General features: G+C 39.2%; 4 protein-coding genes, 1 long non-coding RNA gene and 1 pseudogene across 10 annotated transcripts; 4 read left to right on the top strand and 2 right to left on the bottom strand.

The window, feature by feature from the left end:
- Window positions 1-51,657: 51,657 nt before the first annotated feature.
- CDK13 (cyclin dependent kinase 13) lies at window positions 51,658-195,391 on the top strand. 2 transcript variants are annotated; one of them, XM_054497223.2, is made up of 14 exons: window positions 51,658-52,877; window positions 87,455-88,114; window positions 97,407-97,577; window positions 99,281-99,420; window positions 101,770-101,940; window positions 145,722-145,911; window positions 147,710-147,766; window positions 162,707-162,808; window positions 162,904-162,981; window positions 177,829-177,945; window positions 178,548-178,679; window positions 187,970-188,175; window positions 192,826-193,098; window positions 193,983-195,391. In XM_054497223.2, exons 1-14 carry the CDS (start codon window positions 51,667-51,669, stop codon window positions 194,831-194,833), a joined length of 4,359 nt encoding a protein of 1,452 aa, XP_054353198.1. In that variant the 5' UTR covers window positions 51,658-51,666; the 3' UTR covers window positions 194,834-195,391. The 2 variants fall into 2 exon arrangements, with proteins under 2 accessions (XP_054353198.1, XP_054353197.1); XM_054497222.2 differs by having other exon boundaries at window positions 192,646-193,098.
- A 22,639-nt stretch (window positions 195,392-218,030) lies between these two features.
- On the top strand, window positions 218,031-218,450 carry LOC129041712 (HIG1 domain family member 1A, mitochondrial-like). Its single transcript, XM_054497221.2, has one exon. The coding sequence runs from the start codon at window positions 218,126-218,128 to the stop codon at window positions 218,390-218,392; it is 267 nt and encodes an 88-aa protein (XP_054353196.1). The 5' UTR covers window positions 218,031-218,125; the 3' UTR covers window positions 218,393-218,450.
- A 17,330-nt stretch (window positions 218,451-235,780) lies between these two features.
- Window positions 235,781-237,952, bottom strand: MPLKIP (M-phase specific PLK1 interacting protein). Its single transcript, XM_054497220.2, has 2 exons — window positions 237,248-237,952; window positions 235,781-236,284 (listed from the first exon to the last, which is right to left on the bottom strand). The coding sequence occupies exons 1-2, from the start codon at window positions 237,584-237,586 to the stop codon at window positions 236,084-236,086; spliced, it is 540 nt and encodes a 179-aa protein (XP_054353195.1). The 5' UTR covers window positions 237,587-237,952; the 3' UTR covers window positions 235,781-236,083.
- SUGCT (succinyl-CoA:glutarate-CoA transferase) lies at window positions 237,544-973,078 on the top strand. 5 transcript variants are annotated; one of them, XM_063667373.1, is made up of 16 exons: window positions 238,013-238,142; window positions 281,326-281,413; window positions 284,074-284,125; window positions 285,083-285,156; window positions 291,599-291,684; window positions 292,637-292,687; window positions 298,028-298,148; window positions 340,690-340,781; window positions 377,367-377,510; window positions 418,777-418,872; window positions 547,733-547,804; window positions 557,558-557,655; window positions 600,834-600,936; window positions 834,897-834,974; window positions 855,534-855,597; window positions 972,632-973,078. In XM_063667373.1, the coding sequence occupies exons 3-16, from the start codon at window positions 284,076-284,078 to the stop codon at window positions 972,793-972,795; spliced, it is 1,293 nt and encodes a 430-aa protein (XP_063523443.1). In that variant the 5' UTR covers window positions 238,013-238,142; window positions 281,326-281,413; window positions 284,074-284,075; the 3' UTR covers window positions 972,796-973,078. The 5 variants fall into 5 exon arrangements, with proteins under 5 accessions (XP_054353190.1, XP_063523442.1, XP_063523444.1 ...); XM_063667372.1 differs by lacking the exon at window positions 281,326-281,413 and having other exon boundaries at window positions 238,001-238,142; XM_054497215.2 differs by lacking the exons at window positions 281,326-281,413; window positions 834,897-834,974 and having other exon boundaries at window positions 237,544-238,142.
- On the top strand, window positions 254,649-257,294 carry LOC129040773 (tRNA (guanine(6)-N2)-methyltransferase THUMP3-like; annotated as a pseudogene).
- A 100,150-nt stretch (window positions 973,079-1,073,228) lies between the features above and the next one.
- LOC129041709 (uncharacterized) lies at window positions 1,073,229-1,088,468 on the bottom strand. The gene is made up of 3 exons (XR_008503898.1): window positions 1,087,903-1,088,468; window positions 1,076,677-1,076,746; window positions 1,073,229-1,075,844 (listed from the first exon to the last, which is right to left on the bottom strand). It is a non-coding gene; the product is annotated as an uncharacterized LOC129041709 (long non-coding RNA).
- Between the last annotated feature and the right edge of the window lie 64,965 nt (window positions 1,088,469-1,153,433).

The raw sequence follows: 1,153,433 nt of genomic DNA, 5'->3' as shown, positions 1-1,153,433 counted from the left end.
AGTCCTAAAGACTTTCATCCATGTGACTGGCTTACTGTGAACCATCAATGACAATGTAGCACAAATGCTAGCGGGATATGGAAGAGTCTTGTCCTGTTAGAGCTGGAAGAGGCCCTAGAGCTTATCATATCCCAAAGTCCCAAATCGGTGAACGCTAGCAGAGTATACTTATTTACCATGCATAATCTTGTTGCTGCTGATGTTGACTTTTACTTTGGAATTAATTGCCAACATAGAAAAATTAGGAGACTTCACAAAAAGTGATTCAGGGGCTGTTTGGGGAAAAAAACTGGAAAATAGCTACAGAAAATAGCCTGGGCTGACTAGTTGCTGCCCCTCTTGCATTCTATTTTATTAATGTATTTATTCTTCTTGATCTTCTTTCAAGAACGGCCCCCATTTTAGATGGAGTGTGTTCTATTCATTTAATGCAGCTCCCAACCACCCCCAGTGCACCTGATGCATAGACAGGACCTGTCCAGCCCTGGTAGCAGTTGCATTTGTGATGCCTAATCTAATCCTATGCCACTCCACTACCCCATTTTTTTCAATAAGAAAACTGAGGTCCACTCAATTTGCCTCCCTAAAAATTTGTCTGATTTGGGTCTCATTCCTACATTGTCTTCCATCCACTGCCATAGTAAACACTGAAAAATACAGATTTAACAAGGTCACCCTTCTGCTTAAAATCCTTCAGTGGCTCCTTACTAGTTTGGAAGATCCCAATCTTCCTGTCATGGCCAATGAGACCTTTCAATGCAAAGCCTACTTTACCAGCCTTAACTCTGACAACGCTAATAAGCCAGCCACACCAAACGTCTTCAAGTTATTTTACTCTGCCATATCGTTTTGTGCCTCACTATCTCTGTCTGTGTTGATCTCTTTGCCTGGAATGCCCATCCCTATCATTTGTCTGACAAACTCATGCACATTCAGCACTTAGCTCAGGCACCTGTGATTCTGCCCTGCCAATGCCTCCACCCTCCTCCTACTTCTCCTCCTCCTCCATCATCTCTGAGCCATAGGGCTAAGCTCACACCTCTATTTATAGCTCTTAGAACAGTCAGTTATAACTTCCCCACTAGACTATGTGCTCCTTGAGGGAAGAGACCACAGACCATTCATTTTTATCTTCCGCATTTTTTTCCCAGTGCTCAATAAATGTTGAATAAACAAATGATTATCTTGCTCCAGGTGACTTTGTTAGTGACCTAGCTGTGAGAAAATATGGTCTTCAAGTTTTAAAGGAATCCTTTAAAGGTTTAAAAAAAGTTTTAAACCTCATTTTGGCCTCAGCTTCCCAGTTATAAAGTTAACCCCCAAATGTCATTTGACTCCAGATAATTAGCATAAGCCAATCCTGGAAATTCTATACTTCTTGCTAGTGTTTGGCTCGTGGATGAGCTTGTAATGAAAACCTGGTTAATAAAACATGAGGGAATCCTGCTCTCAGGAAGACAGTTCTGAGAAATTTTCCTCTATCCAAAGAAAAGCCACAGAGCAGATGCCTCCTCCCTTTATCTTTTGGACATTATCATTTCAAAATACTATGTATGGAAGTGCTGACAGCATCTTGCCATCAACCTGAAAATGAAGCCAATACTAGTGCTGGGAGACTGGAGAGATGGAAAAAAGTCTTGGAACTAAGGCATCAAGAAGCCACTGAGCAACCAACCCTGATTCTTGTTCCATTGCTACATCAAATAACACATTTCCTCCTCGTTAAGCCAGTTTAAGTCAAGACTGTATATTTTAATTTGGAACTAAACCATACTAGGTGATACAGTTCTTCAATTCCCGTTATAATTCCTAAAATGACTACATATAATCCTCAACTTTCTAATCCCTTTGTTGGTCTATGAATAGCCTAATTAATCAGGTAAGCTTTGGATGATCTAAAATTAGGCACCAAGAAGGGGGAAGGGGCATGACCGAGATTCCTTAACTCTCTGTTTTCTCCTTGTCAGTCCTATATATGGCTCTTAATAAATAAAATACATCTTAGAGTTGGCCATGAGTGAGTCTCATTCCATCATTCCCTACCATGAGCAATGCTGTCAGCTTCTCTCCAACTTTCAGTCACACTTCTCCTTCTTAACAGCACCCAGATTTTGTTCACAAGAAAACCCATCCTCCTCACAGCCACATTATCCCTACTTGTAAAGATAGGCCTGATTCTTCCACAGACAATCCCACTGACCCTTGTCGATGATCAGCTATGCATGGTCCTGTAACTGGGTTCTGTCCAATGAGACAGGAGGAGAATTTATTAGGAAGCTTCTGGGAAAACCTCCTCCAATCCTAAAAGAGAGCTATAGGAGAAACCGTCCTTATTCCTCTTGACATTGCCCTGTCAGAATGTGAATACGCCAATTACTGCTGCCATCTTGTTATGAGCTTGAGAATGAAGCTAACAACAAAAACATCAGAAGAATAATGGAAGGAATCCAGGTCCTTTTCTTGAGACAGAGTCTCACTTTGTCACTCAGGCTGAAGTGCAGTGGCACGATCTCAGCTCACTGGACCTCCATCTCCCAGGTTTAGGTGATTCTCTTGCCTCAGCCTCCCAAGTAGCTGGAATTACAGGCATGCACCACCATGCCCGGCTAATTTTTGTATTTTTTGGTACAGACGGGGCTTCACCATGTTGACCAGGCTGGTCTCCAACTTCACCTGCTTTGGCCTCCCAAAGTATTGTGATTACAGGCGTGAGCCACCACACCCGGCCTGGAATCCAGGTTCCTGATAGCATATTGAGTTGTTGAATTGTTGAGTTGACCAATCCTGAAGCACTTCTTAGTCTAGTTGGGGATTTTAGTAATGTATGATAATGCATTATCTTATTTTTAAGCCAACTCAATTTAGACTTTCTGATATTTGTTCTTAAAACATCCAAAAGATACATCCACAGAAAAGGAAGAACGTGCCTTGCAACCATTTGTTACTTTCCTTACAGCTGTAAGATATTTTTGTATATTTTGTTTGATGGGTGAAGATCAATTTTTCATTAAGGGTCTGAAATAGGAATGAGGTGACCTTAAAAGGATATTTTGGAATCAGCTACTCTTCAGTTCTCTCTTCCAACAGAAATCAAATGGTGAGTAAATGTTTTAGTCAGGATAGCATAGGATATGATACAATATCAAATTCCCAATACCAAATTTTGACGTCTGGCTCACCAACATCAAAATTCGATGTTGATGAGCCAGAGTTCTCCTCCATCTGGTGACTCAGGAATCCAGGCTTCTTCTGTCTAGAAATGGTGCCCTTTCAATATAGGGCTTTCAGGGTCACCATGGCAGGGAACAAAGCACATGGAGTTAACACACCAGTTCTTAAACATGTCCATTCAGGAGAGACACACATCTCTTACATTCACATTTCACTGGCAAGAAGCAGACATATGTCTTGCCTAATGACTAGACAGCTGGGAAGTGTAGTCTCTCTTTATACCTACAAAGGACAGGTGAGCCACATATGATAAGCTCTATCATTTATTTATTTTTTAACTTTGCTATTAGATTTTTGAGACAGGATCTCACTCTGTCACCCAAGCTAAAGTGCAGTGGCACAATCACAGCTCACTGCAGCCTCAAACTCCTGGGCTCAGGTGATCCTCCCATTTCAGCCTCCTGAGTAGCTGAGACTATAAGTGTGTGCCCCACATCTGGCTAATTTTATTGTTATTTTTATATATGTAGAGACAGAGTCTCACTGTGTTGCCTGGGCTGATCCTGAACTCCTGGCCTCAAGCGATCTTCCCACCTCAACCTCCCAATCTGCTGAGATTACAGGTGTGAGCCACTGTGCCCAATGATAAGTCCTGTTAGTCTCTACCACAGTGTCAAAACTTATTTTTTAGTTTTGGCTGGGCGCAGTGGCTCATGACTGTAATCCTAGCACTTTAGGAGGCCAAGGTGGGTGGATTCCGAGGTCAGGAGATCGAGACCATCCTGGCTAAGACGGTGAAACCCTGTCTCTACTACAAATACAAAAAAAATTAGCCGGGTGTGGTGGCGGGCCCCTGTAGTCCCAGCTACTTGGGAGGCTGAGGCAGGTGAATCGCGTGAACCCGGGAGGCAGGGGTTGCAGTGAGCTGAGATCGCGCCACTGCACTCCCGACTGGGTGACAGAGAGAGACTCCATCTCAAAAAAAAATTTTTTTTAGTTTTATTTTTAAAATGACTATTTTGGCTGGGCGCAGTGGCTCACGCCTATAATCCCAGCACTTTGGGAGGCCCAGGCAGGCAGATCACCTGAGGTCAGGAGTTGGAGTCCAGCCTGACCAACATGGTGAAACCCTGTCTCTACTAAAAATACAAAACTTAGCTGGGTGTGTTGGTAGGCACCTGTAATCCCAGCTACTCAGGAGGCTGAGGCAGGAGAATTGCCTGAACCCAGGAGGCGGAGGTTGCAGTGAGCGGAGATCGTCCCACTGCACTCCAGCCTGGGCGACAAGAGCAAAACTCAGTCTAAAAAAAAGACTATTTCATGAAGAGGAACCTAAGGAAGTACTTGTTATAAAAATTATTATGTAAAATTATTTGAAATTAGATTAGCAGGGCCGGGCGCGGTGGCTCATGCCTGTAATCCCAGCATTTTGGGAGACCGAGGCGGGCAGATCATGAGGTCAGGAGATCGAGACCATCCTGGCTAACATGGTGAAACCCCGTCTCTACTAAAAAATACAAAAAATTAGCCAGGCGTGCTGGCGGGCACCTGTAGTCCCAGCTACGCGGGAGGCTGAGGCAGGAGAATTGCTTGAATCTGGGAGGCGGAGGTTGCAGTGAGCCGAGATCACGCCATTGTACTCTGCACTCCAGCCTGGGTGACAGAGTGAGACTCCGTCTCAAAAAAAAAAAAATAGAAAAATATCAAAGCATTCCATTCTTTTTAATAGGTCTGCCCTCAGGAGAAACTTACCAGAGTATTACCTGCTGGGGTTTTATCAGAGCCTAACTGACCTGGGGGAAGGGAAATACCCAACCCCAGCCCAGTCTAGCTGGAGTGTATTAGTCTGTTTTCACGCTGCTGATAAAGACATACCCAAGACTGGGAAGAAAAAGAGGTTTAACTGGACTTACAGTTCCACATGGCTGGGGAAGCTAATGGTGCACTTCTTATATGGTGGCAGCAAGAGAAAATGAGGAAGAAGCAAAAGCGAAAACCCCTGATACACCCATTAGATTTCATGAGACTTACTCACTATCACAAGAATAACACGGGAAATACAGGCCCCCATGATTCAATTACCTTCCCCTGGGTCCCAACCACAACACGTGGGAATTCTGGGAGATACAGTTCAAGTTGAGGTTTGGTGGGGACAGAGCCAAACCATGTCACTGGAGTAAGCTCATGAATTATCCTCATGCCACCTAAGGGGGAGGAACAAAATTGAGAGTCATGAATAAAGTTCACAGTCCAAAGGCACAGGCTCACTGAAAGACTGAGACCTCATCATAGGACTAAAGGACACTTTCTCTTATGAGAACCTCCATGCACTACCACCACGTTACTAATGGCCTATTTATAGCAGTTCCTTTTATCTAGTCCCTCATGTCTGGCTATTAAGAAAAAATTACAAGGCATACTGAAAGGCAAAAAACACAGTTTGAAGAGACAGAGCAAGCATTAGAAACAGACTCATACATGGCAGGGATGATGGGATTATCAGACCAAGAATTTAAAACAACTGTGATTAATATGCTAAGAATGCTAATGGATAAAGTAGACAGATTGCAAACACATGTGGGCAATATAAGACGGGAGATGGAAATTCTGAGAAAGAATCAAAAAAGAAATGCTGGACATTAAAAACTAACAGAAATGAACAATAACTCTGATGTACTTGTTATGAGATTCGACAGGTCTAAGGGAAGAATTTCTGAGCTTGAGAATTTCTCAAAGACATTGCCAAAATTGGGCCAGTGCATCGACTCACACCTGTAATCCCAACACTTTGGGAGGCAAAGGCATATGGATCACTTGAGCCCAGAAGTTCAAAACCAGCCATGGGCGACATAGGGAAAACCCATCTCTACAAAAAGACTTAAAAAAAAAATTACCTGGCCATGGTGGCATGCACCTGTAGTCCCAGGAGGCTGAAGTGGGAGGACCACTTGAGTCTGGGAGGTTGAGGTGGCTATAAGCTGAGATCGCACCACTGCACCACTGCACTCCAGCCTGGGTGACAGAGTGTCTTAAAGAAAAGAAAAAAGTGGCCAGGCGTGGTGGTTCACACCTATAATCCCAGCACTTTAGGAGGCTGAGGCAGGTGAATCACTTGAGGTCAAGAGTTCCAGACCAGCCTGGCCAATGTAGTGAAACCCTGTCTCTACTAAAAATACAAAAATTAGCCGGGCATGGTGGTGTGTGCCTGTAGTCCTAACTACTCGGGAGGCTGAGGGGGGAAAATTGCTTGAACCCAGGAGGTCAAGATTGCAGTGAGCTGAGATCATGCCACTGCACTCTAGCCTGGACAACAAAGTGAAACTCCACTCAAAAAAAAAAGAAGAAGAAAAGAAAAGAAATTGTCATAATTGAAAAGCAAAGATAAAAAAGTCTAAGGAAAAACTAGTGCGGAACACCCAAGAACAGTATGACAACTAAAAAAGGTATAACAGCATGTAATGGGAAATCCAGAAGAAGAAGAGAAAGAGAAAAGAAAAGAAGCAATATTATGCATAATAATGACTGAGAATTTCATCAAATTAATTTTTTGTTGTTGTTGTTGGGACGGAGTTTTGCTCTTGTCACCCAGGCTGGAGTGCAATGGTGCGATCTCAGCTCACTGCAACTTCGGCCTCTGGTTCAAGCAATTCTCCTGCCTCAGCCTACCAAGTAGCTGGGATTACAGGCACCCACCACAATTCCAGGCTAATTTTTGTATTTTTGGTAGAGACGGGGTTTCACCTTGTTGGCCAGGCTGGTCTCAAACTCCTGGCCTCAGGTGATCCTTCTGCCTCAGCCTCCCAAAGTCCTGGGGATTACAGGCGTGAGCCACTGTGCCCGGTCCTAGAATTTCATCAAATTAATGTCAGATACCAAACCACAGATTCAGGAAGCTCAGAGAACACTAAGCAGGATAAATGCCAAAAAAATAGTATAGCTGGCATATCATATTTGAATAGAAAAAAATCAAAGAGAAAAAAAATCCTGAAAGAAGTTGGGTGGGGGGAAGAAAACCTTAGATATAGAGGAGCAAAGATACAAATTACATCCAATTTATCTCAGAAACCATATAAATAAGAAGAGAATGGAATGAAATATTTAAGTTTTGAGAGAAAAAAACCCTAATGTAGAATTCCGTACCCTGCAAAATTATTCTTCAAAAGTGAAGAAGAAACAAAGACTTTCTCAGACAAATGAAAATTAAGGGAATCTGTTGCCAGTAGACCTACCTTGCAAGAAATGGTTTTAAAATTTCTTTAGAGAGAATAAAAACAATATAAGTCAAAAACTCAGATCTACATAAAGGAAGAATGTCAAAGAAGGGATAAGTGAAGGTAAAATAGAACTTCAAATTTATATTTCTAATTGATCTAACAGATAGATATATACACACACATAAACATATATACATTTATGTAGCATATATAAGCAAATATAAACATGTGTATATGCTTATGTATAAGTGAAATGAATGAAAGCTATTATACAAGCGATAGGAGGGAGGAATTAGAATTATTTTGTCATTATAAGGTACTTGTACTACCTGTGAAGCACTATAGTGTTATTTGAAAGTGGACTTGGATTAGTTATAAATGTATATTGCAAACTCTTTTTTTTTTTTCACTGCCTGTTTTGAGGACAGTATATTGCAAATTCTAAAGCAACCACTAAAAAGAAGTTAAAAAGGTAGCATAACTGATAAGCTAAGATTAAAAAATGAATTCTATAAAATGCTACCACTCCTGCTGTGAAACTCAGGACAAGCATGGAAGACAAAAAAGAAAGAACAAGGACAACAAATAAAAAACAGTAACAAATATAGTATATATTAACTCAATGTCAATAATTACTTAAACATCAATGGTCTAAACACACCAATTAAAAGACAGAGATTGTCAGAGTGGATCAAAAAGTAAGGTAAGGGCCAGGCACAGTGGCTGACATCTATAATCCCAGCACTTTGGAAGGCTTAGGTGGGCAGATCACCTGAGACTAGCCTGGCCAACATGGTGAAGCCTCGTCTCTATTAAAAATACAAAAATTAGCTTGGTGTGGTGGTGCACTCATGTAATCCCAGCTACTCAGGAGGCTGAGGCAGGAGAATCGCTTGAAACTGAGAAGCAGAGTTTGCAGTGAGCTGAGATCATGCCACTGCACTGTAGCCTGGGTGACAGAACGAGACTCTGCCTCATAAGAAAAATAAAACAACAACAACAAAACAACCCAAAAATTAGTCAGGCATGGTGACACATGCCTGTAATCCCAGCTACTTGGGAGGCTGAGGTACGAGAATCACTTGAACCTGGGAGGCAGAGGTTGTAGTGAGCCAAGATTGTGCCACTGCACTCTAGCCTGGGCAACAGAGACAAACTGTGTCTCTCAAAAATTTGATAAATCTTGATATATATATATATATATAGAGAGAGAGAGAGAGAGAGAGAGAGAGAGAGAGAGATCCAGCTGTTTGTTGTCTACAAAAATCCACTTTAGATATAAAGACATATAGATTAAAAGTAAATGGATGGAAATAATAAACAAAATTGACAAGCCAACTAAGAAAAAAAGAGATAAAACCCAAATAAAGAAAATCAGAAACAAAAAAGGAGACATCACTACCAATACCACAGAAATACAAAGGATCATTACGGACTATTATGAACAACTATACACCAATACATTTGAAAACTTAGAGGCAGTGGATAAATTCCTGGATATGCAACCAGCCAAAATTGAACCAAGAAGAAATAGAAAGCCTGAATAGATCAATAGCAAGTAACGAGATTGAAGCAGTAATAAAATGTCTCCCAGAAAAGTAGGATTTGTTAGCTGTGGCCAGGGATCAGAAGAATAATTATTGTTAAAATGATTGCATTACTCAAAGCAATCTACAGATTCAATGTAATCCCTACCAATATACCAATAACATTCTTCACAAAAACAGAAAAAAAAACCGCTTAAAATTTGTTTGGAATAACAAAAGATACTGAATAGCCAAAGTAATCTTGAGCAACAAGAACAAAGCTGGAAGCCTCACACTACCTCACTTCAAAACATACTACAAAGCTGTAGTAACTGAAACAGCATGATGCTGTCATAAAAACAGACACAGAGATCAATGGAACATAATAGAGAACCCAGAAATTAATCCAGATATCTACAGTCAACAGATTTTTGACAAAGATGTCAAGAACACTCATTGGGGAAAGGACAGTCTCTTTAATAAATAGTTCTGGGAAAACTGGACATCCATATGTAGAAGAATGAAACTAGCCCCCCACCTCTCACCCTATACAAAAATAAACTCAAAATGGATTAAAGACTTATATTAAAAGTTGGGTGTGGTAGCTCACGCCTGTAATCCCAGCACTTTGGTAGGCCAAGGAGGGCGGATCACTTGAGGTCAGGGGTTTGAAACCAGCCTGGCCAACATTGCAAAACCCCGTCTCTACTGAAAAATACAAAATTTAGCCGGGCGTGCTGGTGCATGCCTATAATTCCAGCTTGAGAGGCTGAGGCACGAGAATTGCTTGAACCTGGGAGGTGGAGGCTGCAGTGAATCAAGATTGCGCCACTGTGCTCCAGCCTGGGTAATGGAGTAAGACTCTGTCACACACAAACAAAAATATTTAAATTAAAACCCAAAAGTATAAATAAGACTACTAGAAGAAAACATAGGAGAAAAATCTAGTTTCCAAGATGGTGGATTGGAGGCATTGTTAGCATGCCTCTCTCACTTGGAAAGACAGAATAGTGCATACAGGCCAGGCACGGTGTGGCCCTCACCTGTAATCCCAGCATTTTGGGAGGCTGAGGTGGGCGGATCACCTGAGGTAAGGAATTAGAGTCCAGCCTGGACAATATGGTGAAACACTATCTCTACTAAAAATACAAAAATTAGCTAGGTGTGGTGGTGTGCACCTGTAGTCCCAGCTACTTGGGAGACTGAGGCAGGAGAATCACTTGAACCTGGGAGGCAGAGGTTGCAGTGAGCCAAGATTGCGCCACTGCACTCCAGCCTGGGTGACAGAGCAAGACTCAGTCTCAAAAAACAAAAAAACAAAAACAAACACACAAAAAAAGAATAGTGCATACAGATTTACACTGTGAATTTTTTTCCAAGAAGCAACACAGAAACTTAACAAGGAAAACTGAAAGAAACCAATTACCCTGTGAAGGAAGCAGTGAGCAGCAGCCTACATCATCAGGCAGGCAGAAAACTGTGAGTCCCCAAGAGTGTGAGAGAAGGAGAGACTGCCTCTGTGATATTCACTCCCACTGGGGAACCTGGCAATCCAGGCCCTGGGGCAAGGCCTTAACTCTACCCAGTGCTGGAGCTGATTTAGTGAGCTGTGGGGAGTATGTGAGGAGAGGCATTAGAATGTGCTTTGTGTGCACTCCCAGACTCCAGTGGAGATGGTGGGAAGCCATTCTGATCCTGGCTCATAGGGGACCTCATGGAAGTCAGCCAGCTATCTCAGGCAGCATTCACAGGTTGAGAGAAGCTCCCAAATGAGATTTGCAATATAATCTTTTTTTTTTTTTTTTTTTTGAGATGCTGTCTCACTCCACCACCTAGGCTGGAGTGCAGTGGCATGATCTAGGCTCACTGAAACCTCTGCCTCCTGGGTTTAAGTGATTCTCCTGTCTCAGCCTCCTGAGTAGCTGGGATTACAGGCATCTGCCACTATGCCCCCCTAATTTTTGTATTTTTATTAGACATGGGGTTTTACCATGTTGTCCAGGCTGGTCTCAAACTCCTGACCTCAGGTGATCCACCCGCCTCAGCCTCACAAAGTGCTGGGATTACAGGCGTGAGCCACTGAACCCAGCTGCGATATAATCTTGAGAAGGGATGAAACCCCTTGGCCAGAACTGAGGGACAAGTGGGAAGTTTGCTGTAGCCATGGGTGCAGGAGCTGGGTGCTCCTGCTTCACCAGGGCAGACTGGGAGAGGCATGACCGGAAAGCCAAGGTTTCTGTTCCAATGGGGAAGGCTTATGGCCTGGGGCAGTACTGAGTTCTGAGCACAGGCTGTCTCGAGCCCAGCTAGCTGCTGCTACTAGAACACAGTAGGTGTGAGACTTGCCTTGCTCAGTGCATGGGAGCTGGGCAGGGCTTACTGCTGCCTGCAACCCCTCAGTCCCCATGTGGATTCTTCTGTGCAGCAGAGGTAGCTGTGCTACTCCCTGGAACATTAACCCAGTGGCCCCAGAACTGTACTCCGATTTCCGCTGGGGCTGCTGCTTGCACCCATACATGGAGAGCCAGAGCACAGACTTGCCTGACCCAACCCCCATCTGGCTTTTCTCCTCCACCTGCCCTGGTAGCTTAACAAAAAGGACAGGGACTTTTGGAAGCTCCATGGTCCCACACATTGCCTAAGATACCAGAGTACCTCCCCTGGGTAACATAAGGCAAGCACAAATCCCACCACTACTACCGCAGCTTGCATTCTTTCGCAAGTGCCACCTCCTGGCTGGAGGCCAACCAACACAGTCCATTTCAGCATCTGCAGACACAATAAGACAACAGCCAGGAAGGAGAAAACTTTTGTCCAACCTTAGCTATCACCACTGCCTTCATCATTCGTGCTAACCAGGAGGCGTTGTGTCTGTCCACATGGCCAGCACATTACTACTACAGCTGGAATTTGAGAAAGCCAACACATTAAGGCTATTTATAACCAAGGAAATCTCACAGAGTCTACATCTCTCCCCTGCCACCCCCATCAGAGCTGATACTGGTATTTACTGCTGGGAGACTAGATGACAAGTCATATTACTAGATCCCTTGCAGACACTTCCCAGCACCAGCCTGGAGTGTGGCAGCCTCACAGAGTGGAGGAGCACCAAAATTCACAGTAGTCCGACCCTCAGGGACTTCTACTCCTATGGAAAGGGGACGTGCACTATGACAAGGGAACACCTCATGGGACAAAATAATTCAGACTGCAGGCCTTGAGTCACAGAACTTTCTGCTTGTGGGAAGGTGCAGTGCTGGGCACAGGTTCAGAGGCGCAGGTGCAGTGCCGGGCTCAGTGAGGAAAGTCTGTAGCTCTACCCCAGTAGTCAGGCAGCCCTAGTGCTCATGAAGAGTCTTGGAAAAGGACACTTCTTCTCCCCCTCAGCCATCACTGCACACATAGCTGAGGTTTCTCCCATGGAACCTCGGCATGGGTATACCTGTAGATAGTCCTGGAACACTTCAAGGTGACTGCATCCCCACAGGAGGAGTGCCCTCCAGGTTTAGCCTTGCATGAGGGGTAGAGTCACAATCTACTTCTATATAGAACATCAGCATTTTTTTGCAGATGAACAGAGGGGCATATGTAATCTAAATAGCTGGAACACTGAGCCAGGAGTGTGACTAGGAGGTAAACTGCTTCCCGGCTGGGGTGGTAGGGAAGCTGAGGTGGCTCCCTCCCTTCCCCCTGACCTCAGTGCATTTTGCTGAGAGCTCCCCCAGTCACCTCTGTCAAGACTGGGACATCTGCCCACCATTAGGTATTACATTCACCCACCTGCTTTAGCCACAGCTTGTTTTTACTCATGGGCATCTCCTACAGGCCTGAAGCCTGAACTGCTTAACTCAATGAATAATACACTGGGGAAAGTAAATAAATATAGAAGTGCATACCACTGGGGAACAAGATAAGCCTCATGAGACCTCTGCCATTCCAGCCCTACAGGAGACAGTGAACCTACTCACACACTGAACACATTGCTACTACAACTAGCATCTGAGAAAGGCATCACACAAAGACTCTCTGTGACCAAGGAACTCATACAGCATCTTCTCCACTGAAAGCACATACAGCCAAATTAGGTTGCAATAAACTGTTAACATTAAAGTCACATTCTCAAGAGGGGAAAAAAAAGAAATAAGACAAAAACACAGTTAAATCAAAAATAAATTGAAAAAATAATTATAAGAAACAGTCTGCCCAAATGAGAAGGACCCAGAAAAATAACTGTAGCAATATAAAAAACAGAGCTCCATAACACCACCAAAAGATCACACTAACTCTCCAGCAATGGATCCAAACCAAGATGAAATCTTTGAAATACCAGATAAAGAATTCAAAGAGTTGATTATTAGGTTACTCGAGCAGATACAAGAGAAAGGTGAAAAACAAGATAAAGACATTTTTAAAACAATTCAGGATATGAAAGAAAAATTTTCTAAAGAGATAGACATTTTAAAGAAAAACTAATCAGAACTTCTGGAAATAAATGACACATTTAGGGAATTACAAAATACAATGGAAATTTAACAATAGAGTAGACCCAGTAGAAGAAAGAATTTCAGAGCTTGAAGAAAAGGCTTTCGAATTAACCCAATCAGACAAAAAAATTTTTAAAGTTTTTTTTTAACTTTAAAAAATGAACAAAGTCTCAAAAAAAAGTCAGATTATGTTAAAACATCCAAACCCAAGAATCACTGGTGTTCCTGAGGAGAAGAAAAAGCAGAGTTTGGAAAATATATTTGAAGGAATAATTGAGGAAAAATTCCCTGACCTTTAGACATCCAGGTACAAAAAGCTCAAAGAACTCCTGGGAGAATCATTGCAAAAGGACATCATCAAGGCATATAGTATCAGGCTATCTAAAGTCAATGTGAAGGAAAGAATTCTAAGAGCAGTGAGACAAAAGCATCAGGTAACCTATAAAGGAAAACCTATCACACTAATAGTAGGCTTCTCAGCAGAAAATTTTTAAGCCAGAAAGGACTGGGGTCCTATCTTTAGTCTCTTTAAACAGAATAACCGCCAGGCAAGAATTATATATCCAGCAAAACTAAGTTACATAAATGAAGGAGAAGTAACATCTTTCTCAGATAAACAAATGCTGAGGGAATTTGTTACTACAAGAAATAGTAAAAGGAGTTCTAAATTTTGAAACAAAAGGTCAATGTTCCCTGGAATAGAAAATTTTGGGCAAGGCATGGTGGCTCACACCTGTAATCCTAGCACTTTGGGAGGCCAAGGTGGGCAGATCATCTGAGGTCAGGAATTCAACACCAGTCAGGCCAACATGGTAAAACCCCATCTCTATTAAAAATACAAAAATTAGGCTGGCATAGTGGCACATATCTGTAATCTCAGCTACTTGAGAGACTGAGGCATGAGATTCGCTTGAACCTGGGAGGCAGAGGTTACAGTAAATTGAGATTGTGCCAGTGTACTCCAGCCTGGGCAATAGAGTAAGACTCCATCTCAAAAAAAAAAAAAAAAAACTTTTGAAAGCATAAAATTCACAGGGCATATAAAGCAATAACAAGGAAGAAACAAAGTAACTAGGTAATAACAAAATGAGAAGAACAATAGCTCACATCTCAATATTAACATTGAATGTAAATGGTCAATATGCTCCACTTAAAAGATACAGATTGGTAAAATGGATAAAAAGTCACAAACCAAATATCTGCTATCTTCAAGAGACTCACTTAACATTTAAGTATTCTTTCAACTCAACATAAAGGGGTGGAAAAAGAGATACCATGTAAATGGAAATCAAAAGTGAGCAGGAGTAGCTATTCTTAAATAAGACAGACTTTAAACCTAAATATGTATGCACCTAACTCTGGAGCTCCCAATTCATAAAACAATCACTACTAGAGGTAAGAAGAGATAGACAGCTACACAATAATAGTGGAGAACTTCAACACACCACTGTCAGCACTAGATAGATCATTGAGGAAGAAAGTCAACAGAGAGACACTGAACTTAAACTTCCCTCTAGAAAAAAATGGACCTAACAGACATTTACAGAACATTCTAGCCAAGAACTGCAGAATATACATTCTTCTTATCACCACATGAAACACTCTCAAAGACAGACCATATGGCCAAGAAACAAGTCTCAATAAATTATTAAAACTTGAAATCATATCAAGTATCTTCTCAGACCATAGCAGAATACAACTAGAAATCAATTCCAAAAGGAACAATCAAAACTATACAAATACATGGAAATTAAACTATTTGCTCCTGAATAATTTTTAGGTTAACAGTGAAATCAAGGTGAAAGATTTTGTTTGTTTGTTTGTTTGTGATAAGGTCTCACTCTGTCACTCAGGCTGGTGTGCAGTGGCGCAGTCTTGGCTCACTTCAGCCCCAAACTCCTGGGCTTAGGTAATCCTCCCACCTCAGCCTCCTAAGTAGCCGGTACTATAGGCACACACCACCATGCTTGGCTAAGTTGTTAATTTTTTATAGAGACAAGGTCTCACTATCTGCCCAGGCTAGTCTCAAACGCCGGGGCTGAAGTGATCCTCCCACTTTGTCCTTCCAAAGTGCTGTAATTATAGGTGTGAACCACTATGCCCAGCCTCAAATGAAAATTTGAAAATTCTTCAAAATTGTTAACAGCTGGGCATGGTGGCTCATGCCTGTAATCCCAGCACTTCGGAAGGCCAAGGTGGGCAGATCACTTGAGCCCAGGAGTTTGCGACCAGTCTGGCCAACATAGTAAAACCCTGTCTCTACTAAAAATACAGAAAATTGACCAGTCATGGTGGTGCATGCCTGTGGTCTCAGCTACTTGAGCAGCTGAGGCACCAGACTTACTTGAACCCAGGAGGTGGAGGTTGCAGTGAGCCGAGGTTGTGCCACTGTACTCCAGCCAGGGTGACAAAGTGAGACTCTGTTTAAAAAAAAAAAGTAATGATAACAGTGACACAAGTGATCAAAATCTCTGGGATATAGTAAAACCAGTGCTAGAAGGAAAGTTTATAGTACAAAATGCCTACATTAAAAAACGTAGGCCGGGTACAGTGGCTCACGCCTGTAATCCCAGCACTTTGGGAGGCCAAGGCGAGAGGATCATCTGAGGTCAGAAGTTCGAGACCATCCTGACCAACACAGTGAAACCTCGACTCCACTAAAAACAAAAAATTCGCCAGGCATGGTGGCACATGCCTGTAATCACAGCTACTTGGGAGGCCGAGGCAGGAGAATTGCTTGAACCCGGGAGGCCAAGGTTGCAGTGAGCTGAGATCACGCCATTGCACTCCAGCCTGGGCAACAAGAGCAAAACTCCGTCTCCAAAATAAATAAATAAATAAATAAATAAATGTAAAAGATGGCCCAGGTATGGTGGCTCATGCTTGTGATCCCAGCAATTTGGGAGGCCAAGGCAGGTAGATCACTTGAGGTCAGTCTGGCCAACATGGCAAAACCCCATCTCTACTAAAAATACAAAAATTAGCTGGGCATAATGGTGCATACCTGTAGTCCCATCTACCCAGGAGGCTGAGGCAAGAGAATTGCTTGAACCTAGGAGGCAGAGGCTGCAGTGATCCAAGGTCACGCCTCTGCACTGCAGCCTGGATGACAGAGCAAGACTCTGTCTCAAAAACAAAAACAAAAAAGTAAAGTAAAAGACCACAAACTTAAAACCTAACATGACACCTCAAGGAAATAGAAAAACAATAACAAACTGATTAAGAAACAAACCATCCTAAGGAAAAATAAAACCAAGAACAAACCAATCCAAAACTAGCAGAAGAAAAAGAATAACAAAGATCAGAGCAGAACTAAATGAAATTGAAACCAAAAAATACAAAACATCAATGAAATGTAAAAGCTGGTTCTTTGAAAAGATAAACAAAATTGATAGTCCGTTAGCTAGATTAACCAAGAAGAGAGAAGACTTAAATAAGCTCAATTAGAAATGAAAATGGAGACATTGCAACTGATATGCAAAACGACACACCCACATTGGAAGGCAGTTTCACAGTTTCTTTCCTTCCTTCCTTCCTTCCTTCCTTCCTTCCTTCCTTCCTTCCTTCCTTCCCTCCCTCCCTCCTTTCCTCCTTCCTTTCTTCCTTTCTTTCTTTCTTTCTTTTTTCCTTCTTTCTTTCTTTCTTTTTTTTTTTTTGATGTAGTTTTGCTATTATTGCCCAGGCTGGAGTGCAATGAACGACCTCAGCTCACTGCAACTTCCGCCTCCTGGGTTCAAGTGATTCTCCTACCTCAGCCCCCAAAGTAGCTGGGATTACAGGCGCCCGCCACCATGCCCAGCTAATTTTTTGTATTTTTAGTAGAGATGGGGTTTCACCATATTGGCCAGGCTGGTCTCAATCTCCTGATATCAGGTGATCCACCCGCCTTGGCCTCCCAAAGTGTTGGGATTACAGGCATGAGCCACCGTGTCTGGCCAGTTTCACAGTTTCTTATGAAATGAAAGCATGTAACACATAGCTATTACCATCCCTGCTTCTGAGACAGGTCATAAAGTCTAAGCAGGTGATAACCATAACTGCTGTCTTCTACAACTCATTTCATGTTCCCTTACCCTTTGATAGCACCTCAGCTAAATGGGGTTCTTTACCTGACAGGGTGACTCAGACTTTTATTCCTACAGGATTTGAGTCGTTAGTGACCTTGTTCTTGTGTGCTACTACAGTTTTTCATTGACTAAGACAATTGGCCAAATGAGTGCTAAGAGGCACCCCAGTGAATCCTCTGGGTTTCAGACATAGCTCTCTGTCTTCTCCGGGTCGCAGCAACTCAATTTTTCCCTGGTAATCAGGATTGATTACTCCAGTCAACACAGTAACCCCATTTTCTGTATTCCTCCCTTGGGCACTAGGACCTGTAAATGCACAGAAACCAAGGTCACAGGGACAAAAAGCAAAAATTCTTCAAGGTTATGGTGCCATAGTGAGAGGGATCACTGCCATCTCCAACCTTGGTTCCTAGGCTCATGCATTCAGGCTAGGAAAATGAGGATATCATGTGCTGGTCGCTGGGTTATAAGCATACCTCAATTTGTAGGTCAGAAGCCCACCCTTACAGGGTATTTTCTCCCAGCTGACATTAGGATTTCAGCAGAGCATTCATTCTACTGTTCTACCAAATCAACTACTTTTGTGTAGTGAGGTCTGTGGTAAGATAGGTGAAGTTCACAGATGTTGGGTTCATTGTTCTACTTCCTTTGCCATAAAATTCATGCCCTCGTCTTAGGCAATGTTGCACGGGATATGAGGGTGGTGGATAAAGTATTCTGAGAGTCCAAAAACAGGTGGAGCTGGCGGAAGCACTGAGGATAGAGAAGATAAATCTACACTCAGTTTATGTGTCTACCCTAAACCTAACACTAGTTGGCTCTCTGGTCTCCCCCAGGAAATGATGCCATGTCAAGGGCTTAGAATTATCCTGTGCTATTGGCAGATTGGGCACTCAGCATTGGTGGTAGCCCTAATGAGGGAAAGTCCATGTTGTTGAGCCCATGCACAGCTTTCATTCCTGTCTGTACATAGGTCCACAAACTCCATGAGTGGCTGGGGAAAGAAACTCATTGACATTCATAGGCCAAGGCATCTTGTCCATCTGATCATTAAGAGCCTCTTTGTTAGTAGATACCCTCTGGTGGGCATTTACATGGAACATGAACATTTTCACAGTTTGTGCTCATTCCAAGAGCTTCACCCACATGCATCTGCCCCAGATCTCCTTCCCACTGGTTTTCCAAAATTAATCCTTCTAAGTCCCTGACCAACTGGGTCACTGTCCATGTGTTACTACAGTTCTGTCCCTCAGGCTACCTCTTCTTCCACCTGTAGTGGACAACTAGATGCAACATCTAGCACTCTGCCCATAGGGATTTCCCTTCACCGTTGTCTCCCGAAACCACCCTTCAGTGCAGAGATGGTGTAGCAGCCACACACTTCCAGCTGGGGATGGTCTAAAGGCAGATCCATCAACAGAACTGGCCTACGTGCTTCTTCTTCCTCTATTAAGTGGCTGTATGAAACTCCTCAAAAGGGACTGGTGTGAATTGAGAAAGAGGCAACAAAGCAGTAGGAGTGGTAGCCTGGGAGTCTGTGCTGCCTGCTCATGCAGGGTGCTGTGTCTTCCAGACCTGCTTATCAAGCAGATCATATCATTTCCATTTAATAAGAAACCTGCTGTTGGCCGGGCACAGTGGTTCATATTTGTAATCTCAGCACTTTGGGAGGCTGAGCCAGGCGATCACTTGAGGCCAGGAGTTCGAGACCAGCCTGGCCAACAGGGTGGAACTCCGTCTCTACTAAAAATGCAAAAATTAGCCAGGCGTGGTGGTGCACACCTGTAATCCCAGCTACTCAGGAGGCTGAGACATGAGAATCGCTTGAACCCAGGAGGTGGAGGTTGCAGTGAGCCAAGATTGCACCACTGCACTCCACCCTGAGCAACAGAGTGAGTAAGACTCTGTCTCAAAAAAGAAAAGAAAGGAAAAAAAAAGAAAGAAAGTAAAAGAAACCTGCTGTGTGCAATTTTTAGGTTTTAGTGAGCATATAATACCCAGTTCAGGATGGCCAGTCTGGGTCACAGGTGTCTGTCAGAGCCCAGTAATAATCTAGGAGGGTATTTTTTGGTTTTGGTTTTCAAATAGAGAATAGTTAAAGTTCTTTCAGGAGCTGAGTCCCTCCAATGAGGGACAAAGCTAGCCCATGGTGACTTCTTAGAGAGGACACTGGAGGAATAAATATCTCAATCTCACTTCCCCCCTCTCTCTGGTCTCCTTCTGGGTTTGCCGTGGACTGAACTCAAACAGAACCCAGAGAGAAAAAGGTTCACCAATGATTGTAGACCATCTGTCACCCTCCAAAGGCATAGAGTAGGGTGGAGAGTGGATCTGGAGGGGCAAATAGATGATATCCTGCACAGCAGATGAATGTAATCAAAGAAGAACAGAGAACAAAGAAGAAATTGAAAGATAGGAAAATTAAGCTGGATAAGGGGGGGTGGTGAGGATGTGGCAAGAAAGTGATGAGAAAGACACAGGATCCTACAACTCTAGGTGGAAAGGAAGGTATTTAAGAGGGGATACTAGAGTAAATTGGAAAGACAGAAGGTGCCCATCGAGAATGGAATTGATGAAAATAGAAGTTATTGGTTATGGTAAGGTTTTGAGCAGCCCTGGCCAATACAACTTTCTATAATGATGGAAATATTCTTTATCTGTGCTATCAAATACAGTAGTTACTAGCTGCATGGAGCTACTGATCATTTGAAATGTGGCTAGCATGAGTGAGAAATGAAATTTTTAATTTTATGTAATTTTAGTTAATTTAAATTTAAAGTACAGATGCGGTGGCTACACCTGTAATCCCAGCACTTTGGGAGACTGAGGCAGGGGGATTGCTTGAGGTCAGGAGTTTGAGACTAGCCTGGGCAACATGGTGAAACCCTGTCTCTACCAAAAAAATAAAAATAAAAATTAGCCAGGTGTGGTGGTCCCAGTTACTCAGGAGGCTGAAGTGGGAGGATTGCTTGAACCCAGGAGGTGGAGGTTGCAGTAAGCCAAGACTGTACCACTGCACTCCAGGCTGGGCAACATAGCAAGACTCTGTCTCAAAACAAACAAACAAACAAACAATAAATAAATATATTTAAATAGCCACACGTGGCTAGTGGCTTCTGAATTGGAGAGCACAGGACTAGAGTGTGAGCATGTCAGCTGCTTTATTGGGAGGTGTAATCCCAGGGAAGCAAAGAGTAATGGAAAAAAGGAAGAAAGAGAAACAAACCCAGTGCTGCCATGGGCATCAGGGAGGTCAGGCCAAAGCCAGGCACTCACCCCAGGGGAGTGTGAGTCAGCTGTGAGTCAGCTGTGGTGTTAGGAGACCAGACGAGCTCCACTGAGCAAGAGGCCAAGGTCCAAGGGTAGGGCTGAGTGGGGCCAAGTGAGTCTGGATGGGGCACAAACTCAGTCAGGTATATTGTGAGTGATGTTGAGCAGTCACTTAAGCACTTCAACCTTTAGTTCCCTCTTCTGTAAAATGGGTAATATTAGTACCTACTTCATATGCTGGCTCAGATTATTCATTTATGTCATCCAGTATTTTTACAAGAACTTTGTAAAAATAAGTGAGGCAGCTATCATTCTTGCCATTTCACAGCTGTGGAAACTGAACCAAAGAGAGAGTAAATGAATATGACTTATAAATGGCAGAGCCAGAGTTTCATCTGACTCTTAGCCTTTTACTCCTTCCACCATACCACACTTCCCCTTGAGCTTTCATCAGTGGACTGAATTTCAGAACTTAAGAGACTCATAGTGAGGCATAAAAGAGAGTTAAAAATTATACTTGGGGGCCGGGCACAGTGTTTCATGCCTATAATCCCAGCACTTTGGGAGGCCGAGGCAGGGGGATCACCTGAGGTCGGGAGTTTGAGACCAGCCTGGCCAACAAGGTAAAACCCCATCTGTACTGAAAATACAAAATTAGCTAGGCATGGTGGTGCATGCCTGTAATCCCAGCTACTCAAGAGGCTGAGGCAGGAGAATCGCTTGAACCTGGTAGGCGGAGGTTGCAGTGAGCCAAGATCATGCCATGGCACTCCAGCCTGGACAACAAGAGTGAAACTCTGTCTCAAAAAAAAAAAACATAAGAAGAAAAAATTATACTTGGGGCTGGACACAGTATACGGCCGAGGTGGGTGGATCCCTTGAGGTCAGGGGTTTGAGACCAGTCTGGGCAACATGGGGAAATCTCGTCTCTGCAAAAATACAAAAAATTAGCTCGGCATGGTGGCATGTGCCTGTAGTCCCAGCTACTTGGGAGGCTGAAGTGAGAAAATGGCTTGAGTCTGGGGGCAGAGGTTGCAGTGAGCTGAGATTGTACCACTGCCCTCCAGCCTGAGTAACAGAGAGATCTTGTCTCAAAAAAAAAATTATACTTGGCTGCAGCAATTATAAAGGATAAAATGTGTGTCCACCAATGTGCAATTCTAAAATTTCTTAATTTATTTTATAAAGTAAAATGTACTTTGATGATGGCATGTACCTGTAGTCTCAGCCACTTGGGAGGTTGAAGCAGGATGATCACTTGAGCTCAAGAGTTCGAGGTTATGGTGTGCTAGGATCACACCGGCCTGGGCGACAGAACAAGACTCCACTTCTAAAAATAAAAATAAAAGATAAGAGACAAAACCTCACTCTGTTGCCCAAGCTGGGGTGTGGTGATGCAATCATACTTCACTGCAGCCTCAAATTCCTGGGCTCAAGCGATCCTCCAACCTCAGCCTTCTGAGTAGCTAGAACAATAGGCATGTGCCACCACGCCTGGCTAATTTTTAAAAAATTTCTGTAGAGACAAGATCTCCTTATGTTGCCCAGGTTGGTCTCAAACTCCTGGGCTCAAGCGATCCTCCCACCTCAGCCTCCCAAAGTGCTGGGATTATAAAAAAAGTGACCAGCTTGTGTTTCTAAATTTTAAAAAAAAAAGTACTTTGAAAGCAGTTTACAAGTATATTTTTTGAAGTACCCAAAAACATATTTGATTTGAATTCATTTATTTCTGTTGAATTGCAGTGACTGGTTAAAACATAAAACAGAAGACTTATTCTTCCAAAAAATGTTTAGGGGCCCCAATCCCATTTGTTAGGAAAGTGCAACAGGAGAGCTGCTATCGTTGAGATCACACTTGCTCTGACTTGTCAAGAGTTACTTCTTGTGTCTTCGTCCCGCCAAGTAACAGGCTCAGCTATCATAACCGCTAATCCCTTGGATCCAGCTGCCCCTCAGACTGTCAGAGCCTGAACCACGTAGCTGCCATGCACAGCGAGCCTCTTTCAGATCTGAGTATTCCAAAGAAATGACAATGGAATGTAGGGATTAAAAGTAAAGACCCTCCACACTCCTCTGAGTAGAACTCAGTAATTACAATGAGCTGTGAACTGTTAAATGTTTGCACTTTATACAAATACAGAGAGATTTCAAAAGTCTTTTAAAAATAGGGTTATTACTTGCCAGGCTTCAACTCTCTGAGTAAGGCGATACGGGAGTGACGTTAATGTGCTAGAGGTAGGCAGGGCTCTTGAAGAAGCCTCCGTTCCCAAAAGCACAGTGTAATGATGAGCCAGCTCATGACTGAAGACTTTTTCCTGTGAACTTTATGAACTTCATCAGGCTGTGGAAACAAACTGGCACCTGCAAATGGAGTCGTTACACTGAGAAACCAATGCTGGAAGGGAAGAAAAGGTCACCCAAATGTTAGATTGAGTCAGGTGTCCTGGACGTCCGGAGCCTCCTCATCATGCAAGAGGACAAATGGGAGTGCTGTCTTTTTTTTTTTTTTTTTTTTAATTGGACCCACTGAATGGAAGGAGTGCTGCCTTTACAGTATGACTCCCTTCACCTGAACTCCGACCGTGGGGCAGGGCCCAAAGGTACAATGATCGTCAATATTGTTTTCTTTCATGGGGAGTTAACTGGTGGGCTACTACTGATGTAAACACTTACATGAATTATCTCTAAGGACATTTTTCTTTTAATTGTTTCTTTGTCAGGCAAGGACATGTTTTTGTTTTAGGGAAGAAGAATCTAAAATATAATATACCCTGTGATGATGGTATGCTATAGAAACACATTTCAAATAAACTTTGCAGGCTGGGCACAAGGGCTTATGCCTGTAATCCCAGCACTTTGGGAGGCTGAGGCAGGAGGATCACTTGAGCCCAGGATTCAAGACCAACCTGGGCAACATAGGGAGAAGCAGTCTCTAAAAAACCAAAAAATTAGTCGGGTGTGGTGGTATACACCTGTGACCCCAGATACCGGGGAGGTTGAGTGGAAAGACTGCTCGAGCCTGAGAGGTCAAGGCTGCAGTGAACTGTGATTGCACCACTGCACTCCAGCCTGGGCAACAGAGAGAGACCCTGTCTCTAGATACATAAACCTTCCCCCCAAAGAGATAAAAACTGTGCTGTCAGAAAGGAAACAAGTCTGCTTTATGTTTTTACGTTTTTGTGCCCAGAGTAGTCCCCTCCATACACACAGTAGGACTTAACAAATCTTTGTCATCAATGTTGATAAAGAAAAGTCTTGATCTGGCCCAGTGTGGTGGCTCACACCTGTAATCCCAGCACTTTGGGAGGCCAGGGTGGGAGGCTGCTTGAGGCCAGGAGTTTGAGACCAGCTTGGGCAATATAGCAAGATCCTGGACAACATAGTTAGACCTCTCTGTCTCTACCCCAAACAAAGTAGGGGCAGTGGGGCTTGATTAAAAAAAAAAAATTGTCCTGGGCTTTCTGAAGTAATGGCTAGGGAATGAAAACATACATGCTTTGACTTTACATTATCTCAGGAGGCATGAACCCAGCTGTCCTTTCCCAAACAGGTGTGAAAAAAATGTCTCAAAACAATTGTGTGTTCTTTAGACTATTTTTCCCATTTCATCCCATCTCCATTCTCAAGCATTTACAAATACTGCTTAAGTTTCTATTCCTTGCTAGTTGTATGATGTTGAGAAAAGTAAATAATTTCCGTAAATTTTATTTCCACATCTGTGAAATAGGAATGATAATAATAATACCTACCTCACAGGGGTGTTTTGAAAAGTAAATGAGTTATTGCCTGTGAATGTTTTCAGCCGAATTCTCAGTGTACTGTAGCTATTCATAGGATTATCGGATTTTAAAAACATGCAAAAATGGCAGTTAAGCTTTACTGGTGATATCATAATTTTTTTAAGGAAAAGGGAAAGAAGCAGAAAATAGTCCATATTTTGAAAAATATTTTAAAAGAAGGTGAGTGACTTGGTGCCCAAAACATTTTTCTCAGATTTAGGTCAGTTTCCTTTTTCTGGTCAGTTTGAATTTTCTTTCATTTGTGAAGGATTTCATTTAAATCAACAACCTTTATAAATCTAGATTTTTTTCAGAGAAATACAAAAACTTATCAGGAAAAAAAATTTCACAGCATTTCTGGTTTTATCTGTCTCAATTGATAGATTCTTATCATCTCTTTTATAATTTTCTTGTAAAATGGAGCATACTGTTAAACTTTCATAAATCCTCTCATTCTCAATTAAAATTTTTTACAAAAAAAGCTCTTGCAATAAGTTTCTGCTGGTATGTACAGAGACGAACTTGGAAATCAAGTTTTTTTAAAAATCATGAGGATAAAGAAATAGTCTGTGAATGCCCACTACTTTACACAACATGCTGAGCAATGGGAATATAATTCAAGTTTTCAGGAAACTTATATTCAAGTTGTTCAAAAGAAAAGTTAGGAGAGTTGATTGTGAGTAGTGTTCTATGAGAAAACAATCCTCTTTCCTTGGTAGAACTTTGTTCTTTTTTGTTTTGTTTTGTGTAATTCTGGTGTTAAGGTCTAGGACACCCCCTGTGGGAAGTGGGGAAGAGGGCAATTGAATTGTAAAGGGATCTAAAGGTAGGAAGAACTTGATTATTCATCAGACTTGGGATTTGCCTATTTTATAAACGAGCTGAGAACTAAAGTCATTATTTAGAAAGAAAAGAAGGCGCAGTGGCTCACGCTTGTAATCCCATCACTTTGGGAGGCCAAGGCGAGAGGATAGCTTGAAACCAGGAGCTTGAGATCAGCCTGGCCAATAAGGCAAAACCCCATCTTTACAAAAAATACCAAAAACTAGTCAGGCATGGTGGTGGCATGCTTGTAGTCCCGGCTACTCAGGAGGCTGAGGTGGGAGGATCCCTTGAGCCCAGGAGATGGAGGTTGCAGTGAGCTGTGATCACACCACTGTACTCCAGCCTGGATGACAGTGAGACCCTGTCTCAAAAAAAAAAAAAAGAAAAGAAAAGAAAAGAAAAGAAAAGAAAAAAGAAATAAGGCTGGGCATGGTGGCTCACACCAGTAATCCCAGCACTTTGGGAGGCCGAGGAGGTTGGATCACCAGAGATCAGGAGTTCAAGACTAGACTGACCAAAATGGTGAAACCCCATCTCTACTAAAAATACAAAAATCAGCCGGGCATGGTGGGACTTGTAATCCCAGCTACTCGGGAGCCTGAGGCAGGAGAATCATTTGAACCCGGGAGGCAGAGGTTGCAGTGAGCCGAGATCGTGCCATTGCACTCCAAGCTGGGTGACAGAGCAAGACTCCATCTTAAAAAAAAAAAAAAAAGAAAAGACAAGAAACAGAGAAGAAACTTTCTCAGTAAGAAAATCCAACTTTTATGGTCATAAAGTTATAAATCTTCTAGTGACATTAGTGTCAGATGATAATAGGTGAAGAAGCCAAACTATGATGAGTTATCCAAGAAGGTGCTGTGGAAATACCCAAGATGATATACAACTCAGCCTTGAAAGGGTGAATAGCGTCCCTTTCTGGAGAGAGAAGACCTAAGTTGAGTTTTCATGGATAAGCAGAAGTTAGCCATGGGAAAGAGGACTGGAAAAGGAAGGAACAACACACCCAGGAGCTCAGGTTCAAGGACAAGCAAGCACCCCATTTGTGTTGATTAGAGAGTTGAGAAAAGAGGCCAGAAAGTGACCTGAGATCAGATCCAGAAAGACTTAATGCAGCTGGGCATGGGATTCCATCCCTGGAATCCCAGCGCAGCACTCTGGGAGGCCAAGGCAAGAGGATTACTTGAGTTTAGGAGTTCAAGACTAAGGCTGGGTGTGGTGTCTCACGCCTGTAATCCCAGCACTTTGGGAGGCTGAGGCGGGTGGATCACCTGAGGTCAGGAGTTTGAGACCAGCATGGTTAAGATGGTGAAACCCCGTCTCTACTAAAAATACAAAAATAAAAAGATTAGCTGGGCGTGGTGGCAGGTGCCTGAAATCGCAGCTACTTGGGAGGCTGAGGCAGGAGAATCACTTGAACCCAGGAGGCAGAGGTTGCAGTGAGCCGAGATCACACCACTGCACTCCAGCCTGGGCAACAAGAGTGAAAAATCCGTCTCAGAAAAAAAAAAAAAAAAAAAAAAAAGAGCAGCAGGAGTTCCAAATCAGCCTGAGCAACATAGTGAGATTACATCTCTAGGAAAAACAAACAACAACAACAACAACAACCCTGTATTGAAGACAATGGGGATCCAGTAAAGGATTTACATTAGGGGAAGGCCTTAAGCAGATTTGCCTTTGAGCAAGTTCCCTCAGGACTAGTGTGGAGAACAGATTGAGGAATATAATCTGGCTATTTGTCTAGTTTTCATAAGTGTCATAAAGGGAAGAAAGTGACATATAATAAACCTATTTCTAAAGTTTAATCTAATTTTAATTTCTTAATATTGCTCTCAGAAACATCTTTAGTAGAGATCTTTAGTAGTTATACTACTTAACTATATCAATTCAACTTGCAAACATCATGTAACTATATACTGCTAATGTGGTGGTAGGTTTTTATAAAAACAAGAATTTCTGGATAATCTGGGTGTTGTTCCAGGATGATTTTCCCCTTGTGCAATCTCTATGGGCTGATTCCTTTGGATTTATCATTTGAAATAATTAGTCATGCCATATGTCATGAACAGTTGTATAATTAAAGAATCTATACTTCCTTTATGAAAAGCAGAAATAGTTCCATGAAATATGGGTGGCACTTAATGAGTTTTCTCATAGATGATTTCAAAATGAAATGACCTGAATGGATTCTTAATTTTTTGGTTCCTCCATATTGTAAAACTTCACAGATTACCTTACTCAATTGTTTCATTTCCACAGTTTAAAGCATACTGAAGATTAAAGACTCTGTGGCTGGGTGCAGTGGCTCACACCTGTAATCCCAGCACTTTGGGAGGCCGAGGCAGGCTGATCACCTGAGGTTGGGAGTTCGAGACCAGCCTGACCAACATGGAGAAACCCCATCTCTACTCAAAATACAAAATTAGCCAAGTGTGGTGGCGCATGCCTGTAATCCCAGCTACTCAGGAGGCTGAGGCAGGAGAATCACTTGAATCCGGGAGGTAGAGGTTGCAGTGAGCTGAGATGGCGCCATTGCACTCCAGCCTGGGCAACAAGAGTGAAACTCTGTCTCAAAAAAAAAAAAAAAAAAAAAAAAAATTAAAGACTCTCATGGCCTTCATAAAGATAAATTCTGAGGGACATAGAAGTGCATTTTGTCGGTTCTTCCAAATCTGCTAAGACCTATTTTCCTTCAGGGAGAGATAATGTCTTTTGCACTCTTCCAAATTTTTCCAGCTATTGGCCTTTTCTGTTATTGCTGGCAAAAAATGCAGTTATCCTTACTTTCAGAGTAAGTTACTGGCATGCCTAATAATACCTACCTGTCTTTCAAACTCAAGGAATAAAAAATAACTTATAATGGAAAGCAACAGTCACCTGCCCCACCCCTTACGCCATTTTCCAGAAGCAACTACTTTGAATCATTTTATTGCTATTTCTTAATTAATCTAGTTTAGACATTTTCTTTTTACTTCCTGCTATGAGTTGAAAATTCAGCACACTTGCTGGGCACGATGGCTCACGCCTGTAATCCCAGCACTTTGGGAGGCGGAGGCGGGTGGATCACGAGGTCAGGAGATTGAGACCATCCTGGCTAACATGGTGAAACCCCGTCTCTACTAAAAATACAAAAAATTAGCCAGGCGTGGTGGCGGGCGACTGTAGTCCCAGCTACTCAGGAGGCTGAGGCAGGAGAATCGCGTGAACCCAGGAGGCAGAGCTTGCAGTGAGCCGAGATCGCGCCACTGCACTCCAGCCGGGGCGACAGAGAAAGACTCTATCTCAAAAAAAAAAAAAAAAGAAAATTCAGCACATTTATACCACACCTCAGCTCACTTACCTCTCTTCTCAATTCTGCTAGTCATAGCCTATTCAGTATTTATTAGTAGTTTCTCTACTGCAGAGGTTGCAAACAGATGGTCTGCAGGCTAGACCTGACTGTAGGTGTATTTGGTTTGGATTGCAGTAATTTTTTTTAAAGCCAACATTGAAAAACTATTAGATGTATTATTTTTTTTTAATCCAAATGTTGGCCCAGCGTGGCGGCTCACACCTATAATCCCAGCACTTTGGGAGGCTGAGGCAGGAGGATCATTTGAGCCCAAGAATTCAAGACCAGCCTAGGCAACATAGTGGGAACACATCTCTACAAAAAAAAAAAAAATAGAAAAAATTAGCTGGAGGTGGTGGTGTGTGCCTGTGGGCCCAGCTACTCATAGGAGGCTGAAGTGGGGGGATTACTTGAGCCCAGGAGGTCCAGGCTGCAGTGAGCTGTGATGGCGCCACTGCACTCTAGCCTGGGCAATGGAGTGAGACCTTGTCTCAAAAAAAAAAAAAAAAAAAAGAAAATGTTTAACTTTTCACAAAAAGTCAGTTGTAGCACATATGAGTTTCCTAGCATTGCTATAACAAAGTACCACAAGCTGGATAATTTAAAATAGTAGAAATATATTCTCTCATAGTTTTGGAGGATAGAAGTCCAGAATCAAAATGTTGGCAGAGCTGTGCTCCCTTAGAAAGATGTTTTCTTGCTTCTTAGCTTTTGCAAGCAATCCGTGGCATTTGCTGGCTTGTAGTTGTTATTACTCAAATTTCTGTCTCTGTCTTCACTTGGCTTTCCCGTGTGTGTGTGTGTGTTTTTGTGTGTGTGTGTGTGTCCAAATCTCCCCTTCTTGTCAGGACATTAGCCTTTGAAGTTAGGGTACATCCTAATCCAGTATGACTTCATTTTAACTAATTACATGAGCAAAGACCTTATTTCCAAATGAGATAACCTTATGAGGTCCCAGGTGGACATGAAATTTGGAGGGGATAACCAGTACATGAAAAATATAGCCCTTATCCCAAAAATTAATCCCATTAAAATTAATGATCAAGTGGCTGTACTCTCCAGATGTGGCAGGTGCTAGCTTGTATGCCAAAGTTCTCAACACACCCAAGAGGTAAACACACACACCCATGCTTGAGGCCTGTTTCTTATTTATATTACTTGCTTTGCTCCTATAAGCATTTCAATTTGTTTACCATGCTAATTGGTTACCGTTATAACATTAAATAATATACCAAAACTCCTATTTCTTTCTTTATTTTCTTTTTTTTTTTTTTGAGATGGTGTTTCATTCTTGTCCCCCAGGCTGGAGTACAATGGCGTGATCTTGGCTCACTGCAACCGCCGCCTCTGGGGTTCAAGCAATTCTCCTGCCTCAGCCTCCTGAGTAGCTGGGATTACAAGCATGCACCACCACGTCCAGCTAATTTTTGTATTTTTAGGAGAGACAGGGTTTCACCATGTTGGCCAGGCTGGTCTTGAACTCCAGACCTCAAGTGATCCACCCACCTCGGCCTCCTAAAGTTCTGGGATTACAGGAGTGAGCCATGACGCCTGGCCTCCTGTTTCATGTTCTATAGACTTTTGTCAATATTTCATGACTCTCTTCCTGTTTTTGTAAGACCAGGACGTTAAATTTTCCCACTTTTTCCTCTATCTCTTCTCACAAATTTTCTATTTCCTTTCCATCTCACAAATTTTGTTGGCAACACCTCTAATTATTGTTGTGGGTTGAATTGTGTCCCCTCAGAATTCATATGTTGATGTTCTAACCCCCACTACTTCAGAATGTGGCCTTATTTGGAAATAAGGTCCTTGTAGATGTAGTTAAAATGAGCCCGTAATGCAACATGAATGACATCCTTAAAAAGGAGGAGATTCGGAGACAATCGTACACAAGAGAGAAAGACATGTAAAGATGAAGGCAAAGACTGAAGCAGCAGGAGCAAAGGAATGCCAAAGATTGCATTGAACTTGAGAGAGAGGCATGAACAGATTCTCCCTCACAGTCTTCAGACAGAACCAACCCTGATGGCATCTTTATCTCAGTCTTCTAGCCTCCAGAACTATGAGACAAAAAATTCTGTTGTTTAAGGCCCTCTTATGTTACTTTGTTTTAGCAGCCTTAGCAAACTGATACATCTATGTGTGTTCAATGTTATAACATCTATATTGTGTTGTGAAATTTTTTTTTTTTTTTTGAGAAGGAGTCTCGCTCTGTCACTCAGGCTGGAGTGCAGTGGCATGATCTTGGCTCACTGCAACCTCTGCCTCCCAGGTTCAAGCCATTCTTCTGCCTCAGCCTCCTGCGTAGCTGGGACTACAGGTGTATGCCACCACGCCCAGCTAATTTTTGTATTTTTAGTAGAGACGGGGTTTCACCATATTGGTCAGGCTGGTCTTGAACTGCTGACCTCAGATGATCCACCTGCCACAGCCTCCCAAAGTGCTGGGATTACAGGTTTGAGCCACCGTGCCCGGACTGTGTTGTGAAAATTTAAGTAACTCTTGTGTTCTACCGTCCTCAAATGTCTGCTGATCCTGGGTTATCCATTCATATTTAAGAATGAGTCAGTAGAATTCTGCTTCCACTTACGGAGTGGTTTCAGTATGGAGCTTACTGTGCTGCCATAGAATACAGAAAACAAAATGTGTGAAATCAATGTTTTAAGCCCTTTCTTTTTTTTTTTTGACAGAGTATCGCTCTGTCACCCAGGCTGGAGAGCAGTGGTGCGATCTCAGCTCACTGCAACCTGTGACTCCCAGGTTCAAACGATTCTTGTGTCTCAGCCTCCCAAGCACCTGGGATTACAGGCACACTTCACCACACCTGGCTAATTTTTTTCTTTCTTTTTTTTTTTTTTGTATTTTTAGTAGAGGTGGAGTTTCACCATGTTGGCCAGGCTGGTCTCAAACTCCTGGCCTCAAGTGATCCACCTGTCTCAGCCTCCCAAAGGGTTAGGATTACAGGTGTGACCCACCACACCTGGCTTTCTTTTTTTCTTTCTTTTTTTAGACAAGGTCTCATTCTGTCACCCAGGCTGGAGTGCAGTAGGGTGATCATAGCTCACTGCAACCTTAAAGTCCTAGGCTCAGGGGATCCTCCTGCCTCAGCTTTCTGAGTACTTGGGACTATAGGCACAAACCACCACACCCAGCTAATATTTATTTATTTATGTATTTATTTATTTATTTTATTTTATTTTATTTTATTTTGGTAGAGACAGAATCTTACTTTGTTGCCCAGGCTGGTGTCAAATTCCTGAACTTAAGCGATCCGCCCGCCTCAGCCTCCCAAAGTGCTGGGATTACAGGTGTGAGCCACCACCCCCAGCCCTAAACCATTTATTTTTAGCCACTGAAAGAACGGAAATCAATAAGGTGTGTCTTTTGATTGTTGCGGCTTCCTTCCTAAAGGCAATTCCTGGCTATGGCACAGAGAGAGGAAGCACAAACATCACTGAGAGATCTCACTGAGTTAATGAAGTAGAGATAAAAACATGGTATATTTGACCTGCTCTAGACATTTTAAAAAAAAACAACTTGGGGAAGCTGAGGTGGCTGGAATTTGTGGGGCAGAGTTCCAAAGAGGGAGATATGCAGAGAAAGAGATCCAAAAGTTTGCATCACCTTCGTTATTTGGCAGAATCTAATGTGTACTATGTGAGGTGAAATTACACAAGGCTGAGTGAAGAACAAAGTCTGGGAGCTCTAAGCTAAACAAGTCCTAGAGGTCACACAGGGCTAAGAGACGTTTGATCTCCTTGCCAGAGTGAAGAGAACTTCAGAAAAACCTGGGCTTTCAGGCCGGGCACAGTGGCAGGCCTGTAATCCTAGCACTTTAGGAGGCCCAGGCAGGCAGATCACCTGAGGTCAGGAGTTCGAAGACCAGCTTGGCCAACATGGCGAAACCCCGTCTTTACTAAAAATACAAAAATTAGCCGGGCATGGTGGCGCATGCCTGTAATCCCAGCTACTCGGGAGGCTGAGGCAGAAGAACCCCTTAAACCCAGGAGGTGGAGGTTGCAGTGAGCCAAGATTGTGCCACTACATTCTAGCCTGGGTGACAGAATGAGACTCCGTCTCAAAAAAAAAAAAAAAAAAAGAAAGAAAAAAAAACCTGGGCACTCAGCACAGAACCAACAATTGTTATGTCTTAGTGGTAGAGCTAAACATGTCTTAGAATTAAAACTACTTTAGATTTTCCTTAACAAAGTTTAAAAGTAGGTCTTGAAATGATCAAGCTGATATTCAAGTAACTAAATTACCTGCCAAACAAATTCAACATTCATTAAAAGAAGACAACAAAATCCAAATACTCAACAATATAATATTCACAATGTTCAACATCTAGTGAAAAATTGCTAACAAGATGAAAATATGACCCCTAACGAGGGGAAAAATTAGCCAATAGAAAAATACTCAGAAATGATAAACATAATATTAATAGAATTTAAAAAGACTTTAAAATAGCTATTATAAATATGTTTAACGTTTTAAAGGAAAACACAAAAATAATAATGAGACTGGGTGTGGTGGCTCACACCTGTAAACCCAGTGCTCTGGAAGGCTGAGGCAGGAGGATTGCTTGAGGCCAGGAATCCAAGAATAGCCTGGGTCAGACCCCCCTCTACAAAAAAAATTTAAAAATCAGCCAGGCATGGTGACACATGCCTGTAGTCTTAGCTACTCAGTAGGCTAAGGCAGGAGGATCACTTGAGCCCAAGAGTTTGAACTGCAGTAAGCTATGATCATGCCACTGCACTCTAGCCTGGGTGCCAGAGTGAGGCCCTATCTCTAATAATAATAATAATAATGAAATGAAAGTTTTTTTAAAGAATCAGATGGAACCTCTAGAGGTAAACAATACAATATGTGAAATGAAAACTTCACTGGTCAGCTTTTGTGTGGACATAAATTAATTTTTAAAAAAAGAAGAAATTTCACTGGATGAGCTTAATAACAGTTTAGATACTGCAAATGAAGAGATCAGTGAACTTGAAGACAGCAATAGAAATTGTCTACATTGAAAGAAATAGGCTGGGCGCGGTGGCTTACTCCTGCAATCCCAGGACTTTGGGAGGATGAGGTGGGTGGATCACCTGAGCTCAGGAGCTCGAGACCAGCCTGGCCATCACGGCAAAACACCGTTTCTACTAAAAATACAAATATTAGCTGGGCCTGGTGGCAGGCATCTGTAGTCCCAACTACCCAGAAGGCTGAGGCAGGAAAATTTCTTGAACCTGGAGGTTGCGGTGAGCCCAGGTTGTACCACTGCACTCCAGCCTGGGCGACAGAGTGAGACTCATTTCAAAAGAGAGAGAGAGAAAAAAAAGGCTGTTATATTACTTGTATATTTATCAGTTCTGAAGTTTATTATTTCTTTGTATAAATCTAAGGTTTTCTGCGATAATTTCCTTCAGCCTGAAAAATATTCTTTATATTTCTTGTAGTGCAGGTCTTCTGGAGACAAATTTGCTCAGCTTTTGTTTTTATGAAAAATTTTTATTTTGTCTTTAGTTTGGAAAGGTATTTTTATTAGATATAATAAAAATGAAAAGGGTTAAATATGGGAAACGGGATTTTTTTTAGGGCACTGAATTATTCTGTTTGATGCTATAATGGTGATACATGAATGTTCATGGCTGATGTGAACTGACAGCCCCAACCTAGAAAAAACTCAAATGTTCAATCGCAGGTGAATAGATAGGCAAATTGTGGTACTGTATATCCACTGTATACTGTGAGGTGCTACTCAGCAATAAAGAGCAATGAACTGATATGAGCTATGACACGAGGAATCTGAAAAACACTATGCTGAGCGAAAGAAACTGGAACCACATACTCTGTGATTCAGTTTATAAGAAACTCTAGAATATGAAAACAATCTACAGTTAGTTGCCTGGGTAGGGTGGTGGTGGTGGGCATTGATGGCAGAGAGGCTACAGCCAACTTTTTATTTTTGTTTTTGTAAATGAAATATTCTTTGCTTTGATTGTGTGGTAATTATATGCTATATATATTTGCCAATATATTATATTATGCATAAACTATGCATCTATAAAGTTGACTTTTTTAAAAAAGAAGACAACATCAAGACTGACTGATTTGTTCACAAAAGATGAGATTCTCAATGACAAGTATCCCTTGAGAATACAGGTCAAGGACTGGCTTTCATGCTGGAAGCTTCCCACATATCAGAATGGAGAGATTTTCTCTGTTATTCCAACTCTTCCCTGGTATCCCTAGTTCTCTCTAGGCAGTTCTTTTGGGAGGAATTCTCCTGCTTGTGTAGACTAAGTATTTGTGTCCTTCTGAAATTTATATGTTGAAACCTAATCCCCAGTGTGGTTGTGCCTGGCTTTTGGGAGGTGATTAGGTCATGAGAGTTGACCCCTCATGAATGGGATTAATGTTCTTATAAAAGAGACCCCAGAGACCTCCTTTGCCTCTTTTGCCATGTGAAGACACAATGAGAAGACAATGTCTATGAATGAATGCAGGCCCTCACCAGACACTGCATCTGCTTGTGTCTTGATCTTGGACTTCCCAGGCTCCAGAACTGTAAGAAATACATTTCTGTAGTTTATAAGCCACCCAGTCTATGGCATTTTGTCATAGCAGCCTGAATGATTGAGACACCTGCCCTTTTCAACCTTCACCACCATCCACCCTGGCTGCAAACTGTTCTGTTTCAGGGTTCAGGTCAGAGTCAGTCTGTTCCTTGTCCACCTTTAAACCATTCTGTTTTGGCCTCACTTCTCCCTCTTTCTTTCTGTAATACTTTCAATATCGAAGTCCAGAACCTCTCTAAATCCCTGCAAATCCAAAGTTGTTAATTTGTTCTCAGGGTTTTTATTTATTGATGTGCATTCACTGACTTAATCCTAACTAAAAAGCAGTATATTAGTTATCAGTTATCTACTGCAGTGTAACAAATGCTTCAGACTTTAGGGGCTTAAAAGAACAACAAAAAGGGGACGAGGACCATTGGAGGCTATCTGAGAGGCTGGCAAATACAGTCAGTAAATACTTGTGTATCTATATTCATCTACTTAATTTTTATTCCGCAGCAAGTCTTTCATCTGCTGCTTGTGAAGAAAACACCAATCACAGATACTATATATTACAAACGTAACCAAGAAGTTTATAGTATTTTAAAATTACATTTGTAGGCTGGGTGCGGTGGCTCACACCTATAATCCCAGTACTTTGGGAGGCCAAGGCAGGCAGATCACCTGAGGTCAGGAGCTCGAGACCAGCCTGGCCAACATGGCAAAACTCCATCTCCACCAAAAATACAAAAATTAGCCAGGTGTGGTGGTGCGTGCCTGTAATCAATCCCAGCTACTCAGGAGGCTGAGGCAGGAGAATTGTTTGAACCTGGGAGGCAGATGTTGCAGTGAGCCGAGATCGCGCCATTGCACTCCAGCCTGGGTGACAGAGCGAGAATCTGTCTCAAAAAAATAAAATAAAATAAAATAAAATAAATAAGATAAAATTACATTTGTATATACTCTATTTTAAATTAACAGACTTTTAAAAGCAGTTTTAGTTTTAAAGAAAAATAAGTGGGAAGTGTTGCATTCCCATGTACACTCCCTACCCCACTCCCAGTTTCTCCTATAGCTATCTTGCATGAGTGTGCTACATTTGGTATAATTGATGAGCCAATATTGATACACAGTTACTAACTAAAGTCCATAGTTTACATTAGGGTTCATTCTTTGTGTCTTACATTCTATGGGTGTTGGCAGTGGTATAGTAACAGGTGTTCATCTTCATAGTATCATATAGAACAGTTTTGCTTCCTTAAACGTATCTCTTTCTCTACCCATCCATCCTTCCTTCCTTCCTCCCTGAACCTCTGCAATCTCTGATCTTTTTACTGCCTCCATGGTTTTGCCTTTTCCAGAATGTCATGTCATTGGAATCACACAGTATGTAGACTTTTCAAATTGGCTTCTTTTACTTAGCAATATGTACATGAGTTTCCTCCATCTTTTTTTTTTTTTCTCCTGTATTTTTAGTACAGACAGGGTTTCACCGTGTTAGCCAGGCTGATCTTGAACTCCTGACCTCAAGTGATCCGCCCGCCTCATCCTCCCAAAGTGCTGAGATTATAGGCGTGAGCCACAGTGCCCGGCCCTCCATACCTTTTTGTGTCTTGATAACTCAATTCTTTTTATCACTGAATAATATTTCATTGCATGGATGTGCCACAGTTTGTTTATCACTTTTTTGAAGGACATCTTGGTTGCTTCCAAATGTCAGCACTTATGAATAAAGCTGCTATAAACATTTACATTCAAGGTTTTATGTGGATAAATACTTCTTTTTCATTCCTGGTTCTTCAGGTTTACACTGGGTATTTTTTTTTCTTATATGGTTCATTTCTTCCATACCTGAGAAAAACCCTTAATCTTGTTTTTACAAGCCTGAATTGTTATTAGATTCTCATCAAATATTGATTACAAGAAAGTTTCCTCAAAATTAATACAAACATTTAAACATTTGTTGATTGATTCTCAAAGTCCCTTGAGTTTCTAGGCTCTTGGGCATTTCCACACAAAGATGAAATTGTGTGCTATAATTGAGATTGGAGCACTAAATAACTTTTCCATAATGCAACCCAAAGTATCTTAGCTTCTTTTCAGTTAATACTTTAAAGTCTATTTTGTAATTTCTCTGTCTTTAACTGAACACTTCATTAAGTTAAATGTAGACATTTATCACTATATCTGAATTACTGAGTATTCCTTTTGATGACAGAATGAAAATAATGCTTCTTTAAGAGCATCTCTGGGCTGGGCGCAGTGGCTCACACCTGTACTCCCAGCACTTTGGGAAGCTGAGGTGGGCGGATCACAAGGTCAGGAGATCGATACCATCCTGGCTAACACAGTGAAACCCCATCTCTACTAAAAATACAAAAAATTAGCCGGGCGTGGTGGCGGGCACCTGCAGTCCCAGCTACTCTGGAGGCTGAGGCAGGAGAATGGCGTGAACCCGGGAGGTAGAGCTTGCAGTGAGCCGAGATTGTGCCACTGCACTCCAGCCTGGGCAACAGAGCAAGACTCCGTCTCAAAAAAAAAAAAAAAAAAAAAAAAAGCATCTCCAAAACCATTATACTGTGTTTTTTACTACTTTTTGAGCCATTCTAGAAGCCCTGCATATATACACATGGCACCAAAATAAACTGCTTCTGTGTGGGGACACGTATTTTGCTTTAGTTCTAGACAGCTGTAACTAACAGCTGTACCTTCTTAGCTGCACTAAGTCCAACCCTTCCTTCCTATGTGAGAGAATTCCCCACTGTCTTGGTAATGCCCTTGTTCCCACTCTGGAGGCATTAGAGGACATATCCTGAGGCTCCCCACCTCCAGCAGCCTGTGCATGGGCATGTGATCTAGGCTTAGCCAATGATCATTTTTCCAGAACGTTGATTCTTGGCCAAGTAACACAAAGACAAAGGGGACATGACATTCAATTCACAGCAGTAGGGAGATTATCTCCAAGGGCACTGAGGATGAATCCTAAAAGTGTCCTACAATGAATGTGGCTGTGTCCTTCCCAGGCTATTGCTAAAGTCTTGTAGCTTCTTGGCTGTCTGGAACCACCTGGGTCTCCATCCATTTTTCAAGCCTAGTATTATAGATTCCTGTCAGTTTGTTAGCCCTTGATAATACCCTTCCAATAAATTCATTTTTCCCTTAAGATTGTTTAGAGTAGCCATTTACTTTCCATAAAAGTATTTCATGGAAATAATTTGATAATTAAAATCAATCAATTCATTCATTAATTCTCCTAATATTCATTAAACACCTACTGTATATTATGGTAGAACTTAAGAATATGATGGTGATTAAGTAGAATATGATGGTGACTAAGAATATGATGGTGAGTAATAGACACTATTTCTACTGTCTTGGAACCCACAGTCTGTTGGAAGATACAGACAAGGAAGGACATGATTGAAATACAGGCGTGATGTAGAAGGACGCTATTCACCAGAAACACAAAGAAGGAGCATTTATTCCAGCCTTAATGATGATAGTGATGGGGGGGAGGGGGTGTCAGATAAAGCTTCAAGTGATATCTAAATTAAGATTTGAAAATATGTAAAAATGACACCTAGCTGTGAGGTAGGAGGTGGGAGTGAGAATTCCAAATAGAGGGAAAATGCCATGTGATGGCCCAGAGTTGAGAAATGCAGTACCTTTCAAAAATGAGAAAGAAGTTCTGTATTTCTGAAGTACAGAGTAAATTTAAGCAGGTAGAGACTTGAATCTGGAGCGATAAGTGGAACTCAGATTATGCCAAGTATTGTGAGTCACATAAGGGTGTTAGTACTTTTTCCTATAAGGAGTTAGAAGCAATTGAAGGCCTTCAAGCAGGAGCCTTAGTAGGCAGCTATCTGGTACCTGGGGGCCTGGGGAAATTGTGTAAGAAAAGATTGTGAAATTCAGGAGTGGGAGCAAAAATCTCTGATCTGTCATGACTTCAAAGTCATTAATTTTTTTTTTTTTCTTAGACGGAGTCTCACTCTATTGCCCAGGCTGGAGTGCAGTGGCACCATCTCAGCTCACTGCAACCTCTGCCTCCTGCGTTCAAGTGATTCTGCTGCCTCAGCCTCCCGAGTAGCTGGGATCACAGGTGCACGCCACTATGCCCAGCTAATTTTTTTTGTATTTTTAGTAGAGATGGGGTTTCACCATGTTGGTCAGGCTGGTCTTGAACTCCTGACCTCAAGAGATCCACTTGCTTCGGCCTCCCAAAGTGCTGGGATTATAGGCATGAGCCACTGTGCCTGTCCTATTGATTTTTCTAAAAATTTTATCTTGTTTTTTACAGAGATGGGATCTCTCTATGTTGTCCAGGTTGCTCTCAGACTCCTGGGTTCAATGAATCCTCCCGTCGCAGCCTCCCAAAGTGCTGGGATTACAGGTGTGAGCCACCACATCCAGCCAAAATCATTGATTTTTTTTTTTAAGAACAATGATAATGTGCTTTCCTTTATGTGCGAAAATGATAATAATGGGTTAAAAATTAGCAGACAGGTCAGGTGCAGTGGTTCACGCCTGTGATCCCAGCACTTTGGGAGGTTGAGGCTGGCAGATCACCTGAGGTCAGGAGTTCGAGACTAATCTGGCCAACACAGGGAAACCATGTCTCTACTGAAAATACAAAAATTAGCTGGGCATGAAGGCGCACGCCTGTAATCCCAGCTACTTGGGAGGCTGAGGCAGGAGAATCGCTTAAACCCGGGAAGCAGAGGTTGCAGTGAGCCAAGATTGCGCCACTACACTCCAGCCTGGGCAACAGAACAGACTCTGTCTCTAAATAAATAAATAAATAAATAAATAAACAAATAAATAAATAGCAAGCTGGGCACAGTGGCTCACATCTGTAATCCCATCACTTTGGGAGGCTGAGGCGGGCAGATCACTTGAGGTCAGGAGTTCGAGACCAGCCTGGCCAACATGGTGAAACCCCGTCTCTACTAAAAATACAAAAATCAGCCAGACGTGATGGTGCAGGCCTGTAATCCCAGCTACTCAGGAGGCTGAGGCAGGAGAATCGCTTGAACCCGGGAGGCGGAGGTTGCAGTGAGCCAAAATCATGCCACCTGGGCACATGCCAGCCTGAGCAACAAGAGAGAGACTCTGTCTCAAAAAAAAAAAAATTAGTAGACAAGTTTATTGAGAATTTTTTCTATAATGGTAATGGATTTACTATGATTTGCCAATGTTTCACAGAGGACTACCTATGAGAGTGGCCTTCAGATTTTTTGCTTGTATTTCCTGAAATAATCTTGGAAGCCTGTATCTTTGTACATTTTTAAGTTGACATTTAAGATTTTTTTATTATAAATTTAAATAGTTACAAATGATACAATTTTCTGTCATTGTATAAGTAAAACTAAATCCCTTGAGTTTATGTATGGAAAAGATTCAAGCTCTAGCAATTTGATATCCACTATCATTCTTTTAGAAATAATGCATCATCTTTAGTAAGTAGAATTTTACATTGTTCCTCTTTTTCTTTGACTTGTTATTTCCATTCTACTTCCCTAACATAATTTTACCATAATATAATATGTTAATTACTTTTTGGTTTCCAACTCTTTTACTGATTACCCTATCATACATTCTGCTATAAAAATGTGTATTAAATTGAAACTTATGCATTAAAAAAAATTTTTTTTCTTTTCCCTATTTTCTATGGCTGGAGAAAAAAATTTTTTTTTTTTTGAGACAGAGTCTCGCCTCATTGCAAACTCCGCCTCCTGGGTTCACGCCATTCTCCTGCCTCAGCCTCCCGAGTAGCTGGGACTACAGGCGCCTGCCACCACGCCCGGCTGATTTTTTTTGTATTTTTAGTAGAGACGGGGTTTCACTGTGTTAGCCAGAATGGTCTTGATCTCCTGACCTTGTGATCTGCCCGCTTCGGCCTCCCAAAGTGCTGGGATTACAGGCATGAGCCACCGCACCCAGCAAGAAAAAATTTTTTATTCTAGATTAAGCCTTAATTTTAATTATCACTAATATTGATTAAAACAGCAAATAGGTGGGCGGATCGACTGAGGTTGGGAGTTCGAGACCAGCCTAATCAACATGGAGAAACCCCGTCTCTACTAAAAATACAAAATTAGCCGAGCATGGTGGCACATGCCTGTAATCCCAGCTACTCGGGAGGCTGAGGCAGGAGAATCACTTGAACCCAGGAGGCGGAGGTTGTGGTGAGCTGAGGTCGTGCCATTGCACTCCAGCCTGGGCAATAAGAGTGAAACTCCGTCTCGAAAAAAAAAACCAAAAACCAAAAAACAAAAAACAGCAAATATATTTTATAATTTGATAAATAATTTTTAAACATTAATTAACGTGCCATGCACCATTAGCTCATATGTCCATAGAAGATTAGTACTTACTGCTACAATGAGATAGATTGCCTTGATTAAAAAAGGCTTCCGCATATCAATGCTTTGAATTGTGGCTTGCTTTGTTTGTCTTTGTTCTTACACCTTTGGGCAATGCACCATTATGATTAGAGAATGAGTGAAAGTGGCATCAGCTGCAAGTGGCTCATGCCTGTAATCTCAGCACTTTGGGATGCTGAGGTGGGTGGATTCTTGAGCCCAGGAGTTCGAGTCCAGGAGGAGTTTGAAACCAGCCTGGGCAACAAAATCCCTGTCTCTACTAAAAATGCAAAAATTAGCCAGGTAGCATGGCACACACCTGTAGTTTCAGCTTCTTGGGGCTGAGGCAGGAGATCACCTGAGCCTTGGGAGATTGAGGCTACAGTGATCCATGATCATGCCACTGCACTGCAGCCTGGGTGACAAAGCAAGACCCCTCTCTCAAAAGAACAAAAAAAAAAAAAAAAGAAAGAAAGAAAATATGTCTTTTTTTGGTAAAGTGAGGGAAAGAGACCCAGCAAGACACCTTGAGGGCGGGCACGGTGGCTCATGCCTGTAATCCCAGCACTTTGGGAAGCTGAGGAGGGTGGATCACTTGAGGTCAGGAGTTCAAGAACAGCCTGACCAACATGGTGAAAGCCTGTCTCTACTAAAAATACAAAAATTAGCCAGGTGTGGTGGCGGGTGCCTGTAATCCCAGCTACTCGGAAGCCTGAGGCACGAGAATCGCTTGAACCCGGGAGGTGGAGGTTGCAATGAGCCGAGATTGTGCCATTGCACTCCAGCTGGGTGACAGAGTGAGACTCTGTCTCAAAACAAAACAAAAACACCTTGACCACTGGCAGATCAATTTTATGTATTTATTTAAAATTTTAATTTTATTTTAGATATGTGGTCTTCCTCTGTGACCCTGTTGGAGTGCAGTGGTGTGATCATGGCTTACTGCAGCCTTGAACTGCTGAGCTCAAGTAATCCTTCCACATTAGCCTCCTGGGTAGCTGGGACTACAGGCACGTGCCACCATGCCATGTTACTTGTTTTATTTTTTGTAGAGATAGGGTCTTGCTGGTCTGAAACTCCTGGCCTCAAGCAATTCTCTCACCTCTGCCTCTCAAAGTGTTGGGATTATAGCTGTGAGCCACTGTGCCTGGCCTAGATCAATTTTAGAAGTATACAAGTTGAGGATCTAAAAACTCACTTCCTTAAAACTTTCCCAACCTATTTATTCCTTAGAACATCTTTGAGTACCACTACTGAATTTGAAAATCATGGGTCTAGATGGAAGGCAAAATAAACCAGGCTTCTTTTACAAGTAGCAGTAGGATCTTGGATAAGACATTTGATTTGTGTAAATCTCAGTTTACATCATAATAAGTGAGTGTGGGGGGATTAAGCTAATTTTTAAGATTTTATTTTATTTTATTTTATTTTGAGATAGGGTCTCACTCTGTCACCCAGCCTGGCGTGCAGTGGCACAATCTCAGTCCACTGCAACCTCTGCCTCCTGGGCCTCAGGTGATCCTCCCACTTCAGCCTCCTGAGTAGCTGGGAATACAGGTGTGAACCAACATGCCCAGGTAATTTTTTTTTTTGTAGAGATAGGGGTTTTGCCATGTTGCCTAGGCTGATCTCGAACTCCTGGGCTCAAGTGATTCACCCACCTTGGTCTCCCAAAGTGCTGAGATTAGAGGTGTGAGCCACTGTGCCTGACCTAAGATTTTTAATTTTTAAATCCCTTGAATTCCACTGGTAATTTTTAGCTATGCCCAGGACAATAAGAAGAAGGCCAGGAACAAAGAGAGGGAAAAGGAAAGATGAAAAGCATCTGTGTGGTTACTGAGGACACCACAAAGGAAAAGAGCTGTAGATCAAGACTTCGACACTGTATTAGTCCGTTTTCATTCTGCTGATAAAGGCATGCCTGAGACTGGGAAGAAAAAGAGGTTTAATTGGACTTACAGTTCCACATGGCTGGGGAGGCCTCAGAATCACGGCAGGAGGCAAAAGACACTTCTTACATGGCGGTGGCAAGAGCAAATGAAGAAGAGGAGAAACAGAAATCCCTAATATACCCATTAGATCTTGTGAAACTTATTCACTATCAAGAGAATAGCATGGGAAAGACTGGACCCCATGATTCAATTATCTCTTCCTGGGTACCTCCCTTAACATGTGGGAATTCTGGGAGATAGAATTCAAGTTGAGATTTGAATGGGGACACAGCAAAACCGTATCAGACACTTAAAAAAAATAGTTTTATTTGTGTTTAGAATATGTTTTGAGGTTAAAATTTGTTTCACATTATTGTTTATGTGGCTATAGGCAACTCAGTCTCTTTGATCTTTACTTTTCTTATCTGTTAAATGATAATAATATCATCTATTTTGTACTTCAGGTGATGATTATGAGAGAGAAACTAAGGCTTCTTTCACTTAGCATAATGTCTTCAAGGTTCATCCGTGTTGTAGCACGTATTAGAAATTCATTCCTTTTTATTGATGAATAATATTCCATTGTATGGATATGCCACATTTTGCTTATCTGTTCATCAGTTGATGAAAGTTTGGGTTGTTTCCATTTTTTTACCTATCATGACATGTTGTGCGAACATACGTTTTCATATCTTTTGGGTGATACGCCTAGGAGTGAGATTGCTGGGTCATATGGTAATTATATGTTTAGCATTTAGAGGAACTGCCAAATTATTTTCCAAAGGAACTACATCCAGCCCAGCGTGGTGGCTCACAGCTGTAATCCCAGCACTTTGGGAGGCCAAGGTGGATGGATCACTTGAGGTCAAGAGTTTGAGACCAGCCTGGCCAACGTGGTGAAACCCCATCCCTACCAAAAATACAAAAATTAGCTGGATGTGGTGGAACGCCTGTGATCGTAGCTACTCAGGAGGCTGAGGTGGGAGAATCGCTTGAACCTGGGAAGCAGAGGTTGCAGTGAGTCAAGATTGCCCCACTGCACTCTAGTCTGGGTGATAGAGCGAGACTCTGTCTCAAAATAAATAAATGAATAAAACAAAACAAAAAGCACAAAAGACATTTTGAGAGAAGATTTTCTGATAATATTTAATCAACAAAAGTTGATTATTAAGCAATAATAAATAAACATTTAAATTTTTAAAAAGTAGCTGCCCCATTTTTACACTTCCACCAGCAATGTATGAAAGTTCCAATTTCTCCACATCCTCAACAAAATTTGTCTATTGATTATAGTCATACTTTTTTTAAATTTTGTTTTGTTTATTTATCTATATTTGAGACAGGGTCTCGCTCTGTCACCCAGGCTGGAGTACAGTGCCATGATCTTGACTCACTGCAACCTCCGCCTCCCAGGTTCAAGCGATTCTCATGCCTCAGCCTCTCAAGTAGCTGGGACTACAGGTGTGTACCACCACACCCAACTAATTTTTGTATTTTTCTAGAGCTGAGGTTTTACCATATTGCCCAGGCTGGTTCTGGTGTTTGAAATGGTATCTCCTGTGGTTTTGATTCGAATTTCCCTAGTGGATAATGACATTGAACATCTTTACATGTGCTTTTTGGTCACTTGCATAGTAGCTTCTTTGGAAAAATGTCTGTTTAGGTCCTTTAAACTTTTTTTTTTTTTTTTTGAGACAGAGTCTCGCTCTGTCACCCAGGCTGGAGTGCAGTGGTGCCATCACTGCTCACTGCAATCTCCGCCTCCCGAGTTCCAGTGATTCTTGTTCCTCAGCCTCCCGAGTAACTGGGATTACAGGTGTGTGCCACCACACCTGGCTAATTTTTGTATTAGTAGTAGAGACGGAGTTTCACCAGGCTGGTCTTGAACTTCTGACCTCAGTTGATCACCCGTCTCTGCCTCCCAAAGTGCTGGGATTACAGGCATGAGCCATTGCACCCGGCCAAACTTTTTTTTCTTTTTCTGATAACACTTAAGATCTATCCTCTTGGCAAATGTGAAGTACAGGATCAGTTTTTCTTTGTTGTTGTTTTTGAGACAGTGTCTCACTCTGTCACCCAGGCTGGAGTACAGTGGTGGGATCTTGGCTCACTGCAACCTCTGCCTCCTGGATTCAAGTGATTCTCCTGCCTCAGTCTCCAGAGTAGCTGGGATTACAGGTGTGTGCCACCACACCTGGTTAAATTTTGTATTTTTAGTAGAGATGGGGTTTGGCCATGTGATCCAGTTTGGTCTCCAACTCATGGGCTCAAGCAATCTGCCTGTCTTGAATTTTAATTTGGATGAAATCCGGTTTATCTGTTTTTCCTTTTGTCACATGTGCTTTTGGCTCATTTCGATTTTTTTTTAATATGGTATGAGGTTGACATCAGCTTTTTTCTTCTGCATGTGGATATCCAGTTGTCCCTGTATCATTTGTTGAAGAAAAGTCTATTCTTCCCCATTGTATTGTCTTGGCACCTTGTTGAAAATCAACAGACCATAAATGTGAGTGAATCAATTCTTAAATGCTGATTTTTATCCTTTTTTTGTAATGTTCTGTAAACAAAATAAGATTCACATTGCCAGTTAAAAAGTTCTGGTAGAAATGGGCCGGGCGCGGTGGCTCACGCCTGTAATCCCGGCACTTCGGGAGGCCGAGGCGGGTGGATCACCTGAGGTCAGGAGTTTGAGACCAGCCTGGACAACATGGTGAAACCCCGTCTCTACTAAAAATACCAAAACTAGTCAGGCGTGGTGGCAGGCGGCTGTAATCCCAGCTACTCGGGGGGGCTGAGGCAGGAGAATCGCTTGAAGCTGGGAGGCAGAGGTCGCAGTGAGCCGAGATCATGCCATCGCACTCCAGCCTGGGGGACAAGAGCAAGACTTTGTCTCAAAAAAAAAAAAAAAAAAAAAAAAATTCTGGTAGAAAAGATTTCCTGTGACCTATATCGCCATCAGCATTGTATTTTAAGATGCTAATGATTCTACTTATGAGAAATTTTAACAAAACACAGATGAATTGTTCATGTTTGTTTCTCTCAAATTTGTTGATGTAATTAGTAACTTGAAATACTCTTGTTATCTAGTTGAACTTCCAAATATTCATGAATATTTATCTCCTAAGAGGACCTACACATTCTTGTAAAGTTAAAGAATAAAAAATATTTGGCCAGGTGCGGTGGCTCACACCTATAATCCCAGCACTTTGGGAGGCCGAGGCAGGTGGATCACTTGAGGTCAGGAATTCAAGACCAGCCTGACCAACAGGGTGAAATCCCGTCTCTACTACAAAAATTAGCCAGGCGTGATGGCACACATCTGTAATCCCAGCTACTTGGGAGGCTGAGGCAAGAGAATTGCTCGAACCTGGGAGGTGGAGGTTGCAGTGAGCTGAGATCACACCACTGTACTCCAGCTTGGGCAACAGAGACACCCTGTCTGAAAAAAAAAATGTAGTTTGGCCAGGACATGAATCTTAAGTTTTTGGAAAAACCAACTCCCCAAAAATCACGAAAATTATTTTAGGACAACATGAAAAATAAGTTTAATGCTAGTACCATCCCTGATCTATTGGTAATGGATGACTGCATCACCATGTCTGAGGGATTCTGAGGCTACATTTAGGGTGAGCAGGAAGGAGTGCTGCCATTAATTAATGATATCTACCATGAAGTGGAATGAGGACATGGGGTCACGTGGTAATATTTAGGAACTTAATTTGGCTGTAATATAATTGAAAATAGCAGTGGCTTAAACAAATTATTCCTTTTTTAGTCTAGGGTTGCTTTGAAGGATCCATAATGTCCCCAAGGAGTCACATCTTTCTATCTTCCCTTCACTTCACCATCCTTAGCCTGTGCTTATTCCTTTGTTGTCACGGGACAGCTGCTCAAACTCCAGTATTGCATTTGAGTTCCAGATGTAGAGAAAAGTAAGAAGTAAGTGTGAGGGGCAAAAGGTACAGGTCAGCTAAACTGATCCTTTTTTTTTTGAGATGGCCTTTTTTTTTTTTGAGATGGAGTTTCGCTCTCGTTGCCCAGGGTGGAGTGCAATGGTGCACTCTCAGCTCACCGCAACCTCTGCAACCTCTGCCTCCCGGGTTCAAGTGATTCTCCTGCCTCAGCCTCCCGAATAGCTGGGATTACAGGCATGCGCCACCACACCAGGCTAATTTTGCATTTTTAGTAGAGATGGGGTTTCTCCACGTTGGTCATGGCTGGTCTTGAACTCCCGACCTCAGGTGATCTGCCCGCCTCGACCTCCCAAAGTGCTGGAATTATAGGCGTGAGCCACCGCGCCCGGCCCTGACCTTCCATTTTTTAAGAATCATTTCCGGAAGCTTCGCCCAACAACTTCCACTTCACTTCATTGGCAGGAGCCAATGATCACGTCTTATCTGCCAGGAATACTGGGAGATGTAGTTTTCAGCTAGGCACATTTACCCCCATCAAACCCATGATACTGTTACTTAGGTAATCAAGGGAAAATCCATGTAGGAAGACAGCTAGAAGTTTACTCCACCATTACTGTTTTAGAAATACGTATCCCTCAGCTTTACTGAACCAACAAGAATTCCCACTCCCCAACACAGAGAAGCAATATTGCACTTTTTTGAAAAAAAGTGCTAACACTGCGGGCCTCTGAACTGCATAAAAGATGAGTCTGGGGCCTGGTGCAGTGGCTCACGCCTGTCATCCCAGCACTTTGGGAGGCCGAGGCGGGCGGATCACCTGAGGTCAGGAGTTTGAGACCAGCCTGCCCAACGTGACGAAACCCCGTTTCTACAAAAAAATTAGCTCGGCATGGTGGTAAGCAACTGTAATCCCAGCTACATGGGAGGCTGAGGCAGGAGAATCGCTTGAACCTGGGGGGTGGAGGTTGCAGTGAGCCAAGATTGCACCTCTGCACTCCAGCCTAGGCGACAAGAGCAAAACTCTGTCTCAAAAAAAACAAAAACAAAAACAAAACAAAACACGAACTCCCCCCCCCCCCACAAAAGCAGTAATAAAAAAATATATAGTCTCAAATGGGAATTTCAAATCTCTTTAATATTCAGGCAAGCAGACAGGCTTATAGACACAGACGGCTTCTAATTCAAAGGTCCTTCCCATTTTTTGGAGTTTGAATCCTATTAGTTATTAGTGTTTCTAACCACGTGGGCAGGTATCTTTGGAGAGCTCAAAATGTTCATTCAACCTCCCCCACCAAAGGTAGAATCTTTGAGGAAACATGTGGGTGGTAGAACCACAGTAAAAATATTTTAGTACATGTTTTTTGTTTGCAGCCTGGATTGGGAACTATCCATTTACTTTTTTTTTCCTTCTTCTCTATTTAATACACTTACACATGGGAATTATCCATTTACTATGGATCAAGTTTTCTTTGCAAGTATATGATAGAAGATGACATTCTCAAGTGGAACTGGTTGTACATGAGGGGAGCTGAAAGCTAAACCTCTTATTTGCTCTCTTTGTTCTGTTATTCCAGTCTATTTAATGTAGGATGATGGAACAAGTTGATCCTACATGTTTCTGAAAAAGCCACTTGCTAAACAGTCTTTGGTAGGAGGCTGGCTACAGGACCTTCACTCAACAATGCTGTCAACGAGAAATTTGTTTTAGGAACCCTGCCCCCTCTTTTTCTATTCAGTTTCCCAATGCCCATCCCATGGTGTTGCCCACCCAGGCCTGCCCTCCTGGGAAATGCTCTGACTTAAAGATTACCTATTCCTTTGCCTCCTCCTTTATTCTTCAGCAAACCAACATCCTTTGTACTCGGTCAGTGAAGTCTGATCTTAGCTTAAATCAGGCCAGTCTGTGATACTGTGATGTCAAACTGCTTAAAATAATTTACACTAAAGTATTAATGATGGATAGATACCAAGTGTTTAAGAACTAAACCAACTGATGATCTGAACAAATGAATTTTCAAAGGGGTTACTACATGTAGTCACTGAACAGACAGCTTAGCTTTTTCTTTTATTAGAGGCAGGGCCTCGCCCTGCCGATTGGCCAGGCTGGGGTGCTGTGGCACCGTCATGGCTCACTCCAGCCTCGAACACTTGAGCTCCAGAGATCCTCCTGCCTCAGCCTCCGGAGTAGCTGGGACTACAGGCGTGTGCCACCGCGCAGGGTTAGCCTGCGTTTCCAACCATTCTAAAAGCCAATAAGCCATTTACATTTTAATCTAATTATCCCGAGTGCTCAGTCTGTAACTGAAGGACAATTCTAAGGCAAGAAATGAGATGTGAGTTCACTATATGGCTATGTTTGGCAACCCCAAAGGTTTAGATATGAAAGTGAAAGTGGGTGAAGTACTAAGAGGGCAGTCCTCATTCGCACAAGATGTTTTAATTTCAAGGCTCCTGAGAATTTGGAATTTTCAGTAGTTCCTTTTAACATTCCACTTATTCCCTGTATTGATTTAAGCTTTAAAAATTTTTATTTTAAAGTAAATAGTGTTACCGAAGCTTGAGCTGTGATTCCCAAGTGTGTTTTTTAGGATAAGAAGAGGCCTCGCGGAAGTTGCGGTGAGCCGAGATCGCACCATTGCACTCCAGCCTGGGCAACGAGAGCGAAACTCAGTCTCAAAAAAAAAAAAAAAAATGGGGCCTCGAACTTTGGCGTACGTGAGACAAGTTAAACCAACGCCATCTCCACCCTGTTTTGCGGGGTGTCTTCTCTCCTTTCGCAGCCGTTCCACTCCCAGGGCTTGACTGAAGGTACACGACGGGGTGACTGCCTACTCCAGAAGGCCACCAACAGCATTATTTCCCTCGCAGTCTCCAGAGACACTTGTTCTCACTGTGACCTTTCGCTCAACAGGCAGGCAGTGCGGCATCTGCAGAGAACCGGAACCGGCACTGCGCGCTGGACGCAAGCAACAGGCACAACGGGCGCGCCACCACGGGGAGAGTCTCAAGCAATAGCAGTGGGCGGCGCACGAATCCTCTCCTTTCTTTAACCCTTCTTCACACCGAGTCCCACCCTCGCCGGAAGCCGAGCGATTTCTACATCATGCCACTTCCGGTGCGGCCTGCCGGCCCCTGGCGGGAGCGAGCACGCCAGTGCGCGGTAACTTTGTTCCCGCCTCTCTTGCCCCGGCCACCTCTCATCTTCGGCTTTCTCTGAGCGTGAATTGCGGGCGCGCTCCCGGTCGTACGTCAGGGCTGAGGGGAAAAGCCGAAAGAGCGAGGCGAGAAGGAGGGGTTGTGGAGGTTAGGGCCCAACCAGCAAGTCCCGTTGCTCTCCCTCCTGACGAGGAGCGGAGAGGGAAGGGGAGGAGCGAGCCGGGGCCGGCCGCGCACACCAGGAGCCTCCTCGTGGAGGGGGGGAGCGGAGGACAGGGGTAGCTCCGCCACCTCTGCTCGCGGCGGCGGCGGCGGCGAAAGAAGGAGAAAGTCAGGGCCCGTACCTACCGCCACAGACTCAGAAACGCCCCCGCCCCCATCTCCCCGGAAATAGCCCCCCGCCCAGCCCCGCACAGTCGCTGCCCCAACCGAGAGCCGCAGCCCGGTCGCCCCCGCCTCGCCCCGCCCCGCTGCCCAGCCCCGCGGGCCGCAGAGTGCGCGAGGCCCTAGGCCGGGAGTTGTTGTCAGGCCCGGGCCACTTCCGAGGCGCCTGCGGTGTGTCGCTGCCACCACAGGAGGACGACGTCGACGCCGAGGAGGAGGTGGCGGAGGCGTGTTGTTGTCTCGCCCACTCCCCTCCCCTGAACTCGCACCCAACGTCAGGGCGCGATGGAGTGAAGCGGCGAAGAAGGTGGTACTTCCGCGTTGCGCTGCCCGAGCCGAGAGCGCGGCCAAGGCCGCTCCCCCACCCCCGGGGGCACTTGGAGGACTCGGGACTCCCCCGCAGGTCAGCGCCCGGCGCATCTGGTGTTTTCGCTGCCGAGGATAGGACGACAAGCGCGATCGGGAACTCCGCCGCCTGGATTCCTGCTTCCCTGAGGCCCTGAGGCTGCTGCGTACCCCACTGTGACCTGGAACCCAGGGACCCGAGTCCCGACCCGGATTATCGTGGCGCGTCTCCCGGCCGGCCCTGGTGCTCGGTGTCCCTCCGCCGCCGCTCCCGTTTCCGGCGGGGGAGATGGCCAGGATCTGACCCGGGAGGAGGCCGCACCCGCGCCGCGCTCTGCGGCTGGCTCTAGGCGATGCCGAGCAGCTCGGACACGGCGCTGGGGGGAGGCGGGGGCCTGAGCTGGGCGGAGAAGAAGTTGGAGGAACGCCGCAAGCGGAGGCGATTCCTGTCCCCTCAGCAGCCGCCGCTGCTGTTGCCGCTCCTGCAGCCGCAGCTCCTGCAACCGCCGCCGCCCCCGCCGCCTCTGCTCTTCCTGGCTGCTCCCGGCACGGCCGCCGCCGCAGCCGCCGCCGCCGCGGCCTCCTCCTCTTGCTTCAGCCCGGGCCCCCCTCTGGAGGTCAAGCGGCTGGCGAGAGGCAAGAGGCGCGCAGGAGGGCGGCAGAAGCGGCGCCGCGGGCCCCGCGCCGGGCAGGAGGCGGAGAAGCGTCGGGTCTTCTCGCTGCCCCAGCCGCAGCAGGACGGCGGTGGCGGTGCTAGTAGCGGCGGGGGTGTGACCCCGCTGGTGGAATACGAGGATGTGAGCTCCCAGTCCGAGCAGGGGCTGCTGCTGGGGGGGGCCAGCGCGGCAACGGCGGCGACGGCTGCCGGGGGAACGGGGGGCAGCGGCGGGAGTCCGGCCTCCTCCTCCGGCACCCAGCGGCGCGGGGAGGGGTCGGAGCGCAGGCCCCGCCGGGACCGCCGCAGCAGCAGTGGCCGCAGCAAGGAGCGCCACCGCGAGCACCGGCGGCGGGATGGGCAGCGTGGTGGCAGCGAGGCCTCCAAGTCCCGCAGCCGCCACAGCCACAGCGGCGAGGAGCGGGCCGAGGTCGCCAAGAGCGGCAGCAGCAGCAGCAGCGGCGGCCGCAGGAAAAGCGCTTCGGCCACGTCCAGCAGCAGTAGCAGCCGCAAGGACCGGGACTCGAAGGCCCACCGCAGCCGGACTAAGTCGTCCAAGGAGCCGCCTTCGGCCTACAAGGAACCGCCCAAGGCCTACCGGGAGGACAAGACCGAGCCCAAGGCCTACAGGCGGCGGCGGTCCCTCAGCCCGCTGGGAGGCCGGGACGACAGCCCGGTGTCGCACAGGGCCTCTCAGAGCCTGAGGAGCCGCAAGTCCCCCAGCCCGGCAGGAGGTGGCAGCAGCCCCTATTCTCGGCGGCTGCCGCGCTCCCCGAGCCCCTACAGCCGCCGCCGCTCCCCCAGCTACAGCCGCCACAGCTCCTACGAGCGGGGCGGCGACGTGTCCCCTAGTCCCTACAGCAGCAGCAGCTGGCGCCGCTCTCGCAGTCCCTACAGCCCTGTGCTCAGGTGAGTCCCGCCGTTCTGCCCGTGTGTGCTTTGGCTGCGCTGGCCAGATCCCCAGGAGGAAGGGAAAGTGGTGCCCGCGTCCTCAGAACGACTCAGGTCCACCACCGAGACGAGACAACACCGCCTGAGCCTCCCAGGAAGGATAGGCGTTTTCGCGCGCGTGACACTTTTTTAGGGGGTCGAAGGGACAAAGCAACTGGGCGAACGGAACTTTTCTTCTAGCTGTGGCAGGGAAGATTTCTAAGGAAGAATTCAAAGTTTCAGACTTGTTGCATTGATATGTTAACAGGTTTCTCTCAGTTGCTCTTTGCTTTTTTGGTACAATTTGGGTAAACCTAGAGGTGGTTTAAGTCGTCTCAATTTTGAAAGTTCTGTGAAGAGGTTTCATTATTGGGAAGTTAGGAATGGACTGCAACTTAGGGTCTAGCATTGTACAGGGGAATAATCAGGTACTGATGTCAGAGTTAGATGTGGATTGCGGATGTTTCTTATGATTATTACAGAAATCGGAGAAGCAGCCTTTCTGTAAAGTTTATTCTTTTAGTATGTTAAGAAAGCTTAGGTGGAAGCCGATAGTTCTGAATACTGAAGATAAAGAAGGTATCTATTTAGTGATATTCTTGTGTGGGATAGTTTTTACCTGATCTTTCAAAGTCCTAATTATAGAAGGTAGAAAAAAATGACAAGACTGTGGTTTCTTTGTTGGTTTGTAATGACACCCAGTTGCTAATAACATTATAAATCTGGGTGGTGTAACCTAGTGTAACCAAGTGAATGGCTGAGTACATTCTTAGACTATTATAAGCCTGTAACTGCTTACTTTAAAAGCTAAGTAGACTTTTTTTTTAGATATATGCTCGAAGGATAAAAACACAATATAACTAGACCTTTAAATATCAGGATCTTTGTCCAGAAATCTTTAAAAGGTGTAATTTAATTTAATGAAATTGGAGTAAAACTTTTATGTAGCTTTCTTGCCTTTTTTGTTATATAATATTCTTTTTAAAAAGTGTGCCTTAAAATATACTTATCCACTAAGCAAAGTGCATTAAAAACAACTTTCGAGTATTTTATGGGTTCTTATATTCCTTGAGATGTTTGGACATTCCAGACCTTATAGTGTAGAGTATTGCAAAATGACATTTGTATTAGTTTTTCCTATTGGGTTTCAGTAATGGCAAGTGGATGTACAGTACCTCTAAGTATGGGTTATGTGGAATCTCAACATAATACGAATATGCATCTGCAAAATTAGCAGGCCTTTTTGAAGTATCACCATAATAAATGTAAAGGTGTGATGTTTGTAGAGATCTGAGCGTGAGTTTGTCTTTAAGCCAAAAAAGTTGTATAAATTGCTTCGCTCTTAAAGAGTGTTGAAGCATACTTAAAATGTTAGTTGATACCTTAGTGAAGAATTGAAAAACTCATTCATCAAAATTAGCCATTGTATGTTTTAAGACTTTGTATTTTACTTTTAACTATAATACTTTCCAAAGGGTTTGCAGTTATTTCAGTTGAATTTGTTTTGCAAACTGGTTGGTTTAAGTTTCAGCACTTGAACAATTTAAAGTGCTTGATGCAATTTTAAGAATGGATTTTGTACTTAGCAGGCTTTTTAGTTGCTGGATACTTCAGCGAAGTCCTTTATTGTATAATAGTGGTATGTATTTTATATATATATATATGAAATATATAATCGTGGTATGTATGATTAGGACTATTCATATTTAGCAAGTATTTTTTGACCCTGTATTGTATGCCGTATACTGTTTTAGGTATTGGGATGTAGCAGGAAAGAAAAAGTTACTTGCCCTCATGGAGCTTGCATTCTGGAGGATCATTCAACACAGAATCTTTTCATGGTGTTTACATTGACCACCAGTACTTCTAAAGGGTTGAATTTGGAAGGAACTTTAGGGTATCTTGGCTAACATTCCTGACAGATGGCCATTTGGTATGTGCCTGAAATACATCTAGAGGTGGGAAGCACGTTAGTTTGAGGCAACCTGTTCCACTAGATTTGGGACTTGAGTTTTTTAGCAAGATCCTTGAAGACTCAGTTTCCTAAACTGTAACAGGGAAACACTTGTTTTTCTGGATTATTTCAAGGATTAAGTGAAAATTTATCTTTTTAAAGCATGCAGCCTTACAGAAATATTTAAGGTGGTTGAATTATTTAATATCCCAAATTGTTAGAATTTTTCATATTGTGACCAAAATCCACCTTCGAACCATTGCTCCAAGTTTAACCCTTTGGAATGGTACAGAGCACACGTGTATGCTAACCCTTTAAAATATAAAGACAGTTGTCATGATTTCTGGGTCTTCTAGGCTAAAAAACTCATACGGTTTTCAGATTTTTCACATTATATCTAGTTTGTCAAATGTCCAGCTTAAAACATGGGGCCCAGAATTAATAGCTAAAATAGTTGATTGGAAAAATCTTAAGATTTTAAAATATAATAAGTGTATTGGTAATTTTAGGAACAGTTAGTTGAACTCACTTGTACAGATTAATGGAAAAGTTTTATTTATTTTCAGAATTTATTACTTGTGGTAAGTGGCCCATGTTCTTTAATGAATGGACTGCTGTGAGTTCCATGAAGGCAACTGGCCTGTCTTGTCCACCATTGTATTTCTAGTGCTCAGTACTGTATCCGGCACAAGTACACTCTTAATAAATGTTGAATAGGTAAATGAAGGGATGATGGAGTTTACTGAACATACAAAATATTAATGTGGGCCTGTATTACAAACTTCGTTCAAAATATTTAATACAGACCATGTGTAATGCTGTAAGAAACAGTGTAATCTTTCCCCAGCCTATGCAGAACTTACATATTAATGAATTGTCAATGCAGATATTTTCAAGGAAATGCATACACATTCAAAATAGTATTGAAATCGTGGTATGAAGATGAAAAACAATTTTAAATAAGCTGAAAATAGATGAAAAACAATTTTAAATAAGCTGAAACATGGTTTCACCATGTTGCCCAGGCTAGTGTCAAACTCCTGGGCTCAAATGATCCACCTGCATCAGCCTCCCAAATTCCAGGGATTACAGGTGTGAGCCACCGCATCCAGCCTGAAGCTTTTTTTGATGTCAGATAAATAAATCCTTTTCATTTTAGTGACTTCTACTTCACAACTTGTTCTTTGTCTTCATTTGAATCTTCAGTCCTCAGCTCATGCATTTCTTTTCATCGGTTCCCTCTTACCTTTACTTTTTCCCCTGTATAATGTTTGCCATATTTTCTTTACTGTTTGACTGTTGGGGTGTGGAAGGTCACGTAATCTTGCTGATTGTCCCTATAATAAATGTGAGGGTGTGCTGAAAAGAGGAGAGGGTACCGTTTGTAGTGTTTTACTGTGTGCCAGGCATTGATGAATATTTAACATATATTGACCACCAAAATCCATGTGATAGTTGGAAACATTCCCATTGATGGATTGGGAAACGGGGGAGCTCTAAAAAGTTTTAAGCGATTTGTTCCAAGGTCAGCTTGGATTCAAACCCTAGGTTGATTTGAAAGTACATGCTCTTAATGTTAAAGAGCATGGATTTTGGTTACAATATGAAGGTGGATTTTGGTTACAATGTGAAGAATTCTAACAGCAGTTTATTCATTAAAGAACATGGGCCACTTACCACTTAAAGCATATGCTTTATTGAACTTTAGTTGGCATTCAGGGGCGCTGGCCACCTCACGTAATGACCTGTTTTGGTGAAAAATCAGCTTCTGCGTGGGTATTTATGTGTTAATTTCTGTTCCTTGGCCATTTTTTCAGCATTTTGAAGATTTTAAAAGATGAATCTTCTAAAGATTCTTTCAGCTTATTTGTGTTTATTTGTAGTTTTTATGAACAATTGGGTTTTTAAATCTTGTAGATGTTTTTTCTACTTTGTCTTTACAAAGATTGGCTAAAAACATTTCTTGAAGACATTAATTACTCTTAGTTATTGGTGGTGGTTTTCCAGAATTATTTTGATCTGAAGTTACTGCTGTCAGATTAAAATCCGTGCAATAAATTATCATGTATGTTTTGTTCTTTCTCTAAACCTATGGAAGTTCCATTCCACCAAGAAGCACAGAAGCATTCATTATGGAATAATAAGAACCTAAGAATCTGAAAAAGATGGGTGGACTCTAAATATAAATAAGTCAAATTATTATTATATGTGGTATCTCTGTTACGGATTATTTAGTGTTTTGTCCTGAAAACTATAGTTCAAAAGTATATGAAATGAAGATATTCCGTCGTGAAAAAAAAAACTCAAAAAATATGTCACTGATTTAATATATACTTAATAGAAATAAGTCATGAAAATCCCTAGGTGAATGGAATTCTTAAAATGCTTTTAAAAAGTGTCAAAAAATAGGATACTAGAACAAATGCAGAAACTCTCAGACGGGAATGGAAGTTTAGGTTAACTGTCTTAAATTTCCAAAGCTGTAATCATTACTTTCATTCTCAAAGTGATGGCCTTGTGTTTTGCTCCTTCTCTGACCAAACTTTACCTGACATTTACATCTACTCAGTCCTTATCACATATCTTTTGCGCTAACGCTAATATTTATTTCTTCCTTTCCATTTCTATCACCCTTTCAGGTTAATTAGCTAGACTTCCTGTTACTGTTAACATTCTTCTCGTTTCATCCATTGTTCTCTTCTCAGTTCATTCTTTATCAGGAGAGTTTTCTTAATATCTTTGTTTAGCTCATGTCACTCCCATTATATTAGAATTATTATTAGAATAAACCTAAACTGTTTTTTTTAGGGATAGTGTCTAGCTCAGTTGCCCACCCTGGAGTGTAGTGATGTGATCATGGCTCACAGCAGCTTCGAACTCCTGGGCCCAGAGGATCCTCCTGCTTCAGCCTCCTGAGTAGCTGGGATCACAGGTGCATGCCACCATGCCTGGTTAATTTTTGTATTTTTTGTAGCGATGGGTTTTACCATGTTGCTCTGACTTGTCTTGAACTCCTGGCCTCAGACAATCCTCCCACCTGGGCCTCCCAAAGTGTTGGGATTACAGGCATGAGCAACTGTGCATGGCCAAGTCTAAACTTCCTAATGCTTCATCAGTTAATGCCTTTTATGATCTAGCTCCATTCTATCACAGTTCTGTTGTCAGAGACATTTTTATTTCTTTTTATACTTGCTGTTCTGTTAGCTTAAATGATAAGAGACACTCCAAACTCTATTTTGTTCTTCGTCTCCGGCTTTGCATTTAAAACTCAGCTCAAAAATCCCACTGTCGTGTGTGTGTGTGTGTGTGTGTGTGTGTGTGTGTGTGTGTGTGTGTGTTTTGGTAGAGATGGTGTCTTACTGTGTTGCTCAGGCTGGTCTCCTGGGGTTGAACAATCCTCCTGTCCTTGCCTCCCAAAGTGTTGGGATTACAGGCATGAGCCAGTGTGTCCAGCCTTAAATCCCACTATCTTGAGACCTTTTTCCATTCATCTAAATAAAAGTTAATTTTTTTTCCTGTGCCCCCAGAGCACTTTATCTTTGTTATAGAGCTTTAAAAAATTCTGTTTAATATCTGTTTAGTTGGCTGGCTACCTTTGTGTTTTCCCTACTAGATTGTAAGCTCCTAGAGGACAAATTACAGAGCTTATTTATCGGTGGTTTAATTTAAATACATTTTTTTCTCTACAGATTAGTGCAAACCAGTCTGCACAGATGCCAGTTATATCTGTAAACTTGCTTGGTATTTTGGTTTACATACACTCTCATACTCTAGGATAGGGCAGGTAATTGTTTCGATTTATAAGGAGGGAATTTAAGAACCTCCTTCTAGCTTCCACTTTATTAGAATGAGTAGAGGATGCTGGGAGTCACTTTAGTGTGAATGGAATAAATTCAGACCTAGTGTTTATATTTGCCCTCTGTTGTGCTGATCAAGATAAATTCTTGGTGAGTTGAATTAATCTTTAAAGAGAAAATTTTCTGAGCAGACATTATGTCAAACTTATTTCCCGACTCTGAAAAATTGTAGCTATTTTTGAAAAACCAGTTGGAAGTGAATGTTGCTTAATAGTCACATATAAGATAATTTTAATTTTTTCCTTTATTTTGGACTTTTTTTGTGTGAATATCATTTTGTTGTTGTTATTTTGGTTTTGGTTGGCTTTGTTTTCTATAAATTTATAAGCTTTGAAGTGGGTGTTGGAAGCAAAAGTACCAAGCTAAAATCAGAAGCATTACTTGTTTGCAGTGATTTTGTTCCTTGAATTCCTGCACATTTAAATTGTGGAAGAACCTAGTGTTTTTTATGTATTTGGAAAATAAAATTGATGTACGTTAGAGGATAAATATAGGTAAAACTGGAATGTAAATAAAATGGAAATGAGGTTAGTGAGAGGAACCGAAAATGGTAAATGATCTACACGCCTCCCTGCTTTTCTGTTTGCATTTTTAGTTGCATAGGGGCACTTTCACTGGGATATTTTATTGGCATTCCAAACTCAATTTACCTAACATTAAATTATTTCACCTTTCTTAGAGTCTTTTTTTTCTGATATTGCTCTTTATTATTTTTCACCTGTTTGCAAACATAATAGAGGCTAATGGTAGAAATTTTCAGTTAGTATAGAAAAGTATAAGAGATTAAAAGGCCCCTTAGGTCCAGCTACCTGATGAGATGATCACTCATGACATTTTGATAAATATTCTTCTAGACTTTTTTATGCATATATGCACAGGGACGTATGATTTTTACATAAGCGGGAACATGTAACAATGCTGTCTTGTAGCCTGTACTCCATAGTACAGCATACCATTTTTATTAGTAGCTCCTAGTATTCTGTTGTATGAATATAGCATAAATTGTTTGGCTGAATCCACTTTGATAAATTCTTAGTGTTTTTTTTTTTTTTTTTAGTTTTTGCTATGTGTGTATATCTAAAGCAAAATTTTTTTGTGTAGTGTATTTGTTCCATTATCTTCTTTAGATTGAATTTCCCGGGGATAAAATTGTTGAGGCAAAGGTGGTATATACATTTGTAACATTGATACACTTTCAAAATGCCTTTCAGAAGGCTTTTACAAATTTATATTTCCCAACAGTGTGGAATTGCCCATTTCCTCAGTCTCACCAACACTTGGAATTGTCACATATTCCATTATTGGTTTTTTTTGTTGTTGTTTTGTATTTTTAGTAGAGATGGGGTTTTGCCATGTTGGCCAGGCTGATCTTGAACTCCTGACCTCAAATGATGTGCCCACCTTGGCCTTCCAAAGTGCTGGGATTACAGTTGTGAGCCCCTATTGGTGCCTGGCACCATTATTGTTTCATTCATTTGCATTTCTTTGATATTTAATAAGGTTTAATATATTTTCTTCTGTTTACTGGATATTTTAATCTGGATATTTTAATTTCTTTTTCTTTCTTTCTTTTTCTTTTTTTTTTTGCTCTTGTTGCCCAGGCTGGAGTGCAATGGCGCGATCTCGGCTCACTGCAACCTCTGCCTTCCGGGTTCAAGCGATTCTCCTTCGTCAGCCTCCCGAGTAGCTGGGATTACAGGCATGTACCACCATGCCCAGCTAATTTTGTATTTTTAGTAGAGATGAGGTTTTTCCGTGTTGGTTAGGCTGGTCTCGAACTCCCGACCTCAGGTGATCCACCTGCCTCGGCCTCCCAGAGTGCTGGGATTACAGGCGTGAGCCACCGTGCCTGGCCTTTTTCTTTCTTTTTTTTTTTTTTAATTGAGACCGGGTCTCACTCTGTCACCCAGGCTGGAGTGCAGTGGCACCATCTGCTCACTGCAGCCTCCACCTCCCAGCTCAAGTGATCTCTCACCTCAGCCTCCTGAGTAGCTGGGATCACAGATGCATGCCACCATGCCCAGTTAATTTTTTTATTTTTGGTAGAGACGGGGTTTCACCGTGTTGCCAGGGCTGGTCTCCAACTCCTGAGCTCAAGCAATCTGCCTGCCTTGGCCTTTGAAAGTGCGGGGATTACAGGTGTGAGCCACTGCACCTGGCCAGATGTTCTAATTTCTTGATTCTTTTTTTTTTTTTTAATTAACTTGCAAGAGCTACTTGTGTGTTATACCTACTAACTTTTTTTTTTTTTGCAGCATTAGCAAGTATTTTTCGTGAGCTTGTCTTTTATCTTTTAACCTTCTTTATGTAATGTTTTGTTTTAGGACTAGGTTTTTGATTTGTCTCTGTGTGTGTGTGCACACGTGTGTTTTAAGTGGTAGTAGTTTCTCCCAGGTACCTAGTGTCAAACTTTAGTAGTACTTATCTTTTCTCCTTCCATAGTTATAATGAACTTCTTGTTCTGTAAAGTTTTTTTTTTTTTTTTTTCCCAGTGGTCTTTTGGTCCACACATTTATCTTGGAATGCTTTGTTGTTAGTTCTGCTTGCTTTTAGATTTCTCCTTGAGCCCCTCCTGTTCTCTGCATTCAAATTTTAAATACCACTTTCATTTGATCATTTTTTTTTTCTATAAGATACTTACAGAATCAAATACTTTTTTTTTGAGATGGAGTCTAGCTCTGTCACCCAGGCTGGAGTGCAGTGGCACGCAGTGGCATGATCTTGGCTCACTGCAAGCTCCGCCTCCCAGGTTCACACCATTCTCCTGCCTCAGCCTCGCGAGTAGCTGGGACTACAGGCGCCCGTCACCATGCCCGGCTAATTTTTTTTGTGTTTTTAGTAGAGACGGGGTTTCGTCATTTTAGCCAGGATGGTCTCAATCTCCTGACCTTGTGATCTGTCCGCCTCAGCCTCTCAAAAGTGCTGGGATTACAGGCATGAGCCATCGCGCCCGGCCATCAAATACTTTTAAAATTTATTTATTTTTTTTTTTTGAGATGGAGTCTCACTGGTGTCGCCCAGGCTGTAGTGCAGTGGCGTGATCTCGGCTCACTGCAACCTACGCCTCCCGCGTTCAAGCTGTTCTTCGGCTTTAGCCTCCTGAGTAGCTGGAATTACAGGCGCCCGCCACCATGCCTGGCTAATTTTTATACTTTTAGTAGAGATGGGATTTTGCCATGTTGGCCAGGCTGGTCTCGAACTCCTGACCTCAGGTGATCTGCCCACCTTGGCCTGTCAAAGTGCTGGGATTACAGGCATGAGCCACCGCACCCGGCCAATTTATTTTTTATTGACAAATAATTGTATATATTTTTGTGTGTGATGTTTTGGTGTTTACCTGTGGAGGGCTTCAATCAAGATAATTAAGAAATCAGTCACATCGCATACCTATTTTGGTGGTGAAAACATTTTTAAAATAGTTTTTTTTTAACACAGCTCCAAACAGCCATCGAAGAAAACATTTTAACTCTACTCTTTGGCTGGGCACAGTGGCTCACGCCTGTAATCCCAGCACTTTGGGAGGCCAAGGTGGATGGATTACCTGAGGTCAGGAGTTCAAGACCAGCCTGGCCAACATGGCGAAACACCGTCTCTACTAAAAATACAAAACATAACCAAGCATGGTGGCGTGCGCCTGTAGACCCCAACTACTTGGGAGACTGAGGCAGCAGAATAGCTCGAACCTGGGAGGCAGAGGTTGCAGTGAGCTGAAATCTCGCCACGACACTCCAGCCTGGGCACAAAGCAAGACTCCGTCTCAAACAAAAAAACTACTCTTTTGTCAATATCAGAATATGCAGTGCATTATTGTAGTCACCATTCTGCCCAATAGATCACTAAAATTTATTCCTTCTATCTGAAACTTTGTGTCTTTTGATCAACATCTCCCTTTCCCTATACACTCCTCTCCCCTAGACCCTGGTAACCACCATTCTACTCACTGCTTCTATGCGTTTGAATTTTCTAGATTCCACATATAAGTGAGATCATGCAGTGTTTATCTTCCTGTCACAAATGACATAATTTACTTATTTTTTTCTCTCTTTTTTTTTATTATACTTTAAGTTTTAGGATACATGTGCACAATGTGCAGGTTAGTTACATATGTATACATGTGCCATGTTGGTGTGCTGCACCCATTAACTCGTCATTTAACATTAGGTATATCTCCTAATGCTATCCCTCCTCCCTCCCCTCACCCCACAACAGGCTCCGGTGTGTGATGTTCCCCTTCCTGTGTCCATGTGTTCTCATTGTTCAATTCCTACCTATGAGTGAGAACATGCGGTGTTTGGTTTTTTGTCCTTTCAATAGTTTGCTGAGAATGATGGTTTCCAGCTTCATCCATATCCCTACAAAGGACATGAACTCATCATTTTTTATGGCTGCATAGTATTCCTTGGTGTATATGTGCTACATTTTCTTAATCCAGTCTATCATTGGACATTTGGGTTGGTTCCAAGTCTTTGCTATTGTGAATAGTGCCCCAATAAACATACGTGTGCATGTGTCTTTATAGCAGCATGATTTATAATCCTTTGGGTACATACCCAGTAATGGGATTGCTGGGTCAAATGGTATTTCTAGTTCTAGATCCCTGAAGATTTGGCACACTGACTTCCACAATGGTTGAACTAGTTTACACTCCCACCAACAGTGTAAAAGTGTTCCTATTTCTCCACATCCTCTCCAGCACCTGTTGTTTCCTGACTTTTTAATGATCACCATTCTAACTGGTGTGAGATGGTAATCTCATTGTGGTTTTGATTTTCATTTCTCTGATGGCCAGTGATGATGAGCATTTTTTCATGTGTCTTTTGGCTGCATAAATGTCTTCTTTTGAGAAGTATCTGTTCATGTCCTTTGCCCACTTTTTGATGGGGTTGTTTGTTTTCTTGTAAATTTGTTTAAGTTCATTGTAGATTCTGGATATTAGCCCTTTGTCACTTGAGTAGATTGCAGAAATTTTCTCCCATTCTGTAGGTTGCCCGTTCACTCTGATGGTAGTTTCTTTTGCTGTGCGGAAGCTGTTTAGTTTAATTAGATCCCATTCGTCAATTTTGGCTTTTGTTGCCATTGCTTTTGGTGTTTTAGACATGAAGTCCTTGCCCATGCCTATGTCCTGAATGGTATTGCCTAGGTTTTCTTCTAGGCTTTTAGGTTTAACATTTAAGTCTTTAATCCATCTTGAATTAATTTTTGTACAAGGTGTAAGGAAGGGATCCAGTTTCAGCTTTCTACATATGGCTAGCTAGTTTTCCCAGCACCATTTATTAAATAGGGAATCCTTTCCCCATTTCTTGTTTTTGTCAGGTTTGTCAAAGATCAGATGGTTGTAGATATGCGGCATTATTTCTGAGGGCTCTGTTCTGTTCCATTGGTCTATATCTCTGTTTTGGTACCAGTACCGTGCTGTTTTTGTTACTATAGCCTTGTAGTATGGTTTGAAGTCAGGTAGCGTGATGCCTCCAGCTTTGTCATTTGGCTTAGGATTGACTTGGCAGTGCGGGCTCCTTTTTGGTTTCATATGAACTTTAAAGTAGTTTTTTCCAATTCTGTGAAGAAAGTCATTGGTAGCTTGATGGGTATGGCATTGAATCTATAAATTACCTTGGTCAGTATGGCCATTTTCATCATATTGATTCTTCCTACCCATGAGCATGGAATGTTCTTCCATTTGTTTGTATCGTCTTTTATTTCATTGAGCAGTAGTTTGTAGTTCTCCTTGAAGAGGTCCTTCACATCCCTTGTAAGTTAGATTCCTGGGTATTTTACTTTGTTTAAAGCAATTGTGAATGGGAGTTCACTCATGATTTGGCTCTCTGTCTGTTATTGGTGTATAAGAATGCTTGTGATTTTTGCACATTGATTTTGTATCCTGAGACTTTGCTGAAGTTGCCTATCAGCTTAAGGAGATTTTGGGCTGAGACGATGGGGTTTTCTAGATATACAATGATGTCATCTGCAAACAGGGACAATTTGACTTCCTCTTTTCCTAATTGAATACCCTTTATTTCCTTCTCCTGCCTGATTGCCCTGGCCAGAACTTCCAACACTATGTTGAATAGGAGTGGCGAGAGAGGGCATCGCTGTCTTGTGCCAGTTTTCAAAGGGAATGCTTCCAGTTTTTGCCCATTCAGTATGATATTGGCTGTGGGTTTGTCATAGATAGCTCTTATTATTTTGAGATACATCCCATCAATACCTAATTTATTGAGAGTTTTTAGCATGAAGCGTTGTTGAATTTTGTCAAAGGCCTTTTCTGCATCTATTGTGATAATCATACGGTTTTTGTCATTGGTGCTGTTTATATGCCGGATTACGTTTATTGATTTGCGTATGTTGAACCAGCCTTGCATCCCAGGGATGAAGCCCACTTGATCATGGTGGATAAGCTTTTTGATGTGTTGCTGGATTCGGTTTGCCAGTATTTTATTGAGGATCTTTGCATCGATGTTCATCAGGGATATTGGTCTAAAATTCTCTTTTTTTTGTTGTGTCTCTGCCAGGCTTTGGTATCAGGATGATGCTGGCCTCATAAAATGAGTTAGAGAGGATTCCCTCTTTTTCTGTTGATTGGAATAGTTTCAGAAGGAATGGTACCAGCTCCTCCTTGTACCTCTGGTAGAATTTGGCTGTGAATCCATCTGGTCCTGGACTTTTTTTTGGTGGGTAAGCTAGTAATTATTGCCTCAATTTCAGAGCCTGTTATTGGTCTATTCAGATATTCAACTTTTCCCTGGTTTAGTCTTGGGAGGGTGTATGTGTCCAGGAATTTATCCATTTCTTCTAGATTTTCTACTTTATTTGCGTAGAGGTGTTTATAGTATTCTCTCATGGTAGTTTGTATTTCTGTGGGATCGGTGGTGATATCCCCTTTATCATTTTTTATTGCGTCTCTTTGATTCTTCTCTCTTTTTTCTTTATTAGTCTTGCTAGCGGTCTATCAATTTTGTTGATCTTTTCAAAAAACCAGCTCCTGGATTCATTGATTTTTTTTTTTTTTTGAAGGGATTTTTGTGTCTCTGTTTCCTTCAGTTCTGCCCTGATCTTAGTTATTTCTTGCCTTCTGCTGGCTTTTGAATGTGTTTGCTCTTGCTTCTCTAGTTCTTTTCATTGTAATGTTAGGGTGTCAATTTTAGATCTTTCCTGCTTTCTTTTGTGGGCATTTAGTGCTTATAAATTTCCCTCTACACACTGCTTTGAATGTGTCCCAGAGATTCTGGTATATTGTGTCTTTGTTCTCGTTGGTTTCGAAGAATATCTTTATTTCTGCCTTCATTTTGTTATGTACCCAGTAGTCATTCAGCAGCAGGTTGTTCAGTTTCCATGTAGTTGAGCGGTTTTGAGTGAGTTTCTTAATCCTGAGTTCTAGTTTGATTGCACTGTGGTCTGAGAGACAGTTTGTTATAATTTCTCTTCTTTTACATTTGCTGATGAGTGCTTTACTTCCAAGTATATGGTCAATTTTGGAATAGGTGTGGTGTGGTGCTGAAAAGAATGTATATTCTGTTGATTTGGGGTGGAGAGTTCTGTAGATGTCTATTAGGTTTGCTTGGTGCAGAGCTGAGTTCAATTCCTGGATATGCTTGTTAACTTTCTGTCTCGTTGATCTGTCTAATGTTGACAGTGGGGTGTTAAAAGTCTCCTGTTATTATTGTGTGGGAGTCTCTCTTTATAGGTCTCTAAGGACTTGCTTTATAAATCTGGGTGCTCCTGTATTGGGTGTATATATATTTAGGATAGTTAGCTCTTGTTGAATTGATCCCTTTACCATTATGTAATGGCCTTCTTTGTCTCTCTTGATCTTTGTTGGTTTAAAGTCTGTTTTATCCGAGACTAGGATTGCAACCCCTGCCTTTTTTTGTTTTCCATTTGCTTGGTAGATCTTCCTCCATCCCTTTATTTTGAGCCTATGTGTGTCTCTGCACGTGAGATGGGTTTCCTGAATACAGCACACTGATGGGTCTTGACTCTTTATCCAATTTGCCAGTCTTTGTCTTTTAATTGGAGCATTTAGCCCATTTACATTTAAGGTTAATATTGTTGTGTGTGAATTTGATCCTGTCATTATGATGTTAGCTGGTTATTTTGCTCGTTAGTTGATGCTGTTTCTTCCTAGCCTTGATGGTCTTTACAATTTGGTATGTTTTTGCAGTGGCTGGTACCGGTTGTTCCTTTCCATGTTTAGTGCTTCCTGCAGGAGCTCTTTTAGGGCAGGCCTGGTGGTGACAAAATCTCTCAGCATTTGCTTGTCTGTAAAGGATTTTATTTCTCCTTCACTTGTGAAGCTTAGTTTGGCTGGATATGAAATTCTGCGTTGAAAATTCTTTTCTTTAACTTTTCTTTAAGAATGTTGAATATCGACCCCCACTCTCTTCTGGCTTGTAGAGTTTCTGCCAAGAGATCAGCTGTTAGTCTGATGGGCTTCCCTTTGTGGGTAACCTGACCTTTCTCTCTGGCTGCCCTTAACATTTTTTCCTTCATTTCAACTTTGGTGAATCTGACAATTATGTGTCTTGGAGTAGCTCTTCTCGAGGAGTATCTTTGTGGCGTTCTCTGTATTTCCTGAATCTGAACGTTGGCCTGCCTTGCTAGATTGGGGTTCTCCTGGATAATATCCTGCGGAGTGTTTTCCAACTTGGTTACATTCTCCCCATCACTTTCAGGTACACCAATCAGATGTAGATTTGGTCTTTTCACATGGTTCCATATTTCTTGGAGGCTTTGTTCATTTCTTTTTATTCTTTTTTCTCTAAACTTCTCTTCTCGCTTCATTTCATCTTCCATCGCTGATACCCTTTCTTCCAGTTGATCGAATTGGCTACTGAGGCTTGTGCATTCGTCACGTAGTTCTCGTGCCTTGGTTTTCAGCTCCATCAGGTCCTTTAAGGACTTCTGTGCGTTGGTTATTCTAGTCAGCCATTCATCTAATTTTTTTTCAAGGTTTTTAACTTCTTTGCCATGGGTTCGAATTTCCTCCTTTAGCTCAGAGTAGTTTAATTGTCTGAATGAAGCCTTCATCTCTGAACTCGTCAAAGTCATTCTCTGTCCAGCTTTGTTCCATTGCTAGTGAGGAGCTGCATTCCTTTGGAGGAGGAGAGGCGCTCTGATTTTTAGATTTTTCAGTTTTTCCGCTCTGTTTTTCCCCATCTTTGTGGTTTTATCTACCTTTGGTCTTTGATGATGGCGACGTACAGATGGGGTTTTGGTGTGGATGTCCTTTCTGCCTGTTAGTTTTCCTTCTAACAGTCAGGACCCTCAGCTGCAGGTCCGTTGGAGTTTGCTGGAGGTCCACTCCAGACCCTGTTTGCCTGGGTATCAGCAGCAGAGGCTGCAGAACAGCAGATATTGGTGAACAGCAAATGTTGCTGCCTGATCGTTCCTCTGGAAGTTTTGTCTCAGAGGAGTACCCGGCCGTGTGAGGTGTCAGTCTGCCCCTACTGGGGGGTGCCTCCCAGTTAGGCTACTCGGGGTTCAGGGACCCACTTGAGGAGGCTGGCTGTCTGTTCTCAGATCTCCAGCTGCGTGCTGGGAGAACCACAATTTACTTCTTTTTTAAAGCTGAGCCAAGTGCAGTGGCGCACGCCTATAATCCCAGTACTTTGGGAGCCTGAGGCGGGCAGATCGCTTGAGCTCAGGAGTTTGAGACTAGCCTGGGCAACGTGGTGAAATCTCTTCTCTACAAATACAGAAAAATTAGCCCAGCATGGTGGCATGTACCTGTAGTTCCAGCTACTTGTGAGGCAGAACTGGGAGAATCACATGAGCCCTGGTGGTAAAGGCTACAGTAAGCTGAGATCGCATCGCACCACTGCACTCCAGCCTGGGCCACAGAGTGAGACCCTGTCTCAAAAACAAAATAAAACAAAAAACAAACCTGAACCACATTTAAAAAAAAAATCCGTTCATCTAACGATGGACACCTAGGTTGCTTCCATATCTGAGCTATTGTGAATAATGCTGCAATGAACATGGGAGTGGAGACATCTCCTAAGCATACTGATTTCAGTTCCTTTGGGTATATACCCAGAAGTGGGATCATGTGGTAATCTTGTTTTTACTTTTTTGAGGAACCTGCATACCATTATCCATGATGGCTACAGTAATTTACATTCATACCAGCAGTGCACAAGGGTCTCCTTTTCTCTATACCCTTGCCAACACTTGTTATCTTTCATTTTTTTGATGCTAGCCATTCTAGCAGGTGGGAGGTGGTATCTCATAGTGGTTTTAGTTTGCATTTCCTTGGTGATTATTGATGATGATGAGCATTTTTTCATGTATCTGTTGGCCGTTTGTATGTCCTTTTTTTAAAAAAAAAAATTGAGATGGGATCTTGCTATGTTGCCCAGGCTGGTCTCAAACTCCTGGGCTCAAGGAGTCTTCCCACCTCACCCACTTCAGCCTCCCAAGTAGCTGAGATTCAGGCACTAATCACCAAATCCAACTGTATTCCCTCTTTTGAGGAATGTCTGTTTAGGTCCTTTGCCCATTTTTGAAATTGGGTTATTTATTTTCTTTCTGTTGATTTGAGTTCCTAATATATTTTGAATATTAATCCGTTATCAGATGTGTGGTTTGTAGGTATTTTCTCCTTATCCACAGGTTGTCACTTTACTTCATTACTTGTTTCCTTTGCTTTGCAGAGGCTTTTTAATTTGATTCCATCCGTTTGTTTATTTTTGCTTTTGTTCCCTGTACTTTTGGGTTTATAACCACGAAACCTTTGCCCAAACTAATGTCATGGAGCTTTTCTTCTCCTTTCTACTGTATAAGGTGTGAGATGAGAGTCTATTTTCATTATTCTCCGTGTGGATATCCAGTTTTCCCACCCCTGTTTATTTTTATTTTTAAGACACAGAGTCTTGCTGTGTTGCCAAGGCTGGTCTTGGAACTCCTAGGTTCAAGCAATCCTCCCGCCTAGCCTCCGCAGTAACTGGGACTACAGACATGCACCACTGTGCCTCACTCCCATCACCATTTATTGAAGAGGCTGTCCTTTTCTTACTGTATGTTCTTGGCTACTTTGCCAAAAATCAGTTGACTATAAATGGGTTTATTTCTGGGTTCTCTATTGTGTTCCTTCAGTTAATGTCTCTGTTTTTATGCCAGTACCATACTCTTGATTAACATAGCTTTGGAATAAACTTTGAAGTCAGGTAGTGTGATACCTCCAGCCTTGTTCTTTTTGCTCAGGATTGCTTTGGCCATTTGGGATCTTTTGAGGGTTTGAGTATTCCACTGAATCAGATTCTTGAACGGGGCATTTAAGACCCCCAACACAGACTGAACCAAACTACTCTTACTTCTTACTGTATATCCTGATCACAATACAAACTGGACTGTTTACTATTTTCTTATATCTTAGTTTGTATCCTTCCTTCAGTTGGCCAGTCTGGCTTGCTCATTCTTTCAACCTTAGTTCAGGTGGGTTTTTTTTGTGTGTGTTTGTTTGTTTGTTTTGAGATGGAGCCTTGCTCTGTGGCTGGAGTGCAGTGGTGTGATCTCGGCTCACTGCAACCTTTACCTCCCAGATTCAAGCGATTCTCCTGTCTCAGCCTTGCGAGTAGTTGGGATTATAGGCACACACCACCATGCCTGGCTAGTTGTTTTTGTGTTTTTAGTAGAGACAGGGTTTCACCATGTTGGCCAGCTGGTCTAGAACTCCTCACCTCAGGTGATCCACCTGCCTTAGCCTCCCAAAGTGCTGGGATTACAGTTGTGAGCTACGGCACCTAGCCTCAGGTGTTATTTTTATCTATGAAGTCTTCATTAATCTCGTTCAGAAGTGATTTTTAAAAATACCTTTAGAACTGAGATCACTTTGTGAGTGCTTGTTACATCCAGTTCACCCAGTTGATAGGCATTTGAGTTGTTTCCAGTTTTTGGCTGTTCTGAGCAAAGCTACTGAACATTTGAGTACAGGTCTTTTGTTTTTGTTTCTCTTGAATAAGTTAGGAGAGGGTTTGCTGTGTTGTTGTATGGGAAGCGAATGCTTGACTTCCTACAGTCCCATGGTGTTTTTCAAAATGTCTTTGCCATTTGCATTCCAGTCAGTAGAGTATGGGATTCCAGATGCCTCACCTCCTCAATAAGACTTTGTTTTTTTTTTTGGCAGTCTTTGATTTTAGCCATTCTAGTGGATGTGTATTGGTATCTCATTGTGGTTTTATTTGCAATTCTCTAATGATAAGTAATGTTGAGTATACTTCCATATGTTTATTTGCCCTTCCTATTTTTTTGCTAAGTATCTCAAAATGTTCATTCTTCATGAATTGGGTTGTTGTCTTACTAAAGTTGTAAGAATTCTGTGTATGTGCTAGATACAAATACATGTTTTGCAAACGTTTTTTCCTCAGTCTGTGGCTCACTTTCCCTAACAGTAGTTTCCAAGAGCAAAAGTTTTAAATTTTAATGAAAAACCTGTTTAGCATTTTTCTGATTTATGCTTTTTTTTTTTTTTTTTGAGACAGCGTGTCTCGCTCTGTCACCCAGGCATGTTCTCAGCTCACTGCAACCTCCGCCTCCTGGGTTCAAGCGATTCTCGTGTCTCAGCCTCCTGAGTAGCTGGGATTATAGGCGTGTGCCATCACGCCCAGCTAAATTTTGTATTTTTAGCAGAGACAGGGTTTCACCATGTTGGCCAGGCTGGTCTCAAACTCCTGACCTCAGGTGATCTGCCTCCCAAAGTGCTGGGATTACAGGCGTGAGCCACCCAGCGTGTTCAGCCAGATTTGTGCATTTTATGTCCAAAAAATTTTTTGCCTAACCCACAGTAACAGATATTTTCTCCTTAGGCTTATAATGTGCATGTTTCTCAGTCTACTTTTATGTATAATGTTAACATTATGATAGCATACTTACGTTTCCATCTTGTCTTTTCTACTGTTGTCATCTTTTTTTTTTTTTGGGACGGAGTCTTCTTCATCTGGACTGGAGTGCAATGGCATGATCTTGGCTCACTGCAACCTCTGCCTCCCAGGTTCAAGCAATTCTCTTGCCTCAGCCTCCCCAGTAGCTGGGATTACAGGCATGTGCCACCACGCCCAGCTAATTTTTGTATTTTTAGTAGAGCTGGAATTTCACCCTGTTAGCCAGGCTGGTCTCGAACTCCTGACCTCAAGTGATACACCCACTTCAGCCTCCCAGAGTGCTCGGATTACAGGCATGAGCCACTGCGCCTGGCCTGTTGTCACCTGTTTTATGTCTATGTTTGCATGGCGTATGTGTGTTAAATACAGACATAAAATTTAAAATGAGAAGAGGCACTTACGTTTACTCAAATATTTACCTTTTCAAATGTTTTTCCTTTTTACAGATCCAACTTTCCATGTAGTATCATTTTCCTCTGGCTGGAGGAATGGCTTTGAACATTTTTTATAATGTAGGTCTGCTTTTTCTATGTCTGATAAAGTCTCCATTTTGAAAGATAGTTTTACTGGGTATGGAATCCTAAACTGAAATTTTTTCCTTAATATTTTGACTTGTTGCATTTCTGGCTGATAAATTTCTATAATATTTTGGTTTTGCTTCAACCATTGGATTTCAAGTCCTGTGACTTTTAAAATATTTGTGGTTCTTAAGCACCTAGTACAGCATTTGATAGTAGGTACCTAGCAAGTGAGATTAAATTGCCTGTCTTGTTTTATAATTTTATTTTCTAGGGCTGGGTGTGGTGGCTCATGCCTGTAATCCCAGCAGTTTGGGAGGCCAGGGCAGCAGATCAGCTGAGGCCAGGAGTTCAAGACTAGCCTGGCCAACATGACAAAACCCCATCTCTACTAAGGGTACAAAAACTAGCTGGGTATGGTGGTGTGCACCTGTAATCCCAGCTACTCGGAAGGCTGAAGTAGGAGAATCGCTTGAACCCAGGAGGCAGAGGTTGCCATGAGCCAAGATCTTGCCACTACACTCCAGCCTGGGCAGTAGAGTAAGACTCGGTCTCAAAAAAACAAAACAAAAAACAAACAAACAAAAAACTTGTATTTTCTAGCAAACTATTCCTTCAGCATAAATTGCTTTGGATTAAAAAAAAAAAAGAGGTCCTGGCTGGGGGTGGTGGCTCACGCCTGTAATCGCAGCACTTCGGGAGGCCGAGGCAGGCAGATCATGAGGTCAGGAGTTCGAGACCAGCCTGGCCAATATGGTGAAACTCTGTCTTTACTAAAAATACAAAAATTAGCTGGATGTGGTGGCGGGCGCCTATAGTCCCATCTACTTGGGAGGCTGAGGCAGAAGAATCACTTGAACCTGGGAGGTGGAGCTTGCAATGAGCTGAGATTGCACCAGTGCCTGGGCAACAGAGCAAGACTCCATCTCAAAAAAAACAAAAAATGAAAAACAAAAAAACCAAAAAAAGGTCCAGCCCCACATGGTTAAAAAAATTCTGTTGATATTAACAAGGTCTAGTAATACACTATGAACAAATTCTTGATGGCTGGAGAGAGAGACTAATTAAAGTATGTGCTTTTGTGCATGTCAAGTACTGAGCTCCCTTCTACTCTTCTCACCTGCTTTTCATTTTCCGTCTTCAAAAATACATCTCAAGGCATGGTTCAGGGAAACATGAAGACAAACACAGAATTGATGCTCAGTGGACTAGAACATGTTTGCTTGAGCAAATCTGCAAAAAGTCAGCCACGTGTCTTTTTGTTGTTGTTGTCGTTACTTTTAATATGGCATAAGGACCATAAAGGAAGTATATTTTTAGAATAAACACAAAACATGTCAGTTTTATGTTATCTTTTCTAGTTTTAAAAATAACATGTTTATTGAAATGTATTTCACATACTGTACAGTTACTGTTTTAAACTAGAATTTATTAGTCTTTAGCCTCTTCATAGTGTTGTGTAACCGTCACCACTAATTTGAGAATATTTCAGTCACTCCAGAGAGAAACTCCATGGCTATTTAGCAGTCACTCCCCATTCCCACATTCCACAGTTTTGGCAACCAACGGTTGGTGATTTCTTTCTGTCTTTATAGATTTACCTGTGCTGGACATTTCATTTCAGTGGAATCATAATGTGTGATCTTTTATGGCTGGATTCTTTCGCTAAAGCATAATGTTTTCAAGGTTTGTCTGTGTTGCAGTATGGATCAATATTCCTTTTATTGGCCAAATATCCCATTGTATGGTTATGCCACATTTTATCATTAGTCATGGACCTTTGTGTTAACTTTTTGGCTATTTTTTTAATGCTGCTGTGAACATTTGTGTATAAGTTTTTGCATGAGCATTTGTTTTTCTCTTGACCGTATATCTAGGAGTAGAATTGCTGGGTCATATGATAATTCTATGTTTAAGATTTTAAAGAGCTGTCAAGCTGTTTTTTAAACTAGCTGCATCATTTTTATATTCATACCAGCAACATATGAGGGTTCCAGTTTCTTCACATCCTCAACAAGAGTCGTCTTTTTGATTATAGCCATCTTGGTATTTGCAGTGAGATCACATTTTGGTTTGGATTTGCATTTCTCTAATGACAAATAAAGTTGAGCATCTTTTCATGTGTTTTTGACCATTTGAGAAATGGCCAGAATCTTTTTTTGAGAAATGTCTACATGAATCCCCACCACCCCCTCTTTTTTTTGAGACAGGGTCTCACTCTGTTGCCCAGGCTAGAGTGCAGTGGCACAATCTTGGCTCACTGCAGCCTCCATCTCTGGGGCTCAAACGATGTCCCTATCTTAGCCTCCTGAGCAGCTGGGACCACAGGTGCACGCCACCACACTTGGTTAATTTTTTCGTATTTTTGTATAGATGAGGTTTTGCCGTGCTGCCCAGTCTGGTCTCAAACTCAAGCTCAAGCAATCCTCCCACCTTGGCCTCCCAAAATGCTAAGATTACGGGCGTGAGACACCATGCCTGGCTTTCTTTGCCCATTTTTAAATTGGGCTGTCATCTTATTATAGGATCTTAAGAGTTTTTTATACTATCTATCTATTCTAGATGTAAGTCCTTTATCAGATAAATGATTTACAAATAATTTCTTTCATTCTATCACTTTGTTGATGGTGTCTGTTAAAGCACAAAAGAATTTTATTTTGATGAAGTCCAATTTATTATTTATTGTTTGTGTTTTTTGGTCTCAAATCTAAGAAGGCTTTGCCTAATCTATGTTCACAAAGATTTTCTGCATTTTCCTCTAAAAATTTTATAGTTTTAGCTCCTACTTTGATCCATTTTCAGTTAGTTTTTTGTATGGTGAAAGGAAGAGGTCCAGCTTCATTCTTTTGTGTGTGGATATACAGTTGTCCCAGCACCATTTGTTGAAAAGAGTATTCCTTTTCCATTGAATTGTCTTAGCACCCTTGTTGAAAATCAACTGATCACAAATGTTAGGATTTATTTATGTACTCTGAATTCTATTCCATTGATTTATGTATCCGTCCGTATGCCAGTACCACACAGTCTTGCTTACTCTGATTTTGCAGTAATTTTTGAAATCAGGAAGTGTGAATCTTCCAACTTAGGTCTTTTTTAAGATTGTTTTGACTGTTTGGGTTCTTGGCATTTTCAAATGAATTTTAGAATCAGCTTGCCAGTTAGTTCAAAAAAGCAGCTAGGATTTTGATAGGGAGTACATTGATTTAAAAAACTTTTTGTTTCATCACTACAGAACTGCAATACATTGACTTTTTAGATTAATTTGGGGAGTATTATCTTGTTAATTTTTTTTTTTTTCTTTTTGAGACAGGGTTTCACTATGTTGCTCAGGGTGGTTTTGAACTCCTAGTCTCAAGCGCTCCTCCTGCCTTGGCCTCCCAAGGTGTTGGGATTATAGGCATGAGCCAGCACGCCTGGCCAGGGAGTATTACCTTTTAACAATTTAAGTCGTCTAATACGTGAACATGGGATGTCTTTCCTTTTATTTAGATTTTCCTTAATATTTTTTAGTGTGTTTTGTAGTTTTCAGGGTATAAGCCTTGCACTTTTTAAATTAAATTTTTAGGTATTTCATTCTTTTAAAGGCTACTGCAATGGGATTGTTTTCTTTTTTTCTTTCTTTTTTTTTTTTTTTGAGATGAAGTCTTGCTCTGTTGCCCAGGCTGGAGTGCAGTGGCACGGTCTTGGCTCACTGCAGCTCTGCCTCCTGGGTTCAAGTGATTCTCCTGCCTCAGCCTCCCATGTAGCTGGGATTACAGGTGAGTGCCACCATGGCTGGCTAATTTTTGTATTTTTAGTAGAAACAGGGTTTTGCCATGTTGGCCAGGCTGGTCTCAAACTCCTAACCTCAGGTGATCCACCCACCTTGACCTCCCAAAGTACTGGGATTACAGGTGTGAGCCGTAGTGCACAGCCGGGATTCCTTTTATTTCTTATCTTTGACTAATTACAGTGGCTAGAACTTCAAATACAATGTTGAACAGAAGGGATGAGAAGGGACTTTCTTGTCTTGTTCCTCATTTAGTCTTTATTCACAAAGTAGTTAGCTGCAGATTCGTCATAAATGGCTAGTTTTATTTTTTAATAAAAACAATGACTTTGATTCCAAGTCATTGCAGAAGTCAGAAAAAAAAAAAAAAGACTTTGTTTCCCTCAAAGTCTTAAGTTCTGGTGTAAAAAAAATTCTGGGTTGGGCATGGTGGCTCACACCTATTATCCCAGCACTTTGGGAGGCCGAGGCAGGAGGGTCACTTGAACCCAAGAGTTTGAGATTAGCCTGGGCAACATGGCAAAAACTTGTCTCTACAGAAAATACAAAAATTTGCTGGGCCTTGAGGTGTGCACTTGTAGTCCCATCTACTTGAGGGGCTGAGGCAGGAGAATTGCTTCAGCCCGGGAGGTTGAGGCTGCAGTGAGCCAAGATTGCACCGCTGCACTGCAGCCTGGGCAACAGAGTGAGACCCTGTCTCAAAGCAAAACAAAAAACAAAAAACAAACCCCTCAAATACCTTGTTTGACCCCTATACGTGAGCATATTTTAATACAAGTATCATTACTATTCTAGGGGCCATGAAAAAAGGAAATCTCCTATTTTGTAGTATGTGTGTAATGATTGCCACATTGGTTTCTCATATACCATGCGTACAGAAACATTTGAACAGTGTTTTATAATGAATAATGTATGCATTAATGTGGAAATGATGAGAAAGAGCCAGCCATGTGATGATCTAAGCATCCCAGGAAAAGAAAATGATGCATGCTTAGGCACCAAGTCAGGAAGAAGCTTGACCTTCTGCAAAAGCAGAAAGGAGACCAGCATGGCTGGAGTCTAGTAAATAAAGAAGGGTATAATAAAGATGGAAGGCGGTTTAGGCCTTGTGAGTCACAACACAGAGTTTTATTCTTATTTTAAATGCAGCTGGAAGCCACTGCAGAGTTTTAAGCAAGGACATGGCATAATCCAATTCATGTTTTTAAAAGACAAAGACATAAAATACAAGCCAACCTATAACAAGTACTGTGTGATCAGCAAATAGGGAAGTGATAGAGATGAGACTTTAGCTTGACCCATGAAAAATAGATAAGAATTAAACAGGCTCACACCTGTAATCCCAGCACTTTGGGAGGCCGAGATGGGCGGATCACCTGAGGTCAGGAGTTTGAGACCAGCCTAACATGGTGAAACCCCATCTCTACTAAAAATACAAAATTTAGCTGGGCGTAGTGGTGGGTGCTGTAATCCCAGCTACTTGGGAGGCTAAGGCAGGAGAATCGCTTGAACCCGGGAGGCGGAGTGCAGTGAGCCGAGATCGTGCCATTGCACTCCAGCCTGGGCAACAGAGCGAGATTCCGTCTCTCTCTCTCTCTCTCTCTCTCTCACACACACACACACACACATACACACAGAAACAAATGGAGGAGAAAGAGATAGTGTGGTAGCAATAAATAGTGCCTGGCTTTGAAGTGGAAGACTTGGGTTTGAATATTGACTCTGCCTTTTCTTAGTTCCCCCATCTGCTTTCTCTATACCTTGGTTGCACATGAGGAGCAAATCAAATGAAAAATGCTTATAAATGTGAACCTGTGAGGGTTAGTGTGGTATACAGTCATGTCCCCAGTTTTCCATGGGGCATATATTCTAATACTCCCAGCGGTTGCCTGAAACCACCAAAATAGTACTCCACTCTAAATATACTATTTTTTTCTATACATACGTACCTGTGATAAAGTTTAATTTATAAATTAGGCACAGTAAGAGATTAACAACAATAATAAAATAGAACAATTATAACAATACTCTGAAATAAAAGTTATGTGAATGTAGGGTCTCTCTCAACATATCTTATTATACTGTACCTTGCATAAGAGAAACCATGGAAAGTGAAATTGCGGATGAGGGGACTGCTGTACGGTATTTGTTTTATTCAGTGCATAAAACACTGAATTATGCTAGGGGCTGTGGAGTGATACAACAATGAATTAGATTCAGTTTCTGCTCCCCAAAGAGGGTGCAGTCTAGTAGACAGTGTGGTTGATACCTAAAATATGAAGTTAAGAGTGATCATAAGAAGGGTGCAGATAAAATGCTGTGGGAGTTCAAAGAATGGAGACACTGCTTCTTGCTTGGATTTGGCTTCTTTCTTCATAAGGCTTTATGAAGTCCTTTATGCTAGTCCTTGAGAGGTGGATAAGCTTTGAATAGAAGATGGAGGGCAAGATGATATTCTCACTAGGCCAGTATGTGGGAGTGTAAAGGCATGGAAGTATTGGGCAAATTTAGTACTTGATAAGCAAAGGTAGGTTAGGACCAAATTATGCAGTATCTTGATACTAGGCTGCTGTGAATTCTTTTCAATAGGAATACTATCAACAGTGTCTTTAATTGTGTAAATATTTATTGAGCATCTACCACTTCCAGGTTTATGATAGAAGTCAAGGCTTGAGGATAGAATAGCTCAGTTTAGTTGGGGAAGATAGATTATCTGATTATTTTTATTCTGAGATATAAACAGAGTTGTGATAGGATCATAGGACAAGTACCAGCTCTAGCTGACTGGCGTAATAAGAGAGGACTTTATAAAGGTGGTAAACACTGTGCTGAGATACGAAGTATCCTTTTGTTTCCTACATAAAGGAGGTGAAGAGAGGAATATGAGAGAAACATTCTAGGCCTGACACTTCCTATATTTTGTGATGGCTGGACAAGGACTTTATATGCAAGTCAAGCAAGGCTGAAGGCTTTGGGATAACTGAAAGATTATTCAAGTGCAGAGTTAATTGGAAAGGGTGGAGACGCGAGGTGGGAACCTGGTAAGGAGACTTGCACCGGGCCAAATGTCTGATGATGTAGTACCTAATGTGGAATAGTAGCTATGGGGATAAAGAGCATGGAAAACTGGAGAGATGCTTGAGATGTAGAATTGGTGGAGCTTGGAAACCAAATAGATCTGTGAGAAGAGATAAAAGGGATCATGTGGAATGTAGAATAATTTCCAGGTTTCTGCTGTTTTAGACGGTGCCACTGCCTGAGAATAGGGTATATTTAAGGAGAAGGAGGGTGGATTTGAAGAGGAAGCTTAATAGTTTTAGCTGTATTGTGTTGAAGATACACGTCAGAGAGTTGGAAGTAGAGAGGATGATTTGCGGGGGTGACGGGGGGACGAATTGACAACATTTAGGTGATCATTTAAGCCACACATAGCATAAATTAAACTTGTGGGAGAATGAGTTTGGGAAGGAAGAAAAACCTCAAGGTGCGGAAACAGCCATAGAAGAAAATCATGAAGACGAAAGGTAGTAGAAATAGCTAGGAAGTGCTCCAAATAATTGGAGCAGAGAGAGACTTTTAAGGTTGTAGCCAACATTATCACAGACAGTGATTTTTTTTCTTTTTCTTTTTTTGAAAGGTAGGTCATTGGTTGCTTCAGAGGTGACCAGTTGCAGAGAGGATGTATAAGCCAGATTGTAGTGATTTGAGGATTGAAAGGACAAATGAGATTTTGGCCGTAACTGGAAGGAGAGATAAAGATAATATCAGTATGCCATCATTTTCTCTTTGTTTTGTTTTCTTGTCTGTTTTTAAAGATCTTAGAGATTTGAGTAATTTATTCCTTCAGGGGAATTAACAAATGAACAGCAAAGGTTAACATCACAATTAATAGAATAAGCCAGCTATTGTCATAGAGTAGCCTAGCATAGTGCATCTCAAACTTTAATGGATATCTTGTTAAAATGCAGATTGTGGTTCAGTAGGTCTGGGCTGGAGTCTGAGACACAGCATTTCTGACAAGCTCACAATTGGTGCTGATGCTGCCTGTCTATGGACTACCCTCTAAGAAGTAAGGCTCTAGAGAGTATGAGATTGATGCATTATAGGGGAGTTAGCCTTAGATAGAAAGAGGAACACCTCCTCTCTTAATTGAGGTGGAATGTACGGTGGATGAAGGCACAGGAAATACAGATTAAATTTGCAGGCAAGAGACATGCCTGGTAGTCTTTGTTTTTTTCTGTGAAACAGTAAGTAAAGCTACACTATGAGAAGACTACGAATGGGATTGTGTGAGCTTGATGAAAGTTGTGAAGGTTTGGAATAGCTACTAAGAGGAGGAAAATGAGTGAATTTGGGACATGTAATAATCGCTGAACAGTGAGGATCAGTTTGGTTATGGTGTCTGTAGAAATGGAGCAGACAGAGACTAGTAATAAAGTAAAAAAGACTAGTAATGTAGTTTTTTTTTTTTTTGAGACGGAGTTTTCGCTCTTGTTGCCCAGGCTGGAGTGCAATGGCATGATCTTGGTTCACCACAACCTCCGCCTCCCAGGTTCAAGCAATTCTCCTGCCTCAGCCTCCCAAGTAGCTGGGATTACAGGCATGCGCCACCACACCTGGCTAATTTTGTATTTTTAGTAGAGACAGGGTTTCTCCATGTTGGTCAGGTTGGTCTCGAACTTCTGACCTCAGGTGATCTGCCCATCTTGGCTTCCCAAAGTGCTGGGATTACAGGTCTGAGCCACCGCACGTGGCCAAGAGATTGCTTATTTTTTTTAAGATGAAATGGTAGTCTAGGGAAGTGGTAATGAGGTCTAAAGTAGAACAGTGTCCTTGAGAATGGAAGAGGAGGATGTGGTAGGCCAAATAATACTCACCCAACACCACACCCCCTCCAGGTGCCATGCCCTAATCTTTGCAATCTCTGACTGTTACACCTTACATTTTAAGAGGAACTTTGTAGATATGATTAAATTAAGTATCTTGATATGGCAGGGTTATTCTGGGTTATCTGGATGGGTCCTGTGTAATCACAAGGATTTTTATAAAAGAGAGGCTGTAGGGTCTAGTCAGAGAACTCACATGATGACAGGAATAGGAGAGAGGAAATGTCATGATGAAAGTAGAGGCCCAGGTGATGTAAGGTTTTGAGCCAAAGAGTGTAGACAGCCTGTGGAAGCTGGAAAAGGCAAGGAAACATTTTCCGAAGAGACTCCAGAAGGAACAAAGCTCTGGTGACATGTTGATTTTAGTTCACTGAGACTGATTTTGGACTTCTGACTTGCAGAACTGCAAGATAATAAATTTGTGTTGTTCTAAACTGCTAACTTTGTGGAGTTTTCTGTTACAACGATCAGAAGCATTCAGAGGGTATGGATATAAGGGAATAGTATAGAGTTAGAATCAGTAAAATGAGACAATTAAGGGGTTGTGGTATGGGAACTGGGAAACTAGATTTCTAGCCTGGGTAAATGAGTGGAGAGTAGTGAAATTAAAAATAGAGAACGGTAAGGAGTAGATGTTACAGGAGGGTATATTTGCTTTGCATGTCATAATTTCAGGAACTGGTGAGAATAGTATTTTGAGTCTAGTAATATAGATTAGAGTGGAAGAAAATTTGAAACAAGGAGATGAATTTAAGAGGCTACGACAGTGCTGTTACATATAGTTAATAGGGCTGTTATAATAACGTTACATGACAAAATACACAGGAACATCACTTTATATAGTGCTTTTCAATTTGGGAGTCATATTCATACCTTTTTGGGGGGGTTAATAAGTTTTTGAAATGGACACAGCTGCTATTAGCATGAGAAATAAGCAGAGTGGAAACATTAGCCTCAAAGATGTTGTGGATAGCAGCTACTGTATTGGACATCATATGTATAGAACATTTCTGTCATCCAGAAAGTTCCATTGAGTGATGCTGCTCTATGTTATTTTCAACAGTGGAGGACTGGATATTATCAGTATTACAGTAAAATTTTTAGGACGCAGTATTTGCTAATTAGAAACAATTTTCAGAAGACCTAGACTCCTGGAGAGACTTGAGATAATAGTCAAGTGAACACTGTACAGTGCTCTCCAAGGAACACTAAATAGTCTAACAACGAGCACTAACCAGTTGGGTTTCAGGATACTGGGTTTTTATTCTGGTACTACTTTGTGTTGTGTGTATTTGGGAAAACCTGTTAGAAACATAGAAAGTTCTCTTCTTAAAGAGGTCCTGTAGCCTCTTAAAAACATCAAAAGCAAGAAACAGGTAATATATATTCATTAATTTCTACAACAGTGTAGAAATATTAGGAAAACATTTTTAGAAAGAAAAATCTTGGCTGGGTGCAGTGGCTCATGCCTGTAACCCTAGGCCAAAGTGGACAGATCACTTGAGTCCAGGAGTTTGAGATCAGCCTGGACAACATGGCGAAACCCCTATCCCTACAAAACATACAAAAATTAGTCGGGTGTGGTGGTGCGCACCTGTAGTCCCAGCTACTTGTGGGGGGTGGAGGTGAGGTGGGAGGATCACTTGACCCCGAGAGGTTGAGGCTGCAGTGAGCCTTGTTTGCGCCACTGCACTCCAGCCTGTGCGAAAAAGTGAGAGACCCTGTCTAAAAAAAAAAAAAAAAAAAATTACCTATTAAACAAGGAGGTTGGACCTGCTACCTACCTCCATTTCAGTTCTTTTAGTAAAACATTATCATGCCATAATTCATTATATAGTTTTAAAGATGCACTTCTCTCTTATTCTCATAACTTTTTATGGCTGAAATATTAATCATTAGTAAAAATGGCCTAAACTTAAATTTGTTTAGTTTTAGGTTCCCAAACCATGTTTGTTATAAACAGTATATTATTGGAATTTATTAGCAAATCACAATATCTGAGAGAATGGAAATTTACTAAGACATGAAATAAATAGTTTAAGGAAGGAACTTTCGTAGAGAAATAAAAGAGTTGGAGAGGAACGGAAGTTGTATGTAGAAGAATTCAGTTGATATAGTGATCAAATACTATAAAAAGTCTCTTCCAAAATATCTTTATTTTTTTGAGACGGAGTCTTGCTCTGTCACCCAGGCTGGAGTGCAGTGGCACAATCTCGGCTCACTGCAAGCTCTGCCTCCCGGGTTCATGCCATTCTCCTGCTTCAGCCTCCCAAGTAGCTGGGACCACAGGTGCCCACCACTACGCCCGGCTAATTTTTTTGTATTTTTTTTTTTTTAGTAGAGATGGAGTTTCACCATGTTAGCCAGGATGGTCTTGATCTCCTGACCTCATGATCCACCCACCTCAGCCTCCCAAAGTGTTGGGATTATAGGTGTGAGCCACCGCGCCTGGCCCCAAAATATCTTTTTATAGAACAAAAGTTTTCTGAGTCTTTATTTCTGTTATTCAGATTCTGTCTAAAAGAGATTAATAGTTCAGAAGAATTGTGTTGGGATTTTAGCTATTATCTTTGTATCTCTTTTCTTAGATAAGATTCACTGATTGTAAATTTCTATTAAATATAGTTTACGTGTCTGAATGAAATTGATGACCAGAATCTTGCCAGTGTAGGAAAAGTTGATTTAAGAAAAGAAGGTTTGCTTTCCAAACCTTCTGTGCTGTTACCTTTGATGAGATGACAGTCTCTTTGCTTTCTTCTGCTGCTTACCTTTCTGCCACTTGTCAGTATCTGATCAGGGGATAGAAACATGAAGTATATCAGACTTGTTTGGAGCTCCAACAAAATCTGAAGGGAGAGGAAATTAAAAATGTGGCTGAGTATTTCATGTTGTGAAACTTTTGGTTCCTATATTAAAGTTAACCAAGTTATTTCACAACCAGCTTACAATCACTTCATATTTAGCCAAACATTTCCTCTCATTTCTATGTATAATTATAAGCTTATTGATATTAAAGTATGGGTTTTTATGAAATGCTTCCTCAATACTGAACCTTAGTTGACCCTCAGCACATACTTGTTTTTGAAAGAGGGAGGTAGATGTTGAATTTGTGTTTGAGTTTATCCTAAACCTAATCATCATTTTGTGTTTATCCTAGAATTAGAATGTTTCTAAACACTTCCCTCCACACTGTATTAATGTCAACTAAGAATGGAAATTTTCAGTGTCCAGGCACGGTGGCTCATGCCTGTAATCCCAGCACTTTGCGATGCCAAGGCAGGAGGATCCCTGGAGCCTAGGAGTTCGAGACCAACTTGGGCAGCAGAGTGAGACCCTGTCTCTACAAAGTTAGCTGGGCATGGTGGCGCACACCTGTTGTCCCAGCTACTCAGGAAGCTGAGGTGGAGGATTGCTTTAGCCCAAGAAGTTGAGGCTGCAGTGAGCTATGGGTAGTATCTCTGCACTCCAGCCTGGGTGACAGTGAGACCCTGTTTCAAAAAAAAAAAAAAAATTCTCTGCCTATTTATTATTTTTTTGAATTAAAAAAATTTCGCGAAATAAAAATTTAAAAAAATTTTGTGGGTACATAGTAGATGTATATATTCATGGGTTACATGAGATATTTTGATACAGGCATGCATGCATATTAGTCACATCAGGGTAAATGGGGCATCCCTTTATCCTTTGTGTTACAAGCATTTATCCTTTGTGTTACAAACAATCCAACTATCCTCTTATGGTTTTTTGTAAATGTATACTTAAATTATTTTTGACTGTTGGCCAGGTGTGGTGGTTCACACCTGTAATCCCAGCACTTTGGGAGGCCGAGGCAGGCAGATCACCTGAGGTCAGGAGTTCGAGACCAGCCTGGCTAACATGGTGAAACCCCGTCTCTACTAAAAATACAAATACTAGCCAGGCATGGTGCGGGCATGCCTGTAGTATCAGCTATCAGGAGGCTGAGGCAGGAGAATTGCTTGAACCCAGGAGGCAGGATAATCGCTTGAACCCGGGCGGCAAAGGCTGCAATGAGCTGAGATTGCACCACTGCACTTCAGCCAGGGCTGGAGCGAGACTCTGACTAAAAAAAAAAAAAGAAAAAAAATGTGACTGTAGTCAGCCTATTGTGCTAGCAAATAGTAGGTCACCTTCATTCTTTGTATTTTTTGTGCCCATTAACCCTCCGCTAACCCTCCACCATGTCACTACCCCTCCAGCCTCTGGTAACTGTCCTACTCTCTATCTCCATGAGTTGAATTGTTTTAATTTTTAGCTCCCACAAGTAAGTGAGAACATGTAGTTTGCCTTTCTGTGCCTTACTTATTTCACGTAACATGGTGACCTCTAGTTCCATCCATGCTGTTGCAAGTGACGGGATCTCATTTTCTTTTTATGGCTGAATAGTACTAGATTGTTTATATGTACCACATTTTCTTTATCCATTCGTCTGTTGATGGACACTTAGGTTACTTCCAAATCTTGGCTAATGTGAATAGTGCTGCAGTAAACATGGGAGTGCAGATATCTCTTTAGTATTATTGATTTCCTTTCTTCGGGGTATGTACCTAGGAGTGGGATTGCCGAATTATAAGATAGCTCTATTTTTAGCTTTTTGAGGAACCTCCAAACTGTTCTTCACAGTGGTTATACTAATTTACACTCCCATCAACAGTGTACAAGGGTTCCCTTTTCTCTACATTCTCGCCAGCTAGCTCCTTGGCAGTGTGTTAATGTGTTAACCTGCCTACTTTAGAGTTAAAAAAAAATGCTGAGTTTAAGACCTGCGTTCTAGATAAAAATAGAATCCAACTCAGATCTTCTAAGAGACTTTAATGCAGGGACTACAGAGGTGCCCTGGATTAAGGGAACCTGGAAGGCATGTTTTTACTAGCAACAGGGAAGCCCAAAGGGCCAGGAAAAATATAGTGCTATTGGAGCGTCGTGAGAGCTGTGAAGAGGGTGCCTCACAGCAACCATGGTGGTGGAGGGACGCAGCTTCTTCCAGAAAATGTGGCCATGAGGAGGGAGGGAGCTAGGAAGAAATAATCCAGCCTTTCTCTGCCTTCTTCTGTCAGTGGCAGGACAGCCCTGGAACTCAGAAGGCATATCTGTTGGGGTCAGCATCATTGGGCACCAAGTAGGCCAGAAAGGTATTGGGAGATAGAGCAGTTGTAGTAAGATAATAAGCAACACAACTACTAATGAGTTCAGGTGTTGACTTCAGGTAACGTAATATTTTACCCAATTTCTTATCTGTTAACTATGCATACTTTACTGGGTTGATGAGGGCATTAAATGAGATAATGTGAAAGTACTATCATAGTGTCTTTGTCTTGTGAGTATATTTTAAAAGTCTTGGTAATGCATGGATTTGAAAAGCTCAGCTTCCTTTCACTTGGTACTGTGTTAAATTTGTTTTGTGGGAACTTTGGTTGCCACTATACTTTTAAATATATGTTTTCCAATAATTTTTGAGAAGTGAATGGCCTCATTATTATCAAGTAGTTTCCAAGATTTAGTTTGTCATTGTTTTATGGAGCCAGGAGCCTGAAAACCTAAGTCCTAGTTCAGACTATACTACTATTTGTGGCATAGTTCTTTGTGGGAGTTATTTTTACTTTGTCTCTCTGTGCTTTTCCTTTCTGAGAAATTGGAGTAATAATACTTAACTAGTAAATGTTTAATATTATGGTAAAATAATAGTTGTCAAGTACTTTGAAGACTTAAATGATATGTATATTAACTTTTTTACTCTAATTCATTTTGAAAAGTATCAGAGCCTCAGATTAAGAGTGATTGGATAGTTTTTACTTTGTTGCATTTTCTGTGTAAAATTATGTAGCTCATAAGCTATTATCTTGTATATGTGTGTTTACCTGAGTAAAGTGATTATGCTCATGTCTATTTTAGTTTATGTGTGTTAATGTAATTTTTAATTTTTTTGAGACGGAGTCTTGCTCTGTAGCCCTCTGCCTCCCAGGTTCAAGTAATTCTCCTGCCCTAGCCTCCTGAGTGGCTGGGACTACAGGCGTGTGCCACCATGCCGGGCTAATTTTTGTAGTTTTACTAGAGACGGGGTTTCATTCACTATGTTGGCCAGGCTGGTCTCGAACTCCTGACCTCGTGATCCGCCCGCCTTGGCCTCCCAAAGTGCTGTGATTACAGGCGTGAGCCATCACGCCTGGCTGTAAATTTTCTTAAAACTGTCTTTCTGAAATGAACTCTAAGAGACTCTACTTACTGCCCAGTAGTAAGTCTTGTCTTTTTCACTCTTGCCACAGACAGAGCACTGCTTACTTCTGAACTTATAGTTGAGGAAGGTACTTTTGAGATGTGGCACCTGTCTCCTGGTAAAAGATTTGTCAGACTTTACCCTGCTGCTACTACTACCATTGATGTAGCCTTATTGCCTACTTCTTTTTTCTGAGACAGCAGTGATGCCTTGTCACATTTTTCCTCCTAATTTTTACATTTGTAGACCAGAGTGACGATCAGGGCAATCCATTTTGAAGAAAACTATGATCACCAAATAATACTCCACTTTAAAGAACTTTTTATTTTTCAAAACTTCAAAAATGTAACTTTGAAATTAAGTAAATTTCTGTTTTATTTCATAAACTCGAGTTAGCACTGTCTTTGTAAATTCCAAACTGAACCTTTCTCAATTACTGACTAAATCTTAATTATTTCTCACCAGACGGTCTGGAAAATCCCGAAGCAGAAGCCCGTATTCATCTAGGCATTCAAGATCTCGTAGCAGGCACAGATTGTCTAGATCCAGAAGTCGTCATTCTAGTATTTCTCCTAGCACACTAACTCTGAAGAGTAGCCTGGCAGCTGAATTGAACAAGAATAAAAAAGCACGAGCAGCAGAGGCAGCAAGAGCCGCAGAAGCAGCGAAAGCTGCAGAAGCAACTAAGGCTGCTGAGGCTGCTGCCAAGGCTGCAAAAGCTTCAAACACTTCTACACCTACCAAGGGGAACACAGAAACCAGTGCCAGTGCATCACAAACAAACCATGTGAAGGATGTGAAGAAAATTAAAATTGAACATGCACCTTCTCCATCAAGTGGTGGAACTTTAAAAAATGACAAAGCAAAAACAAAGCCACCTCTTCAGGTAACAAAGGTGGAAAATAATTTGATTGTAGATAAAGCCACCAAGAAAGCAGTCATAGTTGGAAAGGAGAGTAAATCTGCTGCTACAAAGGAGGAACCAGTATCTCTTAAAGAGAAAACCAAACCACTTACACCAAGCATAGGAGCCAAGGAGAAGGAGCAACATGTAGCTTTAGTGACCTCTACATTACCACCGTTACCTTTGCCTCCCATGCTGCCTGAAGATAAAGAAGCTGATAGGTAAGTGCAAAAAGTATTTGTCAATAACTGTTCAAAGAAAAAATGTAAGTCTGAAGTGAGAAATGATTTGACCTCCCCTAACCCCCTCGAAACAACTTTAGTGAAAAAGACTACAAGTGAATGAATTTTCTTTATTATATGCATCTTAAAATGAAGCACATTGCATACAAGATGGCAAAATTAAAGTTTATACTAAGACATTCAGGGAAAAATTGCCATTGCCTTGGGATACAATGAATATTTCAATATGATTTTGGGTATTAGAAATGCCAGTATTCTCTTTGGTTTAGTTTTCCTTGATGATGTAATCAGAGACAGGATATTTTATGAATTAGTCGGCCCTGGTTAATATACATCTCACAAGCATTTGTCTCATTTATTTCTAAGTTTCTTCAGTGGCCTTGTAAATTTATCACTGTCAGTGATTTTATTATCACTTTTTAGTTTAGTCTTTTCTTAACTTTTTTAATTAAAAAAGAATTTTTTTAGCCTGTCTTACAGTTGGGATTAATCACATTATATTATAGAAAACTCATAATGTGGCCAGGTGGCTCAAGCCTGTAATCCCAGCACTTTGGGAGGCTGAGGCGGCGGGTGGATCACCTGAGGTCAGGAGTTCAAGACCAGCCTGGCCAACATGTTGAAACCCCGTCTCTACTAAAAATACAAAAAACTTAGCCGGGCGCAGTAGCGGGTGCCTGTAATCCCAGCTACTAGGGAGGCTGAGGCAGGAGAGTCACTTGAACCTGGGAGGTGGAGGTTGCAGTGAGGCGAGATCGCGCCACTGCACTCCAGCCTGGGTGACACGGTAAGACCGTGTCTCACAAAAAAAAAAAAAAAAAAAAAAAAAAGAAAATTCATAATGTGATTATGCTTTCCTTTAAGATGTTTAAAAATTTCTATTATGAACATTGAGAGTATGGCTTATTTTTTATTGAGAAACATATTCTTAAGAGGCAGTAAAAATACAGCTAAGATTGTTTCTTTTTTGTATCCTAGTGTAGAAGAATTAGACTTGTGTGGTTTATCTGCCTGTTACACCACCTAGCTGTTTTTATTTTTATAAAGAAATTAGAGCTTCCACCCTCTCCCACTCCCCATTAAAAAGCAACTATATGAGTAGTTTTCCTAGCTGACTTTTTTTTTTTTTTATAGATTTTGAAGTCAGATGGATAAAAATGCCATGTGGACGAGTGCTTACTTTGGCATTATGAAAATTTTATAATTTAACACAAACAGAAGTGAAATAATAATTCTTGAGTTTCATGCCCTTTGAGGGGCCTTTTTAAAAATAATCAAAATGTTGGGAGACCCCATCCAATTTAATCGGGTGTTATTTAATTATACTACTGTAATTGTTGTATTTGCAGGTTTGACTGTTCTCAGGGAATGCTGAAGGTTCATAACAGTAGTGATTTGTAATTGTGAGGCTTGAGTGTGGAATTGAATTACGTCATTAGAGAGTAACCAGTTACTGAGAATCCATGTTTCATTAAGACTGCTGTTTCTCTACTTTATCCTTTTTTTTTTTGAGACGGGACGGAGTCTTGCTCTTTCGCCCAGGCTGGAGTGCAGTGGCTCTGTCTCGGCTCACTGCAAGCTCCGCCTCCCGGGTTCATGCCGTTCTCCTGCCTCAGCCTCCCGAGTAGGTGGGACTATAGGCGCCCGCCACCAAGCCCGGCTAATTTTTTGTATTTTTAGTAGAGACAGGGGGTTTCACCGTGTTAGCCAGGATGGTCTCGATTTCCTGACCTCACGATCCACCTGCCTTGGCCTCCCAAAGTGTTGGGATTACAGGCGTGAGCCGCGCCCGACCTACTTTATTCTTCATATATGCTTTAGGAGTAAATTTTTACTAGGTTATTTTCAAGAACTCTTACGTATACATGTGAGTGCTTAATGAGGATATTCTTTATGCATCTGTCTTTAATTAGTTGGTGGCACATTTAGTTCTTGTTCATTACTTTTTTTTTTTTTGATCCACCTTTTCTGTCTCCTCTGCTTTTTCCGCTTTTTGTTGTCTCTTCTTTCTTTGAATGTGTTTGTATGTTTAATGGATACGGAAGTTTCTAAAGATTCATGAGCACTTCTACTACATGTCTGTGTGGCCAAAGATTAATTCATCACCAATGGAACTTTCCTTATTTTGATGTCTATAATTTACCGAAATGTATGTACTAACTACATATGAGGAAGAGACTTGATATTGTTTTACTTTTTATAAAAGTTTTTAGGTGATTAAATAAAAATGTATTGTAAAAAGAAATGGTTACAAGTGATTACTTTTGGAAATAAATGGGCGCTGAAGGGAATGGATGGCACAGGAGACTTATTTTATATTTACTATTTATAATACTGTTAGAAGTACAATAACATTTGTTAGTGGGCTGTAGTAGAAAGCTTAGTTTTTAGTGACAGTTGTACCTCTTACTACTCTCATGACTTAATCTTTCTGTGCCTCAGTCCATAGTTCTATTCATGGGTGAAAATATTTACAGTTTAACCTCACAGATTAGTTGTAAAGATTAAATTAGTTGATGGACTGAATTTTGCAAGCTGTAAAGTGTTATGCGTCTCAGTTATTGTAATTAGTCATAGTATAAATCAGCACTGCTGGAAATATTACAGATATTTAAAACTGCTTTAGATTATTGAAAAAAAGTAAAAATTACAAAATATGATTTACATTGTATAATATATAAACCATTATATGTGTAACATGTAGATCTGGTGTGTAATGAATTGACCTAGTGCTTCATTTGAAAAGGATTGGTTTTTGTAAAAGAGAAACTGTTGGTTGGTGTTCCATCCCCTTTTACAATGAAGGGGGACCACCCCCAGGCCATTTTTTTCATGTATCTGAAAGTAATGCTCTTGGTAATTTTGTTTACAAGTTTCTTTTTAGTAACCATTGTATACTTTTTGTTTTTTGCTGAACAGCTATTAAAGTGGTTTATAAACTATTTCTCTTGAGGTAAAGAAACAGTCTTTTCTGTTACAACATACTTTAGGAAACCCGAATATGGGAGGTATCTTTATTTACTTGTTACTCATTGTAAATGTAAAGATCACTTTAGTAAAGAAGAGTGAGTAATGGTCTGCATAATCTCATTGCTGTATCTTAAGGAAAGCTTTTGATCTTTGCTTTCTTTGAGCATGCCTGTATCTGTATTCCTGGTTGACTTTCACTGTTGTATCCACAAATACATTAGCAAAAGTGTGTGTCTGTGTGTGTGTGTGTGTGTGTGTGTGTGTGTGTGTGTTTTGGATGGCCTCTTGATTTTGCAAACCTCTACTCCACTTGTTTTTGCTGTTTTATTATATGTCCAAGTAAATTCTCCCCTTCCCTCATAAATTCTTTATTTTTAAAGTATTCAAGCACTTAGAAAAATTGAAATAATAATACAGTTAGCATCTGTGTAACTACTGGAACTACTGGATGGAAGTTATCCATCTAGATTCACGAAATGTTAACATTTTGTTTTATATGCTCCGTCTCAGTGGGTGTGGTGGCTCACAGTTGTAATCTCGAAGTGTAATTAGCACTTTGGGGAGCCAAGGTGGGCAGATGGCTGAACCCAGGAGTTTGAGAGGAGCCTCGGCAACATGGTGAAACCCCATCTCTTCAAAAAATACAAAAATTAGCCAGCTGTGGTGGTGCAGGCCTGTAGTCCCAGCTACTTGGGAGGCTGAGGTGGGAGCATCACCTGAGCCCAAGAGGTCGAGGATGCAGTGAGCTGTGATTGCACCACTGCACTCCTGCCTGGGTGACAGAGTGAGACCCTGTCTCAAAAAAAGGAAAAAATTATACACACACACACACACGTACACACATTCCATCTCTAGTTGTTTAAGAGAACTAATGAGGGTGTGTGTGTGTGTGTGTGTGTGTGTGTGTGTGTGTGTGTGTGTGTGTGTGTGTGTGTGTGTGTGTGTGTGTGTGTGTGTGTGTGTGTGTGTGTGTGTGTGTGTGTGTGTCTGTGTGTGTGTGTGTGTGTGTGTGTGTGTGTGTGTGTACACCTCTCCCTGAGATGAAGTCTTGCCGTGTTGCCCAGGCTGGAATGCAGTGGCGCCATCTAGGCTCACTGCAACCTCCGCCTCCTGGGTTCAAGCAATTCCCCTGCCTCAGCTTCCGGAGTAGCTGGGATTACAGGTGCACACCACCATGCCTAGCTAAATTTTGTATTTTTAGTTGAGATGGGGTTTCACCGTGTTGGGCAGGCTGGTCTCAAACCCCTGGCCTTGTGATCTTCCTGCCTCGGCCTCCCAAAATGTTGGGATTACAGGCATGAGCCACCACTCCCAGCTGTGTATATGTTTCTTTTTACTATACCGTAAATACTTAAGTCATCTCCCAAGAATAAGGTCAGTCTCCTGCTTGATCACAGTATCATTGTGATAACAAGGAAATCAACAGTAGTTAATCTAACAAATAAATAATAATATCATCCACTATATATAATCAGTAATCAGTACTCCCCCCCACCCCCTGTCCCCAGCCCCATGACTTTTTGAAGAGTCTAGGCCAGTAATCTTACAGAATGTCTCACCTTTGGATTTATCTGATTATTTCTTCTTGGTATCATTTAACTTGTTCTTCTCTAACCCCTTTATTTCCCATAATCTGGAAATTACTTGTGCTTTGTTTAGATAAAGAATACAGTTTTTTAGCCAGAATATTTAAGAGGTGATTTTATGTACTTTATGCTGTTGTTACAGGAGGACCAAAATATCAGATTGTTTTACTCTACTAGTAGTGATGTGATCACTTGGTTAAGGTGATGACCAACTTTAAGGTCTCTCCATGTATGAGGGTGCATTTTCTTCTTTGCAATTGGAAGTGAGCTGTAGGGTAATATTTTTGGCAGTGATTGAATATCCTTTTTCCCAACAACCTATCACCTAATGATTTAGCAACCATTAATGGTATTTGTCTAATTCAGTTACTGTAGTAGGGACTGCAAATGGTGATTTTTTTTTCCATTGCTGCTGCACAAATTAAAAATGGTTATTTTCTAATTCTGCCATTCCTTTTAACATTAGCTGGCCTTGTTTTGTAAATACATGTTTCCCCATATCCCATTTAATCATTCTACTCTCATGGGTTTTTGTTTATTTTCTGTGTTACTAATAGTAATAGCCACTATTCTTTTTTACCCTCACATTGTCCGAAATTTGGCCAGTGGAAGCTCCTGTAAGCTGACTCCTTTAGTCTTTTGACATGACCTCATTTGTTTTTTCGTGTTTCCTTGCTTTCAAGTTAAAGGTGTATGTTAGGCTCACTTTGAATTTTGCTTCATTCTCAAAATTACAGTCTGTTTTCCCACAAAATCATGAGATAGCTGGTAATCTGTGTTTTCACAGAATGTAGTTGTTTTATTATTTTTTTTAAAATTAGAATCATACCATGGATAATGTTCCTTGACTTGCTTTTTCATTTACTGTGTTAGAGATCTTTCCATGTTGGTATAGATGGGCCCAATATTCTTATTACAGGAATGGATGTATCGTGTTCTTCTGTTGATTAATGGATACTTAGGTTTATAATTATTTGCTATTAAACTCTCCTTATATATTAATATTATGTATATTTAGGTAATTTTTATAGGATAGTTACATGTCAAAGTATACACATTAAAAATTTGATAGAAACTGTCACATTATGTCTTAGTAAGGCTGTATAACAATTTATGCACCCAGATGTATGAAATTGCCTTAACAGTTTTGGATAGTGTCAATTTTGAAAGTCTTTAAAATATGTAATTATTTAATTTTGCATTTTTCTGATAATAAGGTATGGTATTTTCTTGAACGTTTATTGGTTATTTATTATTTTTCTGGTGAATTGCTTGCTTGTATTCTGTGCTGGCTTTTCCTTAAAGTTGTTTCCGTTTTTCGAATTGATGTTTAGTTGTTATGTTAGGGATGTTGACCTTTGCTTCTCAGAGTCTGTTGCTTATTTTTGACATTTGTTTTGCTTTTGGTTATATGAATGTTTTCCATTTTTATCTAGTCAAATCTATTATTCTCTTTCCTTTAAGACTTCTAGGTTTATAAAATTTAAAAAGGTTAAGTCAGATCTCATAGAAGTTTGGTTTGGGTTATTGTGTAAAGAAGTGTTCTGATTCTTTACTCCCCCCAACCCAGTGTTGTTACCAGTACTGTTTATTGTATAATTCATCTCACTAATTTCCATATATAAAAATTCTTACATATATCTGTTTCTCTACTTTCTTTTCTTTTAACATATTGTATTTGTCAGTATCTTACCGTTGTAGTGTCTTTAGATACGTGGTATATTGGCTCCCAAACTCAAATTTCTATTTTAGGGGCAGACAGTAATATAAAAATGAAGGGGATGGAGTAAATTAGTGATGCGTAAATGGCTCTGCTGTTGAGCCTCAACAGCAGTGTTGCTCTACAAGAATTTAAGCTTGTCTTAGAACTTTTGCTTTTTTAAAAGAGGAAGCCTAGAACCTGAATATTATGTAAATCTTTGGATTTAAAATTACAATTCATAGTTCTTTATAAAGCATTGGATAGACTGAGTAATACATATCCTTTGACTTCAACCAGCGTTTGGCTTCTAGTTCTAGATCTCTGAATAGGTTGACAGGGCAAATCCCACTTAATTTTTCTTTTTCAGAAATTTCTTGGCAGTTCTTTTGCCTTTATTCTTAGACAAATTTTATGATCAGTCAGGTTGTCAAGTTGTATTTAAAAAAAAAAAAAACTCTTCCTTGAATTTTTTTTGGAACTCTATTAAATCTAATACAGTCATAATTTGGAGACAGCTTTATAATATTAGTTTCCCATATTAAAACATGGTTTCTTTTCATTTGTTCAGATCTAATTTTATTTCTTCAGTCAAATGTTTTTTTTCTGTTGCTTGTGTGTATTTCTTTTTAAGGCATTTTATTTTTGTTGCTGGGGTGTATGGAAGTGTTTTTAAAAAGCACGTTTTCTATTTGATTATTGCAAATATTCAATAAAAATGTTTTAAATTTTGTAACATTGTTCTTGGAAAGTAATATTTGATAATTAATATACTGACATTTAATATAGTCTTTTAAATTTTAAATTATAAGTGAAATTAAGACTTTAGTTTTTTGCTTTCAAAAATGTTGATTTGAATCTTCAAATAAGAACTCTTGACTAAAACCTCATTACAAGTTAGAGACTATAGTTTCCTAAATAAGTTATTCTAAATACGCCTATTTTCAGTTGGCATTCAGGTGATACCTTTTCTAGAAAGATGCCTTTACTGTATTTCAGACCTGATTTAGCCACCCTTTAGCTACTACATTACTCTAGGAATCTGTTTGTGTAACACTTTATCCTACTTCCTACCTGTCTTCCAGACTGTAAGCTTTTTTGAAAGAAACTGTAGCTTAATGTGTTTGTTGTTAAATTTCCAGTGCCTTACAAATACCTAGCACATGGAAGCTCACAATCAATATTTGCTGAATGGAGGGAGAGGAAAATTGAGAAGTGGGCTGTGTAATACATTACTTTAAAAATAAAACTGCAGGCCTGGCATGGTGGCTCACGCCTGTAATCCCAGCTCTCTGGGAGGCCGAGGCAGGTGGATCATCTGAGGTCGGGAGTACAAGACCAGCCTGGCCAACATGGTGAAACCCCATCTCTACTAGAAATACAAAAAAATTAGCCGGGCATGGTGGCACGCGCCTGTAGTCCCAGCTACTCAGGAGGCTGAGGCAGGAGAATTGCTTGAACTCGGGAGACAGAGGTTGCACTCCGTCTGGATCATGCCACTGTACTCCAGCCTGGGCGACAGAGCAAGACTGTGTCTTAAAGAAACAAAACAAAACTACAAGCCAATTTCTTTTAAAGCATGTTTTTTCTCTGTTAAAGAACCTTCCAGTGAGTAGCACAGGACATAAATTTACTATGATAATTAAGTCATTTTTATCAGATGGTATTATTAAGTTGTTTTTATCAAGTGGTATTAAAGGATTCATTTGTTTTACAGTATTATTATTCAACACGAATAGGAGGATAATTACAATTAAATTATTTACATTGATAATAATATCTTCAGTAATTTCTGATCACAGCAGTGTAATTGCAATAAATTTTTTCATTATGGGACTCAATTGCTATGAAAGTATGTGAAGTCCAAATTTTATTATCATTATGAGATTCTCTTTCAACGTGTCACATTATATTAGATGACAGACTTTGTCATATCAGGGAAATTTAAAATAAATTGCCAAGTTAAGATATACTTTAAAACTCAGAGCACTTTATGCATTCATAAAAAATACAAAGCTAACGGAGTTTAAATTTCAGCTGTAATTCTAGAAACCTGGAATCTTAAAAAAATTAGAAGAATCATTGTCCAATTTAGAAAAATTAATTAACCTTGAAAAGGGTCAAAGCTGAATTAGCTGTTGCTTGTGGTTATTTAGATGGGCAAGATAAATATTATCATGGCTTTCTTTTATTTCTTACAGTAAAATATCTTTTGTGTCTCTACCAGAATCAAACTAAATGCTTTGCAGCTGGGCGTTGTGAGGCCAAGGCGGGCGGATCACTTGAGGTTGGGAGTTCAAGACCAGCCTGGCCAACATGGTGAAACCCCGTCTCTATTAAAAATACAAAAATTTGCTGGGTGTGGTGGCGGGCACCTGTAATCCCAGCTATTTGGGAGACTGAGACAAGAGAATCGCTTGAACCCAGGAGGTGGAGGTTGCAGTGAGCCAGGATCCTGCCACTGCACTCCAGCTTGGGTGACAGTGAGACTCCATCTCAAAAAAAAAAAAAAAAAAAAAGAAATGCTTTGCAAAACTGAGTTTTTATGCAAAGCATGTTTAGTTGATTTTCAATTTTAATGTACAGTTTTATAGTTAATTCTGTATCGTTTTAAAAAATAAACTTTATAACAGTCTTACATTTATAGAAAAATTATGAAGATACTACAGGGACCCTGAATACCCTGTACCCAGTTTCCTTACTGTTAGTATCTTACATCAGTATGGTACATTTGTTAATAATGAATCAATATTGATACGAAGTTATCATTAAAGTTCCTACTTTATACAGATTTCCTTGGTTTTTACCTAATTCTATATCATTTTTACCCCAAATTTTGCATTATACAGTTGAGTATAGTGTACTACTTTAGCTGGAAAGAAACTCGGACAGTAGTCTTATAATGTGAAATATTGTTGAATATTCATGACTATTGCTACTTAAATGTAAAACATAAGCACATTTTTATTACTCAACAAAATTTTTGTTTTATTTGTCTGACTTCTTTCACTTTCAGCTTACGAGGAAATATTTCAGTAAAAGCAGTTAAAAAAGAAGTAGAAAAGAAACTCCGATGTCTTCTTGCTGATTTACCGCTGCCCCCTGAGCTACCAGGAGGAGATGATCTTTCAAAGAGTCCAGAGGAAAAGAAAACAGCAACACAGTTACATAGTAAAAGGAGGCCTAAGTATGTGCTTGCTTTCTACCTGCTCTTAAATTGACCAGCAGTGATTCTGAGTCATCAGAAGTTCATAAAACACTAAATTAAGGTTTAAAATAAAAAATGTACTTATTCTTTCAACTTAAATATATGAATTCTATTAGAGTTTTGAAAAAAATCATAATTGCTTGCATTCCTATTCACAATAACTAATAAAACCAAATTTAATTTTCTCTTGTAATTTGTAATGTATTAATTTCCTGGGGTATTGTATATGTTAAAGATACTTTCTGTTATTAAGAGATTGAAATAACACAGAAACACTGAAATTGGGCAGAGTAGAAGTCAGCATTTAGTGAGCCCAAATAAAATCAGTAATGGGCAAGCTGCTGTTTCCTTTGCTTTTAGCTCCATTTTCTCCCATAAACAAATATATTCTTCACTTTGCAAGAGATGGAGTAGAAGAAGGTTTGAAATTTGTATCCTAAATTAGCTTCAACTAAGTGCCTAAAGAGATCTCTTTCCCTTAAAACCTGTTAATCAGTTAAAGGCGGGGAACACTGGTGCCTTTTTTTTTTTTTTTTTTTTTTTTAAGTTCTTAACCAAGGGACAGTGAAGACTTTAAGTTAGCTCTGATTTTAGAATTGCAGTTGAGGTAGTGCCTAGTGTGTGAATTTGAGGTTATTTTCTAAACTGGCCGGGCACAGTGGCTCATGCCTGTAATCCCAGCACTTTGGGAGGCCGAGGTGGGAGAATCACTTGAGTCCAGGAGTTTGATACCAGCCTGAGCAACATAGGGAGACCCCATCTCTACAAAAAAAAAAAAAAAAAAAAAAAAAAAATGCCGGGTGTGGTGGTGCATACCTGTGGTCCCAGCTACTCAGGAGGCTAAGGCAGGAGGATCACCAGAGCCAAAGAGGTCAAGGCTGTAATGAGCTGTGATCGTGTGCCACTGTACTCCAGCCTGGGCAACAAGGCAAGACCCTGTTTCAAAAAAATAAAATAAAATAAAAAAGCTAAAAAATACTCTCTTCTTGAGCACTGTAGTTTTATTCTTTTACTTGAATTTCTGTGATTTACCATAATATTAAAATACTACAAAATTATGTATCTTTCTGAAGAATGTAAGATTTTTGTCTTACCTGTCCATCTGTATCTGCTTAAACGTGGCTTCCTGAGAGTTGGTTATATTAATACCTTTTGTACTCTCTTAGACTGAAAAATCTTTTTTTTTGATGTTTTTCAGGTGATTTCATCCAGTCATAAGTCTAAATTTGTCAATAAGTTTTATAGTTAGATTTTTGTTCACATTCTTTATCAAACTCTTGTTTCTTAAAAGTAGATTATATATATTATTGTTAATGGATGCAAAATAAAACTTTCTGGAGATTGGTTAGAGAATTTTGACTGTACTAGTGTTGGTTTCATCTACTCACTGAAAAATTATATTTTATTTCTGAAAACCCTTCATACAAGCTCTACTACTTTTTTTCTCGGTTTAAATACTTGTCTACAGAAGAAGAGTCAGTATGTAGAAATGATACCTCAGTTTTTATGATAACTTACAATACCAAATCAATGTTACTTGTTTGGGATAGATGATGATAAATACTGCAAGGGTAGGGAAAAATAAAGAATATACAATTGGGTGGCGAGTAGATATTGAGTTATTAGACAGTTTATTCAGTTTGCTTGATTGTATATAAAAACTTTAGAACTATATTTGATAGAATATGTGGGCCTCGCTATGGTGAAATCAAAGAAAAAGATATTGACTGGGGAAAACGCTGCGTGGATAAATTTGATATCATCGGAATTATTGGAGAAGGTACTTACGGACAAGTTTACAAAGCCAGGGATAAAGACACTGGTAAGAATGCCAAGTTCTGGGGATCTTTGGGCCTGCGTAATGTACTTAGTTTGTGTTTCTTTTCTGATGTTTGGCTTCGGAAATTTTCCAAAAAATTAAATTCAAATTTACTGTGCTTTTGTTTCATCTTGTTTTTAATTTTATTCTATATATGCATTTTGTAAGATATGAGTACATGTAAGTGGGTCTGTATATGTGTATGTTTTAAAAAGTGTTCCTTTAGTATTTGTGATATACTGTATGGTAAGATTTAGTTTTTCTTTCCTCTTTTGTGGTGAATAATTCTTACACTGTTATTAATCAGAGGGAAAGGTATCTTAACCTGAATTAATCTTAGTAGTAAATTTTTTTTGTCATAAGCCTTACACAACACTTTCATTTAGCCTTCAGTTTTTTTCCTGCAGTAACTATCCTTGGAGGCCAGTTTTAGCAGCTTAATCTTTCAGAACATAATCAGGAACTCAGAGAAAGTTTTAAAAGGCTTCGCAGGAGAGCAAAAAGTAGCTGTGTCAGAAGCTATGTATTTTACTTAATAATGCATAGAGCTAGTATTTTATCTTTCTTTACTCATAACTGCTTATTGAAATAAACCAATAGGCCGGGCGTGATTGCTCATGCCTATAATCCTAGCACTTTGGGAGGCTGAGACAGGCAGATCACCTAAGGCCAGGAGTTCGAGACCAGCCTGGCCAACATGAAGAAACCCTGTCTCTACCAAAGACACAAAAATTAGCCGGGCATAGTGGCATATGCCTGTAAACCCAGCTACTCAGAAGGCTGAGGCTTGAACCCAGGGAGTGGAGGTTGTAGTGAGCTGAGATCACACCACTGCACTCCAGCGTGAGTGACAGAGCAAGACTCCATCTCAGAAAATAATAAAATAAAAACACAAAAATTAGCCGGGTGTGGTGGCGGGCACCTATAATCCCAGCTACTTGGGAGGCTGAGGCAGGAGAATTGCTTGAACCCCGGAGGTGGAGGTTGCAGTGAGCCGAGATTGCACCACTGCACTCCAGTCTGGGCCACAGAACGAGACTGTCTCAAAGAAAGAAACCAATAGATTAAAATAGCACAGCTATTTGAGGCCATATAGTATATGGGAGATGACCTTAACGGTTAGAAACTACTGAGGGCAATTACTGCATAAGAGTAATAATTGGTATTTATAATGATGTGTTATCAAAAAGATTAAATGACAACTTTTAAAACTTAAGTAAAACAAGGACTCATACGCAATATAGAAGGCATTCCATAAAAATTAATAGAATAAGTTTAATGGTTAAAAGAATATGCTTCCTTCTTTTAGAAAATTTGTAAGAACATTTTTTTCTCCAAGGAAGTGGAATGAACAAACCTTTATTATAGTGAATTTTTTCTTATAATAGACTTTGTGTATGTGTGTATATTTCATTTTCTATTTGGATCATTTCTGATACAAAGCTGACTCATACCTAAATTATGTGGCAATTTAGTGTAGTGGGGAAGAACATATATTTTTGAGACAAGTAACTGGATTTTGAATTCCAGTTTTACTACTAGGTAACTGGCCAGGTTTGGGCAAGTAATATGTCTGAGTGTATTTTTTTCACTGATAGAGTTTTTCTCCTCTGTTCAGAGAAATTTTATGCATACATAAACATATTGGCTATATTTGTCTTTCCCTCGTTCACTTTAAAAAAATAAAAATGACAGTGTGATATACCCAGTCTTCAGCATCTTTTTTTTTTTTTTTTTTTTGAGACGGAGTCTTGCACTGTTGCCGGGGCTGGAGTGCAGTGGCGTGATCTCGGCTCACTGCAACCTCCACCTCCCGGGTTCAAGTGATTCTTCTGCCTCAGCCACCCAAGTAGCTGAGGTTACAGGCGCCCAGCTAATTTTTTGTATTTTTAGTAGAGTTGGGGTTTCACTATGTTGGCCAGGCTGGTCTTGAACTCCTGACCTCGTGATCTGCCTTCCTCAGCCTCCTAAAGTGCTGGGATTACAGGTGTGAGCTACCACGCCTGGCCTAGCATCTTTCTGTTTTCTTTTTATTTTTTCCCAAGTGAATGTAAAAGCATCTTAGTTTTTTCACTAAATATATAAATGGGGAGCATAATATATTTGGACTTACCTCATTCTTTCTAATGGTTGTATAGTATCCCCTGGTTTATGTAAATATTCCATAATTTGTTTAATGACAGATTTAATTTTTTGAACTATAAATATTATTTGGTATATTAGAAACTGAAACATACTTTGTGGTTGTATTTTTGAGAAATAACAGAATTGAATTAAAATACATTTAAAGTTAAGAAAAATGTCGTCTGCTTTTGTCAGCTGGTAACCTGATTTTATTAAATTCCTTAATAGGAGAAATGGTAGCCTTAAAAAAAGTACGTCTGGATAATGAAAAGGAAGGCTTTCCAATTACAGCAATTCGAGAAATTAAAATTCTCCGGCAGCTTACCCATCAGAGTATTATCAATATGAAGGAAATAGTGACTGATAAAGAAGATGCTTTGGATTTCAAGAAGGACAAAGGTATGTGCGCATATTTAAATAACGAATTTTTTGTATTCATGATTGATGTCGCTAACTTGGAAAATTTTTTTATAGATGTGACTATTTGAGTAATTACATACTATTGCTCTAATCGTGAAACTATATTTTTAAGTTTGGTGGAGTTGAATAATGATTTACTTTAGTGGTTTTTGAGTAAACTTCGTAAAGGGTATTTGCCAATATTACACATAAAGTATTCACTAGTAATATATGTTTTATTGGGCATCAGTGTATAGTTTTTAGTATTCATTTTTTAGTAGTTGAAAAACCAGTTCATAGTAGTAGTATTTTTACCCTACATTTTTATGTTACAAATGCCTTAACCTACAAGGAAACTTTATGGTAGGCATATGTATTATTTCTGAAAGTGTGGAGGCAAAAGTCATACTTGAAATTGCCTTTAATAATCCATAGTGGGGTATTTATATATGTATAGTTATTATTTAGCAGAGAAGCTGACAAAAAATTAGCCTGCTTATTAAAGTAGTTATTATAGGGCACATGATGGGTGAAAGCAGTGCTCTACTGCTGGTATGTTTTACATCTTCATAAGATTTTAGATTTAAATCTTCATAAAATCTTAAATCTTATATTTTAGATGTAAATATAGGATCTTTATATAAATCTTACGTTTAAATCTTTATGAGATTTTAGAACCAAAGTTTACTGACTGTATTCTGAGGTTTGCAAACAGCAAAACTTTTTCTCAAACTAAATCTAACATAAAGCAGACACAGTGTCTCACATCTCTATAAGCCAAACACTTTGGGAGTCCAGGGTGTGAGGATCACTTGAGCCCAGGAGTTCAAGACCAGCCTGGGTAACATAACAAGAGTCCATCTCTACAAAAAAAAAAATCAGAAAATTGGCCCTGCTTGGTGGTACATGCCTTTGGTTCCATTTGCTCAGGAGGCTGAGGCAGAAGGATCTCTTGAGTGCAGGAGATAGAGGCTTCAGTGAGCTGTGATTGCACCCTGCACTCCGACCTGGGTGACAGAGCAAGACCTTGTCTCTAAAAACGAAAAGAAAAAGATTAAAGTAGGTATGTTCTGATTGAACATGGTACTTAGGCTCCTGTCTTCCCCAGCTACACACACACACACGCACACACACTCTCTCTCTCTCTCTCTCTCTCACTCTGCTGGGGGACACAATTCAAAATGATTGATAAACTACATGGTAGTTATTTTGCATAAAGGAACTGTTTGAAAGTGCAATATGGAGTTCAGAATCATCATTTTAATTGATGTCACTTCTGTTACTTTCTGTCCCTAGTAAAGCTTTCATTTCTCAGCCTGGCTTTTACCCTGGTTTGTTTTTTTAACTTTATTTTTCATTACTACTTATTGTGTGGTTGAAGGGGTACTGGTGTGACTTAAATTAGAATGTCTGGGTCTTGAGACTTAGTGTATTAGTGGTGTGGCCTTATTAGCAAGGCTTTTAACCCTTTTGAGTCTGTTATCCCTTCATCCATAAAAGGGAAACATTATCTCTCATAGTAAGAATTAAGACTTTTAAACATGAAAGTTTGTGCAAATGCTGTTTGTTTTGCATTAACCTCAGGCTCTAGCCAAATTAGTGTATTTGATTTTCCTCCAGCATACCAGGGACGTCCTGCTTTTTTGATCTATGAGATCACCTCCCTGCCTGCTTCTCCAGTCCCATCTATGCCATTTTGATTGCCCACCAAGCTTGACAGACACACACATACCCACACACTCATTCACACATGCACGCATGCACAATTTGAAAGGCTAATTTCTCATGCCTGAGGTCTCAGCCTGAATGTTGCTTTATTCGTTAGTGAGGCCTTACCTGATCAGTCTTCCCACTTTCTACTACCTATGGACACAGACAATTTAATGTTTCCTAATAAGTGGGAATAATTATAATGGTTTGTTACTTACTTGTTTCTGTACAGATAGCTGGGAACCATTACCTGTTTTCTTCACTGTTGTGCCTCCTACCTAGCTCAGTGGCAGGACCATAGAATGTGCTGAATGACTAATTGTTGAATGAATATATGAGCTCTATTTTTTTTAATAATCCTATTTATGCTTTAATACTTAAACAGTACTACCTGTGAATATATTAATAGTCTTCCTGTTATTATAATTATGGTCATAATTTATTTTCCTTATCAGGTTATAAATTCCCTGAGCCTTTGTATTTTGCTTTGTTTTTAGTTTTGTTTCTCCTCAGTGCCTAGCACTGCATTTCAGAAATCATAGATTTTCATGTTATTTGCACCCTTCATCATCTTTCTTCCTACCATAATCCTGTTTGTAATTCTGTGCGTCATGATAAATAAGAATGTGTTTTACTATGTGAGAAGTTACATGTAGGTACCTGGAATTAGTTAAATGCATTAGAGTATGTGAGAGGTTATAAAATTTAAAACATAATTATTTCTTAAATTAATAATTTTGATGGGAACTATGATGAAGCAACATGATTTTCTGAAAAGGGAACTAGATTTGAAGTCTAATCCTGACCATGCTAGCTGTATGACATTATACTAATTGTGATTGCCATGCTGTGTGGTATTAAAGTAAATTTGATTGTCTAGTTAGAGTATAAAGACAGTTCAATAACACTGGTTAAATGTTATGGGCTAATCTAAAATGAGTGTGTTAGAACGTATAAACATTAAAAAGCAGAAGTTTAGACTTAATGTAAATATGAAAATTAGAAACAATAAAAAAAACAAGTAAAAATATTAACTTTTAAAAATATAAACATTTGCATCATTATAACTAAGCTATTAGTTGTGTAAGAGAAACATCATAAATGCCCGGCACAGTGGCTCACACCTGTAATCCCAGCACTTAGGGAAGGCCGAGGTAGGTGGATCACCCGACTGAGGTCAAGAGTTGTTCGAGACCAGCCTGGCCAACATGGTGAAACCCATCTCAACTAAAAATACAAAAATTAGCCAGGCATGGTGGCGCATGCCTATAGTCCCAGCTACTCAGGAGGCTGAAGCAGGAGAATTGTTTGAACCGGGGAGGTGGAGGTTGCAGTGAGCCGAGATTGCACCATTGCACTCCAGCCTAAGCGACAGAGCGAGACTCCTGTCTCAAAAAAAAAAAAGGAAAACATCATAAATATATATTTTTAAAACTTAGCTTTACTTAAAAATGAGAAAAAGTTAATCATGAGGGTTATTAATTTCAATTAATTATTTAAAGTGAATTTTTTTTTTTTTTTTTTGAGACCCAAGTCTCGCTCTGTTGCCCAGGCTAGAGTGCGGTGGCATGGTCTCAGCTCATTGCAATCTCTGCCTCTCAGATTCAAGCTATTCTCGTGCCTCAGCCTTCCAAGTAGCCAGGATTACAGGTGTGTGTCACTACACCCATCTAATTTTTAATTTTTATGTTTTTAGTAGAGACAGGTTTTCACTATGTTGGCCAGGCTGGTCTGGAACTCCTGACCTCAAGTGATCTGCCTGCCTTGGCCACCCAAAGTGCTTAGATTACAGGCGTGAGCCCCTGTGCCCTGCCAAAAGTGAAATTTTATTTCATCTTAAAAAAGGAATTATTCTTAAGAAACAGAGGGTTAAGTGATATCACCAAGTCATGGGTGTATTTTTGTGCAGAAACTAGCAGATGCTGAAGAAGCTTTTTCTTGTTTTTTGTTTTGTTTTGTTTTGTTTTGTTTTTTCTTTGAGACAGGGTCTCATTCTGTCACCCAAGCTAGCGTGTGGTGGCATGCAATCAGGGCTCACTGCAGCCTTGACCTCAGGCAATCCTCCTGCCTCAGCCTCCCAAGTAGCTGGGACCACAGACGCAAGACAGCATGCCTGGCTAATTTTTTAAAAAGTGATTTGTAGAGATGAGGCTTGTCATGTTCCCCAAGGCCGGCCTTAAACTCCTGGCTCAATTGATCCTCCTGCCTTTGCCTCCCAAAGTGCTGGGACTGGCGTGAGTCATTACACCTGGCCTGAAGAAACTTTTTCTAAACTAATTGGGTGAATGGACAGGGGATAAACTGATTCTGAAATTTCCTCCTAACTCTTTCATCTGCATATAGTTTCATCTCTTTTAATCACTTTGATTTTAATCAAAAGATTAAAAATTACCGATTTTTAATCTTTTATTGTTAGCAAGGTGGGGTTTTGGGATCAGAGAGAGCCTTTCCTGTTCCTCTAGGTACTCAGTTTCTTCATGTATGGAAGGAGAGTGGGATGGAGTTACTTACATTAGTTTCAGTATTTATGTTCATATTTGACTGTTCAAAAAGTCTTTGAACTGTTGGGTGTTTATATTGCAACAGATTATGGATGTAGATGCATTTGCTGAAAATAAAAGAATTATTTTGCAATATAAGCTTTTCTTTGTTACTTTCTTCCTTTCACTGAGGATTACAAAGTTATAGAAAAATACTTTCTGAATGAGTAAAATAATATTTAATTAAATATTAAACATTTTAGTACTGTTTATAATTCTCTGGGTAGGCTGAGTGTGGTGGCTCATACCTGTAATCCCAGCACTTTGGGAGGCTGAGGCGGGCGGATCACCAGAGGTCAGGAGTTCCAGACCAGCCTGGTCAAGAGGCCAGCTGGGTGTGGGGACACGCGCCTGTAATCCCAGCTAATATGGAGGCTGAGGCAGGAGAATCGCTTGAACCCAGGAGGCAGAGGTTGCAGTGAGCCGAGATCGCGCCACTGCACTCCACCCTGGGCGACAGAGTGAGACTGTGTCTCAAATTATCTTGCTAGAGAAGACTTTTATGCTGTATGAAGTAAAAACTCGAGTCATTGATCTTTATTTCAAGATGTAAATATTTCAGTATTCAGATTAAAAAAATTCCTAAACTGAAATTTACCAGTTTCTGCTGATAAGACCTACACATTAACATTCTTCTTTTTCCGCTTCTGCCCTGCCCTCAAAAAGGTACTAACTCTGCATAGTAACAGTACTACACAGAGGGGTAGAATCCTAAAACTATGAATCTGTGACCTTATACCTTAACTATAAATTTCATATAAAATCATCCTACTTAACAGTGTTTTGGTACTTAAACTTAACATGGTATCCTGGACACCCAAACATCAGTATTATAATTACTATCCCGTAATTAATTTAGCTATAATACTTGGAATATTAGTATTTTTATAATGAGGGAATTCGACCACTCTAGTGTGGAATTATCCTAAAAATCAAGAAGACAGTATTCTATAGTAAATGCTTGTGGCAACATGTCACTGTTTGGTCTGGGGAAGAAGTCCTCACATGTCACTTCCTCTGTAGTCTCCAATTCCCAAACAGTGTTAGGTGCTCCCGTATACTTGAATTGCATGTCATACATAATTCTGTAATAGTACTTTCATATAACTTGTATTTTTGCTTTGGTTTGTTTTTGTTTTGAGACGGAGTCTCGCTCTGTCACCCAGGCTGGAGTGCAGTGGTACAATCTTGGCTCACTGCAACGTCTGCCTCCCGGGTTCAAGTGATTCTCCTGTCTCAGCCCCCTAAATAGCTGGGATTACAGACGTTCGCCACCGCACCCAGCTAATTTTTTTCTAGTTTTAGTAGAGACGGGGTTTCACCATGTTGGCCAGCCTGGTTTTGAACTCATGACCTCAAGTGATCCACCCACCTCGGCCTCCCAAAGTGCAAGGATTACAGGCATGAACCACTGCTCCCAGCCATAACTTGTATTTTCATATAACTTGTCGTGTTTTCATATCTTATTCTTACTGTATTTCTGAGAGCAGGGACTGGATTTTATTCTTTGTGTTCATTGTGTGCAGCACACAGTTGATTATCATTAAATTTTGAGTAAGTGAATGAATGAAATGGAGAGGTAGGAAGGTTCTGTGGAATAGGTGGAATGTTAAAGGTGGGTGCAGTTTGGATAGATATAGTGGAGGGCATTCTAATTATTAGTTGTCATGACTTGTTTTTACAAGACAATGAAAGATCGGCACATCCCCTAAAGAATACCTAGCTTCCAAATTATTTACCTTGTGTTTTTCTAGGTCTGAATTTATATTCCCGCAGTTTAGAACTGCTGATATCTCCTGAGGTTTGAGAAGAAAGCAACATTGATTTGTTCATTCTTTCCACAAATGTTTATTGTACTAGGTTCTAGATAGATCTGGGCTGGCCAGTGCAGTAGCCACTAGCCACATGTAGCTATTTAAGTTAATTAGTATTAAATAAAATCAAAAGTTTAGTTCCTTAACTGCACTATTCATGTTCCAAGTGCTCTGTAGCTATGTGTAGCTACTGGCTACATTTTGGACAGGGAAGTTACAGAACATTTTCATCATCTTAACATTAAATAATGTCCATCTAAATACTGGGGATATTAAACAAACATCTGGTCCCTGACTCAACCTAGTTTCTGGAACCAGAAGAATCAGCAAACACTGCGAGAACTGAATCAGACAAATATATGAATGACAAACCTGTTTCTGCCTAGAGATTTTTCTTTATTGTTAGTTAATCTGTTATTGTTGGAATTTCAGTTGAAGGTGTTGAGTTTCAAAAGAAGTGAAAAAACTTAAACAGTAACTCACTGTGGAACCTACCCAATAAGTCAGGGAGCTTTGCTAAGGAGTCTGCTCTTAGCAACTGTAAACTATGTATCTTTTTTTCCCCTCCTAAAAAGAGAAATGAACTTGCAGGGTTTTTTTAATTGAAAATAAAATGTTCCTGTAACAGTGCGGCTTCCAGCAGCATGTTAAGGCAGGGTTGAAAGTCACTCATAAGTTACTTTTTTTTTCTTTTATAGTGAGGGTTACTATATCGTGTTATTCATTATGTTATGTGAAAGATAAAACTTACAAAATAGTCTGCGTTCTACGTTTTATTTTTATCTGGAATTTTATGTGAAATTTACAATTAAGATATAAGGTCAGGCATTCATAGTTTTAGGATTCTGCCCCTTTGTTGGTGTAGTACTGTTACTGTGTAACGTTAGTACCTTTTTTGGGGTGGGGCAGAAGAGGAGAAAGAAGAATGTTAATGTGTAGGTTTTCTTTACTTGATTATAAAATAAATGTTTGTCATATATTTGGAAAACAAAGTCTAAAAGAGAAATATAAGATGACCCAGATACTGTCACTATCATCATTTGTCTCTATTTTCCTCTAGTGTCTCTTTTCTCACATCTGTATGATTATTTATTACCAAATGAAGGTTCTGCTTCTTTTATTGTCTTATTTAATAAAATGCTTTTGTAATGGCATAATGTCACTTGGGTGAAATGTAGCCTGAACTATATTTTATTCCTCCGTTTTGCATATTTAAGTTCCTTTGGGCATTTCATTATAGTTCCTTCTATTGAAGTTTTATGCTTGGATATTCTAGCAGTTACCTCCCACTATTCATATGCCTTTAGTTAAAGCAGAGGCTTCATGTGCTAAGAAAAGTCCTAATCAATTCTGAATTACTGGTTTGGTTAGGAATGAAGAATTGAGGATAAAAGTCTTACATAATGAGCAGCTGTTGCAGCAATCCTAGCAGTCAGTGGGTCATAGATACTAGAACCAGATTTCCTTCCATTCTGAATGTCCTTAGGGGTAAACGTTTTTTTTTTTAACATTTGATTATTTCCTTAAATAGATCAATAGGAATTGAATTGATAGACCGAAGTTTTTAAATTCTGAAACTTCTTGACATATATTACCAAGTTGTTTTCCAGAAAAAAAGGTGCCAATTTATACTCCCAAATCCAGGGTACACTCAGCAACCTAGAAGTAGAAGGGAACTGCCTCAACCTGATAAAGGACATCTTATGAAAAACAGGGATATCTGCTTCTACCACTTGTATTCAGCATTGTACTAGAGGTTCTTGCCAGGGCAATTAGTCAAGAAACTGAAATAAAAAGTGTCCAAAAGGGAAAGGAAGAAGTAAAACTATCTTTAGTTTGCGTGTGTGTATATTTATGCATGAAAATGGAGAAAATCCTGTGGAATCCACCAAAACAGTGGACCCCAACCTTTTTGACACCAGGGACTGGTTTCATGCCATTTTTCCACAGACTGTGGGGGAGGTGGGGATGGTTTTGGGGTGATTCAAGCACGTTAACGTTTATCATGTACTTTATTTTTATTATCGTAATATATAATAAAATAATTAACAACTCACTATAATGTTGAATCACTGGGAGCCCTGACTTGTTTTCCTGCAACTAGATGGTCCCATCTCAGGGCAATGGGAGACAGTGACAGATCATCAGGCATCAGATTCTTGTAAGTAGTGTGCAACCTAGATCCCTCACATGCACAGTTCATACTAGAGTTTGTGCTCCTATGAGAATCTAATGCTGCTGCTGATCTGACAGGAGGCAGAGCTCAGGCAGTAATGTGAGCAGTGGAGAGTGACTGTAAATACAGATGGAGGACCAGGCGTGGTGGCTCACGCCTGTAATCCCAGCACCTTGGGAGGCCAAGGTAGGCAGATCACCTGAGGTCAGGAATTCGAGACCAGCCTGAACAACATGGGGAAACCCTGTGTCTACTAAAAATACAAAAATTAGCTGGGCATGGTGGCATGCACCTGTAATCCCAGCTACTCGGGATGCTGAGGCAGATTTCACTTCAAACCGGGAGACAGAGGTTGCAGTGAGCTGAAATCATGCCTCTGTACTCCAGCCTGGGTGACAGAGGGAGACTCCATCTCAAAACAAAACAAAACACCGTTGGAGCTTCACTCACCCGCCGCTCATCTGCTGTGCGGCCCGGTTCCTAACAGGCCACAGGCCAGTACTAGGATTGGGGACCCCTGCACTAAAAAACTGTTAGAACTAATAAGTAAGTTCAGCAAAGTGGCAGCATAAAAGATCAATATGCAGAAATCGATTGTTCTATATACAAGTAATGAACAAAGTAGAATTAAGAAAACAATTTAAAAAGGCCTTAAAGAGAATAAAATATCTAGAAATAAATTGATGAAAGAAGTGCAAGACATGTATCTTGAATACTAGAAAACATAATTGAAAGAAATTGAAGACAATGGAAAGGTATTCCATGTTCATCGATGAGAAAATTCAGTATTATTAAGATGGCGGTACTTCTCAAAGTGATCTGCATATTCAACACAATTCCTATCAAATCTCAGCTGACTTCTTTTCAGAATCTGACAAGCTGATTCTGAAATTCATATGCAAATTCAAAGGAGCTAGAATAACCAAAAGAATCTTAAAACAGAAGAACAAAGTTGGAACCCTCACACTTCTCAATTTTAAATCTTCCTACAGGCTGGGCACATTTGCTCATGCCCATAATCCCAACCCCTTGGAGGCCAAGGAGGGAGGATCACTTGAGTCCAGGAGCTTGAGACCATCCTGGGCAACATAGTGAGACCCCGTCTCTATTTTTATAAATTTACATAAATTAAAAAAAATCTTCCTACAAAGCTAAAGTGCTCAAGATTGTGTGGTACTGGCATTATGATAAACGTATAGATCAGTAATAGAATTGAGAGTCTAGAAATTAATTCCACACATTTTATAAGCTCAATTGATTTTCGACAAGGTGGCAGGATGATTCAGAGGGAAAGAATAGCTTTTCAGCAACTGGTGCTGGGATAGCTGGATATCCACACACACAAGAATGAAGTTGGACCCCTTCATACCTCATTCAATAATTAACTTAAAATGGATCAGTGACTTAAATGTAAGCACTAAAACCATAAACCTATTAGAAGAAAATGTAGGAGTAAGTCTTTATGATCTTTGGGCAGATGCTTATTAGATATGACACCAAAAGCAGGGGCAACAAAAGAAAAAAAATGGATAAATTGAACTTCATCAAAATTAACTTTTGTCCTTTAGTGGACACTATCAACACGAGAAGACAACACTTAGAACAGGAGAAGATATTTGTATATTGTATATCTTATAAGGGACTTGTATCTTAAATGTATAAATAACTCTTAGAACTAAATAATGAAAAAAGACAACCTGATTAAAAAGTGGGCAAGGGATCTGAACATATATTTCTCCAAAGAAGATATGCAAATGGCCAATAAGCACATGAAAAGATGTTCAACAACTTAGTTATTAGGGAAATGCAAATCAAAACCACAGTGAGTTACCACTTTATATCCATTAAGATGGCTATTATAAGAAACAAAACACCACCACCACCAACCAAAAAAACCCTAGGAAATAAGTGTTGTCGAGGATGTGGAGAAATTGGAACCCTTACTCATTGCTACGGAGAGAGTACAATGGTGCAGTTGCTTTGGAAAACAGTATGGCCTTTCCCCCCAAAAATCAAAAATAGAATTCTAGAAATTGTACTACTAGATCTCCAAAAGAATTGTCACTAGGTGTGGTGGCTCATAGCTATAATCCCAGCACTTTGGGAGGAGGCCAAGGTGGGAGGATAACCTGAGGCCAGGAGTTCAAGACCAATAGCAAGACCACATCTCCTCAGAAAATTAAAAAATTAACCAGGTGAGGTGGCACATGCCTGTAGTCCCAGCTACTCAGGAGGCTGAGGTGGGAGGATCGCTTGAGCCCAGGAGTTTGAAGCTGCAGTGAGCTATGAGCACTCCATTGCACTTCAGCCTGGGTGACAGAGTGAGACGTTGTCAAATAAAACATTTAAAAAATAAAAAAAAATTGAATGCCGGGTGTGGTGGCTCACGCCTGTAACCCCAGCACTTTGGGAGGCTGAGGTGGGCGGATCACCTGAGGTCAGTTCAAGACCAGCCCGGCCAACATGGTGCAACCCCGTCTCTACTAAAAATACAAAAATTAGCTGGGCGCAGTGGCGGGCGCCTGTAATCCCAGCTACTCGGGAGGCTGAGGCAGGATAATTGCTTGAACCCGGGAGGCGGAGGTTGCAGTGAGCCGAGATTGCGCCACTACACTCCAGCCTGGGCGACTGAGTGAGACTCTGTGTCAAAAAAAAAAAAAAAAAAAAGGAAACAGCATTTCCAAGAGATTTGTAAGCTCATGTTCATGGCAGCATTATTCACAGTAGCCGCAAGGTGGAAGCAACCCAAGTGTCCTTGGATGGAAGAATTGATAAGCAAAATGTGGTATGTACCTACAATTAAGTACTGTTAAGCCTTGAAAATGAAGGAAATTTTTACACATGCTTACAACATGGATATATCTTGAGGACATGCCAAGTGAAATAAGCCAGTCACAAAGATAATATATGTATGATTCTACTTATGTGAGGTACCTACAGTAGTCAAATTCATAGGGACAGAAAGTAGAATGATGGTTACTAGGGGCTTAAGGGACAGTGGAATGGGGAGTTACTGTTTAATGAGTTTCAGTTTTGCAAGATGAAAAGAGTTCTGGAGAGGGGTGGTAGTCATGGTTGCACAACAGTGTGAATATGCTAATGCCACTGAACTGTACACTTTAAAATGGTTAAAATTATGTTGTGTGTATTTCGCCACAATTTAAAAAAATTAAACAAGATGAAGTGATACATGCTACTATTTGGATAAACCAAGAAAATGTGCTAAGAAAGCTAGTCACAACAGACTGTATTATATGATTCCATTTATATGAAATATCTAGAATAGGCGCCAAATATTATCAGAATATAGATTGGTGATTGCCAGAGACATGGGGAGGGGATTGGAAATGGAGAATGACTGCTAATGCGTGTGAGGTTTCTTTCTAGGGTCATGAAAATGTTCTAAAATTCATTGTAGTGAAGATGGTTGCAGAACTCCAAGTACACGCAAACCAATTGAACACTTTAAGTGGTTGAATGTATGATATGTGAATTATATCTCAATAAAGCTGTTATTTAAGGAAAAAAACGATAACTAGCTCCTATGAATTCTGTGTTTAATGAAAATACAGTCTAAATTGAGAGGGATAAAGACTGGGGTGAGGGGTGTCTCTGTGTTATAAAAGATGAGACTGTAAAGGTGCTAGACGTTTGAATACTATGCCAAGGAACCAAAATATCAAAAAACTTCTACATTTTTCAAAAAATAATACAGTGCTTATTGTACATTTCAATCAGCATTTATAATGATTTTATTTTATCTTTGGGCATTTGATAGGCAAAAAATGCTGTCTTGTCTTTTTTTTTTTTTTTTTGAGACAAGAGTTTCACTCTATTGCCCAGGCTGGAGTGCAGTGGTGTGGTCTCGGCTCACTGCAATCTCCGACTCCCAGGTTCAAGCGATTTTTCTGCCTCAGCCTCCTGAGTAGCTGGGACTACAGGCACGTGCCGCCACGCCCAGCTAATTTTTGTATTTGTAGTGGACACGGGGTTTCACCATGTTGGTCAGGCTGGTCTCGAACTCCTGACCTCGTGATCTGCCCGCCTTGGCCTCCCAAAGTGCTGGGATTACAGGTGTGAGCCACTGCGCCCAGCCTGTCTTGTCTTTTTAATACATATTTTTTAATTTCTGTGGAGCTTGAATAGTTTCTTATATTTAGAGGCTATGTGTATTTCTCTCTCTCTTTTTTTTTTTTTTTGAGACGGCCTTGCCCTGTCACCTAGGCTGGAGTACAGTGGCGCAATCATCTTGGCTCACTGCAGCCTTGACCTCCTGTGCTCAAGTGATCCACCTACTTCAGCCTCCCAAGGAGCTGGGATGACAGGCACATTCCAGCACACCTGGCTCATTTTTGTAATTTTTTGTAGAGCTGTGGTTTCAACATGTTGCCGAGGCCAGTCTCGAACTCCTGGGCTCAAGTGATCCACCCGCCTTGGCCTCCCAAAATGCTGGGATTACAGGCGTGTGCCACTGTGTCCAGCCCATTTATATTTCTTTAACCATATATTTTCACGTTTAGGTCCTTTGCTCTTTTTTAACTAGGGTATTAGTGTTTTTCTTAATTGATTTTAATTGTATGTTTTACATAGTAAAAATGTTCATCTTTTGACTGAGTAACATTAAAAGCTATTCAGGCATCTGGTTTTCTTGCTCTCTGTGTTTTTCTTATGTTAGTGATCAATAAATTTTTTTGAGGGGTGAGTTGAATTGAGAAGAAAAATATGTATAAAATAGATTGTAGTCTGTTTCAGAATAATCAGATAATTAGTAGAAGATGATAGAGGAATGTGTTTTAGTTAAGATACACCAAATAATGTCTTGAAGGAAAAAAGCTCAAATCTTAATTTGGAATGACTTTCTTCTCTGGGTTTCAAGGAAATGTAGAGTTAGTACCACATGTTGAAATTTAAAGAACATAGGTCAGAATGTGTTAGATGCCCATCAGGAGATGATACATGGCAAAGGGACTGTTAGGAGTTTAATGGAAAGGGAAACTGTGGGCAAGTAAGGAGGAGAGCTGGATAGGAATGGAAAGTAGGGTGGGGAGTACATTTCACATGTCACTATTTCCTGAACAGTGCAGTAGAGCACTAGAAATATGTACTCTTGGAACAGGTGTTATAAGGTAATAGTGATGGTAATATGTATAATGGGTTAAGAGCATGAATTAGAATCCTATACTCTGTTTTCTTCATCTGGAAAATGGGGTAATAATGCCTAACTCATAGGTTTGTTGTAATTATTTAGTGATACTTCACATAGAATATGGCACATAGTAAGCACACATCAGTAAAGTTTAGCTTGGTAGTAGATTGATTTTGAGGGCAAAATTAGATTATTAATACAATAATTATTAGGCAGGTAGGATGGAATTTTGGAAGAAATAAAAATTTTAGTTTTAGTCCTCTAGTGAAATTTTATTATGTGGAGATCAGACCTCAGGAATGGAGTTGATCCAGAAGTTAAAAACAAAAAAGAAAAAAAACAATTTTCTGAAAGCTTAGAAGCAGTCTCTAATTGTGAAGAGTTTCAGTCACATCTGACTAGCTGTGAGTAATTGGTTAACCCACCAGAAAGAAAAAAACGAGTCATTGGTTGTGATCAAACCCAAACTGGCAGCGAAAGGAAGACTGACAAGTGAAACTCAGGAGCAGATAATAAGGGAAATGCAAAGAGCAGATGCCTTGGTACAGGTTAGAAATGGAGAGTAGAAGAGGAAGTTAAGGAGCAGATACTGTTGACATTGAGATAACTATAGCCAACAAGAACAGATAGAATTCTGCAGTTAAATTCTGCACTGGGAGAAATGCCAGCAGTGAAGGGTGGAAGTGGCAGAGTGCCATTTAGAGCACATTAAGCTAAAAGATACTTGTTATATTGCTGTGCAGTTTTTGGTACCTCTTGGAGGAAGCTAATGATTAACTGCTGTTTCTTCATCGTGAAAAGTAGAGGACAGTGAGGCTGGGGGATTGTTTTACTTTTGCCACACAGTAGTTATGTCAACGTGGGCAAATTATTTATTGTCTCTGAGCTTGAGTGTTACAAGAAGATCATTATACTTTTTGGGTTGTTGTGAGACCTAAGTGAGGCAATATGTGAAGTATTTTCACCATTCTTTCTTCATGATTACCATTAGAGTCAATCTATATGTACTAGGATGTCACTGTTACTATGTCATGTGATAGGAGAGACTTTGTATAGTAGTTGATCTGTCATACAGTTACCATATAAAACTTTCAGGTTTCTTACTTGTTTTAGTTTGTGTTTAGAATTTTGTTGAAAGTCAGATGTTAAAGTTTGGGAGTACCAGGTGTTATATATTTATAGAAATATATCATCTGATGTTGAAGAGAAATATGAACTGTGGCATAACTTTTAAACAAGGAGGCATAGTTCTTTATACCTCATTAAAGATTTACTATAAAAGTACATCAGGCAGGGCAAAAAGAAGAAAATAATTTCCGGTAAATGTAAGAAAAAAGAAAAAATATCCAGCCTCACCATAATAAAAGAAGTGTAATTTAAATGATACAAACTTTTTATCTCTCAAAAGTGGTAGTGTTTTAAAAAATTTTTCTCATTTGTTTTTTTAGAATTATAAAATTATATATGGTTTAGTTAAAACAATGGAAATATAGAAATAAAAAGCATAAATGGATAGAACGGGAATATGCATATGTAGCAGTAGCAGATAAGAATACTATGGCCAGTGATGAAGAGACACCAGAGTCACGTTTTTTCAGTTTCCACACAATTTTTTGTGCAAAACAAGCATGTGCATTATTCTATTCATGAATTTTTTCAAAATTGAGGCATTAATATGCAATATTCTGCAAAATAGATATCTTTATATGCCATGATATAGCCACTTAAAAAACAGAGATAGTATTCTGTAATTCTGTAATTTGGATATATTTTGTATTTTATTAGGCTTGCCCATATAGATGAATATTTCGGTTATTGGTTTTTAGCGTCTTCCAGCAGTGCTTTACCATTGTTAAGTGTAAATCTATGTGTATTTGTTTGAGACTTTCATAGGATACATTCATAAAACTGGAATTGCTAGTTAGATGATATAATTCTTTTGTATGTTAATAGTTATAGCTAAATTAACTTATAAGGAAGTTTATTCAGTTTTTTTACATTCTAATAAAAATTTTGTGGGAATATGTAGTTTACTGAAGCACAGTGTATTATTGATTTTATGGTTTTGCCCATCTGATAAGAGAAAGTAATACCTTTTTCCCTATTTGTGAAGTCAAACCTTTTTTTCCATAGTTTTTGCCATTTCGTCTGTGAATTTGCCTGTTCCTTTGACATTTTCTTACTGATTTAGAGAGATACTAAAATACAGATATTAATGTTTTATGTGTTTCATGTGTCAGACAATTTTCCCATTTATATTGCTTGCCCTTTGATTTTCTGTGTTCTTTGTTATTTTAAATCTTTAAATATGGTCACATCTGTCTGTCTGGGGGCTTTTTTTTAATTTTGGAAGGGTGGTTTCTCTCATGCTTACGAAGGCTGAATCCTTGGCAGAATAATAGGAATTTTTTTGTATTAAAAAAAATTCTATTATAATTTGAAAAAAATATTCAGATATCTTAATCTTTTATTTTTATCTTACACTGTTCTGCCATCTTTAGCCTGTATGAAATTCCCACATGTTCTTTTTTTTTTTTTTAAATTCCCCATGTTCTGAGGATTCCTGTTTCACTGATGTTTTTGTATGTACTACCACCATATTATATTGCTTTAATTATCACCACCCTATAGCATATTTTAATTTCTGGTGGATAAAGATCGCCTTCTCTTTCCCCTTTAAAAAAAAAAGATTTTATTTTTATGCATTTTAGATGGATACGAGGTCTGAAAACATACTGATGGAAATTTGGCTGGAATTACATTGATGTTAGTGTGGGAGGAAGAATGCTTTTTAAAAGATTGGTCAGGGTGTGGGATCATTGACAAGCATATTAATGTAATGCTGGAGAGTAAAAATTGTTAGAGAGTAATTAGGGATGTAGTATAGAACCTGGCGTGTGCTAAATACTAGATAAACATTTTATGTTACTATTAGAATAATCATTATTTCTTAAAATATAATGTGTTCTTTAACTCTGCAATTGTATTTTTGGAAACATAAGGGAAGTAATCATACCCAAGAGAAAACAAGTCATTATATCAGAAAGACACCTGCATGCATGTGTTTATTGCAGCACAATTCACAATTGCAAAGATATGGAACCAACCTAAGTGTCCATCAGCTGAGGAATGGATAAAGAAAATGTGGTTTGTATACACCATGGAATACTACTCAGCCATAAAAAAGAATGAGAGTGTCTTTTGCTGCAACTTGGATGGAACTGGAGGCCATTATTCTAAGTGAAGTAACTCAGGAATGGAAAACCAAATACTGTTATGTTCTCACTTATAAGGGGGAGCTAAGCTGTGGGTATGCAAATGCATTCAAAGTGATATAAAGGATGCTGGAGACTCAGGGGGAGAGTGGGAGGCAGGGTACAGTGTACACTACTCGGGTGACAGGGGCACTAAAATTTCATACTTCACCACTATACAATTCATCCATGTAACCAAAAACCACTTGTACCCCTAAAGCTATTAAAATTGAAAAAAAATTTTTAAAGTAATCAGGACTAGATATAGCTGCTACAAGAATGTTCTTCATTATATTGTTTATAATAACAAAACGTTAGCATCAACATAAATATCTCAACAATAGAGAATTGTTGAACAGACCTATGGTATATTATTACTAGAGAATGCTATGTGGTTATATACATTGTGTAAAAGTTAAATTATAAGGAAGGTTATTCATATTGTTTACAAAGGACTAGGTAAAGTTTCATCCAAATTTTTGTTAAAATTTATTCCAGGAACACAAGAAAACTTTTGAGGGTGGTGGATATATTTACTGTCTTAATTGTAGCCACAGTCTTAATGGGTACATACCTATGTGAAAACTGTTTAAATCATTCCCTCTAAATATGTGCAGCTTATTATTGTCACTTAACACATCGAAGCTGTAAAAGAAAATTTTCTGTTAAAATGTAACAAACTTAAGCCAAAATTCAGTTTATTCCTTTAAGAAAGAACCAATAGGATGTATATTTACGTATGTGTAGAGAGATTTATTTTAAGGATTAGGTCACACAATTGTAGGGGCTGGCAAGTCTGAAATTTGTAGGGGTGGCCAGCAATCTTGAGTCTGAAGGTAATCTGGAATCAGAATTTTTTCCTTTTTGATGGACCTCATTCTTTTCTTTCAAGGCCTCAACTGCTTGGATGAAGCCCACCCACATTGTGAGGGTTCATCTTTTCTCCCCAAAGTCTTCTGATTTAAACGTTAATCGTATGTAAGAAATACCTTCATAGGAACATGTAGGCTGGTTTTGACCAAGCAACTGGGCACTATAGCCTAGCCAAGTTGGCACATGAAATTAACCTTCAAATTGTAACAAGATGATTTTGGCAGAATAACAGAATACCTAACTGAGAGACTTTTAAACCATGTGGGAATCTATTAGCTTACATGAGAAGAGACCCAGAGATAAGGGCAGGGTTTAGGGTTTGTGATTTAGTGGCATAAAGATGTTATCAGAAACTCGGTGTATGTCATAATGCATGATGCTTCATTCTCATGCTCAAGAATTTGGATAACAGGAACTGAATGATTTTTGCACTTTCATGAAGTTTTTTTGTTATTCGTCTCTGGCTTTAAATGTGTTTTCTGAAAGTGAATAGGAATTTTACAATATGTTCTAGATTTAATATAAATGATAAACTTTCAACTTTATTTTATTTTTTTTGAGACCGGGTCTTGCTTTGTCACCTAGGCTGGAGTGCAGTGTCGCAATCTTGGCTCGCTGCAACCTTCAGCTCCTGGGCTCAAGGGATTCTCGTGCTTCAGCTTCCCAAGTAGCTGGGACTACAGGTGCATGCCACCATGCCCAGCTACTTTTTGTATTTTCAGTAGAGATGGGGTTTCTCTGTATTGCCCAAACTGGTCTCCAACTCCTAGGCTCAAACAATCCTCCTGCCTCCGCCCGACAGTGCTGGGGTTACAGGTGTGAGCCACCACACCCGGCCCAAATTGTTTTATCGCCTCATGTTATTTCTGCAGCAGCCACTTTACCAACCAGGATTCCTTTATTGCTACTTTCATACTCCTTTACTCTTCAGTTTTGAAGCTCTTCCTTTCCCTCTTGCTGTTCCCCCAATGTATTTCGTTGCTTAAGAAAGGTTAAACTGGCATGCTACTCCTAAAATGTTAAAAGTGATTGTATTTGTCTTAGAATGTTACTGAGGTTACACATACTTCTTGCAACACTTCCAACTCTTATAGCAGACACTACATTAAATGATGGCAGTTCAATGGAATATTCATAATTAAGCTAAATAAAAGTTGCTTAAACATAACAAATATGCTTTTAATGGTAATATTATAGGTGAAATACTTTGTAGGTAAAATTTTAAAAAAGCAAGGTAGCTTTTAAGGATAAGGTTGCTTTAAATATATTAAAAAGTAGGGCTGGGTACGGTGGCTCACGCCTGTGATCCCAGCACTTTGGGAGGCCAAGGCGGGTGGATCACGAGGTCAAGAGATGGAGACCATCCTGGCCTACATGGTGAAACACCGTCTCTACTAAAAATACAAAAATTAGCAGGGCGTGGTGGCAGGCGCCTGTAGTCCCAGCTACTTGGGAGGCTGAGGCAGGAGAATCACTTGAACCCAGGAGGCAGAGGTTGCAGTGAGCTGAGATTGTGCCACTGCACTCCAGCCTGGTGACAGAGTGAGATTCTGTCTCAAAGCAAACAAACATATATATGTATATATATACACATATATACACACACACACACACACACACACACACACCTGTAAACTTTTAAGTCTGAAATTCCCAAAGATCAGTTCATACGCTTTCTTAGAAATAATGATTTTGACTGGGCACGGTGGCTCATGCCTGTAATCCCAGCACTTTGGGAGGCTGAGGCGGGTGGATCACTTGAGGTCAGGAGTTTGAGACCAGCCTGACCAACATGGTGAAACCCCATCTCTACTAAAAATACAAAAATTAGCCGGCGTCGTGGCGCACGCCTGTAGTTCCAGCTACTTGGGAGGCTGAGGCAGGAGAATCGCTTGAATCCAGGAGGCGTAGGTTGCGGTGAGCTGAGATTCTGCCACTGCACTCCAGCCTGAGTGATAGAGACTGTCTCAAAAAAAAGGAAATAATAATTTTGTCTGTTTTAACTTGATAATTTTCTTACACATAAACCTCCAAAAAATTTTCGAAAATATCACTAAAAAAGTAGAACCAACATACTTTTTTTTTGAAAACTAGTTAGAAATTTAACAAATCTAAAAAAGTGTTTTATTTAATTCAAATATATATGTATAATGCTTACTGTGGGCCAGACACTGCTTTAAGCTATTTACAAATATTCAGTTAATCATCATAACAAATCTATGAAGGATAGAGAAGGAAATGAGGTACAGGGGTATAGGAAAAGTTAGAATTTTTGTCATGCACTAAATATGTGAAAAATAGCAACTAAAATTTTTCTTTTCAAGCAGATAGTTATTTCTGTTGGTTTGATTTTAACAGGACATAGATAATCTCATTATTTATCAAGGTATATTTATGGGAAAATGTGTTTGGAACTCAGATTTTGAGGCAAGATACACACCTATTCCCACTCCCAGTTGTGGTGTCATTAAATGGATTTTTACTCTTTATACTCCTACCACCTTTCACGTTGAGGTCACGTATTTACTTAGGCAGCTCACTATCACTAGTGGCCTTAAGGCCTGAAATTTGGAATGGAAAAGAGCCAGGAGGTCTTAAGTTTTCAGCGTTTGAAGGTTTGAGGACCAGAGTTCTTTGGGCCTCTTTTTGGTGTAAACACCTCTGGGTTTGAGATATATATTTGGTTTCATGTCAGCACAGTGACCAGATCTTTCTCTTTTGCCATTTCAGGAATTGATCTAGTTTTTCTTTTCATTGCTACTGCCCCCATCAGCCACAAACTTCTTGTAATGTGCATGTATCAATTTTTAGGTTTCCTACCACTGATACTAATAAGAAATGGAATAGTATAGATTCCTTCTCTTCCAATACTCATACTACACCTTCTACCTTCAGGCATAGTTTTTTCATATCTCTTCTACAGGTCATGGCTTTGAGGTAAATAGAAATGTTGAAATAAGATCCCTGAATACTTTTAAAAGAAATATTGTAACAAATATTTGTTGAGCACCAATTATATACCAAACATTGTTCTAGGTGTTTGGAATAGACAAGGTAGACCCTATGTTGTGTCGTAGTGGCTGAGGATTGGGGCTGGGGTGGGGTTAGGGGAATAGAGGAAATATCTTTTTTTTTTTTTTTTCCTCTCTGTCCCAAATTGAACCAGGGTCAAAGCAGAGTAGAGGAATGTCCTGATCTACCCCCATTGATACTGTATGACTTGGGACTCTAATGTTAGGTTAATTTGCTTACTCCTGTTAAAACTAGAATTGTTTTCTAGCAATTACAGATTAAAGGTAGACCTATAGGAAGAAATGTTTTTTTTCTTTTCTTCTTTTATTTATTTTTTATTTTTTGCAGTTAGGCAGAAATGGTTTTGAATTTCATATGAATGTCCTGAAAACTTTGCAAATAGTCTGATTCTTTTACTTGTTTTCTCAAGTAAAGATCAATGCAATTGTTGCAGCCCTTAGTTTTACAGTCAGAACTGTTAAATCTTGTTTCTGAAATTCTCTTCCTTAGTTATTTCTGTTGTTGAATTTGAGAAAGCAGAGTTCTAGTACAACTTATACTTAACTTTTTTTTGGAGGCAAGAGTCTTACTCTGTTGCCCAGGCTGGAGTGCAGTGACGCTATCTCGGCTCACCACAACCTCTGCCTCCCAGGTTCAAGAGATTCACATGTCTCAGCCTCCTGAGTAACTGGGACTACAGGTGTATGCCACCATGCCCAGCTAATTTTCGTATTTATGGTAGAGGAGATGAACTCCTGGCCTCAAGTGATTTGCCCACCTCATCCTTCCAAAGTGTTGCCATTATAGGCATGAGCCACCGTGCCCTGCAGACTTCTGATTGTACATTTTCATAAGGTATTCGTGGTTGAAATAGGTGATTTTCTGAAACTTTGGTTGGGAAGTTTATACCTCCGATGTTTTGTCTTCTGGTGTCACACCTGCCCTAGCCTTCAACCTTGGATTGATCTCTTTTTTTTGAGACTGAGTCTCGCTCTGTCACCCGGGCTGGAGTGCAGTGGCATGATCTCGGCTCACTGCAAGCTCCACCTCCCGGGTTCACGCCATTCTCCTGCCTCAGCCTCCTGAGTAGCTGGGACTACAGGCGCCCGCCACCACACCCGGCTAATTTTTTGTATTTTTAATAGAGACGGGGTTTCACCATGTCAGCCAGGATGGTCTTGATCTTACCTCGTGATCCACCCGCCTCGGCCTCCCAAAGTGCTGAGATTACAGGCGTGAGCTATCACGCCCGGCCCTGGATTGATCTCTTAATACTAAAACTACTGGAGAAGAATCATTACAGCCATCTAGGTTATTTTCTTCTCAGATTTATGGTCAACAAAGATAGGACTTCAGGGCTACCAAAGTATCCTTTTATTTGTCCTTAGTCAGCTCTGTCTTCCATTCTGCAAAGCAAAGATTCTTGTTCAACTTCTATTTCTTTTCTCAATAGAAGATATTGCTTCATTTTCTGCAGGGAAAGTAACACCAGCCAAGAACTCACTCTCAGCTTTTAACTTTCCATGTATTTACCTCACTCTGTACCCATTTTACTCATTTATCTCAGAGGAAGTAATATTTCTCTTTCCTACTTGAAGCAGATTCCCTCAAGTTCCTAGGTACTTTGACGTGTGTGTGTTACCTCTTCTGTATTTTCAACTGCTTCCCTCCCCACTCACTCCTTACCTTCAGCACCAACCCTACCCACATATTTCCTGTATTAAAACAAAAAAACCCTTCTCTAATTTGAGTCTGCTTTATGGATCATTACTCTGTACACTACTTCTTTTTGTTGCCAGACTTTGTGAAAGAGTAATCAGTAGATGCCAATTGTACTGCCTCGCTTTGTCATTCACCCATTGGTCTGAATTTTCTCACTACTTTATAAAGATAAGGACAGTAGTAATTTCTTGCTAAAGGTAATAACAATTTCTCAGGTTTTCTTAGTTGACTTGGCCAGCGTTTATTATGTTGACTTGCTCTTAAAACTTCTGCCTTTTCTGAAAGAGTTCTATTCAGGTTTGCTTTCTCTCTCTCTGGCTGTTGCTTCATAGTCTCTCTTAGTGGTGTCTACTTGGTGGTGGTCTTCTTCCAAGATATCTGTAGCTCTGTGGTTTTTTTTTTTTTTTCTGAGACAGAGTCTCACTCTTTTGTCCAGGCTGGAGTGCAGTGGCACGATCTCTGCTCACTGCAGCCTCCGCCTCCCAGGTTCAAGCGATTCCCCTGTGTCTACCTCCTGAGTAGCTGGGATTACAGGTGTGTGTCAGCATGCCTGGCTAATTTTTGTATTTTTAGTAAAGATGGGGTTTCACCATGTTAGCCAGGCTGGTCTCTAACTCCTGACCTCAAGTGATTCTTCCGCCTTGGCCTCCCAAAGTGCTGGGATTACAAGTGTGAGCCACTGTACCCAGCTGTAGCTCTATGGTTTTTTTAATCATCATATCTCTGTGCCATTACCTTATGAAAACATTCCCAGATCTTAGCTTCAGATAGCTACAGCTATTCACTAGATATCTCAATGTTCATATTTCACAAAGATATCTCATACTCATGCCCCTGATCTCTATCAGCCTGCTTGCTGTTAGTCCTGCTTTAAATCTCAGCTTAAATATCTCTTCCTGATAGCTGAATCAGGTTTTATCTTTTGGGATACCACTGCATTTTTAACCCTATCAAAGCATTATAATACTACAGTTACTTTATTTACATATTTATCTGCAGTGGTATTAATAAATTTCCAGCCTCCTGATGTGAACAACTCTTATTTGTCTTTGTACTTGTAATCAATAAACTTCTGTTGTTTTGTTGAATAGTCTCACAAAGAAAAAATTCCAAAATAATTGGTAGAGTTTATATAAAATTATAATTTAAAAATTATTTAAATTAGTATTTATAAATGTAAACTTGTAGTTTTTTGATTCACTTTCACCATTGCTATTCCTTGTATCTACTTCCAACTTTTGCCAACTTAATAGTCTTAACAGGTAGGATCTATATTAATTCAGATAATTTCTAGAATTGGTCATTAAAAGTTGATTGGGCATTCACAGTCTTTTTCTTGAGATGGGATTTTCTTCCATTAGGAATAATCTTATTGAAGAATTTTAAAACACATTTTTATAAATAGTGCTACCTTGCTTTCCATAATGTTTTGGTCATGTGTGAAATTTTATTTTGGAATTAGTAATAAGTGAAAACATTAGTTTCATCTAAACCAATGTGCCATTGAATTTATTGTTTATTTTATTGGTATTGTTTCCCCCTTCTTGCCTTAAATGAACACTTAGAGAAGAAAATTAAGAAAATCAAATGCTTTATTCTCTTTTAGTTTTAATACCAATTCTGCTAACAGGTATTTTTCTATGTGAAGCAATTTTTTTTGTTGCCAAGTAAGCCAAGGTTTAGATTCTTACTGTCTGAAGTAGTGGATAAGGACACTCAGGGTCAGTTCTTGATTCTATCTGGCTGTCTTTCATTGCACCCCCGACCCCTTTTACTCTGATTCTTTCTAACCCATGGTTAGCAGTCTCAAAAGCACTAGTGGCATCTCTTTTAAGTACTAAACATGTGGGGAGAGTATTTCAGTAGAAGTGGTTATGGCCACTATATCTTTTCTAGAGAACAAAAGTACCTCACCATTGAAATTAAAAGATAAATAAATTATGTGTAAGAATACCATTTAGGCCAGATGCAGTGGCACATGCCTGTAATCCCAGCACTTTGGGAGGCCAAGGCAGGAGGATCTCTTGAGCTCAGGAGTTTGAGACTTGCCTGGACAACATAGCTAGACCCCATCTCTAAAACAATGAAATACATTAGCTGAGCATGGTGGCACATGCCTGTAGTCCCAGCTACTTGGGGGGCTGAGGTAGGAGGATCCCTTGCTTGAGCCCAGGAGGTCAAGGCTTTAGTGAGCTGCGATTGCACCACTGCACTCCAGCCTGGGCAACAGAATGAGACCCTGCCTCAGAAATAAATAAATAACAATCTACTATTTAAAAATAATTTGAATATGTTTTTCTTACTCTTTCCTTAAGTAACCTCATAAATAACCATAAAATTTATTCACTTTGTCTACAAGGTACTTAAAGCAGTTTTTGTTCTGGTTTTTCCTTGAAATAGCCAAAACATGCTGTTGGAAAGGCAAATGGTAGATTAAGCCAATTTCATAGACCTCTGCGGTGATTGTCATTCATTTCCTTTCTAGCCTTCCTTTTAAAATGAAAATACTAGGAGAAAATTGGGAAATAATCCGAATAATAAAATACTGTGGTGTACTTAAAGTTGTAGTCTGGAACTGTTTGCTTCAAGATATTTCATTAGTTTTTTTGAACAGCAAACAATTTCAAGTTATATATAGACTTAGCTGGTTTCTCTTCAGGCTATTAGCTGGTTAGGGAGATGATTCGCACCTTTCTGATAAATAATGCTAACCGTGTATGTAAATTTTAAATGTTCTAAAAACCCCATTTAAACTAAAAAGACAAGCGAAATTATTTTAATATTATCTTTTATTAGGCTGGGTGCACTGGCTCATGCCTGTAATCCCAGCACTTTGGGAGGCCGAGGCGGGTGGATCGCTGGAGGTCAGGAGTTCGAGACCAGCCTGGCCACCATGGTGAAACCCCGTCTCTACTAAAAATACAGAAAATTTGCTGGACGTGGTGGCGTGTGCCTTTAATCCCGATTACTCAGGAGGCTGAGGCAGGAGAGTCTCGAGCCCAGCAGGCGAAGGTTACAGTAAGCTGAGATTGTGCCACTGCACTCCAGCCTAGATGACAGAGTGAGACTCTGTCTCAAACAAACAAACAAAAAAACAAAAAAACTTTTATTTAACCCCAGATATAAAAATTACTTAGCTACTTTAGATTTTTTGGTACTAAATCTTCACAATCCACTTTGTATTGTACACTCACAGCATATCTTATCTCAGCTGGGTCTAACCACATTTCAACTGTGCAATAGTCACATGTTAAGACTAAAGCCTTCTGAATGGACAACTTAGTTCTAAACAGCTTGGTATTTGCACTACTTTGGGAGAGAGATGGTATTTGACATGTTTTGGGGCCACCCACCACTGGTTTACCTCACTTTCTATAACAACCTTGGGCTTTCTTTTTTTTTTTTTTTTTTTTTTTTGAGGATTCACCTTTTTTCTGTCCTCAGTCTGTGTAGCTGTGAAGCCTGCTCTGTTTCTACGGGTACATGACTCAGATTGGGCAGTTGGAGCCTTACAGTTCTCTTACAAGGTTGAGACTTAACCCTGAGATTTCATATACAGAGTGAGGTCCTCTTACCTGTGCAGTGTGAGTGTGAGGGTGAGGGTAATCATCTTGAGACAGGATAGGTTCTGAGAATAGAGCAAGCACTGAGAAATGGAGAGAAGGAACGTAGGCCCTTGCCATAGGATTTTGATAGTTCTGTTTTTTCCATAATTACAGTAGAAGCTCAGAATATTGAGAAATTAACCTTGTTTGTTTTTTTAAAAAATTGGTGTACATTGGGTTTTCTGTTACTTGCAAGAGTGACATTCCAAGTAAATAAGTATGGATTAGGGAGGTTCAGTATGGTCTTAGAATGTCCCAGCAGCAGAAGGTTGTTCTCTTGTTGATCAGAGTGGGGGGGGTTTTCACCAGGTAGAAGTCAGATCCTTTGTGATTCCCAGGATCTCAGATGCTTGAGTTGACTTTTTTTTTTTTTTTTTTGAGATGGAGTCTCGCTCTGTCGCCAGGCTGGAGTGCAGTGGCCTGATCTAGGCTCACTACAAGCTCCGCCTCCCGGGTTCACGCCATTCTCCTGCCTCAGCCTCCCGAGTAGCTGGGACTACAGGCACCCGCCACCATGCCCGGCTAATTTTTTGTATTTTTAGTAGAGACGGGGTTTCACCATGTTGGCCAGGATGGTCTTAATCTCTTGACCTCGTGATCTGCCTGCCTTGGCCTCCCAAAGTGCTGGGATTACAGGTGTGAGCCACCACGCCCAGCCTGAGTTGACTTTTTACCAGGGTTTTTACAGACCTGTTGGTGGGCAGATACTTAACGATCTACTCAATTAAAAGGATCAGAAATGCAAATAACACAATTATTTATTCCCCTGATGGTGGTCTCACTGAGTCTTATTTACTTTGCCTGTGAGTTTAGAACTTACTGTTTCCAACTTTTATTGAATTTTAAATCTCTTGTCTTTTAGGGACTTTTTAACTATAAATTCCTTAATATTTTTCTTTTCACAATAAAGTTCCTCTGTAAGAAGTATAAATGAGTTTACTATGACCACGGTAATGCAAATATATATAAATAATATATATAATAATGCAAATATACATAAAGAAAAAATTAATTTCCCATTTTCTCTTGCCACTTTTTGCCAAATCCAGTGTTAACAGCTTAGTATATATCATTGATGCTGTATTAAAAAGGAAAACAGAAATGGAAAAATATATTAGATATATGGTTGACCCTTGAACATCATGGGTTTGAGCTGCATGGGTTCACTTATATGCAGATTTTTAAAATAAATATATTGGAAAAGTTTTTTTTTTGGAGATTTGCAACAATTTGAGAAAACTCAGATGAACCATGTAGCCTAGAATTTTAAAAAATTAAGAAAAAGGTGGCTCACACCTGTAATCCCAGCACTTTGGGAGGCTGAGGCAAGTGGATCACTTGAGGTCAGGAGTTCAAGACCAGCCTGGCCAACATAGCGAAACCCCATCTCTACCAAAAAATACAAAAATCATTCGGGCGTGGTGGTGGACACCTGTAGCCCCAGCTACTTGGGAGGGTGAGGCAGGAGAATCACTTGAACCAGGAGGCAGAAGTTGCAGTGAGCCGAGATTGTGCCACTACACACCAGCCTAGGTGACAGCAAGACTGTCTGGAAAAAAAAAAAAAAAATTTAGTCCAGGTGTAATGGCTCACCCCCATAATCCCAGCACTTTGGGAGGCTGAGGTGGGCGGATCACAAGGTCAAGAGATTGAGACCATCCTGGCCAACATAGTGAAACCCCGTCTCTACTAAAAATACAAAAATTAGCTGGGCGTGGTGGCGCGCGCCTGTAGTTTCAGTTACTCGGGAGGCTGAGGGAGAGAGAGAGAGAGAGAGAGAGAAAAGATTCTTTTTTTTTTTTTTTTTGAGACAGAGTCTCGCTTGTTGCCCAGGCTGGAGTACAGTGCTGTGATCTTGGCTCACCACAACCTCTGCCTCCCGGGTTCAAGCGATTCTCCTGCCTCAGCCTCCCGAGTAGCTGGGACTACAGGCTTGCACCACCGTGCCCTGCTAATTTTTTGTAATTTTAGTAGAGACGGAGTTTCACTATGCTGGCCAGGCTGGTCTCGAACTCCTGACGTTGTGATACGCCCGCCTTGGCCTCCCAAAGTACTGGGATTGCTGGCATGAGTCACTGCGCCTGGCCTAGATTAGATTCTTACTGTCTGAAGTAGTGGATAAGGACACTCAGGGTCAGTTCTTGATTCTATCTGGCTGTCTTTCATTGCATCCCCTACCCCTTTTGCTCTGATTCTTTCTAACCCATGTTTAGCAGTCTCAAAAGCACTAGTAGCATCTCTTTTAAGTGCTAACCATGTGGAGAGAGTATTTCAGTAGTAGTAGTTATAGCCACTATACACTATATCTTTTCTAGAGAACAAAAGTACCTCACCATTGAAATTAGAAAATTATATATATATGTGTGTGTATATATATGTGTGTATATATAGATGTGTGTGTGTATATATATATATATAGAGAGAGAGAGAGAGAGAAACAGTCATTCAGGCAGTCTGGCATGCAAAGACACAGAGAATCTGAGAGTGACACAAAAATAAACAGAATAGTTTTTCTGCTTTAAAAGTCCTGTGTTCATCCTTCCCCACCCCTGCAACTCTGGCAACCCCTAATTTTTTATTTATTTATTTTTTTTTTGAGACAGAGTCTTGCTCTGACACCCAGGCTGGAGTGCAGTTGTACCATGTCAGCTCACTGCAACCTCAGCCTCCTGAGCAGCTGGGATTACAGGTGCGCACCACCATGCCTGGCTAATTTGTATTTTTAGTACAGATGGGGTTTTGCTGTGTTGGCCAGGCTGGTATGCAACTCCTGACCTCAAGTGATCCGCCTGCCTTGGCCTCCCAAAGTGCTGGGATTACAGGTGTGAGTTACTGCATGCTGTCACTGATTTTTTTTTTTTTAAACTTTATCCATAGTTTTGCCTTTTCAGAATGTCATCTAGTTGGAATCATACAATATGTAGACTATTCAGATTGGCTTCTTTTACTTAACAGTATGCACCTAAAGTTCCTCCTTGTCTTTCTGTGGCTTTATAACTCAGTTATTTTTTCACTCAAAATATTCCATTGTATGGGTGTACCACAGTTTGTTGAACCATTCACCCACTGAAGGATATTTTGGGTACTTCCAAGTCTTGACAGTTATGAATAAATATTTGTATGCAGGTTTTTGTGTTAAGTTTCAGCTCCTTTGGGTAAACACCAGGGATTGATGGATTATATAAGGTAAGAGAATGTTTACCTTTTAAGAAACTGCCAAACTGTCTTCCATAGTGTCTGCTAAGCAACAAATGAAAGTTTGTGTTGTTTCACATTTTTACCAGCATTTGGTGTTGTCAGTGTTTTGGATTTTTGCAATTCTAATAGATATGTAGTGGTATCTTATTGTTGTTTTAATTTGCTGTTCTCTGATGAAATATGATGTTAAGGCCGGGTGTGGTGGCTCATGCCTATAATCCCAGCACTTTGGGAGGCCAAGGTGGGCGGATCACATGAGGTCAGGAGTTCAAGACCAGCCCGGCCAACATGGTGAAACCCGGTCACTACTAAAAATACAAAAATTAACTGGATGTGGTGGCATGTGCCTGCAGACCCCGCTACTTGGGAGGCTGAGGCAGGAGATTTGCTTCAACCTAGGGGGCAAAGGCTGCAGTGAGCCGAGATCATGCCACTGCACTCCATCCTGGGCAACAGAGTGAGACTCTGTCTCAAAAAAAAAAAAAAAGGAAAAAAGAAAGGAAATATGATATTAAGCATTTTTTCACTTGCTTATTTGCCATTGGTACATCTTCTTTGGTGAGATGTCTGTTCATATGTTTTGCCTTCTTTTTAATTGGGCTGTTTGTTTTCTTTTTTCTTTCTTTTATTTTGGAGACAGGATCTCGCTCTGTCATCCACGCTGGAGTGTGGTTGCACAATCATGGCTCACTGCAGCCTCAAACTCCCAGTCTCAAGTGATCCTCCCACCTCAGCCTCCTGAGTAGCCGGGACTGCAGGCACTCACCACCAAACTCGGCTAATCTATTATTATTATTATTATTATTATTATTATTATTATTATTATTATTTGGAGAAATGGGGTCTTGTTATGTTGCCCAGGCTAGTCTCCAACTCCTGCCTTCAAGCTATCCTCCTCCCTAGGCCTCCCAAAGTGCTAGGATTATAGACGTGAGCCACCATGCCTAGTGGATACCAATCTCCCAGTCTGACTTGTCTTTTCATTTTCTTAGCAGTGTCTTTTGAAGAGCAGAAGTTGTTCTTTGGTTGTTTTGTTTTGTTTTGGGTCCTGCTCTGTCACCCAGGCCTGGAGTGCAGTGGTGTGACTTTGGTTCACTGCAGCCTCTTCCCCACAGGCTCAAGCGGTCTTCCCACCTCAGCCTCCTGAGTAGCTGGGACTAAAGGCACATGCCACTGCACCTGGCTAATTTTTGTATGGTTTAAAAATTATTTTTTGGAGAGACAGGGTTTTGCCACGTTGCCCAGGCTGGTTTCGAACTCCTGGGTTCAAGCAATCTGTACACCTTGTTCTCCCAAAGTGCTGGGATTATAGGCATGAGCCACTGCACCCTGCCAAAGAGCAGAAGTTTTAAATTTTAACACTATCCAACATATTAGTTTCTTCTTTTCACATATTGTGATTTTGGTGTCTTATATAAAACGTCATTGCCAAACTCAAGATCACCTAGATTTTCTTCTGTGTTCTAGAAATTTAGTTTTGCAGTTTACACTCAAGTCTATGATCCATTTTGAGTTAATTTTTGTGAAAGGTATAAGGTTTGTGTCTAAATTCATTTTGTTCACTTGTTGGTGTCCCCTTGTTTAAGCAGCAGTTGCTGAAAAGACTATCCTTTGTCCATTGAAATGCTTTGACTCCATTATCAAAGATCAGTTGACTGTTTTTTTAATGGATGCATTTCTGAGCTTTTGTATTCTGTTTTATTAGTCTAGTTATGTTTTTTTTTCCCCCCCCACTGATACCATACTGTATTAATTACTGTAGCTTTATGGTCAGTCTTAAAGTTGGATAATGTTGGCCCTCTAACTTTGCTCTCATAAAATGTTTTCTTGCTACTCTGAATCTTTTACCATCTATATAAACATTAGAATCAATTTGTTGATAATCCACACAATAACTTGCTGGGGTTTTGATTGGGATTGCTTTAAATGCATACAGCAAGTTGGGAAAGAACTGACATCGTGACAGTGTGGAGTCTGTCTGTGTGCATGGAATTTCTCTTCATTCCTTTGATTTCTTTCATTAGAGTGTTATTATTTTCCTCATATAGAGTACTTGGGATTATATGTGTGAGCCACCATGTTCAGCTAATTTCTGTATTTTTAGTAGAGATGGGGTCTCACCATGTTTGCCCGGCTGGTCTCGAACTCCTGACCTCAGGTGATCTGCCCACCTCAGCTTCCCAAAGTGCTGGGATTAGAGGCGTGAGCCACCATGCCTGGCCTGAACATTGTCCTTTGATTCTTTCTTAGAGTTTCCATTTCTCTGCTTTTGCATTTTGTCCACCTTTTTTCCATTAGAGCTCTAGGAATATTAATTAGAGCTTTAAAAAAATTAGTAGTCTGATAATGCCAATATTTCTGCTATATCTGAGTCTGACTCTGATGCTTACTTTGTTTCTTCAAACTGTGTTTTAGCATGCTTTAAAATTTTTCACTGAAAGTCAGACATAGTACATGATGTAGAAGGAACTAAGGTAAATAGGCCTTTAGTGTAAGGTTTTGTGTTTATCTGGCTAGGGGTTAGGCTATGTTCACTGTTCACTGTACCTATAAGTATCAGAGGCCAAAATTTCCTCTAGTGTTCGTGTTTTTGTCTCCCCTGTTGTCTTTTGGTTTCTCTGGAATTTCTTCTTAAATAAGGTCTGAGGTGTGCAGTTTGTTTAGTTGTATTCTCCACTTAGTATACAGGAGCCATATTTGTATAGTGTTAAGGTGTAGAGGGAGGGAAGTGTTCTATAGCCTAAAGATTTGTTCTCAGTCTTTTAGTGAACCTGTGCCCCTAGTCTGTAGTCTCCACAAGTACTTCTAAGTTTTGGTTTTTCCCTGCAGTGCGACAGGAGTGCTAGAGGATGCTGGTATTGGGTATTTCATTACCCTAAGTCTAAGGCTAGAATGCTCTGGAGTTGAATATTTCCCTTCTAGATTGGTAAGGCTCTGGTGGAACCCTGGTAGGTTAGGCTCTGATAAATAATTTCTCTTGAAGTCAGGCCTTGTTAAGGACAGAATGCTCTGGGCATATTTCATCATAACTACATATTTTTTTCTGATCTTCACTATGATAATCTGGCAGGGCTTCTGGTTGTTAAAAACTGACCAATGTGGAGGCCTCTCAGACAGGGTCCTGCTGTAGTTTTTAATTAAAACTTGTTCACGCTGAACCTCCAGCTTGGTTTAGGCTTTCCTACCTTGGTAATGGTTCCCAAGGAGCTTTCTGCAGTTTTAAGTTGTGGTTCTCTGTATCCTGTACCTGCCTGCCTTTCTCTCTAATTTTGGGGGCAGTGGTTTGCCCTGTGACTCCAATTTCTGTGATGGCTTTAAGAAGAGTTGTTGCTTTTCACCTTTGCTTTTCTTTTATTTTGAGTATGGAATGGCAGTTTTTAACTCCTTAAATTCCAGACCAGAAACCCGTCGTCCGCAGGGCTAATATTTTTTCTATATTTTACTTTTCTTATTAAAGATTATAACATATATCTAGCTGCATAATATACTATAATATGGATATACTAGATTTATTCAACCTTTGTTTATTGATGGACATTCAAGTTGTCTCAGCTTTTTTCCATTATAAATAGTACTGCTAAAAATATTCTTGTACATGTATATTTGCATACTAGTGCTGTTATTTCTTTACATTTACTCTTAAAAGTGGGATAGCTAAGTCAAAGGATATTTGTATTTTTAATAATACATATTGTCTGATTACTTGGCCCAAACATAGCAGTGTATGAGTTTCCTTTATTTGGCTATTACTGGATGTTGTCAGTCTGATAGAAGAGAATGGTATCTCATCATTGCTTTGATTAGTACTTTCTTGAAAACTGGTGAAGTATGGAGCATCTTACATATGTTTATTAACATTATAATTTTCTCTCTGGATTCTTTATTTGTGGACATTGACATTTACTTTCAGTTGGGTTATTTGCTGTTCCCCTTATTAATCTGACTGTTAGGCACAATTGATAATATTTCTTAAAATTGTACTTTTGGAAAAAGTTAGAAAATTACAGCATAAGAGAAAGTAAAAATCACTTACCTGTTCACACAGATAAACTCCTCTTAGAGTTTTGATACTAATATTTTTCTAAGGATATGTATATAAGATTTCCTATCATAATGAAATTTTGTGTGGCATGTTACAGTTCCACAACTACATTACATATGATTTTATTAATTTTTAAATACAATATTGGAAAAATATGAAGCAATATAAAAATGTTTTTAAAAATGCAGGTCATGACCTACTCTGTTGATTGCATGACCCACAGTTTGAAAAACATTGCCTTAAACCAGGGTTTCCCAGCCCCCAGGCCATGGACAAGTACTGGTCTGTGGCTGGTTAGGAACTGGGCCACACAGCATGAGGTGAGTGGCAGGTGAGCGAGTGAAGCTTCATCTGTATTTACAGTGGCTCCCCATAGCTCCCATAACTGCCTAAGCTCTTCCTGCTGTCAGATCAGTGACAGCATTAGATTCTCATAGGAGCACAAACCCTATCGTGAACTGCACATGCAAGGGATCTAGGTTGTGCGCTCCTTATGAGAATCTAATGTGTGATGATCTGTCACTGTCTCCCATCACCCCCAGATGGGACCATCTAGTTGCAGGAAAACCAGCTCAGGGCCTCCACTGATTGTACATTATGGTGAGTTGTATAACTATTTCATTATATGTTACAATGTAATAACAATAGAAATAAAGTGTACAAGAAATGTAATGTACTTGAATCATCCCAAAACCATCCCTCCACCCACCCGTCCCCCCATCCCCAGTCCATGGAAAAATTGTCTTGCATGAAACTGGTCCCTGTGCCAAAAAGGTTGGGAATCACTGCTTTAAACTACATAAATATATAACCTTGGCTTACACCCATAATCCAGCACTTTGGGAGACTAAGGCAGGAGGATAGCTTGAGGCCAGGAGTTTGAGACCAGCCTGGGTGATATAGTAAGACCTCGTCTCTATAAAAAATTACAGGAATTAGCCAAGCGTGGTGGCACACACCTTTAGTCCCAGCTCCTGGGGTGGCTGAGGCAGGAGGAGGAGCACTTGAGCTGAGGAAGTGGTGGCAAGATTGTACCACTGCACTCCAGCCTGGGCAACAGAGTGAGACCCTGTCTCTAAATAAATAAATAAATTATATATATACATACACACACACACACACACACACACATGAAAAACCTTGATAAAAAGTAAAAACCAGTTTTAAAATATAGGAACATGAAATTTATCTCTTAATTCAATTTAATAATTTCAAAGCCTTCTGAAATTTTACTTACATTTTTAAGAGACTCATTATTACTAAAATATTCAAACATCTAAAAGTAGATGAGATCAGGATTTTGAGACCAGCCTGGCCAACATGGCGAAACCCTGTCTCTACCAAAAGTACAACAGTTAGCCAAGTGTGGTGGCGGGCACCTGTAATCCCAGCTACTCTGGAGGCTGAGGCAGGAGAATCGCCTAAACCTGGGAGGCGGAGGCTGCAGTGAATTGAGATCGTGCACTGTACTCCAGTCTGGGTGACAGCGCAAGACTCCGTCTCAAAAAAACATTAAATTAAATTAAATGAAAATAAAATAAAATATAAAAATAAAAGTAGAGGAAATAGTATAATGAACCCCAGCGTCCCCATCCTTCACTTTTATAGTTAACACATTTTGCTAAATTTATTTATCTCTGTCTACTTAAAAAAAAGAAAAAAAAAAAAAAAACTCCTGGATTATTTTTAAGTGAATCTCAGGCTCACTGTATTATAAAAGTTAGTCTTTGATTATGGAGAGACAATAGATAATGAAATTGTAGTTATATTTAAAAAGAAAAGAGACCTTATAGTTAACAAAATTAGCCGTAATTTTATGTCATCTAATGATCTACATTCACGTTTACCCAGTTGTCTCAAAAATGTTTTTTATAGCTGCTTTGTTTGAACCTGGATGCAAACAAGATGGCATGTTATTCATATTAATATTTTAAGTCTCATAATTTATAGTAGCTCTTCTTGCCTTTTAAACATTTTATTCCATTTATTTATTGGAGAGTAGACTGCATTTTCAGTTTGGCCAGATGCTTCCTTTGGGTGTTAGTTAGCTTGTTCTTCTATCCCTCTTATTTCCTCTAAATAGGAATTAAATCCAGAAATTTATTTAGATGCAAATTCAATTCTTTGGCAGTTGTATTTAAAAGATGATAGTGGAAGCTACTATATCTTGAAGTTTCTGTGGGCAGGAATTTGGGAGCATCTTGGCTTGGCAGTTTTGGTTTGGAGTCTCTCATAAGATTCTAGTGAGATATTAGCTAGGGTTGTCATTAGAAGGCTTGACTGGGGTTGGAGAATCCACTTCCAAGATGGCTCCCTCACATGGCTAGCAAGTTGTTCTCTTGGTGGGAGGTCTCACTTATTCTTTACGTGGGCCTTCCACAAAGTTGCTTAAATATCCTGACAGCCTTGGTGGCTGGCTTCTCCTAGGTTGAATGATCTAAAAAGTAAGGTAGACGCTATATTGTCTTTAGGACCTAGACTTGGAAGTCACATCATTCACTCTCCAATATTCTGTTGGTCACACAGACCGTCCTTGAATCACTGTGGCATGGCCTGGATGCCAGATAGTGAGGATCATTTAGCACCATTTTGGAGGCTGGCTGCTGTAGATGATTTCAGTTTCAATTTCAGAGTACAGGATTTATACATCTTTGACCTTATCTTTCTTGTAAACTAAAGCCCTGGTTCCTAAAATATTAACATAGCTTGCTTTGTTCTACCATATACATGTAATAATTTTAAAGTAACAATGCTAATATTAATTACTAACGAGACTACTGAATGCAGTTTAAGATTTCTTAGTGATTCTTTTTGTCCTTAAAATATACCCCCCAGCTGTATATAGTCAGTATACTGTATTGTAGACAGTTTATGCAACCAATTTGATAAACATAAATCCACCTAAAGGTGGATATGTTTCCAATTTTTTAGGGATTGCTTTTTTTCCCTTTTTGATTTAATGATGTATTTTAATTATATAAAACATTTACTTGGTTTCAAACTCTAAACTATAAAACAGGTACATTCAGAATAGTGTCACTTCCATTCTTCTTTTTCTTGTTCTCTCCCTTACCCATGGGTAACTATTTTAAATATTTGTTTCATCCTCCAATGTTTCCTTTGTACATATTCACATTCCCTTTTTTTATATATAAAAAAAATAGCAATGTTGTAAGTGCTCTGCTTTACCTTTTTCTTTTCATTTAACCATATATGCTGAAGTTTACTCCATGTTAGTAGACAAAAATCATTTTGTTAGTAGACAAAAATCATGCATTGCTTAGAGGCACTGCACTGTGTGGTTATACTATAGTTTATTCAGCTAGTTTCCTAATGATAGATATTTTCATTGTGTAAATAATGCTGCATTGAATAGCCCTATGCATACATCATTTTGTATTTTGGCCAGTGAATTTTTGGTACAAGTTCCTAGAATTGGGATTGTTAAGTCAAAGGGAAAAACTGAATGTGATTTAGCTAGATATTGCCAAATTTCTCTTCAGAGGGCTTGTATTTGTGTATTTCTACTGCCAATGTATGAAAGTGTTTCTTACAGCTTTGTCAGTAGACTCTGGAGTTCTACTTTTAGATTTTTGTCAATTTAGTATCTTGGTCAAGTTTTAGTTTGGGAAATTAATTAATTAATTAATATTTATTTTGAGACGGAGTTTCGCTCTTGTTGCCCAGGCTGGAGTACAATGGCATGATCTTGGCTTACCGCAGCCTCTGCCTCGTGGGTTCAAGCGATTCTCCTGCCTCAGCCTGCCAAGTAGTTGAGATTACAGTCATGCACCACCATGCCTGGCTAATTTCGTATTTTTAGCAGAAACGGGGTTTCTTCATGTTGGTTAGTCTGGTCTCGATCTCCCGACCTCAGGTGATCCGCCCACCTCAGCCTCCCAAAGTGCTGGGATTACAGGCGTGAGCCACTGTGCCTGGCCGTGAATTTTTATTATGAGCAAGATTAAGCTACTTTGCATTCACTTAGGGGCACTTTGCCCTTTTTTCGGATGAGCTAATTGTCTCTTTTTCTCACTTTCTGTAAGGTCGTTGATCTTTTTTCCCCTTAATTTAGAGAGTTTTTATTTTGTTTGTATATACAGGTAGAGAGTTGCCTGTTGCCCAGGCTGGAGTGCAGGAGTGCAGTGGTGCGATTGCGACTCACTGCAACCTCCACCTCCCAGGTTAAGTGATTCTCCTGCCTCAGCCTCCCAAGTAGCTAGGATTACAGGTGCCCACCACCATGCCCAGCTAATTTTTTTTTTTTTTTTTTGCGACAGAGTCTCTGTCACCCAGGCGGGAGTGCAGTGGCAGGATCTCAGCTCACTACAACCTCCACTTCCTGCGTTCAAGTGAGTCTCATGCCTCAGCCTCCTGAATAGCTGGGATTATAGGCATGAGCCACCATGCCTGGCTAATTTTTGTATTTTTAGTAGAGACAGAGTTTCACTATGTTGGCCAGGCTGGTCTCGAACTCCTGACCTCAAGTGATCCACCTGCCTCAGCCTCCCAAAGTACTGGGATTACAGGCGTGAGCCACCGTGCCTGGACTGTAGTTGATACTAATAATCACTCTGCAGTATAAGTTGCAGCTAATTTTTTTCCAGGTTGCTATATTCTTTTAATTTTGCTTGTGGTATTTTTAGCCATGCAGAGGATTTTTATTTTTACATAGTCATATTTGTCATATTTATTATTTCTTGGTATAAATTATTTCTTGATTCCTAGTTGGAACTTTTTTTCTACTCTTAGGTTATTAAGGAATTCTGTGTTTTTTTTTAAGTACTTTTATATTTTTTTAAAAAAATTTAGATAACTGATTCATTTGCTTTTTTTTTTTGAGACCGAGTTTTGCTCATGTTGTCCAGGCTGGATTGCAATGGCACAATCTCAGCTCACTGCAACCTCTGTCTCCCAGGTTCAAGCGATTCTCCTGCCTCTGCCTCCCCAGTACCTGGTATTATAGGCACCCACCACCACACCTGGCTAATTTTTTGTAATTTTGTAGATTCATTTGCTTTTTATGCTGGTGTATAGTGTGAGAGACAGACAAGTTTTATCTTTTTCTGGCTATTCAGTTATCCCAATACCACCAATTAAAAAGTCCATCTTTTCCACACTGAATTGATATGCCATCTTTATCATATAGTAAAGGTCCATATATATGTGGATATATTTCTGAATTTTGTTTTATTTCATGTTTATTTACCAGTATCACACTTTTTAATGATGGAAATGTATACTGGTTTAATATCTGGTAGTGTGTACACATACCCCCTTTCTCTTTCAGGTGTTACTTTGCTATTCTTAATTATTTTTCTATGTGGATATACATTACAGAAAAACAACCAATAAGTATCATGAAAAATTGGGCTGTGTCTAATTTATAAACTAACATAGGGATAATTAACATCTTTATCATGTTTAGCCCTGCTATCCATTTGCTCATGTGTACTTTTCTGTCTTGTGAGAGTGTTTATAGTTTAAAGGATTTCTCACATTTCTTATGTGAGCTTTTTAAATTTAACTGATTGATTAGCTATTACTAATGGGGTCTTCCATTTTATATTTTAACTGGTGGTTGATGTTAGTGACTACTATATGTAATATTCTACTTTTTTAACTTGTTTAACTGTGTGTAATAATTTTTTTGTTGTCATTGAGTGTTTATGGCTCTCCAGAGGCCAAAAACTTGTTATCTGCATTTAAAGATAGTTTTAGCTTTCCTATGTCAATTCTTAAATCTCGAATTCAGTGCTGTTTAATGGAAATAGAATGTGAGCCGTTGTATTTTAATTTAAAATCATCTGGTAACTTCATTTTAAAAAAAGAAACAGGTCGAAATTAATATTAATAACGTATCTAACCCAGGCGTGGTGGCTTGTGCCTGTAATCCCAGCTCTTTGGGAGGCCGAGGTGGGTGGATCACCTGAGGTTAGGAGTTCGAGACCAGCGTGGCCAACATTGTGAAACCCCATCTCTACTAAAAATACAAAAATTAGCCAGGAGTGGTGGTGTACACCAGTAATCTCAGCTGCTTGGGAGGCTGAGGCATGAGAATCACTTGAACCCGGGAGGCGGAGGTTGCAGTGAGCCAAGATCGTGCCACTGCACTCCAGCCTGGGCAACAGAGTGAGACTCTGTCTCAAAAAAACCAACTAAACAAATAATACATTTAACTCAATGTATCTAATAGATTATTTCAGTATGTAATCAAGAACACAAATTATTGAGATATTTTATATTCTTTTATTTTGTACTGTCTTCAAAATTCAGTGTGTGTTTTGCACTCATAGCATTTTTATTTTTAATTTTTTTCTATATACTTTTAATAATTCTCAAAGTCATACCAGAACTCATAGCATTTTTTAACTAGCCACATTTCAAGAGCTCAGTAGCCACATGTGGCTAGTGGCTAGTAGCTACTGTATTGGACCATGCAACTCTTAATGCTTTCTTTTATCTTTCTGTGTGTTACATAATGCCACCAATATTATGTTAAATAACAGCAGAGATAGTGGTGTGTATATATTTGATAATTGACTTACTTATACTCAGCATGCTCAGTACATTTCCACATCAATAATTACATCTCTATAACCTTTTTCAAAGTTACATGGAGTGGCATAAGATATACCAGAAGAACTTTTTTGACGTATTGTTTTGTTTTTAAGTGTTTTATTATTACATTGCTTTAGTGATCATGCTTACAGCTAAATCTTTGCAATCTTGCCACGTGAAAGAGTATGCAATTTAAAAGTGGTGTACAGTTGCTTTGATTTGTATATTTTGTTTAGTAATGAGATTAAATATTTTTCGTGTGTTTTTTGGACATAGGCATTCTTTTGCATATTGACAGTTCATTTGATTTCTTATTTTCTGTTGTGGGATTGGTATTTTTTTGTATTGATTCTTTTTTTGTTGTTGTAGTTGTTTGAGATCTTGGTCTGTCTCCCAGGCTGGCGCGATCTCGGCTCACTGCAACCTCCGCCTCTCGGGTTCAAGTGATTCTCCTGCATCAGCCTCCCGAGTAGCTGGGATTACAGGCATGTACCACCAAGCCCAGCTAATTTTTTTGTATTTTTAGTAGAGACGGGGTTTCACCATGTTGGCCAGGCTGGTCTCGAACTCCTGAGCTGAAGTGATCCGCCCGCCTCGGCCTCCCAAAGTGCTGGGATAACAGGCGTGAGCCACCACACCCAGCCGTTTTTGTATTGATTTGTAAGATCTCATTTTATATTAAGGATGTTAATCTAGTATATGTTATAGATACTTCTCCAGTTTGTCCTTTTCTTTTCTTTCTTTTTTTTTTTTTTTTTTGACAGGGTTCACTCTATCACCCAGGCTGGAGTGCAGTGGCGCAATCACAGCTAACTGCAACCTTGACCTCCCAGGCTTAGGTGATCCTCCCACCTCAGCCTCCCGAGTAGCTGGGATTACAGGCATGTGCCCCACATCCGGCTGTTTTTTTGTATTTTAGCAGAGACGGGGTTTTACCATGTTGTCCAGGCTAGTCTCGAAACTTCTGGCCTCAAGTGATCCACCCACCTCAGCCTCCCAAAGTGTTGGGATTACAGGTGTGAGCCACCGTGCCCAGCCCTCCTTTTTTTTTTTTGAGACTGGGTCTGTCTCCTTCTGTCACCCAGGCTGGAATGCAGTGGCCCTGCAGCCACAGACTCCAAACTCTGGAGTTCAAGTAGTCCTCCTGCATCAGCCCCCAAGTAGCTAGAATTACAGGTGTGCACTACCACACCTGGCTAATTTTTAAATTTCTGTAGAGACAGGATCTCTCCATGTCACCCCAGGCTAGTCTCAAACCCCTGGCCTCAAGCAGTCCTCTCACCCCGATCTCCCAAAGTGCTGGGATTACTGGCATGAGCTACCATGCGCAGCCATCATTTGCCTTTTATTTCTTCCATACTGTTTCCTTAGGCAGTACTTCTGCATTTTCATTTAGTGAATTGAAATCTGTTGGCTTTTTATTGCATTTTTCTTTGATATAACTGTCCACCTCCTTGTGGGATTATACATTTGTCAAAACACTGTTTTATCTATTCTTTCTTCACTGACTTAAATTGGCTATTTTTATAATTATTAGATACATAACTGAGATTTGTTTTCTGGTGTGTATTATTTCCACTGTTCTGTCAGTCCCTACAGTATGACACAGGTCAGATTAATTTCTAGTAGGGCAAGTGTTTATTTTCAGAAATGTTTTGGCTAGTACTCTGGTTTGTTTTCTTCAAGGATAATTTTAGAATTATTTTGTCAAGTTAAGTCTCCTAACTTCTGGTGACAAAAGAGAAAAACCATTGGTCCTTTTATTGAAATTGCTTTAAAATACGGAGTTTTTTATGTGCGTGGTGCCTCAAACCTGTAATCTAGCACTTTGAGAGCCAAGGTGGGAGGATCTCTTGAGTTGGGGAATTCAATACTAACCTGGGTAACATAGAGAGACCCCATCTCTACCAGAAATAAAACAAACAGAAAAATTAGCCAGATGTGGTGGTGAGAGCTCATGACCCCAAGTATACTTGGAAGGCTGAGGTAGGAAGATCACTTGAGCTAGGAGGTCAGGGATACAGTGAGTTGTGATGGTGCCACTGTACTCCAGCCTGGGTGACAGAGTGAGTGAGACCCTGTCTCAAAAAAAAAAAAAAAAAAAAAAAAAAAAAAAAAAAAAAAAAAGAGAAAAATACAGAGTTTTACAATTTGGTGTTTATTAATGAATTTTGTGTATGTGTGTATATATATATATATATATTTTTTTTTTTTTTGAGATGGAATCTTGCTCTGTTGCACAGGCTGGAGTGCATTGGCACCACCTCGGCTCACTGCAACCTCCATCTCCCTGGTTCAAGTGATTCTTCTGCCTCAGCCTCTGGAGCAGCTGGGATTACAGGTGCACGCCACCATGCCTGGCTAATTTTTGTATTTTTAGTAGAGATGGGGTTTCACTATGTTGGCCAGGCTGGTCTGTAACTCCTGACCTCAGGTGATCTGCCCACTTTGGCCTCTCAAAGTGCTGGGATTACAAGTGTGAGCCACCACGCCTGGCCCAGTTTTGTATAATTCTTTTTAAAGTTTAGTCCTGGTCATTAGTAGTAATTTTTTTCTATTGTGAAGTCATTTAAGTTTTATTTTCTAGTGAATTGTTGCTTCATATATGAAGTCTTTTGCTTTTTTTTTTTTTTCTTCTTTGAGGCTAGGTCTGGCTCTGTTGCCCAGGCTGGAGTACAGTGGCTCAATCTCAGCTTACTGCACCCTTTGCCTCCTGGGCTCAAGCCATCCTCCTACTTAGTCCCCCAAGTAGCTGGGACTAAGATAACACACCACTACACCAGGCTAATTTTTGTAGTTTTTGTAGAGACAGGGTTTCGACATGTTGCCTAGGCTGGTTTCATGTTCCTGACCTCAGATGATCCACCTGCCTCAGCCTCCCAAAGTGCTGGGATTATAGGCTGAGCCACAGTGCCCGGCTGTCTTTTGCTTTTTAAATACTGATTTTTCTTTTTTTGAGACGGAGTCTCACTCTGTCACCCAGGCTGGAGTGCAGTGGCGTGATCTCGGCTCACTGCAAGCTCTGCCTCCCAGGTTCACGCCATTCTCCTGCCTCCGCCTCCTGAGTAGCTGGGACTACAGGCACCCACCACCATGCCCGGCTAATTTTTTGTATTTTTAGTAGAGACGGGGTTTCACTGTGTCAGCCAGGATGGTCTCTGTCTCCTGACCTCATGATCCGCCCACCTTGGCCTCCCAAAGCCCTGGGATTACAGGCATGAGCCACCGGCAATTTTTTTTTTAATCTCATACATAATATCTAGCCTTTCCTATTAAATATGACATTGGTTGTTAGTTTCAGGGAGGTACCATAATAAACTTTTAAGAAAGACTCCTTCTGTTGCAAGTTTACCAAGAGTTCTTTGCTCTGTTTTAAAAATTAGGAACTTATCTGAACCAAGTTCAGATGCCTTTTTTGTCTTGGTGTTAGTTTTTCTGCTTTTCACAAACGTAGTGAATTATATTTCTCATTCAGTTTGTGTGTAAGTTTCCTTTAGGATTTCTGAATCTCTCATAAGTACGTTTGTATAGTTTGTGTGTGTGTGCCATGTGTTATTTTTGGTTTTGGTAGCAAGACTAAGCTGTTTTCTATAAAATAAAGTTGTAATTTCAAATTATATTGTTTTTCCTCAAATTCTTGCTTTTAGGTACTCTGGAGCTGTATAAACAGAATTAAATTACATGTTTATTGAGGCATTTAGAAGTCACCTAACATCTTTCTTGGCCTGTACTCTTTTTTTTTTTTTTAATTAAAAGCAGTTCTTTTACCAACTTTTAATTTTTTGATAAACTATATTGATTTTATTCAGCTTCTAAGAGACAATTTGATGTCTAAAACATTAATCACACCTAGAAACTATACAATATGGAGAACAGCAGGGTGTTTTTTTTTTTTTAAATCATAACGGTTTTTTGGGGGGAGAAGAAAATAGATTAGATGTTTTCTTGGGATTTATTTATTGATATTATTAAGTCCAGAGAGAAAGATGAATGTTATTAAAGTAACAAAGTAACACTTCTTTTCAAGGATTAATTCTTTCTCTACCAGCCTTTTATTGTTAAAAATTGTGAATTTATGGAAAGGTTGTAGGAATAAGTTTCTAATGTATTAATTATTCTCATTCTTAGGTGCATTTTATCTGGTGTTTGAATATATGGACCATGATCTGATGGGACTACTGGAATCAGGCTTGGTTCATTTTAATGAAAATCACATAAAGTCATTTATGAGACAGCTCATGGAGGGTCTGGATTATTGTCATAAGAAGAACTTTTTGCATAGAGATATTAAATGTTCCAATATCCTTCTAAATAATAGGTATGGGTATGAACTTTATATATATTTAAAATGAGTTTTACCATGGACATGTACATGGAGAGAATAGACTGGAAACTAGTGGCGGGGAATGTCGGGGGTAGTGAGCATTGAAAGTTACCTATTAGGTACAGTGTCCAACATTTGAGTGATGGGTACCCCAGAAGCCTAACCCCTACTATTACACTTGTAATACCCATGTCACCAACAAGTACATGTACCCCTGAATCTAAAATTTTTAAAATAAAAAAAGGATACGGTGTTACATGATGTTGCACCTTGATTATGTTAAAAAAGATTTAAAAAATTTAGTTTACTTTATACAAACTATTTAAAAATAATCAGGCCAGCCACAGTGGCTCACGCCTGTAATCCCAGCACCTTGAGAAGTAGAGATGGGCGGATCACTTGAGACCAGGAGTTCATGACCAGCCTGGCCAACGTTGATGAAACCCTGTCTCTACCAAAAAAATACAACAGTTAGCCTAGCGTGGTGGAGCACGCCTGTGATGCCAGCTACACAGGAGGCTGAGGCATGAGAATTGCTTGAATCCAGGAGGTGGAGGTTGCAGTGAGCTGAGATCACGCCACTGTACTCCAGCCTAGGTGACACAGCGAGACTCTGGCTCAAAAATAAAAATAAAAATAATCAACAATATTATAACTTGGGATACCTCAAAAGTTGTGTTAAATAGCTGTTAGTGGCCGGGTGGGGCAGCTCAGCCTGTAATCCCAACACTTTGGGAGGATGAGGCAGGCGGATCACTTGAGGCCAGGAGTTCAAGACCAGCCTGGCTAGCATGGTGAAACCATATCTCTACTAAAAATACAAAAATAAACCCGGTGTGGTGGCACACGCCTGTAATCCCAGCTGCTACGAAGCCTGAGGAACAAGAATCACTTGAATCCCAGAAGTGGAGTTGAGTGGAGTCAGTGAGCTGAGATAGTGCCACTGCACTTCAGCCTGGGTGACAAAGCAAGCAAGACTCGGTCTCAAAAAAAAAAAAAAAAAAAAATCCAATAATAGTCTGTAATGCATATAAAATAATACTTAGTTGACTTTTCTGTTTGCTATTATTCCAAGTAATGTGAATGGATCATCTAATAAGCAATGTAATTTCAGCTTTAGGTTAAGAATAGATTTTAGAAAATTTTAAAAAGGCAGTCACAGTTGTAAAGTGAACTTTTTGGAAGAGTGTACACACACATACACATTCACATATTTAAAACTTATGTAAATAAGCTTAGATTTGTAACATCTTATATTTGAACCCTGGTAATTCTCTTGTAATTGGTACTGTTTGTTAATTTAAATAAGACATGCCTGGTTCTTATTTTAATTAATAGACAGTGTTCTATGCACCTAGCCCCTCTAAAACTGGAGAATTAAACAAATTAAAAGTGATGTCACTTAGTTCTTGAGCACTGTTACCTTGAACAAGAAATTTGTCTTACTGCTAAGTAATAAAAATGATCTCATTTTATTTTCATTGAAGTATGCTTTTCTAAATAGGAACTGAATAGTAACAAAATACTATTCTAATATTATAATACAGTAATTATAATAATCATATTACTATAATAATTTTAAGACTATCCAAGGATATGTTTACTTTCTTGTTTTGTGAATTTATCCACTACTTGCCTTTCCCTGTATTACCTTGATGATATTGCAGTGTGAGCAGAGTTAAAGTTTACATAGGTTTTTTTTTTTAATCAGTTCTAGGCATAGAATATAAATGTGTGTTGTCAATTTAGAGTAAATTAATACCTTTTGTTCATTTTGTCTTACTTCCACCAGAGGACAGATAAAACTTGCAGACTTTGGACTTGCTCGATTGTATAGCTCAGAAGAAAGGTAAGCATACCTTCAAATGAATATTGTAGATACTAGAGTTTAGTATTAGAAGCTATACTAAGAATACCTTCTTGATAGTTTTATTTTTTAAAGAGAGATTTACTTTTCATGGTTAGTACATAAAACATTGAAATTTTATACCATATTGGGTTGATTATTGTAATTACAATATTTTATACATTATCTCTATTTAAAAATTGATCTTTAACACAGGTAAAAATGATTTTTTTAAAATGAACATCTTTAAGTGTGACTGAAGTGAACTTATACTTAAATTTCTAATGCATATTCAGATATTAAATATTCTTAATGAAAACCTTTTAAATTGCATTTTTAAACTTATAAACTTTGTTTTCATTATTATTTTAGACAGGTTTTATTGTTATATCTACAGTTCTTTGTTTTTTTAACTCCCTAGAACCCTTTATTTAAACCAACTGTTGGGAGGATGTTCAGTGTATAAGACACAAAAAGATAGAACTTTTCTGGCTAAAGTTGGATTATATACCCAACTTGGCTTTCTTTGTGCCTGGTGGTAGCGAAATATGATTTGTCTTATTAAAACTAATATGGGATTTCAAAATAAAATATTTTTGTGCAATAGTAGGTTTTATGTAAATACGGAATTAATTTGGCTTAATAAATCTTTAGTCCATTTACCCCATTCCTTTCTTGTCTTTATTTTCATATATATATATCTGAAATAATATATTTAAAGAATTTTTAAATTCTTTTATGACAATTCTGTCATTTCTTTAGTATCATCATAGTTTAATATAATGAAACATCAGTTGATTGCAGTCTTAGGAATAGATGTTTACTTTCATTTAATCTTTGCTTTTTTCTGGTTAAAGCAATAAAGAAAAACTCTCGTTTGAATTTTTCAGAGTAGAAAGTCTATTTTTTTTAAATCTTGCAGTGCCTGTGACATAATTCTGGAAAGTATTTTCCTTATATAGTGTTCTAGAGTAGAGGTTTATAAGTGATATGTTTTGGATCTATTCGAGTTCCATGAAACCCCTCAGAAAGTGTGCTGTGGGCCAGGCGCAGTGGCTCATGCTTGTACAAATCCCAGCACTTTGGGAGGCAGAGGCAGGCGGATCACTTGAGGGTCAGCACTTGGAGACCAGCCTGGCCAACATGGTGAAACCCCATCTCTACTAAAAATAGCTGGGCTTGGTGGTGCACGCCTATAATCCCAGCTACTTGGGAGGCTGAGGCACAAGAATCACTTAAACCTGGGAGGCAGAGGTTGCACTGAGCCGAGATCACACCACTGTACTCCAGCAAGACTGTCTCCAAAAAAAAAAGAAAGGAAGGGAGGAGGGAGGGAGGGAGGAAGGAAAGAGAGACAGAGAGAGAGAGAAAGAGAAAGGAAAGAAAGTGTTCTGTGGATGGGGTTTTGTGATTGGACCTCCAGTCCTCTGTACCAACTTTCACCAGAGTTACTTGGTTTTTATTTGTTTTAACTACTACACTTAAAATTAACATTTTATTTTAGGAAAGGGTTGTATGAGTGTTTTTTTTTTTTTTTAAGTTTAAAACTGTTTTAAAGCTCAAAAGCTATATCCCTCATTTTGCATTTGAGCAAATTGAGACCCAGAAAGGGCTGAGTTACTTTCCTTTTTAAATTTTGAAATGTGTATACATTGTGAAATGGCTACATTGAGCTAATTACTATGCATTACCCCACTTTTTTTTGTGTGTGCCAACACTTAAAAATCTACTCTCAACAATTTTCAAGAATACATTAAGTGTAGCTGCCAAGTTGTATAATAAATTTCTTGAATTTACTTTTGTCTAACTGAACTTTTATATCCTTAGGCCAGCATCTTACCCCCATACTCCCTATGCCCAGTATCTGGTAACTACCAGCTCTACTCTCTACCTCTATGAGTTGAGGTTTTTTAGATTTCACGTATAAGTGAAATGATGAGTTATTTGTCTTTTTGTGCCTGCCTTATTCCACTTAACACAGTGCGCTTCATGTTCATCCATGTTACCATAAATGACAGAATTTCCTTGTTTTTTTAAGACTTGAATAGCATTTCATGGTGCGTATATGCCACATTTTCCTTTTTTTGTTTTGTTTTGTTTTTTCTGAGACAGAATCTCACTCTGTCGCCCAGGCTGGAATGCAGTGCTGTTAATCTCAGCTCACTACAACCTCCACCTCCGGGGTCCAAGTGATTCTCCTGCCTCAGCCTCCCAATAGCTGGGATTACAGGCCACATTTTCTTTATCCATCCATCTCTTAGTGGACACTTAATGTTGATTCCCTATCCTGGCTATTGTGAAGGGTTGAGTGACTTTAAAGATCAAAAAATGTTGGCAGAGCCAAGGGTGTATAGTTAAGTTTTCAATTCCCAATTTTTTATTCTTTCTGTCATATATAATACTGCCTCTTGGTAGAAGTTGAAAGGAAAAATTGATCTGAATGTGTACTTAATCCAAAACTTCACTTGAAGTATATTTTTTTCTTCTGCTGTTTAAGAGGCATGTGTATTTTATTTGAGACAGTCTCACTCTGTCGCCTAGGCTGGAGTGCAGTGGTGTGATCTCAGCTCACTGCAACCTCTGCCTCCCGGGTTCTAGCGATTCTCCAGCTTCAGCCTTCCTAGTAGCTGGGACTACAGATGCGCACCACCACGCCCAGCTAATTTTTGTATTTTTTAGTAGAGACAGGATTTCGCCATGTTGGCCAGGCTGGTCTCGATCTCGTGACCACAAGTGATCTGCCTGCCTTGGCCTCCCAAAGTGCTGGGATTATAGGCATGAGCCACCGTGCCCAGCTGAGAAGCATATATATGACTAAATTAATGTGGCTATTATTTTGGGCAAGTTCTGGTTAATTAAGAATTCTATCTGCTAAGCTGGTTGAGATTTCACTGTAGTTAGATTTTGCTTAATATAAGTTTGTGTCTGTCGTTAATTATATAAATTCTTTTCTATGGAATGGAAAACAGCTAATTACCATTTTAATCTAATAGATTCTTGTTATGCAGATATTTGTGCACATTTGGAATAGATATGTTTCAGAAAAGCTGATTGTAAAGCCAAATTTTATATTATCAGGCTCCATTTTCCCATTGATTTTCATTTTAAAATATAATTTGGGTTCCATTGGAGTGCCGGAGTGTGGCGTGTTCACTGGGCCATGGTCCCTGTTGCCCTGCTGGATTGATGTAGAAATTTTGAGTTTAGAGAACCAGAGTTTTAAAGTCCCATAACTTTGCATCTTCAGGTAATGTATACTGAATTTTTCTGCTCAGTGAAATGTATAAGAGGAAAATTCAGTCTGTCATTTTGTTTTAAGAGCAAATATCCTATCATTATGGGGTTCATATACTCCTTTAAAACTTCTCTTTTTTTTTAAGAGAATAATTCTGATTTCTTTAGACTCTCCTAGAGAAGTAGTATTAATATAATGGAATACCTTTAAAATACATATGTTGCTCTAGTGAACCTTAATAACATACTGATTTTAAAAGAAATCTACCTTTAACAGATTTATTGTATTGTCTCAAATTTTCTAGATATTTTTTGAGATAAATATATAACAAATGATTTTTCATTCATATTTCTGCTTCGTTATAAACAGAGAGCCAGGTAGGGCCTTACTGTAATACTCGTGCAAATACAAAGTCACTTTGAAGTATTTTTATTTTCTAAGTAGTTAATATAGATCGAATAACTGAAGTGTTCAAGAATTTTGTGTAAGGTTTTTTGTTTGTAAATAGAGCAGATTTCAGCTTACAACTGTAATAGCATCAACCACAGCTCCCATTAGATTTTGGATGTTCGTTTTTTGAATTTGGGGAAAGCTGGATGGAGTTACAGCTGGTACTTGGGGGTCTGTGACCAATGTGGATCTGCTCTTCATGTGCCTATTGAAGAAAGAAAGAGAACCACTGGATTAAAATTAGAGGGGAAAATGATTTCTTAAATTTCAGTCATTTTCTCATTTTGAACATTGGTATTTATACTTTGTCCCATTCTGCATTGGGAACTTTAAAACTTGAGAATAGAGATTTTTGCCCCATTTCTTCATTAACTGTTCATCTTTTAGTATATGATTTTTTAAGTATAGTTTTTCTGACAGCTACAATGTTTCTCTCCTTAGTTTTTATTTTACCAAGTCATTGCTCCAGTGGTTTTCAAAAGGATGGAATATCTTTCTCTCTTCATGTGACTGTCCTGTGTGAAAAAAATGTTTTCCATATTAACTTGAAACTAGCTTCATTTTCTAGAGAAGAAACTATAATGTAACACTTTATTTGTTTGTTTATTTGTTTATGAGACGGAGTCTCACTCTGTCACTCAAGCTGCAGTGCAGTGGTGAGATCTTGGCTCACTGCAACCTCCACCTCCCGGGTTTAAGCGATTCTCCTGCCTCAGCCTCCTGAGTAGATGGGATTACAGCTGCCTGCCACCACGCCCGGCTAATTTTTTCTATTTTTAGTAGAGGCGGGGTTTCACCATGTTGGCCAGGCTGGCCTTGAACTCCTGACCTCAAGTGATGTACCCACCTCTGCCTCCCAAAATGCTAGGATTACAGGTGTGAGCCACTGTGCGCAGCCCTGAAAAACATATCTTTAATAATGTTACTGTGATCAAAATGAAAGTTTTTTAAACAATAACCAGAAAGCATGCTACATTTCCATATGATGATCCAGTAAGGAGAGAGAAGGGAAAAATGAAAAGGGCCTTAGAGCATTAGCTCACTAATACCACCCTCCCAAAACGCACACACCTTTTTGAAGGCAGCATCGCCATCTAGTGGCTTTTCAGAACATTGTTATTGAGAGCAAAACTAAATTTTCCCAAAGTTGAAGGTATTAATGAGAGGAAGATAGTATTACCATATTTTATTCTTTTGTGTTTTATGTTCCCTAAAACATTGACTGCATTCATGGTAAGTGCTTGGTTGATGCTGATCTGGGAGAAGGTGATCTTCATCTGGAGGATCCTCCTGATGCAGATGAGTACAGGGAGCTTTGGGGATTCTAGGTAATAAAAAGGATCTTCTGAGAATCACTAGACAAGACTGGAACCATGGTAATAAAAAAAATTACTAATAACAGATGAATGACAATAAATAATATGATTAAACAATCTTCAGGAAAGGAGATCTCATTTAGATCACTGACTTTTAACTGTAAGATCAAGATTAAATTATTCTCCCTTCAACTCTAATGGAGTAGTCTTTATTTTTGAGCATATGAAGTGGAAAGAATTACCCCCTCCTTCTATTGGGGGAATATCATCCGAGACATTACTGCTGAATACTTACAAAACTGAATTCCAATCCTTGATCTTCTGGTCTCCAGACCTTTTGTTTATTGGAAATCTCTACCCAGGTGATTTGGGTACCCTAAATTAAACCTTGTTACAAAACCTGTCTATTTCATTCCCCAGAAAAATGTCTACTCCTTTTCCTTTATTTCCTGTTTTAGTTAAAGGTTTCCAGTCACCTTCTCATATAGGCCATTGTAAATAGAATTTCATTGGTTTTTCTGCCCTCTGGTCTTTCTCCCTTATGTTCTTCTCTTCTGCCATTCCAGCCCCCCTGATAATAGCAATGTTGAACTATTTCTAGTTCCCTAAACTTGCTGTGCTCTTGAATGCCTTTGTGAATCTACATAAGCTGTTTCTTTTGTATGTAATTATACTTCCCACCTGAGTTTGACAAATTTGTTTTTTTTCTTTCAGTGTGCAATTCAGGCCCTACTGCCTTTGAAATCTGTCCTGAATCCCACAGGCATCATTGGGCACATCTTCTTTTATGTGTTTAGAGTATATTATACATTCTATGTATTATTTGTAGTACATGATTATAATTTATATTACCACCATTTTTCTCTTTTTTTAAAAAAAAGAAGGGAAAAGGAAAGAACAAACTTAACTAACATTTGTGTACATCACTTTATTTATACATAGTTTCCTTTCACAAGAATTATTTTAAAAGAAAGTTGTTTGAGATGGATGATGTAGGTATCATTCTTAGGTACATTTTAAAGTTACAGAAACAGAAGTTTAGAAAATTTAAGTGCATTTGCAAGATCACACAACCAATAAGTAGTAGAGCTCAGGATCTTTTGACAGATTATTTTCATTATATGGGAGTGCTTCTCTGGTAAGACTCTGAATTCAGCCTTGATTACCTAGAAGTATCTTCCAGGTAGAGAACTCTAGGGGCCTCTGAAGTCTGCTTTAGAGGTACCATTAGGCTGATGACAATTTTTAGAGTTCTTTTGTAGTAAAGGGTCTGCTGAATTTTGCTTTTTGTCTTTGCATCCTCCAAATATAATATTTTTGACAAATGAGGTATGCTGTAGTTTTAATCTTCCAGCAGGTTAGCAAGTTATGTGATATTTCTACTTTTGAATCTCCCTTCGTCATATTGGATTTAATTATATTTTAAGCAGTTTGAAAGCTCTTGAAATATCTAATGAGAAATCTATAAGCAAAAAATATTTTGATAGCAACAAATATTTAAAATTACCTGTAATTTTTCCCATGAAAGTTATATTAAAGTCTGATGACTTTTTTTTTTTTTTTTTTTTTTTTTTTTTGAGATGGAGTTTCGCTCTTGTCTCCCAGGCTGGAGTGCAATGGCGCAGTCTCGGCTCAACCCAACCTCTGTCTCCTGAGTTCAAGCGATTCTCCTGCCTCAGTCTCCCAAGTAGCTGGGATTACAGGCACCTGCCACCACACCCAGCGAATTTTTGTATTTTTAGTAGAGATGGGGTTTCACTGTGTTGTCCAGGCTGGTCTTGAACTCCTGACCTCAGGTGATCCACCCACCTTGGCCTTCCAAACTGTGGGATTACAGGGGTCAGCCATGGCACCTGGCCTGACTTTAAATTTTAATACTTGGTTAATCACTTAAGGTTTAAGGAAAAACAAAAGAATTGTTTGATTTTGTTTTCTAAGGTGTTACTTTCCTGGCAGACACAGAAATAGTGTCTGCCTTCTTTTCAAAAATATTAATGAGATTTACAAATGAAAGTATTTAGCAGAAGGACTGGCCTTGGTGGCTCTTGCCTGTAATCCTAGCACTTTGGAAGGCCAAGATGTGAGGATTACTTGAGCCCAGAAGTTTGAGTCCAGCCTGGGCAACATAGTGAGATCTCTATTTTAAAAAAAGTAGAAATTGAAATGCACAATAGTTAACGTTGAGACCATTATTTTTGGGTCTTTACAAAGTTTAGTTTCTTGCCATCCAATAACAACTTATTGAAGTTACTAAATTTTGTTTTTCCAATTTAATGGCAGAAGGACTGTGTGTGTGTGTGTTTTCCTGGGTTATTGAGTTTATTGCTTGGAATTGATCTAATTATGTAAATAAACTGGAGTGGTTCATTTCATTTTTAGATTTTTCTTTTTTGTGTGTACACATTTATTTGATAACATCTAAGAACTTGACTATATGTTTTTCAGTACTGTTTCTTTTTCATTGTGAGTTAATTTGCTTTTTGTGCAAATACTGGGTATAGACACGCCACAAGAATGTAATTTGATTTTTAATCCATGAAAGAAAAAAGCATCGTATATGTAGTGTTAAATCAGTTTGCTTCTTCTTTGTGTGATCTAAAGAAGATCATCTCTACGATGTTGATAGTTGGTAGCCAAATCTAATAGCACAAGTTTGAAATTCATTTTTGAGGATTCTGGATTTTTTTTTTTTTTTTTTTTTGAGACAGAGTCTTTCTTGCTCTGTTGACCAGGCTGGGGTGCAGTGGTGTCATCTAGGTTCACTGCAACCTCTGCCTCCTGGGTTCAAGCAATTCTCATGCCTCAGTCTTCTCAGCAGCTGGGATTACAGGCATGCACCGTGATACCTGGCTAATTTGTTTTGTATTTTTAGTAGAGGTGGGGTTTCACCATGTTGGCCAGGCTGGTTCCGAACTCCTGGGCTCAAGCAATCCTTGGGCCTCTGCCTCCCAAAGTGCTGGGATTACAGGCATGAGCCACCATGCCTGGATGGATTTTCTTTTATTTGTCTGTCTTTGGATAATGTATTTTGATATTACAATGTGCTTTAATTTTCCTGGGCTTTAAATTTCCTGGAGCCAAAATGTAGTTTCAGTCTCTTTTACTTTTGTCTTTACATTTGTAAATGGTTAACGAGATTTAATATTAGCATCCTAATCATAACATGGATTTTTGTTTGATAGTATACTATATTACTGAATTGGGTGATACCTGAAATTGTCGTTATTCTCTTCTAACTCCACCTACGTTGGAACTTGCTTTTATGGTTAAATACTTCTGTCTGCACACTTTCTCAATATTTGCTTCTTTTTCATTAGAGAGGTAGAAAGTGAGGCATGGTACCTATTATGCAAAATTTTTGAATAAATCATCAGGTGTTTTTCCTTGTCCTTAGTAACGGTCATTTTCATTGTCTTTTGTCATTGTTACCTTTTAAAAGCTTTTTAAAAAATAGTTTATTAAAAATATTTAAAATACAATTAAAGTACCACTAACTTCTTTAAAGTTTTCTTGCCAGCTCTGTTCTCTCCCTGGCTTTATCCGCTTTCTCTGGAAAATGAACATTTGCTCACCCCCCTCAGGGAACTGAAGGTTTAGTGTGATTGGAACAAAAACCAAATGATAATGGATTTTATAGGCCTTGTGTAGGTATTCTCTAGATGGAAGCAATGTGTACTATAGCCATAACATATTCATGTTTCATTTCATACTATCACTTTGACTGCACTTTGGAAAGTGGTTTGGCCTTATACGTCTGGAAGCAAGAACAATCACTTAAGAAAGCTGTTGCAGTAAATCTAAATAGGATGATTATAGCTAGAGCCAAGGAATGGGCACAGGTAGTGGAAAGACAGATTACTTATATCATAAAGATATAGACTTGTTAGAACTTGATGGTTGAATATGTTGTGAGATACATCCCTGCCTCCACCCCCTACTGTAAGGTTTCTGCTTAAGCAACTGGATGAATGATTTGTTGGTTAGGATAGTCTAAACTTTTGTAACAAAAGAGAACCACAAAAGTTAGTGGCTTAAAGAATGAGAAGTTTATATATGTATTTCTCACTTAATAATCTTGAGTGGTGGCTGGGCGTGGTGGCTCACGCCTGTAATCCCAGCACTTTGGGAGGCCAAGGCAGACGGATCACCTGAGGTCAGGAGTTCAAGACCAGCCTGGCCAATATGGTGAAACCACATCTCTACTAAAACTACAAAAATTAGCTGTGTGTGGTGGCAAATGCCTGTAATCTCAGCTGTAATCCCAGCTGAGGCAGGAGAATCGCTTGAACCCAGGAGGTGGAGGTTGCAGTGAGCCAAGACCACGCCACTGCACTCCAGCCTAGGTGACAAGAGCAAAACTGTCTCAAAAGAAAAAAAAAAAATCTTGAGCAGTTGTTGCTTACCCCAGTGCACAATTAAGATTATTTAACCATACCACCAAGTCAAATGGTGACTGCTTCAATACAGCTCTTCAGAGAAGAAGATTGGAAGATCTGCCATCTTCTACACATGCCTTCCAAGGCTGGCGCCAGAAGTGAGAAAAGAGGAGGGAGGAGAATAATGAGCCAGGCCTAGAAATGGCACTTATCACATGTGCTTATTTTCCACTGGAGAGCACTTGGTCATGTGGCCACACCTAACTGCAGTGAGGATGGGAAATGTAGCGGAGCTGGACAGCTGCCATAGAAGGGAGGAATAACAGATTTTTAGAGGGCAGCTATGAGTATCTGCCACGAATGGTGAGGCTGTTTGCTGAGACAGTAAAGAAGAACAGAGATGCAGTTTGTAGCAAAAGGTAGTAATGTAGGTACTTATAGGACTTCTAAATTTGCTTGTGTAATAAGAATGGGCAAGTAAGACAGCTGATCTTAGTAAGATGACAGCATCAGTTGGGAAAAAATTGGTTTTGTTTCTCTATAGCACTGTGATGATAGAGGAATTTAAAAGTTATTTTTCTTGGAAGATACCAAAAGGAGGAAAACAGGAGTTCAAATAGAAAGGGGGAAAGAGCATGAGAGAAAAGATTGTGTTTATTGTTATGTAGTTATGTTATATGAAAGTATTAATAAGTTAGGCAATGCATATGTAGGGTGAGGAATTTAAAATAGCTAAGTGCTACAAAGCAAATAAAATAACGACTATAGTGTCAAAGTAGGGGTGGTAGTGGATAATTGGGTAATTTTCATTAGGGTAGTTAAGATAGGCCTCTTTTAGGAAGTAAATTGGAGCTAAGACTAGAGTGATGAGAAAGGGAAAACTTAATGAAGACCTGGGCCAAGAACATTCCAAGTAAAAAGGAGAAGGAACTCAGTACGGCCTGGGAACAGACTTGGGAGGTTTAAGGTGAAAAGTTGCCCGGTGTAATAGGAGGTAAGATCCTTGGTGTACAGTCTTATCAACTGAAGTAAAGTTTAAATTTTATTTGATTGCAGTGGGAAATCACTGGGCAGTTTTAAGCAAGCAGTTGATACCTGGTTTTATGCTTAATAAAAAGACTGAAAAGAAGTTAAGGGTAGCTGGGCATGGTGGTGCATGCCTGTAATCCAGGCTACTCCAGAGGCAGGAGAATTGCTTGAATCCAGGAGGCAGAGGTTGCAGTGAACCAAGATTGTGCCACTACATTCCATTCAGGCAACAGAGCGAGACTCTGTCTCAAAAAAAATAAATAAAATAATAAAAACAAAAACAAAAACGGGCAGGGCGGGCGGGGGGGTGCGATTAGAGATGGAAGCCAGGAAACCAGTTAAGATATTGTTGTGGTCATACCAGTGAAAAGAATAATGGCTTGGACTAGGTATTTGGATTGGGGATCTATTTTGGTTGTAGAATTGGCGGAAGTTGTTTGGAAATTTGAGGGAAAGATGAATCAAGAATGACACCTGGAGTTTTGACATCAAAAGCTGGGTAGGTGTTAGAAAATAGATCCCAGATTTCTTTTGTAGGTTTGATAGATTTTTCTGCAATGGATTGTAAATGTCTTAAAGATGACATGGCATTTTGTGTATATGATGAATTTAGTTTACTGAAGACTCTCTTTGTCTCAAAACAGTATAAATTATAGTATAAAAGAACTACATGGGAGGGTTGCCTTCAAGCAGGAAGAAAGAAGTACAGACTTTATCATATGTTGTTGGAAAAATGAAACATTTTAGAGCTAGTTTAGGTATTTCATTTTATATGATTTTTTTTTTTTTCACTTAGAATGGTCTTTAACAAAGGCAGCAACCCTGCTTTATAAATTTTAACTGAGATTATCCAGAACTCCCAAATACTTCAAGGATCTAGGATTTTGTTCTGTTTTTCTATATATATCTAGACCAATAGGAGGTTGAAAATGTGCCAGCCAAGGGGCACACTCCTTATCGCACTGCTTGGTTTGTTGTGGATATGGTGCAGCTTATCAGGCCTTAAGGTAGGGAAGTCCATAACCATATCTCATCTTCCCTGCCCTCCATCTCTGGAATTCCTGGTATTGCTTTTTGTTTTTTGTTTTGTTTTGTTTTGTTTTCTGAGACAGAATCTCGCTCTGTCACCCGGGCTGGAGTGCAGTGGCGCAATGTCGGCTCACTGCAACCTCTGCCTCCAGGGTTTAAGCAATTCTCTGCCTCAGCCTCCCACTTAGCTGGGATTACAGATACATGCCACCACGCCTGGCTAATTTTTGTATTTTCAGTAGAGACGGAGTTTTACCATCTTGGCCAGGCTGGTCTTGAACTCCTGACCTCGTGATCTACCCACCTCGGCCTCTCAAAGTGCTGGGATTACAGGCATGAGCCACTGCACCCAGCCTTCTTGGGATTGTTTAGAAGCAAAGTATTGGAATCTATCAATGAACAGATAGTCTTTGATCTCTACTCTGTTGACACTTCCTTGAATGTAAAAATAATTTTTAGAGTGTGGTATTTTGTTTTATAAAAAGTATGTATCAGTCTGAATGTTTGCTTCATAAATCAAATAATTTCCATATTTTTGAAATTACATTAGTGTTTTAAAATTCAGCTTCCTAGATTAAATTTTACAGTTGAATGTTTTCTCTCAGTATTTTGCATAGTTCTTATTTCTTGTCTAACAGAAACTAAGCATTTGGAAAGGCCATTAATTAGTATACATTAAATATTTTTCTGTACAGTTAGAAATATATTTCATGTGGTTTTGTGTTTAATCATTTTTGAAAATTTACTATTTTCACGTCTGAATTAATAAAACATGATAGCGATTAATAAAAAGTATAGTCTAGTTTGCTAAGGTGACTGCTAAATATTGCATTAGATGATGCTACATATTGCCTAGAATTTGATATACAATATATAAAATAATCTTTTACTTATTCCTTTGTAGTCACTGAATTTGTTTAGTTTCTCTACAATTCAACATACTTTTAATTTTTAAGATTTTTTAAAAAATACAAGACACTAAAAATATTTTTTAAAGTAAAATAAAAATTAACTATTTGTAGATAGATTTATATAAATTTAAACATTTCCTCAAACCTAGTTATCCAGTTGCACTTTTATAACACCATTGTATAGGTTTGATATACTCATAGATCCTTGATGTGTTTGAGAAACTAGTTGTCATAATTTTGACAAATTTTGTTCTTCCACCCAGTTAATCATGTGTCATCTGAAGTTAGAGGGCAATATACATTAAGGTGCCTGACCTGTGCCCAGCATTGTTCTGGGCTTTGTGTATGGGGTTCATAATAAAGAATATTACGAGGTTTTTTAACTTTCTGGGAAAATACAAAATAGGGAGTTAAAGACAGGTAAGTATGATGTAAATTTAAGAATGTGAAGATAAATATATTATTAATAGAGATTAGACTTTATGAATATGCATCTTTTACTGTGTTGTAAAGGAAGTATAGCACTTGAATGAGAAAAATAGGGAAAAGATTTTATTAAAAGGAGATAAAGCAGCTGGGCACAGTGGCTCACGCCTATAATCCCAGCACTTTGGGAGGCCGAGGTGTGCAGATCACCTGAGGTCAGGAATTTGAGACCAGCCTGGCCAACATGGCGAAACCCCGTCTCTACTAAAAGTACAAAAATTAGCCAGGTGTGGTGGTGGGCGCCTGTAATCCCAGCTACTCAGGAGGCTGAGGCAGGAGAATCGCTTGAACCTGGGAGGCGGAGGTTGCAGTGAGCCGAGATTGCGCCACTGTACTCCAGCCTGGGCGACAAGAGTGAGACTCCATCTCAAAAAAAAAAAAAAAAAAAAAAAAAGGTAAAGCATAAAGAGGTGAGCATAATTTTAAAGAATTAAGTTCAGTTTAACTAGAGTAGCTAAAATTTGAAAGACTTGCTCATTATGTGAAGATGAGTGATTCCAGTAAACAAGCAAAAATCACTGAGAAAAGTACATTAATAATGTTAGAAAAACCTAATCTTAATTTACTATTAAAAATATTCATCTTATTTTGTCTTCTTTTGCCAATTTTTACCAAAGTCAAATGGTTTTGCTAGCTTTGGAGCACTGTTAACTATAGTCCTATCTGTGGTAGTGCTATAATGCCCAAATTGATAGTTTTATAATGCTAGTGCTTAAGTTATTTGGAGAAATTTGGCTGGATGAGGGCAGAGCAGGTCAGGCAGATCTTACACTGCCTGGAACTGCAAATCTATAGGTGGCAAGAGGGAATTGCTTTCTAAATTGAATGCTCCATTTCCTTAACAAGACTGGTCCAGGACCAAGCCAAACTTAGGTAAATGGGTTTGGAATACAGCCTTTCTGGGGAATTTGCTATGGCTTTTGAGTCCTTGTGATTTGGAAAACATCTGGATATAAAGAGATGTTTATAGCTGATCTGAATACATATGTGATCTCCCTGAAGTAAGTAACTACATCAGCCGAAGAACCTCCTTTGACTACTTAGGATTCTCTTCAAGCGTGTCAATCAGCTAGAATGTGACTATTCTCTGAGCGTTGAACACTTTACATAGCCAGATAATTTGTGCTGTTATAGTCAAACCTGACCCTAATATAACTTGAGTAAATAATCTTGTCTGTGGCAAATAAAGAGGTAGCAGTATATTTATGTCCTCTTTTCAGAAGGTGATAAAGGAATTATTTGATAAAGTACCATATGTATTGCTACTTTGCAGAGTAGACCTCAAGTACTGTACTCTGCATTTGTGTGCTTTTTTCTATTCACACACTACAGTGGGTATGTGAATCAGTGAAAAATTGCCAAAAATATGATCAATTGAAAACTTTTGTTAGGTGGTCTCTATTTGAACTATATCTTGTCATCCATTAGTAATTTACAAGATTTGATCAGAACCAGTCAATGCTCTTTAAATCAGTTAATCCCATTAAAGGTTTTTATGGAAAGGAAAAACAGTACTCAACAATTGAGTTGATACCAAAGCTTTGCTTTGACCAAATTGCAGTTAATACCAGTCAACTACTTTTTTTTTGAGACGGAGTCTTGCTCTGTCACCCAGACTGGAGTGCAGTGACGCTATCTTGGCTCACTGCAAGCTCTGCCTCCCGGGTTCACATCGTTCTCCTGCCTCAGCCTCCTGAGTAGCTGGGACTATAGGCACCCGTCACCACGCCCAGTTAATTTTTTTTTTAGTAGAGATGGGGTTTCACCATGTTAGCCAGGATGGTCTCGATCTCCTGACCTCGTGATCTGCCAGCCTCGGCCTCCCAAAGTGCTGGGATTACAGGCGTGAGCCACCGTGCCCAGCCTACCAGTCAACTACTTTTTGTTTTTATCTTCATATATTAAGGGAATTTTTAGTTAAACAGGTTGCCCTCACATCCATTTTATGATCATATATTAGATACCTTTGGATGTCTGTATTTTTTAGTAGGCAGATGAAAGTGTTTTTAGTTAGGATTATAGGTATTGCTTTAATAAAATAATATTTCCTCAGAGAATCTCTCTTACTCCAACAAATACTAACTCTAAAGACTGTTTTCTGTGTTTTTTAGTCGGCCGTATACTAACAAGGTAATTACTTTATGGTACCGTCCACCTGAACTGCTACTGGGAGAAGAACGATACACACCAGCCATTGATGTATGGAGCTGTGGGTAAGATAGCCTTATTTACTGGTTTATTTTACTTGAAACTTTTGGTAGTGAATTAAAATAGATCATTTGGTAATGACGGGTATTTTTTCCATTAGCTGTATCCTTGGCGAACTCTTCACTAAAAAACCTATATTTCAAGCAAATCAGGAACTTGCACAACTAGAATTAATAAGGTAAGCTGCTGATTATAATATTGGTGGGAAATGGGAGAGTGTCATACTCCACAGGAAATTTAAACTCTCTCAAGTTTGTCTTTTCAGGAAGAGAACAACATGGTTCTCTGGAGGGCTTATGACTGCTAAATGGAGGACAAACTGAAATGTAGGCACTTTGATACTTGTTCCAGTGAAATTAAGGATATCAAAGCCCCTGGGTGGGTGCATGTGTATGTGTACATGCGTGCGTGCATGTGTGCATTTTTTTTAAATCAAAGGACTTGAGGCCCAAAAGATAAGACTGGCAAGGAAGAGTAAACGTAGGAGAGACTGAATGCCAGATACATATTTTTTAATTATGAAAGAAACGAAAAATTCATGTTTTGGGGTATTGTTTAAAAATACTCTATTGTAAATACACATATTTTTATGTGTATTTGCGTGTCTATATATGTGTGTATACACACTAAAATACATGCATGTACCCCGTAGCGTAGGCCTTCATTATTTGGAGCCTATCATAGGACCTAGTTCATAAGCAATTACTCATACATTTTAATCACTTTTCTCTTTATCTTTTATTTTATTATTTTATTTTTTTGAGATAGAGTCTTACTCTGTCACCTAGGCTGGAATGCAGTGGCATGATCTCCACTCACTGCAACCTCTGCCTCCTGGGTTCAAGCAATTCTCCTGCCTCAGCCTCCCAAGTAGCTCAGATTACGGGTGCCCACCACCATGCCCAGCTAATTTTTGTATTTTTAGCAGAGACGGGGTTTCACCATGTCGGCCAGGCTGGTCTTGAACTTCCGACCTCAGGTGACCGCCCCCCCGCCTCATTCTCCCAAAGTGCTGTGATTACAGGCATGAGCCACCTCATCCAGCCCGTCTTATATTTTAAAATAATTTTAATTTTAAAAATGGGCTTTGGCCAGGCATGGTGTCTCATGCCTGTAATCCCAGCACTTTGGGAGTCCTAGGTGGGTGGATCACCTGAGGTTGGGAGTTCGAGACCAGCCTGACCAACATGGAGAAACCCTGTCTCTACTAAAAATACAAAATTAGCCCAGCGTGGTGGCCCATGCCTATAATCCCAACTACTTGGGAGGCAGGCTGAGGCAGGAGAATAGTTTGAACCCGGGAGGCGAAGGTTGCGGTGAGCCGAGATTATGCCACAGCACTCCAGCCTGGGCAACAAGAGCGAAATTCTGTCTCAAAAAAAAAAAAAAAAGGGTTGGGGATGGGGGGCTTCAGTTTCATATGTAATAATGTAAACGTGCAACTTACAGAATTTCCATGAAAGTTTCAAAATATATATGAAGTTTTTTAGGAAAGATATTGGTAGGGGGTACAGATTTACAGAATTTTACTTTACCGACTGAACAAAATGAACATAAAGCAACAAATAGTAACCAGAGAAGGACCTCAACATCATATCATAAACAGACAAATTGAATCAAACTAAAAATCTTACTATTGCCCTTTTTGGTGGTTAGGCAAGATTTTTACTATAGGATACAGCAGGGAAAGATGAGTGCCCTAGTTAGAGCCTGCTTCTTCTCTGGGGATAACTTGGCTATAGTCAGAAGTACCCGAAGCCAGAAACTAGTAGTGCTTCAACTCCAAAGCAGCCAGTTGCCTCTCTTTATATAAAATTATGAAAAAGGAGAAGGGAAGGGAAGGAGTTCACCTGAAACATAGAAAACTTTTATGTTACTGGTTTTGGTTTTTTTTTCCTATTTTTTGAGACAGTATCTCACTTTGTTGCCTAGGCTGGAGTGCATTGGGGCAGTCATGGCTCACTGCAGCCTTGACCTCCTGGAACCAAACAATCCTCCTGCGTCAGCCTTCCAAGTAGCTGGGACCACAGGCATGCACCACCATGCTGGGTGATTTTTTTTTTTTTTTTTTTTTTTGGAGACCGGTTTTCTCTATGTTGCCCAGGCTGGTCTCCAACTCTTGGGCTCAAGCGATCATCCTGTCTCAGCCTCCCAAAATGTGTCTTACCTTTTTAATTGTGCGATAGACAAGTAAAAAGGGTTAAGAAGAACTGATACTCTTGGAAAAAAGAAATATACCTTTCAGTGCTAATTGGGTATTTACAAAAGTTAGTTATATATTAATAGAGGAAGAAACTCCAAAACGTTGAAATACTATAGGCTAAATTCTCTAAAATAGAATAAAACTAGAAATTAATATAAAAATGGAAACAACAAAGTCTCTTAACTATCTAAAAATTTACATATGCTAAAAAATCCTGGATTAAAGAGAAATCAAACTTTAAGACAGGGGTGTCCAACCTTTTGGTTTCCCTGGACCACACTGGAAGAAGAATAGTTGTCTTGGACCACACATAAAATACAGTAACACTAATGATAGCTGATTGATAGGCTTAAAAAAAAATGCCCCCAAAAAATCTCATAATATTTTAAGAAAGTATGAATTTGTGTTAGGCTGCATTCAAAGCCATCCTGGGTTGCATGCAGCCCATGGACTGCGGGTTGGACAAGCTTGCTTTAGAACATCTAGGTTTAAAAAGAGTGATAAGTATAAAAATCCATGGGCTAACCCTGTGCTTAGGAGAAAATCACAACCTTAAATATACTACTAAATAAGAAAAGGAAAGCAAATTAATTAAGCATTCTACAGACAAACTTAGACAAAAGCAGCAAAATAAACCCAGGAAATAAAAATGAATTATAATACATAAAATGTAGAATTTACGAAGAAACCTATGATCTGGTCTTGAGTTTATTCACACATATATGCAATATAAATTAGTCTACTAGTTTAACTTCATATGAAAAGAGAGTATAAAGAAATTAAATGAGTGCGGTGGCTCATGCCTGTAATCCCTGCATTTGGGAGGCCGAGGCAGGACCACTCGAGCCCAGGAGTTTTAGACCAGCCTGAGCAATATAGTGAGAACTTGTCTCTACAAATTAAAACAAACAAACAAAAACAACAACAACAAATTAGCTAGTCATTGGGGTGTGAGCATGTGGTCCGTACTACTCATGAAGCTGAGGTGAGAGGATTACTTGAGCCCAGGAAGTCGAGACTGCAGTGAGCTAATGACACCACCGCATTCCAGCCTGGTTGACAGAGTGAGACCCTATCTCCAAAATAAAAAACCAGCCCCATTATTTTCTTTGATAAATTATTGCACATCTTTTAGAAACCAGTACTTGTAATGTTCTTTAAACTATTCCAGAACATAAGAATAATGCAGTACAAGCTTTCTTATTCAGTCTTCTCTTGAAGAGTCTTATTAGATTAATTGATGCTCTTCATTCCCTCTGTAAAGAAAAACTGGCTTGATAACATGGCAAGCTGAATGCTTGTAGCTAGTAGGCTGTCACTTTCTAGTAAGACTATGTATTTATCCCACCAGTTGAAGAGTATGCTGAACAGGAGGTGGTTGTTAGTTTTCAATTTTTATGCTTTTTATTATTATAATTACATAGTTTAATTAAGCATAGATACAGTGCTTTACAAAAACTTTAAGACATTGCTGTCTAATTGGGGTGGACAAGTAATTGTGTAAGTTAGAAAAGTCATAAAAATCTAAGATGTGGTATTAGATTGCTTTGAAAGTGTTTTTAATTTCTAGATTTATTTAAAGAAATCAAAACTAAAAATCCTTGATGATGTGTTATGGGTGTGGTTTGTACAAGAGAGCTAATATAGAATTCCATTCGGTGAATCCTCTGTTCAAAGAGAAAGCCTTGGCCTTTGTCAGAAGATGGGGAAACAAATGTACATTTATAAACTTTCAGTTAAAATAAAATGTTTAAATTATATATCTGTGTATCTTTTTTTTTAAACGATTCCTTCTAACCTTTTTTTTTAAACGATTCCTTCTAACCCATTTTTTTTTTTTTGTTAAACCCAACCAGCCAACTCTTGGTCCTGATTGTATTGGAAACTAGGGCTTCTATTAAAGATAGTTAACATCTATTTAGTTTATATACAATATCAACATTATTCGAAGAGTTTCACTTGAATTATCTCAGTTAAGCTTCATAACAACCCTATGTCTTCTCTTTATAGTTAAGAAAACTGAACCTTAGAGAGGTGAAGAATTTGTCCAGGGTCATACAACTAGCAAGTGGCAAAATTGAGATTTAAACACTGCTAGGTGTTACCTTAGGATCTAAACTTTTAACCATTATTCCAAACTACAGGCTGGGTGCGGTGGCTCACGCCTGTAATCGCAGCACTTTGGGAGGCCAACACGGGTGGATCACTTGAGCCCAGGAGTTCAAGACCAGACTAGGCAACATGGCAAAACCCCGTCTATACTAAAAACAAAAATTAGCTGGGCATGGTAGCACACACCTGTAATCCCAGCTCCTTGGGAGGCTGAGGCATGAGAATTGCTTGAACCTGGGAGGCAGAGGTTGCAGTCAGCCAAGATCGCACCACTCCACTCCAGCCTGGGTGACAGAGTGAGAATTGGTCTCAAAAAATAAATAAATAAACTACATAGGAAATAAAACTACCTGGAATCTTTTCTTTTACAAAATCAATATGACACACATATCAGTACTTGACAAAGACAGCATGAAAAATTTTATAAGATATTAGGCCGGGCATGGTGGCTCATGCCTGTAATCCCAGCACTTTGGGAGGCCGAGGTGGGAGGGTCACTTGAGGCCAGGAGTCCGAAACCAAGCCTGGCCAACATGGTGAACGCCCCCCATCCCCCATATCTACTAAAAATATAAAAATTAGGCCGGGCATGGTGGCTCATGCCTGTAATCCCAACACTTTGGGAGGCTGAGGCGGGTGGGTCACTTGAGGTCAGGAGTTTGAGACCAGCCTGGCCAGCATGGCGAAACCCCATCTCTACTAAAAATACAAAAACTAACTGGGCGTGGTGGTAGGCGCCTGTAGTCCCAGTTCCTCAGGAGGCTGAAACACAATAATTGCTTGAACCCAGAAGGCGGAGGTTGCAGTGAGCCAAGATTGCTCTACTGCGCTCCAGCCTGGGCGATTGAGACTGTCTCAAAAAAAAAAAAGAAAATTGTTATAAGATATTAATCCAAGAATTCTAAGGGAGGTATTAGCAAATAGTATCCAGCTTTTTATCAAAAAGTTAACTTGCAGAAAAATGATGGGAGCTAAGATGATATAGAGGGTCAAGAAAGGTGTCTCCCTTTAAGTGACATTTGAGCAGAGATCTGAATGAAGAAATGGCAAAGTAATAAAGACTCTGAGGCATGAGTATATTTGGTTTTTTTTTTAGGAATATGTTCTCAGTGAACCATATGGGGGGAAAGCTTGGTTTATCCATTTTATAGCATGCTGTACAGTTACTAAGAAGGAAATAGTTGGTCAGGCATGATGGCTCACGCCTGTAGTCCCAACACTTTGGGAAGCCAAGGCAGGCGGATCACTTGAGGTCGAGTTCAGGACCAGCCTTGCCAACATGGTGAATCCCTGTCTCTACTAAAAATACAAAAATTACCTGGGCACAGTGGTGTGTGCCTGTAATCCCAGCTACTTGGGAGGCTGAGGCAGGAGCATCCTGCCTCAGGTAGCTTGAACCTGGGAGGCAGAGGTTGCAGTGAGTCGAGATTGTGCCACTGCACTCCAGCCTGGGTGACAGAGTGAGACTATGTCTCAGAAAAAAAAAAAAAAAAAAGGAAATAGTTGAGTTGGAGATAAAGAAATGGAAAAGCAGCATGAATAGTTACAGAAGGCTATATTGAGATTGATCTCATTTAGGTAAAACAAAAGACTCAAATTGTTAATCTGAACATGGACTTTCAAGAAGACTAGGGAGGAGAAATTTTTATTTTCTAGTTTATATATTTCAGCATGTTTTTGTTTTGTTAAGATATTTATAATTTTATAAAGAGATTCATCGGGCACAGTGGCTCACACCTGTAATCTCAGCACTTTGGAAGGCCAAGGCAGGTGGATCACTAGAGCCCAGGAGTTGGAGAGCAGCCTGGGAAACGTGGCCAAACCCCGTCTCTACAAAAAATACAAAAATCAGGTGGGTGTGGTAGCACACACCTATAGCCTGAGCTATTGGGAGGCTGCGGTACAAGGATCACCTGAACCCAAGGGAGGTCGAGGCTACAGTGAACTGTGATTGCACCACTGCCCTTTAGTCTGGGCAGCAGAGTGAGACCTTGTCTCAAAAAAACAGAAATAAAACAACAAAAAATAAAAAGATGCTTCAATTTTGATTTCATAGCATTAATTTATTTTTAAACATGAAGAAAATGAAATTTCTGATAAAGGAAACAAATCTGAGTATAATGAGGCAACGGAGTATACTGAAAAGTGTGTGGCCTTTAGAATCTTACAGGCTTGGCTTCTAATGCCAGCTCAGCTACTTCCTGCGCTTATGGTTTAGGGTCCCATATGCTCTTAAGTTTATTTCTTCAAAAGTAAAAGAGGACTAATAACATGCTTAGGGTTGTGAGAATTAAATGTAAATAAGTTTTCAGTACATATTTCTTCCCTCACCTTATTTGCAGTAATGCTAGGTTGTTTCTCTAATCTATAGGCTCAGGAATGATGAGACCTAGTGTCAGTATTGTACAGATACATGTAAAACTGGTCAAGAGTGATAACACTAATTTGATTTAAATGGCTTTACACTATAGTGATTAAGTTATTTTATTTATAATTTGCTTTGTTCCAGAAAGTATTTTAGGCAGATTACAAATATTTTATAATAGAAGTAGCATAGATTAAAAAGTGATAGAGGGAGGCCAGGCACGGTGGCTCATACCTGTAATCCCAGCACTTTGGGAGGCCGAGGCAGGTAGATAATCTGAGGTCAGCAGTTTGAGACCAGCCTGGCCAACATGGTGAAACCCCGTCTCTGCTAAAATACAAAACAAGCCGGGCACAGTGGCTCATGCCTGTAATCCCAGCACTTTGGGAGGCCGAGGTGGGCAGGTCATGAGGTCTTGAGGTCAGGAGATCGAGACCATCCTGGCTAACACGGTGAAACCCCGTCTCTTCCAAAACTACAAAAAAAAAAAAAAAAAAAATTAGCCGGGCGTGGCGGTGGGCAACTGTAGTCCCAGCTACTCAGGAGGCTGAGGCAGGAGAATGTCATGAACCCAGGAGGCGGAGCTTGCAGTCAGCCGAGATGGTGCCACTGCGCTCCAGCCTGGGCAACAGAGTGACACTCCATCTCAAAAATAAGTAAATAAAAAAAAAATTAGCTGAGTGTGGTGGCACACACCTGTAATCCCAGGTACTTGGGAGGCTGAGGCAGGAGAACTGCTTGAACCTGGAGGTGGAGGTTGCAGTGAGCGGAGATTGTGCCACTGCACTCCAGCCTGGGCAACAGCAAGACTCCATCCCCCCAAAAAAAAAAAAGTGATAGAGGGCATGATGACTCACGCCTGTAATCCCAGTACTTTGGGGGGCTGAGGCTGGTGGTTTACTTGAAGTCAGGAGTTTGAGACCAGCCTGGCCAATATGGTGAAACCCCATCTCTACAAAAATACCAAATTAGCAGGGCATGGTAGCTAGCACCTGTAATCCCAGCTGCTGGGAAGGCTGAGGCAGGAGAATCGCTTGAACCTGGAAGGTGGAGGCTGCAGTGAGCCAAGATTGTGCTACTGCACTCCAGCCTGGGCAACAGAGCGAGACTCTGTCTCAAAAAACAAAACAAAACAAAAAGTGATGGAGGAAGAGAATGGAAAACACACATTGGGACAAGATGGGATGAATGATGGCAGAAAGCTCTGTGTGGCCATATATATATATTTAATTTTTTTTAAACATGAGGATCACATTACCCTAAGCCTTCTAGCAGTCAGCTAAAGAGCCTTTATATCACACAATGTACATTGCTTATGAGATAAAAAGGATTATAATCAGTGAAGAAATTGAAAGTAGATTAGAATTAAATGAATCCTTCTTTTCTCTGACTATCTGCCACCTCATCCAGTACACACAAACCCTCAGGCCTAGGTGGTTTACACAGGTGAAATTTTTTAAACTTTAAAGGAATTAGATTTTGGTTGTACCAGAAGATAGGAAAAGAGGGAAACTTCCCATATTGAAAAAAATGAATCCTGTATACCTTCATAAACTGATAGCATAAAATATTCTGTAGAGTTGTGCTTCTCAAACTTTTTGGTTTCAGAACTTCTTTATGCTCAAATTATTAAAGATCCCAGGAGTTTTTATATCTACTGAGATTTACCATATTAGAAATTAAAGATATTTATGAATTCATTTTAACATAATAATGTTAACATGTTTTAAAGTCTATAACATCTATAGTTTCTAAAATAAAAGTTGTTGGAATGGCAGATCTGTCTGGTTTAATAGACATGACACTTGGATCCTCATATCTGTGATGTGATGTTTTCAATAGCCTTTTTGGATAATGGTGCATATTCTTCTTAGAAACCACAAAAATTAGATGATTGGTAGTTTTTTACAGGTTGTAATGTGTAATCTGAAACCATATGAAGGAATATTTTATACTGTACTATATTGAAATCCATTGTTCTGTCTTGCACTTTGAATGGATCTTTTATCTGTGATGATTTTGTGACATTATGCATTGGTCATTTGAAAAATGCTGCTTCACTGAATTGAACCGATCTTCCAAATGTAATGTTTTATATTATATAATCTGTACCACTACTGATCTCATCAGAAAAGCTTTTCAGTATTTTGAAACTGTTAAGCTCACAGTGGAGGATATAAGTTTTCTAATATTCTAATTTCTCTAGAAAGTTCCAATTTTATAATTGACAATAAATGCTGTTGTTTTCCTTCAAGTGACAAGCTGACTTTGTTCCTATTTGAGAAAATGTCTGGAAAATACCCAAGTTTGGATGACTGTAGTTTGTTAGTTTTCTTTGCCAGTAAAAATAGTGGTCCATGAAAAAAGCAGCTGCCTCAGTTCGCAAGTCAAATCATTGCACAGGCACATCTTCTCAAGTAACTATCATATTTTGTTGTACAGTAGAAGTGCTTATGAGTATTTCCCATTTCATCACAGAGAATATTAAAAAGATACATTCTCAAATATCAGAATTAAATGCCATTAACAATTTGTACTGCTTCAACAAGTACATTTTTTTTTTGAGACAGAGTCTTGTTCTGTCACCCAAGCTGGAGGGCAGTGGTATAATCAAAGCTCACTGCAACCTCCGCCTCCTGGGTTCAAGCAATTCTCGTGCCTCAGCCTCCTGAGTAGCTGGGACTACAGCTGCGCACCACCACACCCAGCTAATTTTTGTATTTTTAGTAGAGACAGGGTTTTGCCATGTTGGCCAGGTTGTTCTCCAACTCATGACCTCAGGTGATCCGCCCACCTTGGCCTCCCAAGTGCTGGAGTTACAGGCATGAGCCACTGCACCTCACCTAACAAGTACATTCTTAGTGAAACTGGCTTTTCTCCCCACCCTGAAATTTGCATGATAATGAAGACTACATCCTGTTAATATAGTTTGTTGCCACTGAGTTGAATCATGTTAAGGTGCTGGTAGTTTTACCACTGGTTTTGTACCATTAGTGCAAATCAACACATGGAAAAAGGCAAATAATGGCTTAGTAATAGCTTTGACCTGCCAGACCTTGAAGTGTCTAGGAGACGCTCAGTGGTCCTTGGACCCCACTTGTGAAAACTGTTGCTGTATATCAGTCTTACATACGAATACTGATATACAAAATCTAACTTAACAAGTGGAAAATACAGCATTACACTGAAATAATAGTACTTTTATTAGGCTTGGATGGTATTCTTCCTTTGAATATAATGATGAATATGTATTAGGAAATCTGTTGATACAATTCACATTAGTAGCCTGGGGAGAAAATGCAGATGATGATGGTTATAGAAGTTCTAAAAAATCAAAACTGATAAAAGTAAAGTACTCTTAGAATATAAAAGCCACAAAAAATAAAATCCATAGTAGAGAGGAATAAATGAATGCTTCCTTAACAGGAAATATGTGTGAATTTGTGTATATATATGTGAGTATATTTCTGTTATGTGTTTTTCAAACCCAAAGGCATCATTCTTCTCAGGGCTAAACAATGAATGTGCTCCCATTAAAATCGGAAAATAAAGTTACCCAATATTGTGTACTGTCATTATCATTTTAACATTGTTTAGTAATTGCCACATAATGTAACATACCACAGTGATAAAGATACATTTGAAAAAATATAGATGAATTCTAACATGGGTTATATGATTTATATACCTGGAATACCTTGAAGAAACAACTGCTAAAACTGGTAGGAACCCTACGATCTCAGATGGCTTACTTATTATTAAATTTTTGTTTGCGGCCAGGAATGATGACTCACACCTGTAATCCTAGGTCTTTGGGAGGCTGAGATGGGAGGATTGCTGGAGTCCAGGAGGTCAAGGTCGCACTGAGCCTTGTTTGCACCCCTGCACTCCAGCCTGGGTGACAGAGTGAGACCATGTCTCAAAAAAAAAATAAATAAATAAAATTTCAAACCTTTCCTGTAATAAAGCTTTTCTTTCTTTTTTTTTCTTTTTTTTTTTTTTTTTATTTGAGACAGAGCCTCGCTCTGTTGCCAGGCTGGAGTGCAGTGGCACAATCTCGGCTCACTGCAACTTCTGCCTCCCAGGTTCAAGTGATTCTCCTGCCTCAGCTTCCCGAGTAACTGGGACTACAGGCGCGCGCCACCACGCCCAGCTAATTTTTGTATTTTTAGTAGAGACGGGGTTTCACCATGTTGGCCAGGATGGCCTTGATATCGCGACCTTGTGATCTGCCCACCTCAGCCTCCCAAAGTGCTGGGATTACAGGCGTGAGCAACCGTGCCTGGCCTTTTTTCTTTTTTTTTTAGATCAAGTCTTGCTCTCTGTCACCCAGGCTGGAGTGCAGTGGCCTGATCTCAGCTCACTGCAACCTCCACCTCCCAGGTTCAAGTGATTCTCTGCCTCAGTCTCCCAAGTAGCTGGGATTACAGGTGTGTGCCACCATGCCCAGCTAATTTTTGTGTTTTTAGTAGCGACGGGGTTTCCCCATCTTGCCGAGCCTAGTCTCAAACTCCTGCTCAAGCAATCCACCTGCCTTGGCCTTCCAAAGTGCTGTGATTAGAGGCGTGAGCCACCATGCCTGGCCAAGCTTTTCTAATTAATTGCTTAGAAAATATAATGGGCATGGGCCGGGCGCGGTGGCTCACGCCGATAATCCCAGCACTTTGGGAGGCCGAGGTGGGAGGATCACTAGGTCAGGAGATCGAGACCATCCTGGCTAACATGGTGAAACCCTGTCTCTACTAAAAATACGAAAAAATTAGCCAGGCGTGGTGGCAGGCACTTTTAGTCCCAGCTACTTGGGAGGCTGAGGCAGGAGAATGGCATGAACCCGGGAGGTGGAGCTTGCAGTGAGCCGAGATGGTGCCACTGCACTCCAGCCTGGGCGACAGAGCAAGACACCATCGCAAAGAAAGAAAGAAAGAAAATATAATGGGCTAAAAACATGTTTAAGGCTGGGCTCAGTGGCTTATGCCTGTAATCCCAATACTTTGATAGACTGAGGCAGGAGGATCACTTGAGGCTAGGAGTTTGAGGCCAGCCTGGGTCTCAAATTAGATGGATGTAGTGGCGTATTCCTGTAGTCTCAGCTAGTAAGCTGAGGCAGGAGGATCATTTGAGACCAGGAGGTCGAGGCTTCAGGGAGCTATGATTGCATCACTGAACTCCAGCCTAGGGTGGCAGCGGAACCCTGTGTCTATTTTAAAAAAAAAAAAAAAAAAGCTATTTAAAAAACAAAAAGCCCATAAAGGAAATACACAAGATCTCACTGAAAATAAATAAATAAATAAAAGAAAGAAATAGAAACACTGACTATTTCTAAGATAGAAATACTAAGCATTGTAAAGGCAGTAGTTGGTTCTAAATCTATAAATCCAGAGTGGCGGTTGAATCCTAGCAGGATTCTCTTTTGGAGTGTTATAGTATTGATTATAATTCATGTGTAATAAAATTTTGAGGAGAGTAAGTAAAGAGGTGGATAGGAGATTTGTCCTATCAGACTTTCAAGAAATACTAATAGCACAATATGGTACTGACACCAGAGTAGACTGATGGAATCACGATAGATTCCCAAAGTATACCTCAAGATAATTGGGGATTTAGCATATACCTTAGTGTATGATGCATCTCAGTAGTAAATGGTATTGGAGTAGTTGACTGGCCACCAGGCACAGATTTTGTAAATGCCGTTATCAGTTGCTGTCATGTCTACCTCTCTAGTTTCTAGGAACTTTCCTTGCATCGGTATGTGTATTCCATCGTGTATCCTGCTTTCAGTTAGATAAATTCGGTACTCAGATATCTTTCAACATCACATATGATAAAATAATTGAAATTCTTTAGGGTAATGAAACTGTTGTTTATTATAAGACTATTAATGGGCCAGATGCTAGCTCATTTAATTTCGTAGCTTCAAAATAAAATTAATCTTAAGTTTCCAAAAGAGGAGCAGATTCGTAAGCAACGTAATTTGACCGATGTCAGACAAGAGTCAAATCTAAAGCTTGCTTTTAAAGTCTGTCTTCATTATACATAGGCAAAGTACCTTAGAACTGTATTGTGGACTGGGTGCAGCGGCCCATGCCTGTAATCTCAACACTTTAGGAGGCTGAGGTGGGAGGATCACTTGAAGCCAGGAGTTCAAGACCAGCCTGGGCAACATAGCAAAAACCTGTCTACAGACAAACCTACCGCAGTATTATCTAGACCCAGGTTATGCTTCCAGCTAAGCCTCCCTGAGCCCTGTATTCCACCTACACTGATTTACATAGTGTTCCTCCCAAATGTCTATACTTTGCTACTTCCATGCCTTTGCCTGTGTTCTCTCTTCTGGTAACATAATTTATCTTATTCCATTTCTCACCTGTCTATGGTTTACTTATCCTTGGAATTATAACCAAAATTCTTCACTCTTTCCCTAACTTGAGTAAGTTTTCTTGTATTTCTGCATATTGAAAGTATCTTTGCCTTCCTGGATTCCAGTATGCTTTATACTTCTATTATAGTGTACAACAGTCTGCCTGGGGTTGATTAATTGTGTTTACATGGTTACTTGGAAGAGTATACAAAAACAAGAAATAGAAAAGAGACCTATAAACAACTAAAATACAGAGCAGGATGAAACAAATGTCAAACCAGTAGCATGCAAGGAGTAATTCTGAGTAGCATTGGAGAATACAGAAGACTTTTGTTAATTAGATTACTTTTGATCAGAATCTTGAGAAGTGAAAATAATTCAGCTATATAGAATTTAGGTAGAAGGAGCATTAGCATAGACAGGAAGGAGTGGCCTGTGGGGAGAGATGCATTGGGAAATGAGAGTAGGAAGGCAGATTGGGACCAGATCCAGAGAGCCCATGCTACAGGAGTTGGGCTTTCTTTTCAAGGGAGTAGGGTTGAGGAGGTTGTGAAAATTGGACTTTAAGATAAAAGAGAGTAGAACTATATAAAGAATAAGTTCTTAGTATCTTTAAAGCTTGGGTTTATAAAAATGCTAAAAATATTGAGACAAAAAAGTACATTTCAGTGACATATGGCTTTAAAAACATAAAAGGTCTCCTATAAATATGTGTTTCTGAGGTATCATTCTAAAGCTCAGCTAAAAGAATGTCTGGCAACTTGAGCCATTACTTGTTCATATACATTTATACATGCATTTGTATTTACGTATGTTTGGAATATTTTTACTTTCAATCAGTGATACATCAACATTTTCTTTTTACATATGCAGACCAGCTGACAATTTTATATATAATAAACATTTATCCTTGAAATTTGGTATACTAAAAATAAGTAGATTTAATCAAATTTTCATCTACCTATTACTAAATCAGTTAGTTTTTAAATGTTTACCAGCTGGAATTGCCTATTTGTTTATAGCATTTCTTCTACAAATTACCATAACAAGGATTTACTAGTTAATGCTAAAATAATGAGGATTTTCAAGATACAGATAAACGAGAGTAAAGCAGTTAAAATTTCTTTATGACTTAAGATCAGCAGCACTACTTAAATTGGAGAACTTTAATGTTTCAAGAGTGTTATGTTTAGGGTCCTTCCATTGATGGCAGTTAGCAGTAGTCTTTACACTACAGTTACCTTCCGGAGGTCATATAGAAATCTGTTTCTGCTATTATTGTAGACTGCCTTATATTCATGGGAAGGAGGAGTGACAGGTACCAAAAAACCAGAGAGGGACATATATTCAACTCTAGTTCCTTAATTTATTGGCATAAATTTTTTATGTTGAAGGTGTAAGTCACACATTTTGAGTGTCATCATGTTTTAAGATTTCATTTTGCAAATATGAAAGTCCTCTAAGAATTGGAATGCTTGGATTGTTAAAAGTATCCACTGAAAATAAATTAATTTCTTAAATAATTAAATTGGGATGACTAAAATATTTAACGAGGGCCGGGTGTGGTGGCGCATGCTTGTAATTCCAGCACTTTGGGAGGCCTAGGCAGGTGGATCACTTGAGAACAGGGATTGAAGACCAGCCTGGCCAACATGGGGAAATCCTGTCTCTACTAAAAATACAAAAACTAGCTGGGCCATGGTGGCGCATGCCTATAATCCCAGCTACTCAGGAGGCTGAGGCAGGAGAATCACTTGAACCCAGGAGGCAGAGATTGCAGTGAGCTGAGATTGTGCCACTGTACTCCAGCCTGGGTGACAGAGTGAGACTCTTGTCTCAAAAAAAGGAAATAATAAAATAACAAAATGTTTTATAGACCAAGGCTTCAATTTTTGTGTATTTAAAAATGAGTTGATGTTTTGTATAACAGTTGTATGTATTCTTTATGTAGTTGATAGTGACGTACTTCCTTTTGTGTGTTGCTTAGCCGAATATGTGGGAGTCCATGTCCTGCAGTGTGGCCTGATGTAATCAAACTACCATATTTCAACACCATGAAACCAAAGAAGCAATATCGTCGAAAGTTAAGAGAAGAATTTGTTTTGTAAGAAGGGGATGTGTAAACATCCTTATTGCGTGAATGTTTTACTTTTAATTCTAGTGAATTATAAATGTTAGTCTATTCTCTAGTGATCTGAGGTAAACCTATAATTCTTCTAGGGCATTTAATTTTGAGTTCTGTTTGCTACATGCAGATTACCATTTTACCATTATTATGGAATCAGTGATTTGAGGTTGTGTGTTTGATTTGGTGCTTACATGAAAGAACTTTAATAAGATCATTTAAATGTTACTGGAACAGCTTTCAAGTTACTTGAGCTCAAGTTTTCATTTTGCTTTAGAAAAAACTATACTGTTAAGTTCTGAATTTGTATAATAACAGCAAATTGCCCATGGAGTAACAATATATACTATTGTTTAGAAAGTGGTTACAAAAATTATGTAAAAATGAAATACTTATTCAAAGGAAAATTCGGATTTATTGAAGTAAAGTATTATGCACATATTAAAAAAGTTAGTATTTACAATTATTTTTAAATGATCTTAGTTTTAGTTTTAAAATTTAATTAAAAATAATTTAAGCTCCTAAAGAAACAAGCTTGTGTCTAAAGAACACATCTGACTTTTGTAATCCTCTCATGCTAGTATTCCTGCAGCTGCGCTAGACTTATTTGATTACATGCTCGCCTTGGATCCTAGTAAGCGCTGCACTGCTGAACAGGCTCTTCAGTGCGAGTTCCTCCGAGATGTGGAACCCTCAAAAATGCCTCCACCAGAGTAAGTGACTTTTTATCCTATTATTATTATATATTATTATTATATTTATTATATTAAAAGTTTTAATAACATTTATATATAATGATAAGATATTTCATGTCTGTTATGAGAAAAGAAATATAATAAATCAAAGGAAAGATAAAACAGCAGTAATACACATAATTTGCACATCTGGGATATAGATGCTTGCTTAATGTTTACCCATAGGGCTAGCAAAAACAGCTGCCTTCTAGCTAATTTTAGGCTTGATTGACCTCAAGATTTAATAATATATTTCAACTCTAAGAAAATATTACTGCTGCTGGGCGCGGTGGCTCACACCTGTAATCCCGGCACTTTGGGAGGCCGAGGTGGGCGGATCATGAGGTCAGGAGTTTGAGACCAGTCTGGCCAACATGGCAAAACCCCGTCTCTACTAAAAATACAAAAATTGGCCAGACGTGGTGGCAGGCGCCTGTAATCCCAGTTACTTGGGAGGCTGAGGCAGGAGAATTGCTTGAACCCGGGAGGTGGAGGTTGCAGTGAGCCAAGATCGTGGCATTGCACTCCAGCCTGGGTGACAAGAGCAAGACTCCGTCTCAAAAAAAAAAAAAATATTACTGCTGTTGCTATTCTAATACTACTTTTACTAAATACTTAACACTACTACTGGTACTGCTATAGCTATAATTTTGAGTGCCATGCTAAGCATTTTTCATTTATTACATTAATCTTTATAACCTTATAAGGTAGGTATTAGTATTATTATCATCACCACTTTATAGAGGAGGAAGCAGGCTCAGAGAGGTTAAGAAACTTGCCCAAGAATACAAATCTAGTAAAGGGTACAGCCAGCTCTCAAATTCACATTAGTCCAATAAGTAAGAGAGGTTCTGAAAATACTTTATAGCATAGTATACAATATAAATTTCTTATCATTGAATGAAAAGAATATTAGTATCAGAAGCCTATATAGAAGGAATTATTGTCTGATGGGGGAAATATACAGAGTTTGGGAGTCAAAATAGCTGGCTTTTCTTGAACCTGTAACTTCAAATGGCTCCTGTTATTTCTCTAGGATTGATTTGGGGAGTCGGGGGAAGGAAAAACAGTTCATTTGCATTCCTTGACAGGATCTAGAAACCTTGTAGGTATTTTCTTAGTAATTTTTTTTTTTTTTTTTTTTTTGTCTTGAGACAAAGTCTCACTCTGTCTCCCAGGCTGGGGTGCAGTGGCACGATCTCAGCTCACTGCAACCTCTGCCTCTCAGGTTCAAGTGATTCTCCTGCCTCAGCCTTCCGAGTAGCTGGGATTACAGGCATGCACCACCACATCTGGCTAATTTTTGTATTTTTAGTAGAGATGGAGTTTCACCATGTTGGCCAGGCTGGTCTCGAACTCCTGACCTCAGGTGATCCACCCACCTTGGCCTCCTAAACTGCTAGGATTACAGATTTGAGCCACCACGCCTAGCCTTTTCTTAATAATTTTTAAAATGATAAGGAGCATCATTAAAAGCAAGCCTATTATCTATAATAATAAAATGTTTCCATGTAATAAAAATAGCATATTTTAAATGAACAGACATGGGCTCTGGAGTTCAAATCCTGGTTCTTCTACTTATCAGTTAGATAGTGCTTATTATATTTCTATGAGGCTGTCATATTCAGCTTCAGTAAGCTTTTATTGAGCTGTAGATGGTTGGCCTTTATGGGATGATTTGAGAGCCAAAAAGGATCTATTACCTGACATCATGAGGGACCTGAATTTTTCACTGTTGAATTAATTGTTTCATGTTTGCTTTTTTCTTAGTGTGTATCAGTAATCTTAAAACTTGGGCTCAGTACCCCTTCAAATAACATTTTTTAAACTTCTGATTTGGAAAAATTTCAACTCTACAGAAAAATAGGAAGAATAGTACAAAGAGTATTCATGTATATCCTTTACCTAGATTCAACAGTTATTAATAGTTGGACACATTTGCTTTCTCACTCTCTACTTTTTTCCTGAACTAGTTGGATATCATGTTGTGGAGGTGGCACTTATAAATATGTAATCATATCTGTAAGAACTAGGACTTTATTCTACATGCATACCATATAAAGCATATGAAATTTAACATGAGAATATTTAATGGTCAATCCATAGTCAGAGTTCCCCAGTTGACCCAATGATTTCCTTTTTAGGCTTTTTTTTTTTTTAAGATAAAGAATTTTTCAAAGTTCAGCATTCTGTTTATTTGTTACGTCTTTTTCATCTTTAATCACTCTCTAGGGAAGAGATCTTATGACATTTAACATTTTTTAAGATTCCACGCTAGCTGTTTGGTAAAATATTTCACAATTTGGATTTGATTGCTTTCTTTTTATCAGAATTAGATTAAGAGTTTGGGGGGCAAGAATGTAATGTTGATGGTGATCCTGCTCTGTGATAATTAAGTTCAAGAGAACATAATGTTACTTTGTACCATTATTATTGGTAATGGTAACTTTGACCAAGAGATGTAACCACATACTTAAAAATGTCAACATAGTAAATGCTGACATTTTTAAGTAGAGCATTTACATCACTCTTGTAAATATATCAAGTGGAAAGCAACTATCATAGCATTTTGATATCCACCACCAGTAGTCATTTAGAAAATGTTGAGCAGTTGTACGTTGTTCCATTTTCATCTTGAACTTATGTTACTCCCGTAGGCTTTTATTCTAATGTAAAATATTTATGCTAGAAAGTATTTTACTGATTACTGTATCATATATTTTAAAAAACAAATATATGTATATAAATGGAAATTAAATTTCACATTTCCTGTGACTAAAAGCTCTCTTCTTGATTAAATTGTCATTGCAAATATCAGTAATGAATATTTCCTTATTTATTTATTTATTGATGGAGTTTTACTCTTGTTGCCTCAGCCTCCCGAGTACCTGGGATTACAGGCATGCGCTACCACGCCTGGCTAATTTTGTATTTTTAGTAGAGACAGGGTTTCTCCACGTTGGTCAGGCTGGTCTTGAACTCCGGACCTCAGGTGATCCGCCCGCCTTGGCCTCTCAAAGTGCTGGGATTACAGGCGTGAACCACCGCGCCCAGCCCAAATATTTCCATTTTAAATAAAGAAAAAATTAGTAAATTTTGTTGGAAGTACAACCTAATGAAAGAGAGGGCTGAGATTTGTTTCCCAAGTAGTTTGCTTATCTGTTGATTAATATTGCTTATTCTAGAATGAGACATATTTCCATATGAATTCCAATTTTATTTTTTAGTTTTATAAGTATGCTTGTAAATTAGCATTTGAGAATGTAAGGAGTTTTGTCATAGTTATATCACTGAGTTCTTGGAACTCCTTCGACGTTATGTGTGAAAAGTCTTTCATCAAAAATGATTTTAGGCTGGGTGCAGTGGCTCACGCCTGTAATCCCAGCACTTTGGGAGGCCGAGGTGGGTGGATCACAAGGTCAGAAGTTCAAGACCAGCCTGGCCAGGATGGTGAAACCCTGTCTCTACTAAAAATACAAAAATAGCCGGGTGTGGTGGCTGGTGCCTGTAATCCTGGCTACTCGGGAGGCTGAGTCAGAGAACTGCTTGAACCTGGGAGGCGGAGATTGTAGTGAGCCAAGATGGCACCACTGCACTCCAGTCTGGGCGACAGAGTGAGACTCCATCTCCAAAAAAAAAAAAAGATTTAAAGGATGGGCACACTGGCTCATGCCTGTAATCTCAGCATTTCAGGAGGCCGAGGCAGGAGGATCACTTGATGCCAGCAGTTTGAGATCAACCTGGCCGACATGGCGAAACCCTAGCTCTACTAAAAATACAAAAATTAGCTGGGCATGGTGGCGTGTGCCTGTAATCCCAGCTACTCAGAAGGCTGAGGCAGGAGAGTCACTTGAGCCTGGGAGGTGGAGATTGCAGTGAGCCAAGATCTTGCCACTGCACTCCAGCCTGGGTGACGGAGCGAGACTCTGCCTCAAAAAAAAAAAAAAAAAAAAAAAAAAAAAAAAAAAAAATTATTTTAGGCTGGGTGCAGTGGCTCATGCCTGTAATCCCAGCACTTTGAGAAGCCAAGGTGGGTGGATCCCTTGAGCCCATGAGTTTGAGACCAACCTGGGCAACATGGTAAAATCCTCTCTCTACTAAAAATACAAAAAAATTAGCCAGGCGTGGTGGCACACGCCTGTAATCCCAGCTACTTCAGAGGCTGACGCATGAGAATTGCTTGAGCTTGAGAAACGGAGGCTGCAGTGAGCTGAGATCGCGTCACTGCGCTCCAGCTTGGGCAACAGAGTGAGACTCTGTCTCCAAAAAAAAAAAAAAGATTCTAATGACCTTCCAGGTGTTAAGATTCTTTCTGCTTCAGTTTTTTGGGTAGTAAAGAATTGGAGGCTGGGCATGGTGACTCATGCCTGTAATCCCAGCACTTTGGGAACCAAGGCAGGAGGATCGCTTGAGGCCAGGAGTTTGAGACCTACCTGGGTAACATAAGGAGACCCTGTCTTTACAAAAAAAAAAAAAGATGAAGAATTAGAGATCACATGATCTAAAGAAGGATTTCTTATCTAGTAATTCTTTGCCTTTTCAGTTGTCTTACCAATGCTTATGAAACGACATTTTCTAGTACTTGTTACTTTTTCTTTTCACAGCACGTTTAATCCAGTATACCTAGAAAAGATTAGGAAATCAGCATGTAATATCAGTGCTACTTTGCCAATCCATTTTTAAAATTGTTTCTTAATTATGTTTTTTAGGTATTTTGCCAAAACTTGGAACTATAGGTTTATCCCACTCAATTTATGGGAAATGTCTACCTTATAATCTAATCATAAACTGTGTCCTTATTGTAAAGCAAATCACCCAAATCAGACTTAATTTTATCAGAACACACCTGACTGCATTTTTTCATTAAAAACAAACATGTTAAAAACACATTCAAAGAACATTCTGTAAGCTATCTGTAACAAATTATGGAATGAATCCTGTTAGATACATTACTAAAGCAATCAAGTAAAGATTATCAGATTGATCCAATATTTAAATAAAAACATTTTATAAACAATATAATATAATATCTCTCACTATTTTGCAATATGATGTAATGAGTAGTTAAAATTATACATTACTTATGAGGTAAGGACTATGAAGAAATACATGGTATTCCTTTAGAAAGTTGGAAGGTGTATCAAACTCTTGATCAATTTTTTAGGAATAATCAAATGAGGGAATGGAGTATTTAAAAATCGGAAATAGGCTGGGCACGGTGGCAGTGGCTCATGCCTATAATTCCAGCACTTTGGGAGGCCGAGGCGGACAGATCACTTGAGGCCAGGAGTTCAAGACGAGCCTGGCCAACATGGTGAAACCCTGTCTCTAGTAAAAATACAAAAATTAGGCCAGGCGCAGTGGCTCACACCTGTAATCCCAGCACTTTGGGAGGCCGAGGTGGGCAGATCACGAGGTCAAGAGATCGAGACCATCCTGGCCAACATGGTGAAATCCCATCTTTACTAAAAATACAAAATTAGCAGGGTGTGGTGGCATATGCCTGTAATCCCAACTACTTGAGAGGCTGAAGTACAAGAATTGCTTGAACCTGGGAGGCAGAGGTTGCAATGAACTGAGATCACACCATTGCACTCCACCCTGGGTGACAAGAGTGAAACTCTGTCTCAAAAACAAAAAAGTTAGAAATAACTCCATTAATTGTATTAGATGCCCTGTCAAATGTAAAGTATATATAGCTAGAAAGTGAATTAGACTAGCAGCCAGCCTGTAAGCTTTCTTTAACAGCAAGTAAAAAGCATTAAGCCATTTATAAGACAAAATATCAATTGCCATTAGAATAAATATTTCACAATAATGATTTGATGGAAATAGTTGTAAACTACAAATTAAATGATCAGTGATACCAAACATGAATTAATACATTGCATATTTGTAAGAGGCACTGCTGAAGAGCTTGCACATGTTAACATACAGTACTACCCCATGAGATAGATAGTATTGTTAATCCCATTTTTAAAGACAAGGAAAATGAGGCACAGAGGTCCAGTTATTTGCCTAAGACACATCAAGTAAGTGACTGAGCTGGCATTTGAACCTTCAAGAAAGCAAATAAAAGTTTGGTTATCTGGAAGACATTCCTGATCCATCTGAAAGTGTCAGCATCAGTAACCTGTACTATTTTAGCTATTTCTTGGGTAAAATTTATCTTTCCTAGAGATGAGTGTTAAGATCATCCATAAAGAATCTCTTACTTTTATGGGGGCCAGATACGGTAGCTCATGCCTGTAATCACAGCACTTTGGGAGGCCAAGGCTGGCAGATCACCTGAGATCAGGAGTTCAAGACCAGCCTGGTCAACATGGGGAAACCCCGTCTCTACTAAAAATATAAAAATTAGCCAGGCATGGTGGCGTGTGCCTGTAATTCCAGCTACTGGGGAGGCTGAGGCAGGAGAATTACTTGAACTTGGGAGGCGGAGGTTGCAGTGAGCCGGGATAGCGCCACTGCCCTCCAGCCTGGGTGACAGAGCAAGAGAGCAAGATTCCATCTCAAAAAAAAAAGGAAAGAAAATAATCTCTTACTTTTAAATTGTGGGAGAGAACAAAAGCCCTTTTTAATGGATTACTTTGCTTTGCTCTCATGGGGCTGTCCTTCAAGAGCAATGCATTCCCTGAACTTCAGGATAGAAAGGTGGAATCACTCCAGTTACCCCACTGTGCAGTACTACAGTATATCTGAATTTAAGGTATCCCAACAGAGACTGAGACCCACATCATATCATACACACACTTAGAAAGGAAATTCTTTGGCGGGTTTATGATGCCTGAAAGCTTCCCAATATCGATATTTCAAATTGTCCCTTTGTTTGTTACTCCAGGAGGTTTTTACACGCTGAGGCAATGCATCATAGTAAGATGGCTGAGAGGTATGCCTTTGTTTTGTTTTTGGACCTCAGGTGCATAGACTTGGTTTAATCATAATCCTTGTGTCACTCATCATTGGTCCATGCATGGCTCTCTTTTATTTATTTTAGTTACTTTAGTTATTTTAAATAATGTTAATAAGCAGCCATGAACCTACCAGACAAAAGCTAGAATGCTGAAAATAACATACTTTAATCATATTACCCCTACCCCCACCAACCTATCCCCTTGCCTTCCTCCACCTGAGGTAACCATCATCCCTGTTTTCCTTTGTATATACTTTTTGTTGCCATCTATATGTACTCATAAAAGGTTATATTTTAAAATTTTAGTTGTTAATTTTATAAAAGCGCGTCATGCTGTTTGTAATATTTTGGGAATGACTTTTTAAACTAATATTGCTAAGATTCAACCATATTATTGCATCTGCCTTTATTTTATAACATGAGTAATTGTGAAAGAGGAGATGTAAAAGAAGAACTTGCTTAAACAAGCAGGCCATCCTCAAAGCTCAGTCTTAGGAAAGCAGACATATGGATATGGAAATTCCTTTAAAAAAATTCCAGGTGTACCCTCTTGGAGAGTCTTCATGTACCTCCTAGAGGTAAACAGATCCAGGGTTGAGGACTATAGGTATATATTACCAGGTGGGGTTGCTTAAGGGAATTTGTAGATATTCTGGGCAAGTTTATTCACCTTTCTAAGCCTCAAGTTTCTCATCTTTAAAATAGATACAACAGTAACGTTCCATTAAATACTTTATTAGGGTAAGAAGAAAGCATTTATAAACCAAATATTTGTATCTTTAAGCAAAAGTTATTCTCTAGTGTTATCAGTTGTATGAAGTTACTTTAAGAGAGAATTGACTAGGAATTGTGGGCAGTTTTGGTAGTTGTTATTCACAACTCTGTTGATAAATGATGAGCCACTCTATGCCAGGATTACCTATTTTGAAAACTCGTCTGTAGCATCAGTTTAATTCTAGAGCATTTGGATAGACAAGCAAGTTAGTAAAAAGTAAGCTTTTACTGTAAAGTTCTTCACAAATGTTATGTTCTAGCCTTACTCTTTTTTTTTTTTTTTTTTGAGATAGGGTCTGGCTCTGTCACCCAGGCCAGAGTGCAGTGGCATGATCTTGGCTCTCTGTAGCCTCTGCCTCCCGGGCTGAAGCCATCCTCCCATCTCAGCATCCCGAGTAGCTGGGACTACAGACATGTGCCACCACGACTGGCTAATTTTTTTGTAGAGACTGGGTTTCACCATGTTGCCCACGCTGGTGAACTCCTGAGCTCAAGTGATCCACCCACCTTAGCCTCCCAAAGTGCCAGGATTACAGGCATGAGCCACTGCGCCTGGCCCTTTACTACTTTTTTATCCCATATCTGGTTTCTGCAAATGGCATGTTTTTCTTTTTTGTGTGACAGGGGCTGGTTCTGTCACCTAGGCTGGAGTGCAGTTACATGATCTCAGCTCACTGCAACCACCACCACCTGGGCTCAAGCTAGTCTCCCACTTCAGCCTCCCAAGTAGCTGGGACTGCAGGTGCACAACACCATGCCCAACTAATTTTTGTATTTTTGGCAAAGACAGGGTTTTGCCATGTTGCCCAGGCTGGTCTTGAACTCCTGGGCTCAAGCAATCCTCCCGTCTTGGCCTCCCTAAGCACTGGGATTATAGGCGTGAGCCACTGTGCCTGGCTGGAAATGGCATATTTTTCTGCCTTCTCTTTCATGTCTTATTCAGTGTATGATATACTATCATAAGAACTGACTTTGAAAGTTTGCACCAACAGCAATAGTGGTTTTTTTTTTTTTTTTTTTGAGACGGAGTCTCGCTGTGTCACCCAGGCTGGAGTGCAGTGGCGTAATCTCGGCTCACCGCAACCTCCACCTCCCGGGTTCGCACCATTCTCCTGCCTCAGCCTCCTGAGTAGCTGGGACTACAGGTGCCCGCCACCACACCTGGCTAATTTTTGTATTTTTAGTAGAGACGGGGTTTTGCCATGTTGGCCAGGCTGATCTCGAACTCCTGACCTCAGATGATCCACCTGTGTCAGCCTCCCAAAGTGCTGGGATTACAGGCATGCCTGGCATAGTAGCCTATTTTTATGAATATATATTCTTCATTCATAATTTTGATAAATGATTATTTATTGATTATTCAAAAGCCAAAGAAAAATAGTTTATCTGTAAAGACAAAGCAAGCCCTGAAGGAAGTGGGACAATAAGGATGATTTTTATTGGAAGAGTTTTACAGAGCCATTCTATGAAGTCTTCAAGAACTATTTGGGGTGGGGGCATAACTTTGGTGCTACATAGTAACTGTAGCATTTTTTGTTAAGAAATGCCATTTACAATTTAATTCCTTTTTTTTTTTTTTCAGTCTCCCTTTATGGCAAGATTGTCATGAGTTATGGAGTAAAAAGCGAAGAAGACAGAAGCAGATGGGCATGACTGATGATGTTTCCACAATTAAAGCCCCCAGGAAGGACTTGTCTCTGGGCTTGGATGACAGCAGAACCAACACACCCCAGGGTGTGCTGCCATCTTCACAGCTGAAATCTCAGGGCAACTCAAATGTGGCACCTGGTCAGTAATGCTTCCATGGGTTGGTTTTCTTCACATTGTTTTGCAGTTAATGCTGATCATATTGCTCTAATGTTAAAGCATCTTGTGGCTAACAATGAAAATTAACATTTATTCACTGAACTAGACATTTCTTTGTGCCAGTACAGAAGTTTCATTGCTATTGGCACCACAATTTTAAGTAATCTTAAGGTAACTTATAAAGAAGCATCAAATTACCTGACTGGCAAGTCCTCGGATTTCTGTATTTCCTTTTTACTCTTAGTGCAGGAGTCAGTAGGTCTTTTATTGACACTACTCTCAGTGAGGCTCAGCATTCAGTGTCTATAGATGCTTAAGCAGTAGGAAGAAAGGTATAAGAAGACAGCCAAAAATCATAATGAGAGCTCTTTCATACCATTTATAGCGTCCTCATGTCACTCCTAATGTTATAATTTCTCTGGTTATATTAAAGAATCTTAAAGATTGAGGCCAGGCATGCTGGCTCACACCTGTAATCCTAGCACTTTGGGAGGCCGAGGCAGATGGATCACCTGAGATCAGGAGTTCAAGACCAGCCTGGCCAACATCGCAAAACCCCGTCTCTACTAAAAATACAAAAATTAGCCGGGCGTGGTGGCACACACCTGTAATCCCAGCTGCGCGGATGCTGAGGAAGAAGAATCACTTGAACCCGGGAGGTGGAGGTTGCAGTGAGCCGAGATTGCGCCACTGCACTCCAGCCTGCGCGACAGGAGCGAGACTCTTATCTCAAAATATATATATGTGTGTGTGTGTGTGTGTGTGTGTGTGTGTGTGTGTGTGTGTGAGTGAATCCGATATTTGTGCCCAAAATAACTTAAAATATGAGAAGGGAAGGCCAGGCATGGTGGCTCACGTCTGTAATCCCAGCTTTTTGGGAGGCCACGATGGGCAGACCACTTGAGCCCATGAGTTCAAGACCAGCTCGGACAACTTCCTGAAACTCTGTCTCTACTAAAAATACAAAAAAAAAATTAGCTGGACATGGTGGCACACACCTGTAATCCCAGCTACTCAGGAGGCTCAGGCACAGTAATTGCTTGAACCCAGGAGGCAGATGTTGCAGTGAGCCAAGATTGCGCCACTGCACTCCAGCCTGGGTGACAGAGCGAGACTGTCTCAAAAAAAAAAGGATATCTTATATGTAGTTATTTTAGGGAAACTTAAATTTCTTCCTCTGACTCAGTCTGTCATAGAGTAAGCTTTTTGATGCAAAGTCTGCCTCTTTAATGTTGTCAAGAGTGTTAAAATATTTAACAACTTTTTAAAAGGACCTCCACTCCCTCATTTTGCCTAAAGCATCCAGAAACACCCATCTTTAATTTAACACCATCTTTAGTTTAAGTTTTATGAAAACAGAGACTGATATAAAATAATGAGAGAGAGAGAGAGAGTGTGTGTGTGTGTGTGTGTGTGTGTGTGTAGGTGGTGGCTTATTAAACATGAAAAAATAGACTAGCACTTCTTAAGAGATGAGTATATGTTGATTGATGAGTTAGTTGATTAAAACAGATGTGTGGATCAGACTGAACTTTTGGTGGTTGAAGATAAATATAGATTAACTGAGAAAGCTTTAGGAAGATAACCATTAATGCTTGCTGATGTAGTCTACAAGCTTCTACTTGACCTTGGTTCAACTGCATACTGAAAGTACTCATTCAGTGAATACCAAAAGCAATTGTTATTTGTTGTTCAAAAGTATTCTTTCTTGAAATAGTGAGTTCCCCTTATACATTAAAATATTTGTCCTGCTAACAAAAGGATGTGAAATGGCAATAACAGAAATTTTGGATGGTGATCAGTTTTCCCAGGCAACAGTTGTCATATTTGGCAAGACTCTCAGGTCTTTATTTCTGGTCTTCTTCATGGAACTGATGCCTTAAACTCTACCAAACGTAGTAGTTTACTCATTTTAGCTGGCAAAAAATGAATTGTCCTTTCTGGGTTCATTTTGTTGTTAATTTGCTCTAACTTACTTTACAACCCTGTTTTAATGGTGGAGAGTTTTATTTTTTATTTTCGTTTTTTAACTTTAATTTTTTTTTTGAAACAGAGTCTCTGTCACCCAGGCTGGAGTACAGTGACACGATCTCAGCTCACTGCAATCTCCGCCTCGCAGGTTCAAGTGATTGTCCTGCCTCAGCCTCCAGAGTAGCTGGGATTACAGGCATGTGCCATCACGCTCGGCTAATTTTTGTATTTTTAATAGAGATGAGGTTTCGCCATGTTGGCCAGGCTGGTCTCGAACTCCTGACCTTGAGTTATCTATAAATAGCCGGGTGTGGTGGCTCATGCCTGTAATCCCAGCACTCTGGGAGGCTGGGGCAGGCTGGTTGCTTATGTTCGGGATTTCGAGACCAGCCTAGGTAACATGGCAAAACCCCATCTCTACAAAAAATACAAAAATTAGCCTGGCCTATATTCCCAGTTACTTGGGGGGCTGAAGCAGGAAAGATTGCTTAAGCCTAGGAGGTCAAGACTGCAGTGAGCTGAGATTGTGCCAGTGGCACTGTGGCCTGGATGATAAAGTGAGACCCTGTCTTAAAAAATCAGAAGAGAAAAGAGAAAAATCAGTATTATGATTAAGAAGTGAGAATTCCAGGCTGGGCATGGTGGCTCATGCCTGTAATCCCAGCACTTTGGGAGGCTGAGGTGGGTGGTTCACCTGAGGTCAGGAGTTCGAGACCAGCGTGGCCAACATGGCAAAACCCTGTCTCTACTAAAAATAAAACAACTGGCCGGGCGTGGTGGCTCACTCCTGTAATCCCAGCACTTTGGGAGGCTGAGGCGGGCGGATCATGAGGTCAGGAGATCGAGACCATCCCGGCTAACACGGTGAAATCCCGTCTCTATTAAAAATACAAAAAATTAGCCGGGTGTGGTGGCAGGCGCCTGTAGTCCCAGCTACTCGGGAGGCTGAGGCAGGAGAATGGCATGAACCCGGAAGGCGGAGCTTGCGGTGAGCCGAGATCGTGCCACTGCACTCCAGCCTGGGCCACAGGGCGAGACTCCGTCTCAAAAAAATAAATAAATAAAACAATTAGCCAGGCATGGTGGCATGCGCCTGTAATCCCAGCTCCTAGCAGGGGCTGAGGCAGGGAAATTGCTTGAACATGGGAGGCAGAGGTTACATATCATGCCACTGCACTCCAGCCTGGGGAACAGAGCAAGACTCTGTCTCAAAAAAAAAAAAAAAGGAGAATTCTGGTTTTTTGAAAAAAGGATGAATCCTCTGAGTCATTTTCTTCTCTGTCATCAGTAAGTATGCTGAAATAAGAAAACGCCCCTTCAGCAAACGAGGCACCTCAATTAAAGACCACATCCCTGAATTCACATGGAGAGACTACCTGTGGTAATAGGGAAATGAAAATAAGGAAAAATGACTTTTGATGTGTAGCAAACAAGCATGCTCACGGGTCATAAGAAGAACTTACAGAAGTATCTCAAAATATATAAAGAGAATATAAAAGCATTAAACACCAGTTTTTCATCATCTTAGAGTTCCTCTTCTATCAATCTGTCATCTGTTATCATGGGAATTGCTTATCATTGCAGTCTTGTAGTTACCATATATGGTTTTATATGCATTTGAGCCTTGTCGTTATATGTGATTCAGATAAGCTTGCTTGAGGGAGGACCTGTGTAAATTATCCCAAGTCTAAACTGAAAGTTGGAAAAACAACTGAATCCTTATTACTGGTGATGAGTTAATACTATCATATGCATATATTAATAATAAGCATATTTCTGTAGGCATTCCTAACTTACCCAAAGTTACAAAAAAAAAAGATAATTTGAAGATAAACACAGGCATTTTATCAGAATCTGCAAAATGTCATGATTTCAATATAGTGCAAAGATAACCTTAGATTTTGCATAATAAACTTTATTTTAGAGAAAGTACGGTGCAGTTAAGAGCTCAGATTGTGGAATCAGAATATCGGATTCAGATCTCACCTCTGCCACTTACAGAATATTTGACCTTGGGCAAGTTGCTTGGTCTCTTTCGGTGTCAGTTTCTTCTTCTCAGTAAAAGGAGGCTAATAATAGAGTCTGCCTTGTAAGGTTGTTGTAAGGAATAAAGGATATTAAATGCTTAGAAGGTATGTGACACTCCCTTAGCTGTCATCATTATCATTATTCATTTCCCATTCACAATGTGCTGTTTCCTGGTTAAATCCGTAACATGAGTTTTTAGTAGTGGTCTTGATTTTCCTTTTGAAGTATTTACCCCTAAAGATTTATTCAAAATTGACTGCAGTTCTTTTTATGTACAGGTACATTTTAAATGTACATGATATTTAACTAGACTTGAGGTTCTCTTTTTACAGTATTTCTTAAATACTGTCCCTCAAGTATACATTTTCATATGGTAATACAGAGCCATTTTGGTTTGGGGGTGGGAGGAGCTGTGAATTATGACAGTTCTAATTAATATAATTTTGTCTTTAGTAAAAACAGGCCCTGGACAGCACTTAAACCACAGTGAATTGGCAATTCTACTAAACCTACTACAATCTAAAACAAGTGTTAATATGGCTGATTTTGTCCAAGTGTTGAACATTAAGGTAAACTCTGAGACTCAACAGCAGCTAAATAAAATAAACCTTCCTGCTGGAATTTTGGCAACAGGTGAAAAACAGACAGATCCATCAACACCACAACAGGAGTCTTCGAAACCGTTGGGAGGAATTCAGCCTTCTTCTCAGACCATCCAGCCTAAAGTGGAGACTGATGCTGCCCAGGCGGCTGTGCAGAGTGCATTTGCAGTTCTGTTGACTCAGTTAATAAAGGCTCAGCAGTCAAAGCAGAAAGATGTGCTACTAGAAGAGAGGGAAAATGGATCGGGACATGAAGCGTCATTACAACTCAGGCCACCTCCAGAACCCAGCACTCCGGTGTCGGGTAAGTGTGCAGATACCAGACCACTAACATGGCTGCATTACATTGTCTACTCAGTGTTGCTGACTATATATAATGTGTATAGTTCAGTGACATTGCCAAAAGATGTCCTGAAAAATCTCAGGTTACTGGCAATAGGTTGGTTTTTCAGTCTGTTTACTTCCAGGAATGGATTCTTTAACAAATTATCCATGTGAGATAGAACTCATTATGAATGATAAAGATATTTCTAAGGTAAACCTATGGTTAAGAAATAATATTTAACTCCAAATACAAAAGGATGCTTGACTAAGGCATAATTTATGTACACAGTAGCTTTTGTTCCTCAAGCAATGAAGTATACGTGAATTATGCACCCAGCCGTAATTGTCTTTTTAAAGCCAATTACGGCTGGGTGCAGTGGCTCACACCTGTAATCGCAGCACTTTGAGAAGCTGAAGTGGGAAGATTGCCGGAACCCAGGAATTCAATACCTATCTGTGCAACATAGTGAGACCCTGTCTCTAAAAAAAATTTTTTTAATTAACTGGGCATGGTAGCACATGCCTCTGGTTCCAGCTACTTGGAAGGCTGAGGTGGGTGGATCACTTGAGCCCAGGAGGTCAAGGCTGCAGTGAGCTGTGATCACTCCACTGCACTCCAGTTTGGGTGACAGAGCGAGACTGTGTCACAAAAAAAAAAAATTTTTTTTTTTAAAGAGAAGCCATATACAGTAAAATTTACCAGTTACCATAGTACTTGTAAACTTTTTGCTTTTTTCATTTAACATTTTGCCAGAGATGGAACTTCTAATCATCTTTAGAACTATCTACAGGAAACACTGAGTATTTTGAATATTTAGTTTTCCATGGTAACTTTTGACATTGTTTTTGCTCTGTTTCACTTAGGACAAGATGACCTCATCCAGCATCAAGATATGAGGATCTTGGAGCTAACGCCAGAACCAGACCGGCCTCGAATTCTGCCTCCTGACCAACGACCTCCCGAGCCTCCTGAACCACCACCAGTCACTGAGGAAGATCTAGATTATCGGACAGAAAACCAGCATGTACCCACCACCAGTTCGTCATTAACTGACCCTCATGCCGGAGTGAAGGCAGCCCTGTTACAGCTGCTTGCTCAGCATCAGCCCCAGGATGACCCCAAAAGAGAAGGTGGGATTGATTATCAAGCAGGAGACACTTACGTGTCCACTTCAGACTACAAGGACAACTTTGGATCCTCTTCTTTCTCTTCTGCTCCTTATGTTGGCAATGATGGTCTAGGAAGCAGTTCTGCTCCACCACTAGAACGACGTAGTTTCATTGGAAATTCAGATATTCAGTCTTTGGATAACTACAGTACTGCTTCATCTCATTCTGGTGGTCCACCTCAGCCTTCTGCCTTTTCTGAGTCATTTCCCAGTTCAGTAGCTGGATATGGAGACATTTACCTCAATGCTGGTCCCATGTTGTTTAGTGGAGACAAGGACCATAGATTTGAATATAGCCATGGTCCTATTGCAGTCCTGGCAAACAGCAGTGACCCTTCCACGGGGCCAGAGAGTACTCATCCTTTGCCAGCAAAGATGCACAACTATAACTATGGTGGTAACTTACAGGAAAATCCGAGTGGCCCCAGCCTCATGCATGGACAGACCTGGACTTCTCCTGCCCAAGGACCTGGATATTCACAAGGATACAGGGGACATATTAGCACATCAGCTGGCAGAGGCAGAGGCAGAGGGTTACCATACTGAGTATCTGTTTTTCCTCAGGCACATCATTTTTATCTGGAAAGACTTTTCTAGCTGCAATTTAAGGCAGCAATCCAAGAGACTTGAATAATAATAATTCAACAACAGCTTTATTTTTATGTGGAGAAGGGTCTTGCATACAATAGTTTAAAAAAGACAAAAAAAAAACCTTTGCTTAAATTCATGCTGTTCTAAAAACTAGATCTATCGATTGTACATCTTCACAAATTCTAGTTAACAATTTTATTTTGTATTCTTGCAGTTTTAAGTGGATGCTAATTTTAGGGACATAAGCCTTTTATGGCCCTCTTGCAGATCTTCTGAACTATGCACATTTGTGCTTTTTTTGTAAGTTTGGACCAACTTTTATGTAACAAACAGCCCCTCCCCATCTCCAGTTTTACAACAATCAGAAAGGGCACTGATTTATTTGGTATTTTTCTTTTTACAAAGCTACCTTTAGTCAAAGGTCACTGTCAGTCTTTGCACCTGCTTTCAGTGTTATTGTGAAAGGTGTACTTTGTGCTCATTTCAGAAAATAAAACACAACCTTTCTCTTGATGCAACAGTTTTATAAAAAAAAAATGGTCAACGTTATTTTTGTTTTGTTTTGCAGATTATCATAGCCTAGCAAAATGCATTTAAATGAAATAGTGGGTTTTATATGAAAACTATGGGTGGGGTGGGGAGGGAAAGTAAGTGCCTTAACAGGTAAGCTTAAGGTCTGAAAAAAATAGTTAACTTTTACCCCCATTTGTCTTTTAAAGGGAATCAATGCATTAAAAAGGCAAGAAACTCTCAAGTTTCAGGGGCTGCCTGTTCAGTTCCTGTTAGGTCCATTCCCTCTGCCTGTCACACTTTCTCCGTTTCTGCCTGTCTTTGGGCTGTGTTACCTTTTACTACCACCTTTCTCTTGATAGGAGAGTAAGAGCAAAGAAAGGGAGTAGAACTGCAATCAGTACATATTGTTTGAGAAGTTCTAAAAAGTTTTGTCATTTAAATGGTTGAAAGTAATAGCTTCAGGAGAATTTTAGGGTACCATTTTCTTTCAGGCTGCCATATTATCCCTGTTTCCATTTGCCATGGATAATGGGAGGGCCATAGTATAGAAGCAAGAGTTAATAACAGAACTTGCATAAATGTGTTAAAGTTCATGGGGGAGGGGTGGCAACTACCATATTTTAAGTTATGCAATTGCCCTTTTAAGAAAGTCTATTCACTTGTTAACTAGAAACATTGCCTAGATTGAATTTATTGAAGCAAAAAGAAAAGGCAATGAGAGGGAACTTTTATATTCCTTGTCACCTTCTATAAAGTTGATTATGACTTCTGCCAGACTTAGAGCAACAACTTTAGTTCATTTTAACTTTTTTTTTTTTTAATGAAGAGCATCAAAGAATGGAGTAGTCCTTATTTAAACTGTAATGGTGTCAAGTCTCACTGTGTGCACACTCTCACACATACACACACAATTATAATTCTAGAAAGGAACCAAAGGTAAATAACCAGTGTTTCCATTATCACTAAATGGAAAAATTGACTGGAAGTTAGAGTTGTGCCAATTAATCATTTTGTTCATTAACTGTTCTGGTAACTTATTTTTTTTATTGGAATCGTAAATTGGAACAACTGTTACAGAATGTGTATTGCTCCAGTTCTAAAGCCAGTTAACCCTGTGCCCTGTAAGTTATGAACCTTCATTTCAAAACAGTATGTGGGAAGCACTGTAGTTTGATAACAGTAAAATTATTTTAAAGAGGATAATTTACCATTTTACTACTATAAAATAAGTTGATATCAGTTGACCATTTTATTTTTTGATGGACTCTTTTTGTTGGGAGAAAGAAATGAATGGGAGAAAAAATATTTTGCTTTTATTTGAATATTGGTTACTAACAACTTATAAACTACATTGCAGGAAATGAAGAAATATTTTGAAATTAGCAAAATAGCAACAGTATTCAAGTATCTGAAATTTTAATATGGTGAGTCTTAGAGCTTTAGACTTTCCTATAAGTGACAGTATCTAAGTTATTCTTAATAGTCACACTTGATAATTCTGCTGACCATAAGCAGCTAACCTACAGTTGAAGATATTTATGTGACATGAATAGCCTGTGTTTTAAAAATTAAATATTTTATATAAAATTGAACTGTGTTTGGATAGTTTTTCTAATCAGACATTTCAGTTACATATTTATGTTGGGAGAGTGGCTGGGAGGACAGGGAAATTGTTGCTTTGAAATTGAAAATTTGAACTAGAACTTCTAATATTATCCTAAGACAGCATTGCTGTGAGACATACCAGTCTTTTATATGCCACTTAGAAGAAAAAATGTTGCCAATTAAGCCACAATACAATGCTAAGACGTCATCATTTGTAAGCTGCATCCCAGATTCAGACATATTATATGAAAATATATGTCTTATAATTGATGAAATATGATAGTAAAAAATTTTAATGCTTCCCTCCATAGCATTTAATATTTTAATTCAGTGAATTTGGATTAATGGAACAAAGTTGGGAAATCACTAGTTCTGTAGGTTATAACAGCAGTCATCGCTGAAAATTTGAGTGAAATCTAAAGAACACAAAATATTGCTTAAATTTTTTGGAAAAAAGCAGGTAAGTCAGATTGCAAGTTAAGAAGACAAAAATATAAAAGATGTGACCTGCCAAAAGAAGAAAGTATTTATCTTCTCCCACATGAAATTCCCTTTTGTATTTACTGACACAGCAGGTTTTTCTGCATGCAACTCAGTATGTTTCCCACGTCTTCATTATTTGTTGGAGAGTTGCAAGTCATTTGTGAAACCTTAAAATGCCAATTTTAAGGAGTTGTCATTTGTGGAATGTGAAATAAGGTGCTAATTCTAGTTGTGATTCAGAGCTTTATTCTGTCAGCAAATGCATAGTCAGTGCCTACAACATGCCAGGTACTAATCTAGTCCTTGGGGTACATCAATAATCATCAACAGTGTTAAATCATACTTTCAGTGTGCTGACAGTGAGCAAGATTTTTTAAATGTCTGGAGAAGCTAGTGGTATTTGCTACCCTCAGCTGTATCTAAATTGCACCTAAGTGAATGTAGGGCATGAAAATTTGAGTATCTTTTTGAAATTTTAAATTAAAATTTGGATAGAGATGGTTATGGAGAGAAACCAAACAACTGGAAATTCAGTGATAAAATTTTAAGTTGAATCTCGTCAGTTTTTAATGGCCTATTTGTAAGAAATATCAAGACTTCTTGAGAAAAACGAAAAGTGAATACATAAATGCTTAAAATCTGGTACTTCTGAGTTAAAGTATTGCTGTTTGCTTTGAGCTTAATCCAATTTGGGATGATTTTTCATCCTAGGGCTTTTTGTTTTCCTTTTTTATTTTTATTTTTTCTTTTTTTAGGGGAAGGGGACTTGCTTTCTGTTCCAAAAAGGTGAATCCTTCCTGTAGGAGATAGCTAAAAAAAAAAAGCTAAAATACATGTTTTGAATATAGATAGCTAATTCCCTGGGATATAATATCCTTTCAATTTTTTTTTTTGGCCCAGTCTGCCTTTTGATATTTTAAAAGTCTGAACGAGATGTCCCAGTAACCTAAAATTATCCAGTCAGTCTTCTTACTTTACAACTAAGAAAAATAAGGCTTAGAGAGGGGGATTGCCAGAAACTTTGGCAACTGGATTGCCTGTGCTTGTTCCTCTAAGCCATACCTAAATTCTGCAGTAAATACTTAACTTTTTAATAGGGAAATTGCTTCAAAATAACTTGACCAGTGATACAGTAAAATAATTAGACTATTGGACTAATGGTTTAACACAAATGGCTTTAAAAAGTCTGCTTAAAAAACAATTTTTATTTAGAAAAAATAGAAAAATAAAAACATTTTCAAAATCTAGGAGCCTGAAGGGGCTGTTTGTTTCATATATGGATAATCTTTTAAAAGGCAAGTCCTGTATATATTCTTCATTTGTTCAAAGAAGATTGGTTATCAGTAGGCTTGCAAACATAATTCGCTTTTAAGTTCTTTCAAGGTTTTATGCAATAAAACCTATTGATTTGGAACTTTTTTAAAAAAAAAACAACAAAAAAATACTTTCAGGGTTTTGTAATTTCAAGTAGTTTTTTAAGGGGAGCAATAGTTTGCCATTTACCAAAGGCTTCTCCAGATAATTTCTTAAATGTTTCTACTTAAAAATAAAAGCTATTAATATAAGTTGTCATGGGATCCATTTGAAGACAGGGAAAATAGAAAATTTTTATCGTAATGGGAAGAACTTATCCTTTTAATTTTATGGACTAACAGAGTCTGTGGGTCTTAACTCATTTCAGCCTGTTAAATGTGCAATTAAAAATGAATTTTCTAATTCAAATGAGGCTCTATAGTGAATACAGAATCACTCTTTTAAGTTTTTTCCCAGTTAATTTGTTTAAAAGTGTTGTACTCTTTTGCAAGAATGTTTAAAAGTTAAGTCTTGTAGCTGTTAACATCTAATGTATTAATGTAAGCCATTTTTTTTTTACCTTTTTTTAAAGGCTGTATTCAATAGTCTGTAAATAAATTGCCATAACACCCCCAGGCCATTTTTCCGCCTTGTTTGCTTTTTGCTTCTATCCAGAACAGACTTTTTGAAGTAATCTTATCTGATAAAGATGACCACTTGTAATCCACTGTGCCGTGTTTTTTTGGCAAAGGTTAAGATGTGGAATCTTTTTTTTTCTTTTTATAATTAGTACATATTCGGAAATAGGAACACAGAGAAGAATACCCCCAGATAACCACATAGTATTTTGCCTTTGATGGATGTATTTGAATGCATATCTTGGTTTTTTTTTCTTAAAACAATGGGATCATACTGCCCATAGCTTTGTAATTTGAATTTTTTCATTTAATAATATGTTGTGAACATCTCTTGGTATCAATCAGTTAAATTCTATCCTCTTTCCCCTAGTCTGGAATGCAACGTCGACATCATGGCTCACTGCAGCCTCGAACTCCTAGGCTCAAGTGATCCTCCTGCCTCAGCCTTCCAAGTAGCTGGGACTACAAGTATGCACCACCATGCCTGGCTAATTTTTTAAATTTTTTGTAGAGATGGAGTCTTGTTGTCCGGGCTGGTCTTGAACTCTTGACCTCAAGCAATCCTCCTACCTTGGCTTCCCAAAATGCTGGGATTAAAGACATGAGCCACTGTGCCCAGCCCACCCTCTTTTTAATGGTTGTAAATTATTGCTTTATAGAGGAACCATACTTTCACAATTTCTCATTGCTGGACACAATATTTTGGACTTTTCTGTTACAAATAATGTGATGAAAATCCACAAAAATACATACATACACACAAACATAAATTAATTTCCTTGGAGTTGCTGCTATAAAGAATGCACTTTTAAAATGTTTGCTAGATCCAAATCGCTCTAGGGAAAAGTTTACCAGTTTCCCATTCCTGTTTCTTAACTTTTTCGTTTAGCCATGTTGGGTACTTAAAAGTTAGAGATCTTAGTTAGACAGGTGATAAATCATTTTGTTTTAACTCATATTTCTTGGATTACTAGTGAAGTCCAACACTTCATATGTTAGCCAGGTCTTTTATTAACTATTCAGATGTTTGAAAAAAACCTTTAACAGCTGATCCTAATAATATTATGTATATACATATACATAATGTATATTATGTGTATATATAGTATAATGCATACATGTATACATATATAGTATGTATATGTATATATTATATATATTGTATATATGTATGTATATATTGTAAATATATATATTATGTATGTATATTGTATATGTTATATATATATTTGTTATGGGAAAATTTTAATATGTAGTTAAGTCTGTTAATCTTTTCCTTGTTTCTCTTTAGAAAAGCTTTTAGAAAAGCTTTCGTACTCCAAAGTTTTTTAAATATTTACACATATTTTAGTATACATTTAATTCTAAACCATTCTATATTTTATAGATGTTTGTTTTGAGATATGGATCCAACTTTACACTTTCTTTTTTTTTTTTAATCTTTATCTTCTGTTTACAAGTCCTACACTTGTATCATTATAAACTAGGCATCTGACATTATGTGTGTGTGTTTTAAAAATCATTTTATTTTCAATTCCTAGAAAATGTGTACCACATAAAATTTGTCAGGCAGAACTTTAATTGTCCCCTTTTCAGAGTTTTCTATTCCTGTTTATTTTTCCATGTGACTTTCAGAATCCTTTTGATTATTTTCTCAAGTATTCTGTTAGGATTTTAGTTGGAAACATATTAAATGTTTTTAACTTAGGGGATGTTTCCATTGAGAGCTTAGTAGAATTGTTTTTTTACATGTTCCCCATTAAGAGTTCCAACTTTTTTTTTTTTTTTGAGACAGAGTTTCACTCTGCCGCCCAGGCTGGAATGTGGTGGGGTAATCTCAGCTCATTGCAGCCTCTGCCTCCCAGGTTCAAGATTCTCCTTTCTCAGCCTCGCAAGTAGCTGGGATACAGGCCCCTGCCACCACACATGACTAATTTTTGTATTTTTAGTAGAGACGGGGCTTCATCATGTTGGCCAGGCTGGTAAGGGTTCCAAAATTTTCTTCATGTTCTTTTTTTAAGTTTCCAAAAATATTTTTGTTGCTTTTAGATATGGACTCCTCTTAAGTATTATAATATTTTTAACTAGTCACCACTTATTTGTAAAGCTGATTCTTAATTGTTGTTGTTAAACTGGCCACATAACTTTTATTATCATTTTTAATAGTTTTCAGTGAATAAGTATAATGGCATTCTTGTTTCTGATTTTACTGATGTCTGATTTTTAGTGTTTCACTCGTGTAATTTATAGGTTAAAAATAGAATATTATGTTTAAGAAGAATCTTTTTTCATGAAGCCTGCTTATTAGGATCAGCTGTGAAAGGTTTTTTTCAAATGACATTATATGCAATTGCTCTTTTGACCTTTTGATGACAGTATAGAATGTAATAACCATTAATTTAAAATGCTATTATATTCTAATTCCTAACCATGTATTTAGGACTTTGTATCTATGTTTTGTATCTGTGTTAATTTTGATTAACAGGTTATGACAGGTTGGCAGAATAAGCTGGAAAACTAATGTTTTATTTAGAATATAGATCCTGCTGGGTGCCATGGCTCACGTCTCTAAACCCAACACTTGGGAGACTGAGGCGGGTGGATCGCTTGAGCTCAGGAGTTGAAGACCAGCCTGGGCAACATGGTGAAACCTCGTTACCACCAAAAATACAAAAAACTTAGCCGGGCATGGTGGCGCATGCCTATAATCCCAGCTACTCGGGAGACTCAAGCAAGAGAATTACTTGAACCTGGGAGGCACAGGTGGCAGTGAGCCGAGATTGAGCCAATGTCCAGTCTGGGTGACAAAGTGAGACCCTGTCTCAAAAAAATATATATATATATCTATAGATATATCTATAGATATATATAGATAGATCCTGAGAATTACCTGTTTTTTGAAGTTGGAGCTATTTTATTTATAAGCAGATATACTTGGCTCTTGAAAGTAATTCTTTCACGTTTCTATGTCCTTATCTGTTGGTCTGTTGAGAGGTCTGTTTACCAGGTAAATCTTGGTAATTTCCCTTTTTCTGGAAATTCATTCTACCTTTTATTTAAAATGTTTTAAGCCTATAATTGCACATAATCTAAATATTTTAAATACATATTTATAATTACATATACTTTTTGTGTCTTTTCTCTCTTGATTAAACTAGCTAAGGTTTGCCCAGGCTACCTCCATTCTCTCTCTCACCATCCAGGAATAAGAAACTATCATTTATTTTCTAATTTATTTCAGTATTTTTACTTTGATTCCTTCCTTCTACTTCCCTTATTTATTCCTATTTCTTGAGTTGAATAATTGGTCCATTTATTTTTCTTTCACTTCTCATCGGAACCATTTTAATGTTATGAATCTCCTCTGGTTATTTATTTGGTTCCATCCTGTAGGCTAAAAACGTTGTTTTCATCCAGGCATGGTGATTCATGCCTGTAATCCCAGCCTTTTGGGAGGCCAAAACATGAGGATCGCTTGAGCCCAGGAGTTTGAGAGAAGCCTGGTCAACATGGGGAAACCCCATCTCGACTAAAAATACAAAAATTAGCCAGGCATGGTGGTGTGCACCTGTAATCCCAGCTATTTGAACCTGGGAGGTGGAGGTTGCAGTGAGCTGAGATCATGCCACTGCATTCCATCCTGGGTGACAGAGCGAGTGTCTGTTTCCAAAAAAAAAAAAAAAAAGCGTTTTCATTACTGTTTTCTAAATATTTAGTGCTAAAATTTGACTGCTTGATCTGACTTGTTTAGGATAGTATGTTTCTATTTCCATGTGGTTGGGTATATTTTATTTTTTAGTTTTTGTTAACAGTTTGTAGTTCTAATACACAGAGTTAGTGTATGTAGTCTGCTTCTGGAAATTTATTCAGGATTTCTGTTTAGCCTGGTAAGCAGACATTTTGTAACTATTTCCCCGGTGCTAGGAAGGGTATGTTCTTCAGTGCAATTTGTTATCTATCCGTTTAATCAGTGTTAATAATTAAACTGGTGGATTCTCTATATGCTTATTTCTCTCTCAAGTGAGAAATGGAAAATAGAGCCTATAGTGCTGTTATGTATTTTTTTCCTTTATACTTTATTCAGTGCTTTGTATATTTGAATCCCTTTGCTTTTTATATTCAGTGCTATACTCAGCACATAAAGGCTCACAGCTACTTAATTTTTGTCCCATTTATTTACATTTTTTAACATTTTGAATTCTACTATATTCAGTTTTAGCATTACCACAATTACATGGTCTTCTTTTAATTTTATGCTCTCTGCTTGTTTTTTTTCTTCTTAGTGCTAATTGTTTTGTTTTTAATCTTTTCTGAAAAGAATTTTTTTTTGTTTTATTTTGAGACAGGGTCTCACTCATCACCTGGGTGGAGTGCAGTGGCGTGATCTTGGCTCCCTGCAGCCTCGACTTCCTGGGCTCAGGTGATCCTCCCACCTCAGCCTCCCAAGTAGCTGGTACTACAGGTGCATGCCACCTTGCCCGACTTTTTTTTTTCTTTTTTATGTATTTTTAGTCGAGATGGGGTTTTACCATGTTGCCCAGGCTGGTCTCAAACTCCTGGGCTCAAGCAATCCACCCACCTCAGCCTACAAAAATGTTAGGATTACAGGCGTGAGCCAACGCCCCCAGCCAAGAATTTTAAAATTTGCATTTGGGGGCCTTCTCTTAATTTGTAATGTGTACATACTATTTTCTATTCAGCTTTAAATATGTCGAAGACATACTTAAAATGAGTTCTTGAATGAGTAACTTCAGGAATAAAAGAGTTGCCATAGACTGCCTCCTATATGAAATTTGCACATTTTCACTTTATTCTAATCCTCTACTTCTTCCCCTTTTATTTTGTAGTAAGAGTCATGATTTTAGACTCATTTAAAAAACGATGTTTTAGGCCAGACATGGTGGCTCACCCTGTAATCCTAGCACTTTGGGAGGCCGAGGCTGGTGGATCACTTGAGGTCAGGAGTTCAAGACCAGCCTGGCCAACAGGTTGAAACCCCATTTCTACAAAACGTACAAAAAATTAGCCGGGCATAGTGGTGGTGTCTGTAGTCCCAGTTACTGTGGAGACTGAGGCAGAAGAATCGCTTGAACGTGGGAGGCGAAGGTTGCAGTGAGCCGAGATCACACCACTGCATTCCAGCCTGGGTGACAGAGCGAGGCTGTCTAAAAAATAATAATAATAAAAAGCAATGTTTTAGTTCTCTTATTTAACTATTCTAATTATTTCTAAAATGTTATCCAGCAAACATACTTGGGGTAGAATGTTAGACGCATTTATTTTAAGATGAGGAATAGACAAGGATGTCCATTATTAGTTACTGTTCAGGTTCTCAGCATTTTTGAGGGATGGAGGAAGGTAGAGAAGGGTTTGAAAAGGCATAATTTTATTTATTTATTTATTTATTTATTTATTTATTTATTTATTTATGACAGGGTTTTGCTCTGTCACCCAGGCTGGAGTGCAGTGGTGCGATCATAGCTCACTGCAGCCTTGAAATCCTGGGCTCAAGTCATCCTACCGCCTCAGCCTCCCAAACAGCTGGGACTTACAGGCACATGCCACTATGCCCAGCTAATTTTTAATTTTATTCTTAGAGACAGAGTCTTGCTATATTGCCCAGGCTAGTCTCAAACTCCTGGCTTCAAGCAATCCTCCCAAAGTGGGATGCCAAAGTGGGAGGATTACAAGTGTGAGCAACTGTACCCGGCCAGAAAAAATTATTAATGGCAGACTTAAGTGATTGTCTATGTAAAGCACACAAGATAAACTATTATTAGCATTGATAGATTTGTATGAATTGCTAGTAACTTTTACAGTAGTCTCCCCTTATCTGTGGGTATGTGATCCAAGACTCACCACTTAGTGCCTGAAACTGCAGATAGTACCGAACCCTGCATAATACTGTTTTTAAAATCTAATAACCGGGACAGCTACAAGTGACTAATGGGCAGGTAGCATCTACAGCAGGTAGAGCCAGGATGGTGTGAGATTTTATTATGCTACTCAGAACTGCTCACAAATTAAAACTCATGAATTGTTTCTGGAATTTTCCATTTAATATTTTCAGACTGCAGTTGACCTCTGATAACTGGGGTAAGCAAAACTATGGATAAAGTGGAACTACTGTGTGGAGAAGAAGAGGCCATGAATAGCTAAGGTAATTTCGAAGAACAAGATTTTGGATTTGTTCTACCAGATGTAAAGATTCCTGGGACAAATGATTATCTACAAGAAGAAATAGGAAGAGGCAAATTTTGAAAAAAAAATAACACATTTTCATAGATCTGAATGGGAAAACTTTAAAATACTGAGAAAGAACAAATACACTTTGACTAGCAGCTCCACTTCTGGACATATATATATTTAGCTTATTTCTGTCTGTATAATTTTATATATAATTATAAAGTGAAAAAAGGTAAATAAATATTCATTTGTAGGAGAACAGTTAAATAAGATGGATAAAAGTATAGAATGACTCCATTGTATTAAATAAGTATTTCTATATAGTGCATAGAAAGAGTATTTGAAAACTAAAACTGATCGTGGGTTATAATAGAGCAGATTGTTTTAAAAAGAGACTTGTGAGCCAAGACTAAATCCTGGTTTTACTATTTATTAATCTGTATAGACATAGCCAAGCTATTAAAACTCCCTTATTTCTCAGTTTTTTCATTCATGAAGTGGGTACAGTACCTAAAGGTTTGTGTTGAGGATTAAGTAACTGAATAGTGCCTTGTACATACTTCAGGGCTCCCTGAATGTTTGCTGTTGTGACTGAGAGAGGAACTGGGTGGGAGTGGGGAAGGGGGAATTTTGCTGCTGCTTTGATGCTTATTTTTTATCTTAATTAAGAAAAATGTATTTGTAATAAAATAAATTTTTAAGTAGGAATTTATGGGTTCCAGTCAACAAAGCAACAATATTCACTCTTGAGGCTTTCCTTCAGGTTTTGAACTACTTTCTGTCTAGTTCCACCTTAAATATCTGATAGAAAAAGATTAATGAAGAACTGTCTAAAGTATATGTAATCCGTGGCTCATGCCTGTAATCCCAGCACTTTGGGAGGCTAAGGTGGGTGGATCACTTAAGGCCAGGAGTTCAACACCAGCCTGGCCAACATAGCAAAACCCCGTCTCTACTAAAAATACAAAAATTAGCTGCACTTGGTGGTGCGCATCTATAGTCCTAGCTACTCAGGAGACTGAGGCACGAGAATCACTTGAACCCAGAAGGCGGAGGTTGCAGTGAGCCGAGGTCAGCCGAGATCACACCACTGCCCTCCAGCCTGGGTGACAGAGTGAGACTCCATCTCAACAACAACAACAACAAAAAGTATATGTAATCCATTTATTCCTTGTCATTTAAACACTGGAACTTACTCTCTTCAATTTCACATGATTTATTTCTCTGCTCTCTATTGGAAGAGATTATAGAATAAGCAAATTCTATGCTTGCTAGGAGGAAATGGTATAAATAAAATATCCTAGCATAGGAACCATTCACTTTGAAAATTTAGATCTCCAGTAAGTGCTCAAATCGGCTCTCAGGCCACACTTGAACTTAAAATTTTCAGTCTTGAATAAGCATCAAAATCATATGTTAAGTTTATTTTCCATGTAATTTTAAAATTGTAATATGTTTACATTAAAGTTAAATTAAGTACACTTAATGGATTTTTAAATTATATTAACACCCACATAATGACCTAGGTCGAGATGGAGAAAATCTGTGTTACTCCAGATCATGTTCTTCTCAATCAGTACCCCTAGAAGAAATTACTATTCTAACACTCAGTTAGTTTTGCCTGTTCTTAAGCTTAATTTGTTCCAATAAATCTGATAAGTTAGATGATACAGAAAAATACAGCTTAAAACTGACAGAAGAAATCCCAAAATCTTGTATCTGTTAATGAGAATGAATCTGTAATTGAAAATCTTTCCATACACACAAAAAAACAAATATAACTGCAGCCTCAGAATGCTTTGCTGATGAATTCTTCCAAATACTTCAGGAAAAAAATATTTTTTTATACACCCTGAGATTAGAGATAGAAGGAACATGTTCCAACTGGTTTTCTGAGTTTAGTGCAACTCTAACACCAAAACCTGACATGGGACTTTACAAAAATGTTACAAGCCAATATTTCTCTTGAACATCCTTAAAAAAAAGTTGGAAAATCCAGAGGTTTTTTTTCTTTCTTTCTTTTTTTTTTTTTGGAGATGGGGTCTCACTCTTGTCGCCCAGGTTGGAGTACAGTGGCATGATCTAGGCTCACTGCAACCTCCACCTCCTGGGGTTCAAGAGATTCTCCTGCCTCAGCATCCCGAGTAGTTGGGATTACAGGTGTGCACCACCACGCCCAGCTAATTTTTGTATTTTTAGTAGAGATGGGGTTTCCCCATGTTGGCCAGGCTGGTCTCAAGTTCCTGACCTCAAGGGATCCTCCCGCTTTGGCCTCCCAAAGTGCTGGGATTACAGGTGTGAGCCACCGTGCCTGGCCAAGAGATTTGTTTTGTTTGTTTGTTTGTCTGAGATGGAGTCTCGCTTTGATGTCCAGGCTGAAGTGCAGTGGCGTGATCTCGGCTCACTGCAACCTCCACCTCCCTGGTTCAAGCGATTCTTCTGCCTCAGCCTCCCCAGTAGCTGGGATTACAGGCGCATGCCACCATGCCCAGCTAATGTTGTTTGTATTTTTAGTAGAGACGAGGTTTCACCATGTTAGCCAGGCTAGTTTCTAACTCCTGACCTGAGGGGCAGCCTCCCAAAGTGCTGGGATTACAGGTGTGAGCCACCGCACCCGGTGAAATTTTTTTTTTTCTAAAGGATGATATATCAGGATCACATGGGATTTATTTCAGGAATGCAAGGTTGAGTAAACACTCATAAATCAATGTAATTTACCACTTTCCCTGAATAAGGGAGAAAAATCATGTGATAATCTCAAATTCAGAAACTGTAAAATTAAACACCCACTTATGATAAAAACTCTCAGCAGACTAGAAATGTAAGGAACATAGATGATCTGATAAAAGATATCTATAAAAAACCTATAGTTAACATACCTGAAGGGGAAATACTGAACACTCTCTCCCTTAAGTCCAGAACAAGATAAGGATGTTTACTATCACTGTTTCTTGTCAATATTTTACTAAAGTTTGAGCCATAAGGTAAGGAGAATAAAAAAATATATATATATAAAGATTGTAGGCTGAGCACAGTGGCTTACACCCGTAATCTCAGCACTTTGGGAGGCCGAGGTGTGATGATTGCTTGAGCCCAGGAATTCGATCGAGGCTGCAGTGAACTATCATTGCATCACTGCAGCGTGGGTGACAGAGTGAGACCCTGTCTCTGAAAAAAAATAAGAAGAAGTAATTGGAAAGGAAGAAATAAAGCTGTATTTATGTGTAGATGACATGATTGTATTCATAGAAAATCAAAAAGAACCTACAAACAATAAACTTATTTAGTAACGAAACTAAATAAAAGATCAACATACAAAAATTAATTGTATTTATATAGATTAGCACAAAAATTTGGAAAATGAAACTCAGTAAACACTGCTTACATTACTGTCAAAAACAAATACTAAGAAATACACCCTAAAAAGATGTACTTCACTAAAAACTACAAAATATTGCTGAGAGGGTAAAGAAGACCTAAAAAAAAGATATATATCTATATATATATCTTGCAATATTTTGTATTCTATTTATATATTTTATATTTATATTATATATGTGTGTACAGTGTTTATATATAGTGGTTTTATATAGTTTATATATAGTATAGAGTATATATAGAGACTATAAATATATATACACACATATATACAGACTGTATGTATACACATATAGAGAGAGAGACAGAGAGAGAGACACACACACATAAAGAGAGAAAGTGCTTACATATATAAATACACACTGTCCCCTGGTATCTGTGGGAGATTGGTTCCAGGACCCTCTAGGATTCCAAAATCCACAGATGTCTAAGGCCCTTATATAAAATGATGTAGTACTTCCATATAACTTATGCTTATCCTCCTGTATTCTTTAAATCATGTCTAGATTACTTACAGTACCTGATACAAACTGCTATGTAAATATGTTATACCATATTGTTTAGAGAATGACAAGGAAAAAAAGGCTGTACATATTCAGTATGGATGAAACCATCCATTTTTTTTTTCCTGAATGTTTTTGAGCTGCAGTTGGTTGAATCCATGGATGCGATAGCTGACAGTATGTATACGGTCATGCGCCACATAATGACATTTCCACATTTCAGTCAATGATGGACCACATATATGACACTGTCCCATAAGATTATAATGGAGCTGTGGGAGTAAGTACTTGATGGCTCTGAGGAATCTGTGTGACTTGGGCATTGTAGATCCATACCCACCATTATGTGACATTAAAGGATCATATACAGCACAATTGAACATACCATAGTGTTGGGTCCAACATGTAAAGAAGTTGTCAGCAGAGGAAATGACTATTCAACTTAGTCCCAAGCCACCTCAACATCTTTATTTTCTAAGCTTTGTTGGAGTATATTATATGAGAATTAATTTGCAACATGTTGTCTGTTTTAACAGTGTACCTATGTAATACTTCTTTTTTTTTTTCTTTTTGAGACGGAGTCTCTGTCTGTCGCCCAGGGTGGAGTGCAGTGGCGTGATCTCGGCTCACTGCAACCTCCATCTCCCGGGTTCAAGCAATCCTTGCACCTCAGCCTCCTGAGTAACTTACAAGTGTGGGCCACCATGCCCAGCTAATTTTTGTATTTTTAGTAGAGACGAGGTTTCACCATGTTGGTCAGGCTGGTCTCGAACTCTTGTCCTCAAGTGATCCAGCCACCTTGGCCTCCCAAAGTGTTGGGATAACAGATGTGAGCTACCACGCTTGGCCTGTAATACTTTTATCCATGTTTAAAAAGAAGGAATTTGGCCGGGCGCAGTGGCTTGCACCTGTAATCCCAGCACTTTGGGAGGCCGAGGTGGGAGGATCACGAGATCAGGAGTTCCAGACCAGCCTGGCCAACATGGTGAAACCCTGTCTCTACTAAAAATACAAAAATTAGCCGGACGTGGTGGCGGGCACCTGTAATCCCAGCTACTCAGGAGGCTGAGGCAGGAGAATTGCTTCAGCCCGGGAGGCAGAGGTTGCAATGAGCTGAGATAGAGCCACTGCACTCCAGCCTGGGCAACATAGCAAGACTCTGTCTGAAAAGAAAAAAAAAAAAAGGAATTCGCTCAAAGACAAACCATCTAATGTAATTAACCAGGAAAAAGCTTTCAGGACTTTCAAATGTGAACTGTTTTTCCCCTTCCTGTCTGGGAAAATGCTATAAAGCTTCATTGAGTTAGGAATGACTTATACGTTTTGTTTTGAGCACCCAAGGGATGCTTTTCTGATATTTATATTGCCATAATTTTACTTGAATGCTTTGAATGACTACATCCAATTTTGCACCTATACCCTTTGGTGTTGCTTTTTAATCTTCCTGGAATCCATTTTCTAAAAAATAAAGACATTTTGAGATCTGAGAGCTACATCTCAATGTCTGTGGTTATAATTCTGGACAGGAGGTAGCTAACTTAGTGTAGGGAAATGCAGAGACATTTATCAGAATTGTAGACCCCTACACTGAGACTTTCTTCTATCATAGTGGCTAAAACAGGATCTACACATGGATAAAGTGGGACAATCATCTTTTCTTCATAAATAAATACACAGCTTTAGGAATATGTCACCATTTTTTATAGGACATATTAGTCTTTGTTTTTTCCCCCCCTGGCATCAGAAAGATGTACTAATTGAAACATAACTTGGGAACACTGTGCCATCTTGAAACCTTGATTTAGTAAAAATATGGCAGTACTGATCAGGAAATGTATTCAGCTTGCTTAGAAAACCAAAAGGGCATTAGAGCCACAAAAGCAAAGAAAACTTCCCATGTTTGGATCATGTTCTATGGAAAAACTAAATTATAATTGTAGGCTTTTTCATTCATGAGCCAAATGCTGTAATACTTTGCCCTTTGACTGGTTTGGATTCTTAACATTACTAGTGGTATTTCCAGAAGTAAGATGACAGTTACTCTCCTTATAGCAACTGAGTGTACTAAGTTGAATGAAAGGATGAATAATATTCACTTGTTTGAACTGAGCCCCACTACTGATTCTTTAACAAATTGCTTGAATTTTTTTTTTTGGAGATGGAGTTTCACTTGTCGCTCCCCTCCAGGCTGGAGTGCAATGGTGCGATCTCAGCTCACTGCAAGCTCCGCCTCCCAGATTCAAGCGATTCTCCTCCTCAACTTCCTGAGTAGCTGAGATTACAGGCATGTGCCACCATGCCCGGCTAATTTTTTTATTATTAGTAGAGACGAGATTTCACCATTTTGTCCAGGCTGGTCTCGAACTCCTGACCTCAGGTGATCTACCTGCCTTGGCCTCCCAAAGTGCTGGGATTACAGGTGTGAGCCACCACGCCTGGCCTTAAATTCTTATATGTAAACAATTTGGTGGGAACGTTCCATCATAAATTCTAAATTGTTTATATACCAAGGTAGCCTTAATTTGTATACATTTCAGTACAATGAGATTTTATTGCCTCTGGGATGCTGTTTGGTTTATATTTTGTTGAACATTTTTCTCATAGAAAGAGAAACCTATGACTTCTGTACCTAGATCATTTGTTACATTAAAAAGCTGCTCTTTCAGCATTAGAGCTATATAGGAATGTTATCTTGTGGGGGAAAACAATCTAGTCTTTAGCTGTATGAGCTACCTTTATTAGGATGCTAATTGCCTAGTGACATTGTTGCCTTCATAACATCATAAGGCAAAGCATTACTTTTTCTAGGTTTAGATACACAAATAATTAACATTGTATTACAACTGCCTACAATATTCAGCATAGTAACATGTACAGGTTTATAGCCTAGCAGCAATAGGATATACCATATAGCCTAGGTATATAGTAGGCTCTACCATCTAAGTTTGTGTAAGTACATTTTATGTTCACACAACAACAAAATTGCCTAACAATGCATTTGTCAGACTGTATCCCCATCATTAAGAAACACGTGACTGTCTATATAACCAGACAACTAGATAAATAGGTAGATAGATAAAGTTCATGGGTTGGAAGGCTTGATATTATTATTATTGTTACTTTTAAGACAGAGTTTCATTCCTGTCTCCCAGGCTGGAGTGCAATGGTGCAATCTCGGCTCACTGCAACCGCCCCTTCCTGGGCTGAAGCAATTCTCGTGCTTCAGCCTCCCAAGTAGTTGGGATGACAGGTGCATGCCACCACGCTGGCTAATTTTTATATTTTTTGTAGAGACAGGGTTTTGCCATGTTGCCCAGGCCGGTCTCGAAGTCCTGGACTCAAGCTTTCTGCCTGTCTTGGGCTCCCAAAGTGCTGGGATTACAGATGTGAGCCACTGCACCTGGCCAAGGCTTGATATTATTAAGTCAATGCTACTCATATTGGTCTAATTTATAGATCAATGCAATTATAATCAGAATCCTAGCAGGTCTGTGTGTGTGTGTAAATTGACATGTTGAGACTAAAATGTATGTGAAAATGCAGAGGAACTAGTGTAGCCAAGCCAACCTTGAAGAACAAAGTTGAAGAACTTACTCTACCAGATTTCAATGCTTAATGTAAAGCAACAACTATTAAGACAGTGTGATATTACCATAAAGATAGACATAGACCAGGGCCAGGTGCGGTGGCTCATGCCTGTAATCCCTGCACTTTGGGAGGCTGAGGTGGTGGATCATGGTCAGGAGTTTGAGACCAGCCTGGCCAACATGGTGAAACCCTGTCTCTACTGAAAATACAAAAATTAGCCAGGTGTGGGGGCATGAGCCTGTAGTCCCAGCTACCCAGGAGGCTGAGGCAGGAGAATTGCTTGAACCCAGGAGGCAGAGGTTGCAGTGAGCCTAGATATCACCACTGCACTCCAGCCTGGGTGACAGAGTGAGACTCCGTATATTTTTAAAAAAAAAAAAAAAAAAAAAAAAGCGGGTTGGGCACGGTTGCTCACGCATGTAATCCCAGCACTTTGGGAGGTCGAGATGGGTGGATCACCTGAGGTCACAAGTTCAAGACCAGCCTGGCCAACATGGCAAAACCCCGTCTCTATTAAAAGTACAAAAATTAGCTGGGCGTGGTGGTGGGCACCTGTAATCCCAGCTACTAGGGAGGCTGAGGCAGGAGAATCGCTTGAACCCGGGAGGCGGAGGTTGCAGTGAGCCAAGGTAGCACCACTGTACTCCAGCCTGGTCGACAGAACGAGACTCTGTCTCAAAAAAAAAAAAAAAAAAGAAAGAAAGAAAAAGAATAAAAAAAAAATAGACATAGACCAATGGAACAAAATACAAGTCCAGAAATAGACCTCACAATCATTTTCAGCTTTATGAGATTCAATGGAGATGAAATAGTCTTTTCAATTGCTGGAGCAATTGCTAGAGCAATTGGGTTCCATGTGGGGAAAGAAAGGAAGCTTGGCTCATATATCACATCATATTCAAACATTAATTTGAGATGGATTCTAGACATACATACAAAAGGTAAATGTCAAAGCTTGTAGAAAAAATAGATTGTTATGATCTTGAACAAAACACAAAATCATTAATAATACTTCATTAAACTTAGGAACAAGTTCATGTATTCTTATAGTTATTCTAAGCGGTATCTTCAAATCAAGCTAGCCTTCATAACATTTAAGTACTTCCACCATTATCTTGAAGTTTGTAGAATTACCTAAACTAACATTTTATTATTATGCTCTCAGCTTTTTATCAAAGGGCACTATAGGAAACATTCACATGAAATTATTACTGGGCTGAGCATGGTGTCTCACGCCTGTAATCCCAGCAGTTTGGGAGGCTGAGGTGGGAGAATCACTTGAACCCAGGAGTTTAAGACCAGCCTGGGCAACACAATCAGACCCTGTCTCTACAAAAAATTAAAAAATTAGCTGATGCAGTGATGCATGATTGTAATCCCAGCTACTCAGGACGGAAGATTGCTTGAGCCCAGGAGGTCAAGGCTGTAGTGAGCTGTGATTGCACCACTATGCTCCAGCCTTGGTGACAGTGAGACCCTCTCTCTAGAAAAATTAAAAAAAAATTATTACTGCATTTGCTGTAGATGATTAACTAACACTTTAGTATTTACTGTGCACTAGGCAGTATTCTTAGCTCTTATAAATATTACATCACTTGGTCCTCATAACTCATATGAAGTAGATAGTATTCCTACGTACATTTTACAGATGAGGACACTGGTGAAAAGACATTAAATTACCCAAGGTTAGTAGCCAGGGACTGCCACTTAGTATCAGGGATGGAATTTGAGCATAATCAGTGTATTAGTAAGCTAGGGCTGCCATAACAAATTTCCACAGGCTATGTGGCTGAAACAACAGAAATTGACTTCTCACAGTTACGGAGGTAGAAGTCCCAGATAAAGGTCTGGCATGATTTGATTTCTGGTGAGCGCTCTCTTCCTGGTTTGCAGGCATCTGCCTTTTCATTTTGTCCTCACATGGCCTTTCCTCCAAGTCCATGAGGAGAGAGAAGAGTGAGCTCTCTGGTGTCTCTTTCTATCAGGGCACTGATCCCATTGGATCAGGGCCTCACCTTCATGGCCTCATTTAACCTTAATTTTTTTTTTACCCCAAATATAGTCACACTGGGCTTCAACATGAATTTTGAGAGAATACATATAGTAAGTCTATAACCATTCCATCACCCAAAAATTAATGTCCTTCTTGCATGCTGATATAAATGACCAGATCTCATGAGAACTCACTACCATGAGAACAGTACCAAGGGAAATGGTGCTAGAGCATTCATGAGAAATCCACTGCCACAATCCAGTCACCTCCCACCAGACCCCACCTCCAACACTGGGAATTACATTTCACTGTGAGACTTTGGGGCTGGGGACACATATCCACACTGTAACAGAAGGAGAAATGAGAGTAGAGAAAATAACCAAAAACATTGGTGGAAACTACCACATGGTGAAAAACTCCAGGGAAATTCCAAGCTCAGGGCCAATAAATTCAGGAAGTCCTTTTTCATGCCAGTGTAACAGATGCAGCAAAAGACAACTTACAGAGACTCCACTTAAAATGGTGGTGGTAGAGAGAATTCTATAGTGGAGAAAAAAGTTTGTGAAAGCTATGAAGATACATTTGTTGAATTTGTAGTTCAAATTTGTGTTATAATCGCAACTGTGTTAATTGTTAAAAGGACACAGTTTGAATCACTCTTTTGCCTTTCTTCTATAACATTTCTGACCAGGCTGGGTGTGGTAACTCAGGCCTATAACTCCAGCACTTTGGGAGGCTGAGGTGAAAGGATCTCTTGAGGCCAAGGGTTGCAGGCTGCAGTGAGCTGTGGCTGCATCATTACACTCCAGCCTGGGCAAGAGAGCAAGACCCTGTCTCAAAAAAGAAAACAAAAATCTAAGGCCTGGCGTGGTGGCTCACGCCTGTAATCCCAACACTTTTTCTTTTCTTTTTTTTTTTTTTTGTCACCTGAGCTGGAGTGCAGTGGCACAAACATGGCTCACTGCGGCCTCAACCTCCTGCACTCAGGTGATCCTTCTGCTTCAGCCTCCCTTGTAGATGGGACCCTAGGTGTGTGGCACCAAGCCTGGCTAATTTTTTTACAGGGTTTGTCTTTGTTGCCCAGGCTGATCAAACTCCTGAGCTCATGTGATCCTACCCTCTTGGCCTCCCAAAGCACTGGGATGACAGGCGTGAGCCCCCACGCCTGGCCAATCCCAGCACTTCGGGAAGCCAAGGTGGGAGAATCACTTGAGCCAAGGAGTTTGAGACCAGCCCTGGCAAAACAGCAAGACCCCCATCTCTACAAAAATAGCATTTAAAAATTAGCCAGCCATGGTGGAGCATGCCTGTAGTCCCAGATACTTGTGAGGCTGAGGTGGGAGGATCGCTTGAGCCCAGGAAGTTGAGGCTGAAGTGAACCACAGTCACGCTACTGCACTTCAGCCTGGGAAACAGAGTAAGACTCTGCCCCCCGCCGCCTCAAATTTTTTTCTGATGAAATAGTGTGACAGGACAATAAGAGATTTTCCATTCCATGCTTCATTTTTGTAACCTATTCATCGATCTGACCTTCCATTTAATGGTATTAGGCCTTGAAGCAATTTGAAACAACAGCCTTGAGTAGGAAGCAATGATTCATAATTCTATAGTTCTGAGAGAAGCCTAATAATGTTTATCTCTTTTTCTCCATCTTATCTCCTATTATGTCTCCCATTTTCTTGGGGGAATAATCCAGCTTTTTAAAACATCAAATCAGGCCGGCCGTTGTGGCTCACACCTGTAATCCCAGCACTTTGGGCGGCCAAGGTGGGCAGATCACCTGAGGTCATGAGTTCGAGACCAGCCTGGCCAACATGGTGAAACACCATTTCTACTAAAAGTATAAAAAATTAGCCAAGTGTGGCGGTGTGTGCCTGTAGTCCCAGCTACTCGGGAGGTTGAAGCAGGGGAATCACTTGAACCTGGGAGGCAGAGATTGCAGTGAGCCATGATTGCACCACTGCACTCCAGCCTGGGCAACAGAGTGAGACTTCATCTCAAAAAAGAGCAAATTAGCCTAACTATCAAGTTGAGAGATGCTAGGGATGATCCTCCTTAAATGAACCACTAAAAATTTTTAAAAAGTATAAAGGCAAATTGAGAAACGAATAGATCTAGATATCCCATTATCCATCCTATAGGGGTTCCAAAAGGAGAAAACACAGAGAATTTGGAGGAGGAAATAAAGAAATACTAGAAGAAAAATTCCCAGAGTTAAAGGAGACATGAGTCTTCTAATTTAAGAGGCCTATAGAATACCAAGCAAGATACATGACAAAGGTTTCAAACTTGGAATACATCAAAGTAAAATTTCAGAATTTTAGATTTTATTGGAACTTTAGATGTATTTATATTGAGAAAATAACAAAACAAGATTGTCTACAAAAGAAAGAATCAGACTGGCATCCAACTCCTCACCAATTAACATTACATGCAAAAAAGATTCTGCAATGTCTAAGAGAAAATAATTTTGGCTGGGTACAGTGGCTCACACCTGTAATCCCAGCACTTTGGGAGGCTGAGGTGGGTGGATCACTTGAGGTCAGGAGTTCAAGTCCAGCCTGGCCAACATGATGAAACCCCGTCTCTACTAAAAATACAAAAATTAGCCAGGCGTGGTGTGGGCACCTGTAATCCCAGCTACTCGGGAGGCTGAGGCAGGAGAATCGCTTGAACCTGAGAGATGGAGGCTGCAGTGAGCTGAAATGGCGCCACTGCACTCCAGCCTGAGTGAGACTCTGTCTCTAGCAACAATAATAATAATTTTGACCTTAGATTACCATACTAAGTGTGTTAAGGTATGGTTTAGTTTGAAGAAATTATATAGATAGCTTTTCTCTAAGCGTTCCCTTGGCCTTCTTGCTTTGACTAACACCTGGCTCTTCCCTGAGGACACTGATTGCCCTGTAGCTTTCTCCAGTGATGACTGTTTTCTCTCCTGTGTACCACTGGGTTTGGAGTCTAGCTGGAGGTTCTTATTTCACAGATAGATAAATAAATAGGAGAGAGAAGCCGGTTGGCATGTAAGAGGTTTTCTCGCTCTAGGGAGATTCTTCAAGCAATCACTATGTCAACAGACACAGATGTTTCCTTTTCTTCATACGATGAAGATCAGGGATCCAAACTTACTCAAAAAGCTAAAGAGGCACAATTCACCCCCATTGGAATGGTAGGTTTTGTGGCAATTGTTGCATATGGATTACACAAATTGAAGAGCAGGGGAAATACTAAAATGTTCCATCATCTGATCCACATGCGTGTGGAAGCCCAAGGCTTTGTTGTAGGAGCAATGGCTGTTGTTGGTATGGGCTATTCCATGTATCGGGAATTCTAAGCAAAACCTGAGCCTTAGAAGAAGAGATGCTGTCTTGATCATGTTGGAGGAGCTTGCTTTAGTTAGACATCTCATTATTGAAGTTACATATTAATGTTGAAAATTAACTATTTGAGTGGGTTAAGATGGTAACACGTCATTTTGAATATTGGCTTCCTTTCTTGCAGGCTTGATTTGCCTGGTGATTGAATTACTAGTGAATAGTTTACTAACTAGGTCATTAAAGGAAGTAGAGTTAACATAAAAGATACATGTCACCTAAATATACTTCATAGTGTTGAAATGTCCACCTTCTTAAACTGTTAAGATGAAATTAGTTCTAAAGAAGATAGTAGGCCAACCCTGAAGTACTCCCAGTTTGCTGCAGAATCTCACGTTTTGAATGTTATATAAGAATCCTATTTGCCCAGTTAATTTAACTTTTTTCTGCCTGTCTTGTGGACTGGCTGGCTCTTTCAGAACTCTGTCCAAAAAGTGCATGGAATATAACTTGTAAAGCCTCCCACAACTGACAGTATCTATGTGTGTGTGTTTAAACCCAACCTTGAAAGCTTACAATAGAGCTGTATAGTAGTAGTATTAAAGAATCACAATTGTAAACACGAGAATAACTGATGGATTCTAGTTTAGTTCTTTTGTAATTGCAGAATTATATTTTTGCTGCTGTTAGAATAATTTTTAAATGTTATCTTGAAATAGAAATATGTATTTTGGTTGGGCACTGTGGCTCACACCTGAAATCCTAGCACTTTGGGAGGCCAAGGCGGGCGGATTACTCGAGCTCAGGAGTTTGAGACTGCCCTGGGCAACATGGTGAAACCCTATCTCTACGAAAAATACAAAAAATTAGTCAGGAGGCATAGTGGCAGGCACCTGTAGTCCCAGCTACTCAGGAGGCTGAGGCATGAAAATCGCTTGAGCCCGAAAAGTGGAGGTTGCGGTGAGCCAAGACTTGCCACTGCACTCCACCCTGGGTGACAGAATGAGACTGTCTCCAAAAGAAAAAAAAAAAGGAAAGGAAGAGGTATGTATTTTAAGAACTCATGCAAAAATAAATGAACACTATTAAAATGTGTGTGTTGCTTATTTTCTCCATAAAAACTGTAAACAATGGAATTGATTAATGACTTATGAGCAAACTGGTTTGGCCAGAAAGTATACAGAATTTTTTTGTTTGTTTTTTTAGTTTCAGTGTGTCTCCCAGGTTGGAGTGTAGTGGCACGATCTCGGCTCAATGCAACCTCCACCTCCCGGGTTCAAGTGAGTCTCCTACCTCAGCCTTCCCAGTAGCTGGGATCAGAAGTGTCCGGCACCATGCCTGGCTAATTTTTGTGTTTTTAGTAGAGGTGGGGTTTCGCCATGTTGGCCTGGCTGGTCTCAAATTCCTGACCTCAGGTGATCCGCCTGCCTTGGCCTCCCGAAGTGCTGGGATTATAGGTGTGAGTCACCGTGCCCGGCACACAAACTTTTATGTACTACAGAATGCTATTATACTTGTGAAATTCTTTTGTCTAACCTGAATTTACATTCCATGATGATAACATGGTATACGTATTGTTATGAAAGTGACCATGTCCATAAATAGGAGAAATCCCATAACTCCTACTACATCAGTTCTGCCTTTTGCAACCATTTCCATTTCACTAACTTCTGTCCTGCTGCTATGAAAAAACTATCTGGACTCCTAGAAAATCCCTGCTTGCCAAACAAAGAACACATCAGCTCACCACTCTCTCCTGCCTCATTTTTTTCCCCATATAAGGTCCATGGGGGCCACAGTTTTGTTTGTTTGTTTTGATTTTCTCTGCTCCTAGCATCAAGTACTGTGCCTGGCACACTATACAAGCTTAGTCTTTAATGAACAAATACAAATTAAATCTGTATATGGGCTGAATGTGGTGGTTCATGCCCGTAATTCCAGCACTTTGGGAGGTCAAGGCAGGCCTATCACTTGAGGCTGCCAATTTTGAGACCAGCCTGGCCAACGTGGTGAAATCCCATCTCAAAAAAAGAAAAAAAAAGGCTGGCACGGTGGCTCACGCTCGTAATCCCAGCATTTTGGGAGGCCGAGGTGAGTGGATCACCTGAGGTCAGGGGTTCAAGACCAGCCTGGCCAACATGGCGAAACCCCGTCTCTACTAAAAATACAAAAAAAAAAAAAAAAATTGCTGGCATGGTGGTGGGTGCCTGTAATCCCAACTACTCGGGAGGCTGAGGCATGAGAATCACTTGAACCTGGGAGGTGGAGGCTGCAATGAGCTGAGTTCGCACCACTGCATTCCAGTCTGGGTGAAAGAGCAAGACTCTATCTCAAAAAAAAGAAAAAAAGAAGTTCACTTTGCTGCCAGGATCGCGAGTTTTTGCTATTTCTTTCAATTAGGGGATGTTATACGTGTATGATTGCAACCAGTGACCACTGTATGTTTTCGTTTCTCTCCTTTCCTAAGGGAAGTTTCTTTCTTTGTCTTTTCTTTTTTTCCAATTGTGGTTACCATGGTTTTGTTTTTTGTTTTTTTGTTTTGAGATAGAGTCTCGCTCTGTTGCCCAGGCTGGAGTACAGTGGTGCAATCTCAGCTCACTGCAACCTCTGCCTCCTGGGTTCAAGCAATTCTCCTGCCTCAGCCTCCTGAGTAGCTGGGACTATAGGAGCGTGCCACCACACCCGGCTAATTTTTGTATTTTTAGTAGAGACGGGGTTTCACCATGTTGGCCAAACTGGTCTTGAACTCCTGACCTCGTGATCCTCCTGCCTCAGCCTCCCAAAGTGCTGGGATTACAGGCGTGAGCCACTGTGCCCGGCCACCATGTTTTCTTTCTACCATTGCATGTTGACTGAGCTGGAGTCAGTTAAGTGTAATTTGGGAATCACTTGCCATGAGAAGTTGTATTATATCTAGACCTGAAAAGAAATACAAATCATCCATGGGTTTTTGACCCTCAATCGGAATGAATAATGAGACTTTCAGCTATCTCCCTGAGGAGGTGTGTTTTGTCATGTAGGTTAGATAGTTACATTAGCTCGGGTGTGACTATTTTTAAGAAAGTATATAGATGCTAAATGCAGTGTGGAATCCTGGATTGGATCTTGGAACAGAAAAAGATAATTATTGGAAAAAGCAATGAAAGACAAATGAAGTCTGTAATTTGTTTAGTATTCTTAGTTTTAACACATGTTCTATTGGTTATGTAAGATGTTAGCATCAGGGAAAGTTGTGTGAAGGCTATATGGGAACTCTGTACTATCTTTGCAACTTTTCTATAAATTTAACAGTCAACATATAATATAAAAACAAAACAAAACTACAAGGCTGGGCCTGGTGGCTCATGCCTGTAATCCCAGCACACTGGGAGGCCAAGGCAGAAGGATGGCTTGAACCCAGGAGTTTGAGACCAGTCTGAGCAACATAGTGAGATACTGTCTCTACAAAAAATAATACAGCAAAAAAATTAGCCAGGCATGGTGGTGCACGCCTATAGACCCAGCTACTCAGGAGGCTGAGATGGAAGGATCACTTGAGCCCAGGAGGTCAAGGCTGCAGTGAGCCATGATGGTGCCACTGCACTCCAGGCTGGGTGAGAGCAAGACCCTGTTTTCAAAATAAGAAGAAAAAAAGAAAACTACAAAAACAAAAACCAAAATAGTGTATGTATAGCAAAAGGTTTGTGTATGGAAACTGGGCTGCCAGGACATAGAATGTCTTTTCTGGCCAGGCGTGGTGGCTCACGCCTGTAATCCCAGCAGTTTGGGAGGCCAAGGCAGGGGGATCATGAGGTCGAGATCGAGACCATCCTGGCCAACATGGTGAAACCCCGTCTCTACTAAAAATGCAAAAATCACCTGGGCATGGTGATGTGCGCCTGTAGTCTCAGCTACAGCGGGGGCTGAGGCAGGAGAATCGCTTCAACCTGGGAGGCAGAGGTTGCAGTGAGCCAAGATCACGTCACTGCACTCTAGCCTGGCGACAGAGCAAGACTCTGTCTCAAAAAAAAAAAAAAAAAGAATGTCTTTTCTTACTGAGTATTCATTTTTTTTCTCAACAACATTCTATTTTCTACTGGGAAACTGCATTCCCTTATTCTCGGTCTTTGTGATTTAGAGGGACACTAATTCCACCTCTGCCTCTATGGATAGCAAGTGACCTAGACTTGACCCGCTGAGCAACATCACATCTTCTTGGTCACAGTTGCAGATTCAGGGATGGACATGTGATTTAATCAGAACAAATGAGGTGCAATTACAAGACTCTTGTGAAACTGTTAAGAAGCCTGCCAGGTTGAGGCTGCAGTGAGCTATGATTGTGCTACTGTACCCTAGCCTGAGCGACACAGTAAGACCCTGCTTGAAAAAAAAAAAAAAAAAAGCCAGAATCTCTCCTTTCCACTGGGGGGTTGATAAGAAGAGTTGTATTAATCTTATTGTCATCACAAGGTGAGAGGCTGCTGGAAAACGGGACCAAGACAGGAAAGAGCAGAAAAAAAGAGCACAGCCAAGGACTGACAGCATTACTTAAACTCCTTTACCCAGCCAGGCCCTGGACTTTTAAAATAAAGTATGTTTGTTCCATGAGGCCATTTAAGTTGGGTTTTCTGAATCTTACAACTTGACAGAATCCAGACTAAGACAAAAATCGCTAACTATAGTGAGGTAATGCAAAACCGTGAATTAGTATGAAACCATCAAAAAAATGTATTTGTTAGTGCATATAAAAATCTTTGGAGGCAGGGTGCAGTGGCTCATGCTTGTAATCCTAGCACTTTGGGAGGCTGAGGCAGGCGGATCACTTTATGTTGGGAGTTTGAGATGTGCCTAGGCAACATGGGGAAACCCCCGTCTCTACTAAAAATACAAAAATTAGCTGGGCATGGTCGTGCACACTTGTAATCCCAACTACTTGGGAGGCTGAGGCGGGAGGATCGTTTGATCCGAGAGGTAGAGGTTGCAGTGAGCCAAGATCCCACCACTGCACTCCAGCATGGGCGACAGAGCAAGACTCCATCTCAAAAAACAAACAACAACAACAACAAAAAAACAAAAAAACTTTGGAAAGACTAATCAGTTAACTGGATTGGGATTACAAGAGATTTTCACATTCTGCTCTACACATTTCTGAATTATTTGAATTTTTTAATAGGAGCATGTATTATTCATATTACCAGAAATAGCAAACATCAAGCTGAACTGCAGCTAAGGAGTGTCTGTGATAAAGAGAAAACTGTTTGATTATTAAACAAAAGACAATTGACTCCTCAGTTCTTTTAATTTGCCTTGTTCAATTAGTTACTTAACTTTATGAACCAAGTCATACACTGAGACCCTAAAGTTGTTTTTGTTTTGAATTAATGCCATATAGCTGAACGTGACAAACACTTTACTCATGGCAGTATACAGAAATTTTCAGGGAAGATTAAAAGGCATGAAAACAGCCGGTTGTGGTGGCTCACGCCTGTAATCCCAGCACTTTGGGAGGCCAATGCGGGCGGATCACTTGAGGTCAAGAGTTTGAGACCAGCCTGGCCAATATAGAGAAACCCCGTCTCTACTAAAAGTACAAAAATAAGCCCAGTGTGGTGGCGGGTACCTGTAATCCCAGCTACTCGGGAGGCTAAGACAGGAGAATCGCTTGAACCCTGGAGGCAGAGGTTGCAGTGAACCTAGATCGCACCACTGCACTCCAGCCTGGGTGACAAGAGTGAGACTGTCTCAAAAAAAAAATAAAAAAATAAATAAGACATGAAAACTTGACTCTTGATAGACAATTCTAGTAATATACAAACTGTTTTTACTTTGTTTCCCTACAGTCTTGAATTTGTTGTCCAACTCATTTTCTGGTTACGAATTTAAAATTACAGCATAGTGCCAATGTCTGAGATGTAATCTGTTATTGGTTTAAATTCAGGATTCATAATATAATATGGAGTCTGCTCACATATTCCATGGGCTCATGTAGTGATGTTAATTATGTTTCAGAAAAAAAGCATCATGGTCATCCATTCTCAACAGACACTGTTGAATTACAAAACTAGTCCTAATATGTAGAATGTCAGTCAACAATGAGAATTCCTTTATATCTACACATTATGAGAATATTTAGGTAAGTTACTTAATAAATCCTGATCCCAACTTAAAAAGCAACTTTTGCTGAGGCGGATGGATTGATTGAGTTCAGGAGTTTGACACCAGCCTGGACAACATAGGGAAACCCTGTCTCTATGAAAAAAAAAAAAAAAAAAAAAAAGCAAAAACCTAAAAACCATCACCAACTAAAACCTAGTCAGGCATGATGGTGCACGACTGTGGTCCCAGCTACTCTGGAGAGTGAGGTAGGAGGATTTCTTGGACCGGGGAGGTCAAGGCTATACTGAACTATGTGCTTGCGCCACTGCACTCCAGCCTGGGTGACAGAGCAAGACCATCTCAAAAAATATATAGAATAATAACTTTTCCACCCCAGAAAGATACTGGTCCAACAAGTTTATTAAAAAAATAAAATAAAATGGCCGGGCGCGGTAGCTCACGCCTGTAATCTCAGCACTTTGGGAGGCCAAGGCGGGTGGATCACGAGGTCAGGAGATTGAGATCACCCTGGCCAACATGGTGAAACCCTGTCTGTACTAAAAATACAAAAAAAAAAAAAAAATTAGCTGGGCATGGTGGCCCTTGCCTGTAATCCCAGCTACTCAGGAGGCTTGAGGCAGGAGAATCGCTTGAACCAGGGAGTCGGAGGTTGCAGTGAGCCGAGATTGTGCCACCACACTGTAGCCTGGTGACAGAGTGAGACTCCGTCCCAAAACAGAAAAAACAAACAAACAAAAAACATTGGGCTGAGCACAGTAGCTCACGCCTGTAATCCCAGCACTCTCAGGGCCTGAGATGGGAGAATTGCTTGAGGCCAGGAGTTCGAGACCAGCCTGGGCAACATAACGAGATCCTGTCTCTATAAACAAAATTTTTAAAAAATCAGCCAGGTGTGGTGACATGCACCTGTAGTTCCAGCTACTATGGAGTCTGAGGGAGGACTGCTTGAGCCCAGGAGTTTGAGGCTGCAGTGAACTATGATGACACACACTACTCAACCGCTGCCGGGGTGACAGAATGAGCCTGTCTCTAAAAAAAATAAAATAGGCTGGGCACCGTGGCTCATGCCTGTAATCCCAGCACTTTGGGAAGTCGAGGCTGGTCAGGGGGAACACCTGAGGTCGGGAGTTTGAGACCAGCCTGACCAACATGGAGAAACCCCATCTGTACTAATACAAAAAAATTAGCCGTGCATGGTGGCGCATGCCTGTAATCCCAGCTACTCCAGAGGCTGAGGCAGGAGAATCGCTGGAACCCCAAGAAGCAGAGGTTGCGGTGAGCCGAGATCACGCCATTGCACTCGACTGGACAACAAGAGTGAAACTCTGTCTCAAAATAAATAAATAAATAAAATTAAAATAAATAAATAAATAAAAAACGTGTGCACAATTCTGTTAATCATTTACAACAAAGATCATAAACTGGTGACCTGGGGTTGGGATTCAGCTGATATGTGGTTTTGACGTACATTGTTTAAACAGTAACAAAAAATTAGTTTCAAATTGGGAGATTTTGAGTAAAAAAGCCCAAGTTTTGGGGAGTCTTTTGAAAAACTGAAAAATCTGGTGACACTACACTTTTACATTGGGTTTTAATTTTACTTTATTTTTGTGAGGCAGTCTCACTCTGTCACCCAAGCAGGAGTACAGTGGCTTGATCTTGGCTCACTGCAGCTTCAACCTCCCAGGCTCAAACAATCTTCCTGCCTCAGCCTCCCAAGTAGCTGGGACTAACGCGTGCACCACCACACCTGGCTGATTTTTGTATTTTTTGTAGAGATGAGGTCTCACTTTGTTGCCCAGGTTGGTCCTGAGCTTCTGGGCTCAAGCAGTCTGCTCGCCTTGACCTCCCAAGTGCTGGAATTAACAGGTGTGAGCCACCACACTTGGTCTACAAGCTCTGACTTGTAAGTAGAAGCTAAATAATGGCAACACGTGAACATAGAGTGTGGAATAATAGATACTAGAGAGTAGGAAGGGTGGGAGGGTGCTGAAGAATAAGAAATTACTTAGTGGATACGATGTACATTATTCAGGTGATGCTTATGCTAAAAGCCTAGACTTCACCACTACATAATATGTCCATGTAATAAAATTGCTCTTGTGGCCCTTAAATTTATACCAAAAAAAAAAAATTAAAAAGTCATAGCCAAACCCAAGTTCACACAGGTTTTTTCCTGCTGTCTTCTTTTATAGCTCTGTGTTTTATATTTAGGTCTATGATCCATTTGATGGTTTCTGTGAAAGGTGTAAGATGTGTCTTGATTCACTTTTTGCATATGGATGTCCAGTAGTTCCAGCAGTATTTGTTGAAAAGACTGTCCTTTCTCCATTGAATTGCCTTTGCTCCTTGATCAAAAATCAATTGATCTTTGACTAAGATCAATTTGTATTTGTGTGAGTCACACAAGTGTATTTGTGTGGGTCTATTTCTGGTCTCTTTATTTTGTTCCATCGATCTAGTTGTCTATTCTTTTGCCAATACCACATTGTCTTAGTTACTGTAGCTTTATAATAAATATTGAAGTCTGGTAGTGTCGGTCCCCCAACTCTGTACTCAATCAATACTGTGTTGCCTATTCTGAGTCCTTTACCTTTACAATTAAACTTTAGAATCAATTTGTCTATACCCACACAATAACTTGCTGGGATTTTGACTGGGACTGCGTTGAGTCTACAAATCCAGTTGAGAAGAACTTACATCTTGACAATATTGAATCTTCCTACCCATGTGCATGAAATACATTAAATTTCTTAATATTTTCTTTCTTTCACCAGTTCTGTAGTTTTCCTTATATAAGTCTTATACATATTTTCTTAGATTTATCCTTAAGCATTTCTTATTTTTTGGTGCCAAGGTAAATGGTATTAGGTTAATTTCAAATTCCAATTGTTTATTACTGGTATGTAGGAAAGCAATTTATTATTGTGTATTAGCCTTGTATCCTGCGACCTTGCTGTAATCACTTATTAGTTCCAGAAGTTTTTCCGTTTTCAATTCTCTGATTTTCTGCATAATCATGTCATTTTTGAGGAACAGTTTTATTTCTTCCTTCCCAATTTCTATACTCTTTATTTCCTTGTCTTATAGCGAGCATCTCAGTACAATATTGATAGGAGTGGTGACAGGACATCCTGACCTTTTTCCTGATCTTAGTGGGAAGAATCTAATTTCTTACCATTAAGTATGATGTTAGTTGTAGAATTTTGTAAATTAAAAAAAAAAAAAAATCAAGTTGAGAAAGTTCCCTCCTGTTCCTAGCTTGCTGACAGTTTTTGTCATGAATGGGTATTGAATTTTGTCAAGTGCTTTTTTGTGGGTAGGCACCATGGCTCACACCCGTAACATCAGCACTTTGGGAAGCTGAAGTGGGAGGATCACTTGAGTCCAGGAGTTCAAGACAAGCCTGGGTGACATGGCCAAGTCCCATCTCTATAAAAAATACTAAAATTACCCAGGCGTGGTGATGTGCAACTATAGTCTCAGTTGCTCTGGAGGCTGAGGTGGGAGGATTGCCTTGAGCCCTGGAGGTGGAGATTGCAGTGAGCCAAAATCATGTCACTGCACTCCAGCCTGGGCAACAGAGTGAGACTCTGTCTCAAATTTTCTTTAAAAAAAGCTTTTTCTGGCCAGGCGCGGTGGCTCACGCCTGTAATCCCAGGGCTTTGGGAGGCTGAGGCGGGCGGATCACGAGGTCAGGAGATCGAGACCATCCTGGCTAACACAGTGAAACCCCCTCTCTACTAAAAATACAAAAAAATTAGCCGGGTGTGGTGGCGGGCACCTGTAGTCCCAGCTGCCCGGGAGGCTGAGGCAGGAGAATGGCGTGAACCCGGGAGGCAGAGCTTGCAGTGAGCCAAGACCGTGCCACTGCACTCCAACCTGGGCAACAGAGCGAGACTCTGTCTCAAAAAAAAAAAATAAAAAATAAAAATAAAAAATAAAAAATAAAAATAAAAAAAGCTTTTTCACCATCTATTCATACGATAATGAGATTTTTCTTTTTTCGTCTATTGATGTGATGGATTACTTTGATTTTTGGATGCTAAACCTTAAATATCTAGAATAAATACCACTTGGTCATGGTATATAATTATTTTTATCATACTTTATTTTTGAGACAGGGCCTTGCTCTGTCCTCAGGGTGGAGTGCAGTGGCGTGAACACTGCTCATTGCAGCCTTGACCTCCTGGGCTCAAGCTATCCTTCTGCCTCAGCCTCCCATGTGGTCCTATCCAGCTGGGACCACAGGCGTGGACCACCATGCCTAGTTAATTTTTCGATTTTTTTGGTAGAGACAAGGTCTCACCTTGTTGCCCAGGCTGGTCTCCATCTCCTGGGCTCAACTGATTCTCCTACCTGGGCTTCCCAAAGTGCTGGGATTATAGCTGTGAGCCACTGTACCTGGCCAATATAATTCTTTTTATTTATTGCTGGATTCTATTTGGTAACACTTTATTGAGAACTTTTGCATCTATCGTCATGAGATATTGGTATGTATTTTTCCTTTCTTGTAATGTTTTTGTCTGACTTTGGTATTAGGGTGATGCTGGCATCACAGTATGAGTTAGGAGGTCAGAGTAAATTTTTTATTATAAAATATTTCAAAGAAGAGAAAATAAATATACGTGTATTCCATGGTGAGGTTTAATAAATTTTAACATTTTCCAAATTTGGTCGACTTGAAATACATACCCACTCATACATCCAAGTCCATCTGAAGCTTGTATCTCCCCAAACCCACCCCAAAATAATTACTATATCTAAAGCATTTGTTACCTTCATTTGTATTTACACTATGACCTTATATTTACCATTTATAGAGAGTACAGCATATTGTTTTGCAGACTTTCAAATTTGACGTAAAGAATATCACATAAATTTTGCTTTGGCTTTTGTTTGCACACAATTTTAGATTTATTCATGTTGTATCAAATGGCTCTAATTTAATCAACTATCTTGTTATACTGTGCAAATATGCAACTTATTTATCCTTTCTCCTATAGTCATTTAGATTGTTGCCAATCTTTTAACTGTAAAACTTTTTTTCTTTTTTGAGACAGGATCTCCCTGTGTTGCCCAGGCTGGAGTGCAGTGGTGAGATCTTGGCTCACTGCAACTTTCACTTCCTGGGCTCAAGCAATTCTCCTGCCTCAGCCTCCCAAGTAGCTGGGATACAGGCACATGCCACCATGCCTGTCTAATTTTTGTATTTTTAGTAGAGACGGGGTTTCACCATGTTGGGCAGGCTGGTCTCAAACTCCTGACCTCATGATCTGCCCGCCTCGGCCTCCCAAAGTGCTGGGATTACAGGTGTGAGCCACCGCGCCCAGCCTCAATTATGGTTTTTAATGAATTTGAACAAATATAAATATCTGCGAAGAGTCAGCCCTAATTAAATAAAGCCGATTTTCTTTTTTTTTATTTTTATTTTGAGACGGAGTCTCGCTCTGTCACCCAGGCTGGAGTGCAGTGGCGTGATCTTGACTCACTGCAACCTCTGCCTCCCGGGTTTATGCCATTCTCCTGCCTCAGCCTCCCGACTAGCTGGGACTACAGGCGCCTGCCACCATGCCCGTCTATTTTTTTTTTATTTTTAGTAGAGATGGGGTTTCACTGTGTTAGCCAGGATGGGTTAAAGCCAATTTTCAAATGTATTGTCCTACGCTACTTTTTGGAGACATTTACTTCTATATACCTACTTATATCTAAGTATATGTTCTGCTTTTAAGAGTACTGTAGGCCGGCAACGGTGGCTTACACCTGTAATCTCAGCACTTTGGGAGGCTGAGGTGGGCAGATCATGAGGTCAGGAGTTCGAGAACAGCCTTGCCAACATGGTGAAACCCCATCTCTACCAAATATAAAAAATTAGCCAGGTGTGGTGGTGCATGCCTGTTGTCCCAGTTACTCGGGAGGCTGAGGCAGGAGAATTGCTTGAACCTGGGAGGTGGAGGTTGCAGTGAGGCGAGATCACGCCACTGCACTGCAGCCTGGGCGACAGGGCAAGACTCTGTCTCAAAAAACAAACAAAAAACAGTATTGTATCTGAGCTGGGTGTAGTGTCACACACTTGTAATCCCAGCTACTTGGAAGGCTGAGGCAGAAGTTGGAGACCAGCCTGGGCAACACAGCAGGATCGGTCTCAAAAAAAAAAAAAAGTATGGTATTTTATCAAACTAAGACATGTATTTAACATCTCTGAAATTAAGATGTATCTTATAATCAATGACATGTCACAGCTTAACTAGCAGTATTTTTACTAAGTGGCATATAAAGTAACAGTGAATCTGAAAGCATCTTAAATTAGATGATAAATTATGGAAATTATGAGCAAAATAAGAGGTAATTCAGGCTGGGTGCACTGGCTCACCCATGTAAGCCCAGCACTTTGGGAGGCTGAGGTGAGCTGTTCGAAACCAGCCTGGCCAACATGGCGAAACTCCATCTCTACTAAAAATACAAAAATTAGCCAGGTGTGGTGGCTTACACCTGTAATCCCATCTACTCAGGAGGCTAAGGCAGGAGAACTGCTTGAACCCAGGAGGCGGAGGTTGCAGTGAGCCAAGATCACACCACTGCACTCCAGCCTGGGCAACACAGCAAGACTCTTGTCACCAAAAAAAAAAAAAAAAAGTCATTAGGAAGTTCAGGGCTTATATAAGGTGTACAGATGACTACTATGTATTTTATTTTTCCAGACTAGTCAAGTGCAGCAGTGAGAAGCGGGGGGAAGAATAGAACAAGGAGTTCGATCTGTAACTGATTATGAACAATCAATTAAGATAACTCACTACCTTCCGACCAGCCGATTATGTGTCTTATTTACAGTAAAAACTACAACATATTTCTGTTAACTTAAACCTAAGTATATGGTAGGAATGAATGAAACTGAGAAATGGTTGAGTGACAATAGCAGGAGACTTTGGCCTACGTAAAACAATTAATATGGAATTTATAGAGCCTAATAATAAATGTACTGGCAAGGGTTAATGAAAATGTTTCTCTTAAGAATCTGAAAATGTTTCAGAAAATATAAATTCATGAACTTACTTCTAACATATGTTTTTAACTTGAAGATGTAATGTTAGTATGTCAGAAGTAAACATGAAACTTTTAACTTCCTCCTCCTTGAAATCATGCAAACTATGCTACTGAGACAGGAATTGAGATATCTTCATCAGGCTCTTTATAATTATCAAGAATGGTGGAGGGCCGGGCGTGGTGGCTCACGCCTGTAATCCCAGCACTTTGGGAGGCTGAGGCCGGGCAGATCATGAGGTCAGGAGATTGAGACCATCCTGGCTAACACGGTGAAACCCTGTCTCTACTAAAAATACAAAAAATTAGCTGGGTGTGGTGGCACATGCCTGTAGTCCCAGCTACTCGGGAGGCTGAGGCAGGAGAATTGCTTGAACTTGGGAGGCGGAGGTTGTAGTGAGCTGAGATCGTGCCACTGCACTCCAGCATGGGTGACAGAACAAGACTTCGTCTCAAAAAAAACAAAAAAAGAATGGTGGAAATACAGAGTTTGCTTCACAGGAGATTCACCAAAACTAATCATGCTTTTTTACTAATCTTGAATATTTTAATTATTAGGTAGATGAGGCAAAGAGCCTTACCATTTGCTTTTTGCCTGAAAATAAGGTATCTTTTCCTCATGTTAAACTCATGCTCTTTGCTTTCCTTTCACACAATGCACCCACAGAAGAAATGATTTTTTGAATAGTCCAGAAACAAAAAGGCAAGGTCACTGAACACTTTCATCATTATTTCCCAACTTGATAATACATCTGAATTCTGAACATCTCCACACGGGCCAATATAACTTTTTTTTTTTTTTTTTGAGATGAAGTCTCACTCACTCTGTCACCCAGGCTGGAGTGCAGTGGCACTATCTCGGCTCACTGCAACCTCTGCCTCCTGGGTTCAAGTGATTCTTCTGCCTCCCCAGTAGCTGGTATTACAGGTGTGCACCACCATGCCCAGCTTATTTTTGTATTTTTAGTAGAGATGAGGCTTTACCATATTGGCCAGGCTGGTCTCGAACTCCGAACCTCAAGTGATCTGCCCACCTGGGCTCCCAAAGTGCTGGGATTACAGGTGTGAGCCATGGTGCCTGGCCTATAACTCATTTTTAACACCACACTTTACCCACAATGAAAATACATTAACTTCCATCATATTCTCTTAATTATGGCAGTCAGAAGTTGGCTAAGGGGCCAAGCGTGGTGGCTCGCACCTGTAATTTCAGCACTTTGGGAGGCTAAGGCTGGAGGACCCCTTAAGCCTAAGACTTAGAGACCAGCCTGGGTAATAAAGGGAGGCCCCTATAGGGAGACCCCCTAACTCTTTGAAAAAAAAAAAAGTCTGTTAATGTTCAAAGGGAAGGGACGTAACTCCACATCTTGATAAGGGTAGGGGCAAGGTTCTAGAAGGGTATGAGACTTTAAATATTGTTGGCGTCATTTCTGGAAAACACAACTTGCCATAGGTTTCTTTTGTAAAATGGGAGAACAGTGATTACCAAAAGGCAGCAGGGAAAAAGAACTGGCATGATCCCTTGATCATGGATATGTTTTTATGTACGTCAATTTTAATAAAGAATTTACATGGTCACTGGAATCTGAATTTGCATTCCCTTAAAGCTATTTATGCCTGCATATCCCTTAGAAAGTTTAATATTCCCAGGAGTATGTGGACCCTTGTTTGAAGACTCTACTATAGACTACACTTCCATCTTTTATGCATATGAATTTTTAAGATGTATACTTAATTGTAAGTTTTTCTAAAAAGTTATTTAGCATTTTTATGAAGGTAAAATGTGTATCCTAGAACATTAAAAAACAATCCCTTTCATTTTAAAGAATAATCAATTCCTTTTACTCAGCTAAATAAAAATAGAGTAACGGTAACAAACCAAATGACCAATGCCGCAAGAATTCAGATAACTGAATACACTACTTACAGTGTATGCATCTTTCCTGAGGACAAACATTTTTCTTAAAAAACTCAGGCCAGGCCTCTAGAAGTAGATGTTGGGAAGCGTTAGCAAGAAATTTTACCTTTGTTTTATGTTATACTTATAGTGAAATAAAATGTACGTAGACCATTAGAAGAGTTACAGTTTGAATGTCTTCCACATATGATATAAATACACTGGCAAAAAATCCTAACTTCTGTTTTCATCTTTACTAATAACCCAATGATCTAAGAGATGCTTCAGTAAATTATCTCCAAATGTCATTTCCTAAAGACAACCTTTCTTACCTATAAAGTTCAATAAAGTATTTAAAAAAGTATTCCCTTTGCTTTAATTTCCATTATACATCATGACCTCAACATATCTGGAAAGACATAATGTTGGGAATAAGGACTTTTTCTTTAAAATACTGGGGAAAAATTACTAAGTTATCCCTTGTATATACAGGGTGTAGGTAGAACAATATAGTAGTTACAATCAGAATTTCTACATCCATTTATCACTTAAGTACCTACTATCTTGCAGACACTATTCTAAAAACTGAGGAAATGGGGGTAAATGAGAAAGAAAGTAACAGCTACCACTTATTGAGTGCTTACTATGTGCCAGGCTCTGGCTTAAGAGTTTCATACATAAATTCATTTAATCCTCCAACACAACACCTCTATGACACAGGTACTATTAATTTCCTCATCTTACATATGAGAAAATTGAGGCATAGAGAAGTGAACTCATCCAGCTAGTAACTTGTAGAGACAGCATTTCCAAAATCCTGGCTTTCATGGAGCTTTTATTAATCTAAAAGCCTTCCATTCTTATTTTCTAGTCTCTGTGAAATACCTAATGAACAAATTTCTGTGGGTATGGTTCAAATAGGAGGTGTGACCATTTTGTTTTTACACGTTTCTTTCTGGGAATGTTGAAACAAAAGTTTTACTAGCTCTATCTTCGTATTTTGTAACTTCAAAATGCCTAGAGTCTGTGTTACATGTTAAAACACCTGATTTTGGCCGGGCATGGTGGCTCACACCTGTAAACTCAGCACTTTGGGAGGCTGAGATGGGTGGATCATTTGAGATCAGGAGTTTGAGACCAGCCTGGTCAACATGGTGAAACTAAAAATACTAAAAATACATGTTCTGGGCCAGGCATGGTGGCTCATGCCTGAAATCCCAGCACTTTGGGAAGCCAAGGTAGGGGATCACTTGAGACCAGGAGTTCGATCGAGACCAGCCTGGCCAACATGGTGAAACCCCATCTCTACTCAAAATACAAAAATTAGCCAGGCGCGCGCCTGTATTCCCAGCTACTCAGGAGGTTGAGGCGGGAGACTTGTATGAACCCGGGAGGCGGACGTTGCAGTGAGCCAAGATTGCGCCACTGCACTCCAGCGTGGGCAACAGAGTAAGACCCTGTTTCAAAAACAAAACAAAACAAACAAAAAAAAACAAAACATGGTCTCTACTAAAACTACAAAAATTAGCCAGGCATGGTGACATGCGCCTGTAGTCCCAGCTACTCAGGAGCTGGAGGTTGCAGTGAGCCAAGATTGCACCACTGCACTCCAGCCTGGGCGACAGAGACTACATCTCAAAAAACAAACAAAAAAAAACCACTTGATTTTTAAAAAATAGTTGGGGTAACAATTGTTCCATATTTTTCTCTCCAGAACTATAGGTATATATACATAGCATCCCTTAATTTGGAAAACCACTTCTCTACTCCAGGTAGGCCCAGTGGTGTTCAAGGTCACAGAATCCTGTCTCATTATGGTGATGTGTCCATGATTCAAGTTAATTAGGTCTCACTGTGGCCTTGGCCACAGTTAATTGGTTCAATAATACAGAAACATGATCTAAGTATGGCAAATTTGTCTTCTCTTGGATTGATGGAGATGAGAGATGTTCTTTTTGCAATGGAAGTGATTTGAGGCTGCTGGTAGCTATCTTCTTTGGCCTTAAGAGAAACTAACTCCATAATGCTAAGAGGTATAGAGAAATTCAGATAGAACACTTTGATTTAGCTATGCATGGTCTATTCTTGCCTTTTCCAGTTAAATGAGTATAAAGTTATGCTTAAGTGGGTTTCTGGGCTTCAAGTTTTAATGCATTTTAACAGAAGCATTAGATAAAATCAGTATGAACAGAACTCTGTTATTCTCATCCTCATTATTTATGAACAAATACAGAGCTGTCTACAGCTCAAAGGATGGTTTATCTATTTCATTTTCAAAAATAATTTGCAAAACATTTACCTATGAACTCTAAGTGATTACAAAGCATTACTGTAGTAAGTCTACTTCTTTATCATACCACAAAACCACAATAGCTAGAAGACAAAATGTTTTATTTTAAAACATTGAAAAAACATTAAAAGACACATGTCCATTATGTAACCAGGAATGTTAAATATATCTCTAAAATGTGGTAGGTACTTCCAGAACTAAATGTTGTAAGTTATCCTACTTTTTTCTCTAATATCAACCATACCTGATACGATGAAAAATAACAAAAAGACCTTACTAATTATCCAATCAAAGTCATCATCTTTGGGTAAATTTATATCAACACAACTTAAAATTTTGTCCAAGATGTTCCTGACACATGAAGCTTCCAGTTGAATTTCAGAAATGTTAACAAAAGTATCTTCCTTTTTTGCCTGTGAATGTTTGAGTATTGCTGTATTGTTGGCTTATATCCACTACAGATACTGGTTCTAGGCCAGCCCAAGGATCTTCAAGCATTGAAGGCTTGAAATAATTTTCCAACTCATTAGACATTCTTTTTTCTCTAACACGCCCTGATCCAAATGGTGTAGATGTCCTTGGAGAACCCTTTAGAAAAAAAATCAGTTAAAAAAACACTTAGTAAAGATAATTGGTACTTCTTCCTTTAGCTACAGGTTAGCGGGAATCACATTGCTGCTTAAAAGTTGTGACTTGAACCTAAGTATGTTCAATTACAAAGTCCATGCTTCCTTTAATCAAGTGTTTCTATTTTTTAAAAAAAGTACTTAAAGCAATTTGTTATTCTCATTTATTTATAATTCCATGACCACTGTCATCTCAAATACTTTTGTGTCTAATGTAACTTTGCAGTAATTAAATACAAGCAGTGATGAAATCAAGTCATTATATTCAATCTTCCCTCGAAATTTTCACTTTTTTCAGGAGAAAACAATACTATAGTTTTAAAGTTTCTAGAACCTTTCTAGCTCATGAACATTTTCTTTACGCCTTAGCTCCAGGCTCAAAAGGGGTAGGGGGTTGGTGTAGAATACAGCAAGTTGGAAAACCACGTAGTTGCAACTTGTAAACCACAGAAATCCCAGACATGCTAGAGATACTCCCTCTGTCTTTTGTATTTACTCTCACTAAAGGAATGGAAAACTTCCACTACCACCGATTTTCTTTCCAGGGAAGTTGGAGCAGAAGCCAGTGTAGCTCGAAAGAAAGATTAAAAAAAAAAAAGAAAAAGAAAAAGAACGATTTCCTGAAAACGTTGCCAAGGCCCTTGGCAAACAGGAGGAAATGGAGAATTAGGAAAATCTGTGTACGGGTGGCAGTGTACTGGTTAAAAGCACGAGGGCTCGAAAACAGAACGTACGGCTCTGCCACTGTTTCGGGTAATCTTCCGAAAGTTACTCAACTTCTCTAAGCCTCAGTTCGCTCATCTGCAAAATTGGGCTAACAATAGTACCTCAGAGAGGATTAGACAAAATAATCCACGTAAAGGGAATATTAGTACCGTGCCTGCCATACAGTAAGAGCTCGGCAAACGCTGGCTATTATTATTACCTGGGGGTGGGTCTGCTGCTGCCCTGGGGAGTAGCCGAATTGCTGCTGGGACCCCGCGGGGGACCTGGAGTAGGAGCCAGGGTAGCCGCCAGGGGACGGAGACCCGAACCGGCCCCCTGGGAAGCTGCCGCCGTGTCGCGGAGAGTGACTGCTCCCGTAAGGCCTAGACCGGGGCCCGTACGGCGGCGTGTGGTGCGGACTCCCGTACCCGTCTCGAGGGGAGGGCGGCCGTGGTCCGCCCCCGCCCGGGGTTCCCCGGAAGCTGCTTCCGCTACCCCAACCTCCTCCGCCCGGACCAGGGTAAGGAGGAGTCGGGGGCCGAAAATTCTGTCGCTGCATATCAGGAGCCAAAGCCGAAAACCTCGCAGCCGCGTTCTCTCACCGGAACTGTATCAACCGGCCCTCCGCAGAGAACTGCTAGTCCTTTACCAAAACAGTCCTCCGACCGCAGCCACCCTACGACACATCAGTTCCGGCATCACAAAGGTTCCGCCAGGAGCGGTGGGATTACCTAAATTACTGATTTGGCGAGAGACTCAGTGGATTTAAGTGAAAAGAGGAAGAAAAGGACACAGGAAAGGAGGGACACCCAAACCCAGCAACAACTTTTCCAGTCTGGGTGCCCTTGGTCTGACCGACAGATGAGAAGCTGGCCCCGCGAGCGACTGGGAGTGCTCCGCCCCGCCCGGCGGGGGCGGGGTCTGCGGCGTCCGTGGGCGCCCCCCAGTGGCGGCGGGTGGCGCCGCACGGAGTTCGCCGCTTGCACCGGGACCGATGCCATCTGAGACGCAAGCGATGCTGGCGACGCTGGCGAGGGTGGCAGCTCTGCGCAGAACCTGCCTCTTCTCCGGCCGGGGCGGCGGGAGGGGGCTGTGGACTGGCCGCCCGCAGTCAGGTACCCTCCGAGATTCGGTCTGGGCGGCTAAAGGGACCCCTGCCCCAGCTTGCCTCCTGGGGCGCCCTGAGGAGAGCAGTCGGGGTCTGAAGTCTCTGCTGACCCCGCAGCGGTGGCTTTGCTTGTCTCCCTGCAACCCCGCTCCGTGGGCCTGCGGCCGGCCTGCCCCACTCTGGCCGCCCAGGGTCGCCTCTGCCCCGCGCGTTGTTGTGACCGAGGGCTCCGTGCGCGGTGAGGTCCGGCTCCTGCGCGTCCCGCGGCTCGCGTTTGGGGCCTCTTTATTCCTGTGCTTTCGTCCGCCAAGTTTAAGTAACTTCGAAAATGCACACCCAGCCACATTTCAGAAAGGACTTTAGCCCGCTGCTTTGAATAACTTCACACTTCATGTACAATAAAAGGCGCCCTTGTACAGTTACGTGTCGCAGAATTTTATTTAGAGGATGAAATTTAGCTTTACTACAGTGTTATAGAACTTTCTTTACTCCCTCTGAATTTGGGAATGGTAATCCACTATGAATCTTTTTTTTTTTTCCTTTTTTCTTTTTTTTTTGAGACGGAGTCTCGCTCTCTCGCCCAGGCTGGACTGCAGTGGCGCGATCTCGGCTCACTGCAACCTCCCCCTCCCGTGTTCAGATTTTCCTGCTTCAGCCTTTCGAGTAGCTGAGATTATAGGCATGCGCCACCACGCCCAACTAATTTTTGTATTTTTAGTAGAGGCGGGGTTTCGCCATATTGGCCAGGCTGGTCTCGAATTCCTGACCTCAAGTTATCCTCCCGTCTCGGCCTCCCAAAGTGTTGAGATTACAGACGTAACCTCTATGATTACGCGCGCAGCCCACTATGAATCTTGAAATTAGTTGCAGGATGCAGGATTTTTTTTTTTTTTGAGACAGTGTCTCACTCTGTCGCCCAGGCTGGAGTGCAGTGGCTCGATCTTGGCTCACCACAACCTCTGCCTCCCGGGTTCAAGCGATTCTACTGCCTCAGCTTTCTAGAGTAGCCGAGATTACAGGCATGTGCCACATGCCCGGCTAATTTTTTTGTATTTTTAGTAAAGACGGGTTTCACTATGTTGGCCAGGCTGGTCTCGAATTCCTGGGCTCAGGTGATCTGCCTGCCTCGGCCTCCCAAAGTGCTGGGATTTCATGCGTGAGCCACCGCGCCCGGCGTAGGATACAGAATCTTAAAAGAGCTTTAGGACTCATTAAATCATAGCCTAATGGGTAGCCTGGACCTGTGATTTCCATTCACCCTCTTGTAGCTGCTACTCCTCGCTGTCTCTTTGACATGTTCTGTGACATCCCAAGCTGACGAGTGTGGTATCTTCTCAGCTTCTATCCTCCTTGATGAATGGAGACACACACACAGTTTTTTTGTTGGTTTATTCTGTGGAAATTCAATTCACTACATTTCGTTTCTTCTGTAGATACAAGTGATAGAGTTAATCAAGGTAGCATATTGCCATTAAGGCTTAGTGATACAATTAAGGTCTGAGGACTCCAGCCTATCCACTTTATTATATACAGTAGTTCTGTCCTGGCCAAAAATTCACCTTTCTGGACATTGTCTTTAGTGTTTAACTTAATGCTTGGGAATTGCTGATTTGAATATTTATTGAATAAAATGACCTAGGTGGGACGATTGCTTGAGCCCAGGAGTTGAAGACCAGCCTGGGCAACATCTTGAAGCCCCATTTCTACCAAAAGTACAAAAAAATTAGCTGGGCTTGGTGGCGTGTGCCTGTAGTCCCAGCTGCTTGGGAGGCTGAGGTGGGAGGATGGCTTGAGTCCTAGGAGGTCGAAGCTGCAGTGATCCGCTATTGTGCCACTGCACTCCAGCCTGGGTAACAGAGCGAGACCCTATCATGCCCCCCCAACCCACTGGAAAAAAAAAAGGTTTACATACATCACATAGGTAATTTTCACCTTTTAGATCATCAGCCAGTCTACTCAGGGGAGGCGGCAGAAAAGTGAGAGTGGTGGGGACCAAAATTAACTTTATTATTATTATTATGGAGATGGGTTGGTCTCACTCTGTCACCGAGGCTGGAGTGCGGTGGTGAGATCACAGATCACTGCATCCTCGACCTCCTGGGCTCAAGTGATCTTCCCACGTCAGTCTCCCAAGTAGCTGGGACTACAGGCTCATGCTACCATGCCTGGCTAATTTTTTTATTTCTTTATTTTTTGTAGAGACAGGGTCTTGCTGTGTTTCCCAGAACTCCCCAACTCAAGCGTTCCTCTCTCCTGCCTTGGCCTCCCAAAACTCTGCAATTAAATGGTGTGGTGAGCCACCATGCCCAACCAACAAATTAATTTAATAGTAAACAGTTTAATTAATGGACGCCTAATGAGTATATAGATCTTTATTCCATCAACCCATTTATCTGTATAACTTCAATCTAACTAAAGTTCACTAAAATTTATTAAAATTCAAAAGCCATGCTCTTTTTAAGCTTCTAGTAGTACATTTTGTAGCAAGATAAAACTGACCAATAAAAAAATTTGAGTTGTGTTTTTCTGTCTTATAGCAGTATACTCTCTCTATATATATTTTTTATTTATTTAAGTATTGAGACATGTCTTGCTCTTTCATCCAGGCTGGAGTGCAGTGGCGCAATCCCAGTTCACTGCAACCTCTGCCTCCCTGGGCTCAAGCAATCCTTCCACCTCAGCCTCCCAAGTAGCTGAAACCAGAGGTGTGTGCCACCATGCCTGGCTAATTTTTGTATTTTTTGAAGACATGGGGTTTTGCCATGTTGCCCACACTGGTCTTTAACTCCTCGGCTCACACAACCAGCCACCTGGGCCTCTCAAAGTGCTGGGATTACAGGCATGAGCCCCCTGTGCCCCAGCCAGTTATGATTTTTTTTTTGGCATATATTCATGGGGGTACAAGTGCAGTTTTGCTACATTGATATAGTGTATTGGGGTGAAGTCAGGGCCTTCAGTGCATCCATCACTGGCACAACACACATTGTACCCAGCAAGCAACCTCCTGTAGTCCATCCCCTTCCCTCTACATCCCCAAACCTCCAAGTCTCCATTGCCCATCACTCCACACTCTGCTTCCATATGTACGCATTATTTAGCAGCAACTTATAAGGGAGAACAGGCAATATTTGTTTTTCTGTGCCTGAGTGATTCCACTTAAGATAATGGCCTCCAGTTCTATCCATGTTGCTGCAAAAGACATAATTTCATTCTTTTTTATGGCTGAATAGTATTCCATTTTGTATATATAACATATTTTGTTTATTTAGTGCTCCGTTGATGGGGATTTAGGTTGATTTCATATCTTTGCTTTTATGAATAGTGCTGTGATAAACATATTAGTGCAGATATCTTTTTGATATAATGATTTCTTTTCCTTTGGGTAGATGCACAGTAGTGGGATTGCTGCATCTTCCAGTAGTTCTATTTTTAGTTCTGTGAGAAATCTCCATACTGTTTTCCATAGAAGTTGCACTGATTTACATTCCCACCAACAGTGTATGAGTTCCCTTTTCTCAGCTTCCTCACCAACATCCTGTGACTTTTTTGTCTTTTTAATAGCCATTCTGATGTGTATAAGATGATATCTCATTGTGGTTTTTAATTTGTATTTATCTGATGATTGGTGATGTTGAACATTTTTAAAAAATTTTACTCATGGCAGTACACAGAAATTTTCAGGGAAGATTGAAAGGCATGAAAACATGACTCTTAATAGACAATTCTAGCAATATACAAACTATTTTTACTTTGTTTCCCTAGAGTCTTGAATTTTTTGTTCAACTCATTTTCTGGTTATGAATTTAAAATGATTACAGCATACTGCCAATGTTTGAGAAGAAATCTGTTATTGGATTAAGTTTAGGAATCAGGCTGGGCGTGGTGGCTCATGCCTGTAATCCTACCACTTTGGGAGGCTGAGGTGGGTGGATACCAGAGGTCAGGAGTGAGCCGAGATTGCGCCATTGTACTCCAGCCTGGGCGACAACAGCAAAACTCTGGCTCAAAATAAATAAATAAATAAATAAATAAATAAATCCAGGATTCATAATATTAATTAATTAATTTATTTTTGAAACAAAGTCTTGTTCTGTCACCCAGGCTGGAGTTCGGTGGCAAGATCTCAGCTCACTGCAACCTCCACCTCCCGGGTTCAAGGATTGTTCTGCATCAGCCTCCAGAGTAGCTGGGACTACAGGTGTGTGCCACCACGCCTGGCTAATTTTTGTATTTTTAGCAGAGACGAGGGTTTCACCATGTTGGCCAGGCTTGTCTCAAACTCCTGACCTCAGCTGATCCACTCACCTCAGCCTTCCAAAGTGCTGGGATTACAGGTGTGAGCCACTGTGCCTGGCTGATGGTGAACATTTTTGATATGCTTGTTTGTCTTTTGAAAAATGCCTACTCATGTCCTTAGCCCATTTGTTAATGGGATTATTTGTTTTTTGTTGTTGAGTTGTTTGAGTTGCTTGCAAATTCTGGATATTAGTCCCCTGTTGGATATGTAGTTTGCAGATATTTTCTTCCATTCCTCAGGTTATCCGTTCACTCTGCTGATCATTTCTTTTGCTATGCAGAAGCTTTCCAGTTTAATTAAGTTCCATTTGCCTATTTTTGTTTTTGTTGCCTGTGCTTTTGAGGTCTCAGTCATGAATTCTTTGCCTAGATCAATGTCTAGAAGAGTTTCCCCTAGGTTTTCTTCAGTATTTTTAGAGTTTCATCCTTACATTCAAGTCTTTAATCCATCTTGAATTTCTTTTTTTTTTTTCTTTTTTTTTTTGAGATGGAGTTTCGCTTTTGTTGTCCAGGCTGGAGTGCAATGGCGCGATCTCGGCTCACTGCAGCCTCCGCCTCCCAGGTTCAAGCGATTCTCCTACCTTATCCTCCCAAGTAGCTGGGATTACAGGCATGCGCCACCACACCCGGTGAATTTTTTGTGTGTTTAGTAGAGACAGGGTTTCTCCATGTTGGTCAGGCTGGTCTCAAACTCTCGACCTCAGTTGATCTGCCTGCCTAGGCCTCCCAAAGTGCTGGGATTATAGGTGTGAGCCACCGTGCCCAGCCAAATTGATTTTTTTATATGGTGAAATACAGGGATCCAGTTTCATTCTTCTGCATATGGCAATCCAATTTTCCCAGCACCTTTTACTGAAAAGGGTATCCTTTCCCCAGTAAATGTTGTCGACTTTGTCAAAAATCAGTTGGCTGTAAGTATGTGGGTTTATTTCTGGGTTCTCTAAGCTGTTCCATGGATCTATGTGTCTATTTATTTATTTATTGAGGTAGAGTCTTGCTCTGTTGCCCAGGCTGGAGTGCAGTTGTGCAATCTCGGTTCATTGCAACCTCCGCCCCCCGGGTTCAAGTGATTGTCCTGCTTCAGCCTCCTGAGTAGCTGGGATTACAGGCGCACGCCACCACACCTGGCTAATTTTTGTATTTTTAGTAGAGACGGGGTTTCACCATGTTGGTAAAGCTGGTCTTGAACTCCTGACCTCGTGATCTGCCTGTCTTGGCCTCCCAAAGTGCTGGGATTACAGGCATGAGCCACTGCACCTGGCCCTATGTGTCTGTTTTTATAGACACTATGAGTATTATGCTGTTTTGGCTACTATAGCCTTGTAGTATATTTTGAAGTCAGAAAATGTGGTATCACCAGCTTTGTTCTTTTTACTTGGTATATTTTTGGTTATTTGGGCTCATTTTTAGTTCCATATGAACTTTAGAATTGTTTTTTCTAATTCTGTGAAAAAATGATGTTAATAGAAATTGCATTGAACCTGCAGATTGCTTTGGGTACAATGGTCATTTTAACCACATTAATTCTTTCAACCTATGTGCATGGGGTGTTTTTCCATTTGTTTGTTTCATCTCTAGTTTCTTTCATCAGTGTTTTGTAGTTTTCCTTGTAGATTTCTTTCACCTTCTTGGTTAAATATATTCCTAGGTATTTTATTTTTTTGTAGCTATCATAAATGGGACTGCCTTCTTGGTTTCGTCCTTGGGTAGAACATTATTGGTCAACAGAAATCCTAGTGATTTCTTTTCCTTTTTTTTTTTTGAGACAGTCTGGCTCTACTACCCATGCTGGAGTACAATGGTGCAATGTAGGCTCACTGCAAAGGCCTCCCAAAGTGCTGGGATTACAGGCATAAGCCACTGTGCCCATCTGATTTATAAATTTTTGACAGATTTTGCATGAAAATGTGCTTCTCGGGCCAGGTGCAGTGGCTCATGGTTGTAATCCCAGCACTTTGGGAGGCTGAGGCAGGTGGATCACAAGGTTAGGAGTTCGAGACCAGCCTGGCCAACATAGTGAAACCCCGTCTCTAGTAAAAATACAAAAAAATAGTCAGGCGTGGTGGTGGGCGCCTGTAATCCCAGCTACTTGGGAGGCTGAGGCAGGAGAATTGCTTGAACCCGGGAGTGGGAGGCTGCAGTGAGCTGAGATCATGCCATTGCACTCCAGCCTGGGTGACAGACAGTGCAAGACTCCATCCCCAAAAAAAAAAAAAAAAAAAAAAAGAAAGTGTGCTTCTCATCACATTTACAGGTAATATATGAAGATTGAGGGAGAGGGAATTCTTTTTTTATTTTTTGAGACAGGGTCTTGACTCCAGTAGCCCATGTTATAAATAAAGGGTTGGTGCCACAAAAGAAATAGCACTGGAATATAAAATTTTCTTTTTAATTCTCAGTAAGGCAATGTACTTCTATAGAAGAGTGCGCCCTTACAGATGGAACAATGGTGAGCACACACCTGGACAAGGGAGGAGAAGGGGTTCTTATCCCTGATGCACGTGGCCCCTGCTGCTGTGTCGTTCCCCTATTGGCTAGGTTTAGACCACACAGGCTAAACTAATTCCAATTGGCTAATTTAAAGAGAGTGACGGGGTGAGTGGTTTGGCAGGAAAAATGGTTATGGCAGAGCAGGAAATCTGAATGAGTCAGGGTGGAGAATGAGCAGGTAATCGGAATGACTTAGGGTGGAATAGGTAACTGGAATGAGTCATGGTGGAGCAGGTAATCAGAATGAGTCAGGGTGAAGCAGGTAATCGGAATGAGTGAGAGTAGAGCAGGTAATTGGAATGAGTCAGGGTAGAGCAGGTAATTGAAAAAGGTTGCTTTACCAGGAAGTTAAGTTTAAAACTAGAAAGCAAAGAATTGAACATACTGACAAACTGATTCTTTGAAGAGAAATTTAGAACTCATATCTAACATTCCGTCCTCTTGCATTTCCTTACAGCTCTTTTTCTTCAAACTTCTTTAACATGTCTCGGCTTAGTTGTTCTACTTGATTTTCCAAAAGAAGAAGCTTCTTTAGATAAGGCAGAGGATAGTTAAGGGAGGTTTTAGTAAGTGCTGTTTTTATGAGCCTCTGCACCAACCCATGGATGCATGGTGTGACACAGCACCCGACAAGAATAAGTACACACATTATGGCTGCGAGGGAAGTAAGAATTGAGGCTATTATTCTTTTCCACTTACCGAACCACTTTTCTAGCCATCCTGTAAAGGAGTCATTTACCCCTGAGTTGTTGGCTAACTCATTGGACACAGCAGTCAGACCTTGCAATGCCTTTGTTATACTTCCATCAGGGACAGTGTTTGGGATGAAGGTACAACATTTGAGTTTTAATCATGATGCAAACTCCTCCTCTTTCTGCTAATATCATGTCTAAGGCTATCCTATTTTCCCAAGCCATCTGGCTAGTAGCCCCTAATTGCTCGGCTATTCCTTTAATCGCATCTCTAGTATAGTTAATAAATTGCTGTTGGTTGTAATAGATGTAGTTTATCCAATCTACATTTTTATTAATTGTCACCCACCAAAATATTGACTCAAATTCTGCGGCTATTTGATTTTGGGGTTTAAATTGATCTGGTATTCCCTGTGGGACTCCAATTGCATTTAAATAGATGTGAGAGTCAAAAGACTCATAAGAGGCTTCTCTTGCTTTACGATGTCTGGTTTTTCCTTCCTCTGGTTGATGAAAGGCCAGAGTAAAAGGGATAGCCGATTGGACTAGAGCATAAGTACTGCTCTAATTATTTGGCAGAGTGTCCAGTAAAGGTCCTCCATAATCCCACCATACATCCGCTCAGGGATGAATAAGGGCAGACTGATGGGTCAGCTCTTGGAAGTGCCGCACTTCATTGCATCCTGTTAAGTCTCCAAGGAATGCCAAATTTTTCCCTTGATCGTTGGAGACATGAGGTTAAATTGGTTTTGGAAGATGGAGGCTGGATGGCCCTTGGGGGCTGACCTGCAGCATGCTGGACTTTGGGATATAGCAGAGAGAGAGCATGGCACAACTTGTTACTCTAGGCTGTAGAATCCTGGAAAAGAGCTACCATGCAGCCCATGCCTGGTTGACTGGACAACCACCCTAGTGGAAAGGGGACAATCTGGGCCTCTGGCCTGCCATGTGCACAAGCATAACAATTGCTTTTGTTTAACATGCAGACGGAATATTTGATCCGTTCCAACCAGGCATTTGCATCTTGGTATGCTGTCTTAATTGCCAAAGTTTGTTTTAAGTCTTTAACTTGTATGATAACTATCTTGGTCTTGTCGTTAGATGGAGGAGTGGCAGTTGTTCAGTTGTAAGAGGTTTTGGAAGAAGGCTTAGAGGAAGGTGCAGGCAGTGGGGGATCAAGGAAACACATTTCAAAGAATCCAATAGGGTCTGTCCCTGAAACCTCAGCCCCCATACCATAAAACTGGCTTAAAGAAGGGAACCAGCTTAGAAAACGGGAAGAACTTTGAGGGTTCGAGATAATAACCTGTATTGGAATGCACTGGTTTAGCTGACCCCCAGTTGGGGGTTGGCTGTCCCTCTAGTAAAATGAATGTATGGTTTTAGGAAATTACAAAAACTGGTTGGGGCAGTCCATCCTTGCTCTTTAGTGGTCCACAGAATGTTGGACAAACTACGGCATAAAAGCTCTACATTGGGGGGCAAGACTCCTGGTCGACACTGGGGTCTTTATCGAAATCTCCCTGGATTAAATGGTCCCAATTCACTAATGTCTAGTCTCAGGAGAGTCAGGAGGGAGAGAGGTAGTTTTCTGAAGTAGAGAGCTGTCTTTGACTTGGCAAGTCCCCACAGGGTATAACAAGGCAAGCATCAAATGCAATAGTTTGAAGAGAAATTGACTTGGTTATGTTAATAACTAGATGGTCAGCAATAGAGCGAGGAAAGAAGAAAGAGTAATAGAATAGATGAAAGAGAGTTAAATTTTTCTTTGCTTTAGTTTGGTAGGGTTTTCCCCTGGGACTATGGCCCATAACTCTGGAGGGGGCGGCACTTTCTTGACTCAGGTGTGATGAGTCCACCCCCTTTCCACTGTAAGAACAGCAGTCTCGGTGGTTAGCAGCATAAGGTGGGGTCCTTCCCAGGCTGGCTGGAGTTTTCTTTCTTTCCACCCTTTGATGAGAAGGTGATCCTTAGGCTGGTGCTGGTTTACCGGAAATTCTAGGGGTGGTACCTGTGCTAGAAGACTTTTAGTTTTGAGGGAAAGGAAAGTGGAAGATAAACCAAGTATACAATTTCTAAGAAATTGATCTTTTGTTTTAAATGTGGGGACATCAGCAGTGGACTCTATAGTCCTTGGTGTCTTCTTACTGAGAGATTTCCTTTAGCATCTATTTTTATTAGTTGTTAGACCAAAGAAAGCCAAACACCATTTTATATTTGACAGTGCTTCCTGTATGATTTTTATACCAGAAAAGCTAAATTTCACCTTTATATTAGTGTGCTATTAATGATAAACTTAATTTTAATAAAACCTTGTAGACACATTTATCCAATTTTTAATGTCTGACCATAAGGTAAGATTTTTATAGACTCTTTTTAACATTGTATAATTTTTGTTAAAGAGCAGGTTAGTGCTTTAAGAAAAACCTGTTGTGCTTTTATTTTAATGTCCAGTTTACAGAAAAGCTGGATGATACCCCTTTAACTTTAGCCAATATGTTTACAAAGAGAATTTCCTTTAAAATTAATGTTTCAAAACTTGCTTAAACCTTTAAAACAAAAAATTTTTTTAACCTTTTAATGTAGGTAAAAATCCACATTCTTATGCCTCATTATAATCCTTTTACCAAAAGTATATTTACTTTCCTTACACACCTTGCACATAAACTGTTTCTTCAATAGTTTTATATTCAAGAGGCCTAATTACTTGTACATTATACAACATTTCTTGCATAAATTCCCTTTTATAACTTTTTTCACGACTTTCACAGACAATTCTTTGACATGCCTCAGCTTTCTCACTTGTTGCAAACATCCCTTTCTTTAAACAACCAGTTAATTTATTTTAGGACAAGAATTTACCATATAACATTCCTTTTTACATAAATTCTTCTCCCCACTTTTTTTTTTCTCAAAGATGATAACCATTCTTTTCCAAAGTGAACTTCCTTCATATCTGTGGACTAGTCTAAGACCACAAGATTAGAAGTTAGGATAATACATGTTACACTGTTAACTTTTAGCAAACTTTACTTTTGTTGAAAACCTTGTAAATTTGGGATTTCAATTATTCTTTGCTATTAATAAGACCCTGTTCAGTCCATATTAACTTAGAATTGATATAGATGGCTCCTTCCTGATTCTGTAAGTACTTTAAGGCTTGGCTGAGTACAAACAGCTGGCAGGTTTGAGCAGACCAATTATTAGGCAATTTTCCTAACTGCTTCTGCTAGAGTTTCCTTATCACTTACTGAATACCCATTGTGTCTTTTTCCCTCAATCACTTGGGAGGAACCATCTATCCTCCTGTCCTGAAGGGAGTTCCTCCTAGGTCTGGTCAGACCTTTGTATGGTAATTAAGATTTAGATCCCCTGTTAGGAAACCTTCTGGGTTAAGAGAATTTTCAGTGGTTAATGTTAAATCATCTTTTTCTAACAGAATAGCCTCATAGTTTAAGGTTCTTGAGTCAGTCAGTAAGCTACCTTTTTTGCTTTTTTTTTTTTTTTGGCTTAGTATAGTTCTGACCTGATGAGGTGTGCTCATAATGAGGTTTCCTCTGAAAGTTATTTTTCTACTTTCTTCTGCTAGCAAAGCAGTTGCCGCTACAGATTGAATGCATTTGGGCCATCCACAGGTTACTGGGTTAAGGATTTTTGATTAGGAAGGCTAATCAGTGGCCTCAGGTTGTCAGTGGCCTCAATGCTTTTGGGCTACGCCCTTGTTTACAGTGACAACTGCCGAGACCAGCTCCGTCAAGGAGACCCTAACCCAGTGGCGCTAGAGGAAGTAAAGACACACACGCAGAAATATAGAGTGTGGAGTGGGAAATTAGGAGTCTCACAGCCTTCAGCGCTGAGAGCCTTGAACAGATATTTACCCACATATTTACTGACAGCAAGTCAGTCATAAGATTTACTAAAAGTATTCCTTATGGGAGACAAAGGATTGGGCCGGAAATAAAGGGATGGGCTCTGGCTAGTTATCTGCAGCATGAACATGTCCTTAAGGTACAGATCGCTCATGCAAAGCGGTTTTCCACCCTGGGTGGGCCAGGTGTTCCTTGCCCTCATTCCCGTAAACCTTCCAGCGTGGGCATCAAGGCCATCACGAGCATGTCACAGTGCTGCAGAGATTTTGTTTATGGCCAGTTCTGGGGCCAGTTTATGGCCAGATTTTGGGGCCTGATCCCAGCAGACAACAAGGTGGTATTGGAGTGTTATAGGGTCACAGGGAAGACCTTCAATTATAGGTTTTAAATTTACCCTGGCTTTTAAAGGAATAGGGTACACTGTTTTCTCTTTACTACTTCTGTCTCCCTCTTTCTTTCTTCCTCTCTTTGACTTTCTCTTTCTCTCTGATTCCCTGTCTCTTCCTCTCTCTCTGCCTCTTTCTCTCTCTCTTTGACTACCTCTTTGTCTCTCTGTCTCTTCCTCTCTCTCTCTGTCTTCTCTCTCTCTCTCTCTCTCCTCACTGTCTCTCTCTCTCCCTCTCTTTCCTCTCTGCTAGTCTTTCCCTGCCTCTGCCAGCCGCTTATGCTGCTGTTCTCCCCCCTCCTTCCCCTTCCGCTAGGGGAGGGACCAGCAGGAGTGGACCTACTCTTTCTTCCCCAGAGAAGAAAGGAAAGGGGAGTTCTGAATATTTTTCTTACTACTGGAGGTTTGTGTGAGGTTCAACCCCCTCCCCATGGGGATTTCTCACCTCTTCTTGAGGTTCAACCCCCCCATCATGGGGATTTCTCACCTCTTTCTGAGGTTCAACCCCCCCTTCAATGGGGATTTCTCACCTCTTTTTAACCTCCAAGACATCCCGACTAAGGAATACTTCACCACATCCTGTGGCTTTCTTTCCCTAGTCCCGACTAAGGAATGCTTTACTGTCCCTGCGGTTTCTCTCTCCTTGGTATGCCCTAACCAAGGAATGCTTTACCACCCCGCAGCTTTTTCCTTAGTCCCGACCACCAAGGAAATACTTTACCCGCTCCTGCGGCTTCTCCTTCCTTAGTCTGTGCACAGAGTTGTCACCACAGTATGTGAGGATTCTTTAAGCTAGGTTGCTGGCCAGTTTCTCTCCACGTTGCTGAGAGCTCGAGTTATTCCTCCCACTGGGTGGGTCCTTATTTCTCACACCTGAGGCCGCCACAAGGGGGCGGGACGGACCTCCTCATGAGAGAGAACCAGCGACCACCCCCAGAGGGGAATGTAATCACAGGAGAGCCCCCAAATTGTTAAAAATAAAGTTTCTGTGCTGCAAAAGAAATAGCACTGGAATATAAAATTTTCTTTTTAATTCTCAGCAAAGCAATGTACTTCTGTAGAAGGGTATGCCCTTACAGATGGAGCAATGGTGAGCACACACTCGGACAAGGGAGGGTAAGGGGAGCTTATCCCTGATGCACGTGGTCCCTGCTGCTGTGTTGTTCCCCTATTGGCTAGGGTTAGACCGCACAGGCTAAACTAGCTCTGATTGGCTAATTTAAAGACAGTGACAGGGTGAGTGGTTTTGCAGAAAAAATGGTTATGAGAGAGCAGGAAATCGGAATGAGTCAGGGTGGAGTAGGTAATCAGGTAATCGGAATGAGTCAGGGTGGAGCAGGTAATCGAAAAAGGTTGCTTTATGAGGAAGTTAAGTTTAAAAGTAGAAGGCAAAGAATTGAACATACTGACATATTGATTCTTTGAAAAGAAATTTAGAACTCCTATCTAACACAGGCAATTATGTTTCCTAAGAAATATGAATTGACTGTCAGTTGTGGAAAGGTAAAACCTGGCCGGGCGCAGTGGCTCATGCTTGTAATCCCAGCACCTTGGGAGGCTGAGGTGGGCGGATCACCTGAGATCGAGAGTTGGAGACCAGCCTGACCAACATGGAGAAACCTCGTCTCTACTAAAAATACAAAATTAGCCGGGTGTGCTGGCGCATGCCTGTAATCCCAGCTACTTAGGCGGCTGAGGCAGGAGAATCACTTGAACCTGGGAGGCAGAGTTTGCAGTGAGCCGAGATGGCGCCGTTGCACTCCAGCCTGGGCAACAAGAGCAAAACTTCATCTCAAAAAAAATCAAAACCAAAATAAAACAAAAAAAACAGAATGAAGACCCAACCCCATGATGAGGTTTATGAGCTCCTATACCATCTTGAAGTTACAGAAAGAATGGGGGATTGGATTCTGATGAAAGAGGTTATGGGAACCGGAAGAGAAGAGGAACTCTGTTGGGGGAAATAAAGGATTGCTAGGGAGAATGAATGGATGAGGATAGAGATTAACTGGTAAATAGTTCTCTTTAGAATTTGAATGAGTCTGAGAGACAGGCTTTATCTTCTGAAAGGGCCTGTTCAGGTCTGATTACATTCTTGGTCTTCCAGTGAGGGGAGGAAAAAACAGTTGTTCTTCTTTGGTGGGTGACCCTGGAGTTCTGGCAGATAAAAATCTTAAACTTCTTTAGAAGAGATGGTAGGGGTGGGGAACCTTGGAGAGTCCTTGAGGTTTCTCCTTCAGTTCAGCATGTCAATGTGCCATATTTTGGGGTCTCAGTTTTTGAGTCCCAACACAGTCCATTCTTTGAAAAGTGCAACAGTTTAATAAGCATGTAGCTTATTTTAGATTTGAAGATTTGGAGATACAACCTTAAATACTGGATTTTTATAAATGTAGCTAGGGTCTTCCTGAAACTGCCTTTGCAAAATTGACTGAGATAGTGAAAGAGAGCTAACTTAACTGACTCCATCTTGCTTCTAACCTCCAAGCTGTCCTTGTTCATTCCTGGGCGTAGGCTGAACTAACTTTAGGAGAAACTTAGTTTATAGTTCATAGTTTAAACAAAGACTGTTAACAGCCCTTTCCCAAAGCATACCTCCTTCTTGTCTGGGGACTAGATTTCCTTTGAAGGACTAGCATTAGCCATAAGATTAGAAATTATGCTTTAGGGCTGGGCGCAGTGGCTCATGCCCATAATCCCAGCACTTTGGGAGGCAAGTGGATCAATTGAGGCCAGGATTTCGAGACCAGCCTGGCCAACATAATGAAACCCTGTCTTTATTAAAAATATAAAAATTGGCTGGGCGTGGTAGCTCACGCCTGTAATCTCAGCACTTTGGGAGGCCGAGGTGGGTGGATCACCTGAGGTCAGGAGTTCACGACCAGCCTGGTCATCATGGTGAAACCCCATCTCTACTAAAAATACAAAAAATTAGCCAGGCATGATGGCAGGCGCCTGTAATCCCAGCTGTTCAGGAGACTGAGGCAGGAGAATTGCTTGAACTCGGGAGTCGGAGGTTGCAGTGAGCTGAGATCGCGCCATCGCACTCCAGCCTGGGCAACAAGAGCAAAATTCCGTCTCAAAACAAACAAAAAATTACAAAAATTAGCAGGGTGTGCTGGTGCGTGCCTGTGCTCCCAGCTACTCAGGAGGTTGAGGTGGGAGAATGGCTTGAACCCGAGAGGCGGAGGTTGCAGTGAGCCAAGATCGCGCCACTGCACTCCAACCTGGGCAACAGAGTGAGACCCTGCCTCAAAAAAATAATTATGGTTTAGGAGTCATGCGGCTGGAGGCTACAAGATTCTGACCCTCCCAGAACTACTCCTAAGATCAGTGCTTGAGATATTTTGCAGACCCTGCACTTGATGGATCCGCTGGCCTCACCTAGATCAATAAACTGGCTCATCTGATCTTGTGGCCCCTGCCCAGGAACTGACTGATTAAGAAGACATCTCTGACTCCCTATGACTTCATTCTGAGCAATCAGCACTCCTGGCTCACTGGCTTCCCCAATCCTCACCAAGTTATCCTTAAAACCTCTGCTCGCTGGGGCGGGCATGGTGGCTTACGCCTGTAATCCCAGCACTTTGGGAGGCTAAGGCAGGTGGATCACTTGAGGCCAGGAGTTTAAGACCAGCCTGGCCAACATAGTGAAACCACATCTCTACTAAAAATACAAAAAACATTAGCTGGGTGAGGTGGTGGGCACCTGTAATCCCAGCTACTCGGGAGGCTGAGGCAGGAAAATCACTTGAACCCAGGTTGGGAATGTTGCATTGAGTTGAGATCAGCCATTGCACTCCAGCCTGGGGAACAAGGGCAAAACTACTCACAAAAAAACAAAACAAAACAAAACAAAACAAAACTCTGCTCCCTGAGTGCTGGGGAGACTGATTTGAGTAATAATAAAACTCCGGTCTTCCGCTCAGCCAGCTCTGCATGAATTACTCTTTCTGGATTGCAATTCCCCTGTCTTGATGAATCAGCTCTATCTAGACAGTGGGCAAGGTGAACCCCTTTGGCAGTTACATTCCTAGGCCTTAGCCAGGGAATTACCATGTATATGATGATGAATTCAGGGGAGAAGAGATGAAGAGAAAGGGAGAAAGTTTTATCTTGGCTGGGCACCGTGGTTTACGCCTGTAATACCAGCACTTTGGGAGGCTGAGGCGGGCAGATTGCAAGGTCAGGAGATTGAGACCATCCTGGCCAACATGGTGAAACCCTGTCTCTACTAAAATACACACAAAAAGATTAACTAGGCGTGGTGGCGTGCACCTGTAGTACCAGCTACTTGGGAGGCTGAGGCAGGAGAATCGTTTGAACCTGGGAGGCGGAGGTTGCAGTGAGCCGAGATCGCGCCACTGCATTCCAGCCGGGTGACAGAGTGAGACTCCGTCTCTAAAAACAAAACAAAACAAAACAAAAAAACAGAAAGTTTTATCTTGGATTACCTAGAGTTAGAAAAGTTAAGAACTGGAGGTGGCTTCCAGTCGTGTGACCTGAACACATGAGGCCAGTGGAATGCTGGAGCTGAAAGCATCTGTGTGGCAGCCGGACATGTCCTTTTCACTGGCTTCACCTGCCTTTTTTTAGATGAAGATTGTATTCACAGTGACTGTGAGCTCCTTAGGCACAGAAATTGAATTAGTGTTAAACACTATTGTGTATGCCTGGCACTGGCACAAGGATAGTATAGATATTTCCAAGATCTCTCCTCATGGCCATCCTTGGATCCCAGAGCCTGGGACAGTGTTAGGGATCTAGGTGGCACTGCCAACATGTCTGACATTCAAGAAGCCACTAACAGCTCCTAGTTGTAAACCTGCATGAGAACCAGAGGTCTGCACAAGTGACAGAAAATGACCTCAGAGGTGAGTCTCAGCTTCCTCAAGTCACTATGTAACTGCCCAGTGCATTCATTTTGCCCAGTGGCCCAGATACAGTTTAATTCATGCATAGCCAGCTGTACAAGAGACTGGAGATTTATTACTCCAATCAGTCTCCCTGAAAATTTGGAGACTGAGGTTTTCTAAGGATAACTTGGCAGGTTGGGAGCCAGAGGGTAGGGAGTGCTGATTGGATGGGTGAGAGATGAAGTTACTGGGGGTCAAAGTGGGTTTTTCTAGCTTTCTTTTGTTTCTGGGTGGGATCACAGAACAGGTTGAGCCAGATTATTGGCCTGGGTGGCACCAGCTGGTGCATCAGAACGCAGGGTCTAGGAAATATCCTCAGCACCAGTGTTAGGTTTTACAATAGTGATGTTATCCCTAAGAGCAACTGGGAAGGTTCAGAATCTTGCAGCCTCTGGGTGCATGACTCCTAAACCGTAATTTCTATCTTGTGGATAATTTGTTAGTTTTACAAAGGCAGTCTGGTCCCCAGGCAAGTAAGAGATTTGTTTTGGGGAAGAACTTTTATTGGCTTTGTTTCAAAGTTCAACTTTAAACTAAGTTCCACCCAAAGATAGTTCAGCTTACGCCCAGGAATAAACAAGGGCAGCCTGGAGGTTAGAACCAAGGTGGAGTCGGTTAGGTCAGATCCCTTTCTCTGTTGTAACTTTCTCATTGTTTTAGTTTTTGTCAAGGTGATTTCAACTATTGGAGCCAGCTTTGAGCAAACAGCTGTGGAAGAAGTGAGAGACAAATTGGGGTCACCATATAATCAGCAGAGACCATGGCAAGATATATTTTGTCATTTCAGTGAAAATTTGGCTCAGGTTTATTGTCTGAGGTCAGTTGATAACTTATTTGTGGTTGTTCAGGAGTTTTAAGATTACTAGTTTAGAAAAACAAAGAAATTCTAAAGGATTTTGAAGACTTGGCTGGAAAACTCCCATGGTCAAACACTTTAATTTTAAGGAAAATTTATGTTTTTTTTTTTTTTTTTTTGAGATAGAGTCTTGCTGTGTTGGCCAGGCTGAAGTGCAGTGGTGCAATCTTGGCTCACTGCACAACCTCCACCTCCCTGGTTCACGTGATTCTCCTGCCTCAGCCTCCTGAGTAGCTGGGACTACAAGCGCCCACCACCATGCCCGGCTAATTTTTGTATTTATATTTTTAGTAGAGACAGGGTTTCACCATATTGGCCAGGGTGGTCTCGAACTCCTGACCTTGTGATCTGCCCATCTCGGCCTCCCAAACTGCTGGGATTACAGGCATGAGCCACTGCGCCCAGCCAATTAATGTTGATTTTAAGGAAAAAACAAACAAACAAACAAAAAACAAAGCTCAAAAAGATAATTCAGAATTCAAGTAAAAGGAAGGTTCATGATGGACAAGAAGTCCAAACAGATGAAAGAGATGTTAAAAAAAAAGAGTTCATTCACTACAATGTTTTAGATTCACACATCTTAGGTTATTGTGAAACTCCAGCCATCAAAGGAGATAGCAACATTAGTAGGTGATGATTTGGCATCTTGCAAAGATGAGACTGATGAAAGCAAAAAAGAAGAAACTGAGCCTCAAGTGTAAAGTTTAGAGTCATGTGCGACAGAGTAGGAGAGAAACACTGCTTTCCCTCAAATGAGGCTGGAAGAGATTCTGGGGGTGATGTTTAAGGCTATTTTAAGTGGAAGGCCGACATGACCAACTTTGGTGTTGCAATTCTTTTGAATATCCACGATAATGAAATCACTGTGGGCATGGCATTGACTAAAGCGAGTCTCCACTGAAGACGTATCACACATTTTGGACCTACGACTCTTTTGCACCTATCAACATTTTGGACCTATGGGCACATTTTGGACCTATCAACTCTTACCCCTGGGATACCCAGCCTCTGTGGTCTGCTACCTTATGTTATAATAGTTGATCCAATGTGTGGAACAGGGGCAATACCAATAGACTACTGAATATTTTCACATTATATTCTGGTGATAATAATCCCCTGGTTGTGAATAGAGCAGCAAACAACATCACATCTTTATTGACCAAGAGCCAAATTAAAGAAGGCGAACCATCCGGAAGCTTGCCCATAGATGTTGTTCAATGGGATAAATGCAATCTGCCATTGAGAACTGGCTCTGTGGATATTATTGTAGCAGATTTGCCATTTGGAAAAAGGATGGGATCCAAGAAGAGAAACTGGAACCTTCATCCAGCTTGCCTACGGGAGATGAGTTGTGTCTGTGTACACCTACAACAGGCCAAGCTGTACGATGTACTCAGGATGCGAAATGCTTTACCAAAGCATTATCTGGCATGTGATGTGTATGGTGAAAAGTGGATACCGTTCGGGTGAACATTGGGGGTCTTTGTGCTGCAGTTTATATTTTGAAATGTACACCTCAAGCTTTTGTTCATCCTTCAGAACAAGATGGAGAAACAGGAACTCTGGTAATGCAAAGATTGAAGATAACTAATAGTACTCGTACTTCCCAACACTGGAAATGTCAGCATGAAGAACTTGCTTTAAGAGCAAAATAGTATTAAAAAAAAGTGCAGTCTGCACTCTTTAAACCTGTTCAGAGCTCTTCACCCTAGTTGGCAAAAGATGTGAATGTAATGTAATGTAATGGGATTGAAAAAGTCTTATGAGAAAGCAGAGCTTTTCCTTGGCACTGTTTTGTATCTTGGGCAATTAGTAGTTTGCTTAAAATGCTTTTAAAGATGCCTAGTGAAAAGCCTAGTAAAATGGTCTGAGATTTGGGTGTAGAACATTTTATTTTTAGGCTTAAAACATTTTTTTTTTTTAATATTATAGTTTTTTGTAGAGATAGGGGTCTCACCATGTTGCCCAGGCTGGTCTTGAACTCCTGGGCTCAAGCAATCCTCCCAAAGTTTTGGGATTACAGGTGTGAGTCACAACACCTGACCTATTCTCAGGCTTTACAGCCTGTTTTTATTGTGCCAAGTGGAAAGCTACTCTGGCCTAAAGGAAAGGCAGAGAACATTAATTACATCTTAGGCCACATTTCATTGCCTACATATCTGTGCTATTCAGTTGCTCAGATTCTTTAACTCTAGAAGTGAAGTATTGCATTTTGTGAACAATGTTTACCCCATAAGATGAAATCTCACAAGTCCTATAGGAAAGTTTACCATCTGCCTTAAAAATTAAAATGCACATCTGTTATTCAGATTAATATGCATCTGTTATTCAGAACTAAAATAGAGGACTAGGATTTATCAAAGGGATTGCAAAAATACTGTTAGTAGTAGCATAGAGCATTACTATTTGTAAATAGCAGAGGCAGGGCATGGTGGCTCACGCCTGTAATCCCATAACTTTGGGAGGCCGAGGTGGGTGGATCAACTGAGGTCAGGAGTTGGAGACCAGCCTTGCCAACATGGGAAACCCCATCTTTACTAAAAATAAAAAAATTAGCCGGGTGTAGTGGCGCATGCCTGTAATTCCAGCTACTTGGGAGGCTGAGACAGGAGAATCGCTTGAACCTGGGAGGCGGAGGTTGCAGTGAACCAAGATTGCGCCACTGCACTCCAGCCTGGGCAACAGGGCGAGACCCCGTCTCAAAAAAAAAAAAAAAATAGCAGACACATTGGTATTTGAGGTGTGGGACCAACAAAGCAAATTAAAATAAATTTTGTTTTTCTTCTAGTAAAAAAAAAAAAGGACAAATGAAGAACTGGGATGATGCATGTGAGCTTATGGTGGCTGTCCTCTGAGCTAAGGGAAAAGGACACTGCTCGTTTTTGTGAGAAACATAGGTATGGTTCCCACAAAAAGATCCTTGTAGCACTGTTGAGGGAGCCCCAACATGAGAAGACAAGATCCTGGATAAGGCAGTGCCTTTATGAAATATGCTTCCAGTGGCTAGGGGCTATCTTCAAGTGACATTGTATACAGAAGACATCATCAGACAAAAAAACCATCAAGGAACAATTGAGCACCCAAGCCTCTTGGGGAGCCCCATAAATAATTGGTTATTATTGTTAATAATCGGTTATTAATGATGTGGTGGTATGTGTTTAGAAGTTCTGCTTTAATGCAAGTAAGGGTAACAAGCCAAGGAAATTTAAGTATAAATGTAAATGGGACCTTATCTATTTCTGTAAGGCTGAGGATTTTTACTTAGGATACCTAAGATTTTTTTTTTTTTTTTTTTTTTTTGAGATAGAGTCTCCCTCTGTAGCCCAGGCTGGAGTGCAGTGGCATAATAATCCTGGCTCACTGCAACCTCCAACTCCTGGGTTCAAGCGATTCTCCTGCCTCAGCCTCTGAGTATCTGGGATTATAGGTGTGCGCCACCATGCCTGGCTAATTTTTGTGTTTTTAGTAGGGATGGGGTTTCACCATGTTGGCCAGGCTGGTCTCGAACTCCTGACCTGAAGTGATCCACCTGCCTCAGCCTACCAAAGTGTTGGGATTACAGGTGTGAACCACTGTGCCTGGCCTAGGATACCTAAGATTTTTAGTGCTGACTGGGCGTGGTGGCTCACGCCTATAATCCCAGCACTTTGGAAGGTCGAGGCGGGCGGATCACGAGGTCAGGAGATCGAGACCATCCTGGCTAACACAGTGAAACCCCATCTCTACTAAAAATAAAAAAAATTAGCCCGGTGTGGTGAAGGGCGCCTGTAGTCCCAGCTACTCAGGAGGCTGAGGCAGGAGAATGGCGTGAACCTGGGAGGTGGAGCTTGCAGTGAACTGAGATCACGCTACTGCACTCCAGCCTGGACGACAGAGTGAGACTCCGCCTCAAAAAAATAGAAGATTTTTAGTGCCTTGTCTTAAAAAACTACGCTTGGAAGCCCAATATCTAAGAGCAAATGGGCTGTATTCAAAGGAGGAATTGGAGTCCCAGAGCCCTGCTCACTCTGTACTCCTATTTTAACTACCCTCCTGCCCCTTCACTGCCTCTGAGGTGGTGGCTCCTGGTGGCACCTTTGAGGAATTCCCAAGGCTCTGCAGAAAGTGTTTGAAAGCCACTGTTTTAGGTAGATGTCAGGTATTAACCAGTGCTACAAATAGAAATCGTTGGTTAGCTTCACTATGTATTATTAAGAAGTAAATATTGGCTGGGTGTGGTGGTTCACTTGAGGTCAGGAGTTCGAGACCAGCTTTGCCAACGTGGTGAAACTCCCGTCTCTACTAAAAATACAGAAATTAGCTGGGCATGTTGGCACACATCTGTAAACCCAGCTACTCAGAGGCTGAGGTACGAGAATCGCTTGAACTCGGGAGGCAGAGGTTGCAGTGAGCTGAGATGGCACCACTGTACTTCAGCCTGGGTGACAGAGCAAGACTGTCTCAAAAAAAAAAAAAAAAAAAAAGGGTAAATATTTTCATGTTTCTGCATGGTCAGGGCTTTCTGAGCATAGAAAAGTAAAACTTGGGTTAAAAGACAAGCCTTGGAAGTTAAAAGATGACTTAAGGGATATAAAACCCAGAGCGCTGGAGGCATTCCCAAGATTGTAAACCCAGTAACACTTATCTTACCTTCTCCTGGAGACATTTATTTATGTTCCAAAGGGTAAGAGCCCAGGGATCTTCCCCTTTTTTCCCAAGGAGAATTTGCTTACCATTGGTAGATTGCTTTCACTTTCTTAGGCGAAGGCGGCAGCTGGACAGTTATCCTGTACACACTTACAGATTCAAAATTTTGGGATTCTTCTCCTGTGGTTCAACCCTTGTCTATCAAAGGGTTTTCATTGCATTGTTTATGGGGTATTAGGTATGGGAAAATGATATATGTCTTGACTTAAGTAATAATAACTCTGATCTCTGCTCCAGAAACTTTGTGTTTACCTTCAGGTTACAAGAATGAATAAATATAGAGATTAAAAACAAATATTTTTAATGTAAAACACTTCTTAGGAGAATATACTTAATAATTTCTCTGTACAGAAATGATTGTATGTATACTTCAGGTTTAAGCTTTACCTTAGTATTCCTAAAACTTTTCAGATTATATCAGTTTTCCTTATAGAGGTGCTTATTGTTAGCTGTTTCATGTTAAAGACTACTAATAGTGGAAAAGTAAATGCTTCTGTAGGATGTGATTAGCTCACTTGTTGATAGGGTTAGACCTGCACTGAACACAGTAGATTGCTTAACTGTCACTTAAATAATGATCTCATTGATAAAGGGAGAATTAGAAGTGGCTTGTTTTCAAGGGTTTCTGAGAGCCAAATTCTACTGCTTCATTAAAATGTGGTATTTTGGGGCCAGGCACAGTTTCTCATGCCTGTAATCCCAGCACTTTGGGAGGCCGAGGCAGGCAGATCACGAGGTCAAGAGTTCAAGACCAGCCTGGCCAACATGGTGGAATCCCATCTCTACTAAAAATGCAAAAATTTACCAGGTATGGTTGTGCGCGTCTGTAATCCCAGCTACTCGGGAGGCTGAGGCAGGAGAATCACTTGAACCCGGGAGGTGGAGGTTGCAGTGAGCCGAAAGCATACCACTGCACTCCAGCCTGGGTGACAGAGCAAGACTCTGTTTCCAAAAAAAAAAAAAGTGATATTTTCATTTCCAATTATGCAAGGTAGTCAAGCACAAGAGAAATGTTTTATACATATTTACTTCTTTGTAGACTAATATTCCTCACCCAAGTGTAACACAGGTATTAATGCATTAACTTATGCTTATAAAAGTTTTTCACTGAAAATAATAAAATTGCTGACAGATTATTTCTATATGAAGAAACATAGAGTATGAATATTGTTTTCCAGATACAAAGACTAAAAGTTTATTTAAAAATGAGTAAATATGGCTGAGTGTGGTGGCTCACGCCTGTAATCCCAGCACTTTGGGAGGCCGAGACAGGCAGATCACCTGAGGTCAGAAGTTCGAGACCAGCCTGACCAATATGATGAAACCCGTCTCTACTAAAAATACAAAAATTAGCTGGGCGTGGTGGCATGTGCCTGTAGGCCAAACTACTCGGGAGGCTGAGACAGGAGAATTGCTTGAACCCGGGGGGGCAGAGGTTGCAGTGAGCCTAGATTGTGCCACTGCACTCCAGCCTGGGTGGGAGAGTGAGATTCTGTCTCAAATAAATAAGTAAAATAAATAAATAAAATGAGTAAATAAAATTTTTATGTCCCTAGCATTTACATATTTGTATTTTTTTAATTGTTAAAATGATGGATACATTTTGCCAAAAATGTGAAATATTTAGGAAAACAGAAAGCAAGGAAAAATAGAGATCTCTTTTTAAAATTGTATTTCTTGAGACAGGGTCTGGCTCTGTTGCCTAGGATGAAGTGCAGTGGCATGATCACAGCTCATTGCAGCCTTGACCTCACTGGCCCAAGTGATCCTCCTACCTCAGCCTGCTGAGTAGCTGGGATTACAGGCATGTGCCACCAGGCTTGACTAATTTTTTTGTATTTTTTTTTTGTAGAGACAGGGTTTCCTCATATTGCTGAGGCTGGTCTCCAATTCCTGGGCTCAAGTGATCCGCCTGCCTTGGCCTCCCAAAGTGCTGGGATTATAGGGTGTGAGCCACTATGCCTGGCCAGATAATTTCTTTATGGCTGGTTTTTACACAGATATGGCAGAGAGACAATTGGAGTAGTATTTTTAGGTTTTGTGGCTGGCATTGGCGAAAAGAGGTCTGGTTTCTGTGACCCTTCTTGGGGAAGAGAGATTCTAGTTTTTTTGTTGTTGTGGTTTGTTTGTTTTGAGACTGAGTCTCGCTCTGTTGCCAGGCTGGAGTGCAGTGGTATGATATCAGCTCACTACAATCTCTGCCTCCTGGATTCAAGCGATTCCCCTGCCTCAGCCTCCCGAGTAGCTGGGACTACAGACACAACACCACCACGCCTGGCTAATTTTTTTTTATTTTAGTAGAGAAGAGGATTCACCATGTTAGCCAGGATGGTCTTGATCTCCTGACCTTGTTATCTGCCCACCTCGGCCTCCCAAAGTGCTGGAATTACAGGTGTGAGCCACCGTGCCCGGCCGGATTCTAGTTTTTATAGCTATCCTCAGAGGAGCATGGGACTGAGAGACAGGAAGGCAGGAGGTCAGAGAAAAACTCTGGCTTCTGAGGCTGCTGTGATGCCTACATTTTTGGGTGTGGTTTCTGTGCCTCAACAATGGTAAACAGCTACCTTTCTTCTGGGAGGGAGTCTGGAATTGTGCTACATGGTATGCAGAGAGTGCCTATGTAAATAGTCTTCAGTGAAAACCTAGGTTCTGAGTCTCTAATGGATTTCCCTGGGCAGAAACTTTGCATGTTTCTATATCTATTTTTTGTTGTTGCTGGAGAAAGAAGCATGCTTGATGCGGCCTTCCATGAGAGCAAAAGAACATAAGCAGCCTCTGCATGGCATGAATTTTTTCCATCTCTACCTGTGTCTTTTCCTCTTGTTGGTCCTGTCATATGTCATTTTGCTGCAGTAAACCTTAGCTCTGTATACAACCAGATGGTTAGGTCCTGTGGATCCTTCTAGCAAATCACTGAAAATATGGGTGGTCTTGGGAAACCCTGAAACAATTCCAAAGGCAGAAACCATAAAAGAATTTTTTTCTTTTTTTTTTTTTTTTTTGAGATGGAGACCTGCTTTGTTGCCCAGGATGGAGTGCAGTGGCATGGTCTTGGTTCACTGCAACCTCCGCCTCCTGGGTTCAAGCGATTCTCCTGCCTCAGCCTCCTGAGTAGCTGGGATTACAGGCAGGCACCACCACGCCGGGCTAATTTTTGTATTTTTAGTAGAGACGGGGTTTCACCATGTTGGCCAGGCTGGTCTCGAACTCTTGACCTCAGGTGATCCGCCCTCCTTGGCTTCCTAAAGTGCTGGGATTACAAGCGTGAGCCACCACGCCCAGCTGAAATGATTTTTTAAAAACATGAAATCTTAAAACACCTTTGAAAAGTGAAGAGCAGATAGGGAAAAATTACTTTTACTACATATGACTAATAAAAGATTAATATTCTTAGTGTATGTATAATTCATATAAACCTATAAGAAAAAGATAAATGTGCATATAGAAATATGGACCAACATCAAGAATAATTTATAAGAGAAGATATAAAAAGAGCAGATTTAAAAGATGTTTAATTTCAGAAGTCATTAAATAAGTACAAATTAAAATAATAGTCACATGCAAATTTTTAACTGTTAGGTTTGCAGCAAACAAACAAAAACTCCACAAACCCAGGAGATTATGTTTAGGGTTATGGAAGATGATAGAGAACATGATTTTCATAGCATACTGATATATATACACACACATATATATAATATTATATATACCCTTTTTGGTGGACGGTTTGATAATATGTATTAAGAGTATTAAGGAATTCATAACGTGAATATGGCTAGGCCACTTTAAAGCCTACCTCTGTAATTGGAAGCAAGTTCTTTGCTTCCCCTTCTCCATCTCCAAAAACTCTGAAAGCACTAAAGACGAATTTTTACCTTTACTACCCGAAGAGAAGTCTCTGGGAAGATTCCTTAGTCCAGCACATAGAAATTTCTAAACTTCTCTCCAGATATTTCTCTTGCTCTTCATAGTTGCTCACTGGAAGCTGTTAAAAACAAAATCAAATCATAAAACAAATCTCTCACATATGTATCTGCCCCCCTGTTTCTTCCAAGCTGCCTCTGCCTTTCCCTTCTATTTCTCCATGTTAAATATCTAAAATATTCCATGGAATGGGCTCTCTCTATATTTTTTTGTGTCAAGAGGCTCTTCGTATTCACACTCTAACACTGCAACACCCCACTGTCTTCATCCACCCCATGCATATTTTCTTTGCTGTGACAATTATAATTCTCCTTAAGTACCTATGAAGTTGTTTGATCAACCAACCTAGAATGGTCACTACTTTGCCAGTTTTCCCCTGGATGGGATGCATTTTTCTTATTTGCACTTAAAGTCTTCCTTTTGGTCAGTCTTCTCTGTAGGAGAATCACATCACCAACATTGAGAAATTCCAGGGTTCTTTTGGGTTTGTGAGCATTCTTATGTTGAATAGCAATTTGCAGCGATCATTTCCCCTCCAGTTTCTGGTTCAATCCCTTCTAATCCTCTGGACAGCTAACTTCAGGATGGCCTGTTAAAGAAGCCTGAACACCTAAGTTTTTCCTTTGACTTGTTGACTTTTGGTTGTGCATTCTATAACTGTAGATTGATTTATAAAATCTATAAATTGGTACCATTTTGTACCTTTCCACATACCAATTTGAAGTGATTTTCTTTTTTTTTTTTTTTTTTTTGAGGTGCAGTCTCGCTCTGTCACCAGGCTGGAGTGCAGTGGCGCCATCTTGGCTCATTGCAACCTCCGCCTCCCGGGTTCAAGCCATTCTCCTGCCTCAGCCTCCCAAGTAGCTGGGATTACAGGTGCCCACCACCATGCCCAGCTAATTTTTTGTATTTTTAGTAGAGATGGGGTTTCACCATGTTGGCCAGGATGGTCTCGATCTCCTGATCTCGTGATCCGCCCGCCTCGGCCTCCCGAAGTGCTGGGATTACAGGCGTGAGCCACCGCGCCTGGCCATGAAGTGATTCTCAAATCCCAAATGATTTGAAAAGGAATTATTTGCATATTTTAAGTTGATATTTTAAAGTTGTCATCGCTTACGTAAAGTTTATACTGTAAACCAAGGTAAGAGTAAGATCTGGGATATGTTAGGAATCTGCTTTCCTTTGCCTAGTAGGAGAAGGCCTATTGTGAAAGAAGGCTTACTTACAGGTTGATCAGTTGTAGGAAAGAATACCTATGGAAGTTGGAGATCTGGAAATTGATTTATTGAAATGATTCATGCATCCCTTAGGCAAGTATTTTCCTTTTTTATTAGGCAGGGTGTTCCTCTGTGCCCAGGCTGGGGTGCAGTGATGCCATCATAGCTCATTGCAGCCTTGACCTGCTGGGCTCAAGTGATCCTTCCACATCAGCCTCCTGAGTAGCTGGGACCACAGGCGTGCACCATCATTCCCAGCTGACTTTTTACTTTTTATTTTTATTTGGCAAAGATGGCATCTTGCTATGTTGTGCTTGTTGGTCTCAAACTCCAGGGCTCAAACGATGCTCCCACCTTGGCCTTCTATATGTTGGAATTACAGGTGTGAGTCACCTCGCCCAACCCTTAGGGAATTCTTCACATATTCCAATTTGAAGATTGCCACTAAAAGGACAGTGAAACAGTCTACCCTGAAATAGACATCCTAGTAGTTCATGGTGTGAACTCATTCAGATCTCATGCTGCCTCTGATGCCTGGCATCTTTATTGGGCACGACTGGCGGGGTTGTGCTGCAGTACAAATTAGCCCAATCTCAGTCGCTCAATACAATAAAAACATCTTACATATGTAGCTACACTATTTGAAATTTGTGGGCTCTAAGGAGGGTAGAGGCCTGGAGGATTTCATGGGGTGTTTTTAAAGGTCAGAGTTGGAAATGGCTTTTATTATTTTTGCCTGTGTTTCATTGGCAAGATCCAAGTCATTTGACTCCCAACATAATTGCCAGAGAAGCTGGAAAATGTGGAAGAGCAGTGAGATTTGGGATTAGCACTGAGTTGTACTTTGGTTGTGACATGCTTTAACCATGATTCAAAAGCTCTTTTTCTGGCCTTTTTGTACTATACTTTCTGTAAATTTCTCAAGCTTTTATAAAAAAGTAGTGTTGGCTGGGCATAGTTGCTCACACCTGTAATCCCAGCACTTTGGGAGGCCGAGGTGGGCAGATCACAAGGTCAGGAGATCGAGACCATCCTGGCTAACACGGTGAAACCCCATCTCTACTACAAATACAAAAAATTAGCTGGGCATGGTGGCGCGCACCTGTAGTCCCAGCTACTCAGGAGGCCGAGGTGGGAGAAACACTTGAACTCTGGAGGCGAAGGTTGCAGTGAGCTGAGATTGCGCCACTGCACTCCAGCCTGGGTGACAGAGCGAGACTCCACCTCAAAAAAAAAAAAAGCAGGTTATTATATAATATCTAGCACAGATTAGATTTTTTTGAACAAAAATGGTGCATCTATATATGCACCCACCCACTTGTCTATCTCTGAAAGGATTTATACCCAAAACACTACCAATTGTTACCTTTAAATGATTAAAAAATGAGTGATTTCAATTTTGTCAATTTTCTTTAGCTCTATTTTCTTAATTTTTTGAATTGAATTTTTTTTTTTTTTTTTTTTTTTTTGACAGAGTCTAGCTCTGTCACCCAGACTGAAGGGCAGTGGCGTGATCTCAGCTCACTGCAGTTTCCACGTCCTGAGTTTGAGCAATTCTCCTGCCTCAGCCTCCCAAACAGCTGGGACTACAAGCATGCACCACCACGCCCAGCTAATTTTTGTATTTTAGTAGAGATGGGGTTTCACTATGTTGGCCAGGATGGTCTCGAACTCCTGGCCTCAGGCGATCTGTCCACCTTGGCCCCCCAAAGTCCTGGGATTATAGGTGTGAGCCACCATGCCTGACCCTTGAATTTCTTTTTTTTTTTGAGGCGGAGTCTCATTCTGTCATGCAGACTGGAGTGCAGTGGTGCAATATTGGCTAGTTCACTGCAACCTTCTCCTCCTGGGTTCAAGCGATTCTCCTGCCTCAGCCTCCCAAGTAGCAGGGACTACAGGTACTTGCCACCACACCCGGCTAATTTTTTTGTATTTTTGGTAGAGATGAGGTTTCACCATATTGGCCAAGCTGGTCTTGAACTACTGACCTTGTGATCCACCTGCCTTGGCCTCCCGAAGTGCTGGGATTACAGGCATGAGCCACCACACCTTGCCTGAATTGTTTATGTAAAGAGAAAACATGGAAATTAATTGCAAAAGTTGAGGATTTTTTTTCCTGTTTTTGTTGTGCCTCTTTTATGTACTTTATTAATGTAACAGAGGCTTCAGAAAATTAATATTAATTAGTTGAATTGGAAGGTGAACTCCTATTTTATTTATTATGCATAAACATTTGATGCTGAAAATTCATGTCCCCTCTGCCTCCAGAGATTTCAGAAAAAGAAATCTAATTAAAAATTATCATCTCGATGTGATTTTTTTGTGAGTGATTGTTTTTAAGAGGAGTAAAGTGGATGATGATGAGACAATAATTAATCCATAGTTATGTCAATACATACTCATGAATTTCCGTGATGAACAGAATTGAAGCCTCCTTGAGTCCATGAAGATCTTTTACTCTCCTTTTCCACGAACCTTGTTTCTTATTTCCCATGAACCTAGAAATTGAAAACAATTATTGCCTGCTGATTCCCAAATTATTATTTCCTTGGAATGTCTTCCAGTGGATACTAATTTTCCAGGTGCCCTCCACTCCTAAAATTTCCTATCAAACTAGGTTGTTAGGAACAGAGCTTCTTCCATGACTTCAGACACATGCTGGAAAGGAAACATCATGCTAACTATTATAGATAAAGCTTCAGCAGATTAAGAGAGCATGCTTTGAAGAGAGGCCCATTTTCTGCCTCCTCATGCATAAGGTCTGGTGGTTAAATTCTCTGTAAATCATCAAATTAAAAAATTATTTTGGTGTATATCACAGGTTTCTGTTTCATATTGCTGTTTGAGCAGTTTGTTTTGTGACTTGGCCTTTAAGAATTTTTTTTAATCTCAATAGTTGGCTAGTATGGGTGGGAAGGGATGCCATGATTCCTGTCACACAGATGAACCACTTGTGTGGGCATCTGTCAATTATCCCTGCTCTGGTGTTGCTCAAGTTTATTTGTGTCGTCTAAACCCCAGGGCCAAGTACCAGGGGAGTCCTACCAAGCAGCTTTGGCAAGCATAGAATTGATGGCAGCTTCATTATAATTATACTTCTTTGCATGGTTGACCAGCTGTATCATCATAATAGCTTTCCATACTAGAGGCCAAAAAGACAGAGAGATATACAAGCTGCTCAATATATTTCAACAAATTACAATTTATGCCTTTTCCAACTGTTTCATGCCTTGTAATCATCCCCTACTCCCACCCAGCCCATCAGTTCTTTCAGAAATAGGCAAAATTTGACTCTAGATATCTTTTTAAGTATAGTGCATTAAGAAGTGATTTTTTTCCTGTTCCTTAGAATAATCATATGTTTATCTTTTCTTGTTTTCAAGCAAGAAGTTATTTGCTGTAATAGATCATGTGACTGTATAATACATATATGATAATGATGATAATAATAGCAATTGCAGGCCAGGTGTGGTGGTTCACGCCTATAACTGCAGAACTTTGGGAGGCCGAGGCTGGCGGATCACTTAAGGTCAGGAATTCAAGACCAGCCTGGCCAATATGGTGAAACCCCATCTCTACAAAAAATATTTAAAAATTTGCTGGGTGTGGTGGCACGTGCCAAATCCCAGCTACTCAGGAGGCTGAGGCAGGAGAATCACTTGAACCTGGGAGGTGGAGGTTGCAGGGAGCCGAGATTGTGCCTCTGCACTCCAGCCTGGGTGACAGAGCTAGACTCCATCTTTAAAAAAATAAAAATAACAATTGCAACTTTTAGTGGCATTTACTTTATGCCAGGGGGTATACTAAACACTTTATATACAACATTTCATTTAAAACTTGCAAACTCTATGAGACAGGTACTTCAGATGAGGAAAGGGAAGCTTTGAGAAGTGGAGTTACCTCATGCAATGTCCCTGAGCTCGTATATAGTAGAGCAGGGAGTTGAATCCAGGCAGTCTGACTCTTAATGATTTAAAACTCACTCATTGATTTTGACTTAAATATGCTCTAGAAGTCCTTTCTGAGTGTCTTATTAGATAATAAAATTCCATTATCTGATATTAAGTGAATTCAATTTAAAAGTTTTTGTTTCATTAAATGGCCAACTACTTACATGAAATGATATTTAACATCATTAGTCATCAGTGAGATGCAAATTAAACCCCAACAAGAAACCTTTATACGCCCATTCAAACAGCTAACATTAAAAAATAAACAATTCCATGGTGGGCGTGGTGGCTCATACCTGTAATCCCAGCATTTTGGGAGGCTGAGGCAGGCAGATCACCTGAGGTCAGGAGTTTGAGAGCAGCCTAGCCTACATGATGAAACCCTGTCTCTACTAAAAATACAAAAATTAGTCAGGCATGGTGGTGGGTGCCTGTAATTCCAGCTACTTGGGAGGCTGAGGCAGGAGAATTGCTTGAACCCGGGAGGTGGAGGTTGCAGTGAGCCGAGATTGCACCACTGCACTCCAGCCTGGGTGACAGAGTGAGACTCCACCTCAAAAAAAAAAAAAAAAAAAAAAAAAAGAACAATTCCTGTGTTTCAAAGATATGGAACATATGGAACTCTTATACAGTGTGGTACAAGCATTTTAGAAATCTGTTTAGACAGTTTCTTAAAAAGCTATACATGCACTTTCCATATAACTCAGCCATTCCGCTAAGTATTTACACAAGAGAAATGAAGACATGTTCTCACAAAGATTTGTACACAAATGTTCATAGCATCTTGATTCACTGTAGCCTAAAAACCAATTCAGTGTTCGTCAACAGCTGAATATAGTATAAACAAATGTGGTATATCCATACAGTAGAGTGTACTCATAAAAATCCAACAACGTGATGAAACTCAGAATCATTATGCTTAAAGAGAGAAGCCAGACACAAAATTACATACTGTTTCTCATTTATGTAAAATTCTAGATAATGAAAATTAAATTATAGTGACAGAAAGCAGATCAGTGGATGTCTGAAGCTGGAAATTGAGGAAGAGGTAGTTTGCAGAGGGCAGGTGGAAAGTTTTAAGTGCTAGAAAGTTCTCTTTCTTGATTGTGGAGGTGATTTTGTTATGGGTGGGTCTTTGTTCTTAGAGCTCCCAAGATGGTGGCAGGCTGCTCCTAAGATGGGGTGGGCCGCTCCCAAGATGGCGGCAAGCCTTTTGTTCTCTGACCTGGGGTTCTTGACCTCATGGATTCCAAGGAATGGAACCTTGGGTCATGCAATGAGTCTTATAGCTCTATTGTAAGTCGTGGGTCACGGAAGAGAACTGTGGAACCCAGTGACTAATGTTCAGCTCGATTAGGACGAACCCAGGCACTTAATGCAGGAACAATAGTGAGCCTTTAGCCCAAACGAGAGCGGCAATGGGTGCCTCGCTAGATCAGAAACACAGCAGACACCCTGCCAGATCCAGAGGGGTGGAAGTCAGTGGCAGGTCTGCGACGGCGGCAAACAGCAGTGGTGGACAGTGAGCCAAAGCTCAGCTTGAGCCATAAAAAACATGGACCAGAAGAGTGTGCAGTTGCAAGACTTTATATAGAGTGAAAACAGAGCTCCCATACAATGGGAGGGGACCCAAAGGGGGTTGCCCACTCCCGGCTCGAATGCCTGGGGTTTATATCCCAATCATTGTCCCTTCCCCTGTGCTCTCAGGTAATATATGATTTGACTATTTCTTTACCTCCTGCTTTTAGTCTAATTTGTATTTTAGTGAGCCCTGTTTACTACCTGATTGGTTGGATGTTAGCTGAGTTAGAAGCCCCGTGTTTAAAGGTGGGTGTGGTCAGCTTCCCAGCTAGGCTTAGGAATTCTTAGTTGGCCTAGGAAATCCAGCTAGTCTTGTCTCTCAGTACCCCCCAACAGGAAAACGCAAGTGCTGTAGGGGAGGTTGGCCGATGACCATTCTAACTGCTTCCTGCTGAATTGGAGCGTAGTAGGGGTCATGCAGTTGAGACTTCCTCGGGAGGGGTGCCTTCGGTGTCATCAACATCGTAGCATGGGCTAGCAGGCTGGTCCAGGGGTCCACGGTAGATCTTAGTCATGGACTGCATCTGGGGCTCCATTTGAAGAATAATTTGTAGTTTTACAGCTTCACAGCGTTTATTATGGAAGAGATAAACTTAACAAGGAGGTTAAAGATACAGGGATTGAAATGTATGGCCTGCAGTGCAGGGGATTATTTCTTCAGCACACTTCACGGGCCCTGACTATCTGCTTGATAGTTTTTAAAAGGCCTGGTCCAGTAAATAATGATTTGGCCATCTGATGGGTGCTATCAATGCCTAAGTGAAAGGTTTGGTGAAGGGTTTTAAGTAATTTCCATTGGTTAGCTGCAGGCAAAAGTATTTTTCCTTCTTCGGTGGCTAGCCATCCTGAGGGGAGGAAACTATTTTTTCTTGAGATTCCCCATTCTATTTCTTCTGCTGAGTACTGGGGCTTGGTTTCCCAAAGGGGATTACCCCATACTAGGGGTCCTTCTATAAGCATTTCTAATGGATGGTCCCGCCTTGCGGATCTTTTGGCTTCAATATCTGCTTGGTGGTTCCCTTCTATTTCCCTTTTCTTTCCTTTCTGATGACCCCAGCAGTGTAAGACTGCCACCTCTTTAGGTTTCTGTACAGTCAGTAATAATCTCCTAATGGCTTCCTGATGTTTGATAGGTGTTCCCTCGGAAGTTAGGAATTCCCTTTCTCTCCATGTTGCTGCATGGGTATGGAGGACTAGGTAAGCACACTTAGAGTCTGTATATATATTTACCCTTTTTCCTTCTCCTAATTATAGTGTAAAATGGCCCCTGCTTTTGCTAGGATGTCTCTCCCTAACAAAGGAGTGGGGCTTTCAGGCATAATTAGAAAGCCATGTGAAAAGAGTAAAGTTCCCTAGTCACAACTTAGTGGCTGGGAGAAGTATCTAGTGACTGCCTGTCCTAGGACCCCTAGGATAGTGACAGATCTGGAGGACAGTTGTCCGGGACAGGAGATTAAGACTGAGAAGGCCGTGCCAGTGTCCAGGAGACAGTTAACTTCCTGGCCCTCAATGGTCAAGCATACCTGGGGCTCTGTGAGGGTGATGGCATAGGCTGGCACTTGCCCTGGGCACCCTCAGTCCTGCTGCTGGATCATCTGGTTAGTGGCTTCTGACTCAGAGGACCTTCGTCCCCTGGGGCAGTGGGCCTTCCAGTGATTCCCTTGACATAACGGGCATGGACGAGGGGGAGGCTTATTTCTATTCGGACAATCTTTTTTAAAGTGTCCTTGTAGACTGCACTGGAAGCAAGCCCTATTAAGCATTCGATTTGCCCAGCCTTTCCCTTTTCCAGAGCCTCCAAAGTCCGCTTGCCTGAGGGCCACGACTAAAGTGGTGGCTTTTTTTTTTATCCCACTTGTCCCATTCTGCCTGCTCCTCCTGATCTCTATTATAAAAAACTGAGGTTGCCAAGTTCAATAGGGTTTTTAAGTTTTGCTCGGGCCTAAGGTGGACTTCTGAAATTTTTTCCTAATGTCTGCAACTGACTGAGTGATAAACTTATCCTTTAAGAGTAGTTGGCCTTCAATAGAGTCAGGTGACAGAGAGCTATGCTTCCTCAATGCCTCCCTTAGTCTCTCCAGAAAGGCAGTCTCTCTTCCTTTCCCTGTGTTATAGTGGACATCATTGAATAATTTATAGGCTTATTCCTAGTTTTCCTTAGTCCTTCTGGCATGCAAGTTAGCAAATGTCTGTGGCACCAATCTCCATGTTCTGATTCTGCGTCCCATTGAGGGTCTACACTGGGAACTGCCTCCTGGCCTATGGGGAATCGTTCTCTTTCCTCTGTTGTCATCCTATCATTGACCTGACTGAGATACCAGAGATCGCCAGACTCTCGGGCTGCAGTTACGGCGGCACTTCTCTCATTTGGGGTTAGTGTCTGATCTAGCAATAACAATATATCTCTCCATGTCAGATCAAAGGATTGTCCTAACCCTTATAAAACATCAGTATAGCCATCAGGGTTATCTGAGAATTTACCTAGGTCTATTTTAGTTTGCTTCAAGTCTGACAGGGAAAAAAGGTACATACACTCTGACTGGGCCGAACTCTCCAGAATACATCTTAGGGGCGTTTTTGCCTTAGGGGGAACGTTTTTCATCTGAAAAAAGAACATAGGGATGCCAGCGCCTCTAGTCATTTTCTAATGAGCATTAGTGCTAGAGTGTCCTCTATGGTCCTAATGCTTATTCCTTTCCAGGGTGCATAACCACCCACGGACCTCTGCTTATCGGATTAGTTACGCTCACCAATGTAGCAGTCCTGCACCTGTTTTCCCACCTTTCTTGACCACAAAGAAAGGGGTCTGGGTTGCTGGAGTCTAGTGGTCCTTTACCAGCGTGCCCAACATTGCCTTTGCGCTCAGAGGTGAGTTCCTTTCCAGGGTGCATAACCACCCATGGACCTCTGCTTATCGGATTAGTTATGCTCACTGATGTAGCAGTCCTGCATCTCTTTTCCTGCCTCTCTTGACCACAAAGAAAGGGATTGGGGCTGCTGGATTCTAGTGGTCCTTTACCAGCATGCCCGACATTGCCTTTGCGCTCAGGGGTGAGTTCTAGATCTGGGCTGGGTTCCTGAATATTTCATAACAACCCAGGTGCCCCATCAAGATGCATTCCCATAAACAACAGTTCTTATGCAAATTTGTTTCAGAGAGGGTGTAGGTAACCTTTTGAGTCAGGATTGAGATAGAGTTTTTGCCCACTAGGGCCTTTGTCTTTCTTTCCTTTGTAGGAATATGCCCCAATTATCGACCTTAAACTTTTTGTTGCCCAAGATTAAGTCCTTTTGGGTAAGAAATATGAGAGATGAATCCTGTTTATCCTATGTGCCTTTTTCCTACGAGAAGAAGAGCGAGGAGAAAAAGATGGGTTTGCTTTTTTTGTAAGTACTTTAAGGCTTGCCTGAGTGCAAACAGCTCATATGTTTGAGCAGACCAATTTTCCTAACTCTGCTTTTACAAGTGTTTCCCTATCAATTACTGAATACCTATTGTATTTTTTCCCTCAGTCACCCTGGAGGAACCATCTATCTTCTTGTCCTGAATGGAGTTCTTCCTAGGTCTGGTTGGACTTTTGTATGGTAATTAAGATGTAAATCCCCTGTTAGGAAATCTGCTGGGTTAAGGGAATTTTCAGTGGTTAGTGTTAAATCACCTTTTTCTAACAGAATAGCCCTATACTTTTAGATTTTTGAGTTAATAAGCTACGTTTTTGCTTTTTTTGAATTAGGATAATTCTGAGCTGGTGAGTTGTGCTCACAATGAGGTTTCCTCTAAACGTTACTTTTCTACTTCTGCTAGCAAAGCAGTTGCCACTACCGATTGAATGCATTTGGGCCATCCGCGGGTTAGTGGGTTAAGGATTTTTGATAGGAGGGCTATGGGTTGTCAGTGGTCTCAGCATTTTCAGGCTACGCTCTTGTTTACACTGACAACAAGGTAGTATTGGAGTGTTATAGAGTCACCGAGAAGACCTTCAATTATCAATTGTAGGTTTTAAATTTACCCTGGCTTTTAAAGGAATAGGGTATACTGTTTTTTCTTTAACTACTTGTGTATCTCTCTTTCTCTCTTTTCCTCTCTCTCTCTTTCCCTTTTCTCTCTTTCCCTCTCTCGGTAGATGGATTTTGGGAACACAGTGGAAGGACGTCTGCTTGTTGCTCCCATTTGCCACTATAGGAATATGTGTCTCCCTTTAATTTACTCAATTCGCTTTCATCTTGATCTATTATGTTGTCATAGACCCAGTTCCAGTTGTTAAAGTACTGGGTCATCAGTTCTAAGGCCCTGGCCAAGGAGCCGAGGCTTGGAGATTGTATTGCAGTGGGGGAAGCTGGGTAGAAATTGGGGGAGGAGAGCATCTTACACAATGGGAGAGGAATCCTAGCCATTTACAAACTTGGGGTCCTGGCAAGGGTGGTGGGAAATGGGTCCCACATAACTGCCCATGTCGAGAGCTATATATTGGGAGGGGCACCAGGGACAAGACTCCCTGGGTTCATAGCCTAGATGCCTAAGGACACAGCATAGCGCTTCCTTAGATCCCTTTGGAGATACAACCTGCTCTAATACTTGGGAGAGGAAGTGAAGGTCTGAAGCATTTGTACCTAGGAGGCAGGGATCAGAGGAAATAGATTCAGAGGTAAGGAGAATTTTGAGGCTACACTTTAAAAAAGTCATGGTCGGGACCCAGGAGGTATGGGTCAGAAGGAGAGATGTAGGGGCGCACGCATGGGCAACTGTTGAGTAAAGACTTCTGGCTGCACCAAGATCTCGACCGGCCAATGCTGGGAGTTTAGGATGACACCTTTCTGTCTCTAGTCGGCCCTCAGCTTCTCCAGGAAAATTGTGAAAGCAGAAGCTGGTTCCAGGCAGACCATTGCTCCCAACCAGAAGGGTTGGGGGTTGTTAGAAAGCCTTTTCCCGGGAAGCCTCACACCTGAGTCTTAAGTCCGGCAGCCACACTAATCGTTTTTAACTGGCCAACAGGTGCCTGGTATTTCCTCTGATTCTAAGGAAGGATAGGAGAGAATAGCAAGTAAAAGTGGTCCAATATTACCGCTTTGGAGAATGCCCAGACGAGGCCACCAAATGTTACGGGTGGGTCTTTGTCCTTAGAGCTCCCATGATATGGTGGCGGGCCGCTCCCAAGATGGCGGCAAGCCTTTTGTTCTTTGACCTGGGGTTCTTGGCCTCACGGATTCCAAGGAATGGAACCTTGGGCCATGCAGTGTGTGTTATAGCTCTATTAGAAGCTGTGCGTCACGGAAGAGAACCGTGGAACCCAGCGACCCAGCGACAAGTGTTCAGTTCGATTAGGACAAACCTGGGCACTTAGCCATGCAGGAACAATGGCGAGCCTTTAGCCCGATTGAGAGCAGCAAAGGGCGTCTCGCTGGATCAGAAACACAGCAGACACCCTGCCGGATCCGGAGGAGTGGAAGTCAGCGGCGGGTCCGTGACAGCGGCAAACAGCAGTGGTGGACAGCAAGCGAAAGCTCAGCTCGAGCCATAACAAACACGGACCAGAAGAGTGTGCAGTTGCAAGATTTAATAGAGTGAAAACAGAGCTCCCATACAATGGGAGGGGTCCCAAAGGGGGTTGCCCACTCCCGGTTCGAATGCCTGGGGTTTATATCCCATTGTACCTTCCCCTGTGCTCTCAGGTGATATATGATTTGTCTATTTCTTTACCTCCTGCTTTTAGCCTAATTTGTATCTTAGTGAGCCCTCTTTACTACCTGATTGGTTGGGTGTGAGGTGAGTTAGAAGCCCCGTGTTTAAAGGTGGGTGTGGTCACCTTCCCAGCTAGGCTTAGGAATTCTTAGTCGGACTAGGAAATCCAGCTAGTCGTGTCTCTCAATTTCACAGGTGTATACATCTGTCAAAATTTATTTAATTGTATAATTTATCATATTTATAGAAATAATATATAGTATATCATATAAATTATATATAATGTATTATATATAGTTATTTGTATAACATAATTTATTTATATAATGTATATCCTCTGTGTGTGTGTGTGTATTTTTCTTAGAAACAGGGTCTTGCTCTGTTGCTCAGGCTAGAATGCAGTGGTGTAATCATGGCTCACTGTATTGTTTTTGTTTTGTTTTTTGAGATGGAGTCTCACTCTGTCCCCCAGGCTGGAGTGCAGTGGTGTGATCTTGGCTCACTGCAACCTCTGCTTCCTGAGTTGGAGCAATTCTCCTGTCTCAGCCTTCCAAGTAGCTGGGATTACAGGTGTGTGCCACCATGCCTGGCTAATTTTTGTATTTTTAATAGAGACGGGGTTTTGTCATGTTGGCCAGGCTGGTCTTGAACTCCTGACCTCAGGTGATCCACTCACCTCGGCCTCCCAGAGTGCTGGGATTATAGGCGTGAGCCACTGCACCTGGCCCATCATGGCTCTCTGTAACCTTAAACTCCTGGGCTCATGTTATTTCCCCATCTCAGCTTCTCAGATAGGGCCACAAGCATGCCACCACACCTGGCTAAGAATATTATAATTTATTACATATATTACTATTATATGTAAGTCATTCTTCAATAAAGTTAATTAGGTGCTGGACGCAGTGGCTCATGCCTGTAGCCTCAGCTACTTAGCAGGCTCAGGTGAGAGGATTGCTTGAGCCCAGAAGGTCGAGGTTACAGTGAACTAACTATGTATGTTCCTGCCACTGCACTCTAGCCTGGGCAACAAAGCCCAGACCTTGTCTCTAAAAAAATAAATAAGTGAATAAAGTTGATTATAAAACATCTAAATAAGGTACAGCAGAAAATCAAAATAAAATTTCTCCCGTGAACATTTTTATACCTATATCTTAGCATACTTGTAGAATGTTCCTGTGAATTCAATTCTGCCAACAGGAAAACTTAATTAAAGGCTATTAAGATTTTAAAATATTATAGAAAGTGTCAATTGCTCTCCTAAAAGATTGTTAACTGATTGATATTCCACAATGTATGAAAGTGTCCATTTCACCCCACTTTTGCGAGTATTGAATAGTTATCTTTTAAATGTTTTCCAATGTGGTGAGAAAAAGAATTTTATTGTGGTAATATTCATCTTTTTGATTTTAAGTGGAATTGCTATGAACATCTTTTGCTATGATACTGGAGATTTTTATTTATTTGTGAGTTGATTGTTCATGTTCTTTTCCCACTTTTCCATTAGGCTGTGTTTATTTTTTTACTGATATGTGAGAGTTCTTTATACCTAAAAACCTTTCTTCTTTATTTTTTAGCCTTTCAGGCTGTCATTTATCTTCTAATTGTATTCATGATATCCTTCACTGTACTGCGTTTAAATTTTTTTTTTTTTTTCAAGACAGAGTCTCACTCTGTCTCCCAGGCTGGAGTGTAGTGGTGCAATCTCGGCTCACTGCAGCCTCTGCCTCCCGGGTTCAAGCGATTCTCCTGCCTCAGCCCCCCTAGTAGCTGGGATTACAGGTGTGCACCAACATGCCCGGCTACTTTTTGTATTTTCAGTAGAGACAGGGTTTCACCATGCTGGCCAGGCTGGTCTCTAACTCCTGACCTTAAGTGATCCACCTGCCTCCTCCTCCCAAAGTGCTGGGATTACAGTTGTGAATCACCGCACCTGGCCTGTGTTTCTTTGTAAAGACAACTTATTGATTTCATTAACACCCTGTTGATTCATTAACATTCAACTCATGATCTACAGCACTATAACTCATGCCTGAATGAAGCTTATCTAACAATGTATTTTCTCCATAAGGCACATCATGGCCTTCTTATGCTTAGGAACACTAGACCAGCACTATGCTTCTGGGTCATAAACAGTCAGATCACCAACAAAAAGCATAAAAATGTTAAAAACGTAACATTAAATATACTGCAAGAGGACACTTGTTTATAGTATGAGAGGTGAAACAAGTATCACCTTGTTCAACCTCAGCTGGGAACATGCACAATGACCTACTCAAATTTTCCTGCATACTGTGCATGTCTGGGAATGACCGTTAAAGCTCCACATGTATTGATTTTGGGGTTACAAATAAATTTTAGTGAGTAGGCTGGGCGTGGTGGCTGGCTCATGCCCGTAATGCCAGCACTGTGGGAGGCTGAGGCGGATGGATCACCTGAGATGAGGCGTTTGAGATCAGCCTGGCCAACATGGCGAAACCCTGTCTCTACTAAAAATACAAAAAATAGCGGGTCATGGTGACACATGCCTGTAATCCTAGCTACTTGGGAGGCTGAGGCAGGAGAATCACTTGAACCCGGGAGGTGGAGGTTGCAGTGAGCTGAGATCACTCCAGCCTGGGCGACAGAGCAAGACTCCATCTCAAAAAAAAAAAAAAAAATTTAGTGAGTAGTCAAATTTCCAAATACAGAATCTGAGTATTAACTGTAATTCCTCTGTGGTGCTGCTGCCATGTGTACAATGAGTCAGTAAAAGCTTCAGAGTGGAAATATTTATCAAAGCACTGCAGGGGGCTGTTATAGCAGGAGATACACAGAATGATACTTCACCCTGTTGTTCACGAATGTAATATAATTTATAATTTATTTTTTAATTTTTAAAATCAAAGTTTTAGGTATACTTGGTTTTAAAACTTCAGAAGTTCTACGGTGTTAATTATGAAGAAGAGTAACCCCTTATGCCTTTCTGCCCCTTCCCTTTGTCCAGAGACAACAAATTTCGATTCTTTTTGCCGTTTTTTTCCTGCCAAATTGCTAAATAACCTGATTATAATGTTATTTATTTATTTTTTTTAAGGCACTATCGGTAGAGATAAAGACTAGCTTTCAGGCCACGCACGGTGCCTCACACCTGTAATCGGAGCACTTTGGAAGGTGGAGGTGGGCAGATCACCTGAGGTCAGGAGTTTGAGACCAGCCTGGCCAACATGGCGAAACCCCGTCTCTACTAAAAATACAAAAATTAGCTGGGCCTGGTGGCAGGTGCCTGTAATCCCAGCTACTTGGGAGGCTGAGGCAGGAAAATCACTTGAACCTGGGAAGCGGAGATTGCAGTGAGCCAAGATCGCAAGCCTGGGAGACAGAGTGAGACTCCATCTCCAAAAAAAAAAAAAAGACTAGCTTTCTTTCACTACCATTTGAACAAATATTCATGCCCTTTCCATCCTTCCAAATTATAAATTTTGTTAGATCACTATTCAGTATTTAGGCTGTTATTATACTGTTTCATCAAACTAAAATCTGGCCTAAGAAAGCCTCCATACTCACATACTTGAGTTTTAACCTACAACCCACAACCTAATTTAGTAGGTAAGCAAACTGAAAACCTAACTTAGGGGTATGCTTCAATAATAGTTGCTGACTCTCAGCCAGTCCCAGCAGCTGGACCTCAAAGACTTACAGCCACCAGCTGTTCAGATCGTGTTCTGATAAGGCATTAGCTGTTTCTATACCTTGCTTCTGCTCCCTGCACATCACTTTCTTTTTTCTATCCATAAGTTCTCTCCCACCGTGCCCACTGTACAAGCAGCACTGGTGGCCCTCTAAATCTGCTGTGACTTGGGGGAGGGTGGGGAGGGGTTGTCCGATTTCACAAATCATTTTTTCCTTGCTAAATTAAACTGTTAAATTACGTTTGTTTAAAACATTTTTTAAAATAGTACAATTATTATTCATACCCTGATTACATTGCTGCTCATGTATACCTTTTTATTTCTCTTTGTTAATATTTGTCCAGTTTCTTTAATTGCCTTCTCAATATCTATCCTCCATTTATCCCATACCGCAATGCAAGGGCAAACCTCTCAGCTATTGTGTTGGTATCTTCCTTGTTGTCGTCCTGAGCTTTCCCTTCACCCCCTGCTTTATTTTATTTTATTCTTTTTGTATTTTATTTTATTTTATTTTATTTTATTTTATTTTTGAGATAGAGTCTCCCTGTGTTGCCCAGGCTGGAGTGCAGTGGTGTAATCTTGGCTCACTGCAACCTCTGCCTCCTGGGTTCAAGAGATTATCCTGTCTCAGCCTCCTGAGTAGCTGGGACTACTGGCGCTCATCGCCACACCCAGCTAAATGTTTGTATTTTTGTAGAGATGGAGTTTCACCACGTTGGCCAGGCTGGTCTCGAATTCCTGACCTTAAGTGGTACGCCCGCCTTGGCCTCACAAACTGCTGGGATTACAGGCATGAGCCACCTTGCCTACCGTTTTCTGATTTTTAATAGTTTGTTTGAATCAGGCTCTAAGTGAAGCTCATATACTGTGGTTGGTTGACATTTCTCTTAAGTCTCTTTTAATTTGGGGTCTCCTTCTACATCTTGCATTTTTCTTGCCTTTTTATTTGTTAAAGAAATAAACATTTCCATTTCCTGCAGTGTTTCAGGCATTCTGGATTTTCTGCCTGCTTCCGTATGGTGTCCTTGAACATAGTCATCTGTCTCCTATAGCTCCTGTCACTTACTTGTAAGTTGGATCTAGAGTCTTCCTTATATTCAGGTGGGGAGGAATGATTTTCTTATAAAGTAATTTTCTAAATTTCTAGATTACCTTTGAAAGTAATTTTTCCAAGAAAGGATGCATGAGAGGTAGTTTTTGAAAACCTGTGTGACTAAAAATGTATTTTTTTCTACCCTCACACTTGACTTGTGCTTTAATTGGGTTTAGAATTTTAGGGAGAAAGAATTTCTCCCCTCAGAATTTTAAGAGGTTTTTTTTGCTCCAGTTTTTTGTTTTGTCTTTCAGCATTGTTGAGAAATTCAATGTCCTCCTGATATCCAATACTTTATATCTGACCTGCTTTTTTCTCCCTAGAAATGTTTAAGATCTTTTGTCAGAGAAGTCAGTATTCCAGATTTTCACAGTGATGTCTTGGTGTGCTTGCTCTGTGTCTTTTTAAAATCCATTATACTGGGCCAGTAGAGGGACCTTCCAATCTGGAAATTTATGCCTTTCAGTTCTAGGCAATTTTTTCTGAATTATTTCTTTGGTAATATTCTCTTTTCTGTTTTTGCTGTTCACTAAAGAAGCTCATATTATTGGGTTTCCTGTACTGATGTTTTATTTTTCTTACCTTTTCTCCATTTTCCACTTTTATTTTATTTTTTTGTTCTGCTCTGTAGGTGATTTTCTTATCTCGATCTTTCTGCCTTTCTATAATATTTTTCCTTCTATCATATTTTTAAGTGTCAAGGGCTACAACAAGCAGGATTTTGTGAGCTGTGGAAAGAACTTGGATTTCATTCTAAGTTTAGTAGGAAGCCATAGAGGATTTTGAGCACGGAAGGATATTATGTTTTATGTAAAAAAGGATCATTCTCACTACTATAACAGGTTTTCTCTGCTGTAAGCCATTGTATTAATCTATTGCGATATAACAAACTACTTCAAAACTTAGTGCATTAAAACAAGACTTTATTTTTTTCTCAAAGTTCTGTGGCTTGATTGGGCAATTCTTTCTTTTTTTTTTTTTAAGACAGAGTTTTGCTTTTGTTGCCCAGGCTGGAGTGTAATGGCGCCATCTCAGATTACTGCAACCTCTGCCTCCTGGGTTCAAGCGATTCTCCTGCTTCAGCCTCCCGAGTAGCTGGGATTACAGGCATGCACCACCATACCTGGCTAATTTTGCATTTTTAGTAGAGACGGGGTTGGCCAGGCTGGTCTGGAACTCCTGACCTCAGGTGATCTGCCCGCCTCAGCCTCCCAAAGTGCTGGGATTACAGGTGTGAGCCACCAAGCCCGGCCAGTTGGGCAATTCTTTTGCTGGATTCACCTGGGTTTATTCATGTGTCTGCAAATAACTAGTGGCTTGGCTCAGCCTGGGTGTTCCAAGATGGCTTCATCCAGATGTCTGGGCCTCAGCTGGGACTGCTGCAATGACAGTCTCAGCTGCACTTCTCTCCATGTGTTCTTTCATCTTGTGCTTCTTCACATGAAGATGGAAGTGGTCCAAAAAGTCAAGCCCCAGTGTGTAAACACTTATCCTGCCTCTGCTGGCATCAACTTTCCTAATGTCCTGTTGGCGAAAACAAGGCAGATGTCCAAGCCCAGTGCCAACGTGGGAGGAGAATGTATGAGGTTGTGGATATCTGGAGGTGTGATTTTTGGGGAAATAGCTGTAACAATTTACCACATTAAACATGGTTTTAGCTACTTTCCTTTTTCTGATGCTTTGCCTATCAGTTTACCTTCTGATTGTAATTTGGTTTTCCATGTAAGTATGCTGTCAAGAAAATAATGCACCAATCACATGCACTTCAAATATTTGCTATTGCTGTGATTGTGATAGTAATTTTTTTTTGAGACGGTGTCTTGCTCTGTCGCTCAGGTGGAGTGCAGTGGCTCGATCTCAGCTTACTACAGCTTCCGCCTCCCGGGTTCAAAGGATCCTCCTGCCTCAGCGGGTAGCTAGAATTACATGCACATAGCATGTAAAAAATAGCCACAGTGCCTGGCTATTTTTTGTATTTTTAGTAGAGATGGGATTTCACCATGTTGGCCAGGCTGGTCTCAAGCGCCTGACCTCAAGTGATCCACCCGCCTCTGCCTCCCAAAGTGGTGGGATTACAGGTGTGAGCCACCACACCTGGCCTGTGACAGCGATTTCTTACAAAATAATAAATTGGCTCATTTCAAGGAGAGAATGCCTACTGTATGAGCTTCCAGTACTTTTTTTTTTTTTTTTTTGAGACAGAGCCTTGCTCTGTCGCCCAGGCTGGGGTGCAGTGGCACAATCTCAACTCACTGCAACCTCCGCCTCCTGGGTTCAAGTGATTTTCCTGCCTCAGCCTCCCAAGTAATTGGGATTACAGGCATGTGCCACCATGCCTGGCTAATTTTTGTATTTTTGGTACAGATGGGGTTTCACCATGTTGGCCAGGCTGGTCTCAAATTCCTGATCTCAGGTGATCCGCCTGCCTCGGCCTCTGAAAGTGCTGGGATACAGGAGTCAGCCACCGTGCCTGGCTGAGCTTCCAGTATTCTTTACTAGAGCCTTGTGGTCTGTGGACTCCCTCGCTAAGAATCACTGTAGTCCTTGTGATCTGTCTCAAGCTTATATTGGTGTATGTGAAAATGTAAGAAAATTAGTAATGAATTATCTTGAAATGTTTTCTCTGTTTTGCCAGATATGAACAATATAAAGCCATTGGAAGGGGTAAAAATTCTGGATCTAACAAGGTTTGTATTGGTTTATCTACATTTTGGTGATTGGGTTTTTCCCTTTCCTCAAAAACTTTTAATTTTTTGAATTATAAGAAGAGACTTATATGCTTATGTTGAAATTTTAGAGAAGAAAATAAGAAAAGAAAAATTCCTGTAATATCATCATTCTATGAGACAATTAGTGTAGTATTTATGCCTTTTCCCAATGTGTATTTATATATAATCTTAAAAAACAAAAATTTGAACCATATTGAAATTACAGTTTTACCCACATTTTAAACACAATGTTATATTTTTAATATTTTCCTATGTTATTCAAAATTCAACAAAAAAGTAAAATAGTAATTAATATATTGATGTCACATAATTACTTAGTCATCCTCCAATCTTTCACGATTATAAATTAGGCTTCCTTGTACGCAAATGTTTCCCTCAGTTTTGATTTCTTCCTCAGGATAAAATTCTAGAAAAAGAATTATAGGGGCCAGGTGCGGTGGCTCACGCCTGTAATCCCAGCACTTTGGGAGACCGAGGCGGGTGGATCATGAGGTCAGGAGATCGAGACCATCCTGGCTAACACAGTGAAACCCTGTCTCTACTAAAAATACAAAAAAATTAGCTGGGCGTGGTGGTGGGCACCTGTAGTCCCAGCTACTCGGGAGGCTGAGGCAGGAGAATGACGTGAACCCAGGAGGTGGAGCTTGCAATGAGCTGAGATAGTGCCACTGCACTCCAGCCTGGGTGACAGAGCGAGACTCCGTCTCCAAAAAAAAAAAAAGAAAAAGAATTATAGGATCAAAGGGGATATATATTTTTAAAGCTCCTATTACATATGGCCAAATTACACTTTTAACTGTTTTGATTCTTACTAGCATTATATGAGCTTGTCTGTGTTGACAGGTTGTTGGAAAATAATTAATATAAAAATTTTTAAGATGGTAATTAATTTATTTATCATTTTTAACATTGTAGAGTCCTGGCGGGACCTTTTGCTACTATGAATTTAGGAGATCTTGGAGCAGAAGTTATAAAAGTGGAGAGACCAGGTAAAGCTATTACTCCCTTTAAAAAATAGAAACAAACTAATAAATATTTTAAAATAATTCTCTAAATACCCATGTTTAGTGTACCTGTAAGTGGGATAAGGAGAGAATTAAAATAAAATGATTGTCTTTTTCTTCTCCATTTCTTGTTTTCCTGTGAACTAACACTAATGATATCTTTTTTACTCCTTACGTGTGCTAAGTGCTAAGGCTCAAGCCAATTTCTTCTTTGCACCTGAAGGCTTTTGTTAGAAGCTGAGGCTGGGCACAGTTTTTGAAGCCCGTAATCCCAGCACTTTGGGAGGCCAAGGAGAGTAGATCACTTGAGATCAGGACTTTGAGACCAGCCTGGCCAACATGGTGAAACCTCTTCTCTACTAAAAATACAAAAAAAAGTAGCCAGGCATGGACCTGTAATCCAAGCTACTTGGGAGGCTGAGGCAGGAGAATCACTTGAACCCGGGAGGTGGAGGTTGCTGTGAGCCAAGGTCAATGCCACTGCACTCCAGCCTAGGCAACAGAGCAAGATTCTGTTTCAAAAAAAAAAAAGAGGCTGAGATGCAGCATATAACAATGATGATAATGACACCTACAGTGCCGGGGCAAAGTTCTCAATGCTTTGCCTGGGCTTATTTAATCTTTACAACAATCCTATGGGCTGATGCTATTATTCATAGTTTATAAAGGAGAAAATGGAGGCACAGAGATGTAAAGCAACTTATTTAGGGGCAGACAGGTAATAAGGAATATCCAGACCCTCAGCCATGATTCTGGCCTTCCTTAGCCCCAGCCTAGCTTTAGCATTGAGACTGAGATTACAGTGGGCCTGGCCACCCTCCCTCACCGTGGAATAAAGGGAAGGCCAGGAGAAAGGAGGATAAAAGTGAAGAAATAGGGTACAGAAGGAGAGAAGGAAAAGGAATCAAAGTCCCTCAAAAAACAACCTAAGACTGGGCGTAGTGGCTCACACCTGTAATCCCAGTACTTTGGGAGGCCAAGGCAGGTGGATCACCTGAATTCGGCAGTTCGAGACGAGCCTGGCCAACATGGTGAAACCCCGTCTCCACTAAAAATACAAAAATGAGCCAGGCATGGTGGCAGACACCTGTGGTTCCAGCTACTTGGGAGGCTGAGGCAGAAGAATCTCCTGAACTTGGGAGGTGGAAGTTTCAGTGAGCCGAGATCGTGCCACTGCACTCCAGCCTGGGCTGGAACAACAAACAAACAAACAAAAAACCTCCAATACTCCAACCTAAGTCATTATTTTCTATTTCCTTTTTGTTTTTATTTTTTAAAGACAGAATTTCCCTCTGTCATCCAGGCTGGAGTACAGTGGTGTGATCATAGCTCACCATAGCCTCCAACTACTGGGCTCGAGCAATTCTCCTGCCTCAGCCTCCTGAATAGCTTGGACTACAGGCATGTACCACCATGCCCAGCTGTAATAATAAAAATTTTTTTGTGTGTGTAGAGACAGGGTCTTGCTATGTTGCTTGGGCTGGTCTTGAACTCCTGTCTCAGCCTTTCAGAATGTTGGGATTACAGGTGTGAGCTACTACTCCTGGCCATTTTTTTCTATTCCCAATAAAAGAAACATTTCCCCATTTTATAATTTTAAAGGTTTTGAAGCAGGAAACACCTAAGCTTAGATCAGTTTTTTGCTTTTATGTTTTTCATCTGACATCTTTCCTGTTCTTTCTTCCTCCTTTGTTCACCAAATAGATATATTCTGTGTACACATTTCTCACTTTTGTTTGGTATCATCTTAGCATTTTGGTGTTTAGTTCAAGCTGTTATTGATAAAGTTGCTTAGAAAAGCATCATTGTTGGCCAGGCATGGTGGTTCACGCCTGTAGTCCCAACATTTTGGGAGGCCGAGGTGGGCGGATCACCTGAGGTCAGAAGTTCAAGACCAACCTGGCCAACATGGTGAAACCCCCTTCTCTACTAAAAGTACAAAAATTAGTGGGGCATGGTGGCAGATGCCTGTAATCTCAACTACTTGGGAGGCTGAGGCAGGAGAATCGCTTGAACCTGGGAGGCGGAGGTTGCAGTGAGTCGAGACCATGCCATTGCACCCCAGCCTGGGCAACAAGAGCCACACTCCATCTCAAAAAGGAACGTGTCATTGTTTTGTGCCCTTTCTCTCCAATAAGCACTTAAAGGGCACAGTCCATGTTTTTTAATGTCTGCTATATCGTCATATAAACAGCTTGTTTTATTTTATTTTTTTTTGAGACAGATCTCACTCTGTCATCCAGGCTGGAGTGCCATCGTGTGATCATGGCTTACTATGGCCTCGACCTCCCGGGCTCAAGCAATCCTCCTACCTTAGCTGGAACCATAATTGTGCGCAACTGTGCCTGGCTAATTTTTTTTGTTTGTTTGTTTTGAGATGGAGTCTCACTCTGTGAGCCACCGCACCCGGCCTTATTAAAATTTTTTTTTTTTTTTTTTTTTTTTGGTGAAAACAGGGTCTTCCTATGTTGCCCAGGCTGGTTTTGAACTCCTGGGCTCAAATGATCCTTCGACCTCAGCCTCCCAAAGTGCTGACCTTACAGGTGTGGGTGAGCCACCACACATGGCCTGTGCAGCTTGTTTTAGAAGTTTTCAAAAATTAGCATTATTATTATTATTTATGTTTCAAGATCTGATCCTACGGGTCTTAAACAGAATCCCCAAATCAGTGAGACTGGTCTAGTGCTGAATAGTGTGTATGTATCTCTAAGACTCACAAGAGAATGATTTATAATTGTATCAACTTAGTAATTGACCATAAATGATAGCCATATAAAGTAGAATATCTTTTTGTTTGTTTCCTTGTTTTTTAAAAAAATTTTAAATTTTATTTTGTCTTTACAGAAAGTAGAATATTTGATCCGGAAGATTCAATTTCTTGTTAAGTAGATATTCTTAAGAGGCCAAAGCAGTTAGCAGAAGATTCTCTGATGAGCATGAGGAATATCATGTATTAGTATATTTTATTTTATTACTTTTTATTATCCCTGCCAGTCTCAGGCAGTAGAAGTGCCTGGCAAGTCCTGCTCCCAGAGATGATGCTTTGTTTATTCAGCCAATGATGTTCATCGCTTTTAGTCATTGTTGGATACATGTGGAGGAATGTTTATTTTCTAGCTCAACATTTGTTTTTTTTCTTTAAAGCTTCTAATTTCCGTATTGGTATCTGATTTCAGCCCTGCAGCACTTACAACCATTGGTTTTCTTGCATTTTCCATTCCTAGATAGAACATTCAATGTATTAATAATTTCTCTTGCTATTTCAGTTGGCCACCAGGGTAACATTTGTATTTCTACTAATTTTATAAATTGTTGTTCCCTATATAGTGAGGCCTATTTCTCCTTTGTACTTTTTAGTTTCCACCATGGAAACTAAACCACAACAGATCTTTCTTTGTCTAGGCCTTTATTATGTCTCATCACCATACATTTGGTATCGGGCTTTGTTCCTAGCAGGGATTTATTGTCCTTTTTTTTTTGAGACAGACTTTTTGCTCTTGTTGCCCAGGCTGGAGTGCAATGGCACGATCTCGGCTCACTGCAACCTCTACCTCCCAGGTTCAAATGATTCTCCTGCCTCAGCCTTCTGAGTAGCTGGGATGTGCCATCATGCCCGACTAATTTTTTTATTTTTGGTAGAGACAGGGTTTCACCATGTTGACCAGGCTGGTCTCAAACTCCTGACCTCAGGTGATCCACACACCTCGGCCTCCCAAAGTGCTGGGATTACAGGGGTGAGCCACCACATCTGGCCTATTGTCCTTTTTTTGACCAGTTACTATGACTCCTTCTCTTCACCCTTCTAATTAATACATTTTAATATTCATATTATATATTTAATTGTTTTGGGTTTTTGAGATAGTTATTCAACTCAGATGTGAGAAAAAGGGATTTTCATTAAAAGCAACTTGGTGGTATTTTCACATTTCAGTAGAAAACTAGTTTCATTTTATATCCACTTCTACAGTTCCTCAATTAAGTAAAATTTGGTTGTTGTTTTCTTTCTTTCTTTCTTTCTCTTTCTTTCTTTCTTTCTTTTTCTTTCTTTCTTTCTTTCTCTCTCCTTCTTTTCCTTCCTTCCTCCCTTCCTTCCTTCTTTTCTCTTTTCTTTTATTCCTTCCCCTCCCCTCCCCTTCCCTTCCCTCCTCTCCCCTCCCGTCCCCTCCCCTCCCCTCCCTTCTCCCCTTTCCTCCTCTTCTCTTCTCTTCTTTTTCTTTTCTTTTCACAGGATCTTGCTCTGTCCCCTAGGCTGGAGTGCAGTGGCGTACTCCTGGCTCACTGCAGCATTGACCTCCTGAGCTCAAGTGATCCTCCCACCTCAGCGTCCTAAGTAGCTGGGAATACAGGCGTGTGCTACCACACCCGGCTAATTTTTTCATTGTTTGTAGAGACAGGGTTTCACCATGTTCCCCAGGCTATTCTCAAACTCCTGGCCTCAAGTGATCCACCCACCTTGGCCTCCCAAAGTGTTGGGATTACCAGCATGAGCCACCACGTCTGGCCTGGTTGTAGTTTTCTGATTTACTATTAGATTAGATTATTTTTATTTGTGTAACCAAAGAGCATATTACATTTATGTATACTCTTCTTTTTGTAGAGTTAGCCAGTCAGTGGGTGTATCTGTGTGCCTGCAGGGCCAGGCAGGGAACCTAAGTGAGGAAAGTGAGCAGGAAAGTGAGCAAGGATGCAGCTGAAATTTCAGCATTGTCTCCACTAGGGGACACGAGGCCAGGGCTGTTGGTCTTTTGTTCACTGCTGTGTCTGCTCTGCACGGAGCAGTGTCTGTGACATAGTTGGTGCTCAATAAATATTTGTTGAATGAATCAGTGTGTCAAAAGGTCATCTAAGAAAGGCAGTGTGAATTTTTAAAGATTTCCAGATTTTGAAATCATGGCAGCTAGTTAAAAACTTTAAGAATTGTGTGGGTCGCGTATATTTATTGCGGCACTATTCACAATAGCAAAGACTTGGAACCAACCCAAATGTCCAACAATGATAGACTGGATTAAGAAAATATGGCACATATACACCATGGAATACTGTGCAACCATAAAAAATGATGAGTTCATGTCCTTTGTAGGGACATGGATGAAGCTGGAAACCATGATTTTCAGCAAACTATCGCAAGGACAAAAAACCAAACACCGCATGTTCTCACTCATAGGTGGGAATTGAACAATGAGAACACATGGACACAGGAAGGGGAACATTACACACTGGGGCCTGTCGTGGGGTGCGGGGAGCGGGGAGGGATAGCATTAGGAGATATACCTAATGTTAAATGATGAGTTAATGGGTGCAGCACACCAACATGGCACATGTATACATATGTAACAAACCTGCACGTTGTGCACATGTACCCTAAAACTTAAAGTATAATGAAAAAAAAAAAAAGAATTGTGTGGGTCAAATAAAACATGTCTCCCAAGCTACAGGTTTTTCCAGTTTATGTCCTTTAACCATACATTTCCTGTCATGTGCCATGGACACAGAGCCTTCTGAAACCCCAGTTAGATCAGGAAAGCCTGTAGGCCTCCAGTTTAGACTCCTGACATTATCTCCACCTGAGAAATGAGTGCAAATATCTAAAATAAACTACTGGCCTTGTGCAGTGGGATCACTTTGGGAGGCCTAGGCGGCTGGGTCACTTGAGGTCAGGAGTTCGGGACTAGCCCGGCCAATATCATGAAACCCTGTCTCTACTAAAAATAAAAAATTAGCCGGGCATGGTGGTGCACGCCTGTAATCCCAGTTACTATGGAGGCTGATGCAGGAGATGTCATTGGTTTATCTCCAGTTAGAACTAATGCTTCTTGGCTGGGTGCGGTGGCTCACACCTGTAATCCCAGCACTTTGGGAGGCTGAGGTGGGTGGATCATCTGGAGTCAGGAGTTCGAGATGAGCCTGACCAATATGGTGAAACCCTGTCTCTACTAAAAATACAAAAATTAGCCGGGCATGTTGGTGGGTGCCTGTAATCCCAGCTAGTTTTAGCAGTCGATAGTACAATTAAATTATAGTTCTAGAAATTGATAGTACTATTTTTATTTTTATTTTTAAGGTCACTTAGAAACTGCTTTAAATGGCTGGGGTCGGTGGCTCATGCCTGTAATCCCAGCACTTTGGGAAGCTGTGGATGGGGGTGGATCATCTGAGGTCAGGAGTTCGAGACCAGCCTGGCTAACATGGTGAAACCGTGTCTCTACTAAAAATACAAAAATTAGCCAGGTATGGTGGTGCACGCTTGTAATCCCAGCTACTCAGGTGGCTGAGGCAGGAGAATTACCTGAACCCAGGAGGTAGAGGTTGCAGTGAGCAGAGATCGTTCCTCTGCACTCCAGCCTGGGCAACAGAGCGAGACTCCATCTCCAAAAAAAAAAAAAAAAAAAAAAACCCAAAGATTAATAGCTCATGTTATTATTTTCAGGAGTTGGTGATGATACACGAACTTGGGGGCCACCTTTTGTTGGGACAGAAAGTACATATTATCTCAGTGTTAACCGAAATAAAAAAGTAAGAATATCATCCCTTTTTTGCTTTTTGTGTGTAATTCTCTTGTAATAGCAAAACTGTTGATATCATTGTGGCTTGTTTTTTTCTTCCTTAAAAAAATTAAGATGTAACTAATATTTCGAGTAAATTAAACTTTCTATTCATTTACCATTCACTAAGTAGAAACAATGGAGCTTTTTACTACTCTTTCTTACCTACTAAGTAACTTAGAACATTTCATAAGAATTTATAATGGAAATAATTTTATGAAATAGAAAAATCATTTGATTCCTTAGATTTGTTATTATTAGGGAATAATTGCCTAACAGTCAGTATTATACTTTAAAAACATCTCCTATCATCCTTGTTAGCATATTAATATATCCTCATGGTAAATACAATCAGTAAAGATGATTTAAATATTTCTTCATGCTTAAAATAAATTTAAGAGGATGATCTATGATATGAATGGCTTTCTTGTCAGCAATAAGAAGAACTTTCATGGCTGGGCACGGTGGCTCACACCTTTAATCCCAGCACTTTGGGAGGCTGAGGCAGGCGGATCACGAGGTCAGGAGATCGAGACCATCCTGGCCAATATGGCGATACCCTGTGTCTACTAAAAATACAAAAATTAGCTGAGCATGGTGGCGGGTGTCTGTAATTCCAGCTACTTGAGAGGCTGAGGCATGTGAATCGCCTGAACCCGGGAGGCAGAGGTTGCAGTGAGCCGAGATCGCGCCACTGCACTCCAGCCTGGGTGACAGAGCAAGATTCCGTCTCAAAAAGTAAACAAAGAAAAACTTTTATGATAGTATTTTAATATACATACTTTATTTTTTTTTTACTTTTTATTTTAGATTCAGGGGATACATGTGCATGTTTGTTATGTGGGTATATTGCATAATGGTGGGGATTGGGCTTCTTGTGTTTTGGTCATTGAAATAATATATATATATTTTTTAATTTTTAGAGTATTGCTGTTAATATCAAGGATCCAAAAGGGGTGAAAATCATCAGAGAGGTACAGTATGATGTATAGAAGGCATCCTACCACCTAGGTTATAATTAGGGATTGGAATATCAGAGCAAAAGTGTTTTAAAACTCAATTTTATGGGTGATCTGTATGTTTGCTACAAATACCTTTTAAGTATTTACCTTGATTTGTATACTTCTTTGTAAGTGTAATGTGCTTTAAATTTTTTGTATATTGTGTATCGTTACGGTGCTAGCTACTATTGACTGAGCACCAACTCTGCAGCAAATCATGGGCTTGGGCACTTTGCTCATGTTATCTCCTCTAATCCTCATATTTTACCTTGTAAATGAAGTATTGAGATCTCATTTACATAAAAGGGAATTGAGTTTCCTGGTGCCTAAGTGATGCTCCAAGATTACCTAGCTAGTATGGGGAAAAGCTGACATTTGGATCTGGGTCACATCACTGGAGAGTCCAAGCTTTCTCTAACCCTTACTCAGATGACTAATATATCCAGACCTGATCTGAGCATCTTTCTTAGAGGAGCTGGAAGGCACAGTGGTTAAATTAAGGATGGATACCTTTGCATGGGATTTGAATCCTGCCTTCTGTGCTTACTGGCTATATGACCTCAGACAGGTTACATAACTTCTTTGTGCCTCAGTTTCTTCATTAGTAAACTGGAGGTAATAATAGTACCTACTTTCTTTCTTTTTTTTGAAACAGAGTCTTGCTTTGTTGCCTAGGCTGGAGGGCAGTCGCATGATCTCAGCTCACTGCAACCTCCACCTCCTGGGTTCAAGCAATTCTCTTGCCTCAACCTCCAGAGCTTGGGATTACAGGTGTGCACCAGCACACCTGGCTAATTTTTGTAATTTTAGTAGCGATGGGGTTTCACCATGTTGGCCAGGCTGGTTCGAACTCCTTATCTCAAGTGATCTGACTACCTTGGCCTCTCAAAGTGCTGGGATTTACAGGTGTGAGCCACCGTGCCCAGCCCAATAGTACCTACTCTCTAGGGTTGTTGTTAGAATTGAGTTAGTCTGTGTAAAATGTGTAGACGAGTGCTTGCCACATAGTCAGCACTCATGAGGTATTATTTCCTATGTTATTTCCTGTTATTATTTCCTATGTTCCTGATGTTGGATTCATCATGTGGGATAAACCTTGTTTGCCATCTTGTTAAGGTTTACAGTTGAATCTAATGGATGTACAGTATTCTTCTGTATTCGAGGGATTGGTTCTACTAGAACCTCCAAATATACCAAAATCTGTGCATACTCAAGTCCTGCAGTCGGCCCTGTGGAACCTGCTTATACAAAAAATTGGCTGTCAGTGTACATGGGTTTTGCATCCAGTGAATACTGTATTTTCCATCCACGTTTGGTTGAAAAGAATCCACCTAGGGGTCGACTTGCACAGTTCAAACCCCTGTTGTTCAAGGGCCAACTGTACTTAGGGCTATTTGGTTAGAGAACCAAGTCTCAAACTTACTTATTTACTTAGAGACAGAGTCTTCCCATGTCACCCAGGCTGGAGTGCAGTGGCGCGATCTCGGCTCACTGCAACCTCCGCCTCCTGGTTTCAAGCAATTTTCCTGCCTCAGCCTGCGGAGTAGCTGGGTCCACAGGCATGTGCCACCACACCCGGCTAATTTTTATATTTTTAGTAGAGTTGGGGTTTCACCATATTGGTCAGGCTAGTCTCAAACTCCTAACCTCAGGTGATCCACCCGCCTCGGCCTCTCAAAGTGCTGGGATTACAGGCGTGAGCCACCGCGCCTGGCCTCAAACTTTATTTTTTATCAAAACATCAACTTAGCTTCAATTGCTCTGCTGCTGCTATATGTTCTCTATCTCAGTTATTGAATTATTAAGATCAGAATCAGGGACCATTCTTTTTGGTCCTGCTGGATCAATGCAGCCAATTTAGAATTTTCATTAACTAGATATATTTTGAACCCAAAACTTGAAAATCATCCTGATCTTACCACCCTTTCTTCCCGTATCTTTCCTGTAGCATAACTTAGGTTTGTTTGTTTTTGTTTTTCTTTTGAAACTTGGTTTGATTTTTCTAAATTGTTTTCCTGGCCTCAAGCAATCCGCATGCTTTAGCTACCCAAAATGCTGGGATTACAGGTGGGAACCACCATGGCCAGGCAATTGCTTTTAGGTAGTTATACAATTAATAAGTTATGTATCTTACTATCTAAAGGAAAAATTATTTTTTCTCTAGTCTTTCATATTTCTGGTACAGATTTCTCTTCTGGCCTTAAGAGTACCAAAAAATGCCAGGCATGGTAGCTCATGCCTGTAATCCCAGCACTTTGGGAGGCCGAGGCGGGCGGATCATGAGGTTAGGAGTTCGAGACCAGCCTGGCCAACATGGTGAAACCCTGTCTCTACTAGAAATGCAAAAATTAGCTGGGCGTGGTGGTGTGTGCCTGTAGTCCCAGCTACTTGGGAGGCTGAGGCAGGAGAATCGCTTGAACCCGGCAGGCAGAGGTTGCAGTGAGCCGATATTGCACCACTGCACTCCAGCCTGGGTGACACAGTGAGATTCCATCTCAAAAAAAAAAAAAAAAAACGATTAGCAAAAATAACCCCTCTCCATTTAGGCCTTGGTGGCTATGATTGCTAATACAATGAGTCTAGTTTATAGAAACAGTTCCTAAGTATTACACAAGGCAATCAGCTGGATACATGAGAGCTTCAAAAAGTATGACTCCTTTGTCAGCTAGGCTAACCAAAAACAGGTTGTGTAAAAACTGAAACTCTGCCTAGAAAACCTATATGAAACTTAGTATTATTGTGGCAATATGATTTGATAGCTTCTGATCATGTGTTATCCAATATTTCAGACAATTTTCTATGTTAATTAGTTGACAGTCACAATATCATTATTATGGGCATGTGTTATGGTCAGCAGAGCAATGCATGAGTTTTATTTTCCTATAACATTTTGTTATGAAAAATTAAAACATTCAGAAAAGTTGAAAGAATAATGAACTCTCATTTATCCTATGCTTAGATGAAACAAAAATATTAGAATTTTGCTATATAGCATGCAGTTTATTTTCTTTCTTTTTTTTTTTTGAGGCGGAGTTTTGCTCTTGTCTCCCAGGCTAGGGTGCAATGGTGCGATCTCGGCTCACTCCAACCTCTGCCTTCTGGGTTCAAGCAATTCTCCTGTCTCAGCCTCCCGAGTAGCTAGGACTTCAGGTGCCCACCACCATGCCTGGCTAATTTTTGTATTTTTTAGTAAAGACAGGATTTCACCGTGTTCGTCAGGCTTGTCCTGAACTCCTGACCTCAGGTAATCTACCTGCCTCAGCCTCCCAAAGAGCTGGGATTGCAGGTATGAGCTACTGCGCCTGGCCAGCCTGCAGTTTATTTTCTTTAGTGCTTGTAGGAGTGCTTTTTTTTTTTTTTTTTTTTTTTTGAGACAGTCCCACTCTGTTGTCCAGGCTGGAGTGCAGTAGTGAGAATTTGGCTCACTGCAGCCTCCACCTTCTGGGCTCAAGCAATCCTCCTTCTTCAACCTCCTGTGTAGCTGGGACTACAGGCACGTGCCACCATGCCTGGCTAATTTTTAAATTTTTTGTAGAGACGAAGCCTTGGTATGTTGCCCAGGCTTGTCTCGAACTCCTGACCTCAAGTGATCTACCCCCACCCCCTCAGCCTCACAAAGTGTTGAGATTACAGCTATTTGGCCTGGCCAATTACTGTGATTTTTTTTTTTTTTTTTTGAGATGGAGTCTCACTCTGTTGCCCCAGGCTGGAGTGCAGCGGCGCGATCTTGGCTCACTGCACCTCCACCTCCTGGGTTCAAGTGATTCTCCTGCCTCAGCTTCCTGAGTAGCTGAGACTACAGGCATGTGCCACCAGGCCCAGCTAATTTTTGTAGTTTTAGTAGACACAGGGTTTCGCCATATTGGCCAGGGTGGTCTTGAACTCCTGACCTTAAGTGATCTGCCTACCTAGGCCCCCCAAAGTGCTGGGATTTACAGGTGTGAGCCACTGTGCCCAGCCAATTTTTTTTAAAAAGATTTTTTTTTTTTTTGAAGCAGGTTCTCACTCTGTCACCCAGGCTGGAGTGCAGTGGCGTGATCTCGGCTCACTGTGACCTCTGTCTCCCAGGTTCAAGTGATTCTTGTGTCTCAGCCTCCTGAGTAGCTGGGATTACAGGCATGTGACACCACACCTGGCTCATTTTTTTGTAATTTTGGTAGAGACAAGGTTTTACCATGTTGGCCAGGCTGTCTTGAACTCCTGACCTCAAATGATCTGCCCTCCTCGGCCTCCCAAAGTGCTGGGACTATAGGTGTGAGTCACTGCACCTGGTCCTTTAAAAACATTTTTAAAAGTATGTAGTCACAATTGAAATTTTGGGAAAAAAATTTCCCAATTTTTTGTAAAATTTCTGTAAAATTAAGGTTTACAATGCTACATTGTCCTCTAATTCCCGTAACAGCAGTCTGGGCATCACAATCTGGATTTTGTTCCTGACAGTTCCTCGTTTACTGGGCTATAGTTTAGTAGCCTGAAGAAAAAAAAACTCCAGTGGTTCTTAAATACATTTAAAACTGTTTGGGAAGAATGCATCTGAAAGGTGTGAAAACATTTCAGAATCCTGCTTACGTGCGTTATTGCAAGTTATAATGAGGAATATTACATAATAACAGGGATGCTGAGTAGTAAAGACATTGTGTTTAGGTCTGTTTTTGGAGACAAGGTCTAACAGTCTCCCAGGCTGGAGTGCAGTGGCGCCATCACGGCTCACTGCAGCCTCAATTTACCAGCTCAAGTGATCCTCCCACCTGAGCCTCCCGAGCAGCTGGGACCATAGGTATGCACCACCGTGTCTGGCTAATTTTTGTAGAGGTGGGATTTTGCCATGTTGCCCAGGCTGGTCTTGAACTCCTGATCTTGAACTCCTGGGCTCAAGCAGTCCACCTGCCTTGGCCTCCCAAAGTGCTGAGAATGGAGGAGTGAGCAACCACACCTGGCCTATTTAGTTTTCTTGTAAAGGTTTAAAAAATGTTTTTCATTGATTTAGTGTACTTACATTCTAATTTTTCTACCTAATCTTTTGAGAATCTATTTGGACAGACCATGTAGTCTAGATATTTATTACATCCGAAGGATGCAGAATCTATTCTGCATGTTCTTACATGTACTTACAAAAACTTTAGTAGCCATTATTTTACTGACAGTAATGCTTTAAGTAGTTGACCAGAACTTGTATGTTTATCTAATTTGCTTCATCAGTCCTGTGATTTTTCTGAGCTGTTACAAAGGGAGAATCAATTGTGTAAAGTTAAAATTCTATCATGTGGGGATTTGTTGAGTGGAAGTCTGACTCATGTTCACCTCTTCCATCAGCTTGCAGCTGTTTGTGATGTGTTTGTGGAAAACTATGTCCCTGGCAAACTGTCTGCAATGGGCCTGGGATATGAAGATATAGACAAGATTGCTCCTCACATCATCTATTGTTCCATCACAGGTATTTCAACCCCACACCCTTGTCAGTTAAAAGGTTTTCCAGTTTCTGTATTTTCTTACTGCTATAAGAAACCTCTTGCTGGCTTTTTTTTTTGGAAGTTATTCTACTTTCCTTTTTCCAAGGCTGTTTAGGTTGCTGAACATTACTTTTTTCTTTTTTTTTTTTTTTTTTTTGAGACAGAGTCTCGCTCTATTGCCAGGCTGGACTGTAGTGGCGCAATCTCGGCTCACTGCAACCTCTGACTCCCTGGTTCAAGCGATTCTTCTGCCTTAGCCTCCTGAGTAGCTGGGATTACCAGGCACGTGCCACCACGCCCAGCTAATTTTTGTATTTTTAGTAGCGATGGGGTTTCACCATATTGGCCAGGATGGTCTCCATCTCCTGACCTCGTGATCCACTCTCTTCAGCCTCCCAAAGTGCTGGGATTACAGGCGTGAGCCACCACGTCCGGCCTTGGCTGCTGAACATCATTAAGGAACATTAACCTAAATGAATATTTTCATAAATTTATTGGCTATTCGTATTTCTTCTTTGAATTGTCTGCCTATAGTTTTGCTAATTTTTATGTTGATGTTTTACAAATGTTTACGAAGTACTGTTACTAACTCTTGCATAGGTGAATTTACACTTGAAAACAATTCTTTTTTTTTTTTTTTTGAGACAGAGTCTCACTCCGTCGCCCAGGCTGGAGTTCAGTGGCATGATCTTGGCTCACTGCAACCTCTGCCCCTAAGTTCAAAGGATTCTCCTGCCTCAGCCTCCTGAGTATCTGCGATTACAGGTGCCTACCACCATGCCTGGCTGATTTTTGTATTTTTAGTAGAGACGGTGTTTCACCATGTTGGCGAGGCTGGTCTCTAAATCCTGACCTCAGGTGATCCACCCACCTGGGTCTCCCAAAGTGCTGGGATTACAGGCATGAGCCATCACTCCCGGCCTACTGTTGAAATTTTAATGGGCTTTAAGATAATAACATAGGAACCCAAGGTATCCCTTCAGTATATTCAGAAGCACTAAGCCAAAGGAAGGAAAAGAGTGGCATAAAGTCTTCCAATTGTTCAGCCCTTGCCAGTGAACCACTTATATATGCATGTATGTGTATGTTTAGGCTAAAGGGAAAAAGTCACAATGTTACTTAGTTTTCTATATAAGTACTTAACTCTTAATTAGGGATGCAATAGAGAAAAGTGACTCATAACATAAAATGTTATATTAATAGTTTGCGTCAGAAAAATTCATAATATTTTAAGTTTTTACTCAGTCATCCACCAAATATTTACTGCAAGCCTATGATCTTCCAGGCAATAGACTCAGATTCTGGAATACAGGAGTGATAAAAATCCATCTGTGCTCTCTAGAGCATTTATATGCTGGGTTAGGGTGATAGTAAATAAATAAGCACATTTGCTTTTGTTTTTGGTAATTGAGTCTGGTAGTTGGCAAGGGGGTAGGGTGAGGATAAGTTATTTCATACTGGTAGGTGAGAGAATGCCCTGCCCATATGGTGACATTTGAGTAGCGACTTGCATGGGGTAAAGGAGTGAACCACATAGCTACTGGCGAAGAGGGTTTTAGGCAGGACAACACCAAGTGCACTAGCCACCACACCCGGGTAATTTTTTTGTGTTTTTCATAGAGATGGGATTTTACCATGTTGGCCAGGCTGGTCTTGAACTCCTGGCCTTATGTGATTGTGTTATTCTATTCCCAGTTCCACCTGTAATGCAGAGCACATGATAGGGGTTCCACAGCCAACAGCAGTTTCTTTTTTGGAGGCAGGGTATCTCTCTGTTCCTCAGGTTGGAGTGCTTTGGTGCAATCTCGGCTCACTGCAACCTTCACCTCCTAGGTTCAGGTGAGTCTCCTGCCTCAGCCACCTGAGTAGATGGGATTACAGGCTTGTACCACCTTGCCTGGCTAATTTTTGTATTTTTAGTAGAGATGGGGTTTCACCATGTTGGCCAGACTGGTCTTGAACTCCTGACCTCAAGTGATCCACCCACCTCAGCCTCCCAAAGTGTTGGGATTACATGTGTGAGCCACTGTGCCCGGCCCTGATGATTAACTTCTGTACTGAATGACAGGTTCTGTACTTGGTAGATGATTCTTGGCCACTAGATCTCACTTTTTAAAATGTGCTGTTTTATAGATCCATAATCATATTTTCATTTTTCTGTCTAAACAATATTTGTATGTGTGACAGAGCGAGGGAGAGATTTTTTCCATCAGAATCTTGTAATCTAATGGAAACGTTGAGGTTTAAAATCTTAATATCGGTAAATTATCTTCTGAATTATCATATTACCATAAAAACACTGCGTAGCCAACAAATGCAAAATGCTATATGACAATAAGCATTTATTTCTGTTTCCCATGTCTGTGGTTGGCTGGGATTCAGTTGATACAGACTGGTTAGGTTTGGCTCCAAGTTGTGCATTGGGGGACTGGTATGCTCTGCATGTCTGTTATCCTCCTTGGCTCAATGGCCACCAAATGCATCTCCCCTCATAGGGAAAGGTGGAGTGCAAGAGAACAAGCCCATTTTCACCAGTGTGTTTAAAGCCTCTGCTCCCAATGCATCTGCTAACAAATGGAATATTTGTCAAAGCAAGTCACATGGCCAAGTCCAATACCAATGGGTGGTGAAATACATTCTGTTTCAGAGGGAGGAACTACAAAGTCGCATGGCATAGGGCATGGGTTTCGAGCAGGATGACAATTGAGAATAATAATACATTTTATCACATCATCGAGTCAAAAAAAGTGTTAGTCTACTTGGGAAGCCCACACTTCCTAATGATTCACATTTATAACTAACTGGTTAGGGTCAAAAGTTCTTTTGGGCCTTGAGTTAATGATTGGAGAGTCTCTAAGTTTTCTTACAGTTCTCAAATTCTGTAATAACATTTTAGTGTGGCAAAATGGCATTGGAGATAGATTATATAATTCAGTATTTCTCAGACAAGGAAGGATGGTTCTATCATGTGCTTTTTAGTGATATAATGGAGGAATGAGAGGGTGATAGGCAGATATGTGTAGTCTGAAAACATACCTCTCATTATTCTATAATCTCCTCATTCCCACCTCCTGACAGTTATTAGAATAACATCTATATACTCCGTTCTCCTTTATTTCCTGATAATGAAACAGATCCAGACCTAAGGTCACACAGCTATTTAATAGCAGATGGGTTTAAAACTCAGGCTTCTTGTCTTAGTAGTAAGTGCCTCTATGCTTTCCATACTTAGACATACCAATAAGTAATGACATAGATTTTGTAATTAGGTGACACTGAACAGTGCTACTTGAGAATAATATATTTTTGCCATTTTCTTTCACTTGTTAATTTTATTTGCAATAGTGGAAGTCATGAACAAATTTATTAGTCAGGGAGTCTAAATTTCAACAGATTCTTCTGGAAGCCAAAGTCATTCATGAGTTGTGAGTTTGTGTGCATATAAAGCAAGGTTCATCTCTTTTTTTAAAATTTGATTTTCTTGGCTGGGCGTGGTAGCTCATGCCTGTAGTCCCAGCACTTTGAGAGGCCGAGGCGGGCGGATCACCTGAGGTCAGGAGTTCGAGACCAGCCTGACCAACATGACAAAACCCCGTCTCTACTAAAAATACAAAAATTAGCTGGGTATGGTGGTGGGTGACTATAATCCCAGCACTTTGAGAGGCTGAGGCGGGCGGATCACCTGAGGTCAGGAGTTCAAGACCAGCGTGACCAACATGACGAAACCCCGTCTCTACTAAAAATACAAAAATTAGCTGGGTATGGTGGTGAGTGACTACAATCCCAGCTACTTGGAAGGCTGAGGCAGGAGAATTGCATGAACCTGGAGGCAGAGGTTGCAGTGAGCCGAAATCATGCCATTCCATTCCAGCCTGGGTGACAGAGTGAGACTCCACCTCAAAAAAAAAAAAAGTTTGATTTTCTTGGTAATCAGTGTGTCTGTGTGTATGTGTTTTTTTAAAATAAGACTGATTACATCAGTCTAAAGTTGCACATGTTGTGATTGAGATCCTAGACTTTCCTGATATTTCCCAATGGTATTGCTGTCTTGTCAGCGCTGTCCAAGCCCAAATAGTTTGTTCTCACCCACATGTTGGCCCTATTGCTGATGAGAGTAATCTTAGAATGGCTGGGAGATTGACTTTAATGTACTATGACAGTTGTGTGGTTGAAATTGCCCCAGTCTGTGAAATCTGGTCTGCAGGACAAAAATGCTAGAGTGATCACAAGGGAGGAAGGACCTGATTATTTTTAATAGCATGGTCCTCATATCATTTCAGAGGGAGCTGAGTATGCACATTAGGGGGCAGTGTTTAAACAGCTATTATTCACTAGGAATTATTTTTGTGAAAAGGGCAGTGTTTCCTGTGTACCACTGGGTAGGAAGATTCTCTGAAGGACATATTTATATTTGTGAAGTAACCACTCTATATTTCTCTATACTTTTAGAAGTACAATGGTATTTCCCCTAACAATTTAATTTTAAGTTGTACCTTCTTTCCCTTGCATCTTCTGAACATGTTATTAATTATAAAAATTTAGCAGTAGGAATCCTCTCCACTACATTTTAAAATGTTATTTCTCCTGTTCTTGTTAATTTCATTACTCTTTCTTTCTGGAAGGATAAACATTTCATTATATTATTGACTAGACTGAGTTTGTAGTGGGAACACTGTACATGTCATTTAATGAGTTTCTTTTTTTCTTTTTTTTTTTTTTTAAAGGAAGAGGGTTTGAAAAGTGCCTTTTTTATTTTTGTGAATTCCCTAGGGACATTTCCTTAATCTCTATTTATATAGCACTACATAGAGTTAAAATCATACAAAATATATGTGTTTAAAATATGAAGACATACAAGGTAATGAATAGTACAAAATTCAAGAGAATGATTAGCCCTGGGGAGTGGGGAGGGAAGATATGGGACCACAGAATTTCAATTATATTCGCAAAATAAACTGACTGGCTGGTACATGAGTATTCGTCATTCTCTATTTTATGATTTAAGTGAGAATAAAAGATTCAGAAATGCCCAAATAGCTCCCCTCCTTATTTCCTTCCTTTCTTCCCTTCCCTACCCCCAGACAACTATTTCTTGAGCTTCTGTATATTCCTGGCTGTGTTGAGTGTTCAGGGCAAACAATGTAGACACTGTCCTTGCATTTTTAAGGAGCTGACAGCCTAGGTCAGAGACATTCTATAAACAAGTTAAAACATATAATAAATATGACATGTATTAGCAAACTATACTATTATGAAAGAATGAAATAGTACTGTGGTGGAGATTAACAGAGGAGGGGTTGCATGCTGTAAATGAGCTCGTCAGGGAAGGTTTTTTTTGGGGAGGTAACATTTAAGAGACCTGAAGAATGACAAGAAGCCAGCCATGGAATGAGCAAGGGGAGAAGTGATTGAGGCAGAGAGAATACCATGTGCAAAGGCTCCGTGGTAGGAAAGATCTAGACGCCTTTAAGGATCTAAGAGAAAGCCGAAGTGTTTGGAACACTAAAAACTGAGAGCAGTATGCTTGAAAAGATACTGCAGAGGTGTGCAGGGGCCATGGCATGCTAGGATGGGTCTGAGCAGTGGAGGGGTAGGATCATAATCTTTAAAAGAAGTAGGATTTTTCAGTAGAATGCAGATTAAAAAAAAAAGAGGTAGAATTCAATTCCTGGTTGACTGACTTCATTATAGGCACTGGAGATTGAAATGGGGCTCATGTTTCACAGAGTAGCTATAAAGATAATTTTTTAAAGATTATTAAAGGCCCTCATAGTGTTTCAGAGTCAATAACAGAGACTGGTGAGCCCAAATGGATGAGGCAAATTATTTAGCAACTGCATTCTACATTCATATCACAGCAACGGGAATACAAAACAAAACACTGCTGCAGTTGGATTCTTATGGCATGAGTTAGTCTGTGTGTGTGTGTGTTCTTATTTTCGGCATATTCACCACATAACCATAGCTTTAAAAAAAGATAGAATAATTAGAATAGGATCTGCAAATCCATACTGCAAATTCATAGATGTTTTGAAGGTGAGAAAAGACATTAAGACTAGAGAGAGGGAAAATAAGGAAGGAAGGAAGAGGGAATGAAGGAAAAAGGAAGGAGGGAATGAAGAAAGGAAGAAGAGAAGGAAGAATAAAATGAGAGGCAGAGTGGAGTAAAATGGGATAACAATCAGCAAGATTTTTTTTAATTTCTAAAGACAGTAGTCTAGTTCATCTGGCGATGTTCACACTGCATTAAGCATCATTTTTAGACTGAATAAATAATCAATATGGAGATGATAGTTTAATAGATGATATTAAAGGGAACCCTCATAGTGGAAACAATTGAAAACTACTGGTCTAAATTATGAGTGTCTCTGTTGCACCCTCTTATATCAGGAAATATTTTTTCACCAGAGTTTCAGGATATTGTGGCCATCTGTCCAACTTTATAGCCAGTGATCTTTAGTGAAAGTGTGGTTTGACATATTTACCATTTCATATTAAGCTCATTATTTAAAGAAATAATGACACCATCTCTCCAGGGGAAGAGAAACTTAGCATATAAACGCAGGGTTTCAAAACACAGCCCTTGGAGCTAAGGACTGAGATTATATTTTGTCTGTAGACATGGACTGATTCCAGAAAATAACTTTATGCCTTCATTTTATTCCCCAACAGTATAACCTTTTATCTTTAAATATTTCTTTTTACCCATACACATATAACAGATGTGTTACATGAGTTGGACTTACTGGAGTACAAGCAGACGCTTTCTTCTCTCCCAGCCCACCTCTGCAAACCTGCACTGTCCACTTATTCTCTTTGCTCATAGATGAAATCCCAAGCAAGTCCAATAGATTTTTTTCTCCCTGGTTATTTCTTTTCTTTTCTTTTGAAACAGGGTCTGGCTCTGTTGCCCAGTCTGTAGTGCAATGGTGTGATCTCGGCTCACTGCAACCTCTGCTTCCTGGGCTCAAATCATCGTCCTCCTCAGCCTCCCGAGAAGCTGGGACTACAGGTGCATGCCACCACGCCCGGATAGTTTTTGTATTTTTGGTAGAGATGGGGTTTCACCATGTTGCCCAGGCTGGTTTTGAACTCCTGGGCTGAAGTGATCTTCCTGCATCGGCCTCCCAAAGTGTTGGGATTATAGACGTGAGCCACCATGCCTGGCAGTTATTTCATTTCAAGTATTAAAATGTTCAGTCCAATCTAATATCAAAACCTCAGACTCTTGTCCAGTTTATGATGTCTCCTTTTCCCCAACTTCAGGCTACTTTCTTGGGAATGCGAAGAGTATGTGTGTGTGTTTGTATTACAGGTGCACATATGTTGCATGTGTGTGTGTTTGTATTATGTATGCACATGCATGCATGTGTCTGCATGTCTATGTGTTTTGGAAGAGCCTAATCAGTTTCTTCATTATCCATCTTTTCCTATTGTTAGCTGCTATTTGTGGTTTTTTCAGAATCAGGCCCTCCCAGGGAAGGGAAGCAAGTTAAAGAGTGCAAAAAGGGTATGACTTGACTGGTGTAGTTGTAACCTGCAGTGGAGCCTTCTGTGTGCCTGAAGTTCTGTAGGTGGCTCTCTTTTTATGGGGAGTTTTGTAGTCTCCTCAGAGACCTCAGACTGTAGTTCTCCCGCTTCAGTCCCTGTTTTTTTGTGGTTGTCTATACACAGAGTCTATCTGTTATGATCACCTTGTCCTATAGGCAGCCCTCATGGGTAGAATTCCTTTTCAGATAAACTCCTTCTGCTTTCCTCATGGTGAACTTGGCCCGTGGGGAAAAATCCTCCTTCCTCCTTGTCACCATTGGCAGGTGTACAGTTTATTCCCAACTCTTAGCTCTGTTGCTTTTAGCTGATGTAGCCATAACCCCTTGCCTTTGGTATTCTTTTAGACACATGCCACAGGTGCTTAGGTAATTCCAAATTCCCAGAATTCCCAAATTCCCTTGGCATGTGTCAAGGTCTCTGATGCTTTTTTGGAAGTCTCTCTTGTGTGGCTTACATTAAGGGGAAAACAGCTTGCTCCTCTCTTATGACAGAATGAGATGCCTAGCATACAATAACAACTCTTTCCAAGGAAATTCAGCTGAAGGTTTTATTTAGCTTTTCACCTTTTCTCACATATCCTCAAATAGATGATAAGCTAATGGCAGCAAAACTGGTTTCATAATCTTTTAGTGTTATCTGTGCTAGTGTTCTGGCGCTTAGGACATTTTTTGGGGGTTTGAAGCCTCAGATGAAACTGAGAGGAGTCTCTTTGCAACATTCTTTAAAGCAAATTTTGCTGAAGAAATGTGTTTTTCAGGTAGTAAGGATTAGCATTAAGTCGAGTGAACATGAGATAGCTGTCTTCAAAGTTTTTAAGTATGGAAATAGAATATTTATTTAAGCCGGGCACAGTGGCTCATGCCTGTAATCCCAGCACTTTGGGAGGCCGAAGTGGGTAGATCGCTTGAGGTCAGGAGTTTGAGACCAGCCTGGCTAACATGGTGAAACCCCATCTCTACTAAAAATACAAAAATTAGCTGGGTGTGGTTGTGCGCGCCTGTAATCCCAGCTACTTGGGAGACTGAGGCATGAGACTCGCTTGAACCTGGGAGGCGGAAGTTGCAGTGAGCTGAGATCGCACCATTGCACTCCAGCCTGGGCATCAGACTGAGACTCCATCTCAGAAAAAAAAAAGAAAGAAAGAAAGAAAAGAATATCTATTTAATAAGATAAACATATTTTGGCTAATGTTGTAGATTTTCAGCTATTTAAACCCAAGTGAAAAGGTTAATTTTTTCTGTATATATAATTTAAAAATATATTTTCCTGCTATAAAAAATCAATTGAAAGGTGATATTGAATTGTTACTGGGTATAAGAAACATTATGACAGTTTTCCTTGCGAATTTTTTTTTTTTTTTGAGACAAAGTCTCACTTTGTCACCCAGGCTGGAGTGCAGTGGCATGATCATAGCTCACTACAGCTTTGACTTTCCAGGCTCACGTGATCCTCCCACTTCAGACTCCCGTGTAGCTGGGATCACAGGCATGCACCACCACACTTGGCTAATTTTTTGATTTTTTGGTAGAGATGTGGTCTCACTATGTTGCCCAGGCTAGTCTCAAACTCCTGGCCTCAAGTGATCCTCCTGCCTTGGTTCCCTGAAGTACTGAGATTACAGGCATGAGCCAGCCACTGTGCCCAGCCTACTTGGGAATTTTTTTTTTTTTTTTTTGATACAGAGTCTTGCTCTGTCACCCAGGCTGGAGTGCAGTGGCGCGATCTTGGCTCACTGCAACCTCCACTTCCCTGGTTCACGCCATTCTCCTGCCTCAGCCTCCCGAGTAGCTGGGACTACTGGTGCCCGCCACCACGCCCAACTAATTTTTTGTATTTTTAGTGGAGACGGTGTTTCACCGTGTTAGTCAGGATGGTCTCGATCTCCTGGCCTCGTGATCTGCCTGCCTTGGCCTCCCAAAGTGCTGGGATTACAGGCATAAGCCACTGCATCCGGCCTGGGAATTCTTTATGAAACTGTGGGATTAAGAAAATCTTGGAGCCAGGCACGTTAACTCATGCCTGTAATCCCAGCACTTTGGGAGGCCAAGACAAGAGGATTGCGTGAGGGTCAGTAGTTTGAGACCAGCCGGGGTGACATAGTGAGACCTCGTCTCTAGAAAAAATTAAAAAAAAAAAAAAAATTAGCCAGGCATGATGACACAAGCCTGTAGTTCCAGCTACTCAGGAAGTGGAGGTGGGAGGATCATTTGAGCCCAGGAGTTTGAGGCTGCAGTGAGCTCTGATTGCTGCACTGAGCTGATTGCACCACTGTACTCCAACCTGGGTGACAGAGTGAGAACTTGTCTCTTAAAAATAAAAAGAGAAGGGCCCGGTGCAATGGCTCATGCCTGTAATCCCAGCACTTTGGGAGGCTGAGGCAGGTGGATCACCTGAGGTCAGGAGTTCGAGACCAGCCTGGCCAACATGGCGAAACCCCGTCTCTACTAAAAATACAAAAATTAGCCAGGCGTGGTGGCGTGTGCCTGTACTCCCAGTTACTCGGGGAAGCTGAGGCAGGAGAATCACTTGAACCCAGGAGGTGGAGGTTGCAGTGAGCCGAGATTGCACCACTGCACTCCAGCCTGGGCGACAGAGCAAGACTCCGTCTCAAAAAAACAACAAAACAAAAATAAAAAGAGAAAAGGAAAAAGGAAAATGTATTGGATTGGAACATGGATAAAGTGATTTCCCATTCTGTTAAAAGTGACAAAATTGGCTGGGCATGGTGGCTCACGCCTGTAATCCCAGAACTTTGGGAGGCCTAGGCAGGCAGATCATCTGAGGTCAGGAGTTTGAGACCAGCCTGGCCAACGTGGTGAAACCCCATCTCTACTAAAAATACAAAATTAACCGAGCGTGGTGGTGCATGCCTGTAATGCCAGCTACTTGGGAGGCTGAGGCAGGAGAATTGCTTGAACCCTGGAGGCGGAGATTGCAGTGAGCCGAGATCATGCCATTGCACTCCAGCCTGGGTGACAGAGAAAAACTCCATCTCAAAAAAAAAAAAAAAAAAAGAAAGAAAAGTGACAAAATTGTTCATCTTATAAGAGCTCTGCTGGGTGTAATTAGGGATATGCAAGTACCCTCTCATGACACAGCTTTGTACATAAATGTGTGTGGTCTACTTCAATTCCCAGCTATTTTTATTTTTCTGATACTATTGATTTTAAAAAGAGAAACCCAAAACTTTAACAGGAGATTGAGCTGTTTTTCTACATACTCTAAAATTCCAGAAGCAAAGAGATCGCCTGGGCCTAGAAATATGGTATAAATTTAGTATAGATCATTATCCACCAGAATCAGTTGGTTTCATCTTTGGTCTCTAATTTCTGATATATGGTTAGAATAGTTTCCAATTTAAAGAATCTCTTGGAGACTAGGGACCAGTAAAAGGAAAAAGATGACAATACTAGTTAATGTCACAGCAGTAGTTATTTCAAAACTTTCACAAATTGAATGTTTTATAGATCGTGCCAGATAAACATGCCAGGACTTAGCCACCATCCAAAAACCCTGTCATCAAAACTGAATTGTTTCCCCTTATGGTAATAGGCCTGGGAAATAAATCCATAAATTTAAAGAAGCAATGTTAGATAAGAAAAAAATTTTATACTTAAAAGGATAAAAACATACATGTCAGATAGTGTTTAGATAGCATTCATCTCGCTAATTATTTTTTCCATTCTTTGCATGTTTCTTCAAGCCAGCATTAGTGCAGTACCACAACTTTCAGCCTTTTATTTGAACCTCAGTATATTTAATCACAAAGGTTAAAAGTATGTGGAGTAGGTAATAGTTTGAACCTGGAAGGATCAGGGATTTTGATGGAATACCAGATTGTGGAATCAGTGAAATCCAACTTGTAAAGAATATATTATGCACAAAGGTTTTTCAAGTGAAAAATATCAAAGTTTAAGAAATTTGGGAAATGTACAGTTAAGTTTATGTGAGGGATTAGTTCCAGGACCTTCTGTGGATGTTCGAATCTCTGATATGATAGGCATAGTGTTTGCATATAACTTATGCACATCCTCCTGTATTCTTTAAATCATCTTTAGATTACTTGTAATACCTAATATAAAGTAAATGCTGTGTAAATAGTTGTCATACCTATTGTTTAGGAAATAATGACAAGAAAAGAAAATGTACATCTTCAGCACAGATGCAAGTTTTTTCCTAATATTTTCAATTTGTGGATTGGTTGAATCCATGGATGTGGAACCCATGGATACAAAAGGCAGATTGTATTTGATTATAATAAAGACTAGTCTGGTCAGGCACGGTGGCTCGTGACTGTAATCCCAGCACTTTTGGAGGCTGAGGCAGGAGGATTGCTTGAGCCCAGGGGATAGAGACCAGCCTGGGCAACATAGTGAGACTCTGACTCTACAAAAAATACAAAAATTAGCCAAGTGTGGTGATGCGCACCTGTGGTCCTATCTCCTTGGGAGGCTGACATAGGAAGATTGCTTGAGCCTGGGAGGTTGAGACTGCAGTGAGCTATGTTGCGCCACTGCACTCCAGCTTGGGTGACAGAGCAAAGATCTGTCTCAAAAAAGAAAAAAGAAAGACTAGTCTAACAAGCCACCAATTAGGAAATGGGCAAAGGACTTGAATACACACTGCTTCAAAGAAGACATACAAATGGCCAATAAGCACATGAAAAACGCTCCACATTATTAGCCATTAGGGAGGTGCACACCAAAATCACGATGAGATACCTACCATCTCACCCCCATTAAGATGGATACTATAAAAAAACCGGGAAACAACAAGTGTTGGTGAGGATGTGGAGAAATTGGTACCCTTGTGCACTGTTGGTGGGAATGTAAAATGGTTCAGCCACTATGGAAAACAGTATGGATATTCCTCAAAAAAATTAAACACGGAAGCTGGGCGTGGTGGCTCATGCCTGTAATCCCAGCACTTTGGGAGGCCAAGGCAGGTGGGTCACTAGAGGCCAGAAGTTCGAGATCAGCCTGGACAACATGGTGAAATCCTGTCTCTACCAAAAATACAAAAAGTAGCCAGGCGTGGTGGCGGGCACCTGTAATCCCAGCTGCTCTGGAGGCTGAGGCAGGAGGATTGCTTGAAACCCAGAGGCGGAGACTGCAGTGAGCTGAGATTGTGCCAGAGCGAGACTCCATCTCAAAAAAAAAAATTATACACAGAATTAGCATATGATTCAGCAATTTTATTTCTAGGTTTATACCAAAAGAATTGAAAGCAGGACCTTGAAGGATTATTTGTACACTCATTTTCATAGCAGCATTATTCACAGTAGCTAAAACATCAAAGCAACCCAAGTATCCATTGACAGGTAAATAAACAAGCAATAATGATGAAATATTATTCAGCCTTAAAAATGTGGGGAATTTTGACAGATGCTACAAGGATGAACCTTGAAGACATTTTGTTAAGTGAAATAAGCTAGTCAGAAAAAGTCAAATACTGTATGATTCTACTTATATGAGATTCTTAAAGCAGTAAAATTCATAGAGACAGGAAGTAAAATGGTAGTTGCTAGAGGTTGGGAGGAAGGAGAGACTGGGGAGTTAGTGTTTAATGGGTACAGGGTTTCAGTTTTCCAAGATGAAGAAGTTCTGGAGATGGATGGTGGTGATAGTTATACAACTATGTGAATATATTTAATGCCGCTGCACTGTACACTTAAAAATGGTTAAAACAGTAAATTTTTTTGTTATGTATATTTTGCCACAATTTTAAAAAGTAGAGAAAGAAAGGAAAGAATAGTCTAAACTATAAGGTATTCCATGGAAGAAATTCAGATTACTATGTCACAACTAGTAGAAAATGTTTTAATATGTCTTGGATCATGGTCTACAAATACAAATAAATATTTGACAACTAGGTATTGACTATGTAAAATATTTTCTTATTCAAGAATAAATTGATTCTTTTTTTTTTCTTGCTCTGTTGCCCAGGCTGGAGTGCAGTGGTGCGATCTCGGCTCACTGCAACCTCCGCCTCCCGGGTTCAAGCAATTCTACTGCCTCAGCCTCCTGAGTAGCTGGGACTACAGGTGCACACCGCCACGTCCGGCTAATTTTTTTGTATTTTAGTAGAGATGGGGTTTCACCGTGTTGCCCAGGCTGGCTTCGAACTCCTGAGCTCAGGCAGTCTGCCTGCCTCAGACTCCCAAAGTGCTAGGATTACAGGCATGAGCCACTGCGCCCAACTGATTCTTACATGTTTAAGTTAAAAGCCCTTTATTTTAAGGATTTTGTTTTTCTTTTCAATTCTGCCGCAATTAGTACAGTATAGGACGCATACTTGTCATTTGCTTAATAATAAATTTTGACCAATATTTCGTGTTTTTATCCTCAAAATTCTATTCCAAACACATCTTCAGATTCTTATTGCTATTCACCATATTTTGTTATTCCATTGTAAATTGTCATTCCTAAAATTGTCTAAGAAATACTCAGAGGAATGAGTGATGGGAGTTTCAGTCAGTGCTTTCTGGAGAGAAGACTTAGTCTAATAGAATGAATAGTTATAATCAGGAGAGTTCTAGGAGAGTTGCTGATGTTACTTCAAAATAAGAATAAAGGGCCAGATGCGGTGGCGTGACTTACGCCTGTAATCCCAGCACTTTGGGAGGCCGAGGCGGGTGGATCACCTGAGGAGGTCAGGAATTAGAGACCAGCCTGGCCAAATCCCATCTCTACTAAAAATACAAAAATTAGCCAAGCATGGTGACACTTGCTTGTAGTCCCAGCTACTCAGGAGGCTACGACAGAAGAACCGCTTGAACCGGGAGGTGGAGGTTGCAGGAGCCCAGATCTTGTCATTGCACTCCAGCCTGGGCGGCAGAGTGAGACTATGTCTCAAACAAAACAAAACAAAACAAACATGCTGGGCACGGTGGCACACACCTGTAATCCCAGCACTTTGGGAGGCCAAGGCGGCTGGATCACCTGAGGTCTGGAGTTTGAGACCAGCCTGACCAACATGGTGAAAACCTGTCTCTACTAAATACAAAAAATTAGCCAGGTGTGATGGTGCATGCCTGTAATCTTAGCTACTTGGGAGGCTGAGGCAGGATAATTGCTTGAACCCAGGAGGCGGAGGTTGCAGTGAGCCGAGATCGTGCTACTGCATTCCAGCCTGGGTGACAGAGAGACTCCATCTCAAAACAAAACAAACAAACAAAAGAATAAAGATTTTATAATTATTTTTAAAATTTCAATCCGAGAAATGAAATATTTTGGCCCAAGTTTTTCTAGGAAGGCACATTTCCCCTACATAGTTCATCTAGAAAGTTCTATCATGTTTCTTACAGCTCTCCAAGGAAAGCCAAATAGTAGTGTGGGACAAATCTTCACCTTAGTTAGATGCATCCAGAATCTGACATGTTCTCTTATCATCCTCATACCTTGAATTTTCTATTTTTCTTTCTTTTTTTAAAACATTTAATTTTATTTATTTACTTTTTGAGACAGAGTCTTGCTCTGTCACCCAGGCTGGAGTGCAGTGGCATGCCCTCAGCTCACTGCAACCTCTGCCTCCCGGGTTTAAGTGATTCTCCTGCCTCAGCCTCCCGAGTAGCTGGGATTACAGGCATGTGCCACCACGCCCAGCTGATTTTTTTGTATTTTTAGTAGAGACAGAGTTTCACCATATTGGCCAGGCTGGTCTCAAACTCCTGACCTTGTGATCTGCCCACTTTGGCCTCCCAAAATGCTGGGATTACAGATGTGAGCCACCACGCCTGGCCTACTTTTCTTTCTTTATCATACCTCGGTTTTTGTCTCCTACACACCCTCAGTTGTGTTTCAAACCCAACATATTGATACAATGATTCCATTAAGCTGTATGTGCATATATATATATATTTTGAGACAGAGTCTTCTTATATATAAATGCCGCAAAAGAAATAGCACTGGAATATAACATTTTCTTTTTAATTCTCAGCAAGGCATGTTACTTCTATATAGAAGGGTACGCCCTTACAGATGGAACAATGGTGAGTGCACACCTGGACAAGGGAGGGGAAGGGGTTCTTAGCCCTGACGCATGTGGCCCCTGCTGCTGTGTCGTTCCCCTATTGGCTAGGGTTAGACCACACAGGCTAAACTAATTCCGTTTGGCTAATTTAAAGAGAATGACGGGGTGAGTGCTTTGGCGGGAGTCAGGGCAAAGCAGGTAGCAGATAATTGCAATGAGTTAGGGTTGAGCAGGTGATTGGAATATACGGTGGAGCAGGTGATCAGAATGAGTCAGGGTGGTGCAGCTAATCCAAAAAGGTTGCTTTACGAAGAAGTTTAAAAGTAGAAGGCAAAGAATTGAACATACTGACATACTAACTCTTTGGAAAGAAATTTAGAACTCGTATCTAACAGTCTGTCATCCAGGCTGGAGGGGAGTGGTGTGATCTCGGCTCACTGTAACCTCCACCTCTCGGGTTCAAGCGATTCTTGTGCCTGTCTCTCGAGTATTTGGTATTACAGGCACCTGCCACCAGCGCAGCTAATTTTTGTATTTTTAGTAGAGATGGCGTTTTGCCATATTGCCCAGACTGATCTCAAACTCCTTTATTGGTTGATTGATTGATTGATTGAGACTGAGTCTTGCTCTGTTGCCCAGGCTGGAGGGCAATGGCACGATCTTGGCTCACTGTGACCTCCACCTCCTGGGTTCAAATGATTCTCCTGCCTCAGCCTCCTGAGTAGCTGGGATTACAGGTGCCCACCATCATGCCTGGCTACTTTTTGTATATTTTAGTAGAGATGGGGTTTCCCCATGTTGGCCAGGCTGATCTCAAACTCCTGGCCTCAAGTGATCTCCCTGCCTTGGCCTCCAAAGTACTGGGATTACAGGCATGAGCCACCTTGCTGGCCTTAGACTTGAATTATTTATTACATACACGAGGCATGGAGATTATTGGATATAAGCTTTTTGATCCATCATTATTACCACCTTGAGACCTACAGTATCTAAGACAACAAAAGCTAATGTGGAAGGCACAGAACACTGGACGTGCAGCCCAGACACGTCTCAGGTGAAGATGGTGGAGAGAAAGCGGGACAAGGCCCAGGTGGAATCTGGGCTTGTGAGTGACATGAGTGGAGCTTAATATGTTTTCTTCTCATGCCTCACCTCTCACACCACCACATTCCCAGCATTTCTTTGGATTCTTTGCAGTTCCCAAATTTACTTATCTAGAGCAGGGGCCTGGAAGAATTATTTCCATTCTTGGGAATGTGGGCACAAGACTCACATTCTTGGCTTTTACATCATAGTGCAATTTCTATCCTAAGTATCCTCAGGGCCTAGATTTTTGAAGCTCAAAAGGGAACAAACGTACCTTTTTTCTCTGCATCCTGTGGTGTTATCCCTGCCTTTAGGCCATGAATACTAAATACTCTAGATCTGGGGCCTGCAGACTTTTTCTATAAAGTGCCAGAGAGTAATTCTGTTTTTTTTTTTTTTTTTTTTTTTTTAAAGACAGGATCTCACTCTTTTGTCCAGGCTGGAGTGTAGTGGCATGATCATGGCTCACTGCAGCCTTGATCCTCTGGGATCAAGTGATCCTTCCACCTCAGTCTCCCAAGTTTGTCAAGTCTAAAGAGCCTGAGCAACATATTGAGACCCCATATCTAAAAAAAACAAAAAATAGAAATTAGCTGGGAATAGTGGCACATGCCTTTAGTCTTATTTATTTGGGAGGCTGAGACAAGAGGATTGCTTGTGCCAGGAGTTTGAGGCTGCAGTGAGCTATGATCAAGCCACTGTACTGCAGCCTGGGTGACAGAGCAAGACCCTGTCTCAAAAACCAAAAAAAAAGATATGTGCCCCAAATAGTATGGCCACATTATATATGAGAAAAAATGATAAAACTATAAGGAGGAACATGTAAATTGACGATTATAGTTCAATATTTTTTTTTGTTTGTTTGAGACGGAGTCTTGCTCTGTCCGCCAGGCTGGAATGCAGTGGTGCGATCTTGGCTCACTGCAAGCTCTGCCTCCTGGGTTAAAGCGATTCTCCTGCCTCAGCTTCCCGAGTAGCGGGGACTACAGGTTTGTGCCACCATGTCCAGCTAATTTTTGTATTTTTAGTAGAGACAGGGTTTCACCATGTTGGCCAGGATGGTCTAGAGCTCTTGACCTCGTGATCCACCCGCCTCGGCCTCCCAAAGTGCTGGGATTACAGGTGTGAGCCACCATGCTCAGCCTATAGTTGAAGATTTTAATGCGTCTTTCTCAGTGATTGATAAGACACAAAAATAATAACTGTGAGGTGATGGTACATTAATTAACTTGATGATGGTAATTATTTCACAATGTATATGAGAACATCATATCATATATCATAAATGTAAATAATTTTTGTCAATTATACTTCAACAAAGCCAGAAAAAATTTAAAACTAAATAAAATTTTTGAAGGTTTTCTTTCTATAGGTCAAGATTATTAATTATACTATACAAGTCTTTCATATCTTTAATGTTTTTTTAATGTTGTCTTATCAATTATCTTGTCAATTCCGGAGAAAGACGCATTAAAATCTTTACTATTCAAATTTGACCAACTTTTCCACTTAATGTCCTTTTCTGTCCCAGGATCCAATCCAGCATGTGGTACTGCATTTAATGATTATACCTCCTTCGATTTCTCCAACATGTAACAGTTTCTCAGTCTTTCCTTGTTTTTTTGACCTTGACAGTTGTCAGAGACTTGTCAGATATTTTGTAGATGTTCTTCAAACTGGGTTTGTCTGATGTTTTCTTAGGAACTGAGTTGATGGCTTTTGGGAAGACTATTACAGAGGTGAAGTACCCTTCTCTTTGCATCATGTCAGGGACTATTTGATGTCACCATGACATCACTGATGACGTTAACTTCACTGATGACGTTAACTTCGATCTCTTCGTTAGGATGGTATCTGCCAGGTTTCTCCACTATAAATTTACTACCCTTCCTTTTCCATATGATATTCTTGGAGCTTAAGTTCAGCCTCCTCTCTGCTGAAGGGGAATGAAGCTTCACCTCCTGAGGAGGGGCAGTATCTCTATTATTTGTAACTGTTCTGAAAGCAACATTTGTTCTTTCTTTCCCAGTTGTTTGTTTATTCAGGTATTTGTTTATGTCAGTATTGACTTATGTATATTTGTTTTATTCTTTAAGTTGTAGTCCAATACTATTGTTTTTTGTTTTGTTGCTAAAATTTCTCAGCTTTGGCCAAGGATTGCTCTTTCAGGTTGGCTTTTGTGTCTTTCTGACATGCCTCTATCCTTTCAAGATTTTCTTTTCTTCTCTCTCCTCCTCTCCTTCCTCCTCCTTGCATCAGCCCTACAACTCAGTGCTTGTTTTGATAAATTATCTCATGGAATCCTCAAGATAGCCTTGCAAGGTAGATAGATATTATTATCTCCATTTTTAGATTTTGAAACTGAAGTCACATAGTGCTTGGCATAGTCAGACCATGAACTCAGCAGTTTGAACCACACTATTATCAACTGCTAAGCTATGTACTCTCTCCTTTTTCTGACCAGTTCACATTCAAAGAGAGAGGTTAGTTGAGGAGGTTCTTACTGATAGAGTTTAAAATTTTCTTATAACCGTTGCCCTGCCTTCCAGACTCTTCTGTCACTGAGAATTCAACAATGAGCAAAACAAAAAAATTACTGTCCTCAAGGAGTCCTTATTGTAGTTGGATAATGATAGCAATGACTGAATATTTATTAAATGTTAGTCAGTGTTCATCACTTTATATGTATTACTTGACATAATGTTTATAATATATTACATAATATTTACAGCAGCCCCATGGGGTAGCTTCAATTATCATTTTAAAGTGAGAGTACTGAGGCACAAAGAGGTTAATGTCACTTGTCCAGGATTACTCTGCCACTAAACTAAGAAAGGGTTGTGATTCGCACCTCTTTGTGTGTCAGAACTTAGGGACTGGGAGCAGAGAGTTGTAGTTGTGGTGATGTTCTTTATGAGCGGTATTGTGGGTATAAATTGAGATTCAGTGAAAGTAGAAATTATGGGCTGGGCACGGTGGCTCATGCCTGTAATCCCAGCACTTTGGGAGGCTGAGTGGGGCGGATCATGAGGTCAGGAGTTCGAGACCAGCCTGGACAATATGGTGAAACCCCGTCTCTACTAAAAATACAAAAATTATCTGGGTGTGGTGGCACATGCCTGTAGTCCCAGCTACTCAGGAGGCTGAGCCAGGAGAATCACTTGAACCCGGGAGGCGGAGGTTGCAGTGAGCCGAGATTGTGCCACTGCACTCCAGCCTGGGCAACAGAGCGAGACTCTGTCTCAAAAAAAAGAAAGAAAGTATGGATAAAGAGGAAAGAGTATGTGTATATGTATAGAGGAGAGAATATGTATGTCTACATGAGATCAGTCACATAGGCATTCCTTCTATGGGGAATGAGAGAAATAACTGAGAAAGACTCACAGAGTTTCTAGCATGGCAGATATGTTAGGGTCTATCAAAATTAAAGATGTCTCTCTTTTTCTGGGCCACGTTATACTTTGAACACTTTTTTTTTTTTTTTTGAGACAAAGTCTCATTCTGTTGCCCAGGATGGAGTGCAGTGGAGCGATTATGACTCACTGCAACCTTGAGCTCCTGGGCTCAAACGATCTTCCCACCTCGGCCTCCCAAGTAGCTGGGACTACAGGCACGTGCCACCATGCCCAGATAATTTTTGTATTTTATTTTATTTTTTTGTAGAGACAGGATTTTGCCTTATTGCCCAGGCTGGTCTTGAACTCCTGGGCTCAAGTGGCCCACCCGCCTTGGTCTCCCAAAGTACTGGGATTAATAGGTGTGAACCACCTACTCTCCTCTTGAACATTTTAATCACAGTAATGCAGAACTTTGAGGATACTAGCAAACAATGGCTAGTGAGTTTCATGTATCATTTACTTCTTATCAAATACAATTAATGTTAAGAGCTTATTATTAAGAGATTAGGCTGGGCGCAGTGGCTCGCGCCTGTAATCCCAGCACTTTGGGAGGCTGAGGCGGGTGGATCACGAGGTCAGGAGATCGAAACCATCCTGGCTAACATGGTGAAACCCCGTCTCTACTAAAAATACAAAAAATTAGCTGGGCAAGGTGGCGGGCGCCTGTAGTCCCAGCTACTCGGGAGGCTGAGGCAGGATAATGGTGTGAACCCGGGAGGCGGAGCTTGCAGTGAGCCACTGCACTCCAGCCTGGGCGTACCACTGCACTCCAGCCTGGGCGACAGAGCAAGACTCCATCTCAAAAAAAAGAGATTAAGCTATTAAGCTAATTCATATTAAGAAATTAAGGTTTGGAACTTCTATGGCATGAATGGTTTGAGATTTTGGAATTGTTTCTCTATTGGTAAGTAGAGGTAGATGATTATATCCTGCTGCCCAGACCTTTTAGTAAATATCTGAGCATTATTACCTTATATAGAACAGAAATTACTGATATGAAATGCAATTTACTTACAGCTGTCATCCACAGAGAAAGGCTTTTTTTTTTTTTTTAACTTGTTTTGGGAAATAAAAGGTGCTTTAAAAAAAGAATTTTCTTCATTTTGTCTTGGGGCAGATTCACAAATAGCTTACAAGAAAGCAAGATGGGGCTGGGCGTCGTGGCTCACGCCTGTAATCCCAGGACTTTGGGAGGCTGAGGCAGGCGGATCACCTGAGGTCAGGAGTTCAAGACCAGCCTGGCCAACATGGTGAAACCCCCCGTCTCTACAAAAATTAGCTGGCATAATGGCGGGTGCCTGTAATCCTAGCTACTTGGGAGGCTGAGGTGGGAGAATCCTTGGAACCCGGGAGGAGGAGGTCGTAGTGAGCCAAGATCATGCCACTACATTCTGGCCTGGGCAAAGAGCAAGACTCCATCTCAAAAAAAAAAAAAAAAAAAAAAAAAGAAAGCATGATAGGACATGGCTGCCTAAGCTTGCTTAAGAAGAGTGTTGGCTGGACGTGTAGCTCACACATGTAATCTCAGCACTTTCGGAAGCCAAAGTGGGTGGATCACCTGAGGTCAGGCGTTCCAGATCAGCCTGGCCAACATGGTCAAACCCCACCTCTACTAAAAATACAAAAATTAGCCAGGTGTGGTGGTGCATGCCTGTAATCCCAGCTACTCACTTTGGGGGCTGAGACAGGAGAATCGCTTGAACCTGGGAGGGGGAGGGTGCAGTGAGCTGAGATTGCGCCGTTGCGCTCCAGCCTAGGCAACAGTGCGAAATTCCATCTCAAAAAAAAAAAAAAAAAAGAAAAGTGTTGTAATTTATTAATACCCTCTTCATATAATAAAGAATGAAAATCATTACAGGCAGTCAGGACGTTCAGGGCAAGTGTAAGGATTTTCTTTGTGGTGTTCTTTTTACTCTGTTCATTTGGATGCTGGCATTTCCTGCCTCTCAGTCTTAGATTGAATGGCAAATTGTTTATGGAGTCTGTATCTGAATTTAGCAATAGTTTGCTGCACTGAGGTTTATAGTCTCTTGTCTTAACTGCCTGATACTGTGATTAAGCTAGGGCCACAGATACCATTTGATGTTTACCCTTTTCCCTTGCCCACCAACCTGTCTTGAATTGATTCCAGAATTATTATTATTATTCTTTTTTTTAAGACAGGGTCTCACTCTGTCACCTAGGCTGGAGTGTCATGGCGCCATCTCAGGTGGACTGTGACCTCTGCCTCTGGGACTCAAGTGATCCTCCCACCTCAGCTTCCCAAGTGGCTCGGACTACAGGCTCGTGCCACTACACCAGGCTAATTTTTATATTTTTTTTGTAGAGAAGGGGTTTTCCCATGTTGCCCAGGATGGTCTTGATCTCCTAACCTCAAGCGATCTGCCGGCCCTGGTCTCCCAAAGTGGTGGGATTACAGGAATGAGCCACCGCACCTGGCCAACTTCCTGAATTATTGTTGTCTCCACACCTGCTTACAGTGCTGTTCCTCAGGTATCAAAGCATCCCAGCATGTTGTGCCCTTCTTCCCATCCTCCTCTACTTTCTCCTCTGTTGTGTACTGGTAACTTGGAATCTCTGAATGTCTGTAGAAACAGAAAAGTGGATGGGACTGATGGAAAACCCAAATTTGGGTTTCAGAAAGCTATCTGTTGTTTGACATGCAGTCTAGAATTAATGACAATACCAGGATACCCTTGGAACATCTTGCATTTGTGGGCAGAAACATTTGGCTACTTGCCACGGGGTTATCCTGAAAAAAGATGGGCTTGAAAAACTGTCACTAGTGTCTCTTGAATTGATCATCCATGGTTGGGGAGTTCCATTCCAAGATGATAATTTACACAATTTAAAATAAAGGGGGCCAGGTGTGGTGGCTCACACCTGTAATCCTAGCACTTTGGGAGGCCGAAGCAGGTGGATCCCTTGAGGTCAGGAGTTTGAGATCATCCTGGCTAACATGGTGAAACCTTGTCTCTACTAAAAATACAAAAATTATCTGGACATGGTGGCGTGCACCTGTAATCCCAGTTTTTGGGAGGCTGAGGCAGGAAAATCATTTGAACCCGGGAGGCGGAGGCTGCAGTGAGCTGACATTGTGCCACAGTGCTCCAGCCTGGGCGACAGAGCTAGCCTTTGTCTCAAAAAAATAAATAAGTAAGTAGAATAAAGGGAGTGAAAGCAAGAGGTGCTCTTCAAAATTATTACTTGCTCATTGGAGAAATACACACATGTACTACTTTGTAGTAATAACATTTTTATTAAACAATAGAAGCCTGACTCCCACTTCTCCAAATGAAGTGGGGGGAAAAGTGTTGTAATTGGATATCATGATCAGTCATCTCAATTATAAAAGTTAGGTGACATTGTCTCTTTGGGACATTGTTGAGAGGTTAAGCCAGCTGGGCTTCTGGGTCGGGTGAGGACTTGTAGAACTTTTCGGTCTAGCTAAAGGATTGTAAATGCAGCAATCAGTGCTCTGTGTCTAGCTAAAGGTTTGTAAACACACCAATCAGCATTCTGTAAAAATGCACCAGTTAGTGCTCTGTGTCTACCTAATCGGGTGGGGACCTGAATAACTTTTCTGTCTAGCTAGAGGACTGTAAACACACCAATCAGCACTCTGTGTCTAGCTAAAGGTTTGTAAATGCACCAATCAGCATTCTGTAAAAACGCACCAATCAGCATTCTGTGTCTAGCCAAAGTTTGTAAACGCACCAATCAGCACTCTGTAAAAACGGACCAGTCAGCACCCTGTAAAATGGACCAATCAGCGCTCAGTAAAATGGACCAATCAGCAGGATGTGGGCGGGGCCAAATAAGGGAATAAAAGCTGGCCACCCAAGCCGGTGGTGGAAACCAGCTGGGATCTCCTTCCAAGCTGTGGAAGCTACATTCTTTTGCTCCTTGCAGTAAATCTTGCTGCTGCTCACTGTTTGGGTCTGCACTACCTTTATGAACTGTAACATTCACCACGAAGGTCTGCAGCTTCACTCCTGAAGCCAGCAAGACCACAAACCCACCAGGAGGAACAAACAACTCTGGACGCGCCACGTTTATAAGCTATAACACTCATGGCCAAGGTCTGCAGCTTGACTCCTGAAGTCAGCAAGACCAGGATCCCACCAGAAGGAATAAACTCCGGACATGTCCGAACATCAGAAGGAACAAACTCCGGACACACCATCTTTAAGAACTGTAACACTCATCGCGAGGGTCCACGGCTTAATTCTTGAAGTCAGTGAGACCAAGAACCCACCAATTCTGGACACATTTAAAAATATATGAGTAAGTAGAATAAAGGGAGTGAGAGCAAGAGGTGCTCTTCAAAATTATTATTTGCTCTTTGGAGAAGAAATACACACATGTAGTACTTTGTAGTAGTAACATTTTTATTGAACACTAGAAGCCTGGCTCCCACCTCTCCAAATGAAGGGGGGAGAAAGTGTTGTAATTGGATGTCATGATCAGTCATCTCAATTATAAAAGTTAGGTGACATTGTCTCTTTGGGACGTTGTGACCAGGCCATGTGAATGGAGATTGTCGAAGGATAGGCCTCTCTGCACCAGGTATGCCAATCACAGTGGTAGGGGTGGTGACTCTTCTGTTTGGATGTTTAAAATGTACATTAAACAGACAAAATAAAATATGAATTAAAAAAAACTAAAAAACTTCTTATCACCAAAGGGCAGAAAAAAACCTGTGTAATACCTTAAATTAAAATTAAGAAATTAAAAGGCAACTTGTTAATAAAAAATCTTTTGATCCAGCTTTTTTCCTTAGAATTCTAAATCTTATGTTCACTCCCTTATAACAAGTGTCAATTAATTAGAACCTGGTAGAAATAAGGAAGTTTACCCTAATTGCTGGCTGGTTTTTTTTAGTATAGGAGTATGTGAAGAAATAAAGCTTTTTTCCCAACTCATTTGAAGACAGTTTGTACTGTTTTGATTGAGAATAGGAGACACATGATTTATCGTTTAAGAATGTGCTTCTTAATCCTTCGCACCAATGATGCTTTTTGTGGAAATTCTCTACTAAACATGGTATGTGATGTTATCTTCCCTTTAAAGTGTTTTTCCCCACTTTGGCCAGTTTTGATGTTTATCATCTCTCTCTAAAAGTATTTTGATGAGATGTTGAGAGGCGTACTGGTATGGCTGTCTGCTGCCATGCTGACCCAGAAATAGGAACTACTTTTGCTGCATTCCCTGATATTCCATCTGGCTGTAATGATATTCCCAGAGTGTTCCAGATATTTATATGCATCTGATACAAAGTTATTATGAATTAAAAACATAAACCTGGCTTTCAACTTGACTATATCAGGAGGAAAGTTGTTATTGGTTCATGACTTTTTGATAAGTCTGTTACCAAGTATTTTTAAGTCATTAGGCCATCAAGCCAAGTGATAGTCCCTGAGTGACAATGGAGGAAGCACCACTTAATCTAAGTTGCATGTGGAGGTGACAAAATCTGAGAGCTTTTAATGATTCATCCACCCCATTTAACTTAGGGCTACAAGGAAAAGTACTCTTTATGCAATAGTTTCTCATGTAAATGTGGAAAATTTTCTCTTCTTGGCACAATTCCACAAATACATAGATATATCAATTTTCAAGAAAATAATGCCAGCCTCACCTTAAGTTTCTTATTTTAGCATTGCAAATTCTAAATTATTTATTTTTGGAGTAGCCACAGAAAAATTCTGAACCTGAGCTGACTCACCCAACACAAAATGTTTTGACAAAATCTTCCTTGTTTGGATTGTTGAAAGAGAATGTAAATTTATCTTACTATTAGCTTAGCTCAAACAATGAGGAAGTTAAGTTAATTGATATGAAGCCACATGTTCTGTATTGAAGATGCATTCACAGGACAATTTTTGTTTTAGCTTTTTAGAGTCAGTGTCTTTATCATCAGTGGAGATACAAAATATATGAATATGGTTAGATCCCGTCTTATTTGTCATGCACTTAGCAAAAACAACCCGAAAAACAAAAGGCAGTTTTCATTTATATTCATTTGGAAAATACACTTTTAAATTATTATTATCAGAAATCTAATTATAGCCTGTAATCCCAGCACTTTGGGAGGCCGAGGCAGGCAGATCACCTGAGGTTAGGAGTTCAAGACCAGCCTGGCCAACATAGTGAAACCCAGTCTCTACTAAAAATACAAAAATTAGCCGGGCATGGTGGTGCATGCCTGTAATCGCAGCTACTTGGGAGGGTGAGGCACAAGACTCGCTTGAACCTGGGAGGAGGAGGCTGCAGTGAGCCGAGGCCATGCCACTGCACTCCAGCTTGGGTGACAGAGCGAGACCCTGTCTCAAAAAAAAAAAAAAAAAAGAAATCTAATTATAGAATAAATCATATGTTTACATTATCTATTTTTTAATTTAGAAAGCTGTTATTGCTCTTTTTTTTTTTTTGGCAGAGTTTCACTCTGTCGCCCAGGCTGGAGTACAGTGGCATGAATTTGGCTCACTGCAACCTCCGCCTCCCGGGTTCAAGTGATACTTGTGCCTCAGCCTCCCGAGTAGCTGGGATTACAGGCGTGTGCCACCACGCCTGGCTAATTTTTGTATTTTTAGTAGAGATGGGGTTTCACTATGTGGGCCAGGCTGGTCTTGAACTCCTGACCTCAGGTAATCTGCCCTCCTCGGCCTCCCAAAGTGCTGGGATTATAGGCCTGAACCACTGCATTTGACCCCATAATCATTTTTAATTAATAAATGTTAATTGAATGTTCATAGTTTCAGAAGGAACAGTTCTATAAAATTTATAATCTGATAGCAAAAGAAAGGGGCTTCACTGGGACCTCTGGAAGATTTTTGTTTCCTGAACTTGGTGGATGAGTGGATTAATATATGATTCACGCCTGAGATATTTAGAGACTAAGAGGATGTCTGGAGGGCTGCGGTTTGGGATGCCACTGCAGTTCTGCAAATATTTCCTGTGGATTGGGGTAAGAGAGAGAAGAACATTGTGTGCTGGTTTTAGAGCCTGTGCAAGCAGGCAGAAGGAAGCTGGTGGTGTGCTGATGGTGCCTGGGGCTGAGGAGGGACTTAGAAGTGACCAGGTGGAAAACAGATAGATTCATCAGTGTAAAAAATTCTGGCGATGAGAGATCCCCAGTGATGGAGTGGAAGAGATCTTGGAAGAACCTATTACAATGCCCCATGTTACAATAAGTAGGCTTTAAATCCCCGTCAATCCCAGGGAGCAGCAATGCTGGGTCACCAGAGTAGTACAATTAAATAAGACCTTCACTACTGCCCATACCTCTTCTCCGTGTTCTCCAGTCCCTCAACCTTATATCCAGCCATGGAGGCATTAGAAGCTAGGTTTTGCAAAATGAGGTGCTACATGGATTTGCTTCTGTCACTATTGAACACTGATGGTTTTTCTTAAGTGCTTCTGATTTTTTTGGAAGTACTGTCTGCACATGGTAGCTACTCAGATATTTGTCAAATCAAAATTAGTGGAATAGACTGGGCGTGGTGTAATCTCAGCACTTTGAGAGGCTGAGATGGGCAGATAACCTGAGGTCAGGAGTTCGAGACCAGCCTGGCTAACATGGCGAAACTCTTATCTTTACTAAAAATACAAAAATTAGCTGGGTGTGGTGTGTGTGCCTGTAGTCTCTGCTACTTGAGAGGCTGAGGCAGGAGAATTGCTTGAACTCAGGAGGTGGAGGCTTCTCCACACCCAGCTAATTTTTGTATTTTTAGTAGAGATGGGGTTTCACCATGTTGACCAGGATGGTCTTGATCTCTTGCCCTTGTGATCCACCTGCCTAAGCCTCCCTAAGTGCTGGGATTACAGGCATGAGCTACCATGCCTGGCCAGCACTTTCTTAATTTTTGGCACAAGCACACATCTTATTTTATTTTATTTTTCATTTCCTTCCTTCTTTCCTTCCTTCCCTCCCTCCTTCCTTCCTTCCTTCCTTCCTTCCTTCCTTCCTTCCTTCCATCCATCCATCCATCCATCCATCCATCCATCCATCCATCCATCCTTCTGTTTCTTTCTTTCTTTTTGAGGTAGTCTTTCTCTGTTGCAGAGGCTGGAGTGCAGTGGCGTGATCTCGGCTCACTGCAACCTCCGCCTCCCGTGTTCAAGCGATTCTCCTGGCTTAGCCTCCCAAGTAGCTGGGGCTACAGGTGCCCACCACCATGCCTGGCTAATTTTTGTGTTTTTAATAGAGATGGGGTTTCACCATATTGGTCAGATGGGTCTCGAATTCCTGATCTCAGGTGATCCACCTGACTTGGCCTTCCAAAGTGCTGGGATTATAGGTGTAAGTCACTGCACCCAGTCTGTTTTTATTTCTTGCCCCAGTTGTGGAATCAACTGTTTATCCAAGAAGCCCTGATTCCATTGAGTGACGAAGGGTATTTAAAACCAAGATCTGAGAACTAGATGTGCTTATAACTGCAAACTTTTTAAACCACCCATTAGATAGTTATTCTATAAATGATAATTTTCACCAGGGCCATCACATGTTATACGTGCCATTACATGCTCTTTCTCCTGATTTCATATTCTTTTCTGCTGTGGGATTTGGAGCCACTGTGTATGTTTGCCTATTTAGGAAGCATTGCTTGCCCTGAAGTCTGCACTTTTGAAAAGACTTTAATTGCTCTCACTTTGGGCGGTTCAAAGGTTACTGGATTTTATTTACAATCTTACTTACTTGAGTTACTTTTGTTCTGTTCTTTCATTTATCTCTATTAAATAAAGATGTAGACTGTACTTAATTGTGTTTTCCTCTTGGCGATGAAACAAGGCTAAAGGTGATTCTTGTTAATTTGTTACTCATTTGGGTTATCCATTTATCTGGATTTGATTTGAGATGTTATTTAGTCTTGGTTTGTAAAGAGATCTGTACTGAACATTTCTGTGTTCTTTGCCTAAAATGTCCTTTCATAGGCTGACGTAGTGCTGCTATTTGGAGTGTGGGAATCCAGCTATAGGGAATTGGTTTTATGTGAGAGTCTGGCTGAGTTTTTATTTTCTTTTCTACTCAAAGATTATGTTTTATATTCCTGTCATTTGAAATTTGATTTTGCTCCTGACAATGAAAAATATTTAACAATGGTAATTCTCTTCATTCTTTAATGATTCTATGATCCATCTGCCAGAATGTGAGCTGCATTCATTTTGTAAAAAATGTTTGATCTTTGGGACATAGATCTAATTGCTGACATAGTTTCTTTAGATTCCATGAACATATATTTAAATTCTTAATTTGAAGACAAATTTTGCGATTTATTTTCATTTAGTCTGTGTGGTTTATAATAGTTTTTTTCCCTCCTTATTTGAATAAGTCTTCTAGGATTTAGGATAATCTGTGCGTGTGTGTGTGTGTGCATGCATGTGTATAAGTGTGTGTATGTGATTGTGAGTTTAGCACTTTTAGCAAGATGCATTCACTTGGTCATCAGACCTTTGAAATTGTAGACTCCATTTGAATAATAGTTTTGAAGACTTTTTTTCCTTAAAAAACAGTATATGTTGTAGGCAAGATAGTATCTTGATACCTAGCTCCTGTCAATCTTCTGAAAACATTTATTTTGATACTTTATTTGAAAAACATCACAGGCATGCATGGAATACTGTAAAAGGCAAAAATATGCACCAGTCAGGTGAAAAGTGTTTATTAAATTCCCGCTATACTACTGTTTCCTGTGTCCCAGTGTTCCAGCTATTCAGATCAGACCGGACCTCTTTTCATCTGTATGGATGTTGATGTTCCAAGTAGGGAGGAATTGGGACTCTGCCTTTTGTGTTGGCCTGAATTTGGGGAGTGCTCTTCCTGTGGGGCTGCAGTCATTCTGAATTGTTCCAGGAAGGCTGTCTGTAGGTGCATCCACACTACATTCCCGTGGGAGAAGCCCCAGCTGTGTCTGCAGTGGGGTACCATGAGGGAACAAGACCTTTCAGTATCACAGAGGCTGCCTGCCTGTTGGGGTAGAAGGTGCTATCTAGTTGAGGAAAATGAAATGTATGCATATGAAACAATTGCCAGACAAAACATACCTTTATATATTAGCATTCCCAAGTTGGATATAGTAAAACAAAGTGGGAATTCTGTAATAAAGACAGATACCAGTGTAAACATTTTTCTTTTTTTGTTCAGTATGCTTTTGCTGCATCACAGGATACTGCTTAACTTACCAATTTATTTACCTTTGGTGACTAGGAACATGCGCTTCTTAGTATTACATTTCAGAAGTTTTAGGTGTTGTGTAATTAATCAGCCAGTTTTGCTGCCTTTCTGTGGTAGAGATTGAGGGGTCCAATATCAAAGGTTATTGAGGTAGTAAACCATATTAATCAGATTTTTGGTCTTTGAATAATATATGATTTTTTTTTTTTTTTTTTTGAGATGGGGCGTCTCACTCTGTCGCCCAGGCTGTAGTACAGTGGCGTGATCTTAGCTCACTGCAACCTCTGCCTGCCAGGTATAAATGATTCTCCTGTCTCACCCTCCAAGTAGCTAGGATTACAGGCGCGTGCCACTACGCCCGGCTAGTTTTTGTATTTTTAGTAGACACGGGGTTTCACCGTGTTGGCCAGGCTGGTCTTGAACTCCTGACCTCAATTAATCCACCTGCCTCAGCCTCCCAAATTGCTGGGATTACAGGTGTGAGCCACTGTGCCCGGCTAAGATCGATGAATTGTTGATACTCATGGAAATACTTTGTAAAATATTACTCATAGTAATGAGTGTTTACAGTTCAATAATTATAGAATCATAGAAAGTAGCTGTGTATTTTTGGGTAAGGCACTTAGTCTTTCAGAACCTCAATTTTCTCAATAATTAAACTAGGACAATAGAATTTACTTCGTATAGTTCTTGTGAGACTTAAATGAGATGACACATATGAAGCACCAACACAGTCCCTAGAACACAGAAATGCTCTGTCCATGTTGACTATTATTATTCTGACTCTAAATTACTGCTATTAGTTGACCTTATGGAGTCTTTGGGTTATATGTTGATTTAGATTGGCTAGCAAGTATATTGGGAGGTCTCTTGCTGTATTGAAATTTACATAAATCTTATTGGAATCCTGCTGAGGTTGGTTTTGGAATCTTGCATGTAGGAAAGTGACTATCTGTAGGTTGGAGATGCTGCATCTGTACCATAAGGGCAAAAGAGAAAAGGAAATAAAGCAAAATGAGGTACAACTGTGTGAATCTACATTATTATACGCATGACAGAAGGACAAACTACTAAATTGACAGTATGATTGTGGCAAAACTTCTTTCCAAGTAATGGGAAGGTTTTTCACCAGGTCAATAGAAAAAATGAAGTGAAATGCTGTTAAGACTGTAAAACTTTGGACCATTTGCTGACCACGTCTCATTTAGTTCTCACAAGGGTACTGTCTGCAAAACAAAAAAACACAAAGACCGAAAACACTAGAGAACTGGCTCTTGGTTTTGTTTCTGAATTAACTCTATAAAAGTAAAAAGTGGCTAAGAAGAATCTTCAGAATAGAAAACTAACTCTTTTTTTTTTTCAGGTGTAGGGTACCCAGAGTGGAAAACTGAAATGAGCATTAGTTCTAGTTTTGTTATTGCTTGGCTTCATGACTTTGGCCAAGTCACTTAACCTATCTGGTCTTCAATTTTTTTCATCTGTAAAGTAAGAATTTTTGCCCCAGACCCATTTAGCTCTAAAATTCCTTGGTGTACTTTTAGACATACAAAATGAAATTTGCATATCACTTAAAAATTTACTGGCCGGGAGCAGTGGCTCATGCTTGCAGTGAGCCGAGGTCCTGCCATTGTACTCCAGCCTGGGCAACAAAAGCAAAACTTTTGTCTCAAACAAACAAACAAAAAATTTATTAAATAAGAAGTTAATTATTAATAATTAAATAAAAAATAAAAATTTTTTTTTAACATCTTATTGTGGAAAAACTTAAAGTTACCTAAGTAGAGAGAATAGTTTAATAGATTTTTTTTTTTTTTTTTTTTGAGACAGAGTCTTTCTCTGTCTCCCAGGCTGGAGTGCAGTGGTACTGTATCGGCTCACTGCAACCATCGCCTCCCGGGTTCAAGTGATTCTCTTGCCTCAGTGTCCCAAGTAGCTGAGACTACAGGCACCTGCCACCACGCCTGGCTAATTTTTGTGTATTTTTAGTAGGGGTTGGATTTCACCATGTTGGCCAGGCTGGTCTGGAACTCCTGACCTCAAGTAATCCACCCCGGATTGTCCTCCCAATGTGCGGGGATTACAGATGTGAGCCACCACACCTGGCCAGTATAATAGACCTTGAGATCTTAAGATCCCAGTCCAATAATGGTAATTCATGGCCAATCTTACTTTGGTGATGGGATCACAACTCACTGCAGTCTCCTTGACCTCTTGGGTTCAAGAAATCCCCTCACTTCAGCCTCCCCAGTAGCTAGGACTACATGTGTGTGCCACCACATCTGGCTAATTTTTTAGTTTTTTTATAGAGATGGGGTCCTGGGCTCAAGAGATCCTCTTGCCTTGGCTTCCCAATGTCAACTTTATTTTATCAAAAAATTTTTAATTGATATATAATAGTTGTATACGCCTCAATTATTTTAAAGCAAACCTCAGATTTCATCATTTCATTTCTACATATTTCAGGATATACCTAGTAGGAAAGGACTCTTTTTAACACATGAACATCCAGGCCAGGTGCTGTGGCTCACGTCTGTAATCTCAGCACTTTGGGAGGCCAATGCCATTATCACCCATAAGTAAAAATCATCATAATTCCTTTATTTTATTTATTTATTATTTATTTATTCATTTTTGAGATGGAGTTTCGCTCTTGTTGCCCAGGCTGGAGTGCAATGGCACCATCTCGGCACACTGCAATCTCCGCCACCCGGGTTCAAGCGATTCTCCTGCCTCAGCCTCCCAAATAGCTGGGATTACAGGCGTGCGCTACCATGCCTGGCTAATTTTGTATTTTTAGCAGAGATGGGGTTTCCTCATGTTGGTCAGGCTGCTTTGGAAGTCCTGACCTCCAGTAATCCATCCCGCCTCCACCTCCCAAGGTGCTGGGATTACAGGTGTGAGCCACTGCACCCGGCCTTTCTTTCTTTCTTTATTTTTTTGTCATTATTTCTTAATATCATTAAATATACAGTTGTTTTTCAGATTTTTCCCAATTCTCTCTCTCTTTTGTTTAGCTGGTAATTTGAATTGGGATCCGAATAAAGTAATCATAGTAGTTGAGTTATATATTTCTTAAGACTTTAAATTTATAGTTCCTTCTCAGTCTTTTTTCTTGAAATTTATTTGTTTAAAAACCAGTTAATTTATTCTGTTGTGTTTTTTGATTTTGCTGAATTCCTATGATGTTAATTTTTTTTTGTTCTTTATAAACTGATCTATAACTTGTTCAGGTTTGTGTGTGTGTGTGTGTGTGTGTGTGTGTGTGTGTTTGTTGTTTTGTTTTTTTGGCCAAAAATACTTCATAGAAAGTGGTGTGCAGTTCCACTAAGAGGCATATAGTGGCTGGACATTACTTTCTCTGTGATGTTGGCAGGCATTGATGATGATTTCCCAGCTCTGCGAATTTATTAGGAATTACAAAATGTGCTATTCTAGTTCTATCATTCCTTCTTCATATATTAGTTGGGAAACTTTTGTAAGGGGACTCTTTCTCTCATCAAGTATTTGATTACCCTGAGGTATAGGCAGGAGAGATGCACATTCCCTTTACTTACCAATTGTCATAATAATGAATTTTCCCCTAGGCTTTACCAGTGATGGCTATTTTTTTGTAATATCATTATGGGGTGCAGTACACCAGCATGGCACATGTATACATATGTAACAAACCTGCACATTGTACACATGTACCCTAAAACTTAAAGTATAATAATAATAAAATAAAAAAAATCATTATGAACCCACAATATTGAGCATATTTGATGTGCTTCAATTTATTGCAATTATTATCCTTCTTGATGCTCACATTCTCAGGCCAGTAAAGGCCTTTCCGGGTTGGCTTCTGCATCTTTTTGACATGACCAATAATTTTTGATAGCTTCCTTGATTTCTGGTAAAACAAGATATTCCAGGAACATTTTGTACCTTTCCTGCCCCATCCTGGAATCAGCCATTTCTTCAAGGACTGTTAGTTCCTCTTAGTGGGAAGTGGTATTTACATACCACTGTCTGATAGTAGGAATCTCAGTGATACTGGGTTAGTCTTTGATTCTAGGCCTTTTTAGTGGATGGATAAGAAAATAAATACTAAAAAAGAATATGCGCTGGGTGCAGTGGCTTGTGCCTGTAATCCCAGCAGTTCGGGAGGCCAAGGCAGGTGGATCACCTGAGATCAGGAATTCAAGACCAGCTTGGCCAACATGGTGAAACCCTGTCTCTACTAAAAATACAAAAATTAACGGGGCATGGTGACATGCTCCTGTAGTCCCAGCTACTCGGGAGACTGAGGCAGGAGGATGGCTTCAACCTGGGAGGTGGAGGTTGCAGTGAGCCGAGATTGCTTCACTGCACTCCAGTCTGGGCAATAGAGTGAGACTCCATCTCAAAAAAAAAAAAAAAAAAAAAAAAAAGGCCTGGTGCAGTGGCTCACGCCTGTAATCCCAGCACTTTGGGAGGCTGAGGCGGGTGGATCAGGTGGTCGGGAGATATCAAGACCATCCTGGCCAACATGGTGAAACCTCATCTCTACTAAAAATACAAAAATTCACTGGGTTTGGTGGTGCATGCCTGTAGTCCCAGCTACTGGGGAGGCCGAGGCAGGAGAATCGCTTGAACCTGGGAGGTGGAGGCTGCAGTGAGCCGAGATCGTGCCACTGCACTCCAGCCTGGTGACAGATCAAGACTCTGTCTCAAACAAACAAACAAAAAAAAGCATCAGGAGTTTATACCTCATCATTTTAATTCAGAAACATCCTACACTAGAAAATGAGTAGAGAAATAAACAGAATCCAGATATGTATATACATTTTGAAGAATTACATTACTTACTATGAAACATTGTATTGCATTTTGTTCTCCTTTCAGGTAAACAGTCTATTGTTGGAGTTTCTGTAGTTGCTTAGAATATTAATCTTAGCCTTCTAGCTAATAACAATGGTATTACTTTTAAATATACACTGTTTTTGACCTCATTACCAGGATAGGTCTTAGTCCTCTTTGAAACCTGCTTCTTTCTTGTCTCTAGTAACTTATCATTGACCAGGTCTATATCTTAAAGAGTGCTAGGTTTGAGCTGTCCTTGAACTGACAAACAATGGAGATGAGGATCACAAGTGAAATGGCATGTATAGAGGCCCAGAGGAATTAAAGAGTTTGAATATCTGAAGAACGGCTATTCTAAGTATGCATGTCAAGGGGTGGCCAGAGATAAGATATAGGGAGTGAGTGGGGGCTAGGTCACAAACAATTCAGTATGTCATGCTAAGGAACCGTTATTTTTATCCTACGGGCAATTTCCTAAGAATTTCAATAAGGAAATGTCTTGATTAGAATTACAAATTTGAAAGGCTTTTGTAACCACATGAAGAATAAACTGAGACAGGGGAAGTGGTAAGCAGGCTATCGCAGGACATGAGAGGCTGGATGGATTTGGGAATTATTTGGCAGGTCAAATAATTAGAAATTAGTGATCAATTGGATATAGGCAGGAAGTAAAAGAATAGAGTCCAGGATGGCCCTTAGGTTTCCTTCAGTTTGAATTAGCGAATGTAGAAGGAGCAGTCTGGGTTGGTGGCATATGAGTGTGACTTAAGTGGGATAACTTCTGCTTAGGGGTTCTCAGCTTGCATTCCCTTGGACTTTCTGGTGGAGATGTCCATACATGCATAAATATATATAAACATCTTTTTATTTAAGGACCCAGACTTGGGTTCAAATCCAAGCTCTGTTACTTCCTATTTGTGTGACCTTGAGTAGGTTAGTTAACCTTTCCATGTCTCAGTTATAGTTGTAAAAAGGGGATAATTCATAGAGTTGTTGTATGAATTAAACAATCGAATTGACAAAAGTCTAACAGAGTGTCTAATGCACAATAACTTGATAAATGTTGTCATTGTTATTCTAGATATGGGGACTTCCAGTATCTTGTTTAGAAGGGATGAGATTCATTAGAGAGATGAGAATGAGAAGAGAGAGGACCAAATATGGACTGTTGGGGAATGTCAACAGTTGAACTTCAGAAACTCAGTTGCCGGGAGTCCTCTACCCTCAATAGGTTATTTCAGACATCACTGGAGGGAGTAGAGGTTTATCTCTGTCCTATTGCCGGTTGTAACAAGTGTTGTTTTTATTCCCAGACTTATATATTCACATTCACTCATTTATTAAACATGCTTTTGCTAAGTTACTGGTAGACGTTATTCTAGGTGCTAAAGATATTGCAGAGAACAGTCACCTTGGTCACAGGCCTCAGGGTACTAACATTCTAGAGGAGAGAGATATCCATCAAAAAGATAAAAGTATCCACTGGTGATAAGTACTTTAGAGAGAATGAAAATATCATAAAATGCTAGAGAATTCCTAGGAGTCTATGTTAGATTGGGTGGTAGAGAAAGCTTCTCTGAGGAGGATGTAGTAGCAAGCCATGTGAAGATTGGAGAGAAGTACATCCTAGGTAGTGCAAAGTCCCCACCTTGGGAATAAGCTGTGGAGAACACTAAAAACAACATCAGGACCCAAGATATGGCATTGGGAAAACAAACGAGCTGAGGCCAAAGAGTAGATAGTAACCAAGCCACGTGGGGCCATCTAAGCCAGGATAAAGAGTGGAGGTTTATTTTAAGTGACTTGGAAAGCCCTTAAAAAGCTTTAGGCAGGAAAGTAGTGCACTGATTTACCTTTTCAAAAGGTCACTGTATGGTTGAGCGTGGTGGCTTATGCCTGTAATCCTAGTACTTTGGGAAGCTGAGGTGGGAGGATTGCTTGAGCCCAGGAGTTCAAGACTAGCCTGGACAACAAAGCAACACCACATCTCTACAAACAATTTTAAAAATTAGCTGGATGTGGTGGTGCATGCCTGTGGTCACAGTTACTTGGGAGGCTGAGGCAGGTGGATTGCTTCAACCCAGGAGTTTGAGGCTTCAGTGAGCTAAGATCACACCACTGCACTCCAGCCTGGGTAACAGAGCAAGATCCTGTCTCAATCAATCAATCAGTCAATCACTGTGATCACAAGAGTCAAAAATGAGGTAAGGAGAGCAGAAACAGGTGGCTAATGAAATAGTCTAGATGAGAGATACTTTATTTTGTTCTCTCTTTTCCTTTTATTATCAAGTGAAAGCCTCATCCTGAGTCTCTTGGTTGCTTGGAAGCCTCAAAGCTGTCCTTGAACAGTTCCCTGTCGGGAGAATTGTTTTGATAATTGAGGTTCTCCAGGCCTGGAGCAGTGATGACCTACTGAAGGTCGTTAACCTGACTCTTAACCCAGGGCAACAGGGGTTAATGGGTAGGGTTCTAAGAGTATGAGCATGTATTCAATTACTTTCTTCTGAGGAGAGTTCATAGCTTCTTACCAGTTTGTCAAAGGGACCTGTGACCTCCAAAAGTATAACCATTAACAAGACAGTGTGTTGAGCACTGATGGGAGAGAGGGAAAACACAAAGTCAGACATAATTAAGAAGAAAAACGGGGTAGGCAGGCCAGATCATATGGCGCTCAGGGAAAATATTAAGATATAATAAATCTTTTCCCTTAGCTTCCTCCCTGTACATTTTTACCAACGTCTAGAAATTCACGTTTTGCTTTCAGTGTCCATAAATGCCACAAGATGGCGAGGTTGCTCCTTAAAATGAATGTGAATTACTAAGTGGAAGAGAGGGAGAAAGAGAAAGAAAATGTGTGTTGGGTGTTCCTCTCTGATTTTCCATAACTTCCCTGATTTTTCTTGGCTCTTTACTTGAATATAAAGTAGAATTGACATGCATACATTTTTCCTCTTTAATTTAGATTTTAATCATAGTTGTTTTTGGAATTGTAAAGCTAAAAATAAAATTTAAAGGAACTATCTGGATCCCAGCCTTAACATTTTTTCTACTTCTTCATTAAATTATTAATGAATAATTTCATTCTGCACATCATCAACAGAGTAATCTTAGTAAAATACCATCTTGATGTTCATTCTCTGCTTTAAAATGTTATTTATTTATTCTCATAAATATTTGTTGATAGTACTGGTAGTCAGTATTTAAATAGTTACAAGTATAAGGTGAAAACGTGGAATAATTTTTGACTCCTATTACGGAATATATATGTATATTATTATTATTATTATTTTTGAGACGGAGTCTTGCCCTGTTGCCCAGGCTGGAGTGCAATGGCACGATCTCAGCTCACTGCAACCTCTGCCTCCCGGGTTCAAGCAATTCTCCTGCCTCAGCCTCCCAAGTAGCTGGGATTACAGGCATGCGCCACCATGCCTGGCTAATTTTTTGTATCTTTAGTAGAGACAGGGTTACACCATGTTGGACAGGCTTGTCTTGAACTCCTGACCTAGTGATCCACCCACCCCGGCCTCCCAAAGTGCTGGGATTACAGGCGAGAGCCACGGCGCCCAGCCACGTTTATTATTATTATTGTCAGCTTCTTTGCTATTATGAACAAGTGCAAGATTCCACATACAAAATATCTTAATTTTTATGGTTTATTAAACAACATAATTTAAATGCTTAGATGTCTACTGTCATCATTTGACATACCTCAGGGTAGTTTTCTTTTTGTTATTTTCAACATTTTGTAGAAAAGGTAAGCTAATATATTATTTGTACATTGATTAATGCATCTTTAGTAATTATGCATATTTAGCTCTCAATATAAAATTCATTTTGCTTGTGTTATGTAATCAAATTAAATCCTCATAAGAAATCTATGAGATAAATGTGAATATTGCCGTTTTACGGATGAAGACATTGAGACTTAGGAAGATTGAATGAATTGTCAAAGATTTAATAGTTGGCAGAGCTATAATTTGAATCCAGATTTTTTTTTAATCCTGAAACTCCCCTTTTTCCCTATACCTTACTGCTTCCAATGAGAGCAACTATTCCTTTTCTCTTTAATAGAAATACTTAGAAGTTGTAATTTAAAGTAATTAGGATATTTGTGTCTCTCCCTTGTTCTAAGCTGAACAAAAAGAGAATTTTTCCTGCAGGCCTTTATTTAGAAGAGTCTTTTTAGAGTTGCACTGATGGTGAGGGACCTGGGTTTGTCCCATTTGAGGGATTTGGACTCCTGGCCAGAAGCACCTGATTTTCCGAACCTAGAGTTAACTGAAACTTAATTCCTTTCGTTGACTTCCTGCTGAGATAACAGGTGGTTCACGGTGCACAGGCCTTCCTGCCGATGGTGGCAGCTTCTTTCTGTTCCTGGAGACTTGTTTTATGCTGGGGACTACCAGTGGTTTGAAAACCATTGCTTTGAAGGCTGGAATCCCGGGCCAGGGTGCCCTTTACAGCAGCACACTGCCTTCCCTGGAACTCATTTTCTAAAACTTGGCGTTATTTCTGCGCAGAGAATGTTGACTTATAGTTTATTTCTCTTTATTTGCTTTATATCCCATGTTTGTTCTTCTAAAGACTGAGAAAGTAATAGTTAAGAATTTATACGTTATGTTATTGATATTGGGAGATAAAACTGTAATTTACCTGAATCAAGACGTTTGGGTTTTTCAATATGGTTTTATGTGGCCGGGCGTGGTAGCTCATGCTCAATCTCAGCACTTCGGGAGACTGAGGCTGGTGAATCACTTGAGCTCAGAAGTTCAAAACCAGCCTGGGCAACATGGTGAAATCCCATACCTACCCAAAATGCAAAAATTAGCCGGGTGTAGTGGTGTGTGTCTGTAGTCCCAGTTACTCGGGAGGCTGAGGGGGGAGAATTGCTGGAACACAGTCAGTCGAGGTTGTGGTGAGCCCCAACGGTGCCACTGCACTCCAGTCTGGGTGACAGAGTGAGACCCAGTCTCAAAAAAGAAAAAAAAAAGAAAAAGATAATGGTTTTATTTTTTCTTCATGTAACAGTTCTAATTGAAAAATGGGCATAGTGGAAATAAAATTGACCATGAATAATTATTGAAGTTGACTGATGGGTTTATTATATATTCTATCTATTTTTATTTGAAATTTTCGAAGATAAAACATAAGCAGAGACATGTTTTAACACCTTTTTAAAATCATCAATAATTATAATCTTGAATTATTTTAATTCCTTAATATTAAGTGATAATTTTATCTGTGGAGTTTGTTTTGCATACTCTTATTTGTGACAAAGATCATTTCTGGTGGTGAATGCATCTGGATAGATTAATTGGTGATTATCACTCACTTTTGTGGTTTTATTTATTTACTTTTTATAGATTGTTTTTGAAAAAAATTATTGTTATTATTGTTATTTTTATTTTTTGAGACAGACTCTCACTCTATTGCCCAGGCTGGAGTGCAGTGGTGTGAACTTGGCTCACTGCAACCTCCACCTCCTGGGTTCAATTGATTCTCCTGTCTTAGCCTCTCAAGTAGCTGGACTATGGGCATGCACCACCATGCCTGGCTAATTTTTGTAATTTTAGTAGAGACGGGGTCTCACCATGTTGGCCAGGCTGGTTTCAAACTCCTGACCTCAAGTGATCTGCCTGCTTTGATCTCTCAAAGTGCTGGGATTATAGGTGTGAGCCACCGCATCCGGCCAAAAAATTATTTTTATCTAAAATATTTTTGCACTCATTCATTCCTTGAATAAATGTTATTGAACACTGTTCTAGAGGCTGGGGATACAGCAGCGAACCAAACAGAAAAACATTCTGGAGTATACACTTTAGTAGGGAGGAGACAAAATAAATCTAACAAATAATGGTATTGTGTTTCTATTGTGATAAGCGCTGTGGCAACATATATAACTAGGGTGCTCTTTTACAAAAGGTTGAGGGAGAGTCTTCCAGGTGGCTGGAGAAACAAGGCTTGCAGGCAACCCTTTCATGGCCTTCCTAAAGCAGCATATGCAGGGAATATCAGCAAGTAGCTGATGGGTATGGAAAGCTCTTCATTGGGCCACTCTGCTTGATAGGAAGGTTTTGGAGACAAATTTATGTAGCTTCTGATACAACCTTTATTTATTTTTATTTTTATTATTATTTTTTCAGGCAGAGTCTTGCTCTGTTGCCCAGGCGGCAGTGCGGTGGTGCAATCTCGGCTCACTGTAACCTCTGCCTCCTGGGTTCAAGCAGTTCTCCTGCCTCAGCCTCCCCAGTAGCTGGGATTACAGGCACCTACCACCACATCCAGCTAATTTTTGTGTTTTTAGTAGAGACGGGGTTTCACTGTGTTGGCCAGGCTGGTCTTGAACTCTTGACCGCAGGTGATCCTCCCGCCTCAGCCTCCCAAAGTCCTGGGATTACAGGCGTGAGCCACTGCGCCTGGCCTGATACTTTTATGATGTAGCAATAAGCACCAGGACTGAGGGGGGTAGAAGAAAATCTTTCCTGTGTTCTGTTGATTCTTGCTGATGGCACAAAAAAAAAAAAAAGAAAGAAAGAAAAAAATGTGACACCTTCTCTACCTTCTCTTTGTAATCTTAAAAATCACTTAGTTGGTGTTATTGTTTATTTATGTCCAAATCTTAAAATCATTTAGGTTTTCTTTGCTTACTTGAGACAATACATAAATAGAACTCAGGGAGATATTGTTTTGCTTAACTTTGTATGTTAGCTTAACTTTGTATATTACTGTGTACAAAGCAAGGGTAGTAAATACCTGTTGGAGTCAGGGAAGTACGTGAAACCCGGCTGAGGCATATGGGAGTAGAGTGGTGGACCCTGTGGCAAATCAGAGGATTTATGCCCTATGTAGAGGGGAGAGGCAATACTCAACTCTAATTGATTATTGCATGTGAGAATGTGGGCCTGGTTTTGAATTATTTCCTTTTTTTTTTTTTTTTTTTTAAAGGGAGTCTGCCTTTAAAAAATCCTAGCACTCCCAAAGTGCTAGGATTACAGGCGTGAGCCACCGCACCCAGCCTGAGTTTTTTTTAAGAATAGCCAGGGTAAGCCAGGCGCGGTGGCTCACGCCTGGAATCCTAGCATTTTGGGAGGCTGAGGCAGGTGGATCACTTCACGTCAGGAGTTTGAGACCAGCCTGGCCAACATGGCGAAACCTTGTCTTTACTGAAAATACAAAAATTAGCTGGGCGTGGTGGTGCACGCCTGTTATCCTAGCTACTCGGGAGGCTGAGGAAGGAGAATCACTTGAACCTGGGAGGTGGAGGTTGCAGTGAGCCGAGATCAAACCACCACACTCCACCCTGCTCGACGGGAATGAGACTCCATCCCCCAAAAAAATTAATAGCTGGGGTTGAGCACTATAATGAATTCTTACTGCCTTCTTCAAGGAATAGTATAGATTTAATAGTCTCAAAATGCTGCAGGATTTCTGGATACAAATGTTTCTAACACACTGTATCGTACAGTGGTTTTAGCACACCCTGTGTGGTGCTGAATATGTTTATTTTTGTTGTTTTAGGGTATGGTCAGACAGGTCCAATTTCTCAGCGAGCTGGTTATGATGCTGTTGCCTCGGCTGTTTCTGGTCTGATGCACATCACAGGGCCTGAGGTAGGTATCCTTCCTTAGAATATTCATAATTTCTTCCCTGACATATTCCAAAAGGATTTTACTCTGTACTAACCCATAGGATTAAATGAGTTGTTAGGTTGGGGCAAAAGTAATTGCTGTTTTTGCCATTGAAATTAATAATTTTAGAAAGAAACCAGGGAAAGTGAATGCTTATGAAAGTAAAATGGGAAGTGTTCATTACAAATGTATTGAGGCTAAACATCAATTTGGCCACAGGGAAAAGAGCAATGTTTTTAGCAAGAAGCCATAGATCAGATGGTGAGCACACTTTCCACATTTATTATGTTATTCAAGCTTAATATAGGCACCTTTGTGTGATTTAGGAATATTCCTTCTTTGAAATAAAACAGTTGACTAGACTAGACCACGGATGTCCATTTCTACTAGAGTGCCTTCATCTGCCATGTATACATAGCAGAGGGTCTCTTTTTCCTTCTGGAAAATTCTAGGTAGTTATGTATTTGAAAATTTGTTGCGTAAAGCCTCCCTTAGGTTTAAATGTATCTAATTTGTCATGTGCCTTAGATTCTGACAGTGAAATAATTATTTGATTTTATAATAATTCCTCTCCATTGATAGTGGGTTGGGGAGTTCGTAACAAGTATTTAGATGGCCAAAATGTGGTTGGTTAGATTAAAAAAAAGACTCTTGGGGAAAGCAATATGAATGACGTTAAACAAAGTGAAAAAAAGTGTGAAAGCCTAGTAAATAAAAATGCTAGAACACACCCATTTCAAAACAAACTAGATTGATGGCCTTAAAAAACTTGTTTCAGTGGGTGTTCATTCTCCAAATCACTTCTTCTAGTTAATTCTTCAGGAAATATTGCTTGCTGTAGTGTTGGAATAAACTGAGACAGAGTGACCTCAAGTCTTTTGCAGTCTTCCTTTTATTTAATTTTACTTATTAATTAATTATTTCTCTTTGCCTCTATTTTCTCATGATGAGATTTACTTTTTATTAATTTCAAAGCAACTGTTGGGGTTTTAATTTCTTGAAATATAAAGTTATTGTACTTTCATCTTCATTTCATTTTCACAAGTCTTAGAAAAAAATGTGTGTGGGCTTTGCTTTTTTTTTTTTAAGACAGAGTCTTGCTCTGTCACCCAGGCTAGAGTGCGGTGGCGCGATCTCAGCTCACTTCAGCCTCCACCTCCTAAGTTCAAAGGATTCTCCTGCCTCAGCCTCCCGAGTAGCTGGGATTACAGGTGCCAGCTACCATGACCAGCTAATTTTTTTATTTTTAGTAGAGACATGGTTTCACCGTCTTGACCAGGCTGGTCTTAAACTCCTTACCTTGTGATCCAATCCCAGTGCTAGGATTACAGGCATGAGCCACCACACCCAGCCTGTTTTGTTTTATTTAAGACAGGGTCTCCAGGCTGGAGTGCAGCCTCCATGGCACACTGCAACCTCCTGGGCTCAATAGATTCTCCAACTTCAGCCTCTCACATAGCTTGGACTACAGGTGCATGGCACCAAACCTGACTAATTTTTAAGTTTTTTGTAGAGATGGTGTCCCATTATGTTGCCCAGGCTTGTCTTGAACTCCTGGACTCACGCCATCTTGGCTTCCTAAAGTGATGGGATTACAGGCATAAGCCGCTGTACCCTGCTGGCCTTTCCTTAAAATATTCAAGAGCACCAGTTTTCTTTCCATCCATTGAGAGACTAGAGCATGGACATTTCTCTCATTGCTCAATTCCATAGGCTCTTATATGGCCAAGACATTCTTTATTGTGAATGGTTTTATTTAAGGGTGTTGAACTCAATTAGGAATATGTGAGAAGATCTGGGATTTAAAAATTTCTATATTCAAATGGTAAAATGAATTAAATGAAAAACTGTTGAGATGGGGGATTACTGTAGTTTCTTTAGTACATTGCACTGTGGTCTAACAGGGATAACCACACAGTATATGCTCAACCTTATAATTTCTCAGTCAATAACAGCTTTTATCTCTTGTGTTACCCTACTCAGGTGATTTTTCTTCTAGGTGAGCAAATAACATTTATTGAGTGCTTGGTATGTGCCAAACATTGCTTTATATACTTTCCATGTATTACATTAAGTAAGCTTAACTCTCACACTGTATTTCTTTCACATGGACACATCTTTCATTCCTTAATTAAGTTACACATCAACCTAGTAAGTAGTTACCGCATCTGTTTCCTACTGTACGGTGGGAATGGTGGTAGGGGCTGGAGATTAAGCAGGCAACAGGACAGGCACAGTCTTTATCTTCCTACAGCTGTTAAGTAGGGAAAACAAACAGCAGAAAATATTTATTACATGCAAATAAAAAGAACTGCGAAGAAGAGTACAGGGTGCTATGAACATATATAAATAACAGTGTACCTCAGGCCATTACTATGCTTCTAAAGATCTCCATAAAGTGTGGTTTGACAGCTAAAGATAAAAGCTGATTGAAAAGAATCAGGCCAGCCTGGCACAGTGGCTCATGCCTGTAATCCCAGCACTTTGGGAGGCCGAGGCGGGCGGATCACCTGAGTTCGGGAGTTCGAGACCAGCCTGATCAACATGGAGAAACCCTGTCTGTAATAAAAATGCAAAATTAGCCAGATGTGGTGTTGCATTCCTGTAATCCCAGCTACTCAGGAGGCTGAGGCAGGATAATCGCTTGAACCCAGGAGGCGGAGGTTGCAGTGAGCTGAGATCGCACCATTGCACTCCAGCCTGGGTGACAAGAGCGAAACTCCATCTCCAAAAAAAAAGAAAAGAATCAGAAGAATCTGGCCATGCTGGGAGTCCCCCTTAAGAGAGTTGTTTTCCCTTATCTTATCAGCAATATGTTAACAATTCCCTAAGCCTCTCAGCAGAGATTGTACGGGAAAGCACTTCTGAAAGCCTTGGCTAATATTTTTAACCAGCCATTGCACACACACTATTGCCAATTATATCCACTGCGTATGAACTTTTCTGTAACTGCACAGCCATGTATCTGTGCTGTAGCGTAACTCCATGTTGTCAGATGAGTGATTGGAACCCAGGCTTCTCTGACATCAGGAGGTTTCTCCACATCACCCTACATGGTGGAGCCCAAGTTTATCAGGGTTGTCGGTCAGGGAAGGCATCTCTGAGGGCCATATATTTAGGGTGGGATCCTGTTAAGCATTAGCCGATTAGCATTAGAGAGTAATGCATGGTACTGCATGTCATCTAGATGCTGGAGAGTCTGGTAGTTTTGAAGAGCCAAAAGAAGGGCAGTGTCACTGGATTATTGTGAACTAATAAGGAAGTGGGGCCAAATGTGGTTGGGGAGGTAAGGAACAGTGGCTGAACTTATTGCTTGTGAATTTATTACATTACTTAATAGTTTGATGAGAAAATACATTATTATATACAAATATATTTTTAGTGATAGTCTCATATATTTCTCTCTTGAAATCAAGTGATATTCCAAAGATATAAACTAGTATTATAATGAAAAAACTCAAAATGCAAGTTTTTTTCCTATAATGTTATAATAATGTCATTTTTATCCAAAAGGGGACATATCTAAATGTATAGTATAGGGACTGGGCACGGTGGCTCACGCCTGTAATCCCAGCACGTTGGGAGGCTGAGGCGGGTGGATCACTTAAGGTCAGGAGTTCAAGACCAGCCTGGCCAACATGGTGAAACCCCGTCTCTACTAAAAATACAAAAATTAGCCGGGCATCGTGGCACATGCATGTAATCCCAGCCACCCGGGAGGCTGAAGCAAGAGAATTGGTTGAACCCGGGAGGTGGAGGTTACAGTGGCCCAAGATTGCACCACTGCACTCCAGCCTGGATGTCAAAGAGAGACTCTGCCTCAAAAAAAAAAAGAAAAATGTATACTGTAGGGAAAATTTTATGAAAGAAGTCTTTATGGCCAGGTGCAGTGGCTCATGCCTGTAATCCCAGCACTTTGGGAGGCTGAGGCAGGCAGATCATGAGGTCAAGAGATCGAGACCATCCTGGCCAACATGCTGAAACCCCATCTCTACTAAAAATACAGAAATTAGCTGGGCGTGGTGGTGTGCATCTGTAGTCCCAGCTACTTGGGAGGCTGAGGCAGGAGAATCGCTTGAACCCAGGATGCAGAGGTTGCAGTGAGCTGAGATCATGCCACTGTACTCCAGCCTGGTGATAGACCAAGACTCTGTCTCCAAAAAAAAAAAAAAAAAAGCCGTCTTTATCATGTGATTTTGGGTAAACTAATTACTGTTGACCTTTACTAAATCTAAAATCCAGCCTTTTACGTATGCTGTGGTGTTGTCAGATTAGATTATATTTGATTATGGACAAAGAGAGAATCTATTTTGAATTCCTACACTATGCCAGACAGATGATAGACATTTTACATATGTATTTTGATCCTCACACTGATACTTTCAGGTATGTTTTGATAAACTCTTTTTTTTTCTTTTTTTTCTTTTTGAGATAGAGTCCTCACTCTTGTCACCCAGGCTGGAGTGCAGTGGCACAGTCTCGGCTCACTGCAGCCTCCGCCTCCTGGGTTCAAGTGATTCTCCTGCCTTAGCCTCCCCAGTAGCTGGGATTATAGGCATGTGCCACCACGCCTGGCTAATTTTTTTTGTATTTTTAGTAGAGACGGGGTTTCGCCATGTTGAGTGGTCTCGAACTCCTGACCTCAAGTGATTCGCCCACTTCGGCCTCCCAAAGTGCTGGGATTACAGGTGTGAGGCACTGTGCCCAGCCTCGTATTGACAAATTCTATAACTGAAGCTTAGAGGCTTATATAACTTGATATGTAAAGTACTAAAGCCCAACTTTGAACCCAGGTTTTCTTTACTTCTGTAGCCTGTACTCTTTCCACTCCCCATGATACCTGCAGAATGATCCTGATGTCTGTTGTATTTGCACCTTGCTTCTGCATGCTGCTTGATATTTGTTACGGTGTAGTAAATACACCATTTGAAAGAGTGGGAGAGCACTCAAATACAGAGTTTGGGGTTCTGGCTCTAATTCACTGCTGTCTGTTCACCAACTGCCTAAAATGGGCCTCAGTAAGATGTAAGCCTCATAGGAAAGACCATGGTCCTTGATTTGGTCACACTTTATGCATAGAACAGACCCTTAGTAAACAATTATGTTCAGTAAATGAGTAAATGAATATCTGGTACCGTGCTATGTGACATATATATATATATGTATATATATATATATTTTTTTGAGACAAGGTCTCACTCTGTTGCTCAGGCTGGTGTAATCATGGCTCACAACAGCCTCAACATCCCCGGGCTCAGGTGATCCTCCCCACTCAGCCTCCTGAGTAGCTGGGACCAAAGGCACATGCAACCATGCCTGCATCCATCTCTCTCTCTCTCTCTATCATCTGTTTATCTATCTATCGTCTTTTTTTAATGCATACAGAATATGAAGAGATTGGGAATGAAATCAAAGTATGAGAGATTCTGGAAAGTAAATGACTCAGACATATGTGATATGTGTTCTGAGTAATAATTCAACTGTAAATTTTGGCACACTTAAACATCAAGAAGAATTATACTGAGCAATCAAATGAACAAAGACGTATTAACCATATGTGTAGTGTTGTATTAGGTACCATAATAAGTTACTCTGTAAGGAATTATTTCCTTCCCTAGATTAGATGTATATGCATGGAAAAATTAGCAAATAAAAATAACAGAAAACTGAATAAAATTAGTGGTATGTTATGTTGCAGATAATACATCAGATTGGAAGATAAAGCATCTTTAATTTTTTTCTTGAGGATTAACAACATTGGAAAACTCATGAGTTGGATGATCCTAGAGGCTTGGGGCTTGGGAGTGTGTGTTTGTCTGTGTGTGTTTGTGTGTGTGTATGTCTATATATGTGATGTTGACAATGAAGGCAGTTCTTTGCAAGCAGCTGAGAGTGGCAGATGTATGAGGGCAAGTTGATATGGTGGCAGTTGTTAGATGTTTCTATGAGAACTTCCATGGTAGGGATAGCCTCTTATTCAACTCTATGTCCTAGTTTCTCGTACAATAAATGCTCCTCACAATTTAAAAAAAATTAATAACATCTTCAGAATCTATTTATGGCTTACACTGAATCTGTTGGAGAGAAGTTTTTATTGTAACTTGATGATGTAATGTATAGGCAGAGTGCAGTGGCTCACGCCTGTAATTCCAGCACTTTGGGAGGCTGAGGCGGGTGGATCACTTCAGGTTAGGAGTTCGAGACCAGCCTAGCCAACATGGTGAAGCCCTGTCTCTACTAAAAATACAAAAGTTAGCTGCGTGTGGTGGCAGGTGCCTGTAATCCCAGGTACTTGGTAGGCTGAGGCAAGAGAATCACTTGAACCTGGGAGGCTGAGGTTGCTGTGAGCCCAGATTGCGTCACTACACTCCAGCATGGGTGACTGAGCGAGATTCTGTCTCAAAACAAAACAAAATTAAAAAAAATATATAAAGTATAAATGTGGTTCAGGGTAGGACTTTAAGGAAGAGGTGGGACTTGAATTGCATGGTGCCTGGAAAGACAGATAGAATGTGGATGGATTAAGACATTCCTAGACATTCCCAGGGGAGATCACACAGTGGAAAACAAATACAGAGAAGCAGGAAGGAATCAGGTGGACTTAGGGACAATAGGCCAGTCACAGAGGACTTAGTGGACAATAGGCCAGTCACAGAGGCGCTGAGAGTTAAGGTTTCAGAACATAAGGGGAAGGTTGCTTTAGGCCTTACTTTGGCAAGTCTTCAAGGTCAAGTAAAGAAGTTGGGAGGATGTTTGCTCAAAGTGAAGTTCAGAAGATGTTTCAGAAGGGGAGTGATATGATGAAAGCTGTGCTTCATAAGATTAGTTTGGCCCAAGTGTGCAGGATGGATTAAATCAAGTTTACAAGCATTGCTCCTTAGATATTTATCTCCTCCTTTAAAAACTAAGAAAACACAAAATTATACAAGGAGAAATTGCTCTTACATTGCTGTCTAAAGGCACCGTATTATTCTTAGTTTATATTTTATTTATTTTTTGAAGAGGTAATACATTCACATAATACTAAATCCGTAAGATACATAAGTAGGTGGACCGTATAATTCATCATACAAACCAGGACACTTTTGAGAGGGAGAGAGCAGGAAGGTCCTCTGTATGATTACGTGGGGACATAAACTGGGTCTTTTTCCTTGAGTGTCTAACAGTCCACAATATAAATCTCCTTTCCTCTGTGCCCATCCCACCTTATTCTCTTCCTCAGATGAAATCCATGTTACCAGTTCTTTTTTGTATCTTTCCAGAGATATTCTATTCAAAACCAAGCAAAATAGTCTTCCTCTTTAAACTTTTTTTGTTGTTGTTGTTGAGACAGAGTCTCGCTCTGTTGCCCAGGCTGGAGTGCAGTGGCATGATCTCGGCTCACTGCAACCTTCGCCTCCCAGATTCAAGCAATTCTCCTGCCTCAGCCTCCCAAGTTAGCTGGCATTACAGGCACCTGCCACCACGCCCGGCTAATTTTTTTTGTATTTTTAGTAGAGATGGGGTTTCACCATGTTGGCCAGGCTGGTTTCAAACTCCTGACCTCAAGTGATCCACCTGCTTTGGCCTCCCAAAGTGCTAGGATTACAGGTGTGAGCCACTGTGCCCGGCCATGAACTTTTTTATTTTAAATTTTTATAGGTACATAGTAGACATATATATATATATACATTTTTTTTTTTTTTTTGAGACAGAGTCTCGCTCTGTCACCCAGGCTGGAGTGCAGCGGTGCGATCTCGGCTCACTGCAAGCCCTGCCTTCCGGGTTCATGCCATTCTCCTGTCTCAGCCTCCCGAGTAGCTGGGACTACAGGGGCCCACCACCACGCCCAGCTAATTTTTTGTATTTTTAGTAGAGACAGGGTTTCATTGTGTTAGCCAGATGATCTGGATCTCCTGACCTCGTGATCCGCCTGCCTCGGCCTCCCAAAATGCTGGGATTACAGGCGTGAGCAACTGTGCCCGTCATAGTAGATATATATTTATGGGGTATGTAAGATTTTTTGATAGAGGCATACAGTATATAATAATCACATCAGGATAAATGGGGTATCCATCACCTCAAGCATTTATCATTTCTTTGCATTACAAACGTTACAAGTCTTGCTCTGTTGCCCAGGCTGGAGTGCAGTGGTGCGATTACAGCTTACTGCAGTCTGGGCTGAATCGATCCTCCCATATCAGCCTCCTGAATAGCTGGAACTACAAGCACATGCCATCAAGCTCAGCTAATTTTTGTAGTTTTTGTAGAGGTGGGGTCTCTCTATGATGCCCAGGCTTGGTTCGATTATTATTTTTTTAAAATATATACACCTGGATAGACACTACTCAGTTTAAGATACAGCATAGTTCCATCACTCCGGAAAGTTTCTTTTTCTATTCCCAAGCGATACTACCTCCTCCAGAGATAACCACTATTTTTGACTTCTGATACTATATGCTAGCTTAACTTCTATAAGTAGAACCATATAGCATGTTCTTTTTTTTTTTTTTTTCTTTGAGATGGAGTCTTGCTTTGTCATCCAGGGTGGAGTGTAGTAGTGCAGCCTTGGCTCACTGCAACCTCCGTCTCCAGGGTTCAAGTGATTCTTGTGCCTCAGCCTTCTGAGTGGCTGGGATTACAGGTGCTTGCCATGACACCTGGCTGAGTTTTGTATTTTTGGTAGAGACTGGGTTTCACCATGTTGACCAGGGTAATCTTGAACTCCTGGGCTCAAGTTATCTGCTTGCCTTGGCCTCCCAAGTACTGGGATTACAGATGTGAGCCACCTCGCCCGGCCTAGTGTGTTCTGATTTATGCCTGACTTTTTTGTTTAATTGAAGGCTTTCTATTTTTTTTTTTTTTTTTTGAGACAGAGTCTCACTCTGTCGCCCAGACTGGAGTGCAGTGGCATGATCTCGGCTCACTGCAACCTCTGCCTCCAAGGTTCAAACAATTCTCGTGCCTCAGCCTCCCGAGTAGCTGGGATTGCAGACACGTGCCACCATGCCTGGCTATTTTTTTTGTATTTTTGGTAGAGACGAGGTTTTGCCATGTTGGCCAGGCTTGTCTTGAACTCCTGGTCTCCAGCAATCTGCCCACCTCAGCCTCCCAATGCTGAGATTACAGATGTAAGCCACCATGTTTGGACTAATTGAAGGCTTGTAATGTTCATTCAATTTGGTGTGTATTAGTGATGTGCTTTTACTGTGTATATTGTGTTACATTTTATGAATATACCACAAAGTGTTCACATTGCTATTGATCAACATTTGAGTTGTTTTTAGTTTTTGGCTTTTGTGAATAAAACTGAACTCTCTTTTGAATGCCTTTTGTTTGACATGCGTATTGATTTCTCTTGGTATGTACCTACAAGTGAAAAACTAACGGGTCACAGGGTAGATGTATATCTAGCTTTAGTAAGCTGCTGGTTTTCTGGAATGTTACCAGATTATACTGTAGTAGCCATGTTTGAGAGTTTTAATTATCTGCACCAACTCTTGATAATGCAAGTCTTTTTTTTTTGTGAGACAGAGTCTTGCTCTGTTGCCCGGGCTGGAGTGCAGTGGCATGATCTGAGCTCACTGCAACCTCTGCCTCCTGGGTTCAAGCAATTCTCCCGCCTGGGTTCAAGCAATTCTCCCGCCTTAGCCTCCCGAGTAGCTGGGATCACAGGCATCCACCACCATGACCAACTAATTTTTTTGTATTTTTAGTAGGGACAGGGTTTCACCATGTTGGCCAGGCTGGTCTTGAACTCTTAACCTCAAGTGATCCACCCACCTGGACCTCCCGAAGTCCTGGGATTACAGGTGTGAGTCACCGTGCCCGGCCAGTCTTTTAAATTTTAGCCATTTTGGTGAATATGTAGTAGCATCTCATTGTGATTTGAATTTGCAATTCCCTGATGAGTTAAGGTGTGTTTTTTTATGCTTAGTAGTCGTTTAGATATCTATGTGAACTATGGGTTCTGGCCTTTCCTTGTTTTTATTGGAGTGGTAGTCTTTTCCTCAGTGATTTAAAGGATTTCTTTGTATATTCTAAATACAAGTATTTGTGAGATGTATATATTGCTGATATTTTCTCCCAGCTTGTGGCTTGCCATTTTATTATCATAATGCTATCTTTTGATAAGTAGTTTTAAGTTTCATTTAAGTCAAATTAGTTAATTTATTTTCTTTATGGTTAGTGTGTTTTATGTCCTCTTTATGAAATCTTTGCTTACCCTTAGTTTTGAAGATTTTCTTCTAGAAGGTTTATAGTTTTGATTCTTGTGTTTTTTTTTTTTTTTTTTTTTTTTGAGTTGGAGTTTCACTCTTGTTGCCCAGGCTGGAGTGCAGTGGCGTGATCTCAGCTCACTGTAACCTCTGCCTCCTGGGTTCAAGCGATTCTCCTGCCTCAGCCTCCCAAGTAGCTGGGATTACAGGCATGTGCCACCATGCCTGGCTAATTTTGTATTTTTAGCAGAGACAGGGTTTCTCCATGTTGGTCAGGCTGGTCTCAAACTTCTGACCTCAGGTGATCTGCCCATCTGAGCCTCCCAAAGTGCCGGGATTACAGGCATGAGCCACCACGCCTGGCCTATAGTTTTGATTCTTACCTTTAGGGTTACCTACACTGAATGTTTTGCATTGTATTTTATTTTAAATCATATTTCCTAGAGATTATCCTATATCAATGCACTTGCTTTTATTGTGTCTATACCTGTGGATGTACCGTAGTTTATTTAACCTTCTCTTGCTGGGCATTTAGTCTCTTTCCATTATTTTACTAATACTGTAACACTACAGGGAGCATCCTTGCACCTATGTAATTTTCTACATGTGCAATTATTATTGTTATTATTATTATTTTTTTGAGATGGAGTCTTGCTCTGTTGCCCAGGCTGGAGTGCAGTGGTGAGATCTTGGCTTCAGGCGTGAGCCACCGCATCTGGCCCCACATGTACAATTGTATCTGTAGGAAAAATCCCTAGAAGGAGGCTGTGGTGTCAACAGATTAGTTCATTTGTATTTTTGATAAGTATTTGTATTTTATAAGATTGAACCATTTTATACTCCTGTCAGCAATGTTTGAGAATAAAAACCTGTTTTAAGTTAGAAATATCTATGCAAATAAACAAGTAGAGATGTGGCTCTTTCCAACACACACACACACACACACACACACACACACACACACACACACTCCCTCTCTCTCTCTCTCTCTCACTCTCTCTTAAAAATTCAACTGTGTTTGCTATGGGTTAAAATATATGTTCCCTGGGCTGGACATGGTGGCTTATGCCTGTTATCCTAGCACTTTGGGTGGCCAAGGCAGGAGGATTGCTTGAGCCCAGGAGTTTGAGACCAGTCTGGCCAACATAGGAAGGCCCTGTCTCTAGTAAAAATTAAAAAAATTTGCCAGGTGTTGTGGCATGAACCTGCAGTCCCAGCTACTCAGGCAGCTGAGGTGGGAGGATTACTTGAGCCCAGGAGATAGAGGCTGCAGTGAGCCATGATCTTGCCACTGCACTCCAGCCTGGACAACTGAGTGAGACCTTGTCTTAAAAAAAAAAACACCAACAAGATATATATATATATTATATATATAATATATAATATATATAAATATAATAATATATAGAATATATTATATACAAATATTACATATATTATAATATAATAAAGTATATAATATATAATATAAAACTATATAATATATTCCACAAGAAAGGTGTCATGTATTTCTACATCTTCAGTGCCTAGGAAAGAACTTCATGCTTAATAAATATTATAGGAATTATGGGTTCTTACACATATAAAATATATTTCTTATTTTATGACTTAGGATAACATATTTCCTTAATTTTAATCTTAACAATTAGAAGTATTAGTTCACTAACAAAAGAGGTTAAATAGTCTAGGTTAAGTAATGAAGTTTTTCTTAATTCATGCAGGTTTCTAACATGACACTGCTTAAATATATCTGACCTTTGATTACAGTCAGAGTTAGAGTCAGAGTTAATGGTGGAATAACTTAACTGCTAGTTTTATTTATACTTTATTTTAATTGACTTTTTTGTGTGTGCGTGTGACAGAGTCCTACTTTGTTGCCTAGTCTGGAGTGCAGTGGCGCGATCTTGGCTCACTGCAACCTCTGCCTCCTGGGTTCATGAGATTCTTCTGCCTCAACCTCCTTAGTAGCTGGGACTACAGCCATGCACCATCATGCCTGGATAATTTTTGTATTTTTAGTAGAGATGGGATTTCACTATGTTGGCTAGGCTGGTCTCGAACTCCTGACCTCAGGTGATCAGGCTGCCTCGGCCTCCCAGAGTGCTGGGATTATATAGGTGTGAGCCACTGCGCCTGGCTTAATTGGCTTTTAAAGGTAATTATTCTTGGGCCAGACGTGGTGGCTTATGCCTGTAATCCTGGCAGTTTGGAAGGTTGAGGCAGGAGGATTGCTTGAGCTCAGGAGTTTGAGACCAGCCTGGGCAACATGGCGAGACCCCATGACTACAAAAAATACAAAAAAATTAGCGGGGCATGGAGGTGCCTGCCTGTAGTCCCAGCTACTCTGGAGGCTAAGGTGGGAGGATTGCTTGAGCCCAGGAGATGGAGGTCGCAGTGAACCAAGATAGTGCTACTGCCCTCCAGCCTGGGCAACAGAGCAAGATCTTTTTTTTTTTTTAAAGTAATTATTCTTGTATATAATACATATTTATTATAAAACTGAAACAATGTCAAAAATAATGGAGAAGAAAGTCACAAATTATCCTCATCAGTCAGAAGTTCCTAGTGTTAATAGTTGGTAAGCATCAATCTTGACATCTGTTTATGCTTATACGTTGGCATATTCATAGCATATGACAAACATAAATTATTTTATAAGGATGAGATAATAACATCTTTGCTAATTTGAAGCAATTAAGTATACAATTTAATTGAATTTAACAGAGGAACAATTAATTGAAGTGAAATAGAGGGTATTGCTCCAATTTGGCTGTTCCTTCTTTACAAAAGTAATCATTACTAAAAGATCCTGTGGAGGTTGAGAGGAGATTATGAAAACCCTTAAGACGTTGGAGTCATTTCATGCTTCTTTTTTTTTTTGAGACGGGGTCTCACTCTGTTGCCCAGGCTGGAGTGCAGTGGTGCGATCTCAGCTCACTACAACCTCTGCCCCACGGGTTCAAGCGGTTCTCCTGTCTCAGCCTCCCGAGTAGCTGGGATTACAGGCCCCTGCCACTGCGCCTAGCTAATTTTTGTTTTAGTGGAGACGCGGGTTTTACCATCTTGACCAGGCTGGTCTCGAACTCCTGACTTTGTGATGCATCCGCCCCGGCCTCCCAAAGTGCTGGGATTACAGGTGTGAGCCACCATGTCCTGCCTCATTTCATGCTTCTTTAACTATTACCTACATGTTCCATCATGTATTGATTTCATGCTCTGAGCAATGATTAGCATTCGAACATTCGTTCCTTCCATCTTCCCTCTCTTCACTTCCCAATTGCTGCTAATTAACTACTTGTACTTAGTCAAAGTTTACTTCACCTTTATACATAAATACTTTTACTTAGTAAGTGCTGTCAGGTACTTTTACTTACTTTGCATAACCTAACTCTAGTCAAGTTGCATAACATTTAAATTCTATACTGCAACAATAATTCCTCCAATTTGCAGTTGACTGAGATAAGGCATAGAAGTGGGATGAAGTTGAAGAGAACGTACCATAGGAGGCCAAGCCTTGCGGGGCTGAGTGCTGTCCTTATAGGGTTCAGGGGTCAGCCCTCTTCCCAAGACCCCAGCCAATTCCCTATGCTAGGCATCCTCCACCCAGCCAAGGGTGAGTCCCACTCCCACATGAAGGTATGTGGCAAATCCTGGCAGCACCTTTGGTCTTGGTTCTGGGCCTGAGACTTTCTTCCTTAAGGGTATTTTTGTTGACTTTTCCCAGTGTTAATTTATTATTTCATTGTATTTTCCCCCCTTAGAGATTTTTGGTAGCATAATTTAGATTCAGTCAACTGGCCTTTCTTCCCCTCAGTATTGTCTTGGTAAGGAAGGAGCACTGAGGCGCTGTCCACACAGGCAGCACTTCAGTCTTTTGCTTGGCTTTATCCTTTCAAGTCCATAACATAAGTTTGTTCTCCTTTCTTTGGTTGATAATAGGACCAATTTGTATGACCTAGGAAAAATAAAAAAACAAACAAATAAGTAGAGATGTTTTTGAGAAAAAAAATGTGTTGGTAGAATTCTGCCTTAGTGTGTTTGTTCGCCACCAGAAAACTGAAGAGATTTTCAATATTCTATCTTTATGAATGAAATGATGTACTTAACATTTTATTTGTTAAAATTATAGTTCTATAGATCATATAAAGATTTCAAGATAAAAAAATCTTAAGATTTTTTGAGACAGGGTCTCATTCTGTTGCCCAGATTGGAGTACAGTGGCACAGTCACTGCAGCGTTGACCTCCTGAGCTGAAGTGATCCTCCCACCTCAGCCTCCCAGGTAGCTGGGGTATAGGCATGCACCATCACGGCTGGCTAATTTTTTGTTAGCTAGGAGTTTCACCATGTTACCTAGGCTGGTCTCTAACTCCTGGGCTCAAGCGATCTGCCTGCCTCAGCCTTCCAAAGTGCTGGGATTACAGGCATGCGCCACTGTGCCTGGCCCAAAAAACTCTGTTTTTTATTGTGATAAATGTTTGGGGTACCTTTCAAACAATGTAAGATGGTTTGTGAAACAGAACAAATTTTACTAAGAATTTCCACATACAACTATTTCAGAAATGATAGTCATCCTGAAAGTACTACATTTTAAGAATTAATATTAATAACTTACCATTCTTTTTATTTTCTAATGACTCTGAGGAATATGGTATGTAATAGGAATTTGGTTTATTAAAACTTATTTTATTTTTTGAAACAGGGTCTTGCTGTGTCACCCAGGCTGGAGTGCAGTGGTGCAATCATGGCTCACTGCAGCCTCGAACTCCTGGGCTCAAAGGATCCTCCCACCTCAGCCTCCTAACTAGCTGGGACTATATGCACGTGTCACCAGGCCTGGCTAATGTTTTTCAGTTTTTATAGAGATGGGGACCTATTATGTTGCCCAGGGTGGTCTTGAACCCCTGGGCTCAAGTGATCCCCACCTCAGCCTCCCCAAGTGCTGGGATTACAGGTGCGAGCTACCATGCAAGGCTAAAACTTATTAAAGCTAATGAATATTATAACTGTGGAAATATAACTTTGGAAATAATGAGGCCATTTTGATTTTTATCAGCAATTGTGTAATATAGTGCAAAGAACATGGGGTTTGGAGTTACATAGCATTTGAATGCAGGTTCCGCCATTTATTATCTATGCAAATTTAGATATGCTATTTAGACAAACTACTGTGAACTTCCCTTTTTTCATCTGTGAAATGGGGTTAACATACCTATTTCTCATGGTTGTTGTGAAGATGGTACCTATTAACATCCCTAAATAAGAGTATGTGGTCAATAAATGGAATATTTGATTTAGTGTACTACTAATTGGAGGTTCAGTCCTGTAAGGGGACATCCCTTTTAGATAACTACTCTCACAATGTTTCCAGTTACTCTCCAGCTCCTTATCCTCCTTTAGTTTTCTTCATGGCAGTCATCTTCATGTGTGAAATTATATTTCATTCTTATTAGTTACTTTCTTTATCTACTTTTAAGATGTAAGCTTTATGAAGGCAGGGACTGGCTGTACTGTACCCCCCAAATCTAGAAGAATGCCTGGAACATAATCGGCATTCACGTATTGTTTGATTGAATGTGTAAATATATTTACTTTTTTTTTTTTTTTGAGGCGGAGCCTTGGTCTGTTGCCCAGGCTGGAGTGCAGTGGCTCCACCTCGGCTCACTGCAACCTCTGCCTCCCGGTGGCTGGACAGAGCCACCACGCACGGCTAATTTTTCTATTTTCAGTAGACAGAGGGTTTCGCCATGTTGGCCAGGCTGGTCTTGAACTCCTGACCTCAGGTGATCTGCCCGCCTCGGCCTCCAAAAGTGCTGGGATTACAGGCATGAGCCACTGCACCTGGCCTACATGTTTTAAGATAACTAGATTCTTAGTTAGTTCAGGGAAACTGCAAATAAATATAGAGAAAATAAACAAGCATGTTTTTCTACCTTTACACAACTTATTTGTTGGTTGACTGAATTGACTGCTCAGTTTAGTTTAGTTAGTTCAACTAGAAATGGATTTATAGACTCAATCCCAGTGACTGACGTTAACACTACGGATATTTGTTATTGAAGCTCATATGATATTTCATTTGTTATTTCCTAAAAGTTATATCACTAGGTGGTTCTACTTTGTTTTTCTTATATTTGACCCCTAAATGGAAGGAAATTTATATTGGAAAGCAAAATCTTCAAATTCTTCTAAAACCTCTTTTCTAAAACAGAGTGCTAGTGAAAGATTTCACACACACATACACATATACACAATGAATCCTGGTTTTTCAAGAAATGTCTTTTGGGGGAAAGGGACTCCTCTATTTGAGATAAGTTTCTTTTTTCATAGAAAGTATTTCATTGTGGAAGGATTATGTCTATTCTGAAATATCTAATGCTTGTTAAAAATTTACTCATTTATTTTTTTGCAACAGAGTCTTGTTCTATCGCCCAGGCTGGAGTGCAGTGGTGTGATCTCGGCTCTCTGCAACCTCTGCCGCCTGGGTTCAAGCAATTCTAGTGTCTCAGCCTCCTGAGTAGCTGGGATTACAGGTGCTCACCACCGTGCCTAGCTAATTTTTGTATTTTTTAGTAGAGGTGGGGTTTCACCATGTTGGCCGGGCTGGTCTCGAACTCCTGACCTCAAGTGATCCACCTGCCTTGGCCTCCCAAAGTGCTGGGATTACATGTGTCAGCCACCACACCCAGCCAACAATTTATTTATTTTTTAAAAGATCATGCAATCTTCTGTAGTTTAAAATGTCAGGTTTTGCCTCTGTTATATTCCTCTATCATTCAAATGCCTTTTAAATAAAATGTACCTTTTTTTTATAGAAAAAAATTTATTTTTCACTAATTTAGCACATTCATGGTAATGATCCTTTAGTTTTTATGTGATCCAAATAAAATATTTGCTTTAAAGTTTGAAAAACAGTAGTAATGAAAGGATATGTTGGCCAGGCGCGGTGGCTCACACCTGTAATCCCAGCACTTTGGGAGGCCGAGGTAGGGGGGATCACCTGAGGTTGGGAGTTTGAGACCAGCCTGGCCAACATGGAGGAACCCCCATCTCTACTAAAAATAGAAAATTAGCCATACGTGATGGCAGTCACCTGTAATCCCAGCTACTCAGGAGGCTGAGGCAGGAGAACCACTTGAACCTAGGAGGCAGAGATTGCAGTGAGCCGAGATCTCACCATTGCACTCCAGCCTGGGCAACAAGAGTGAAACTTCATCTCAAAAAAAAAAAAAAAATCCTGGAAAGGATATGTCTTCAGTTTGAACTTGTCCATAAATTGCAAGAGAAAAGAACACTGGTAGAAGGATTAGGTAAGAGATGGTTTATTTTTGCCTGGCTCAATGAAAGTGTTGAAAATAACAGGCTGAGGCTGGGCACAGTGGCTCACGCCTGTAATCCTAGCACCTTGGGAGCTCAGGGCTGGTGGATCACCTGAGGTCAGGAGTTCAGGACCAGCCTGGCCAACATGAGGAAACCTGGGCTGTACTAAAATACAAAAATTAGGCGGGCATGATGGTGGATGCCTGTAATCCCAGCTATTCAGGAGGCTAAGACAGTAGAATCATTTGAACCTGGGAGAGGGTGGTTGTAGTGAGCCGAGATCACGCCACTGTACTCCAGCCTGGGCGGCTGAGTGAGACTCTGTCTCAGAAAAAAAAAAAAAAAAAAAAAGAAAATAACTGTCTGCATTGTTTGTTTATGATCTGTAGCTTTGCATATTTTCCTTTATTTGTAATGTCATTGCTCCTTGATATTTTATTTTCACCATCACAGTCTAAGAAGGAGAGACTGGACCTTGGTCTTGATCTACTGCCATCTTGTACATAGATCTTTGAAATTCTCTATTCATTTGGTAAATACAATGAACAGAGTTAATACCGGGTACTATGAATGCTCACTTGATTTTGGTTCTTATGAAGGTATAGATAGTTGTTAACTCCTTGTGTGTGCATGTTGGGGGATGGTCGGTGGAGCTTTTTATTCCGCCATCTTGCTCCACCACTTTCCTGGACAGAGTTGATCAGGGTTAAATTTATTGTCATCTCATGAAATCTAAATTTCTTTAAATTTTATGATCCCATTGGAATTTATTTAAGAAAAGTATAATTGCATGGTTGTTTCTGAGAGAAAAATGGAGAGGAAGAGATGATTTGCATGTCTCAAGAGTCAATGGGATTTATATTTAGAATTTCCTTTCCCCTGACATTTTTGGGTTGTGGATTAAGGTCCTTTCTGGGACCAGATACAGATGAAATTTCAGCCTGTTCCTTGTTTTCAGTTCCTTATGGCTAAGAAGATTGGTTTTGGCTCTTAGTAGTTTTTGGCCTCCTCTATACAATGAAGATTCCATAGTAAGAGCCATAGCAATGAAGCCAACCCACGTCAGCTACAGCTGATTTATAGGTATCTTTTGGTTACCTATTAATAGTGCTGTTGCTGGTCGAAGCAGAATAAATAAATGAGATCAGAGACATTATTTGAGGAAAATGCTTAAAAATTTTCTCATCTAAATAATTTTACATTGGAGTTACATAGGGTGAGGAATGAGGATGCTGGTGTATTTCCTTTTTTGGGGAGAGAAAGATTCAAGCCCTTTGTTTGGACTGGGAATGAGGATTCTCAATTGTCAATAGTCCTTGTTATGGAAACAGCTATTTGTTGGCATCTTTCTAAAGAGTCTTGCAAATATAATCACATTTGGAATACAGAATTTTTTATTTTTATTTTTTACTTTTTTGTCTGAGACAGAGTCTCACTCTGTCACCCAGGCTGAAGTGCAGTGATGCCATCTCGGCTCATTGCAACCTCCACCTCCCAGGTTCAAGTGATTCTCTTGCTTTGGCCTCCTGAGTAGCTGGGACTACAGGCGCCCACTACCACACCCAGCTAATTTTCTTATTTTTAACAGAGATGGGGTTTCACCATGTTAGCCGGGCTGGTCTCAAACTCCTGACTTCCAGTGATTCACCCACCTTGGCCTCCTAAAGTGCTGGGATTATAGGAATGAGCCACTGCATCCAGCCTATTTTTATTTTTATTTTTATTTTTTAGATGGAGTCTCTCTCTGTCGTCCAGGCTGGAGTGCAGTGGTGCGATCTCGGTTCACTGCAATCTCTGCCTCATGGGTTTAAGTGATTCTCCTCCCTCAGCCTCCTGAGTAGCTGAATTACAGGCATGTGCCACCACACTTGGCAAATTTTTGTATTTTATTTTTTAATTTTTTAAGATAGAATACATTATTTTTATTGCGCATTCTATGTAACAATTATTTCTTGATGTTGATTCCCTTGATATTGTCAATATCATTTTGAGCTGTGTTCATTTTTGTTTCACGTTACAGAGGAATAAGATCATCCTAGTTTATTTATATATGGCACTGGTACACTGGAATCTGTAATACTGAGTTGGTTTATAAGCACCAGAAATCCCAGAGAAACATCAACAAACTGAAAACATTTCAAAGAAATGTTTAAAAAAAAAAAAGAGAAAGGTTCTTTTAAAAAAGTAAACCAGGAGGAAAGACTAAAGTAAATGTTAATATAAATGGTTTGTTTCAATGTTGTAGGTTAAAAAGAAAATTTAAGGCTGGGTGTGGTGGCTCATGCCTGTAATCCCAGCACTTTGGGAGGTTGAGGTGGGCAGATCACCTGAGGCCAGGAGTTCAAGACCAGCCTGGCCAACATGCATAAACCCCGTCTCTACAAAAAATACAAAAATTAGCTGGGCATGATGGTGGATGCCTGTAATCCCGCTACTCGGGAGGCTGAGGTGGGAGAATCACTTGAACCCGGGAGGTGGAGGTTGTAGTGAGCCGAGATCATGCCACTGTACTCTAGCCTGGGTGACAGGGCAAGACTACGTCTCAGAAAAAAAAAAAAAAAAGAACGAAATTTAGGTATCATGAACAATATAGCAAGAGTATAGATTGGGATAATTGTTTTAAATTACTTTCAATTGGAGGATGCTTGTTCCTGGCTTCTCCACTTTCTGCAAACACTGAACCAGGGATGGTGTCCCAGGCTTCTTGCTGTTTACCTTGACATCTAGTCATGGTTCTACAACCTATGCCAACATCCACTCCACTTCTAAAATCTATGCACATACTCTCTTTCCCACCATCATAGGTAACAAACATCCTGGCCTTTTCTCTCCTCTGCCATGTAATCTGAGAACCTTGACTCTTACAGTTTTCTTCTTAAGTTCATGTCCTGTCATTACTTTGAGCAGCCATTGAAGACCTATTTAACACCTTTATTGAACAGTCATAGGAATCAGAAAATCTGAGTTTGAATTTTCATTCTGTCATTTGGTGTAACATTAGACAGATTCTCTAACTTCAGTTTTTCCATCTGTAAAATAGGGAAAATATGTTTTTAATTTTTTTTCTTTTTGAGACAGAGTCGCACTCTGTTGCCCAGGCTGGAGTGCAATGGCGTGATCTTGGCTCACTGCAACCTCCACCTCCCGGGTTCAAGCGATTATCCTGCCTCAGCCTCCTGAGTAGCTGGGGTTACAGGAGTGTGCAACCATCTCCAGCTAATTTTTGTAGTTTTAGTAGAGACAGAGTTTCACCATGTTGGTCAGGCTGGTCTCAAACTCCTGACCTCATGATCCACCTGCCTTGGCCTCCCAAAGTGCTGGGATTACAGGCGTGAGCCACCATGCCCAGCCTGGAAAATATGTTTTTTCACTGGTAATTGTGAAGTTGTAAAGTGATGGCTGTTAGTGGCTATGTAAATTAATGTGGCCATTATGGAAAGCAGTATGGAGGTTCTTCAAAAAATTAAAAGTAGAACAACTATATGATCCAGCAACCCCACCATTGGGCATATACTCAAGTGAAATGAAATCAGTAATGTGGAAGAGATATGTGCACTCCTATGTTCATTGCAGCGTCAACTTCAGTGTCCATGAATGAATGAATAAATGGATAAAGAAACATGGTATATATACATAATGGAATACTATTCAGCCTTAGAAAAAACAAAGATTTCTTGTCACGTGTTACAACATAAGTGAACCTGAAGGACATTATTCTAAGTGAAATAAGCCAGGCACAGAAGATAAACACCACATGACCTCACTTATATATGGAATCTGAAAATGTCTAACTCATAGATGTAGAGAGTAGAATGGTGGTTACCAGAGGCCTGGGGAGGAGGGCAGGTTAGGGAGATGTTGGTCAAAGGATATAAAAATTTAGCTAGGAGGAATAAGTTCAAGAGATCTATTGTACAACATAGTTAATATACTTAATGTACAGTTGACCCTTGAATAACATGAATTTGAACTGTGCAGGCCCACTTATATGTGGAGTTTTTTCAATCAAATGCAGATTGAGGGATACATATATACTGAGGGTCAATTTGCATATATTTGTGTTCTGCAGGGCCAACTGTGGATATATGACTATATTGTGTTCCTGAAAATCTCTAAGACAGTAGATTTTTAAGTGTTATCATAATAAAATATAAGTATATGAAGTAATGCATTTGTTAATTAGCTTGGTGGAGCCATTCTACAATGTGCATATGTTTCAAAATATCATGTTGTACACAGTACATATATACAATAAAAGAACAAATACATGGTTGTAAAGTGATGGTGCAGCATCACATGAGGTATATGTGAAACCATGCTGTAATTTGTAGTCTTATTTAGATGCCAGTTGTATGATTATCTTTACTTACCGACATTCATTTGCTCAACCCACTCATATATCCACATTTTGTATTTTGTGTTATTTGTGAAGATTCTATTTTTGATTTTACTCTCTAATTGCATCTTTTATATCACAAATTTCTTGACCTTATTAGATCTTTTAATATTTTAAACACTTTCACTCATTCATTTAGTCATTGAACTCCTAGCTTCACTTTCCCTGCTACTGTTCATAATTAAGAAGCAATAGGATAGTGGGTCTGTTCACTATGTCAGTTCTGAGCTTGAAGTATCCTTCTTCATCTGGAGATAGTAAAACTCTAGGGAAATTTTAAAATGATATGTGGGATATTTCATTTGTTATTGACATTAGTGCTTGCGGTATGGATTAAACATCCTTAATGTATGGGACAGGCCCATGAATCTGAATTTTTCTTGAAAAATGCCAATAGTGCTTCTATTGAGAGCACTACTAGGTGTGCAGGACTTCTATCCATCCTTTATAACATGGTTCTTAACTCTATTAGATTTGTTTTGCCATTTTTTCCCTCTGTGCTTCTGTATGTTTTTACTTATGCTGCTAATATATATCTGTTTGTCTTCCTCTTTAGAATATTAGTGGCTGAATTGAGAGAGAGTCTTTGGGACATTCCTTTTGTATATCTAGAATATAACATAGACCCACCATGGAGTTGGTGCTTATTGATTATTTGCTGTATATGAATTTAGAATCTTTAATTCTAGGAAAGATTCAGCTTCAGTTTGATAATCAGAAGCTGCTACATGGTAGCCATAGCTATGGTACTTGATTCCTTCTAGAGTTCTTTAAGCTACACGCTTAAAAGGAGAGCCTTTCTTATTAGGTAAAACCTTGTACTCAGATAATGTGAACTGAGAATTTCTGGGTTGTGAATATTTGGAAAAAATATGGTACAAATGTTTGGAAAAAATATTCGGCTTTGAGGTAGGGATTAAAAAGCTTTTGTTTTGTTTTGTTTTGTTTTTTTTTTGAGATGATGTCTCACTCTGTTGCCCAGACTGGAGTGCAATGGAGTGATCTTGGCTTACTGCAACCTCTGCCCTCTGGGTTCAAGGGATTCTCGTGCCTCAGCCTCCCAAGTAGCTGGGACTACAGGTGTGCGCCACCATGCCCGGCTAATTTTCGTATTTTCAGTTGGCCAGGCTGGTCTTGAACTCCTGACCTCAGGTGATCCACCCACCTTGGCCTCCCAAAGTGCTGGGATTACAGGTGTGAGCCACCGTGCCTGGCCTATTTTTACTTTCTGAATTTTATGAAAGAAAGGAACCCCACCCCCACTCTTTTTTTCTATCTCAGTTACTTTTCAGAGTGTTGTGTTCATTTGGGTCATAATGCTTTGAAAAAATTGTTATAATTGGAGAAGAAAAATGGCCAAAATGATTTCAGGGATATAAAGTAGACTTTCTCCAGTGAAAGTCTATAGGGACTGGAATTTTTGCCTTGGATAAGGCAAATAAATGATTTGATGTCTGTTTTAATCTATTTTTATGGGGAAGATGTAGAGCAGTTATTGTTATTATTCATAGAACAATGAATAAGATAATATTAGCTCATATCAGGGAAGAGGTTTTAGTTACCTAATGAAGAGCTCTTTGACCACTAGGGCAATGAATCTTCCAATAGATAAAGAAATAGGTCCAGGTCACGCAGTTTCTATTAGCATGTTGGAGTAGAAAGATCTTGGGCCTTCAGACAGTCCTGGCTTGGAATCTTAGTCCCAGTTAACATCTCTCAGCCTCATTGTTTTTTCATTTGTAAAAGTGAGAATACTAACATGTATCCTGACATATGTACTAAGATTCAATGAGATAATGTGTAGACAAACACGGAGGAAACAATGCTAGCTCCTTTCTCCATTGTAGTGCTTACCTGGCGTGTAATAGACACTCAATAACTCTTCTCGGTCCTCTGGAGATATTTAAAGAGAGGTATGAGCATCTCTCCTAGATGACTTAGAAATTTACCTACCTAAAGGCAGGAAGTTAGACCAAATGTCTCTTTAAAAGTTTTTTACAGAATGAGTTCAGAGGATGCCTATTAAATGCAAGATTGTTTATATGCAGATCTTAGAGGATATAAATGTTGTTCTGTTTCAGAAGTTGGAACCATTGACTTTTACATTTGTTCTTTCTACCCTCTGATCCATCAGTGCAGAAAACTGTAGCACAGAAACTGTAACTAAGAAACTTTTTCTTGAAGAGCAGCATGGAAAGATGTAAAATAATTTTTGAAATTATTTCTTAGTCTATTCCTTAAAATATCACAATTCCCCAACCTTCCATTTCATTTTCTCCTAGTCTTACTCTATTTAAACTCATGAGGACAGACAAGCTAGATGATATTTTGGGAATCTCACTGTGAGAGCTTAGTAAAAATGATTGAGATGGTTTTCAGTCAGTAGACAAGAAAATAGTGTGATTGAAGTATTAAGGCATTTTCGGAAATTTGTGGTTTTGTGTATTTTTCAATGTAGGCTGCCAATGAATTGATTCTTTCAATTATTTTCTGAAAAAAGTTTTGGTTTACATTGTTCAGATGGTAAAAGCATCTATGGCCATACCTCCCTGAACGCGCCCATCCTGCCTGATCTCTGAGTGGTAAAAGCATGTTTCTCTGTAGGTACATTAGATTGTTTGCAGTTCACTTGAGTTGCAAAGAACAAGCCATACCAGCCAGGCGACGTGGCTCATGCCTGTAGTCTCAGCACTTTGGGAGGCCGAGGTGGGCGAATCACGAGGTCAGGAGATCGAGACCATCCTGGCTAACACGGTGAAACCCCCGTCTCTACTGAGAATACAAAAAAAAAAAAAAAATTAGCCGGGCATGGTAGCGGGCGCTTGTAGTCTCAGCTACTTGGGAGGCTGAGGCAGGAGAATGGCATGAACCCTGGAGGCGGAGCTTGCAGTGAGCCGAGATCGTGCCACTGCACTCCAGCCTGGGCGACAGAGCAAGACTCTGTCTCAAAAAAAAAAAAAAAAAAAAAAAGGAACAAGCCATACTACATTAGGGCCTATCATTTCTTGACTGCAGTTGTAGAAATGACAAATTAACTCACACATTTAAAATTTTTGCTCTTTAGTGATTGTCTGAAAAGGAAAGATGAGGAATATTGATGTATAATAAAACAATATATGGAGAAAAGATGGTAGCAAAAAGAACAGAAGCTTTTGGATCAGAATTCCTGAGTTCTAGTTGTATCATTTACTCTCTGTGACTTTGACAAGTTAATTTATTGTCTAAATATTTCTTTGTTTTGAGACAGAGTCTTGCTCTGTCATCAGGCTGAAGTGCGATGGTGCCATCTCAGCTCACTGCAAACTCTGCCTCCTGTTTTCAGGCGATTCTGCTGCCTCAGCCTCCCCAGTAGCTGAGATCACAGGTGCATGCCACCATATCTGGCTGATTTTTGTATTTTTAGAAGAGATGGGGTTTCACCATGTTGGCCAGGCTGGTCTTGAACTCCTGACTTTAAGTGATCTGCCCATCTTGGCCTCTCAAAATGTTGGGATTACAGGCATGAGCCACGGTGCCCAGCCTAAATATTTCTCTCATGAATTGTAAAATAGTGATAATATTGGCACTTATCTTTTAGTGTTAAATCTGACAACATGTGTTAAAGCACTTTGAAAAACATGATGTTGGAAGCATACATGTTACAAATGTGAAAGAGATCTGAATACAGCTTCTTATTAGTTTACTAAATGCAAAATATTTAATCCAAACCTGATCATGAAGCCCTGAGGAAGGCATCTGAATCCAGCAATGTGGTATAGGCAGCAGTTTTTGGATAAATTGATTTGGGGTCTCATCTTGACTTTGCTACTTAACATCTCACAGTATTTATTTAAATTGACTCTTCCTTAGCTCCTCATCTGTAACAAGGATTCCTTGCTCGTAAGCCTTGTGTAGCGTAAGTTAGATGCTAAAATTTGACTATATGATGTTATGATCTATAAGTTCATACTTTTCATGTTTGGAAGGGCAGAACATTTTAGTATAGTATTACAAAGACATTAATAATATTAGGTAATCAGGCACTTATAAGGGATCCAGAGAATGACACAAATCACTTTGTTGCATTTTCCCTTGAGTTGCCTGGCTAATATGGTGAGTCCACCTGCAATGAAGATCAGAGAGAGTTTTTGCTTTCTTCTTTCCCCCTTCCTGTCAGTCTTTCTTTTTTCTTCCTTTCTTCTGGGGTCTCAATTTGTCATTTTTTTTTTCTTCTGATTTGTGGTTTGTTGAGGTTTAGCTGGAGGCGTATGGGTGAAAGCTTCAAGTCTTTCAGGGTGTAATGAAGAAAAATGATCTTCCTGTTCTAGTCTGCAATGTAAAGACCTTTCTCTTCTTGGGATTGTTCACCACTTATAGCCTAAATTTAGTGCTTTGTAGTGTTAAGACTCTTTTCTCTGTCTTATTAGGGCTCTGTTTGTCAGTAATTAGTAGACACTGATCTCTAAACAACTCGTGTACTTTCCTGCTTGTTTACCTTTACTGATAAGAGGATTGAACTACAGGATCCTTTCAAGTTCTAAAATGGTGTGATTTAGACTGGAGGACTCCATAGTGTTACTGAGGTACATAAATAATAGACTTTGTTATGCCTGTTTATAGATGAGGCAGTGGAAGGAGTGGAGTTCAGTGTTTTGAGTTAGTAAATGGAATTTCCTTCAAGTAGGGGAATGTTAGTTTGTGGAAATTTGTATGTGAACGTCTGTAAGCATATTTTTAGTATCAATTAGTGGTTCAAGTAGAGTGTGTGTTTGGAACAGAAGGTTCAGATGCTGTATAGTTGCAGAGTCTGTGCCCGTGAAGTGTGAATGCAGTGACTGTGAGGACTCGTGTTCTGTGTGCACGGAAACCCTCATTTGATCTGAATATTCCATTCTTTGTTCTCTATGCTTGCAATTCCACTGAAGACAGTTTTCCTGCTAGTTAGGGCTACAAGTCATGAGAATAGTGGTTCTAACAATGAAAATACTACCTTCGTATTAAGAAACTTAATTTCCTGTTGATTGTTTCCCCAAATTTATTTCATTTTTTACTCTCCCCAACTGATCAATATCAGTCTCTGAATTCAATTTTCTAAGTATCTCTTGAATCCATGGCCTCCACTTGTCCTTGATTGAGATTCCCATCTCGTCTCTCTGCCCTGCATTATTGCAAAGTCATTCTGACGGGTGTCCTGTCATCACACCAAGTAGTTTATAGAAAGTCTCATTTGTGCAGCCTTTTACCTTCATAAAGTGCTTTTATACACCTTTTCTTACTTAATTCTCAAACCAAATGCTGAAGTAGATTTTATCATTACCCATATTTGACAACTGAGAAAAAAACTAAGAAAGGCCAAGAACTTCTCCAAAGGTTGTGCGGTTAGTAAATGCTAGAAAAATTTATATTTTGGAAAGTAGTTTATTAAAAAATTTGTGTGCCCCAGGATAAAAAAAAATTTCTGTAGATTACATTAGTATAATGAATGACTCAGTATGAAATAAAGATACAGCATAGGGACACAGATACATTTAAGAATGATTTTTTATTTTAGAAATGAAGCCAACTACTTAAAAAAAGTTTTAACACTTTTGTTGTTTTATGAAGTAATTAGGTTGAGTAATGTAACAAGAGAAAAATGCTTGGCGACTTTTCAAATTCATGCTCCTTTATTGAACATATGCCCAAATTGATTTACAGCTTCGATGTACTTTTTAACAAAACAAGATTTCAGAAACTTAGAAAAACACATGATTTTTTTTTACGCTGTCCCTCTCTCCCCCCTCCTTCTTTTCTTCCTTCCCTCATTTCTTTCTTTTTTCTTTCCCTATTTCATTTGGCAAGCTCTGAATGTAGTGGGAAGAGCATAGAGAAATGAATAAAAATGTTAAAAATTCTTAAATTGTGTATGTAAGTAATCTTTTAAAATACTTAATTTTGTAATTTAAGAGATCAGGATGTAAAGGAAACAAAAAAAACATTGGCTGGGTGCAGTGACTCAGGCCTGTAATGCCAGCACTTTGGGATGTTGAGACAGGCAGATCACTTTAAGCCATGAGATCGAGACCAGGCCAACATGATGAAACCCCATCTCTACTAAAAATACAAAAATTAGCACGGCATGATGGCATGAGCCTGTAATCCCAGATACTTGGGAGAATGAGGCAGGAGAATCGCTTGAACCTAGGAGGCGGAGGCTACAGTGAGCTGAGATCATGCTCCTGCACTGTAGCCTGGGCAACAGAGCAAGACTCTGTCTCAAAAAAAAAAAAAAAAAAAAAAAAAAAAACCACACACACACAAAAACAAAAAACAAAAACCTTCACAAGTAGTGGTGTGGTTTTTCCCCTTCATCTCTAGATTGCATAATCAAAAAAATAAATAAAAACCGCTAAACCATTTCTGCCATTTCAAAATTATCAATTTTTAAAGAAGGAATTTCAGGTTTTACTTTTTAACTTTTTAATTTTTAAATAGTTTCTTTTTTTCTTTTTCTTTTCTTTTGTTTTCTTTCTTTTCTTTCTTTTTTTTTTTTTTTTTGAGATGGAGTTTTGCTCTTGTTGCCAAGCCTGGAGTGCAACCGATTCAAGTGATTCTTCTGCCTCAGCCTCCTGAGTAGCTGGGGATTACAGGTGCTCACCACCGTGCCCAGCTAATTTTGTATTTTAATAGAGAGGGAGTTTCTCCATGTTGGTCAGGCTGGTCTCGAACTCCTGACCTCAGGTGATCCGCCTGCCTCGGCCTCCCAAAGTGCTGGGATTACAGGTGTGAGCCACTGCGCCTGGCCTGAAATAGTTTTATACCTATCAAAAAAGTTGCACAAATAGTAGAGTGCCTATACTCTTCACCCCATTTCCTTTAATGTTAACATTTTCAAAACTGTAGAGCTATGATCAAAACTAAGAAATTATCATTGATACAATTCTTTTATCTAAACTGCACCTTATTCAGATATGAGTGGTTTTTCCACTAATGGTCAGCTTTTACTTTTAGTGAGTTTTTGAATACATGAATGAATGGGGGATGACAGAGTATAAGAAAATAACCCACTAGGGGCTGGGCATGATGGCTCATGCCTATAATCCCAGCACTTTGGGAGGCCAAGGCGGGCAGATCACGAGGTCAGGAGTTTGAGACCATCTTGGCCATTATGGTGAAACCCCATCTCTACTAAAAATAAAAAAATTAGCTAGGCATGGTGAAACGCATTTGTAGTCCCAAGCTACTCAGGAGGCTGAGGCAGAAGAATCACTTGAAGCCAGGAGGTGGAGGTTGCAGGGAGCTGAGATCATGCCACTGCACTGCAGCCTTGGAGACAGAGCAAGACTCCATCTAAAAAAAACAAAAACAAACAAAACCAAAAAAAAAAAAAAAGAAAAGAAAATAACATTGGGAACAGTGAAAATAGAGAAATGCATGAATACATATGGAAAGTGAATAATCAGAAGACTTTTAATATTTTTATTTAATACTTTGTCCTCACACTATAATTGTATGTCTTAAGTGTTAACTAGAGACTCTTCCCTTTCTTGTCTTTATTGATGAGTCATATCTGTTACTTTTACAGCAAAATTATCATAAATCTCTCTGACAAAAGGGTTACATTAATTCATTAAAAGAGCTAAATACATTTAAAACCGTTTCTAAGTGACCATGAACAAAATAAAAATTGTACTATCAATTTCTAGAGCTATAATTTAATAAAATAAAATATTACTTGATGTTTAAAAGTCTATATATGAGTTTAAGTCCACTTCTAATAAATTATGGTGAGATTCTCAGGCATATTGCTTAACAAGGTTTGTGAATTACTCATTTTTTTCAATGTATTTTTACTAAAGATTTTGAGTAATGAATCCCTTTACCCATGATAGAGACAATACCACCGCATTCATCCCAGAGTTAAGGAGAAGGGAGACATTGTTTTGTACTGCTGTAGCAGCAGGGCTCTGTGAAGTTCCAGATGTGGAAGGGGGTTGTATCTTGTAGATACACAGCCCTTCTCTGATTTTGTATTATTGCACCTGGGAATACTTAGGCACTTTACAGCCACAGTGTCATTCTCTGTGGGAATTTCTACTCACTAAGTGGTAATTTATTTTTGCTTTCTTATTTCTCTGGCATTCTGACAACTTTTCAATGACAGGAATATATTTATAAGACATTTTCACAGTATGAGCATAGCCACCTCAGAATTGTACTAAGGAGTGAATGGTACCTCTTCTTTAGTTATTGTTACCCTTGAATGAAATAAAACTTCATTGAAATAAGTAAATGAAATAAAACAATAGCCTTGAATGAAAGAAAACTTTTAGAATTTTTACTAAATACATGATTTTAAGCAGGTCTTTAAAGATTTTTCTTAAACTTTATTTTTCCTGCTTCATTTAATTATCAGAATTATGGAGTTTAAAAATACAACAGCTTTATGGATATATAATTCATATACTATACAATTAATCCATTTAAAGCATACAATTCAGCGGCTTTTAGTATACATCACGGGTTTTGCAACCTTACAACAGTCAATTTTAGAACATTTTCATCACCCCATAAAGAAACCTCTTACCTATTTGTGGTCATTCCCTATTCCTGCCTCCTCCCAGCCCCTGGCTAATCTACCTTCTATCTCTATGGATTTGCCTGTTCTGGACAGTTCACGTAAATGGAATTACATAATATGCAGCCTTTTGTGACTGCCTTCTCTCATTTAGCATAATATTTGTTAAAGTGCTTCCATGTATTAGTAGAATAGTTTGTTTCTTTTTTGTTGCCTAAAATATCCCACCGTATGGCTAGTCCACACGTTATCTGTTATCATTTGATGGACATTTGGGTTATTTCTATTCTTAGGCTATTATGAATAATGCTGTTATAAAAATTTGTGTCTAAGCTTTTTGTGAGGACACATGCTTTCATTTTCTTGTTTTTAATTTTTTTTTTTTTTTTTTCGAGTTGGAGTCTTACTCTGTCCCCTAGGTTGGAGTGCAGTGGTGCAATCTTGGCCCACTGCAACTTCTGCCTCCTGGGTTCAAGCCTCAGACTCCTGAGTAGTTGGGATTACAGGCGTGCACCACCATGCCCAGCTAATTTTTGTATTTTTAGGGGAGATGGGGTTTCATCATGTTGGCCAGACTAGTCTCGAATTCCTGACCTCGTGATCTGCCCGCCTCAGGCTACCAAAGTGCTGGGATTACAGGCATGAGCCAATGCGTCCAGCCCATGCTTTCATTTTCTTGGGTATATACCTAGTAGTGAAATTGCTGGGTCATATGGTAACTCTATATTTAACTTTTTGAGGAACTGCCAGACTGTTTATCACAGTGACTACCGCATTTCACAGTCCCACCAATAGTACATGAAGGCTCCATTTCTTCACATCCTTCTTGACACTTGTTATTATCTCTCTTTTTTTATGATAGTCATCCTTGTGAGTGTGAAGTAGTATTTCACTGTGGTTTTAATTTACATTTCTCTGACAACTAATGATGTTGAATATCTTTTCATGTGCCCATTAGTCATTTGTATCTACGTTCTTTGGAGAAATGTGTCTTTAAAACCTCTGCCCATTTAACTTCAATTTTTAGTTTTTTTTTTTTTTTGAGACAGAGTCTCGCTCTGTTACCCAGGCTAGAGTGCAGTGATGGAATCTCAGCTCACTGCGACATCCACCTCCTGGGTTCAAGCAATCCTTTCGCCTCAGTGTCCCTAGTAGCTGGGACCACAGGTGTGCGCCACTATGTCTGGCTAATTTTTGTATTTATCGTAGAGATGTGGACTTGCTTTTTTGCCTAGGCTGGTTTCAAACTCCTGAGCTCAAGGAGTCCTCCGGCTTCAGCCTCCCAAAGTGCTGGGATCACAGATATGAGCCACTGCGCCTGACTTACCCATTTTTAAAAAATGGGATTACTTGTCTTTTTATTGTGGAGTTGTAAACTCACTGTGGTTTTCATTTGCATTTCTCTGATGGCTAATGATGTTAAGCATCTTTACATGTGTTTAATGACCATTTGTATATTTTCTTTGGAGGAATGTCTATTGAGATCTTTTGCCCATATTTAAATTAGGTCATTTTTCTTGTTATTTTTGTGTTGTAAGTGTTCTTTAAAAATTCTAGGCTGGGTGTGATCGCTCATGCCTTTAATCCCAGCACTTTGGGAGGCCCAGGCCAGTGGATTGCTTGAGCCCAGGAGTTCAAGACCAGCCAGGGCAACGTGGGAAGACCTCGTCTCTACAAAAATACAAAAATTAGCTGGGCATGGTGGTGTGCGCTTGTGGTCCCAGCTACACGGGAGGCTGAGGTAGGAGAATTGCATGAACCCAGGAGGTGGAGGTTGCAGTGAGCCGAGATTACGCCATTGGATTTCAGCCTGGGTGATGGAGCAAGACCCTTTCTCAAAAAAAAAAAAAAAAGAAATTTTGTACAAATTTCTTATCAAGTACATGATTTACTAAACTTTCTGTTATTCTTTGGGTTGTCCTTTCACTTTCTTGGTGGTGTCCTTTGAAACACATATTTTTAATTTCAATTATGTCCAATTTATTTTTTCTTTTTTTGCTAGTGCTTTTGATGTCATATCAAAGAAATTATTGCCAAATCCAATATCGTAAAGATTTACTCCTATATTTTCTTCTGTTATATAGTTGTAGCTCTCAAGTTTAGATTTTTGGTCCATTTAGAGTCAGTTTTTGTATGTACTACAAGGAGGGGATCCAACTTTATTATTTTCACCATTTTTTGTAAGGACTCTTCCAATTGAATTGTGTTGGCATATTTGTCAAAAAGTAATTGGATGTAAATGTGAGAATTTTTATTGTTTATATGTCTGCCTCCCACCAGTACCATGCTGCCTTTATTACAGTAGCTTTGTAGTAAGTTTTGAAATCGGAAGTTGTGAGTCCTCTAACTTTGTCTTTTTCTAGATTGGTTATTCTTTGTTTATGGTATTTCCATATGAATTTTTAGGATCAGATTTTATTTCTGCAAAAAAGATATCTAGGATTTTGATAGGTAGAATTGCCTTGAATATGCAGAGGAGTGTGGGAAGCATTGTCATATTAACAATATTACGTCTTCTGCTCCATGACTGTGAGATGTCTTTTGGTTTATTTTTATCTTAATTTCTTTCAACAATATTTTATTATTTTAAGAGTATAAGTTTGTACTTCTTTTGTTAAATTTATTTCTAAGTATTTTATTCTTTTTTATTCTATTATAAATTGAATTGCTTTCTTTATTTCATTTTTTGTTTGTTTATTGCTAGTGTGTAGAATACAACTGATATTTGTATATTGGCTTTTATCTTGCAATCTTGCTTAACTCGATTACTAGTTCTAAGAGTTTTTTAGTAGATTCCTTAGGACTTTTGATATATAAGACTGGGTCATCTGCAAATTGAGATAGTTTTACTTTTTTCTTTGCAATCTAAATTCATTTTATTTCTTCTTGTACCCTAACTGCACTGGCTAAAACCTCCAGTGTAATGTTGAATTGAAGTGGTTAGAGTGGACATCCTTGTCTTATTCTTTTAAAAAATAATTAAATTTTTTTTTCTTTTGTAAAATATATAGGCAGGGGTCTCACTATGTTGTGCAGTCTGGGCTCCAACTTCTGAGCTTAAGTGATCCTCCCTTCAATCTCTCGAAGTGTGGGATTATAGGAATGAGCCTTCGTGCCTGGCCTCTTGTCTTGTTCTTGATTTTAGGGGAAAACATTCAGTTCTTTACCTTTAAGTGTGATCTGGGTTATGATTTTTAATAGATGCCCTTTATTAGGTTGAGAAGTTTCATTTTTTTTAGCTTTTTAAAAATCAATACATAATAGGTGTACATGTTTTCAGAGTTCATGTGATCATTCCATACATTAATATAATCAGATCAGGGCTGTTGATATACCCATCATCACCTTACATATTTACCATTTCTCTGTTCTAGGAACATTCAAATTATTCCCTGCTAACTATTTTGAAATGTACAGCCTTTTGATGTTAGCTGTAGTCACCCTACTGATCTACTGAACAACAATTCTTATTTCTTCCATCTAAGTGTATGTTTGTACTCACTAATCAACCTCTCTTCATCTCTCTTCCCCCTACCCTTCCCAGCCTCTGGTAACCAGCAGTCTGCTCTCTATCTTCATGAGATCTACTTTGTTAGCTTCCACATCTGAGTCAGAATATGTGATATTTGTCTTTCTGTGCTTGGCTTCTTTCACTTAACATAATGTCCTCCAGTGACATCCATATTGTTGCAAATGACAGGAATTTATTCTTTGCCCAACTAATTTTTTATGGCTGAATAATATTCCTCTCTCTCTCTCTCTCTCTCTCTCTATATATATATATATATATATGTTTCAAAAAGAACTGCAATGTGACATATATATATACAGGGTCTCAGTCTTTTGCCCAGATTGGAGTGCAGTGGCATGATCATAGCTCATTCCAGCCGGGAACTCCTGCACTCAAGTGATCTTTGCACCTCAGACTCCCAAGTAGCTGGTACTACAGGTGTGTGTCACCATGCCCAGCTCCTTTTTGTACTTTTTGGTAGAAACAATACAATACTTTGTCACCCAGGCTGATCTTGAACTTGTGGCCTCAAGCGATCCTCCTGCTTGGCCTCCAAAGTGTTGGGATTTATAGGCATGAGCCACTGTGCGTGAACACATTTTCTTTTTCCATTCATCCATTGATGGACACTTGGGTTTATTCCATATTTCCGCTGTTGTCAATAGTGCTGCAATAAACATGGGAATGCACATATCTCTTCGTGATTGATTTTCTTCTTTCTTGGATATCTACCCAGTTGTGGAATTGCTGGATCATATGGTAGTATTGTTTTTTTTTTTTAGATGGAGTCTTGCTCTGTTACGCATGCTGGAGTGCAGTGGCACAATCTCAGCTCACTGCAGCCTCTGCCTCCCGGGTTCAAGCAGTTCTCCTGCCTCAGTCTCCTGAGTAGCTGGGATTACATGTATGTGCCACCACACCTGGCTAATTTTTGTATTTTCAGTAGAGATAGGGTTTCACCATGTTGGCCAGGCTGGTCTCGAACTCCTGACTTCAGGTGATCCACCTGCCTTGGCCTCCCAAAGTGCTGAGATTACAGGTGTGAGCCACCGTGCCCAGCCTTTAGTGTAACTTTTATTGAAAAAAAATTCCACGTATAAGTGGATCCATGCAGTTCAGAACTTTGTTGTTCAAGGGTCAATGTAACTTTGAACTTGTCTCTCACTTTTAAGACATTAAATAATTTTAAATTCTAACAACAAATTTAATTTTAAGTGTATTGATTTAAGGCATTACATTACAACTTTTGACAACAATAATAGTAAACTGTCAGACATTTCCAAGTTTCATGACAATATCGTCCTTGAAATTGTATTGAAAAGCAGGGAAAAATAAGTTTAGTTACTATACAGTCTCAGTTACTTGCTTTAAACATTATTTTGCAAAACAGTACTTTTGCAAAACAATTAACATGGTTTATGATGCGCTACAAAAAAAGGACAAATTAACTTCTGAAAATGATTCAACAGAAGCTAGACTTAATTGATAAGGAGGTAATTGAATCATTGCATCAACCAGATGAAATATGAAATGTGAGTTTTTTTAGGTATTCTGTGCGATTTAAGGCTTAGCAGAATTAAAGGTAGTGACAAGTAGAAACTATCTGATATATCAATGACTAATAACAATGTTGATAATTTTGATGGGTGATTTTTATTTTGTGTCAAGTACTGTTCTAACATCTTTACATATGGGCCAAGGATTGGATTGTCAAATCAGACTGACATGAAGTGGAGATGTTAATCAATATTAAGCTTTCCTTATAATTTCAAGAATACAAGCAATCAAAAGGCTCAGAAAAAGCAGAGATGGGTCCGGGACATTGAGAGAGGCCCCCGGATCCTTTCTTACTGCAGTAGACAAAACTCTGTGGCCCAAAGCAGTAGATGAGGTCCTTAATGAAATGTATGAGTTATTACCAGGGAGTGTTACAGTCTGTGAAACATCTCCATTTTATACCCAGATAGTTGCAAAGCTCATGCCCTGTGCCCCGTGCTCCATGTTCCATAAATCTTGAGATTCTCAGTTTGTTTATCATAGTAATCCTAATCCAGGGGCAGTCTGCTAACAGCTTTTTATGGGTAAATAGTCTTTTTTTAAATTATTAAGCAAACACTGTTAGTATTTTTGCCAGCTGTTGGCATGCTTATAAGGAGGTTTGACCAGATTTTTTACCTTCTTTTTTTTTTTTTTTCGTGAGAGAGCCTCTCACCCAATAGGAGAAAAACACTGCTTTAACTCTTTCTCCCCAACAAATTAATTCATTTAAATTCAATTAATTTTTTTAGCATAAACAAGATAAAATTTATCAAGAAGGAATTTAAAACATTGAAACATCAGATCGGTTTCTAAAAAATCTTTTATTTTTAGTTTGGTTAGTAGGCATTGGGAAGAGAAATACACTGAGAAGTATATAGTAAATATAAATATTTTCCTGTTACCAACAGATATTCACAATGGCAATTTATTTTATTAACTTTCTTGTGTGTATGTGTCTGCACAGTTAATAGACAATTCTTTTTTCTATTTCACATTAGAAGATTTGAGAAATCATATGATTCTTTTAATGTTTAATTATTTCTTCTTTCTCAACCCAACCTTCAAATCAGAATGGAGATCCAGTTCGCCCAGGAGTAGCTATGACTGATCTTGCCACTGGCCTGTATGCATATGGAGCTATTATGGCTGGATTGATACAAAAATACAAAACTGGGAAAGGACTGTTCATTGATTGTAACCTACTGTCATCCCAGGTAACAATCCAACTAACATTTCAGATAATGTTATAAAAACTGTGTCTGGGTTATACCTTTTCAGATCAAATTCTATGGTCACATGTACAAAAACAATACAAAAACCAACACAACAACAATGAAAACTGTTTCGTTTTGATGTACTTGTTTCTTTTCTTTTCTTTTTTTTTTTTTTGAGATGGAATTTCGCTCTTGTTGCCCAGGCTGGAGTGCAATGGCGCAATCTTGGCTCACTGCAACCTCCACCTCCTGGGTTCAAGCGATTCTCCTGCCTCAGCCTCTTGAGTAGCTGGGGTTACAGGCATGTGCCACCACGCCGGGCTAATTTTGTATTTTTAGTAGAGATGGGGTTTCTCCATGTCGGTCAGGCTGGTCTCGAACTCCTGACCTCAGGTGAGTTGCCCACCTCGGCCACCCAAAGTGCTGGAATTACAGGCATGAGCCACCACGCCCGGCCCATGTACTTGTTTTCATATTAAAATACATGGACCATGAAGATTTTGTTGTAATGTAGACATCATTGTTGAACTCAAATTTTCCAGGCTGTTTTTACTAGAATGTGTTTGTTGCTTCTTGTAAGACAAGAGATATAGTTGCTTCACATGTATTCTGTAACTTACTTTGACTTGTTTCTTCACCTTTTATGTGCCATGAACCCCTTTGGTAGTCTGGTGAAGTCTGGACTTTTCCTTGCAATTGTGTTTTTGAACACATAAAATGAGGTACTTAGGATTACAAAGGAAGCTAGTTATACTGAAATATATTCAATGGGAAAATCAATTTTGCATTATTAAAAATATATAATTTTTACTGACACATTAAACCACAATATCTAATAGTGGGTATAACACTATTACAATTTTGAAGTCATGTTGAGCATAAATGGTATTTCATGGTATCTGTAGTAATTGTGATATGATACAAAGATATGCATAATATTTATTCGTGATCAAGTCATAGGTACCGCTAATATTCTTGTGGGTTGTCACCTACATTTACAATAGAATAAAATGATAAATTTTAGAGGTTGATGAAAATAAAGATACACTTTTTTTTCACTTGAGTTGATTAACTCCCAGAAATCTGTTTATAGACCCCAGATAAAGAATTCCTGGTTTCTGTAGTTGTCAGTTATGTTGTGCTAAATACTAAACTGGGGTAATAAAAGGGTTAACTCACTGTCAAAATGACATTTTGCCTTCTTTTCACTGGATCAGACCCAGATGCTGTACCATATGTGGAAGTTGATTCTGAATAGATAATTTTTCCGTGATAGAAAAGGAAAATATCTGATTTGTGCAAGGAGACATTTTACTGTGGGAAAAACTACTTTCTAGACATAGAGACCCCAGTTGGGAATTTCAGATTTAAAAGGCATACATGGGAAAATAGTAAACTTGGAACACTGCTTTGGATATTTTTTCCTCTTAGGCAAAATTAAGGAGGTATATAGAAGTAAAAAACATCAATATGGTTGAAAATAAAATACTCTGTATGGGTTTTTACATGACAGTGGCTTCGAGTCACAGTCAGAATTTTAATGTTTCTATAAAAGGTAAAAGAACTCTGTTCAAATGAATGGTTTCACTCCTTAATGGAGAACTACAGATGTTAGTTATGGGAGGGTGCAGAAAGTCTTTTCTTCCTCTAATTTTAAGCTGTAAGGAACCTGAGGTAGGGTAAGCAAATGAATAAAAGTTGCACATCCAATAAGTTTGGAAGCCATGAAGGTTTCATGGGTGTGTGACCTGTGCAGTCATGGGTAGCCCTGGGCTTAGTTAAATGTTCTGCTGTCACTGTCTTGAATTTGTTAATAACGTCCACAGGAGGCCGTACAGTTTTTATTTACACCAGTACTCACAGATTACGTAGCAGGTCATGGAGTTGAGACTCTACTTAAGTCTCCTGATTTTTAGCTAGGCTGCTTTACTCTAATATATAAAGAGTATTATATTATTTAGATGAGTATCCTAGAGTTTAATTCACTTCTAGCATCTAACTAGTGGTTCACCATATGAAGGTGTGTATTTCCCTGGGAGTAAGGGTGGGGAAGGTGGAATCACCGCAGGGCTGCTTCGAAGTGAGGGCACAGTGAGGGCAAACTCATGCATATACACACAGGTATATAGTCAGTCATTTTTGGGGGGTGTGTGTGTGTCTGTGTCTATTTTTATTGTCCCTGTTTCTCCCTGAGACTAAATTCTATGACTGCTGGGACAATGTTTCTGCTTACCATGGTATCCTCAATGCCCAGCCCAGCCTTTGTCAAAGATTGGCTTTTCCAATCCTTTGAGATCAATGTGAGAACTACTGTTACCAGTGGGAATGTCTCGTAACCCTTAGATTTGCCAAGGAAGATGAGAAAAGATAGTAAACCATTAGAATTATGATAAGTACTCGATAAACAGCTAATGATGAGATTATTTGCTTTTGGCAAAAAAAGTAGCAGTGATTTGGCCTATTGTACTACGGTTAACTCAGATTGCTAAAATTAGTGTATTTCAGTCTCATTAACCATCTTTCTTTTTTTCTTTTTCTGTCGCCCAGGCTGGAGTGCAGTGATGCCATCTTAGCTCACTGCAACTTCCGACTCCCAGGTTGAGGCAATTTTTGTGCCTCAGCCTCCCGAGTAACTGGGACTACAGGCGTGTGTCAAAACTCCTGGCTAATTTTTTTTTTTTTTTTTTTTTTTTGTATTTTTTGGTAGAGACGGGGTTTCACCATTTTGGCCAGGCTGGTCTTGAACTCCTGACCTCGAGTGATCCACCTGCCTCAGCCTCCCAAAGTGCTGGGATTATAGGCGTGAGCCACTGCACCCGGCCAGAGCCACTGTGCTGAGCAAGAGTTCTGTTTCTTTATTCATAAATTCTATTAGGTGATGGTCTTTTAAGGCAAAGAATATGGCTCTTCATAGACTTGCTACAGCTGCCCCATTCAGAATAGCTTCTGGGCTGTGAGTAGTGGTTAGAGAACTTCAAAAGGCAATTTAACAGATAATTTATTCTACAGCTTACCTGAAGTGCAAGGCAATGCCTGGTAAGAACTTTTTCACTCTCTGGATTTGCTGCATCCTGAGCTCTGTTTTTCTCTGTTTGCCTCTGCTTTATTCCTTGTCTCTGTCCTCCCTTTCTTCTCATGTGCCCTTCTCTAGCCTGGGCATCTCTTTTCTCCTCTTTTTCTCTCTCATCTTTCTTTACTTTCCTGTTTTCCTTTCTCCTCTATGCTCTCGACCTTCTTTCCTCTCCCTCCCTTTTATCCATCCTTCCTTATGTGGAACTAAGGTTGTAGCAGTTTTTGTTTCAGATCTTACATTTTTTTTTTTTTTTTTAAGTGATATGGTCTCGTGCTTTTGTCCAGGTTGGAATGCAGTGGTGCGATGATAGCTCACTGAAACCTCGAACTCCTGGGCTCAAACAATCCTCCTTCCTCAGCTTCCCTAGTGGTTTGGACTAAAGGCGTATGGCATTATGCCTGGCTAATTTTTGTATTTTTTTTTTTTTTAGAGATGTGGGGGTCTGACTATGTTGTCCAGGCTAGTCTTGAACTCTTGGCCTTAAGGGATCTTCCTGCCTTGTCCTGCCAATATGCTGGTATTACAGGTGTGATCCACTGCATCCAGCCAGATCTTACCAGATCTTACATTCTTATACCATATTATTCCAAAAAGTTTCAGAATCTTACAGTAGTTCCCATGAGATATAAAGGAAGTTCCCTTTCCTAGAAGTCCCAGAAAACAAGAACATAATTTCACTGGTTTAAGGGACCATTCCTAAACTGATAAATGGGGCCTGAAAGATAGAGTACACTGAGTGGCATAAGCGATTCCTGGTACTAGAGATGGGGTTAACGCCACCCACACTGTATGGCTGAGACTGGGGGACAGGTGATTCCTCCAAAGAATGGCATGGTTATTTTTTGGCCAGAAGAGAGGGAAATGGATGTTGGGGAAGCAATCCACAAATATTTACTATGCTAATGTAGAGGGTTGTTTTTAGGATCTAATACAATAAAGGATGTGAAAAATACTTTGTAAATCAGAAAGTATGATGATGACAAGCATTAATTTTATTAGGTTATTGAAAAAATACTTCAGTGTTAGTAATGTTAGATTAAAAAGTTGGCTATTATAATTATTTTATCATAATTATGATAACTTTTCATAATAGATAAACCGTGACTGACTTTAATTTGTCTTTCAATTTAAGATAACACTTATAAATTCTAGAACTAAAAACCAACCACAACATGATTAAAATCTGCTTTATGTAAATAAGGAGTGCTATTTGTAGGTACTTTCTAAAAAAGCGTAACAGGAAACTTCACCTTTTTTAAAATTAAAAAAAGTTTTTTTTTTTGAATATAAATGTTCACCTGCGTTAAACAGGTAACATTTGAATTTAATTTCAGCTGCCTGAAACTGAATACAATTTCATGCAGTAGTAAAAAACACACTTTCCTACTCATTTTGATTATATTAAATAGAATGACAAATGATTATAACATTGAATGTTAGTTGCTAAAAATGAAATTTTTATATTCCTCTTAAAAGTGATCTAGTGTAAAAAAGACAATTTACATCTCATTGGAATAGTAGCTAATTGTTAACTCAGAAATGATTGCCTCAGCCACAACAAAACCATTTCAAGTAGTTCCTTGTAGAGACATGACAATTGCCAGGATGTGGTTTGTAGTGGGCACCACATTTTTTAGTTTTAAGGCTATAAACTTTTAACCCTTGTCAAAAATTCTTTTGCTTTTTTTTTTTAGTCTGAATATGATTTAAATTTGTCCAGTCAAGACAACTAACATCAGCATCTAAACAGTGTTCTTTAGATGATATTGGTAAATAACAAGGAAGCGGGTTTGGATGTGGTTCTACTTATTATGTTACTCTATTCTTCTGTTGTGGCTTACAGAAATATCTTTTGGAAGTTTTAATGTCCTTACTGTACTTAATTGCAACCAGGCTCCCTTAATTACTACTACAAATAGTTAGTTTTTTTAGCACCATAATTATTTGCACATATAGAATATTTTGTCACTTTTGATGTCACCATCCTTTACTCACATATGTACATTGATCATATTATATGAACATACTCAAGTAGATACAATTTTAATTCTTATCATTTTGACTGATAAACTTTTGAATCTCAAACAAGTATAGTAATCTAAAATTCATTGTTTTGTGTCCTTAGATATACCTGTGTTTCTGCTTTTTTAAGCAACTCTATATCTTTTTTTAAACAATTTTATTGAGGTATATATTACATATCATAAAAATGACAACTTAATGATTTTAGTAAGTTTAGTGGGTTATGTAACCATCAGTATTAATCAGGTTTTGATGAGTACCCGTATTGTTACTTCTGGTGCGGGTCTTGCCTATGAGGCTAGAATGGACGAGTTTTGAGTGGGGAGAGATCTGGGACTAGGCTGACTTAAAAGAAGGGGCCCATTATGACTTCCGTGGGCCCTGGGAACTTTTGCCTTTGTGGGTTCTTTCCTTCCTAAAAATATTAAAAATTACATTCTGTAACTGCATTGGTATAAAGATGAAGATAATTCATTATTCTGCATTTATTATTATTACACTCTTTTTCTCTGATTTTGAATGAAATGAAAATTGAAACATTTTTGTGTACCCCTAAAGTATTGTGGATCTTAAGCATTGTGCCTACTGTGCCTAATTGATAGATCAGCTCTAGAAGAATTACCTTGAGAAAAGCCCGTGAATGTACAAATCTGTGAGGAAAGCAGTTGTGTATCCAGGAAGGAAGTAGAGCTGAAAGCTGAGAATGTGTTGAAGCATGAGTATAGGATGAAAAAATAGAGAGGCAGCACAGTCTATGACAAAGGAAATTAAGAGAACTCCTCAAAGGGAGTTTTGTTTTTTCTTCCTTTGAGGGAGAAGGAAAAATAGAAGGTTATAGCAGAAATTTGGGTATGATACTAGCTGTGGGCTTGTAATATGTAGCTTTTATTGTGTTGAGGTACATTCCTTCTACACCTAATTTATTGTTAAGTTTTTATCATGAGAAGATGTTGAATATTGCTAAATGCTTTTTCTGTATTCACTGAGACAATCGTGTAGTTTTTATCCTTCATTCTGTTAATGAATCCAAAGCAGTCTCAGGTGAAAAACACAAAGCTAGAGGCATCATACTTCTTGATTTCAAAATATAATACAAAGCTATTGTAATCAAAACAGCATGGCATTGGCATGAAGACAGACATGTAAACCAAAGGAGCAGCATAGAAAGCTCAGAAATAAATACACACAGTTACAGGCAATTGATTTTTTTGTTTGTTTGTTTTTGATGTTTTTTTGGAGACAGAGTCTCAATCTGTCACCCAGGCTGTCCAGTTTAGCAGCATAATCTCACTCACTGCAACCTCTGCCTCCCAGGTTCAAATGACTCTCCTGCCTCAGCCTCCCAAGTAGCTGGGATTATAGGCACAAACCACCACACCCAGCTACTTTTTGTATTTTTAGTAGAGACAGGGTTTCACCATGTTGGCCAGGCTGTTCTCAAACTCCTGACCTCAAGAGTGCTGGGATTACAGGCACAAGCCACCGCACCCAGCCTGAATATCCTGTTTTACCAATACAATTTATTGGAGACTGTACTTTCCCTATTGTGTATTGTGGCACCTTTGTCAAAGATCAATTGACTGGCCAGGTGCAGTTGCTCATGCATGTAATCCCAGCACTTTGGGAGGCTAAGGTGGGTGAATCATTTGAGGTCAGAAGTTTGAGACCAGCCTGGCCAATGTAGTGAAACTCCATCTCTACTAAAAATAAAAAAATTAGCCGGGTGTGGTGGCATGCACCTGTAGTCTCAGCTACTTGGGAGGCTGAGGCACAAGAATCGCTTGAACCCAGGAGGTGGAGGTTGCAGTGAGCTGAGGTTGCGCCAGTGCACTCTAGCCTGGGTGACAGAGCTAGACGCTGTCTCAAAAATACCAAAAAAACAAAAACAAACAAACAAACAAAAAAACCAAACTGGATATTCAGATGCAGAAGAATGAGGTTGGACCCTTATCTTACACTATATACGAAAATCAACTTAAAATGGATTAAAACGGCCAGTGCAGTGGCCTGTAATCCCAGCCTGCAGGAGTATCACTTGAGGCCAGGAGTTTGGGACCAGCCTGGCCAGTATAATGAGACCCTGTCTGTACAAAAAAATACAAAAATTACCCGGGCATGGTTGTGAGCACCTGTCACAACCATGTGAGGCTGAGGTAGGAGAATTGCTTGAGCCCAGAAATTAGAGGTTACATAGAATTATGAGCATGCCACTGAAGTCCAGCCTGGGCGACAGAGCGAGACCCTATCTCTAAATGTAAATAAATAAATAATATGGATTAGAGGCTGAAACATAAGATCTAAACTGTTAGACTATGAGAATAAAACATACAGAAATAGCTTCTTGACATTTTTTTTTTTGGTGAAGATATTTGGATATGAGCCCAAAAAGCACAGGCAATGAAAGCAAAACTAGACAAACAAGATTGCATCAAACTAAACAGTTTCTGCACAGCAAAGGGAACAATCAACAGAGTGAAGAGACAACTTACAGAATGGGAGAAAATATTTGCAAAGCATTTATCTGATAAGGGGTTATTATCCAAAATATATAAGGAACCCAAACAGTTCACCCCATTAAAAATTGGGCAAACGACCTGAATAGACATTTCTTTCTTTTTCTTTTTCTTTTTTTTTTTTCTTTTTTTTGAGACGGAGTCTTGCTCTGTCACCCAGGCTGGTGTGCAGTGGTGCCATCTCAGCTCACTGCAACCTCCACCTCCCAGGTTCAAGACATTCTTCTGCCTCAGCCTCCAAAGTAGCCAGGATTACAGCTGCGGGCCACCATGCCCAGCTAATTTTTGTATTTTTAGTAGAGACGGGGTTTCACCATGTTGACCAGTCTGGTCTTAAACTCCTGACCTCAGGTAATCCACCCGCCTTGGCCTCCCAAAATGCTAGGATTGTAGGCATGAGCCACCACGCCTGGCCAGACATTTCTTAAAACAAGACATACAAGTGGCCAACAAGTATCTGAGAAAATGTCCAACACCATGAATCATCAGGGAAAATGCAAATTAAAACCACAACCTCAAACTTGTTAGAATTGCTATTATCAGCAAGACAGATAATAACAAGTGTTGGTGAGGGTGTGGAGAAAAAGGAACCCTTACACACTGTTAGTGGGAATGTAAATTAGTATAGCCATTATGGAAAGCAGTATGGGGGTTCCTCAAAAGAATTAAAAGTAGAACTACCATATGATCTAACAATCCCACTTCTGAGAATATATCAAAGGTGAGGAAATCAGTATGTTGAATAAATATATGCATTCTCGTGTTCACTGCAGCATTGGAATCAATCTAAATATAAATCATCAGATGAATAGATAAAGAAATGTGTTATATATACACAATGTAATTTGGTTTAGCCTTAAAAATGAAGAAAATCCTGTCATTTGCAACAAGACATATGAACCTGCAGGACTAAGTGACATAAGTCAGGCACAGAAAGAAAAATATCACATGGTCTCGTATATATGTGGAATCTGAAAAAGTTGAACTCATAGAGGCAGAGACTAGAATGGTGGTTGCCAGGGCCTGGGGGTTGGAGGTGGGGGCAGGGGGAGATGATGGTCAAAGGGTCAAAGTTTCAGTTAGATGGGATGAGTAAGTTCTGGAGATCGATTGTACAGCAAGGTGACTAGAGTTAATAATAATGTATACTTTAAATTTCCTAAGAGATTAGATCTTAAATGTTCTTATCATTAAAACACAAGTATATGAGGTGATGAAGGACAGGCATGGTGGCTTATGCCTGTAATCCTAGTGCTTTGGGAGGCTGAGGCAGATGGATCACTTGAGGTCAGGAGATCGAGACCAGCCTGGCCAACCTAGTGAAACCCCATCTCTACTAAAAATACAAAAATTAGCCAGGTGTGGTGGCGGGCACCTGTAATCCCAGCTACTCTGGAGGCTGAGGCAGGAGAATTGCTTGAACCTGGGAGACAGCAGTGGCAGTGAGCTGAGATTGCACCACTGCACTCCAGCCTGGATGACAGAGCAAGATTCCATTTCCAAAAAAAAAAAAAAAAAAAAAAAAACGAGGTGATGTGTATGTTAACTAGCTTGATTTAATCATCTCACAGTGTAGTCATAGATCAAAACATTATATGTACTATCAATATTTGTAATTTTATTTTCAATTAAATAAAAAATCATCAATTTAAAACATTGGAAAAAAAAGTATCTGTTATTAAGATGAATAATTAGGAAGTTAAAGACAAACCAAAAAAGGAAAAATCAGATTACTTCCAAAGAAGTAATGCTATTGGTTAGGTTAAATGCAAATTGACTTCAATACAAAATATGGTTTGTTGTCTTTTTGAGGAAAACTGAGCGAAATATAAGTGAATTGGGAACATGCTCTGGTTCTGTATAAATGAAGTCATTAGTTATATTCATGGGCATTGCATATTTTTATATGATATGAACCACAAATGAGGAAAATCAGGTCTTCAACTTGTGATAATTGATAATTACTAGTGGGAGAATATCCCAAAGGAAAAAAGAATAAAATGGGGAGACATTTTATGGTGATGTAACTTAATTTTCTTATTAGATACTTCAAAACACTTTGGAGCTTTCAAATGTTCTGAAACAATAGAAAAATAATTAAGTTCAAGATATAAAAGAAATAGAAATGGAAAGATCTATTGATGTTAACATGTATTTCCTGAATTTAGATTTTGTCCTTGGAGAACCTAGTAGAATGATGAATTTGATGGACTATTCCTAAAGCTGTGTTTAATGATATTGGAATCATATATATTGTCTACTTTCAGAGTTAGAACAATTTGTTTTTGTTACTAAGTTAATTAATTTCACCTTTATCTTTGTATTTTCTCAGGTCAGGGAATTTTTTATTTTATTTATTTATTTATTTATTCTTGTTTTTTTCTTTTTTTGGGGGGGCAGGAATTTTATTTAGAATAAAATGTTGCCATCGTGTCCCTGTGTATTGGCTAATCAATGGTGACTATTTACCCATCTTAATTTATGGACATGTCTGTAGACTAGATCATGTCTCTCTGGTCCCAATTATTATGCCATCATTGTAGCTAAATGATAAAGAAACCTCCTGCATCAAGCATTGTGGCAAGGTGTAATTCTAGGAAAATTACTTTAGTTCTTCACAGAATGGGTATGAGGTATAATGGTGAGTACTTTTTTAATGTTTATAATTGGTTTGTAGCCTAGAGTCATTATATACCAGCAATGATAATCAGACCTTAGTTAACTGGAGAGCTTAGCAATCTAACATTATGGTTGATTTCATTTTCTAGATGAATAATAGTTAAAAGATAGCTGCTTTAGTTTAAACCCTTGTCAGAAAAATTCTTCTAAAATGCTTTAATTTACTTTTCTATTGTGATCCGTTCCATATGCTAAATATATTTTCACCTCCAAGGGTATTATTCTGATCTAATTCCTTTTACATATTGATATTCACTTAGGAAGTAAGAAATTAAGTTGCATCTGTACAAACAGAATCCAACCATCCATCCCTGCTCCTCATCTATTATATGCCAGAGTATACAATGAATGATAGATAAGCCAGCAAGTTTCTTGCCTCATGGAACTTTTATTGCAGTTGGGGATATAGACAACAAACAAGTAGTTAGTAATAAATGTACATTAGGAAACACAGGGTTTGCTAAAGATAACAGGGGCACTTGTATTAGGCTGGGTAGGAAAGATTACTTTAAGGAGTTAAAATTGCGGGGATGAGAAGGAGCCTGCCACAGGACTAGCCAAGTCAAGATACTCTCGCCTCTGTCTTACGAGAACCCCTTTTTTTTAAGTTTCATTAGGCCCACATGGATAATCCAGGATAATCTCCCATCTCAAGATCTTTAATGTTATCACATCTATGATGTTCCCCTTACCATGTAATGTGGCATATTCATAGGTTCTGGGGATAAGGACATTGACATCTTTGGAGACTATTTTCAGCCTACCACAGGTGGTAATACGGAAGGAGAAAAGGGTAGACATAGTAGTGGTTAAACATTGTAGAACATGTCAAGCTTTCTCCTGCTTCAGGCCTTTGCATTTATTGTTTGGTGTGACTGAAAGCCTTCTCCTAGAAGTTGTGATTGGTACTAAATCTGGTCATTTCTTCATACTCATGTGAAGAATAAACATTGGGTGTGGCATTTCAAATAATAACCCTATGTCCTATAGTTAGTAGGTCCATTCAAAGTAAGGAATCAGTAACAGGCTGTTTTTTGTTTCTTTGTTTGTCTGGGAAAGAGGGACTTTCTTGGCAGGACATTGGGCCAAGCCTGTAGAGCCAGAGTTGACTACTAGTGTTGTTTTGGTGGAATGGTAGTAGAAGCAACACAAGACTGCAGACAGCTTTAATCTTTCTGTCACTTGGACCCTGACTGGAGGGTGGTATTGAGAAGGTTGACATGGCTTCTGGAAAAGAGTGCCATGGTTATTATCCTTGCCTGCTGAGGTGCAACACTGGGAGGGTGCTATAAGTTTGCTGATCTTGGCATAGATACTGCATTACATAGGCTGTTTATATTCTCTAAAGTTGAATTATTGTGATCAGCACTGAGTGATAGAACTTAATGTGATGATCATATATTGATTTTTTTTTAATCTTACAACCTTGCTGGACTCATTATTTAGTTCTAAGAGTATTTTAGTGGATTCTGTAGGATTTTTCCTGTGTGAGATTACATCATCTGCAAAATAAGATAGTTTTACTTTTTTCCTTTCCAATCTGAATGCACTGTATTTCTTTTTCTTGCCTAATTGCCCTGGACAGAACTCCAGTACAATGTTGAATGGAAGTGGCAAGAGTAGGCATCCTTTTCTTGTTCCTGATCTCAAGGCAAAACATTTCAGTCTTTCACCATTATGTATGATGTTAACTATGTTTTTTTCCTTGATACTCTTTTTTTTTTTTAAAGTCAAGGTCTCTCTCTGTCACGCAGGCTGGAATGCAGTGGCATGATCATGGCTCACTGCAGCCTTGAACTCCCAGTCTCAAGCAATCCCCCACCTCAGCCCCCTGAGTAGCTTGGACTACACACATAGGCCATCATGCTCAGCTAAATTTTTTTGAATTTTAGTAGAGATGGGGTCTCAGTATGTTGCCCATGCTGGTCTCAAATTCCTGAGCTCAAGTGATTCTCCTGTCTTGGCCTCCCAAAGTGCTGGGATTACAAGCATGAGCCATAGTGCCTGGCCTTCCTTGATACTCTTTAACAGGTCAAGGAAGTACCCTCTGTTCCTAGTTTACTGACTGTTTTTTATCATGAAAGAGTGTTGAATTTTGGCAAATGCTATTTCTCTGACTATTGACATGATGATTTGTTTTGTGTCACTTATCCCATTTATATGTTATTTGGTTATTGATTGATTAACAGTTGACATTGATTTTTGTATATTGAACCAATTTTTCAACCCCTGGAAAAATTTCAGTTAGTCAAGTTGTATGATCCTTTGTATATATTGCTGTACTCAGTGTGCTAGTATGTTGCTGAGGATTCTTAGATTTATATTCATAAGGGATATTGGTCTTTATGGTCTGTAGTTTTCTTATGATGTTTTTGTTAGTTTTTGGTGTCTGAGTAACATTTGCCTCATAGAAAGAGTTGAAAAGTATTCCCTCCTCTCCTTGCTTTTGGAAGAGTTTGTGACGAATTAGTACTAATTTTTCTTTTATTGTTTGGTAGAATTCATCATTGAAGCTAAAAAAAAGAAAACAAAGCCTGGGTTTTTCCCCCCTAAACTTTAAACTCATTCTGCTGAATTTTGTGTTTGCCAGGCTGCTAGTATTTAGTTACTAATGAGGCTGTTGGTTCTCAAGCCTGGTAGAAGTGGATGACAATACGGCAAGTTAAGATGTCACAAAGCTTGCCGGTCTTATTAAAATTCAGGTTTTTTTTTTTTCTTGGATAAAAACTCATCAGTTATTGCAAGGCTTTAGTTAATTTCCAGAGTTTTCAAAAATTTGATTTTGAGAATTTTTGCCAGTGTTCTTGTTGCTTTTATGGCAGAAGGCTTTATTTCATCTTTGTTGAGTGTGCTTATTACCCACATCTATAATTTAAAATTCCCTATTAGCTCCACTAAAAAAAAAACAGAGGAACAGATGAGATTAATTTTGATTATATATTTTATTCAACCAAATATATCCAAAATATTTTCCTTTCAAAATGTAACATTTGTATAAAATTAATAATTATTTTACTTTTTTCTTATATGATGTCTTTCAAGTTTTATATGTAGTTGTACATTTACAGCACATCTTAATTTGGAATATTGCCATCAAAGTCTCAATAGCCACATGTGGGCAGTGGCTATTGTAATGACTAGAATAGTCTGAGAACACAGAAGAATGGGCTGATGCTTTGAAATTTCAGTCTTTTCTTTCTTCCTTCCATACTCATGTTGAAAGTGAAAAATAATGTTTAACCACTACTACGTCTCTTTCCTCCTTCCGTATTATCACCTGTGGTAGGCTGAAAATAGTCTCCAAAGATGTCAACGTCCTTATCCCCAGAACCTATGAATATGCCACCTTACATGGTAAAGGGAACATCATAGATGCGATTAAATTAAAGATCTTGAGATGGGAGATTATCCTAGATTATCCGTGTGGGCCTAATGAAACTTAAAAAAAAGGGTTCTTGTAAGAGAGAGGCAAGAGTATCAGAATCATTACAATAGCCTCTCCTTACCTGTGGGGGATACATTTTAAGATCCCCAGTGGATGCTTGAAACCATGGTTAGTACCAAACCCTATAAATACTGTGTTTTTTTCCTATACATGCATACCTATGAATAAATTAGGCACAATTGTGTGTAATTTATTCATAGTTATGCATGTATAGGATTTGAACAATATGGTAAAATATTTGAACAATATGGCCTAATTTGAACAATGGTAAAATAGAGCAATTGTAACAATATATTGTAATATCTCTCAATAAATTAGGTATTGATGGGACGTATCTCAAAATAATAAGAGCTATCTATGACAAACCCACAGCCAATATCATACTGAATGGGCAAAAACTGGAAGCATTCCCTTTGAAAACTGGCACAAGACAGGGATGCCCTCTCTCACCACTCCTATTCAACATAGTGTTGGAAGTTCTGGCCAGGGCAATTAGGCAGGAGGAAATAAAGGGTATTCAATTAGGAAAAGAGGAAGTCAAATTGTCCCTGTTTGCAGATGACATCATTGTATATCTAGAAAACCCCATTGTCTCAGCCCAATATCTCCTTAAGCTGATAAGCAACTTCAGCAAAGTCTCAGGATACAAAATCAATGTACAAAAATCACAAGCATTCTTATATACCAATAACAGACAGAGAGCTGAATCATGAGTGAACTCCCATTCACAATTGCTTCAAAGAGAATAAAATACCTAGGAATCCAACTTACAAGGGATGTGAAGGACCTCTTCAAGGAGAACTACAAACCACTGCTCAAGGAAATAAAAGAGGATACAAACAAATGGAAGAACATTCCATGCTCATGGGTAGGAAGAATCAATATCGTGAAAATGGCCATACTGCCCAAGGTAATTTATAGATTCAATGCCATCCCCATCAAGCTACCAATGATTTTCTTCACAGAATTGGAAAAAACTACTTTAAAGTTCATATGGAACCAAAAAAGAGCCTGCATAGCCAAGTCAATCCTAAGCCAAAAGAACAAAGCTGGAGGCATCACACTACCTGACTTCAAACTATACTACAAAGCTACAGTAACCAAAACAGCATGGTACTGGTACCAAAACAGAGATATAGATCAATGGAACAGAACAGAGCCCTCAGAAATAATGCTGCGTATCTACAACCATCTGATCTTTGACAAACCTGACAAAAACAAGCAATGGGGAAAGGATTCCCTATTTAATAAATGGTGCTGGGAAAACTAGCTAGCCATATGTAGAAAGCTGAAACTGGATCCCTTCCTTACACCTTGTGTAAAAATTAATTCAAGATGGATTAAAGACTTACATGTTAGACCTAAAACCATAAAAACCCTAGAAGAAAACCTAGGCGATACCATTCAGGACATAGGCATGGGCAAGGACTTCATGTCTAAAACACCAAAAGCAATGACAACAAAAGCCAAAATTGACAAATGGGATCTAATTAAACTAAAGAGCTTTTGCGCAGCAAAAGAAACTGCCATCAGAGTGAACAGGCAACCTACAAAATGGGAGAAAATTTTCACAACCTACTCATCTGACAAAGGGCTAATATCCAGAATCTACAATGAACTCAAACAAATCTACAAGAAAAAAACAACTCCATTAAAAAGTGGGCAAAGGATATGAACAGACAGTTCTCAAAAGAAGACATTTATGCAGCCAAAAAACACATGAAAAAATGCTCATCATCACTGGCCATTAGAGAAATGCAAATCAAAACCACAATGAGATACCATCTCCCACCAGTTAGAATGGTGATCATTAAAAAGTCAGGAAACAACAGGTGCTGGAGAGGATGTGGAGAAATAGGAACACTTTTACACTGTTTTTGGGAGTGTAAACTAGTTCAACCATTGTGGAAGTCAGTGTGGCGATTCCTCAGGGATCTAGAACTAGAAATACCATTTGACCCAGCCATCCCATTACTGGGTATATACCCAAAGGATTATAAATCATGTTGCTGTAAAGACACATGCACACGTATGTTTATTGCAGCACTATTCACAATAGCAAAGACTTGGAACCAACCCAAATGTCCATCAATGATAGACTGGATTAAGAAAATGTGGCACATATACACCATGGAATACTATGCAGCCATAAAAAATGATGAGTTCATGTCCTTTGTAGGGACATGGATGAAACTGGAAACCATCATTCTCAGCAAACTATCACAAGGAGAAAAAAGCCAAATGCCACATGTTCTCACTCATAGGTGGGAATTGAACAATGAGAACACATGGACACAGGAAGGGGAACATCACACTCCGGGGACTGTTGTGGGGTGGAGGGAGGGGGGAGGGATAGCATTAGGAGAGATACCTAATGTTAAATGATGAGTTAATGGGTGCAGCACACCAACATGGCACATGTATACATATGTAACAAACCTGCACATTGTGCACATGTACCCTGAAACTTAAAGTATAATAATAATAAAATTAAAAATAGTATATATATTGTAATAAAAGTTATGTGAATGTGGTCTGTCTCAATATATCATTACAATATGTACTATACTCACCTATTTCTAGATTGCAGTTGAAAGTGGAAAGTGAAACCACAGATTAGAGGAGAGTACTATAGTTTGTGATGTGATAATGGTAGCAAGAAGTTGAAGTGATTTGAGGAATGAGGTCACACATCTAACGAATGCGCTCAGCCTCTAGAAGCTTAAAGAGGCAAGGAAACAGATTCTCACTTGAGAGCCTCCAGAAGGAACCAGCTTTGTCGACACCTTGACATTAGCCCATGAGGAGTGATTTCCGACTTCTGACCTCCAGGATTATAAAATAATAAATTTGTCTTGTTAGAAGCTACTAAGTTTAGGGGCAATTTGTTACAGCAGCAATGGGAAATGAATTTACCACCTTAGCAGGTGGAGGTGGCTACAGACAGTTTAGGTTTTATATACCATATGTATATACATACATTCTGTACAAATGAAGGTCTATATCAGTTCTGATTCAAGCTTTACATTGCTGGTGGAGTTGTACTCATTTTTAATTTCAGCAATTTTATATTTTAGGTGGATTTTCATAGGGACAGGGGATTAACACATTGTTGAGAGACAATTGTAAGAAATTTCAGCCTTGCTCTAGAGTCTGTATTTTTTAAAGTTCCAGGAACACTGTCTTCTTGGTGGGATAGTTATTTTCAGTTCAATCAGTTCTTCCTGAAATTGAACCACACTTACAGGATAGACGATAATTCAGATGCATTTTGAGGTTTTCTTTAAAGGAAGCTGCAGACACTTAAAGCATGATTTGAAATCATGTAAGTTATTGAGTCCTTTATGAAATGATGATTTCCTTTCCACCAGACAGCTCTGTAATTCTTTTATATCTTTGATTCTATTGAACTCAAGCCAGGTCACAATAGTAAAATGAGTACATTCTCCTTTTGCCTTCTGCTAAGTCTGTAGGCCCAGTTTGAGTTTGAAATTTGTACTTCATTAAGTAAAGACATACTTTTAAAATTCTGTGACTGTAGTTTCTGGTGCAGTATAGTCACATATGTTTTGTCAGGTTTAATAATGCACTATCTTATCTTGTAAGCCCCTGAGGGAAAATCAGGTGCATCCATCTTTCAGTCTTTTAACTACAGAAGCTCTTGACTTGAGATATCAGCTCAATGATCTTAAATTTAGTTTATTCTGATACACATTCTACTTCTGTATTTTCTAACTATCCCCAAGCTGTTGCAGATTGGTATGTAACGTCATGAAAAAAACCATATTGGTCACTTCATCATATTATTTAATGAAACCGATTTAGAAGACAGGTTCAGAGCTGTATTTGGAGCATAAGTTTTCTGTCAATGGAGGCTGGAATTAATGAGTTGCATTTTTGTTTGTTTAAAAGTGTTGGAAACTTTTTTTTAAATTGTATGTAGTCATATTTGGTAATGAGAATTTTTCTGTGTTTAAACCATACTTAAGATTTTTATGGCAGCTTGTTAGGTCTTATTGTTGTCACTATGAAAACGTGAGTATTAATCATTTTGTTTTTGTTGTTATCATTAAAAGTCTCAAGTTGAGTGTGCTTTGACACTCAGAAGGACTCAACTTGGTCTCTAAGCTGTACCTTGATCCTTTACAACACCAGTGCTCAACGTTGGCTGCCCATTGGAATCACCTGTGGAGTTTTCAGAACTTCTGCTGTCTCTTTCCCATCCGCAGAGATTCTAATTTAACTAGGGCATGGTCTGTGTACTGAGGTTTTAAAAATCTCTCTGGATGATTCTGATATGCAGCAAAGTTTGAAAACTGCTGTCCCACGGAATAAGTCATGAACTTATGATGTATAAAAGTACCAGTGAGCTTTTTGAAAAAATGATTCCTGGGCCTCACACGCAAGCATTGAGATCCACTCAGTCTGGGGCAGGATTCAGGAATCTGCATTTTGGAGCAGCACCCCAGATAACTCTGATGCAGTAGACCCAGGGGTTACAATTTAAAAAGAAAGTGTGTTTTAGGGTAAACCTGCAAGGTGTGTCTCTTATATAGACAGGCTTCTTGGATGGTTCCACTAATACTATCATTTGATACTCCTAAAATTAAATGGCATTGAAATTCCCCCAAATAATGTTTAATCAAAACTGAAGTTGTAGCAATTTTCTTGGCTTGTCTGGGGGATAGTTCTGTACTTAATGTCTTTGCTCTACAGGCTACCTCAGGACAGGGGACTAAAAGAACACATAGTGATTTAGAAAGAACTTTTTTTTGTTTTTTTGAGATGGAGTCTCGCTCTGTCGCTCAGACTGGAGTGCAGTGGCGCAATCTTGGTTCACTGCAACCTCCGCCTCCTGGATTCAAGCAATTCTCCTGCCTCAGCCTCCCTAGTAGCTGGGATTACAGGCACGCACTATGGCGCCCCGCTATTTTTTGTATTTTTAGTAGAGATAGGGTTTCACCATGCTGGCCAGGCTGGTCTTGCCTACTCCTGACCTCAGGTGATCCGCCTGCCTCAGCCTCCCAAAGTGCTGGGATTACAGGCGTGAGCCACCGCGTCTGGCCTAGACAGAACTTTAAGTCTTGATGACTGTGTGGATACAATGAACACAACTGAGGCAATGAGGATATGGACTAAGTGAATAACAGCAGCTTACCTGTGTAATCTGGTAGTCTTTAGGAGTGTTTAGGAGCTCTTTATCTGAAGCCCTTGTCCTGAAGGGAAGCAGAAGCAGAGAGGGACATTCCAATGGCCATAGACATGAACCTCAAGTTAGACTCTGCTGGTCACATATTGGTTCCAGAGTTTACATACCAGTCTTTTAAATCATATTCACTTCCCATAGATGCGTGATGATGATGATGATGATGATGATGATGATGATGATGATGATTTGAGACGGAGTTTCGCTCTGTCACTCAGGCTGGAGTGCAGTGGCATTGTGATCTCGGCTCACTGCAACCTCCGCTTCCCAGGTTCAAGCGATTCTCCTACCTCTGCCTCCCAAGTAGCTGAGATTACAGGTGCCCACCACCACGCCTGGCTAGTTTTTGTGTTTTTAGTAGAGACGGGGTTTCACCATGTTGGTCAGGCTGGTCTTGAACTCCTGACCTCAGGTGATCCACACACCTCAGCCTCCCAAAGTGCTGGGATTACAGGCGTGAGCCACTGTGCCTGGCCCTGTTGATGCATTATTAATCTTGGCACTTTGAAAAATGAAAATTTAAAAGCTAGCTTAGCTGTCAGTTGGAAAATACACTGCGCAAAATGCTTAGATTCTGAAGTAGTTCTGTGGTGAAGGGCATTTGTTAAATTAACCAGAAGCTGTGTTTTATTAGTGTACGTGCAAATCATTTACACAAATGATTGAAATGTGTAACAGATATATAGAAAATAGAGACAAAGTCTTATCTTTCAGTGTTTCTTCATTATGACTGTAAAAGCATAGTACTTTTTCACATCTTTAACAAAAGAAATTCATATTAGAAAAAAATGCCAAAATGATACAAATGTATAATTTAATAAGTAAATTTTTTTTTTGCATTTCCACTCAGTGATAACTACTATTAAAAGTTTGGTAAGTGTTTTAGAAAAGAAATTATATTTAAAGGCTGGGTGTGGTGGCTCACGCCTGTAATCCCAACACTTTGGGAGGTCAAGGCAGGCGGATCACCTGAGGTCAGGAGTTCGAGACCAGCCTGACCAGCATGGTGAAACCCCATCTCTACTAAAAATACAAAAATTAGCTGGGCATGGTGGCTCACACCTGTAATCCTAGCTACTGGGGTAGCTGAGGCAGGCGAATCACTTGAACCTGGGAGATGGAGTTTGTAGTGACCCGAGTTTGTGCCACTGCACTCCAGCCTGGGTGATAAAGCAAGGCTCTGTCTCCAAAAATAAACAAACAAATAAATAAAAGAAAAAATCTCACTAATGAATGTTTCTTGAATTTCTTCCAGGGACATAAATAAATATTTTCTTTTAGTGGTATAATTGGCCATAATGTTTTGGCTTCGGATGAAAACTAAACTTTAGAATTTAGTTATGTCATAATGTAAACATTGTCTGTATGAGAATTTTGTAAAAATAATTGCCTATTTAGGTGCATAGATAAATTTTACATTGTTTAACACTTGCCCAGTTCCTCTCCTTACACCCCCTTGTCTCTCCTCTACCATATGCTTAATTGCTGCATCCATTTCTTTTTGGAGGTTCTGTAGTGTAGGTGCTGCTGATGGCAGAACTAGCCATGATTTACTTTGCCATGTGTAGGGCAGGTGCTTTCAGCCTTCATCACTGACTGTTTCTGAACTCTGCAAAATACACTACTTGACAAGTCATGTTAGGCAGCACAAAAGTACCCTATATGATGATAATATATCCTTGTTGGGTGACTGAGATGCTGTTAATAGTTTGGATGCCTTAAGTTAATAGTTTGGGTTGGTCTTGTTTGAATTTATACACTTAATTAAGAAATAGTGGAGAATTTAAATGTAAGGTAATTTTGTGCAAGTCACAGGAAAATAAAAGATAGGTTATTACTTATGCTAGTTTCCTTTTTTTATGTGAAAATTCTGAATTGCTTATTGAAAAGACTAAAGTTAAATATTCGATTCCCTTGCAGAAGAGGATGAACACGTGCTTCACTTACTTTATCGCTGGATGGCACTGTGTGCTCTTGGACTGCCGTACAAATGGGATCTCTTTGGTGGTCAAAATGTTGTGTACCCATGTTTCTGGAGAAGGCTTTTTGTGTTCTTTTCTAATGTTTGTAATAGCATGTGTTACTTGTTGTCAAGTACATATTACATTTTATATTGTACTTATTAGTAGGAGAATATTTTAATTTCAATGCAATGCAAATTATTTTTCCCTTATAAGGCAAAATCTCAGAGAGAGGGGGAAGGGAGAGAGACAGAGTGACTCGTGTGTGTGTGTGTGTGTGTAATTAATTTTAAGCTTATTGTTGAATTAACTTCTCTCTCCATTTGGTAACCTTCCTGTATAGGCCTCTAGGGTAGTGGTTAGGAAAACCTTAGTCTTTCTCTCGTGTGTGTGTGCATTTGTGTGTGTGTAATTGATTTCAAGCTTATTGTTGAACCCACTTATTTCCATTTGGTAACCATCCTATATAGGCCTCTAGAGTAGTGGTTAGGAGCATGGACTCTGGAGCCAAACTACATTGATTTAAGTCCTTAATATACTACTAAGTAGCTATGACCCTCAAGCAAGTCATGAAATGCTCTATGCTTTAGTTTCCTCATTCACTAAATGGGAATAATAATAGGTTTGCCTCCAAGGATTGCTGAGGATTAAAATGAATTAATTTTTGTTAAGTTCTTTGGCAGTGCCCATTACATAGTAAGCACTAAATAAGTGTTAGCTTTATGACTATATTATTATTACCACTACCTTAGTTTCTTCTTTTTCTTCTCTTTCCTTCAATCCCTCTTCTGTCCATTTTCACCTTATTACTACGTTCCTTAGCCATGCATGTCCTGCCCTAGGAGCCCACTGGTTGCAGCAAAGCCTGATTTTTACCTAAAGCGTTTACTTTTTGATAGTCTTGCAATTATGATGTCTTCCATTATGAAGTAAGAGTCTTACTTTGCTACTACTTCTTTTTTCTTAAATTTCAGTTAGGGTAATGTACATGTTAGAATACTTCAACCAAAATTAAATGAAACTTGCTGATGGCATATTTCTTATTGTAAACATCCATGTGAAGCTTATGGATTCTGGCTGATTCTTAGACTAGACAGAGAACTGAGATAACAAGAATGTTCAGGAAAGACCTCTTTGATAGTGAGCTGTGATGCAAATCTGATCATTTTGAGGAAAAGTACTCCAGTGCACATTGACCTCTTTCACTAAAAGAGATCTTGAGGTAACTGAGGTCCAGACCTTTAGCATTAAATTGGTGAAAATCAGTACAATGAAACAAAGCTCAACATGAATTAGTACAGCAACACATATTACCCACTACAAGTAAAACTGTTATTCTCTTTTTTTGGGTCTTGTTTTGTTTTTGGTTCTATCAACAAACTCCTCTTGACTCTAAACTGCATGATTTCCTGAACTTTCTGATGTACTCTCAAGCATGTCCTATATACATGAAGGATGTCAAAACTCAGAGATGAAATTTTTTTCAAGGTGATTCGTAACAATGGTATTTGAATTTTGTCCCTGCCCAAAATTTGTATTAAGAATAATCTAAGACACATGATATTGTTTTCCTCCTTCTGTTTTTTAAACATAGCCCTTTTTTTTTTGCCTCATGTAACCTCAAAACATGTTCATGTCCTTCCTTTCCCTTCCTTCCCTTACCATCCTCCTTCTCTTCCTTGCCTCCTTTGTGTTTCCTTAACCTTTTTTTCTTGAAGTTAGCTACAAGCCATGCATGGCCAAGTAATGTTGACCTTATAATTTGGAGACTAGGATAGAATTCCAAATACTTGTTGTTTTTGAGTATCTTGATTAAAAAAAAAAAAGATCAGTCACCATGCTAAAGTAGGCCTGAGGTTGAAAGTGAGGTTAGTGAGGGGAAGAGGAAGGAAGACAGATTTTTTTAAGTGGTGCATTGGGGTAGAGACTTCTCATAGTTGCTCATATTGCATAGTTTTAATGGTGGAAGTGATTACTGTTAGGACAGTGTCAAGAAATACAAAACCCATTGATGGGAACTGTTTTAGGAACTTCCATTGGTCTTTGTTCTTTCCTCAATTTTGTCCTCTGTATTTGTTCTTAGGACCTTGGAAGTGGTTTTTGAACAATGATTTTCTTTTAGTGGGTAGGACTATGAAGTTCATGCCCCAGGGGAAGAGACTGATACGTGCAATCATTATTGTTGTGGGAAACACAGACCTATATATTAGAACAGGATACACTGCAGTCATTTGTGTAGGAATCCACTTAATGTGACTTGAAAGGGAATTTTCCTGACCACTATCATGTCTGGCTTCATGTTCAGACATTCTTACTGAAATACTCATTTAATCAGAGGTTTCTCTTGTGAAGGAATTTTTTTTTTTGGGTCCAGGTTTTCAAGAGTTCCATCAAATATCCATATAAGGTTTTTAGACAAATGAAAAAAACCTGCTTTTGAGGAGCAATGATGGCTTTTTCACTAGAAATAAAAAATTCCAGGTTTTATAGTTTGTTTCTTAAAAATATATGATTAAATAATTATTTTCTCTTTTTAAAATTTTTTTTGCTGACTTCTTACTTTGTGACTTGAAATGTATATTACAGTCTTCTTTTGTGCTTGAATAACAATGGTTTGAAAAGGAACAAAAAGGAATCTAAAGATATTTCAATTTGTCCAACAGTGTTCAATTTAAGCCTTTTATTTTTTAAAATTTCAAACAAACACAGTGACTTGATTTTTTTTCCCCTATGTTATCATCTAAGAGTGTATTTTGAATGTGTGTTTTGACCGTAAACCAGGAGTTGCAAAGTCAAATGCTTAACTATGCCAGACGGGTAATTAAAATAAGTGAACTGAGTCAGATGAAAAACAATAGGAAATGGTGATGGATATGGACTAAAGAGCCCACATCCTGTCTGAGGAGAGAGTCACTACTCTCTCCAGCATGTGCTACCATGTGACATTGTGATCCCAGTGCAGTGGTGTGCTGGTAAATGTTTAACAACTGGCTCATTAAAACAAGAAAAACAACAACAACAAAGTGTCACAGGTTGCATTTGCCAATTCTCATCGTATAAACACTCCCACATAGCTAATTTCAAGCCTCTACTATGATTGTCACTGCACATGTTTAGAAGGGATACTAATAATTGGCTCAATGAGCAAGTACAAGCTAGCTCCAGCACACCACTAGCCTCAGTGTAGCCAGGTTTGCAATTTTTGAAGAAAACTGATTTTTTTATATAAAATCTCTTGGGTTTTAAAATACTATGTAGGCCAAAAAAAAAAAAACCATATTAATGAACTAAATCATACTTATTAGTTGCCAATTTATAATCTCTGACAGTAAACTGATAATACTTCTTGGAAATCTTATTAGCAATCAGTTTTGCTATTTTATAGTCAAACTGCAGATGTCTAATCAATGGTTTCACTGGTATTTTTTGGAATCAACAATTTTTTTATTTTTATTTTTTTACACATGAAAATGTACTGCTATCAACAGTGTTTTAATGTATGTTTAATATTGGTATAAGGTAAAAATTAGCAGTTCAGAAATTATTCTTTGATTAATTAGAACAGCCAGTATACTTGGAATTTCTAAAACTGACTAAACCTAGCTTGCCGTCTGGGGGGGTTGTTTTTCCTGGATGCATTATTTGTGTTAGTGAAAGATGGAAAATGTCAGTCTAATTTATTGAAATTACAAAATTGTTGTATAGCAAAACCCTAAGTAAGCTGTTTTGTGTGTATTCCCTTGGATGATTTTTTTAAAATTATATTTTACAATTCTTCTTACTTTTGAGTATTTTTGAAGCACTTTTTACAATGTTACCCTGAAGTCATACAGACAAGGCTGTGAGGAGGTTAGTGCTATTTTGTAAACTTGACTCAAGGTACAGGACTTTGCTGTCCAAGGGAGTGTAATGAGGGCTGAGCTGAGACTGGGTCTCAGGCCTGTTGAATCAGGGTCCAAATTCCTTTTTGCCAGACTGCTGAGGATGTAAAAAAGATTAAAAAATTCTGCCCTCTTCAGAACTGTCTAGCCCTCCAATTGTGGTTAAAGGGTGAATGGAGGATATGGCTAAGATAACGATCATTGTTGGATGAATATAAGAATTGACACAACAAAGCAGAGTGCCTCCTTAAGGGTTTTATCATGTTACAGTCTTCTCACATATAAAACATAGTTGTGGGTATGTTAGAATGCAGATCATATGCAAATGTGCTGAATTAGGGACATATGAGTATATGGATATATGATATAGTATGTCATCAAAGGCTGATTGTGTTAGTGTGTACCTTTGAGGTCTCTTAGGGGTGATGTTGAAAAGCCCAAACATGTCTATAGCTTGCAGCTTAGATCTTAAAAGCCATCCAGTTTGTGCCATGTGGTCTGTTGATGAGGAGTTCTGACTGTAATGTAAGTTAGTGAATTTCTGAAATCAGTTTCCTTGATTTTATTCTCTGGTGAGATGCATTAGTAAGAACAGAGGAACGATTATCCAGGTGTTTGTGTGTGTAGTGGGATATTCTCAGTGTTCCTGTTCCTGTGAACTGATGGCCATAAAATGGCAGTTATATTTAACAAAAGCATTTTGTATGAGTTTGGGGAGGAGGCAAGGAGGTGTGAAAATAACACAATTGTCATGCAAATTCATGTTTGAAGTAAGTCTTCTAGGCCTGTTTTCAATCAGACTGTGTCCCTCAATTCCTCATGTCACTGGGTATTATTATTATAATCTCAGCATATCGTCCCTCTAAGACGCTGGGTTTTATAGTGTTTAGTGTGTGTCTTTTACACTAGACTGTTTTTCCATGAGGACAGAAAATTCATCTCTTTTCACCATTCTGTCTCAGCACCTAGCATGGTGCCTGAATGAAGTAATAAATATTTGCTGAATGAAAACAATGAAATGTGCATACAAGATTTTTAAAACTTTCAAATAAAACAGCATTAATATATGAGAATATAAAATGTGTTTTCTCTCACTTGCTATTCTTCAGATTGTTTTTTAAATCACTGAGTTTGTTTAATTAATACAGCAATCCTTGGCATTATGTACCTGTATTCTTTACATGAATTTTTGCTTGAAGTGTAAACACGTAACACGTATTTTACCTGCTGGATCATTTGGTCACTGAAATCATGCATTTCTTGTCCTATTCCACACCTGGCTTTGCACCTTTCCCTGGAACGCCCATGAGATAGATCACTTTAAGAAGAGTCATCAGTAAAGAACTTCATCATGTACTGTGTAGTCTAGTGAGTCTCCCCTGTTATTTTGGGAACCATTCCACAGAAGCTCAAGAGAGCAGTGCAGTGCGACATGGCCAGAGAAGGACTGTGCCAGCTGTGCAGTGGATCATACAAGTAATCATCAGATTCACCATTACATTCTGGGATTTTGGTTGATCAGAATGATCAGATGTAGGGAGAGTGTCTAAGTTAATTTATTTTGATTTCATGCTGGGGCTTGGTTCATGAGCTTGTGATATGGGGGGTAGCTCTGTTACTTAATAGTTCTAAGAAAATGCCTGAAATTCCACTAAGAGAGCTTCATTCCTTTAGCTGTAGGGAAAGCTTTTGAATCTTTATTAATTTTTTATTAAAGTCTGTGTAGCCCTGGAAAGGGTAACATCATGAATAACCTTTACTTGATTCCATTTTTGGTGATGTGGCTGTGCATTTCCACTGTTGTTCTATTTCTTTCCTCTTTCAGTGCCAAACTTCATATGTTATTAGTATTTGAGGTTTCTGCTTCCTACCCACTAATTATTTTCTTAATGCTTTGCATTAGATTGTACACTCCCATCCTGCTACTGACAATGCCTTTGATGTACATTCAACACTCTTCCTTCTAACACTCTCCTCCTTTGGCCTTTAGACACCACACCACCTGTTATTCTTCCCACCTGTTTTTTTTGTCCCCTCCTTGGTTGACTCCAGTGGTCTGCCCTTGTCCTCTGCTTTCCCCCCAATTATCCAGTCTAGTCATCCACTTCAGTGGCTTTACCCTTGTGTTAGTTTTCTGTTGCTGCATAACAGATTATCAGAAGTGCAATATGAAAGATGCCTTCCAACAGCACAAACTATGATTTTATAGTTTCTATGTGTCTGTTGTCTGGTAATGGCTTAGATGGAGTCTCTGCTCAGGTCTTAAAAGGCTGCCATTCAGGTATCTGCTGGACTGAATTTCTCAGCAGGACCTCAGAGGTCTTTTCCAAGCTCGTTTAGATTGTTGGCAGAATACAGTTTCTAGAGCTCATGGAGGTTGTGGGTTTCAAGACCAACAGGAGCATGACTCTCTGAGCTTCACCTTCCTTTAAAAGTTAGACCAGGCTCACTCAAGATAATCTCTTTCTTGATGAATTCATTATTAACTGATTACAGACCTAATTCTGAGAGTGACATTGCATTGTACAGGATGTATATGCCAGAGGATGGGACTCTTAGTGGCCATCTTAGAATCCTGCCTACCCCAAGCCTCAGTGTAGATGGCCACTAAGTATTCATGACTGTCTCTCATCATTAATCAGGGCTCCAGTGGCTGGATGGCAACCACTCATAGGCATCTCCACCTGGACATCCTATGGACACCTTTAAATAAATACCGCTTCCCCAGACAAACAATCCCACTCTAACCTAGCATATTTCTTCACCAAGAAAGCCATTTTTTTTCTTTTTGTTTTTTTTGAGATGGAGTCTTGCCCTGTCACCCAGGCTGGAGTGCAGTGGTGCAGTCTTGGCTCACTGCAACCTCCGCCTCCCGAGTTCAAGTGATTCTCCTGTCTCAGCCTCCTGAGTAGCTGGGATTACAGGCGCCTGCCACCTCGCCTGGCTAATTTTTGTGTTTTTAGTAGAGTCACCATGTTGACCAGGCTGGTCTTGGACTCCTGACCTCAGGTGATCCGCCCGCCTTGGCCTCCCAAAGTGCTAGGATTGCAGGTGTGAGCCACCTCGCCCGGCCAAGAAAGCCGTTTCTATAAAGTAAATTCACATTTCTTGTAAGTTCTAGGCTAAAAACATTGGAACCCTCTTTGTAACTTCTTGTTTATTCCCTACAGTCTGTTCCCAGGACTTGTGATTCCATCCTTTAAATGTCTCTCCAATTTGCCATTTCTTCTCTTTTTTTTTTTGAGACGGAGTCTTGCTCTGTTGCCCAGGCTGGAGTACAGTGGCGCGATCTTGACTCACTGCAACCTTCGCCTCCCAGGTTCAGGGGATCCTCCTGCCTCAGCCTCCTGAGTAGCTGGAATTACAGGCGTGAGCCACTGTGCCTGGCCCTTTTCTTCTCTTTCACACTGTCCATACCTTACAAAGACCTGTGCAAGTTAGCTTATTGCCTTGTGAGAAAAGGGAACAGTCTAAGGAATGCCCACATGCATTATATTCCATACTTCCATCGTTTTGTGCCACCTCTCTCCCCATTTTGAAGGGGATAATACATTATTGAATGGTGTTGGCTCATGCCTGTAATCCTAGCACTTTGGGAGGCTGACACGGGTGGATCACTTGAGGTCAGGAGTTTGAGACCAGCCTGGCCAACATGGCAAAACCCCGTCTCTACTAAAAATAAAAAAATTAGCCAGAAATCGGCTAATTGAACTCGGGAGGCGGAGGTTGCAGTAAGCTGAGATCGTGCCATTGCACTCCAGCTTGGGCAACGAGTGAGACTCCATCTCAAAAAAAAAAAAAAAAAAAAAAGAATGATGTTGAAGAAACAGTAACAAAAGAACACCAGGACATAAATGCAATGGTAATCAGAACTAGAGGAAAATGTGACAAATAGAGAATTGGAGAAGGTCCTAGAATAACCAGACAAAGGATGTGAAGCCCTTCCCAGAATGAATCACTCCTATGGAAGAAACAGCCCCTTGGGCTCCACGAAATAATGAAAGAAATCTGTAGAAGTTAGAAGGAAGTAGCCTTTATTCAACTTGTTTGCTTTTGATATGCCTAGTGCTATCGCGTGGAACCCATTGGTTACCCCATTTACAACAGACTCACCCCACTCCCTATTCCTAGGCCAATTCTTTTTTTAAAAATTTAAATTTTAATTTTTTCATATTTAAATTTTTAATTTTTTTATTTCACTAAAAAAATTAGTGTTTTTTTATATAATCAAACAGGTGTGTTTGATTATATGAATAAGTTCTTTAGTAGTGATTTCTGAGATTTTGGTGCACCCATCACCTGAGCAGTGTACACTGTACCAACATGTAATATTTTATCCCTCACCACCCCCGACCCTTTCCTGCAAGTCCCCAAAGTCCAGCGTATCATTCTTATGTCTTTGCATCCTCATAGCTTAACTCCCACATATGAGTGAGAACATTGGATATTTGGTTTTCCATTCCTGAGTTACTTCACTTAGAATAATAATAATAATAATAATAATCCAGGTTGCTGTTAATGTCATTATTTCCTTCTTTTTTATGGCCGAGTAGTACACCACATAAACAGAATTAAAAACAAAAACCCCATGATTGTCTCAATAGACACAGAAAAAGCATTTGACAAAATCCAGCATCCCTGTATAATTATGATTAAAACCCCAAGCCAATTCTGACTTCAGGGAAGGTTTGCTATTTCTTTTCTCTACCCATCCGTGGGTCTTTAGCATCATCATGCACTCAATTTTAGCCCCACAGGGTCTTGCTCCCTGAAGATTCCCTCATTCTTCCTTAAGCCACGTTTCCTCTTTTCTTCACCCTGAATACGGGGCCTCAGTCCCTGACATTGTTTCCTAACTCAGCCTCTATGTTTATCTATCTGGTATGTGGGGAAGGAACAAGTGGGCTTGGGCTTTGTCACTTCAGTGGGCAGAGCCACTGAACAAGGCAAATTTCAGCCTGACCTTCTCATTTTGTGGAGATGCTTTTCTACTCTTGTAGCTTTCTGTGGGAATTGTACCTAACTTTCCTCCTTTTCTGTTGAGCATTTCTTCTTTAAATTCTTCAAATTAGAGGAAAGTGGTGTTATTCATTCATTTTTGAGTTTAATAGTTACTGATTGCCTACAGTGTGTCTTGGGGGTGTTCCTGTTGTGGAGAGAGAGCAAGAAACAAATCAGACAAATCCTTTGCTTCCTGAAGCTTGCATTCTAGCAGACAGAGATCCAGAAGACAAAATGACCCATCTGAGTGAATGAGGGAAGAGTTGACATTTCAAACCATAATCCCTCCTCTTCTACTTTTTTTCTCATTGTCTCCATCTTGCTTAGAACTCCACATCTTCAATTATTCTTTTCTCTTGTATATGTAGATGAACTCCAGTTATTTTTTTATTTTTATTTTTTTGAGACAGGGTCTTGCTCTGTGTCCTAGGCTGGAGTGCAGTGGCGTGATCATAGTTCTCTGCAGCCTCAATATTCTGGGCTCAAACAATCCTCCCTTCTCAGTCTCCTAAGTAGCTGGTTTTACAGGTGCACACCACCACGCCCAGTTAATTTTTTTTTATTCTTAGCTGAGAAAAGGTCTTACTATATTGCCCAGGCTGATCTTGAACTCGTGAGTTCAAGCAGTCCTCCTGCCTTGGCCCCCCAAAATGATGGGATTAGAGGCATGAGTCACTGTGCCTGGCCAGTTATTTTATTTTATTTTTTTACATCCTCAAAAATAAAACCTTTATTCTTTCTGCTCACCAGCTTAAGCTATGGTCCAATATCTCTCCTCTCCTTTTTACACAAGCTCTGAGATACCCCTGTGGCTCTCACATTGTTTTCATTCATTCCTTTGCCCCCATTAATCTGGATTTTGGCCTTGCTGCTTTGTTGACACTGCGTTTTAAGAATCATCTGTGATCTCGTGGTCATTAAATTTAATAGCTTGTCTCAGTTTTTATTCTCAATACTTTTCCAAACATGGGACTGTGACCACAATATTTTCCTACTGGGAAGGCCCTTTCCCTTGTTTTTGCCTGACTAAATTCTCTTTATCAAAAAATGTTAGCTCAAATGCCACTTTTTATCCCTTCTTGATTTTTTAAAAAAGTCTCTTGTGGCATTGATCATTTCTATTCTGAATTATAAATAATAAATTAACCTTTCTGAGAGATGAAACTGTTTTATTGATTTTGGGATCTCCCACTACACTTAACAGATTGCCTTGCATATAATAATTACTTATTAAATATCTGTTAAATGCATGAAGAAAGTAATAAACACAAGTAAGTTTCATGTCATTTTTAGAACTTTTCAAAACTAGACTTGTAGAATAATGTAATATTTTATTCTACAAGCAGAAATATTTCGAATATCTGTTATCTAAAATGTAAAAAAGTATTTGAAGAAGACACTTGAAACTGAAGACTTGCTATCACAGGAATAAATAAGCACACCCTGTCATTAAATGTTGTTTTTCTACATTTCCACTTACTCATCACATTTTGTTTAGTTTTTCATAACCACTCTTTGAGTCATGTGATTGACTGGGTCCGTGGTTCATGGTAAGAAATATGTTTGATGTATTATTCTCAACATGCTTTTGAAATTCTGTCTCTCTTTGCTGTCTGGTCTTACCTCTGGCATTTGATATCCAGTTTCCTCATATGTCTGATTTTGATTCATATGGATTGGGAAAATTATTCTCAGTATAATGTGGATCTGTTTTTCTTTTGAGTTCATAAATAAAATAAACATCAATATGATTTGAATGTTGTTAATGATAATTCAGAGGAATGGGTAATAGGTATGTTCCTTTCATTAAGTTAAAAAATGACTATGAAGAGAATAATTCCATTATATGTTTTTTCTTTGGTAAGTAAATAAAAGTAGAGATTTTAAAACTATTTAACAACTCTACTGGTTTTCAGTGTTTACAGGTAAAATATTTATGGGTTGAAGTTTATTTCTAATTACATTGCAGTGAAGCCAAACCATATTTGCAGCAAAGCAGAAAACTTTGAATAAGTACTGCATTATGTATTATGTAATAATTAAGGTCAAATTTATCTGTAGAGGTTCACCTAATTGGAAAGGATGCTCAATCACTATTTTTTCTTTACCAAGTAGTAAGTTCCAACTAAACTTTTCCAGGTTCAGGCCCACTCAGAAATTTTGAGAGAAGTCTGATTCTGTATCTAATTTAGTATAGAATGCCAGAAACCAGGCTAGGTGAGTTCAGACCCTGGCTTGTCCACTTACTAGGCGTATAACCTTGGGCAGATTATCAGACTACTCAGTGCTTCAGTTTTCTCATCTCTAAAATGGGGTCATCAAAGTACCTTTCCCATAAAATTATGATGAGGTAATTCATGTAAATGAGATAATTCATGTAAAATGCTTAGAACAGTGTGCAGTAAATGTTAGCTTTGATCAGTCGTAAATACTAGAAACAATGATAAATGTGGCGCAGACGGGTAGAATACTGATTCTCCTTTTAACATGGCATGGACAATATACCTTGTGTACTCTGGAGTCTTTTTTCCTCCTCAATCCTAGTTATTCTGAAAAAATCTGTTCACCTTATGGTGTGAGGGACAAAGTGAAGCAAGTTAAATTGCAAAGGGAGTTTGACATGTAAAGTAACAGTATTAGGTTAAAAAGAGAGATGCCAGAAACTCGAAATCTCTTCCTGAGGTGAGGTCAAATTTTTCTTCTTGAAAGTTGTGTTTTCTACGAATGCTAGCCCCTTCATTTCTCTTTTAGCAGTTTTTCCCCATAAGATATTTTGTAGTTAGTAAATGAGTGAGGTTGAGCAGAAGGATGTGAGAATTTATTGATTTAGTTAACAGTGTGTTTTCTAAGTAAGTACAGGGGACAGTAGAGGACCTCTAGTCCATTCCGTTGATGTAGGGGGCCTTGCCTGGAATATAAAATGTGAAGCCAAGGATACAATCAAAGATACAAATGTGAAGCTACTCACTACTCGGGTGAAAGGGGCAGGGAGCAGAAAGGCTGAACAGAGAGGAGTTAGTGGCTTAGGGATGGTGTAGAGAGTACAGTGACCTGGGTTTGGGTCAGGATTTTTCCATTCGTCAACTATGAGACCTAGACAACATACTTAATCTCCTTGGTCTTTAGTTTTTTCTTATAAAATGGGAGTTGCAAAGTGACTTAATTTGCTTTCACTCATTGCCTGTTCATATGCCATAATGACCAGGTGATTTAATTATAGAAATCAATGCCTTCCTATGACACTTAGAATAATATCTCAGATCCTTACCCAGGCCTGCAAGGACCCATGTGATATGGCCCTTGTACACTTTCCTGACCTCATCTTGTACTACTGTCTCTTTTACTTACTAGGTTCCAACTACAATGGCTCTCTTTCTGTTCTTCACTCTATGTAAGCTTTTTAGCATATTAAAGTCTTCTAACTGGTTGATCTCGCTGCCTACAAATATTTCTTCTAGGCTGGGCACAGTGACTCATGCCTGTAATTCCAGCATTTGGGAGGCCCAGGCAGGTGGATCACTTGAGGTCAGGAGTTCGAGACCAGCCTGGCCAACCTGGTGAAACCCTGTCTCTACTAAAAATACAAAAATTAGCTGGGCATGGTATCCTGCACCTATAATCCCAGCTACTGGGGAGGCTGAGTCAGAAGAACTGCTTGAACTTAGTAGGCGGAGGTTGCAATGAGCCGAGATTGTGCCACTGCACTCCAGCCTGGGCAACAGAGTGAGACTCTGTCTCAAACAAAAGGAAAGATTTCTCCTAGATTTTCACAGGCCTTCTCCAGGTCTTAAGTTAAATATAACATCTTCAAAGAGGCCTCTACTAAGCCTGTTAGTTTAAAAGAGCACTCTCTGTGATTCTGTTGCGTTTTCTTCATAGCACGAATCATTTCTTGATATTTTCCTGTATATGTCTTAATGTAGCTTACCCTAGAATGTAAGCTTCATGAGAGTAGGACTATGTCTTTCTCCTTCCCTGCTGTATCCCCAGTATCTAGAGCAATTCCTGGCACATAGTAGGTGTGATATCAGTGTTTTTTGTTTTTGTTTTTGAGATGGAGTCCCATTCTGTTGCCCAGGCTATAGTGCAATGGCTCTATCTCGGCTCACTGCAACCTCCGCCTCAAGTGATTCTCCTGCCTCAGCCTTCCGTGTAGCTGGGATTATAGGCACTCACCACCATGCCCAGCTAATTTTTGTATTTTTAGTAGAGATGGGGTTTCGTCATGTTGGTCAGGCTGGTCTTGAATTCCTGACCTCAAGTGATCCACCTGCCTTGGCCTCCCAAAGTGCTGGAATTACAGGCATGAGCCACTGCACCTGGCCTATATCAGCTTTTAAATAAAAATATGGAATGAATAAGGTGCTGATTGACACTGAAATAAATATTTGCTCTTTACCCTAAAACTCCTGTTCTCTTTATGCTTTCCTATAAGACTGGGAAAGGAAATAGGAAGATGAGCCCAGAGCATCTTATATTGTCACAAAGTAAGGGAGTGCTAAAAACAAAGCCCACACAGCGATGTGTGGTATGAGAGAGAGAGGGACACAGGTACCAGTGGAGAGAGGTCCTAATGGCCAAAACTGGAATAATTTGATCAACAACAAAAAAGTGGTGTTGAATTATAACCAAAAAAGTATTTTTAAAAAAAAACCACGTGACCATGCTGATTTAAATAAATGATTGAATAAATAAATAAATAAAGGGAGACAAATGTGTGCCAAATTCTAAATAATTATGTAGATACTCCACCCTCCAGAAGCAGGACCATAACTTTCTACTCCTTAAGTATAGCCTCATGTACTGACATTCTTCCAAAGGGTACTGTATGGAAACGGGGAGGAAAAAAGAGTAATCTTACAGCAGAGAAAACTGATAAACACTACCTCAGCCAGGTGATCAAGATTGATTGTTGACACTGTGTATCTCTGATATGATATGTTGAAAAGAAAGGCTTTTATGGTCTTTCTTTTAAAACCTCATAACTCCAGTCTAATCATGAGTAAAACATCACAAAAATCCCAGTCGAGGAAAATTCTACAAAATACCTGATCAGTTTCCTCAAAACTTTCAGTGCATAAAAAATAAGGAAAGTATGAGGAACTGTCACAGCGAAGAGGAGCCAGGATGACTAAATACGGAGACAGGATGACTAAATACAGTGTGGTATCCTGGTTGGGATCTTGGAATAGAAAAAGGATATGAAGTGAAAAGTCAGGAAGTCTGAGTATGTGGGTTTTAGTTAATAATGTGTCAGTATTAGCTCTGTAATTGTTAAGAAGGCACTCCACTAATGTAGGATGGTAATAACAGGGATACTGGATGTGGAGTAGATGGGAATTCTCTGTACTATCTTGGTTTTTCTGTAAATTGAACACTGTTCTGAAATAAAAAGTTTATTTCAGATAAAATTCAAATAAAATGTTATGAATATTTTTCCCCATGATGCTATATTGTTTTGTTGTGTCATTTAGGTGCCTATTCATCTTCTATTGTTATATACAGATGTCATAGCTTATTTAAAACCACCCATTCTTGGGCATTTAAATTGGTTCTAGTAGTTTGTACCTACATCTTTGATCATCCCTTTGGTGATAGAGGAAGGACTGTTTTTGCCTGGAAACTTATCTTCTCTTGTTTGATATTATTTCCAATTTCTTCTCTTATCTCTGTTTCCCCTTAGGTTAGGACTTTAAATACTTTCTATAGGCTGATGAGTCCTGCCTAATTGATTATATCACAGGCATCTCAAATTCAACACATTCAGAGGTGGGCTCTTATTTTCTTTCCGCTTCAATTACTTCTCTCTCTGATTTCTGTTTTTCTGTTAAGGCTGTCATAGTTTACCCAGATATTCAGCAGGACTGTGGGAGTTAAGTTTGGTTTCTCCTCTCTGTCACCATTCTGTCTGCATCCTCTGCCCATACAATCTTTCACATGCTCTGTCTGTTCTGTTCTTGAAATATATCTTAAACTCATGATTTTTCCATGTCTACTGCTACCAACCTTGCCTGAGCTATCTATCGTCAAATTATGCCTGGACCTTTATGATATCCCTAACAGTCCCCTTTCTCTCTTGCCTCTTCTTAGTTCATTCTTTGAATATAATTACAAATGTGGGGGGATCCCTATGGGTTTTAAATAGAAGAATGACGATACAATTTGTGATTGTTCTGAAATGATCATTCTGCAAGATGTGCAAAGAATGGCTCCTTACCATTACTACAGTGACTGGCATGCTGTGGCCTCTGTCCACCTTTCTCTTTCGTTTCATTTCAGTCTCTTTCTCACCATGGTTTAGTTATTTCTTTCAGTTTTGTTCTTTCTCTGTGCCAACCCCTTTCCTGCCTTTGAGCTTTCGCATATGTTACTCTTTGTTTTCCAGTTTTATCTTCCATCTTCTTTCCCCATGGCAGGTCCTATAATTCTTTGTTTAGTTATCTTCTTTACTATTCCAAAGAAGGCAAGACTATATCTTTTTCATTTCCTTATATATACTTAGTACCTAGCATAAAGCCTTACACATAGCAACACTCAGTAGTTGCTGAATAATTAAACAAGTAGTAATTACCATTTTCATTCATTTGTTAAAAAATAGGGTTCAGGATCTGTGTTAAGTGCTATGGAAACACACAAAGGTTTTTAAAATAAATAAGTCTTACCTTGAAATAGCTCCTAATTTAAAAGGAGGGGTAGGAGAATATATAAATAATATTGTAGCATGGAGGAAGGCAGTGTTGTTGGAGTAAAGTTCTGTTATTAACCACCTGTATGTCTTCACATAAGTTTTTTTTTTTTTTTTTTTTTGAGTTGGTCTTTTTGCCCAGGCTGGAGTGCAATGGCGCGATCTCGGCTCACCGCAACCTCTGCCTCCTGGGTTCAAGCAATTCTCCTGCCTCAGCCTCCCAAGTAGCAGGGATTACAGGCATGCGCCACCATGCCTGGCTAATTTTTTTGTATGTTTAGTAGAGATGGAGTTTCTCCATGTTGGTTAGGCTGGTCTCGAACTCCCGACCTCAGGTGATCCACCTGCCTCAGCCTCCCAAAGTGTTGGGATTACAGGTGTGAGCCACCGCGCCTGGCCAAGTTATTTTTATTCTGTGTTCCTTTATGTATCCATTTGGATATAAAGGAGTTTGACTAGACTCTTGTAAGGCTTTGCTTCTCAACTGTGGTGTGCCATTAATACTACGCTGGTGAAATTATTTTTTTCCAAGTTTCCATCCCTGAAAAACCTGATTCATTTGGTATGAAATGGGTTCTACGAATTCCATAGGTGATTGGGGGGGTGCATGGGTAGGTTAAGGAAGTAGTGACCTAGCTCCTTCTGGCTTTGACATCTTACAATTCTAATTGTAGTACAAGGAAGACTGTGAAAGTGCAGTAGAAATCAGATAAATTAAGTGTTGTATTCATTCAGGGGCAGGAAATATAATCTCTTGCTTGCTGGCTGGGATTGGGGCTTAATGGAAAAGATGATGTTGAAATAGACTTTGAAGAATAGGTGGAAATGTGGGCAGGTGGATGATTGCATGGTTGGTGTTCAGTTCACCTTAGCTGTAGGCCAGAAGACATGCAAGGGAAGTGGGGGGAAAATGACCTGTTTTGATGCAGTGGACCATGGTTCTAGTCTTGTTTTTCTCATTTTACCTGTCACACTTGGTTGTCCTTTTGGAGATGAAAGATTGTATTATTGCAGCTTGATCCTCATTCGGTGGAAGTGAAGCATGTGGTGACAGACACCATGGGACTGCTTTGAGAAATAATTGGGCATATTCTTCCTCAAGCCTTTTGGGGCTTTGCTCTTTGAGATCCATTTTGACCACCCCATTGGTTTTCTGGTTAGAAACAAAGAATATCAGGACCCACTCTGTTATCTAAAAAATAGTTTGCTGTCAGAATGATTATTATTAAACCAAAGTTGGCTTTTTTGTTTAGATGAAACCATAAAAAGGCAACATTCTGAGTAAATTATATAGCGTCCACTTGATGAAATAATAAGCCTAAGTTTAGGGAATGAAAGTAATGATCTAATGCAGTATTTAGAATGCATATACAGTATATAGTTATTAACCAAAAAGTCACATCCTGCATTCTTTTAATTTGTGCAAAATTTGTCATTAATTGCCCAGGAAACCTCTGATTTTTTTCATACATAATCACATCATAGCTATTGACTTTCTCTCCCTTCTCCTGCCTTAAAATACATCCCTGTAAATAGTAGATTACTTTCAGATTGGTAATACCCCCTTTAAACATTGAGTTGCTAAGTTTAGCCATGTTGCTCTCTTTCTTAAAAAATAGAATTCGTTTTTCCCCAACTTTGCCTTTGAGTTGTTACTGACAAATCACACTTTGGTTTTTTTGTTTGTTTGTTTTTTGTTTTTGTTTTTTTTGAGACTCTGTTGCTGAGGCTGGAGTGCAGTGGTGTGATCACTGCTCACTGCAGCCTTGACCTCCCCAGGCTCAGGTGATCCCCCCACCTGTTTTTTTTGTTTTGTATTTTTAGTAGAGACAGGGTTTTGCTATGTTGCCCAGGTGGGTCTCGAACTCCTGGGCTCAAGCGATCCACCTGCCTCAGCCTCCCAAAGTGCTAGGATTACAGGCATGAGCCACCGCGCCCAGCCCACACTTTGTTTTTTCATGGCAATTGGCTTAAAATTTTATTTAATCCTTCTGCCCAATGTGAGCCTGCTAATTCTGAAATGCTTTTTGTTTTCATTAACTACCACTGTATGGAGGAGGAAATGTATGTAGTATTCTACTTGCAAACTGTTTGAGAGATGAGTTCTGATTCTTCATTCAAACTCATTCTAAATGGGGCAGGGTCAGAAACGCAGAAGTCAAAAATTGAAAAGAAAGAATAAGATAGTAGGTAAGGAATGAGGCAGCCAAGCTGATATCCAGCCAGGAATCCAGTCCTTCCCTATCCCTGGCAACTATCTTAGATCAATTTAGGATTTATAAATTGGCCTGTAATCATCCAGCCACCTCAGCACCTCATGCAGCCCTTGATGATGTTGGTCTATTGACTTTGAAATTAGAGAAGTAGAAGTAACAAGCCTTTTGTAATTGACTACTGGCACAGAATAACCTTTACTAATTTGAATTCTTGGCCTTCAGTAGCAACAGAGCCCCTTAGAGAGTGACATTTGCCATGATTTATTTGAATGAAAAAATAAATAAAAAGAATAACAGCATAGCTAGATCTGAAAAGAGACCTGAGAAGTCAGAAAATGTCTCCAATTTCAGGAAGGGGTGTCATGGGAAATAACTCCTATTGCATCCCTTGTGTCTTTTTTTTTTTTTTTTAAGACCGAATTTCACTCTTGTTGCCCAGGCTGGAGTGCAGTGGTGTGATCTCAGCTCACTGCACCCTCCGCCTCCTGGGTTCAAGCGATTCTCCTGCCTCAGCCTCCCAAGTAGCTGGGATTACAGGCATATGCCACCATGCCTGGCTAATTTTGTATTTTTAGTAGAGATGGAGTTTCTCCATGTTGGTCAGGCTGGTCTCGAACTCCCAACCTCAGGTTATCCACCTGCCTCGGCCTCCCAAAGTGCTGGGATTACAGGTGTGAGCCACTGCTCCCAGCCCCTCGTTTCTTTTTATCTGCCAGATTGTTAAGAGGAATAATCCTGAAGTGTATACACATTTGCCTTGTAAGCACATTGAAGATTACTTACTGTTTTGCAAATTGTGTTTTGTGTTCATGCTGCCTGGGTGGTGTTGCAGGACTGCTTCTGCTTCATCCAGAGCACTTGAAATATTATCTGCTTACATATTTATATATTCGGATTTCATATATTATTTGGTTGAATATGAGAGTTCTGCTTTTTAAAAAAAAATTTGAAAACCTTTGGTTTAGCTGAAATGCCCAAGACTTTATAGAGAATGTATCAGAAGATCAAAGAAGGTAAATTATATACCCACAGTCATGGAACTATTTAGAGGTCGACAGAGATTAGAAATCATCCAGGTTTCAACCGTCCATGTCTGGACTTCCTATCCAGGACATTTTTGCTACAAAATGTTGATTTGATTTTCCATTTTGAAAGACACGGAAGTGATCTGTGAAATGGTGATTAGCACTAGGAGGCCCCGGGCAGCCCTGGAATGCTCCATGGTTCAAATGCCCAAGACCAGATGGAAGTCCAGAAGTGGATGACTCAAAGTTTATTAGTTTTGCCACCTGGTCTGTACAGCCAAACCAGCTGCCACAGGCAGTTCCAATTTGACAGAGCAATAAATGAACATAAAAGTGAGTTTGAGTCCCAAGAATAAAGTAAAGGAGAATGGCTGCAACAGCAAGGTGATTCATCCAGACTGAGTCCTATTGATATTTCTTGTAGGAAGCACAGCTGCTGTGCTAGGTAGGGGGCAAGAAAAGGCCTGAAAAATCATGCCTTGAGTTGTTCCAGGAGCCAATCTCAATTTGGAGTATGTTTTAATGACTGGCTTGGTAGGTTTTCCAATCGCATCTGACGATCTAGAAAGGGAAAAGCAAGCCGATGCTATATCATGATTATGTCATGTGGCCTGAACCACTTTTTATTCTTTTCTGGAATCCATGGAAAATCATTTGATCACCTCCTTTCCATAGTTCTGCGGTGGTGGAGCCATAAGTATTCATTGGAACATAAGATCCTTGTGGCAGATCACCAGGAATCAATTCATTATCTTCATATTATCGTCATATTGAGTTGAACTATTGTAGATTTGTCAAGATCTGTCCATGAAATACTACAGTAGTCAGAAATTGACTCTAAGGTTTTGGATGACCCCTTTAATAGATCTGCAGTTCTCAAAAATTGAATTGAGTATGACAGTGAGCACATGGGGCTAGGAACAAATTGGGAGAGGTACAGTAATGTTTCTTTAAATGAGGATGATCCACTAATTAATTTTAAAAAGTCAAATAATCTTGATCTTTTGTGTCAGAATGCTTTGGGCAGAAAGTAACAGAAAACCTGGCTAAACTGACTTAAATAAAATGGAGGTTTATTATTATTACTTTTCTGTGTCATCAGAAATTTAGAGGAATGTGGTTCCTGGCTTTGATTCATCTACTCAGTGATGACACAGGCTCTCTTTGTATTATCTTGGTGCAAAATAAAAGGAGATACATGCAGAGGAGAAAAAAATGTACGAGTTGCTGATGTATATTGCCATGGGTTTGAGGATAAAGGCCGGACCACGGTTCCGTCTGCTTGGTCAACCTCTGCTTTCAGATAATCTTTTTAGGGGTTGAACGTTTATGTATTTATATTTCTCAATTGACTATTACTTAGTCTCATGCAATAATGTAATACCGTTCTTCATTTGTGTGATAAAAGTACAAATGCCTGTATATTTTCTAACTTGATGGACAGGTTTTTTTCTTCTACAATGAGATGAAGTGAAATTACTTTCATAATATAACATTCTCCTTATGAGTATAGATAAACTAGCTGTTCTATTTTATTTATTTACTTTTTTTCCTGGTAGGTGGCGTGTTTGTCTCACATAGCTGCAAATTATCTTATTGGTCAAAAGGAAGCAAAACGCTGGGGTACAGCTCATGGCAGTATTGTTCCTTACCAGGTAAGACTACAGCAGTCTAGGGTTGGGCTGTTGTAATTTGCAGTTTTATATGATGTGTTTTTGGAAAATGATGTCTTTTTATACACAAATCCTTCAGCTGTTTTTTTTTTTTTTTTGTAATGTATCTGTGTCTGGCTATGACAAGGTTCTGTTGTTCACTTTAAGTTCTGTTTTGCATATTTCTTCATCAGTATGAGATTAGTAACAGGACCCTTAAGCAGATCAAAGGAACTCGCTGAAAGTAAGTGACTTTTGGGCTCATATGATGGTTTTCTTTTTTTTTTTTTTTCCCACCTAAGAGAGGCACTGACTGTAGCCATTTTATAAAGCATGATTTGTTAACCATGTCAGTTATAAAACAAATGTTACCTACCCCATCTGACAATAATATTCTCACAGGATTGAAGTAAAATGAAAATTTGCGTGTGATGGTTCTTCATTTTTGGAACAAAGCAGATGGCTCAGGAGCTGCTGTTCTTTATTAAGTGTCTAAACTTGTCCTTAGAAATTCTTGACTTTGGCTAGTGTAAATGAATATGTGAAGTAACTGTGATCTTTCAAAAATAAAATTTAAAACAAAACCTAGCTCTTCTTCCAATCTCTAACCTTTGCTTTGTCCAGTTACACCATGTGTTGTTGTATTTATTAATGTATCTGCATATCTTCTGTACTCTATTGCAAGCTCTTAAGAGTAGAGGTGACTTTTTCATCATTGTATGTCTTCTCATAATCAATGGAAGCACATGTTAGGTACTATATACATATCTGTGGAATGAATGAGTGAATTTTACTGTAGTCATTTCAATGTTAGTGCTCTTGAGAGAAAACAAAAAAGTCAGCATTTTTCATTTTCCAGGAAATTCATCAACCCTGCTAATCATCCTTTTAGCTTTAAGACATTATTTCCTTGGGAAAAACTAGTTTCTTTTCCATTTTTTAAAATCAGAATTTGAGGAAAGCACTGACCCAATATGAACCTAGGATTCTTCCCTCTCTGTTTATATTCATGGCCCTTTACCTGAGGCATTACTGTGATTTCACTGTGGAACTGCTTTTCAACACATTGAGTTGACCTTTAGGTGTAATTACAGTTGTGGAGGTGTTTTCTCCAGTTCTTCCCCTTTGTCTCCACCATTGGTTTTATGACCACCATTAATGACATTTTGCTTCCCCACTTCCTAGCCCTTTGTGACTGACCCTATACTTCTAACCAGACCTGCTTCATTTCACAGAAGTCATTACATTTTTGAATTGGTTAGAGATCATCAGATTTAGTCTTTTTGTTTTTCAGATAAGAAATCTGATACCTAGATTGGGCAGATGAACTCCAACTGTGGTGCCCTGCCTCCTTGTTGAGTATTCTTTCAGATTCTGCTACCTTTGATAAGAAAAGGTGATTTCAGTTCCCTTCATCAACTCTACCCCTATCAAGGGTCTCCATCAAACTTGCTCCTAGGTCAAGGGTCTGATCAACTAAATTTATACTTATCATTGATAATGGAGGTCTTTCTCAAGGGTATTTTAACAGAGAACAGTGTTGGAATCTGTGGGAAATCATCTCAAATAATGGAAGTCTGGCTTTCAGTCTTTATTTTTTTATTTAGAGACAGAGTCTTGCTCTGTTGCCTATGTGGGTGTGCAGTGGCACGATCTCAGCTCCCTGTAATCTCCACCTCCCAGGTTCAAGCGATTCTTCTGCCTCAGCCTCCTGAGTAGCTGGGACTACCTGCATGTGCCACCACGCCTGGCTAATTTTTGTATTTTTAGTAGACACAGGGTTTCACCATGTTGGCCAGACTGGCCTCGACCTCCTGACCTCAAGTGATCCGCCTGCCTCGTCCTCCCAAAGTGCTAGCATTACAGGCATGAGCCACCATGCCTGGCCTGGCCTTCAGCCTTTTATGTATGTGAAGAAAGCATTCCTGAGTTGGAAGGTTCTCTAGTGTAATTCCAAATCCCATCACATAGGTGGGTGTTCACTACGTTCAAGCATAAAGTTTATAGTTTATTTTTTGCTCATTTAAAAAATGGAATGTCATTTTAAGAAGCTTTATATAAACCTCAGCTATTCCTTCTGGGCATGTGCACCTAGAGTTCTGGCACCCTGGGTATGCCCTCAATTATTTCACTATGCGGTGAAAAGAAATTCAGAATCTTGGCTTTTATTTTGGAAAGTAAAAGACATGGGATTTTTTTTTTTCTCTTTCTCTCTGTGTGTGTATCTGTGTCTGTGTTTGTCTGTTCTTCAATGATAGAAATGTACTTTTCCTGTTGAATTGTGCCATTCACATAAAATGGATAGTATACTTATTTGATTTTAGTTGATTACAGCTTTATTATCTATAAGAAATAAGAAATCTACCAGGTTATTTCCTCAAGAGCCCAGAATTAATTTGTTTCCTCTTCCCAAGAACTAGTTCAGCACTGTGATTAAGGAATAAATGCAAATTTAGCTGAAATGAAACTAGCATACCAAGATGGGTCCTAGATATGCTTAGAGACCCTGGTCTGTTTTCAATTTTAAAAATAGATTGGGGGAATATTTTTGTGGGTGAATGCCAGTGGAATTATAATTCAGTTTTCTGTAATAATTACAGAAAACTTTGCATCTAAGTTGAGTTGTCTGAGTTTTGGACTGTCTATAATGGAAGACTCTGATGGTCACAGGAGTTACTTAAGGTGCCTAGCTCACTCTCCTCCATTCTTGTTGAACCCTGTCTGAAAGATGGTATACCTCAAATGCACGGCATGTAAATTTCAGAAAAGTAGTGATCCTTGTTTTGTGTGTTATTTTATAAGCATGCAGTTCTTAACTTCTCAGATTGATTATCCACTCATGCCCTTTTCTTCCCTATTCTTTGGCTGCCAGCTTTTTAAGATTAAGTAAGTTAGACAAACGTAGACAGAGCTGAGATAATTTTGCTACTTGTTGAACATGTTGGTGGATGCTTTTCTGAGCATTCAGATATTTATGTATTTATTTATTATTTATGAGACTGGTTCTCACTTTGTCGTCCAGGCTGGAGTGCAGTGGTGTGATCATAGCTTACTGCAGCCTCAACCTGCTGGGCTCAAGTGTTCCTAGTAGCTGGGATACCGAGTAGCAGAGACTACAGATGCGAGCCACAGTGTCTGGCAGGTTTCAGATTTTTAAAAAAAAGTTTTAGATTTCACTGCTTCTTTTGTTCCCATTTCTAGTGGACCCTGCCACAGAGAAGCACTTAGCCTAAGGAATTAATAGTTACATGATATTTGTTAATTTTTTTTTTTTTTTTTTTTTTGTTTGAGATAGAGTCTCACTCTGTCACCCAGGCTGGAGTGCAGTGGCGCGATCTTGGCTTACTGCAACCTCCACCTCCCAGATTCAAGCTATTCTCCTGCCTCAGCCTCCTGAGTAGCTGGGATTACAGGCATAAGCCAAAACGCCTGGCTAAATTTGTATTTTTAGTAGAGATGGGGTTTCTCCATGTTGGCCAGGATGGTCTCAAATGCCTGACCTCAGGTGATCTGGCTGCCTCAGCCTCCCAAAGTGCTGGGATTACAGGCGTGAGCCTGTAATATTTTTAATGCATAGATATGTTTCCCAGTCCTTAAACAATTATACTTAAAGACAGTAGGCTTTTAGAGACGGGAGAGGAGGGTGCAGAGAAAGCAGATAGCTGGTCTTCAAAAAGAATATATTTTATTATGTAACATAGTTGTCAGTGGGGCCACTGCCCTTTACATACATGGAAAACGTGATAATTCTTTTAATTTCATAGCCTGCATCTGTCTAAAACTCTCGCCCAAATTTCTTCAACCTTCTAGGAACCTTCATTTCCATGTCCTCCTTTGCTTGTGACCCACACTGACCTCTACTGTCTCCAATATCATAGAAGATTCATTCACAAATACACTCACAAGGACAGGTGATGCTGAATATAGTGGAAAAAAATGGAATTTTTATTTACTTATTTTAAAATTAGATTTTAGAGCATACAAGTGCAGGTTTGTTACATGCAAATATTATGTAGTGGTGAAGCCTGGGCTTTTAGTGCAGTCATCACCCAAATAGTGTATGTCATATCCAATAGGTACTTTCTCCTCTCTCATTCCCCTTCCACCTCCCATGTTTTTGAGTCTCCAGTGTCTATTATTCCACTCTCTATGTCCGTGGGTACATGTTATTTAGCTCCCACTTATAAGTGAGAACATGCAGCATTTGACTTGCTGTTTCTTTTTCTTTTCTTTTTTCTTTCTTTCTTCTTTTTTTTTTTTTTGAAGTGGAGTCTCACTCTGTCACCCAGGCTGGAGTGTAGTGGTGCGATCTCGGCTCACTGCAACCTCCGCCTCCCTGGTTCAAGTGATTCTCCCCCCTCGGCCTCCTGAGTAGCTGGGATTACAGGCAAACACCACCACGCCTGGCTAATTTTTTGTACTTTTAGTAGAGACAGGGTTTCGCCATGCTGGCCAGGCTGGTCTCAGACTCCTGACCTCAAGTAATCTGCCCACCTCGGCCTCCCAAAGTGCTGGGATTATGGGCATGAGCCACCGTGCCCAGCCATTTTTGTTATGCTTTGTTTTGTTTCGACAGAGTCTTGCTCTGTTGCTGAGGCTGGAGTGTAGTGGTGTTGTCTCAGCTCACTGCAACCTCTGCCTACCGAGTTCGAGTGATTGTCCTGACTCAGCCTCCCGAGTAGCTGGGACTATAGGCCTGTGCCACCATGCCTGGATAATTTTTGTATTTTTAGTAGAGACGGGGTTTCACCATGTTGGCCAGGCTGATCTCGAATGCCTGACCTCAGGTGATCCACCCACCTTGGCCTCCCAAAGTGCTGGGATTCCAGGCGAGAGCCACCGCGCCCAGCCTGACTTAATGTTTCTGAGTTATTTCACATAAGATCATGGCCTCCAATTCCATCCATGTTGCTGCAAACGATATGATTTTACTCTTGTTTTATGTCTGAGTAGTATTCCATGGTATAGATATACCACATTTTCTTTGTCCAGTCCATTGTTGACAGGCACTTAGGTTTATTCCATGATTTTGTTATTGTGAATAGTGCTGTGATAAACATATGAATGTAAGTATCTTTTTGAGATCTTGATTTTTTTTCCTTTGGGCAGGTATCCAGTAGTGGGATTGCTGGATTGAATGGTAGTTCTATTTTTTAGTTCTTTGAGAAATCTCTATACTGTTCTCCATAGAAGTTGTACTAATTTACATTCACACCAACAGGGTATAAGCATTCTCTTTTCTCCATGTCCTCACCATCTGTTCTTACATTTTAAGAGCAGTGTTTTTTTATAGATGAAATGTACCCAGTCTTACAACAGGAGGCCTCACCTTTCTAACCATATCCTTTGATTGTTACCAGGGAGTTTCACTGTCCTGAATAGCATAAGAATCTCCCCATCTTCTGTCTCTCTCTCTCTCTCTCCCTTCTCCTTTCTGGCTTCAGAGGTCCCTTGTCTCTCTTCTCTTTTTCAAGAGAAATGAATTTTTCTAGTCTTCTATGAGTTTTTATGCTCTCTAGTGCAGGCACAGTCTTTGTGCCCACAGATCTTTGGGTAGCTACCACTATACTAAGTGCTTAATGATTTAGTTTTGATATACAGTGAATCCCTTCCCAAGGGGCAAGCTGATGTGAGGATCTAATAGAAGCCCACTAGACTGTGTTTCTGATGAGACCATCTGTCCCCCCAGCTCATTCCTTTGGCAGCAGGAATTGAGGGAGCTCACAGTTTATTGTGCTCCTGGTAAAACCACAACTCCTTCAGCTATAGTGTTGCCCTCGTGACAGGGTAAATTGCCCAAGAGGCCAGTCTTGAGAATAAGACTATAACCTTTCCTTAAAAAGATTACCAGAGCCAGTCATGGCGGCTCACGCCTGTAATCCCAGTACTACTGATGCGGGAGGATTGTTTGAACTCAGGAGTTTGAGACCAGCCTGGGCAACATAGCGAGACCCTGTCTCTCAAATAAAAAAGAAGAAGAAACCAGGCGTGATGGCACAAGCCTATGGTCCCAGCTACTCTGGAGGCTGAGGTGGGAGGATTGCTTGAGCCTCCCACCTGACTTGGAAGGTTGAGGCTACAGTGAGCTGTGAATGCACCACAGTACTCTAGTCTGAGTGACAAAATGAGACCCTGTCTCAAATAAAATAAAATAAAATACTACCAGAATGAGTCCCATCACTCCTTATACCCATTTGCCTCAATTACAACCAGAACTCCAAGCCTTTTGGCCATCTGTTATCACCTAGACAATTTTCCCATTCTCTGTTAATCTCCCTTCTTTTGACCCAGTCATTTCTCCTGTCATCAGTCTTGGTGGCTGTAAAATCCACATAGAGGACCCTTGCAACAGTCCAGTCTCTCCTTTCTTTAACCTCTTCTCTGTTGTAATGATCCTTTTCTGTTCTCACTTGGCTCCCACTCCGATTCGCTTGGTGTTTCTCAAGGTTTAAAGTGCATGTGAATCATTTGGATGTCTTGTTAAGATGCAGATTCTGTTTCAAGGTGATGTTCATGCTGTTAGTCGGAGCACTCAGTTTCCAGATCTAGAATGTATTATTATCATTATTTTTTTAGAGACAGAGTCTCTCTCTGTTGTCCAGGCTGGGGTAGTGGTGTGATCATAGCACATTGCAGCCTCAAACTCAAGCAAACCTCCCACCTCAGCCTCCCGAGTAATAGCTGCGACCACAGGCACACACCACCATGCCCAGCTATTTAAAAAATTTTTTTTAGAGACAGGGTCTCATCATCTTGCCCAGGCTGGTCTTGAACTCCTGAACTCAAGTGATCCTCCCACCTTGACCTCCCAAAGTGCTGAGATTACAGCTGTGAGCCATTGCTCGCGGCCTTAGACTATTATTATCAATGACTACACCTTTGCCTTTATACTCAACTGGCAAAATCCCAGTGCGGATAGACTTAATAGTTCATCTATTCCTGGCCTGCAGTCAAGTGGTGGATATGGCCAGAAGAAAATATGCTACTTTGCTGATGATCTCCCTCCCAATCCATGGCCATCTCTCTCAAGTGGCTCCTCAGGCTTACCCAGAAATCCTGCCATCTTCACCTAGGTAATTTATTTTCTCCCCCTCTGAGATGACTACCTCACTCCTTCTCTTCTCTAAGATCTTTCCATCTCTCCTCATCCTTAAAGACTTTGTCTCTTATTCCACTTAAAATTAATGCAATCAGAAGAGAACTACCTTATCTTTTCTCTACTGTACCTCCCAAACTCTTGCATTTGAACCTATATATAGATCACTGCATTCCTTCCTGTCACAAGAGAGAAAGTGTCCCTTTCCATATTTTGCCTAAGGGCATTGCATCTGCATTTTATGTCCTCTGTCACCTGTATTATACTTCATAGGATAAGCAGATGATCATATATATATATATAATTTTTTTTTTTAAGACAGAGTCTTGCTCTGTTGCCCAGGCTGGAGTGCAGTGGGGCAACCTCGGCTCACTTCAACCTCCACCTCCCAAGTTCAAGCAATTCTTGTGCCTCAGCCTCCCAAGTAGCTGGGATTACAGATGTACACCACCACGCCCGGCTAATTTTTGTATTTTTAATAGAGATGGGGTTTCACCATGTTGGCCAGACTGGTCTCGAACTCCCGACCTCAGGTGATCCACCTGCCTCGGCCTCCCAAAGTGCTGGCATTACAGGCATGAGCCACCAAAAAAAAAGCCCACCAACCTTTCTTTGATTCCCAAGCAATGTCTTTTTCAAATACTATCCTATTTCTGTATGTGCTACTATACAGGACTCTTCCAAAAAATTTTGGGTGATTGCTGGATGGAAGCCCTCTACTGTCTATTCTATGATGTGGTCTGTGCTTTGCAGACCAATGGGAGACCCCAGGAGTTCAGGTGGTATGCAATAGCTAGGGGTAGTTGACTTTCTGAGTAGTTCATTAATGATAATTCTTTTTTTATGCTCTTTCATGAGACTTTCAATGGAATTTTCCTTTAAATGGCCTGATAATTCACATGGTAATTTCTTCTAAACTTTTCTTCTGAAGTAGCTTCTAACTCAGGAGGTTGAAGAAAACAATTATTTACATGATTAAATAAAATAACATATTCCTTGTTCCAGTTTGGGCTTATTCAACCAAGGAGTAGAGCAGGAAGCTGTGCTATGTTATTTCTGGTGGGGACATTATACTGTATATTTAATTTGGCAGAAGCAGAGACTCAGACAGGCAGTAAATTCCAAGTTTGAAGATATGCAGTACTTTGCTATCATTCCTTAGAAAAATGTCAAAGTGCTGTTAAATCATGGCAGATTAGGTAACATTGGGAATCTTTTTCTTTTTTTTTTCTTAAACCCATGTTAAGGATTTTTTTTAAAAAGTCAAAATGTAAATGATATACATCTGTCTCTTCTTGTGTGACTTTTTATTTATTTATTTTACCATAGTTACACTAAGGCACTAAAATGTGAAGGTGTAAACAGGCATATAATTCTATCACATGTTTAAAATAATTGTTGTATTAGTAATAATAGTAATAATAATCATGCTGGTTACCACTGGACATGTACTATGTAGCTGGGAGATATATGTATATGTACATGTATATATGTATTTATAAAATTTTTGCTTATTCTTCTTTTAGTTTCATGAAAGGGAAGCCTAGAGACATTAGCAGTTATGTTCTAGAATAAATAGGAACCATGGATTTAAGGTTTTAAAACTTGTTTCTGTTTGTGACCAGCCTGGCCAACCTGGTGAAACTCCGTCTCTACTAAAAAATACAAACATTAGCTGGGCGTGGTGGTGCGTGCCCGTAATCCCAGCTACTCGGGAGGCTGAGGCAGGAGAATCACTTGAAACCAGGAGGTGGTGGTTGCAGTGAGCCAGGATTGCACCATTGCACTCCAGCCTGGGCGACAAGAGCAAAACTCCATCTCAAAACAAAACAAAACAAACAACAACAAAAAAACAAAAGCAAACATTTCTTTTCTGACTGTATCCAAACTAAGCTGGATACATTGTGGATGTGTGTCTTTTTTTTTTTTTTTTTTTTTTGGCAGAATCTAGAATTCTTCTAATCTGTTTCCATTATCTCTTTAACAAATGTCAAATTTATTATGATTCTAGTGGGTACCAAACCTAATAACTGGCCTTGCTACAGAAGTATCTTTGAATTATGAGCTGTAGGGCAAGTGTAGGTTTCCCCCTACCATGGTTTCAGTACATTGCTTTCAAATGACTCTTGACAAACCAATTAAAAAATAATTTCTTGAGTCCCCTGTGGGGGAGGCAGTGTTTTAGTCCTGAAAGCCTCCAAATGAGGAAGAACTGGGCCCTTGATTTCAAGGGACTCAAAGGCAATATAGCAGGCAAAGTTGGGAGAACCTGAGCTTTGGGGTCAGACAGGCCTGGAGAATTAAAAGAGATCATTGTACTAAGTGTTTTGTGCAGCATCTGACTCTAGTAAGCCCTCAATAAAAGGTGGCTCCTGTTATTATTGGTGTGTTGAACTAATAATTATAGCTTTTGTGAATAGTAGTTTCTATGAAAATATGAAATAGTCTCTCTGAAAACTACCCATAGAAGCTTAGGGGCAGAGTAAATAAATAAACAGAGCTGAATTTCTTTCTTAAACTTTATGGGATTTTTAGCTTAATGTCTTTTCATTTTTTAGAGAAGAAAAGAGGGCAACACGCTGTGGTAATTTTGTTTTAAAAAAAACTCTTCGTAGAACTTTTTCGGAAATTGTAGCCTTCAGCTCATTGTCCAAATATAGCATTATTAAAATTAATAGAGTTTGAGGAGAATCATGTGTGGCAACATCACTCAGTTGTTAAAGGGAGTAAGGCTTCTAGTTTATTGAATGGTTTAATTAATTGAGATTGGGTATAGATTCATACTTAACAAAAGGAACCATGACAAAAATGATTTTCAGGAGTAATCTCTGAGAAGCCCACAAGATGGGAATCTACCTTTATAAAAAATATATACTCACCTTTGTAAGAGCAAAAAATTGTGGAGATTTTTCTTTTGGTTTTAAAAAGTGAAGGAAATAGAATATTTTAAAGGCTTGTTTTTATAACCTTAAAATTGCAAAGAATGTCGATAATGCTTACCCATTAAAAAATATTTGGAGATTTATTGGGAACGAAAGAGTAGGTGATAGCAAATACATTAGATTACATTTCAGGCTTCTACCAACTTTTGATAAATTAGCACTGACAAGTAAGAATATTCAAAAGTTGGTTTTCTGGTAAATTAAGGCATGGATTGTACGAACCCCCAGCCCCTTTAGTTCTAAAGTTTTTGGCCACGTGGCTTTTGAATATTTGCCTTAATACTTGTGTATGCCTTGATCCTTACGGATTTGGGATTCTTGTTAAAGCAAAACAAAATCTTTTGTTTGAAGATCCTGGTTACTTTGGAACCAGTTGGCCAGGAGGTTGCCACAGTCTGAAGAATATAGGTCACTGGGCAGTCCAGGAGCAGGTAAAATTAAGGCAGATGTGCCAGCTAGTGGCATAATAGCTGCCACCCTCTGGACTACTTCTTAGAAAAGATTTGGCTGTCTTTGATTTAAAACAAAATTTCTAAAGTTAACGTAAATAAGGTAACATGATGTCCAAGGGTGACTATTACACAAAGACTAAATGCACTTACAACTGTTCAAAGACTATTATGATTTTTTAAACTCAGAATTCCCTCTAATTGACATATAGTGTTTTAAATGTGTTTCGCTAAGAGGTAAAATAGAAGGTGGTGCAAGGAAAGTAAAAGTAATAAATCTCTAATTCCTTTAGAATTTTTTCAACTTTTCTTGTACTCTTAATATATGTGCATAACTAATGTGTTTTTATATTTTGTATGCCTAACATATTTTGCTAAAATTAACTAAAAGAATTAAAGGCCATTTTGAATATTCAGTTATTAGTCCTATTAATATTATCTTAATCATTGTAATAATTATCAGATGTAACATTTATGAATACTATGTTATTAAATATCTTACATATATTAAATCAATATTTACAACAGCCCTTAAAATAGTTATTGTTATTATCTCCACTTTCAAGTGTGGAAACTGAGGCATAGAGAGTTTAGATAACTTGTGCAGGGTCACAAGTCCATGGTATAACTGGGATTCTAACTGAGGCAGGGGGACTTGAGCCCATTGTACTGTACAGGCAGATGATACAATGCTGCATGTTTAGTTTCATTTTCTATCTTTATCCTACTTTTGAGAAATAATTATGTGACCTTTTCCTCTACATAATTTCCCCTTTAGGACTGCCAAGAGCAATTGAAGAGGTATAAACAATTCTGTTGTTTACTCATCATAGGGATCCTTATTTATGACTTAAAAGCAAATTTCCTTCAGGTTGTACATCTTTTGAATAAATCCTTTGGTCGCATATGCTAAAATTGTATTAGGATCATAAGTAAGTGATGGTGTAGTGAAGCAACTCTACCTATTAATAGTTCCATCTATTTAATGAGAACAGTACTGTCCTTGAGCAGTATAGGAGTTGGGGATGGTTTTAGCTGTTGTGAGACTCATTGTTTCTGGTTTTCAAACTGTATTTCTGGAGGTTGGTAGGGTGGAGACAGAGCTGGGATGGGAAGGAATATTTGAGACATGAGGAGGAGTATTCCAGGGCCTAGGGAGGGGGATAGCCTGGGAAGAAACCAAGTAGACAGTTTTCTAAGTATTCCCACCCCATTTCAACCAGAACAATTTCACCTTCTGGTAGTTCTTTGAAACAGGGGTTCCACTGCTTAAAACTCATTACTCGTCCTAGATCGATCATCTTGTACTGAAGGACTTTATTGAACAAGAAAGTGGGTTTTGTACATGTGTATGTGTGTGTGTATGTGTGTGTATGTGTATGTGTTTTGGAGAAAAGAGACTGATTTCCTTCAGTGCTGGAAATCATTGTTGTCGTTCCTAGAACTGTGGACCTAAAACCAAAGAATGGGTTCAAATCTACCCAAGTTGGAGGCCTATGTGGGAGGAGTTTGGATGAGGCCTGGCATAGCTCCTCTTTGAAGGGACACACACATTACCTCACAGCTAAGAGTCTAGCCTGGTGGCTCTGTGTGGAGGTCAGGGCTCTTTAGCTCAAATAAATCACACAGGACTAGTTTATGGAAACCGTTGGATTTGCATGTAGTTACATGTCCTATTTTGTTCCTAGGGGTGTCCAGTGCAAATCTTGTTGAAATTCTGAGTAGCTATGCTTAGCACCAATACAAGTACTCTGATAGATCTCAGTTCAGGTGCAGACTGCCTGGGGGGAAAATAACTGAGTTCTGATGTGGTACCAATTACTATTGTAGTTTAATATTAGGCAAATAATATAACAATGGTAGAAAGCCTGTAAGATGTTAAGTACCGAAGTGAATCTGTACTGGAGACTTGAACAAATCATGTTCATGTATAAGTATGGCTGTGAAGTAGACTGTTTCCTTCTTAAGTTTGCTTCTGGCATTTAGGAAAAGGAGTACTGCTTCAGGGACCCTGCCCAGACAGGAAATGGTATGTGTGCGTGCTGAGTGGTGCTAGTGAAATAGGAACATTATACAAAATTATATTAATAATTCATTTGGCCTATTTTTCACCTGGAAAGTATTTACTCTCAAGTGCCCCTTCCTCTTTCTCTCCTGATGGTGAAAGCAGGTGCAAAGTGCTGTAGGTCCTAGTGACTCTGAGTAGTCTATGGAGTGGCAGCATTGGCATCACCTGGAAGTTAGAAGTAATAGATTCATTCTAATGAACCAGAATCTGCATTTTAACAAGAAGTGTGCACAGGTGATTTGTTTTCCTTAGACTCTTGTTGTCATTCTAACATGAGTCCACTAGATGTCACTCTTGTAACCTGGTAATGGGACAGGATTTTTCAATGGGGATTTGCAAGAATCCCTGAATATGATCATATTATTATTAGATGATTTCCTCCCCATCCTTAGAGCTACTGATATACACATTGATTATTTAAGGTAAAACTATCATTCTTTATGGTTCAAAGTCCTGGAGAGAGATTCCTGGGAATGATTTACATTTTTTTGGATTGTCACTCCTGCCTACTGTCTTCCCTGTTGCATGGGTTAGTCTGTCATTATATAACCTCAGCAGAGAATACGCTGCAGATGCTGTGACAGGCTCACTGAGAGAACAGCATTCTGGGCTTCTGAGCATGGCAACACAGAATAAACATACAGATTTGATCTCTGTAGAAATTATTGAGAACAGAAAGGAAGCAAGGCTGTATCCTGAAATTAGCATCAGCCTCTAAGATGTGATTGTTGGAGGAAGTGCTGACCTTTCTGAGTGTGTGAGGTGTCTCAAGGGTAGTTTTATAAAGACGATTGAGTCTGCTTAGAAAATAATGTCCCAAATGTAATCTTGTAGGGAGTTAGTTTCAGCCATGAAGATGCATATAGGGACATTTACAGGTAAAGTAATATCCTGAGGGAGAAGATATACATTTAGAGATGTATGAGGTTCCTAGGAAAGGTCCTGTTGACAACTGGTTAGGTCTGCATATTAGGAAAGAAGGGTGAAGAGGGTAAGGACTATGCTTTAGAAGATTCGTTTTTTTTTTTTTTTGCCGGATGCCTAGCTTGAGAAAAGTTAGTTCTTGAAAGAAATTACCTACTTGCAAAACGCTCCTCCCTCTAAGTCCGACATAGTTTTTCCTCTGTTTCAGTTAACAAGGGTAGCAAACAAGTCATAAAGTAGCAGGTGTTTGTGTGCGCTTGAGTGTGTTTTGTGAGTGTGTGTATTTCCTCTTCTGGATGGGGGGGCATTTACTTATATCACTAAATGCATGGCAGATACTTGGTTTGGGTAATTTCAGCCAAGAAAATGGTTTTATTGATGTAAAAACAATACAGTTTTAGCTTACATATAATTTTCTTTTGTTCAAATAATTAAGGTCACCATAGTAATTAATTCTAAGCTTTAGGGTCTTTTCTAACATCATTTATTCTGATGTGACTCCTTATGACCAGAAACAGAATTAATTTTGAAGCATTTTAGTGAAAATCAATTTTATTTTTCTAAAACATTATCTAAAATTTAGATAATTTTTTGACTTCCCCATGCCACATTGAAAGTAGAAGAATTGTCTTGGGCCACACATGAAATACAGCAACACCAAAGATAGCTGATGAGCTAAACAAGAAAATCACAAAAAAAATCTCATAATATTGTAAGAAAATTCATGAATTTATATTGGGCATTCAAAGCGTCCTGGGCCGCATGCGGCTTGGGGGCTGTGGGTTGGACAAGCTTGATCTAAATCATGGAAAACAAGCCTAAAATGCCCATTCCTATTCTTAGGCACAGTCTAAACATCTACTTCTTCAGTGATAGTATTTTACACACCCATCCTCTTTACTGCTGAATTTTTTTTCCCTTTTTCTTTTCACTTGTTGCTGCTGAGACAACTTGCTAGAGATAGCAGCACATTTAGGTGTAGTGTTTAAAAGCATGCATGAGCTTTGGAGTCAGACAGACCTTGGCACATTGCTTCATTTCACTGATCCTTAATTTCTTCATGTATAAAATAGGTATAATACTACCTGGTGACAAGTCACAAGACAGTGCATTTAAAATATGTGGCATAGAGTCTGGCACTAACGTATGTTCAGTAGCTGGTAGCTGTGACTGCCAGTACTACACAAGCTCAGAGATCGCAGGCCTGCTGCTGTTATCTTTATCTCCCAGCTGATAACCCAGTTCATCAACTGCCAGGAGTCCTTGTTCCTATAGGTTTTGTCCACCAGAGTGGAGCTCCAGGTCATGGAGAAGTCTTCCTTTTCCTCTGCCTGGCCAGTGTGTTCATGACAATGGCATGGGTCAGTGGGGAGCAGATTGGTAGTCTAGTAGAGGGGCAGGGAAACATGTGGATCCTAGAACAGTAACTGGGAGAGAAGTTCCACACTGAGATTCTCAATGAAAATTTCCCTCAGTGTTATAAATGGTAATCAAGCTCAATAGAATTGTTAGCACCGTTGGTATTGTTAGTATAGCCATCTTACAGGCTGGGCCATTTAAACTGTAAATGGCATAGTCACTGATTTAAGCTTTATTTCTAAAGGGAAACAAACTCTGAGAAGCCAACTGCCAAATTCTTATTGAATGTTTGCCACATAAATTCCAGATTGTCTGTTCTTTATTATCTTTATTGCTTTGGAATGACCATTTTTGGTTCAGAGAGGACCTCTAGGCTTTGAATAGCTATGACTGACACCTTGGGGTCACCAGAACATTACTTGGTTAGCAGCAGCCTTGGAAAACAACTTCAAGGAAGTCTGAAGAGATCTCTCATCCTGAAAACATCCTAGTAAGAATCTTTGCACTTCCATCATAAACAGCCCCATGGTTTCGCTTGATAATATGCCATTGATGAAGAATGATGGAGATTCTGATGTGACATCACCTGTATTAGTAGTGTGCTGTCTCAAGTAGAAGAAGAATACAATATTAAAGAATTAAGAGCATTACGTATCTTAAAAATAAACTCATCTTTCTTGTTAGACTTTTGGAATCTGCATTGGATTTTTTTTGTTTTGTTTTTTTTTACATAGTTAAATTTAAGATATATTTTTAGTCATTGTTTAAAATACATCTCAAAAAACTTTAGAAGGGGTGTGGATTGTTCTTTTTTCCCTACCATGTCATTCCTGTTTCCATTGTAGGAATCAAATCAGTAAGTTCAGTCCTAGTTCAAAGAAGCTGGGAGGCAGGGAACAAAACTTATAATAGTGTTACTGTGTAGACTGCAAAAGAATCTGAGGTTTGTTCAGCAAACATAATGGTGCATTGAGGTGTTGCATTAATGTGGGGGCCAGAAAATGAGCTCTGTGTGTAGTGAATCTGTTAAGTGGCAGTTTAGGGTTTAACCTAAAAACTGGGAGAAAGTTGATAAGTGCAGAGGAAGCATGAGACCCAATTTGACACAGACCTTGCTAGGGTTATGGTGGCAGGCAGTGGAGGGAGTAGTGACACGAGAAGAGGATTTAGTGGTGTATTGGATGAAGATGGTGTGTTGGGCATGGCAAAATCATCCATCCATCTAGACAGCAAATTAACAGTTTTGTAGAAAAGTATAGCCCCCAAGTATTTATATGTATATTAGATATATAAATGCTAAAAGCATAAAAAAATGGATAGAATGATTGGTGGCAAGTAAGTATCCTGATTCCATTTTCCTTTCATAGTCTTGGTAGAAGGAGTAAATTAGTAGAAACTAATGGAAACTACTACTGCTGGGTTAGGAAATCTTTAGGAGCATCAGGGATGGATGAAATGGTGGGATTATAACATTTTATATACAGAATGATGAAAACAGATTGAGTATAATAAAAACAGTAAACAAAATGTATAAAATAATGCTGGAGAAATATATTCTCTGTGGATGAGGAAACACATGGTCAGTATGTAATAATAATAATATATTTAGTGACTGGGCGTGGTGGCTCACACCTATAATCCCAGCACTTTGGGAGGCTGAGGCAGGTGGATCACTTGAGGTCAGGAGTTTGAGAACAGCCTGGCCAACATGGCGAAACCACATCTCTACTAAAAATATGAAAATTAGCCCAGTGTGGGGGCATGGACCCGTAACCCCAGTTACTTGGGAGGGTGAGGCAGGAGAATTGCTTGATCCTGGGAGGTGGAGGTTGCAGTGAGCCAAGATCACACCACTGCACTCCAGCCTGGGTGACAGGGTGAGACTCTGTCTCAAAAAAAAAAAAAAATATATATATATATATATAAATAAATAAATATTTATAAAATACACACACACATATATATATAATTTAGTGACAGCATCGACCAGTGCCTCTTTTTTTTTTTTAAATTTAAGTTCTAGGGTACATGTGCACCATGTGCAGGTTTGTTACATATGTATACATGTGCCATGGTGGTGTGCTGCACCCATTAACTCGTCATTTACATTAGGTATATCTCCTAATGCTATCCCTCCCCCCTCCCCGCACCCCATGACAGGCCCCAGTGTGTGATATTCCCCTTCCTGTGTCCAAGTGTTCTCATTGTTCAATTCCCACCTATGAGTGAGAACATGCAGTGTTTGGTTTTTTGTCCTTGCGATAGTTTGCTGAGAATGATGGTTTCCAGCTTCATCCATGTCCCTACAAAGGACATGAACTCATCCTTTTTTATGGATGCATAGTATTCCATGGTGTATATGTGCCACATTTTCTTAATCCAGTCTATCACTGATGGAAATTTGGGTTGGTTCCAAGTCTTTGCTATTGTGAATAGTGCCTCAATGAACATCGTGTGCATGTGTCTTTATAGCAGCATGATTTATATTCCTTTGGGTATATACCCAGTAGTGGGATGGCTGGGTCCAATGGTATTTCTAGTTCTAGACCCTTGAGGAATTGCCACATTGTCTTCCACAATGGTTGAACTAGTTTACAGTCCCACCAACAGTGTGAAAGTGTTCCTATCTCTCCACATCCTCTCCCAGCACCTGTTGTTTCCTGACTTTTTAATGATCGCCATTCTAACTGGTGGGAGATGGTATCTCATTGTGGTTTTGATTTGCATTTCTTTGATGGCCAGTGATGCTGAGCATTTTTTCATGTGTCTATTGGCTGAATAAATGTCTTCTTTTCAGAAGTGTCTGTTCATATCCTTTGCCCACTTTTTGATGAGGTTGTTTGTTTTTTTCTTGTAAATTTGTTTAAGTTCTTTGTAGATGCTGGATATTAGCCCTTTGTCAGATGGGTAGATTGCAAAAGTTTTCTCCCATTCTGTAGGTTGCTTGTTCACTCTGATGGTAGTTTCTTTTGCTGTGCAGAAGCTCTTGAGTTTAATTAGATCCCATTTGTCAATTTTGGCTTTTGTTGCCATTGCTTTTGGTGTTTTAGATATGTAGTCCTTGCCCATGCCTATGTCCTGAATGGTATTGCCTAGGTTTTCTTCTAGGGTTTTTATGGTTTTAGGTCTGAGATTTAAGTCCTTAATACATCTTGAATTAATTTTTGTATAAAGCATAAGGAAGGGATCCAGTTTCAGCTTTCTACATATGGCTAGCCAGTTTTCCCAGCACCATTTATTAAATAGGGAATCCTTTCCCCATTTCTTGTTTCTGTCAGGTTTGTCAAAGATCAGATGGTTGTAGATGTGTGGTATTATTTCTGAGGGCTCTGTTCTGTTCCATTGGTCTATATCTCTGTTTTGGTATCAGTACATGCTGTTTTGGTTACTGTAGCCTTGTAGTATAGTTTGAAGTCAGGTAGCGTGACGCCTCCAGCTTTGTTCTTTTGGCTTAGGTTTATCTTGGCAATGTGGGCTCTTTTTTGGTTCCATATGAACTTTAAAGTAGTTTTTTCCAATTCTGTGAAGAAAGTCATTGGTAGCTTGATGGGGATGGCATTGAATCTATAAATTACCTTGAGCAGTATGGCCATTTTCATGATATTGATTCTTCCTATCCATGAGCATGGAATGTTCTTCCATTTGTTTGTGTCCTCTTTTATTTCGTTGAGCAGTGGTTTGTAGTTCTCCTTGAAGAGGTCCTTCACATCCCTTGTAAGTTGGATTCCTAGGTATTTTATTCTCTTTGAAGCAATTGTGAATGGGAGTTCACTCATGATTTGGCTGTCTGTTTGTCTGTTATTGGTATATAAGAATGCTTGTGAATTTTGCACATTGATTTTGTATCCTTAGACTTTGCTGAAGTAGCTTATCGGCTTAAGGAGATTTTGGGCTGAGACGATGGGGTTTTCTAAATATACAATCATGTCATCTGCAAACAGGGACAATTTAACTTCCTCTTTTCCTAATTGAATATGCTTTATTTCTTTCTCTTGCCTGATTGCCCTGGCCAGAACTTCCAACACTATGTTGAATAGGAGTGGTGAGAGAGGGCATCTCAGTCTTGTGCCAGTTTTCAAAGGCAATGCTTCCAGTTTATGCCCATTCAGTATGATATTGGCTGTGGGTTTGTCAAAAATAACTCTTATTATTTTGAGATACATCCCACCAATACCTAATTTATTGAGAGTTTTTAACATGAAGGGCTGTTGAATTTTGTTGAAGGCCTTTTCTGCATCTATTGAGATAATCATGTGGTTTTTGTTTTTGGTTCCGTTTTTATGCTGGAGTACATTTATTGGTTTGCATGTGTTGAACCAGCCTTGCATTCCAGGGATGAAGCCCACTTGATCATGGTGGATAAGCCTTTTGGTGTACTGCTGGATTCAGTTTGCCAGTATTTTATTGAGGATTTTTGCGTCGATGTTCATCAGGGATATTGGTCTAAAATTCTCTTATTTTGTTGTATCTCTGCCAGGCTTTGATATCAGGATGATGCTGGCCTCATAAAATGAGTTAGGGAGGACTCCCTCTTTTTCTATTGACGGAATAGTTTCAGAAGGAATGGTACCAGCTCCTCCTTTTACCTCTGGTAGAATTCGGCTGTGAATCCATCTAGTCCTGGACATTTTTGGTTGGTAGGCTATTTTTGTTTTTTTTTTTTTTGAGATGGAGTCTCGCTCTGTTGCCCAGGCTGGAGTGCAGTGGCATGATCTTGTCTCACTGCAAGCTCCGCCTCCCAGGTTCATGCCATCCTCCTGCCTCAGCCTCCCGAGTAGCTGGGACTACAGGCTCCTGCCACCATGCCTGGCAAATTTTTTTATATTTTTAGTAGAGACGGGGTTTCACCGTGTTAGCCAGGATGGTCTCGATCTCCTGACCTCGTGATCCGCCTGCCTCGGCCTCCCAAAGTGCTGGGATTACAGGTGTGAGGCACCGCGCCTGGCCGGTAGGCTATTAATTATTGCCTCAATTTCAGAGCCTGTTGTTGGTCTATTCAGGGATTCAGCTCTTCCTGGTTTAGTCTTGGGAGGGTGTATGTGTCCAGGAATTTATCCATTTCTTCTAGATTTTCTACTTTATTTGTGTAGAGGTGTTTATAGTATTCTCTGATGGTAGTTTGTATTTCTGTGGGCTCGGTGGTGATATCCCCTTTATCATTTTTTATTGCATCTATTTAATTCTTCTCTCTTTTCTTCTTTATCTTGCTAGCAGTCTGTCAATTTTGTTGATCTTTTCAAAAAACCAGCTCCTGGATTCATTGATTTTTTGAAGGGTTTTTTGTGTCTCTATCTCCTTCAGTTCTGCTCTGATCTTAGTTATTTATTGCCTTCTGCTAGCTTTTGAATGTGTTTGCTCTTGCTTCTCTAGTTCTTTTCATTGTGATGTTAGGGTGTCAATTTTAGATCTTTCCTGCTTTCTCTTGTGGGCATTTAGTGCTATAAATTTCCCTCTACACACTGCTTTAAATGTGTCCCAGAGGTTCTGGTATGTTGTGTCTTTGTTCTCATTGGTTTCAAAGAACATCTTTATTTCTGCCTTCATTTAGTTATGTACCCAATAGTCATTCAGGAGCAGGTTGTTCAGTTTCCATGTAGTTGAGCGGTTTTGAGTGAGTTTCTTCATCCTGAGTTCTAGTTTGATTGTACTGTGGTCTGAGAGACAGTTTGTTTTAATTTCTGTTCTTTTACATTTGCTGAGGAGTGCTTTACTTCTGACTATGTGGTCAGTTTTGGAATAAGTGCTGTGTGGTGCTGAGAAGAATGTATATTCTGTTGATTTGGGTTGGAGAATTCTGTAGATGTCTATTATATCTGCTTGGTGCAGAGCTGAGTTCAATTCCTGGATATCCTTGTTAACTTTCTGTCTCGTTGATCTGTCTAATGTTGACAGTGGGGTGTTAAAGTCTCCCATTATTATTGTGTGGGAGTCTAAGTCTCTTTGTAGGTCTCTAAGTACTTGTTTTATGAATCTGGGTACTCCTGTATTGGATGCATATATATTTAGGATAGTTAGCTCTTCTTGTTGAATTGATCCCTTTACAATTATGTAATGGCTTTCTTTGTCTCTTTTGATCTTTGTTGGTTTAAAGTCTGTTTTATCAGAGACTAGGATTGCAACCCCTGCCTTTTTTTGTTTTCCGTTTGCTTGGTAAATCTTCCTCCATCCCTTTATTTTGAGCCTATATGTGTCTCTGCACGTGAGATGGGTCTCCTGAATACAGCACACTGATGGGTCTTGACTCTTGATCCAATTTGCCAGTCTGTGTCTTTTAATTGGAGCATTTAGCCCATTTACATTTAAGGTTACTATTGTTATGTGTGAATTTGATCCTGTCATTATGATGTTAGCTGGTTATTTTGCTCATTAGTTGATGCAGTTTCTTCCTAGCCTTGATGGTCTTTACAATTTGGCATGTTTTTGCAGTGGCTGGTACAGGTTGTTCCTTTCCATGTTTAGTGCTTCCTTCAGGAGCTCTTGTAGGGCAGGCCTGTGGTGACAAAATCTCTCAGCATTTTCTTGTCTGTAAAGCATTTTATTTCTCCTTCACTTATGAAGCTTAGTTTGGCTGGATATGAAATTCTGGGTTGAAAATTCTTTTCTTTAAGAATGTTGAATATTGGCCACCACTCTCTTCTGGCTTGTAGAGTTTCTGCCGAGAGATCCTCTGTTAGTCTGATGGGCTTCCCTTTGTGGGTAACCCGACCTTTCTCTCTGGCTGCCCTTAACATTTTTTCCTTCATTTCAACTTTGGTGAATCTGACAATTATGTGTCTTGGAGTTGCTCTCTCGAGGAGTATCTTTGTGGCATTCTCTGTATTTCCTGAATCTGAATGTTGGTCTGCCTTGCTAGGTTGGGGAAGTTCTCCTGGATAATATCCTGCAGAGTGTTTTCCAACTTGGTTCCATTCTCCCCGTCACTTTCAGGTACACCAATCAGACGTAGATTTGGTCTTTTCACATAGTCCCATATTTCTTGGAGGCTTTGTTCATTTCTTTTTATTCTTTTTTCTCTAAACTTATCTTCTCGCTTCATTTCATTCATTTGATCTTCAATCACTGATAGCCTTTCTTCCAGTTGATTGAATCGGCTGCTGAAGCTTATGCATTCATCACGTAGTTCTCGTGCCATGGTTTTCAGCTCCATCAGGTCATTTAAGGTCTTCTCTACACTGGTTATTCTAGATAGCCATTCGTCTAATCTTTTTTCAAGGTTTTTAGCTTCTTTGCAATGGGTTTGAACTTTCTGCTTTAGCTCGGAGAATTTTGATCGTCTGAAGCCTTCTTCTGTCAACTCATCAAAGTCATTCTCCGTTCAGCTTTGTTCCATTGCTGGCAAGGAGCTGTGTTCCTTTGTAGGGGGAGGGGTGCTCTGATTTTTAGAATTTTCAGTTTTTCTGCTCTGTTTTTTCCCCATCTTTGTGGTTTTATCTACCTTTGGTCTTTGATGATGGTGAGATACATATGGGTTTTTGGTGTGGATGTCCTTTCTGTTTGTTAGTTTTCCTTCTAACAGTCAGGATCCTCAGCTGTAGGTCTGTTGGAGTTTGCTAGAGGTCCACTCCAGACCCTGTTTGCCTGGGTATCAGCCGTGGAGGCTGCAGAACAGCGAATATTGCTGAACAGCAAATGTTGCTGCCTGATTGTTCCTTTGGAAGCTTTGTCTCAGAGGGGTACCCGGCTGTGTTAGGTGTCAGTCTGCCCCTACTGGGGGGTGCCCCAGTAGGGTTACTGGGGCTACTCAGGGGTCAGGGGCCTACTTGAGGAGGCAGTCTTACTGTTCTCAGTTCTCAGACTCCGTGTTGGGAGAACCATTATTCTCTTCAAAGCTGTCAGACAGGGACATTTAAGTCTGCAGAGGTTTCTGCTGCCTTTTGTTTGGCTGTGCCCTGCCCCCAGAGGTGGAGTCTACAGAGGCAGGCAGGCCTCCTTGAGCTGCAGTGGGTTCCACCCGGTTCAAGCTTCCTGGCCGCTTTGTTTACCTACTCAAGCCTCAGTAATGGTGGGCGCCCCTCCTCTAGCCTCGCTGCCACCTTGTAGTTTGATCTCAGACCGCTGTGCTAGCAATAAGCGAGGCTCCGTGGGTGTGGGACCCTCTGAGCCGGGTGTGGGATATACTCTCCTGGTGTGCCATTTGCTAAGACTGTTGGGGAAGCGCAGTATTAGGGTGGGAGTGACCCGATTCTCCAGGTGCCGTCTGTCACAGCTTTGCTTGGCTAGGAAAGGGAATTCCCTGACCCCTTGTGCTTCCTGGGTCAGGCGATGCGTCACCTTGCCTCGGCTCACACTTGGTGGGCTGCACCCACTATCCTGCACTCACTGTCCAACAAGTCCCAGTGAGATGAACGCGGTACCTCAGTTGGAAATGCAGAAATCACCCATCTTCTGCGTCATTTACACTGGGAGCTATAGACTGGAGCTGTTGCTCTTTGGCCATCTTGGAACCGCCCTTTTTTGCCCAGTGGCTCTTAAACTTTCTTGTTGCCTGTAATTCTTTTGAAATTTTGAACTGATGAAAGCTATGAAAGCCTTTCTTAGAAAAGTACACATATTGATATACATGCATGATTTTGCCTGGGATATCAGGAGCTTCTCAGACTTCCTAGAACTCATTCCTGGACCCTAGGTTAAGATTATCTGCCAGAGACCAACTCAATAGGGTAAGGATAGTGAAATTACATTGAGAACACTGGAAAATTAGACTAAATAGTAGTAAGTAGTATGAGAGAAATCACACTATGCAACTGAAAAAAGATTGCACACAAGTATCTGCCACATAGGGCAAGAAGTGTTAGAATTACATAAGGAATGGAATTATACTGGACTTGGGCCTAGGACTGTGCAGGGATTGGTACAGGAAATAATCTGTGACTATTGTGATAATGCTCACAACTTAATTACACTTAACCTTCTAAAGGGAAATAAAGGCCAAAAATAAAAAAAAAAACCCTATCACATTATTACTGAATTTAAGAGAATGGAACTATGATCAAATCAACGTGTGCGTTAAGTTAAAAAATGAAAGTAATATTTTTAAAAGCCTGTAACTTGTAAGAAATCTGGAAATGCTTTAAATACATTAATAGAAGGGCAGGGAAATATGTCATATCAAAGATTAGGAGCTCATATAAAGACTTTTGCATCCATTTCATAAAGTAAAAGAAGCAAAAGTAGGGGGAAAAAGTAGGCAAAAGATTATTCAAGTGAGAACAGGGAAGACCTCAAAGTGTGACAGGTCAGGTGTAAATAAGGAGCCAGTCTGGCTATAAAGGAATTCAAGACACAGCACAAAAAGGACTGCAATTCAGAAATAAAAGCGTTTTTATACATGAAAGGTAGAAGGTCGACTGGAGAATCAATGAGACTGCTTGATGATCAGGGTGCTCACGGGGAAAAAAGGAGATCTGGAAACTCAATGAATTCTTCACTTTGGTCTTTGTTGAAATGTAGAACTTTCCACTGTCATCATGTCTTTTGAAGCAAAGAGGTGAGATATGTAGTATTAGATCAAATAGTGATAAGGGAACAGGATGTTCTGCCTGATTGGTCTGATGGATATAAGTAAATTGCTGAAACTTTATGACATCCATTATGAGGGTCTGAGGAAACTCAAGGGAATAAATGGATCTAAATGTGAAATAAGTTATTGCACTTACTCTTCAGTATTAGTGAATTCTTGTTTACATTCTAACGAAACCTACTGAGGAGACCCTACAATCTATTGACTGTTGAATCTCATTCATATTAGTAAACTCCAGAAATTGTAGGATCATTGACCATTTTGTATAATGAATGGAGAAAAGCATCCTGTTTTTTATAATATACTTGAGCTATTTGAAAGGGTAAACAAGCACCAGGAAAAAAGCAAGAAACAATTTGTTTAGACTTTCAAGGAGTCAAAAAGTTTCACAATGCTATTCCAAATTGTGTTACCATGGTATTAGGAGGGAAATTTCACCACAGGTAGGTATTAATAGAGAAAAAAAATGTAGCATGTATGAGCCTGCTGTTGAGGGAGATGTGTAAATAGTGAGGTCCCTCTCGGGTTTTCTGCTGGGCCTCTTTATTAAACATGTTTATAGATAATCTGAAAGGGCAGGCACACAATGAAGTTTCTAAAGATACAGAATTTAAGCTCTTTTGGCCAATAAAATTATAAATCAACTGGAATAAGCTTTTGAAAGATGGCATAAGTGGACAAGAAAGTGGCAGGGAGGATCCAGTACCGTGAGAAGTGCTACCTATTTAGGGAAAAAGAAACTACACTAAACTTGTAAAATTGTGGGCTGTGAATTAGTTAGAAACCTGGTTTCATTTAGGAACCAGGAAAGGCGTTCAGAGGCATTGTAGATGCATCCTTCTGAGTTGGCCAGCAGAATGCTGGAAGGTTCTGAAAACAAAAGTACAGTTGAAGCAAAACCATTGTGCCTGTGCATTCTTTTGGTTTTGATGGGCAAATACTAAAAAAAAAGAATGGGGTATGAGAAGGACCTGGTTTCAGATCCTGACTCAGTCCTTAAAGGGATGTTCTGAGGACCAAATTAAATACATGTGAATGTGCCTGCACACATGGTGCAGTGGTACACGTCAAGTCTTGAATGCAACATTTCAGAATGGCCATGATGAAGTCATCCTCCTAGTTGGAGGAAATTAATCAATCTCTCACCTGGCACGGGAAGCCCCTGAGAAAGTCTATGGCAGATGCTGATCCATCTTCTCTCTAACTCAGCTACAAGGAGTTCCCCTCTAACAAAGGGAGACAACTTGATTTTTGAACCTCTCTAATTGTCATTAGTGACTTAGTAGAAAGCTAACTTTCTGTAATTCATAGAACAACAGAATACAGGGACGAAAGGGGACTTGAGATACTCAGAAACCTCTTTCTTATGGATAGGTATGAGCAATATATAGGAAAAATCAAAGCTCAGAAAAGCAAATGAGAGACAAATTACCAATTTGTGAACTCTGATCTTTCAACAGAGTAATCAACCATAATATTTCCTCCAGGCAAAGCTACACACCCCTGTTTAGTTCATATGATTAAATGTTGATTAATTTACAGTAGGGGGCTCTGTGGAAAGTGCATAGAATACTTGGTATTTCACTTTGAGTCTTTAAGGAAATATCTGTTATCAATATTGACATTTTCCATTTCCAGCATATTAGAAGTTAATTGAAGGCTCCAATATCCTAAAATTACTCTGTCAAATTTCTAAACGTGTACTTTTTTTTTTTTTGAGACAGTCTTGCTCTGTTGCCTAGGCTGGAGTGCAGTGGCATGATCTTGACTCACTGCAACCTCTGTCTCCCAGGTTCAAGATATTATCCCGCCTCAGCCTCCCAAGTAGCTGGAATTACAGGCGCCTGCCACCACGCCTGGCTAATTTTTGTATTTTTAGTAGAGACGCGGTTTCACCATGTTGGCTAGGCAGGTCTTGAACTCCTGACCTCAAGTGATCTGCTTGCCTCAGCCTCCCAAAGTGCTGGGATTACAGGCATGGGCCACTGTGTCTGGCTTGTCTCCAGTGTCTTAGAAGTTGGTCTTCCTCAGCTTGAAATAAATCTGGTCTGGAATATTTTTCTGTTTTTAGACACATGGCATATAAGAAGGTTTCTATGTGAAGTAATGACTGCTGGCAAACTTTGCATGACTTTAAAAAAAATAATCTGAAGGCTATGCTATGGAGGAAGTTCCATAGTCATACTCTTACACATACCTCTCTATCAGCCTTCCACCAATAGCTTTATCTTAAAACATCATCCTAATTTATCTGTTTATTCCTGGGGTTGTTATTGTTATAGTTATTAGAAATTATTATTAACTAATTAACTCAAAACTATTATAATTACTTATATAATGTAAATGCCATGCTAATAATTTCTGATATTTATTTAAAAATAATTACCAGCATATCACCTCATAGCATGTGCTGGCCAAGTTTATAGAACAAATTATTCAGACTTGGAACTTGAACCCAGGTCTTTTTAAGGCTAAGGAAACAGAAATCCCATTGAAACTATATCTCGTGTTTCAGTTATGGACTGTTTTAGGAAAAATAAGAAAAACGGACCCTAGATATTTCTATAGATGGCATTTCCTCAAAACTCCACCAACAACAGAATCCCTTTGGCCGATCTCCAAACTTGAAAACAATTATTTTTTCATTCTCACTCCTGTACCCCTTCTCTTCCTCTAAACATTTTTATTAGTTGAAACTCTTTATTTTTATTTTATTTTATTATTATTATTTTTTTGAGATGGAGTCTCACTCTGTCGCCCAGGCTGGAGTGCAGTGGCGCAATCTCGGCTCATTGCAAGCTCCGCCTCTCGGGTTCACGCCATTCTCCTGCCTCAGCCTCCTGAGTAGCTGGGACTACAGGCGCCTGCCACCACGCCTGGCTAATTTTTTGTATTTTTAGTAGAGACGGGGTTTCACTGTGTGAGTCAGGAGGGTCTTGATCTCCTGACCTCGTGGTCCGCCCGCCTCGGCCTCCCAAAGTGCTGGGATTACAGGTGTGAGTCACCGTATTAGTTGAAACTCTTATCTCCTTTTCCTCACTGCCTTCCATGCAAACCTTAGGCCTGTTCCCAAGAGGTTGTGTGTTGGATATTCAACATACTTTAGTATCCCCTAGGTAACTGTGTTGGCTCCAGATGGTGAGGTACATGCTGGGTTCCATGGTGCCATTTTATTCTATTTCTTCCTTCCTCAAACTTGTGAAATTATGGATTTAAATTGCCAGCTCAGGATGTGTTTCCAACCACATGAGTTCATAGAATGATGCCTTAGTAGTATTTTTGTTAGCATTATTTATTAGTATTTTTATTTTATCTTGGTATTTTTAAGACTCTTAACATCCAGACCTATCTTGACTTTGCATTGTGTAGCATTCATTATCAGCTTTTAGTACCGATCCTGTCCTTGGGCTTATTTATTTCATTTTCGATATTGCAGAGGTGGGCAAACTAGGGCCCATGGATCTGTGCTGATTTTATGTGACCCATGAGCTAAGAATAGTTTTCTCACTTTTAAAAGGCTGAAAAAAATCAAATGAAGAATAAAAGTTTTTGACACGTGAAATTCAAATTTAAAAGTCCGTAAATAAAGTTTTATTTAACCACAGCCATACTCATTTGATTATATATTGTCTAGCTGCTTTTGTGCTAAAATAACGGAGTTGAGCAGTTGCAACAGAGATTGTATGACCTACAAAGCTGAACATATTTATCATGAACCATTTACAGAAAAAGTTTGCTGACCCATGCTTTAGAGTATCTTCAAAGACCGAAGAAACATCACTCTATATCCCTTCTTGGGCTTTTTCCTCCGCAGAGGTTTTGCTTGAATTCTACTTCTATGATTTTGAAAAATTTCCCTTTCCTCTTTATGTAACACATACTAGCATTTGATTGATTGTATAGTTCTTCAGTAGTTTTATGTATATAAAATTTTGTGATTTTTTAAAAAATGTAACATTTTTGAAAGCAGGAACCATATAAAGTGTTTAGCAACCCAGCATTCAGCCAGGGATTAGGCACATAGTATTTGATTCTCACTGAGTACTTGCTAAATTTAATGGAATTCCTTTATGTGGGGTCCCCCAGAGTTCATATAAGGAGCCACAATCAAGAACAGAATATTACCATATACAAATAATTAGCAGCTTTAATTGTGGTTTGTACAGAGAACTCTGGGAGCCCAGATGAGCATAGGAAGTAAAATTTGATCTAAATCTTGGAGGGAGAATAGAAGTTTGAGAGAAAAAAAGGGAGAAGGGAAAGAGGGCTTGAGCATTCCAGTCAAAGAGGGTTTGAGTGTATAAGGTATGGAGGGAAGAATGTATCCGGATGACCTCTCAGTCCCTTTCCTTTCCTATGGAGGGATAAACACTGTCTTAAATCTGGTGTTGTCAATATCACAAATATTTTTATTCTTGTATTACATATATGTATACCTTTAAACAATACATGGTATCATTTTATATGTTTTTAAACTTGACTTATACAGTACCATACTGAAACATCAGTCTGAAAAATGCTTTTATTTCTTTCAATTTTTTTGAGTTTTTATGAATTTCATTTTTATGAATTTCATGTATGTTTATATGTATAGTTCTAATACATTCTTTGTTATGCTTCACATTATTCCATTCATTCAGTATGGCACCATTTGTTTGCCATTCACCTGTTGAATGATTTTTAGGTTGTTTCCCAATTTTTATTTTTGTAAGGTTGCTATGCACATTCTTGTATGTGTTTTTTTAATTCATTTGTCTTAAACGATCTGAAATCTATATCTGAGAGTAGAATTGCTGCATCATAGGTATGTGTATATTCAATTTTGCCTGATATTGATAGAGAGTAAATTATATCACTAGATTTTCTAATATTACATTGTCTTTCCATTCCGGGGATTACCTATTAGTTATAATGTATTGTTTTTACATGTTTGTAGATTCATTTTTTCCTATCATTTCATATAGGACTTTTACATCTATTTTGAAAAAGAAACTGGCTCAGATATTTCTTTTCCTATATTGTTCTTGTTTGTTTTTGTTTTTTTTTAAATTAATTTTTTGTACATGTAAAGTTCTTTAATGGTGGTTTCTGAGAGTTTGGTGCACCCAAAGACTTAAACTCTGGTTTTCATGTTAGTTTAGTTTTATAAAATGAGATGGAGAATAACCATCCCTTTTCTATTCTCTAGAAGATTGAAATTATCTGTATATTAAAAGTTTGGTAGAGATAATCTGTTAAACCGTATAGGCCTAGTGGGTTTTGAATGGATAGATTTTAAATTATAGGTCTATTTATTTTCAAGTTTAAAAATTATATAGGCTTTCCATTTCTAAGTCAATTTTATTGGCTGTGTTTTTCTAGAAATTTGCCCACTTAATCTATGAATGTATTTAATCTATGTATTTAAATTTTTCATAGTTTTTTCTTTTTCATAAAGTTTTCTTCCATAACTAAAAGAAATCTATTATATTCATTATTGTTTTCTTTTCATTCCTAACAGAGAGAAAATTACAACAGGATAGGGAATATAGGTACAGACTCTGTAGCCACATTATCTGGGTTTGAATCTAGCCTTCACAGTTTTCTGGTTGTGTGATCGTAAGAAAGTTATATAACTTTTCTGTGCCTTAGGTCCTCAATTGTTAAAACGACAATAAAATAACATCTACCTTATTGGCGGAACTTAGAGTTTTATAAACATAAATATATGTTTGCAGACATACACACACACTGTTGTTACGAGCTATATGTGTCCCCCAAAATTCACATACTGTAGCCTGTATTTGGAGATGGGTTTCTAAGGAAGTAATTATGGTTAAATGACGTCATAAGGGTGGAGCCCTAATCTGATAGGATTAGTGTTCTTCCAAGAAGAGACACTAGAGTGTTCTCTCTCCTTGTACATTTACTGAGGAAAGGCCATTTGGGGACAGTGAGATGGCAGCCATCTGCAAGCCTGGAAAAATGCCCTCACCATTTGCCAATCAGCTGGAATCTGATTCCTGGACTTGAACCTTCAGAACTATGAGAAATAAATTTCTGTTTTCAAAAGCACCCAGTCTATGGTATTTTGTTACAGCAGCCCAAGTACACTAACACAGATTATGGTACTGAGAAGCAGAGTGTTGCCGTAACAAGTACCTAAACATCTGGAAGTGGATTTGGAACTGGTTGATGGGTAGAGGCTGGAAGAGTTTGAGGTGCATGACAGAGAAAGCCAAGATTGCCATGAAGCAATTGTTGGTAGAAGTATGGACATTAAAGACGCTTCTGCTGAAGGCTCAGAAAGAATGAGGCGAGCTGGAGGTTATACCTTCATTTTCTTAGAGAATACATAGATAATCCTGAACTGAATGTTGGTGGAATGTAAAATCCACTGTGGTGAGGCCTCACAAGGAAATGAGGAACAGGTTATTGGCAAATGGAGAAAAGGCAACCCTTGTTATAAAGCGGCAGAGAACTTGGCTGAGTTGTCTTCTAGTGTTTTTGTTTGTTTGTTTGTTTTTAAGACAGAACTTGCAAGACACAAAATTGGTTATTTAGCTCGAGAGATGTCAAAAAAAAAAATGTTCAAAGTGTGGCCCATGTCCTCCTGAATGCTTATAGTAAAATGGGAGACAAGATAGATAAATTGAAGAAAAATGGTTAAGCACAAAGATACTAGAGTTAGAGATTCGAAAAATTCTCATTCTATCCCTATTCCAAAAAATGAGAAAGCATGTTCAGAAGAGGCCAGTGTTATTGTGACTTATTTCCAACCTCTAGTTTATGTGCCATCTTTCCATTAATCACCATTAGTTATAGCTGTTGATCCCACTGTGAATCCATTTGCTAGCTTTATTAATCAACTTACACACTCTGTATATTGCACTGCAGATATGTGATAGACATATACATACATCTCTTGAAAATCTGTTCAGATCATTTATGATATTTCCTTGTTCTAGTTACTCATGTTGTTACTTGCATTCCATAAATTAGTATGTAATTTACTAGAGTGAATGTAAAAATTATGTCTGCCTGGCATTCTTTTCTTGGGAGGTACTGTTCCCTTCTCCATGTTATAAACATATCACTTGGTACCTGTGTTTCAAGGGATGGGAATGACCCTACCCCTTGTAAGGTTTTGAGCGGAAGGCAAGGGTAAAACAGAGAGCTGGTGGCTCAACAGCAACACAGGTTTATTGAACAAAGACCTGCAGGGGGGTTGGGGGGAGACACCAGCTAGCGCTGGAGCCCACCCCCACTTACAGACTGGGGTAATTATAGGTCCAGGCAGGAGAGGTCTGGGCTTGTTGCAAACTGGGGTGGGCGGTGTGGTTAGCTGCTGATAAAGGAGGAATTTCTTGCAGTCAGGTGGTTAGACCTGGCACTTGTCCGGCAGGATATTTCTCATGGCCGGAGCTCTAGTGGAATTTTCTGCTCTGACCAGGGTCTGTGAAATGGTAAGGGTTTACAAAATGGTGCAGCTTGGGCTAACACCTCTGACCGTCTATGCCAAGCAGGTCTTGTGAATGAGTCCCATTAGAATCCAGTCCTTCCTAGGGTCAGATGATTGGTGTGGGCACAGGCATATGATCTCAGCTGATTGTCTAGATCCATCCATGACAGGAGCTGGAGTATTTTTGAACTCATCAAGTCTGTGAGCCAATACACTTGACTCACAAGTGTATTGTAAGCCTCTCTACTCCCGTACCTTTTTTGTTTGGGTTAGTTTGAGTTAGGCATCTTTATTTTAGGTCTCTGTCTGTCCTTTCATCCTTTCATATTTATTATGCCTCATCAATGTTATTTTTGCTCCTTTTCTTCTTCTTCATTCTGGAAGAAGTTTTTAGATTTGTCCTGCATATAACTTACCCCATTTTCTGTAATGCTGAATTTTGCTCTTTTACCCTTGAAATCCGTAGTATTCTTGTCTATCTCTATTGTAATTTCTTTTGACTTCTCAGTTAGTGCTGTTGTTTCATAATCTCATGTTTGATTTCATATTTAAGGAAGACCATATTTCCCTGAGTTGTTTTGAGTGGATAAGCAGACACTTTTTATAATTTGCTTCTTTCCCTACATAGATGGTTTTGAAATTCTTGTTTTTTTGCTGCACCTGGAGGACTCTGTTCTCTTTCTTTTATATTGTGGGATATTTCTATAGGTCTTTTCCACCCCGCTTCTGTATATCCTCACTGAATGAGTTCTCACATATATTGGCTGGTGTTTGCTGGCAAACAATGGTAAGTAATAATAGCTTTGCTTCTCTTTAATACTCATCACTATTTGGTTGCTGTTCAAAGTGCTTCTCTTAAATCTTAATGTGAAATACTCATTGATACAAATTTAGATTCAGAAAGCTTTACAGGAGTGTGCAGGCTCATCAGAGGAACTATGTCTCTTGATTTTTTCTTCCCTTTTGATACATTTGATTTGGCCATTGCTTCAGTGACTAACTTACTTTCTTTTTTGTCTTTTTTTGTGACAGAGTCTTGGCTCTGTTGCCCAGGCTGGAGTGCAGTGGCGCAATCTCAGCTCAACTTCAGTGACTAACTTTTTATACTTGACACTGTAATAGTCTTTATTTCCTAGTACAAACTGGTCTTTTGTCTGGATAGTTGAGTCTAGTGTTTGTCATTCTGTTTCCTACTTGGTGTTGTCAGTGCACAAATTCTGGGGCCCTCTCTAAGATCCCTGCGTTCAACTACTCATTCTCAGTTACAAAATAGAGGTTTTGCCGCTTGCTCTTCACCTGGTATACCATCACTCATTCCTCTAAGAAGTTCTTCTTATATGGTGTTTTTTGGAGGCAGAGTTTCACTCTGTTGCCCAGGCTGTAGTGCAGTGGCACGATCATGGCTCACAGCAGTCTCTATCTCTCAGGCTTAAGTGATCCTTTTACTTCAGCCTCCTGAGTAGCCAGGACTAAAGGCATACCACCACACCCAGATGACTGGTTTTCATTAATATTTTTAGTAGAGATGAGGGTGCTCTACTATTGCTACATTGTTCAGTCTGGTCTTGAACTTCTGAGCTCAAACAATCCTCCTGCCTCAGCTTCCCAAAGTGCTGGGATTACAGGTGTGAGCCACTGCACCCAGCTTTTTCTATATTTTTGTCAACATAGATTTTTTACTTGTATGAGTTATCAATGGACCTCTGGTGATTTCATTTATTTTGGTTCATTTAGAATATACCTAGCAGAAAATCTATAGCATTTCTGCTATAATATCCTTTATTCTAATATTGTTCTTCTTTTTAAAATAATTTCATATAATTGATATATGTCAATTTTAATGATAATATTAAAGATAATACTTTTTATGTCATCTTTGTACTCATTACAATTTGATTTTTAAAACTTTTCCTGTTTTGTAAGTGAATCATACTCATTACTATATCTTATTTATTTATTTATTTATTTATTTATTTATTTATTTTTAAGAGAGTCTCACTCTGTTGCCCAGGCAGGAGTGTGGTGGCACAATCTCAGTTCACTGCAGCCTCCGCCTCCCAGGTTCAAGCGATTTTTCTGCCTCAGCCTCCCAAGTAGCTGGAACTACAGGTGCCCACCGCCACGCCTGGCTAATTTTTTTTTTTTTTTTTTTTTTTTTTTAGTAGAGTCAGGGTTTCACCATGTTGGTCAGGCTGGTCTTGAACTCTTGACTTTAAGTGATCCACCCACCTTGGCCCCCCAAAATGTTGGGATTAGAGGCATGAGCCACCGTGCCTGGCCTATTATATTTAGATTTTTTAAAATTATACTTTAAAAGTTCTGGGGTACATATGCAGAATGTGTAGGTTTGTTACATAGGTATACAGGTGCCGTGGTGGTTTGCTGCACCCATCAACCTGTCATCTACATTAGATATTTCTCCTAATGCTTTCCCTCCCCCGCAACCCCCCCGACAGGCCTCGGTATGTGATGTTCCCCTCCCTGTGTCCATGTATTTTCATTGTTCAACTCCCACTTATGAGTGAGAACATGCGGTGTTTGTTTTTCTGTTCTTGTGTTAGTTTGCGGAGAATGATGAGTTCCAGTTTCATCCATGTCCCAGCAAAAGACATGAGCTCATCCTTTTTTATGGCTGCAAAGTATTCCATGGTGTATATGTGCCATATTTTCTTTATCCAGTCTATCCTTGATGGACATTTGGGTTGGTTCTTAATGATTTTGAATGTTTTTTCTAATTTCTTAAATATTTATATATAGTGAGTTGTGTATATTTTCTTTATTGATGTGTAAGCCTTCTTAAGAACTCTTTGTAGGTTGATAACATTATGCCCAACTTATATTTGTTTTGACTAGTCTTTCTCAGTTTGTGTTTTAATTTTATTTGTTTTCACTCTGTCAAATATTGTGTTTAAGTATCAAAATTAATAATTTTTCTTTCATGACCTCTTTTATTGTGTTTCTGCTTTAAAAGTATTTACCATCCTAAAATCTAAAAATGGATCTCCTCTGGATGAATTTTTATGATTTCACATTAAATTATTTTATATTTTTATTTTTTTCTCTTTTTAATGAAACAAACTATCTTCCTAATTCCTTGAGTGGATTATTTATTTAGGAATTTAGCAAAATGTACTTATAATAGTGTGATTGTATTGTTTTCACTACTCTTGTAAGATTTTCAAGGACTTTATAAGCATTATCCCATTAATTCACATAATACCTTTTTGGGTTAGGTAATAACTGTGATCAGGGTTCCACATAATGTTTTTAGAAAATCTCTAGAATGAGTAAAGCTTAATTTTGTCAATAAAACACGTATAAGCACTCTTCAATGACTAGCTGACATCACATTTAGAGTTTGGTTAAAAACTGTTGTATTTAATGGCAACTTTGCCAACTTATCTGTGTTTTTGTCTTCATTTTTTAATCTGTGGAAAATTTGCTGCTCTTGTATGGCTTTCTCAAATGATATATGTGGATTATTATTGAAGAAACAGAGAAGAGTTTAAATTTTAGATTAGTGGTTCTCAATCCTAGCTGCACATTAGAATTACCTGAGAAGGTTTTAATGCAAAGTTAATGTCCAAGTTTCACCTCCAGTAATTAATATTTAATTGTTCTTTGGTGTCACTGGGCATTAAGAGTTTTGAAAAAGCTTCTTTTATGCACCCATGGTAGAAAGCTATTATTTTGCATCAGTGGTTTTCAAAGTGTGATCCCCAGATTTGCTGCATCACATGACAACTTGAGATGTAATGAAATGTAAATTATTAGACCACATCTCAATATGTCTGCTTTTTTTCAAAAGAAGTTTTTGTTCTGAGATAATTGTGGATTCACTTGTAATTGGAAGAAATAATAGAGATCCATTTTCACCAGTTTTGCATGCATTTGTGTGTTTGTGTGTGTATATTTACTTCTATACAATTTTTTTTTTAGTATATGTGCTGCCAAAGTGAGCACTACAATCTATTTTTTTAAATGTTTTATTTTAGATTCAGTAGTACATGTGCAGGTTTGTTATATAGGTAAGTTGTGTGTCACTGGGGTTTGGAGTACAGAGTATTTCGCCGCCCAGGTACCCAATAGGTATTTTTTCAATCCTCTCCGTCCTCCTTCCCTCTACTCTCAAGTAGGCCCTGGTGTCTCTTCCCTTTCTTGTATCCATATGTACTCAGTGTTTAGCTCCCACATGTAAGTAAGAACATGGCGGTGTTTGGTTTTCTCTTTCTGTGTTAGTTTGCTTCAGATAATGGTCTGCAGTTCCATAAATACGTGATTCATTCTTTTTATGGCTGTAAAATATTCCATGCTTTATCCAGTCTACCATTGGTGGGCATTTAGGTTGATTCCATGTCTTTGTTATTGTGAGTAATGCGATGAACATGTGTGTGCGTGTGTCTTTATGGTAGAATGACATATGTATTCCTTTGGGTGTACACCTAATAGTGTGATTGCTGGGTGGAATGGTATTTCTGTTTTGTGTTCTTTGAGAAATTGCCAAACTGTTTTCTACAGTATCTGAACTAATTTGCATTGTCATCAACAGTGTATAAGTGTTCCCATTTCTCTACAACTTTGTCAGCATCTGTTATTTTTTGACTTTTTAATAATAGCCATTCTGACTGGTGTGAGATGGTAACTCATTGTGGTTTTGATTTACATTTCTCCAATGATCAGTGATGTTTAGCACTTTTTCATATGCTTGTTGGCCACACATGTGTCTTTTGAAAAGTGTCTGTGTCCTTTGCCCACTTTTTAATGGGGTTGTTTTCAGATGTCTGCTATCACTAAAGTCAAGATACAGGATACAACAACAATCTGTGTTTCACCGAGTTTCCAGGTGACTGGTACCGCTAAGGTTTGAGAACTATTTAAAAAATAAGACTAGAAGAGCAGGAACAGACTTTTTTTTCCCCAAAAGGATTAGTCTAAATACGCAAAGGGTACTCATAGACCAGCAGCATAGATCTCACCCAGGAGCTTCATATTACCGTAGAATCTTAGGTCCCATCTTGGACCTAATGAATCAGAGTTCACATTTTAACAGGATCCTCAGATAATGTGTGTACATATTGAAGTTGAAGGGTACCTGATTAAGGGGTTAAAAATATGCAAGCAAACAAAAACAACTAAATCAGTTTTCTGAAATTGGGTTCAAATATTTATTGTCACAGTAAATACTTTTCACATTGAAGATAATTTGTCTTTTAATAAAGATAATTTTAGTGTTGAAGCAAAACTAATACTATTTTCTGTGCTTTACATCTCATTTTAGGGTCATTATGCTGTTATTTTTTGCTGATGGAGTTGGGTTCTTAACCAAACCATATAGATAGGCAAGTTGAGATTTTCTATCAATTATTCTTAATATTACACCATCTTAAGTACTGAAAATATGACAAGTATCATCAGTTTTATCAACATCAAACTTAAATGTGTCTGAATTTTTTCATCAACTTTTTTTCCACTTGTCACTTACTTATGATAAAATTGGATATACTGGGTTTGTTTCAGGCTCCTGTTTCAGTTCATTTGGTAACTATCATTATTTTCTGCTTTCATTTTTATGGCATTTGGTTTGAGAGTCTGAGAAAGAATTTTAAAGAAAAAGTGCAACATTGAGAAAAACAGACAAGAGACCGGGAAGTAGCCTTTTTAATAGATAGATGTGTTAGTTTAGGCTATTTTCCAATTCTGTTTTGCCTCCCCCCGCAACAAGTAATAAATGAACACATTTATAATTATTTTTCTTCTTCCCTCCCTTCTTTTCACACTGTTTAAGGTGGAAGGGAATTTCTGGCTTAACCAGGGGAAGAGTATTGTTAAATAAGGCTTCAAAGACGTGCAGAAGGCTAAATAAGAATTTGTGAGGTGGATTTATTGGTTGCAGGGCAGTAGAATACAGAATTCAGTGCCGATAGTTCAAATTGAGGTATTACATACAACAGTGTGGGCAGAGGGCAAAGAAGGGATGGATGGAGAGGTGGGAAAAGCAGGGATCTATCACTTCGCCATACAGCCAAAGGGACAAGAAGGAAATGTACTTCCTGGAGCCAGTAAGGGAACTGTGGAGGAGAGGCCACCTGGTTAAAGCTGTGGTCATGGAGGGACCTATGGGGCTGCTGCTTGAGATACAGTGCCTACGTGAGAGGGAGCCACAAAGAAATTCTTCTATCTCTTTTTCTTCCCAGAGGTGAAATCTAATGAAAAGTTGGCTGGGTATTGCAGTTTGTGCAGTCACTGTCAAGAGCACTGAACAAAGTAGAGAAGGCTGAGGATAGATGGAGTTTAGGGGTATAAAATAAAATAACCAGGAGATCAGAGTGGAATGCAATTCCAGAGAGAATGAATATTATGTGCTAATGCACAGAAATGCCGAAGATTGGCAACTATGGGAATAATGAGGAGTATAGGAAGCAGGAAATGTGAAAGCAAAGTAGGAGATGAGGCTGGATACATAACAATAATAATAGTTAATACTTTTGGTGCCAAGCACTTAGCTAAATAGTTTACATAATTTCAGTCTACACATTATTATGAGGTTGGCCCTATCGTGTAGCAATTATGACTCTTGTTCACAAATGCATATGCAATTTTTTTTTCTTACATTGACTCAGATTTCATTCTGAGCCTTTACCTCGTATTGGGAAATCGTACCTCAGTCATTAGTTTGGCTCCTGCCTTCTCCATAGAGTTCCATAAAACTTCAGGAGATTTGCAGGGTGACCAGATAAACAGGGAAGGACTCTAATCTCTAGGTCACCAGATTCTGCCTACTTCCTCTTCGTTACTGATAGTGGTCACTTGAAATTCCTGGATTCTTGAGCCATGGGAAGGACACTGGAGTGTTTTCGAAGGCTGTGAACCCCAGTGGGTTAGGTGTCCCCTCTCTTTGTATGTTTCGGTTTATCATTCCTAATGTCATAAACTTGTTGGAATCTTTTTATAATTGACTTAGGAGGTTCATCATATCTCATTCATCTTTCAGACATTTATGTCAATCAAAACCTATGACAATTTCTTACTATTATGTTTTGTAACCTGTAGGTAACCTTTGTAACCTTTTGGGCAATATTAACCATGTGTGCTTCTTAGAGACTGTGAGATGTTCCCTTTTACAATCAACCCTTTTGAGCAGGAGTTGGCAAACTTTTTTGGTAAGCAGCCATATAGTCAAGAATTTAGGCTTTGCAGGCCAAGAGGCAAAACTGAGGATATTATGCAAATATTTATGCAATAAGAGAGGAAAACATCTCACAAAATTTTAAGTGATTAAATTAAAAAATATAAAATAATTTAGTATTATTTATAATACAGATTTACTAATGAGAAGAATGGAATTCTTTGTTTGGGAGGATTATATTTCACTTCATTCAGTTGTAAAATTAGTGTTCCCTATCATTAGAATTGATTTCAAATGTTTATCTCTTAATGCTGATCTGTAATAAGAATTTACATATTTCATCTTTGAAAATGTCTTTTCACGCAGAAAGGTGCTGCCAAGTAGTAATATCAATCCGCAGCATATGATTTAAATTGAGCATATTCATTGCCTGGAAGGCATTTCTAGAATTTATTAGACTTTTCTCTTGATATTTTCCTTTTACATGTCATTACATTGCAGATTAATCACTTCCAATTGAAAGTTGGGTGGAAATTCCTCAGTTGCTCCGTTAAATGGATTTTGAAATATGGAAATTTCCTTTGCACTTGCATCAAGGTCTGAAGAACACTGTTGTAGCTTGAGCTCAGAAAATATATCCGCTCCAGATTCATGTGGGAATGGAAATCTCACTTTTTGTTTTATCTTCTGACAGCGCAGGAAGTATATAAAACAGCTTGGCATAACTTATGATTCAAACAACATTAGTTGTCATCGAAATGACTTTACTGTCATAGAAGTTTTGCATGTAAATGCTGTTTTGCCTTGAAATTTTAGATTGAATTCATTAAACATATTGTCAAATCCACAGGAAAATCTAATTTCCAAAGCTATTTAGTGCTCAATGATAGTGGTTGAAGATGGATTTTCTTACTCAGAAAAATTTCATTCTTGATCCTGAGCTCAAACACCACACCTAAGTTTATCCCTGTTACAGGCATGGAAGTGCTGTGTGGTGGGGTGAGTCAGAATATTAAACTTGTATTTCTGAGAAAACTTCTAGGACTAACTGGCTAAGCCTATCAGAGCAAAACATATTTTCTGAAAAGTACTTGCTGATGAATAATACGATGAATAACCATAGGCTTTGAACACCTTCATCTGTAAATTTGTCCAAGTCACTCTCTGCTCCACACATAACTTTTTGCCACTCTAAATTGTAACACATTTTAGCAGATTCCACTTAAGTCGTTTTGAATTAGTGTTTTCTTAGTTTCTTTGAAAATACTTGTTTGTAGTTGTTCTGTGCAGTCTATTCATAGAAACTAATTCTTCAGCCTCTTCAAAATCAGTACTGACTCCTTGAAAGAACAACTGAACAGTATCCATCACATCTGTTAGCTTATCAAAAGCTGAGGAAAACCACACAAAATAATTTGCCTTATTTTCAAATTGACCATTGATATTGCTCCCAATGTCTTCAACTCTTTGAACAACTTTTTTTACTGAAAGATTAATATTTCTAAACAAATTTATTTTCTCTGGACATATTTCTTTAGCTGCTGTAATCAGACACAATTTAAAATAACTCATCACTGGTAAATGGTTTTCTTTGCTTGGCTCAAAAATGAGCCACTCAGAAAGTCACTTTGGTTGCAGTCTCATTTTTATTTTGTAATTTTTGTGATGAAATTCTGCTGTTTTAAGATGCTCTGTTTTAAATTTTATAATTTTTCTGACTATTGCTTTCCTATGAGTTGGGAATATTTTGATCAGTACCCAATTTGGCAGTTATTGTCTCCCTTTAGCACAGCTATAATGTCATTACATAATAACCAAAATGCTTTGTCATCTAATTTAATTAAAAAAATTCATCTTCCAATGTATGCCAAAATCTAGCATGATGAAGTCCATTTGTCTTCTCCTTTCTTCTTTTGACATGATTGGTTTACATTGGGAAGATTAAAAAAATGTGACGCTACCACATGGGTGACACTGTCGATTTTGTTGAGTTATGATTGTGTCGCTGTGATTTGTGGTGCACCAAAAAGATGTGCAAAGCAATAAGCATGAGAATGCGACGTGGTCTGGTCACAACTACTCACTTCTGCTGATGTAGGGCAAAAGTAGCCATAGATGTAAATAGATGAATGTGGCTGTGTTTCAATAAAACTTCAGTTATGAACACTGACATTTCAATTGCATGTGATTTTCATGTATCATGAGATATTTTTCTTTTGATTTTTAAAAATTTTTCTTTTTTCTTTTTTTCCTTTTTCTTTTTTGTCTTCTTTTTAAAATCTTTTTTTCTTTTTTTTTTTTAATCTTCTTTTGATTTTTTAAACCATTTAAACATGTGAAGAACATTCTTAGCTTGTGGGTCATCCAAAAATGGACAGCAGGCTGAATTTGGCCAGTATGGCATTGTTTGCTGACCCCTACTGTTGAGAATCATTGATCTATGATGAGTAGAATGTCAAAGACACCAAAAAATAGGTCCTGCTTTAAGACTTGGCACATAAGAATGGGAGACTTGGCTATCTTGTTTCACATTAAATCCTTAGCACATAGATGCCCAATAAGTAGTTTTGAATAAGGCAATTATAGAAAACTTCTGGCACATAATAAACCTAAAAGATCTGTTCCATGAATGAAATGAATGAATGATTTGCTGTCTGTCCTACACAATATACGGGAGCTTAAAGATGATGAGTTAAAAATAAATTGTTTAACCTGAGAGAGTCCAAAAATAGGGGGAGGTTATCCCTGAAAAGCATGAAGTGTTTAGTAGCTGGGAATCATTATGGCCAGGTTATTAAGTAATAATAGCTGGAGAGCATATTATTTTGCGTAATTAAGATGTGAGAGGAGTATAGTAGACAAACACAACCCTCTGTAGGCTATTTCTATGAGGCTCTTTATAACTAAATTGCTTTAAAAAGTTATTCAGAGGGCCGGGTGCAGTGGCTCATGCCTGTAATGCCAACACTTTGGGAGGCCGAGATGAGTGGATCACCTGAGGTCAGCAGTTTGAGACTAGCCTGGCCAACATGGTGAAACCATGTCTCTACTAAAAATACAAAAAATTAGCCAGATGTGGTGGTGCACGCCTGTAATCCCAGCTACTCAGGAGGTTGAGGCAGGAGAATCGCTTGAATCCATGAGGCAGAGGTTGTAGTGAGCCGAGATTGTGCCACTGCACTCCAGCCTGGGCAACAAGAGCAAAACTCCATCTCAAAAACAACAACAACAACGCTATTCATAGAAAGTGACAGAATTTTCAACAAAGAAAGAACTTAAAGCCAAAGAAACTAGTAGCCAATTGCATTCTCCCGGAGGATGAGCTCCATGTTAGGGTATTTTAACTATTTAATAGGCTAGACTATTTATACAACATCCCCCAAGTTATGTATACTTCCAGGCATGTGCTGTATCTCTCAGGTATAGGTAACTGTGGGAAATATGATTGTTAGCCAAAGATACATTTTACACTATGTTTACAAACTCACTTAGATTGCATGCAAATAAAGAATTTGGCAAGCTTTTAGTCATCACTTTTGGCATGGGGCTGTTCCCTGGATATGCACTGTTTTATCAACTCAGAGGCATTTCTTATTCCAGCAGCCTTAGCTTTATGTTCTGTCATGTATGTATGTATGTACATATATGTATGTATGTATATTTTTGAGACAGAGTTTTGCTCTTGTTGCCTAGGCTGGAGTGCAGTGGTGCTATCTCAGCTCATTGCAACCTCTGCCTCCTGGGTTCAAGCCATTCTCCTGTCTAAGCCTCCCGAGTAGCTGGGATTACAGACACGCGCCACCACACCTGGCTGATTTTTATATTTTTAGTACAGACAGAGTTTCGTCATGTTGGTCAGGCTGGTCTCAAACTCCTGACCTCAGGTGATCTGCCCATCTCGGCCTCCCAAAGTGCTGGGATTACAGGCGTGAGCCACTGTGCCCGGCCTGTTCTGTCATTTAGTACAGTAAGCTTGGACCTGACATGGCAATATCAGTACAAGTTTCATGGTAACTCTTGTTTACCCCCATGATATAAGAGTAGAGAAACATCCACCCAAAGGAAGGGTATAAAGAGAATGATTGTCAAACTGCCTTTCTCACGTCCTAACTGTGTTGTTGTAGGCAAGGTGTTTACCCTTCTGAACCTTCATTTCTTCCCCTGAGAAGTTGTAATATGATCTACTTTAGAGCTAGATTGTGGAGATTAAATGAGACAACATGTGTCAACTGCTTAGCACAGTGTTGGAGAGTGGAAAGATTTTATACTTTCATATTTTAAAATTTAAAATGACTAGATGACTGTTGTCTCTGCATAATACAAGCTCATTATGGACAATTTTATTGGTAACTACTTACAAATGTTAGAGAAATGACCTGCAGCCTTTTATTACCCACTGCATAGCCCATGAGTCTGCTGTGCATGTGTGTGCAAGATTTTATTTTTGAGACAGAGTCTCACTCTGTCGCCCAGGCTGGAGTGCAGTGGCACAATCTCGGCTCACTGCAACCTCTGCCTGCCAGGTTCAAGTGATTCTCCTGCCTCAGCCTCCTAAGTAGCTGGGATTACAGGCACCTGCCACCACACCCGGCTAATTTTTGTATTTTTAGTAGAGGCAGGGTTTAGCCATGTTGCCCATGCTGGTCTAGAACTCCTGATTTCAAGTGACCCGCCCGCCTTGGCCTCCCAAAGTGTTGGGATAACAGGCATGAGCCACTGCCCCCAGCCTAAGATTTTTTTTTTAAAGTACCATTTTTCTTCTATTCTACCTTTGTTTGAAGAGGTTTAGTGCAAATTTTGTTGAAATTTGTGAAGAAGGAATACAATTCATTCATTGATTTATTAATTTATTATTTCAACAAATGCTGAGCACCAACAGTGTGCCAAGCGCTGGGTCCACAGTGAAGAACAAGCAATTGCCTCTGCCCCTAAGCAGTTCACTTGCACCTAGAGAGAAAGTGAAGGTGGTGATGGATGCAGTAACAGAGTAAGTGCACTGTGATATGGCCATGCATGGAAGGCACTCCTAACCCCGTTTTGGGAGACTTGAGATTTCTTAGAAGAAGTAAAATCTCTGTTGAAGGCAGGTGAGGCAGAGATGAAGGGATTGGACTAACATGAGAGGGAGCAGTGAATGTAACTGGAGAGGTTTCTAAGGGCTTTGTAAACCATGTTATGAAATTCAAACACTATCCTAAGGGCAGGAAAGAGCCTCTGAAATGTTTTAGGTACTCAAAGACATTTGTGTTTAGAAATATTAATAAAATTTTGACAATAGTGTGGAACAAGCAAAGATTGTGGGCCAGGAGACCAGTGAAGGGGCTGTTACAGTACTCCAGGTGCAAGGAAATGGGGACTATGGGGATGAAGAGACAGCAAACAGGTTCAAGATCTATTAAGGAGTTATAATTGATATTGCTTGATCAATAATTACTAGTGTGAATGTTGAAGGAGTGGATGATGATTCTCAGGTGTTTTACTTCAGCCACTGGGAGGATGTTATTAGGAAAGACGAGAGGAGGAGTAGGTTGTGTCTGGAGAAATGAGGGAATAATGACTTTACTTGTAGATTGATTTTTCTAGTGCTATGGGCGCTTCAAATGGAGATCCTTCTTGTATGAGTTCAGTTTCCCAGTCAGCAGTCTAATCTGCCCTTTAGGATACCAACAAAGCACAGGCAGCTCAGCCCTCAAAAAGAGAGAAAATTCGGCCGGGCGTGGTGGCTCATGCTGGTAATCCCAGCACTTTGGGAGGCTGAGGTGGGTGGATCATGAGGTCAGGAGATCGAGATCATCCTGGCTAACATGGTGAAATCCTGTCTCTACTAAAAATACAAAAAATTAGCCAGGCGTGGTGACGGGCACCTGTAGTCCCAGCTACTAGGGAGGCTGAGGCAGGAGAATGGTGTGAACATGGGAGGCGGAGCTTGCAGTGAACTGAGATTGTGCCACTGCACTCCAGCCTGGGCGACAGAGCGAGACTCCATGTCCAACAATGATAGACTGGATTAAGAAAATGTGGCACATATACACCATGGAATACTATGCAGCCACAAAAATGATGAGTTCATGTCCTTTGTAGGGACATGGATGAAATTGGAAATCATCATTCTCAGTAAACTATTGCAAGGACAAAAAACCAAACACCGCATGTTCTCACTCATAGATGGGAATTGAACAATGAGAACACATGGACACAGGAAGGGGAACATCACACTCTGGGGACTGTTGTGGGGTGGGGGGAGGGGGGAGGGATAGCATTAGGAGATATACCTAATGCTAAATGACGAGTTAATGGGTGCAGCACACCAGCATGGCACATGTATACATATGTAATTAACCTGCACATTGTGCACATGTACCCTAAAACTTAAAGTATAGTAATAAAAATAAAAAAAAAAGAAAATTCAAACACTCTAGGAAGAAGTGATTTAAATTTCAACAAAATTTTCAGTTTTGTTTTAATTTAAAAAACAACATTTTATTTTGTGGTTTACTGTAGTGTTTTGGTATTTCGATTTTTGAATGATAAAGGCAGTAGTAACTGGAGATACAGACTTGGGAGTCACTGGCATAAAGATAACAATTGAAGTGATCGAGTGAGATCTCAGGGAGGGATCAAAGAGCAGTCATGGTTTTTTTTCCTGACGGCACATTGGAATCACATGGGGATCTTAAGAAATATCCTGATGCCTGATACCCATCCCCAGAGATTCTGATTTAATTGCTTTAGGCTGGCCTGGGCCAAAGTTTGAGAAGCACTGGCTTAGAGTGAGAAGAAATTACAGGAAAGAATGTGAGGGGATCACAATATTTAAATGTCAATCCAGAGAGGACTGTAATACAGGTAGGCCGCCAAGGAGTTCAAGGAAAGAAAACTCTTTAGAACATCAGGTGTAGCTGCATCACATGTTCTTGATTCAGATGATTAAGAAGTTCAGCCATGCCTGGTGCAGTGGCTATTGCCTGTAATCCCAGCACTTTGGGAGGCTGAGGTGGGCAGATGACCTGAGTTCGAGACCAGCCTGACCAACATGGCAAATCCCTGTCTCTACTAAAAATACAAAAATTAGCTGGGTGTGGTGGCGCGTGCCTCTAGTCCTAGCTACTCAGGAGGCTGAGGTAGGAGAATCACTTGAACCCATGAGGCAGAAATTGCAGTGAGCTGAGATGGTGCCACTGCACTCCAGCCTGGGTGACAGAGTGAGACTCCATCTCCGCTGCTCCCCCCTCAGAAAAAAATGGTAGTTCAACCAACCAACCAATCAATGTAATCCTTCAGTGTCTCCAGCACCATCAACCTGCTATGATTAAAGCTTCTGGTGTAAGTCTGCATGCTAGAGAAGGAAGCTTGGGTAAAGATACAGGTATACATAGTTATTTTTCTCTTTGACAGTACTATATAGCTGTAAGTATTAATAATGATTATATCCGACATAGAAGGAAAGTTGAAAGTGGAAGCGTAAGTTTGGAAACAATAATATAATTTTAAAAATTGAGATATAATGATATAATTTATATATTATAAAATTAGTCCTTTGAAATGTACAACTCAGTGGTTTTTTTTGTATATTCACAAGTTTGTACAGCTATCTCTATGATCTAATTTTGGAAAAAAATATAGTCTTGATCTATATGGTATGATTAGAATGTGGCTTTTAGCCATTCTATTTGTAAAGTACAATTTTGTCTCACAGTATATGAAATAGATCTAATTTTAAAAATCAGAAGGAAAAATGCAAACAAAAAAAATCCCTCAATACTAAAACCCCAAATAACCCATTTTTAAAATGGCTGGCACTGAGATATTCACTAAAAGTATATGAACTTACTAAACAACACCCTGTGCCCCTCAAAAAACATTTAATTTTTTTTTCTAAAAAAAGAAATGTTATTTTACTTCTGTAAAAGGAAAACCAGCACCACTTGCCATAAATAGTAGGTAAGAGCAAAAAGAAATGTAATAGAAATTAATGCAATATTTAACTAAGGCAAACACACCTGTCCTCATCTCTCAAATCTCTCTTATTTCCTCTTCTTTCCATGTCTGCTGCCCGACCGTGGTCTGTTATCTCTCCCATAGAATACTGCAGACTCTCATTCTTGTCTCTCTGCTTCCACTCTTGCCTCCCAAGCGTCATGTCACCCAACTGATTCAAGGATGAAGACCCAGTCCTTAACCTGGCCTTCCTGGCCCTTGCCATCTGTCCTCACAGCCTCTCCATCCCTGCCTCCCACCATTCTCCTCCTCCTTCGTGGCACTCTAGGCAAACCACCTGCTTTCATTTCCTAGATGAGTCACTCCTCTTCTAGCCTCTAAGCCTTTGCTCCTGCCACGTTTCCATCTCCCTAGAGCACTTCCAGCACCCTTTACCTAGGAAAAGCCTACTGATCCTCCAGATTTTGTCTGTATTGTTACCTCTGAAAGTCTTCCTTGACCTCATACTTCCTGCTTTTCCCTCCTCAGTTCTCACATTATAACATTTTAGTCTATACTTTTTTATTTTGTGATTGTTTATTTATTTATTTATTTCTGAGATGGAGTGTCGCACTGTCGCCTGGGCTGGAGTACAATGGCCGATCTCGGCTCACTGCAACCTCCGCCTCCCAGGTTCACATGATTCTCCTGGTTCAACCTCCTGAGTAGCTGGGATTACAGGTGCATACCACCACACCCGGCTAATTTTTTGTATTTTTAGTAGAGATGTGGTTTCACTATGGTGGCCAGACTAGTCTTGAACTTTTGACCTTGTGATTCCTCCGCCTCACCCTCCCAAAGTGCTGGGATTACAGGTATGAGCCACCGTGCCCGGACTATTGTTCATTATTAATATCTGAAAGTTCTTACATAGAAGCTGATGTGGTCACTGCATAGACTTGGAATCTTTTGTCTGCAGTTGCCTCAAGCTCAGACTTCAAGTACAAAGCATCTTCATTGAATGTATACCTAGGTCTGAAACTAGTTTTGACTCTAATTTACCACTACTCTGAACTAGGCGTGAAACCTCATGAAATGAAAGGAAGTCCATTTTCCTATAATGTACTGATTTTCAAATTTGGCTTATTTTCGGAGTCATATGGAAGCCTTTTCAACATCCAAGTTCCTAGGCTTTAGGCTTATTCAGCTACAACTTTTGGCTGGGTGTGGTGGCTGACACCTGTAATTCCAGTACTTTGGGAGGCTGAGGAGGGTGAATCACCTGAGGTCAGGAGTTCGAGACCAGCCTGGCCAACATGGCAAAACTGCATCTCTACTAAAAATACAAAAATTAGCTAGGCATGGTGGTGGGTGCCTGTAATCCCAGCTACTTGGGAGGCTGAGGCAGAAGAATAGCTTGAACACAGGAGGAGGAGGTTGCAGTGAGCTGAGATCACGCTATTGCACTCCAGCCTGGGTAACAGAGCAAGACTCTATCTAAAAAAAAAAAAAAAAAAAAAAATTATAACTTTTGAGTGGGGATTGAGTGTATTTTTAATTAGTTTTCCAGGTGATTCACATGCAGTGAGATTAGTACTAGATGGCAGAGAGGCATTTGGGAACTAATACTTCAACACATTTAGCAAAATTCTTGTTGTAATTGTCTTCCCTCTGCTTTGGAAGTGGAGCGGAAGATGGCAATGAAGTAGACTATTATTAGAGATTTCTCTGGCTTTTGTGGGAAGAAGATGACTTCTAAATTGAGTTTTTCTTGAAGAAACTGACTCCTAGTTATGTCTACCATTTTTTTCTATCATTTTTTCCTTTTCACACATCAAATATTCTGTTCTACTTCTGACTTCCCACACCCATGATTGCAGGAGCTTGATGTATAACGCTTAAAACATATACATTTGTGTCTGGCCCCTTATGGAATATTATAATGGGCTATTGCAAGAAGAAAGGAAGTTGAGTAAAACAATGTTTCTGCCCCAGCCCTGGCCCCTAAGAAGGGGAAGGGTGCAGGCATCGGTCCCAATTATACAATTTAAGAGGCATATAAAGGTTGAATCCAATCTGGATTAGGATTAATATCAGAGATTGCCGTTGACATGGGCAGGAAATGGCAGTAGAATTATTGGATGGAAGCCACAGAGAATAAAGTGGGCCTGTGGATTAGGAGTCCAAGCAAAGTTTATTCAGTTGCAATAAATCCTAGGCTCCTACTGATTGTGTGAGTATTTTGATAGGTCATGGAAAGGTGGAAAGAAACTGGTAGCATCTAGCAGCATTTCAGGGCTCTGGCAAGATTAGTGAGGTTTATGGTCAGGCTCTAGTGCTGGTGGGGAATGGGAGTATGATACTGAAGAGACTTCCAGTCCGAGGACTCATGTTTCATGCAATACATGATATTGCAGCTACTTTGTATTAGAGAAAAATGAGACACTCTGGGTATGTTGGGTCCTTGGTTTAGGGCAGTATGTAAATATCCAAGTTTACCCACTAGTGGAAATGTGTATTTTGATCTACTGCCAGGGTCAGTTCTCACTGGCAATCCATGACCGAAGCATAACTTTCTACTAAAGTTGTCTCATCACATCTGTAGCCCTTTCCTCTCAACTTAATTAGTAAAGAACGCCTAGAAAAGATAGGCAAAAAAGAAGGAAGAAAACAAAAATAAGTTTTGCAAAAGCCAGAGAAGGATCGGTTTTGAGGGAGAATGAGTCTTCAGGGGAGATCTGTAGGGCCCTGCACTGTAGCTGCTCCTCTCTACACATGTATTCTCTTAACTCTGCTGGACCTGGATGATCAGGAGTGATTTCCCTCAAAAGGTGTAATTGCTGATCCCCCCATATGAAGTTGGTTGCTTTGTATGTAACTGAGGCTATAGAAGGAGAAAACATACCTAGAGATCCTCACTTGCAGAGATTCTTTTCACAATGCTTAGGATGGGTTTGGAGGGCAAAGGAGAGAGAGAGAGAGAAGAGAGAGAGAGAGAGGGGGAGAGAGAGAGTGGGGGACAGTGAGAGAGATGGAGACAGACAGATATTTAAATGTTAAGTGTGGTATCTCTTGGTTTTAAGATTTGGGAGGATTTCCTTTTTTTTTTTTTTTTTTGCTTTTCAGGGCTTTCTAAATATTTTTGTAATTTTTATATATTACTTCTTAGTAAGAAAAAATTATTTTTATAAAGCGCTTTAACTGCTATTTGCATTTGTGGGAAAATATGAGTGCTATGTGCTTTAAACTAATAACAATAGGCTTAGTGTTCATTTATTGAGTACCTATGGTGTCTCAAACCCTTCATCTTAGTTAACTCTCAGTACTGTTGTGCGCGATATATAGTTGGAGGAACTAATGCTCAGAGATATTACATGACCTGGCCAGACTCATGTAACTAATGGCCCAGAGCTAGATAGTCCCATTTCCAAAGACCATGAGTGTTTCTTTCATGCTAAATGTTTTTACTCATATGAACATTCAGAAAAAAATGCCAGAAGGGAAGAGTCCATTTTGACCAGTTCTCATCTGTTTCTTACCCAATTTTCCCTCACTTTCTTTTTTCTTAGTTACTTGAAAAGAGTTTTTTGCTGTATAAATACTCAGATTGGTTGCTTTCAGTGACTACAAAAGTTAAATAGAGCACAGGATGAGCCAGAAACAAAAATAATAATAAAAAAGCTTTGCCTTTGTGTTTCGTTCGTTTGTTTGGTTTGTCATTTTTATTTCTCCTATAGCTGGTGAACCCATGGTACTTGGTGGTGTCAGGTGAGGGAAGAGTTGAAAAGATTGACTGTGTAATAGAAAATTGGCTACTAACTATCAGGAATGCAGCTGTGGAGTCCGGTTAAGGCAACACATGCTTTTTTGTGCACTTCAAGTTCCTAAAAGCATTTTTAAATAACAGAGAAAACAAATTCATTACATCGTGGTTTTTCTACTGCTGCTAACTGGGCAGATTTGGGAGCTTTCAAAAATATTATACATTGTTTAAAAATATTACAAAGAAATCTTGGCTTTGCACCAGAGATTCATTAAATTTAGCATATTTAGAAGATATTTTCAGTCATTAAAGACTTTTGGTATTGTTTCCTTATTGTCTTAATTGTCACTGTTCAATTAGAATTAACATCAATATTGTTCTGATCTTCGAAAAGATTACAGAGAAACTTTCACTTCATTTCCTGATATAGGAAGAAGAGAATCTTTTGATTTTCTTCCGTCTAATTTAAAAATCATGTTCACAGGAAATTCTTCCTAATCCTTTTAAGTAAACAAAAAGTATAATTATTGCTTTGGATGTATGTATATACATCTTGAACACACACACACACACACACACATCTGTGTAAAAATAGTCTAGGTTGAGGAGGACAGTGTGTTTTTTTAAAAAAATCAGGATTATGAAACACATACTGCAAATGAGAGCCAGGGTTGTCTGTGTGTTTTTGACATGGTTTTACTGGTTTGAGGGGTTTTTTTTTTTTTTTTTAAGGTTTGTTTTTGGATTATACTTTTTTGACGCTCTTCCTGTTTTCTTCCAAGTCCAGTAATGGAATAAGAGTTGAAGAGCTGAAAGATTCACATGGAGATGACCTCTGTGACTTCATCTGTCAGGTGTCTGTGTCTTTATTAGTCATCTGGAATTTTGAAGACTGATTGAGGCCATTACAAAATATACTGCAGATCTTAGACCCTACATCTTTAATTAATTAATGTTAGCAAAGCACTTTGCAATCGACGAATGAAACTAGTTATAAAAATGTACTGAATGGTTTGCTCTCTTTTATTTTTCTATTTCCACACCAAATACCTTAATTTGATTTTTAAAAATTATGCTGTGGATACTCCTAAACACTTTTTTCTTTTGAGGTGTTTATGTTATTTACATAAAGTTGGCAGAGAAATATCTTCTGTAGTTTTGCCTCTGATTTTACTGGGAAATATATACTCCTGTAGGCTATAGATTTATTTTTCAACTGAAAAACACCATCCCAATGTTGTGTTAATTATTAATAGGATTAATCTTTTATGTCAGTGGAAAAATGTCTAAAATTATGCAGGCAAATAAATCATACATTTATAGAAACTTTGAAAAGAGGAACATAAAGATCACAGAGAATGTTCTCTAACAGAATGAAATATTCAAGGATAATGCTTCCTAACAAGCAAAGGTAATTTTTATCTAAAACAAATATGACTGAGGAGCAGGTGTGTTCTTGCTCAAATAACAGAAAAGATTCAATGCAAGTAACCACGCATTTTGTCCTCTAATAATTTGTAATTCAAATCCATATTGATTTGTCATAAAAAGGAAATTGTAAGACAAATATATACAGACAGGATTATTAGGTTGCAAGAGTCAACTCTAAGAATTAAGATTTGTGCTGTATGTAAAAATTATATCATATGGCTTAATTGTGTATCATAGTAGTAATTATTACTAAACAACTTTGGGGAATTCATAGGTGAAAATTGTTGCTAGTGAAGTCGGAAGAAGTAACACTATCGTATTACAAATTCCTAGAATATGTGATTTAAAGTTCAAGTTAGAAAGTTAAATTTCTCTTCTCCTTTTACTTTGAAGAAGTTAAGTGATTCTGGAAATAATGCCTATTTAATTCTCTGGGTTTTCCACTTAGCTATAATAATTAATATATAGAATTTAGAATCTATAGATTCTAGAAAATTTAGAATCTATAGATTCTAGAAAATTTAGAATCTATAGATTCTAGAAAATTTAGAATCTATAGATTCTAGAAAATTTAGAATCTATAGATTCTAGAAAATTTAGAATCTATAGATTCTAGAAAATTTAGAATCTATAGATTCTAGAATATTTAGAATCTATAGTTTCTAGAATATTTAGAATCTATAGTTTCTAGAATATTTAGAATCTATAGATTCTAGAAAATTTAGAATCTATGATTAACATATAGAATTTAGATCAATGAAAAGTATCCTAAAACTTTATAAATTTTATTTTTGAACAGCATTTTAAGATTTAGAAAAGTGAATTCCAAATTAATAGTGCCCTCATAATTTGAGGGTACTCATTTGACATGTGAGTATTTTCAATCTGAGAGTGTATACTCCTGAAGAAGGAATATAGTTCAAAGAAGTCCTCAAAATCAAATTAGGACAATGCTAAGTGTCTGTGGACTTCATTCTGTTCCCAAATGCATATTTTTGATTGTCCTTGATATTACTGGAAGTCACATGCAAGTTTATTTTGGTAAGAAACAACAAGATAAACAGGTGGCTTGTGTATGATTGACTCATTATGTTTGTGCCAAATTTATTTTGGACTGTACTTTCAGGAGTTTTGACAAGATAACTGTTTTAATAAAAATGAGTCAATAACAGGAGTGATAGAAATCTGTAAGAATGTTTCAAATGTTTTATAGTAAAAAAGTGCAAGTTGAATTCATTATCATAAAGAGGTACATAATGCCTATATTAATTTTCTTTTGTCCCCAATTTACTTTGGCATCAATTACTAGAACCCCTATCATGTCTGGTTAAGTGGAAAAATATTCTGGTTAATTTTTGATGTTGTTGTTTTGTTTGACTGTGAAATAAGACTTGAAGTTTTCAGTGAATCTACTGAGTTACATGACACCTTACTTAGAGATGCACAATACTAACTATATGAACCCATGAGGCAAAATATTAACAACTTGTTTCAGGAACTTTGCTGGGGACATGCATATATAGGGTTGAAGAAGGAGGAATATTAATGTAGCCTTGAGCAATAGCTATTTCTGGAATGAAGATTAAAAAAATCCACAATTACAGTTTGATTTAATATTTGTATGTTGCTTTTTGCACATGCTCTCTGTTTTGATCTTCAAAATGACCCTGTGAGGTAGGTGGTGTCATCCTCATTTTACAGATGAGGAGGCTAAGGTTCAGAAATATTAATTCCCTTAAGTTGTAAGTAAATAAGTGGATTCAACCTGCGCGTTCAAGCTCCACTTTCCATGTTTTCCCTTTCCATCAAGTGGAGACACAGGCAAAATATTAATACAAATAAAGGGTATCCGTACAAATTTTCTGGGAGGAATTGTTCTTGCAAGACAGAGGAAAGGTAAAATCTAGACATATATGGAACTAGGATTGTCTCAAATTGAACGATTCATGGACTGAATTCATCCTGAACATGACTTAGGTATAACTAGCTCTGCATTTTCCAAAGGATATTAATTTGAGTGCCTTAGGTCTAGAAAGGTATTTCTTGTTTTCTCAGTGTCCACCACTCTGCTGTTCTCAGCTGACTCACTTATATCATCTTCTTGTATTCTGATGTTGTATGAACATGTAATCCTGGGCTGATTGAATCACACAAACAAGAACATGGTGAGACATATGTGGGCGTGAGTGCAGAAAGCAATTTTATCTGGCTTGAGCCTAGGTTTTCATGAAGGGCACTCTGGTGGAAAGTTGTTAGGGACCAGATTATGGATGCTATCTGGCCCTCTTTGTCCCCCAACTCCACTACCTCTTCCACGAACTCTATGTTAGTTGGGTTGGCCAACATACAAGTGAGTAGGAATAAAGATTGTCATGTGTGGGCTCAGTCTTCAGAAGGGAGGTCCTGCAACTTTGACCATAAATGGTATAGGTCCAATTCTGTGGGAAACCATTAGTACAGACAGCGTCACAAAGCTACGTGTTCTGAGCTGGGAGAAGGAATCACGGTGCAGTTGCGGGTAAGTGAGGAAATGTCCTGAGTGTTGCTGTGAATACTGGCTGATGTTAGTAGTACACTTTTGAGGGTCAGTGGGAGAATGGTGTTTTATCCATAACACAATTTTAAGGGTCAGGCAAGTTTAGAAAGATGCAATCAAGTTTCTTTGTGTATGTAGAAGATTATTTTGTGAGACATCTGATTAAGGCAAGTCCCTTTGATTGGAAACTTTGAGTGGGAAGACTTGTCTGAGTCCAGTGGACCTTTGAGTCTTTGGACGATTTGGGGGAGAAATAAGGTTATAAAAAAATTATCATATCAAGATTTGAAATTAGGGGTTTCTCTCCTACTCCCCATCTCATGGCCTTGGCACATGCTTTATTTCCTTCATGGAATGTTCTTCCCTGACTGTCAGTGGAACTGATTCTTTCTTGTCCTTTAGACTCTTTACCTATTAGCACAACTATCCCTCGTTTGAGAGATTGTCCCAGACAACCCTATCTAAAAAGAAGTTCCTTCTACCTTTATTCTGTTCTTTAGTCCTATATTAATTTTCACCACAGTATTTCTCAATTTATAATTGTTTTGTCTTAAATAGATAAATTATAGACATATAAATAGACATATAAATTATGTTTATAGTAACATACCCTCATAATACTGTGCCCCATAGTACCCTCAGGGAATGTGCATTTCATAGGGCAGGGAGTTTGAATTGAGTCTAGTACCATGCCAGAATGGACGCTCTGTGTTTGTGAATGAATGGAGGAATGGTTAGAATATAGCTGAGAAGAAAAATACCATGGGTATTCATGAGTAAGTGTACCACAGATTCTCGTGTCAGATGGAGGATGTAGCATATGCTTTTCTAATGTGTGTTATAACAGAAATTCATATGTAATAGCAACAGGGGACCTTATATGTATAGATATCTCACGAAAATTTCATAATGCTAAATTAGAACATTGACTAATTCTTTTAAAAAGTTATAGGATTAGTATATTCTGGATGTAAAAGTTTAAATGACAGAAAAAGCTATGAAGGGAAGGTAAAATGTGTCCTTTTTCAATTCCTTTCACTAATCACTATTAATACATTCTTACATGTCTTTTTGCAAATTTTATGTATGTATATATGTATATAGCATTAATGTATTTATCTTTCTGTAGATAATTAGTTACCTACTTATTATTTAAACCGTTGTGATCACAACATTAATATAGTTTTTCTATTTGCAATTTTTATCTAATGTATCTTTTTTTTTTTGAGCTGGAGTCTTGCTCTGTCACCCAGGCTGGAATGCAGTGGCACGTGATCTCCACTCACTGAAACCTCTGCCTTCCGGGTTTAAGTGATTCTCCTGCCTCAGCCTCCTGAGTAGCTGGGACTATGGGTATGCACCACCATGCCCGGCTAATTTTTGTATTTTTAGTAGAGATGGGGTTTCACCATGTTGGCCAGACTGGTTTCAAACTCTTGACCTCAGGTGATCCACCTGCCTCGGCCTCCCAAAGTGCTGGGATTACAGGCGTGAGCTACTGTGCCTGGCCTGTCTAATATATCTTGAAAGTCTTCTCTGTCAACACATGAGGATATAATCACTCTTTTTTTTAACAGTTGCATACTACTCTATTGAAGTTTCCTTCTGTTATCATTTTCCTTCTGTATGAAAACTTCCATTCTTTTAGAACAGGTCTGCTGCTACAAATTCCTTAGTTTTCATTCATCTGAAAATGTCATTATTTTATTTGCATTTCTGAAGGGTATTTTCACTGCATGTAGAACTCCAGTTTATATATTTTTCCCCCAGCTTGTTAAAAATTTTGTGCCAATTTCTAATGGTCTTCCTGGTTTTTGATAGGAAATCCATAGTCATTTGAGCTATAGTTCCCATATAGGTGATTATCCTTTGGTATTCACTCACATTTTTCAATCTGTGTTTATGTCTTTTACCAAACTTGGGAAGGAAATTTTCAGCCATTCTTTCTTTCTTTCTTTCTTTTTTTTTTTGAGACCTAGTCTCACTCTGTTGCCCAGGCTGGAGTACAGTGGCATGATCTCTGCTCACTGCACCCTCCGCTTCCTGGGTTCAAGCGATTCTTGTGCCTCAGCCTCCTGGGTGGCTGGGATGACAGGTGTGAGCCACCACACCCAGCTAATTTTTGTGTTTTTAGTAGAGATGGGGTTTCACCATGCTGGCCAGGCTGGTCTCGATCTTCTCACCTCAGGTGATCCACCTGCCTTGGCCTCCCAAAGTGCTGGAATTACAGACGTGAGCTACCACGCCCGGCCTTTAGCCATTATTCTTTAAAAAGTGATGTTCCCCACCCTGTGTCCAAGTATGCAGTTATTTTAAAAATGAGATTGGAGGACAAAAGAGTTACAAACTGAAATACATTTTGGTTGTCTTTTATATTTACCTATGTAGTTATCCTACAAGTATTCTTTATTTATGTGGATTTGAGTTACTATATAGTGTCCTTTCATTTCAGTTTTAGGGATTCTGTTTAGTGTTAGTTGTAGCACAGGTTTGCTTGCAATTAATTATTTTATAATTTTAATTTGTCCTTTATATATGAAGAATAGTTTTGTCAATGTAGAATTCTTGGTATATGTTTTTGTTTGTGTTTTCTGTTTCAGCACTTTAGATATAATAAGCCATTCTACTGTCTTCTGGCCTGCATGGTTTCTAATCAGAAATCATTGGTTAATCTTATTGATGGTCTGTTGTACGTAATGAATTGCTTCTCTCCTGCTGCTTTCAGGATTCTGTCTTTGCCTTTGGCTTTTGATTGTTTGGTTTAGGCGTTTGTGTAGTATGGATCCACCTTGGAGTTAATTGAGCTTCTTTGATGTGTAGGGTATTTTTTTTCCAAAAAAGATGATACATTTGGCTGTTACCTTAAATATTCTTTCAGGCCCCACTTCTCAATCCCCTGTCCTCCTCTTCTCCTCCTTCTCTCTTCTCCGCTTTTTTTTGGGACTCCTGTTGTGCACCTGTTAGTACTCTTGATTACGTTCCACAGCTCTCTGAGGATCTGTCAGTTTTTCTTCATCCTTTTTTCTTTCTACTATTCAGACTGGATAGTCCCAGTTGACCTATCTTCAAAGTTACTGATTCTTCTGCCACTGCAAATCTGCTATTGAGTCCTGGTGATTTTAACATTTCTGTTATTGTACTTTTCAACTCCAGATACTCTGTTCAGTGAGGCATCTTTCTCATACTTTTTTTTTCTTTTGAGATGGGGTCTTGCTGTGTCACTTAGGCTGGAGTGCAGTGGCACTGTCTCAGCTCACTGCAATCCCTGCCTCCCAGGTTCAAGAGATCCTCCCACCTCAGCCTCCCGAGTAGCTGGGACTACAGGCATGTGCCATCATGCCTAGCTAATTTTTCTATTTTTAGCAGAGATGGGGTTTTGCAACATTGGCCAGGCTGTTCTGGAACTCCTGACCTCAGGTGATCTGCCTGCCTTGGCCTCCCAATGTGCTGGGATTACAGGCATGAACCACCATGCCTGGCCTTTCTCATACTTTTCTTTAGTTCTTTAGGACGTGCTTTTCTTTAATTTTCCAAACATATTTTACACAGCTGATTGAAATGCTTTTGTATTGGGCTGAAAGGTGGCCCCTAAGATATGTCCATGTCCTTATCATTGGAGCCTGGCTTATATGAGAAAAGTGTAACTATTATCACATATGTAAAGATGTGATTAAGTTAAGGATCTTGAGAGGTGGAAGTTATCCTGGATTATCTTGGCGGGCCCTGAATGTAATTACATACATCCTTATCAGAGAGAGGTAGAAGACATCTTGAGACACACAGGTAAGGAGAAGGCATTGTGCAGAAGGATTGGAGTAATGAAGCCTCAAAGCAAGTAATGCTGGCAGCTACCAGAAGGTAGAAAGAGCAAGGAACTGAATCTGTCCTATAGCTTTTAGAGGGATACATAGTGCTGCCCACACCTTGAGTTTAAACTTCTGGTCTCCAAAACTACCAGAGAATAAATTCCTATTGTTGTAAGCCACCTAGTTAGTCTGTGATAATTTGTTATGGCAACCTTATGAAACTAATGCAGTCTAGTCTAGTCTTTGTCTAGTAAGTCTAACATCTGGCCCTCCTCAAGGACAATTTCTATTGACTACTTCTTATTTTTTCGAGGCCTCTAAGTTTTTAATATTCTCACATGCTTTGTATTTTTGTTGTTGCTGAATATTAAACATTTTAAATAAAATTAATGACAATTCTGGAAATTATATGCTGGCTCTTTTTTTAGGATTTGTTGTTGTTTTCCTAGACAGTTTTCTGAACTAAATCTGTAAAGTTTATATTCTTTGTTGTATGTGACCACTGAGTGTCTGCTCAATTAGCTTAGTAGTCAGCTAATGATTTGACGGAGATTTCCTGTCTTCAAGTATTTGCTGAAGGGCTCTGTGCTGAGGCTTGCCTTCCATGCTCAGCCAGTCCATTGACAATTCTGCCTTGGTCTTTGCCTCTTTATTGCACAGAGCCTCAAGGTTAGTAAGAAGTGAAATTGTAGGCCCTTCTCAAGTTATTCCTGAGCTGTGCACAGCCCTGGGCATGCAAACGTTTCATGTGTTCATGGGTCTCATAGGTTAGCAGGAATATGGTGGGAGCTTCTCAAAGCTCCTTATGAATGTTCATTCCTCAGATCTCCCTTGATAAGTTTTTTTGCTTAGTCTATTGTTTACCCCAAATATTATCCACTGTTTCAGGCAGCTGAGATGTTAGACAATTGGCAAATGCCCACAAGGAGATGGTTGTTAACAGTGGGAGAACCGTGAGGCAGGTCAAACAAAGGAAAGCCTTGAAAATGAGGTATTTTCCATAGGTCAAATAATGACAGTTCTGTGCTAATGGGGATTCCAAGGAGTTCCAACCCAGTTCAGTGTCTTCTAGTGGCTGGTAGTCTGCTGGTTTTCACTGTGATTGCAGCTTACTGTTTTTCAAGGCTAGTGCATTGCTGGGGATGCGGAGATGGGAATAGGGCAAGTTAAAATGCCATAAACTCAACTGTTTTTACCATGATTCAGCTGTTTTTTAAACACATGCTCCCTGGATTGCTACAAGCCATTACTCAATTTCCATAGTTCTGAAAAAGTTGTTATTGACTATTTTTGCCAATCTTTTCATTGTTTTGTGGAGGAGAGGATTTTCGGAGGTCTTTACCCTGCCATTCGTGCTGATGTCACTCCGGCATATGGCTTTTTGAACTCTGTGCAGCTTGCCTCCTCCGAGTTGCTGTTTACTGTATTTATGGCTTATTCTGCTTTGAAGAAGACTTCTTTGACTTTTCTTTCGGGTTGCATCGCATCCCCTAGATTCTACTTCCATCCGAATTGGGGGATTTCACTGAGAATTATCAGAATTTTCTGGATTCAGTTTCTTTCGTCTCTATAATGCGTATTGATAGTCATGAAAGGAACTGAAAATTGATGTCGGAGATATTTACTGTCTTGTCTCTGAATGGCATTTTGTCAAAATTTGTGGTATAGTTTGCTTACTTTCTAAATTTGATTGCTGCCTATATATTTTCCTTTCTGTATTTATTTTGTTAGGTTTTGGGGGTTAGAGCTTGCATAATTATGTATTTTCTGTTTACTGTCTTGTTTTGAAATCATACAGGATTATTCACTGTGAAATCAAATGAAAACTTTGATTTAAAAAATGAAATGCGTAGCTTTTTCTTTCTGGCTATAATTAGTTAATTAGTTAGTAAGGCTAGTTTCTGTCTGTGACCATACCTAGTTTGTACTACTGAAATAATACCATCATTTGTCATATTATTAATATCTATTCTTAATAGGTGGAGGGCAGTAGAATGTGTTGAGAAGAATGAGAGGATCCATTTTGTTTTATCTCTTTGGATTCCTCAGTAGTGATTTGATTCTTTAAGACTCAAGTTGATTCTCATAGTAGTGTTATGGTATAGATAAGTATTACCCTGAATATGGCTGGCTATATAATATATAAGTAATAGAAAAATTAGTAGTAGTAGTAATAGCAGTAGTGATAAGAGTAGTAGCAATAATAAATTTTTAATAATAAGAAAATTATATTTTTAGCTCACTTTTACAGGAATATTATAAGACATTGGTATTTTTTAGATTTTCTTTGCCCATGTCTCACAGTACGTTGTTCTTTTGTTCACATGGATAAAGTATTATTATGAAACTTTTATAATTTTATGTTCTTTAAAACTCCAATCTTAAAACTGTCTTCAGAGCATTACTGTTTTTGTTTTCGTAACAACAAAAAAACCCCTACATCTGTTGACTCGTGGTTCCGAAAAAACTATAAAATTCAGTAACTTCCTAATTGTAGTGAAAAGAGTTTTTCCTTGTCTCAAGAGACAACCTAGATTCAATCATGTTGTGGTAGTGTGGATGTAATGAAACTTACTACATTACTAAGGAATATGTTGGCAGTTCATATCATATCATTTCCTAACTCCTCCTTATCTCTCTCATTGTACCAGAATCCTAGGCATTAAAAAAATCACAAACACATACCTACAAACCCCATGAAACCAAATAACTATATACCATTTGGAAAAGTGTTAGTTTGGGATACATGAGCAAATGATTAGTATTTTTTTATGTTAATCATTTTCGGTTTATTTCATATATGTTTTTTCTGCTGGACAATTATTTCAGATGGAGTTGATAAATTTCACTTCATTCAGTACACCATGCCAGTGCTGATGACACAGATCTGGAGTAAATGTGATTCCTACTGTCAAGGGACGTGTGTGTGTGTGTGTGTGTAACTCTAGGAATTTCTTGAGTGTGGTATATGGGTTTTTACTAAACAGTGCTGTTTTTATTTTTCAAAAAACACCTATAATATTTAAAAATATAGTCATTGCTCTTTAGTACATTCATTTTCACATGTCCCTGTGTAGCCTCTTTTAAGAGTTTTTATGGGCATGTGGCTTTTCTGATAGACTGAATAGGTTTTTCAAAATCTTGCATAATCTAGTGACTGTCACAATTATGTTGTCAGGAATAGAATTTTATTGCTTGTAGGTTTACTTTTCACACATTTATACATGTGACTAAAAAAGGGAAAAGCTATTTTAAATTTGAAGTGAGCTTAGCTCATCTTATGTAGTCCCTTGAGGGCACATGAGTCTCAGGATTTGGCACTTCCACTCCACTTTATTGGATAGGAAGGGGTCATGGGTCACTAGTCTTAGTCAATATCTCCTTTTTATGAAAGGAAATACTCTGCAAGGGCACAGAAAGGAGGACGTGAAAGAAGATTGAAGTATTACGCTTTGTGGTCTAAGCTCCTACCTTTAACTCATAATTATAATGCTAACTAGAATGTCTTATGTTTAGGAAGGAGTTGGAGACGAATAAAATGGAACAGCTTATTAAAGCAAATGTATTTGTGTTAAATAGCAAGGAACTGACCTAAAACAAAAGAGAAAACTTAATTTGTATTGCATACTTATAAAAAAGTCTATTTGAGATAATATTCATTGAATATATACAATGAAATGACAATTTAGATGCTTTGAAAACTTTGTAAGCTCTTTGAAGTTGTGAGATGACGTACTCATATCCATTATCTTTGGAAAGTATTTAGTGCGGAAACGTGATAATATTACATGGAGAACTAATAAAAATGTGTCTGCTTTGTAAGATTTCATATTTAAGACAGATTACATTAATTAATTTATTTTTATTGAATGTACAAGAAGAAGCTTGGATAGACATTAATTAAATTGTCAGAAATAAATAGAAATTATAAGTATGACACCCCCTGCAAAGTGGAGATTTATGGTGCTATAAGAGCATTACGTGGAGGGATTTGATGTAGTCATGGCCCTCTGGGAAAGTTCTCTGTGAAAGTGATGAAGAGTTGAGCTCTGAAGATAGACTAAGAGTTACTGAGCAAGGGGTATGGGGACTTGTGTTTCCTCTGTTTGAAATTATATACATATTTTATGCTACACACTACATCTATGTATTAGTAATGGCCTGAGAGATTTGCTCTAATTCATGTTCCTTTTCAGATGAAGAAACTAGAATCCATCGATTTTAAGTAACTTGCCTGATTCATAGCTAGCCTGTGATTAAAATTGAAGTAGCACTATGTTTTATGATTCATCCCATTTCTATTAAGACAGGTTCAAGACATAGGAACATCAGAACAAAAATGGACTTAACTGTTTATTCAGTCATTTATTTTTTCATCTTAAATTACAAAGTACCTACTATATAGAAAGGACTGTGCTACTTGATGTGAAAGATGAGGAGGTAAATGATATGTGGCATTTGCTTTCAGAGAACTTCCCATCTATTGGGAAATACAAAACATAATCTGAATTTAGAGAGTAACATGATAGATGTCAATAGAAAAATATAGATAAAATGTAGGAATTCTGATAAGGAAGAGATTGTGTCCATTGGGACTAAGTTTGGGGTGGCTTCCCGGAGGAAATGATAATTGAGCTGGTCTTAAACGTGAAAATGAAAGGCATTTGGTACAGAATGGACTGCATGATCAAAGCAAGAAGTTCGTCAGGGCATCAGCAGGTAGTTCTCTTAGATGGCACTAAAATGTGTGAAGTTGTAATGCATGTCTTAATTAAATAACTGTGTTTGTTTCTCCCTTCTGTAATATGCTTCCCCCTGCACAGATCTCCCCCTGCCCCACGAAATGCTTGAAAGGTAGCTTGACTCTTTGTTCGAGGCTCAGTCCTTTGGATGTTAATCCAACTGGGACGGTGTACCTAAATAATTAATTCCTCCTCAACCCCTCGGTCTCTCTGATTCCTTAATTATCCTGCAGCAGAGGGAGAGAGAGTGGGAAATAGATTTGAAATATATATTGACACATGATTGTGGGTAAATACTATAGATAAGGGGTAGCCGTTAATTTTCTTGTAAAAAGGAGAACAAACTACTGGCAGTTGTTGTTCAATGGTAAGTGCATTGGGTGGAGGATAAAGAAAGGTTGAATGTGAAGCTGCTCTGTGGGGTGCTGGGGATACAAAGATGAATATGTGTACTTTAGGGAGTAAGTATGATCCTCAAAACATGACGAAAGCCTGGTGTGAGACAAATCATGCCTAGCGTGTAAGAAAGTGAAGCTATTAGTTCTCCTGTGAAGAGTTTTGAAAGGCTTCATGGATATGTGGGCTTTTAGTTGCTTTTAATATCTTTATGTTTTGTCTTCTTAGATCACAGTTTCTCTGTGGTTTGTTATCATCCAGTAGTTGACAAGGTGGTCTTACTTCTAGGTGTCAACACATACCTTGGCTCCCTTAGTCAGTAATTTTTTTTTTTTTGAGACAGAGTCTTGCTGTGTTGCCCAGGCTGGAGTGCAGTAGCATGATCTTGGCTCACTGCAACCTCTGCCTTCAAGCAATTCTCCTGCCTTAGCCACCCAAGCAGCTGGGATTACAGGTGCCTGCTACCACGCCTGGCTTTTATTTTTGTATTTTTGGTAGAGACGGGGTTTCAGCATGTTGGCCAGGCTGGTTTTGAATGCCTGACCTCAAGTGATCCGCCTGCCTCGGCCTCCCAAAGTGCTAAGATTACAGACATGAGCCACTGTGCCCGGCTCCCTCAGTCATTCATTCAACAAAGGCGTCTTGAGAGCCTACTATGTATCAGGCACTGTGCTAGGTTCTGAGTCTTGTGGTAAACAAAGATGGGCTCTTTTCTTGTCCTCAAGGGGCTTTTCTTGTCCTCAAGGGTCTGGGAGGCAAGACACATTAAACAAGTAATTAAAATAAAATGTGATTAGTATTAATGATAGAGTAGTATGGAAGATAAAGGCAGGACGATTGTCAATGATCATAACATTCTAGGAAATTGAAAATAGTCTTATTCGTTCATATTTTAATTTGGCACTGCCAGAATCCATGATGGCCACTGGGAAAGATTCATATTAATTCTAAAATTAATAAAATCATACCATGTGAGGGGTGAAGAGAAAAGGAGGATTCATGGGTTAGGATCATGGGCTTTGGAGTTCATGGTTGGAGTCAGGGACAGTTCTGGCTGAAATTCTATCAGTACGTATTGGCTAGGTGATCTTGTATAAGCAACTTAATGTCACTGTTCTTGGCTTCTTCTGCTGTAAAATGGGGAAAATTACATTTCTTATCAGGGTTGTAGTAAGATTTAAGTGAGATGAGTACCTTAAGTATAGTGCCTGGTATATAGTAAGTGTCGAATGAATGCTGTCTTCTAAAAAAGATATAATTGCTCGTAAGAGAATGGCATTTAGTGTCCTAGTCTTTCTGTAGGATTTTGACATGATCTTCACTGATCCCTGTCCTCAGGCAAGAAATCTGAATTCCTTGTGCTGCTTCCCCCTTATGCAAAAAGGACTATGTTTCTCCTTTTTTCTTTTTAGAAAAGAAGTATAAAGATTAATTACATCATACAATGGTCTTTTCATTTTTAGGGAAAGGTGATACATAGATGTGTTTCATTCCTTTCCTCAAATCTATTTTTGTACTAAAGTTGAGAATGCTTCAAGTCTCTTTCTATTTTTTAAATGCATATTGCTGTTTAGTTAGCTTTTAAGGTGACATGTGGATGTTTCTTATAAAACCAATAATTTGTGTCACTTTATATAGCATTGCAAAAGTCCCTTCTTGCCAATTTTGTTGTGAACTGTAACAATTGTTAGGGGGGATGGATGCATATCCAGATGCTTAAGCAGATTTTATTGATTATAAATAAAATAGCTTAAAAATAAAGCTTTAAAAATGTAATTACTGCTGCCATTTTTACACACAAAGAAGTAAGAGTAAAGAAATATGTGGTGTTGTCTTGGGGACAGAAGGATGGCCTGGTTTTGTCTTCACTGTACTAGGACACAGATGCAATCTGGAAAGCCCTCTTAGAACTGTTACTGTAGAAGAGGCTGGTGCTTCCCCAGGAGTGCACAGAAGATAGGACAAGAGCTTTGCATGTTTTCAGAAAGCCCCTGACACTCAGCTGTTAATCTGAAATATCTAGAAAGCACATCTTCTCAATAAGCCTTGTTGTGCAAGAAATGTCTCGATGCGTATTTGTTTTAAATCAACTAAATCCAACACTGAGCCCTTATCCCACCATCTTGACGGGAATCTCAGTTAGAATGGGGCTCCCTCACTCACAAAGTTATGGGGCTGAGGTCCTGTGATGGTGCATAGAACAAAGTATTCAGGTGAGACCCTTGAGTTTTTAGTTCAAATTAGTTTGCTAATTTCCTAATTTGTTAGCTAATTAGTTTCTCTCAACAGAGGCATACTGGAGTTTTGGTGGGATAGTTCTTGTGGTGTGGGAATGTTCTATACATTGCAGGATGCTTTTAGCATCCATGACTTTGATTCATTGTGACAACTGAGAAAAAGCCTTTTCTACCTTTCCAAAGCTCCTTAGTTGAGTCCCACAATATACCTACTTTTATCCCCCCGGCAGATCCCTTGGACTGTGATGGGGTTGGGACTGTTGTCCCAGGGATGTGAGAAAGTAGTGGGCCCAGGCTCTCTGAATGGAGCCTCGTGTGGCCACTTTGCTTTTATTTCCCATGCGGATCCAACCTCTTTCCTGGAGCTCTGCAAGAGGAAACTTTTGGGTGCATTTACTTGTAGATGCCACAGACCAGCCCTTCCTCAAGCTTGGGGCAGTCTTTTCCTTTCTCTTGCTGCTTGTGCCAGACCTGTCCCCACCATCATCCCTCACTCTCACACCAATGCAGTGGCTTCTTTTTGTGTCCATAGTACTAAGCTTTTGGAAAACAATAGCCAGTAAAGGGAATTCTCTTAGGCCACTTCTGTGGTAGGTGGGCTACCCTGTGGTGAGGAAGCATACAAGACCTGGCTCTCTTTTCAGGAGGTAGGATGAGGTATCAAAAGGCAAAATAGGGAATGCAAATTACTAAATGTGATTTCAGTCTTTTGGGTTATTCGATAGCAATAAAACTATGAAGCTCATTAATATCTTAGTAACTTACCTTGCACCCAAACGTAGGTATTATTCATCTCCCTTCAAAAATGAGTGATCTTGCCCTTCCTGTATGGTCTGATTTCTTTACCATGGGGAACTGGAGCTCTGTAACTTGGGCAGATCGGTTACATGGCCCACATATAAGACTGACACAAAGGCAGGAAATCTATGGACAAGGTTCAGGGCTATACTTACTTTCTATTTGGGTTTTTGAACTGAACAACAGAACACAGGAAACTACCTGAGTCACTATTTTTCTCACTTCTCTTGTGGATGCTACTTTCTAGTTTAATAGGAAAGAAGTTAGATTGTTATATGGAATGGTTATCTCAGGGCATTCAGGTTTATTTTTCTTGCTGAACCCTTTGGAGTGATTAGTGCTAATCCTTGTTTTTCTGGTCCTGTTGTCCTGTGAAATAATCAGAATTGTGGTGTACAAATGAATTCTCCTCTGTTAAAGGAGGATGATAATAATACCTACCATGTAGGTACTATCAAAGGGATTAATAATGTCTATAAAGTGCTTAGTACACTACCTGGCCCTCAGTGAGTGCTATGTAAGGGAATAATGTTAATGGGTCCAGCCACTATGCTAAGTACTTTACATCTTGGTGCTTTCTCATTTCATGGTACTCTAACTGTTCCTGAGATAGATACTATTATTCCCATTTCACAGATGAGGAAGAGAGTTTGTTACTTGCCTGAGGAAACACAGCCTGTAAGCGGATGAGTTGGAATCGGATGCAAATTTGGAAGGAAGTATCCTCTCCCCAAATGTGGGGCAGAGAGACGCTTGGGCTCACCTAATTGTTAAAGCCTCAGTCAGTGTTATGCTGAATTTGTCCCTTACATGTCTGCCATTACTTTTAATTGAAATTAGAAAAATGAAATAGAGATCTAATGAACATTACCACAATGTTAAGACTGAAAAAATGAGTCTTTGTCTAAATCTGTTGAGTACAGAGCCTACACCTGGAACATATTTCTTTGATCCCCTTCATAAACTGCTAAAAAATATGCTGTAATTACAGGCATTTAATGAAGCAAGTTACTGGGCACTTTTGTAATAGGTTGCATTTTCTTTTCCTTAGGGTAATGAACAGGCTTATAATATAATGAGGAAATTTTGACTTCCTCACCTTAACTTAGTTTTAATACAAATCATTGAAAGCAACAGAAATCAGAGCATTTTATTTATTTATTTATTTTTGTAGACAATCTCGCTTTGTCGTCCAGGCTGGAGTGCAGTGGCGCGATCTTGGCTCACTGCAACCTCCACCACCCAGATTCAAGTGATTCTACTGCCTCAGCCTCCCAAGTAGCTGGGATTACAGGTGTGTGCCAATGTGCCTGGCTCATTTTTGCATTTTTAGTAGAGATGGGGTTTCACCATGTTGCTCAGTCTGGTCTTGAACTCCTGACTTAAAGTGATGTGCCTGCCGTGGCCTCCCAAGGTGCCAGGATTACAGGCATGAGCCACTGCGCCCGGGCAGAACATTTTAACATTTAAAATATTAGCAGATGTTCTTGTGAACTTAATGTTTTATATTTTCACATCATCATGCTCTGAAGTAAAATAAAAGCACAGTCTCCTATTATTTTGGATTTGGATAATTCATAATAATTTAGATATAAGGGATCTTGTTTTTTCTCAGAAAGAGTCATCCATGGTTCATAATATTCATGTTTTACCACTTAAGAACTTAAAAAAATATGTTTGAGATATTCATTTATTGTGAGAAAACCTGCTGCTCTTTTAGCTTTTCATTGGCAAGTCATTGTCAAAATTTGCTTGTTATTGTTTTAATATGTATCAAGATTATTTCTTTTTGTAAGAAAGAGTATTTGTTTACAAGCACTGAAAAGACTAACTTAGATAAAATATAAGAATGTTTTACAAAGATTTCTTTGCCAAAGTAAGGCATTTAAAGAAGAGTTACTGAGGCTGGATGGGATGGCTCATGACTGTAATCCTAGCATTTTGGGAGGCCGAGGCAGGTGGATTGCTTAAGCTCAAGAGTTTGAGACCAGCCTGGGCAATCTGGAGAAACCCCATCTCTACAAGAATACAAAAATGAGCTGGGAATGGTGGCACATACGTGTAGTCCCAGCTACTCGGGAGGCTGAGGTGGGAGAATCAATTGAGCCCAGGAGGCAGAGGTTGCAGTGAATCGTGACTGCGCCACTGTACTCTAGCCTGGGCACGCCTGTCTCAAAACAAACAAACAAACAAACAAACAAACAAACAAACAAACAAACCAAGCAAAAAGAAGAGTTACAGAACATATACCTTACTGTTTTGTGTTCTGACTTAAAAGTCAGCAACAAACAATAATAACTACAATTCTAACTTATTGGGTTCTTACCCTGTGTCAGTTTATATCCTAAGCACTTTATCTCATTGGCAGTGACAAAGCAATAAGGTAAATAATATTTCTCTTTCACATATGAAGGAACTGAGGAATTAGAGAAGTTATATGATTTTCCCAATTAAGAGAGTCGATAAATATTGGCAAAGTAATTTCAATCCAGTTCTTTGTGATTATGCACTACTCCTAACTACTGCACTTTGATATGGATAATATAGAAATGCACAGGCTATGGCAGAGACACAACAAAAAAAGAGAATTTTAGACCAATATCTCTGATGAACATTGATGCAAAAATGCTCAATAAAATACTGGCAAACCAAATCCAGCAGCACATCAAAAAGCTTATCCACCATGATCAAGTGGGCTTCATTCCTGGGTTGCAAGCCTGGTTCAACATACGCAAATCAATAAACGTAATCCATCATGTAAACAGAACCAAAGACAAAAACCACATGATTATCTCAATAGATGCAGAAAAGGCCTTCGACAAAATTCAACAGCCCTTCATGCTAAAAACTCTCAATAAAGTAGGTATTGATGGGACGTATCTCAAAATAATATGAGCTATTTTTGACAAACCCACAGTCAATATCATACTGAATGAGCATAAACTGGAAGCATTCCCTTTGAAAACTGACACAAGACAGGGATGCCCTCTCTCACCACTCCTATTCAACATAGTGTTGGAAGTTCTGGCCAGGGCAATCAGGCAAGAGAAAGAAATAAAGGGTATTCAATTAGGAAAAGAGGTATTCAAATTGTCCCTGTTTGCAAATGACATGACTGTATATTTAGAAAACCGCATCGTCTCAGCCCAAAATCTCCTTAAGCCGATAAGCAACTTCAGCAAGTCTCAGGATACAAAATCAATGTGCAAAAATCACAGGCATTCCTATACACTGATAACAGACAAACAGCCAAATCATGAGTGAACTCCCATTCACAATTGCTTCAAAGAGAATAAAATACCTAGGAATCCAACTTACAGGGGATGTGAAGGACCTCTTCAAGGAGAACTACAAACCACTCCTCAACAAAATAAAAGATGACACAAACAAATGGAAGAACACTCCATCCTCATGGATAGGAAGAATCAATATCATGAAAATGGCCATACTGCCCAAGGTAATTTACAGATTCAATGCCATCCCCATCAAGCTACCAACGACTTTCTTCACAGAATTGGAAAAAACTACTTTAAAGTTCATATGGAACCAAAAAAGAGCCCACATTGCCAAGATAATCCTAAGCCAAAAGAACAAAGCTGGAGGCATCATGCTACCTGACTTCAAACTATACTACAAGGCTACAGTAACCAAAACAGCATGGTACTAGTACCAAAACAGAGATATAGACCAATGGAACAGAACAGAGCCCTCAGAAATAATACCACACATCTACAACCATCTGATCTTTGACGAACCTGACAGAAACAAGAAATGGGGAAAGGATTCCCTATTTAATAAATGGTGCTGGGAAAACTGGCTAGCCATATGTAGAAAGCTGAAACTGGATCCCTTCCTTACACCTTATACAAAAATTAATTCAAGATGGATTAAAGACTTAAATGTTAGACCTAAAACCATAAAAACCCTAGAAGAAAACCTAGGCAATACCATTCAGGACATAGGCATGGGCAAGGACTTCATGACTAAAACACCAAAAGCAATGGCAACAAAAGCCAAAATTGACAAATGGGATCTAATTAAACTCAAGAGCTTCTGCACAGCAAAAGAAACTACCATCAGAGTGAACAGGCAACCTACAGAATGGGAGAAAATTTTTACAATCTACCCATCTGACAAAGGGCGAATATCCAGAATCTACAAAGAACTTAAACAAATTTACAAGAAAAAATCAAACAACCCCATCAAAAAGTGGGCAAAGGATATGAACAGACACTTCTCAAAAGAAGACATTTATGCAGGCAACAGACACATGAAAAAATGCTCAGCATCACTGGTCATCAGAGAAATGCAAATCAAAACCACAGTGAGATACCATCTCGCACCAGTTAGAATAGTCATCGTTAAAAAGTCAGGAAACAACAGGTGCTGGAGAGGATGTGGAGAAATAGGAACACTTTTACACTGTTGGTGGGACTGTTAACTAGTTCAACCACTATGGAAGACAGTGTGGCGATTCCTCAAGGATCTAGAACTAGAAATATCATTTGACCCAGCCATCCCATTACTGGTCATATATCCAAAGGATTATAAGTCATGCTGCTGTAAAGACACATACACACGTATGTTTATTGCAGCACTATTCACAATAGCAAAGACTTGGAACCAACCCAAATGTCCATCAATGATAGACTGGATTAAGAAAATGTGGCACATATACACTATGGAATACTGTGCAGGCATAAAAAAGGATGAGTTCATTTCCTTTGTAGGGACATGGATGAAGCTAGAAACCATCATTCTGAGCAAAGTATTGCAAGGACAGAAAACCAAATGCTGCATGTTATCACTCATAGGTGGGAATTGAACAATGAGAATACTTGGACACAGGGTGGAGAACGTCACACACCGGGCCTGTCGTGGAGTGGGGAGATGGGGGAGGGATAGCATTAGGAGATATACCTAATGTAAATGACAAGTTATTGGGTGCAGCACACCACCATGGCACATGTATACATATGTAACAAACTTGCATGTTGTGCACCTGTACCCTAGAACTTAAAGTATAATAATAAAAAGTAAATAAATAAATAAAGAATAGTCATCATACAAATTAGATATAGAGATGAAAGAGAAATGCACAGGCTATCATGGAGATAGAGAGGTGGACAGGTAAGCAAGCCTAGGATTCATGAATATTAAAGTATATGGATTAGCTAAAGCTATAGAGGCGGGTAGAGGGTAATGGGTGGGGGGAAGAAATGAATTCCAGGTAGAGGGTTCGGAAAGCACATCTTATTATTGTTACTTGTTACTACGAACATCAAGTGAGGTTTGCATGATGCACCAAAAGTGAGGTCCAAATTTTTGAGAATCTGTGTTAAAAAGCTTGGGCATTATCTTGTATGATAGAGAGATACTGACAGGTTTCACCCATATCAATGACATTGTAGTATTGGTGATGAAGCAGAGAGGGGTTAAACAAAAAGTGCCAGGCTTAAGCCTGTAAAACTGGATGGATCGTAGAGTCACCAATTAAGACGGTGAAATGCAGGAAGAGGGTCAGGCAGAAGATAGAGTGAGTTTGGTTTGGGGCACATTGTCTTTGGGATAGTCAAATGGTGATAGTCAACAGAAATTGACCATATGAGTCTGATCTTGTCGGCAGAGATTTGGGGTGGAAACAGCTGAGGAATTATTATCATCTGTGGTAGATGCTATTATTATAGTGACTGAGTCATGGTGCATGGGGGAATAATGGGTTGTAGATGGATTACTGGGGTACCTAGGTTCATTGAAGAATGGGAAGCCCACAGAAGACACAGAACAGGAATAATCAGATGTATAATGAGAACCAATGGTATGTGGTATCAGAGAAACAGACACAATTTCAGAAAAATGTTAAACATTGTGCAGTGCTGTGTAGAGGTCTTATGAGATAAGGGTTGAAAAATGTCCACTAAATTAGGCAATGGAGACAACTGGTGACTTTTGCAAGAAGCGATTTGATAGAATGATCTTGACAGAAGCCATGACACATTGGGTGTAGAAGTAAATGTTGGATTGGGACTTGAGGCAGCAAGTAGGGAATCCTCTTTCACGTATTGTGGATGATAAAGGGAGAAGATTAAGAGGCAGCTACAGGTGAAGTTTTATTGGGGGGTTGAGATGGTAGAATTTAGCAGGTTTCGGGAGGGGTTGAAGATAGAAGAGGGAGTATGACCAATGCATAGGTTCCCAGTGAGTCTGAAGTCTGGAATAAAGAGATAATTAGAGGATGGACCTTGCACGGGTCTACAGACCCATTTCTTTCCTGAAGGAAAGGAATGAAGATGATTGTACTTTTAGAGCATGTGTGGGTCATATGTGTTAGACAGTCCAGTGATTACACAGCTGGTTTCAGCCATCTGGAGGAAGAAGGAAGCAGTGACAACTCTTGAAAATGAATGTGGTGAGACACAAAGAGAGTAGTAAAAGATTATACTGGTTTCTGAATTGCTAGAATTAAAAACAACAGCAACAAAAGCAACCAAAGAATTGTTCTAGGGATTGTGTCTTAGTCTGCAGTGACAAAAATGCAGAGGTTGTGCAGAAATAATCTATGAAATGTCGAAGACCTGAACTTTATTCTTTGACTTTGGTGACTTTGTCTATAGTTGCTGAGACACGGGTAGGATGAGAATATTTTCTTTATAGCAGTGGTTTTGAGACTTGACTGCTCACAGGTGTTATTTGTTGAACTTAAAAAAAATAATGATGCCAAAGTCACTCTCAGAAATTCTGCATCATCAATATTTTTAAAATCTCCCCAGGTGATTTGACTATGTAGCCATGATTAAGAACCACTGCTGCAGACCAGTGGTTAGCAAATGGGTTTTTTTTTTATAGAATACCAGATAGTAAATATTTTAGGCTTCGTGGTCTATACAGTCCCTGTTGCAACTACTTAACTCACACTGCAAAAGGAACATAGATAATAGATAAATAAATATGCCTGTCTTCCAATAAAATTTTTCTTTGAAATTTTATTATGACTTAATTGACAAATATAAATTATATAGATTTATACTGTGCAACATGATGTTATGAAATATGTATACATTGTAGAATGGCCAAGTCAAGTTAATTAACCTATGCATTACCTCACATGCAGTGTTAACTATCGTCACCATGTTGTGCAATAGATCTCTTGATCTTATTCCTTCTGACTAAAATTGTGTATCTTTTGACCAGCATCTCCCCAGTGCTTCCTCTGCTTCCTCCACCAGTCCCTGGTAACCACCATTCTATCCTGTGCTTCTGTGAGTTTGACTTTTTCACATTTATATATAAGTGAGGTGATGCAGTTATTTCTATTTTGTTTTTTATGCCTGGCTTATTTTACTTAACACACTGTCCTCCAGATTCATCCTTGCTATTGCACATAACAGGAATTCCTTCTTTTTAAGGCTGAATAATATTCTTTTGTTTATACATACAACACATTTTCTTTATGGACACTTAAGTTGATTCCATATCTTGGCTATTTCGAATAATGTAAGAAAACTTTTATTTATGGACACAAATTTGAATTCCTTATAATTTTTGAATGTTGTGAAATATTATTATTCTTTTAATTTTACTCCCAACCATTAGAAAATACAAAAACCATTTTTATCTCATAGGCCAGGTAGGCATAGGGGGCAGTTTGCTCTGGATCCTTGCTGCTACCCAGCGTGGTCCTGAACTTGCAGGATAGGCATGACCTGGAAGCTAATTAGAAATTCAATTTTGAGGCCAGGTGAGGTGGCTCACGCCTGTAATCCCAGCATTTTGGGAGGCCGAGGCAGGTGGATCGCCTGAGGTCAAGAGTTTGAGACTAGCCTGGTCAACATGGTGAAACCTCGTCTCTACTAAAAATACAAAAATTAGCTGGGTATGATGGCTGGTGTCTGTAATTCCAGCTACTTGGGAGGCTGAGGCATGAGAATCGCCTGAACCCAGGAGGCAGAAGTTGCAGTGAGCCGAGATCATGCCATTGCACTCCAGCTTGGGCTACAAGAGCGAAACTCTGTCTCAAAAAAAAAAAAAAAAAAAAAAAAAATTCAATTTTGAGCCTCACCTCTGCTGTACTGAATCAGAATCTACATTTTAACAAGATCAAAGTGATTTGTATGCAGATTCAAGTTTGAGAATTACTTATCTGCTTTAAGCCATATTCCCCCATTCCCACTCAGCTCAGAAAATGTGGGAGCCTCATTTCTTCTGTTGTCTCAGGGACCTTTTAATGGAAGCATGAGAGCATTGAAGGAAAACTATTGCAACAGGCTGTCATCCAGGTGTTCTGAGTTGCTTAACAATTTGGGTAGTCTTGCTTTTGGTTCTAGAAATCCAAGTGGGAAGTTATCATTCTCCTAAAAAAATGAAGAGTTTAATTTATATTCTAGCAACTATAGACTGTTATTTTTACGGAATGGGCATACTAAGGTTCTTACAGGGAGAACCAAACTTTCCTTTAAGAGACACCTTGAATTTATTCAACAGCCTCTATAAGGACTTTTTTGAGACTCCTGAGAACTAAAGCCAAGAGAATGTAAGAGATAGTTTTAGCTTTGCTCTCTGATAGGATACCATAGAAGAATATTAAATATGTAACAACCAGCATGGACACTCAGAGTGAGACTGTTAGTGAAAGAAGTGCCCCCCATTTTTTGCATTTTTGAGGTTCAAAAAGTGAATTATTTAGGAAATAAGATGACTTCCTTTAGATAAATTGGAAGAAAGTGGAATTTGAAATGCCTTAATATAACTCTGACATGGGGAAGTCAAATTTTTTTTGAACCTTAGTTTTGTCATCTATAAAATGCAGATAATGTTTTTGTACCAATTTTTTCGAGAATTATTATGAATATTAAATGTATGATAATTTGCCCTGAAAAGTACTCATTGATGTTCAGAAGTAGAATAAGCCGTGCTTCTGTGTGTTTAAAAGAGCTTGACTAAAACTGTGCATTCGTGGGCTGACAAAACAACCTTTAGGACTGTCTGAAACAGTCCTCAGGTTGAACTAAAGTACTTATCCTGTAAGAGAAAAACAATTTCCTTCTAGCTTCAGTTATTACATTTTTGCCGATTTACTTCCCATTTGACTCTGGTAAGAGTAAGATTAATAATGGGACTGCAGCAAGAGTAAAATGTTAATCCCCCAGGATGTGGAGAGAAACCACATGCATACAAATGTGTTTAACATTGATTTCCCACGTTATTTATTTTGGCTAATTTCTTTTAAATTCACATATATGTGTGGATTTGGGCACCTGTTGAAGAGAGTATTAAGCATTGACTTATTTTGTTTATTCATCTTTTTTTTTATTACCTCATTCTCCCTCTTTTGTAAAATACAAACCATCACTTCTTTCTTTAAGCAGTAACTGGACAAAGCAAGTCAAAAAAGATCATGGGCTCTTAAACTTTTATGCTATCTTTATATGACCATGAGGGAATGACCCTCTTCTGAATTCCTACATTCCATTTCAACAAGTTTGATTTCGTAGAAAATGTAAAATATGAATACTATACTGGTTGTTAAAAATAATATATATTGGATAGACCTTACCACCAGAGGCATTAATGTCATGCCACTTTTAAGAGTTGAAAACTCTGATGATAGATTACTGAAATGGTTAAAAATGCATGCAGAGTGGTCCTTTCCAGCGATATCTCCCAGGACACTTCTGTGATGTGTACATTATGCTCCAGCCAAAGCAGACTGTATCTCAAAGGAGCATGCATTTTTCTGTGGTTGGAACTTTGCTTATAATATTCTCTATATTTAGAAAGCCCTCTAGCCACCTTTTACTGACAAAATTCCATCCATCCTTCAAAACTCAGCTCTCAAGCCTCTTCATTCACATATCCTTCCTGATCCTGCCAACTGGATGTGATATTTATCTCCTTTGAGCCCTCAAAGCACTTTGTATTTACCTCTCTTATGGCACTTAGCTTATTTTGCCTTATGTTTTAGTTATTTGTGACTTCGACTTCTGGACAGCAGGGACTTTATTCTTGAAACTCTTGAAAGTTAATGCTCCTATTTCCTCACAAAGATCATTGTGGAGGAGAGTAAAGGCAGACTGGTTAGAAAAGGGACATTATATCCAGTCTAAGTTGCTTTTGTCTTTTGGATAGTATTAATCAAAGGGGAATCTATTATATTTAATAAGGGGATTGTATCTATGCTTGAATACGTAATACAATATGTTAAGTAGGTGAATGAAAATGTATATAGAGACTGCAGAGAAATCCCTGAGGTAATGAGGAGGAGAAAGAGCTTGCTGGTATTCTTGTGATCATGAAGATGAGGCGATTTGCAAGCTGTTTTGGACAGTGTAACTGATGCTATTGATGGTCCATTCCATATCCCTTCTGTCCACTCTGTGTTTTCCTTCATTCCTTCTGAGATATCCCTGCACTCACTGATGGCTGCCTACCTCAAATATCTGTCTCTCCTCAATCTCTGACTGAGGTCTTGCTTTCAAATCACAGGTTCTAGCTTACCTAACACAGGGAAGTTCAGAAACGTCAGAGATTTTATGTCTCCATGGACAACCCTCAACCAGTGAGGTGTGGGGGGGGTCAGAGGGTTGAATATTCCATGTTCTCTATTTCTTTTTTCTTTTCTTTTCTTTCTTTCTTTCTTTTTTTTTTTTTTTTTTTTTGAGACAGGGTCTGGCTCTGTCATCAAGCTGGAGTGCAGTGGCACGATCCAGCACACTGCAACCTCCGCCTCACGGGTTCAAGCAATTCTCCTGCCTCAGCCTCCTGAGTAGCTGGGATTACAGGCACATGCCACCATGACCAGCTAATTTTTGTATTTTTAGTAGAGATGGGGTTTTGCCATGTTGGCCAGGCTGGTCTTGAAATCCTGACCTCAAGTGATCCACCTGCCTGGGCCTCTCAAAGTGCTGGGATTACAGGTGTGAGCCACCATGCCTGGCCCCACATTCTCTATTTCTTGATAAGACAGTTCTGAGGTATATCATATGTCATTAATCAGAAAGCCCCAGTAGGATTGCATCTTGGTTGGCCAGAGCAGTAACCTGATCAGTAACACTTTACTGGCTTTTTTTTTTCTTCTAATTTTCTTGTTATATCTCCCTAAATTATGCTTCCCGGGATCATGTATCAAATAGGGTCTTGTTTTGGATCATCTCATCCTAGTACATTCTAATCAAGTGTAGCTGAAGACTTGGCAAAGAATAAATTAGTCCTGTTATAAGGCCCAATCTTTTTATTAGTGATATCATAATCACAACAGCTGTGGTAAAATAACTACAGAGTAATGAGAGTGAGAAAGATATAATTTATTTAGCATGATTTTGGAGAATAATTTTTGGAGAGATCTGGAGGGGATTTGTGCAGTGAACAAAGGATGGAATTATAAGAAGGATGACCTTGGGGAGTAGATAAAAGTGATTGTATTGAGCCTTCATGCTTGAAAATTGAATGTGTACTACATACTTCTCATATCTCCTGTTGACTTTGTCCATACTCAGTATAAATAAAATCAACATGTTTTATAACTCCACTGCACACATCTGACATGTCTGATTGCTGTTTCACTGCCACTGCAATGTGGAAAGTGAATCTAGAAGGAGTATAATAGATGAATATACATTATCACCCTCCTGCATTAGTGAAGAGGTTTACAAAGGACTGATTTTGATTCATCAGTCAGGAAATTTTTTTAAAAAACAAAATTTAACGTGTGGTAGGATGGTATTTATACTAATTTCTTATTAGAAAATAATTATTTTACCAGTTGAAGGTAGATTTTGATTTAACCCTAAGCGAAGAAAAGCAAAGGAAAAAAAATGTCGGGAGGAAAGAAATTAAAAAATCTAAACCCTGAGAGGATTTAAGGTATTAAAAAATATATGAGGAATAAATTAAGACTCTTAGGTGATAAGTGACAAAAAACCTAATCCAAATTGGCTTCAGCCAAAAAGAGAATTTATTGTTTTATGTAACTAGGAGGTCCAGGCATAGAACTACTCTCAAACCAGCTTGATTCACGGTTCAATGTCACTAGGATCATTTTTAGACCCAGCTTCTAATAGGGTAGGGTGGTCACCAGGAGATTGAGAGTTTCCTTACCACAATAAAAGATACAACAGGAAAGAGAATTCGTACCAAAATTTAGGAATTGTTTCTCCTTGGGTCTTATTAGCCTGATTTGGTTCGTGTGTCCATCTCCAAACAAAGGACTGGATAATGAAATTAGCATAGCTTATTTTACTTTTTGCTTTCCAATCTGTATGTCATTAATTTCTTTTTCTGGCTTCATTGCACTGGCTAGTACCCCTAGTATAATGCTGAACAGAAAGGGTAAGAGCACATCAGTACTTTACTCCTGATATTAGAGAAAAATGGTTTAGTGTTTCACCATTATAATGGTAGTTGTAGGGTTTTTTTAAAAAATAGATTTTTATGCAAAAATTATCTGGGTGTGGTGGTGTGTGGCTGTAATCCCAGCTACTTGGGAGGCTGAGGCATGAGAATTGCTTGAACCCAGGAGGCAGAGGTTGCAGTGAGCCAAGATTGTGCCACTGCACTCCAGCCTGGTGACAGAGCAAGACTCCATTTCAAAAAATAATAATAACAAAAATAAAAATAAATAGATTTTATCTATCAGACTGAGAAAGTCTTCTATTTCCAGTTTGCTAAGTTTTTTTCTTAATTCATAAATTGGGTTGAATTTTGTTAAGTGCTTTTTCTTATCAATTGAGATGATAATATGGATTTTCTTCTTTCTTCCTATTAGTATGGTGAATTTATTAGTCTATTTTCCATTGATATAAAGGAATAAGTGAGGCTAGATATTATATAAAGAAAAGAGGTTTATTTGGATTATGGTTCTCCAAGCTGTACAAGAAGCATGGCAACAGCATCTGCTTCTGGTGAGGGAAGCTTACAGTCCTGGCTGAAGGCAAACGAGGAGCAGGCAGGTCACATGGCGAGAACATAGAAGTGCATGTATCTTTTTAATATAATGATTTCTTTCCCTTGGGGTAGACACTGATTAATGGCTTTGCTGGATTGAGTGATAGTTCTATTTTTAGTCAAGAGGAGATATACTCTTCATGAAGCATATATCTTCCTGAGAGCCAACTTCTGTCTCCATCTCGGCATCATTTATTAATGTGTCTCCTGTGACGAGGACTTCTGTGACAGGAGCACTGCATAAACTGCTCTTCTAACTGGCATTTGGTGAGGATCTAACCACCTACCAGAGTATTTCTATTGACTTTTTGCTGATGTGTTGGATTTCAGTGCTTATGCATTTTGCTTACTTTGTACCTTACTTAAGTAATGAGAACCCACTTTCAGCGTCCTTCGGTAGTCATAGCTCATCTCAGGCCAGTCGCCAGAGATAAAGAATATGAGCCTGCACCCTAAGGGAGTGATGGAGATGTAGGTGGGGAAAAGATTTTTGCACACTTACTTGAATGGTTTTGAACAAGGCCAGATGGAACTTTCCAATCCATATAATCATCAAGAAGGCATCTCAATACAACCCTTGGAAGTTGCTAAAATGCTTTTGTTTTATATCCTTTCATCTTCGTGTTACTCTTTAGCTGTAATTTACTCCTTTTTTGTCAATCATGAATTGTTCTTAACTTTTGAGATTAAGGAAGGATAACCGGTTTGATTCTTTTTTTCTTGTGGAATAGCCTGTATCTCATAAAGCCTCAGATATATTTATAAAAATTACAGTGTCTGGTCTTAAGGAGGAATATTTTCTGTCATTACAAGCTGACCAAAAATTTCCTTGGGCTCTTATTACACCAAACCTGAGAAATAATTGTATGACAATATAAGTTACAGTAGTACCTTGTGCAATTACCTTAGACTTTAAGAGGTCTACTATGCACTAGGTCCAATAGGGCTAGACCTTGAAATGATTCATAGAAGGGCTCTGCCCTCTGTGTGCTCTTCAACTCTGTTAAGTAGAAGAGTCAGGCTCTGTGGACTGGACAAGGAAACATGGAAGTGGAATAGCATGTTAAGAGGTACTAATTTATTTACGTAGGCAAGACACTGTTAGGGCCCAAGCAGAGAATACTCTGTTAAACTGTGAGCGTTCAGGAAAGGTAGGTTAAGGACTCTGTATTCTCTGAAGTTTGCACTTCCAACTTTGCAGTCTGAGAACTGACCATTCATTTAATCTGAAGAGTGATTAAGCCCTAGGGAAAATACAGTCACAATGACCAAATTCTGGTTTTAGTTAGAAACTAGTTTAATAATCTAAAATAGGAAATACCTCTTCCTAGAAGGGAAGTTTACATAAGACCAGAAATAACAAGAGCTATAAATCAAGACAAGAAAGCAACTTGGTGAATATTTAGTATTTGAACAAAGAAGGATCCCCAAGGAAAAGCGTTTTCCAATTTTTGGATAGTCTTGTTTAGATAGGGGTCCTCTCCTCTTAACCATGATTCTGTTTCTTTCTTTCTGGTACTTTTCAAAATGCTCCAGATTTCTCTCTTAATATTTTGGGTTTCAACAACTTTTTTTTTTTTTGCACCAAACATTCCAGATTGTTTGATTAAAACACATTTATTAAACACACATAACAATAATAGCCAACATTTATTGAGCATTTGTGTGCCAGGTACTATTCTAAATGCCTTTACCGCTTATATACACTCGGTAAAATAGGTATTTTTATCCCTTTTTTTTTTTCAAATGAATGAGACACATGGAAACTAGATATCTTACCAAAGGTTACACAATTAGGAAAGGTCGTTCTAGAACGTGTGCTATTAAGCATTCTGTAATTCTGTCCCCGTCTTTCTTTTGAGTTGCTGGAGACATTAAAGATGATTTGATAGAATCTATTTTCATTGTCAAGATGAGTGAACAGGGAAAGTTATCCAAACTTAGTTTATGGCTGACATAAAAATCAAGCTGTCTTCTTTTACTGTGCTATCTGACATCCTATGGCCTGGAAAACAACTGCCTCAATTAAGAAAGTCAACTTATGTTATAAGAGGAAAAGATTTTCTTTTTCTTTTCATAAACTTCTATGGGGGAAAATTTATGATTAGTTAGAAAAATAAATCCCCTTAACAATATGCAATACAAAGTCAGTGAAATTTCCAGATACTTTTTATTTGTACCTGTTTTTTTTTCTATTCTTTCTTAAAAATCCACTTTTAAAAATACATCTAGGTTTTCTCTTTTTGGCTTAAATGTGTTGGAATGGGAATCCATATATGTATTTTAATAAGAGCTATATTAAATGGTTCTGGAAATAAAATGTCTGTCTCTCAGCTTTTAGAAAGTTTGCTCTCATTGCTTCATCCTGATTGGGTAGGATTCATCCTTTTTAGGGTGAGAGGAAGTTCAGTCTCCAAAAAGCTTAAGTTTCTGGACTCTCCAGAGCAAGCACTGCCAACTTTCTGATTTATGTGTGGTTTTAGTGATGAGGACTACTGTCTTCCATGGATTTAGGTGAGAACACAAGAGACTTTTTACTGGAAACCTCGCATTGCACTTCACTTAATTTCCAATAGGTTAGAGGCAGCCCACGGCATGATTATGTGCACGGGGGCATTGTCTGGTTTCAATATCTGTGTTACTTACTTCATTTTAAACTGTACCCTTATTCCTCATGTCCTATCTTTATTCTTATATTTATTTTTCCATTTTCCTTGTTTTGCCTTTGGGGAGTAGATGACTGTAAACTATATGTTAAACACATTTTTGCTGTCATTTTCCATGATTTTATTAGTTTTTGTACAAAAATGCAAGTGCTTTTGTTGCTTGCCTGGAACAAAAATAAAGAAGTAGGTGAGCTTAGCAACATTACAATCTGTCAATAAATAGAGAGTTCCATGCAAGCTTTATTCACAGATACATAAGACTTGTCATGAAGAATGAAAGCTGAGTAGTATTTTATCCAAAACACATTTGATTAGGGTACAGTTTCTTTATCTCACTGTATTAAAAACAGTGGTAACACTTGCAGGGACACTGAATTTGCTAGAGGGACTGTAAGCCTAAAGGGGCAGGGGAGGAACATTTGTAAAATGGGAATAACGGGAATAAGAACTATCTTTTTAACTGTCAGTATGTTGGGTAAAAAGAGAAAAGTTACAACAGACATAAAATGGGAGGGGCCATTTGAAAATTCAGGAGAATGTTCACATAACCCAAACCTGTCAATGTGACTTGAACACAGGACAGAGTAATTAATTAAAACTTTGAGTTTCTGAGGCTGCCATATCTCTGCTTTCCATGTGATTAGATGATTCACAACTTCTGTCTACTCAATTTCTTCATAGTAGAATGGAACTAATTTGATGCAGTTTGATGGCAAGCATGTTTTCATTGTCTATATGGCAAACAGGTTGAGTTTACAGTGCAAACATGCCCTTTTAATCTCTTTGAGGATTAGTTTTGGAAGCAGCATCTGCTTCTGGGATTCTTTTTGACTGGCTTGCTGGCTGATGCAATGTAATCAATCCAGATGAAATTGTGCATTATATTCTTGGGCACTTGTATTCTTTGGTGGGTTTCCTTTTCCACGTTGTACCCACATAGGAAAAGGAGATAAGGAAGGGATCAGGAAAAGGAACACACTGGCTACACTAAGGCACTGAATGCAAAGATGACTGGTACAGGTCACTTAGGAATGGAAGGAGATGGACGAGCACTGCGATGTGCAGGAAAAGGGCCTCTGCCAGGACCTCAGGAAACTCCGCTTCTGGGTGACTTTGAGCAAGTTGCCCAATTTTGCTGGGCTTCAGTTTCCTCATCAGAGAGAAAAAAAATTAGAGTCGATGAACTTCCTTACAGTTACTATTGCACAATTCTAAGCAAAAGATGGAAGATGATATTGGTTTTACTTGTTAGGCAAGGCTCCTGACATCTTGTAGGTGTTGGTACCGAGACAATGACATCTCTAGTCTTTATTTGTCTTCCTTGGTCTGAGGAAGACATACTTTCAGAGAAGGATCTGCTTGATTTTTTTTTTTTTTTTTGAGGTGGAGTCTCACTCTGTCACCCAGGCTGGAGTGCAGTGGCGCAATCTCGGCTCACTGCAACCTCTGCCTCCTGGGTTAAGCGATTCTCCTGCCTCAGCCTCCCTAGTAGCTGGGATTACAGGCACGTGCCACCATGCCCAGCTGATTTTTGTATTTTTAGTAGAGACAGGGTTTTACCATGTTGGCCAGGGTGGTCTCGAACCCCTGACCTCAAGTGATCTGCCCGCCATGGCCTCCCAAAGTGCTGGGTTTACAGGCATGAGCCACCATGCCCAGACTCCACTTGAATTTGTTGCTATCTCTTTGCCCCTAGAGGAGATTTTGATCCATATTTTGATAGCATAACTTCTTGTAGAGAAAAATGCTTCTCAGGTCAACAAAAGCTGTTCAGTATGATTCCATTCTCTGACAGGTTCTTAATGTTTACAGACAGATGTGCCCTAGCAGTGCTGGGAATAGTGGTTTCTGTTCCTAATTCTGGTATCTTTATAGAATTAGCTGGGCTTTAGGTTGAAACACAATACCAAAGCTCTCCGGTATGCTGAGCCAGGGAATGTTTTTCAATTTCTAGGCCTCTTTATTACCTGAAACCCAAACCTAAACCTTATGACTATTCTGTAAGCTGCATAGCAAATCAAAGAGATGAGAGCCTCACCTGGCAGATCCCCCTCAACAGCAGAAGTGTTTAAATAGCCAGGCCTTCTCCTGAGCTGTTTTGGCAAGGCTAAGGTGTCAGTTTACTCATGGCTGGAAGAAGTAAGAGAGACCCAATCACATGTATACAGTGACCTTAGCCCTAGGAAATTCAGTGTTTTATGCTCTTTTAAAGTGATGTAATATATGTGTTATAGGATATGTTATATAAATATCGACCACAGTTTCTCCATTTGTATAATGGGGATAATGTCTTTTCTTTTTCTTTTTCTTTACTGATAAGATAATGTTTCCTTCTTTAAAATTAGCATTTGAACATGTTTTAATTATTACAAAGCACATTTACTTTGCTTCTTATAATATCAGCTACTTAGTATAGAAAATATTTTACAAAATTAATGTTTTTAACAATGAGGAGCTGGGCGTGGTGGCTTATGCCTTTATCCCAGCACTTTTGGAGGCCAAGGCAGGTGGATCACTTGAGGCCAGGTGTTCAAGACCAGCCTGGCCAACATGGCAAAACCCTGTCTCTACTAAAACTACAAAAATTAGCCAGGCGTGGTGGTAGGTGCCTGTAGTCCCAGCTACTCGGGAGGCTGAGGCAGGAGAATTGCTTGAACCTGGGAGGCAGAGGTTGCAGTGAGCGGATATCATGCCACTGTACTCCACGTTGGGTGACAGAGCAAGACTCTGTCTAAAAAAAAAAAAGAAAGAAAAACCAATGAAGAAATGTTATTTTCAATTTGTGAAATCCTATAATGCAGATTTTCATGGTGATGCCATTGGTGTGACCACACAGCGCGTTCTTCTTGTCTGCTGCCCAGATAGAGCCAATTTATCAACACGGGAATTGCAATAGAGTTTAATACTCATAGAGCTAGCTAAATGGGAGACAGGAGTTTTATCATTCCTTAAATCAGCCTCCCTGAAAATCTGGAGCATAGGGTTTCCTGAAGGTAGTTTGATAGGCAGGTGGCTAGGGAATGGGGGATGCTAATTGGTTGGGTGGGGGATAAAATCACAGGGAGGTGAAGCTGTCTTCTTGCTGAGTCAGTTCTTACAGATGAGATGATACAATGTATTGGTCTGGATGGCGCCAGCTGGTTCATCAGAATGCAGGGTCTGAGAAATACCTCCAATACCAATCTTAGGTTTGACAATGGTAATATTATACATAGGAGCAATTGGGGAGGTTAGGAATCTTGTGGCCTTTGGTTGTGTGACTTGTGAGCCATAATTTCTAATGTTGTGGCTGATTTGTTAGTTTCACAAAGGCAGTCTGGTCCCCAAGCAAGGATGGGTTCATTTTGGGGAAGGACTGTTATCATCTCTGTTTCGAAGTTAAACTATAAAGTAAATTCCTCTCAAGTTTGGCCTACACGGAGGAATGAACAAGGGCAACTTGGAGGTTAGAAGCAAGATGGAGACAGGTCAGATTTCTTTCACTTTCAGAGTTTTTTCACTGTCATAGTTTTTTCAAAGGTCTTTTCATTAGGCAAGGAAATTGATTTATTTAGGTTTACTAGAGAGTTAACCTGATTAGGGTTTGTTCAATTGTGAGTTAATGTACACTATTCTCTTTATTCAAAAAGTTGTAATTTAATCATAAGAATGTATCTCAGGGATAAGTATTCCAAAAATCTGTCCTAGACTTTTGAGAAGTTTTTAAAAGAGTAAATAATATTGCAAAGTATACTGGTTTTTTAGATGCTCATTCATATTCAATGACAGCTGACAGAATTCTGAATTTTTACAATGATCATTTGCCGTGGGACTAGAAACAAAGGATCCCTCAGCTATTTTTGCTGAGCTTTAAATTATACATATGGACAGAAAACTGGGAAATATGATGATAGTCTAGGTTCTTGGTTGAAAACAAGTTTCGAAATAAAGTCTACCTTACAAAAATAAAAACTTAAATACTTTTTTTGTTGAAAAAGATAAAAAAAAGAACAAAGAGCTTGAAGGCCTTCTTTGAGACTACAACAAAGAAAACAAAATATGAATGAATATAAGAATTCAAATGCACAAACTTACACAAAAATGCTTGCAATTCACCTAATTGTCATCAGATAAATTTTGCCGTTCACATATCTTTGTTGATTCAAGGCAAATTTTACCCTGATTGGCTCTATGAATAGAAATATAATAAATGTAGCCGTGTGATATTCCAAAAGCTGGATGAAATGGCTTTTAGTGTTTAAACATAATTCCAGATAGTTTGTTTTAATAAAACAATGAAAGTTAGCATTTATCAGGATATTATCTGAAATTAATGTAAATATTCAATGATTTATATATCTTTAAAGTTGATGAAAATATAAAATATTATATTAAAACTGGCAAAAATAAAAAAAAAAGAAGTATGTCATCATTTATGGTCCTCTTTAAGTCTTAAGAAGATAGAAATAGTAAGCTTCAGTACTAAGAAGAAGATCATGCCAAAAAAAAGATTATTGTTCTGTTCAGTGTTAAGTATTGAAGAACGAACCGCATTGACAATAACTTTGTTTTTGATCTTCCTGCATTCTATTTTGGCAATCATCTGCAAAAGGATTTGGCAGATCTGAGCTTTTAGAAAGCTTTTCTTAGGAATGAATTAAGAGTTCCCCCCTCCACCAATTTACGAATTGGCAACATAGACTAGAAGAAAATTTTCATTTATATTTCCTCTAAACGAGACTATCTTAGCTTAAAACAGGACACATTCTCTGAAATAAGAGCCATCCAATTCATTCCCTAGTGATGCTGGAATAGTTTTCGATTACCATAAACTATCTTACCCCTGAGTTCAGATGTTTTCTTTAGTTCTGTTTTACCTATTTTCTTTGAAAGGATATTAATGGTTTATTGATTTTGATGCCACCAAGCTGCTCTAAGTCATTCAGATTAAATGTGCTTTTCTGTAGTCTTTTGGTAGTCATTATGTAAAAAAATTTGGAAGGCAAATTGAAGATGGTACCTTTTTTATTTAAAAGACAGTATTGCTAGAGCATTTCTTAAACTTGAAAGCAACATTAATTACAGTTACCTCCTTTTGTTTAAATGACAGATGCTCTTGGTTAATGTATAATGCATATACTTGCATATTCTATTTATCATATATATTGGAGCTACTATTGAGAAAATATTCTTTAGTTACTTTTCTAGAGATACTCATCTATATTACTAGTAATTTAGGAAACCTAGTCCTTATCATTTGAACACTTTTGTTCCTGAAACCATGTTAAAAACTGACTTCTGCAAACTGAAGGATTGACTTGATTATTTTTATCCCATCCTAGTATGCCTCCCGCTTTCTACTTACTTAGATGGTGACCTCGTGGAACTCCTCATGAAGTCCTAATTTTCCAAGTCAATACCCAACTGTCTAAGAATATTTTTCAGCCATTTTCTTTTTCACAGTTTACCTGGGTTATAGTTTATCACCAAAGCAATTTTTCCCACAGTTGCATCATTGTGGAGGGAATCTCAGATTTATAGAATTTTTAAAAACTTTTTTTCTTTTCTAATTACAACTTCAATTGAACCCATACTATTAAAATAACATTTATGAGCTTTTTCTAATTACGAAATGGAAGTATTCTCATTGTTGGAAATTTGGAGAGCTCAGGAAAGTACCAGAATGACAGGGAAACACAAAACAAACAGAAGCAAAATGAAGTCATTTGCCTAAAGATAAGTAGTGTGGGCCCTTCAAATAGTTATTCCATTCACCTTTAACCATTTATATTAATAATACCTCAGTGATTTGAACTTATTTTATGAACAGATACACAAAGGCCCACATGGTTTTGGCCTTTATATTCTGTTCTCTCTCTCTCTGCTTTTTGTTTGTTTTGTTTGTTTTTTTGAGACAGCGTCTTGCTGCGTCGCCTAGGCTGTAAGCTGTGGTGCAGTCATGGCTCACATGCAGCCTCTACCTCCCAGGCTCAAGTGATCCTCCCACCCCAGCCTCCTGAGTAGCTGGAACTATAGGCACAAGCCACTGCACCTGGCCAAGTTTTGTATTTTTTGTTGAGCTGGGGTTTTACCATGATGCCCAGGCTGGTCTCAAACTTATGAACTCAAGCTATCTGCCCACCTTGGCCTCTCCAAAGTGCTGGGATTACAGGTGTGAGCTATCATGCTGAGCTGTCTTTTTTATTTTTATTTTTTGAGACAGGGTCTTGCTCTGTTGCCCAGGCTGTATTGCAATGGTGCGATCACGGCTCACAGCAGCCTTGACTTCTTGGGCTCAAGTGATCCTCCCACCTCAGCCTCCGAGTAGGGACTACAGGTGTGCACCACCACACTTGGCTAAATTTTTTATTTTTTGTAGAGATGGGGTCTCATTCTGCTGTCCAGTCTGATCCTGAACTCCTGAGCTCAAGCAACCCTCTTGCCTTGGCCTTCCGAAGTGCTTGGATGACAGGTATGAGCCACCATACCTGGCCCCTGTTGTCTCTTACTACCTCAGTTCAATTCTATTGTCATTGTTTTGGCTTTATAGCAAATTTAGACATCTATTTTCATAAACCCTATAGTATTCTTCATTTTCAATTTTTTTTGCTCATTGTTTTCTGCGTATTATTTTGGATAATTTTTTTTTTTTTTGAGACAGAGTTTTGCTCTTGTTGCCCAGGCTGGAGTGCAGTGGCATAATCTCAGCTCACTGCAACTTTTGGAGAAAATTTTGAGGGAAAAATGTCAAGTTAACAACAGTTTATCAGATTTTGATTGGCATTGATTGAAATATAAAAATTAAATTGATTAGAGTTGATCTGTTCATCATAGTTGAGTCTTCCCTTCCAGGAGCATAGCACTAGTCAACCCTCATAATAGCAAGTTTTGTAGATTTCTTCGTATGCATTGTATACCTGTCTTGGTGTCTGTGTCTAGATATTTTACATCTTTTGGGCACTGTAGTGGGTAGAATCTTTGCCCCTTGTGTAGCATAAGCGTATATTATCTAAGCATGGTAATTGCTTATATTAGATATGCAATTACCATGCTTATATTGTATTACCATGCTTATATTATATATATGTCATAACTGGCCACATCACCAAAATCATTTGTTACTTCTGGGTAGTTCAAATTCACATGTCTTGAGTTGCTGTATTATATAACCTTCTTTAATTTTATTTAGTTTTTTCAATTATTACTTTAAATCCAGTTAATACTTTTTGTCTTGAATACTACAATATTTATTTGTTTATTTGATATTACTTTAGTTCTTTGTACAACTTTGACCATAAATGAAGGCAACAGGGAAACACTATTTGCTCCCTTCTACTTTTTTCTTCCTTCAGCTTCCAGATTTGTTTGTATATTTGATGTTTTTATCTCAGTTACTACCTCAGCCATTATTTTTAACTCATATATCTTTTCTTTCAATAATTATTATACCATTTTATTTTATTTTATTTTAGCAGCTATTTTGGATATAATTCTGAGATTGAGTAGTGGCAATATTTATTCCCATTTCTTTCATAGCACTTGCATATTCATGAGTTTTTTGTCTTACCTAACTTCTTTGTGGTAGGAATATGCCTCCAACCTTTTATTATTTCTCTAGGAGGCATAGGTGGCATATTTTGTAAGTCCTTACATATCTGAAGATATCGTTCTGTTGTGTTTACAAGTGAATGAAAATTTGTCTGGATATAGAATTCTTGGTAAGCATCTTTCCCCACTGAAAAGCTGTAATTTTATTCCATACACAATATTGTGAAGTGATCTAGGCCAATCTGACTTTTAAGTTTTTTTAAGGACTATGTCTTTATCTACCAAAAAAAATTCATCAGGATTGTCTAGGTTTAATGAATTACATCTTATATAAGGTGAATCTTTTTGGTCAGCACAAAAAAGGTTAGATTTAGTTAGATTTTTATTCATCTTGGTAATTTTGTTACAGAAAAAGTCTGATTAAGCTAAAAAAATACAGAGTGGGAAAAATGGCTCTTCTCACTTTTCTCTGACACGCTGTCATAAGCCAATGAATTGGCTGGGTGTGGTGGCTCATGCCTGTAATCCCAGCACTTTAGGAAGCTGAGGTGGGAGGATCACTTGAGGTCAGGAGTTCAAGACCAACCTGACCAACATGGTGAAACCCCATCCCTACTAAAAATTCAAAAATTAGTTGAGCATGGTGGCACATACCTGTAATCCCAGCTACTTAGGAGGCTGAGGCAAGAGTATCACTTGAGCCTGGGCAGCGGAGGCTGCAGTAAGCCGAGATCGTGCCACTATGCTCCAGCTTGGGCGATAGAGTGAGACTGTGTTTCAAAACAAACAAACAAAAAGCCAATGAATTATACATTTGAGGGAAGAACAAATTAAACAGTCCTGTTATTTGCTGCAGGATAGGTGGAACTGGAATTATGTTAAATGAAATAAGCCAAATAAAGACAAGTAGTGGATGTCCTCATTGATATGCAGAAGTTAAAAAATTGCATCTTAAGAAGATAGAAGTAGATTGATGGTTGCCAGAGGCCAGGAAGGGTAGCAGGGAGATGGGGGATAAACAGTGATTTATTAATGGGTACAACTATACACTTAGAAGAAGTTAAGACCTGATTTCCAACAGATCCGTTGGTTAACTATAGTTAACAATAATCTATTGTACATTTCAAAATAGCTAGACGGGATTAATTTGAATGATCCTACCTTACAGTAGATACATATTTAAGGTGGTGGATATCCCAATTGCCCTGATTTGATCTTTATATATTACATGAACGTATCAAATTTACATATGCAGCCCCCAAATACGTACATCTATTATGACTCAATAAAAAAAGTAAATTTTTCAAAAAAGGAAAAGAACATAATTTTTTGATGGTGGTGGACAAAAACGAGGCAGGGCATGTTTTCCTGCCTCCTTTAGGCCCACCCCATCCACTTTTCCCACCCCTGTTTAAGCGCTCAAGTGTTCTTTCTTCGGCTGGGCATTCTTGATGGCAAATATGATGTAAATGACTTCTTGTTCAAAGGTGGAAGTCAGAGGCTGGTGGTTTCCTATTCAGTCATGCCTTGTGTAGTGTTCCCAATCCACAAAATCTTGTCCATTAGACCAGAGACTGCACTGCTTGTCCAAGTCCTCACAGTGGTCACTTCAGAAGCCACTCACTGTTCATGCACTTCTTTTCTCATAACTCTTACTCACAAATAGAATGCTTGTTTCTTATTGGTGCATCTCCTTAACTTGTTAGGAAGACAAACTTTAACTAGGAACTAACATTTCTTGGTGGCCAAAATGTGCTCTTCAATACAAATTCCTGTTATTGCTTGGAGGAATTATGGTTTGTAAAATTAGCTGATGCTTTTTCTCCTTTCTTCATCTTTTCAAGATAAGACAAACAACAACTACTACAAGCTATAGCTTTAAGGAAAGTTTCTTATGCAATATTTTATGTTTTGTTGAATTTGTTTAGATTTCTTCTTTATTAAAATACATTATTTATATGTTGAATCTCCATTTTATGTCTCCCATAATTCTTATCAGTTTTGGGGGCCATTTTAAAATGTTCATCCCATTTTTCAACAATCTTGCCTGGACTGGTTTTCTGCAATGTTGGTTCTGACCTTTACAAGTTTTATTGCAATTTTAGACTGTGTTAAGGCATTCTTCTCTCCTTACTTTGTTTTAATGGTTCTGCTGATTTTCTTTTTGTTTGTTTTTTCTTAGCTCATCATTACTTTCTCTGTTTGGAGGGTCCAGAGAGTTTTCTTTAATATATGAGAGGATAAATAAATGCTTTCTAAAATTTACCTGTTTTCTGCCATATTTGTGTTAAAAGTATGCTCTTTACCTCTTACATTTTATATTTATTTCCTTTTGTAGGGCATAATATCTTCGTGGATATTATTGTATCTTCTTATTTTTTTCATTCTTAAATGAAAAAAGATTTATTCCGATCTTGTATTTGCCCAAAAATAACATGGATGGTTTGTTTCTGTATCTCCTCAATATTCTCTTGTACAGTAGTATTCTCCTTTCACATCTAACATTGAATGGCTGATTAGTGTAAATTTATATTAGTGACCAAGCAACTTGGAGAAGGTGGAGACATGGGACATCTAGGCAGGGAGATTTCCTTTCTGGTTGGTTTACTCTCTGTACATGGGGAAACTGCTGTTCCATGGGCCAGCTTTCCACAGCTAGTTTCTTTTCCTCCTGGCGTCTCCTCAAGAATACTGCTTGGCTGTGTCTGGCCTCCTTCCTGGAGCTCCTGCCTGCTGTTTCAGGCAAGAACCCTACTTCAATGGGGAAAGTGAGATTCCTAAGTCACTTCATCCACCAAAATAAACTCCAGATGGATTAAAGATTTAAATGTTAAAAAAATAAACCTTTGCATGTACTTTAAGAAAATAGAAGAAAACATTTATATACTCTTTGGGCAGGAATGTACATTTTAAATCCAATACAAGGGAAAATTAAATAACTGATAGGTTTAACTATTTATTTCTCACAACATCTGTATGTGAGAAAGCTCACTCCACATACGGTATTATACAGTAAATAGAAATATTTATAATGTAATTTGATGGCCAAAGATTGAGTCTTTATGTATAATGAATTTTTACAAATTAATAAGGGAAACAGGAAAATCCTAATTGTAAAACAAGCAACATTGATATGATCCATAAAAAGAATGCACAAATGGCTAATGACAACATAAAAAAAAACTTTCAATCTCATTAGCAATCAAATAAATGTAAATAAAAGCAATGAATTACAGTTTTCTTTATTACATTGATAAATGGGAAGAAAAGATAATAATACTAGTTCAGGACTTGGGAAAGTGTCTTTCCACGACTGCATTCTTTTTTTCTATAGCTGCATACTATTTCATGGGTTGGATGTAACTTGGTTAATTTCCCTATTGGTGGACAATATATTGTTTCTCTGTTATTTGCTATTACTATAAATACTGCACCAAACATTATTTTATATGTGAATAACATATGGCTTTTAAATCTACAAAATAGATGATCAGGAATGAGATTGCTATCACTAAGGAAAGAAAGAACTACACTAGTCCCCACTTATCTGCAGTTTTGCGTTCCATGGTTTTACATACCCATAAGCAACTGTGGTCTGAATATACTAAATGGAAAATTCATTAGATTTAAATTGCATGTTTTTGTGAGTAGCAAATCTTGTGATATTCTCATTTTTCCCACCCAGGATGTGAATTATTCCTTTGTTCAACATATCCATGCTGTATATGCTACCCAATTGCCATAGCCATCTAGGTTTTCAGGTCAAATAAACAGTATATATAGGGCTCAGTGCTGTTTGCGGTTTCATGTATTCGCTGGGGGTCTTGGAACATGTCCTAAGCAGATGAGGGGGGACTACTCTGATTGCTAGACTTATTTCCAAAAATAGCAGTCATTCACATTTTTAACAACAATGTATCAAAGTGCCCCCGCCCTACATCTAATTTTCTATAATAATGGGTATTGTCACATTAAAAAAAAATTCGGCCATGTTGGCTGAGCGCGGTGGTTCATGCCTGTAATCCCAGCACTTTGGGAGGCCAGGGCGGGCGGACCACTTGAGATTGGGAGTTCGAGACCAGCCTGGTCAACATGGTGAAACCTCGTCTCTACCAAAAAGTATAAAAATTGGCTGGGCGCGGTGGCTCATGCCTGTAATTCCAGCACTTTGGGAAGCTGAGGCGGGTGGATCACCTGAGGTCAAGAGTTGGAGACCAGCCTGGCCAACATGGTGAAATCCCGTCTCTACTACAAATACAAAAAATTTACCCAGGAGTGGTGGCAGGCGCCCGTAATCCCAGCTACTCAGGAGGCTGAGGTAGGAGAATTGCTAGAACTCTGGGGGCGGATGTTGCACTGAGCTGAGGTCACGCCACTGCACTCCAACCTGGGCGACAGAGCCACACTCTGTCTCAAAAAAAAAACAAAACAAAAACAAACAAACAAACAAACAAAAAATATATATATATAAAATTAGCGAGTCGTGGTGGCAGGCCTCTGTAATCCCAGCTACTCGGAGGCTGAGGCAGGAGAATCACTTGAGCCCGGGAGGCAGAGGTTGCAATGAGCCTCAGTGGTGCCACTGTACTCCAGCGTGGAGATAGAATGAGACTCCATCTCAAAAAAAAAAAAAAAAAGTTTGGCCACATAATGTGTAAAAAAAAATGCATAGCAATGCTATTTTAGTATTGTCTTCTCTGATTCAGATTGAGTTTGACTCTGTTTATGTTTATTGGATATTTGCATTTCTTATTCTTTTTTGGTTGATTATACTTTTTTTTTTTTTTTACTAATATGTAGAAACCCTTTTTAAAATGTTAATATTTTTTTCCCAATCCTCTATTCATCTTTGACTCTGTTTTTATTTTTTATCTAATCAAATATTTCTAATTTTTCTTCTAGAATTTTTGGGTTTTCTACCTTTGGTTATAAAAACCTTGAGTAAAATGTCTCCCCCAACATTTATTCTCCTAAATTTTCTTCTATTTTTACTTATTTTCACATTTGTGTCTTTACTCCACTCTTATGAAATATGATGTGAAATAATGACTTAATTTATTTACAGATGGATAACTAGTTTTGACAGTGTTTTGAATAAATACTTTTTTTCTTACTAAAATTGAATTCTACATGGAATATATTAATTACATGTATATATTGGGACCTAGTACTGGACGCTATTCCAACCACTCAATTATTTGCTTATTTCTTATTTGTTTAAGATTCTGTTATAGTGAGTTTTAATAGATGGGAGTCTTCAACTTACTATTGTTTTTATATTTTTTAATCATCTTAGCTATTTATACTTCCATATGAACATTAACATCATTTTAACTGATTTCGAAATGGTTGTGATTCTAACTGGATTGCTTATAAGTATACTTTGAAGCATATACTTTTTGGAGGATTTTTGTTTATAATATTTTGGCATGAAGTCTTCTTTTCCAAGGACATTGTTTGCCTATGACTTGTTCAAATCTTATTTTGTATTTAACAATAAAATTTTACAACAAAATAGAGGGTTTTTTTTGTTAAACTATTGTGAATAGCAATTTTCTGTTTTAATTTCTTGTTTTTGTTAGATACAAAATATTGGTTTTGCATATAGTGTATGTAGTCACCTTATACAATTCCCTTATGAATTTTAGTAGCTTTATTACTATAATTATTAAGCCAATTATTTTATTTTCTTATCCTTATTTATTAGAATCTCAGAGCCCAAATTTGAATAATAGTGGTAATAAAGGGTCATTCTGATTTTAATGATGTTTTTCTTTATATATAAATACTATATTTATTTCCTTCCAATCTGACTTGGAATTCTTATTAGAAAATGTGCCTGCATTTTATCAAATTACTTTTAGTACCATTTATGAAATCATAGATGTATAGAGATGTTTCTTTAAGGTTTCAATGTAATGAATTTGTCATTATGTTTATTGGTCATCTTTGGCTTTCTAAAATAAACTGTACCTGATGACAATGAGTTACTCTTTAGAAATCTTGCAAACATTGATTTAATTTGATAGTATTTTATTGACATCATCTGCACATATATTTACTAGTGAAATTTGACTGTGATTTTCTGTTTCTGAGCTTTATTACATCTGGCTAGTTTAAAATTTAAAAAACAAATTAGAAGGCTTTCTATTTTTAACTATAATCTGGAATAATTTAAATTTCACTGAAATTATGCATCTTTCAAAAGTTGGATAATTCAGCTGTAAGTCTGTCTGGAACTAGTGCCTTTAAAAACCAAGGCTTTAATTGCCTTGATAATCTACATTATTAGTGGTTTGTATATTCATTTTCTCTATTTTTATCAGTTTTGGTAATTTGTATTTTTCTAGAGAATTATCCACTAATGCTAGGCTTTCGAATATGTCATCATAGAGTTGCATATAATATTTTCATAAAATTTTCTAAGTCTTTATCTGGTATATCTGTTTTTATTTTCTGCTCGCCTTTCTTATTCTTTCTCTTTTCTCCTTATCAGACTTGTGAGAATTTTTGCATTTTATTCACCCTGGCAGAGTGAATTTTTGAATTCTTAGATCATACATTTCAGCTTTTTTCTTTGTTTATTTCTACATTCTATTTTCTTTTGGTTTATTTTGTATCTTACCTTTAACATTTTAAAAATGTTTACTTGGTTCCATTCAGTTTTTCTTTTTTAATAATGATTTTTCAGGGTATACATTTTTCTATAAGCAAGACTTTATCTATATCCTAATGTTTGGCGTATGAAGTAGTCTCTTTTTTATTGTCTTGTAAATCCTTAGTAATAGCGGTTTTCTTTTATTTTCAGACCTAAGGATTATTTAGGGAAATATTTAGCAATTCCCAAATAGTTAGCTTTATTTTTGTGAACATTTTATTGTGCTTTTAAAATTTATGGGTTTATCAGAAGATGTGATCCATATGATTTTCCATGTGTTGAATTTAAGCATATTTTTGGTTCAAGTGCATGATTTAATTAAAAAATGTTTTATGGGCCTGAATAAAATATTTGTTCTCATTTCATAATATGTATAATTATATTTATGTATCTATATAAAATCTTGTTTGTATTATTCATGTTTTCTATTAATTACATTATTAAATTTTTTCATGTGCTTACGTATTTTTAATGTACTGGCTGTATGGTAGTTTGAAACATGGGTATGAATCTCTTTGTCGATGATTGTTTTATTTGTTAATTTCTCATTACATTTTTATTAGTTTTTGCTTTATTTATTACACTTACATTTAATTTCTGTTATTTTGATTTATTTAACATTATTTAACTTTTATATTATATGTTATGCAGCATAGAAAAACAATACATGTGATAAATATTATATATTTCACATGAGTCGAAGCTTCATGTGATGTCAACTGCCTTCAGACAGATGTGTATGGTTTTTTGAACACAGCCCTAACTTTTTACACATCTTTTGATATTCAAACAGGATAAATTCTTTTTTTGTTAGGTTTTTGAATTTTACGTCTCTGTGAAATAGTTTCTTTTTCTTAGCTTTAAAAGAGCTGCACTAATTGTTCAATAGACACTATGTCAGCAGTCATTGTGTTTCTGATTGATTGCAAGGAGCAAGAGTCCCTCAGTAAAAGGAGGTTTACTGTAAGGATTCAGATGGGAAATCTCAGGAAGGATGTCTTTTCTAGGAATGGGTCTACCTGCCCTCTGCTTCTCCTTGGTTGGGTGATGTAATCTAGCCTTGCAGCTACTCAGTGGAGTTTTTGCCCCTTAATTATTTTGGGTTGCATGGATTGTTGCCTTGCCATGTTCCTGATTCACCCTCACTGCACATTTTTATTACCAGCTTTACATTTAAATGGCTGAGTCTTTCCTTTTCCCAATACCAAGTATTTGGGAGAATAATGAGTTTGTACCAGCTCAAATTTTAGTCAGGCACAGGCTAACTGGCTGGCCTGCAGATGAGCAGACATTGATCAGGTCCCTCTGTCTTAGCTGCTACCAACTGCAACAAGAGGGAGTCATGTGATAGAGGAGTAGGCCACTTGGGCTGCAGGGGTTCTCCGCAGGCCCATTACAAGTGGGGTGTGGCCTGGACAGGCAGTGACAGCTTCTCCCCTGTAATCCACTGGTTACCATGAAGGTCTTTAAATGAAGAGAATCATCTTTTCAGGTTTTCTCATTTGTAAAACAGAGGAAATGACATTTTTCCTCTGCCCTGTCAGTGTTGGGCAGCTTAATTCTACGATAGTGAAAATAAGTAAAAATGCCATATTAAGCACCATAATTCATAAACTGTAATGTATTTGTAACTAGCATTTTAATATTCATCAAGATCTTTAAATGATGCGTTCTTCTTTTCTTTACCCTCTGCCTACAGTAGAGTGCTGTACATGTATTTGGAAATTGTGATGGCATTAAATATAACTTTAAAGAAGAAATTCGCTATAAAGTATGTTAAATGAGTTTTTTGTCATAATGAGATGCAGCAGAATCATAAAAATATGTGCTCATTTATGGGGCGGTGAATTCCTGTTGCATGGAACAAAAGGCAAAGTTCATGTTTACATACTGTAAATGGATCTTGTAAATGGATAGTTCTTCATGGGTTTCATTGATTGAATTTCTTCGGCTGATGACAGAGGTACCAAAAACTAGTGCAATGAGAGATCCGATAGCAGGAATTCAATTTTTTTCTTGTTCTTAATTAACCACATCCACTTCTATATATTACTGGCCAACTCTAAGCCTAGACAAAATCCCCAATATACTCGTGAATCACTTGATTCATTACTGAAAAGGGAAAAAATAATTTTGGCTTGAATTAGAAGGAAATGAAGGAGAGTTCTAATTATTACTCAGTAAAAAGCTACTTTCCTCATTTATTTATTTCTTTATTATTTCTGGCTACAAAGCTATACAAAGTTCAGTCTGCAGTTTGGGTAGCTCCCTCTCCATATTTTCTTCTTCTTTGGTATCTGTGGGAGGAAATGATGAATTCGTTCAAGAGCGTGCTCATCTCTTTGTGAAGTTGTAGCTCAGGTCCACTGTTGAGGTCCACTGCTAAGAGGCTTGTTTGGAGGGAAGAGGGGATGAGATCCCAGAGATAGTGGGGGAAAGCCTGATTCTATTCATTGACTTGTAGTGTATCTCTGACACATAGCCTAACCTGCTTCTTTGTTTTGTCTGCAGTATCACAAGAATGGTTAATAAAAAGAAAAAAACTTTATTATTCAGTGCTTCTGTCATGTGAAGCACTGTGCTAAGCAGCTTGCATGTATTGTCTCCTATACATTTTGCAGAAGTACTGTGAGGTACCATGGATGATACGTAGCTGGCAAGTTACAGAAACAGGAACCTGGGCTCCAAACCATGTGCTTTTTCTCCCTGTGACTGGTTATAGTTTCAGGAGGGAAAACAGAAAATCTGAATCATTACTTACTGTGTGGTAAGTGTTGTAGCTGAGATACTGCAGGCTGCTGTGTGAGTACATGGGTGAGAGAGAAGAGGAGAACCTTAGGAATATCAGCAGCTGGGTGATTTTTGAAGTGTGAGAATGAGTTGATAAAGGAAGAAAGTGTCAAAGGCACGTTGGGGTATGTTGCTGTTACTAGCTGCAGTGAAAGTGTCTTGAGAGTGGCAATGGGAAAGGAAGGTATGTGAAATAGATCATATTATGCAAGTTGCTTTTAAGGAAGAGTATGTAGTTTGTTTTTTTTTTTTTGACAGAATCTTACTCTGTTTCCCAGGCTAGAGCTCATTGGTGTGATTTGGGCTCACTGCAACCTCCATTTCCTGGGTTCAAGTGATCCTCCTGCTTCAGCCTCCTGAGTAGCTGGGATTACAGGCACCCGCCACCATGCCCAGCTAATTTTTGTATTTTTAGTAGAGACAACGTTTCACCATGTTGGCCAGGCTGGCCTCAAACTCCTGACCTCAGGTGATCCACCTGCCTCGGCCTCCCAAAGTGCTGGGATTACAGGCATGAGCTACAGTACCTGGCCAGGAAGAGTGTGTGTTTTAAGGAAGACTAAGTGCTGCAGGAGATTGTCTTGCTGGCTCTTTGTGCTGCTGTGGTTTATATCTCCATTTCCATGGACAGATGATCCTACCTTATTTTCACTTGCCTGGACTACTGTATAAGCTGCACCCCAGGATACACACACACACACACACACACACACACACACACACTCTCTCTCTCTCTCTCTCTATATATATATATATATACTCTCTTGAAGCTGGAAGCAGAGCATTGATAAGGTCTCTTCTCTGCTCACCAAGTTTGTAGAGCCTTTCTATGGTTTATTGATTAAAGCCCACCTTCTTTATCATGGAAGCTATTAAGGTTCCACCCCACTTTTCCAACTGTGTTTCCAATATTTCCCTTGACCTACCCTGTATTTTTATCCAGTCCACTTGTTCCTGTTCCCATCCTGTGCCTTTACGTATGTAGTTCTCTCATGGAATTCCCAGGGTTCTTTACCTTGCCACATATTTGGATCTGCAAAGTCTACCTTGTCAGACCTGGTGAGAACTGTGACAGCTGCTTCTTAACCCACTAGTGAGACCGCTGGCACCCTTCAGAGGTCTTGAGCTACTGCTTTTTCAGTTCTTGGAACTTTCCTAGCCTCTACCTTCTACTTTCCACTTTTACTCATCTAGTTTTCCGAGTCTCCATGTTGTTATCAAGTTCCTGGAGATCTGTTGCTGGGGTTTGCGTTGTTTCCTCCTAAATACCCCACCTTTTGCCTCATTAGCATTTGCACTGAGAGGCCTCAGGACCAGTGGCTCCTGACTCCTGTGTCCTGGATAGGCTCCTGGATACTTTATCATAACCCAAGCTCAGCATCCCTTTTGACTTCCAATTTGCAAGGATGATTGGTCTGAATTCCATGAGCTTCTTGATTTATTTTGCCATTTATCCCTTCAACAAATGTTTATTAATTACCTACTTTGTGTCAGACTCTGGAGGCATAGTGGTGAGTCATACAGTGGGCATGGCCCCTGCTTTTTGTTAAACATGGTATCTACAGAAAGAGACCAATTTACAACCATCTAAATAAATGTAAGACTGGTAGAGAGTGTATGATGCCATGACTGCTTACCAGAGGGAGATGGGACCTAACTAAGTGGTAAAAAAATGCTTTCTTGAGAAGTCTCCAGTGCTGATACTTGTAATCACTCTTAGGACTGTGCACTCACTGATACTTGTCACCTAGTAAGACTGTGCACTAACTTTGAGCTGTGGTTCATCCACAGCAGGTCCTTCTGAACAGTTCTCAGAGATCTCCGACCTTCTAGCTTTGGGCTATTTACCTTGCCCCAACTCTTTCCCTTAGGTGTTAAGACATTAGTGATGTTTTGGTGATCCGGTGTCTAACATTTTCCCTCTAATATCTACCATTTAATGTCATTTGTCCCCAGATTAAGCCCAGGCCTATGTGTTTCACGGGACTGTTTTTACCTTTTTTTTTTTTTTAATCTCCAAAATCTTGTGGAACACAATTAAGATGGATTTAAAGGCATCTAAATCAGTCTTAAATTTATAATATAAGCTAACTGCAATGTGGTGGGGGTGGGGTGGAATTCTGTTGTGTGGTCCTGTGTTTATATGTTGGCAGAATTTTGTCAGTATTTAGAATAGGGTGTAATTAAATTTTTAATAAAGCAATTATTTATTGACTAGCATTTTTGGGTTGTTGGTATTGAGGCAATCACTGTTAAAAGTTACCATACATATTATTTCATTTAATCCTATGGAAAATCTCAACATGTCTTCCATGGAATCTTGTATAAAAATTTTCTTGGTCGTTTTACAATTTGGCCAGTGCCTTCTCATCCAGCCTCATTTCCCATTATCTTTCAATCCTTTTGTCTGGCATTGTATATGCCACATTTGCAAATGTCTTTTTTCTTTACTTAGAATGCATTCTTTTCTCTTCACAGCAGAATCCTAAACTTGTAGTTTTTACCCTTTCCAGGACATTTCTGTCAATTTGTATACAATGTTACCTTTGGTGTTGTCCTTAAATAAAGTAGGCACTCAATGAATATTTGTTGAATTAAACATCAGGTGTCTTGGGTAGATTTGCTAATTTATCACATTTAAACTAAGCAGTTGTTTTGTAATAGCCATGTAATTACTGTGATTTGAGATGATTTGCTACTCTTTATCCTTGCCATTTTAGAGAATTAACCAGTTGTCCAAAAAAAAAAAAAAAAAAAAAAAAAAACCCAACTGCCTAAAACATATAATCACTAGGAATCTAGGAATCTCTACTACTTCATTTTGAGAAATGTTCCATGATTTAATAATACTTATATTATCTTTAAATAAAGCAAGTTTCAGAAAAACTAATTTAAGTGCTACTTGCTCATAGATGCTGAATGTTATGAATGAATGGATCCTATGAGATAGGTTCTACATAATTTTATTATCAGTTTCAAAATGAGATGCCTGAGGCACAGAGAGGTTAAATAGCTTGCCTGGGTGACAGAAACTATCAGTTGGCAGAACTGACACCTTAACCTATGTGGCTTCAACTTCTGGCCTATATTCCCATCTCTGCTAACAGTTATCAGAGGTATAATTTTAAATGGAGTCTCATTTCTTATTTAATTTCATTATTACTTTTAGGAACCCACCCTTTTAGGAATAGCTGGACTTCCAAATACTGTGATTAGTGTCTGTGGAAAGATATTAATGTTACTGCTGATGCGTGTCATATTCACTAAGAAAGTACATGTCAAACTGTCTGAAATCATAGACTATTTTATAGGAAGAGATGTGACTAAATTTATTTGGCAACAAATTCCCAGAATGTATTTATCAATTTAAGTAACCAAAAGCTATTATATAACTTTGCTTTACAGTACCTGTTCCTCAACATAATTTTTAAAAATCTTTTTCCAAATGGTCAGCCATTGCTTTCCATTTCTTTTCACTTAAAAAAACTTTTTACTAAGAACACACTTGCCAGATTTCACTTAATTGCATTTTTATGGTCCAGTCATTAACCTACTGAAAAAAAAGTAGCTTAAATGGAAACATTGACATAAACCTCATTACACTGGCTCCAATGTGTTGCTATCATAAACTATCCATCTTCTATATGTGTATGTTTTCACAGGATACTATTGAAAAGGTAATGGAAAATTAATGTTGCAATGGAGAATTTGATTCTGTGTATAAATTTTTTAAACACACCAACACAGTGTATGTTTACAACATCAAGGGGTTTATTTGGAATTCAGGTTTATCATAAACTTTATGATATTTAAAACACATTACAACTGGCCATATATTATTTCAGGTCCCTGTTTTCAAGTTTTTCTCATTTTTTTGACAAAATATTTGTTATGTGTCTCTCTTTGGACTGGCAGACAACTGATAATCATTTTCAAATAAGAAAAAAAGTTTTAGGATCTTAAAGTGGTCAATCTATCATACTTTCCCCTGTAAATTATTTTTTGGCATTTACATTTTAAGGCATACTCTGCCGTGGTTGGATAGTTCCTCAAATGTTAAAAACAATTGAGTCCAAGATAATCAGTTAAAATCATTTAAATAAGCACTATTATTATTACTAGCCTCACTGTTTTCAGCACAGAGACTTATGTAGTTTTCATAAAGAAAGGGAGCAAGGTATAGAATGAAGAATTGAGATGGTGACAAAAGTATTGGAATATGTCAGCGCCTGGAAGGCCATTTCTTTTTGCACATACTTGATATGTGTGTAGGTGTGTGGAGAACAGTAGAAGAATTTTATGATTTATTTGAAATTCTATAAGCACTGCCTGAATAATCTAAGAATCCTAGGTATCTATTTGTGAAACATGAGAATAAATGAGTACTTTTCTTCTGGATCTTGAGGTTCTATCAGATTTTAGGTGATTTGGAGGTAGGGGTTTGTGAGCATTGATCTTTTTAAGCTGTGTAACTATGGACAAGTCACTTTACTTCTATATGTTTCAGTTTCCATACCTATAAAATAATTCGTAGCCGATGAAGTTGCCACAAGGCTCGAATGGGTTATCAGGTAATAATGATTTAATAAATTTCACTACTATTATTATTTAAATAGTGAGTAGATTTATTTTAAATTGTTTTGGAGGCAAAATGGCAGAGCAGAGTTTGACAGACTTAGGTTCTTATCCTGGTTTCTTATTTAACAGTTGTTCAACTAAGCTACCATTCTTTCTGAGGATTGGTTTTTTTATGAGGAAAGTGTGATAATTATACATATTTTGTAGACTTATTGAAGAATAAGATTATGTATGTAAATTGCCAAGCATAGAGTCAGACCCAGTGGTAGGTACTCAATGAATGGGAGCTATTGTAATTATTTACAAAAAACACAGTAATAGAGTGGGTACGTAAGGACCCCATGTCTTTATAAAATAGCATTACTTTACCCAACAACATAAAGAAAAAAGTCAGTGTTCTCAGAAACTCATGTAGTTGAACATTTCTCTCAGCCAAAAGAAATATATTACAGTGTAAGTGGTTGTAAATGCTATGTTCTATTTATACATGATGAAGGTGTTGTGAACTGTGGAGCCACATTTTAAATATCATGTGTGTGTGAGGGCCTTCTTGTTTCTTACCTTATAAAATGTCCTCATTTTAAATGTCTCTAAGTGCATGTAAACATGGCCCCAAACACTCAAAATAAAATAAGCAAGATCTTCTATTCCAGACCATTTTCTTTTTTTTTTTTTTACTGTTTTATTACAATCCTCCTATCAGGATCTCATGTTTGATCTTGAAATCACAGAATTTTATAGCTGGAAGGGACTTGTCTAACACCCAAATTTATAGGTAAAAAAACTGCCACCTGACCAATTTAAGTGATTTGCTCAAGGCCATATAGTAAGTTAGTGTCGGAATCCTGATCTCTTGTCTTCAAGTCCATAACATTTTGGGAAGAGAAATGAAAACCTGTTTCAGACACAATTAAGCTTTCTTGTTTTTTTAAAACTTATGAGAGGCAGTGCTGGGGTCCTACAAAGTGACTCTCAGCATTCTGCTGAAAGGAAAGATTGGTGGGGAGCCTTAGTTTTGGGGATCCTTACCTGGTAACAGAGACTGCCCTTGTGGAATTACCTAGATGGAGCCATACACCATTGATAATGGATATTGTGATCTGAGGTATGTTCACATAACAATTATCCGAGGATATCAGGTTAAACAAGAAAGGCAGCATCTGGTGGGGTTCCAAGTAGTGGGATAGTAGATTCAAAGTCAGACAAGCAATTGCACCTGAATTCCAGGGAAGCCTTTTTAATGAATGCTTGGGGAAGTTGCTTATCTTTCAGCGCTTCTGTTTCAACAGTAAATTTATAATAATACATATATCTTATCGTTGTGTTGATGATCATGCAAAGTAATTGATAAAATGAATTTATTATAATGTCTGGCACATATCTTAATCACTTAATAACTTAAAGCTACCACTATAATTCCAGGTGATCAGTCTCTTCACAGTAAGAGACTTGTTACAGGGAGATAAGCTCTATTCCTTGAGAAAGGACTGAGAGAAGTTACTCGGTATTCAGAGTCCAAGCTCAGTCACCCACAATTTAGGATAACATTTTAGTCCAAACAAGTCTTGGGGGTACTTACTGGAGAAACTGAGGCAGAAACCTCTCCCATGAAGGAGCCAACAAGGTAGATAATTGGTTTGATTATAGCACAGAGACTGTTATGATTTATGGTATATGCATGTCAGCTGGATATATCTCAGACTTACCAGGCTCTGAGACAAATTTCAGTGACCCTATCCTGATTAGATTCAACATTCACCAGTGGGCTTTCATCCTGGAATCTTTTAGAAGGGTGACATATTCTCTATGTCCTCAAGTAATTAAAAACTACTTCCAGGAAGAGAAGCTACATAGAGGCTGATTTTAATTTAAAATAAAGCACCTCTTCAGATGAGCAGAAATATCTGTTAAAGAACTTGGTTACTTTGGATGGTATTGACTTTTACATCACTGAAGGTGTTTCCGTAGATGGAAGACAGCCACACTGTGGGGATTCTGGAATTAGATTTCAGGCCCTTAAGGTTTTATAACACTACAGAATCTCTGGGTTTATGATAAGTGAAAGTTTATGGAAATAGTCAGGGACAAAGTATGAGTAGAAGGTACAGAAGTAGAAAAGAATATATATTTTAAGAATGGCACATTTAATTTATTATTTTTTAATTTTTAATTTTTTTTAAGAGATAGGGTCTTGCTCTGTCACCCAAGTCGTAGTGCAGTGTTGCAATCATAAGTCACTGTAACCTCAAACTGCTGGAGTCTAGCAATCCTCCTGCCTCATCCTTCTGACTTGTTAACTTGTTAGAATTACAGGCATGCAACTAATTTTTAAACATTTTTTTAAGAGACAAAGTCTCCACCCTATTGCCCAGGCTGGTCTTGAACTACTGGCCTCAAGTGATCCTCCTGCCTCAGCCTCCTAAAGCATTGAGATTACAGACATGAGCCATACAACCCAGCTAAGAATAGCACATTTTAAATTTTGATTGAGACATATGTGTCCAGGAATTTTGAGCAGTGAGATTGGACAGGCTAATCAGGATTAAACTGTGGGGAGTTCCAAATGTCTAGTTAAGGGATTTGGGTTTATTTTATGAAAACAAGTGATAATAATTATGATCCTCCATGGATAATTCTCACAAAGTTCTATAAGATGGTCATTATTTATATATTATACAAGACATAACTAAAGTTCTGTGACTCGTCTAGGGTCACACTGCTAAGTAAGTGGCAGTACTGGGATTCAGACTCAGCTCTGTCCAACTTCAAAGTCAATGTCATTTCCCCCTTAATATAGTGTGGACATCGTATATTCTGTTTATTTTTCAGTGATTACTTTAAAAAACTTTAACTGTTAAATAGTTAAGTCTTTATGTTCCTTTCAAACATTATGAACAATGTTTGAACTCCACTCATTCCTCAGTTTGCATATTGTTGTTTTTCGGTATTTAGTTCCACCTCGGTTTTTATTTTAACCTCATAATCAGTCATTGTGGTGGTTTGGGTTCTCCGAGAAGCAGAAGACGCCAAGGCTGAATGTCCCATGCTGGGGGCTCACTGGGAGGAATTCCTATGGAGCAAGAATAGGCAGAGAGGCCTTCCGATTGTAATGCAGGATATGACATCTGGGAAGGGAGAGTCAAAGAAGGAAGATGGGGAGTGATATGGTTTGGATATTTTGTTTCGTACCCTAACATACTCTGGAGAATATTCCAGTGGTGCTTGAGAAGAATGCGTATTCTGATGCAGAGTAGGAGGCTCTCTATATGCCTGTGCGGTACATTTATTCCACAGTGTTCTTCAAGTCTTGTTGCCTCTTATCTGTCTGAATGTTCTATTCGAGATTGAAAATGGGTTATTGAAATCTAGTATTATTGTGGTTTTCTCTTTATCTTCCTTTTGCTCCATCAGTGCTTGTTTCATATATTTTCATAATTGCTGTATCTTCCTGATAAATTGACCCTTTTGTTCTGTAATGTCCTTCTTTGTCTCTTGTGACAGTTTCTGACCTAACATCTATTTTGCCTGATGTAATTATGGCTACCTCTGCCCTTTTAGTTGATATTTGCATGAAATTCCTTTTTTCATCCGTTCACTTCCAGCCTATGTGTGTCCTTAAATTTAAAATGAGTCGTTGTAGACGGCATGTAGTTGGATTTTTGAAATTTGGAATTCAGGCACTTTAATGTCTTTTGATTGGGGGGTTTAATCCATTGACATTTGAAGTAAATACTGATAGGGAAGGACTTACTATTGTCACTTTTAAATTGTTTTCTGTCTGGCTTGTAGCTTATCCCCGTGTTTTCCTGTCATGTTGTATTCCTTTGTGTTTAATTTATTTTTGTAGTTTCTCTCTCTCTCTCTCTCTGCTGTGTGTGTGTGTGTGTGTGTGTGTGTCTTCTGTGGGCCTTATGTAAAACATAATGCATTTTAAGCTGATAACAACTTTAATTGCATACTAAAACTGTATTGTCTCCACCCATTTGTTATTGATGTCATACATTACACCTATTTTATATTGTGTATCCATTAACCTATTTTATTGTCATAGTTGTTTTTTATGCTTACAGCTTTTAACTTCTTTACCAGCATTAAAAGGTTTACATACCAATGTTATAGTATTATAGTATTCTTTGTTTGTCTGTATGTTTGTCAATGAGCTTTAAACTTTCACACTGTTTCATATTGCTATCTAATGTCCTTTCCTTTTAACTTGGTGGACTCCATTTAAGGCAGATATTGAAAGGATACCTCTTGTAACGCAGGTCTAGTAGTAAAGAATTCCCTCAGCTTTTATCTGGGACAGTTCTTATTTCTCCTCCTTTTTTTCTTTTTAAAATAAAAATTTTAATTGTGTATATTTAAGGTATGCAGCATGATGTTATGGGATACATATAGAGAATAAAATGGTTACTATAGTGAAGCAAGTTAACATATCCATCATCTCACATAATTACTGTTTTTTTTGTTATTGTAGCAAGAGCAGCTAAAATCTACACATTTAGCATGAATCTCATATACAGTACAATTTTATTACCTATAGTATTTATGTTGTACATTAGATCTCTTAACTTGTTAATCCTGTATATCTGCTATTTTGTAGCTCTGAACTGCATCTCTGTGTTGTCTTCCCTTCTTCCCATGCATGGTGTATTAGTCAGGGTTCTCTAGAGGGACATAACTAATAGGATAGATGTATATATAAAGGGGAGTTTGTTAATGAGTATTGACTCACACAATCACAAGGTGAAGTCCCACTATAGGCTGTCTGCAAGCTGAGGAGCAAGGAAGCCAGTTCAAGTCCCAAAACCTCAAAAGTAGGGAAGCTGACAGTGCAGCCTTCAGTCTGTGGTCAAAGGTCCAAGAGTCCAAAAGCTGAAGAACTTGGAGTCCGATGTTCGACGACAGGAAGCATCCGTCAGAGGGAGAAAGATGGAGGCCAGGAGACTCAGCCAGTTTATTCCTTCCATATTCTTCTGCCTGCTTTTATCCTAGCCATGTCGGCAGCTGATTAGATGGTGTACACCCAGATTGAGGGTGGGTCTAGCCCACTGACTCAAATGTTAATCTCTTTTGGCAATACCCTCACAGACACACCCAGGAAAAATATTTTGCATCATTCAATCTAATCAAGTTGACACTTAATATTAACCATCACACATAGTACCCTCTCTTTTGTTGTGTATCTCTGTATATAATTGGATTTTTAAAAATTTAGATTCCACGTATTAAGTGAGATTATGCAACATTTTTCTTTCTGTGTCTGACTTATTTCACTTAGCATGATATCCTCCAGGCTAATCTAAGTTGTGGCATTTGGCAAGTTCTTGTTCTTTTTTAAAAGCTGACCAATATAATATTTTGTGTAGGTACTACCATTTCTTTATTTATCGATGAGCATTAGATTGTTTCCATATTTGGCTATTGTGACTAATGCTGCAATGAACATGGGAGTGTAGATATCTTTACAAGATGGTGATTTCATTTCCTTTGGGTATATGCTCAGAAGAGGGATTACTGGGTCATATACTAGTTCTATTTTTAATTTTTAAAGAAATGTCCATACTGCTTTTCATAACAGCTGTACCAATCTATATTTTCACCAATGGTATACAAGAGTTCTCCTTTCTCCACACTCTTATCAACATTTGTTATCTTTTGACATTTTGATAGTAGCTATCCCAATGGTTGTTAAGGCAGTATCTCATAGTGGTTTCAGTTTGCATTTTCCTGATGATTAATGTTTTTGAGCACCTTTTAATGTACATTTGGCTATTTTTATGTCTTCTTTAGAGAAATATCTGTTCAAGCTTTTTGCCTTCTAAAAATAGGGTTGTTTTCCATTATTGAGTTGTGTGAACTCTTTTTATCAATTTTAGATCTTAACCTCTTATCAGATACATGGTTTGCATAGATTGTTTTCCCAATCTGTAAGTTGCTGGTCTGTTTTGTTTACGGTTTTCTTTGCTGTGCAGAATGTTTTAAGTTTAATGTAGTCTAATTTATTAATTTTTGCATTTCCTTAGTTTTTGGTGTGATATCAAACAAATTACTGCCTATGTTCTCTTCTAGGAGTTTTAGAGTTTCTGATCTTATATTTAGGTCTTATACCCATTTTTAGTTTATTTTTTTCAGGGATAAGATAATGGCTCATGGGCCGGGCACTGTGGCTAACGCCTGTAACCTCAGCACTTTGGGAGGCTGAGGCGGGCCTCAGCACTGGAGGTCAGAAACTCAAGACCAGCCTGGCCAACGTGGTGAAACCCTATCTCTATTAAAATAAATACAAAAATTAGCCAGGCATGGTGGCACATGCCTGTAATCCCAGCTACTCAGGAGGCTGAAGCATGAGAATCTGTTGAACCCAGGAGACGGAGGTTACAGTGAGCCGAGATCACAGCACTGCACTCCAGCCTGGGCAACAGAATGAGACTTCGTCTCAAAAAAAAAAAAAAAAAAAAGATAATGTCCTGTGGATACTGAATTTCCTGGCACCATTTATTGAAGAGACTATCCTTTCCCGATTTTGTCTTCTCTGTGCCCTTGGGAAAAATTAGTTGACAGCATATGTTTGGTATTATTTAGTATTTCTGGGCTGTCTATATTTTCCACTGGTCTATGTGTCTGTTTTTAAAGCAGTATCTAGTGTTTTGACTACTATAGATTAATAATATAATTTTAAATCAGGAAGTGTGATGCTTCCACCTTTGCTTTCTTTCTCAGAATTGTTTTGGCTGTTTGGGGTCTTTTATGGTTCCATATGAATTTTAGTATTTTTTTTCTATTTCTGTGAAGAATGCCATTGGGATTTTGATAGGAATTTTATTGAATCTGTATATTGCTTTGGGCAGCATGTACATTTTAGCAATATTCATTCTTCTGATCCATGAGCATAGGCTATATTTTCTTTTATTCTGTTTTCAATTTCTTTAAGCAGTATTTTATAATTTTCAGTGTAGAGTTCTTTCACTGCCTTTGTTAAATTTTTTCCTAAGTATTTTGTTGTTTTTCATGTTATTGTAAATGGTGTAAACTCTTTAAAGGTCAGTTTGTATTTTATTGACATTCTCAGCATTGGTTCTATTTAGATATTTTATCTTTTATGCTGTCATAAATGGGATTTTTAAAAATTTCTTTTATATTTGTTATTTGTGTATAAAATGCTGATAGTTTTTGTTTGTTGATTTTATATCCTGAAACTTTACTGAATTTGTGTATTAGTTGTAATAGTTTCTTGTAGGTGGAATCATTGTTGGTTTTTTTTTCCCCCATATAGGATTATGTTATCTGCAGATAGAGATATTTTTACTTCCTCTGTTGTGATGTGGATGTCTTTTATTTCTTTGTCTCGTCTGACTGTTTTTCCTAGTACTTTCAGTACTATGTTGAATAGAAGTGATGAGATTGGGCATCCTTGCCTTGTTTTGGATCTTAGTGGAAAACATTCAGTTTTTCCCAATTGATGATAATTTTATCTATGGGTTTTTCAAAAGTGAAGTGACTTTTATTATGTTGAGGAACTTTCCTTCTATAGATTTCCTCATTTTTGAAGGACATTTTTCCTGACATAGTATTCTTGGTTAGAATTTTTCTTTCAGCACTTTCAATTCATTGTCCTATTACCTTCTGTTCTGCGAGGTTCCTGCTGAACAAACCCACTGGTAGTCTTATAGAGACTCTTTTGTACATAATGGGTCAATTTTATCTTGCTGCTTTCAAAATTCTCCTTGGCCAGGTACGGTGGCTTACGCCTGTAATCCCAGCACTTTGGGAGGCTGAGGTGGGCGGATCACGAGGTCAGGAGTTCGAGACCAGGATGACCAACATGGTGAAACCTCATCTCTACTAAAAATACAAAAATTAGCTGGGTGTGGTGGCAGGCACCTGTAATCCCAGCTACTCGGGAGGCTGAGGCAGGAGAATTGCTTGAACCCAGGAGGCAGAAGTTGCAGTGAATCAAGATTGTGCCACTGCACTCCAGCCTGGGCAACAGAGTGAGACTCCCTCTCAAAAAAAAAAAAAAAATCAAAATTCTCCTTTTGTCTTGGACTTTGGACAATTTAATTTCAATGTATTGCAGTGTAGATTTCTTTGTGTTTATTTTAGTTCATGAGTTTTGGGCTTCTTGAATCTGGATGTCTATTTCCTTCCCTGATTTAGGGAAGTTTTTAGCCATTATTTCTTCAGATAAGTACTTTATCCTTTCTCTCTCTCTCTCTCCTTCTTCTTTGTGAACTTATGTAATGTGCATATGGATCCGCTTGATGGTATTCTGTAAGTCCCTAGGCTTTATTCTCTTTTTTCATTCTTTTTTCATTTTGCTCCCTTGATGCGATAATTTACAATGACCCATCTTTGAGTTTGCTGAATATTTCTTATGCTTGATCAAGTCTGCTATTGAATCTCTGTAGTCAGTTTTCCAATTCAAGGATTGTTTTCTTCAGGTCCAAAATGTCTGGTTCTTCATTATGTGTTCTGTCTCCTTGTGGAGCTTCTCATTTTGTTTATGTATCGTTTTCCTGAGCCATTGAACATCCTTGTGATGATTATTTTGAATTATTTGTCAGGTAATTGATATGCCTCTGCTTCTTTAGGTTGGTTTGTTATTTATTCTGGTCCTTTGATTGGGTCATGTTTTCTTTTTTTTTGTCTTATAACTTCTTGTTGATATCCACATGTTTCAAAAAGTATGTGACATATAATTGAGATTCACAAGATGTAAGATGCCATTAGGAATGAGGCAGTTGCTTAGTCCATATCTCTATTTCTATTTTGTAGTCTGGTCTTAGTTTTAGTCTTTATTAGTCTTTTGGTTTTACTTAGTTAAGCCGAATATGGCCATCTCATCTCCACCTTCCTGTTTCCTTTTGAATCTTCAAGCTGATGCCGTTGATTTGTGCCAAGTAAACCTACTGGCTGGCATGGGAATGGTGCTCACGCTATTCTCTTCGATGAGGGAAGAGGAATGCTCAGTTGCATGATGTATAGAGCTGCTTCTTTAAGGTGTTTGGGGTGGAATAGAAATTTAACATATCTAATGTAATTGGGATGAAGAATTATAGTATTTGGGGAGGCATGCAAAGATAAATTATTTTCAGCACATTCTGTTATTGTGCATAAAAATATTTACATATTTTCCACCTTTATTTATAGAACAGGAATCCCAGAGAAACTGAAATATAATAATTACTCAGACAGATAAATGAACTCTAAAATAAAACAGAATTTCTTGGCTACCCTTGATCTTTTAACTAATATAACCTGTTATAATAACTTTGGGGCGGGCATATACATACCACATATGTTATTATAAGTGGTTTTAGAGATCTGGAAATAATTATTGCTTTCTTCACCTTGTGACCTACTAGGATGACTTACTAAATTTTTTTCGTGTTGTTTTGGAGGAATGTTCCCATTTGTTCTGCTGTTAACTTACTTTGGAAGGGATAACTTCCTAGTTGGTCTAAATTTTGTTGCAAACCTTATATAACACTCTCATGACCTTAATCATGGTAGATGTGCCCATGCGAGTCCAATTCTTTTGAGTAACTAATGATTGAAAGGTATGTACAGAATACTATTCAGATTGTATCTTGTTTTTTCTTGTATTTCATAGAGTTCAATGGTTGAGGTACATTTGGAGACCTTAATCTTCTAGAAATTTATCATGGTTCCTTCTGTTGAATAAGCCTTGTCCTATTTTTTTTTTCTCTTCTTATAGTCACACACAGAATGGTGTAATGATTTTTTCATTGGCAGATTCAGGCTGAACTTCATATCCAGATTCATGGGGACTTGAGAAGGAAGAACTTAAACCATGCTCATGTCTGTGATCTTTTACCTTCTAATTATTAGTTTCCCAAGAAAAGAATTAGTCATATAGTCTTTAAGTATTGTGGCTTATAATATAGTTCTTTCTAATCATATAGTAGTAATTTATCCTTCTGGTATCTATCTTAATCTCACATGCATTTTAGATGCCTTGAGTTAGGCTTCCAGATCTGATCATCCAGTACAAGAAGTAAGTCCTATAAAGAACAAATCCAGACCCTGGAATATGGCAGTCTCCTCAAGGTCCTGCCTGGTGCTTGTTGCCTGCTACCTTTTCCATCATTTTTTTTCAGTTATAAATGTCTATACATATATATCAGATAGAGCCTTCCCCTATGCTTTTTCTGACCCTGGGGTTGACTTGTTTTAATACTTGGTTACTCCATGAGAATTTCACCTGCTGCTGTGGGTCAGCAGGACCCTCCCATAAGGACTAATTTTCCGCTGAATGAGCCGAGTAGCCATTCACACTTCCCATAGTTTGCCAAGCTGAAAGATGTTTTGAGAGTCTGTATACTTTAGATTCCAACCCTCTGTACAGGAACCCAAATTTGGATGGCAAATATATGTTATTATCAGTGTATATCCCATTACTTGGTAGTAGCTATGTGGAAAGGGTACAAAGGCTGACCCTCTATGCTTCAAGGCCAACTTTTGGCCATGGTGAGAAGAATGAGAAGTACCTAATAAGAGGGACTGAGGTCCTCATTGTTCCAACTATAGGACATACCTATAAATCTTGATAGAACTATATTCAGCATGTCACTTTTAACTAATATTCACCCTTAAACTTGGGTGATCATCTGTGAGGAAGGAAGTTTGGGGAATCTATTCTTAGCATGCTTGCCTTTTTCAGTTGGTCCTTATCTTTGATTCCCTGAAACTCTCCTCTATTTTATGCTTACAATTTTGCCACCAAGCCTTATAATGTCTCATATTTCATGAATTGCCTAGGTTGCTGTGACACATTGACATTGATTTAAAAAGTTTATTGGGTTCTAATATCCCAGATACTGTCTTAGATGCTTAACTAACTAGCATCTTGAACTAGCGTTTAAGTTGCTCTTATCTGATATTCAGCCACCTACCCTCCCCAGAGATCACTCTCCATGCTTGCTCTACCTTTGTTCAATGGCTTGGGCTTCTGCTTTTGCCTATATTCTATGAGTTTCTCATTGAGTTAACTGTCTGGTTTCTGTCCCTCCACCCTTTGCCTTGCTATCACAATTCCTTATATGGGAATTTGGTGCTGAGTTTCTGAGCCTCATCCTCATATCTGGGATCCTGCAGCCTGTGACTCTCTGTATATCTCTTGGGCCATTTAACTACTGTGAGTTTCAAGACTTTTGCTATCAAAATTTTTCATCTCCCGTATGCCATACTTTATCTTGCTGACTGCTTTCTTTTCTTTTCTTTTTCTTTTCCTTTTTTCTTTTTTTTTGAGATGGAGTCTTGCTCTGTTACCGAGGCTGGAGTGCAGTGGCACAATCTCAGCTCACTGGAACCTCTGCCTCCTAGGTTCAAGCAATTCTCCTGCCTCAGCCTCCTGAGTAGCCGGACTACAGGGGCGCGCCACCACACCCAGCTAATTTTTGTAGTTTTAGTAGAGACAGGGTTTTGTCATGTTGGCCAGGCTGGTCTCAAACTCCTGACCTCAGGCGATCCTCCCACCTCTGCCTCCCAAAGTGCTGGGATTACAGGCTTGAGCCACCATACCGGCCATGACTGCTTCCTAGTACTGCACTTGCTCAAATTTTCCATACTCTGGGATGAAACTCTGCTGTCACCTGGGCCTGTACTCTAATGCCACTTTAGGTCTAGTGGGCAGGCCTAATTTCAGGGCCTCCCCCAATCTCTGTCTCACTATGTATGCTCTGTGTTTTGTCATTGATAAATCCAGAGATATGATGAACAGATATGCTTGGGAAACATTATTGGCAATACACTATATAAGCCAATTTAGAATATTTTTTATTGTAACTATAGTTACTATTTTTTTCTAGCTTGATTCTTTGCTTGTAGGTAGTGAAATGTGGTGACAGCTTGACTAAAGCTCTGTTCTATAAATGCCTTTAGTCTGAGGTAAATGTAGGCTTTGTCAGAAATGATATTTTCATATATGGTACATAGATGGTACAGAACTGTGATTGTTGTAACATGTTTGAGATACAACAAAGAGTACTTAAAAATATTTCATACGCTCAAGGAATTTTTACCTTGGGTTGTTCCTGAAAAATCAATATGGTCCCTTGTCTAGCATTTTTTGTGTAGTTTCTATAAAGCAGTAGCTGCTTTTGGTAGGCTATTCAAAATAATCTGGCTTAGCATTCTTTTGGAATTTTTACCTTGGGGTGTTCCTGAAAAATCAATATGGTCTCTTGTCTAGCATTTTTTTGCATAGTTTCTGTGAAGCAGTAGCTGCTTTTGGTAGGCTATTCAAAATAATCTGGCTTAGCATTCTTTATAATACAGTTAGTTCAGGTTTCTTAAAACCAGTTTTTGGCCTATATTCCTCAGGAAGAAAAACTCTATGTGTCATTTTACCTTGTGCCCAAGATACATGGTAACTGCCTTCTTGAATAACAGCAGGCTTTCTTCACAAAAAGTTTTCTTTATAAGAAAAATAATATCCATTGACAACATGTAAAGAATAGAAAATATATGAGGCAGTTGCCCATTTCCCTCCTTGTCATTACCTCCACACCCAGTATCAGAAATGGAGTGATTGAAAATCCTAGATATGTTGAATTGGAAGTAAAATTTCATTTATTTGAGGAACCTCAAGGATATATGTGAGCATTCCAATTTCCTATTATGGAATTAGCAAAACCTAGCCTGGATCTGGGGCAGGAAATCAGTATATAATGTTGCTTTCAAGGTTACTCTAGAATTACCTAATTCAAAGCAAGGGCTTATATTTAGCAATGAGCTCTCAACATGGTTTGTTCCATGTAAAAAATGTCCTGCCAATGCCAAATTAGTAGTAGGTGAAGTTGGAGACTCCAGGGCTCATCTACCATTTGTGGCATTGTTCCATCCATAGATGACACTGTTCTCCATTTGTAAGCAGTCTGTGCCTCATTGCCATCTGGCTCAGCCCAGTTCCAGTGCCATAAGGTGAACTGAACTGTCAGTGGTAGGAAATAGTGCTCTATGTTTATCATGATGTACTAGCACAGACCCAGAAGTCAATAACTGCTTGGCATTCCAGAAAACATTCTCATGGCAGTGAGTTAAACTTCATGGAATGTCTTTTTCCAGTGGGTGATGAAGTCATTTAGCAATGGTTACCTTTTGTGGAAGAAAATCTTGTTAAAAAGTAAGTAGCCCTGGGAAGCCTTGACGTTTATGCTCTTGTTTTGAAGTAGACATACTACAAATTTTTTGTATTTTATTTAGGCCAGGGAAAATACTAGATGCACTGATAAAGTAACTTAAGAAGATAACATAGGAACTTCCGGTTGTACATTTTTTTCTTTTCCCACTTGATTATATGATATATTGTGTTGACATGGACTTCTGAAACCCGTATGTTTTCATCTTTAGTCAGCTTTATAATTAGGATGTCATCAAATGAGGCTAACATGCCTGGAAGCCCAGAAAGCAAAGTCCCTGGGAAGGAGTAGAAACTTCCAGGAGCAGCAGAAATTCTCAAATGACCTTCTCAATTCCCCGCCTTCACATCTGCTCCACAGTCTGCACTTCTGTATCTTATATCTCAGGGGTGGTCACATCTTCTGTGTGGAGCTGCTCTAAATAGAGAAACTAAACACTGAACCTCCATTCCCTTCTCCTTTTGTTTCTCCTAGTTTGATCATGAAGTTCTTTAGTTTTGTCGTGTCATCAAATTCCTTGACCCATCATTATTTTCTCAGTCTTGTAAAAGATCTCCCTCTCCAGGAGAGGAGGTTTCTCACAGTGAACATATGATGAAAATGTGCATTTGTGTTTGGTTTCCCTATCGGTGAATTTTGTTGTGCCAGAATGTGCACAGCTCCTAGTGAGAAGGATGTCTTTCTTCGGGAGTAATACAATCTGGTCTCCTGTGAGGCAATGCTTGGTTTTGGCCTTGTCCTTTAAAAATTCTAGACACTTGCCCTTGCTGCTGTCTCCCCACATCATTTCATTCAGAAGCAATTGTTTCTTGAGTTTCTTACAGGAGACACACTCCAGTCCTGACTGTTTACAGCCCAATTCGCTGCTTATGGTTTGAGCTCTCCCTGTGATAAAGAATCTGGTAGTGGTGTGTGCGCACGGCATGTTATCACTTGGTTTGCTTTCTTTTAGACTGAGGCAACCAACAGAATGAGGAGAAGAGAAGGAGGAGTGATTTGCAGGGCCAGTGAAGGCCTGGGAGTCAGGACCTAAGGGCTTAGAATTCACTGAGGAGTTCCTTTCTTGTGGGACCAAGTACAGTAGTAATTATATAATAATTATAATATACTATAATATACTACTATATATATAGAAAGTATATATATAGAAATTGTGTGTGTGTGTGTATATATATATATATATATATATATATATGGAGAGAGAGAGAGAGAGAGAGAGTTGCTGCTGTCTCATAGCAGCAACTATTTTATGTACTTCACACTGTGGATCTCTAGGCATAACCTGAACCTGCCTCACTCCTTTAATCACTGATTGAAGCATTCTACATTCTAACCATCCATCGTCTCTTGTTCTTTCACCTTACTTATTCAGCCACTCCCGTCATGACTACTCCTAGACCTCATCAGGACTTCTGACCCACTGAGACACCTCCCCATGCCTAGCCATAATCTCCTGTCTTTACCACTTTCTTTCTTATACAGCTAGTCTGTGGTTCATTGCTCAGTAACATTCTGGCTGATTTTCCTACGCATATATCTTTTTGTCATATCCATCTGGCAACACCCTAAAGCTAGTGAATGTAAATATACTTTAGTCTATGTCTGGATAGCTGAGAGATGATAGAGAAAGTCACTCAGTTGGGCTCTCAACATGTCAGTATCCCAGTTGTGTTAACTGGTCCCAGTGCTACGCCACTGTCTTCAGTGATATGTCAGAACTTCTCTACTCTTTTTTAGTCTTTCATTCTCATATTTCCCCAATCTTCTCTCAGTTAATAAGAAGGTAGAAGCATCCAGTGGGAACTTCCTGGGTCCTCCTCGACATGGGAACTCCGTCTGCAGCCATGCTCACACTGTGCTTTCAGTCCGTGCTCATCCCTGCGCTTCACAGCCAGACTGCTCAGACAGATGTCTGCGTGTGCTCGCTGCCTTTCCTTAACAGTTATGGAGTCCGTGATTCACTCCAAACTGCATTCTCTTCGCATGACGACACTGGACACCTCTTGCTGATGTAATGGAAGTCTACTTTGTAGGCATTCTTCAGTCCTCATCTTATGCTCTGAGTACTTCTCTTGCCTGGATTTCAAATGGGAGAGGCCTTCAGACTCCTCACTTAACTCCCTTTTTTTCCTACTCTGCAGTGTGAACTTTCTTCCTAAATGATTTGGTCCATGTGATGACTTCAATTATAGATAATAAGCAAATGAGTTAAGTTTTTTGTCTGTTTTTTTTTTTTTTTTTTTTTTTAAAGACAGATTCCTGCTCTGTTGCCCAGGCTGGAATGCAGTGGCCTGATCTCAGTTCACTGCAACCTCTGCCTCCCGGGTTGAAGCGATTCTTCTGCCTCAGCCTCCCAAGTAGCTGGACTACAGGCATGCACCACTACGCCTGGCTAATTTTTGTATTTTCAGTAGAGACAGGGTTTCACTAATGTTGGCCAGGCTGGTCTCAAACTCCTGGACTTAAGTGATCCACCTGCCTTGGCCTCCCAAAGTGCCAGGATTACAGGAATGAACCATTGCACCCAGCCAAGTTTTCATCCACAGTTCAGACTTTCACCTGGTACCCATCTTACTCATGTGAACTTGTCACTGGACTATCTCAAAAGCTCCTTAGAAACTTAAGCGTCATCATGACACCTTTTTCTCCCTTAGATTTCAACTCTCAACCATGATATTCATGATATTTACCAAGTCAGTAAATTTTACCATCTCAATCTATTTCTAGGGACTTTTCTAGGGACTCTTTCCTGGCTTCAGCGCTCCCAACCAAGACATTAGGTCCACCTATCCTAAGATCTCATTGTTTGGGTGGCTGAGGTTGGAGGATTGCTTGAAGCCAGGATTTTGAGACCAGCCTATGCAACACAATGAGACTCCTTCTGAGTAGTCCTAGCTACTCAGGAGGCTATGTGAGGAGGATCTCTTAAGCCCAGCAGTTTGAGACTGCAGTGAGCTAGGATTATGCCAGTTTACTCCAGCCTGGGTGACAGAGAGAGATGCTGTCTTTAAAAAAATAAAAGATCTCATTGGGTTTTGTACTTTTCTTTTCCAGTGCCTGTCACTGTTTGTAATTACTTATGTGAATGTTTGATTAGTGTCTGCTACTTTATTAGATTGTATGTCTCATTTGTCTTGTCATTTTCTACCCATTGTACCCAGAGCCTAGCACATAGTAAGTTATATCAATAAATATTTGCCAGGTACATGAATCAATGTACTTTATGAACTTAGTCAAAATAATTTTAAAGGTAAGTACTGATCATTCCTATTTTAGAGATGTCAAAACTGAGGCTCTTAAATTATGTAAATTGTCTAATATCACACAGGTTAATTATTAATAAATTTCTTGGGTGGGATTCATTTTGCTATTTTATCCTTCAGGCCTTACTGGGGTAAGGTTGGCTTTTTAAGGTTCTTAGTTGGATCAGACATTTTCTTCAGAGTTTCAGTATGAAATTTAATAATTTTTTATTTGTGATATTAACATATGAAATAGGGCTTGATCTGAATACAAAAAAACTAAAAAAAAAACAAAAACCCTCCAGTTTAAATGAACTTAGAATGTTGAAGCAAATTTTGAAAAAGATATTTTGTGTCATTAAAAACAATGCTATTTAAAAATGCTTGTGATAGGATGTTAAATGAAAAAAAATGCAGTCTAGAAATTCATGTATAGTAAGATACTCATGTAATTGCCTGACCAGTTCTTCTTGCCTGTTGCAGAGATGGAGCCAATTTGCTGAAACAGCAGTGTTACAGTAGAGAAAGAGATTAATAATCACAGGCCAGCAATGTATGGGAAGTATGGAAGTATGGGAGTTTGGAAGTATGGGAGACATTTCTCAAATCAGCCTCCCAAACAGCTTGGAGTTTAGTGATTTAAAGAGTAATTTGAAGGCTGAGGGAGAGGGATTGGGTGCTGCTGATTGGTTGGGGATGAAATCTTAGCAGTGTCCAAGTTATCTTAGTACTCTGAGTGAGTTTCTGGGTGGGGGTCTCAGGACTGGTTGTATTAGTTCCTTCCTATGACTCATGGGTCTGGGTAGAGTTAAGTCATTTGCCAGAATGTCAAAGTCTGAAAAATATCTCAAAGACCAATCTTAGGAGGTTTCGACGATAGTGATGTTATCTATAGGAGCACTTAGGAAGACACACATCTTTTGACTTCTGAAATAGTAAATCCTTATAGAAAGGTAAGCAAGGGAACAATGCTAGTTATCATTTAATTAAGCCATATCTTAGCAGAATTCAAGTCCCTTCTCTAATGCTAATCATGTATCCTTTCATTAGTCTTTATTTATTTATTTATTATTATACTTTAGGTTTTAGGGTACATGTGCGCAATGTGCAGGTTAGTTACATATGTATACATGTGCCATGCTGGTGCACTGCACCCACTAACTCGTCATCTAGCATTAGGTATATCTCCCAATGCTATCCCTCCCCCCTCCCCCCACCCCACAACAGTCCCCGAAGTGCGATGTTCCCCTTCCTGTGTCCATGTGTTCTCATTGTTCAATTCCCACCTATGAGTGAGAATATGCGGTGTTTGGTTTTTTGTTCTTGCGATAGTTTACTGAGAATGATGATTTCCAATTTCATCCATGTCCCTACAAAGGACATGAACTCATCATTTTTTATGGCTGCATAGTATTCCATGGTGTATATGTGCCACATTTTCTTAATCCAGTCTATCATTGTTGGACATTTGGGTTGGTTCCAAGTCTTTGCTATTGTGAATAATGCCGCAGTAAACATACGTGTGCATGTGTCTTTATAGCAGCATGATTTATAGTCCTTTGGGTATATACCCAGTAATGGGATGGCTGGGTCAAATGGAATTTCTAGCTCTAGATCCCTGAGGAATCGCCACACTGACTTCCACAAGGGTTGAACTAGTTTACAGTCCCACCAACAGTGTAAAAGTGTTCCTATTTCACCACATCCTCTCCAGCACCTGTTGTTTCCTGACTTCATTAATCTTAAAAGGCAGTTTTGATCCCTGAGCAAGGAGGGCTTCTGGAAGGGACTGTAAAGTTAAAGAAGTCAGTTAGCTTGTGCAATTAGAAACAAGATGGAGTTAGTTAGGTTAGATTTCACTCACTGATAATTTTTGTGTCATATTTCTCTCAAAGGTAGTTTCTTTAATAATGTAAAAACACATACAAAGAAACTAGAAAGAAGAATGCTACTTAATAGTTGCTTCTTCTGGGTGATGATATCATGCAGTTTTTTTCCATCTTATATTTTTCTGTACTTCCCCAATTTTCTACAGTGATAACATATTATGTTTTATTTATTTATTTCTGTCTTTGTATAGGACCATTTAATGCCTTCTTTACTAGAAAAGTTGTTGATGGTAATCTATCTCATAGACTTTACCTGGGAGTTGGAACTTGCAAAATGGCTTAATTTGGTAGTTTCCAAACCTTGTTAAAAAGCTTAAAAAGTCCCAAATTCTTATAAAAAGCTCATTTTTTAAAATTATACTTTAAGTTCCAGGGTACATGTTTACAACATGCAGGTTAGTTACATGTGTATACATGTGCCATGTTGGTGTGCTGCACTCATTAACTCGCCATTTACATTAGGTATATCTCCTAATGCTATCCCTCCCCCTTCCCCCCACCCCATGACAGGCCCCAACGTGTGATGTTCTCCATCCTGTGTCCAAGTGTTCTCATTGTTCAATTCCCACCTATGAGTGAGAACATGCAGTGTTTGGTTTTCTGTCCTTGTGATAGTTTGCTGAGAATGATGGTTTCCAGCTTCATCCATGTCCCTACAAAGGACATGAACTCATCATTTTTTATGGCTGCATAGTATTCCATGGTGTATATGTGCCACATTTTCTTAATCCAGTCTATCATTGTTGGACATTTGGGTTGGTTCCAAGTCTGCTATTGTGAATAGTGCCGCAATAAACATACGTGTGCATGTGTCTTTATAGCAGCATGATTTATAATCCTTTGGGTATATACCCAGTAATGGGATGGCTGGGTCAAATGGTATTTCTAGTTCAAGATCCTTGAGGAATCGCCACAGTGTCTTCCACAAGGGTTGAACTAGTTTACAGTCCCACCAACAGTGTAAAAGTCTTCCTATTTCTCCACATCCTCTCCAGCACCTGTTGTTTCCTGACTTTTTAATGATCACCATTCTAACTGGTGGGAGATGGTATCTCATTGTGGTTTTGATTTGCATTTCTCTGATGACCAGTGATGCTGAGCATTTTTTCATGTGTTTTTTGGCTGCATAAATGTCTTCTTTTGAGAAGTGTCTGTTCATATCCGTTGCCCACTTTTTGATGGGGTGTTTGATTTTTTCTTGTAAATTTGTTTGAGTTCTTTGTAGATTCTGGATATTAGCCCTTTGTGCGATGGGTAGATTGCAAAAATTTTCTCCCATTCTGTAGGTTGCCTGTTCACTCTGATGGTAGTTTCTTTTGCTGTGCAGAAGCTCTTGAGTTTAATTAGATCCCATTTGTCAATTTTGGCTTTTGTTGCCATTGCTTTTGGTGTTTTAGACATGAAGTCTTTGCCAATGCCTATGTCCTGAATGGTATTGCCTATGTTTTCTTCTAGGGTTTTTATAGTTTTAGGTCTAACATTTAAGTCTTTAATCCATCTTGAATTAATTTTTGTATAAGGCGTAAGGAAGGGATCCAGTTTCAGCTTTCTACGTATGGCTAGCCAGTTTTCCCAGCACCATTTATTAAATAGGGAATCCTTTCCCCATTTCTTGTTTTTGTCAGGTTTGTCAAAGATCAGATGGTTGTAGATGTGTGGTATTATTTCTGAGGGCTCTGTTCTGTTCCATTGGTCTATATCTCTGTTTTGGTACCAGTACCATGCTGTTTTGGTTACTGTAGCCTTGTAGTATAGTTTGAAGTCAGGTAGCATGATGCCTCCAGCTTTGATCGTTTGGCTTAAGATTATCTTGGCAATGTGGGCTCTTTTTTGGTTCCATATGAACTTTAAAGTAGTTTTTTCCAATTCTGTGAAGAAAGTCCTTGGTAGCTTGATGGGGATGGCATTGAATGTATAAATTACCTTGGGCAGTATGGCCATTTTCACAGTATTGATTCTTCCTATCCATGAGCATGGAATGTTCTTCCATTTGTTTGTGTCCTCTTTTATTTCCTTGAGCAGTGGTTTATAGTTCTCCTTGAAGAAGTCCTTCACATCCCTTGTAAGTTGGATTCCTAGGTATTTTATTCTCTTTGAAGCAATTGTGAATGGGAGTTCACTCGTGATTTGGCTCTCTGTCTGTTATTGGTATATAAGAATGCTTGTAATTTTTGCACATTGATTCTTTATCCTGAGACTTTACTGAAGTTGCTTATCAGCTTGAGGAGATTTTGAGCTGAGACGATGGGGTTTTCTAAATATACAATCATGTCATCTGCAAACAGGGACAATTTGACTTCCTCTTTTCCTAATTGAATACCCTTTATTTCTTTCTCTTGCCTGATTGCCCTGGCCAGAACTTCCAACACTATGTTGAATAGGAGTGGTGAGAGAGGGCATCCCTGTCTTGTGCCAGTTTTCAAAGGGAATGCTTCCAGTTTTTACCCATTCAGTATGACATTGGCTGTGGGTTTGTCATCAATAGCTCTTATTATTTTGAGATACGTCCCATCAATACCTAGTTTATTGAGAGTTTTTAGCATGAAGGGCTGTTGAATTTTGTCAAAGGCCTTTTCTGCATCTATTGAGATAATCATGTGGTTTTTGTCTTTGCTTCTGTTTATGTGATGGATTATGTTTATTGATTTGCATATGTTGAACCAGCCTTGCATCCCAGGGATGAAGCCAACTTGATCATGGTGGATAAGCTTTTTGACGTGCTGCTTGATTCGGTGCAGAAGGCAAGAAATAACTAAGATCAGAGCAGAAATGAAGGAGAAAGAGACACAAAAAACCCTTCAAAAAATCAGTGAATTCAGGAACTAGCTTTTTGAAAGATGAACAAAATTGATAGACCCCTAGCAAGACTAATAAGGAAGAAAAGAGAGAAGAATCAGATAGATGCAATAAAAAATGATAAAGGGGATATCACCACTGATGCCACAGAAATACAAACTACCATCAGAGAATAGTATAAACACCTGTATGCAAATAAACTAGAAAATCTAGTAGAAATGGATAAATTCCTGGACACATACACCCTCCCAAGACTAAACCAGGAAGAAGTTGAATCCCTGAATAGACCAGTATCAGGCTTCGAAATTGAGGCAATAATTAATAGCCTACCAACCAAAAAAGTCCAGCCGAATTCTACCAGAATTCTACCAGAGGTACAAAGAGGAGCTGGTACCATTCCTTCTGAAACTATTCCAAACAATTGAAAAAGAGGGAATCCTCCCTAACTCATTTTATGAGGCCAGCATCATCCTGATACCAAAGCTTGGCAGAGACACAACAAAAAAAGAGAATTTTAGACCAATATCCCTGATGAACATCTATGCAAAAATCCTCAATAACATATTATTTTTAAAGATCTTATTTAAAATGTTTATTAAATAAATACTGTAGCAGTAACAGGGAACAAATAATTATTAAAAAGAACTCCTAATCTTACCTGAATCTTTATAAAATCTATTTGATAATCTTTAGGCTGATTATATTCTGAGGCTCAGTTGCCATGAGTTCTTCACTTTTCAATGATCATTGACTAGTTACCTTTGCTTAAAATTATTATGTTTGCTGGTTTATTATAAAGGATATTAACAAGGGTACAGATGAAGAGATGTGTATTGTAAGGTATAGGGAGGGGTACGGAGCTTCCATTTCCTCCTGGGGCATGCCATCCTTCAGGAACCTCTGCATGTTCAGCTATCTAGAATCTTCTTAAAAATTTTAAACTTTCATATTGATAAAAGATATATTTAAATATATGTTGGTGGCTGCAGGGAAAAATATGCATTTCTTTACTTACTAAAAGGAAATGAACAGCCCAGAAAATATAAACTTATTGGACATGTCACTGATCCAAAATTTGGCAAGCCTTTCTTCACATTATATGTTCCAACACAGATTGTTACTTCACGTGTACTTATTTGCCCCCCATCTCACCCTTCTCCACAAAAAAGCAAGCAAACAACCTGTGTAACTTCACAGTTGTCAATGGTTCCTTGGCAATACTTGAGCTCAAAATCCTTTGTACCTCACCCACAGCTTTGTTGCAGATTTTCTTTCTGTAGTTGAGAAACACTAATGCGTTGTCTATGACACTAACTTTACTTTTGCCCTCATGGACAAGGGAGAATGTTTGAAAGAGTTTATGTGATATCTCCTTAATAGCATTCCTTACCAAATCAAGCAACAATGTAAATAGAATAAAACCTTTTTATAATGTATTTCTTGAGATCTATTTTAGTTACCATTGTGCTATCTGGAAGCAATCATTTGGTTGATTCATTAGCATTTACCAACTATTTATTAATTGCCTAACATTCTTCAGATATCATGTTAGGATGATGAAGACTGAAATTAAGACATGACCAACACAATCTCCCAGTTCCACTCTACCAGCACTGTATAAAAGAACTTTATGTGATGATGGAAGTACTCTGTGTCTGTGCTGGCTAATACAGTAGCCACTAGCCACATGTGGTTATTGAATGCTTGACATTTAGCTAGTGTGACTATGGATCTGAATTGTTAATTGTTAATAACAGGTTTACTGGAATGTAATTCACGTACCATATAATTCACCCATTTACAGTGCACAATTCAGTGATTTTTAGTGTATTCAGAGTTGTGCAACCATCAGTCAATTTTGGAACATTTTCATTACCCTGACAAGAAACCCAGTATTCATTAACAATCACTCCGCATCTTCCCCCAGCTTCTACTGCTTTATGCAGCCACTAGTGTGTTTTTCTGTCTTGATGGATTTGCCTATTTTAGACATTTCGTATAAATAGAATCACAATATTTGGCCTTTAGTGACGGGCTAATTTCAGTTTATTTAAATTTAATGATCACATGTGGCTAGTGGCTAATGTAAGAAGCAAGTGAAGTGAAAGACCAAAGACAGATGCTTAAGGAATGCTGAAGGCTCAGGAGAAGAAAATCCTACAGAAAGGGTATGTGCAAAACAGAGAGCTAGGAGATGAACTTGGACAGAGCCTGAAGATAAGAGATCTTCATGAAGGAGGGAATGGTTAACAGTACCAAATAATACAGAGGGTTCAAAAAGTATAGTTCAGTGTGATAGTAAGTATCCCGATGACAGAGGTCACTAGAATGTGGTCTTGGTGAGGAAGTGAGGGCAGGTGGCGCTCTTATGTCGTTATAGAAGAAGGGAACAAAGGAACATTCAAGATACCTTGAAAGGGGTGTTGGGATTGATCAAAATTCTCTTCAGTTGTTGTTAATGGTATTTTTATGGAGAACTGAGCCTATATGTAGGCAGAAGAGAAGGATTCAGTGGAAATGAAGAAATTACAGATGATTAAGCAAGTTCTGAAGGATGCAGGTGGAGGTCATCAGCCCAGGAGTAAGTCCAGTCAAGGAAAACAGTCTTTTTTCTCAAAGGGAGGAGGGAGTGAAGAAAAAGTAGGTGGAGATACAGCACAGTTTTTATGTAGAAAGGATGAAAATTCAAATAGCTAATTTACTTTGGGGAAGTAGAAATGAGGCCTTCTGAGAGTAAAATTTGGTTCCTCCGATTTCATTGTGATCATATGTGGAGAAGGAAGTGCTAAAACATTCTGCAATGGGCTAGGTACTGTGGGTGGTTAGAGTGTCTGTCGCTGTCCACAGGAACCTGTCCCCAAAAAAGGACAGACATTTTTAGGTACATAAAGCCACAGGAGGTCCAGAGAGATACTGATGTGTCCATTTTTGCCACTAAAATTAAAGAGTGCCCAAAAGATTACATTTGAGTTCTTGAAAGAAGCAATGTAGCTCCATGAAGTCACTTTCCTTCCCTCTCCCAGTTCCCTCCCTCCCTCCCTTCCTTCCTTCCTTCCTTCTCCTTCCTTTGCTTCTCCCTTCTTTCCATCTATGCTTCTTATACTTTGTAGAAACATAATGCTTTTTGCCTTATAATGCTCTTTGCCCTACAGGGAAAAAATGAAAATAAAACAAAAAATTCTTAATTGTTCCAAACCATAATGAATATTTTATTTTGTACATTATAATGGATTTCTTTTATTTTTTTGAATCACTCTTTTTTGTTTTTTTTTGACAAATGTTGTAACAGTGGAAGAGTTAGGAAATGCTTAGAACCATCTAAATGAAACCAGCTATCCAAATATAAAAGAAAAAGGGCCAGGCATGGTGGCTCATGCCTGTAATCCCAGCACTTTGGGATGCTGAGATGGGTGGATCTTGAGCCCAGGAGTTTAAGACCAGCCTGGGCAACATAGCGAGACCCCATCTCTACAAAAAGTACAAAATTAGCTGGGCGTGGTGCCATGCACCTGTAGTCCCAGATACGCAGGAAGCTGAGGCAGGAGGATTGCTTAAACCTGGGAGGTGGAGCAGTAAGCTGAGATTGTGCCATTGCACTCCATCCTGGGAGCCTGGGTGACAGAGCCAGACCCTGTCACCAAATACATATATATATATATATATACACACACACACACACACACTCATATATACATACATATACATATACATATGTGTGTGTGCGTGTGTGTATATATATATATATATGGAGAGAGAGAGAGAGAGAGAGAGATCTATTCTGTGATGATGGAAATATTCTGTCTGTGCTGGCTAATACAATAGCCACTAGCCACATGTGGCTATTGAATGTTTGACATTTAGCTAGTGTGTATATATATATTATATCTTTTGTGGAAGATATACTATATATGTATACACATATGAAAAAGATACAAATTAATCGATATTGAATTAATAACATTGCTTTAGAACAAGCTTTCTATATAGATATTTTAGAAATTAAACTTTTGTGGTCTTGTCAACATATAAATAATATTTACCTGTGTATTTATTTCTTTTAGGCTTTTAAAACCAAAGATGGCTATATTGTAGTTGGAGCAGGAAATAACCAGCAGTTTGCCACCGTGTGCAAGGTAATCTATGATTTTTGGGATTGGTCGATGATCTTGTACAAAGCCAGGGAAAGTTCAGTTTTGCCCAGGTCATAGCCAACTTAGGCCCCCTGTGTTAGCACCTAAAAGTATAGGATATTCATGCTTATATAGGATAAGGCAGAGTCCAAATTAGCATTCTGTGTTTTTTGTGGTATTTGGCTGTATTTTAAAATGAATCGTAGTAGCTTAAATTGTCCTAAAACTTGACCTGCCTACCATTCCAAACAAAATGGGGGAATCATTTTTAAAGGGACCTTTAACACTGGTATTTTTTTCTTTTTTTCCCTTCCCTCCTTCCCTTCCTGCCTTCCTTTCTTCCTTTCGTTCTCTCCCTCCTTCTCTTTTACTATATCAGGTTAATTGGACCCATATATAGTTAAGCTACTCCCATATTTATTTTATTTACTACTGGAAATTTTAAAACTTTTTTCAACTTAACCTTTATTTAATGAGTACCTTTCTGAAGAATTTATGTTTCAAGGTTTTGGGAATTAAGATTATATTAAAATTGTTCCTTCTCAACAAGGCCTTAAAATAAAGATCTTGGAATCATTTAAAATAATGTATTCTTAGGGATATTCTAAACTTGTAGCATTTACTAGACTTCGCGATCTCGGATCACTGCAACCTCCACCTCCTTGCTTCAAGTGATTCTCCTGCTTCAGCCTCCAGAGGAGCTGGGATTACAGGTGCACGCCACCATGCCTGGCTATTTTTGTATTTTTAGTAGAGATGAGGCTTCACTATGCTGGCCAGGCTGGTCTGGAACTCCTGATCTCAAGCAATCTGCCCTCCTCAGCCTCCCAAAGTTCTAGGATTATACAAGCGTGAACCACTGCACCTGGCCTACTAGACTTTTTTTTCTTTACTTGATGTTTATATTAATTATCAAGACTTTGGTGGTTTGTTTTAATTTTAGAACTTAGGTATCTGTTCATTTTTTCTAGTTTTAATCCAAGGAATAGAATCCCATTTTTATTTTTATTTTTCTTAAATACATTCAAAGGCCTTACCTGTTAAGGATATTTTTCTTTTTTTTTCTTTTTTTTTTGAGAGACAATCAGTTTTTATACTAAATTTTACCATGAGCTTTCAGTGTTATTAAAGATGACTATGAGGGCTGGGCACGGTGGCTCATGCCTGCAATCCCAGCACTTGAGAGGCCGAGGTGGGCAGATTGCCTGAGCTCAGGAGTTCTCGACCAGCCTGAGCAACATGGTGAAACCCTGTCTCTACTAAAATCAAACAATTAGCTAGGTGTGGCGGCTGTGCGCCTGTTGTCCCAGCTACTCGGCTGAGGCAGGAGAATTGCTTGAACCCAGGAGGCGGAGGTTGCAGTGAGCCGAGATCGCGCCACTGCACTCAAGCCTGGGCGACAGAGGGAGACTGTCTCAAAAAAAAAAAAAAAAGGGATGCCTATGAAATCCTGAATCTCATTTACTGTATTTAACTTATTATGTACAGAAATTATTTATTACTGTGCCTCTTTTGTATGAGAAGTTAGGGAGAAGAGCTAAAAACCACAGCAAAGGGATGGGAAGGACCATGGAGAAGGTGACAAATGGAGATAGTTCTGATTGCAGGAAGGGCTGAAACATCTGAGGTGGGAAAGAGGGGAGCCTTTTAAATGGTGACTCTGAGTAAGTGTAGGGAAAATCGATTCAAACATTTGATCTGGGATCAAAGAATCTTTATTATGAACGGTCAATGTTAAAAATATGAAACATACGGAAGCTGTTGCCTGTGAAGTCATTTGCGTACTCTAACTGCAGAGATGTATAAGCCAGTTCATTGCTATAAACGAGTACAGATTTTCTTCCTGGGCCATATGTTTTGGAGTTTTCTTTCTCCAGAAAATGGTGGGGTTGGGGTTGGGAGGACCTGGCAGTGAAAATTACTGCTTGACATACTCTTTAGTTTTGAAAATAACTGTACTGAATTCTTTGTATTTTTGATTCATTACTGCTGATCAAGTTAACACTTTTGAACTTCCTCATAAATATCCATAAGAACAGTTTTCAACAAAGGTTCTTATTTCAAAGCAGAATATTTGCCAGACGTTTTAGTACTGAAATATGACTTATTGTTATGGTGTGTTATAACACATTACTTATAAAGGAGACTATCAGAGGGCCTTAGGAATGGCACACTTGACCTTGATTTTCCCATATGAGAGTTAGGAATGATAATCCCTGTTATAGGCCATTAATCCAATGTCTATAAAAGTCTTTGAGATTCTCAGAAGATTTATGTGTACAGGATTCTTGAGTTTTTACATTATTAGCTAGGCATCCTGCATGAATGTTGCAATCTGATTGACTTTTTCAAATCTTTGTAATTACGCCCTCACGTGTAAACTTGTCCTAAACACCTTCTTACCTAAGAAAAATCATCTGTTCCTCCATTCTGATGCAAGGTTTTCTTCCCTTCCCAGTTATGTGTAGTGTGTGGATTTCTTCTAAGCATTTTTTTTACTCATATTTATTTATTACTGAGAGCCTTGTTATTCAAACTGGGCTTATAGAAGATGGGGTTCCCAGTTCTTCACAGTGAGCCCCTCAAAACTGTTCTTTTGTCAAGTACACTCCATCAGGAAAGATGGGACAGCTTTAGTTCCTGGGGAGAAATGTGGCAGCACTGTCTGTGACAAATGAATGGAATTGACTTATGCCTAGTCTCTTTCCAAAATAGAATTGATATAGTGGTTGATTGATAATTCTTGGGGAGGAGCTGTATTAGCGAGCTTTCATTGTAAGGAGTTGGAGTGGGAGCAAGAATATTGGGTTCAAGTCTGAGGTCCAGAAAATCTTGTTGTGTATAAAGTGAACCTTGTTCATAACAAGTCCTACTTAATGTTCCTTACCATGATACAGTAAAGTATGAAAGTGAGCATATGTAAGCTATTTTAAGCTGATGGATGCCACCCCTAATGGGTATTCCTATGTTAAATATTGAATATTGACATCCTTTTAAAAGTAATGTAGACTGAAGGCTTCTTTTATTGGAGAGACTACACATTGGTTCTCAATGTAGTATGCATAGGAATGTCCTTTAGCCCCATTCCCAGACATTTTACTTTAGTATGTCTGGGGTGAGGTAGAGGAAACTTCAGTTTTAAGAAGGACTGTAGGTGATTTTGGAGCAGGTTTTTAGACCGCCTGCTCCAAAATATAATATATCCAAGGTATAATGTTTAAGGCCTACTGTGAGTCTTATTAGTAGGTAGGTGAACTCCATCACGGTCCTTAATCTTTTCTAAGCATCTGTTTTCCTATGTATAAAATGAAGATTATAATATGTAATTATACTTATATACAACTTAGGGGTTTGTAAAGTGTTAGAGAAGTGAAGCACTTAGAATAGGCCTTGCTCATAGGTACTTAATAAATGACATCTATGAAAATTAGATATGAAGATTCTGGTTCTGAGGAGGAGAGAGTAAATACACTTTTCCCACTTACCCCGAGCACAGTAATCATACCTGGACAGAATTGCATGAATCCATGAAGCATGTATTGAAAGACTTTGAAAAGTAAATAGTAAGAGATTTAGGGGAGAACACCTGAATTTGAAGTACCTCTAACTGGCAGTCAACTTAACCAGCTTTTCCCTCCAGTTATTCCTTCACTTGAGTATAGTTGAACCTGAAACCTGGAAGTGAGCACCAGGCAACGCAGCAGATATCCAGGAAATGCTCTTTATTCCTGGTGCAAAGAACATGAAAAAGTGAGCTGTAATGTCAGAGAGAGTGTGGAAATAGTTTGTTTTCCCCTCCTTTCCATTTTCTTATGCCCCAGATCCCAAGTAATCCTGTATTGGAAACAGCAGATGAGCAGGAGCCAACTCTGAGAAAGAAGAACTTTCTTCATTGCTGAGCTGTGATCCCAAAGAACGGAGTGAATCTCCTTTCTTTTTCCACTTCCATCCTCCTATTGCATGGCCTCTGCCCTGGAACCATGCTGGGGAGTGGGATAACTAAAGCAGGAGCCCCAGGCAACTGGAAAATGGTAGAGAGATTGCAGAGAGAAGATCTTGACAAAGCAATCCTTGATGTTGTTTATGAACTCTTCGGATCACCTCTTACTTGCATATGCACTAATTTGATCCTAATCAGCATACCAAAGATGATAGGAACTGAATTAATAAATAGACAACTGCCCAGGTTGTCATATGACCATTAGGTTTGGCACTTACTAGTCAGATTCAAATAACACTGCAGAGGCTTTGAAACCTTAATCAACATGAGAATCAAAGCACACAGAAGGTGGGTTAGAACTGGCAGCCTGGATGTAACCAGGTCAATTGTCTGCTAAAACAGCAAGAGTAAAAATTCTCCTTAGAATTTAAACAAGACCCAGTGGCTCATAATATAATGTTCAAAATGTCCAGGATACAATCCATTATTACTGAGCATGTGAAGAACCAGAACTTGCATGAGAAAAGGCCATCAATGCCAATGCGAAGATGACACAGATGTTGGAATTAACTTACAAAGATGTTTACATAGCTATTATAACAACGCTCTAACAAGCATCACAAACACTGTTTAAATAAATGGGATATAGAAATATTTAGCAAAGAAATATAAGATATGAAGAAGAACCAAAGGGAAAATTAAAAACTTAAAAGTATAATAACCAAGAAAAAAATTACACCTCACTGGTTGAGCTCAATAGTGCAATGAAGATGACAAGGAACTTAAAGATAGATCAATAGAAATTATTCAATCTGAACAATAGAGAGAACAAAAGATAGCTCCTTCTACTCAAAACAAGAAATAACAGGAACCTGTTCAACAATAACAAAAAGTCCAATATTTATGTCATTGTAGTCCCAGAATGAGGGGAGAAAGTGTACATGCTGAAAAAATATTTGAAGAAATAACAATTGTGTATATACCAAATTTGGTAAAAGTTAAATGCCCGTAGATTTAATAATTTCAGCAAACCATAAATGGGATGAACTGAAAAAAATCTATGCGTGAATACATAATGTGTCCCTTAACAACAGGTGTATGTCCTGAGAAATGTGTCAGTTGGTGGTGGTGTGTGAATATCATAAAATGTACTTACACAAACCTAGATGGTATAGCCTGCTACACACATAGGCTATATGGGATAGCCTATTCCTCCTAGGCTATAAATCTGTACAGCATGTACATGTTACGGCACTCAATACTATAGGCAATTGTAACACAATGGATACACAAAAATCATCCAGAAAAACACCCAGAGGGAAAAAAAATGTATTATCCATGGGGGAACAGTGACTCAATTAACTGCATTTTTTTTTTTGTCAGAAATTAATGCTAGGGAAGAAGTGGCACAACATGTTTAAAAGGCTGAATGGAAAGAAATGCCAACCTAGATTTCAATATCCATTAGAAATATCCTTAAGAAATGAAGGTTAAATAAAGATGTTCTGTATAAAGGAAAACTAAGGGAATTTGTAGCCAGCTGACTTGCTCTAAAATAATTTTTCCAGGAATTTTTCATTTATAGAAGGTAAATGTTGTCAGAAGGGAACTGGAAACATCAGAAATGAAGGAAAAGCAACGTAATAGTAAATATCTGGGTGAATATAATGGTCTATTCTTTTCCTAGTGAATTCTTTGAAATATTTGATGGGTGAAAGCAAACACTAAGATACTGTCTGATGGGATTTTCAGTGTATGTAGATCTAACATACAGATAAATACAACATAAAATGGGGAGAGTAAAGGGACTATATTGTAGTAAGTTTGCTATATTCCACTTGAAGTGGTAAATTTTGATTCTAACTACAATGCGAAAAGTATATGCATTATGATCCCCTAAGCAATCATTAAACATCTATCATTGAACATCTATGCAAAAATATAGCCAAAATCAAAATAGGTAAGTGTAATAGTAACGACTCTAAAGAATACCAGAAAGCAAAACAGGGATAAACAGAAAAAAGAATAAACTGATAGATCTAAGTCATTCAAAAATATCAGTAACATTAAATGTGAATGGTCTAAATATATGAATTAACAGAAGTTGTCAAAAAAAAATGACCCAACTCTATGCTGTCCAATTCATATTTGAAATTCACTTCAAATATAATACTGTTAAGTTAAAGTAAGAGGATGGAAAAATATACAAACACAAACAAAAGAGGCAAACACTAATGAAAAGAAAACTGGAGTGGGGCTATATTAACTATGGACCAGTTTCTGTCATCTCAGAAAACTTGTTTGCAACAAATTCTTGTGCAAATACTTATTTACCATTTGTGCTGGCAGAAGGAAGATCAGATGATCTGAATTTGTTGAGAAATTGTGAAACTTCACATTTCACAAGAGATGTTGCCTTTTCCTTTATCTAAAAACTAGATTCCAGTAGTTCTTATGCTAAAAGTGATTCTCTGTTTCTGCACCTTCCTGCATATGCAAAGATCTTTTATTTCAGTACTGAGTTATCATATTTTCTATTATACTGGATGCCATTTTAAATGGCAATTAAACTTAACATATGTTGTGTCAGTAATGCACATAAAGTGATGGCGGTGTATATGAACATTATGACTTACAAGCAATGACAACTCTTCATAATTTTCTCCTAACAAACAGCTCTTTCAAGAGGCCATATAGCTTTTAAGAAGCAACTATATTTATATTTTATTTATTTATTTATTTATTTTTATTTATGAGATGGAGTCTCGCTCTGTTGCCCAGGCTGGAGTGTAGTGGCATGATCTCAGCTCACTGCAACCTCCTCCTCCTGGGTTCAAGTGATTCTTGTGCCTCAGCCTCCTGAGTAGCTGGGATTACAGGCATCCACCGTCATGCCTGACTAATTTTTGTATTTTTAGTAGAGATGGGGTTTCACCATGTTGACCAGGTTGTTCTCCAACTCTTGACCTCAGGTGATCCACCCGCCTTGGCCTCCCGAAAGTGCTGGGATTATAGGCGTGAGCCACCACCCCTGGCTGCAACTAAAAAGTGATTTTAGACATAATGGAATAAGGTATATGCATAGAATAATGTCTGCAATATCATACACCTGAAAGTGTTCACATTGTTGATCTGTGAGCTTGTCAGTTGAAGAATGTGTTGTCAGCATTTGGGCTATACCAGTGAACAGAACATTTAAAATACTTTGACTTTGTGAAGCTTACATTTTAGCAGGGCAGACAGATATGGAATAATAAACATAATAAATATGTTAGGTGATAAATATTATGGGAAAAAATGGGCAAGGGAAGAGGGAATCAGGGGAGTCAGTGTTGAGTAGGGTGGGGTGGCCTGTGATGGGGGTAGGATAATCAGGTTAGTTGCATTAAGAAGTTGAATTTGAGCCGACTCAACCAAGGAAAGGAGGAGCTAGCCAACTAGATGTATGGTGGAAGATGTTCCAAGCAAAGGAATAGCTATTTTACAACTCCTGAGGCTGAAGTGGAATAGACATGTTCCTGGTCCGGCAAGAAGATGAAATGGCTGCAGCAATGAGCAAGGGAGGAGAGCATGGTAAGAGGTGATGTTAGAGAGGTAATAGCACCATATCATGTGGAACCTTTCAGACTCTCTTAAGGATTTTGGTTTTTGCTTTAAGGGGAACATTAGATGATAGGCATGTTAAAACACTTGCAGTTTTTATTATCATGAGTCTTCATTACTTTTTCTCTTCTCCTTTTTAGAAAATGTTTGCTACTCAGTTTATGGTGTTTTGTTATTTTCTTTTTTTTGTTTTTGCCAATGTCTCTTCATTTTTTTGCGGAGCCCTCCCTCCTTTCTTTTTTGTACCAATATATGCTTTTTAAATTTTTCTGGCCAGACTCTGTGGCTCATGCCTGTAATCCAAACACTTTGGGAGGCCGAAGTGGGCGGATCATTTGAGGTCAGGAGTTTGAGACAAGCCTGACCAACATGGTAAAACCTCATCTCTACTAAAAATACAGAAAAATTAGCCGGGCATGATGGCGTGCATGCCTGTAATCCCAGCTACTCAGGAGGCTGAGGCAGGAGAATCCCTTGAACCTGGGAGGTGGAGGTTGAAGTGAGCTGAGATCGTGCCCCTGCACTCCAGCCTAGGCAACAGTGTGAGACTGTCTGAGAAAAAAAAAAAATCTTTTGGGGGAAACAGTACCTAGTTGGAATACTTCACATTTATTTAGTGCTTAATATGTCAAGCATTTTCATGTACATTGTTTTATTTTATCCCAGGCAGCACTCTTTTTTAATTTAAGCTCCAAAATAGTAGTTATGATCACAGTCCTTGAAGCTGTCTCTCGAAACATTTTGAATGTTAGCTGGCATAGCTGAAGATGGAAGGATTATTACTTTGGCCAACAATTTCACACCATCTTTGAAAAGGAAAAGAGTTCCAGCAAGTCAAATACAGAGGACACATGGGCATTCCAGTTACCCTTAAGTGTGGTCACTGTGTAATTTTTTGTTGCTGATGGTGCTTTTTGGGTGAGGCCAGGTTTATAAGTTTAACCTGTAACTTAGTGAAGATACTTGCTTTTTTCTTGGAATGACTTACTCACTCTTATGGAGGGAGGTTGTCTAACTGCTACACAAGGCTTGAGGCCAATTCTTGGATCAGGTGTTGTGACAGGGAGGTTTCTACAAAGGGTGCTGTATGTGGTGTTGGTTTTTAAAATCTGGGAGAATAATGCTGTCTTTATTATTCCTAAAGGAAATAAGTGAAACATGTGAAAGAAAAATTACACCACTGAGATGACCTCTTTACTCAAGGGAATCTTCTTCACTTCTCTGTCCTTTGTAAGATGATTAATAGATAGATTTTATTTAAACTGTGGAAAATAAATGAAACCATTAAATATTTATATTGAAAGCAAATATATTAATAAAGGCAATGAAGCTTTCTGTAGGCCACATGGCCTGCCCCCAGGCTGTAAATGCTCCTTGTGACTTTCCAACACAACTGCCAAGCACTGCCTCTACAGTCTTTGTAAAACTTTTCCATTCCAAATCCACTTGGTACTTTCATTATGGTCTTGTTAACGTTGAACGTTGTCCAAAGGGACTTGCAAGATAGATTTTCCCCTTATTGAGGAGGAGCAAAAGAGGAAATCTATAAAAGCATTTCTAGTTGGTATTACTTCAGGGAGATATATTAATAAAAAATAGTGATACTTCTATAGGAAGAAGATCTTTTAATTTGCTATTGTTCAAATGGTGAGAATTTGGGTAAATGTATTTGCTTTTACTTTATTTTAGCAGCTGTTAGAACATTCTGCATAGGACAACCTGGGAAGATCACAGTATTTTATTTACATGTGGTATAAATAAGTGAATATATCTACAAGGTACATGTTGACTATATACAAGATACATGTAGATATGCACTTATGGTATTGGTTTTTAAAATTTGGTCCGTTTTACCCAGTTTAGCATCTCTCTCCCTATTTCCTCTAAACAAGATTTTTTTTCTGTGGGGATCTGATAACATGTTTCCTATATTCTCATATTTGGTATAAGACTTATGGGGATCTTTTGCTGGTCTCCTATATGTAAGAATATTTGCTTAAATGTAGTAAAAGCCTCTATGAATGACAAACCCTTTCACCAGCATGTTCCATCCTAATCGTGTGCTTGTTCCCTCCATATGTCCTTGTTGAGGGGCATAAAGACCAGCAAGGAATGTTCTTGAGAAGGGAGAGATAGGGCCTGAACACTAGCACCCACAGGCAGGTACAAGAACAACCTACTTCTTATACTTGAAAATTATTTTTTTCTTTTAGATCTTGGATTTGCCTGAGTTGATTGATGACTCCAAGTATAAAACTAACCACCTTCGGGTACACAATAGAAAAGAGCTTATTAAAATATTATCTGAACGGTAAGTTTGGATCTTGTATTCATCCATTTAAGAACTAATATGTGATAAGCTTTTATCTGGTGTTTTGTGTGTTTTGTTCTTGGCTTATTTGAGATCAATTTGTAATTATCTTCCATTTTACAAAAACTGGCTGGTGGAGAGATTTTAAAGCTGTGGGGTTTTTTTTGTTTGTTTGTTTAGAAGCACTTGAACACATTTTATGTTTTGTTAAGTACTGAGTCATAACAATGATATAAATAAGAAAGTCACCATGACTTGAATTTGGTTATTTCTTTGTGTCCTGTACCTGTTTGGGTTTAGTTTATCATAAATACAACAACAACAATAATAATTTAACATTATTTCATACTTTCACTTTGTTAAATGCTTTAGATACATTGTCTTGTTTAATCCTCATAATCATCCTGTGAGGTAAGTTCTGTTATTTCCATTTTACATGTAAGGAAAGCAAGGCAAAGAGAGGTGAAATCAAGAGTTGGTTTGCATTTCTGAGCCACTCCTGTGAATCATGATGTTATTTCTGGATCATTGCAGATGCCACATTGAGTTATGGGTCATAAAAGATTAATGTTAATTAAGTAGAATATTTTATTTCCAAATTTTTCCATTAATGTCAGGTTATTTTTTTGTAATACCTGTACCAATTTTTCAAGTTTGTCTGAAAAAAGGTAATTATTCTTACTGTTTCATGTCAGTTTCACTTTTTGTTTGCCTTTACATGTCTTCTGAATCTGTACAAATAGGCTTTGTGGCTTTTGTGGATCTAAATGCCCACATGAACTTTTCTTTATATTGAAAATTTGCTCTCATCATGCCAATAAATTAGGTAATTTTGTTTAAATACCATATCTAGTCTTTTGAAAAGGCTCATGTGTTTCTGTGTGGTGTACATCAAAGTTATAAGAACTAAAATTCTGCTGTTTTTATTTTTGTTGTCTTTGTGTTTGGGGATGTCTGCAGGAATATCTGAATCAACATTCATCTATCTATTTTCTCTTTCCTGGATTTGAAATGCTTTTGTAACTTTAAACACTTTTGTAATTTTAAACACTGCCTGTATCTTTTCCATGTGCCAAATGCTGTTCATATCAATAGGGACTGTGTGTTGTGGGACTGATAGACACAGAATGGGGGATGGAGAACTGGGTGCCCTTTTCTGGTCCCTAGTTAAATATAACTCTGATTCTACCGCGAAGCCCCAGAGCCCTCAATGATTAACTTTTCTCCACATGAGAATTGCCCATTTATTTCTTCTTTTTGCCTCTATGCCTCTCAAGCATTTGTAATTCATATAATTAATTGATAAAGCTTTTTCGTTTCACACTGTGGTGACCAAGTTTCAATAATAGCCACTTGTGAGAACCTTATCAGAAGCTCTTTGATAATCTGAATAAATCATGACCATGCTGCGAGAAGAGTAGATCCCAAGAAAAATATGATACCTAGATTGGTTCCTATGTTTTAAAACTTTTATTCCTTGCTAAATTCTGTTATAGAGTTCAACTGTGGAATGACTTTTAGTAGCATCTGTAACATACTCATTTCCATTTTCCCTCTTTGGGGTGAATTATATAATCTGCAGCCATCTTCTTTCTCTTCTTTTATACACAGAAGTAGAAGTTTCAGCATTTTGGTATCTATAAGTTTGTTATATTTTTATTCAGACTTAACAATAAGTAAGGAATCAACCGGCAAGGAAGAGACTAGGCTGGGGTGGGGTAGTCCTAGGAGAGGAAATTTCATAAGGAGGTCACATCATCATTGGTACTGCTGTTAAAACACAGACCACAGATAGAGCCCTTGGCTGCTTGCAGGCTAGCTTTTGTGCTCTCTTCTGCTAGTGCGCTGACATTTTTTGGTACCTTCTTATGGGTTGCAGTTCTCCAAGTCTCTTCTAGCACGTCTCTTCTCCTCCACGGCAGTTCAAATAGTGATGACCTGGGAAGATTAGAATGTAAATATTGATTCATTCCAGTTTATAAGCTTATCATTTATTTTTCCGAACAAATATCACTGAAATCATTAGTACTGCTTAGTGCTTGGCTTTGAGAAGTCTCTTAAAATTTGTCATTTTCATTATGTGATTCTGTGTTTTTCCAGTATTCAAAAATATTAGTGGTGCTTCATAAATTACATGATTAGACGTAGCCTCCAGCCTGGCATGCGGTGTCTTCCATAATCTGACATCACCTTTCCTGTCCACTCTTCTTACATGTTTCCAAAGGACGCCCCTGCTATAGTCACCCTCCCAATTGGTTTAGTTTCCTCTCTGAAATGCTTCTCAGAATTACCACTATTCTGAAACTTAGTCATGCTTCAAGGCCAGTTCTAGAAGCCTCTGTTCCCAGTCAGATGTTAGCACCTTTAGGAAAGAACATTGTCTTTTTTGTGCCTTGTCTGTTGCCATTGCCAAACAGAAGTACAATCAACGTTAGTTGTCATTATGAATGATACTGTTCTAGGGCCTTCTCAACGTTCTCGTCTTGCTCAGCACATGCATTACACAGCCACCTCAGAACTTGCAGGCATTTTATTTCCTAACAAAAGTGTTACATTAGCTCACAGCCACAAAAAAGGAGCCAGGGAGAAAGGAAGGAGTGGAACCAGCCTTTGGTGGCTGCCAAGTACATGCCAGATAAGTGTTACTATTCCCACTTGATATGAAAATTCTGACATTTAGGGAGGTGGTCTCCAGGTCAGGCACATAGTGAATAGTTAGAAATGGGATTCAAAATGCTACACCTTTTTCATCTCTCATATTGCCTCCCTGAAGTGGCACATGAAATATGACTGTGTCCTTGTTTGTTTATGCGCTCAAGAAATATTTATTGAGCACTAACTGTGTAGTAGGCACTGTTGCAAGCGTTGGCGATAGAGAAGTGAATGAAACAGACGAAAGTGTCTCCATGAAAAATAATGCAGGCCAGGACAAGGAAGAATGCCAGAAGTTAAGTGTGAAGCTGGGTTTTTCATTTAGCCTGGTCACAGAGGGCTTCTCTGTGAAAGTGACATTTGAGCAGAAGCTTGCAAGAAATGAGAGAAAATGTCTGAGGGAGGCTGGCAGGCATCTGGGAGATGCATTCCAGGCAGAGTTTATGGAGTAAGTCAGAGGACAGTGTGCTTGGATCTGGGGGAGCAAGATAAGAGGGGTGTTAGGTTGGTTCAGAGAGAGTGGGAGCCCATGGCAGGCAGATCATGTCGTGAAATCATGAAAGCCTTTATGATAAAGTAGTTTCTTAAACTTGTGAAATGAAGGATTTTTTTTTCTGGCTATAAAATGGATTTGCTTATTGCAACTTTTTTCCTCTAACTTGAAGAGAGAGCGTCAAGAGAGGGAGTGCTCTACCTAGTAGAGAAGAGGTCAAAGCATTTCAGCAACATGGAGTCAGGAAGACCCCATTTCTCACCTGGAGAGACCAGAGGGCCAGGTTGAAATGGTCTATGCTTCTCCTCCATTTATTCAGTCTCTCACATATTCAACAAGCATTTATCGAACACCTACTATGTGCCATGAACTACTGTGAGCACTAGGGATATAGCAGTAAAATACAGTCAAGAATTCCTGCCCTCCTGAATTTTCATTTGGTAACCATTGCAGACTTTCTGGAAGACATACTTCTTTTTGGTAGTGGTTGTTTTTGAACTATTACTTAACACATTTGTTTCAGTGAGCCTAAGAAGTTAGTTTTCCATCTTTTTCATAATAACCACTTAAAAAAATTTTTTCTTTTGCAAAAGTACTGCAGTTATAGGCTGTGCCTATTACTCATTTATTGTACTTTTTCAACATGTTGATATACATGCTCCAATTTTTTAAATGTGGTTTGCCAACCATTTCCATAGTAAAAACATATTTTTAGTAACAGTAGCCACTCAGAAATAATCAACTTTACCATGTGAGTCTATCGTGTTTTTGCCTGTTGTCTTCTATTAAACCTTACATCGCAAGAACTTTCCTTTAATACTTATAGACACTTTCCTTGCCTGATATTTTTATTTTAGAAAATCTTTAAAACATGTAAAAATGTGGAGGGATTCATGAGAGTGAATTTGCACAGCAGATAACTTTAAAAACAAACTCTAGGAATGATGAACTCACTGTGTTTATTTTAAAAAGGTTTCTCATCCTTTACACCCAATTTGAAGACAGTGAAAACAGAAGCATTTATGGATTTTTACAAAGTTGGCTCTTGTAAACATACACGTGAATTTCCTATTGTGTTTCAAAATCTTCCTTCCAAAGTATTTTCCCTGAGCAATTTTTGAGTACTCCCCTCCCTGTCCCTTGTAAGCCTTCATTTATATTTTTTAGAATCAGGTGATTCTCCTATGAAAAGTCCAGGCTTTTTTGGAAGTACCTACCAGAGTTGTCAGTCACTTACCTCAGTTCTCTGTTATTCTTGCTAAGTACAGTTTGAAGCTACTCTCTGAGGGCGATCAGCCTCACTCAGGACGGCAGCTGCCTGTTTTGGTCATCAGCTGCGTTTTCCACAGCCAGCACACACGATTCCCCTCAAAAGCTCTCAGGTGTTACTATTCCCCAACCAGGGCTGTGAGCGTCTTTTTTATTAATCTAAAGGTAGAAGACTTTCCCCTGGAGTTTGCCATTTTATCCGGGGTGTTGCAGAAAGTATGTTTACCCAGCTGCTAACATTGAAAACTAGGTAAAACTCAATCATGTTAAAAATCCCTAGCTAAAACAGAAGAGGAGATATAATGGAGACTAATCCAGCGCCAGATAAAACAATCCCCTTCTTTGCAATGCTAAGGAGCAACAAACTCTTAAACCTGTGCTACTCACACACCAGCTCAGCATTTTTGCAATTGTTAGGACCCCAAGAGAGATATTGCAAGTTGTGAATTGAAACTAGGAAGAGAGGGATAAAGATGATGTATTAGTGTTTGGGGAGAAATAATAGGAAGACATGAAATGAGGATGAAGGAGAAGAGAATTGATGGAGAAAATAGACATAAAATTTATTTTATTCCCTCTCTCTTCCTCTCTTCCTCAACATTTATTGGCCACTGACTGTGTACCCTTGTCCTGCAGATACAGAGCTGAAAGATGAAGCCTGGACTTTTAAGGAGTTCATGGTCTAATTAGGAAAATAAACACAGAAAGCATTGATTTAAGTAGAGTGTGGGAATTACCTGGGTAATCATATGCACAGTGGATTGGGGAGCCCAGAGAAGGAGCAACTCCTTTAATCTGGGAAATCAGGGAAGGCTTCCTGGAGATGGTGCCATCTAAGATAAATCTTGAGGGACAAACAGAATTAGGCAGATGAAGAAAAAAGTTCAAAGAAGGAAATATTGATGTGAATGTACTTTTGTAGCATGAAAATAAAATCATGGCAACAGAAAAAAAGTACAGATGGTCCCCAACTTACAATTTTTTAAATTTACCATGTGGTAAAGTGATACACATTCATTAGAAACTGTACTGTGAGCCTGGATAACATAGCAAGACCCTATGTTGCTACAAAAATTAAAATTAAAAATTTAACTGGCCCTGGTGGCATGTGCCTATAGTCCCAGCTACTTTGGGAAAGAAACCATCCTGTGAATTTGGATCTTTTTCCAGGATAGCCATATATGCAGCAAAATACTCTGTTGCGATGCTGTGCGGCAGTAGTGAGCTGCAGCTCTCAGTCAGTTTGGTAGGTTAGGTGTATTAAATGCATTGTTGACTTACGATATTTACAATTTAATGATAGTTTTATTGTGACATAACACCTTCATAAGTTAAGGATTATCTGTAGTTTGGAGAGATGCAGATGACAATTTTCAAACTGCTTTTGGCAAAATGTTACATATGTAAAGCAAGTATATGTCAACTTAGTCCTAGTGAAGGCATTTGTAAAAAGTTGTTTACATTATGTCATCATAAATAAAACTAACAGCATTAGATAAGTTCGCCTTTTAAAATACTGTGGCAATTCCTTTAGTAAAATAAATAGTTTTGGTTTTGAATGATTTGCTTTTTTCTTAAATTTTTTGATTTTTAATTGTCTATTTACTTATTTTCAGAGTTTACTGCATTGTGGAGTTAAATGCCCTACATCAGGGTCTTTTAACAGAGGTGCCAAACAAGTATTTGCTGAATTGAATCAAGCATTTAGGCTGGGTGCGGTGGCTGGCTGGGCACAGTGGTTCACGCCTGTAATCCTAGCACTCTGGGAGGCTGAGGCGGGCAGATCACCTGAGGTCAGGAGTTCGAGACCAGCCTGGCCAACATGGTGAAACCCCGTATCTACTGAAAATACAAAAATTAGCTGGGTGTGGTGGCACACACCTGTAATCCCAGCTACTCGAGAGGCCGAGGAAGGAGAATCGCTTGAACCCGGGAGGCAGAGGTTGCAGTGAGCCGAGATCATGCCACCACACTCCAGCCTGGGTGACAGAGCAAGACTCTGTCTCAAAAAGAAAAAAAAAAGTTTATTAGTTACTTTCCTCTAATTTGATCATTTTCAAAATTTGATATCAGATTATTTTGAATAGATTTATACAAAATACTGGAGAATTGGACCTGGAACATTTCTTGGCTCTTGATGGAGCAATTGTAACTTCAAAGGTCCCTGTACTGAATGTCAATGTAAAAAACTGACATCTTGGCACTATTAAGCCAATATGACCATTTCACTGCCCTGGCTAGGTGTTTCTGGGGCTCTCTACACCTTTCAAAAAAAATAAATAAATACTTTTTTTTTTTGAGACAAGGTCTCACTCTGTCACCCAGGCTAGCATGCGGTAGTGTGATCATAGTTCACTTTAGCCTTGAATTCCTAGGCTCAAGTAATCCTCCTGCTTCAGTCTCCCAAGTAGCTAAGACTACAGGTGCAAGCCACCATGCCTGCCTAATTTAAAATATAAATTCTTTTAAAAAGATGGTTGGTGGGTGGGGGAGTGGGGTTTCCCTATGTTGCTTTGGCTGTTCTTGAACTCCTGGCCTCAGATAATCCTCCTGCTCCAACCTCCCGAAGTGCTGGGATTATAGGGCTGAATCACTATGCCTGGCTTCTATAGTTTGAAGGATAAAGTTCAAACCATTTTACCCGAACACATGCACCTCCCACCTTGTCAGCCTTGCCTGGGTCACACAGAGCCCAGTGCTACTACTTTTAATGTGGCCTAATCTTTCAGTCCTCCATGTTTCCCCACATGCTCATTACTTGACACTCAAATGATGGAGCTTCTTCATCTCACTACCCGCTATCAGTCCTTTAAAGTAAGCACAAGTTTTAGGAGCTTTTCTGGCCTCGCTAGTCTGTTTCAAGCAGCCCCTCCTGTTCCGCTGCATCACAGCATCTACCCCACTCAGCTGTCATCAGTCATTTACTTCTCTTCCTCCTTGACAAGACAGTGAATTTCTTATGGCAGAGAATATATCTTTTGGATTTTTATTTCTAGCGCCTATTTGGCACTCAGTAAATGTTCTCTCAGTTAGTGAACATGTGAAGCAATGATGGGCAAGGTATCCAAGTATGGCAGAACTGACCAAAGGGAAAAAACAAGGATCCACGATGTCAGGTTCTACAAAACAGAGAAGAGCAGTGGTAGCTGGAATGAGGACTTTGAATGAACTAGAGAGCCTGTTATCGTGGTCATACAATATAAGAAGATCTGAATTTGAGATCCTAGTCTTTCAGTGATCAGCCTTGACCTTCAGGTTCTCATATATCATACATGTAAAAATACCTACATCACAAAGAGGATTAAAAACCAGAACAGATGGGCTGGGCATGGTGGCTCATGCCTGTAATCCCAGTACTTTGGGAGGCTGAGGCAGGTGGATCACGAGGTCAGGAGATCGAGACCATGCTGGCTAACATGGTGAAACCCCACCTCTACTAAAATACAAAAAACTAACTGGGCATGGTGGTGCACGCCTGTAGTCCCAGCAACTTGGGAGGCTGAGGCAGAGGAATCACTTGAACCTGGGAGGCGGAGGTTGCAGTGAGCCAAGATCGCGCCACTGCACTCCAGCCTGGCAACAGAGCAAGACTCTGTCTAAGAAAAAAAAAAAAAAAAAAAAAAAGCGTGTAAACAGCCAGCACAGTTTGAGTGTGCAGCAGTACTTAGCCTATTTGAGGAAAATCTTTTTTAAAAAAGTTTTAATTTTTGGAGTACCTAGTGTACATCTATAAATTTATGGGTAGTATGAGATATTTTGATACAGGCATGCAGTGTGTAATAATCACATCATTATAATGGGGGTATCCATCAGCCCACACATTTATCCTTTGTGTCTCAACAATCTAGTTATACTCTTTTAGTTATTTAAAAATGTGCAATGAAATTATATTTTACTGTAGCTACTCTGTTGTGCTAGCAACTACTAGGTCTTATTCATTCTTTCTATTTTTGGGACCTATCTGAGGAACATCTTAATCCTGGAAAATCATAAACTTTAGTTTCCCAGTTGTTTGCTTTAGCAAGTTCTCTATTAGTTTTAAATTCATGAACCTCATTTCTAAGATTTTTTTTCTGCCAAACTGTAATTATTATAAGACTCAACTTTCACAATTTGTGTTTACAAAGTTATTTTTAACTGCCAATCAGACATCCTAATAAGGATGATATAACTAGTATTATGGTAGCAATTTACTTCTACCAAAAGCAAAGCATGACATTTTCATTAGCCTGCATGGCCTTTTTGAAGGTGGATAAATAATTTGTTCAACTTTTTGAAAAAATAAAAATAGCTCATAAGACTTAGGAATACATTTTACTTTGTACTAATTTCCTAATTAAGACTATTAATAGTATTCATTTTCTTTTTTTTTTTTTTAACTAAAAGAGTACCTTAACAGCCCCTATTCTATTCCCTTTCAAGAGACACTTGTTCTGCATTGTGGCTAATGAATTTAGAATTTGTGAACACTCCACTTGAGTTATTCCTTGTATTTGTGTCTGTACTTTCATAAAGAATGAAACACTTTTTGCGTGTTCCTTAATTGCTACTTTGTGTTAATAGCCTCCACGAAAAGCTTCAGCCCATACCTTTAAGCACTTTAGTAAAATACATCCATGACTTCTCCTGTGCCATTTTTATGTGCACGTTTTTCACTGTTTTATTTGGTATCTCTAGCCTTCCTGAAAACTGTTGACTTTTCAGTTAAGTAATATCTGTAATTTCCTTATTTTTTATTTTCTCATGTTTAATTTCTAACATCTGTGTCACCTTCCTTGGCCTTTCCCCCTTTCCTAAATCCTCAATTTTATTCCTCCCTCCTTCCTTTTTTGGCCTACCCCATCTTTCTGCCCCTACTCTGCTTTTCACACTTTGAACTGTTTTAAAATTAAACAACAAATGGGTATTATGTATTACAGTCTTAATTGGATTTCACTTATTTGCATGAAGGCTTTATTGAGCACAAGTTTTCTTAGAGAACAGGGAGGATTTTTATCAGTGGTTACCTATATAATACAATTTAGAAGGCATGGAAGGAACCTTTATTCCATGAAAGATAATTCTTCGTTACACATAGTTTGCTGATTTCAGAGGTTTTACAGTTAAAGATTTTGTGGGGTAGTGGGGGTGGGTTAAAAGTCTGTATACTCTTAAGTTTCAAACAGTGCAGGGAGGGTTAAAGCTTGAACTCTGATTCCTTAGTGTAAATACATTTTCCCAGATCTTTGCCTCAGTTTAGATTTTAATGTGGAGAAAACAGAGGAATCATCCAAACACTGGCTGCCTAAGGTAAGTGAAGAGGGACGAAATGAGAAGCTGAGAGCAGTTAGGAGCCCCAGAGATGAAGATCCCCTTCCTGACACATTTGCCAAGGGCTGAGAGGTTATGGAAGTGTCTTTTAAATCCGATGAATTCCACCTTTCCCTCAACCTGGCAACCATCCACTCTCCCATATCTACATGTTTTTAATATACATAGAGAAACTTATTGTTTTCACCCTCTGAAACTTTTTGTGTTGGTCTAATATTCTTTTTTCCATATGATCACATTTTAAAATCTCTTCTGCCAACTTTTTTTTCTGACTTCTATTAACGTCTTATGAGGCTGCATTTCATAAGCTTTATATGTATCCTCAACCTACATATTTAGTTTATTGTAACCTCGTCCCAACCCCTCATAATTCTTTGAATCATATCATGGCATTCACTGTAGAGGGGCTAATTTGGATAAATAGATCTGACGTTTGGTGAGGGTCACATTTGTTTTCTTATGCATTCCTTGGCAGTGTTGCCATTATCAGCTAATAGATGGTCCCTTGTAAAATGTCTATATTTTATGTGGTACATTTTCTGAATGTTGGTTATTTGGAGATAGATTTAAGTGGTTGTGTTTTGTTACTATAAAATCAGCCTGGAGGGTAAAAGAAAGAAAGAAACACAGCTCTGGAAAGCATCCCTTTGGCTTAGAGAATGCAAAGGGAACCACTGCAACTCCAGGCAATCTCCTCGTGACCAAGGCTTTTTCCACCCTGTTAGGAGAATTCTTTGTGACTGAGAATCAAATGATATCTTTAAGCGAGTCAGGATGGAATGGAATGTCATCTCAGTTTTTTTTTTTTTTTTTTCCAAGAGGACTATAAACCATTCCACACTACCTTTTAGTAGGAATAATTAGGTGGTGGTTGTGGGATATTTTTATGTTTGTATATGGAGGGGATGATGGTGGTGGGAGGGAGTCCAGTAAACTCTATTTCCCTGGATAAAACATTTAATACCCTCGTTTCTGCTTTGGAACTTAATGTGTATTTTTAGATTTATAGAATGTTAGAGTCCTAAACACTTGGGGAGCTGGATAGAAGTTTGGATATCATCAAATTTAACCCCTTCCTAAGTGTGAGAACTTAGAATTAATAGTATCATGGGCCAAAGATCCCTTGAAACGTGGTGGAAGACTCCACAAGTCAATGCTAAAGGCCTTCTTTTTTGGGAGGGGGAAGGTACAGCTCTCCAGACTTTTCTGGCTGACCTTATTTCGCTCTTGACTTTGGAAATGGATGGAGAATCTGGAGTTTGACTCAGTCAAATCTGGTTTGCTCCTCGGACTCCCTGACTCATTCCTGTCCTGCCCAATTTCCTGCTTGCCTTTGGGTCAGACTGAGTTCTGCTATGTACTTTGCCCACTTGGGTTCTATTCTTATCTCCTCTTAGCTTTGGCTCTCCAGCGTGGACTTTCCTTGAGTCTTTGATCTTGCATCAACTGATGTTTCTAGTAAGGGCCGACTCCACCTCTCTCCCAGTGCTGACAGATGACATCCCTGCTGAGTGCTGATTTCCACCAGCTGTTTAGCATTCTGGATCATTCCCTGTTGACCAGCTGCTTCTGGCCATCCTCACCTGGACAATCCGCAGTAGTTTTGGCATGTTGCTCACTGCTTCCATCGCCTGACGGTACCTACCTTAGTTCTAGTTTATCATGTTTTCCCCAATTCAAACAGCTCATTGATGAGGCTCAGATTGCAATCTTCTGATTATCAATGTCTTTTCCATAGCACTCATGGAATAATTGCTTATTCTCCTTTTCTCTAACTACACATTTTATGTTTACAATATTCCTGGCTAGGAAAAGAAACTAAGTGAACAGTCTCTCTCTCTCTCTCTCTCTCTCTCTCTCTCTCTTTCTCTCTCTGTCACACATACACAGAATCATATGTACACAACTTAAATCTCTAAATTTATAAATTTACATTTTCCTTTTTAAATGATTTTTCTTTCCTCTATTGTGAATTGTTTTTCTTTTCTCATTTGCTAACTTTGGAAAGAGAAAAAATCCAGACATTGGAATGTCTGAGTTTATTTAAGTCTCAGTACTCTGTTCAATTTAATGAACGGAAACAAAAAAGGAAAATCAAAATGCTGGCCTGGATCTTTGTGGCTCCAGGATTGGCCCTTGTTGGTGGCCATTGATAGATAATGTATTTGAAAAATAGGACCAATTGTTGGTTTCAACTTACTTTTTAAACACATCAAAATATACAAATATATTCTAAAACACAGAAATTTGGAATTATGAGAAAGTGAGAGAAATTGTGAAAAATGTAATTGTATATAAGTTAACATTCTGTTATCTAAAATAGAGGATAAAATGGGTCTCTGAATGCACACTAACAAGCACAGGTTGTTTACTTAAATGGCTACATTTCTTAGACTAAAAAAAGTACTAAAATACTAAATATAAAATTAAAATAATAATATTTAAAATAAAAATTTTGAACTCCATATAAGTTATAGAGTTAAGCATCTGACCAAATATGAAATCAATGTACTTGCCTATATAATCCAAAATGTAATGAAGAAGAGATTCTATGCATGGTTAACAGCAGCATGAAATACAACGTATCTAGGGGTAACAGTAACAAGATGTGTATGGGGCTTACATACAAAAAACCTATACAACTTTCTTGGCTAGGAAGACTAAATATTATAGTGAAGATGTAAAATTTTCTCATATTAACTTTCACAAAATTCAAAACACCATTTCAAGAGGGTTATCTTCAGAATTTAACAAATTCTGAAGTTTATCTTCAAGTATACATGAAATTGTTTTTTAAGTATTGGAGATAACAATCCCTGCTATATGGTAGAACAATTCTAATGTTAAAGCAACATAAATAAATTGAAAATATAAGGTGGGGAATATATTTCCAAGAATAACTGCAGATAATAGTAGTTATTTTACAAAGAGACTATTAAAATAGGTCAGTAAAAAATTATAACAACCTCAATGTATTAACTTGAAATACTTCACAAAAACTGAAAACATAAGGTCAAATTCGTGTATGAAAAATATAGTCATACTAGAAATTAAATATAACCAAATAAAATGGCTGAAACATGTTTTTCTCTTTTTAATCATTCACATACTTATAAAAATGAATAATAATTAGTGTTGCCTAAGGCATAGTAAGACATACAGGTTCATTCCCTGCTGTGCAAAAAGCAATTGTTCAATAGGCATATAGAGCCTTAAAGTGTCATTCTTAGTGACTCGATAATTCTATTTTGAAATATTCATTCTTGGAGTCCTAGGTAAAATGTCTTTAAAGGAATCAAGATAAAGACAATGATAAGTACACAATTGCAGAGTTGTTCACAATCATGAAATAGCACAAAGCACGTATACATCTGGTATTAGAGAAACAAATAAAAGCTTACTTTGGAATATTCTGTATTCACTAAAAATTAAATTTGCCACAGATTTTTTTACTGCATGGGAAATGCTTATTACATCAGACTAGTTTAAAGGCACAATTATAAACTATGCTAGCAACGGCATAAAGGAATAGCACCAAAGAAGGAAGTAAAGCTAATATTAACCGTGGTTGTCTCTCCATAGAATTATAGGTAATTGTTTCACATCTTTGTATTTCCCACTGTTTTCCACGTTTTTAATGTGAACATCTCAGTAATCAATGAATTGATGAAGCTAACAAATAGCTTTGGAATATACATCCATTTTTAAGAGAGCAAACCACATAATGCCAATAATAATAATAATAATAAAAACCTCAGGGATCTGACATAGCTGATGAGCACTATCAGCAGTTTTATTTGTAGCGTTTTGTCGTTGAGAGCCCATAATGGCACAGAACATGGAGGTCAAAATATAGGTAAGAAATGCCTTCTGTTATTGATTTATGGAAATGCCTTCTGTTATTAATTCATGTTCTTGACTTTCACTTTGCGTAAATATCAATGTCACATGTATCTTTGAGTATTTTCTAGCTTTTATGTTACTCAGGAGAAATGGCTAAATTCTTATAATAATGTGTTATATACAATTGACTTCTTTTCAGTTGTAGTTTTCTTCCTTACAAATGCATTGAGAAAGTTGTATATTTTTCTTTCTTTGATTTTTCTATGGGAAGGAAAGTATAAACTCAGTAAGAGGGAAAAGAACCATGTTTCTTGTTTGTGTATTACAAAATGTTTCATTTTTCAGTGGAAGAGTGAATGTTCTGATGAAACACAGTCCACCAATGACTTCTGCCATAAGTAGCCAAATCCACCAACAATTTATGCATGCTTTTTGTGGTTGTTTACTGTATTGTTCAATAAATCTTACATACTTATTTTAACGGTAACCATATGAAGCATCTTAAAGCAACATGCACATGCAAAAGCTGTACATTTGAGAAATGTCAGTCATTTTCTGATAGTTGGTTACGTCATTTTTACTAAATATATCACTTTATCCCAATAGCAATAGTAGTTGGATGTGATATTTGATTGAAATATTATTTTTCAGTGTATTAAAGTTAAAAGTTAAGATTGTATTTAGTATACTCTCTTAAGTAGCCTTTCTTTTTCCCACTCCATGTTTCTAAGCCTAAGGTGTTTCTGAGTCTGAAATGTTCATTCTATAGGTTAGCAGCAGGGACTGAGTTTTTGATAGTACTTTTGACCCCCTCCCAAAAGTCCTCTTAAAGTTAGAAGAGTGTGACTGTGATCCACAAATGCAGTAGGAGGAGCAGAAAAAAAAAATGGTGGCATGATTTAACCAGGGACAAGTAATTGTTTTCTAATTTGCCAGCTCAGTTTGAGTTACGTGTTTGAATGCAAATAACCCCCTTGGGGCATATCCAAAAAGAAATTAATTTAGGAACTCACTCAGAGATATTACTGCAAATGGTCTAGTTTTATAATTTGGTGCATGGAGTCCAAGGGTGGCCGATCAGGTAAGTAAGAGTCCTTGGGTTGCTGACAGGGTGGGTAAAAACCTAACTTTTACTTGAGTTATAGTGATTAAATGTAAAATTTGTGTCTCATATTTCTCCCCCATTCTTTTACCATTTCCCCTTCTCTCTATCTCTCTCTGCTACTATTATGTTTGGTAGGCCACCTGGAGGAAAATCATGCTCGCTTCTCCCCCTTTCCCTATGTCAAGCTGTAGTTTAGCTGGTAACATAAAACAATCAAAGAATGTTTAATTAATGTCAGGGATACCCATGTTATGCTGAAAAATAGAAATTATTTAAAGTAATTTACTTAATTACTAAATGACACAGTTAATAGAAGATTTGAGAAGATTCAGAAACAGCATACAGTAGTATGTTAGGGTTTGCCTAGAAGCAAAACGAATCTGGGGTCTTGGGTACCATTAATTTTTTAGGGAGAGGATTCCAAGAAATGGTATTGAGTGTGGGGGGCGGAGGGGCAGGGAAGTGAGGCAGATAAACAGTTTGCCATTTTGGGTAGCTGGGGCTCAGTCATGTTGGGAACACTCTAAAAACTGTGTGTACTTACTTCGGAATCATGTAACCAGAGGGTGTGGATGCTAGGGCATTTATCCCCCAACTACTATCCTCCAGTGTTTGATGGTTTCCCCTGGAGGTGCCGTCCAGCACACTCCCATAGTTTTGGGAAAAGCCACATACAAAGAAGAGGTGCAAGCGTTTGGAAAGGAAAGCCGACAGCAGCATGGAACTGTTTATACTTCCAGTAAACAATAGACAACCCAGACCAGCTCAGGTTGGTCAAGGGATGTGAGATGGGGCATCTGTAGCCTCTACAGCTCTGAGTGTCAGAAGACAAGAAAGGCTAAATGCAATCATGCTAGCATTGAAGCTTGAATCAAACTGCTCAGCTTTCAATACTTGCCCTGTCCTATTAAGACATTAGTTATGTGACTTCTGTGTTTCAGATTTTTTTCATCTATAAATTGGGAGCTTATAATAGTAATTCCTACCTTTAAAATTGTTGAGAGAATTAAATGTGTGAATACAGTAGAGGGCCTGGCACATGGCAAGCACTTGATAAGTACTGCATATTGTAGGGGTCTGCCAGGGCAGCAGCATAGTGTGATGGTACTTGTCTTGAGTAACAGAGTTCACTTAATGAAGTCTAAGTTTTCACTCTTTTTGGAAGCTATGTGCCATGTTGACTTGCATTGGGTGCTCACTACTAAATCACCTCTTAAAGAAAACCTTGGCAGTTCCTAAACCCTTATTTCTCCTGTGTCTTCATTGTAAAGTACATTTTTTATTCACTCTGTTTAAAATAAAATCATCTTTGTTTAAACCAACATGATTGCTGTCTCCGCTAGCTTCTTGTTTTTCACGAATCTGACCAACATGACATCATCCAAGTCCTTGTTTGGGTTCAGCAGTAGACACCATCCTTACTACCTGAGATTGAAACTGAAAGCTCTGGTTGTATTATTTTACTGCCTTCAAATTCACATATTTGTGTCATTATGCAAACTGCATTTCTCCGTCTTATTCACGAAGATATTTTGAATGACCTTGTTAGTACCTTCGGTGAAATCCAGGAATACTTTGTCCATAGTATATCCCTCATATACCTGTTTAAAACCAAGCAAAATAGAAAATGAGATTGGCTTGGCAATTATTTGTTTTAAGGAAACCATACTGGTGACTAATTCTTACTATTTCCTTTTCTAAACTTCAAAAGAGTACTTTGCAATCTTTCATTCAACGAGTATGTATTGAGCTTGAACTCTGTGAAGCATCATTTCAAATCCCAGGATTTTTCCAAGAATTAACATCAAATTTACAAAATCCACTTTCCACATCTTCAAAACGAGGCAATATGAGGCATATTACAGGATTGTTACTATGATTCAGTAAGAAATATGTGAAAGCACCTAACAGTGTCAGAGCAGAGAGGTGCTCACTACTAAGTCAGTTTCCTTTCCCATGTTCAGAGAGAGTGAACCCAAATAATTGATCTATAAATAAGTCTATCAAATTATCTATCAATCCATCAATTGATTGTTTCATTCATCCTTCCATCCTAAAATTCATCCACCCTTTATTGCTCACCTCCTCTTTTATTGAGGTGGTATAGCAGGGGGGTGGGTGGGGTGGTAAGAGCATGGATTCTGGGGCTTGTACTGTCTGAGTTCTAATCCTGGCTCTTGCTAACTCTGTCATCTTGGTAAATCATTTAAATGCCTCTATGCTTCAGGCCCCTCATATATAAAATGGGGATGATAGTAGTACTTATGTTATAGGGATTAAATGTCTATGTCTATGTATATGTCTGTGTCTATGTCTATGTCTATGTAAAGTACTTAAAACAGTGCCTGACACATAGTATATGCTATAAAAATATCAGCCATCAAATGTCAGGCTTTGTGTCAAGGCTATATGGAACAGGGAACAAGTGAGGCTGTTTCCTGCCCCACAGTGCTTACAGTCAGTGGAGCACCACATACTCTCTATTAAGCCATGAGACTGCTTTAATCATCTGCCATTTTTTTAAAAGATTTGGAAACTGTTGAGGAAAAAAAAAATATGATGATGAGGGAAAAAATTTCTTTACAAATTGTTTTTGGAGTTCTCTTAATTTATATGCATAGTTAGATGTAATCATATGCACATAACAATTGTGAGTTCTTTTTTTGCATTTGCTTAACGTTCTTTGTGTATATGGTATCAAGTATTTTGTGTACATTGGTTATATTTTTTACTTCAATTGGCTCATATATTACCCTGTTGTATAAATATTTCATAGTATACTAAGGGATTTTGATTTTTTTTTGGCATTTAGGGCATTTAAAATTTTTATTGTTATTAGAATTTTATTGTCATGAGAATATTATTATATTGAATATTACTGTACAAATGGAATGATTCAATCAAACTGAATTAAAATATTTATAGTTCTCATTCTTTTTTTTTTTTTTTTTTGAGACAGTCTCACTCTGTTGCCAAGGCTGGAGTGCAATGGCACAATCTTGCCTACTGCAACCTCTGCCTCTCAGGTTCAAGCGATTCTCCTGCCTCAACCTCCTCAGTAGTCCCTGTACTTGGAGTCCTCCTGGGACAGGTGTGAGCCACTGCGCCCAGTCAAATGTCGGTTTTTAATATCACAAACAACATTTAAACTAGTTTTTGCAAATGAGAGCACTCATCTTAGTTTTAATGTGTTTATTCTTCAATTAATATAGAGAAACAGTATTCGAGATAAATTACTTCCACGTTTCTCGTAATAATGCTATATGTATAGGAAAGATAACATCCTCAAGGCCAATTTTATTGGATTTTATTATCATATTATACATTAATATTTATAAAATATTTGAATTATTTGAGTGATAGTTCTGTAAATAGAGATATCATCTTTAGGAGTAATTTAAAAGAAATGAGTAATTTAAGGGAAACAAGATTAGTCTGGGTGGAGTTAGGGAGGGTGGACGGAGAGCAGCAAGACTGGGGAGCTGGAGTCTTATTTAGAGATTTCCAAAAGTGACTTCCTTCTGAATGTAGTAGTATTTCCAGGAAGAGCACTTCCTGTACTGTATACATGCAAAAGCGGGTTGGATTACCTCTCTTTGGGGTTCCTTGGGTGGAATGACATTGTCGGCAAAATTTATTCTACCTTTGGAATCTTTTGGAATAAAAAATAAGATTTTCTATCCTATGCCTCTTTTCTGTATACCATTTTCATGTTGGTGTATTCTGTACCGTAAGAAAATAATGTTCCCATTCCTAAGACTAATTTATGCATGGAAGGCAGCAAATGAGAAAATGGGTAAATGTAAAATAGTAAATTTTTATGCTTCACTTGAAAATTTATTTTAATAAGTTAAATTAAATTCAGTGGGGACATATTAAAAATAGGGTTTCAAAACAGAAAAATCAAAGAAAAGTTGTAGGCTTGTATATTCTGGCGTGTTGCTTTCCATTACCATATACCTGAATTTAGATTATGTTTGGTATGCTGCTTAGAGTCTGAATGTGCAGTTGAAATGACTTTAGCTTGATTATTAATCTTTCCAGTGTGTCAATAGAGAACAAATAGATTTTAGGGCAAGAAGTCTGACAACAGCATCCCCAACAAATTATTGTTTGGGCTTTTTTTTTCCCCCGCCTTTAGGAGAGAGGTTCTTGCTGTGTTGCCCAGGCTGGAGGGCAGAGGTGCAATCATAGCTCACTGCAGCCTCAAACTCCTGGGCTCAAGGGATCCTCCTGCCTAAGCCTCCTGAGTCATTGGGACTACAGGCATTACAGGCATACGCCACCATGTCTGGCTAATTTTTTAAAACTTTTTTCTAGAGACAGGGTCTTGCTTTGTTGCCTGGCTTTGTCTTGAACTCCTGGCCTCAAGTGATCTTCCCTCCTCAGCCTCCCAAAGCACTGGAATTATGAGCATGAGCCACCATGTCTGGCTTCCTAATTTCTATCTAGTACGTACTACCTGTGCCAGGCACAAAAATAAGACTTTAATTTACATCACATATATTTTATTTAACCTTCACGAAACTTGCGCGAGGTAGGAATCATCATTATGTGCTTTTATTGATGATGAAACTAAGGCTTAAAGACTTAAGATACTGTAAGGTCATGATGGAGACAAATCCTGGCTCACCTATTTAAAGATGTATTGCTGGGTTTTTTAAAGGTGTATTTAACAAATAAATATTGTATATATTTAAGGGGTGCAGTGTTACGATATGATATACATATGCATTTTGAAGTAATCACCACAATCAAGCTAATATACACATTTTTCACTGCAGCTGGTTAGCACTGTTTTTGTGTGTGTAGTAACTGAAGATCTAAGCTTTTGGCAAATTTCAAGTACAGAATAAAGTATCATTAACTGCAGTCACGTTGTTTACTATATCTCCAGAACGTATTTGTCCTCATAACAGAAACTTTGTACCCCTTGAGCAACATATCTCTCTCCCATAATCAAATCTAATATTAATCTAATCCATGTTAATATACCATATAATGTCAAATCAAATCTATTCGATATATATATGGAATTCCACATATATGAGGTCATATAGTATTTGTCTTTCTGTGTCTGACTTATTTAACTTTATATATTGTCCTCTGGGTTCATCCATGTTTCAGCAAATGTCAGAATTTCTTTATTTTTTATGACTGAATGATAGTCCACTGTGTGTGTGTATGTGTACATATATATACACACACACATATATATGTTTGTCCACCTTATTTTCTTTATCCATTTATCCACTAATGGACAACTGCTTAGGTTGTTTTCATATCTTGGATTTTGTTAAGCATGCTGAAATGAACATGAGAGTGAAGATATCTCTTTGAGATACCGGTTCATATCTTTTGGGTATATAATCATGTACTACATAACAGTGTTTCAATCAATGACAGTCTGAATGTAGCATAGCAGTCCCATAAGATCATAATAATGAATTTTTATTGTTCCTTTACTTTGTTTAGATATGTTTAGACACACAATATTCATACAATAACATGCTGTACAGGTTTGTAGCCTAGCAGCAATAGACTACAGCTTATTGCCTTACAGCAATAGACTACAGCTTATAGGTGTGTGGTAGGCTGTTCCATCTAGGTTTGTGTAAGTACACTCCATGTACGTGTTCTTATATGATGAATTACTTAGCAATGCATTTCTGTATTAAGTGATGTATGACTGTATACCTAGAAGTGAGATGGCTGAATTACAAAGTAGTTCTATTTCTAATTTTTGAGAAGCTTCCCTGTTTGTCAAAATGCCTGTACCAATTTACATTCCCACCAACAGTGAGAAGAATTCCCTTTTCTCTATGTCCCTGCCACACTTGTTATTTTTTTCTGATAGCAGTCATTATAACAGATTTGAGGTGATATCTCCCTGTGACTATGATTAATATTTCCCTGACATAGCGAAGTTGAGCGCCTTTTTATATATCTGTTGGTCATTTGTACATCTTCTTTTATGAAATGCCTATTCATGTCCTTTGCTTGTTTTTACATTGGGTTATTTATTTATATTTGCTATGGAGATGTATTAGTTCCTTATATATTTTGGAAGATTATCCCTTAAATATATGGTTTGTAAATATTTTCTTTCATTCTGTACATCATCTCTTCACTCAATTGATTATTTTCTTTGCTGTACAGAGACTTTTTAGTTTGATATAATCTTATTTGTCTATTTTTGCTTTTGTTGCTAGTACTTTTATGGCCATAATCTAAAAAATTGTTTCTCAGGCCAGTATTAAGAAACTTTGACCCCATCTTTTTCTATTAGTTATATGATTTTATGTCTTATGTTTTAGTCTTTAATCCATTGTGAGTTGATTTTTGTATACGGTGTCAGATACAGGTCAAATTTCTTTCTTCTGCCTGTGGATATATAGTTTTCTCACCACCATTTTTTGAAGAGATTATCTCTTCCCTATTCTATGTTCATGGCATCCCTGTGATGACCACTTTACTGTAGATGCATGATTTCTAGACTCTCCATTCTGTTCCATTGATTTATGTGTCTATTTTTATGCCGTTACCACATTGTTTTGATTTTTGTAGTTTTGTGATCTATTTTGAAATTGGGAAGTGAGATGCCTCCAGTTTTGCTTTTCCTGCTCAAGATTGCTTTGGCTATTGTCTTTCATGGTTCCGTATAAATACTTGGATTTCTTTTTCTATTTCTGTAAAGAATGCCGTTGACATTTTGATAGGGTTTATATTAAATCTGTAGATTACTTTGGATAAAATACTCATCTTATTGATATTAGTTCTTCTAATCCGTGAACATAGGGTGTATTTCTGTGTCTTCTTTAATATTCTACATTAATGTTTTATAATTTTTAGTGTACACATCTTTTAATTTTCTGGTTGATTTTTTCCCAATTGTTTAATTTTATTTTTTGTTACTACTGTTCATACAACTGAGTAATCTATTGGAGAATAAGCTTCAGACCACAAAAGTGCCTGGAGAGATAGTGATCTATAGATTGGTGGTGTGTTTAATTTATACACACATACATACACCCAGAGACACACACTCGAGAATGGCTAAATAAGAGTCAAAGAGTAAGAACAGAATATGCAATGGGCATATACTTTATGTAGACACATAGATATAATATGACCATTAAACATGGGGGCAGCATAATCAACATTTTTTTAAAAATCAAGTCTGGTGTGGTGGCCCATGCCTGTAATCCCAGCACTTTGGGAAGTTGAGGTGGGAGGATTGCTTGAAGCCAGGAATGAGTTCGAGACCAGCCTAGGTAACATGACAAAACTCTGTCTTTACAAAAAATATAAAAATTAACTAGGCATGGTGGCATGCACCTGTAGTCCCACCTGTTCGAGAGGCTGAGCCCTGAGGATCACTTGATCCCAGGTGTTTCAGGCTGCAGTGAGCTATGATTGCACAAGTGCACTGCAGCCTAGGTGACAGAGTGAGAGACCCTGCCTCAAGAAAAGATATATATATATATGTATAAAATATTTTCTATATGTGGTAGGATTAAGATATTTATTATGAGATTATTATGTATATGATGTAGAATAAAGCAAATGAGAAATTGTGAGATATTCTAATTTTATCATTACCTGTGTCCTTGAGAGCCAGAAGTGTTCTAGAAGTTCTGCACATTAAAAACCACCATCAATAAAAACTTAATTGAAATACAAAGCTGGTCTAACATACTTAATATAAAAATCATCTACACATTTATAAGAAAATAATAACCCAATAGAAAATCATCAAAAAGATATAACCAGGGATTTTGTAAAATAAGATGTGTAAATAACTGTAAGCATTAGTAATCAGCGAGATGCCCCCTTTTTCCCTATCACACTTGGAAAATAATCAAATCAATGATAATGATAATACTGAGTTTTGGTGAGAGAAACTGCTTATATAATGCATTTGATACTTAACTCTTCTCATTGATTCCTTCTTAAGTTACCCTGTTAAAAAGTGCAACTCTTCACAAAGGGCTTTATTTTTCTGCTTAACTTTTCTCCATAGCAATTCCACAAATAATACAGATTTTATTCATTTATCTCTCTTTTTGGCAGTCTTGGAGATGAGGACTTTTGTCTATTTTGTTCATTGCTGTAACCCTACAAAATGCCTTGTATTTACTAGGAATTCAATAAAACTTGTTCCATGAATAAATATAAAAATGTTTTAAAATTATACACATTTAAAAGATTTCCCTTTCCAAGAATGGATCGTAGTGAAATAAGATCATGTATAGAGCTTTATCTGCAGTGATGTTTATTGAAGAAGTACTCAGAAATTTTAGGAAAATAAAACGTAAATATCACAGGTTAGCTCAAGTAACTTATGATAGACCCTTATAGTGAATATTCTTCAGCCATAGTAGGTAACTATTTCTGGATCAGAACATATGACTGGTAAGTTTAAAATGGTTACAAAACATTATGATCATTTTTTAATTTTATAAATATACATTTGTTACAGATTCATGGTATGGAGAAAAGAATAAAAAGTAAACATCCACATTTATACAAAAATGCTAAAATTATGCATAAACCAAATTTATTTCTATGTGGTAAGGTTATAGTTGATTTTATTTCTTCTTTTCTCTCTGTTGATATTTAAATATTTTTTCTTTAATAATTTGGTATTACTTTACCAGTAGTTTTTCACAAAGAGATCCTAATTAAAAAGACTTATTTTTTAGCATAAGCAGCCTCTGGTGTGCGATGTGACCAGACATCGGTAATGTGGGTAACTTTCCTATATTATGTTTCCATTGACACAGCTTAGGTTGTGTGGACGGTCGTAGCAATTCTGGTCAGGCCAAACCATTGCAATATGTGATTCACATTTTATTCAAAATCTTTACAAAAAACAGTTTACGTCTGAACTGTGAATGATTAGTATGGATGAGAATTGTTAATGTGTTCATAATAACTGTGAATCTTAATACATGAACCTACATAACTGTTGTTTTGAAGAGCAAGTTATATGGAATGTACTGAGCCATCTTGCGATTGAAAGCAGTGCCTAGATTCCTTGTTGGACTCTTACTCCATCTTTTGTGTGGCCTGCAAATTGACATGCAGACAATGGAGAGCTCGTAAATGCTAGGGGGAGAAAAGATAACTTTAACCATAATTTATCAGTAATATGTAGAGATAATTCCTAAGAGGAAATAAGATCTGAGGAAATTACAGGAAATATTAAATCTGTGATTCTGTTTACGGTAGAAATGCCGACCAACAAATTCCAGCTGTTTCTCTGTGGGTTACAGAAGTGTCACAGGCCTGTTTATGGTTACTGAATTGTAGACTCAAGGCTGGATCTTACAGAGCCTTGTTGGTTTGATTTGGATTTACTCAGACTTGTCCAAAGGGACATTTCGTATAGGTAATGCATGTATGGAATGCACCCCTGTACCAAGTTTTTGTTCCTAAAAACTTCTTCTCTAGTGTCTTCCCCTTCCCTGCCAACAGTTTGCCTCCCCACAAATGTTAGTGTAGTTTTGTTTATTTAACACTTATATAGCACTTACTTGTACTGTGCACTGTTCTGAATACTTTCAAAGTGTTAATTCATTTAACTTATCATAATAAGCTTGTGAGACAGGCACTATTTTTTAAACCAACACAAAAGCAAAAACCTTAAAGGACAAGAGTAACAATTTGTGGAATTAAAATAGCTTCTATGTGAAAAAGGTAATTAAAAGAGAAGCTATAGTCCAGGAGAAGAAATTTGTAATTTGTGTAACTGATAAAGGATTTATTTCTAGACTAGTACAAAATTCCTGTAAGTCCATAAGAAGACAGTTTCACTGAAAAAATAAAAAAGAAAAAACAGGACAACCCTCAACATCTGATGACCCTTAGTCCCATGAAAAGATGCTTGATTTCTCCAACTGTGGGAACTATAAATAACCATGAGATATACCATGCTCCCTCTATCGGTCAATAGCAAAAGTTGGTGAGAATATTGAGCATGGTGGAAGTAGTGAATGGCATCAATTACTTTAAAGTGCAATTGGGCAAAATCTAATACAGCTGAAAATGTGTCTAGTTTCTGACTGAGAGGCTCTGCTTCTTTCTCTGTCTACCCTTAGGAAATCACTGATAAGTAAATGATATTTACTGTTACTATGCAGTGTGCTAAGCAATTTACAACTATTATAATTTCTTTAGAATAAATGAGAAAATTGGAGCTCAGAGAAGTTAAGCAACTTGCCCATGGTCACAAAAGTAGATTAAGATTAAATGTCAGCCTTATCTTCTCAATGAATTTTATTTATTGATTTATTGATTATCTTCTATATAAGGGCAGCAGTGTGTAGTGAGATGGGCTATGGGCCTGGAATGTAAAGACTTGAATGTGAGTATCTTAGTCCTTCAATTTTTCATATTCCAAATAGAAAGCATTTGTCTTTTCTCATAGCATTCTTGAAAGAATCAGTTCATAAAATCGTTGCCAATATTATGAGACATTTTGGAACCATTGGGTTGATCAGTGGTTAGTTGGAAAGAAGTCAGGAATGGGTAGAGCCCAGGCAACACTCCCAGTGCTCCCAAGTGGCCTTGGGGGCAGACAGTAGCTCAATTGCCAGTGGCCTAAGGGTGGTCCTATATCTTAGAGTTTGTTTGCATTTTTGTTAATATCTAATGAGTCTACCCTACTGAATGAACCTAGAGAAATACCAATTCAAGATCTCCTCCAGCTAAGACATTTGAGCCTTCAGATCCAGACATTGCCCTGTCTACTTCTCTAAGCCTCAGTTTCCTAAATCATGAAGATCATAAAACTCATGTCATAGGAGGACTAGAAATAGTATTTCTTGTGGTGCCTGGTACATAAAAGGCTTCAGTTAATGTAGCACTAAGATACTGTATTTTAAAAACCTACTGCCTTTTTAAACCCTCTGTGGGACTGGTCTTTAGCAGCACATCACTTACAGAGCTTTGTGTGGTCTACTTTCATGAACTTCACCACCAGAAGTCAAGCAGTAGAAAGTGGTGATTAACACATGAGCATTGGACCCAAGATAGAATTTCTGCTTGGTGCATAATGTTTACATGAATTTAAAAGTTTACTTAAATTTTCTAAACCTTGATTTGCTTATCTTTAAAGTGAACATAATGATGGTATTAATACTTACCCCACAGGATGTTGGAAGAATTAAGTGAAATAATGTGTACTAGTAAAATATGCTTAGCACGGAGCCTTGCACTTACTAAATGCTTAATAAACGGTTCATTTTAAAAAAGTTAATCTTAATTAGTTAAGATTTTTATGAAGATCCTATTGATAATTGGGCTTGTGACTCTAACTCAAATCTATTCAAAGCTCATGTGTATTGTAGCACACTTCCTGTGTTTGTTTGAAGACTTCCAGTAACCTGACTGCCTGTGAGTTTCCTATTATTAGTAATATTTTTAATATACATTAGATAATGACTTTGAAGGAATGTAGAAAACAATGGAATTTTATTTTTTTCAAATATAAGTCTCTGTCTATATATCTAGATAATATAGGTATATATATATATCTATATACATTCTTTTTTTTTTTTTGAGACACGGTCTTGCTCTTTCACCCAGGCTGGAATGTAGTGGCATGATCATGGCTCATTGTAGCCTCAACCTCCCAAGCTCAAGTGATGCTCTCACCTCAGCCTCCCAAGTAGCTGGACCTACAGGCAGTCACCACCATGCCTAGCTAATTTTTGTATTTTTTGTAGAGAGTGGATTTTGCCAGGCTAGCCTCAAACTCCTAAGCTCAAGGGATCCTCCTGCCTTGGCCTCCCAAAGTGCCAGAATTACAGGCATGAGCCACTGTGCCTGGTCTCATGTATACCTAATTTGTGGAGGGTTTTTTATCATGAAGGGATGTTGAGTTTTGTCAAATTTAGTCAAATGCTTTTTCTGCATCAAGTGAAATGATTATTCTGTTAGTGTGATGTATCAGGTTTATTGACATACATAGGTTGAACCATTTTTGTATCCCTGGGATAATCATTTTAATATGCTGTTGAACTCCATTTGCTAGTATTTTGTTGAGGACTTTTGCATCTGTGGTCATCAGGGATATTGGCCTGTAATTTTCTTTTATTTTTGTGTTTTTGTCTGGTTTTGGTATCAGAGTACTGCTGGCCTTGTAAAATGAGTTTGAAAGTATTCTCTCCTCTTCAGTTTTTGGAAGAGTTTGAGAATAATTGGTGTTTGTTCTTTAACCGTTTTGTAGAATTCAGCTATGAAACCATCAGGTCCTGGGCTCTTCTTTGATGGCAGACTTTTTATTACTGATATTGTTTCATTATAATTCAATTATGGTAGGTTGAGTATATTTAGGAATGTATCTGTTTCTTCTAGGTTATCCAATATGCTGGCACACGATTGTTCATAATAATCTCTCATGCTCATTTGTATTTTGTGATGTCAGTTGTAATGTCTTTTTAGATGTTTTTGGATTTTATTTATTTGAATCTTCTTCTTTAAAAAACTTGGACCCCTCAATGATTTGTTGAGTTTATCTTTTCAAAAGCCAATTCTTTGTTTTATTGATTTTTTATTTTTATTTTTTGTAGTTCCTATTCATTTCTGCTCTGATTTTTAATATTTCCATCGATTTATAATTTTGGGGTTGGTCTGTTTTTGCTTTTTTAGTTCCATGAGGTGCATGATTAGATTGTTTATTGTTAATCTTTTTATTTTTTGATGTAGACGCTTACTGCTATAAACTTCCCTCTTAGTAGTGCTTTTGCTGTGTTTCATAGGTTTTGGTATGTTGTGTATCCATTTATATTCACGTCAAGAAATTTTAAAATTTTTCTTTCATTTTTCTTCCTTCCTTTTTTTTTTTTTCAATTGAGGTGAGTTCTTGCACTGTTGTCCAGGCTAGAATGCAGTGGTATAATCATAGCTTACTATAACCTCACACTCCTGGGCTAAAGCGCTCCTCCTGCCCCAGCCTCCTTGTATAAGCAAATTCTACAAATTCCACCACACCTAGCTAACTTTTTTTTTTCTGTAGAAATAGGGTCTCACTATGTTTCCCAGGCTGCTCTTAACTCTTGTTAAGGAGCATGTTCAGGAGCATGTTGTTTTATTTCCATTTGTGAATTTTCTGAAGTTTCGGCTATTACTGATACCTATTTTTATACTATTTTGGTCAGAAAAGATAGTTCATATGATTTCAATCTTTTTTTTTTTTCTTGACACAGAGTTTCGCTGTTGTTGCCCAGGCTGGAGTGCAATGGCACGATCTCGGCTCACTGCAATCTCCACCACCCAGGTTCAAGTGATTCTTCTACCACAGCCTTCCAGGTAGCTGGGATTACAGGCATGTGCCACCACACCCAGCTGTTTTTTGTTTTTTTTTTTTGTATTTTTAGTAGAGAAGGGATTTCACCATGTTGGCCAGGCTGGTCTCGGACTCCTGACCACATGTGATCCACCTGCCTCAGCCTCCCAAAGTGCTGGGATTACAGGCGTGAGCCACCATGCCTTAAATTTTTTAAGGCATTGTTTTGTAGGCTAATATATGATCTGTCATGGAGAATATTTTACATGTAGTAGAGAAGAATGTGTTGGCTGGAATGTTCTACATATATATATTTCCATTTGGCTTAGATCATTATTAAGTCTAATGTTTCCTTGTTGATTTTCTGTCTAGATGATATGTTTATTTTTTAAAATGGCATATTAAAGTCTTTTACTACTATTGTATTGCTGCTAATCTCTCCTTTTAGAACTATTCATATTTACTTTATGTATTTAGGTGTTCTGATTTGGGTACATATGTATTTACAATTGTTATGTCCTCTTGCTGAAGTGACTCCATTATTATTATATAAGGTCCTTCTCTATTGTCTTTACAATTTTTGCATTAAAGCCTATTTTTTCTGAGTCTAGGAACTCTTGCTTTCTTTTGGTTTTCAGTTGTGTGCAATATATTTTTCCATTCCTTCACTTTCAGTCTATGAGTATCCTTAAAGATGAAGGGAATCTCTTGTAGTCAGCATACTACAAGAGAAAGAAAACAAAACCAACTGGTTTTTCTTTCCTTTTACTTTTATTTATTTATTTATTTTTAATTCATTCAACTACTCTGCTCTTTTTTTTTTTTTGGAAGAATTTAATCCAACAAATTCAATGTACTTAGAGATAGGTATGGAGTTAATACTGCCATTTCATTCATTGTTTTGTAGTTGTTTTGTAGATACTTTTTCTTTTCTTTCTCTCTTGCTGTCTTCCTTTGTGGTTAATTGAATTTTTTTCTAGTAGTATGTTTTAATTTCTTGTTTTTTACCTTTTGTGTATTTTTTCTTTGTGAATACCGTGAAGTTTACAAGAACTTATGATTTTTCTAATAGTTATAGCATGTAACAATAGTTATAGCACATTATTGTAGTTAAAAAACTCTACATTTTCACTTCACTCCCTCTTCTCCACATGTTGAATTTTTGATGTTACAACATTCATCACATTACATTGCATATTCTTTAACGAATTATTATAGTTGTTATTGTTTTTAATAGTTTTATCTTTTAACCTTCATTCTAAAGATGTAAGTAATTTACACACCATCATTACCATATGAGTATATTCTGAATTTGATTGTGTACTTACTTTTATCAGTGAGTTTTTTTTTTTTTTTATTATACTTTAGGTTTTATGGTACATGTGCACAATGTGCAGGTTAGTTACATATGTATACATGTGCCATGCTGGTGCGCTGCACCCACCAACTCGTCATCTAGCATTAGGTATATCTCCCAGTGCTATCCCTCCCCCTTCCCCCTACCCCACAACAGTCCCCGAAGTGCGATGTTCCCCTTCCTGTGTCCATGTGTTCTCATTGTTCAATTCCCACCTATGAGTGAGAACATGCGGTGTTTAGTTTTTTGTTCTTGCGATAGTTTACTGAGAATGATGATTTCCAATTTCATCCATGTCCCTACAAAGGACATGAACTCATCATTTTTTATGGCTGCATAGTATTCCATGGTGTATATGTGCCACATTTTCTTTTTTTTTTTTTTGTTTTTTTGTTTTTTTGTTTTTGTTTTTGTTTTTTTCTTTTATCATTATTATTATTATTATTATTATTATTATTATACTTTAGGTTTTATGGTACATGTGCGCAATGTGCAGGTAAGTTACATATGTATACATGTGCCATGCTGGTGCACTGCACCCACCAACCCGTCATCTAGCATTAGGTATATCTCCCAATGCTAATCCAGTCTATCATTGTTGGACATTTGGGTTGGTTCCAAGTCTTTGCTATTGTGAATAATGCCGCAATAAACATACGTGTGCATGTGTCTTTATAGCAGCATGATTTATAGTCCTTTGGGTATATACCCAGTAATGGGATGGCTGTGTCAAATGGAATTTCTAGTTCTAGATCCCTGAGGAATCGCCACACTGACTTGCACAATGGTTGAACTAGTTTACAGTCCCACCAACAGTGTAAAAGTGTTCCTATTTCTCCACATCCTCTCCAGCACCTGTTGTTTCCTGACTTTTTAATGATTGCCATTCTAACTGGTGTGAGATGGTATCTCATTGTGGTTTTGATTTGCATTTCTCTGATGGCCAGTGATGGTGAGCATTTTTTCACGTGTTTTTTGGCTGCATAAATGTCTTCTTTTGAGAAGTGTCTGTTCATGTCCTTTGCCCACTTTTTGATGGGGTTGTTTGTTTTTTTCTTGTAAATTTGCTTGAGTTCATTGTAGATTCTGGATATTAGCCCTTTGTCAGATGAGTAGGTTGCGAAAATTTTCTCCCATTTTGTAGGTTGTCTGTTCACTCTGATGCTAGTTTCTTTTGCTGTGCAGAAGCTCTTGAGTTTAATTAGATCCCATTTGTCAATTTTGGCTTTTGTTGCCATTGCTTTTGGTGTTTTAGACATGAAGTCCTTGCCCATGCCTATGTCCTGAATGGTAATGCCTACGTTTTCTTCTAGGGTTTTTATGGTTTTAGGTCTAATGTTTAAGTCTTTAATCCATCTTGAATTGATTTTTGTATAAGGTGAAAGGAAGGGATCCAGTTTCAGCTTTCTCCATATGGCTAGCCAGTTTTCCCAGCACCATTTATTAAATAGGGAATCCTTTCCCCATTGCTTGTTTTTCTCAGGTTTGTCAAAGATCAGATAGTTGTAGACATGTGGCATTATTTCTGACGGCTCTGTTCTGTTCCATTGATCTATATCTCTGTATTGGTACCAGTACCATGCTGTTTTGGTTACTGTAGCCTTGTAGTATAGTTTGAAGTCAGGTAGTGTGATGCCTCCAGCTTTGTTCTTTGGGCTTAGGATTGACTTGGCGATGCGGGCTCTTTTTTGGTTCCATATGAACTTTAAAGTAGTTTTTTCCAATTCTGTGAAGAAAGTCATTGGTAGCTTGATGGGGATGGCATGGAATCTATAAATTACCTTGGGCAGTATGGCCATTTTCACGATATTGATTCTTCCTACCCATGAGCATGGAATGTTCTTCCACTTGTTTGTATCCTCTTTTATTTCCTTGAGCAGTGGTTTGTAGTTCTCCTTGAAGAGGTTCTTCACATCCCTTGTAAGTTGGATTCCTAGGTATTTTATTCTCTTTGAAGCAATTGTGAATGGGAGTTCACTCATGATTTGGCTCTCTGTTTGTCTGTTATTGGTGTGTAAGAATGCTTGTGATTTTTGTACATTGATTTTGTATCCTGAGACTTTGCTGAAGTAGCTTATCAGCTTAAGGAGATTTTGGGCTGAGACAATGGGGTTTTCTAAATATACAATCATGTCGTCTGCAAACAGGGACAATTTGACTTCCTCTTTTCCTAATTGAATACCCTTTATTTCCTTCTCCTGCCTAATTGCCCTGGCCAGAACTTCCAACACTATGTTGAATGGAAGTGGTGAGAGACGGCATCCCTGTCTTGTGCCAGTTTTCAAAGGGAATGCTTCAAGTTTTTGCCCATTCAGTATGATATTGGCTGTGGGTTTGTCATAGATAGCTCTTATTATTTTGAGATACGTCCCATCAATACCTAATTTATTGAGAGTTTTTAGCATGACGAGTTGTTGAATTTTGTCAAAGGCCTTTTCTGCATCTATAGAGATAATCATGTGGTTTTTGTCTTTGGTTCTGTTTATATGCTGGATTACATTTATTGATTTGCGTATGTTGAACCAGCCTTGCATCCCAGGGATGAAGCCCACTTAATCATGGTGGATAAGCTTTTTGATGTGCTGCTGGATTCTGTTTGCCAGTATTTTATTGAGGATTTTTGCATCAATGTTCATCAAGGATATTGGTCTAAAATTCTCTTTTTTGGTTGTGTCTCTGCCCGGCTTTGGTATCAGGATGATGCTGGCCTCATAAAATGAGTTAGGGAGGATTCCCTCTTTTTCTGTTGATTGGAATAGTTTCAGAAGGAATGGTACCAGTTCCTTCTTCTACCTCTGGTAGAATTCGGCTGTGAACCCATCTGGTCCTGGACTTTTTTTGGTTAGTAAGCTATTGATTATTGCCACAATTTCAGCTCCTGTTATTGGTCTATTCAGAGATTCAACTTCTTCCTGGTTTAGTCTTGGGAGGGTGTATGTGTTGAGGAATTTATCCATTTCTTCTAGATTTTCTAGTTTATTTGCATAGAAGTGTTTGTAGTATTCTCTGATGATAGTTTGCATTTCTGTGGGATCGGTGGTGATATCCCCTTTATCATTTTTTATTGCATCTATTTGATTCTTCTCTCTTTTTTTCTTTATTAATCTTGCTAGCGGTCTATCAATTTTGTTGATCCTTTCAAAAAACCAGCTCCTGGATTCATTGATTTTTTGAAGGGTTTTTTGTGTCTCTATTTCCTTCAGTTCTGCTCTGATTTTAGTTATTTCTTGCCTTCTGCTAGCTTTTGAATGTGTTTGCTCTTGCTTTTCTAGTTCTTTTAATTGTGATGTTAGGGTGTCAATTTTGGATCTTTCCTGCTTTCTCGTATGGGCATTTAGTGCTATAAATTTCCCTCTACACACTGCTTTGAATGCATCCCAGAGATTCTGGTATGTTGTGTCTTGGTTCTCGTTGGTTTCAAAGAACATCTTTATTTCTGCCTTCATTTCGTTATGTACCCAGTAGTCATTCAGCAGCAGGTTGTTCAGTTTCCATGTAGTTGAGCGGTTTTGAGTGAGATTCTTAATCCTGAGTTCTAGCTTGATTGCACTGTGATCTGAGAGATAGTTTGTTATAATTTCTGTTGTTTTACATTTACTGAGGAGAGCTTTACTTCCAAGTATGTGGTCAATTTTGGAATAGGTGTGGTGTGGTGCTGAAAAAAATGTATATGCTGTTGATTTGGGGTGGAGAGTTCTGTAGATGTCTATTATGCCTGCTTGGTGCAGAGCTGAGTTCAATTCCTGGGTATCCTTGTTGACTTTCTGTCTCGTTGATCTGTCTAATGTTGACAGTGGGGTGTTAAAGTCTCCCATTATTAATGTGTGGGAGTCTAAGTCTCTTTGCAGGTCACTCAGGACTTGCTTTATGAATCTGGGTGCTCCTGTATTGGGTGCATATATATTTAGGATAGTTAGCTCTTCTTGTTGAATTAATCCCTTTACGATTATGTAATGGCCTTCTTTGTCTCTTTTGATCTTTGTTGGTTTAAGGTCTGTTTTATGAAAGACTAGGATTGCAACCCCTGCCTTTTTTTGTTTTCCATTTGCTTGGTAGATCTTCCTCCATCCTTTTCTTTTGAGCCTATGTGTGTCTCTGCACGTGAGATGGGTTTCCTGAATACAGCACACTGATGGGTCTTGAGTCTATCCAATTTGCCAGTCTGTGTCTTTTAATTGGAGCATTTAGTCCATTTACATTTAAAGTTAATATTGTTATGTGTGAATTTGATCCTGTCATGATGTTAGCTGGTTATTTTGCTCATTAGTTGATGCAGTCTCTTCCTAGTCTCGATGGTCTTTACATTTTGGCATGATTTTGCAGTGGCTGGTACCGGTTGTGCCTTTCCATGTTTAACGCTTCCTTCAGGAGCTCTTTTAGGGCAGGCCTGGTGGTGACAAAATCTCTCAGCATTTGCTTGTCTGTAAAGTATTTTATTTCTCCTTCACTTAGGAAGTTTAGTTTGGCTGGATATGAAATTCTGGGTTGAAAATTCTTTTCTTTAAGAATGTTGAATATTGGCCCCCACTCTCTTCTGGCTTGTAGGGTTTCTGCCGAGAGATCCGCTGTTAGTCTGATGGGCTTCCCTTTGAGGGTAACCTGACCTTTCTCTCTGGCTGCCCTTAACATTTTTTCCTTCATTTCAACTTTGGTGAATCTGACAATTATGTGTCTTGGAGTTGCTCTTCTCGCGGAGTATCTTTGTGGCGTTCTCTGTATTTCCTGAATGTGAATGTTGGCCTGCCTTGCTAGATTGGGGAAGTTCTCCTGGATAATATCCTGCAGAGTGTTTTCCAACTTGGTTCCATTCTCCCTGTCACTTTCAGGTACACCAATCAGACGTAGATTTGGTCTTTTCACATAGTCCCACATTTCTTGGAGGCTTTGCTCATTTCTTTTTATTCTTTTTTCTCTAAACTTCCCTTCTCGCTTCATTTCATTCATTTCATCTTCCATGGCTGATACCCTTTCTTCCATTTGATCGCATCGGCTCCTGAGGCTTCTGCATTCTTCACGTAATTCTCGAGCCTTGGTTTTAAGCTCCATCAGCTCCTTTAAGTACTTCTCTGTATTGGTTATTCTAGTTATACATTCTTGTAAATTTTTTTCAAAGTTTTCAACTTCTTTGCCTTTGGTTTGAATATCCTCCCGTAGCTCGGAGTAATTTGATCGTCTGAAGCCTTCTTCTCTCAGCTCGTCAAAGTCATTCTCCGTCCAGCTTTGTTCCGTTGCTGGTGAGGAACTGCGTTCCTTTGGAGGAGGAGAGGTACTCTGCTTTTTAGAGTTTCCAGTTTTTCTGCTCTGTTTTTTCCCCATCTTTGTGGTTTTATCTACTTTTGGTCTTTGATGATGGTGATGTACAGATGGGTTTTTGGTGTGGATGTCCTTTCTGTTAGTTTTCCTTCTAACAGACAGGACCCTCAGCTGCAGGTCTGTTGGAGTACCCGGCCGGCCCTGTGAGGTGTCAGTCTGCCCCTGCTGGGGGTGCCTCCCAGTTAGGCTGCTCCGGGGTCAGGGGTCAGGGACCCACTTGACGAGGCAGTCTGCCCGTTCTCAGATCTCCAGCTGTGTGCTGGGAGAACCACTGCTCTCCTCAAAGCTGTCAGACAGGGACATTTAAGTCTGCAGAGGTTACTGCTGTCTTTTTGTTTGTCTGTGCCCTGCCCCCAGAGGTGGAGCCTACAGAGGCAGGCAGGCCTCCTTGAGGTGTGGTGGGCTCCACCCAGTTCAAGCTTCCTGGCTGCTTTGTTTACCTAAGCGTGCCTGGGCAATGGCGGGCGCCCCTCCCTCAGCCTCGCTGCCGACTTGCTGTTTGATCTCAGACTGCTGTGCTAGCAATCAGCGAGACTCCGTGCGGGCTATAATCTCCTGGTGCATCGTTTCCTAAGCCCGTCGGAAAAGCACAGTATTGGGGTGGGAGTGGCCCGATTTTCCAGGTGCCCTCTGTCACCCCTGGAAAGGGAACTCCCTGACCCCTTGCGCTTCCCGAGTGAGGCAATGCCTCGCCCCTGCTTCGGCTGGTGCACGGTGCCCTCACCCACTGACCTGCGCCCACTGTCTGGCACTCCCTAGTGAGATGAACACTGTACCTCAGATGGAAATGCAGAAATCACCCGTCTTCTGCATCGCTCACGCGGGGAGCTGTAGACTGGAGCTGTTCCTATTCGGCCATCTTGGCTCCTCCCCCTCAGTGAGTTTTATACTTCAGATTTTTCATATTACTCACTCATGTCCTTTTCTTTCAGCTTGAAGAACGATCTTTAGCATTTCTGGTAAGGCAGGATGGATTTCCTTAGATTTTATGTGTCTAGAAAAGTCTTTATTTCTCCTTTATTTCTGAAGGATAACATGCTGGGTACAGTATTCCTAGTTGATGGTTATTTTCCTTCAATGTGTTAAATATATCATTTCACTCTCTCCTGACCTGTAAATGTTTCTGTTGAGAAATCTTCTGCCAGGTGTATTGAAAGTTGCTTATATGTTAATTGCTTCTTTTCTCTTGTTGCTTTCAGTATCCTATGGTTTTGATATTAGACAGTTTGATTATAATATATATTTGGTTAGCCTGATTTTGATGAAATCTGTTTGGAGATCTTTGATTTTTCTGTGAACAAATATTTGTATCTTTCTTCAGGCTTGGGAGTTTTCCTGCTGTTATTTCTTTAAATGTGGTTGTACCCCTTTACCTTTCTCCACTCTCTTGAATGCCAACAACTGCTCTTTTAATGTGGTCTCATACTTCCATTAAGCATTCTTCATTTTTTTTTCTTTTTCTCCACTGCCCGTATATTTTCAAATAATCTGACTTTGAATTCACAGATGTTTCTTCTACTTGGTGAATTCTGCTTTTAATGTTCTCTGTTGCAGTTTTTTTTTGGGGGGTGAGGGTTCACTTCATTTTCAGCTCCAGGATTTGGGGTTTTAAAAAAATTATTTTAATTTCTCTGTTACATTTCTCTGACATTTGTTTCTCTGTATTTTCTTTAAGTTCACTGAGCTTCCTTAAAACTGCTATTTTGTGCCAGGCATGGTGGCTCACGCCTGTAATCCGAGCACTTTGGGAAGCCGAGGCAGGAGGATCACCTGAGGTCAAGAGATAGAGACAATCCTGGACAATATGGTGAAATCCTGTCTCTACTAAAAATACAAAAATTAGCTGGATGTAGTGGTGCATGCCTGTAGTTCCAGCTACTCAGGAGGCTGAGGCAGGAGAATCATTTGAACCCAGGAGGTCGAGGTTGCAGTGAGCCAAGATCACACCACTGCACTCCAGCCTGGTGACAGAGCGAGACTCTGTCTCAAAACAAAACAAAACAAAACAAAAACAAACAACAAAACAAAACACACACACACACAGACTGCTATTGTGAATACTTTGTCATGCACTTCACTGATCTCTATCTCTTCAAGGTCAGTCCCCAGCACATTATTTTGTCCATTTGGTGATGTCATGTTTCCTTGATTGTTCCTGATCCTTGTGGTTGTGTTTTGATGCCTGTGAATTGAAGGAGATATTTGTTACAGTCCTCACCATCTGGTTATGCCTAGTAATGTTCCTCAACAGTAAGCCTGTCTAGAAATCTTGAGCAGACCCTCTGTAGTGGTCCCAAAGCCTATGATCACTATAGCTATTGCAGCACTAGAAGGAGCTCTAAGCCCAGGACAACCATGGCCAGTGCCACCCAGGCTTGAGTTCCTTGACTTATACAGCTGGTACAGAAGCTGTCTGGAATCAATCTGAGGAAGACTCAATGAGAGCACCAGCTTTGTGTGGAGGCTGGTCATGGGTTCAAGCCTGGAAGACCTGTGGTCTGTGTTTCCTGCAGCGTAATGTTGTTGGCTAGTTTCTCTTGTGTGGTACCTTCATTGGCCAGAATGCAGAGCAACCACCAAGGTTTGTATATTTGTTGCTATGAGCTCCAACCCTGTGCTTTGTTTCTAACTGAGCCTAGGTGGTCTAGCCCTGCTGGTACTCTCAAAATTTCTCATGAGTTCTCGGAATGGTGGGGAACCTGAATGTCTGCTTTGAGCTCCACTTTTCCCACTGCAGAAATTGTGAATATAGGGCAATTCACAGTGTGTGATACTGTTTTGGCTTGGGAGAGAAGTGACGTGGCCAGAGAATTGTTCTTACCATTTCATTATAGTTTTTCTCAGTTTTTTGGTGCAATGGGATGTCTCAGCCTCTCAAGTCCTTGAATATTCAGACTGAGACTTTTGCCTGATGATAGTTACTAGTTGGATTTCTTTGTGGAGGAGTTCAGCTATAGAATGCCTATTCCTTCATCTTGCTGCTGTCACTCTAAAAGAATGGATTTTTAAGGTCATTTGAATTCCTGAGATCTTATGACTCTGGAAAGTATAGGAAGTCCCTAAATTGAAACATGATGTTTTAAGCATTTGTATGTTAGTCAGTTTTTGAAATGTGAATTTTTTTTTCCCTAAGACATACTGCAAGATTTTCTGCAAGACATACAGAATTTAGGGACTAGTCTCAAAGAAAAATTAAGAGGAGATGCTGTGCTATTCCAGTTTAATCTAAGGGTCTCAAATTATCCTTTTCTCAGTGTCTGGGTCTAATTAAACATAGTCTTTCCAAGGTTTTAGGAGACAATTATGTACCACATTAATTCAAACTAATGTCACTGAGAGACTTTTATTCTTTCCAAATCATCATATATTCACTCATTCAGCAAATATTGAGCGCCAGTTATCTTCTAATTATTGTGTAAATGGCAGTCAAGAAACAGTCTGTTTTTAGTGTGAGAGAAGATAGTGGTACTGGGGAAGGTGACAGTCAAACAGACTTGAGACACCCCTAACATTGGTGACTTTTTGGAAGGAGGAATATTGGAGGCAATATGTTTTTAACCAGATATTGCTATAGTCTCGGTGTGCGGAATCAAGGGCCAGGACTGTGGTAGTTACAGTGCGAATGGAGGAGTAGTTGATTCTATAAGGCAATTGTATCTAAGTTATAAGAAATGATGAAAAGGAAGGAGTTCCAGGTTTAGCCAAGGGTGTGAGTTCTGGCAAGTGAGGAATCCTAGGTTTTTGAAGGAAATGGAAATCATAAAGTCTTCCATGGTCATGATATCATGGGGATGCTAATACATCTGAGTGGAATTATCCTATGGTACATAGAAAAAGGGAACTAGGGAAAGAAAGGTCTGGGCTGGTAATATGGATTTGGGTGTCATCTGCATAGAAATGACAAGATGACTTAGGTGAGTAAAAGAGAACAAAGAATATTGGGAGTGTCAAAAAAAAAAGCACAAATGTCCAAAGCAGTGTTTAGAGAACCAAGGGAGGGCCGGGTGTGGTGGCTCATGCCTGTAATTCCAGCACTTTGGGAGGCCAAGGCAGGAGGATCACCTGAGGTCAGGAGTTTGAGACCAGTCTGGCAAACATGGTGAAACCCGTTTCTACTAAAAATACAAAAATTAGCCAGGCGTGGTGGTGGGCACCTGTAATCCCAGCTATTTGGGAGGCTGAGGCTGGAGAATCACTTGAACCTGGGAGGTCGAGGTTGCAGTGAGCCGAGATTGCACCACTGAACTCCAGCCTGGGCGATAGAGCGAAACTCTGTCTCAAAAAAAAAAATTATAATAATAATCTAGGAAACCAAGGGAGAATGGTGTCACAAGACCTCTGGGTAGAATAGTTAACATCATCAAATACTACATAGTGATGTAGTATGACAACCATGAAAAGAATATTGGATTTGACAAATGATCACTGGAGACCTTTAGAGACTGGGTAAGAAAAGGCATTCATGACCAAACCAGATTTCAGAGGCTCAGGAGAGATGGTGGATTGAAAACAGATATATAAGAGTAATTAAAAGGGTTGGGAATGTCTAGAAAACAATTTTTTTTTTCAAATGGGAACTTGTTTTTGTTATTGATGATAATATGGAAGATACTACTAATCAGCAGATTTTGGATGCATCAGAGGCAAAGCGTATGTTGCTTCCTGTCAAGTTTCTCATCTACATCAGCCATACATCTCTAGTCTCACCTACATCATCTGTGCTGAGTAGGTCAGTCCCCTGCCTAAAGACCTCTCTGGGTTCCTTGTTGCAAGAAGAAATCCAATATTCTTAGCATAGCAGACAAGTTGCTTTGCATTCTGGTTCTAAACTCTGTCACATTTCATCTTCTGCCACTTGGGGCACAGGAGATTTCAGATTCTTTCCAAGTTAAATCTTTGTACATATTGCTCTTTCTACCTGGAAGAGCCTTTCTCTCATCTTTCACATGTCTAATTCTAACTTGTCTTTCAACACTTGGCTCAAATATCGCATTGTTTTTGAACCCTTTCCTGTCTCCGTGGGTCCAGTGCAAGTCTCCCTTTTTGTTGCTTCAACCATAAGTTGTTTCTTTGTATCTTTGTTTCAGTATCCTGCATTGTAATTCATCTATTTTCATAGCTGTGTTCTCCATTAGACTATATGAACTCTTAACACAGGGACGGTCTTTTTTATTGCAATCTCCATGGCAGATGCAAAACAAACTCTTGCTAAAAGCATTGGGAATGAATGTGTATCAATGTAATAATATATACCGAGGTATATACGATAGAAGTGAAGAAGCATATTATTAGTGCAAAAAATGAACAGTTTCACCTCTGCTCCTTCATTTTTTAGCTGTGACCATATATAATGAATAAAATATGTGAAGCTATGCATTCTGAATGTATTCTGCTACAGTCATTATGTGTTAGAACGTGGTTTTGGAGTTATGCAGTCTCAGCTTTAAACATGACATCTGACTCTAAAAGCTGTATGAATTTGAGCAAGCTAATTTCTCTGAACCTGAGTTTCCTATTGGTCAAATGAGGATAATACCGTATAGTCCGGTTGTGAAGATAAAATTGACAAAATATAGACTAAACAATTTAATAACCAGCATTTAGTTGTCACTAATGTCACGATTATTTCCAACTCTCACCTTCATGGCTGAGATCTCTTATTAGTTTCTCTTTGGTCTTGTATTTGTCTCATTTGCAACTTTAATTCATTTTATAAAGAGAAGAATGTTTCATTTCTTAAGTGGAATTTTGATGTTAGGAAATTTAACATCAGCTGTGCTTCACCTATCTAAATGATACTGTTTGATTCATAATACTCATTCCCAGCATTAAGTGAATTTACAAAAATCTAGAATGAAATATATGTGTTGATTTAGTAAGTTGCCAATTAAATTTGAGTTGTTCGTGAGTCTCCAAATAATTTCCCAGTGAAGGCCCTAGCTTCACTTGCTAAGCTGGATCTGAGGACACTCTTTTGTTTTAACTTCTGAAATCTATTGCCCTGAGTGATTTAGATCAGCTTTTTAAATTTTTTTTAGCAGAATTTTTGTGGTTAATAAAAACATGTGCTTACAGCTTTTTGCATAAAGGATTCCACATCCGATTTAGATCAAGAGATAGATTTTTAGAAAAAAAATGATGGATATGTCCTCTGAGAGCAGTGGAATGCAACGATGTTCTGTCTCTCTCTGATTGAGTTCATGGCATTTCAGAACCCTTCCACACCCACACCCACGCAAAGACACAAACAGTGGTCACAACTGCAGCTCCCGCAGTCTCATTTCCAGAGTGCATCCGTTGTTTTCCATAACATGAAATAAATCCCTCTCTTTTGCCCAGTGGTGAAAAGCTTATATAAATACTAAAACTTCAACTATTCCCTTGAGTTTTCTGTTGGCTAACCTGCAGCCATGGGTTGTTTGGATATTGACATGCATTTGCTGTGTAGATCTTTCAGGCCACTTTGGTGAGTCCAGTGGTGATAAATTCTGTTGTCTTGAAAATTTATCAGGCTAACTGTTTTAACACTCCATTTATGAAAACTTAAGTAATTGACACCCTCATTGAAAAGGCTACAGGTTCAAAGTATCTCTTTTATTCTTTCAGCATATATCATTCTGATGATATTTATCTATATATATTTTAGGAAGCCTTGGCCAGGAGATGACTGGAACAGTCATTGAAAAGAAAGTAAGAATGTAAAGAATTGATTAGAGCCCAAACATTTAACCTGGCATTGTTATTCTTATTAAAGATTTTTTAAAACTATATTTAGAAGTGAAGTATTTTATTGTGTACCACATAGGGGTAGTTAACATTACTGGACTGAAATAAAATGTATAATAAAAAATCCTTATCCATCGAATTGGAGAGAAAATGGAAGGCATATACTTAAAAACAAAAATCAATACTTGGTGTATAGTGGGCAATCAGTAAATGAATGTGTGGATAGAATTGATTAGATTCCTAGTGAAATGTAATACTACCTTTATAAAAAATATTTATTATATCCTTAAATAAAAACTTATATGATTGAACATCATTGTTCATATAGTAGCCTTATTTTGGAACATACATTTATTTCCATGTTTTTCTTCTTATTTCTCGTTTTTCATTTCTTCTCTTACACAGCAATCAATAAAGTGTCCTTCAGTATTGAAACTATTGAAACTATTCTTTTTTTTTTTGAGATGGAGTTTTGCTCTTGTTGTCCAGGCCTGGAGTGCAATGGTGCGACCTCACTCACTGCAATGTCTGTCTCCTGGGTTCAAGGGATTCTCCTGCCTCAGCCTCCTAAGTAGCTGGGATTACAGCCACCCGCCACCATGCCCGGCTAAATTTTTGTATTTTTAGTAGAGACAGGGTTTCATCATTTTGGTCAGGCTGGTTTCGAACTCCTGACCTCAGGTGATCCACCCGCCTTGGCCTCCCAAAGTGCTGAGATTACAGGTGTGAGCCACCACACCTGGCCGAAAGTATTCCTATGCTTTTTTTTTTTTTAATGGTGAAAGAAGTAAATTTAATACAGTTTCCTCTGGAGTCTGCAGATTTGAAGCTAATTCTAGCTATGTACAGGAGAACTGAAGGGAAGTCCATGAATACTCTACTATTGTTTCACTAGCCCTTTCATATTAGTAAAACATTTTAGTCTACTTTGGCTAATATTTTAAAAATGTCTCTTTTGTTACCTAGATTATTAATTAATTAAAACAGGTTTGATATTTTAATAATCAATAATTCTGAAATTCTTCATACCTTAGAAACTAATTGTGTTGTGGTGTCCCTATAGATCCAAGATTTTATTTCTGTGTTCACTGTTTTTACAGAGAAGAAATATAAAACAATAAATCTCATAAATGTGTTAGCTTCCCTTCCTTAAGACCTATTAGAGAAAATAAAGAAAATCCATGTGCTTTTCTGTCTGTGAAGTCCAATTTTAAATTATAGTAGAAATAAAACAGACAAAGGATTTGGATGAATTTGAGTTTTGTTGGTTAAACTGAAATATCACTCTTTGCATGTCTTGAGTTGTGTTGGTTAGTAAATCACAGTGCAAAGGTTGTTTGTAGGCCAATGGTTGTGACCATTAATTTTTGTGTACTTTTCCCAAAGCTTTCTTAAAACAGCTATATTAGTATTTTTTTTTGTTTTGAAGAATAATATATCAGTGCCTATCCTAACCTGATTTCCACTACCTGAAACCTAAAAGACATATTGCCCAATGACTTCACACTCAAAGTACAATGATATTATTATTATTAAATTCGTAAATTGCTCAGAGAGTTCATAGCAATAGAAATAGGAAGAATTACATCTCTAAATGATGGATTTTTAAACACTAGCACCTGGGTGGCTACTCTTATCCACTACAGGGCCACTCAAGTCATTTCATACAGACAACCTTCTCTCAAATGAGGTGTAAAGAAAGACTAGGAAACACAGTTTTATCACTATTGCTTGCTTTGAAAGAGGGCCACATGATAGAAGAGGCTGTGTTACATTCCTTCCTGTGTAAAAAATTTATCCTTGTTTGTCTGCTTAGGTTTGAAGAAGAACTGACCAGCAAGTGGTTACATCTTTTTGAAGGCAGTGGAGTCCCGTATGGCCCAATCAACAACATGAAGAATGTATTTGCAGAACCTCAGGTTTGTTTTTGAAGTTTAACAACACAAGCATTTGCCTCTGTTTTCTGTCCAGATTGACTTATATCAAGGTACCTTTGCCATTGATCGCAAACTTAAGTCACATGATGTGAATTTTCACCATCATATTAAAATTGTTTGTGGGTCTGAGATAAAAAGAACCAGAACTTAGAAGTGCCTGTCCATAAGCATACTTATGTCTCTGTTAGATTTAATACACTGTATTTCTTCATCAGCTACTACATGAAGTTTCTGTGGCCAGGGTATTTAATTTTCCTGAAAAACAGAAATATACACAATTGAGATATTGGGGTTGGGTACTCAGAGACTATTCTTTGTAGGAAGAAATATGAGAACTTTCATACCTCTGACCATATGATTATCTTAAACCTCTGATCATATGATTATATGTATAAACCTCTGATCATATGATTATACCTCTGATCATATGATTATCTCTCTGATCATATGTTTATCTTAAAATGTACAGAGCAGGTCATATTTAATTCTGCAAATGAGAGGACTTTGTTTGCTTTGATGAATATATGTTATTTGTAAGGCATAAATTTTACACAGATAGATATTTGTGCTCTACATTGCTTATCAGGCTCCTTTTTGGGCTCCAGGAGCAGGGTCACCTGAAAATATATTTACTTTACAACATTGTTCAAGTGATTATTTTTAGATGATGTGAAAATAATGTTTTGATTTTATTACTTCAATCAATATAACTACAAGCAATTTACCATTTCTCAAATTCATCCATTGATCCCCCAAAGTAGAGGGACTCCATTTTAAAGCTTTCACTATGATTATTCAACTGTCTTGTCAGTTTCCAACATTCAAAACTATGGGGTATATTTTCTTGGGTTCTTTATATTTATATAGTGGCAGGTTTTTCTCAGAAATAAATTACTGAGCATAGAATACACCTTTTGAGGGAGGAGACCTTTGTTGGAAAACCTTTGGTGCCTTTTATCTTACATGAATATCTGCTTAAAAGAAAATTGAAATATTTTAAATTTAATGGTTACTACGTTTACTGGAGAAAAAAAGTGAATGAATTCAGGAATTCTGCTTGTGCTATTTTTTCAGCCAAGATTGTGAATATCTCAAGGCTTTGTTCATGTTAAAACATTGGTCAATAATGGTCAATAAGTATTTGAGATAAAGGGGCCCATTTGGTGTGTACTATGTGAATTCATCTGAAAGGGACCCCACACCATCAGTGGATTAATGCCTGGTGATTCTTTACAAGGAGGTAGCATTGTGCATACTCTGAATATTGTAGACCAGGGGACTGTTTTTCTCACTTTATAACTTTGAGTGAGGCCAAGCCATCATTTGAAGCTGTCGTGTATTGAGGTGTTACGTAGAACTTCGTGTTTACCTCAGTTTGAGGGTACATTTTTCTGGAGATATTTCCTAAGAGTTTTTCCATTAGCATTTCTATTGCTCCATCTGTGTTTTATCAGAGATGAAGGCACCAAAGCAAAGAATTATTTTTAAATATATTATTTAAAAATATATTAAGTATATTCTAACGCTACCTATTTTTTAGGCTTTGATAAACAAAGATTTATAATCCCACCCACTATCTTAAAATAATTCACTTTATTGGCTAGCTCAAAGTGAATATAGGATAATTAGGATTTTTATACCTAATTTTCTCTTGTGGTTCAATGTAATTACTTTAATCTTTGCATCTCAATTCTTCTGGAACTATAAAAATTTTTGTTATTGGTCTATGGCATATTTTCAGTCATTAGCCTACTTTCCAAAATGGAGAACACTTATATTACCTAAGTCAACGTACAAGCTTTTCATACTATTACAAATGTCTCTACAAACTGCCCTGTGTGTAAATTTGTGTAAAACAGATTATTTTTGAAAACCCTCAAGATAACATCTAACTGTGATGACTTAGTTCATTCATTTATTCAACAAACTTATGATATATCCAGTGCTTGTGACTTAGCAGAAATTCAGTACACAATGTATACCTGCTATTTAAGTCCATTTTGAATTTATTTATTAGAAAGGTAGGGGTTAATGAGTTGTTTAACTGGAATGTGCAAGCTTTCCAAATAATCAAGCTGCTCTTGCGCAGTCCCCCCTCCCCTTTTAAAAATCCTCCCCACCATAACTATCATCCTGTGTACTCCTGAGTGAGGCTGACAAGCTCTATCTTCAGGGCTAGTTGGAAAACCCTTGGTGATCTGAGGGAACTCAGTGTAACATAATGGTTAAGACCATGGAGTCAAAATTGTTGGGCAGTTTATTATAAACTTCTAGACTTTAGTTTCCTTAAGTGTAAAATGGTGAAATAGCATCTGAGATACTGTTTATGAAGGGAACAGCACAGGGATTGCAAGATGGTAAACAGCCAATGCCTAGTAGTAGCTGTGGTTATGATGGTGCCCTTTAAGGTTATAGTCTTGTTTAACTTGTTTTACTTACCTTTGGATAGTGGATAGAGGAAAATCCAGTGTAACTTTGGGGATGGGGATCATTAAGTTAAGCTTGCACTCTGCTATCCTTTTATAAAAATATATCTGCAAACTCTATGCCAGGAAGAGAACTTCCCTTCCTCATTTCTGATGATTGAAAACCCTTTTATTTTTCATTTTCCGTAAAAGTTTTTTCTAAGTGTGATTTCCGTTTAAGGTATCCTCCCTTGTTTTGCCTCTGATGAGCTGTAGAGTTTCTTGGCCCTGGGTGCATAGAAACGGCCACTTCTGTTCAGATGTGGGAACGCACCGCTGGCGCGTGTGGCCCACTCTCCGTGTGCGCTGTGCCAGCACAGCTGCTAGTTCAACTGAAAATTGCTTTGGTTGAAGTACAAGGCCTGGAACATGGCGCAGGAATGGAGACTTTGATAAAGTGAAAAAGGGGTATGTCTAACAACAACAACAAAAGCCAGGATTGGGAGACTCAGTAACGGCAGAAAAATTTGAGTGCCTACTTCTCAAGTAGACCATTTACAGCATTTCATTTGTGGTTTGAAGTTGGAGACAACAAAAATTTACTTGATGGTAGAAACTATTTCTAGCCTAACAGTTTCATCATAGTCTCATGGATTGAGGTAACTTGATTTTTTGATTCAACCAAAACAACAGATGATATTTTTTTTTTCATGGATAAATGAGAGATTGTCTACCTTTTATCCTCTGACTATATGTGACAGACCTTTGCACAGTTAAAGTGATCCTACAGGCATCCACTGTTAAGTCAATCAAGAATACTGCAGGCTGGCTAACCTGCACATTGCGCACATGTATCCTAAAACCTAAAGTATAAAAAAAAAAAAAAAAAAAGAACATATAATTAAAAAAAAAGAATACTGCAGGCTGGGTGGAGGGGGATTGGTCTGCATTTACTGAAAGTTCTGAGGAGTTTTTATTCAAAACCCTTAGAGTGGGAGTTTTATTGTCTTTCTCTCTCAATGACAAATTATCTGTGGAAAGCTCTGTGCATTATAGATGTATAATATAGATTATCTGCATATAGATTTTAATAGCCAGTCATTTTTCCAAGTGCTTTCTTAAAATATCTTCTTTTAATCAAGCCAAGATTGTGCAGTACATTAAAGGAATTCTTAAAAAGTTTCAAAAACTTACTAGATGACCTCAGTATGGTCCTATTTAACATACCCTCGGGAACATGTGCATGAAATACATTGTGGTTTGAGGGTTTCCAACCCAAACACACTTAAAAGAAAATACAGCTTTTAATAGAAACTATTCGAATTCCTGCAAACATAGGTATATATCTCACCACTGAGAGGGATTAAAAGCATCATTGTCTACATTGAGAATCAAAAGGGAATGTGCCATTCTGCTTTTAGGCTTTGCTTTAGACTTTTTACTTGGTGATTCCAGTGTATCACCATCTTTGATTAAACTGCTCAGTTAAAAACTATGAGTGATTGAAGCCTCTGATTAGTGTTTTTCTTTGTCATGGATGCCATGACCTGAGGGTAGGGAAGAGAGGGCAAAGGGTGTCACAAAACTGGTGTTATTTAATAGAGTCTTCACATTTGTACCACACAAGTCGAATATATCAGGTGTAAGACATCACTCTGAAGCATCACTTCTGAGAACTATTGGGAGGAAAATATCAGAACTATTGAAATATCACAGCTGGCCCTGATTTTAACTAGTGCCAAACACCTGCAGGCTCTAAAAGGATACCAAAACAAAACCCCACCCTGTGGCAGCAAGCCATCCCTTAACAACCCTTTCTTAACTTCGCATCACCATCAAAATTGATTTAACATTTTCTCCAGAAACCTTATTCTTCCTGTCCCAGAAGGCCATTACAACCCCTTTAGCAAATCTTTCGTATGGGATGAATATGTCATAGAAACAGAGTGAAGTCTTGAAATATTTGATGGCTGAAAATTATCTGTTTTCATCTCATTATTTGTATAAGCTTTTGAAATTGGAGAGTTTATTAATCTCTAGACTACCTCATATTATCTGAGTGATTTTGTTTTAGCACATTTTGGCAAAATATCTGAGCATCTTATTTTTTTTAAAAAGGCCAATGTTCATATAGCAAACATCAGAAGCACCCCCAAAATACAGAGTTATTTTTCAAGACCTTTCTATCACACACACACACATACACACAAACACACCCACACTCACTTCTGATGCATTTTAAAGATCACCTTTCAAATGACATTAGTTAATATTTCTTGAAATGCAGTTTCATAGCCCTCAGAGGGTTATACGAGTCAAGCAAAATTATATTCTTGTTTCTAATACTGCTGGGAAATACATATATACAGTGGTCTTTGCAACTGGAAAACTGTTGGTAAAGATCTGATGTAAAATAGTAGGTCTGGAAATAATTCCTAGTAGGCAAGGAGATAAAAACATAAATTTTATGTGTGTCTCTGAATATACATGACACATTTAACTGATGTACAAATTTAGATACATCATATTATTTGTGTATTTGTTTTATCATCCCTGGGTGTAATATTTTAAGTATTTGAAGAAATAATGTATTTTTGATGTAGGTGATTAAATAAAATAAAAATGGAGAGTTTAAGCTCCCAGTTTTATATTAATATATAAAGTATGAGGCAATAGTGTACAGTTTTATCTTGAGTTGAGAAAATTATCCTATTGCAAAAAACTTCCTGTGTTATTATTTAAGAGGAAATGTTAAAATGTCGAATAAGAATCAAGGACTTAGTATGACATTACTGGCATTTTATGTTCTTTTTCTTCTATATACCTACAAAATTTGGACACATTTTTTATGGACACAATGTCTTTAAGCTATAACACACAGGGGCAAAGGAGATCATAATCATTTCTTCATTCAGTCATCCTTTCCTTCATTCAGTAAATCATCATTGACATCCACTATGTGTATGGTCTTGTGTTTGTATTTGGCAAGGAGTGGTACGATGGTAGAAAGTGAATCAAGAGGACAAAGCTGTCAAAATTTCAAGGACTTTGCAGTTTAGGTTAAGGTAGAAAGTGTTCAGTGTCACAGAAGAGTTACACATAAATGCTCTGAGCATTTCTAATAGCAAGAAATATCAGGCATAAAACTTGGGATTTTCTTGTTTAATGATGTAACAAAAGTTTAAAATCTGACAAAAAAATTTAAAATGTCTTAAGCATATTTGCCCCAGAACTCTTTATCCTTTTAAATGCCTTTTGTAATTAGTTTATTCTGTTACTAATAAATTTCTTCTCAATGACTAAGAAGAAGATAATGGAGGGTTTCAGCTTTTACTATTTAGTAATTTTGAAATTATTTGTGACCTTGGTACATAAAATATATTTTGATGTCTTATAACATTATTCTTTCTCTGTTTCTCGCTCTCTTTCTCTAGCATGTGCTATAGTTTATTCATCAAGCTCCACATATGTACTTTATATTTTCTGAACACTTCTATAATATTTCAGAGTGGAAATATATAGTACAATCATTGACTTTTACTAAACTTTGAACTTGCAAGCCAAAGACATAATTGTTTTAATGTGTAAAAAATTAAAATCAAGAAAACTGAATTATACTATTTGGAGGCATTTTGCAACCCAGAATAAAGAGTAATTAGTACCAGCTAATTTTTGAAAATAGTTTAGCACAGTGCTTTACAATAAAAATATAATGTAAGCCATATTTATAATTTAAATTATGTAGTGGGCAAATTTTAAAAATAAAATAGCAAAATTAATTTAATATTAAATTAATAGCAAAATGTATAATTTTAATTATATATTTTATTTAACTTAAAATATTCAAAATATAAGTGCAATTAAAATTAAAGGAGAACATTAATGAAACATTTTAAATGTTGTGCTGTCTTTGAAATCCATTGTGCATTTTATGCTTATAGCACTTGTTGCAGACTAGTCTCATTTCATGTACTCAGTAGCCACATGTGGCTAGTGGCTGCAATGTTGGCGGGATCAAGCTAGCCAATTACAAAAATATGTGGGAGTTTGTTCTTCACTTTATTCTCCAGCTTTGCTCACTTTTTAGTTATTTTAATTGTCATTTGTTAGCCTCCAACTAACATATAATTTTAGACTTAATATCATCATAGTATTTGCTTTGAAGGCATAAGAATTTCATCTTTTAAAAGTCCTGTATGGAGTACATAATTAGCATGCATTCTACTACCCATTTCTTTTTGGCAACCTTCTAAATTTGTATTGGAAGGAAAAGCTTTTACTCAAACAAATGATTTCTATAGTAACAAAATGAAAACATGTAATAAGTTAGCAACTCTCTTTTCTCATACAAATAATGTCAGATTTTAGGGCTTTCAGGCTTGGTTTTTTTGAGGGAGTTGAAAAGAAAAATCCAAGGCCTAGATACAGAAAACTATCAATATTAACCTTGATTGAGAGAAATAAAAGGTTTGAATATATGTAGAGACATAGTCATTCATGGCTGCAAACACTGAATATTGTTAAGGTATCAATTATTCCCAGATTACTTATTGCTTTAATATAATTGCAATCAAAGTCCTGGTAGAATATTTTTCTGAAATTTTTTAGCAAGTGGTTTTTCAAGTCTACCATAAAAAACTTGTGGACGAGAATAGCAAATATTTTGTATGTTTAAACATAAGTAATGAGAAGGAAGCAAGCATTATCATACATAATTAAATATATTCCAAAACCGTAATAATGGGGCTAGCAAAAAATAAAGAGATAGATCAATGAAACATAAAGAAAAACTTTAAAACATGCATAGAGATTTGGTATGTGATAAAAATAGCATGACAAATAAGAGGAGAAAGGGAGACATTTTCTGTTTGAAATAAAGGACATTAACTGTTACTTTTCTCTTAAAATTATATCTATGCTTTATGCCCAGATAATAGAGGTTTCAGAGTTTACTGTAGACTATTTTTAATTAAAAGAAAGTATTCATGAAAATCAGTTAGATTTTAAGAAAAGGAAAGGTTTTCTAAGCATCAATGCAATAGAAGATGTCAGAAAGAAAAGAAATTGATAAATTTGGTTAGTAAAAGTGAAAACCTGTAAAGTACATATCGGTATGATAAAAATACAAAGTTTAGTTACAGAGCAATATTAAGTTATTGCAATGAATATGACCGAATGCTGTTATAACCTAAATATCTTAAGAGCTCTTAGAAACAATAGAAAACACTAACATTTCTAAGAGAATAATGGGCAGAAGACATAAGATGCCACTTTGTACAAAACTCGGAAAATCCAAAGAATCAATAAACATAAAATGAAGGTCAGCTTTGCTAACTGTAAATGGAAAGATACGTTGGTCAAAGAGTACAAACTTTCAAATATAAAACTTTTCATTTATAAAGGTACTTATAACATGAGTAAGTTCTGGAGACTTAAATACAGTATAGTGACTATAGTTAAGGAAAATGTATTTTCTACTTCAAATTTGTTGGGAGAATAGATCTCTTCTTTTTTTAAAAAAACAACAACAAACAAACAAGGTTTTGCTCTGTTTCCCAGGCTGTACTGCCTGGATAATTTTGTTTATTTTTTTGTAGAAATGAGATCTCACTATGTTGCCCAGGCTGGTCTCAGCCTCTGGCCTCTGCCTGTGCTCCTGCCTCAGCCTTCCAAAGTGCTGGGATTATGTACCTGGCCAATAATAGATTTTTTTTTTCTTTGAGCATTGCCTTTGTCTGTTGTCCTGGCTGGAGTGCACTGACACAATCTTGGCTCACTGCAACATCTGCCTCCCAGGCTCAAGCAACTCTCATGCCTCAGCCTTCCCAGTAGCTAGGATTAGAAGGGCGTGCCACCACACCTGCTAATTTTTGTATTTTTAGCAGAGACAGGGTTTCACCATGTTGGCCAGGCTGGTCTCGAAATCCTGGCCTCAAGTGATCCGCACACCTTAGCCTCCCAGAGTGCTGGGGTAACAGGTGTGAGCCACCATGCCCGGCCTAGATCCAGTTGTCTCGGTACCATTGTTGAAAACACTTTTATTTTCTAGTGAATTTTCATGTCAATTAATCTTGCTCAAAATCAATTCACCATTAATATAAAGAGATTATTTATAAATTCTTGATTATTTAGGAATGTCTTATTTAGTATCCACTGTTATGTATTTCCCAGACTTTCTAATGTTAATTTCTAATATCACTCGTTGTGTTTGAAAACATACTTTGTGTGATTTCAGCTCTTTTATATTCATTGAGTCTTGTTATGCCCTAGCATATAATCCATTTTGTAGAATATTTCATGTATTTTTGGAAGAATTTGTATTCTGTTGGAATATTTTGTAGGTGTCTATTAGGTCCCTTTGTCTGTCTTATCAGTATGAAGGTCTCTCTAATTCTAGTAACATTTTTGTTTTAGTATCTATTTTCTGATATTAGTGTAGCCACTCTATTCTCTTCCATGGTGATTGATTATATTATACATCCTTTTATTTTCAACCTGTTTGTAACTTTGATTCTAAAGTATGTCTCATGTAGAGGGTAGATAGATGGATCCTGTTTTTTTTCTTTAATTCAATCTGAAAATATCTACCTTTTGATTAGGTTATTCAAGCCAGTCATAATGTTATGATTGATAGGTTGGATTTACATCTGCCATTTTGCTTTATGTTTTCTATGTCTTATGTCTTTTATACCCCTCTGCTCCCACTTTATTGTCTTCTTTTGTACTAAGTGGGTATTTTCTAGCATACCATTTTAATTCCCTTAATAATTTTTAAGGTAATATTTTTGAGTTTTCTTATTGTTTTATCTAAGCCTTGTAATATGCATCTCAATTTATCAAAATTGACTTCAGTTTTGTACTGATTTAATTACAACGAAACAATGTTTTCTGCTACACACTTCCTTTTTGTATGTGTGTGCATATATACATATAAAACACATCTACGTATATTAAAAACTCAACAATATACTCTTATAGTATTAGATTTATTTAATATTATGTCTTATATAATGTTAAATCTTTTATGGAAGCTGGTGAAAGAAATAAGAGCAAGTCTATATTGATAATATTTGTTATAGTAATCTTTTTGTTAACCCTATCTTATTCTTTGTTTCTTGCTATTGATTTGAGTTATTAAATGGTGTCTTTTTCTTATTTCAATATAGCTTTTTGCTCTTACTCATAATGATTGTGTAATTATTGTCAAATATGTTACATTTATATATGTTAAAGGCCTAACAATACACTTATATACATATTGTTTATTGAAATTGCTTTTTAAATCAATCAAGAGAAGAAATATTCAACTGTATTGTTTTGTGAAATTGCATACATGATTACTTTTACTGGTGCTCTCTTTTTTATGTGTGCATGGATTCAGTATGTTGATGATATTAGTTACTTTCACCCTAAAAGATTTTCTTTGGTGTTCATTTTAATGTAAGTCTATTAGCAATGTGAATTTTTTCCACTTTTTTTGATCTGAGATTGCCTTTAGTTTGCCATCTTTTTGAAAAATATTTTGCTGGATATGATTCTTGTTAAACAGTTTCTTCGCTGAACACTTTGAATATGTCATTCCACTGCCTTCTGACTTCCATTGTGTTTGATAATAAGTAATGTGTTAATCTTACTAGATTCCCTTGAGTGTAATGTATCATTTTTATTTTGCTCCTCTGTTCAAGGATGAAAGATTTCCTCTGTCTTTGAACATTTTTAGTATGATATATCTGGATGTTTGTGGTTCTATTAACAGTTAATCTATTTTCAGTTCATTCAGCTTCTTGGATGTGTTGATTATACAATTGATGTATTTGAGTTCATTGAGGTTCTTGGATGTTTCTCATAAAATCTGAATAGTTTTCAGCCATTTTTTCTTTGATTTTTAAAAATTCTTTTTTCTTCTAGTACTTCCATTATACTTATGTTCTTCTATTTTATTATGTTTCATATTTCTCTAAGGCTTTATTTTTCTCCAATCTTTTTTGTCTGTGTTCTGCAGATTGCTTATCTCTATTAATCTATCTTATAAGTTTACTGATTCTTCCTACTGCCAGTTCAAATTTATGGTTGAACCCCTCAAGTAAATTTTTCATTTCAGTTATTGTACTTTTGGACTCCAGAATTTCTATTTGGTTCCTTTTAATAACTTGAATAATTTCTACCTCTTTATTGATATTATCTCCTTTAGGAGAGTGTCAACATACCTTCCTTTACTTCTTTAAGCATGGTTTTCTTTTGTTCTTTGAGCATATTTATAACAGCTGATTTGAAGTTTTTTTTTCTCCTAAGTCTACCATCAGGATCTCTTCAAAGGAAGTTTCTGTTGCCAGCTTTCTTCTTTCTGTATATTGGTCACACTTTACTGTGCTTTGTGTGTCTCATAATTTTTTGTTGATAACTGAACACTTTAGATCTCCCCTCCCCGACCTCTAAGGTTGTTTTGTTTGTTGCTCACTAGTTCAAATGATGTTAACTTTGCCCAACCAGTTCTGCGAAGTGTTCTTCCCCACCCACCTTTCCTACAGTGCATAGCTTTTGAGGTCCCAGCTCTGAGTCTTTCCAATTGTTTTTATCTTCCACCTTGGGGTAGGAGATTTTAATCTTGACCTAGGGGTCACTCTTCATATGTTATAAGCTACTAATTTATCAAAGGTTGTTCTTGGCCAGTTATATTTTTTATCCTTTACAGTTGGATGTGTGTGCTTGACTTAGAGACTGCTATCACAGTTAAGGTAGTTTACTCACCCCCTTACCCCTGCTACCCATCCACATTCAGCCAGGGTCTGGTAATGTGAAGATTCCCTCTGCCATTGCTTCTGAGAGGACCCAGCCTTTAAATATGCATATAGTTGCCCAGACTTCCATGGATCAGTGTGATTTTGAAGCCTAGCTTTCTAGGCATTGCCCTTGGGTCAGAGCAGCTTACTGTTCACTCAGTGTTTGGTTAGAGTTTAAGTACCTCATGCCAGTGAGGCTACTGCCTTTTGGATGGGTCAGGATGCAACTTGATGAATACTTTCAGGTCTGGCCCCAAATTGTGCTTTGATTACCCCTTCTTGGTAAAGCCAAACACATGTGTACATCCTTTCTTGCATACAGAGTTGCCTGTGATCTCAGAAGGGCTCATCTTGACTGTCTCTTTTTTGATTCTATTAAACTTGCTTGTCTGCTGTTTTGCTAGCATCATGAAGCTAACATCTTTCTCTTAATTGCTCCCCAGAAAAACCTGTATTGTTTTCAACAATGCCCTTAGACTTAGAACTCTCCACTCTCTCTTCCACATAAGGATAGCCTCCTCAGGCAGAGCTGGAGAACTCTTCATCCTTATGACCTACCTTTCTGCCAGGCCAAAACCTTGTTACCACTGTACCAGACTTCTGGGGTAAGTTCCACTTTTCCTGAGTAACATTTCTGCTCTAAGAGTGAGAACTAGAAGTGGTGATGGTGAGTGCCCTTAGTCTTTTTGGCTTGGTCCTTCTGCAGTGGATCGTTTTACCTACAATTAAGCTGTAACAGGGGCAACAAGAACCCCCGTTTGCTTGGGCTGCCGTGCCTAAGGTAGAGCTTCCACCCATTTGTGGGGATGGGATGGGGGAAGGCAGACCATGTCATTTTTGCTATGTCTGCCTAGAATGTAGCTTCTGCAGCACAGGCTATGAGAAGTGAAAAACACAGCAGCCTGCTCCTCATGGGGTAAAGCCATAGTCCTGGAGTGGAAGGTAGGTGGAGAGGAAGCCCTCCTTATCTTGGCTGCGCCTGCCTGGAGTAGACTGCCTCGGTTAAAGCTTTTGTAATGCAGAGGTGTAGAGCTTGGTAGTGATGGTGGAGGTTAATGGAATAAGCCATGGCTCAAATGCCACGGACCCTCACCATTCTTACTAAGATTGAGTTGATTTTCTTGAATGAATGTTTTTTCATTTGCTGTATGACCTACAGTAGTTTCTAGAGAATTTCAATTTTTTTAAAAAATAATTTTCACCAGAAAAATTGCTGTTTTGCTAAGAAGAGGGTGTATTTCAAAAGTCCTGTCCTGCACGCTTTACCCTGCCTCTTTCCAAGATAACCCAAATGTATCTTTACCCTATCAGAATAAATGTGCTAAATTTATTTTACTCTGGGCTTGGTGCTTATTCTCTTTCCAGTTGTTTCCTACACCCTCAAGAATGTCTGACTGTGCCCTGCTGTGGTGTTCAGCCTCCTTGCCCTGACCTTGCTAGCTGTAATCTCCCATCTCGCTTTTTTTTTGAAAGAGAAGTGTGAACGTTTTACTGTAGTGTGTTTGGAGTAATCTCCCAAAGAACACCTGGGCCACAATCATCCTGGAGCTTTGTTAAAATTTATGTTTCTGGACCTGACAAAGTCCAGTGATTTCTAGTATCTTTCATAGGGCTTAGGAATTGGCATAAATAGATTGCCAGGAATTATTCTGGTATAAACTATGTGATTCATAAGCAACTTTATATAGTCATATTCTCAAGTTTTTCTCTCATGATCTCCCTGGTTATTTCCAGTTTTTTGGGATACCTTTTTTTTGGTCCTTTGGCCAAAATACTATGACTTTCATTACCCTAATCTACTGTGCACTTCCGCAACCACACTGTCTTTGGGGCTATGTGGCAGGAGATCACAAAGGGAAAAAGACCAATGGTATTTGGCTGTACCCTTTGGAAACTGTCATTTCTTTAAACTTAGAGGAATGTTTCCTTTCTTAGGGTTTGTCTTTGGTCACTCCCATTCCCTCTTTTGTCACTGCTGCTGTTACCATTGTCAGCAGAGGATTGCCTGAAGTCCAGCGGGTAGGCAAATGAACAAAATAATTTTTTTTAATTGAGGGTTTTTTTACATTCTCTCTGAGTGTTTTGCATTCCCTTTCCCATAAGCCAGAACTAAAAGGCTTCTCCTGGGCTTTTTCTTTCCGTCTGCTTTTCAGGGCTCACTTCTTTGTTTGTTGTGTGTTGAGTTCAGACCAGGGGACACAGGAGTAAAAAAGTTAGTCATGTTACCACTTGTTTGCTGGTATTTGAATTCTGTTCTTCTTCCTCAGTCCATCTGCTGCTATTTACTTTTGAATCCTCAAATAGCTGCTCCTTGTAGTCTGTCCAGGATTTAGAGCTGTGTTCAGTGGGAGAGATGGTGTAGAGTTATTGCTCCATCGTACCCGCAACCTGAATGTTCCAACTTTAAAGCAACATTTTCTTACTATTTTTGAAAAAAGTTTTTTGATCATTTGCTTGAAGAGAATCCTGACATAGTTGTTAAGTTGAAGTGCTCTAAAAGTTTAGATATTTTGTAAGTACTTATTCATGGGAATTTGAATTTTCATAGTATATATAATTCAAGCTATAGAAATATATTGTATAAAATAATAAATAACTGGAATTATAAAACATTAATTATTATATTGATTATAAGGTAAGCAAATGTTATAGTTTTGGAAATGTATATAGATATATTTAATAATACTGTATTGCTTTTTAATTACATATATATTATAATTCTGTTTTTTTATTAAAATAAAATGATTTTGTTGAGAAGACAGAGAAAATCTGATATAGAGGAATGAATGGTTAGCTTGTTCTTAAACTACTTTCCTTAAATATCATTTTTCTATATAAGGCATTTGATAGTTATTTAGCACTTATTCTGTGTTCTCTGGTAAACACAGTGTTTTGAAGTGTGAGGGAAACCAGAATTTTCAGAAAGAAAAATAAGGTATCAGAGTCTGCATTGGTCGGGGTGAGTGAGAAAAAAGAAATCTTGTTTTTTGGTATCTGAGCAGTACTAAATAATCTGTCCCATACTTTATCTCAAATATAATATAATCCTGGAACATCTTGTGGTTCTATTAAGTAAGGAAGTTTTCACAAAATGATAGGAACATGGCAGAAGTACAAAGAGGCAATGTTAAGCGTTTTCAACAGCCACTTTGGGACCATTTTTGTTACAAAATTATATTAATGGATTATACTTTTCAGAATAAAATAAGTATTCATGAGGTCATACAAAAATAAGTAAATGGTTGAATAAATAAATAAATAAATGTGAAATGTAGAATTTCAATTAATAAACTTAGAAGGCAGAAGAGAAATAGAAGATTACCCTTAGGTAAACACCACAGCAATAATTGTTGTGGGAAAAAGGACCATTGGTGGATGTCTCAGAGTCACCTGGGAAACTTTTCCAATATACAGATCCCAGAGCTCCAGGAAGAGAAAACACAGCTTTAGGATGGAGTTAGGGATATCTGAAGTTTTAAAAGATTCTGCAAGGATTTCATTCTAGAACTACAGAATATTTTAGATAGAGTGCTGTTGCTGTGTACATAGTTTTCACAGTTAGACATAGTATTTTTCCATCATCGTCATTACAATGGAAAAAGTAATAACCTTACTGTGGAGGAATCTTATAGACATCAGCTTAAGCAAGTCATCATACATCCCAAGAGCGAACTTCCATATCATGTACCCCTTGGTATCATGTATAATCTTACTTTCCTGCCCAAAATGCATGGCTTCAATCTAATTGTGGGAAAACATCTGGCCAACTCAAACTTAGGGACCATTGTCCCTAAGCTGACCAGTATTCTTCAGAAGCAGCAAGGTTATGGAAGACAAAGCCTGAAGAACAGTTTCAGATTGGAGAAGGCTGAACGACATGACACTTGTATGCTGTGTGGGATCCTAGATTGCCTCCTAACCCAGAGAAGAGAACATTATTGGGTCACTTGCCAAAATTCAAACAAAGTCTGCAGGTTAGTTAATAGCCCTGTATCCATTTTAATTTTTTGGTTTTGATTATTTTACCATGATTAGGTAAGATGTTAATAGTAGAAGTTGAGATGGGGTACATGAAAACTTCACTTTAAAACTTTTTTGCAAGTCTGAATTTATTTTAAATAAAAAGCAAAAATAACACAAAACAAATTTCATTTCAAATATCTCACATTACATAAATGCAAAGACAAAGAGCCTTGAATTTTTAAAAAATGTTAAAGCGTATATGGCAAAGGGGGAGCCCTATATATGCCATGGTTTTCATTTTTGTCTCATTTCACACTTATTGATTACAATAATCCTCCTTTTCTTGTTCCAAAAACATGAAAGAATGAGTAGTATAAAGCCTGAAATATTATTAATATTTCTTCATCATACTTGAGATTTTATTTTTGATGCCTGAGGACCACTAAGACAGCTACACACTCAATCAAATGTTCAAATCAAATCTATTCTCCACACAATTGTAGTTGATCCCTTGTCAAGAATTTAAATGAAAGATAATTTAAATTCATTTTTCTTTACAAAACAGATTTTTGCTAATTTACAAAATGTAATTAAATGTTACCAGAATGCAGTTACTCCTGGAAGTACTTCTCTACAGATTCTCAGTTTTGCAAAATAGACATGTCTCATTTAACTTTTTTGAAAAATGGTGTATCACCAAAATTGGTTTCAGATGCTGTCCAATTCCTAGTGGTACATTGAAGTGTCAATACTTGTTCTAAGACCTTCTATATCATGAGGTGGAGGTTCTCAAATACATTGTGCCTCAGAGTCACCTGGGAAACTTTCCCAATATACAGATCCCAGAGCTCCAGCAAGAGGAAACACAAGTTTAAGATGGAGTTATGGATATCTGAATTTTTAAAAGATTCTGCAAGGATTCCATTCTAGAACCATAGAATATTTTAGATAGAGTGCTGTGGCTATGTACATGTTTTACACAGTTAGACAGACGTGGCTTTTTCTTTGGGCTCTGTCATTTACTCAGTGGGTGACTTCGGGCATTACCCAACTTCTATATGCCTCAGTTTTCTGTAAATATTTATTTTAATGATTTATATTTCATTTATTTCATATACCAGTGAGATAGTACATGCATAAATAACTTTAAAATGATGGATTTTTTTTTTTTAAGATGGTAAGATGTTTGCTGGAAAATGTGGTGAAGGGGTAGGTACTTTAGGCAGAAGTAGTAACTGGCATAGAAATGGTAAGTGTGAAACTGCTGGGGAAATATGAGAAACTCAGGTTGTGTGCATGGCCAGAGCATAGAGTGCAGATGAGAGATGGTGAGATGAGAATGGGGAACCTAAGAGTCAGTTTTGGAATGCCTGTATGCCATGTTGGGGAGTTTGATCTATATTCAAATTGTAGCACCATATACTATGATGCCAGCCACTGGAAGTGGAGCAGATAGACTCATACCAGCAGGAGAGAATTCTGCTTATCCTGAGTATCAATATCCTTCTGGGCAATGGAGCCCAGCATGATCCAGGATGTAGATACGCCTGTATACATCTACAGTTGACAAATGTAGGGGAGATCAGTCCCATGGTGGAGCTTTAGTTTAGAAGATAGAAGTCTTCAGGTCCAAGCCACATTTAACACAACCTACCAAAAATCATACATTGTGTGATTTTTTGGGATATTGCCCACTATAACTGTTCAACCTTTGTCTTATACCCTGTTAGTCAGAACTCTGGGCCTCAGCTTCTGGTAAACTCAAATTCTGATAATAAGCTATGGATGACCAATGAATGAGCACTGTAAAAGCTATACTGTGCTTCAGATTACCAGAAATCAGCTACTTCAGTATATGGATGTGTGTGGGCATCTTGGGGAGCTATATTGAACTACAACTGCGCTAAGCTAACCTGCTCTAAGCTCTGTTTTTGGCCATTTGGGATCATAAAACTTGTTTTAAAGAGGCGTTCTGTGATAAGATTCAGTTCCTATTTCCTGAGCGCTCCATTTCACTTATTCTCAAATTGTCACTAAAGTAGGGGGAAGCCAGGACCTAACCTCAGGGATACTCTTGTACAGGAGCAAACACAGTAAGGCAAGATGCTCTTTTATACTCTACCATCCTCTTACACAGGCACTCAATGACATCATGGCTTTGAAAAAGTAACCTTCGTCCTGAAGATATTTATGAGCTATAATTAGGACTTATTTAAATTAGGGGATTCTCCTAGAGATAATGCTGACCGTGTGATCTTTAAGCTCAGGGAAGTTTTTTTTTTTTTTTTTTTTTTTTTTTTTTGGGAGACGGAGTCTTGGTCTGTCGCCCGGGCCGAGTGTGGTGGCGCGATCTCGGCTCACTGCAAACTCTGTCTCCTGGGTTTATGCAATTCTCTTGCCTCAGCCTCCCGAGTAGCTGGGACTACAGGCACCTGCCACCATGCCCAGCTAATTTTTTTGTATTTTTAGTATAGACAGGATTTCACCATGTTAGCCAGCTTGGTCTCGATTTCCTGACCTCGTGATCCGCCCGCCTTGGCATCCCAAAGTGCTGGGATTACAGGCGTAAGCCACTGCGCCCGGCATCAGGGAAGTATTTTTACGCAAACTTTAGTACAAGTACAATTAAATATAGACTTTTTTTTTTTCAGTGACTCAGAAACTTATGATAGAAAAGAAGATGCCTTAAATTGATGTTGATGTTTCCTTTAGGCTGGGCTTCACAGTCCTGATGTAGAGTCACCACAGCTCAGTTTGTTTTCCGAGACCTGAAGATTCAGACTTTATTTATTATCAAATATTTCATGAGTGCCAGCTGTGCAAGGCATTATGCTAAGCACCAGGGAAAAAGAATCACAATTTAACTTCCTATTTTATAGAAAAATATGAGATTTATTAACAAACAAAAATGCCAAGCTAAGGCCGGGCGTGGGGGCTCATGCCTGTAATCCCAGCACTTTGGGAGGCCGAGGAGGGTGGATCATCTGAGGTCAGGAGTTCAAGACCAACCTAACCAACATGGTGAAACTCCATCTCTATTAAAAAGACAAAAAATTAGCCATGCGTGGTGGCACATGCCTGTAGTCTCAGCTACTTTGGAGGATGAGGCAGGAGAATAGCATGAACCCGGGAGGCGGAGGTTGCAGTGAGCCGAGATCGTGCCATTGCACTGTGGCCTGGGCAACAAGAGCGAAACTCCGTCTCAAAAAAAAAAAAAAAAAAAAAAAAAGGCAAGCTATGTATTTGCAATGAGAGATTTGCTTCAAAGCCAGCAACACATGATGTCTCTTTGCCAGGGCATACTTTTCAGGTATTAAGGAACTCATGGAGAGCCAAATTAATAATCAGGATATTGATGATAAAGATGAGATTTAAAGACCATGGAAGTTATTTTTAAAAACATGTTTTTATTTTTAAATATGAAATAATTTGATTCACAGAATATCCTGAAAGTGGTTAGAGAGGTCTCGTGGACTCCTCACTTGATTTCCCTCAATAATTACATCTTATATAATTATAGTATAACAGCAAAACAAGGATTCTGGCATAGTTACGATGTGTGTGTATATAGAATTGTATGTCATTTTAATACATGTGTAGATTTTTGTAACCATGACCACAATCAAGACGCGGAGCTGTTCCATCAGGGCAAAGATCTCCTTCACGCTACCCCTTGAGAGTCACACCCACACCCGCCCTCATTCCTGATCCATGGCCATCATTAATTTGTCTTCTAGCTTTATAATTTTATCAATTCAAGGATGTTATAGGAATGGAATCATACACTATGTGATCTTTTTACAAAAACAGCTTTATTGGGATATTCACATACTGTAAAATTACCTTTTTATTAAAGTATATAATCCACGGATTTTAGCACATTCACAGAATTGTGTAACCATCACCACCATCTAATTTCAGGACATTTTCATAACTGCTAAAAGAAACACCACTGGCAGTCACACCCTTCTTCCCTCCCCTTATCCCTAGTAACCTAATCTACTTTCTGTTTTTATGAATTTGCCTATTCTGAATATTTTATGTAAACAGAATTATTGAAAATGTGTACTTTTATGAGTGTCTTCTTTGACTTAGAACAATGTTTTCAGTGTTCTTCCACGTTGTAGCATGTATCAGTACTTCATTCCTTTATATGGCTGAATAATATTCTGTTGTGTGGGTATACCACATTTTACTCAGCCATTTATCTGTTATAGGCATTTGTATTGTATCCAAATTTGGGCTACTATGAATAGTATGTCTATGTAAATTCATGTAGCCTTTTGTATGGGCATATGGTTTTCCAATGTTCTGAGTATGTACCTAAGAGTGGAATTGCTGGGGCATATGATAACTCTATGTTGAACATTTTAAACAATGGCCAAAATATTTTCCAATGTGGCTGCGCCATTTTCCAAATCCACCAGCAATGTGTGAGTTTTTGAATTTCTTCATAACTTTGCCAACACTTCTTTATTTTTTTTCATCCCTCTCTTCCTTCTTCCCTTTCTTCTTTCTTCCTTTCATTTTTTTAAATATAGCCATACTGGTGTATATGAAGTTGTGTCTCATTGTAGTTTTTATTTGCATTACACTAATGACAATGATGTTGAAAATCTTTTAAGGTGTTATTGACTCTTTGTCTGCTTTGAAAAAAAGTCTATTCAAATCTTTTGTCCTTTTAAAAATTTGGTTATTTGTCTGTTATTATTGAGTTATAAGAGTTCTTGAGAGCATCTGGAAAAAGTTCCTAATCAAATATATGTCTTGCAAATATTATCTTCCATTCTGTAGGTTTTCTTTTCATTTTCTTGATTGTATTCTTTGACACACAAAAGTTTTTAGTTTTGATGAAGCATTAATTACCCATTTTTTAAAACATTATTACTTGTGCTTTTGGTATCATATCCAAGAAACTATTGCCTAATCTGAGGACATGAAGATTTAGGAATATGTTTTATTCTAATAATTTAATGGTTTTACCATTTACAGTCAAGTCTCTAATCCATTTTGAGTCATTTTTTTGTACAGGGTATGAGGTAAGAGTCTAATTTCATTCTTTTGCATGTGAGTAACCAGTTGGCACAGCACCAGTTATTACAAAGACTACTCTTTCCCTATTGAATTGTTCTGGCACCCTTGTTGAAAATCAATTCACTATAAATGTGGGGGTTTATTTTGTTTCATTAATTTATATATCTATCCTTTTGCCCATACCACTCTGTCTTGATTACTGTAGCTCTGTTGTTAAGTTTTGAAATGAAGAAGTGTCTGTACCTCATTTTTGTTCTTCTTTTTCAAGATTGTTTTGTTTTTTTCTAGGCCCCTTCCATTTCCACATGAATTTTAGGAATACGTTGGCAATTTCTCGTAAGAATCCAGCTGAGATTTTGTTAGGAATTGCATTGAATATATAATTTTAGTTCATACTAATGTCTTGTCAATATTAATTAAGTCTTCTGATTGATGAAGGTGATATGTTTTTCCATTTATTTATGTCTTCTTTAATTGCTTCCAAAAATGTTTTGCAATTTTTAGTAAGTCTTTCACTTCTTTAGTTAAATTTATACCTGAGTAATTTTTTCTTTTTGATACTATTGTAAATGAAATTTATTTCTTAATTTCATTTTTGAATTTTTTATTTTAATTGCTGTTACATAGAAATTAAATTAATTTTGTGTGTTAATCTTGTATCTTTTTATCATGCTAAACTCACTTATTAGTTCCAGTAGCATTTTTTTTTTGATGTGAATCCCTTAGGATTTTTAAATGCAAGATCATGTTATCTTCCTATCCAATCTGGATGACTTTCTTTTCTTGTCTTTTTTTTTTCTTTTCTTTTCTTTTTCTTTCTTGATCTCCCTGGATAGGACCTCCAGTAGAATGTTAAATAGCAGTGGTGAGAGCAAATATCCTTGTCTTGTTTCTGATTTAAGAAACAAAGCATTCAATCTTTCACCATTAAGAATAAAGTTTACTGTGTTCTTTTCATGGGTACCTTTTATCAGGATTAGAAGGTTCCTCTGTATTTTGAGTTGTTGAGTGTTTTTATCATAAAAGGGTATTGGTTTCCTTTAGTTGTCTGAACGTATTTATAATGACTGTTTTGAAGATTTTATCTGTTAAGTGTGATATTTGGGCCTAGTATTGATGTTCTTATTGAAATTTAGCAGATTTTACCTCTCTAAGCATTTCTTTCTTTGCTGTATGCTCTGAGGATGATTTATAGAAGTGTTACATGTTGTTTTTAATAATGATTTTCACCACTTATGGTTGATTTGCTGTAGAGTAGTTGGTCCATGAAGGTCCTCATGCTGTCATTCTGGAAGTTGCCACCCCTTCTACCTATCCTGGTAGATCTTAAATCTATATTGCTGTATGAAAGAAGCCAGCCACAAAGGGATGCATGTTATATAATTCCATTAATACACCATTATCTGAAAGGAAAAACTATGGAGTCAGAAAACGGAATAGTGGTTGCTGATGCTTGAGAATGGAGGTAGGCAGTGATTACAGAAGGGTAGCACAAGAGAATTTGGCGGGAGATTGAACTCTTCTATATGGTACTGTGGTGGTGGACACAGAACTTTATGCATTTATCAAAATTCACTCAAGCCTACAGTATAAATAGTATTTATATGAAGAAAAAGTCAACCGGGATATCAAGAGAACCCAAGATGGAATCCAGAATGTGACAAATGAATGACCACACTGAAATGGTTAGGGAAGAAAGAGCTGATTGCAGTAGCCTTGAAACCAGTTATTTTGACCAGAGCTTGTAAGGCCAAGCACAATGATTACTACATCCAAACAGTGTCTTCCAATTGGTAAATTTGTTTTTCAAATGGGTTTGGGCTAACAATTATGAAACTATTTTATCTGTATACTAGGTTTGAACACAGAAGCAAATATATTTTAGATAATGAAAGCCAGATTACTTATGTTGTAGAAAGATGTCGTTAATAAGCCAAGTGGGAATAATAGAATGAACCAATGTCAACTCAGATGTTGTTTTAAAAATGCAAACAGATACGTAGATGCAGAAATAAATATAGATATGTATGCATGCATTAATTAGTATTCATATATATGATGTTCTAGAAGCAGTTGTATCCCAGATGTCAGGAACTTATTTAGCTCCCAGATCTTGCTTTCCAAATATTCTTTTCCTATTTAAAAGTATCAGAGCTTCTTAGAGTAGTGGTTGATTCCAGGGTGGGTACAGGAAACCATCTAAAATATGTCTGAAAGTCTAGTGGTGACAGAAAAGTCAAAAATATGTAGGAGCTAACCAAAAAGAACTCCCAATGGCCAAAGTTAGATCAAATTTCACAAAAGATAATCCAAATGACAATAAATAGACCAGAATTATTTGAGTTACAACTCAAAAGAATAAAATCAATATTCATGATATAATAAATGCTTAAATAAATAAAGTAGGGAATACGGGAATATAATAAGTTTTCTTTATAAAAGTTTTCCAGTTAACAAATGCACCTTAACTCTGTGTGCTTCGTAACTTCTCCAGAAATAAGGCACCAATATCACGTATTCCTGGATATAATTTGCACTGAAGGGCACACCACTTTTGCAATAGTATCTCCAAAAGTCCATAACCTCAATCTAATCGTGAGAAAACATCGGACAAACACAAATTGAAGTGCATTCCATAAAATATCTGGTCACAAATGCCATCTCCATGAATGACAAGGAAAGACTCAGTAACTGTCCTAGAATGAAGAAGACAAGGCAACTAAATTCCAAGTTTGACCCTGAGTTAGATCCTGGTACAGGATAAGGACATTAGTAAAACAGGGTGGAATCTGAATAAAGTCTTTAGTTTAGTTAATAGCATTTTGCCAATATGAGTTTCTTAGTTTTGGCAATTGTACCATGGTTATGTGAGATGCTTGCATTAGGGGAAGCTAGCTAGAGTACATAGGAACCCTTTGTAGCATTTTTTCAACTCTTCTGTGTGTCTGCAATTATTTCTAAAGAAATAATTTTAATAAATAAAATATTCAGTGAAACAACACTGCGTAAGAGATGGCACAAAATGCTGTATGTTCAGTAGACACAGAAAATTCTTGGAGCCAAGAAGAGAAAGGATTGAGAAAATTTTGTCATTATATGTCTGAATTAAATCTCTGAAATAAATTGCCAGGAGAATAGAAAGTATAATAAACATTTTAATGGGCCAACGTATAAAAGATAAGACAAGCTGTTGATATATTTTATTAGCTCACAATTACAAACAAAGCAATCTTATATTAAGTTAATAATTAATAAAAATTGCTTTTCCTTCCAGTAGGAGAAATCTATATTGCAAAGACAGATTCAGTGTGAAACTCTGATGGAGAATTAGGATAATTCAGATAGGTAATAAAATAGATAATTTAGAAAGGTGTCCAACAGACTCCAAATTTGTTGAAGCACTCATTTCAACTGCTCATTTATTCCAGATACTGAGTAAATGATAGAGTTACCAATAGCAAATGGTTCTGTTATACCATATTATGCTTTGGAATTTGGACTATTTTAAAAAGAAGGTGGATAGCTTCTAAATTCAAAGTTTGAAAGACTATGGAAATAGACAATGGGAAACTGGCTTTACTTATTACAGACAGAAAGAAAAATCTGACTTAAGAGTTGATGATCAATTCATATTTAGGACATACTAATACCAAGTTTCTTAGACATATGGAATAAAAGCAAAACACTAAAAGGACACATGGTATCCTTACAATACTAGAATTTTGATAGTTTTCAATAAATAGCATTGAATATAATTAGAAAAGCTAAAGATGGGACAGGTTAAATAAATTCTGGTGTCTATTAAACTTTGGAGGGGTTTTTGTGGTTTTCTAAGAGTTTCGGTCAGAAAATCTGGCTTTTAGTACTGTAATCTAGAGTAAGTCTGCCCTTGTGAAGCTCAGCTTCATGGTTTATGAAGTGGTGCAAATATCTATCCCCCAAGGTTATCTTAACATCAAGTGAAATAATGGATATAAAAGAACTCTGTTAATGTATTAGTCATTATATTTTAAGGGAAACTTCTACCTTCAGAGGAGCCCACAGAATGCTGCAACACAGGTTGTAGCACTCTGTACAATTAGCACTCTTTCAAGGCATTTGCTACAATAGGAGGAAGAAAAGCACAAATTCTTGGCCTTGACAAACCACATTCGAGGTGAGAGATTTGCCCCTCTGTCTTCTCACTTCTGTTATACTTCTGGTCATGGACACAAGTGACCTAGGTAAAATGACTTGAATAAGCATTTCAATTAAAAAAAAAATAAATTGGCAGCACATCCATGTGCCTCTGTAGAGTGTCTGAAGGAAGTGTTATTGCTGCAATTTAGGTGGCAGAACAAAGAATGGAAATGTTTAAAGGGGACACATTTTCTTGTATTTATCTTTCAGATTGTCAGGTATACTTTCTAATATTGGTTCTAAAATAACATTTCAACTCAAAACTAGTAAATAATTTTATTGCAAGCGTGGTTAAAGGATTTAAAATACCTGTAATTCTCATACACTGGAGAATACAGGTGAAAACACTAGATTATAGGAAATATGATAAAAGGAAAACTAGATATTGTCAGTGATATGGTTTGGATCTGTGTCCCCACCTAAACCTCATGTTCAGTTTGAATCCCCAGTGTTGGAAATGGGGCCTGGTGGGAGGTGATTGGCTCATGGGGGCGGATTCACATTAATGGTTTAGTGCCATCCCTGTGTGATGCTGTTCTCGTGATAGTGAGTGAGTTCTCACAAGATGTGTTTTTTGTTTTTTTTTTTAAATGTGTAGTACAGTGCTTTCCCTGCCTGTCTTTCTTGCTCTTGCTCCAGCCGTGTGAAGTGCTGGCTCTGCCTTCACCTTTCGACATGATTGTAATTTTCCCTTCCTAATGGAAAATTGGGCTACACAATGGAGGCAGGACATTCTCTTGGAAGTCTCTTAGTACTTCCATGTTAAATAGTAGTAAGGATTCAGACACTTCAAGAAAGAAGGCATAGGTTACTGACCAGTGAAGTCTTGGCTGATGTTAGGAGAAACAGGGAATAGTGAAAGAAGGAAGTTATAAACAATAGTGACAGCCTCATGAACAGTTGCATAAATAAAGACTGTAGCAGCTATGCATATTTTATTCTTTTATATCTCTTCGTTTTTTTCTCAATTTAGGTTTTTTAGAGATTAATTTTTCTTGTAGTACTAGGTCAGAAAATTCAAATGAGACAGTGTCTGAAATTGGGGAATAATGTAGTATAGGGATGAATACTATGATTGCTGGGATTTTGTGTCTACTCACTTTGAAGAGATAGTGTCTTCATTTGCACTAATAATAGTTGCATCTTTGTTAAGTGGAAACATAGATTGGTGGTGCTGGTATTATATGAAAGAATATATTTAGATGTGAGTTCGCCAAACTATACCAACTACTAAGTTGTTTCTCGGCAGGATATTTACCCTTCTATATTCTGTTTTGTGATGTTGGACCTGGGATTCTATAAACCACATTTCTGCTTTGCAACCTGACTTCATGTTTGAATTTTACACAGAAGAGACATTGGAGGGAATTGGCAAGGTAGGAAGAGGATGAAAAGACTTCCCCTTTTCTGTTTTTCTGCTTTCTGCTCATGGACTTCATTTTGTCTATGGTTCCAATAGTCATCACCCTAGTAACACTTGTTCACCTTGGCAGCAGCAGTTCTTTCATGTACCAGCAGCTAATTCAAACTTGTAGTTTCTCTAACACTTGCAAATTAATTTCAAAATGTACTGTCTCAGAGAAACCAACTCTAACTGGGCAGCCCGTCCTCCTTAGAGAGGTCTGAGTTTTAGCTTCAAAAGCCCTTTCTCTAAGTTTCTAAGTATTAATTCTAATGTTTTCCATTGTTTATCCCCAGCCGTAGGGGTGATAACTACTTACACTAGTTGCTACCATTGTAGTATCTTAGAGTTCTCTTTTTATCCTTACAGTTACCTAGTTAACAACTTAATTTTTTTACTAAATTATTCTTTCTATCACACTATCCCTGAAAAGAGAAATGATGTGTTTTCTGTCATCTCACTTGACCCATCCTGATATTGAATATGCAAGAAAAAAATGTTAATTTGGAGAAAAATTTTTGTAGGAAACATGTAATGTACAATAAAGGAAAACATCTCATAAATATTTTAGATTTTCCATCCAGGCAGTAACTAAACTGAGTTCTTCTTTTTCCTCTTAGTTTTAACTGTTGAGTAGACCTGTTTGCAGTTGCTATACGAATAACCCACAAATTGCAGATATAATACAAAATGTTTGTCCCATGTGCATTTTGACAAGTCATTTTCTGCCTCTCGTTGAGGGTTTCACGCTGCTATTATAGGTGAGGCTCTTAAGAAATTTCAACTGACAAACATTTTGCTAACTTTCCAAAAATTTTAGAATTCAGTCTGTTACAAAAAATACATTTTATGCATAAAAGCTTTATAATATGTAATTAATGTTTGCCAAATTATTGAATGAAGCTGACAAAATATAGGAAGTGAATATCCCTTTTGATTCCTATTTTATTAACAGATAATTTTACAATAGTGTCAATGGAATTAAGAAAGACATGAAGAAAGTCCTTATAGCAAAGACTGAGATATTTAGGGAAAAGTGGTAAGTCCCTTTCAACCAATAATATTGGTGGATATTATTCTTTTTTATATGATATTATTGGATATTAGTGAATATTATTATTTCTTATATCAAAATCCCCCAAATGAATTTTATCTAACATGCCGGCATTTATGATATCTAAAGATTTATGAAGTCAGACTATCAGCAGATATAATGAAATTATGTATAATTCAAATAATTAGAAAGTCTTATGGCTTGACATTTAATATCTATCTTAAGAATTTTAGTATGTAAATGTACCTGTTTTCTCCATGGAAAAGACTGTGATGTCAAAGGCAAGAGGATATCTTAGTATTTTTATAACCTGATGAGTGTCTGATTATATTAGTTTTCTATGATTGCTAGAAAAAACTTCCACATAGTGGCTTAAACTAACACGAATTTATTCTAGTTCTGGATATCTGAAGTCTAAAATAGGTCTCACTGGGCTAAAATCATGATGTTGACAATGTTAAGGTCCCATTGAAGGTTCTAGGGGAGGATCTACTTCTTTGCCTTTTCCAGCTTCTAAAAACTGCCCGCATTCCTTGGCTTATGGCCTAGTTGAAAAAGAGCTCTGAGAATCCTAGTAAAGGAGAAAATCATTATCAAGATAAATCCCATATATGCATGGATTGTTTGCTGGACTTTTTGTTCTGTTTATTAACCAGTCTATATATTCCCGGATTAATTTCTTGCTAGTTTCTAACTACTGTGGCTACATAGTACAGTAGTAGGCCAAATTTTCTCTCAATTTTTTTTCTTTTAAAACAAATGTTCTTGCTGATTTCATGGATCTATTATATATAGATTTTAGAATCACATGAGAGGATTTCATCTAATTCATAAATTAATTTGGGGGCAAATTTATAGTTTCACAATATTGAATCTTTCTATAGCAGCATGGTATTTCTCTAGGATTTAAGCCTTCTTATGTCCATGGTAAGGTTGGCAGTTAAAAAAAATGTTTTGCACATTTACTTTACCCTTGTTCTTAGTTAGTTTATGAGTATTATTTGTTTTCTGAATGAGATCTTTAAGAGTTTCATTTTCTAATTTGTGATTGCTAGCTACTGATTTTATATGTTGATATTGTTTCCAACTGGCTTAGTAAACTCATATTTATTTTAATAATTTCCCAAATGTTTTGCTGGACATCAGATTGTTGGCAAAGAATGCCTGTTTTTTAAATATGCCATATTTCTGATGTCTTTTTGCTAGGACATCTTGTGTTTGCTAGGACCTACTTTTAGTCCTAAGTGATTTCTTATGATCTTCCAAATCATTAATTGAATCTTTATTCATATCCATCTTGCTAGTTTGCTCGTGTATTTATTTTTAAAAACATTTGACCACAATGCTTTTAATTTCCAGAAATGCTAATTATTTGTCTCCCTCCAATTCTTTCTGTTCTTCCTCCTCTTCTTCTTTGCTTTTTTCTGAACATTGTTAAAAAGGGAATGCTGTATTTCTTCAGCTTTATTGATTATAATAATAAGAATTCTGTTAAAATTTCTTTGTTTCTTTCAGAAATTTTAAGGGATTAGTTCAGATTTCTATGGGATTAGTTCTATTTGTAGGATGTTGTCACATTATTGGCTTCCGTAGTTTTTTAATAGTTACATTTGAAGGATTCAATTGAGAAGCTTTGGTAGTTGGAGGGCTGTTTCATAAATGCAAAAAGGAATTCCTATTCTTTCAGCAATGATTTGTGGCTGTGTGCCAGGAAGGATGACCAAGGTGGTGGTGTGGTAGAGAGTGGAGGGGCATGTGTACTTCACCCCTACACTGTGAGCCTCTGGGGCAGAAGCCTTTTTCCTTCATTAATATGTTTATCTTTGGCTTCTGGAATAGCACTAGCTCAATATTTAATTCAAATGCTTCTATACAGGTTAAGCAAAGACCTTTGTTAAACTGTTAAACATTCATTATTTTGTCCTAACAGTTGTAAATTCAATATAACAGAATAATGAAATTAGAGGCACTGATCTATAATTAAATCCTGGAGAGTAAGCAAGCTTTAATTTATTCTCTGCTTTAATGCCTATTCTCACGTTGGCATTTTGCATCAATCACTGTTTGTCCAAAGATTTGGAGAGGGATGAAGAAGAGTTACTGGAATGAACATTCGTGACATGTTTTTAAGATAGTGAATATAGAACTGTGATTGGAGTGTAGGGTTCACATAAGGAAAGAGCCGGAGATAAAGTTGTAGCCAAGCTGTGAAGATGTTTATATTTATGTCTTAGGAGTTTGGACCCTGTCAGTAATGAAGTATTGATGGGTTTTGTGCAAGAAAACATTGTGGGGAAAGTGTCTGTATTTGACAGTGGTGTCATGAGAAGTATAAAGGAAAAGGATTAAGAGATTGTTCAGTAATCTAGGATGAGAGGGTGAGGGCCTGAGATAGTGTGAAGGAAGTTGGAATGGAAAGAAAATGACATTTAGAAGAATCTGAACATAATAACTTTACGATCTGGTGATTTCTTGGATGAGAGAGAGAGAAAATATGAATAGTTAACAAGCATAAGGGTTTTAAGCCTGGGTTACTGAAAAAGAAGTGATAGAGTTATAGAACTAAATAAAGGGATCAAAAAGAAGTGCTTGATACTGATTTTCTGGTTTAGCTGTCATTTAAATACTTAGACACAATCATGTTTTATATCTTGAACTCTTTTATGCTTTCTGTGCACTGACATCAAGAATATCCATTAATTACATAAGGGAGCAGAGGTGCAGAAGACGGTGTTTGCGTTATGTGCTGGTCAGACTTGGGGACAATCTGGCTGCACTATCTGCCATCCATCTTGTCTCCAAGGCTATTAAGTGCATCTGCCTCGCTGGACTCATTCCAGCTCCCAAGAATGGAACTAATTCAGAAGTTGAGTCATGAATATACTAGACCGTTACCTGTCAGTCTTTCAGGAGAAGTTTTATGAAGATTTTTACTGTTAAATGTTGCTTTAAAGGTATGCAAAAATCCTCTTTTGAGGCCTCCTAGGGTTTTTGCCTCTGTTACCATTGATAGATGTGCATTCAGGAAACTCACTCTTCTCATAATAGCATTGTTTTTTCTTTGTTAATTCTTTTTATTGTGCCCTGTCAAACTAATGAGTTGCATTGACTTGGTATATATAGGGTTGCCATAAGGATTAAGTAGGAGAATATAAGAATGAAGAATGCTTTGCTCAGTTAGCCCTCAATAGCTGTTAACTGTTTTCACCAGCAGGATTCACAGTTTCAAGGACTTCTCTACTTGTTACTGATCGTGCTGTGACATTTAAGGCAATGTACTTCATACTTTAATATGCATTAAAATAATCTTTAGGGTTTATTGAAACACAGATTACTGGGCCTCACTCCCAGAGTTTCTTATTCAGTTGGTCTTGGTTGAGGCCTGAGAATGTGTCTCTCTAAACATTCCCCAGTGACGTTGATGCTGCTGTTTGGGATCAAACGTTGAGAACCAGTGGTTTGGGAGGGATTGGATGGGGGAAAATTTTTGTTTATAATGGAGTCAATCACTTTACAGTTAAGAATCCTCCTCTTCTGTCTGTACATTCTGAACCTAGTCTGCTGTGCTCTTTGTTTTTGGAAGCAGCAGAAACCAGTCAGCAGGTGACAAATTTCATTACTCTACTTTCTTTGAATTTTCCCAGAGAGTACTAAGTATACCACTGTTAGTGCTGGCACTTTTCTGTTATTTTAAGGATTTGTTGGTTTTTCCAAGGTGGTTTTCCCTTGATGCCAGAAGATGTGAATAAAAACATTATGATGATGTTCGGGTCTATCTTGCTATTTGATATACGGTGGAATTTTTCACTTAATATTAATTTTTTAAGCCATACTTTTCTTTCTTACTTTTTTTTCAGTTCTCATTTAATTAGAGTTACAAATGGCATCTCTTATAAACATACTTATTGTAAGCACAGCAATGTGGCTTTCAGTATCTTTGTAATGAAAGTTTAAACTACTTGGAACTCTAGCTTACATTCCTTTAAGTCTTTATGATCTAAATATTCTTTTCCATGATGCCAAAAAGGTTCTGTGTGATCATCTAAAGTTTGAAATTCTTTTTCAAATCAAAGGCACTGCCAAACTCAGAAGCAACTGTGTGAAGAAAATGTGTGGAAACACCACTCATTACAGGTTGGTTTATAAAAAGAGCTGCAGATTGATAGGTCTTTGAAAAATGTTTGGTGACACAAAACTCTTTCAATCAGTTCCAAATCTGGCGACTCTCTTGTTGCATTAGATTCTTTTCCCCTCACTTTTCTTCTCTTTCTAACAGAGACAGACACATCCCTTTTCCTGTGTCCCATTTTAGATGACTGATGGAAAAGTAAACACCAAATATGAGCATGTGGGAATGGTTTATTTCTTTTTACATTGACTAGAAGGCAGTGTTGAAAGGGAGACACTGCTGTCATTTCACAATGTAGGAAATTTAGAAAAGGTGTTAGAGCTGTTTTAAATAATTTCTATTTTTGGATTATGCCATTCATGAGGGTATGTAGTCTTTCCTTTATAGAAGAAATTTGTTTAAAGTATATCTGAGATCTCTTGGTGACAAATAAACAGTGTGTTCAAAAGAAACCCTGTAATTTTTTCATTAGATGATTCATGCTTAAAAATGTCAAATGATCAGAAATGAAAGACCCAATGATCGGGTCATTAGAAACATATGGTTCTGGAATTATTATGCATGCCAACTCTAAATATGGAATCTCAGTCCATTCTTTTGTCCTTACAAAGATACCAGAGGCTTTTATGCCTAGTTTTTTTCTTTTTACGTTTTAAACTCAGTGCCCTTGCATTTCCTTTACCTATGAGGTAGTACAGCATAGTGGATAGATATAAGTACAACAGGATGAGTTTGCCTGGGTTCAGATTCTGACTCTACTAATACATGGAGTGATGTTGAGAAAGCAGCTTAGCCTTTCTGTGCCTTCATTTCCTAATGAAGATAATAAGTATACTTACCTTGAAAGACTGCAGTGAAGGTTGAATGAAATCATACCTGCAGTGCCCTTAGAACAATTCTTGGTACATAATAGATGCTCAATCAGTGTTGGCTTTTATTATTTACTTTGACTAGACTTCTTAGTTTGACTTATTATTCCCCCTAGAGAGGAAAGATTACAACAACCTCCATGTAGATTGCTGTTTAGGACGCCCTTTGGGAATAGATCTGACTTAAAATGGCTTAAATATTATACCTTTAGACTGTCATCTTTATGAATATTGAATATGTGATATTTTGGTCATAGGTTTAAAGAGATACACTTCTACTATTAGAAACCATTCTTTATTATAGTAATTTCTCCACACATTAAGAATGGAAAATTCTGTTTTAGACCAGTAGATTTAGGGAGAAAGACTCTATGATCTTTATTTCTGTCTTATTTTCTCAGCAGCAATGGAAAGGTTGTACCAAAAAGGATATTTTGTTACTCTTAAGTTGAAACTCTTAAGAATGACCCAAGTAAAATATGATTTTATGAAAATCTTTTCTTCTGAACTGTATATTTGGATTTGATATGGATATTTCGAGATATACATTTTAGAAATACTAAAATAATGTGTCTAGATTCCTGGTAATGCCAGGTTCCTACTTGTTCCTTGATTCCCCCAACTCATTAAATCAATAGCATTCATTGCTTCTTGCACAGGATCAACCCAGATGAGAATAAACAATAGAGTCATCATTTGGCTTTGATCTTTCAAACATGTGTAGCAAGATGGTAGTCTTCAGGCAAGCACCTTTTGTTTGCAAAAGCCATGCTTTTTTGAGGTAGAAAAAAGGAAGAGATGTATGTTGTGGTATTCTTACAAATTAGAGCTCGATATGGGGATCTTAGAGCAGAACAAAACAGAGAGGAACAATGGACAGAACACATGGGAAATTCCCACAACATAGGAAGGAGCAAATCTCCCCTGTACTGGGGAAGATCACTGAAGGGGAAGAAGATCAAGAAATTTGGCAGAACACTGTTACTTCTCCATCCTGTCACCCTTAGCTGAGATCTTGAAACTAGGAGTGGACAAGTAAAAGTTTAACTGATTGTTCCGAATTCCAGAACCTGGGGGAGGTTTAGACCCTCTTTATAGTGAAATGTCCAATATGACATTGGGGTGGCTAATGGGAGAGGCTAAGGTTACCTTGAAGGAGTCTTGCACACTGCAGAGTCAACAGTGGAGGGCTTCCTCTCCACCTCCTCTCCAGTATTCACATTCTATGAGGACTAGTGCACCAAGGAGCTCAGTAGTGGAGGATGCAGAATGCAGAGAACTCAACACCAGGTGCAGTGGCAATTCCATGGTCATCAGGTGTGGGTACTGTTAATAAACCAAGGCAGACAAATCACTGTTACCAGGAGAGGATTGCCAGCAGACTGCGCAGATCGCAGGACATTTCAGCAAAAGCCCCGAGAACCCAGAGTAGAGAGGAACTAGATGTTCCTTTTCATTCAGGCACACCCTCTTGGGAAGAAGGAGGAGGATGAAGAAAATGTTCCTTTTAATTGTAAAGTTAAAGGATTTTTATTTTCTGTGTGTAGGAAGACCTCTATGGAAAACCATATCAATGATAAAAAGTAAAGTTATTAGGTTGGTGCAAAATGAATTGCGGTTTTTGCCATTGAAAGTAATGATAAAAACCGCAATTACTATGCACCAACCTAATAAACGAATTGTAGAAAATAAACTTTACACCCACCAGCTAAGCTATTCATTCTGTGTTCAAAAGTACAAGGAAAGTTGACTTTTCTGAGGGCCAGAAATGTGACAGTATAAACATAGCTTATTTAGCCCAGTGTGGACCATAAGCCCTAGAGTGTCAGTACCTGAAGATTTTTTACCTAATTGCTCACTTCTTTCCAATTTTTTTGCCTTTAAATTCTATCCTGCATTTTGCTGCTCATGTAGTCATCTGCCTGCAGTCTGCCTCTCTGTGTCACGCAGTTCCCTAACTCAAGTACCTCAGTAATGCATTTCTTTATACCGGGAAGAACTGTAATTCACTCCTAAGATTTGTTTTTTGTTTTATTGCTATTTTTTGTTCCTTTTGAACAATTCTAATTATAACTTATAGCAAGTTGAGTGTAGTTTGTTCTATAATTTTTAGTGACAGAAAATGACTGTTTAGAATCATTTTTTCCATGCCTTCACTGTTATTCAAAACATAATATATAGTTTAGACTATGACAATATAATAGTTTTAATAAAAATTCAAACTGACCAACAGCAGGAAGTGTATAAAAGCCTTCAAATACTACTGCTAACCAATTGAGTTCAGTGACCACACTGAAACTTGAGAAAAGCATGCTTACAATTTAGCTTTGTGGTATATTGGAGTCTTGTGTGTCAGTATGCATGTTTCATGGGATTGGTAAGCTGAAAGACCTTGATGCTAACTTAATACAAACAAGATAAAATATTCTTAGCAGAGTGTGCTGACCATATGTGAGATTCATTTAATGATGTTTTTCGTTTTCCTTATAAAACACATCTCAGGAACACTAGCAGTTATTGTTCTGAAACTTAAATGACACAAATGAAGTCATATCATTGAGATCAGTGAATCCATCTCTAATGGTTTAAATTTTAGATTCAGCTAATCTAAACTAAATCCCTTCTATATCACAGACAACTAAGCCCAATGCTGTGTGTATATCATGCATTCATTTAAACATTGATTTTTTTTGTTTTTTCGATCATGGGTTAGGCATGTGCTAAGTGCACATGAGACGGAAGAGATAGAAGGCATAGTTTAGGGTCTCAAAGAACACACAGTGTGGTCAAGGAGTTGGAATAATAAACAAGTAAATATAAGGGTAAAATATGTATAAGTTTATCTTGGAGCCTAGAGAATGGGCTGATCTTCTCATATGGTCATGGAAGATTTCCTTAAGTCTCGATGAATTAGTCCCTATTACCCAAGTAAATAGAGGAAGAGTGCACTGAAAGCCAAGGGGATGAATGAAGCTGACACCTTTCGAGAACCTCGAGGAGTTTGATTTGAACAGAACATAAGATGCACATGGAGAAAGTGCGTAGATATAAAGGCTGAAAAGTAGGATTTAGGGGAGATCATGCGCTATCTAAACCTCACAAGAACTCTGTAAAGTAGCTAGTGTTATGCTTATTTTACCCATGAGGAAACAGCCTTGGGGCACTGAAACAACTAGCTCACAGCCACACAGTAAATGGCAGGGTGGGTCTTCTGACCCCAAGTCCTGGGCTCCTCTCATTATCACAGAGGAGTTATTGGATTTTTTTTTGTCTCTTCATGGTCGTTTTTATTTCTATCTATAGTATCAGTCATTAATGGAAAGAAAATTTTGAGTTGGAATTGCCTAATAGTAGAGAACAATGCTACTCCAAAATTTATTAGTAATAATAAATCATAGCTCTTACTCTTAAGATTATAAGAAGCAAGAAGTTCCTATCTATCTTCACAGCCATGTGTTTAAAGTTCGTATTGAGTATGAGACAAATATATTTTAAAATATGTATATATATATATAATTTTTATTTTTATTTTTATTTATTTATTTTTTTTTGAGATGGGATTGTTGCTCTGTCACCCAGGCTGGAGTGCAGTGGCACGATCTCGGCTCACTGTAAGCTCCGCTTCCCAGGTTCCCGCCATTCTCATGCCTCAGCCTCCCGAGTAGCTGGGACTACAGGCACCCACCACTACGCCCGGCTAATTTTTTATATTTTTAGTAGAGATGGGGTTTCACCTGTGTTAGCCAGGATGATCTCGATCTCCTGACCTCATGATCCGCCCGCCTCGGCCTCCCAAAGTGCTGGGATTACAGGCGTGAGCCACCGCGCCCGGCCATATATATTTTTATTCATTTAAAAAATATGTTTCTGCCACATGTATAGGCAAGTCTTTAATTTTGTCCTTCTGAGTAACCATTTGTTCAGAAGCCTGGGAAGTAAGGGAACTAGCCTAAGGGATGAGGCCAACTGCAAGGTTGGTCTCATACAGATGTTCATCTGGGTTTGGCTAAAATTGTTTTGAAATTTCTTCTTCAGAAATAAGGATCCAATGCTCATGAATGATTTGATGTCTTAGAATGACTCAAAGCATCAGAAACATTTTAAGTATTTAATTTGGAACCATTAAAATGAAACAAATGAAAATGTAGCCATGCCTTATGCTCCTTGAGTGACCATCAGGAAGAAAATAATCATTCTTTTAAGGGAAAATTTATTAATGTGGGGTTCATTCCCCTAAGGAGAGGTCTAATGATAAGCATTAGGTAGGTATCTGTGTGTGTATAATTTTTCTGGAATGGAGAGAATCTGTAGGATTCTTAAGAAAGTAAGTTATGAAGGATTAAGAATCACTTCAAGTGTGACACCCTGAACTGAGCAAGTATGTGTGTGTGTGTGTGTGTGTGTGTGTGTATTTGCTGTGTTTGTGGATAGCCTTGGATTACTTTTAATCTGTAGTGTGAGATTCTCTAGAGTTGATTCTAGGTAAGCAAGCAAAAATTTTTAGATAACATTTTAGGTTAACATTAGGCAAAGAAGGGTTTTCGTTTGTTTTGTTTTTTAATGTTAAGAGGGGATGTTCATAAAGTAACATACTGATTCCATTATGTCATCCAAACAATAATATCAACATTATGTTCCACAACAGTAAAGCTTTAGGACCTATAAGTTAATGTTTCATATGTGAATTATGAATACAATATTTTAATTATGTTGAAATTAAACCAATACCACCTCATCAGTCTCTCAGCTCACATGAATAAATAGAAATGTGATCTTTAATTTTTATTGAGTTGCTTAACAATTTCTGCTTTGTAAAATTTGTGATAGGCTACTAAATCCATTTATAAACCCTTCCTTTTACCCCCAAAATATTTTCACATGGTGCAGAATATAACAAGTTGCTATAGTAACTGTGCAAGCTAAAGTAATATGCCCTGTAATAGCCATGAAATACAAGTAGCATTATTTTGAATTTTGTGTTAAAAATGGAAATGTGTAAAGGTGATACAATAATAAATAAAATTTAATTATGTGTTGACCAATGAAACAAAAATCTGTGAGTCACATTTTCCTCACCTACAAAATTTTTGCACATTCTCAATTGTTTCATATGTGTCTGTTTTCTTAAAGGGTAGTTCTAAAGTTTCTTTTATTTTGCTCAAATTATTGCTCTCAAAATATAAACTTAAGCTTAGTAATAGTGTATCTAATCAATCTAATTGATATTTTAGAATATCAAGTAAGTGTTAATGTTCATATTTTACTATAATTGTGCAGAAATATATAAATCCAAAATCTTATTTTATGTTTTTACAGTTTCGTAGACTTTTTTGCATTTGGAGAATATTTTTGACATATTTTCCACAATGGCAAAGAAATTTTGAAATTCAGCCACTTCTAAAGAACTACTTCTAATTTTGAAGGCAAAGAAATTATCTTTAAGTCTACATTTAACCTATTTAAGAGAATTCTTGTAACTTAGCATATAACCAAAATTTAGGCAAAACATAAATTCTGATTTGAAAAATAGTATCTCCTACTTGATATTCCATCACCTATATGTTCTATTAAATAACAACTTTCTAAAACATCTAGTGTTTTAATAACTTTTGTGAACATTTCAGTCACACCTAATAATGCATCATAATATAAATACAGCATGTTTTAAAAAGTTACTCAGCTTCTTTTACATTATTACTCCCTATTGGTTAAAATATTGCAAAATGGACAGTCTTTTTACAGATGTACACAAATAACTGACAGGTTTGGGAACCGTTTGCAATTCTTTAATTGCCATTTTCTCTGAAAACTATCACTGCTACATCCAAAAGACATATGTGACATTGGAAAGTATATACTTAAATTTTGTAGCTAAGTGTTTGTGTGTGTTAATGGCGTAAGCTTAGGATTGGCATAAATTTTTAGGAAAATAACTTTAAATTGGTACCATTTAAAAAAATCCCCAATACCTATTTGTGATGATCTTACTGTGTTCTCTTAAGACTAATGAAACTAGAGAAACTCTCTTTGAGATGGTTTTTGTCTATTGCCTGTAACTTACCACAGATTCTGTTTTTGTGGTGTGCTCTTAGTTGTCACATCCAATATAATTTAATAATTCTAAGGACATTGATCTTATTGATAGTGTTCAATAAGAATTTGCTTTTCATTATGCCAATGATTTCATATTGAATTAGGACATATTTGTAAGAATCAAATAATTAGTTCTTAGTTTCATTTTTTTTTGTTTTTTGAGACGGAGTCTCACTCTGTCGCCTAGGCTTTAGTGCAGTGGCGCGATCTTGGCTCACTGTAACCTCCACTTCCCAGGTTCAAGCGATTCTCCTCAGCCTCACGAGTAGCTGGGACTACAGGCATGCGCTGTCATGCCCAGTAGCTGGGTTTACAGGCGTGTACCTCCGTGCCCAGCTGATTTTTGTATTTTTAGTAGAGACGGGGTTTCAGCATGTTGGCCGGGCTGGTCTTGAACTCCTGACCTTAGGTGATCCACCCACCTTGGCTTCCCAAAGTGCTGGGATTACAGGTGTGAGCCACTGCGCCCAGCCTAAAATTTCTTTATCTTTCATTCTGATTTCCAGTAATTTCCAAATAACCTTTAGTCAAATTTGAAAAATTACTTATGTCGTTATAATGGTAAACATGCTTTCAAGAAATAAAATGTTTTCAACTATAAGTTTTGCCTACTCTATTTGTCTTAACATATGTTTATAACTTATTGGTGACAGGTGATCACAAAGAGATTTTCCCCAAAACTGAAATGATTTCAAATATATTTATTTATAAGATTTTTTAATGTTTTTAGTGTTTGGTGAGTGACTCTTCTCTATAGATTAACATTTTCATGGCAGAAAAAATTTGCATTCAATTAAATATAATATCTTCATTATCATTTATCTAAATATAAAGATGCAATAAAACATAGTCTGTCTTAAAATTTTTATAATTTGGAGATAAATTTTTATATATAATATCACTTATTTTTATTTTTTCTTCCTCCAACTTTTAGATTCTGTGGGTACATGTGCTGGTTTGTTACCTAGTTGTATTGTGTGATGCTGAGGTTTGGGTTACAAATGATTCCATCAGCCGGGTGCTGAGCATGATACTCAATAGTTAATTGGTCAACCCTTGTTCCCCTTCCTCCCCGCCGGTAGTCCCCAGTTTCTATTGCTGCTGTCTTTATGTCCATGTATAGACATTGTTACCTCCCACTTATAAAGAGAACATGCAGTATTTGGTTTTCTGTTCCTTCATTAATCGACATAGAATATGGGAATGAAAATTAATTCAGCCACTGTGGAAAGGAGTTGGGAAATTCCTGAAAGAACATAGAACTGCCATTCAGCCCAGTAATCCTATTAGTGAGTGTATATCCAAGAAGACACATGCACTTACGTGTTCATTGCAGGGCTTTTCATAATAGCAAAGACACTGAATCAACCTACGTGCCAATCAGGGTTGGACTAAAAGTGTGGTACATATATACTATGGAATACTATGCAGCCATAAGAAAGAATGAAATCATGTTCTTTGAAGCAACATGGATACAACAGGAGGCCATATCCTGGTCAGGCTGGCCTCGAACTCCTGACCTCAGGTGATCCACCCACCTTGACCTCCCAAAGTGCTGGGATTACAGATATGAGCCACTGCGTCTGGCCTTTTGACTTTTTATTAATAGCAGTTGACTAGTGTGAGATGTTATCTCATTGTGGTTTTGATTTGGCATTTCTCTGATGATTAGTGATGTGGAGAATTTTTTTCTTATGTTTGTTGGCCGCTTATATGTCTTCTTTGGGGAAGTGTCTCTTCATACCCATTTTTTGATGAGGTTATTTGCTTTTTGCTTGTTGAGTTATTAAAATTTCGTATAGATTCTGGATATTAGACCTTTGTCGAATGCATGGTTTGCAAATATTTTCTTCCATTGTGTGGGTTCTGTTTACACTGTTGTTAGTTTTAGTTTGGTGTGCAGAAGCTTTTTAGTTTAATTAGACTCCACACATCAATTTCTGGTTTTGTTGGAATTGCTTTTGAGGGAGGAAGACATTTCATTTTTCTAGAGAAAGAAGGAAGATAAAAAATGGAATAAGATCTTGAACTTGGTGTAAATGGGAAGGTATACATTCTGAACATAAGAGAGAGGGATACCTTATGCTCTGAGACTGGCAGGGAGAAGGGGGCAGGGATTGCTGGTGTCTGAAGGTACAGGGACAGGAAATAGAATGAGTTCATGCTTTGTTTATTTTGTTAATTAAGTAGGAGGCAAAATCATTTGTGAATTGTAAGAAAGGATGGCAAGGTAATTTGCCCCAAGGGGTTTGAGAGTGGAAAGTTTTGGAATGGCTGTTTATAATTGGATGTGAGATAGCCAAATAGGGCCAGGCAAATAGTTAGCTGTGTGGCATTGAGTCCCAATAATTTAACAAGCATTTCCTGAATTCTTGCTGCATGTCAAGTACTTGGCTAGGCTCTGGAAATACAGAGATGAAAGATCTGGTCCTGGTCCTTGGGAGTTTACAGACATGTCAATCACTGGTTACCCTGTGGGTGCTGCTATGGCAGCTGAGAAGGGGAAAGTCTTTCTCAGCTTGGGTAGGAGACAGAAGTGGATACATTTTCCTTGAAGGAGAGCTTCTTAAGCTCTCATATGTGCTGCAGGATCATCTTGTTTTCAAGCAAGTTAACAGCAGAATATTCTTAAGGTCGAAGTTATGCACTGAATGGCATCTGACAGTACAGTAGGAAATTAAACAACAAAACCTAAAAATAATGAACACCGAAATATTAGGCAGAGTCTCAGTTGTTAGTGACGAAGATCCAAAGTAAATTAAAGAGGGAAAAAATAATTGAAATTGTTGATTCACACCATTGCAACAATCTGGAAATCGCTTTTGGTTTCAGAAATCGCTACATTTAGGGGTTTAAATAATATCAACATGTCTCGATCTTTCTATGACTTTGAGAAAAAAGCATCCTCTATACTCCAGCAGTTTCATAGTGTACACCTATGAGCCTGTGCATTCCCCTTTGAGAAGGAAAACTTGCCTTTTTGCTATAGCTGTGTGGCAAAACTGTGAGTTCCAGGTTCAGGAAAGCTGTATTCCCTGTCCAATCTGTCCACCGAATCTGATGAGAACATTTTGCCTCACCATCATAGTTTTAAAAAATGCTATTTTATATATATTTAAAAATTTTAGGGTAAAATTATCAAATCTACAATCGAAGCTTCATCTTTATTAACAAAATAGCCACTAATTACTTGAACATAATTCTGAATACATACCATGCTCAATTCTAGTGTTGATAGTTAATAATTTAAACAGAAGAATAAAAAAATGTACATTAGAATCTTAAATGCATATGTAGGCAAAGTCACATGTGCTTGTTTGAGAAAATTTTTGTGTTGTATAACTTGGAATAGATTAAGCATTATAAAACCTTCAGTGCAGGGTCCTCCTTAACATTCAGATGTACTGGCCTGTTAACAGAGATCGTAAAGATTTTTAATGAAATGTAATCCAAATAACTATTAAACACTTTTCCTAGTTTTGTTTAATACTTTCAGGAAACTATCTGATCATGAAAATGTAATGTTCCTGAAGCGATTTTTTTAAGAAGTCCAAACAGTCACATGAGGCTAATCTTAGACGATTTAACTACATTATGAGCAAGAGAATTGATGTTTCAGGAAGTTGAGAAAATAATGTATATATGTTTTATATAATCATTGAGAATCATTTCAGTGTACCCTATTGCATATATCTGATTTCTATGTTCTTTTTTTTGGTTAGAATAATGAACATGATAGCTATAAAACATTGTTTCCTTTACTTAGTTTATTTTGACTTTGTTATATCCTCATTTGCATTCATCTGTAGGTGAGCAATTAACATTATTATTTGTGTTGCTCTTAAGTCATAAAATATTATACCATAAACTGTGCTTTAGGTAGTCCAGTTTTATTACTATGATTAATAACTACGATAATTATTATTATATTTACATCATTTATCATTTTGTCATATGAAATCATCACTACAATAAAGGTAATGAACATATTCATCCGCGGAGCATTAATAATGTTTAATGCTTGGATTTTGAAACTATGTTAGAGAGCAGTTTGAAGGATGAAAACATCAAGATTGTCACTGAATAGGAAATAAATGTCCTGGTATGGAAGAAATGAAATAATATAAAAAGTTTAAAGTTTCTGCACAACCCAGGGTAAAAAATGAAGGCTTATGACTCAGTCTTTGCAGTCAAAATATCTCCTCCACTCCTTCCTAAAATGGTCTCAATTAGATAAGGTTACCGTTGTGGTCACCACATTTTTTGTAAGAGCAGGGCATTCTGTCCCCTAAGTTTCTGGTCAGAGGTTGAAGCAATGTAAAACAAAATAAGCACCATTGTTACATAAGCACTGCATGTAGACAAGGTATATTTAGCTTTGTAGGTAGTTCAGAATAATAAAGATTAGAATATGAAGGCTGAGCGTCTGGGGAAATTTTTTTAAAGAAATGTTTCTGAACAAAAACCACAGCAAAGATTAAGGATTGGTGCTTACAATACAAAGAATGATAAGCAACATGCATTAAAATTTTACTGAAGGCCGGGTGCTGGGGCTCACACCTGTAATCCCAGCACTTTGGGAGGCTGAGGCGGGTGGATTGTGAGGTCAGGAGATTAAGACCATCCTGGCTAACACAGTGAAACCCCGTCTCTACTAAAAATACAAAAAAAATTAGCCAGGTGTGGTGGCAGGCACCTGTAGTCCCAGCTACTTGGGAGTCTTCGTGAACCTGGGAGGCGGAGCTTGCAGTGAGCTGAGATTGTGCCACTGCACTCCAGCCTGGGCAATAGAGCGAGACTCCATCTCAAAAAAAAAAAAAAATTTACTGAAGACATTTTCTTAGTAATGACTGTACATGGAAGACGCCTGGGCTCTCTAAAGTGGTATGCAGATGAAGAAAGACTGACTAGGATGCCTTGGTTGTTCAGGGCAGAAGGAAGACACAGAGACAAAAGATTGCTGACCTATAAATGGCTCTAAATGGAAGTCCAAAACTTACTTTTCCCTGACTCATCATTGAGATTGTACTTTTTATTCATAGTTTAACCTTCTTTACTCAAGATGATAAAAGAGCAATAGGAAAATCTGGGGAAAGGAAAAGATGGGTGGAAATAAAAAAATGTATCTATGAATGAGGTGAGGACACAGAATTCATGCTGTGTAGTCCAGCACATTCAGAAATGACCTCGAATTTGGTTCTGAGATTTCTAGCAGCAAGCAAAAAGAAGGCAAATCAATTACAAGTGTCACGCGTTTCATAAGATCAAAAATAAACAGTTGTTCTAGTGAAGCAAAACTCTTCACTGGCACTAAAGGGAGACATTTCTTCTCTCAGTTGTTTTATAGTTAAGGAGATGGTGGCTCCTCTTCTTTGGACTCCAATGTTAGGGAGAATCTTCTGATTCCTAGAATATTGAATAAAAGGTGGAAATCTCTTAATGATATTGTACAAGGTAAAAAATTTTGCCAACATAATTTTATCCCTAGAAAAATGCTTTTGACATTTGGAATTATGTTAAGAATATGTTATTGTTTCCAATACTAACTAAATACCAGTAGTAACCAAGGTGCTATCAAACTATGGATATCAGTGATATTTAACACGTTTCATGCTATTTTGCAGGTCTTGAAGTGCATTCACATTTATAATCACATCAAATTTTTATAGTATCTCTGGGGAGTAGATAACATTATCCCTATATAGTGGTTTTCCTACTGGTTTGAGGTCAAGAGACTTGCTTGAACTCACACAGAAATAAGTGGTATAGTTGGGACTAAAACATAGAACCAAATTTTTAAAATGTTTTTCTCACTACAGAAACTACAGTTCAATTTTGCAAGGAAAATCTTCCACTTACTCATTTATCATAAGTATAGGCATGTCTTTTCAATACTTATTTTATATATTAGCAGCATCCTTTTATTTATTGCTGTAATCTTGATAATATGGAATAGGGTGGAGAATAATGGGCATAATAAAATAACTACCATTTATCAAGTACTATATCATTTCATTTATTTATTACAATAGCTCTGTAAGGTAAGGACCATTGTCCACATTTTGCAGATGAGGAAACTGATGTGAGGAGAAACAAAATAGTAATATAGCTGGTACATTGCAGAGCCAAAATTCTAAACAGGTCTGCCCAAGTCCAAAACCCTTATTTCTAGTTAGCATGCCATGTGGCTGGACAGCTTTTATGATACACATCAAGGAAGTTGCCATGATGGTAGAGTTAATTAGGTGTAAGACCATTGTTGCTCTGTCCTTACCAGGAAAGTTACAGAAAATATAGCTTCCTGCACTGGCTGCTAGGTAAATGCCTACTTACTCTCTGGGGTATATTAATGTTGGCAAACAGGGCAGTTTTCTTACACCAGGCTGTATACCTGTATTGAAGAGCGGAGCTTTGGAAGTTGCCAAGGCAGAACTGCCAGGCTGACTTCCATTTGGTCCATAAAAGTGAATAGTGAAGTGAGTGTCCCTGCACATGGGACCAAGGAGACTGATTGTGTATGTCACAGTAGAACTTTAGAATTCTGTGCATTAACACCTTCTTCTTTCCCTCCTTTATGGCATTTGAGATATTAAATGGATGCTGCTATTTTCAGTTCAGCTGGCCAAGGGAAGTCATGGGTTTAGCAAGAAGAGAGTAGTAAGAGCAATATGTAACTGTTCTCATCCACTTATACTTCCATTCCTTCCATTTATTTTTGTGTTCATGTTTTATTTGTTGTTTCAGGTGCCGTGGTAGGTGTTACAGTGAGTGCAAAAACGAGGGGAAAAATACCCTGTACCTTAAAGGAATTTATAATTTGGCAGTGGGTGAAGAGGAAAGATAAGCATTTTAATTTAAAAATGCCGTCCAGGCTCTATAAGCTAAATGGCCAAGAAAAATAGACCCATGAAGATTAAATGCATTAGTAAGGAGAGAGATACAAATGAAAGCAATAATAATATGTCACTAAAGTGACAATAAATAAAGTGGCAAGAGTTAGAGAACCAGAGAGAGCCAAGTAATGGCAGAAATGTAGAGATGTGGGGGCCAACATGGACTGCTGTTGATATTGCATAATGGCGCAGACATTCTAGAGAACGGTTTGTCATTACTTAGGCAATAAGGTTACCTATTTCTGTGACCCTGCAATTCTTCTCTTTGACATATAGATTAAGAAAATTCTCAAACAGGTCTATAGTGGTCAGATATGAACATATTCATTTCTGGTGAGCAGTAGTTGATTGTCAAAAGTGTGGGCAGTAAGCATTATGCAATAATTGGAAGTTCCTGTGGAAACTTGGAAGGATTGTAAAAACCAGCATGGTGCAATCAAAGGAGCAAGAGCTCTATCAGAGAATCCAGTTATATAAATGAGAATGAATGTATAAAACAGTACTTATTTTTCAAAAGTTACATGAAATATATTAGAGTAGTTCCCTATGGGAAGAAGAGTCTAGAGATTGGATTGGGATTACAAAGGAATGTAAATATAACAGAGGGACTATTCATGAACCAATAATTATAATGTTCCATTAAATAAGGAGTATGCTAAATTCACACCTATAAACTAGAAAAAACAAAAAACCTGGAGATTCAAATAAGTCACAACTTGAAGAGTTTAGGATATACTTCATGGAGGGGGTGGCATTTGAGGTGTATCTTGAAGAATGAGTAAAATTTTAAACAGATATTGGGGAGGACAGGGAGCTGTCACAGGTAGGAGATAGTGGAATATATGAAGAAAGCCTTCCACCAAGGAGGTGGGTCAGGACCAGCAAGTGCTTGGCAATACAGTGGCAAGGGGCAAGGATTCATTTAAAAGAGAGGAGTTCACTTTGGTTGGAGCAGAGAGTATGTGTGAAGCAAAGTAAAGATAATGAACAGTTATTTAGCACTATGTGTCAGGCATTGGCCTGAATACTTTGTGCATAGTATCTAATTAATCCTCACAAAGGCCATATGACATAGACAATGTAATCATAACCATCGTCATCATTATCATCATCATCATCATCATCATCCACCTCACAGATGAGTAAACCATGTCTCAAAGAGGTAAATAACTTTTTGGCCACATGTCCTGCAAATCCTAGAGTCATGAGGAACAGCCATGTATAGCTCTTCCTTTACTAAGACTCCCTTTCTTCAGGGATACCTCACGCTTTTGAAAAACAGGGCCGTTCTCTGTATCCCTGTCAATGTAGATGCAGAGGGGCTTGGCGGTGAAGTGGTTAAAGTAGTGAAAACTCAGCCTTACACCAGGTATGGATTTAATTATCCCATAGTACTGATTAGTTTGATAGCAAAAAAGGATATTTGAGAAGGAAGCTGCCCATATTATAAAGGCCTGCCTATATAATAAAGGCCTTTTTGCTCATGTGTGTCTCATTGAAATGATGGCGCAGCTCTGCCAACATCAAGCTAAATAAGGAGAAAACATTTATAAGTACCCTTTTAACTCTGTTAGAGCTATGTATTCTGAAATCCCTTCAAGTAACAAGTGGGTAAGAACAAAAGGGGCAGAATGGGCCTTTCAACTACAAAGACTGAGGCTCAAGCTTTAGGGAACCCTGTTTATGACACTGATTCGATATAGTTCAACTCCAAGCTTCTATGCAGTTAAACATGGGGGAAATGGCCATCTCTATAAGGTAGGATTATGAGTCTCAAGCATTCTGAAAAGGAATGTCAGACTTGTCATTCTGGTCAATGTAGGAATAGAATTTGCTTCATCAGCTAGGTGAACATTTAGGCCAATTGCTATGGCTGTGTCTTAGAAAGTGACATTTGTGACACGAGAAATAGCTAAGTATAGAAGCCCACCAGTGAGCAACAAAAGCCAAAATGTCCGTGTGAACTAATGTTTCAACATGTCTGGTTTTAATTTATGCCTTCCTTTTTCTGGCATCTCTACCCATTTCTCAAATTCTTCCCTTGCTATTTACACTTCAAAACATCTGAGATTGGGCTTCCAGCACCTGCTATAGGAAGCAGAGATCATCCTGCTGAAAATATGATTTTACATATTAAAATTTAAATTAATATTCTTTATTTAGTTCAAAAACAGTATGTTTTAAAATCTAGTTCTAAAATATATGTAGCTCAAAAAATGAAAACAACTACAAAATTTTCACAAATGAAATGTGCAAACCTGAAGATCTTGATAAAATAATTTAAAAAATGAAGGCTACAACACACAGACTGAAAACAGGCTCTTCATAGTTTAGGGTTGGAAGACTCTGCCGTACATCTGTTTAACATCTTGCAGTTTGAAGAACCCTGCCTTGCAAAACCTTCTGTACCAATGACACACAGGATAAAAGGTTGTATTATGACTTTCAGATGGAAACCTGCAAAAGTTTATCTGGTGGACTGGACCATTAACTCATGCTACTTTTGATTCTAACTGTTAAAAGGATTTTTCATGTGCAAATTATAATGAACTTTTAGGTTTATGTCAGAAAACACCAGAAAGAATTCTTACTTGGAGAGAGTGAACATGCTGTGGAATGAATAGAATGTTTTAGTTGTGATGTTCAAATGGAACTAAAATTCCCCCAGTAGGGAATTTGTAGAGTGTGTTTTAATAAGTATATGTGCCTATATATTTAGTTGGGAACAAAAGCACCACATTTGAAATATGAAAGTATTCCAAACTTCCATCACTGCCAACATTTATTGAGAGTTTAGCTGAGAGAACAGAAGCCTGTTTTCAGGTATGGCTTCACAAAAATGCCCATATATTGATGTGACAAAAATCATACTTGGTAAGGAGGCACTCTAGTTTGGAGTAATGTAATATTAAAAATTAGAGATCCCTTTTGAGATCAGTTGGCTACCAGAATTGCGTTGTCTTTGCTTACAACTTACTTGGCTTGGGTGAATGTGGGAGGTTTTTTTTTTTTTTTTTTTTTTTTTGGAGGGGGGTGGGGGCAGTTTCTAAACACACCCAGTGTCCCGTGTTAAGCTGTCATGTGGATGTGCATTTTCTTAATTTGTAGAAAGGAGATACTTCCTTTTTCCTCCACAACCCAGGAGGCTTCATTGCCAGCCTCTGGCCCCTGTATCTCCAGCATTCAGCCCACAGATCCCATATATGCTGTGGAAAGCTCACTGTGCCTCAAGTGGGTCTGTGAGCAAAGGAGAGGTAGCATTTCCTTTAGAGGCATCCACACCCTCTGACCCAGACGAAGGAAGAATCTTCTTTGCAGCGGGCTTGCTGCAAGGGACTTTCCATGTGCATTTTATCATGCCGAAGCTGACGGTGGTGACAAGTTCCACATTAAACAGCTATCTGTCTTTTCTGAAATTTCACATTCTCTTCTTTTTGTAGGGAAAGTGTTGTAATACTCTATCACTTGTGTAAACAGTCTCATTTAATTAGAGGGTGTCAATTTTCCCTTGTGTACCATGAAAGCTGCCTTGCCCCCACTCTGGGGCTGTCGTAGACTTTGGTTATGCAGTGATTACCTAAGCTTTGGGGGAGCAGTGGGGTGTACATAACTGACATTGGTAGTAGCCAGCAGTTTTCACTAGGGAAATCAGTTTAGTATACTGTTATTAATTTGGTTTAGAAAATAGCTGCAGAGTGCTCAGACGAATAAGACGTAGCAGAACACATGGTGCTCGTTATTCAATAACTATCCTTCTGGAAAGGAAGCATGGTCTATTTCCCATTTGAGAAGGAGCTTACAAAAACTAGTAAATATGGAAAGAGGGCATGTACTATAATTTTATAGAATAGTTCTCCTCATGCACTTACACAGCCCTCTCCTCTCCCCCACACCCTCCAATCACATTCCCACAACATGTCCACATAGAATGTATTCCCAACTGGTATTAGCATAATCATTACCACATTATAAACAAGCTGGTGGAAAAATAGCCTGAAAGACTTAGATGGTTTGTTTTATAAATGAAGGTGGGGGTGGAAAACCAGATATTTTTCGAACAAATTCCTCTGTCTTTAGAAATGATAGCTCAGCTCTCATAAACCTCAATTGATAGCATGGACTGAAGAGGTGGAGTTGAAGAAAGTCATGACATATTCGGTATTCCTTGGTGAAGGTCAATGAAAGGTCTCCTATGGAGCCTCTCTGCTGGAAGAAGTCCTCATGATAGAAATGTTGAGACTTCCTTTCTTCTTTCTTACTGGAGCACACATGGAATACTTTTTTTTTTCTGGTTTAATATAGTTCCGTTGGTCAAGGTCTCTGGCTGTTTCTCCTTTCTCTATTGCATTTTTCCTGGAGTTGACGAGATGAGAAATCCTGACTTAATGGCTAATTCCAAGTTTACTGCCAAGACCAGAAATAAAATATGATGTAAAATATGGCCTTACCTGAAAGCCTCTGGACATTAATGCTGTTAGATCCAGTTTTCATTGTAAAAAGAAACCAAGACAAAGGAAAGAGAATAATTTTATGAAAGTAAGAGTTGGTTTGTGCGTCCAGGTTCTAAGAGATCAGATAACAGGCTGAAAAGAGATTTGGTATGCCATCCTTTTTTCTTCCTTTCTTTTTCTGTTTGATTTTTACAGTTATACAGAGAATAACTAAGTATGCTTGCCACAGAAGAATCATGAGTATTTTCTTTTAAACATCTGACTTTGGAAATACCCAGAGAACTATGTGATGGGGATGAAGACGGCATTAATGAATGTGATTCAGACAATGCATTCTGTGGGCTTATTGCATCTGTGGCCTACTGATTTGTTTGTAAGATTGCCTCAATTTGATCAGATAGGCTCAGTCATGTGTATCTATAAAATCAGAATCATATATCATATGGATCACATGAAGTTCAACATCCAGAAAGTTAATCTTCAAGCCCAGCACTCAAATGTCTTTCACCTTTGACATGGGATTTCTATTTGGAATAAATTTAACAAGACTCTTTCCTCCTGCCCTAGCTGAGACTTAGACATAGGACATCATTACATGTAGCAGACCAATGGGAATAGAATTCACACGTATCACACTGGCATGGCTGTTTGGAATACTGGAACCTCACTTTAACTCCTGTACGCTGTCCTCAAATTACATCAAGTGCAGTGGTTATTTAATGTTTCGTTATCAATAAATTATTTGATATGAAATAATTATACTCATAAATTGGCTTTTTTCCTTAAGAAAGGTAATTATATTAAGACAGGCCTATTTCAAAGTAATGTGCCCATTTTTCCATTATGTGTTTGCAAAGTTAATAAAGTAATTGATATTGTAAAGAGTTTGCCAAAAGTCAGGGCAGTTCCAGGCCTTAAAATTAAAGCCTGAAGTCCAAAAGAGCTGGCTTAATGTATTATTTATTGAGCACTGATGGAATATTCAGTGTAAGACAACAAAATTAAGCCAATGTGTTCACAGTTTGAATAAAAGCCTATAAATATTTTTTCCTATTGACAATAGATTCTTAGACTCATAGAATGGAAAAGGACCCTGGAAGATGTATGATCTATCAAATTCACATTATAGATGAAGAATCAGAGGCTTAGGCGAGGGCAGTGACTTGCCCCAGGGCATAGTAGCCCAGCTGAAGTTAGAACTCAGTCCTGTTGATTTCCTGAGACTGACAATCTGCCCTTTTTCACAGATTCCACTCTAGGCCATCCACTCATCCTTTTTGCTCACTTTCTGCAGTACCTTTCTGGCTCGATATTTAGCCTCTGGCCTTCCCCAGCTCCACTCTGCATGCCATTATAAGATTAACCTTCTTCAAGCATAATTCTAATCATTAATCTTTTATGTATTAGAGTTCTCCAGAGAAACAGAAGCAATAGGAGTCTTAATGTAATAAGAGATATATCTCCTATTGCTTCTGTTTCTCTGGAGAACCCTGACAACTACAGAAGAGACTAGTCATATGTATATGACTTATGAGTAATTTAATCATGTGATCAGTCCCAAGATCTGCAGTTGACAAGCAGGAGAGCCAGGAAAGCTGGTGATGTGGTTCCACTTTGAGGACCAGAGAAGACCAATGTCCCAACTCAAACAGCGAGGCAAGCAAAGTTCCCTCGTAGCCTTTTTGTCCCCATTCATGTCTTCGGTTGATTGGTTGAGAGCTACTATACTTAGTTTGCTGATTCACAAGTTAATTTCTTCCAGCAACAAGCTCACAGGCACACTTGGAATAATGTTTGACCAAATGTCTGGGCACCCTGTGGCCCTGTGAAGTTTAGGCATAAAATTAACCGTCATACCTTCCTTAAAAACTTATAATGGCTATGTCTTTTTTTTATTATTACTTTAAGTAGATCGTTTTATTTATTTCAAAACTTTTTTATGGACTTAATCTTATTATATCTAATTTTGGATTCAGAGAGAAAAGGAGGGAATGCCAACATTGAGTTCCAGATTGTTCTGAGATACTAAGATTATCTTTCAGCTCTTATTTTAATTACAAAAAGTAAATGCATACTATAAAAACGCAGATAATAGAGATAAAAGAAGGAAATAAATGTTTTCCTTAATTCAACGATCAGAGGTTACTTCTCTTCATAGCTTTTTAAAATTTTATGTATGTGTAGTTTTATAAAATATTAGAAATAATACTCTGATATATTATCATTTTTCATTCACATATACCTATGAAAGGATTATTTTTAATCATTTTCGTGTATTTGCTTTATGGATATTTTATAATTTATTTAACTAATCCATTGTTGAATATCAAGATTGTTTGTAATTTATGCTGAGATACAGCTTCATATGTAGAGCTTTGCACATGTCTGATTACTCTTTTCAAACAAATTCTTACAAGTGGAATTTTTATTTTCCTTATCGTGTCAACTCTTTTTTGTCTCCTTTTAGCCTTATAATCTTAGATATATTTTCTACAACTTTTTAACACAAGTATTTCATTTAATGACCTCAGTTTTATACTGTTTCGCATTCTTTACTTTTTGCATGTTTTAATTTTAATCCTCCAAATAAGCTATAAACTTCTTTCTTTTTTCTTTTCTTTCTTTTTTTTTTTTGTGATTAGGTCTTGTTTTATTGTCCAGGTTGGACTGGAGTGTAGTGGTACAATCATAGCTCACTGCAGCTTCGAACTCATGGGCTCAAATGCTCCTCCCCACTAAACTGTCTGAATAGCTGGAACTACAGGCACACCCCATGGCACCCTGCTAATTTTTAAAAATTTTTAACATTTTTTGTAAGACGGGTCTTGCTTTGTTGGTTAGGTGCATCTTGACCTCCTGGCTTCAAGCAACCCTCCTACCTCAGCCTTTTTAATTGCTGGGATTTCGTGCATGAACTATGGCACCCAACTTTTTCTTTTTTTAGTAGACTATTTTTTAGAGAAGTTTTAGGTTCACAGAAAAATTGAGCAGCAGATACAGAATTTCTCATATATACCCTGTGCCCACATATCCATAGTGTCCCCTGTCATCAGCATTCCCCCACCCCCAGAGTTGTACATTTGCAATTATCAGTGAACCTACATTGACCTGTCCTTATCATCCCAAACTCCATTATTTACATTAGAATTCACTCTTTGTGTTGTACATGCTATGGGTTTAAAACAGTGTATAATGACATGTATCATATCCATCAGTGTATTATCATACAAAATAGTTTCATTCCCCTAAAAACCCGCTGGCTCTTCCTATTCATCCTTTCCTGTCTTTGGACACCCAATCCATGTCTTCTTATCTGTTTATTGAAGGGAAATATCATACTTTATAGTTTTGTATTGAGTTTTTAAGTAAACATGCAATAATTGACATGAGTGTACTGCCTAATAGCCACCTTGTTACCCAGAGGCCCTCACAGAGCTCTTTCCTTGGGCCCTCTATATTCAAGTGGGCATACTCTTTGCCCAACAGTTTCTCCTTGGATCTCCTTCTGATGGCCCTCTTGGAATACTTGTGAATGTATGGATTACAACCTTCTTGTTCTCCTATTTCCCACCCTATTCTTTGGTTAAATCCTTAGTGAGAGTTTTGGCCTTTGCATTGAAAAGCTGATTTCTGGTATAAGAGGCTTCACTATGTTTCTGCTGAATATAAAATTCTATCTCTTTCAAGGGAGACTTTTATGTGTTATTAGGTCTGATAATACACTTTCTGTAGACTTAGCTAATGAATTATGAATAGAAAATATTAAAAATAAAACTCTTTTGTAATGACTAGGAATAAACAATAAATCCTGGAATAATGACTGAATTTAGTTGAATGTCAAGTTAGAGGTAGCCTTAAAGAAATGCAAGCATTTGGCTGAAACTGTCTAGGAGGAAACCAAAGATGGAAAAGACAGTGTACCTCTGCCTTAGGAATTTATTATCTAGTGTGAACACTGGACACACACAACTCTAGTATGTCAATTTTCAGTGGTGATGCAGTCAGACATTAGCATAATGTGGTCAGAACATAAGGGCAAGAACAGTTATTATGATTGATTGGCCCAAGGAAAGATTCATTGAGAAAAAGACATTTGAGCAGGGCCTTGAATGATAAATATGATTTAGGTGTGTGAGTTGTGGAAAGCAGGCTATAAGTGTGGAAATAGCATGAGGAGGCAGTATAGACATTTGAAGATACATAATTGTTTCTGAGTTGTTGAAGAGTCTTGTGTAGCAGAAGAAAAAGATGAGGGGAGTGGACAGTGGAAGATAAAACTGGCAGGGTAACTCGGGGTCAGATTCTGAGGAATATTCAGTGCTGTCCTAGAACAATTGAGAATTCATTTCATAGGCAGTGGAATGCAACTAGGAGAGGATTGTAAGGAGGAAATAGCATGTTTGGGTTTATTTCAGGATAATTACTCTGATCTTGTCACAAAAGATAGATTGCAAGGGCTAGACACTGGAAGCTGAGAGAAGGGTTGGGAGACTTTACAATCAGTGGTTTAGGATATCAACAATCATCAGTTGCTATCTATGCTGGTGGCTCTACCACCTTATGAAGAGACTCTAAACAGTCATAAATTGTTATCTATGCTGGTGGCTCTACTACCTGATTAAGAAATTTAATCAAATTTAAAGCCTCTTTGGTCTTGTCTGTGACTTTGGTCCTCTTCCTTTTACGGAATATGAATGCCTTCTCCTCTGCTATTGGTTGTATCTCTTCGTATAGGGAAGGATTATTTGTATTGTGTTCAGTGTTGCTAGTGGTACTAAGTATTCCTGCTAGCTAACAATCCAGAATTGTTCTTCCCTGGAATACCTAGTCTTTCATGAAGTTGTGTTTGCTTTCTGACACCAATTCTGCTCTATCTTACCTTTTCTCTTCTTGTACAAGAAAGCAGGAGTAGAGGCAGATTCCATCAAGAACTGTTTATGCCTGCTTGGGTAGAGGAGAGCAACCACACATTGAAGCATTTGTTATACATACAATATCCTTTCAGGGCTCTTATCCTGAGACTTATAACCAAAAACATTTATTTCAGAACCATGTAATCATATGCGATGGCAAAAGCATTAACTAAATGTACTAAATAATTATTTGAACATTTAAATCAAATATGAATATACTTCCCTTTGTCCACCAGTTTCAATTCACTTAGCAAGTTCTCCCTAGCCAGAATAGCCATTGTTCTGTTCTTTTTCCATTTTACTCTCGTTTCTTTTGAGGTGTTGCAAGGGGCTCTAGATGTTTTTCAGAGTTCACATACATTTCACCTTTGTTCTTCAGGATCCATTTACTATAGTACTACAGCTCTCCTCTTCTGGCTACAAAATCTTACTGCAGTACTTTCCCTTATTCTTGCCTTCTGTTTTACCCATTTTACCTGTTTTTTTTTTCTCTTGTCTTGTCAGGCCCCTGTGGCAGCCTTCTCCCTGCCTTCCCTCAGGCAGCAGTGTGCCATGTCTCTGCAATGCCTTATTGCTCGGAGGTCCTCACTGAGCTCTTTTCTCAGGCCCTCTGTATTCAAGTGGGCATGCTCTTTGCCCAGCAGGTTCTCCTAGGACATCCTCCTCTTGGAACACTTGTGATTTTATGGATTACAAACTTCTTGTTCTCCTAGTTCCCACTCCACCCTTTGGTGAAATCCTTAGTGACGGTTTCGGCCTTTGCATTGAAAAGTTGATTTCTGGTATAAGAGGTTTAAGTACGTTTCTGCTGAATATAACGTTCTATTTATTTTCCTTAGGGATATTATGTATCTTTTGAGGGAGAGAATTGACTTCCAGGCTGAATGCTAGCAGGAATACTATCCTCTGTAAACATACTCAACCTATACTCACATATAACTTTAAAACATCTTTAAGCTGTCTTTCAAAGTTTGTAGAAAGAGAAATGGCTTAGTTAAATCACAGGGAAGTATACAATCTAAAACAGACAGAAAGAGAAATAAATATATATGTTGTGCTCGGTCATAATAAACATTGACAGTTCAGGCTGAAGTGTATCCATCTTCACTCCACATACACCCATGGGCACCATAAGTGATCACTCCTATGGATGGAAGGCAGTAGAAGACATACATCTTGCCACAAGAAGAGACCGTTCAGTTGGAGAGACAAACATAAACATGATGACTGATTACAATGTGGTAGGATAAGTGTCACAATACAGCCATGTAAAAATAATCTTGAAGACACAGATAAGAGAGTGAATTATTCTGACCAGTACAGGAAGCTCGTCTGAGGCAGGGGTGCTGAGTCAGCCAGCCTGAGGAAGACAGTCAGAGTGAAATAAAGGAGCTTTCACAGGTCAGCATTGTACTTGACTTGCAAGCTATGAGAGGCTCCCTTCAGCTCAATTACAGAGCCTATCAGACTCATTAAACTTGAGCTACACCATCTTGGAACGCTTTATCAAACTTTAAGGATCTCGATTTTCTAGAGAACAAAAGCACCTATGAGGTGCTAGAGAATTGTCTTGAGAGTTCACAGGTCACCATTCCCCACGTCACAGCACACTTTCCTTTAACAGTGTGACAGGAAGGCAGCAACATCTGTTTCCATGTGACTACACTGTGATACACTGAAAGGGACAGGCGGTGGTTTAGTGCAGCCTGCGACTTGTGAGGAATTTCATATGGAGAGAATTCTACTCTGTGGTTCTGAAATTAGGAAAAAGAGGAAGTTGCTTTTATTACTGTGGCATGAGAGGCCGCTCTGCCCTCCATACCTCTTTTTCCAATTTGTAACCATTTCCTGACTGCCGTTCCTGTTGCATGCTTTTTTCATAAGTTACTCCATGGCTTACATCAGTTAATGGCTGGGGCTGCACTCTCTGAGCCTGGAGAGTCCCTGCACCTGGGCTCACCCTACTAATAGATCACCCAGGGTCTGGTGATGGCCTGCGAGGACAGCTGGAATGGCTCAACTCCCCCACTCATCTGTCATGATTACCATGCGTTGGGAGTTTGCCTGGCTTGTTCCACTCATTTCCTTTGTCAGCATGACTAAGATCAAAGTGCAAGTAGGATACATAAATGATAACCTAGAACTTTGCCCAAACACATAGGCTGTGATCTGGGTGACATCTTCCATCACACTTTCCCCATAGGCATGGAAGGAAAAGGGCAAATTATGTTTTAAGTATAGCCTTTCTTGCCCAGCCACTTCCAGCCCCCCATCCCCACCCCCACCGCCCCGGCTTTGTTTCCTGAACCCATCATAGTTGTATTAATCAATTGATTCAAGGATTTGAGATTTCCTGACATAATCACAGGACTGGGGAAATCCTGATTTCTGTTTATATGAAGCTGTGGCTGTGATTGCAGACCTGTACCTGTCTGAGCTTCCATCTTTTGTTCCCTATTCAGAGTTTGAGGTGCTTCTGGCCATTCTCCTAAAGAATGGGAGTGAATGATCTTTGCATGTCTGTTGAGCAGAAGATAATTTACTTGCAGAATTAAAATAATACTGATAAAAAGTGTTCAAAATGGTAACAATAGTTTATGGAAATATTTGGGCAGGTAATAATTACTTTTGCACTTGTGTTCCCCATTCAAAAACAAAATACCTTGCAGTGTTTCTGAGTTTACTTTTGTCATGCTGTATATGTTCTCTCTTTAAAATGAAAACTGATGCATTAAAGAAAGAATTAAATGAGTTTGAGGTATGGGTGCAAGTTAGGGAACCACTAGGAATTAACTAAGGGTTATTCTTTCAGAAAATAACATTCAGATAATGCAAAGGGTCTTTAGTTAGGAAAATGTGTATGATCTCTGGATTGATGTTGTCTTTGAGAGTTGCATCATACAGAATAGACATGGAAAGTTGACCTTGAATGATGTAACCCTTGGTCAATGCCATTGCACTTGCATGTTTTCTCTATCGAGATAATTTTTTTATTTTTTATAATAATATATGAGAATTTCTCCATGGATTTACAGAAATCACAGCTAATCCATGTGATTTCTTTCTAAATATAGATATTTATGTATTTATCTATATCGATATATGTCCACCCTCTACACATAGACTGATAATCATTAACTGATAGTAAAAAGCTAAAAATGTAGACACTTTCCACACCATCTACCTCCTTTACTAAGCTGCCACATTATGTGTGTGTGTGTGAGTGTGTGTGTGCATGTGCACAAGCTGGGCTATGTTTCAAATGTTCTGTTTTCTTTCTCAGAAACTATTAATGTATTTTGGAAATATTGAGGATGCCCTCAATGTGAGTATCCCCCATATCAGATAGTGGGGCAGCCCTGCCCTGGGAACTTAGACAACTCAGATCAGATCTTCCCAGTGGGCTAACCTGGCACCTAACTTCTTCGTGTTTCATGTTCCTCACCTGTAAAATGGTGATAACAATGACTATCTCAAACAATGACTGTTAGGAGGATTAAATTAAAAGAGCTAATGTGTGAAGAAAAGTTGCTTAGTGCATTGAACTCCGACTCTGGGGTCTGCAGATCTGGATTTGAATCCTGGCTTTTCTACTTAAAAGCTGCATAACCTAGGCAATGCATTTAATTCTTTGTGCTCAGCAATAAATGTTGTAAGGCATGTAAGTGGCATAGTGCCCGACACATTATGAGCACTCAATAAATACTTGATATTAATGTTAAATTTTAAATCTGCACAGATGATAACTTTTTTTGATGAGCTGATAATAAGATAATGCCTAACTCTGATGGTGGATGGTTTCCCTAAATGTAACAACAGATCTGGAGAGTTTAGTGGCATGTAGATTGTCGTTTTGTTCATTCATAACCTGCCAACTTGTTAGGGAATGAGTGTTTTTGTAGGTTTAAGCTAGAAGTGTGATTGCATGCATTTGTCTTAAAGACACCTGGAATCATTTAGCTTGTCCATGTTTTAGAACACTTCTATGGTAAATGTGAGAGTTAAACAGCATAGTGTAGTTGTAGCTTCTCTGTACTATGTTTTATTGTGTGGATAATTTTAATGACCAATGTCTTGAGGGTGAGAATGACCTTGGTGTTTCAGCTAAAAAGCTGAGTTTTACAGAAGAGGTATGTTGTATTTATTGATATCTACAGTCTGCATAAAAATGTTCCCTTGACTTCCCTTAGACTTGTGTTTGTCATATACTTAATTTATGTCATATATGTCAGTTTCTCATGTATTTTTCTCCTATCAACAGTTGTACTTCTGAGTTGTACTTCAGATTTTTCCTCTTCCAGCATCCCTCCTTTCTAATCCATTTTGTAAAACTTGACAATCATTTACCTAAAGCATGACTTCTGTTTATTTCACTCCTCTGCCTAATGGTTCCTCATCCTGACCTTAATGCCTGTCCCCATCATCATACATTCATGTCACCATTCTGCATATCCTGGCCCATGAAACTGCTATTCCTTCATAAACTATACTTTAATATATTAATCGTCACTACTCAACAGTTTTTTTCTGTAGTAAATATCTGGTGTTCTATATAGTATTTGACATATGATCTCAAAGTAGTACAGCCTGCCCTCATCCTCTTTTGACCAGTCATTTTCTGAGGCAATTTATGTGGGTATTTATGAGCCCCCAGAGCTGGACCAGTTCCCAAATAAAATGGAAGATCAAGAACTCCGAGAACTTCCAGGAAATGGATGGGAGGATGGCCAGCTCTCGATGGTCCAGGATGCACTCTCTGATCAATGAAACCCTTCCTCTTTGTCTTTTTTTTTTTTTCTCACTGATTAGGCCTCATGGAATTCTGAGCCTCAAGCTTGTTCTTCACAAAAGGCTGCTCTTTGGATGACTGTCCCTTCATCTAGTCTAAACTCCCTTTTCAGTCCTAGGTGTTATTCATTCCAGACCAGGAATGGGTGTGAGTGTGATGCCAGGCAGGTGGGTCCCAGGTGGCCTGATGTCTAGCGCTTGGTTGAGCTTTCACAGGCCCATGATCCTGGGTGTCATAGAACAGTATCTCTCCAACTTAAGCAGTCATCAGAGTCTCCTGCAGGGCTGGTTTACACATAGCCTGCTGGACCCCACTTCTGAGTGTCTGACTCAGTAGGTCTTGTGTGGAGCCTCACAGTGTGTATTTCTAATACTTTTTGGGGAACTCATGACAAATTTCAATATTCCAATATTCCAACAATATTGTAAGGAAGTACAATATTGCTGAGTGGTATGATTATGAAAGTGCTCAATACCTTCATATCTTGGTGTGGCTGCTCATGTTTGAATGGTCTTGTAGGCTTTCCCCAAGTCTTTCCATTTACAACACCTAGATCAAATGCTACATCTTTAATGATGTTGTTGTGACTCCTTTAACCAGGGGATAAAACATTTGCTGTTACTCTTCTCTCTAACTTCTTAGCAATGTGTTTGCCCCTCTTATAATATTTATCACCATGTACCCTACATAAAGTATGCCTGTCTTTCCATCAACACATAACCTCTTTGAAGGTGAGTGTATTGGTCTCATTCATCTTGCTTCTTCTAATGCTTGGTACAGTGCCTTAGATGCAATACATATTGTTTGCCCTATGCCCAGATCCCTTGAGTCCACTTTTTCACCTCTGTTAAGTCTATCCTCCACCTTCAGCACACTTTGTTCCTAACAACTTGAACTTGTAACTTTCTCCAGAGGACTGAACTTGAATTACTGGAGGCACTTCACTCAGACATATGGAAAGCTGGGATTGTCTAGAAGTTTATCTCCACAGCAGTGTTATGCTGCAGAGTGGTGCAGCAGTATGAAGGCCCTGCTTCTTGCCTTGAGGTGGACACACTACAGCTCCACAGGATCAGGCTGAGGCAGGCCCTTCAAACCCTTGTTTGGATTCTTCCCCTTCTCAGTCCTGCTTTCCTTATTCCTTTCACTGATTTCTCCTGGGAGCACTTCATTAATGAATCACTTGCACACAAACTCTTGTCTCATGGCCTGCTTCAGGAGAACTAGCAGGTGTTGTGTGAATATTTGTAGAATGAATGAATGCTTGAAAAGGAGTGTAGCATAATAGGAGCATGGACTCTGTAGCCAGACTGCCTGGGTTTAAATCCCAGTTCTACCACTTAGTGGCCATGTGACTTTGAACAAATTATCTAACCTTTTTGTGCTTCAGCTTTTTAATTCATATGCTGAAGCTAAAATAGTACTTTATATGGGGTTGTTATGAGGATTAAATAAATTAATAATTTTAAAGCACGTGGAAGAGTTTCTGGCACATAATAAGTGGTAATTAAGTGTTTGTAAGAATAAATTTTAAAAATTGCGTTGAATGACATTAAAATACACATAAGTAAATGGAAAGACATCTTGTGATTATGGATTGGAAGGCTATATTATTCAGATGATTCTACTACTCAAAGCGATCTCCAGATTTAATGCAACCTCTATCAAAATCCCACTAGTGTTTTTTACAGAAATAAAAAACCCATCTTAAAGTGACCTCAAATAACCAAAATAATCTTGTAAAAGAACAAAGGTGGAAGACTCACACTTCCAAATTGCAAAATTTACTTCAAAGCTATAGGAATCAGACCAGTATGATCTGACAGATGGACAGGCATACACAGACTAATGTAATAGAATTGAGAGCCTGGAAATAAACCCACCACACATGTGGGGTAAGCTGAATTTTAAGCTAGATGCCAAGACTATTCAATGAGGAAAGGAAACTCTTTTCCCCAAAAGTGCCAGGAAAACTGGATTTCCATATGCAAAAGCATGAAATTGTATCCTATCTTGAGATAAAGCTATAAAACTCTTAGAAGAAAATACAGGGGGAAATCTTCATGACATTGGATTTGACAATGATTTCTTGGATATGACACCAAAAGCACAGGCAACAAAATAAAAAATAGACAAAATGGACTTCATCAAAATTAAAAACTTTTGTACATCAAAAGACACTATCAAGGCCAGGTGTGGTGGCTTACGTCTGTAATCCCAGCACTTTGGTATGCCGAGGTGGGCAGATCACCTGAAGTCAGGAGTTCGAGACCACCCTGGCCAACATAGTGAAACCCCATTTCTACTAAAAATACAAAAATTAGCTGGGCTTGGTGGCACGTGCCTGTAGTCCCAGCTACTCAGGAGTCTGAGGCAAGAGAATCACTTGAACCCAGGAGGCAGAGGTTGCAGTGAGCCAAGATCGCGCCACTGCACTCTAGTCTAGGTGACAGAGTGAGACCCTGTCTAAGAAAAAAAAAAAAGAACTATCTTGCAAAAGGACAATCCACAGAATGGGAGGAAATATTTGTAAATTATACATCTGATAAGGGATTAAGAATCAGAATATTTAAAGAACCTCTATCGGTCAACAACAAACAAATAACCCAGTTAAAAAATGGTGAAAGGTCCTGGATAGACATTTTTCCAAAGAAGATAAACAGATGAAAATAGATCAATAAGCAGATGAAAAGATGCTCCACATTATTAGTCATTAAGGAAATGCAAGTTAAAGCACAGTGAAATACTACTTTACACTCATTGGGATGGCTATTCCAAACAAACAAACAAACCAGAAAATAAAAAGTTTTGATGTAGGTATGGAGAAATTGGAACTCTTGTGCAATGTAGGAATGTAAAATGGTGCAGCCTCTGTGAAAAACAGCTTAGTAGTTTCTCCAGAAGTTAAACATAAAATTAGTGTAACATCTATTAATTCCACTCCTGAGAATTACTCCCAAAAGAATTGACAGCAGGGACACAGATACTTGTATACCAGTGATCATAGCAACGTTAGTCACAATAGCCAAAAGGTGAAAACAACTGAAGTGTCTGTCAATGGATGATTGGATAAACAAAATGTAGTATACAATGGAATATTATTTATAAAAAAGGAATGGAATTCTGATATATTTTGCAGTGTATTGATGAACTTTGAAATATTATGCTTAGTAAAATAAGTAGGGACAAAGGACAGATATCATTAGGATTCCACATATGTGAGGTTCATAGAATGGGCAAATTCATAGAGATTAGAAATAAACTAGATGTTACCAGGCTTCGGGTGGTGGGGTGGGGAGCAGAGTGAGGAGTTATTGTTTCATGAGTAAAGAGTTTCTGTTAGGGATGAGTAAAATGTCAAGACATAGTGGTGATAACTGCACAGCATTGAGAATGTACTTAGTGCAATTGAATTGTATACTTTAACATGTTAAAATGGCAGATTTTATGTTATGTATACTTTACCACAGTTTTAAAAAAACATTAATTCTAGTCTTGCATTTTGTTATTCTTGCTCTGCCTCTGGGGCCTGGATATATGCATCACTAATGCTGCTTTTCTCTCTCATGAGGGAAATTCCTGTGAATTGTCTATAAACATTTAAACAATATGCTTGGATAGCTGTGAATTTTTTAAACATCCAGTTAAGAACAGAGAAAAAAGACGCTTTATGTAAATATGAATAAACAAAGGCATAATTAGATTATTTGAAAATTCTTTAGGTTTACTCAGAATTTGAAATAATCCTGTGAGTGCAGTGAGTCCAGTTTAATTATTGATACCATAAAGCAGTCTGAACCTAGAGTTTTCTTCAGCTTTACTGCTTATGATTTATAAAAGCTCTCCACATGGGTCCACTTGGTTTGGGCTTATAGACAAATTGGTCTCCAGCCAGATGCTCCATCTCCTTACATGTCACACCTCTCCACAGGGCTGAAATGTTCCCCTGAAGAGAAACTTTTTAAAGGCCCACAAACTCCAATTTAGCTTTGGCAATCACTGTACTGTGGTGTTTGAGTGTTTTAGACTTAGCAATAAATAATGTTTTAAAACTTCCAATGTTGTATGTCTTATTTGTTGTGCTGTTTGTATCTATAGGCGACAGCCCTGAATATCACAGTATATGAAATGTGATAAAGTCACCCAGTGGTTACAATTGTCCTATCTGTCCCATAGCCTCACATTTCCCTCATTTTTATCATAAATGGTGAAATGAAATGAAGAAGAAAGGGGGCGAGAACGTGTATTTGTTTATGAGATAGTGTCCCTCAAGGAATCAGTTGATAAGTTTGACTAATCTCTATAACATTTACTCTGACACACTTTTTCATCTTTGTTTTCTATACTTATACATTACTATCTTAAAAACTTTTTGGTTTTCATTGGGGAAGCCCAGTACTGTGGATATGTGGGATGGAGAACTGACCTATTTAAGTATATGTCATTTATATGAAATTTCGTCAAAGAGAATGTAATAGCAACAAAAGGCCAAATTCCATTTAACAAGAACTTTTGAAACTTTCGCCACTGTCACAGTTATTTCAAACAAAACCACTTTAAGTCTGTTCTGGAATAAGACAGTGCATAAAGAGGTAATACAATATGTTAAACTAATGCAAAAGTTTTGGTATCTGGATATGTAATGATATATTTTAACCTTTTCTATTTTGGATTCAGATCAGGTCTTCTGTTGTGGATCAATGGTTCTTAGGCAAAAGGGTAGTTTGCTATGAATTATCCTATTTAAAATATCTTGTTACTAGTGGTTCTGTTCTTGAAGAGTGTAAATATAATATATCTCCCCACTTCCTGTGCATGGAGTTAACTATGACAAGAAATGAGTGGCCCTAAGTGTACAGCTAGGTTTATCACATGAGTGTTTAGTCAGTGCCCACTGGTTGAAAATCTGAGCATTTGAAAAGTGACACACACACATGTGCATGCATGCATGCACATATATATACATGCACACATCAGATACACATGCATACATGTTTTCCCTCTACTTTTTGGGTGGAGAACCTTGCAGAAAATAAAATGTCCAATGGACAGAGAGACAGAGGAAAGAATGCCCATGGGACAAAAGGCAGCACAGAGATGTAAAACTAGTTTGTCATTGTTACTTGCTTTTTCCACACAAGACAGAATCATTCTTGCCTAGGTTTAACACTATCAGAGCATTCTCCCTTATGGCAAACACAGAACTTCTGGAACATCTTTTAGGAATGATGTACCTTAAGGTGAAATCCAGTACTCCAAGGATCTTAGAGTCCTGAGTAGAGATTATACTGATAGAGACAAATTGGTTATTTCCACCCAACCCTCCAAATTTTACTGTTTGGCTTTGTATTGAAAACTGAAAGTATGTCTTTATTTATTTACTTTCAGTGTAAAACTTGCATGGTAAAAGTTTGTTGATGTGCAGTGTATCCCCAGTGGGAAATTACTAGAACTAAGAAGACTAGGAATATTTGTTTTCAAATAGATTTTTAAATTGACCTTGATAGTTTTCAATGTTTCTTAATTAGTGTTTGCAAATCTGCTGATTTTACGAAAAATCTGTTTCTTGCTGTATTAGAGTATAGCATCACAACAAAATTAGCATTCCATATGTTGTTTTGTTAAACATCCTTGGTGACTTTCCTTAAAATCCTTTGGGAAATGTTTTGAAATTTGTTGAAACAAATATGCAACACTTGAAAATAAATGGTGATTATCACCACATTGTTCTTTCTTAAAAGCATTGCCTGTGTTTGGACTTAGTAGAAATGCTATCACTGAACACGTATCTTTCAGAAATTCCTTACGAGTGGGTAAGGCCTAATACAAGCCTTTTAACACAGACTAGGAAAAGCAGCTTGCTACAGAATTCTAGCAATGCTGTGATGCTATGTGTAGTAGACAGACTTTACCAAAAGCTGGAGTGGCAAGACCCATGTATAAAAGCCTTCATTGGATTTCTTCCTTCTCTAATTGGAATGAGCAAATTCAACTTCCTTTTCCTAACATCTCCTTCAGTTCTCATAAGTAGAAACAGAAGAATGTATTTTATCTGAAATTGGAGAACTGGGTTGCATCTCCTGGTAGTACCACTCATTTTTAACCACTTATTGAAACTGAGAGTCCTATCTGTGTCTTCATTTTAGATTTAAGATTTAGTCAACAGATATATTGAACATCTATTATGTACCAGGCATTGTGCTTGGGGCTAAAGTTACCAACAGGAATAAGACAAACACAGTGGATTCAATAATCCTACTTTGAGGGCATCATAACTCAACAGGGGAGATAACTTGAAGCACAACAGACCTGTGGGGAGGGGTTCACGGATGATTCACCAGAGGTGGAGATGCTTAAGCGGAGTCTTCCTTTTTTTTTTTTTTTTTTTTTTTTTGAGATGGAGTCTCGCTCTGTTGCCCAGGGTGGAGTGCAGTGGCGTGATCCCAGCTCACTGCAACTTCTGCTTCCCAGTTCAAGCGATTCTCCTGCCTCAGCTTCCCAAGTAGCTGGGATTACAGGTGCACACCACCACGCCTGGTTAATTTTTGTATTTTTAGAAGAGACGAGGTTTCACCATGTTGGTCAGGCTGGTCTTGAACTCCTGACCTTGTGATCTGCTGGCCTCAGCCTCCCAAAGTGCTGGAATTACAGGCATGAGCCACTGTGCCCGGCCTAAGCTGAGTCTTAAAAGGTGAATGCCAGGCCAGGCGCGGTGGCTCACGCCTGTAATCCCAGCACTTTGGGAGGCTGAAGCGGGTGGATCACAAGGTCAGGAGATCGAGACCATCCTGTCTAACATGGTGAAACCCTGTCTCTACTAAAAATACAAAAAATTAGCTGGGTGTGGTGGTGGGCGCCTGTAGTCCCAGCTACTTGGGAGGCTGAGGCAGGAGAATGGTGTGAACCCGGGAGGCGGAGCTTGCAGTGAGTCGAGATCACGCGACTGCCCTGGGCGACTGAGGGAGACTCCGTCGCCAAAAAAAAAAAAAAAAAAAGGGTGAATGCCACTTTATCTGGTAGAAAATGCAGGGTGGGTCATTCCATGCTGAGTGACTGAGGTATAAAGACTGAGACACTGAGGTGTAAAATGGTGTAGGATGCTGGTGTGATGGCAATTTCTTCAGTGGGGTTCGGGACAGGCCATAAGGTGTAGATCTAATATATTTGTAAAGGTATACAAGGTGTTTTCTGCTGCGTGAGGAGATTGAACTTCAATTTGTAGGATTGAGAGACTGAAGAATTTTGATAAGGGATGAAATTGATCAATGTGGGAAAGGTGGAGAGACTGAAGACAAAGGTATTAATTAGGAAGCTGTTATAATAGCCTGTGAGATGATGGTAAGGGCCTGACCTAAATCGTAACAGTGGGATTTAAAAGGTTCTCCTGTTTAAGTCTGAGAGATAGGAAGAAGGACCAATTTCACACTAAGGAAAGAAGGGTCAGACAGAAGGAATGATGATGAACTCCAAGGTTTATGCTATGCAAACTGGGGGCACGGCCACACCATCCATTGTTAAGAGAAACAGTAGAGATTTTAAGAGGAAGAAAATGAGTTCGTTTTGGACGTGTTTAATTTGAGGTTACAATGAAACAGATCGGAAGTGTGGATCTTGGCCTTGGCTCTGATAGTTGAAACATTTTATTTCTCTCTCTCAGTGGCTTAAGACTTCTACTTTCTGTGAGGGAGGGGTCCAAGGAAGGGAGCGGGGTTGAACTCCTTCCGCTCTTCCTCCGCCCAAGTAACAGTGGATCATCACGCACATGCACATGCCACTGAAGTGCTCTATGTCCCGTCCTCCTCCCATGCTTTCTTAGCAGCAGGGAGTGGTTGCCTAAAGAGAGGAGCTTGTTGGAGACTCCCCTTTTATCTGTGACTTCCAGTTATTCTGTCATGTTGTTCCATCCTCAGACTTTAAAATTTGTAAAAATTTTAGCTATTTTCATCTTGCCTGCTTTTATGGTAGCTGCTTCTTCCTCCCATGTTCTACCAAAGGTGAAATAGTTCAGATACTATCTGTTCTTAGAAGGGTTTGACTGTTCTTCGGTATTTGGTTTACATGGGTGCCTTCTAGGAAATGCTAAAGAAAAGTCATTATTTGGGCTGTGTGTGGTGGCTCATGCCTGTAATCCCAGCACTTTGGGAGGCCGAGGCAGGAGGATTGCTTGAGCCCAGGAGTTTGAGACCAGCCTGGACAACATAGTGAGATCTTGTCTTTACAAAAAAAAAAAAAAGGAAAGAAAATAACCAGGCACAGTGGTGTGCCCCTATATTCCCAATTACTTGGAAGGCCGAGGTGGGAGGATCACTTGAGCCTGGGAGATCAAGGCTGCAATGAGCCGTGATTGCGCCACTGCACTCCAGTCTGGGCGACAGAGCAATACTGTCTCAAATAATAATAATAACAATAATAATAATAATAATAATAAAGAAAAGGGGGCAAAAGCCTTTTATGGCTTTCTGCAATCTAAGTGAAAGCAATACTCCTTCTTGTGAATGAATTTTTATAATTAAGCACTAGCAATTATTTTAGAATATGATCTGAAAGGCCTACTTGTGTATAGCTGCTGGCAAGTAGAGTATATAAAAAATAGTCCCCCAGAGATGCCAAGGAGACAAATACAGATATCAGTCCTTAAAAGTCCACAGCACAATGAGTGGGATATGTATATACAGAGAAAAAATATCTAGAACTAAACATACCAAAATGTTTCTTATCTTTGGGTTGTTGAATTGTAGGTGATTTATTTATTAAAAATATGCAACGTCTTGGCCGGGCGCTGTGGCTCACGCCCATAATCCCAGCACTTTGGGAGGCCGAGGCAGGCGGATCACGAGGTCAGGAGATCAAAACCATCTTGGCTAACACGGTGAAACCCCATCTCTGCTAAAAAAAATACACAAAAATTAGCCGGGTGTGGTAGCAGGCGCCTGTAGTCCCGGCTACTCGGGAGGCTGAGGCAGGAGAATGGCATGAATCTGGGAAGCGGAGTTTGCAGTGAGCTGAGATCGCGCCACTGCACTCCGGCCTGGGCGACCTGGGCGACAGAGCGAGACTTCGTCTCAAAAAATAAAATAAAATAAAATAAATGCAACATCTCAAACGATAAGCCTATATAACTTTTATAATTCAACCACCGTCATGTCATAATAAAAGAATAATTATATCTGTAGGGTAGAGGAAAGGAATGTACTTGAATTTGCTATTTATAAGAGTTAATTTCAATTTATTCTGTTAACCTGTCATGAATCAGAATCTCAGTTTCTTTTCCTACTGTCCTCCTACTCTTCCTGTCCTTTAGATCACCATTTAATATCTCGACAATGAAGAAAGTTGTATAACCTAGAAAGGGCTGACTATTTACTGAGCCCTGGGACCTGGGTCAATGATACTTGTAATGTGACTCTCTTCTAGGAGGGGCTTGGCCTAACTTCTTGTACCCACTGATACAAGGAATCAGATCTCCCTAATGGCAACTTTCTCTTTCTGTTAGTGAACTGGGCACTCTAAGAGATGTATTTATTACTTCAGAGCAGGCTTTTGTATACTGAGAATAAAGACAATTTTTCTGTCTCCAAAATGCCCAATATGATCCTGGTCTAGGTAAAAAGCACTTGCTAACTATGTTCTCATGTAAGTAGCTCAAGATCCAATTTCCTGTACCCCAGGAAGAATGGTAATCCAGGACTGATAACCACATCCTTCAACTAGAGAAACTGGATTCTGAAGAAGTACTGTAGATACTAAAAATATGTTGTGGATGTGGGCAGTTGTTATTACCAGAATTGGCTTTAAGGAACGTTGAAAAATAGGCAGAATTCAGCATTATTTTATTCTCCTTTTAGTAGCATTCTCTCAATTTTTTACCATTACTCATGCCTTCTTGAGAATCAAATGGAAAACTTATCTCCTTGGTCTCTTTTTGTCCAGACACTTAAGAAACCTCCTTTCTGTTGATAGTTATATTGGCCAGATCTGTTAGTCAACTAATTTATGGAATACACTGATGACTTGAAGTGGCTAAATTGTTATACTGCTCAGGTATGTTCTGCAAAGTAAAGGGACTATGGCTTTGATTAATGGAATAAAGGTCTAATGGTAGATAAGTTTCTGCTGGGGTATAGGCTATCACCATCATTTCTTATATTAATTCATCTTTTCTTTGATTCAACAAATCTTTATTGCACATCGTTTATATACTAGGTACTGTTTTCAGCATTGTGCTTTACTTTAGATGGAAACCCTATTCATTGGACTACCCTAGTCATTGAACACCATGATCATCATGACCCTGTTCTGCTCAAATCCTCCGATGTCTTTCCATCACGATCAGCATGAATTCCAGGGGTGGAATGATCGGGTCCCATTTACCTCTATTATCTTATTTTCTCTCTCTATCCAGCCTTCTCATTCCGCTTCAGCCCCACTGACTCCTTTGATGTTCTCTAGCACACTAAGCAAGCTCACACTTTGGCATTCTAATATTTCCTGTTATACCTATATGGAATATTGTTTTTACAGACATCCTTGGGGCTTACTGCCTAATTTTATGTAGGACTGTGCTCAAATGTCACCTCGACAGAGAGGTTTCTCTTGATCACTCTTTCCTTGCTTAATTTTCTTCATAGTGATCAACACCTGGCATATCTCACACACACACACACACACACACACACACACACTCACACACACACGAATATAAGCTTCATAAACTCAGGTGTTCCTGGCCATAATATACACTCAGTGAATATGTGTGTTTGTTGAATGACTCTGCTTCCCATGGAGCGTCTACAATGTAGTCTTCTTAATCTTGAGTTCTTATCTTCTCCCCAGCACATGACCAAGTAAACAGACAGAATATCATTACCACACCAAAAATAATAATTAAGAAGATTCAATCATATGTTCCAAGTGCTTAACACAGATATGATTAATATTAGATCTACACATTCCTTTCCTAGGAAGGGCCCTGTTTTCAGGACATTTGGCCGTCGTGACTCTGGTATGGCTCTGCTGTTATTTTTACATGGTGTTAATGTGTTCCTGACATATTTCAGAGACCAGGCTTGTCATTTACTTTGAGGGGTCCCATGAATTTCTCTCTTACACTTTTCAAATGAAATTTCAGAATTGAATCAAATTTATTGTTTCAATCAAAATGGATTTGAATTACAGATGTCTGATCCCTTAAAAACAGAGCTAAAAAAAGAAAGCTTCCATCGGCTTCAGTTCTTCTTTGCTTGTCTGCTACAAACCAGAACCAAGGACTTTCTATAAGACCTTAAAAATCTTTATTATGTTAAAAAACATCATACATATTAAGCTAAATGCATTATATTTGCTTATATTTTAAGGTTTGTTTCGTCGAGGAAGTGATATAACCCATGAGCAGGTTGTGGATGCTTTCTCAAAATGTGATTATTGCTCATAAAAGCTGTTTTAATTGAAAATTTTATGCCATGGAAAGCCTATAGCAATCTTAGATGCACATACCTATATTTATGTCTATAATTTATTTTTAAAGATTCCCTATACAACACTATTTTGAAATTACTAAAGGGGTTTTCCTTCCTTTTTGTTATTCATCTGGGTAACTTAAAAAAATATTGCTGTTATGTTCAACTGTTGGCACTGTTGCAGGCAACTAAAAGCTTAAGAAAATTATTCCTTTGCCTGTCCCCCACAAAGCCACATCTAAAAAGGTCACAAAAGGAAACACACAATTCAAATAATCTTCATGCTGTATCTGAGATTAACTTGAACGCAGATGTTTTAACTTACAGTTTCATCTGGCGTAATATATACATTTAACAAAATCCTGTTTTGTATTGCTTCTATAAACACTGACATTTGATAAAAGTGTATTGATTTTTCTGCTATTTAAGAGCTTTTGAACCAGTGCTTAAAGCAGGTTTTCTCCAAGGCCTAAATTAACTCTTTCAGCCTTTGACTATGGTTTACATGTAGGGAGTTGTGTGTGCATTAAAAGTATGTGTTTGTTTATGCTGGAAATGCATTCGAATGGCAAACCATTTTGTGGTCTGCAATATTTTACTCAGTAGGGATAATCATTAGACTTTGTTCTTGATTTTTTTCTTAGGAGTTTAAATGATTCAACACTATTCATTACCGCTCATTTTGGAACCACGCTGTAATCATCATAGGCCTAGATATTATCTGAAAAGTTACTGAATAGGGGATTTCTTCTAGCACTCTGGGCATTTCATTATGGACCTCATCCTTCCTCCTCTCCATCCTCTGGTCTTTTCTCCAGCCTTAATGTGAGGGCTCTCAAGAAAGTGGGAACATCCATCCAGTTTAAGTCTGTCTTGCTTTCAAAGTTGTTCTCACACTCTCTTCTTTGTTGGCCAACATTCTAACATGTCACAAGTTTCTTTTCTTACTTTGTGTGGGAGCACAGAGCCACACAATTGCAAGTAGGCTTCTCTAAGTAAACCATGTCTTCAGACTAGGTAACTCCCGGGGAAAAATGTCCAAATTTAAAATAGCAAAAGAAATTTCAAATTGAACAACACCACAACCTTTGAAGCTACAGGAGGTTGCTGTTATGTGGAATCTCTTATGATGGCATACAAAGAAAGACTGTAACTTATGTAAGACACTAGCTTACATGAGGGCTTATTAGATGTTGTCATTTTCAAAAGTCTTCAAATGAATGATTGATTCCATTTGAGTCTCAGTATAACTTGGGTATTTTATTAGATATTTCCATTTTGCAAATGATGACATCGTATCTGAGAAAGGATAAGTGGTAGAGGCAAGAACCTAAATTCTGCATTTCTTTTCTTTTACCAGCCAGAAAGATCATGTCTCTCTGGACATAATGGAGAAGCAAAAAATTTGATTCAGTGGAAAGTTAGTCAAACGGCTATTTTGTGATGCTCTACCACATTTCTTAATTTTTAAATTCATCATTCAGGTACATAGTAAGCATAACCTATAACACTGATAAGAATATTTCTTTATCAGTAATACACACACACACATGCACACACACACACACACACACACCCCCCTCAAGAACAGGGTCAAAAACAGATGGAAAACTCCAAACTAGAAACCTATAAGGTTTTGTACAAAGGAGTGTTACCTTAAGATCTTTCTCAAACAAAACTTACAGAAAATGAAAACCGTTTGAGTGATCGCTATAAAAAACAGCTTTCAGAAGAATGTGCTCTTCAGCTCCCAGAGATTGCCTCTTTCCTGGGACAGAGCTTCTAAGTATAAATGGGCACCATAGTCATCATTGGTGGTGACATAGTCTGTGCAGAGCATGGACGTGAAGCATGGCTTGTCCAGACATCTTGCTGGAAAATGACATTGTAATGGTGCTATGGCTGTTGGGAAACCCAGGACATAGCTCAGGTGAAGTTAATATTTATTATTAGAAAGATGATGGAGATGCTTTACATATTTTTGTAGAGATTTTATTTAATTTACATTTTATGAAAGAAAAATATCTTCCTTTAGCCAAAAGCAGTTAATAAGTTCTTTCGTGAGAATTAGGAGCAACAATGAAGCTAAGAGAGCAGCCTCCCTCTAAAGGATTTGGGTTTGAATCCTGGCTCTGCTATTTCCTAGCTGTGTGACCTTGGGGAAGTTCATTGTCCTTTTTGAGCTTCGGTTTTCTCATCTGCAAAGCATAAATAGTAACACCTACCTTTAAGGATTGTTTCAAAGGTTGTAGATAATACATGCATTGGCCCAAGGTAACTTTTTAAAAATCAGGTACTCAATTCATGTGAGGAATGGGACTTTGGATCATTAAGAGCCTCACTGCACATATATGCTGCCAAGGACTTGTAAGTCCATTGCTTGAAATACGAATTAAGGGGGATGAGATATAGGGGGCAGGGATTTTAGATCTTAAGAAGATGAATCTAAATGTAGGATGTAGGTGATCCTAGGGAAACACTCAAGTCTGTCCTTTCCCTCCAGTGGTTACCGAACCCTTGGCAAAGGCACTGCTCCCCTGATCAGTAATGTGTGAAATGTCATCCTTTCGCTCAGTATCTCTTCCCATGCGTCTTTGAGTTATATCTACTCATTTTACCCACCAAACTTGCTTTTATTATCTTCATCTTTGCAGAGCCAGCACATCTTCGCAGGAACTAGCTGAATCTGATTCTGCTTCTCACATCCCTGACAAAACTGTCAGCTTCATTTCCATCACAATATCTTGGTAGCTCTTAAGGGTGTCAGAGCTCAATGTTTCCCATTCCAGGTTGAATTGGCACAGCTGGGGCAAAGAGGCCCTTCCTTAAGACTTGTGAAGTGAGCAACTTGGACTGACTGATCATTGAGAATATACAAATGTGGGTTTAAATTTCTACTGTAAAATAGGAATTGTCTCAATGTGGAAGGATTATAAAAAAATAAACTTTGACTTAACTCATTGATAGTTGAGAGTTACAGTATAAAAAGCAATTAGTTGTCTTTTCCCTTTGACCTGTGGTTTATTCTGATGATAATCATTGCATTAAAAACCTTTTAATCTTGTTAAGCCTTCGATTCTGACCTAAATGATAAAGTTGATTTTTTTAACTTAACTGATTGGAAAAATTGTTAGGCAAAAATTTATGCGATTATTCTTTCACCAGTCATGAAGTGTGGTATCCAAAGTTGATGATATGTAGCTTGCTACCATAAAAAGGAAGGCTGCATTGGCCACGTTGTTATAAAATCTTGCTTTCAAAGAAAAAAAATGAGGGTTTCAAGAGAAATTACTATGTTAGGGAAGTAGCTCAGTGCTGATTGCATTATATTTTCAAAATAAGAACTTTTTAAGTTACCTGAAGTTGCTACTCCGTTTTTTCTTAAGACAGACTTATTTTAAACATTTTTGGTGGACATATTATAAGCATTTTTCTCTTTGCTTGTTAGTGAGAGCATACTAAAGATTAATTTTCCTGGAGGACACAGGGTTAACATATTTTTTCATTTATTTATTCAACTGATATTTGCTGAGTGCCCATGCACTATCAGTTACTGTATAAAGGGAGTCTTAAAGAAAGAAGGCCCAGCCATGTTGAGAATGGGGAGAATGGAGTTCCCAGCAGGGAGAACAGCATGAGCTGTCCCTGAGGTGGGAAAGCACTTGGCAAGTTTTGCAGAACTGAAGAACAGTGTGGTTAGAGCTTAGTGTGAGACAAGGAGAATGGAACAAGAAGAGACTGGAATGCAGTTAAATGTGGAGGGACTGTTAATGTGCATGGAGCGATTGCCCTTAAGTTAAACGTCACCAGGCTGCTGCACATTTTCTGATATGTGATGTATTTATTTTGTGATGTTTCTGATGTCTTTTCCCCAGTTGCTTCCTTCATTGTTGATAATTCTTTCACTTTGCAGCAATTATAAAATCAGTCTAGTGGTGTTTCCTTTTTTTCTTTCTAAAAGTCTTCTGTTGGGCTGGAGAATCAGATAACCAGCCTAATTAGGATTATGTCTAAACTAAGAGTAAAACAGTGATGAGTTTGCAACAGGTACACTCTCCTCTGGGCAAAAGCTTTAGGCTCTTTTTTTTTTTTTTTTTTTTTTAGATGGAGCTTTGCTCTGTTGCCCAGGCTGGAGTGCAGTGGCACGATGTTGGCTTACTGCAACCTCCGCCTGCTGGATTCAAGCGGTTCTCCTGCCTCAGCCTCTCGAGCAGCTGAGATTACAGGCGCCTGCCACGATGCTATAAAAGCTGTAGGCTTTAATAAATGTACCACTTTCTTTCTGGGCCTCAATTTCCTAATCTGTAAAAGCAGGTTACTGATCAAAATACCACATAAAGGCCGTTTCAATTTGTAATTTGACTTACAATAAAAGATCTTTAAAACATATTGCATTGTATTATGCTTTGCATAGCTAAGTTTGCCCTTGCCACATTTTAATTATCTGCAAGCATTAACTACTTTTAAAATAACAGCATCCCCAAAGCATTAATATTGATGAAAATAAAGTAAAAAATTAAAGTTTTGAGAATTACTGTATAAATGAAATTAATATTTAATTATAGATCACTTATTCTGTTACTTTTTTTCTTTATTTGACTATGAAATTTATTGTGAGAAAATGTGAACTCAAGTGCAAATTAGTTTTGAGTTCCATGTCTAGTCATTTCTAAATTTGGTAAATGCATGTCATTATTTTCCTATTTCAAAATTTTAAATTCTATACTTTCTGTATACAGGAGGGTTACAATTGTTCATGCACACACAAATATCTCTTAAGGGAGAAGCTGTTGCTTCTGTTTTCATGTCAACTACAGCATTTGACATAGTATTTTGAACAAAATAAATGCTCAAGAAAATGTTTTTCGAATGAACACATCAATGAAAAAAAATTCATTGGCTTGAATCTGACTTAAATATTTGCTAAATGGATCAAGCACCACCCCAAGCTACTTTTCTGTCTTCAGAAAAGCTTTTATCAGGCACCAGTTGCTTAAAACTAAAGTGTGAATCTGTGGTATTCTTAAATTCTTTGGGATAATGTAGGAATGTGTAAAATGATGTTCAAGTGTCTCAGGAGAAAAGGGTTAGTAAGCAACACTTACATAGAAATGAAATTGTTTCAGACAGTGGTCAACCTCAGCAAAGTATTTGCAAAATAGCAATCAAGTGACTGCTCTTATTTGCTTTGGGGGTCAGAAGCTGTCCACTTACCTCCAAACCTCACTCCTCACTAATTGCAGGGATGGACGAGTGGAAGGCAGGGTGTTGGATGAGTGCTGACAGCTGTCCTGAATGTGGCATCTTGTTTCCTGCGGGCCCAGGTCTGCTTAGCATTACACAGTGCTTAGCTTCGTTCAGGATGTGGTCAGTGTTTGCTGGGAGGCGTATGAGACACTGGCTTTCCAGGAGGAAAGCTCCTGGAAATTTACACCAGGCATGCAAATTTGAGTGTAGAAAATTGACTGTGAAAATTCAGGGGGGAAAAAGAAAATTTATTGGTGTGGCAGCAAGGAAAATATTTCTTTTGCCTCCCCGAAGAAAAAGAAATTTCGCAGGGCTTAGAGTTTGTATTTGAAAAGAGATAAATTCATTCCTAGAAATATTTTGGTATCACTGGCTCTCAGGCGGCTCGTGTTCCATTCATTGGTGGTCAGAGCTTTCTGGGATCAAAGGAAGGAGAGGTGAGGAGTTGGAGGGGAGGACCTTACATGTAAGGGGAGCACATGTGGTGTGATATAACAATCCCTGAGCCCCCCAGCAAGTAGTGAAAATTATGTATTAGATTAATCTGTGTCTAACTTTAATGGGGATTATCTTCAGTTTAAAAAGCAAAGGTAGAAAGAAGCATCTGGGGTAAATCCTTCACGCCTCTGGAATAAATTTATGATTTTAATCTCATATTATCCTAACGTTTAAAGTATTAACTTTTTCTTAGGAATAAGCAGCTAAATTGATGGTGCCTCAGGTCGCTGCTGGCTTTCAATTTCAGGGATGCTGTGATGAACGAAGAATGAAGGGTGTGTCCAATAAAAACTTGGGCCTATCTCCTTATTTCCAAATCAAATGGTGTCACTGGTAGCATCCACTGTGGCATCAAACTTCTGCGAAAGAAGAGAAGACGGGATATACATGCGGAGGCATGTGATTCATCTTGACGTCATCTGTCCTCTGCGTTATTTGGAGAGTGGGCTGAGAAACCCCGGGACTGAAGACGTAGGGTAGAGTAACAAAAATGCACCCCACCACAATGTCTAAACACAAATGTTCACTTTTTGTTTCAGCTTGAGCTGTGACCTCTCAAAACTGCTTGCTCAGCCTTTCTTAATACCAGAGCAACTTAAAAATGAATCCCATCTTCTACCAAAACTGCTTTAGGAAGCAGCTCCTCTGGGCCCCTGGCTTTGACAGGATTCATTCTGAAATGGTCCTGTATCATCCAACCAATACAGCAAATCTGTTACTTTTATAACAGAAGAATCCGACAGGATTTTCCAGAGGCCAGCTGTGGATCTTTAGATTGTCATCATGTTACTCAGAACAGAACAACTGTTTGAATCAAAGCCAAAGATGTCCTTGAATCATTTGGTATCAGGGCATTAATGAGCTCTGCAGACATTTCAAATTCCTTTTCCTTCCCATCCCTCCCTCCCCATCCACCTTACCCAGGTGTGACTTAATCCAGTCTATTTTTCCCTAAGTAATAAGCTGTAACACACATACACTCATGCACATACACACATCCATACATACATATAGACATAAGATTTATAGGTGTATAATCTGTTTTGTGTGGTGAAGTGAGGTTTCAAAACAGTGATTTTTCAAAAGCAGCAGCAGATTCTTCACTGGTTTCTTTTAATTAATAGATTTGTAGAAGTAGAGCTTTGATTTCATTGTGTCCTGGGGTTTTTAGAAATGGCAGATGCCTCAATGATCTGCTAAGCCAACTCTGAGTTTTTGGAGATGAGAAAACTGAGGCTCAGAGTTTGAGGAGATTTGTCCAAGATCCCCCAGGTAGCGTCTGGTAGAGCTGGACTTGAGCAGGTTGTTGACCTCCTGGCTCTCTTTCCTCTATAGCACACAATTTGAGAGCCTTATTCATGTTTCTTACTTTCTCCATTTTCTTCTGCTTAAAACTGCCTGTTATAAATGGGCAAGTTTTATTCACCTATGATGTTTCTTTTTCTTGTTTTTCATGGCAAATTGATGAAATTGTGTTATTCTGAAGTCATATGTTATATGAGCACACATAATTTCAGTCTGGTATGCTCACTGTTCCCTGCCCCCCTACCCCACTACATCTGTGTGACGAATTCCACTTATAACCAGGGCTCAAGTCCTCTGTGAGTCTCTGTGCAAAGCAAAAGTTCCCCTGGATACTCACCTTCCCTCACTCTTGGCAGCTGCTCCTCTCTCTACTCCAGCAAGCCTTTGTATATGGAAGCATGAGCACTCCTACGTTCCATTGTATGTATTTATTCATTCACTTATCTCTTTTTTATCCCCAGTTCTCCAATATGGCAAATGAAATTCCTTATAAAACAAAGCCCTACATAACTTAAGACTGTTTTAGCCTTTATTTCCAATTTCATTTCTGAAGATATATTATGTCATCCTGAAGGTGGGCCTGTTAGTTTTGCTGTTGTTGTTTGTTTTGTTATCGTTGTTGTTGTTGTTTGAGCCAGGGTCTTGCTCTGTTGCCCAGGCTGGAGTGCAGTGGTGTGATCTTAGCTCACTGCAAACTGCGCCTCCCCAGTTCAAGAGATTCTCTTGCCTCAGCCTCCCGAGTAGCTGGGATTACAATCACACGCCACCATGCCCTGCTAATTTTTGTATTTTTAGTAGAGACAGGGTGTCACCATGTTAGCCAGTCTGGTCTCAGACTCCTGACCTCAGGCGATCCGCCCACCTTGACCTCCCAAAGTGTTGGGATTACAGGCGTGAGCCACCGTGCCCAGCTGGGCCTGTTAGTTTAATCTTCCAAAAGATTATGAATCAGCTTCCTACTTTTTAACCGATATTTATTGAGCATCAAGTACTATGTTACAAATAACCATAGGACTTACTTCTGTGGACATCATGCCATGAAATCTTCACAACAATCCTGGAGAGTTAGGTTGGCCTAACTGATGTATAGATACAGAAACAGAGCAGAAAGAGGGAACATCTTTTCTAAAGTCTACTGAGTGGCTAAATCTGAGATTCAAACTCAACCATTTGAACCAGTGTTTAAGATCTCCACCCCTCCATCGCACTGCCTCTGCATCCCTCCTTAGCTCATTAAGCAGATTTTTTTCAGTATGCCTATACTTCAACAAGATACAAGCACGATGGTGGGCAGGAGGGTTGGGGGGTGGGGTTGGGTGAATTTTTGGAGTAAATTCTTTGGATTGTCTGCCTCAAACATACCCCTCCAAAAGTCATCATTACCAATATGAAAGTTTAAAGTGTTATACTTTTTAAAGAAGAGGACTTAGGCCCCCTCAGCTCTCTGTTATTGTTGCCTTATCTTCTGTTTATCACTTGTCTGATTTAATTTCTTACCAACATTATTTAAAAAACAAAACAAAACAAAAAACTAACCACTGAAAGATAGTTCCTAATTATCCCAGGATAGTGAAGAAGAGGATGGCATATTCAAATTACTACTTGATTCAAAATGTGGAAGAAGTTGATGCCTAGTAGCTTCCTCCCACCAAATTCTTGTCAGAACTTCTATTTAACAGCAAACACACATTGCATCTACTTCCCCCCACCCCACATCTTTTAATCTCAGAAGTCCTATTGGTTCATTAAGTGGCAATATTTAAATGGGAAAAAAAAATGCTAAAAATATCTTAGGTTTCCATCACTTGTACCTGAAGAGTTAAGAGTTATATAAGGCTGGGTGTGGTGGCTCATGCCTGTAATCCCAGCACTTTGGGAGGCTGAGGTGGGTGAATCACCTGAGGTCAGGAGTTCGAGACCAGCCTGGCCAACATAGTGAAACCCTGTCTCTACTAAAAATACAAAATTAGCCAGGTGTGGTGTCACATGCCTGTAATCCCAGCTACTCAGTGGGCTGAGGCAGGAGAATTGCTTGAACCAGGAGAGGGAGGTTGCAGTGAGCCGAGATCGTGCCACTGCACTCCAGCCTGGGTGACAGAGTGAGACACTGTCTCAAAAAAAGAAAAAAAAAAACAGAAAGAGTTATATGTAACTGTGTAATGCTTCTCCCATGTTGTAAAAACTAGACGGTATCGCTGAGTTGTGACAATCAGTCCTTTATAATTCACTGTTGCTCATGTTTTGCATTTATCAGTTAGTACTGAAAAGCAAAAGGCAGGCCCTTTCATTTACATAAAATAAGAAATAAGACGCGTGAAACTTTTTAGCTTTTTGAATAACTCAGCTCTAGTGGCAGAGCAGGAATGTGTTTAAAAAAATTAAAAGTGATGAGAAGTGTTTATCTGTTGATAGAACAGCAGCAGCCTGAAGGTTGACCCTGCCTGCAGCTTTGAACTGTTTGATTACTATTTGTCTTCTCCCCTGCTGCTATCAAACAAGGGAAGCAGGTTTTGAAGGGGCAACAGTGAAAGAAGAAAGGGAAAAAGGTCTGCCCTCACCAGAGGAAAATGTTTCTTCCATATAGTTTGCTTAGAAGCTATTTTGTCCCACCAAAAGGATAAAAAATCTCTCCCATGCGTTGAGAGCAGGGAACATGTGAGTCAGGGAAATTGGGGGCTCTTTGGGACCTAAGTGTTACTGCAGACTTATGCATGTGAAAGTTAGTACAAGGGCATAGGGCATGGCTGTTCATAATTTAGCTACTGGTCAGTGTTGTCCATCCGGTAAACCCGACCAGAGGCAAGAGTTGCCGGGATTGTCTTTGATTTGTATAGACAACAGCTTGGCTGAGTTTTGTTAGAGCCATTGTTTTCAAATATTTTTCTTATCATCTGAACTCTTTTATCAAATAAAATATCAATATATGAAACAGTAGCACAGTTGCTCTGGTTGCAGTAGGGGAGAAGGCCTGGTCCCTGCCTCCTATGCTTTCACCTTCCCTCTAATAGCAGATGCTCAAGCATCAGATTTCCCCCAGGAAATAACTCAGAAACCAAACAAGGAAAGGTGATTGATGAGATCCTTTATCATCCTATTGTCCTGGGGCCAAGGGGAGTGATGCTTACACCAGTGGTTCTTAAAGTGTAGCCCAGACTGGAAGCATCAGGATTACCTGGAAACTTGTTAGACATACAAATTCAGAATCCAGATCTCTTAAGTGGAACCCAGCAACTGTGTTCTAATAAGACCTGTGTGTCAAGACCACCAGGGTTTGAGAACCATTACTAGAGCAGTAGTTCCGATTTTAAGCTTTCTCAGATTCATTGCGTAACTGGATCCTCAGAGAGGCAGGTACCACTTGCAAGGATGTTAATACAGGAAACACTTGTAAGAGAAAATGAGACAGGAGCTGGAAAAGACTGAGAGCTGCTGAAACTCATGCATGTCTACTCTGAGTGGAGGAGAGAGGGAAGGAAGATTGGGTGGAAGCATCCCAAGACATTAGTTCTAATATCTGAGTATCTTGTAATTGGTCTCCATTATTTGTCATTTCTCTTGCAAATCTCATATTTTCCTGGATTTTTTTTTCTGGCATGTTAGGGGCAGTTGAGTAAATTCAGTAAATGTTTTCTAGTAATGAATGATCTCTTGTAGAGACTCTGTATTTTGATATACTCCCCTGAATAGTGCTGTTTTTTAAAAATAGTCACTTAATTTTGCTGAACTCAAACTGTAAACTCTCTATCTCACACCTCAAATCTTGAGTTAGTTCTTATTAGCTTTAGCTGTCAGTGCTATATGCACATCACAGGGGTCAGCCACAGTTGGAACAAAGTTTATAGACTCTGCATTTTGGGCTCCCTCCTTTCTGGAATTTCCCCTTCGCTTTCCAGTACACTCTTTTTTTAAACTGTAAGTGGTTTTCTTTTGGCATCATATTATCAAGGTACTCTATTCTAAGGAGTTTTACAGCAGTTTGAGCCTTATGCTGATTTTCTTTTGCTTTTGATTGTTTAAAAACTATAAACATTTGTTTTATTGCTTGAGCAAAATATGCCTTTCTACTGGCTTATACATTCATAAAATCAAAGACTTTAATATTCATCCCACTGTTTAGACATTATCAACATATATTTCCTGATGAGTTAATTGATTTATTCATTAATTCTTCAAACCATTGCCCCGTTCTCTGTCTACACTGTAGACATAGATTTCTCCATTACTCTAACATTGGTTCTCAAACCTTAGTTTACATCAAAATCATGTAGAGGGGCTGTTATAACACAGAGGGGCCTCATCCCAGCGTTTCTGATGCCATAGGACCATTCTTTGAGAATGACTTGTCTAACCCTGGTGACAAATTATCCTCATTTGCCAGAGACAGCCCCAGTTTTTGCACTGAAATTTCCATGTCCCTGAAAATCCCTTAGTCCTGGGAAAACCAGGAAGACTGGTCACTTTGTCTAACACACTTGGCAGTACATTGAAAACTCCTGAGTACTTTTTGAAAATACTGTTGCTTCCCACTCCTCACTCCTCTCGGCCCCACCTCCACCCCTTGCCTTCTATTTAACGAGTTTGGGGTGTGGTATGGGTATCTGGATGTTTAAAAGCTGGCTAGGTGATTACAATTAGAGGTTTGTCAACCACCGCTCTAATCACAAGCCTCACCCCTCATTGGAAGAGTTTGGTACTAGCTATTCCTTCACCTGGAACATTTTTCCTCTTCAGTGGTTCTCAGTCCTGATTATTAGCATCAGTTGGGGAACATTTAGAAAATACCAATGCTCAGGCCCCCACCTCCCAAACCCAGCAAAATGATAGTCTTCAACTCAACTCAGGCGATTCTCTTAGGCACTCAAGAATGGGAAGTCTTGTGATCTTCTCATAGCTAGCTCCAGTCATGCAATGAAAAAGACCTATGCTTCCTATCCATGCCATTTAAATTCGCCCCCACCTGCAGTTTCTCATATTTTCTTTTTCATTTAATTCTGTTTATTTTTTCCTCCAAATAGAATGTGAGCTCCATAAAAGCAAGAGCTTTGTCTTATTTATCACAGTATTACCAGTTCTCAGAAGTGTCTAGAACATGTAAGCACCCAATAAATGTTAATTCATGCCTGCAATGTATTGAGAACCATGCTTGGCTCCAGGGACAGTACAATAATGAACAACAACAATAATGACAACAACAGACAAAATAGTAATCCTTTCTGACTTCATAGAGCTCACCGTCTAGTGGACTACTTCTTTTTTTTTAAATAAGTTTTTGTGATCTGCCATTAGAACCTCAGAAAAGTAAATGGTGAAATCAATCAAGGGGACACATTTCACCACTTGAAGACCACCACTGACACCTCACCTTTTCATCGCAGTTACCAGCATCACGTTTCCATGGTTAAACGAACTTAGTGATCTATAGAAACTGAAGTAACATTTCGGCCCTCCCTTATGACAACCTGAGCCATGGTTTCTGGGCTTTGTGAATTTCTTCTGTTTTCACTGGCAACTTGGGGCCGTTGAGAAGCTGGGAGACAATGCAGCTTTCACCCCGACACGTCAGGCCCACGATAGGATCCCCCTGGTGGTCCAAGGACAGAGCTGAGTCTTCCTGCTGTGGTTGGGTTGCAGGAAATTCTCTGCAGTCTTTCACTTCAGCCAGACAGACACATGAAAGGACCCAGGAACACAGAGAAAACATGTAAACAAGTGGACATCTATTTTTATGGAAACAGACATAAATGGTGCGGGGGTGTCGTAGCACGTGGGTGTCTAGATTCCAGAGGGCTTTAGTCAGGAGACAGTGCAATGCTCAACAGCAGAAATTTAAACGAAGGGGGAACTTTGTTGGAGAGGTCAGGACTAGAGCATTGCAGGCCACGTGAATGATGTTGCAGAGTCTTCAGGACCTTAGCTGACATACCCAATGTGAGGCCAAAGCACATAGTCCCTGTACTGTTCTTAGGGAGTCCTACCTGGAGCAGAGTAGGATGGTTTAGGGATTAGGTAGAGTCAGCATTTCTTCCTCTTGCCTTTCCTTCTGAAATAATTCACCTATCAGGTCAGGTTTATTCTAAGATTAAAGAGATAATTGTAAAGTAACTTACCCAGTGATATGAAACAATCTGCATAGCCAAATAGACACTGTGAGGAAAGAAACCTTAACTTTTGCCTAGATATCTAGTTTTATTATGTCTCTAATGATTAAGTCACTGGAAATGTTTCATCTAGAGCTTTGTTTTTGCAATGCAAAATTATAAAGAGAAATCCATTAGGTGAGTGAAACATGAGCGTGAACAAGATATATTTTTCAACATACAATACATAGAATATGTACATAGTATATAATATTGTGTGTATATAGTACATATATATCATACATACATTTATTTATCTCTTGATCAATTAGTCTATCTCTTTCATATGAAATGATAGTTTGCTGAAAGGTAGAGACCATTCTATAATACTTAGAAAATATATTTAAAATATGTCATATTAGCATTTAAACTATTTGTGTTATTCATGAAGGAAGATTAAGAACAGTGCTAGAAGACTTGTAGCTTGCTTAGGTATAACATCTACCTAGCTATATTGTCTTTTGAATTGCTTTCATTTTATCACACATATTTAACATCGCCTTTCCCAAAACCCAGGCCATCCTGTGAAGAGTCAAATCATAACTTCAGAATATCCCAGGTGGTATATTTGGCCTTGCCTCAGTAAGGAATTAGACCATCATGACTTCACAAAGCAGAGGCATTGTGGTGGGTAAAGAGAAAGGCACAGGACATTTCCTGATTAATATGTGCAGTCATGTGCCATGTATGATGTTTTGGTCAACGACAGACCACATGGACGGTGGTTCTATGAGATTACAACTAAGTTTTTACTGTACTTTTTTATGTTTAGATACACAAATACCATTTTGTTACAATCGCCTACAGCATTCAGTACAGTGATATGTACAGGTTTGTAGCCTAAGAACAGGCTATACCATATAGCCTAGGTGTATAGTAGGCTATGTCATCTATTAATAGATTTGTGTAAGTGCAGTCTATGATGTTTGCAAAATGATGAAATGCCTAACAACACATTTTTCAGAAAGAATTCCTGTTGTTAAGCAACACATGACTGTAATTGTAGATTAGTGTGAAGATGCACTAGCGAGACATTATGACACTGTATTTTACTTCATTAAGCAGTAAAAATCCCTGTTGTCTGCTTCGCTGTTTATTTGATCATTAATTCAATGCATATTTATTGAGTGTGTATTATGTACCAGGTACTGTGATAGGCACTGGGTATAATGGTTAAAATAAAATTTAAGAAAAACAGTTTACAATTAACTTGTGGAGGTAGGAAATTAAAAACTCTACAATTGCAGATATGGTTATACAAGAATGAAAATGGTGCTATGAGACACTGATGTGAGGAACATAATTTAGATGAGGAAATGTGGCACCTAAGTGACATTTAAGCCAGGAGGTAGTTAGCCAGCTAAGGAGTACTTTCCATTTCAGGGTTTCCAGAAAATCTGCAAACCTGACATACCTTGATTTACTTTCAAAACTAAAGGCAGAAGAGGTACAGTAACTTGTTGTTCTAGTTTTTATTGTTTTCTTTGGGAAAGATATGGAAATTAATTTTTCCCTAGAATACATTAATCATGAAGGAAGCCACATGGAGTAATTGTGGAGGGTTACTTTATTTTTCTTTCAAGATTGTGATTTTATCATGCATATTTAACACCCTATCTTCCAAATGATGTGTGTATATTTTTCCCCTGATATCTATCAAAGACCATTTGCAGAGGAAATAAAAAATAGGAACACCTATAGGGTAGAATATTTAAATAATTTCTGCAAGATGTAGTACAAATAGTGCCTAATTTATGTAGGCTCTGCTCATTTTGCCATTTACAGCCGGGAAAGAAAAGTCCACCTGGAAAGTGACCAGGGAGAATCTCGAGGAGTCCAAGTCACTTCTTTATTTGTAAAAACTGGCCTAAGAAATTAAATAGAAGAGACTATTGGGCACAGAAATAAATGTCCCTGCTCCTGCATGACTAATCTGAGGAAATAAAACAGAGAAAGGAAACATAAAATAAAACAAGGAAGGGAATATAATCATTCTTCTTTCCACTTTGGTACTGAAAGTATTGAACAGGGACATGCACAATCTCACCCAGAACTTACTGTAAATTACAGTTCTGGACAAACAGACATCGCTCTCTGTAACAATAATAAGGAAAAGTCACCGAGAGAGATTGCTTTCAGAAACAATAAAGAAATACAAAACCATTCCATTTTCTATAAGGTCATCACAGATCACAAGCTAAAATAGAGTCTAAATGTGGAGTCCATCCCCTTCGAAATGGTGTTACTTGCAGTGCTGTGAAGTGCATACTTTGTTGGTATAATCTGTATGTGATTTCCTAACTGATGGCATATTAAAAAATTGTGTACTAGTTTTAGTGTCTCTCAACAATGAGATATTTGAATTCCATTATTATTTCACAGACAGAACTGAAATGAGTCAATATTTTGCCACTACACTTTATAATTGAGGCACAGGGTCTTGAGTTGAATGTTTTTCATTAATAAAAGTCCCATAAACATAATTCATAATTTGGGTATTTGATAATCTTCTATTTGTAAACACTATCTTTACCTGTCCTGAAGGTAAGCTTGTGGCCCAAACTTGGAAATGGAGTTCCTTTCTTCGTATGCCAGAGCAGAAGTCCTCCTCATCCTCTGTTAATTGCAGCTGCAAACACCCTCATCATTAGGTTGCTGCTGCAGAGCAAGTGCTCTGGAGTCGATAACTTCAGCTTTCTCTAATGACTTTGCTTCAACTTCCTCATCTATGCATTGAGGAAACTCTTCGTAGCTTCCTCATTGGGTGGGCCCTTAACTCCATGGCTGTCACAGAGCACATAGTCAGTATATATTAGCTCTGTATCCAAAAAGTTTAGAAAAGTGGTTTAATAATATCAGTACAGGGCATTTTCTACAATAGTAATGCTGGTATTATTAGTATATCCTAAATATTGTCATTTATTTTCATAAGCAATTTTGGATCAGCTATATTTTATGTATAAGTAAACATTTCTTAAAAACTAAATCAACATAATAACAAAAAGCTGACTGTGAAAATACAAAACACAAAAACTAGCAGCTCAATAATTTGCCTTGCAACATAGTACCCTTAAATAACAACTAGCTGGTATTGGAAACTTTTGAAATCAACAAATGAATTGAATGGGGTGGTACATCTGTAAAGGAAAATATACTTAAAGTATTTCAACTCAAGTAAACAGCAAAGGTGAGAAAACAGCCTTTGAAATCCTGTCATAAGGCAATATAAAAGTCAGAATCTTCATTGTTAATTTCAAGTGATTGAAGTTTTTTCTTGAGTATAGAGGGAGATAGATTTTTCAGTTTTAGAAACTCTTCTTTCCTATATGGATTGATCTTTCCTTGGCTTTTCTAATGAATACTTTTAGTGTTATACCTTTATCCTAAAGTGATCATTGAAAATCACATATCCTTTCCATTGGTAGTTTAAATATGTCTTCCCTGGAATTGTATGATGATATTTAGTGTCATTGAGTCAATTATTTTACCTTCACATCCAGACAATTACATTTAAAATGAATTCTTAAACATTCAGAATTGAAAAGAACGTTTCCACATTAAACCAATGGTTCTTTTGGTATCTACTACATGCCTTAATTTTTACCACATATGCATAAATTGGCAAAGTATCTTATGGGTTATAATAATCCTGATGGCTTGGAATTAATATATTGCCATCATAGAGCAAGTCCTGAGCCCATCTACTCTGAATCTTTGGATAAAGACAAAACTCCATCCTGCCATGCACCTGGTCAGTTGTGCAATGCTGACCAATACACAGCTGCTAACAATAAGGGTATTGTGCTTATGTAACCCAGTTCAGGATCTGATGGTTAGTCTCTCGATACATGCTGAAACACGAGGGAATTTTTACTTGCCAGGATGCCTGCTTCATGGAAAATATTGTGTCTATGTTGAAGCATACACTTACATCTCTCTATATAAGTTGGTGGAGTTGAATTCTACCAGATTACCTTAGCTTTCCAAGTCAGTTTTGACGGAGTTAAGGCTCTCTCAGTCAAGAAAAGGTCATACAGTGTGGCATCGAATGTAATTTTAGGAATTGTTTTTTGAGCACTTGTTTTACCAAGTTAACAAAAGTCTGTATTATGTTTCTTCTCATTGATGTGGGTGTGTCCTTGTGTGTGTATTATTCGAGAGAGGCTTCCATTTGTTGAGTGATCTTCATGCAAACATCTTGGAGTGCTTTACAAAAGAATTTTAAAAATCAAACCAAACAGGATATGAAACTGTGCTTCCAAACAAGTAAGTCTTTAGGCATGATTTAAATTTAGTTAATGACATAAAGAGCTAAATCTGTGAAAGGAAGCAAGTTCCTTGGATCAGAAAAAAAGCAGAAAACAGATATTCATGTTTTGTCTAAGTCTTCATTTGAGTAGCTCCAAAAATGTTCTTTTAGAAGTGAAGTTGGAAAATCCCAGGCTAAGTGAACTCCAAGGAGCAGTTGTTTTAGGGGAAAAGACCAGATAATAGTTCCCATGTGCATAGTGATCTACAGATTGCAAAGTGTTTTCCCAGCCATTATCTCATTTGACCATCACAACACTCCATCAAAGTAATTAAGGACAGTGTTACCCCAGTTTGCAGATGAATAAACTGATGACAGGAGAAATTAAGGAATTAAATGAGGATCACCCAGCTGGATGGTGATAGAGCTGGGATTGGCATATGGATATTGTTCCAAATCCCATGTTGTATATATAGTAATATAAGGCTCCACTGTGGCGAACTATTTACACTGGATACTTTTCTCCTGCCATTATAGCTGCCTTGGGAGTGATAGTAATGACTCTGACTTCCAAGGGTATCTTAACATTCTGCTTCCTCTCAGGAGGATCTCCTGACATTCTTGTGTAAATGGAAAAGTAGAAAACCAGGATCTTCTAAGGCAAGTGCATTGTAAATGATAATTTCATGCCTTAATCTTTTCAATACATTTAAACTGGCTTTGATAATTCACCTTTAAACTCACCCTTCAATGGTTCTCAGAATCCTCCTTGAGAAGATGAAATTGGAATGATCCCATCAGCTGTGGCGTTGTAGGTGGATTCTAATGGTAAGGGACTGTAGTGGGGAAAATGGGGAATTCTTAATGAGCTCCCTTTCCATTGCTGACTTGAACCAAATGTAGTTATCCTTGAACGTTTGAGGATTCTATAAGCATTGTGGTTTCAGACAGTGAGTCATAACCTTGTGCCAGAGGGTGGGTGATATAGTATCTGGATTGATTCATGAGACATATAGTGGCTTTTTAAGATATATTCTGAAATGAGTCTTCCAGCAGTCAGGTTTCGTTGTTGTCGTCTTTGTTTTGCCTTCTTCTCTGAAAACACAGTTATTTTCTCATTCAAGGTTTGGACTTTAAAAGCTTACTTTTTCCTTGAGACACCTTTAGCTTGAGACAAATCTAGCAAGATCATTGTTCTGTGATTCTGTGGATCTTTTGAGAAAGTGGATCCTCCTGCTTCAGCCTTCCTGCCAATTACTTTATTTTTTGTAGAGGCAAGATCTTGATATGTTTCCCTGGCTGGTGTTGAACTCCTAGGCTCAACCCATCTTACCCCACTTGGCCTCCCAAAGTGTTGGGATTTCAGGCGTGAGCCACCACACATGCCTCTAAACTTTTTTGTTTTGTTTTTTTGAGACAGGATCTCACTCTGGCACCCAGGCTAGAGTGTATTGGTGCGATTATATCTCACTGTGGTCCCGACCTCTCAGGTTCTGGTGATTCTCTTACCTCAGCCTCTCAAGTACCTGGGATTACAGGTGTGCACCACCACACCTGGCTGATTTTTGTATTTTTTATAGAGATGAGGGTTTTGTCATGTTGCCCAGGCTGGTCTTGAACTCCTGGGCTCAAGCAATCCATCTGTCTTGGCCTTCAATGTGCTAGGGTTACAGGTGAGAGCCACTGTGCCTGGCCAACTTCTAAATTTCAATGACTTACTTTTTTCTTTCTTTCACCTGCCAGACCTTGGTAATCATTTCTTCTTTTAAATTTCTTTTATATAATTGTTCAGGTGGTTCAAGATCCCCTAAAAGATGCTGTATCATTGCTTAAGGTAGAATGTCTTGCACAGAATAGGAGCTCAGTCAATGTCTGCTAATTATTAGTTTTTCCTGTTCTATATAGAATTATATAGTTTTAAGTGTTAGGCAATGTTTTTAACTTAGAACTTAAAATGGAAATCACTATGATGATTAAAGTATTCTATATCCTCATTGCCCAATGTGGCAGCCACTAGCCATTTTGCTTGAGCACTTGAAATGTGGCTCCTGTGACTGATGAACTGGATTTAAATTTTATTTAACTGTAATTAATTTAAATGTATAAAGCCACATGTAAGTAGTGGCCACCAGACTGGATGATGCATGCTATAAGAATGTGCAGAATGGCAGTCTAAATGTGAACTGTGAGTTAGAGAAGTCCTCCTGGAGGAAGAGGAACTTGGGTCTTGCAGAAGGGAAGCAGAGAGAAGGGGTGGGGTGTTTTAAGTAAGGAATATAGTAAAAGCTCTAAGGTGATTGACAGTGTTAAATTTGGGATTTAACACTGAGCACTAGGGACGGTAGTAATAATAACAGCAGACACTTATCAATTTACAGGCCACATACTAATTTAATCTTCACAACAATACTATAACTCGAAGAATATAAGTAATTTGCTCAAAGGTACAAGTTGATATTGGACCTGAGATTGGAACTGATATCTGTCTAGCTCAAAAACCTAAGCTTTTAACCACAATACTATGCTGCCTTATGATCTGCCATGTTTAGAAAGACTTACAAGTAGGAAATAGCCTAAATGTCTTTCAACTGGTAAATGAGTAAACAAATAATGGAATACATCCAATCAATGGAATACCACTTAGCAATATGAAAAGTAACAGAACTACAGATATATGTAACAACATGGATGAATCACAAATGCATTATGCTAAGTGAAAGAAGCTAGAGGTGAAGGGCTATATACTGTATATTCCATTTGAATGACGTTCTAGAAAAGGCAAAATTATAGAGACAGAAAACAGGCTCAGGAGTTGCCAGGAGCTGGCAGTGAAAGGCAGGGATTAACTATAAAGAGACACAACAGATTTTTTGGGGGACATGATGAAAATAGTGTGTATCTTGATGGTAGTAGTGGTTACATGACTATACATTTGTCAAAACTCAGAGAACTGTGAACAAAAAGGGGTGAATTTTACTGTATATAAATTGCACATCAGTAAAGTTGAATGATAAACAAAGACAGACTTACAAGTAGATCCAAGTTTATTTTCTCAATATGTTTAGTTATTGTAACCAAGCTATTTTGAAAAATAAATAATTCTAAAATTCTTGTGTCTAAACATGTCTTCATATTTATGATAGATATATAAATATATACAACACATATAATAGAAAAATGATGTAGAAATTAAAAATTCATAAAAGTGATGTGTGTGTACCTAAAGCAGTTAAATTTGCATTTAACATGAGTTGACACATTAAATGTTTATTCAATTTAGTGTTTATTTGTCATTGCCATGGCAAAGCAGTTGGAGGTGAAAGAGGAAGTGATGTTTTAATGAAACATGATTGGTAAGATGTCATATGACTTATCCCATTTTCCTTTTATTGTGTTTAAATGAAAATAGCTACCATATGAAATCATCAATCCTTTTAAAGCTTGCTTTAAAATTTTTCAATACATAATGAAATTTTCACTTTCACTCATATTTCACTTATATAAATCACTTGTATGAGACAACAGTAAAATGGATATCTTTTAAACAGATACATTTATATCCTCCTTTTATATTTCTTTCCTTTTTTTCTTTCTTTCTTTTTTTTTTTTTCCAGACAGAGTCTCACTCTGCCGCCCAAACTGGAGTGCAGTGGTGCAATCTCAGCTCACGGCAACCTCCGCCTCCTGGGCTCAAGCGATTCTCCTGCCTCAGCCTTCCGAGTAGCTGGAATTACAGGCGTGTACCACCATGCTCGGCTAATTTTTGTATTTTTAGTAGAGATAGGGTTTCACTAAATTGGCCAGGTTGGTCTCAAACTCCTGACCTCAAGTGATCTGCCCGCCTCGGCCTCCCAAAGTGCTGAGATTACAGGCGTGAGTCACTGCGCCCAGCCCTCCTTTTATATTTCTAAGAAAAGTCTCATGCGAAATAAACTTCCTGAAGGTCTTACATCACTCTGTGGTCACTAGTTTTGTTATGTATTCATAAAACTATAGATTAGTATAATTTTTAGGCAGAGAGGACCTCAAAGTGTTAACTCTCCTGGTCCATTATCTACAGGAGGTTAGGGGTTATCCGTGTTTTATAATTGAAGAGGTGACATACAGAATTCTAACTTTCCCATGGTCACATTTCTAATGATTAGAGTTTTAGGTTTAAAGAGTGATGAATCTTAATAAAGAACTATAAACAATATTAATTAATGATTATGATTGAAGCATTTCATTTGATTCTTTGCTTTAAGCATTTCTCTAGGTTCAAGGTTTAATACCATCATATTTAATAATACTTTAATAATCCTGGTTAATCTTAAAATAGTCTCACTAGGGAATGTGTAAATTACAGGATATGTTATTCTTTGAATGAATTTCATCTACTATTGTGGAATTTGAGGTAATGAATCTGAAAACAGTGAAGGCTATAAAGCGCTTAACAAATGTTATCTTTTTCTTCTTTGTTTTTATCTGTCATTTGCTTGCCATTTTCCTTAGAATCCGGAGTAATATTCATGCATACATTTGCAGAGAAAACTCATATCTGATATTTTGGCTTGCTAGGAAATAATTCTGTTTTGTACAAATAAATATATAATTAAACATACATCAACATGTAGCACATTTTCAAAGTATGATCTAATTAAAATCATCTAAATAAAATTGTTTTTTTCTGAACTGATACAAAACCAGTAATTGGTGTCATAGCAACTTGTCACTCTGTTTAGTAATCTTGTAGTATTGTTTAAATATGTACACATATGTGTGTGTGTATGTGTGCTTGTGTGTGTATCCTTAAGACTGTGAGCCAAGACAATATTTTCTTATGTACCTCCTTTTTCTTCTTATAATTTCACTTTAAAATATTATCTTAATCTATTTTCTGCTACTTTAACAATACATGAGACTGGGTAATTTATAAAGAACAGAAATTTGTTCTCTCAGAGTCTGGAGGCTGAGAAGTCAAAGATTAAGGCACCAGCATCTTAGGGCCAGTTTCTCTGCTTCCAAGATGCTGCCTTGATCAGCCTTCCAAGATGCTCCCTGCCATTCTAGAGGGTAGGAATGCCAAGTCTTCACATAGTAAAGGACTAGAAGAGAGCAAATGCATTCCAGAAGCCCTTTTTATAGTGGCTTTAATCCATTAATGAGGGCAGAGCCCTCAATATGTAAACACATCCCATTAGGCCTCACCTCCCAATGCTGTTGCATTGGTGATTAAATTAAATTTCCAGCACATTAATTTTGGGGAACACATTCAGGCCATAACAGATATATAGGGAGCGCAAAAGTAGACATAAGTAAGGCCAGATAATTTACTAACTCTTAATTGTTATGGTAATGTTAATATCTCCATAAATATATTTCTTAAGTTAGTGAAAACTTAAACCAAATAACAAAATGGTAAATTTGTTAATGTTACATGCATTTTAGATCCTCTAATGTATTTCAGGCATTTTGGATATATTCTTTTGACCTTTGCTCATTTCTAACTACAAGGAATGCCTCATTTCATTGTACTTCACTTAATTACAGTGTGCAGATATTGCTTTTTTAACACATTGAAGTTTTGTGGCAGCCTGGTGTTGAGCAAATCTACTGGTACCAATTTTTGAACATATGCTCACTTTGTGTCTCTGTGTCACGTTTTGGTAATTCTCCCAATATTTCAAAATTTTTCATCATTAGTATATCTGTTATGGTGATTTGTGTTTAGTGATTTTTGATGTTACTGTAGTAATTGTTCTGAGGCACCATGAACTGCACTCCTAGAAGACGCTGAACTTAATAAATATGTGTTCTGACAGCTGTAGTGATCAGCTGTTCCCCATCTCTCTCCCTCTCATTGGGCCTTCCTATTTCCTGAAAGACGATAACATTAATATTTGGTTAATTAATAACCCTATATTGGCCTTGAAGTGTTCAAGTGAAAGGAATAGCCACACATTTTTCATTTTAAATCAAAAGCTAGAAATGACTGAGCTTAGTGAACAAAGCATGTAGAAAGCCAATATGGGCCAAAACCTAGGCCTCTTATGCCAAACAGCCAAATTGTGAATGTAAAGGAAGGAAGTAAAGGAAAGAAGCCATCTTCATAACATAAAAGTGCGAAATGAAGTAGCAAGTGCTGATGTAGAAGCTGCAGCAAGTTATCCAGAAGATCTAGCTAAGATAATTGATGAAGGTAGCTACACTAAACAACAGATTATTAAGGTATTCAAAGTGGCCTTCTATTGGAAGAAGATATCATCTGGACTGTCAAAGCTAGAGAGAAGTCAGTTCCTGGCTTCAAAGCTCAAAGGGCAGGCTGACTCCTTTGTCAGGGGCTAATGTAGCTGGTTACTTTAAGGTGGAGCCAATGCTCCTTGACGATTCTGCAAATCTTAGGGCCCTTAGGAATTATGTCAAATCTACCTTGCCTGTGCTCCATACATGGAAGAACAAAGCCTGGATTACACCACGTCTGTTTACAGCATGGTTTACTGAATATTTTAAGACTACTATCGAGACCTAGTGCTCAGGAAAAAAAAATTATTTAAAAATATTATTTCTCATTGACAATGTACCTCATTACCCAAGAGCGCTGATGGAGATGTGTAGGGAAATTAATATTGCTTTCATGCCTACTGACACAGCATCCATTGTGCAGCCCATGGATCAAGGAGCAATTTTTATACATTTCATAAGGCTGTAGCCACCATAAATAGTGATTCCTCCAATGGATCTGGGCAAAAGAAATTAAAAACCTTCTGGAAAGGATTCATCATTCTATATGCCATTAAGAACATTCATGATTCATAGGAGGAGGCTGAAATACCAACATTAATTAGGATTTGGAATAATTTGATACCAGTATTCACGGATGACTTTGAGGGGCTCAAGACTTCAGGAGAGGAAGTAACTGCAGATGTGGTAGAAATAACAGAGGATTAAAATCAAGTGGAGCCTGAAGATGTCACTGAATTTCTGCAATCTTATGATCAAACGTGAATGGATGAGAAGTTGCTTCTTATGGATGAGCAAAGAAAGCAATTTATTGAGATGGAATCTATTCCTGGTGAAGATCCTGTGAACATTACTGAATCGACAACAAAGGATTTAAAATATTTCATAAATTTAGTTAATAGAGCAGTGGCAAAATTTGAGGGAATTGACTCCCATTTTGAAAATTCTACCGTGGGTAAAATGCTATCAAATAGTATCGCATGTAACAGAGAAATCTTTTGTGAAAGGAAGAGTCAATCAATGCAGTAAACTTCATTGTTCTCTTATTTGAGGAAATTGCCACAGCCACTCCAATTTTCAGCAGCCACCACTTTGATCAGTCAGCAGCCATCAACATCAAGGCAAGACCCTCCACCAGTAAAAAGGTTATGATGTGCTGAAGGAACAGATGATTGTTAGCATTTTTTAGCAATAAAATATTTTTAAATTAAGATGTATTTTTTAGACGTAATGCTATTGCACACTTAATAATGTTCAGTATAGTATAAACATAACTATTATATGCATTGGAAACCACAAGATTCATATGACTTATTTTATTTTGATATTCACTTTATTACAACACTTGCTTTATTGTGATATTTGCTTTTTTTGCAATGGTCTGAGCCAAACTTGTAATATCTCCGAGGTATGCCTATATTTCTTTGCACAAAATATAAAAAACTTTGCAAAAAGACAGAATTTTGTACTGTAGAAAGTGTCAAATTTACATTAGAAGACAAATCTTCGGTAATATTAAACAACAGGTTTAAATATGAGTGGAAATGTTGACTTAGATTTTCTCTAAGATCACTTTCACCCTTATGAATTGCTAATCATCATAATTATGGGCTGTCCAATTTAGCTATTGTTAACTGAGGGCCCATAGGATAGGGATGAGGTCCCATTGTCTCTCTTATTATTTTGTGGCAGAGATTCAAATAAAATAATGGTGACTGCTGCTCCTGGATTTGCAGACCATAAGATGAGGCAACCTTAGAGCACTGGTTGGTTGTCTGGAAGAGACATCCATCCTCTCTGGTTGACTGTCTGGGTCTGCACGCCCTGAGCAGAGGGATTGTGGGTAGAGAGCGTGCAGGGAAGGGCTAGAGGAATGATGAAGGTGAATAAAGGAGGTTGGAAACTTCGTGTACTAAAAATTGCAAGATTGCTAATCTAGGGACATGCATATGGAATGGAGGACTGTGTGATATTTGGAGAATGTGTAGTAAACTTAGAAGTAAAGTAGTGCCAGGGGCTTTCTGATTTGTTTTTAGATTCCATATTTGGCTTCTGCTGAGGAGGTGCTTACCCTGAGCCAGGCAACATTTTGAATATGGTTTTGACTGAGATATTTTGATGTGTACCAAAACAAAAAAAGAGGTAGTAGCAAGTCTATGTTTTGTTTTGTTTCCCCATGATCAAGGAGGTAAAGAGATCTTCATCCCATTGCTGTTTCCCATCTCTAGGTCTTGGGTATGGTCCCTGGAGGTCAGGGATATCAGTTGTACACATTTATCAGTGATAAATAGTGATTTTTACATTTGACACTTTGCATCAAAAGGCTGTCTAAAGAACTAAGTGAAATATCCTGCTTAGAATTAAGGGCACAAGTAAGTGCCAGGTGATCGAACCAGACCAGGGCCTAGGAGAAAAACATAGCTTTGGGTCAGATTCTGAGCAGCTGGTAGGACACAAAGGGGAAGAAGTCAACGATTATGAAGGATATGGCCAGATAAGAAGGTGGAGGCCAGTAGAACTTAAGAGTTCAGAGTCACAGAGGCTGACTTGGCCTTGGAATCCAGAGCAGGGGAGGAGCTGAACACTCAGCTCTGTCCTTGGCCTAGAGCCCATGGGATTCTAGTGGGAACCCCTCTCCCTTTTCTACTGGTTTAACAATTTCTCTCCATTGCCTCCCCAAACCCACACCGTCCCACATGCCCAGCAACCAGTGCCAGAGAGGTAGGCATGGTCAAACCGTATTATCCTTGGTTGGTGATTTTAGGGTCAGTAGTTGGATTTTGTTGGCAGTTAGAAAATGGGCATTGGCAAAGGACAATGTACAATTGTTGCCTTCAAGAGTGGCCTGAGTGTTTCATGAATAAGGAAGTTTGAGAACACGCTAATAAAACAGTAATAAACAGTGTCAAAGAAGATTTTTGAGTTAAAATATCTCAGTATGGGCCAGGCATGGTGGCTCATGCCTATAATCCCAGCACTTTGGGAGGCTGAGGAGGGCAGATCATTTGAGGTCAGAAATTTGAGAATAGCCTGGCCAACATGGTGAAACTCGTCTCTACTAAAAATACAAACATTAGCCAGTGCAGTGGCACACTCCTGTAATCCCAGCTACTCTGGAGGCTGAGGCAGGAGAATCGCTTGAGCCTGTGACGTGGAGGTTGCAGTGAGCTGAGATTGCGTCACTGCACTCCAGCCTGGGTGACAGACTAAGTGAAACTCTGTCTCACAAACAACAATAACAACAACAAAAAAATCTCACTATGATTTTCCAGATAAAATATGATGTAAAATCCCAATATATTATCCGTTCTACCCAAGTCATCTCTACCATAATTATGAAATATGATCACCCTTCCTTTTCATACCCAATTATTATGACAGGAACCTCCACTTGCCAAGTTGCTAAGAATTTGCCCATTTCAACATGCTCTCAAATGATTTAATTAGCTCACTTGGGCAAGTTAATTATCCTCCCTATGCCTCAATTTTCTCCTCTATAAAATGGGGAGTCTGAGTCAAACTACAGCCCCAGATTTACCTGGGAATCTCTTACCATGAACTTCTTCCAGGATTATGCACAGTGAGAACAGCTGGGGACACCCCTCCTCTCTTCACAGGATTTTAGTCAGGTCCTGTGTGGCACCAAGAAGACAATAAAGAAGTAGGACATCATTGGTGAATTTCCCAAATCCCACATTTATGCATGGTCAATGTAAAACAGAACACAGTGTAGCTGCTTTGGTTAAAGTAGGGAGAGAAACTCAAAGCCCCATCTGCTCGGCTTCCCTGCTCACCTTAACCCTTCAAGCCACTCTGCTAAGTTTAGAATGAAGATGGGATTTCTGTCATGAATGAATCATTTTACTTTAGGGTAGCCATTGGCTCTGAATATGAAAAAAGAGGTTGCATAAGACATCAGAAAAAAAATAATTCTTTGTATATTTAATATTCTAAGAAACCAAAAAATTAAAAAATTACCCTGTGCTAGGTGCTTCAAAATATATTATCTTTATACCATCTGCCACAACTCTGTGAAAAACTATTGTCCTCCATGTTATAGTTGATGAAAATGCCCCCTGCTTCCTCGGCAAAAGTGAAGTAATTTGACCAAGGTCATAATGCTCTTAAGTGATGGATTTGTATAATGCTGAAGGCCACATTCTTTCCATTCCCTCCTTCCCATCTGTGGAGCCTTCAGGAAGTGTATTGTGCTTCTTTAATTTTTGTTGTAATGTATCATGATTCATTATTGTCATGAGCAGAGAAGAGAGTTGAATAGAGTCAGTGAAAGTTGAAAAGCATTGCATACAAGGTTGGGAGCATTTAACTGACACGTTGTCATTGATAAAACTGACATCACCTTAGAGGCAGAGGACAAGTCCTCACATTGTTTCTGGGACAGGGGCATGGAAAAAGAGAAGCTTTCACTAATTCCCTTTATGTTGTGTATCTCAATGGCTACTAAATACACCTCTCTCCTTTCTTTTTTCTTTTCTTTTTGATGCCACACACAAAAAAAAAAAGTACGGTAAATTTTTAGGAACTAGTTACAGCTATAACTAGTTACACCACTCCCATCTTCAAAATCATTTAGCTGTCCCAACTCATAAAAGGTCAAATGTGGTAACCAGAATATGGAGATGATCTTTGCTAACAAAGGTTCAAACTCTTTACACTGTGAGCTGGGTTGGATTTAGATTTTGTATCAATGGTTGATAGCCTATGATCTTAAGTTTAGTAGCTTAAGCAATTTATATTCATCAAAGTTACTGGTACCTTTTCCCTCTGCAGCTGATGGAAAACATGTCCTATTTAATTGGAAGGAAAAGCATCTTAAAATAACGCTGAATCTTGGACATGTTGAAGAACAAATAGTTTCATTTCCATGTAGTGCGAAATCCTTATTTTATTCGGGACATGGCTGACATGTTTATAAGCTAAGTTTCTTTTCAAACTAGAGAATCCCACAGATGTCTCATCTGGGAGGACTTATGAGCTGTGTGACTTACTTTACTGTTATTGTTAATAATAAAACAAACTGTTCAATTTAGAAACCATTTCTTATCCTTTTCATTGCTTTTTGCACATTTCCTTTGTAGTTATAAAAGGATTCTTTGTATTTTAATAGTTTATTCATTCATTCCAATAAAAATAGCTAAAAAATAAAATTACAATAGGCACTAGGAGTACATCATGTGCTTGGAAACCATGTTGGTACTACTGATAATAAAAGGACCAGAGAGTCACAGATAAAATTCTACCACCGCTTTTCTGAATGTATAGAGGTCACTTTGGTAACACTGAATATTACTGCTGCAATGTAAATTTTCATTGAGGAAATGGGATCCTTTAAACATGCACAAATTATTTCAAGTTGAATACCTAGGAAGTCAAAGGAGAACTTAAGGTCCTATCAACTACCCAAGAAAATATGACTCTTCTCCTCCGTGAATGGGCCACACAATATTTGGCAGGTTTGGCTTTATATATCTTTGGAAACTTGGACATGTGTTTCATTGAACACTGGGGGTCTGGTAGATGTGGATGGATGGAGATCTTCTTTCAGCTAATATATGAGGTGTTAAAGTCTACATTTGCCTCTTGTATTCGTTGCCTTCCTGTCACTTGTCTTCCCTTTACCTCCTTTTAAGGGCTCTTATACCGGTGCATTGAACAGATTAGTGACAGTCTTGGTAATTTTTATATTATGCACATTTATTCCTGTATTAACACATTCTATTATTTAGAATCAAGTGATTTCTGTAACTAGTAGCAAGCAGATTAGAAGATCCATGAGATCAAGTATCGTGTATCTTCCCCCTTAATGGCTGTATTACCAATGCAACCTAGTGGCTGCATCCAGTGGATACGAAATGACTATTTGATAATTGAATGAAATAATGTTGTCTATTTCTGGGTAGAAATATTGAAGCACAGGGCTTCAAAGTTATACAGCAAGTAGGTAAGAAGATAGGAACTAGAACTTATATCTTTTTGTTATTCTAATGAATCTCTGTTTTCCATCAGATTCTGTTTCTCCAAAAGAAAATCCTTAACATATAAAAATCAGATTGTTAATAGGTAGGTTAATTTTTCCCAAATTATTTATCAAACAAGGAATTGTTCTAGCCTAGCTTCCTTAGCAAAACATCTTGGAGATAGAACTGTGCAATTGTTGTACAACTTCAGGTTCAGATAAGTTTTTTTTTTTCCTAGAATCTTTCAGACTGAATATTGAAACATCTATGAGCAATATGCATTTGATTCAGTTAAACTAAATTAACAGGAAAACCTGTTTCAGTAAAATATGATTCAATTTATTGTAACAAGTGTGATCTGCTTTACAAGCTTGAGGTACAAATAAGGTCATGTGGTAGTCATCAGTGCTGTTTACCAAATATTTCCAGCTTTCTGACTTTTGGCAATGTGGCAGGATTCACTTTCTGGCTTCCTTAGAGAGGGGTGGGATGAAGACTAGATCTGGCCATGGTGCCACAAACAGAGGGTTGTATGTCATTTCCAGGCCAGAGCATTCTGTATCCTGCCTGAGACCTTGAAGAGCTCTCATTCTCCTTGGCATGGTGGACTGGTAAATGCTTGATACAGTGGCTTCTTTGTCAGCCTGGGTTCCTCAATGATTGAAAGGAACAGAGTCCACTATTGACCCACAGTTGAAATATAGCATGGAAGAGAAATGAACCTTTGTTGTTTTAAGCCACTGAGATTTGGGGTTGCTGTTCCTGTAACATAATTCAGCCTATCCTGACAAATATAAGTACTATTTTTTATTTTTCCAGCTAATCTTTGAGCCCTTCAGATACCATCTGACTCCTCTATTAGTTTCTCCAAAAAAAAAAAAAAAAAAAAAATCCAGTGTATTATTTTACCCAAAAAGGTCAGGAAAAGACTGAAAAGTCATATTAGCATGCTACTGCCTTTTCTCCATCTCCATCACATAGTGTACCCATGGCTTCTCACAGACAAGTGGATTCTCATCTGCTGGAGTGATAATATCCTTGCAGGTCCAGATCTCTGCATAGGTAGTGCCACATGCCAAGATATCAGCTGTTTAAATTCACACCCTTAGCTGTTGCTTAAAGCGCAGCAGTGCGAAAGGATAACTGAACCACAGCACTCAATATACTGGAACCATGCTTTTCTCTTGAGTTCTGGACTGTGGTGGGCCCCTCTCTGCCAGTAGACTATAGTTAGAGTGATGATTCAGCCAAGCAATTTTAATTATCTTCACTACCAAAAGGGACGAAATCAACTTCTTGAAACTTGTTCAGGGAGTTGGACACATACACAATTAATTCATGTATGTCAGCATGCCAGGTCATTACTATAGAGGCAGATGCTCTTTAGAAACCTGAGTGGAGGGAGGATTCATAGAGGTGATAATTATTTTGGGCATTCATGTATATGAATTTCTTTTTCCTCGCAGAGAACTAGAGAAAGTCACTGCGAGAAGAGGGACTGTTCACGTAGACATGAAATCCAGAGTGGGAACGAGCATGCAGGGGTCAAACATCTGTTTGATGGGACATCAACATCTGTTAATGGGACAAACGTCTGTGTGGATGCATGGGATGGGAGCCATAACTGTAGGATATTATTTCAGAAAACCAGGTGGTCAAGAAGGTGACAGAAGATGGTACCTTTGACCAAGGGATGACAGCTACCATCCCAAACACAGGATCTGTGTAGATAGTGTGCAAATTTTCAAACCACACATGTGTGATACATGACTCTCAGAATGGAGAGGGTTGACATTTGAGAGAGAGAGAATATTAAACCTTCAAAATACTGACAAGGGGGATAATGATTCTTAATAAGAGCATCTCTCTCATCTCCAAGACCATCTTCTTTTCTGTCCACGATTCTAAACTTAATGGTGGCTGGAGAGTTGGAATTGTAAGGGGAACCTAAACGGGGCCTACCTTCCTCTCCACTTCCTTCTAAATGAAATACTGTCTCTTGTTGCTGCTGCCAACTTCCGATGCCACAGGAAGCAGGTCTGTTTTGTGGTCAGATGAGAGAGGGAGGTTGAAACCGACACTTTAAGGGAAGCCTCAGAAGCTGGTGCTCGAGATTTGCTTGCTACCCAATATTATCCTTGCCACAGGATACCATAGGGTTGGGAGAGGGTTTCTCAGAAGTTTGTGGGTAGCGTGTGTATTCTCATTAATTAGGAAATTAGATTGTTGGCTGTAAATTGAAGGGTAAGGAATGTTTTTATTTAAAATTGAGGAAATGAAGTGTGGGAGGGTAGATGATAGCCATGCTTTTTACACCAAATTGCAGTGGTTTACTTGCTTTTGCTTTGAGGGTCATATTAACTTCAGCACCAAAGCTGGACCCTTGGAATGCCTTTCAGTCCTCCTAAGAATGGATTCATTTTATAAGATTTCCTGTATGAGCATGATTCTGGGTAATATAAGTCACCTTATTGATTACAAGTTTTCTTTCTCTTCCTCTAAATTGCCCATCTGATTTTCTTTAATATTCTCTCTTACTCTTTCTAGAAACAAACTTAAAACCCAATTGCTTTTGATTTCTAAGCTAAGTTTCCCCAGGCTTACCAGCTTGTGGATAATACATAATAAACTGTAGTATCGCTTTCTACCCACTGGTGTAACTCCGGGCCTGTAGCTATACTTTTAAGCAGCCCTTTCTTATTTTCCTCACTCTAGCTCCCCTTACTGGAGTCCAAATCCCAGGAAGTCAAGTAGGGGAGGTGCCTGAGTGGGAGTGCTATATGGATACTGGTGTCAGCAGTGTTCAAAGAACCGGCACCATGCGCTCTGGAAGCCCTTCTAAAGTGCCCGTAGGGTGCCGGGATCCCTGCGTTTCTCATTGTGAGGAGGCTGCACCAGGTCACATGTGAGGAGAATGCTTCTCCTCCTCTTTGCAGTTATATTTTCTCTGTTGGGCTCTGGAGAAACATTTCTTCTGCCTGTCAGCAGTTCTTCTTTCTATGGGACTGGTACTACGACCCATACCTGAAGTTGAAAGCAGTCTGTTCTGCCAGTCACAGCCTCTTCCTGGATGTGTCTGCAAAACCATTTCATTATTCTTTTTTCAGGAACCTTCCCCCAAACAAACAAATAAGAGCAAAAATTTCCAACAACAGAAGAATAAAAGCCAGAGTTCCTGTTCACTCATTTCTTATGTGTGTGTGAATCCCAATGTAGTCTCAAGCTGGATTTCTGTGCATCTAAGAAAGTTACTTCATGCAAGTCTCCCATTAGCCCAACCAACAAAGTTGTGCTGAAAACACTTTCACCCAAATCCCAGGCATCATTATGGCTAGATGAATGGGTTACCAGGGCTGACTGATAACACATGGTTTGCAGAATGTCATCTAAGGTATTCATTTTGTTAATGTTACAAGGTTTATTAGAGAACCTCTGTGCATCTGCTTAATCTCCAGGGCTTTCACATCAGTTTGGGGGATACAGTTGTAACAAGTTCTGTTCATTTTTCCTTGATGAGAGACATGGAGACTTGGTACTTCCTAATTGATTTGAAAATTCAAGCCTCAAATACCTTTGGGAAGTAGAAATCATGAAAACCAGAGTAAACCACTTTTCTATTTTTCTTGATCAAGGGGACATATAAATTCAGAATTTCTGAGGAATCAAGGTAGACAGTTTTTTTTTTAATAAGACTTGTGGATTGGATTCAAATGAATAAGCATTCATTTCATATAAAGGGAGTAGATATGTCTGTGGCATGAGGATGATGCTCAGAGTTGTCTAATTAGAGACAATTTTGTTTTGTTTTGTTTTTAAACTATCTTTACTTTGATATGGGGGAGGAGGGCAGTTAAGTACTTTTTAAGGTACTTGTGTTCAACACTATGTTCCAATAGTTTGTGATCAAAACATGAAATGTACCACTGTCATTCTAATATAGCAACATAAATGGAATACTATAAATCTGAAGCCAGTTCTAGAAAGAAAGAGGAGAAAAGGATATTTTTTAAGTCCCATATTTATATGAAATTCAAAACTGCTTATGGTAGTAGGCAAACAAAATTTCTTTATTTTATCTATGTGCAGGACCCTTTGAATGGCCAGATGTATTAGTAGCAAATAGTTTAGTATTTGGATGTCTTAGGAAATAGCTTCCAGGTGGGAATCTGTAGAGTTTGACATCGGGGTGTACAATCTAAAAACTCCTTGTTATTCTAGTTTACCTTTTGTCTTGTATTGACCTGAAGCTCCTAGCTCATTTGATTGGCAAAGGGAGAGATCTGGGATCTGCAGACACCAGGTTCCCCTGTGGACTGTAACCGTCAAGAACACATGTCCTTGCCACAAATCTTTGAGGTACTCATGTAATGGATTTCTGACTGATAAAATAATACTGCTTAGAAACATTTTCTGAAGGTTTTGAGTCTGTTGTGGAAATACTTACATGAACCACAAAGTACCCTGGCTTTATGCTGTGGTTCATTACCATGAAATTCCATGATGTGGAGTATCACAGGAACCTTACGCTTCGTCTTCTAGTATTTGACAACAGCAACTCTGCATGAGAAAACCTAAGCCTCTAAGACAAGCTTGTCCAACGTGCGGCCTGCAGACTGTATGCAGCCTAGATGGCTCTGAATGTGGCCCAACACAAATTTGTAAACTTTCTTAAAATGTGAGGACTTTTTTTTTTTTTTCTCATCAGCTATCTTTAGTGTTAGTATATTTTATGTGTGGCCCAACATACTTCTTCAAATGTAGCCCAGGGAAGCCAAAAGATTGGACACCCTTTTTCTAAGATCTAACCCTTCAAATAAGATCTAACCCTTCAAATTTCCAAATTCAAAGTGTATCTAAAAAAGGATTGCCCTTTGCCTGAGAGTTCGCATTTTAAAGCACTCAACATTTTCATTTAGAAATAGTTTCTTTGGCCTTTTATAGACATACTCTTTCAATTTTTTACCGTGGAGACCTCTTCATATAACAATACTTAGAATTTTAAACATGGTTTCACTTTAAGTAATCTCAGCCCAACTCTGTTGAGTGAAATAGATTTGTTCCCTCTCTCAATTGTGTCTGCTGTAATGTAGGATCAGATTATAGGTCAACCCTCAAACCATGGTTATATACCTAAGCCATGGGAAAAACCAACCAACCAACCCCCAAACCTGAGTTACTGAGGCAGTAGGATGTCGTGCTTTGCCATGGTTACCACGGGACCGAATGAAGGGGGACGAACCCAGAAATGAAAACTTAAAACAAAAGAAACTCTTTTAACGAAGGGATCTGTGGGGGGAAGAAGAGGGCTCCCTGCTTCTAGTGAGCAAACGCAGCAGCCCTGAACCTCTACAGCCCTTCGTGTTTACTGGGTAGAAAGAGCAGGGAGGAGGAGGTAACGATTGGTCAGCTGCTTGATTGATCACAGGTTCACATTATTGCTAACAGGCTTCAGATGTGTCTAATCACTTGTGCCTGGGTCGTGACTGCCCTCAGTATTCCTTCTGGACTACAGACTCAGTTTGTCAGTTTGCCAACATCCTGCTTTCATGAGAACAGTTTGCTGTTTACTCATATAGCCTCCAATGGTATACAGAGTTGATCACGACCCTCACTCTTTTGGTTTGCAACAGTAGGAAGTCATAGTGTCCTCATGAAAACCTACTGGAACTGTTTCCTTCCCTTCTGGGATCTTCTGTTCTTTTTGTCATCCATTCTAATCATTTCTAGGTGTACTCTCTCTCCCTTCCATGGGATTAGCAATCCCATCCTAGACATTATTCATAGTAGTGGCAGGATTTTCCAACAGGATGACACTCTTAGGATATTCTCACTTGATTCTAGAAATGGTAGAAATTTCCCAAACAGTCTTGGGTGGCTGCTTTTCAGAACTGCAATAGTGATGGGATGTTGGAACAAGGAGCTGGCATAGTAATTCTGAGCATAAATAGGACTGAAGGGAACAGAACTCTCATGTGAACTTCTAGGGAACTTAAATTCTAGGATGAATTAAATATATTCTTCACTTAACAGTTATCCTCTAGTTGGTGCTCATGTGTTTTTAAGAATATCTAACCTCTATTTTTCAAAGAAATGCAACCTGAGAGTATAGAAAATATGTTGATTTAAATTTGATTTTCCAAAGTTCAGACTCTGTATTTACGCTTGAATAATTGGATGTTAGAGACTAAAAGGGTTTAGATACATAGGAATATGTATTACAAATGCATAATGATAACGAAAGTGCTTTCATTGGTATTCTTGTGTGCCCAAGGTTACCCATAAACCAAATAAAAAACAAGTGATTTCCTCTACTTGATTTGAAGTAGTCTCTGAATTTCTAAAGACAAAGATTACATCTTATTGATCTCAGAGTTCTCAAAAGAGTCTAGTACAATGGATTAAATATAGTAGCTGTTCCATAAGTTTTTTATGTAATTAAGTTCCTGTATAATGAATAATAGTTTTATGATTTGAAAGTAGGATAGTAGTGATAAAATCTCAAACCACTTGAGATTTTATTCCGGATTTAGATGGTTCTCAGCCTTGTGGTCTGCATGAATAGTAGCCGTTAGCATTGTTTGAGGCATGAGGCCCTGGGTTTAGGGTGTAAGTCAAGTGGACTAGAAATGAGAAAAATTCCCCTTCTTATTTGGTATGTCCTGCTTTTCAAAAATAAGCTAATGATCTTGCCATGCCCTATCATAATTAGTAAGCATGAAATTTAATTTGACATTTCATGTTTGATATGCATAACTTGCCCCACTATTTTCTATTTCTAGAATGATCTTCCCAACATGCAAATCTGCTCATGTCATTCCCCTGTTTAAAATTCCTCAGTGGCTTCTCGTGAGTTTAAGATATAGATAATATCCTTAGCGCTATTTACAGTGAGTTACACTAACCTTCATCTTTCATTATCTCCAGTCCCCACTTTGTTCTTTAGCCCATCCTGAGGTGGCCACCATTTTTCAGTAACCATGTTCCCTCCTGCTTCTAGACCTTTGCATAGGAGTGGGGGAGGTTCCTCAATGTGGGGGTAAAATTCCGGGCAGGCTTCTCGTTTCTGTGCTTGAGGCATATTTTGAAGGAAGAAAAAAAGTATTTTGTGACATCTTTCTGAGTGTTCGCCCGAGGCCCTTGCTATCTCCTCCCTCTTAACAAGTTTCATGATTAACAGAGCAGACAAGCAATCTCCCTGCAAGGCCTATGATGGTCCCTTGCTTTTCTCAGAAAAAGCGTGGGAACTTGTAGGTTTCCTTGAATGTTACATGAATCTGCTTGGTTTATTTTATATTTTTAATTTTTTCTTTCTAGATCACTGGCCCTTCCTCTTACATTGATCAACAGAAGCATCTGTTTTTAGAATGTGAGAGGATGTCATGTTTTCTCTCCTCTTCTACAAGCTCATTAAGTATAAATAATGTATTTAGGTGAAGGACTTTATGCCATTGAGCCTTTTAATAGACTAGTGATCTTAACGTTACACTTCCGATGCCTAAGATATCTAAACCAAATCAGTAAGAGTAGAAAGTCATTTTCATTCAGTTTGGGGACAGGGGCCTATTGAAACCCCCCACCTTGATCGTCCCTTATTCACTTACAGAAGGAAAGAATTAGAATGTAGGCTACAGCCAGTTTAGGGTGCTTTCTGTCGCTGTAAGGCCAAGTAGGAGTGAGTTAAAGCTTCCTTTTCCAAGAAATCATCGCACTCCTGAGTGAAGAGCCTCACCTTTGCCGTCTCCCTATTTGCTCCCAAACGGGTTTGCCTGAGAGCTTGAGGTTCACTAACACCTCATTGTGAGTGGGAAGAACAGAACAGAATGCCAAGGAGCAGGCAAGGACAGGAGGTTAGCACGCTGACCCGGATTCAAAGGCTTGGGTTTGTTGAACAACTTCACCCAGTCCCGCCAGCCCGCTTTGTTGGCCGGCGTTGCACGGTATTGGGGGCTGTGCGCCCTCTGCTGGGCAGAGCAGCACACGCGTCCGCCTCTCAGCGCCTGGCCTAATGAATATCAAGCTTTTGCTAACACGGGGGCAGATTTTCCTCTCAGGAGTGATGCTCTACCAGCATAAGACGATGGCCATGGAAATACAGCCTTGAGTTATTTGGGGAAATTTTAAGTCAGAGAAACAAATGATAACTTACTTTACGTTCTACTCCAATCAACTTCAGAGCCACCGATTTCCTTTCATTGTGGAATGGGGCTTTACATTTGCTCTGATGACATTCAGTTCAGTGGCACGATACACCAAAGTGTACGTCTTTATGTTCACAGACACAAATGGACCCACACAAAGAATTACCTAGTAACTCACTCTTTCCACTCAAGATATTCCGTGTTTTTTTTTTGAGAATACAAGATTTGGCATATTTGTGTGGCTTTCCTTACATTTAACATAGCTCTTTCTAAAATCAAAGCCTTAAAATCTATTTGGATTTGATTCATTCATTTATTTTTCAGTCACTGAACAGACATGAATGGGCACCCACTATGTACCTGCCATTGTGTAGGGCTGTAGAGAGCAGTCAGAAATGGAGGAGAAAAGAGAATACTTACAATCTTGAGAAACTCCGTCCAGAGGAGAACTTAAAAAGCACACTAATAAAGGAAGATATTAATTGCGAGGGAAACACAGAGATGGGAATAACAACACTATGAAGGGGTAGGAGTTAGGATCTGCTTTGCAGGCTGGCGAGAGGTAAGTATTAAAGGTTATTTGTATGTTTGAAAGATATTTGTATGTTTGCCAGTAAGACAAGTTTGGGCGTGGCAGATAGTAGTTGGTAGAAGAAATGGTGTGTGTGTGTCTCACAGGGCCTTTTGAGAGGCTGGAGTCCAAGGAGTGGAGCCTGGTGAGAGGTGGGCTAGAGTGGTAGGTTACAATCAGTTTGTGCAGTGCCTTGTCTAGCATGCTGAGCAGATTGCATCGTATTCAGTCGGAGAAGGCAAGTCGTTGAACGACTGTCACTAGGAGAGTGTGAGGACTGCTTTTCATTTTGGAAACATCTCTCAGGAAGATAGTGGATGGATAGAGGGTAGAGGAATGTAAAAAATAGCAACAGGAAGCTGTCTACCTTCTGTTGGAGCAGAAAAGACAAAAGAAGAAGGGCAAAGAGAGTGGGGCTCCTGGAGAAAGGATTAACGGGAAAGCTTTCTAAGAGGCAGAAAGTTGATTGAAGGTGGAGGATGACGAAGAAGGAAGCATTGAGGAAGACTGAAAGTGTGGCTGACACTGATAACAGGATGAGCTGAGAAAGGTTTGGTGCTGCAGTCGTGAGTTTCACTTTGGGCATGTGGAAACTGAAGCGACCAAGTGTGAGGATACCCACTACACAGATGGAAACAGAGTCTTCAGCTCAGAGAGAGAAAATGCAAAAGGGTGAGATTTGGGATCCTAGAGCATCCAGGAAGCGTCTTTGTGTGGAATATACGGGGATAGAGGCAAATGGAGCCTTTCCTTGTTTCCTGCTTCCCTTTTACTTAGGAGATTAAAGTGACAGTTATATTAACTGCTTTTACCACATTAAACATTGTTGGGGATTTGGATTTGGGTAACATTTTGTCTTAATAAGAAACCTACTGAAAAGTAAGTTTTTCAAAAAATGTTTTACTCTTACATGATCAAGTCTTTATCAAGGAACCTGTCAGCGTTAACATCTAGGATTTAATGTCAACCAACGTAAGCTTTTAAAAAGCCATATTAAATCAGAAATGACTTAAAAATAAACTCTAGATGAACTTGATCTATTTAAGTTAAAGGATTAAGTTATATACATGATGGAGCATCAGAGATTAAGTTCTTTTTGGGTGGGCCTTGGAAAGGGAAAATGCAGAAAGATCTAATTTGTTTTGCTTTCGAAGAAGAATCATCCTTTTTATGTATTCATATGCATAATTTGATCGGAAAAATGCTTGATATTCTAACCTTTTAATTAGGAGGGAGGAATGTAGAGATCATGTTGTAAAATTGTTTTCCAGGTGAGGAATCTGTGCAATAAATTTGAGAAACACTGAAGGCTTTATTGTATGCTTTTTCTGGAGATTTTTTTTTTTTTTTTTTGAGACAGAGTGTCACTTTGTCAGTCAGGCTGGAGTGCAGTGATACAATTATAGCTCACTACAGCCTCAACCTCTGGGCTCAAGTTATCCTCCCACCTCAGCCCCCCAAGTAGCTGGAACTACAGGAATGCACCACTACAGTCAGCTAATTTTTAAATTTTTTTGTAGAGACAGGGTCTCACCATATTGCCCAGGCTGGTCTCAAACTCCTGGGCTTAAGTGCTTCTCTCACCTAGGCCTCCCAAGTGCTGGGATTACAGGTGTGAGCCATCACATCTGGCTGAGTTTTATAATTCACATCGTGACATTGAAGACTCTGAGAAGTTCTGCAGGAACCTAGCATTTCCCAGTCTTATTTGATGGCCAACCCAGTGTTTCCCAGAATTTGGATGATGTTACTTTAAAAGTTTCCTTTATAATTAAGTAGAGCAATGTAAGTGTTCAAGCTTTTAGCCACAGAGCTCAGTTCAATTAGTAAACATGTATTGAGCTCTTTTATCATAGTTACCATGTTAAGTCCCCAAATCACAAAGATTATTCATAAAACAATAATAGTGACAATAATAATTGTAGCTAAGACTTGTTGGGTGCATACTAGGTGCCAGGAAATTTACTAAGTATGTTGCATACACCATCTCATTTAATCCTCACAACTCTGGGAGAAAAGTATCCATTTTAGAAATGAGGAAATTAAGACCCAGAGAGGTGAAGTGCTTTTCCTAAGGCCATAGACCTAGTGAATTACAGAACTGGGTTTTAGACATGTTTCTACCTGATACTGCTGCTGACGTTCTTAACTACCATAGCCCTGTCTATGGAGAATTTATGGCCTCAATAATGTCCATGAATATTTCCAAGATGGGCTTCAGGTATTTTGACTTAAGGATCTTCAACCTGTGAGTTCTATGATTAGTTTCTGATATTCTGCGTTACCCTGAAACGTCTTCCTAATTTAGAACCAAGGTAGCCCCCTTTCTCTCTGAATCTGAAGCTCTTGGTATCAAACAGCCTTTTGTTGGGATGTAGTATCTCGTTTCTTCCACATTACGTAATGCAACATACATGAAGTAGATCGGGATATAGCTAATTTACAACTTTCCTGCATGGTTCCTGAATGTACCTTTTTCATTCTTTTAAGTGGGAAAAATGAACACTATATTTTAAATCTTCCTTATACACTCTAGGCAATACTTAAACATTTAACTCTTAGCAATTTGTGTTTTTAATGGAATAGGGTTTTCCTTTTGGGTCATTTTCATAAGGTAACTTTGGTTGTCCAAACATACTCTGAAATACATTGGGGATTATGGTTTCAACACATGTAAGCCTAAGGCCAAAGTATGAGTAACACATGATATTTTGTTACATTTCATGAACAAACCACTGTTTTGTGGTATAATACAAAACATAGCTAAGTAGTTTAGATTACTATCAGGCATTACAAGGTTAGGTTTTCAATTTATGGGATTACTCAAAGCTCATTAGAAGTATATTCTCTAGCTCTAGGGAATGCAGCCTAGAAAATAGTGGTTTCCCTTGTGAAAATGGTGTGTTTTTAGTCCATTTATTATATTTTTTAGTTTATCTCAATTATGTCCTTTTGTACTTTAGTACAATAGTTGAATTCACAAATAAGCTTACAAAGTTTATTTTACCAATGAGCCAAAAATGGTAAAAAGAAAAGAGGGAAAACACATTGTTGTTATTTATTAACTTAAACTCTGTCTTCAGAATATCACAGACACTCTGTCAGTGACACTTTTCAGAGCAAACCAACTCTGATTGGTAGAAAAGCTCCGAGTTGTAGTTCTGTCTCTAGCATACACTACAATGCCAGTTTGTCTTTCTGATATTTTTTTGGTTTCCTCATTTAGAAAAATGGGCCTAGTATCCTGTATTCTGCTATGTGAATGTTCTTTCAAGGTATGCTAGGAATAACATGAGCTTTGCAATTACATATAAACGGACTCCTATTCTCTTGCTGTATGTATCTGTGATCTCGAGCACATTATTTAACCTCTTTGAGCCCTAGTATCCTTATCTGTGAAACAATGATAATGGTAGAGTGTACATGATCAGATTATTGTGAAGATTAACTTAGGTTCATGTAAGTACTAGAGACCAGGATGGATGCAGGGTAGCTTCTCACTGCATGGTAAGTTCTTTCCATTCTTTCTTACAATAGAAATATGATTATCCCAGCACTTTGGGAGGCTGAGGCAGGCAGATCACGAGGTCAGGAGATCGAGACCATCCTGGCTAACACAGTGAAACCCCATCTCTACTAAAAATACAAAAAAATTAGCCAGGCGCGGTGGCGGGCACCTGAAGTCCCAGCTACTTGGGAGACTGAGGCAGGAGAATGGCGTGAACCTGGGAGGCGGAGCTTGCAGTAAGCAGATCGCACCTGGGCAACAGAGCGAGACTCCATCTCAAAAAAAAAAAAAAAAAAGAAAAAGAAATATGATTATCACTTTATTCTTTCACACACTGTTTCTTAACTTTTGTTTATTTATCGGTACTTCAAAATTGCACTGAAAACTCTTAAAAAAATAACAGCAAAACAACAAATGGATTGTGACTATATAGCTAATACCTGAAGAATTGGGCCGAATCCGATCCAGCACATGTTTACTGACCTTTTGCTTTGCATAACGCATTGGAGTAACAAATGATCTCTTTCTGAGTTCTTGATAAGTCCACATTTCAAAACGCTAAGTGTTTTTGTTTTTTGATTTTTTTTAAGCCAAATCAGAATGCATTATAGGCCATTACTTTAAAAGTTTCCTTTATAATTGAGTAGAGCAATGTAAGTGTTCAAGCTATAGCCACAAAGCTCAATTCAATTAGTTAACATTTATTGAGCACTTGGTATTATAGGTACCGTGTGAGGTTCCCAAATCACAAAGCTTATTCATAAAATAATAATAATAACAATTATTTCTTTTGGTTTAAAATGGAAACACTGACCATATTTTAAAAACTGAAGTATTATCTCGTCTGCAGAACACCCCTCCTCCTGGAGTGGCTTGGGGCCTAAGGGAAAGGGCAGCAGCCATTGCTCTGGAAGGGATGTGTGAAGGAAAACCTTCATGTAGCATCCACATGTGAGTCTTAAGTAGACCCACATTAACGAAATATTTATACATGTAATTTTTGAATAATCATTTACATCTGGGTCTCTATCTGCAATCCCTTTAACTTAATTCTTGCAAACCTTTTCTCTTCTTGCTTTGACTACCAGGAAGCTTAAAACAGAATCTGTGGCCCAATTATATTAACTTTGTGATATATTTTTTAGCTTGGGTCTTATTTTTCTTGGTCCTGATTTTTGTGGTGTGTCTTTTATTTTGTGTCTATTATTGAGTGATAAAATTTGTTGAGTAGGGAAGAGCATTAATATAATACATAAGTCAGGAAAAAATTCTAGGAAAACATTTTGCTAGAAGAGAGCTAGTTCTCAAATGATTCAGACATTCGACTTGTAACGCGTAATGGTTCATCTTACACCTCATCTGCTCCCCCTTGGAAACTGCATTTGTTTTGGCAAAGCCAAAATTGAGTGTTTAGAAATGGGGTGTTCTGAGAAGAAACCAGCAAATCCTAGTGATTCTGGACTGTCCTTGGAATCCCAGTGCTGATTTGAACAATAATCCTGATTTTTAACAGCTTATTATGTGTGGCTCCACTTTGGGCCAAGGGGATTTAGTTGTGTTTAAGACTTCGAATTCCATCATGAACTTCGGTCTTGCCTCATGTCAGTTTAAGATTAATTACGGTAATTCTCAAAGCAACTGAGTGTGTGTCAGAATTTCTATCTGGATCAGCCCTCCTCCTCTGATCCAGAACCGACGTCTGGGGAGGCTGGGTAAGGAAGTGGAATTAGGGGAAAGGCATGCATTTTAGACATTTCCCCTGAGTGTGCTTGGTTCTGATTCCAGGCCTTGTCTGCCCATTGTTGACGGTACCTTCTTGTACATTCGCTGTACATTTCCTGGTTCACTCATATGGTTTTTTAGTCAGGGTGCATCAGATTTAGTAATATGTCTCCAGAATAACCATATGCTTTGAGGTATATTTCATTTTCCAACACTGAAAACGAAAGAGCTATTAGGCTATGAATCTGTAAACAATCAGTCATTCCCTGTGTAAAGTAAAATGAATTATCATAATTTATTAGCAAATTCCATTTTCTTTGAAGTGCTGCTTTGTATTTTCAGGCTGTATCATAATGGTTAGTAATGACTCATTTAAAATAATACCCTAGGAAGTTCTCCATTTTAGATTATTAATGGTAGGGCATGATTGAAAGAGAAACAAAACATACCGAATGACTGAATGTCCTTTCACAAACTTCAGGAAATAGGGTTACTGGATCTTCATGTGGAGTGTTGCTTTTATTTTAAATCAAATGTGATCTCTACACCATGTGCCCCATTCGTTCTCTTGGGGCAATAATTCTCTCACAAGATACACTGAGTTAGGTAGTAAAATTGCATAGTAGTGGTAGTAGTAACAATAGTACTCCTAATAATAGCTAACTCTTTTTGGGTATCTGCCAAGCTTTCTTCAAAGTACATTACATATATTAGCTCACTTAAAACTCTTTATCCTGTGAGTCAAAAGTTCTTATTATCTCCATTTTATAATCCTATTAAGGCAGGCATTTTTATTATCCTCATTTTATAGTTAAAGAAACTGAGACACAGACAGGTTAAAGAAGTTATCCAGGGTCACACAGCCATTGAGTAGCACAGCTGATATGATCTGTGCAGCCTGTATGCACAGCTGCTGCTGTAACCACTATCACAGAGCTGCCTTCTAGTCATTTTTTATTGTTAATATTTTATAAATTTATGTCTCATTAAAGCACTTAAAAACTACGATTTCCTCCCCCATTTTTTACAACAGATCACTGATTAGTAACAACATTCTTAAATTACAATAATGATCCTCATAATGTGTTATGCAGTGTATGTGTATGTTCATGATGTCTCTTGTGGCTAGCATTTATGGATAGGCCATTTTTCAAAGTTCTTTATGTCTGTGAGAACCTTTAATCCCTACTATTATTTAGGTAATATTAGATAACAGTCTCTTCTTCATAGGTTGTTGTGAGAATTAAATATGTTCATCTATGCAAAGTGCTCTGGAATGTGTGGCTCATAATAAGTGCCCTGGAATGCTAATCATTATGATCCATATGTTACAGCTGGGGAGGCTGAGACTTTAGTGAGGTTGAATACTTGCTTGCAGGCTCTTACCCACTTAGGGACAGAGCAAAGCTTTGAACTCGGACACTTGCCCTCTAAAGCTCACACCCAGCCACCACACAAACAAGAAATATCAGGACCTTGTCTTTGTTTATTTTGGCAAAACAAAGCTTTTGTTTAGCTTACAAGAAGCAGCATGGTCTCAAGATTAAGAGGACAGGGTCTGGAGTCAGCCTTCCTAGACTGGAATAGCATCACCCTCCTTCCTTGATAGCTGTGCAACCTTGGGAAATTTACCTCAACTCTCTGTGCCTTGTTTTTCTCATCTGTATAATGGGAATAATTGCAGCTTGTATCTCACAGGGTAGCTATGAAGATTAAATGAGAAAAACCTGCAAAACTTAGTACAGTGTCTGGCATATGGTAACATTCAAATAAGATTAGCTAACATGATTATTAGAATTGTATTTGCATTTCTTAAATATATTTTCAATTTTAAAGTTACTGCTTAAATCCTTGGAGCCACCAGATGCGGTGGCTCATGCCTGTAATCCCAGCACTTTGGGAGGCCGAGGCTGGTGGATCGCTTAAGGTTAGGAGTTCGAGAACAGCCTGGCCAACACGGTGAAACCCCGTCTCTACTAAAAATACAAAAATTAGCTGGGCATGGTGGGGGATGCCCGTAATCCCAGTTACTAGGGAGACTGAGGCAGGAGAATCGCTTGAACCCAGGAGGCGGAGGTTGCAGTGAGCCGACATCATGTCACTGCACTCCAGCCTGGACGATGAAGCAAGACTCCATCTAAAAAAAAAAAAAATCCTTGGAGCCAAATTCAACGATACTCTTATATGCCAGACTTCCCCTGAGAGTCTGTATGTGTGAAGCCTCTTACTTCGAAAGACTGTGGGGCTGTCATAGCAGGGTTTTGGTGGGGGCAGTCACCATGAGGCTGCTTTCACAGCTGGAGTCGCTAAAAGGGGCACTAAGTGAAGATGCCCTAATGATCTGCATGGCCACATTTGTTTTGGGCACTCAGAAACTGTGTTTAGACAGTTTATTCTCTGATTATGTGTGGAGTTAGACTTCACTTAGCTCCACCATGACTTTGTTTTCCCCAACTGGGATAGGTGGAGGAGAGAGAGAGATAAAGAGCATGGGCAATCGCTTCTTGACATTATGTTTTCCTCATCAGGATTCTTTTATTCTGGAAAGATGAGTTCAATGGTGTAGTCTTCTTGGAACAGCTGACACACGCATTTGCTCTTCCTTCCCAGTCTTATCTTGCACCCAATTTTTTTTTTTTTTTTTTTTTTTTTGAGACGGAGTCTCGCTCTGTCACCCAGGCTGGAGTGCAATGGCACAATCTCAGCTCACCGCAACCTCTGCCTCCCGGGGTCAAGTGATTCTCCTGCCCCAGCCTCCCAAGTAGCTGGGATTACAGGCACCTGCCACCATGTCCGGCTAATTTTGTATTTTTAGTAGAGACAGAGTTTCTCCATGTTGGTCAGGCTGGTCTCCATGTTGGTCGGGTTGATCTACCCTCCTCGGCCTCCCAAAGTGCTGTGATTACAGGCGTGAGCCACCGTGCCCGGCCTGCACCCAGTATTTCTAACTACGTAGTAGTGCATGCTATGGGTTACAGTTTGAATTTTATTTTCAAGTTATTTCTGTCATGTTTTGAATGTCATATCTGTGCTAATTCGTATGTCTATGGTTTTTAGTCTCCACTCTCTGAAAGCCTACCGTTTAATTCAGGGAATTACCCTGAGGTTGGGGTAAAAGATAAGCCAAAAATCATAAACAACCCCAAGGCTGTTTTTTTTTTAACTACTTCATTATCCAATTGACTTTGAAGAATATTTCTTCATTTTTCTTGCTTTCCCTAAATTTTGTTGAATTCTGCATTCGAGAAGAGGGCGTATTCCTGTGTGTCTATAGCCAACTTCCCCAGTCTGTTCTGTATAAGGCAAGTCAGAGGATGTTAATACATGCTCTGCTAAAGATATGTACTGCTTTATGTTAGTTTGGGAACCCCAGCACATACAATGTAAGCAGTCTTCTTTTCTGCTGGACTTTGAGGATCCTTTACTAATCCAATGTAGGTGTCTGTCTCCAAGAGGAGACAATCATATGTTGACATCTTTATTTCTTGCAGCATCTCACAAAGTCAGTGTCAGAGGACCATCCTTTGGGAAATGTTAGTTTATGCGGCAGTCATTGCTATAGATGGAAATAGGGAAAGGTGCACCAGCTTAATGGTAGTTGTGCTGTTATTATTTTTTAAAGATTAAATGAGGCCATACCACAGTTTATTAAAAACAAACACAAAATTGTTGAAATCAGAACTTAGTAAAGTGTTTTTTTCCTATGTTGAAAATAAAGAGGAAAATGATAAAGGCCGTACTACTCAATGGCTGTGTGACCCTGGGTAACTTCTTTAACCTGTCTGTGTCTCGGTTTCTTTACCTATAAAATAAGGACAATGTGGCTCATGCCTGTAATCCCAGCACTTTGGGAGGCCAATGTGGGTGGATCACCTGAGGTAAGGAGTTTGAGACCAGGCTAACATGGTAAAACCCCATCTCTACTAAAAATACAAAAAATAGCCGGGTGTGGTGGTGGGTGCCTATAATCCCAGCTACTTGGGAGGCTGAGGTGAGAGAATCGCTTGAACTTGGGAGGCAGAGGTTGCAGTAAGTCAAGATAACGCCATTGCACTCCAGCCTGGGCAACAAAACCAAAACTCCATCTCAAAAGAAAAAAAAAAGAAAGAAAAAAAGAAAATGATAAAAATTTAAAAAGAATTTATTTACAAACACACTGCTAATTCTATATGGAATGCCGAATCCAGCACAAATTTAATCTAATAACATACAGATTCCATCTATAGTCAGATTGATGAAAGATCACCCAGGGAACTACAAGCTCCTCAGTTTTCAAAGATTTTTTTTCTTTAAACAAATGTCGCAATACAATAAATATAGATTAACAAGCATTTTTTTTTAACACAGATTTTAACAAAAATGTTTTCTGGACATTCCCACCTACCCAGAAAACCATTTTTCCAGAACCTCTCAATCCCAGTAAATAAAATTATTTATTGTGGTGTTATGTTGATTCATGCCCTTTAATTCTCAAGTGAGAAAAAAATTTATTTTTTGCTATCAAGATAGGAACCTAGAAGGATCCTGAGCAGAAAGTCAGAAGGCCTTGGTGTCCTTGTTAAATACAGATCACCATGCCTCTTACAGAATGGGTACCCAACACATCGCTGTAGAATGGACTTTTTCTGCCTGAGCTCATCTGCTGTTCAGTGGAGAAGTTGGGCAGAATACATGACCTCCTAGGTTCTTTCAGGCATGGAATTGTGGGTTCCATGGTATACTGTGGTTATTCAATTGTTTAGCGAACACGCAAGGATCATTTAGGAGCAAATAAAATTTTCGGCTTTCTATGTATAATCATAAGTCCAAGTATAAGCTTTAATTTTAAGAAATGGGGCTTCCCACCTTCTTCTGCTTCATCCTCCTCGTTGTGTGTGCCATGGATTCTTATGTGCCCCCTTCACTGCATGGAAAGTAAAGCAAGTGATTACGAAGAGTTTGCTCTCCATTTTGAAAGACACCTATACCATTTAATATGTTTAATAATATTAGGGTTTAATTAATGCATTTATCTCTTGGAAACATCTCCTGTTTCTTTTCCCTCAGAGGTCTCTATATTTTTTATTTCAAGATCACTACCTAATGTGAAAAATAGCATAAATATATGACTGGAGAATGTGGTTAATAATTATTGAATGACTATTATGTGCCATATGCTTCACAATATATTTATATGTGTTTTCTTCTTTATTCTTTTAAGAAACCAGGAACTAGGTATGTTAAAGTAGTTTTTTTTTTCTTTTCGAGATGGAGTCTTACTCTGTGGCCCAGGCTGGAGTTTAGTGGTGTGATCTTGGCTCACTGCAACCTCCACCTCCTGGGCTCCAGCCATTCTCGTGCCTGAGCCTCCCAAGTAGCTGGGATTGCAGTTGTGAACCACAACGCCCAACTAATTTTTGTGTTTTTAGTAGAGACAGGGTTTTGCCACGTTGGCCAGGCTGACCACAAGTGATCTACCCGCCTCAGCCTCCCAAAGTGCTGGGATTACAGGCATGAGCCACCACGCCCAACATTAAATTAGTTTTATACATGAGAAAATCAAAGCAAAATAAAGCTAAAGTGGTTTGCCCAGGATCCATATGCTAGTAAATGATGCAATAGGAATGCAAACCTAGTTATCCTCAGAGACAAAGAAAACTATTTTGGGGAGTAAGTAGTCCACTTGAAGTGCATGGTGGATTGTGGGACCATGGAATGAGTGAAACAGGGACAGACTCTGAAGGTGGCCATAAGGACTATTGTCCCTCACTCAGGGAGAAGTCCTGTTGGGGAACAGTCTTCAATAGAACTGGAGTTCAGTCCCCTTCCCACCTTGCCCTCCGAGGGGAGTGGAGGCCTCAAGTAGCATTTTGGTCTGAATGGTGGGGTCCTGGAGACAACACATTTAACAGCATCTTCTATTTGATTAACGTTGGTTGTCCTGGAAAAGTCTATATTTTCCCATTTGCATGTAAAACCCAGATATCCAATAAATTTTTCCATTTCAAATTTGAAAAGGTGGTTTTTAGTGGATTAAAGGTCAGGCATAATGATGACTTTTTTCATACTATGCCACAAGGCAAATAAGTTTTGTCTTTTTTTTTAAACCTACACTTTATTTGTTAATCTTTTTCTTCTTGTTTAATATTTGAAAAAAAATCCAAAGACATTTGCCTCTATTTCCCACTATTTTGAAGAAATCAATACTAAAGACTGGAATTATGTCTTTGAAAAATGGATGAACACTATTTTAATGTCTAGCTGAAAACCTTTGTCATAAGGGGCTTAATGAATACTTTTAGATGATCAAGGTTAGATAAAAGCTTTGAGAGGTCATCCAGTCCTAGGCTTTGAATAAGATCTCCTCCAAAGTTTCTGTCAAGCTTGAAGCTTTATACTTTTATGCCATCTGAAGTGTACTGATGAAATGTCTCCTTTTGACATATTTTTGAAGAAGAACTTTGACTCACAGTACAAGAGCTCAGATGTCCAGTAAAATTCTGATTCAACTGGTTAGATTTATGTGTGTGTGTGTGTGTGTATGTGTGTGTTACTCATTGACTTGCTCTTCTAGGAGAAAAGAAATTTAGCTACTTGGAAAAAAGGCACTTAACTTTTATGAATGCCATTATAGAAATAACTTACTGGGATTAAAAAGTGAAATTCTAAAATCTGGGAAGACTTAAAATGTCTTAGAAATTCCATAACTTTCAGATTTTGTCTGTAAATTGATTCTAAACACTGAAAACCAATAACTACATACTTTTTTTTCCAATGGAGAGCTGTGACTATAATTTTTTCTCAAAGCTTTTGGTGACATAACCCTTGTGCTACTCATAAAAAAGCTAAAGAGATTGTTTTTTCTTACATTGTACTGATTGTTCAACATCATGTCTTCCTTCAGTTTTTTCATATGTCATCAACTCTGAAATACTATTTTTCTTTTTTGTTTTAATTGCCTTCTACATAATTGAGAGAAAAAAGTATTTTTACTTCACTATAATCCTGTTGCTTAGTCATTATGTATATCCATTTCATTCTTTCTCTAGAAGACATTCTTGGAGGCTTTTTGAATTTTGAGTGATTGTTTTCTAGACCTGTTACACAGCTAATGTTCTGAGAATTATTTTCAAAGAACTCTTAAGTTGGTTTTGACATTCTTTATTACTATCTTTCTTTTTTGATCCTCTCAATTCTTATTTTGTTAGAGTACTACTTGATATCTCTACATGTATGTCTCGTAAACATCTCAAATTTTTCTGCTAGTCTTGCTCTACCCACCGTCTTCTGCATCTTTATTTATGGCAACTCCACCTTTCCCATTGCTCAGGACACGAATCTTGAAACTAAAGTTGACTGTCCCACAGTCCACATCTCACTCAACAGGAATTGCTGTAGCTTTACTGCCAAAATAAGTCAGAACCTAACCAGACTTCTACTGAAGCCATGAGCAGCATCAAAGTGGTACGCATACTACTGTCCTAGAGTTGCACATGACCAAGTAACTTTGTTATCATGACCAAACTGGAACTTTAGAGGAGATATTCAGGCTAGTAGCCTGTCTTCATACATTCCGTGTTGAATATGAAATTTTCCCTCTTCGAAGATCCTTGATGGCATTAGCTAGCTATTTTCAAATAATTTAGGGACTGTCAGAAGTAATTTTTGGAGTTCACATGATTTATTATTTATTCGTATAGAAACTTAGTTCATAAGGCACTATACATGATTATCTCATTTGACTTTTATAATCTTTGTCGGTATCTATTTTATCACTGTTTTGCAGGTGAAGAAACTGAGGCTCAGATACTACATTATTTGAGCTAATCTTGTTAATGGTGATGTCTTCAGAATTTAAATCTGATTTTTCTGTTTCTAAATTTTAATTTCTTTCTGTCATTTCTGTCCTCTAGGAGACAGAATTAGGAAACAATTATAAGTCTGAACTTATAGATAGAGGATCCTGTTGAACAAAGATGGACACTCTCCTAATTAGAGACATCCGGTGTTAAAATGTGCTGAAAACCCACCGTCTTTGAGTCACATTCTAACATTCAACACTCCCTACCTCTACCTCCTCTCCCACTCTGGCCGGGAATACTATGGGAGTTCCCCTTTGGCTAGATGATGCCTTCCATATTTTCTTTCAGAGATGAGATTCTATTATTTACAAAGGCCCGTGGGCATGTCTGCTTCTGTAAGAACCCATTACATCAGAAATATAACCAGGTCTCTTGCAATCCCATTTTAATAGAACTATTTTTAATTAAATAATTGAAACATCTACATTACTAGTCATGAGTACTTCTTCCTTGTTTATTAATTCTTTAATGTTTGTATTATTGTCTTCCATCCTATAGTAGGCCAGTATATTTAAAATGAAGGCTAAAGAAATTTTCTGATAAATAATTGGAAAATATGTTCTTTATTTTACATTGCCAAATGGTATACATCTATTAATTTTGTTGTTTTTTTTCCTTCGTCTAGAGTACTCACAGTTTTTATATTAAAATCTAAATGAAGCAAATAATTTCTGCCAATTTTATGATTGAATTTTTTTGTTTGAAAGTTTTTATATATTAATAATGCATGACCTTTCCATCAGCTTTACAATTTTTGTTTGGGATTTTTTAATATGTGGGAGAATATATTTTCATTATGTAGCTTTTAAAATCTGATACAGGAATAAAATTCACTTTAGTTTTATGAATACACATAAAGTAATTCCTATCTTTTATCTCAAAGTTTTTTCAACCCAGCAAAGCCATTTAAAACTTTTCTCCCCTCAGATTCATTTGTGATGTCATTTGTTATATCAGCCCCATGTTAAAAGAGGGCTGATAGTTTCCATTAGTGGGCTTATCATACTTTATATAATGTTTCCTTGCCATATTACTTTCAATTCAGCTTTCAAAGTTATCTACAAAGAGTTTTCACTGTGACTCTGACTTCGCACAGCAACAGGATAACTTAGTGGCTTTCCTCTATATTTTACCATTACAATGAGTGAAAATAGCTGATAGTTAGAAATTGTTTGATACTGCCAGGAAGAAAACATGTCCAGTGTCCAATTTCCATACTCATACTTCCATTCTCAAGAATGTGGCAGTGAAGGAATATTCTCCTTTTAGAATTAAGCTGGTCTATATTCAAGCCATGGTGTGCATGATGTCAGGGATGTACCTTACCTGACAATTGTGATCCCCTTGTTGGGGGTATTTACACCTTGGAACCAGCAAATACTAAAGACCAGGCCTCTCCCATCACCCCAAAGAGCCATCTGTTAAACATTTACCAGCACAGCACTTGTTCAAGCACATTGAATTTATGTTACTTTGCTCAAGATATTTAACCTCAAGATATTTAGCCTCATTTTCTATCTCTATAAAATAGAGGCAAGCTAGTACTCTACCTACATCACTCATTTTTCAATTTGGATCTTTTTTTTTTTTTTTTTTTTTTTGAGACAGAGTCTCGTTCTGTTGCCTAGGCTGGAGTGCAACAGCGATCTCTGCTCACTGCAACCTCTGCCTGCTGGGTTCAAGGGATTCTCCTTGCCTCAGCCTCCTGAGTAGCTGGGATTACAGGCGCCTGCCACCAAGCCCAGCTAATGTTCATATTTTTAGCAGAGACGAGGTTTTGCCATGTTAGCCAGGCTGGTCTTGAGCTCCTGAACTCAGGTGATCCATCCACCTGAGCCTCCCAAAGTGCTGGGATTACAGGGGTGAGCCACCGCACCCGGCCAATAACTCTTAACATAGTATGGTACTTAGCATTTGGTGAATGGCCGTAATAATAATGAGACTGATAAAAATTATCATTTCAAACACAAATAGATTGTTAAGTGTTAATTTATAGGACTGCTTTCCTCACTGTTAGCTGAATAGCAAGAGGAACAAGTGTGCAAAACACTAGGGGAAACTTCATCTATCTTTAGGTGGAAATAGTCTTGGTGAGTTTTAACTTACTTTGGTTTAATTCAGATCTATTTTTCGTATTTATCAGAAGGCAAACCACCATGATAAACAGAGTGAGGAGAATGTTTTACATTTTGTTGCCTGTTTCCTTTTGTTTCTTCTTAGTGAGTAAAACAGTTCTAGAAGTAAGCATCAATGATTTTTTAGCCTGCATTTTTATTCCTTCTATCATCACAGGCTTATTTGCTTGCATACAGAATACAAATATTTGTATATACATATATGTATTATTAGTATTGTATTTATTATTGTAGCAGGTTGAGGAATAAATGGGAAGTGAGAAATTGAAGATACACAAGGAAGTCAGCAATTCTAGCCCAGCGAACACTGCAGCAAGAGCACTGCTCCCCTGAACACTGGGGAGCTTTCTTATGTGTGTTATTTTCATTTCTCCTGTCTCTCTCCTTGTAATGATCAGTGATGGAAATGAGCCAGTGTGGATATTCTTAGAGCTGAGATGCTGAGCTGCCTTTTATTCCCTGGCTTGAGGCTTGAACGCACAAAGTCTCCAGGGAAGAGTGGGTTGAAGTAGCTACCTAAGGAGAAGGAATAGGTTAAATCTCTCGAGCCTTTGGCTATAAAGCAAAGGAATACAGAGTAGGCTGGTGTCGGCCTGCACATCAGCCCTGAGGCTGATCAGAAGGGGCTCTGGTGAGGTTTTCTGACATATGGAGCAGTTGGAGAAATTCGGTGATAAAAGGAAGAAGGGGGTGTTTCAGTAGCTTGAGGAGAAGGTAACAGGCAAGAGAAAATCAAGGATGCAGGATGTGAAATCAAATGATGGAACTTTCTGGCTTAATGCAGACCATCTGGCTATCTTATCTTTAAACCAATGATTTCTCAGACATTTTTCATCTTATATCTACAATGACCATATGTCCCTGAGTTTTTACGATAGGCCAGATTTCAAATATTTCTGCCATTGTTAGGCTCTTGGTCCCAAATTGAGATTGGAAAATATGATCATTATTCTTACATACCCTTCCCCAACTTCTGTTACCTTTATCACAGGCATTTGAGGAAAGCCTATGGAAGCCTCCAACTGGTTAACAGCATCGTTAGGCAGCTGTCCACAGCAGCAGGTCTCAAACCTGACCGTGTATCAGAATCATCTGGTGACATTAGTTAAAATACTGCTTTCTGTGGCACCTGCCTCATCCCTCTAGCCCCAGAAATTTGGATTCATTTGGATGTGAGAGATCTTCAGATTATTTGTATTTTTAGCAGGTGTCCCATGTGCTCATGAGACACGTGTCCCTTGGGGCAGGTTTTTGGAAATCAGTGTGCCAATCAATGCCTTTCACATCTTTATCTGAGCATTCAAACTTCTTACAACAGGGCTTCCCATACTTGGGCTTTGACTTAACGGTGATCTTTGAACTTGTGAAACTTGATGATAAATTTATGAGTATGGGTTCATAAGCAGTTTCTGGGAGAGGACCTCGGCTTTCATCAAGCTCTCACTGGTGGTAATGCCCAAAACAGTTACAAACCCAAGGCTGCTCGGTCAGCAATATGAAGATCATCCAAAATGTGGAAGGTACTTTTTTCATTGATCTGAGACTTAACTGCCCTCATGTTTGTTGTTGTGGTTGTTTTGTTTTGTTTTCATCTTCTGAAAACTAATTTCTGGCTAAAATTCACACACATATATGCACACTGCTATACCCACCCACTGGTGACTTACTCTTAAAATGATGACTTGTTTCAGACCAGTATTTTCAGTTTTATCAGCCAATAACATTTAATAGGATGTGTGTGTGTGTTTGTGTGTGTGTGTGTCTGTGTGTGTCTGTATGTGTCTTTGAAGGGTGGCTAGCTGTCGGAGTGGGAAGATCTAATTAGGCCTCCCTATTTTCTCAACCATCCTCTCTTCCCTCTCTCCTCAGCTTTCCACATGCATCCCCCAAAACAGGTTCTGGGCCTGTGATCCCATGAAACCCCGTCTGGTTTAAACCTTGGGCTAATATTCTGCAGCTGTGTTGCCTCAGCTGTAGGGAGACTTTTTCCTTGACAAGCATTTGTGGTTTAGGGAGCCAAACAATTGATTGGAAACTTCAGGGCTATGAGTTCTAACTCTCGGTCTGCTCTGACACAGTGTGTGACCTTGGGCGATTCATTTGATCTCTGTCCAAACTCTCTGATGCTTGATAACAGGATTTTCTAGAAATCTCCCTGCCAATAAAGACATATGGAACCACTCCTTGGTTCCTCAAGGGAAGGCTACACTTCATTATCTCTCAGGCTTTTAACTCTCTTTCTCCATTTGCCCATCTCTCCATGCCAGGGACTCCATAGTTTTTTCTAAGTCTTAGAAACACGTTCCTACTTTTCTTTCCCAAAATACATCAGCAATGCTACTCTATTTCAGTCATCCCCAGGATTTTAGACTTTGTCCGTAAATATTTATCCCACAATACTAAATTACCCAGACTGCTTTGGAACAGGGAATTGTGCAGAACTGGACCCTGCCCTGAATTTCACATGGCTACTGTAAATAGGAGAGCTGCATTTCTCTCTCATTTTTCTGCATTCTACAAGTACAATTTATTGTTTTATGAGCCTCCACAAATCATTTTATACTCCCTCTTTTTAACATCTCCTTTTATAGAAAATTATTAAGTTAATAAATTTTATTAAAGGCAATACAATTCCAAGAATTTTTTTGTAGAAAATATGTACTATTTTAGCTTTTGGACTTTGTTAGAAGATTATTTACTCAGATAATAATCTTAAACTTGCCTTTTAAGTTTTAGGAATGATCACACACATGTGCACGCACATGCAGTCATACACACACATACACCACACACACACACACATCCCAGTGTGTAATCAGTAATTTTTTGGGATGGCATAGGAGAGAATTATGTTTTGTCAGGAGCTTTTATAATGGCTGATTCCTCATTTTAGAACAAGGCCGAAGAAATAGAGTTGTAAATATTTCTTTCTTACTAATATTTTCTTCTGCTTTCTGCCTCAAGATTCCGTCTCTCTGGGATACTGGGTTTTGATATTTTAATCACTTTATTTCTGTTAATGTTAATTAAGTGTTCTTGGGTCAAAATACCAAGAAGGGTCAGTATGTGGTTCATAGTAAATCAATCAAATGGACATGCGTTAAACAGGTCATGGACTAATTCTGTTGTGTGTCATATGTCAGACAGTCTCTGGCTTGGAGTGATTTACTGGTTACTCTTCCTGGAAGGAGAACGTTCCTTCCCTGGCACTTCCCTCCATCTCCTCCCAGTCCACATGGGGCTGACACAGAGCGCCCACCTCAGGCCTCCTCCCCCAGTATCTTCCTCTTGCTCTAGGCTATCCTCTCCTCTCTCTCCACCAGGACCTTTTTTAGGTAATTGCCAAACTGGAAATGGTTTGATAACCTCATATCTATATGTTCTTATTTCTGTGAAAAGGAAGAGGTATATTAAAGTAACAGTAATAGTTAACACTTATTTTTAACTCTGTGCTAGTCCTTTTTACAGTACTTAACGTGTAATTTTATATTTAATCATCACAATAACCATGTGAAGATGTGTATGCTTATATACCTACTATATATTAATAGATGAAGAATGAAAAAGCATTAAGGCAATTTTCCTAGAATCACAGGATGAGTGAAGGCAATCTGATGTGAGACCTTGTGTGCTTAATTAACTGATGTGCTGATAAGCTGCCTTTTTGAAAAATAGCCAAATGCACCTCTATATGCGGTTTTAAACTGCGATGGTTAGACTCCTGTCACAAGTAGAACTGCTCTTTGGATAAGAGGAAAGTCGAGAGTGAGGAAATCAAGTAGGTAGGGCCCTGACTTCCCTCCTCTGTCTCTCTAAAACGTTTCTGTGCAGACACACATACACACGCACACACACACACACACCACAAACACGCCAAGCTGAGCAGACCTTCTTTTATCTGTTTTCACAATGCACTTCCAAGTAATGTTTCATTTGAAGAGTTTCTCTGTAAAAAACAAACACACTTTGAAAATGACTGCCTGCTACAACCCCACTTATCATAGTGCATTCTTATCTTTCCCCCCTGATTGGAAATGCTAATGTAACTCAGATGTTAGCTGAGGTCATCCTTGTCTCTGAGGTCACTCTGTCCTTTGAGATTGAAATAAAATTGCCTCAATCCCCCATTTCATATCTCCTAAAAGGTTCCAATGCCATCCCCCAGATTTCTGCACATTCTTGGACCTATTCTCATGGGTAGTTCTTCCTGGCGAACTCTTGACCTGACTGCTTCTTACCTCCTCCGGCTGCGTTTTTCTCTGTGCTCCATGCTGACCTAGATGTGGAACTCAATCCTTTTTCCTTAACACACAACCCACTTCACCCCCACTTCACTCCCACAGAGAACTGTTCGTGAAGATTTGCAGGGCAATAGGTGAGGGTTTATATCCCAGCAAAACATTTAAATAGCGTATCAGGATCCATGTTCTTAAAAATTCTGAAGCCACTCTGCCACTGGAAGGTTCTTCTTGACTGCATTCTTATGCCTTACCAAGTTGGGCCCCCCTCACTCCCTCACCTCCTCTTCCTCTTCTTCCTTCTCCTCTTTCTCTTTCTCCTTGCCATCCATCAGTTCAAAATTCCTCTTCATTTCTTCAGTGAGGCTTTGATTGTTGCTTCCTTCTTACCCATGCCTCCTTGAGCCTCACCTCTTTTACCCCAGGCAACTCATTAGGGTATTTTTCTAAACGAAGACAGTTTTCTCTCCAGGAGAAACTGTGGTGCAAACTATTAAAATAAATTTATTAAGATGAATTCCCCCCAGCCCCTGCAACATTAACACAGTATAGCGGATTGGCGGGGTTTAAGCAGGCTGATTAGCAAGCCCCATCAGAAGCTAACTTAAACCCTCACTGTAGAACAGTCAGGGCCCATGTGCAGGACAGGTGAATGATTGCTTTTTCCATGAACAATTTATTAAGAGTGATTTTAAAAAATTAAGCAATTGCTCAGCATCAAGCATGGTGCGAAGCACTTCACATTCTTTATTTAATTGAAATTCACACCCTGTGAAGTACATATTTGTATTTTCTTTTAACTAATGGTAAAAGTTAAGCAATTTACCCAAAAGTCACAGCATTAGAAAGTAGTACAGCCTTTGATGGGCCCTGCAAAGACCCTTCTTGTTCTTAACTACCATACCAGGGCATTCAACCACCTTGTGGCCAAAAGGACGTTCCTTTATCTAAATGTTCCATTCTACCTTCCAGCACTCCTTGGTCTCCTCAGGAAGCTTCCCCCAGACTCTGTGTTATTTTCCTGCCTTTAAAGAGACTTTCTTTCTTTTTTCTTTCTTTTTTTTTTTTTCGAGAAGGAGTCTCACTCTGTTGCCAGGCTGGAGTGCGGTGGTGTGATCTTGGCTCACTGCAACCTCCGCCTCCAAGGTTCAAGCGATTCTCCTGCTTCAGCCTCCTGAACAGCTATGACTACAGGCATGTACCACCACACCTGGGTAATTTTTTTTTTTTTTTTTTTTGTATTTTTGGGAGAGGCAGAGTTTCACCGTGTTAGCCAGGATGGTCTCGATCTCTTGACCTCGTGATCCACCCGCCTCGGCCTCTCAAAGTGCTGGGATTATAGGCGTGAGCCACTGCGCCCGGCCCAGAGAGACTTTCATAGAATTTTAGGAGTATAGCTATTTTCAACTTTCTTCTGGTAATGTGTGCTTTCTGCAGGATTCAGGAAAGAATGAAATATGCTAAGTAAACATTTTTATAAACAATAATGAGAAAACTTATGGGGAATGGGTTCTTGGGGTCAGACAAACACGGGTCCAAATCCTAGTTCTGGGTCTTATTGTGTGTCCTATGCCAAGTTGCTTATCTTTCCTGAGCTTCCATTTCTGTATAACATGCACAATCATACCTGCTTCTCTAGCTCAGTGCTTGGCACATGGAAGATGCTCAATAAATACTAGTTCTTTTCCCCGTGCATGTCTAGTTAAAGTTTTCATATCAGCATATTTACTGAGTATTTGTTCAAAACATCAAGTAGTTTCAACACTGCAAGTTGAAGGAAGGCAATATGATGAAAATGTTCTATTTTTCCAGTTTTCCTTATATCGTTATGTGCATTGCAAAAGTATTGCAAAGTGCCAACAAGGGGAGGCCTGTTATCCCACTCCTATTTTTGGTGAAGATTGAAAGGCATGTAGACAAAGAAGAGGATGTGGAGTCAAGACCCATTGTTACTGGTGGAAGGTGTCCAGATTCTTGGTGTTTTGAAGAAAGAATTAGACAAAACGCACAAACAAAGCAAGGAAGGAATGAAGCAACAAAAGCAGAGATGTATTGAAAATGAAAGTATGCCCCACAGTGTGGGAGTGGTCCTGAGCAGCCATTCAAGGGCCGTGGATACAGAATCTTCTTGGGTCCAAATACCTGCTAGAGGTTTCCTATTGGCCATTTGGTGTTCATCCCATGTAAATGAAGTGGTGGCCCACAATCAGTCTGATTGGTTGCAGACAGCAGGCTGAAATGAAGTTTCAAAGTTACACTCCTATGCAAATATCTGATTGGTTGCAAAAAGCAACCAATCAGAGGTACTTTCAGTTTCCCATCTGCCTTGCAGAAAAGGTGGGGGTTTGCAAAGGGAGTAGCTTCTGGTCCTTTTGTTACTTAGGCATGGAAAGTTAGGGTTTCCCTTTCAATTTAGTTCTAGGAAGTCAGTGTGAAACAGCCTTAGGTTCCCTGCCTCCAGACACTATTCTGCCTTACCATGACATGAAACTACTCTGCCAGGGCTAAATGGCAGGAGGGCTCTCTAAATGTGTCTGGCAGGAATTGAGTATGGCATTGACATCCTCAAATTGAAACATGTGGCCTGCATTTATTTGAATATAACAGTTTATTGCCTTTTGGACTTCGGGTTTCATGTTATCAATGCTTACTATATTGAGTGGTTTTATATCCAAATTTATTGTGCAGTAGGGTCCCCCCTTATCTGTAGTTTTGCTTTGTGTAATTTTGGTTACTGAAATCAACTCTAATTGGAAAATATGATATGCAATAAGATATTTTGAGAGAGAGAGAGACCATATCCACATGTCTGTTATTACAGTGTATTGTTATAATTGTTCTATTTTAATAAACTAAACTTTCCACTGGGGTTTTGGGACATATCCCCCTTGGATAAAGGGGACTACTGTAAATGTTTTGTTGTTTAAATAGGCTTATTGAAATGCAAGGTGCTCATCATAGGTATGCTAGGTGGTTGGATCATTTAGCACCAATCCAGTGATTTGTCAAATGTCTCCCTCAATAACCATACTCACAAAACATCTACACTATTCTCATTTAGAACCACTGGTTTTGTAGCTGTGATTCAGTAATCAGAGTATGCCATTTAAATTGGGGGTTCCTGTCAGGTGGGACATCTGGATCAGGCCCTCTGGCCAGATGAGAGCACACTCAGGAATGCCCGCCATCTTGAATGGAAAGATCTCACCTGACATGGAATCCTTCTCTTTTCTTAACACCAACAAATGCAAGTTTAAATGAAGTGTGTGTAAAAGATAAAATAATCTTCCTCCTTTCAGGTTTTTAATTATCTCTGAAAGTGGATAGCATTCAACGCTTTGGAATTTACTCAGTTTTGGGGTGTGTGTGTTTTGTTCTTTGTGGTGTGTGTGTGTGTGTGTGTGTGTGTTTTAGATGGAGTCTCACTCTGCCACCCAGGCTGGAGTGCAGTGGCACAATCTCAGCTCACTGCAACCTCTGCCTCCCAGGTTCAAACGATTGTCCTGCCTCAGCCTCTCTAGTAGCTGGGACTACAGGCATGCACCACCACACCCAGCTAATTTTTTGTATTTTTGGTAGAGATGGGGTTTCACCATGTTGGCCAGGCTGGTCTCAAACTCCTGACCTCAGGTGATAGGATTTACTCTGTTTCAGCATCCTTGTTTTACAGCACTGGTTCCCAAATCTCGCTGTCCATCATGCCTGCCAGACTCTTAGGTCCCTCCTCATAGGTTCTGACTGAGTTAACTTGGGACAGAATGCAGGAACCCTAGCCTATCCAGAGCTCCTTCTTGAGTATTTCAGTGCAGTTCATTCCTATCTTTCAAACAGCTACATACAGCCGACACTTACTAAGCATAATTTACGTGGTTTGAAACAATAAATGATATATTTATCCAGAAAGAGAAAAACCTGTGTACTACTCTTCAGGGCATGTCAGATCTAAATAATTTAGCCAGTCATTTGACATGAAAGAATCTGTCACACAGAGTAAGCAATAAACCAGGAGTGAGGGTAGATGCTCTCCCTGAGAGTTGTCAGAGGGTCAGGGGAGACTCTCAGATGAAGAGCTTTGAGGAAAGCCTTGAAAGTAGACTCTGAGTTTGCCACACAGACAAGAGGCAGAGGGCTTTTAGGATATAGCAATGAAAATAATGTGTGTGGATCTCAAATAATCCTATGTGGCAGGAATAGGGGGCTGGATAATGGCAGGAGGAGGTGGTCAATTTCGAAGGCCATTATAGAGGGAGAATATGTTACTCAAGGTCATATCATCTGTGAGTAACTGAGATGGGAATAAAGTTAATTTATTTGAGAAGGGGCCAGGGAAAGTTATTGTTCAGAATTAGTGATGAGAGTTAATGACTGCCTCCTCTGTCAGGTTTATGTATTAAGAAATACCAGTTTTTAAATCTATATGTTTTATCCATATGTAAATTACATGTAATTTTTTGCATATGGATAAATTTTATGTTACATGTAAAATTACCCTGGAAGGATAATGTTCATGACTCTTGAAAAGATCTGTTGATCCACAAGAGGAGCTCATTTTGTGACCTGCAGAGTTGCAGTGAGAAGCTACAGGGTTTGAGAGGAGACATTCTAAATTTTTTAGGCCAATTTCACTGGAGAAATAAAAGCCTAGCACTTCAGGAGAGAACAGTTTTGGGGATTACCTGCCTATATTGCCCTTGACTCCTGACTTCTTGCTTCATGATTTTTAAATCTATACTAAGGCATGGAACACTCCTTACTTCCTCCTCAACCAGCCAGAGCGGTCCCACGCTTTGTGCCTGCCATCACTTCCTCCAACCTGTTCCTTTATGCTACAGGGAAACCTGTCTCCTGTGAGCTGCTTTCTCAGTTCATCTACTATTTCTCCTTCAGTGATGTTCCTTAGCACAAACCCAAAGTCCTGTAATACCAGCTACATACGAAGTCACAACACAGAGGGAAGCCCCTGCCCTGCTTCCCGTTGACCCTCTGGAAGTGGGGAACTGGGTCCTTTTCTTCTTCATCCATGGCTTGATTAGTTGACATTATAAAATACCTGCTCTCTGCTCACAGCCGCCTGACCCAATGGAGAACAGAGATGCTATTTCAGAAGAAAGAGCGACCAACAAAAAGGATAAGCAGAAACTAAAAAATAGTAGGACCTCTTTTTGTAATATTGTTTTTGGTTAAAAAAAAGATTTTGCCTGTGCACGATAGAATATTGGAACTTAGATGCTATCCTATCTCAGTAAATGGAGAAGAGCACTCTTAGGACATGAGCATAATAAATGTTAAAAAAACAAAAACATGAAGTAACTTTTTCTGACTAACTGTATGCCAATAACTTTCTGAATCCTCATGACGGAAAGACAATATGATACATCTCCTGTCCCCCAAAAGGGCTGTCAGTCTAATAGAAAAGGTAAATTTATAGCAAATACTTTAAAAGTTGTATAATAAAGTATACTCAAGATTCTGAGCTAACAGAGTGGGGATTTATAAACTGGTCTTTGTGTGTGTCTTTGTGTTTGTGTGTGTAGATGTGTATGATACCCACACACGGGGTCAAGGGGATGGGTGGGAGACTTGTTAATTTCGTACAAAAATCTTATGATATGGGTGTCAGTATCTCTGTTTATAGATTAGAAATTTGAGACTCAGAGTGGCTGTGTGATTTGACCACATCATCTAGTACGTGGTTACTTGACATTCTTACCCAAATCTTTCGGACTGTAAAGTCCAAAGCTCTTTTATTTCACCCCACTGCTTCCTGTCTCCCTAACCCTGTGTCCTAGAATGATAGGAAAGAACAAACATGAAAACAGGAGAGAGTATTTGTTTTCATGAGCACTCTATTGTGGCATAATTGTATTGCACAGCTTTACTTTCAGTGATTCTGTTTTTTTTTCAGCATTATTTACGTGTAACAAGAAACCATTTAGCTTTCAACATAGACTCCTGATTTGATTTATGCTTAATAACACCCTTTCTTCCTAAGCTTGGCTGTGTATGGATGGTTATGGGTTTTGGATATAAAATGCATCCTGAACAGGAATAAAGATTACCACGTGACATTTGTTTTTCCTGCCACCAGCTGTTTAGATTTAGTTTTACAATTCAACAAATTCAACATTTGATGGTTTTCACTCATCAAAGAACTAAATCAGCAGTTTCCCTACAAATTGGCAAAAGCTAGTCCTTTCATGATCTGAAATCCCGTGCTTGGATTGGATCTGGATAACCATAGAGGGGAAGAAGGGATCCATGTTTAGATCTTACTTTTTGAAATCAATAAGGTAATGCCACAGACTTCTTAGATCAGATTCTGCCTGCAGATGTCCATCTCTCCTGAGATATAAGAGCAGTTCCATCTCAAAAGCCTGGGTAGGGTTTGACAAAGGTAGCTAGAAGGCCACTGAGTTAAGATTCCCTTGATCATGGACAGGCTTCTGTCTTTTCTCATAGAACATAGCTAGAAGGCTAGAAGACTACTGAGTTGATATTCCCCTGATCATGAAAAGGCTCCTATCTTTTCTTCTAGGAAAATAGAGATTTACCTCATTGCTACATGGATTTGAACTTTTACTTTTGATAATCCAGGGTCATCCCCAACTTGATTTTTGAAGTTACTGAGTTCTTTCTTTGGACTCTGATCTTAATCCCTGCAGATGCTCCTAAGCCAGAGCCCTTTCTAACTCTTCTCCTGGAATGCTAGCTCCCCAGGAGCAGGACCTCATTTTCCACAGGATCTCCAGGGCCTGGAAATGGTGCTTTATACATACTGTGTCCACCGTAAATATGAGTGGGATGCATTTGGCACAGGTGGACCCTCAGAATGACCCATTCTTGTCTGACATTGTCTCCCTCATGGGATGGAAGTCCTGATTCTTTCCTGCCCTGTGTCAGCATCACTCTGAAGCCTTGATAAGCTCCCGTGCTGGCCTTTTGCTGGAAAGTAAGAATGACGGCCTTAGACAGTGGGCCTGGCATGTGGTGTATAACTAGTAAATGCCAAACCTGCTTCTCTGAATCTTCTGCCTCTGAGTCTCCTTAGGTGGTCTGTGATTGCCATGGGTGGTGGTGTTCAGGCATCTGTTCCTCTGTACTTTATTTATTCATTTTTATTTTTTAGTCCATTTTCATCATCTGTACTTTATTTTCCATTTCCTAGTCACTCAACATGAAGACATACTAGATAGACATGAAAAAGGAATATGGAGTTACCCCACCAGTTTCTTTCTTCTGACTTTCTTGTCGTTCTATGCCTGAGCAAGAAGAAAAAGAATGTTATGTATCTGTTTCCATACAGATAGTGTAAAACCATGTTCATTCATTCATTCGTTCAAAAAAGATTTGAATGTCAAGTATATGTCAGTCACACAAGTAGTTGAAAATATGATTTATTTTTCACTGCATCTTCAAAATAGAGATTTAAAGTCTTCCATTTAGAATTTTTAAGCAAAAGAGACTAGTATACAAGTTCACTTGAAATTGAAGTGCATGAGTATTCTTTTTTTTAAAATTAAATTAAATTAAATTTAATTATTATTATACTTTAAGTTTTAGGGTACATGTGCACAATGTGCAGGTTAGTTACATATGTATACATGTGCCATGCTGGTGTGCTGCACCCATTAACTCGTCATTTAGCATTAGGTATATCTCCTAATGCTATCCCTCCCCCCTCCCCCAACCCCACAACAGTCCCCAGAGTGTGATGTTCCCCTTCCTGTGTCCATGTGTTCTCATTGTTCAATTCCCACCTATGAGTGAGAACAATGCATGAGTATTCTTAGGTGTCACTAGTGTTGCCTAAATTTAGTGACCTGTACATTTCATAAGACTGGATACAGACTCTATTATAAAGAGGTTTTTTCTTTAGCTAATTAAAAATAAAAGTCAAGCCATGTTGGTTCATCTTGAGCTTCTAGTGGTGCCACATTCATTATGCACATATTTATGAGAACACAATATGTGCAAGGCAGTATCCCTAGGAGGATAGCTTCAAAAACTATGACAGAGAGAGAGAAGAGAATCGACTGATTTATAAGAGATTCATCACATAGCATAAGATAACTGTATTATAAAATTGGCTAGAGGAGGAATTGTGTATATCTTACTCATTCTTTTTATCACCTAGTGAAGATGCTCAGTAACTTTGCCTCTGAGTTTCTGTACAGACACTTTTAAATAATATTGAAACCAAAAGTGTCTATATTGTTTTCTCTTTTAAATCTATTGAATACTTAGTATTGAGGATCAAAAGAACATTTCTCCTTCATGTTTTAAGTAAAATAAACATTCAGTGATATGTCCTGTATGCCAAAACACATTTCTTTGCAGAAAGATGGGCTTACACTGAAATGGGCTGACTTGACTCAGGATTTTGAACATACTAAAGTTTGTTCACAATGAACTGACATGTAGACAAACATTTATATGAAGTCTCTTGTCAGTCAGTGCATATGTCAAATCACCTGCACTTTTAGCCAGGAAAGCAATACCTTTTAGCAGGTGCTTGGTACAAAATCAAGCAATCAGGACTTATCTTTGAAAATTATAACCAAAGAGCCAGTCCTCACCTGGCCAGAAAGTTGTTTATGCTATGAATCTCAAGCAAAACCCACCAATTCCAAAGATTTAAAGGCTCATAAAGGTAGAGTTTAGGAGATCTGTGAAAGGTTCATGTCCTATGTGAGGAATACAATGTGTGTGATTTTCTACATATCTTCTGGTTTTGCATAAATATACATGCATATATATTTAAAAGTTAGCACTGAATCAAATATTTATCAGACCTTTGCATTACCTATAATACTTGCATCGTAATATTATTTTTAGTTCTTTATTAGAGCAAATATATCATTTTATGCAATGATATGCTTGTTTTACCTTCTTCTGTCCATCATGATAAATATGAAATTTTATCTATGAAAATATAGGGATCTTCATGCTAACTTGAGGAAATGAAAAGAATCACTCTTATTCTGATTCTTGCCTCTATAGTCAAAATGGCAGAGTGAGGACACATGGAATACAAAGCAGGGAGTGCCTCTCCATCTACCTGGAACACAGAGAGTTGGAGGAAAAAAAGACTTAAAGAATAGAGTTTCACTTATAAAGCAGAATTTAAAATAAAAATTTCTGCTGAACAAAAACACAGTGAAAAAACACATGGCGAGCTGGCGCTGAAGTTCCTGGGGCACTGAGACGGGAAAGAGGGAGCTAATCTAACCCCTGTCGTCCAAACCCCATGAGGCACTAAATGCAACCCACCGCAATGCGTCTCAAGGGCTACTGCTCTGTATGATGTCAAGGGCTGTGGCAGAAATGATGTGGCCCAGAGAGGAATCAGCTACTTGCTCATTCCAGTGGATTTTCCAGTGGTGCCTCCATGTGATCCCACAGGAACTGGAACTATGATTTCCTCCTGGCAAGATCCCAGACTTCTACTATAAGACCTGGTTCTGCACTGTAGACTGTGGTGTCAGGGCTGAGGCAATTGTGAAACTATCCACTACAGGTAGGCAAGTTTAGAAAGAGATAAAAACAATGAAGCAAAACAAAATTTCCTAGGCAAGAAGAGCTTACAAGCCCAAATTTTAAAACGTGAGGGAATTTAAGGCAGATAGCCAGTGCACCCAACAAATGGGAAGCATTAACACCTAAGGAAATAGACATTATCATGCATTGCTCAAGTTATTTGAAAATTATTTTATAAATCTTTGAAAAGATAAAAAAGGAATGAGTATCCAAATTAAGTAGTAAAAAGAGATTGTCAAGAAAAATCAAATTTTTTGAAATTAATATGAATGAATACAGCCAATAACTCATTACAAATCTTGTAAATAAAATTTTCATACAGTTTAAATGTTCGAAAAAGACTCTAATTAGGAGAATAAATAATAGATCGAACACAGTTGAAGTGACAGTTAATGAAAATGGGACTGAGGCTGGGTACAGTGGCTCACCCCTGCAATCCCAGCACTTTGGGAGGCCGAGGCAGGTGGATCACTTAAGGCCAAGAGTTCAAGATCAGCCTGGCCAACATGGTAAAACCCTGTCCCTACTAAAAATACAAAAATTAGCTGGGCATGGTGGCCAGTGCCTGTAGTCCCAGCTACTTGGGAGGCTAAATCATGAGACTCACTCGAACCCAGGAGGCAAATGTTGCAGTCAGCCAAGATCGCACCACTGCACTCCAGCCTGGGTGACAGAGCAAGACTCTGTCTCCAAAAAAGAAAAAAACAAAAAACAAAACAAAACAAAAACACATAGGGATTGAGTCAATTACATAAAATATTGCAGAAAGAAAGAGTTGGATATACTATGAAAGAGAAGAGCATCAGGGGATGAACTGAGACATGAAATACAGGAATTTCAGAAGAGTGAAGAAAAGACTATATACAACAGATGACAACAGCTAAGAATTTTCTAGAACTAAAGAAAGTCATGAGTTATCAGCCAGAAAAAACATTGAATGCTAATCAAATTAAATTAACACAAAATAGCAATAAGAATCTCTATATAAACACATTGTACTGAAGCTCCAAATAAGGGAATATTTTGAAACATTTATTTCTTTCAGTCCTGTTGTTGCCAGAACAGAATCTGTCTGCATTGTTGTCTCTTCTTCTGCCACTGAGATCTTCTATTAATCTGTTTTTATTGCCAGTATTTATTAAATGAAGGGGCAAGTTATCAAAATAGCCAAAAGATGAATTTTGTTTTCTCCCAATGTGTGAATGTTAATCACCATTGTGCAGATACTCAGGTATCACTGGATGATTCAAGACTGTTGATTCCTTCCTACCTTAACTTTGGATTTAAGTTACTGTGGACTTAATTGACCTAAATATTCCACAGCCATATTGTCTCCAGGATTCCCTGGAGTTGGCTTGTGAATTTTTGGCTTAATCTATTCTATGGGATATGTGGAGCACAGATATTCAGCCGATATATACCTATGTGATGTACTGGCCAGCATTCACCATGACTGGTTGGTATTCCAAATCTCTATTGCTGCATAACAAACTACCCCCACATTTTGGACACAAAATGATAACACTTATTTTGCTTATGAATCTGACATTTGGGGAGGGCCGGATGAGGCCAGCTTGTCTCTGTTTCACATGGCATCGGCTGAGGTGGCTCTAAAGCTGGACGCTGGAATTAGCTAAAGGCTCCCTCACATGACTAGTGGTTGATGCTGGCTGTTGACTGGGTCTTCAGCTGAGGCTGTGGCCAGAACCCCCTTGACCTCTACATGTGGCTGCTTGGATTTCTCGGAGTATGGAGGCTGGCTTCCAGGGAGAGGTGGGGAGGGAGTCAGGTGGAAGCTGTATTGCCTCTGTCTGAGCTTGGAATTTACCCAGTGCCGCTTCTACCTCATTCTATTCATTAGGAATGTGTCACTAAGGTAGGCCCACGGTCAAGGGAAGGGAAATTCTTTGATGTAAAGGAATGACAAAGAATTTTTAGACATTAAAAGCACTATAGTCCTTATACAAGGTGCCTAGAATAGGCAAATTCTTAAAGACACAGTAAACTAGAGGCTGCCAGGAACTAGGGCAGGGTGCATGGGGAGCTTGTGTTTTATGGGTACAGAGTTTCTATTTGGGATGATGAAAAAGTTCTGGTAGTGAAGAGTGGTGATGGTTATATAACATTGTGAATGTATTTTGTACACTTAAAATGCTTAAAAGGATACATTTTATGTTATATATAAAGTTTACCACAATTTAAAAAGCCATATTGTCTGCATCCATTCTAATTAATCATGCCTGACTATTTTTGTCTTAAAATTTTTTAAATGGTCCTTTTGGATACATGTATGTCCCCAAAATATTCAGAAAGATATCCCTAACCCCTCCTTTCCTGGCAAGGATTTCACAAAGGCAGAAGGAAATATTACTAGTGAAAGGAGTGGTGACTTTTGCTGTGTGCTCCTGGGGCTAAAAGATCTAGAAAAGTTTGGGAATAAGCTATTACCAATTTTATTTCATGAGCAACCCAAAAGGGGAGCTACTTTTAATATGCGGGGATGACTGATGAAGCTCATGTTTCCCATTTATGTTTGATGAACTCATAATTTTGTTTCCCTCCAGGGAAAACTCACTAAAATATCTAAAAGGGAAATCATAATGGAGATTTTCAACTTCTCAATTCAGCTTCATCTTTCTGTTTGCTGGGAATGGGAAAAGCCAGATATCCTTATGGCTCACAGAGTTACACTGGGACTTGGTGAGAATGTGCTAAGACTGACCACCTAGTGAATAGAAGGTCCTTTGGTGTCTTGCCACACAAGGCAGCCTCCCCTGGAACATTGAAATCTAATATCTTGCAAGGAGAGGTATGGCTGAGGCATAGGAACCAGAATCTCTAAAGGCAGAAAGAAGTGTTTGATAGGAAATGGGGAGGACCCCTTGACCCCAGACACCAGGGTAGTTCCTTGAGTTAAAACATCTTTTTGATATTTGTTGTTAATTCTTTAACATCAGACCCTAGTCAGCAAACTACCAGAACACATGGCTCTCTAGACTGAGAAAATTGGCTATCCCCACTTCAGTGTGATGGTCCTCTAGTAGGAACACCACAGCTTAGTCTCTCCATGTTTTGCTTCTAACTGAGAACCTGGAGAGATGCTGTCATGTATTTACCTCTCTTGTTTCTTAGTTTTATAAAAGTGTTCATACTCACACATTAACTAATTGGTTATTATGCTAACAGCATGAAATGTGCTTCTTTGAGATTATAATATGGTGATTGGAAGATTTTTTAGTACGAAAGGTTTAGAAGGCATAATGTTTCTATACAATCAGCCAATGTGGAAGGAAAGCTTTGGGCTCAGTAACACAGTGTTTCTTCTAATGACTTGTACAGAGTATTTGTAAGTACTTGATTACATTGTTATCTGTCCTGATACTGCTTGAAATTTTTAGAAGAGGCTATGGGTATGTATTTGAGCATATGTGGTGCATTTTATCTGAACTACTTATGATTTCAGCTAATTTGCCACAAAAGAGCTCCTGTCAGTCCCTGTTTCTGTAGCTTACCTCTCTTGAACAGTAAGTTGCTTTTAGAGTGCAGGGTTACTAGCCACTGCCTTCAAATATCCGGCACTTGTTTTGGTGGCAGGTTTGTAATCACAGTGCCTTGGCTGTGAGGTGTGTTGTAAAACATAGGCAATTAATTACTACTAGTTAAGTGAATTCGAGTGGTTTATTTTTTAAAAAATTGAGCAGATTCAAGCTTTTTGCTTTAATAATATTACTCTCATTTGCATTCTGAAATGCTTCCTTGATGAAAGAGAGTAGGTGAAGCTCTGGCTGGATCACTCTCATGAGAGTGTAGTCTGCAGGCAGAGGTCATCTATCCTGTGCATATTAAAGAATTCTAGTTAATCTCAGCACTTTACATGGCTTGTATCTGCTTTTGAAAAAATCTGAAGATAGAAATGACCGAACACATGTTCCAAGGTGATAAAAGCTTGATTAGAGTGCTGCCAGAAACATTCTGACTTTTCTGCTTAGTATGAGAAGACCCAGTACCCAAGAATAATATGAATTTGTCCTTTCTGCCATTGGGGATTTGCTCAATCCTTGTGTGCAAAGTGCTATAGGGGCCAGTAAGGGAGGAAAGGAGCAGGGTGTATATTAGGAAAATGATGTAGTAGGGATGCAATGCCTGTGATGTCAGATTGCCTTCTGGAGGTGTGATGGGGATAAACAGGTCATGACTGGGTGAAAGAGAGGGAATAACAGGCTACTTCGGACATGATTAGGCGGGACATGTGCTGGAAGACAAAGGCATTAGAAAGGCTTGAAATCCAAAGAAAGAAATTTAAGAAGAACCTATCCAGTACCTCTAATCTAATTATTCTACCTGGCCCTGCTGAAATCATAGAAACCAAAGAAAACTGATTGGATAACATTTTATTTAAATAGAAATCTCACACTATTGAGATTGAATTGAGTGAACAGTGGGATGACTTGAAGTTTAGGGGATGAAGTTGATTACTCAGCAAATAGTTTTCTATGGCATCTTGTGCAGAATGCAGAATTTATATCATTTGGTCAGGTTCCCCTTTTGTCCCCTTGTATGCTATACTGTCTGTTTATAGCCCAAATTTTACTTATTAGTACTCCTTGTAGGTCTGTCTCCCAGGCTAGATCGTAAACTGTGATGGCAGGACCACATCTGCCTAATTTACCACTACATTCCCAGTATAGCGCCCAGCAAACAAATCAGTGCTAATTAAATATTGGCAAAAGAAGAAGTATAACACAGAAGAAATACCACAATATCTCACAGCAGATGAACTTGGGTTTAAATTCCAGTTCTATTACCAGATAAGAATTGACTTATCAAATATCTAACTTGAGACGGTCACATCAATTACTATGATTTTCAATTTATTTGCTTGTAAAAGAAAGGTAATAATATACGCTTTTTCAGATTTTTTGTTTTGTTTTTTGTTTTGTTTTGTTTTTTTGTTCTTTTTTTTGAGAAGGAGTCACGCTCTTGTCACCCAGTCTGGAGTGCAGTGGCGGGATCTTGGCTCACTGCAACCTCCACTTCGCAGGTTCAAGCAATTCTCCTGCCTCACCCTCCTGAGTAGCTGGGATTACAGGATTACCATGCTGTCTAATTTTTGTGTTTTTTTTCAGTAGAGACGGAGTTTCGCCACATTGGCCTGTCTGTTCTCAAACTCCTGACCTCAGGTGATCCACCCACCTCAGCCTCCCAAAGTGCTGGGATTACAGGCGTGAGCCACTGTGTCTGGCCTGCTTTTTCAGAATGTTGTAAGAATTAAACTCACTGTCTGTAAAGGATGTCATTCAGTTTCCGGTTCTTAGTCGATACTCAATAAATGCTTTTTATTATTTATAGTAATAATTTTCAAGTCGTCTTTCTCTGTCTCTTGCTTGATTGGTTAGAGAAGACTAATGCAATTAGAAAACTATGAAGATTCAGCATCATGATGTTTGAATAGTATGCAAGAAAGTGTAAACTATCCTTAAGGCACTTGCTAGAACTCATTTCAGAAAGATATAAAACAATGCTTGCACCTTCTTAATGAATCCTTCCCTCAAACTTCTGGTGGCCGCCTTTTCCTATTAAACCCAGCAAGTCAGAAAAATTAAACAATGAAACTAAAAAAGTTAAATCTAACCATGGGAAGTGAAATAAATATTTACACATGGCTTCCATAAGCATGATATATGTTTATACCTTTAGTATGTTTTGATTTGTGTATCTTACCACCTCAAGATGTAAGCATTTAGCAGCTGGAAACCTTATCCTGGATATATTTTGTATTGTACTTTATTGTATCTAATAACTGTCAGAGTCCACCAATAAATATACTAGACTTAGTGTAGATACATGCATGGCTAATTCAACAAGCATTCTTATCTAAAATTTTGTGTTTTTACTTGGCTGCTGTATTGGTAGACTTGAAGACTCAGCCACAGCTGTCCTGAGAGGCTATCTATAAAAGTGCAGGTGTTCAGCATTAGCAAATATTTCTTATTATATGGATTGACTTTTGGCAGCTAGTAACGATGTTTCCTGAGATTGAAAAATGATTTTCTACCTTAAACAGTGGTTTCACATTACTGGAATGCTGAATTAAAAAACACATACACACACACACACCCCCCACAAAATTCTTCTCATCAAGTAGTACCAAAACTGTTTTTGTTAGTTGTATACATTTCATGATTTGTATATTTTATAGTAGAATGCAAGCCTTTCTTTTTAACTGTTGTGGTTAGGTTTAGGTCCTTTGCCAAATGAAGCAGACTATGAAGAATTAGGAAGCGTAATGCATCCTGGGGTTGTGTTCCTGGTAAAGGGGACTTGGACCTGGCTGGAAGCCAAGGAAGGACCTGGGGCTGGAGATATTTTCAAGACTTTAAAACTTTCAGGACATTTTGGTGTTCTACTATTGGAGACTTGTTTGCATCATGAGATATTTACAAATAGCCTTTTATCCCTGTTTACAAGAAGTTCAAATACCCTTTGTGATATCTCTCTTCCCGTTCTTAACCTTGAAGTCACAAGTGGGCAGAGTCTGAGGACCTTGTTTTAAATGATTCATGGGAAGTTGAGAAATCGCTCCCTCTGCAGTCCCTTCATTTCCTGTATACACACCAAATAATAAAACCAAAGGATAAGACATTTGGCTTGGTATCTGTTAATTTGTACATTAAATCTAGAAATTATAGTTTTTCTGTATTCTATAAAGCAAAAGACTAGAAATTGAAAGTAAAGGGCAGAGACATTTTCCTTTTGGAACATTATCAAAAAAATATGAAGATCATTTGCAGTGGGTTAATGAAGCTTACATTTACTGCCCGAGCTCTTCACTGCTTGCCTGAGAGTTTGGCAAGTCAACAGAGAAATTAGTTTGGCTAAATAAATAAATGACAAGAGGGTGCTCTTGGGTGCGGTGGGGTCGGATAATTGAATCTAACTTAAGTATGGCTGGTTCTGTTACCCTAATAATTTTCCTTACTTTGGCAACACATTGCTGATGTTTTGGAATCTTTACAAGGCAGGTAAGCCTTGGTATCAAGGAAAACCAAACAAACCAATGTCAATTATTTGAGCTAAGCTCTACTTTAACACACTTGAGTTATGGCCCATGGCAGGAAAATTCAAAAATGTTCCATGTGTAAAGGTTTCCCCTTTATCATCTTACCTTCTCTGTCCTTCAGGTCTTCGCAGGAGAGTGCATTTCAGGTTTTTGTTCAACTTATGAAAGGCTCAGTTTCAAAGGCTTGGGTTTTCACATCCATGTCAATATCACAGATTGAAATGTGACACGGATACCTGGCTGCATACTTTCTTTAAACCTGAGCCAGTTATACCACAAAACGTTAGGGGAGGCACTCTTTCATCTCACACTTTAAAGTGAGGTTTGTTGATGTAACCCAATTTCCAGTCTGCAGAGGTCACTCTGTAATGTAGTGCGATGATGATAAACCCATCAATCCTGTTTGATGTTTGAATTTCCCTTCCCGTGGTCTTTACCTCCACTTTGTTTTGTAAAGTAAGTTTGGTAATAGTGATATTCTGGCTTGCCAATGGGTGATGATCTGAATCCCCCTGACACTTACTGGCTTTTTAAACCATGCACATGCTTTTGTAGAGATTATGCTGTGGATATAATTATGAAGGGGATAATAGAAATAAATGTTTTTATATGCTTTTGATAATGTTCTTGGGAAGAATAAGTGATCAAATGCAGAGATACTAAACCTTGGTTCCTGGGCCTTCTGTGACCTCCGAAAGTAGTGAAAGTTCTTCTGTATTCTGTAAAGTGTTTGGCAGTTGGTATGAAATGGGTTGGTGGTCTCAGCAGTCTCTGTATGATGGTGGGTGTGTGGGCATGAACTGAGGGTAAGGAGAAGGAAGGGAATGGACAAGAACCAGTATTAGCTGGAGGAAGGGCCATGATATAACTCCTGTGACATGCTCAGTCACACAGAACCTTAAGTAGAAGGCTGCACTATATTTACTGGTCCCTGTCCTAAGTTAAGAGGCAGAATCAGGGATGAACAAGGGACTAAAGCCTGTTATTTGGAATATTGGAAGGTAAGAGTCAGTTGAGAACCAGGCCAGTGAAATACAGGTTGAAACATATTAAAGTGCCAGTATTTGGCCATTTATGATTTACAAAAACGTGATTCAGTGTTTTCATTTCATTGGATTTCATGTGATTCCACCTGATTCTGCATGCAGTAGCCAAATTGGTTTTTTTCTGTTTGTTTAGAAACACCCCCCTCACCACCTCCTTGCTCATGGAAAGCCAGGGTTATAGTGAGGGCAATATGGTCGAATTAGCTGCCCATTGTGACAAATGGTTGTTTTTGTTGACTGGTCCCTTCTGGCAAGGGGCGGCAAAAAAACAAAAACAAAACCAGAGAAAGACACCTTATTCAAATTATTGTGTTGGAGGTGATTGGAAGCTCCATTAGCTCATCACTTTTCCTCCAGTTAAACCATTTGGATTATAATTACTTGCCACTTTGCAAAGATCTGTATTACTGGCAGTGGCACAACTCTTTTTAGTGATATTTTTCAGTGTGAACTTCCTGGCTAGGTACAGCCTCCTCTAAGACCTATGGGCATTAGAAGATGAGGTATATTGCAAGATAAGAAGAAATTAGACTGGTGTTAATAATATAAGTCCCTTTCAAGTGACTTGAAACTCTCTGTGTTGATTTTAAGACCTTGTCAAGATGAGCCAAACCATGATGGATCCTAGTACAGTACCTCCACCATTAATTCAGCTGTGCAATTTGGGCAGTCACATAAGTTCTCTGCTTAACATTTTTCCAGTGCAGTAGAACCATTTCAGAGGTCTGGAAACTATAGTGTGAAGTGCCTGGTTCCTCTGAGTTGCTTTTGGATGGTGCTGGGGAGGAGAGGGGAATCCTCTTGGTTGAGCCTGGACTTCCCACACCTCTTACATTTTTGTCCCATTCAACAAGAACAGCTCTGTCTTTTGTTTTATATTTGAAGAAAGAGTTCAATGCTAAAAGGCAAACATTTGAAAACAAGTGGATCAAAAAAATCTCTAGGACTTCTACTAGCTCATTTGAATTTTTCTTCTCTAAATATCAGAATGTACAATCTGACGATATATGCCAGTATAATGGAAGGAGGCTAATTTTCTTCCTTTCCAGGCATCCCCACTGAGGCCCGTAAAATGGAAACATCTGTCCTTCTGGAAATACTAGGAAGGGAGGAAGCTTTCACCCTTCCTGCCAGCCCCCTCCCAAAGGAAAGGGGGGACTTATCTGATTGCCTAACTGGGGAGAGTAGCTGACTTTCTGTGGCTCAGCCCCCTGGGGCTTTCTTTCTGTCAGCCCAGTTTGCCTGCGGGCAGGACATGTTCTTCTTTCCCCTTGTGCTAATCTTACTGGGCAAGCTGTGCGTCTGCCTCCGGAAAACCTGTCATTTGGGATGGGTGCGGGAAGGTAGGAAGTCTGATTGTGACCTCAGATACTAGCCACATTCTCTGGTCCAGCTTTACCAGTAATAAAGAGGATAGATTGATCCCTAACTGACTCCTACATCAGCTTCTATGTAAGTTCTGAAACTATAGGAGGTGGGAAAGATGGCGGAGGTTTCCTGGGAGAAATTCCGACAAATAAATCCTTATTCCTTGGCAGTTCATTATTGATTTCCCCCATATAGCGAACACCCTGTCTCCTGATCTTGATCTGTCTTAAAGTGCCTTCCATGTCCAGAGTAAGGTGCTGTCCCCTTGAGTGTTCTCTCTCCTTACTACCTCTCTGGTTCTGGACTGTGCCCACAGCTACCCTCAGTCACTGCTTTCTGGATTATGGAGCCACTCACTACTGATCATGCTTTTGCTTTTCCTCACATTGCCTCTGCATTTCAGCTTTGATTCACAACCCTGTGGGCCACCATGGGTGGATCTATGTTTCAGAAGAAAGATGTCAATTTTTAAAACTTTCTACAGCTGTGTTTGTTGAGCCCAAGAAACCATGCAGGGTGTTCAGCCCAGGTTAATGAGCAGTCGGCTCACCCACAGGCACTCTCTGCTCAGGGATGCTAAACCCTTTCATCTCTGGATGTCATCACTCTTAGAACTGTCAGGCAGTTGCCAGCTATTAGGGAGCCATGCTATTAGGGAGTTTGGCAGCTCCTGGAATTCCGTGTGCAGGAGGAAGCTCCTGTCATTCCTCGTCTCCTCATTTCCTTTGTGGGCAGACCTTGTGTGATGCTTGCCGTCACCGAAACTTGCCCTCCTCAGACTGGCTTATGGGGTCTACACAAGTTGCTTTGTGAGCCCAGCCTCCTCTCCGCACCTGGGTCCATGGGCAAGGCAGATCTTGCACCTTCCCTCAACTGCACTGTGGCTGTGTTTCTGTGTCAGCTGTTCTCCAGTGCTTACAGCATGATACATTTCAACATGCTTCCCCTGCTGGTCCCTTCTTCCTGTCCACTGCAGGCCTTTTAATCTCATGAGTCAACATCGCTCTGTAGAGCAGGTGCTGCTGTTCTGTACCCCCATCTGCTATATCCTGCTCCTTTTCCTCTGTTAGTCAGCACCTACCCGGCGGGGAGAGACACTGAACTGCTCGTGGCTGTTACATGGGCTGCATCTTAACTCCACGCCTTCCGTCCTTTTGGCTGCTCTGCCTAAAATGTCCCCATCGCTCTTAGGGAGTTGGACAAGAGTATCAGAGCCCCATTGTTCTAGAGAGCAAGTGAGAGGACAGTCCTAGAAGAACACCAGAGCCTGGTGCTGTGGGCCGTGGCTCTTTTCTGTCTCCCAGGCTGGAATGTGGTGTGGGAGGGCCTACCATGTACAAAGGGCCAGGGACTAAGTGGACATGAAATAAATGTATCAGGGCTTGCCTCTCTTGTATACTCCTCAGTTCACACCACATGAGCAATATCTATTCAACTGCTTGCAAAGAAGGCCGTCTATTCCAAGATTTTTCCTACCCTACTTCCCTGAAGCACTGTGGATTCATCCTCCTCAGAAAGACACTACCTTTCTGCTAATACTCATTTAAATACAAGCTCACGGTAGACCACAGACACCTGGTCCAGTATAGACTGGATTCAGATTGGAGGAGGCAGACCTTTGGTATAGAAGCCTGGTAGGGAATCTCTAGGTCATATCAGTCTCGATATCAAACACCTGGGATCCAGTGGGATCCGAGGGTAGATCTGGGTCTACTGCACAGTGAAGAGGAACAGGTGGGAGGTCAGCCTCTCTGCCAATCAAGCTGGGGTTCAAGCCCAGGCTCTATTCACAGTGGGAACTGTCTCACAAGGCAGTTCCAGTTACAACTTCCACATTTTCATCCTTAGCTTAGACCCCATGTCTCAGTTCCAGACATGGATATCTAACTGCCTCTTTTCATCTCCATTGGGATACTGGATGCGCAGGTATTTCAGTTAACCACATTTTCAAGACTGAACTCTAGTCCCCCTTTTCATCTTCACCACTACCAGACACCCTCAACAAGATTTTCTTAAGTCTATGCTTATCTCAATGAATGACCTCACCAGCCAGCCATTTGCTCAAGCAAAAATCCTAGCAATGGCCCTTAGTTCCTTCTTCTTCCCCACATATAATATAACTCTATTATGGCTTTCCTAACATAAAGCTCAAATGCCTCCAATTCTCTGTGACTGCACTAGTTCAAGGCCCCATTATGCTTCACTTGGAACTCCTCATAGCCTCCTTATTAGTCTTTCCATTTCTACCCTTTTCTATCTATTATCTATTTTCTATCTGTTTTTCAGAAAGCAGCCACTTTTATAAAAATGTAATTTAAATAGCTGGGTTTTTTTCTTTGTTTAAAACCCATCAATGCCTTCTCAGTGAAATTAAAACAAAGTCAAAATGCAGTTCTTCCTGTGTCCTACAAGACCAAGTGCTGCAGGGTCTGGTCTCTGTTTAGCTAACTCATATCTTTCCTCCCTTCTTTGTACCACTCACTGGCTTCATTTCTATCATTTTTACTGGTCTAGTGTTTTCCTGTTCAGGACCTTCACACCTGCAGAATTTATTTCCTCTCCCGGGCCAGTCTTCCCCACTCTTTGCACGGCAGGTTACTTTCATCCTTGAAGTTTTTAATTTATTGTCACCTCCACAAACAGGCCTTCCCCGACTACCCAATCTAACCAGGTCACCTGTTCTTCTTGTTCTTTGTCTTTGTACCATATCGTTTTTCTTCTTGGTGTTTATCGCAGTGTATCATTCTGTATTTGTTTAGTGCTTTAATTCACTAAACTTGAGGAGGCAGGTGCAATTTTGTTCAGCATCTAGTAAGTACAGGGCCTCCCACTCAATGAATATCTGTTGCATGAATGAATCAGGGTGAGCAGAATGCTGCTGCTGATTCAGAAATCAGGCACACCTGCCAGCAGAATTAGTGTAGTGGGCAAATCCCAGACCCCTGTGCTCTGAACACACTGGCTAGAGTTCAGCGAAGCTGGGCTGGGTACACCTGAGTGTCACAGGCCTTCAGCACATGCAGCTTGACAGGGCAAAGCAGGAACAGATAATATCAGGGCCCTCAGCACCTGTGGCCATTTTTTACTGGGGGCTGGACAAGTAACTGAAAGTCTCTAACATTAAATCACTATTATATCAAGGCACTTGAAGGATATCAAAGAATATCGGGAAATATATCAAACTTACCATTGTATTTGGTAAGGGAGAGACAAACACAAATATCTAAGGGGTCACTTTCATACTACTATGCCTTGTTTGTCATTGAAGTCATCCTACTGCATTTCAGGAGAATGTACTCAATCAGAATACATTAGGTTGGTGCAAAAGTACTACTGATACTATCAGATACTCCATAGGAAATTGCTGGTCAAATTATCGGTGAAAAGCAGTTGACTTATTATTCTTATTGAATATATGAGCAAAAACCTTTCTAAAATGATGTTCTGAGACAAGCCCTATCATATATCCAGCTTTAAAGTTAGAACACTGAGACACATAGAAGTTAGGCCCCTCAGCCAGGTGCAGTGGCTCACGCATGTACTCCCAGCAGTTTGGGAGGCCAAGGTAGGTGGATCACCTGAGGTCAGGAGTTTGAGACCAGCCTGGCTAACATGGTGAAACCCTGTCTCTACTTAAACTACAAAAATTAGCCAGGCATGGGGGTGGGCACCTGTAAAATCCCAGCTACTCGGGAGGCTGAGGCAGGAGGCTGAGGCATGAGGCTTCTCGCTTGAGCCCAGGAGGTGGAGGTTGCAGTGAGCAGAGACTGAGCCACTGCACTCCAGAAAAAAAAAAGTTAGACCACTTGCCCAAGTTCACATAGCCACCAAGTAGGAGATCCTAACTGTAAACCCAGTCATTGGTGTATAATCTTCATTATTACATTATGAGTAAACCCAAAGCTATCCTACATCCCATACATTCCTTGAACATTGATTCAGTCCCTTCAAAAAGCACAGATGCATATTCACAACTATCAGAAGATGGGTATAAAAAATATACTTTACTTTTACTGCTGTAATGCAAAGACTACAAAAGTCTAGAAAAGCGTTCTAACTGTAATAAAATATTTAAAGTATAGAATATTATGAAGATGAAACTAAAAATCACCTCTTGTCCTACCAACAATGTCAATGATGATTAATATTTCAGTGTACTTTCCCTAAGATTTTTCTGTATATATACACATACATAGATTATTAGCAGTCATTATATCTTTTTGCATATTTAAGCATCTACTTATATTTTAATAATTTTAGTTTACATCACATCACTGATATTTTTATATATTAGTCTTCCGCAAAGTTTTAGTAGATTTTAAATATTTGATTATATAGATGCATGCTAATTTGCCTGTTTTCTTTTTGTCATATATTTAAATTGCTTCCAATTGTTTTCAGGTATATACCTTCTGAACATGGTACATAGTTGTGGGTTGAATTGTGTGTTCCCCAAAAGATACGTTGAAGTCCTAACCCCTGGCACCTGTATCTGGTACCTGTGAATGTGAGCTCACTTGGAAATAGAGTGTTTGCAGATGTAACTGAGTTTACACAAGGTCATAGTTGATTAGGGTTGGCCCTAAATCCCATGACTGGTGTCCTTACAAGGAAACATAGCCACACACACTGTGTGGAAGATGGCTCTGTGAAAGTGAAGGCAGGAATCGAAGTGTTATTGCTACTTTATTTCATTTCAGCTACAAGTATGCCAAGGATGGCCTGCAACTACCAGGGGCTAGAAAGAGACCAGGTGGGATTTTTCTTCAGAGCCTTCAGAGGGAGCACTGGCCTCCCAACACCTTGATTTTGGACTTCTAGAACTGTGGGAGGATACATTTTTGTGTTTTAAGCCAGCTAGTTTGAGGCAATTTGTTACAGTAGCTCTAGGAAACTAATATAATGAGAATATTTTGTTCTTTGAACAAATTTATGAAACTTTTTTCTTAAAAACTTAAGAGAGCTATTCTTATTTGTTATCATTACTAATATAATTGGTCTAAAACTTCTTTCACTAATTTATTTTTTTTATATGGTTACTTATGTTTCCTTTTTTGAGCTTTTTCTTTGCTTATATTTTCTCTGGTGTTTTGAAATCTGTATGTTTTATTACCTTTCCATTTTTCAAAATAATTTTTTCCTATGTTTTTTAATTGTCAGAATTGAGATTCAAACAGCAGTATTTGAGATGCCTGTGCTTGAGATCAGAAGTCAAGCAAATTTAATTTTTTTCTTCTTTGCCACTTTTTACCTCTTACAATGTAATAACAGTATGTCACATTTACTTTACTGATGCCCCCGTGATAGTCTCTACATGTCACACCTCTGCGTTACAGATGAGAGGAGGGGAAGCATTGAGAGATTATGTAACTTGCCCTAAGTTACTAGATAACCTTTGCATAGCCACTGCTTCTGTGATCTCTAGCACTATGCTATCAGGCCTTCTAAATAAATTCTGGGGTGGTAGACCTAATGATTTAGGATATTTTATATTAATTATATCTTCTATTTTCAGATTTCTTTTGGACATTTTATTTTGTTATTAAAGATTGATTGATTGTTGGTTTAATTGGTTGAATAGCTGATTTCTAAATCTGTGTAGTACATAGAGACATAATAATGGTATTAATATGTATATGAGGCTCTTGCTCAAACTAAAGGTGTCTTCCTTTCCAAGACCAAGAGTAATTTTCAGTTATTCAAAAATTGTCCATATGGTAGAAATTTCAGAATGCCAAGAGACGGAGAGATCAAAGAGTCACTTGCTATTTTCTTACTCTTAACTTTATTCATTATTAACCTGTAATATATTGGTTATTTATTGCTGCATAACAAATTATCCCAAAATGTAATGGCTTAAAACAAACATTTATTATCTCCTAGTTTTTGTGTCAGGAACCTGAGCATGGCTTAGTTGGATGCCTCTGCCTAAGGCCTTTCAGAAGACTGCAGTTGACATGCTGGCCTAGGCTGCATTCCCATCTGAAGGTTCAAATGGGGGGAATTTGAAATCAAGGTTCATTTCCTCATAAGATGTTGGACTAAGGGACTCAGTTCTGCACAGGCTCTTGGATGGAGGCCTCTCTCAGTTCTTTGCCACGTGGGTATCTCAGTTTTGCAGGTGACAACATGAGAGCAGGAGTCCTCAGGGCAAGGAAGAGAAAAAGAGAGGGCTGAGACAGAAGCCAATCATCTTGGAAGTGACATTCTGCTACCTCTACCATATTCTATTCATTAGGAGGGGATAACTAAATTCAATCTGTGCTCAAAGAGAGGGATTACACAGTAGCGTATACCAGGACATGCAGACTATTGGAGGCCATCTTAGAGGCCTGAAACATGTTGGTTTCAGCTCTCTGCTCATGAGATAACATTTTAAAATGTAACTTCTAAGCAGGTTTGAATAATCTGAGATCATTTAGAGGAATCCGACACTAAAGGTTTGGTCCGCTCCCTGTGTATATGTTTTGTAGGGTGTGTTTTACCTCCTCATATAATCTCTTGGGCAGAAATAACTGGCAGTGATCCCATGGACATGTTTTAGCCAACTTTCAGCAATAAATCAGATACTCCTCCATTTTCATTTGGTATTTAATGTTGCAAAGGATATTGCTAAGAATAATCAAAATTTGTTGTCTCATATTGCAGAATTTGATGACTTTTTCACTCAACTTTGTACTTTTTAATTTTAATTTTAATTTTAAGTTCTAGGGTACATGTGCAGGATGTGCAGGTTTGTTGCATAGGTAAATGTGTGCCATGGTGATTTGCTGCATCTATCAACCCAACACCTAGGTATTAAGCCAGCATGCATTAGCTATTTTTCCTAATGTTGTCCCTCCTCCTACCCTAACCCTCAATAGGCAGCAGTGTGTGTTGTTCCCCTCCCTGTGTCCATGTGTTCTTATTGCTCAGTTTCCACTTATAAGCAAGAACATATGTTGTTTGATTTTCTCTTCCTGCATTAGTTTGCTGAGGATAATGGCTTCCAGCTCCATCCATGTCCCTGCAAAGGACATGATCTCATTCCTTTTTATGGCTGCATAGTATTTCACGGTGTATATATACCACATTTTCTTTATCCAGTCTATCATTGATGGGCATTTGGGTTGATTTCATGTCTTTGCTATTGTGAATAGTGCTGCAATGAAAATATGTGTGCATGTAGTCCCATTCCTACCAACAGTGCAAAAGCATTCCTATCTCTCTGCACCTCACCAGCATCTGTTGTTTCTTGACTTCTTAATAATCACCATTCCAACTGGTGTGAAATTGTATTTCATTGTGGTTTTGATTTGCATTTCTCTAATGATCAGTGATGTTAATCTTTTTTTTCATGTTTCTTGGCCACATGAATGTCTTCTTTTGAGAAGTGTCTGTTCATGTCCTTTGCCCACTTCTTAATGGTTTTTTTTTTCTTGTGAATTTGTTTAAATTCCTTGTAGATTCTGGATATTAGACCTTTGTCAGATGGATAGATTGCAAAAACTTTGTACTTTTTAAAGGTTATCATCATGTGCCTAGGCATGCATTTTTTTCACTGGTTTTCCTGTGAACCACTAAGCTGTGAACCATTGAAACTGCTTACACATGACTTTCTTCATCTCATAGAATTTTTAAAAATTTTTTATCTTTGATTGTTGCTACTTTCTTTAATTTCATTCTTTTCTTCAGAAACATCATTCAGCCTCAACTTGGTTTTATGGGTTTTATCATCTGTAGCTCTCATTTCCTTCTTCCTGCTTAGTTCTTTCCTTTGTGTTCTAAGGAAACTTCTGTGCTTACCACCACATTTTTGTTTGAGTTTATGCATCATTGATTCTGCCCTTCCTTCAATGCATATTTTAATTCTAATAATGGGGTTTTAATGCCATTGCAATTATTTTTTCATTTTGTCATCACCCATTTTATTTCATCCTTGTATCTTTTTACCTCCACCTGTTCTTTCCTTAAGATTATTTGATCCCATCCTAGATCCTTGACTTTTTGTCCTCATTGAAGAAACCAGATGTTTTCATGAAATTTCTACTCAGTCCTGAAGTAAATGAATGTTATGAAGTCTTTTATTCTTCCCTATTTTCTGGATGCTATTTGTTATTCCTTTTTCTGCAAATCATTTTCTCCATGTTGGTTTTCCTTTTACTTATCTTCAAACAAGTGTTCAGTTTCAGTATTTTTCAGTAAATAAGGAAGCTAAACTGTCCTTTATACCCTGAAGTTGAATTACTTTCTTAGTTGTGCATGTGGAGGGCAGATTCATTTATTCACCCATTTTCTAGCAGGCATAGATTATAGTGCACCTCTATTCTATCAAGAGAACAACTTGCTCCTGCCCTGCCTTCTTATTTCTCTGGTTTGATGAACTGATTGAATACATGAAAAAATACATTTGTGATATCAAGGTTATGTCTATCTCCATCTTCAAAGCTGTACTGTTGTACCTCTAGGATCTCCCCCCACCTTCATGTTTACTAGTCAATGGCTTTCTGGTTTTTGGTCTGTGTCTGCAAATAGAATGGTACAGAGACAGATGCATCTCAGCCTAGCTCCAATTATCTAATAGCTATTGCACATTTTCCTAAATTCAGACATAGTCTGTTGATACTAGTTTTAGGTTTATTTTAGTATTTTTTCTGTCTTCATGGATATTTGAACAAGAAGTTGGGGGAATTGCACTGGTGGTTTCCACCAAACATTATGTTGAAAGAAAAATCTGTATTGCTATAATAATACTTTCCCTCTCTGATCTGTTTGCTACAGTGCTGCCTAAAGATCTTTGTAAAGGGCATAGATAATGTCCCCTCCATCTTAAAGCACCTTAATGTCCTTCTTATCCAAACTCCCTTCTTGTGGAATATTTGATCTTCAGAACCTCATGTCTGTTTCATTCTGGAGATCTGCCTCTTTCCTCACACTCTGTTCTAACTCTCCAGGCTTTGCCCACTGGCTTTTCCCTTACGTATTATATCCTTTCCTCCCAGTTTGTCTTGAAAATGCCTGTTCACTTTTTAGGACTCAGCCTCAGCTTCATCTCTACCGTGAAGAGGAGACTTAATGATTTCATCTTTGTATCTCTGTTGGGCACCATACATAAGTTAGTATCAGCACCTCTCTCTCCTTATTACTTTTACTTGGCCATGGCTGGGCAAAGGAAGTTTCTAGTTTACCTCTGATTCCCCAGATCCTGGTCTAGCGCCTGGCATATATTAAGTGCATTTTAAAATGGTGGACTATTCAAAGAACACTTGGATGTGTAACCACATTTCTTTTTTCTTCTAGTAAAATAAAAAAGGGTTGAATATGGGATTAGTTCTTTTCTTTAGTTCTTCTTATCTCTTAAGGATTTAATATTTTTCTTCTAGTAAAATAAAAAAGGGTTGAATATGGGATTAGTTCTTTTCTTTAGTTCTTCTTATCTCTTAAGGATTTAATACCCAATTCTTCAGCTTATTATTTTTTTTCCGAAATAAAAATTTCTTGTCCTTTGAAAATTTATAACATGCATTATGACTTTATTGTCCATTACCTCTACTCTGTGACAGTTGTATACATCAACCTATCAGGAAAAATGGCTTAGTAAGCTAGCTGACTCTTGAATGGACATTCCCAGGTGTATTTAAAAAGCTGAATTCAATGACCCCATCTCCTTTTCCCTCCCTTTCAGTTTCTTCTCTCCTGTCTTCTGGAATTGTTCTGATTGCCTGGGAGCTGCCTGGTCAGCTGGAGGAGGTCCTAATCCTCACCCAGATAGGCTGTGAGTCTCTGAGGGAACCACTTGGACCTTTGGGTGTCTTATTTTTAATCCCTGAAAAACATTTTGACTTGGTTCATTGTGTTGTTTCACATGAAATCCATCTATTAAGTAGCAGAAAAATAGTATTGTTTTTCTCTTCTTGAAAGCTAAATTTAGTTTCTGTGGAAATGATTTTGTTGCCGCTAACAGTATTGCGGACTCCTGTGTGACACAGTAGCAAGTACATATCAGCTGTTAAGAAACAAAGATCTTGCTTTCCTACTGGAGACATATGGTTAAAACCACAACAACAACAATTAAAAAAAAAGGATACCAAAAGGATATTTTGCGTACATAGAAAGAAGTCAAGAGAATTAGTTTTAAGTAATATATCAGTTACTTTCCCATAAGGTATCAATATCTCACAAACACTGAATAGCATTGATCCAATTTTTAAAATTTTGATGTTAAATTAAGATGCTAGTTACTTTAGCAACAGGGAGATGGATAGAGTACATTAGAGAGTGAGAACTAGTCTTTTGCTGTTGTCACTTATGAGAATGAAAAGGATAAGAAGAGCTCAGGCAAAAAAAAAAAAAAAAATTCATTTCTAATTGCAGTGCAACCCACAAGCTTGCACATCCTATAACGAGAAAGCTCCTTGTTAGCTGCCAAAATCTGCCATCCAATCTGTCTAGTAGTTGATTTCGTTATTACATTTTGATGTGCCCTTGACAAGCTTTAGCACACAAAAACTCAACACCTCCTCCTAAGCTCCTCCGGTACCAGAAAGATCATGAAGGGATGACAAAGGCCTGTGCTTGGCTTTTTATTATTCACATAGCTAGAATGTTTATAAACAGATCAGAGTGTAACGAGAGCAAATGCTCAACCACATCAAGTGGTTCCCGTGTCTTGCATGTCATTTAAATATCGATTTAATCTCGTCCTGCACTATATGCTTCACACACACAAAGACCAAAACCAAGTGCCTGAAAACTGTCCCTAGGGGCTTTCAAAATGTGGACAAACAACTCTCTTTTCTTTGGATAATTGCGATGCCTTGTTCCACCACTTTGGGTCTACAGCATCTGGTGTTTCTGAAATCATCTTTAGATGTCACTGTGATCTCTTTGGTCAGCACTGGTCCACTATCTGTCCCCTAACTCATCCTTACAGATTTACTTCTGCACACAGATTCAAGTGGGGGAAAATAGACAATACAATTAGAGAGAATTGAGTTAAATTATTAATTTCATGAAATATTTTATAAACCTTAGAACAACTTAGGCGAAAGGCAATTAAAACAACCAATGCCTTGATGCCTTAACAAATATAATTATAGGCTAGGTGACTATAATTATAGGCAACATCATTTTGGAGGCTGAGGCAGGAGCATCATTTGAGCTCTGGAGTTCAAGACCAGCCTGGACAGCATAGCGAGACCTCGTTTCTACAAAAAATAAAAAAATTAGCTGAGTGTAGTGGCATGCGCCTTTAGTCCCAGCTCCTCAGGAGGCTGAGGTGGGAGAATCACTTGAACCCAGGAGGTCAGGCCTGCAGTGAGCCATAATTGTGCCAATGTACTCTAGCTTGGATTATAGAGGGAGATCCTGTCTCAAAAAAAATTAAAAATTAAAAAAATTTATATAATTATATCCTGTCTCCCTCTCTCTCTTTTCCATTCACTAGTGTTAATGTGCTATAAATGTACTGGCTAGGTTTCACTGAAAAGGTTATAACCTGCTCCTTGGGAGTAAAATACTGCTTTCAGCATTATTCTTAGCTACACTAAACTTCATAGGAAAGCAGAATTCTCTCCCCTACTCTGACAAAGTTTTACTTTGCAAACTTGTCCACTGGTAACCTTGAGTGTTACGGAGGCGTCAGTTACAAAGCTGATGACCCACTCTGAGCCAGGATATTCTTTAATGCCAGGGACAGTGATTGTCCTGCTTACGGAGGGTCAAGATGATCACAATATGTGAGTACTTACTATTTTTGGCAAGGTCAGAGGAGGGATAGGGGACAGTGGTGAAATCAAAAAGTGTGTTCAATTTGCCACAATCATAAAAATATATTTCAAGAACTGTATTAAACCACAACAATAAACTTTTTTTTTGCCATATCCAATGGAGAATACTTTTAAATCCGTGTATATGCTTAATTTCTTGTATTCTGTGCCATACTACTGATGTTTTAGGTTGTAGGCTATATCAAGCTTCCTGTCTCATTATATTTGCCAAAAATTTATTGCCTTTGGAAAAATAAGTTGTTAAATAATAGAAGGAAGGAGCCGAGAGGGGCAAGAGAATTAACAATTATTGACTACCTTCTATAGCCAGATAGTCCCATAATTGTTTGTTGTTTTACATATGCTATACAAGTTAATATAATAATCATAATATAGATCTCTTTAAGATAAGAATGATTCATATTTCCCAGATAAGGAAAAGATAAAGCAAGATTAAGTAACATTCCCAGAGTCACACACCTAGTATTTTAAAATCTTGGTCAGTCTTAAGCCAAAATCATGCTTATTCTCATAGCATCTTTTTTTTTTTTTTAATAGACAAGATGTCTGAACACCTAGATTTGACGCTAACACACTAATACTCCCAGGAAAAATGTGTACCTCAAAGGGATATTCCAAAGTTTGCCTTACTTAAGCAACAACAGATTGAAACTATTTGTGGATATAGTACTAATAATTCTGGTAGAAATATTATGAGAAGCAAATAGATCCACTAGCTAGAGGTAGCCAGTTTGCATTTGAGATTAGCTGGCACCCGTAGGTTATTCTTTCTCGTTTTAAAAAGTGTAATTAAACCAACTGTCCTAAGAAAACTCTTCCTTCTGTCCCACATGTAACCAATTCCAGATGTGAAACTGATTCCCATAGTAATTGGTTAGTGTTTTACTTTCTTAAAACCTACTCCTTGACCTTTCTTAAAACCTACTCCTCTCTCAAACTCATTTAGATGCTAGTTTCCAGGCTGAAATCAAATTTGGACCCTAAAATGAGGAATGTCTGCAAACAGAATTCCAATTTAATTTGCACTGTTCTCGAAACATTAGAAGTTGAAGGGAAGGAAAGAATGATGATCTCCCAAGGGCCAGAGATCCAACTCCACTCTTTGGTGTGTTCCTGTGGTTTAGCCCCTCTTCCAGGCAAGACCCTCAACTGGGGCTTTCTTGGCTTGGAGTCATTTTGCTGCAGTTAACATTTAGTTCACACATCATTAGGTGAAGCCCTGGTTACAGAGATACACTGCTCTTGTCATAGCAGAAGTATGCTGCATGCACCTGCAGTTTGATGTTTTTGTTGAGGGAATAGACTGAAATGAATGAAAAGATTGAAACCGTTTACTTTTTTGTGACTCCACCTGCTGTGGTATATTTTTGTTGGACAGAATATCTGGAGGTGTGTTTATAGCTTCAGGGAAAGTATACATTAGGGGTTACATGATTTTAAGGTGATTTTTTTTTTTCTTTAAAGCTATAAATCAAATTTCCATGAAAACAGTTATATGTATATAACTGCTATAGAATTTATGGAGATATATATGTATCTATTATGCTTCTTTTCCCCTTGGTGAGTAAGAAAGGAATAATTTCCTTTGTTGTTGTCATCCCAGAAGTAATTTTTCCATGGTAGTGGTATGTCAGTACCATATCTGTGCTGTATTTGAGATTGACAATAATGTCAATCGATGCTAGCCTATCATATCTACAAACTTATAATTATTAGATTCTGTTTTAAGTGTCTTTCAGAATGCATATACTGTATCAAGTGCTCAATCAGGTCCTGTAACATTTAATTAGTAATCTCATGAGGTAGATTTTTTTTTTTTTTTTTTTTAAACGGAGTCCTACTCTGTTGCCCGGACTGGAGTGCAGTGGTGCAATCTCTGTCGCCCAGGCTGGGGTGCAATGGCGCAGTCTCGGCTCACTGCAACCTCCGCCTCCCAGGTTCAAGCGATTCTCCTGCCTCAGCCTCCCAAGTAGCTGGGATTACAGGCACCTGCCACTAAGTCCAGCTAATTTTTTGTATTTTTAGTGGAGATGGGGTTTCGCCATGTTGGCCAGGCTGATCTTGATCTCCTGACCTTGTGATTCGCCCACCTTGGCCTCCCAAAGTGCTGGAATTACAGGCCTGAGCCACTGTGCGCCTGGCCATGAAGTAGATTTTATAATCTCCATTTTCTAGATGAAGGATCTAACATGAAAGAAGATAAATGTCTGGCTGAAGCTTTTGCAGCTCTTCAGTGATGGAGCTGGGATGATAACCTCAGTCAGACACCAAATCTAGTGATCCATGACACAACAGTACCAAGGAAAACTCTTAGAGGGAATTGAATTAAATTATTAATTTCATGAAATATAAACCTTAGAACAACTTAGGCAAAAGGCAATTAAAACAACCAAAGCCTCTAATGACAGTGAAACACATTGTTCCTTTATTGTATCAAGTCTTCGATTAAGCCATTTTTGTCCATGAATTCTAGGCCTTCTGTCTATTGGAATTTATGTTGTTAATCTCTGAATATTTACAAGTTAGCATGAATATATGATGTATAACCTCGTTATTGAGGAGTCTCAACTCTTTGAGATAGAAGCATGAAATGGTCTTGGTTTTTTCCAGTTATTGTTTCAACTCTGTTATGTTGAACCGCTCCCCACTTTCCCGTCTCTTAACTTCCTATTGAGATGACTCCATAAGTTTCCGGTTATTTTAATGTGAGACCTAATATTATTATAATCCCAAACTCAGCTTAAAGTCCTATCTTTTTCCCATTTAAAGGGCAGATCTGTCCTGGCTCTGATTTCCCTTCTCCTCATCCTCATCAAGACTTAGATCCTTATCTGCGGGTCAGGGAACTAGCAAAGGCAGATACTCTCTTGTGTTACTCTGGTTACAGGCGGCAGAGGAAGTGTCCCTGGCTGTACTCTGATTTGGTCTAGTTCTGTCTGATGCTATGGACACTTCATTTAAGGTGAATGTGTTTCACGTGATGAATTTTCTTGGGATAGGCTTACAATTATTTGAGTCCCCTTTGTTGTGAGTACTTTCTCACAGAGAGGCTGTTTAGTTTTCCTTTGGCATTTCCAGCCATAAAATCCCACACCCCTCACAGGGTGGGGTAGCCTCATGCTTGGCCTGGTGGCTTCTTGTGTAACCCATGGCTTTTGCCTGGCTCTTCCTCTCCATGCGTCATCACATAAGCCAAGAAAGCTACAGAAAATTTCTTCTGTTCTTTGAGGGCCCGGGGAAACTGGAGTGGTGTGGAGTTTGACTCATTTCATTCCTAGGAACAGTACTCTGTTTGTCCCTACAAGACCTATTGGCATGGCTGCTCCAGTGAGGCTCTCATTTCTGGAAGTTTCTAGTCTGGGAGCAGTCACTAGTCTCTGCTTATGAATGCACTCACACTTCTGGGAATGGATTAGGTATGCTTTCTCTGATGTTATAGCGATCTAATATGCAGGACAGATCAACTCCCAAAATTATGCTTAACCCATCAATGATACTTTATTATCCCATAGTTTCTCTGGGTCAGAAACTCTAAAGAAATGGCTGGGCAGTTCTATTTCAGGGTTTCTCATGAGGTCACAGTTAGATGTCATGTGGAGCTGTAGTCATCTGAAGGTTTTATTGGGGCTGGAGGATCTGCTTCCAAGGTAGCTCACTTCCATGGCTGGCATCCTGGAGCTCAACTGTGGGCAGAAAGTCTCAGCTCCTCTCCATGCGTGCCTATTAGTGGAGCTGCTTGAGCATCCTCATGACATGATGCTGGCTTCCTCCCAGAATATGTGAGCCAAGAGACCAAGGCAAAAGCTGCATGTGTTTTGTGACCTCAGCTCATAAGTCACATGCTGTCACTTCTGTACTGTTCTAGTAGTCACATAGAGTAGCCCTAATTCCATGTGAAAATGGACTACACAGATATATGAATACCAACAGGATTTTTGTGGGTCATATTGCAGGCTGGTTACCACGGTGGGCCTTCATGTTTCTGAAACTTAACTAAATGAAAAACAAAACAGCAGGAAAAAGAAGCCAATCCACCCTCCTTGCATGCCATCCCAATTTCTAACCGGTGACTCACTGAGAGCCCTCGAATTTACTTGACTTAGGGTGAGGGACACCATCACTTTCTCCTCCTTAGATATACTCTACTACTCTACTATACAATAGTGTACAGTATACTACACTACACTGTGAGTGGGAGCCAACAACTCATTTCTCTTTTCTTCTTGTTCCTCTCCTTATTAAACTAGAGAGGAAATGTGGAGTTATGGTTGGTGGATGAGGCCACTACATCTAAGTAATTTTTTTTGAAGAGGTCTCCAACTTCCATTATAAGACACATGATGGATGTAATATTGATTATAGTGACAGCTGCTGTAACAAATTAACACCAAAATTTGAATGGCATATTCACCTTCAGTTTATAGGTTTCTCACGTAAAGTTTTCTAACAGGGAGGATTGCTCTATATAGTCATTGAGGCTGACAGAGGCTCTCCCATATTCAATATGAGATAATGTCTCCTTGACCTTGATATACAGCCAGTGAAATGGGGTAAGGCAGAGAGTATGGGAAGTTTGTTGTTGTTGTTGTTGTTTGAGATGGAGTCTTGCTCTGTCACCCAGGCTGGAGTGCAGTGGCATGATCTCAGCTCGCTGCAACCTCCGCCTCCCAGGTTGAAGCAATTCTCCTGCCTCAGCCTCCCAAGTAGCTGGGATTACAGGTGCCTGCCACCACGTCTGGCTAATTTTTGTATTTTTAGTAGAGACGGGGTTTCACCATGTTGGTCAGGCTGGTCTTGAACTCCTGATCTCGTGATCCGCCCGCCTCGGCCTCCCAAAGTGCTGGGATTACAGGCGTGAGCCACCGTGCCCAGCCAGGAAGTTTTTATAATAAGCTTGGCCTGAACTTGCATTCATCAGTTCTCAGACCTCTTTGGCTTTGATTATCTGTCTTCCTCTCTGCTACCACCTGTTAGAAATTCATTCAGGCGGGCATACCTTAGATATTGTAATCACTGACAACATCACAACAGAGTTGTGCCACCTCAGAAAACTTTGTTTGATAAAAACAACCCAGTCTCTGACTTCCCCTGTTTACCTCACTTACTCTGATTCTGCCTTTCCAAGAACTCTCCCACTAATCTACAGCTGTACCTGTTTTCAGTTCCTCATCATTCTCCTTGTGCCCTCACCTCTCTGTCTACTGGCCTGGATTCCCGTCCCAGCATTATAACCTTCTTGCCACCCCTGTCCTTTCATTGTACATGACTGGGAACCCCCTGAGGCTGGTTAAAACCAACTGTCTACTTGCGCTACACCTGTATTTGTGCTCTTGAACATTGTCAGTGAAAAAACATGCAACTTTACTCACTGGACTCATTCCAAATTTACAACCAAAAGTGTGAAATGGGTGCTCCACGCTGCCTAGATGGACTAGGGGACTGACTTTCTTATTGTCTAAGATGTTCATTTCACACCTTCTCCAGTCTCTTCTCCTTAAATATTTTTAGCTAATGACCTCAATCTATAATTCTTAGAGATAATTGGTGAAATTAGTCAATAACTACTTTAACTTCTCATTGCTCATCATGTTACAGTGAAAAGTGATTCCTGCCCCTAAAACCAAACGCTTCAGTTTTTTTTCTTAGATCCTGTCTTTTGTACCTTCTGAAAGATTTGGTTACCATTATCCCCTTTCTGTCTTGCATCATCAACTTTTTCCTCTCTGCCGGATCATCCTCACTGGAAAACAAACATACTGTAATATCATTCGTCTTAAAATGAAAAACAAATCCCCTTAATTTGATCCTTCTTTCAAGTGCCACCCCATTTCTTGGCTTTTTTTTCACAGAAAAACTACTTGAAAACATTCTTCAAATTCACAAATTCACAAATTCACCCTAAGTTTTCCCCTCTCCTTTCTTTTTCAGTCTACTAAAATTGGAATTTGACTCCTACAACTCTACTAAAAGCTTTCAACAAGATCCCCAGTGATCTATGTCTTGTCAGTGCCAATAGTTAAGCCCCTCCTATACTCAGCCTCTCAGCAGCCACCCTGGTTACATGTTTCTTCTTAAACACGGTCTTTTCTGGCTTTCTGCAACACAACATCCTCTTGGATTTCCTTCTTCTTGGTCTTCTTCGCTGGCTTCTTTTTCTCTACCATGTTTTACATGTTAGTGCTTCAGCCATACCCTCTCTCCTGATGACCTCATCCAGTTTGAGTTTTTTAAATCACTGATACACAGATATCTCTAAATTGTTCTCTCCAGCTCAGTCTGCAACTAAGGTCCAGACCTTTAAATCTAACTGCCAAACTGGTATCTCTACTAGAATTCGTAACTCTAAACTGACATGCGAAACAGAGCTGTTTCTTTTTGTCAAACATATCTCCCCCTTGCCCCAAAGCAAGCTTTTCTCTTTTCAGCAAATGGTGCCATCAAAGGCCTAGTTTCTTAAGCTAATATCCAAAGAATGTCCTTGAGGTTTGTGAGGGTTTTTATTTTTGTCCATTGACAAATCCTGTTGGTTCAACCTCCAAAATACAGTCCTAATTCAACTCTTTCTCATCAGCTCCATTGCCGAAACCTAGCCTGCACTGTGTCACCAGTTTGGTCTACTTCAGGAGCCACCTCACTCATCTCCTCACATCCTCTGTTCTCCTCCTATAGCCCATCCTCCCCACATAGAAGTCAGACTGCTATTTTAAAGATGAGATCATGTGATTTCTCTGCTTAGAATCATCCAATCGTTTTCATTATCATAGGCTTCAAGGTCTACCTGACCAGACCCTGCCAATCCTCTAACCCCAGACCCCTCCTCTCTCCCTCCTTGTTCACTGTGCTTATGCCACATTGGCCTTCCTTTCGGGACCTTGGACCTGCCAAGCTCATCCCCATCACAGAAACATTGCACATACTATTTTTTTGATCTGGAATGCTCTTTCTCCAGGGAGTTGTGTGGCATTCTCCTCCTCTTTCAGGTCTCATTTCGTATACTGCCTCCTCAAGAAATCTTCCATGACCATAGAAGCTAAAGAACTTCCACTTTGCGTCATAGCACTCTGTTTAATTTTCTTTCTAGCCATACTGGGACCTGAAGTGATCTCACCATATTTTATATTTTCATGTTACCTTTTTAAAAAATTAATACTTGTAATCATGCTCTAATACTTAAGCTCCTTGAAGACAAATCCTTTTTCGTTTGCTTCTTGTGATATGTCTAGTGCCAAGAACGGAGCTTCCCTCAGAGTTGGTGCTAATAAGTATTTGCTGAATGAATAACTCTCATAATTTCAGGCATTTCAATTATAACTGAGAATTCAATGTGACAGTCATTGTTATAGCAGCAATCTTGTTTTCTATATGTAGAAAACAGGCAGGTTTAGTACTTTAAATGACATTATTAAAAACGTTAGCATACTGTCCAACTAATGGCAGCACATTAGTAAACTATTTTATCTTCATACTGCAATGAAGAATTATTTCCCTCTTTCAGGAAGGTAAATAAAGAATTGATCAGTCTTACGGACTTTGTTTAATTTTTAATTAAGGATAATTCTTTTTAAATAGCTATTTTAACTTTTTCTTACTTATTAATGTAATACATGTATATTTCAAAAAAATTTGGAAAGTCTGGGAAAAATAGTTATGTGAATGTATTATTCACTCTTAAAGGCATCCAGAGAAAAGTATTTCTGACGTTTTGGTGTATTTCTTTCTCTTGTTAGTCTCCATCTCTGTCCCTGTCTCTGTCTCTTTGTCTTCTTTTCTCACTATATTCACCAAATTACTTTGTGGTGTGTGTGTGTGTCTGTGTGTGTGTGTGTGTGTGTTTCATTACTTAAAGGTTTATTTCTCCCACCCCAAGTCTGTCTTGGAGGTCCTCTGTGATGGGCTGGTCTCTTGTATGTTCCTAAATTAATCCATCCCATAGGCATGACCTGTAACCTGTTTCTAGTACTCTGCCCACCTGCTGGTTGTCCCTTAGATCCTCTCAATTGTATTTATCTGAAAATAAGGGTGCTTCAATTCCACCCAGTCCCATGCATAAGAATTGTGTCTGGTAGAACCTTGTTCTTCGAAGGGTAATCCATGGCCCAGCAGTGTAGGCATCACCTAGAGGTTTGTTAGAAATGCAAATTCTTGATTTCCACCTTTTATGGTTTAAATTATGTCTCACCAAAATTCACATATTGAAGTGCTATCCCTAATACCTCAGAATATGACCTTATTGGGAGATAAAGTCTTTACAGGGGTAATCAAGTTAAAGTGAGGTCACTGGGGGGAGGGCCTAATCCATGTGACTATTGTCCTTATAAAAAGGGAAAATTTGGACACAGAATGCATAGAGGGGAGATGGCCATCTACAAGCCAAGTAGAGAGGCCTGAAACAGATTCTTCTCTTAACGTCCTCAGAAGGAACCGATCCTGCCAACACCATGATTTTGGATTTCTACCCTCTAAAGTTGTAAGACAATACATGTTTGTTTTTAAAGCCACTCCACTTGCAGTATTTTGTTATAGCAGTCCTGGCAAACCAGTGTAACACTGCAAAGCTATGAATTGGAATCTGTAGTTTAAGAAAATCTCCAGGTGATTTTTATGCATGTTAAGGTTTGGAAACATGGAGCTAGAGTGCTTTACAGAGCAAGTCAGGGAAATCTAACTCAAATAGTCATTAACAATAAACAGAATTTATTGCACTGACTCAATCTGTATGCATGCTAGGGTCACCTGGGGAGCTTTTAAAAATCATAATGCCAGGAGCATAACCCAGACCACTTAAGAAAGAATCTCTGGAAATGGGTCCTAGGTATCAGTAAGCTTCCCTGAAGAACAGAATGAGCAAACAGAGATGAGAACTACTGATTTATTGATGTATGTAACTAAAACAAAGTCCTCCGCTGAATAACTGGGAACAAGCATCTTCACTTATTTAACAGTAGATTATGCTAAATGTGCAATGATGCTTATACTCTTTTAAATTTAATTAAAATCTTTTTCTGGAGCCGGGCACGGTGGCTCACACCTGTAATCCCAGCACTTTGGGAGGCTGAGGCGGGCAGATCACAAGGTCAGGAGATTGAGACCATCCTGGCTAACACGGTGAAACCCCGTCTGTACTAAAAATACAAAAAATTAGCTGGGCATGATGGCAGGTGCCTGTAGTCCCAGCTGCTCGGGAGGCTGAGGCAGGAGAATGGCGTGAACCCGGGAGGCATAGCTTGCAGTAAGCTGAGATTGCGCCACTGCACTCCAGCCTGGGAGACAGTGAGAGACTCCGTCTCAAAAAAAAAAAAAAAAAAAAAAATCTTTTTCTGTGTCATTTTTATGGCAATCTAATTTTTTCTTATATGTCCACTGTAATTATTTTACTAATACTGTATTATTGAACACCCTGGGGAATATAGATACATAAGGCTGGGCCAAGAAAGTGAACTTTACAAAGCAAATTTAAAAGTACCGGCCAGGCTGGGTGTGGTGGCTCAGGCCTGTAATCCCAGCATTTTGGGAGGCTGAGGCGGGCGGATCACCCGAGGTCAGGAGTTTGAGACCAGCCTGGCTAACATGGTGAAACCCCGTCGCTACTAAAAATACAAAAAGAATTAGCCAAGCATTGTGGCGTGTGCCTGGAATCCCAGCTACTTGGGAGGCTGAGGCAGGAGAATTGCTTGAACCCAGGAGGTGGAGGTTGCAGTGAGCCAAGATTCCAGCCTGGGCAACAAAAGTGAAACTCTATCTCAAAAAATAAATAAATAAATAAATAAATAAATAAATAAATAAATAAAGTACTGGCTCAAGAGACAAGAGAAAAACCAGGAAAATCCAGCATGAGTGAAGCCAAGTGAAAACACCGTTTTAAGAAGAAGGCAGTTTTCAAGGGTGGTAAGAGCTAAAGAGAGGTGAAGTAAGAGAAGGGAATAAAAGTTTCCACTAGTTTGAGCATTCCAGAAGCCATTGTAGGGAAAGAATTACTCTCTATAGAGTGGGGACCAAAACCATTTTGCAGCAGGTTGAGGAGTGGGGATTGGGGAACGGAGGCAGTGTGTGAAGACAAGTCTTTTAAGAGTCTAGGTAGGATAGGGAGAAGATAAGGTGGGAGCACAGGATGTGACAGCAAGGTTCTTATTTATTTTGAAATTTAATGTATTTTATTTTTTAATAGGTGTGCCAGTAAGTATAAATGCTGAGGTTGATAATTCAGATAATGAGAAGAAATATATACTTATATATACTGGGATATACTTATATATGCAGGCTTATATACTGGTGGATATAAGCCTCTGTATAGGGTAGAGAGAATAGGATTTGATCCACAATTTGAGGAAAAGAGCCTTGAATGGGAGAAATACTTCTTGTGGCCGGAAGGAAAGAAGAAAGAAGGGAGGGCTGGGTGCGGTGGCTCATGCCTGTAATCCCAGCACTTTGGGAGGCTGAATCACGGGGTCAGGAGATCGAGACCATCCTGGCCAACATGGTGAAACCCTGTCTCTATTAAAAATACAAAAATTAGCTCGGTATGGTGGCACATGCCTGTAATCCCAGCTACTCGGGAGGCTGAGGCAGGAGTATCACTTTTACCTGGGAGGCGGAGGTTGCAGTGAGCCAAGATCACACCTTGCACAAGACTCTGTCAGAAAGAAAGAAAGGAAGAAAGGAAGGAAGGAAGGAAGGAAGGAAGGAAGGGGTAGGGTTATAGGTTAGTGTTTTTGTTTTTTTGGTGGGTGGACAGGATATTTAGGGATTTTCTGCTTCATGTTTTCCATTTTTCCCAGGGACTGGTAAACAAGAATGTTTTCAAAGAATGAAGAAGGAAGTAGTGGGCGGATAGTGGGAAGACCAATGATATGAACAAGCTACTGTGTGGAATGGAAGAAAAGAAAGCCAGCCAGGGAAACAAAGAGTGTGTTCTGCTTAGTGCTGAAGATCCAGTGACTTCAGATATAATACATTTATGTTCCATGTGTTTGTATGATTTCCCCCAACACTGCATAGGAAAGGACAAGTCTGATAATTAGATTGGTTCAAAGTCATAGGCTTACTTGACGGGTACAACATAAGGAAAGAAGTGGATACAACAGATTAATATCAAGAAAGATGTTAAAGTGATGGATCATGGACTTGCAACTTGAAAGATAAGAAAGTGCTCATGGGAGCACTTTGGGAGACTGAGCATGAGGATTGCTTGAGCCCAGGAGTTTGAGACCAGCCTTGGCAACATAGTGAGACCTCGTCTCTTCTAAGATTAGATGTGGTGTTGCACGCCTGTGATCCCAGCTACTTGGGAGGCTGAGGTAGGGGGATCATTTAAGCCTGGGAGGTCAAGGCTGTATGGTTGTGCCACTGCACTCCAGTCTAGATGACACAGCTAGATCCTAACTCAAAAAAAAAAAAAAAAAATTGCTCATTGGGACAACAAAATGAATGAAAGGACTGATGATTTTTAATGAGATAGTTAATATTTTATGTGTCTATTTAGTTGATTGTATGGTTTTTGTTTTTAACTCTGTTAATTTAATTAATTATATTTATTGATTTGCATATGTTAAGCCAATCTTGCATCCTAGGAATAAAGCCTACCTGATCATGGTGTATTAACTTTTTGATGTGCTGGATTTGGTTTGCCAATATTTTGCTGAGGATCTTTGTGTCTATGTTCGTCGGGGTGTTGGCCTGTAGTTTTCTTTGTCTGTTGTGTCTTTGCCAGTGTTTGGTATCAAGATGATGCTGGCTTCATAGAATGAGTTAGGGAGGAGTCTCTCCTCAGTTTTTTGGAATAGTTTCAGTAGAATTGGTACTAGCTCTTCTTTGTATGTCTGGTAGAATTTGACTGTGAATCTACATCTGGCCCAGGGCTTTTTTTTTTTTTTTTTTGGTAGGTTTTTAATTGCGAATTCACTTTCAGAACTCGATATTGGTCTGTTTAGGGTTTCAGTTTCTTCCTGGTTCAATCTTGGGAGACTGCGTATTTCCAGTAATTTATTAATTTCCTCTAGATTTTTTAGTTTGTATGCACAGAGATATTCCTAATAGTCTCTGAGGATCTTTTGTATTTCTGTGGCATCAGTTGTAATGTCACCTTTGTTGTTTCTGATTGTGTTTATTTGGATGTTTTCTTTGTTAATCTAGCCAGTTGTCTACTGATCTTGTTTATCCTTTCAAAGAACCAATTTTTTTGTTTAGTCAACCCTTTGTATGGATTTGTGGGTCTCAATTTTTTTTCAGAAAGCAACTGAGAAAAAAATTATAAGGATATTATATTTGATACCAAGAAACCTGATATTCATAAAATTAGAACATTATATAATCATAATTAAAGCAATTATTTAATCACGGTTTCAATGCTCGTTGCTAATCTTCTTAAAACTGAGATTTCATACTTGAGTTAATTTGCATTTGTCAGAACATAAATGGTACATCTTTAATTAAATTCTTTTACAGTATGATATATTGGTGAATGGTATTGACTGAGTCCTTTCACATCTTAGAATGTTTTTGTGCTGTCTTCACACATGAAGTGCAATTTCAGTTCAGAATTTTAAAATTATTTCTTTCAAACAACTCCGAGGTATTTAATGGTTTTCTGCCATTCATTGCTTCATTCATCTTTATTTTATTCCTTTGTAGATAATCTTCTAAGTTATATATGAATAGTTGTAGATTCATTATATGTAACTGAAGTATTTACCAAAATATTTTTATCTTGGGGATCTTTTCATTGATTCATTCTCTAAAACAGAATTTTCTTTAAGAAAAGTCAACTTTGGAGACTTCTGCTCCCAGAAAAGCAGAATAAATGTTTGTGCTTTTCTCTATTCCTTCTCCTAAGTAAAAACAAAAACTCTAGATATTATATATGAAACAAACATAAGAAGATTCTAAAAAGTAAAGAGAAAAAGACAGACTGGTTAGGCATCTCAAGACCCAAGAAGCAATAGGATGGTCAGTTCTTTTGGACTTATATATTCCAGAGTTAGAGCTAAAGAAGGTGGCAATCTGGAAACCCTAATAGGCCATGGACAATGAAAGCTCCAAGAACAGCCAAAAGACAAGGAAAGGGGCAGCCTCACAAGACAAAAATCTTTTAGACAATAACTGCTGTACTGTAGCCAAACACCACTGAAAAACTGTGACCTCACCCCAGTCACTCTAAAGCCAAGTTGGGAGCCTAGACTTCTACCCTTGTCAGGGTGTAATGAGACACTCCAACCCCCCTGACAGGGTGTTCAGAGAAGGCCAAATAAAGAACAAGGACTTTCATCTCTGCCAGGCTGAGACCACATAGGGAGGCTGGAATTTCACCTCTACTCAGTAGTAGCAAGGCCTCCTTCTGTGATATCGGTGCCACATGAGGAATAGGACAAAGATTTTTTGCCCCTTCCATTCAGGGCAGTTTTAAGTGGAGACCTACTGGGGAGCCAGAACTCCCACTCCTACCTAGTGATGAGTGGTTTCCTCCTCTCCAGAAGGTCTAACATAGGCCAAATGGGGAACCTAGACTTCTACTCTAACCTGACAGTACAGGGGTGGCTGTATTGAAGCAGAGTTAGATGAAGCCAGCTAAAACAGAAGGTTTAAATAAGGTCCAGAGTCACATAACATAATACCCAAATTGTGTAAGCTTAAAAAAAAAAAAAAATTACTCATCCAACCAAGAACTAGGAATATCTCAAATTCAATGAAAACAGACACTCAATAGATGCCAACAGAGATGCTAGAATTATATGACAAATATTTTAAAGCAGCCATAATTAAAATACTTCAAGCAATTATAAATATGCTTGAAAGAAATGAAAATATAGAAAATCTCAGCAAAGAAATAGAAAGTCTCAGCAAAGAAATAGAAGATCTAAAAAAGAATCAAATGGACATTTTAGAACTGAAAAATACAATAACCAAAAAAAAAAAACACCCCAAAACAAAAAAACCCTCAACTTAACGGTGGATTTAACAGCAGAATGAAGGGAACCAAGAAAAGAATCAGTAAACTTGAAGATAGAACAAAATAAATTACCCTTAATGGACAACAGATAGAAAATAGACTAGAAAAAAAGAAATAAGCAGACCTTTGGGGACCTGTGGGATCTAACAGCTCTGTTACTGCAGGCCAGGAAAGATAGAAGAAAAAGAGTAGGTGGAAAAAGTACTAGAAAAAATTTGATGAAAAGCTCACCAAATTTGTTAAGAGACATAGTTGTAGAGATTCAAGAAGCAGAGCACACCCTAAACAAAAACCTAAAGAAATTCATGCCAAAATACATCATAATACTGAAAACTAAAAACTAAAGGCACAGAAAAAAATATTGAAAACAACTAAAGAAAAATAACACCTTTCCTACAGAGGAAATACAATTTGAATGCGAGTAGCTTTCTCATCAGACATCATGGAAGCTACGAGGAAACTGCACTCCAGCCTGGGCAACACAGGAGACTCCATCTCAAAAAAAAAAAAAAAAAAAAAAAAAAAAGAAGAAGAAAAGTCTCATATCAATAATCTAAGCTCTTTCTTACTTCAAGAACCTAGAAAAAGCAGAGCAAAATAAAACAGAAAGAGAAGGAAGGTATTAATAAAGGTAAAAGCAGAAATCAGTGAAATTCAAAACAGAAAGCCAAGAAAGAAAATCAAGGAAACAAAGGGCTGGTTTTATGAAAAGACCAATAAAATTGACAAACCTTTTCAAAGACTGACAAACTTAAAAAGGAGAAAGAACATACTAATGTCAGAAATAAAACAGGATATTACTACAAACCTTGCAGACATCAGAAGGATAATAAAGATATACTATGAACAACTATACACACATAAATCTGACATTTAAAAAAAATTTTTTTAGAGACATTGTCTCGCCATGTTGCTCAAGCCGTCCTCAAACTCCTGGGCTTGACCAGTCCTTCTGCCTCAGCCTCTTGAGTGGCTGTGCCTGGCTTAAATTTGACAACTTAGATGGAATTGGCCTCCTTTCAAAAATGCAAAATACTACAACTCACTCGATATTAAATACATAATATAAATAGCCTTACAATTATTAATAAAATTGAGGTCAAAATTTTAAAACTCTCCCAAAAGAAACCTTCAAGCCCAGATGATTGCAAGGGAACATTTTACCAATGTTAAAAAAAAACAAAAAAAAACCCCACCAATTTTACACAAACCTCTAGAAATTAAAAGAGGACAGAGCACTTCCAGTTCATTTTATGAACAGACAAGGCAGTACACAAAAGAAAGCTACAGACCATTATGCATCATGAATATAGAAGCAAAAATACTTAAAATATTAGCAAATGGAATTTGGCAATATATAAAAATAATTATATACCATGACTAAATTGGGTTTATTCCAGGGTGCAAGTTACAATGCTTGAAAACCAAATGTTGTCTATGTCTTGCTCAGATTTTGATAGGAATTGTGTGAAACCTGTATATCAATTTGGAGAGAATTGACACTTTTCATCTGTTGAGTCTTCCAATCTGTGGGACACCACGGATCCATCATATTAATAGGCTAAAGATGAACAACCATATAATCATGTCAGTCAATGAAGAAAAAGCATTTGACAAAAATGAAACACTCATTCATTATAAGACTCAAAAAAGTATAAACAAGGGAAAACTTTATCAACTTGAAAAAGAGCATCTACAAATTTCTGGAAGTTCTAGCCACCACAACAAGGCAGTGAAAGGAAATAAAAGATATGTGAATTGGAAAGGTAGAAAATAAAATGGTCTTTGTTTACAAATGACATAATTTACTGAATACTTCTAAAACTAACGACTGAGTTCAACAAGTTAGGGGGTGCATGTTAAACACATCAAAATCAATTGTGTGTCTATATACTAGCAGTGTACAGGTGGACACCAAAATTAAATATGCAGTACCATTTACTTTCTCTCAAGGATAAAAATGAAATAGATGTAAACCTAACAAAACATATATAGCACTTGTATGTTACAAACTACAAATGCTGGTGAATCAAATATACTTTTAAAGTGGAGATATACTGTATTCATAAACTAGAAGATAACATAGGAAAGGTGTCATGTCTCCAAATTGATATATAAGTTTCATGGAATTCCTGTCAAAATCCAAGCAAAACATAAACAAGCTTATTCTAAATGTTTTATTTAGAGGCAAAGGATCCAGTCCAGCTTAAACAATTTTGAAAATGAAGATTAGGAAAGTAGGAATTAGTCTACTTTGTTTCAAGACTTATTTTATAGCTACAGTAAACAAGATTGTATACAGAGAACAGATAGACACATAGATCAGTGAACAGAAGAGAGAACCCAGAAATAGATCCCCACAAATATACCCAATTGATTTTTGACAAAGGTGCAAAAGCAATTCAGTAGGGAGAGAGAACCTTTTTAACAAATGGTGCTGGAGAAATTGGACATCCATAGGCAATACAAAACACAAAACAAAAAACCTAACCTAAGTTTCACATCCTATACCAAAATTTACTCAAAATACATCACATATTTTAAGGAGAAATATCTTTAGGATCTGGGTTAACCAAAGAGATCTTAAGAGTTGACATCAGACCACAGTCTGTAAAAGGAAAAAATGGTGAATTGAATTTCGTCAAAATTAAGAACTTTCCTCTGCGAGATACTTTATTAAGAGATGAAAAGACAAGTTACAGAATGTAATAAGAAGAAACAAACTATTGATACTTTCAGTGACTTGTATGGATCACCAGGGAATTATTCCCAGAGTAAAAGACAATCCCAGTAGGTTACATATGATAAGATTCCTTTTATATGTACATTCTTGAAATAACAAAACTATAGAAATGGAAACTAGATGAGTGGTTGCTAGTATTTAAGGAGAAGGTGGGGACAGAAAGGAAGTGGATGTGGGTGTCAAAGGGCAACATGAAGGATCCCTGTGGTTATGGGACTGTGGTGATGGAATATATCTTTACTCTATCAATGTCAACATCCTCACTGTGAGACTGAACAATAGTTTTACAAGATGTTACCCTTGAAGGAAACTGCGTAAAGTTTATGTCGGAGCTCTGTATTATTTCTTACAACTGCATGTGAATCTATAATCATCTCAAAATAAAAATTTCAATAATATTAATTTAATTTAGGTGTAGTTTACATACAATCAAATGCCTCCTTTTTGTGTGTACAATTTGATGAGTTTTGATGAATGTATAAATGATAAATGTGGTGGGTACACAATCCCCAAGCAGGCTCCCTTATGCCCTTTTGTAGGCCATCTTCCCCCGTCCCAGACCTTGGCAACCTGCAATATGCCACTGTAAATTATTTTGTGTTTTCCAGAATTTCAGTGTTTACTTTTAAACCACAATATTTAGATCTCTATCAATATCAGTAACATTTTCTTCAATAACTTATAACTAGTTTTGTTCCATTTGTCTTTGTTTCTTATTTGGAAAATTCTATTTTGTTTAGATTAAAATTTGGAATCTCCATCCTCTACGTCTGTTATCTTCTTTCTCATGTTGTTTTCATTTCTTTGTTTCTTTCTTCCATGTATCAGGAGAACTTCTCATCTTTGCCCCTTAATCACTCATTTGATCTTCTGTAGAGTGATGTGTCTGTGACTCTCACCAACATGGATTCTAATGCTGCTCTGTGCTAAGTATTTCTTATAAACCACCTGTGGGCTCTGCTCCTCTCTTTGCTGCTCTGACTCTAACTTCCCATGGCCTTTCATCATTTAGTTTCTTCTTCTGTGGATGCTATTTCATCTCTTTGCCAAAACTCCCTCTGAACCACTGAGTCACTTCCTCTATTTAAATCTTGCCTCAAAGCCTTCTTTTCCTTTTTTATTTATTTATGAATGAAACTCTGTGAGGAGTTTTGTGGTTCTATTTAAGGGCGCTATGTAAAGCTGAAGAGTATTATATAACCATCCATAAAATGTCTCTGACTGAAGTACAACATACAAATGGAGGCTGTACAATTCATAAACTTCTTTTATAGTCACCTATCACTTAATAAATATGAGGGGCCTAACTGCATTACATTTTTTTCATGAACAAAAACCAGTCTTTGAAACAAAATTGCCTATGCTTTGGAGCCGATTCTGTCTTTCGTGGTCTAAAATTTACGCATTGTGACTTTGTACTGTTGGAGATCAATAATTCTTCCCTCAATTATACAAAGGGTTTTTGCTACCTTAAAAGATATTCCAGATATCTAGAAACCTTTTCTACGACCCAAACTCATTTTCTGTCAAAGCCACTTAAAACAATAACAAACAGGCACTACAACAATAACAACAATGAAAACTAGCCACAGACTTTACACTTTTAAAAGCTCTATTAAAATGAGGATTGATCCGATTAAAGATTAAGCATATTATGCAAGAAAAAAATGTAAAAGGCTTAAACTAGGAGACCATTCTTTGGTTTTTTGAAAGAACAGGTTTGTTATTGTTAAAGTACCAAGCACTATTTCTTCCTGGAAAGAATAAATTTTATAAAAGGAGTGGCTACATAAAATGGGGACTTTTACTATAGGATACACAGTCTGTGGAAAGTTTCATTACCTTGTAGTGCAAGCTCCCTATTGCAGTTTATTGCCAAATCTGATGCTTCACTTCAGAGAAATAGAGCTGGTTAGTGCCACTAATGGCAGAAAAATAAGTCCTTTAAGGATGGGCAGGGATTTCAGTTCAAAATGGCATCATATTCACATTTTATGAAATGTCCTTCCCTGGCTCTCTACTGAAATACTCGTGAAATACTCATGAAGACATTTAAAAAGGCAAAACAGTTATGAAAACCAAAGACAGTTGTGAACCATTTAACAGCTACAGAGGAATTCTCACCAGCCACAGCAGGAAAGAACCTGGACGGGGACCAAAAATTGTGGCCCCGGTGTGCGTGCCTCCACTTCCGAAAAAGAGCCTCATCCATGAAAAATAAAACAGTAAAATAAATAAACTGGGAAATCTATAAAAATGACTGTAGTTCACAAATAGAAATGAAGAAATCCAGACAGTCTGGTTTTTTTGTTTGTTTTTGTTTTTGTCTTTTTTTTAGGGGAAAGGTTGATATAGAAATAGTTTTCTGTTTAAGTACATAGCAATATTAGAATGTATATCAATGATAGTAAAGAACTATAGAAAATCAAGTCAGTGATTTAGGAGACAAAGATGAGAAGTTCTGCTGTCCATGATGCAGAAGGTGGAGGTGAGTGTTGTATATTAGGAAAGTAGTTTTCGATTGAACCTAGTCTACTTAGAAGGTGGAGTAAGGTCATTAAGAATATAAATTAGAGTATGACTCTAGAGTTGAAAAGAGAATCTCTCCTCCTGTTAGGTAATTATATGTAATATTATATATGTATTTCTAAAATCTTTTTTTTTTTTTTTTTTTTTTGATACAGAGTTTCACTCTGTTGCCTGGGCTGGAATGTAGTGGTGTGATCTTGGCTCACTGCGACCTCCGCCTCTTGGCTTCAAGCAATTCTCCTGCCTCAGCTCCCCAAGTAGCTGGGATTACAGGCACGTGCCACTATGCCCAGCTAATTTTTATATTTTTAGTAGAGATGGGATTTCCATGTTGGCCAGTCTGGTCTCAAACTCCTGACCTCAGGTGATCCGTCCACCATGGCCTCCCGAAGTGCTGGGGTTACAGGCGTGAGCTACCACACCTGACCAATTTCTCAAATCTTCTAATGTGTAATCACATATGTATAAAATATACATTGCCTATATGCATATATATTTGTATGTGTAGAAAATGTGGTGTGTTTTAGAAGGAGAATGAGTAGTTAACTGTGCAAGTTTAGTTATGCTAGGCTCAGAGAGAGACAAAAGCACAACACTGAGGCCTGGATTAATAGAAGAACATCGTGCTAAAAGAAACATCTAGTGAGGCCACTTAAGCTACGGTTGGGGGTCAGAAGTGATGTCTAAGATGGAGGAGGTATGGGAGTTAGGCAAAAAGAGTCAGGGAAATTGCTCCATGCAGAGGCGCTTTCGGCTGCAAATGCCTGGAGCTGGAAAAGCATAAGGAACTAGGAGACATCCAGTATGGATCAACACAGAATGAGCAGTAAGAGTTCGGAGACAGAGGTGTCAGAATGGAGAGGACTGCTGGGAGATGGGGCTGGAAAGCAAGGAAGGGGTAAGTGACACAATTCAGAAGTGTCATGTCAAGGAGTTTTGACGTAATTCTTTGAACAACAGTGGAGAAATATGAACAAGTATAGACAAGAAAGATGTCTGTGGCCGCAGTCAGATTGGAGAGGAGTCAGGGAGACCAGTGAGGTGGCTGAGGCTAGTCACATCTGGAAAGCAGACAAAAGTGAGTAATACCAAATATATAATTAACAGTAGCTGGTAATTGATTAGATTTGGATGGGGTTGGGGAGATGTGGGAGCCGGAAACAGGAGGCATTGAGACATAATGATATGAGCAAAAGCTCTGGACTCAACAGTGCTAGGCTTACTTTGTAAGCATCATCAGTCTTCTCATCTAGCAAAGGGCCTGATTAAAAAACTTACTTCATGGAGTTATTGTTAAATTTAGATAAAATAGCATATAGAGTATGCTTGGAAACAGTATAGAATTGAAATATGGCTACTATTACTTTTCTAACAATTATTACTTTATCATCAGGGCAACAAGTGAAATATGTTTTATGAGATCTTGCGTCTTGATCTTTTGCCAATATATATTTTCAATTCATGGGCTAAATAGGAGAAGTATATACCAGATCCTGCATAATGTTTACTTGGGTGTTACTCATCGAAGCAGAGACACAAGGAAAAAAATCCCTCGTGGTTTTTTTTTTTTTTTTTTTTTTTGAGATGGAGCCTCACTCTGTTGCCCGGGCTGGAGTGCAGTGGCATGATCTTGGTTCACTGCAACCTCCACCTCCTGGGTTCAAGTGATTCTCCTGCCTCAGCCTCCTGAGTAGCTGGGATTACAGGCACGCACCACCACGCTGGGCTAATTTTTGTATTTTTAGTAGAGACGGGGTTTCACCGTGTTGGCCAGACTGGTCTTGAACTCCTGACCTCAGGTGATCCTTCCACTTTGGCCTCCCAAAGTGCTGGGTTTACAGGCATGAGCCACCACGCCCGGCCTATTCCCTTGTGTTTTGAAGTTTACTATTTTGTTTCTTCACACAAAAATTGTTATAAAAACCAAACATACAAACCCAAAGCTTTGAGAATGACGTGTGTGTGTGTGTGTGTGTGTGTTTGTGTGTGTGGTGTATAAAGGGTCATACTCTAACATGCCATGCCGTGAAGTGCCCACAGAAGTCATTCACCTCCCATGTGAGTTTTCTAAATGTTCCGAAACGTATGTATGGAAAAATAAGCTGGCCCAACCAGTGTTTTTACATTCACCTCTAACACCACAGCTTTTATCATTGTGCAGCCTGCATCCCAGCAAGCAACAATTATAACAAATGTTTCACCACTGCATAATAAAGGTGATCCTGTTTCCAAACAGAAAGGGTTGGAACCTCACAGCCGGATGTCCTATCTCTTTCATTTGGCCAACTCTACATTTTAGGGCCTGTTCTCTAAAGCACCCTTTCTTGGTTCAAAAAATGAGGAGTTCTATCAGCCACAAGTGATAGAACACTTAGCTAACAGTGGTATAAAAACAGGGCTTATTTTAATCACTCACCAAAGTGGTAGGAAGTTGCCAACATTAATTTACTTACCCAACAGTGTTATAAGGGACCTGAGCTGTTTACTTGTTTTCACTCCACAATCCTCTGCCATCAGCTTTTCACCCTCATGCATGTCACATCCCTGCTGTAAGATAGCTACCTCAGCCCCAGACATCATGTTCATAGCAGAAACTGGGAGGAAGGTGCTGTGTGATGAACTCTCCTTCTACCTGCTCCTTTTATAAGACAGCTTCCTCAGTAGACTCCTGTTTATGTCTCATTGGTCAGAACGAGTTCCATGCCCACTTCTGGCTACAAGGGAGGCTAATAAGACCATTCGTATCTTGCTTTTAAAAAATCTCTATAGCAGGAGTCAGTCAAAAGAGAATGGGGTTGGAAATGACGTTGGGTTAGTAGCTGTGTCTATTGCTATATAATATACCCCCAAATGTAGTGGCTTTAAACAAAATAAGTGTTTCTTATTTTTCACAGTTTCTGTGGGTCTGAAATTCAGAAGCAACCTTGGGTGATCTTGACTGTCACATGGCCTGGGCTGCAGTCATCTGAAGGTTTGGACTGTGGTTGCAAGTGCTGCTTCCAAAGTGGCCCAGGGACATGGCTGGCCAGCTCGACCTGGCTATTAGTGGTCAGCTTCAGTTTCTCCCCAGTAAACCTCTCCACAGGGCACAGCCGCTGGCTTCCTCCAGAGCAAATGATTCAAGATATCAAAGCAGATGCTGTAATACCTTTTATGACCTGTTCTCAGAGGTCAGACATCCTTACTTCTGCAGTATTTTATTGAACACAGAGGTCATCCCTGTTCAATATAGAGGGACATCAAAGGCATAGCTAGTAGGAAGCAAGGATCATTGGTTGCCGTCGTGGAGAATGGCTACCATAGCAGCAAAGATCTAAGGTGCTGCTCCTATTTTATCTCCTCTCTCACTCGGCGTTGGTTTTTTGCACTCATAGTAACATTTTTACAGCTTTTCATGCTCCCTGTCCATGAGCAGGAATGAGTGAATATGTGATGAAGGAAGAAGATACTTGATCTAAAGCTATTTTTAGTTGTCAAAAAACAATTATCCATACTTCCCTTTTTCACCAGAAAAATCCCTCTGAACTACCGGCCACCAAAAGAAAGAAAAGAGTACACAATGGGGTGTGAATGGCAATTCCTACTTTCCATTCCTGGGCAAATTTGTTGGATCCCAAAAAAAAAAAAAAAAAGCCGGACATCACTGAGTGATTTTTAACAAAATCATAAGCAAAATTCCACTATAATAACGTAGAGTGAATGGTGTGAATTGTTTTTCCAGTAGTGAACTGTTCATATAGTATATCTAGATGAGACATAAGGGCAAGGAACTGTAACATTTTGAATACAGTTTTGTGCTTTAGGGCAGATATTTTTTCCTACATGAAGAAAATATAGGTAATTTGATTCAGTGAATCTCATACTGTAACCAATTTGGTTTGTTTGCCCTGGGTTTTTAGAACAGTCCTTTCACTACTATTGCGAAGTGTTATTAAAAGCAAACAACAAACAAAAGAAACCCGTGGCAAATAAATAAATAAACAGAAAACTTAGCCACTTCAGCTCATCATTTTGAAGTTACTTCTGGTTGACTTTGGTAGCCACCTATAGTTCAAGATAGTGGTGACCAAGAATTATTCAAATCAGAGACTAGACATAAGAGTACTTCGGAGAGCCCAGGCCACCCTTCTGAAGGGTTCAGGCCATTGGGCTTCCCATATTCTTATGCCTCATTCTCTTTTATGTGAAGGTACAAACGTCTCTGTAGTATGTCTACCCAGTTCACATATCTTGACACTAAATTCACTAAGAAAGGAGCATTTCTAATATCCATTATGCTAAAGAACAAAGCCCCTGGTGTTTATCAATCTTGAAGATAGCTGAAACCCATCTTGTGAAAACTGTATCTGGAGTTGGCCTTTTGTTTAAGATTTTTTCCATGCTAGCCCACCATTCCTGTAGTGTGTATCCCTGATAAGAACAGATGACCAGCTCAAAGGTGTACATTAAAATGAACACTTGCAGATACATTACTGATCTATGCTGCAGTATCTTAAAGAAGGCTACAATCTCATGACAACTTCTCTCTGACTAGGCAAGTTTGCATCCTACCACAAACAACTGCCCTCATTTATGCCAGTGTCTTGAATGAAGTCAAGAGCCTCTATTTATAATAAATAGTACTGTAGACAACCTTTCCCACTTTGCTGCTGTTCTGCTGGCTGGATGCAGAGAATACCTTTTCTGGCATGGACAATAGAAGAGAGCTAGTTGATAAAATAGCAATAATCCATTAACATTGGAAAATTTATGATTAAAAAAGCCTACATGTAGAAGGTAGAGTCCTGAGTCCAAGGCCAAATCACTCAGGAACTAAAATTTAGTTTGTCCTTGTTAAAATCCTCCTCCCTTTTCCAGATCTCATTTGCTATCCTGTGATTGATCCTCTTATTCATACCAGTATTCTCTCATGATGAGAATTTCATATCCAGTCTACACAATACCTTAACTGAAAGCTACTTACCATACTGCAGCATTTTGTGTCACGATATAGAAAGATATGCTATTTGATTTTTTTAAGGCATTGTGGCTAATGCATGGCCCTCCATCCTAAATTAAATAGTTAGATGAAAGAAAATGTAATGTCATATTTTGGACCCTTCAGCTTTTTAAGGAACAAGTCCACAAGAGGTCATATCTTAATCTTCACAGAAGGTTTATTTTGCAGAGAAATGCAATCCTTTTTCTCAGGCAGAATAGGGAGGAAGGATTTACTGTCAGAATCACCTAAATAAATAGAGCTTGTTTTTAAGTTTTTGGTTTGGTAATACATGGATTTCTTTTAAAAAATCGAAGTCAGCTGTTTAACACCTGCAAAAGATTCAGGATATATTATGTTCAGTAAGTGTTAACTTTTTAAAAGAGGCAAAAATTCAGCAAATAGGAACAAAAAAATCTCAGTACAATAAATGTTAGCATCTGAGAATCTCTCTTTAGCTTATTCATGAGTGTTACTTAGAAGTCTCTCTGAGGCTCACTAGGCCATTTAAAATCACAGGTCTATCCATATGTAGACAAAATGTTTAAGAAAGGATTACACACCCACAAAAGAAGTAAAGGAAAAATAAAAGGCCTGAAGACTGTGCCTTGAAAGTCCCAGGGTGCATTCTCTTGTCAAAAGGTAATTATACTCCACTCACCTCCCCACCCAAGGATGTAACTACTTGTTCCATGAAGTTTTACAGGAGGAAAAAAAATCTCACATTTTACATAGGTACAATCCCAGTCTGGAGGTAATTTTGAAATTTATAACTGGGAATCACATATCCCTTATTCTGCATTTTCTATGCACCCTTTGATTATGGTGACCATAGTTACCATATGCAAATCAGGCAAGTGTGGCCAATGTAGTCATGATCATTCTACCTGGGGTTGGCAATCTTCCAAAGTAGTAGTACAGTAGGTGAGGCTCTAGGGGCAGTCATGAGTAATGAGATGAAGCACCGTGTCCACACTTAACATTAGGAAAATTCATGCACTTTAAACTTGAGCAAAATTGTAAGTGCGAGCGTGTTTCCACTAGCAATGGACAACTGAAGACTTCCTCTGGGATATTAACTTCAAAACATCCTGATCCTCATTTATAATACACCTCAGATACTGGGAACCATGGGGTTTGTGATATTGTGAAATATATAGGACATTTAGTCTTGCTCTAGAGAAAGCCCTAAAAGCCTTGGAATCTCCAGGGATTAGTGTGTCTTTTTTATGCTAATGAGACAGCATGACTCATTAGATAGCAGTGATTGGCAGCCCCTATACAGTTTAGAATGAGTTTGGTTACCAGAAAAACCAAAGCCTAATTAGGGGGTTGGAACTTTCAGCCCCACTTCCCCAAGCTCCAGGGAGGGCAGAGGTGCTGAAGGTTGAGCTAATCACCAGTGCCCAATGATTTAATCAATCATGTTCATGTAATGAAGCCTCCATAAAAACCCAAAACAAGGTTCAGATGAGTTTTCAGATAGCCTAATGGGTAGAGGTTCCAGGAGAGTGGCATACTTTGTTATAGAACCCAACTAGGGCCCACTTTCTCCATACAGTAAGACCAGATACCACACTGAGGTTTTGCAGGAGTAGAAAGGAAGGCATTTTGTTGCCATTGCTTTTGGTGTTTTAGGCATGAAGTCCTTGCCCATGCCTATGTCCTGAATGGTAATGCCTAGGTTTTCTTCTAGGGTTTTTATGGTTTTAGGTCTAACGTTTAAGTCTTTAATCCATCTTGAATTGATTTTTGTATAAGGTGTCAGGAAGGGATCCAGTTTCAGCTTTCTACATATGGCTAGCCAGTTTTCCCAGCACTGTTTATTAAATAGGGAATCCTTTCCCCATTGCTTGTTTTTCTCAGGTTTGTCAAAGATCAGATAGTTGTAGATATGTGGTGTTATTTCTGACGGCTCTGTTCTGTTCCATTGATCTATATCTCTGTATTGGTACCAGTACCATGCTGTTTTGGTTACTGTAGCCTTGCAGTATAGTTTGAAGTCAGGTAGTGTGATGCCTCCAGCTTTGTTCTTTTGGCTTAGGATTGACTTGGCGATGCGGGCTCTCTTTTGGTTCCATATGAACTTTAAAGTAGTTTTTTCCAATTCTGTGAAGAAAGTCATTGGTAGCTTGATGGGGATGGCATTGAATCTGTAAATTACCTTGGGCAGTATGGCCATTTTCACGATATTGATTCTTCCTACCCATGAGCATGGAATGTTCTTCCATTTGTTTGTATCCTCTTTTATTTCGTTGAGCAGTGGTTTGTAGTTCTCCTTGAAGAGGTCCTTCACATCCCTTGTAAGTTGGATTCCTAGGTATTTTATTCTCTTTGAAGCAATTGTGAATGGGAATTCACTCATGATTTGGCTTTCTGTTTGTCTGTTATTGGTGTATAAGAATGCTTGTGATTTTTGTACATTGATTTTGTATCCTGAGACTTTGCTGAAGTTGCTTATCAGCTTAAGGAGATTTTGACAAATGGGATCTAATTAAACTAAAGAGCTTCTGCACAGCAAAAGAAACTACCATCAGAGTGAACAGGCAACCTACAAAATGGGAGAAAATTTTCTCAACCTACTCATCTGACAAAGGGCTAATATCCAGAATCTACAATGAACTCAAACAAATTTACAAGAAAAAAACAAACAACCCCATCAAAAAGTGGGCAAAGGACATGAACAGACACTTCTCAAAAGAAGACATTTATGTAGCCAAAAAACACGTGAAAAAATGCTCACCATCACTGGCCATCAGAGAAATGGAAATCAAAACCACAATGAGATACCATCTCACACCAGTTAGAATGGCAATCATTAAAAAGTGCTGGAGAGGATGTGGAGAAATAGGAACACTTTTACACTGTTGGTGGGACTGTAAACTAGTTCAACCCTTGTGGAAGTCAGTGTGGCGATTCCTCAGGGATCTAGAACTAGAAATTCCATTTGACCCAGCCATCCCATTACTGGGTATATACCCAAAGGACTATAAATCATGCTGCTATAAAGACACGTGCACATGTATGTTTATTGCGGCATTATTCACAATAATTCAAAGACTTGGAACCAACCCAAATGTCCAACAATGATAGACTGGATTAAGAAAATGTGGCACATATACACCGTGGAATATTATGCAGCCACAAAAAATGATGAGTTCATGTCCTTTGTAGGGACATGGATGAAATTGGAAATCATCATTCTCAGTAAACTATTGCAAGAACAAAAAACCAAACACCGCATATTCTCACTCATAGGTGGGAATTGAACAATGAGAACACATGGACACAGGAAGGGGAACATCACACTCTGGGGACTGTTGTGGGGTGGGGGAAGGGGGGAGGGATAGCATTGGGAGATATACCTAATGCTAGATGACGAGTTAGTGGGTGCAGCCCACCAGCATGGCACATGTATACATATGTAACTAACCTGCACATTGTGCACATGTACCCTAAAACCTAAAGTATAATAATAATAAATAAATAAAGAAAGAAAGAAAGAAAGGAAGGCATTTATTGGCAGAGCTCTAAGCAAGGCAAATCAGGGCAGCTGATGCTTCTTTCTCACCTGAACTCCTCAATGGCTTGCAGGTAAGGATTTTTTTAAGGCAGGCACAAATTTCAGGAAAGCACAAGTTACAGGCAAACTCATAAATCAAAACATGGACCATATACATTGGTTTGACCTCAAAAGGCAGGACCTCTTGAAGTAGGGAACCCACAGGTCAGAGGTGGATTCAAAGCTTTTCTCATTTGTGGCTGGTTCAGGACATGAAGCTTTGTTTAAAATTGAGGATCAGCAGAAAATAATATTAGCTCTAGCTCATGGGCATGACTTCCTCCAGGCCCTCAGGAAGAAATTTGGAACAGAGAACAGTGGTCAGAGTTCAGTCCTCAGTTTTTCATGCAGGCAGATCTGTTTGGTGGGGGTCTGGGTTTCTGAAAAACAAGTCAGGGTTGCATGTGAAGATATCTTGAGTTTCTACAGAGAATCAAACATTGTTTTGACTAACTTCCTTGCCTGTTGTTTTAGACTACTGTTACCTTTTTGCTTATTAAGTTGCTTATTTACTTCTCAAGGCTAGCTAGGTGCCTGGAATTTCCCTTGAAGGAGCTCAGGATTTTCCTATATTTCCATGCTTCGGGGTCCCCCACAGGCTCCTAAAAGAGGGGTCCCTGCTCCATCTCAGCCTGGAAAGGGCATGGAAGCTCTGTGTCCCTTCTCCCATTCCCCACCCTATACATCTCTTTCATCTGGCTGCTTATTTGTATCCTTTGTAGCATCCTTTGTAATAAACAGTAAATGCGAGCAGTATTTACCAGACTTCTCTGAGCTGCTCAAGCAAGTTAATCAAACCCAAGAAGGGGGACCATGAATCTTGATTTATAGCCAGTCAGTCAGAAGCACAGGTCACAACCTGGGGCTTGTGACTGGCATCTGAAGTGGGAGGCAGTATTGTGGGACTGAGCTTTAATCCGTGTGATCTGCTGATGTCTCCAGGTAGATAATGTCAGCACTGAGTAGAATTACAGAGCACTCAGTTGATGTCCACTAGAGAACTCATTGCTTGGTGTATGGGGAGAAATCCCCACACATCTGGTGTCAGAAGTATTGTACTTACTGGTGTGTGAGAGTAAGAAAAACACTTTGTTTTTTTTCTATGTCTATTAAGATTTCATAGAAAACTGACTCCCTCCCATCCCCTCCCCACCCCCCCAAAAAATCCACCTACTTTCTCTGGGAAGAAGGAGAAGAGTTAATTTTTTGTTTGATTTACGTAGCTTGAACAGAGTCATTATTCTTTTTCTGTTTTGTGAATGTGGACCTAAGTTATATTTATCTCATTCCATTCTACATTTTTGGTGTCTCCCAAAGGAAAAGATGTGTTTGAAAATGAAAGGTCATATGTATTGTGAACATGGAAAAGGTTACTTCCATTTTTGTTACTGTTCTTTCACAGCTTTTGGAACTTGTGCCCTGTCAGTAGTGAAATAGGATTCCTTTGCATTTTTTTAATTCGTGAATTTACTTTTCTCACTTTATATCAGTAAATTATCCTTTTAAAATTTACTTTAGATGACTTTTCTGCTTAAAAGAAAAGTAACCCTAGACTTTTTTCTGTAAATAGAAATTTTAATAAAGACAATTTCTCAGTCATTCTTTATTAATTAATTCCAAGAGGCTTTGATGTTCTAGTTAAGAAAGAGATCAGGGCGATTTTCCTGATTTGCTGGCTGTCAGGTTGAAGTGAAGGACAACATCTTTTGTTAAAGCCTGTGTAGCCCTGAAACTTCTGCAAATGTCGCTTCTCAGAGGGTTGTGAGAGTAGGTTAGTTTTTCCACCTGTGCTCAAGACCACCCCCTTCCTTTCTTCAGGGCAGACTTCTGAAATCTGAGCTTGTGCTTTTTTATCTTGGGTGCTTATAAATATTTAAATTCCATCATAAACACATCCCACTGGCTTGGACACATTTGAGAAATGGCTCTAGTGGAAGAATGTGGAAGAAATTTGGTTGTTTGAAGTTCCCTTTCCCACTGTGGGAACCTTCAGACTTCTTGGCTGTGCTAAAAACTACTGATCAGCCTGTGATGGGAAGATGGATACTCCATTGCTTGACTCTCAGTTGACCCTTGTCAATTATGTTGAGAAGATGAGACAATCTCTGCAGTGAATTTTAAGTTCATGTGTTTATTGAGCATATTAAGTGTCAACATTCACTCTCAGACATTGTCACTTAAGTAGGTAACTGCGTGAAATGGCCTGGGATTTGGCAGTCTATATTAGTTTTCTATTATTGCCATCACAAAGTTCCAGAAATGTCATGGCTTTAAACAAAACAAATGTATTATCTAACAGTTTTGTAGGTCAGAAGTCTCACATAGGTCTCACCAGGCTAAAATCAAGGTGCTGGCAGATGTGTTCCTTTCTGGAGGCTTTGGGGGAAAAGCCATTTCCTTGATCATGTGTGTTACTGGCAGAATTCAAATCCTTGAGATTGTGCGACTGAGGTCCCTGTTTTCTTTGCTGGTTGTCAATAGAACGCTGTCTCTGGCTTCTAAAGCCTGCTGCATTCCTTGGCTCATGGCCCCTTCCTTCATCTTCAAGGATCAGCAAGGGTGAGTTGAGCCCTTCTCTTATTGCATCTCACTTCCTGCAGCCAGGAAAGGATAATCCAGGATAATTTCTCCGTATCAAGGTTTGTGACCTTAATTACATCCATACTTATTCATTTACATCACAGGTTTCAGGGATTAGGACATAGCATCTTTGGGGAGCCATTATTCTCTCTGCCATAGTCACGGTGTTGTTTAATGGACAGAGATGCAAAGAGGCATTCCATTTTACTTAGATTCCATTTCTGAGACTCTACCCTCTCTTTAAAAAGCCTTCCTTGTAATTTTTAAAACATTTTTATCAAAGTAATTCATACATATGGTTTGAAGAAACAAGTAATATGGATAGATATATAATGAAAAACAGCATAACCTTGTGCCACCTCTCCTCTTCAGATTCTTGTCTCTGGAAAACTCTGAAAGTTATTTATTCAGCTAATTATATCTGTGTTTCTAAATAATACAATTAATACTATTTCCTAATATTTTTTGAATTTTAGACATTTATTCTGTTCCATGGACAATGAGGATTTAGCTGTCTTGTTCCATTTTCTACACAACTCACAACCTGCTTCTCTCTCTCCCTTCCCAATATAATCTTATATCACTATTTTGGTTAAATAAGTAGCTAATATTTACATTACCGTGAGTATATAAATGTTTCTCATGGTTGAGACACATAGTGTTTTATGAGTTTTCGTGGTTGTTGTTGTTGTTGAGACAGAATCCTGCTGTGTTGCCCAGGCTGGAGTGCAGTGGTGTGATCTTGGCTCACTGCACCCTCCGCCTCCTGGGTTCAAGCAATTCTCCCCTCTTAGCCTCCCAAGTAGCTGGGACTACAGTCATTGTGCCTGGATAATTTTTGTGTGTTTATTTTTTTATTTTCATTTTTTTTCAGTAGAGATGGGGTTTTAACGTGTTGGCCAGGCTGGTCTCAAACTCCTGACCTTAAGTGGTCCACCTGCCTTGGCCTCCCAAAGTGCTGGGATTACAGGTTTGAGCCACCACACCCGGCCCTTATGAGTATTTTCCTGAATTTAACAATTTGACTTCATTCATACACTGCTTAATTTTCTGTGTTTGTTCTAGTAATTCAGACCTAAATTCTTTACTGGAGTTGTAAAACTGTGTGATACAATATTTAAAAATCAAGAAATTTACAAATTATAATTTACCTAAAGACGTTCCTCTTGGAGCCCTCTATCCTGTCACTCTGATGTGGATTAATTCTCTATAGACATTGATGTTCGACTGCTTCCTGAATTGTCCTCTCACCACCAACTTGGGACCATTTTCTAGAACCCTATTTTCCTATTGGAAAAAGATACATAGGATATAATTTTGTGGAGATTTTGCATGCATCTTTATCCCATCTTTACCTTTGATTGGTAATCGGCCAGATGCCAGTCCTATTCTACCTTCAGAGTTGCTGTTGCATGACTCATCCCATTCTAATTCTTCATCTTTTGATTGTGGATTTTTTTCCCTTCTAGAAACTTTAAAAATAATCTTTTAATATCTGGTGACTATTTCTCAGTAATATGTTTTAGTGTAGATCTTTTGTCCAACCTTGTGTTAGTTGGTTATTCTTTGATTCATTTACTCATAAGTTTCAGGCCGCACACGTGGCTCATGCCTGTAATCTCAGCACTTTGTGCGACCAAGGTGGGAAGATCCCTTGAGGTCAGAAGTTTGAGACCAACCTGGCCAACATAGCAAGACCCCATCTCTATTGAAAAAATTCAAGCAATTTGGAAGTTTTCTTATATTAATTCTTTGAGAATTTCACACCACAGCTCAATCTGTTGTTACTTTCTAGATAGATCATCCTAGTTTTCTATCTCTTTTAGTTCTGTAATATAGCTCATCTATCCAATTGTCTGCATTCACACTCTCATTCTCTGAATGAAAGAGCATCCTGTTTTTATTTTTTTATGATTGTAATATTTTACCTGAGTAAATGTGGTACAGTTGGTTATACTTTTCTTCTGGTTCCTGGTTTCCTGTTCCATTGTTTCCCTTTTTTGCCTCACTTTGTCTCTGTTGTCGTGTTTGAGGCAGTAAGATGTACAGGTTAGAAGCATGAGCTCTGGATAAAAACTGAAAGACTATGAAACTGGCCATACTACTTAGTAGCTTGTGACCTTGAGCAAGTTACTTGGCCTTTATGTACTTTACTTTCCTTACTGAAAAAATGAGAATAGTAATGGTACTTACTTCTAAAACTGGTATAAAGTAGTAATTAAGTTTATGTGTATATATGAAAAACATTAATATATATATAAAGAAGTTAATTGGCATAAAAATTAAAATGTGCTTAGAATGGTGCTTGACACACAGAAAGACAGCATTGACTATTGATATTTCAGAATGTGGCACTGATAAGCTGACTGGGAGCTTTGTATGTGTGAGCAGGATTTGACGACTGACAGCTTCTTGAGTGGAAGCAGATAAGATGGTAAGCTGGCTTTTTCATTGAAGGACCCCAAATATCAGCATCTACACATCCATTCTCTTGGTCTGTTCAGTTCTCCAGAGGGAAACTCTACACATCTCTGCCTGTGGGGTTTAAACCTGATTGTCTTTGTTCTAGGAGCTCAGTCAGGGAAGGAGGATAGGGAATGTCAAATTTGGCATGTGAATTTTCAGTTAATTGTCTGGTTTTCTGCATGGAATATCACTTTCGTTCCCAGCTGTGGATGGTGTTACAAAATCTATAGCTTCTACGTTCAAAACCTCTAGAAGCTGGGGGAGGGGCAATCACCTCAAGCAACGATGAGCCGTTGCTCCTGTTTTCATTGTTACCCTGCACACCCACTTTCCTCAGGTTACTCCAGTCCCAGGATTCACGTTTGAACTGGCTTCTTTCTCACTGCCGCCACCCCCAACCCACAGTTTCATTTTTTCCCCATCTTCTAAGTTGATTACCACTTATCCACTGCATTTTCAGCCTATAAAATGTTGTTACCATCTATCATCATCTGTTGTTTCTACTCCTCTTCTCTTTCCCCTTCTAGGTTTGTTCTTGAAAAAAAAAATCTCTACTGTCATTTTGGCGGAGAATTATGAGGGAAGAATAATAAACACTGTGTTCAACCTACCACATCTAATTGTTGCTCTCCAAGCAAGGGCTAGCTTCATTGGCAGAAGGGGACAGGGAGGAAGCAGACATTTAAGCAGAAATTCTTGTTTTGAGTTTTTTCTCCTTTTCTCTGACACTGGTGGACTCTGTTGATGTAGTAGTTGTGATTTCTTGAGGAGACTTTCAATTTTACTCCAGCTCCCTCCCAGAGAGTGGCAGATTAATTATTTTTTAGCTGCATCAGTAGTTGATAGTCTAGTCCCTTCTACCTTTTTCTAGTGGCCATTTGGTGGCCCCACAGCTCCCATATCCCCTCCAACCTCTGTGTTCCTTTATGAGGAGCTGAGGAACCGCTGAGTTCTTTCCACCCTCAAAATTTCATAGAGAACTGAAATGGGTATACCCGCAATTTTTCTTCCTACAAACACCGTACCGTTATAGCCCCTTCATGTCCTATTGGCATGAGCTGATCCAACAGATCTCAATTCCTCAGTAATCTCTAGATGAGAAGCAAGCACTAGCCTCTATTTTTAATTTGTGCCACCTACACCCATACATACTTCAGAAGACTTATGGCAAGCTTCTTAGGAACTCCTTCACCAGCCTTCTCTGAAGGCTTCCAGGTTCTATGAGTGAGCAAGCTTGAAGCGGAGAGGCGGTGGCTATACTTGGAAATGGTGGAGATAATTTATTTTTGTCCATTTCTTTTGTGTGTATTTGGAATTACAGGGCCCCCCAATATTTTTAGCCACCAGTTTATTTACCATGCAAGCAGTTTGGTAATTTGGAACTCTTCATCCTTCAACAGTTTTTATTGAACATTCAAGATGTTAAGACTTAATTTGGAAACTCTTATAAAAATCTATAATCTCAATAGTATTCTTAATGCAATGGTCAGTAATTATTAGGCCTTTGATAAGCAGAGACCTCGGGACTCCCATGGCACAATCAGTCTTGGCCCAACACTTCAACTTTCTTCCATGTGACAATGTTGCAGTTGAAGCCATTGGAGACCCAGTCTTTCTCTGTTACACAGATTCCTGGATCAGCACATTCAGAAAAGGGTGTCTCTGTTACCAGAGATTTAAAGTGAGATGTTTCATGATAGGAATTTTGCTTCTGAATTCATGTTTGCCCGAAGAAATTACAATCCAAATCTTGTACCCAGCCACTGGAATAGTTGCCATGGCATTTCTATTTGTCTTGAAATTATATTTGTCCCTAAGATACCATGTAATAGTAAAAATTTAAGAACAACTCCCAAAGCCTCTAAGCAGTTTTATCTGAATTACAGATTGTCATCAGACCACTAAAATATATATATATATAATATTTAAAAGAAGATAAGTTACAAAATTTCTAGCACATGTTGGTCACTATTGTATTAAAGACAATATGAAAAATAAAAAATTTCAAAGGAAATACACTGAAGTCTTAACACTAATGGTGTTTGGAATGAGATTGTGGTGTAAAAGTTAGGGCTAACTTTCCCCTTTTAAAAAATGTTTCTCTGCATGTTACAAATTTCTTGTACTGAAATTATATTCTTTTTGAGTTAGAAAAAATAATTTACACAAGCACATGATATAAATTACTAAATTAAATTAGAAGTAGCATATTTGTAGGTAAAATTAAGTATTTAAATTCTCTGTTCATATTTTTAAAAAAATTTTGGAGAGAGTACAGATTCTAAATCTTTACCCCATCACACTACTGAATTCTGAAAAGAAATGGATGTCTGTAAAGGCTAACTTAAAGGACTATGGAGTGAAGCAAATATGGTAGTTTTTATATTGACTATTGCTGGTTCAGTTTATCAAGGAAGGAAGGAAAGGGAGAGACTTATTTTTCTGAGGCAGACCCAACTTAAAGTTTCTTTAAAAGCTTCTAGTAAGTTAAGACATGTTTAGAAAGCTGCAAACCAATACGTGTTCCAATTCACATTGCCCTTTGTTTTTGCCTGTGTGTTTACTAATTTTTAGGCTGTCAAGTAATAGAAAAGGTAGCCTTGGGTGGAGCAGACATCTCGTTGTTCTAGAGAAGGCTTAGGTGTCCAGTGGATAGCAAGCAATGAGCCCCCAAATTCTGGGGAAAATAAAAATATCACGAAGGCAATCTTTTTTACCTTTTTTATGTCTAAATTTTTTAAGAAAATCATAGATTTCCAAGCAAAGCAGAAAGACCATAGTTTCTTTAGAACGTCACTTTCAGACTAAAAGAGGATTATCATGAGTAATTTTCCAATGAGAATATTTAGCAACTTTAATGGAACATAATCCTCTCAGATTTCAGAGGCTTTCTACTCCTGCTGATCTTCTATAAGGACAAAATTCTTTCCTGACTTGTACTTCCTTCACACTGTATATAGGGCACCATATAGCCAACACAGAAAATCTTCTAGCAGAATCCTAGTGCAAATGAGACGAAACCATGGCTAAAGGCCCATTTCTTATAAACAGACCATGTCTGTTTGCTCCAACTCAAATTCTTGTAGCGGCCAAACTGGCTGGACAGTTTCACTTAATTGAGTGGCAGGGGGAGGGGTGGATGGATTGAAGGGTGGGGGGATTGGGGGGAAGGATATTGAGTGAGTCATAAGGATTAGCTGTGCATATTATTTTACTCAGGGTACTCTCTTCCTTAATTCCTATGACTTACCCCTATGGATTTTCCACATTTAAGCAACAAGTAGCCACTGTAAATTACCACTTAATAGGATCAGTTCCCCATGTCAGAAACCTAAAGTACTTCCACAGAATGGGAAATTAATATTTGGCTTTTGCTTTCTGAGAATCCATGCATATGGTCACCATACTACAAAGAATTTCAAATTCATATTTACATAAATGGATTTGTTCTCTTTGCATTTGTAATAGTAACATAAAGTAGTCTTCATAGTTGAGCCCTTATTGTTGAGTCCAAAAAGGATGACGAAAACATGTGGAGCTTGGGATATGGGCCAAGATGGTAAACATAATGGTTACAGTTTGGTTGTCTGGGACTGTTGCCTTAAAGTTGTTGTATTCACAATATATTATATATATGAACAAGAATATTTTTGTGACATGAGTAGACTTCTGCTCAAAAAACAATTTATAAAACATTTTAGAACCTTAAGTAGACCTTCTAGCTACCTTTAGATGTACTCTATAAATCAAATATTATCTTTCTTAAGCACTTACTTCTTCCCCATGCCTAATTATGTTAATTATTGCACAATACATTAATTATATTAATAGGTATATTATGCTTAATATGTTAATTATTTAAAAACTACTTTCTCATAATTCTTGCTGTAAGTCATTTTAATGAAATAGCAAGATATAGAGAGATCAATTCATCCCTATAATTTTTTTTTTTTGAGACAAGGTGAAACTCTGTCGCTCAGGCTGGAGTGCAGTGGCTGGATCTCAGCTTACTGCAACCTCTGACCTCCTCGGCTCAGATGATCTTCCCACCTCAGCCTCCCGAGTAGCTGGGACTACAGGCATGTGCCAAGATGCTTGACTGCCTGACTAATTTTTGTATTTTTTTGTAGAAACGGGGTTTCACCATGTTGCCCAGTCTGATCTCGAATTCCTGGGCTCAAGCCGTCCACACTCCTCAGCCTCCCAAAGTGCTGAGATTATAGGCAGGAGCCACCACACCTGGCCATTCATATAAACATTTGAGCTGAAATCTTAGGAGGACCTAAAGATTGTAACTAGAAGTCACTGACAGGCACCCTCAAGGTCTGGTTCTTCTCCAGAGGAAAAGGCAAGAGCCCATCCGGACCAAATATACTTGGGCCTTTTGCACTTGGCTGTCTGATATTTCCTCTGGAATAGAAAAGAAAGACTCAGGAAAAACTGATATTGGGGCTTCCTACTGTTGGAGAACTAAGGATCTCAAAGAATGAAGATGGATTCTATAGAAACAGGAAACAAGTGGCGCTGCATGAAATCCTGGAGTGACCTGGCCCTCTACTTGAAGATGCAAGAAATGGTTTTTGGGCTCAAGGTCAATCAGTATTCTCTCTTACGAACCTACAGTGTATATGAGACTGTGTAGACTCCTGAAAACTACTTGACTAATTTATGTGAGAAACTTTTTTTTTTTTTTTTTTTTGCCTTTAGTACTGATATAAGACAGAACTTTTTCTCCTCACAGCTGGATCATACCCAGAAGCCATGTTTCTTACTGATCATGAGCTATCATAGCTATTGGGGTTTAGAAAGAATTGAAGTCAGCATGATCAATAATTCTTCCCAGAAGTCAGGCCCAGCTTTCTGGTGAGTGTGGAATCAGATATAAACTTTTGATATATGTTAGATATACACTAGATATATCAAAAGTTTAATGGAGCCAAACCAAGACAGCCTGCTATATCCACTCAGTGATGGCAGCCAGAAATTATTAAAGTCTTGGCTTAAGAATCCTATCTTTATCTTCATACTAGAACCTTTCTTGACATCAGATTTATAGTATTCAAGTCAAATGGAAAGTCAAATGGATGTCTTTCTTTCTTAGAGTCTGCTTGGATGAACTCACCTAAAACTTGTCTTAGAATTCTCTTTTATCTAAAGTTTCAACAACTGCCTTCTTCTTTTCTAGGGAGAGGAATGGCAAGGAGTTTGGGGAAGGAGGAATATAAAGAGAAGAAAATGTGGGCAGATTTCAAGAGACACAAAAATTTGTTAAGTGCTCACCATGTAGCAAAAATATTTATAACCCTTTCTTATTGGATTCTTATTGAAATGATCTATTTCATAGATAAACAGAGGTTCATGGAGGTCTTGCCATAGGAGGTGATAAAGCCAGAATTTGGACCTAGATGTCTCTAATACCAAAAATTATGCTGTTTCGCTGTATCACCTCTGCCTCACCTATCCTAGTCACTCGTTAATAATGTCTCAGTAAACCCTGTTCAGTGTCTGTTATGTCTCAAGACTATGCAAGATGCTGAGCAGAGAAAGGGCTTGATACATTGCCATAAGTGGCATAGTAGTGGTACTTACAGGGAATCATGAACAACTGAGTGGTGCAGACAAGGTAACAATTCTGTTTTGCAGGGAACCCAGATACTCAGTTCTATAAAAACTACAGTGAAGGTGGGACATTTAAGTCTTCCCCTGAGAATAAGGGTATTACTTTGCCAGGTTAAGAGGACAGTGGATTGGGGGATAGTATAGGGAAATGAAGAAGCTACTTCAGGTTTAGGAAGTAAGAACAACAGAAGCAAAATTTGAAAGCTTGACAGTCCTGATTTTTTGGACTTCCGTAGTACAGCCAGTGAAGATGCAAAGGGTCTCATACTGTGTATTAAGAGAATGGGAGCCTTCCTGGAGGTGAAACTGGATGAGAAAATTAGAGCTGTAAAATTTAATGATGGAGTAGAATATACTACTGCAGCGCACACTTTGGCTAACTCAAGAACAGTTTATAGAGCCTGGCTTCCTGGGACACTGGGATAGTTGTACTGGAGAGAGGATTCCAGAAGCAAAATAGATACAGAAAGGGCTCAGGCACCAACTCTAAATTTCATTTAAAAACTCAGAAAGAACCTGGTAGGCCTATTTTCCTTCACCTGGAAGCCAGCTGAAATGGGTTCATGGTCCCATTCTACCAATGAGACACACAGTTGTGATGAGAGTGACACATTCTTGAGAATTGGTTGAGTAACGGGAAGAAGAATAGCTTTGAGATATTCATGCTTTGTGCTAAGTGTCAGGAAAATGACCTGTTTAAGGGAAGTTTAGTTTGACTGAGCTAGTAGGGGTCATCTTTGAAATCATATTACTTCATCTCTACTATACGGGCTTTGGAGAGAGGAAAGGAGTTGTGAATGTCTCCTGGAGGGTCATCAGGCGCTACTTCTTAAACTAAGAATGTTCCTTATCTCTGCCCTAGTAGCCATTGTTTCCTGCAGTACAATAGACCAACTCTTCTCTTCACAGTCATTTCCCCCAATACATTATTTTGTGAGTGATTATGAGCCTGGGCTTTAACTCATGATAGAAGTTTTTCAAGTACTGGCTTTACCACTTATGAGCTGTGTGAACTTGGACAAGTTAATTGACCTAGCAAAGCCTCCCTTTCCTTATTTGTGGATGAGAATGATGGATGGTACTTAACTCACAGGGCCTGTGTGCAGATGAGATGAGACCTAGAATTGATAGCACACTTTCAGGTGCTATTCCAAATGCTTTACATGCATTCATGCATTGAATTTTTGAAACTGTAACCATATAAGGTAGTGCCATCATTATCCCCATTTAACAGATGAAGAAGCTGAGGGCCAGAGAGGTTAAGTAAGTTTCCTAAAGTCACATGACTAGTTTCAGAGCTGGGATTCGAACCCAGGCTTTTGGGCTTCAGAGATAACACTATTTGGCTACTGTGCTATATTGCCTCTGAAGGAGCATGAATCACCTGGACACATTTGCTAAAAGATATAGTCATGAAATAAAGATCAGCCAGTCAAGAAAGCCTGACTTTTTATTTCAACCTGATGTTCAGTGTATTCCTCAGTATTAGAATTTTGGAAGCTCACCTTACCTCACTGGTGCATTAGCTGGTATTTATTTCTTCCCTAATCCAGTTACATGAACACCATTAAAATATTTGCTATTTCCATGACCTGGGAAGGTTCCAAGGAAAGACACTTCTTTCAGTCACTAATTTAAAACAATTTCATTTCAACCTCACAAAACACTGTCCTGCCCTCACAAAAACATCCTGCTGTGTTCTCACCATTCTATTTGAAAACATTCCCACAGATCAAAAAAATTGAAGATGTCAGGATCCATTGCACAGCCAATGTGTATCTAGATATTTCTTGTAGTGCATTTTCACTTAAGTTCAAGTTTATTCTGGTTTTATCAGCTATTGTCCTTAAAAGGGATCTCTAGATGTTGTAAAACTTGAGATCTTGATTTTACTGGCTTCTATTTTCGTTTTCCATTTTGAAAGTTTCTATCAAAGGCCCCAAGTGTGAATGAGGAAGATTGCCTTTAGTCCTAAACGTACCAACTTGTTTCCGTCCTGCGAAAAGCTGACATGGAGAAAGTTCAGCAAGGATGTCAGGTCTGCCCTAACATAACTGTGATGGTTTGCAAAGCGTGTGAGCAGGTTCTGGGCAAAACCCCGAGGAGAGGAACTTCTCCAGCTATAGCTCTGGGCTGCCATCCCTTTCTTGAACTTGGCACTTAATGAATTGGCCCTTAGCTTGTTTGCATCTCAGAATCAGCTTGGAATAAGCTTCATTCTCAATGTCGAGCTTTTCAGTTTTGTCTCTAGTATTTCCTTTGCAGTAGAAATTTTTATTAACATTCATAAATAACGTTTTCCACATACTGTCATTTATCTCTCTTCCACCTAACTTATCCCAGATTTTGTGGGGATTGTCTGAAAGTGATTCACATTGTTAGTGAACAATTTCTACATTGTTCTTGCTGGTTGCTAAATAGAGCCTTGCCCCTGGTTAAGTCAATGAGAAAGATACAAATTTGTCCTCTTTTCAACAGTTTGTTTCCTGTTAAACAAACTGAAGAAGATATAAAACAATTCTTGCCATCAGTAATCAGATCCCTCTTTTAAAAAGACATCATGGCTAGGAAATTGCTCTGAACTTTCTGAGATGAAATGACTACCTTTCTTCTAGAAGTACTGAAAGAATTTACACTAAGTGGCTAGAGATGTTTTGGAGGATTGGATAGACCAGTATCACTTGGTCACCTACTCAGTTGTAGTCACTTTGGCTTGAAGAGCAGACACATTTGTGTGACTATCCCCTTTGTTTTATGATGAGTGCTTGTTTTTAGGATGAGTGCTTATGGGGCATTGTTGAGGGGTATTACAATTGCCATCTGCACCCAAATAGCCCAGATACTGAATTGCCTTAAGATGCCTTAGACTTTCACCATTTTAATCATTTATTTCATTAATGTTATCTACCTAAATCCTTATATTTATTTATTTATTTATTTATTTATTTATTTCTTTCTTTATTTATTTATTTTGAGACAGGGTCTCTGTTGCTCATGCTGGAGTGCAGTGGTGTGATCATGGCTCACTGCAGCTTTGACTCCCTGGGCTCAAGCGATCCTCCCACCTCAGCCTCCTGCATAGCTGGGACCACAGGCACTTGCCACCACGCCTGGCTAATTTTTGTATTTTTTGTAGAGATGAGATTTTGCCATGTTGCCCAGGCTGGTCTCGAACTCATGGGCTCAAGTGATCTGCCTCGGCCTCCCAAAGTGTTGGGATTACAGACATGAGTCTGTGCCCAGCCCAAACCCTTATTAAAATACAAACATGTTTCTTGGAGAATTTAATATTCAATCCCTAGAAATATATTGTAATTTTAATGTGAGTTCTTTTTCAGGATGTGATAATGTAATGGCAATGATCATAACTACAATAGCAAATATTACTGAGAGCTACAAAGGCTTTTTTTCAGACAGGTACAGTTATTAGTATTCCATTAAGACAGAATTTTTTAGTCTTGGCACTATTGACATTTTGGGTTAAGAATAATTGTTATGGGGGTTGTCTTGTGCACTGTAGGATGTTTATCAGGATCCGTGTCCTCTACCCACTAGATGCCAGTAGGAACCCCTTCACTCTAGTATGTGACAATCAGAATGTCTCCAGACTTATCACATGTCCCTGGAGGAGGGAACTGCATGGAGTTAAGAACCATTGTGTTAAGGAGATGATGAAACTGAGGTCTGGAGAGGTTGAGTAGCTTTTCTAAGGTCCTAAATGGTAGAGTTAGTTCTACAAGGCTTTTCTGATTAGAAAATGCTTGTCTACTTAACTACTGTATACCACCAACCCATCCAACAATTCTTTTCCCGTTTCTGTCTAATAGCATATGTCTAGTGGACATTTGCCATGTATACTGTGCGTGCACACCTGTATGCACCCATGTCCAGCAACTATCTGTTAATATTTCAAAGCACTCTTAAACTGATTTTACATTAATCCTCAGTCACCCATCAGTCACGAATTGTAGAAAAGGAAACTGATACCTGTGCCGTTATCCTAGCCATTTCTGAGCCAGGAGATGCATTTGAATGGAGGTCTGAGGTCAGAGACTTGGCATAAAAGTCCAGATTAGGAGACCCCACTGCAAGCAAACTTTCATTTCCTAATGGAGCTGTGCAGCTTGCAACTCCAGTCATCACTACCCAGGCCCCATCTTATGTTTGGGGTGAGTAGACTACGCCAGTCTCCAAGGGATAAATAAATAATATGAAAAAGCTCCAAAATGCTTCTCACCCCTGCGCTGTCCTGAAATGGAAATGACACCCAAAGCCAAAACTAGCCAAGTTTATATCTTTGTTTTCCTGCCCATCCTGTAGTCATTATCAAAACCTCCAAACTCCAAGTTTCAGCCTCTTCCATCCGAAGCAGTTCAGCCATTAGGAATGTTTGAGAATGTTAGTAGATTTTAACTCTGTGTCTCTTTCTCTCCTGACTGTTGACATCAACTCTTTCATGCTCAGCGACATTTTATTCATTACTTCATAAATACGTGAATATTTATTACTATAAGGGGAAAGCACACTACAGTTTACAATGACTGCAGCTGGAAAAAGTAATAATTAACATGAGAGATTTCCAGGACTCAGGAGAGTAGGCAGCCTAGGGAAGGCAAACTAGGGTCTGAGGAATATGAAAACAGCTGTCACCCAGAAACAACCAAAATGGTAAAGACCTGCCAAAGGACATTGTGTTGGCAGAAAATAACCAAGAGAATTTTTAGATTATAGTGTGTAATTAACATTTGCATAAATATTCACACTGCAGTACTTTGTGCATAGTATGGTAGTAGCGGATACCAACACCACACACACACACACGCACACACACACACACATAACACACACACACAGCAAAAAGGCTCAAAAAAGTGTGTATTCATATACTTATTCCAAATCTTACTTGAAACTCAACTCCCTGTTTAAATCTTCCCCATCTTGCCTACAAAAAGTACTTGGCATTTTATTCCGATCTCTATGACTCTTTTCAGTTTATAAGTCTATTATTTCTTTAGACTCTAGACTCTTGACTTACCTGGTTTATTGCTTTCACAGTGCCCAGTGAAATGAAGGTATGTAGTAGATGCTCAATAAATGATGGCTGGGCCAGGTGCAGTGGCTCATGCCTGTAATCCCAGCACTTTGGGAGGCTGAAGTGGGTGGATCACTTGAGGTCAGGAGTTCGAGACCAGCCTGGCCAACATGGTAAAACCCCATCTCTACTAAAAAAAAATAACAAAAATTAGCCAATTGTTGTGACAGGAGCCTGTAATTCCAGCTACTCAGGAGGCTGAGGCAGGAGACTCACTTGAACCCGGGAGGCGGAGGTTGCAGTGAGCCAAGATCACGCCACTGCACTCCAGCCTGGGTGACAGAATGAGACTCCATCTCAAAAAAGTTGATGGCTGAATGAATAAAGATGGTCAAGATAAGAATTGTGTGGTTCAGTTTCATTTAACTACCTGGTAACATGCCCCAAGCAGGCAGTGTGTTAGCTACTGGAGAACAGGGACATCTCAAAGATTTGTGGCCTTTCCTTCACCATGGTCTGAGATGATGGCTCATACTACACCTTATTGCTCAATCATTCAGCTAGTCAGACAGCCAACAAGCCTTTTCCCCCTCAGTGCTCACAAAGTGCCAGCCACATGCAGGACCTCTGAGAGTACCCAGCAGAGAAGTTAACAGACATTCCAATTTGATGTGATACATGCTGTGCTTGATATGTGCTCAAGATTTTTCGAAAACAGAGAGGAAGACATTCTGACTGGTAGAGTCAGTCAAGACTTTACAGGTTAATGAGCTGAATCTTGAAGGATGAGTGGGATGCTCAGATGGGCATTGCAGGCGAAGTATAGCATGAGCAAGTCCTGGAGATGGAGGAGAGATGGTAAGATGGCAGCCTGCAAGTGGCTGGCATGGCCAGGTGACAGCAATGTGAAGGCCTTTGGAGAGGTAAAAGTGGTATCTATGTAATCTGCATAATGCAGGTGAATGTCTCAGGTGGCCTCAATCCAGGCTCTTAGAGGGGTTAGGGAGGGTGAGGCCAGAAGAGGTAGGCAGGGCCAGACTTAGTGGCCCAAAGTGTAACTCAAAAAGACGGAGGCTGCTAGGGACAGGGGGCTTGCCCTGACTTGCAGGACTCTTCAAGGGTAAAATGCAGAATCCTCACCCTGTGTAACTGGAGTTAACTGGAGTGCAGGCTCAGGGCAGACAGCAAGTTCAGGATGCTGTCTCCATTAGGGTTAGACATCCTCTTGTGGTCAGCATCCAAGAGGAAGAAGCGACCACACCCTGTCATTTGCTGTGGAGACCACACTGATGCCTCAAGTTACACATATCAGGCTATCAACACAGTCTATTGAAATAGCTTACTTTTTTTTCTTTTGGTCATTTACTTTGATTTCAAAGTCAACCTTGTCTAATTGGTTGCTAAGATTGGGCTTCGTATCCAGTTAGGGTTGAAGCATTACATTTTACTGTCCACATAATTCTTGAGTTAAAAATGCTTCCAACAGTTTATGACTCATACTTTTCAACTCACAGATGAGAAGTGAGGTGGGTGACTGTAGATGCCTGCGATTTTGGTATAGGCTCAAGGGCCAATGGGTTCTAAATGTGATTTCTGGTCTCCTGAAAAGGCCCTGACATTCCCAGATCATTCCAAGACTTTCAGGCTATGCCAGAAATTAGAGCCACATCCATTTAGATTCAAGTTTATTACCTACTGTGATGAGTAACATTTTAAGTTTCTATCAATCACACAGTCTTTTATGTGTTTGAAAGATCTGGGAGTAGGTTTTGATAGGTGGGAGTCAGGGTTGGGAACAAGAGGTTACAGGGTGGGGGAGGCACAGAATTCACCTGGTTTTCGATTTCATATGAGATTAATGCAGTTTGGTTCAATGTGCCAAATATTTATGGAGCACATACTGCATTCAAGATATGGCAACATGTCCTCAGGCTATCAAAGATGAGGCTCCTGTGCTGCTTGCCCTCAGTGAGGTTTCTAGCCTTTGGGGACACTGAGAAACATATCAATAACTGGGATGCAGCACACAGTATGTTGAAACAAGCTGCTAAGGGGCACAGAGGTGGAGAGCGAGTAGGTTTGTGTGTGCAGATGGGACAAGGTGGGGACGTGAGAAGAAAGGGAGCTCAGGCCACATGGCAGTGGACACTGAGTGAGAATGCTGCCAGGTTATACAGACCCACTCTAGAGTTGGCTTGCTCATTTGTAAACTAAGGGTGATGAGTCTCCCCCTGTCCTGCAGAGGTATGTTGTAAAGGTCGAATGAATTGCATAATGCTAATGAATTTGAAATACATAAAGGGTGTTTAAATGCTGTTAAGGCCCCTCACAGTGGCTTACGCCTGTAATCCCAGCACTTTGGGAGGCTGAGGTGGGTGGATCGCTTGAGGCCAGGAGTTCAAGACCAGCCTGGTCAACATGGTGAAACCTCATCTCTACTAAAAATACAAAAATGAGCCGAGCCTGGTGGTGCACATCTGTAATCCCAGCTACTCAGGAGGCTGAGGCACAGGGATTGCTTGAACCCGGGAGGTGGAGGCTGCAGTGAGCCAAGATCATGCCACTACACTCCAGCCTGGGTGACAGAGCGAGACTCCATCTCAAAAAAAAAAAAAATAAAATAAAACATAAAATAAGTTAAAAAATAAATGCCATTAATTATTTCATTGTTGGCAGCATCAGAATCAGAACCCAGGCTATTTGGTTTAACCCTTAATCTCTGTGAGCCTTTCTGAAACTTTTTTCCCCTTTTTAGTAGAATTTGCTTTATTGGAGAAATCTTTTGGTTGCTGTAGGCAGCTGCATGTGTCTCTTGATTTATAGAGGAGGGTGGAACAAGGACAAGGAGGAAGAAGATGACATTGATAAGTGTGGGTGGAGAATTCTAAATTTCATGAGTCAAATACAATTTCTGGGACTCTTAAGATACTTGGAACCTCTTTGAAAAACTGCCTTACACCCTGTGTTTTAAATTGTGCAGTGGAGCATACATTAGCTGAGTGGGCCTGCTCTTACATCTCCAGTCCCATCTTGGGACTGGAGATCCCTCAAGCATTCAGGAGAACTTAGCTTCTTCCTAAGACATGGATCTGTCCAGGCCTTGCTTGCATGAAATCTTACATTGTAAGATTTAAGTGATCATGAAATGAGAAATCTAAGCATTTAATTTATTCATGGACTCTATAGTGGGAAACCTCCCCAATATACTCTTGTTTGAGTGACTTGGAAAGCAGAAAGAAATAGAGCGACAACGCTGTTTATTTTGAACAATATTTCATTTGCTCTGCTTTCAATCAATTATTTGTATTTTTGTTGTGACTGAAAATTGACAAATGTCAGAGGAATTGCTCCATGACTTTTCCCTGTCCTGGAAAACGAAGAAACATATTTATTGACCATGTTGGTGGTTTTATATCTAAGTATCAGCTGCTGTTCAAACCTGTTCTTTTCCTAATTTCTAACAGCATGAGTTCAGGTGGCAAGGGATACTTTCTGAGCAGGTAGTGTATTTTGTTAGAGGCCACTAGGCGGTGTGTGGTGCAAAAAGCAGCCACTGATTCTTGTTTGACTTCTTAAATGTATCTATTGTGGGAGTAAGAGGAGACTAGATGCGACCCACAGTCACTCACTGAGGAAAAAAGAGCCACCGCAGAACCAACACCAAACCTCCCCTCTCTTGTAAGTAGCTTCCTGTAGCCAATCCATTCTGAAAATTACAAGCAAGGGTTGGGGTTGAGAGGGGATCTTCTTCCCTCTGCTCTTTGTTTTGCTTGGTAGTGGTCCTGCTGAAACCCTGGCTCCTTTTATCATTCTTTCCTTTTATAGTTTCTTCAGGAAAGCCCCAGGCCTCTGAGGCTGGCTTCCTCCCCCTCCAGAGATTTTAAATGTGAAGACAGGAAACGTTTGTTGGGCTTCGTCATTTTATGACACTGATGCCCACTCCCCCTCCCACACACTCTCATTTGATGCCTCCTAAAAAGTTCTGCCAACATTAAGCAACCATCTTTTAATGTGGCTTTGGCTGAACTTGTCCTCTAGGAAGTGTGTGTGGCAGGGCACTCCTATCTTAGCCACAGCAGCCACTTCAGAGAGCTGAGCTCATCCGCCATTCCAGTGTTCAGAGGCCCTGTGGGCGTCAGCCTTGCTCCTACAGCACTGGGAGGCCTGAGGACCAAAGCTACTTCTTCAGGGCCATCTGGCTGCTTCCAGGACCAGTCCTCTCCTTTCAGAGGTAGCTGCTAGGTGTCCCAACAAACGATAATACGCTGGGTATATGCATAGTATTTTCTGGGCGATCCCCTGGGAAATGACAGAGTTTATGTGGGAACTAGAGAAATACATAGTAGTTAAAGGAATTGTTCATCCACAGCCATTCGGGCACTGATAGAAGGTGAATTTCCAATTCTCCTTTCTACCAAATTTTGTTTAATTAGCTAGTGTATTTTCACTGTTGAATCTCTAGAGCAGTTCTAAAATTGTTACATGCTCTGCCATCCCCATTTGCTAAACTTCACTGGAAAGCTCTGTGAAGTAGGTATGTGGGGGCTTCCTCCTACTTTCAGCTAAGGAAACTGAGTTGGGGAAGAAGTTCTTATGTGGCCTGGAGCCAGACAGTGAGTGAAGGAGAGATATGCTGTAAAAACTTAGCCTCAGATTAGGAGACCCTGGTTTGCCCAAAGGCCATGGTTCTGTCCCTTTGCTGTCACACATATGTCAAAGGAAAGCTGTAGAAATGCATAAGAAACTCACAGATTACTGCGCAATCCACCTGGGTTACATCATCACAGGATTCAACTCTCACTTTGTCCTTAGCCTTTTCCGTAAGCCCTGCCAAAGATTAGCTTCCTAAAATAACCCTCAAAGCCACCAGAAACCTGAGCTCTGCCTGAGGCACGGTGTTTGAAGGCAGCCAGACCTCCCTCAGATTATCTAAGTGGTGATAGAGAGATAGTTACCAATAATCAGACTTCTTCCAGATCTCACAATTTGTACTGGATGGGCAGGCCAGCTGCTAGAACAAGTTTAGAAGAAATTTAAAATCTAGTTTCTAATCTCTCACTGTGTCAAAGTATTTCTCCTAATGTGAAAGAAACTTGGCACTGTTCCAGGTGAGGGAAATAATAGAGTGAAAAATACACATTTTCATGTGACTTTTTCTGTAAAAAATATCAAAGTCAAGAAAACCAAGTTAAATCATTATTCATTACCTCTAAGAGCCACAAATTACCTTCTCTGCTTCTTGGACTATGGGCATCCATCTGCCTTTTCCTCCCTCGTGTGCTCAGCAATGATGTTTTCAGCATATGGTATTGGTACGTTAGATTTATGTGCATTTTAAAGGCATTGAGTCCACTTCACTTTAAGCTTCTCCGCTTTAGGGGTCAACCTACTGTAAAGCTACTTTCAGTTTCATAGTGATCCATCAATATGAGTCGGCTTCATGTTTTGGGGGTTGAGAGAACTATGTAACAAGGTGTTCTTTTAATGTCCTGCAAGCGTCAGTGCGGGATTTCCAGCTCAATGAAAGATCACTGAAATGCATTTCCTGGGCTAGTTTCTTATCCCACGGGCCCCTCACCTGTAACCACAGCTAAACATGGAATTCTTTTAAAGCCCAAAACTATGTAACTCTCAAATCAGCCCACAAAGTGTGCAAGAATATTTTGGTTCTGTTTTTATGTGTGACAGAACTGTTATACCAGTCCTGCCTCACCTTTGTTATTCCAAGGAAAAGCATCTAAATGCTATCTACATGGACTGTTATAACAGGAGAAATTTGCATTCTATGTCTGTGTGTTTCAGCCTATCTTTTTTTTTTTTTTTTTTTTGAGACGGAGTTTCACTCTTGTTGCCCAGGCTGGAGTGCCAGGGCGCGATCTCAGCTCACCGCAACCTCCGCCTCCTGGGTTCAAGTGATTCTCCTGCCTCAGCCTCCCGAGTAGCTGGGATCACAGGCATGCACCACCATGCCTGGCTAATTTTGTATTTTTAGTAAAGACAGGGTTTCTCCATGTTGGTCAGGCTGGTCTCAACAGCCTGTCCTCTTTATAGGTGGTGGTCGGGGTCGTTGCCAGGGTCCAATTGACCATGGTTCTTTTGAACAGATTTTTCCCGGAGATCTTAGCACAGGTGAAGCTCTGAATTGACCCACAGCATCCCCACAGAATGTGATTCTTGAGTCCTTTGTGAAGGTCACCTCCTCTGATCTCTCTATATATACATACTCAAACTTCTTTGGAGACTGGAAGATTGGAGGTACTATCTTTTAGAGTAGTTTTGCTGAAAAGTGATAAACTCCTTTCACAGTGTGGGAAAAGAGATCCAGGAAAGCTTAATCACTTGCCCACATTCACAGTGAATAGTGATTTTTAAGAGCTAGCAATAAATCAAATACATTTCCTGATATTGATACTCAAGTTTCTATACTTATAATCCCAGATGGTCAAAGATGGGCATATATACAAGACCTTCTCAAACAGAAACATGGGCTGTCTCTGCCTTCTTCATGCAGTGCTTCAAGTTTGGGGGCCAAGGATTAGAAAGTACAGACCACTGTTACCTGTGAGTGGATACCAAATAATAGCAACATGTGGTCCACGTGTTCTATGAGCCTCCAATCTATTTGAAGAGAAAGAGCTCTAAAGCCACTAAAGGTCTGACAGAAGCAATGTGTGCTCACGCCTAGCGTGGTCTAACTATAGGAGCAGCTGATCTGCCCAGAGGAAACTTGTACGGGGATCCTCCTTTCTGGAACACTGACGAGAATCAAGAAGAGAAAAGTAAAACCTGCCCTGACAACAAGGTGTCCAAAAGCTCCCTCTGGAGCCCTAGAGATTCTTATTGTGAATCTCTTAGTTTAGATGATGCCCATAATGTGGGAGTTTCCCGTCACCTTGGAAACTTCTAGCCTTGGCTTTTAATTCAGAAAAATTGGCTTTGAGAATAGGAACTACTGCTTGCTGGCTGTGTGATCTTGGGAAAGTCACTGACTTTTCTGAGTTCGCTTTTCTTCATCTGTAAGTGGAGATATCTACCCACAAGGATTTTGTGAGGATTATCAGCAGTAATCTGTGGGAGTATGCAGATGACAACACCAGATGCTGTCACAAGAGGGCTCTTACAACCATGCCATTACCTAACGAAGTGAACAATGAGACCCATATTAGAAGGGAGGTGGGGGTGAGTAGTCAGGGAGATAGGGGTATTGGAAAGAGCGAGGAGTTCCAGCTAACAGGTGACCACAGGGGTAGAGGTCACATAGCATAACATGGGTATCAGCTGTCAGGGTCAATGGCCAGGCCTGACCCAGCATGAGGGTGTCATTATGTTACAGCTTGGCACAGGGCAATCTGTCCAAGGATGAGTTTTCCCCAGCCAGCTTCCACGTACCTGAGAGCCTGATGTTAGGGAAGGTTTTGTCGTTTTTGTATTGAATTATAATAACAACGATGACAACAACTAACCCAACTAACACTATGTTCCAGATACTCTTCTAAGGGCTTTACATTACATCATATTAACTTATTTATCCACAGAACAATTCATTGAAGAAGGTACTGCTATCCTCGTTTCACAGATGGTAAAGCTGAAACTTGGTGAGGAAACTTTCTCAAAGCCATGTAGCTATGAAGTAGTGGAGTCATGGTTTTTGGCCAAGCTGTCTGTTCACACTTTCAACCACTATGTAAATGACATATTAAGACTTCTGACTCCTCATTTGTCAGATATGCTGAAAAATCTTAATATTTGCCTCTTAATTTTATATTTTTGTACATTCAGAAATTTTCAATTTTTATAGTTGTTTATCAGTTCTTTTTTTAAAAAAGGATTCTTTCTTTGCCCACACCGAGTTCAGCTATTTTTTACTTCATTCTATTTCTTTTATGCTTTTATTTAAAATTTATTTTGAGTTTTTATTTTTGAGATAATTATAGGTTTGCAGGAAGTTGCAAAAATCATATGGAGAAGTCCTGTGTACCCAATGGTAATGTCTTACATAATTATAGTGCAATATCAAAATCCAGAAATTGACATTGGTATAATGTATATGTATTGTTTCATGCCATTTCATCCCAGGTAGATTTAGATAATGAACACCACAATCAAGAGGTAAAACTATTCCATTACCACAAAGATCTGTATGCTTTGATTTTTATTCACAATTTTTTGGTTCATCTGGAATTTATTTTGGTGTTATTGAGAAGTAGTGACTCTATTTTCTAATTTCCAATTTTCTCAGCACCATTTGTTTTACAAATCTCCATTTTTGACACCGACTAGAAATTTCACCCTTTTATCCCAGCATAACACTATTACAAATCCTATATTTTTCAGATCCCAGAGCCATTGCTCCTTCTGATCCACTACATTTCATCCTAAAATTTGGGTCATGCCAGAAGTAATATTTAATTTTTATGCCATCAGAAGCTATAGAGCTTGAAGCAAGGTCTTGGACCACTTAACTGTGCTGCTGGTGCCAAATTATTGCCTTTTTCCTTGACATTTATCCCTGGATTTTACTGAGACAACAGGGAAAACAGCACCATCTTCTGCACCCTGGTGGCTCCTTTCCATGGTGGCATAGCTCAGAAACTCAGAGGGGACTGCTGTGGTACAAAGGGCATGAGTTCAGAGCCTTAAAACCGGGTTCCCTCACTTTTCTTAATTTCCTTAATTTTTCTTTGGCCTTAGTGTCCATCATCTATAAAATGAGAAAACCTGTATCTACTTCAGAGTAGATGAGATCATACCTTTAAATGTATGGCCTAGGAAGGGCTCAACATTTTCTAGTATTTATATGATCATTAATATTTCTAATAATATAGCATTTCCTTTATTCTATGGTAAATATATTTTAATTTATATTTGAAGACACATTTATATCAGTATGTGTCTTCAATCATGATAGGGATTCTTATCCTTCTGGAAAAGTCTGTAATCGCAATACTTTGGGAGGCCGAGGCAGGTGGATCACTTGAGGCCAGGAGTTTGAGACCAGCCTGGCCAACATGGCAAAACCTATCTCTACTAAAAATACAAAAATTAGCCGGGAGTGGTGGTGCACACCTGTAGTCCCATCTACTCAGGAGGCTAGGCAGGAGAATCGTTTGAACCCGGGAGGCAGAGGTTGCAGTGAGCCAAGATGGTGCCACTGCACTCCAACCTGGGCAACAGAGCGAGACTCTGTCTCAAAAAAAAGAAAAGTCAGCATGATAAGAGTCTTCGAATTTGGGAAATGTGGTCATTGTGAGGTTAGAGCACGGACTTGATTATAATAAGTGGAAACATCCTCCTTCCTCTCTGGGTGATGTTTCTCATGGCAGTGGCTTCTTTGGTTGGCAGTAACATCCATTCAGCAACTTTCTAGAGGCCGTTCTGTCATGGGGACAGCCAGCCTTGTTCCCAGCACCACTTCCAGCGAGCAGCTATCTCTAGAGACCTTGCTGAGTCTGGATCTAGAAGAAACCATAGCATTGCCAAAAAATTTTGAGATAGCTTTGTGTGCTGGCTGCATTTAGGAGGCTAGGTTATATAACCTAGCTGCCTCCTTTTTTCTTTTCTTCTGAGCATAGTCCCCAGACTCTCACTTTGTTCAGGATGAGCAGTCCTGCTCCTTAAAAGAGTCTTCACAAAGATTGTGGTCATGACACAGTTCGGCTAAGTAGAGAACTACCCACCCTCATTGTCCACCCTTAGTCTTGGAACAAGAGCATCTCTGTGTTAGCATGTCCTAGCAGCTGACTCAGATACCTGGATATCCTATAATTGCCCATGGCAGAACTGTTTGGACTGAACTGGAATAGTGACTCAGATTACATGAATTTACACCTAACACTAAAAGAAGAACCTGCCTTTAAATGAGGGGTATAGATTTGAATTTTCAGTGTAAGCTAAGAAAATGCTGCAAAATCTACCTTTAAAAAAAAAAAAGGCAGAACTGTTTGGACAAAGAGAACATTTTCTTCATCTCCTTTCTTTGCTTCATCCTCATTTGTTTCGGAAGGTGTTTTGAATGAATGTATATGCATGTTTTTCTTCTAAGTTGTCATCATATAACACAAGAATGATGCTGTGATTATCATTTCCTAAAGAGGCACTCCTACAGGAAATTGGGCTGCAAGAGAGGAAAAGTGTGTGTTTCCCTGAAGGAAGTGCTTGTAGAAAGCTAAATCTGGGAAACAAATCATGGAGAATGTATAAATAGACTTCTGGCCCTTTGCATTTGAGTGGTGAGATAGTACCTTTGGTCCTATGGAACGCAAATGTTTTTTGGATATAATCCTTAAGGCATGTGAAAGATTCAGGTTTAATTTTAAAACCAGCACCTACAATCTTCCAATAGTCCGCTTTCCCTAAACCACTTGACCACAGGCGCATATACCACAACCATCAACATCAGGAAACTTATAAATGGGAAAATTGAATTTCATTTAGAAAAGGAATCTCCATGGATTTAAGTCTTAAATATTGTTTCTAAGTAGGTCTGGTGGATTTTTGTTTCTTACCAAAGAATTGACTTCTTTTGTTAAAACTTGCTTGTAATATAAATCATAATTGAAATATTTTTTCTGTGCATTTAGAAAATACAATAAAATTTTAGCAATGAATAGGAGCTTTTATTGAGAGAAAAAATGAATTACAGATTTTTAGCTGTTAGCATAAATGATAGAAAATCTTTCTTTGTGGTATTATTTAATAATATATATACTTTGAATAAAATGAAATAGAGATAAGTCATTCCTCACCTTTCAGCTTCAGGAATAGCATGTGGTCTCAAGGATACTTCCCATCTCTCCACAGCACCATTTAAAGTGACAGGAAGCAGAGAGATATATTAGTACTATTGAAGTATTTCAGTACTAATGTCAACATTGGGTACCAGGACTGAAACACTTCCTGGGTACTCTGTGCTTTAATGGTGTCCTATACGTACCTCAGTCTGGATGTCTGAGACTTGATGCCCTCGTAAACCCCTCTTTCCCATTCCAGGTTGTGATAAAGCAAAAAGGAAAGGAGAATTGCATTGAGTATGTAGAGTGTGTACATCCTGCAGGGCCCGTCAGAGCTCTTAGTGGATGAAGAAAGTAAAGGAATAGGTCAATAAACTTTTCTGGAAGCCATTAGTGTTTGTTTCATTCTCACCTAGCCTACTGCTCTATCCTCTTATCTGTGGTCCCTGATTCTCTTGCCCTATCTACATTAGCTCAATCATGCCACCACCTGCTCAGAGCCCTTGGAGGCCTTCCAATCACACCATGTTCTTCCTGTGAATATGGGACCTGCAAGCACCTATGTGATCAGGGGCCTGGCTACGTCCTGAACTCATCTCCCGCCACTGACTCCTTTGCTAAGCAAGCCCTGCCTCAGGTCTTTACACTTGCTGTTGCTTCTGCCTGAGCACTCTAGATATCCTTACAGCTTTCCTTATTGCAGTCACTGCTTGCTCAAATATCACCTCTTCAGTGCACTCCCCAACCCCCGCCCCCAGTTATCACACTCTGTCCCTTCTGCTTCTTTCTTCTGGTCCATAGTATTTCTCACCTCTCTATATCAGATTACATGTATTCATCTGTTTATTGCCAGTCTCTGTCATCAAGATGGAAGTTCCTTGAGGGTAGAGGCTTTGCCTGTAGAGTTTACCATAGAGGTCCCAGTGCCTAGAACATAGAGGAGCAGTAAACATTTGTTCAAGGAATTATTTTGTTAGTAAACATGAGTACTTGCCCCTCTTGGAACTTCCTGTCACAAAATTGTACAATAAGTATCTCTTATTCACTGTCAGGGATTATGATGACATAAATTTTAGAAGAGTCGCTAGAGATCATGTGATCCACCAGTTTTCAACCTTTATTTTTGCAGTGCGAGAGCACACAATGTTGTTTGATGCCCCTTTGATAAGACTCCTATGGGTATTCCCACATGTGTTAACTCTTCCCCACCAAACAATAACTAGCCCCATCCATTATCACTCTAAGAAAAGTTTCGTAAGTAATTACACAACAATTAGTCATGTCTTAGCCTATTTCCCTAGAAGCGGACTTGAGAAGTGGATTCGTGTGCACAGGATTTAATGAGGGAGCAGTCTTTAGGAAAATCCTGTAAGAGAGTGAGGAGAGCAAGATAGAGAAGGAGGAGGATCTACAAAGTCTAGGCAAAGTCTAGCCTTGGCCTGGTCCCCAGGCTCACAGGGCTGTATTGCCCTGCAAGGAGTTCAGGCTTAAGAACCTTATATCATTGCCAACCCAGGGTTGTGGGTAGGTGGCTTCCCAGGCATCTCTTCTTGTTCTGCCAAGCATGGAGAAGTAACGGGAGAAGGACATAGGTATAAACGTTTCCTCAGCTGTATTCCTCCAAGCAGCCAAAGTACGAGTGCCTTGACTAGTCAGGAAGATCTGAATGGGTGGCACCAACAACCTCTACTACATGTGGTTTCTCCGTAGTGGTTACTCACTATAGGTGATAGCCGCAGTTCTCAAACTTCAGTTTGAGAATCACTTGGAGGGTGACTTAAACTACATACATATTGCGGGGCTTCACTGCTGGAATTTCTGACAGATCTGGGGTGAAGCTCAAAGATTAATTTTAATAAATTCCCAGGTGCTGCTGCTGCTAGTCAGGGGTTAGGAACCAACTTCAGGAACCACTGGTTATAGCATACTGAAGATTGCCTTGAAGACATTCTCAGACAAAAGAAACACAAATTTTACACTAAACAGCATTGGAAGCAACATAGATCTTTATCGACATTTTCTTGAGGAAAGGACAGGGCTGTACATAAACTAGAGACAGCACCCAGCTAACTTTGTAAAAAAGAATTCCTAGATATTGTTCCTCTTTTCAAAGTTCCCACTCTTCACTGTACTGACTGCATCTCTCTCTGGAACATTCTCTGCATGTTAACTATACGGTGGACCACCTCTTTCTCTCTCATTCCAGAAAATGCTGTAGAATGCAACACAGAGGAGATACATTACTACAGACACAACCTTGAAGTTGCTTTTACTTACTGAGAAACAAGCCATTTGTAAATTTTTATTCTACAGATATTAGGAACAAATTATTTGTGATCCTTCTCGGTTTATGGAAATAATATAGATACAACCCCAGCCTCTGTTTTATAGATGGTGAGTAAGGGGCACTGAGGGAGGTAAGGCTGTTAATGTTTTACCCCAGAGAACTTATCTTTGGAGTTTTTCATCCACTTCCTCCTCCTTCATTCTCACTCCTCTAGATCTTCATAAAAAGGGTAGTTTTAAAGATGTGTGTGTCTGTGTGTGTGCAAGCAGGTGAGAGAGAGATTTCTAAAATCATACCTAAAGAAAAACAAATGAGAAAAACTTTATAATCACATTAATAACTAGTCTAGGAAAAAAAGAGATGCTACAACTAGATAATTTTATTTGAGTGGCGAGCCCAGCAAATAATTATCCACTTATTGAAAGATCAACCCCAGGGCTCATCAGAGGTTTTATTATTGGTTAATTTATTTTTTCCCATGGGATCTTAATTTAAGAAAATTACCTTGAGGAGTTTTTATTTGAAAAGATGCCATCTAAAATAAACTCAAGGTTTGCCTGTAGTTTCTCTGTGTTTAGAGTGTGAAATGCAGCCGTTAAGGTGTTACAGGATAAGTTGCTGCCAGTGGATTGGGGTAAAGGAAGGAATTGGGAGTACAGTGTGGTTGCCTGAGTCGGCTGATATACATTTAGGTCTGGAGCATTGTTTGGCAAGGTTAATGAAACTTCTAAATCAGAGATGAGCAATCTCAAATGCCTACCAGGGCTGGGCAGGGAACAGCAGTAAGTGAAGGCCAATGGGTGTGAGAAACTCAGGAGAAGCGACCACTGCGCTGCCCTAGAGAGGACAACTTTTCTTCAGAGAGCAACTCCGATCCAGCCCCTGGGGTTAAAAGAAAAGCTGGAGGCTGGGCACAGTGGCCCACACCTGTAATCCCAGCACTTTGGGACGCTGAGATGGGTGGATCACAGGGTCAGGAATTCGAGACCCGCCTGGCCAATATGGTGAAACCCTGGCTCTACTAAAAATATAAAAATTAGCTGGGCATGGTGGCATACACCTGTAGTCCCAGCTGCTTGGGAGGCTGAAGCAGGAGAATTGCTTGAGGCAGAGGTTGCAGTGAGCCGAGATCCCACCACTGTACTCCAGCCTGTGTGACAGAGCAAGACTCTATCTAAAAAAAAAGAAAGAAAGAAAGAGAAAGAAAAGCTGGAAATCAGGATTTTGTTATGAAATTTGATAATGGAGACGTTAGTTTGCAACCTCTGTATTAAAAACTGCCATACCCATTTGTCTTTCCTATCCAGTCCTCCCTATAGACCTCCATTCCTCCATCCTTTTGAAACTTCACCACTGCTGCCCACGGAGTTTGCTGCTCCCTATGGAACTGTTGGAGTCACTCATTGAATTTATACTGTTTTGTGAATTCTCTTTATATTTGAACCTTGAAATCATTGATAAAATGTTTCTGTGTATCCTCAACTAGATTTTAGGTTTGTAAACTCTGAGCACAGTATCTAGTCTCATGGGTCTTTGAGTTCCCTGGAGTGGCTCATGCCTTGACATGTACAGAACAGGATGACTGGCCCGCACTTAGGTAGCACTTACAGCGTGGCAGAGGCGTTCACATCCTCACTCTCATTCAGTTCTTCCCATGGCTCTGGAAGTGAGGCCCACATCAAAGATGAGGAAACTGTAGCTCTGCAAGCCTAGCTGACTTAGAAGGCGGCCCAGTCTTAATGGCTGGCACTTGAAACTGACTTTGACTTTGTTGCCCTCTATAGTATGTAGGCTGCAGCTTCTTTGCTTGGTAAATAGGGGCTATGAATGATAGATCCATGTTTGAATATTCAAATTATTTGTATGGATTACTAAACATTCATCTCGTAACTTTTAGGAATGGCATTTGTTAAAGGAGCAACACTAACAGAGAAGTTGATAGGTGAGATCTGATAGAAAAATATAATCTACCTCCTCTTAACCACAAGTAATTTTATAAGAACAGATTCAGCTGTATTTTCTAGCCAATTAAAGCATATTGTGTTGCATCAGGCAGAGCTGGAAAGCAGTATATATCTCACATTATATGTTTCACATGAAAGTTGATTTTTCACCATAATTTGTTATAGGATGTTGTGCAAACCTCCTGGAACATAATGCAGTATGGAAGGAAAACTACCGATTGCCTCTGTAGAGAAAAAGAGTTTAGGATTATATAAAATTTGTCTTGAGTATGCAGCTTTTACTTGAAATGCTGGCCAAATGAAATGGAAATATATTTCTTTTAAAGTATTTATTAGAACTACCAGTTAATTGCTATCTTTCCAGAAAGGGATGTCGAATCCAACATTTCAACATTCAGCCTCTGAATATACCTCAGAAGAGGACGGAGTCTCTTACCTGACGCCACAGGGGGCCCTTGGCACATGCAGGCCTCACATCTCCATAGAGTTAAACTTAGGGAGCAGACTTCAGAGTGCGCTGCCATTATTTTATTCTTTTGAAACCTTTAGATTTTCGTGCCTCTGGACCTTGGGCCCATCCTGGAACTTTGTCAGTGACTTGATAGTAAAACGTCTTCCACATCCCTTTCAGTCACAAGACTTGTCTAAAATGTAACTCTTAACATCAACATGGTGGCATAGCAAAATCTCTGAACTACTTTAGAATGAAAGCTTCTGTTTTTTCCATCAATGGCCCACTTCAATTCAGAGGTCTTTAGTGAAGGGAGGAGGAGGGGGTGCGGTTGGCTTCTGTTCCGTTTCGTCACTTGTCACTTGTCCTGCACCCCTGGCCCCAATTACCTGTCAGGAAAGGGACACAGCAGAGTAGATGCAAGGACAGGAGAACCCTCCCTTGACTGGCGCTGTGTAGTCTGGTGTAGACCTTCTCTGGGGTGGAGACTGCTGCAGGCTGACCCTCTCCCAGAAAGGGCAGTTTTGTTCTTCTTCCACTCAGAAAGTCCACCTGCAGGGCTCTGGGCTCAGACAGTGCCTCTCCTGTGCCTGGCCTCCGAGCATTTCCTCAGCCCCTTCTAAGTCCTGTAGGTATGATAACTCTCCCATCTTTTCTTGGTTATCTTCTGCAGGCCTCTTTGATTAAGCTTGAGGGCAGGGAGAAGCAGTTCCTTTGCACATCCATGGTCAGGGTGTTATTACAAGAAATGCCACTGTATTCCAATAATTTTATACCCATGAGGTAGGTGTTGAATTAAGGGTTAAAAACCAGTTTTCACCACTGCCTTGCAAGTCCTACTAAGGCATTCTAGAATCACAGCCACCTGTTAATTTGTGTTTAACCTTTGAGCTTTAACCACAACAGAGGTGGATGTAATTCCATCTTAATATTCTGTAGCGTGTGCAAATCCTGCTTGGCACTTAGACATCTAGCCGTGGTCAATTTGAGTGTTTGTCTGGGAATTATCAGTTGTGTAGAAAATTGTTTGGATTATTCCTTCTGTTTGTCTCCAGTCCCTACCCTTTCCTGTCCCTCTCCCAATGCCCCCCACCACATCATGCATAAACTTTTCTCCATATTCTCTTAACCCTTTTGGAAAAGAGGCATTTTAACCACATTAGGGGACATCATTTGGTATCTAACTTCCATTTGCCATGTAGAAAACCATCTGAAGTTATTAAATTAAGAAACTTTTTAAACTTTATGTCAGTTTCCATGAGAACATTAATTAGCTAATATTAATCATTGAAAACAAAACGAGGCCGGGTGCAGTGGCTCATGCCTGTAATCCCAGCACTTTGGGAGGCCAAGGTAGGAGGATCACTTGAGGTTAGGAGCTTGAGACCAGCCTACCCAACATGATGAAACCCTGTCTCTACTAAAAATACAAAAATTAGCCAGGTGTGTTGGTGAGTGCCTGTAATCTCAGCTACTTGGGAGGCTGAGGCAGGAGAATTGCTTGAACTCAGGAGGCGGGTTGCATTGAGCAGAGATTGTGCCTCTGCATTCCAGCCTGGGGGACAGAGCCAGACTCTCTCAAAAAAACAAACAAAAAAAGAAAACAAAACAAAAAAGTAGAAACAAAAGGAACATAACTATTCATCCCCCACCCAAATTCAAAAGATTCTCTGAGATTTGTCATATACTTAGTTAAGTGTCCTTAAAAACAGAGAGCTATGGTTCTGCTGTGGTTTCTGTTTAAATCTCCTAGTTTTGCCTGAAGCCATGAAGTTAACCTCAGAGCAGAGCCTCTCTCAAGCCCCTACTCCCCAAATGAAAACCATGTGCTTATGTGGGTTTTCTTTGTTTTTCTTTCTAAAGATCTTCTCCATTATTTAAGGAAATTATTACATAACTGCATAGGTCTTCAATAATAGAGTTCACACTGGCTTTTATCAATTAAGTCACAAATGGTTGTTCTCAGAAGCAAATTTAACTCTAGACATTTTTAAAGCTGATTGTAACACCCTGGAAAAGCTAGAAACTTCTTGCATGTTAGCCAAGTCGAACTGTACAAGACAATACATGGAAATAATATGTGGATGAAACAATAATACTTGCACAGTTCCTAGCCATACTTTTCCCCTTCCATGAAGGCAATTAATCAGTCTAAACTCCCACACTGGGTAGTGCCACTTCTGACCCTGGTTTAAATGTAGAAATATGTAATTCATACTGAAGTTCTATCATGTTCCTAAAACTCAGCTGCAAATCACAGGTCAGTACACAGAGTGAATGTGGTTTCTCTGCTTTCCACTTGCCAGGAGTTAAGGTTGTATATGGAAAAAAAAATTGTAAGGGTGTGACTTGGATTATAAAAATCACACTTTTAATTCCACTGAAACATTATTAAAAAAATAAACTCTCTCCTTTGTTCTTAAAATAGACCAAATTTGTACAGATATGGCATTCTTGAACGATCTATTCATTTCAGTTACACAACAGGGAATGAGCAGTTATGGTCAGTGCAGCAAACACAGCAAAGGTATTGATGCGGGCTGGGATGGGAAGTTTTGCTGCTGTGACCTCATCTATACAACTGCAGAAGAACATCTAGCCTGCCTCTGCTGTCTTCTTAAAGTCCCATCTCCTGTTCCCTGGCATCCAGTCCCATCTCCTTTCATTCAGGAACCCAGTGTCTTCCACTACAGGATGGAAGGAATGTCACCCAAAGCGTGCTCCATCCATCAGTTGCCCTCATTTTCCATAAAACAAACAAACAAAAGAGCTCAATGTATCTAAAACTGAGTTTACCTTTGCCCCTTCTCCTGTGTTTTCTATCTCAGTGGATGGGCACAAGCATCTACCAAGCATAAAAGCTACAAAAGGAAGAATCATCCCAGACTTCTCCCTGTCTTTACCTGCATATTCAATCAGTTGCTGAGTCCTGATTCCACCTCCTCTTCCTATCTTCTGACTCCTTTTCTGTTTTCCCAGACTTGTCTTTTGACATCCTCCCTCACATCTCCTGCCATATGCTTGTTAAGCTGTTCCCAGTCCCTGTACCCCCAACTCTGTATCAGCCAAGTGATTCTTCACATACCACTTTCCTGTGGTTTTTCGCCCTCCCCTGTTTCCTCTTGGACCATAGTTTTCTTCTTTGTTCTCCTATTGCACCCTCCTCTCCATCAGGAAAGTAAGGATTGGATTTTGTAGCACTTGTTATTGACTTGTCTTTCTTCCTCCCTAGCTGGCGTTCTGAAGTCAGAGACATTTTCCTATTTCTCTGCCTGTCTTTAGTGCTAAGCACAGACAAGCTGCTTATTAAGTGGTAGGTGAGTGCATTGCTGGATTTGGGCATTATAAAAGAGGAACTTGTGAACTCAATTGATGAGCTGGTGGGGAACATGTTCCTGACTTTTAACATATTGCTTGACCCTGGTGGGCTGCCTGTAAATTCCTGTGCAATTCTGTTGAATACTGAAGCAGGGAGGCCTTCCCGCCCTGCACAATCCTCCTTCCTCCCTGATTCCATCAGGTCAGAAGAGTGGTCATCAGCAGTGAAGAAATACTAGGTTTCAATTTGCTGGATCCTATTATATATAACATGACTGAGCAGTAATAAGTCAGGGAGCCCAAATGGCTGATTGACATTTAACCTGTACAACTGTCATCTCTGCAGAAGGTCCAAACAGTTACTTCAAAACTTTAACTCATTCCAAAGTCTACTTCTGTTTAACAAATTTAATTAATGAATCAATGGTTATCTATTAAATGCTTGTTGTGTTTAAAGGGTTTAGTAATATTTAAATAGAATAAGCTTTAAATATGTGAGCACAAAAGAACTATTCAATAAATATCACTAGGGTAATTGGCTAATCATTTGTGAAAAGAGTAATTTTTGAGATTACTTTTATTAAATATTTCAATTTAATATATAATAATAGGAGAAAACTAAGGTAAGTGTTTATCACAGACCATCAGAGAAATCATGGACATGAAGCCAATGAAGAAAGCAGCTCACTATGTAAATACTAAAACTTCTCTGTATCTACTAAACACAACCACAGTATATAAACACAGATAATATATTTTATAGATTTCAGATATGGATTGAATGATGCAACATTCTAAGTATCAATGAGAAAGAAAAAATGCCACTAGTCTAACTGTGATATACCATAAATTGTAATATATAACTAGATTTTAAAGATGTTAAAATGTGAAAGAAAAATGTGCCTTTTGGGATCAACAAAGTATAGTAGCAAACTAGAAAAAAAAAACCAATATGATAGAAAAATGTCATCTGCTCACCTCTACTGGGAATGTAATTTTGTACAATATTTTAGCAGTTATATACCAAAAAGTTTAAAATATGCACCCTTTTGACACAAAATTTTATTTCTTGAATGTATGCTGAGGAAATAATCAAGAATACATAGAAAGATTAAGCTACATATTTGTTCACTGTGATCATATTGTTGCAGAACTTTCTCCTTAGTTCAGCTAAAAGCAGGCTCTTGTCACACGACCAGGAAAGATTAGGCTCGCGGACACATAGAAGGGTGAGGAAAATGGAATTTACTGGGCGAAGAGGAAAAAGGAAAATGAACCAAAGCAAGAGAGAGTCCTGCTAGCAGGTTTTCTGTCTCGCAGATTGAATCCCAGGTCACCACAGGAGCTGAAGACAGCAAGCTCCTCCCCTGCATAAGGCGTGAACTCCCCGTGGCCCCGCCCATTTCCCATAGGGCACATGTCGGTCTCCAGTCCACTGTGGGCATGCCCAGACAAGCCCTGGGCAGGTTCCCTCATTTGCACAAAAGCTTCTGATGTAAACACTTGTGGGGAAGGTTGGAGATTCTCTGGGGATCCCTTTTTATCTGTGTAGGCATTTGGCTGTCTCAATATTTATAAAACTGAAATATTGGGAACAATTTAAATGCACAGAAATCAGTGATTAGTTGAATAAGTTATAGCATATCTATGTCAGGTCACTACCCTTGATATTTACAAATAATGCTGTAGATGAAGAGTAATTGGCATGGGAAGATCTTCACTGCATGTTTTGGTTCCAGGATTTTTTCTAAGAAAATATCTATAGACATAGTTATAGATATATAGATATGAATACATAGAAAAAAAATTTGGAACTAAATTTATATTAGAGGTAGTTATTGAAAATGGTACATAATGAGAAGTATATTCTCTTTTTTTCTTTATTCACATATTTTTGTTTTTAAACATTATCTATAATAGCACAATAATGAAAAGTTATTTTCTATTTTAAATGAAAGATATGTCTTTAATAAACTGATAAGATTGATACAGTAAAGGGAGAATACAAATGAAAATGCTTTTGGAATAAAAATAGAAACTGTGCTCTTGATTTTGGTCATTTCTATCAAATCATATTTCATGCAAAGCAATAAGCATTCTGATATAAAAACTAGCATCTCCCATTTTATTGCTGTGTTGATTAATAACAAATCAGTTTTCTATTTGTGTCTCATATGTGTATTAAGACTCTAACCTCTGCAACCAAATCCAACAAAATCTTGTGAAAAATTTCAGAAACAATGTTTGAGAAGAAACCCGGGACTTAAAAATGAACAAGTATGCAGTATAAGCTGACCTTGAGTGTCACATTTTAACATCTGTTTTTTATGTTGTGATACTTACTTGAGATTTGGTATTATTAAGTAACGAGGAAAATATCTTACTGTTTCCATAGGTAACAGGGCAGTAACTTGAGGCTGATGGATTGGCATGTTTTGTCTATATAATGTAATTCAAATAAAGTCATAACATTTTGGCTATGGCTTATGTGTCAAACATTTATACATTTTTTTTTGTCTGATAAATGAACTGCTAGGCTTTCTGACTGGTTAATAATAGTCCAATAAAAAAGGAGAAAAATAGCTTTTGACCTTCCATTTAATATTACTATTAGCAGTTTGGAGATTTAGGTATATATGTAAACATTTAAAGATGATTTTGCATTGACTTTTTTTTCAGAAAAATAACTTTTAATATTTTAAATAATACTTATTGAAATGGATTCCACATACTTGTGTCTGAGCCAGTGTCCACACTATTGCCACAAACTCTGGGAACAAATTCTTATATATCAGATACTATGCAAATATTTATTTATAATCTTTTCCCACAGGCTATATGATATAAAAATTTAAAAGCCAGTATGAAAGTAGACCACTTAAAAAAGGTAACTGAATATAGTTCCCTAAGGAATTAAGGCCAATTTGGAAATTTCATATGTAACATTCCTAAAATACAAATTTCTTCATGTTATTCTATGTCTAAACTTTTTAGTATCTCTTCATTGTCCTTAAGATAAAGCCTGATGCCCCGACATAGCTTATGGAGCCATATGTGATCTGGCACCTGCCATTCTCCCTGGGCTCATCTTTTCTATGAAACCCCTTTGATCCTTCAGGGCATTGACTGTGTCCTGCTTTCTGGTATATAGGCCTTTACACATGCTGTTCTTTCTGAAACTGTCTGGCCATTCTTTTCCTTTCCCTGTTCCTCAGTCCTCTGTATCCCAATCTTTTTCACATTCTGTTCCAGGCTCTCATCATCTCTAATTTATTGTGATTATTCTTTAAATCTCCTGCTTTCCTAGCTGCTGGTGTATGCATCACATCAGCTTTCCACCCCTGACCAAGGTCTCCCTCAGGGACTTTCAGTTGAGCTTGTTGTTCCCACATTGGATTCTTTGGCATTATACCTAGCTGGAGCCAGCCCCGGAGAGCCACATGCCAGGGGGCCTTAAAACCTGTGGGACTTCTGCAAGCCACCAACTCAGGAAGAGCAAAACTGAAAACCAGGAAAAAGATTTTCAGAACTGAAAACCAGGCAAAAGCCCACAACAGAAAAATCGAAAGCAGAATGAGGTTGAGAAGTGGGTCCGCACAGAGGGAGAACTGGGGTAAAGATGAGAATCTGATAGGCAAGATGAGGTGAGAAGCAATGAAGCTGCTGAAATAAAGGTGCATAAGGGAAAAGACAGGAGTGCGGAGAGCTTAGGTGAGACATCACTTAGTAGTAGGCAGAGCACACGCAATTCTGTTTTGTTTTGTTTTGTTTTTAAGACAGAGTCTCACTCTGTCACCAGGCTGGCGTGCAGTGGCACGATCTCGGTCGTTGCAACCTCCACTTCCTGGGTTCAAGCGATTCTCCTGCCTCAGCCTCCTGATTAGCTGGGATTACAGGTGTCGGCCACTACGCCCGGCTAATTTTTGTATGTTTAGTAGAGATCATGTTGGCCAGGCTGATCTTGATCTCCTCACCTCAAGTGATCCACCTGCCTCGGCCTCCCAAAGTGCTGGGATTACAGGCGTGAGCCAGCGCACCAGGCTGGGAGCACATGCAATTCTGGTACAACAGTCATAAACCTAGATTCTAGTCCCCCCACTACCAGACCGTGGGTAAGTCACTTAACCTCATGTGATTTTAGAGTCACGTGACCTTGGTTAAGTCACAAACTCCTTGGTCCTGAGTATTCTTATCTATTAACCAAGGAATTTGTGTTAGATCTGTATTTGTCAAAAGGCACGTAAATGTTAAGAGGTACAAGGGGACATGGAGGGGTTCACAAAGATATGGCATAAAAATGCCGCATCTTGGATTACTTTTATATAATGGAACAATTTTAAACATTTTAATCTGGAGAAGAATGGAGATGCTGTATATCAAATGCGAAATTTGAACAGTTTTAGAGTGAAGCATGAGAATACAAAGACATTTTATTCATGGTGAGGCCTCTGTAGACTTTTCCCCAAAATGTATATGGAATCTCTGTTCACTCCTCTCTACTATTTGGGGTCCTTCAGTGGACATGTATGAGAAAGAATGACTACAGTATTAGTCAGACTCTTTCCAGCTGAAACAAGAAATTTTTAAAAATAAGATTAGTGTAATGTGTTAAATATGAAGTTTACTAATAACAGTGTTCTGTCTCTTTGAAATAAGTAAAATAATAGCCTTTAGATGGCCAGATGCCACTCTGTGTTGTGTTTTTGCTCCTGGAGTATATATATTTTGTAATAAAATGCATCCCTTACGTATCATCTTTGAATGAGACTAAAAGATGCATGGTGTTTTGACAACATGAAGAAAGCTTTACAGCATGTTACATGGAAGATTTTAAAACACTGAGCTATATTTTCTCTTTGTATTTCTAGGTTCTACCTGGATTTGTAAGAGTCGGTTTATTTTTCCTGGTTTTATGAAACTTATCTTCCAAAAGCACATAAGGTTAATTTTTTGAAATACTCAAACATTGAGGAAACAGAGTCTGGTCATGGTAATTGGAACTTTTGATGTGCCCACTCCAGTGACCTGTTCATGCAAGAGCCTTAAGTAAGCAGGTTCTGGAGCCAGTCTGAGCAGCTCTCTTCACTTTGAGAATGTGTTGATGGATTAAAGCAGAACCCAAACAGTCCACTATCTGCCTGTTGCTGTGTAAATGAGAACCCCCTTGATTTTTTTTTTAAAGGAGGGGAGGGTGTAAATATCAATGCTGGGAGGTAACCAGATTAGCATGAAACAGAGCTCCCATTTTATACTATGCCTCATTCAAGTGACAGTCATTCAAGTTGCATTTTTTTTTTCATCTCCTGAGAGTTATTATGAACTTTCTTTACTGAGTGTTATATTTAAGCCTTTTGAATAGTTTGCTGTCTGCAACAGTGGTGGCAGATAAGGAATGCTCTCAGAGGATCTCACTGTGAGACATAATGGTGAAATGCTGCAATGCATGGAATTTTATTTGGGACTGCAATTTAATAAATGATGGACTATCTCTAGGTCAAATCTAGTCCAGATCAGTCACTACCATCTGTCACCAAGCTACAGCCAACTGGCAGCTGGTTGGTGGCCATTATGAAATCCATTAGTAATTTCAGTTCATTTCTTAATTAATGAACATACTTATGCACAGAACATTCCATAATTGACCATTTTCTTAAGTGGCTTCATTCTGTTCCCGTTTTAGGATGGACATTCTTTGCCTCTGAGGAATATGTCTTCTAGTTTGCAGTTGCTACAGTGGAGATAAAGTTTCTTCTATCTCTGTTTATGCATATGTGTACAATCTGTGAAGGGATGGTAGCTTTGAAACTTCATTTTACATAGCTTGAAGTTGAAAATATGATTCCCAATGAGACTTTTAGAGTTGGACACATTTCAAGAATGTCCTTTCATAGGAGATTTTAGTATTGCATCCATATATTCTGGTCCCAGATGAAAGAAGTTCTTACAGAAACCTTCAACCAAAGGAAGAAAACCTATCTATTTAAATATGAGGAAAGCTGGCCTGTGTTTGGACCATTCTCCCAGTAATTTTTTTTTTTTTAACAGCTTTGAATGATTTCATCCACCACAAATTGACAGGGTAGAGGACCTCCTCTTTTGGAGTTGCCAACAAGCACATTTTGCTACCAGTCAACTCTCCTAAATAATAAATATGATGAATAACAACCAATTGGGGAAAATTTTTCAGCATAAAAAAAGGCTGACAGCTGTGAAAACAAAGCAAGCATGCAGCTCTTCAATTTAAAGAAATCCTTGCTCACGCTTATACTATAATGTAGGGGAGTCTCTTGGCAGAGTCATATTTTGCTCTATTTTTACATAATAAATACACATATAATCAAGTGAAAATAGACCTCGGTGCAGTGCTCAGCCATTCCCGTGCTGTGACGATATAGTTCATTTAAATGCTCCTTGGGAATGTTGGCTCATTCAATGAGAAAACAGTCAGTTTTAGACCAAATATAGTCAATTCCAAAAAGCAGTCAAGCCAGTTGCATGAAAATGGACTTTTTTGCTTCTCCACTGGCTGTTTTCAAATCACATTTGGCTCAGACAGAAAATGAAGTGAGTCTTCTAAAACCTCATGGTTTGTCCGCTATAGCTTTATTTTATTTTATCATTTTTTACTGATACATAATAGTTATACATATTTTGGGAAATACATTTTAATATAATGTTCAATACCTATCTGTTTCTTCTCTAAGCTGAATTACCATATTGCTACTTCTGTTGTCTTATCATATCTTTTCAAACTGCCCCTTTGCGGTAAAGTATTTCTATTTTCTTGGTCAATAAAATATCTGTGTGACACATTGAAGCGATATCCTTCAATCTGATAACATTATTTATAAACCCTATAAATCATAAACAACATCTGTACTCTCAAGTTATGTTTGCCATCTGAAATGAATCTACCAATAGAGCTGTGTAAGTGATTTGCTTCCGAGATCAGCTAGCTTGGAGTCCAAATGCAGAAAGCAAACTGGCAGTTTTCATGAACGTTTTTTACAGGACTATTGAAACTTCTACTTAACTAAAATGACAAAGTGCTTCCAAAGCTTTGTGCTTTGTGAAACTGGAGGTCATACTGTTTCATAAGCACATGAGATGCATTTATGTGAGGCTGGACCTTAGGCACTCAGCTGGCTCTGTATACAAAATCTCCAATTTTAGCAGGAGGTAAATGAACTAGAATCTTGGTGCCACCATTTCTTTGTGACCTTTGAAACTCACTTGACTTCTCCAATTTGAGTTTCCTCAGCAGTTGACACAGGTTTGAAAGGAGATGATGGCTGTGGGAGTGGCTGCTTCTGTGCCCATCCTAGTGGTGTTTAGCAGTGTTCTTCTCTTTCTCCGTATCTTTCCCCTTTCCAGCGGATGTAGGGGCTGTGGCTTTTTCTTTCTTTTTTGCGTCTATTTCCAGAAATATACAAAATGCATGAATTCCTCAACCGATAATGCAGCAGATGACTGCTTAGCCTCTGGAATATTCTGTCTCCTTGAAGTCCCAGTTCTGTAAAGAAGAATGAGGTTTGCTTTGACTTAACTGGAACAGCTTCTGCTACTAATTCCTTCTAATGGACTCCTACTTGTGATTCTGACTTTGAATTAAATCACGAAACCACAGGAAATCTCTAATTTGTTTTTAAGACTAACTTTTTGGTGAAAAAAACAAAAGTATGACTTTCCAGGAAACACTAGAGTTACTTGTTTTTCATACTACATCCCATTAATTCAAACACATATTGAAGATATTCAGCCCTTAACCACTATACATCACAATTGTCTGCTTACTGTCTGCATCTTCATAATATGGGATCTTGTTCACCTCTATCACCAGTTCCTACCACCTAACAGGCCCTTGGAAACTGCTGGTTGAATCAACAAATGGATCAATATTTGTGTATTTCCTGTCTATTTCTCAAAAAGATTCAAGGCAGTTTATAAGAAACACATGTGAAACAGAGCGATACAATTTAGATCAGAAAAAATGAGACCAGACATCATGTGAAGAAAATGAAAAGATATTTATGCTAAGGACCAAGGCCTGGTATGAGATCATTTGAGAACTGGACTTAACTCTAAATTAAGGCAAAAAAAATGAGCACATGATTGCCTATACTGTTCCCTTAATCGGAGAAAATAAAACATACAAGAGGAATTTCTTCACATGGGGGAACTATCAAGTAGGAGGATATTGCAAATGACCATTGCCACATCTGACCCTATTTGTGTCTATGTGGCATTCTTGGTCATTTCTGTCTCTTATTAAGAAAGTCTGGGGCTTTGGGAGGCCGAGGCGGGCAGATGACAAGGTCAGGAGATCGAGACCATCCTGGCTAACATGGTGAAACCCCTTCTCTACTAAAAATACAAAAAATTAACCGGGCGTGGCGGCGTGTGCCTGTAGTCCCAGCTGCTGGGGAAGCTGAGGCAGGAGAATGACGTGAACCCGGGAGGCGGAGCTTGCAGTTAGCCGAGATTGCATCTCTGCACTCCGGCCTGTCCACAGAGTGAGACTCCATCTCAAAAAAAATAAATAAATAAAAAATAAAAAGGTCTGGGGGTCTGGGGTTAAATGTAATGTCCTGGAACCTGAGATCTAAGCACAGCTAGTGGTTTACTGTTCTCTCTTCTGAATTCAGTACAGTGCAATTTGGATATGTATTATATGTAAGTTTTTATACATAATATATATTTTAAATATATGTATATATAAATATACATGTATAAGTTACATATGTATATTTATGTCATGCATGAAAGCTAAATTTCTGTGGGAACCAACTTTATATCCTTTATTTTTTAAAAGGTCAAATTAGAAACAGATAAAACTTTAACAAACATTGCTATTTGAGGTTTGAGGAAACAAAAAGTAAATTCCTTTTAAACATCTATTCTGCTGCTGTAGAAGGGGACTTTGATGCATTTGCCAGTAGCGCATTTTTATAGCCATGTAAAAAGCTCTAGAAGTACTCAAAACAGTTGAGAGTTAGAAATGCTGGACAGGAGGAGTGCTTGCTGAGACAGGAGCTGTCGTGGGGCTCCTTTCAGATCCTGTTCCCCACTTCTCATTGAGGCCTGGCCTTGCTTTCTCTTCCCAGGACTTACACATATGGTAGTGTTCTCAAGTGGTTATAGAATGTAGAATTTTGCTACTCAAGATGAGTTCAGGAAGCATCAGCATCAGATGTAGTCTCAGGAATGCACAACTCCTAAGCCAGTTCTCTAGAGGATTTTTATACATTGCTAGTGTGCCAAGCAGTAATATAGAGGACTCTTTATTTTGAATGAATAAATGAAAAATGCGAGACCTTCTTTCTTTAGAGTATACTTTTATGGTATGCATTATGTGAAACTATCTTCTTTGAATCCTAATATCCAAATGACGCAATGCGTTTTCCGTGAACCCTTGCCCACTTTTCATCTTTTGAGTTTCTGCATGCTCATATTTCCTTTTAAAGTTTCTCCTAGTTGAAACTCTACCTATTACGTAGATGGCCAACATAACACATTGAGGGTCATAACAGACATTGAGCAGTAGGGACCTCTATTTTCTTTTTGTTTTTTTTCTTTTCACTCTCTTTTAACTATTCAAATTCACCAGTACATTTGTCCCCTATGAGGAAGCTGATATGCTTCCTCCTAATGGTAATCTCTTGAAACCCTATAGTTAATTGTTTATACCTACCTTAAAATCCCGTTTCTCAGCAGAGTTAATACAAATCTGTAGTTCCCAGAATCACTGTGTTCTTGATGAAAATCCTAGACTCTTTTCATGGAGAAATCAGATTTTGCCTATTTATCTTGCCTCAAACCCTTTTATAGCCTTGATTTTTTAAGGATATATTTTTTTAGACAAGGGGCCCACCAGAAAGAGTAAGTGAGTAAAGAACTTTATAGAGAGGGATGGCAAAGAGCTCCTAGCGAAGTATTAGAGAATCTTGCAATCAGGAAGGCAGTCATTCGAAGATAATATAAAATGAGCGTCAAGAGTTTTGGCCCTGGCACCAGGCAGCCCCAAGTCAGGAAATGATCCATATAAAATCTCAGCACGTAATAAATACTCACTTAATGTTAGCAATTACAGTTAACTCTTGAGCAATGCAGGGATTAGGTTCCTACGCGAGAACGGTGTCAGGACACCCACATTGTATTACTTGGAGTCCTCAAATATTGTATTACTAGCCTACCATTGACTGGAAGCCTTACCAATAACAAACAATCACTAACATATATTTTATATATTATATGTATTATATACTGTATTTACTATTAATATAAAGTAAGATAGAGGAAAAAATGTTATTAAGAAAATCCTAAGGAAGATAAAATATATTTACTATTCATTAAGTAGAAGTGGATTATCATAAAGGTTTTCATTTTCAGCATCTTCACATTGAATAGGCTGAGGGGGGAGCAGAAAGAAGGGGTTGGTCTTGCTGTCTCAGGAGTGGCAGAGGCGGGAGAAAACCCATGCATAAGTGGATCCGTGCAGTTCAAACCTGTGTTGTCCAAGGGTCAACTGTATTACCCAATATGTACTAACCTGCCTACTCAAGACACTTAACAGTTTCTTAGGTGTTTATAAAGGCCAATATCTTATATTTCAGTGTAATCACACATGAAGAGATATTACATTCGGAGTGGGGTGAAAGGAAAGCTGAGGCACTGCAACTGAATTGCCAGGTCTAATTTTGGGAGGGCACCGACAATGGGTTGGGTTACTGCCACCATGAGGACACACACTGTACCTGACTGCACAGGTGCTGCTTGGAATACGAATTTTCGTGGGAGGAACAAGTGTGATCATCAGGGAAGGGGTTAGTACCTGTAGCCAAAGGACTGTGCACTAAGACAACAAAGAATGATATATAAACAAAGCACAACACTTGCATGGCAGGAGAAAGATGAATGGGGTACTTAAGCAAAGCTCTCGAGACAGAGTAGTGTGTGATTGAAAAGGCTAAAATGACTATGTATATCGTGTTTGGAGAAACAGGTGAGGCCCCCATGGGCTGTCAAATAATGACTAATACACTAGTAGTCGTGGTATCGTGTTATTAATAGTGACTCCTTTGCTCACTGTTAGCTAAGGCAGTTACTTTTTCTCTATACAAGGATTTCTTGACCTGTGAGATTTCCTTTTTTTGCCTTTCACGGTACACTTTTCAATGCTATGTACAAAGGTGTCATGATTTGTTTAGCAGGAAATCTATTATTATTGCCCCCTGGAAGTTATTCTTCAGCTTATCCAAGGTATACAAATTCACTTTTGCATTTCTAAGTCACAGTTGTTGATTCCCTAGTCTCAGTTGATACAAAGCTGTAGCATTTTGGAAACTGTTTGCCAAGCATCTTTCTTCATCTTCAGCAGTGGAATCTAGCCCGTTGGACCATTCTCCTCTCTTGTAAGCAATTTTTATTTAGTCAAGTTCCAAGGCCCTGATAGTTTTTTTATGATATACCTTTATTTATTGACAAATGGAAGACTATTCCACCTAAAACTTTGTTGTGTACTTCATGTCTGATATTTGTGCTGAGGCTCAGCAAGAAATAGCTATTATCTCACCATATAGCCATCCAGTTCAGATTAGAACTGAGTTTTTCAAACTTTGATCTTTGATAAACAATGTACCTGTCAATTTAATGTAACATTTTTGTCTAATTCTGAATGCATAGGTCATAAAGTTGAAATGTTTAGTTACTATGTGCAGAACGAGAATTTTGTAAACCTAGGAAAATGCTGTAGTTCTAGCATCTATTAAGAAAGAAGTGTTAATTTCCTTTCAGTTTTTCCCTTTTAATATTGGGGATTAGTTTATTCATATAAAATTACATTATGCATTTTTACTTAGTAACTTTCTCATGTTGTTAAACAACTTTGTGAACATAATTTTACTATTTCCTCACTGTTATAGCATGTATCTGTGTTATTATTTATTTATTATTCTAGTTTTAGACAGGTTCTTACCAATTAGATACTACAAGTATTCTGAGATGAACATTTTTATGCATAAAGGTTTTTTCTTTGTTAAAATTATCTCCTTAAAAAAGATGAAGAATATTAGGATTGTTTAGTCAAAGAGTATTTATAAAGTTCTTTGTATATATATTGACTAAACCCATTATATAAATTTACACCTTTACCTTCAAGGTAAAAATTATATGTCTCCTTTCACCCTTGAAAGTTATGTCCTTATTAAGGATATACATATTTAGGCCAGGTACAGTGGCTCATGCCTGTAATCCTAGCACTTTGGGAGGCTGAAGTGGATGGATCAGCTGAGGTCAGGAGTTCGAGACCAGCCTGGCCAACATGGCGAAACACTGTCTCTACTAAAAATACAAAAATTAGTCGGGCGTGGTGGTGGGTGCCTGTAATTCCAGCTACTTGGGAGGCTGAGGCAGGAGAATCACTTGAACTGGGAAGGTGGAGGTTGCAGTGAGCCGAGATTGTACCTTTCACTCCAGCCTGGGCAACACAGGGAGACTGTGTCTCAAAAAAAGAAAAAATAAAAGAATATACATATTTATATGTTATAGATAGATGGTATTTTATTGTTGTTTTAGAATAGCCTTTCTTCCATTACACATATTTATATAGGACTAAATTGGAACTGAACGAAAGGAGGACTTTCTTCAAATACCTATCTATGGGAAATGAAGGCTTTATGACTTGTCTGAAAATATATATTTTTTACCTTATGCAAGTGATATAGAAGACCTCGGAATACAGCTGTCTCACTACAGTGCTCTTCTATAGGTCCAGTCTGTGGAGTGGCTACATAAGGGAGACATCTTGATGAAGAAGGCTTTATATAACAAAACAATAACCATAACGGTAATTGCAATAACAATAATCTCAGCTAAATTTGTTTAATGCTGTGTGCCAAATGCTCCTCAGTGTTTTGTAAGTCATATAATCATCTCAGTATCCTTGGAAGCAGGTTAAAATTCCTATTTACAGATAATTAAACCATTTTGACAAGTAGCTGGGCTAGAATTTTAATCAGTAAAGTCTGACTCTAGAGCCTACACTCAGACGCTACATTATGATGCTATTACTTTCTCTTTTGATTGGATCCAAAGTGAAATTCATTAATATTTAATTCTAGTCTGTGATACCTAATATTATTTACTCTTAAGTCAAACCAAATTTATTAGTGCCTGCTGCGTGCCAAGTAGTGGATAAGTACTCCAACATTTTTGTTTGTTTGTTTTAGCCATCACATATTAACACTTGTATATATCAGGTACTGTGCTAGAGGCTAGGGATATAAAGGTCAGTGAGCGTGGCCCCTTTTCTCAGGGACTATATGTCCACAGATTATTGGAAACCAACATCATAAATTCCATAATGTGTGTAGCATTAGAAGGGGAACCACAATAGTTGTTCTGAGCTGACCAAATAAAGCTTCGCTAAAGTAGTGCCATTTAAGTAGAGTCTTGCAGGACACATGTTTGCAAAGAAGATAACATTGGAGATGTGCTAGAGGTGGTGGTGAGTGGAAGCATATTAAAAATCAAGGAGATTTTTTGAAACTGTGTGCTGTTCAGGGATCTACAAGTGTTTGATGTTGCATTTGGGTGAGATGAGATGAGAAAAGTAGTCCAGGGTAGGAATCTGAGGGCCTTTGGTCCGTGCTAAATTTTGGACTTTATCTTGTAGACCAAAAGTTACAATTCAGATACCATCAAATGCTAGGCAAATGAAATCAGTGAGTGAATCACACTGGGTAACCAGCAGAGAGAGTGGTGGGTACTATGGAAAGCAGGAAAACACACGCCACTGCTAAAGAGAAGAGCTGCCTCTCAGCTCATGTAGGTTGTATCCAAGAGTCTGGTTGCATCCATACCCTTTTATTTTTCATGGAAATTCATAAATCTGGGTTTGTATGTGAAATCTCCAAATTTTCAATCTTGGCAATTAAGATGGAAAATGATTATAAAACACTGTGCAAGCCAGGGAAAATATAAATGGTGCCCTTGGGCTGCTTGGCTGGGTCCTGCTAATACAGAGGGTCCAGGGAAGAACATGAAGCAGGGGAATGACGTGGTTGGATTTGAACACTGGAGAGTCCATTCAGATGGTATTTTTTTTTGTTTTGTTTTGTTTTGTTTTGTTTTGTTTTTGAGACAGAGTCTCACTCTGTTGCCCAGGCTGGAGTGCAATTGCATGATCTTGGCTCATTGCAAGCTCCGCCTCTCAGGTTCAAGTGATCCTCCTGCCTCAGCCTCCTGAGTAGCTGAGATTACAGGTATGCACCACAGGCCGAGATAATTTTTGTATTTTTAGTAGAGACAGGGTTTCACCATGTTGACCAGACTGGTCTCAAAATCCTGACCTCAAGTAATCCACCTGCCTCAGCTTCCCAAAGTGTTGGGATTACAGGTGTGAGCCACCATGCCCAGTCTATTTTTATTTTTTAATGACAAATAATAATGATATATATTTCTCACATATGCTGTGATATTTTGGAATATGCTTAAATTGTGTAATGGCTCAGTTTAGCTAATTAATATCTGCAGTACCTCACATACTTATTTTTTTGTCCACGAGAACACTTAAAATCTACTCTCCAGTGAGTTTCAAAATGAAGTATGTTATTATTAACTGTAATCACCACTTTGTACAATAGATCTCTTGAATTTATTCCTCCTAACTGAAATTTTGTGTCCTTTCACCAGTATCTCTCCCTCGGGTCCTGGCAACCACCATTCTACTCTATATTTCTTTGAGTTCAACTTTTTTAGATCTCACATGTAAGTGTAATCATGTGATACTTGTCTTTCTATGCCTGGCTTATTTTACTTAGCATAATGTCCTCCAGATTCATCCATGTTGTTGCAAATGACAGAATCACCTTCTCTTTTAAGGTTGAATAGTATTCAATTGTATACACACATACCACTTTTTTAAAAATCCATGCATCCACCAATGGACACGTAATATTGATTCCATATCTTGGTATTGTGAATAATGCTTCAATGAATGGACAAGTACTAGACTTGGTAAGGAATTTAACTTGACTGAAGGACAAAAGTGGCAAGTTGTTAGAAAGGGCAAAGTCAAGGAGACTTCCCAGGTGTGAGACATAGGAGACTGAGTGAATGGGAGTGCTAGTGGTTGGTAGGGAATTTGGGAGGAGCATGTGTGAGGAAGGGTGAGAATGAGTTTTGGGTGGCCCTATTGACCTTGACAGTTTCTCAAGGGTGTTTAGGTGAAAGTATTTCAATTCATCTAATTATCTTAACAAGGCTACATGGTCAAACATAATAGTCCAGTTTTTAAAAGTGCAGAGACAGAAGTCCAGAGAAGTTAAAAGAATTTTACTCAATCCCTCTTATCTGATTAGTGGCAGAACCAAAATTGGTAGGTGTTCCCTCTACTAGTCCACAATTATTTTAGATAAGATCAGGATCCTTTGAAATACCTGTTCCTCATCTCCTTATTTTGGTTTTGGAATATTCTTATTTATAGGAAAAAACAGCATTATCAATTATGCCTTTATACTTGAAAGAAAAACTTGAGAAAGTCAATTTCAGGAATCCTTAGAAAATAATTACGTCTTAGAAATGAATCGAAAGAGTGAGGATAGCATGAATCTGCATTTACATGGTGCACACCCCCCACCACCCCCACCCACCCCACCCTAGGAATCACCAACCTGTGCCTGAGTTCAGGTCATTTGCCTCAACAAATTGCTAGAGTGGAAGAAATGTAAATTTGCTGTGAAAACAGTATTTGGTTTTAAGTTTTCCCCAAGTTATTGAGAGTGGCAAAGCTAGTTCCAAAAGAGTGAAACATAGGATGAAAACAATAATATTTCTTTATGAAAATAGCTGCAATAGAATACCATCTAGTTGACTTCATCATGATTATGTGCTGCTCAAAATATTCCTTTCTCCATTATGTAGCAAGTCAGTCTCTTTTGGACCAGAAGATTGATTCCGGTCTTTGTTTTTTAAATGGAGGGGTTATTTGTTTAGATAGGGGTACATGAATTAAACAGAATTCTAGCTCCTGATAATCTATGTGGGTATATCTCAGGAGCTAGGATACAGTTTGTTTTAGGGCTGCTGTAACAAATTACTACAAACTGGACTGCTTAAGAGAACAGGTATTCTCTCACAGTTCTGGAGGCCAGAAATTCAAAATGAAGGTGTTGGCAGCATTGCGCTCTCCTGAAGGCTTTAGGGGAGAATCTTTCCTTGCCTCTTCCAGCTTCTGAGGCTATAGGCATTCCTTGGCTTGTGGCAGCATCACTCCATTCTCTATCTGGCTGGTCACATTGCTGCTTCCCCTTTTGTGTATCTGTGACATCTCCCCTTGCCTCTCTTATGAGAACACTTGGTGATGGCATTTAGGGCTCACTCCCATAATCAAGGGTAATTGCACCATTTTAAAATCCTTCATTTAATCCCGTCTGAAAAGACTCTTTTTCTAAATAAGGTAACATAATCCAGGAGTGGGACTTGAGATCTTTGGATGACCATTATTCAACCTGTTATAGGCAGTGTAAGGTTGGATTCAAGGACTAGGCAAAGTAAGGTGGGCATCGGACATAGGGTTCAACTTCAAGGAAAGTGTTTATTGTGAGCAAAAGCAAAATGTCCAAACCAGAGTGGCAGTGTCAAGTGTCAGGCCCAAAAGATAAAGCATGGATCTGAATAAGAAGACACACTGCACAGCTGGAACTCAGAAGGCAACACTCTCCCTGATACTCAAGCAGGGCAGAGGCAGGAACCACTTTTCTGGTTGGGTGTTGAGATGTGATAGTGTGATATCCATGTGAATATCCATGCTGAAACAGTGTGTCTGTAAGGCAGGTTGATGACACCTGATTGAAATTGTGAGCCAACACGCCTGTAATCCCAGCGCTTTGGGAGGCCGAGATGGGTGGATCACTTGAGGTCAGGAGTTCGAGACCCACCTGGCCAGCATGGTGCAACCCCAACTCTACTAAAAATACAAAATTAGCCAGGGATAATGGCACATGTCTGTAATCCCAGCTATTTGGGAGGCTGAGGCAGGAGAATCACTTGAACCCAGGAGGCAGAGGTGAGCTGAAATTGTGCTGCTACACTCCAGCCTGGGCGACAGAGCAAGACTTCATCTCAAACAAACAAACAAACAAATTGTGAGGCAAGTCAGCTGGGAAAGAAATTGTGAGGCAAGTCAGCTGGGAACACAAATGTGTCTGAGAGAAGCTCGGGCTTGACTCCTGACTGGACTCATGTCACTCCATTTTAGTTTCTATGTATTTCCATCTCTACCTGTCTGCCCCACACTCCAACTAGTGTAAGCCAGAATTACATATACATGACTCAGCCCTTTCTCCCTGATAACATCTCTTGGCATATCCAAAGGGTCACTTGCCCACAAAGTTATCAGTGACCACGCTCTACTTATCAGTATTATCTCCCTCAGGCCTGGTCACACAGGCTCCTTCCTAAAATAGTTCTCCTTATCTCCTGGCCTAGAGCAAACATGCATCTATCTGCCTGCAACAAGCAAAGTATTTCCCCATCCACACAAATTCCCAGGAAAAGCAAACCAAAACGTAAAATGAAAACACTGAGTTTATTGAATTTTAGGACCACCTTCTTAGTGTTTTTAAGTCTTAGAAATGTGTTAATTATCATAATGGTTCTGGCTTTTTTGAGCCTGAGCAAATTTTTGGCATAATGAATCAGGCACCAGGAGGATGTCATGTGCAGTGTCCGTGTCTTTCGGTAGCCACAGGACTGTCACTTGATTGCTCCCTGTGTGGTTATTGTTCTCTAGAATGGTTGACATAAAGCAAACAAATGATATTGTTCAGATATTGTATGTGCCACGACATTGTTCCCTTTGTGGCTTCCTGATGCTGAAAACCTTTTCTGGTTAAACTTCTATCATACTATATCAAGAGTGATAATGAGTCTTAAACATATTCGGCATGTATGACTTTATTAAGAAAATTTGTTAAGGAAGTAGATGTTAATGTTTTGTTACATCCTTCATATTCTTGTGGACTTACTAAGGGAAAGCTTTGCTACATCAAATAAGGAGATGCCTTGTTGCAGTTCGATCCCAAAGGAGATTTAATTTCAGGAGAGTTTACAACACATTACCCTCAAGGAGACAGAGAGGAAGGTCTCCATAAAAGATTACTTGCATCTTACTATACCTGATTTTCTCAGGCAGCACTTGCACCAGCAGAAGAAATGACAAACTGCTAATGGCAATCATTTGAAATATTCTGTGTCCCAAATGACTCTTTTTTCTTATGTCTGTGTTGCACCCAGATCAGCAATACTAGAATCTTATTATAGTGGAAAGTTGTACTGAACACTTTAGAGACAGACACAAGTGTGGTAGAAAGATCATAGGCTCTGCTGTCAGATAGACACCTTTTACCTTAATTTACATTATTACTCAAGTAATTTTACCTCCTCAGATCTGTGTCTTCATATATAAAATAGAGATAATAATGAAAAATCTATTTCACTGTGTCTTGGCACATACAAATTGCCACCTAGATATTAAGCAAGTGTCAAGTATGGTCCTCTCACACTCACTCTGTCCTTGCTTTACATTCATGCTGGTTGGACTGTCCACCCCTGGCAAGTCACACAGAAAACTCTGCCCACTCAGAGAATCCATGTGCATTTTTTTGTTATGCCATATTTTTGTCCAATTGACTATTTTTCCTCCTTACACTTTTTTGTTACTTTGGTCCCTGCAAAAAAATAGAATGGTTGGCAGACATTTAAGTGATGAATTCTTGATCAACAAATGAAGAGTAATAAGAAAAATATTTGCCTCAATGGCTTCTGAAAAGGATGAAGCATCACTTCATTAATAAAGTAGATAGCTTCTGCCTCTTAGACTGGACTCCCAAATTCTTGCCTAGAATCTTCAGTCTCTGGGGAAGAGAGGACTAAATCCAGTTAGAAATATAATATATATACAACCTCCTGACCTGTTCTTAGGACTAATCAAAACTCACAGGTTTCCCACTGGGCAACTAGAAAATTCCTAAGAATGAAGGAGTTATTTGGTTCTTGCTAAGTGAAGACAGCACACACAAAATTACCCTGCTGACCACCACTCGGAATGGTTCCTTTCACAGGGCTCTGTGGACTTCTGTGCTGGAGGGGAAAGAATGCTTCCTTAACTTGAAAGTTTGTAGTTCGGTTCTGGGATAACTTAATTAAAGGCCCCACTGCCAAGAAGGATAGAATTAAAGATGTAAGTCTGGACTTCGACTATCCTGACTTTAAAGTTCATAAATCACCTTTGTATTTCACTGGATTCTATTGTATTTCCTCTTCTATTTAATAGTTGTTATTTTTCTTATTTTCTGGACTACTTAGTCTTAGGAAAGGTTGGAACACCAAATTAAGACTTCAAATGTAGCTTAAAGAGGATACAGTGACATCTGGAGGACCTCTGTTTCTGACAATATGGGGGACTATATGACCAGAGAAATCCTGCCAGTAGAAAAATGATTAGAAAACATGCATGCAGAGAAGCAGGCACTGGAACCAGCATTTGCTAATACTCTTTGGCTTAGAACCTGAACTTTATGGGCCATAAGAAATGAGGATGTAACAAGAATCCTGAAGTCCACACTAGGTGGGAGATAGAATAGAAACTTCAAAATAAAGGTTGGACATCCAAAAGTCAGCAATATCAGTGGGTGAGCTAGGTAAAAAACAAAACAAAACAAAAAAGAAAGCAAACAAATTTTAAAACCTGCCATTGAAGACTGAAGAAAAAAACAGTAGATATTCTGACCTGTTTTGACCATGGTTCTTGAAAATCTCTCATTTTTCTGGGGCTAGGAGATGAGCTATCTACAAATCTATTGTCCTATATATAGGACAGTAATTAATTCTACTTGGCCCAAAAACCACCAAACAGAAAATTAAGTTTAATGTGGTTCTATTTCAGAGGTGCCCTTAAGCACTTAGAAAAACAGAATGCAAATCATCTCTGGATTAAGAACAACTGTACAGCAAATTAAATGGTAGATTAGATAGAAGAGAGAATTCAGGATCAGATACATAGATCTGAATAAATTAATTATAACTCAACCCAGAGAGACACACACACACAGAGGAAATACAAGAGAGGCAGAGACGAGAGGATGTGGAGAAATAGGAACACTTTTACACTGTTGGTGGGACTGTAAACTAGTTCAACCATTGTGGAAGTCAGTGTGGCGATTCCTCAGGGATCTAGAACTAGAAATTCCATTTGACCCAGCCATCCCATTACTGGGTATATACCCAAAGGACTATAAGTCATGCTGCTATAAAGACACGTGCACACGTATGTTTATTGCGGCACTATTCACAATAGCAAAGACTTGGAACCAACCCAAATGTCCAACAATGATAGACTGGATTAAGAAAATGTGGCACATATACACCATGGAATACTATGCAGCCATAAAAAATGATGAGTTCATGTCCTTTGTAGGGACATGGATGAAATTGGAAATCATCATTCTCAGTAAACTATCGCAAGAACAAAAAACCAAACACCGCATATTCTCACTCATAGGTGGGAATTGAACAATGAGAACACATGGACACAGGAAGGGGACATCACACTCTGGGGACTGTTGTGGGGTTGGGGGAGGGGGGAGGGATAGCATTGGGAGATATGCCTAATGCTAGATGACTAGTTAGTGGGTGCAGCGCACCAGCATGGCACATGTATACATATGTAACTAACCTGCACATTGTGCACATGTACCCTAAAACTTAAAGTATAATAATAATAATAATAATAAAAAGAGAGGCAGAGACATATAGTGTGATCACATCTAATATATAGCTAAAATTTGCATTAATTTCATATATGTAATTTATCAATATATAATATATTAATATCATATATATGATAATATGATATAGTATATCATATACGATATATGATATATTATATTATATATTATATATTATATATTATATTATCATATATTATTGATATGATATATTATATCAATCAATATATCATATATATCAATATATCATATATCAATCAATATGTATATTGGACACAGCACAGAGTGTCCTCAAGTTCACAGCTTCGACATTGAATCACACTACATTCCTTTGATAAACACATTTGATCAAACTCGGTTTTTGGATGGACGTTGCTATGAAAAAAATGCAAGTACCAAGAGAAAATGAATATCAAACAAGAAATATGGATGGAGATATCTGATTCAATTCCAAAATTTAAGAAGTTCTGCTGTGCCTAACAGGTGTACATATACTATTAGAAAGTAATAGTGGCTAAGAATCAAAGAAAGATATTATTTTTTTCTTTTCTTATAATTTATGTCTATTATTTTTTCAAATGACTACTCAGTTATTAGGATATGAATACATATTGTTTTTACTTAATTAATAAACAAAACAATACTACTTAATACACAAAACAGTATTCCTTTTTGCCTAAGGGCATTATGAAAAATTTACAGAGACAGAAAAAATATGGGGAACCAAGAAAGTTTGAAAACATCTGGCATATAAATTGGTAGGGGGATAACTGGATCCTGGCATATAATTGATACGGGGATAACTGGTATTGATTACATTTTTATTTTGTTAAGTTAAATATGCATGTTAAGACTTCTGCAGGAAAAAAAATTTCATCTTGATATAAAAATTAGCCAGGGGTGGTGGCGGGTGCCTGTAATCCCAGCTACTCGGGAGGCTGAGGCAGGAGAATTGCTATAACCCAGGAGGTGGAGGTTGCAGTGAGCCAAGATGGTGCCACTGCACACCAGCCTGGGCAACAAGAGTGAAACTCCGTCTCAAAAAAAAAAAAGAAAAGGCTGGGCGCAGAGGCTCATGCCTATAATTGTGGAGATCACGAGGTCAGGAGATCAAGACCATCCTGGCCAACATAGTGAAACCCCGTCTCTACTAAAAATACAAAAATTAGCTGGGTGTGGTGGTGCGTGCCTGTAATCCCAGCTACTCAGGAGGCTGAGGCAGGAGAATTGCTTGAACTCAGGAGACAGAGGTTGCAGTGAGCCAAGATCACAGCACTGCACTCCAGCCTGGGTGACAGAGCAAGACTCCATCTTAAAAAAAAAAAAAAAAAAAAGATTATCCTTTTGATAGAGTATATATCTTCAAACTAGTAAATTTGAGGAAACAATCTCAATCAATCTCAAACAAGGCAAGATGTGAATTTTTTTGTAGGGGGCCAAAAATAGGCACTAAGTAAGATTCTAAAATGAATTAAAACGTATCAATAATGTCAATTCATGTAAATGCAGTAAACTTTTCAGTTAAAAGGCAAAGATAGAATAAATCTTGCTATTTTCTATTTTCAAGAGATACACATAAAACTAAAAACTTAGAAAGATTGCATATATATAGGTTAAAAAATGATGTATGAAGAACATACAAACCAAAATGAAGCCAGTGTAGCTTTAGTAATGTTAGATGCTACCAACTTTAAAACAAACTGCATTACTATTCAAGTCACCTCATGTCAATAAAAATTTGAATTCACCTGAAAGAGATAATTATTCTAAAATTGTACAAGTAACAAAAAATTTTAAGACAATACATTTGATCACTTACTGCAGTTGTAAGTGACCAGATTAATGGAGAAAAATTATATGATCCTCCCAGTAGATGGATTAAAAGCCATTTGCTGTAAGTAAACATCTATAATAAAATTTCTCATCAAACTAGGAATAGATTCCATAACTTGATAAAGTATGCCCATTATTCCTTGTCACAAGCATACTCAGTGATGAGGCATTAAGTGCATTTCCTTTAAAATTAGGAACAAGATAAAAATGTTTTCTACTAAAACTCTATTCATCAATATATTTCTAGCTGAGAAAATAAAATTGAGTCCCCTCTCACATTATACCCACAGAAGACCATAATTTAAAAAAAGCTTTTTGTTTTGAGATAATTATAGATTAACATGCAGTGATAAGAAATAATACAGAGAGATCCCATGTAGCCCTGTTCCCCAATGGTAACTTCTTGCAAAACTATACTACAATATCACATTGAGGGCATTGACGTTGATATAGTCAAGATAGAGAAGAGTTCCATCACCACGAAAATCTCTCCTGCTGCCCTTTTATAGCCACATGCACCTCCCCTTCCCTCCACTCCCATCTCTCCTCTAACTTCTGGAGACCCCCGATCTGTTCTCTGTTTCTAGAATGTTGTCATTTCAAGAATGCTATGTTCAATGAAATCATATACTATGTAATCTTTTGGATTGGTGTTTTTCACTCAGCACAATTCCCTTAAGATTGATGCAGGTTGTTGTGTGAATCAATAGTTTGTTCCTTTTCATTGCTAAGGAGTATTCCATAATATGGATGTACCATAGTTTTTCCTGTTTATTTAAATATTTTTCCTGTTTATTTTCCTAAATTTTGTATTTATCCATTTTCCATTTAAGTCTATGATCCATTTTGAATTAATTTTTTACAATGTGAGCTTTATGTTGAGGTTCTTTTTTCCCCCCAGCTCCAGTACATGTTTCAGTGCCATTTGTCGAAAAGGCTGTATTACTTCCTCTATTGCATTTGTACCTTTGTCAAAAATTATTTGGACATATTTGTGTGGATCTGTTTCTGAGTTCTCTGTTGTTCTATTGATTTATGTGTCTGTCTCTCTGCCAATATGATATTCTCCTAGTATCTACTTAGTGTTTAGCAGTTATATAGTGTATCTTAATATCAGATAGGGTAATTATCTCTTACTTTATTATTTTTATGATTGTCTAAGCCATTCTGAGGCTGTTATCTTTCCATATAAATTTTAAAATGAACTTTTTAAAAAGTTTAGAAAAAAACTTTCCTGGGACTTTGGTAAGAATTTCATTAAACTTATACATTTTGGGAGAATTGGGATCTTTACTATGTTGAATCATCCAGTCCATGAACATAGTATGCTTCTCCACTTGTTTAGGTCTTGATTGATTTCTTTCATCAACATTTTGTAATTTCCAGCATACATTGTCTATACATTTTTTTGTTGTTTATATCTAAGTATTTCATTTTATTTTTAGTGACTATTAATGGTGTTGTTTTTAATTTTGGTTTGCAAATGTTTATTGTTGGCATACAAAAATACGATTGATCTCTGTACATTGGTTTTGTGTCCTAAGACCTTGCAGAAGTCATTTATTAGTCCTAAGAGTATTTTTGTATGTTTTCTTGACAATGTGGACAATTGTGTTATCTGTATGATTTCTTCCTTTTTAAATTTTTCTTTTGTTAATTTTTTATATTTATTCCTTTGATTTTTATTTTATTTATTTTTCCAATCTGTGTGCCTTTTATGTTTTTATTTTCTTGATTTATTGCAATGTCTAGAACTTCCAGTAATAAGTCAAATAAGAGTGGTGGGAGCAGACATCCTTGCCTCATTTTATTTTATTTTTTATTTTTATTATTATTTTTTATTATTATTTTTTTCCTTGCCTCATTTTCAATCTTAGAGCAAAAGTATTCAGTATTTCACCATTAAGTATGATGTTAGCTTTAGATTTTTTGTAGGTGCTCTTTAACAAGTTGAGATTATTCCCTTCAATCCCTAACTTGTGACCTTTTATTATGAATAAATGCATCAAGGTTTAAACATTTTATAAGAAAATTTAGGATAATATCTTTAACACTTAAGAATAGGAAACGATTTTTAAAACATGTCATAAAAAGTGAAGAACAAAAGGAAAATTTCAATAAGTTTGAAAATGCTGAAATTAAGAAATTTTGTTTATCAAAACATAATACAAAATAAATGAGAAATAAAGCCATAATTTCAATTCCAGTAGTTTCATGTACCAAGAATTCATATCCAGAATATGTAAAAAACTCATAAATGATAGCAGCCTGGCATGGTGGCTCACACCTGTAATCCCAGCACTTTGGGAGATGAGGCAGGCAGATCACTTGAGGCCAGGAGTTCAAGACTATCAGATAACATGGAGAAACCCTGTCTGTACTAAAAATACAAATAATTAGCTGAGTGTGGTGGCACAGGCCTGTAATCCCAGCTACTCAGGAGGGTGAGGCATGAGAACTGCCTGAACCCAGGAGGGTTCAGTGAGCCGAGATCACGCCACTGCACTCCAGCCTGGGTGATAAAGTGAGACTCTGTCTCAAAAAGAAAGAAAGAAAGAAAGAAAGAAAAATAAAAATATAATTAAGCCAGTAGGAAAGCTTCTTGAGTAAGCATTTCATTTAAGAGGAAATGTAAATTATTATTAAGCAGGGAAAATATACTCAACCTGATTAGTAATTAAGGAAATGCAAGTTAAAGCTTTAATAAGATACCATTTCACAGTGATCAGATTGGCAAAACCTAAAAACTCTGATAATATTAAGTTTTGCTGAGATATAAAGCAACTGGTGGGAGTGATTCGTAAATGATTTAGGAAAATTATTTGTCATTACCCAACAAGTGAAGATATATTTAACACTATGCCATAGCAAATCTAGCTCTAGGTTTATACCCTAGAAAAATTGTTGCATGAAGAGATGGGTTAATGGCAGCATTGTTTGCCATGGTAAAATAACTGGAAGCTACCTAAAAGCAGAGTCAGTTAAATTATGGAGTATTTATCCAATGGCATACTTCATATTAATGGCCATGTTAGCCTATGGCCTCATGCCTCAGAACGGATGAATCTCAGAAACAATGTTATGAGAAAAAGCAAGTCAGAGAAGCATATGCTTGATTTCATTGAATTAAATGTTATAAATGGGTGAAATCCAGGACTAAATATTTGGAGTATATACACACTGATACAAGTAGAAAAAAAGAAAGGAAAAGATTAACAAAATCCAGGAGAATTATATTTGGGGATAGAAGAGGGAGGGACTGGGTACACCTGGGACTTCAAACATTTTGGTAGTTCTGTTTCTCAGGCTGGGTGTTTGGTGCATGGGTGTTCATTTTATTAGTCTACATTAAGCTATATATATGTGTGTGTGTATGTATATATATATACATATTATATATGTACATATGTATACGCACACTATATATACACACAATACATATATATGCACACACATTACATATGTGTTTGTGTAAATTATGTGTGTGTGTATATTGCATGACCAATTTTCATAGTTTTTTTAAATTAGAGAAAATAGGAAAAAGGCTATGTCAGGTGCATTCACAGCAGAATGAAATTTAATAACAGTGAATTGTTTCAAAGAAGTAAGATAACAAAAAAAGTCAGCTTTTACATGTGATCTTCATTATCTAAGTCAGCTGTCCCCAGTCTTTTTGGCACCAGGGGCCAGTTTTGTAGAAGACAGTTTTTCCATGGACGAGGATGGGGGATGGTTTCAGGGTGATTCAAGGGTATTACATTTATCATTAGAGTCTCATAAAGAGCACCCAACCGAGATCCCTCACATGTGCAGTTCACAATAGGCTTCCCGCTCCTATGAGAACCTAATGCTGCCACTCATCTGACAGGAGGCGGAGCTCAAGCTGTAATGCTCCTTGCCCACTGCTCACCTCCTGCTGTTCAGGTCGCTTCCTAACAGGCCAAGGACCGGTACTGGTTTGTGGACCCCTGATACCATGGACCATGGTACCGGTTTGCGGACCCTTGATGTAAGTAAAGTTAGGGACTTTCATGTCAATTTGTTTTCATGAATTTATGTTATTTTTGCATTTTTTGAGGGCACAGTTTTCAGAAATAGTTTAATTAACTTTTTAATGTATTCACTGTAAGTTTTGCCTTCAGTTATGTAACCTTTCAAATATTATTCCAAGGTTGTTTTCCTATTATGCTAAAGGAATGACTAAATTGCTAAAATGGGAAATAAAATAAAGAATATTACTCCAGTGTTTTTTGCTTAGTAAGATATTGTGTGTTTTAGAAATGGTTTTCTGAGTATTTCTAATGAAGAAGAATTCTGTAATTGTTTTCTTCAAGTTTAGTAGATTCATTTCACATGTGTAAATGTGCATGCCCATGTTTTTTGGCTTTCCTTTATCGATAATGACCATTGTCCGTGCAGAGCTTCTCGGCATGGCCTCTGGAGTGTCTTAAAATATGTACAGTGTATATGGCAGATTCAAGATCAGCTAGAAGCTGCTTTAGAAAACTGAAGAAATTGCAAGGCAACACTAGAACTTGATATCTAAGTTCCTAAAAATGACTGTATTTTGGAAATTCAGTAAAACAGTTTTGTGTCTAGAGAACTCTAGGCATTCATTAAAAGCTTAAAATAAGAGCACTCTCCCCCAACTTCTACAAAATAAAGAAACCAAAAGGAACTACCTGCAATTTACTCAGTTAATTCAATTTAATTAAAAAAAATTCAGTAAATGTTAATTGAGCATCTACCAGATAGTGCCAGATAACATTCATGGCACTGGGCATATAAAAGGGGACAAAACAGATAATATTATGTAACAATAACAGACCAGTGGTTTCTGCTTAATTAGAAAGTTTCCATTAAAAGGCAGTAAGCTTCTTGAGGGCATGACCTTGAGTTTTCTGTGACCCAGTTTTTCCTCAGCACTTAACAATGCCTGGCACATTAATATGTATTTAATGCTTATTGTTAATGATCATTCTTTACTGTTAGTACATTTAATATGTGTTCAATGAGTGTACCCCAAAGCCACACATCTTGTACCTGATGAAGCCAGAGTTTGAACCCAGTCTATTGGTAACAGGAAAAACAGTTGCCACTTCTTGTGAGCACACTCTGCACCAGGGCCTATGCTCAGGGCTTTATACTCATCATCGCACTTCGTCCCTTAGAAGAGATATTGTTATCCCCTTTTTACTAATAAAGATTCTTGTTTTAAATTTTCTCTTTTTAAAATTTTTTGAATTTTTTTTTTGAAACAGAGTCTTGCTCTGTCGCCCAGGCTGGAGTGCAGTAGCACAATCTTGACTCACTGCAACCTGCGTCTCCTGGGTTCAAGTGATTCTTCTGTCTCAGCATCCCGAGTAGCTGAGATTACAGGCGCACACCACCATGCCCACACCACCACGCCTGGCTAAATTTTTATTTTTTTTTGGTAGACGTGGGGTTTCGCCATGTCGGCCTGCCTGGTCTTGAACTCCTGAACTGAGGTGATCCACCTGCCTCGGCCTCCCAAAGTGCTGGGATTACAGATGTGGGCCACCACGCCTGGCCACTGATGAGGGTTTTAAGCCTTAGACTACTGAAGCGCCTTGCCCAAGATCACCCTCTGGGTCCATCCCCTTCAAATACTTCCAATTTTCACAGCCTTTGTGTCTGTGGTGCCAGAGTATCCTTGGCTACCTGCAACGGTGCAGCTCAGTTTATTAACTAATAGGACCACATGGTGTCATGTAATCTGGCTGATTTTCTTTCCTCATTAAAGTGACTAATTTGTTTTACAGAATTGACCACATCAGCTAGTTATTTTAATGGTAAATCAAATAAAGCTTTTCCATTATTTTTTGTCTCCAACTGCCAGAACCTGGCTAAATTAGACACACCTAAATTATAATCCAAGATCAGCCACTTAGTAATCAGCCAAGGTTGTGAAATCTTGGATAAATACTTAGCCCCTCTAGGTTTCTAACACCTTATCAGTAGAGATGAAGATAATAATTCCTACCTAATCTGGTTAATGAGAGGATTAAATGAACAAAGCTTTAGCTCCTAACCCAATGCCTGACCCTTAAGGAGTTTTGTTGAGCAGCACCTGCTGTTACTACATTTATCATTGTTGTTTTTAATCTTAACATCTAATTTCAATATTATCTTTGTTCTCTGGTCTTTACTAACCTCCCTGACCTAAGTTATATTATCTTAATCTAACAAATCACCAACTTCTTTCAAGATAGGCAGAGTTACCTACTTGCTCCTCATTGGATTTGCTCCTTTGTTATGGAGCTTAAACTGTGTTATAACAATTTATATGACTGTGTTATAAAAAATATCTCTTACTCTGCACCCTCTCTTCTAATTACATACATTTTTAATGCAGGTTCGTTCATCTTTTCACTGCCAGCTTCTTCATTTTGCCTAGCATATAAGTGCTATCATGTTTGTTGAATGAATAGGTCATATCATTATTCACAGTGAATAGATAGGTCAGTTCTCTTTTGTACATTATTGCTAATGCCATTGATGGTATTACTTTGATTCTGATATGTGTAAGGACAGTGTAGTGTTTTCAAATATCATTTGCGTATGTAATTTCATGTCTTTTCATTAGAATATTGCACTCTCACTTTCCATAAATATTTTCACTGTCTATGGAAAGGGTATCGATTTTTATTTTTTGTATTTTTTGTCTTGCTAGTGCTATATTACCAATTTTTTTCTTCTGCCATTTCTGCCATAGGACTTTATAAAAAGACTTTCTTACTTTCACTTAAACTTTTATTTCCCACGTTACTTTAAGGTATACATTTTACTCTTTCCCCCCATCATTAATACATTACCACTTGACTCTGTCATTAGGCTGTCAATCTGTAAAACACTTGAGAAAGAAAGAGAGACCTTATTTTAAATAGGCCTGATACTTTGCTAAAGAGGTTGGCGCACTGACTACAATTCTATTCTTGTCAAGAATAGGCTTTTGAAATTTCAAGGAGAAGAAATGGAATTTAGAAGAGCTACTAAACCATGAAAGACCTAGGAAGGATAAAATAAGTAAAATGAAGGAGAAAACAGTAAAATCCAAAGACATTGCTAAATGGACAAAATTCACTACAAAATTCTGGAGAAATTCCCTGCCTTATGTTGAAATAACTCAATATGCAACAAAGAATGCCCTGAATGGCCAGACCTAGCACCAAGGCATGAAACTCTCTTTAAGCCATGAATATCTTAAGGGAAATTATAGCAGTTAATTGTTAGTGGTCAGAAAATGAAACATTTTTAAATTGAATTTCTAGGTTAAGGTGATAGAGGTTGGGGTGTTGGGGCCAGATGAGAAAAGAACAAGGAAACATTTAGTAACCATTCACCAAAAAATGTTATACAAATGGTGATAACAGGTAGTTCTTTCATTTCCAATGAAGCTTAGAGGAGACAAATTTAATCATGTGGCAAAGTTAAGCGTCAAACACGAAAGGGAGTTGAAGTGTCGAACGTGAAAGGGTAATGAAGCAGGAGAGATTTATGTTAGAATTCAGACAGACTTCCTGGGTTCTGAAATCCTCTAATATGTTACTAAGCAGAGCAGGATTCGCCCCACAAACAAGGCTGGAGAGTTTTCCAAGATTCCAAGTCATTAGGCAGGGTTTCCAGGGACAGCACTGCCACAGCCCCCATTGTTCTCTGGGATATTCTGACCTGATTCACGAAGAAAGCCTATGGAATCATATGGACTTCACACTTTATATGAAAAGGTGGGCGGCAACCAAGCAGGGGAATACATCAGTTCCTTCTGAACATGGGGCTCACACCAGCCCATTTGCCTCATAATTGTATGCATGCTACAGCAAATGAGAAACTGCAGTTAATTTCCTCTGCCGAACGTAAGAAGAATTTATATTTTTGCTTAAAACGGAATGGTTTTCAATGCAAAGGCATTGATAAGGTTAAAGTTTCATACTGAAAAATATCCTATATAGACAGCAATCGGCGTAGGGGTGGAGAAAGTACACTCTTTAAACTGCTTCCGTGGAAAATTTCAATCAACTGCTAGCTTTTGCTTCACAAAACTTTGACGTATGTCCCTTGACCTTTACCAACTACCCTTTCACGTTTGACACTTAACGTTTGCTACATGATTAAAATTCAGCGTTAATTAATTTCAACACTATCGGTTAAGTTATATTTAGCTAAGAACACTCACTTTTGTCTTTCGTGAGTAGCACTGCAGTGTTATTACAAAGAGGTAGTCAGGAGGGCAACAGAGATACGAGGAGAGAAGAATGATTCAGTGTGCAGATAATTGTTTTGAGTGAAATTTAGCTCGGTATTTTTGTTCCTGTCCTCAGTAGAACTGAGATTTAGCACCTCCCGTTGGCATTTAGCCCCCACCCCCACATAGGAGGAAGCTGTGCGGGGCGGGTGCTGAGAACGAGCCACACCAGAATTAAATTATAGCACAATTCTAACACTGGCGAGAATTTTATCTGGCCAGCTCTTGAGTACAAACCTGGTGATCCCAAAAGAAAGAATCTCTGTGTGGTGTGGTATCATCCTCAATGAGGGAGGTTGACATCGTTGTTTAAAGAGCATCACCCGAAAAGTGGTAACCATTCCCAAAGAAACCAGTGGCAGCCAGAATATTTAGCTATAGCAAAACTGTAGTTCTAAACTTAAAAAGTCACCCATGAAGTTGTCTTATTGATGATTTATTTTATGATGTGACTCACTAGAAATGAATAAAACCCAAGAAATTTGAGCTCTTTCTCTGAGTTTAACAAAGTGAGAAAACATTTTATTACTTTCTTTATTCCATGCTCTTTTGCTCTGTGAATGGATTATGGTAAGAAGGTAGATATGCAAATCTTGCTTTTACCTGAAGCTCAAAATGCTGTAGAACCATTATAACTGCCACTCTTTGGGATGCTGGCATGAAATCGTGGTCTGTAAGATTACTGTGCCACTGAAATACTTCTGTCATTTAGATGCACGTACAGGACAGGAAGAGAGAGGTTCTCTGCTTGGTAGATAGTGCAGGTGAAACACAATTTATATGAAAGATGCCCATAAATGTCTTACTGAGGTTCCAGTAATAGATGTTGGATTCTTTGAGACAGTATACCCAGCTAGCCTCCAGTTGTTGTTTTTTTTTCAAAGAAAAAATGTGTTGCATTTTTATTTGTGTATCACAGAACATTTTGCCTCCAATAATTCAACACTTATGTGTCCGAATTTGGTTCCATGCCCTCAGCCTGTCCACCACCTCTAGTTGGAGGGCACTGCAGATTTTGTCTTTTTGCCTACCCCCAGGGAAAATTCCAGCCTTCGTTTGCCAGGGATTTAAGTTGCTTCATTTCAATACTCAAGTGATTCAGCATCAAGTCACATTTCTCTTGTCAGGCACTGGTAGAATGTCCCTGCACTAGTAACTGGCCTTAGATTTTAAATCCAAGCCAAAGCTACCTTGTGTTCTTGGTGGGACACTAGATACCTATCCCGGTCCTATTGTTGTGGGATTAGGAGGATTAGAGAGAGACTTTGGGGTATATGTAGGAGGGTATTTTTATTACTGAGTGTATTTAGATTTAGTAGATTTAATGTTTAAAGATTGGGTTTAGAATAAAGATAGTATTTGATTTTTATGTATATTTTATAAAAGGGGGTGGGTTAGTTTGAAGTAAGTTTATAGTGGTGTTAGAGTAGGGATATAGAAGCAGGATAAAGATAGTTAATTAAATTGTAATAGGTTTATAATTTATGATTGTATATGATTGTTATTAACTAATTTAGATGTTTATTATTTAGGTTTTGTTTTAAAGAGTTTCGTATTGGTTTATTTTATAATTTTTATTATCGTGTTTAGATAGTTGTAGTTTTAGGTTTGTTTAGGTTTTCTATGATTTTTATTGTATTTTTAGATAAAATAAAATATTTGAAGTTATTAGTTATAGAGAATAAGAATTTATAAAAATATACTTATTGTTGTCTTTGAAATAAATTAATTTAATATAGAAAATTTTATTTTATTTTATTATTTTTAAAATTTCCTGCCTCACCATTGCATGAGAACCTAGTCAGCCCTCTGGGATGAAGTCTTTGGCTTTTTTACGCCAGCATCCTGGAATCCTGTTTCTGAACTCTAGTCTTACTCTTAAGGTCTTGGCCACCATTGAAAACGTTCCTGGTTCAGCTTCCCTGTGCTTGCCTCTGACCTGGGTCTCCTCTGGATTTGCTGTCAGCTGCTCATTTGCTTGTCACAGCAGCCCTGAATCCTTCCACCTCCAGCAGTCACCGAGCCTTCTGGATACTCTGATTTATTCTTCAAACTGGACTGACTCCGCATACCTTCTGCTGAACAGATTTCCAGGAGCATGTATACCACCCCAGTGTGCTGCTCTGTTCAAGGTTCTATTTCTTAACCTTGGCTGAGTCCTGCCATAAGGTTATGCAGGAAAAGGCTGAGCTTTAATATTAGGGGAGCATCCATAGATGAAAGACAGGAAATCATCCGCTATATTTAGGAGCAAATAAAAATGTTAATAGTGGGAAGGTCTTATTGAAATGTTTTCTAGTCCGTGAATCCTCTAGTCTTTTTTGGCTTCATTTGGTATATTATAAGATGAAACATTGTTTTTATGTCAAATATTTACTTTCAAATGAAAATTTTAAACACCTCTGTGTTTTGCCATGTCTTTCTTTGATGTTGACTGAATAGATGGCTGTCCATGCCTTGCGATTGAAGATGGTTTTATTTTTGTAAATTATTTTTCTCTCTGTTTTTGCCTTTTCAGGTATTACACAATGGCCTCGTTATGGAGATGGAGCATCCAACTGTGGGGAAGATTTCTGTCCCAGGTCTGAAAAGTTTCGGTATTTTCTCTAACATCTTTCTTTATTAATTGTCCCATATGCTGTTTACTACAGGTAGCTTATGACCTCAAAAACAACTTTCCAAGACATTATCCAAATTTATAATGTTGGGTAAAAGGGGAATCCTAGGACTGCACTCACAAAAATGTATGCTGACACTATGGCCTTGTGTCTTAGCTCTAAGGAGTGTCGGATTGCCACGATGACAAAAAAATGCTTGCATTTCTTAATTCCATTTTGTGTAATCACGTGCTCACAAAAGTACATCATGTAATTATCAACAGGTTGATAGTAATAGGTATGGCCAATAACAATAAATAGAGTGTCGTTCATATGAGAATTGGAAAGAAAGCCAGGCAAGATGTAACTGGAGTCCGAGGAAGGCTACTGACTGCTCAGGCTCGGGCATTTTCTTTCAGAACTGTGGTTTAAGGTATGGATCTTGGCTTTACAGATCAAGAAACTAAATGTTTTCAGTACACCCAGAATAGATTGAATTTTTGTAAGTTGACTCATACTAAACCAACTCACCAGAGACTGCTGCCTAAGCTGAAATGCCAGCTTCTTTACTTGCAGAGGGAGCTCTCATTTCAGCAGCCAGTAGCCTCATGCCTACTCTCAAAGCATCCTCTTAGGTGGTGCATTTAAACTGTAGTGAGAGCTTGTGACCAGTACATTTCCCTCCCACAGCCTTCATTTCTCTGATAATCATAATATTACCTTTATCAGATATGTTGTTTCTCTATTCCAGGCATTGCTGGAAAATCCACATTCCAGCAATGGAGTTCCACATTATTTGTTCATTGTGTCCATATTTTCTAGACTATACACAAACCAAGCACTTATTTTTTTTTCTTTTCTTCTGATGGAGGTCAGTGAAATTAGCTAGGATATAATTTTTGTTATTGTTTTTTCCTAAAACCATTTCCTGGCCATCTTACTTGGAATTTAGGTATCTGCCAAACTCCTCAGTCACCTCAGTCAGGTGGCATAGAGTATTGACTTCTACAGTTATCTGATCTCATTTATTGAAGGACTATTCTTGTTAATTTTATCCTAAATAGAATTTAATCCTAAGATTTGGGATCAGCTTTATAATAATCTCCCATAACCTACCAGATAGTGACCACTCGCACATGAAAAGAGTAAGAAGAGGGAAGTATGATGAATAAAGAAAGTTGAAGAGAAAATTCTAATGTTCAAGAATATAAGGAACATTATGCATGGATTAAGGAAGGTAACTAAGAGAGCAGGTATAAGCAAATGAAAAACTGAGATCACACGTTCTAGGGAAATGTTATATGGTATAGAAAAGTGGTAGAAAAAAATGTGACAAAAGCTAAGAAGTTCATTAGTTCATCCACTCATCTATATTACTGAGTATATACTATGTGCCAGGTACTGCTTTGGGTCCTAAAAATACAAAAATAAACCAGACAACTTCACCCCTGGCCACCTGGAGCTGATACTTAATAGAAAGTTGAATGATATAACAACCAACAAATGTTTCTATAACTGTAAGTCATAAGTGCAAAGAAAGAAAGAAGAAGGTGCTGTCATAGAGAATGATAGGGGTCAGGTGGGGCCTTCTATAGTGTAGGTGATCGAAGAAAGTCTCTCTGAGAGGCAGACTTATAACATGACACTGAAGGGCAGAATGAATAGAGGGTGAGCGTTTCCAGCAGAGGGAACAGCATGGGAGAAAACTCCGAGGTGATGAAGAGTGGGGTATGTTCTAAGCCAGGATGAAAGGTGGGGAAGTGGGGCAGGAAATTAGACTGGAGAGATAGGGAGAGCCTGGGGGCCCTGTTAAAGTTGGGTTTTCTCTCGTTTTAAGTAGGGGAATAAAATGACACAATTTACAGCTTAAAGCTGGCGGTCAGGTTAGGAAGTGATACAGGAGGTTAGGTGATAGTGTCTTAAATTAGGGCCATGGGAATAGAAATAAAGAGAAGGGGGTGGTTAAAATAAAAAATGTAATCATAGGTCTTTGAGTATTAGATCTTTAGAAAACATCTGGTCTAGTAGTTTTTGATATTTAAACAGTAAAACTGATTTTCCACACGAAGAATCCATAGCTAACACAGATGGAAGCAGAGTTAGGCTGATGGATAGGTTAGCACTCCTATTGTTTAGCTTTCCTCCTCTGCCCACCATGCTGTGGTCTTCCACACATCTCTCCTTGGAAGTCTGGGCCCTGAAGAACTTAAGAATCACTTAACCCCACAAGTTTACAGATGAGGTCATACAGGGGTTGGTATCCCCAACACATTAGAGAAAGGGTAAGCATTTGAAAGTTAATATGATTGTCAGCAATGATAATAGGAAAAAAGTAAGTCAGTGGCCAACCAAGAATGAACTCACTGGAGGTAACACTCTTTCAATCAGGCGTAATTTGCTGACTTTCACTGTAAATAAATGAAAGCTAAATCTCAGGAGGAGGGAAGTATTCTTTACAGATTACTAGAAGGGAAGAATATTTCTTTTGCCTACTTTAATTTATAAATGTATCAGGTAACCATTGTCACAAGAATTCTGTGTAAGAAATAACCTCAAGCTCTTAATGGTTTTCAAACATAAGCATTTGTGTATGCCATGCATGTGGATTAGCTGGGATGTTTCATATAGTTTGGGCTCAGCTGGGTAGCTTTGCTTCTAGTTCCAGGTCTGGCCAGGTTTAGCTCCTGCCTATGCTTGAAGTCATTTCTAATCTGTGTGTCTCTCCTACTCTTCTGACGGTCATGGCTGCAGAACACTGGGGCAAGCAGAAACCACAGTGCTATGTAAGATGTTGGTGTACAGCTGGCAAACCCTTCTGCCTGCATCTTATTAGTCCAAGCAAATTTTATTTTTTTTAATTAATTTGTTTTGAGACAGAGTCTCATTCTGTTGCCCAGGCTGGAGTGCAGTGGTGCAATCTCAGCTCATTGCAACCTCCGCCTCCCAGGTTCAAGCGATTCCCCTGCCTCAGCCTCCTGAGTAGCTGGGATTACAGGGATGTACCACCACGCTCAACTAATTTCTGCGTTTTTAGTAGAGACGGGATTTTACCATGTTGGCCAGGCTGATCTCAAACTCCTGACCTCAGGTGATCCAGCTGCCTTGGCCTCCCAAACTGCTAGGATTACAGATGTCAGCCACTGTGCCTGGCCAAAAGCAAGTTTTAGGCTGTATCCAAAAGGGTGGGGAAATACATGTGACCCTTTCTGAGAGAAATTTCAAAGTTATATGGTGAGGAGAATGGGCACAGGGAGAAGTAAATAATTGGAGTAAAAAATTCACTTGACTACAATAGAGTTCTCAGATCCACAGCAATTTCTTTCTCCTTTTTTTGTTTTAATCTCCCTTTGGAAAATTCTATTTTTGTTTAATGTTTATAGGGCTTAGTCATCTTTTTGGTATGTCTGTCTTGTTATCTTGTATTCTTTCTATAGAATTATCAATATGGGAATTCCCAGATTTCAGATGAAATGCATGAGTCTAGTTAATGTTTGGAATTAGAATCCGAGTGTGTTCTGAGTGCAGCACATCTGAATTTCTTGCGAAAGGGGAAGGACAATTCTGCCTATAGATGTCAGATAAAAAGAGGCTATTGTATCTCCTAATTCAGTATATCCCAATAAGAGGCCACATAGACAGGACAAGAGTTGTTAAATGCAAAGGGAATTTATCAGTAATAAAATTTACAATTTGTCTGTGGATTCTACCTGTCCTTGATTTTATTTACCTATGATAGTTCTGCCTTTCTTTGTTGGGGATGTCCCCATTGGAGAACTCATAAATGCTATAGACATAACTCAATTTCCTCAGAATGTCTCTCAATATGGTAAGTCTGCCAAAACAAGAAACACAAGCTATAGTTAAAGGTGACTTTTGCTACACTGTTTCCTGGTTAACTAGTGGAAACACATTTTGAATTTGCTAGATGTAGTTCTATAGATTTACACATACATATCCACATCTTCACGTTTACAGTAACAATCCTTATTAGGATTGTTATTAGCATTATTAGCATTACCATCTTATTACCATTCCAAATTATTCTACTTATTTATATTTCCTGCCTTATTTATGAACTTCTTGAACTTATTTATGAACTGAATTTTCTGTATGTCACACTAATTTGCCTGAAGCACTTTCTTAGTCATTACCAGAAACTTGTCTCTTAAAAACAGCAGTAAATCATGTGATATTTATGGAGCCTTCTTTAGAGTTGTATAAATCCACATAGCATTCCTTCAGATGAGAGCTTATTGATTAATACATTAAAGGTACTGGTCAACCCATGTTTAATATACTTTGGACAAGGATGCGAAATTATTTACCTCTTAAAAATCCCTCTTGGCTACTTAAAGAAAATAATTATTTCAGCCATTTAGTACATTGTTTCAATCTTTGTAATCATTACCATTATTAAAATACAATAAGTAATATCATCTAAACTATTTCCTTTATTATATCTATTGCAAATACTCCCTTTCATATGATTCTCTATCATCTTCAACTATAATAAAGAATTACGAAAGAAATGTAATTTGTGTTTACAGATGATCTAGTTAAAACATGCAAACTAGTTAAGCCCATGAATTATCTCTAAGTATGAGTTTTAGTTATGCTAATGCTATTATTCTTTATTTAGTATATTATTCATTAAAGTACTCCCTCATCTGATCTTTAAAGCCTATTATACAGTTAAAAGTGAAGAGAGACAAAGAAAAATGAACTATCAATGGACGTATAAGTAAGAACAGGTATCATGTGACTCTTTGCCAGACTCCAACATTCTAGTGTTCTAAGAGCCCTCAGTGAGGGAAGTGGTTGTTAGTTTTAGGTCACCATTACCTTAATGATAGAAGTGTCAGCATGATAGGCACAATGTACTAATTTGCTCTTAATTAATATAACCTATATTGAGTGCTAAAACCTCAAACGTTCCCTCCCCTTCCCCCCACAACTAAGCTAACTAAACTTACTGTGTCTGGTACACTACTTAAGCTCTGGGGAGAAAACTGGATAGGACCAGTCCCTGGTGGAGCTTATGCTTTGCCAGAGGAAACAGGCATGAACAATGAACATGGAAAAGTAGGTTGAGTGTTTCCTTGGAGAATCAGGGGCTACAGCTCAAGGCTCTGGGTGCACATACCAGGGAGACCTCACCTAGTGTGTAGGCTGAGGAAAGGTTTCTCTGAGAAGTGAAATGTATGCTTCACCTTCAGTGTGTAACCAAGTACAAAAACAGTATCAATGTTGGATCTGTGAGTGGTTTTCCACCTACTGTGATGTGCTACTGTAAATATACCTCTTTAATTACTTCAGGTATCTTTGATGACTATTTAAATTTGTGTACATCATTGTACATAGGATAAAATGTTTTCATATTTTTATGATAAAATTTGAACAAATAGCTTTTTAATAGATGTAATGATCCTATGATTCATCAACAATGCCAATGATTCTTCAATGAAATTATATAATGTAAAAAAAATGCAATCGGATACATGAACAATGTGAGTGCCTGGCACCCTGGAGGAGCAGAGAAAGCACTCCAGTGGAGAAATAGGGAGGGGGCAGGCTCACAGTGACCCCGAAGAGGGATCCAGAGGCCACAGGAATAAGTTCTAAAATAGAGCTAATAATCACATTAAATACAAATCAAAAAAAATTCAAAGATATCTATGCTGGGGTCCCTGAGATTCCTACTGTCTAAGGAGTGAAGGTAGGACTTGCAAGTGGAGCTTGGATAGAAACCACCGGTTTAGCAGATGTTCTCATGGATTGATTTTAGGGGTAATTTCTATCTCTGTTGAAGACTTTTGTAAAGACCTACAGTGTCCTAAATTTTAAACAGTGAAATTGATAGAAATTTGTATTTGTTAATTACAGAAATTTAAAAAGCACATTAAAGTTTACATCACAGCATTTCTGCAATAGGAGATGGGCCATTATGTAAATTTCACCTTATTTGTGACTTTAGCGGGAAGATCTTGCATAAGTTATCACATTCCAAAGGTTGGCCAATTTCCACCAAGCCATTCACTATTTGCATCTTCTTGCAATCACACCGGTCTTTGGCCTTTGAGCCAGAGTGGAGCATGCTGTCCTTGCATGTACTGTGGAGGTGCCAAGTTAGCATTGGTGCTGAGTGCCAAACTTCAAAGGATGTCATTGGAATAGAGTTTGATGTGTAGCTCTGCAGTTTCTCACCATAACCTTTTTTAGATACTTCCTGTGAATGTGCATTGCAGTCATTTGATTCTAGTTGCACTTCTGGGAAGTGTTTCAGTGGTGAGTGTGTCTGTGCTGTGAAGGGGAAGCAGTCTTCTATACATGCAAAAGGATTTGAAATTGAATTACTTCTGCTTGCTGGTCCCCTGATCTGTTTTTCAGAAAGCGGCTCCAAGTTCTTCAATATATTTTCTCCATAGTATTTTAATACTCACATTTGGAACTTGCAGCAATGTTTAACTAGTGGATGTTGGATGCAGAGACAGTAGTCACCACCATGCATTAGCGTAGTTTGAATCAAATTATTAGAATATTGATGTTTGGATTTTAAGGTGAATTTGTATAAAGTTGAATGTACTCCTCTATTTTATTATTGGACACATTGTATTTCTGAATGTTTTGCAAGATGTTTTGTAAGTAATGATCTAAAACCCTTCTCTGGGTTTGAGACAGTATACCTTTATAAGCTCCTGGAGGGCAAAAATGTCATAATTTGAAGTCTAACCAGCACCCTGTATGCCGACTAGGAACTTAAGAACATTTTCTGGATGATGATTACAATGGAAAACTATTAGATAATCAAAAACATGATTTATGATCCATTTATTCAGTATGCATTTTTTATTAATGGACTGGCTACCTGCAGAAGCTCTCTGATAACGATTTATTTTACTTATTTAGTTAGTTTTCAATTTGAAGCCCATACATTAAATGGAGTAACTGCCTTGTATTTTCCATGCATTACAACTCTGCCTTTTCTATGCTACACAAGACTTTGCCTTCCCCTGTTACTTTTAGCTTTTTTTCTTCTCTTTAGGTAGAAAATTAGATCATGTTTCTGAAATCACATGTCCTCAAAGTGCAGTTAAATTTCTATAATGGATAACAGCAATGGGGAAGGCTGTCACAAATCTCACTGGGGAAAAAGAAAAATTAAGAGGAACCAAAGTTTCAGCATATATCTCTCCATAAAGTTTAAGTATGTTGGTGCTCATAAGGAATTCTGTGTAAAACCAATGTGAGAATGAAAGGTGAGATAAGTTATTTCTTCCAGGTAGAAAGGCCTTTCAGATGACAACAGGAAAAGTGTGTAAAGTTTTCATGTTGTGCGTAGTGCATAATTTATCTTCTAGAAAGAGCATACTCCTTAAGGGACCAGGTTAAGCTGCAAAAAGAGGAAAGAGATGAAAGGAAGTTTCTAGAGTCTGTCAACAAAATGAGAGAAAGCTGGCAGGAAAGTGAATTTTCAAATAGACTAGCTAGGGTACTTCCCAAAGTCCTCAATTATTTTTTACCGTTATTAAATCCTTAACCCGTGGCAGGGTACTGAGAGTGAAATCAATCAGCGTATTCTCAGGCGACTTGCCATTGAGTGCCTGGAGTCTTCTCTGGAAGTCCCTATTACAATAAGGTGGGATAGTAGACATTGTTACTGTTCTGTGAGAAATGAATAGCACAGTGATTTTCCTTCCTAGGAGAGCAGGGAGGAAACAAAGGGGGCGTGAATTGCATCCCCAGGAATGTCTTTCCATCAGGCACCAGAGAAGCTCTAAGAGCCAAGTTACTGTCGCTGATACAACTCAGGGATCTCCATCAACTATGCTTATCTGTGGCATGAGGAAGAAATATTTTGTGAGACCTAGGCTTTCATGCTCTGGGAATTCTTATTCCTGTTAGTTGGGTCTTGGAAAGCTGCCAAGAACTCAGTTGTTCCTTTGCAACATATCCTCATCAACGTAGACCCTAGTGGGTTTCCCGATAAGTGAATGTGTCTAACAGACAAGAAACTCTTATTGCAAATCAGCCCTAAGTTATCAATGAATTCGTGGGGTGCAGAGTAAGTTTTCACTACTAGGAAGTGATATTTATGCTCAAGAATTTTCCTGGGGGAATATTTAATTGGACTTATACATTCTTTGGGAATTTTTCCAGTATCCCTATGCAGAATGATCCTTGAGATTAGAGGTATGTTTTAAATAATCCGAGTGGACCATTGAATGTTAACCTGAATATAGAAATCAAAAGAAAAATAAAAAGCCACAGGAAGAGTAAAAGGCTAAATGATGGTATACCGTTTTTGCTATTGTGTCAAAAGATGTATCAGAAACTTTCATCGGTTCTTGATTGCGTTCCTGGTGTATTAGCTGCAGCCAACCTTCATTGAGTACACAAAAAAGTCTTTCTGGATCAACTTTAAGTACTGACTTTACGATAAGCCTTTAGGGAATAAATTAATCAAATTTAATTAGACATGTAAACTGATTAGAGAAGTAAAAACAAATATCTTACAATAGCTAAATACAAAAGTTTTAAAATTATCTTCCAGTTTAGACTTCAGTGTCATGGCGTTAACTTGGAGAATCAAGAAGTGACGTTATCTTTGCCTCCAAGTGGCTTCAGCTAGGAGCGAGTTGCTTGGCTTTATTGTTGGGTTTATTCATGGTTGGACAGGGAGTCATTTTAATCCTTTCTCAAAGAGGAGTGGCTTTGCTTTCCTTCAGCATTACCAAGAAGGGACTCTTTGGTGCATGAAGAGATAAATTGGGCTGAATTTCATGGAATTTTTTTTTTTTTAAATATCAGTCTTTAAGATGTCAAGAAGTATTCTGATTAAGAAGACTTAGATAAAATATTTATCTTTACTAAGCCAGATGGAGCAAGCCATCTTTTTATTTAAAAGGATCATAGTTTAATTTTGACTAAGCATACAATGTTATGTTAATGTTAAAAAGACGTTGGTGGAGATAAAGAAATGGTAGTAAAGGGGTTAAAAAAAACCCTCCAGATACCTTACTATAATCAATAGGAAATGTATCATATCCCATTTTTCATATCATCCCCAAACCTTCAGGATATGGGGGCACTGAGCTAGGTCTGTGGGCCTTATTGCTTCTCTCCTCAGCTGGAGCGAATCTTATTTGTCCTGTATGTATCAGCTTTAATGAAACCATATCTTCATATTGTCATATCTTTATCTAGGTATGGCATTAACAGTCAGCGTGTCTCAGTGTTCCTCCTTTGAGTAAGATGTTCTAACACCACATAGGAAGGGGGGCCTGAGGGACCTTGAAATGCTTCCCTAATTTGCCCTTTATCTGAACATTGTGTAAGTCAGAATGGGCTGTGTGCCTCTTGGAGTGGGTTGCCAATTAGTCTAATCTACTTACAACCCTTGTGTCTGTTTGAAATGTTCCTAAGAGCTCTAAATCCTGGGTTATTTCAAGAAGCTGTAAGCATTTCAAACAGTTAAGCAAAAACCAAATTTTAATCAAATTAAAAATGAAAAAAGTTAATAACAGGACATTTTGGGCATTTGAGGCACGGATGTGGTCAAATAAAAGTACCAAGAAGATGCTGCAGCCACAAAAAGCTAGAGAAGCACTACCCTCCGTAGACTTAAAGAATATCTGCAACAAAGACTAATTCTGCCTTCTCTTTGTTGCTGGGCCTTCAAGTTCATGTGTGACCTTAAATAACTGACTTCAGCTTCTAGTGCCTTGTTTTCTTGTTCTAATGGGATTAGTCTTTTCATCCTTTTAATTTAATGGAAAAATACAATTCACTGTGCTGCATTTAACTATATTTTGTGAATAGGTTTTAATGGCATAATTGCTGTGGAGCATTCAAATTTGATAGGAGGGAATGTAAGTAAATAAACATCTGCTTAATACTTGTCTATATATGGTATGTATATGAATACTTTATATACACCATTTGTTTCTTCTCCAGGACAATTCAGTAAACCATATTACTATGTCCATTTTACAGATAAGAAGATAGAGATTTGCTTAATGTTGCTGTACCAACCAATGTTAGTGTTGCAATTCAAACCCAGCTCTGGGTGTATCTTTAATCTATCCTCTTTTCTCTATTTACTGTTATCTCCTAAAGTTGAGCCAAAAAGGGAAGTTGAACCAACTATTGAGTTTTTTTTTTTACCTTACTTACATTAGTCTCTAATTTAAAGGCTGCTGGATATATTTTAAATGTTTTATTTGAAGATCAGTTGACATTTATTTAAATAATATTTACATTTTAAGAATTTAAAGTTAGATTCAGCCTATCTATTTTGGGATTACCTATCTATTTTGGATTACATGGGTTTTTTTTGTTGTTGTTGTTTTTGTTTTTTTTTACAAAGTCTGTAATTGTGTTTCTATTAAAAAAAAAGCAGCAGCAGCCATCAGAAAATGTATTGTTAGGCCATTTTAATATTCTCAAGAGCATGTAAGTGTAAATGCACTAAAACATGTGGACTACATTTCCTGCTAGTTGTACTGTTTTCACACATTAACAGAAATGCTGTTTGGAAGGGGAATAAAGGAGATATGTTTGGGATATATATGCAGATTTCAATCATCAAAAGACCCAAGATATTAAGCTGCCTCCTGGAATCACCCAGAGTTTTTGTCTTTCCAGTGATCTCTGTGGCCATGGTGCTGTGTGGGCAAATTTCCTCTTGCTGACCTGGGGCTGGTTTTATTTCAGAGTTAGAGCCCGATTCCTTAGGGCAGCATTAATTAAACTGCAAACAATGTTGTGTTAGTATAATAGAGTTAACATGATTTTTCTTCCCCAAGCATGTGGTTGATACTATGGCCAGAAAAGTTTAAAAATAAATTAGTGACAAATACTGCGTGATTCCATATAAGGTACTTAGAGTAGTCAAGGTCATAGACACAGAAAGTAGAATAGTGGTTGTCAGGGGCTGGAGGGAGAGGGGTATGGCGAGTTAGTGTTTACAGAATACAGAGTTTCACTTTGGGAAGATGACAAAGTTCTGGAGATGGATGGCATAATAGTTGCACAACAATGTGAATGTACTTAGTGCCACTAAAATGTACGCTTAAAAATGGTCAAAATGGTAAATTTCATGCTATATACATTTTCAGCTACAACAAAAATATGATTCATAAAAATATTAATTAACTTCTATGATGTTTTCGTGTGTATGTGTAGGATGTATGTGTGGTGTGCATACAAAATAGGCTAGAATGGAGAGCATGTAGGCTTAGTCACCAAGACCTGAGCTCAAAGCCTGGTTTTGCAATTTATGCTTGGAGATAATTGACAGCCTGTCTCACGTATTTCAGTGGCAGCTTTCTTATCTGTGACAGGAAGACCAAATACTCACTGCAACTTATACTAATTAAATAATAATAAATGTCCAGTGCTCAGCACATAGAAGGATTAAGTGGAAACACAGTATAGATAGTTAATAAACTCGTAGCTTCATCTACAGTAACAAGTAGTCTTGGGGAAAAATAAAACTAGCCACATCATTAATTTTTCAACCATTAAACCTTGAAACAATCACGCATGTTTCTCTAAGAAATACATAAAACAAATCACCCTTTCGTTTAACAAATGTTTATCTAGTGTTTACTCTGTGCCAAGTCCTGGCTGACAAGAAGCACTGTGTAATGGGGCATGTGACAGTGACCAGTCAAATAAGACACAGTGAGGACTGGGAGATCCTGAGGCTGCCACTGCCAGATGGGTGCGAGGCTAAACTGGCCTCTTTGTTTGTTTCCCAAGTAGGAGCTCTTGGATAAATATTTTGTGTATAAAGTCAGTGGAGACCATGCAGTGTGAAAGCCTCCTCCAAAATCATTATTTTCAGACAGTTCATGCAGGTGAAAATAATGCAGAGGTCATAGATAACACTGTAACAGCTTATTTAGGGGAAATTAGAGAGGGGCCCATGATAGAGCACAGCATTTCCTAAATGTTCCTTGCCCAGAGGACCCTAGTTTTCTGAAATAGTAATAGTTGTCCCACCACAAAATGACCCTTTTGTCAAACAACTTTGGGAAACCTGCATTAAGCAAAGGTCAGTGAATTTTCTTTACTTTGACATTTCTCAGAAGCATTGATAGTCTAAAATGTGTTTGCCTAAGAGGGAGATATCGAAGACCATCTTTCCTGAAGTTATTTGACAGCAGAGCCCTTTTTCCCCCAGAGCGCTTATTAACATCCTGTGGAAAAGTGATTTTTGGGTCAACCCACTAGGAACATGTGTCCCTTGGAGCCACATGAGACAAGTTGTAATGGTCATTTACTGGAGAAATTGGCTGGATTATGCTAACAAAGGGAGAGGAAACCAAATAAGAAAACTGACCGTCCTCCGAGGGTCAGGATTTTCTTTTGTTTTTTAGCTCAAGGGTCCAGTGTTCCTGAGGAGTGTCAAAGTGGGTTCTTTCTGCTATGAGAGCTGAATACCCATGAACACTGGGCAGGAGAGGGTTGGCCAGGAGCATGCCCCGGGGAACTTGTGTGGTAAGAGAACTCCAGTGGGGGGCGGTGATTTCACTCCTAGGGGGCTCAGCCCCCACCAGAAGAGCTTCATTTGACAAGGAAAGGCATTAATAATGGAAATGGATTGAAGGTAACACTGACGTGCAGATCAGGAATAGCTCACACGGTGATGCTCTTGCACTAGAAGCAGAAACTATCCTGGGATCTAAAGAAATCACTTAAGAAGAAAACATTTCCTCTTCATTGAGCCTCAGTAAAGCTGCATGAGGAGAATTCTGCACAATTGTTCATACTCTAGCTTAGAAAATGGAGTTGATTAAGTGGAAGAAAACTTTAAAAATGTGACAAAGATGATGAGGTGATTAAGGGGTAGGTTTTAAGTAGCAAGATGTGGGGAATTTAAGATGTATGACTGGTAGCGGTGACAGTGAGGTTTATGATAGCTGCCTATAAATACCCAATTAATTGCCTAATGTGGCAAATGAGAAGAAACAGGCTTTTACCACCAAAAGGGAAACTTGAAGTATATTAGGGAAACAGTATTTAACAGTAGGGGTGATTTGGCTGCCATGATATGGAGAAATCAGTTGTGTTATTTGGATAAAGACTCGGAAAGGTACTTTTCTTCCTGATAACATCCTGGTGTCAACAGATTATTTTTCTTTAAAAAGGATGCATATGTTTTCATATTTCTTAGGAGCAGAGATTGAAAAATAGAGAAAGCTATTTAATTTGCTATAATTCAGGTTGCCTCAAGCCTCCAAACATGTTTTCCCCCAAGCTGAATTATAGTAATATCTTTGATGGTAAGAAGCATAAAACAACTCTTTTTTTTTTTTGAGATGGAGTCTCACTCTGTTGCCCAGGCTGGAGTGCAGTGCAGTGGCGTGATCTCAGCTCACTGCAACCTATCCCTCCCAGGTTCAAGTTATTCTCCTGCCTCAGCCTCCTGAGTAGCTGGGATTACAGGTGCCCACCACCATGCCCAGCTAATTTTTGTATTTTTTTTTTTTTAGTAGAGATGGGGTTTCACCATGTTGGCGAGGCCGGTCTTGAACTCCTGACCTCAGGTGATCCTCCCACCTCTGCCTCCCAAAGTGCTGAGATTACAGGCATGAGCCACAAAGCAATTTTATGCATTGTATTATACTGTATGTGGAGCTACACCTGATAGTGTAAGCCGCAATAAGGCTAGTTGTAGGGCACACCTGATAACACTCGCTAATACTTAGTGAGCCTGAATATGAATTAGGTGCTTTATACAGGAGTATTTAATCAGCACATAGACTGTCTGGGTGTGGCATTAGAATCTCATTTCACAGGTGAGCAAACTGAGCCTCAGATAAATTAAATAGCCCGAGCAAGGTCACATAACTAGAAAGTCACAGAGTCAGAATTTGCATTCAGAAATCCACGCCCTTTTATTGCGATGCTCTACTGCCTCCTGAAGGCATTTTTTGATCATCACTTTTACAGACTTTAGGCTTAGTTTATATGAAGCACTCCTGAGAGTGAAATGGTTTGCTCATGTTTGAGAGTGGGTGGTCACCAGGGGTGTTACTCAGATTTGACACAGATAATCCTGTGGCATGGCTTCAGCAAGCAGCTTGCCCAAGGTTGCACAGAGAATGAGATTGGCCAGGCTAGAAGGAAGGGCAGTTGGCTCCAGCTCACCGGGCATTCATATGGTATATGGAGGAGAAGTGCCAGATCTCAGAAACAGCATCCAGATTTGATTATAACTTCTCTTTGTGGTCTTTGAAGCTTTGTGTTATTTCTTCTCTTCACTTGTGGAGTTAGGATCTATTTTCACATAAACAGAAACAATTCCTCCTTTCTGAGCACTTCATTGTTGGTGGCACTGTGGAATGTCCCAGGAAGGGGGGAATGGGGCCAATTAGAAAGGAGAAATTCTTCTTCGGCCTGCATGTTTATATGAAAATGCCAAAGCCACCAGCTGTTGCAACAGCAGGCCTAGGGTAAAGCTCTTCCCCAACTGTCCTGCAGCATATATACAGCAGAGGGAGGTCTTTTCAATAGGCTCAATTAGAAAGTGGAAAACAGAAAGCACCCCCCACCAAAAAAAAGTGTGGTCCTGTGTTCGTGAGTTGCGCAGCAAACTTTGGAAATAAGCACTTAAGTATACTTTTTATTTCTGCAAGAAGTTCCCAAATATGAGCATGGAAATGACAACTCAAATTCCAACCATTCCCTATTAAATGCCTTACCTCAGCTCACCACTGAGGAGTTTGTTCCTTGAGTAGAGAGAATGTAGATTGAAAAAAATTAATTTCACATTTCTATTTATGGGACATTTGAGACAAACAGCCCATCAGTGTTACTGTTACCTCATTCACCTTTTTTAGCCATCAGGACTGACTGCTTATGTCTTTTACATTCATGGGACACATTTCAAATATGAGGAATTCAGTTCCATAGCAGGACTTAAGCAGAGATGATATATATCATCTTATTTGGCTATCTTTATAAGGCTTTCTTCTTTTCTTCAAAAAAAAAAAAATAAATGGTATATTAGTACTGATGGAAAAAACAGACCTGACAGGAAGGTTAAAAAAAATAAGTGACTTAAACAATTATTCTGGAATCAATTCAAGAGAGTAGGGTGGAGTAGAGTCTGAAACCAAACAATATAATCCCAAAGATTATATTTGTTAAATGAAGCTTAATTGGGGCTGTTTTACCTCATTGAACTAGCTAAGGTGTTTTCCCTGTCAACCTTCCTGATAGAGGTAGTTCCAATCCTATTTCATCCCTCTGCTACCTTGTGTATAAGGTAAGCTGTCAATTTCTTGGAGAGGAGTAAGATCACAGCTGGGACTCACACACAGTTCTTCCAAGCATGCCACAGGTTGGGGCTGCAGTGTTCTTTCTGTGGTACGGAGGCTCCTCTTTCTCTAGTATTCCAATCCTAGAGGTTCTTTGTGCTTATGGTATCTCAAGTTATAATCAGAATGGTATAGTGGGGTTTCATAATCTCCTTTGCCAGCTTATAGCAGTAGAGTCCCTACATTCTCAGAATGTGTGAGTGACAGCTTATTTCATATTTGGCATTTTTAGATTCAATGAGATTTAACAATAGTTTTTATTAGTTAATTTCTCTTCATTTGTAGTGAATTACAGGTAATTTCCTTTCTGATCCTTTTTTTCTAAATCTTTAGTTGTGAAATTTTCCAGTAAGACAAATACAAACAACTGTCATGTAAATACATTTGGTCTTAAATCAGATTAGAACTGTGGACTCTCCAAACCAGAGGTTCTCATTCCAGTTGAAATACCAAGATATTTTCTATGGAATTGGATTCTCTTCTTTTCAAAAAAAGTAAACTAAATAAACAAAAAAATGGCTTGAAAATGCTTCTTGGTCTCTTTACATTCAAACTCCTTCCTGGAATCCGAAGAGCCTGATACAAATGCTTTCAGGGACATGCCATTAAAGAAAAAAAACAAAAACAAACAAAAAAACCCCTCAAAACTGTTTTTCTCCTGAAGTAAAAAATAATGAACTATTATAGTCATTTATCTGACTTTAACGATTTGGGTATTCATGGAGCTGAAAGAAAAATGAGCTATTTAGAATAAGAGGTTTCTAAACCAATATAAATTGCCAATTATGTTCTTCTTTATCTTTTAAGTTTCCTTTGTCCTTATATAAAGGATTTAGGAGGTAATAATAAAGACCAAGAGAAGGCCCGTACAGCGGGAAGAAACTGGAATTCATGAGTTAAAAAGAAGTAGAGGAGATACTCATATTTGAGCAGTTTCTGAAGTAGTCTAAATCTTTCACCCAGTCAACCAGGGCGCCTTCTCTCAGATGCAGGGAAACCCTCTGACCACAAGGCCCCTTCCTGTTCTTTTCTTGAATATCAAGCATCACCCTCTAAGTTTTCAGCCATGTATTTTCTTTGGACTACTCTTTTTTACCTTTATTAAATGCTTCACATATACGAAAGGAAATGTCAACATTCAACCTTTTGTGTGAGGTGGGAAAAGGCAAAAGTTTATTTCAGTGGTCTCCTATTTCAACACAACGGAACTCTGTTGTAATATAATTTTTTATTCTTGAATTCCAATATAATATAGTTGAAACCATGAAACCCTCAAAAGTGTAGAAAAAGTGATACATATAATCTATATACAAATCCTGTTGTCAGTCCTGGTATAACTAAATTCAACCTTAAATCTTTATTTATTTATTTATTTAGAGACAGGGCCTCACACTGTTGTCCCAACTGGAGTGCAGTGGCGTGATCTCTGCTCACTGGAACCTCTGCCTCCCGGGTTCAAGCAATTCTCCCACCTCAGCCTCCTGAGTAGCTAGGATTACAGGCACATGCCACCATGCCCAGCTAATTTTGTATTTTTAGTAGAGATGAGGTTTCACCATGTTGACGAGGCTGGTTTTGAACTCCTGACCTCAGGTGATCCACCTGCCTTGGCCTCCCGAAGTGCTGGGAAAATCTTTATTTAATATATGGATATTCCTGTTGTTTTTTTCTTTGTTCTTGCAAATCTAAATTCCTGCAAATCCTGTCAATTTAGTATTTTTCCTAATAGAAATTGTAAACTTCAATATGTTACTAAGAATTAAGCTTTGAAGCAAATAATTTTTTCCTGCCATATTCTCTTAGGGTATGTATAGAGAACTGCTGGAATATTTGAAAATTAACCAGTAGCCCGTTTTAGATTTTAGCAAATACACATATTTTTCATATAAGCAATCCAATCCTATCCTCCTGGCCTATATATGCAGTTTGAGGTGGATATGTGTTCACATGACGTATTTTGAAATTCCAAGTCAAATACTTTAAGTGTTATACAAATGTAAGTTACTAGTATTATTATTGTGTATGTGACATTTAATTTGCACCATGGGGAATTTAACAATATTGGATGAAGGCGATAGCCTGGATATAGTAGTAAGGCATGAAAACTGGTGCCCACACTTAAGGAGGCCTTATACTGATGATGATGATTACATAACAGCAATATCTCCACATCTAACCTAAGAAATGTTTAGATATGTACTGTCTGGATTATTCACTTATTACATGCTTTTGAAAATGTTCCAGTGACTTAAGACTTTTGAATCTATCTTTTGCAAAGGAAGAGACAAGTCTACTTAAACCACAATACTAAAAACAAGTTGGCTTATAGGAATTGACCCCCTGCATTAAAGAAAAACAAAAAACATAGGTGGTGTCTTCATAGAATTTTTCTCAAAAGGGTGTAATATTAATTCCTGTAACTTAAAAAAGCCACCCATATAGAGTTTTGTACCCAAAATATATGCCCATAGAATGTAAATCACGTGATATAAAAGAAAACTATATGGTATTCCTAAGCCTTAACATTCCCAAACCTATCTGAATGGGGCATTTTTCAAAATGCTATTGGTCCAAAGGGTCTCTCATGGGACCCAGATCTGATATGAAACCACAGAGGAGAGTGATGGGGTTAGTTGCCCAAGTAGGATGGAGCAGCCCATGGATGTGAGAACTTGGAACTGGGCAGGCCAACTGGTATGGGTCAGAGTGGCGGCAGAGGATGGCCTACCTGTGGGCAATGGAAAGAATGCTGACCCATCAGGTGGGGCACAGTAACTGGTAAATATGGTGTCAGAAGATTTAGCAAGAGATGAAAAGGTGCCCTGATAGACAGTGGACAAAACACACAGAGATCATAGGTTCAAGAAACATCACAGAATCCTAGCAAATAGGTAAGACAGAGGCTTCAGGTAAATCCTTCTGGATAGCAAGGCCTCAGCCACAGGGCCAGTATTCAAAAGCAGAATTCAGTTCCTGACATTTAAGAAAGAAAAAGCCAAGAACAAGATGGAATCGTTGATTTTCCCATATCCTGGAAGGAGACAGTTACCAGAATAGGTTTAAGGGTGGAACTGAGACCAAGGGAAGAAGGCAGACTTTTCAAAACTTGAACAAAAGGTAGGAATTCATTTCAGGACACATTTGAGCACCATGACTGCGTCTGAAGACATAGTGAGGACTGGCCATGGGTCATCTGAGCTTGGACCAAGAGTGCCCCATACTCCCTCAGGGTCCCAGGCTCTGTAGAAATTGGGGAGGAGAATTAAAGGGCAGAAAACCAAGCAGCATATTATCCAGATAAGGTTTTCAGCTCAGTCTTGGGCTTCTTCTTCTCCATTCAGCAGGTAAGATTCCATAGTCAGGGGCCTCAGGCTGCTTCACTACGTATTTCTTAGAACTCTGCACAGCTTTAGTGGAAGAGGCAGTGGCTGCTCAAGGAGGGCTCACAGCAGCAATCCGCAGGAATCCTCGGCCGCTTCCTGTGTCCCTGGAAAAGTTCTTAGGAGTTTCCTAGAGTCCTCAATGGCACCATGGACTCTTGTTCTCCATAAAGGATATAAGAATGATGTTTCAACTCGCCTAGGCCACTTTGTGGGAGGCACCTTTTGACCAGGAGGCAAGGTCACCCGGGAATCTGTTCAGTGTGTTTAATGCCAACAACCCCTAAATGTTTTAAACAGCACTGAGACCCACTCTATCTTTCTATGACCATTTCTAGGTAGAATTATGTTCAACATGACCAATACCAAACGTTGCTTCATAAAAGAATACTTGATACGAAGATCAGGCTGGATGCTTAAAAACTGAGCCCTATAGGTAGTTCATTTTCTTTCAAATAATGTCATGTTTGCCATATTGCAATTCAAATGTCTTCGTATCATGGTTGATGCTGTTGGTGTCACATTCATAAAACACTTAATTTGTTTATGCCATTCCTTTTTCTTGTAAATACCTAATCAGACCTCCAAACATCAGTACCCTGTATTGGAAGGCAGGTGCACACAGAAGTTTGATGAGGAGGCACATGTGAGTGCCACGTTGTTCTTTAGGGAGAGTGCAGCCTGCAGGGTGAGGCAGCTTGAAATTGTGTCCTGTGCTGAGTGTGTCTATTAGGAGAAGTCTTAACTACAGTGGTTAATGTAGAGAGGGATATTCCTTGAGAGGGCAGAACTAGGACTAATAATTAGATGTTAGAGGGAAATGATTCGAGCTCAAGGCATAGACCAGCTTTCTTACATATGGAGCAGTAAAGAAAAACAAGGGGGAGAGTACTGACCTTCCTGGCAAGGAAGCGAACATAGCAGTAATAGTAGAGTTAAAAGAAGAGAGTGGATGAGCACTTAGCAGGAATTTTATATTTAAGTGTAGAGTAGGGAATTGACTTAAGTGGCTTTTAAGGTCAGTGACTGAGTTAGAAGCAAAATTCGAATTTCTCATTTCCTAATCTGGGATTTTTACGTGATTCCTTGAGGTGGTGGCTGAACAATGCCCTCTAAATATGTCATGTCTTAATCCCTGGAACTTGTGAATGCTATCATATATGACAAAAGGAACTTTGCAGATGTGATTAATTCAAGAATGTTAACTTAATTATCCAGGAGGGCCTCGTGTAATCACCATCATTTTATAAGAGGGACACAGGAGTAGTCAGAATCAGAGGAGAATATGATGTGATAATGGAAGCAGAGAGCGGAGTGATAAGCTTTGAAGATGGAGAAAGGGGCCACAAGCCAAGAAATGCAGGCCATCACTAGAAACTGAAAAAGGCAAGGAAATGGATTGTCCCCTAGAGCTTCCAAAAGGACCGTAGTTCTGCCAGTGCTTTAGCTTTAGTGCAATGAAACCCATTTCAAACCTCTGACCTCCAGAGCTCTACAGAAACAAATGCACGTTGTTTTAAGCCACCAACTTTGTGACGATTTGTAACAATGGCCACAGGAAATGAATACACTTGCCTTTCTCTAAACTCTATCTTAAATTTTATTTGATCCCTAAACAAGGTAGCCAAGGCCCCAAATGTACACACCAATGCAGGAAGCATAGCTGTCTGACTTCTTTCCCTCAACACTTAGTTGTTGATTCTTGGATTGAGCCTGTATATTAACTCACTCATTTCTTATAACATTATTTCTCCTTTATTTAAATATGCATTTTGACTTTTATGCATTTCTAATTAAATCGAATTTTCTTTGCATGACCTGCTAGCCCCTTCATGATTAAGCTTGCTACTTTTCCATCTACTTCCTCCCTGAACCCCTGTCATGCTGAACTTGTCAAGGTTCTTGAAAACACCATGCTGTTTTTGTCTCTGTTATTTTGCATGTATTGTTTCCTCTGTGGTGAGTGGCTTTTATATTATGTTTTGCCTAGATAACTTCTATTCTGCTGCATCAGGATTATCTTTAGCTATAACAGAGACCCCCAAATAGCACAGATTAAAGAGAGGTTAATCCTCTCTCCCATGATAGTCTGGAGGCGGGCAGTTCAGTGCTGGTATGACATCTCTGCCATGGGATGTCTTCAGGAAATCAGGCTCCTTTTAGCTCATTATTCCACCTTCCCTGGAAGGTGGTCCTTGTTTTTGTAGTACAAGATGGCATTTCGAGCTTGGGTCATCACATCTATGTTCCAGACAGAGGGTTAGAGGAAAGCACAAAGAGGAAAAAGGAACAAAGAGCATACCCCAAATATTTCGGGAGCAGGTTCCTGGAAGCTGTCAAATTATACCTATACTCACATATATTAACAAGTGCTTAGTCACCTGCACAGAGGCTGGGAAATGTAGTTTTTATCCTGGGGATGAAGAGTGGCATTTGCCCTACTGGAAAACAGATGTCCTATTTCTATGGAAGAAGAGAAGGGATATTAGTGGACAACAAACCATATCTGTCACATCATAATTTAACTCGGCTTATATAATTCCTGCTCTAGGAAGACTTTTTCCTAATCCCCAAAGCACTGGTGTCCCTCCTGTATGCTCCCCACATCCTGTGAATACCTTCACTTACTGTGTCAAATGCCTTTATAACCTTGGAGACAAATTGCTCACTGGACTATGAGCAATTTGAGGCAGGAGCTCTGTGATCACTTTATGGCCTAGCACAGTAGCTATTAAAATGTATTTATAGTGAATGAATGAACTAATGAACCCTGAAAAGTTTCCAGATGCCAATGTCTCTAAAATTTTGAAATATGAGCAGATAATTTAATTTCATGTATACTATATTTTGTGCTCTTAACAGTTTTCTAGAAATTCCCAGGAAGTTAAGATTGTATATCCAAAAGTATAACAAATGTAGCTGTGTGTGTATGTTTTGTTTCAAAAGTTATAATTCTACACATAGCAAAATGTACTTAGATTCCCCCCCAACACTCACCCACATCTTTCTCTGTAAATACAGTTTAGAAAGGTGTAGTTTAATCTATTAAAATACAGCAGATTGTGTGTGGATCACAATCTGTATCGATGTAACCAAATTATATCAGTAACTGTAACACTATAGTTATCAAGTAGACTGATAGTCAAATTGAATTACAAAGTCTATCAAGTAACACAATATACAATTTATTTTCTAGCATTTTTTTTTCTAATGTGCCCTTTTCCTGTAATGTATCTTAACAATGCCATGAGGTTGTCAATGCTGGAAAGGTAAATACTGTGGTTCAGAGCAATCCAGGATTGTATAGCACTCTCTAAGTTCAAGTGACTAATTTTATCCTTGTAAGATTAATTCAAGGTTCGATGGGGGGAATAAAAGTGTAATTATTATTCATATTATTTTTCAATGTAGGTCTTCCATTTTTCTTACAGATACTATTTTGATTGTTAACAGATATTTATCATCTACTGAAGAAGTGAAATAGATGAGACTTGAAAGGAAATATAATTTTAAAAGACATTCTGGCTCTTAAAAACATGTAATCTAATAGGAAAGAGATTATATTGGAAATTGTAATGTATTACAGTAGCTATTCACTGAGACTAACTGAATGAATGAATGAGCACATAAATTGGGGAAGCTATTTCTTCAGGGTATTCGATAGAATACTTTTGTGAATTACTCCTTTATATTTTCCCACTGTCCTCTACCTCAAGAATTGTTAGAGGATAGTTAATTAGCATAGTATTTTTCATCTTGCTCCTTAAAACTAGGGTGACCATATGTTCCATTTGCCTAGAACTGTCTTGGTGTATGCCTGTTGTCCAAGCATAATTATTAATAGTGCCCCCTCAAGCTCCCTGAAGGAGTAAGCCAGCTTGCAGCCTGCTCCTCCATCCTCAGCAGGATGAACTTTCCCTTCCTCCTCCCTTCTTCTTCACTTTCCACACCAAAAGTCTGTAGGAATAGGGGAGAGAGTAACATTTTCATTGAAAGCTCAATTTCTGGCTTTGGTTCCCATATTCCTGTTACCACCTGCTGAATATCAGTCCATACGTAAGTCTTGCAGATTGTTTCAAGTTCCTGTGGTTACAGATAAAAACCTTTATTCTTTGGAGGAGAACATGCTTCTGGTTAAAGAATAAATAAAAAGACAGAGTTCCATGTTTGAGCTCACAAGCAATTCTTTAAATAACTATGGGATTTTCCAGCATTCATCATGATAGATGCTAGATCTCCAGAGCATATCCTTATGTGCCAATTCTTTTGAAATTATCTATCTATCTATCTATCTATCTATCTATCTATCTATCTATCTATCTATCTATCTGGTGTTATCTATCTGCTATCTATCTATCTATCTATCTATCTATCATTTACTTTTGAGACAGGGTCTCACTTTGTTGCCCAGGCTGGAGTGCAGCAGTGCAATCATGGCTCACTGCAGCCTCAACCTCCCTGGGCTCAAGGGATCCTCCCACCTCAGCCCCCTTAGTAGCTGGGACTACAGGTGTACACCACCACAACCAGCTGACTTTTTCAGTAGAGGCAGAGTTTCGCCATGTAGCCCAGGCTGGTCTCGAACTCCTGGGCTCAAGCAATCTGCCCGCCTCGGACTCCCACAGTGCTGAGATTACAGGTATAAGCCACTGCACCAGCCTGAAATATTTTGTATTCCATGAAATTCTTTATAAAATTACTTTATAAAACAACTCCCTCACTTTCTTAATTAATGTAGATTGAATAAAATGAAAACTTCTGTTTTTATAATCATTATGAATATTAATTTTTTATAGTAAGTGATTCCTTATGGACTACAGGGGCACATGGAGTCATTTGACCTTTTTATTAATAATTTTTGAAATAGTATCTTTCTTTTTTTGAGATGGAGTTTTGCTCTTGTCACCCAGGCTGGAGTGCAATGGCATGATCTCGGCTCACTGCAGCTTCCACCTCCTGGGTTCAAGCGATTCTCCTGCCTCAGCCTCCCAAGTAGCTGGGATTACAGGCACCTGCCACCACGCCCACGTAATTTTTGTATATTTAGTAGAGATGGGGTTTCACCATGTTGGCCAGGCTGGTCTCAAACTCCTTACCTTAGGTGACCAGCCCACCTTGGCCTCCCAAAATGCTGTGATTACAGGCATGAGCCACTGTGCCTGGCCGTATCTTTTTATATCATATTATTTTGAGTGTATTGCCTCTATTAGTCTCTCTTTCTCACATACGATTTGTTTCCTCTAATCTGCTCCAGGTTCAAAAACAACATCAGCATAGTGATGGGAATTGTGAATAAAATCAATGTACATTTGCTTCAAATGATGAGCAGCTCTCCAATGGGGAAAAATCTATGCGATTTGATGACATCACTTTGCCTGCAGAGATACTTTTTCTGCTTGCTTTTTGTCTGAGTTCCAAGTACTTGAGTTTGTAGAATAGTTGACCTCTAGATAAGTAAAGTGTTTTTGTCATTCCATTTGAAAATTAGTGTGGAAAATTAAGGTGTGCACCCCCATGGAGAAAGTTGAGGTCAAGCAATTCATTCCCAAAGCTGTGCGGTCATAAAGATTCACATGCCGAGCTCAGAACTAGTATTAACCAATCAAATTGCTCCCAGAGGGGTGCTCACTTCCTAGGTTAACTCTTAAAACACTCCACATAGCCATTTTAGGTTCTAAATACTTGTTGGTGAATGGACAGAGAAACAGGAAATCAGAGTGAAAATGGATGCTATAAATCTATTTTCTACAGAAATGTGTTATGAGGGCAAATATACTACGTCAAATTTTAGAATCTCACAATACTTCCGAATTCAACCCAAAGCTTTCCTTTGTTACATTTTTTTCTTTCCCTAATTTAAGATTCACCAAGATTGTGTAAAGCTTATGATTATTTCCAAGTTTTGGAAATCAGCCTTCTTTCCCTTTTAGAAGAGATTGAATAGCCATCCCTCTGAAAGTCACAGGGAAGATAGGAAGTTCTATGAAGTAGATTTAATGTATCTCATGAAAGCCAAGAAGTTATTCTTGCCAAAAGAATGCCTTCAGAAGTAGCAGGCAAAATGAAAACTGAAATATTTGCTGTAATTTACATAAATGCTCTCTTTTATGTAATTACAGCAAATAAGTATAATGAGATAAATGTGTCTGTTGCTTTCTCTTTAGAATAGATGTTATTAATTAATCTTGAAAAGTTCCCAATGTCCCATGAAATTGATCTATAATGTTCTCATTACTCATTGTGGAGACGGGGAGATTGCTGATTTTGTTAATTTTTGCTACATTTTGATTTTTAGATGCTCAAGTGGAATCTGTAGGCCAAAAACACTGTGTCTTGCCGAAATGCAGTTATAATTTCCTAACAGAGTTATTTCTGTTGTTGATACTTGTCTACAGATTATAAAGCCTTGCAAAGACTTACAGATTTTGATTATATGTTGGCTTTTTCCATAAGTTTCATATTTTCAATTTACCCCAAATACTGTAACTGTGAAATATAATGACTAAGACATTAAAAAAAATCCCACAAATTTGGTCTGAACATCAAGAAATAATGGGTCTTGAGTTTTCATGGCCATGTGTACTGTCCCATTAGTAACATTTAGTTGGTAATAAAAAGAGAAAAAAGTTAAATAAAATGATTCACATCTTTTTAATTGTGAAACAGCAATGACCAAAAAACCTCTAAATGAGACTGCAATTCTTCTTATTGGAAAATATATGTATTTCACAGTAGCAATTTATACTTATTTTTGGAACTGCTTACCATACTATGGAATTTCAACTGTGGTGTTATTGGGGTTTCTACACAGAAGAGATGCCAAATAACAAATGCAAAAACTTTTATTTGAGAGCCATTCAGAGTTGCTTGAACATCTCTGAAGGTTTTGAAAGATAAATCTGCTTTACCATCTGTAAACATTAATGTGGCTTACATCAGAAGGAGGTGGCCTGAAGGGCCCATGCACACTAATGAGCTGTGCCCAAAATGAGTGCGATATCCTTTTTCCAATTATGTACCCTGACTTACAAGTAAATGTATTTTCCTTCAGCTCTCAACCACTAGCTTATACATACACAAGGTCTTTGGCAGGACATAGAGTCCCAGTTTCTCTACTGGAAAGGCAAATACCTACAAGCATTCTCAGTTAACAATGCTAAGAGGTATATCTGCAAACTAATAGTTAATATGCATTGAGTGCTAACTCTGTCAGATAAGATGCCTAACATACACTGTTTTAGAAACATTCTTTCATCTTGGCACGTTGATACTAATTTCTCTGTTTTACAGATTAGAAAATTAAGGTTCAGGTCAATTAAAGATATGGAGCTTTGCTTCTCCATGGGAGAAAATTTGGCCTCATTTTAGATGGACATACCTTATGCCTTTTAGAGCACAAACCCAAGCTACTAAACTGTCTCTGAATTTAAGTGTAAGGTGAGTGGATTATTTCTGCACCTTATCTCCTTCTGTGGAAGTATACATAAGTCAATATAGGTGCAATCTTCGAAATTCCTATTAAGCAGCAGCAACATAAAATCACGTCAGCCTAGGGTGTGAGAAGGAGGAGCTCCATATAGGTTTTGAACACAGATAAGGCTTTCAGAATGGTTCTGCCTCTGGAATTGTTACTTTAGTTCTTTTCCTTTTTCTGAAGTTTGTGTTCTAAAGAATCTATTCTGTTAAGATATATTATCTTTCAATGTCAGATGACCTCCTGGCCACTCACCTGATCCCTTCCTCATTGTGCCTGCCACTTTTATACACCTTGGCCAAGTTCCTGCTGAGCCATATTGCAGTTTGCAGTGAGGTGCCCAGCGGTTGTCCCCATCCTGCCGCTGTGAAAGTCAGCCAGGGAATCCACATGTCTGAGAACTAAAACAAGTCAACTCCAAATCAACTGTTTTATTTCTAAACCCAGAATCTGCTGTTGATTCACACTGGGGCCTTTGAATTAGTTTTCTCTTTCCCACGCTGCCTCAGTTTCTCAACTATCAAAATAGGAAAAAGAACACAAAAGCACATGTGTTCAGAAGGGAGATTCCAGCCTTATTTAGATTGAAAGACTTTTTGAGTTTTGTGGGGTTTTGTTGGTGTCTTTTTTTGTTTGTATTTTAGGACGTAAGCCCAAACTGATTACATCACTATTTGTATTCATTTTAATGGTTGTTTCTCTATGATTGACATCATATGGTCCTTTTGCATCATGAGAAAAACTCTACTTCTTGGATTTGAGTTTTCATATTCTTCTGGAAGTTCCATAGTTATTAATTAGTTGCTCTTACTTTTTCTGAACCTAGAGGCTATAAGTTTCATCAATGTTACTTTCTACGTATTATTTCAGTTTTAAATGTCAACACCTCTATCTCAAAGAGATATTTGAAGCTGAATCTCTTTGTGCCCTAGGCTCACAAATGCAGTCCTCTAAATCAAACACTCTCTTGCACATTAAAGGTGTGAGCTAAAGCTGGCTGGTACCTAGCATTCTGGCTCTTTTCCCTCCCATGCCAGTGACAGACATTGCTCATCAATCCCAGGCTCTTTCCTACCAAGCTTAGAGTGCACTTGGCTTTGGAGAACCCTTCCTGGGACAGGGCTCTAACAGTCATTTGGAGTTAGCAATAGGATGAAATCCATTTGCCATCTATAGAACAATGCCCCATGTAGTAAATACCAAGCCAAAGGTTGGTTTTTCTCCTCAGGGAGCTGTTTGAAACATTAATGCAGTAGAGCGGTGAAGCATGAGAAGATGTGGACAATCTTAGAAGCTCTATTGTGGTGTAACGGGGATCTCCTCTATGAAGTTTTGAACTCAAAATCCTACTACCAGGGGTAGAGATGAGAGATAATTTTCTTCTCTTCTCTAGATAGCCTCTTATCTATCTTCATAGACAGTGGTTGTTCAGATTCATGTTGACCAAATACTAATGAAATGCATATTCTTCTTCCTAGACCCTAGGTTTTGATCCCACTTGCTTTTTTTCTACTTAACTTGAACGGAAAGCCACATGATGGAGGTGTGCATCAGACTGGGCACTCTTACCTTTTCCGTGGGCATCAGGATCAACTAGTGGAGAGGCCATGGGTTTCTATTGTAGTAGGGTAAAAAGACATCAGAGCCACAGTCTGATGTGAATGGCCACATTCCTATTTATGTTTCCATGGTGGGTTTTTTTAAAAAAATCAGTTCACTTTTTTGGGTCATCTTTTAATCTGAATGTTATTAGTATTAAATTTCAGTGATACTTCATATTGATTTTGGAGGAAGAATATCCAAATTGCTTGAAGTACTCGCATGAACCAGGAGCTACACTAGGAGCCAGCCTCTTCTGGGAGTCCTGGCATTGCTGTGGGTCTGGGGAAAGCTGGGTCTGCTTGGGACTGGGCAGTGCCATGGTTGGACTACCCCAGAAGATCTTTAATCATTTCCTTTAGGGGCCTTTTTTTTCTTCTCAAGGCATTCTTGGTTACCAGAAACAGACATGTACTTAAGTTGCCTCCTGTGAAGGAGGATTGATTGAAAGTTTGTGCCTGGGAGAAGCCAAACGACCAGCTGCAGCAAGGGCAGGGGCTGCACTGTACCACCCTCACATCCTTGTTTGAATCACAGTTCCTCTGCCTGACTCTTCCCTTTCTTTCCCAGCTGGCTTCCTCTGTGTATTCATAGTCACTCCCCTCCTCAGCATATGCTTAGCCTAGCCCACAGTGGCCACCCCAGCAACGCCTCCCACCACCTTTCCGCTCTAGTGGCCCCTGCTGTCTAGCTCAGCGACTTAGTTTGCCAGTTCTCAATTCCACAGAGAGGAGTGGGACACAGCGTCTCTGATCATAGTGTCACATAGACTGAAATCCAGTGGTTAACCACTTTTGAGTCAAGACCCTATTGTTTTACTCAGCTGTGGCCAGAGGTTGTAGAATTGTACTTTACAAATCATAGCTGCCTTCTACAGACTCTTTAGTATACCTGTGCTTTTAGCACCCTTGGGGTGTGAGAATATAATGATGATGCCTAGATTAGAATCGTGACAATCTACTTGATTTACCTGGGGAATATCATAACAGTGAGGTAGCCATTTCCAAAGCTAGCTTCAGAGAGCTCACAATAGGATTAAAGTTATGTTTAGAAATTAAATATGATATTTAGCTCATTTAAAATTTACATTTGTCTACCCATTTATTTTTTTCCTGGCAGAAGTAAAATTATTTCAGAAGCAATCATTTTTTCTGTAATTATTGTCATTGGGTTATTTCATAATTTAATGATCTAAGAATGCTCCACGTCATTCTTAGATGTGGTGAGGTGAGGCTACAAAGAAAGGATCCCTGGCATCCTGCCCTATACTCATAAGTGATCAGAAAATAATCAAAGTGGATCACAGGCCTGGAGGCCAAGGAAGCTGGTTTGATATGAGTGACCTGCTTGGCGTAAAACTTATACCTTTCTTACTTTGACCGTCCCACTTAATGTTACTTGGAATTAGACCTGAGACCCTTGGAGTATAATTTTTCTGTGGAAACATATTTCTGTGGTAGGTGAGATGAAGCTGAGAGTCTTTTGGATAAGGAGATTTTCCACTCCATTATTTTCTGTATGGCTTTTACCAGGTACAAATCAAACCAATATTAGAGTCCATTTCTCCAACCCTTTTGGCTCCGTTTCAGCCACCTCAGGAATGTTAGCATGGACATTGACCAAAACACCCCAGCCTTTTGTAGAGGATGCAGGTAGTGTTCTGAGCAGAGACCCTGGGGAAACAGATCAGGCAGAATGGCTCAGGAGTCTGGGGTCTGATATTCTACACCGGGTGGTACTGGTTCTGTCTCCGTTGATGTCTTTGCCCTAGAAAAATTCACCCAACTTCTTTTCAGGTCTCAGTTTCCTCATCTGCAAAATGGGAATCAATTCCCCTCAATGACCTCTAAGGACCATTAAGGAGTTGCTTATTAATGATGCTAAGAATGCTTGGGACTTATAAATATTTCCTAAGCAGAGCTGATATCTTTCCTCTTGCTATAAGATTGGAGGAGGTATGCAGCATCTCTCTGTTCATCTGTAATTTAGTCAGCTTGTGTACATACTGCATTGCATTAAACGCTGAACTCTGATCCTAGTGTTTAAACATATTAAATACAAAATATGAGTAGTATAAATTGTATGAAACACTTTTGTCTCCTACTTGGAGGCTTAACAAGATTTTGATGCGGGGTCAGCACAAACATTATACAGACACTGCTAAGAGTAAGTGGAAGTCTTGTAGACAGTGGTTGGAAAATAGTCTTACAGCAAAAGTAGTTGAAGCCCATCACTGGGGGATTTATAAGTAGGCCAAGGGAAATTGAGGGTGGGCGAGGATTTGAGGTATTTGTTTATTTTATTTGACCATTAACTTTTGTGATACTATTTCTCTAAAGAGCAGAAGAGAGCTTCACAGATAACAGACTTCAAGTTTTAAACTCTTCATTCCCACAACAGCTTTGCTGGGGTTTGCTGCCATAATTAATCAAAGGAACGTCACCTATGTCTCCCTTTAGAAAAATAAAGCTTCAGGACAAGGCAGTTTTCTATTAGTGGCTTGGGGATAGAGGACACCACCACATGTCTTTTGTTTCTGAGATCTGCCTTCCGAGTGTTCATTAATAAACATACAAAGGGTTTTACCTGATGGCTCTGTAAGGTACAGTGCTGTCGGCAAACTGTGTGGAGCCATTGATGATCATCATACTCTCCTGTTGTTTAATTGAAACTCTAATGGTTTTATTTACCTAAGGATTCTTTCAATTGTGGAGTTTTCTTTCTTCCTCTTTCTAGAAGTGGTCATCTGTTGCCCTCCTTTGCTTTTGTCTTTGGCTGGTGATTTGTAGCCTCTGCATCCCTACAAGTGTAGTGCCCTAAAGCCACCCTGGATGGGAATCAGGTGCTGGGTGAAGGTTTGTGTCCTAAAAGAAATGTGGAGCTCTTTAACTATTTCCTTTTTATAATCGTGCTGTTTTCTGTTTTTGCCCTGACTTATGTTTTTAAATTTTACTGTAATACCCTGAGGTCTTTAATATTTTCCTCTGGGGCAAAGTCCAAAAGGAAAATAAACTCTCTAAAGAGTGATGGAAATTGTTGACAAGGAAAGTTTGCAAATGACCATGTTTTATTTCAGTTTTCAAAAACTATAAGCAGACATACAGAAATCCCAGAAGTTACCCATATCTGCTGATCCCTCTGTCCTCTGAGAAGAAGGAAGAGATTTATGGAATCCACAGGGGCTAGGGCCACATAACCCAGTTTGAGCTTAGAAGGCACTAGCTCCTTAATGCCAAGTAAATTTTGGAAATGATTCTCCTTTGCTGACAGTACCCTCATTACTGATTGTGTAGAGTAATTTATCAGGCATTTCTTAAAATAAACCGTTCATTTATACTAATAGGACTTGGCAGGAAGAAAAAATTGGCAGGACTTGGAGTTCCTAGTGTGGGGTTTTTTTTTCTTTTTCTTTCTTTTTCTTCTTCTTTTTTTTTTTTTAATTTTGTTGCCTTTAAAAAATTTAAAAACACCAGCATTGAAAAGTTTTAAATATTTTGAGGAAACAGTTTTCAGAGGCCAGCTTGAAGTTCATTAAGGCATAAAGAATGGCATTACAAATCTGCAAAATGTAAGAAAGGAAATATTTCCAATGACAAAGTTTACCAAAAGAAAAATTAAGTACAACGTATCTGATTTTATCTTTCTGCATTCTTCAGGCATCGGGTTCCTCATGTGGATAACTTTACCTATTTTTGGTGTCACATGGGCTTTTGAAGAATGCTTATTTCCCTTTTTCTTCTCCATGTACAGTTACAATCCCCTTCTCCTTGGAGTCTGTATCAGCTCGCTGCTTCTCCTTGGTTATGCACGTAATGTATCAGTGTTGTTTATATATACCCAAGATAGTTATTCTCAAGGCTTTCTTATTATCTCTGTATTCTTAGCCTTGGGACTCTGACAATAAATTTCCATCTTACATTCCTTTGGAATTAAAAGGACGTCACCAGGATTGATAACCTTTTCTCCTGAATAAAATGATAGCGATGGAAATCATAATAAAAGATAAGTAACAATAGAATCTGCAGTCAGGAAAACTGCATTAGCTCTCTGCCAGCACTGGGAATGGGGCTGGCCTGAGAGCCAAACTCAGACAAAATGCTGCGGTGCAGGGAAGATACACACACACATACACACACACACACACTTGTAAACACACACCCCTTTATATTAGATATATTTTTATAATAATGAAGCTATATAAGTTACAGCATGTGTTGAGATTCAGACTTGCTAGTAGGTTGTGTAGTTCAGACCAAAACAGAAAGAATAAATGTTTTCTGAGAATGAATAGAGTTTTTAAAAAGTTCAGGGGTCTACTGATGGTTGAGTCACACTCAAAAGGGGTAACATGGGCTAAGTGAAACTTACAGGAAAAAACTGGCAAATGTTTTCTTATCACTGAATTAGCAGACTCTACCAGCTTCTCAGGCAACTTCTTTAACTGACTTTTTAACATCAAATGGTTATCCCTGTTTGCATCTTCTTTCCTATCTGGACCTTAGAGCTTGTTATTCGTCTAAAACTCAACTGTTAGATTGTTTTGTAATATTCAAGCTTTGGCATAATTGATAGTATGAGGTGTAAGCCTCCCCCCACCAAAAAAAAAGTCTAGAAGGAAATATATCAAAATGTTAAAGACAATATTATGATATTAATAATAATTCTTCCTGGGTGGTAAGATTTTGGGTAATTTTTATCTTCTTTATTTTTCATCGGTATTTTTAAATAATTTAATATTTAGAAAAATCTTTACAGAACAATCAGAAAAAGGCATAAACCTTGTTTTTTTTAGAAGTACAGTGTTAATTAATAGAATATTGTTTTTTTCTAGAAAGTTAAAATTGTGTCCATTATTTCTTTCTCCATGTGCATTGAGAATTAATGCTCTACACAGTCATATTATATTCTGTTTATCCTTATTTTTATTACATATCTATAATTTTTAAATATCCCTGACCAATTCATCAGTAAGTTTTAATTCTCTAGTTTTCTTATACTTTTCTTGCCAAAGTAAGTAGTTTTCTTTCTTTTCATTTTTCAGGCTGTCTATTAATACAAGCATATGCCAGTTTATTTCTATTATTATTGTGGTCTATGATATAAGGAAGTTAGGTAGTAAACACTTGGGCTTTGTAAGTTTCTTCTGCTCCTAACCAAAGATTTCTAGCAAAATCATTAGCAGAAGTGTTCTTCCAGCCATCACATTTAGGTCACTGCCTTCAATTTTGAACCAAAAGATTGTCTAGAAAAGTTTGAGGGCATTGTGTATTTAGATTGGCATATGCATCCTTTGAGCCTAAATATAATAAGAGAATCCAGAGAAATATTGCCATTCCTGTCAAGGAAAAAAGCGGTATGAGGGGGCCTCATTCTTTACCCCTTTTCAGATTGAATTCATCTCATGAAATTGCCATGTTCTTGTTTAGCAAAAACAACAGGAGCATAGAGAAACACGGTTATTTCATAATAAAGATTCTTTTTATCACAGTATCTTGGGATGTCCAATAGATTCTAGTCTTTTCACTATGGTCCTTTAACCCTTCTAACCACTGGTTGCCTTTTGCTGAGTTACTATGATTTTCTGCAAAGGGGACTCAGTTAACAGGAATCAGTGAGAGAAAAACTTCCATGTGACTCTGCCTCTGTGGGTGCTGTGGTTATGATGTGGTGGGAAGATATTGGAGTCCAGTTGATTCTGTGCTGAGGAAGGCTGACTTCGAGCATAAGTTTCTTCCTGTTGTCAATGACTAGTGAGATACCCAGCCAGAAACGGCAATGAAATCTGTGTCTTTTTTGACAAACTCTGGGTGGTCACAACATCCAAAAGCTTGCCCTGTGGAGACCAACTGATGCCAGCCAGAGGACATCGGGCTACCTTTTCTTCTTGCTAGGAATTATTTTAGTCCTGGAGCTGAGAGGGTGGCCACCTCTTTTTCAGGGAATCCCATACAGAATGAGATAGAACTTTCAGGCCCCACAGGCAAGTTAGCTTTGACAGGTTCAGAAAGCTTTTCTTAATTAGTTTGCCTATATGTGTAGCATTCTTATTTCCCCTTTGTTCTCATTTAATATTTAGTAAAAGAAACTTTTCTGAAAATTTCAACCAATTTCAGTGAAAACTAATAAGTAAAACTAATTTTGTTCCTGTTTATTTTAGAGCACTAACAGGAGTGGTGGTAAGAGGCCCATAGGAGAAGGCATAAGAATCAGAGGGGAGAAGGAGAAAAGGTAGGCAAAGCCCAGGTAGAGAGCCTGGGGGTTGGTTCAGACACCCCTTTCCAGCCATTGATTTGCCGTCCAATGCTAAATTCTGAAGATCCCTATGTTTTATTAAAGGAAATAATAGTCTCATTGAGGAATTACTGAGAAAATGTACCAATGTAGATGTGCTTACAACTTCATGCAGCTTTATTTAGGCTGGGATCCTAGATTTGCTCTCACCTCTAAACTTTAGACATTTCTCAGTTATTTGACCTGAATTGCTATGGTTTACTCTTCCAGTAGGTTGCAGGCCCTGATGAAATTGGTTTATACCCTTTAAACTCACTCATAAAACTAATTTCCACCAAAAAGCCAGTTGAATTCTGAGCTCCTAAAGGGCAATGGTGTCTCTATCGTTTTAGATTCTTCAGTGCTAAGCATGAGTGTATGACTCAATCAATGACTTGTTGAATTAGTGTCTATTAAATTTTTTCATGGGAAAAGCCTTTTACAGCTTCTGGATCTTTCTATCCCTGAGTATGAGACCTTCTTCTTAGTCTAATAAGAACCTAATGTGGCACATTGATACTCACAAGATGGTTTGAGCATGGCTTCCGGGCAAAGAGAAGCAGGTAGTTTGGAGCCATTTTGTGTGTGTTGGGGGTGAGGGGGGTAGTGAGTTTCACAGCTTTATCAAAAATTGGTTCTGCTCCACTCATCAGCATGCTTTTATCATCATCTGAAACTTAAGCTCCTGTGATGGTGTCTCCCTTGGACAGGGCTAAGAGCATTCTTTTCATTCTCATTTTCAGTGTTTCAAGTGGGCCACTCAGAACTGCTTAGGTCATCCTCTTCTCATAGCGACTTATAACACTTTTATGTCATTAAAATTCTACATTACTGGGGATTACATTCTGAGGACAAGATTCACTTGCTTCTGGGAGGAACTCTTGTAGACTAATCGCTTATTAATACACGTGAATTCTTGACCTCTTGGGCCAGAGAATGTCCCCTTTGATCCCTTTCCAGTTCATCTTTTCTGTAGCAGGGACTGGGGAAGAAATAATTTTAAAACAATTATGAGTACAATGCTAAAATTACTCTAACATGCCTTGAGAATGTTAAACAATGTTATTTGACGTGATTATAGTAGATGCAGGTACTACCTGGACTGTGGAGAACTGGAAAGAGAAAATGCTGAAAAAAGACTTAGAATCTGGCTTTCGTCCTTATATGTTTTGTTACCTGTAGCAAGTCACTTAATCATGCCGAGCCTCCATGTCTTCACTTTGAAATAAGTAACTTTACCTACTGTCTAAAATTAATAATATTAACATATACATCTATAGGAGCCCATAAATGCAAGGTAATATTGCATGTGATTGGTGGGTAGCAAAAATATTTTTGAAGAAACCCCTTAACACGGGACATTTACCTTCTAAGCAGCCTCAATAATTAGTTTTACCCGGTCAAAACTGTCTCAGTCTCTGCCACCATCATTTCCCCCTACACCCCTCCAACATTTATACATTTCACATTTTTTACATAAATTTTATCAGTGGAAAACAGCCTCTCAAAGTGAACTAAAATATATACAAAATTGATATCAACCATTTCTTCTATTAGGGAGAATAAGCTGCTGGATTGTCCACTCCTGGAGAAGATGGCTGTTCTCAGATTAATTTGGTCTGCCTACCTGTATTTTTACTAATTCTTTAGGGATAAGAACCAGGACTAAATTAGCTCAGTGAAATGAATTTTGACAATGTGGCAGTCTTCAATCTTCAGTAAGCCAATCCTTACAGTATCTTCAAAGATAAGTATGTCTCATAAATCCTATTAAAGAAAGCTTAGTCCCAGTTGCAGAATATACATTTGATACTGAGATTTCTTTGGACCAAATTAGTAACCAGGAACTTAAGGTAAATCCAGGAAAAGCCTCCAAGGTTTGGTCACAATCACTGGGAAATATGAATACATCTGTAAGCACTTTTTCTTTTTCTTTTTCTGGGGGCAGCAAGAGATGGTGGCTCACAGCTGGCATTCTTGCCCCTCAATTTTTCTTTTATTTGCAGCACATGGTTCCATTTTCAATGTAGCATATAAAGAAGAAAAGTTAAGGTATTAAAAATGCATGTAACATCTTCTAAATTGGTGGGTTTCAAAGTGAAGAATTGTAATTGTATTACAGTTAGGCAAAATCATTAATTAGGCTTCTGTTTGTAATTTGGTTTAAAGAAAAATAATTTTAGGGCCAGGTATGGTGGCTCATGCCAGTAATCCCAGCACTTTGGAAGGCCAAAGTGGGAGGATCACTTGAGCCCAGCAGTTCAAGACCAGCCTGGGCAACATAGTGAGACCTTGTCACCAAAAAAAAAAAATAAATAAAAAAAAATAAAAATAAAAATAAAAATAAATTTAATTAGCTAATGGTGGTAGTGCATGTCTGCAGTCCTAGCTACTCAGGAAATTGAGGCAAGAGGATTGCTTGAACCCAAGGATCTGAGGCTGCAGTGAGCTATGATTGCCCTACTGCACTTTAGCCTGGGCAACTGAAGGAGACCCTATCTCCAAATAAGAAGAAAAAAGAAAGAAAAAATCTTAGCTTGCATAATGCCTTGAATTTTCCTATGGAAGGTCAGTAAGTGAAATATTGATTAAGTCTTGTGAAATTTGAGCATATGATTTCAGACATGTGTATTGACAGTAATACACTGATACCACAGTTCAAGAAGAAAATGATTCAGGAGGTAATAGAAGAATAAAGATGGCCACTATGAACTAATTTGCTAATGATTATTTTCTATAAGATATGTGTTATAGGATGTTCTTAGTTTCATATATTCAATGTAACACTTTTGATTAGCAGGAATTACTTATTATCTCAGCTGTGAGGTTGGCCTTACCATAAGTTATTTGGCTTAAACTGGCAATCACGTCTGATTTCGATTATGTTAATGAAAGGTAAAGATATTCATAGACTAGAAATTAAGAGTATACTAGCAGAAACAATTCCAAATATTCTTGCTAATTATATTGTTGCATATTATTCAAATAAGTAAAGAGCCATATTAAGCAATTATCTGTGGAAATAACCAAAAGAAAAATATAATTAATTTCTATAATAAATGAAAAATAAACAAGCTGAGATAAGTATACAGGAGTGGTATTCAAAATACCTTAACAATAATTAATCATACCCCTTCACTAAAAATAATAGATTGCTGGACAAGGCACTGGAATGGTGTCACTGAGGCTGCATCCTGAACTGGATGTTAGCCTTAATGTTTTGGATCATTAAGAATTTCGGTGGGATCCCAGGTTGGGCACAGGTGATGCAGGACAGCAGTTATTTACTAATTAATATGAAATAGATCAGTATTCTAGTAACCAGTATGAATGTACCAGTGCACACAAACTTAATATCAGCCCTGGTGAAAACCTAATAATTCATTAGTAACTGTTTGATTCATTTTTTATTAAACTTCACAAATGCAGTCTGTCTTGACTCTCAGTCCTCTGCTGTCAGAATTGAATTATAAGTCCTGGGCAGATATGCAAGAAGAGAATACTCGTTACAATATTGTATACAGATTCTAAGGAGGTATCTGAGAGTTTCATTTCTAATAAGGAAGACCAGTTTGTAGCACACTAACTCTTCCAGCAAGAACAGTAAGAAAAACTGGATAAGTTTTCAAAAATCTGTTCAAAATCACCGGGGAACTACCAAGAGAGTTAGGGCTTCAGGGCCGATATCCCAAAGAGAAAGGAAACACACTGGAGTAAGCCCTGTATACTCTTTCCCTTTCTCCGCTTAGGGCATTACCATTTCTTGGTGCATGGCATAATGACCTACCAGAAATAGTGACTTAAAGCTCGCAACAGTTTTGCTGGGTCTGGGTTTAGGGACACTAAAGCAGTCAGCACATACGGGGCCAAGATCTCAGAGAAAAGTAGATATTGGAGATAAATGTAAGACTGAAAGACAGAGAGAAGAAGGCAAACCAGCTAGCAATCTTGGGATCTAAGGATCAACATGACAGTAAGATCCTGGCATTTCTTTTTGCTTCACATATCTCAAGCTAGGTATTGGAGAAACTGGTAACCAAGAAACTTTGACCAAAAAAAAAAAAAAAAAAAGCCTCAAGAAATGCCTGCTCTCTCTAGCCAAAGAACCAGGAAAAGGGCAGGCTAGCATGACAGAAAATGTTTAGACAGTAACCTCCCTACTTTAGCCAAACACCACAGGAAAAACGGCAGCCCCACTTCCACCTCTGTCAGCAAAGGCAGAGTGAGAAGCCTAGACTTACATTCCTACCTGGCAGTAATGATGCCCATCCCCGCATCAAAAGTGGAGACCCATGGGGAGAAGGCACTTCCTCCCCTGCCCGGTGGTAACAGGCATGGCTGCCCTTCTTTGCTGGTGAGGTGTTAGAGACCAGCGGGGAAAGCCTGGACTGTTATCTTCCAGCAGTAACAAGCCGCCCACTCTACCACCTGCTGTATCCATGAAAGCCACATGGGTAAGAGCAAGAAGGTCTCTGATATCACCAGAGACCCAGGGGGACCCTGAAGCTCCACCCCTGCCCAGTAGTATTGAGGAGTCATTCCCCCTGCAGCAGGGTATCAGTGGAGACCAAATGGGGGCCTGGGCTTCCACCTGCAGCTTGCCATAATGAGGCAGGACGCCTTCCCCGGCCAGCATGCAGTCAAAGGAGGCTTCCAAAGACAGAAGATTGAAATGAGATCCAGAGTCTCCTAACACTCAGAATGTCCAGGAATACAATTGAAAATCAGTCTTCATATCAAGAAAATCTCAGCTTGAATGGGAGAAGAAAAATCAATGGATGCCAACGATGAGACTGCACAGACATTGGAATTATCTGGCAAAAGTTTTAAGGCAGCCATCATATAAAAGCTTCAAAAGCAGTTACAAACACACGTAAAACAAAGGTGAAAGTAGGAAGTTTTAACAAGAAAATAGAACATCTCTGCGAAGAAACAGAAGATATAAAGAAGGACCAAATGGAAATGATAGAACATGTTGAGCCTATAAAGTTACTGTTCTCTTCAGATGGATCTCTGTGTGGGTTGGGGTCTGCATTCAAAGTCCAGACATTTCTCAAGTCTGTCTCAGCCTTTGCTTTCCACATGACGCTGTCATGGCTCCTACTCATGGTAGTTCAGGCAGGCCTGCTACAGCCTCCCCTGGGCAATGAGGGAACATGAATCTACTGCATCCTCCTGGCCAGAGATTTCAGTCCAGGGCACATAACCAAGTCCAGAACCTGAGAAAATTCTTGGATTCTATCTGTAATTATTGGGAAAACTATCTCTTTTTCATTTTGTCACTTAATTATTAGAATAATTATTAGAATTATTAGAGCAGAGGCTCCTGGCTGCCATATTTGTCACCACTCAGTTGGAGCCTGCTTGAAGTGAGCCAGGAGACAGGGATTAAGACATGATCAGTATTAGGATCCTGGTGACAGGGTTTCATCACTGGGATCCATCTAGGCTTTCTTGAGTTAAGCTTTTCTTTTTAAAATATTATTTTATTTTATTGTAAAAAAACTTACCATGAGATTTACTCTCTCAAATTTTTAAGTGTACAATACAGTGTTGTTAACTATAGAACAATATTGTACAGCACATCTCTAGAAAGTTTTCATCTTGCATAATTGAAACTTTATGCCCATTGATTAGCAATTTCCCATTCCCCTCCCTCTTAGGTCTTGGTAACCACCATTCTGCTCTCTGATTTTGTGAATTTGACTATTTTAGATACCTCAGGCAAGTGAAATCAGGCAGTCTTTATCCTGTGACTGATTTATTTCACTTAGCATAATGTCTTAAAAGTTCATCCATATGGCATGGATTTTCACATCCATCCAAATAGCAGGTGGTAGGATGATTTTCTTTTTTAAGGTCGATAATATTCCATTGTATATATATACATTTTATTAATCCGTTCATCTATTGATGGACATTTAGTTTGTTTCTTAGTTACTGTGAATAGTGCTGCAGTGAACACTGGGGTGCTAATATCTTTTGAGATCTTGATTTCAGTTCTTTTGGATAAATACCCAGGAGTGGGATAGCTGGATTTTGAATTGGGCTCTTGAGAGAGAAAAAGCCTTATGAAAGAGTCTCAAGAAATAGAGTCCTAAAGAGTAAAAGCCTACTTTATATTATTCTTTGGATTAAAATGTAGACTTTTATCGTGTACCTTTTGTTTATAAAGCACTGCATTAGGTTTTGTACTCATCAGTTCATCTACTCCTCCTAAAACCCAATGTGGTGAGTGTGATTTCCAGAGTTAAAAAATGTGTGGAGGAGGAGGCTCAGAAGGGTTAGAAAATGTGTCCAAGTCACCTTGACTAGTAATGCCCCAGGAAAAGTTCAAGGCCAGAAGTGGCTGCTCCCAAAAGCTGCCTTCAAAATAAGATTTGTCTGTAAATATTTGAGGAAGATAAGAATGTGTTACAAATAATAACTTCTATATCAATGAATTTTCACTGCTATAGTAAAACTTTGACATGGTTTGGCTGTGTCGCCACCCAAATCTCATTTTGAATTAATCGTAGTTGCCATAATGCCCATGTGTCATGGGAGGGACCCAGTGGGAGGTAATTGAATCATGGGGGCAGTTACCCCCAGCTGCTGTTCTCATGCTAGTGAGTGAGTTCTCACCAGATCTGAATGTTTTATAAGGGGCTTTTCCCCATTTTGCTTGGCACTTCTCCTTGCTGCTGCCATGTGAAGAAGGACATGTTTGCCTCCCCTTCCACCATGATTATAAGTTTCCTGAGGCCTCCCAAGCCCTGTGGAACTGTGAGTCAATTAAACTTTTTTCCTTATTAAATTACCCAGTCTCGAATATTTCTTCATAGCAGTGTGACAATGGACTAATATAGCTTTAAGTGTATTCTAAATACTTAGTGAGCCATGATACAGAGGAGAGTTTTCTTAAAATGTCTTTTCTTTGAAGGCCTAACTCAGATCAAAGAAATAATTCCAACAGATAATAAATAACAGTATGGAATACAGAAATTATTTGCAGACAAATAACATTAATTTAAATGCAATCTTGAAATAATTCAAAAATATTAAGTCATCACTTGTTTGCTTATATGCACATGATAATTTAAATTCTGATAACTTTATCTTGAGAAAATAAACATTTGAGATATTATCAATAATTTTTTAGAAACTCTAACTTATAAAGTGATGAATAAATATTTGAGTGTTATCTGTTTTAGTAATGTACTCTGTCTGTAGACACTGACTGGTGTGCAGTTTCATCTGTAAGCAATGAACTAAATTACTTTTTTGATGCAGTCCTTTTATTTTCTAGTCAAAGAATATTGCAAATGATTGAAAGGATTTATAAAATGAGGTGGCTGAGATTTGTTCTTATTTGCTTGCAGCTGAAAGCATAATACACTTAATACTTCCAGGATATGGAGGAGCTAACAGATGTCAAAAGAGCAGAGAGAGCTATTTTGCAAAGATTGTTCAAAAAGCAAACAAAAATCCTTTCTTTTACAAAATTCATAAACTTTCTCTATCAGACATTAATTATTTTTGACAGAAAATGCATTTGCTGTTTATACAGAATGTATCCTTTCCCTTTTCAATTAAAAAAATTAAAGTTGTTATGATAAAGGTAAGACCACTGGATTAAAATTAGTGCAACACAAATTTGTCTTCATCAAATTTCAAAAGAACCATTACCGTAAGCTCTATCTTTGTAGCACTTTATCTGTCAATGCAATAGAGACAAATAATTTTGCTTAAAGATAGCAACAAAATAATTTAAAAGCAAAGAATGTTTTCAGTTGCCTTTTTGCCTAAACAGCTTTCTAACTGATTTGCATTTCCAGGAACTGCCATTTAACTCTAGAGATTTTATTCAGCAAATTCAGAGGCTGTGGATGTATTCTAGTGATCAGAGGTCTGTAGGGCTACCTAGGTAGGTCAACTTGGTATGCTTGAAAGAATAACCATAATGTTGCACATTAGAATTTTAGGAGAAAGATGATAGTTTGAGGAACAAATTGCTTAATGCTGTTTCCATAGGTCCCATGTAAACAAATAGTCGTATGCTGGCAAGTTTTTACAATCAAGGCCAATGTTTAATAAAGACAGGAAGGAGTAAAAAATGGAAATATTATTTCTGGATTTACATTTTGTCTTATTTCAGTCCAAATTCCTAATTCTGAAACAATCCAAAAATGTACTGAAGCTCTCACCTGGGCTGCCGCGATGCTCTTATGAACGTGTTACTTAAGTGAATTGGTTTGTTTGTGATACAAGCTCCCTTTGGAATTAATCAGGAATACTACAAATACAGTAACTATTTGGCCTTACATACCTTATTTCCCTCTTTTGTTGGTCTAGCCCCTCTTTCTTCTGGGGTAACTCCTCCCACACACATGGAGATCATAAGCAAAGATTTTAATCCTGTTCTCTGGCCACACATGATTTGTCAAGGGTTGGCCTAAGATGAGTAAATATGAAGCATTGCCACAGAAAATTTGCAGTTATAATGGAAGAAACAATTTTTTATGCTCTGATGGGCAAATCTGCATTGATTTAATAAAAACAAAGTCACATTAAGTCTATATATCTGTCTTAAAACATTTCTGGATTTTAGAAATATGAACATGCACCTGTGTCGTAGAACAGGAAGGAAGAGTGTATATCTTTAAAGTATTACTCTAAAGCAGGGTACAGCAGTTAATTAAGGAGTTTTATGGGAGCAGTGTCATCTGTGCACATCCCAATCTTGTTCACATACTCAGAGTTCCATTATCAAGAGGATACTAAGGTAGATTACGTTGTTCACAGGGTTATTGTCAAAAGCCCTACATTTTCTGGTCTTGTGTTAAAAACCATTCCTTTGATGAGAAGGATATTTCAAGGGATCTTCAATTTGTCTTACTCACTTGTTCTGATTCCGTATTGACCAGCAACTTATTAATTGCCATGAAGAAAATATGCTGATGAAATATGCTGGACTTGTAGCTATCTGGTCCATGTGACAATGGTTTCTGATGCAAACAAAGTCTCTTCTTGAAATAATGCTTCCATGTAGTTGACTGTAGGTGGAGAATGGGACAATCATGGGAACACGAATAGCAGTGCTTCATGTGACAGCAATATACATTAAGGAGTGGTAATTTGGTACCCATATTAGTTTTAAAGACAGTTTGATTTTGAGTATGTCAGCTTTCATGGCACTGAGAACTAATAAGAATCAGGTACTGGGCCTTTGGAGCACAAGGTTAGATATAGCTGGAGTTCCCTTAGACAAGTTGTACTCCAATTTTTCCATGTATCAGAATTGCTTAGGGAGGCTTTTAAAAGTACAAATTCCTGTGCTGGAGATTCTATTCAGTAGATCAGGCACAGTCCAGCTATTTGTATTATTTAAGAACACTCCTTAGATAGTTCTAATGCATATCCATATTTAGGACGCACTGTCTTAAACTATCTCCATACAACATTCATATGTGCCTTCTTTTAGCTGATTTTTAAAGCCATAATTAGATTTCATGAGTTACTGGATTTGCCTGCATTATACTTATAAATTTGATTCTACATGGAATTTCTGGTTGATTATCTAAGGTACACATCTCTGGGTTTGCAGAAGAGGTGGAATGGAAGGGTGGCAACAAAAATTGGAATTTGCATCTTTGATGTGGTAAATAGGCAGCCAGGCTCACTACTCCTGTTCCTAGAGACTGCACTTCAGACATGATGAGTGATTACTCTTAATTTTAATGACATTCTTTCTCCAGTTAGTCATTTCATTGGTCAGCTTCTGATACTTTTTACTTTGTTTTCCTAGTTATAGGATATTATACAAGACTATTTGCATTGACTAGTAACATCTATGCTTCTGGCTTCATTCTTGCTGTTGAGAAGTCAGCGTTCTAAGTGTCGTTACTTCATGGGTAATCTTTTCTCTTTCTCCTTTGACTTTTAAATTTAAATTTTTGTCTTGGACTTTATTTTTTGTTGTTATTGTTTACTTGTTAGTTTTGTTTTTGCAGTTTTACTAAAAATGTAAGATGTATCTAGGTATGGATTTATTTATATTTTTATTATCTTGTTTATAATTTGTTTGGCTTTTTGAATCTGAGAAGTCATGTCTGTCAACAGTTCTGGAAGATTCTTCAAATGTTGATAGTCTCTTTCTCCTTCTAGAACTCCAATTAGCTGCATGTTAACTCTGATTACTTTATCTTTCATGTCTTTTAACTTTCATATTTTTTAAGTCTGATTATTATCTTCAGTTCTGTTTTGCAGTTCACTAAATGTCTCTTCAGCTGTATCTAATCTGCTGTTTGCAATTTGCTAAATGTCTCTGTATCTGTATCTATACTGTTTAACCTTTCCATTGAGTTTTTAAATTAATGATTTACTTTTTATTTCTAAAAGTTATGTTTTCACATATTATTCTTATAGAGTGATTTTTTTCTTATAACTTTGATTCTTCCTTTTTAAAATGTTTATATGTTGGATTTGATAGTCTAATAGCTGAACTATTTAAGGATCTGATTCTTTCATTTATTTGTTTTCTTTCTCTAGTTCATGGTAATTTATTTCCAGATATGTTTAATATGTTATGTTCCTTGGAACTTTACCTGTCAGAATTCTTTGAGGTCCAGCTCGAGAGCATATTCCTTTGTGTTTGTTTCTGATAGACCCTATGATACTTCAAACTAACAACATTTTTAAGCTACATTTCACCTTATAGTGTTTGTTACTCTCAAAGTGGTGTGACTTCAGGCTATAAATCTCTATGAGGTCTGACTTATGGTTAAATTCTCAAGGAAATTATTTTATCACCCTCCATGCTGCGTCAGGGTTCTTGCCATTGTTCCATGAGATGTATTTTATTTATAGTTCACCATTTCACTGAGGTTATAACATTTTGGGAAGCCCAGCTTTATGGAGGGATCACAAATATGACTCCTCATCTTGTACAATGCTTAAGCTATGTTTTCTGTTCTTCCTGTGGTCATTTATACCACAGCTATAAGTCAGAAAGTATTGACAGATGCTCCTGGGGAAGCTGCTAGCTTCGGAACTCACTTAATATTTTACCATTTGCTGTGTGTACTGGATCCTCCCCACCCTCCTCCTGCCTTCCGGAAAGATTTTTTAGTTATTTTTTATCAATGTAGCCATACATTTAAAATATTTTAAATCTGTATCCTAACATTTTTTTAATGTCCTGGGTCGAGAAGATTTTTTCAGGATAGTTAATCCACCATATTTCCATAAACAGAAGTTTCGTGTTCTTTTTAAAACTTAAGAAAAACAACTTCATTCTTCAATTTTTATTTCATGCCACAGACATTTTGAGCAATCAGATAATACAAGAATTTATGGGAATTTTAATAAACATCTTTTTCAATATGCTAATATATTTCTGGTGAGTAAATATACACCTAGAATAGCACTTCCCAAAGTAAATGTTCCATAGAACACTAATTGTAGTTACACGGTAAAATAAGCTTGGGAAACACTGGGTTAAGCAAACTTACAGATTTCCTTCTTGAAGAAATTGCATGATGTATAATACACCAGTGGGCTCAAGCATCTTTGAGAGTAGAATAACTTATACCCCTGTGTTCCCAGAGGTGCACTGGAAGAAAGCTGGCTTAGACATAAAAATGACTTCCCCAAAGCCATAGAGGTAGTTAGCAGAGAGCCAAGACTAGAACCCAGTTCTCCTCACACTCCCTTTCTCTTTATTACCACAATGAAACATTTTATAAATAGCTACTTGCAAAACTATTTCCAGTAGGACCCCATCCTCAAATTGAAATGTGTTTAAAGCCCATCTTCTTTCACTAAATAAATGAAAGTTGGCTTCTCTCCTAAAAACAGCTAAATAGGAATGTTCCAGAAGTTCTTCAAGAAAAATAAAATCTTAAGTAGAAAAGCAGGGGTTCCATATCTTGAACTGAAGTCAAAAATTGATGCTTTCGTGGGGCTTCAATCGCATCGACACAGAGATATAATAATCTTGTCTGATTGTTAAGAGGGCTTGTATTCTCTTGAAAATCATAGTTTTTAGTTGGCAAGGAGCAAACTCCCAAGAACAAGTTGTGACAGAAAACTTTAAAAAAAAACTGCTTTTGGATTTCAACCAGCAGAATGTGCATAGTTTCTGACTGTTAGTGTATTCTTCCCCCTATTACGGAAAATGGACTATGGGAACTTGGGAAGGTGAAGTGCAATGTTATTTACATTTTTGTGCCAAAACATTATGAAGTGAAATGGTCAAACATGCTGAGTGAATGCAGTGTATGAAAATTAATAGGAACGTTTTGAATATGTGATCTTTTACTTGAAATAATATAAATGAAAAGAGTTCTGTGGAGGTACTTTCTTGACCTCTTTTAAAGGTTTCTTTTTCTTTCTTTTTAAATACTCTCAATTGTTTATAATAACCCATTTGGATCCTAGACTTGAAAGTTCTTTCCTTTCAGAATTTCCTTTTCTCTGTTTGTCTGTGTACGACAAATACCTTTCAGAAAAAAAAGAAAAACCACACACAGTGTGTTGAGCCCACTAAATAGTCAGTAAAAAATGTCTAATAGCATCTAGAAGTAGGAAACGAGATGAGTATTGGGTTGGAGATCTGAGTGTTGGTGTCCCATTTAGTCATCAGTCCATGAAAACAAGTGATTATATGCAAAGGTATTCAAAAGGGATGGGAACACTGATATGGTAAGGAGAGAACTTCCGACTGAAAGCTAGAGAGTGACCTGGACATTTCTGAGAAGGTGCTTGGGAGGATGGCAACTTGGTAGACTTTGTACTAACAAGAAGCATATTAGAGAATTAACAATGATGAGGAAAAGGAGAAGAAAGAGAAGAAGGAGGAATATTGAGCTTCTATTCTCTGTTAGGTACCAGGTTAAGCACTGGCCATATACGATTGTATTATCACATCGGGACCTTGAAAGCTAGGAGGCAGCTTCCATCATCATTCCTGTTTTATAAGTGAGGCTTAGAGAGCTAAAGTAACTTGTTTGAGATTTTATATCATACATAGAAGACCAGAGATTTGAACCCAATTTTTTTCTGATACCACACCCCGGTCTTCATCACTAAGCTATATTGCCTTCTATATCAGGTGTGGCTACAGGTTGCATCTTTTTATGTCTTAGATATTGTGGAGAAAATATTTGACTTTATGCTGTTAATCTAGACCAATGAAAGTTTGGAGCCAACTGATAGCTCCAGAAGTTTGGCCCTGAGGCAGTGCCCAAAAGAGTGGATGACAGTGAGTGAAGGTCAGCCCGAGATGAGACAAGGCAGGTCCCTGAAGAGAAGCCAGGCACAACCTGAAAGTTGAATGTCCAAAGAGCAAGGCAGGGTAAGGCCAGGGTTGACTGGGATATCAACCCTGTATATATCCCTGTATAAAGTGGGTCAGGGCAATTCTGACAAAGGATTTTCTAGTGCTCATGACCAAGTTTCCTCAGTCTACAGCATGCATTGCATACTGAGGGGCTCAGTAAGTCTTGGGATAAATTTTTATTTGTTCAATAGGATAGAGAAAAGATGAGATGATGCAGAGTTTCTTTCCAGGAATATTAAACTGACCTTCAATATCAGTATTTAACTTAAAGTACACAGCATTTCATAGTTATAGCAATAGCTCCAAGTTGAAATACCTGCCTTATTTTCTTACAAAAACTGCATATTGGGATGTCCTTATAAAACAATTTTTTTATTTGGAAAATATGATCACTCTATAAGTCATTTCAATTTCTTAACTCAAGACCTCTGAAACTACACCGTTTTTCTATACCCTGAAATCCGTTCCTTCTCTTGTATTCACTGTCTGGATTATTGGTCGCATCAGTCCCGGTAGTTGGAAACGACAGTCATCCTAGGCTGCTTCTGCTCTTATTCCCCACATCCATCTGGTCAACAGAACTCTCAGTTCCATGTCATATATCTCTCTTAGATTTATCCCTTCCTCTCCATTCCTACATTTTCCATCCCATGTACCTTACAGGCCAATGGGCTTTCTCATGTCCAACCTTTGGACCAGCCACTGATTCTCAGCCCACTTTATTGTTATCAAACTTACAGGGTCACATGATGAAAAGCATGGACCCCCCCAAATAAATGGTGGGCTGCTTTGCTTAGAAGAGGTGATGCAAGTTGTAGGTACTTTTAGGATTTATGGCTTCATAGTATTAGGTACATACTCTGTATGCCCTTTGCTTATAGGTCAGAATTCAAATTCTATAGACTGGAATACAAGGACTTCTTTCCCAGGACCTCATTCACCTTCCCTGCCTGTCTTGCCCTATGGCCAACTCATGCTGTATTGATTAGCCACTCAGATATATTGGCAGCTTTATACAGTTGCATGACCTGTGTTATTTCCTGTGCTTGAAACGTGCATCCCCTTATATAATACCCACCAGGAGATCTCCAATCCCTCCTTTAGAATTCAAGATTCAGCAACTCTGATTGAATCCTCAGCCACACACAGATTCTCCAACCTGCCTTACTCTCCTGCATACGTGCATTTCCTAGCATTTATCAAACTGTATTATAGTTATAATTTGATATTATGTCTTTTCCCTTCCCAGTGATCTTCTTGACTGTAGGCTCATATTTATCTTTTATCCTCAGCCCCTTGCAAAAACTTGATTCAATAAATGTACTTGTTGAATAAATGATTGTGCTAAGATTGATTGATTATGACAAAAGAATAACTCTGGCTCCTTTGATACAAATTCTGTTGGTTCTATGGTGCACTCCTTTTTGTGAGATCCTTTGAGAAATGTATAGATGAATAATTTTTAAAAGGGAAAACGTGTTTTGAATTGCTGAGGTAGACCATCAATATATTGAGAAATTTTTATAAGAATTTTTTTGTTGACAGTAGTGAAAGAAAAAGTCAGAAGCTTTAGTCAAAATAAGTGAATTTTAACTCATTTTAGCAAATAATACATCCTGGTGCTAGTGAGTAATATTTCAAAACACATTGGTGTCTTGGGTGTAAATAAATCTTGTTTTCTTTATTGCCATAAGGTTCAAATACCACCACTTGTCTGTTTCCTTTATGCTTTGTGCATGCTACTTAACTTTCTGAGCATTATAATCCCTACTGTAAGTGCAGGAAGTGATATTTACCTCTCAGAACTATCATAAGGATCCAAGGAGGCAAAATACCTAAGTTACTAAAATAATAGCTGATTTGGCACTTAATAGTACATTTTTTTCTTTCTTTTTTATATTTTTAAAAATCATTTTTGTTAGATGGACTGTATCCCAAAGTGTTAGGTTCACAAATGCATTATAATTTGTCATTTCTCATTACAAGCTAAACTACCCCAGCGCCATTGCAAATCCCTGCAGATTTTTGCTTTAGGAAGATTGCTGTAGACTTAACGGGTGAATCACTTTGCTCTGCTGGATGGTAGCCCACAGCCCCCTTGAGCAAAGGAACTCTTATGAGACAGGATGGACTCTGGGCCCAAACACATTTCCAGTCAGATCAAGAATGCCCCAAAAGGGCACCAGAGCTACCTCTTCCATGAAGAGAGCCTGGAGCTGATGCCTCCTTTTTGTGCACCAACAGGCTCTTCACTTCCCTAGAATTGGTGCTCTTATTTATCCAAACACTCAAACCAGACCTTTTTTTCTTTTTCTTTTTCTTTTTTAACTAACATCAAGGTTATTGGAAAATTTTGATAGCTTTTATGTAGTATATTTTGCTTGGGAATAGCATACTCCTTTTGAAACCTTCTAAAGAAAGCATATAAAAATATCCTGTGCATTTTGTGTGAAAGATTGACAAAAGTATGTTTTCCTAAAGAAAGTTACCCAAACAACCAGAAGAAAAGTGAGGCAGAGTAAAAGGATAGACAAGGGTTGGTTGATGGTTGACATGTGAAACGCTTTACCATTCATAAAATATTTAGGTTATTTGAGCTAAGGAGGAAATTGCTAAGGATTAGGTTTATAGCACTTGACCATGTCTCAGAAGTGCTACTCTGTAAAACTTGTCAAAGAGGAAAAAATAAAAAGAAAAGAAAGCAATCCCATTAGGCAACCTGGACTTTGCATCCTGTCATTTATTAAATTTGTCAGTTGAGGCAGTTAGGATTATGGCAGTAGATTTATTAATTTTTCAGAAAACCTGGCATGGAAAAGCCTTATCTTTGGCACTAGCCTGGAAAATGCAGAGAAGAAAGTTTGTGAAACAAGCAGAATGCTGAATACCTGCAGTGAAAAAGTCATTACTATAGCAAACCTGTCCCAGATGAAGCCAGGTAACAGATTTTGGAAGGGCTAGATTCCTGAAAAACTGCGAGATTTTATTCAGAATCTTTTTGTAGAAAGGAAAATCCTTTCTTAGCACAAGTGCTATAGTGGCTCCACTTACTGTGGGCCTGGAAAATGACATTGTGCTCCAAGCAGACGTTTGTTTTCATTTCTGACATTCAAAAGTCATTGTCATCAATGTCTAAAGATTTATTCTTGCCTACCCAGCCAAAAAGCAGGACTTACTCCTTTCCCTTTACATAACGTTGGGGGCTGCAGCACTCTGAGGTCATCTTGCTGATGCTCCATGCCTTGGATGATGGGTGTGGCCTTGTTTGAGAGTGGCTATGATCTGAGGCAGGAGTAGGGGCAGGGTGGGGGTGTCGTATTCATGACTTTTTTTTTTTTTTTTGAGACAATGTTTCACTCTTGTCACCCGGGCTGGAGTGCAATGGTGCAATCTCAGCTCACTGCAACCTCCACCTCCTGGGTTCAAGTGATTCTCCTGCCTCAGCCTCTCGAGTAGCTGGGATTACAGGCGCCCGCCATCATGCCTGGCTAATTTTTTTTGTATTTTTAGTAGAGATGGGGTTTTACCTTGTTGGCCAGGCTGTTCTCAAACTCCTGACTTCAGGTGATCCACCTGCCTCAGCCTTCCAAAGTGCTGGGATTACAGGCGTGAGCCACCGCGCCTGGCCCTTATGGCCTTTTAAGGTCTTTGTTATTCATTCTGGATACCACAGAAAGAAGGTTCCCATTATTTTCTGCTACCGCTTACTGTAGACTCAAGTTGCTTTATTTCCTTGTTTTCTACCCAGGAAGGTGTACAAGGCATACAGAGGGTTCTATATTGTGTACAGAAGTTGAAGCTATAGTGTTCTTGATTTAATAATAATAATCATAAAGTGTTTACTATACTTCAGGCATTATTTTAACCACTTTACACATATTAATTAACTTAATCACACAATTTGTATCCTAGCCCTCTGAGGTAGTTGCTGTTATTGCCACCATTTCAGAGATATGGAAACTGAGACAGACACAGTTAAGTGCCTTGGCTGAGGTCACAGAGCCAGGAAGTGCCACTGCCAGGGTTTGTGTTCCCAGGCACATCCTGACACTGATCTCAAGCAGTCATGCCATGGTGGCAGACAATGTGTTTAATGTGAACCAGATCAACTTGTTCACACAGAGCAGTAGTTCCATTGTGAGTACTAATAGGGAGAAAGAAGAAGATTCCTGCCAGCAAGTGGATTGATAGTGAAAGTGTGTGAACACTCTCCAGAATAGAGTGAAAGGGATGAAGACCTTCGTTACTTCTACTTCAGCATACACATGAGTCATCTGGGGTATTTAACTTTTCTCCCACCTGCAGAAATGTCTGATTCAGCAAGTCTTAGTGGGATTTGGAAGCTACATTTATGTAAGCAATCCCAAACAATTCAGAACATCTTGCGGGGGGAGGTCTGAGATGTATTTTGTTAGAGATTTGTGCCTTATTCTCACAGGCTTGGGTTATTTCAAAGAGGATAGAGAGAAAAGGTTATCCTACCATCTTGCCAACCAGGATTTTGTGGATGTGTCTTGGTAAGAAACTTTACAGTACTCAAAGTACTTCATCTTGAGGGGTAGATTTCACATGGACAATGAAGAAGGGGTTGGGAGAAGCTGGCAATAGTGAGCCAGTCTACAATCTTAAGCATAAAAATGAAGACTGAGTTTTTTCACAGGAGGATGCCCCATCTTCTGGGAGGTACAGCAGATGGCAGTGTGTATTTTCTAGAAATAAGTTCAGAATTGAAATCTTGTAGGACATTTCAAATAGGGCTGAACTTTGAACTCATGTTTATATACCTTGGACATAGGAATGGGGGGAAAATAACAACCCTAAAGATGTCATGTAATATATGGTTTATCACATGTGCTCAGGCCCTCTGGGTCAGGATGTATACATCTAAAAATGCCCTCATAAGTGCATTGGATGAGGATCTGACCCCATAGACTAGCTTATATAGCTCTTGTGAACAAGAAAAAAAATCTGCATCTAGTCTTACATCTCTTCTAGCAAATGTTAAGTGTGGCCACCGAGAAACCCAGTCATTAAAAATGAAAAGAAAACAAAAACTATTTCCTATGATGTGAATTTAAAGAACAGACTCTTTTTTTTTCTTGAATGGAAACAGTGACTTGAAATGGAGTAAAATTAAGCTAAATAAGAGGAAACAGTGAAATTTTGTAGACTACGGAATAGTCTCACTGGGAACATTATGGAAGCCTCATCACTTAGTCATTACAAACTAAACCAGACAAATGACTTGAAGATATGCTGCAAGAAACAAAGTCACAGGGAATGGATGAATGAATTTTTTTCTCTATCCTCCTATGGAAATTTCCCCAGTGGTGTCAGCACTCAGACACACACACACACACACGCACACACCACACACACACACAGTCACCTTCTAGTTGTCTTCTTTCTGACTTTGCAATGTGATCATCACCAAAATGGCATTTAAAAACCCCCAAAGCCTCTTTCTATTGCTAGGTCTACATTTACTGTGTATTCTGGTCCCCTGTCTTGTTCATTATGGATAAGATTTTCTGTGAAGATTATAAAAGCCTTACGGTTTCCACTTTGTCATCTATAAAGCCTTGTAAACACCTTCCCCAGCAAAGCCTAGCGATTGCAAGTAGTGAGTGGTAGAACTGAAACCTGATGGAGATGGAAGAGGACAACCCAATTCTGTTCAAATGGTGGTTTACAGAAGCTGTTCACTTCAGCAGGCTCATTTAACTTACGCAACCTAAAAACCACTGAGCCTTCCTTCCATGCCTTGAGTCACACGTGCTTTCTATAGATAGCTGGTAGAAATCACAATATTGAAAAGCCAATTACTTGCATATTTGGAGCTGAAAGTGGGGATTTGAAGTGTGACCATCCCCAGTGTTTTTTATTCTATAGAGTGTAGCCTGCACCAGAACATATATAAATGATCAGATTTTATTCACTGTTTGTTCCATTTTCTATTACTAGCTACAATAAGAAATTCGAATGAAATTTAAAGATTACTGTGGCTATCCATTTAAACACACTATTTTTGATTCCCAGATTATGGGAAATTAGCAATTGGTTGCATGTTTCTTTAAAAAAGCTGTTTACCTATTACAAGTAGTTGATGATAATGGAAAATAATAACACCAATTTTTATCAACTATAATTTTATTTGGAAGACAAGGCTTTTCTATTATACTTCATTCCTTTTCTTGTTGCTCATGGGCAAGATAAAGCTAAATTTTCCCTCTTGTCTTATGCAATGTAATAAAAAATAAAATACTAGTAATAGTAATAATGAAAAGTAGCAACCTTTTATAGATCTGTGACATATCCTCACAGATATGTCAGGCCTTGCACCAAGTCCTTCATGGATATTGTTCCATTTTATGCTCACAACAGCTCTCTAAGTAAAATATTCTTATCTTACCGATGGGCAGCTTGATCTTAGAGAGGTTCAACTGTGCCTAAAATCATGTGAGTATGTGGCAGAGCCAGATTCAAGCCCATTTTTTTCTGACTCCAAAGCCTGTGCCTTTAATTACCTGCCATGTGCCTCAAATTCCTTAAGTCTTAAGGGAATTATTGTATTTCCTATGCCCTCTCTTCCCTCATATTGCATCTTCTTATTCCATCCTCATGAAGGAAACAAGAGTTCATCACCCAAAATAATATTTTTGAACCATTAAAAATAATAGACACAACTACTATTAATTTTACCAGTGATTAAAATGATCACAAAAGTAATATGATCATGCAACTAGACACAAATTCTTTGAGTAACCTAAAGAAATCAAAATTTAAATTTAAATTTCTGTAGAGTTCTTAAAGAAAATCAGATAATTGAAAACCATTTCCAGCACATTTGTGCTGTTGCATTTGTCTTTTCAAATGCTAGTTTTATTGAAGACTGTAAAACATATTGTTACAATTTACAGTGGGAAGGACAGTGTGTTGATTACATTACTTTTGGAAGAGGAGGAAACGATTTATATTACTTTTCTACCTGGTCATCTAGAAAGATCAACTTCAAAACCCAAGAAAATTCACTTTCCACATGAAAAGCAGTCTATGGTAGTATGTTGACTAAATGGAGCATGGGGTTTTGAGATGATAGTATTTTATTATTCTTTGTCGCAAAGGGGCTAATCATAATCATCTAGGAATTGATTATCGCCTTACAAAGAAAAGTGTGTGTAAACTTCTTTTTGCCTTCCAAAAGCTTACAAGTTTTGGCAACATTGTACATCTTGTGCATAAATATAACATTGGGCATAAAACTAAGAGAAGAAATGCTTACAAAAGATTTAAATCAATGCTTACTTGAGCAATACAGCATTGATCTAGTTCTTTATTTTCCCCTCTTCAAGTATAATAGAATGCAAGTTTCATGAGGGCAGATACTTGGGACTTGTTAATTAACTGCAGTCTCTCTAACATTTAGAAAAGTACCTGACACATAATAGATGCTTAATAAATATCTCTTAGATAATATGAGCTTTAAGAGGAGGAATCATGGGGATGCCACACCTCATCCTGCATCTGTTTATATCTACGAGTTGAAGTAGTGAGGTCCTCTACCTTTGTCTTTGTAAGAATATCACTGTCTGGGCCATTACCCTTCTCAGAAAAAAAAAATTCTTTCAATGCAATCAGCATTTGTGGATGATTCAAAGATGGAATATCTTAAGTAAAAGCATCTGTTGGAAAACATGATAAGGTACTCAGAGACAAAGTCCTTGTCATTTATATGTTCTGAATGATGCCTAGCTTCCCATGGGTAAACACTGAAACCTAAATTGCCATAATAAAGATCAGTGCCATTGCCATTAAAATGCACTGTGTTTCTACTATCTTGAGTGCAGAAAAAGAAAAAATGTTGGCACCATAGGGCTGATTCTGCACCCATGTAGAATAATTTAATTCTGTTAATAATGCTAGAAATGTTAAGAAAATATTTGGGGGAGGGAAAGGCAGAATATTGGGGACATGCAAAACCAGCCTTGTTTCATCTGCACTCCAGGATCCATGTGTTTTCCCTTGTTTACTGTACTTATTCTGGATCTGTTTTCACTTTTATTTGTGGTCAGCTTCGATATGTCTACACGAAAGCAAACTTCTGAAGTAAAATGACTCTGTCTTTTTACAGCATGACTTCAGAGAGTTGGACAGTTTTAGGACGCACTGGTTCCTGGATCAATTTTCCCATGCCTGCTTAAGGCATGCTAGTTAATATACTGCAAAGAGAAAAGGCATTGTCTCTAAAGGCACATGAATCCAACCATTGAGCTGCATTCTGGGTGTACGCCATGCCCTTTGAGCTTCATGCATAGCACCCCAGCCAAATTCTGCCCACCCTCAGAAGTTGAGCCTTATGCATACCACCCCAGCCAAATTCTGCCCCCCAGAAGTTCTCATGCAATTTTCATTGACTATAGTAGGACTCATCTGGGTGTGTCCAAGGGCAGAATCTGGCTGGCTACATGTAACATACTGTTTGGGTTGGGGCATGAGGCCAAAAAAGCATTGTTTACTATTTATATGGGTCTTCACCAATTTCTGGACTCTAAAAGAGATGAACTCACTGCTTCTGAATAATTCATTCATCAAAGCAGACATGAAAAATTTTGTTCCTTGAGTTTAGTTAGAAAGCAAAGCATTTGCTGTTTCACTGTCTGGAAGCCAAAATATGTTTGGGGCTCTCCACTTCAACCCAAGCTGACATTCCCAAGCTGACAGCATCTTAAAGCAAGATGACTTGCTTTCCTGCAAAGAGGCAAGCAACTGTGGCCATGAGGGTATGACAAAGACATTGAGATTGCCTTGAACCTCCCTCAAAGTTTCCTACAAATTTCACGTTCCTGTAAAACATTTGGGGAAGAATCACTTTGGTGTCATCTAGACATAAATCCAGTCTAGGGAACTGTTAATGTTTCTACTGTCAGGAATCAATATTTCTTATGTGTAGTTGACTTAATAGCAGTTGTCATTTGTTTTATGTCTTTGTAAAAGGAGCACATATTCGTTTGGGGGTGCTTTTTAATATAAAGATGTTAGTGCTTTGCTTTCGAACATATTAAATGATTCCATGTGTATTAACAAACTATGGTAGTAGCATAGAATAGGGTGTTACCCTGACTTGGACTAAAATCATTTGTTTGTGTGTATGTGGAGTGCCATCTATGGCACCTTAGAGACAAATGCCAGAAATATGAAACAGTGAGGAGGAAAGGCTCCTTCAAATAGTGCGTGCATCTTAGAAAGCCACCTGGGGAATCTGCTGAGAAGGGATGGCTAGATATACTTCCAAATCCTCAAATATCAAGCATCCAAGTGAAAACCATTAAGTTTTATGAGTTACTCTGTTTGTAAAAGAAAACTAAAAGCTTATAGAAATTTCAAATTTACAAGTACCTAGGGCTAGATATTCTGTAATAAGTTTCTGCTTTTAAAAAGGGGCGATGTCTAAACTCTGTAATGTTGGTGGAGTTTTGTTCTCAAAGGTTCCCAGGTGGTCCTGAATAGCCCATTTCAGGGTTTTATCAAACCCTGACATGGGCAAGACTTACAGATGTTCAACCCTAAATCCACCCTGCTTTAAATCTCTTTTATCTTGTTCATATTTATATGAATGTTTAGAGCAAAATCCTCATTAGGAATTTTTTGAACATTGAGATTCAAGTCAGCCTTAGTGTTCCCTTCTCAGCCATTATCATTGTAATCTTCCCTGTCAACCTGATTTTCCTCTCTTTGCTTATCTTTCTTACTTTTTTCCCTACATTTTATAACATTAGAGGAATTATGGTGGTTCTGAATGATCCTGTTGTCTTATACCCATCCTTGGTTTTCCTCTCTTCCCCCTTTTATTTGTTTTGTTAGGAAAAACATCATCATGAATATTGATTCTGAAATCAGGTTCTAATTTCCACATATTTGTATTCAGAGTGACTCTACCATTCAACAAATTTCTTTAACTGGTCCTTCACAATATATTCAATGTAATATAATATATTAAAATCAATAATATTGGTACAAATGCTGGGATTGGAACCTTGGAATGAACAAATGGGGCCAGCTTAGGTAGAGGCTGGGGGTTTCAACCAGGCTCTACCCAGCTGCCCTGAGGATGAGGGAATCTGTATCTCAGAGGATGCAGCATGGTCTGCATGCAGCTCCATGTGCACAGCACTTGGCAGTCTCTGGCTTCAACTCTTTATATATCAGTTTCCAGACCTCTAAAATTAAAATAAGGAGGATATTCACTACCCACCTTCTAAAGTTGTAAGATTGAGTGAGTTTATACATGTAAAGCACTTAACACCATGTTCATCACTCAAAAGGTGCTAATTGGTAATAGCAGTAGTATTAGTAGTGGTAGTGGTAGTGGTAGCAGTAGCAGTTGCAGTAGCTTTATTTCTTTACAGTCTCAGAAGTTAGAGAGAATCATTGACAAGTTATAGTCCAATGTTATTTACATTTTTCAGAGAACATTTATGTTATTTTTTTATTTTTATTTTGAGTTCTGGGGTGCATGTGCAGGATGTGCAGGTTTGTTACGTAGGTAAACAGGTGCCATGGTAGTTTGTTGCACCTATCAAACCATCATGCTTAATGTTCTAGAACAAGAAATTTTGACGTGAGGTCTCACAGGATGAAACTGCCATAAACTAAGACAAGTGAGAAGGGGGATGGGTAGAGAGGAGGTTTCCACAGCCCTTAGAGTCTGGAGGCAATTACTCAGTTTCTCAGCAGAAACAGGTGAAAGTGTCCAAGGGCTAGGCTATACAAATAAGGCAGTCAAAAAGCTGAGATTTAGGAAAGGATGATGGCCCTTGACAAAGCGTCTACAGGAAGAAGCTGGACAACCAGATAGAGGCTCGGAACCATGATGAGGCTAACTTGGGGGTAGTTTGAGTTATGACAGAAGGGCTATCTGACTACACTGGACATGTCCCATGGTGTATTAGTTAGGGTTCTCTAGAGACACAGAACTAAGAGGATAGATGTATGTATAAAGGGGAGTTTATAAGGCGTACTGACTCACACGGTCACAAGGTGGGGTCCCACAATAGGCCATCTGCAAACTGAGGGGCAAGGAAGCCAGTCCGAGTCCCAAAGCTGAAGAACTTGGGAGTCCAATGTTTGAGAGCAAGAAGCATCCAGCACAGGAGAAAGATGCAGGCCAGAAGACTAAACCAGTCTAGCCTTTTTATGTTCTTTTGCCTGCTTTTATCCTGGCCTCACTTGTGTGTCTACCCAGATTGAGGGTGGGTGGGTCTGTCTTTCCCAATCTACTGACTCAAATATTAATCTCCTTTGGCAACACCCACATAGACACACCCAGGAACAATACTTTGCATCATTAAATCCAATCAAGTTGACACTCAATATTAACTATCACACATGGCTACTCCACCCTTACCCTGTTTGTCAATAAGGAAAGCACAAGAGCAGGTGAGGGCAGCCAAGAGACTTGGCAGTGGATTCCAGACCTGAGAAAGCTGCTTAATCTCAAGGTTAACCTGAAGGACTCTGCCCTTGAGACTGGCCCCTGGCCTCACCTGAAGACAGAGGCCATCAGACATCCCAGCAGCAGAAGCCCGGACAGTCTGAATAAATGGGAATAGCCTTCTGGAAAATGAAGAATGCTTGGATTTGCAGGAACTGTATTCAGCCAAGGCTGGATTATCTGCAAAGAGGTATCCATATGCTTGGGCACTGTCTCCTCCCTCACAGCCCAACTGGTCTACTTCCAGCCATGCTCCCTGGGGACATTGCCTCCATTCCCCAAGACTTACTCTTCTGCAGTTTCACAAAGCCCAGTTGGTTTAAATTCTTTGTCCTTCCATTGTCCAAACCTAATAAGGAAGTCAGTCAGCTGTGGGTTGGGATAAGGAGCTGGTTGGTGGTAAGGAAGAACATTCCTCCAAGGGCCTTTTGATCTTTAAGAGGCAATAAGTTGCCCCATTCCCTGCTTTTATACAAAAATATCTCGTGTGTGTCATTTAAACAGATTGTTTTCCTTCCCATGAATGTAACTGTTGTCTCTTGGAGATTTTATGAGAAACAGAATTCAGGCCATTCCAGTTAGGCAGAAGAGGAAAGCATATGACTTTATCTTGCTCACTTCCCAGACTTGTCTCTTTTACTTGTTGATATTTGTCTCCAGGAGTCATATATTTCAATGACAAGGCAAAATGCCCCCAGACAATTCATGCCTGTTCCTGACTCTGTACCTAACCAACGGTGGACTTTGGTCAAGACATTTTATACCGTTGGGCCTCGGTTTTCTCATCTGGAAACTTGGGAAGTTGGACTGGACAAGATAAATTTGGCAGGCAGTGTGTTATTGCTATCAAAAACATGGATTTTGCAAATTAACATACCTGATTTTCAACCCTAGTTCTGTTATTTGCAAAGATGACTCAAATGCAGCAGAGCCTCAGTTTTCTCTTATAAACAAGGTTGTTATGAGGATTACATAAAATAATGCTTGTGAAGTGCTTAATACTAACTGAATATTGTTAAGTGCTAAGTCAGCTTTAGCTCATATTTAGTGTTTCCATCTATGATTTTTCCTTCTGAAGTAAACTTTCCTTCTGTTATTCTTTACCATCTATGCCAATGATATTTTCTATTAGTGTGGGCAAATCAAAATGAGCAATGGTAACTCTATATTTTATTCTATATATACAAGTGTGTGTGTGTGCTCTCTCTCTCTCTCTCTTTCACACACACGTACACACACCCAAAAAAGTAACTTATTTTTCTACAATCAGCAGAATCTAGAATTAAAGAGGTTACGTTAACCTAGTATGGTTAAAGAAGTACCATACTAGGTTTTGGTTCCTCAAGCTCTTTCACAAATCCTTCCTTTTGAGTCAATAGCTTGTGAAGATAGTAGGTCAATGTTTTTTTCAACTTGTATTTTAGATTCAGGGGGTATATGTGCAGGTTTGTTATCTGGGTATGTTGCGTGATGCTGAGGTTTGGGATATGAATGATCCCATCACCCAGGTACTGAGCGTAGTACTCAACAGTTAGTTTTTCAGCCCTTGTCAACCTCCCTACCCTCTCTAGTAGCCCCCAGCTTCTATTGTTGCCATATGTTCCTGAGTACCCAATGTTTGGCTCCCACTTATTTATATATGAGAACATGTGGTATTTGGTTTTTTGTCCTGACATTAATTTGCCTAGCATAATAGCCTTCAGCTGCATCCATGTTGCTGTGAAGTACATGATTTCATTCTTTTTTATGTCTGTGTAGTATTCCATGGTGTGTATATACCACATTTTCTTGATCTAATCCATCTTTGATAGGCACCTAGGTTGATTCCATGACTTTGCTATTGTGAATAGTTCTGTGATGAACATATGAGCGCATCTGTCTTTTTGGTAGAATGATTTCTTTTCTTTTTTTCTTTGAGATAGGGTCTGGTTTGGTCACCCAGGCTGGAGTGCAATGGCACAATCATGGCTCACTGTAGCCTCAACCTCCCAGGCCCAAGCAATCCTCCCACCTCAACCTCCCAAGTAGATTTATTTTCTTTTGGATATATACCTAGTAATGGGATTGCTAGGTCAAATGGAAGCTCTGGTTTTAGGTCTTTGAGAAATCTCCAAATTGCTTTCCACAGTGGCTGAACTAATTTACATTTCCACCAACAATGTATAAATGTTCCTTCCTCTCTGCAGCCTCGCCAGCATCTGTTGTTTTTTGACTCTAATAATAGCCATTCTGACTGGTGTGAGATGGTATCTTATTGTGGTTTTGATTTGCCTTTCACTGATGATTAGTGATGTGGAGAATTTTTTCATATGTTTGTTGGCCACTTGTATGACTTCAACAGGTGTGTCTGTTGCTGTCTTTTGCCCATTTTTTAATGGGGTCATTTGTATTTTACTTGGTCAAATGTTTATGTTCCTTACAGATTCTAGGTATTAGACCTTTGTTGGATGTGTAGTATGTGAATATTTTCTCCCATTCCATAGGTTATCTGTTTATTCTGTTGATATTTCTTTTGCTGTGCAGAAGCTCTTATTTTAATTAGGTCCCACTTTTCAATTTTTGTTTGTGTTGCAATTGCTTTTGAGGACTTAATTATAAATTATTTCCCAAATGCAATGTCTAGAATGGCATTTCCTGTTTTCTTGTAGGATTCTTATAGTATGAGGTCTTACATTTAAATCTTTAATCCATCTTGAGTTAATTTTTTTATATTGTGAAAGGTAGGGTTCCAGTTTCATTCTTCTGTATATGGCTAGTCAACTATCCCAGTTCCAGGTATTAAATAGGGAGTCCTTTCCCCATTGCTTATTTTAGTTAACTTTGAGGAAGATCAGATGGCTATAGGTATGCAACTTTATTTCTGTGTTCTGTATTCTGTTCCATTGTTCTATATTTTTGTTTTTGTACCAATACCATGCTGTTTTTGTTAGTTACTGCAGCCTTGTAATATAGTTTGAAGTCAGGTAATGTGATGCCTCCAGCTTTGTTCTTTTTGCTTGGCTTGCTTTGGCTATTTGGGCTCTTTTTTGGTTCCATATGAACTTTAGAATAGTTTTTTCTTCTCTTCTGTGAAAAATGATGTTGATAGTTTGATAGGAATGGCATTGAATATGTATATTGCTTTGGGCTCGAGCATCATTTAAATGATACTGATTCTTAGAATCCATGAGTGTGGAATATTTTTTCATTTGTTTGTTTAATGTATGATTTCTTTAAGCACTGTTTTATAGTTCTCCTTGTAGAGCTCTTTTTTGTCCTTGGTTAGATGTAGTCTTAGGTATTTTGTTTGCTTGTGGTGGTTTTTGTAAATGGGATTATGTTCTTGATTTGGCTCTCAGCTTGAACATTATTGGTGTATAGAAATGCTGCTGATTCTTGTACATGGATTTTGTGTCCTGAAACTTTAGTGAACTTGTTTAACAGTTTCAGGAGCCTGTGATGGAGTTTTTTGGGTTTTCTAGGTGTAGAATCATATTGTCCTTAAAGAGAGATAGTTTGACTACTTTTCTTATTTGGATACATTTTATTTCTTTGTCTTGCCTGATTGCTCTGGCTAGCATTTCCAGTACTGTATTGAATAGGAGTGGTGAGAGTGGACATCCTGGTCTTGTTCCAGTTCTCAAGGGGAATGCTTCCAGTTTTTGCTTGTTCAGTATGATGTTGGCTGTAGGTTTTTCATAGATGGCTATGACTATTTTGAGGTATGTTTGTTCAATGCCAAGTTTCTTGAGGGTTTTTGTCATGAAAGGATGTTAGATTTTTTTGAAAGCTTTTTCCATGTCTATGGACATCATATGGTTTTTGGTTTTGATTTTATGTTTATGTGGTGAAGCACATTTATTGATTTGTGTATGCTGAGTCAACCTTGCATCCCAGCAATGAAGCCTACTTGATCATGGCAAATTAACTTTTTTTATGTCCTGTTGGATCTGGCTTGCTAATATTTTGTTGATGATTGGCCTGTGGTTTCATTTTTTGTTGTGTCTTTGCCAGGTTTTTGTATCAGGGTAATGTTAGATTCATAGAATGAGACCACAGTCATTGATTTTTTGGGGATAGTTTCAGTAGAATTGGTACCATCTCTTCTTTGTACATCAGGTAGAATTCAGTTGTGAATTCATCTGGTCTGGGGCTTTTTCTGATTGGTAGTTTTTAAAATTATTGCTTCAATTTCAGAACTCGATATTGGTCTGTTTGGGGTTTCAACTTCTTCCTGATTCGATTTCGGGAGGTTATGTGTTTCCAGAAATTTATTCATTTTCTGTAGTTTTTTTCTAGTTTGCACGCATAGAGGTGCACATAACAGTCTCTGAGGATCTTTTGTATTTCTGTGAGATCAGTTGTAATGTCACCTTTGTCATTTCTGATTGTACATATTTGGATCTTCTCTCTTTTTTTTGTTAATCTAGCTAGCAGTCTATTGATCTTGTTTATCCTTTCAAAGAACCAACTTTGGATTTTACTGATTCTTTGTTTGGATTTTGGGGTCTCAATTTTGTTTGGTTCTGCCTTGATTTTAGTTATTTATCTGCTAGATTAGGGGTTAGTTTGTTCTTGTTTCTCTACTTCCTCTAGGTGTGAGATTAGACTGTTAATTTGAGATCTTTCTAACTTTTTGAGGTAGGTTTTTAGTGCTATAAACTTTCCTCTTATCACTGTTTTTGCTGTGTCCCAGAGATTTTGGTAGGTTGTGACTCTATTTTCATTTATTTCAAATAATTTTTTGATTTCTGCCTTAATTTCATTATTTAATCAGAGGTCATTCAGGGGCAAGTTCTTTCATTTGCCCTTGGCTTTGAGAGGTCTTCTTTGTACTGATTTCTAATTTTGTTCCACTGTAGTCCCAGAGTGCGGTGGGTTTGATTTTGATTTTTTAAAAAATTTATTGAGACTTGCTTTATGGACAAGCATGTGGTCAATCTTGGGTATGTTCCATGTACAGATGAGAAGAATGTATCATCTGTGGTAATGAATGGCATATTTTGTAGATGTCTTTTAGGTCCATTTGGTCAATTGTGAAATTTAAGTCCAGAATTTCTTTGTTAGTTTTCTGCCTTGATTATTTGTCTAATGCTGTCAGTGAGATGTTGAAGTTCCCCACTATCATTGTGTGGCTGTCTAGGTCTTTTCATATGTCTAAAAGTACTTGTTTTGTGAATCTGGGTGGTCCAATGTTGGGTGTATATATATTTAGGAGAGTTAAATCTTCTTATGGAATTGAACTCTTTATCATTATGTAATGCCTATCTTTGTCCTTTTTTATTGTTGTTGGTTTAAAGTATATTGTGGCTGATATAAAGATGGTAAGCAACTTGTGCTCTCTTTTTGCCTTCTTTTGTGTGGTGGATCTTCCTCCAAGTCTTTACTTTGAGCCTATGGGTGTGTAAGATAGCCTTATGTGTAAGATAGGTCTCTTGATGACAACAGATGGATGGGTATTATTTATCCAACTTGCCACTCTTTGCCTTTTAAGTGAAGCATTTATACCATTTACATTCTAGGTTAATATTGATAGATGAGGTTTTGATCCTATCGAGAAGTTGTTAGTTGGTTGCTTTGTAGTTTCTATTGTGAGGCTGCTTGATAGGGTCTGTGGGCTATGTACTTAAGTGTGTTTTGTGGAAGCAGTTATCGTTATTTCATTTCTATGTTTAGAACTCTCTTAAGGATCTGTTGTAAGGCTTGTCTAGTGGTAATGAATTCCTTTAGCATTTGCTTCCCCGGAAAAGATTTTCCCTTCACTTATGAAGCTTAGTTTGGTGGGATATGAAATTCTTGGTTGGAACATTTTTCCTTAGGAATGCTGAAAATAGGCCCCCAATCTCTCCTGGCTTATAAGGTTTATGCTGAGAAGTCCACTGTTAGCCTGATGGGGCTCCCTTTGTTAAGTGAGCTGCTTTTAAGATTTTTTTCTGTAGTGTCGACCTTGGATAGTCTAGTGATTGTATGCCTTGATGACAGTCATTTTGTGTAGTATCTGGCAGGTGTTCTCTGGATTTCTTGTATCTGGATGTGTACCTCTCTAGCAAGATAAGGGAAATTTTCTTGAATGATTTCCTCAAATTTTTTTTCTAGGTTATTTACTCTTTCTCCTTCTCTCTCAGGAATGCCAATCATTTGTAAGTTTGGTCACTTTACATAATATTTCTTGACAACTTTATTCATTTTTTAAAATTATTTTTTCTTTATTTTTGTCTGACTTGGTTAGTTTGAAAGACCAGTCTTCAGGCTCTGAAATTCTTTCTTCTGCTTGGTCCAGCCTATTGATAAATCTGTCAGTTATATTTTGAAATTCCTTAAGTGAGGTTTTAAATTCCAGAAGCTCTGTTTGATTTCTTTTTTTTTTTTTTTAAGATGTTTACCTCTTCCTTCATTTCCTTGATTGCTTTAGAAGTTTCTTTGTGTTGATGTTCAAACTTGTCTTGGAGGTTGAGCTTCCTTGCAATCCATGCTTTCAAATCTGTCATTTCTGAGTTTCCATTTTTGTTAGGAACCATTGCTGGAGAGCTAGTGTGATCCTTTGATGCTGTCACCACATTCAAATTCCTCTTGGTGCCAGAATTCTTGCAGTGGCTCCTTCTCATCTGGAGATGCTGGCACTTCTAATTTTTGTAATTATTTTAGTGTGGGTAGGATTTTTCTTTTTCTTTCTTGCCTATAATATTATTTTTTTCTTTACCTTTCCCTCCCTTCCTAGGTGATATGACTGTAGAGGGTGCTGGGTAGGGTCTTTTGGCTTTGTTTCTATAGCCCCATGCACTTCTGATGGCAGGTTTTATATTGGGCTCTGCAGTTTGACCTACAAGCTTGTAGATGGCGCTTATAGGTAAGAGCCAGCTGCAGCCAACATGGTTGGATATATAGTTGATCCTTGCTTACTAGGAGAAGGCCTCTGTTTCCTCAGGCAATGGGCTAAGCTGTGGAGTGCACAGTGGTCTGAGCTCCCTCCTCAGCCCTGTGGGGTTGGGGGCCAAGATGGGCAGCGCTAGACCAGGCAGGTCCTCCTCCAGGGGCCCCGATGGCAGGCACGAGCACCAGTGCTGAGGGTGGGTACAGTGAGCCGCCACTGAGCACCCAGAGGTGTGCCTAGGCATGGTGCTGGGAAACCTCCTTGGCCTAAGTTCTCTATGTGGGACTGAGGGGTGGCTTAAACTCCTAGGAGAGTAGGTACTCCAGATACCTGGAGGTCTGCCTGGTTATGGGGTAGAGAGGGCCTCTTGCACCCAGGATCTCTGCACAAGAAAGCTGGGGCAGTTTAGGCCACTGTTCCAGTTGGGTGGGTGCTGTGAATGCCTGGAGATGTGCCTGAGTGTGGAGCAGAGAAGGTCTCCCTACACCAAGTTCTCTGCTCAGGCGGGGCAAGATGACTAAGGCAAGATGCCCAGGAGATTTGCCTGGGCATGGAGCAGAAAGGGCCTCTCTGCATCTGGATCTCTGCATAGGAAGGGTGGGGTAGCTCAGGCTGCTGAACTAAATGAGTGGGTGCTCTAAATGCCTGGAGATTTGCCTGCATGTGAAGCAGAGAGGGCCTCCCTGTACCAGGATCTCTGCACAGGAAGGATGGGGCATGTCAGGCTGCTGATACAGGTGAGTGGGTGCTCTGAATGCCTGTATGTCTGCCTGTGAATGGAGCAGCAAGAGCTCTGCTGTACCACAATCTATGCCAAGGAAGAGTGGTGTGGCTCAGGCTGCGAAACCACACAAGTGGGTGCTCCAAATGCCTGGATTTCTGCCTGAGGGTGAAATGGAGAGTGCCCTGCTGTACCACAATCTCAGAGGAGCAAGCTGGGGCACCCAGCAATGGTACATGCAGACCAGTTCCACGTTGCCAAGCTGGCAAGTCTCACTGCCCAAGAGAAACTATAGCTGTAGCAGCTCTCCTTCTGCCCGAGGCTTGCAATAGGGGGAGCACAATTCTAGCATCTGCTGCTGAGGTGCCTTCTACAGTTCGGGCTGTGGAGGCCCCTACCCCACTCCAGAGCAAGTCTTGCTCCAGCCTCTGGTCCAAGACTAAAATACCAACACAGTCATGCTGCCAGGTCACCAAAGAATTCCTGACTTTGTGTGGTCCTGCATTAAAAATGGCACCCTGCCCTTGGTCCTAGGCTAGGCTGGGGAAAATGTATTGAGCTTTTTGTGGTGTCTTTCTCTTACAACATCTTCAGTCCTTTCCCCAAGTTAGCACTAGGGCTTGGGAGAAACAAAGTGCTCCCCCTTGGTCTGGGTTGCTTGGATCTCCATTGGAAAGGTGAGCTTCAGAGGGAGGCTCTCTGCCTCTCTCATGTACTGGGGTTTTACTCATTTTATCATTTTATCAGACACCATCACAGGGGCTGTTTGCTGGCATTTGCTCCCTGGATTCTGGTTTGTTCTTCAAGATTCCAGTAGATTCCTATTTTCCTTCTTGAATTAAAGTTCACAGAGTTGATCTTTATGCATTGTCTTGCTATCTCCAAGTGGCTGAGGCAAACTAAAAGCCTCTCATCTGCCATCTGGGGTGGGGTGGGGGAGTTGGTCAATTTTAAGGCTGAAGAGGTTACTAAGGTTATTCTTTAGCAAACCCATTGTATGCAAAGTAAAGGCCTCTGTACATATGGAATGAACAGAATCTTAACAGGCGAAGTTATCACAACTCTGCACTATTAGCTATGGCCATTAACTCCAGAACCAGGGCTTGGTTTGGTAGGAATATACAAGGGAGAAGTCAAATAAGAGTGGCATGAAGATATTGTAAAGAGAGAGTATAAGAAGGGGATGAGAATAGAGTAAGTTAAAAGTGTTTGTCTGTAGTGTCTTTGGGGAGAAGTTTGGAGATTACAAACCAACACTTCTATTGTCCAATATCACATTTCCCATTCTTAGTTGAGTTGGTTTTGATATAATTTGAAGGCTGGAGCTTCTTCATTTTTGTGTATGGCACAGGCAATTCTGACTTTTTACTTATTTATCCACTCAAAAAATAGTAGTAAGTACCTATAGTTGGCCAGCATTGTGTTAGATTTTAAAACTGGTCCTCTACCCATGGGGAACTTACATTTTTGGAGGAGACAGATGAGAAAGTCAACCTCTCAGTACAATAGGTGGTTCTTTGAAAGAGGTATTCAGTAGGTACTATGAAAACACAGAGCAGGAACACCCAAGTCACTGGGGAGTCGGGGGAAAAAACCCTGAATAAGCAGTGATAGAGGGTGGGAGTGGTGAAGTCATACTGGAGAGAAGTTAAATCATGGAGTAAGTGAGAATAGTGACTGGACTTAGAATCAGGTTACTCACTGGGGGGATTTAGGCTAACAATTATATCAACTATTGATGGAAGGAATACAAGACAAAGAGCTATTTTATGCAAAATAATGATAATTTTTGTCCTAACCATGTGGAATTTGAGGATCTTGTCGTACATCCAAAAGAAGATAAGGTATCCAGCAAACAACTGGCATTAGGATTCAAATGGAGGTTGAAGCCATGAATATATATATAGTTCTTCAGACAGAGCATATAGACTGAACAAAAGTAGGCAATGGGATGCCTGAGGAAGATCCATTTTTAAGGGCTGAAATGAGTAAATAGAGATGGCAGGAAGGAAGATAAGAAATAGCTTCATTAGTAGGAGGAACATCTGGAAGAGTTGTATTAAATAAGCCAAGAGAGAGAACTTCTAGAAGGAGGTAGTGATCTGCAGAGTCAAATATCACACATGTAATATAATGGTTGCTAGGTGGGCTTTTTGCTAGCTAAGAAATGTTCATTCAGGTTCTCTTGACAAAGAAATCATGAAATCAATTTGCTTAATTATAACTATACACTCAGAAAATGAAGTAGACAGAAACTCTACTCATGCAACCAGGTTTTGAGAGAACAGGAACCAAGGAATGCCAGGCCTCATAAAGAATGGACTGCAGTTCAGAAACTAGGAGCTCAGGATATAACACAACTCTTGCAATCAGGATATTTTGTTACCTCCTCAATAGGTGGTGCACCGTGGTCTGCCTACAGGCAGTCTGCCATCAGCCTAATTCTTTGTTACTCTGTGGAGGTCTACACACCTTGGATGCACTTCCATATTACCATCTCTAGACCAGCTCTTTCAAGAGAGAATCAGATTGGTCTAGTTTATCCCCATGTTTCTAATTAGAGAGGGACCTCATAGTCCATAGATTCGTAGCTATTGAATCACTTGTGTTGCCTCACCTGCCTGGGGCCCAGTCAGCTGTAGCCAGGGAAACAAAGTAATATGGTACCCAGAACATGACTACTTCTTCATGAAGAACTGGTAAGGACCACTTTCCTCAAAAAGGGGCAGTGGCTCTGGAAGATACTTCCTGTTTTAAAGCCTGTATCATGGACATTAATAATGTGGAAGTATATGTGTACCTGTGAGAGTATCTTCAACACTGGAGATAAACACTGGAATTGAGATCTTAATGGATTGAAGAGTAAATGGGAAGTGAGCCAGTGGAGGCAGGGAATATAGATAAATCTTTGCAGGAAGGAAAGTTAGAGATACAGTACCATAGCAAATAGGAAATATGTTTCCAAGGTAACATTGTCTTTTTTTTTTTTTTAAATATACTTTAAGTTCTAGGGTACATGTGCACAACATGCAGGTTTGTTACATATGCATACATGTGCCATGTTGGTGTGCTGCACCTATTAACTCGTCATTTACATTAGGTATATCTCCTAATGCTATCCCTTCCCTCTCCTGACACCCCACAACAGGTCCCAGTGTGTGATGTTCCCCATCCTGTGTCCAAGTGTTCTCATTGTTCAGTTCCCACCTATGAGTGAGAACATGTGGTGTTTGGTTTTCTGTCCTTGCAATAGTTTGCTGAGAATGATCGTTTCCAGCTTCGTCCATGTCCCTACAAAGGACATGAACTCATCATTTTTTAAGGCTGCATAGTATTCCATGGTGTATATGTGCCACATTTTCTTAATCCAGTCTATTGTTGATGGACATTTGGGTTGGTTCCATTGGTCTTTGCTATTGTGAATAGTGCCGCAATAAACATACATGTGCATGTGTCTTTATAGCAGCATGATTTATAATCCTTTGGGTATATACCCAGTAATGGGATGGCTGGATCAAATGGTATTTCTAGTTCTAGATCCTTGAGGAATCGCCACACTGTCTTCCACAATGGTTGAACTAGTTTACAGTCCCACCAACAGTGTAAAAGTGTTCCTATTTCTCCACATCCTCTCCAGCACCTGTTGTTTCCTGATTTTTTTAATGATTGCCATTCTAACTGGTGTGAGATGGTATCTCATTGTGGTTTTGATTTGCATTTCTCTGATGGCCAGTGATGATTAGCATTTTTTCATGTGTCTGTTGGTTGCATAAATGTCTTCTTTTGAGAAGTGTCTGTTCATATCCTTCGCCCACTTTTTGATGGGGTTGTTTGATTTTTTCTTGTAAATTTGTTTAAGTTCTTTGTAGATGCTGGATATTAGCCCTTTGTCAGATGGGTAGATTGTAAAAATTTTCTCCCATTCTGTAGGTTGCCTGTTCACTCTGATGGCAATTTCGTTTGCTGTGCAGAAGCTCTTTAGTTGAATTAGATCCTATTTGTCAATTTTGGCTTTTGTTGCCATTGCTTTTGGTGTTTTAGTCATGAAGTCCTTGCCCATGCCTACGGCCTAAATGGTATTGCCTAGGTTTTCTTCTAGGGTTTTTATGGTTTTAGGTGTAACATTTAAGTTTTTAATCCATCTTGAATTAATTTTTGTATAAAGTGTAAGGAAGGGATCCAGTTTCAGCTTTCTACATATGGCTAGCCAGTTTTCCCAGCAGCATTTCTTAAATAGGGAATCCTTTCCCCATTGCTTGTTTTTGTCAGGTTTGTCAAAGAACAGATGGTTGTAGATGTGTGGTGTTATTTCTGAGGGCTCTGTTCTGTTCTGTTCCATTGATCTATATCTCTGTTTTGGTACCAGTACCATACTGTTTTGGTTACTGTAGCCTTGTAGTATAGTTTGAAGTCAGGTAGTGTGATGCCTCCAGCTTTGTTCTTTTGGCTTAGGATTATCTTGACAATGTGGGCTCTTTTTTGGTTCCATATGAACTTTAAAGTAGTTTTTTCCAATTCTGTGAAGAAAGTCCTTGGTAGCTTGAAGGGGATGGCATTGAATCTATAAATTACCTTGGGCAGTATGGCCATTTTCACGATATTGATTACTCCTATCCATGAACATGGAATGTTCTTCCATTTGTTTGTGTCCTCTTTTATTTCATTGAGCAGTGGTTTGTAGTTCTCCTTGAAGAGGTCCTTCACATCCCTTGTAAGTTGGATTCCTAGGTACTTTATTCTCTTTGAAGCGATTGTGAATGGGAGTTCACTCATGATTTGGCTCTCTGTTTGTCTGTTGTTGGTGTATAGGAATGCTTCTGATTTTTGCACAAAGATTTTGTATCCTGAGACTTTGCTGAAGTTGCTTATCAGCTTAAGGAGATTTTGGGCTGAGACAATGGGGTTTTCTAAGTAAACAATCATGTCATCTGCAAACAGGGACAATTTGGCTTCCTCTTTTCCTAACTGAATACCCTTTATTTCTTTCTCCTGCCTGATCGCCCTGGCCAGAACTTCCAACACTATGTTGAATAGGAGTGGTGCATAAGGGCATCCCTGTCTTGTGCCAGTTTTCAAAGGGAATGCTTCCAGTTTTTGCCCATTCAATATGACATTGGCTGTGGGTCATAAATAGCTCTTATTATTTTGAGATACGTCCCGTCAATACCTACTTTATTGAGAGTTTTTAGCATGAAGGGCTGTTGAATTTTGTCGAAGGCCTTTTCTGCATCTATTGAGATAATCATGTGGTTTTTGTCTTTGGTTCGTTTATATGCTGGATTACATTTATTGATTTGCATATGTTGAACCAACCTTGCATCCCAGGGATGAAGCCAACTTGATCATGGTTGATAAGCTTTTTGATGTGCTGCTGGATTCAGTTTGCCAGTATTTTATTAAGGATTTTTGCATCAATGTTCATCAGGGATGTTTGTCTAAAATTATCTTTTTTTTTGTTGTGTCTCTGCCAGGCTTTGGTATCAGGATGATGCTGGCCTCATAAAATGAGTTAGAGAGGATTCCCTATTTTTCTATTGATTATAATAGTTTCAGAAGGAATGGTACCAGCTCCTCTTTTTACCTCTGGTAGAATTCAGCTGTGAATCCGTCTGGTCCTGGACTTTTTTTGGTTGGTAGGCTATTAATTATTGCCTCAATTTTAGAGCCTGTTATTGGTCTATTCAGGGATTCAACTTCTTCCTGGTTTAGTCTTGGGAGGGTGTATGTGTCCAGGAATTTATCCATTTCTTCTAGATTTTCTAGTTAATTTGCATAGAGGTGTTTTAATATTCTTTGATGGTAGTTTGTATTTCTATGGGATCGGTAGTGATATCCCCTGTATCATTTTTTATTGCATCTATTTGATTCTTCTCTCTTTTCTTCTTTATTAGTCTTGCTAGCAGTCTGTCAATTTTGTTGATCTTTTCAAAAAACAAGCTCCTGGATTCATTGATTTTTTTGAAGGGTTTTTTGTGTCTCTATTTCCTTCAGTTCTGCTCTGATTTTAGTTATTTCTTGCCTTCTGCTAGCTTTTGAATGTGTTTGCTCTTGCTTCTCTAGTTCTTTTAATTGTGATGTTAGGGTGTCAATTTTGGATCTTTCCTGCTTTCTCTTGTGGGCATTTGGTGCTATAAATTTCCTCTACACACTGCTTTAAATGTGTCCCAGAGATTCTGGTATGTTGTGTCTGTGTTCTCATTGGTTTCAAAGAACATCTTTATTTCTGCCTTCATTTCATTATGTACCCAGTAGTCATTCAGGAGCAGGTTGTTCAGTTTCCATGTAGTTGAGCGGTTTTGAGTGAGTTTCTTAATCCTGAGTTCTAGTTTGATTGCACTGTGGTGTGAGAGACAGTTTGTTATAATTTCTGTTCTTTTACATTCACTGAGGAGTACTTTACTTCCGACTATGTGGTCAATTTTGTAATAAGTGCGATGTGGTGCTGAGAAGAATGTATATTCTGTTGATTTGGGGTGGAGAGTTCTGTAGATGTCTATTAGGTCAGCTTGGTGCAGAGCTGAGTTCAATTCCTGGGTATCCTTGTTAACTTTCTGTCTTGTTGATCTGTCTAATATTGACAGTGGGGTGTTAAAGTCTCCCATTATTATTGTGTGGGAGTCTAAGTCTCTGTGTAGGTCTCTAAGGACTTGCTTTATGAATCTGGGTGCTCCTGTATCAGGTGCATATATATTTAGGATAGTTAGCTCTTCTTGTTGAATTGATCCCTTTACCATTATGTAATGGCCTTCTTTGTCTCTTTTGATCTTTGTTGGTTTAAAGTCTGGGTAACATTGTCTTTTAAGATAGAAGATACTTCACCCTAGTTATATTGTAATAGGAAAGAGAAAGATTGCATATGTAGGGGAGAAAATGATTGATAGACTGAGGTCCCTGAGGGTCTTCAAGGGAACCTTGTAGAGCACTGTTTTTTACCTTACTCATACGTACACTCATCAGTGGACTCTCCTATCTGAGGTAATCTCATAGTGTTGAACGTGGAGAAATCCTGAAAGAGATATGGGGAAGGAATAAATTGAAAATGAGAGTGTTAAGGAAATGGGGAAATACTATGGGAGTGGGCAGCTAAAAACACAAGTTAGGAAATGAAAGAGTGGGAAATTCAGAGAAAGTGAAGAATCAGTAAGCAAGAGTTTGACTAAATATTCCCAAGGGACAGGTTATAAGTCCTCCTGGGTGTTCTGATGACTCCAAGGGCTGCTTATTTATTTTGCTGCAAGGAAAAAGCCACAGGCACGCCTTGGTTGTGATGTCTCTCATAACTCACTACCATAGCAGGCAAACCCTCAGGTATTCTAGAGCTTTTTGTTTTGCATCAGTAAATATTTGCTGCCATTGTATCATCTTATTAATGATTTACCATACATCCTATTTGAATTTCATAGAGCAACCCCCTTAAATAACTTTTAATACCAGAGATAATCCCAGTGGCTAAGTCAATTAGATCTTAAAAATAGAACCTTTGTTAAAAGGTCACTCCAATTTCTCTTCTGGTGTTGGGTTCTGACACTGATAAATTGTCCCCAGGCTCCTCTCTTAACATCTTAGGTTAAGACTGTCTCTACTACATACATACACCAGAAGCACTGAGATTTTTTTTTTCATTTAAAAATAGATCCAAAGGCAAACATATTTAAAGTGGATTTCCTACTATGGCGATTTCAAAACCTAACACTGGAGAATGAAGGTGGTAACTGTCGTTTCACATGTGTACTCAGCAAATGCAATTTCTACTCCCATAGTTTTCCTTTTCCTCCACCTAACTCTACTACACTGCTTACTATAAATAGTAGTTGAAAGGGGTAGATTTTATAAGCATTTGGGACCTGCATTTTCATCCTTGAGTAGAAAATGGACCTCTTAAAAATTTTCATTTACTTTTCTTTCCTTTCCTCTTCCTTCTCCTTCTTTTTTGAGAAGGAAAAATGAAAAAAAGTATTTGAAAAGAAATTAAGAGGTGGCATGTATACTTAAATTTTTAATTCCCTTAAGTTTCAAATCTGGGATTCAAATAGCTACGGATTTAAGAGAAGGGCCTGGCATCACTCCTAGTGCCACGAAATTGTCCTAATGCCTCTTGACAGAGTTAAGGACATTTGTCTCCTGGTTTTAATCTTTTTTTAATTTTATTTTATTATTTTTATACTTTAAGTTTTAGGGTACATGTGCACAATGTGCAGGTTAGTTACATATGTATACATGTGCCATGCTGGTGCACTGCACCCACTAACTCGTCATTTAGCATTAGGTATATCTCCTAAAGCTATCCCTCCCCCCTTCCCCCACCCCACAACAGTCCCCAGAGTGTGATGTTCCCCTTCCTGTGTCCATGTGTTCTCATTGTTCAATTCCCACCTATGAGTGAGAATATGCGGTGTTTGGTTTTTTGTTCTTGTGATAGTTTACTGAGAATGATGATTTCCAATTTCATCTATGTCCCTACAGAGGACATGAACTCATCATTTTTTATGGCTGCATAGTATTCCATGGTGTATATGTGCCACATTTTCTTAATCCAGTCTATCATTGTTGGACATTTGGGTTGGTTCCAAGTCTTTGCTATTGTGAATAGAGCCGCAATAAACATACGTGTGCATGTGTCTTTATAGCAGCATGATTTATAGTCCTTTGGGTATATACCCAGTAATGAGAAGGCTGGGTCAAATGGTATTTCTAGTTCTAGATCCTTGAGGAATCGCCACATTGACTTCCACAATGGCTGAACTAGTTTACAGTCCCACCAACAGTGTAAAAGTGTTCCTATTTCACCACATCCTCTCCAGCACCTGTTGTTTCCTGACTTTTTAACGATTGCCATTCTAACTGGTGTGAGATGGTATCTCATTGTGGTTTTGATTTGCATTTCTCTGATAGCCAGTGATAGTGAGCATTTATTCATGTGTTTTTTGGCTGCATAAATGTCTTCTTTTGAGAAGTGTCTGTTCGTGTCCTTCGCCCACTTTTTGATGGGGTTGTTTGTTTTTTTCTTGTAAATTTGTTTGAGTTCATTGTAGATTCTGGATATTAGCCCTTTGTCAGATAAGTAGGTTTGGAAAATTTTCTCCCATTCTGTAGGTTGCCTGTTCACTCTGATGGTAGTTTCTTTTGCTGTGCAGAAGCTCTTTAGTTTAATTAGATCCCATTTGTCAATTTTGGCTTTTGTTGCCATTGCTTTTGGTGTTTTAGACATGAAGTCCTTGCCCATGCCTGTGTCCTGAATGGTATTGCCTAGGTTTTCTTCTAGGGTTTTTATGGTTTTAGGTCTAACGTTTAAGTCTTTAATCCATCTTGAATTAATTTTTGTATAAGGTGTAAGGAAGGGATCCAGTTTCAGCTTTCTCCATATGGCTAGCCAGTTTTCCCAGCACCATTTATTAAATAGGGAATCCTTTCCCCATTGCTTGTTTTTGTCAGGTTTGTCAAAGATCAGATAGTTGTAGATATGTGGTGTTATTTCTGAGGGCTCTGTTCTGTTCCATCGATCTATATCTCTGTTTTGGTACCAGTACCATGCTGTTTTGGTTACTGTAGCCTTGTAGTATAGTTTGAAGTCAGGTAGCGTGATGCCTCCAGCTTTGTTTCTTTGGCTTAGGATTGACTTGGCGATGCGGGCTCTTTTTTGGTTCCATATGAACTTTAAAGTAGTTTTTTCCAATTCTGTGAAGAAAGTCCTTGGTAGCTTGATGGGGATGGCACTGAATCTATAAATTACCTTGGGCAGTATGGCCATTTTCACAATATTGATTCTTCCTACCCATGAGCATGGAATGTTCTTCCATTTGTTTGTGTCCTCTTTTATTTCATTGAGCAGTGGTTTGTAGTTCTCCTTGAAGAGGTCCTTCACATCCTTTGTAAGTTGGATTCCTAGGTATTTTATTCTCTTTGAAGCTATTGTGAATGGGAATTCACTCATGATTTGGCTGTTTGTCTGTTATTGGTGTGTAAGAATGCTTGTGATTTTTGTACATTGATTTTGTATCCTGAGACTTTGCTGAAGTTGCTTATCAGCTTAAGGAGATTTTGGGCTGAGACAATGGGGTTTTCTAGATATACAATCATGTCATCTGCAAACAGGGACAATTTGGCTTCCTCTTTTCCAATTTGAATACCCTTTATTTCCTTCTCCTGCCTGATTGCCCTGACCAGAACTTCCAACAGTATGTTGAATAGGAGTGGTGAGAGAGGACATCCCTGTCTTGTGCCAGTTTTCAAGGGGAATGCTTCCAGTTTTTGCCCATTCAGTAGGATATTGGCTGTGGGTTTGTCATAGATAGCTCTTATTATTTTGAGATACATTCCATCAGTACCTAATTTATTGAGAGTTTTTAGTATGAAGCATTGTTGAATTTTGTCAAAGGCCTTTTCTGCATCTGTTGAGATAATCATGTGGTTTTTGTCTTTGGTTCTGTTTATATGCTGGATTACATTTATTGATTTGCGTATATTGAACCAGCCTTGCATTCCAGGGATGAAGCCCACTTGATCATGATGAATAAGCTTTTTGATGTGCTGCTGGATTCAGTTTGCCAGTATTTTATTGAGGATTTTTGCATCAATGTTCATCAAGGATATTGGTCTAAAATTCTCTATTTTGGTTGTGTCTCTGCCCGGCTTTGGTATCAGGATGATGCTGGCCTCATAAAATGAGTTAGGGAGGATTCCCTCTTTTTCTATTGATTGGAATAGTTTCAGAAGGAATGGTACCAGTTCCTCCTTGTACCTGTGGTAGAATTCAGGTGTGAATCCATCTGGTCCTGGACTCTTTTTGGTTGATAAGCTATTGATTATTGCCACAATTTTAGAGCCTGTTATTGGTCTATTCAGAGTCAACTTCTTCCTGGTTTAGCCTTGGGAGGGTGTATGTGTCCAGGAATTTATCCATTTCTTCTAGATTTTCTAGTTTATTTGCATAGAGGTGTTTGTAGTATTCTCTGATGGTAGTTTGTATTTCTGTGGGATCAGTGGTGATATCCCCTGTATCATTTTTTATTGCATCTATTTGATTCTTCTCTCTTTTCTTCTTTATTAGTCTTGCTAGCGGTCTATCAATTTTGTTGATCCTTTCAAAAAACCAGCTCCTGGATTCATTAATTTTTTTGAAGGGTTTTCTGTGTCTCTATTTCCTTCAGTTCTGCTCTGATTTTAGTTATTTCTTGACTTCTGCTAGCTTTTGAATGTGTTTGCTGTTGCTTTTCTAGTTCTTTTAATTGTGATGTTAGGGTGTCAGTTTTGGATCTTTCCTGCTTTCTCTTGTGGGCATTTAGTGCTATAAATTTCCCTCTACACACTGCTTTGAATGTGTCCCAGAGATTCTGGTATGTTGTGTCTTTGTTCTTGTTGGTTTAAAAGAACATCTTTATTTCCGCCTTCATTTCATTATGTACCCAGTAGTCATTCAGGAGCAGGTTGTTCAGTTTCCATGTAGTTGAGTGGTTTTGAGTGAGTTTCTTAATCCTGAGTTCTAGTTTGATTTCACTGTGGTCTGAGAGACAGTTTGTTATAATTTCTGTTCTTTTACATTTGCTGAGGAGAGCTTTACTTCCAACTATGTGGTCAGTTTTGGAATAGGTGTGGTGTGGTGCTGAAAAAAATGTATATTCTGTTGATTTGGGGTGGAGAGTTCTGTAAATGTCTGTTAGGTCTGCTTGGTGCAGAGCTGAGTTCAATTCCTGGGTATCCTTGTTAACTTTCTGTCTTGTTGATCTGTCTAATATTGACAGTGGGGTGTTAAAGTCTCCCATTATTATTGTGTGGGAGTCTAAGTCTCTGTGTAGGTCACTCAGGACTTGCTTTATGAATCTGGGTGTTCCTGTATGGGGTGCATATATATTTAGGATAGTTAGCTCTTCTTGTTGAATTGATCCCTTTACCATTATGTAATGGCCTTCTTTGTCTCTTTTGATCTTTGTTGGCTTAAAGTCTGTTTTATCAGAGACTAGGATTGCAACCCCTGCCTTTTTTTGTTTTCCATTTGCTTGGTAGATCTTCCTCCATCCTTTTCTTTTGAGCCTATGTGTGTCTCTGCACGTGAGATGGGTTTCTTGAATACAGCACAGTGATGGGTGTTGACTCTTTATCCAATTTGCCTGTCGGTGTCTTTTAATTGGAGCATTTAGCCCATTTACATTTAAAGTTAATATTGTTATGTGTGAATTTGATCCTGTCATTATGATGTTAACTGGTTATTTTGCTCGTTAGTTGATGCAGTTTCTTCCTAGCCTTGATGGTCTTTACAATTTGGCATGATTTTGCAGTGGCTGGTACCAGTTGTTCCTTTCCATGTTTAGTGCTTCCTTCAGGAGTTCTTTTAGGGCAGGCCTGGTGGTGACAAAATCTCTCAGCATTTGCTTGTCTGTAAAGTATTTTATTTCTCCTTCACTTATGAAGCTTAGTTTGGCTGGATATGAAATTCTGGGTTGAAAATTCTTTTCTTTAAGAATGTTGAATATTGGCCCCTACTCTCTTCTGGCTTGTAGAGTTTCTGCCGAGAGATCCGCTGTTAGTCTGATGGGCTTCCCTTTGTGGGTAACTCAACCTTTCTCTCTGGCTGCCCTTAACATTTTTTCCTTCATTTCAACTTTGGTGAATCTGACAATTATGTGTCTTGGAGTTGCTCTTCTCGAGGAGTATCTTTGTGGTGTTCTCTGTATTTCCTGAATCTGAATGTTGGCCTGCCTTGCTAGATTGGGGAAGTTCTCCTGGATAATATCCTGCAGAGTGTTTTCCAACTTGGTTCCATTCTCCCCGTCACTTTCAGGTACACCAATCAGACGTAAATTTGGTCTTTTCACATAGTCCCATATTTCTGGGAGGCTTTGTTCGTTTCTTTTTTTTCTTTTTTTCTCTAAACTTCCCTTCTCACTTCATTTCATTCATTTCATCTTCCATCACTGATACCCTTTCTTCCAGTTGACTGCATCGGCTCCTGAGGCTTCTGCATTCTTCACATAGTTTTCAAGCCTTGGCTTTCAGCTCCATCAGCTCCTTTAAGCACTTCTCTGTATTGGTTATTCTAATTATACATTCGTCTAAATTTTTTTCAAAGTTTTCAACTTCTTTGCCTTTGGTTTGAATTTCCTTCTGTAGCTCGGAGTAGTTTGATCATCTGAAGCCTTCTTCTCTCAGCTCATCAAAGTCATTCTCTGTCCAGCTTTGTTCCGTTGCTGGTGAGGAGCTGCGTTCCTTTGGAGGACGAGAGGCACTCTGCTTTTTAGAGTTTCCAGTTTTTCTGCTCTGTTTTTTCCCCATCTTTGTGGTTTTGTCTACTTTTGGTCTTTGATGATGGTGATGTACAGATGGGTTTTCGGTGTGGATGTCCTTTCTGTTTGTTAGTTTTCCTTCTAACAGACAGGACCCTCAGCTGCAGGTCTGTTGGAGTTTGCTAGAGGTCCACTCCGGACCCTGTTTGCCTGGGTACCAGCAGCAGTGGCTGCAGAACAGCGGATTTTCGTGAACCGTGAATGCTGCTGTCTGATCATTCCTCTGGACGTTTTGTCTCAGAGGAGTACCCGGCTGTGTGAGGCGTCAGTCTGCTCCTACTGGGGGGTGCCTCCCAGTTAGGCTGCTCGTCTTCCCCTACTGGGGGTTGCCTCCCAGTTATGCTGCTCGGGGGTCTGGGGTCAGGGACCCACTTGAGGAGGCAGTCTGCCCGTTCTCAGATCTCCAGCTGCGTGCTGGGAGAACCACTGCTCTCTTCAAAGCTGTCAGACAGGGACATTTAAGTCTGTAGAGGTTACTGCTGTCTTTTTGTTTGTCTGTGCCCTGCCCCCAGAGGTGGAGCCTACAGAGGCAGGCAGGCCTCCTTGAGCTGTGGTGGGCTCCACCCAGTTCGAGCTTCCTGGCTGCTTTGTTTACCTAAGCAAGCCTGGGCAATGGCGGGCGCTCCTCCCCCAGCCTGGCTGACGCCTTGCAGTTTGATCTCAGAGTGCTGTGCTAGCAATCAGCAAGACTCCGTGGGCATAGGACCCTCCAAGCCAGGTGTGGGATATAATCTGGTGGGCCGTTTTTTAAGCCCGTCGGAAAAGTGCAGTATTAGGGTGGGAGTGACCCGATTTTCCAGGTGCCATCTGTCACCCCTTTCTTTGACTAGGAAAGGGAACTCCCTGAACCCTTGCGCTTCCCGAGTGAGGCAATGCCTCGCCCTGCTTCGGCTTGCGCACAGTGTGCTGCACCCACTGTCCTGCGCCCACTGTCTGGCACTCCCTAGTGAGATGAACCCAGTACCTCAGCTGGAAATGCAGAAATCACCCGTCTTCTGCGTCGCTCACGCTGGGAGCTGTAGACCGGAGCTGTTCTTATTCAGCCATCTTGGCTCCACCTGGTTTTAATCTTATTGCTAAATAATAGCTAACGTTTAATGATTACCTGGTAGGTTCCAAGTATCAGGGATAAAAAATGAATAAGCACTGGTTCTTTTCCTAAAAGAACTCACACTATAGTGGTGATGACTGGGGAGTGGCTAGATTAATGCAACAATTTAGGGAAAGTGGAAGTCAGAAGGAGAGAAAATGACGATGAGTAGTGGATGAAAATTTCTCCCTTTCTCTCATTCAGGTTCATGACAAGTAGCTAGCTAAATCCTCAAATTAATTCACTCTATGACTTCAGAGGGCAAACCATATTCCTTGCTCAAAAAAAAAAAAAAAAAACATTAAGGAAAGAAATTTGTCTATAGCAATAAAGCTGATGGATGTTCTTAAAGTCCAAAGAATCTTTCCTGTCAGGCCCACTTGCCATTTCAAAGCTGGAAAAGGGTTATATAAAGGTAAACGGGTATGTGTGTGTGTTGGGGAGGCAAGAACAGAGGGAGGAGGGGAAAAACATCAGGTAGAGAGACAGCACTTGTGCAGATAAAGGAGTTTTCTTAATTGTTGTCTTAAAATGATGGCTATGGTTGAGGTAGGAAATAAGCAACACAGAGAACATACATGATATAATATGGTATGCATTCGTTGGGGTACATGATGCAAGCTGCTACAACAACCACTAAATCTCAAATAATTATTTCTTGCTTCTTCCTGTGTCTTTGTTTCATGCTGCTATAACAGAACACCAAAGAATGAGTAATATGTAATAAACAGAGTTTTATTGGTTTGTAGCCTAGTGGCTGGGAAGTCCCAGATCAAGGTGCCAGTATCTTATGAGGGACATCTTGTTCTGTCATCCCATAGTGGAAAGCAGAAGGGCCAACAAGAGTGAGAGCAAGAAAAAGTGAGAGCAGAAGTGAGTGAGCCTACTCCTGATAACTGGCATTAGTCCACTTATGAGGGCAGAGCCCTCTTAAGGCCCCACCTCCCAATACCATCACAATGGCAATTAAATATCAACATGAGTTTTAGAGGGGACAAACCTTCAAACCATTGCAGCCTGTCACAGACCAAGATAGTCATGGAAAAGAGGGCACTGCTTCATGCAGTCTTTCAGGAACCCAAGCTCTTCCTGTCTTGCGATGCCGCCGTCTTCACTATGTGGTCCCAGGGTTAGTGTGAAGGGGGAAGAGAGATGTTAAAGGTTGTGTAGGAGGTGGGAGGATTCTGGCAGACCTGGAAGTAGCATACACAACTTTCACTTGCATTTCTTTGGATAGAATTCAGACTCATAGCCCAAAATTAATTACAAAAGAAACTGGGAAATGTAGTCTTTCTGTATGCCCAGAGGGAAAATAAATTGTTTTTTGATGAACATATGGCATTGTCTCTGACACATGGTAGTACTTTCATCAAGCTAAAATTGACAGTGATAAGAGTCCTAAATAACAAACAAGTGAGGTCTTGCCCTTGCTGGAACACTAGCTGCCTTGTTTTTAGCATTACTTAGGAGAGTTTGAATATTTGTGTTTCTGTATGGCTTAAATGAAGAACTTTTTAGGGTTTCAAATTTTCTGTGGAAGCTTCATTTGAAGTACATGGCATAGGTTTGATATTTCTTTCTGTTTTTTAACATATTCCATGAAATAAAGAAAAAGAAAAACCTGACTTCTTCAAAGTCCTAACCCCTCCACATGAGTAAGGGAAAAGATGGAGGGGGAATCCGATGTGTGCTCACTTTGAAGAAGATGCTTTCTCCCAGCTCTGACTGTCAGAGTGGACTCAGCTCATTAAGTAGGCTAGGCAGGTGACCCATTCTCCTCAGCCATCCGACGGTCCAAACAGCCAACCTTCCCAGTTAGAGGAGCCCTCTTTTTGGATTAAGGTTACATAGATGCTTACATTCCCAGCTAGAACTTCTAAAAAAGCCTCCATGGCATAGAAACTCGTATTTCAGTGTTAGTATTGCTATAGGAATAACTACATGCCCGTATTTATAAAGGAAAACTAAATCACCAAAAAGTTCCAACATTTTATATATAATATGCATGTTATATATATAGTAAAGCTATTTTATTTTTCCTTAAAAATCCGTCTTATTAAGTGCCTACAGACAATATATTAAGAAGGAGACTTAAGCTCAAAATGTAAAACCCACAATAAACAACCCAAGTACTGAATTTTTAAATCCTCATATTGCACGGCTAGTTGTCTCTAAGTTTTAAATGGTAGTTGCTAAAGCATACCATCAAGGATGACTTTTAGCAAAAATAACAGCTGGCTTTGAAATTAATTTGAAAATGAATATAATCTGTAACAGGTACATATACATGAGGTGAAGTAATTCCTGGCATCCTTCAACTGCTACACTATCTTCAAGTTTAGGGCAGAGCACTTAGTATTCAGGAAAATTACACATAAGATTATATTTTATGATTTTTTTTCCCTGGGAGCATATGAACAAGCATTGCAAACATGCTATACACCTGTAAGACCAAGCATTATGGTAGGTAACTAGGGAATATCCACAACACTAGAAAGAAATCTGCACAATGAATCAGGCAGAGAACAGCTGGTGAAGAAATCAGATGGAGAATGGGAGTAATCTGTGGAAGGTATTTGAGTTTGCTATAAACATTTTGCAAGCATTGGGTGAAGAAGCTAAGCCTCTGGGCCTCACAACCAAAGCCCACGCTTGCCGCAGGCTAGAGAAACAGTTTTCAGAAAGTACCCAGCTCCGGACAAAGAGTGACCATTTAAACAGTATGTGGAGAATGTTGTTAATTCTGACTCTACGGTTGTTTTTGAGTCACCCACAAAGCATCAGTCTTTGTAAGTATTGGCCCCGGGTTTCTAGAGAGTTTGACCTCTTGGGTGCCCTGTATTTCCACTGTTAAAACAAGTGCATTGCTAGAGAAAGAAAGGGTATTTCTTTTAAGTATTAAGTAAGTGCTGAGCAGGAAAGAGCTTTTTGCCTATCCCTTGAGGCACAAAATAAGAGCACTGTGGTGAGTAACTGAGAACTTGGCCAAGAAAATAAATCTGTTTAAGATTTGGAAAACTGGGTGCAAGTTTGCTTTCTTTCACCTCCAAATCCACTAGATTTTTCTATCTTCATTTTCTTTTGGTGCTTTGTGCTTCAGTTTTTTTGTGGTATGCATAGTTAAAATCCTGACGAATGAAAAGGAATCCTCTGTCATACAAACAAAAGAAGAAGCTCAGTGTACTTAGGCCACAGCATAAAGGAGGGGCGGGGAGGGAAAGAGAAGCATAGGAAAGAAAAACACAAAAACACAAATACTGGAGCAAACTCAGACTGCTGGGTCAAATGAAAACCCATAGTGCAAATGGCAAAGGATCAAAGATGATAGGGTGTGTTGCTGGGGAAGGTGCTGCCCCTGCTCTGATACATTCCACAGTGGAGAGAGTCCACTGGAATCGGGCACCTCCTGCTTTAAGAGCAGAGTCTCAGAGAAGGGGAGAGAAGCATTCTGTGGAGTAGGGAGAAGAGAGGGAGCAAAGAGACTGCTGGGGTCAGAAGCAAGGGACAAACAGAGCTGCTGCATTTTAGAGGCTGAAGTGTCATTTTCCTGCTCACCAGCTCCAATCTGCTTCTGATTTGGGGCTCCCTGTCTGTTCTCAAGTCAACTGAAATGTGAAAAGCTCTTAATTCCAGCGAAAGGTTAGACAAAGGAAGCTTGGCTCTGTTACTAACCACGAGGATCATTTCTCCTCCGGGGCGTGTCCAGGCCTGGAGCTTTGGGCCTGATCCTCTCCTTGTCTTTGTGGCCAGGATACTTGATCTGCAACTCGTTTGCCCATTCTCAGGGGAGTCTTTACCATCCAGCTCTCCTTTGGTCTTAAGCAAGGCTGGCAAAGGGAAAAAGCCACAAGAACTTAAACTTCACAAAAGCAACAATAACAAAACTCCCCCACACCATGGAAACCATCCAGCCACAGAGAGGCCAGCGTGTCTCTTGGTGGGGTTGCTTTGATACTGCCAGCACAGAAGTTGCCCGTCTGTCACAGATGGGTATCAGAGTCTTGAAAACCAATCCTGTCCTCTAGCCTGAGCTCTGCAATGACAGTGGTCAAGCTGCTACTTCAAAATCCATGCCTGGATTCTTATGTGGAATATGCCCTCTGTCTACCCACATTTCTTTAGAGCTTAAATCCAAACATTGCCTGTTCGGTGAAGGCTCTGAAATAAAAATAAAACAGGTAATTGGAACATGAGAGGATAGAACAGTAACAGTAACCAGCAAGTATAGCTCCTATGTTCAGTTTTACTTTGCTTGCAGAAGTGAATATGCTCATCAGTTCATGAGTCAAGTGGGGCTGCCCCAGGGTCAGAACCTCTATCCCCAACCCATGGGAGGGCTCCTATCAGGGAAGAGGAGCAAGCATGCTCCAGTTGGGGGCTACAGGGCCACATGGTCTTTCTTGTCCTGAGGGGCTGTGAAGCTAGCGTTTAATATTGTCACAACATTGAATGATCTTCTCCTTTCTCTCCAATAGCTTTGCAGTTAAGGAATGAAAAAGAGGGCGGGATGGAGAAAAGGCATCTGGAGAGCTGGCATACTGGGGCTTCCAAAGCACCTTCACATTGCTCTCTCTGCAAAGATTTTGTTTCCTCCTCCTGTTACTGTTATATTCTAAACTGTGTCTGACTTGCTACATTAAAAAAAAAAAAAAGCTCAAGAACTCAATGTTGAATTAAAAAAAGATACAAAAGAATACAAAAATTTACCCTTTACATTAATTTGAAAAACATACAAAATTGTACTGTGCATTGTTATGGAGATACCTTTATGCAGTAAGAGCTAGAAAATGCATGGGAAAGACTGACCTCAATATCATCATAATGGTAAAGACCACCTCCAGTGGCGCCACAGTTCCTGACCTTCACTGAGAATTTCCCACACACCAGGCACTGTTCTCATTGCTCACTAAAGCCTCCTGGAGAAGGAAGAAGAAGCAGTTTGGACTGCATGACTTTAGCTGTCTTTGAAATGAATATAGTGAGATGAGAGACCAGCAGGACTTATATTCTGAGCACCGATCATGACCCTACTAATCAAAGCAGGATGCAGCAAAGACACCAGCCGAAACCAGCGGATAGCAACAAAAGTGACCCTCTTGCCCTCACTGCTAATAAGCATAAAGACAGTCCCACCAGTGCCATGACAGTTTACAAATGCCATGGCAACAACCCAGAAGTTTCCTTATATGGTTCCAGGAACTCCCCCACCCCTTTTCTAGAAAATTCTGAATAACCTGCTCCTTAAATAGCATATAATGAAGACTGTGTATAAATATAGCTAGCCAGCAATCCATAAGGACTGCTGCTGCTGCTGCTGCTGCTCTGGGCAGCTCTGCCTATGAGAGAGCCCTGCTCTGGGGAGCAGCCACTTTGCCATACACTGTTGCTCTAATAAACTTGCCTTCTTTCATTGCCAGCTCATTCTTCAGTTCTTTCCTGAGCAAAGTCAAGAACCCTCCCAGGCTGAGCCCCAATTTTGGGATTCGCTTGCTGTCAATTGCAAAGTGGCAAAATGTTCACAAGTTAGAAATTCGGGTGGAGTGTCAGTTATTTTATTTTCAGTATTCAGCATGTTTTGAAATATTTCATAATTATTTTAATGAAAAGAAAAACAAAAGCAATAACAAAAAAAGGACACAAAGAATTTTTGTAAGAAAGGGCCTCTTTTGTCTTGTCACTTTCCATGCATGGAGTGGCATCTCCTTCCTCAGACCTCTAAAATGCTGTGCAGTGTCATGGTGGGTTCTCCTCCCTCTCCTCTGTTCCTGCTCTACAGATGACCATGTCCGGCCCTGTGCTGTCACACCATATCACTCTGTGGAGGCCTCCCCGGTGTCTCTCTCTAGGTCTGCACCCTTCCCTAGCTCCAGGGCCTGCTTCACATTTCCACACAGACACCAAAAGCATATAGCAAACTCAATTCATGTAGCATGTGGCAAACTCAATCCAAAATAGAACACTGACTTTCCTTCAAAAACCATTTCTCCCACAGTATTCTCCCATTGCAGTAACTAGCATCATCTTTAGAGTAAAAAGGACAATTTGATTCTTTCTCTGCTTCCTTCTTTCTCCCACATTCCACCACCACGTCATGAGCACATCCAATTGGCTCTACTTCACCACACGCACATTGAGTCAGAACACATCTGTGTCCCCAACTGCTACCACCCCAGGCCCAGAGCCTCCTCTCAGGTCTGCTCTGCTGACCATAGTCACCTCCCAGCACTTGCCTGCCTTCACCCTTGGGCCACAAGTTTCTTCTCCATGTGGCTTTTCACAATGTAAACTCCTTCACTCAAGACCTTCCAAGGGCTTGAGTACCTAGAAGTTAGGAGAAAGTCCTTCCAGCGGTTTGCAGAGCACATATCAACAGACCACTGGTCCTGCCCTCCCCTGTCCGTGCCCCGTGCCCATACTTTTTGCTCCCTGCACTAGTCATGAAGACCCCTGAGGACCTCCTTGCAAGGTCTCAATCAGGCCCTAGCAGACCCTGACAGCCTGGCCTTTACTCAGATTATTCCCTCTTCTTGGATGCCTCTTTCTGGATATTTCTGTGGCTCACTCCCACTCCTCACTCAGGTCTCTGCTCAAATCTCATCTATTCAGAGAAACTTCCCTGACCACTCCATCTAACAGAACAGGCCTGCCTTGATTATTTCTCCTTGGCTGGATTCATGTTTCTAAGGTGGTGCCAGGCCTATAGTAGGCACTCAACACACATTTGTCAAAACAGTGAATGATAATTATTGACCAGCTAGTTGCAGCCATTCACGCATATGTTAATTCACTGCCACCAACAAAAGTCCTCAGAAGACAGCACAGAAGACAGTAACTCGGAGAGTGTGCCCAGCCCCTCCATGGGGTTGATTCTGAGACTGGAATTCAAATCCACTTATTTTTACTCTAATCTTTCCCCTGTACCACCTTGCATCTCTCAAAGGAGGAAAGTAAGAAAAAGCAACATTCAACTGTCTGGTAAATGCTGCTGAAGATTGTAATAATCACATTTACACAATTACTTTGATCTTCACAAACGCCCTGAGAAGTAATGTCATCTCAATTTTAGAGATGAGAAAGCTGAACCTTCTAAGAGGTTAAGTATTTAGCTTAAGATCATCATTTTTAATAAGAAACAGAATGTACCCCAGGCCTGCCTCATGCCACGGCCTGTGCTTTCTTAATGACATTCATCCTGCCTGAAAGTTGCATTTTAGATTCCCGTAAAAAGCCTGTGTCCTATCAACAGTGTAGGCTCACCCAATGTTTGCTGTCTGGTGATGATTCCAACTCTGTCTTCTTCCCTCTCCTGCCCCCCTCCCTCTGCTGCTGGGACTGTTCCCCAGCACTTTCACCTTCTCCTCATTGCTTACGCCTGCTGTGGCCTCAGAGGAGCAATAGCCTTCGTGGGCCACCCAGAAGTTGGATATAAGAAAACAGGTTAGGTTGGAGAGAGTGAGAGGGAGAACAGCCAGTGCTGGAAGACAGGCAGTGCCCAACTTTCAAATGGGTTTGTTTGCTAGAATTTCTTTGGAGGGCTGTCATATGAAACTTCAAACACATTTCCCCATAGAAACAATATTATCAATGATGGATAGGGTCTTGCAGTCATCCGTGAAGCCCTACATAATGCAGATGTTTAACCAAGATGCTACTAAATACTCCCAGAATTATTGAATCTCATTAGCAAGTCAACATCAGTCACATGGATTCTGTGGGAAAATATAACCTTGAGTTCTGACTGTGGACACTAAGAACACTTCTGTTTACATGTTACACCTCTAGATCCTATCTCTGTGTGATACTCTTCTTACTATTCACCCCCACCCCAGCCTGAATTCAGCAGGGCTGGCTGTAGGCCTGTAGGGTGAAGGCTACCAGGCATATTAAAGAGGAAGAGAGTACAGGCTCACACACTGGCAGGACAGCCTAGAGGGGGCTCCAAGGACTTCCAGAGGAGAAGTCTTCTGGCAGGACAATAGCCTATGTTTAGAACACTTGTATAGTAGTAACTCCAGTTTCAGGGCAACAGCACATGTTGGGGGGTCTTGGGTGCAGGGGAGTAAAAGAAAGTGAGCAGTACGGAGCCTGTCTCCATTCACAAGGGGCCGTGCATGCAAATGTGTGGCTGTCCCTGTGTGCCTCCGGGTATCTCTGGAGAGCACTCATGAGATAGGTGGTGACACAGAGTCCTGAAAAGTGACACAGAGTCCTGAAAAGTAACCCAGAGCAGGCATCCAACAGTTCTGGTTCTTGCTCCGCTTCCTTATTTGGGGGATTCTAGGCAACGTGAAACCTCTCAGGGCCTTATTTTCCTTTAATGTTAAGTGGGAAAAATAATTATCCTCCACCCCACAGGGTCATTGTGAGTATCATCTAATATCATATGGTTGTGAAAACACTGTGTCCCATTTAATGTTGTGGTAGTATTAATATTATACCAAAATTACATAATAGGACACATGTTCTCCCAAACTTTATATTTTTTAGTGTTCTGCACCAAACAGTTAAGAGAAGGACAGCTATAATGGTTCATACATCCACTCTGGGTTTTTTGTTTCGTTGGTTTTTTGTTTTCTGGGGTTTTTTTTTTTTTCCCGGAGGTGAGTACTCCTATCCACAGAGAATTAGCTAAAGAGGAAGATTTCAGACCAGATATACCTATTGCTTCAGGCCTTCTTTGTTTCTTCCACTCCTACTTTTTTTTTTTTTTTTTTTGAGCCAGAGTCTCACTCTGTCACCCAGGCTGGAGTGCAGTGGCCCCATCTCCGCTCACTGCAAGCTCCGCCTCCCAGGTTCATGCCATTCTCCTGCCTCAGCCTCCCGAGTAGCTGGGACTACAGGCACTCGCCACCATGCCTGGCTTATTTTTTTGTGTTTTTAGTAGAGACGGGGTGTCACCATGTTAACCAGGATGGTCTCGATCGCCTGACCTTGTGTCCAGCCCACCTCGGCCTCCCAAAGTGCTGGGATTACAGGTGTGAGCCATCGTACCCGGCCTCTTCCATTCCTACTTCTATTCTGCATGCTGCCATCCCCTCGGTCCATAGACCTCTGCTCCGGCCATCATCCCTTGACAGGCCTGCATATTTTACCTCTAGATTTTTTTTTTTTTCAGCAGTCCATTTTTTCTTGGTTGTCCCAGTGGAAAGGAATCTAATCAGTACTGTTAAACATTGCAATAATAGTCAAATAGATCCCATTGTAGTTGAAGATTACTGGAAGAAAAAAAGAAATCCAAACTCCACATGTAGGAATGTTGATCTGAGATGGGTTGTTTTCCAAGACCCATCTTAACATAACAAGAAACATTAACAACCCAAGGAAGTTTCCCTGTTTGGAAAGCTTTTTTTTTCTTTTTTTTCTACCTGCTGAATTATGTCTCCCATTTGTGATGTAAAGTTCCCTACGTGGAAAGTAAACATTGACTTAACTGACTCCTGTTAAATGACTCTTTTCTGTAGGAGAAGCCAGCCTATTTAGTGCCTTGCCATTTCAACATGTGTTCATACACTTATTAGTTAATTTGCCAGATTCCCTGTTTTAAAGTCCCAGGCTGCACTGTATCTTTTGAAAATTGAAGTCATGTACACAAACCACTTTCAAGTTAGGAGAGACATTAAAAATTATTAGGTCCTGCAATATTTCTCTAGAACCGTTCCTTTCAGGATCTTGGCACATGCTACATCATTAATGCATAGCCACCTGCTTTGGGATCAGGTGCTGCAAATTTTCCTCTATTTGTTTCTAGACTGAATGAGTCAGTGAGAGACTTGGTTCTAAAACATCCCAGCTGGACAGTGGTGAAGGCAGCATTTAGAACAGAGAGTTCTCCTCTCCCACAGCAGGTTCAAAGAGTTTTGTACAAGAAGTGCATTTGGTGATGGACTGTGGTAAATACCGAACTCATTAGGATTCAATTAAGTAGAACCCTACCCTTTACTATTGTTTGAAAATCAATAGAACCATTAGAAATTGTTTTCAGCATTGTTTTAACATGAAATGCTAGAGTTGCCCACTGTGGGGTGCCAATACTTCAAGTGCATCATCCCTTCTCCAGGGTTGGTGAGTTCTCTTCTGTGCTGTAAAAACCTCCCTAGTCATCTGAAACAAAAAATCTCAGTGTCTGCTTTTTTAACTTTCTGGGAAAGGTGAAGCGTATTGCAGGAGATTCAATAAAAGCTGGGTTACTAGGTATGTCTTTGTGGGCAAAATGGAGAAGCATGGACTGGACAGTTAAATAGTTCAACTGACTTGTGAATGGTTGGGTCCAAACTGTGATGATTCTTAGGCTGGGGGGGTGGATGGGGGGGTAGAGTTTCCCAAAGACATATGCTTGGACCCCATTATTAACATTTTTAACAGTTACACGGAAAAAGATGTTGGAGGCCACACTTTTGCATCTGATATAAAATCAACAGGGTTAATGATTTTTCCACCAGAAGTATTCAAAAGTAGACTGGTTATAAATAGGACACACAACGTTTCAAATAGATGGAGCAATGGGCCACATTAACCAGATTGCAGGGTTTTATTTAACTAAAAACTAATTGCAAATAAATTTATTGGTGGGGTTACTAAAAGTCACCTTGTGATTTTAGTCTGTAAAGGTAGATGCATAATATCTAGACTAAGGAAAAAGATAAACCTCCTATATTCTGCGCACCTGGAACATGGCACTTAATTTTGGCACCAGTTATTTGACTAGAGATATAGATAAATTGGAACCCAGACTGGAATTCAGCAGTAAGCAGCCAGAATGATGAAAGACTTACAGCTATAGAACAGTTTCAAATAAAATAAATGTTTCTTTTAACCTGCAAAAGAATGAAGGAAATAAAAATTATTTGCCATGGCTGTTTAGACATCAATAACCAGAAAGATTCAAGCCTGTAACAAGTGTTTTGACAGGATAGTATTCGGGGTCTTCTCCACCCTGCTCTTCTAGGAGGCCATGGATATGAATCCATCGATGTGTCATTTGTAAAATGGTGTCCTTTTTAAATTAAAAAAAAAAGTTTGGGGCTTTTTAGTGTTTTCATTAATTATATAGATTGGAGCTGTCCAATGCTTTATTGAGATGATAGAAATGTCTTTCTTTACTGTCCAGTATGATAGCTGCTAGCCACATGTGGCTGTCAAGCCTTGGAAATGTGCTAGTCCAACTGAGGAACTGAATTTTAGTTGTATTTAAGTTTAATTCAAACACCCACATGAGGCTGGTGGCGCTGGACCGGGACAATGCAGTTCAAGACACTGCCTTCCTCTTCCATTTCACCTTGCTGACAGCTTGGAATTTGGTCTTTTGTCTCTTCGAGATTCACCTGAAAACGTAAAAGCATAAGAACAACAGAATTAAAATCTAATTTCCAAAGAACTAGATGTGGACTGTTTTTTGTTTGTTTTAGATTCCTTCCAGGTATATCCTAAATTTTATGCCCAAATTCTTCAAATTTCTTCTTACCTATGATGGCTCCTACAAGTACTTTCCCCTATTTCTTACATGTTGAAATATTGACTACAGAAATTAAGTTCTGCTAGTGCTCTCCTTCTGGCAATACCTACATTCCATTCTATTGCCAATCTCCAGAAACACTGTTTTCTGTAAAGGATCTACATAAAACCTGATTTGTATGACACAGAAGGCAATCTCCCAAGGCTTACAAACAATTTGGAAGAACATATTTGATGGCTTTATTGTATATTCTTACTTGGTTTCAAAGCTTTTAAAAACATAAACATATTTCTGGATTTGAAGTAAAGTTTAGTTTTAGTTTAATGTTAAGCTTCATGAACCCATTATTAAGTCCTCTGGTTCAGGTAAATCACTTAACTTTTCTATCCCCCAATTGCCAGATCCATCCAATTGGTTAGGAAAATATTTAGTACTTTCCATTTGGAGGAAATCATTAGTATCTTCCACTTTCTTTTTTTTCTTTCTTTTTTTTTTTTTTTTTTGGTGAGACAGGGTCTCACTCTGTCACCCAGGCTGGAGTGCAGTGGAGTGATCATGGCTCACTGCAGCCTGGATTTCCCAAGCTCAAGCAATCCTCCCATCTCAGCAGCTGGAGTAGCTGGGACTACAGGCTTATGTCACTATGCCTACTAATTTTTAATTTTTTTTTTTTTAGTAGAGATGAGGTCTCACTGTGTTGTCCAGTCTGGTCTCAAACTCCTGAGCTCAAACAATCCTCTCAACTCAGCCTCCTAAAACTCTGGGATTACAGATGTGAGCCCTGTGCTCAGGTGTATTTTTCATTTTCTTGAAATGGGATGTTAGATACAAAATGAAAAGCATTAATCAGATGTAAGGTTTTGCTTTTGTTTTTGTTGTCTTTTCATAGCTTTTAAAACCTTTTTATTTTGAGATATTTGTAGATTTACATGGAGTTGTAAGAAATTATCTGTTCACTTGGTTTGCTTCCATGGTAACACCTTGCATAACTATAGTACAATATCAGACAGGAAATTGTCACTGATACATTTGACTGACCATATGCAGATTTTACCAGTTTTATGTGACTCATTGTGTGGTGAACGTGTGTGTTTAGTACTATGGAATTTATCATACATGTAGATCCTTGTGAATATACCCGTGATCGATGTATAGAACAATTCCATCACAAGAATCCCTCATTCTGCCCTTTTAGAGGGACCACCACTTCCCTCTCTCCCTCCTTCTATAATTCCTGTCAACCACTAATTGTTCTTCACCTCTATAATTTTCTTATTTCAAGAATGTTGTATAAATTGATTTATACTGTACGTAACTTCCTTGTTTTGGCTTTTTTCACTTAGCATAATTTCCTTGAGATTCATCCAAGTTGTTGCTTGTGTCAATAGTTCATTCCTTTCATTGCTGGATAGTATTCTATGGTATAGAATACAACACCTTTGTTTAGCTGTTCACCTACTGAAAGATATTTGTTTCCAGATTTTGCATTACATACGAACATTCATGAGCAGATTTCTGAGTAAATTCAAGTTTTTATTTCTCGGGGATACATGTTTAGGCGTACAATTGCTATATCGTATAGTCAATGCATGTATATTTTTGAAAGGAATTGTCATACTCTTTTCCAGAGTGACTAGAAAAATTTTATATCCCCAACAGCAATGTATGAGTGATCCAATTTCTCTGCATCATCATCAGCATATGGTGCTATCAATATTCCTTATTTTAGTCATTCTGTAGATGTGTTTCAATAGCTAATTGTGATTTTTATTATAATTCCTGAATGGCTAATACTGAACGTCTTTACATATGCTTTTAGCCACCTCCATATTATCTCAGTGAAATGTCTGTTCATGTTTTTTGCTCATTTTCTAACTGGATTTTAAAAATTTTTACTTGAGTTTTGAGAGTTTTTTAAAAATATATAAATTCTAGGTACTAGTTCTTTGTTAGCTATGTGGTCTGCAAATATTTTCTTCAAATTTGTAGCTTGTCTCTTCATCTTCTTAACATGATCTTTCACAGAACAAATATTTTCCATTCTGATGAGGTCCAGTTTATCAATTTTCATTTTAGATTTTGCTTTTGGTATCAAGTCTAAGAATTCTTCACCTAGTCTTAGATAAAGATTTTTCTCCTATGTTTTTATTCTAAGCATTTTACACTTTTAATTCTGTGACCATTTTGAGTTATTATTATTATTATTATTATTATTTTTGAGACAGAGTTTTGCCCTTTCACCCAGGCTGGAGTGCAATGGCACAATCTCGGCTTACTGCAACCTCTGTCTCCGGGGTTCAAGCGATTCTCATGCCTCCTCCTCCCAAGTAGCTGAAATTACAGGCACCCACCACCATGCCCGGCTAATTTTTGTATTTTTAGTAGAGGTGGGGTTTCACCATGTTGGCCAGGCTGGTCCTGACCTCCTGACCTCAGGAGATCCACCCGCCTTGGCCTCCCAAAGTGCTGGGATTACAAGCGTGAGCCATCAGGCCCAGCCTATTTTGAGTTAATTTTTTATGGGATATGAAAATTAGGATGAGGTCTGTTGCCTATGGATGGTCAGTCGCTCTAGCATCACTTGCTGAAAAAACTATCTTTCCTCTATTTAATTGCCTTTGCACCTCTGCTAAACATCAACTGGATATGTTTTGTGAGTCTATTTCTGGACTCTCTATTTCTGTTCCATTGACTGAGATTTCTATCCCTCCACTGGTACCACATGGTCTTGATGAATGTAACTGTATAATAATAGCTAAAATAGAATAGAGTGAATCTTCCTACTTTACCCCTTTTTTCAAAATTATTTTAGCTATTACAAATCCTGTGTCTTTTCAGATAAAATTTAGAATAGGCTTATCTGTGTTTACAGGAGAAAACAACAATTCTTTCAGGGATTTTGATAGGAATTACATCCAACATGTGTATCAATTTGAGGAGGATTGACATCTTTAATATGCTGTATTTTCAAATTTATGAACACAGTATGTCTCTCCATTTACTTAGGTCTTCTATGATTTCTTTTATCAGCATTTTGTAATGTTCAGTATACTTAAAAGCTTTGTTAATTTTATACCTATTTCATTTTATTTGGAGTAATTGGAAGGAGTGTTGTGTTTTAAATTGCAGTTTCCACATTTTCCTTATTACTACATAGAAATGTGATTGCTTTTTGTGTCTTTATCTTGTATCCTAAGGCCTTCATTACATCTAGGGTTTCGTTTGTTTGTTTGCTTGCTTTATAGATTACTCAAGATTTCCTACATAGACAACCATGCTGTCTGCAAATAGGAACAGTTTTATTTCTTCCTTTCCAAACTATATGCCCTTTATTTCTTTTTATTGCCTTATTATTGGGCTAGAACTTACAGTACTTTGTTGAATAAGAGCGGTGAAAGGGGACATCCTTGCCTTGTTTCTAATCTTAAAGTATATAGTCTTTTATCATTAAGTATGAAGGTAGCTACTGGGTTTTGTAAATGCTTTTTAGTTTTTTATGAAGTTGAAGAAGTGCCCTCTATTCCTCCTTTGGTGAGAGTTCTTTTTTTTTTTTTTCACATGTAGGTGTTGTATTACGTCTAATACCTTTTCTGCATCAATTGATATGATCACATGATTTTTCTCCTTTAGCCTGTTCATATGGTGAATTGCATTGATTGATTTTCAAATATTAAACCAACTTGGCATTACTGGAATAAATTCTACTTGTTCATGGTGAATACTTCTTTTTTATACATTACTGGATTTTATTTGCCATATTGAGATTTTTAGACATAAGTTTATGAGATACGTTGATCCCTAGTTTTCTTTTGATGTCTGTCTAGTTTTGAGACCATATTTTTATTTTTTAGAGACAGGATCTTGCTCTGTTGCTCAGGCTGGAGTGCATTGGCACAATCATAGCTCACTGCAGCTTCAAACTCCTGGGTTCAACTAATCTTCCCACCTCAGCCTCCCAAGTAGCTGACACTGTAAGCATGTACCACCATGCCCAGCTAATTTTTATTGGTTTTGAGACCATAAAATGAGTTGGGAAGTATTCCTCCCTCTTCTATATTCTGGAAGTGATTGTGTAAATTCTTTTTTAAATGTTTGGTATAATTCTACAGTGAAACCATAGGAACCTATAAATTTCTTTTTTAGAAAATTTTAAATTATGAACTCAATATCGTTAATGATTATAGAACTGTTCAACTTCCCTATTTTAATATTTTTTGAGTTTTGGTAGTCAGTGGTTACTGAGTAAAAGGTCCATTTTCTGAGTTAAATTTTGAAGAGTAAACTTTTAATGACTACAGGATCTAGAGTGACGTCCCTTGTTTCATTCTTGATATTTGTAATTTGTGTTTTCTCTATTTTTATTTTGTCAGACTTAGCAGGAGTTTATCCATATTATTAACTTTGTTTTAAGCACCAGCTTTTGTTTCATTGATTCTATTCTCCTATTTTCAATTTATTGATGTTTGATCATACATTTATCAATACCTTCCTTTTACTGGCTTGGTTTTATTTTTTGCTTTTTCCCCTAGTTTCTTGAGGTAGAAACTTAGATGATTGATTTGAGATGTTTTGTCTCCTCTGATGTAAGCATTTAGTGCTATAAATTTTCCTCACAGTACTGCTTTAACTGTGTCCTACAAATTTTGACATGTTATATTTCCATTTTCATTTAGTTGATTGAATGTTTTTTCTTTTCTTTTTTTTTTTTTGAGTCTTCCTCGACCTATGCATCATTTAGAAGTATGTTGTTTAATTTCCAAGTGTTTGGAGGTTATCCTGTTGTCTTGCTGTTATTGATTTCTTGTCTGAGAACATATTCTATGATTTTGTGGTGGTCACCCTGCAGGACTGATCTCCACCCAAAACTTCATTTGGATGTTGAGACTTAGGATTACAAACACATACCAAGAGGGTATGAAAGGATTATTATTCACATAATGAGACTTTCTGAGGAGTGCAGGATGACTCCCACGGAGTTCACAAAGTGGCTCAAATTTAGATAACAAGCCCTACTCACAAAGATTCTGATTTAGTATGTGTAAGGCCAGGCTCAGCGATATGCATTTTTGACTTGGCAAGCTAGAAAACTGAGGTGGAAAGCCTCAGTTTCACACTTTGATAAATACCTAAGGCACTGAGTCATCTGTTATTTCTTTGATAAGCTGGCTCTCACCCATAAAGGAAGCAGAAAATGAGCAAACCTCTTTTTTTTTTTGAAAACAGATTTGGGATGCTCTCCTCTTCTGTGTTTTGCCCAAGAGGCTTCCAGCATTTGCTGTAGCACACTCAGTGGGCATTACTGCACATTCACTGGCACACCACTGGTCTGGGCAGTCAAACTTACTGTAGAATAGTCACTTGGATGTTTATTGAATGTTCTGTTTCATTGGAAACAAAATTGTGGTTATCTTTAAAACATAGACATGTATTTGGGTGTTTTTTTTTTATGTTAGAACTATTTTTAGAGACTGCCAACTAGCTAATCCTTTTATAGTATATGAAAATAGTCACTTTCCTCACATAAACTGTTTTATAATTTCAAGGTACAAAAACTTTTAAACCAGTGTAATCCAAGGAGGACTCTTAAATTTATAACTCATCATTGTTATAATACTTAGACTTTTTTTTTTCTTTTATGAGATTCAAAATGTCATGTGGGAACCTTCTCATTAGAGTACTTCCTTTTTACTTATTCATTTTTCCTAATAAACAAAATAAAATTTTGCTGACACAGACAACAAAATGTATTAACACAGATGACAAATTATTCTTTTATTCATTCATCAATAACTTTTTTACAGACAATAATTTACGAATCATTATCTGAGACTAAGTCTTCCTGTTTTACAGACCTTTAGACTTAGAGACCTAAGAGTATTTATATTTCAAATTTGGTTCTCATTAATTTTGAATATATGATCATCTATTATAGATGACGACAACTAAATTGATGTTTATCTTTGTGCTGTCTTGTTGACATTCCTAAACAAATTGTTGGTTTAATTATGATTACACAGGAAATGTTTCAGTTACTCCTGAAAATAAGCATGCTCAAACACAGAACAAGTACCTGTTGTAGACAAAGAATTGATTTACTAGTTACAATCCACTTGTGTATTTTACTAGAGTAAGTTTTCTTATGGGTTTGTAAGACATCTGTGACATAGTTTCATTTATTTATAAGAAATGACACATTTCATATTTTTCATTACCTATGCTGGATTGTGAATCAGGCAAAATTAACGAAGTTTCAGTGTGGAAAGAAATGTCTTCCCACTCAGCATGGGCTGAGGATATCCTAAACATTTCATGGACAATGGCCATCTCTACCCTTAGTGTGAGAAGAGAGCCAATTTTGTTTCTTGGAAACTGTGCAGAGGGCCCTTTGGGGAGAGAGAATATTACTCGTGTATTTAATTAGTACATAAAAAATAAATGACCATACTCAGATACACAATAAAACTGTGAAAATAAAAACATTTCAGATTTTCAGTACTAATTAGCCCTTTTCACCTTGTGTGTTAAATACTTTTAAATAATTCAAAAGATACTGGGAAAGAATAACCACAGAATTAATATTAGGAGCATTGGCAGGGCATTTTGTAAACATCAATCTAAATAGTTAATAAGGAGAATATGCAGAAGGGGAAGAAACAATAAATAGGAAAATGTTTGTGTACCACAACAGACACATATCATTATTATTATTATTATATGAAATTTGCAACACCCACTACCAAAGAGAAACATGTGAAACAAAATGAGGTTATTGTACAATTGTACAAATTACAGTTTCATAGAAATAAGAAATAAGACTTATGTTTTCCAAGTAGAAAAACAAATAATCATTTAAAAAAAAACAAAAAATATGTTCTTCCAAGAAGAAATAATAAGCATTTTTTTAAAGTCTGACAGTGTTTTCCTGACTCATTTTACATGGTTCATGGAGTCTTACCTATTATTGTCATACTAAAAGCTTAACATCTAAACAAATTAAGGTAAATTCAGTATCATACCAACACCCAGATGATAAAACCTTTAAGTGAAAAGAAAAATTACCTTTTGCATTCTTGTTTATTTCTGAAAATGTAGAGACTCTTTCCCTTCATTTATTTGTTCATTTAACAAATATTTATTGAGCATGTTAATTTACTAGACTCTGGACATACAATGCAAAGAAAACAGGTAAGATTCCTGCCCTCACAGAACTTAAAATTGTTCTTGAACACCTGTTTTTATCCAACTTATAAAGTGGATCTTTATACTCAAAGATTTCACACAGCTATTAGAATGTTTCATTTTTGGAATATTGCAGGGCCTCTTTCTTGTGGGTAACATACATGCAAGTTGCACAATTCTGTAAGTCAGGTGCAGTGAGAACAGACACATTGCATTTAACATTTTCTTGTCTACATGAGACTATTTTGGTTCATGTTCAGTGAAAATGCCTCACCTTGCTTTTAGATCTGTTTGACAGAATTTGTTTTTTGAGGTTGTAAGTACTTTGAGTTTCCTTGTTTTAGAAACCTGAGGACTGAATTCAAAGCTTGGTTAAACTCAATCAGTCCCTCATTCACTCTCTCTTGAGGAAATACAAAGATCTCTACCATTATAAAATGTACATTCCAGCAGAGAAAGACAGATAAAGAATGGTAGATGTACATGAAAAGTACTCTGGAAGAAAGGAGGTAACTGGCTTAAGGGGTGATGGGAAGTAGCAGTCAGGGTGGCAGGATGAAAAAAAGTAGAAGTGAAGCGGGGTGTGGTGGCTCACGCCTGTAATCTCAGGTCTTTGGGAGGCCGAGGCGGGCAGATCATGAGGTCAGGAGATAGAGACCATCCTGGCCAACATGGCGAAACCCCGTCTCTACTAAAAATACCAAAATTAGCTGGGCATGGTGGCGCATGCCTGTAATCCTAGCTAGTCGGGAGGGTGAGGCAGGAGAATCGCTTGAACCAGGGAGTCAGAGGTTGCAATGAGCTGAGATCATGCCACTGCACTCCAGCCTGGCAACAGAGACTCTGTCTCAAAAAAAAAAAAAAGTTGAAGTGAGTCAGTGTAGGCCTCACTGAGCAGAAACATGAAGGACTTGAGGGAATGATGTGAGTAGATTTTAGGAGGAAGAATGTTCCCAGCAGAGAAGAATGGCTGGAGCAAAGGTCCCAAGGAGGAACATGCCTGGTGAACAGCAAGGATGTTGTGTGGCTGGGGCAGACTGAGCCAGAGGGAGCACTGCAAGAGAGGAAGGCACAGGGTGGCTTGGTGGGAAGGGGAGTGGATTATGTAGAACCCCATAGCCTATTGTGAAGAGCAAGGGAAAGCCTTACAGTGTTTTGAGCAGAGGAATGACATGACTGGACTTGTTTTAAAAGGGTGACTCCAGCTGCTTTGTTGAGAATACACTGAAGGAAAGCCTGCAGGCAGGGAGAGCTGGTAGTGATATTTCCCTTGACAAGTCTTTGCAAGACTTGTGAAGGGGTGGCTCATTTACTCGGCCCGCAGCTCTAAACCCATCATGGGAAGGGGAGTACTCAGGTGAGTGGGTGCAGGAACCAGGGCAAATGAACACTGGAACCAGCCAGTTGCTCCTCTCTGGTGGGAGCAGGCTTTGTACAGGAACCACGGCAGCATCCAAGTGTGTTACAATGCTTTTTTAGCTGTGCTGTCTGGGAAGGGGTGTCTGCAACTCCCGGAGCCCCAGAAGGCATGTGTTACAATCAGTGCTCTTTTAGCATTTTCCATCTGCAGATGGCTAAGTGTAAACCAGCTCAGTGGAGGGTCAGGGTGACAGCCTTTTATACCCTGCCCTCTTGGTATCCAAGTTTTTGTCCAGTGTCTAGGAAGAATCTGGTCACCCAAATGAATTGAAGGCTGGTGTATGCAGAGGATTTTATTTAGAGGTGGAAGTGGCTCTCAGTGGGAAGGGGAGCTGGAAGGGGGACAGAGTGGGAAGATAATTTTCTCCTGAATGACCGAACTCTTCTTGGAAGTCCCGCCATCAAGCCACCCCTCTGAAGTCAACCTGCTTTTCTCTGACATCTGGTTGCTGCTTCTCTTCTCCTCATCTCTGCTGCTCCACTCTGTGTCCTGCTAGTGGAGCTTGGGGTTTTTATGGGTACAGGGTGGGGGGCAGGGTGGGCCAGGGTGGTTTTGGAAAAGGCAACATTTCGGGTAGGAAAACAGGGATGTTAAAGCTCTCATTTTGGACCGCAGGTCCAGGCTTGAGGGTGGGGCCCTTGCCAGGGACCGCCCTCTTCTACCCAGTATTTCCCTGCCTCCTGTCTGTATCAATAGGAAGCTCTCACAGAAATCCAGCAAGAGATGATGGTAGCTACCATTAGTCTGGCTGTAAAAAGTGATTGGATTTTGTATGTGTTTAGAAGATAGAATCAGTAGAATTTGCTGATGGATTGGATATGGCATGTAAGAGAAAGAGAAGAATCAAGATGACTTCACTTAGAAATGTAGTGCAAAATATACCAATCTGTAAGCCTTGACCTCTCTTTAGTTCTATATTTCACATATTTCTAGTGGCCTTGTTTTCTATTCTAGGAATCTAGTGGGTTTTGGTTTTTGGTGGTTTTTTTTTTTTGTCTAACATTTTCAGCAGTTACTGATGGAATACTCATATGGTAGATGCTGTGGAGGATACACAATGAACAAAACATAAATTTTGTTGTCAGCAAAGATTGCAAGAGATAATGCAATTATAAAGTGAGATACAACACTGAGGAGAAGCAGATCAAATGTTATAGGGAGTCAAAGAAGAGAGATGTTTCTTTGGACTATGGGAAAAGGGGAAGGTCCAACATTAAGTTAGCCTAAACAGAGCTTTGAGAATATCATAGACTTGAGGATTGCCAAGCTGAGATGCATTCCATTTTGGCACATAGACCCACACAGCCTCAGGTCCAGCAGAGAGTAAGTGCAGTTTGGCTGGAAGAAACAGCAGGGGAAAAGGATTGAACAAGTTGTCCTCATATTGCACAGTGCTTTGAACCAAGGGGATGATGGAAAAGATCAGAAGTGTGGGTGTGTGTGAAAGATATTTTCAGAGATAGGACTGTGGGGCTAGCAAGGTATAAGTAAGGCCAGGGATTACAGTGCTGTTTTTGAGAGGATGGTCATGCCAAAATTCAAATAGGGGCATAGAGAGAAAGGACTTTCTCCTAAAACATTTCCATCTGGACTGCACAGGCAAGACGAAAGGGAAAAACTAAGATCAATTGTTCGACAAATAATTAACACATTCTCTTTTTCTTAGCAGCAGGTTTGGGGGCCTAATTTTCTTGATTCTCTCTTTGCTTGGAATATAACCGTCATTTGTGTGATCTTAAAGACTCTGGGGAAAGAATAGAAGATGGTTGATAGAAGACTAATTCTTTTACTATAGTGACTAAGACGTTCAGAAAAAATTTATTAAATTACAAAAGACTAGTATCATCAAGTTTACAGAAAAACTTTTCAAAGCTCATTTGAGGTAAGAGCCACAAATAACCACCTACTCTAGCTCTGTTTAGTTGCTCCTTTTAAAATTGAATCAAAATGTGATCTGGCTTCTCTGACCTGAAACTTCCGGTTTTTTCCTTAATGGAGCACAGAGGCAGAGGAGGTGAGGAGAAGGTCACTACTTTGAAGGACTATGAAGCTTAAAATATTCTGGCTATAGACTTCAGCTGAACCAATTTTGTTTTCCATGGTGAAATCTAACCAAACAAAGTCTTGGGAATGCACCCAAAGAGCTTGTATTGAATATTTGAATTCTAGAAGGCAGAGAAGAGGAAGAATTGATTATTTTGGCAAAGAGCACATTGTCAGCAAGGTGTTTCTTCACCCTTTCGAGTATTCATGAGTGTCTAAAATAATGACATGCAAACACCACTGTTGGAAAAAAAAACAGTCAGGAGAGAGCTTCTTCCAGTCCCACATTTTTCAGAGACCTCAGCGGAAGGTTTGGGTAGCACACTTTGAGGGGAGACAGCATGTTTACTAATGAATATGAATAGTATTTCCTTATGGGCCATATATTTTTCCAGTAGGAAATGGATAATCTACTATGACATTTCAGTGGGTTGGAACAAGATAGATAAATCAAATACAAGTTGCCCTGTTTCTTTTTCAAATGAAAGATAAATGCCTTAATAGATTAGCAATCATGAAATATATAAGTATTTATAATACAGTACTGCTTTATAACACCATCTGCTAAAGAATGGTATTTATCCAGCCACTGATATGAGAGCAGATTTTCTTCCACATTATGCAGGGAGGAAGTACATCCCAGTGTTAATGAGCACGCACTTTGTATTTAACCAGCCTAAGTTCTAAGGAAATTCTTCAGTTGACAAGCTGTGTAATTTTGATACAGTTACTTAACCCCAATTTCTTCATTGAGAAAATGGTATCATAATGATCCCACCTTTTAAATTCATTTAGTGCATCAAAGAAGGTAATATATAGAAAGCATTATGCCAAGTGCTTAACACATGTAAGTACTCAGTAAATAATAGCTAGTATCATCATTCCACTGGCCAAAATTGGCTACACACAAAATGAGCCATTTCAAAGTATTTGGAATGTCTGGAGTGAATGCTTTTTAAAGGAGTGCCGAGGAACTAGATTAATGAGTTTCTCCTCTAGTCCAGGCAAGTGGGTCTCTACACTGAAACTGAGGCATGTGATCAATCTTAATAGGCTAGTTTGTAGTGGGATAACATACAATTCCCAAATAACAGTGTCTTAAAACAACACAAATGTATTTCTTGCTCACACTACCTGTCCATCATGGGTTGACAGGTACCCAGGCTGGTAGAACAGTCACCATTCTCACACACTGCCAAAGAGACAGGGAGACCGACAGGGTCTTAAATCAGCAATTGAGGGTTCTGTCCTGGAGATGACATATACATTTCTTTTCTTTCTTCCTTTTTTTTTTTGAGATGGAGTCTCACTTTATCACCCATGCTGGAGTGCAGTGGTGCGATCTCAGCTCACTGCAACCTCCGCCTTCCTGGTTCAAGCGATTCTCCTGCTTTAGCCTCCTGAGTAGCTGGCATTATAGGCGTGCATCACCACGCCTGGCTAAATTTTGTATTTTTAGTAGAGTCAGTGTTTCACCATGTTGGCCAGGCTGGTCTCAAACTCCTGACCTCATGATCTGCCCACCTCAGCCTCCCAAAGTGCTGGGATTACAGGCATGAGCCACCACATCCGGCCCACATTTCTTTCATTCACAATTCATTGGGCTCACACAGTTTTACCCAACCCCAAAGGGACAACGGTGTGTAATACTGTCATATTCCTGGAAACTAGTGTAAAGGAAAGTAAAAAAAGTCTCAGGACCCCCAAACTCCTTTGCAAAAGGGAAAGTTAAGCCTGGAGACTGAGTCGTGCAATGCCCTTTTCCAAATGAAGCTGTTACTGGCATTATACATTAGCCAGATCCCTACAAGGTAAAAGGCTTTGGGCATCTATGAAAGACTGCTCCCACAGATCAATCATGGGTAAATCTTTTGCTGGCCTCCCAGAAACAAGGGCGTGCCAATTATAACTTTAGGCCTGCAATGTAAGTCTAGCTCCTAAATCTAAAGTCTGTTGGATTCCACACTGATGGTGTAGATTACAAGCTTATCTTTCCAGGTGCAGAACAAAGATAAGAGGAGACCAATTATTTCCACCTACCCAGAGACACTTGCATAATTTACACTTCCTTTACTTCTTTTTCTCTTCAAACATTCACCTTATTACATGTAAAATGTAGATTTACCTGGCACTAACTAAAGTCTCACAGGAATGTAACCATCCACTCTACCTTGTACCTGGCCCTCTTCCTACATGCTTTCTCTCCCCCTTAAGGAAATGTATATATACTGGACAGCCTGAAAACTCTTGAGAAAAATAGCCACAGCTGTGTCTATGGCTCGTGTTTTTCCTGGATGTACCCTAAAGCTGGCTTAATAAACCTCCATGATTGAGACTTTTTCCTCAGTGCCTCATTTCGGTTGTCAGCAGAAACTGGAAATTTGGTGGATAACACTGATGACTATCAAAGGGTCATTGATGTGGTTAAAAATAGACAACCTATAGATACTGGCACTTGAGGCCCTCCTTATTAAGTTAAAAAACAATGAGCCAAAATTGATTCAAGCAGTAGTGATATATGGCGTTTCTGAACTCTGAGTGAGACTGCAGACCTATCTATGTTGGTGGTACATACCACAAGATGCCTTGAGTTTCTGGGATGCCTGGTCCTGTAAGCAGTGCCATGGCTTGAGTTCTTCTGTTAAAAATATCCAAAGCCATATTTATTCTCTATGGCCTTATCCCACCATTCCATGCTAGTTAAATAGCTTTCTCTGTTTTTATCTCACATCTAATGGGTTTAATGTGTTCTAAGTGTATGGCTCCATTTGGTGCATTGGATGCTATGGCTGAGAGGTGCCATATAAAAATATTGTTATTGTTATGATGATGAGTTCAAGCACTGGAGGGGAAATTGTGCAATAACTTAGTACTGGAGCTATCATTATTTTCAGCAAAATGAAGTTTGGCTTCTTACTACACTACTAAGCCTTGAAGATTAAATGGTATCTACAGCATGTATCTTAACGATGAGCCAAAGAAGTCCAAAGAAAAAATGTTTGTTATAACAAACATTTCATATCTTATAAAACAGATGTTCACTTTTAAGTATTCTTGATACTTTAAGAAGTTGATGATACCCATGTCAGAAATTAAGAAAAAAATCAAATGAAAAAAATCCACACATTTAGGGTATTTTCCATTTATTAGATTTTATTCATTCTTATTTCCATTGTGATCAGACTGGCCAGCTATGTTAATTACTTTAACCCTTAGTGCTGATCAGTTGCCAGTGAGCTGTGAGGTTGAGCAATAATTTGTTTCATTGGTGTAGAAATGCATCATTAGGATGGAAGGTGCATGGAGTTCTGGAAAAAGGGACTGTTTAGGTCCCTTCCCTCATGATGATGTGATATTATGTTCCCATTACTTGAATATTCATTATGGTTTCCCCCATGTTTTTGGCTACCTCTGTTTCCTGCAACTGTTTACATTATTAAGTTGTTTGGCTTATAGAAATGTAGCTTGAACCTGTATATAGCTAGAGTAGCTTGGGGTGTTTGCATAGATTGGTTAGATTTCCTTTTCACCCTAGAAGAATCATGGGAGGTTTCTAAAAGGAGGTGAGACAAAATAACTGGGGCCGTGTTACGGAGGGATCTCAAACCACAGACGGAAAACACCACAGAGCTAGCCTGAGGGATTCTCCGGGGGCGCCAGGCACTAGGCCCTCCTTGTGCTTTGACTCAGGTAACTTTCCACAGAGGGGATAGTGAAGGCTTCATTCCTTTCAGGGTGGGTGGAGGGAGGCATTGCAGAGCATCCCCTGACTCAGAGGCATGAGAAATTGGCATGTATCGACAGTGCCGTGAGTCCGGGACTTCCTACAAGGGTTTAGGTGGCATTTGACAAATTCATTTGAAAACAGGAGGTAATAACAAGAATTTATTGCACAAGGAATCTGGTGGACTCTGATCTAGAAAGATGGAGAGGACATACTGGTCAGAAGGTGGGGCCTCAAGTGGCTCTCTGCGCATTCTGCTTCCGGACCCCTGAGTTCAGTTTCAAGCTGAGATCATTCTCTCCTTCCTTTGCTCTCTTTCTTTCACCAGAAAGCAGTGTGGTCCAGTGGCAAAGAGCTGGGATTCTGGCACAGGACTGTCTGAGTGTGAATCATAGCCCTGCTCCTCACCAGCTCTGTGACCCTGAGCAAGTGGCTTCCCTTCTGTCTCTCAGTCTCCCCCATTTGTAAAGTGGGGATGATATAGGGCCATCTGGGGTTATCATAAGGACTGAGCAAAATAAATGAGTGAAGCACATATAATAGTGTCTGTAGTAAGTGCTTGTTAAATGAGTGAAAGAAGTCCCGTGTTTTCATAGTTCCTTCCACTTAACTAGTTAAAAGGTAAAAGGGTATAAAATGAATTTCTGGTACACGTCCTGATGCTGTTGGAGACACTAAGTATGTACTCATAAAGAGTGTGGCTTGAGTAATCATCCAACCTCCCGTGCCTCTTTTTTATTCTCTGTAGGAAGGGGAAACATACCTATCTCAAAGGGTTGTAATGAGGAATAAGCAAAATAAATATTTGAAAAGTGCTTTTTATGTAACACGTGGTTAAGAAATGGTTGATTCCTTCCTCCCTTTTCCCTTCACTTTAAAAAACCTTGTCCCTGACAGTTAAAGATTTCTACAAGTTAAAACTTTTATCTTTAGCCTGCTCTCACAAATCTAAAATGCAGCTAACTTGCTAATGTTCTGGGAAGTCTAGGTCTGAAATTAGCAGGTGATCAAAGCTCTATGAGAGGTATCTAAGTTGCTAAGGTCATCACTGTAGCAGAGAAGAAAGGATAACATATATTGAGTATTAACTGTGTGCCTGGTACTGTTCTCAGGGATTCATAAGAAGCAAGGTTTTTAATTCTCCCAGCTTTATATGACACTTTATACCAGTGTCATGCCCATTTTACATGTAAAGATACTGAGGTACAGGTTCAGTAAGTAAATTACCCAAGGAGATGGAGTCAGTAAATGGCAGAGCCAGGATGCGAACCTAGACACTCCAGCTCTAGAACCCACAGTCTTAACCGCCTTGCTGTATCACTTGTCAAAAACAACAGCTATGAAGTCAACCGATCTATATTTGCATCTGTCGTGTGCCCTTGTACACATTTTTTAACTTCTGTGAGCTCCATGTTCCTCCTTTGTGATTTAGGCATAAAATGCATTTGTAAATGTAAAAAAAAAATGTTTAATGTTGTTGTGAGGATCAAATTAGATAACAAACACATAGCACCTCATGTCGGGTGAGGTATGCAGTAAGCGTTCCTTAAATAGTAGTTTTAGATGTTATAATATATAATTTAGAAACTGTGACAGGATCCTTCCACACCTACCTCTGCATTTTGTCTACTGCCAGCTCTGTAATTCTGGCTTCCATGAAGTTGATCAGTTCAGCCTCCCAGGTATGGGCATATGAAGCAGCTGAAGCAAAAAGCCTTCGTCATTATCCTAGACCCCTCTAGAACCATCCCTTGGAGGACCACAGGCAGTTTACACACAGCCCTTGCTTAGAGATGGGCATAACCTGTAAGCATGGCTTAAAGTAAAAGTAAAAGTACCTTAATTTATACCCATGAAGTCCATAGAAATTTGCCTGTTGAAGGACAAGAATATGGATTTTCTTTTAAAGAAATGCACTTATCTCCAAAATTATGAGCTTTAGAGATAATTATTTATTTATTTTATTTGCCTCCTGTGGACATAAAATGTTTTTGATGTAATAGATTTTGGTAGAGACCTTGGATAGTAGAGAAAAGGCTGCATAAACAACTTATTTTTAAAACCTCAGCATCAGAGATGTTGGAATAAATACAATTGCTGTGGAAATATGTCGTTTTAGAATGAGGACATTTAGATGGTAAATAACTTCTGATTTTACATATGCTGGCCAAAACTCTTCCTTTAATTTCAGACTTGCATAGCTAAAGACCCACTGACATCTCTCTTTGGATAGCTCATAGGCATCTCAAACTTGGCATGTCCAAAAAAATAATCCTTGGCTTGTGCCAAACTTGTCCATGCAATCCATTCGATTTTCCCTATCTGGTAAATGAACCCAGAAACTCAGGATTCTTCTTTGATCCTTTTCTTTTTCTCCTGAACTACCTTGGCCCATGTATTAATCAGTGTGTCCTCTCATTCTATCACTAGGATACCTTTCAAAAACACATCCACTTTTCTTAAAACTCTAATGTACCATTCCAGTCAAGGCCGCCATCATCTCTTCTGATCTACCCACAACAACCTCCAAACTCATTACATTCTCTGCTTAGCACAAAAGTATTCCTTATTGTAAGTCCTGCCACTGCTTTTCTTAAAGCTCCAGTAGCTTCCCACTGAACCTAGAATAAGATCCACTGTCACTACTATAGTCTATACCCTGTGCATACTATCCCCTGCCACTCCCTGCAACTTTATCTAGTACCTCTCTTCTGTTAAATTACATGCTAGCCACACTGGTTCATTTTTTTTTTCAGTTCCTTGAACATCAGTCTTGTTCATGCTGCCTGGAATCTTCTTTCCCCTACTGTTCGTATTGATAGCTCAGCTTCTGACTTAGCTTAAGGATCATCTAATCAGCTTGGCCTCCTCTGCACGTCCCATTTAGAAATGCCCTTTCTCCCACTTCAGCCCCTCCCCACTGTGATTGCAATATTATTCCATTTTCAACTTGGTTTTTAATAATTTTATAATTTTTAGCAAATTTTAGCAATTTATTTGCATTTGTTTGTTCATTGTCTGCCTCCCACATCAGAAAGTAAATTCCAGAGCATTGGGTTTAATAAGTGCTTATTTTGAGGGGAGGACCAACAGCTTTTATCAGCCTTTCCAAGAGCTAAGAAATGTTACTAATTGATGAGTTTGATGATGACAATAAAATTGTGTTTTCTTTATTCCCACAACCACTCAGCACAACACTTCAAAAAAAAAAAAAGAAATAAATAAATAAAGAAAGTAAATTCTAGAAGAGTAGGGTCCAGGTGTGTGTTTTGTTTGCTAATATATATGTAGATCATACAGCCCAGATCTTGGCACCAGGATAGATACTCCAAAATTATATGTAGAATAAATTAGTGGGTACATACATTAATTAATATATGTATTACTATGTGTAATAATATCACAGTATTTATTAAACTTTCTTTTATTGTTAGCAATTATTTGTTCAACAAATTTGTATTGATTGACAGAGCATGAGCCATGGAGTCTAACAGATAGAAGCTCTTTTTGTTTTTGAGACAAAGTCTCACTCTGTCGCCCAGGCTGGAGTGCAGTGGCGCAATCTTGGCTCACTGCAACCTCCGCCTCCCGGGCTCAAGAAATTCTCCTGCCTCAGCCTCCCGAGTAGCTGGAACTACCAGTGCACTCCGCCACACCCTGCTAATTTTTTGTATTTTAGTAGAGACAGGGTTTCACCATGTTGCCCAGGCTGGTCTTGAACTCCTGAGCTCAGGCAATCCGCCTCCCTTGACTTCCTAAAGTGCTGGGATTACAGGCATGAGCCACCACGCCCAGCCCGATATAAGCTCTTATGCTGGTTCTATCACTTAGCTGGATAACCTTAGACAAATTAATTAACCCTTTAAAGAGCCTCAGTTTTCTGATCTGTAAAATGAGAGCTATAATAGTCTCTACCTTATATAAATTGCAAAGTCCAATGAAATAATGAAACAAAAAGCCATAGTCCACAGTCATAGCGAATATCTAAGAAAGAATGCTTGCCATTGATATTTTCATTTCATAGTGACCATGAAAAGCATTGAAGGCCCATTAGCAAACACAATTGACATTGTTCCTGCCCCCATAGGGGATACAGGCATCTAAATAGACAATTTAATGCTAAGAGCCGTTGAAGAGAATGCACAAGGTTATATGTGCTACTCAAATGAATGTTCTTACCATCAAGGTCAAATGAATTTTCTTTGCAGATATTCCATCAATTACTTAAAATCTTGCCATATTTTGGATTTGCTTCATATTTGGATCTTGATTTTTCCATGCACATTTTTTTCATAAAGTATCTAATTATTATTTTTTCTTGTATGATGTAACTTATTATTATATTTTTCCAACTTTTCAGTTATAGCAGTTACACAATTAAGGCTTTTTGCCTTCTTAGACTTTCCTTTTGAAGGCCTCTGTCTTCCTTCTCCATCTCTGCTTTTATTGGCTCTCCAGGTCTAAGCTGTCATCCTGGGACCTTCTTTCCCTATGCTCCTTAGTAGGTCCTTATTGTGTATCAAAATTTTCTTTCTTTCTTTCCTTCTTTCCTTCCTTCCTTCCTTTTTCTTTTCTCTCTCTCTCTCTCTCTCTCTCTCTTTCTTGTCCATTGGCTTCTATATTTTACTGCAGTCATACTCAAGAAACTTATTTCAGTACAATTACTTAGTCTTTGAGATTTTGCAAATAACTTCATATTTGATTAATCATTTAACTGGCCATACCATTCTACGTTTAACAGTATTTCCCTTGAGAAAGTTGAAAGGTGGACATGGATGCTCCTGTATTCTTAGCTACTCGGGAGGCTGAGGTAGGAGGATGAGGCCAGGAGTTTGAGACCAGCCTGGGCAACATAGCCAGTCCCCATCTCTAGATTTTTTTTTTTTAATTAGCCTGCTGTGGTGGTACACTCCTAAAGTCCTATCTACTTTTGAAGCTAAAGTGGGAAGATCCCGTGAGCCCAGGAGCTCGAGGCTGCAGTGAGCTATGATAGTGCCATTGGACTCCAGCCTGGCAGACAGCACGAGACCCTGTGTCTTAAAAAAAACAAAAAGTTGAAAACAAACTCTACTTTTAGTTTTTAGTAGACACTAGTGAGGAGTTTGGTGCAGTCTAATTTTATTCTTTAAAAAAAAAACTAGTTTCCACCCTCCTGTCCTAGTGCTTAGATCTTGAATTGTTCACCCCTCCTCCATTTCCAGGAAGTTTCTCAGATATTTTTAATGCTGATATTCTGAAATTTTATGTGATGTCAAGATGTAAATCTTTTTTTCATCTATACTGTTGGATTCTCAGTTGACTCTTTTAATCTGAAAAAATGCTCTCCTTCTCTATTCCTCATATTCTTTGTTGAAAAATTTCTCCTCAAAGAAAAGAAAAGAGAAGAAAAATTTATCCTCTTCTACTCTTTTTGCCTCTTTTTTCCTGGGGTTCTTGTCTGTTTTATGAGAACTCTTAGTTTCTTTCTCACATTTTTTAGACAAGCTATATTTTTGTCCCTAAATCCTTGGGAGCATCTTTTACTTTATTTTCTAAATTCCTAATTTTGACAATAATATTGGAAAATGTAAGTGCTAAATCTTGTTTCAATTGCATTTTTTTTTGCATAGCATTCTGTTCTTGTTCTGTTCTGAGTTATCTTCATTGTTTCCACTTTTAACATCTTTTATTTGGTTCTCATATTTCTAGTGATCCCTGGTTGATCAATCTTTTATAGAAAAAAGATCTGGATGCCTGGCATTGATTTTTCTCTGTTGTTGAGGATGTTTTCCACTTTTACTGGATCTACTCTGAATGAGAATGCTTGGAAGTGTGGGTCAAGGTAGTTTCACTGACAGTCTTTACAACATGGATTCAGAGCCATAGACAGGCTATGGGCCCCTCAAATGTTGGAGTATGGAGGGCTTTGCACTGAGGCACAAAAATCCATATTAAAATTTTTTAACTTTCCCTTTGTAGCTTTCTTGAGCTTCTTTTTAAAAGAAATGGTTGATGCTAGCTAAATGCTAGCTGCTTGTACTCTACTTTTACAAAGCTTGTTTAAATGTTATTGCAGATCCAAACGGACCCTTGTTCTATATTCAGACATTCAATCCTTCTTCTTAGTCCTATTTCTAGTCCCTGTTCTGTGTCTCTCATAATCACTGACTTTAAGATCAAAGGCTCTTGGGAGGCAAAACAGACCAACTGGCATCCACTTGCTCTTATTCTCCTTCTAGAATATTTTAGGCTTCAGCTTTCTCTATCTCTTTTATCCATCAACATGATCTCATCCATGTGGCCTGTAAATTTGTTGGAAATATCCCATTCATTAGTGATGCTCCCCTTCCATTCTTTTCATTCATATGAAGTTTTTTTGTTTAATTTTTATACTTTTATTTCAGTGGGGTTTCAGGAGAGTGTGAAGGCAATATATATACTCAAAGCCAAAAGTTAAATTATAACTTGAAATTACTGTACAGTTTCCCTATAATTTATTTAACCAGTGCCCAACTTTTGGATAAATCTTGCTAATATTTTTCAGCATGATAACTATTTGACCTTTTTATTTGGAAGAGAGAGGTTGAAGATAGGTGTGCAGGACAGTACATGAAATAATGAGAAGCTGAACACCTAGTCCTAACAGAGGTAACCCTTGGAAGCAATGAGCAGACAGAAAATTCAAGTTAAACCAAAGTTAGGGATCCCATGCAAAGAATTTTTATGGGCTGTAGGTTAGAATGCCATGTAGGAAGTCAAGAGCTCTTAACAGTATTGAGCAGATTAAAAAATCTATATGGATCTTTGCCTATGAAAATTGTGAACATTCCTAATTATGTCCATAGGAAAAAATTTTTAAAGTGGGATTTCTCCATCCAAGTATGCGAACACTTAAAAGTCTTGATATTTAGTTGACAAATTTTTCCTCCAGAAGGATTGCACCAATTTACACTCTTATCAGCCACCAACCTCTTAAAATCAAACAAAAATTCCCACATTATTTGCTAATTTTATAGGCAAAATTTTATCTTGTTATTTTTACATACATTTCTTAGATTATTACTGATATTGATTGATATCTATATAATATTACTCAGTGCCCGAACCACCCTTCAATAGGTATTGCTGACTTCGTTTTAGAAATGTGTAGACTGAGGCTCTGAGACCTTAAGAGTTCTGAAGTTCACATAGCTTGTACATATTTAAAAACAGATGAGAATATAGATGTTAGTTCGCCAAAAAATTTAAGAACATGTGACTTACCTTGCTCATAATTTTTTAGATGAAAGATCAGATTAGTCATTTTCTTTGGACCTTAGATATAAATAATTCTGTCAAATATTTTCTACTTTTTGAAACAAATGTGTTTTGTGAGCCCTTTGTTTTCTTCATGCAAACCTTATTCAGAGAGGGATGTCCCTGCTATTATTATTATTGCACAGGGTTGCAAGAACAGATTTCAAATGGCTCATGGGAATTTAGCTTTCTCTGAGATCTTGACATCACTTTATTTGTCCCGTTGCAGTCTATGTCTTCATCCTAGCAAGTGTGAAAAAGTTGCCAGGTAATACCATTTTACCAACCTAAATTCTTGAAGACATTTTATGCAAAAGGTTAAACACTCTTCATTCTAAACTGGTAGCATAGTCTTCAGTGTAGATCTGGAAGCTACCAGAAAAGTATGGCATACAGTGGGAGTAACACAAGTTGAACTCCCCTTTAGTTTGGCTGGACCTGAAGAATTCCCTCATTCGATCACTGTGTGGAGGTTAAAAGTCCAGGCTCTTAGTACTGATATGAAAAATATGGATGAATCTCAAAAATATTATGTTAAGTGAAAGAAGCCAGACACAAAAAGTCACAAATTATATATGATCCTATTTATAAGGAGTAGCCAGAATAGATAACTCCATAGGGACAGAAAGTAGATTAATGGTTGCCTGGATTTGGGAGGAATGAGGAGAAGCTGCTTGATCACTTTAAAATGGTTAATTTTATGTTATGTAAGTTTTACCTCAATAAATTATTATTATTTTTTAATCCAAGTTATTGAACCCAACAGACATGAAATTGGAATCTAACTCTATCATTTTCTAGCTGTATGAATTTGGGCAAGTTATTTTAATTTCCTAACCTTAATCCTAACTTTAACATTTAAACCTCCATTTCCTTCAATGTCCTGATCTGGAAATAAAGATGACTGACAGTCTACCCAACAGACAGGACTGTTGTGAGAACTGTATGCAATGATGTATTAATACATAAAGCCTTCGGTGCAGTGGTTGACGCATCACAAGTTCTTAAGAAATGGTAGCTGGGCCAGCCTGACCAACATGGAGAAACCCCGTCTCTACTAAAAATACAAAATTAGCCGGGCATGGTGGTGCATTCCTGTAATCCCAGCTACTCGGGAGGCTGAGGCAGGAGAATTCCTTGAAACTGGGAGGCAGAGGTTGTGGTGAGCCAAGATCATGCCATTGCACTGCAGCCTGGGCAACAAGAGCAAAATTCCATCTCCAAAAAAAAAAAAAAGAAAAGAAATGGTAACTGGACTATGAGAGCTACTACTACTGTCTTGCTTCAGGTAATTCAAGTGGAGTAAAGTCACATGACATTGACTTCAGGAGGCATATGTTGCCTCAACGGAGTTCTTCTTTTGATAGACGGGTTTTAGATTAAAACTGTTTTTAATGAATATCAAAATGGAACAGAGTTGGAGAGAGCAATGAGTAAGGGTCAGATGCCTAAACCATCACATTATTGGCATTCTTGGGAAAGCTGTGGACCCTGCCTCCCAGTGTGTGCTATAGTTGATTTCTCTCTTACTGAAAAGGGACAAACCCTTGAAAAGGTAGTCATACACTGACTGGGGCATTTAAAAGAAAATGTGAGAAGAAAACGATGAATGTCACTAAGCTTCAGAGAAGGAAAAACTTTAGGCATCAGTTGAAAGTTGTCCCTCTGTAGTGGATCAGATGTGTTACACAAAGGTGTGGCTTGACGGTGTTAGGAGACCCAAGTCCTCCATCTCTGTCAACAGTGGCATGTGCAAAAGTACTTTTATTAATGGAATTCTCCAAAGAGCTCAAAGCTCGTTTGCTGCTTTACTGATGGGCATTCTTTTACCCACTCATGCTTTGGTTTTATTTGTTCTTCCTATGGGCTCCTCAAATCAAGAGAAAGCCAGAAAAAAAAAATTGAGATAGGAATATCCTGTTTTATAAGTCTTCTTGTGACTACTATATCATTTGTTCTCCTGAAGTCTAATCAAATGAGACATAAAGGACAGCCAACATAAATACCACTTACTGAATGTGATAACAAAGGTAAAATTAGTTGAAACAACATGTTCCCCAGTGTCCAGCCTCTCCATGGAAGAGTGAGAAGTCAGAAGTGGCCGCTGATATTATGGAAAGTTCATGGCGTTTAATGTGAGACAGTTCCAGTGGACACAGATTTTCATCCAGGCCCTATGATTAGCTATGTGGCCTTGAGCAAAACTTTAGGTTTTAGGGGTTTTCGTGTCCTCATGGGAAGAATGGGGATAGTAAAATCTATTTCCAACAGTTCTTAAAAGCATTGCTCAACTCTGTTTAGAGGAACTTAGTGCCCGGCACCCCTTTTCCCCTTACACTATAAGCTTCAAGAGAGATGTTGTGGCAGCTTTTGTAATCATAGTAACCAACAAGTTTTGTGCATTAGCATGGGTTAGGGAATGCTTACTTAGTGCTTTCTGTCTATGATCTCAATTAAATCCTTACCTGAAGTCTGTACAATAAACATTATCAGACCCAATTTATGGTGTGAAGTTCAGTAATTCATCCAAGATGGCTCTGCTAGAGAGCATAAGAGCGGAGAGCAAAGCCTAAGTCTCTCTGACAGTGAAGCCTGCACACATAACTTCTTCTACCACCAAAAGCCTTGAACCGGGGTCTAGCTGAGGTTTCGGTGATCTGCAGTCAGTTGAACTAAACCTTGGAACTATACAGTAGACATTGAGTAGTCAGCTTCTGGGTTGCTTTCACCTGGGATCAAATTTCCAGCTTCAGAGAGACACTACGTTTCTGTGGTCACTGTTCTTTCCTACTTAGAGTTCACTCAGTTGAGTGCCCTACCTCTGAGTCTTCATGACGGGAACACCAGCTTCCAAACAGGCCCGGCACAAGTTAGCTTCATCCATGCAGCCCCACTGCATGGCGATGAGCGAGTCAGAGGAGCACTGCACATTTGGATGAACCTGAGTCAAGAAAAGCCACATGTGAAAACACGTTTATTTCCAAAACGATGGTGCTTCTGGAAGGGTGTAACTGGCACTCATTGATATTTTTGGCATTCGTGGAAAACACCCCAGGCTGCTTAGGTAATTAATTTCCTAGGGTTAGTCATTAACAGGCTTCCTGCTTTCCTTCTCCTTTGGCAGGCCCAGCTGTGAGATACAGTAAGTTCAAGATGTCAGAGGCCAGGCCGCCTCCCCTGCTCGGGCAGCACACGACGCACATCCTGAAGGAGGTCCTGAGATACGATGACAGGGCCATCGGGGAGCTGCTCAGCGCTGGAGTGGTGGACCAACATGAAACTCACTGACAAAGGAAAAGGGCTCTTCCTCATAACCTCGATCCGAATACACTGGCAAAGGCAACACTTTGCTTGGACCCTTCTCCCCAGTTCTGATACCACTAAAAAGAAGATTTAGAGTAACTCCAGATTTCCTACATGGCATCTCCAGAATGGCTCTGGTATTAATGAATCTAGTGCCCTTTAAATGTACCCCACATTTTGTTCCCTACCATTTTTTTTTCAGATGATGATTTAATTATGGATTTGTGGGATTTTTAAAAATAAAGATTTGATTTTTTTCCTGGAAAAATGCACTCCTTATTCTAATTACATTAATGTCCTAAACGTTTGCCCCTTACCCGCCATGCCCTCACTGCCCCCCCCCCCCCGCCCCGTCCATACAGGCCTGAAAAAGAGCAGATCTCTTGATACTTTCTACTTGTACATAAAATCTGCATTTAAATTTGTGTTGGGGAGTCAAAGCAATAATCAGAATGACAGTCTCTGTGATTGATTTTAAACAGAATAACTTAGTTCTGAGCTCTTGAACCCTTTGTTAGTCTCTAATTTAAACCATGGACTTTGCTGATGTCCATTATAAAACTGAGCTCCATTCTCCCCTGCAGGGGTAAATATTTGCTTTATGTTGTATTTCTCTGGTGATTTTAGGCTATGTGGCAGAAAGTCAATTTTCCCAGTGCATTTAGAGATCTAGGTATCTGTCTGCACAGGTAGGTGAGAAGTGGTTTTACACTTGGTACCTTATTTTGAGCCAAGTGAAAATGCAACAGGGTTTTTAAATGAATTAAACAGGTTCTTAAATGACTAACCAGGTGTTAAATAATTTATACATCATGACAGATAAAAGAATGACAGGAAGACATTGCTTTGTAATCTGAGCATCACTGTTGAAGACTAGATCATGCCTTAGCATTGAGTATTTCAATGGATATAAAGTATAAAAAACACCTGTGTCCAGTAGGTGAGAAGTGATTAGGACATATGGTCCAGGATAAATTGTTGCTCAAGACTGCTAAGCCCAGGTATAGTCCGGGGAATCACATGACCTCAACTCCTGGCTGTTAGGCACATCTATTTTAAAGCAAAGTCATTACACACCAAATGGTATATGAAAGCTAAATTACAGATGTTCATCTTTCAAACTGTGATTTAAAACCCATTTTCTTTTCATATTCTTCTTTATTAGAATGATTTGAGTCATTAATCTATGCTGTAAGGCCTAAGATGTTTCTAGAATGAAGGATTCCAAACAAATAGGAACTCGTCTTCTCACAAGGCCTCCTGACACTTTTCCAAAGAATGTTTACTGATTTTTGAAACAGTTATTGTCTTCTCTGCTTTGCTTTTTGCGGACATCTTATTCTGAAGAACTCCTGCTGTTATTCTACTAGTTAGAATCACATCATACAAGGCTAATTGGATACCTTCTGCAGTACTTTTCCCCCATTGGCTAATTCACAGATGTATACTTAGAGACATTTACTTCAGGCCAGGTATTGAAATATTTCTTTATGCTTGTACATTTAATATGAAAAATGGTAAAAGATTAGATGGCAGAGAATTGGCAAAACCACATATCTTGAAAGATATGCCCAACCATTTCTTCTGCTGATCTGGGTAGATATCTTGAAATGTAAATTTACTCACTTACTGAGCAGACCCTAAATATCTGGGTAAACATATGTAGGATGATATTGATCATGCAAAGCGGACAGAAAATTCCTCTAAAATTTTCAAAATTCCCCTAAAATTTTCAAATCCATGTAGAGTGCAGTCTTCAGACATGACGCAGTCAATATTAAAACAAAAAGACTGTCTCTAGTGAAATCATATATGTAAGTATCTAGGACTCCACCTACACAACTCAAAATGAGCCAGGACTTTGAACCTACTGGTCACCTAACAGAAAGCATTTACTGTGCTCTACTGATTTAGTGAAAGAAATAATTTGGAATATATTTCAAGTTCAGATGAATAATTAGTCCTGAAAGAAACATCATGCTTGCTAAAATTTCTAACAATATGCCCCAGATCAAGTTATGCTTATAAACAAATGTGCTGTTTTAATTATCAGGACCTATTATCTTAAACATTCCTGAAACAGAGCACACTACTAATATACCATATGCTCAAGTTCAGTTTGTGTCAAGGCCTGCCTTCTGGCAGGTTTGTGTCTAAGGTTGGCTTAGAAAATTTTCTGAAACTCAGTGGGGTAATCGTTACAGAATTGGAAGTGTGTCCGTAAGCAAATGGGCTTCTTTTTCTTGTTTTTTTTTTATTCTGAAACTTTTTACTGCCATGATTTTCTGACTAATCGAGCATGATATTTTCCAGAAAGCAGTCTGATATGCTGAATGCTTCTCTAGCAGAAGATAAATGAATATTGATCAACTTTGTGTGACTACCCAATTTCTTGGTGTGAGCGTGTGTTTGATCCATCTCCTAGGGGTTAGAAGTATAATCATGATTTAAGGAAACAAAGAGGGGGCCGGGCATGGTGGCTCATGCCTGTAATCCCAGTACTTTGGGAGGCTGAGCACCTGGATCGCTTGAAGTCAGCAATTTGAGACCAGCCTGGCCAACATGGTGAAACCCCATCTCTACTAAAAATACAAAAATTAGCCAGGCGTGGTGGTGGGTGCCTGTAGTCCCAGCTACTTGGGCGGCTGAGGCAGGAGAATCACTTGAACCTGGGAGGCGGAGGTTGCAGTGAGCTGAGATAGCACCATTGCACTCTAGCCTGGGTGACAGAGTGAGACTCCATCTCAAAACAAAGAGGATTTTATACAGGCTAGTTCATACCAGGACATTAGGCTGGATAGCACCACAAGGCAGGGCTTTGGCATGAAGACTTCACAACTCCTGCCCCTGGGAAGCTTGCACCTTCTCATATCTCACCTGAGTTTGCTATTTCACCACTGACTCTTTTGTGCCATGGGTTTGGCATGTTGTATTTTAAAGGCTTTATAGATATGAAACTTGCAGGTCCTACGTGGCTCAATGCTGCATTCATGCGTAGGATTCATACTCCAGATAATGGACCTAAAGAGTCTGAGAGTGAAGGCCAGGTCCAGGCTAGACAGACTATGCAGATCTTCAGCCCCTTCTCATAACTGCTCACCATTGACTCTCAATTGGCAAAGGAGACGAGTGGGAAAAATGCACACCGTTGCCCTCCATACCCTAACCCTGGGCTATTCATTTTCAAACTCATTCCCCAAGATTATGATAGTCTCCTTGCATTTGCTTCTGTTCATAGGAGACTCCCTGATGTAGTGAGCCCTTCTATTTGATGGAATTCTTGAGGTACAACGGGCCTGAAAAAAAAAAGTTGCTTATCTTGATTACAGTATGAGTGATCTTTAGGAGGTAGGATGTCAATCTCACTCCTCTTCCTTCTTGATCTAGTGGTACTAGTACTGGTGCATGTGTTTGATAAGGAAGATGAAGAGATGCAGAAAAAAGATGCATATTTCCATTTCAAACAGCAGTTAGGGAAAATTAAAAACCCATCACAGAGGCTCTTATATTGCAGTCTAAAAGTTTTCTCAGGCATGAAGTACAATTGAGTTTCTTCTTACTATCCCAGTATAGCAAAACTAGGGTTAATGTTTCATGAATTACTGCTTTCATAAGATCCTTAGTTTCTCCATACAGACACACCATGCCATTTTCTGAGCATGAATGGCCCTGAAAGTTTCTTTCAACATCTCAGTTGCCTGGGCTCTGTTGTCCAGACTGGAGTGCAGTGGTGCGATCTCAGCTCACTGCAACCTTTGCCTCCCAGGTTCAAGTGATTCTTATGCCTCCACCTCCCAAGTAGCTGGGACTACAGGTGTGCACCACCACTGCCCAGCTAATTTTGTATTTTAAGACAGGGTTTCACCATGTTGGCCAGGCTGGTCTCGAACTCCTGACCTCAATTGATCCACCCACCTCAGCCTCCCAAAGTGCTAGGATTACAGACATGAGCCACCGTGCCTGGAATGGCCCTGAACTTTTAAACAAGGTGGGCAGTATGCAGGACAGGCTTATGTGGTGGGATTAGTGGAGAAGAAGCAACTGCACTAGACATCTTTACCCCAACACCCACTCAAAAATATGTCTTCTGGTGTCACTTTAGGAGGTTAAAGTATTATAGGCGAATGAATGCAAATACTTTGCACCAATACATTTATTCCACACGCTAGGGAAAACAAGCACAAAAAAGGAGAGATTTGGAGGAATGGGAACTGGAATAGGCAAATTTGATTAGGGGGAAAGGGAAAGAGAGAGCACACCCAGGAGCTGCAGATCCAAGGACACATTTCCTTGGAAGACTCCAGAAGCCACAGGCAGAATGAACCCAGCCTGACATGTTGGTACTGAGAGGGAGGGGCAGGCACTAGAAAGAGCTCGAACACTAGCCAGATATCAGAATTTACTCACCTCGATTTTTCATGTGACGCAGCTCTTTTTTCTCATTTATTAAGACCTTAGGGTTAAAAGTGCAGGACAGGAAAGTCCTTTGCAACATGAACAATTGCTGCCTCCCCACTCTTCCATTTTCACCTCTTTCTCTCTTTGTCCTGATTACTCCCGTTCTTACCTGTCTTTTTTCTCATCCTTTGAACCTCTTCCCCTCTCTCTCCTTCTCTGGGGTAAAAATCTTTTTCCTCCTGTCCTTTTATCTTCCAACCCCTCCTCCTCCTCTCTCTCCTCTCCTTTCTTCATCTCCTCATCCTTTCTCTCTCTCTCTCTCTCCACACACAGACATGCACACAGAGTTATAGATCCATGTTATACAACTGTGGATACCAAAACCTGTGTCCGACCTTCAGAAAAATAGGACTTTCTCAGTCTTTAGGAAGATAACTAGTGGTAATTCTCACCATGACTTCACCCCCGCAAGCAGTCTTGAATTAATCTCTGGGTGGGGTGGCTCTTTAATAACTAGCTGCCACTTCTTGTCCCTTGAAACGCAGGCAAAGAAATGAAAGGGTGCTCCAAATGCTACTCTGGGCTGTAGCAGAGTTCTCAGGCTCTCTGGCTCTATGTCACATGCACCCAGTTCTAAGGGGGAAAACCTAAAGTAAATAAAATAGAATGCAGAGCAGAGTCTAGACTCTTCCTTCCAGGCCCGACACTTTGTTCCAGCCCCAGATGCTGGAGCCAAACAGCTTGGGTCTTGCTGTTGTGGTTACAGAGGAAGTTCCATTAGGGCAGGAGCAGGGAGAGCATGATGGTGTGATGGGGGACTGTTCTGCTCCAGCGTCAGGCTGGGTCTTGGACTTTGCTTCTTACTCTTTCTTAGCGAAGGAAAATTTACTTGGCCTTCAGGTGGTGATGAATAGTTTGTCCCTGGCCATTTTAATCCAATGGCCTCCAGAAGGATGGTGCCCTCACCTCTACCTTGTTAAATAGGGTGATTCCATTCTCATGTTCCCTTTGCTTTCTTCTCCTAGCAGGCTGAAAACACTTTGCCACATCCCTCCCTGTGCCTCCTCCCTTTCTCTTTCTTTGCAGATTAACCACATGACAGTCCTTTCAACTCCAGTTAGTTTCTTTGGCTCCTGACCACATAGATTGGGGGAACAGTGTTTTCCTGCTTTGTGTCCTGCCACTCACACCCCTTCCTCTCACCTAGAACTTTGCATGAGTACTCACCATAAAACAGGAGACTCAGCTTCAGAAGACGCAACTGGGATATTGAAAGAAAAGAAATTAATGTCAAACTGCCACAGGAAAATACCTTTCTTTCCACCCCTCTTACCTCTTTGTGAACCCACTAGAATTTGGATCTCCATAGCATCTCTTGGTATGAGATGTGGCAACATGCATAACACACATTCACCCTGACAGTCCTGGATTTATGTTTTTAGATTTTACAAAAAACTTCCAGCTGTTCCTGATGGAAGCTTTGAAATGTACTCCTGATGAACATTATTGTGTTCTTTCCTTGGAGAGGGTCAGGAAAATTATAGCTTCCATTTTGGGAGGACAGTTAAAGAATCACTATCTCTAGAGGTAGAAAAATGAACTCTCTTTTCCTATCTAGGATTGCCTCTTCATACAGCCGAACGTGCTTGCAATGGCATTGACACAGGCCACAGGGAAGGACAGAAATGCAGTAACTCCACAAGTGCAATGGGAGAAGTCTGAGACTACAGCAGACTGAAGCCCCCGTTCTCAGAAACACAACAGAGCCAAAGTAGCCAGTGACTTGGGCTCCCACCTCCAAGCCCACGTTTCCCATATGCTGAGTCCCAAACGTTTTGTCTCATTCTCTAGCTTTACTTTCTGGAGTCTGGGAAAACTCCAGTGAAAGGATGTAAGCCCAGCATGCAGGCCAGAGGTGGTGCTCAAGACTTGCTAAGTGAATCGTTAGCTGAACTCACTGACAAACCACGGAGAGATGACAACGATCCAAACTCGATGTTTTATGCAACTACTCTCATACAACCTGGGTGACATGAGGTGAAATGAGTAGCTTGGTGGGTCTCTGTGTGGGCGCATTTCTGGGGGAAGGTTTATTAGCTCGGCAAAAAAAGCTCTCAGATCTAGAATAGGCCCAGATGGGGGGAGAAAGAGGACTCTGACAGTTGTCAGAGTTGTTACCTTTAATTTCCTGAACAAAGTGGAAATAGATTTACAAGACGCATCCGTGTAAAATAAGAACTCTTTATATATATATAAAATAAGATTAATATATATAAGATTAATATGTATAAGAACTCTCCCCATATATATATTTATGTCTCTATACCACATGCCCCCATATATATGTCTCTATCTCTCCGCATATATATAAAATATATGATATATATATCATAAGCTTATAAGAACATCTCATAAGCTTATAAAATATTTTCAAATATTGGAGCATATATATATGTGTATATATATGCTCTCCATATATATGGGGAGAGAGCAAGAGAGAGAGAGAGCATCTCTTATAAGCTTATAAATGATAGCTTACCAAAAATTCTGAAAAATGTTAGAACATGAGTGAAACCTATTTCCAATTAAGTTTCAGATTCTTGGACAAATAAAAAGAAGTATGAGAGATGTCTAGAATTATATATATAACTCCAGTAGGAGTTTTAAAAATTGTATTAGTAGGAAAACATGCATTTATATGAAAACCTACTCTGGGTTTCTGGGACAAAAAAAGTAGTCCCAGAAAATGAGAAGATACAGCAGTGAACTGAATAGATAACTTCTTTTAGTTTTGGTTTGTTGGAACATTTTCAAATATTGGAGCAGAAGCAAGAAAGAAGTACATCTTCATGTTTGTCTTTTAAGCCATGAATGAAGCTCTTTCTAACCCGCACAATTAGAAGTGCTCGCTGCATGTTGTTTGCTATCTTAGTCCCCTGTGCTGATCTGACCAAAACAGCTGTCACACATTGAGCTATCATTACCTGGTTACTGGTGGTTCTCTTCTATTAAACTATAATATAATTGTGGGTATCGTAGTCACTATTGTATCTCCAGTTGTTATCATAGCGCCTACTATATAGGAGATACATAACAAATATCTGCTGAATAGACATCATCTCACCCACCAGATTACAAGTTCTATGAGACAGAAACTGGTCATATTTATTTTATTACTCATAGCGTTTGTAATAGCCTTCAAGGATAGTCACCATCTATTCCTCCCTCCCTATATGCACGTGCCTCCTTCTTGCAAGAGATGCATTTTATTTCTCCTCCCCTTGAAACCGAGCTACTCTTTTTTTTTCTTTATTTCTTCTAAAAAACAAAACAGAAATACGGGATGCATGTGCAGAACACGCAGGTTTGTTACATAGGTATACCTGTGCCATGTTGGTTTGCTGCACCTAGTGACCTGTCCTCTAAGTTACCTCCCCTCACCCCTCACCCCACAACAGGCCCTGGTGTGTGTTGTTCCCCTCTCCGTGTCCATGTGTTCTTATTGTTCAACTCCCACTTATGGGTGAGAACATGCAGTGTTTGGTTTTCTGTTCCTGTGTTTGTTGAGGATGATGGCTTCCATCTTCATCCATGTCCTTGCAAAGGACATGATCTCATTCATTTTTATGGCTGCATAGTATTCCATGACACCAAGATAGCCTTGTGACTTGCTTTGTTTTTGTTAAGAGGTGAGCACTTGCTCTGTCATCCAGGCTGGAGTGCAGTAGCACAACAATAGCACATTGCAGTCTCAAACTCCTGGGCTCAAGCAATCTCCCACCTCAGCTTCCTGAGTAGTTGGGACTACAGGCATGCACCACCATGCACAGCTAATTTTTAAATTTTTTGTAGAGGTGGGGGTCTCACTGTGTTGGCCAGGCCAGTCTCAAAATTCCTGGCCTCAAGTGATTCTCTCACCTCAGCCTCCCAAAGTGCTCGGATTACAGGTGTGAGCCACTGAGCCTGGCTATGGGCTATGACTTGCTTTTTAAAAAATCTTTTTACTTTAAATAATTTTAGATTTACAAAAAATGCCAAAAATAGTACATAGAATTCCCATGTACATTCATCCAGTTTCTACTAATGTTAACATTTTATATAACCAACGTAACATGATGTAAACCGGAAAATTAGCATTGATATAATCCTATTAGCTAATCTATAAACATTATTCAAATTTTACTGGTTGTCTCATTTGGGTAGGCAGAATTCTAAGACGGTCCCCAAGATTCCCAGCCACACACACTGTCTCTCAGTTATCCAATCAAACACTAAGTAAGTGCTGCTATGGAAGGAATTTGTAGATGTAATGAAGGTCCAAAATCAGTTGACCTTAGTATAGAGAGACTCTCTAGGTGGGACTGAACTAATCACATGAGTCCTTTAAACCTGGGTCTAGAGGTCAAACTCATTATGCTTCAGATTTGAAGCACAAAGGGGATTTGACATGTGGAAAACCCCCACGGCTGGAAGTAGTCACATGGCAAGGAATGCAGGTGGCTTCTAGGAGGTGAGAGAAGACCCAAGTGACAGCCAGCAACAAAACAGGGACCTCAGTCCTATAACCACAAGGAGCTGAATTCTGCCAACAACCTGAATCAGTTTGGAAGTGGATCCATTTCCAGAGCTTCAGACAAGAACTCAGCCAAGCCAGCTTGATTTCAGTCTTGTGATACCCTGAGTAGAGATATACCATGCTTGAATTCTGACTTAAGGAACTGAAAGCTTATAAATGGCTGTTGTTTTAAGCCTCTAAGCTAGGAGTAATTTGCTATGCAGTGATAGAAAATGAATATACCCACGAATGTCATTTTTTTTCCTCATCCAGGATCAATTCCAGGATTCCACATCACATTTAGTTGTCATTTTTTCTTAGTCTCCTCCAATCTGGGTCAGTCTCCAATCTTTCTGTGTGTAATTACCTTCAGTGTATTGTGCAGTTATTTTGTAGAATGTCCATTAATTTGTGTGAAATGCTTCATTATTAGATCAGGATTATGCATTTTTGGCAAGAAATTTCAGAGGTGATTTTGGATCTTTGTAGTATATCGTAACAGGATGTACATGATGTTGATATTGTATTACTGGTCATTTTAACTTTGATCCTTTAGTTAAGGCGGCGTCTTACAAGTTCCCCTTAAAGGTCGTGGGTTTGTTTTTGTTTGTTTGTTTGTTTCTGTAATTAGTAAGTATATTTTGGGGAAATATTCTGAGACTGTATTAGTTCACTTCGGCCACTGTAACAAATTACCACACTCACGGTCATGTAAAACAATAGAACTTAATTCTCTCAAAATTCTAGAGGCCAGAAGTCTTTGGATTTCATTCTGATCAATGTCATTGAACTGAAAGAAAAGTGTTACATGGCTGTGCGCTCTGTGGAGGCTTTAGAAATTAATTCCCTTCCTCACATAGTCCAGCATCTCAAGCTGCATTCCTTTCATTCCTTGGCCCATGGTCATTTCTTCACCTTCACAGGCAGTGGTGTAACATCTTCTCCCTCTCACTCTGCTTTCTTCCTCCTCCTTTACATGATCTTCTGTGTGCCATCAAATCTCCTTCTGCCTGTCTCTTGTAAGCAAACTTGTGGCTCTATTCAGGGCCCACCCACACAATCCAAAATAACCCCTCCATCTCAAGATCTTTCATTTAATCACATCCATAAAGTCTTTCCCATGAAAGATAACATTTATAGGTTTCAGGGTTTAGACAGAATGCATTATCTTTTGAGGAGGCATTTTCTAGGATACCATAGAAAATATGCAAATATTCTGTTTTTCATTATAGTTTTGCCCACGAATTTTAGCATCTGTCTGTGATTCTTGCCTTAAACAATTATTTGGTATTCTACTTCTATTTTTCCTGTTTTTAGATTTATTAACTGTAATTCTATTATAAGTTGCCCGTTCTCCATTTGTTTACATATTCAATTATTTATTTATAACAATATGGACTAGTTGATATTTATTTTGTGGGTTATTGTTTATTGTACTTATTGTTTTTTTGCTTAAATTGTCACAGATCTGGCCATCGAGAGCTTCTTCAGCATGAATTGAATGTCCTTTCAACATGCTCCTACCTTTTTAAGAACACTTTCTTACTTTCTGTCAATACAAGATGTTCAGGATCATGTTGTATTTTTCCTACAATAGCCCTGGAATTAATCATTTCTCCAAAAAGCCCTTGTTCCTTTTACTAGAAAATGGTATTTAGAAACCAAGATCTAAATACTAGACGTGCTAATTGTTACTGGAATATCATTATGACTAGGTCCCCTTTGCAGACGAGGGAGGAAATACATGTGTACACACACACCCAGCCACACATTTATATTTGTTTCTCTATGTATCCTTGCACATATTTTTAAAACCACGTGCCATTTCTAAGCTAAGTCTTTAAGAGGTATGGCACCTTCCTTTTTTGCTCTTGGAAATCAACTAGCATGCTAGATGTCTGAACATCATCCTCTGAAGAAGCCCAAGCTAGCTATGGGGAGAGAGAGGGGGCCATTTGGAGGAGCACCAGTATACCAGACATGTGAGTGAAGCTTTCTTGGATATCCAGCTTATCTTAGCAACCAAGGGAATACAACTGAATGACTGACCCCAGCCAGTGCCACATGGAACAGAAGAACCTGCCCATCTGAACCTTGACCAAATTTCTGACCCACATACATTGACATTGTTTTAATCCACTAAATTTTAGATAGTTTGTTATACAGCAATACATAATTAATTGTAAACTCAGAGAGGAGTTTAACTTCCTGAGTGGTTTCTGCAGTAGGTCACCTTTATAGTCCCCCCGCCCCCACCCCCGCCAGTGAGCCTCACCCTCTGGTATTCATGTCTTTCAATGATCCCCACTCTTTGTCAAGCCTTGTCTGGAGGAGGCATTATGAAAGGGCAGTGTTGTTTGCTGTATGTTAACCTCTTCGGGGGAGTGCAGGATATAAATTACAGCAGTAATGGTAGAGTAGGCGGTAAAGGATATGGAACACAAATATTAATGAGAAACTTTTGCAAGGACTTCCCAGAATAACCTCCACGTTCTAGACCAGTGGTTCTCTAGGAGGAGGGTGGCAATTTTTTCCCTCATGGGAAATTTGGTAATGTCTGGAGACATTTTTGGCTCTCATAACTGGGGGCAGCATGGAGGGGAGTGTGGGGGGAGAAGGATTGCTACTGGCATCCAGGGAGTAGAAGCTGGGGATAGTGGGTACTGATAAACATCCAGCAATGCACAGCACAGCCCCACAGCAAAAACTCAGCCTAAAATGTCAGTAACGCTGCTGCGGAGAAACACTATTCCGGAGGAAGCTAATCCTTCAGGTGGGAGAGCAGGTGCCTGACCGTCCCATCTATTCATCTTTTTTTTACATTATTTAAGTTTAAGGGAGGATACAGGTGGGCTCATTGCGGTATAATTGATCCACAGATAAAACTTACCATAGTGGTTTTTTGATGAAAAATTCTTGTTCTGACTTCTTGTGAAATTCTTACTTTGGCTTCTTGCAATGAGTATGTTTCTAACGTGGAGGAAGCAAAACAATCTATCTAAAGAAGAGTCCTCATTAATTGTTCTTCATATTTGCAGTTACATTAGCGACACAAGTCAAATTACAGGGAAGATCTTAGTTCTTAATATAATTAGAGAACTATAAGTTGTCCAACTGACACTGACCAGGCCACATCCCCTCTGGGCTACAGTTTACTCTGATGAGTCAGGGGCTCTGAGGACATAATTTCTAAGATCCATATTTTGAGTTCTGCCATTCTTATTTCTTTCATACTGTGGATACACAGAGAATGGAATAAGTGTAGAGAAAATAGATGGACAGTTTTGAACAGTGAAGTTTAAAGGAGAAAGAAACTTTAAATGAGGAATTAACTATACCCCTTTTGGGTATCTGCTAACTCAGAACTGTAGGGAAGTAGAGTGTTTACAAAGTTAAGAAATATCAAGTGAGAGAATTCATACCTTCCTTGGCACACCTTCCTAACTCTTTGATGTAAACACTCTTCAGATGTCTGCTCTGGAAAAGAACTGAGGTGGATTAAGGCTAAAGTGTTGAGCATGAGAGGCATCTGAGGTCAGGGCTTGCTGACTGGGTCACAGCTGTGCAGCCTCAGTGGAACCTGGCTGATCCCTTGATCATAACATAACAGTAACGTACCCTACCCCACTGAAAACCTGCAGATCTAGAAGTCATAGGGTCTTCTCTACAATATGGAGCTTTCAAGAGGTACTTGAGGACATGAAAAAGAGGATAAATACATGTGCAAAATATTAATCAACATTTGCAATTCTGTCCAATTGTTCTAACAAGGTTAAAATGAGGACCAAAAAACTTACCAATGAGCTTCCCATTGGAAAAAATTACTTTGCCAAAGGAAATGGTATTTTAAAGAATTGAATGGAAAAAAATATTTAAAGGTCACATGATAGCATTTGAGCCTACAGGATGACTTTTTCTTGGCCCTAATTGTTGACTCTATAGACCTCAGCAAGTTACACCTAGAAGATACGCAATGGGAAGGGCATCTGGCAACCAGACTTCTGCACTGGTTTGTTGATTTTATTGCATTATCAGAATGTGGCCAGGCTCCTGGGCCCACCCATTCCATGTCCACATTCTTTTCCATGTCCACAGCCACCATTTTAACCTACGCCCTTCTTGCTTCCTCCTTCTCACACTTCAGTCATTCCTGCCCTTTCTTCCAAATCCAATTTTAAAAGTCAGTGGTCTAGTAAACCTTTAAAAAATTAATTCCAGTTTATTCTGTTATAACTGATTACTCCTTTACTCAGCTCAATACTTATGCCTGACTTTATATTGCCATCAAGAGCATTGTTGAAGATTTTGTGTTTGTTAAGCTTTGGATATACAGAGAGGATTAGGACAGGTACTCAACATCAAGGAACTTAAAACCAAGGTTGGGAGGTAAGACACATAAAGTTGATGCATAATAACTCATCCTATTACCTAAGAAATGCCAGTGTTGTTGGAGTTCAGAGATGGGAATGACTCTGTAACCTGCTGTGCTTAGGAAAATAATTTTGTAGGAAATGAGCCTTCATCTTCAAAGGAAAACAAGACTCATATAAGTAGAGGCACGAAGAGTGTTACATGCAGAGGTGAGCAGGCTGTGGAGGCAGGAACACCATTGGCACATCTGGAAGTAGAAATCTTAAGTAAACAGATTCAGTTAAAGGAGCTATGTGGGTAGTGAAAGAGGGCCATTCCATGGCAATGGATTGGAAGACGGGGAAGAAACAGATTTCAGATAGCTGGGGACCTTGAAAGTCAAGAGGGTAATTTTTCTGTAGACACTATGATGATGTTGTAGGTTTTCCACCAAGGAAATGACTCATCCAAAGCTATACCTTGTGAAGATGGCCCTGACAGTTGTGTATAGAGTGGACCAAAATTGAGCCAAAAGAACCAACTGTCATAATCTGCCTTTGAGACAGTAGGGGCCTAGATGAGAGAGAGTAGTCTTGTATGTTCCCTTATACATTTTGTTCTATATATCTCTGTTGTATTAAGTTAACCAGATTATAAATATCTTGTAAGCCAGAGACATTTTCTTTTCAGTTTTATATCATGATTCTTCTTGCCGATACAGTGCTCTGGATTAAGTGACTGTTAGTGAGTAACTGTTACTGTTATTATCACCCCATAAATTTTTATCAGGCTTAGCTGCTCCAAATTAGTTATAGACATGTAGCACTGATATGAGCATGTAAGAATTTGTGATATACAGTATATTCTCTGTGTAACATATTCTCTAGGGCCAACAGTGCAGAGCCACTTTGATAGATCAGTGCTGTTCAACTGGGAATCCTAAGAGTTGTATTGGAAGATGGTGCAGGAGCCTGAGAAACCACCACCACACTTAGTGCTCTAGAAACATACCTCCTCATCAGGCTTCAAGATCTATCCTTTTCTGGAAGAATATATATTTATACAAGGTCACAGTAGTGGTTATGATTAATACATGGGAGAAATTGAAGCTAAGTCTGAAAAACTCAGGCCATCTGTCTGCCTGCTCCATGGAAAGTATCAGTCCCTGTTACAGATTTAGGCAGATCCCATATGCCACTCTGCCAAACGGCACTGCACTTAATTATGGGATTCTCCCTGGTCAAGTTAGTCACGGCCAATTAAAATGGTGGTAGCAATTTCCTGGCACTCTGAGTTCTAGGTGGTCTTTTCTACTATTAACCCTTTACTGCGCACATGTTTTCTTCTGAGATAGACTGGAAATTTCTTAAGGGTAGAGTTTGTGTCTCACACGTCTTTTGTATTCTGCTTAGCACCTGGCACAACATAGGAATTAAGTTAGTGTTCAGGAAATAGTTGTTGAATTAGACTGTTGAGAAAACTCACTTTCTCAGAAATCTTTCTTTCAGAAATTTATTTTTCCATGGGGAGGATGTGCTTCTGGTTTTAGTCAAAAAAGCTCGAGCACATGTTAGTGTAGTTCCATATTGTCTAAAGTTTAAAAGGTGGCAGAACAAAAGAGTGTCAATGAAACAGCACCCAGTTGTTCAGTCCTACCCATGGCATTGATGAGGCCATATCTTCCATTCCAGGCTAATTCCTATAACTAATCATTTTTCCTTCTCCTCCCCAACACAGTTGGAACCCCTGAATCCTTCTTAAGTACCATTTTAGACAGCCACTAGAAATCAACCTGAAGTGACACAACAAATAAAATGTGTTTGTCATTTCAAGACCTTTGAGGCAATAACCACTTGCATCTTTAGAAAAACTTCCTGTAAGTCTACAAGTGCATTCCTAATGTAGACAATAATGCTAATAAAAGCTAACCTTTACAGAATCTATAAGTAATCTTCCCCCCTATCCATCTCTCCTGCAAAGATGAGTCTGTGCCAGGCTTGGCGGTCCTCGTCTCCCTGCAGTGATTATTTTAGAATGAGCATGGGACCTAATTCTGGTCCAAGGGATGAGGGAAGACTCCTGGAAAGCTTCTGGGAAAGTTTGCCTCACCTTTTCTTACTGAACATGAACAAGAAATAATGCCACAGGTGGTCATAATGTTGTCCATGGGCCACCATTATGTGACCAAGACAGAGAGAAGATTTGGAATGAAATCAATACCAAGGATAGCATAGAAGAGGGGAAAAGAACCTGGGTTTTGGACAACCCATTGAATTGTCAATCATTTTGTGCTGAAGGCTGCTTTTCTGGATTCCAACTTATATGAAACATACATTTACTTATTGTTTGGCCATTTTGAGTTGCTGTTTTTTTTGTTGTTGTTGTTGTTTGTTTGTTTGTTTCCTTTTTTAATTGCAACCATAATACCTCTGGGCAGGAGAATATTCTAACTTTGTTGATATTATCTCACTACTCATAATAACTCTGTAAGATTGACACTGTCTTCATCTCTATCTCTCAGGTAGGCAAATTGAAAATTAGATTGCTTAAGTAACTTTCCTAAGGTCATAGAACCATGCATGCCAGAGCTTTCATGTGCACATAGGAAGTCAGACTCCAGAACACCCACTCTTAAAACATTACTCTTAAACCCACACTCTTACAGCTGTCTGTCAATTTATTCCCTGGAAAGAACAGAAGGACCATACTAGAAAAAATACAGGCTGGGCATATTGAAGTTTCTAGAAAGTTATTTAAATACTTTAAAGGAAAGGGGATCCCATGTGTATACCAAGTTGAAGATATAACTTAGGTGCAAATGCCACCCATGGCTTAGAAGTCTGTGTATGAGTAGTGTTTCATTTGGCTTCTTTCCTTCTAGCAGGCTGGAAAGGAAGGAAATCTTCACCACCATAAATCAGAGGCTCTCCAAATTCCTCCTAGGTTGTCTCAGACCCATGGGAGGCGGGGTCGGTGTGTGGGGCTGGTGAAGGCCTTTGGGGCAGTTTGGCAAATAACCATGGTGAATGGATTGTATTTGTGCATCCATCCCAGGGCTGCTGCTTAGAGCCACAGGTTCCCGCTGTGAACAGACACTGGTTGTGCAGCCGCTGCTCCTGGAGGGGCCTGTGCAGCCTGGAGCCATTCCAGGACTCCTCGGCATCCATGGTCTAATTTCCCCTGAGATCTTTTTTTTTTTTTTGACAGTACCCTTTCTTAGAATTCTTAAAAGCCTTTCTCTTCTTTAATATACACATGGATTTTTCTTTTTCACTTAGAGCCTAGACAAAGTTCAAAATCATTTAAAGTTAATATCTACTCAACTTCGTTTTCAAGGAATCTCTTCTTTTTGTTTTGAAGGAATCTCTTCCTTCCTTCAACCTCTTGAAGCTTCCTTCAGCCAAAGCATGTGCCCAAATGAACAATTTCTTTTGAAACACGGCTTGCAATCAACACATTAAATAGTCTTTAGATAAAATGTAATAAACAATTTAGCAAGTGCTTTCTAAGAATACCTTTCATGTTATATCCAAATGTGTGTCTGTATGTGTTTACCAGAAATGACATGTGATTTCAAGGTTCATTATTGGATATTTTCCCCCAAAATCATTAGTCATGGGTTCTATACATTTTGATAGCATTTTTTAGACTTGACCAGTGTAAAAGTAATTTTGACATATTCTTTAGTTTTTTGATAATGTACTGCAGGGAATTAATATGCACTCAATGAGTGGGGAGTGTGTGTGTGAATGGAGTTTTTCTCAACACACAAACATGTTCTTTTTATAAAAATTTCAAACATAGCTCTAATCTGAAAACCACTTAGTCCCAATTTTCAAAACCAAAATGATGGGGACTTCTCTAGCTAATTTACATCCCTGTGAGAGATTCTTAGATTTGTTTTAAATCTTAACCTGTATACACCAAGAGCTGAGAATGAATGTAGGGACTAGATTTTGAGATTCTCAGTTCTAGAAATAAAAGCCTGGCTGAGTTATTAGATACTTGAGGATTTACTCCATATGCTGCTGAATCTTCTTTGGTTTTACATTTCTAGAATATGCTCATCACATTAAATTGCTTCTGCACATGTGCATGTCACATATTCTGAAACGACATGGTGACAAAACCAGACATGATGAAAACACCAAAGATCTAAACAAAGCTCTAGAGTTCTACTGTTCTGTCAGATAAATGGCTATTCTACTCTTCTCTTATCTGCTTCCGTTACTTCCCACTTCTAGGTGCCCCAAATGTTTCCTTCACTTTCCCAGTGATAGAAAGTATCACATTTCTCTTTCCTTTCTTGGGGGTACTCTATTATATCTTCTTTTGTTGTTTCTTCTTCTTCTTTTTTAAAACAAGGGCAGGGTAGGAGTTAGCATTGAATTTTAATTTCCAGCAGTCCTTTCTACTACCTTTTATTTTTCCATTTTCATAGAATTCTGCTCTTGTTTTATGAACATTATCTTGTTTCAGTATCTCTGAGAATGCTAATTGAAAGATTTTCTTTTCTAAAAAATATTATCCTGTTTCGTAGTTATTTCTGTTTTCTCTGGTGTCACTTTTCCTGTGTTTATGTCTATTGAGCTGCAGACCTTCCCCAATTGTATAGCGATTCTTCATAGTCCATTCACATCTAAGAATAAGGCAATATTGGCCTGTTTGGCATTCCTCTGTGGACAGGGCTGATTGTCTGGTAGGCTTCACTTTAGGGTGAAAACAGGAGGAGCTGACTATTAGGCTGAAAAGCCCTAGATGCTACATTTTGGAGTGCTTTGTTCTTGGGCACCAGTACCCACATTAGCTGCTCTAGTTTTCCTTAGACAGGTTTTGCCTTGTTTTAAGGAAAACGAAGCCTGTTATTTTTCACTTGGAAGGCAAATACTTTACCAGATATCATTCTGTGTGCAGATGTCTGGATGGGTGAATGTGGTAAAGTTGTCGGCTTTATGCTGAACTCTCCAGGGCAGATCAACAACCTCTGCCAGAAAAAACCCTGCCACCCTCCACCACACATGCACATACTTGAGAATGAAGCTTTCTCAAACTTCTTTTTTTTTTTTTTTTTTTTTTTTTTTTTGAGATGCAGCCTTGCTCTATCGCCAGGCTGGAGTGCAGTGGCTCAATCTTGGCTCACTGCAAGGTCTGCCTCCCTGGTTCAAATGATTCTCCTGCCTCAGCCTCCCGAGTAGCTGGGACTATAGGCGCCTGCCACCACGCCTGGCTAATTTTTGTGTTTTTAATAGAGACAGAGTTTCACCATGTTGGCCAGGATGGTCTTGAGCTCTTGACCTTGTGATCCGCCTGCTTCGGCCTCCCAAAGTGCTGGGATTACAGGCATGAACCACCGTGTCTGGCTCCTCAATCTTACTTTCTAAGTTACCACTCATCTAACCACTTTACATATTTAAGGAATTTCACAATTTTGTCTACTGATGACTTCCTTCATGTCCTGTCTGTCATTTTTTTAAATACCTTTTAATTTATTCACTATGATTTAAAACATATTTACTAGGCAAAATTTTAAAACAGATATAAAGTTAGAGATAATAGTATAATTAACCTCCATGTATTCATTATCCAGCTTCAACAATTATCAATGTTTTGTGAACAGTTTATTCATTTCTTACTTTGTTTTCTAGAAGTATTCAGAAGCAAATCCAGGCATCATGTCATTTGTGTCATGAATATCTCAGTATACATCTCTAACTCAGAAATACATGCATACATGAGCTTCTCATACCTAACAAAATCAACAGTCCCTTAACATTCTGTCATACACAAAGATTGTTAACATTGGTTCTGTTGTCCCCAAAGTGACATTTTATAGTTTGAAATGAGACCCAATCATGGTTCAAGAAATGTTTTCAATGGTTACATTTCTCCAGTTTCTTTTATTCTATAATAATTCTTCATTTTGCATATTTTTTTCCATATTTCATTTACCTGTTTTATTGTGGTAACAAATGACCCCCAAATTCAACAGCTATAACATAAAGGATTAAATTTTTAAATTTCTGGACCACAGTGCACACAGTCTGCAGTTGGGCAATGCTTTGGCCTCTCTCCATGTGTCTTGTTTTTCTGGGACCCAGGCTATTTGTGTCAGGATGTTCTTGTGGAAGACATAAAAGGGCAAGAAAGCTGGTGATGCCATAGCCGACATGGCTTTGCTTGGACATGGCATAGTCTCTGCTGCTTACCTGCCATTGGTCAAAGCAAGTCATGGGGCCCAGACAACACCAATGGGGCAGGAACATACTCTGTTCCTTGAGAGAATGGCCAGCCAAGGAGCAATAGGCCTGAATGTATACTCTTCTCACAGGAAAAGGGAGTGAATAATTGGCCAATAATCCAGCTCACTGCACATTCTTTTGATCATTTGGAGAAACTAGGATATTTGTTCTGTAGACTGTCCTACATTCTGAATTTGGCTGATTGCTTCCTCATGGTATTGTTTGATTTATTCTTTTATGACCCATAGCTCCTGGAAATTAATGTGATTAGATTTCCTGGAAACTAGAGGAAAGATTTTTGGGTTTATTTAGTTATTTATTTATTCAGGCAAGAGTACTTCATAAGTCATGCGCTATACTCCCTGCTGCAAATGCTCTGAAGGCACAACATGGCTGATTAACTCACTTTTACTAATAATGGGTGTGATCATTGGGCTCTGTTGATGTCAGCCTCATCCTTGTATTGTGAAGCTCCCCATCAATCTTTCATCTTATGATTTCAGCACCCATTCATGGTTCCTGCCTAAATCCATGGCTTCATTAGGGACTGCAAAACGATGACTTTTTTTGTAATTATACTATCTATATTTATTTACTGGGTAAAAGTGATAAAAAGTTATGATCAAAATGCCATGTTGAATCATAGCTACTATATTTATTTTATATTTTGAGATCTGAGTAAAATTTCATTGGAAAAAAAATTTTTTATTTAAAACAGTTTAAAAAATCACTGGGCCAGAGAATCTCTTGGTTGCCTTCCAACTCTAATGGTTTATGATTCAGTGACCTGTGCTGAACCAATGTTTCATGACAGGAAAAAGGAGTACAGCTGATAGACAGAAGTTCTGTTGTAAGTGTGCAAAGGTAGCCAGTTAGATTTTCCATCTGGCCTAGAAGAGATTGGATATTGATGGAACCAGGGAGGATCCTCTGGGCAACAGCTTATTGTGAGGTAGAGAGAGAATGACCCTCAAGCATTTGGTCCTTGAAAGCTATGCAGAATGATTATGAGGCCAAATTGTACAAGCATATGTGTCTCACACCAATGTAGAATATAAAACTGGGATTAGAAAACATAACAGAACATAACTTCTACCTTATCCCTTCACCATCTCATCCTCCACTATGAGATTTTCAGTTTCTTGTAAAGTAGCTTGCCACTGTCCTCATGTTTTCGTGGGTAACATGTTCTCCCATGTTCTCAGAAACCTAGAGGCACCCATCATTAACTACTTCTCACGACCCATCAGCCAAAGCCTTGGCTATTTTGAAGCCATAACCTGTCACTGCTATATAGAACACAACTCTTCTATGTTTTCTACATTCCCCGGTGTGCTAAAGCTGCTCCCATTCCCTTTAAAGTGGGAAGAATTCCTCTTCTTCATATTTGTGTTCCATTCATTACATAAATAGAAAAGCAATTCTTCTGGGGACTCAGTGATGTACAGAGATTTTAGTGAAACCTCTCTGTCAAGTTGAGACCCCGCCTTCTCCCTTAAGACTCAGGTACATGTTTACGGAACTTGGGAGGATGGGTCATCTGAGCAACAGCCACTTTATTGCATATCAAATGCTCCTTTTATTGTTTTGGCTGGGAGATGGGGGTGGCCCCATATCCTGATATAAAAGAGCACATTGTTAAGCCCTTTCTTAACATGATAGTTGCATGCCAAGTAAAGCAGCAGGCTGGGAAATAACCCCAATCTCTTTTCCAGATCTCAGGCACAGTGGCATCCTTCACCATGTGGAAGCTGACACTGGCTTCTACCACACAGTGTGGTTCTGGAGAGAGTCAAGATGAAGTCCTGTTGATAGAAGAACTGTGTTTATTCTGAAGCCCTTGCTCCCATCCCAGGGAAAGCCGAAGGAGGAGCTCGACAAGCTAAAGGGTAAGCCCTGGAAAAAGGCATAATCTAAAGTAACATTAAGGACTAGGGTAGTAAAAATGCACATGTGAAAACCATCACGAAGAGGGTCATTTGGTTTGCTAAGGAAATCAACATTGGCTCTAATATTTGTCTAAATCCCTAAGAAAGGTCCCTTTTCTCACACCTTTGTTTGCTTCTAGTTTCCTTTTAGACAAAGTATTGGAAGTTATGAAATGTCCTTGTTATAGATGAGAGCAACTGACCAGATCTGCCACACACAGGAATGTCTCCCATTGCTCTCCAGGCATCAGAAGATGATCCATTGGGCTGCAAATTATGGAGGAAAAATCCATTAATTTATGAAGGTTTTGAAATATCCAACACTAAAGTTGAAGTTCTTGAAGTCTGGCCAGTATAAACAATTTTACATAAAGCTCTGTTTACTTCTATTCAGAAGCAGTCAAAATGACCCAGTTGTTCTGTGGAGCATGGAGCTCTGGTGTCTGTCATCCACTGGTTGGATTCTTTATGGTCAGGTTATAAAGAGGATCATCTTAGCTACTTCCTGCTATAAAATTTTATCCTCTTTTCTCCTATGGAAGGCAATACTCAATGGTCCCTGTAGAATGTATCTTATTGGTAGCACACATCAAGGCTGTGTGTGTCTGTGCGTGTGTTCTCAAGATCCCCACTGTCATTAACAGAAGAGGACTATAGATATGCTTCCTGTTAGAACACACAATAAAGCTCTTTGATTAAGGCTCACACTAATTGCATGTGAAGTCTGCTACCCATTGAATTCAGGTTAAAGGTAAAACTAATAAAGATGTTACAGGTGAACATTGGCCTTCCTGAAATTGCATAAATGTAATTGATAAGAAAAAACAACGAAACAAATTAATGAATATGTTATTAATTTCCTGGTTCAAGTTTGAAGTCAAGAAGAGATAAAAAGGTCATCAGAATTGGTGTTTTATCAGGTAAAACTGGATTCATATTTTTTTTATTCTAGGAGCAACAATTCATCCTTGGTTATTTCTCAGAATTATTACACATTGTTTGGAAGCTCAAAAACTTGAGCCCATCTCCATCTGTTCCTTCATTTAGCTTTGAAAATCTTTCTGTGCTTCTAGTATATGTGGATCAGCCTGCTTTCTCCTCCTTCTTCCTAGGACTCTTTTGCTGCCTTAGTCCTTGGCTCTGACAACCCTTTGGTTTAGTTGTCCTGCCTAACTGAAAGCATGAGATTAAACCAAGGCAATGAGAACTTGGTGTTCCCAACTTGTTTGTGTGGTCAGTTCATCAGAACTCACCATGCTTTCTTCTTAACAATACAGGCTTCTTAATTAGGTATGTGTCCAGCTCATGAACTGCAAGAGGTGAAGACCTTTCCCTTGTATATTTGGAATGAAAAACAGCTTGCCTCTGGTTGTTTGGGACCTTGGCCCCAGTAATTCAGCTGTTCTTTATTCCTACAGTCTACCTTCATGTGCGACTTTGAGAATCTCAAGGGTTAGAGAATGGAGAACAACAATTAAATCAGGACTCTTCGAGTTTCTTTTATTTGATCCTTAGTTTGCATTACATAGAAATTAATAGCATGGGCCTTGGAGTTTAACACCCTAAGGTCAGATCTTTACTCTGACCCATATTCTGTATGAACTTAGAAAAGTTTCTGATCCTCTCTGTGTCAGTTTTACCTATAGGCATAATATAGCTATTTATCTCATAGAGTTGTCAGGATGATTGAGTGACACAATACATGCAAAATGCTTACTACAGAATAAGGCCTTGTTAAATGTTGGCTGCTATAATTGTTGTAAATAGTGTTAAATTGGCCTTCTAGAAGTTAAGGGTGGGAGGGACTTTCCAGGATGTACTTTACCTGTTTTAATGTATGAATTTTGTAATGTGAAACATGCTTAACTTCCCATGTATTTTACTATAAGCAGTGGATTGATTTATCCCTATCTCAGTCCCAAAACATCAGTCAATCCTTGTCTACCTACTTTAGGGCATATCCCACTGAACTGGCTCCCCACTGTGGGAGCAGGATATGCAACCACAGACAGAGTCTCCCGTAAATTCAGTTTCCATAAGCTTAAATCACAGAAACGCTCTGGAGACAATGCCAAGTTTCTTCCAGAAAGAGAAATACTATGATCGTAGCTCACAAAATCAGGCTGAACTTTCACATTCTCTCTTGTATCACTAGTGAAAAAAAAAATCTTACTGTCAAGGAATCTCCACCCTAGGCAAGATTTATGTTCCACTTTTCTGACATTTGGTGCTTTTCCTGGGATCAGACTCATTCCAATATATTTATGCTTGAAGAGTCCACTGGAAAACTTTCCAAGCCAGCAACAAGAAACTGCTACCTGGCTGATTCTCTCCTCAGCTGCTGGCATAGCGGAGAAAAGACTTCAGGAACCTTCAGCAGACTGTCTCCCTGTCCAGATTTGTATCAACATTAATGCTTTGCTCATGATTGAAAAGCATGTTCAGGCTTCCAGACTCAAATATGTTTCCTTTGCTCATAACCCTCTGGTGAGAGAACAAATGGTTTTGGATCCCTGGAGAGATGGGATGTCCCTTTATGACTGAGTTTCCCTGAACTCAGTAGGGTGCTGTGGGCTCTCTGGATGCCATTATGATGAGGCTGGAGATGCTCCTTGCTTGGCTAAATCTTCACATGTTAATATTTGGCCCGCCTGTTCTGCAGTGATTGATACTAAAGGATGAGAGTTTTTCCTGAATTTTTTCCTGCATTTTTCAAGCAGAGGTCACAATGACCTGCTGAGAAGGCAAGAATGGCTATAGCAATTTAGAATAAACATGACAATCACCTCTTGCTTGGTAGAAACAGGCGAGAGAGTGATAGCCCCAAAGGAGGAGAGAGACTGGTTATTCTAAAGAGTGCGATGGAGTCACAAAGTATGAGTGAGCAGGAGAGTAGTTGGGGATGAGAGATGTGGAGTAGGACTTATCCTTACTTTACAGTTTGTGGTTTGTTAATCTGAACTCTTCTTCTCTGCCCCAAAGGGAATCTTTCATCTGTCATAGTGGTTAAGAGCAGAGCCTTGGTGTCAGATGTACTTGGATAAGAGCTCTGCCACTTAGAAGTATGCCTTGGTCAGCTTGCCCGGCCTCTCTAGACCTTGATTTCCTCATTATTAAAGATAATAATTCCTGTTATATACATTAATGAAAAGTAAACATCAGATCACCTATAATGGTACCTGCCAAATAATTCAATGACACTAAAGAGAGGCTAGTGATAGTAGTGGTAGTTGGAATAGTGGCCGAGGTTATGGTATTGGTGTTGAGGATGGTGGTAATGGCAGTAGAAGCAGAAAAGGCTGTAATACTTGCAGGTTCCAGTGTTTTCACCGTATGATTCAACGGTCCTCCAAGGGCGCCACAGCAGATGTACTGGCTTGGAGAGAAACCAGAGTTTGTTGGCCTCACTGCTCTACTGCCTCCTCAAAAGTACACTTTTTCCACCACTTCTTCCTTCTTTTAATGGAGCCAGATTTACAAATGGAAAAAATAAAACGGGCCCATATTTCTGACACCTGCCTCACCTGTGATCCTCAGAGACTTGGCAGCAAAGATTTCCCAAGGGCCGTGGCAGAAACTAGTCTACAAGTCTTCCTCTTTGGGGACCCTTGTTCCCTTTCCTGGATCCCCAGCCAGACAGACCAGGTGGTTTTTCATGCCATCAGACTGAGGTTAAATTCAACCTCAGTTCTTAAAGGAAAAGGTACCATTTCCTTTCACCAGTCCCTGGAGCCCACCTCCATCCTATGATTGGCCTTCTCCCAGAATGACTCATCAACCCAGAGTTTGTCCTTTTGATGACCCCTGACGTCTTCCTGAGATGGGGTGAGACCTGCTGGGAGGAAAGGCAATCATTATTTCATCCCAAGCTGAGGCCACATAAACACTTCCCTTCTCTAATTAATGGGCTCCAAAGGGCAATCTGACTTGTCTTGGTGTGACCCTCCTAGGCCAAGGGTGGGGATGAGAATTTAAGCTAATGTTGGTGTTGGAAACATTGAGATATCAATTTCCCAACTTTTTCTCATTATAACAGATAGTTAATGCTGTTGTGGATGGACCTTTCTTTACCTTCCCCCCACTTTTAAGAGACTTTACAGAAGCAGAATAGGAAACCACTCTATTAACAGTGTGTGGCCTGGGAAGTGTCAGTGTTTCATATGCTGTGGAGGCCTGGTATATATGAAGATGAGCCTCAAGGAATATGGAGTCATGCTTTGAAATGAGGCAAAATAGTGCAATGGCTAAAACAATGCATGATAGAATAGAACAGATTGGATTTGAATTATGAATGTGGACATGCCACTTTATTTTCTAGGCTTCATTTTCCTCATGGGTATACTGGGGCTATTGATGGTACCCTATCTTGTAGGTACTATGTTAGATAAGGCTTATAAAATGCACAGCATGGTGCCTGATGTACCATGGTAGGAGGTGGCAGGGGCCACTAGCAGGAAATAAGCACCATCACTTGGAGCTCCAAGAAGACAACACTAAGCTACTGTGGGGATGAACACTTAGATTCAGGATATTCATGAGTTGACATTCAGACTGGGACTTGAAGGAGAGTGTGGCTTCCACAGTGGCTAAATAAGTATCACAGGTAGAGAATGAAAACAGAGCTGTGAAAGGTAAATTCATCAAGCAATGAATTGTGTGTGGGTAGCAAGATGTATGTGTGTGGGTAGAATAGTGAATGAAGACATAAGCTGGGCCAAAATGTTGGATGGCTTGACTAATACACTAAGAAATTCTTCCACAATGCGATGCCTCCATAGTGGTCATTCTCCTAGGCCTGCTAACTAGCCAACTCCCAGAATTATTAACCCCAACAGGCAAGATAATTTGGAGATACCCATGTTGGTATGCAGTAAGCATCCCAGCATATGCTTTAGGATTGTTTTTACCCCTGTAATTCAGACCTACTGACAGGTCCGAACTATTGGAAGGACAGGCCCAGAAAAGTCTATTTATATGAGAAATCAGGGTACTGCCAGGGAAAATAACCATTTCAGGAACTTGACTCTTGGTGAAAGATGTAGCTTGAGAGAGTAGGAACAATTATAAATCCATGGAATCTCTTACTTCCATCTCCCTTGGACCTATACCTGAGTCCAATATTAGATAAAGGTCCTGTAAACCAGAAATGGCAGGGAGTCCTAAGCCCACGGAATAGAACCTTTGAGGACCTCAAAGTGGAAAAGAGGACCAGTATAACCAGTGGCTGGAAGAGTGGCATGTAGTGAAGTTGAAGACTGAAGCAGAGGCCAGATGATAAAAAACATTCTAAGTCCTGAAGGATAGTCTGAATTTATTAATATTTCTAAATAAAATGGGAAGTTACCAGGGGAATTTAAGCAGCTGAGTGATATGACATACTTGTGAGTTAGAAAGACCAAACATATTTGGAGACTGTGTTGGGTAGGAAAAGGTCTGGAAGCTGGAAACCAGTTAGGAAACTACTGTAGTAGTAAGAGCAAGAGGTTGTGATGACCTTCATTGCTACAAGGGTAGTGGAAGGAGTCACGGAGACAAGTATAGATTCAAAATGTCTTTTTAACATAGAATCACAGAGCTCAATAATGGATTAGAAAAGTAGTGAAGACAGAGAGGTTAGAGTCAAGAAAGTCTCCTAAGTTTCTAGATTCAGCAACCAGGCCAACAGTGGTGGTATTGACTGAGACAGAATACACAGGGGTGAGGAGGTGCTTTGGCTGGAAGACACAAGAGTTCTGATTTTGAGAAGTACAAATAGGTCCTCAAGTAGGCATATGTTTATCCAAGACCTTTCAATGCCCTGGGAGTCGTCTGGACTAGAGAGACAAAGGTGGGAGGGCTGAGCTTCCTGAAAGAGAGGAAAAAGACAGGGCTCTGGAACTAACCTCCAAGCAACTCCAAAATTTTGTGTTTGGAAGGGGAAGGCAGAGCCAGTAAGGATACTGAAAAGAAGTGGCCAATAAATTTGGATGAAAAGCAGGGGAATGTGGTACCGGAAAGTGGGGGTTGGAGAGTGCTTTCAAACAAGGGAGGGATCAGCAGGGTCAGGTGCCACTAAAGGGCACACTATGGCAGGTGTGGCACTAAGCATTCTACATGTAGCATCTTATTTTAATCTCTGAAGTGGCAGAGCTGAGGTTGAAAACAAGGTACGTCTGACTCCAAAGCCAATGCATTTTCTACTACCCTATGCTCCATAGGCATCCATGCCCTTGTTTTGCAGATAAAATATTGAATGTCAGAGAATAAAGTGGCTACATAGACCAAGAGGAACTCATGTTCGACTGAAACCCGGGGCATCTCACTCCTAAATCTATGTCACTTCTCCTACAGCAGGCTTCCTCTCCTACTCTGCTTCCAACATGGACTTGGAAAACTCTGGGAATATATGCAAATGGTTCTCCATGAAGTAGAAAGAAAGGTACTTTTTCTACCACAAAAGGTAGAGATAGGGAGGTTGAGGCAGAAGAATCACTTGAACCCGGGAGGCGAAAGTTGCAGTGAGCCAAGATCATGCCACTGCACTCCAGTGTGGCGACAGAGCGAGACTCCATCCAAAAAAAAAAAAGAAAGAAAGAAAGGTAGAGATATACCCAAGATCAGGTTTTCCAGCAGTATTTTTGAAAAATTAAAATAAGCTTCATTTGCATAGGAAGCAAAAATTAATGACATTCTAAGCCTTGTGCTTTAAGGCACATTCATAGGGTTTTTAAAAAAAAAAACCATGTCACATAATAAGGCAAGGTGCACTTTGGGTGTGGTAGACTGGAACACCCAAGCAGAGACTGCAGGCATGGGTTGGGTGCACCTGCACTTGGGAGGATTTATGGCAGACCACAGATAGGTACTGCTCACTGCATCAGTCGGGGCCAAGGGATTACAGGTGGAAGGGAGGTGTCAAGTAGGAAGTCTGAGAAGAGCCCAGGTCACCTACTCCCGAGTATGCATTGGAAGGGGTCTCAGATGCACCTGGGTGTGGCAGTGTCCACTTCTGTTTCTGGAACCAGAGCCATGGCTGCTGCTCAGCTAGGCTGGCTCTGCTGCTCTCCTCCCTTAGCTGTCAGAGTCAGTTAGGCTGAGACAAAAAGCCTGTGGCCTGATACTGCCGCATGGATTGTGTTTTATTTTCACTGATTTTCTTTTGGCACAAAAGTGGCAAGAAAATGCAAATGCGCTGGAGCTTGACTGTGATGAATGGGGCAGGAGGGTGGAAGGAAGAAGGCTGGTCCAGGAGTTAAGCTGTGCCTTGAAGTACATCGATGGGCTGGGCAGGCAGTGGTGGATCACAGCTGGTAAGAGCATGGACCCTGGTGGGTAGGCCAGCCAGCTGGCTGCCATGGCTCTCAAGGGACATCTGGAAAGTACGGGGGATCAGTCTATGACTTTTAGCTGGACTTGATGGTCTTGAAACACATGGTCTGAAGTGTTCCCTGGGAGGACTGCTAGTGGCAATCCTTGAGGGTTATGTGTTCTGTGGATCTACCTTGCTGGGAGGAGAGGGTGTCTCAGAGTACTGTTAAGTTTGGCATGGGCTTTAAGACAGGATCTTGGAAAGGTTATGCCTTATCCCAAGCACCCAAATGACATCAAAAGTAGTTCCCAGGGGCCTTTTTAAGGGCCTGATCATGAGCCTTAGCTGTCTTCAGAATCAGAAACAGAACACATTCTCAGGCCCCCATAATTCACTACCCTGAGGGCTTGAGAGTAGATTCTTATGCCCCAGACTGAGATCTCTTTCTGTGGAATCCCATGTGGACACATAACAAATTATCTCATCACCAATAACTTGCCTAAGAAACTTATTAATATAGGTCAAGTAGGTTATTACCTACTGACAACAGTTCTCATGGTTCTATTCCACTGGACCTTTTACAAGCAAAATTCCAGGAAAAGACTATCCCTGTTATCACTTTTCTGAGTTCAAAGTCTAAGTTCAAAGACTGTCTCATGCACTATACAAAATAGTCCCACAACTCAGGTTCTACCCTTTTACCCCCTTGTTTTCTGCATGATACCTGACAACCATGTTATTTGGATATTTGTGTTTATTTCTGCCTTTGTCCTATAGAATGCAAGCTCCATGAGGTCAGTCATATTGCATCATTCACTTAGCAGTGACAGCATATCTGACATATAGTAGTTGTTCAGTGAACACTGATTCAATCATTGAATGAATAAAAAGTCTGTGTGGTTGCCATATGGGGCATAATGAGGAGACAGGTGAGCAACTGGAGAGGTAAGCCTCAGAGTGTGTAAGCTGCTGAGTGTTGTGTTAATATATTTGGGTTTTCACCCTTGTGGACCCAGGCTCTAGGTATGCCCCCATGTCCAGGCCACTTCCCTGTCCCATGCTCTTGGCTCACCCCCATGGACCCAGGCTTCTGCCCATCTGAGGACTCAGTCATCAGGCTAAGCCCAGTGGACCCTAGTACCAGGCCAGCCCCTTTGGGCTCAAGCTCCAGGCCTGCTCACCTGCTGACTCAGGCATCAGGCCATCCTGCCTGAAGACTCCAACAGCAAGCCTGCCCAAAAGCCCCACCAGTTAGCCTACCCAGAACCTCTGCACGGGCTGACTGGTAAAAGGCTTTCCCTGGTGAAAATGGTCTGTAAAGACTGGAGGAGGTACTTACTTCTTCAGATGCATAGCCACAAGAAACATCAATAATCAGAAAAACATAACACCAACAAAGGAACAAAATGAAGCACCAGTAACCTAAAGAAATGGATATCTATGAACCTCTTGACAAAGGATTCAAACTAATTGTCTTAAAGAAGTTCGGTGAGATACAAGTGAATACTGATAGAAAACTAAACAAAACTAAGAAAACAATACAGAACATAATTAGAAATTCAACAAAGAGAGACAACCCATAAAAAAGAACAAAAAATTTCTAGAATTTAAGAGCATAATGTTTAAACTGAAAAATTTCATAAAGAGCTCAACAACAGACTAAATCAAGCAAAAGGGAGCATTAGCAAGCTCAAAGACAGGTCATTTGGGATTTCCCAAGTAGAGAAAAAAAAAAAAAGGAGTCAAGAAAGTCTATGGAACTTATGAGACACAATCAAGGGAACCCAATATAAGCATTATGGGAGTTCTAATGGAGCAGAGAAAGAGAATGGAACAGAAAGCATATTTTGAAAAATAATAACAGAAAACTTCTCACACCTGGAATGGGAAATAAATATCCAGATCTACTAAATCCAAAGAACCCCAAATAGGTTAAACATAAGGAGATCTTCACTGAGACACATTATAATTAAATTCCCAAAAGTCAAAGTCAAAGAGAAAATTATCAAAGCAGTACAAGAGAAGCAACTTATCACATAAAAGGGAATCCTCTTCAGACTATCTACATATTTCTCAGCAGAAACCTTGCAAGCCAGGAGAAAGTGAGATGATATATAAAGTACTGAAAGAAAAAAAGAACAAAATCTGTCAATCAGGAATATTATACCCAGCAAAGCCATTCTTCAAAAATTAAGGGGAGACAAAGACTTTCCCAGACAAACAAAAGCTGAGGGAGTTCATTACCACTAGACCTACTTTACAAGAAATACTAAAGAGAGTTCGAGTTGAAAAAATTATGCTAACAAGCTGAAAACATATGAAAATGTAAAGTTAGTCCAAGTGTGGCAGTTCGCACCTATAATCCCAGCACTTTGGGAACCCAAGGCAGGCAGATCATGAGGTCAGGAGATTGAGACCATCCTGGCTAACAAGGTGAAAATCTGTCTCTACTAAAAATACAAAAATCAGCTGGGTGTGGTGGTGCACACCTGTAATCCCAGCTACTCAGGAGGCTGAGGCAGGAGAATCACTTGAACCCAGAAGGTGGAGATTGTGGTGAGCCGAGATCATGCCACTGCACTTCAGCCTGGTGACAGAGTAAGACTCTGTCTCAAAAAAAAAAAAAAGAATATATAAAATTCACCGTAAGGATAAAAATATAGTCAGACTCAGAATAATACTGTAAAAGTGGTGAATAAGTCACTTTTAACTCCAGTATAAAGTTAAAAGATAAATGTATTAATAATAACTATAGCTACAATAATTTGTTAATGGATACACAATATATAAAAGGCGTAAATTTTGACATCAATAACAAAGTGTGGAGGGAGGAGAAGTTAAAGTGTAGAGTTTTTATATGTGGTCATAATTAAGTTATTATAAGCTTAAAATTGGCTTTTATAACTATAAGATGTTTAATGTAAGCCTCATGATAACCACAAAATAAAACAAAGACCTATAGTACATACACAAAAGATAAAGAGATAGAAATAAAATCATACTACTATAAAAATTTATCAAATCACAAAAGAAGACAGCAAGAAGGAGAAAATGAATAAAGGAACTATAATGCTATCAGAAAACAATAAACAAAGTGTCAACATTAAGTTCTTACCTCTCAGTAATTACTTCTTTTTTAATTAAAATTAAAGATTTTTAGAGAGAGGGTCTCCGTCACCCAGGCTGTAGTGCAATGCTGTGATCATAGCTCACTGCAGCCTCAAACTCCTGGGTTCAAGCAATCATCCCTCCTCAGCCTCTCAAGTAGCTAAGACAGCAGGTGTGCACCACCACACCTGACTAATTAAAAAAAATTTTCTTTTGTGGAACTAGGGTCTTGGTGTGTTGGCCAGGTTGCTCTCAAACTCCTGGCCTCAAATGATCCTCTCATCGTGACCTCCCAAAGTGCTGGGATTACAGTCATGAGCCACTGTGCCCAGACCTGGTAATTACTTTTAAATGTAAATTGACAGAATGGCTGAATAGATTTTGAAAAACAAGATCTAACTATATGCTGCCTACAAAAAACTCATTTTAGCTTTAAGGAGGCACACAGGTGGAAAGAGAAGGAGTAGAAAAAGATATCTTGTGCAAATAGTAACCAAAAGGGAGCAGGAGTGGTTATATTTATACATATTTATATCTGACAAAATAGACTTCAAGTCAAAACTGTCCCAAGAGACAAAGAAAGTCGTTATATAATGATAAAAAGGTCAATTCATCAAGAAGACATAACAATTATAAATATATGTGCACCCAACATCGGGGCCCCTAAATATATAAAGCTAATAGTAACAGAAAAAGAAATAGACATTTATACAATAACAGTAGGGGAATTCAATACGCCACTCTCAACAATGAATAGATTATCTGGAGAGAAAACCAGTAAGGAAACAGTGGATTTGAACAATACTGTTCAAATGTTATAGATCAAATGGATCAAACAGATATGAAAAGAATATTCCATCCATCAGGAGCAGAATACATATTCTTTTCAAATGCACGTGGAACATTCTTCTGGATAAATCAAATGTTAAGGTAGGCCATGAAACAAGTCTTAACAAATTCAAGAAGACTAAAACCATTCCAAATATCTTTTCTGACCATGATTGTATCAAACTATTAATAGAAAACAATATCATGAGGAATATTGGTAAATTAACCAATATATGGACATTAAACAACATGGTAGTGAACAACCAATGGGTCAAAGAATAATCAATAAAGAAATAATTTTTTAAAAATATTCACAGAATCAGAAAAAAAAGACCTGTTTTAAAATTCATGTGGAACCAAAAAAGAGCCTGAATAGCCAAGGCAATCCTAGGCAAAAAGAACAAACCTGGCCACATTAATTTACTTGACTTCAAACTATACTACAAGGGGCTGGGCACGGTGGCTCACACCTGTAATCCCAGCACTTTGGGAGGCTGAGGTGGGCAGATCACCTGAAGTCAGGAGTTTGAAACCAACCTGGCAAACATGGCAAAACCCCATCTCTGCTAAAAATACAAAAACTAGCTGCACATGGTGGCAGGCACCTGTAATTGCAGCTACTCGGGAGGCTGAGACATGAAACTCACTTATACCTGAGAGGCAGAGTGAGCCAAGATCATGCCACTGCACTCCAGCGTGGGCAACAGAGTGAGACTCTGTCTTAAGAAAAAAAAAAAAGCTATACTATAAGGTTAAGGTTACAGTAACCAAAACAGCATGGTACTGATACAAAAACAGGCACATAGACCAATGGAACAGAATAGAGTCCAGAAATAATCCTGCACACGTACAGCCATCCAATCTTCAGCAAAGCTGACAAAAATAAGCATTGGGAGAAAGGGATCCCTATTTAAAAAAATAGTGCTGTCATAACCGGCTAGCCATATGCAGAAGATTGAAAATGGACCCCTTCCTTACACCATATACAAAATTCAACTCAAGATGAACTAAAGAAGTAAATGCAAAACTTAAAACTATAAAAATCCTGAAAGAAAACTTAGGAAATACCATTCTGGACACAGGACCTGGTAAACATTTAATGATGAAGATGCCAAAAGCAATTGCAACAAAAACAAAAATTGACAAATGGGACCTAGTTAAACTGAAGAACTTCTGCACAGAAAAAGAAACTATCAACAGAGTAAACAGACAACCTACAGAATGGGAGAAAATATATGCAAACTATGAATCCAACAAAGGTCTTATATCCAGAATCTATAAGGATCTTAAATCAACAAGCAAAAAACAACCTCATTAAAAAGTGGACAAAGGACATGAACAGACACTTTTCAAAAGAAGATATACATGTGACCAACAAGCATCTGAAAAAATACTCAACGTCACTATTCATTAGAGAAATGCAAATCAAAACTACATTGAGATACCATCTCACACCAGTCAGAATGGCTATTATTAAAAAAGTCAGAAAATAACAGATGCTGATGAGGTTTCAGAGAAGAGGGAACACTTATACACTCCTGGTGGGAATACAAGTTCCTCCCCAAGGAACTTAAAATAGAACTACTCTTTGACCCAGCAATCCCATTATTGAGTATATAACCAAAAGAATATAAATCGTTCTACCATAAATACACATAAATGTGTATGTTCATTGCAGCACTATTCACAATAGAAGACATTAAATCAACATAGATGCCCATCAGTAGTAGAGTGGATAAAGAAAATGTACATATTCATCATGGAATACTACACAGCCATAAAAAAGAATGAAATCATGCATGATCTTTGCAGCAACATAGATGGAGCTGGAGGCCATTATCCTAAGCAAACTAACACAGGAACAGAAAACCAAATACCACATGTACTCACTTATAAGTAGTAGCTAAACAATAAGAGCACATGGACACCAAGAAGGTTCCCTTCCAGTGTGAAAGGTGTGTTCTTTTGCTGTTCACAATACATCTTGCTGCTGCTCACTCTTTGGGTCAACGCTGTTTTTATGAGCTGTAACACTCACCGCGAAGGTCTGCAGCTTCACTCCTGAAGCCAGCAAGACCACAAACCCACCAGCAGTGACAAACTTTCGGTCGGGAGGAATGAACAACTCTGGATGTGCCACTTTATGAACTGTAACACTCACCGTAAAGTTCTGCAGCTTTCACTCCTAAGGCCAGCGAGACCACGAACCCACCAGAAGGAACAAACAGCTCCAGACATGCTGCCTTTCTGCCTTTAAGAGCTGTAATACTCACCGCAAAGGTCTGCAGCTTCACTCCTGAAGTCAGCGAGACCACGAACCCGCCAGAAGGAAGAAACTCTGGACACCTCTGAAGGAACAAACTCCGGACACATCATCATCTTTAACAACTGTAACACTCGGCAGGGCACGGTGACTCACACTTGTAATCCCAGCACTTCCGGAGGCCAAGGCGGGTGGATCACGAGGTCAGGAGACCGAGACCCTCCTGGCTAACACAGTGAAGCCCTAGCTCTACTAAAAATACAAAAAATTATTTTGGGCAAGGTGGCGGGCGCAAGTAGTCCCAGCTGCTTGGGAGGCTGAAGTAGGAGAATGGCGTGAACCCGGCAGGCGGAGCTTGCAGTGAGCCGAGATCGCACCGCGGGACTCCGTCTCAAAAAAAAACAAAAAACAAAAAACAATTGTAACACTCCCCAGGAGGGTCCACAGCTTCATTCTGGAAGTCAGTGAGACCGAGAACCTACGAATTCTGGACACAAAATGGGGTGGAGGTGGCAGAGAACAATACTCGGTGAGGCTTTAGGGGGCCATTAGGTGATTCATGTGATCAAAGTGAACAGTGAACAGTTCCTAGATCAGGGACAGTCAAAACTTCCTAGGTAAATGAAGAAGCTATTCCTCAAACAAAATGTCACTGGGAACTGCCACATTTAAGTGAAAGGGCAGTGGCTCTCCTTGGGCCTGGGGAAGCGGGCTACAGCCACGTCCGGCTCTTAGGCATTGTTATTCCTTCTGCTCTTCCCCAACTGTGGCCTCCAAGCCGCTCTTGTAGAACCCCCAGAGCTCTGAGGGTCCCAGTGGGAGAACCTCTGATAGGAGGGAAGGAGTGCGAGAGTGCCCTGCTGTGCCCTTCCTCTTGCTTTGCTCCCTTAACTTGTGCACAGCTCTTGACCTTTCTGAGAACAGACTGGCATCTTTGGCCGCCCTCCCTCTCTCCCTCCCTCCCTCCCTCCCCACCAACCCTGACTGGCAGAGGTTCTCTGCGTATCAGATTCAGTGAGCCACCTTCCTTAAGGCAAGGCTCTTTATTTACCCCTCCGCCTCCCATTTTGGCACCTCCGTGGCTATAAATACGCCCTGTGAATGGAATTACGTGATGGAACGCAGGCTGCGCCAAAGCCTCTTTGCTCCAGGCTATGGTGTCAGCCATTTACCTCTGTGAAGCATATAAAAAGACACGCGACTCAAGAGGCAACGCACACGCTGAGACAGAAAGCAAGAGCACAACGAAAAATACAACAACAAACAAAACTCATAAGACGGCATTATGAGTATTCCCAGGAGAATAAAAAGGCTCCAAAAAGGTAACTCCCGTCTCTTGAGCATACAATATGGTTTTTATAAACTCCAGTACTCTTTTCTACTTTTCTTTTTTTTGTTGTTTTTACCATGTCACCCCCACAACACAGTTTTTTCTTAAGGAAATTAAACACAAAACACCTACTGTATATTTAATTTAAAGAGGAAAAAAAACTCAAACCTTTCAATGTTGAAATATCATTAAGCAGGGTGAGGCAAAGCTGGAGAGGCCAGGAAATTGAGTCTTTAACCTGCCACTCCTTCCCGAGCGTATGGCCATGTATGTCATTACACAGCACTCTGCTCCAGAGTATAAATTAAGCTGCATTATAAAGATAAAGAAGGCAGACCAGGCTTCGCAGGATCTGGCTGCGGTGGGCTGGGGGGGAGTGGGTGGGCCCTGGCCCTCTCTCTTCTAGAGGTCACAGTAGTAGCACAAGGACCCCCACCTCCTTCATCCTGGGGGGGCTGCTGCGAGGCCTTCTCAGCGAAGCATTGGCCAGGCTCTGGGAAGAGCCCATGATGGACCGGCTGTGTTTTCCACATTTGGAAACTTGGCTCATACTTTTCCTTAAGCAGCCTCCCCCTTCTCTGCCTATCTCCAATCTTCTTGTCATTCAATGCCCAGAGCAAACGCCATGGTCTTGCTGAAGCCACATTTCTAACCGCCCAGCTATTTCTTTCCCTCTGGCTCCTCCTGCATAATCAAGATTTTGAATTGTGAAGTTGATTGCCTGAGTTCCCCGCAATGTTCCTTCATGTTGGACTAAGCCTCTTTATGCCTTTGTTTCCTTGTCTACAGGATGAACTAGTTGTGCGGATTAAGTGAGATTGTGCCCATAAAACACATAGTCATTCAACAACTCTTACTTAAACTATCTTGGGAGCATAGCAGATGTGAAAGAAAACTATCTTTAGTCCCCTTTGAGTTCCAAAGTTCATTCCACAGATCTGGCTGGCCCAAACAATAGTACTTGTTTGTCAAAGGCATCGTCTGTGCTCAAGCCTGGGCTGAGAAGTGTCAATAGCTGGTGAGAGAAGGGCCGAGGAACTCTGAAGGTCCTTGCCAGTGAAGAGCATGTCATACTTTCAGGATGCTGTCTGTGCTCTGCAAAAACCACGAGGCAGCCTAGAAGCTGCATTTCTGCAAGGAAGCTAAAGGAACTTAGGACAGAGTAAGGACTGCTGGGCTGCAGTGAAAGGGAAAACCTTGGAAGAAAAATGGCACATCATTTATTATTCATTTACAAAGTGATTAACCTATGCGTTATTTTTCCCCAAAGGATTTTAGGTGGTTTTCAAAAGCAAGTGCAATTTAAAATATAAGATAAATGAGGGAAAATATATATAATTGTCAGTCCCAGGATTACATTTGACACTTGGAGCTTAAAAGAAAGAAATGTTTGGATGGATGTGTGTGTGTGTGTGTATATTGTAGGGGGTGGGGAGTGAGGTAGTGTTTCCCAACTGTAAGCTGATTGTTTTAGGTTTTCATCTTGTGATTCATACTATATTTGGCTTTGAGAAGCTTAACTCCATTATAGAGAAGATATTTCAGTTGACTTACAGCTCTTACATGGACTCTCAGCAGAACTTGGTTACAAAGAATTGGGAAAGTGGCCCAGGGATCTTGGTGACCAATATCTGGGGACATAACTTATGAGGAAGTGACCCAGGCTAGCAGCGAAGAGAACAATGACTCTCTTGGCTGGTCCTAAATCTCCTGTTTTCTCACAAAGATCCTTTGATCACTTCCTTGGCCAGGCAAATGTGTCCTTACTGTTTGTTTCAACTTAATGGGGAATTTCCCGGGAGCCTGGTCCTATCTCTGTATCTCACGAGAATAACCTTTAATCTTACGAATCTTCACAACACACGCTATATAGCAACCATCACCTTAGGCTACCAGACAGTGCAGTTGGTGTGCATCCAATAAGAAGGTCATCCCCAAGGCGTTCTGCAAGCTCAGGCCTCACGGAATGATGTTACCAAACTGCCTTGATTTCTGGCGATTTCAAACAGAGGATCACAGAGCACTGTTCAGGTCCACGTTAACCTTGTGGCTTTCTTGGCACATAGATCCCAAAGCAAAGGATGCCAGGCAATAAATCAGAAATAGAATTGAGAAATAAGCACAAAGAGGATGAAGGGAATGCAGAATACACTTGGTTTCTCATGGGGGATAAATTGAATTATGGTCTTAAAAAGCTTTAAAACAGTGCAGAAATGCTAAACATGAAAAGAGGTGTTGGATATTTTTTAAAATTCCAGGAACTCAGAATCAGAGTCATGACATAGGAGGGATTCACTGGTCATTTTGTACAGTAGTGCCAGAAATAAGGAGCCTGGCGGTGCACATCCAGCCAAATCCAGGCAAGTGGGAATGGAGAGGCAAAGAGAGCTTGAGTTAAAACACAGTGTCGTTTTCATGCCCCATCAGAAGTTACTGACATCCTCACATGGGCTCAGAATTCGAGCACGTGAGCTCACCTTCAACTTTAACAGCCTACATTCACCCAAGCGGTTCTGCAAAGAAATAAGAAACTGTGTTTTCCTTCCAAGTAACAGAGACCGTGAGATGAGTGTTCAGGCTGGTTTCCCTGCAAATCCAGGCATCACAGAAAAACTTGTGACTACACAAACAAAAAAACAAGCATACATTATGTGGCCAGAATATGTTTATGTTTAATTTATTTTTCAATTAAAAAAATCAAAAACGGCCGGGTGCAGTGGCTCACACCTGTAATCCCAGCACTTTGGGAGGCCGAGGTGGGTGGATCACGAGGTCAGGAGATCGAAACCATCCTGGCTAATACGGTGAAACCCCATCTCTACTAAAAATACAAAAAATTAACCGGGCTTGGTGGCATGCACCTTTAATCCCAGCTACTTGGGAGGCTGAGGCAGGAGAATCACTTGGACCCGGGAGGCAGAGGTTGCAGTGAGCTGAGATCCCACCACTGCACTCCAGCCTGGGCGACAGAGTGAGACTCCATCGCAAAAAAAAAAAAAGAAAAAAAAAATCAAAACCACAAAGAATTAATGAGAGCAGGCATCTATAAAGCCATCTCCTTGTATTTCTTTTAGAATCATTTAATAATGTTAAAATCTTAATGTAAATGAAATCATTTTCAACATGATTTTCAGGATTTGTATGTCTCCCTCTGTCTCTGTAAGTCTAAGCCAGGACCTTGACTGAAGAAAAGTATTCCTGCATCCAGTTCTGCTCTGGCCTCGTCTTTCTGAAAAGGCAAAGAAACAGAGGCTCCAAGAATATCCTGTAGCTGAAAAAACCAAAATTGTTAAAACTAGAAAACACCATAGGCAATGAATTTAATCCTCTCCTGTTACAGAGGAGGGTCCAAGCTTTGAAAGATAAATTATTTCCCCAAGTTCAGATCTCCTGACTCCAAACCAAATTACTTTCTTTCTTTTCTTTTTTTTTTTTTTTGAGACGGAGTCTTGCTCTGTCACCAGGCTGAAGTGCAGTGGCGCGATCTTGGCTCACTGCAACCTCTGCCTCCCAGGTTCAAGTGATTCTCCTGCCTCAGCCTCCCGAGTAGCTGGGACTATAGGCGCGTGTCACCACGTGCAGCTAATCAAGTTACTCTATTTTCCTGGGGCCTGGACTGCTGGTAAAGTCAAGGGGGGCAGCCACTTATCTAGCCAAACCATCCACCTCTGAAGGGCTGTGCAGCTGGATGGGGGTGAGAGGGAGCTCTAAATGGGCTCCAGGCAGAACAGGTATCACTTGAGGGACAGTTCTCATTGCAGGGAGCCCCACTTATATCAGCGCCTAGACAGAGAATTATGGAAAGTAAATGGGGACAGAGTTCAGAAAGGGGGAGAAGAGGGCCAGGGGAGAAGAAGAGAAGGGCAGTGGCTCAGTAAGACCATAGCCTTTGCTAGGACACCAGTCTGTTGAGCCAGAAGTCCAATATGAGAACTTCCTTGGCCGTCGTTGGAAGCCCCCACACAGATCTACTGGTGCCAAGTCACTTCTGGCTCTGAAAGGCCTGCGTTTTGGTTATATTCTCCCAGTACTTCAGAATGAACAACAACAACAAAAGCTTCATTTTACTTAGATAAACCCTCCTCTAGCAATCCCTGCAGAAAGAAGAGTTCTTTCATCGCACACAAGGTAAAGGGTGGCACCCTGGGCTTTCAATGGGACCTGTTTGCAGCAGCAAACTGTCATTCTCTCCAGCCTTCATTTCCAAATGTTACCTTACATCCTCCTACCAAAAAGAAAGATTGCTGTTGTTCAAAGACCCTGACGGGCTTGAAGGGCGCCTCTGTATCCCCAGTAGGGCTGAGATTGACAACTGACCTTGTGTCTTCTGCTTAGTAGCCATGAACCCAACAGCACTTGATATATTTGGGAATTGAGGACCACAAGAAAGATGAACCTCTCGGAAGGCAGTGCTGGATGGCCACTGCCCAAGCTTGGCGCAGCTTACATCACGCATACCATCCTTCCTAGCCGGCCAACCACCCTCAACCTCTCTTGCAGGGTTCTCGCCAGCAATCATTACGACTTTATTATAGCCCCTTTCAGCAACTCATGAGTTTTTACAGCCAAATTACAAGTCTGTTTACAGTTAAGTAGCAGCGAGTACTTTTAAAGCAAGTACTGTAGATATTTTTACGACTGAGTTTGCACCATCAGAAACATACCGAGTATATGGCAGGGCCCAGAACGCCAGGGAGGCTGTTTAGGATTCATCTAAATAGGGCAAATAAAGGGGCTTTGTGTTTGCCTCATGGAGGCAGGTCCCCACCAGGCCAAGGCTGGGATTTTACACCATGAGGTCTTTGTATATATACCAATGTGGGGTTCATCTGATAGTTTAAGGGACGTAATTTGCTTCATTAACTGTATTAAATATTAGAATAATTAGGTTATAATTTTAAAAGTTATTGTCACATAATAGAATAGTCAAATTCATAGTGACAGAAAGTAGAATGGCCCTTGCCAGGGGTTGCAGGGTGGAAGGAATGGGGAGTTGGTGTTTAACGGGGACAGAGTTTCATTGTGAGAATACGAATATCTTCTGGAGATGGATGGTGATGATGTTTGCACAGCAATGTGAATGTACTTGATGCCACTTAAAATAGTTAAGATGATACATGTTAAGTATATTTTATTGCAATAAAAATTATTTAGAAGCTGAAGACATATATTATTGCCTTCAGGTAGAGGATGGAGATTTAGGATTAGGGAAGTAAGTATACACACATATATGTATATGTGTGTGTGTGTATGTGTGTAAAACAATCCCTTTTTCAAAACACATAGTTAACTTCCTATTCTTTCACTTTCTACTTTGATAACACCAATATCCGGATTTAGTACAAGATGCCTAAAACACTCTAGTTTTATCATATGAGCCAAGTTTGCCTGAAAACAAGTGGCAGATGGTATTTTTAGTGTGGTAAATAGTTGCATTACTTTCAAGTAAAATCTCTATAACATGGTTAACTCATGGAGTGAGATGTTCAATTCTGAAGAAACCTCTAATAGGATAACAATTTTCAAGTATTTTCTGTGATGGAATCACTCACAGTTTTTTGAGAACTTTGATACATATGTCCAACAAATAAATAAACTATTCGTATTGAGTAAATCTTTTTACTTGAATCATTTGGTTCATAAAAATGACTTACCCACCATTTCCAAGCAGCAAGAAGCCCTTGGTTGTGAGAAGACGATTCTGAACAATATGTGTATCTTAAGAGTGATTTTCTCATTGACTTAAAACATTCTCTCTTTTGATTACAACCTGAAGAATTTATGTTTTCTCACAAAAAAGCAGAACAAGTAAATATTAATGAAAAGAGATGATAAAAGGAAATAGAGCAAGCATAACTAATATTGATTATGATATTTATAGTTTTTTTGTTTTAAAACAACAGAAATGTATTTCCTCCCAGTTCAAGTTCTTTATCACTACACTGCACTGTGTCTCATTCATATAACGCCATTTATTTTCTGCATTTCCCTCTGAATGGTAAATTTCACAATGGCCAAATATCTGTCTCTCTCATTCACTACTGTGTACTCAGGGTCTAGAACATTTCCTGGCATCTAATAGGTGCCTTGAAAAAAATTATTGTGGTAGAATATACATGACAAAAAAATTTACCATTTTAATTTTTTTTTTTTTTTTAGAGGCAGGATCTCACTTTTTTCAGGCTGGAGGAGTGCAGTGGTGCGATCATAGTTCATTGCAGCCTCAAATTCCTGGGCTCAAGTGATCTTCCTGTCTCAGCCTCCCAAGTAGTTGGGACCCTAGGCACATGCCACCGCACTGGCTAATTTTTAAATTTTTTGTAGAGATGGGGCCTCACTATGTTGCCCACACTGGTCTCAAACTCTTGGCCCCAAGTGATCTTTGCACTTCCGCCTTGGCCTCCCAAAGTGCTGGGATTACAGGCATTAGCCACTGCGCTCTGCCATCATTTTAACCATTTTTAAGTGTACAATTCAGCGGCATTAACTGCATTCATACTGTTGTGCAACCATCATCACCATCCATTTCCAGAGCTTTTTTTTGTTTTTGTTTTTTTGCATCAAACTTCTCAACAGTAAAGACCATGGTGGAGAACATTTTTGATAAACTCAAGGATTTGATCCAAGGAATTTATGAACCAATGCTATCCCTCAACAGAATTGAGCATGCACAACTCAGGCGATCCTGTACTCTGAAACTTTCTTTCCACAGAACTGTTCAAGGAGAAAAGCTTCATCCAAATCAGAAAGAACTGGGGAAACGTTGGCCAAAGGACTAATAGTGAGTCTTGAATATATTTAATTATAGATCCCAAACTAAAATAAATGTAGGAACAATGGTAGAAAAATAATGTGTAATTTTTTATTGTCCCGACAAGTATGTGGGTCCTCCATATCTGTGGGTTCCACATCTTCAGATTAAAACAACTACAGATAGAAAATATTTTTTAAATGCAACAATAAAAAAATACAAATAAAAGAACAATAGAGTATAATGACTGTTTACACAGCATTTACACTGTGTTAGGTACTATAAGTAGTCTAGAGGTGATTTAAAATATGTGAGAGGATGTGCATAGGTTATATGCAAATACTAAGCCATTTTATATAAAGGACTCATACATCCTTGGAATTTGATATGGGAAGTGTTGTCCTGGAACCGATATCCCATGGATACCATGACTATATAATAATACAACTTTAAAAACTGGGAGAAAGGAGAGAGGAGAAGTAGAATAAGCACATTGATTGCTGCATAGGAAATAGATGGGAATTATAATTTTTAAGAATGCTCTATAACTTAGAGTTGACAAACCAAATAACAAATCTTCCCAGAGTGGGAGCATCCTTCAAGCATTGCTGGCCTCCCAGAGACTCAAGGAGGTGCTGTTGTCAAGAGTCATGAGCTTAACTGGTGCTTCTTTGTCTCCATAATAGGATGGGGCTTCCGTTCAGGGTAGGAAGATGGAAGTAGGATATACTTGTTAGGAGAAATATTTGTTCTGATTGTGTGTGTGTGTGTGTATGTATGTGTGTGTGTGTGTGTGAGAGAGAGAGAGAGAGAGAGAAGATTGAGTGGGGACTTGGGTTTCTGCCTCAGAATCATGAACTTCACTGACTTCTAAACTCTTTCTTAGCTCAGAAATGCAGTATCAATGTCCTGACTGAGCTCACCCACTACTGTGTTATGTGTCATATTCCCAGACAAAAATCAGCATCCCTGAAACATAATTCTATAAGGGATGGTGCTTAATCTAGTTTTTACCTTCCTGGGCTTTGAATTCCTGATTCTAATTGCAAGACAAGGCCCATAAATAACAGGTATAATAATACTCATTTAATATAGCTAACACTTACTGAGTTATCATTCTGTCAGGCACTAGCCTTGTAAAGCAGTGCCTAAATGTAGTTAACATTTAACTGTTACTGGTTTTATATGCATTGCCTCATCTAACGCTCACAAAAGACCCTATGAAGTAGGTGTTATTACTCTTCCCATTTCACAGCTGAAAAAACTGAAACTGAGATTAAGTATATTGCCTAATATCACATGGTTAGCAAGTTACAGAAAGGCCTTGAATCCAGATTTGTTTAACATCACAGCCCATTCGCTTAACCACACTGTTAATTCTGGAGGGATCTTTAACTCAGAATTGCATAAAGATGAGGCAAGGCTGTTGACAATGCCTGAGACACATTGCATTATACAGCTGTAATCTAAGATAAGTTTGACATCATCCTCACCAAAATTAAGATACTGTAACAAGAAAAGTTTGTTAATTTATTTATCTTATGAGGGTAGTCAATACTCACCTTTTAATTCTAAACATTAGTAAATAAGGATCCAGTTTCATTACTTACAATGTTTAAAAGTAATTATTTAGTTTTTTTTTTTCTGTAAGATGTATATGCAGATTGGTAAGAAAAATACTCACATCCAACCTCAACCTAACAGAAAAATTGGAAAGGCATCACCAGGACAGCCACTTAAAAATATGGACCGGCCGGGCGCGGTGGCTCGCACCTGTAACCCCAGCACTTTGGGAGGCTGAGGCAGGCAGATCACGAGGTCAGGAGATCGAGACCATTCTGGCTAACACGGTGAAACCCCATCTCTACTAAAAAAAAAATACAAAAAATTAGCTGGGCGTGGTGGCGGGTGCCTGTAGTCCTAGCTACTCAGGAAGCTGAGGCAGGAGAATGGTGTGAACCTGGGAGGCGGAGCTTGCAGTGAGCTGAGATCACGCCACTGCATTCCAACCTGGGGCACAGAGCGAGACTCCATCTCAAAAAAAAAAAAAAAATGGACCACAAGTAGATGAAGTTTACTAGAAATCAAAGACATACAAATTAAAACTTAATAATATACCACTTTATTCTATCAAATGGAAATATTTTTAAAATTAATAACACACAATGTTTAAAAAGTATGAGGAAAGAAAGGCAACATTAGAAATAATTCAAAGAGCAACTTGGCCAAATATATCATAAGCTTTAAAATCTGCATAGGCTTTGATACAGCACTTCTTTTCCTTCACCTAGGAATTTGTAATACCATATAATATACAAAATATAAAAATAGTTAACAGCAGAATATATAGCTACCAGATTTTTCATAGTAATATCGAATCAGGGAATTGGTTAAATAAACTTTGGAAGATTCTTACAATTTAATACCATGTGGCTATTAAACACAGTGGAATATCTGTAGCTGTAGAAAAGCATGATGACTTAGTAAAGAAAATACAACTTACAAAGTAATACAGATTTTATTGAGTTCTACATGTGTACATGCTCTTTTCTGTATGTATGTTATATTTAAATTTTTTTAAATGACCATGGATAGTATGGTTTCATTTTTGAAAAGTATGCATAGATACATCATATGCAGAAGAAAATCTTCAGAGTGGAATACTCTAAAATACCCTCAAGACTATCTCTGGGTGGTCATTTATGGTTTTTTCCCCACTTTATTGTGATGTGCTTTTTCTACAATGCATGTATACTGCAAGCACAATCATAAAATTTTATTAAGTAAAAGAGAGTGGAGACCCAATCTGTTGTGGCAGAAATACAGTCTCAGCCATTTCCAAAATCAACAGTTCCTTCTCGGGTCACCTGGACCGGAGCTCTGCCAAGGACAGGCCAAGGTCTGGAAAACAGTAGATCACTTGGTGATCCTGGAAGAACCTGGGAGCCACGCTGCTGGACACTCGATGTTTGGTTTCTGAGTGCGACTGGTCCAAACAGTGCGTGCCTCCACCTGTCTCTTTGACTTACTGCTCTGAAGCACGGCTACATGTCACCCCGGGGTTCACTAGGCTCCTGCTTGTGGGCTGTGGGCCAATGTTTAGTTACTGAAGGTGTTGTATTTTCTGACAGTCAAAATTGGTTGCTAGATGCAGTGAAACATGAATACAACTGAGGTGTGGGCTGCAGACCTTCCTTTGATGTCACAGGGAGGAGAGAACTATGGGGGAGGCTATTCTCAGACATTGGAGTTCTCCTTCACTGACGACGGCCTTTGCTTGGCTTTGCATTCTGTGTAACTTCATCTGGAATTCTGTTTTCTCATTATTACCTGTTTCCAGATATTTCATGAGAGATTTCAACTACTCCACTTGTCTGATTATTCTGGCCCCTTCCAGACAGACCGGCTCCAAGGTTATGAGGTAGTTTGGACTCATCTCGTGGCTTTATCAGGAAGGTTTGCAGAAGAGTGAATTCATCTGTACAAAATTCCTTACCGAGTGGCGGCTTTTAGAGCCAACGTGTCTGAGTCTAAAAACAGCAACTTGGTTAGACAGGGCCTCACCCAAGGGCATCTTCCAGGAAAGTGCTCACATTACCTGCTGACTTCTTGAGTTGGGGTTCAACAGGCTAATTCACTTTTCATTTTCCTTGTTGGAAGCTGGTGGCAACAGGGAGAACATCCAGAGTTGGAAGACTGTAATCCAATCCAGCTGCTCTTGCCTTGACCTAGATGTAGGATTTGGTTTCTTTCCTTTTTTTTTCCTTCTTGGTTTTCAACATGGAAAGTGCTTTCCTAAGACCTACCAGCACACAAAGAAGGATTCTCTGAAGGATCCATGGAATAGAGGAAGAGTTGGAGACAGGAAGCAATCGCAGGCTTAACCAGAAATGCACATCAAGCTGGAGACAGAAGACTCAGACCAGGGATGACAGATGTTAGGTCAAAATAGAAGAAAGATGGCAAAATGCCCAGTCTGAGAAGATTAACTTTTAATGGAGGGTAGCAAGAATTATAAACTTAGGTTGGTACTTGCTATCTACAGGAAATAGTTAACTTATCATGTGCTGGGTCAAGAGATATTGCAAGGCCTGCCTGCAAAAATATGGAACATTTTTATAACGACATAAGCTTGAAAGTTGATCCATGCTTACAAAGTGTGCTGCAGTGCAAACAGAGAGGGGACATAATGGCAGTTAGAAGGGAAGTAATGAGAAGTAAGAATGCCTGCCTATGTGTCCAGTACTGATCAAGGATTCCAGTGACCTCTCTGACAGTGTTATTTTGGTGACTTTGGAAGATCCGGTCAGCCTTTGCTCTATTTGGTTCCTCTGCACTTGCATTCATTGATACGTGCTAATAATAATGGTAACCCCATGTTCCCCTTTATGGAAAGCAGGAAGCACACTTCCTATACCTCTCTATGACCAGTACCCAGCATAGCCCATGGCACACAACAAATCCAAAATATATACACTAATTTGGCATGTATTTAATGATTGCCTTTTACATATAGAAATGATGGTAGGCCCCAGGAAAAGTCAAAATGGCTTTACAACGAAATTTTTGATTGGTTTGTTTGTTAGTAGTAAAGACCATCTTGGCACTGGATTGTGTTTTCAGGAAAGAAATAGAACTCAGAGAAGGAGGAGGTTCTGATAATAGGTACTAAAAATAAATCTGGGCTTTATTAATTTAAACCTTTGTGCCCCCTCCCATCTTCATTTCTCTTCCCTTCACCATGGCTGACAGGCATAATTTCCACTCTTTCTAAATACTTATCCCAAAGTAGCCATGGGTGACTTTCCTGATATTGCTTCGGGGGTGGGATAAGTTCAGAAGAACTAAGAAGATAAACAACAAACAAAGCAAAACATTACAAAATAAGCAAATAAACAGTACAACCCACCAAAAATTGTATCAAAGTTCTAGATTATTAGGACATTGTACTTGCTGTTTTGAAAATACTCTTCTGAACTTTGAGTACAGTTCAAAGTCAATGACATTATTTTAAAATCGTCTATGTGACAGCTGCTACAAGAACAATTGTATAGTGATTAAAATGAAAAAAAAAATTTTTAGTTGGGTGTGGTGGCACACACCTTTAGTCCCAGTTACTGGGGAGGCTGAAGTAGGAGGGTCATCTGAGCCCGGGAGGTCAAGGCTACAGTGAGCCGTGATTGCACCACTGCACTCCAGCCTCGGTGACAGAGTGAGACCCTGTCTCAAAAAAAAAAAAAAAAAAAAAAAGTCTCTCAACTTTGGCACTTTGGGGCCAGATAATTTTTTGTTGTGGGGGCTGTCCTGTGCACATTGTAGGATGTTTAGCAGCATTACTGGCCTATATACACTAGATGCCAGTAATTTCCCCCCAATTAGTGACAACCAAAAATGTCTCCAAACATTGCCAAATGTCATGCAAATCATGCTTAGTTAAGAACCATTGGTATAAAGGAACCATGAAAAGCAGTTTTCTTTGTCTTGTTTCTTACATCCCTGAGTTCACATCCTGAAGGAATTGTAGTAACTATGAACTCATGCAGGTGGGAGGGCATGGTGTGTGTGTGGATGTACGAGTGTGTGTGCACAGGTGCCAGCTAATCATATATGAAGATTGGTGGAAATGTTGAAAATTTAAATTTAAGGTCTGTTAGTATTTTGTCCTAAGCACTCTTCCCTAAGGTCTGGCATTTCAAGAAACTATTGGCTTTTATATGACAAATTTACTGCACTGAAATTTATTGAGGAATAAAGGATGCTTCACTTCAACTTACTGTGACAGCTTGCTTTTTTTTCTTGAAGAACTAGGCCTTACACATTATCCTACAAAAGTTTTAATTCAATGTTTACAATACCTATCTTTCTATTAATTTAGATTGGCCAGATTTATGATACATTAGGCCTGTATTTTATGTGTTTTTTTAAATTCTTGCCCATTTTATGGTACTGGGGTCAAAATTTTACTAATTCAGATGATTTTAGAGGTTTATGGTTGTTGTATCTTGCTTGTATGACATTTTGTTAGTTATATCTATGATTTATCTGTTGCTGAGTCCTTGGTCAGGAACACAACTCCCAATTATCCAACCAATTATAACATTGTTCCATGGGAAAACTTTAGCAGCTGAAACTGTTGACTCAGTATAATAAAAAAGAGCAGCTTAATATCAGATAAACTAAAATAAAATTTTGTTTTGGTCGACAATTGCCAACATTCACAAGGCAAGTCCTGAGAAACTCCATCTATCATTAACTTATACTGTGTAATTTCCTGTCCTAGATGGGCCTGTGCTGATAGCATTTTTGTAGTCAAGATGTGTCCATCTTTGTAAGAATTGTTCTTAGTTTCCAAATTAAAAACAATTGCTTCATTACTACATGACACAGTAGTCTGTGTTCTGAAAGACTACATGTTCAGGGAATTAAACATTTCCAAAAAAAAAAAAAAAAAAGCAGACTTTACCATAATGCAACGTGGAGTTCACTATTTAGTTTTTATAATAGAATGCTACTTTGCTGTCAGTCATCTTGTACTCCATCAATATTTAATGATGCTGTTTAGATACTTGATGCACTTGTCCGAGAATACACCCCTGATATGACTTCTCTAGTCCTGCCATCTCCTGCTATCCTTCACCATCCTTCCTGACTACGGAATTGCTGGATCCAACATTTTTTTTTTTTTTTTTTGAGATGTAATCTCCCTCTGTCACTGGGCTGGAGTGCAGTGGCACGATCTTGGCTCACTGCAACCTCCGCTCCCAGGTTCAAGTGATTCTCCTGCCTCAGCCTCCCGAGTAGCTGGGACTACAGGCACGTGCCACCACGCCCAGCTAATTTTTTGTACTTTTAGTACAGATGAGGTTTCACCATGTTAGCCAGGATGGATCCGACCTTTGATGGATACACCATAAGCAGTGGGGCTCAGGACACGGAGAAACGCCATCACATGCCACTATGCCACATGCACATTGATTTTATAACACATCCTAGTTTTAGAAATGTTAAAATGGAAAAAAATTGTACATCTTAAAACTAAGAACATCACATTGTCCCCCAAATTTCCATTAGTCCACCCAAAGTATATATACAATCTAAATAAAACAGTACGCTTGCTATGAAAATTCAATTTCAAGATAATTTTCCTTGTCCCATATTCCAACTGCATTTTTGCTTTTAGAAAGAAATTCCAGAGCATGTACTACAAGAATGTCTTAATGAGATTTTGCAAAAATAATGCTGCCTACCAAATAATCTCAAAGCTTGGTAGCTGACAACACAAGCATTTGTTCTCCCCATTCACTATTTTGCATGCTGACTTGCAGTTCAGCTGGTCTAGAATGGACTCATCTAGTTGTCTTTGCTTCAGGCTGTGGGCTGGCTGGATTCAGATCTGCTATATGTGTTTTTATTCTGGGGCCCAGGCTAAAGGGGCAGCTCTATCTGCAGTATGCTCCTCTCATGGTGATTACCAAAGCACAAGAGCCAAACTGAAATGCACAGGCTCATGGAAGACCTCTTCATGTCATGGCCACTAACATTCCATTCACTATAGAAAATCATATGGCCAGGTCTGGCATCAATGGAGTCAGGAAAACAAATTTCACCCACACAAGAAAGGGAAATAAATAAATATTTGCTGAACAATAATCCTAACACAAAAATATGGCATTTGACAATGAGACTAAAGATGCTGTTAAGTCAAGATTTTTTTTTTCAGTTTTTTTTTTTAGCTTACTCTTGAGTTAGCTCAGACAACACCACTTCTACGTATCTAATTTTTGTCTAGGGATTTTCCCCTTCCCCTCTTTCAGTCCCTAATATCTGGACAGGGTTCCATGCTTGTCCTAAGAGTGACACACATCACTCAAAGTCCGATTACATTTCCTTTGTCACAGTGCTCAGTGCATCTTAGGACAAGGCTGATGAGACCTTCTTTTCAGCCCTCTACAAAGCCGGGTCTTCTCCTGGGCTTTTCAGTTTTGTCACCCAATTAATGGCTATGCTTGATACCTCATATTTAGAAACTTTACCACGGATAAGATCTTTACACAGAAATCATTGTCAGGAATAGAGTATAGTAGAGTATAGTAAATATTAGATCTTAAAATATGAAAATGCTAGGCTGAGGAAGTAGAGTGGAAGGCACTGAGAACCCCTATTCACTTAGAAGTTGGCGTTTTGTGTTGTTTGGTAGTGTAGCCATATCTTACACTGCTATATCTCAGACCTCAAACCATAGGCGTATAGAGGCTGCTGCATTATGGAATTTGGAGGAGAAATTCATGATATTGAAACACATGCCTGCCTTTTGTGGCCTTTTAGAAGGCACAATAAAGGTCCCACCAGAATTAGACAAACCTATGTTGAACCTTCTATATCTGAAATCAGAGAGGAAGGAAAGTACAATTTGGCTAAGAGATGCCTTTCTGCATGAACCCTGTAAAATAAGGAAGATGAGAATTGGGTGATCTGAAATTTTGCAGGTTTGGAAAAGTTTATTCTTACCGTAATCATAAATTAGTGCAAACCCAATCAGGAAGGTAGGGATCATATCAGAAAATACCATTAGAATGTGGGGCTAACTTCTTTTCCGATCGCTGCTGAGCATATCTTGTTCCCTACGTGACAAAAAGGATAATGACCCACATTCTTAAGGTGCGGCTGGTTGGTGCCTGAGTGCCAGATGAGTTTTCTTACCTCAACTATTGTTTCAAATTGCTCTGGGCAGTACAAAGTCAAAGATCACTAAGGGAAAGACTTCAGGGATGGACAGAGCACCAGTCTTATCACTGAGAAACAGAAATTCTCAGGCTGGAATCCAATTTCAAGGATCATGACTCAACAAGATATCTGGAGACTGGCTTATGGAGTTCAGTATTTGAAACTAGGTAAGACCTCAAATGTTCCTAAAGGAGGAGCCAGACAATTCGTAGGAGGAATTGTCTATGAATGTTTAGTCTCTAAGAAAACCCTGAGGTCTAAGAAATGTTGTCAACAACAACACCAATAACAACAACAAAAACAGGCTAATAATGGGGACAGTTTTGGCAATGCCATGTTAAGATATGGTCACAGAAAACAAAAGACCAAGAGGATTCTACCAAAAGCAGAAAAGGTAGCCATAAAGGCAGAGGACAGGAGCCATTCTCTTAGAGGGAAGAGCAGGAAGAACTTGACAAGCATGGCAAGGAACTCATTCTCCTGCTGGGACAGGCAGCCCTTCCCATTCCTGTCCAGCTGTGTGTGCATTCATTAATTCAGCAAATACTATTGTACCTACTATGTTCCAGACAATGTAGAAATACATAGGTAAATAAAATAGAATTTGATACATGCATTGAATCAATGATTACTAATGTTTCCCATCGCACCCTGTTTTTTTGGTTCTCTCTCCACCATTGTATATTGGGCATGTTGGGTACCTTGTGAGAACTGCACATCAGCCATTAATCTTAAACTTGAAGTGGGGTGAAACCATCAAATGAGATTTTACTTTTTCTTTCTGGAGACTGAGTGAGTATATTATATATGTCATATATGGATGTGGGACAATCTCTCTCTCTCTCTACATACACACATACACACACACAGATATACATATTAGCACTAAAATTGTATATGAATGTTAGGCAGCCAAGAGGTTAACCACAGTGAGTAGTTGCTATTTGTTTCTCCATCACCTGTTTCTTCTTCTTTCAGTACCAGACCTAATATTTTGTATGGGATCTACTTCTTCTCAGTCCACACAGTCTAGGTATGGGTCCACTTACAGCTCTAGAAATGAAGTGCATGATGTAGGCCTAAGTCATTCTGATTGCAGTGGTTGATTGAAGGATGTGCATGAATGGAGCAAGTCCAGTTAAAGTGAATCCCAGGATGTGGGCCATGTTAGGAAAGACTCTCACTAGTTACTACTGGATTTTAACCTGGCATTAGGTAGCTCATGAGCTTCTGACATCTTGTGAGGATGAAGGAGGAGTCTTTTTGAGAATGAAGCCAATACAGATGAAAAGAGATAAACTGAATCTTGATACCATCATGTGGGTCGTGGCATCCTATCATAACTGAATCTAGGTCTACACTTGAATAGTTCTGTTTCTGAATCAGTAAGCTGCCATTTAATTACATTCTACTATTTGGTGTTTGATTTTTCAGTTACTTAAAAAAACAACTTTATGTATGTGCATGTGTTTGTATGTATGTATACAAAAAGGACAAAGACGTGCTACTGGCACTTTTTGAGTGTCAGACTGTGTAGGCTTTAACATTTATTATTCATTTGTTTCTTTATATACACAGATATTATACTTTAAAAATGTCCATACATGAAGCTATTGACAAAGCCATATGGAGTCTGGAGTAGTTACAGAATTAGAAACACATAATTGATTGACCATAACTAAGAGTGCCGAATGTCAGAATCTATTGGTTCAAGTAAATAAGGAGTCATAAAAAACACTGTAGATAAAAGAGGGCCCCAGGGACTGCATTTGTTAAGTAATCTTCTTGTCTGACAAAGTAGCCTGGGAATACCCAACACATCAATAAGCTATTATTCAATAGACCTAGTGAGGGACATCAAGAGTTCCTCAATCATACAATGTAGATTTCTTTTCCTCTGGGTTGAGAAGCATTAGCTCCCCATGGGGGAAGACTTTGGACAAAAATTCATGACTGTCAACTCTAGTAAACTTTTTTTGTATCTTTGACTCTTCTAATCATTATAAAATGACCTTACAATGTTTTGTATAATTTAAAAATACTACGTAATTCCCTTTAGAAGAAGGAGCAGTTCTTGGTTTTATTACCCATCTTACCCACAGTTTCTACCCTACATAAGTTAGGATAGTAGGTTACTTTTATAAAAATATTTCCTCAAATTTAGAGGCTCAAAGAACAAGAAATTAATTTTTCTCTAGAAGTTCAAGATGAGAGGTCAAGGTCTCTGGGATGTACGCAGCCACCCAGATTCCTCTCCTTTTGTGACCACGTCATCCTTTAGGGCCTCGCCATCACCTGCATGGTAGAGGCTGAGTTACAGACATACCCAGGCTCTAGCCTGCAGGAGGATAGAAGAAGCCGGTTGTCTCAGTTCAAGCTGCTATAACACCAACAACAACAAACTTGGTGGCTTATAAACAACAAACATGTTTCTCACAGTATTGGAGACTGAGACATCCAAGAACAAGGCACTGGCAGATTTGGCCTTTGGCGAGGGCCCTCTTCATGGTTTGCTGATGGCCACCTTCTTGCTGGGTCCCCTGATGGTAGAGAGAAGAACCTCTGGCATCCCTTTCTCCTCTCATAAGGGCATTAATCTTATAATTAGGGCTCTGCTCTCATGACCTCATCTAATCCTAATTATCTCTCAAAGGCTCCACCTCTTAATACCATCACATTGGGGGTTAGGACTTCACCATATATATTTTGGCTGGATGCAATCATTCAGTTCATAATACCTATCCACATCCTGAAGGCCTAGATATAGGAGGGGCAGGCACTTTCCACTGGAGAAAACCCAGTTAGAGGATCACTACGTGGAGAGGTGGGAAATGTTTCCTAGCCATGAGCCTAGAGGCAGGAGAATAAAATTGGGTGGAAAATAAGTCTCTTCATTTCCTCATACCCCTCTGAAAAGGGTCTTTGGTAAAAAGGGGAAAACAGGCCAGTTGCGGTGGCTCACACCTGTAATCCCAGCACTTTGGGAGGCCAAGGCGGGTGGATCACGAGGTCAGGAGTTCAAGACCAGCCTGACCAACATGGTGAAACCCCGTCTCTACTAAAAATACAAACATTAGCCGGGCATGGTGGCATGTGCCTGTAATCCCAGCTACTCAGGAGGCTGAGGTAGGAGAATCACTTGAACCCGGGAGGCAGAGGTTGCAGTGAGCCAAGATTGTGCCACTGCACTCCAGTCTGGGCCACAGAGCGAGACTCTGTCTCAAAAAAAAAAAAAAAAAAAAAAGGTGGGGGGTGTATAGAAAAATCTGTTAGTCTATTACAGCCCCAAAGCTATGATGATAAGAGGAAAGTTAGCATGGGAATAATCTACTTGTTTTAGAGACATTACCTTCTATTAGACCTTATAACCATTCTCCAGGTTGAAATGCAATGGAACCTGCTGAGTGAGACCAGAATTCTGGAAGACGATTGAAATAAAAGGATGGAACAAGGAGGGAGGGGAGAGAGAATGTTTTCCTTGGTGCCCATCTTGGCTTCAGAAATCTTTGTTTATGCCTGAAATTCCATTCTTAGTGGTTCATTTCTTTGGTATTCAAATACTCAAACAGCCAGCGTCCCTTAGAGTCTAAATTCCACAAGACAGGGTAATACTTTTAATCTCTTATATCATTGTTTTATACAAATATGCTTATGTCATTGTCAGAAGGATCTGGTATCTGTGGGACTCTGAATAGATGAAAAAGTTCCCTCACAAGTGGTGATGAGAGAAAAGTTACCTGACACACTCTGGTTTATTTCACAGGCATGGAGAGCCATCCACTTAGCTGTTGGGGTTTTCCTGAGTTTTATCTTTCTTCTCTACTCATTCTAAGTATTCTTTCTGGATGAGCTCACTGAATCACATGCCTTTAACCACCTGCTAGCCACAGATAACTCACACATTTATTTCTGTAGCCCTGACCTCTCCTCAGGCTTCCACTCATTTGCTCAGGGACTACCAGATATCTCTACCTGCATGTCCCATGGACACTTCAAACTCACCCTGTCTAACACTCTACTCATCTTTCCCTAAAAGTAAGCTTCCTCCTGGATAGTCTGTTATTTGTTGGTGCCAGCATCAACCCAATTATTTCAACCAGGCACTGGGAAGTTACCTTTGAATCAACCATCTTCACCATTTTCTGTTTAATCACTCAGAAAGTCCTATTCATTTTACCTCCTAAATGACCCCAAACTGGGGGTTCTTAATTTATTGTTTATGATCCTGTACACAGAAGTGTTATAACGACTGATTGACAGGTCTCCTCGTCCTAGCTTTGCTCCTTCCTCATTGCCCCCACTCCAATACATTTCAGATTGTTGCTAATAAAATATACAGAACCCCAACCCAAGGTTTCTTAATTTATCTTTTATGATCCCATATACAGAAATATTATAATAACTGATTGACAGGTCTCCTTGTTCTAGTTTGCTCCTTTTGCACTGCCCCCACCCCGATACATTTTTAGATCGTTGCTAGAAGGACCTACCTGATCATCTAATTTACTTGTGTAATACCTTTCCACAACTCCCAATTACCTGACAAAGTCCTACACGTTCAGAACGCAGCCAGGCCTTTCACAGCCTGGCTCCCCTTGATTCTTCACATGCATCTCCCAGAGCTCCTTTAACAGCCCTTCTGCACCTTCCCTTCTAGCATCAGCTGCAATTCCCTGAACACATCTTACTGATCCACTGTGTGGCTCATGCTTCTTTCTTCCTCCATAGTTTTTATCATGGTGTTGCCTCCTTTTCTTTTATAACTCAGCCTGGGAGCACCTTCTCGGAGGTATCTTTCTTGACTACCTTCTTCCATCTCCTCTACTTGGTTAAAGGCCCCTCTGTGTGCTTCCATAGTCCCCTATACATTCCAGAATTATTCCTCCACTTATGACCTTGTGTTGAAGTCATTTATATTGCTAGCTCACTGGCTAGATTGTCATTTTCTCATGGAAGGAACCATATCTCGGTCTCTTGTTTCCTAAGTGCCTAGATATGGCATATATGATGCCCATGATAAATATTTCTCCCGTTGAATTGGCTTCTTCTGTGAGGAAAGTATGCCCTGTGTAGGACAAATGACAATTATGAGTGAGGTTAACAAGAATATCACCAGAAGCCCTGGAAACTTCAATATCTGCTATCACCTGACCTGTACCTGCTGATATTGCCAAAAAGAAAGGGCTGAAGGAGAGGGTGGGACTTCTCCCAGAATGAGTGAAAAATGCACATCCGACTCAGCCCATTTGGAAGCGAGGTGGTCCAGCTACTTCCTGTTGGCATGTGGTCATGTCAGAGCCTCAGACATGAATTGGGCTTCAGTTTTATTGTTGTTTGTCGGTTGGTTGGTTTTATTTCTTCTTTCTCTTTCATTATTCTTGGTCTGAACAGGAAAATCATCCTCCCAAATTGTTGATTGGCAGATCTTCTATTTGTCAACGTGTCTCTAGATCCCCAGATGAAAGAGAAAGGATGGACTACCTTTAGATATTGTCAGAGAGCAAAGGAGACACAGCATGAGAGAATGTAGCCAAGAGATAAATAAAGATAAAATGAAAGATAAGCAAGTTTAAGGTTTAAATACTTAATACCTTGTTTTCTGAAAGCCTCAGAAGGAAAAGAAAAGAACAAAATGCCAAGCATGTTCATTTGGATGGTAATTAAATTGCAGTCCCATTGCTGTGATTAGCATTCCTGTGCTATGCCCACTTTAAGGAAGTGGACAGGTTGGTGTTGGCCCTGAGGGTAATTGTTTCTGGGTCAGGTACTGTTAGCTCCACGCTCTATGCCCATATCTCCCATTGCAGGTTGGATGTTATTGGCACCTTCCTGCATTTGCCAGTACTCTAGGGATATAGAATGGAAATGTGTTAGTATAAATAAAAAATATTCATGTTGTAAGAATCATTTTAATAGGTGCTTGTAAGGTGAAAATTCTGTTTTTAAATTTTATTTATTTATTTATTTACAAAATAATATATTATTTGGAAGCGAGGTGAATAAATTTGTATGTGGACTATAGGGGCCTTTCAAAAACAAAGAAGCACAGATCCCTGAACCTTGTGTTTTCAAAATCCAAAGTTGCTGCACTCTGCCAGGGTGGAAAGGTCCTAGTGAGAGGGAATAGCAAGGGTTCTGAAATAAAACCTCCATGGAGGTAGAGAGAGGCTGGGGGCCAGGTGCACCCTCGTACTGAAGCAGGTCATCAAGGTGCTCAGATCTCACCTAGGTGACAGCAGGCGGCACTGGGAGACCAGGCTTAGTGTAGGCTGGAATGCTCTTCACCTCGAAGAACTGCTGGAGCTAGGTCAGGACTCTAAACTTTCTGCAGTGGCAAAGAACAGCCCAGTAAGCAAGAACAGCACAATCAGATGCCTCGGCTTTTCCCAGCTGTCATCTGCTGCAGAGGCCTTTGTCTGCTTCCAAAGCTACCAACCCCCGGGGGTGGTGGCTGTAACCTCCCGCTTTTTGTGGGCCTCAGCTCGAAAGTGAGGTTGCCCACTGCACTTTGAGAGGTTGGTGTGGGTGTGTGCGTGTATGAGCATGCAAGGAAAGGCCCTAGACTGGAGATGAGGACAATCTCACAATAGGGAGGTGGCAGTTCCAGCCATTTATTTAGAACATTAAAATTAAATATGGCCATCTTTTTCACTCTACCCTGGAGAAGTTGCATATATCCATAACATGAATATAAATCGTAGTGAGGTCAGTTAAGTTGCAGATTCAAAAGAGACACCAGTGTTCCTATATTAACTCAGATGTGTTAGAAAGGAAAAAAATGTATCTTCCCGTATTTGTCACCCCCTGGATTGTTTCCATGGTTATCCAATGCTATGAGGAGAAACACTTGGTTTTTACTCCAGGGTTTAGAGGGGTGAGGAGTTCCTTAATGATTAAGCTTAGCATTCTTCCAAATCGGACTATGTCTTCTAGTGACCCCTTTTGGGCTTAGTAAAGTATTTGTCACCTATCCCAGAGTTTCTATAAAACTGATCAGGAAAGAGGTGATGTTGTTTCACCTGGCCTCCGTGGTAGTAGGAGCACCAGCACTCCAAGTCCTAATTTCAGAAAACTCTTTGGCTCTTTGCCTTTGCTTTTTGAGACCTGGGTGCTTCTGAAGAGAACACCTTCCTTCTTCATTGGGTGGCTCTTGCAGTCTGCCTCAGATTCACGCCTCAGGAGTCAGAGAGCCTGACTCATGGGGCAGGGTTTTTAGTCCTTGCCAAGGAGACAGAGACAGCAGCCTCGGGCAAAACTGGCATCACATGCATACTTTAAAAGGAAGCAAAAAACACAAGGTTTCTTTACTGAGAGTGTAGAAATCGACAATGACTGTAGTTTCTCTTGAAAGAATCCACTGGTATATTTCACTTCATCCAAAATAGAGCAAGATTCAAGGAGAGGCCTCATGAGCTTTGGGTTAATAAATTGAAAGGTGCTCTTGACAGTTGCCTCGAGTTGGAGTTAGTAACTTTCTCATAATGGTAAGTGGAGTTTACCTTGCAATAAGTGCCACACATAGCTGACTTGCTTTCAGATATATTTCTTTACAGGCCTCTATCTTTCCCCTCTATGCCCTGGTGGTATTTCCTGCCCTTTGGCTGTTTTACACAGGCATGGGCAATACCAAGTAATTACTAATAGGAGCTTTGCCCTCTGAGCTGTCTTGAAAGTGCCCAGCTCTTAGCTGCTGGACAGACCCTTTGGTACAAGGCCATTTTGTATGTGCTTCTGGGAAGATTAGAAAGCTGAGATGGGTGGAGAGGTAGACATCAAGGCCAGCACTTTCAAGATTCAGTTGGAGCCTCTATAAAACAGAAGTTGAGGGAGACTCCTTAGCCTGTAAATGTGAAGAAAGAGGAGAAAGAGATGAGCAGTGTTTTGTCCTGGGTGTGCACCCTGTGGAGCTTTTGGATAGGAACTTAGGCCCCTTGGTTCCCTACCTGGTTTTAAAAGCATTGCAGTTGCTTGGCAAGTTATCATCAGAGAACATCATAGAATTGTCCGCTATTTATGTAGAAGATATTACATGCAGGAGACATTTATTCTGAAAAAATGCCTTTTGAGAATCAGAAAAAACAAGGGCATTTAGCAGTTTTGACAAGAATTCTAGCTCACATAGTGATTTTTGGCTTGGTCATTGATAATCGTTAACCATGGTTTTGCACCATTTACCCATTCAGAGCACAAAGCTCTTAGGTAGAGAGTCAATAATCAATGTTGAAATTGAAACATGTTCTGTTACCTTAATTCAAGGAGACAGAGAATAGTTTTCAGAATTTCTGGCTTGAGAATAAATTCACAGGCCCCTAAATCTTCTCTCCTCTAAGGAAAAAGCACTGACTGGTCAAGATTCTTCTTGGGGACCACCAAATTCCCCAGGCCTGCAATTTTCTCTAGTCCATCAATATTGCCTACATCCTTGGCAAAAATATGGTATTTAGTGTTTCAGATCCCATTCTAAGTTATCTTCTCTGCTTTTCTAAATGAGTGCTTCTCGCTCTTCTAGTCTTTATTTCTTTAGTGTCAGTTGAGTCATCCTGGAGGCCATGGATCTTGATCTCCATGAACTGTGAATAGAAACATTTCCCTGCTGATGATGAACTTCCTCATTTGATACTGTGGTCTGAATGTTTGTGTCCCCCACAAATTCATATATTAACAGGCAGGAACTTTGCAAGGTGATTTGATCATGAGGGCAGAGCTCTCTCATGAATGGGATTAGTGCCCTTATAAAAGAGGTCTGAGGCAGCTTATTTGCCCCTTCTACCAGTTGAGGTCACATAGAAAGCAGTATCATGAGGAACTGGCCCTCACCAGTCACCAAATCTGGTGGTGCCTTGAATTTGGACTTTCCAGCCTCCAGAACTGTGAGCAATAAATTTCTATTGTTTATATGTTATCCAGTCTTAAATATTTTGTTAAAGCACCCCAAACTGACGAAGACATTTTATCTTCAGCCAAGGTGGCCTGGATCTTTCAATTACCGAGTGTGTGTGTGTGTGTGTGGTGTGTGTGTGTGTGTGTGTGTAGTGGCATGATCTCAGTTTACTGCAACCTCTGCCTCCCCTGCTCAAGTGATCCCTTCACCTCAGCTTCCAAATAGCTGGGACTACAGGCATGCACCAGCATGCACCACTATGCCCAGATAATTTTTGTGTTTTCAGTAGAGGTGGGGCCTTGCCAGCTTGCCCCACCCAGCTGGTCTCGAACTCCTGAGCTCAAGTGATCTGCCTGTCTTGGCCTCTGAAGGTGCTGGGATTACAGGCATGAGCCACTATGCCCAGCCTCAATTTTTTATATTAGACCCTACAGGAAGATGCTCCAGGACCGGCTTGGATGATTAGCCCATCAGTCATCAGCATGGATCCGAGGACTTCAGCTCTCTCCTTCAACTAGGTATCCATTACAAGACACTCTTCAACATGGAAGACTATCTCTGGGGCTCAGATTTACAGTGTGCATACAATATAGGCCATGAAACTAATAATTTAGTGCTCAGATGGAGTGAACAAAGGAAGGAAACATAGGCAGTGCTTGTTATTAATTCTGTATCATCAGTACTTCAGTAAAGTCAAGGTGAACTTTCTTCATTCACAGATTGTAAGATGCTTTCGTGTCGTTATGTGTAACTATAGCACATTTATTTTTATGCTATATAATCTATCACAAATATCATGATGTATTCATTCTCTAGTCATATGGATATTGTGTTGCTTGTACATGACTCCCAGTGTACCACATGTAAGTTTCTCCAAGTCTAGTGTATACACCTAAAGGTTTTTGCAGTCTCTGTTTTTAGAAGAAAGAGAGCTATAGCAGGCCACAGCTTGCAGAGCTTAATTAATGATATCTCTGGGTTATAATAGTAAGCCCCTGACTAACCCTTGGAATAAAATTTGCTTTTCTTAAGCAAATCCTGACTTTCTATTTTTATGAGAATTTTCTATACTTTCTGACAGTAGTCAAAAGCTAAAATTCACACTGAAGATGGTTTCTTATCTTATGGGATGAACCCACATGATATTCCCCCATGTAAAGACTGGTTTCTGCATGACTCTTTCAGTTTGAATTGTTTCAGGGAAAGGAATGGTCTTGTCTGACTTGCTCTTTAATATGCCTAATAGAATACAATCACAATGAATTCATCCTCCTCAGTTGTCCACATGTATATTATCTTCTCAGAGCTAACTATTGTGACAAACCGTGGCATTCTTTCAGCTTTTTGTGATATTAGCTCTATTTAATTTTAAGTGATATTATTCCCTATTCTGCAGAGCCTCTCAGATAGAGCTCAATAGGTGTTCTCTTCATCACAGAACAACTCTTTTGGGCTTGGTGGTTTACATGAGTCTGGAGAAACCCCAGTTGAGAGCAGGGAGGAGAAAGTAGCTGAACTGGATACCAAGACAAGAAAACTGGACCAGCTTCCAATCCCATCCAAAATGATGTATTCACAATACAACTCTGTGCTTGATGCACAGAATTTATGGAACCTCAGCAGAGTCACGAATCATACTCAAGCCAAAAGCACTGGTTAAGGTGTCATTTAAAATTTCTTGCCAGTCATGGTGGCTCATGCCTGTAATTCCAACACTTTGGGAGGCTGCGGTGGGAAGATTGCTTGAGTCCAGGAGTTTGAGACCAGTCTGGGCAACATGGCGAAACTCCGTCTCTACAAAAAATCCAAGAATTATGCAGGCATGGTGGCACGTGCCTGTAATCCTAGCTACTTGGGAGGCCAAGGTGGGAGAATTGCTTGAACTAGGAGTTTGAGGTTGCAGCGAACCATGATCCCATGATCACACCACTGCACTCCAGCCTGGGTGACAGAGCAAGTTCCTGTTTAAAAAAATAAAAATTCATATATCTACTTTTGGTCTTTGATGATGGTGATGTACAGATGGGTTTTTGGTGTGGATGTCCTTTCTGTTAGTTTTCCTTCTAACAGACAGAACCCTCAGCTGCAGGTCTGTTGGAGTACCTGGCCGGCTGTGTGAGGTGTCAGTCTGCCCCTGCTGGGGGGTGCCTCCCAGTTAGGCTGCTCGGGGGTCAGGGGTCAGGGACCCACTTGAGGAGGCAGTCAGCCCGTTCTCAGATCTCCAGCTGCGTGCTGGGAGAACCACTGCTCTCCTCACAGCTGTTTATTGCCGCATTATTCACAATAGCAAAGACTTGGAACCAACCCAAATGTCCAACAATGATAGACTGGATTAAGAAAATGTGGCACATATACACCATGGAATACTATGCAGCCATAAAAAATGATGAGTTCATGTCCTTTGTAGGGACATGGATGAAATTGGAAATCATCATTCTCAGTAAACTATCGCAAGAACAAAAAACCAAACACCGTATATTCTCACTCATAGGTGGGAATTGAACAATGAGAACACATGGACACAGGAAGGGGAACATCACACTTCGGGGACTGTTGTGGGGTGGGGGGAGGGGGGAAGGATAGCATTGGGAGATATACCTAATGCTAGATGACGAGTTGGTGGGTGCAGCGCACCAGCATGGCACATGTATACATATGTAACTTACCTGCACATTGCGCACATGTGCCATAAAACCTAAAGTATAATAATAATAATAATAATAATAATAATAAAAAAAGAAAAAAAAATTGTACTGAATTATCAAAAAAATAAATAAATATGCAATCTCCTAGATTTTCTGTTAAGGATTTCAATTGTTTCAATAAAAAAATTAAGTGTATAATCCATTTGTAATTAATTTTTGTGTATGGTGTGATAAAGGGATATAATTTTAGTTTTCTCTTAATGCACAGCTATTTTCTGTGCATCCTTTATTAAATAAATTATCTTTTCCCACTGGAAAAAAAAAAGAAAGAATAAACTAGATATAGTATTAAAAAAAATAAAAAATAAAAAATAAAAAATAAAATAAAAATTCCCACGCCACTGCTCATTCTGCTAATTGAGAACTTACAACTGATGCTGAGTAAATACTACCTAATACAGCTTGATTCTTCCCAAACAGGACCATCCATGTTACTCAATATTTCAATAGTAGTAATCAAGCCTTATTCTTCTTAGCTTATAATGGAAATCATAGAAACTAACTCTTGAGAATTGGGTAAGATTGTCTTTGTATTTGACTTTTGTTTGGTGTTATTCAGCGAAACATCCACAAAATTTCTTCCTTAATGGAGAAATGCTACTAGATTCATAGATACTAGATCAGAGGATTTCCCAAAATTGCTGCTGGAAACCAGAAGATGGTTAAAGAGCAAAGGTAAAAACTTAGAATAAAGTAATAAAAGAGTTTCTAGATTCAAGTAGTTTGCTTTGTGTAATGGACCAAATGTTTGTATCACCCCAAAATTTATATGTTGAAGCCCTAATCTCCAATGTAATGGTGTTTGGAGATGGGGTCATGAAGGTCAGTCCCTCATGGTGAGATTAGTGTCTTTATAATAAGAGACAGCAGAAAACTTTCAAGTTTTATCTCTACTATGTTAAGAAACAGTGAGAAGACAGCCAGCCTCAGCCAGGAAGGGAACCCTGACCAGGAACTGAATCAGCTGGCACCTTGATCTTGGATTTCCCAGCCTCCAGAACTGTGAGAAATAAATTTCCATTCTTTAAGTCACCCAGTCTATGGTAATTTGTTATGGCAGCCCAACCAGACAAATACACTTTGTTTTGTTTTTCAGTCTTTCCATCAAGGCCAAATATTAGTTTGAGGTAAATTCCAAGTTGTGAAGACTGGTTCATTTAATAGAGCTGTCAGGGCTCTTGTAAACCTGAATATTCCTGCCATCTCTGACAGTATAACTGTTTAGACATTGCCCATGAGGGGATCATATTCAAAATCTCAATGTGGGAAACGTATTTTGTGACTGGAAAATAGTGTCTCAAAGACTATAAAAAGTATTATTTAAAAACTTGTATATGTAGCATGGCAAATTAACCAATCTCACACAGTCTAAGATACGCGAAGGAAAATGTAGCTACTTAGCATTCCCTAAGGCATCTAATCTCATTTGTGAGTGCTACCCACTCAATCACGGGAAAATAAAGATAAAATAAATTGATTTAAATTATTATTTTGAGATGTCTTAATCTTTTGGTGAAAGCATAGTCATATGGATTTCCTTTCTCTTGTCTTGCCTTGCTATTGTGTGGTATATGAATATAGGTAGCACTGAGTGGTAGGAAAAGGGGAGTCAGAACTATACAGTATCCCCTGCATGCTTACTGAGGTCTTTCCTGTGGAGGACCTGATTCTTGTATTAATGGCTGCTATGATAACCAACCAACCAGAACCAGGCTTGTTCTTGTCTTAGCATTAAAAACTTTGCATACCAGGAAATACCTCGGACTTGAGAAAAGTTAGCTGGTCACCTAAATTGACTGTTGAGGGGCATATAGTCATATCAAACCTTTTGGGACAACATAAAAGACCACTGAATGAAGTCCTGGCTATTTGCTTCTAATCATGATGTTCCTGCATACGTGAGCCTCCTGGTCCTGAGCTCAGGACTCTTTCAGTCCAGTGACCCTTTTGGAGCCTCCATGTAACACCACTAAAATGGGATATAGAAATGTCTGTGTTTCCTGCATATCATTCAAAATTTGTGAGAAGTTAGAATCATTGCCTGAGCTCATATGTTTGTAGTAAATTTGTTTAGTCTTTATATGTCTTTAGATACCTTTATTTGTTCTTACTCATACATGAGAATTTAGGTATAAAATTCTAGCTTGATGATTATTTTTCCTTGGCATTTAAAAACATATAATTTCATTTTCTTCTGGAATCTATTGTTGCATATGAATCTCTGGTGGTAGTAAAATTGTTCCTTGGAAAGTAATCTCTCTTTTCTTTATATTATTTATTTTTTTCCTGAAATTTCCCAAAGATATGCCTAGTTGTTGGTTTAATTAAATTATTTTTATTTTTTTCCCACCCCTTTCCCCTAATTTTATTTAATTTGCTCAGTACTCAGAGTATATTTTCTCTACAAAAACCTATGGATTTCTTCAATTATGAAAAATATTCAAATATTTCTTTTTCAACATCCACTCCATTTCTTTCACAAGAACTTCTATTAGACATATGTTGGAACCTCTCAATCTATTTAGCTTACCTCTTCACTAGTTTCAGTTTTTAAAACATCTTTTCCTTTTTTTGCTTTATTTTTGGCAAATTCCTGAATACTATCTTTCACTTAATTAATTTTCACTTTTATACCATCATATCTGGAGGTGATTTTTCTATTAAGTTTCTTTTTATTTCGATAAAGGTATTTTTCCATTTGTAATATTTTTAAATGATTATTCTATATTTGTAATTGCGTCGTTCTTTCAGTTTTTGTTTCACATTTTTTAATGTAAAGTATCCCAGCATTTGTTTCTTTGAGGATAGTAAAACTCTAATTTTTTTTTTTTTGAGACGGAGTCTTGCTCCATCTCCCAGGCTGGAGTGCAGTGGTGTGATCTCAGCTCACTGCAGCCTCTGCCTCCCGGGTTCAAGCAATTCTCCTGCCTCAGCCTCCTGAGTAGCTGGGACTACAGGCACACACCACCATGGCCAGCTAATTTTTGTATTTTCAGTAGAGACTGGGGTTTCACTATGTTGGCCAGGACGGTCTCAATCTCTTGACCTTGTGCTCCACCCACCTTGGCCTCCCAAAGTGCTGGGATTACAGGCGTAAGCCACCGTGCCCGGCAAAACTCTATATTTTTCCTTTTTCTTTTTCTTTCTTTCTTCTTTTTTTAAATTATGCCTTAAGTTCTAGGGTACATGTGCACAATGTGCAAGTTTGTTACATAGGTATACATGTGCCATGTTGGTTTTCTGCACACATAAACTCGTCATTTACATTAGGTATTTCTCTTAATGCTATCCCTCCCCCAGCTGCCCATCCCGACAGGCCCCAGTGTGTGATGTTCCTCCCCCTTCCCCCCGCCCTTTCTCATTGTTCAATTCCCACCTATGAGTGAGAACATGCGGTGTTTGGTTTTTTGTCCTTGTGATAGTTTGCTGAGAATGACAGTTTCCAGCTTCATCCATGTCCCTGAAAAGGACATGAACTCATTCTTTTTTATGGCTCCGTAGTATTCCATGGTTTATATGTGCACATTTTCTTAATCCAGTCTATCATTGATGGACGTTTGGGTTGGTTCCAAGTCTTTGCTATTGTGAATAGTGCTGCAGTAAACACACGTGTGCATGTGTCTTTATAGTAGCATGATTTATAATCTTTTGGGTATACACCCAGTAATGGGATCACTGGTTCAAATGGTGTTTCTAGTTCTAGATCCTTGAGGAATCGCCACACTGTCTTCCACAATGGTAGAACTAATTTACACTCCCACCAACAGTGTAAAAACATCCCTAATTCTCCACACCCTCTCCAGCATCTGTTGTTTCCTGACTTTTTAATGATTGCCATTATAACTGGCATGAGATGGTATCTCATTGTGGTTCTGATTTGCATTTCTCTCATGACCAGTGATGATGAGCTTTTTTTCATGTGTCTGTTGGCTGCATAAAGGTCTTCTTTTGAGAAGTGTCTGTTCATATCCTTCGCCCACTTTTTGATGAGGTTGTTTGTTTGTTTTTTCTTGCAAATTTGTTTAAGTTCTTTGTAGATTCTGGATATTAGCCCTTTGTCAGATGAGTAGATTGCAAAAATTTTCTCCCATTCTGTAGGTTGCCTGTTCACTCTGATGGTAGTTTCTTTTGACATGCAGAAGCTCTTTAGTTTAATTAGATCCCATTTGTCAATTTTGGCTTTTGTTGTCATTGCTTTTGATGTTTTAGTCATGAAGTCCTTGCCCGTGCTTATGTCCTGAATGGTATTGCCTAGGTTTTCTTCTAGGGTTTTTATGGTTTTAAGTCTAACATTTAAGTCTTTAATCCATCTTGAATTAATTTTTGTATAAGGTGTAAGGAAGGGATCCAGTTTCAGCTTTCTACATATGGCTAGGCAGTTTTCCCAGCACCATCTATTAAATAGGGAATCCTTTCTCCATTTCTTGTTTTTGTCAGGTTTGTCAAAGAACAGATGGTTGTAGATGAGTGGTGTTATTTCTGAGGCCCCTGTTCTGTTCCATTGATCTATACATCTGTTTTGATATCAGTACCATGCTGTTTTGGTTACTGTAGCCTTATAGGATGGCTTGAAGTCAAGTAGCATGATGCCTCCAGCTTTGTTCTTCTTGCTTAGGATTGTCATGGCTATGCGGGCTCTTTTTTGGTTCCATATGAACTTTAAAGTAGTTTTTTCCAATTCTGTGAAGAAAGTCATTGGTAGCTTGATGGGGATGGCATTGAATCTATAAATTACCTTGGGTAGTATGGTCATTTTCATGATATTGATTCTTCCTATCCATGAGCATGGAATGTTCTTCCATTTGTTTGTGTCCTCTTTTATTTTGTTGAGCAGTGGTTTGTAGTTTTCCTTGAAGAGGTCCTTCACATCCATTGTAAGTTGGATTCCTAGGTACTTTATTCTCTTTGTAACAATCGTGAATGGGAGCTCACTCATGATTTGGCTCTCTGTTTGTCTGTTATTGATGTATAGGAATGCTTGTGATTTTTGCACATTGATTTTGTATCGTGAGACTTTGCTGAAGTTGCTTATCAGCTTAAGGAAATTTTGGGCTGAGATGATGGGGTTTTCTAGATATATAATCATGTCATCTGCAAACAGGGACGATTTGACTTCCTGTTTTCCTAAATGAATACACTTTATTTCTTTCTCCTGCCTGATTGCCCTGGCCAGAACTTCCAACACTATGTTGAATAGGAGTGGTGAGAGAGGGCATCCCTGTCTTGTGCTGGTTTTCAAAGGGAATGCCTCCAGTTTTTGCCCATTCAGTATAATATTGGCTGTGGGTCTGTCATAAATAGCTCTTATTATTTTGAGATACATTCCATCAATGCCTACTTTATTGAGAGTTTTTAGCATGAAGCACAGCTGAATTTTGTCAAAGGCCTTTTCTGCATCTATTGAGATAATCATGTGGTTTTTATCATTGGTTCTGTTTATGTGATGGGTTACATTTATTGATTTATGTATGTTGAACCAGCCTTGTATCCCAGAGGTAAAACCGGCTTGATTGTGGTGGATAAGCTTTTTGATGTGCTACTGGATTCGGTTTGCCAGTATTTCGTTGAGAATTTTCACGTCAATGTTCATCAGAGGTATTGGTCTAAGATTCTCTTTTTTTGTTGTATCTCTGCCCAGCTTTGCTATCAGGATGATGCTGGCCTCATAAAATGAGTTAGGGAGGATTCCCTCTTTTTCTACTGATTTGACTAGTTTCAGAAGGAATAGTACCATCTCCTCTTTGTACCTTTGGTAGAATTTGGCTGTGAATCTGTCTGGTCCTGGACTTTTTTTGGTTGTTAGGCTATTAATTATTGCCTCAATTTCAGAGCCTGTTATTGGCCTATTCAGAGATTCAGCTTCTTCCTGGTTTAGTCTTGGGAGGGTGTACATGTCCAGGAATTTATCCATTTCTTCCAGATTTTCTAGTTTATTTGCATAGAAGTGTTTATAATATTCTCTGATGGTAGTTTGTATTTCTGTGGGATCAGTGGTCATATCTGCTTTATCATTTTTTATTGCGTCTCTTTGATTCTTCTCTCTTTTATTCCTTATTAGTCTTGCTAGCATTCTATCAATTTTGTTGATCTTTTCAAAAAACCAGCTCCTGGATTCATTGGTTTTTTTGAAGGGTTTTTTTGTGTGTCTATCTCTTTCAGTTCTGTTCTGATCTTAGTTATTTCTTTCCTTCTGCTAGCCTTTGAATTTGCTCTTGCTTCTCTGGTTCTACTAATTGTGATGTTAGGGTGTCAATTTTAGATCTTTCCTGCTTTCTCTTGTGGGTACTTAGTGCTATAAATTTCCTCTACACACTGCTTTGAATGTGTTCCAGAGATTCTGGTATGTTGTGTCTTTGTTCTTGTTGGTTTCAAAGAACATCTTTATTTCTGCCTTCATTTTGTTATGTACCAAGTAGTCATTCAGAAACAGGTTATTCTGTTTCCATGTAGTTGAGCGGTTTTGAGTGAGTTTCTTAATCCTGAGTTCTAATTTGATTGCACTGTGGTCTGAGAGACAGTTTGTTTTGATTTCTGTTCTTTTACATTTGCTGAGGAGTGCTTTACTTCCAATTATGTGGTCAATTTTAGAATAAGTGCAATGTGATGCTGAGAAGAATGTATATTCTGTTGATTTTGGGTGGAGAATTCTGTAGATGTCTATTAGATCTGCTTGGTGCAAAGCTGAGTTCAAGTCCTGGATATCTTTGTTAACCTTTTGTCTCATTGCAGTGGGGTGTTAAAGTCTCCCATTATTATTGTGTGGGAGTCTAAGTTTCTCTGTAGGTCTCTAAGGACTTGCTTTATTAATCTGGGTGCCCTACATTGGGTGCATATATATTTAGGATAGTTAGCTCTTCTTGTTGCACTGATCCCTTTACCATTATGTAATGGCCTTCTTTGTCTCTTTTGATCTTTGTTGGTTTCAAGTCTGCTTTATCAGAGACTAGGATTGCAACTTCTGCTTTTTTTTGCTTTCCATTTGCTTGGCAGATCTTCCTCCATCCCTTTATTTTGAGCCTGTGTGTGTCTGCACATGAGATGGGTCTCCTGAATACAGCACACTGATGGGTCTTGACTCTTTATGCAATTTGCCAGTCTTTGTCTTTTAATTGGGGCATTTAGCACATTTACATTTAAAGTTACAATTGTTACGTGTGAATTTGATCCTGTCATTATGATGTTCGCTGGTTATGTTGCACATTAATTGATGCAGTTTCTTCCTAGCATCAATGGTCTTTACAATTTGGCATGTTTTTGCAGTGGCTGGTACCAGTTGTTCCTTTCCATGTTTAGTGCTTCTTTCAGGAGCTCTTGTAAGGCAGGCCTCGTGGTGACAAAAATCTCTCAGCATTTGCTTGTCTGTAAAGGATTTTATTTCTCCTTCACTTAGGAAGCCTAGTTTGGCTAGATATGAAATTCTAAGTTGAAAATTCTTTTCTTTAAGAATGTTGAATATTGGTCCCCACTCTCTTCTGTCTTGTAGGGTTTCTGCTGAGAGATCCGCTGTTATTCTGATAGGCTTCCCTTTATGGGTAACCCAACCTTTCTCTCTGGCTGCCCTTAACATTTTTTCATTCATTTCAACCTTGGTGAATCTGACAATTATGTGTTTTGGGGTTGCTCTTCTCAAGGAATATCTTGGTGGTGTTCTCTGTATTTCCTGAATTTGAATGTTGGCCTGCCTTGCTAGATTGGGGAAGTTCTCCTGGATAATATCCTGCAGAGTGTTTTCCAACTTGGTTCCATTCTCCGTGTCACTTTCAGGTATACAAATCAAATGTAGATTTGGTCTTTTCACATAGTCCCATATTTCTTGGAGGCTTTGTTCATTTCTTTTTACTCTTTTTTGTCTAAACTTATCTTCTTGCTTCATTTCATTAATTTGATCTTCTTTTTACTCTTTTTTGTCTAAACTTATCTTCTTGCTTTATTTCATTATTTTGATCTCCAATCACTGATATCCTTTCTTCCACTTGATCAAATTGGCTATTGAAGCTTATGCATGCATCACAAAGTTCTCGTGACATGGTTTTCAGCTCCATCAGGTCATTTAAGGTCTTCTCTACACTGTTTATTCTAGTTAGCCATTTGTCTAACCTTTTTTCAAGGTTTTTAGCTTCCTTGTGATGGGTTAGAACATGCTCCTTTAGCTTGGAGAAGTTTGTTATTACCAACCTTCTGAAGCCTCCTTCTCTCAACTCGTCAAAGTCATTCTCCATCCAGCTTTGTTCCATTTCTCACGAGGAGCTGTGATCATTTGGAGGAGAAGAGGCACTCTGGTTTTTAGAATTTTCTGCTTTTCTGCTCTGGTTTCTCCTCATCTTGGTGGCTTTGTCTACCTTTGGTCTTTGATGTTGGTGACCTACAAATGGGGTTTTGGTGTGAATGTCCTTTTTGTTGATGTTGATGCCATTCCTTTCTGTTTGTTAGTTTGTCTTCTAACAGTCAGGTCCCTCAGCCACAGATCTGTTGGAGTTTGCTCCAGAGAGCCACTCCAGACCCTGTTTTCCTCGGTATCACCAGCAGAGGCTGCAGAACAGCAAATATTGCTGCCTGATCCTTCCGCTGGAAGCTTCATCCCAGAGGGGCACCAACCTGTATGAGGTGTCTTTCGGCCCCTACTGGGAGGTGTCTCCCAGTTAGGCTACATGGAAGTCAGGGACCCACTTGAAGAGGCAGTGTGTCCTTTCTTAGAGCTCAAACGCCATGCTTGGAGAATCACTGCTCTCTTCAGGGCTGTCAGACAGCGATGTTTTAAGTCTGCAGAAGTTTCTGCTGCCTTTTATTCAGCTATGCCCTGCTCACAGAGGTGGAGTCTTTAGAGGCAGTAGGCCTTGCTGAACAGTGGGGGGCTCCACCCATTTTGAGCTTGCTGGCCACTTTGTTTACCTACTCAAGCCTCAGCAATGGCGGACGCCCCTCCCTCCACCAGGCTGCAGCCTTGCAGGTTGATCTCAGACTGCTGCGCTAGCAGTGAGCAAGGCTCCAAGGGCGTAGGACCCGCCAAGCCAGGCATGAGAGAGAATCTCCTGATCTGCCGGTTGCTGAGGTCATGGGAAAAGTGCAGTATTTGGGTGGAAGTGTCCCATTTTTCCAGGTACAGTCTGTCACAGCTTCCCTTGGAAAGGGAAATCTCCTGACCCCTTGTGCTTTCCAAAGCTCTGCTTCGGCTCACCCTCCATGGGCTGCACCCACTGTCCAACCAGTCCCAATAAGATGAACCAGGTACCTCAGCTGGAAATGCAGAAATCACCCATCTTCTGCGCTGATCATGCTGGGAGCTGCAGAACAGAGCTGTTCCATTTGGCCATCTTGGAACAGACCCAAAACTCTTAATTTTAAAGTCTTTCTCTGACTGATAAGTGAATAGAAGATAATATAGAAAACATGGCTAATTTCATCTGGAATAAATTTATGCTCAAATTATCTATTTGTTGATTCTTCTCACTAGCTTCAGTTATTTTCATGTGTTTTATAATTTTGGCAGTCTAATTTTTTAAAATTGAGATTTTATTAATATACCATAAAATCACCCTTCAGTAGTATACAATTCGTGGTTTTTAGTGTGTTTACAAAGTTGTGTAACCATCACTTACACTGAATTCGAGAACATTTTCATCATCCCCCAAAGAAAATCCATATCATTAGTTGTTACTTTGTCATTCCAATTCCTTCCTGACCTCGGCCCTGGCAACCACTAATCTAATTTTTATGTTTATGGCTTTGCCTATTCTGGCTATTTCATATAAATAGAATTATACAATATGTGGCCTTTGTGTCTGGCTTCTTTTACTTAGCATAATGCTTTCAAGGTTCATTAATATTGAAGCATGTATACATACTTGATTTATTTTATGGCTGAATAATATTCCATTGAATGGATATACCACCTTCTGTTAATCACTTGACAAAAACGTTGTTGGTCCCAATAATTAACTATTATTAATAATGCTGTTATTTGCAGTCATTACAAGTTTTTGCATGAACATTGTTTTCAATTACCTTGGGATATAGCTAAGAGTTGAATTACAAGGCCATATGGTAACTCTATATTTAACTTTGTGAGTAATAATGAAGCTATTTTCCAAACAGGCTGTACTATTTTATAATTTCACCAGCAGTTTATATGGCTTCCAGCTTTTCTAGATCTTTGCCAACATTTGTTATTGTCTTCTTTGAGAGAGCCTTCCCAGTAGACTAGTCAAGTAATATTTTCTGTGGTTTTGATGTTTGTTTCACTGATGATTCAAAAATGTGTTATACAGTTTTCATGTGCTTATTAATTATTTGATGGAAAAATTTCTATTCAAATCCTTTGCCCATTTTAAATTGTGTTATTTGCCTTTTATTTTTGAATTGTAAGATTTATTTGTATATTCTGGATTTTTGTCAAAGAATTGTGATGTATTTAATTGTTCAGTAAAATTCACCACTGAAGCCATTTGGGCTTGGGTTTTTCCTTGTGGGATGTTTATTATTATTATTATTGTTATTACTAATTTAATCTCCTTAACTTTTATAGGTCTTTTCAGATTTTTCCTTTCTCCTTCACTCAGTTTTGGTAGTTTCTGTTTTTCTAGAAATTTGTTTATTCAGATAGGTAATCAAAAATGTTGGTATATAGTTGTTCACAATAGTCCCTTAAAATCTTCTTATTTTAATTTTTTGTTATTATTAATAATGTTCCCTCTTTCACTCATGATTTTAGTAATTTGAGTCTTCTCTCTTTTATTCTTGGTCAGTCTGGCTAAAGGCTTATTAAATTTGTTGATATTTTCAAAGACTCAACTTTTGGTTTTGTTGGCTTTATTGATTATTAATATTTTCTATTCTCTATTTCATTTATTTAGGTTCTAATCTGTATTTTTTTTTTACTCCTTGTTTTGTGTTTAGTTAGCTTTTTTTCTAGTTTCTTATAATGGAAACATAGGTTATTGATGTGAGATTGTCTTCTTTTTCCATATAAGTTTTTAGAACCATAAATTTCTCTCTAAGTACTTCTTTAGCTACATATTATATATTTTGATATGTTGCATTTTAACATTTTCATTCATCTCAAGCTGTTTTTAAATTTTTCTTATGATTTCTTTCTTGATCCATTGGTTGTTTAAGGATGCGTTGTTTTATTTCCACATATATAAAAATTTCACAAATTTCCTTCTATTATTGATTTCTAATTTCATTTCTTTGTATGTCATGTCAATCCTTTGTGTGATTTGAATTATTTTAAATTTTTGAGACTTCTTTTATGCCCTACCATGTTCTTTCCTGGAGAATTTCTGTATGCACATGAGAATAGTATGTATTCTGCTGTTGTTTGGTGGACCAAATAGATGTCTGTTAGGTGTAGTTTATAGTGCTATTCAAGTCAACTATTTCTTTGTTATTTTTCAGTTTAGTTGTTCTTCCGCCACCCCACCCCCTCCCAAGAGATGGGGTCTTGCTCTGTAGCCCAGGCTGGAGTGCAGTGGCTCAATCTTGGCTCGCTGCAACCTCTGCCTCCCAGGTTCAAGCGATTCTCCTCCCTCCGACTGCCAAGTAGCTGGGATTACAGGCACCTGCCACCATGCCCAGAGAATTTTTTTGTATTTTTAGGAGAGACGGAGTTTCACCCTGTTGGCTAGGCTGGTCCCAACCTCCTGACCTCAGGTGATCCACCTGCCTTGGCCTCCCAAAGGCATGAGCCACTGCACCCGGCTTCAGTTTAGTTGTTCTAGTCATTATTGGAAGTGTTGTATTAAAGTCTCCAGCCATTATTGTTGAATTGTTAATTTTTCCCTTCAATTCTGTCATTTTGTTTCATTCTGGGGCTCTGATGTTAGCTGCATATGTGTTTATAATTGTTATATATTCTTGATAAATTGACCCTTGTATCATTATAAAATTTTGCTATTTGTTTCTAGCAACATTTTTTTGGTCTGAAAGTCTATTTTCTCTGATATTAGTACGTCCATTCTAGCTCTCTTTTGGTTGCTGTGTGGATAGTATGTATTTTTTCCATCCTTTTACTTTTAGCCTATTTTTGTCTTGAATCTAAATTGTGTTTTGTAGACTAACGGTCCCCAACCTTTTTAGCACCAGGGGCCAGCCCTGTGGAAGACAATTTTTCCACAGGCAGGAGCCAGAGGGGATGATTTTGCGATGAATCTGTTCCACCTCAGATCATCAGGCACTAGTTAGATTCTCTTAAGGAGCACACAACCTAGATCCCTCGCATGTGCAGTTCACAATTGGGTTTGTGCTCCTGTGAAAATCTATTGCCGCTGTTGATCTGACAGGAGGTGGAGTGCATGTGGTAATGCTCAGTCACTCACTGCTCACCTCCTGCTGTGCAGCCAGGTTCCTAATAGGCCACAGACTGCTACGAGCCTGCAGCTGTTGCAGACAACATATTGTTGGATTTTTTTCTTTAAATCTTTGCTGTTTGATTGGCATGATTACTTTATTTACATTGATTGTAGTTGCTAGGATACAATAAATTTACCATTTTGCCTTTCTTTTTTGTATCATGTATCTTTTGGGTTCACCTATTCCTTCGTTACTGCCTTCTTTTGTGTTTAATATTTTCTAGTGTATCATTTTAATTCCCTTATTTGTTTTATTATTTTTTTGAGTTGTTGTTTCAGTGGTTGCCCTGAAGATTACAAATAACACAGTAATTTATAACAACCTAATTTGGATTATTACAAACTTAATTAACTAATTAATTTTTTAAATATACATTTTCTATTTCAATAGTTTTTGAAGTACAAGTGGTTTTTGGTTACATGAATGAATTGTTTAATGGTGAAGTCTGAGATTTTAGTGCACCCATCACCCAAGTAGTGTACATTGTACCCAATATCTATTACTGTATTAGTATTAGATATTAGATGTAATTATATATTAATACTAATACTGTATTAGTTCATTTTCACGCTGCTGATAATACCCCTTCCCACTCTTCCCACCAAGTCTCCAATGTCCACTATACCACTCCGAATGTATATAGTATTTGGTTTTTTATTCCTGAATTACTTCACTTAGAATAATGACCTCCAATTCCATCCAAGTTCCTGCAAAAGACATTATTTCATTCTTTTTTATGGCTGAGTAGTATTCCATGATGTCTATATACCATATTTTCTTCATCCACTCATAGAATGATGGGCACTTAGGTTGGATCCACATCTTTGCAATTGTGAATTGTGCTGCAATAAACATATTCATGCAGGTGTCTTTTTAATATAATGACTTATTTTCCTTTGGACACGTACTGTATTAGTCCATTTCCATGATGCTGATAAAGACCCAAGACTGGGCAATTTACAAAAGAAAGATGTTTAATTGGACTTCAGTTCCACGTGGGTGGAGAAGCCTCACAATCATGGAGGAAGGAAAGGAGGAGCAAGTCCCATCTTACTTGGATGGCAGCAGGCAAAGAGAGAATGAGGAAGATGCAAAAGTGGAAACCCTAATAAAACCATCAGATCTCGTGAGACTTATTCACCACCACGAAAACAGTATGGGAGAAACCACCCCCATTATTCAATGATCTCTTTCCAGGTTTCTCCCACAACACGTGGGAATTATGGGTGTACAATTCAAGATGAGATTTGGGTGGGGACACAGCCAAACCATATCACATACCTAGTAGTGGTATCACAGGATTAAATGGTAAATCCTACTTTTAGTTCTTTGAGAACTCTATACTGTTTTCCATAAAGGGTGTACTGATTTATATTCCCACCAGCAGTTTTCCCTTTTCACCACACCCATGCCAACATCTGTTGTTTTTTGATTTTTGATTTTTTAATAATGGCCATTCTGGCTGAGGTAAGGTGGTATGTCATTGTGGTTTTAATTTGCATGTCCCTGATTAGTGATATTGGGCACATTTTCATATGTTTGTTGGCCGTTTGTATATCTTCTGTTGAGAAGTGTCTATTTATGTCATTTTCCCACTTTTTGATGGGATTGCGTTTTTCTTGCTGATTTGAGTTCCTTGCAGATTCTGGATATTAGTCCTTTTTTGGATGCATAGTTTGCAAATATTTTCTCCCATTCGTTGTCTTTTTACTCATGATTATCTCTTTTGCTGTGGAGAAGCTTTTCAGTTTAATTAGGTTTTATGTATTTATTTTTTTTCTTGTTGCATTTGCTTTTGGGTTCTTAGTTATAAATTCATTGACTAGTCAATGTCCAGAATAGTTTTCCCTAGGTTTTCTCCAAGAGTTTTTATGGTTTCAGGTCTTTGATTTAAGACTTTAATCCAACTTGAGTTGATTTTTGTGTGTGGTGAGAGATAGGGATCCAGTTTCATTCTTCTACATGTGGCTACCCAGTTTTCCCAGCACCATTTATTGAATAGGATGTCCTTTCCCCAATTTATGTTTTTGTATGCCCTTGTTGAAGATTAATTGGTTGTAAATATTTGGCTTTATTTCTGAGCTCTCTATTCTGTTCCATTAGTCTATATATCTACTTTTATAACAGGACTATGCTGTTTTGGTTACCATAGCCTTTTGTAGTATAATTTGAAGTTCGGTAATGTGACACCTCCAGATTTGTTCTTTTTTGCTTAGGGTTGCTTTGGCTATTTGGGCTCTTTTTTTTGGTTCCATATGAATTTTAGAATTGTTTTTTCTAATTCTGTGAAAAATGATGTTGCTATTTTGATAGGAATTGTATGGAATTTGTAAATTGCTTTGGTCAATATGGTTATTTTCATGATATTGATTCTTCCATACCATGAGCATGGGATATATTTCCATTTGATTTTATCATCTATGATTTCTCTCAGCAGTGTTTTGTAGTTCTCCTTGTAGAGATCTTTCACCTTCTTGGTTAAGTATATTTTGAGATATTTTAAATTTTTGCAGCTATTGTAAAGAAGGATTGAGTTCTTGATTTCATTCTCAGATTGGTCATTTTTGGTGTATAGCCATGCTACTGGTTTGTATACATTGATTTTGTAACCTGAGACTTTATTGAATTCATTTATCAAATCTAGGGTCTTTTGGAGGAATCTTTAGAGTTTTCTAGACAGTTGGATATCCTCTTTCCCAATTTGGATGCCTTTTATTTCTTTCCCTTGCCTGATTGCTCTAACTAGCATTTCCAGTTCTATGTTGAATAGAAATGGTAAAAGTGGGTATCCTTTTCTTATTCCAGTTCTTAGGGGAAATGCCTTCGACTTTTCCCTATTTAGTATGATGTTGGCTGTGGGTTAGTCATATATTGCTTTTAATATTTTTGGGTATGTTCTTTCTATGCTTATTTTGTTGAGGGTTTTTATCTTAAAGGGATGCTGGATCTTATTGAATGCTTTTTCTGCATTTATTGATATGATCATATGGTTTTTGCTTTTAATTTTATATGGTGAATTAAATTAAAGGTCACATTTGTGACCTTTCAGACTTTTTGAATTAGGCTTTTCATGCTGTAAACATTCCTTTTAACACACTTTGCTGTATCCCAGAGATTTTGATAACTTATGTTGCTATTTTTCATTTTGAAGAATTTTAAATTACCATCTTGATTTCATTGTCAACCCCAAAATCACTCAGGGGCAAATTATTTAATTTCTATGCATTTGTATAGTTTTGAGGGTCCTTTTTGGAGTTGATTTCTAGTTTTATTCCACTGTGGTCTGAGAAGATATGATTTTGGCTTAAAAAAATTTACTGAGACTTGTTTTGTGGCCTCTCATATAATCTGTCTTGAAAATGTTTAATGTTCTGATTAGAAGAATGTATATTCTGCAGTTCTTGGGTAGAATGTTCTGCAAATATCTGTTAGGTCTATTTGTGCTAGAGTGCAATTTAGTCCAGTGTTTCTCTTTGTTGACTTTCTGCCTTGAGGATCGGTCTGTGCTGTCAGTGGAGTGTTGAAGTTCTTCATTATAATTGTGCTGCTGCCTATCACTTTGCTTAGGTCTAGTAATAATTGTTTTATAAATCTGGGAGCTCCAGAGTTAGGTGGGTATATATTTAGGATTGTAATATCTTGTTGTTAAATTGATCCTCTTATTGTTATATAATGACCTTTTTCTTATTTTTACTGTTGTTGCCTTAAAATCTGTTTTATCTGATATTATAATAGATACTACTGCTCGTTTTTTGTTTCTGTTTTCATGTAACATATTTTCCACCCATTTACCTTGAATCTATATGAGTCTTTATGTGTTAGTGAGTCTCTTGAAGACAGAAGACATTTCGTTTGTGAGTTTTTATCCATTCTGCCAATCTGTATCTTTTAAGTGCAGCATTTAGACCACATTTAACATTAATATTGAGATATAAAGTACTATTTCAGTCATCATGTTGATTGTTACCTAGATACTTTGATTTCTTCACTATGCTATTGTTTCATAGGCCTGTGAATTTTATGCTTCCGAGAGGTTCTATTCTAGTGCATATCAACCTTTTGTTTCAAGATTTAGAATTCCTTTTAGCCATTCTTATAGGCTCTTCTGGTAGTGACAAATTCCCCCAGCATTTGCTTGTCTGAAAGATACTTTATTTTTGCATAATTTATGAAACCTAGTTTTACTGGATACAAAATTATTGGCTGATAGTTATTCCATTTGAGGAGGCTAAAGATAGGACCCTAGTCCCTTCTGGCTTGTATGGTTTTTGCTGATAATTCTGCTGCTAGTCTGATAAGTTTTCCTTTGTAGGTTACATGATACTTTTGTTTCAATACTGATAATTCTTTCTTTTACATTGAGTTTAGATAACTTGATGACTATATAGCTTGGTGATATTCTTTTTGCGATGAATCTCCTAGGAGTTCTTTGAGCTTCTTGTATTTTGATGTCTAAATCTCCAGCAAGGCCCAGGAGGTTTTCCTCAATTATTCCCTCAAATAAGTTTTCCACACTTTTTGTTTTTTCTTCTCTCTCAGGAACACTAATCATTCTTTGGTTTGGCTAATTTACATAATGCCATATTTCTTGGAGACATTGTTTCTTTTAAATTCTTTTTTTTTTTTTTTGTCCAATTGGGTTAATTTGAAAGCCTTGTCTTCAAGTTCTGAAATTCTTTCTTTTACTTGATCTAGTCTATTGTTAAAACTTTCCAGTGTATTCTGTAATTCCCTAAATATGTCTTTTATTTCCAGAAGTTCTGATTAGTTTTTTAAAAATATCTATCTCTTTAGAAAACTTTCCATTCATATCCTGAATTTTTTTTTTACATTTCTTTATGTTGGTTTTCACCTTTCTCTTGTATCTCCTCGAGTAACTTAATAATCAACCTTTTGAATTTTTTATCTGATATCTCAAAGATGTCATCTTGGTTTGTATGCATTGTTAGAGAGCTAGTGTGATCTTTTAGGGGTGTTACAGAACCCTGTTTTGTCATATTGCCAGAATTATTTTTCTGGTTCCTTCTAATTTGGGTTGATGATTTCTTCTAATTATTTTTAATTTATTTTTTGACTGTTTATTTTTAAATTTCTTTTCCCCTCTTGAAGATGTGACTTTAATGATTATAGTTTATTGAAACAATTCAGCTCTTGGTGCTTTCAAGGGTGAAGATTCTGTATGAGTTTGTAAAGGATGATGTCTAAAAACTGCTCAGTGTGTAAGCAGGTTCATTATCTTCTGTGGGGTTGTAATGGTAGAGGTCTCTTGAGGCTTATGTCATTCCTTAGTGGTGTAAACTTATTTGTTTATTAATTTTTCCCCAGTATTTTATTTACTGGGTTGCATAGTTCAGACTTCAGGCAGTAGAGGGGGTATCTATGGGTAAAAACCAGCTGTGGCTAAAACAGGTGGGTAAATGCAATACCCAGTGGTGGGCAGGGGTCCAAGTTTTGACAGAGGCAGCTGGGAGAGTGTTCAGTGAAACACATCGAGGTCTTTTTTAGGGGGAAAGGAAGAAGCCACCTCAACTCCACTGCCAGGCCAGCAGGAAAGTGGACTACCTCCCAGTCACATTCCTGATCCAGTGTTCTAGCTATTCAGATTAAACAGGCATCTCTTTTTGTCTGCAGGAATGCTGAATGCTGATGTTTCATGTAGACAGGGATTGTAACTCTACCCCTCATGCAAGCCTGAACCTGGAGGGCACTCCTCCTGTGGGGATGCAGTCACCCTGAGGTGTTCTAGAAAGGCTGTCTACAGATGCACCCACACCAAGCTCCTGCAGGAGAAGCCCCACTATGTCTGCAATGGTGGGTGAGGGGAAGAAGTCTTTTTCACAAAACCTTTCACAAGCACCAGGGCTGCTTGACTGTTGTGGTAGAGCTGTAGGCTTTCCCCCACTGAGCCCAGCACTGCACCTGTGGCTCTGCTGAATGAAAATTTTCACAAGCAAAAGTTCTGAGACTCAAGGTCTGCCATGTGGCTTATTTGGTCCCATGGGGTGCTCCTTTGATATGATGGACTTCCCCTTGCCCCAGGAGTAGGAGTCCCTCCCTGAGGGCCAAACTACTGTGAATGCTGCTACTCCTCTGAGTCTAGTCACCCAGTGGGGCTGCCACATTACACTCCAGGCTGGTGCTGAGCAATATCTGCAAGGGTTACAATAATGTGACCTGTCCTCTAGTCTCCCAGGAACAGGTACCAGCACCAACTCTGATGGGGGTGGCAGAGGAGTGATATAGAATCTGTGAGATACCTTGGTTAGAAATAGCCTTAGAGTGTTGGCTTTTTCAAATGCCAGCTGTAGTAGTGATTCATGAATAGACTCAGAACCTTCTGGTTAGCCAGGATGATGCAGGCAATGGTGATATCTGAGGTCACATACACGTTTTTGTTTTTGTTTTTTTTTCATGGCACTCTGTTCTTCTGCCTACAGATGCTGTAACAGACTGTGTTGGTTGGCCTCCAGCTAGGAGGTAGTGATGGGTTGTATGCTTGCTTTATGCTACCCAGAGGAAGTACTCTGGTGTCTCAGGCAATGGGCAGAACCACAGACCTCTCAAAAGTTTCTGTCCTTTGTATTAAGTGACCATAGTGGGTGGAGGGGCAAGGTCAGGTGGGGGCTGAGCCACGCAAGTCCACACTCTGGCTCTGCACATGTGGATACAAGCTGTAGTTCCAGTGGGGATTGGAGGGCAGTTCTCTGGCCAGTGGGGTAATGTTCCAAGAAGGAGTGCAACTGCCTCTGCTGCACAGAAGAGTCAGCAAAGGGAGTGGGGAGTAGCAAGCAGCAGTAGGCTAATCCAGCTCCTATGTGCTTATCTACTAGTGGTCTTTATTTGTTCATGTGGATTTAAGTTACTCTTTTATTTCATTCTAAAGGGCTTTTTAAAGTATGTCTTTTAGGGCAGGTTTGCTAGTGACACATTCTCTTGGTTTTGGTTTATCTGGGAATGTCTTTATTTCTTTTCAAATTTTATTTTGAAGAACAATTTTGCTGGATATGAAATTTTTGGTTGCAATTATTTTCTTTCAGTACTTCGATTGTGTCATTTCACTGATTTCTGGTATCCATTTTTTTTAAATAAGAAATCAGCAATTAATACTATTGATTACCTTTTGTATGTGATGATCTTTGTATTTCATGACTTGCTTCTGTCTAGCTGCTTTTAAGTTTCTGTCTTTGGTTTATTCTTTGACAGCTTCATTGTAATGTCTTGATCTGAATCTCATTGAGTTTATCCTACTTAGAATTTGTTGAACTTTTTGGATGTGTAGATTAATATTTTTCTTCAAGTTTGGAAATTTTTCATGCACTTTATCTTCTAATATTTTTCTGCCTTTTTCTCTTCTCTACTTCTGAGACTTATGTTATACGTATGTTGGTATGCTTGATGGTGTCCCACAGGTCTCTGAGACCCTATTTATTTTTCTTTCTGTTTTTAAGACTTTCTGTTTTTAAATAATCTCAATTAATTTATCTTCAAGTTCGCAAATTCTCCCCTCTGTCAGCTCAAATCTGCTGTTGTGCCATTCTAGTAAATTTTCCATTTCAGTTGTACTTTTCAACTCCATAATTTCTACTTGGCTCTTTTAAAAAATAATTTCTATTTCTGTTGATATTCTCCAATTGATGAGGCATTATTTCCTTTATTTCTTTAGAAATAGTTTTCTTTACTTGTTTGTACATGTTTAAGTTATCTGATTTAAAGTATTTTTATAGTAAGTCCAGTGTCTGGGCTTTCTCACACACAAGTTCTATTGACTGCTTTTTTGTGTGTGTGGGCCATGCTTTCTCTTTTTTGTTTGTTTGTTTGTTTTTGCATGTCTAAGAAATTTTTGTTGAAAACTAGACATTTAAAATAATACAGTATAGCAACTCTGGATATCTAATTTGACTTCCTCCCCAGAATTTGTAATGGTGCCATGTTTTATTATTGTTGCTAATGTTCTTTGTTTAGTGACTTTCCTGAACTAATTAAATGAAGTCTATATTCTTTGTCATGTTTAAACACGGAAGTTTGTTCAGTTAGCTTGGCAGTCCACTAGTCATTGGAAAGACATTTCCTTAAATGCTTGTTTCCCTGCCATTGCCAAGAGTCTCTTCATATGTGCTAAACAATATCTTCAATGCTCAAGCAGGCAGTTCGCAACTTTTCCTTAACCTTCACTTATTGTTTGTGCAGAACCCCAAGTTCATTCATCAGTCTCTTAGTGAGAATGTAAGAATATTAGCAAGAATGACTTTTATCCTATCCAGCATGCAGCAGAACAGCCTCTTCTCCTTTAGCCGATGAAGACTCTATTGCCAATTTGATTATAGAGAAGAAGTAACTAATGCTCTTATACTCTGTGTTTGGCAAAACACAAGTCATGCCCTTTAGATTGTTTGTTTTACAAAGAAACCTATTGGATGTCTTGGAGTTTCTCTTCATGTCCTGTGATATTGCATCAGTAACTAAATGTCAAACAGAATATAGTTTCTACAGTTTAGTTCTTTATGTGTTATAGCCATGCCATCCCTTCTCTGCATGAAAATACAAGCATGGCTATTTGTTTAAAGAAACTGCAACCCATGATCATATTCCAAGGCAGTTGCAAGATAGATCACTAAAGCAACTTTTAATAAGTAACTTTCTCCATCATTCCATGATTCATGCCACTTAGACTGAAATGTAACCCACAAACAGATTTAGTGTCAACTCTGGCAGTAACCTGCTCCCTGAGAAACCTTATGATGATGATGATAATGATGATGATGATTAAGTTCTGGAATACAAGTGCAGAATGTGCAGATTTGTTACATAGGTATACACATGCCATGGTGGTTTGCTGCACCCATCAACCCATCATCTACACTAGGTATTTCTTCTAATGCTATCCCTCCCCTTTCCCCCACCCCCTGACAGGCCCCAGTGTGTGATATTTCCCTCTCTTTGCCCATATGTTCTCATTGTTCAACTCCCACTTATTAGTGAGAACATGCCACATTTGGTTTTCAGTTCCTGTGTTAGTTTGCTGAGAATGATGATTTCCAGCTTCATCCTTGTCACTGAAAAGGACATGAACTCATTCTTTTTTACGGCTGCACAGTATTCTGTGGTGTATATATGCCACATTTTCTTTATTGTGTCTATCCTTGATGGGCATTTTGGTTGGTTCCAAGTCTTTGCTATTGTGAATAGTGCTGCAATAAACATATGTGTGCATGTATCTTTATAGTAGAATGATTTATAGTCGTTTATACCCAGTAATAGGATCACTCAGTCAAATGCTATTTCTAGTTCTAGATCCTTGAGGAATCACCACACTGTCTTCCACAATGATTGAAATAATTTAAACTCCCACCCAACATGTAAAAGTGTTCATGTTTCTCGACATCCTCTCCAGCATCTGCTGTTTCCTGACTTTTTAATGATTGCCATTTTAACTGGTGTGACTTGGTATCTCACTGTGGTTTTGACTTGCATTTCTCTAATGAACAGTAATGATGAGATTTTTTTCATATGTTTGTTGGCCACATAAACGTCGTCTTTTGAAAAGTGTCTATTCATATCCTTCGTCCACTTTTTGATGGGTTTGTTTTTTTTTCTTGTAAATTTAGTTCTTTGTAGATTCTGGATATTAGCCCTTCATCATATGGATAGATTGCAAAAATGTTCTCCCATTCTGTAGGTTGCCTGTTCACTCTGATGATAGTTTCTTTTTATTATTATTATTATACTTTAAGTTCTAGGGTACATGTGCACAAAGTGCAGGTTTGTTACATATGTATACATGTGCCATGTTGGTGTGCTGCACCCATTAACTCATCATTTACATTAGGTATATCTCCTAAAGCTATCCCTTCCCACTTCCCCCATCCCACAACAGGTCCTGGTGTGTGATGTTCCCCTTCCTGTGTCCAAGTGTTCTCATTGTTTGGTTTTTTGTCTTTGTGATAGTTTGCTGAGAATGATGGTTTCCAGCTTCATCCTTGTCCCTACAAAGGACATGAACTCATCATTTTTTATGGCTGCATAGTATTCCATGGTGTATATGTGCCACATTTTCTTAATCCAGTCTTTCATTGATGGACATTTGGGTTGCTTCCAAGTCTTTGCTATTGTGAATAGTGCCGCAATAAAAATACGTATGCATGTGCCTTTATAGCAGCACGGTTTATAATCCTTTGGGTATATACCCAGTAATGGGATGGCAGGGTCAAACGATATTTCTAGTTCTAGATCCCTGAGGAATTGCCACACAAACTTCCACAATGGTTGAACTGGTTTATAGTCCCACCAACACTGTAAAAGTGTTCCTATTTCTCCACATCCTCTGCAGCACCTGTTGTTTCCTGACTTTTTAATGATCGCCATTCTAACTGGTGTGAGATGGTATCTCATTGTGGTTTTGATTTGCATTTCTCTGATGGCCAGTGATGATGAGCATTTTTTCATGTGTCTGTTGGCTGCATAAAGGTCTTCTTTTGAGAAGTGTCTGTTCATATCCTTTGCCAACTTGTTGATGGGGTTGTTTGTTTTTTTCTTGTAAATTTGTTTAAGTTCTTTGTAGATTCTGGATATTAGCCCTTTGTCAGATGAGTAGATTGCAAAAATTTTCTCCCATTCTGTAGGTTGCCTGTTCACTCTGATGGTAGTTTCTTTTGCCGTGCAGAACCTCTTTAGTTTAATGAGATCCCGTTTGTCAATTTTGGCTTTTGTTGCCATTGCTTTTGGTGTTTTAGACATGAAGTCTGCCAATGCCTATGTCCTGAATGGTATTGCCTAGGTTTTCTTCTAGGGTTTTTATGGTTTTAGGTCTAACATTTAAGTCTAACATTTAAGTCTTTAAATATCTTGAATTAATTTTTGTATAAGGTGTAAGGAAGGGATCCAGTTTCAGCTTTCTACATATGGCTAGCCAGTTTTGCCAACACCATTTGTTAAATAGGGAATCATTTCCCCATTTCTTGTTTTTGTCAGGTTTGTCAAAGATCAGATGGTTGTAGATGTGTGGTATTATTTCTGAGGGCTCTGTTCTGTTCCATTGGTCTATATCTCTGTTTTGGTACCAGTACCATGCTGTTTTGGTTACTGTAGCCTTGTAGTATAGTTTGAAGTCAGGTAGTGTGATGCCTCCAGCTTTCTTCTTTTGGCTTAGGATTGACATGGCAATGCAGACTCTTTTTTGGTTCCATATGAACTTTAAAGTAGTTTTTTCCAATTCTGTGAAGAAAGTCTTTGGTAGCTTGATGGGGATGGCATTGAATCTATAAATTACCTTGGGCAGTGTGGCCATTTTCATGATATTGATTCTTCCTATCCATGAGCATGGGAAGTTCTTCCATTTGTTTGTATCCTCTTTCATTGAGCAGTGGTTTGTAGTTCTCCTTGAAGAGGTCCTTCACATCCATTGTAAGTTGGATTCCCAGATATTTTATTGTCTTTGAAGCAATTGTGAATGGGAGTTCACTCATGATTTGGCTGTCTGTTTGTCTGTTACTGGTGTATAAGAATGCTTGTGATTTTTGCACATTGATTTTGTATCGTGAGACTTTGCTGAAGTTGCTTATCAGCTTAAGGAGATTTTGGGCTGAGACAGTGGGGTTTTCTAGATATACAATCATGTCATCTGCAAACAGGGACAATTTGACTTCCTCTTTTCCTAACTGAATACCCTTTATTTCTTTCTCCTGCCTGATTGCCCTGGCCAGAACTTCCAACAGTATGTTGAATAGGAGTGGTGAGAGAGGGCATCCCTGTCTTGTGCCAGTTTTCAAATGGAATGCTTCCAGTTTTTGGCCATTCAGTATGATATTGGCTGTGGGTTTGTCATAAATAGCTCTTATTATTTAGAGATATGTCCCATCAATACCTAATTTATTGAGAGTTTTTAGCATGAAGAGCTGTTGAATTTTGTCAAAGGCCTTTTCTGCATCTATTGAGATAATCATGTGATTTTTGTCTTTGGTTCTGTTTATATGCTGGATTATGTTTATTGATTTGCATATGTTGAACCAGCCTTGCATCCCAGGGATGAAGCCCACTTGATCATGGTGAATAAGCTTTTTGATGTGCTGCTGGATTCAGTTTGCCAGTATTTTATTGAGGATTTTTGCATCAATGTTCACCAGGGATATTGGACTAAAATTCTCTTTTTTTGTTGTGTCTCTGTCACTCTTTGGTATCAGGATGATGCTGGCCTCATAAAATGAGTTAGGGAGGATTCCCTCTTTTTCTATTTATTGGAATAGTTTCAGAAGGCATGGTACCAGCTCCTCCTTGTACCTCTGGTAGAATTCGGCTGTGAATCTGTCTGGTCCTGGACTTTTTTTGGTTGTTAGGCTATTAATTATTGCCTCAATTTCAGAGCCTGTTATTGGTCTATTCAGAGATTCAACTTCTTCCTGGTTTAGTCTTGGGAGGGTGTATGTGTCCAAGAATTTATCCATTTCTTCTAGATTTTCTAGTTTATTTGCGTAGAGGTGTTTATAGTATTCTCTGATGGTAGTTTGTATTTCTGTGGGATCGGTGGTGATATCCCCTTTATCATTGTTTATTGCATCTATTTGATTCTTCTCTCTTTTCTTCTTTATTAGTCTTGCTAGCGTTCTATTAATTTTGTTGATCTTTTCAAAAAACCAGCTCCTGGATTCATTGATTTTTTGAAGGGTTTTTTGTGTCACTATGTCCTTCAGTTCTGCTCTGATCTTAGTTATTTCTTGCCTTCTGCTAGCTTTTGAATGTGTTTGCTCTTGCTTCTCTAGTTCTTTTCATTGTGATGTTAGGGTGTCAATTTTAGATCTTTCCTGCTTTCTCTTGTGGGCATTTAGTGCTATAAGTTTCCCTCTACACACTGCTTTAAATGTGTCCCAGAGATTCTGGTATGTTGTGTCTTTGTTCTTGTTGGTTTCAAAGAACATCTTTATTCTGCCTTCATTTCATTATGTACCCAGTAGTCATTCAGGAGCAGGTTGTTCAGTTTCCATGTAGTTGAGCAGTATTGAGTGAGTTTCTTAATCCTGAGTTCTAGTTTGATTGCACTGTGGTGTGAGAGACAGTTTGTTATGATTTCCATTCTTTCACATTTGTTAAGGAGTGTTTTACTTCCAATTATTTGGTTAATTTTAGAATAAGTTCTATGTGGTGCTGAGAAGAAGGTATATTCTGTTGATTTTGGGTGGAGAGTTTGTAGATGTCTATTAGATCTGCTTTGTGCAGAGCTGACTTCAAGTCCTGGATATCCTTGTTAATTTTCTGTCTCATTGATCTGTCTAATGTTGACAGTGGGGTGTTAAAGCCACCCATTATTATTTTGTGGGAGTCTAAGTCTCTTTGTAGGTCTCTAAGGACTTGCTTTGTGAATCTAGGTGCTCCTGTATTGGGTGCATATATATTTAGGATAGTTAGCTCTTCTTGTTGAATTGATCCCTTTACCATTATTTAATTGCCTTCTTTGTCTCTTTGATCTTTGTTGGTTTAAAATCTGTTTTATCAGAGACGAGGAAAGCAACCCCTGCCGTTTTTTGTTTTCCATTTGCTTGGTAGATCTTCCACCATCCCTTTATTTTGAGTCTATGTGTGTTTCTGCACATGAAGTGGGTTTCCTGAATACAGCACACTGATGGGTCTTGACACTTCATCCAATTTGCCTGTCAGTGTGTTTTAATTGGAGCGTTTAGTCCATTTACATTTAAGGTTAATATTGTTATGTGTGAATTTGATACTGTCATTATGATGTTAGCTGGTTATTTTGCTTGTTAGTTGATGCAGTTTCTTCGTAGCATTGATGGTCTTTATAATTTGGCATGGTTTTGCAGTGGCTGGTAGCGATTGTTCCTTTCCATGTTTAGTGCTTCCTTCAGGAGCTCTTGCAGGGCAGGCCTAGTGGTGACAAAATCTCTCAGCATTTGCTTGTCTGTAAAGGATTTTATTTCTCCTTCACTTATGAAGCTTAGTTTGGCTGGATATGAAATTCTGGTTTGAAAATTCTTTTCTTTGAGATGTTGAATATTGGCCCCCACTCTCTTCTGGCTTGTAGAGTTTCTGCCGAGAGATCCGCTGTTAGTCTGATGGGCTTCCCTTTGTGGGTAACCTGACCTTTCTCTCTGGCTGCCCTTAACATTTTTTCCTTCATTTCAACTTTGGTGAATCTGACAATTATGTGTCTTGGAGTTGCTCTTCTCGAGGAGCATCTATATGGCATTCTCTGTATTTCCTGAATTTGAATGTTGGCCTGCCTTGCTAGATCGGGGAAGTTCTCCTGGATAATATCCTGCAGAGTGTTTTCCAACTTGGTTTCATTCTCCCTGTCACTTTCAGGTACACCAATCAGACGTAGATTTGGTCTTTTCACATAGTCCTATATTTCTTGGAGGCTTTGTTCGTTTCTTTTTATTCTTTTTTCTCTAAACTTCTCTTCTCACTTCATTTCATTCATTTGATCTTCCATCACTGATACCCTTTCTTCCAGTTGATCAAATCGGCTACTGAAGCTTGTGCATTCATCACATAGTTCTCATGCCATGGTTTTCAGCTCCATCAGGTTATTTAAGGACTTCTCTACGTTGGTTATTCTTTTTAGCCATTCGTCTAATCCTTTTTCCAGGTTTTTAACTTCTTTGCGATGGGTTTAAACTTCCTCCTTTAGCTCAGAGAAGTTTAATCGTCTGAAGCCTTCTTCTCTCAACTCGTCAAAGTCATTTTCTGTCCAGCTTTGTTCCATTGCTGGTGAGGAGCTGCGTTCCTTTGAAGAAGGAGAGGCGTTCTGATTTTTAGAATTTTCAGTTTTTCCGCTCTGTACTTTCCCCATTTTGTGGTTTTATCTACCTTTGGTCTTTGATGATGGTGACATACAGATGGGGTTTTGGTGTGGATGTCCTTTCTGTTTGTTAGTTTTCCTTCTAACAGTCAGGACCCTCAGCTGCAGGTCTGTTGGAGTTTGCTGGAGGTCCACTCCAGATGCTGTTTGCCTGGGTATCAGCAGCGGAGGCTGCAGAATAGCAAATATTGCTGAACAGCAAATGTTGCTGCCTGATCATTCCTCTGGAAGTTTCATCTCAGAGGGGTACCCGGCCATGTGAGGTGTCAGTCTGCCCCTATTGGGGGGTGCCTCCCAGTTAGGCTACTCAGGGGTCAGGGACCCACTTGAGGAGGCAGTCTGTCTGTTCTCAGATCTCAAACTCCGTGCTGGGAGAACCACTAATCTCTTCAAAACTGTCAGACAGGGACATTTAAGTCTGCAGAGGTTTCTGCTGCTTTTGTTTGGCTATGCCCTGCCCCTAGAGGTGGAGTCTACAGAGGCAGGCAGGCCTCCTTGAGCTGCGGTCGGCTCCACCCAGTTCAAGCTTCCTGGCCACTTTGTTTACCTACTCAAGCCTTAGCAATGGTGGGTGCCCCTCCCCCAGCCTCACTGCCACCTTGCAGTTCCATCTCAGACTGCTGTGCTAGCAATGAGCGAGGCTCCATGGGCGTGGGACCCTCTGAGCCAGGTGTGGGTTATAATCTTCTGGTGTGCTGTTTGCTAAGACCATTGGAAAAGCACTGTATTAGGGTGGGAGTGACCCGATTTTCCAGGTGCCATCTGCCACAGCTTTGCTTGGCTAGGAAAGGGAATTCCCTGACCCCTTGTGCTTCCTGTGTGAGACGATGCCTCGCCCTGCTTTGGCTCATGCTCCGTGCACTGCACCCACTGTCCTGCACCCAGTGTTTGACAAGCCCCAGTGAGATGAACATGGTACCTCTGTTGGAAATGCAGAAATCACCCATTGTCTGTGTTGCTCACGCTAGGAGCTGTAGACTGGAGCTGTTCCTATTTGGTCATCTTGGAACCACCCCTGATGATAGTTTCTTTTGCTGTGCAGAAGCTCTTTAGTTTAATTAGATCCCATTTGTCAATTTTGGCTTTTGTTGCCATTGGTTTTTGTTTTTGAGTCATGAAGTCTTTGCCCATGCCTATGTCCTGAGTGATATTCCGTAGGTTTCCTTCTAGGGTTTTTATGGTTTTAGGTCTTATGTTTAAATATTTAATCCATCTTGAATTAATTTTTGTATAAGGTGTAAGGAAGGGGTCCATTTTCAGTTTTCTGCATATGGCTAGCAAGTTTTCCCAACACCATTTATTAAATAGGGAATTCTTTCCCCATTGCTTGTTTTTGTCAGGTTTGTCAAAGAACAGATGATTGTAGATGTGTAACATTATTTCTGAGGTCTCTGTTTTGTTCAATTGGTCCATATATTTGTTTTGGTACCAGTACCAAGCTGTTTTGGTTACTATAGCCTTGTAGTATAGTTTGAAGTCAGGTAGCATGATGCCTCCAGCTTTGTTCTTTTTGCTTAGGATTGTCTTGAATATACAGGCTCTTTTGTGGTTCTGTACAAAATTTAAAGTAGTTTTTTCTAATTCTGTGAAGAAAATCAATAGTAGCTTGATGGGAAAAGCATTGCATCTATAAATTACTTTAAGCAGTGTGGCCATTTTCACAATATTGATTCTTCCTATCCATGAGCATGGAGTGTTTTCCATTTGTTTGTGTCTGATTTCCTTGAGCAGTGGTTTGTAGTTCTCCTTGAAGGGGTCCTTCACCTCCTTTGTAAGTTGTATTCCTAGGTATTTTATTCTCTTTGAAGCAATTCTGAATGGGCGTTCACTCATGATTTGGCTCTCTGTTTTTCTGTTGTTGGTGTATAGGAATGCTTGTGATTTATGCACGTTGATTTTGTATCATGAGACTTTGCTGAAGTTGCTTATCAGCTTAAGGAGATTTTGGGCTGAGACGATGGGGTTTTCTAAATATACAATCATGTCATCTGCAAACAGAGATAATTTGACTTCCTCTCTTCCTATTTGAATCCCCTTTATTTCTTTCTCTTGCCTGATTTCCCTGGCCAGAATTTCAAATACTATATTGAATAGGAGTGAGAGAGGGCACCCTTGTCTTACGGTGGTTTTCAAAGGGAATGCTTCCAGTTTTTCCCATTCAGTATGATATTGGCTGTGGGTTTGTCATAGATAGCTCTTATTATTTTGAGATACATTCCATCAATACCTAGTTTATTGAGAGTTTTTAGCATGAAGGGGTGTTGAATTTTATCGAAGGCTTTTTCTGCATCTATTGAGATAATTATGTGATTTTTGTCATTGATTCTGTTTATGTTATGTATTATGTTTACTGATTTGTGTATGTTGACCAGCCTTGTATCACAGGGATGAAGCCAAGTTGATCATGGTGGATAAGATTTTAATATGCTGCTGGATTCAGTTTGCCAATATTTTATTGAGAATTTTTGCATCGATGTTCATCAGGGATATTGGCCTGAAATTTTCTTTTTTTGTTGTGTCTCTGTCAGTTTTGGTATCAGGATGATGCTGGCCTCATAAGAATTAAGGAGGAGTTCCTCTTTTTCTATTGTTTGGAATAGTTCTAGAAGTAATGGTACCAGCTCCTGTTTGTACCTCTGGTAGAATTCAGCTAGGAATCTGTCTGGTCTTGGGTTTTTTTTGGTTGCTAGGCTATTAATTACTGCCTCAATTTCAGAACTTGTTATTGGTTTATTCAGGGATTTGACTTCTTCCTGGTTTAGTCTTGGAAGGGTGTATGTGTCTAGGAATTTATCCATTTCTTCTAGATTTTCTAGTTTATTTGCATAGAGGTGTTTATAGTATTCTGTGATGATAGTTTGTGTTTCTGTGGGATCAGTGGTCATATCCCCTTTATCATTTTCGTTGTTTCTATTTGATTATTTCTTATCCTCTTTATTTGTCTGGCTAGCGGTCCATTTTGTTAATCTTTTCAAAAAACGAGCTCCTGGATTCATTTATTTTTTTTTGAAGGGTGTTTCATTTCTCTATTTCCTTCAGTTCTGCTCTGATCTTAGTTATTTCTTATCTTCTTCTAGCTTTTGAATTTGTTTGCTCTTGCTTCTCTAGTTCTTTTAATTGTGATGTTAGGGGGCCGATTTTAGATCTTTCTGGGTTTCTCCTGTGGGCATTTAGTGCTATAAATTTGCCTCTCAACACTGCTTTTGCTGTGTCCCAGAAATTCTGGTACATTGTGTCTTTGTTCTCATTGGTTTCGAAGAACTTATTTATTTCTGCCTTAATTTTGTTATGTACCCAGTAGTCATTCAGGAGCAGGTTGTTCAGTTTCCATGTAGTTGTGCAGTTTTGAGTGAGTTTCTTAATCCTGAGTGCTAATTTGATTGCACTGTGGTCTGAGAGACAGTTTGTTATGATTTCCGTTTTTTTGCATTTGTTAAGGAGTGTTTTACTTCCAATTATGTGGTTAATTTTAGAATAAGTTCTATGTGGTGCTGAGAAGAATGTATATTCTGTTGATTTTGGGTGGAGAGTTCTGTAGATGTCTATTAGGTCCACTTGGTCCAGAGCTGAGTTCAAGTCCTGAATATCCTTGTTAATTTTCTGTTTCATTGATCGGTATCCTCACATAGTCCCATATTTTTTGGAGGCTTTGTTCATTCCTTTTCATTCTTTCTTCTCTAATCTTGTCTTCATGCTTTATTTCATTGAGGGGATTTTCAACCTCTGATATCCTTTCTTCTGCTTGATCGATTCGGCTATTGATACTTGTGTATGCTTCATGAAGTTATCGTGCTGTGTTTTTTAGCTCCATCAAGTCATTTATGTTCTTCTCTAAACTGGTTATTCTAGTTAGCAGTTCTTGTAACCTTTTATCAAGGTTCTTAGCTTCCTTGCATTGGGTTAAATCTTGCTCCTTTAGGTTGGAGGAGTTTGTTATTACCCAACTTCTGAAGCCTATGTCTGTCAATTCATCAAACTCATTCTCTGTCCAGTTTCGTTCCCTTGCTGGCAAGGAGTTGTGATCCTTTGGAGGAGAAGAGGCATTCTGTTTTTTGGAATTTTCAGCCTTTTTGCACTGGTTTTTCCTCATCTTCATGGATTTGTCTACCTTTGATCTTTGATGTTGGTGACCTTTGGATGGAGTTGTTGAGTGGTCATCCTTTTTGTTGATGTTCATGCTATTGCTTCCTGTTTGTTAGTTTTCCTTCTAACAGTCAGACGCCTCTGCTGCAGGTCTGCTGGAGTTTGCTGGAGGTCCACTCCAGACCCTGTTTGCCTGGGTATCACCAGCAGAGGCTGCAGAACAGCAAAGATTGCTGCCTGTTCCTTCCTCTGGAAGCTTCATCCCAGAGGGGCACCCACCAGACGCCAGCCAGAGCTCTCCTGTATGAGGTGTCTGTCGACCCCTGCTGGGAAGTATCTCCTAGTCAGGAGGCACAGGGGTCAGGGATCCACTTGAGGAGGCAATCTGTCCCTTAGCAGAGCTTGAGCGCTGTGCTGGGAGGTCCGCTGCTGTCTTCAGAGCCAGCAGGCGAGAACATTTAAGTCTGCTGAAGCTGTGCCTACAGCCGCACATTTCCCCAAGTGCTCTGTCCCAGGGAGATGGGAGTTTTATCTATAAGCCCCTGACTGGGGCTGCTGCCTTTCTTTCAGAGATGCCCTGCCCAGAGTGGAGGAATCTAGAGAGGCAGTTTGGCTACAGCAGCTTTGCCAAGCTGTGGTGGGCTCTGCCCAGTTTGAACTTCCAGCCAGCTTTGTTTACATGTGAGGGGAAAACCACCTACTTAAGCCTGAGTAATGGTGGATGCCCCTCCCCCCATCAAGCTGAAGCATTCCAAGTCAACTTCAGACTGCTGTGCTGGCAGCAAGAATTTCAAGCCAGTGGATCTTAGCTAGCTGAGCTCAATGGGTGGGATCTGCTGAGCAAGACCACTCGGCTCCCCGGCTTCAGCCCCCTTTCCAGGGCAGTGAGCAGCTCTGTCTTGCTGGTGTTCCAGGTGCCACTGGGGTATGAAAAAAAAAAACTCCTACAGCTAGCTCGGTGTCTGCCCAAAAGGCCACCCAGCTTTGTGCTTGAAACCCAGGGCACTGGTGGTATAGGCACCCGAGGGAATCTCCTGGTGTGTGGGTTGCAAAGACAGTGGGAAAAGCATAGTATCTGGGCTGGAGTGCACCATTTCTCAAGGCACAGTCCCTCACGGCTTCCCTTGGCTAGGGGAGGGAGTTCCCCGACCCCTTGTGCTCTCCGGGTGAGGCAACACTCCACCCTGCTTCTGCTCACCCTCTGTGGGCTGCACCCACTGTCTAACCAGTCCCATTGAGATGTGCCAGGTACCTCAGTTGGAAATGCAAAAGTCACCCGCCTTCTGCATTGGTCTCGCTGGGAGCTGCAGACTGGAGCTATTCCCATTCGGCCATCTTGCCTGGAAATCCCTCAGAAACCTTTGATGCCACATTGCCCAATTGCTTGTGATGATCTGTGGATTTTGGGCCCTTTGTGAAGTGAATAAATAACTACCCACAAAAGGTCATAACATCTTGTTTGCACACTCTCCTTCAAATGCTGTTTCTCATAGTGAAACAATGAGAGTTGTTTCTCTGCAATTCCTTTGGAAGTTGTGACTTCCAATATGTAGATTTGTGCTCATGCCAATGTTTTGTTTCCCCACAAGTTTATTCTTAAATCAGTCATGGTACATAAATGACATGAGTATTTTTGAGAAGACTCCCATTAGTGCCATTAGAAGTATTCTCCATTTCGTTTCCAGGTCCAAACAATATGTTTGAAACCAGACAAAATCCTGGACAATACATATGCATTTCAGATACCAAAATACTTTCAAATGCCCCATAGATCTAAAAGATGTTGTAGATTCAGAGGCACTGGAAAGATATTTTTCAAAAGAAACATTATATTACATCATCTTGGAGACATTTGGGTAACTTTTTCAATTTGTTGTTTTTCCAAAGTTTCTCATGGTTATCTCACAGAAAATGAGAAATATTTCATATAAATTTCCTCCATTTTCATACAGTCTTCAGCATTACATCTCATTTATGTTTCTTTTAATTTATCTTACCATACCAGCACATTGCTTCTCTCCCAAAAAGTTAATGCATTAGTCCACAAACCTGTATATGTGTACTAGTGCATGTTTGACAGCAATCACACACTTATATCACTGGTCCTGTGACAATTTACTTGAGCAGGAAAGTCTGAAAAGCATGTACTTACCACAAGGATTTTTGAAGTTGAATGTCTATTCTTAAAAGATTGGACGACTCTCTTAAGAAGGGAACAAAATACTATGCACATACACATACACATGATATTAGAAAACAACACTATCATGGTTTACTGTAACTGATGTGACTCCTCCTCCACCCTCAGCACCCCCACACTCCTAATAAAAGTTACTTTAAATCACATAGTGGATTCAAAATATTTAAAAATACTTCAAACTGGATTAATGTTTACCAAATGCAATTTAACTGTCCTTTAAAGGCTGGACTGCTCATCCATATGTAGGCCCTTTCTAAGGCAAGATTCTGGAGACAGATAGGATCACACACAGTGCCGCACCTGCCTTCCTAGGAAGGAGAGAGAGTGTGACCAAAGACTCCCTCATTAAGTTAGCAAGGGAGTGAGGGAGTGTGACCAAAGACTCCAGATGACAGAACTCTATTCTGTTTCTTATTCTTCTCTTTTGTGATCAATCACCTCCTTCCTCAGCCTTGGATTTTGCTAGGATGGACTTCATCACACACCTTTTGTGGCTGAAGTGGGAGAGGAGGACTCAGAAAATCCCAGCTCTTCTTCATTTGCTTCAAAAGCAATCAAAGCCTAAGATAGAAGTGTGCATGGAATTGGTTCCTTCTGGTGGGTTCTTTGTCTCGCTGACCTCAAGAATGAAGCTGAGGACCCTCGTGGTGAGTGTTACAGTTCTTAAAGATGGTATGTCTGGAGTGTGTTCCTTCAGATGTTCAGATGTGTCCAGAGTTTCTTCCTTCCAGTGGGTTTGTGGTCTTGCTGACTTCAGGAGTGAAGCTGCAGACCTTTGCAGTGGCTCTTAAAGGTGGCGCATCCAGAGTTGTTTGTTCCTCCTGGTGGGTTCATGGTCTCACTGGCCTCAGGAGTGAAGCTGCAGAACTTTGCAGTGAATGTTACAGCTCATAAAGGTAGTGCAGACCCAAAGAGTGAGCAGCAGCAAGATTTATTGCAAAGAGCAAAAGAACAAAGCTTCCATAGTGTGGAAGGGGACCCAAGTGGGTTGCCTAGCTGGCTCAGGTGACCTGCTTTTATTCCCTTATTTGGGCCCACCTACATCCTGCTGATTGGCCCATTTTACAAAGAGCTGATTGGTCCATTTTACAGACTGCTGATTGGTCCGTTTTTACAGAGTGCTGATTGGTGTGTTTACAAACCTTTAGCTAGACACACAGCGCTGATTGGTACGTTTTTACAGAGTGCTGATTGGTGCATTTGCAAGCCTTTAGCTAGACACAGAGCACTGGTTGGTGCATTTACAGTCCTTTAGCTAGACAGAAATGTTCTCCAAGTCCCCTGCCCAATTAGCTAGACACAGAGCACTGATTGGTGCGTTTACAATCCTTTAGCTAGACAGAAAAGTTCTCCAAGTCCCCACCTGACCCAGAAGCCCAGCTGGCTTCACCTCTCAGAAAGAAGGTAGTGTGCTTGCTGTCCTCTTTGCCTCAAGTGGACAGTTGGTATCTCTAGATCCTTCAGATTGCATGATATTCAGTTCAATAGACTGTGTTCACCAAGAACCCTCAACCCCTACTATACAAATTCCTTCAAAAACAAATCTCACACACACACACACACACACACACATCAGAAAAATGGAGAGTTTTGCTCAAGACAGCATACTTGCATTACTAGTGAGAAGTTCTAGGTTAAAAAATCCATTTGTGTCATGAAAATAGTATGCAATTCAATGGGAAAAGGGTGGGTGAGTTGGCTCTTCCTGGGCTGATCACACAATGGCTCCAGGTTGACTTTTGATAAGGAACACAGCTGAGTTCAATGTTCTTGTTAGATAGAAGTGTTATGGATCAGATCCTGGAAACTTTTCTACCCTAATCTGCCCAGCTTGTTTATTTTCAAACCTATGTACCACTCTTTTAGGCAGGTTTCCAGGAAGATCATCTGGAGATGAGTTTATTTCCAGCTTCCTCCCCTTATAATAATGTCCAAGAAGAAACTGACCAAACCAAAGGGATTGTATTTTAAGCATCAACTACACCTTTTCCTGGGAATTGCATATAAACAAAGAAACATTATTATGTTGCCCCAGCCCTGTACTTTTACATGTTGTCTCTTCCGAGTTATATCATTTCAAAATTTACCTAATTATTATTTGAATTATTCCCACATGTATGTATTATGCTTATTCTTTTCAAGAATGTTGGGTTTTTTTTGTACCCAGAAGTGACAGATACTTTTGGTGAATGTAAAGGTATTGTGGGCTCCCCAAGTGGAGACTATCATCAAGCTCTTTGGCCCACTGAACAAAACATGTCTTATCCCAATTCAGCTTCCTAAGGAGATGGAGATAGATTTTTTCATTGATTTTTACTATTCCCAATTTTTAGTCTTCCCAGTGCAGCAAATGCATTGTCTACTTGGGTATTAAACTCCAATTGATACTTTTTAGACATCTATTTATTCTCTGCTTTTAGGAATGAAATAATTGCCTCTGTAACCTGAACAACAGGATATGCTTTTATGCCTTACCTGGAGCCAATTTGTACTGGGAAGAATGTTTTTGTGTTTCTCTTAAGAAAGCTGTGTTAAATTAAATGGAATACTCCTTTCCAAATGTATTTGCATACAAAATTTAATAATGGCAAATGGCATTCTATGGCATAAATATGGGGGAATATTGCTTACATATATCAATATCCTAGTGTGATTCATTCTGCTTATATACAGTCATCAATGTGTACTCATTCTCTTCATTGTTTCTGGCAGAAGATGTGCCTCTAGATCTAGAAGTAGTTGCAAATCATCAAGATAGAAGTTAAAAGTAAGAGAGGTCAAACTGCCATGCTTCATGCTGTTCAGTATTTTGATCCTTTGAAAAGATGTCAGATGCAGGTTTAGACTGCGTTTATGTGAGGCTGACTTACTCACTCATCTTAATTAAGACCATCATCAGAAGGGATATCCTGGACTTGTGGAAAGCAATTGTTTTTCCTTCACATTAACCCTTGAACTGATGTCCCCCAGCCCAGTGAATGTTAAATTCAACTTTGGTATTTAGGAGTATCAGAAAGACTTTCACATTCTACAAAGTATTTCTTGATGTCATGAAGATATCGAAATGTCCTACTAATCCTTGCTCAAGAAGGATTTCTCTATTCATTTTGTATCAATGAATCATTCATAAATTAAGACAGATTTGTCTTGCTATGCTTGAATAAACTTGAATCTTGCCTATGTAGCTTTTGATTGGAAAGGTCTTCCTGGGTAGAGAGAAAGCTCCGCTTAGATCAAAGAGAGAGTATATAAAGGGAAACAGAAAGGAACTTGCTAAAATTTAAACTTAATTTTGAACATCTTATTTGCATCATAAAATCAGAAATACACTCCATCTTTGTGGGGATGTTAGATTGACTGTATTGATCAGCAAGAGGCAAGTCTCTGAGACCCAGATTCTGGAGAGGGGTTCAGGAAAGCACAGTCCAGGCAAGTGCCTCAAATGTCATAGGCACTTGGATCTCTCTGGGTGGCTATCGGTAACATCACTTTGCAAAGCTCACATAGTGAAAAGTAGCCAATGGTGTGCACCGCTGAGTGAGATGATGCTTTGCCATGTGTTCCAATCTTAGTCATGTGACTTCATGGGAATGATCTCAGCTAAATGGGCCCCAAGTAAATATTCTGTTTGCAGAAGGTGAATACTTAATTCTTTATTGATATGCTGGGAGTAAATTTCTATTACAAGTGTTGTCTGCATTCACACTCAGAGCCTAACTCTGTGGGGTGTTGGTAGGAGAGTAACAGCTGCTCACCTGTTAAATTGGTTTTGGCAGATCCCTGTGCTGTGGTTGAGATATCTGGTTCAGGACAACATATCAGCCTTCAACTACCTCATCACAACACTGGCCTTCATGGTCCCCACTGAAAAGGCAATATTAAGCTGTCTGTTGTCCAGCCTCACAAAAGAGTTGTCTAAAGGTTAAGCACTCTGTTAATGCTTCTACCCAAGCTAGACTGATAAAAGCTTCATATTTGGGTTTACAAATTGCTTAAACTGGATTGCATTTTAAGGTTGCACTTGGTTTCTAAGGAGAGACTCTAGCCTTGTTTGTAGGACTCCAGTTAAGTTCAGTGTGTATGACATCACTCAGCATTTCCCATGTGAGGCCCCACCAGCCTGATTTCCTTGAGAAATGAATACAAGAAAAATACATTCGCTTCCCCTGAGGAACTAGCATGTTTCTTCTCATCTAATAATAAGAACTATGCAACTGACCATATCTCCCCTCTTTTGCTTTGACTGCCAGGGGACTAAGAGCCAAATTTAACTACGTTTGCAACAATGTAAGCCTATATGGGCCTGTGTATTTGCACCCTTGTATCACCTGCCTCTTCTTTCTTTCTTTTTTCCTTTATTCATTAATTCATTTGTTTTAGTCTTACCTTCATCAATTACTCTGAAAAAAATAGGCAGAGTTATATATTAATAATAACTTAAAACGTAGAAAATATTTGGTAATTTTCAAAATAAAGATGGTTTCACTTTAGAATGATTGTTGGCCTATTTCTAATGTCAACATTATGAATTCATATTAATCGAGTTGTATATGATGTTTCTTTTAAAGTACTATATATTCATACTAAAACAAGTGAAACAAAATAAAACATACTTTTGTCTTTGGGTTGATTTAAGTTTCAGAGATTTGGCAATTCTACCTCTGAAAGACAAAACAGACTATTTGGAAAACAAAACAAAAACTGATGTAGAACATACATTCTATGCATCTACTATCAGAGAATGACCTCTTTGTTTTAAAATGGACAATGGAAAATGAGAGTCATTTACATTAGCTGCACTTTGTTAATTTGCTGATATCGTGAATGAAGGAAGACTGTTGGTTGAAAATCTAAAAAAAATGGTAAGAATTCAGTCATTGTAATGGCCTAGTTTCAGATACCACAAGGCAGGTTTCGGGGTGTTTCCCCCGCATTGTCACTCTCTTCTTTTCTGCCCCACCACTCTTTTACACAGAAACCCTTTTTTAAAAAATAAGTATCTCTATTTGCATAGGACTGCATAGGCCATCACAAGCATGCAATAAAAAGTGGGCACTATTAGTAAGACAAAGGTTGAATATGTTTGAGTTTTGAAGAACCTAAAGCTAGTTTCAAAACAAATAGGACCCTGAGGATTTCACAGAACTTTCACAGGTGGTAAAACTAAATGGAACAACAGATTGAGAGCCAGGGTTCTGGGAGAAGGTAAGCAGGACACAGAGATTGTAAAAGGAGACCAGAGGAGAGGGCTCCTGGGAAGGATTCTGCATTTATGGAAAAATAGAAAACAAAGCTGTTGCGTATCATCCTCTGGACATGTATGAGTGATCATATAATAGCAATGTTTTCCTCCTGGTAATGGACTGTCGTCTTTTGCCCTTAAGAAGTTAAAGACTCTCTTAAGGAGAGTCTCTTATTGATATGCTGGGAATAAATTCCTATGACAAAAGTTGTCTGCCTTCACGCTCAGAGCCTAACTCTGTGAGGCAGTGGGAGGAGAGTAACAGCTGCCCACCTGTTAAATTGGTTTTGGCAGATCCCTGTGCTGTGGTTGAGATATCTAGTTCAGGACAACACATCTGCCTTCAACTACCTCATCACACCACTGGTCTCCCATGTCCCCACTGAAAAGATAATATCAAGCCGTCTGTTGTCCAGCCTTCACAAAAGAGTTGTCTAAAGGTTAAGCACTCCGTTAATGCTTCTATTCAAGCTAGACTGATAGAAGCTTCATACATGGGTTTACAAATTGCCTAAAGTGACTTAAACATAGAGGAATAGACTGCCACATTGGAAAATGACTCATGGTTTGGTTGAAAGAGCTGAAAGATACAGAGAAAAGGAAATATATGAAACTGTTCTAGAGGTTGTTTCAATGAACCCAGAGATGTGTATCTTAGCTCTTTGTTCACGATCCAGAAAGCTGTGCTTGTGGATGCATCAGACTTCATTTTTCTTTTCTTACATCTTTTGAAAAATTTGATGCTTACCATCATGGAACCCTGGGCATTTCCAAGCTCATCCTTCTCTGAGTTCAAGTCTGTGAAGCACAACTTAGGTGTTTCTCAGGTTTTTTGTTTTGTTACCCAAATGGGTGAGAAAGGACTCACCCTGTGCTCTCTCTCCCATCACCACAGAGTCTCGTGCTATCCAGTAGCCTCCTCTTCTGCACAGGCCAGAGTGCAATCTCACCAGTATGGAAAAGGTGCTGCCAGGCTCCCAGAGGCAGGGATGTTGTCCTTGTCGTAGCTGGAAAAGAGCAAGTTGAGATTGGAACCATGAAGTGTTATTACAAGTCACTAAGTTCATGTGTAAGTAATGAGAAAATCACAGAATCTCCGTTTAATAAGACAAGTACGAAATCCCTCAGAATAGAGTGCGTTTCATAGGAAACTGATAACCAGATCCTCCCACACCCAAGCAATTAAAATAAAATAACCTCCTTCATGCTTCCCAATCTCACACACCCTCACCCTCAATCAAACTGAAGTTGAAAAAGTACTTGTATAAATTCTGGCTACATAGCATTGAATGTCCTCTCCCAAATTATGGGAACTTCTGGAAATAAAGTGCAGTGAATTCTTCTTCTTTTTTTTTTTTTTGAGATGGAGTCTTGCTCTGTCGCCCAGGGCAGTGGTGCGATCTTGGCTCACTGCAAGCTCTGCCTCCCGGGTTCACGCCATTCTCCTGCCTCAGCCTCCCGAGTAGCTGGGACTAGCCAGCCCAGGTGGTGCCCGCCACCACACCCAGCTAATTTTTTTTGTATTTTTAGTAGAGACGGGGTTTCACCATGTTAGCCAGGATGGTCTCGATCTCCAACACAGTGAATTCTTATACAGAAATACATACAATAACCACAAGAACCCACTCCTACTACTTCTTCCCTAATAGAGGGTCTAAGACTGGAATCAATGGATATAGAAAAGCTAAACGTAATACTTATTTCTAACCTGTGGATCATAATTTTAATAACAGATTCTATTTAATACATTTCTATGTACCCACCCATTTTTCTTTTCTTCTTTCATGAACCTAAGAAATTTTCCAAATGAAAAACACACTCATTGTATGAACAATGGACTTGATGAGATTTGGAACCAATTCCTCTTCTTGTCCACAGCTTTAAGTCTTATTTGCATATTTCTGTAAAACTAGAAAAGAATAAAATAGGATGAGGCAATCTAGATATATTTGAAATGTTTATAAAACAAACCCTTTTGCAACAAATAATTTACAACACCCATGGACCAGGTCACACACCAAACCCCTTCTTCATTTGCCCATAACATGATACCGAACAGTGGAACCGTGTCTGCTGAGTCCACTGTGGGGAGGGCTGCTTCCAGCATAGCCTCATTTTATTGTCAGGGCTTAACGCTAACTGGCATGGACAGAGCAAACCATGACCAGTTGAGGATGCTGCCTCCCTATATATAATTCACTGGATGGGTCCAGCACTGGAGAGCTGAGAAACTAATGCAGTGCAATGACTGTACGTTATTAGTGCCCAAACTGTGATCAGCCACCTCCAAGGTGAGGTTCAGCTCCTGAAGCCTCTAGAAGAGACATCAAAAAACAAAACAAAGTTCTCCATGGCCTACAGGAAAATAAGTGCTGCTGATCTCAAGACCAAAAGGCATGGCTGGGTAAAGGTAGAGAAAGGATACGGGGCTTAATGTTCACCAGGACAAGAGGAGTAACCAAGGCTGGGGCACAGAAGCGATCTCTGAAGCAAACCCTCCAGTAAGTGACAAGGCCCATCTGTGGAGGGCTGTGGCTGAGCTGCTCCACATGGCCCCCAGACCCCACAGACCTGAGGGTGGAAGGCCCCTCCTCACAAGCCCCTGTGGTGTGAGCATCCAGAAGGTCTGCCTGTAGCCAAGTAGATCCTGAGCAGCTCCGAGACCACAGTCCCACCCAGAAGCCCCTGAGGTTCTACACTTATTCCAGCTCCTGCTCCAGCTGGCCCCATGAGGCCAACTAAGGGCACTGTGGGTGTCAGGAAGAGAAAGAACCTGTAATGGCAAAGATGTTTGTCCTGATCCTAACTTAAGAGATAGTTCTTTAAACTCCACTGCTTCCGATTGTTCCACAGCCTTTCTTGGCAAAAGTCATCATGTTAGAAATGGCTTATCAGTCTTCATGTTACATGGTCTGTCTTGACCTTTCAAACCCTTTCTGGAAACACTGTGTTATACTCTGCTTATGATAAGGGATCACACTGATGAAATAAAGATTATTTCAAATTTACATGTGGTCTGTATTTTAGAGGCCTATTCCAACTGATGCATTGTATGTATGTATGTATTTATTTAGAGACAGAGTGTTGCTCTATTGCCCAGCCTGGAGTGCAGTGGCACAGTCACAGCTCACTGCAGCCTCAACCTCCCAGACTCAAGGGATCCTCTTGCCTTTGCCTCGTGAGTAGCTAGGACTATACCATGCCTGGCTATTTTTTTTTTAAATTTTTGTACTGACGGGGGTCCCACTATGTTGTCCAGGCTGATCTTGAACTCCTGGCCTCAAGCCATTCTTCCACCCCAGCTTCCCAAAGTGCTGGAATTATAGGCATGAGCCGCTGCACCCAGCTTTCAACTGTTGTATTTTAAATAGAACTTAGAAACTTGATTTCCAGTTTCAGGCCCTCATCCTATTGGGTCAGTTTTTATGTCTGGTCATGGCTTTTGTTTGTTTTCTACATCTGCTTTGGTTCATCCGAGTTGACATTTATTTCTGTCCTTGAATGTTTTTTGAATAAATTACAGAAAAGATTTAAAGTATCTCTTAGTATGCTTAGTTCCACAGGATAATCCGATAAAGCATATTATCCTGTTATGGTGTTAGTTTTTCCTGTTGGCTTTTGTCCCAGTGATGCTAACATTTCCAATGTAGCAGGAGGGGGAGACTGCCCTGTGTCCCACAGAAACAAAAATGTCTAAAGCAACATTCTTTGCAGGTAACAATCACCTAATTTATTTCTTTCTGAGCAGCAAAATATTGATGGCAATACAATGAAAGTCCATCGCGAGGAGGCTTTTTAATTGGGAACTTTTCAGAATCAAGAAGGTTTGTTGAGTGTGTTTGTACTCAGGCTCTATGGTTTTGTTTTTCTTTTTTTTTTGAGATGGAGTCTTACTCTGTGGCCCAGGCTGGAGTGCAATGACACGATGTCAACTCACTGCAATCTCTGCCTCCTGGGTTCAAGTGATTTTCCTGCCTCAGCCTCCTGAATAGGTGGGATTACAGGCACTCGCCACCATGCCCAGCTAATTTTTATATTTTTAGTAGAGACAAGGTTTTGCCATGTTAGCCAGGCTGGTCTTGAACTTCTGATCTCAAGGCCGTCTGTCTTGGCCTCCCAAAATGCTGGGACTACAGGCGTGAGCCACTGCACCTGGCCAGACTCTATGGTTTTAACTAGGTATTTTTTTCATTCAGGTATAGATTTTCTTCTGGGTGCCAAGTATAGGACTAGATGTTGATAATGTAAATATAAAGAAGATGTGGCTCCTGACCTCATGTGTTCACGATCAAATAGGAAAGTTCTGAGAAATACAAAAGCAAAGGGTGGTAAGTGTTTTGATGAACTTGAATATGATATAATTGAGACTCCAAAGAAAGAATTCAACTTGGGGAGACTGTTATGAAACTCTTCTTGGAGGATCTGAATCTTGACATGAGCATTTGCCTGGCTGGGTGGGAGTGGAGACATTCCATAGAGGAGATGCAAGAAATCAAAAGAAATGAGTCTTGGGAGAAGGACAAGGGGGACAAGGAGAAAGTTTAGTGAGGCCAGCAGGTGGACCTTATGTGCTGGGACACCTTGTAGGTATTTGGGAGAAACTGAAGGATTTTAAGCAAAGAAGTGACACTCTGACTTATATTTTTAAAAAATCAGGTGGCAGGGTTAAAGGAGTGTGTGTTGGATCATTCTTGTATTGCTATAAAGGAATACCTGAGACTGGCTAATTTATTTTTTTAAAAAAGAGGTTTAATTGGCTCATGGCTCTGGAGGCTGTACAAGCATAGCACCAGTATCTGCTTGGCTTCCAGGGATGCCTCAGGGAGCTTTCACTCATGGCAGAAGGTGAAGTGGAAGCAGACATGTCACATGGCAAGAGTGGGAGGAAGAGAGAGCAATGCGGGAGGTGCCACACACTTTTACAGAACCAGGTCTCATGTGAACCCACTCAGCATGAAAAGGATGGTGCTAAGCCATTCATCTGCCCCCGTGAGCCCGTCACCTCCCACCAGGCACCACCTCCAACACGACATTACATTTCCACATGAGATTTGGAGGGGAATTCCAAACTATATCAGGATGTGAAGTGGAGATAGAGAGACCAGTTCAAAGAATATTCTAATGTCCAGGCAAATGATGATGAGAACCTAGATTCAAGCCAGAGCAGTGAAATGCACTGGAAGGGATAAGCACAAGAGATTTAAAAGGGGTTTATGCAGAAGTGAGTCAGTGATTGAGGGCAGAGTCTCAGGCTTCCTGGGTGACCTGTGGCACTGGATAACTCACAGACACTGAGTGAGAGTGTTTATTCATTAAAACACCAGGCATAATTGGCACCTCAGATTCTAAATGTTAGGTTCTGAGACTGATCTTCAGTTGTTCTAAGAGGATCATGTCTAAGATGGGTATTTTCATTATTTCTTCTCTTTCAGGTTCTGTGGGTTGTCATCAGTACCACAGGCAGAGCTGTGTCCCATCAGGAACCTCACTTCTGTTTGCAGCTCCCTCTGTATTTGCAGAGCAGCTCTTCACAGTTTGTTTCAAGTACAAGGATTTTGTCATATGCTCTTTTTTTTAGCAGGTCTTTGTCAATTAATATAATTTTTTTACATAAATAATTCATGTTTACACTGAGAAATAAGAGACCTCATAGATGAGAAAATAAATAAAACTCATTTATGAGTCCACCACCCAGAGAAAGCTCTGGTTAACATTTTTCTTTTCTGGTATGGAACCATGCAGAAATTTTATATATCTACACCTGTGAAATGTTTACGTGTTTATATAAAAGTGGTTCATCTATATATGTTTCTTTTTTACCTGATTTTTCACTCAAAAAATGTTGTTATTTTATTTCCATGTCAATAAACATACATCCCGAAGCCATTCTAAATGTCTGCACTCTACCTTGTGTATCTATGTACCACAATTAACTTAACCAATTTCTCCTTAGAAGACAGTTAATGTCCTTGTTTTTACGAAACAATCATCATAGCTGTCAGGTCTGGGATTCGATTTTACCCTCCTTGCCAGCTAAAAAGCGAATCTGCTACCGTTTCATGGATGTTGGTAGAAGACATAAGATGCTGGGTCAGAGACAAAGGGCTTTATTACTACAGTACTGTAGGTAGCATGAATATCAGCATGTACACTGGTTCCCCTTGCTTCCAAACCCCACAGACCTGATTCAATGGGCCCAGAGGGACACTTTGCTCACAGTGGGTTTGCATTGCAACTGAGGAATACTGAGCTTAGGGAATTTACTTCTGCTTTGTAAATGGTAAGCAAGCCTGCTCTTTGTCTCAGTAGGAGACATTACCTCATCCTCCAAGGTTGCTTGCTATAAGCACCAGCCTGGGAAATGGCCTTGGTAAAGAGTGGTAAAGGATGCTGCATTCTTGCCATATCCAGCAAGGTGTGTTGTAACACAAGAGATTTATCTAGGGCTACCTCCCAACAATAAGCATCCTTGCCTACATATCCTTGGGATAATTTCAAAGGAGTGAAATTACTGCAGCAAAGGGTTTGCATTGCTGTAGACTTTCTGTAAGACTTTCTAATTGTAATGTAATTACCAAATTACCATCTAGAAACTTGCTCCTGCAGGTTTGCTTTCTCAAGTATAACTATAGCTTTTCACTTACTATCCCAGGAATGGCCTCTCTCATCTGAGCACTCAGATCCATGCTGGCATTCTCTGCTTTTCCGGAGATATGTCTCATTTGTATTAACAGGGAGGGTATTTTAGCAGAGCCATTTCCTGATTGGTGTCAAGCTGAAAATAGATTGCTTGCCCCCAGGTTGGTCGAAACAGGAATGCTTAGAAATAACATTGTCTCTCCTCCTCTGCAGCAGATCAAGTCTCTTTCTACTCATGAGGCCTAAGCCCCTGTTTTCTCATTTGATCTAACACTCTGGACAGGTGGTATGTTCTGTGTGTGTGCTGATAGGTGAATTTTAATGACATTTTCAAGGCATTCTGAAAAAACAAAGCAATTCTTTGAATTGCTTTTGTCAAATAACAAAATTATTTGACATAAGTCTCATTGAAAACAGATGTGGAAATATGCAATTCTTACTTTTTTACTACCCTTCCCTGGGGGCTTTTGGCTTATGCCAATCTGAATTTTGATGTTGAAAGTTTTAGTGTCTCTCTTTTCCAGGTTTATTGTCTTTAATATATAGGAAAATCCAGGGGAAGGGACCCTAAGCAGTAGCTAATACTGTGAAAAGCACGTCTGAACTATCAGAGAGCTAATTAAGTAGGAAAGGTTTGCCCTTGGACCAGAGCCTCTCATGGGATAGGACTCTGGTGCATGAGTCCTGGCAGTGGCTAGAGCCAGTGGGTTTGGGCGTGAGAAACTCTGTTTTCATCACAGAACTTTCCTATAATTTTGGCATATTCATTTCTTTTTTATTTATTCTTCAGTTAAATGAAACTACAAATATCTGACCTTTAGTTCAATCACAAAATCATTTCTAATAGCCCTTGTATTTTATTTATATATGTGACACCAAAGCATATAACCCAAGACAGTATTTTGTTTTCCTTCTAGAGCTCCTCTCTCTTTCATCACCCAGTAGTGGCTGTTCATGATCTTACCCATGCTTTTCCTGGCATTTGAGGCAGATAAATTGAAATCAATTATGTATTGGCTAATAGTGATTGTTCATAGTTAGCTGCTAATGGATTACCTATGGTATTTGCTTGAAGTCAATGAGTCCAGTATTTTCAGAGAAAGAATTCTAGCTACTGCATTCTCAGGATGGTTTATTTTTGTCCGCATACCAGGGATGATGGAAGGAAAAGTCCATAGTGCCTAAAGAGCCACCTTCAAAGAAAAGTGACTCTATTTTTCTTTCTGATCTTGTGGTGTTGTTCACATAGAGTGCCCTTTGAGTGACATCTGCCCTACTACCAAAGCAGGAAGAATCAGCCATTATTATAGACTGAATGTTTATGTTCCCCCAAATTCGAATGTTGGTGTTATAACCCTCCAATGTGACTATACTTGGAAATTGGACCTATGAGGAGGCGATAAAGGTTAAATAAGGTCAAAAGTGTGGGGGTGTAATCTGATAGGGCTGATGCCCTTATAGAAAGAGAAAAAGATGCCAGAGCTTGCTGTCTCCATCATATGAAGACACAAAAAGAAGATGACCATCCACACGTCAAGAAAAGAGCCCTCGGCAGAAACCATCCCTGCCAAATCTTGATCTAGGACTTCCAGCATCAAGAACTGTGATAAAATACATTTCTGTTGTTTAAGCCACACAGTCTATTATATTTTGTTATGGCAGCCTGAGATGACCAATACAGACATATGAACACTCCAGAAACAGCCACGTAGGACGGGGCAGGTGAAAGTCCAATCACCTTTGAGACGACATGTTACATGTGCCCAAGAGTAGCATTTCACCCTCACTGATTGGTACCAAATGAATTCTCTGAAATCTCTTCTTGGGAAAGCACAAATGCTAAGTGAATTAAGGAAAGTACATTATGTGTACCAAGTTTTCATCCTTATCTATAATGAACATTTTTTTCATTTCTTGGTAAAATGTAGACATATCCCAACTATCCAGATATTCATCCAACTTTATAGGAAGTACTTGCAAAAATCCGCTTCAAGATCTATATTAAAGCTCTCTGAGAGTAAAATAAATCTTAATTACCAGAATATTCATGCACCTGGCACAATAGGTGGTCAATAAACTCTTGTTATAGGCTAAGTGAATGAACAAATGTTAATGAAAAAATGAATCAGTAACAAATAGAATCTGAGGTGACTCTAGTGTCTGATCAATTTTATAAATATTCCACATATCTTCTGTCTTTCCAAAAACCTTCATTACCCATGGTTTTGTATACATTTCCCTTCAAGAAACCTAAAGAAGCCTAACCAAGATTTCTTCATCCTGTTCTACACTATAAAGGAGGGAGGATTTGGAAGTGGAAATCTCAAGGATCATCCTCCTCACATGTACAGAATGTTCCTTCAGATCTCTATATGTGGATGACTTCCTTGGGTCCCATATCACAGCTGAAATGTTCAAATCATTTAAGTCCGCTTCATGATATTCAAGAGGTATGCAAGATTCTATTCATTCTAAGTATAAGAAGCTACTTCTCTGTTTGCAAATATCAGAATACCCAACTCACAGGAGCTTAAACCAATAGTTGTATTTTCTTTTCTATATATGATACAAAAACTAGAGGTAGGCTGTCCCTCTGATCCTTTGATTCAATGATCCTTCATTTCTGTGGCCTTTAAAAAATGTTTTCCCGATGGTGGCTTCTTTTCCAGGCATAACATCTGCTTTCTAGTCAGTGAGAAATGGGAAGAGTATGCCTTTGCCTTTTTATTTTGAAACCCATCTTCCAGCCCACAGGGTTCTACCTATATTTTCTTGGCCAGAGTTACAGTGCATTGCCATCCTTAGACGCAAGGGAGAGAGGAAGGCAAGGAAGAACTGGGTTTAGAATGTGTGTTGAATGAACACACATACGCAAGTGTCTTCTACACTTTCTTAAGTAAGAAGAGGACATTTTTGAGAATGCCAGACAAGACTTGGAAGAAAGAGTAGCTTCTGAGAGTTCAGCAAAAAGTGTTATGACCAATTCTTTTATAGCCCTGCCTTAACTAAGCTCCATGACCAAGTCTGTGTCATCTAGTTCCAATCTAAATGGCCAAACCAGGATCAGATATCCCTCCCACCCTTTGTGGATCAGTTATGGCTAGGGTCCTGCAAGCTGAGGACCAGGGTTGGATGGTTCAAACATTGGTTGTAGGGGCATTTGATTTACTAATAGCAATTTTCACAGAAGAGGAGTCATTGTGAACAAGGGAGCCTTGAGGTGGGTCTATTTACTCTTGGAGGAAGTGAGTGGGTTGCAGGCAGATTTTTCCAATATCACCTCCTGCTGCCCTCAATTGCTTCTAAATGTGGTTTTAGAGACCTTGGAGAACAGAGCTCTTGTCTGAGCATCCAAATACATGGGAGGTATCCCAGTTCTTAGCTATGACTTTGGGCAAACTATTCATTAAATATCCATTGCCTCATCTGTGCAGTAAGAATAAAAATATCCATGGATTAAGTGAGAAATTGAAATAAGTACATTCTGACATGACTGAAGCCTTAGATAAATAGAAGATGTTGCTATGATTTGTATCTTATAACAGTGCCAAGCTATGACTACCTTTCCTAGCCATTGATAGGTTTCACATCTCTGAATGTGATCTCATGCACATGAGCCACCAATATTTACAAGAAGAATTATTTTTCCTACAACCCCTCCTTCGATTTTTCCAGGCTTTTTGTCACCTCTCACTCAGCATGTTCTCTTCCAATGAGTGGTTGAGAGTGGAGGATGGAATATGTCTTCTGGAATCAGGAGCTGTGTCTCATGATCCCATTTGCAGTGCGTGTGACTAGAGAAGGCAAAACCTGAAATCCCCTTTTCTCACCAGAGGTCACACAGAGCCCAAAGGTTTAGAGCAACAGTCAAATGAGCTGCACACTACGTCTCTAACAGACTGTTCAATGAGATAGTTACTTGACCACACTACTTTCAATGAGGTAATGGTCCCACATGCACCCTCTTTCCTTGGTAGAAGGTGCATAAAATATAAATAAATGATCAAGTTACAGAATGAACTCTGAATGACCGATTCTGGTTCAAGTAAAGGCCTTCCCCTACCCTGCAGTTCCCTGATGATAAATCTTTCAGCAACAGGCTGATCCCTTTCAGAAAATAGGCTGACTAGCAATGTTTTCACCTTCTGCACTTGTCAGGATGGAGTGAGTGTGAGATGGAGACCTGAACACACACACAACCGCAGACAAATGGCCGTGAATGGGTTTCCTCATTCAGGGCCATTTGGCTGATCCTCTGGCGGCTGTTGGGAGGGAGAGAAAAGGGAACAGGTTGCAGTGTCAATAATAATAGCAAATGCAATAGACCATCTGTAAAAGGGAGCTGTTGATCTGACTTCCAGAGCATGCTGGTGACAAGGTTGAAGGGACAGGACAGAGCTCCTACTATTAAAATGAATGGCAATGTCATTTTCCATTTATTCATTCTCTTAGGTTTCCCTTGGGGGTAGATTATTTAAAGTCTGTCATGAGTCTTTGCGAATTTGCAAAGCAACTTGTATGTGCTATCTCATTTTACCCAGGCCTACTTGTATGCCATAGGAAAAATAATATGAAGGAATTAGGGCTTCAGTATTTCTCAAGGTATTCTTTGGTGACAAGTTGCATGGGGCTTCTAGAGGAGGGGGTATGAACAAGCTTACAAAGTGGCTGCTCTGACCAGAAATGGAAACCACTCCCTCTCACAAGGAAGTTATTGTTGATAAACACCTTTCAGAGGCAGTCAGAGGATATAGAAATTGGATAAGGTTATTTTCCTTGGTCTTGTTTCTCTGGTTCCCCTGGTGTTTGCTTTTTCCTCTAAATTAATTAGAGCCAAACTGCATTAAAGTGACTAGTAAATCCCTACCTGGGCAGATCTTATCTGAATGCCACCACTTCCTGCTATTGCTCCTGCCAGGAGATTCTAGTCTTGGGTCTGGCTGATGTATTTCTGTGATCCAAAGCCTGGCTCTGTAGCCTGATGAACCTGCCACTTGACCCTTAAACCTCGGCCATCTTGGGGCTGCGATTCCATTTTTTCCTGTTCGCCATTGGCTCTCTGGTCTGTAACCCCCTTGAGTTATCGACGGGGTCTTGGATAGCCCGTGCTGTGTCTTTGTGTGAATTTCCAAAAGCTCTCAGCTCTTGGCAGTCTAACCAGAAAAGCATCCCCCTGTGGATTGAGGTGGCTGGCACCTGGCCAGCCCTTGGAATACAGGCTGGTCTTCAGCCCTCACTTGCACCCCTCTGCCCAGCACACAGACACATGCTGTGGGCTGGAGAATGGCAACACCTCTGTCATTTCTCTTTGCCTCCGGTCAAAGTGTCAAAGGGAAGTCAGCTCTGATGGCAAGTCAGGCAGGGGTTGCTCTCCAGGCTTCTTTGACTGCTGTGTCAGGCGACCACAATGTCCTGGCAAGGACAGCTTAACTCTTGCCAACGGGACTTTCACTTATTTATTCAAACATTGACTGAACACCTACCAAGTGCCAGGCATGTGTAAGATGCTGGGGATATTGAGGGCACACCAAGACAGATGTGGTCCCCATGCTCATGGGCCTCAAAGTCGAAATGTGGGACAGTCAAAAAGGTGTGAGCGGGCATAGTAATTTCATAATGTATGAGGGCTGAGGAAGTTATGACCAGATTGCTGAGAAAGAAAATAATAGAAAAGCAAGGGATGAATTTCAAATGGGGCAATTGTGGCGAGACCAAAAGGATAAGGATAAGCCAAAGCCAAGAGCATGAGCGGTCCATCTGAAAAACAAAAGCAGCATGTGTCAAGGCCACGAGGCAGAAAAAGACTGACATGTTCCAGGAACCTAAGGGGCACTGGAGTGGAGGGGATGAAGCTCGAGAAGGGAGGTACGAGTAAGGTCTTTGAAATGTGTATGACATAGGTTATGCAGGACTCACTAAGGCTTTCCAACTGCGTTCTTCATGCAATGGAAGTCATTTGAAAGGCTTTAAGCAGGATAATGACATGATTGGGTTTGGATTTACAAAGATCACTTTGGCTGACAGCTCTAGTTGCTGTAATTTGCTTTATCTGCCTTGCTCAGCCTCATAATGTACCTTCCTGATTGGGAGTTGGTGCAAGGTTGATATACCCCCACATTCACAGTTCCTGGCCCCCCATGCCTTTTCCATTATGCCCTATGCTTGTGTCTCCACAAAATGCTGAGCCCCATATCTGTAAGGAGAACTTCCTTGACTTAGTTTCCCCTTTAGCATTTCCCACTTTCCAAGCTTCAAGACATCCACAAGCAAACATCCTTGGGACACTTTCCTACTCACGTGAAAGAAGTAGGGTTCCTGTTACTCTACTCTTTCCCAAGACTCAAACGTGGGCCCAAACTACCTGTGAAGCTGACATAGTGTACGTGTTAATCTAAAGACCAGAAATGCTGTTGCAAAATGTTTTACCTTTATGTAGGTACTAAAGACGCATTTGCATTTTTCTCCAAGTGCTCTGGCTCTTACCAGACCACAGAAGGCCAGCAGCACGGTGGTCTGATGAGTGGATTGGAGTGTGACTCATCAGCGGGTCTTCCTGGAGACACTGTGGCTCAGCAGCCCCTGCGGAGGCCTGACTGCGTCTGGTGAAACTTCATTTTGACACAGGTGTTGGTGACATGGTCAAATCATGTAGAAATGAGAAAGTCAGTTGCTCTTTTCCTTTGTGGCCTGTCTACACAGCTTCATGAGGGGAAGGGTGGGGAAATTTCTGTCCCACTACTCAGAGACATTTTAAGAAGAAGAATAAATCCAAGCACCTGGAACCTGAAATCAAGTCACTTTTTCTCTTATCCATTGGTATAAGGGAAATTTTGGAGACAAAAATATGCCCTAAGAGAGGATACCTAGCTTTCTTTTTGGAAGTCTTTGTGGGGAAAAGAGACTGTTAAAAGTGTAGTGTCGTTGGTTAAGTGAAAAATCCTCAGGTAAGGCTTCCAAATTCAAATCTCAATCCTACCACTTCCTAGGTGAGTGGGTTCATCTGCTCAGGCTGTCATAATGAAATATCCTGGACTAGGTGACAACAACAGTTTATTTTCTCACCGTTTTGGAGGCTAGAAAGTCCAAGATCAAGGTACTGGCCAATTTTGTTCCCCAGTGAGGGCTCTCTTCTGGCTTGCAGATGGCTTGCCAAATTGCTGCTGTGTCCTTACATGGAAGAGAGAGACAGCAAGAGAGAGCAAGAGAGAGAGACAGAGACAGAGACAGAGAAGAAGCTCTCAGATGTTTCATCCTCAATAATCCTATCATGAGAGCCCCACCCTTATTACCTCATCTACCCCTAATTAACTCTCAAAGACCCTGTCTCCTAATACCTTCAAATTACAGGTTAAGACTTTGGTACATAAATATTGGGGGGACACAAATATGCAGTCTATAGTATTGCATCCCTTTTGCCCCCCCAAATTCTTGCCCTTATTGCATACAAAATGTATTAATTCCACCCCAATAGCCGCAAAAGTCTTAACTGATTTGCAATATTATCTCTAAAGTCCAAAGTCTCACCTCAGTATTATGTAAATCAGATATGGATGAGACTCAATAAACAGTTCATCCTGAGGAAAAACTTCTCTCCACTTGTGAAACTATGAAACCAAACAAGTTGTATGTTTCCAAAATACAATGGTGGGACAGGCATAGGATAGGCATTCGTATTGTAAAAGAGAAATATTAGAAGGAAGAAAGAGATGAGTAGTCCTAAGCAAGTGTAAAACCTAGGAAGGGAAATACCATTAAATCTTTTTTATAGATGGAGCCTCACTGTCACCCAGCCTGGAGTACAGTGGTGCCATCTCAGCTCACTACAACTTCTGCCTCCTGAGCTCAGGTGATCTTGCCTCAGCCTCCCAAGTAGCTGGGACCACAGGCACACACCACCAAGCCAGGCTAAGTTTTTGTATCTTTGGTAGAGACAGAATCTTGCCATGTTGCTCAGGCTGGTCTCAAACTCTTGAGCTCAAGTGATCCACCTGCCTTGGCCTCTCGAAGTGCTGGGATTACAGGTGTGAGTCACTGAGCCTGGCCCCATTAGACCTTAAGGCTCGAGAATAATCCTCTTTGGTTTGCTCCTCCACCTTCCAGGCCCAGTGGGATGGAAGCATCTCATTTCTTTGGCTCTCTGTGGTAGCTCTGCCCACACATGGTTCTGCAGAGTTGTGGTCCAGCCATCTGAAACTTACGTGGAGGCAGCCTTGCACCCCTGGCGTGTGCACTCTGGACCAGTGATAGGATTGGCAGCCCTGATGAAGTCTGAATTGTAGCTCTGGGGTCCTTTTTCCCTTTTCTTGAAAGATAGCACTTGTTTGCAACCAGATAGTTTCATGATTCCATCAGGTAAAACCCAAGAAGTCTGACAGACTTGCTGCATTTTGTTGTCTTTTCTGTCCCCTTTAGTTCACAATGGCAGTGTCTTTGCTGGTATAATCTCATCTCTATTCCTGGCTTCTGTTAAGATGGCTGATTAAATGGAGAAACTGAATACATGATCTCTTATTAAATGGTTGATCATCCATACTCTTAGTGTTCTTTTCAGAACATTTCTTTTTGCAATATGGAGGGGCTGAGAAATTTTCAAATCTTTAAATTCTGGTTCTTTCTTGCTTAACAAATTCCTTCTTCAATTTGTCTCTTTCTTCACATTTTACTATAAACAGTCATGAGGAACCAAGACACTCCTTCGACACTTGGATTGGAAATCTCCTCAGCTAAATATCCAATTTCATGACTCACAAGTTCTACCTTCCACAAAACATTAGAACATGAACACAAGCCAACAAATATTGCCTTTCCTCCAGCTTCCAATAACATGTTCTTCATTTCCATCTAAGACTTCACCAGAATCTGCGTTAATGTCCATATTTCTAGCATATATCTCAAAAGTCTTTCAGACTGTACTCATTACCCAGCTCCAAAATTACTCCACATGTTTAGGTATTTGTTACAGAAGCACCACACTTGTGTTTGACCAAATGTCTGGGCATCTTGTGGCCCAGTCAAGTTGACACATAAAATTAACTATTATACCATCATATTATATCCAAGATTCTCATCTTCTTTATTAGTTCCTTCATCTATAAAGCAGGGATAATAATAAAATTAACCTCACAGAATTACTTTGAAGAGTCACCTTTTCAATGTATATAAAGCACTTAGCAGGGCCTGGCTCACAGTGAGAACTCAATACATAATGGCCATTATTATTGCCACTAGGTTGTACACATCACCAAAAAAGAAGTCCACAGTGAACATTAGAATGTTCATAAATGAGTTCAGTTCACCACTGATTATTCATAATGCTGTAATACCAGGTGTCTTAGTCTTGAACATATTATACTAGGACAATGTGACCTGGCATTGTATCTGTTGAAACTAAAAACCCTTATTGGACCTTTAGAGTTAGGGTTAGCATTATTCACTACTTTGTGTAAAGTACTAGGTGAGTGGGTTCATCTGCTCAGGCTGTCATAATGAAATACTCTGGACTAGGTGAGATAAAAACAACAGTTTATTTTCTCACAGTTCTGGAGGCTAGGAAGTCCAAGAAGTGAGAAATGCTAACTGCATTGGAACCACCCTCTAACTTGTTAAAAATATAGATTCTTAGGTTCTATAGGTTCTAGATAAAACTTACTGTAGCATTATCTCTTTTTAATTTTTTTTTATTTTTTAGATAGAATCCGTGTCACCCAGGCTGGAGTGCAGTGGCATGATCTCAGCTCACTGCAGCCTTGACCTCCCAGACATTGATCCTCTCATCTCAGCCTCATGAGTAGCTGGGACTACAGGCATGTACCACTATACCCAGCTAATTTTTTGTATTTTTAGTAGAGACAATATTTTTCCATGTTGCCCAGGCTGGTCTCAAACTCCAAGGCTCAAGCAACCTGCCCACCTCAGCCTCCAAACCTGCTGGGATTACAGGCATGAGCTGCCATGTCTGGCCTAGTAGCACCTGTTGACCAAGAAGCCCAGGGCTCTGCACTTTTAGCAAGAATGCTAGGACATTCTTAGGTACATTATATGTCGAGAACTACTGTCTTAGTGGAACTTGGGACAGCCTGCTGATTCATTATTTTCATCCCTTTGCTTTAGTAATGCACAAGTCGACTGTGTTTTAACGTTATTGCCCCATTTGAGTTTTTGTTAGTGTTTTATCCCTCTTGTGTTCCTCAAGTTGTAGATCATGTTCCTTCAGGATGGGATTCCGGACAGTTTTCTATGATGGTTGGTCTTGTGGTCCGAGGCCTTCTCACCCCATGCTTGTTTACTGCTACTGAACACATCATTCCCTTGCTACCCTCAACCGTAACAGACAGTCCTGCCGGCTCCCTCCTGATTTATCCTGTATTGTATTACTTTCTTTCCCTCCCCTTCTTGGTGATTTAAGAAGCTGTTTTTATTGTTCCCAGAGCCAACACATCTGTCATATATTTTCCTCCAACTTAAAAACATTGGAAAATCACTGGCTGCTTAGCACAAAGTCCTGCCGGCACTGGATGATTGTTCCTTTTGTAATTGGTGCTCACTTAGTGAGACTGGACATTCTAGGCTTCTGTTCTCCCACTCCTTTGCTGCCATTTAGCCCAGGCCCTTTAAACTCAGAGGAGACAGAGCAGCCTCTCAGTCTAGGTTTGTGTATATAATTACTTCATTTTTGTGAATTAAAGTAAACAGTGTGGTTTATCCACAGTTTCCCATTTTTAAAGATCTATGCTCTGTCTATGAACATAGAAAATTGAGCCATGGTTTTAATTGAGAAAGCGATATAGCACAAAGTATGCTAGCAATGGAGAAACAAGGACTAGATTGGAAATTATTGGTCTGCCTCTATTTGAATTATATTTATAGTGAGTGTCTTGCTAGTCAGAAGTCACAGAAATCAATTTTGTCTATCCTAAACAAAAAAAAGAATTGGTTGGAGGATAGATGGAGAGCTCCCAGAAACATCAGGGTTGAATCGCATGTAGGAACAAACGGGGCCTCTGTAGCTGGATCCTCTGGCAGAATGCAGGTAGGCGAGGGGTAGGGCCATGTCACTTCCAGGTTCAGAGCCCCAGTGGAAGCTCAGATTGAACAGGTTCCACCAGGTAACCACTCTCTCACTGACAGAACTCTCCCCTTTCAGCCTCCGTAATGAAAGGTGGGCCTTCTTCCTGTCCATCAGGCTTCCCCCCAAATACGAAGATTTGGTTGTTTTATAGCCCCAGATGACAAAAGTCCACTCCAAACATGATTCACATTCCCTGTATTTCCACTGCAATAATAATAATATCTATCAATTATTGAAGACTTATACTTTTCCAGGCATTGTGCTAGATGTTCCTAATTTAGAACCTTTAATCCTAACTGCAACCCTCTAAAAAAGATAACAATGGATATTTTTTATAGGCAAAAAAAATGAGCCTCAAAGAGGTTAAGTGACTTTCCTATAGCCATACAGGTGATGAAGCCAGACTGATCTGTCCCTTGGAACTGATAGCTCGTCTACCCTATTATGCTGCCACTTTATGGAGTATCTTCCCCTCAATTTTTTCCTATATTCTAATAAGTCGGGCAGATAGGACTTGTTTCTTAGCTATTACATCCACATCTGAGTAATGAAAGATATTAACAACAGTTCCTTTAAGACTCCTTCCATCTGTGATGTTCTAGGTTGCTATAACTATATTCCGACGGCTACCATTTTACAATGGCATTGAGTGTGTAATTACAGAGCAGATTTGGACAATGCCGGTGGAAACATTATCACTATCAAGTGTGATGCTGTTTTTTGTTTGTTTGTTTGTCTGTTTTTTGGTATCGTGCAGCCTTCCTCCCCTGTAAGACTGTACTTCTCCCACTAAGTTAGGTCCTTGAAATCTGTTAGGAAACAAAATGCAGGCCTGTATCCCTCCAGAAGTGGCTGCCAAACATACAGTTTCTGCTGTCTGGTTGGTGATATGCTGATCAACCTTTGTTATTCTAAATGAATACATCTCAGCAGAGACTCAAGGAAACATTTTCAAAGAACAAAGTGTATGTGTTCACCGTTTTTATGTGGACGGGGTGTCTACTCAAGTAATAACCCTTGATGTTCTCTTGGGTGTATGTGGTTTTAACTAGAAGCTAAAACCTACTTGGATGCTTTTGCAGAACCCTAACACTGGCTTCGGTCTGGAACTTGATACAATTGCAAGTTGAAATTGCAAATTGTATCAGGGCTTTAAAAAGCATGAGTTCTGGGCTTGTTCCTTGCTAGTGAGGAGGAGTTTGTGATTCATTTATTCAATGGCATTGTAAATGGACATTTATGGAGCACCGGGTTGGGGCTTGGGATTGTATCAGCGTTGAGCTTTCATTACAAAAAAGACAAGTCCTCAGCGCAGTGCAGGAGATAGACATCAAAACAAATAATGAAAATGCTGGTGATGGAAATGACACGACTTGAGTGCCTGGAAAATGCACTAAATGATCTGGAAGAAGGGAACCATGAGGTGTTTGGGAGTAAATGTGGGGGAAAAAATCTCAGAAGAAGTTAAATTTGAGTGCAGTGTTGATGACAGCAATTTTACCTGGAAGATAAGGAGAAGTGTGTTTGAAGGCTGAAGGGTAAAAGCCTGCAAGTTTTGGGACATATGAAGTTCAGGACAATTGTGAATTACACAGAAAGGGAATTTTTAAAGGGCCAAAAATAGACCACCATAGTACGAATAGTGCTGTACATCATCCAAAAGTATTTGGATTATGTTAACAGGGAACTGTTGAAGGTTTTCACTAGAAAGTGATGCAATCAGATCTGTATCTTAGAAAGATCACTCTGTGGATAGAAGGATTAGGGCAAATAGGGAAAAGCAGCCCTTCTGGATAGTAAAATAAGGGTTTTGGTAAAAATTCATACAAGAGTAGGAAGACCCATGGTTTTTCAGTCTCTTTAAACAAAAAATGAAAGCCATGAGGCTTAGATATGAAAATGTGTGGAAATTTCATTAGGAATAATTATAGTGTTTATTTTCTTTTACTAGCCTGAAATGTTTTTAAAAAGACAGTAGGCCAGTACTATATACTTTGACTTTTTGAGGCATAAATTTTATACAACATGAGCCGAATTTTGTCCTCTAGCCCATAAAATGATTACCAACAGAATCCTCAGTTATGGTGAGTTAGTAAGTTATTAAGAATACTATTTCTTATTTGAAAGTTTTCACACTGTTCCTCTTGTCAGTGAAAATGCTTATTTAATGTTCAATGATTTATTTAAGAACCCCTTTCAAACATGTATCATGTGTCATTGAGCTAAATCAGAATATGTGAATGTGGACTTCTTTAAGACATGTCAAAATGAGTAAGAGTTTTAGTGAGCTGTTCTATTTCTCGTACAAGCCAGTGAAATAACAATGAGCAAGTCTTCAGTGTTGAGATGGGGAAATACGAAAACCATCCCAGCTTACTCCACTCATCACCATGGTTTCATCATCTATTACACAGTAAAACAAACAGAGCCACTGACTATAACCCTTAATGAGCATATGTGACTCTGATAATATTTATCGGGTTTATTTGTTTGAGGCCAACTGAAATGAAAAGAAAACAGTGCGGCATTGGGTCATTACTCTCTTCTGACGTGTGCTGTAATTCTAAGGAAAACATTAGTAGCCTATTTTTAGCAAGTACCTTCATCCACTGAAGAGATAATGGCCCAAGGAGTAATCGCTGAGATGGAAAGCAGAAATTCCCAGAATTAAACTGTCTTGCTCATCTGTTCTATGGTCATAGGAAACCTATCAGCACTGTCATTTCTCATCAACAACGAGGAATGTTTTAAATCAGACCATTATGCAATTCTCCCTAACTGGACTGCCTTTCACCTTCATCTCTGCTAAGTCAGGATCCTCCAGCCAAAAGAAATTAAAAAACCTCACCTCCTCCAGAAAGTCTCCCCACATCATCCTGTTTATCCACAAATGTTATCACTTACACCTTATATTATTTGTACTTACATAATCTGTATATTCTATGTTTTTCCTTTATTCAAAAAAAAATCTATTGAAAAACTCATACAAAAATGATAAGGTAAGACATTGCTCTAGTTCCCATAATGATGGTGTCTGGGGGAGGTAGAGCTAGATGAAAAAGGTACAGTTTCTTCCCTAGAGGAGTACATAACCCAGTAGGACAGATAAGGACCACAAACAGGGTAAAAACGTGGTTGTCAATATTGTTTCGCCTCAGGGTCTGAGGGGGATGCCACTCCCTGCCACCAGTCCCAGGGACTCATCAAAGATGGACAAAGGTATGTGGACATGATGAGGGGACTGCAATCCAGGCTGGTGGGGTGGAGGAGAGGAGGATGTAGAAAGTGGTTTGAAAATGATCAGGAGACACCAGTAGTTTAAAGCAGGGTTTTTGGAATGAAGATATGGATTACAATGTGGTACCTTCCACTATCTGTGTGACTCTTGGTAATTTATGTAATTTTTTAGAACTTAGTAAGATTTGTGTTACATATATTCCCACCCTTTCTTCCGGTGGAGAATCATTGTGTTAAGCTGTAAAATGTCTCCCATGAAAAATACTATATATGCTGGAGGTTCAGAAGAAAAGGAATTCTATGACTTTGGAGGAAGGGATCAGAGACAGCTTTGTGAAAGAGATGCCATTACATCTGGGTTTTAAGGTTAGTTATGATTTGAGGAAGCAATCATGAAGGAGACAGAAACCATCCAACCATGAGCCAAATGATAAATGGAGTAAACAGAGTATTTGCATATTCCTTTCTTGATATTTCAACATGAATTCCAGGCATTTGTTGATATTCCCACCAGAAACTGTAAGGTTCTTAGAGCAGGAACCATTATTTGTCATTCTATTTATTATCCATCTGCACAGAGAGGCCAATGAAAATAAATACCTTATTGATGATCTGGGTCTATGTGAAATCATTCTTAAAATGTAGTGGTTGATCGATACACTGTGAAACTTGTTCTCTTTCTCTCTGTGTGTGTCTCTCTCTCTCAAAGGGAAAGGGAGGCTTGGAGAATGGAGGAGTGGATCCAGGGAGTGGAATGAAGCCTTCTCATTTCTAGAAGGTTTCACATGTGTGAGATCCCATCAATTCTCCTCCAAAGAGCATGGCATATGTAATAGGCTCTCCAAAGTCAAGTAGTTAGGGTTTATTCATCTTTTGTAATTCTTCAGTAATTGGTAAAGTCTTTAATTTTAATTTTAATTTAATATTAAAATTTTGAAACATGTTTTCAGCTAAGCAAAGAGGCAACTAGATGAAGATGTTTAGTTTAAATGTGTTTAGAAGTGTTAAAGGCCAAGAGGACCCACAGGAATTGGTGGGTGGAGATAAGACCTTAGGGTACAGGCAGCTCCAGGGAAAGGAAGTTGGGCTCCTTGACTTACCCCTCCTCTCCAGGAGCAGATTCTCCTTCTAATGCTACCAGGTTCTGGGGTCCATTTTTTTTTAAGGTAGGTGTACTTCTCTTTGAAGGAATCTTTTATAGATTGGCATAAACTACTGAGATCATGCCACAAGGAGGTGTTCAAAAAAACTGACTTTATAGAGTGCTGTACAGCTGTGTAGGTCCTAAAAAGTGGATACTGATATTGAGGATAATAATAATGCTATAGAAAAAAAGTGTGTGTTTAAAAAAATATGCTTTAAATATGTGCTCTACATGTAATTTTTTATTATTATAGAGAAAAAAACCAAAAGATTGAGAAAAGCATTAAGGATAAACTGAAGAGCTCCCATAAACTTATTATTTTAGCACCCTTCTATACTCGATATTATAGATAGACAGATTCTTGGGAAAAAAGACATAAGAAAATGCTGAAATTCCTGTTTTGTGACTTGATTTTTTCCAGTTAATATATGGCTTTGCCAATAAATATATTTCTGTCACATTCTTAATTTTTGTAGTTTTTGTTTGTTTGTTTGTTTGTTTTCTCCCCAGTATATAGGCAGGTTTGATTCCAGACACAGCAATAAAGCAAATATCACAATAAAGCAAGTCACATGCATTTTTTGGTTTTTCAGTGCAAACAAAAGTGATGTTTACACTATACTGTAGTATATTAATTGTACAATAGCATTATGTATAAAAAACAATGTACTGACCCTAATTAAACATACTTTGTTGCTAAAAAAAATACTCAAGATCATTTGAGCCTTCAGCACATTGTAACCTGTTTCCAGGATCTAAATATGACAACAATGAATTTTACTGCATCTATTGACTCTTCCTGTCACAAAAGATTTCTCTGTAACATGCCATACTGTTTCATAGCATTTTACTCACAGTAGGACTGCTTTCAAAATTGGAGTCAGTCCTCTCAAATTCTACCACTGCTTTATCAACTTAGTTTATGTACTATTCTAAATCATTTTTGTCATTTCAATTTATGTAATATTCTAAATTTGTCTTTGTCATTTCAACAATGTTCACAGCATCTTGATCAGCAGTAGATTCCATCTCAAGAAACCATTTTCTTTCCTCATCCATAAGAAACAATTCCTTGGCTGGCATGGTGGCTCACATCTGTAATCCCAGAACTTTGGGAGGCCAATGTGAGCTGATCACCTGAGGTCAGGAGTTCGAGACCAGCCTGGGCAACATGGTGAAACCCCATCTCTACTAAAAAAAAAAAAAAAAAATTAGGTGGGCGTGGTGGTGTGGGCCTGTAATCCCAGCTACTGTGGAGGCTGAGGCAGAAGAATCGCTGGAGGCTGGGAGGCAGAGGTTGCAATAAGCCAGGATTATGCCACTGCACTCCAGCCTGGGTGACATGGTAAGACTGTCTTAAAAACAAAATAAAACAAAACAAAACAAAAAACAAAGAAGCAACGCCTCATTCGCTCAAGTTTTATTATGAGATTGCAGAAATTCAGTCACTTCTTGAGGCTATATTTCCAATTCTAGTTATCTTGCTATTTCTACCATATCCATGGTTACTTTCTCTGCTGAAGTCTGGAACCCCTCAAAGTCATTCATAAGGGTTGGAATCAACTTCTTCCTAACTCCTGTTAATGTTGATATTTTGACTTTATCCCATGAATTACAAATGTTCTTAATGGCGTCAAGAATGGTGAATACTTTCCAGAAGGTTTTTAGTGGACTTTGCCCAAATCCATCAGTGGAACCAAGCCCTATGGCAGCTACAGTCTTACAAAATCATCTTCTTAAATAACAAGACTTGGAAGTTGAAATGGCTTCTTGATTCATGACCTGTAGAATGCATATTGTGTTAGCAGGCGCAAAAACGACATTAATCTCCTCACACATCTCCATCAGAGCTCTTGGTTGAGCAGGTGCATTGTTATAAACAGTAACATTTTATTAGTTTGGTGCAAAAGTATTTGCAGAACTGCAATAACCTAATAAAAGGAATCTTTTTCTTTTTTCCTGAGTAATCAGTCTCAACAGTGGTCTTAAAATATTCAGTAAACTATGCTGTAAACAAATGTGCTGTCATCCAGGCTTTGTTGTTGCATTTATAGAGTACAGGCAGAGTATCTTTAGCATAAGTTTTAAGGACTCTAGTATTTTCAGAATGGTGAATGAGCGTTGGCTTCAACTTAAAGTCACCAGTTGCATTAGCTAGTAACAAGATTCAACTTGTCATTTGAAGCTTTAAAGCTAGGCGTTAACTTCTCCCTAGCTATAAAAGTCCTAGATGGCATCTTCTTCCAATAGAAGGATGTTTAATCCACATAGCAAATTTGTTTAGTGTAGCTACCTTCATCAATTTTCTTAGCTAGATCTTCTAGATAACTTGTTGTGGCTACTCCATCAGCCCTTGCTGCTTCACCTTTCACTTTTATGTTGAGAGAGCTTCTTTTCTCAAACTTCGTTATCCAACCTGTGCTAGCTTCAAATTTTTCTTCTACAGCTTCCTCATTTCTCAGCTTTCACAGAAGTGAAGAGAGTTAGGGCCTTGCTTTGGATTAGGCTTAAATTAAGGGAATATTGTGGCTGGCTTGATCTTCTATCCAGGCCACTCATACTTTCTCCATATCAGCAATAAATCTGTTTTGCTTTCTCATTCCTTTCCTTTTGCATTCACAACGTGACTAACTACTTGGTGCAAGAGGCCTAGCTTTTGGCCTATTTCAGCTTTTGACGTGTCTTCCTCACTAAGCTTAATCATTTCCAGCATTTGATTTAAAGAAAGAGATGTGCAACACTTCCTTTCACTTGAACACTTAGATGCCATTGCAGGGTTATTAATTAGCCTAATTTCAATATTGTGGTGTCTCAAAGAAATAGGGAGGCCTGAGGAGATGGAGAGAGATGGGGAATGCTTGTTGGTGGAGGAGTCAGAGCAATTGCAACATTTATTAATTAGATTTGCCATCTTCACTGTTCCTCGCACCTCAAAACAATTACAATAGTAACATCAAAGATCACCGATCACAGATCACCATAAAAGATATAATAATAATTTGAAAAATTGGAAATATTTTGAGAATTACCAAAATGTGACACAGAGACACGAAGTGAGTGCAGGCTGTTGGAAAAATGACACTGATAGACTTGTTGGACACAGAGTTGCCACAAGCCTTCAATTTGTAAAAAATGCAGTATTTGTGAAATGCAATAAAATGAAGCACAATGAAGTGAAGTATGCCTCTACGTTCTCACTCCATCTATTGTATCTTGATTTGTTTAGGGTGAGGCAGGCAGGAGGGAATTTACTTCCTCCCGTTTGACCATGTGACTGGTGAGAGGACCCACCTGCAGCTCCAGGAATGCCCCCATATTGGTTTAAGTGTTTCAGTATTTTCACCTTCAGACCCTGTGATTGGGAAAGAATGGGCATGAAACAATTTGGGCCAATAAATGATAATGCATCCAGGACGAGCACATATCAGAAGAGCCTTTGCCTCTTCTGCGTGGTGTTTGAAGATGGAAGCTGAGTTTTCTCAGCTATTTTGTGGCAAGAACAGTGGTGAGGGGAACATCTGAACTGCCAGAGAATGTGTTTCCAGAAAGGGGTCCCAATCCAGACCCCAAGAGAGGGAATTCTTTCTTGCTGCAAGAAAGAATTCAGGATCAGTCCACAGAATAAAGTGAAAGCCAGTTTATTAAGCAAGTAAAGGAAAAAAGAATGGCTACTCCATAGGCAGAGCAGCCCCGAGGGCTACTGGTTGGCTATGTTATGGTTATTTCTTGATTATATGCTAAACAAGGGATGGCTTATTCATGGGTTTTCCGGAAAAGGAGTGGGCAATTTCCAGAACTGAGGGTTCCTCCACTTTTTAGACCATATAGGGTAACTTCCAGATATTGCCTTGGCATTTGTAAACTGTCATGACACTGGCGGAAGTGTCTTTTAGCATGTTAATGCATTATAATTAGCATATAATGAGCAGTCAGGACAACCAGAGGTCACTTTCATGGCCATCTTGATTTTGGTGGGTTTTGGCTTCTTTACCACACTTGTTTTATCAGCAAGATCTTTACGACCTGTATTTTGTGCTGACTTCTTATCCCATTTTGTGACTAAGAATGCCTTAACGTCCTGAAAACACAGCCCAATGTAGGTCTCGGCCTTATTTTACCCAATCCCTATTCAAGATGGAGTTGCTCTGGTTCAAACACCTCTGACAAAAGTCTCCCTCTTGTGGGTCTATAGGATCTGTGAAAACTGCTTCCCCATATTCTGCAAAGGGATTTTCTGGGAAAAATGGGCCATAGGAGGTTTGTATGAAGTCGTTCTGGTTATAGTAGGAAGAGATTTGGCTTTGGAGTGAGCCAAGCCTAGCTTCAAATTCCAGGCACAGCCACACCTAGCAGTAATTCTACCCTAGGTGAGTTCTTCTCTCTTTGGACCTCAGTTTCAGTACCTGTAATGTGGGTACAAGAAAACATATCTATGAGCTGTTGTGAGAATTTAAGGCATATATTCAAGAGCAAGAGTGTTGTGAGGCTTGAGCATTGTGAGAGAGGAGGGTGGACACAGACACAGTTATGTGGGGAGGGGACAGGTAAGAGAATGGAGGAGGAATTAGGGCACAGACCTCCTCGTATGCAGGCTAGAGGGAAATCGGTTCCCTGGTATAGGTTTCTCAATCTTGGATATGTGCATAAATCACCTGGAGATCTTACTAAAATGCAGATTCTGATTCAGGAGTTCTTGCATGAAGTCTGAGTTTCTGTTTCTAACTAGCCCCTGCCTCCTGTTCATATGGATCTTCTGGTTTGTGGACCACTTGGGTCAAAATGCTCTAGATCACACATGAGGGCAGACCTTATCACTCTTATTTTTATTCCTGAGAAGTCTTTCTACTACCCACTAAATGACAAGCTTTTCCAGGGCAATCCTAGATGTGTTCAGTGTTCTGTGCACTGTGTTTGCTCACTCTATGGAGGAAGAGAGCTCAATTATGGGAGGTAAAGGAGATGCCCTGATGCTGTCTGCTTACCCTGCAGAGCTGAATGGGAGAGGCTTACAAATGGACCTGAGCTCAAAAGTCGGGAAGCGTTGGTAGAATCCTGGCCAAGGCCTGGGTTGAGAGCTTCTCAGAGGGAAGATTGAAAATGAAAGGCTTTCTGTGTCACTGGTTCCCTTCATTGTTGGGTGTTCACATCTCACCGCACAGGAAGCAGCTTCATCTGCAGTTTCCTTCATGAGTCTAGGGAGAGCAAATCACTCCTTGATAGGAAGTAGGTAAGAAGGTGACTTGTTTCCCATTGGCAAGCATTTTACCCATGGCCAGAATCCAGTCCCAGGGTTGTGCGTCTTTGAGATGTGATTTTAGAGCAATAGATTTGAAGTTGGAAGAACTGGATGCTGCTCAGAGCTGGAAAATGACCTGTTCAGTCACTTGGACAGGTTATCCAACCTTCCTGAGACTCAACTTTTTAACTTGTGAAATGGTGATTATCAAGTAGCACAAGTTTTCTAGTAATCCTATTATCAGGAACAAGTGAAAAAATATATGCAAGAACTTTGAAAAACAAGCAAATAAAACACTATTCAACTGTAAAGGATTGTAGGGACAAGAGTTGTAAGGCAGCTTAGTTACCCAATTGCCCGACTGTGAAATTATATCTAAGACATTAGAACCCAATAAGGTGGGCCTTAAGTATATCTGAGGAAGGGGCAATGCAGAGAGAAAAGTGACAACTACTCAGGAAATCTATCATGCCCTCTGTGCATCATGATGTCTCACATGGTGTGGTCACCTGTGTCCCCAAGGATGCAATGCAGATCAGGACATGACAACAAGAGCATGACCCCATGGCCCCTTGAAGGTGTGTAGTGGCCATTCAGTTTGAAGGCAAAGAGATCTCCCTAATCTAATAAAGCACATCCGAGCAAAAGGACGGAGTTCAGTTTCTTCCATATAATTAAAACTAGATTGAGAATACCCACAAAATCTAATGTATGGATGGAAAAGAACAAAGAAGATATTTACATCCCACTTCTCTCAAAGAGTCATCTCCCATTTGGAAGCCTGTCAGCATCCTAATATTGTTGTTTTCTAACTCCTTGACCTGAATAAAAAAGTCCCATGCCCCAAGTGTAAAGAGATTGGAGCACATGCTGTGGATTGGTTTCTTGACATTTTAAAGAAACAGGAAAAGCTCAGAAACCACCTGGCATCCAAACCAGAAAATGCAGGGCCTGGCCAGAGAAGGTGCAGAAGGACAAATTCTTCTTGTGGGTTAGTCCATGAGGTCTGCTAGAGTTTGGATGTTTGTCCCTTCCAAATCTCATGTTGAGAGGTGCAATTCCCAGTGTTGGAGGTGGGGCCTGGTAGGAGGTGACTGGGAGGTGATTATGGGAGTGATCTCTTATGAATGGCTTACCACCATCCCCTTGGTGACAAGTGAGTTCTTCCTCTGAGTTCACGCCAGATCTTGTTGTTTAAAAGAGCACACACCTCCTGCCCTCTCCCTTTTCTCTTGCTCTCACATGTAATATACAGGTTTCTTCCACCGTGATAGTAACCTCCTTGAGGCCCCCACCAGAAGCAGATGCTGGCACCATGCTTTCTGTACAGCCTGCGGAACTGTGGGCCAATTAAACCTCTTGTCTTTATAATCACCCAGTCTTAGGTATTCCCTTATAGTGACACAAATGTTCTAACATGCAGTCCAAAAATCACGTTCCCTTAAACTTCGCATACTGTACAATTCTGACAGGTAATGCAATGAAGGATGCTGAAAAGGAAGGGAACACCAGTTAATCCCTAGGGCCTGGGAATAGAGATGACAGGGAAGTCAAAGAGTCAACTGTTTGCCCAGAGAATGACTCTTTCATTTAGCGAGTGGATTCTGTCTAAATGTTATCTTCTTGGTGTCTCTTTCTCCAACACTCATTAAGCAAATTAGCACCCACTCCCTAGACACACACACACATTTTATCCCCGTTACCTCCTCCCCTTCTCAGCACTTGGTATCCTATATAGCTGTTACTATTATTATTATTATTATAGTTTACTCTGTTTCATCACCATAACGAAACTTCCATGACATTAATTGCTTTGTTTATTATTATATCCTCCGCACTTAGCATGGCCCGAAAATGATAGGTGCTCAAGAAATATTTCAGAACTAATAATGCCCTGGATTGTGTCCAATTTAGTCTTTGAATACTTCCCTCACTTACTAGTTTTAGGTTCTTCAGATTTTTTTTTTCTCATTCTTCTTAATTTCTTCAATATTTTTTTCTCAGTCTATTTTCCTATCATCATCATCATCACTATAATCATCACATAAAATGGCTAGCATTTCTGTATGTGGAGAACTTAAAACTTTACAGCCCTTCATGGCAATAGCTCCCTGGCAATCCACCTACAGGCACAGAAAGGGCTGGCAGTTGCACCTCAAGCTGAACAGTCTCCAACCTCCTTCAGGCAGAATGCTTCATTTGTGAAATTCATTTCTCAGGGTATATTTCTCTCCAGGTCATTTATGAAAAGGGACTAAGTTTGTTGGATAAAAGGAAAGTCATAAAATCACTTTTCTGGTGATATCATACACGAGGGGCAAATGGCATGCTGGTGTTCTAGCCCCCTGAATTGCAAAGTGACGTCTGACTGGCAGGAAACATGTTTCTCCAGTGTGAGCAATTTTGTCACAGATGGAGAAATATCTTTGGAAAAAAATATCTGACATATAATCAGTGCTCAACATTTTTGGAATGAATGCATGGACCAAATCTCCCTGGCTGCTCCCTTTCTCTCTCCTATGTTGGTGGCTTGAATTTTGGGGATTTGTGGTAGAGTTAACTACATGTCCATACTTTCTTTCTCTGACGCCCAGCTGTCACTGTGTAGCCTCCGTCTTCCTGTACATAAAACATTCCCTGTGCATCTGGAGGCTCAGAGAAGGGACCCCGCCAGTCTGCACATGCAATTTGCAGCCTCAGCTTCTGCACCTGTGGGCTGAGCGATCTGGAATATATTTCCATTTCCCGGTCACAGTTGGAGCAGTGAGATTTGACCTTTAGAAGGCAGTGGTTTGTTGAGAGCCTGTTCTTAGTTCTTTTTAAATCATGTACACACTGCAAGAGCTGGACACCTCTGCCTACTGAAGGCTGAAGGAATGTGCCTTGAAGCCAAGTCTAGACAGAGTTCCAAAGCAGGGGAATTGGTGGGGACTAGGGAAATTGCCACACGGTCCATGCCAACTTTCTGTCCCGAAATTTTACCATTTTTGTGTTTCTGGATGTTAGCCAAAATGAGATGCCTTTTGTGCCAAGAATGACCATAACAAGCAGGTTGAGGTTTCCACTGGAGGTTAATTTAAATGTTCCACCTTCCTTCAGCTCCCAATTTAGAGTGCATTATGTTTCCCAAGGCAACCCCAAGATTTTCCAGGCCTCTGGTTTACTGAGGAGAGAAGCAAGGAGAAGCCAAACTATTCTCTGTCATTTCTCAATTTATAGCCACCTGTAATCAATCATCAGATGAATGGGGATTTACAAAAACAATTGAATTAGGAAAGTACTAATCCCAACTGTCAATGGGACGAGTAAAACCCCAAATGGAAGCGAAGGAGACAGGCACGATCTTTCTGGCTCACTTTCTGCCGATGCCCGATGCGGCTCCACAACCTGAGGCTGAGCCGGCCCCAAGTCACACGGCTGGCACCCCATGAAAACCTGGCACCCCAAGCCCTCATGTGGTTTGTGAACTTTTGTTTTAAAGGCCTTTTTCAAACTCCATGTCCCAAGGAAAACATTCTCTGAGCATCTGATGGTTTCTTATTCAGAATCTACTCTCTGTCTCTCTCATCCCACACATCCATCAGCCACGAAGTCCCACTGATTTTACTTCCTGTCCCATTCACATGCACACCCACTGCCATTGCACTGATGCAGGTCCTGCCATCCCTCACCTTGCTGGGATCATCTGCCTGCCCTCAACATGTTCTCTACAGCAGCCCCGCTGTCAGCTCCATTCTCCACATGGCAACCAGCACCACAGGTCAGCCATAAGAATCTGACCTTGCTGTTTCCTGCCTAACATTCTAAGCTTTGATCACCAGACAGCTCATGGTTCACCTACCACCACCCTGCACACACACACACCTGCTGGATCATGACTTTGCCCTTCCTTTGGCCACCCCCCAGGCATTCCCAGGCTTCACTTGGATAATATTCACTTCTCAAGATGTGGATAAGGTTGCATCTCTTAGAAACCTTCTCAAACGCATCACCCTGGTTCAAACATATCTTCTCACTCTGCTCATAGTTTCCCATGTAATTTTGAAATTATTCAATGACATCTCCTTCCTAAGCTCTCAGATCCTAGACAGCGGGATTGCGCCTACCTGTCCCCGTACTTGGAACACAATAGGTATTCAAGAAATCTGTGTTGAATGGAAGTGATAAGCCTCACTTTTCCCTAAAATCAGTTTTCTTGGTATTGATCTCTTGACTTGCTTCATTTCCTGTCTTGACAATGGTGTAGACTGTTTCCTCTAAGGGTGCTTGCCCTGGTGTATTGGTAAGCAACCTGCTCAATGCTCACCAGCTACTCCTAGGAAATCTCTCAGTAGTCCTGGAGTCCATCCCTGGGATCTCTCAGTGGCCTGTCTGTAGTTTTAAGAAGAATTTTCAATGAGGACTTAATTCCACAATGATTTTGAAAGTAGGTGTGGGCAGTTGCTCACACCTGTAATCTCAGCACTTTGGGAGGCTGAGGTGAGCAGATCACCTGAGGCCAGGAGGTTGAGACCAACAGGGTCAACATGGTGAAACTCCCATTTGTACTAAAAATACAAAAATAAATTAGCCTGGCATGGTGGCACATGCCTGTGGTCCCAGCTACTCAGGAGGCTGAGGCTGGAGGATCACTTGAACCTGGGAGGTGGAGGTTTCAGTGAGCCGAGATTGCACCACTGCACTCCAGCTTGGGCGACAGAGTAAGACTCTGAAAAAAAAAAAAAGGAACTAGGTGTGTTGAACTGAGTACATAATCACTATTACATTAAAAAACTGCTCCAGAATAAAGCCAGAGGAACAAGGATGACATGAAAAATGTTGCAGTCCTATGGCACTTTGTAGGTACAAACGTTTGTCCTATTTTGGAAAATTTAGTAGCCTTCGTGCCCAGCTGTCATAAATTAGTATCTTTTCTGACTGCTGGCTTATTATTGCATCAACTAGGGAGCTTTTAGAAAAGCTGATGCCCAGGTACAATCTCAGAGGTTCTGATTTAATCAGCCTAGGTAAAGCCCAGAGTATTGATGTCTTCTAGAAAGCCCCCCGGGGATATTTTGAGCATCCAGAGTTAAGAAAGATTGCTCTACAATGAGCTTCTCCTCATGGGTGGTAACACCCCTGACTCTGTCTTCCCAGCCAAAGCAAGTTCCTTTTCACTGCGCCCCTAATGACTGTGGATTTTACAAAAGTTTAGGTGATCTCTCTAGAGCACAGCTTCCAGTGATTCTTCAACTTGGGATTTCACTATGTGGAAAATGTGTTGAAAAGAGAAAAAGAAAACACTGCAAAGGGATCACATTTATGATTCTGTAACAGGTAATTTAAGCAGTGGTACACATACATGTGTAAATATATACCCAATGCAAATATAACATGTTATACACCTGTCTCTGTGGAATGCAATGTGGCACAACAGAGACTGCTGTACTGTGAGCTGCCAAAGTGACACACTTTGAACTTTATGTCTGACTCAGGAAAGCCTGGAGATCGATCTTCATAAATTTAGGTGAGAGGACGTCTGTAGATTGAGGGCCCTGCCTGAAGGACAGACTCTTCCATTATGCACAGCTTTTTTTTTTCTCTTTTTAAAATATTCTTCTTGTCTTCCTGAAGCAAGACCAACCATCACTGAGGAGATGAAAAGACCTGACAAACATCAGCCTTGGGACTAAAACTTAAAAAAAATTTAGTCTTTCAATTCTTTCATGCCTGGTACATCGATGGACAAATTCACAATTTCTATGCTTGAATTTCTGTTGATCCTTAAATAATATCCACCTTGAGAAAGAGGCCAACAGAGAGTAAGCCAGGGTGTTAGAGACGTACTTCCTATTCATTAGGAGACTGTAGATTATATGACTTCGTGTTTGCAGAGCAAGTAGAATAGTGCCTCACATGCACTTGTAACACTATGCAAGTGTTAAACAAAAACAGGATAAATGTAGTAGAATGCTGCTACTTTTGCTTCCTTATATCATTTCTTCTGGGTAACAGCCCACTCCCCAATCAATGAGATTCCAGTGGGGCCAGAAATTCTAAAGTCCCCTACCCCAAACTTTCCTGGAGAGAGCAAGGCCTCCAGTAGCAGGATCATGGTGGGACTTTTACCTTTCCAGAACGTCTGCTTCCTTCATCCTCCATTAAAAAATTTAACAATTACATTTGACAACTGCTTTGGCATAAAGATAAAAATACAAGCTGAATTTATTATTATATATTTGTTACTATATCAATTTTTTCTTTTGACTTTAAAGGAAACTGAAAACATTTTCATGGGTCCCTAAAAGTACCATGGGCCCCAAGCACAGTGCTTCATGGGTAAGTTGGCCCCATCCAACAGTCCCATTGAACAGGCCTTGACTTTGCCAGCTCTTTTCCTTTCCAGAACAAGATGGGAGTGTTTTATTTTGTTTTGTTTTGTTTTTGAGATTTGGGAGAAGGCAGATTTCATGAGCAATTGTAATTCAAATTCAAAGCACTCAACAAGTTCTTATTAAGCATCATTATGTTTGTGTGTGTGCATGCATTACTCATTATACTTACACACATGCACACACACGCATGGACATACACATGCATGAACACATGCGCAAACAGGCATGCACATGCATTCACACACGCACGGACATGCACACACGCACACACACATTCTTAAATTGGTCTTGGATGGTAGGAGTTTGCAATCTGGTTGATACGTCCATAATTTATCCATATCCCAAATGTTTTCCTACAAAGAGCCAGACATTAAATGAATTCTAGTCCAAGGCTATGTAATTACAGTTCTTCAATTGTAAGCAACTAAGTTAGACTCTGCCTAACTTAGTTTTTTTTTTTTTTTTTTTTTTTTTTTTTTTTTTAAGGAATTTGGTGGAAAGATACTGGAGAACTCTCAAAATGAAGAAAAAGCATCATTATCATTTTTCTTAAAGATGCTATATTGTGTTTTGTAAGCCAGAGTGAGAAATTTGGATTTAATTACAATGTGAAAGGAAGCCATTGGATGGATTTAAAGGAGGGTAGTGGTGTGATCTGATTTATATTTGCAAATAATGTTTCCAGCTGCTGTATGGAGAATAGCTTGTAGATGTGTTGGAAGAAATCAGGATGATAAGTGAGGAGACATTTCATGGACCGGGCGAGAAACGATGGGGCCCCAGCTAGTGGGAAAATGTGCATATGGAGAGGCATAGAGAGAGGCACAACATATTTTTAAGGTTAAGGAAGTTATCAAGGGATAACTCTTAGGTTTTTGGCTCCTTGGCTTTGCATTTGACCAACTAGGTATATAGTCATGCTACTTACTAAGAAAAAATTGAAAAACTGGAAAAGAAACATGTTTGAGGGTGGCATCAAAATTCTTGCTGTGGCAGTTTGAGTTATCAGCCATATATCCATGTGGAGATGACAGACAAGTCAGGAGTGGTCTCTCAGTTTGGAGTTTCAGGGAGGGATCAGGGCTGGGGATATCTACTTTCAATGTTTATATAAAAATGATATTTAACATGATGAGTCTGAAAACATTACTCAGTTAAAGATGCTGATAGAGGAGAAGAGGGTTGGCTGAAGCTCTGAGGTGGCACTTCAACATTTAAGGTCAATTAGAGGAGGGTAAATGAGTGGGGAGTGTGGTGTCACAGAAACTCAGAGAAGAAGGAGTGTCACACAAAGATGTATAACATCTTGCTGAGATATAAATTGAGGAGAGAGGACACCATGGATTTGGTGGCATAAGCATTCTTGGTGACTAGAGATATAGGGGGAATAGAAGTCTTGCTGGAATGAGTTGTGGGAAGAATGAGAAAGAGTCTACTAAGAAAAATGGGGAATGAGAATGGGGTGTTAACTGGAGGGAATGTCTGAATTCAGGCTGCTAGAATAAGCTACCATAGATGGTGGCTTATAAACAGTAGAAACTGATTTATCATAGTTTTGGAGTCTGAAAGTCCAACATCAGGATGCTGGCATGGTCCATTTCTGGTGAGGGCCCTGCAGACTGTGGATTTCTTTTGTATCTCCACCTGCTGTTACTAGGGTGAGAGAGATCTCTGGGGTCTTTTTCTTTATAAGGGCACTGATCTGATGCATAAGGGCTCCACCCTCATGACAATTACTTCCTAACAACTCCATCTTCTAATACCATCACATTGGTGGTGAGGATTTCAATGTATGCATTTTCGGAGGATACAAACATTTAGGACCTAACAGGGATGTAGCCTCCAGGCAAGAATCATTTAAAGTTGCATGTTTGTCTGCTGACAGCAGGAATACAGTATAGAGAAAGAATTTGATGATTTAGCCAAGGCAGGAGACAAGTCTTTGAAAAGACAAGACTGCATGAGAGCTGGGTGCAAAATTGGAACAGTCACCGTCTCATTAGACTGTGAACTTTTTTTTGTTTGTTTATTTTGAGAGTTTTGCTTTGTTGCCCAGGCTGGAGTGCAGTGGTATAATCTCGGCTCACTATAACCTCTGCCTCTTGGATGCAAGCGATTCTCCTGCCTCAGCCTCCTGAGTAGCTGGGACTACAGGCACACACCATTATGCTTGGCTAATTTTTGTATTATTAGTACAGATGGGGTTTTGCCACATTGTTCAGGCTGGTCTCAAACTCCCGACCTCAAGTGATCCGCCTGTCTTGGCCTCCCAAAGTGCTGGCATTAGAGGCGTGAACCACTGTGCCCAGTGGAGAATGGGAACTTTATCCCTTATCAAAAGATAGAGGACAGAGAATAAGCAGGTCAGTAAATATGGTGGAGAAGAGGTGAAAAAGCTCCTGGCTGATTGCTTGCTTTCTCAGCAATGAGGCACAGCCATCAGCTGAGGGTGAGAGTTGCAAGGATGTAGAAGATAGGACAGAAGGGTGAGAAATCGTTGTGTAGGAGAGCCTAAACATGAAGAGGAAAGGGAAACCCAAGGAGGGCTGCCTGGCATGATTGAGTGTCCATTTTAGATTTAACAATATGAAATTTAGAAGACCAGTCAGCATAGTTGGGCTTTTGTCCAGCAATGTTTAGCTGCACTGGGGCAAAAGTCTTGGCCGCTATTATGAATGATAATACTAGCTGGCATGTATTTAATGCTTATTAAGTGTCAGACACTTTCTGAAACACTTTAGAAGTCTTATTTGTTTCTTACAACTGCTTCATGATGTATGTGCTATTATTATAGGTGAGGAAAATGAAATAGGGACAGCTTGAAAGAGCTGGGGCCTGTTACAGATCCTGGCAATTAGACTCAAAAGGCCACATAATTCACGCCTCATGGGCTGTTACTAGGACAGATGAGTCAATGGTATATAAAGCATCTAGCACAGTGCCCTGCCCATAGGAGGCATTCAATGAAAATGCCTCCTATGGGCATTCATAAATACTGCTATTTATGAATAGCAGTAATTAGGAAATGATATTATCTACCACATAGAGTTTTTATAAAGTTTAAGAAAGACGAAATCTGTGAAATTCTGAGCTTAGCACCTGGAACTTAATAAATGTCGGTGCGTTTCTTTTCTGTACTTCTCCCACCAACCTACATAATATTCTAAGTCCTTAGTTATTTGGTTGCTGAGAACGGTGTTGCCATGGGAGACCACTAGGTGGCGCCACCAAAGAGCTAGCCTGTTCCATTTACCTTCAGATTTAACTCAGATACAGGTGGGCGAGCAGAAGCTGGACCTTGACAACCAAAAGAAGAATTGTCATAAATAAATAAACAGATGGATAGAGAGAGGGATAGGGTTGCATTTAAAGCATATATTTGGGTAAGCAAATAAAACAAAGAGCATGTATATCCAAAGAGACTGTTAATTAGATAGGCAGGCGACAAGGGCCAATGCAAATTTCCTGTGCTTGCAAGCTAAATAAAACAGAAATCTTGCCTACTTTCTCAAAACCAAGCTATACTCCCAAACTGTTAAATCCATGCATCAGACAAAATTTCTAACGGTGGCATGGGCATATGTCTCTCTATTTCCTTTTCCTGCCTCCAGCACAGGTAATGGAGACTTCAGCCCAGCCCACCCTATAATTTGATAGCTATCTCTCTCTAGCTGCCAACCCCATCCAAGATCAACAAATGAAAACACCTAGTGTTCCAAGCAATGCTGCCTCATCCGGAGACAATCCCAGGTATCCTTCTTTGTGCAACACTTACATTCCAGGAGGTTCTCTCTGAATGACAAAGGTCAGAAACAGAAAAGCATGCTTTTCTTATCTTTCTTTTCCTAGGAGCAGTGATGTAATGCGATTGAAATCTCTTGCCTGTTTATTGTATCATCATCCATAACTGTATGGCTCTATGATATTCTGGAAAAGGTATAGATACAATTAAAATAAAAATCCATCCCACCACATTATCATGTCCTTGGGGTACATTTTCCAAGTTCCACCCTCCCCATCCCTGGGCATCTTTCTATTGCTTTCTGGATCGCCCCACTAAGGACATATGTATCTGCTTGTAGCCAGTGCAACTGAGCTCCCCAAACACAGATTCCCATGAAAACTGAACAAAAGAGGAGGGAGAGGCAGAGCATGTTAAATGTCTCATTAGGCCTTCTGTCTGATTCTCATTAGATTCGCTGACTGCTTCTCATTAGGCCCATTGCCTCAACTTCTTTCAGGCCCTGAATATGTAGGCCAGTGCTTATTGTCATGGTTGGTCGAGAAGATCCATTTCATTTATTCATAAATTGAATGTGGCTTCTGAAAAGTCCCAGGCAATTTCTTTTGGCAAAGTGAAGGCAGGCGTATTGTTGTTATTTGCTATTTTTTGAGCAATCCTAAGCAGGGTGGGCAGAAGAAATAATTTAAAAGACCCAGCACAAAAACTTCAAACACTGCTGCAGAACTGGAGCACTAGGAGACACATTGTTGCAGCCAAGAGGCCAGCATCATGTGCAGACATCTGCAATGGGACATCATGGGCACAATCACAAATACCACCAGGTTCAGACAGGAACTGCTATGGCTCTAACAAGATGCCCACTGGGCAGGCTGTGGAAGAGAAGAGCTATCAGGGACATCAGTAAGTTGCAACTCCTGTCCTCCCTGCCATTTGAAAACATGTACCCAGTGTTTTGAATTAAGAGCCAAATAATCACACAGAAAAGTTACTGTACAGTAAAATATTCTACAAATTGTGGGTAAAATACATTACCCTTGTGGAAAAAAAAATAACTGGCATCTCAATATTCTCCTCATTGAAGCAAGTAACTGATCCCTTCCCCTGGGAAGAAAGCTCCCAAGATATGGCAGGAAGTTAATGGAACTTAGAGACAATATGTTTATTGTGACATCAGTGGACTTGGCCGTGAAGAATCACACAAAATACATATCTGCAATGGAAAAAGTAAACATTGGTGAGCATTTGCCCAAAAAATGGTAAACAACTGCATACTTCCTATGCTGTCTGTTTGCCGATGTTTGCTGTCTTTGCTTGAGTTTCTTTCCTGGGTGCATGTGATATGCACCTAACATGACTTTCAGAGTCATCTGGTGCCTAGAATCAGAGAGATTATTTTCATAAGGAATTTTTTTTTAATTTTCCCGGACAGTAAAGTTTGAGTGAGGAGATTTAGTACCCTTTAGAAAGCCAGTGTTTCCCCCTCAGCTGAAGGTATACTCTGTGTTTGATACAGACCTATCGAAGCAAGTCAGGCTGCCCAAGAAACACTTTTCTGAAATTGAATGTTAATATTAGATTGGAAACTTTCTCCCTGCCCCATCCCCCTACCCATGAGGGATAAAAGAGGTGTCTCCATATAAAGTCTTCTCCATCAGGAAGCAATGCGGGTATTCCCCAAGGAAGGAGAAGGGCCATGACTCACTGAGGAGGTCCAGGGTGTGGATTCTTTCAGACAAGCTCCAGCTGTTCTATAAGCTGGAAAGACATGGCAACTTCTCCTTTGTGGGTTTTGTTCAAGTTTGCAATGTCCCATTTTGAGGTAGCACTGGAATCCTCTTTTTACGCTGTGCTGTGGGAAGAATTTCCATCTGGGTACATGACTGTCATCAATGAGGTTACCTATGTTTAGGTTTGTTGCCTTTGTATCAGGCTACGTGGTCAGCCTTATAAGGACCTACGTGAAGATCCGGGCATAGAACTTGCTGTTAGGAAAGGGCATGGTCATTCCAAAGATGCTTCTATGCTGATTTCCCTCACCCCCAATACTGACTTCTAAGCCAGTTTCCCCATCCTGGGTGACTAGCCCTCAATCTTGTGTAAGTACTCCCATTTTGGGGAACTTGACCTCTGAGCATTCCAGGAAATGTGTATCCCAGACTGCAACGTTCATTCACAACATTCCCAAACAAAACTTGTTTTTCTCCCAGTTGGCTTGCAGAATATACTGTTTTGTGAAGCCCTTCGAAGATGGCAGGTTTCTATGCATTAATAAATATCTGAAAGAGACACACTTATTGATGCCTGTGAGACATGACTGTGGAGATGACACAAAAATTTTGGCTCCAAAGCTTTTCACTAAAAAGCCCAGTTCAGAGACAGGCTATAACAATGGGCTGAAAATGATCTTGGCCTTTCAAGCGCTTTATCCTGTCCAAAGTTTCAGCAAGAGAACCTGATCTCCCAGAAAGTATTTCTTTTATTGCCAACCATAGAGAATCACTGAGAAAACTAATTAAAGAATTTGAACCTCATTTCCTCTTTCATTAGCTGACCCTCAACCAGGGGCTGGACTCCAAACAAAGGCGCTCTGAGCCAACAAGATATAGAATGTGAGGCTCTCACCAGGGTAAAGAGGGCTGCATGCTCTCATTCTCCTCTTTGAAAGAGCTACTTGAGTGCAAAATACCTTGCCCTTTTTTTTTTATAATGGAAAAAGCTTTGGGTTGCCATCAGAAATAATGAAGTTTGAAGTTCCTGAAAGTTATTCATTTATTGGACTTGACTTTCCACCCTTCCCTTGAATTCCAGGAGCCAGGTCAAGACAGTGAGTTCTCATGGAAAATTAAGTACTTTTGCAAAGGTGCTTAAAGAAATATGCTTGTTTCAGGTTTCAGACTCTCAAGGGGATGGTGGTCATTGATTTCCAGGCTTAAGACAACGATAAAGACTTCCAGATATGAATGAGCTTATATGGAATTCAGCCAGTCTACCTGAAAGGCCTGTTGTAAAATACTTGGTTCTGTCTTGGATACTCACCCTTCTCCTTCTTGACTTTTTTTCTTCCGCATTTTAAGATTGCATCATTTGGCAGTCATTGCAACGATTACATAGAATGGCATTTATTGATTGAATACCTTGGCCCATTGAAGAATAACTATCTGAAGATTGTGAAATGATTTCTGTAAGTTACATGATTATCCACTGAAGTGATGGGCTCTATTACAACATACGTCTTTGTTAGTTGGTTATGAAGCTGACATAAATTTAAAGAAGAGGGGCCTCAGAGAGGTTTCTGGAAAAAATTTTCATTTTATTAATATGGAAAAATCTTAAGCTTAGAGATTCAGTTTTTTTAAAATTAAGGAGTGGAAACAAATCCTATTTTATTTTAAAAATATATTTTATTTCCATTTTAACTTTGATGACAATAAAACACAGATTTTGGTATAAGAGTCATCATTCAAAAATAAAGGATGGGTCTCCTTTTTCAAGTGGCACCCTGACCTACTTAATATTACACTACTGATTGGTCTGCATGATCCTGTTTGATCAAGGGAGATGGCCCTCACTGAACAGGCTTTTCCAAAAGCATTTTACAACAAGTTGAGGCCTCCTTAATCCAGAGTAAAGCTAGGGATATACAAGAGTGGCAAAATATAAACAAGGGGAGACCCAAGAATATACTCAGCACGGGAGCTCATGACTTCCTCTCTGACTCTGGCCAAGAGTATTGTTCCTGCTGTGTGCATGCCTTAGAATATCACCCAGGGAACTGGATGCAATGCTTTGGCACTTCATCTAATTTCTCTCCTCTGGAGACCTAGTCACCAATGCCAGATAGATTCCCTTGCAAGTGATCAAATACTTGACTTTGAACTTTTGGTGAAAGATTTAATGCGGGATAATCAATGAGTGAAACTACATTATGCAATCCCACAAATATGCAAAAAATAAGAAAAAGAAAGGAGAAATTAACATTCTTGGATTATTTGACCATGAAAGCATGGAATTTGCTTTAAGTAAAAGCTTCTATGACAATGGAATCTTGAAGGAATTACAACTGAAATCCAAAATAAATAAATAAATAAATAAATAAAGAATTAAATGGTCTTATGTATTTTTTTAAATCGTTGTGTTCAATTGTGCTATGTAGAATCCACAGTTTTCTCTTCCCTTAACAAAATCTTGGGTGTATTCCATAACTTCCTGGTCACATTTGGTAATTAAAACTTAGTGTGGCTTAATTTAAACCCTTAATTGCATATCCAATTTAAAGCTAGAGCTGTGACTCTGGCTGCTTAGAAAGAGGGTGGGGGGCAAAATCTGGCTGTGGAGCGATGCTATCCTCCCCCTCCCATAGACCCAGCTTTTCTGGGGAGCCTGAAGGAGGGCTGGGGGATGCACAGAAATCCTTTCTTAAATGGCCACTTGCCTGTGGGAGGGAGGCGCCCCTGGGCACTGTTCTGATTCTTCCTGGTTCCATTTCCCTCTAGGAGTTTCCATGCAAGTGCTGTATGTGTTTTTAAGCTTTCCCCCACCCCACGCTCCCGAATGCAGCCTTGTCTGCCATCAGCCCTGGGAGGGCATCTCAGGTCTCCACTCGGTGGACCCTGGAGGAACCTACTGGCTCCAGCACCTCCTGTCACATCTGGGTTTCTTCTAGTGGGGCCAACGAAAGGTAACAGTCTGATTTCATGTCCTCTGAGCACAGAAGAAAACTAGGTGGGTTGGGGATCACCCTCCCTTTCCCTGGGAATTGCTACCACAGTCCCTCCAAGTCAACACCCATGCCTTGGGAAATTCCTAGACTGAAAGCAGGCCACAGCTTGCGTGTTCCTCTCTGCCTGTATCGCACCTCAAGGCTCCACATCTTCCCTGGAGACATCTTGAGTCTGCCAGCTCTGGAAGCTCGGGAGGCCTCTCGGTGGGGAATGAGATGCCAGTTTCCCTGTATTGCAAGTCCCCCCAGTCACTATGAATGACGCTGCTGGAGGGCAAATGCGCCCTTCCCTGGGCCTGTCTCATGCACGCCTCTCCTGCCCTCTTCCCTTGACTGGGGAGGACCTGGCAGGATGCAGTGGTGCTTGTTGGCAGTGTGTCCCTCCTGCTGCCTCATGGTCACCCGAAGGGATGGTATCTGGTCCCACCCGAAGGGATGGTGTCTGGTCCCAATGCATGGTGGCTTCTTGATGGGTCTTGCGAGAATATGACGGTATCTCTGTTTCCAGTAGTATTAAATGTCCTGTGGTATAAGCAAAAAAGGGACATGGCTTAAAAGTGACTTATTTTGGGGAACATTCAGTTCTAAAGAATGCAATTTAGCTGGGTATGGTGGATCATGCCTTAATCCCAGAGCTTTGGAAAGCTGAGGTGAGAGAATGGCTTGAGCCCAGGAGTTTAAGGTTATAGTGAGCTATGACAGTGCCACTGCACTTCTGCCTGGGTAACAATGTCTCTCTAAAAAAAAAAAAGCAACTTATATGTTAAATGATGGGCAATGGAATGAAAGATTCGATTTCACAGTGTATGAATCCATGTTAATTGTTAATTCTCAAAATGATTTTTATACCCAGGGCTCAATGAATAAAATGTTTCTTCATAAAAATTAGAGGAAGGAGACTGAACTGAGCTTAGATTCCCAAATCATAGGCCCAGTGCCACGGGACAGGTAAAGCCATGAATCTTCTTGTGAATTTGGTTGCTAACTTAGAGCAGTGGGTCACTGGGTCCATCTATGTATCCATCCACCATCCTTCCTTCCTTCCATCCACCATCCATCCTTCCTTCCATCCACCATCCATCCTTCCTTCCATCCACCATCCATCCTTCCTTCCATCCACCATCCATCCTTCCTTCCATCCACTATCCATCCTTCCTTCCTTCCACCCACCCATTCATCCATCTCAGCGTCCTGATTCTTGTCCCTTAAAAGCTATAATACAATGTTTTCATTATGTAGTCTGACTTTTAACAAGTACCCCAGATGTGTTAAGTTTGAGAAACTCTGGGCTATACTGAAGACTGCAGAAAAGTACCTTCCCATCAATGAAATCAGTGATCAGTCTCTTCAATGATATTTCCCCAGGCATGACTGGCCTCACAAAGAACCTTCCCTTGAGATATGTGCTGTATTCACATGCAAACTTTGATGTGTGCATCTCAACCAAGTGAGCCTACATGTGTTTGTGCCGGATGTGTACTATTTTGTAAAGTGAATTCAGAGAGATAGAGAGTTCAGATCAAGAGGAAGCTTGCTCCCTGCCCTCTAACCTCACACCACCCAGCAGAACTTTTTCACCATCTGAAATTTTTGTTTGTTCATTTATTGCTCATTATCCACCTTCTGAAACCTGAATGTAAACTGTGATATTAAGTACATTGATTGCTCGTTCACAGTGGAGCCCCAGCACCTGGCTTAGATACCACCGCGTAGGAACCACTGCTACTGCTACTGTTAATGACTCAATGAGCCACGTAGACAGACATGAGTAAAACACAAGCTTTGCCCAGATAATTGCAGACATTGAGGTGAAGTAGGGATCATAGTGGAGTAAAAAAATGGATAGGATTAGTTTGAGAAACATTTCTAGGAGTGAAATCTGAGAAGCCTTCTGAAAGGCATAGAGAATGGAAGGTAGGAACTTGTTCCTTCTCTGTAGACCAGTTCAGGCAGAGGCCTTGAAGCGGAAATTGAGAAACTGGTTCTGAAAAACAAGAAGCATGGCCTGGCTGGAACAGAGGGACCTTGGAGAGGAGAAGTCACAAATGAGAGTGGCCATAGGGTGATGCTGGGTGAAGGAGAGTTTGAAGGCAATGGTCAGAAGTTTATATTTGGTCCAGATGGTAATAGCAAGCCACCGGAGGGCCATGTTTACACATTTTCAAAATCCAATTAGGATACCACATGTTTTGTGCTCTAATCACCCATTTTGGACCCATTAAATAAATTAGTTGAAAGAGAAAAACAAAGAAAAAAAATAAAACGATGTGTCATTTGATAGCATTAGGAAATCATGGGATAAATGTATTAAATTGGAATGTTTGACCTGGAACGAAATTAATCCAAATATGGTCTTGATGACTGAGTCTCAAACTGAGCCAGGCCCACAGCTGATGTTTGAAAATATGAATGGTTAAAAAGCAAACAAACAAACAAAAAGAAATGATGGTGGTTTGGGTGAGGAAAATAGGCATATCTTCCCCTTTGAAGGGTTTGGACATTCACTTACTGAGGGCAGAAGGCTGGACCTGCTGATTTCTCATGTTGGATTCCAAGCTCTAGATTATGACAGTTCTATAAGAACACTGGTTGACACGCATGAGGAGGAAGCAGCTGTTTCAGTGGAATTCCCTCTGGAGAGGAAGGAAGTCCAGCCATCCAGATGGGATCAGGCAGAGGGAGGCGGATAGAAGAGCAAGCAGGTGCTGGGAAGAGGGGAGCTCTACAAACCTGGGGTCTGGTGTGTACCTACTGTACATCCTTTCTTTAGCCTTAGCCGCAAATTAGAACCTGCAGAAAAGATAGTAGAAGACAAAAGGGAAGTGAGAAGATGGACACAGATGCTGCTTTATTGGGAGAAAGTAATAATCTTTGTCTCTTCTGCTAGTATGATTTATTTCTTAGAGCCCCCACTATTCAAAGTGTGGTACCCCAACTGGGGTATCCCCCAACCTCTAGGGGAGCTTGTTAGAAATGCAGAAACTTAGACCATACCCCAGACTTACTAAATAAGAGTCTGATTTAACAATATTTCCCAAGTGTTTCATAAGTAACTAAAGTTTGAGAAGCACTGTGTTAGAGTTTGGAGCAAACTAAATAAAATAAAACTCAAGGTAAAAAAAAGTTAGAGAATTATAATCCCACAGGACGAAAAACAGTGTAAATCATCCCACCTCCCTCCCAATGGAACTAGATAGGTTATAGAAATTACTACAGACCTACCCACATATATTCAACCATAGAAACTCTTGATTCACAGGTATACATTTTTGTATACAGATAGATGCCACTGGGAATGCACTGGTGGGAAAATTCCTGCTGTTCCAACCCCAAAGCAACTTGTTTTTTTCTTTACACTGTGGCTTTGGAGCTACCGTCTTTTCTCTCAATCACGCCCAGTTCCCTTCATTGGTGGTATTTCACGTTCTTTCTCTGTTTCATTTCATATTCCACACTTGCATCTTTCTCGAGTGCAGCCCCAGCTAAACCAATAACTGGGGAAGCCAAATGGAGACAATTTGAACTGGAATCATTTGCCATTCAGCTGGAAAAATAATGATTCCCCAGTTTCTCAAGTGTGGAAATTTCCCGGAACCAGCCTTTTCCCAGGGCCTGTAGACCCTCCCTCATTAGTTCCGGTGAACTCTCCCTCCCCCTGTGTCTTTGCTTATATTACTCATGAGTCTCCAGTCTTGATTAGCTCACACTCGCCTGTGCTTCTTTTCCATCACAGCTCAAGCTCACTGCCTTTCTTTGCAGCATTTAACCTCTGTGAAGAGCTGTGAACTATAATGGCTAAACACAGTAGTTCAGTGTCTGGTGGGTCTGAGTTTCAACCCAGCTCCCCTGCTCTGTGATCCTGGTCAAGCTACTCAGTCTCTAGGAACTGAAGTTTCTTAACCTGTAAAATAGGAACAATAATAGCAGCTGCATGGAAATTTGTCATGATCAAAGAGACTGTGTTACCTAAAGCAGTCAGCACCATACTTGCACATAGCAAGTGCTCAAAAAATGATCAATGGTGGCTATCTGAGGCCTCCATGGTAAATTCATTAGGTAATCTTGGCTTATAAAAAACATTAGTAGATCCAAGTGCCTCATTTATATTGTGATTACTTCAATTCTCTCTAGACAGTGCTGCCCTAAGATTCATGGACGTTTTAGGTGAAGAGACTGCCACCCACACATTTAATTACACTAATGTTTTATCCAGAGAAACTAAAAAAAAAAAAATTGAAATGAAGCAGAAGAATGCAAAAATAAGAAAATTATGGTGATAATGCTATGAGTGTATTTTTTGAATCTCAGAATCTATGATGAAAATTCTAAATGAAAAGCAAAATATTTTGACCTTGTTTAAATATTTCCACGTTCAGAACTCTAGTAAATTTCTGTGTAAGTGAATTACATGGTTGCCAGCACAGCACCATCTGCAAGTCACCTTTAATAATCCAAGTAAGGAAACTCTGACTTAAATATATATATATGTATTTCATTAATTATATATGCATATACAATTTTTTAAATAAGAAGTCCACTTATGTGTTTGCAGAAAGTTTAGTCCCACACACTCTGCTGTGCTGCTTCAGAACAATGATAAATACAAATGGCATTTCACTTCAAACTGCAGAAATAATACATGATTTCTGTTCCTTTGGCTGACCAGTCATTTATCACAGGTCATTTACATAGATCTGGATGGCTTGGTAAACTAATCACTGAGCTCTTTCATGTGGTACCGCGTTCTTCTTAGTACATCATGTAAAATTAGTTTGATGATTTCAGTTCCTTCTCTTGGGATCCATAACCCCATTCACAGACGGACAGAAAACAATTTGGCTGAACTCACCAGCCCAGGTCCAAAGAAGGGGACAGTTGTGTCTTGATGTTGGATTCATTGACAGCCAGTGAGTCAGTTCTGACTCCTGAGGAGGAGCATTGGCTGAGGACATAGACGAAAATATAGTAAAAAAAAAAAAAAGTGGTCTCCATGGGTTCGTTTGAATGTGCATAAGTGCGCAGGTGTCCGTGTGTGTGCATCTGAGTGTGTGTTATCTATGCCTGTATATGCATTTTGTGGGTGTGTGCATGTGGCTATAGTGAATGGGCTGATTTAGGAGGGCAAATATTGTGACACATTCCAAGTGGCTACCTCATAAAGTTTTGATCAGGACACATTTTAGTTGCTTTTCTTTCTTTTTTTTTTTTTTAAAGAAAAGAAACATTGACTTTTGATCTTTTTCACTAATTTATTTCTCTTCCTAATCTCTCATGACAATATTTCGGGTCCCACATGCAGACAAGTGGAGTAGATATTATATGAAATTAGTTCGATGATGTCAATTTTCAATTTGGGGAACCATAACCCAATTCAAAGATAAACCAAAACAATTGGACTGAACCCACAAACCTGGGTTCACACACAGGGAAAATTTTGACTTAATTTGGTGACAGTGAGTCTATTATGGCTTCTGAGAAGGAGGCTTTGGCTGGAGAAACAGATAATAAGATTCTTAAAATAGTGTGTCACACAAAGTACCAATGCTCATTTTCTTGTTTTGATATTGCACTATAGTTACAGAAGATGAAACCACTGAGGTAGAGTGAGTGAGGGTATGTGAGACCTCTGAACTATCTTTGCAACTTCATGTGAATCTATTTCAAAATGTTTTACATGAGAATGTTGTATATATGCGTGTATGTGTGGCTGTGTGTGTCTGTGGTGAATGGACTGATTCAGTATGACAATTATTCCCATGAAACTTTCAGTGACTACTTCATAAAAGTTGGATCATGACAGGTATTAGTTACTTAAAAAAAGAAACCTCAAAGTTAGATATTTTTATTAATTTATTCACCACCTCCTCCTCCAATTTCACACTGGATTTAAAAAGTGAGAAGGGGCCTATTATAATCAAATAGCACAATTTTCTTACTGGAAAGAACATGAGAAATATTGAGCAAGATCTAAGAAGGGTAAAAGACTCGCAGTCCCTCGTGTTGAGTCCCAGCTGAGGACTTGGGGATGTGAGGGTCAGCCTGGAGCTGCGGATCACCAATGCTCTTTCTCAGAAAAGGCGTCAAATTCAACAATGAGCCAAGTCGTCAGTCTCAGTTACTAAGGGGATGGTTTTTAAACAAGGAAAAGAAAACTTCGGAGCACAATGAAGCAACACAAGATCCCTAAGAAAAAATTTACTCAACTTCCCAAATTTCTCCCTTTTTGTTTGTTGTTATTAGATTTATTTTACCAATAGATTGAGGAATATGGCAAACATAATTCATGAGGGGCCTGACATAGCATTTACAGTATCTAGATGAATAGGCTGGGAAAATTGAGAATGATCAAATAAAAGCATGCAGCATATGGATGACACATGGATGGCATACCCTGGAAAACCATTCATGTTCCAATAAATTACCTGAGAATTATGATCTTTTTAAAACAAAAAGAAAAGTATGATTGCAGGCAGAACTTTTGAATTAGAGATGAGATATAATTATAGGCAGGAGATAATTGGTGTGAATCACTGACAAAGAGGTAACTTTCCCTCTCCATGGTCCAGTGGTCATAGGAAGAGTCAGAACTGAAAAGAGGAATGGTGGAACAGAAGCAGAGGTCAAAGAAGAGGCTTCATTTTAGGAAATAGATGGAGTAATTCACAGTAGAGTGAATGGGGACACTTGGTATTTACTTTTCATTGGTTAGTTGACGGTGGTGATAATGATGATATCACCATGTTATTTGTACACATGTTAACTTTAAGCAATTAATTGGGTGAAATAAATTAGAACAGGCTGTTGCTTTAAGTGGTCATGAGCAGAGGTTTTCAAATTTGGCAGATCATTACCTGTCGTCATATTTTTAAAATGTAGGATTCCCAGGCCCTAATCCAGACTCTGTACACCAGAATCTTTGAAAGTAGAGCCCTAAATTCTAATCTTTGAAAGTATAGCCCTACATTCTGTATTTTTAAGGGCTTCCCAGATGATTCTTCATATTACCTTGGCTTGTAGAATGAGGTAGAATTGAATGAATGTTTCAGTTTTCTACCCTTCAAATGATAACCGGCATCAGGCTATTTGTAGTCAACTGCATTGAGGTAATGAAATTTTCTATAGGAGCTTCTGGTAGAGCCTTTCAGACAATGAGCAGACCCAGTGTGGACTCTTCTTACAGTTTGGGCAAGCACATCTGAGTGATTTTACTTCTAGATTTGTCTGTTTTAACTCAATAGACCGTTAACATATATCCCCCAAATATTTTTCTTACTTCCTTCCTTTAATGCCAAGCGTTCACCACACAAAATGCCTGAATTGGGTGTTGCATGTATGTGTGTGTGGAAGTAGGAGTGAGGGTGTGCTAGGAAGGACAAGCTCAGGAAAGACCCTATCTGCATGGTTACTGCATTCAGCGAGAACAGTGAACCACAAATGATTTTGAAGGACTGATGTTTCAGGGAGGTCCAGCGGCCTAGAAGGACTTGTGTCTTTTCATAGGACAAAATGTTCCCATGTTCTAACCAGCAGAAAGGTGTACCTTGGGAAAGGTGGTTTGCTATCCAAAGGCTTTGTAAGGGGGCATTTTTCATATTAAAGTCACTTTAATTTTCGCTCTTTAGCTTTCTTAGCTCTTCACGGGAATACACTTTAGAAATGTATTATTTATTTTTATTTTTACATTTGGTAAGTGCATTCAAGGAGGATGTTTATTGGCTAATGTTAGAGACAGATCCATGAATAAAACAATGCATGCATAAATAAAATAGAAATGTATTATTTTGTATTGAAAAATGGAGCAGCCCATAAGATAGCACATTACATCCAGGAGGGACTTGCCAAGCCAGAACCCATGGATTCCTATTTCCCTGACTCTCTTGATTTTAATTCATACTTTTTTCTCTTATTTTTCTTTAAACTCAAATTTGCTACCCCACCCCCCACTAATTACAACAACATGGTGGAAAATCTAAGCAACATATATTAGTAAAAAGAAAGAAAACATGAAGAAGAAAATAATGATCTTTTGCAATCCCAGCAACCAGCAATAACTGTGGTTAACATCATCCAGATATTTTAATATGTATACTTATATGTATAAGCCAGATGTCAACTGGGTCTCTCTGCTCCTCATTGTCTAGATAAGATGCCTTGGTCCCTCATTTCATTGTTCTCCTCCAGATTTTGGCAACTTCCCAGGATCTCCCATTCTAATGCTCACCTGTGACTCTGGCTTCCTGCGTCTTGTGAATTCCATTCTCCACTCCTCAGCCTACAGCTGTTCATTAATTTCACTTTGGCTGGCCATAGACCCAAAAGTGGAAATCAGGTTCTTTCCTTGATTCAAATCAACCATACAAGGAGTTTTTGGATTCACAGCTGACTTAACTGAATGTTTCAGGATGTGAAGATCGTTATGCTTGAATGTTTGACATCCTTTTCCTTAGAATCCTTTGGTCTTTGAGCCATGTTACTCAGCCATGCGCTTGCTCTGCTCTTACCATTCTCTTTTTGCTTTCTTCCTCTCATAAGCAGAAATCATGTTCTTCAATCTTTTTTTTTTCTTGCAAAGCAATACAGACGTCTAAAGACCTTGCTTACAAACTTCAGGAATTCCCTTTTTATATACAAAGCCTCCCCTAAAACTTTGACATTCTCACTAGCAAAGGGGATGGAGTTATTGGAAAAGCCCATTCACGTCTCCATATGAGCATGAAGTTTCTACTGAGCCATAAAGATGCGATACATGGCAAAGACAAAGGGGGTTGAAAACAAGGCCACATGGCAGGCCCTTCCAGTGAGATATTTAAAAATCAGTTTCACACTTGTCATTCCCCTTCTTCACATCAAGGATATCAAAGAAACAAGACTGGAGATTAGGAAAGGTTTTAGAAAGATTTCACTGGAGGCTGGGCGCAGTGGCTCATGCCTGTAATCCCAGCACTTTGGGAGGCTGAGGCAGGCAGATCACAAGATCAGGAGATTGAGACCATCCTGGCTAACACAATGAAACCCTGTCTCTACTGAAAATACAAAAAAATTAGCCAGGTGTGGTGGCGGGCACCTGTAGTCCCAGCTACTCAGGAGGCTGAGGCAAGAGAATGACAGAGCTTGCAGTGAGCCAAGATGACCCCAGAGACGGAGCTTGCAGTGAGCCAAGATGGCACCACTGTGCTCCAGCCTGGGTAACAGAGTGAGACTCCGTCTCAAAAAAAAAAAAAAAAAAAGAAAGAAAGATTTCACTGGAGAGAACAGTGAGAGGCCTGTAAGAATCCCCATCCCAACCAGAAAGAGATGGGAGTAGGGTGCTTTCCATTTCACATCAAGTCAGAAGAGAGAAGCCTGAGGGCCACCCAGAATTGCATTAATTTGATGGAATTGCGTTGTCAGTTGGGGAGTTGCAGGAGACTGATGCATGACTTCTGCTTGGGAAAACTTAGAAGCCACAATGGGCTAGATGGGCCAGTGTACTCTGCCTGCCCTCAGGTCAAAGGAAGGCAGCCCTAAGGAACAGCTGTGGCCCCTGATCAAGGATGGCTGAGCAGATCATCTTTGGTCCAGCTCAGGAGGACTTTCTGGAGGGGCCTGGGGACAGACAGACACAGTCTCTGCCTATGGACCACTGCAAGGGGAATGGTTAATTGGAGAGAATGCATGACCAAGTCACAGGAAATGCAATCAAATGAGTCCAGTGCAGGCGAGGAGGCTCCAGAAAGGCCACCAAAGGGGCTACCAGAGAAGGTGAGCTTTAATCTCCAGCCAGCCTGAGATCATGGTGCTTCTCACTGCAGACTGGTCAAGTGACTTTCCTGCTTCTCACTTCTCTCTTTCCTTACTGGAAGCTAGACTTAGCAAAATGGAGGGAGAGGCGAGGAAGCACGGCAGGGAATGAGAAACGGATAGACACCAGCTCTTTTGAACGTCACCTGCAGAAGATTCAAGTCAGATAAAGAGATTTATCCTAAAACCAAGTCCTTTATTTTGACAATTACATAGCACTGGATATTTTACTGAGTTGCGACTGTGTTTATCTTTCAGAGATTGATAGTATCTAATTGCCTGAGAATGATTTAAAAAAACAAAACAAAACATGGGACTCCGTAAGTTTCAATCAAAGTATCTACTCTCTCCCTACCTAAAAGTGTCTGAAGAAACTATGGAGGATAGAAATGCAGATGCTGACTAATCGATTGCTCTGTACTGCATTAACTATTCTGCAATATTATTTTTCAATTATTGACAATTGCAAATAATTGTTAACAATGATTAATAATTCTTTATCCAATATAATTGAACTTGGGTTACTTTTTATTTTCCCCTATAAACAACATTTATGATTATAATATATTCTTTTTTTTTTTTTTTTGAGATGGAGTCTCACTCTGTTGCCCAGGCTAGAGTTCAGTGGCGTGATCTTGGCTCACTGCAACCTCTGCCTCCTGGGTTCAAGCGATTCTCCTGCCTCAGCCTCCCGAGTAGCTGAGATTACAGGCGCCTGCCACCACGCACAGCTAATTTTTGTATTTTTAGTAGAGACGAGGTTTCACCATGTTAGCCAGGCTGGTCTCGAACTCCTGACCTCAGGTGATCCACCTGCCTCGGCCTCCCAAAGTGCTGGGATTACAGCCAACATACTCAGCCACTAATACATTGTTAAGTATTTCTTTAGGACAACTGTGAAGTTGTTGGATCCAGGTGTATATTAATAATTAAAATGTTAGCTATGAATTGCCAGATGCACACCGATTTACATGTCATCCACATCAGTACTTGTCATAAATATGTTAAGACCTTCAGTTCTCCTTCCTTTAAGTGACTTGGCTCTCCTGACCCTGATCCTTGTGGACTGATTTATAATGTAACTCTTGAAGGACAACATTATCTGCCAGTTCTTGAGGTGGTGATCACATTCGTAAACACACATGCATTTTGGAAATCCAACCTGTTCATATATCAGCAGCTGCCGTCATGTTGTTTTTATGGTCTTTATTATTACAAGATTGGTCTGACTGGTCTGAAAATTTACCATTATTTGTATACTTTGGATAAATTACCATACTTGGGGTGGGAAAACAAATTTATTGAATCGAATTTTCCAACTCCATGTTCTTCTGAGAAAGATGCAGTTGCTTTCTGACCTCACAACTCCAGCTAAGGCTGTAATTCAGGTTGACTCAGTAAATACAGCTTCTGCCTGACGGGGGTGTTATCTGTAAAATCTCTGGTCTTGGAAGGTGGAAGAAACAGAACTTCAAGAATTTTCTTGGGCTTTCATGATAGAAAAAACAAAATTTTTTAAAAGCCTTAAGAAATATTTCAAAACAGGATTTTAATAAGCAGTAATCCCCTCTGTCTATATTTGGATATGAGGTACCTCCCCATGAAATGTAATTCCTAGCTGGCTGTCACTTGTCATTTTTCCTGTGTTCAATATTCACCAACATAAAGGTCCTATTTTGCCAACTCCCAGCACTTAATTTTCCTTCTTATTCATTTTATCATTTTTCCTAAAGTGAAAATAACACTCAATTGTCAAGGGGATTGAATGCATTGTAAATAATAAATGCTATCTTACTTTCTGGAACTTATCTCATGCTATGTTATGGTTTTACCAGGTCCCACAAAATACCAAATATATGAGCCTTAAAGGGGAAAAGTCTCCATACTAGTATATGAAAAAATTCCTAAATTCCAGAAGGGTGAATGAACAGATGGATACTTTTGGGACATGTGTGTGTGTCATTTTTGTTTTACATTTCCTTGGCTCTGCAAGAGAACGCATTTTCTACAAAGTATGGTAGCTAAAGTGAGGGATCATATTAAACTAAACCTGGAAACAAGAAATGAGAAGTAAATAGTTTAGCAAAAATGCAGTTCCATATGTTAATTTTGAAAAGTTTCATTATTAAAACCACAGATTTAAGATAACAGGGCCACAGTCTAAGACACAAAAGATAAATAGTGATGACTGATGTAATAGAGAATGTTTTTCTTACTTGAAGGTATAGATGCCATTCTAACTCATTCATATGTGTATTTTCAGATTTTCTTATTTAAGGAAATTCAATGTTTTAATAAACTGCTGTAAAAGTAATTATATATTGGTGCTCTCCCACACCCTGGGTAGTGATGTCTTCTATAGGAAGTAAAGCACAGAGCAGTTCTAGCAACGTGGAGGACTGGACTATTGTAGACCCATCTTTTGTCACAAATATACAAATTCTGGATAAGTCATAAGACCATAGCAGTTTATAAAACATATCTCGGGGAAAAATGAATTAAGGGAATCCCCAGTTGCCAGAAATGAAGAATGAACCTCTGGACAGAGCAGAGCTAATGTAGCAGCAGCCTGATATGGTTGTGGGATAATTCACATTTAGATAGATGTCCTGCAATTTAGGGGCTGAAGTATGAATGCTCACAGATGGACAGGAGATGTGGCCTGTGGCCTCCGTGAGGCACAGTGCTTGAACTGAGGCTGGCATTGAATTACCCACTCCGTGAAGAGACCCTCACAGAAAAGCTGCCTTGACCAACATGGCAAAGTACAACAAGCTTGCACTACCCCAAACATAGGGAAGAGTAGAAAAAGGCACAAATAATCTCTTGAGAAACTGAAACTCTGGCCTGCCACAGGCAGAGGAGTGACAAGCAAAGTTATGGACTAGCTAGCACAGAATCTCAACTCAGAAATCCACATGGAATCTGGTCTCAGATGAAATCCTTGGTACTTTGAAAAAACAAAACCACTAGGAATTCAGAGCTAAAAAGACTCATAGAGAAAACAGATATTTTCCTTATTTATTTTTTTCTTATATATGTTTTTTAAAGTGCCCTGTTGTTATACTTTATCCAACTGTTTTGTATGTTTGTAGTAGGAGGTGAATCTGTAGTAGTTCAGTTCACATGATGCTAGAATCAGATAATGACTTACTTTCTATGCAAGAAATTGTCATTCAGAAAAACTTTCAGTCTGAAAAATATGAAGATGAGCTAGCAAGAAAAACATGGGAAATAACAAGTAATTATTCATCGTAATAGAGAGTCAATGATGGGAGTATTAATGCCCGCCTCCCCAACAACTAGAGGTCATGGAATAATCTGAAAGAAACTATAAAATAAGAACATCTAAAATTATTAGATATTAAAAGAACAGAGAACATGATGAAAGGCATGACACTGTGTGTAAAGAACAATCTAATTAACCAAAAAGTAGTCCCCAAAATACATAGAGTGTCTTTCCACAGAAAAAGTAATTAAAAACTTAAAGGATAAACTCAATGATGCATTAAACATAGTAGGAGAGAGACTCAATAAACACAGATATAAAATCTGGGAAATAACCTAGAATGCAGCATGGAGTGATACATAAATTGAAATATGAAAGAGAAGTAAAGGAATATGAAGAATAGTCTTAGGCAGCCTAAAATATATCAAATTAAAATTCCAGAAAGAAAATAACAGAGTGAAAAGAAAGAGCCAATATTCAAAAACATAATGGCAGAGAATTTTTTGGAATTGATTAAATTAATCAGTTCTGAGATGTAGAAAGCTCAATGAATCCTAGGCAGAATGGATTAAACAAAATACTCACCTAGATACCTTATATGTGGACAATGGACTGCCAAAGACAGGCAGAAGGTCTTAAGAGCAGCTAGAACAACAAGGGGTATTCTAAATAAAAAATAAAATAATAATCTTGTCATCACCAAAATAGAGACCTGAAGACAACAGAATATTATCTTCAAAGTACTTATTAACTTTATATTGAAAGCAACTGCCAGTCTAGGATTCTGGGGTAGCTAAACTTCTACTCAGGAGAGAAAGCAAAAGGAAAAGATTTTCAGATAAACAATGAATGGAAGTTTCTTCTTTAAAGATGCTTATTGAAGAAACATCTTAAGAGTGTAATTAAATTAGATGAGAATTAACCCTGGAATGAGGAATAGAATGCAAAAATTGATGGTGAATAGAGGATTTATTAAAATGTTGGATACATTTCTTCAAAAGCATTGACTTAAAAATATTAAAACCAAGTATTTGAGAAGAGAATTAAAATCCAGGTGGAACTAAAATGCTAGAAAAGAGCACAATGGAAGATAAGAAACACTCCATAGAACTAATGTATTTTGAATTCTTTAAAATGTTTAGGACAAGAGTATAAATATTGATTTGCTGTGCTAAATATGCATTACAATTTTAAGATAAGCATGTAAAAATAGGAATAGAATATACTTTTCCCAATAGGTGAAAGAAAGAAAGTGTAAAAAAAGAAATAAGAGCAGGATAAAGAGAAGACACAAATTAGTTAATATCAGTATTTGTCATAAATATAAATATAAACTTATCAATTAATATAGCTTCTCAGATTGAATACTATTTTAATGATCCAAACATCTGTCATGGCAGTTTTTCATGCTGATCACTAAATTTTCCTTATCTTCATCCTGGACTCATGATTTGGATGTCACTTGCCTACCCCAGGAGTGAAGTGTGACGTATAACTGTTATATGGTGTGAGCTGAAGTGGTGTGTGCCAGTTTGGGGTGGAAATGCTAACAGTTCACAGCATGTCAGGTTTTCTCTTTCTGCAAAAACCACTAGCAATGGTGCAAACAATGACTTCTTGGGACCCCAGGGTAAGGATGAAGTGGAACAGAACCCCCCATGGAGCTTTGAGGGACCTGCAGTTTTTTGTTTTGCTCAATTGTTGATACGTTGGAGCTGTTTATTGTCACAGCAGAGCCTAGCCCAACCTTACCGATGTGTACAAGAGAAATACGTAAACATAAAGAGATATACTTTGAAAGTAAGGAATGAGAAAAGAGATACAGGAAAGCATTCATCAAAAGAAAAAACATACATTAATATTAATCTTAGACAAAATAACCTTCAGAACAATACAAATTAATAAAAATATAGAAATAAAGAAAAAATAAAAATATATTCTTACATAAGAATAAAAGGAACAATTTGTCAGCAAGATAACAATCCTGAATCTTTGTACATCCAGCATCTGAGCCCTAAAATAGATGCAGTGAAAATAGAATTGTAAGGAGTGATGGACAAATTGACAATAATAAAACAGTTCCTACAATCCCATTTCTTTTTCCAGGCAGTGATGAATGGCTGCCCATGTCACCCACTGCTGGGCAATGGTGTGTAAGGAGCAATCCCCAGCAGGGATTCTGGGAAGGGATTTTTTTTCTGATCAAAGTAAGATGTCCTTCACGCCTGCACTTCTCTTTTTGTCTTTGAAAAGATTTTCATTAGGAAGTGATTGTTGAAAAAGCAATAGCCAGTTCCTTCATTATTCTTATTATATGGCATTTTATAAAAGCCCATTTTTATGTCAATGTGAATTGCAGCCCAAAGCATCTTAACAAATACAAAGGTGAACTTCCCATATTAGGCATCAGTAATCATGATCAAGCTCTGGTAATGAAAATGGCATAATAGTGCAGAAATGGATAAATAGACCAGTGCAAGACAACATGCACGTATGTGAATTTGATAGATGCCCGGAGTGGCATTGCAAGGAAGAGGAGACAAAATACACTATTCAATGATTCTGTGGAAACTTCCATTCAGAAAAACATAAAGTTAGAATCCTACCTTACACTATACAGAAAATTACTTTCCAGAGGATTAAAGGCATAAATGTGGAGAGCAAAACCTAAAAATACTTAGAATTGTATCTTGGAGAATATCTGTATAAGCTTGGATGGAGAAGGATTCACTAACCAAGACACACAAACCACAGACTGTGAAAACAAAGAATGATTAATCTAACTACATTAAAATTAAAATCCTCTGTATAACAAAAGGCAATCCAAGCTTAGTGAAAAAGCAAGCCACAGACTAGGAGAAGAAACTTGTTACACTCTTAACCAACAAAGAATCCATATCTAGAACTTATAAAGCGCTTTCTCATAAAAGCATACCCAATTTTTAAAAAAATGGCAAAGGATATAAATAAGTTCATAGCAGAAGAGAAATCCCTAATGGCCAATAAACATATGAAAAGACATGTAATCTCATTAGTGACAGGGAAATGAAGATTAAATCAGCAATGAAATGTCTCTTCACACTCAACAATTCGGCAAAAAAAAAAAAAAAAAGGATGCCTCGTTATAACAAGTAAGACAGAGGAAGTGTAGTTGAGGAACTCTCAAATATCGATTGTGGGAGTGTAAATGAGTACAGCCCCCTGAGTGGATATTGTCAAACTGCTCCCAACTGAGGCTATTCAGACCCTACAACCTGGGTACATATTCTTAAGAAATATATGCACAAGAACCATATACCCTAATCGTCGCTGCACATTGTTCGTTAAAAAATAGCAAACAATCAGAAAGAAGCCTAAGACATGGGCATGTATAAGTTGTCCTATATGCATAGGAGCTTACTAAATAGCACTTAAAATGAATATCCTAAATCTACATGTATCAACATACATACTCTGTAAGTGTTGAAGGGATAAAGAGCAAGTTACAAATGCATTATATAATTTTGGTAAATTAAAAAGAAGACATAATGCTATCTAGTTACTTATGCATCAAAGTATAAAACCATTGATAGGAAAGTTATAAAACTCTCAAGAGTTTGGTTAATTCTGTGATAAAAAGGAAGGGAATATATGGGGACATTTCCAATATATGTGCAATTATTTCTTTATTAAAACAAACAGATGTCAAAGAAATATGGCAATATGCCAACATTTATTAAATCTAGGGTTGGATATATCTGGATGTCTGTATATTATTTTCAGTATGTTTGAAATATAATTATTTTCCATGTTTGAAAGAGAATCAATGTATGATTTTTTTTTTTTTTTTGAAACGTAGTTTCACTCTGTCACCCAGGCTGAAGTGCAGTGGCGCGATCTCAGCTCACTGCAACCACCGCCTCCTGGGTTCAAGTGATTCTCCTGCCTCAGCCTCCCGAGTAGCTGGAACTACAGGCACCCACCACCACTACTAAAAATAGTAGAGACAGGGTTTCACCATATTGGCCAGGCTGGTCTCGAACTCCTGACCTGTGATCTGCCTGCCTCGGCATCCCAAAGTGCTAGGATTACAGATGTGAGCCACCGCGCCCAGCCACTGTAAGAATATTTTAAAATAAAATAAGAATCAATTGTGTTAAATAAAATAATTGAAAAGTTAAATAAAATGAGTTATGAATAAAGGTGAAAAAATGTTAAATTCTATAGTTGGAAGGAAGACATCCATTTCTTTTTAGCATGGAAAGAAGGGAAAAGAAGGTGTATTAGGTTTTTAACCTGAGTTCAGCCATGCACCCATAGCTTTCTGGAAAGCCCCTTGAGAAGTTATCAAACACCCGTGCAGGTGATCTCAGGAACTCTGCACATGTTACCATTTGTAAGTCCCGGAGCAGTCGAAATGGGTCGAGGAGTGGACTCCAGGAGAGGCCTTGGAGGCCAGCACACTTTTTACAACATTCATACCGGGATTTCTCTGAGTTGAGCAGTCTCACAGGGTGTGCAAACGCAGGTCTATGTATGCTCTGGAGCTGCACCTGCTGCCACCATCACCTTGGTCTGACCTTGCCTCCTGGCCAGGGCCAGGTTCATGGGCCTGCGGCCTGAGTAGGTCTTCCTGACAAATAACCCTGCGTTTTCATTTTGCACTGGGCCTCCCATATTATGTAGCCAGTCCTACTCCTGGCAACCACAGAGTGGTGATGGTCCCCTGCTAAAGGGGGTATGTTTTCTCATCTTTACCTGGTCAGCACTGTCCCCAGCACTTGAATTGAACCATCCATTCATACGACTTGCTTGACTCCTGCAGGCATCTAGTTTGTTGTCTGTATTTTATAGTTTGGACCTGGCTGTACTAAGGAGTTCCTGGAGAAAAATGCTGTCCTGCCATCAAGCTCTGTGAAATTTTGGGAGTCCAGGGCAGAAAGCTGCATTCATCTTGACACTGATGCCTTGATACTAATTCTATTTATATTCAGTGAAACTAATGCAACAACTTAAAGTAAAAGGACAATGAAACTGAAGTTATGGTATCTCAGAAATGAATATTTAGGTAAACACAATCTGATTATCTTTAGATAGTATTAACATGCCCATCTACGTGAGAAGTCTTGTACAGTCTACAGAGGCTGCAGTGAGCTGAGATCATGCCACTGCACTCTAGCGTGGGCGACAGAGCAAGACTCCATCTCCCCCCCCAAAAAAAGTTTTATACTTAAAAAAAAAGTTTATACAAAAACAAAAACAGATCTTTCTAGATGTTTCTAGATGTCAGAGAGAAATGGTTAATTCATACATTCTCTTTTAGAAGCAGAAGCAATCTGGAAAAAGAAGTCCAGTGTTTTAGCCTAGGGCCTTAATGGCTGGTCCTCTAAAACCTCCCATCCTCACCCTGCATCCATGCCTTCCAAGACGTCTTGGGAAATTTCAGGGCAAGAGTCCCAAGGAAGGGATTGCTCTCGGTACCATTAGTGAAGGGCATCAGCCTTGAAGAAAGGACCTTGGCCAGGGCAGGGCTGAGGGTGGGTCAAGGGATGTGGTTGCTCTTCTCCTTGGTGACACTGTGGTGACCATGAGCAGAAAAATGGTAAATCCCCCAATGACACTGACTAGGTTTGAAGCTTACATTGTATTGGTAGGAGGGGGAATTTCCCTTTCAAAAGACTCCTCAGTTCCTGGATATGCATAATGTTCTGCGGTATAAGAAGCATGCCAGGAATGAAAGGGACAAATATGCAGGAAGTTTGTCCATCCACTTTATATGTACTACAATTTGTGGTTATGAGAGCATCGAAGGTATTCAGGGCAATGACATTCTCATTCATGGCATTCCACTTGGCTCCTGGGGAATATAAACCAGTTGTCTCGTGTAAAAAAGTCTCACACTCCCATTAGGAAAACATTAGGAGAAAATAGACATAACAGGGACATATTTAATTTTTTAATGATCGTCTAAAGACCACAAAGAGTCTGTGATATGAAAGACTTTAAATTCCTCTTTGATCTACGTTAGCTGAGTAATCACCACATTATCACAACATGCGGGGGCTCCAAGCATCCGAAACAGTACAGATGTCATCCCAGCAAATGCCATACCTTCTGCCTCTGTGCAAGTTGATGAACCCATCCAAATTGGCTTTCCTCATCTGTAAAATGGGTGGATATTGGGATTTTCTTCATAGGTTTTGAGGATTAAATGATCATGCAGGAAACAGGCTTAGCACAGGGTCCAGCACTTAGGAAGTCCTTGGTGGGTGCTAAGGATCATTCCTAACTCAGGCAGGCAGGTATTGAGGCAGTGCCTCCAGCATCTGGTCCCTACATCCTATCCATAAAATCAGTGCAGAGGGAACATGCATTACAGCAACAGACCTAGAAGCCAAGAGAAAGAAGGAATGTTTTAGTTCTTCTGAAGTTGAGACCCTGGATAGGTTCAGAAAACTAGCATGGAATAAGGGTGGTCAAAGAAAGGCTTTAAGAAATAAAGTCAGTAGAATTTATTGTTTCTGTCTAACACTAAATAATCCCTGAGAGGACTAACAGCATCACTGGCCATCCCAAGTGATCAATTTGGAAAGCAACATACAGTCATGAGTTGCTTAACAACTGGGGATCCATTCTGAGAAGTGCATAGTTAGGCAAAGTCATCGCTGTGGGAGCATCACGGAGTGCACTCACACAAACCTAGGAGGCAGAGCCCACTACACACCTAGACTTTATGGTATAACCTATCGCTCCAAGGCTACAAACTTATACAGCATGTTACTGTGCTGAGTACTGTAGGCAATTGTTACATAATGATAAGCACTTGTGTATATAAACATAGAAGGGGTACAGTAAAAATAAGGTATTATAATCTTATGGGACCACCTTCCTATGTACAGTCCATTGTTGACTAAAATGTAGTCATGTAGTTCATGACAGAACCTAAATGATTCAGCTCTCTGGCTCTGGGGACAGACAACACCAGTATGCTCTGGCTGGGTACTATAGTGTGTGCTACTTCACCTCTGTAAGACTGGGTCTTCACATTTGTAAAACTGGGATATCAATCGTGCCTCCTTCATGGGCTTGTTGAAGTGTTAAGTGTTCAGCTTTCAGTAGTGTTAATTGGAATTCTCTCTAATATACCCCCAGAGAAGAGCTTTAGGGAACAAGATGGCACCGAAATCATATTTTTGGCATGTCTTTCAGACAACAGATAAAAGGATGATCAGTTCTGAATGCTCAAAGACTGGCTTAGTCAGCCTCTCCTCATGCCCTCCTCCCCTGATGTCCTCAGTGATGTGGGAGCCCTCGTGAGGACTCCCCAGCAAGCCAGCCTACATGCAGTGCGATGACCTGAAAACTCAGTCATCTGCAGACTCCATGACGTGAGCATGAGTCACTGAACTCTCTAAATGTTACACTCTACAAGGTGAGTGCTGCTTGTTTATAAAGACAATGGGGCCTCGGCTATATCCGATCATGTCTCCTTGAAAATTCTTAGTCACATATTAGTCAGAACACCCCCAAGTCAGAAGGGAGAGACTACCCCCAGATTCTGCATGTAACTTCTGGAACCTCCTGAGTCAGCAGTGTTGTCACACCCCCTCCACCTCTGTGGGTGGGGTCAGGCACATGACTGGATGGATGGATGTCCATGAAACAGCCTCCTACACCCTGTAAAGCCCCTTGTCTCCCAGGCCCACTGCTAGCAACTGAAACTCCCTTGCCTTCCTTCTAGGAAAAACCCATGCCAGAGACTTTTTTTTTCCCAGTAGACTTTACTTTTGGCCGTTTTAGGTTTTCAGAAAAATTGCTCAGAAGAAAAGGTACAGAGAGTTCCCATATACCTTCCCCCTCCTCTCCCCAGTTTTCCCTGTTGTTAACATGTATTATTTTGGTACATTTGTTATAATTGATGAACCAATATTATTACACTATTATTAAGCAGAGCCCATAGTTTACATTAAGTTTCACTCTTTGTGCTGTATATTCTATGAGTTTTGGCAAATACATAATGTCATGTATCCATCATTGCAGTATCATAAGTAATAGTTTAACTGCCCTAAAAATCTCATGGCTTCACCTGTTCATCCCTCATCTCTCGCCTCCCCAACTCCTGCAGAACACTGATCCTTTTATTATCTCTACAGCTTTTGTCCTTTCCACAATGTTATAGAGTTGTACTCATACAGAATGCAGCCTGTTCAGGACAGCATCTTTTACTTCACAGTATGCATTCAGGCTTCTCCATGTCTTTTCATGGCCTGATAACTCACTTGTTTTATTGTTGATTAATACACCATTGTATACATGTGCCACAGTTTTGCTACTTGCCTCTTGAAAGACATCTCGGCTACCACTTTTTGTCAATTATGAATAAAGCTGCCATGTGCAGGTTTTTATGTGGACATAAGTTTTCCAGAAGCTGTTTTTTTTTCATTATTAAGATCTTCAGTGATTCTACATCTTCTGCTTTTTTGGTTTTTCTGAGAGTAGGCAAAATGGAGTTTCATTTGGAAGCCTTACTCTTCTGAAAAATGGTTGGTGAAATGGAAAGCCTGGCTTTCATCCTTTAGGAGTTCATTTAACCCTTCTGATTTTTGACTCATCCATTAAGGCAGTGATAACATACAGCCTGGAAAATACATATAAAGAGGATGGTTATAAGATAATAAGCAAATAAACATTCATTTTACATGTTTCCTTGCACTCTTTACTTCCTCCTCTCGTCCCTCCCTTTACATTTTCCTGCTGAGAAATTTTAAGATTAGATTTCCAAATTATCTGCTGCTTGAATTTTTCACACATTTTAATTTAGTATCTAAGGATTTCCCACACCACCCCAATTTCCATCCTGGATTAATCATACATTATAAATTCTGAATGTATGCTGACATTTCTGTTTGGTCTTTACAGTTATGATAAAAAGTTAATTCCAAGGTGAGTCTTGGTTAGAAGTGAGATCGTTGCCTCTGAGTTATGGGAGTAGCCCAGGGTGGTGAGTGAGGAGAAAGGGAGGAAACAGGTCAGACCACCCCCAAGGGAGGAGGATACAGAGGGGAGTGCTGTAATGATTACTCATAGTTGGAGGACATATTAGTGCATCATAGATAATGTAGTAGGAACCAAGTGCCACAGGATTGATTATTTGTTTATTTTGAGATAAGAGTCTCACTCTGTTGCCCAGGTTAGTGTGCAGTGACACGATCTCAGCACACAGCTACTTCTGTCTCCTGGGCTCAAGTGATCCTCCTACTTCAGCTTCCCAAGTAGCTAGGACCACAAGTGCATGCCACCACGCTGGCCTAATTTTTAAATTTTGTGTAGAGATGGGGCCTCACTATGTTACCCAGGCTGGCCCATAGGATTATTTAAATCAAGAATTCTCTGCCTTCTATGCTAATAGCTTATGCCAAGTCTTGACAGGGCAGTTCACTAAAACCTGAAATGATGGCCTGAAATGTCCCAGGTTGGTGAGGACGCTAGCAATATGGTCTGGTCTCCCTGATTTCTGAATTTTGGAAGTTGTGTCTGCATAGTACTGCTAAAAAGGACTGAAAAAGAAAATTATCTGTTTTTTACCCAGTTGCTTTGCCAAGTAAGAACAAAATGATTTGGAATGGAATTGTCTCAACTGATTGATCCACAGTGGTAAAAATAGTCTTTTCCAGACAGGTCAAGGTTACAACATGACTGTCTGTGGCCATCTGTGACTTCCACTTCAAGCCCGTCATTGGCTCCCTGTGCTTTCTGGACAAGGGCATCACAATCTGACTGTTGCCTACCTCCTGGTGGCTTTTCATTGTTTCGAAGGCTATATTTCAGATATTCTGAACTTTCAAAATTTCCAGAAGGCCAACGTTCTTCCTCCAAATTCTTTAGATCATACTTACCATTTCTCCTAGAATGACCCACCCACTCATCTCCATTACCTTCCTCTCTTACTCTTCTCTGAGCACCCTCCCTAACCCCTAATGGGCTGCATACCTGGCATATTGTGTACCCCATTGCATCATTTACTTCACTTGTCATGGCACTCTTCTCTCCACCTTGTACTTACCTGGTCACGCATCCCCCCCGCTCTACTAGAATGCAAGCTCATGATGGAGCCAGCTTCACTCCATCATGCTCATGGAGTGGAGCCCTGTGCCCAATATCTAGTAGGGTCTCAATGAATGAATGAATGAATGAATGAACCTAAAATTAGACTGAAGATGCTTGAAGCACATGCTAAAAGCTGGGGGATTATATGAACAAGAAAGGAACTTCATATTATTGCTTTTCACACCACAGCTGTAAGGGCTGTAGAACTAAACCAACAAGCAAATACACACAACAAAAGAATTATCTTCCCCAAATAGGCCAAGTGCCCATCTCCAGACTTGGGGTACACACTGCTGGTTACCTACCTAGTACCCATGTGCATCTTTTTCCTTGCTAATAGAATCCCAGTTTTGTTCAAGGAGACAATGTCCTACATTTTAAAAATAAAAGCTATATTTCTCATGTTTTTTTTTTTTTTTTTTTTGCACTGGAGTTCACCATCTCAGACAATTCTCACCAGTGGGAAACAGAAGATTGCTGGGGATTCAGAGAAAGTTTCATTTTCCTGATACGAAGTAATCCTCTCCTTCTTGTTGCCTGTCTTTTCCTCTTTTTTGCCTGGAATGTAATGGAAAGGCAAGAATAGACTCACCATAAGTACACTACATTCTAAGGAAGCAGACCAGAAAGACGGAAAGAGCCTTGAACCTTAAAAATATGGTAGAACCTTCCTTCAGATGTGTCATCAGAGAAAAATAAACTGGCTAAGCCACAGGAGACTAATTTGTGTTCTATGCAGAATGCCACCTCTGAATGACACAGAGCTGTATCTCTAGGCTCCTGAAGTGAGTGCATTTGAGTGGGGAAAAACCAAAAAACCCCAGTTTTTGTTTGTTTGTTTTGAGACTGAGTCTCACTCTGTCACCAGGCTGAAGTGCAGTGGTAAGATCTCGGCTCACTGCAACCTCTGCCTCCCAGGTTCAAGCGATTCTTCTGCCTCAGCCTCCCAAGTAGCTGGGACTACAGGCATGTGCCATCATGCCCAGCTAATTTTTGTATTTTTAGTAGAGACAGAGTTTCACCATGTTGGCCAGGATGGTCTCGATCTCCTGACCTTGTGATCCACCCGCCTTGGCCTCCCAAAGTCCTGGGATTACAGGCATGAGCCACTGAGTGGGGCCAAAAAAACCCTAGTTTAAGCCCCTGTTTTGTATGGCCTAGTGTGTAGAGGACAAAGGAAATTAGCCAGGCCCAAACATTTGGTCATTCAACAATTAAATTGTAGGTGGTTCAGGAACCATTAGCTCTCTCAGTGAGGGGACATCTGAACACTAAATCTTCAGAATTTGCAGTAAGTCAGATCAACAACTGCAAACTTCTTTTCCCTTCATCTCTCCTGTCTTACTTTCCTTTCTGGCCTCTCTTCCACTACCTGCTCTCTTACCACCCTGGTTCTCTTTTTTGTCCTTTGTATGATGCAGTATGGCCATTTAAATTTCCCTACTTATCTGTTGGCTTTTGCAGAGGTAGCTGTCAAAAACTACATCTGAGACGCTTGCATACAGTAGAAACTCCGGGACCCAAACATGTTTATACATCCCCAGCTGAGACCAACTCTTAGAATGGTGTCTTCAAATTTCCAAGTCTTTATGGTTTACCAACTTCTGTTATGGCTCTAGCAGGTCAAATAACTTACCTTAGAGGTTTTACAGTCCGGGGGGAGGAGATGGGAGGTATGCGTGCAAATGTTCACATGCAGGAATTTCCAGGAAACTTTTTAAAAATGCTTCTTTCTCTTTCCCATTCCTAGAAATTGTGATTCAGTTAGCAGAGCCCAGGAACTTGAATTAACAAGCACCCAAATGTTTTGACTCAGGTGGTTCCTGAGTCAGACTTGAAGAACTATTGACCTGTGATGGGTCTGAGCTGGCCCCGTGTGCTGAACTTGTCCCCATCTGAGAGCAAGGTCTTGAAGAAAGGGAAAATGGAATTGGGTCTTGGGGGACCAAGTAGGTGAGGGATATGGAAAAGATAATTGACACAAGGGAGGGGAAATGCTAAAAAAGAAGGATGAGATTGTCAAAATGCAAAGTTTCCGTCTCCACAGAGGTTTGAACCTATCAGTGTTGCCCATGTACATTATAGTGACAGGGTGTTAGTATCAAACTGTTTTGCTTAGGATAACCATGGCATGCTGAGTATAATAGGTCGTGAAACCAATACAATGCAATAGATGTGAGCAACTTAATTACACTTCTCATTGTGTTGAGAGCATTTAAATTATGATATGCTGGCATGGTCCAACCTAGATCATTTGAATTCAGCAGTGCGTGTGTGTGTGTGTGCAAGGCAGATGGGGGCATAATACATCTTGATTCATGTAATATCTGTGTGGTCAAGAGAATTCTCATTTTCCATGAAAGTAAAACAGATTGAGAACTAACAGTTCATTACCTCTGGGCCAGACTTTTTCTCCTTGGGTCAAGCCATCAAGTGTTTAGAGCCGAGTCTGAGCCTTAAGAAAACAAGGCTGACCATGGAGCATTTGGACCCATGAACACAATCTTGCTGGGGCTGGAGGGGTCAGAGCTGCTCACATCTAGCCCCACAGAAGCAAGCTGATGAAACTAATTGGGCCTTCCTGTGCACCAGGCTGAGGGTAATTGGGTCCCTAGACATGCTGACCTTTTCATTTATTCACCATTTAACATGAGCTCTTAGCTACTGTGTTTGGAGCTTAAACTGGTACATTTAAAGCAGCAGCCACATTCTTCTTCTGTGTGTCCATTCATCCTTCTTAGCTTCTTTTCTTTCTTCCTTCCTTCAGTCTGCCCTTCTTTCTGGTCTTTTGAGGAAGATGGAGTGGCCTCTGAGTGGAGGTATTCGCCAACAGAGGCAAACCTTACTTCTTGTCTAGGCCTTTTTCTAGGGGTGATGGGGGCATCACTTAATGAGGCCCCCAGCCTCAAAAATGGAGTTGAGAATTTGAATAGCATGGCTCTTCTCTAGCTGCCCCTTCCAGACCCTCTCAGCATGGGCTTGCTGGACTCCCTGTTTCTCTGCCCCACAGGCTGGCCAATGGTCTGAGAAGCACTTGGGCACTGGGGCGCTGATCTGGCCTTTGCCCCCAGTGGTGTTCTTCTTTGCCACCAGTTGCCTGCTAACTCAGTCTATTCCTGTAGTCAGTAGAGGGGCAAAGTACCCAGTGCACACAGGCTAAGGCCCATGGCATTGCCTGGACCTCTTATAGCTACAGTATTCATATTGCTGAGAAGAGAAGGTTCTTGAAAATTTTTCTTGGCTATTGAGTGCAACCAGGTGGTCTCCAGGAATCCAAATAAGATGAATAGCAGGTGGGTGCACATTTGCTCTTTTGTGCTGTAACACAACCACTTACAATAGGGCCCTCCTACTCCTACAGCAGGGTGACTTCACCTCTCATCCAGGAACCCCCGGGCCCTTCCATCCTGAAATAACATGCAAAATATCACTTGGGAGTGCATTTACACACATGGTGCAAAGAGGGGCTGCGTTGTTTCCATCATGCTCTCAAAGGGTTGCTGGGACTCCCAAATGTAAGACCCATCCCTCTATACTCTCATCTTTACCCTCTGGCCTGAGGTGTTCACATTTTGTTATGCCTAGGACAGGTTGTTTACAAGATACACAGTTAAATATCTTTTTTGAAATTTTAATGTCTTAGGAAAAATAAATACTGCATCAAAACAGCGATTTTGTGGATTTTAAAGTTTGAAGCTAAACTATCTTAAAATGGTTGATTTAAGTAAAAACATCAAATAATTATGCAGGTGGTGTGCTGATACATCAGATGTCAGGAGGAAGGCAGCGTGTTGACCTGTGGGAACTCACTCTGGCCACGCGGCTCCCTCATGTCTCCACACAGCCTGCACTGCCCACACCTCACCTCACAGGACCGCCCAGCCTTGCATTTTCTCCCATCTGCCTCACATGATGCAGCTCACAGGACCAGGATCAGGCCCTCTTGTCTTTGAAGCTTCTCTGACTCCTCAGGGGGAGCAGCCCCATGCCTTTGGAACCCCCCGTGGTTTTGTCTCACATCCTGTTCAACAGACACGTGAGCGTCTTTGTTCAAGTGACAGTTTCCTCTGAGGCTGCAAGATCCTTCAGGGAAGACTCAGGTCCCCAGGTAGTGGGAAGCCTTGCTTACTTGACTGGTGCCAGGCTTATTATAGAGGCTCAAAAAAAAATTTGTGGAATGCATGAGCGAATCAATGGGTACACGAATGAGTGGATGAGTGAGTGCATGGGTGAATGAATGAGTGAGTGAATGGACAAACAGCTCCTGTGTCTGGCCTCACCAGGAAAATATTTCAATTAAGGCACCTTTCGAGAAAATTTTCATAGCTGTCAGACTTTTTGTAACAATTTATGTTAGAAATGTTTCTACATCAGAAAAGCATAATATTTAAGAGCATGATATTACAAGACAAACAGACCTGGGTTCTAAATCTGGTCTGACACCAACTGATTGGTGACTTTAATGACTACTTTCATTCTGTATGAGCTCTTGGCAGCATTTATGTCATGTCTTGACACTGTTCATTCCTTAAGATTCTCCTCTCTTCCGATTTCTGTATTTCCTCCACTCCCTTGACTGTCTCAGCCCCTCTCCCTCTTTTCTCTGTTCATCCCTTAATTCCTGCCATAACCCAGGACTCTATTGGGTTGGTGCAAAAGTAATTGCCATTACTTTTATTGGCAAAAACAGCAATTAGTTTTGCACCAGCCTAATAGCTGCTGCTGCTGCTTTTCTTACCAAATCCCCGCCCAGGACAAACTTCCTCAGGCTCACAAATACCTCAGCTGCCACCAATCTGTTCAGTACTCTCATATCTCTCTCCAAACTCCCTTCTAATCCTAGATCTTTATTCCCAGCTAATCTTCTGCTACATGGACCTTAAGCTTGGCATTTTAAGAACAGAACTCCTTACCTTCCCTCTTGACCAAAACCAGTCTGCTGCAATCAGGCACAAACTTTGAGTCTAATTCACAGACTCTAACTCAGATGGTAAGTTAGCTGCTTGAGTCCAAACTGTGGTTTACTTTTTTAGTAACCTGGGACAAGTAACTTTGACTCTCATTATCTCAATCATAATTACCTCACTTATAAAATGGATAGATAAATCCTGTAACACTGAAACTCACCTGTGCATGTGTGGATGAAATATGATTACGTGTGTGAAATTTGTAGCACAAAGAAAGCCCTTCCTTTGGGATTGCCTTTTTTACCTTGCCGACCAAGGCCATTTGTCTCCATTATTTTTTAGTTTTTTCTGCCCCTCTGAAGCCAAATCATTTCCCCCCACATAGACACTCTCGCCTTTGAAGTATGGATTACATATGTCCGTGGGTCTTACTTGCATGCCTGTCTTTCCCTCTAAATTGTGAACTCCTGTGTCTTTACTGAATCTCAATCCTCACACCAGGCATTTAACACACATTAGGTGAGTTGTGTTAAGCTGAATGAAACTTTAAAAAAAAAGATATATTACATAATTCTCAAGAAGATTCTAGAAAGAAGACAGTAAAGTCCATGTGCTCAGCCTTTTTTTTTTTTTTATTTCAGAACACTGAGTTTCAAATTATTGAATTTACTGACAGAACAGTGAAAATTTCTTAACTAACCTGGAAAAGTTCACTAATTGAAAGGGTCATTTCGGTTGCAATTCCAGAGGCCTTCTGGAATCAGCTTTAGTGTCCTTGGCAAATGTCTAGATAGACCCTCCTTCCAACATGCAGACCGTGGAAATTCCTCAGTTATCAGTTCACCGCCATGTGTGCACTTTTTTTTTTTTTTTTGGAAAGGTAGGTTTGAGTGTCCCTCCAGCTTTTCTTGAGAAAAGCTGAAAATATGGAAACTTCTTGAGTAATTGATTTAGCTTCCCTGAAGCTCCTAGTTCTTGGCAGGTCCGACGTTGGAAACTGCAATAAGATTCCTTTTTCTGTTGTGTTTTCGACATTTGGTTCTTAATCCATATAAAAGTGCAGTTGCTATGAGGGAATGTTGTTGGGTCACTCAGAATACAGGAAAGGAAAAAAATTATCTAATAATACATACACACCCTGCAAGCAGGGGAAGAGTGCTTCTGATCTTTCTTACATTTTTCTTTCCAAGAAAGTCTTGAAATGGAGGGGGACAAAGGAAGGATTGTGAGAGGGCTTGGAGAGGTGGGCAGCCCAGGGCACCTGCCTGCCCGGAGCTGGGACAGGTGGAAAGTTAGGCATCCGTCTGACCTCCTCTTTGCCCTCCTCTGTTGGGCCTGGTGTAAGTAGAAGGTTGCTACAGGGCTGTGTGGGGCACTTGCTGGAGGTTTCTGACCTAGGCACTTGCAGCTGATGCCTGCTGTGTATTGACTTTCCTCTGATTCTTCCTTCTGCTATTCTGCAGGCAGCAAACAGAGGCCTTGAGAAAACCCTCGAAAATGGCACCTTGGCTGAAAGCCCAAGGGAGGCTCCCATCTCTGTCCATTCAGGGAATGTTCTGCAGGCCTGTTTTTATGTGGGACGTGGCTGCTGCTCTGAACAGACAAGTAGCCATATTTCACTCACTCTTAATATACCCAGTACCCCCAGTACCCCTCTGCCAACTCTTCTGTGACCGGTGCCAGTTTCAGACAGGAAAGGAAGGTGAGTTGCCTCCTCATCAACAGTGGAGGATCACCTTGCTGTGGGACAGCTTTAGAAACCCAGTTTGAACTCCCCATAAGCTGGCTCTATTCACAGAAGGAGAACACATTAATCAATGAAGGCCAAATCTCTGCCTCCCATACCATGCCTCATAGTTTCCATAAAAGAGAGCACATTGGGCTCCATCTCTCTTCACTTCAGTTTCATCATCAGCAAGCTGAAGATAGTGATATTGACCTCCAAATGGGGCTGTCAGGATTAACTGACATGGGGCATGCAACGTGGGGAAAGGGGAGTGGGGCAAAGAGAAAGTGCTCCGGAAATAGTAATTATTGTTTTATTTCTCTTATATATGCTTTATTATTTTATTTTAATTACCTTTGTCGTTTCACTAACTTCTCTGTGGGCAGCTCTTTCTCTAGCAGAAACCCCTTCTCTTTATTTGTTTTTTGTTTTTTGAGACAGGGTGTCGTTCTGTTCCCAGGCCGGAGAGCACTGGTGCAATCACAGCTCACCGCAGCCTCAAAGCCTCAAACTCCCAGGCTCAAGGATCCTCCCATCTCAGCCCCTTGAATAGCTGGGATCACTGGCACATGCCACTATGCTAATTTTAAAAAGTTTATTTTGTAGAGACAGGGTCTCACTATGTTGCCCAGGCTAGTCCAGAGGCCCTTCGTAATTCAAAGTCCCTATAACTCTGTTCTGTCAGTGTGAAGGCATCGAACACTCTAACATATGTTTGCCATTGAAAGCCAATCTCTCAGCATTCCCTGTGTGAGGGACCCCAGACACCACACCAGGGAGCTGACCCTTGTGAGACCAGTATTAAGGTGGGAAAAAAGAGTCCAGTGTAGGCTGCGTGTGTGTGTGTGTCTGTGTGTGTGTGTGTGTAAGAGTTGTATATGTGTGCATGCATATCTAGAATGTGTTTGGGGTTGGAGTGGGATGAATCAGGGGCTTGGATTCTTGGAAGGGCTTAAAGATTTCTTGGAAGGAGAGACCACAGTGGTGATGACCAGGGAATACTTGAGAAGGCAAGAGCTCCAGGGAGTGGGAAGAGTGATGGAGAGGGGTAATGAAGAGGAAGAGCCCTTTCCCTATCCCCAGGCTGCTGAGCCTTGGGACAAGGCTTGGGGTGAGCAAGCCTGCTGAGCCTTGGGACAAGCCTTGGGGTGAGCAACGAGGTCCTGAGAAAATCTCTGCAGCCTCTGGCTGCAGCACCACCTGGCTTCCTTCATTCCCAAGGCTTGTCTTCTTGCCTTCTTGCTCATGTTTCCTCAGCTTTGGCATGACGACTGGTCCCAGGCTCCCATGGACCTCCTGCCATTATCTTCCAATGTGCTAACAATATTGTTTCTTCTCATATTTCTTGTTGATTGTGTGTTTCTGCAAGAGAGAAGAAAAGGTTTCCATAACCACTCACATATCCAGCCACAATGCCTTGGACTGAAAAAGGTATTTCCTACGGAATTTGGTGTATTTGTTCTGCCAGGATCTGACCTTCTGCCACTAAACTGAAAACTGGAAAGGGAGCTCCCTCTCCTGAATGGTCACAACCTCCGCGGGGCTCCCATAAATCTCATTCTGTTTACTACTGATCTCCTTCACTCTGCTGTTCTTGGATTGCTGATTCTGAGGGTGTTAATACAACACAACTTCCCATGTAGAGCAACTCATTTAACCAAGAGACTCAGCTGGGACCCTCAGTGGCTAGGAGAGTAGGGGGAAGACTGGTGACAGTCCAGGGTTAATTCTAAAATCAGCAGACCTACCTGATGAAGGAGGGAACAACAGTCTCAGATTCTTATTAAGAGTGATCCTCTTAAACTGGAAGCATGTTCTGGCACCTTTACTGTGTTCATATGCAAGCCAAACAGTTTTTGTATGTTTGAGAACTCTATTTCATTCTTGGATTTGAAAAGCTTCTCCTTTGTTTTTTCCCTTTTCAGAATAGATCTTTTGATAGCTAAAGCAATGTTGAAAAAAGAACAAAATTAAAGATCCCTCACTTTCCAATGTCAAACTTTATTACAAAGTTGTAATAATCAAAACAGAGTGACATAAAGATAGACACACAGATCAATGGAATAGAACAGATAGCCCAAATATAAACCCTTGCATATGTGGTCAAATGATTTATGACAAGGGTACCAGAACTGTTCAATGGGGAAAGGACAGTCTGGTTTGGACTTATCTTGTCTTGTCTTCTCTCCTCTCCTCTTCTCTCTCTCTCTCTTTCTTTTTTTTTTTCAAACAGTGTCTTGCTCTGCTGCCTAGGCTGGAGTGCAGTGGCATGATCATGGCTCACTGCAGCCTTGACCTCCTAGGCTCACGTGATCCTCCTACCTCAGCCTCCTGAGTAGCTGAGACTACAGGAATATACCACCACGCCTGGATAATTTCTTCTTTTGAGATGAAGTCTCACTCTGTCGCCCAGGCTGAAGTGCAGTGGCACAGTCTCTGCTCACTGCAAGCTCTGCCTCCCAGGTTCAAGAAATTCTACTGCCTCAGCCTCCTGAGTAACTGGAACTACAGGTGTGTGCCACCACACCTGGCTAATTTTTGTATTTTTAGTAGAGATGGAGTTTCACCATGTTGGCCAGGCTGGTCTCAAACTCCTGACCTCATGATCCACCTGCCTCAGCCTCCCAAAGTGCTGGGATTACAGGTGTGAGCCACCACACTCGGCCTGCTAATTTTTAATTTTTTGTGAAGATAGGGTCTTGCTATGTTGCCTAGGCTGGTCTCAAACTCCTGGGCTAAAATAATCCTCCTGCCTTGGCTTCCCAAAATGCTGAGATTACAGGCACGAGCCACCAGGCCCAGCCAGGTCAGTCTTTTCAACAAGTGGTATTCAGAAAACTGGTTACCCATATGGAAGAGAATAAAGTTGAACTCTTACCTTACAGAATATACAAAAGTAACTCAAATAGATCAAAGACCTAAACATAAGAGCTAAAACTATAAAACTCTTACCAAAAAAAAAAAATAGAGAAAAAGCTTCATGACATTGAATATGGCGATAATTTTTTTGGACATGACATCAAAAGCCCAGAAAACAAAAGAAAAAATAAATTTCACCACATCAAAAATTTTTAAATTTCTATGCATCGAAGGACACAATCAACAAAGTGAAAAGACAACCTATGGAATGGGAGAAAATATTTGCAAGTTATGTATCTGATGAAGATTAATATTCAAAATATTCAAAGAACTACAACTAAACAATAAGAAAACAAATAACCTGATTTTAAAATGGGCAAATGACTTGAATAGATGTTTCCTTAAAGAAGATATACAAATGGCTAATAAGCATGTGGAAAGATGCCCAGCATCACTAATCCTAAGGGAAATGCAAATCAAAACCAGACTCCTCACATCCACTAAGATGGCTACTTTAAAAACAAAAAACAAAAAACAGAAAATAACAAATGTCGGTAAAGATGTAGAGAAATTGGAATTTTTTGCAGGCACTGTTCGTGAGAATGTAAAATGGTGAAACCACTATGGAAGACACTATGATAGTTCCTCAAAAAATTAAAAATAAAATGTTCATGTGATCCAGAAATTCCACTTCTGGGTATATATCCAGAGGAATTGAGAGTAGAGTCTCAGAGAGATATTTACACACTCATGTTCATTGCAGCATTGTTTGTGATACTTACAATGCGGGAACAACTCTAGTGTAGGTCCAATAGGTGAATGGATAAACAAAATGTGCTGGATACATACAATTTAAATATTATTCAGCCTTAAAAAGGAGGGAAATTCTGACATATGCTACAATATGCATCAACCTTAAGGGCATCACGCTAAGTGAAATCAACCAGTCAAAAAAAGACAAATTTTCTGTAATTCCACTTACATGAGGTATCTAGAGTAGTCAAATTCACAGAAACAGAAAGTAAGATGATGATTGCCAGGGGCAGAGGGGAAGGAAAAATGGAGAGTTATTGTTCAATAGGTATAGAGTTTCAGTTTTTTAAGATGAAAAATCTCTGGAGATTGGTTGCTCAACAATGTGAATATACGTAACTACTGAACTATATACTTAAAGATGGTTATGATGGTAAATTTTGTTATGTGTAGTTTACTGTAATTTTAAAATTAAAAAAAGCCAAACAGATCTTTTGGTGATGGCAATTGTTGGATGTTGCTTCAAATAGGCCCAGGTTGTAATCCTGGTCATATCACTAACATTAAGCAAGTGGCTGCACCTTGGTTAAGCCCACATCTCCTCATCTGTTAATGCAATATGTGCATTTCCTCGCAGGGTTGCTGTGAAGATTAAATGAGATAATATTTGTAAAGTACCTAGCACAAGATCTAGTACATAGGAAGGCACTCAATAAATTTTGTTTCCTTTGCTACACATTCATGAGCACACATTGGTGGGAGCCAGTTGGATAGCAAAGGCCATGAGGTTTATGGGGAAAATCTCTTGTAAAGAAGCAGCCACATGTGCTTTATGGTCTCTCCCTCTTTGTTTAAGGTGATGGTATGAAGTTCACCCCAGATTCCACAGGTCAGCAATGTTTTGAAGGTGTTCCTGGTTGCTTGCATGGGACCCTCCTAACTGATGCGGCTCCTGACCTGTACTGAGAGGGAGGCATCTATTCTTCCACATAGAGTTTTCTCAGAAAGTAGTTTTATGCTGATTTTCCACTGGAGATGGGGACTAAGGGAGGCAGGATTATTTACATGTATGGCCAGCATACTGCTATTTCTTTCCACATCTGCTACTTTGCAATTAATCTCAGAAGTTTTCATTGTGCTGTGTCTTTTGTTGGAAAACTGGTGGTTTCCCAGAAGAGCTAAGTTTCTCTTCTAAAGCTCTACTCAGCAACCTCAGGATATTTGAGAGGGAGATGTGGGTTAGGGTTTTCCGTCTTTCAACCTTAACATTAAGACATTTGAGAAGAAACCTTAAAGTTTAGATAATGTGTCTGACCTATTCCCAGGGCTGCTTCATCTATGCTCAGTTGGGTGTCAAATTAAACAATGCTTTGTCTATTGTAGAAGTGTCAGCCAAAGCTGTCCTTGAGTGCCCAGTGTAGCCCTGTCCTGGAAAATGGAGTTGGGAGGATGGAAGAGAGAAGGGGAAGAACAGATAAAAAAAGCAACTTGAATTCTATAATATTCATGGGCCAAATGAAGTCAGTAGCCTTTTTGCTATGTGGAAAGATGACTTCATTTTATTAGCCAGGAAATTCTCAAATTTCCAGTATCACTGCACTAATAGGAAAGGTATGGTTTCAAAAGCATTCCTAACTCTTTCTTTCTCTATATCTTTTTTCACTTCAGGACCTAAAGTGCCTGAAATAAATTCTACCATTTTATTTTGTTCTCATTTATTTTAATTAATAGGTAGCAAATTGGGTTATCTAAAACATTTTCCTGGATGAGTTTATCAACTCTATCTCTGAGTCCAGAGTTGTTTAGAGGCCGCTGAGTGGGTGTGTCAAGTGATGCAGCAGAGAAAAGCAGTATAGCCCAGTGCAGGGTCTCCACAGAATGGCCCATGAACCAGCAGCATCACCTGTGGCTGCAGTGTTCAGGTCCTCTCCACACCTACAGAATCAGAATCTCTAGAGGTGGACCCAGAAATCTGTGTTTTAAGAAGCGCTCCAAGTGATTCTGATGCACCACCAATATCAGAAACATGCTTTTACTATCCACAATCCACAATTCATGTATACTGAACACTTACTCTCTATCTGGCTAGACTCATATATTTTGTTTACTAATCACAACAATCGTTTGAGGCTGATATTTCTCGACAGTTTGCAGCTGAGAAAAATGAAGATCAAAGCAATTAAATAATTTTTTTCCAACGGATCCATTATATTTCATTTCTTGGGAACAAGAAGCCTGGCTGTATACCCTTCCTACCAAGAGGTGGAAGGACAGCCTGGCACTGAGCCAGTGGTTTGAACTTTTCTCCCAGGACCAAATAGACACAATGAATGAGGTCCTGTTAGCTATGACTCTCATAATCTCTGTTTCCTAAAAATGTCACTTATTTTTCTTAAGGTCTCAACATATAAGAATATGAGTACACTGTCTGCTGGACCCTTATACTGACTGACAGAACATGATTAAGAGGAGAGGATTCAGTTAACTAATGCCCAGGCTGCACTCAGCATAGAGCATACATATTCTGGACACATTAAATTTTTCCCTGTAATTCCCTCTCCTCCTAATTTTTATTTTTCTGCATTTTCAGGCTATTTTTTTCTTTCTAAAATGTCATACCAATTCCCACATGTATAAGTTATGACCCACTTTTTTTTCAAGTCCAGTTCTACATCATTTAGATCTTTCTTAAATGCTCACTTTGGAAAGTTCATCCTTTTCTCTGCAATACCCATGACCTTTTATCTTCACAATTCAATAACCCTCACAATACCCTCCGAGAGAGCACATTGCACATCACAGGTAATCCAAATTACTTGTTGAATGTAGGAACAAATACAACATTGAAAAAAATTATATGCATTCTAGAAATATCAGTTTCTCTTATTGCTGTTACCATATGCAATATGACCGCTATGTAGACATTCTATTTTATATTTTTTCCAGGTACATTCAAAGACTCTAATAGAGAAAATATTCTCCTCTCTAATATTTTATAGGATTTTATTTATTTTACTCTTCATGGTCAAGATCCTCATAAGAATAGTCTACAAATGCAAATGGCAAGTAGGTTCCATTTTGTGTGCCAGCTTA

Source organism: Pongo pygmaeus, chromosome 6 (assembly GCF_028885625.2).
Source record: "Pongo pygmaeus isolate AG05252 chromosome 6, NHGRI_mPonPyg2-v2.0_pri, whole genome shotgun sequence".
Classification (NCBI taxonomy): Eukaryota; Metazoa; Chordata; class Mammalia; order Primates; family Hominidae; genus Pongo; species Pongo pygmaeus.
The sequence above is the reverse complement of the archived record's forward strand: the minus strand, read 5'-3'. Positions and strand labels throughout refer to the sequence as shown.

What these genes read in the sequence shown, in the direction of transcription:
- CDK13 (XM_054497222.2), top strand. Translation starts at nt 51,667, where the DNA reads ATGCCGAGCAGCTCGGACACGGCGCTGGGGGGAGGCGGGGGCCTGAGC. An exon ending in TTGTATAGCTCAGAAGAAAG is followed by an intron (nt 147,767 to 162,706) that starts GTAAGCATACCT and finishes TGTGTTTTTTAG; the next exon opens with TCGGCCGTATACTAACAAGG. An exon ending in ACCCAGCACTCCGGTGTCGG is followed by an intron (nt 193,099 to 193,982) that starts GTAAGTGTGCAG and finishes TGTTTCACTTAG; the next exon opens with GACAAGATGACCTCATCCAG.
- LOC129041712 (XM_054497221.2), top strand. Translation starts at nt 218,126, where the DNA reads ATGTCAACAGACACAGATGTTTCCTTTTCTTCATACGATGAAGATCAG.
- MPLKIP (XM_054497220.2), bottom strand. Translation starts at nt 237,586, where the DNA reads ATGCAGCGACAGAATTTTCGGCCCCCGACTCCTCCTTACCCTGGTCCG. An exon ending in AGCAGCAGACCCACCCCCAG is followed by an intron (nt 236,285 to 237,247) that starts GTAATAATAATA and finishes TTTTTTCTAAAG; the next exon opens with GGTTCTCCAAGGACATCTAC.
- SUGCT (XM_063667372.1), top strand. Translation starts at nt 238,022, where the DNA reads ATGCCATCTGAGACGCAAGCGATGCTGGCGACGCTGGCGAGGGTGGCA. An exon ending in TATAAAAGTGGAGAGACCAG is followed by an intron (nt 285,157 to 291,598) that starts GTAAAGCTATTA and finishes TATTATTTTCAG; the next exon opens with GAGTTGGTGATGATACACGA. An exon ending in ATTAAAATATTATCTGAACG is followed by an intron (nt 557,656 to 600,833) that starts GTAAGTTTGGAT and finishes TTGTCTGCTTAG; the next exon opens with GTTTGAAGAAGAACTGACCA.